This window comes from Leptopilina heterotoma, unplaced genomic scaffold (genome assembly GCF_015476425.1).
Source record: "Leptopilina heterotoma isolate Lh14 unplaced genomic scaffold, ASM1547642v1 Lhet_43, whole genome shotgun sequence".
NCBI lineage: Eukaryota > Metazoa > Arthropoda > Insecta > Hymenoptera > Figitidae > Leptopilina > Leptopilina heterotoma.
The window spans coordinates 128,464-1,269,010 of NW_025111081.1; the positions used below are offsets into that span (position 1 = coordinate 128,464).

General features: G+C 27.5%; 94 protein-coding genes, 5 non-coding genes and 1 pseudogene across 128 annotated transcripts; 48 read left to right on the forward strand and 52 right to left on the reverse strand.

Annotated features, from left to right (window-relative positions):
* Nucleotides 1-12,995: 12,995 nt before the first annotated feature.
* On the reverse strand, nt 12,996-13,353 carry LOC122506711 (histone H4). Its single transcript, XM_043619029.1, has one exon. It carries the CDS (start codon nt 13,305-13,307, stop codon nt 12,996-12,998), a length of 312 nt encoding a protein of 103 aa, XP_043474964.1. The 5' UTR covers nt 13,308-13,353.
* A 1,434-nt stretch (nt 13,354-14,787) lies between these two features.
* LOC122506670 (histone H3) lies at nt 14,788-18,683 on the forward strand. Its single transcript, XM_043618989.1, has 2 exons — nt 14,788-15,094; nt 18,225-18,683. The coding sequence occupies exon 2, from the start codon at nt 18,254-18,256 to the stop codon at nt 18,662-18,664; it is 411 nt and encodes a 136-aa protein (XP_043474924.1). The 5' UTR covers nt 14,788-15,094; nt 18,225-18,253; the 3' UTR covers nt 18,665-18,683.
* A 1,854-nt stretch (nt 18,684-20,537) lies between these two features.
* LOC122506757 lies at nt 20,538-20,657 on the forward strand. Its single transcript, XR_006302024.1, has one exon. It is a non-coding gene; the product is annotated as a 5S ribosomal RNA (ribosomal RNA).
* A 395-nt stretch (nt 20,658-21,052) lies between these two features.
* Nucleotides 21,053-21,525, reverse strand: LOC122506703 (histone H2B). The gene has a single exon (XM_043619021.1). It carries the CDS (start codon nt 21,467-21,469, stop codon nt 21,098-21,100), a length of 372 nt encoding a protein of 123 aa, XP_043474956.1. The 5' UTR covers nt 21,470-21,525; the 3' UTR covers nt 21,053-21,097.
* A 152-nt stretch (nt 21,526-21,677) lies between these two features.
* On the forward strand, nt 21,678-22,154 carry LOC122506691 (histone H2A-like). The gene has a single exon (XM_043619011.1). It carries the CDS (start codon nt 21,754-21,756, stop codon nt 22,126-22,128), a length of 375 nt encoding a protein of 124 aa, XP_043474946.1. The 5' UTR covers nt 21,678-21,753; the 3' UTR covers nt 22,129-22,154.
* A 2,028-nt stretch (nt 22,155-24,182) lies between these two features.
* LOC122506731 lies at nt 24,183-25,726 on the reverse strand. The gene is made up of 2 exons (XM_043619050.1): nt 25,654-25,726; nt 24,183-25,569 (listed from the first exon to the last, which is right to left on the reverse strand). The coding sequence occupies exon 2, from the start codon at nt 25,497-25,499 to the stop codon at nt 24,183-24,185; it is 1,317 nt and encodes a 438-aa protein (XP_043474985.1). The 5' UTR covers nt 25,500-25,569; nt 25,654-25,726.
* Nucleotides 25,727-29,098: 3,372 nt separating this feature from the next.
* LOC122506725 (histone H4) lies at nt 29,099-29,472 on the reverse strand. Its single transcript, XM_043619043.1, has one exon. The coding sequence runs from the start codon at nt 29,455-29,457 to the stop codon at nt 29,146-29,148; it is 312 nt and encodes a 103-aa protein (XP_043474978.1). The 5' UTR covers nt 29,458-29,472; the 3' UTR covers nt 29,099-29,145.
* A 2,902-nt stretch (nt 29,473-32,374) lies between these two features.
* Nucleotides 32,375-33,302, forward strand: LOC122506647 (histone H1C-like). The gene has a single exon (XM_043618955.1). The coding sequence runs from the start codon at nt 32,461-32,463 to the stop codon at nt 33,079-33,081; it is 621 nt and encodes a 206-aa protein (XP_043474890.1). The 5' UTR covers nt 32,375-32,460; the 3' UTR covers nt 33,082-33,302.
* Nucleotides 33,303-34,201: 899 nt separating this feature from the next.
* On the reverse strand, nt 34,202-34,691 carry LOC122506693 (histone H2A-like). Its single transcript, XM_043619013.1, has one exon. The coding sequence runs from the start codon at nt 34,622-34,624 to the stop codon at nt 34,250-34,252; it is 375 nt and encodes a 124-aa protein (XP_043474948.1). The 5' UTR covers nt 34,625-34,691; the 3' UTR covers nt 34,202-34,249.
* Nucleotides 34,692-34,850: 159 nt separating this feature from the next.
* On the forward strand, nt 34,851-35,315 carry LOC122506667 (histone H2B-like). The gene has a single exon (XM_043618986.1). The coding sequence runs from the start codon at nt 34,852-34,854 to the stop codon at nt 35,278-35,280; it is 429 nt and encodes a 142-aa protein (XP_043474921.1). The 5' UTR covers nt 34,851; the 3' UTR covers nt 35,281-35,315.
* A 20,801-nt stretch (nt 35,316-56,116) lies between these two features.
* Nucleotides 56,117-56,521, reverse strand: LOC122506714 (histone H4). Its single transcript, XM_043619033.1, has one exon. The coding sequence runs from the start codon at nt 56,455-56,457 to the stop codon at nt 56,146-56,148; it is 312 nt and encodes a 103-aa protein (XP_043474968.1). The 5' UTR covers nt 56,458-56,521; the 3' UTR covers nt 56,117-56,145.
* Nucleotides 56,522-59,465: 2,944 nt separating this feature from the next.
* Nucleotides 59,466-60,392, forward strand: LOC122506649 (histone H1C-like). Its single transcript, XM_043618957.1, has one exon. It carries the CDS (start codon nt 59,555-59,557, stop codon nt 60,173-60,175), a length of 621 nt encoding a protein of 206 aa, XP_043474892.1. The 5' UTR covers nt 59,466-59,554; the 3' UTR covers nt 60,176-60,392.
* Nucleotides 60,393-62,685: 2,293 nt separating this feature from the next.
* LOC122506689 (histone H2A-like) lies at nt 62,686-63,171 on the reverse strand. The gene has a single exon (XM_043619009.1). It carries the CDS (start codon nt 63,103-63,105, stop codon nt 62,731-62,733), a length of 375 nt encoding a protein of 124 aa, XP_043474944.1. The 5' UTR covers nt 63,106-63,171; the 3' UTR covers nt 62,686-62,730.
* A 149-nt stretch (nt 63,172-63,320) lies between these two features.
* Nucleotides 63,321-63,813, forward strand: LOC122506668 (histone H2B-like). The gene has a single exon (XM_043618987.1). The coding sequence runs from the start codon at nt 63,333-63,335 to the stop codon at nt 63,759-63,761; it is 429 nt and encodes a 142-aa protein (XP_043474922.1). The 5' UTR covers nt 63,321-63,332; the 3' UTR covers nt 63,762-63,813.
* Nucleotides 63,814-67,764: 3,951 nt separating this feature from the next.
* LOC122506669 (histone H2B-like) lies at nt 67,765-68,253 on the reverse strand. Its single transcript, XM_043618988.1, has one exon. It carries the CDS (start codon nt 68,243-68,245, stop codon nt 67,817-67,819), a length of 429 nt encoding a protein of 142 aa, XP_043474923.1. The 5' UTR covers nt 68,246-68,253; the 3' UTR covers nt 67,765-67,816.
* Nucleotides 68,254-68,400: 147 nt separating this feature from the next.
* On the forward strand, nt 68,401-68,892 carry LOC122506690 (histone H2A-like). Its single transcript, XM_043619010.1, has one exon. It carries the CDS (start codon nt 68,473-68,475, stop codon nt 68,845-68,847), a length of 375 nt encoding a protein of 124 aa, XP_043474945.1. The 5' UTR covers nt 68,401-68,472; the 3' UTR covers nt 68,848-68,892.
* A 2,291-nt stretch (nt 68,893-71,183) lies between these two features.
* LOC122506650 (histone H1C-like) lies at nt 71,184-72,105 on the reverse strand. The gene has a single exon (XM_043618959.1). It carries the CDS (start codon nt 72,019-72,021, stop codon nt 71,401-71,403), a length of 621 nt encoding a protein of 206 aa, XP_043474894.1. The 5' UTR covers nt 72,022-72,105; the 3' UTR covers nt 71,184-71,400.
* A 2,308-nt stretch (nt 72,106-74,413) lies between these two features.
* Nucleotides 74,414-74,916, reverse strand: LOC122506678 (histone H3). Its single transcript, XM_043618997.1, has one exon. It carries the CDS (start codon nt 74,861-74,863, stop codon nt 74,453-74,455), a length of 411 nt encoding a protein of 136 aa, XP_043474932.1. The 5' UTR covers nt 74,864-74,916; the 3' UTR covers nt 74,414-74,452.
* A 128-nt stretch (nt 74,917-75,044) lies between these two features.
* Nucleotides 75,045-75,458, forward strand: LOC122506713 (histone H4). The gene has a single exon (XM_043619032.1). The coding sequence runs from the start codon at nt 75,118-75,120 to the stop codon at nt 75,427-75,429; it is 312 nt and encodes a 103-aa protein (XP_043474967.1). The 5' UTR covers nt 75,045-75,117; the 3' UTR covers nt 75,430-75,458.
* A 1,227-nt stretch (nt 75,459-76,685) lies between these two features.
* Nucleotides 76,686-76,804, forward strand: LOC122506749. The gene has a single exon (XR_006302019.1). It is a non-coding gene; the product is annotated as a 5S ribosomal RNA (ribosomal RNA).
* An 11,192-nt stretch (nt 76,805-87,996) lies between these two features.
* Nucleotides 87,997-88,459, reverse strand: LOC122506666 (histone H2B). Its single transcript, XM_043618985.1, has one exon. The coding sequence runs from the start codon at nt 88,401-88,403 to the stop codon at nt 88,032-88,034; it is 372 nt and encodes a 123-aa protein (XP_043474920.1). The 5' UTR covers nt 88,404-88,459; the 3' UTR covers nt 87,997-88,031.
* A 155-nt stretch (nt 88,460-88,614) lies between these two features.
* Nucleotides 88,615-89,110, forward strand: LOC122506692 (histone H2A-like). The gene has a single exon (XM_043619012.1). It carries the CDS (start codon nt 88,688-88,690, stop codon nt 89,060-89,062), a length of 375 nt encoding a protein of 124 aa, XP_043474947.1. The 5' UTR covers nt 88,615-88,687; the 3' UTR covers nt 89,063-89,110.
* Nucleotides 89,111-90,010: 900 nt separating this feature from the next.
* On the reverse strand, nt 90,011-90,936 carry LOC122506646 (histone H1C-like). Its single transcript, XM_043618954.1, has one exon. It carries the CDS (start codon nt 90,850-90,852, stop codon nt 90,232-90,234), a length of 621 nt encoding a protein of 206 aa, XP_043474889.1. The 5' UTR covers nt 90,853-90,936; the 3' UTR covers nt 90,011-90,231.
* A 2,218-nt stretch (nt 90,937-93,154) lies between these two features.
* Nucleotides 93,155-93,643, reverse strand: LOC122506676 (histone H3). Its single transcript, XM_043618995.1, has one exon. The coding sequence runs from the start codon at nt 93,601-93,603 to the stop codon at nt 93,193-93,195; it is 411 nt and encodes a 136-aa protein (XP_043474930.1). The 5' UTR covers nt 93,604-93,643; the 3' UTR covers nt 93,155-93,192.
* Nucleotides 93,644-93,840: 197 nt separating this feature from the next.
* LOC122506724 (histone H4) lies at nt 93,841-94,212 on the forward strand. Its single transcript, XM_043619042.1, has one exon. It carries the CDS (start codon nt 93,856-93,858, stop codon nt 94,165-94,167), a length of 312 nt encoding a protein of 103 aa, XP_043474977.1. The 5' UTR covers nt 93,841-93,855; the 3' UTR covers nt 94,168-94,212.
* A 1,055-nt stretch (nt 94,213-95,267) lies between these two features.
* LOC122506642 (frizzled-4-like) lies at nt 95,268-126,343 on the reverse strand. The gene is made up of 6 exons (XM_043618949.1): nt 125,584-126,343; nt 99,660-99,882; nt 99,187-99,374; nt 98,789-99,073; nt 96,512-96,716; nt 95,268-96,166 (listed from the first exon to the last, which is right to left on the reverse strand). Exons 1-6 carry the CDS (start codon nt 125,782-125,784, stop codon nt 95,562-95,564), a joined length of 1,707 nt encoding a protein of 568 aa, XP_043474884.1. The 5' UTR covers nt 125,785-126,343; the 3' UTR covers nt 95,268-95,561.
* A 10,984-nt stretch (nt 126,344-137,327) lies between these two features.
* On the forward strand, nt 137,328-144,549 carry LOC122506641 (recQ-mediated genome instability protein 1-like). Of its 2 annotated transcripts, XM_043618947.1 has the most exons (8): nt 137,329-137,621; nt 137,804-137,947; nt 139,636-139,839; nt 139,989-140,146; nt 140,446-141,202; nt 143,765-144,088; nt 144,219-144,314; nt 144,400-144,549. In XM_043618947.1, the coding sequence occupies exons 1-8, from the start codon at nt 137,508-137,510 to the stop codon at nt 144,547-144,549; spliced, it is 1,947 nt and encodes a 648-aa protein (XP_043474882.1). In that variant the 5' UTR covers nt 137,329-137,507. The 2 variants fall into 2 exon arrangements, with proteins under 2 accessions (XP_043474883.1, XP_043474882.1); XM_043618948.1 differs by lacking the exon at nt 137,804-137,947 and having other exon boundaries at nt 137,328-137,621.
* Nucleotides 144,550-144,593: 44 nt separating this feature from the next.
* On the reverse strand, nt 144,594-147,270 carry LOC122506680 (proteasome assembly chaperone 4-like). Of its 2 annotated transcripts, none has more exons than XM_043619000.1 (2): nt 147,095-147,270; nt 144,594-145,234 (listed from the first exon to the last, which is right to left on the reverse strand). In XM_043619000.1, the coding sequence occupies exon 2, from the start codon at nt 145,214-145,216 to the stop codon at nt 144,830-144,832; it is 387 nt and encodes a 128-aa protein (XP_043474935.1). In that variant the 5' UTR covers nt 145,217-145,234; nt 147,095-147,270; the 3' UTR covers nt 144,594-144,829. The 2 variants fall into 2 exon arrangements, with proteins under 2 accessions (XP_043474935.1, XP_043474934.1); XM_043618999.1 differs by having other exon boundaries at nt 147,091-147,270.
* Nucleotides 147,271-147,871: 601 nt separating this feature from the next.
* Nucleotides 147,872-151,810, forward strand: LOC122506645 (coiled-coil domain-containing protein 43). Its single transcript, XM_043618953.1, has 3 exons — nt 147,872-148,152; nt 150,818-151,206; nt 151,289-151,810. The coding sequence occupies exons 1-3, from the start codon at nt 147,988-147,990 to the stop codon at nt 151,359-151,361; spliced, it is 627 nt and encodes a 208-aa protein (XP_043474888.1). The 5' UTR covers nt 147,872-147,987; the 3' UTR covers nt 151,362-151,810.
* Nucleotides 151,811-154,920: 3,110 nt separating this feature from the next.
* On the reverse strand, nt 154,921-458,396 carry LOC122506639 (probable protein kinase DDB_G0277539). The gene is made up of 10 exons (XM_043618945.1): nt 458,142-458,396; nt 330,995-332,637; nt 188,485-188,640; nt 161,611-161,767; nt 161,052-161,268; nt 160,682-160,939; nt 160,459-160,597; nt 160,060-160,375; nt 159,838-159,967; nt 154,921-158,706 (listed from the first exon to the last, which is right to left on the reverse strand). The coding sequence occupies exons 2-10, from the start codon at nt 332,432-332,434 to the stop codon at nt 158,241-158,243; spliced, it is 3,279 nt and encodes a 1,092-aa protein (XP_043474880.1). The 5' UTR covers nt 332,435-332,637; nt 458,142-458,396; the 3' UTR covers nt 154,921-158,240.
* LOC122506681 lies at nt 282,179-288,091 on the reverse strand. Its single transcript, XM_043619001.1, has 2 exons — nt 288,047-288,091; nt 282,179-282,631 (listed from the first exon to the last, which is right to left on the reverse strand). The coding sequence occupies exon 2, from the start codon at nt 282,586-282,588 to the stop codon at nt 282,202-282,204; it is 387 nt and encodes a 128-aa protein (XP_043474936.1). The 5' UTR covers nt 282,589-282,631; nt 288,047-288,091; the 3' UTR covers nt 282,179-282,201.
* Nucleotides 458,397-465,703: 7,307 nt separating the features above from the next.
* Nucleotides 465,704-468,385, forward strand: LOC122506643 (jerky protein homolog-like). The gene is made up of 3 exons (XM_043618951.1): nt 465,704-466,169; nt 466,490-466,920; nt 467,228-468,385. Exons 1-3 carry the CDS (start codon nt 465,822-465,824, stop codon nt 468,153-468,155), a joined length of 1,707 nt encoding a protein of 568 aa, XP_043474886.1. The 5' UTR covers nt 465,704-465,821; the 3' UTR covers nt 468,156-468,385.
* Nucleotides 468,386-469,107: 722 nt separating this feature from the next.
* Nucleotides 469,108-469,561, reverse strand: LOC122506696 (histone H2A-like). The gene has a single exon (XM_043619015.1). The coding sequence runs from the start codon at nt 469,507-469,509 to the stop codon at nt 469,135-469,137; it is 375 nt and encodes a 124-aa protein (XP_043474950.1). The 5' UTR covers nt 469,510-469,561; the 3' UTR covers nt 469,108-469,134.
* Nucleotides 469,562-469,669: 108 nt separating this feature from the next.
* LOC122506663 (histone H2B-like) lies at nt 469,670-470,167 on the forward strand. The gene has a single exon (XM_043618981.1). It carries the CDS (start codon nt 469,685-469,687, stop codon nt 470,153-470,155), a length of 471 nt encoding a protein of 156 aa, XP_043474916.1. The 5' UTR covers nt 469,670-469,684; the 3' UTR covers nt 470,156-470,167.
* Nucleotides 470,168-471,378: 1,211 nt separating this feature from the next.
* Nucleotides 471,379-486,201, reverse strand: LOC122506726 (histone H3-like). The gene is made up of 3 exons (XM_043619044.1): nt 485,856-486,201; nt 484,742-484,751; nt 471,379-471,835 (listed from the first exon to the last, which is right to left on the reverse strand). Exons 1-3 carry the CDS (start codon nt 486,151-486,153, stop codon nt 471,403-471,405), a joined length of 741 nt encoding a protein of 246 aa, XP_043474979.1. The 5' UTR covers nt 486,154-486,201; the 3' UTR covers nt 471,379-471,402.
* Nucleotides 472,870-473,272, forward strand: LOC122506721 (histone H4). The gene has a single exon (XM_043619039.1). It carries the CDS (start codon nt 472,916-472,918, stop codon nt 473,225-473,227), a length of 312 nt encoding a protein of 103 aa, XP_043474974.1. The 5' UTR covers nt 472,870-472,915; the 3' UTR covers nt 473,228-473,272.
* Nucleotides 479,229-479,753, reverse strand: LOC122506665 (histone H2B-like). Its single transcript, XM_043618984.1, has one exon. The coding sequence runs from the start codon at nt 479,736-479,738 to the stop codon at nt 479,268-479,270; it is 471 nt and encodes a 156-aa protein (XP_043474919.1). The 5' UTR covers nt 479,739-479,753; the 3' UTR covers nt 479,229-479,267.
* On the forward strand, nt 479,843-480,327 carry LOC122506682 (histone H2A-like). Its single transcript, XM_043619002.1, has one exon. The coding sequence runs from the start codon at nt 479,914-479,916 to the stop codon at nt 480,286-480,288; it is 375 nt and encodes a 124-aa protein (XP_043474937.1). The 5' UTR covers nt 479,843-479,913; the 3' UTR covers nt 480,289-480,327.
* LOC122506754 lies at nt 485,344-485,462 on the reverse strand. Its single transcript, XR_006302021.1, has one exon. It is a non-coding gene; the product is annotated as a 5S ribosomal RNA (ribosomal RNA).
* An 18,009-nt stretch (nt 486,202-504,210) lies between the features above and the next one.
* Nucleotides 504,211-505,030, reverse strand: LOC122506653 (histone H1C-like). The gene has a single exon (XM_043618962.1). The coding sequence runs from the start codon at nt 504,916-504,918 to the stop codon at nt 504,298-504,300; it is 621 nt and encodes a 206-aa protein (XP_043474897.1). The 5' UTR covers nt 504,919-505,030; the 3' UTR covers nt 504,211-504,297.
* Nucleotides 505,031-508,271: 3,241 nt separating this feature from the next.
* LOC122506719 (histone H4) lies at nt 508,272-508,676 on the reverse strand. The gene has a single exon (XM_043619038.1). It carries the CDS (start codon nt 508,626-508,628, stop codon nt 508,317-508,319), a length of 312 nt encoding a protein of 103 aa, XP_043474973.1. The 5' UTR covers nt 508,629-508,676; the 3' UTR covers nt 508,272-508,316.
* A 1,556-nt stretch (nt 508,677-510,232) lies between these two features.
* LOC122506697 (histone H2A-like) lies at nt 510,233-510,772 on the reverse strand. Its single transcript, XM_043619016.1, has one exon. The coding sequence runs from the start codon at nt 510,656-510,658 to the stop codon at nt 510,284-510,286; it is 375 nt and encodes a 124-aa protein (XP_043474951.1). The 5' UTR covers nt 510,659-510,772; the 3' UTR covers nt 510,233-510,283.
* Nucleotides 510,773-510,872: 100 nt separating this feature from the next.
* LOC122506710 (histone H2B) lies at nt 510,873-511,341 on the forward strand. Its single transcript, XM_043619028.1, has one exon. The coding sequence runs from the start codon at nt 510,934-510,936 to the stop codon at nt 511,303-511,305; it is 372 nt and encodes a 123-aa protein (XP_043474963.1). The 5' UTR covers nt 510,873-510,933; the 3' UTR covers nt 511,306-511,341.
* Nucleotides 511,342-513,279: 1,938 nt separating this feature from the next.
* LOC122506655 (secreted protein C-like) lies at nt 513,280-525,647 on the reverse strand. Of its 11 annotated transcripts, none has more exons than XM_043618966.1 (21): nt 525,504-525,647; nt 520,443-520,602; nt 520,342-520,359; nt 519,975-520,013; nt 519,835-519,861; nt 518,381-518,419; nt 517,019-517,045; nt 516,731-516,760; nt 516,583-516,609; nt 516,054-516,080; nt 515,818-515,844; nt 515,721-515,747; nt 515,626-515,652; nt 515,529-515,555; nt 515,162-515,188; nt 514,537-514,560; nt 514,245-514,271; nt 513,949-513,978; nt 513,757-513,783; nt 513,642-513,682; nt 513,280-513,341 (listed from the first exon to the last, which is right to left on the reverse strand). In XM_043618966.1, the coding sequence occupies exons 2-20, from the start codon at nt 520,537-520,539 to the stop codon at nt 513,642-513,644; spliced, it is 615 nt and encodes a 204-aa protein (XP_043474901.1). In that variant the 5' UTR covers nt 520,540-520,602; nt 525,504-525,647; the 3' UTR covers nt 513,280-513,341. The 11 variants fall into 11 exon arrangements, with proteins under 11 accessions (XP_043474901.1, XP_043474899.1, XP_043474900.1 ...); XM_043618964.1 differs by having other exon boundaries at nt 520,342-520,362; XM_043618965.1 differs by having other exon boundaries at nt 513,280-513,359; nt 520,342-520,362.
* A 1,018-nt stretch (nt 525,648-526,665) lies between these two features.
* LOC122506752 lies at nt 526,666-526,786 on the reverse strand (annotated as a pseudogene).
* A 292-nt stretch (nt 526,787-527,078) lies between these two features.
* Nucleotides 527,079-535,968, reverse strand: LOC122506727 (histone H3-like). Its single transcript, XM_043619046.1, has 2 exons — nt 535,604-535,968; nt 527,079-527,739 (listed from the first exon to the last, which is right to left on the reverse strand). Exons 1-2 carry the CDS (start codon nt 535,930-535,932, stop codon nt 527,412-527,414), a joined length of 657 nt encoding a protein of 218 aa, XP_043474981.1. The 5' UTR covers nt 535,933-535,968; the 3' UTR covers nt 527,079-527,411.
* On the forward strand, nt 528,874-529,351 carry LOC122506679 (histone H3). The gene has a single exon (XM_043618998.1). It carries the CDS (start codon nt 528,906-528,908, stop codon nt 529,314-529,316), a length of 411 nt encoding a protein of 136 aa, XP_043474933.1. The 5' UTR covers nt 528,874-528,905; the 3' UTR covers nt 529,317-529,351.
* LOC122506688 (histone H2A-like) lies at nt 532,273-532,751 on the reverse strand. The gene has a single exon (XM_043619008.1). It carries the CDS (start codon nt 532,686-532,688, stop codon nt 532,314-532,316), a length of 375 nt encoding a protein of 124 aa, XP_043474943.1. The 5' UTR covers nt 532,689-532,751; the 3' UTR covers nt 532,273-532,313.
* On the forward strand, nt 532,849-542,044 carry LOC122506729 (histone H2B-like). The gene is made up of 2 exons (XM_043619048.1): nt 532,849-533,330; nt 541,810-542,044. Exons 1-2 carry the CDS (start codon nt 532,864-532,866, stop codon nt 542,018-542,020), a joined length of 678 nt encoding a protein of 225 aa, XP_043474983.1. The 5' UTR covers nt 532,849-532,863; the 3' UTR covers nt 542,021-542,044.
* On the forward strand, nt 536,126-536,547 carry LOC122506718 (histone H4). Its single transcript, XM_043619037.1, has one exon. It carries the CDS (start codon nt 536,190-536,192, stop codon nt 536,499-536,501), a length of 312 nt encoding a protein of 103 aa, XP_043474972.1. The 5' UTR covers nt 536,126-536,189; the 3' UTR covers nt 536,502-536,547.
* On the forward strand, nt 539,075-539,807 carry LOC122506651 (histone H1C-like). Its single transcript, XM_043618960.1, has one exon. It carries the CDS (start codon nt 539,155-539,157, stop codon nt 539,773-539,775), a length of 621 nt encoding a protein of 206 aa, XP_043474895.1. The 5' UTR covers nt 539,075-539,154; the 3' UTR covers nt 539,776-539,807.
* LOC122506698 (histone H2A-like) lies at nt 540,958-541,610 on the reverse strand. Its single transcript, XM_043619017.1, has one exon. It carries the CDS (start codon nt 541,359-541,361, stop codon nt 540,987-540,989), a length of 375 nt encoding a protein of 124 aa, XP_043474952.1. The 5' UTR covers nt 541,362-541,610; the 3' UTR covers nt 540,958-540,986.
* An 8,374-nt stretch (nt 542,045-550,418) lies between the features above and the next one.
* On the forward strand, nt 550,419-551,070 carry LOC122506662 (histone H1A, sperm-like). The gene has a single exon (XM_043618980.1). The coding sequence runs from the start codon at nt 550,474-550,476 to the stop codon at nt 551,014-551,016; it is 543 nt and encodes a 180-aa protein (XP_043474915.1). The 5' UTR covers nt 550,419-550,473; the 3' UTR covers nt 551,017-551,070.
* Nucleotides 551,071-553,497: 2,427 nt separating this feature from the next.
* LOC122506723 (histone H4) lies at nt 553,498-553,977 on the forward strand. Its single transcript, XM_043619041.1, has one exon. It carries the CDS (start codon nt 553,540-553,542, stop codon nt 553,849-553,851), a length of 312 nt encoding a protein of 103 aa, XP_043474976.1. The 5' UTR covers nt 553,498-553,539; the 3' UTR covers nt 553,852-553,977.
* A 2,392-nt stretch (nt 553,978-556,369) lies between these two features.
* On the reverse strand, nt 556,370-556,489 carry LOC122506751. The gene has a single exon (XR_006302020.1). It is a non-coding gene; the product is annotated as a 5S ribosomal RNA (ribosomal RNA).
* Nucleotides 556,490-562,007: 5,518 nt separating this feature from the next.
* On the reverse strand, nt 562,008-562,445 carry LOC122506705 (histone H2B). The gene has a single exon (XM_043619024.1). The coding sequence runs from the start codon at nt 562,404-562,406 to the stop codon at nt 562,035-562,037; it is 372 nt and encodes a 123-aa protein (XP_043474959.1). The 5' UTR covers nt 562,407-562,445; the 3' UTR covers nt 562,008-562,034.
* Nucleotides 562,446-562,770: 325 nt separating this feature from the next.
* LOC122506700 (histone H2A-like) lies at nt 562,771-563,248 on the forward strand. The gene has a single exon (XM_043619019.1). The coding sequence runs from the start codon at nt 562,871-562,873 to the stop codon at nt 563,243-563,245; it is 375 nt and encodes a 124-aa protein (XP_043474954.1). The 5' UTR covers nt 562,771-562,870; the 3' UTR covers nt 563,246-563,248.
* A 1,493-nt stretch (nt 563,249-564,741) lies between these two features.
* LOC122506657 (histone H1B-like) lies at nt 564,742-565,735 on the reverse strand. The gene has a single exon (XM_043618976.1). It carries the CDS (start codon nt 565,669-565,671, stop codon nt 565,054-565,056), a length of 618 nt encoding a protein of 205 aa, XP_043474911.1. The 5' UTR covers nt 565,672-565,735; the 3' UTR covers nt 564,742-565,053.
* Nucleotides 565,736-568,075: 2,340 nt separating this feature from the next.
* Nucleotides 568,076-568,194, reverse strand: LOC122506755. Its single transcript, XR_006302022.1, has one exon. It is a non-coding gene; the product is annotated as a 5S ribosomal RNA (ribosomal RNA).
* Nucleotides 568,195-569,105: 911 nt separating this feature from the next.
* LOC122506675 (histone H3) lies at nt 569,106-569,589 on the forward strand. Its single transcript, XM_043618993.1, has one exon. It carries the CDS (start codon nt 569,145-569,147, stop codon nt 569,553-569,555), a length of 411 nt encoding a protein of 136 aa, XP_043474928.1. The 5' UTR covers nt 569,106-569,144; the 3' UTR covers nt 569,556-569,589.
* A 6,175-nt stretch (nt 569,590-575,764) lies between these two features.
* Nucleotides 575,765-576,211, reverse strand: LOC122506706 (histone H2B). The gene has a single exon (XM_043619025.1). The coding sequence runs from the start codon at nt 576,158-576,160 to the stop codon at nt 575,789-575,791; it is 372 nt and encodes a 123-aa protein (XP_043474960.1). The 5' UTR covers nt 576,161-576,211; the 3' UTR covers nt 575,765-575,788.
* Nucleotides 576,212-576,396: 185 nt separating this feature from the next.
* On the forward strand, nt 576,397-576,861 carry LOC122506695 (histone H2A-like). Its single transcript, XM_043619014.1, has one exon. The coding sequence runs from the start codon at nt 576,449-576,451 to the stop codon at nt 576,821-576,823; it is 375 nt and encodes a 124-aa protein (XP_043474949.1). The 5' UTR covers nt 576,397-576,448; the 3' UTR covers nt 576,824-576,861.
* A 744-nt stretch (nt 576,862-577,605) lies between these two features.
* On the forward strand, nt 577,606-581,181 carry LOC122506644 (DNA ligase 1-like). The gene is made up of 2 exons (XM_043618952.1): nt 577,606-578,755; nt 580,363-581,181. Exon 1 carries the CDS (start codon nt 577,957-577,959, stop codon nt 578,707-578,709), a length of 753 nt encoding a protein of 250 aa, XP_043474887.1. The 5' UTR covers nt 577,606-577,956; the 3' UTR covers nt 578,710-578,755; nt 580,363-581,181.
* Nucleotides 581,182-584,172: 2,991 nt separating this feature from the next.
* LOC122506652 (histone H1C-like) lies at nt 584,173-584,939 on the reverse strand. Its single transcript, XM_043618961.1, has one exon. The coding sequence runs from the start codon at nt 584,852-584,854 to the stop codon at nt 584,234-584,236; it is 621 nt and encodes a 206-aa protein (XP_043474896.1). The 5' UTR covers nt 584,855-584,939; the 3' UTR covers nt 584,173-584,233.
* Nucleotides 584,940-588,533: 3,594 nt separating this feature from the next.
* On the forward strand, nt 588,534-588,917 carry LOC122506712 (histone H4). Its single transcript, XM_043619030.1, has one exon. The coding sequence runs from the start codon at nt 588,581-588,583 to the stop codon at nt 588,890-588,892; it is 312 nt and encodes a 103-aa protein (XP_043474965.1). The 5' UTR covers nt 588,534-588,580; the 3' UTR covers nt 588,893-588,917.
* An 8,222-nt stretch (nt 588,918-597,139) lies between these two features.
* Nucleotides 597,140-597,731, reverse strand: LOC122506722 (histone H4). The gene has a single exon (XM_043619040.1). The coding sequence runs from the start codon at nt 597,682-597,684 to the stop codon at nt 597,373-597,375; it is 312 nt and encodes a 103-aa protein (XP_043474975.1). The 5' UTR covers nt 597,685-597,731; the 3' UTR covers nt 597,140-597,372.
* A 180-nt stretch (nt 597,732-597,911) lies between these two features.
* On the forward strand, nt 597,912-598,366 carry LOC122506673 (histone H3). Its single transcript, XM_043618991.1, has one exon. It carries the CDS (start codon nt 597,941-597,943, stop codon nt 598,349-598,351), a length of 411 nt encoding a protein of 136 aa, XP_043474926.1. The 5' UTR covers nt 597,912-597,940; the 3' UTR covers nt 598,352-598,366.
* A 1,832-nt stretch (nt 598,367-600,198) lies between these two features.
* On the reverse strand, nt 600,199-600,728 carry LOC122506664 (histone H2B-like). The gene has a single exon (XM_043618982.1). The coding sequence runs from the start codon at nt 600,711-600,713 to the stop codon at nt 600,243-600,245; it is 471 nt and encodes a 156-aa protein (XP_043474917.1). The 5' UTR covers nt 600,714-600,728; the 3' UTR covers nt 600,199-600,242.
* A 28-nt stretch (nt 600,729-600,756) lies between these two features.
* On the forward strand, nt 600,757-601,581 carry LOC122506699 (histone H2A-like). Its single transcript, XM_043619018.1, has one exon. The coding sequence runs from the start codon at nt 600,889-600,891 to the stop codon at nt 601,261-601,263; it is 375 nt and encodes a 124-aa protein (XP_043474953.1). The 5' UTR covers nt 600,757-600,888; the 3' UTR covers nt 601,264-601,581.
* A 1,959-nt stretch (nt 601,582-603,540) lies between these two features.
* LOC122506737 (acyl carrier protein, mitochondrial) lies at nt 603,541-608,354 on the reverse strand. 2 transcript variants are annotated; one of them, XM_043619057.1, is made up of 4 exons: nt 608,112-608,354; nt 605,829-605,957; nt 605,645-605,770; nt 603,541-603,987 (listed from the first exon to the last, which is right to left on the reverse strand). In XM_043619057.1, exons 1-4 carry the CDS (start codon nt 608,310-608,312, stop codon nt 603,808-603,810), a joined length of 636 nt encoding a protein of 211 aa, XP_043474992.1. In that variant the 5' UTR covers nt 608,313-608,354; the 3' UTR covers nt 603,541-603,807. The 2 variants fall into 2 exon arrangements, with proteins under 2 accessions (XP_043474992.1, XP_043474991.1); XM_043619056.1 differs by lacking the exon at nt 605,645-605,770 and having other exon boundaries at nt 608,112-608,352.
* Nucleotides 608,355-608,608: 254 nt separating this feature from the next.
* LOC122506736 (ribonuclease H1-like) lies at nt 608,609-610,489 on the forward strand. Its single transcript, XM_043619055.1, has 5 exons — nt 608,609-608,758; nt 608,825-608,960; nt 609,096-609,238; nt 609,543-609,807; nt 610,352-610,489. The coding sequence occupies exons 1-5, from the start codon at nt 608,748-608,750 to the stop codon at nt 610,436-610,438; spliced, it is 642 nt and encodes a 213-aa protein (XP_043474990.1). The 5' UTR covers nt 608,609-608,747; the 3' UTR covers nt 610,439-610,489.
* Nucleotides 610,427-611,369, reverse strand: LOC122506738. Its single transcript, XM_043619058.1, has 2 exons — nt 611,152-611,369; nt 610,427-610,645 (listed from the first exon to the last, which is right to left on the reverse strand). Exons 1-2 carry the CDS (start codon nt 611,232-611,234, stop codon nt 610,525-610,527), a joined length of 204 nt encoding a protein of 67 aa, XP_043474993.1. The 5' UTR covers nt 611,235-611,369; the 3' UTR covers nt 610,427-610,524.
* Nucleotides 611,370-612,329: 960 nt separating this feature from the next.
* LOC122506616 (probable E3 ubiquitin-protein ligase bre1) lies at nt 612,330-678,774 on the reverse strand. Of its 4 annotated transcripts, none has more exons than XM_043618912.1 (7): nt 677,605-678,774; nt 673,352-674,976; nt 618,433-619,610; nt 616,444-616,757; nt 615,620-615,694; nt 614,327-614,494; nt 612,330-614,005 (listed from the first exon to the last, which is right to left on the reverse strand). In XM_043618912.1, the coding sequence occupies exons 2-7, from the start codon at nt 674,857-674,859 to the stop codon at nt 613,964-613,966; spliced, it is 3,285 nt and encodes a 1,094-aa protein (XP_043474847.1). In that variant the 5' UTR covers nt 674,860-674,976; nt 677,605-678,774; the 3' UTR covers nt 612,330-613,963. The 4 variants fall into 4 exon arrangements, with proteins under 4 accessions (XP_043474847.1, XP_043474848.1, XP_043474849.1 ...); XM_043618913.1 differs by having other exon boundaries at nt 618,445-619,610; nt 677,605-678,773; XM_043618914.1 differs by lacking the exons at nt 673,352-674,976; nt 677,605-678,774 and adding exons at nt 631,131-632,174; nt 636,142-636,887.
* Nucleotides 678,775-689,734: 10,960 nt separating this feature from the next.
* LOC122506730 lies at nt 689,735-714,700 on the reverse strand. Its single transcript, XM_043619049.1, has 2 exons — nt 710,219-714,700; nt 689,735-690,009 (listed from the first exon to the last, which is right to left on the reverse strand). The coding sequence occupies exons 1-2, from the start codon at nt 713,758-713,760 to the stop codon at nt 689,937-689,939; spliced, it is 3,615 nt and encodes a 1,204-aa protein (XP_043474984.1). The 5' UTR covers nt 713,761-714,700; the 3' UTR covers nt 689,735-689,936.
* Nucleotides 714,701-750,520: 35,820 nt separating this feature from the next.
* LOC122506633 (G-protein coupled receptor Mth2-like) lies at nt 750,521-766,650 on the forward strand. Its single transcript, XM_043618937.1, has 6 exons — nt 750,521-750,680; nt 761,713-761,960; nt 762,256-762,422; nt 762,849-763,082; nt 763,341-763,601; nt 765,952-766,650. Exons 1-6 carry the CDS (start codon nt 750,570-750,572, stop codon nt 766,443-766,445), a joined length of 1,515 nt encoding a protein of 504 aa, XP_043474872.1. The 5' UTR covers nt 750,521-750,569; the 3' UTR covers nt 766,446-766,650.
* A 151-nt stretch (nt 766,651-766,801) lies between these two features.
* On the reverse strand, nt 766,802-783,274 carry LOC122506634 (inositol polyphosphate 5-phosphatase K-like). The gene is made up of 10 exons (XM_043618939.1): nt 783,239-783,274; nt 782,920-782,949; nt 781,388-781,501; nt 781,244-781,321; nt 780,892-781,039; nt 772,122-772,297; nt 771,791-772,015; nt 768,912-769,065; nt 768,617-768,812; nt 766,802-767,544 (listed from the first exon to the last, which is right to left on the reverse strand). Exons 2-10 carry the CDS (start codon nt 782,943-782,945, stop codon nt 767,369-767,371), a joined length of 1,293 nt encoding a protein of 430 aa, XP_043474874.1. The 5' UTR covers nt 782,946-782,949; nt 783,239-783,274; the 3' UTR covers nt 766,802-767,368.
* Nucleotides 783,275-783,865: 591 nt separating this feature from the next.
* On the forward strand, nt 783,866-792,805 carry LOC122506739 (alpha-1,3-mannosyl-glycoprotein 2-beta-N-acetylglucosaminyltransferase). 2 transcript variants are annotated; one of them, XM_043619059.1, is made up of 10 exons: nt 783,866-784,162; nt 786,127-786,254; nt 786,442-786,547; nt 786,629-786,711; nt 787,223-787,580; nt 789,320-789,548; nt 789,692-789,796; nt 789,902-789,992; nt 790,153-790,323; nt 792,542-792,805. In XM_043619059.1, the coding sequence occupies exons 2-10, from the start codon at nt 786,150-786,152 to the stop codon at nt 792,653-792,655; spliced, it is 1,362 nt and encodes a 453-aa protein (XP_043474994.1). In that variant the 5' UTR covers nt 783,866-784,162; nt 786,127-786,149; the 3' UTR covers nt 792,656-792,805. The 2 variants fall into 2 exon arrangements, with proteins under 2 accessions (XP_043474994.1, XP_043474995.1); XM_043619060.1 differs by lacking the exon at nt 783,866-784,162 and adding an exon at nt 785,226-785,278.
* A 3,422-nt stretch (nt 792,806-796,227) lies between these two features.
* On the forward strand, nt 796,228-799,112 carry LOC122506625 (NADH dehydrogenase [ubiquinone] 1 alpha subcomplex subunit 8). Its single transcript, XM_043618927.1, has 3 exons — nt 796,228-796,492; nt 796,714-796,892; nt 798,876-799,112. Exons 1-3 carry the CDS (start codon nt 796,364-796,366, stop codon nt 799,093-799,095), a joined length of 528 nt encoding a protein of 175 aa, XP_043474862.1. The 5' UTR covers nt 796,228-796,363; the 3' UTR covers nt 799,096-799,112.
* Nucleotides 799,113-802,554: 3,442 nt separating this feature from the next.
* Nucleotides 802,555-807,119, reverse strand: LOC122506618 (AP-1 complex subunit mu-1-like). Its single transcript, XM_043618916.1, has 2 exons — nt 806,939-807,119; nt 802,555-804,226 (listed from the first exon to the last, which is right to left on the reverse strand). The coding sequence occupies exon 2, from the start codon at nt 804,207-804,209 to the stop codon at nt 802,941-802,943; it is 1,269 nt and encodes a 422-aa protein (XP_043474851.1). The 5' UTR covers nt 804,210-804,226; nt 806,939-807,119; the 3' UTR covers nt 802,555-802,940.
* Nucleotides 807,120-809,953: 2,834 nt separating this feature from the next.
* LOC122506742 (zinc finger protein draculin-like) lies at nt 809,954-817,178 on the reverse strand. Its single transcript, XM_043619062.1, has 3 exons — nt 817,085-817,178; nt 814,132-815,468; nt 809,954-810,921 (listed from the first exon to the last, which is right to left on the reverse strand). The coding sequence occupies exons 2-3, from the start codon at nt 815,464-815,466 to the stop codon at nt 810,250-810,252; spliced, it is 2,007 nt and encodes a 668-aa protein (XP_043474997.1). The 5' UTR covers nt 815,467-815,468; nt 817,085-817,178; the 3' UTR covers nt 809,954-810,249.
* A 759-nt stretch (nt 817,179-817,937) lies between these two features.
* LOC122506745 (myb-like protein X) lies at nt 817,938-883,605 on the reverse strand. Its single transcript, XM_043619066.1, has 7 exons — nt 883,443-883,605; nt 882,738-882,826; nt 878,766-878,879; nt 878,404-878,520; nt 878,105-878,258; nt 873,940-877,877; nt 817,938-819,437 (listed from the first exon to the last, which is right to left on the reverse strand). The coding sequence occupies exons 1-7, from the start codon at nt 883,588-883,590 to the stop codon at nt 818,769-818,771; spliced, it is 5,229 nt and encodes a 1,742-aa protein (XP_043475001.1). The 5' UTR covers nt 883,591-883,605; the 3' UTR covers nt 817,938-818,768.
* Nucleotides 833,072-871,725, forward strand: LOC122506746. 4 transcript variants are annotated; one of them, XM_043619070.1, is made up of 6 exons: nt 833,072-833,749; nt 843,786-843,998; nt 856,141-856,385; nt 863,541-863,740; nt 866,762-869,364; nt 869,457-871,725. In XM_043619070.1, the coding sequence occupies exon 5, from the start codon at nt 866,792-866,794 to the stop codon at nt 868,967-868,969; it is 2,178 nt and encodes a 725-aa protein (XP_043475005.1). In that variant the 5' UTR covers nt 833,072-833,749; nt 843,786-843,998; nt 856,141-856,385; nt 863,541-863,740; nt 866,762-866,791; the 3' UTR covers nt 868,970-869,364; nt 869,457-871,725. The 4 variants fall into 4 exon arrangements, with proteins under 4 accessions (XP_043475005.1, XP_043475002.1, XP_043475004.1 ...); XM_043619067.1 differs by lacking the exon at nt 833,072-833,749 and having other exon boundaries at nt 843,463-843,998; XM_043619069.1 differs by lacking the exons at nt 833,072-833,749; nt 843,786-843,998 and adding an exon at nt 854,296-856,038.
* A 20-nt stretch (nt 883,606-883,625) lies between the features above and the next one.
* On the forward strand, nt 883,626-891,029 carry LOC122506748 (prohibitin-2). Its single transcript, XM_043619072.1, has 6 exons — nt 883,626-883,861; nt 886,361-886,623; nt 886,767-887,084; nt 890,037-890,114; nt 890,297-890,393; nt 890,857-891,029. The coding sequence occupies exons 1-6, from the start codon at nt 883,735-883,737 to the stop codon at nt 891,012-891,014; spliced, it is 1,041 nt and encodes a 346-aa protein (XP_043475007.1). The 5' UTR covers nt 883,626-883,734; the 3' UTR covers nt 891,015-891,029.
* A 397-nt stretch (nt 891,030-891,426) lies between these two features.
* Nucleotides 891,427-923,901, reverse strand: LOC122506747. Its single transcript, XM_043619071.1, has 7 exons — nt 923,618-923,901; nt 916,824-917,448; nt 908,231-908,464; nt 905,667-905,824; nt 904,715-905,127; nt 895,408-895,485; nt 891,427-891,658 (listed from the first exon to the last, which is right to left on the reverse strand). Exons 2-7 carry the CDS (start codon nt 917,280-917,282, stop codon nt 891,522-891,524), a joined length of 1,479 nt encoding a protein of 492 aa, XP_043475006.1. The 5' UTR covers nt 917,283-917,448; nt 923,618-923,901; the 3' UTR covers nt 891,427-891,521.
* A 12,842-nt stretch (nt 923,902-936,743) lies between these two features.
* On the reverse strand, nt 936,744-947,080 carry LOC122506734 (translocation protein SEC62). Its single transcript, XM_043619053.1, has 5 exons — nt 946,975-947,080; nt 943,361-943,888; nt 940,667-941,014; nt 940,406-940,509; nt 936,744-937,939 (listed from the first exon to the last, which is right to left on the reverse strand). The coding sequence occupies exons 1-5, from the start codon at nt 947,008-947,010 to the stop codon at nt 937,768-937,770; spliced, it is 1,188 nt and encodes a 395-aa protein (XP_043474988.1). The 5' UTR covers nt 947,011-947,080; the 3' UTR covers nt 936,744-937,767.
* A 1,833-nt stretch (nt 947,081-948,913) lies between these two features.
* On the forward strand, nt 948,914-972,559 carry LOC122506608 (vigilin). Of its 5 annotated transcripts, none has more exons than XM_043618899.1 (23): nt 948,914-948,936; nt 949,129-949,199; nt 951,968-952,173; nt 952,292-952,507; nt 952,629-952,835; nt 958,181-958,396; nt 958,590-958,773; nt 958,905-959,219; nt 959,347-959,456; nt 961,942-962,098; nt 962,176-962,351; nt 962,489-962,620; nt 962,725-962,871; nt 964,722-964,880; nt 964,989-965,123; nt 965,272-965,490; nt 965,813-965,948; nt 966,225-966,376; nt 967,476-967,604; nt 967,695-967,805; nt 967,929-968,126; nt 968,698-968,916; nt 970,985-972,559. In XM_043618899.1, the coding sequence occupies exons 3-23, from the start codon at nt 952,009-952,011 to the stop codon at nt 971,213-971,215; spliced, it is 3,714 nt and encodes a 1,237-aa protein (XP_043474834.1). In that variant the 5' UTR covers nt 948,914-948,936; nt 949,129-949,199; nt 951,968-952,008; the 3' UTR covers nt 971,216-972,559. The 5 variants fall into 5 exon arrangements, with proteins under 5 accessions (XP_043474834.1, XP_043474838.1, XP_043474837.1 ...); XM_043618903.1 differs by having other exon boundaries at nt 966,228-966,376; XM_043618902.1 differs by having other exon boundaries at nt 962,179-962,351.
* Nucleotides 972,560-974,430: 1,871 nt separating this feature from the next.
* LOC122506610 (gustatory receptor for sugar taste 43a-like) lies at nt 974,431-980,159 on the reverse strand. Its single transcript, XM_043618904.1, has 8 exons — nt 980,029-980,159; nt 979,692-979,896; nt 978,815-979,031; nt 978,106-978,421; nt 977,904-977,999; nt 975,982-976,259; nt 975,751-975,909; nt 974,431-975,505 (listed from the first exon to the last, which is right to left on the reverse strand). The coding sequence occupies exons 1-8, from the start codon at nt 980,114-980,116 to the stop codon at nt 975,362-975,364; spliced, it is 1,503 nt and encodes a 500-aa protein (XP_043474839.1). The 5' UTR covers nt 980,117-980,159; the 3' UTR covers nt 974,431-975,361.
* A 1,852-nt stretch (nt 980,160-982,011) lies between these two features.
* LOC122506612 lies at nt 982,012-992,220 on the forward strand. 3 transcript variants are annotated; one of them, XM_043618906.1, is made up of 4 exons: nt 982,012-982,151; nt 982,388-982,523; nt 983,277-986,708; nt 987,228-992,220. In XM_043618906.1, exons 2-4 carry the CDS (start codon nt 982,410-982,412, stop codon nt 990,360-990,362), a joined length of 6,681 nt encoding a protein of 2,226 aa, XP_043474841.1. In that variant the 5' UTR covers nt 982,012-982,151; nt 982,388-982,409; the 3' UTR covers nt 990,363-992,220. The 3 variants fall into 3 exon arrangements, with proteins under 3 accessions (XP_043474841.1, XP_043474843.1, XP_043474842.1); XM_043618908.1 differs by having other exon boundaries at nt 983,283-986,708; XM_043618907.1 differs by having other exon boundaries at nt 982,016-982,030.
* A 446-nt stretch (nt 992,221-992,666) lies between these two features.
* On the forward strand, nt 992,667-1,000,047 carry LOC122506613. Its single transcript, XM_043618909.1, has 3 exons — nt 992,667-992,990; nt 994,382-996,046; nt 996,337-1,000,047. The coding sequence occupies exons 1-3, from the start codon at nt 992,895-992,897 to the stop codon at nt 999,511-999,513; spliced, it is 4,938 nt and encodes a 1,645-aa protein (XP_043474844.1). The 5' UTR covers nt 992,667-992,894; the 3' UTR covers nt 999,514-1,000,047.
* A 903-nt stretch (nt 1,000,048-1,000,950) lies between these two features.
* LOC122506614 lies at nt 1,000,951-1,007,705 on the forward strand. Its single transcript, XM_043618910.1, has 3 exons — nt 1,000,951-1,001,171; nt 1,001,706-1,003,391; nt 1,004,527-1,007,705. Exons 1-3 carry the CDS (start codon nt 1,001,064-1,001,066, stop codon nt 1,007,569-1,007,571), a joined length of 4,839 nt encoding a protein of 1,612 aa, XP_043474845.1. The 5' UTR covers nt 1,000,951-1,001,063; the 3' UTR covers nt 1,007,572-1,007,705.
* An 18,828-nt stretch (nt 1,007,706-1,026,533) lies between these two features.
* Nucleotides 1,026,534-1,056,749, forward strand: LOC122506631 (proton-coupled amino acid transporter-like protein CG1139). 2 transcript variants are annotated; one of them, XM_043618934.1, is made up of 8 exons: nt 1,026,534-1,026,961; nt 1,041,424-1,041,467; nt 1,045,411-1,045,536; nt 1,045,913-1,046,185; nt 1,046,276-1,046,360; nt 1,049,876-1,050,151; nt 1,050,378-1,050,741; nt 1,053,630-1,056,749. In XM_043618934.1, exons 1-8 carry the CDS (start codon nt 1,026,926-1,026,928, stop codon nt 1,053,872-1,053,874), a joined length of 1,449 nt encoding a protein of 482 aa, XP_043474869.1. In that variant the 5' UTR covers nt 1,026,534-1,026,925; the 3' UTR covers nt 1,053,875-1,056,749. The 2 variants fall into 2 exon arrangements, with proteins under 2 accessions (XP_043474869.1, XP_043474870.1); XM_043618935.1 differs by lacking the exon at nt 1,026,534-1,026,961 and adding an exon at nt 1,040,942-1,041,090.
* Nucleotides 1,056,750-1,057,901: 1,152 nt separating this feature from the next.
* LOC122506632 (ornithine aminotransferase, mitochondrial) lies at nt 1,057,902-1,062,891 on the reverse strand. Its single transcript, XM_043618936.1, has 4 exons — nt 1,062,699-1,062,891; nt 1,059,906-1,060,345; nt 1,059,160-1,059,490; nt 1,057,902-1,058,822 (listed from the first exon to the last, which is right to left on the reverse strand). Exons 2-4 carry the CDS (start codon nt 1,060,286-1,060,288, stop codon nt 1,058,229-1,058,231), a joined length of 1,308 nt encoding a protein of 435 aa, XP_043474871.1. The 5' UTR covers nt 1,060,289-1,060,345; nt 1,062,699-1,062,891; the 3' UTR covers nt 1,057,902-1,058,228.
* Nucleotides 1,062,892-1,064,914: 2,023 nt separating this feature from the next.
* On the forward strand, nt 1,064,915-1,066,950 carry LOC122506619. Its single transcript, XM_043618918.1, has 2 exons — nt 1,064,915-1,065,029; nt 1,066,165-1,066,950. The coding sequence occupies exon 2, from the start codon at nt 1,066,181-1,066,183 to the stop codon at nt 1,066,916-1,066,918; it is 738 nt and encodes a 245-aa protein (XP_043474853.1). The 5' UTR covers nt 1,064,915-1,065,029; nt 1,066,165-1,066,180; the 3' UTR covers nt 1,066,919-1,066,950.
* A 4,138-nt stretch (nt 1,066,951-1,071,088) lies between these two features.
* On the forward strand, nt 1,071,089-1,077,915 carry LOC122506735 (glycerol kinase-like). Its single transcript, XM_043619054.1, has 9 exons — nt 1,071,089-1,071,438; nt 1,071,860-1,072,118; nt 1,072,914-1,073,137; nt 1,073,311-1,073,517; nt 1,074,683-1,074,793; nt 1,075,183-1,075,436; nt 1,075,578-1,075,783; nt 1,077,429-1,077,560; nt 1,077,717-1,077,915. Exons 1-9 carry the CDS (start codon nt 1,071,364-1,071,366, stop codon nt 1,077,803-1,077,805), a joined length of 1,557 nt encoding a protein of 518 aa, XP_043474989.1. The 5' UTR covers nt 1,071,089-1,071,363; the 3' UTR covers nt 1,077,806-1,077,915.
* Nucleotides 1,077,916-1,082,849: 4,934 nt separating this feature from the next.
* LOC122506620 lies at nt 1,082,850-1,128,944 on the reverse strand. Its single transcript, XM_043618919.1, has 2 exons — nt 1,124,231-1,128,944; nt 1,082,850-1,082,982 (listed from the first exon to the last, which is right to left on the reverse strand). The coding sequence occupies exon 1, from the start codon at nt 1,128,902-1,128,904 to the stop codon at nt 1,124,819-1,124,821; it is 4,086 nt and encodes a 1,361-aa protein (XP_043474854.1). The 5' UTR covers nt 1,128,905-1,128,944; the 3' UTR covers nt 1,082,850-1,082,982; nt 1,124,231-1,124,818.
* On the forward strand, nt 1,085,025-1,086,420 carry LOC122506623 (collagen alpha-1(XXVI) chain-like). The gene is made up of 4 exons (XM_043618924.1): nt 1,085,025-1,085,036; nt 1,085,502-1,085,527; nt 1,085,771-1,085,880; nt 1,086,054-1,086,420. The coding sequence occupies exons 2-4, from the start codon at nt 1,085,514-1,085,516 to the stop codon at nt 1,086,311-1,086,313; spliced, it is 384 nt and encodes a 127-aa protein (XP_043474859.1). The 5' UTR covers nt 1,085,025-1,085,036; nt 1,085,502-1,085,513; the 3' UTR covers nt 1,086,314-1,086,420.
* Nucleotides 1,091,861-1,093,262, reverse strand: LOC122506622 (collagen alpha-1(XXVI) chain-like). 3 transcript variants are annotated; one of them, XM_043618922.1, is made up of 4 exons: nt 1,092,886-1,093,262; nt 1,092,754-1,092,779; nt 1,092,401-1,092,510; nt 1,091,861-1,092,227 (listed from the first exon to the last, which is right to left on the reverse strand). In XM_043618922.1, the coding sequence occupies exons 2-4, from the start codon at nt 1,092,765-1,092,767 to the stop codon at nt 1,091,968-1,091,970; spliced, it is 384 nt and encodes a 127-aa protein (XP_043474857.1). In that variant the 5' UTR covers nt 1,092,768-1,092,779; nt 1,092,886-1,093,262; the 3' UTR covers nt 1,091,861-1,091,967. The 3 variants fall into 3 exon arrangements, with proteins under 3 accessions (XP_043474857.1, XP_043474856.1, XP_043474858.1); XM_043618921.1 differs by having other exon boundaries at nt 1,092,754-1,092,885; nt 1,093,150-1,093,198; XM_043618923.1 differs by having other exon boundaries at nt 1,093,150-1,093,183.
* LOC122506624 (macrophage receptor MARCO-like) lies at nt 1,093,263-1,106,172 on the forward strand. The gene is made up of 5 exons (XM_043618925.1): nt 1,093,263-1,093,377; nt 1,093,837-1,093,949; nt 1,094,103-1,094,478; nt 1,105,445-1,105,576; nt 1,105,743-1,106,172. Exons 1-3 carry the CDS (start codon nt 1,093,367-1,093,369, stop codon nt 1,094,351-1,094,353), a joined length of 375 nt encoding a protein of 124 aa, XP_043474860.1. The 5' UTR covers nt 1,093,263-1,093,366; the 3' UTR covers nt 1,094,354-1,094,478; nt 1,105,445-1,105,576; nt 1,105,743-1,106,172.
* Nucleotides 1,103,001-1,105,378, reverse strand: LOC122506621. The gene is made up of 2 exons (XM_043618920.1): nt 1,104,879-1,105,378; nt 1,103,001-1,104,628 (listed from the first exon to the last, which is right to left on the reverse strand). Exon 2 carries the CDS (start codon nt 1,104,562-1,104,564, stop codon nt 1,103,404-1,103,406), a length of 1,161 nt encoding a protein of 386 aa, XP_043474855.1. The 5' UTR covers nt 1,104,565-1,104,628; nt 1,104,879-1,105,378; the 3' UTR covers nt 1,103,001-1,103,403.
* LOC122506732 lies at nt 1,107,464-1,108,933 on the forward strand. Its single transcript, XM_043619051.1, has 5 exons — nt 1,107,464-1,107,769; nt 1,107,872-1,107,964; nt 1,108,156-1,108,443; nt 1,108,536-1,108,687; nt 1,108,768-1,108,933. The coding sequence occupies exons 1-5, from the start codon at nt 1,107,464-1,107,466 to the stop codon at nt 1,108,931-1,108,933; spliced, it is 1,005 nt and encodes a 334-aa protein (XP_043474986.1).
* Nucleotides 1,128,945-1,140,547: the final 11,603 nt, after the last annotated feature.

Below are 1,140,547 nucleotides of genomic sequence, written 5' to 3' on the forward strand. Positions count from 1 at the left end.
AAGTAAGATCATGGCTCAAAGTTGGATCATGGCTCAAGGCCTGGTCATGACTCAGGACTTGATCTTGACTCAGAGCTTGATCATGGCTCAAGGATTGATCATGGCTCAAGGCTTTATCATGACTCAGTATTTGATTATGACTCAGGGCGTGAACATGACTCAGGGCTTGAACATAGCTCAAGGCTTCATCATGACTCAAGGCTGGATTTTGACTTAAGGCTTGATCTAGACTTAGGGCTTGATTAAGACTTAGGGCGTGATCATGGCTTATGTCTTGTTAATGGATCAAAATTTGATTATATCTCAAGTCTTGTTGGTAGCTTCGGATTTGTTTGTTGTTTAAGTCTTGATCGTGGCTCTAGTCTTGTTGATGTCTCGAAACTTGATCGTGTACTCATATCAGAAAAAAAGTTGTCTTCTACATTTAATTTGTTATACTCTGGTGCGGGAACCGATATATTGGTCGACATATCTAACTATTGGATAATGTATCCAAGCGAAAATGTACCCTACCTATCGCAAAGAAAATGCAGCTAAAAAGTTGGACGTATTAACAGAGAAAATGTTACCTTACCCAATTAATTGGATTGCGTTCTAGAATCTAACGAGTTAGATACAGAAGCTGACTATTTTGTTTCGTGTGGCTCTAGTCTTGTTAATAGATGAAGACTTGATTATCGATTAAAAGTTGATTATATCTCTTGTTGATAGCTCAGAACTTGATCATGGCACAAAGTATTTTAATGGATTAAGTTTATATTATATAGCTCAAGTAGTTTGTATTATAGCTCAAGTATTAATGGTATCTCTAGACTTGATTATCGCTCAAGTCTTGATCATTGCTCAAGGCTCGATCATGGCTTGTCTTATTCACAGAAAAAAGTGGTATAAATTTTGTTGCGGGGAATTTTAACCAAAGCTAATTCACATAGACAGTGGGGCCCTCACTTAGGGGAAAATTTATTGCAGGGAATTTTTACCTCAAAATCAGGTTAAAATTTATACTTTATTTAGTGTTGATGGCTTGAGCCATAACCAAGCCATAACCATAACCCACAGTCATCAGCACCCACTTACTTTAGAAGCTAAATTTTTAAAATAAATATTTTTTATGAAGCTGTACATTGCACCCAGTTATCAGCAAGAACTTAATTTTATAAAAGTAAGTGGGTGCCAGTTTCAGCTTCATTATTATATTTTAAAATATATTTTCTTAATTCAATTTATCGTTCTTAACAATAAAAAATCGGGAAATGACTATCAAAAAATTGGCGTCTATCTAAAATTTGCTATATATTTATGTAAGTCATACATTGTTTTCAAAGTTGATACAAATGTCAATGATAACGATGTAACATAACAAAACAATTGATAGTGAATTTAATTTCTAATTAAAAGTAAAAAAGATAAACAGATAAACTAACTCTTGTTGCTTCTATATATAATCTGATAATTACAGCTGTATTTAAATTTAATAAAAATTTAGGTCATAATGCTTTGTTGTCACATATTGAGAATGTAATCAACAAAAAGTACAATGTAAATCAAAAAAATTGGAGAATTTAAACATAATAAGAAGTAAACTCAATAATATTATAACTGAAATAAAGGAATATAGACAAAATTTTATAAAGCATATGACTTTTCTAACTTAATTTGAAACGCAGATTTCATTACTTTCCTCATACTTTAATTTCTAACTTTTGATTAATATCAGCGATTGCTTTTTGTATACTTGCATCTGATGCAATTAAAACTTCCTTCATAGTGCTCTCCAATGGTTTGTTCATTGCCTTATTCAGCACATTATTAACAAATTCAATTAGTTTCGATACTTCAATCAGACGGAAATTTTCAACTTCATATTTAATACTGTCATCAATTGCTTTATAAATTTCTATTTTTTTGTATAAATCATTTTCACCATTCTTTGCATTGGACACTATAATTCCCATATCAACTAATTTTGTCTTCAGTGTTTTTAATTCATTATCCTTATTATATTTTTGTTTCAACGCAGTTTCAATTTCAAATATTTTCATTACGAATATTCCGGTAAGGAATAGCTTTGAATCAGCAATTGCTTCTGACAATTTGAATTTCTGCAGACAAAGTTTTGAGGCTTCGGAAATAGAGTGTCGCAATTTCCCGAGAGAACTACTTTCAATGCTTTTCGAATTTTCAATAGCTGGAATGATATTAAAGTCGGCATCACTTGTAATAAGACCGTGTACAATTTTTTTGAATAATCCAATTTGCTGGTTATTGTCTACTAAGTATTGGACAAATTTCTTTACAATTTGGGGCAATTGCTGATTTTTGTTGAGTAAGAATCTGTCTCTTAACATTGTATTTAGCTTTTTAATGTCGAATGAAGATTTACGCACTTCAGCAGGTACTTTAGTGAAAATTACAGATAGTCCGGATAAGAATTCTTCTACGTGATGTCCGAAATATTTTTCAACATTTATCGTGAGAAGCTTAACGAGCGGTTCGATATTAGCCTGAAGGAGGTCATTAAAGTCTATGACTAAAATAACTTTTAGAGACTTAACGTATTTCGCCAACTGATGGAAGTCGAAGACACTGGTGACCTCTTGAAGTACTGCGTTGTCATCGCCAAATCCGGGATAGTCCCAGAGAGTCAAATTGGGTAATTTCGAGGAAGTCCATCTGGTCGGAACTGCGGCTTTGGTTGATTCGCCAGCTACTCTTGGCCCTTTGGACTCACTGTAGACTCTTGCTAATGTCACTGGATCGAAAAGCGAACGTCGTTCAGTCTTCAGTTGATTGCCGATCAGGTAGTTAATTAGTGTGCTCTTGCCAGCTCCTTTGGCGCCAATGAAAATTGCCACGTTCTCATCTCCAACTTTATCCCGCATGTATTCCACCGATTGGGAGAGGGATGCTCCCAGCTCCTTGAATTCATTCTCAGTGCAGGTACTTTGTGCGCCAGTGACCAGTGAAATTAGTCCACAGATGATTGCTGTTCTGATCATGATTCATCAAGATTATAATTTCCAAACTGAAGAATCAAGCAGTGTGTTTGAAACTTATTCTTAATTTTTTCTGCAGAATCAAAAGAATTACCTTTTACCATTAATGTTCTTATGAATACAAATAAAAAAATGAAAAGTTTATAATTACCAGTACAGAACTATTTGGCTTTTTAATAAACTTTTAATAAAAGTTTTTCGATGTAAATCAAAATGAGAAGAAGCACCCTGGCAGTCACTGTGGATGAGAAACAAAGTTGCTCTACTTATAGTAAGTAATATTTACAGAATAGATCAAATGGAAGTATTTTCCAAGTATTCGGTTATTTATTTTTTACGTTGAAATTTGATACGTGGACAATAGTAAATATTTTTTGATTGATATTTCAACGTCAGCAATGACGTATTTTACTAAAATTCTGCGACGACTATTTTTTTTAATTCAGATAAAAACAAAAATTTAAATATTCACATTTAATGCAATAATATTTATGGGTTCTGTATTCCAAATTGAGAATAAAGGTTTTCAATGACGTTGTAGGAAATATAAATATTTTATTTGGAATTAATATCTACAATTTATTAAAATTTATTCATCTTACCAATTCTTATTATATAGAATGTTGAATAAAAAGTTCGAATATTTAATTAATGCTTAAATAAATATTCGAACAAACTATTATACGTTGCAATTGAGAGTTTCTATCTGGTAATCGCTTATAATTCAGTCAAAAGTTTGTAAATTTTCGCATATACCCTTTTTAGTCCAGGCGCCCTGTCAAAAAAGGTCGATTTTGTGACATAAATCTTATCCAATAGGCAAAAATGTTTTTTGATAGATTAGTAGCATAGAAACAAAGGCCAACAGTTTGCACCAACCTACACTAAGCGCGTTTATTGTTAAAAAACTTTTAAGATGACAAAATCAGTTTTTTTGAAGTTTTTTGAGGATTGTTCTTTTTAGTGAAATTTTAGAGAAAAAAGTTGTTATTAAAAGTTGTAAAGCTTAAAAATACCTAAAAAATGAGAGATCGCACGATATTTTTCACTAATTTGTTTACGAGTTACAGAATTAAAACCATAAAAGTCAAACGATTTTTAAATATTTTATAATTCATTTAATTCTTATTTAATCAATCTTTCCCTTGGCAAAATTATTGCTTTTGAGGCCCTTAATCAGCATAAAAAATTTTGACCCAATCGGATTAATAGTTTTTCTATAATCTGATTGTTAATTAACAAACTTTTTTTTTGCATTGAATGTCAAATTTATGAATCGTTAAAAAAATTTTTTTTCAAGTTGCATTTTACTCTTAAGGGTCTATATTTTTGATAACATGTATTGCGGAATAAAAAAAGAAATTTTTATTGCTAAAAAATAAATTTTTAAAAATGGTCAATTTTTTCACTATAAACAATGAAGCATATCTGAGTCAAACTTTATTTTAGAAAATCAGGATAAAAACTACTTTATTCCTGGTATCTTCCTGCAACTTTTAAGACCAAAGTGATTAATCTACCTCGAACGGTATTAGAAATAATTTTTTTTTTCAAAAAAATCCAGACAATTTGTTTATTAATATTTTTTAATTTTTTTCGTACAGATTTGAAGATTACAACCTGCAGTTTGATATAAAAAATCGTGAAATTTTTCCATTCATTATTAATAATTAAAAGAGGACATTAAAATCAAAGTAAGAATTTATCTTGATGTAGCGCGTGGAGTTTACTATTTAACTCGCTCGCGATGGTGGAGATGGTGTAGTTTCCTTAGTTCAAGTCGCGGCTACTTCAGAGAATTGGCGCCACCTCCTTGACCACTGACACATAGATCCACTTGTCTGTGGGCTCGCCAACATATTGTCCGAAACTTTGGCCAAAAATTCAACGATCTTTTTCAATACTTTTTTCGAAAATTACTTACAAATTTCGAGAATACTCTTCATCAGCACGAATTCCTTTAATTATCCTGATAAATCCGAACGAGATATAAAAACTTTGGTACACATTAACAAATTTCGATCATTCTTTTTTTAAACTGGGCTAACTTTTTCTCAGGATTTCAAATCTTTTAATACCTTCTTAAAAAAATTATAAATAATATGAGAAAAATAATTTTACTTTTTTTGAAATTTTTATTTTCCTAAAAAAATTATTTTCTATTACAATGTAAAATATTATAAGTAACTAACATAATTATTTTTTCAAAAAAAGTTTCAAAAATATACGATTTTCTTTTGTTAAATTAATTTCTAAATTGAATTTAATGAATTTAAAAGGTTTAGGAAAGAATTATTTTATTTTACAATAAATTATTAGAGAAAATAAAAATTTTGAAAAAATGAATATAATTTAGAGATAGAAATTTTATTTTTTTCTTGAAAAAAGAATATTAAATTTGAATAGCTGAGTAAAAAAAACACTAGTTTGAAAAAAGAAAGATCAAAATCGGTCAATTTGTTCCAAAGTTACAGCAACTTTTGCGAATTTAAATGCTGCCCGAAATTAATATTCTGATGCGAGCGACTGCAACGCGCCGCTGGACTCCATCCCCCACTCCACGCGCTACATCAAGATAAATTCTTACTTTGATTTTAATGTCCTCTTTTAATTATTAATAATGAATGGATAAATTTCACGATTTTTAGGGTTCCGTACACCGTAGGTGTACTGACGGAACCCTTATGAAATCACTCGTGTGTCCGTCCCAGCCACGCAAAATGGGCTGTCCCCCCCCCTTAACTTTTACAAATCTCAACCTAGTGAGCTGAAATTCGGTAGGGATCTTCAGTTTTAAGTGCAGATTACAGGAAAAATATAGCGAACACAATTGACGGACATATTTGCGAACTAGAAGGAAAAGAAATTCAATTTTTTTAAAAAAATTGCAAAAAATTACCCTGCCCCCCCCCCCTTAACTTCTACAAATCTCAACCTGGTAACCTGAAATTCGGTAAGGATCTTCAGTTTAAGTGCAGATTACGGGAAAAATATAGCGAACCCAATTGACGGATATATTTGCGAACTAGGAGGGAAAGAAATTCAATTTTTTCGAAAAAATTGAAAAAATTACCCTGTCCCCCCCTTTAACTTTTATAAATCTTAACTTGATGAGCTAAAATTCGGTAGGGATCATCAGTTTTAAGTGCAGATTACAGGAAAAATATAGCGAACCTGATTGGTGGAGATATTTGGGAACTGGAAGGAAAAGAAATTCAATTTTTTTTAAAAAATTGTAAAAAATGACCCTGTCCCCCCCTTAACTTCTACAAATCTCAACCTGGTGAGTTGAAATTCGGTATGGATCTTTAGTTTTAAGTGTAGATTACAGGAAAAATATAGCGAACACAATTGACGGACATATTTGCGAACTAGGAGGGAAAGAAATTCAACTTTTTCGAAAAAATTGCAAAAAATGACCCTGTCCCCCCCCCTTTAACTTTTACAAATCTTAACTTGATGAGCTGAAATTCGGTAGCGATCTTCAGTTTTAAGTGCAGATTACAGGAAAAATATATCGAACCTGATTGGTGGAGATATTTGGGAACTAGAAGGGAAAGAAATTGAATTTTTTTGAAAAAATTGCAAAAAATGACCCTGTCCCCCCCCTTAACTTTTACAAATCTCAACCTTATGAGCTAAAATTCTGTAGGGATCTTCAGTTTCAAGTGTAGATTACAGGAAAAATATAGCGAACCTGATTGGTGGAGATATTTGGGAACTAGAAGGGAAAGAAATTGAATTTTTTTGAAAAAATTGCAAAAAATGACCCTGTCCCCCCCCCCCTTAACTTTTACAAATCTCAACCTTATGAGCTAAAATTCTGTAGGGATCTTCAGTTTCAAGTGTAGATTACAGGAAAAATATAGCAAACCTGATTGGTGGAGATATTTGGGAACTAGAAGGGAAAGAAATTGAATTTTTTTGAAAAAATTGCAAAAAATGACCCTGTCCCCCCCCTTAACTTTTACAAATCTCAACCTTATGAGCTAAAATTCGGTAGGGATCTTCAGTTTCAAGTGTAGATTACAGGAAAAATATAGCGAACCTGATTGGTTCGGTAATCGTGTTCGGGATCTTCAGTTTCAAGTGTAGATTACAGGAAAAATATAGCGAACCTGATTGGTTTCGGTAAATCTAAAATTCGGTAGGGATCTTCAGTTTTAAGTGCAGATTACAGGAAAAATATAGCGAACCCCATTGACGGACATATTTGCGAACTAGGAGGGAAAGAAATTCAATTTTTTTGAAAAAATTGCAAAAATGACCCTGTGAATATGGATTTTTATAGTTTTTTCTTGTAATTTACATGTAATAAAAATACATATGTATACCGAATTTCAGGTCAATAAGTTTATATATGTTAATTTTAATCAATTATATTTCTTATATATATATTTTTTTTATATAAAATGAGTTTTATTTTGGTGTACGGAACCCTCGATCTTAATGCGAGTGCAACTCGCACTGGCCCGATTTTTTTTATATTAAACTGCAGATTGTAATCTTCAAATCTGTACGAAAAAAATTAAAAAATATTAATAAACAAATTGTCTGGATTTGTTTAAAAAAAAAAATTATTTCTAATACCGTTCGAGCTAGATTAATCACTTTGGTCTTAAAAGTTGTAGGAAGATACAAGGAATAAAGATGTTTTTATACCGATTTTCTAAAATAAAATTTGACTGAGATATGCTTCATTGTTTATAGTGAAAAAATTGACCATTTTTAAAAATTTATTTTTTAGCAATAAAAATTTCTTTTTTTATTCCGCAATACATGTTATCAAAAATATAGACCCTTAAGAGTAAAATGCAACTTGAAAAAAAAAATTTTTTAACGATTTACAAATTTGACATTCAATGCAAAAAAAAAGTTTGTTAATTAACAATCAGATTATGGAAAAACTATTAAACCGATTAGGTCAAAATTTTTTATGCTGATTAAGGGCCTCAAAAGCAATAATTTTGCCAAGGGAAAGATTGATTAAATAAGAATTAAATGAATTATAAAATATTTAAAAATCGTTTGACTTTTATGGTTTTAATTCTGTAACTCGTAAACAAATTAGTGAAAAATATCGTGCGACCTCTCATTTTTTAGGTATTTTTAAGCTCTACAACTTTTAATAACAACTTTTTTCTCTAAAATTTCACTGAGAAGAACAATCCTCAAAAAAGTTCAAAAAAACTGATTTTGTCATCTTAAAAGCTTTTTAACAATAAACGCGCTTAGTGTAGGTTGGTGAAAACTGTTGGCCTTTGTTTCTATGCTACTAATCTATCAAAAAACATTTTTGCCTATTTGATAGTATTTATGTCACAAAATCGACCTTTTTTGACAGGGCGCCTGGACTATATGACTTTATTATAAAAAGTATCGTTTGTAACTTGCGTGAACTGCTTTTTGAATCTCGCGCAAGTTTTTGAAACTCGTTTCCGGCTCGGCGCCTCGCCTACAACTCGTTTCAAAAACATTGCGCTCGTTTCAAAAACGCCATCAGTTCACACTAGTTACGAAATGTACCATAATTCAATTATTAAAAAGGACCCCACACAGAATACATTGAAAAAAAGTTTCGGTCAAATTTGTTTAAGCTCTGTAGTTTTGTAGCTGATAATCTCCTGAACAAAAAATGCTATTGGCAAAATTCCCAAAAATCAATAGTATTTTAGCTACATGCAGTTGATCCTTAAAAATAGGTCAAAAATAGCAAAGCTTGCTCAAGGCTTGGGAAGGCTTGGTAATGGCTCAAGACTCGATTATGGCTCGATTATGGCTCATGGCTTGATCATAACTAAAAGCTTGATTATATGGATTAAGGCATTGTGATGGATCTTGGCTTGATTACCCGCGTAAAAAAATGTAGGCTCGCTCAAGGCTCGAGACTTGACTAAAGCTGAAAATTCCCCTAAAGCTCAAGGCTGGAGCCTTGAGCCAGCCTTAAGTTTTAAATGAATTTTTAGCTTCAACCAAGTCTTGATCCTTGAGCAAGCCAACATTTTTTTACGCATGATCAAGCCTTGATCCATAACCAAGCCTTGATCCATAATCAAACTTTGAATCGTAATCAAGCTTTTGAACCATAACCAAACCTTGCTCCATAATCAAGCTTTTAGCTATGATCAAGCCTTATCGTTAGTAAGTTAATCAGTAACCAAGGTAGTAAGTTAGTTAGTTGGTTAGTATGTTAATAACTTATTGTAAGTAAGTTAGTTAGTTTTAATTCATTTATAAGTGACACTCTATAGGATGTTGTGCAACGTTTTTTTTCGTTGGACGAAAAGCATGTCAAATAATTAAATTTTGAAATATTTCAAAATTGAATCACTTAGAGGCATTATAATAAAATATTTCTGCTTTATTAGATTTTAAAAATTTTTAATTTTTCCTGCAAATTTCTCGCATTTTCAAAAATGTCTGTTTTTGCATTTTTTAAAAAAGTTGAGGCGATGTGCAACACTAGTAAAATTCAAATGCATAAATATCGATGAAAATCTCTTTAATTATTAATTTTAGGCTTTTTCACTGCAAACCGAGGGGGTAATTACTGGTTAAAATAGTGTACACTCTATTACACTAAATTTCCCTGCTATTACGCGTATTATCTAGTATTATAGGGTAATACAGAACTATTACAGATAGTATTACTGATTATTGCAGAATATTACCTCTATATTATGTGTTATTACACTGACGTAATAATGCTTTATTACACTCTATTACGTGACTATTACGGGAGGAGCGTACACGCTAATACACAAGTAAATACCCCCTCGCTGCAAACTTATCGAAATCTGCAAATAAAAAATTTAGGGGAGAGTGGGGCAAGACTTACACAGTAAAAAGAAAATCTTCTTCAGGGTGGCCGCAAGATTGACTTTATCAATACACTGAAAAAAAAAGTTCATTGAATCAAGTAAATGCATTTTCTTGACCTGATTTATTTGAAACAAACCCATATTTTCTTATTGGAAGAAATTTATTTTCTTGTGTCAAGTAATTTTGAGCATTGATCAAAGTTATTGAAATAAGAAAATATGGGTTTGACATAAGTAAATATCTTACTGTTTCAAACGAACTGTTTTACATGCGCCAAGTCTCGAAAAAGTATTGAATCAAGAATATCATGTTCTCACGTCAAGTAATTTACCTTGAGTCATTTGGTATCTTGAGTCAAATAATTTTTTTATTTCCTTTAAAGCAACTATTTATTTCATCCAACACCCATAGTCTTGAGCCAAGAAAATGGGAAGATTAATACAAGTTAATAATTGTTTCAACTCAATTAAAAATTATTTTGTTTCAAAGAAATATTAATTAATCTAAGCATTTCTTTTACTTGAAGCATTTCTATATTCTCATGTTTCAAAATCATTAATTTCTTGCGAGAATGTTATATTTTCTGGAATGAAATATTTTATTTATTCAATTCAATTAAGTGTAAGATCTTAATATAAGTAAATATTTGTTTCAAGTCGATTAAAAATTATATTCAATTAATCCCATATTTATTTGAAGAAAGAAATTCATTTTCTTGTGTCAAGTAATTATTAGCATTGAACAGAATTCTTGAATTAAGAATGTAGTATTTGGCGGAACTAAATATGTAATTATTTCAACCAAATATTTTACTTTTCCGAAGTACCAAAAAGTATTGAATCTAGAATATATGTTCTTAAGCGAAATAATAAAGTATTGTCTGGAGAATTCATGTTTCTTGAATCGAATCATTTTATTTATTTGCTTTGAAACTTTTTTTTACTTAACACAATGCCGGTGTTCTTGATCCAAGAAAATATTTTTCTTCAAATGTATATGCAACTTAAATATCAGTTTTTGAAAACTGTCCATTGAGGCTAGGATGGCATAGTGGTAGCGTGACGGCTTCTGGTGCGTGCAACCCGAGTTCAATTCCTCCGACCGTGGAAAATTTTCTTTCAAGGTATATTTGTTGTATTTGTGTTAAGTATTAATTAAATGTAAATATATATGTAAAATAATAATTATTTAATTATTTAAATAAAAAATATAAATGTTAATTAATTAAATAATAAAAATGTTTGACCTAAGTATTAGAAAAGATGGAATGGAGGTAAGGGGGGGGGGGTAATTTAAGTAAATAATTTACTTGTATTGAGAAAGTATTTTTTTGATTGAAAACTATAAATTTTCTCAAATCAAGAAAATATTTTCTCGGACAGAGAACATACTTTCTTGATTTGATACATAAATGATTTTGAATTAATATATTCTGCATTTCTTACATGCTACTTAATTTCTTGATAGAATTCCATATTTTCTTGGATCAAGAATATCTGTTCTTCTCACAAAATAAATGTTTTCTTCATTTAATCTTGAATTACTTGAACGAACGTTACAAAACATTGAATGAATCGAATAAAATAATTCAATCATCTATATATATTCTTAGAACAAGAAAATATTTTATTCATTTAATACATTTTATATTTCGTATAAGAAGATTAACTTCTTGGTCGAATTCCATATTTTCTTGGATCAAGAATATATGTTCTTCTCCCAAATATCCTATGTCAAGAAAATCGTTTTCTTGAATCAATACTTTAATAGTCTTGGCCGTATTCAATCCCACGATTTTCTTCAACCAAGAAAAATTTTCTTGGTTCAATACTTTTTTTTTTTCAGTGTATCCCTGACATTTTACTGACATAACAACGAATTTCCCTGACAAAAATTCTTTTGTTTAGAGCAAAAAATGTATTGCATGACCGTTTTAATTTCTTTAATTGCCCTGACAAAAATATTTTTCCTGACATTTCCCTGACCTTACTGACATGTGGCCACCCTGTTCTTTCAAGGCAGGAAAGCAGCCTTAAATTAAGATGCAACATTTTTAAGGGGTTACGCCACCCTGAAATTTTCAAAAAATTTTTTTTTTTTGCTTAATTTCAAAGTTTATATTCTAACGAATATTTTGAGATGTCGCCGAAGACAATGTCTCACTAATTACAAAAGTTATGGTCATTAGAAGTCAGCGCGGTGGGGACGCGCCGAGAGCTGCTGGAAGCAGCGACTTTCTATTTTCGAATGGTCTAGGGGTCCCTTTCATGATTTAGGAAGGGTCCTTTTCATTGTATCCCTTCCATTCTTAAATAAAAAAAATTATGGCCCAGGAATTGCTGATTAAATAGTAAATTGATAAATTTTCAAGTTATAATACACTAAAGTTCATTTTTTTCTTCTTTTGCGTTTTTCTCGAAACCACAATTTTCGAGACGGTGTACACGATAACTCAAAAACTATTCAATCGATTGACTTGAAAATTAATATACATCTTCCTAAATAGATTTTCCACAGAGTGACGTGGGATTTTTTTGATTGAATAATTTGAAAATTTTTTATCCAATTTTGTATACGGTAATTTTAGCCAAAAAAAAATGTCAATTTTTGAAGTGCTTCCATTTGCGTAAAAAAATTTGTTTTTTTAAATGGCTTCGTCACTCTGTTCAAAATTTATCACTTTTTAAGAAAAATATTGTTTTCCTTGTTTCTGACAAAAATTGAACTGCCAATCATGTACACTATCAAGGAGTGCTCCGGAAAAATTGATCCACGCCAATAGTTATATCTCCACCATTTTTAATTAAAAATTTTTTTTTAATATTTATAAAGCTCAATGTATGTACTAAAGCATCAATAAATGTAAAGAAGTCCTACCTGAAACAGTTTTATCAAAAAAATTCCTAAAAAACCATCCGATTTTCATGCGTTCAGGGTGGCGTAACCCCTTAAGGCAGTCAATGCTGAATATTTACGCATGGATTTTGTATCCCTTAACATTATAGAAGACAGTGCTGAATTTAAGACCGATCTTAAATTAAGATTCACTTTTTCCTGTGTAGCAAACCTCCATTGACATGAATTGTTATTATGTTACTAAAAAAGTTATTCAAACGTAAAAAAATTTGGTGGCCCTGAAAAGGGCCAATTGTTTTTTTGATGATGATAATGGGTAATTTAACCGCCGAAACCGTAAAGAGTACGGCCTTGACGCTTGAGAGCATAGACGACGTCCATTGCGGTGACGGTCTTCCTCTTGGCGTGTTCTGTGTAAGTGACGGCGTCACGGATCACGTTCTCAAGGAACACTTTCAAGACACCACGGGTCTCTTCGTAAATCAATCCTGAGATACGTTTCACTCCACCACGACGAGCCAAACGACGGATGGCGGGCTTGGTGATACCTTGGATGTTATCACGCAACACTTTACGATGGCGCTTTGCTCCTCCTTTTCCCAATCCCTTTCCTCCCTTTCCACGACCAGTCATTTTTGCAGAGAATAAAGTTTACGTTCAAACAGAACAAAGAACAAACTCGGAATGAAGCTACGCCGTGAAAGTACGCAGTTTTAGTCCCTCTGGAGTTCCACTGCTCCCCTCCACGATCTGACCAACCAATCAGGATGATAGTTTCCCCTTCCCGTTGACTAACCGGTGCAGGAGAATCTCAAACCTATAAATATGTGCGTTCATATCGCCAAAACCATTTATCAGAGAACTGTTTGAACGCTTGAGTTGAAAGCATCAGAGAACAGATCATCAACTTTCTTTAAAAATATCACCTTTCTGCTGTGCATGCGTATGGATGAAATAGCTTTAATCTTTCTATGCAGTAAATTTGACAAAGGCGTTTGGCGCGTGTCAAATTTGCTATAAATATGCCTAAATCTGATAGACTACTAGTCCGAGACTGGGAAAATCCAAATATTAAGAAATTTAAACCTTATGACAGGAGCAATATGGAGAATAATCCAATCAAAACGAGCAATCGTTATGAAGTACTCAGTTTAGAAAATGAAAAAATGGACCAGGATGAAGTAAACAAATCTGATAACAAACCTTCTGAAACTGAAAGTGAAACTAAAAATAAAATTATCAAGAAAACAAAAATTCCACCAATTATAATTCAAACCACAATTGATGACATAGGATTCTTTATCAACCTCATACACGAAGTAACCTCAGGCGACCCTGTGTTTACTAGAAATAAGGAATCTACAAAAATTACTATTTTACCTGATGCAGAAGAAGATCATATGAAAATTCAACAATTATTGAAAGCCAAAGAAATACCTTACTACACGGAGAAAAAAATCAGGGCTTTGTAGCATGGAGTGGTCTGTACCTTTAGCGCATGGGCGCTTCCTTGCGGCGAAAGAACGAACTCGTACGATTGCAGCAAGGCTCCTTACTAAAATAGGGCGAGCTCTTGCTGCAATCGTACAAATTCGTTCTTTCGCCGTAAGGAAGCGCCCATGCGCTAAAGGTACAGACCACTCCATGCTAAAAAGCCCTGATTTTTTTCTCCGTGTACACGTTTGAGAAAAAGGAAGAGAAACCTGTCAAAATGGTACTACGAGGACTAGCCTTTTTTGCAGATGAAAACGTTAAATCATCGCTGCTTGAACAAGGAATTAAAGCAGAAGTAATTAAAATGAAACAAAAAAGTGATCCCCAAAACTACAATCCCTTGTTCTTAGTGACATTAGACAAAAGTGTTAAAATCAGTGATGTGTACAAAGTGAAAACTGTGTGTTATATGAGAGTTTCTTGGGAGAAATTCAAAAACAATAAACAAATCACACAATGTAGAATCTGTCAAAATTTTGGACATGGCACAAAAAATTGTCATAGTAAACCAAGATGTGTTAAGTGCCTACTGCCTCATTTAACTAGTGAATGCAAGAAAACAATAGATCAACCTGCCCAATGTGTTAACTGCAAAGGAAATCATCCAGCAAACTTTACTGGCTGTGAAGCATACAAATCTCATCTGGAAAAAGTATATAAAACAAGAGCAAAACGACAAATCAACAAACTTCCTATATCACAATTCAATGGAAATCTGGAACAGGACTTCCCCCCCCTGAGGACCATAGGACATGAACGAGCAATAAATCAAAATCAAAACCTATACAAACGCTATGAATGGAACAACAACAAGGATCTCAACTCTAAGCAACAACCAACGAGAAAAATTGATGAAGATTCTTCTACAACTGCCATCCAAGACATATTTGACGTCTTCAAGGATATCAACAAATTATGCGACTTAGGTAAATTACTTAGACTAGCAATTAAACTTAAAGATAAACTAAAATCATGCAATAATAATCTTGAACGACTTCAAGCGCTATATGAAATGTCTGTCGAACTTGATGGGTAATTTCACAAAAAAGCTCGATGTAAATTTGCTTAATATAGTCCACTGGAACGCTGGTGGCATTCAAAATAAATCCCAAGAAATACCATCATTTCTCGACAGACATGACATAGATGTCTTTGTAGTAACTGAAACGTGGTTTAATGAAAAATCTAAACTCAAAATCCCTGGTTATTGTTGTTACAAGAAAAATAGATTAGCTAAAAAAGCCTCTGGAGGTGTGGCTATTTTTGTTAAAAATAGTATCCCTTGTCTTGAGACAAAAATTGAAAACTTAAAAACTATTGAAGCGCATGCTATTACTCTAGAAGGAGGTACCCATATTGTCGGTCTATATTCTCCAAAAAATAATATGCAAATTTCAGATCTTCAACAAATTTTCAAAATTGGTAACAAAATCATAGCTGCTGGAGATTTAAATGCAAAACATGTCAGCTGGAACTGTTATTACAATAATAAAAATGGAAATACCATTCTTGATTTCATAGAAATAAATCCATATATGCTATCTGTCCCCGATGAATTCACACTTTATCCACACAATAGCAAAGCTAGACCTTCTATAGTTGACTTAGCTATTATTAAAGGATTTTCTCAACCAATATATAGTTATGTCATTAATGAATTAAACTCTGATCACAAACCTGTTTTAATCTCTTTCAATGATACATCTGTAAATATACCAGCAACTACTACTCCCCAAGTTCTAGACTATCTAAAAGCTGATTGGAACAAATTCAAAACTATAATTAATAATGAATTACAATTAGAAACACTCCATAATATTGAAAATGAAACTCAGATAGATTCATCAATTACAAATTTAAACCAAATAATAAACAAAGCTATTAATTCCTGTATACCCTTTAAATCCCTTAAACCATTTAAAGAGAAACTCCCAGATGAAATTCTCAGACAAATAAAGCACAAAAATAACTTACGTAAAATATTCCAAAAGACTAGAAATAGCAAGTTAAAACCAATAATAAATGAGGCATGTAGGAACATAAAACAAAAAATTATTAACTACAGAAACACAAAATGGGAAGACAAACTTCTCTCCCTCAACACTGCAAATTGTTCACTCTGGAAGTTCATTAAAGTCTTAAAAGGTAGAAATTCTAGATTCATTCCCCCCCTAGAAACATCCGATAAAATAATATTTAATAATAAAGATAAAGCTGAAATTATTGCAAATAATTTTGAACAGGTACATAAAATGACGAATAATATGGGTGAACCTGGAAGTAATGAGCATATTTCCAAACAATATAATGATATTATTCAAACAAATCTTGATTTAAATGACATAACATTAACCTCACCAAGAGAGATCAAACAAATTATAAATAAAACTAAATCTAAAAAAGCACCTGGTATAGATGGGTTTCAAAATATAATTTTAAAATACTTACCTAAAAAAGCACTAGTACAACTTACTTACATTTGCAATGTTTGTCTCAAGACAAGTTACTTTCCACAGATCTGGAAGAAAGCAAAAATTCTTCCAATTCCAAAACCAGGAAAATCAAAAAATGACCCTAAAAGCTATAGACCTATCAGTTTACTACCAACAATGAGTAAAGTTTTCGAATCAATATTGTTAAATAGATTAAAAGAATTTGAAAAAATAAATCAACAGCTTATACCTGAACAATTTGGTTTTAGAAAAGATCACTCCACTGCTCAACAATTAGCTAGATTTACAGATAACATTACTACTAAATTTAATATTAAACATAGTACAGCAGCAGTATTCCTAGATATAGAGAAAGCCTTCGATACAGTATGGTGTCAAGGCTTAATATATAAGCTAAATAATTATAACATTCCAATGTACTTAATTAAAATTATAGATAACTATCTAAAAAATAGAAAATTTGTGGTAGAAATTAGTAATGAATGTTCCGAAGAAAAAGATATTGCGGCGGGAGTACCACAAGGATCTATTCTTGGGCCTGTACTATTTTTATATTATATCAACGACATACCTAAAAGTGATAATAATGTCCAAATCGCGCTATTTGCGGACGACACGGCTGTGTATGCTTCTTCGAGGCGTAAACAAGTAGCATTAGACAAAATCCAAAAATATCTCTTTAAATTAGAAAAATATTTCCATAAATGGAAAATTAAAATTAATACAAATAAAACTGAACTCGTTATATTCTCTCATAATGATGGAGACGACAAATACACGAATCCTACACTTTATGACGAAACTATAGTTCCTATTAAGCAAGCGAAATATCTAGGAGTAATTTTAGACTCAAAATTATCTTATACTAAGCATGTAAATTCAATCAGAGCCAAAGCAAATATGACAATAAATAATCTATATTCTATTATGAATTATAAAAGTAAAATGAGCCGACAAAATAAATTAAATACTTACAAAATGATTATACGACCAATAGCATTGTACGTTGCCCCCATCTGGAGTAACACTTACAAAACGAATATTGAGAAAGTACAAAAAATACAAAATAAATGTCTAAGAATGACATTAAATGCGAAGCCAGGTACAAAAATTGTAACACTGCATGATACACTAAAAATTCCATTAATTAAAGATTACATATATACACTAACAAAAAATTTCTTTGACCACCAAACTAAAAATTTAGATATTTTGAAAGATGTTGGTAGTCTCAAATACGCTGAAGCTCCATTTAAGATTAAGTACAAACTTATAAATCATTTACTTCAGTAATGTGTAATACCACTAATTATAAGCATAGTAAATTTTCTAGTTTGTAAGTTGTTTTTGTTTCCAAATTTTATTATTATTTGGAATTAATCAGGTTTTTATAAAATTTTTACTGTAACTATATATTATTATCCATGTGATACTCATATGCTACACGTGCCAAATAAATTAGCCCAAATTATTAATTCATAAGGTAGATATCATAAGATAGAATCCTATTTTTGTTACAAATTCGTACTCATGTATATTTACAATGTAAAAAGAAAAACAATAAAGAGTTTTAAAAGTCAAAAAGTCCAAAACCATTTTTCAGTTGTCCCTCGTACTCTGAACTTCTAAGCAATGGCTCGTACTAAACAAACCGCGCGTAAATCCACCGGTGGTAAAGCACCAAGGAAGCAACTCGCCACCAAGGCCGCTCGTAAGAGTGCGCCTGCAACCGGTGGAGTGAAGAAGCCCCATCGCTACAGGCCCGGAACCGTCGCTCTCCGTGAGATCCGTCGTTACCAGAAGAGCACCGAGCTCCTCATCCGCAAACTGCCCTTCCAACGTTTAGTCCGTGAAATCGCTCAGGACTTCAAGACCGACCTGCGCTTCCAGAGCTCCGCCGTGATGGCCCTCCAGGAGGCCAGCGAGGCCTACCTCGTCGGTCTCTTTGAAGACACCAACTTGTGCGCCATCCACGCCAAGAGAGTCACCATCATGCCAAAGGACATCCAGTTGGCCCGTCGCATCCGAGGAGAACGCGCTTAATTCTTTCCATCACCCAAAACAATCGGCCCTTTTCAGGGCCAACAAATTTTCTTACGTTGAAATATTTTTAATTCTTCTACAAACATGCCTTACTGTTCTGTAAAGAAGCTTTTTTCGTATCGATTAAAAACATGTTAGTAGCAATACTGCATCTGGTTATTTATCAATATTACATTCAATTAGTAACCAAAAGAATTTATTACTTTGACAAAAAGTACAAGTGAATGTAACTAATAATTATTCACTATTTGCTTATTAGAAATATTACTATATTTGAAGCACTGGCTTTCTACTATGAGATTAATTATTTTTATAGCCAATACAAATTTAGAAATTATAGACAATCTGCAATACATTTCGTCTGAAGCTGGTTTCTGTTCCAGAATATCTGATCATATCAGTTTATTCGATAATAATAATAATGAATGCAGACTGTCATTCTCAAGAATCCCTTTATCGAAATCCAGAAATGTATTCCAAAAATATTAATTTATACATTTTGGTATTCAATTTTATGAAGATTGTGTAAAGATATAAATTAAAATTTGAAGAAAAAATTGTCCAGAGAATATTTTATAAAAGCTCATTATTTATAAATTAAAAAAGGATTAGCTTTTCGATTAATTTCATTATTTTTTAACTCAAAACTTTCATTATACATATATCAACAGTAATTATATATATTTTCATCTTTCATTGAATAATTTATTTTTAGTAAATAAACATATTTTTCAAAATTTTGAACATTACACGGAGAGAGAATATATATTAAATTTTGTAAAAATATTTTCAAATTGGGGAAAAAGTGCGACAAAGCGAAATTTTGATATCAAAAAATACTAAACTTTAAAAAAACTTATATGAAATTTAGTAAAGTTATATTAGAATTTAATTAATATTCTGGATATTTGATATAATTATACTAAATTTCACATAAGTTTTTTTAAAGTTTAGTATTTTTTTATATGAAAATTTCGCTTTGTCGCACTTTTTCCCTAATTTGAAAATATTTTTACAAAATTTAATATATATTCTCTCTCCGTGTACTTTGTGACACTGTCATTAGTAAAGATTAATATATACGCAGGGTTGCTACGATTTTCGTTCAATAAAATTCCATGACTTTTTCAGGTTTTCCAGGGCTCGAGAAATATTTTGTATAGAAAAATTTTAATTTTTTACTTGTTTTATTTCTTTATTTAAATTATGTACTTATGTACTTTATTCTAATTAGTGATTTGATGATGTTGGCGAACCAGTCCATTGAAATGTAAAAAAAACAATGAAATATTGTATTTCATTTATATATTTTTTCCAGAATCGAATAGGAATTATTATTAAAATACTAAGAAAATAAAAATATCTATGAAAACAGTGAAATGATACTTTTTTATGTACAACGAAATTGTAAATTTAATAAAAACACGCACAGAAAATGTATACTTGTCTCACAGCTAAATAGAAATTTATTCGTTCCGCATAAATAAAATTTCATCAAGAAATTTAAACCTTTTTTAATTTTTAATAATTAGCTGGAATTCAAACGATATCCTCTATTCATGTATTATTACTCCTAAAAAAATCGTCTAATTACCCTATAAGTGATAAGGGAGCGTTTACAAATGATGTCACGTTTTTGGGGGGAGGGGCGGGGTCTCTACTAAACGTGAAACAATGTATTTTTACATGTGAAATTGCATGAATTTGCGTTACAGAGGAAAGGGGGGGTCTAAAGTCCCGAAAACTTGCGTGACATCATTTGTGAACGCTCCCTAAAAGCAGGGTATAAAACTGAACATTGAAATGTTTATTAGATCAAAAAGAATGAGTTCACTGCGAGAGCTATCATTCGTTTCTAAAAGTACGATTCACAGTTAACGCTCACATCATGTTGTAAAGCACTGGTTCTCGTCCGATCACCAAAGTTAAGCGACATTGAGCGCGGTTAGTACTTGGATGGGTGACCGCTTGGGAATACCGCGTAGTGTTGACTTTTTTTTAAATTGAACTTTATTCATAAAATTATATTTACCTATATAGTTTATTGCAATTCGTTTACACCCATTGTTTTATTAAATTTTTTTTAAACATTGTCTTCTATAGTACTACATCAAATTAGCATTCACTTTTTAGCCAAAACTAAGGTTTTAATCAACGTAAAAAAGCTCTTTATTGTCAGCAGATTTATATTCATAAATACACTGTTTCTATATTATTAATATAAAAAAAATGTCTTCAACTAGATACAATTTTAAATACTTAATTCCTACATGTGACTTCATGAAATTTACTTCTTACACTACACACAAATATCTAAATTCCAGCAGTAAAAAAAGTTAAATAATAATTGTTGTTTAGAACTAAATAACTCTTTCGTATAAATATTTGTTGGCCCTGAAAAGGGCCGATTGTTTTGTTGAGGGTGGACAGAATTTACTTGGAGCTGGTGTACTTGGTGACAGCCTTGGTGCCTTCAGAGACGGCGTGCTTGGCGAGTTCACCAGGAAGGAGAAGCCTGACGGCAGTTTGGATCTCCCGGGAGGTGATGGTGGACCTCTTGTTGTAGTGGGCCAAGCGGGAAGATTCGGCAGCGATGCGCTCGAAGATGTCGTTCACGAACGAATTCATGATGCTCATGGCCTTGCTGGAGACTCCAGTGTCGGGGTGCACTTGCTTCAACACTTTGTAGATGTAGATGGCATAGCTCTCCTTCCTCTTGCGCTTCTTCTTCTTGTCGGTCTTGGTAATGTTCTTTTGAGCCTTGCCGGCTTTCTTCACGGCTTTACCACTGGCTTTAGGAGGCATGGTTGTTTTCAGAAAAAGAACGTCTGAACTCGAAGAGAACACAAAGCGAATTGACGTTAAGCAGCGGAAACTGCCCTATTTACGTTCTCTTACAGTCGTGCTCCTACATTTTGATTGGTGCGGGGACTCACTGCAACCATCTGCCACTCACGACGAAGAGAGGGGAGCGCAGTTGTGGGCGTGACCTGTGGAGAGAGCGTAAATAGGCGGATTTCAGGCGCAGAACATCATTCGCTTTGTATTCTTCGTTGTGTTTACTTCGTTAATTCAAAACTAAATCAAAAATGTCAGGACGTGGCAAAGGTGGCAAAACCAAGGGAAAGTCAAAGACCCGCTCCAACCGGGCTGGACTCCAGTTCCCAGTCGGTCGTATCCATCGTCTCTTGCGTAAAGGAAACTACGCCGAGCGAGTTGGTGCTGGTGCACCAGTTTACCTAGCCGCAGTTATGGAATACTTGGCTGCTGAAGTTTTGGAGTTGGCCGGAAACGCAGCTCGTGACAACAAGAAGTCGAGAATCATCCCCCGTCATCTCCAACTCGCCATCAGGAATGACGAGGAATTGAACAAGCTCCTCTCTGGAGTCACCATCGCCCAGGGTGGTGTTCTCCCCAACATCCAAGCTGTTCTTTTGCCGAAGAAGACCGAAAAGAAAGCTTAAATTTTCCACTCACCCTCACAAAACAATCGGCCCTTTTCAGGGCCACAAATTTTTTAAACGTTTGAATTTTTCTGTTCAATATGCTTATTTGTTACTAATGGTAAGAAGTTGTATTATACACTGAGAGACCTTTGAGTCAGCAGCAGACTTTCGATAGGCTGCTACTGACCATTTTGGTGGAACGACAATCCTTTTGGGTGCGTGATAATCCAAAAGTTGTTCAGCTGCAAACCAAAGGCGGCTCTACAAGTTGGTAACGATAATTTTAAAGTTAATTCTATATTTTTTAACAAAATTTTCAAAAGTCTTATTTTCCAAAATTTTTAAAAGTTTAATATCTCCGATATGTCAAAATTTATTTCTATCATATTCATTTTTTTATTGGTAAATATAATCGAGTGGAAAAGAAAGGCAAAATCCAGCAAAGTTCATCAAAATACAGAATAGTATGGGTAAAGCAGGGTGTCTAGCGTCCGGGAAAACCGGGAATTTAGTTTACCCGGGAAATTGCCGGGAATTAAAAAAAATATCCGGGAATTTTTGGAAAGTTTCGTTAGTTCATTAAAATCTATAAAAAAAATTTAATTTAAGATATAGTTCTCCGGCTGCTACTCTTTTAAAAATTAATTTTCGATAGATTTTCTTCATATTTTGAGAAAATATTTCTTCGGGTGCCCTTTAAATGTGGTAAAAATTTCAAAACCTTTTGCCATGTCAAAAAACGAGATATTGTGGTTGACATTTTTTATTTTTAACATAATCGCATGGAAAAGTGAAAGTTTGAACTTGAATAAGTGAAAATTTAGCATCGCAAAGGGTTTTGAAATTTTTACCACATTTAAAGGGCACCCGAAGAAACATTTCCTCAGAATTTGAAGAAAATAAATTTTTACAAGTGTATAGAAGCCGGAGAACTACTTTCAGTCTTATATTTTTCAAAAATTTTAAACATAGATATATTATAGGTAATAGTCAATTTCACGTTAAATTTCAATTCACATTTTCAATTAGGATGAAAATATATTATTGTAAATCTATTTTTTCATTTTTTATAGGTAACGAAATGTTTGGATTTTTAAAAGTAGACTTATTTTTAATTATCTACAACTCTAAAACTATTGAATTTAGAAAACTTTAAATATAAATCCTAATGTTTTTAACTTATTGCAGTTGAATCTCAGTGACTTTTAATGTAAATATCTAAAAGAATACATAAATGCCATTGGATGTTGCAAAATAATTCCGAAACGATCATTTATATAAACGAAAATAATTGCAATTTCTATTATTCGAACTTTTGATTATCTGAACCAAATCCTGCCTGAATTAGTTCGGATAATTCAGTTTCCACTGTATTTAAAAAATTATGAAATTTTAATCGTATATAGTCATTAATGTCCGGGAATAATTTAGTTTTAGGTCCGGGAAATCCGGGATTTTGCCGGGAATTTGAAAATCATAATTCGCTAGACACCCTGGTAAAGTACAGAGGGTCGATTCTGTAACTTTCCACACTTTGCTAAAGTTTAATTGTTTCTGTTATAAATTTATCGTTTTGAACAACAAAAATGGGGAAATAACTATAACAAAAATTGTGTGTATTATTGTTCTCCCACACAAGAGTAAAAAATTAATTATCTAATTAAGAGGAAAAATTATAAATTTAAATTCTTTATTTACGACATACATTTTTTTTAATGTTTATACAAATAAACATAATAAAACAATTGGTAGTGAACTTAACTTATAATTAAAAGTAAAATAAACATAAACAGTTGTCTCTTTCTCTCTTTACAGGTGTCTAAACTGTGAATTACAGTTGTATGTAAACTTAATAAAAATTCAGATAATAATACTTTGTCAAATACAGATAATGTTAAATGTAATCGACAAAAAAAATCTAAAATATTAAAAAAATTCGAAAATTGAAACTTAATAAGAACTAAACTCAATAGTATTATAAGATTATGACAATAATAAAGAAATAAAGACAAAAATTCAAAAAGCATACAATTTTTCTAACCTAATTAGAAACGCAGATTTCATAACTTTCCTCATACTTTAATTTCCAACTTTTGATTAATATCAGCGATTGCTTTTTGTATACTTGCATCTGATGCAATTAAAACTTCCTTCATAGTGCTCTCCAATGGTTTGTTCATTGCCTTATTCAGCACATTATTAACAAATTCAATTAGTTTCGATACTTCAATCAGACGGAAATTTTCAACTTCATATTTAATACTGTCATCAATTACTTTATAAATTTCTATTTTTTTGTATAAATCATTTTCACCATTCTTTGCATTGGACACAATAATTCCCATATCAACTAATTTTGTTTTCAGTGTTTTTAATTCATTATCCTTATTATATTTTTGTTTCAACGCAGTTTCAATTTCAAATATTTTCGTTCCGAATATTCCGGTAAGGAATAGCTTTGAATCAGCAATTGCTTCTGACAATTTGAATTTCTGCAGACAAAGTTTTGAGGCTTCGGAAATAGAGTGTCGCAATTTCTTGAGAGCACTACTTTCAATGCTTTTCGAATTTTCAATAGCTGGAATGATATTAAAGTCGGCATCACTTGTAATAAGACCATGTACAATTTTTTTGAATAATCCAATTTGCTGGTTATTGTCTACTAAGTATTGGACAAATTTCTTTACAATTTGAGGCACTTCCTCATGTTTGTTGAGTAAGAATTTGTTTGTTAACATTGTATTTAGGTAGTTCATGTCGAATGAAGATTTTCGCACTTCAGCAGGCACTTTAGTGAAAATTACAGATAGTCCGGATAAGAATTCTTCTACGTGATTTCCGAAATATTTTTCAACATTTATCGTGAGAAGCTTAACGAGCGGTTCGATATTAGCCTGCAGGAGGTCATTAAAGTCTATGACTAAAATAACTTTTAGAGACTTAACGTATTTCGCCAACTGATGGAAGTCGAAGACACTGGTGACCTCTTGAAGTACTGCGTTGTCATCGCCAAATCCGGGATAGTCCCAGAGAGTCAAATTGGGTAATTTCGAGGAAGTCCATCTTGTCGGAACTGCGGCTTTGGTTGATTCGCCAGCTACTCTTGGCCCTTTGGACTCACTGTAGACTCTTGCTAATGTCACTGGATCGAAAAGCGAACGTCGTTCAGTCTTCAGTTGATTGCCGATCAGGTAGTTAATTAGTGTGCTCTTGCCAGCTCCTTTGGCGCCAATGAAAATTGCCACGTTCTCATCTCCAACTTTATCCCGCATGTATTCCACCGATTGGGAGAGGGATGCTCCCAGCTCCTTGAATTCATTCTCAGTGCAGGTACTTTGTGCGCCAGTGACTAGTGAAATTAGTCCACAGATGATTGCTGCTTTGATCATGATTGATCAATATTATAATTTCGAAACTGAAGAATCAAGCAGTGTGTTTGAAACTTATTCTTAATTTTTTCTGCAGAATCAAAAGAATTACCTTTTACCATTAATGTTCTTATGAATACAAATCAAACAAATAAAATGAAAAGTTTATAATTACCTGTACAGAATTATTTGGCTTTTTAGTTAAAAGTTCTTCGATATAAAGCAACCTTAGAAGAAGCTCCTTTTGCACTCACTGTCGATTCGAAAAAAAAGTTGCTCTACTTATAGTAGGTAATATTTACACAATAGATAAAATAGAATTATTTTCCACTTGTTCGAGTATTTATTTTTTATGTTGGAATTTTATACGTCGATAACTGTAAATATTTTTTGACTGATATTTCAAAGTCAGCAATGACGTATTTTTATTCAATTCAAATAAAATCAACAATTTAAAATTTAAATATTCACATTTAATACAATAATATCTATCAGTTCCGTATTCTAAATTGAGAATAAAAAAGTTTTTCATTGACGTTATAGGAAATATAAATATTTGTTTGGATTTGATATCTACAATTTATTTAAATTTATCCATCTTACAAATTTATTTTAAAAATATTAAAAAATAAAGTTTGAATAATTAATTAATGCGTAATAAAACATATCGAACTTATTTATACTGCAATTCAGGGTTCTTATCTATTAGTAATGGTTTATAAATTAGTTTTTAATTTTTCATTCCTTATTTTGGTTCAGCCTTTTTTAAATTTCCTAATTTTTTGTTTTATCATGAATAAAATTCGATTCTGTGATGGCGATTCGTAAAAGTGACGATTCGCAAAAATGACATTTCTCAAAAATGTCAATTCGCAAAAATGACTATTCGCGAAAACGACTAATCGTAAAAATGACATTTCAGAAAAATGTCTTTTCGCAAAAATGACATTTCGCAAAAATGTCTTTTGGTAAAAAGGACAATTCGCAAAAATGACTTTCCGGAAAATTGACAATTCGTAAAAACGGCCATTCGCAAAAATGACTTTTGGGAAAATTGGCAATTCGCAAAAATGACAATTCGCAAAAATAGCTTTTCGAAAAAATGACAATTCGCAAAATTGGCTTTTCGCAAAAATGACTATTCGCAAAAGTGCAGTTCGGTAAAATGAAATTTCGGAAAAATGACATTTGGGGAATAATAATGCGCGCAGTCGCTGATTATGAATCTAATATTAGTTTTCCAGAATTCAAAACGGCGGATACAATATGGTAGACGACAAAATAAAAAAAATTAATTATAATGGTTTGAAACTGAATACTCGGGGCTTTTGAATTTGTTTGAAACTGGTAATCTGACATCAGTATGATAATTTTTGGTAAAATCAAATTTCGTTAAATACCCTGACATTAGCTGGTGAATTTAATTTTTATAGTTTATTTTTAAATTAACGACCCCAGAAATTACTACGCGGAGGCTGCCATAGGATTTTACATTCCATTTTTTTATTTTTTAAACATTTATATATATATATTTTTTAATTTTATTTTTTATATACTAAATTATGTACTAGACGCGTCGTTGCATGCAGCTACGTAATACTAAAACCCTTAAGTAACTTTCAAGCCAATACAATTAATTTTTTATTTTTTAGCAACCCTGAAAATCCCCGAGTATTCAGTTTCAGGTCAATTCAATCAATTTTTTTATTCTGTTGTCCGCCATATTGGATCCGCCATTTTGAATTTTGAAAAAATAATGTCAGATTCTGTTCCACTGTGTGTGGGGTGGGGGGGGGGGTCAAAATCCCCAAAAAATTAGGGCTATGTGGTTTATGGACGACCCCTTAAAATCACAACGTTATAATAATAAAAACAACAATAATAAATCGATAGAATAATTAAATTTAATTGGTTTTTCATTAGTAAATTAATAGTACATGTTTATAATATTAATAAAATGTAATAATTACTAATTTAAATTTACATAATTAAATTAATAAAAAAATTCTATTCAGGTTGGTCCAAGATTCAGTTTATCAATTTCCTAGACAATTTACTTTCATTAAAATTATTTGCCCTGACAAATCATATTATAAAGGAGTAAAATTTATGAATTTTAATAATTTCTAAACATTATAAATATAACCATTCCTGAATTCAATTATTTTCTACAATTTTCAACTAAACTTCACTTCTGAACCAATTACTTTAAATAAGTTTCCCAAAGTTCTTTTAGAATTTAAATATTGAAATACAAAAACTCAATTTTTTATAATAAATAGTAACTCTCCATATATTATACAAAGTTTTATGTTAAGAACGCATTTAGTAAGTTTTGTAATTTTAGCAAAACGTATGGTAATTTTTAACATAAAGTATTGTAACTTTATTTTTAAAGTTTTGTATATTTAAAAACTAATTGTATTTTCTCGTGACATTTGTACATTTTTTTTGTAAATATTGTAAATTAATGACAACGAAGTAAGGCTTTAAAAAGAACTTATCGAATGTATTTGTAAATAATGATGTTTATTTTAATGAAGAAATAAAAAATTTTAAATATTATTTGCGAGTTACTTTAATTTATCTATTATGTTGTATCTTTATTTCTTTTTTTATGTTAGATTTAGGACACTAGTTCTAAGTTTTAACGCAATTGTTTGTCTCTGACAACATTTCTAGCTTGTTTACTATGAAATTTAAACGCATTTTTTTATCCTTGCAATTTGGAAGTAAATTTAAAATTTATGGCTAAAGTTCTGATTTGCGAACGTGATGCATGAGGTAGAATAGGATATAAGTATATCTATCTCCTTTTCTATCTTATGCACGACGTTCGCGAGCCTATTCTGAACGAATAAAGAATTACTATTTCAAAACAAAGAAAGATTATTCTAATGTTAATGATAATGAATACAATGAATACTCACATGATTTTAAGAATAGTGTTAGTGACAATATGCTTGAGTTCGGTAAGATGTAAAACGAAACATGTGCTGCCATCTCCAACTCTTGATCGGTACTTCTTGAAGAAAAATTTTGACTTTCATAAACTAATCAACTGCCGAAAAGACACCAGCGCTTCTAACGGAAATTTTCGCAACTAATCTTCACAACTAGAAACTCTTTATCGACAACGACCATCTTCTTTTTCCGTACGGCAGAAGTTAATATGATCACAAAAGTTTTGTAAATTCAAACCTTTAGAATGAAATAGAAAGAATTAATCATATTCTACAGTGTCTTAATAAAAACTATGTATGAAACACAGTTCAAAGAGTAATTAGCTTCACGAATTAAATACAAACTTTGTAAAAATAAGTTGCTGGACATAGTTCTGATACATTGTAAAAGGGCGTTAGAACCCCTAGAAAAAAATGACGCTCAAATATAGAACAAAATCAATACACAATACGGTACTCCACATTCCACTATTATAAATACGAAAAAAGTATTAATACTTTGCAACCACTTACAAGAAAGCTATTTATAAACTTTCCTATTGAATAGTTTTTAATAAAGACTAAATAAAAGTAAATTTTTTGCATACTTGACAAATATGACCAGTATTATGTTTCAACAGAAAAGAATTCAAACGTAAAAAAATTTAGTGGCCCTGAAAAGGGCCGATTGTTTGTTTTTTGATGATGATGATGGATGAATGAAGTTAACCGCCGAAACCGTACAGGGTGCGGCCTTGACGCTTGAGGGCATAGACGACGTCCATGGCGGTGACGGTCTTCCTCTTGGCGTGTTCGGTGTAAGTGACTGCGTCACGGATCACGTTCTCAAGGAACACTTTCAAGACACCACGAGTCTCCTCGTAGATCAATCCCGAAATACGTTTTACTCCACCACGACGAGCCAGACGACGAATGGCGGGCTTGGTGATACCTTGGATGTTATCACGCAACACTTTACGATGGCGCTTTGCTCCTCCTTTTCCCAATCCCTTTCCACCCTTTCCACGACCAGTCATTTTTGCAGAGAATTAAGTAAGTACGTTCAAACAGAACAGAGAACAAACTCGGAATGATATTTCGTTGTCTGAGCTCTCAGTTTTATTCCCTCCGGAACTCCACTTCTCCCCTCCATGATCTGACCAACCAATCAGGATAATAGTTCCCCCTTCCTCTTGACTAACCGATGCAGGAGAATCTCAAACCTATAAATATGTGAGTTTTTACCGCCATAACCATCAATCGTCACTTGTACTTTGAACTTCGAAGCAATGGCTCGTACTAAGCAAACCGCGCGTAAATCCACCGGTGGTAAGGCACCAAGAAAGCAACTCGCCACCAAGGCCGCTCGTAAGAGTGCGCCTGCAACCGGTGGAGTGAAGAAGCCCCATCGCTACAGGCCCGGAACCGTCGCTCTCCGTGAGATCCGTCGCTACCAGAAGAGCACAGAGCTCCTCATCCGCAAACTGCCCTTCCAACGCTTGGTCCGTGAAATCGCTCAGGACTTCAAGACCGACCTGCGCTTCCAGAGCTCCGCCGTGATGGCCCTCCAGGAGGCCAGCGAGGCCTACCTCGTCGGTCTCTTTGAAGACACCAACTTGTGCGCCATCCACGCCAAGAGAGTCACCATCATGCCAAAGGACATCCAGTTGGCCCGTCGCATCCGAGGAGAACGTGCTTAATTTTTTCCACCACACAAAACAATCGGCCCTTTTCAGGGCCACCATATTTTATTACGTGGGCGTATATTTGGAGCAGGCATTTTAGTTTACTTGTTTTGAGCTTACAGACAATGCTTATTTTTCTTATTATTTAGATAACTTCAGAACACTCTTAATATAATTCGAGAATAAACATAAGATTAAGAATAGAATAAATGTGTCTTATTATTCAGATAACTTGAATTTTTTCAATGACAATTATTAGTAAGATCCACTAATCGATTCTTAACATAATTACATAAAATAATACTTTTGAATTTTCTTATTATTTAGTTAACTTCAAAACGTCATGTTCAAAATTCAAAGAATGAATCACATTTGAAATTTACATGCATTATTGCTATAAAGTTTTACACTGAGAGAAATGATTGGTTATTCGACTATTTACTTATTGTTAGTTAAATTAAAAGTTTACTTTTTGTGATCATAAATACAGTACTAAAACTTTCTATTTATTCAAATGGTTTGTTTAATTTGTCGAAATTTTTATTTATGACGCTGACATTTTTATTAATTTTCAAATTCTTCATTTAGGTACTTAATTTTATTTTAATAAAAATTGATGTCAGCATAATACTATTGAAATTTATTTACTAACCTTATAGAAACGATAATGTAATACTCAATATACAGAGAATTTGGTTGCATACATTTGATGTGTATGCAGTTTAAAGGTATTGAAATTTGAATTTATTTCTAAATTAATTCGTTTACAGTTTCCTCGCATGCAATTTAATTCTAAGCAATATTTTTTTAATAAAATATTATTAACTTAATACGTAAACAGTTTTATCGTATGCAGTTTAATCGTATTAAATTTAATTGTATAATGTTTATACTCAAAACAATTTTAATAGACAATTACCTTGTATATAGTTATATTGCGTGTGCAGTTTTTCTGTAAGCTATAACAACGGCTCCAAAAATAAAATAACGAATATGTTATTTCGTATTCTGAAAAATGAAACGATGTCGCAACATCCTAATACATATTTATTTTATGTAACCTAAAATAAATGTTTTCAGTTTAGAAAAGACGAATAATTATTACTCTTCAAAACAATATTTAATTTTAAATAGTTTAAATTAAAATACTGACTTATATTATACTTTAAAAGTTGAATAATTAAATACATCAATACAAATTAAGTTGCAGATATTATCTGCAACGTTTCAGATAATTCATTTCATTAACATCAGAATATACAGTTATTCTTCTCTTATAAATTAGAAACTTTGTTTCAATCAATACAACAGATGTGACTTTTGTTAAATATACTGTCTATATAGCGAAACATAGAAAGTTTTCTGCACATCGAATTATAGAACTTGTGGTAAAGAATAACTTAAATTGCAAACAATCAAAGAACACGAATTCAAAAAATAATTTAATAATTTTAACGAAACGCATCTGCTACGAAAAATTATGCATTAGATAAAAGACAATTTGTCAAGATAATCAGACTAAACGTTACTATAGCATATAATATTATAATCATTTTGTTATTATACCATAAAATATGATTAAAAAAAATTTAAATACAATTCAACTAAAATTAAGGAAAAGGAAAAGGAAAAAATATCTTGAATGTTGCCAGAATATATATCTATATCTCATGCATCTACGTCTAAATGGCAGTACAAAATTTCTGCAAAAAAGAAATATTGTTTAAAAATATACGAAATCGCATATTAGTGATAATAATAAATTGTTCATAAATTTTTTATTATTGAACTACACATTAATCCACGCGCCACCAAACTACATTGAGAGCTAGAACTCAAAACAAAATTAAACTGCTCTCAATGTCTTCAGTTTATATTTACTAATAAAATAAGTTAAATACTCCACAAGAGTGATAACCAAAGCGTTGATATTAAAACTGAAATATTTAAAACTTTAATTTGTCAGTATATTTTTAACAATTTTCCAAACTTGTAACGTCCGTTCACTTATAGCAGAGGCCCGGAAAGTATTGATTTTTGCAAGAAACTACCACAAGATTAAAGAATATTTTTAAAGAACCGAGGAAGACAATATTCGTGCAAGTGAAATTCAATATATTATCAAAACGATAAGTATAATTTAATCATTAAAAAATATAAAATCTTTTGAATGTGGTTCGCAAGTTAGCGACAATTTAAACGGCAGACGCCCAACGAGCGTCGGGGTCTTTCTTCAACGTTCGTGCGTTTTACTAACACCCGACTCTCTTCGAAAAATGGTCACTTCAGTCTCACAAGTCACGTTGAGAGCATCACTGAGTTTACTTGAACTTTTTTGAAAACTATCTCCACGAAATGGCAGACAAAGTAGAATCCCCAGCCGCACCTGCAGTGGCGACTCCGAAGAAAGCAGCCAAGGCGCAGAAGCCCCGCGCCAAGGCCAGTCACCCGCCAGCGTCGGAGATGGTGAACGCGGCCATCGCCACTTTGAAGGAGAGAGGCGGCTCTTCGCTCCAAGCCATCAAGAAGTACATCGCCGCCACCTACAAAGTCGACGTCGAGAAGCAGGCTCCCTTCATCAGAAAGTACCTGAAGGCTGCAGTCGCCAGCAAGGCTCTGATCCAGACCAAGGGCAAGGGCGCTGCAGGGTCCTTCAAGTTGAACGTCGCCAAGGCCGAGGGCAAGGCCAAAGCCAAGCCCAAGACCAAGACTGCCGCCAAACCCAAAGCTGCTGCAGCACCAAAGGCCAAGAAAGCAGCTTCTCCGAAGAAGGCCGTGGCAGCCAAGACCAAGAAAGCCGTCGCCGAGAAGAAGAAGACCCCGAAGGTTGCGGCCAAGCCACCGAAGGCCAAGTCCACCACCGCCAAACCCAAGGTGACCAAGGCTGCTCCCAAGAAGGCGGCCAAAGCTTCGCCCAAGAAGGCTGCAGCGCCCAAGGCGAAGAAGCCCGCGGCAAAGAGGGTTGCCAAGAAGTAAAGTGGAAAGAAATTGATAGTGGATGATTGACAACAAACGGCCCTTTTCAGGGCCACCAATTGCTTTTTACGAAAGAATTTTCTTTGTCTCAAACAAATATTTAGAATAGTAGTCAAGTCCGAAATAATTAATAATAATTTAATTCTTATATTTATCAAAATTTTAAAAAAGTACTACAATAGGCGATTCCACGTTACCTTTTAGTATCCATTCTAATTTAGGATGGAAATATTTTTTTTCTGTTTACAAAAAAATGGTAAATCTGTATTTTTTTATTAGTAGACAAATTTTTGGGTTGTAAATTTAAAAGAATTTAATTTTCTAAAAGTAGACTTATTCATAATTATTTATAATTCTAAAACTACCTATTGAATTTAGAAAATTCTGACAAAAACTTCATCTCTAAATCAATTATTTTTAAATAATTTTCCGAAAGTTCTACTAGAATAAATTTAATTAAAATTATTAAATTATTATTTAAAAATTGAGTTTTTGTATTTTTAAATAATATAATATAAAAAATCAATTTTTTATAGTCCTTGTCACTGTAAAAATAATTAAATTTTTGGAAAATATAAATAAAAAAGTTGTGAATCCAGATGTTGATTACATGAATATTTTGCCTTCTCTTTACGGTGAGCAAAAAAAAAATTTCCTCCACGAGGAAGCAAAGCAATTGAACTTTTGAACAATTTTAATTATAAATTTTATTTTACTTTGTTCAAAGATAATTGAATCTTAAAAAATTGTAATAAAACAATGGTAAGAATTAGGTTTTCCAAAATAATTGAATTTGTTCAAATGTAATTTTTTGTATATGTATTTAATTTGTCGGAAATGTCATTGAAAATAAGGTTCCTAAAATTGGCATAGTTTCAAAGATATTGTAACAAAATAATTGAAAAAATTAATTAAATATTTTCATTACAGATATATGAAAAAAATTTGATTCAAGAATTGATACTTCAGTTTTGACTGTTATTGAGCAACTTCTAATAATATCTAACATAAAGTAAATGTCACATAATTCAGATAGAGAAAGAAATTTTTCAAAATAATTCAAATGAAAAATAAACAATGCATGTAACTCAATTGTTCAAACGTAAAAAATATTTGATGGCCCTGAAAAGGGCCGATTGTTTTGTGTGAGGGTGAGTATATGGATAATTTAAGCTTTCTTTTCGGTCTTTTTTGGCAAAAGAACAGCTTGGATGTTGGGGAGAACACCACCCTGGGCGATGGTGACTCCAGAGAGGAGCTTGTTCAATTCCTCGTCGTTCCTGATGGCGAGTTGGAGATGACGGGGAATGATTCTCGACTTCTTGTTGTCACGAGCTGCGTTTCCGGCCAACTCCAAGACTTCGGCAGCCAAATATTCCATAACTGCGGCTAGGTAAACTGGAGCACCAGCACCAACTCGCTCGGCGTAGTTTCCTTTGCGCAAGAGACGATGGATACGACCGACTGGGAACTGGAGTCCGGCCCGGTTGGAGCGGGTCTTTGACTTTCCCTTGGTTTTGCCACCTTTGCCACGTCCTGACATTTTCGATTTAGTTTTAGATTAACGATGTGAACACAACGAAAAATACGAAGCGAATGATGTTCTGCGCCTGAAATCCGCCTATTTACGCTCTCTCCACAGGTCACGCCCACAACTGCGCTCCCCTCTCTTCGTCGTGAGTGGCAGATGGTTGCAGTGAGTCCCCGCACCAATCAGAATGTAGGAGCACGACTGTAAGAGAATGTAAATAGGGCAGTTTTCGCTGCTTAATGTCAATTCGCTTTGTGTTCTCTCCGAGTTCAGACGTTCTTTCTCTGAAAACAACCATGCCTCCTAAAGCAAGTGGCAAAGCTGTCAAGAAAGCCGGCAAGGCTCAGAAGAACATCACCAAGACTGACAAGAAGAAGAAGCGCAAGAGGAAGGAGAGCTATGCCATCTACATCTACAAAGTGTTGAAGCAAGTGCACCCCGACACTGGAGTCTCCAGCAAGGCCATGAGCATCATGAATTCGTTCGTGAACGACATCTTCGAGCGCATCGCTGCCGAATCTTCCCGCTTGGCCCACTACAACAAGAGGTCCACCATCACCTCCCGGGAGATCCAAACTGCCGTCAGGCTTCTCCTTCCTGGTGAACTCGCCAAGCACGCCGTCTCCGAAGGCACCAAGGCTGTCACCAAGTACACCAGCTCCAAGTAAATCTTGACCACCATTTTCAAAATACAATCGGCCCTTTTCAGGGCCAACAAGTATTTTTACGAAAGAATTATTTGGTTCCAAATGTGTTGCAGTATTAGGGCTACCTTTCTAGTAAGTCACATGTTGACATTGCAAATTTGATAGTATCCAGTTGAAATCGAAAGGGATAATGGTTATAACATTAGTTCAACTTAATTTTAATTATTTATAATAAATATATTATTTATTTATTATTAAATTTAATTTATTGGTTTATATCTAGATATTTTTTCTATTGCGTGGACAACAAACTTTTTTTGTTTTTATACAAAAAATGAGAGAAGATTGGTTACGGTACTTCGGGACAGTAGGGGACATTTGAAAAAGAAACAGAATATAAAAAGGAACAAATATTATATTAAGAATATCTATATTATATTCATATAAATAACTTCTTATCATATAAAACCAAGTTCCTGTTTTTTTTTTTTCTCTTTTCTTGATTCACAACATAAGTATGTTATTTATAAAGCAATGGAAGCTGTCAGATTTCTTAAAGAATTGAAACATTTTGCTAATAATTGACTTATAAGAGATATAAAGTATTTAGTTACCATTTTACAGACGGGACAGTAGTGGACAACTATGTTACAATCGTTAATCAATTATTTTTCTGCTCCACTATATAATTTGTAGGATAGAGACCAGAACATTCTAATTGCTTGAGGTTATTCATTTATTATTGTAGCATCGGTAAAACAGTGAGTGTAAGCGCGTAACCTATTCGTAGTGCGTGTGCAAAAATGAATTCATTTTGGCAGAATATAAAATATGAAAATAAGTGACATGTTTTTAATCATTTCTTAAAATGATATTCTTGAATTTTATATGAAGTAATTAATGAATTTTAAAATATGAGAATTAGAGATTATAAAGAATTTTTGTTTAAATCTAATACAAAAGAATGTATATATTAACTATTAGAGGCAATGTAGTGCAAGTGCCTCGAGGACAGGGACAGTAGGGGACATTTAGTCTGCTTTTTAGTCTGTCATTTCGTTTTAAATAACCTCAAAGTTCTTCTATAAGTTAATAAAAAATTAGAGTATGTTATAGATATTAATAAAATAAACCAAACAATATTCATTTGCTAGCTAATAACTTTTTTTTGACCAAGGGACATAGATTTTACATTTTAAATGAAATGAGAGATATATTTCTACTAACAGCTGAACGCTTTTTCACGTTGAGTGGAATCTTAGTTTTAATATCAAGTGTTAAACTTTAAAAAAAATTATATAATATTTACTAAGTTATATCAATTAATAAACTTCACTGGTTTACAGTGAAATTGCCAATCGAACAAAACATTTTTTTTCGAATAGTAGGTGTTTGTTGAGTAAGAAAATCAAAGTTTTAATTTTTTTTCCCTCGTGCAGTTTTTCTGTAGCTTCAAATTTTGCAGTTTCGAGGTGCGACGCCACTTAAACTTACCTGCAGGAAAATTAGCTTGTCAAAATATAATAAATGAGGTATCATTGGAAAGTTTATTAAATTACCTTTCGATCCATAGGTCACAGAATAAAATTCAACAAGAATTGAGAGAGTTACAGTCGATTAAAGATGAAATTTCATGACAATTTTGATGATTTTTAGATATTTGAGTAACTTCTACTATTTTTTTCTACATCAAACAGGAAAGAATGTTTAGGTTTTAATTTTTTTATTGATAGACTATATCATTACAAAAATTTTGAGCCCTTGTGGACCTCGATTGGATTAAAAATGACAATTCTACACTAAATTTAGTGAACGAAACTACATTCTTCATTTTTAGTATCCCTTAAACATTTGCAGCAAAAATTCAAGTAATAAAATTTAGTTAAGCCCTAAAGTGACTAAAATCACTAATCAAGGGTTTCTGAAGTCGTAGATTTCGAATGCAATGTTAGTTTTGCAAATTTCAAAATGGCGGATCCAATATGGCGGACAAATTTTTAAAAATCGATTAAATTCGTCTCAAATTCGTTACTCGGGGGTTTTTGGGGTCGCTGATTACGAATCCGATGTCAGATTTCGATAATTGAAAATGATGGATTCATAATGGTGAACGAGTATTTTAAAATCCATCGAATTCGCACCTACTGGATCCGCCATTTTTAATTTTCGAAATCTGACATCGGATTCGTATTCAGCGACCCCAAAAACCCCCGAGTAACGAATTTGAGACGAATTTAATCGATTTTTAAAATTTTGTCCGCCATATTGGATTCGCCATTTTGAAATTTGCAAAACTAACATTGCATTCGAAATCTACGACTTCAGAAACCCTTGATTAGTGATTTTAGTCACTTTAGGGCTTAACTAAATTTTATTACTTGAATTTTTGCTGCAAATGTATATATATACTAAAAATGAAGAATGTAGTATCGTTCACTAAATTTAGTGTAGAATTGTCATTTTTAATCCAATCGAGGCCCACAAGGGCTCAAAATTTGTGTAATGATATAGTCTATCAATAAAAAAATTAAAACCTAAACATTCTTTCCTGTTTGATGTAGAAAAAAATAGTAGAAGTTACTCAAATATCTAAAAATCATCAAAATTGTCATGAAATTTCATCTTTAATCGACTGTAACTCTCTCAATTCTTGTTGAATTTTATTCTGTGACCTATGGATCGAAAGGTAATTTAATAACCTTTCCAATGATACCTAATTTATTATATTTTGATAAGCTAATTTTCATACAGGTAAGTTTAAGTGCCGCCGCACCTCGAAAATGCAAAATTTGAAGCTACAGAAAAACTGCGCGAGGGAAAAAAATTAAAACTATGATTTTCTTACTCAACAAACACCTACTATTCGAAAAAAAAATGTTTTGTTCGATTGTCAAAAAAAAGTTTTTAATTTGTAAACCTGTGCTTTTAACAAATTTTAATATCATTTTACTAAATATTGTAAGTTTTTTAATGTTTAGTAATTCGATATTATATCATAAAATACTTTTATCACATTGTGTCCTACACTTGTAATATACTTTTATAAAATATAGTAACTTTTTTCCGTATATAACTGAAGTTGTCATTGACGCTCAGCATCGAAATAGCTGTTTTTTTTATTTTTAGTGATAACACATTTAAAAATTTCACTTCGTTCATTTATCTAGGAAGTAAAAATTTTTTAAAGCAAAACGACGCCCGACAATGTAATAAAGAAATTTATGTTTATCACAGAAAATCGTGAGGTGTTAAAATAACACCAGAATATATTTAAAAAATTTGCAACAGTTTAATCCCTCTCATATAGTCACAGTCTCGTTCTAGTTCTAGTCAATCTGTGTTCGTTTTACAAGTCAAGTCATAATCAAGTCTTCGTCAAAGTTTTAGTCAAAGTCAATGTCTTAGTCTAAGTCTTAGTCAAACTCTAAGTTTTAGTCAAGGTCAAGGTCTAAGTCTTAGCTAAAGTTTAAGTTCTAGTCTCAGTCAAAGTCTGAGTATCATTCTAAGTCTTACTCAAAGTCTAAGTCAGTCAAAGTCTTAGTCACAGTCTAAGTCTTAGTCTAAGTCTTAGTCAAAGTCTAAGGCTTAGTCAAAGTCTTAGTCAAAGTCTAAGTCTTAGTCAAAGTCCATAGACTAGTCAAAGTCCAATTCTTAGTCTAAGTCTTACTCAAAGTCAAAGTCTAATTCTTAGTCTAAGTCTTAGTCAAAGTCAAGGACTTAGTCAAAGTCCAAGTCTAAGTCTATGTTTTAGTCAAAGGCAAGGACTTAGTCTTAGTCTAAGTCTAAGTCTAAGTCTAAGTCTTAGCCTTAGTCTAAGTCTTAGTCTAAAACTTAGTCTAAGTCTTAGTCAATTTCAAGGTCTTAATCAAAGGCTTAGTCTTAGTCAAGGGTAAGACTCCGTCAGAAAAAAAGCGATTTGCAAGTGGTCTTCCGATTTCTTTGAAAGCTTGGGAAATAGAAGTCTTATATGAGTTAAATTTAACCCTAAAAGGATTTTGAAAAATTTTTAAAATGGCGGCCGCTACGCCATATTGAAAATGAGTGTTGCGCTTTTTTCAAAAATTAATAACTCTGAAACTTTTTGATCGATTTTAATAAAATTTACAGGCGATATAGTTAAAAATACGTAGTTTAATTTTATATTATGACCAAAAAAAAATTTCCAAAATTTGTCAAAAAAAAAGTCAAAAAAATTTTTTGAATTAGTTTTTAGTTCAGTTGGCCTAATTTTTGAATTTTTTAATAAGTAGATATCGATTCCTTGTAATTTCACCTTTCATTTCATAAAAAAAAATTTATGGAGACTCTAATAGTTCTCGAGATATTGCGATTTTAGTGGGAGCGCGTACCGCGGAATTAAACTCCGTAGCGAGGCAGAATATGAAGCGAGCGTACAAACGTGCACAATAGGGTGTCCGTAACAATGCGACTTTCGAATTTTGTTTACGCCACCCCCCAGTTTCGTTCCAATAAAATAAAAAAAGTTTCCCAAAATTTGAAGTCGATTGATTAATATTAACACGTGCCAGTGATCGATCGAAATTTTCAATTAAAAATACACAGGAAAACTGCACTTTTTAAAAAAAATTCATAAGTTTTTTAATTCTCATGCAAAAAATTCTCCAGGTCACATTTGCCTTCATTTTTAGCTGCACTATAAGATAGCACTTTGCCAAAAATTCAATTTTCAAAAAATTTTTAAATGGCGGATGTTTAAAGTGGGTCATAAAAATGCACCACAATATATCCAAGGTTTTAACACATAATTGTTGTCAAAAATTCAAAAAATTTCTCACTCGGAGCTATTTACGATCGTTTATCATGAATCTGATATCAGAAATTAATTTTTGAAAATTTTCGATCCAATATGGCGGGTTTAAAATTTTTATTTTCTACATTTTTGAAGTAAATATTCTAAAACAACGTCAAGGGCGATTTTTGGAAGCGCTATCTACGAATCTAATGTTAAAATTTTATTTTCTAAATTACCCGATCTAATATGGCAAGGTGGATTCAAATTTTTTTTAAAATATTCCTTTAATAATCGATTTTAAAAGCAGAGGTATAAAAAGTTAAATTTCTAAAAAAGAGTTTCTAAAACATCCCAATAATTATTTTTTGTAACTATTAATCTATAAATTAATATTTAGACTATTTACTTCAAAAATGTAGAAAATCATAATTTTGAATCCGACATATTGGATCGGATAATTTAAAAAATAAAATTTTAACATTAGATTCGTAGATAGCACATCCAAAAATCGCCCTTGACGTTGTTGTAGAATATTTACTTCAAAAATGTAGAAAATCAAAATTTTAAACCCGCCATATTGGATCGAAAATTTTGAAAAATTAATTTCTGATATCAGATTCATGATAAACGATCGAAAATAGCCCCGAGTAAGAAATTTTTTTGAATTTTTGACAACACTTATGTGTTAAAACCTTGGATATATTGTGGTGCATTTTTATGACCCACTTTAAACATCCGCCATTTAAAATTTTTTTGAAAATTGAATTTTTGGCAAAGTGCTATCTTATAGTGCAGCTAAAAATGAAGGCAAATGTGACCTGGAGAATTTTTTGCATGAGAATTAAAAAACTTATGAATTTTTTTTAAAAAGTGCAGTTTTCCTGTGTATTTTTAATTGAAAATTTCGATCGATCACTGGCACGTGTTAATATTAATCAATCGGCTTCAAATTTTAGGAAATTTTTTTTTATTTTATTGGAACGAAACTGGGGGGTGGCGTAAACAAAATTCGAAAGTCGCATTGTTACGGATACCCTATTGTGCACGTTTGTACGCTCGCTTCATATTCCGCCTCGCTACGTAGTTTAATTCCGCGGTACGCGCTCCCACTAAAGTCGCAATATCTCGAGAACTATTAGAGTCTCCATAAATTTTTTTTTATGAAATGAAAGGTGAAATTACAAGGAATCGATATCTACTTATTAGAAAATTCAAAAATTAGGCCAACTGAACTAAAAACTAATTCAAAAAAATTTTTTGACTTTTTTTTTGACAAATTTTGGAAATTTTTTTTTGGTCATAATTTAAAATTAAACTACGTATTTTTAACTATACCGCCTGTAAATTTTATTAAAATCGATCAAAAAGTTTCAGAGTTATTAATTTTTGAAAAAAACGCAACACTCATTTTCAATATGGCGTAGCGGCCGCCATTTTGAAAATTTTTCAAAATCCTTTTAGGGTTTAATTTAACTCATATAAGACTTCTATTTCCCAAGCTTTCAAAGAAATTGGAAGACCACTTGCAAATCGCTTTTTTTCTGACGGAGTCTTACCCTCAAAGTATAAGTCTTAGTTAAATCTTAGTCCAAGTCATTGTCAAGTCACAGTACATATCTTAGTCAAATGCTAAATCTTTGTCTTAGTTAATGTTTAAGTTTTAGTCAAGTCTTAGTCATTCCTAAGTCAAGTCCTAGTCAAGTCTAAGTCAAGTCTTAGTCGAGTCATGTGCCCTTGGATATCATAGACGTCGCATCAATGTTCCGGCGATTCTATAACGTCTATGTAACTAACGGAGGTGGTTCAGGGCCCATCTTGGCCAGATGGTAGTACCCTGTTTAGGCTCGCTCGTTCCTCGACACGGAATAAAACAGCACGAAACATGAAGATGAGCGGTAAAAAATAGACTACCTGCAGGGTAATTTGGGTGAGATTCAGAACGCGGACCGAAAGATTACGCTGGAGATTCGCAACCTGGATTGCCTTACCCAGGAGGACGAGGTGCAGGAGGCACTATCAGGTCTCATAAGTGAACCGGCAGAAAAGTGACGGTCCTTGGACCTAACAAGCGGGGGATGAAACTTGCCACGGTGCGTCTAGTCAAAATTAAATGAAAAATGATATTACCTCAAATTTTTTCGTTGAATCTGTATCCTAGCCCTATATAGACATATCTTATGAAGAAACGAAAATTGTAAGTTTAGCGCTTTCTTTTTAACGACGTCAATTACATTTTTTGATAATTTTTACATTTTTCAACATATTTTATATCATTTGAAACATAATTATATAATTGCGTAAAACCTTAAAAGTAAATATAGATCCAAGAGAGTGATGTATTTCACATTCAGTGAATGCTTTGTTATTGTTTAGTATCGGTTAGCCCCGCTAAGATTGATTTGACAACAACGAAACAATAATTTAATATAACATGTACATAATTACACTCTTGAAAAAGCGTAGTTATAAGTAAAGAGTATTGTAAACTAGAGTAGCCCTTAAAAGTTTAAAACTGCTGCCAAGTTGTATATTTTTTTATAATTTTGGTGCTCATTTCATGAACACTTTGCTTCCTCATAGAGGTAATAATTTAGAAATATATGAATAACTTTTCATAAATATGGTAAAAGTGATTGAATTTTTAGTCAATAAATGTATTTTTACATACCCTACAAGATAGTTATAATAGTTTAATAGTTAAACAAAAATTTTTTAACAAAAATGTTAAGAAGATGTCTTTTTCCACAATTTTTTATTTTTAAAATACCAACAATTTCGAAATTTATTATCGAATTAGCTTCAAAAGTAGGTCAATCGAAGCGTTTTTTAATGCTCTATAAGTTAGTATCGATAATTTGAAAGTTACTTCTACATTTTTCAACAAAATTTTCAAAAAAGTCTTATTTTCCAAAATTTTTGATTTTTAAAAGTTTATTGTCTCCGGTCAATATGGACAAAAAATGTTCAATTAGGGCTCAAAAGATGCGTCTAAAAAAACTTTACAAAATTATGGAAAAACATTTATAGGTATTCTAACATTTTTTTAAAGTTATGGGCAAAAAACTTTTTTTTGCAAAATTAAAAATAAAAAAAAATTCAGTTAAACTTTATTAATATATCAGAAAGTACTCTCACTTTATGTCCGCAGGTGAGATCTACAATTTAAAAAAAAATTCAACCCAAAAGCTTTTCATGATTTCGAGATATTTATGAAAATGTGATGTTTACACACACACACACACGAAATTTTTAAAAAATGTCATTTTTGAACTCCTGAGGTTGAACAACATAAAGATATGTCAGAAAATCGAACTCGAAAAATTTTGGCATTACAATACTTCATCTATGAGGAAGTAAAATGATATAAAATATGTTGAAAAATGTAAAAATTATCAAAAAATGTAATTGACGTCGTTAAAAGAAAGCGCTAAACTTACAATTTTTGTTTCTTCATAAGATATGTCTATATAGGGTGTAACCAGACCTTTTTCAACAATAATAAATATCGTAAACAAATAGGTATAATTTGCTAAACACGGGAATATTTATAAACAAATGAAATTTTATAAACAGAATTATTAGTCACAAAATAAATAAACAAATAACAAAAATAAATACTTACGATAAGCCAAAGATTTGAGGTCCGAACAATAATTTAGAAATTAATAATAATATATTGACAAAATAATAAATAAAGGAATTTTTAAATAAACAAATTGTTGAGCGCCAGTCCTTTCTTGGGACAGTTTCAAAAGAAGCGGATACTAAATATCCAAAATAAACGCAATAATAGGTACTAAATACCAAAAATTCATAAATAAAAGCGAAAGCAAATAATAGAACTAAATTCTATAAAAGACAAAAAGAAAATTTATTATCAAATTCCTTGAATTCATAAATCTCAACATTAATATTAATTTCGATGCCGGTCGACTAGCAAAAGACGGAGGAGGGGGGATTCGAGAAAATCATATTCATAAATTTTATAATTAAATAACAATTTATTTTAACAATAAAAATTATCGAAATTTTATACAATAACATTATAATTATTTAACAAATTTCTCAGTATTTCTAGGTCAATAAATAAATAAATTGTGGTCAGCCAAAAATTATTATCAACGCAAAATTATAACTTATATCTAAAATGTTACACATACAATTGGGGAAAACAGGACAAAACAGTTTGTCAAAATCAATAAATTCCATACAACAAGGGACAAATTTTGTTGTAAATAGGATAAATTCCATTTCTTAAAATTAGGAATTTCTCGATAGAACCAAATATAAGGGACAAAATAATTAGTTAGCAATTATAAATAGAACAACTCTATTTATTAAATATATAGACTTTCTCAATAAAATCGGATATAAGGGACACGATAATTAATTAACAATTACAAATAGAACAACTCTATTTATTAAATATAGACTTTCTCAATAAAATCGGATATAAGGGACACGATAATTAATTAACAATTACAAATAGAACAACTCTATTTATTAATTATGGATTTTCTCAATAAAATCGAATATAAGGGACAAAATAATTAATTCATAATTATAAATAGAACAACTCTATTTATTAATTAGGGATTTTCTCAATAAAATCTGATATAAGGGAGGAATTTATTATAAATGAGGCAACTTCATTTACAATTTACACACAAAAAAAAATAATCATAGGGACGAAATTAACAACAATATAAATTTTGGTTTTTGGCTGAAATTATAATAAAAGAAAAACATAAGAAATACATGAGAAACTCTGGCAGCATGGTCGAGTGAGAGTAAAAGAAATTAACAGATTCTAAATCACACTTTTTAAATAAAATAATACTCTATTATAATTAAAACAACAGAAAATAATCACTTCAAATTTAAAACAAACAGGAAAATTAATAAATTAATACGCTTTAAAAATACACTCTCACTTGACCATGAGGCCGGCTGAACCACTTGTTACATTTCAAGAAAAAGGAAAATTTACATTTTACATACAAAAATAAAAGAAATTAGGGAGATATTGTGACCTGACTTACATTTTGCTATGCGACGCTCCACTCGAGAGATTTACAGCGTCAGCACACACACACAAATTATAATAAAAGAAAACTGGAAAATTTTGATGAGAGCTTCTTTGAAAATTGGCTTCCTTCGAAGGCGGTCAGATCCAGAGAGGACGATACGAATTTTCCTGATGAGCATGCTGCCTTGATTCCTCCCCTCCGTTCACCCCGCCGGTTACCATGGTCCCAAAACTTGTATTACTCCGCCGAAAACAGGAGCGTAATTACTGTCAAAAATAGTGACACCGGGGTATATTTAAGTTTGTAATTTCTCGCTTCCTGAGATTTTTACTTTTTAATTCTTATTTTCCTTATCGTCAACCTCCAAAATTCTCTTATTGCCATTGACAGAAAGGTAAATTGATTTCTAGAAAATCAAAGAGGGAAAATTGGGTTCAATGACATGAGAATTCGGGCCTGGGCAAAAGGTGTCTCTTTATGAAATAGAGAAATGACAGGGACCATCCTGTTCAATAGTCAATCTCTTAACATTTTTGAGATTCCAGTAAAATCTGGTAAATGTAGAAAATAATTCTAATTTACTCAAAGGGTTATTTGTGAGATGACTTTTGTGTAGGTTGAATTTAAAAGTGACAGGTATATCGAGTCAATTCGATTTTTATTTTGGTTGACGTTGTAGTTTTCTGCTGTGAGTGAACGGAAAGTCGAATCTGCGCAGGTGTGATGATCGTTCTTTTCTGCTCGTAAGGCGATTACCGGGAAACGTCTCGATTTTGAATTCGCTCGGAAGTTTTTCATGAAAAGGGAATACAATAATATAAATAAATAAATTCTATAAATAAATATTTTGACCAGAACTGAGAAATTGCTGCAGCTATTGTTGATCGGCGCGAGGGAGTTTGTTTGTTTACAATTTCATAAATTAATTTTGTTTATTAATTTCCTTAAAAATTTTGCCACGTCACAAGGGCTAGGATACAGAATCAACGAAAAAATTTGAGGTAATATCATTTTTCATTTAATTTTGACTAGACGCACGCAGTTGTGGTCACCGCCCAGAATCAGGCTGAAAAGCTGGAGGTGCTCGGACGCATAAAAATTGGTTTTATGTCATGCCCGATCAGAAGGAGGCTTATGATAGTGAGGTGTCATCGATGCCTCGGCTATGGTCACCTAGCAAGAGAATGTAACATGACGGATAGATCGATTGCAAGAGGAATGCTTCGTGCTTTTTGTGTAAGGAGAAGTTCCCAGAAACGGAAAACGTTCATCACGTTGCGGGAAGTGGAACTTGCAGGGTCTTCCGAACTGCCCTTGAGGAGGCGAAGAAGACTTTCGCAAGGGCCAAAAGTATAAAAAGGCGTAATTTCACACCATAACTTTTATGTCTTTAATCAGCTTTTTATTTTTGTTCTGTTTAATTTAAATTACTCTGTGATTTTCATTTGTCCTTTTACAATTTTAATTTATTTTGTGATTTTTATTTTTCCTTTTACAATTTTATCTTTTGAATTTTACTTTCAATATGGTTACTTTCTTGTTTCTGTTGCCTATATGTCTATTTACAATTTTATTTTTATATTTTTTTCTTACACTTTTTTAACATTGGTTTTTTTCATTGTTGTGTTGTGAATGCCGCTTTGACATTGAAATAGTTTTAAATTTGAACTAATGACGCAGGAGAACCGCAGAGAAAGAACAAAGTCGCATCAGCGACAGATTTGGAGCGCCACCCTCGAAGGCTAAAGTCTGACGACAGTTGCGAGGGAGGGTAAAGGTTTAGACTACATTTTCTTGACTGCTTTTTTCGACTGATCTGCTGCTGATGGTCTGGCTCTTTATATACCAAAATTTGCCTGTGTATTTTAGAAATTGTTCGGTTTGCCATGTATTTGAGGAACCGTTCGCTTTTCCATGCATTTTAGAAACCCTTTGTTATAGGAACACTTGTGGTGACTCATTATTAGATGGCACGTGTACATTCCCCATTACTCATGTTATTTAATAATTTATTACAAATTGTTATTTGTTAATTAATTGTTTAAATTTGTTATTATTTATTATTACAATTCTGTTGTTGTTGATATTTATTATTGTTTATTATTATTTGTTAAAGTTGTTGTTGAAATTTTTATAATTAACTATTTATATTACATTTTGTTATTATTTGCTAATATTTATTATTACAATTTATTATTGTTTATGTTTATTATTATTGTTTGTTATATTTATGTATTATTATTTATAATAATATGTAAATAACAATTAGTTATTAACTTTTATTATTATTAATTATTATTCTACATATTATTATCAATATTATTGAAAATAGGTTAAGGTGACGTAACACCTCCCCCTTCGAAAATTTGAAAATTAGAAAATGAAATTGAACAATTTCCAAATTCAAACTTGTATAAAACTTATTTAAATCGAAATGTTAAGTTAATTGTTACAATGTATTAGATTGATTCTTTATGAAATTACAATTAGTAAATTTAACTATTATACATGATTTTAAATTATTTAGATATTTGAGATTTTCTTTTTATCATATTTTTGATTTAATCGTATTAACATTATTTTCGCTCATTTTCTCTTAATTTCTTTTTTGTTTTGTAATTTTCAATGTAATTTTTGTCTTGTTCAATAGAACAAGTAGCAATTGTTTAAAGATTTTTAGTTCATGCTTTTTCTGTTATCTACTGGGTTAATAATTTTTTTTATTCGTACTTATACAATATTTGACTCTTTACACTACATAATATTTAAAATTTACACATGCAACTAAAAGAAAATTTTATTTGACTCGACTAAGTTACTTATATGAAAATATGTTTAATTGTTTGTATTGATAGCAAGATATTGAGTTTTACATTTTATGATAAGGTGCACTCGTTGGATCGAAGAGTTACACTCGAGATCCGTGATTTGGATTGCCTTACCCAAGAAGCCGAGGTGCAACAAGTGTTGTCGGAAGCGATAGGAAAGACAGGATGCAGGAAAGTGACGGTCTTAGCACCCAACCGCCGAGGGATGAAGCTCGCGGTTGTAGTCACCAACCCGGAAAAGGCAAACAGGCTGGGGAAATTGGGACACGTAAAAATTGGTTTTATGTGTTGCCCAATTAAAAAAAGAGTAATGGTCGTCCGGTGTCATCGATGCTTGGGATACGGTCATATTGGAGCGAAATGACAGAAGGTGGACAGATCGGATGCGTACTTTAAGTGCGGTGAAGCCGGTCACAGGTTCTCCAACTGTAAGAAGAGCCCATGTTGCTTTTTATGCAAGAAAAAGTTTGGCAATAAGGTGTCAACCACCCATATTGCAGGCAGCGGAGGATGCGGAGTGTTCAGGACGACCCTTGAGGATGCAATTACGATGCAATTTCGCAAATTGAAAAAAAAATGTTTGTTTAACCAAAAAAAAATTCCCAAAAATGACCAAAATAACCATTTTTTGGCTATTTAAGGCAATATTACAAGAAATCCTGACGTGATGGGTCATTTTGGAAATCGGATTCGTATTCTACGTCAAAAAAGCTATAAGAATCACCTACCACTTTTTCTGTAACAGAACTAAGCCAAAATTTGCAGGCCTGTGTTATTGATTTGACGTTGAAGTCGAAATAATGCAGTCCTCGGAAAAATAGAGATGTGTCCAGATGTGTCTCGCAGTAGAAATTATCTCGTTGAATGAACTTGACTTAGACGAGACTTGAAGAATACATTTGGTACTTGAAGAGATTTTTGGACTTTTTGACTAGCTTTAAAAAATTTCTAAGAGTTCGAAAAAAACAACAAAAATTTCGTTTTCTTACAGAAACCCTATTGAAGGCATGTTAAAAAAGTTTCGGAGATGAAATTATTTATTACAATTATTTTATTAAAAAAAAAGCCAACAGCACGCGGTATTCCCAAGCGGTCACCCATCCAAGTACTAACCGCGCCCAAAGATGCTTAACTTCAGTGATCGGACGAGAACTGGTTTTTTTTTTTGCATTTGTAATTGTTTATTTATTGCCAAAATTAATAATAATACAAGGTTTCACAATAAACGATGAAATCATTTTTACATTATTATAAAGGACTTACTGGCTAATACAAAGCTCTCGAAGTCGCGTACAATATTTTATGCCCACGAATGCATATATTAGTTAATATTTTTATTCTATATTAAAGATATTTTTTCTAATTCCCAGGAGAAATATTCAATTTGCTTTTTATCGATCAGAAAGGGCTTAAGAAAACTGATCATTTCGCTATTTTTGTTTTTATTTTATGGATAATAATGAAAGAAAATAACCTGAATAAACTATATTATAATAATTAAATTTAACAATAACAATGAATAAGAAAAAAATGAGATAAATAATTAAACTAATTTATGAACTAAGAATATTTACAATGTTAATCGATGATTTTCTTTTAATAAGATACAATTAATATAATTGGTTGGCTAATAGTTAATACATATTTTACATAATGGATAATATTTACAATAATTAGAAGTATAAGGGTAGATTTATATTGTTTCTAATTCTTATTTACAGTTTTACTTAGAATAATAACTATTTACAATATCTTAATAGTTATAAATTTAATTTTTTGTTTTTGATTTTAAGAATGGGATTTTAATTTAGCTATTCGTCTAACCAAAAATATTTTTTGATGTTTTGTCTGTGTTTGTCTTTAATTTCCTTGTTTGTGATGAAAGTGGTATATCGCCATTCATCATTTGGTATAGTAGTGTCTAAGTGTTTGTCGTACAGAAACGATTTCTTCCTAGCATTTCTTTTGTAATGGTATATTACTGGGGCACCGTGGGTGTCCTGTATATAACCATTTTTGTCCAGGTAAGGAAACGCTTCTGGAGGGACAAAATTGGTTTTTATTACGTTTTCAAAATAGTTGTCATTTGGATAGTACATAGAATAAATTAAGCTATTGTCAGTTACATTTCTTATACTCGCAAAATAATTCCTTGTTATTTTAATTATTTGTGTGTCAATTTTATTAATATTAGCTAGGTTGTAAATAACTTTACTCGATATGTATTTTTGGAAATTCGACTCAGCTGATCTATATTTTCCTAGACATACTCTTAGGCATTTTCTTTCGAATACTCTTATTCTTTCTACAATGGATGCACTTAAATTGTACCAAATAGGACATGCATATAGTAATATGGGTCTTATGAATAACATGTAACAGTTGATTTTTATTTTATAATTTAAATGTTTACTATACATTAATCTTCTTAATTTATTGAAAACTTGTTTTGCATGTTCTATTTGTGTGTCTATGTGTTTTATAAAGTAGAGTGTTTGGTCTATGTTTAGTCCTAAATATTTTACAATTTTCTTATTAGGCACTGGTTCGCCATCATCTTTTCTTTCTTTTATTTGAAAGTTTTTCCAGCATTTTTTTACGTTTCGATTGGCTTCGGAGAGGGGACCTCTAAACAAAATAGTTTCGCATTTGGAGACGTTAACTTTTAATTTCCACGTGTAAAGGTAATATTGTACATTTTCAAAAAGTTGTTGTAATGTTTCTTGTATTTCTGAGACTTTTTTTCCAACGACGTATATTATCATATCGTCTGCAAATGCGATACCTTTTTTGTTTTCATCTATATTTATGTCATACATTTTTAGTATTTCGTAAATAAAGATGTTAAATAATATCGGAGATAGAACTGTTCCTTGTTGTAAACCGTTTTTAACTAAGAACTCTTTATTTAATGTTGTGGTACCGTCCGTTACTATAAAACTTTTGTTTGTTATCATATTTTTTAATAATTTTATTAGATGTTTAGGGAAAGAATTTTTTAATAACTTAAATATTAATCCATCTGTCCAAACAGTGTCAAAGGCCTTTTCAAGATCAATTAAACAAGCTCCTACACATTTTTTATTGTTAAGAGCTTGAGAAATGTCTGACGTTAATTTGTTAATAGCATGGATTGTGGAGTGCTTGTGTCTAAAGCCATATTGTTGTTCAGGGATAATGTTTTTTTCTCTACATATTTGTATTAAAGGGTCTTTAACAATTTTTTCGAAAACTTTACTTATATTGGGAAGAAGGCTTATAGGTCTAAAGTCACTCGGTTGTATACTGTTTTTTCCTTTCTTGGGGATAGGAATAATTTTTGACTTTTTCCAGTCAGTTGGAAAATGACTGTTGTTAAGTATATTATTGAAAAGAATGCAATAATTCTCTATTATTTTTGGTGTTAAATGCTTTAATACAATATTAGGAATTCCATCAATGCCTGATGATTTTTTATTATTTAAGTTTCTAAAAATTTTTGATAATTTGTATCCTGATGTAAAATAATTTGGAAGTTTTTCGTCAAGTAACTGAATGTCATTTGCTTTCAAGTTATTATCAAAGTTAACTATTGAGTTATTATTTATTTTATCATTTTCAATTTCTTGTTCTAAAGTGGTAATTTTTTGTTTAATGATTTTATTTAGTCCTTCTCTTCCGTAGTTGGAAAATTTTGTGTGTGTATTTTTAAAGTGTGTACCGATTATTTTGAGTTTATCTTTATTATTGGAAATTATGTATTTGTTATTGTTGTCAATTGGTAAGTTTTGTGCAGGTATTCCCGACTCTAGTAGTAGGGTTGCATTTTGATTATCAATTTTAAGTTGGGGTATGGCAACTTTACCTTTGGTTCTGAATAATTTATTCACTTGAGGAAACATGTTTTTTGGATCGTTTGCAGGAATATTTTTTATTTTTCTGACCAATAATTATTTATGGATTTAATGAATTCTTGTTTGAGGAGAGCTTTTAATGCTATTAGTTTGTTTTTTAGAGAGTTTAATTCTCTTATTTTATTCTGATTTTGAAAATTTCTATAGATAATATTTATTTGTGTTATTATTTTACTTTTTGCTTTTTGAATTCTTTTTATAACGGGTGTTTGGTAAATTTCCATAGAGTTTTTACTTTTAATTTTTGGTAATGAGTTACTCATTGCTATTGTTATACATTCATTAATATCCTTTAAATAATTATCAATTTCATCATTTGATAGATTTTTATTGGATGGTATTCTAATGTCAGAAATTCGGTCTAAATTATTTTCAAATTTTTCCCAATTTGCTCGTCTATAATTAAAATTGTGGTTATGTGTAGCTTTTTCTAAAATAAAATCTATTTGTGTGTTGTAAGAAACATTCAATAGAATTGCGTTGTGATCGCTGTCATATTGTAAAGTTTCAAGTTTGTCTGTGTTATTGTATTTTTGTACCTTAAGTCTGGAGTCTAATATTCCTAAGTCAAGATATGAATTTCCTCGGGGGAAGGAGGGGAGACTTGGAGTGTATAATTTTAGTTTATAATTTATTTCATTGTCATCTATCCATTTTCGTAAAAAAGTTCCTCTTGTGTTGAAATTTTCATTTAACCAACTAGTGTGTTTAGCATTTAAGTCACCTGTCATTATAAAAAAGTTGTCAGGATCGTCTAAATTGAGAATTTGAAATAATTTATCAATTTCTTGATTAAAATTTAATCTGTTTCCGTATGCAGCGTAAGCAGATATGACAAAAAGCCTTTGATTGTTTGGTAAAGGGATTTTTATGATAACAGTTTCTAAGTTCTGAAACTGTTCTATTTCCGATAGAATTATTTGTTTAAATTTAAGGTCTTTTCTTATGAGTATTGCAACTCCTCCGCCTAATATTGTATTTGGTCTATCTCTTCTAATTAAAGTGAAATTTTGGAAATCTAGTTTATGTATAGGATTTAGTTTTGTTTCACTTAAAGTAATTATATCTGGATTATGTTTTTTTATGAAGTTTAAAAGATTATTTCGCCTTTCATTTGTTACAATTGAATTGACGTTTATTGATATTATTTTTAAATTTTTGACAGTAATAGTATTTTTTAGGTTAGGATTTAATTTACTATCCATTTTGAACAGAATTAGAATCAGTTAGTAGTTCAAATAAATCGTCTATTCTTTTGCTATTTTTTTCTACTAATTGTGTAATTTGAAGTATCTGTTTTGTTAAGTTGTTTAAGGTTTCTTGTAGGTTTTGTGCATTATTTAATGTATGTTGTTTATTGTTTATTTGTTGTTCTATATGTGGGTAGTTATTTTCTGTGTTGTGAAGTGTTTTTTTTTGTAAGATGTTTGAGAAGCTTGTTTCTTTTGTTGTAAAATTGTTGTACATTCTATCTTTTGCAATCCTATTTTTTCTAATTGTTTCCAATTTCTCATGCATTCTTTGTTTTAATTCTATTTGTTTTTCACATCCCCTATAAGAAGCTGGATGACCATATTTTTTACATGATACACAATATACTTTTTCTCTTTCTATTGCATTCGTGGGCTCCGGTAGTTTACAATTACCCGGTTCATGATTTTCGCTGCATTTTACGCATCTATAATCTAAGTTACAATTCGAAGCTACGTGCCCCAATCTTTGACACTTTTTACACTGTATGCTATCTCTCTTTTTCAATTTTTCCCACCTGATAGTTTGGTAGTTAACATATTTAATTTTATGAAGCAAGTTTGTCTGACTGTTTGGAGTCAATTGTACTAAAAACAAGGGTAAGATTTTATTTTCTTTTTGAGATCTAGGAGTTGTGAATCTAGTAACTTTAAAAAATTGAATATTTTCTGATTCAAATTGTTTAAGATTTTCAAGTATGTCCGCGGGATCTGTACTTGAATCTAAACCTTTCAAGAGAAAGGATTTTATTTTTTCGTCTTTTATTGTGTAGGTAAAGAATTTTGAACTCGTAGCTTCGAGTTGTACTTTGGCATTTTTGAAATCTACAATGTTTTCTGTGTATAAAGAGTGTTTATCTTTGTTTATTCTTTTGATGTGAAATTTGTCTGTTTTTAAATGTTCTTTTATGAGGCTTACCGTTGTTGTCTGATCTTGTCCGTAGATAATGATCGGTGGTGGTTTACCTGCTGATGAATCCTTGCTGCTGCTGGTCGAAATTGGTTTATTGGATGTATTGTCCTGAGGGTTGTTGATCTGCTTATTGTTGCTGGTCGCAGTGGCCTTGGTTGAGGATGATGGGGAATTTTTATTTCCATTTTTTTCACTTTCTTGATTTTTATGAGGTTGAGGAAAACCCGTCACTGGATCGTTGGCTGATTTTATTTGTCCCACATCTGTTTCCATTTCAGTGTTGAAGTTTTTGTTCTGCATTTTTTCCAATTTTTCTATTCTTTGAGATTGTTGATGAATTGTTTGTAATAATTCATCAATAATTTTTTGTTGGGTTATATTGTTGTTAAACATCTCCTGATATTCTTGACTTGATATTTGCGTGTTATTCGTCATTTTTGCTGCATTGATTGGTACTATCAGAGAATCTTTTGCAGAGGAATCAAGTGATGATTTTTTATCTGGGCTAATGTTTGGTTTAACATACGGTTTCTGAGTCTCCGTCTTCTTCGGGGTTATTTTTTGCGCCTTTAGTGTCGTTGCTTTTGATTCTTTTTTAGGTGGTTTTGGCATTGCTTCATTTTTCACCATGATAGTATTTTGTAAGAAAAATGTTGGTCCATTTTCACTCACTGATTTATGATAGATTTTACTCCACTTTTCACTGTCAGTATTTTTTATTTTATCACTATCACTTTTTGAATTTGAATTACGCGGTATATCGGCTGTTATCATTCGCGCGGGCGCGAAACTCGGCCTATGGGCCGCCGTGATGGCGGGTTATTTTAAATTTCGTATTTTAGAATTTTTGAAAACTTGGGATCGGTGAGCTGGCTCTACCTGCTCCAAGGTACAACTTATCCCTTCAATAGTTAGAAAGGTACTCACGAGAACTGGTTTTTTCATCGTGGTGTGGCCGTTGCCTGTGAACTCAAGTGTTGTAAAAGTTTCACATTAATACATGAGCAAACTGTCTAGATACTCTTTCTTGTAAATAACGTCTTTTTCGATTTTCACACGTTTCAAATAAGTACACTAGTAGCTTTCAATTTGAAATTCACTCAGTTTGAAGAAATTTTGCTTCCTCTCAAAGGAAGCCTTATAGTGATGTCGATTTCAGCGTTTCTTAGAATCAATTATTTTTACAAATTTTCAATTGCAGTATATCAAGAGGAAGAAATGTGTAAACTTATTTTTTTTCTGCAACTAGTAAGAAATGGTTGTTTTAACTATATAAATCATAAAAATAACAACTTTCAGAGGTTGTCTTTACTATATAAAAAAGTAAGCCTCGTTTCGTTTGCAACTAATACAAAATAGTTATTCTTACTAGCACTACTTAATCTTAGTTCCACTAACTGAGGAAGTGTAGTTAACCACTTGAGCGGCAGGGCGTCAGAATTGGCGTCAGCGTGCAAGTGACAGAAGCGGCAAAAATGCGAAAAAGGCGTCAAAATTTGACTACTATTTTCTCATTCTGTAAGGAGATTTATAATATCACAACAAAGTATTTTTCTTTCTTAAAGTGAAAGAACAGACCTGTAAGCAAAAAAAATGTTTTTTAAAATATTTAAATAAGTTTTCAAGGATCAAAGCTAACAATATTTAATAGTTTGATATTAGTGGCGTTTCAATTTCTACCACAAAAAGTCCAATTTTTCTTCACGAAATCGAAATATTTAAAAAAGCATTTTTTTGTTTAAAGATCTGCTCATTTACTTTAAAAAAGAAAAATACTTTGTTGTGATATTATAAATCTCCTTACAGAATGAGAAAATAGTAGTCAAATTTTGACGCCTTTTACGCATTTTTGCCGCTTCTGCCACTTGCACGCTGACGCCAATTCTGACGCACTGCCGCTCAAGTGGTTAAAATGCTGCTGTATATTGCAGTCTTAACTACTTTTTTGCAAACTACACATATGTGGTTCTTTTCACTATTCGCATTTCTTTCTGTGTACTAGGCACAAACAATATTCGTGAATTTTGAAAAGAAGAGCATTATGCATCAAATAATGTCTCGAATGTACGTATATGTGACTCACTATATTACTTACTGATTGATTGCACTTTAATGCTTTTATCATAAAACTATGTTATTGAAAAAATTATTCAAACGTAAAAAATATTTGGTGGCCCTGAAAAGGGCCGATTGTTTGGATGATGACGATGATGAGTAAATTAACCGCCGAAACCGTAAAGAGTACGGCCTTGACGCTTGAGAGCATAGACGACGTCCATGGCGGTGACGGTCTTCCTCTTGGCGTGTTCGGTGTAAGTGACGGCGTCACGGATCACGTTCTCAAGGAACACTTTCAAGACACCACGGGTCTCTTCGTAAATCAATCCTGAGATACGTTTCACTCCACCTCGACGAGCCAGACGACGGATGGCGGGCTTGGTGATACCTTGGATGTTATCACGCAACACTTTGCGATGGCGCTTTGCTCCTCCTTTTCCCAATCCCTTTCCTCCCTTTCCACGACCAGTCATTTTCACAGAGAATAAGGTTTACGTTCGAACAGAACAGAAAACAAACTCGGAATGATGCTAAGCAGTGGAAAGTGCACTGTTTTATTCCCTCTAGAGTTCCACTGCTCCCCTCCACAATCTGACCGACCAATCAGGATATCAATGTCCCCTTCCCCTTGACCAACGGTGCAAGAGCTTCAGAAAGCTATAAATATGTGCGTTCATATCGCCGAAATCATTTTCCAGTCGTCCCTCGTACTCTGAACTTCTAAGCAATGGCTCGTACCAAGCAAACCGCGCGCAAATCCACTGGTGGTAAAGCACCAAGGAAGCAACTCGCCACCAAGGCCGCTCGTAAGAGTGCGCCTGCAACCGGTGGAGTGAAGAAGCCCCATCGCTACAGGCCCGGAACCGTCGCTCTCCGTGAGATCCGACGCTACCAGAAGAGCACCGAGCTCCTCATCCGCAAACTGCCCTTCCAACGCTTGGTCCGTGAAATCGCTCAGGACTTCAAGACCGACCTGCGCTTCCAGAGCTCCGCCGTGATGGCCCTCCAGGAGGCCAGCGAGGCCTACCTCGTCGGTCTCTTCGAAGACACCAACTTGTGCGCCATCCACGCCAAGAGAGTCACCATCATGCCAAAAGACATCCAGTTGGCCCGTCGTATCCGAGGAGAACGCGCTTAAATTTCCTTGCCACTCTCAAAACACAATCGGCCCTTTTCAGGGCCAACAAATTTTCTTACGTTGAAATATTTTTAATTCTTATACAAACTATTCCTTTCCTTACTATTCTATAAACAAACTTTTTTCGTATTGATTAACTATGGATAATAAATGAGAAATAGTTTTAAGTAGTGTAATAATTCACTATTTGGTTATTAGAAATATTACTAATTGAATCACTGATTTTGTAATATGAGAAAAAATTTTATGAAGATTTGATAAAGATATAAATTAATAATTAAAGCAAAAATTGTCCAGTGAAAATTTTATAAACACTCATTCATATGAAAAAAGGACAGCTTTTAGATTACATAATTTTATTATTTTCCAACTCATGATGTTTTCATCTATATTTCATCCCTATGATCAAAATTTATGTTGCAGCCGGACGTCAATTTTCTTTAACATTTTTCTTATAACTAAAAAATTTTATTTTTTATAAAACTAAAAATTAATATTAAAATCTATACTATACTGATTGTTAAATTGCATAAGAATAGATAAAAATTGTAAAAGAGAGTTGAAATTTGAATTCTTTTAAGAATTTTGGGGTTTACTAACAAATTTTAGTTTTAATGACGCAATGTAATTTTACATAGTGAGTAATGTTAAAAAATGTACCCGGAACAACGTAAATTCATATGGGTAAAATATTACTTGTGCGTCGCCATAATTATTTATACTTTATTAATTTAATAGAATTATTCAACATTAAAACAATAAATGTAAGATATTTATTTGTTTTTAATTGTACTCCATGTAAAAATTTAAAAACTAAGAATTTTAATTTTTTTAAACCGTAATAACAGGTATTCTAGAGAAAGTGAAAAACCTAATATTTACAGCACTCAAACATACACTTGGCTGTTATCAAATCAATCATTCAAAGTACATTTTTTTACAAAAAAATATTCTAGAAACTTATTAAATTTGATATAAATGATGTTGAAAATTTGTTTACAACTTTTTATTATTGGTCTAGACAATGTACTCCATTGTGTGCCGAAAGTAAGAACTTATACCCGAATTGAGGCTACTTTACCTCATTCAATTTATAATTCAAAGTAAAATAAGTTTTATATTAATAGTGTAAATTTCCTTCCGAATGTTTTTAATAAATTTCAAAAATTTGATCCATGGAAGGTAAAATAACATAAATAAAATAAATTTATGTCATATTTTTTGTTTATTTAAAAACAGCAACTTTAAAAGTTGAATAATTAAATACATCAATACAAATTAAGTTGCAGATATTATCTGCAACATTTCAGATAATTCATTTCATTAACATCAGAATATACAGTTATTCTTCTCTTATAAATTAGAAACTTTGTTTCAATCAATACAACAGATGTGACTTGTTAAATATACTGTCTATATAGCGAAACATAGAAATTTTTCTGCACATCGAATTATAGAACTTGTGGTAAAGAATAACTTAAATTGCAAACAATCAAAGAACACGAATTCAAAAAATAATTTAATAATTTTAACGAAACGCATCTGCTACGAAAAATTATGCATTAGATAAAAGACAATTTGTCAAGATAATCAGACTAAACGTTACTAAAGCATATAATATTATAGTCATTTTGTTATTATACCATAAAATATGATTAAAAAAAATTTAAATACAATTCAACTAAAATTAAGGAAAAGGAAAAGGAAAAAATATCTTGAATGTTGCCAGAATATATATCTATATCTCATGCATTTACGTCTAAATGGCAGTACAAAATTTCTGCAAAAAAGAAATATTGTTTAAAAATATACGAAATCGCATATTAGTGATAATAATAAATTGTTCAGAAATTTTTTATTATTCAACTACACATTAATCCACGCGCCACCAAACTACATTGAGAGCTAGAACTCAAAACAAAATTAAACTGCTCTCAATGTCTTTAGTTTATATTTACTAATAAAATAAGTTAAATACTCCACAAGAGTGATAACCAAAGCGTTGATATTAAAACTGAAATATTTAAAACTTTAATTTGTCAGTATATTTTTAACAATTTTCCAAACTTGTAACGTCCGTTCACTTATAGCAGAGGCCCGGAAAGTATTGATTTTTGCAAGAAACTACCACAAGATTAAAGAATATTTTTAAAGAACCGAGGAAGACAATATTCGTGCAAGTGAAATTCAATATATTATCAAAACGATAAGTATAATTTAATCATTAAAAAATATAAAATCTTTTGAATGTGGTTCGCAAGTTAGCGACAATTTAAACGGCAGACGCCCAACGAGCGTCGGGGTCTTTCTTCAACGTTCGTGCGTTTTACTAACACCCGACTCTCTTCGAAAAATGGTCACTTCAGTCTCACAAGTCACGTTGAGAGCATCACTGAGTTTACTTGAACTTTTTTGAAAACTATCTCCACGAAATGGCAGACAAAGTAGAATCCCCAGCCGCACCTGCAGTGGCGACTCCGAAGAAAGCAGCCAAGGCGCAGAAGCCCCGCGCCAAGGCCAGTCACCCGCCAGCGTCGGAGATGGTGAACGCGGCCATCGCCACTTTGAAGGAGAGAGGCGGCTCTTCGCTCCAAGCCATCAAGAAGTACATCGCCGCCACCTACAAAGTCGACGTCGAGAAGCAGGCTCCCTTCATCAGAAAGTACCTGAAGGCTGCAGTCGCCAGCAAGGCTCTGATCCAGACCAAGGGCAAGGGCGCTGCAGGGTCCTTCAAGTTGAACGTCGCCAAGGCCGAGGGCAAGGCCAAAGCCAAGCCCAAGACCAAGACTGCCGCCAAACCCAAAGCTGCTGCAGCACCAAAGGCCAAGAAAGCAGCTTCTCCGAAGAAGGCCGTGGCAGCCAAGACCAAGAAAGCCGTCGCCGAGAAGAAGAAAACCCCGAAGGTTGCGGCCAAGCCACCGAAGGCCAAGTCCACCACCGCCAAACCCAAGGTGACCAAGGCTGCTCCCAAGAAGGCGGCCAAAGCTTCGCCCAAGAAGGCTGCAGCGCCCAAAGCGAAGAAGCCCGCGGCAAAGAGGGTTGCCAAGAAGTAAAGTGAAAAGAAGTTGATATTGGATGATTGAAAACAAACGGCCCTTTTCAGGGCCACCAATTGCTTTTTACGAAAGAATTTTCTTTGTCTCAAACAAATATTTAGAATAGTAGTCAAGTCCGAAATAATTAATAATAATTTAATTCTTATATTTATCAAAATTTTAAAAAAGTACTACAATAGGCGATTCCACGTTACCTTTTAGTATCCATTCTAATTTAGGATGGAAATATTTTTTTTCTGTTTACAAAAAAATGGTAAATCTGTATTTTTTTATTAGTAGACAAATTTTTAGGTTGTACATTTAAAAGAATTTAATTTTCTAAAAGTAGACTTATTCACAATTATTTATAACTCTAAAACTACCTATTGAATTTAGAAAATTCTGACAAAAACTTCATCTCTAAATCAATTATTTTTAAATAATTTTCCGAAAGTTCTACTAGAATAAATTTAATTAAAATTATTAAATTATTATTTAAAAATTGAGTTTTTGTATTTTTAAATAATATAATATAAAAAATCAATTTTTTATAGTCCTTGTCACTGTAAAAATATTTAAATTTTTGGAAAATATAAATAAAAAAGTTGTGAATCCAGATGTTGATTACATGAATATTTTGCCTTCTCTTTACGGTGAGCAAAAAAAAATTTCCTCCACGAGGAAGCAAAGCAATTGAACTTTTGAACAATTTTAATTATAAATTTTATTTTACTTTGTTCAAAGATAATTGAATCTTAAAAAATTGTAATAAAACAATGGTAAGAATTAGGTTTTCCAAAATAATTGAATTTGTTCAAATGTAATTTTTTGTATATGTATTTAAATATTAATATTTTTAAAATATTATTGTATCTCGTTTTCAGGTATTACACGTACTTTAAAAACCGCACCGACTTTAACTTAAAAATAAAGTCTTTCTTTTTCGAAAATGAGAAATAAAGCAAAATGTCAGTGGTGTCCCTTGTCAGTGGTGTCCCCTCAAAATTCTGTTTCTTGCAGCTTATTATTTTATTTTTAATAAATTTGTGTTAAATTTACTCCTTATAGGGTAAGTGTACCAATTGCCGAGGGTGTTCCATTTGTCGATGTTACCATGGTAATAACCAAAAAATATTGTCTAAAATGTCTCATTTGTTTGTTTATATAATATTAATATATTTTTTTCACATTTATAACGCATAAAAAAATTAATATTTATTACTTTTTTTCATTTACAATGTGCTACACTGTTTAAATAAAATTCAAAGTTTGTTTACTCGACAACAGGAACCATCCTCGACAATTGGTACGTTTACCCTATGCAGTTAATGAAGATATGATACTGAATTGTAATTTATAGGCTGATTTTATTCTCACTATTAAAAAAAAATTATCAGTGAAATCTTTCAAAAATGTCAGTGGTGTCCCTCAATGTTCATATGTCTTTTTAGTCTTCAAAAGTATATTAATTTATGGCAGAACTCATTACAAATATTTTTTAAGTCTTGTTGAAACATTCATTATTGTAATTTGAAATATTTTAACTTTTTAAAGTTGTAAGAATTTATTTGAGAAAAGAATAAACGAAAACAGAAAATTTCTTATCATTTCTGCCTATCGTTTTTCACATGGTGAAAATTAAAATTTGCTTCCACCTGCTCGACCACTATTATTTTTGTCCATCATATATTCTAGTCAACCAAAATAGAGTATCGTTAAGTTCAAAATCCAACATCGAAAAATCAAAGTTAGTAGGATCAAAAATGACATTTTAAATTTAATCACCCGTATACGCACATATAACTCACACACACATATATTTCTCTCTCTCTCTCTCTCTCTCTCTATATTTGATATTTCTCTGTCCTGTAAAACATTCTATATTATATGTAGTATTTAATACTTGTTGCTGTTATAAAAAGATAATATTTATTTAATAGTAAGTATATTAGTTAAAAATTATTGCTTTTTTATTCGTGTTTGAATGTATAAGCAACATGTGAAAATTGTTAGGTTATGTTATTGCAAACGTCACCGAGTTGTACGCGTTCCGTTCCTTGAAACCATCCAGAGAAATATATGTGTGTGTGTGAGTTATATGTGCGTACAGGCAAGTAAGATTGTGTTGTATAAAGTCCGCCTGAAAATCAGTCGGAGTTCGAGCGATTCTTATAAGAAGAATCTAATACTTTTATAGCACGTTCTCTTTGTATTTATAATAAAGATTTCGTGCAAAATTAGCTACTGTCTCTTATGCTTATTGCATTTAAAGTATTTTTACAATAAGTATATGAATCCATGCTAAAAATATAAGAGAAACGTTAAGCAATTTAAGTAATGTGCTCTTTCGAGTAATATTAGCAGCAGATTTCTCTCCGTGCTGTTACTGAGTAACTTCTAATAATATTTAACATAAAGTAAATGTCACATAATTCAGATAGAAAAAGAAATTTTTCAAAATAATTCAAATGAAAAATAAACAATGCATGTAACTCAATTGTTCAAACGTAAAAAATATTTGATGGCCCTGAAAAGGGCCGATTGTTTTGTGTGAGGATGAGTATATGGATAATTTAAGCTTTCTTTTCGGTCTTTTTTGGCAAAAGAACAGCTTGGATGTTGGGGAGAACACCACCCTGGGCGATGGTGACTCCAGAGAGGAGCTTGTTCAATTCCTCGTCGTTCCTGATAGCGAGTTGGAGATGACGGGGAATGATTCTCGACTTCTTGTTGTCACGAGCTGCGTTTCCGGCCAACTCCAAAACTTCAGCAGCCAAGTATTCCATCACAGCTGCGAGGTACACTGGAGCACCTGCACCAACACGCTCGGCGTAGTTTCCTTTGCGCAAAAGCCGATGGATACGACCGACTGGGAACTGGAGTCCGGCCCGGTTGGAGCGGGTCTTTGACTTTCCCTTGGTTTTGCCACCTTTGCCACGTCCTGACATTTTCGATTTAGTTTTAGATTAACGATGTGAACACAACGAAAAATACGAAGCGAATGATGTTTTGCGCCTGAAATCCGCCTATTTACGCTCTCTCCACAGGTCACGCCCACAACTGCGCTCCCCTCTCTTCGTCGTGAGTGGCAGATGGTTGCAGTGAGTCCCCGCACCAATCAGAATGTAGGAGCACGACTGTAAGAGAATGTAAATAGGGCAGTTTCCGCTGCTTAATGTCAATTCGCTTTGTGTTCTCTTCGAGTTCAGACGTTCTTTCTCTGAAAACAACCATGCCTCCTAAAGCAAGTGGCAAAGCCGTGAAGAAAGCCGGCAAGGCTCAAAAGAATATTACCAAGACCGACAAGAAGAAGAAGCGCAAGAGGAAGGAAAGCTATGCCATCTACATCTACAAAGTGTTGAAGCAAGTGCACCCCGACACTGGAGTCTCCAGCAAGGCCATGAGCATCATGAATTCGTTCGTGAACGACATCTTCGAGCGCATCGCTGCCGAATCCTCCCGCTTGGCACACTACAACAAGAGGTCCACCATCACCTCCCGGGAGATCCAAACTGCCGTCAGGCTTCTCCTTCCTGGTGAACTCGCCAAGCACGCCGTCTCCGAAGGCACCAAGGCTGTCACCAAGTACACCAGCTCCAAATAATTCATCTCATTCTTCTTCTTCTTCACAAACAATCGGCCCTTTTCAGGGCCAACAAATATTTTTACGAAAGAATTATTTGGTTTCCAAATGTGTTGCAGTACTATAGGGCTACCTTTCTGAAGAGTCGTATGTAGAAATTTAAAATTTCATTGTATCCAGTTGAAAATTAGTCCAGTCGTCCTTTGAAAAATGGCATTTTTTTATGACAAAATTGATACTTCACATTTGACTGTAGGTTCATATAGTGTGGGATGGTAGTATGAATATGTGTATATATTTCACACTCGAGATTTTTCCAGCTGCGCGTTATAAACAATGTCAAAGGTGATAGGTCATAGGTTAAAATTGGTTCATTTGTTTACTTGCAAGTAGATTTAAACCACTAAAAATGGCACTTTCATAATTGTTTAATAACTTGAATAAAAGTTAACTAATTCTTTCGGTATTCTTCAAAAATATGCCTCTCAGGACCCTTAAGATGTGTGCGAAATTTGGATCCGATCGGATAAATAGTTTATGAAAAATCCCATTTGTTAACAAAAAACATAATTTTTTTCAAAGGAATTTCTACATTTTTGGCCTGATGAAAATCAGTTTTTTTTGTCGGATTCTCTTCTGGAAATGCCAATCTATCAATCACAATTTGTGGCAAATTGAATTTTTGCAAAAAAACTGGTTTCCTGGAGGGAGTAAATTTTTGCTGATAAACAATTAAACCCAGTAGCGACAATTTTAACTTAATCAATTTCGGACAAACGCCTATCAATTAGAAATATTTTTCTGCAAATTTTCAAAAAAAAATTTTGACCTCGCACTAAAGGGGTGGGAGAAAATTTTATTTTTTAATTAAAATCCTGAGTATTTGTTTATTAATATTTTAACTTGGTTCTTCGATAATTTATTAATTTATTAGTTATATTATCCGTTAAAAAATTTACAAACATTTGAACAAATTATTTGACAATGAAAACTCGAGTCAAAGTGGAGTTTACTATTTAACTCGCTTGCGACGGTGGAGTGGGGACTCGGAGAGATGCGGCAGCAGCACGACAGAATTCCCCAGGAGGAAAAGTCGGACGAATGTCGGATTATACAACCGCCTGGGATCCGCGCCCGTACGGACCGCCAGCACCGATGGTCTGTACCGATTCGGATCCTAAAATGCAACCGGCGCGGAACAGATTAGGCTCCGACTTTTGGATCCGCCTTTCTACTTTCGTCAGTACTGGCGCGGTACTGGATTTGTTCCGCCTGAAGATTTCATTCTTCTACGCGCGTCGGAAGAATGACGGATGTTAGGTCTGTACTGGCTCGGTGCTGGGGCGGATCCGACTGCGGATCTCGTCATTTATTGTTATAGTTTACATTATTAGTATAATCATAAATTTATTTTATTATTATAATTAATTATTACAATAACTAATTGCATTTATTATAATATTATTATTAGTTAACCAATAAATAAATTAATAGTATTCATGCAAAGGAAGAATATAAGAAACTTAATTTTTTCATTATATATATATATATATATAAAAATCCAACTTTATTAATGTGCAATTAAATAAATAATTTTTAATAAATAATATATTAATTTGAAAGAAGTAAAATATATTTAACTTGAAAGAAAATGTGATCAATATATTATAATGCCTACAATAAATAACATATTAAATACAATATATAAAAAAGAGATTATTATTAATTAATTTATTATTAATTAATTAATAATCTCTTTTTAAGTTAAACAATATATTAAGTAATTATTTATTGACACTTTTCTGCAAATTAAATAATTAAAAAAATGTGTTGTGCATTAAAATTTTATTCAATTTAATACTATTACTTATATGTTATAAATTGTTTTGCAGTGAAGTTATGTTCATATTATTCGATATATTATGTAATAAAATATTAAAAAACATAATAATAAAAATATAACATTTTTTTTTAAACGAAATATTGAAATATTCATAAATACACATTCAGTAAAGTATTGAAAATATACCGGTATTACATCAGTTCGTATTTCCAAATTGCCTATTGCCGCGTAGTAATTTTACAATTTTCATTTTAACTAGTGAGACTTGAAAGCATTTAAGATTTGAGAGTTCCATGCGAGCGTAGCATAGTGGTTAGCGTGCGTGATTTCGGTGCGTAAATATTCGGTTAGGCGTAGGTTCGTACCCCCAAGCGTTAGGATTTTTCAAATGTGTATGTAATAAAAAATTGCGTTTAAGTGTTTCTAAATCAAAGTCATAAAAAAGTTTTGTTTGATATTGTTTTTTGTAAAAGGATATTATTTTGGAATTAAATGTTTATTAATTATTATCTATATTTTAGTGTAAATCAAAATAATATATTTCAATTATGAGGAAATGATACAAGATAAGATAAAATTAGGAATTAAACAGATAAAATTGATTTTATTTCATTTAATTATTCTTAGATTTTATTGTGTATAAATTTCGGTAAAAACAATATAAAACAAAATTTTTTTTATAAATTTCTTTGAGAAAAACAGTTTTTACATTCTCATCACTTGAGAAAGTATTAGTTTTGGTCGAAAATTGACTTTCCCTAATTTTATGAAATCTCGACGTTTTGGGGTCCCCTGAGTCCGAAAAACATGGTCTAGAAAAAGTGTCTGTCTGTAGACACAATGGTGTCCCTACGATAACTCTTGAAAAACTTATTGCATCAACTTGCAACTTTGCATGCACAAAGTTAGTACGCAAACTACAGTAGTTTCAAAATTTTGAAAATTCAATTTTTTCAAATTTCATTATTTTTAACTTTATATTACTTTAGATTAGAAAAATACAAACAACTTTTCTCTACAACATTTTTTCATAGAACATTAATTTTTTTTTTTTAAGTTTTTGGGTCAGGCTAGCTCGCGCAAATGGCTCGCTTCGCTCGCGGCTGTCTGCAATTGTTGTGCATTACACAGTGCTACACATCAAATGTGCACTAAGTTTTGACTTCAGTTTCCGAAAGTACTTATCGAAACTAGCAAAAACCTATTTCAGTTTTGCTAGATTAGCTCGGATTTAAATTTTATCGACATTTGAATTTTTTTTTCGAATTTTCACATTTTTCAGTTTTCTGATACGGGCGGGTGAGAACGCTGGCTATTAAAAATTTATTTAAAAAATTCACAACGGTCAAATTTTAAAATGCAATAATCCTTCTTTAATTTCCGATAAAGGAAAAAAAATTGGTATAAAATTATTCGTGTTATTTATTTATTTCTGTACATTTGTATACCCGCGGTCCTGACGAACCGCGGGTTTTGATTTTTTTTTTTTACTTTTTTCGAAACCAAATATTTCGAATAAAATATTTTTTCTTGGGCAAAAGTCTCCTTTTTCTCTTTAGAACATAATCCCAACCCCCAAAGAAAAAATAGACGCTTTAGACGAATAAAAATAAGAAACAAACTCCTCCTATTTTCAAAATCAATTTTTCTATTTGTTGGCTGAGTTAAACAAAATGGAGAAAAGAATAATATTTTAAAAATAAAACATATAATCCCAACCCTAAAGAAAAAATGGATGCCAAATTTCGCACACATCTTAAGGGTCCTGAGAGGCATATTTTTGAAGAATACCGAAAGAATTAGTTAACTTTTATTCAAGTTATTAAACAATTATGAAAGTGCCATTTTTAGTGGTTTAAATCTACTTGCAAGTAAACAAATGAACCAATTTTAACCTATGACCTATCACCTTTGACATTGTTTATAACGCGCAGCTGGAAAAATCTCGAGTGTGAAATATATACACATATTCATACTACCATCCCACACTATATGAACCTACAGTCAAATGTGAAGTATCAATTTTGTCATAAAAAAATGCCATTTTTCAAAGGACGACTGGACTAATTTTCAACTGGATACAATGAAATTTTAAATTTCTACATACGACTCTTCAGAAAGGTAGCCCTATAGTACTGCAACACATTTGGAAACCAAATAATTCTTTCGTAAAAATATTTGTTGGCCCTGAAAAGGGCCGATTGTTTGTGAAGAAGAAGAAGAATGAGATGAATTATTTGGAGCTGGTGTACTTGGTGACAGCCTTGGTGCCTTCGGAGACGGCGTGCTTGGCGAGTTCACCAGGAAGGAGAAGCCTGACGGCAGTTTGGATCTCCCGGGAGGTGATGGTGGACCTCTTGTTGTAGTGTGCCAAGCGGGAGGATTCGGCAGCGATGCGCTCGAAGATGTCGTTCACGAACGAATTCATGATGCTCATGGCCTTGCTGGAGACTCCAGTGTCGGGGTGCACTTGCTTCAACACTTTGTAGATGTAGATGGCATAGCTTTCCTTCCTCTTGCGCTTCTTCTTCTTGTCGGTCTTGGTAATATTCTTTTGAGCCTTGCCGGCTTTCTTCACGGCTTTGCCACTTGCTTTAGGAGGCATGGTTGTTTTCAGAGAAAGAACGTCTGAACTCGAAGAGAACACAAAGCGAATTGACATTAAGCAGCGGAAACTGCCCTATTTACATTCTCTTACAGTCGTGCTCCTACATTCTGATTGGTGCGGGGACTCACTGCAACCATCTGCCACTCACGACGAAGAGAGGGGAGCGCAGTTGTGGGCGTGACCTGTGGAGAGAGCGTAAATAGGCGGATTTCAGGCGCAAAACATCATTCGCTTCGTATTTTTCGTTGTGTTCACATCGTTAATCTAAAACTAAATCGAAAATGTCAGGACGTGGCAAAGGTGGCAAAACCAAGGGAAAGTCAAAGACCCGCTCCAACCGGGCCGGACTCCAGTTCCCAGTCGGTCGTATCCATCGGCTTTTGCGCAAAGGAAACTACGCCGAGCGTGTTGGTGCAGGTGCTCCAGTGTACCTCGCAGCTGTGATGGAATACTTGGCTGCTGAAGTTTTGGAGTTGGCCGGAAACGCAGCTCGTGACAACAAGAAGTCGAGAATCATTCCCCGTCATCTCCAACTCGCTATCAGGAACGACGAGGAATTGAACAAGCTCCTCTCTGGAGTCACCATCGCCCAGGGTGGTGTTCTCCCCAACATCCAAGCTGTTCTTTTGCCAAAAAAGACCGAAAAGAAAGCTTAAATTATCCATATACTCATCCTCACACAAAACAATCGGCCCTTTTCAGGGCCATCAAATATTTTTTACGTTTGAACAATTGAGTTACATGCATTGTTTATTTTTCATTTGAATTATTTTGAAAAATTTCTTTTTCTATCTGAATTATGTGACATTTACTTTATGTTAAATATTATTAGAAGTTACTCAGTAACAGCACGGAGAGAAATCTGCTGCTAATATTACTCGAAAGAGCACATTACTTAAATTGCTTAACGTTTCTCTTATATTTTTAGCATGGATTCATATACTTATTGTAAAAATACTTTAAATGCAATAAGCATAAGAGACAGTAGCTAATTTTGCACGAAATCTTTATTATAAATACAAAGAGAACGTGCTATAAAAGTATTAGATTCTTCTTATAAGAATCGCTCGAACTCCGACTGATTTTCAGGCGGACTTTATACAACACAATCTTACTTGCCTGTACGCACATATAACTCACACACACACATATATTTCTCTGGATGGTTTCAAGGAACGGAACGCGTACAACTCGGTGACGTTTGCAATAACATAACCTAACAATTTTCACATGTTGCTTATACATTCAAACACGAATAAAAAAGCAATAATTTTTAACTAATATACTTACTATTAAATAAATATTATCTTTTTATAACAGCAACAAGTATTAAATACTACATATAATATAGAATGTTTTACAGGACAGAGAAATATCAAATATAGAGAGAGAGAGAGAGAGAGAGAGAAATATATGTGTGTGTGAGTTATATGTGCGTATACGGGTGATTAAATTTAAAATGTCATTTTTGATCCTACTAACTTTGATTTTTCGATGTTGGATTTTGAACTTAACGATACTCTATTTTGGTTGACTAGAATATATGATGGACAAAAATAATAGTGGTCGAGCAGGTGGAAGCAAATTTTAATTTTCACCATGTGAAAAACGATAGGCAGAAATGATAAGAAATTTTCTGTTTTCGTTTATTCTTTTCTCAAATAAATTCTTACAACTTTAAAAAGTTAAAATATTTCAAATTACAATAATGAATGTTTCAACAAGACTTAAAAAATATTTGTAATGAGTTCTGCCATAAATTAATATACTTTTGAAGACTAAAAAGACATATGAACATTGAGAGACACCACTGACATTTTTGAAAGATTTCACTGATAATTTTTTTTTAATAGTGAGAATAAAATCAGCCTATAAATTACAATTCAGTATCATATCTTCATTAACTGCATAGGGTAAACGTACCAATTGTCGAGGATGGTTCCTGTTGTCGAGTAAACAAACTTTGAATTTTATTTAAACAGTGTAGCACATTGTAAATGAAAAAAAGTAATAAATATTAATTTTTTATGCGTTATAAATGTGAAAAAAATATATTAATATTATATAAACAAACAAATGAGACATTTTAGACAATATTTTTTGGTTATTACCATGGTAACATCGACAAATGGAACACCCTCGGCAATTGGTACACTTACCCTATAAGGAGTAAATTTAACACAAATTTATTAAAAATAAAATAATAAGCTGCAAGAAACAGAATTTTGAGGGGACACCACTGACAAGGGACACCACTGACATTTTGCTTTATTTCTCATTTTCGAAAAAGAAAGACTTTATTTTTAAGTTAAAGTCGGTGCGGTTTTTAAAGTACGTGTAATACCTGAAAACGAGATACAATAATATTTTAAAAATATTAATATTTAAATACATATACAAAAAATTACATTTGAACAAATTCAATTATTTTGGAAAACCTAATTCTTACCATTGTTTTATTACAATTTTTAAGATTCAATTATCTTTGAACAAAGTAAAATAAAATTTATAATTAAAATTGTTCAAAAGTTCAATTGCTTTGCTTCCTCGTGGAGGAAATTTTTTTTTGCTCACCGTAAAGAGAAGGCAAAATATTCATGTAATCAACATCTGGATTCACAACTTTTTTATTTATATTTTCCAAAAATTTAAATATTTTTACAGTGACAAGGACTATAAAAAATTGATTTTTTATATTATATTATTTAAAAATACAAAAACTCAATTTTTAAATAATAATTTAATAATTTTAATTAAATTTATTCTAGTAGAACTTTCGGAAAATTATTTAAAAATAATTGATTTAGAGATGAAGTTTTTGTCAGAATTTTCTAAATTCAATAGGTAGTTTTAGAGTTATAAATAATTGTGAATAAGTCTACTTTTAGAAAATTAAATTCTTTTAAATGTACAACCTAAAAATTTGTCTACTAATAAAAAAATACAGATTTACCATTTTTTTGTAAACAGAAAAAAAATATTTCCATCCTAAATTAGAATGGATACTAAAAGGTAACGTGGAATCGCCTATTGTAGTACTTTTTTAAAATTTTGATAAATATAAGAATTAAATTATTATTAATTATTTCGGACTTGACTACTATTCTAAATATTTGTTTGAGACAAAGAAAATTCTTTCGTAAAAAGCAATTGGTGGCCCTGAAAAGGGCCGTTTGTTTTCAATCATCCAATATCAACTTCTTTTCACTTTACTTCTTGGCAACCCTCTTTGCCGCGGGCTTCTTCGCTTTGGGCGCTGCAGCCTTCTTGGGCGAAGCTTTGGCCGCCTTCTTGGGAGCAGCCTTGGTCACCTTGGGTTTGGCGGTGGTGGACTTGGCCTTCGGTGGCTTGGCCGCAACCTTCGGGGTTTTCTTCTTCTCGGCGACGGCTTTCTTGGTCTTGGCTGCCACGGCCTTCTTCGGAGAAGCTGCTTTCTTGGCCTTTGGTGCTGCAGCAGCTTTGGGTTTGGCGGCAGTCTTGGTCTTGGGCTTGGCTTTGGCCTTGCCCTCGGCCTTGGCGACGTTCAACTTGAAGGACCCTGCAGCGCCCTTGCCCTTGGTCTGGATCAGAGCCTTGCTGGCGACTGCAGCCTTCAGGTACTTTCTGATGAAGGGAGCCTGCTTCTCGACGTCGACTTTGTAGGTGGCGGCGATGTACTTCTTGATGGCTTGGAGCGAAGAGCCGCCTCTCTCCTTCAAAGTGGCGATGGCCGCGTTCACCATCTCCGACGCTGGCGGGTGACTGGCCTTGGCGCGGGGCTTCTGCGCCTTGGCTGCTTTCTTCGGAGTCGCCACTGCAGGTGCGGCTGGGGATTCTACTTTGTCTGCCATTTCGTGGAGATAGTTTTCAAAAAAGTTCAAGTAAACTCAGTGATGCTCTCAACGTGACTTGTGAGACTGAAGTGACCATTTTTCGAAGAGAGTCGGGTGTTAGTAAAACGCACGAACGTTGAAGAAAGACCCCGACGCTCGTTGGGCGTCTGCCGTTTAAATTGTCGCTAACTTGCGAACCACATTCAAAGATTTTATATTTTTTAATGATTAAATTATACTTATCGTTTTGATAATATATTGAATTTCACTTGCACGAATATTGTCTTCCTCGGTTCTTTAAAAATATTCTTTAATCTTGTGGTAGTTTCTTGCAAAAATCAATACTTTCCGGGCCTCTGCTATAAGTGAACGGACGTTACAAGTTTGGAAAATTGTTAAAAATATACTGACAAATTAAAGTTTTAAATATTTCAGTTTTAATATCAACGCTTTGGTTATCACTCTTGTGGAGTATTTAACTTATTTTATTAGTAAATATAAACTAAAGACATTGAGAGCAGTTTAATTTTGTTTTGAGTTCTAGCTCTCAATGTAGTTTGGTGGCGCGTGGATTAATGTGTAGTTGAATAATAAAAAATTTCTGAACAATTTATTATTATCACTAATATGCGATTTCGTATATTTTTAAACAATATTTCTTTTTTGCAGAAATTTTGTACTGCCATTTAGACGTAAATGCATGAGATATAGATATATATTCTGGCAACATTCAAGATATTTTTTCCTTTTCCTTTTCCTTAATTTTAGTTGAATTGTATTTAAATTTTTTTTAATCATATTTTATGGTATAATAACAAAATGACTATAATATTATATGCTTTAGTAACGTTTAGTCTGATTATCTTGACAAATTGTCTTTTATCTAATGCATAATTTTTCGTAGCAGATGCGTTTCGTTAAAATTATTAAATTATTTTTTGAATTCGTGTTCTTTGATTGTTTGCAATTTAAGTTATTCTTTACCACAAGTTCTATAATTCGATGTGCAGAAAAATTTCTATGTTTCGCTATATAGACAGTATATTTAACAAGTCACATCTGTTGTATTGATTGAAACAAAGTTTCTAATTTATAAGAGAAGAATAACTGTATATTCTGATGTTAATGAAATGAATTATCTGAAATGTTGCAGATAATATCTGCAACTTAATTTGTATTGATGTATTTAATTATTCAACTTTTAAAGTTGCTGTTTTTAAATAAACAAAAAATATGACATAAATTTATTTTATTTATGTTATTTTTACCTTCCATGGATCAAATTTTTGAAATTTATTAAAAACATTCGGAAGGAAATTTACACTATTAATATAAAACTTATTTTACTTTGAATTATAAATTGAATGAGGTAAAGTAGCCTCAATTCGGGTATAAGTTCTTACTTTCGGCACACAATGGAGTACATTGTCTAGACCAATAATAAAAAGTTGTAAACAAATTTTCAACATCATTTATATCAAATTTAATAAGTTTCTAGAATATTTTTTTGTAAAAAAATGTACTTTGAATGATTGATTTGATAACAGCCAAGTGTATGTTTGAGTGCTGTAAATATTAGGTTTTTCACTTTCTCTAGAATACCTGTTATTACGGTTTAAAAAAATTAAAATTCTTAGTTTTTAAATTTTTACATGGAGTACAATTAAAAACAAATAAATATCTTACATTTATTGTTTTAATGTTGAATAATTCTATTAAATTAATAAAGTATAAATAATTATGGCGACGCACAAGTAATATTTTACCCATATGAATTTACGTTGTTCCGGGTACATTTTTTAACATTACTCACTATGTAAAATTACATTGCGTCATTAAAACTAAAATTTGTTAGTAAACCCCAAAATTCTTAAAAGAATTCAAATTTCAACTCTCTTTTACAATTTTTATCTATTCTTATGCAATTTAACAATCAGTATAGTATAGATTTTAATATTAATTTTTAGTTTTATAAAAAATAAAATTTTTTAGTTATAAGAAAAATGTTAAAGAAAATTGACGTCCGGCTGCAACATAAATTTTGATCATAGGGATGAAATATAGATGAAAACATCATGAGTTGGAAAATAATAAAATTATGTAATCTAAAAGCTGTCCTTTTTTCATATGAATGAGTGTTTATAAAATTTTCACTGGACAATTTTTGCTTTAATTATTAATTTATATCTTTATCAAATCTTCATAAAATTTTTTCTCATATTACAAAATCAGTGATTCAATTAGTAATATTTCTAATAACCAAATAGTGAATTATTACACTACTTAAAACTATTTCTCATTTATTATCCATAGTTAATCAATACGAAAAAAGTTTGTTTATAGAATAGTAAGGAAAGGAATAGTTTGTATAAGAATTAAAAATATTTCAACGTAAGAAATTTGTTGGCCCTGAAAAGGGCCGATTGTGTTTTGAGAGTGGCAAGGAAATTTAAGCGCGTTCTCCTCGGATACGACGGGCCAACTGGATGTCTTTTGGCATGATGGTGACTCTCTTGGCGTGGATGGCGCACAAGTTGGTGTCTTCGAAGAGACCGACGAGGTAGGCCTCGCTGGCCTCCTGGAGGGCCATCACGGCGGAGCTCTGGAAGCGCAGGTCGGTCTTGAAGTCCTGAGCGATTTCACGGACCAAGCGTTGGAAGGGCAGTTTGCGGATGAGGAGCTCGGTGCTCTTCTGGTAGCGTCGGATCTCACGGAGAGCGACGGTTCCGGGCCTGTAGCGATGGGGCTTCTTCACTCCACCGGTTGCAGGCGCACTCTTACGAGCGGCCTTGGTGGCGAGTTGCTTCCTTGGTGCTTTACCACCAGTGGATTTGCGCGCGGTTTGCTTGGTACGAGCCATTGCTTAGAAGTTCAGAGTACGAGGGACGACTGGAAAATGATTTCGGCGATATGAACGCACATATTTATAGCTTTCTGAAGCTCTTGCACCGTTGGTCAAGGGGAAGGGGACATTGATATCCTGATTGGTCGGTCAGATTGTGGAGGGGAGCAGTGGAACTCTAGAGGGAATAAAACAGTGCACTTTCCACTGCTTAGCATCATTCCGAGTTTGTTTTCTGTTCTGTTCGAACGTAAACCTTATTCTCTGTGAAAATGACTGGTCGTGGAAAGGGAGGAAAGGGATTGGGAAAAGGAGGAGCAAAGCGCCATCGCAAAGTGTTGCGTGATAACATCCAAGGTATCACCAAGCCCGCCATCCGTCGTCTGGCTCGTCGAGGTGGAGTGAAACGTATCTCAGGATTGATTTACGAAGAGACCCGTGGTGTCTTGAAAGTGTTCCTTGAGAACGTGATCCGTGACGCCGTCACTTACACCGAACACGCCAAGAGGAAGACCGTCACCGCCATGGACGTCGTCTATGCTCTCAAGCGTCAAGGCCGTACTCTTTACGGTTTCGGCGGTTAATTTACTCATCATCGTCATCATCCAAACAATCGGCCCTTTTCAGGGCCACCAAATATTTTTTACGTTTGAATAATTTTTTCAATAACATAGTTTTATGATAAAAGCATTAAAGTGCAATCAATCAGTAAGTAATATAGTGAGTCACATATACGTACATTCGAGACATTATTTGATGCATAATGCTCTTCTTTTCAAAATTCACGAATATTGTTTGTGCCTAGTACACAGAAAGAAATGCGAATAGTGAAAAGAACCACATATGTGTAGTTTGCAAAAAAGTAGTTAAGACTGCAATATACAGCAGCATTTTAACCACTTGAGCGGCAGTGCGTCAGAATTGGCGTCAGCGTGCAAGTGGCAGAAGCGGCAAAAATGCGTAAAAGGCGTCAAAATTTGACTACTATTTTCTCATTCTGTAAGGAGATTTATAATATCACAACAAAGTATTTTTCTTTTTTAAAGTAAATGAGCAGATCTTTAAACAAAAAAATGCTTTTTTAAATATTTCGATTTCGTGAAGAAAAATTGGACTTTTTGTGGTAGAAATTGAAACGCCACTAATATCAAACTATTAAATATTGTTAGCTTTGATCCTTGAAAACTTATTTAAATATTTTAAAAAACATTTTTTTTGCTTACAGGTCTGTTCTTTCACTTTAAGAAAGAAAAATACTTTGTTGTGATATTATAAATCTCCTTACAGAATGAGAAAATAGTAGTCAAATTTTGACGCCTTTTTCGCATTTTTGCCGCTTCTGTCACTTGCACGCTGACGCCAATTCTGACGCCCTGCCGCTCAAGTGGTTAACTACACTTCCTCAGTTAGTGGAACTAAGATTAAGTAGTGCTAGTAAGAATAACTATTTTGTATTAGTTGCAAACGAAACGAGGCTTACTTTTTTATATAGTAAAGACAACCTCTGAAAGTTGTTATTTTTATGATTTATATAGTTAAAACAACCATTTCTTACTAGTTGCAGAAAAAAAATAAGTTTACACATTTCTTCCTCTTGATATACTGCAATTGAAAATTTGTAAAAATAATTGATTCTAAGAAACGCTGAAATCGACATCACTATAAGGCTTCCTTTGAGAGGAAGCAAAATTTCTTCAAACTGAGTGAATTTCAAATTGAAAGCTACTAGTGTACTTATTTGAAACGTGTGAAAATCGAAAAAGACGTTATTTACAAGAAAGAGTATCTAGACAGTTTGCTCATGTATTAATGTGAAACTTTTACAACACTTGAGTTCACAGGCAACGGCCACACCACGATGAAAAAACCAGTTCTCGTCCGATCACTGAAGTTAAGCATCTTTGGGCGCGGTTAGTACTTGGATGGGTGACCGCTTGGGAATACCGCGTGCTGTTGGCTTTTTTTTTAATAAAATAATTGTAATAAATAATTTCATCTCCGAAACTTTTTTAACATGCCTTCAATAGGGTTTCTGTAAGAAAACGAAATTTTTGTTGTTTTTTTCGAACTCTTAGAAATTTTTTAAAGCTAGTCAAAAAGTCCAAAAATCTCTTCAAGTACCAAATGTATTCTTCAAGTCTCGTCTAAGTCAAGTTCATTCAACGAGATAATTTCTACTGCGAGACACATCTGGACACATCTCTATTTTTCCGAGGACTGCATTATTTCGACTTCAACGTCAAATCAATAACACAGGCCTGCAAATTTTGGCTTAGTTCTGTTACAGAAAAAGTGGTAGGTGATTCTTATAGCTTTTTTGACGTAGAATACGAATCCGATTTCCAAAATGACCCATCACGTCAGGATTTCTTGTAATATTGCCTTAAATAGCCAAAAAATGGTTATTTTGGTCATTTTTGGGAATTTTTTTTTGGTTAAACAAACATTTTTTTTTCAATTTGCGAAATTGCATCGTAATTGCATCCTCAAGGGTCGTCCTGAACACTCCGCATCCTCCGCTGCCTGCAATATGGGTGGTTGACACCTTATTGCCAAACTTTTTCTTGCATAAAAAGCAACATGGGCTCTTCTTACAGTTGGAGAACCTGTGACCGGCTTCACCGCACTTAAAGTACGCATCCGATCTGTCCACCTTCTGTCATTTCGCTCCAATATGACCGTATCCCAAGCATCGATGACACCGGACGACCATTACTCTTTTTTTAATTGGGCAACACATAAAACCAATTTTTACGTGTCCCAATTTCCCCAGCCTGTTTGCCTTTTCCGGGTTGGTGACTACAACCGCGAGCTTCATCCCTCGGCGGTTGGGTGCTAAGACCGTCACTTTCCTGCATCCTGTCTTTCCTATCGCTTCCGACAACACTTGTTGCACCTCGGCTTCTTGGGTAAGGCAATCCAAATCACGGATCTCGAGTGTAACTCTTCGATCCAACGAGTGCACCTTATCATAAAATGTAAAACTCAATATCTTGCTATCAATACAAACAATTAAACATATTTTCATATAAGTAACTTAGTCGAGTCAAATAAAATTTTCTTTTAGTTGCATGTGTAAATTTTAAATATTATGTAGTGTAAAGAGTCAAATATTGTATAAGTACGAATAAAAAAAATTATTAACCCAGTAGATAACAGAAAAAGCATGAACTAAAAATCTTTAAACAATTGCTACTTGTTCTATTGAACAAGACAAAAATTACATTGAAAATTACAAAACAAAAAAGAAATTAAGAGAAAATGAGCGAAAATAATGTTAATACGATTAAATCAAAAATATGATAAAAAGAAAATCTCAAATATCTAAATAATTTAAAATCATGTATAATAGTTAAATTTACTAATTGTAATTTCATAAAGAATCAATCTAATACATTGTAACAATTAACTTAACATTTCGATTTAAATAAGTTTTATACAAGTTTGAATTTGGAAATTGTTCAATTTCATTTTCTAATTTTCAAATTTTCGAAGGGGGAGGTGTTACGTCACCTTAACCTATTTTCAATAATATTGATAATAATATGTAGAATAATAATTAATAATAATAAAAGTTAATAACTAATTGTTATTTACATATTATTATAAATAATAATACATAAATATAACAAACAATAATAATAAACATAAACAATAATAAATTGTAATAATAAATATTAGCAAATAATAACAAAATGTAATATAAATAGTTAATTATAAAAATTTCAACAACAACTTTAACAAATAATAATAAACAATAATAAATATCAACAACAACAGAATTGTAATAATAAATAATAACAAATTTAAACAATTAATTAACAAATAACAATTTGTAATAAATTATTAAATAACATGAGTAATGGGGAATGTACACGTGCCATCTAATAATGAGTCACCACAAGTGTTCCTATAACAAAGGGTTTCTAAAATGCATGGAAAAGCGAACGGTTCCTCAAATACATGGCAAACCGAACAATTTCTAAAATACACAGGCAAATTTTGGTATATAAAGAGCCAGACCATCAGCAGCAGATCAGTCGAAAAAAGCAGTCAAGAAAATGTAGTCTAAACCTTTACCCTCCCTCGCAACTGTCGTCAGACTTTAGCCTTCGAGGGTGGCGCTCCAAATCTGTCGCTGATGCGACTTTGTTCTTTCTCTGCGGTTCTCCTGCGTCATTAGTTCAAATTTAAAACTATTTCAATGTCAAAGCGGCATTCACAACACAACAATGAAAAAAACCAATGTTAAAAAAGTGTAAGAAAAAAATATAAAAATAAAATTGTAAATAGACATATAGGCAACAGAAACAAGAAAGTAACCATATTGAAAGTAAAATTCAAAAGATAAAATTGTAAAAGGAAAAATAAAAATCACAAAATAAATTAAAATTGTAAAAGGACAAATGAAAATCACAGAGTAATTTAAATTAAACAGAACAAAAATAAAAAGCTGATTAAAGACATAAAAGTTATGGTGTGAAATTACGCCTTTTTATACTTTTGGCCCTTGCGAAAGTCTTCTTCGCCTCCTCAAGGGCAGTTCGGAAGACCCTGCAAGTTCCACTTCCCGCAACGTGATGAACGTTTTCCGTTTCTGGGAACTTCTCCTTACACAAAAAGCACGAAGCATTCCTCTTGCAATCGATCTATCCGTCATGTTACATTCTCTTGCTAGGTGACCATAGCCGAGGCATCGATGACACCTCACTATCATAAGCCTCCTTCTGATCGGGCATGACATAAAACCAATTTTTATGCGTCCGAGCACCTCCAGCTTTTCAGCCTGATTCTGGGCGGTGACCACAACTGCGTGCGTCTAGTCAAAATTAAATGAAAAATGATATTACCTCAAATTTTTTCGTTGATTCTGTATCCTAGCCCTTGTGACGTGGCAAAATTTTTAAGGAAATTAATAAACAAAATTAATTTATGAAATTGTAAACAAACAAACTCCCTCGCGCCGATCAACAATAGCTGCAGCAATTTCTCAGTTCTGGTCAAAATATTTATTTATAGAATTTATTTATTTATATTATTGTATTCCCTTTTCATGAAAAACTTCCGAGCGAATTCAAAATCGAGACGTTTCCCGGTAATCGCCTTACGAGCAGAAAAGAACGATCATCACACCTGCGCAGATTCGACTTTCCGTTCACTCACAGCAGAAAACTACAACGTCAACCAAAATAAAAATCGAATTGACTCGATATACCTGTCACTTTTAAATTCAACCTACACAAAAGTCATCTCACAAATAACCCTTTGAGTAAATTAGAATTATTTTCTACATTTACCAGATTTTACTGGAATCTCAAAAATGTTAAGAGATTGACTATTGAACAGGATGGTCCCTGTCATTTCTCTATTTCATAAAGAGACACCTTTTGCCCAGGCCCGAATTCTCATGTCATTGAACCCAATTTTCCCTCTTTGATTTTCTAGAAATCAATTTACCTTTCTGTCAATGGCAATAAGAGAATTTTGGAGGTTGACGATAAGGAAAATAAGAATTAAAAAGTAAAAATCTCAGGAAGCGAGAAATTACAAACTTAAATATACCCCGGTGTCACTATTTTTGACAGTAATTACGCTCCTGTTTTCGGCGGAGTAATACAAGTTTTGGGACCATGGTAACCGGCGGGGTGAACGGAGGGGAGGAATCAAGGCAGCATGCTCATCAGGAAAATTCGTATCGTCCTCTCTGGATCTGACCGCCTTCGAAGGAAGCCAATTTTCAAAGAAGCTCTCATCAAAATTTTCCAGTTTTCTTTTATTATAATTTGTGTGTGTGTGCTGACGCTGTAAATCTCTCGAGTGGAGCGTCGCATAGCAAAATGTAAGTCAGGTCACAATATCTCCCTAATTTCTTTTATTTTTGTATGTAAAATGTAAATTTTCCTTTTTCTTGAAATGTAACAAGTGGTTCAGCCGGCCTCATGGTCAAGTGAGAGTGTATTTTTAAAGCGTATTAATTTATTAATTTTCCTGTTTGTTTTAAATTTGAAGTGATTATTTTCTGTTGTTTTAATTATAATAGAGTATTATTTTATTTAAAAAGTGTGATTTAGAATCTGTTAATTTCTTTTACTCTCACTCGACCATGCTGCCAGAGTTTCTCATGTATTTCTTATGTTTTTCTTTTATTATAATTTCAGCCAAAAACCAAAATTTATATTGTTGTTAATTTCGTCCCTATGATTATTTTTTTTTGTGTGTAAATTGTAAATGAAGTTGCCTCATTTATAATAAATTCCTCCCTTATATCAGATTTTATTGAGAAAATCCCTAATTAATAAATAGAGTTGTTCTATTTATAATTATGAATTAATTATTTTGTCCCTTATATTCGATTTTATTGAGAAAATCCATAATTAATAAATAGAGTTGTTCTATTTGTAATTGTTAATTAATTATCGTGTCCCTTATATCCGATTTTATTGAGAAAGTCTATATTTAATAAATAGAGTTGTTCTATTTGTAATTGTTAATTAATTATCGTGTCCCTTATATCCGATTTTATTGAGAAAGTCTATATATTTAATAAATAGAGTTGTTCTATTTATAATTGCTAACTAATTATTTTGTCCCTTATATTTGGTTCTATCGAGAAATTCCTAATTTTAAGAAATGGAATTTATCCTATTTACAACAAAATTTGTCCCTTGTTGTATGGAATTTATTGATTTTGACAAACTGTTTTGTCCTGTTTTCCCCAATTGTATGTGTAACATTTTAGATATAAGTTATAATTTTGCGTTGATAATAATTTTTGGCTGACCACAATTTATTTATTTATTGACCTAGAAATACTGAGAAATTTGTTAAATAATTATAATGTTATTGTATAAAATTTCGATAATTTTTATTGTTAAAATAAATTGTTATTTAATTATAAAATTTATGAATATGATTTTCTCGAATCCCCCCTCCTCCGTCTTTTGCTAGTCGACCGGCATCGAAATTAATATTAATGTTGAGATTTATGAATTCAAGGAATTTGATAATAAATTTTCTTTTTGTCTTTTATAGAATTTAGTTCTATTATTTGCTTTCGCTTTTATTTATGAATTTTTGGTATTTAGTACCTATTATTGCGTTTATTTTGGATATTTAGTATCCGCTTCTTTTGAAACTGTCCCAAGAAAGGACTGGCGCTCAACAATTTGTTTATTTAAAAATTCCTTTATTTATTATTTTGTCAATATATTATTATTAATTTCTAAATTATTGTTCGGACCTCAAATCTTTGGCTTATCGTAAGTATTTATTTTTGTTATTTGTTTATTTATTTTGTGACTAATAATTCTGTTTATAAAATTTCATTTGTTTATAAATATTCCCGTGTTTAGCAAATTATACCTATTTGTTTACGATATTTATTATTGTTGAAAAAGGTCTGGTTACACCCTATATAGACATATCTTATGAAGAAACAAAAATTGTAAGTTTAGCGCTTTCTTTTAACGACGTCAATTACATTTTTTGATAATTTTTACATTTTTCAACATATTTTATATCATTTTACTTCCTCATAGATGAAGTATTGTAATGCCAAAATTTTTCGAGTTCGATTTTCTGACATATCTTTATGTTGTTCAACCTCAGGAGTTCAAAAATGACATTTTTTAAAAATTTCGTATGTGTGTGTGTGTGTAAACATCACATTTTCATAAATATCTCGAAATCATGAAAAGCTTTTGGGTTGAATTTTTTTTTAAATTGTAGATCTCACCTGCGGACATAAAGTGAGAGTACTTTCTGATATATTAATAAAGTTTAACTGAATTTTTTTTTATTTTTAATTTTGCAAAAAAAAGTTTTTTGCCCATAACTTTAAAAAAATGTTAGAATACCTATAAATGTTTTTCCATAATTTTGTAAAGTTTTTTTAGACGCATCTTTTGAGCCCTAATTGAACATTTTTTGTCCATATTGACCGGAGACAATAAACTTTTAAAAATCAAAAATTTTGGAAAATAAGACTTTTTTGAAAATTTTGTTGAAAAATGTAGAAGTAACTTTCAAATTATCGATACTAACTTATAGAGCATTAAAAAACGCTTCGATTGACCTACTTTTGAAGCTAATTCGATAATAAATTTCGAAATTGTTGGTATTTTAAAAATAAAAAATTGTGGAAAAAGACATCTTCTTAACATTTTTGTTAAAAAATTTTTGTTTAACTATTAAACTATTATAACTATCTTGTAGGGTATGTAAAAATACATTTATTGACTAAAAATTCAATCACTTTTACCATATTTATGAAAAGTTATTCATATATTTCTAAATTATTACCTCTATGAGGAAGCAAAGTGTTCATGAAATGAGCACCAAAATTATAAAAAAATATACAACTTGGCAGCAGTTTTAAACTTTTAAGGGCTACTCTAGTTTACAATACTCTTTACTTATAACTACGCTTTTTCAAGAGTGTAATTATGTACATGTTATATTAAATTATTGTTTCGTTGTTGTCAAATCAATCTTAGCGGGGCTAACCGATACTAAACAATAACAAAGCATTCACTGAATGTGAAATACATCACTCTCTTGGATCTATATTTACTTTTAAGGTTTTACGCAATTATATAATTATGTTTCAAATGATATAAAATATGTTGAAAAATGTAAAAATTATCAAAAAATGTAATTGACGTCGTTAAAAAGAAAGCGCTAAACTTACAATTTTCGTTTCTTCATAAGATATGTCTATATAGGGCTAGGATACAGATTCAACGAAAAAATTTGAGGTAATATCATTTTTCATTTAATTTTGACTAGACGCACCGTGGCAAGTTTCATCCCCCGCTTGTTAGGTCCAAGGACCGTCACTTTTCTGCCGGTTCACTTATGAGACCTGATAGTGCCTCCTGCACCTCGTCCTCCTGGGTAAGGCAATCCAGGTTGCGAATCTCCAGCGTAATCTTTCGGTCCGCGTTCTGAATCTCACCCAAATTACCCTGCAGGTAGTCTATTTTTTACCGCTCATCTTCATGTTTCGTGCTGTTTTATTCCGTGTCGAGGAACGAGCGAGCCTAAACAGGGTACTACCATCTGGCCAAGATGGGCCCTGAACCACCTCCGTTAGTTACATAGACGTTATAGAATCGCCGGAACATTGATGCGACGTCTATGATATCCAAGGGCACATGACTCGACTAAGACTTGACTTAGACTTGACTAGGACTTGACTTAGGAATGACTAAGACTTGACTAAAACTTAAACATTAACTAAGACAAAGATTTAGCATTTGACTAAGATATGTACTGTGACTTGACAATGACTTGGACTAAGATTTAACTAAGACTTATACTTTGACTAAGACTAAGCCTTTGATTAAGACCTTGAAATTGACTAAGACTTAGACTAAGTTTTAGACTAAGACTTAGACTAAGGCTAAGACTTAGACTTAGACTTAGACTTAGACTAAGACTAAGTCCTTGCCTTTGACTAAAACATAGACTTAGACTTGGACTTTGACTAAGTCCTTGACTTTGACTAAGACTTAGACTAAGAATTAGACTTTGACTTTGAGTAAGACTTAGACTAAGAATTGGACTTTGACTAGTCTATGGACTTTGACTAAGACTTAGACTTTGACTAAGACTTTGACTAAGCCTTAGACTTTGACTAAGACTTAGACTAAGACTTAGACTGTGACTAAGACTTTGACTGACTTAGACTTTGAGTAAGACTTAGAATGATACTCAGACTTTGACTGAGACTAGAACTTAAACTTTAGCTAAGACTTAGACCTTGACCTTGACTAAAACTTAGAGTTTGACTAAGACTTAGACTAAGACATTGACTTTGACTAAAACTTTGACGAAGACTTGATTATGACTTGACTTGTAAAACGAACACAGATTGACTAGAACTAGAACGAGACTGTGACTATATGAGAGGGATTAAACTGTTGCAAATTTTTTAAATATATTCTGGTGTTATTTTAACACCTCACGATTTTCTGTGATAAACATAAATTTCTTTATTACATTGTCGGGCGTCGTTTTGCTTTAAAAAATTTTTACTTCCTAGATAAATGAACGAAGTGAAATTTTTAAATGTGTTATCACTAAAAATAAAAAAAACAGCTATTTCGATGCTGAGCGTCAATGACAACTTCAGTTATATACGGAAAAAAGTTACTATATTTTATAAAAGTATATTACAAGTGTAGGACACAATGTGATAAAAGTATTTTATGATATAATATCGAATTACTAAACATTAAAAAACTTACAATATTTAGTAAAATGATATTAAAATTTGTTAAAAGCACAGGTTTACAAATTAAAAACTTTTTTTTGACAATCGAACAAAACATTTTTTTTTCGAATAGTAGGTGTTTGTTGAGTAAGAAAATCATAGTTTTAATTTTTTTCCCTCGCGCAGTTTTTCTGTAGCTTCAAATTTTGCATTTTCGAGGTGCGGCGGCACTTAAACTTACCTGTATGAAAATTAGCTTATCAAAATATAATAAATTAGGTATCATTGGAAAGGTTATTAAATTACCTTTCGATCCATAGGTCACAGAATAAAATTCAACAAGAATTGAGAGAGTTACAGTCGATTAAAGATGAAATTTCATGACAATTTTGATGATTTTTAGATATTTGAGTAACTTCTACTATTTTTTTCTACATCAAACAGGAAAGAATGTTTAGGTTTTAATTTTTTTATTGATAGACTATATCATTACACAAATTTTGAGCCCTTGTGGGCCTCGATTGGATTAAAAATGACAATTCTACACTAAATTTAGTGAACGATACTACATTCTTCATTTTTAGTATATATATACATTTGCAGCAAAAATTCAAGTAATAAAATTTAGTTAAGCCCTAAAGTGACTAAAATCACTAATCAAGGGTTTCTGAAGTCGTAGATTTCGAATGCAATGTTAGTTTTGCAAATTTCAAAATGGCGAATCCAATATGGCGGACAAAATTTTAAAAATCGATTAAATTCGTCTCAAATTCGTTACTCGGGGGTTTTTGGGGTCGCTGAATACGAATCCGATGTCAGATTTCGAAAATTAAAAATGGCGGATCCAGTAGGTGCGAATTCGATGGATTTTAAAATACTCGTTCACCATTATGAATCCATCATTTTCAATTATCGAAATCTGACATCGGATTCGTAATCAGCGACCCCAAAAACCCCCGAGTAACGAATTTGAGACGAATTTAATCGATTTTTAAAAATTTGTCCGCCATATTGGATCCGCCATTTTGAAATTTGCAAAACTAACATTGCATTCGAAATCTACGACTTCAGAAACCCTTGATTAGTGATTTTAGTCACTTTAGGGCTTAACTAAATTTTATTACTTGAATTTTTGCTGCAAATGTTTAAGGGATACTAAAAATGAAGAATGTAGTTTCGTTCACTAAATTTAGTGTAGAATTGTCATTTTTAATCCAATCGAGGTCCACAAGGGCTCAAAATTTTTGTAATGATATAGTCTATCAATAAAAAAATTAAAACCTAAACATTCTTTCCTGTTTGATGTAGAAAAAAATAGTAGAAGTTACTCAAATATCTAAAAATCATCAAAATTGTCATGAAATTTCATCTTTAATCGACTGTAACTCTCTCAATTCTTGTTGAATTTTATTCTGTGACCTATGGATCGAAAGGTAATTTAATAAACTTTCCAATGATACCTCATTTATTATATTTTGACAAGCTAATTTTCCTGCAGGTAAGTTTAAGTGGCGTCGCACCTCGAAACTGCAAAATTTGAAGCTACAGAAAAACTGCACGAGGGAAAAAAATTAAAACTTTGATTTTCTTACTCAACAAACACCTACTATTCGAAAAAAAATGTTTTGTTCGATTGGCAATTTCACTGTAAACCAGTGAAGTTTATTAATTGATATAACTTAGTAAATATTATATAATTTTTTTTAAAGTTTAACACTTGATATTAAAACTAAGATTCCACTCAACGTGAAAAAGCGTTCAGCTGTTAGTAGAAATATATCTCTCATTTCATTTAAAATGTAAAATCTATGTCCCTTGGTCAAAAAAAAGTTATTAGCTAGCAAATGAATATTGTTTGGTTTATTTTATTAATATCTATAACATACTCTAATTTTTTATTAACTTATAGAAGAACTTTGAGGTTATTTAAAACGAAATGACAGACTAAAAAGCAGACTAAATGTCCCCTACTGTCCCTGTCCTCGAGGCACTTGCACTACATTGCCTCTAATAGTTAATATATACATTCTTTTGTATTAGATTTAAACAAAAATTCTTTATAATCTCTAATTCTCATATTTTAAAATTCATTAATTACTTCATATAAAATTCAAGAATATCATTTTAAGAAATGATTAAAAACATGTCACTTATTTTCATATTTTATATTCTGCCAAAATGAATTCATTTTTGCACACGCACTACGAATAGGTTACGCGCTTACACTCACTGTTTTACCGATGCTACAATAATAAATGAATAACCTCAAGCAATTAGAATGTTCTGGTCTCTATCCTACAAATTATATAGTGGAGCAGAAAAATAATTGATTAACGATTGTAACATAGTTGTCCACTACTGTCCCGTCTGTAAAATGGTAACTAAATACTTTATATCTCTTATAAGTCAATTATTAGCAAAATGTTTCAATTCTTTAAGAAATCTGACAGCTTCCATTGCTTTATAAATAACATACTTATGTTGTGAATCAAGAAAAGAGAAAAATAAAAAACAGGAACTTGGTTTTATATGATAAGAAGTTATTTATATGAATATAATATAGATATTCTTAATATAATATTTGTTCCTTTTTATATTCTGTTTCTTTTTCAAATGTCCCCTACTGTCCCGAAGTACCGTAACCAATCTTCTCTCATTTTTTGTATAAAAACAAAAAAAGTTTGTTGTCCACGCAATAGAAAAAATATCTAGATATAAACCAATAAATTAAATTTAATAATAAATAAATAATATATTTATTATAAATAATTAAAATTAAGTTGAACTAATGTTATAACCATTATCCCTTTCGATTTCAACTGGATACTATCAAATTTGCAATGTCAACATGTGACTTACTAGAAAGGTAGCCCTAATACTGCAACACATTTGGAACCAAATAATTCTTTCGTAAAAATACTTGTTGGCCCTGAAAAGGGCCGATTGTATTTTGAAAATGGTGGTCAAGATTTACTTGGAGCTGGTGTACTTGGTGACAGCCTTGGTGCCTTCGGAGACGGCGTGCTTGGCGAGTTCACCAGGAAGGAGAAGCCTGACGGCAGTTTGGATCTCCCGGGAGGTGATGGTGGACCTCTTGTTGTAGTGGGCCAAGCGGGAAGATTCGGCAGCGATGCGCTCGAAGATGTCGTTCACGAACGAATTCATGATGCTCATGGCCTTGCTGGAGACTCCAGTGTCGGGGTGCACTTGCTTCAACACTTTGTAGATGTAGATGGCATAGCTCTCCTTCCTCTTGCGCTTCTTCTTCTTGTCAGTCTTGGTGATGTTCTTCTGAGCCTTGCCGGCTTTCTTGACAGCTTTGCCACTTGCTTTAGGAGGCATGGTTGTTTTCAGAGAAAGAACGTCTGAACTCGGAGAGAACACAAAGCGAATTGACATTAAGCAGCGAAAACTGCCCTATTTACATTCTCTTACAGTCGTGCTCCTACATTCTGATTGGTGCGGGGACTCACTGCAACCATCTGCCACTCACGACGAAGAGAGGGGAGCGCAGTTGTGGGCGTGACCTGTGGAGAGAGCGTAAATAGGCGGATTTCAGGCGCAGAACATCATTCGCTTCGTATTTTTCGTTGTGTTCACATCGTTAATCTAAAACTAAATCGAAAATGTCAGGACGTGGCAAAGGTGGCAAAACCAAGGGAAAGTCAAAGACCCGCTCCAACCGGGCCGGACTCCAGTTCCCAGTCGGTCGTATCCATCGTCTCTTGCGCAAAGGAAACTACGCCGAGCGAGTTGGTGCTGGTGCTCCAGTTTACCTAGCCGCAGTTATGGAATATTTGGCTGCCGAAGTCTTGGAGTTGGCCGGAAACGCAGCTCGTGACAACAAGAAGTCGAGAATCATTCCCCGTCATCTCCAACTCGCCATCAGGAACGACGAGGAATTGAACAAGCTCCTCTCTGGAGTCACCATCGCCCAGGGTGGTGTTCTCCCCAACATCCAAGCTGTTCTTTTGCCAAAAAAGACCGAAAAGAAAGCTTAAATTATCCATATACTCACCCTCACACAAAACAATCGGCCCTTTTCAGGGCCATCAAATATTTTTTACGTTTGAACAATTGAGTTACATGCATTGTTTATTTTTCATTTGAATTATTTTGAAAAATTTCTTTCTCTATCTGAATTATGTGACATTTACTTTATGTTAGATATTATTAGAAGTTGCTCAATAACAGTCAAAACTGAAGTATCAATTCTTGAATCAAATTTTTTTCATATATCTGTAATGAAAATATTTAATTAATTTTTTCAATTATTTTGTTACAATATCTTTGAAACTATGCCAATTTTAGGAACCTTATTTTCAATGACATTTCCGACAAATTAAATACATATACAAAAAATTACATTTGAACAAATTCAATTATTTTGGAAAACCTAATTCTTACCATTGTTTTATTACAATTTTTTAAGATTCAATTATCTTTGAACAAAGTAAAATAAAATTTATAATTAAAATTGTTCAAAAGTTCAATTGCTTTGCTTCCTCGTGGAGGAAATTTTTTTTTTTGCTCACCGTAAAGAGAAGGCAAAATATTCATGTAATCAACATCTGGATTCACAACTTTTTTATTTATATTTTCCAAAAATTTAATTATTTTTACAGTGACAAGGACTATAAAAAATTGATTTTTTATATTATATTATTTAAAAATACAAAAACTCAATTTTTAAATAATAATTTAATAATTTTAATTAAATTTATTCTAGTAGAACTTTCGGAAAATTATTTAAAAATAATTGATTTAGAGATGAAGTTTTTGTCAGAATTTTCTAAATTCAATAGGTAGTTTTAGAATTATAAATAATTATGAATAAGTCTACTTTTAGAAAATTAAATTCTTTTAAATTTACAACCCAAAAATTTGTCTACTAATAAAAAAATACAGATTTACCATTTTTTTGTAAACAGAAAAAAAATATTTCCATCCTAAATTAGAATGGATACTAAAAGGTAACGTGGAATCGCCTATTGTAGTACTTTTTTAAAATTTTGATAAATATAAGAATTAAATTATTATTAATTATTTCGGACTTGACTACTATTCTAAATATTTGTTTGAGACAAAGAAAATTCTTTCGTAAAAAGCAATTGGTGGCCCTGAAAAGGGCCGTTTGTTGTCAATCATCCACTATCAATTTCTTTCCACTTTACTTCTTGGCAACCCTCTTTGCCGCGGGCTTCTTCGCCTTGGGCGCTGCAGCCTTCTTGGGCGAAGCTTTGGCCGCCTTCTTGGGAGCAGCCTTGGTCACCTTGGGTTTGGCGGTGGTGGACTTGGCCTTCGGTGGCTTGGCCGCAACCTTCGGGGTCTTCTTCTTCTCGGCGACGGCTTTCTTGGTCTTGGCTGCCACGGCCTTCTTCGGAGAAGCTGCTTTCTTGGCCTTTGGTGCTGCAGCAGCTTTGGGTTTGGCGGCAGTCTTGGTCTTGGGCTTGGCTTTGGCCTTGCCCTCGGCCTTGGCGACGTTCAACTTGAAGGACCCTGCAGCGCCCTTGCCCTTGGTCTGGATCAGAGCCTTGCTGGCGACTGCAGCCTTCAGGTACTTTCTGATGAAGGGAGCCTGCTTCTCGACGTCGACTTTGTAGGTGGCGGCGATGTACTTCTTGATGGCTTGGAGCGAAGAGCCGCCTCTCTCCTTCAAAGTGGCGATGGCCGCGTTCACCATCTCCGACGCTGGCGGGTGACTGGCCTTGGCGCGGGGCTTCTGCGCCTTGGCTGCTTTCTTCGGAGTCGCCACTGCAGGTGCGGCTGGGGATTCTACTTTGTCTGCCATTTCGTGGAGATAGTTTTCAAAAAAGTTCAAGTAAACTCAGTGATGCTCTCAACGTGACTTGTGAGACTGAAGTGACCATTTTTCGAAGAGAGTCGGGTGTTAGTAAAACGCACGAACGTTGAAGAAAGACCCCGACGCTCGTTGGGCGTCTGCCGTTTAAATTGTCGCTAACTTGCGAACCACATTCAAAAGATTTTATATTTTTTAATGATTAAATTATACTTATCGTTTTGATAATATATTGAATTTCACTTGCACGAATATTGTCTTCCTCGGTTCTTTAAAAATATTCTTTAATCTTGTGGTAGTTTCTTGCAAAAATCAATACTTTCCGGGCCTCTGCTATAAGTGAACGGACGTTACAAGTTTGGAAAATTGTTAAAAATATACTGACAAATTAAAGTTTTAAATATTTCAGTTTTAATATCAACGCTTTGGTTATCACTCTTGTGGAGTATTTAACTTATTTTATTAGTAAATATAAACTAAAGACATTGAGAGCAGTTTAATTTTGTTTTGAGTTCTAGCTCTCAATGTAGTTTGGTGGCGCGTGGATTAATGTGTAGTTCAATAATAAAAAATTTATGAACAATTTATTATTATCACTAATATGCGATTTCGTATATTTTTAAACAATATTTCTTTTTTGCAGAAATTTTGTACTGCCATTTAGACGTAGATGCATGAGATATAGATATATATTCTGGCAACATTCAAGATATTTTTTCCTTTTCCTTTTCCTTAATTTTAGTTGAATTGTATTTAAATTTTTTTTAATCATATTTTATGGTATAATAACAAAATGATTATAATATTATATGCTATAGTAACGTTTAGTCTGATTATCTTGACAAATTGTCTTTTATCTAATGCATAATTTTTCGTAGCAGATGCGTTTCGTTAAAATTATTAAATTATTTTTTGAATTCGTGTTCTTTGATTGTTTGCAATTTAAGTTATTCTTTACCACAAGTTCTATAATTCGATGTGCAGAAAACTTTCTATGTTTCGCTATATAGACAGTATATTTAACAAAAGTCACATCTGTTGTATTGATTGAAACAAAGTTTCTAATTTATAAGAGAAGAATAACTGTATATTCTGATGTTAATGAAATGAATTATCTGAAACGTTGCAGATAATATCTGCAACTTAATTTGTATTGATGTATTTAATTATTCAACTTTTAAAGTATAATATAAGTCAGTATTTTAATTTAAACTATTTAAAATTAAATATTGTTTTGAAGAGTAATAATTATTCGTCTTTTCTAAACTGAAAACATTTATTTTAGGTTACATAAAATAAATATGTATTAGGATGTTGCGACATCGTTTCATTTTTCAGAATACGAAATAACATATTCGTTATTTTATTTTTGGAGCCGTTGTTATAGCTTACAGAAAAACTGCACACGCAATATAACTATATACAAGGTAATTGTCTATTAAAATTGTTTTGAGTATAAACATTATACAATTAAATTTAATACGATTAAACTGCATACGATAAAACTGTTTACGTATTAAGTTAATAATATTTTATTAAAAAAATATTGCTTAGAATTAAATTGCATGCGAGGAAACTGTAAACGAATTAATTTAGAAATAAATTCAAATTTCAATACCTTTAAACTGCATACACATCAAATGTATGCAACCAAATTCTCTGTATATTGAGTATTACATTATCGTTTCTATAAGGTTAGTAAATAAATTTCAATAGTATTATGCTGACATCAATTTTTATTAAAATAAAATTAAGTACCTAAATGAAGAATTTGAAAATTAATAAAAATGTCAGCGTCATAAATAAAAATTTCGACAAATTAAACAAACCATTTGAATAAATAGAAAGTTTTAGTACTGTATTTATGATCACAAAAAGTAAACTTTTAATTTAACTAACAATAAGTAAATAGTCGAATAACCAATCATTTCTCTCAGTGTAAAACTTTATAGCAATAATGCATGTAAATTTCAAATGTGATTCATTCTTTGAATTTTGAACATGACGTTTTGAAGTTAACTAAATAATAAGAAAATTCAAAAGTATTATTTTATGTAATTATGTTAAGAATCGATTAGTGGATCTTACTAATAATTGTCATTGAAAAAATTCAAGTTATCTGAATAATAAGACACATTTATTCTATTCTTAATCTTATGTTTATTCTCGAATTATATTAAGAGTGTTCTGAAGTTATCTAAATAATAAGAAAAATAAGCATTGTCTGTAAGCTCAAAACAAGTAAACTAAAATGCCTGCTCCAAATATACGCCCACGTAATAAAATATGGTGGCCCTGAAAAGGGCCGATTGTTTTGTGTGGTGGAAAAAATTAAGCACGTTCTCCTCGGATGCGACGGGCCAACTGGATGTCCTTTGGCATGATGGTGACTCTCTTGGCGTGGATGGCGCACAAGTTGGTGTCTTCGAAGAGACCGACGAGGTAGGCCTCGCTGGCCTCCTGGAGGGCCATCACGGCGGAGCTCTGGAAGCGCAGGTCGGTCTTGAAGTCCTGAGCGATTTCACGGACCAAGCGTTGGAAGGGCAGTTTGCGGATGAGGAGCTCTGTGCTCTTCTGGTAGCGACGGATCTCACGGAGAGCGACGGTTCCGGGCCTGTAGCGATGGGGCTTCTTCACTCCACCGGTTGCAGGCGCACTCTTACGAGCGGCCTTGGTGGCGAGTTGCTTTCTTGGTGCCTTACCACCGGTGGATTTACGCGCGGTTTGCTTAGTACGAGCCATTGCTTCGAAGTTCAAAGTACAAGTGACGATTGATGGTTATGGCGGTAAAAACTCACATATTTATAGGTTTGAGATTCTCCTGCATCGGTTAGTCAAGAGGAAGGGGGAACTATTATCCTGATTGGTTGGTCAGATCATGGAGGGGAGAAGTGGAGTTCCGGAGGGAATAAAACTGAGAGCTCAGACAACGAAATATCATTCCGAGTTTGTTCTCTGTTCTGTTTGAACGTACTTACTTAATTCTCTGCAAAAATGACTGGTCGTGGAAAGGGTGGAAAGGGATTGGGAAAAGGAGGAGCAAAGCGCCATCGTAAAGTGTTGCGTGATAACATCCAAGGTATCACCAAGCCCGCCATTCGTCGTCTGGCTCGTCGTGGTGGAGTAAAACGTATTTCGGGATTGATCTACGAGGAGACTCGTGGTGTCTTGAAAGTGTTCCTTGAGAACGTGATCCGTGACGCAGTCACTTACACCGAACACGCCAAGAGGAAGACCGTCACCGCCATGGACGTCGTCTATGCCCTCAAGCGTCAAGGCCGCACCCTGTACGGTTTCGGCGGTTAACTTCATTCATCCATCATCATCATCAAAAAACAAACAATCGGCCCTTTTCAGGGCCACTAAATTTTTTTACGTTTGAATTCTTTTCTGTTGAAACATAATACTGGTCATATTTGTCAAGTATGCAAAAAATTTACTTTTATTTAGTCTTTATTAAAAACTATTCAATAGGAAAGTTTATAAATAGCTTTCTTGTAAGTGGTTGCAAAGTATTAATACTTTTTTCGTATTTATAATAGTGGAATGTGGAGTACCGTATTGTGTATTGATTTTGTTCTATATTTGAGCGTCATTTTTTTCTAGGGGTTCTAACGCCCTTTTACAATGTATCAGAACTATGTCCAGCAACTTATTTTTACAAAGTTTGTATTTAATTCGTGAAGCTAATTACTCTTTGAACTGTGTTTCATACATAGTTTTTTATTAAGACACTGTAGAATATGATTAATTCTTTCTATTTCATTCTAAAGGTTTGAATTTACAAAACTTTTGTGATCATATTAACTTCTGCCGTACGGAAAAAGAAGATGGTCGTTGTCGATAAAGAGTTTCTAGTTGTGAAGATTAGTTGCGAAAATTTCCGTTAGAAGCGCTGGTGTCTTTTCGGCAGTTGATTAGTTTATGAAAGTCAAAATTTTTCTTCAAGAAGTACCGATCAAGAGTTGGAGATGGCAGCACATGTTTCGTTTTACATCTTACCGAACTCAAGCATATTGTCACTAACACTATTCTTAAAATCATGTGAGTATTCATTGTATTCATTATCATTAACATTAGAATAATCTTTCTTTGTTTTGAAATAGTAATTCTTTATTCGTTCAGAATAGGCTCGCGAACGTCGTGCATAAGATAGAAAAGGAGATTGTACTTATATCCTATTCTACCTCATGCATCACGTTCGCAAATCAGAACTTTAGCCATAAATTTTAAATTTACTTCCAAATTGCAAGGATAAAAAAATGCGTTTAAATTTCATAGTAAACAAGCTAGAAATGTTGTCAGAGACAAACAATTGCGTTAAAACTTAGAACTAGTGTCCTAAATCTAACATAAAAAAAGAAATAAAGATACAACATAATAGATAAATTAAAGTAACTCGCAAATAATATTTAAAATTTTTTATTTCTTCATTAAAATAAACATCATTATTTACAAATACATTCGATAAGTACTTTTTAAAGCCTTACTTCGTTGTCATTAATTTACAGTATTTACAAAAAAAATGTACAAATGTCACGAGAAAATACAATTAATTTTTAAATATACAAAACTTTAAAAATAAAGTTACAATACTGTATGTTAAAAATTGCCATACGTTTTGATAAAATTACAAAACTTACTAAATGCGTTCTTAACATAAAACTTTGTATAAAGAAAATACAAACAAACGAAAAAAATCACGCAACAGCTACAGAATCGACAGATTTCAATCCATGGAACATACTGTAATCGACGTATTGATGATTTGCCTCAAGATTGACAGTTGGCCTCGAGAGTTTACTAGGAGCAGCCAATAAACGACTCCAGGCTCTACATGTTTTTCCAGACCAAACCCACATTCCGGCAGTGACGCCAATCACCAACGAAAGAAATAGTCTGAGCAGTGCAACTTCAAGACCCGCCGCTGAATAAATTGGACCGTGATCGCAATTTTGAGCATTTATACAATTGTAGGCGGCGAGAAATGCAAATTCCCTCCACAGTGGTTTTATGCGCGATTCATAGATTGTACACGCGAGTGAACCGAGGGCAGGTAAGGCGTAGAGTAAGGCGAAAATTCCCAGCCTCGTCATCAGTCGTTCTAATTTTGTCGCACTTCGGCCAGCTGATCGGACAGCTCTTCTCACACGGACGAGAGCGCCACCTGCCAAGCACGCGAAACCACAACCCAGCAGGAGGAGAATTGCATGTGGAAGAACCTCCAGCCAGAGGGCGGATTCATCGGATATTTGACAGAGGCCCGTTAATTCGTCTGCTACGACGCTTTTTGCGATGAGTGAACCTGAAAAATGATTTTAACATCATTATACTGCGTTGTTAAGTAAAAAAAAAGTTTGTAAATTCGCTCTAAAATTTCGTAGTCTGTTTCGTACTCTCATCGGTTAAAATTAAATTGTTATTGTTAAAATTAAAAATAAAATAAAATTATTAAAACAAATTGAACTTATAGACTTTTTTACTCTGATAGTACAAACAAAATATTCTTATTATTCAGATAACTTCAATATCTCTAATTAGACGTTCAGATATCTAATTTTTTTTAAAAAGGACAAAAAAAAGACTTAAAAACACGTTATCGCCTCTACTATGTATAAGTATAGTTTTTATTTTATGTTCTGATAGTTACCAGCAGTGAGAAGAATCGGTAAGCCCCAGGCGATGGCGTGTAAATAAGTTGATATGTTGTGTAGAGCTTCACTACTCCATTCGTGTTTGGCACTCAAAAACCAGCAACCACAAAGAATCGACCACCATACGCTGCTTACTAGTCCAAAATAATATCTCGCGAACCACCAAATTGTGCATGGCATACTTCTTAGACCATCATGTACCTAGAATAATAAGCAATTATTAGTAAATAGTACACGGTAATCTTGTGATAATTTAATTATAATCTTTAGGTTTAGCCAAATTCTACAAGCGATTTTTGTTTCTAATTTGTATCAGGATGGGAATAATTTCAGAAATTGAAATGGGAGTCACATACAAATTTTATAATAGGAGAACAAAGTTGCGAAATTTCAGGAAATTTCATTAAAAATAGTGGGAAAAAATTTAATTTTTAGAATTCTTGAAGAACTGTTACTAACATAAAATTATAATAGTAATAAATTATTAATTGAATAATTTTACTTAAATATTTAAAAACAATTTGAATTTTAAAAAAATTTCAAATTCAAATCTTTGCGGAAAATCTTGATTTTTCAATACTTTGATAATTAATAATTTTTTGAAACTAATTGTTTTGAATAATTTCAATTTAAATTCTGTCGAAATTATAATAATTGAATTTCTAAAATATATTTAATATTATTTCAAAAATTTTTATTTATTTCTTCGATAGAATTCTATTATTTTGAAAAATATATTAGAATCTTTCCAGAAATTCAATTTTAATAAAATTCTTGGCAAAATTGAATTATTTTTATAAATAAAAATTTTCATCACAAGAATCCAATTATTTTCACAAAAGTAATAAAATTCTTCCTAGAAATTCAATTATTTTAAAAACATTTTTTTAAATTCTCGTAAAGATTTCAATTATTTTTATAAATATACAACAAAATTTTTCTCCGAAATTCAATTATTTTCAAAAATTTTAATAAAATTCTTCTCAAAATTTCAATTATTTTCAAAAATGTTTCTCAATTCAATGATTTTCAATATATCAACTATTTTAATAAAATTTCCCAAAAGAATTCAATTATTTAAAAAATTTTTTTTGATGAAATGCTACTACGCTAACATTTAATAATTTTCATAAATAATAAAAATTTCACAGGAAATTCAATATACATTTTAAAAAAATTGGAGTTTGAAAAAAATCAATTATTGAAATTTTTTTCAAATTCTTTGTAATAATTCAATTATTTGCACAAAAATAAAAATTTTTTACAGAGATTTAATTATTTTCATAAATAAGAAATTTTTTTTTAGGAATTCAATTATTTTTATAAATAATAAAACTGAATTTCAATTATTTTTAATACAACTTTAATTGAATTCCTCGAAAAATGCAATTATTCCTAAATATTTTAATAAAATTAATTGATTAAATTCAATTATTAAAAATTTTGTAATATAATTCTTAGCAATAATTCAATTATTTTCATAAGTAATAAAACTGAATTTGAATTTGTTTTTAATACAATCTTAATTGAAATCTTTAAAAAATGCAATTATTCATAAAATTTTTATTAAAATTCGTCGATAAAATTAAATTATATTTAAATTCTTTGCAATAATTAAATTATTTTCATAAAAATAAAAAATGTTTACACAGAATTTTCTAATAAAAATTGATTTAAAATTGAATTTCAGTTACAAGCTTCTAAAAACTTAGAAGCATCATAGCATGCATTTTTAAAGGAATAATTGAATTTTGTAAAGGTTTCAAATTCAAATCTTTTGTAAAATTCGAAAATTTCATGCTTTTAATTAACAATTCTGTAGAAGTAATTTTTTTAATTAATATGAAATTTTTTTGAATTTATTTGAAATTTTAATTTCTAATCTATATATTTAATTGAAGAATTTCCGAATAATCAAAATTTCGTAAAATTTAATTCTAAACAAAGTTGATTTGAAAATTCTCAGGAAATTCTAGAAAATAATAATTTAATCGAAAGGATAAAAATAATTTTGAAGTGGTTACAGTAACAATATATATTCTTATAATTTTGAAGAAGTTGTAGTAACAATATTTTCTTATTATATATGTTTGTTGGATTTCAAAAGGTTTTAATTTGCAATTGTTGAAAATCTTAATTTCTATGGAAATATACTTAATAATGATTAAACATTTTTTTATATAAAACTATTAATGTTTTCGACTAATTTTACAATTAAAAAAATTCGCAAAACTGCTTTTAAAAAATGAAGAAAGTTATAAATTTATACTCACTGGTACATATGATGGTCCATCAAGTTGACTGGCACAGCTTAAATTTTCAGAGCCAACTGCCCCTCGAATGATGAAAGCGACCGATAGCAAATTATAACACAAAGCCAGAAAGACAATTGGCCTTTCAGGATAACGAAATCGAGAGGGATCCACCCAGAATGTGAGAAGAGTAAAAAGCGTCGAAAGAAAACAAAGCCATGCCCATCCAATCATCCAACGTTCCGTGAATCTTTTGTCCTCTGTTCTGTAATAAGCGTCTGCACCACACTTTGGAATACACGTTATCTGCGCAATTGAAAGAAAAGGTAAGAAGAGAAATTACAAAATTTTCATATAGTTCAAAAAATGCATTTTCAAAAAAAAGCAATCAAGTTTGAAAAAATATTTAGCGTACTAACATTGTGGATATCCGGTGCTTGGATAAAATGTTTAGGACACTGATTATGGTGATTAGAAGCAGCAGGTAGCTGTGTTGGTTGCAGTGATTGAACAGGCCACTGCTGCTGAATTGCTGGTGAAACCGCTGGCGATAGGGTTTCCGATAGAGTTGCTTCTTCCTGTGGCGGTTGCACGCAAAGAGTGTTCCCTTTGAAACAAAAGAATTTATCCTTATAGCTTCCTTGTCCGCATATATATTTTATTTTCTTTATATTTTTTTATTTGTACTCTTTTTATTTTTAAATTTATATTCTTTACATTCGTATATTTATATTCTTTACATTTTTATATTTATATTCTTTACATTCTTATATTTATATTCTTTACATTCTTATATATATTTTTATTATACAATAAATATAGGAAAAGATTGAGTACTGACGATAGCAACGAAAATAATTTTTCCCCAAACGAAATACAGTGTCACACTTACCACTAAATTTTGCTTCTGGGAAACGATCACAATCGAGTATATTTAACCAAGGAAGATTGAATCTTGACAAGACTGGTTCACATGCACGTCTCACGGATAAGCACAATGGCTTACATGGCGGAATTGCCAAATTCTCCGAGCAAACTGGTGCAAAGACAGCGCAGAAGAATATCATCAAATGTTTCGAGCAATTATTATGCACCAAGGGCATGAATTGTTGAAGCTGAAACAAAAATGAAAAATAAGTTGTTAGAAAATTTAAAAAATATATATAATTTACATTTTATAAATATAATATATACCCTCACAACAAAATACATTAAGAATAGCCTCATAATAACTCAAAGACGTAAAAAATCATAACATCAAAGATACATCAAAAATATCGAAAACTCTTCAAAAAATAATATGGACCAGGTCTGCTTCTTGTGGATTAGACGAGAACTGATAATGCAGATTGTTTCATGTTTAGTAAAAATTAAAAATTTTTATTTTTTCTGTTTCAGATAACTGCGCAGGAGGATCAACGAAATTTGTTCAAGCTCGCTAACAAAGACTGAAGAAAAATAATTATTCATATTATTTCAGGTGCAGTAAAAGAATCTAATAATTTGTCCAATCATAATGATACAGGCTGTAAGAAAAAAATTTTTCTTATTATTCAGATAACTTCAAAAACATCGATTCCTTTAATTAGGAAAAGTCAACAATAGGACTCAATGTGAAAAAAATTTCTTATTATTCAGATAACTTGAAAACTTCGATTCCTTTAATTAGGAAAAGTCAACCATATGATTCAGTAAGAAAAAAAGTTATTCTTATTATTCTGATAACTTCAAAAACAGTTAGGAAAGCTCAAACATATACGATTCAGTGAAACAGAAAATTATTCTTATTATTTAGATAACTTCAAAAACGTCAATTCCTTTAATTAGGAAAAGTCAAAATTATGACTCAATGTGACAAAAAATATTCTTATTATTCAGATAACTTCAAAAAATCCAATTCCTTTAATTAGGAAAAGTAAAAAATTTAACGTATAGTGCAAAAAACACGATTATTTTTATTATTCAGATAATTTCATAAACTCTAGGTTATCCTCGAGGATATTCTCATGCTGTCCTAGAAATATATAATGGATATTATTAGGTTATCCATTAGATATCCCTATAGGATATCCAGTGCTATAAGGATTATTCTATCTATATGACCTGTACAGCTGAACACATCCTTAAAAAATATATAAAATAATAAATATTTAATGTAGTGTAACTATATATTCTCAAAAACGTGGATATTAAAAATTGCAAAGTTATATATTGTAGTTAAAAACTAAAGTATCAGGAGGGGTGAAAATAACTCGTGGAAGTGAATCAAATAAAAGAGTTGTGTTTCTCGTGAAATGATTATTACTTGAGTGATCCTATTGTGAAATTGTGGCCTAATGGGCCTTCATTATTTTCGCATTGAGGCGCAAAAGATTTTGATGTTTTGAAATTCAGATCTCCCGGCTGTGTGGCTCCATCGACTTTGGTGAGAGGAGAAGATGATATGAAAGAGGAATGATGAAAAGGCGTCGGAGGCGGAAAAGGAAAGAGAAAGACGCGACGGTGAGACGAGAGGTATACAGAGAGAGAAAGAGGGATATTAAGAGAGAGAGAAAGAGAGATATTAAGATAAAGAGAGAGAGAAAAGGAGGGAAAGAGAGATATTGAGAGAGAGTGAGAGAGAGAGAGAGAGATAGTAAGAGACAGGGAGAGAAAGAGAGAAAAAGAAGAGAGACTTGAGATATAACGAACGGCGTGCATCGCGGGTAATTATCCCGCCCATTCTTCCCGCCTCTCTCGACGTACCAGTACTTTCGGTGGGCCTTAGATTCGCCCATTACGTTCAGTTCGCGTTTCTTCGCCTCTACCCCTGGACCCATTCGCCCAAATTATAGTTCCCATGAAATTACGTGGTATCCCATCTTCAGACGCTCAGTAACACTCAGGGGCATCGTCTTCCTCTGCTCCTTATATACACGTGCACGCATATTCTACCTAGGCCACCACATATATATACACATATATACACTGTAAAAAATTTTTGGGGTAATTTTACCAAAAATGTTTTGGAAGTAATTTTCACCAAGAATTTGTGGGTAAAAATACACAAGATTTTTGGAAGTTTTACCCAAAATTTCTTGAAAAAATTCCTATTAAGTTTTAGGTAAAAATGCACAAGAGTTTTAGTGATTTTACCCAAAGATTTTGGAAGAAATACCTAAAAGGTTTTGGGTAAAAATAAAAACATTTTGGTATCTTTTATAAAAGTTTTGGAAAAAATACCCAAAAATTTTTAGGTAAAATTACACAAATTTTTGTACTTTTGTCCAAAGTTATGTGTAGAAATACCCATGAAATTTTTGGAGAAATTCAAGACTTGTGATAAATTTTAATCTAAACATTTTGAGAAAATACATAAGTGATGAAATGGAATAGTTAATTTTTCATCCGCAATTTAAAAAAATTCACTAATATAATTTTAAACAATAATTGCAGATTATAGTGATTCTTTTTATTTCATATAAAATATGTTTTAATACAAAACTATTTTACAAAATATGTTTTCATATACAATAATAAATAGTTATGAAAAACAATAATAAAATAGTATGAATATTATATTAGATTAATCATTATCAACACTTATTATTAATCTACTTATAACAAGAAATTAACAATCGTCGAAATAACAGATAATACAAACAAGCAGATTAATTAATTAAAAAATTCACTATTATTCACTATTTATAAAATATAACATCACACATACATTTACTTTCAATTAAAAACCACATTTTTTATTAAAAACACTGTAAAAACAAGAAAACCTTCACGCGCGGATGTAGCTTCTCTAGTAAATGCTGCAGAGCAACTGACGCCAAAAAGGACGCCAAAAAGGCCTTAGCTGGCCATCTTAAGATGAACCAGATGTGACAAAACCTTGAAAATTTTCACAAGAGTTTACCCAAGCTTTAGGAAAATTCTCCAATTTAATTAGGTAATATTTCACAATTTTTGTAGAATTCCCAACATCTTTGGGTAAAATGACTTTACCCACAAAATTTGGAAATTTTCCCAAGAGTTTACCCAAGTTTTAGGAAAATTTTCCAATTTATTTAGGTAATATTTCACAATTTTGGTAGAATTACCAAAAGTTTTGGGTAAAACGACTTTACCCAAAATTATAAGAGAAATTACCTAAGAAATGTTAGGAAAATTTACCAATATTTTTTACAGTGTACATACGTATGAGTGATAAACACATAAATACATTCTATATACATTCATTCATCCTTCAGGCAACATATTCAAGCCGGAGAAACCTGTCCGGAATTCTGCAACTCACAGTTCGCCAATTCCTGATTTTCGCAAACATTTATCCTCGCATTTATCCAAAAATCGCTTTTAAAACACTAAATATAGATGATATATTTAGTCCATTAGCTCATATCATTCCAGCAATTATATCAATTGGCAAAGGAAAAAAAATGTAAAAATTCCTTATTATTCGGATAACTTCACTATCTCCTTAATTGGAAAGATTCCTCGAAAAGGGATCATTGGAATTTTCGTCGGGATTCCGTTAGCAGTATCAATAACATTTTAACTCGGAAATCGGCACCGAAATACCTATTTCCGGAGTCGGAAGTAATTATCTGAATTGTATTGGAATTCTCATTTTCCAAAATGAGAAATAAAACGAAAATTTTAAGGAATACCCAAAAATAGTTCTAATTTGGTATATAGAACAAAAAAAGGGGCAGAGTCTGTAGAAAAATAATTATTCTTATTATTCAGATAACACCAAAAACACCAATTCCTTTAATTAGGAAAAGTCAAAAATGTCTGTGTGAAGATCGAAAAATAAAAACGTGAGACTACTTTCAATAAGGGAACTAATTTTCTAATAGTTTTAAATTTTAATTATTCTCTTTTAGTTTCAGATCTTATGAGATGAACAACCGAAGCCAAATTTGTTCAAGCACGCTAACAAAGGCCGATGAAGAAAAATTATTATTTTCATTGTTCAGATAACTTCAAATACTTCAATTTCATCAATAAGGTAAGAATCCTAAGTCAAATCAAAATTATTAATTTAATTTTTTTGTTTCAGGTGCAGTGAAAGGATCCTAGGAATTTGATCAATTATAATGACACAGACTGAAGAAAAAAAATATTCTTATTATTCAGATAACTTCAAAGACGTCGATTCCTATAATTAGGAAAAGTCAACCACATGATTCAGTAAGAAAAGTTATTCTTTATATTATTCAGATAACTTCAAAACCGTCGATTCCTTTAATTAGGAAAAGTCAACAATATGACTCAGTGTGAAAGAAAATTATTCTTATTATTCAGATAACTTCAAAAACATCTGTTCCTTTAATTAGGAAAATTCAAAAAGTGTGAAACGAACACATTATTCTTATTATTCGGATAACTTCAAAAACATCTGTTCCTTTAATTAGGAAAAATTCAAAAAGTATATGTGAAACGAACACATTATTCTTATTATTCAGATAACTTCAAAAACTTTATCTCCTTTAATTATAGGAAAAGTCAGGAATATGACGTAGTGTAAAGAAACATAATTATTCTTAATATTCAAATAACTTCAAAAACTTTATAATTATTTCAATTTGTCAGAACCAAAATTAAAATAAAATCTGTAGAAAACAATGTTGAGGTGAAAAATAAAGTTTTTTAAACTTAGTATACTTAATGCACGTTATAGTTTTAGCTTCTTGCATGCCTAAGTGAAAACTTGGAAAAAAAATAAAAATTGAAGTATTATATAAAAGTTCTGAAATTGTGTGCATCCTTTGTGAGCATTGAGAGGACACTTGTTGATCCGCGCACGAAAATCATCTTTCAAGGACCTCTCCATTCGATGCGAGAGTAATTTTCAATCATTGTAGTATATTCTCAACTACATCGAGTATAGATTCACATAAAAGAATTTGTCACATCCTTCCTATTACTTATATTCTCCCACTCGTCATCATCCCTAGTCGTCGAAATCGAAAACTTCTTTCATCAATAACATCACTACAATTACTAATCCGGAAATGTACTTTCGTCACAGTTCAAAATCATTGTCCGAAATAATTTCTTTTACAGTCATAAAAGATTTTTCTCTTGAATTTTTATGCACTCTTCACTAATTCTATATACCTACTGCCTGTTGTACAGAATTAGTGTGTAGGAGTCTACACTAATTCTACACTGAGCTATCTTTTTGGTAAAAAAATTTTGAACCTTTCTTCCTTTGTCAATTTGAAGTTATCCGAATAATAGGAAATTTTTTTATATTGTTTATTTTTTTATATCTATATTGTTGATTGTTTTTAAAACAATTCTGAAATTTCATTTCAATGACTACGGTATATGTCCTTATTGAAGTGACAATTGATGTGGAATGGTATAATCTTAAATTTTCTGCTATAATGTTTGAGTTCGGGGAAAAAAGTGCATGCACTTGCGCGAGGCAAAATAAAAAAAAAGAGTTGAGGAATAATGGAGCAAGTAGAAACTGAAAAGAATATAAGGGAATGAAGGAGAGGAGGAAGAAAAAAGGAAAAAGTAAGAAGCAAAAAAAAAAGAAGAGCAAGAGAAGCCGCCAAGGAAGAAGCAGTGGAGAATAAATGTGAAAAAGGATAAGTTCAACCAAGAAATCGTGGAGCAGAAGACGGACGTCTTGTTGTCTCCAAGCTTACTTGTCTGTCAGCTGCTTTAAAATGCCGTTCTACAGGCTTCTTCTTCGGCTACTCTCTCTCTCTCTCTTTCCCTCTTCCGGCCTTTACTTTCGCCCCCTCCTTTTTTCTTCGACGGTCGCGGTCCACCAAAGCCCGTGACGGAAAAAACGCGAAATAACGAACAGAAGTTTCTGATATCAAGCGAGGCCGGTCTCTCTTTCTCTCTCTCTCTGTTTCTTATACTCTCGATTGAAAATTGTCCTTCTCCATACAACATGAACCTCTTCCTTCAACCTAATCTCTCTCTTTCCTTACTTCCAAACGTTCGCACAATTCATACACACACGTTCACTCTTTGATCCTCCATCGATGTCCGAGACATCACTCAGTCCCCTGTCCATTTCTTTCTCATGCGTCTTTGCGAACGCCCTTGCAATTTTTTTTCTCTTCTTCTCCATTTCACGATGGAGATTCGACCTTCTCGAGGTATCGAGCATGTTTACCTCTTGACGAAAACAATTTACAGTAGAAAACCGGGTTAAAGTCGAAAACTCTTCAAGATAATATGGATCGAGTCCTTCTTGTGATGTGCATTAGACGAAAATTGATAATGCGAATTGTTTCTTTATGTTTAGTAAAAATTTATAATTTTTGTTTCAGATAACTACAGGAGGATCAACGAAATTTGTTCAAGCCCATTAACAAAGACTGAAGAAAAATAATTATTTACATTATTCTTATTATTCAATTTCTTCAATAAAGGTAAGAATCTTAACTGAAAAACAGTTCGACCAAAAATTATTAATTTAACTTTTTGTTTCAGGTGGAATAAAAGAATTTGTTTTGTCATAATGATACAGGCTATAGAAAAAAAATTATTACTATTCAGATAACTTTAAAAAGTTCGATGCCTTTAATTACGAAAAGTCAACAATAGGACTCAATGTGAAAAAAGTTTCTTATTATTCAGATAACTTCAGAAACTTCGATTTCGATAGGTATAAAAATTATTCTTATTATTCAGATAACTTCAAAAAATTTTAAATTCTTCAACAGTGGTAAGTTTAAATTTTATCATAATTGGATCAAAATTATTAACTTAGTTTTTTGTTTTAGATGCAGTATGACAGGATCAAAGGAATTTGTCCAATTGCATAGTGACATAGGCTGAAAAAAATAATTATTATTCAGATAATTTCAAATACTTCAATTTCTTCAATAAGGTAAAAATCTTATAGGTAAATTACAATTTGAGTAGATTCCTTTAATTAGAAAAAGTTAACAATATACGACATAGTCTAAAAAATTATTCTTATTGTTCAGATAACGTCAAAAACTTCTATTCCTTTAATTAGGAAGAAAAGGGAAAATCCAGTGTGAAGAAAAAAAAATTTTCTTATTATTCAAATAAATTCAAAATCTTCGATTCCTTTAATTAGGAAAAGTCAACAATACGACTTAGTGTGAAAAAATATTCTTATTATTCAGATAACTTCAAAAACTTCCATTCCTTTAATTAAGAAAAGTCAACAATAGGACTCAATGTGGAAAAAAGGTTTCTTATTATTCAGATAACTTCAAACATTTCGATTCCTTTAATTGGGAAAATTCAACAATACAAACTCAGTGTGAAAAAATTCTTATTATTCAGATAGCTTCAATTTCTTCCAACTCTTTTAAATTTAGACGCCCAAAAATACAACAAAGGCTGAAGAAAAATAATCATTCTTATTATTCAGATAACTTCGAAAACATCGTTTCCTTTAATTAAGGAAAAATTAACAATAGGAATCAATATGAAAAAAAATTTCTTATTATTCAGATAACTTCAAAAACTTCGATTCCTTTAATTAGGAAAAGTCAACCATATATGATTCAGTAAGAAAAAAAGTTATTCTTATTATTCTGATAACTTCAAAAACTTCGATTCCTGTAATTAGGAAAGCTAACATTATGACTTAGTGTAAAAGAAAATTATTCTTATTATTCAGATAACTTCAAAAACTTCCATTCCTTTAATTAGGAAAAGTCAAAAATATGACGTGGTGTCATAACCTTGATTCCATTAATTAGGAAAGGTCAATATTAGAACTCAGTGTAAAAGAAATTTTTTTTTTATTATTTACATAACTTTATAAAAAATCCAATTCCTTTAAATAGGGGTTGTCCATAAATTACGTAAGACATTTAGGGGGGAGGGGGGTCAGCAAGATCTTACGAACAATAGGAAAAATGGCGCTAATGTATGTAAAATATCTTACCAGGGGGAGGGGGGGTCAAATTTACCAAAAAATGTCTTACGTAATTTATAGACAGCCCCTTAGGAAAAGTTAAAAATATGAACTAGTGTAAGAAAACACAATTTTTTTCCTATTATTCAGATTACTTCAACTTTCTTAATTTAGAAAAGTCAAAAGTTTGGCATAGTGTAAAAGACAAAATTATAAAGTAGATAAACCGATCGCGGAATATATAGAGTTCTACCTTACCAATAGTGACAAACTTTCAGTTAAAGATAAAACTTTTTAAAACTGTAATCACCTTTTTTTTTAGTATATACTTAGTATAGAATACTGATTATAGAATATATAGATTATAGATTACAAAATGCAGATTATAGAAGAAGGATTGTGTGAAATAAGAGTGAGAGGAGCAGACTGGTGTGGCGCGGAGGGTCGAAGACGTAGATTATGGACACAGATACTCTGTAATTTCAAGCCTTCCGGGAAGAATGGATGGGACTTTATAATTGACAGCAACGTCTGTGTCCTGCCCCTGAGAAAGAGTGAAAGAGAGAGAGAGAGAGAGAAAGATGGAGGTGGATGATGGTCGCGACGGTACAAAGTTAGAAATTGTACTGTGTGTGGGGAACCCTATAGGATGGTCAGCAGTCTGTAATTGACGTTCATCGCGCAACCGACTCTTCTTTAGTTTTCGACCGGATGTAGATGAACGTTAAGGACAGCAATTTTACCTTTCTGAAAGATGTAATAAAACCGCTTTATTTCTTTTCTCCTCGTGCGCGCCTAAAATTTCGATCACTCAAATTATTTGTTTATTCATTTTCGGCCTTCATTAAAGAATTATTAAATTTTTTTTTAAATTTAAAGTTTTTATATTCTTTTTATTAAAAAATTTTTAAACTAAAAAAAATTTTGTATTAAAAAAAAAATTATTTTTAAATTAATAGAATTCTATTTTTTATAATGAAAATGTATTTACTACACATTTTTTAACATATTGTATATATTTTTTTCATTTTATACTATAATGACCCTTATAATGAAAGGTTACGCGTGGAAAAAAATGTAGGTTATGTTTGACACGCTCCGAAAAAAGATTTACCTAAGAAACAAGAAATTGTAATTATGTTGAAATAGTAAGAAATTGTATTATGTTTGTAATTTTTAGACAATTTTAAGGTTTCCTTTTTCAGTGTATATCTAATTAATAAAAACTAATTTTAGTTCTTCATAAATATTTTAATTTTTAATTAATTTAATACATTAATTTTTTAATTTTTAATTAAGTTAAAAGTGACAAACTAAAATATAACCTTAAAATTATTACCTTCTTAGTCTATATACCTTTTTTTCAGAGCGCGTAACAAATTCACATTTTCGTGACAGCCTTGAATAAAATAAATGACTTTTTCTTGTACTTTGAATTGCGCGCGACTAAAATGATTTTCTTTGAGTCTTAAAGTCAATCCGAGGGCTGGACAATGCCATTCTGTTCTTGTCGGAATAAAAAAAATTGTATTTTGAAACAGCATAAATATGTATTTAGTCAAAAATTGAATCAAGATTTGAAATTTTTATGTCGGTATATTGGATCCGACATTTTGAATTTTTCAAAATTGACCCTAGATTCGTATTCAGCGACCCAAAAAAAACCCGTGTAACTACTTTCACGCGAATTCAGACGATTTTTAATTTTTATGTCCGCCATATTGTATCCGCCATTTTGGATTTTTAAAAATAACCCTAGATAACAAAAAGTGAGGTTAGGTGTACAATTATACGAATATTAAATGTTATAAAGTAAAATATGAATCTCCGGAAGTTTATTTTATTAATTTCAATATTCGATCTAGATTATACAGTTCATAACATAAACTGTAAAAAATTTTAAAAATTTAAAAAAAATATATATATAGTATAGCAGATATACTTCCTATGAAGGAGCAGCATCAGCGTTAAGAGTGAATCCTGGGATTTAGAAGGAAAAGAAGAAGGTGCATGTATTAAAACGAGAAGAAGAAACGGGAGAAAGAGAAGAAGAAGAAGTAGAAGAAGAAGAAGTTTGAGAGAGCCGACAAAGAGACGGCTTTCTTACTCCATTCCTGAGAGAGCCTATAGGACGAAGACCTGAAGACCGGATCGTGAATGCCAGGCTATTCAGACTTCTGCTATTCCAAAGGGAGAGAAATCCACCGTGAAACGTTCAGATTATTTTGATTCGAGCAGGACGCGGACTTTCTTACTAAAATTCTTCTTTTTCTTCTTCTTCTTCTTCATCTACGACGACGACCGTCACTCATGTGTGCGCGGGGGGAAGTTAGGAGGAAGAAAAAAATTACAGTCAATTCTTCGAAATTTTATACACAAAAAAAAAGAATTAGTTTCTGCTGCCAATTTCACAAACGAAGAAAACATTCAAGAAAAAAAATTGTGATGCAATTAAATGATTAGTGAAAAATGTAAACTATGACGTAAGTATTTAGAAATAGCAAAAAAATAGAATTTAGAGTACGATAATTAACATTCTTCTATATTGGTTGTGAAATACTCGAACCCCCCTCAGAAGGCATATTATTTGATGAAAAAGGAGATCGAACCGAGAGAGGATTCTTTTCTGTAAATAACGTTATTCATTCCATTCCTTTATAAGAATGTCGGCGCCATCTCTTTTCCCTGCTGAACTGACCAAGATTGCCGTTTATAGTACTGTGCGTCGAATATACACATTTACACTGCAAGCAACTCTCATAGATATATAAATGTATACTGCATAAAATTCCAACTCTTGATCCACTTAATTATGCCCACTGGGCAATTAGTCCGAAGGTGATTTTTTTTTTTTAAAAGTTCTATTTAAAAAAAATTGATACTTCTATTTTGTGATATGGAAAATATTGAAGAAAGGAAGAAAAGAAGAAAGAAAAAAAGAAGAAAGGAAAAGAGAGAGAGAGAGAAATTTCATTATTTAAGAGAATCTTCCTGTTTGGAGTATTAAACGTATAAATACAGTTCACATATGAATGTAAAATGTACGTACAGCTCGACAAGAAAATCGCATTAAGACGATCAGAGACCCGCGATGGTTTACGTTTGATGATCGCCGGCGGAGATAAATCCCTCATGAATCTTCACTGAGTTCGTATAAGCAAAGGCCTTTTATATATATTAAAAGGCTTGAAGCAATCTACTCTCCTCTCTCTATTCCGAAGGATCATTCGGGTTAATTAATTAAGGTTTAGTTAATTCGTGGCCAAATTAGTTCTTTTCGAGTGCAACGCATCGATAATAATCCGACTGAAATAAAAGAATGAGCGGGCGAATGACCTTTTAATCTACAAAACCTCATGCTGCGTTTCTGCGTTCTGTATACATAATATGTGTGTTTGTGTGTGTGTATGCCGAAAACTTGAACGCATATGTTGTTTAAATACACATCAAATTGTATAGTGATGAAAAGTTTTTTTTCGTACAAAAATTTTTATCTTAAAATCATCATTAAAATATAAACTGTGAGATGTATAATGCATCAGCTGAGAAGAAGATAAAACAAAATTGTATTATTTAATTTAATTGAAGAAGATACAGTTGGAGATATTAAATATTTTTTTTAAATTTCAGGTGATTTTAACTGGAGATTTCAATGTTTCTAATATGTTTTAATTTTTTGTTTCAGATAACGAAAGGAGGATCGGCATCAGTATTTATTCAATCACCCTAACAAAGGCTGAGGAAAAAAAATTCTTATTATTCAGATAACTTCAAAAACTTCAATTCTTTTAATTAGAAAAAGTCAACAATACCGCTGAGTGTGAAAAAATTCTTATTATTCAGATAACTTCAAAGTCTTCAAATTCTTTTAAATTCTGAAGTCCAAAAATACGACAAGGGCTGAAGAAAAATGATTATTTTTATTATTCAGATAACTTGAAGTACTTCAATTTCTTCAATAAGGTAAGAATCTTAAGTCAAATCACAAATTGACAATAATTATAAATTTAACTTTTTTCCAGGTGCAGTAATAGGATCCTACTAATTTGTTCACTCAAGGCACAGGTTAGAGAAATAAAATTTCTTATTATTCAGATAACTTCAAAAACTTAGAAAATATTAACAATACGATTCAATGTGAAAAAAATTATTCTTATTATTCAGATAACTTCATAAACTCAAATTCCTTATAAGTCGGAAAAGTCAACAATATATATGAGTAAAATTCGAAAAATTAAAATTTTATATTTATTATCAACAATAATTCATATTGTCTAATAATTTTAATTATTCTCTTTTTGTTGCAGAAACCAAATTTGTTCAAATACGCTAATAAAGGCCAAAGAAAAAAAATTTTCTTATTATTCAGATAACTTCAAACTTCGGTTCCTTTAATTAGGAAAAGTCAACAATACAATTCAGTGTGAAAAAATTTTTTCTTATTATTCAGATAACTTAAAAAATTCAACTCCTCTGATTAGCAAAAGTCAAGAATATGTGAGTAAAAATCGAAAAATTTAATTTTTAGATTATTTTCAATAATAATTTAAATTTTCCGATAGTTTTAATTCTTCTCTTTTTGTTTTCAGAAACGAAGTTTGCTCAAGTACGCTAACAAAGGCCGAAGAAAAAAAGTTTTCCTATTATTCAGATAACTTCATAAATTTTAATTCCTTTAATTAGGAAAATGAGAAAAATGTGACGTAGTGTAAAGAAACATAACTATTCTTATTATTCAGATAACTTCAAAAGTTCGATTCCTTTAATTAGGAAAAGTCAACAATATACCATTCAGTGTGAAAAAAATTATTCTTATTATTCAGATAACTTCAAAAATTCAAATTCCTTATAAGTAGGAAAAGTCAACAATATATGTGAGTAAAAATCGAAAAATTAAAATTTTATATTATCAATAATAATTCATATTGTCTAATAACTTTAATTATTCTCTTTTTGTTTCAGAAACCAAATTTGTTCAAGTACGCTAACAAAGGCCGAAGAAAAAAAGTTTTCTTATTATTCAGATAACTTCATAAATTTTAATTCCTTTAATTAGGAAAATAAGAAAAATGTGACGTAGTGTAAAGAAACATAATTATTCTTATTATTCAGATAACTTCAAAAATTCAACTCCTTTAATTAGGAAAAGTCAAAAATATGACGGAGTTTAGGGAAAAACACAATTATTCTTATTATTCAGATAACTTCAAAAAATTTAAATCCTTTAATTAGGAAAAGTCAAAAATTTGACGTAGTGTTAAAAAAACACAATTATTCTTATTATTCAGATAACTTAAAAAAAAATCAAGTCCTTTAAGTAGGAAAAGCCAATCCTCTTATATGAAAATTTGCATGAAGCATGCACAGTAGCTGTCTTACTTAGATGTATATGTATAAGTTTTGCATGAGTAAAAGTTGAAAAGACTTCTTAAACAGAAAGGAGAGATTATATATGTGACACGTCTTCGAGAATAGAGATATTTGAAATTTATTTCAGTTTCTCTGAAATTCGAAGGGTATAAATATATACAATACAAGTTTGTCTAATCGACAAATCGCCTTCCTGTGGAGTACATTCACTTTTCTTTTTTTTTGTTGTTAACGTAGTCTTCAGCTGTTTCGATTCGGATTAAGAAATTTGACGCGCATCATTTTCAAAAATGTCCCCGATATATATATATTTTTCTCGACACGTCATCCTGCGCCTATTTTCTTTCATTCAAATCTACAATTTGCATGCTTTGAGAATATAGTAGAATTTTTTTTTTTCACTCAATTATTGACATTTTATTCCTTATTTTCACGGTATCATTTTTTTTCTCTTGTGGAGAGAGAAATCGTTCACTACCGGAAAGAATTGCAATTTCACTTTCTATGAAAAAGATAAAATTGACTTTTCTTGTCTGTACGGATATTTTGTAATATTCAGTCGATATAGGCCTAAAGTTTTCAATTTAAAAAATTTTTATGTACTTTTTTATTCGGTAGTATTTCATTCATTTTATAATTGTACTTTATACATAATATCGCATATTTTATATATAATGGAATAATTTATATTCATTTTAATTGTACTAATGGAATATTGGTACAATTAAAATAAATGTAAAATATAAAAATTTATAATTTTTTTTAATATATAAATATTTATAATTTATAAATTATGTAGATGGATGATTATAATGTAAGGTGGATGAAGCGATTATAAATATAAATGACGATGGGGAAAAAGCGAAAAGAGAAATTTTTAATGCTGAAACAACAGGTGAGAGAGCTGAGCACATTTTAAAACGCGACATGCTCGATAAGACGTTCTAGAGATATGATCAAATATACCGCTCGATATACGAGACATTGTAAATCATTTTCCAGCGGTATCTCCTCTAATACTGGCGAGCCATATACATGCGACTATATTTATCTACACACGCATATATATATGTATGCAATACATACCATAACGAAATCCCTGTTTACAATATAAGTTTTATCTTTACTTATACTTTTAGTGTCGATTCTTGAAATTCACACGTTTCCATGGCTTTTGTAAATCTTTAAAAGAGACTCTTGAGAGAGTTATTCCGTAAATGCCATAAGTATGTTGAGGGACAGCGCGTTTGTTTATTCAGAAGCTGGCTTTGATCTTCCCTTGAGAGACTCTCGTAAGGTATACACACTAAATATTGAATCAGCCTTTCAATTCCAATACATAAAAAAATGATCCATTTACTAGAGTTGAAACTTTCAACTTTAGCTATCATTTTACAAAAATTTATATTTTTGAAAAAATGAAAACGGAAGTCTTTAATAAAGAGCGATTACGTATACCTTTGGAATGAAGGACGCAAAGGGGGAATTAAAAATTCGGTATAAATTTATTCTGGTTCTTTTTTTTTTTTTGTTTTATAACGATCATCATCATCATCATCAAGAGCGAAGTGAAATGGAAGAAAAGAAGAGAGGAGAAAAAAGAAGAGCAAGTCCCTTGCAAATGCGCATAAGACTTGCCAGTAATTACGGTCCGACGTTAATTGAACGTCCAACGATGAAAGGCACCGCCGCCACATTATTTCCAAGGCATGCTTCTCATCGTGATCTTCTGTTCGCACATCAAGCTTCACATGCCCTCATCGAGCAAAACCCGTAGCTAATTGTCCAACGCACATTGTTATATTCCAATGTGAAGGGAGAAAAAAATTGTACACGCAAATTTTTATGTCCGCAAAATTTTTAATTTCCCAACAAACTTCGCGTTGAAGTTTTTTTGATGATACAAATTTTAGAATTTTTTTACATTGTGAATCACATATATATCCGATTAAGTCTACTATATCTATACACCCATCTCTTCAAAGAAAAAAAAACTTTTGTCTATGTAACCAAACTATGAAAATGACACAAATAAAACTTAAACTTATAAGTATAAAAATAATAGTAGCATCACTAATATAAGTATTCATTGATGTTACTAATTTCTAAATAGTATACTGAAAAAAATAATAAAAAAATATAAAATGTTATCAGTAGCATTAGATATTTATTAAATGATACAAATTTACGAGTTTTCTTAATTGTAAAATTAATAAAATTATTCAAAAATACCAATAACTTAATTTTTAAATAAAAAATAAATTTTATAAATAAATATAAATTCAATTCAATTATTATTTTCTACAATTTTTAAATAAAATTCTATTTTAAATCAATTATTTTTAATAATTTTTGATAAAGTTCTTCTTTGAGAACTTTTAAATCCATTTGTTTACAATTCAATTTTACGTGAAATTTCGATTATTCGGAAATTCTACAATTAAATATATAAATTAGAAAATAAAAACTTAAAATAATTTTTAAAAATTTCGATTGAATTTCGGCGAAGAATTTTGCTATTTATAAATATATAATTAAAATGTTGTCGAGAATTTTTAAAAAAAAATTTTTAAAATATAATTGAATTTCTGGAAAGAATTTTAATATTTTTTATGATAGTTGAATTCTTTAAACAGAATTAAAATTAAAATTTTTCAAAAAAATACTTCATTTAATGATTTATAAGTAATAACTATATATGGCAGTTCTTCAATAGAATTAAGTTATTGGAAATAAATTATTTCCAGAAATAAAAAAAATTTAATTTTTTTGTAAGAATTCGTAGTAATTTCATAGTTTATGAGGCAAACAAAAAGAAACAAAAGTTCAGAATTTTTTTATAAATTCTAAAAATTTAAGCAACAACAATGACAAAATAATAATTGATGATACTACCCGCTAAATAGTACTGAAATATCTTTCATAATTGAGCTAAAAAGCGAGATCAAATGTTTGTAGAATTATTAGGTATCTCTTCAAGATGCTATCTTTCAAATATAGCACGACATTAATTATTATATTAATTATCAAAAGTTCGTATAGCATTATATAGATATCTGTTGGTCAACTTCTAAGTGGTACTGCAGCATCATTTATTAATTTAAAAAATTTGATAGCAATGTAGACATTTGTTATTGATGAGTCAATTTCCAATTGCTACTGCAGCATCTGTTATTAATTTGCAAAAATTATCAGTAGCGTTAAGTTTATGTTAATTATGATAATTCCCAAGAAGCACTTAGTTAATTGTTATTAGTTAAAACTTAGTTCGTTAGTAGTTTTTAGGAATATCTTAATTATTATTTTCTAAGTAGAACTACAGCATCCATTACTAATATTAAAATTAGTGGTAAGAATTCAGCATAACTTGAAAATTCCTAAATAGTAGTGCAATATCAGTAAATACTAATTTTAAAAAGATCCAAGTAGCATAATATTGATGATGTTAATTCCCAAATGAAGTACTATTAATTTTAAAAAACTATCATTTTCGATAAAACCAAATTTGTTATAAATTTCCAAAAGTTGTTTTACAGCAGACCGAAAATAATATTAGTTCCTAAAAGTTATACTAGTGCTTCCGTTAAAAATTTCAGATTAGATCTACAGTTAAATTTTTTGATTATCAAAATTGAAATGAATTTTTTCCCTACTCTAAATCATTTCCGGCCTCTAAATCTACTCTGGACTTAAAAACACTTCTCTCTTAAAGAGCACACTGGAAAATACCCTTTCTACACCATTTCGACTCGGAAGTTTGTTCAGGGTAAAAGATTGCCTTTGATCTCCTAAGTTTCAACTGTCAAACATCAAAAGACACACTCATGCTGTAAACAGTATAGACATTTAATTAACAAACCAAAAGAAACGTACGAGTAAAGGGAAATCTATTAATGCTTCTAGAAGCTTAAAAAGTAAAAGAGAAAAATATGCCAAATATGCTAATAATGATGCTATCTATTGGTACACGATTTGTATGACGTTCCAAACGGTATTGCAGAATTGATTATTACAAATTAGTTGGTATCATTTTCTATTGATGATTTTAATTTCTTAATGCTAAAGTAGCTTCCGTGTTGAATTTTAAAATGTTTGTTGGTAGCATTATTTATTGATGATAAAACTTTCTAAATATTACAGCGACATTCATTAATTTTCAAAAGTTGTTTGTAGCATTAGATATCTGATGATGATGTTATCTCTGTATTGGCAGTACTACAGCATAAGTTGTCTATTTTTAAAATTTATCAGAAACATTAGGTATTTGTCGATGATGCTATTATTATAATGAAATGGCACTAAACAGTAATGCAGAGTTTATTGTTTTTAAAAATTCGTTTTACTACCATTTTCTCTCGATGTTTTTAATTCTACATGTTTATTACGTTAATATCTAACTTTGCAGCATCATTACCAAAAGTTGCTAGCAATGTTAATTAATTCTAAATCGTTCTGAATTTTAGGATTTATTAACACATACCTAAAGTAGTGTTTTCTTTTCTTAAAAGACTTCTAAACCTTCTTTACCAAATTTCTCATTCTTTTCACTTCCATTTAACAAAGAAGGTGATAATTTCAAAAATATCAATGCGACTAGACTGAAAACTGAAACTGCAAAAAGTTTAAAGTAAAAGTAAAACTAAAGTAAAAATGAATTTTTAGTAAAAAAAAAGGAATAATTTGAATTTTGTTTCAGAAAGAAATATTGATTCTCTAAAGAAATAATTATTTTAGAAGATAGGGATTTTTTGTTGAAATAATGGTTTCATCATTAGTGTTTCTTTATAATTACACACGACGCGATAGACTTGAGACATCAATTGGTAGGATTTTTTGACACATATACCAATAGAGAGTAATAATGCGCGCAACATACAGACAACGTTTATGGAAAGATAAAGTGCTCCGGCTGAAATGCTTTAAACGTATTAAGCGGCCTACATGCCTACACGCGGAGCAGTATACTCTGTATACAGCCTAGTGTTCCAAGGCCTGTCTTGGCCTCGAGGAGCATCAAAAGCAAGCCGCCTTAATGTTATTACGATAATAATACTGAGCGCGAGCGAGAGTGAACCCTTAGCTATAAATACCACTACTCTCGCACCTTCTCTCGCCATATAAATATATATACACACACACACACTAACACTATATTCCTCTTCTCCGACACAACCACGTCGTCATTTCATCCTACTGTCACGGTTTTACGCACATTCTTTCGCTCATTTCTACCTATATATATTATATTAAACTGAAATAAAAAAATTTTCAACTGAATTAACAAATTTTAAAACTAAGCTAACCAATTTTTAACTAAATGTTAATTTTTGTCATTTTAAAGAAATTTGTTGAAATTTTAACTCAAATTAACTAATTTTGAACCAAATTAAAATATTTTAAACTGCAACCTAAAAAGAGTTGGCTAAGTTTAAAACGGTTTAGAATCGAATTTAATTAGAAACAAATGGAATCGAAAAGAATCAAATTCAATAGAATATTATTGAATCGAATTTACAGGAATAGGAAAGAATAGTTAAATTATAAAACAAATAGAATCAAACTGAATTGAATTAGAACTGAATTAAACATGAACATGAACTTTATTGAAAAGAATCGAAATAAACCGAATAGAATTGAATGAAATAAAGTGGAAAAGAATAAAATTGAACTGAAAGTTTATGTAGAATTGAAATCAAATTGGATCCAATAATATAGAATTGAATAGAATTAATCGAATTTAATTTGATTTATATTCGCTTTTTTTCAACTTAGAATTAAATAGAATTGAATTTAAATCGAATTAAATTAAATAGAATTGAATTAAATTAAATAGAACTGAATTTAAATCGAATTAAATTGAATTTAAATCGAATCAAATTAAATAGAATTGAATTTAAATCGAATCAAATTAAATAGAATTGAATTTGAATCGAATTAAATTAAATAGAATTGAATTTAAATCGAATTGAATCGAATTGAATTGAGAGTAATTAAGTAGAAGAAATAGAGTTAAATACAATTTTTATTACATAGAATCGAATTGAACCGAATGAAATTAAAAAGAATCGAATAAAATTGAACTGCATCGAATTGAATTGAATACAATTGAATCGAATAAAATAGAATCAAATTTAACTGATTAGAAATGAGTTTCACCGTATTGAATTAAATTATATTAATTGCAATCACATAGTTAATCCAATTTAATTGCATTGAGCGGAATAAATTTAATTAAATTGAGTTGAAATGAATAGAATTGAATTTGACAGGATATAATTAAATTGCATTTGATAGAAAAGTATTGAATCTAATAGAATTGAATGGAATTATACAAAAGTGAATAGAAATTGACTCCAAATTAATAATAAGTTTAATAGAAATGAATGGAATTAAAGTAGAATCGAAATCAATTGAATAATATTGAACCGAATTGAAAGAAATAGAAAATAGTTAAATTAAAAAGTCAAATAGAATAAAATTGAATTAAATATATAACCAAATTAAATCTAAGAGAACTAAATTGAATCAAAATGGCATCAAATGAATTTCAGTAGAAACGAATATAATTCTAAATGTAGAATTTCATTTCAATAGAATCAAATCGAACCGAATATAATGAATTGGGATTAAGTTGAAACAAATAAAATTAAACTGGATCGCATGGAATAGAATAGAATTCAAATTAAATCGAATTGAATTCAATCGAATCGAAGCGAATTGAATTTAATTGAATCGAATTCAATCGAATCGAATTAAATTTAATTGAATCGAATTCAATCGAATCGAATTGAATTGAATCGAGTTAAATTCAATTAAATCGAATCGAATTTAATTTTAATCAAATTGAATTCAATTAAATCGAATCGAATTCAATTTTCATCGAATTGAATTCAATTAAATCGAATCGAATTCAATTTTCATCGAATTGAATTCAATTGAATCGAATTAAATTGAATAGACTTGATTAAAATTAAGTATCATCGAATTGAATCGAATTGAATATAATAGAATTAAATTGAAACTAATAGAATTGAATGGAAATAATTGCAAAAGAATAAATTCTATTAAATATGCCTAAAGTCAGACTAATATAGAATTGTACTGAATTGAATAGAATTAAGTAGAATGAAATTTAAATGAATCGAAATAAAAAGTAATAAAATTTCGTGGAATTAAAAAACAAATTTGAATCGAATTAAATTAGATAATATACTTGATTGAATTAAATAGAACTGAATGGAATCGAGTAGAAAAGAATGGCATTAAATAAAATCGAACAGAATAAAAGAAAATTAGATTGAATTAAGTCGAACAGAATTAAATAAATATTAAATAAAACTGAATAGAATCAAATATATACTTGAAATAAATTTAATATCCTAGAATTAAGTGGAATTCGATCCAATTTGCTTTTATTTTTAAAAGCGAATTGGATGGAATAGAACCGAATAGAATTAAGTTAAATTAAAATGAACTGAAAAGAATTGAATTTATCCAGATGAAATTGAATGGAATTAAGTAGAATAAAAAAAAATGACATGAGTTGAATTGAATAGAATAGAGATTGGATCGAATAGAACTGAATTGAATATAATTGAATGGAATTAAGTAGAATCGAACAAAATGACATGAGTTGAATTGAATAGAATTGAATTGAATATAATTGAATTGAATATAATTGAATTGAATTGAATAGAATTCAATTCGATTCAAATCAATTGATATAGAATGAAATAGAATTAAGTAGGAACGAAAAAAATGGCATCAGTTGAATTGAATAGAATAGAATTGGATCGAATAGAACTGAATTGAATAGAATTCAATTGAATTGATTAGAATTCAATTGAATTAAATAGAATTCAATTAAATTGAATAGAACTCAATTGAATTGAATAGAATTCAATTGAATTGAATAAAATCAAATCTACAGTAAAAGAAATCCAATATAATCTATAATAGAATTATATAGAATCGAATTCAACCGAATAGAACTCAAAAAACCGAATAAATTCAAATTTATGAAATAGAATCAAATAAAATCAAAAAAATAACCCTAATAGTTTTAACAGAATATAATTGATTTAAATTTTTGGCTTAACTTTGTAAACAAAAAAATGTTTGACAATATTTTACTCATTCTTCATTCTTTCTTTATCTTTATTTTTATAATCTAGGTAATTACTTTTATCTTCGAAATGACTATCGAAAAACACACAAATATGTAATATTCTTGTATCTATATATACAATTACATTATATACTATGAATAACTCGTCCTAAAATATTTGTGACGCACGTCCAAGAAAGAAGCAAAAATTTTTAGGTTATGCTTTTAATTTTTGCAGCAGAAATACAGAAATCGGATCAATTATACAATATATTATAAATTATTGATGTTTAAGTTTTTATTACGCATGGAAAATATTCAATAAAAACTCGTTTCAAATTTACATAATTAAAAAGGAACTTCTAATCAAGATAAATGTAACACAAACATAACCTATAATTCATTAGCTTCTTTGGTACTTTTCTTGGAAGAGCGTCAAGTTTTTTAAAGTCAAAATTCACGCAGGTAAATAAGTTAAATCTTAAAAATTAACGTCAAATTTTCAATATATTGAAGTGAAGAAAATATAAAATTTCATTTTCAGCCAAAATTTACAGAATTAAAGGCATAACCTTAAGAAGAACAAAACCTCACAATATCTTCATCTCTACGTTTCTTTAGCATTGGCTTTTTCTCTTTTTTAAAACCTTTTTTTTTAAATTTAAAAAAAAAATCATTTTTGTTATTATATAAAATAAGTATAATCTAAAGAAAATATACTCTAATGACACTCCTTGCAGATGTCAGATTGCAATGGAATGCTTTTTTTACAGTCAATTAAAATTTCAGGAAATGAGACCCGTTTTTTTTATCATTCCCCTTTTTTAAGGCGACGAGAGCGATTAAAGATATGCGGCAAAGGGAGCTAAAACCAATTTCGTGTTCTTCATCATTATATATACATATATACATACATATATATAAATATTCCCGCGTGCTCGCGCGCGCCTTTCATTATATATCCCGTTTGGTAATGTGTTCACATTTTTTTTTATTTCTTCATTCATATAAAGCGATGACCACTGATACAAGAGTTCGTATTAGAAACCCCGTTGTGAACATTCATCGGCGTAGAATCCGGTGGCTCTTTATATCGAAAGAGAAAGAGAGAGAGAGAGAGCGGGGGAGGAAGAGACAGATAATATCTTCCTGGGTCCAGATGTTTCTATTTTTCCTCTATATATACGTATAATATATAAATCATTGTTATGAAATAATATCATTAGCGGGATTACAGAAATTTTCGTTCCAAAAATTGCTATTTTTTGTTTTTGTCCATTTATCAAATTTTTTTTGGTGATATCAATTTCTGATATACTAATAGTGATGACAACCATGATAGTTGAAATTTTAGAATAGAAATTCTTGTTTCGTTTTGTATAAATTTTAGTATGTATATGAAAAGAAAGAACATTAGAACAATAAGGAATAATTAGCACTTTTAATATCAAAGAATATGTTTCGTTTTGGAATTAGTGAACGCAGAAAGGAAGTTGGAACAATAAGGAATTAAGATATTGTTGCAAATTAGGAAATTAGCACCTTCTACGTTAAATAGAAGTGAAAACGAAATTAGAATATTTCGGAAGTGTTTCAAGATTATTACGAAAGGTGAAGAGATGAGAAATTTAAACAAAAGAAGAAGGTGAAGAAGGCAAAGAAGGTTAGAAACTGTTAAAGAAAACACTACTTTAGGTATGTGTTAATAAATCCTAAAATTCAGAACGATTTAAAATTAATTAACATTGCTAGCAACTTTTGGTAATGATGCTGCAACACTAGTTAGATATTAACGCAATAAACATGTAGAATTAAAAACATCGAGAGAAAATGGTAGTAAAACGAATTTTTAAAAACAATAAACTCTGCATTACTGTTTAGTGTCATTTCATTATAATAATAGCATCATCGACAAATACCTAATGTTTCTGATAAATTTTAAAAATAGACAACTTTTGCTGTAGTACTGCCAATACAGAGATAACATCATCATCAGATATCTATTGCTACAAACAACTTTTGAAAATTAATGAATGTCGCTGTAATATTTAGAAAGTTTTATCATCAATAAATAATGCTACCAACAAACATTTTAAAATTCAACACGGAAGCTACTTTAGCATTAAGAAATTAAAATCATCAATAGAAAATGATACCAACTAATTTGTAATAATCAATTCTGCAATACCGTTTGGAACATCATACAAATCGTGTACCAATAGATAGCATCATTATTAGCATATTTGGCATATTTTTCTCTTCTATTTTTTAAGCTTCTAGAAGCATTAATAGATTTCCCTTTACTCGTACGTTTCTTTTGGTTTGTTAATTAAATGTCTATACTGTTTACAGCATGAGTGTGTCTTTTGATGTTTGACAGTTGAAACTTAGGAGATCAAAGGCAATCTTTTACCCTGAACAAACTTCCGAGTCGAAATGGTGTAGAAAGGGTATTTTCCAGTGTGCTCTTTAAGAGAGAAGTGTTTTTAAGTCCAGAGTAGATTTAGAGGCCGGAAATGATTTAGAGTAGGGAAAAAATTCATTTCAATTTTGATAATCAAAAAATTTAACTGTAGATCTAATCTGAAATTTTTAACGGAAGCACTAGTATAACTTTTAGGAACTAATATTATTTTCGGTCTGCTGTAAAACAACTTTTGGAAATTTATAACAAATTTGGTTTTATCGAAAGTGATAGCTTTTTAAAATTAATAGCACTTCATTTGGGAATTAACATCATCAATATTATGCTACTTGGAACTTTTTAAAATTAGTATTAACGGATATTGCACTACTATTTAGGAATTTTCAAGTTATGCTGATTTCTTACCACTAATTTTAATATTAGTGATGGATGCTGTAGTTCTACTTATTAAATAATAATTAAGATATTCCTAAAAACTACTAACGAACTAAGTTTTAACTAATAACAATTAACTAAGTGCTTCTTGGGAATTATCATAATTAACATAAACTTAACGCTACTGATAATTATTGCAAATTAATAACAGATGCTGCAGTAGCAATTGGAAATTGACGCATCAATAACAAATATCTACACTGCTATCAAATTTTTTAAATTATAATAAATGATGCTGCAGTTCCACTTAGAACTTAACCAACAGATATCTAATGCTATACGAACTTTTGATAATTAATATAATAATTAATGTCGTTAATGTCGTTAATATATTTAAAAGATGGCATATCTTGAAGAGATACCTAATAATTCTGCAAACAAGCTCGCTTTTTAGTTCAGTTATATCTATAGGATATTGCAGTACTATTTAGCAATTCAATTATATTATTATTTAGCAAATCAATATCATCAATTATTATTTCGTCATTGTTGTTATTAATGCTATTAATAATAGTTCAACATTGACAATGAAAATTGTTGTACCATTAATGAATCAAAATCATAGAAAGTTACAACGAATTTTTGTGCAGTATACTTAAAAATTAGCATCATCAATGGGTATTGATGTTCAATAGTTGTAATGCTGCAAACATTTTTTTGAATATCAGAAAATGTCTCTGCAGTACTCTTCAAGACTTTGTATCATTAATAAATACCTGTTACTACTGATAACATTTTAAAATTAATAACGGAATTTGCAATATAGGAATTATTATCATCAATGAATACTTAATGCTACTATAGTAGCATCTTATAATTAATAACGGAAGCTGAAATTCCTTTAGGAAATTAACGTCATGAACGGAAAGTACTACTAATTTTTTAAAGTTAACAAACAGAGTTGATTATTATTAATATTAATAACCAACAATACTACTGTACTTAACATCATCTATAGATGTACCTAATGTTACCATAATGATTTATGAATATTAATAAAGAATTAGCAATCATTGTTAGTCTTTATAAGTTATGAGCAGCATTAGGTTTCTCTTGTTGGTAAATGCCATTAAGAAATTAAAATTTTTAACTAACTGATATCAAAAACTTCAAAAAAGTTATGAATTGAGTAAACTACCAACTATATAGGAAGTACCATAAAAAATGTTTGATTTTGGAAATCAAATTTTGCAATCATCATCAGCAGCACAATCGGTATCATCCACACCATCATCATCAATATCGTCATCATCATCATTATTATCATCATCAACATCGTCATTATCACCACCATCATCATCATCGAGAACCACATTCCAAGCAACCAACAGCATCAGCAACAAAAAATCAACTCACGTGTGAAAATTGATATAATAATCTAATTAAATCTTGTCGAGTTGTTTTTCTCGAGAAATATATATATATATGTACCGGCATCGTATATAGTAGAAATCATGAAAGGAGCCGTACGTCCGTGAAATGAATGTCTAAATTCAGAGTACAACAAAAGAAGAGAACATGCGAGGGGGAACTTGAAAAAGCGCCTTTCTTTCAAGAGAGCAAGTCGAGTTCTGAGAATTAATAATATATAATATAAAAGAAGGCTAGCTTACCCCGCGTTCAGCCTGTAACTGATTTTCGTGGCCCATAAAGTTTGGCATGGACGTGAGGTTGTAGCCCAGACCTCGACAAAAGGAAACGCTTAGCCTTTCGCATTTTGTGTCAGTGCCAGGATGACCAGTGTGGTAAATGCTCCAGGCATTTACGAGGCTCGTAATTGCCATTAGGACCAACGTTGTCCAAATTAGATTCATCTTTGCGAGCTAGTCTCTTTCTCTCCCCACTTTCCACCTCAATATAATCTTCTAAAGACGAAATTGTGGAATCCAGTTATTCACCAAATTTACACTATCCATTGAAAACACTATTTTAGAATAATCCACTTTCTTCAACATCATCATCATCTTTTTTTCTCTCTTATCAAAGCTCTTATTTCTTCACTCGCTTTTTGTAAACTGACAACTACTTACTAGGGTATAAAATGTCCTTAAATTTTCTTACATTTAAGGGCTGTGAACTTAGATTTTCGGATAATTAACCACAAAATCAAATATCGTAATTCAGTTTATTATCAAAAAAGTGGTTCTATTCAGAAGTATCACTGAGAAACTATTAGAATACACTTGTCGGTATTTTATTTCTCTTGGAAGGAGAAATTTATTAAAAATTTTTTTTTATTTTCGATGATTGTTTACTTGTTTTATATTCAAAATATCACTTGTGTGAAAGACGAAATCTTTTTCTACGAGTAAAAATCGGAGCGACAATAATCCTCTCCACGCATATCGAAAGCGCGGGTTGGACTGAAGATCAAGTGAGAGGGACTTCTTCATAGATCGTGCGTTCGGATACAGTCGGGAGGATTCGTCAATTCTCGGTGGAGATCGTATACTCACTGCTGAGGTGTGAGGGCATAATAACGATAACTAACCCTATAACTTTCCCTCACCCTCGAAACTTGACTTTTTAATTAGGGTTCCTTTTTCAAATCATGTCCCAAAGAAGGGATTTTTTTCTATTTTCATTTTTTCCCCTTTATTACTTAGAAGAAATTAATATTAATTAATTTATAATTAATATTAATTATAATTTATTATTATATTAATTATAAATTATATTAATATTGTTAATTATATAAATTATATTAATTGTAAATTATATTAATATTATTAATTATATTAATTATAATTTATAATTAATATTAATTTCTTTCAATAACATAATTAATAAATTCGATAAATAATAAGAAAAGTTACAGTATATACTTGCGATTATCGTGACGTGAGTTTTTCAAAATTAAAAATGTCGGACAATGAAGTATTTGAATCTAGAAAATTTTAAAATTGTATATTTGAATTTATGTTACATTTGGGGTGGGGGGGGGTAAAATTTCAAAAAAAAGTACTTAATTTTTTTTTATAAAAAAAATAAGGAACGACCCTTTATTTTATAATAATGACCTTTTTTGCCACATAAGGAGTCACGTGACGAAAGAAGGAATGAAGAAAATGGTACAATTTTTTTCGGAACGTTAATTTAGAAAAGAGACAAAGAGGGGGAAGTATTTAGAACAAAAAAAAGTCACAGTAGTGCCGAAGAGAATCGCCGAGATGAGATGAGAATGACGGTGAAGACAAAAAAAAAGTACAAACGATCGCGCAGAATTTACTTCAAAATATCTTGAAGGGAAAGATTTAAAAACTCGTCTCCAGCGATTTCTTTAGCACATTGTGACGAGTTAAATTGGTTGCGGGGTTATACGTGGATTATAAAGGCAAGGAGACACGGAAAAAACTTGGAAATCTTCTTTTTGATTGTTAAAGCACAAATATCTTGTCTTGTGATATACAATGTATGCCGCACCATAAGAGAGGCGAAGAAGTTGATTATTTTTCAGACATTTTATATAATGTATGTTTCTTCATTTTTCGATTTTCTGCTAAAAAATAAACTATTTTTTTTTGTTTCAGATAATGTATATAGTGAACATCAATGGAATTTGTTCAATCACTTTATAACAAGCGCTGAAGAAAGGTAAGTATTCCTATTATATTTCAGATAACTAAAAACTTCAATTTCAGTATAAAATAGTAAACATAAATTCGAATTTCCAAATAGTTTTAATTATATATTTTCTTTTTGTTTCAGATATTTGCAGCATCAGGTTTAATTGAATTTGTCCAATCACGCTAATAAAGGCTGAAGAAGAAAAAATTTCTTATTATTCAGATAACTTTATAAATTTCAATTCCTTTAATTAGGAAAAGTCAACCATATTATTCAGTGTGAAAAAAAATTATTCTTATTATTCGGATAACTTCAAAAACTTCGATTCCTTTAATTATAGGAAAAGTCAACATTATGACTCAGTGTGAAAAAAATTTTTCTTATTATTCAGATAACTTCAAAAACTTCGATTCCTTTAATTAGGAAAAGTCAACATTTATGACTCAGTGTGAAAAAAATTTTCTTATTATTCAGATAACTTCATAAATTTCAATTCCTTTAATTAGGAAAAGTCAACATTATGACTCAGTGTGAAAAAAATTGTCTTATTATTCAGATAACTTCATATATACTTCCAATTCTTGTAAATTCGAAAGTCCAAAAATACGACATAGGCTAAAAAAATTATTCTTATTATTCAGTTAACTTCAAAATTTTTTTTGCATCTAGTAATAGTAGTAGTAGTAGATTAGTATACATTAGAGCTTAGGTTGATTTTTGTATGTCTATACCAAAGAAATTTCGACCTAAGCGACAATGACACTTATACATATCTTTTTCCTTTGTAGGAAAAAAGTAGTAGTAATAGTAATAGTAGTAGTAGTAGTAGTAGTAGTAGAAGTAGTAGTACTAGTAGTAGTAACTTTGCATTTATTTTCCTTGATCCAATTTTCGCATGTCATATTCCCAAAACTTTTCATAAATTAGTAAATTTTAACAATTCATATAAAAAAGTTAAAGTTAGGTTTTCAAGTACACAATTATTAAAAATTCTCACCCAAATTTTTCTGTCTAAACTACAAATTATAAGCAAATTCCTTTACTCTCAACCTCTTACATATATATTAAATTATAACACCAAAACTAAATAACACCAAGCACGCATATATTCTCTCTATATAATTTGTATATAGGTTATGTTACCTAATTTATCAATTATTATTTTTACCTATTCTTGTTCTAACAAAAAAGAAAGAAGATAACAACTAATTCACACTTCTGCTATATAATACACAAGTAGCTGTAACAAAATTATTCTTTGTTCCATTCTTTTACCCTTACTTATTTTTTCACAAAAAAGAAAGGATCTTTTGTGTAAATGTTCCCGGTGAATATATATAGTTACGGTGTAAATGTGTAATTAGCACTTTTAGAGCAATGACGACGACGAATAATAATAAAAGGGAATATCGTGTGCGGTGGGATCAAAGCAGCCAACCTGTCCCACCAGTTTCGTGGCTCAATGCCGATATTCCCGGGAAGAAGAATATCTTTCTATCCGTCAAGACTGTCGGTGGGCGTTACGGTACATAACTGCGTTCAAGCCTGAAAAGAGGAACACACCGAAGAAACCATTTGAGAAATACGAAAAAAATTGTGTTAGTCCTCGAAATCTGGTATATAATAGAAATTCTGCCTTCCATAATATACGTTTATACATATATATACGTATGTATACATATATATGTATATATATATATATAGAAAATATATATTGAAGAAATTGTGGAATCCACACGGTAGAATCTACACGGATGAAATATATGCAAGCCTCCATTATATAGGTCCAAGTGGGAATTGTATAGCGAACAATAGTTACAAATCTTCAACGACGGGTTCCTTCTTTCTCTTGTACTCAGCACCCTCGACAAATTGTTTGTTCGACTTTCCGCTGAACATGAATCTCAATAATATACTTTATATATATTTAATATTGGCTTCCGGTAAAAATTCTTTGTTAGTCTCAATATACAATATATAAATATGTGTAATTTGTAACAAAATTTTTTATATTTTACAAGCAGAAGGAAGGCACAATAACGACTTCCATAGGGGCCGTTACATTACGGAAAAATCTATGTCTAATTTGATGTTTTTTGACCTATAGGTAAAATATATCAAATTTGACCTATTTTTTACCTTTAGGTCAAATTTGACCAACTTTTTGACATTTAGGACAAATTTGACCTAATTTTGCCCTACTGGTCAAAAGAAGGCCCAATAAAGACCCCCATAGGGTCCCCATACAATACTTCAAAATTTATGTCAAATTTGACCTATTTTTTGACCTACAGATCAAAAGGGGTTCTCAAAAAGGGCCTTTACGAAACGTTAACATTTATGTAAAATTTAACCTAATTTTTGACCTACAGGTCAAAAAGGATCTCAATAAGGACCTTTACAAAACGTTAAAATCTATTTTAAATTTTACCTTATTTTTTACCTACGGGTCAAAAGAAGGCCCAATAAGGGTCTCCATAACTTCAAAAAATTTAGATTTAGAACACACTCTCAATAATATTTAGGTCCAAAGTAACATAAGGAAGCAAACATAACATTAAAAATTATGTCAAAGTACATAAAAAGAAGCAGAAGAAGTTAGGTCAACAATAAAAATTTTTTAGTAAGTAATTTAGTAATCTTTTATTATTATATTTAAAAAAATTTTTATTGTATTTAAAAAATTTTTTTTAAATAAAATTTGATAATAATTAAATATATATTATAAATAATAAAAAAAGTAGTCAAAAAATGTGATTTAATATAAAAGTATTGAGATGGTTGGCTTGCGTAAAGGGGGGTTTATAGAGTACCCCTGCTATATATATAATGACAGGTCAAGTAAAAAATGCCATAATGGTCTTTATTAGAACCCACTTGTTATTAGACTATTATTAACAAAACCGTCTCTCGTCGACCACAAGGATTTCGAAGACTCCATTGTCACTCACAATCGTAATTCGGTACAATGGGGGTTTTGAGAAAACTCCAGTAACCCGATCCCCATTTGTACTTCAGATGGGCAATCAAAATGTAATTTCAATATACGTCAAGTAGCTCACTCCTGGCGGTATATAGAAAAAAAAGAAAAAAAACTACATCAAATTTACATTTTTTATTTTGCCCCGCCTACTTTTAAGTCAGAAGTTTTAAATTTTTATTAATTATTATATTAATTCTGAGATTTGTACTTTATTTTTAATTTTTTACTTTTAGATGAACGAATTCGTTTTTTGACCTGCTAATTTTAATATGTTGGACATTTTTGCATTGCGATCACATTTTGACCTATACGAAACATAAAATCTACATATTTTTAGGTTATGTTTGTATATCTTCTGCTTTATCTATCTACATTTCTAGATTATATTCTCATTTTTATCATAATTATATACTTATTTAAACTTTTTTTTATAAATTTAAAATTGCCGCAATATTTTTTGAAATTTTTAAATGAAGTTCTTATTTAATAAAATTGACATTAATTCTACTTTGTCATTAAATAAAAATATTGCGTTTTAGTCAATTTCATTCAAATTAAATTTTATTAATTAATTTTTTGAATAAATTAATTCATATCATTAAATTCTGAACTTTAACTTAAATCTTGACAGAATGTAGCGGCCCCTAGGGGCCGTTATCTTGAAAATAAGGTCAAAAATAGGTCACAGTTGACCAGATTTTTTAAAACAATGAACTATAGGTCAAGAATAGGTCAATTTTGATCTACACATTGACGTAAAGAAAACGCAAATGTCTTGAAACTCAAACAATCTGTGAAATTTGACCTATATCCTTGAACTGAAGGTCAAAAATAGGTCAAATTTGTAAATAATTTTGACATAACATATTGAACATTTTACCTGCTTGAATGACACTTGAAATGTGCGTCAAAAATAGGTAAATTTTATCCTAAACTTTGATATAATGTAACGGCTTATAAGGAGGTCATTATTTTGAATGATCTTTGACATATAGGTCAAAAAATTATTATTTTATGACATATATCTTTATCTGTAGGATTTCGTTCAGATTTTGACCTGAAGACGCACAGGATCCAAATTTTAAGATTCCATTCATCTTTTTAACGCGGCTTATTAACTTTATGACAGATATTTTTGTATATCTAAACATTATATTTTAAATTGAATAAACATTTTTCTTTGGTCATCATTAAAATGAGTTATAAAAAAATGTTCAAAGATGGACTCTTTAGATTGTTAACGATAAATTCGCGTATGTTCGCATCGCAGATATAAAGCGCGCAGTGAGGACTGAGGACAGAGGAGTAGATTTCTTGTGATCGTAAAATTCTTTTTGTTTCTCTCATTGCTAACTCGCGAAGACTTTGACGTGTCCTGGCGATGGGTGAAATGTTTTGAGGTATCTCTCTCGCTCTCTTTCTCTCTCTCTCTCTCTCTCTCTCTCTCTCTCTCTCTCTCTCTCTTATATATATATATATAACAAACGGGAAGGAGTTTTGTCTCGCTATATACGAATATCGCAGCGTGGAGGGCAAAAAGCTCGAATTCCCGTCCGGTTTAAAAAGCGACTCTATATACCACATAATACTCGCGCGTCGGGCTTATAAGCAACGAACCAAGAGCGGCCAAGCATCCCAGGGAGCGGCACATGCACGGCTAATTACAATCTTCTTTGACGAGCCGCTCACACAGACTCTCTAAAACCCCTTTGCGCATTTCTTGAATTTTGCCGCTAACCCCCCCCCCCCTCTCCCTCCTCCTATACAACACGATTCACTCTTCACCACTACTTATATATTTATGATGTCAGGAAAACAGGGATTATAATCCAGAATACGCATCAAAGTCCTACCACTCTCCCACGCAAGGAAATTTATTATATAATATCTATATAGGACATCTTCCCTTTCTAATTTTAATTGTTTAAAGAAACACAAAAATATAAATAAAATAACAAAAGCCAGGACTACAACAAGTACTACTACTACTACTTTGCTTTAACTATAGAAAAACATACGTATAAGTGACATTGAGAGCAATACATCGGAAAAATACACTGCTACTACTAGATGTAAAAAAAAATTACGACATGCAAATAAAGTTTTGAAGTTATCTGAATAATAAGAATATTTTTTTCACATTGAGTCATAATTTTGACTTTTCCTAATTAAAGGAACAGAAGTTTTTGAAGTTATCTGAATAATAAGAAACCTTTTTTTCACACTGAGTGATAATGTTCACTTTCCTAATTAAAGGAATCGAAGTTTTTGAAGTTATCTGAATAATAAGAAACCTTTTTTTCACACTGAGTGATAATGTTCACTTTCCTAATTAAAGGAATCAAAGTTTATGAAGTTATCTGAATAATAAGAATATTATTTTTCATATTGAGTCATAATGTTGACTTTTCTTAATTAAAGGAATCGAAGTTCTCGAAGTTAACTGAGAAATAAGAAATTTTGTTTCACACTGAATCACACATGGTTTATACTTTTCCTAATTAAAGGACTTGGAGTTTTTGAAGTAATCTGAATAATAAGAATATTTTTTTGCACACTGAGTCATAATTTTGACTTTTCCTAATTAAAGGAATCAAAGTTTATGAAGTTATCTGAATAATAAGAAAACTTTTTTCTTCATCCTTTGTTAGCGTGATTGGACAAATTCCATTAAGGGAGCATTCACAAATGATGTCACGCAATTTTTGGAGATTTTCAACTCCCCCCCCCCCCTCTCCCTGTCACGCAATTTTTGCAATTTCACATGCGAGAAAAATACATTGCGTCACGTTTAGTAAGACCCCCCCCCTATCCCCAAAAGCGTGACATCATTTGTGAACGCTCCCTAATCCTGGATGGTGCAATATATCTGAAACAAAAAGAAAAAATATTTTTATAAATTCAAAATGGCGAAACTAATAGAGACTGTTCTTGAAAAATACTCTCAATTCTCATATAGTTTGTTTGTTTTTAAGGAAAATTGGGAGTATTTATATATTATAGTTCCTGATTATGGGAATATAAATCTGAGAGTTTATTGGGGTTGCTAAGTTTTAAAGACAACTTTTTTTATGCCTCTTTTAATTAAGGTTTCTGCAGTGTATTTATATTTATATAGATTTATATGCATTAACATAAATCTTTGCAGTATAAAAATATAATGCAATGCAACAACATTAGTAAAAATTAGCAACGCAAATTATAATAATACATTTAGTAATAAAAAATTGACTTATTAATATAAAAGTAACATTATTATAAAATGAAAAATAAGTAGCAAAAAATTAACATTTTATAAATTTATAATTATAAAACACGTTTGAAATTACAGTTCGTACAGGCCTACGTGTTTTTAATAAAAAAAAATGTCAGATGAGTAATTCGAATTGAATCTATGTACATCGCGTACAGCGTATTTCATGAGAATTTAAAAGTGCAGAGGCGAAAAATTGGAATTATAAACCCTTCAAAAGTGATGTTGAAGACAGAGAAGGGAGATAAGACATAAATGGCGCGAGGGGGCCTTTCATTACTAAGTAATAACCTATAATAACATGGATTTAAAGCGCGCAGCTTGAAGTGCAGGGCATAAGCATTAGTTTTCCGCCTTCGGCAATTTTAATGGATTGCGCGTTCGTTCATCGTCTTTTTTTCTTTCTCTCTTTCTCTCTCTCAACAAAAAAAAATATATATATAATGTAAATTAATATCAAAAAACACTTTCCAAGAAAATATTAAAGTTCCTTTTTTTCGGCTCATGGAATGTGTATATTGAAAAGTAGTGAAGAAGAACGTGCGACGTTTTAGTGTTTTTACTTTTTTTCTTGGCACGAATTTTTCTCAAAATTCAGATAAAATGAAAATAATAAATAAAAAGTAAATATGAAGTTACTTATAGAAAAACTATTAAGTAAACTATAAAGTAACGTAGTAATTTTTATATACGTAAATATTTAAGTTACGTAACAAAAGTATTACGCAACTGTAAATATATAAACATAATAAAACTATTACTTAAAAAATATAAATATAAAGTTACATAACTTGATTATTACATAATTTTTAACGTAATGTAATAAAACTATTAAGTAAATTTTATAAAGTTACGTTACGTAACATTATAATGTTACCTATCGTAATTTTATAATTTTTATATAGTTTTAAAAATAACATTTTAAAAAACTTTTTTTTTAAAAGTTTTTTAAATTTAGATTTTTTAAATAATAATTTTTCCGTTAATATACTATACTATATATATATATATATATATATATATATATATATATATATATATATATATATATATATATATATATATATATATAGTATATGCGTATATAGTAAACGTTTCTTCGGATAATTTACTAATTCGACTCACCCAACGCCACTAGAGTTTCAAGGTGTAATTTAAATCCATAATAATAAAAGACCGAAAAAAAGATCCATAACCAATCGGTAAGCATTTCTTCAGTTTTCAGCCGCTCTATTATAATACAAGCGCTCGTCCGCTAAATAAATTGATAACATTTATCTCCATTGTCCGGAAAATTTGCATTTTTTAAAATAATTTTTTCTTCGTTTATAACATTATATTTGTACAATTTATGATTTACAACAACAACAAAAATAATATTTTTAATTTTTTTAATATTATTACTATATTTCGTTGTTGTCTATTATTATTATGAATTTCGGACATTTTTATTATCTTTCTTTTGGTGTTTAAGAAAAGGTAATTATTTTTCTAAATGATTTTTAAATTGAGAAAATGTTTTAACGCGTGTGAGGTGTAAAAATATATATGTAAGAGAAGAAAACAAAGGAAAAAGGAAGAGCAATTTATTATTGCAGCAAGCGTGCAGTGGCTTTAGGACTGACCTTTTTAAACCGTGAAGGGGAAATTCGGTCCGCTTGACGGGTCCGAGTTGGGCCCTATATACACCCGTGCATAATGATCTTTAAAGTGGCTCTCAACTGTACAAATGATAAGATATATTGCCAGTTTTTTCTCATTTTAAGGCAAATAGTACGTACTTTAGTATATATATTATAATAAATATTTGAGATACAAAATTTATAATTTTATAAATTATTTCAATTTTATTTGAAAAAAAAACAAAATTTTATATTAAAAAAGTTTTTAACTTTTATTTAAAAGTTTTTAATTGTTTCACAAGTCGCTAATGATTCTATTATATATTGCTAGTGCAATGTTTTGTATTTTTCATAAACAAATATTTTAAACAATTATTCAATACCATGTTTGGGTTTATAAAAATCATTTTAATATATTAATTTTAAAATTACGCAAAGGAAAATATTGACAAAAAAAAATTCTAAATTCAAAATGTCGGATCCATGATGTGAGGGACAACTTTTTTAAAAATTGATGTTATCTGCCTGAAACTTGTTACTCGTGGGTTTCCAGGGTCGATGATTACTAATTTAATGTCAGATTTGTAATCAGCGACCTCGAAAAACCACCAGTAAAAAGTTTCAGGACAATTGGAACAATTTTTAAAAAAGTCCGCCATATTGGATCCGCTATTTTGAATTTTGAAAAACTAACACCGAATTCGTAATCAGCGATCCCAAAAACCCCCGAGTAACAAGTTTCAAGCTAATTGGATCGACTTTTAAAAAAGTCGTCCGCCATTTTGAATTTTGAAAAACTAACACCGGATTCGTAATCAGCGACCCCGAAAACCCCCAAAAGTGACGAGTTTCGAGCAAATTGAATTAAATAATAAATTTTTTTCTTATTTGTTTAGAATAATTATATAACTTTCTTTGAACATTACACATTTACTGTAAATGTTTAGACGTTTGCAGTCTACTAATTAAAAGCGATAAACAACATTTTTACACTATTTACAAAATTTTATACATCAAAAACTAAAAAAAAAGTGTCAATTTGTTATAGTTTAAAACAATATAATTTAACAATTAACAAAAATTTTATAATCGGCCTCGAGAGATCTCTTCAAAATTGATTGTTGAGTAATTAAAAACATTTGAAAAATCCATTAAGATTTGTGACCTGTAGACTATTTTGAACCCCGTTTTTTTATTTTGCCCCACTGTACGGAGTTACAGTTTAAGAGGATAGGAGACTAATTAGTCAATGACTTCCTAGAGTGTTGCTCTGATTGATTTTAAATTTTAGGACAATAATATTCTTGAGATGTTTTACTATAAGAAAATAAAAAAAATAAAAATTGATTTTTTGAAAGTGCAAACCTTTACCCCCCCCTCCCCACTTAAATCTCTAATTTCGAGATTAATATTTTTAGTGTATCGTGACACTTCTAAGTACATTTTTTTGTTTCTAAAACATTTGCATTTATTTTGAGCACATTCCGTTTTACAATTATGCACATCTACTCATGTCCCTTGAAATTTTATTGAAGCGTTTTTTTCGCTGGAGAGATTTTGTCGTAACTGTCGATAGTTGATTGTAAACTTATCAATGTAAATCTCGCTTATATTACTAGTCGCTTGAAATTACTTATATTGATAAATCACAAGACACTTTTTACAAAATTAGCTAGAGTACCAAGGGGCTTGTCTTCTAAATTACCAAAATCCAAAAGATTGTTTTAATCCACGCAGAAACTCCATTCACTCGATTGCAAAATGAGAAATTGAATAGTATAACGTAATGACAGGCTCTGAGGCTGTAGCAGAAAGCTAATTGTAATCAATTTTGTCAGCAGAGGGCAGAAACATGCAGAGAACCGATAACTGGTAAATAATTCTTAGGAAACTTCCATAAGTTTCATATTCTACATAACAGATGGCGCACATTCGCCCTCAAAGGTAAAGTTAGGATTAAACGTGTTTCTGTGAGTTTCCCGAGTTTCCTATACATTTGTGTATGTTGTGTATCGAGAAAAATGTAAAGTGTAAACAAAAGTTAAAAGTTAACTATATGAAAGTAATAATTATTAAATAGTTATAAATCATTAGAAATTCAATTAGAAAACAATGACAGAACAAATATTTCCCCGTATCAAGGCGTACATGATTTCACAGTCATTTTTAGTCAATGATTCTTGGCTAAGAGAATGCATTGAATATTTTTTCAGTCAAAATCAACAGGTTAGTATTGTTTTTTTCGTAAATAAATTAAATATATCTGTATTTTACAATAAAATGTTTGGAAACTTTTGGCTAATATTTAATTCTTAAAATTAGATTCATAAATTAATCTAAATCAATTTATTTTTAAGTGATAAAATTGCTTATACTGTATTTAAAAAAATTACGTAAAATATTCCCAGGTGAATTATAATGGTGTTCAACAATTTGTGAAAGAACAATTTTTTCTCAACGATTTACGAGAAATTAACAATATTAATGGTTGTTTACCAGCGAATCTGTCTCAAAAACAGAAAATAACTTTAGACAGTAAATATACGCTTCAGGTACTTTAATTACTCTCTGAATTTGAATTAGTAAAAATGTTTACTAATTTGAATGAGTGACTGAATTTTTGCTTCTGAATTAGTAAATTTTACTAATAAAGTAGTGGAAATTACTATTATTTTAGTAAAATTTACTAATGCAAAAGCAAAAAAAGTCAGTCACTAATTCAAATTAGTAAATATTTTTACTAATTCAAATTTAGAGAGTACTTTTTTATTAATAATATAATTAATTTAATGTTTAATTATTAAACAATAATTTTATAATTAAAATATAATTTTACAATAAAGCAAAATTATTCTTCAGACAAAAAATTTCTTTTATATTTTTCTCTAATTATTGCTTTTTTATTATTTATTATTCAAATTATTAATAATTAATAATTAAGAAGTATTTTTTAGTATAAAATGCAACTTATTTCAATGTTGATAGTGTGAAAAATAACTATAAACAAATATTTAAAAAATTATTTTTGAATCATTGTTTAAGATAATAAATACACTTTTAAATATATCTATAATAAAAATCTTTTTGAATAATTGAAATTTTGTAAAATTTAATTAAAAATAATTCATTTTTCCAAGTATTTTGTTACAATTTTTAAAAATCAATTTTTGAAGAATTTTAATTGCAAATTTTGAAAATAATTGAATGATCAAAAATGTTAATGAAAAATCGTTAAACGTAAATTTAAAAATGAAAATTAGCTTCCATTTTTTTAAAATTTAGTATTTTTAATACTTTTAATTATATATATTTCCAAAAATTCAAATACATAGAAAAAATAATATTTTAAAATTATTTTTAACATTTTGGACAAAAAAAAATTATTTTCAAAATTTTTATTTAAAATTCATCAAAAAATTAATTAGTTTTTTTAAATTAAATACAAAAATTCTTTTAAGAAATTCAATTTTCGAAAAATTACATTAAAATATTTTTAAAAACTAATTCTTAGAATTGTTTTATTACAATTTTTTATGATTCAATTATCTTTGAACAATGTGAATAAAAATTTATAAAAATTTACTTTTTTACACTTATTAAAATTTCCGAGAAATCATGGTCTCTTTTTATTAATTAAAATTCTTCAAAAATTTGATTATTTTTATTTATATTTTTCTAAAATTTAATTATTTTTAAAAGATTTTACCAAATTTCAAGTATTTTGAGAATTTCTCAATTGTATATAATTAAAAAACTATTATCTTTCAAAAATTATTTTTAAATATTTAAAAAAAATTAATTGTAAGAATATCTTTATTATAATTTTTTAAAAACATTATATCTTAATAACTTAAGAAAAAAAACATGGAATGTTACAAATTATTATAAAAAATTTAATTTTTGCATTTAAATAATTGAATTTTAGAAGAATTTTCGGAAAATTATTTTAAATAATTGATTTAAAGATGAAGTCTTCATCTTCTTAGTTGAAAATTGTAAAATTAATAATAATTGAATTCATGAAGGTTTGTAATTGTAATTTTTAGAAATTATTCAAATTCAAAAATTTTACTTATTTTCCTTAAACTTTCATATTTTACTTGTGAAAAGAATTTTGTCAGGGAATATAAATGGAAATGTCAGGAAAATTGATAAACTGAAATTTGTAACCACCCTGAATATAATGAAAATTAATAAACTGCTTATTATTATTAATAATAATTTAAAAATAATTTAACAGCTGCTAAAGTTATATGACATATCAGTATCAAAATATAAACAATTGGAGAAACTGAGGAACGTCTCCAATGTTAATATCGAAGCTACAAATGAAAATAATACACAACAATGGGAACCCGTTGGAAAAAGAATGTTGCAATTATTTTTAACTGATGGTATTCAGGAAATACTTGCTATTGAATATAAGCCAATTAGAATTTTAAATGTGAGTATTGTTTTCAAAATTAATTAATTAATTTAAAAAGAAAAAAAATGTAATATGAAAAAGTCAATATTCTTAAAAATACCACCATTTTGATTTTTTAAAATCAGAATATTTTTTGTATCTTTTAAATTAATATTTATTTCTTTCAGGATTCGCTATTGCCAGGTTTGAAGGTAATGATAATGGGTCCCGTAATATGCAGAAAGGGCGTCATTTTATTGGAAGAGACAAATATTGCAATTCGCGAAGGCGAAGTCTCTGATCTTCTTGTTCCAAATGCTTTGGAAAATGTCTTGGCAAATGCATTGTAATTTATTTTCAAATTTGTTCCAATTTTTTTAAAGAATTAGTTTTTACTCGCAGTCGATTTTTCTCTAATTTTGAACGAAATTTGACGAACTATTTTTAAATTACAGAACTATCGACTATAGGAGTAAAGATTAAGTAAATACTGTTGGGTTCTATGTTGTTTTATTTATTTTATATTTTTTTATATATTTTTTTTATATTTTTCTTTATTTTTTTTTTATTTATTTTATTTTTTTTATGTTTGTTTTTTTTTTAATTTCTTTTTCAGTTAATTAACAATAAACATTTAATTTACAGAAATTTACCGTTGAACGATGATCCCTACAATGACAGTAAAAAGAAAGAAGTAGCGACAACAATTCCAATGGATTTTGCCGATGATTTTAATATTGATTTCGATGAAATTGGACGCTCTGTGGAAATGGCGGTGTCAAGAGTTGAAAATAATTCAAATAAAAATTCATCTTCATCGTCGACATTATCGAGAATTGAAAATAATTCCAATAAAAATTCATCATCATCATCATCATCATCGACATTATCGAGAATTGAAAATAATTCCAATAGAAATTCATCATCATCATCATCATCATCGACATTATCAAGAATTGAGAATAATTCAAATAAGCCATCATCACTACCGCCGCCGCCACCAGCAATTAATCAAAATCAAAATATTTGCGAATTTCCCGATGATGATGATTTAATGTTTGAGGACTTTGAAATAGACGAGGGTATTTCGTCCAACAGTGAGGTAAATACAAATAAAACATCAACGGCTCCTTCTACTTCCGAGTTTAAATCTTCGACTTCGAATTCCATAAATTTTCCGGACGATGATTTTGATTTGAATGATGTGGACTTTGATGCAGGTTTCACGTGGACAGAACCAGCACAAGTTGATAAGAAAAAATCTACAAATACGAATACGAATTCGAAAAAAGAGACAGTAAATTTTGAACAAGGCCAAAGATCTGAAGATAATATTTCGAAACAAATTGTTACAAATTGCAGTGAAAAAAAACAAATTGTTACAGGAAGCAAGAGGTCGTCTGTAAGTGTTATTTTTGTTTCTTAACTTTTATCAGGGTTGCCACAGTTCAGGGAAATCAGGTAATTCAGGAAAAGTAGAATTTGTCGGGGAAAAATCGGAGATTTTTCTTAAAAATACTGGAAATAATTAAATGTTTAGAATTTATAAGAAAATTCTGAATTTTTGATTTTTTTTGTTTGCCTCATAAACTATGAAATTTCCACGAATTCTAAAAAAAAAACCTTAAATTTTTTCTATTTCTCACAATAATCTATTTTAAATAACTTAATTTTATTGAAGAACTGCCATAAAGTTATTACTTAAAAATCATTTAATGAAATATTTTTTTGAAAAATTTTAATTTCAATTTTGTTGAAATTATTTTCAATTTTTTAAATTTTTAACGCAATTCTTTGAAAGAATTCTACTATCCTAATAGATATTAAAATTCTTTACAGAAATTCAAATATTTTCAAAATTTTTTTAAAAAATTCTCGTCAACTTTTCAATTATTTTTATAAATAGCAAAATTCTTCGCCGAAACTCAATTATATTCAGGAATTTTTATAAAATCGACGGTTTAGAGTGCAAACCTGCTAACTCCACTTTTTATCAAATTTGAGATAATTTTTGTATTTGATAGATAAAGAGGTGATACATCAGCCAAGTAAAACAGTTTGACGAAATTATGTCTCTAAATTGCTAAAAAAGTGTTTTTTGAGAGTAAAAGATATCAATTAAAATATATTTCAAAAAATTATATTAAAATCATATTATTTTCAAAAATATTTTCAAAAAATTATATTATTTTCAAAAAAATCTAAAAAAAATTGTCGTCAACATTTCAATTATCTTTATAAATGAATAGCAAAAATTCTCCGACAAAATTCAATTATTTTCAATTATTTTCAATAATTTTAATAAAATTCATTGCAAAATTCAATTATTTTCATAAATAATAGTATTCATCACAAGAATTCAATTATTAAACAAAAATATTTTTAAAGTATTCTACACGAACATTCAATAATTTACCAAAACAATAAAAATTTCACAAGAATTCAATTATTTAAAATAGAATTTAAATAAATTTTTACAAAAAAATCAAATGTTTTTATATTTGTCATTAAATTTTTCGCAGTAATTCAATTATTTTCATTTTTCAAATTGTTTTTAGGGATTTAATTATTTTCATAAATAATAAAATCATTCGGAGGAAGTCAATTATTTTCGTAAATAACAATATTCATCACAAGAATTCAATTATTTTCAAAAGTAATAAATTTCTTCTTGGAAATTCAATTTTTTTAAAAAAATTTTAATAAAATCGTTGGCAAGAATTCAATTATTTTCATAAATAATAAAATGCTTTTTAGGAATTTAATTATTTTCAAAAAAAAAAAAAAATATCAAAATACCACACATACATTGAATTATTGTCAAAAAATTTAATATAATTCTTTGTAAAGTTGAATTATTTATAAAAACTTTTCCAAATTCAATGATTTTCAATATCTACTATTTTCATAAAATTTCCAAACAGAATTCAATTATTTAAACTAGAAGTTACATAAAATTAGTCGAAAGAAATCAAATATTTTAAAATTTTTATAAAATTCTTCGCTAGAATTAAATTATTTTTATAAATATTTAAATTTTGTCACATGAATAATAAAATTCATTGCAAGAATTCAATTTATTAGCAGGATAAGAAAGAACACGAATATGCAATTATTTTCCAAAATAGTGAAAATTTTACAGGAATTCAATTATTAAAAATAGAATTTGCAAAAAATTTTGTTGAAAAATATTTATTGCAGAATTTCAATTATTTTTAATACAATTTTAATCAAACTCTTCGAAAAATGTAATTATTCTTAAAAATTTGATTAAAATTCGTCGAAAGAATTCAATTTATTTAAAAATTTGTTGTCAAAATTCTTTATATGAGAATTCAATTTTAAGAAAAATTCAATTATTCAATAAATTATTCATTTTTGCATTTAAATATTTGAATTCTCGTAGAACTTTCTAATAAAAATTGATTTAAAAATTAATTTCAATTAAAGTTTTGGATAGTAATTGAATTTTTGAGAAATTACTAATAATTTCAATTTTTAGAAATAATTGAATTTTGTAAAGATTTCAAATTAAAATCTTTGAAAATCTGAATTTTTCACACTTTTAATTAAAAATTCTATGGAACTAATTTTGTTCAAAAAATTAGTTCCATAGAATTTTTTTTAGAATTATTTCAAGTTTTTATTTTCTAATATATGTTTAATTTAAGAATATTTCCGAATAATTGAAATTTCGTGAAAAATTGAATTGTAAACAAATGGATTTAAAAATTCTCAAAGAACAACTTTTTCAAAAAATAGTAAAAATAATTAAAAAGAAGAATTTTATTTTAAAATATTATATTATTATTAATATTATTAATTATTAAAAATACCTCACAATGACGTGACATTAATTTAAAAAACAGTAAATTAGGATTAATTTAAAAAAAAATATTTTTAATGTTAGTATTTCTTCTCGTTTTTTACAATATTCAATAATTTAAAAAAAATTTTGTTTCAGGCTGAATTATCGCCTGTGAATACAGCGGCAAAAATACATTGTTTACAAAGTGTTACTCCAATGCAAAAACCAACGTCCAATCGAAAAATCACCGATTTCATAGGCGGCAATAATAATAAAAAAAAACATGACGAATGTCCGTCAAAAGTTTGTGATTTTATCAGCGAAATATTGTCAGTGAATTTAACGAATAATCCAATTCGAAAATCAGTAAAGGCCAAAGTCACTGCAATTGGAAAAATCACTAAAAAAGATGAGATGTGGATTTTAAATGGAACTATACTTGATCAAACGGGAAAATTGAATGTCGATTTTTCATCGCAGGTTTCTATTGTTTTTTTACCCCTTTTTTTGATATTTTAAAAATCTATTAAAAAAAAATTTTTTAATTAATTAATTTAATTAATTAATTAAATTTTTAACTGAAAATTGTTATTTTTCTTTTTATTCGCAGTTCATGGAAAATCTCTTGGGACTGAGTGTCAGTGAATTTAATCAAATGAAAAAGAAGAGCAAAACGGATCCTAAATTACTTGAATCAATGAAAACGGTAAATTAATTTTTCGGCATTTTTAAAAATTTTAATTCTAAATAAGAAAAAAATTTACTAAAATGAAAAAATATTTTTTTCGCAGCTTTTACTCGAAGGTCAGAAGAAATTGGGAGAATTAAATAGTCTAATCGAATTGGAATTGAAGAAAGACGCTAAACCAATAGTTTTAAGTTCCAAAGAATTAAGCGAGAATCAAATAATTGCCCACAATAAGCGATTTAAATTTCTATAAAATCAACACTGAAGGTTTATTTTTAAATCTAAAAAAAAGAATGTTTATCGAAAAAAAAACGATTCTTATATTTTTATTTATACATCATAATGTCAACTCTTCTATAATTAAGTGTTAATTATTTTATAATTTTCGAAAAATTAAAAATTTATTTTCTTTATTCATAAAAAATTAGGTAAAACATGTTTTTTTAAATGTGTAAAAAGTACGAAATAAAGTTTTTTTTTATTTTTTTGTACTCCATCGATTATTTATTGCTGTTCCTGCTTCTGTTGTTTTTTCAATTTATTAGATCGGGAATATTTCCAAGCTCCGTTTGTAGACATTTCTCAATTCCCGGCAGTGATAAGTTGTCGACATTTAAATTAAAACTAACATAAATAGGTATGGAGAATTTTTTCGCCAATCTTTTTGCAATGCTCATTGATGTTGTGTCGGCAATTGGACCAAATAATTTCGTTGCAATTGGTTGCGTTTCATAATTCGTGGGCATTGCAAGGCAAAAGTCATTCATTGTATTTTCATTTTTATCGCCGACCCATAAGTAAATGCTCTTCTCCATTTTTATCACGTGGCCCGAAATTTTTATTTCTCCAAATCCTGTGTCAAATTTGTGACATTTAAAATTGCTTGGCTCAATTTCTAATTCATCCTCGATTTTTGACATTTTTATTGTCCTATTTATCTGTTTTGAAAAAAAATTATGTTTTATTAAAAAATGTATATTTATAAATTTAAAAAAAAATTATCGAATTAATAGAAGTTTTGTGAAATTCAATTGAAAGTAATTAAATTTTCTAAAGAATTTCATTAAAAACTTTTTAACAAATCGAATTTTCAAAGTATTTTAATTTAATAATTGAATTTTATAAAGTGTCACATTTTAATCTATTCATGTTTCTTAGTGCGAAGATTAATAATTAAAATTTTTATTAGTTAATTTAAAAAAAGATACACACTTAAATTTTTTTTTAAAAATACAATTTTCGCAAAGCTTTTTTTGAAAATTCTGGGAAAATAAGATTTTTGAAATTTTTCAATTCTATTGTTTCAAGATAATTTCAATTATTTGTTTTAAAAATAAACAAATAATTGAAAATTTTTGAAATAATTGAAATTTCTTTACATTCTATTAAAAATAATTAAATTCTTTTAAAAAACTTTATTTAAATTTTTCGAAAATAATTAAGGGAAGTTAGTCAACGTAATTATAATTTTATTTTTAAAAATTACTTTGCAATATATTCAATTATTTTCATTCCAGAATTTCAATTATTTTTAATACAATTTCAATCGAATTCCTCGAAAAATGTAAATATTCTTAAATTTTTTTAAACATTCGTCGAAAGAATTTAATTATTTCCATAAATAGCAAAATTCTTTATATTTACTAAATTGTTTTGAATATTATTTTTAAAAAAATCCTTCACAAGAATTCAATTATTTTCAGAAATTTTCATAAAATTCTAAAAAACAATTCAATTATTTTTAAAAGTAATAAAATTCTTCGCAAAAATTCAATTATGTTCAAATTTTTTTTTAAATTCTCTTCAAAATTTCAATTATTTTTATAAATAATTAAATTGTTCTCCACAGTTCAATTATTTTCAAAAATTCTACGCAAACATTTAATTATTTTTATAAATATAATAACATTCTTTTGAAGGATTCAATTACTTTTATAAATAGTAAAATTCTTTTGCAGAAATTCAATTAGTAACAATATATTTTAATAAAATTGAAATTAATCAAATTTTCAATTATAATTATGAACAGACAAGATTATTTTAAAAAATTGAAAAAATTCTTGGTTTAATTCAATTATTTTCCAAATTTTTAATTAAAATTATTTTAAAAAAACATTATTTTAAAAAAAATTTAAAGAAACTCGTAAAAAAATAATTTAATTATTTATAAAAAATTTTAAAAAAAGTTTGAAAGCCATTTGTAGATTTATTTATGTTCGAAATCAAATAAATTTAAATTTTATGAGAAAAAAACCGGAAAAAATTAAGACTTATTACAATTTTACAACCAAAAAAATAACCCAAAATATGAATTTTTCAATTTGAAAAAATTAATAATTCTTTTATTAGCAAAAATTAGAAAAAATTCAAATATTCAAATATTCAATTCTAATCCTAATTCTATTTTTTAGCATTTACAGCCCAAAAAATAAACTTTTTTTTAAATGTTTCAAAATATTTAAAAATAATTTTTTTTGTGATTAAAAAAATATATTTTCTACAAAATTACGCATGGATTTCAAAATCTACCAATTTTTTTTCGAAAAAAATAAAAATTCAAAAAGATCCAAATATTTTCTGACCGATTTTATTTTATAACCATTATATGAATTCCTCTCAAAAAATTTACTGTAAAAATAAAATTTTATAGAATATTTAAATTATTTTCTTGATAATATAATTAAGAATGTCCATGTAACCACCCCCCTTAAAATTATAAAAAAATAAAAATTTTCATTATATCTATAGGTACTTGAAAATTAAAAATATCAAACTTTATAGAATAAATATTTACTTGCACTTTTTTTCTTTTGTATTTTGAGGTTATATTCGGAAATTTGGAGTACTCTTCTATATTTTCTTCTTTTTCTTTTGTTTCTTATTACTATTATATTGTTTATATATCAATATTATTGGTACTATTATTACTATTATTTCTATTATGTTTAATTGATTGATTTATTTCATTTATTTAAAATTGTTTACAATGATTCAAGTCAAGTACATTTTAAAACATAAACGAAAACATTAAGATTTATCCACAATTTTCGACTATAACGTCATGTATTCAATTTAGTGCAAAGTGCAATTCAAATTTAATTCAATTTAATTAAAATGCAATCTAAATATATACCTAGTTTGCTTCTCAAAAAAAAGGAAAAGAAAAAAATGCTAAAAATATTGTCGATTTATTTAAAAATAACAAAATATTCAAACGGTTTTGTTAAAAAAAAATATAAGTTAGTATAGAAGAATAAACGACAACCTAACCTAATTAACTTCTAAGAACTTATAATTTTTAAGATTTTTAACAAGTTTGAAAATTTTGTTATTCATAATAAATAATAAAAATTATAAATCCAAGAGCTTTAGTAAACAGTCTGAACCTTGTCAATGGTATGGTAAAAAGAAATAAAGTAAAATGATATTCGGGCGATTTGATAGACTATGGCTTACATTTGTACAATTATATGGAAATGGAAAATGGAAATGTCAAAATCGTGTCGTCCCGCGCTTTTGTTTCGCAGAACTGGGATAGGAGCGGCGGGGTGGGGGTTTAAAGGCTGATCTCCACTAAAAAGTAAAACGAACTGAAATCTGCCGAAAGTAATAATTTTTCTCGAGTTTTTTTATATGTATTGCGTCGTCGCCGTGTCTTCTCCTTGTTAGGAGGAGGAAGAAAATTAGAACCATGGCAGTTGCAGTGAATTCATTTGATTCTTGGCTAAGTGAAAAACTGCAGGCATTGAATACTGACGAGGGTGTATTTGGTTCGTACATCAAGGGGATTTTGGAGGGCGATGAAACGGAGGACGAGAAAACGGAGGCCCTCGAAGGCATTCTTGCCGGCATAACGGTGAGGACCTTTGGAATGTGAGGTTAGAAATACCTATTAAAATTCAGATCGTATATTTCGATCATTTAATTGACATTTTTAACAAATATTCATGGTCTTTTATACGAAAACCCCAAAATTGATGTCACTTTTATTAATCGTTTATTGCGTTTAGAAAAAAAACACGTCTTTTTTTCAAAAATTTCTCTACATATTGATTTTTTCCCCTTTTTGTACAAAGTATGTTTAATTTTATAGATTTATTATTGAAAATGGAAATAAAATATCAACTCTTTAATTTAGAAACTTTATACTTTAGAAACATACAAAAAAAAGTAAGTCGAAAACATTTTTCTTTGCTGAAATCAACATAACCTATAAATGGCGGGAAATTTAAACGGAAAAAGCTCTTTGAAAAAGTGGAAAAAGTGAAGTAACATTGCGGTCTAAAAAACACGAATTCAATTATTTCCATAAATAGTAAAACTCATCGAAGAATTTCAATTATTTTTAATACTATTGTAAATTAATTAGTCGAAAAATTCAATTATTTTCACAAATAAAGTTTTCCACAAGAATTCAATTATTTAAAGTAAAATTTTCATAATATTTATTATATTTCAATAAAGGATTAATTATTTAAAACAATGTTTATAAAATTTTTATGAAGAATTCAATTATTTTCAAAAATAAAATTTTTCACAAAATTTCAATTCTTTTTAAACATTTGAATAAAATTTTCTTAGGAATTCAATTATTTTTGAAAATTTTAATAAAATTTTCCGCATGAAAATAATTCAGCTATTTTCATAAATAATAAAATTCATCGCAGGATTTCAATTATTTTTAATACAATTTTACAGGAATTGCTCAAAAAAATGTAATTATTCTTAAAAATTTAATTTCAATTCCTCGAAAAAATCAATTATTTAAAAAATTGTTTTTTTTAAATTGTTTAAAAGAATTCAATTATTTACAAAAATTTTAGAATTTTTCACAAAATTTAATTATTTTAAAATATTTTAATAAAATTGTTCGAAAGAATTCAATTATTTTCAATACACTTTTAATTGCATTTTTTTGAAATAATTATTATTATAATTATTCTTTTAGATTTAAATAAAATTTCTCATAAGAATTCAATTATTTTCATAAATAATAAAACTCATCGAAGAATTTCAATTATTTTTAATACTTAAATTAATTAATCGAAAAATTCAATTATTTTCACAAATAAAATTTTCTACAAGAATTCAATTATTTAAAATAACATTTTCATAATATTTATTATATTTCGATAAAAAATTAATTATTTAAAACAATGTATATAAAATTCTTATAAAGAATTCAATTATTTTCAAAAATAACCAAATTTTTCATAGAAATTCAATTCTTTTTAACCGCAGTTTGATAAAAGTTTTCGAAATAATTCAGTTATTTTCATAAGTAATAAAATTTTCCCAGAAATTCAATTATTTTTGAAAATTTTTAATAAAATTCTTAGCAACTATTCAATTATTTTCATAAATAATACAATTTTTTTGCAGGATTTCAATTATTTTCAAATATTTTAATAAAATTGTTCGAAAGAAATCAATTATTTAAAATACAATTTTAATTCAATTTTTTGGAAATAATTCAATTATTTATTTAGCATATAATAAAATTTTTTCCAAGAATTCAAATATTTTCATAAATAACAATATTCATCACAAGAATTCAATTATTTTTAAAAGTAATAAATTTCTTCTTATGGAAATTCAATTATCTTAAAAAATTCTAATAAAATTGTTGGCAAGAATTCAATTGAGCGGATGGGAAGAAGAACTCGACGAGCGCGAGACCGTAAGGGATAATATCAGTCAGGTAGCAGTGAGCGCCACTGGGCCACACACTGCTACCTGACTGGAACTATCCTTTACGGTCTCGCGCTCGTCGAGTTCTTCTTCCCATCCGCTCAATTATTTTCATAAAATATAAAATGCTTTCTAGGAATTCAATTATTTTCTAAAAAATTTAATAAAAACACAGACATTTAATTATTCTTAAAAATTTTAATAGAATTCTTTGTAAAATTTAATTATTTTTAAAAATTTTTTGCAATTCAATGATTTTTAATATCTACTATTTTCATAAAATTTCCGAACAGAATTCAATTATTTAAAAAATTGTTTGTTAAAATCTTCGTAAGAATTCAATTCTTTTCATGAATAATAAAAATTTCTCAAGAATTCAATTATTTAAAAATTTTTATAAAATTCTTGGCAAGAATTAAATTATTTTTATAGATATTAAAATTCTTTTATAAATAATAAAATACAATTTATTAGCAGGATAAGAAAGAAATAAATATTTTTGATGAAAATTAGAAAAAAGTCAGGAAAATAAAAAATATGTAATGGAATTTTTGTCAGTTTTGTGAAGTATTTAAAACGAGTTTTTTTGGTCGTCAAGTTTAATTTTTCGGTAGCTACTTTTTTTACTACTTTTTTTAGTTTGAAAGCTACTTTTTTAAAATTAATTATCGAGTGCGAAGTGTGAGATAATATAATACTAAATAGAAGGAAATTTTAAAAGAAAACCAATAATTAATATTTTTCATTTAATAAATTCTGTATACCAATAAGCAACATAATTTTATTTTAAAAATTCTTCTTTTGATAAATGAAAAATTATTTATTCAAAGGAGGAGAACATTGGCAATCATGTGGCTGAAATTTTGAAAGCTTGGTCCCAATGGCTACCAACTGAGGATGTGAACAGTGCGAGTGGACCAAGCGAAGATGTAGACGTTCGATTGGCGCGACTCCTTGAATCACAAAGTCTTCCCACCACGACACAAAGAAGTTACACCGATGAGGAGAGGCGAATTCGCGAAGCAATTCTCGCACAATACAGTGAGATGCCCGATCAGGAAGAAAGTGATTGCGAAGACGTCGAGGAGGCAGCCGCCTGTACCGAGAGTAAAATCGAAAAGAACACAAACGCCGCCAGTATCGTTCAACTTGAGCGTGAAAAACGCGAGAGAGCAAAACTGGAGAGTCAAAAAAAGAAGGAGAAAGATAAAGAGGATCGGTAAGTATTTTTTTTTTTAATAAATTAGTTTTTAAAAAATTGAAATTAATAATTCACTTTCTTTTTTTTTTTTTTTTTGCAGAGAAAAACAAAAACAGATGAAGGAGGAAAAAAAGGAGAAGCGCAAGACACAGAAGGGCGAACGAAGGAGGTAGCATTGAAAATTTTGACGTGAAATTCATCGATTAATTACCAAAATAGAACAATATTTGTTCTTATTGTGATTACAAAATGCATTTCGATATCTTTTTTTTTTTTCAAATTTTTACAACATTTATATTTAAGTTTTGCAAGATAATTGAATGATTGTTTGCAAAAACTTTGTTTACTCTGTTTACAAATCTTATAGATATATATATTTAAAGAAAAATAGTTAAAGAATTGCAAGTGTTGTCCCTTTTAAGAAACAAAGTTTTTAAGGTGCCATAAAATTTTAAAAAACACTTTTTTAAATCTAATTTTTTCATTTTTAATAGTCATCTCTGTGAATTTTATTTAAAAAAAGAATGTGTTGTTTTTTTTAATTGTGAGCGAAATTAACATATTTTTGTGATTACCATATTTTTGCCATCTCTAAATTTAAATAAAGATTATTATTACAGAATTAAAAGGAAAAAAACAATATTGTTTAATGAAAAATCAATTATTGAAGATTTTTTTCAGGTTTTCAAACTATGGAGTTGTGGAAATATTTTTCAATGAAAATGTTTATAGATTTTCATTTTTTCTTTTAAACTGAAGTGAACTGAAGGATCAAACAGCAAAGTCGCTATGAATTTTTTTTACCAAATTTTCACTGAAAAATGAAAGAAGAAAATAGTACTGCTTACGCAGTCTCTATGCATACTGAACACGATATCTCATTTTTTTTATTTATTACAATGAAGGATCAAACAGCAAAGTCGCTATGAATTTTTTTGACCAAATCTTCGCTGAAAAGTGAAAGAAGAAAACAATGCTGCTTACGCAGTCTCTGTGCATACTGAACAAAATATCTCAATTTTTTTATCTATTACAAGCAAAATCGCTATGAATTTATTAACCAAATTTTTACTGAAAAGTAATAATAAATTATGAGAAGTGACATTTCAGTAAAGTTATAGTTAGAAGAAATACAAGTTAGAAAATATAGAAATTATAAAGAAGAATGATTAGGAGTAAAGAAAATTATAAGGAATGTTAACTTGAAAACGTTAAAATTAGTTTGAAAAACATTTCTAAGAAAAAAGTTTTATAACAAATGATATTTCGATAAAATAAATGTTACAAATCTTAGAATTTAGAAAATTTACACATTATAAGAAAATATGATTCGGAACAATAAATTTTATAAAAATGGGTAATTCGGTAATATTAAAATTATATTGAATAATAATTCGGAAACATAATTATTATAACTATTAACAAATCTATAAAATATTGTTTATCAAAATTGACAATTCGAAAATGAAAATATTAATGTAAATAATAAATAGAAAAAAATAATAATTTTTAGAAATGATAATTCGGTGATTTCAAGATTATAAAAAATATTCTTTCGCAGTAATAAACAATCTGTCTATCGGTCATTCAAAATCAAAATGTTTCTGACAATTATTTTTTCGATTAAAAGAAATTATAATTGATTCTTATTAGTTAAAAAGAATTTCGATAAAATAAAGATTCGGAAAATAAAAATTGGAGACTTTTCATGCGCCTCTGAAGATTATAAAAAATACACTTTCGCAGTAATAAACATTCTGTCAATCGGTTATTTGAAAACATAATGTTTCTTTAAATTATTATTTTGATTAAAAGAAATTATAATCAATAAATTCTTATTAGATCAAAAGAATTTAGGTAAAATAAAGATTCGTAAAATTATAGATAAAATTAAATCTAAATATTTGAAAAATTTTATATAAAAATTATATTTTCTTTTTGTTTTTATTTTTGGGATACATGAATGTTTTTTTAAATTTCTATTTTGTTAGGGTTGCCACAAATCAGGAAAGTCAGGAAAAAGTCAGGAATTTTTATTAAAGTACTGGAAAAAATTGAATTTTCGAGAAGATACAAATGATTACAGAAATTCAATTTTTTAATCAAAAGTAATAAAATTCTTCGCAAAAATTCAATTATGTTCAAAAATTAAAAAAATTCTCGTCAAAATTCAATTACCTTTAAAAATAATAAAATTCTTCACCGAATTTCAATTATTTTCAAAAATTTTATTAAAATTTTTTGCACAATTTTAATTATTTGAAACAAATTTTCCTCAATTCAATGATTTTCAATATCTAATATTTTAATAAAAATTTTCAAAAGAATTCTATTATTTAAAAAAAAATTTTTGTTAAAATTCTAAGCAAACATTAAATTATTTTCATAAATAATAAAAATTTTACAGGATTTCAACTATTTACAAATTAATTTTTTTATAAATTTCTTCGCAATAATTCAATTATTTTCATGAATAATAACATTTTTTTACAAAAATTCAATTATTTCCATGAATAATAATACTCATCATAGAATTTTAATTATTTTTAATACAATTTTAATAAAATCGAATTCCTTGAAAAATTTAATCATTCTTGAAAATTTGATTAAAATTCCTCGAAAAATTTCAATTATGTTGATAAAATTCTTTATGATAATTCAATTTAGAGAAACATTGATTTATTCAGTAAATTATTTATTTTTGTATTTAAATAATTGAATTATCGTAGAATTTAGCAATAAAAATTGATTTAAAAACGAATATTAATAAATGTATTAAAAGCATTATAGCATGAATTTTCAAAAATAATTGAATTCCTGCAATAAATTTAATTACATTTTAATTAAATATTTGAATTCTTTTGAGAACTTAATTATTAAAATAGTAGCTTTTCAAAATATTTGAATTTCAACGAAGAATTTCATTATATTCAAATTTAAGAAAATAATTCCACTTTTTTTGGATTTTATTTTTAATTGTATTAAAAATAATTGAAATCCTCAGAAAAATGTTATAATTCATGAAAATAATGGAATTCCTATAACGAATTTTATTAAATTTTTTTAAGTAATTGAATTCATGTGAAAAATTCTATTACTTGTAAAAATAATTGAATTCCTGCAACGAATTTTATTATATTTTATTTAATTAACTAAATTCTTTCGAGAACTTTTATAATAGTAAATTTTGAAAATTTTTGAATTTCAGCGAGAAATTTCATTTTTTGTGAAATGTAATTTTTTATGAAAATTTTTTTAATTCTTACAACGAATTTTATTATAATTTTTCTAAATAATTTATTTTTTTTTGAAAAATTTAATGAAAATCTAAATTTTTATAAAACATGAAGATATGAATTACTCCGTGTCGAAGTCTCGGAGTGATTCATATCTTCATGTTTTATAATAATATTCTTATAAGTTGTTGAATTTAGCTTTTATGGAATATATTTAGAATTTATTAAGGTCATCAAATTAATTAAGAAAATAAATACAGAAAAATAAAAATTCATTTAGTATGAACATTTAGTTCAAAATTTATATTATTTTCAAATAATTTTTTAAATGAAAGATTTATTATATGAATAGTTTGAAAGAATTCTCTAAGAAGAGATAATTTTTATGAATGGTTTCGAAACAATGGAAATCCAAACTCACGTCAATTGACGCAAAGAATATTTATTTTTTTTTCATAAAGGATGTTGGTAATGAAAAAAAATTAACAATTTCACATTCGTATTATGTATAATCTTTATTAGTTTTTTTTATGTACATACAAGATAATCATCATGGGAGTGACAGTCATCTTGGTACTGTATAGTTATTACATTAAGAATGAAAGACAAACGCATTAAGATAAAAACAAACGAACAAATGATACAAAAGGTGATGATGCTTCGGTTGGGCTTATTTCTTTTCGCAATATAATGTCGATTACCTTTACACTAATGTTTATTTTTATTTATTTTTTTTCTTTTTTTCGTATTACCTTATTGTTTATTGTTATCAATTCTTCATTTGCATATAGTAATACACTAAAAAGTCAGGCAGAAATTAATGACGACCTCGTTTTGACGTCATTATAACATTTTAGGTTCGTAGGTGGGGGGGAGGGGAGAGAAAAGGTATTTAAACATTATTTTATATATACGAATCACAAAAAAAAATTCACTCATTCTCACGAGTCTCATTTTTAATATTATATTCTTTCTCACTATAGATCGTGCATCGAATACTCGGTTCGTTTTTTTTCCTCTATTTTGTCACATGCAAATTTCATACATTTTTTTTGCAAATAAAATTGCGTACAAATTAATCTCTCGATGAAGATTGTTTTTTTCAAATTAATCAATAAGTGTATATGAATATATAATATGTATAATAAATGTAAAACGAAAATCTCAATGTACGTATAGACGAAACAATTTTTCGATTATTATAAACGAGGATTTTTGATTAGAAAAACAAAAAAAAAAAAAATAGAAAACAAATGGATCTTAAAATTAAAATTAACAGACGATGATCTTCATTTAAGAACTGAAGATCTTGAAGACTTAAAAAAGACTTGATTGTCCTACTAGGCTAGTTGGCTAAATTGTAAAATCTGGAGCTGGACCGTTTATAATTATTTTTTTTTCTTAAAAAGAAAATTTTTATTGCAAATAAAGTTTTTATATGGTCAGCTCTTTGTCATGTTTGGAGCAAATCTTTTTCTTTTCTCTCTTTCTCTCTCGCTCTCTCTAGAAAGTGATTTAGACTACTCACACACACTGTCTAGATATTTTTATTTTTCATCTTCTATCCTGAGATTAGGAGCAGTAAATAATTCGACTAATAATTGTAAAATAAACGAGATGTATTAACAGCGAAATCACGAAAATCGTTCTGTTTCTTTTTATTCTCAGGATGAGGGAGGAAAATAATTTTTTTTAAAAATTCGAAAACGATTAAGCCGCCGTAAAATACATCCGCAAGTAACGACTAGTCCACTGTCTTTTCTTCCCTTTCGATGAAGAAATCACGGTTTCGAAAATTAAACCAAAAACAATCGAAATTTTTGATTCTTTTATTTTGAAATTGTTCCGAAATTATTATTATAATATTATTATTAGTGTTGTTATTATTATTATTTTAATTAATATTATAATTATTATAATTATTATTATTATTGAGATTTGAACAATTCGTGATGACGAATTTTTGCTCCAGTTTGTTTTTTTATTCTTTGTTCCCACTGTGTCGTTTACAATTTAAACACAAAAAAAGGGTTGAATCGATATTTTTTTCCTTTTTTTTAAATACGCCAAATCGCTAGCCTATAGTAATAATTAATCTTGTCCTTTTATAATTTTTTTTTTTTTTGCTAAAATTTACGAGCACAAAGTAAAATTATCGAAATTCATCAATGAAAAATTGCACAGTTGGTAAGTTCACTTGTAAATTCAATATACCATCAAGGGGTTCGATTCTTCCCGTGAATGCTTTTTTTCAAAAATTATCAGTTTCCTAATAATTAAAAATTTTAAAATACCCTCTACATTTAAAAAAAACGGTTTGTAATTATTCAATTAATTAAAAGTTAAAATTGTCAACGAAATTCAAATTTAATTTGAAAATATTAAAAATCTCATATAATGAGAATATGGAAAAAAAATCCCCAAGGAGAATCGAACCCCTATTGCGTTGAGTTGTACAATCCGGGACCTTGCCACCTGTGCTATTTCACTTCCCGAAATCGATAAAGTTATACGCTCATAAAAAAGTTCCTCTTTTTTTATCAACTGTATTTTTTCCATATTTAAAAAAAGATTTTCACCAGAGGAACACACATTAAAAATAGAAATTGCTATAAAAATTTACAGACGGGAAACAGAGCAGTTTTTTTTTAAAATAAAATTAACAAAGTTCAATAATATATTCATCTATGTAATATTTTTACAAGCTAAAAAAATGACACGAGACAGAAAAAAAGGGATAAAAATCTCGATGTCTAATTAAAAAAAAACAAAACTCTGTACAATCGATAGATGCCGTGTGGTTTATCGGCTATTTGATCAACGGTATCAATTAAAAAAAGGCAGTATAGCCTTATTTTAAGCATATACATATATTTATGTATACATATATATATATATATATATATATATATATATAAGAAATATATATATGTATATGCATATATAAGAAAATAATTAATAGTAATAATTAACGAAATTATCATTAGTAATCCTAATTTATCAGAGATCTAAGTAAGACAGTGGTAGTTTAATATCACAATAAGACTACTCAGCCCTCGATTAAGAGGGAGGGGAGGCAGAGGCTTGCCCGCGTATCAGAGAATTCTTCTTTCCGTTTCCGTTTGATATTCAAGTGAAAATTCACAAGAACATCGAACAAAAAAAAAATTAAACGCGCACTCAGTCAAAGGGCAGCTTGTAGCTTTTTTTTACTTTTTACCAAAAAAATTAACGATTAACATTTTTAAACACGTATACACGATGACAGGGAAAGCATTTTTCGTTTGAATTTTTTTGACGATATTCACAGTATTTTTAAACACCCTCTCTTCTCATTGATTGGAATTTTATGAATTCACTGAAGAAAGATGGCGTTTCTTTTTTCTTTTGATTTTTGAAGTGAAAATCGTCGAGTGGCGCTCTGATAATAAACATTTACATATATACGAATTACGGAACAAGATCAGATCATACCGTTTTTTTTTTGTCTATTATAAATATCATGCGATCGTCTAAAATTTTTCCAGTCGCGATATCAGTCTAGCGTCTCCTTTAGGTCGATTTTGGCCTAACAGCATGAGAATAATAAAATTCATCTAGCTAACCACTTTGGGGCTTTAAAATGATTGACGATGAAACTCGCTTTCAAAAAACGAAAATTTGAATTTATTGTCATTTTTTGTATATGACAATTTCTATCTAAGTAGGGATTAGATGAGGATGCACCTTTCAAAATTGAAAAAGAAAATTAAATTAAAAGCGAGTTTAGATCGGGATTTATATTTTTTTTTAAAAGTGGCTAGCGCAGACCCGACTTCATAAGATCGGTGGTAAAAAAGTGCCGGAGTCGTCTAGATTGGGATCGAGGCTGGCGACAATATCACCAGTTGATGCGTGTCTAGAGGTTGCTGGTTGTGTGCCAACGGCGAGAGCATGACTGCTGGCGCTACCATTAAGTTTACTTTTAACCACTAAACCACCGCCAGAATCCGCATTGTCGAGGGTTGTGATTTTCGAGACACATTTCCTGCCACGATAAAGCCTATAAAGTGAATAAAGTTGTTGTGGATCTTCCATTGTTGTTGCACGTTGTCGTGGTACATTTTGCACTGTCACCGATTGCGCATGACTTTGCTGCGATGCATCGACAACAGCGCTCACGGCTGTACTGCCAACTGACGACGTCATTGTCGAGCTCGATGAACTCAAATGTGATGATGATGAATTCAACCATTCGTGTCTCATCGCCTCGTCCGGTGTCATTCGTTTCTTCGCGTCCCATCTGAGAAAATTAATTTTTTTGATTACTTATTGATTACTTTTGATTTCTTCAGAAAAAATTAATTTTGAGATTACATTCCATAAAATGGTAAGTTTTATAATATTAATGATCTGGTTTCTGTTTCAGGTGCAATAGAAGGTTAACTGGGATTTTTTTAATCGCAGGAACAACAAACGGAGAAAAATAATTATCCTTATTCAGATAACTTCAAAAACTTCAAATCCTTTAATTAGAAAAGTCAAAAAGAAGACAAAACAGAAAATAAAAAATTAAGGTAATTTTCTATAAAAATGGTAAGTTTTGTAATAATATTAATAGTCTGTTTTCTTTTTCAGATTCAGTGGGAGAATAAGTGAACATTATTAAATTTCAATATGGAAGAGCTGCAAAAAAATTTCCTTATTATTCAGATAACTTCAAAATCTTCGATTCCTTTAATTAGGAAAAGTGTGACCCAGTGTGAAGAAAAAAATTTCCTTATTATTCAGATAACTTCAAAATCTTCGATTCCTTTAATTAGGAAAAGTGTGACCCAATGTGAGGGAAAAAATTCCTTATTATTCAGATAACTTCAAAATCTTCGATTCCTTTAATTAGGAAAAGTGTGACCCAGTGTGAAGAAAAAAATTTCCTTATCATTCAGATAACTTCAAAATCTTCGATTCCTTTAATTAGGAAAAGTGTGACCCAGTGTAAAGAAAAAAATTTCCTTATTATTCAGATAACTTCAAAATCTTCGATTCCTTTAATTAGGAAAAGTGTGACCCAGTGTGAAGAAAAAAATTCCTTATTATTCGGATAACTTCAAATACTTCAATTCCTTTAAATAGGAAAAGCAAGAAAGTTTAATACAGCTGTTTAAAAATTAATTATCCTTATTATTCAGATAACTTCAGAAACTCTAATCCCTTTAACTAGGGAAACATAAAAATATAACAAAGTTTCTTAAGAATTAATTATTCTTAATATTGCATAAAGCATGTGGTAGTTCTACAAGTAATTTTGGCATGTTTAGTGAGTCTATACACAGAATAGAAAGTTTAGTATTCGAAATACCGTAGTGGCAGTATCATGTACTGCATAAGAATTAATAAGATTCGTAGAAATTAGGGAAAATATTCATAAACTCACTCGAGGCATCTGCTGACAAAGTCAACGAACAATGTGTCGTGACAACGAAGAGCAATCGCCACACTCTTGCCGCCGGGTCTTCGTTTTCTTCCTCTACTGTTTGTCAAACAACGAGGACTTCCTTTCGAATCTATTAAATAAAAAAATTGAATTAGACTAAAATTTCCAAATTTGAAATGAAATATCATGAATTCGTAAATTCTGTAAACTGTAATAATTTACCGAAGAAGAGTCTACGACGTGATGCGTGATTAATTAGTTGCTCTGGCGGTCTTCCCAAAACTTCCATGATGCATGCGAGTTGTTCAACTTCATTTTCTCCGGGAAATAGTGGATATCCCGTGTAAAGTTCAGCTAAAATACAACCCAAACTCCACATATCAATTGGTGTTCCATAAGGAAGACCTAGAATCACTTCTGGACTTCTGTAGAACCTCGATTGAATGTAAGTGTAAACTCGTTGATGACTATAGCAGGACGATCCAAAATCAATAACTTTGATTGAACTACTGCCACGTTGTTTCAAAAGAACGTTTTCCTATTTGAAATTAATTATAATTTTGAAATTAGTTTAAAACTCCAAGTCAACAATTAAATTGATGTCGCACTAAAATTACTTACCGGTTTTAAATCGCAATGAATGATATTTTCCCGATGCAACAGCCTGAGACAATTGATCAATGAATTAGCGAATCTACGTATCAAACTCAAACTGAATCCTTGGTAATTGTTCTTCTTAATTAACTCGTACAAGTTTAAACTATAATTAAAGAGAAAATGTCAGTTTGGATAAAAATCATCATGATTTTTATTATCTTCTTCTAAATTCTAAATTTTTCCTTACCTCATTAATTCAAAACTAATGCAGAGATGATTACGGAAGTAAAAATATTCTAACATATGAATCACGTTGTGTTGCGAATTTGATTCTGCGTCCTTCTTCCTCAAATGATCCAAAATTCTCACTTCAATTAAAGCCTGATGATGGAATCTCTTTTTGTTTCTAATAATCTTAATGGCAATATGCTGTCCAGTTTTGTGATCTAAGGCGCGAATCACTTGGCCAAAACTGCCTTTTCCAATCACTTCTAGAATCTCGTACCTGTGGAAGTGTCAAATATGTATCAGAATTGTAAAATTTAAGTGAGTTTAAAAAATCAAACATTTCTTAATTTTTCCTAATAATTTCAAATGATTAGATTTTTTTCATGTACCTGTACGAGATGTGGTCATGGAGAACTTTATTGTAACTGCCATTGTCATCATCGTAGCCACCATTTTGCGATGCACCCTCCTCACCATGAATTTTACATGCTGATAGGCCTAAGTACCAGATCTCCGAGTACTTTTCGATTTCGGCTCGCTCAAATTCCGTGAGCTTTGAGCCGAAGTATTTCGTGGCCTCCGCGGGTGTCATTGGCAATCTTCCACCTTGAATGACGAAAATTCATTAGAGTTCGAGAATCTTTGCTAATAGAAAACATATTAACATATTATTATTGCTTATGATCGCTATAGTCAGAAATCGTCAGATTTTGTGCTCGATCTTTCCCATCTTAAATATACTTTAGTTACTTTTTTGTACTGATTTTTAAACTGAACACCCCTTACCACAATTTACTATGTTAATATTAGTAACGAGACTAGTAAATTTATAAAGTTTTTAAAATAATTTTGAAATTTCTTTCTTTTTTGATAAGAAAATAATAGTAATTTTTCGCTTCAAAAGAAATAGTACAGTAAAAAATATATAGATATACTGAAAACACTTACAATAACCGTCGACGTTAGAGCTAGAATTGAGTGAATCGTGAAGTGGAAGATTGTGAATGGTATTGGCATTAGAGTTGTTGGCATTATTGTTGTCCGTTCGATCCAATCGTGTCGTTTTAACGTTCCAAAACTCTCTCTCACTGGGAGACGGCAACTTCTGAAAAATAAGAAAAGAAAACAATAATTAACTTTGTGTTAAAAGGCAGAAGCAAAATAATTATTTTTACTATTTAGATAACTTCAAAAACTTCCAATTCCTTTAATTAGGAAAACATCAAAATTATGTCACATCGTAGGAAACATTAATTATTCTTATTATTCAGATAACTTCAAAAGCTTCCAATTGTTTTAAATTGGAAAGACCAAAAATATGACAAAGGCCGAAGAAAAATAATTATTCTTAATATTCAGATAACTTTATGTACTTCAGTTTCATCGATAAGGTAAGAATCTTAAGTGAATCACAATTTGACTGAAATTATAAATTTTACTTTTTTTCAGGTACAGTAAAAGAATTACAGGATGATCAGTCATGATGACACAGGATGAAGGAAAAAAATTCTTATTATTCAGATAGCTTTCAAAACTTCAATCTCTTCAGTAAGGTAAGAATCCTAAGTTAATCCCAATCGGACTAAAATTATCAATTTAACTTTTTTTCAGGTGCAGTAAACGAATCCTAGGAAATTATTCACTCATAATGACACAGGATGAAGAAAAAAAAATTTCTTATTATTCAGATAACTTCAAAAACTTCTATTCCTTTAATTAGGAAAAACGAACAATATGACTCAGGCTGAAGAAAAATAATTATCCTTATTATTCAGATAACTTCAAAAACTTCGTATCCTTTAATTAGGAAGAGTCAACCATATGATTCAGTGTGAAAAAAATTTTCTTATTATTCAGACAACTTCAAAAATTTCGATTCCTTTAATTAGGAAAAGTCAACAATACGACTTAGTGTGAAAAAAAATTATTATTCATATAACTTAAAAAGCTTCCAATTTTTTTAAATTGGGAAGACCAAAAATACGACAAAGGCTGAAGATAAATAATTATTCTCATTATTTAGATAACTTCAAAAAGTTCAATTCCTTTAATTATTTAGAGAAATTTGCATCAAGCATATTAGTAGTTGATAAAAATTGATAAAAATATTCTCAAAAATAGAAAATTTTAAATGACAAAAAATTTTTATTTTCCAAAATGGAAATAGAAAATAATTGTATGTCAACGACCGGGGAGAAAAATTTAACGTGCGCGACGAAACGTAATCAGAAGGGGATATCATTGAAGGTCTTAATTCAAACTGAAACCACCATGACAAAAACATATAATCAGGTGGTATTTCCCTCTGTTTCAGAAAGCAATAAATGATTCGTTGACACGCGATTACTTAAATAGACGCATTCGTATTAGGTTTTAAAATTTTTTTCCGTTGCTTATTCAAAACAATAAAATATTATGTGTGACAAAAAAATAATATTATGTGTCTAAATGTATATATGTATGTAAACGACCTTAAAATGTCATTTTAACGGTCATTCATATAAAATAATTTAGGAAACTTTTGTTTAAACAGTATTATTTCTTTACCCACTTGTCCTTGTAATTCGAAATGTTAGAGAAATAAATAGAAGACAGAATAAAAGTTACACATGAATCAAAAATATATCGTAACATTATCTCGTCGTATTGAAATTGAACGGTGCTTATTGAAAATTATTAGTACATTAGAAAGGGTTATATATTACGTTATATCGTTATTCAACGTGTCACTCATGTGCGATCCATGTAGGGACACTGAAAAACAATTGTGAAACGAAATTTTCCTGACTCTCACAATATTATTAAGATTAAGAATTCTTTTATAAAAGAATTTTTTCTTAAACATTAAAATTTCTAGAATAATTTTATTCTTTTTTTTACATAAAATAGAAATTAATAATATACATTATTCATTAATTCGGAAATAATTGTTTCTAAAACTTTGCAAAAATAATTTTTTTCATCTATTGTCACTAAAATATTATTCAAAAGAGAAAAAAAAATTCTACAAAGAATTTTGTTGAGTCAGAGAACGTAAAATGCGGAGATTAGAATTTAGATATTTTACTTTTGTTGAGATTAAAATCTCCCGCTAATAATTATAATTGGTATGAATAGGTATAAGAAATCGCGGGTATAATTTTCAAAGGCAGAAAGCGTTGAAGCTTATTTATAATAAATGTCTAGTATTGTATATTGTTTTTTTAAATAATAATAAACTGTCGAAAATAACAATTTTTTCGCACATTGTGCCAGAAATAGAAAAAAAAAACCGTTAGGAAGTTTAATATCTGTCACAATATGCAAAGGAAAAATGTTATGAAATCTACGAAATACAAAATTTTTAATATAGTGATTAAAAGTCATGTATTTTATACATAATGAATAAAATAAAACAAATAAAAACAATCCAATAATTTAATAGAGAGACGAAAATAAATTTCAAAAGTAGGTCGCAAGTAGGTCAGGTAATTAGGATTAGAGAGAATGTCGTTACGAAAATTAGGTCAAAATTCACCTGCATGTCAAGGGGAGAAATTTCAAAAATATGTATATACTCCAAACATTAAGTCAAAAAGTATTAACATAATCTGAAAATTTATTTTCGACTTAAAGTAAGTTTAAAATTTAGGTCGAACTTAATAGGTCCCAAGAAAGTAATAAGGCTTTAAACTTTATAGGTAAAGAGGCGAATAATACAAGAAAATATAAATTTAGATCCTAATGTTTAGGAAAATTAAAGTTTGTTAGGATTTATAATTTTTGATATTTGAAGGGGAAAACACAACGTTAAAGATTAGGTCAAATTATTTACAAATATAATTAATTATTATGTTTATTATATTAATGAGCATCCCTCATAGTAGTAACTATACAGTGAACCCTTATAATAATAAAATTCGAATAAATAATCATGAGGCATAACGAGAGGGACAGCGGACTGTTATAAATTGCAATTGTACGATTCTTGGGTCATGCTCTTTCAAGTGGTAAGAAATATAGCACGTGATTCAGGCACATTGCAAGCTTATATGACATAGCATATGGACATAAATTATATACAACTTTTTGTCATTCATGACCTCCATAATGAGGTCAGATTATGGTCTCTATTACAAGATGATGAAAAGAAAATTCGTTGATGCGAACCAAAAAATTTCAATATATACAAATAACTTTATTTAATTTTATTACTATTCCGAATGAAGTAATTCATTCGGATTTATGCGTTCATTTATGATACAAATGGTACTTTTACATATAAGTTTTCAAGTTAGTGTTAAAAAATAGATTTTATATTGTTATAATTGCTTTTTTCGAAGAATTCGGCACTTGGATTTTTAAAATTCAAAATGGCCGTTCCAATATGGCGGACAATTTTAAAATTCTGCAGAATTGGTTGTTAATAGTTACTTGGGACTTCAGCGTCGGATTTTTAGTCTTAAACTTGACTTAATCTAGTTTCAAGCTTAAAAATTATTATTAATAAAGTTATTTTAAATAACTTTGCTTTTAGGGTTTTAAAAGGTTTTAACAGCTTTTAAGACTTTGTTTTTTCTGCAAATATGGTTAGGGGGAAATTTTTTCGAAAATTAATCTAAAATAAATTTTCGTACCAAATGAAGTGCGGCTTGAAAGGAAACTTTAAATTAAAAGGAACTTGAAATTAAACGAAAACAAATGTAAAGTATACAAAGTCGGTGTGAAAATTTCCGTTTCATAACTAATCATTCGACTTGGATAATTTGAATGAGAATACACCCTTTTACGCATTCTTATGTTTCGCAAACAATGGCATTAGTGACGACAGTGTTTCGACGATCCTTTCTTATATATATGTTACAGAGCCAATGATTACGTGCGCAATGGTACTTATTAGGTTAGAATATATGTATATGCAAGGACGCGAAGGAGAACGTATGGACACTAAAGAATTATTTACATAGTAGGAAAATTTATGCGTTTTTCTCTCTCTGTCTCTCTTTCATTCCTTTCTTTCTCTCTATCTCTCTATTTATTTCTTCTTTTCTGTCTTTCTCTTTATTTCTTTTTCTCCTTTTCTCTCTCTACAGCTGAAGACAAGAATTAATTTTCTCCGTGTCACGAATTCACGATCATTACATTTAAATTTTTCCTCCAAGAATGATGATCATTGGTTTGCGGAAAAATTAGAATTACAAAAATTTAGAAATTAAAATTATTGATAGTTTTCAGAACGTTAGGAGAATTTTAATTTGTTTCATGTGTTTGGTATTTTCAAGTTCATAATATCTAACAGAATTTTGTACAAGACCTTTTTTTCAAGGAGATTAGAGAAAAAATATAGTAAAGTGCTGTCTCAGAGGAACTTTTTTAGGACAGTACTTTAATAATATTATTCATGTGCTATCCCAGGGAGGTACTTTAGGACAACAATGCAGTAGTATTACTAAAGTGCTGTCCCAGAGGAAATCCTTTCGGACAGCAATAGTTTTGCTATTAAAAACTAGTTAAAACACTAAATTTCGAATATGTTTAAAAAAAAAAAAATTTTTAATTTTTTTTATCGGCTATAGTGGTGATGAAGAAAATGGAATTTTCCTTCTCGTGCTTGAATTTTTTAACATGAAGAAAAATGACATTATAGTTCTTTAGGAAGAAATCGACCTCGAGAAGGAATTAGCTCTTAAAAGCTGTTAAGAAAGTTTTTTATTATAAATTATCTTATCCGACCTTATACACAAAAGCGTGATCCACTCCTTACTTGGAATAGTAGGATAATAGCAGAAGGCGAGGCCACCAGGGACACCTTAAACCCGATATCGTAATGGTGACTTGACGTTGAAACAAAGTGTGCACTCGTGTGAGACACATGAGTTTGGTAGACAAGAGTTTTTCATTTTTTTTTTTTTTTTTTTTTTTTTTTTTGAAGAAACTTTCACTTGCATCCGATACCCTTTTAAACTGAAATACCATTTTCAATATATATCGATGTTTCGTGTCTTAAAGAAATATTTTTACATAGGTACGAGAAAATGAAAATGTCATTTTTGATTCATGTTTTTACAGTGCGGGAATTTTTTTTTCACAATTTTTGAATATAATGGATTATTTTCAAAAAGGGGGACTTTTCTATGTTATTTGAAAAAAATTTCTTCTTATCGGAGTTGGTGTAAACATTTCCGAGATAGACTAACGCCCACTGATTTTTTTTTTCTTTCTTTTCTTTAATGGCAAGTTGAGATGATAAGGCAGGAGGTTTAGAAAGGCACACCGTGGCAAGAGAGGAATGAGAGATGTCACAAGGCAAACCACATTACTTAGAAATTAATAACGATATATATAAATATTACTCATAAACTATATAATGGAGTTTTTATTCTTATAATTGAAATTTTAGTGGAGGAATTATTGGAATTTTTACTAGAGAGATAATAATTTTTTGTAATGAAAGAAAATTTTCTTTATCCACAGAAATTTAAGAGTTTAAGATATTACATAAATTTTTATATCATATAGACTCAAAATTTATAGAAACATTTTTCTCATACTTTCACAAGGTCTCAAATCATAAAAAATGATAATTTTTTATTATTCCGATAAATTTGACATTAAAGAATACGATACATATAAATTGGAAAAATAAGAAAATCAGTTAAGAATAAAATAAAAACTAGGTATTTAAAAATTAAAAAAATTATTTTTAATTTTTGAAAATTTCTGTGTCTTTACAATTAAAGAGGACCGACAATACTGCTAGAGTTAAAGGATGGGTATAAAAATTATTTTTATAATTCAGACAACTACAATAAAATTTTAAGCTCTTTAACAGTGGTAAGTTTAAATTTTATCATAATTGGACCAAAATTATTAATTTAGTTTTTTGTTTCAGATGTAGTATGACAGGATCATCGGAATTTTTCAAACGCATAGTGACATAGGCTGAAGAAAAATAATTATCATTATTCAGATAACTTCAAATACTTCAATTTCTTCAATAAGGTAAGAATCTTATAAGTGAATCACAATTTGACCAAAATCATTAATTTAACTTTTTTTCAGGTGCAGTAAACGAATCCTAAGAATTTATTCACTCATAATGACAAAGGATGAAGAAAGAAAATTTTCTTATTATTCAGATAACTTCAAAAACTTAGATTCCTTTAATTAGGAAAAGTCAACAATACGACTTAGTGTGAAAAAAATATTCTTATTATTCAGAAAACTTCAAATACTTCCAATTTTTTTAAAATTCGGAATTCCAAAAATACGACAAAGGCTGAAGAAAAATAATTATTCTTATTACTTAGACAGCTTCAAAAACATCAAATTCTTCAGTAAGGTATGAATCTTAAGTTAATCCCAATCCGACCAAAATTATTAATTTAAATTTTTTCAGGTGCAGTAAAAGAATCCTATGAATTTATTCATTTATAATTACACAGGATGAAGAAAAAAATTTCTTATTATTCAGATAACTTCAAAAACTTCTATTCCTTTAATTAGGAAAAAATGGGAAAAACTCAGTGTGAAGAAAAAAAATTCCTTATTATTCAGATAACTTCAAAAACTTCTATTCCTTTAATTAGGAAGAGTCAACCATATGATTCAGTGTGAAAAAAATTTTCTTATTATTCAGATAACTTCAAAAACAGATTCCTTTAATTAGGAAAAGTCAACAATACGACTTAGTATGAAAAAAATTATTCTTATTATTCAGATAACTTCAAAAGCTTTCAATTCTTCTAAATTCGAAAGTAAAAAAATACGACAAACGCTATAAAGAAAAATAATTATCCTTATTATTCATATAGCTTTAAAAACTTCAATAAATAAAAAGACTTAAAATTTAATAATTAAAAAAAAATTGGGAAGATAACTCTAGAAATTTCAATATCGCTTTAAGGAAAAAAAATTAACGTAGTCTAAAAAATATTAATTGACAGTAAGCATATTGTGTTAACGATTTTCTATTAATCTATAAAAATTTCTACAAAAATAATGTTCTGTTTGGAATTTGTTTTTTATCCCCTTCGCGAAAACACTGTCAGACATTCTATAAAATTTAGTTCGATAAAACAAATTTTCACAGTTATTTATCATTGAAGAAATAAACAAAAAGCTATTTTGAAAATTTAAGGGGGCGAAAAATAGAGGAAACAATTTTTGTTTTCGCGAATAAAAAAAATCTATGTGCTTGCATTTATTTGTACGGATTTTTTTTTATCAAATTTTTTAAGGTCGTTGCACAATGTTTCTACTCGTAGGCACTTTGTATATTATATATGGTTGAGAGCGCGTATATGTAAGACAATTATTATATTAATATACTACTGCGCGACAATTTCTATATAATACCAGAGGTCTCTTTTTCATTGTTCATTTAGCTCCTGGGGCGTATATAGTGAAAATTTTCAATTTTATAATTGTTAGCAATGCAAATGCTTTTGTCATTTCCTTTGTTGTCATCGCATATCTTCGCGTCTCCATTGATTCGTGTAATATGCGCGCGAATATTTTCCGCAGTAAAAAAGAATTTTTCTTTTAATATCATCTCCGTTTCTTTCTCACACAAATGTTTTTTTAAACCCCATTTCTTTTCTTTTAGCATTTTTTGATCATTTTTATGGTATTTGAGTAAATTTTCATAAATTTTTAAAAATTTCATATATAATTGAAAGTATTTTATTATTTTTTTGAAGAAAATCTATGATAGTGCTACAAAAAAGTAATTTTATTATTGTTTTTTTTTTTACTTTTTTACTATTATTTTATTATTATTTCAAGATTGAGTAAAAATTACTAAAATTTTCGCTGAGAATTATAATATATTGGTGAAAATTAATGCAGAAGTGTGAAAGAAAAAGAAGGGAAAAAAGGACTATAGACAAGGCGCCAGCGCTGGGATTTTTTTTTTCTCAAGGCGCATGCGCGAGGATACATTTAACATAACCTGGTTAATAGACAGTAAAGAGGAAGTCATTTTTTTTCTTACACGATTCTTAGAAACAAATAAAGAAACACACACACATAGAGAGAGAGAATGAATGAGAGGAGTAAAGAACTGTTAAACAATAAGATAAAGAGGTTAAGGATAAAGAGTGCCGATGGAATTTCTCGAGTATTTTCGCCTCGAGCTTCGCATACGGAATTGCCTCTCTCTCTCTCTCTCTCTCTCTCTCTCTCTCTCTCTCTCCTTCTCTTCCTCTCTTTTTCTCCATTTCATCTCATTGCAGTTTACAGCTTTACAGTTAATCTCCTGCTTGTATAGCGTCATTCTCTCTCTCTCTCTCTCTCCTCCCTCAAACATAAAAAAATCTCATATAGCTCGATTCGACGAATGAAAATTCTATCGCTTGTAAAACCGTTATTTTCTCTTGTTTAAATAACTAATGACAATTTTTGCGAAAAAAATCTCGAATCCAGGAAGCGCGAAGAAAATTGATAAAATACACTCAGTGGGCGGGGAGATAAAAAAAATTCGATGATCGTTAACATTTGACTGTTATAAAGTGAATGGTCGATTAAATTTTACGAGTAGTTGTAAATTAACGATAAGAAATTTGCATTATAATAATATTATTAAAATAATAATGTTAATAACAATAATAATAATAAAACCTAAAAATAATAATAATAATAATAACATTAATAATAAAACTTAATAAAAATAATAATAAAAATAAAAGTAGTAACCATAAAAATAACTAATAATGATAATATAATAATAATGACAACGATAATTATAATTTTATTAACTTTAGTTCATAATTAAATTTTTTATAATTTTTTTATAACTTTTTCTAAAATTGTGACGCACTCTGATCACTGAAGAAAGGTAACCTTAGAAGCAAACAATTTTAGGTTATGTTTGTAATTTTTGGAATATAAAAAATGACACAAACATAACCTTAAAATAATTTAAATTGTAAGATTGATTGTATCCCTCGGTCATATAAATAATTAAGAAAATGTTAAAATAATTAGTTTTCAGTACTATTTTTCAGAGCGTGTTATACTTATAATTTAATTTTTTTATAATTTTTAAAAAAATTTATTATTAGTATCAAAGTAAACATTAATTTAATTGAATATTTAATTTTGGGTAACTTTCTTTTTTTTTATAAAAACTAGTGAATGATTTCGAAAATTAGAAAAGTGAGTGATTTAAATTGAATTTGTGTATATAACGCTAAGTTTGACATATTGTTTTTGCTCAATATTTTTTTTTTGCTTGAGAAAGAGCTTAATGAAAGAGAGACTCCACGTGGCGACCTAGACTCGCAAACTATACACCCACGAAGTGTTATATATTCACTAATATATATACATAGATATACATCCCGGAATAAACAATCGAGAATTTATATAGAAAAAAAAAATTCTTTCAAGTGTATAAAAGCATCCTTGTTTTTTACGTAATAGATCTCTCTTACTTTTTTTCATTATTATATTTCTATATACATTTAAGTGAATTTTTGCAGAAAATTTATATATCAAAAAAAAATTTTATAAAAGAAATTTCTTGGAAAAAAATTTTATGATAGTTGGGGGATAATTTTATTATAGAAATGTCTTATTGAGACGTGAGAGAAATTTCAAGAAAAATTTATAATTTATGAATGAGAGAGAAAAGGATAGAAATATCGTTTGTCTTTTTCTAAAAAAAGACGAATGGATATTTCTATTCTTTTCTCTCTCACGACGTTTCTTTCTGCTCAATAGAAATATCTTAGAAGAAAGTTAATATTAAATAGAAATTTTTTTGAAATTTCGTGAATTTAATGGTACAAATAAAGATTTATGTGTTATATTATTTAAAAAATGTTAAAAGAAAAAAAAATTGTCTCTTCCTAACCATACTTTCTAATTCTTTTCACAAAAGTCTTGAGAATCGAATTTGTTGGTAATTATCAGAAAAATTCTCCCCGTTGATTAACGATTGTTTACATTCTGCCGGTTTTGGTGAAGTCAAGGTTTTCTTTTTCAACAGATTCTCGACACCATTTCATTCAGGATTCTTGGCCTGGACGCTGTGAATTCAATGGAGTAACCTCGTCCTGACATCTTGTATATAAGGTAGATTGATTGCGCCAATAAGGGATCTTGTAAGTTGATCTTGAAAAACATTGCAAACCGGAACAAAGTCAACTTGATTTATATAGAATTTTTTTTTATTTTCAGTGTTTTATAAAACATTTAGTGGTTATTTAACCTAAAAGTGTAATGTTAATAATTTTTGGTTCTGTATATGTTAAGGTTTAATATTGAAATAATAGCGAACCTATAATTTTATTTTTAGGTTATACAATAACACGGAGGTCACGAAGGTTTGTTCTCGATGTTTTCATTTCTTATAATTTCGTAAGTATTACCAAAAAAACTAAAATACAAACGATAATTTTGCAATTAAACTTTATATTATTGAACTGAAACACGATTATCAAAATGAGAAAGAAGTAAAGTTTTTTTTTTGAAATTAATTAAGATAAGAGCAACTACTTCACATTTAGTTTTCGATGTGTTATACGCTCGGTTTAATGGCAAACTTCAGCTATTCGGTAATTGATAAGTTTACTTGAGTCAACAAGATGGTAGATTATAATATACATATAGGTATATTATAGTTGAGAGCACACATCTTTCGTTAAATGTTATTTGAATCTTGATTGAATTTGTGGATTAAAGTGGAAACGACATGCCATAAAATGATAGTGAACGGACTCTCTTCAGCAAATAGAAAACTATATTTATATGCATGATGTATAATAATATATGGATATTGTACAAGTTCTCCCTCAAATTGTAATCGATTCGTAATAATGGGTAACTTTCTTCGTGATATTAAATTTTATTAGCACGATTATCATTGTAAAGAGCTGAAGAAAGATTTTTTGAAATTTCAATGAAAATCAACTATATGTGACGCTCCATGAGAAAAGGGACCTTATGACAAGAGTAAATAAGGTCCCTTTTCTCGTGGAGCGTCACATATACAATTTTCAGAGAGTTAAAAAATAGGATAATTACGCTTATTATCTAGATAACTTAAAAAAGATATTTTTGTTTTTGTTGGTGAAAACAGAAAATATTTAGGGAAAGCAGAAAAATATTATTCTTATTATTTAGATAACTTCGAGAAGTTTAATTTTTTCGTCAATAAGGGAAAGTTTTAATATAGTTTCACGATTTTACTAAAATGATTAATTTTGCTTTTTGTTTCAGGTGCAGTAAACGGATCCTTGACTTTCTACAATGTTCAATCTTCAATCACAATGATACAGGGTGAGAAAAAAAAATTATTCTTATTATTCAGATAACTTCAAAGCTTCCAAATTCTTCAACAGTGGTAAGTTGAAATTTAATCCCAACTTGAGAAAAATTATTAATTTAGTTTTTTGTTTCAGACGCAGTGAAAGGATCATCAGAATTTGACCAACCGCAGTGACAAAGGCTGAAGAAAAATAATTATTCTTATTATTCAGATAACTTCAAAAGCTTCGATTCGTTTAATTAGGAAAAGTCAACAATATACGACTCAGTGTGAAAAAAATTTCTTATTATTCAGATAACTTCAAAAACTTCAATTCCTTTAATCAGGAAAATTCAACAAAATTACTGAGTGTAAAGAAAAATAATTATTTTTATTATTCAGACAACTTCAATCATACTTCAATTTCTTCAATAAGGTAAGAGTCTAAAGTGAATCACAATTTGTCCAAAATTATTAATTTAACTTTTTTTCAGGTGCAGTAAAAGAATCCTAGAAATTTATTCACTCATAATGACACAGGATGAAGAAAAAAATTTTTCTTATTATTCAGATAACTTCAAAAACTTCGATTCCTTTAATTAGGAAAAGTCAACCATATGAGTTAGTGTGAAAAAAAATTATTCTTATTATTCAGATAACTTCAGAAACTTCGATTCCTTTAATTAAGAAAAGTCAACAATAGGACTCAATGTGGAAAAAAGGTTTCTTATTATTCAGATAACTTTAAAAACTTCTATTCCTTTAATTAGGAAAGTTCATTGCGAACAAATTTCTTACTGTTCAGATAACTTCAAATACTTCCAATTCTTTTGAATTCGGAAGTTTAAAAATACGACAAAGACTAATGGAAAAAAATTATTTTTAGTATTCAGACAACTTGAGAAAAAAGAAAATGTTGCAATTTACAGTCAATTACGTTTTATCGGTTTTATCTTCAAGCAAATTAATCTTCAATCTACTATTTATTATCAGTGTTGTAACAAATCGAACAAAATTGCATCTTCCATTTTTCTTCTCATCAATTCAAACATCTTGAATATTGTATACACCAAAAGAATACAATATAAAATAGTTTTTCGTACAACTACTTTAGTTTTTTCTTTCTCAATAATTATTCTTGATTGTAATGATTAGAATTCTCGCGCGCATTTCTATACACACGCATATTTCTGTATATGAGATCGATTGTACAAAATCCAATCAATCAGAATGAAACATCAACATCACAGATGAATGATTTGAATCAAATATGAACGTACTTGAAGGGGTTTGCTTATATATATATGAATCGTTGGATTTGTATTTGAGCCGACAACGGCGCGTTTAATTGAAATTAATTGATGCGAATTCACTGCGTTCATTTCTCATCGAGAACGAAACGCAATCATATTGTACAAAATGAAACAAAACGAAAAATATTGACCATTATAGGAGTAAGAAAAAAAAAAGAATGAAAGAATAAAACCCTCTCAAGAACCGGATACAAACTTTGAAGAAATCAAACAAAAACAATAGGAACAAAAAAAATTGTACATATATAGGTATGCGTATATATATATTTGTTCCCGAACACGTGTAGCCTGTTTCCACATTGACCGTGTGCCGCACTGTGGACTTTAAACGCTTTAAACGTTTCAAAGAAGCCGAGTCCACAGAGAAAAGCGAGTGTTGTTTTTGATGCGGGTAAATTTTGGTAGGGTAATTTTAGTGAGGATAAATTTTCTATAATAGAAAATTTACCTTATTTTCGGTGTTAAAATAACACTTCCGAGCTAAAGTTTGATGCAGACACTTTTAACACCGAATTCAGTGTTAAAATAACACTCACTTTTTTCTGTGTCTCTTAATCCATATCAAGGGAAACGAACAATGAAAAAAAAAACCCGTTGCACGACTTGGGCTTAAACGTCTCTTACATGTTATAGTTATGTTAAACATTTAACTTATTTTTTTCAAAATCGACAAAATTTGATTTTATTTTGATAAAAACAGAAAAATGAAGTGTTATTTTAACACCAAAATAATGGGAACGACTTTAGTCCATGAAGGATATTAAAATAATCCATCAAGAGGATTAAAATGATCCATCAAAAGAATATTTTTTCTCCTAATACTCTTCTTAATTTTTTAAAAATTTAAAAACGTAAATTTATTTCTTACATAATTTTGCGCAAAAATACTTTAGTAAAACAAAATATCTACTTCGCTCTGAAAACAATATTATATATAGAAAATTTTTAGTTTTGTATGGTGTTCAAAAAATTAATTCCTCTCCATCGTTGTATTATAATTAAACTTTGACTTATGTATTGAAATTGTACTTCCGGCAGACTGTGCAACTATAACCACGTGACTTCCGCTTGTCCACATAAATGCAAGCACATTATTTCATATTCGTCCAACGACACAGGGTTTATTTTTCATTTTTACCTATTTTACTATTTCTCACTTCAAATATTATGTTTAACCTAAATTTATAACATTTACCAGGAAAAAAAATAATAAAATTTGCAATCTTAACAATTTTCGTATTTTTTCCATAAGATTTTTTTGAATTTTATCAATATGCTTTCTTTCTGATGATTTTGAGTAAGAGAAAAAATGAAATTAAGAAAAAAGTGAAAATCCTATAAAATGATCGTATTCTTTAATTCAAAATGAAGAAAAAATTAGGGTCAAATCGTAAAAAAAAAAATAATAGCCTGTCATCAGTATAAAATTGTTGATGAAATAATAAAATTCACGGCTATAAACCTCTATATAACTGGTTTTTTTTTGTAAACGTTTTATTGAAAATTAATTGTATATCATCACTATAAATATCTTTGCGAAACAATAAATTGACATATTATATCTTGCGTTTTGACCAATAAATTAAAATTTTATGTTACGAACGGAAATCATGACATTGTAATATAGAGGCATATCTTGCTTCAAAAGAAAATTAGCAGGCAAATGATCCCTCATTTGCTTGCTAATTTTTAAATATTTTTTAGTTTCTTTTTTAATTTTATTTTTTATACTGAATTAATTTTAATAATGGTCACTTTATTGACCTTCTCGCAGGTCAATAATGGGTACTTTATTAACCTTCTCTCAGGTCGATAATGGGCACTTTATTAACCTTCTCGCAGGTCGATAATGGGTACTTTATTGACCTTATTGAGAGGTAAAAAAAGTACTCATTCTTACCCTAGGGCAAAAATGGTCCCTTTCTGTACGTCGCTTAGCAAATATACTTTAATGTCGTAAAAATGACTAAATTCTATTCTACGAAGTTATCTTCAGTCGTTCAGTATTATCGATCATTTAGTAATTAATTTCATGATTTTTAAATTATTTAATACTATTTTTATATACATTTATGAATGATGATCACGCACAAAAGATCAATAATATAGATAAAAATGCATTTACAAGAAATACACGCGCGCTTCCTTACTGCGGAAATAATAAGAGAATCATTCAAAAGAGATGAATAGTAAATAAAAAAAAGAGAAACTCAACAATTTTCAAAGAAATAATATGATTAACAAGCATTTGAGTTTGACATTTATCTCATTTTAAGGTCAACTCTTTGTATATATGAGATACTGAAGGAAACATTATATAGTATAATATGCGTCATATATATAATATGGAGAACTTCAAAGTTGTAAAATATAATATAGTATCACACACGAGAACTAATTACTTAGGTGTAACGAACTTGATGATTATTAGTCAGTCAAGGACGATCGTGACCCACGCAGAAATTATTTCCCGCTATTTCTCTTTTAAAGGCGCGCTCAACTGAATTGAATAGTAAAATATATTCACTTGTATTTATAAGAAAAAAAAATTGTTATAGTTGATGAATAAAAGTGAACGTTGGAATATTTAGAATAATGCCATAGTAAACAGGTTATGATCTGAATAATTTTTCAATTCTACTACTCATGGAGGTCATTTTCAATTCAATAAACATTTTCTAGAATTTTGAACTACAATTCTTCTTTAAATCAATTATTTTTAATGATTTTTGGAAAAGTTCCTTGAAAATTTTCAAATTCATCTGTTCAACAATTTAATTTTATGAAATCTCGATTTTTTGAAAAATCTTGAGTTAAATATATATATAATTAGAAAATAAAAACTTGAAATTTAATTTTTACAAATTTTTTTTTTTTAATTTTTAACAACTTTTGAAAATATTTAATTTTTTTTAAAGAAGTTTAATTAAAATCTTACTGAAATTGATTATATAAAATTATATAAAAGAATTTTATAACAATTTTTGAAAATAATTGAAAACTTTTTGAAGAATTTTATTAACATTTTTTTTATAAATAATTGAATTCCTGAGAAGAATTTTTCTATTAAATTCTAAAGATAATTGAAATGTTGACGAGAATTTTTTTTTTATTTTTTGAAAATTATTTGGATTTATGTGAAGAATTTTATTAATTTTGAAAATAATTGAATTCTTGCGATGAATTTTGTTATTTATGAGAATAATTTAATTCCTCCGTATGATTTTATTATTTGTGAAAATAATGAAATGCCTGAAAATTTATGAAAATAATTTAATTAATGCGAAGAATTTAATGCCAAATTTTAAAACATTTGGTTTTTTAAAAAAATGTAGGTATGCAAATTCTATTTTAAATAATTGAATTCGAGTAAAATTTTTATTTTTTTTGGGAAAATAATTTGAATCTTTGTGTAGAATAGTGTAAAAATTTTTGTTTAATAATTGAATTCTTTTGGGAATTTTTATGAAAATATATAGTAGAATATTGAAAATCATTGAATTGAGAAATTTTTTTAAAAAATAATTGAAATTATGCCGAATTTTATTAAAATTTTTGAAAATAATTGAATTTAATAAATACTTTTGAAAATAATTGAATTCTTGTGATGAATTTTGAAAAAGATTCTTGACAATTTTCAAATCCATCTGTTTACAATTCAATTTTATGAAATTACGATTATTTGAAAAATCTTCAGTTTTAAATATATATTTGAAAATAAAAACATTGAAATTTAATTTTTACGAAAAATTTTATTAACAACTTTTGAAAATATTTAATTTTTTTTTTAAAGAAATTTAATTAAAATCTTACTGAAATTTATTATATAAAAGAATTTTATAACAATTTTTGAAAATAACTGAAAACTTTTTGAAGAATTTTATTAAAATTTTTAAAAATAATTGAAATTTTGCCAAGGATTTTATTAAAATTTTTGATAATAATTTAATTCTTAAGAAGAATATTTCGCTATTTATTTATAAAGATAATTTGATTCTTGACGAGAAATTTAAAAAAAATTTTGAAAATAGTTTAATTTCTGCAAAGTATATTTTATTGTTTTTCTAAAGAATTGAATTTATCTGATGAATATTAATATTTATCAAAATAATTGAATTTTGGAAAAGAATTTTATTAAAATTCCTTAAAATAATTCATTTTATGGAAAAAATTTTTTTTTTTATCAAAGATAATTGAACTCTTTTGCAGAATTACTTAAAAATTTTTTTAAATAATTGATTTTCTGCGATGAATTAAAAGTTATTTATGTAAATAATTGAATTATTTCAACTAATTATATTATCTTATTGAATAATTAAATGTTTTTTGAAATTAAATTTTTTCGTCAAGTTTTAATAATATTTTTAAGATTAATTGCATTTTTCGAGGAATTTATTTAAAATTGTATTAAAAGTATAATTTGAAATTGTGCGATGAAAAATAATTCGAATTCCTAAATGAAATTTTATTATTTATGAAATTAATGAAATTATTTGAATGTTTTCGTAAAATTGTAAAAAAAAAATTTTTTTTATTAATTAAATCTTTTGATAAATTTTATGAAAATAGTAAATATTGAAAATTATATTGAATCGCGAAAAACTTTTAAAAATAATTGGATTTTGCAAAGAATTTTATTTATCAATTCCTAAAAATAATTGAATTTCTGTGAAGAATTTTGTTTTTTATTGAGAGAATTGCGTTATAAAACTTTTGAAATAATTAAATAATATTAAAAAATTCATTCCTAGAAATAGAAATTTTTTTTGAAGGTTTTGTATTAGAATTCGTGGTAGTTTCATAGCTTATGAGGCGAACAAAAAAAAAACACAAAAAATTCAGAATTTTCTTATGAATTCTAAAAATTTATTTTTTCCAATATAGTTTTAATAAAAATCCCTGACTTTTTCCTGATTTCCCTGACTAATTCTACTTTCCCTGAATTATGACCTGTGGCAACCCTGCTACAGTAAGTTACGCATATTTACGGTAACATACGTTGTTATTTTCGTAAAATACGTTACGATACGATATATTTACGGTAAATTATGGCACATTTACGGAAAATACGTCCCTTCTTTTAAAATTACATTATATTAGTCTTGGATTAGCTAAAGATTACGGTAAAAAAATTTTTGAATGTTATTGATGAATTTATCTTTATATACGTTGAAATATTATAGAAAATTAAGGAATATATACAAATATGTATATATACGCATAGATAGGTTCATGATGGGTCATTACTAGGAGGCTCATTAGGTGTACAACACCTTACGCGCGTGTATTTAGATACAAATAATATACATATGTAATTCCTTCCTGGAAGAAACCGGTTATCATCAGAAAACGCAAAATAATCGTACATCGGTAGTTCATTGTCCGACTTAGTGCCATATATATATATATATATATATATATATTTGCGGCTTGGTTTTTCATGTCCACACAGTATTGCTCGTCCAATTATATACGTATTATTTAGTTTTAAAAAAAAATATCGATGAAGAGGAGAAAAATAATTATTCTATGAAAATTGTTCACTTGAGCGAGAAATATTTTTCATTTATTCATTTTTTTAGATTTTATAGTTTATAAATAGTAAGTTTAAATATTTTATTAATTTTTTAAGATTTTTTTAAATATGTACCCTTAAAAGGGTTTATAAAAGTTGGATAGAAAAATTTTTTTTTCGCTCTTGCTGATATATAATAGAAGTAACAATCTTTTTTTCATCCTCGCATTATTAAAAATTATATATTATTGTAAAATATTTAAAAACGCTAGATTTAAAAATAATAATTTCGTATTCAATACAATAGCAATAAATAAAAGTGAGATAAGTCGCAATAGGCGACTTACTTTCTAAATTGCATTTAACCTGAACCGTTATTTACGTTATTGTTAGCTATATATATATATATAAATGCTATACTTTCCTATATACTGTCACGAAGCCTGGATCCTCAAACGGATAAATGTGTTTAGTTAACTCTACATATATACGCTGAGATATATTATGCATTATAATAAACCAACGTCTGCAAGTTCACTCTTTGAAAATACCATTTTACTTTCATGCATTAGAAATTATTTCTTCTGATGCACTCAAGGTAATAAAAAATGAAAAATATTTCGCTCATAGTTGTGTGTATTACGTTATTCCATCGTAACTTACGTCAGAAAAGCGTAATTTTCGTTAGAAACCGTAACTGACGTTAGAAAACCGTAACGCAAGATACGAAAATAATTTTTTCTAAAATCGTAAATCTTTAATTAATTTACGTAACTAACGTAATTTGTGTTACTTTTTGCGAAATGTGCAAAAACAAAATCCGTGAATCTAATCATTTTGAAAGCACTGAAGACGTTGAACGCTATTTTTTTATTTTCACTGGTTTTTGTCGCAGCAATCCTGTGAGAAGAAATTTAGGTTCTTGCTGCTGTATTTGAAAATATCCGCTTGCTCTAGTTTCTATATGCTCAAGACGCATTTCCATTTGTCGATTGCAATCGGTCGTTTGACTTTTTCCATGCGAGTTTGAATTCACATGTGTGTGTGTGGTATGTGTAGGTGTTCGTGTACATATACACAAGACTCACTTGGCATAAGAAAACCACTTAGCCTTCTGTCTGATCTGTCATTAGTGTCTCGTAATTAAGACGCGCGCGTTGCTGCGAAGAATTACATAGAGAGAGTTTTCATGCAACAAAGAAGCCTTTATGATTTTTTTTCTTTTTTTTTTGCTGTAACATTAAACATCTCTCGTGTGATTTATTATTCTTAATATATATTTTCAGAAGGGAAAAAATTTTAATCCCTTTTTGTAATTAAATTTTTTTCTTATTTATAAATTTATTAATAATTAGTAACGCTTTCTTCACTACATAGTCTGTAAGCTGAAGAATCGAACATAACCTAAAAATCATAGTGCTTTCTTCACCCTTATCATGTACCCTGAAGAGTCGAACATAACTTACAAACCATAACGCTTATTTCTTCGACCCTTAAATTAAATTTAAATAAAATTAATAATTAAATCATTAAATTGAATTATTAAATTGATAATTAAATAATAAAATTGAATTGTCAAATTTATAATTAAAACTTTGATTTTAAAATAAGATGTAAGCTTCATAGCTGTCTTTTTTGTTGAATAAAAATAGAAAATTTTTGAAAATTTAATGTCAATGTTCGAAAAAGTTACGAATAAATTTTAATAATAGCATTTATAATAGCATCAAAGTTTGAAAGGAAAGAACAAAAGTTTGTGATATTTAAATGGCTACAACTTTAAAATACTTAAGTAGAAACTTTTCTGTTTTGATTTTTGAAAATAGAATAAGACGATGTCACGTTTTAGAGAATTAGATTTACAATAGAGTGACACGCCCTAAATTATTATAGGCGCGAGAAATTGAGATTCGTGACTCGCGTTATGCTCGCGGTCAGTGACTTTTGCGCCTGACCCTGCAAGCAAACACTTTTTATATACTTATATACACAGAGAGTACTTCTTGATTGGTCAATGTCAAGTGACTGTAATTTCGATTTTGCGAAAGTTTCCCGCCACACACACACACACACACAAACTTTCAATATATACATTATTCGTTTGCACATATTTTTTTTCTTTTCTCTATTTTACACTCATCAATCTTTCTAAAGTCAATTCATTAATAAGAGAAATAAAATTTTAATATTATATAAAGAAAATGATATTTTTTTAGAATGAAAATTCAAGAGAATGTAACATAACCTAAAATTAATAACGGTTTCTTCACTCTTTCCCCTGACCCTAAGAATCAAACACAACCTTAAAATTATAATGCTTTCTTCACCCCTTATCCCGCGTTTTGAAGAAGCGAACATAACTTAAAAATATTGTGCTGTTATTTTGTTTGGATTTATAATCCAAACAATTTTTTTTTATCACTTAAAAATTTTAACGATTTCTTCATCCCTTCACCATACCCTGAAGAATCAAACATAACCTAAAACTATAACTCTTTCTTCACCCCTTTACCATACCTTGAAGAATCAAACGTATCCTAAAACTATAACTCTTTCTTCACCCCTTCTCCGTACCCCACATCCTGAAGAATCGAACATAACCTTAAAATTATAACGTGCCTTTCACCCCTTCCCCTTATTGCCCCATCCCACCCTATAGAATCTGAAAATAACCTCAAATTTTTTTAAAAACCTCTCCCCTCACTATATTTTTGGTTCATATGTCAAGGGGCGAATATAACCTCAAAATCATGTGTCAAATACCATAAATGCAGTTTTAAAAAAATCAGGTTAAATAGACACATAAACTGACAAGAAAAAAAATAAAGGAGTTAATGTGTGAAGTCCCCTTTAATATAATATAATATAATATAATATAATATAATATAATATAATATAATATAATATAATATAATATAATATAATATAATATAATATAATATAATATAATATAATATAATATAATATAATATAATATAATATAATATAATATAATATAATATAATATAATATAATATAATATAATAATATAATATAATATAATATAGTGATACCAAAAAGCAAAAAAAAAAAATTTGCAGATGGCAATTATTAAAAGCAGGAAACTGTGAAATTTGAGTATATATAAATAAGTACAATTGTCAGTGTCAGCAGAATGGTTAATATTACCCCTCATCAAAAAATAATTGTACACGTATGTAAAAAAGAAAAAAAAAGAATCTCCCTGGTCACTGACCTACTCATGACCTTGCCATTCACATATGTCAACGAAGCGTCGCATTACAATTCACCAACGAGAGCTAATTTTTCCGAGAGTTTTCAATTGTATTCGTTCCACGTTGATCGATCTGTGACGGTATTTTAACGTGTGTTTCTCTCTCCATGTGTACAAGCATATACGTATATATATATATATATATATATCATTGCACATGTATTGTTTTTCTCCGAAGACGAAAGAATATTGACTCTTTTCTATTTTTTTTCTTTTCCTTCTTTTCCTAGTAGTATAACATAAATATCTTATTAACTGCATTGAAAGGTAAATAAATATCGGAGGAATTTGATTTGTGAAATATCGAAATGAGTCGATTCTCGTAACTCGAAATAAATCGATTCTTTTATATCGAATTGAACCGAATATTTTATCGATACAAATCGATTATTACACTTTATAATAAATCGAAGACTATCGAAATAAATAGATTTTGGAAATAAATCAACTTTTATGTGTGAAAGCAAATTGATTCTTCATCGAAACAAATTGAATATTTTACCGAAATAAATCGAATATTTTATCAAAATAAATCGATTGTCAAAATCTGTTAGGTTTAAATATTAATCGATTCACCTATATCGAACTAAATCGAATATTTTTTATTAAAATAATCGATTCTTTTTATATCGAATTATATCGAGTAAATTTTACCAAATATTCGATTATTTTTATATCGAACTAAGTGGATTATACTTAATCAAAATAATCGATTCTTATATATCGATTTAAATGATATATTTTATCGAAATAATCGATTCTTTTATATCAAATTGAATTATTTCGATAAAATATTCGATTCTTTTATATCAAATTGAATCGAATATTTTATCAAAATAATCGATTGTTATATTTCGATTTAAATAATATATTTTATCGAAATAATCGATTCTTTTATATCGAATTAAATCGAATATTTTATTGAAATAATCGATTCTAATGTATCGAATTAGATCGAATATTTTAACGAAATACTCGATTTGTTTATATCTAATTAAATCGAATATTTTATCTACAATATCATTATAAATAATGAAATAAATCGATTATTATATTGTAAAATAAATCGATTCTTGCATATGGAAATAAATAAATTAAAAATTGTAGTAACTTAAAAAATCGATTTAAATTGAAATATAACGAGAAAAAATGCAAATATTCGATATATAATCGTAATAAATCGACGAAATTTATCGCAATATTTGGAAAGTGAGCGAGAGAGTGAGCTCTTTTATTTCCAACTTCCTGGTTCAATACAGTGAGCATAGTGAATATGTTTCACGATTCTTTTTAAGAAAAAAAACGAGCTTATTACATGAATAAACAATTGGATGAAGGCATATAATGATATTCCTCGCGTTGGTTGACAATATTATACATATGCATATAAAGAAGAAAAGATTCTTCCCAAGGAGATTTTACGACATTGCAATGGTTCATGATTATATCTGTCGTCTCTCTCGCTCTGTTCTTACAACAGGTTGGAATATTTATGTTATCGCGAAATCTGAGATACAATACTGTCCGATCAGGTTACCTCTTATGTTTGTTTCATGCTCTCCATACCAAAGTCACCTTATCCCCAAGTCGTCTCTTCTCTCAGACAATCGCATGGTATGATGGCAATTAGCCAACTTCTGCGCTATACGTATATATGTATAAAGAATATAAAGAATAAAATTGTCAAACAATTGCGTGAAAAAAATATTTTTTTTACTATAATTAAATAAATCGAGTTTCAGTATCGAAATAAATCGAAAGTTTCACCGATTTATCTAATATCGAAATAATTCGATATAGTTTCAATCGACTTTTAGTATCGAAATAAATCGATATAGTTTCAATCAAGTTTCAGTATATCGAATTAAATCGATAGTTTTGCCGATTTTTATAATATCGATATAACTCGAAATTTTCACGTTACTTTCAGTATCATATCGACATTTTAGATAACGATATCAATTTTCTTTTCTTTCGCGATTAAAATAAATCGATATTTTAGAATTTTAATATCAAAATATATCGATATTTTCAAGACCTTCTTTTCTATTAATCAATTATCGAATTTTGAAATAAATCGATCTTTTTTTTAAAAAACGAGTTTAAAAATAATTGAAATATTTGAGATATAGAATTCCTTTTAGTAGAGAAAAGAAATTTATTTTTTTTCCTAATATTTTTTTAAAATGAAACGATAAATACACATTGAGAGAAATCGTCGAGATTTATGGGGAGGGGGAAGAGAGAGAGAGAGAGAGAGAGAGAGAGAAAACTATTGAAATAAGTGAAATTTTATTTGATTTTTTTTCTAATATTCAAATCGAGTAAACAAGTGAGAAGATTAAATCACTTTAATTATAAAGAATTTGCGAATATAATTTTCAATTCCTTTCACTCGCGGTTATGAATCATCAATTTCTGATTGAATCACATCCGGTATTCTTAAATGTGTTTGCTGTATGTGTGAGCGGGCATCGCGTATATATATATATATATATATATATATATATATATATATATATATATATATATATATATATATATATATATATATATATATATATATTTACGTTCCTTAGAGAGATAGAATAGTGCACGCGACCAATGCACTCAAGTAAGACTTGTTTTAAGGCACGACTAATTCATAGGTGAATTTAGAAAGTTTTCTATGGAGTACGTATTGCGTCTAATTGTTTCATTCCTTTTTTTACGTAATTCATCTCAGTTGATTTTTTAATCGAGAAAACCGGAAATGTCCTCCTGTATTTTTTTTATTAAATCTAATATATGTAGTTAAGTTGCACGTAATATTTGTAATATTAGCCTCACAAAAAAGGATATTCTAAAAATATCATCAGGATATCCTACACAAATTTAGGATAGGTATCCTACAAAAAGTTCACAGGATATCCGGAGGATATGCGAACCACAACTTTTAAGTCTTTTAAGTCTAGGACATCCTGAGGATATCCTAAGGATATTTTTAGGACCTCCTTAAGGGATATCTTAGGATATTCCAAAGATATTTCCATTACATTTTATAAATATTTTTAGGATATCCTAATGATATCTCTGGAATATTAAAAAAATATAAGCATGTTTTATTATTAATTTATCCAATTTATTCTTATAAATATTTTAATTTGTAGTTACTCTATGTATATCCTGGGGATAACCTAAAGATATCCCAGGAATCATTTTAAGAATATGCCAGGGTTAACATAATAGGATACCCTAGGAATAATTTAAGAAAATCTCAGAGAAAACCTATAAGGATATCTTAATGATATCCTAAGGACAACATAACGATATTTTAAGAATATCCTATGGATAATCCTATGATATTTTAAGTTAACGATATTTTAAGGATAGCCTATGGATAATCCTATGATATTTTAAGGATACTCTAATGAAAACCTAATGATATTTTAGAGATATCCTAATTACAACTTTAGGATATTTTAAGGATAGCCTAAGGATAACCTAGGAATATTCTAGGAACATTTTTATGAATATCCCGGGAATAATATAATTATACCCTAGGAGTAATTTAAGAATATCCCAAAGAGAACCTAAGGATACCCTAGGGATAACCTAGGGATAATTTAAGAATATCCAAGGGGTAGCTAAGTGATATCCTTCATATATTCTAGGGATGTCCACAAAATATTTTCTGGATATGCAGACGATATCTTAGGAATATCCTCAGATATCCCAAGGGGTTAAATTTTTTATAATGTAATAAAGATGAGGGTGGGGTTAAAAATGGTTGAAAATTAATCAAAAATAGTGTGACGTAGTTTGTGAACGATCATTTACGTACACATATTTAGAAAAATAACCTTATTTGAAAAAGAGTTCTTTGCCATTTCCTTTTGCGAAAAACGATAATAAAAAAGGGAAAAAGCAATAAAATAAGTAGTAAAAAGAAATTTAACGAAACAAAGAAAATAGTTTGAGAGCAATTTGGCTACCGAGAAAAGTCAAGTGTGTATGTCAACATATATATATATACATATATATATATCTATATATATGAAATTGTAATCGGAAATCCATCTCCTTGAAATGTCAGTTCGATCAGACGTGCATTCGCCTCTTTTGTTTCCCTGCAGCAACATCGATAGATCAAGGTGCCTATGGGTTACGTAAAATCTTAAGAAATACAAAAGTTCCCGAACAATGGCGCGTATATAGTGTATTACATATGCATAAATAAATATATATATGAAATCTTTTTAAATTACACAAAAAAAAAATTAGATTCTTCAATTATTATTTTGAACGAGTATTATATGTATTAAAATTTATTAATTATCATAAGAAAAAGAAAATAATTTGCGTTATTTATATATATCTGATTCCTTTTTAAAATATCATTTTATCCTTCAGTTTACTTTCGTCAAAAAAAAATATCCGGTTTTCTTTCAAATTCTCCGTATAGATTTCTAGATACATTTAAATTGAGTGAGTCATGTTAATTTTCATGAGTTGTGTTCGATATACTCGACTGAACTCCTATTTGTATTTTTTACCTGGATACAATTTTATTTTTAGATTTTTTTAAAATATATTTAACGGTTTGCGACTACTATATGGATTTAGAAAATTTGAATTCATGGAAACTTTGTGCGAGGAAAGAAGATTGAGATTAGCTATGTGGTATATTTTTGTATTTCGTATTCTGAGTTTGTAACTAAAAAGTTTTGATGTACCCTTCAAGCTACTTTACATTACTTTTAGTTGAAGGGAAAAAAAGTCATAACTTTTAAGTAACAAAATGTTACTTTAAAATAACGAAACGAAAAGTTACTTAAAAATACCATTCGTTACTTTAAAGTAGGTTTCGATTAAAAGTAACAAAATTCACTTTAAAGTAACGAAACCTACTTTAAAATTACTTAAAGTAACTTTTAGTAACTTTAGTAACTTTTAGCGACCCTTTATTATTTGAAAGTAATATTGTATTACCAAAAAGTTATCTATCTGCTAATTAGAAATTACTTTCTGTTACCTAGAAGTAACTTTCTGTTACCTGAAAGCAACTTTTTTTTACTTAAAAGTAACATTTCGTTACATAAAAGTTATCTGTCTGATACTTATAGTAACTGTACTGTTCCTAGAAAGCAAATTTTTGTTACTTGAAAGTAACATTTGGTTATATACAAGTTTCTTGTTTGTTACTTGAAAGTAACATTTGGTTACGTAAGAATTACTTGTTTGTTACTTAAAAGTAACATTTTGTCGCGTTTAAGTTATATATCTGTTACTTTAAAAAAACCGCTTTGTTACTAAACAAAAACCGTGTTGTTACTTAAAATTAACCATACAAGTGTTTGGAACTAACTGCGATTTCAATGCACAGCAAAATGAGTGAAAGAAATTTTTTTTTTTTGTCAGCAAATTTTGAACAAAGAACAGTATAATTCCGTATCTGCAACAATATCGTAATGGATCATGCGTTTCAACTGTATAATTCTATTCTTACCTCGTGGGACACTGGGTTATTCTTATTCCGGCTTGTGTTAGTGGAATTGTTAATGGACGACAGTGAGCTGAGTGTCGCTGATCCGACACCATCGACTGCTTTGCCACTAACTTTCGTCCCTCCACCGCCGACATTTTTGTGCAGCGTCGCGGGACTCTGAAAAGCAAACAAAGAATTTTATTGTTAAACTCTTTACAAAATACAAGAAAAATTGAGTATTGTTCAAATATTTTAATTTTTAGTTCAATTTGAGTTCAATTCCAGAGCATCATTTTGATAATATTTCAGGAAAAAATTTTGCTTGAGATTAAAAAACTGCAAATTGTAGAAGTTACGGATGGGATGGTAGAGCATAAACTGATGGTGACATTAAATTATTGATTTTAGAAATGAAGTAGTGGCTTAATTGTTATTTTCGAATTTAGTGGTGGAACAACAATCACTTTTTGGTGGTTAAAATAATTCACCCTTTGCTGATTAAAATTAACTAGTTATTAAAATTAAAAGGTAAAAGAATCTGTACAATACAAAATCAAAAAGGGTTCCAAAAAGTAAAAATGGGTTAACTAATTGTTTTTGCATATTCAGCTCTCGTTGAAGTATTTGTACACAATTGTTATAATAATTCCCTAAGATCATCAACAAACTGCAAGTAGAATTAGGCTAAAAATTAAACATTTACAGTTTGTGGAAACTACGGATGAGATGGTAGAGCCTAGCATTAATATGGTAGCATTAATTTTTTGATTTAGAAATGAGTGGCTCAATTGCTATTTTCGAATTTAGTGGAGGAACAACAACCACTTTTTGATAGTAAAAATAATTTACTTTTTCACTGATCAGAATCATATAATTATCTAGAAAATTAGCATTAACCAAACATCATCAAATCCTCTAATGGAGTACCAAACTTTTAATTTTGAATTCAAATACCTAATTTAATTTTCCAAATTTATTGCTGTACTAATATAATACAATCATTATCCAGGATGATTTATTACCACTCATCAACTATTTAGAAAAAAAAAATTATGCATAATAATGTGGTAGTAATTATGAAAAAAAAATAATTTCTTCACAAAACCAGTTGTGGGTTATATACCTGCCGATTATTAGTGGGCTCAGTAGAAACTGATAAAACCAAAAGGCCAAGTGCCTTTTTCTGCTTTTTAAATGTACATATAAAGGGGAGTGAACAATTTAGTGTATTACAACAGGATATATACGACGATTTTGTAACGAGGTCGAAACACCGACATAAGATCCCACGCAAAACATGTAACTCTCACTGTGCGTTGTGCATATTAGTCAGCCACGCGTTACCCATTTCTCAAAGTCTCTCGCGATACCCGATTTGGCGAATGATAATATTCCGTTAGGTTATCCCGTCTAAGACCACCTTTAAAACATGCCTCTCCTAAATCCATAAATAAATATACCTGTAATTCACATGTACATATAGAAATTACAAGTAGTCATTTTTAATCATCCCGCGTATAAGAAAATACATATACATTTTTACAGATTCTACAAAGATTTGCAAATTACAGCAAATTTAAATATTGCTGTTAAATATCTGTAAATAACAAACTAAATACTGTAATATGTTAATTACGAGAAGCTGTTTGTTAAACAATAGCAAAAAAATATGTAAATAACAACGCAAATGTTTGTTACATCACTACTTTGTTAAAAAAGTCAAAATTTGGTGCTATTCTGATAAGTGAGTTTTACCTTGACTAAAATTTTAATTTTTCATCAGTAGAGAGTAAATTGTTTCAATCATCGGTAAGTGGTTGTTCCTTCACTAAATTCGAAAATAGCAATTGAGCCACTACTTCATTTCTAAATTAAAAATTTAATGCTTCTATTACTTAATGCTCTACCATCTCATCCGTAGCTTCCGCAAACTGCAAATATTTAATTTTTAGCCAGAATTTCAACTTGGAGTATGCCGATCATACTCGGGAATTATTAACAAATGTGTACAAAAACTTCAACGAGAGCTGAATATGCAAAAACAATTAGTTAACCCATTATTACTTTTTGGAACCCTTTTTGATTTTTATTGAATAAAGTTGTCGATTTTGTTATCGAATTGTAAAATAAGACTATAATTAGCCTTAAAACGGGTAAAATACTATGAGGGGAATGAAGAATGATTGTTACTAAAACGTTAACTTTAAAAGATTTAAAAAAAGACGCAGTACTTGATTTCAAAATTAAGAAGATGCTGCATTATGATGCAGATGCTACAAATGTTGCTGCTGTAAATAAATAAGTGTTTGCTTACAATTAAGTTGATTCAAGTAAATAAACAATTTTTTGATGGAGTAGTACTTGAAGTATGCTCCAAATGATCTGGAAATAGCAACTAAAAAGTGTTAATAATTTTCTATTACGAGAAACTGTAAACAATGTGTTAAACCACTACTGCGTTAAAGGATCAAAATTTGTTGCTACCTTGGGAACTGATACTTCTAGCTTAATTTTAATCAGTAGTTAATTTTAATCAGTAAATGGTAAATTATTTTAACCATCAGAAAGTGATTCTGTTCCACCTTCGAAAATAGCAATTAAGCCACAACTTCCTTTCTGTATAAAAAATATCGTTTCCATTACATAATGCTCTACCATCTCATCCGTAATTTCTATAATCTTTGCATTTTCGAATTCATTATTTATAATTTATTTTCGAAAACCCTATAAAAATTTTTCCTTTATTATCGATTCTTATTATTCTTTTCAATTCAAAATTCAAATTTTCAAAAATGCTTACAAAAAATTCTAATATTCTTCAAAAATTGTCTCGTTGGAACTCATTTTTAAAAAATCGAAACATAATCTTTAATACTTGAAGAATATTTTGATCTAATTCAATTTCAAATGATCCAGAAGTATATCGATGAAAGGAAGTGAGTATTATCTAAGTTATCAACAGAAGAAGACAAAAAACTGTAGAAGAAAAAAAATTGTGTAATCAGTTATATAAATATATAATTAAGAATAATACTTTAGGATGATGCTATTTGTATGGGCAATTATAACGATCTTTTTCTCCAACACAAAGAAAACAATTTCACTTTTTTTTCTCGATTACCCTCGTAATCTGTTTTTTCTTTATTTCTTTCTTTTTTTAATGAAAACTCATCGTGACCTAGTGAAAAATTAGAAAATTAATTTTATTTTCAATAATTGAATTTCCGCGTGTCCTAAATCGGAAACAAAAGAGATGACGTGGCATTCGTGGGTGGATTTTGATGTTACAAACAAAATCCTTCTTATGTATAATATCAAACATGTTATTGCACGTGTTCACAAATAATAATAATGAATATCGCAAGAACCCATTGTATATAAATGTGATTTTTTTCTGATTAACGAAACAAAGTGAATCTTTGAAAAATTACCAATACTGATTGTGAGCGTCTTATTTTCTTAGGATGAAGAAATTGTTTCATTTTGTATTGGTACATATATTTAAATATATTTAGTATTTGTATATATATATATTTTTTTTATTTACTTTCTATATATATATTTTTTATGTTCTATATATTTTTTTTATTTATTTTCTATATAATATATTTTTTTTTTCTTTAAATGATGAAAAATTGAGTGAATCTATTGCGCGCAGGAGATGTGCCATTTTCTTCACTATTATATACATAAAGAATGGCATAGCTTGTTGCTATCTGGTGCGGAACACGACTTGCGCAATAAAATTTTTTTAAATGTTTTTTTTCTCCCTTTTGTACTAGAAAGCTAAACAGAAACTGCGAGTGTCTTAATTCTATAGGACGATATTGCATCGCAATGAATAAGTCAAGTAGGAAAATAAAAATGAATTTGAAAAGGAAAATAATATAAGCGTGAACGGAAAAAGAATTTTAAACTTTTAAAGCAACAACAAAGATAATTTTATGGTAACCCAAAGATATAACATTTAAGTAACAAAAAAAGAATTTTAAAGCAACATAAAAATAACTTTAAAGTAACAAAGACTTACTTAAAAGTACCTTTCGTTACTTGAGCAACTTTTGTTACTTTAATGTAACTTTCTGTTATTTAAAGTAACTTTTGTTACTTTGGTAATTATCCAGATTACCGTTACTTTAAAGTAACTTTTCGTTACTTTAAAGTAACATTTTCTTACGACCTTTTTCGTAAAAGTAACCGTTTTGTCACTTAAAAGTAACTTTTTGTTACTTGGAAATAATATTTTGTTACGTAAAAGTTATTTGTTCGTTACTTGAAAGTAACATTCTGTTACTTAAAAGCGTCTCTTTATTACTTGAAAGTACATTTTATTCCCATAAGTTATCAATATATCTGCTACTTAGAAATAACTTTCTGTTACCTAAAAGTAATTTTCTTTTACTTAAAAGTAACATTTGGCTTCTTAAAAAAGATTGTTTGTTACTTAAATGGACATTTTGTTACTTGTAAGCAACTTTTGGTTTCTTGAAAGTAACAATTTGTTACGTAAAAATTATCTATCTGCTACTTAGAAGTAACTTTTCGTTACTTCAAAGTAACATTTTGTTACATAAAAGTTATTTGTTTGATACTTATGTATTGTTTCTTGAAAGAAAATTTTTGTTACTTTTAAAGTATTATTTGGTTACGTAAAAGTTACTTGTTTGTCACTTAAAAGTAACATTTTGTAACGCAAAAGTTATCTATCTGTTACTTAAAAAAACCGCTTCGTTACTTATAAATAACTTTCTGTTCATTCAAAGTAACATTTTGTTACTTAGAAGTAACCTAGTTTTGTTACTTGAAAGTAACATTTTATCACTTAAAAGTAACAGTTTGTTACTCAAAAATTACCCACGTAGAAAGATTTCCTGAAGTTTTAACACAAAGTTAATTTTAAAATAACAAAAAAAAAATAATTTTAAAGCAACAAAAGATAACTTTTAAGAAACTGTTAGAATTTGCTGTTATTTGTTGATTATAACAATAATTTATTGTTTTTATAATTTGTTATTATTTATTACAATTCTATTATTTGTTAATTACAATTTGTTACTATTTATTATTACAATTCTGTTATTTGTTAATTACAATTTGTTGATTACAATTTGTTACTATTTATTATTATAATTTTGTTATTTGTTACTTATAATTTGTTATTCTTTGTTATTATTTTGTTAATTATTATTTGTAAATTAATTATTTGCCATTACAATTTTGTTAATTACAATTAAAAGTTACAATTTGTTATTATACAATATTGAATTATTAGTTCGAACAATTGTAATCAACAATATGTAAATAACAATAATTAAACAATTAAATTTTTACAATACAATGCACATTTAAAAAAAAAATAAGTAAATTAAAATAAATCTACAATTATTTCCAAAAGCAAAAAAAAAAAAAATCGAAGAATTGCAAACAGTACAAAAGTTAATTAGATTTAATAACGATTGATCTTATCAAAAACAACATACGTACACGTATAAATAGATCGACAGTCTGAAAAGTAAAGACAACAAAAAAAAGAATTTCCGATTAGATAAACTTTATAAGCTGCGTTAAATTTATAGTCGCGGGCAAAATTAGACAAGTAAAATAGCAAATTACAATAAATTACTCTGGAAGCATTATTGGTATTCAATCCAAAACAGTCGAGCAGTAATTGGCGGAAGGTAGACAAGTTCTTCATTATATATTCAACGACACTTAGACAACTAGTTTCTCTACTGACTTTGCGTTTAAAAGACACTATCGTCGATAAAGGTCAGATTAGTTCTGCGAATGTATGACCAATAGGGAATGGAACAATTAAAAAAAAAAAAAAAAAAAAAAAATCGGCTTGTATACACTTTTGCAGATAGAATTAAATTGTCGTTATTTTAGTAATACACACGAGGTAGTTAAGTATACATTGTTATAATAATCGAGAGTTAAGTAGAATTATCTCTCACATATACAATTAAAGATATGTATATGTACATACACACATTTTTCAATAATACAAAAAGATATCGAAGTCTGCATGGCCACTGTATTTCAAGAATCTATATAGTTTATTTAAGATAACTCCAAGTCAATAAGCGTAAACATAACCTCAAAATCATGTCGAAGGAAATCGATCCTAACGTGGACAATTTTTTAGCACTTTTTAACCTCCCCTCATTGTAGACAATTTCGACTAAATTCATAAAATTTTTCATTTTTACACTATAAATTATACCCAAAGAATCAGTATTTGAACGATTATGAAAATTTTTCAAAAATTAAAATTTGGCAATTTGTTTCGTTTTTTTTTCTATAGAAAATTTCAAAATCTTGAATATCGACTAAATTCATAAAATTTTTCCTTTTTCAAATAAATTATACTATACCCAAAAAATCAGTTTATGAACAATTTTGAAATTTTTTCAAAAATTAAAATTTGGCAATTTTTTTTTTGTTTTTTTTTCTATATAGAAAATTTCAAAATCTTGAATTTCGAATAAATTCATAAAATTCTTCATTTTTAAACTAAATTTTACCCAAAAAAAAAAAAAAATCAGTTTTTGAACGATTATGAAAATTTTTTCAAAAATTAAAATTTGGCAATTTTTTTCGTCTCTTTTTCTATAGAAAATTTCGACTAAATTCATGAAACTTTTTCATTTTCCAACTAAATATTATACGCAAAAATTCAATTTTTGAACTATTTTGAAAATTTTAATTCGTCGATTTTTTCATTTTTCTTTTCCTACAGAAAATTTCAAAATCTTGAATTTCGACTAAATTTTTAAAATTTTTTCATTTTCCATCTATAAATTATATACAAAAAAAAAATCAGTTTTTGAACGATTTTGAAAATTTTTCAAAAATTAAAAATCGTTATCAATGCATAACCTCAAAATTAGGGCATTAGTCCTTCAGTATACAGTGTATTTAAGATAACTTTTAGTCAAAAACGAAAGGTCAAGAGGCGATAACATAACCTCAAAATATTGTATATCGATAAAATGGTAGATGGTTTTATCGAATTTTTCAAAATTCAATATGAAAATATTAACTTTGTTTTTTAAAAGTAGCCATTTTAAAATTTTTAAAAACTAATATCAGCTTCGTATTAATGAACCCAAAGAACTCCTTGTAACAAAAGTTTAAAATGAATCGGGGTGGGGAGAGGGGGGGGGGGTAAATTAAAAAAAATCAATCGCCATATTGGATCTGCCATTTTGAATTTTTTAAAAATAAAACTGTAGTTATATACCCAAAAAATCTCTAAAATAAACTTTTAAAAAAAAGTATTCGACATTTTGAATATAAAAAAAAAAATTTAATAAAAAAAATAATTTTTATTTCCTTTATTTTTTTTTTAAATAAAGTGGCTATTTTTATTAAAATTTGAAGATTTTGATGTTTTTTTTTAACCTAAACGATGTTTGGAAAAAAGTGGGGAGGGGGATTGTATTTATATATTGTACTATCTATATATCTATAGATATTACAATATATTGAATATATTGATAAGCCGAAGACTGATTTCTCTAAAGTAGCCTTTGCTTATCGGTTTTGCGTCTATTTCCCGATAACGGTATATATAAAATTAATGGCACACAGCGACAGATTTATTGTGCCAACATTGAGATACTGCGAATCATTATATTAAATTCACTCTGGACCCCTCTTCACATTATAATTATTTCCTCGTCTACTATTTTTGATTTCTTGTCTAATTCTCCGAATATACAAGATGAGTTTTATCTATTTGCGAAAAAATGGAGGGAAAAAAATTACGTCTTTCTAATAAAGACAATATAGTATATATATGATTTTACAATTTCAAATAAGAATCCAAGTTTTGAATTTGTGACTGACTTTTGCTTCTAAATTAGTCAATTTTTACTAATAAATTAGTAGAAATTACTATTTTTACTAATAATTTAGTAGAAATGAATATTTTTACTAGCAAATTAATAGAAATTACTACTTTCACTAATTTCTTAGTAGGGATTAATATTTTTACTAATAAAATAATTATTATATATTATTACTAATAAATTTCTACTAATATATTAGTAAAAGTAGTAATTTCTACTAATTTATTAGTAAGAATAGTAATTCCTACTAATAAATTAGTAAAGGTAGTAATTTCTACTAATTGACTAGTAAAATAGTAATTCCTATTAACTTATTGGTAGAAATAGTAATTCCTACTAATATATTAGTAGAGGTAATTCCTACTAATTTATTAGTAGAAATAGTAATTCCTACTAATATATTAGTAGATGAAGTAATTTCTACTAATATATTAGTAGATGAAGTAATTTCTACTAATATATTAGTAGATGAAGTAATTTCTACTAATATATTAGTAGATGTAGTAATTACTACTAATTTACTAGTAAAATAGTAATTCCTACTAATTTAATTATAGAAATAGTAATTCCTACTAATTTATCAATAGAAATAGTAATTTCTACTAATATTAATATCTTGGAAAAATTACTATTTCTACTAATAAATTAGTAGGAATTACTATTTTGAATAATAGATTAGTAGTTTTTACTAATAAATTATTAAAAATTACTATTTATTAGTAATATTTACTCATTTAAAAGGGGGAAAAAAGACACTAATTCAAATTATTAAATATTTTCACAAATTCAAATTTAGAGCGTAATACTTTTAAAAAAAAAATCAGTAGGAAATCAGTTTCTGATAATATACTCTTTAAATCCGTTTGTGAGAGAAATTTTGATACTTTGATATGATAGCATTTTTCTTTTAATGCAGATGGTAATGGATAACAGCTGCTTCACAAAAAAAATTGACCTGAAGCGTATTCTGTTTAAAAAGAAGAAGAAGAAGTAGAAGAAGAAAAAACATCCCATCATTAAACTCTTGTGCTGAAATGGCGGTAATTTTGTTTATTTCGACATTATTTTTTTTTCTCCTTTTTCTCAAAAAGTCCGCTTGGACACTTTGTGCGCAAGGTGATCGGTTTTGCACTCGCCTCTCTCTCTCTCTCGACTCGATTATATGTGTTTGGCTTTCACGAGAGCCTCAAAGGCTCAAGTTCACTAATACTATTTTACCACTCAGCTTTATATATTTTATATATATATATATATGTATATAAAACTCTAACGCGTGCAGGTTGCCAGATGCATCTTCACAAACCTGGTCCCGGACACCTGCCACAACCCACTTCTCGCTCCACCTCGATACAAAAGATTTCCAAGCTCGGCAGCTGCGCTTTCGCGAAAAAATTCTGATACAAAGAAGTATAGATATATATACTGGAAACGCAGCTTCTTTTTTTTTTTTTTTTTTTTGATAATTACAGAGAAGATGTTCGGATTGTGTGTCTTCTTCTTCTTCATCATCATCGAATTTAGAGTTTAAATTTTTGTTAAGAAAGAAGGACAGACCAGACAGAACATATGTTTATATAGAAAAAAAAGAGGAGGGTGGGGGATGTTTTTTAATGCTATGAATAGTTTTTATAAAAGGCTGATTTATTTCATCGCGAATATTATAATAGTCATGGAAAAAAAAGAATCAGAGAGAAAGAAAACGATAATATATAGATAGACTATAAGGAACATTGGAAAAAATTAGAAACTTTAATATTTGACTCGCAAATGACGAAAAAGTCCTGAAAGGCAGTTTTACAAAAATTTAAGGTAAAAAAGGTAGTAGTAAAGTAGAAGTAGGTAAATTTTTATGAAAAAATTGGTCAACTAGTAGTAAATAACAAATAGGCAATTAGAAGATAACTTGCGTAAGTAGCAACTAGTAGGAAGTAACAAGTAGGCAACTAGCAGTTATCTTGTAAGTAACAAGTAGACAACTAATAGTTAACTTATAAGTAACAAGTAGACAACTAGTAGGTAATCTCTTTAGCAAAAATTAGGCAACTAGTAGGTAACTTGTAAATAACAAATAGGCAACTAGCAGTTATCTTGTAAATAACAAATAGGCAACTAGCAGTTATCTTGTAAGTAACAAGTAGGTAACTAATAGTTAACTTATAAATAACAAGTAGATAACTAGTAGGTAATCTTTGTAGTAAAAATTAGGAAACTAGTAGGTAACTTGTGAGTAAAAAGTAGGCAACTAGTAGGTAATCTCTTTAGTAAAAATTAGACAACTAGTAGTAAATAACAAATAGGCAATTAGAAGATAACTTGTAAGTAGCAACTAGTAGTAAGTAACAAGTAGGCAACTAGCAGTTATCTTGTAAGTAGACAACTAATAGGTAACTAATAGTTAACTAATAGTTAACAAGTAGGCAACTAGTAGGTAATCTCTTTAGTAAAAATTAGGCAACTAGTAGTAAATAACAAATAGGCAATTAGAAGATAACTTGTAAGTAGCAACTAGTAGTAAGTAACAAGTAGGTAACTACTTGTTACTTGTAAATAACAAATAGGCAATTAGAAGATAACTTGTAAGTAGCAACTAGTAGTAAGTAACAAGTAGCCAACTAGCAGTTATCTTGTAAGTAGACAACTAATAGGTAACTAATAGTTAACAAGTAGGCAACTAGTAGGTAATCTCTTTAGTAAAAATTAGGCAACTAGTAGTTATTTTGTAAGTAACAATTATGCAACTAGTAGTTATTTTGTAAGTAACAATTATGCAACTAGTAGTTATTTTGTAAGTAACAAGTAGGCAACTAGTAGTTATTTTGTATGTAACAAGTAGGCAACTAGTAGTTATTTTTGTAAGTAACAAGTAGGCATCTAGCAGTTATTTTGTAAGTAACAAGTAGGTAACTAATAGTTAATTTATAAATAACAAGTAGGCAACTAGTAGGTAAACGCTTTAGTAAAAAAAGTTACCTACTAGTTACAACTAGTACGTAATTTGTGAGTGAAAACTAGACAGATAGTAGGTAACTTTTAAGTAAAAAGTAGGCAACTAGTAGGTATCTTGTAAGTAACAAATAGGCAACTAGAAGGTAGGTTTTAAGTAGTAAGTATGTTACCAGTAGGTAACTTGTTTAGTAAAAATTAGGTAACTAGTAAGAAACTAGTAGGGAACTTGTGAGTAAACTTGTAAGTAAAAAGTAGTCAGATAGGAAACTTGTAAGTAAAAAATAGCCTCTAAATTAGGTCTAGGGCTTTACTTTTTATATAGATTATGCTCTCCTATCTATATAAAAATTAAGGTCTATTTTCATAATGATGAGTCAAATGTAATGTACAAGAAACAAAATTTTTAAAATTTGAATCAAAATAGATAAATATAAAATTAACTATAATTAAAAAATAGGGGATAGTTGTAATATATGTAATATGAATTAAACTTCTACACTTTTTTTTACATATAACATCATTTGAGCCAATAAAAAGATATTAGGAAGACAATGTCTTTGAAATTGTAATATATAACTCTCTGCGCGAGATCTAGGCCATCGGTTAATTGTCTTCTACATTTCAGTTGCTGAAAAATCATAAACCTACTTGAGACGCATTCCAGTTTAAAAAATCAACTTCAATTATCAGAGCGATCCATTTGCCGCAATATGACAATAATGTAACATTTTTGCCTCTCTGGGAAATTTTCTAAGATTCAAATCATAGTTATTATTTTGTGTTTATAAGATAAAAAGCAAATTAAAGTAATTTTTACCAGCAAAAAGAAAAAGAAAAAGAAAGAAATAATAATAATAATGGCATTTGTATGAAATATGGTTCAGAAAATTAGTAGGTAACCTAATACTAAAAATGAGGCAACTAATAACAAGTAGGTGACAAGTAGGGAACTATCAGTTAACTTGTAAGTAACAAGTAGGTAACTAATAGTTAACTTATAAATAACGAGTGGATAACTAGTAGGTAACCTGTACAACAAAAATCAGGAAACTAGTAGGTAACTTTTAAGTAACAAGGAAACTATCAGTTAACTAGTAAGTAACAAGTAGGTAACTAATAGTTAACTTATACATAACAAGTAAATAACTAGTAGGTAACCTGTGTAGTAAAAATTAGGAAACTAGTAGGATAACTTGTAGGTAAAAAGGTAGGCAGAAAGCAGGTAACTTTTATGTAAAAAGTAAGTAGAAAGTAGGTAATTTTTAAGTACAAAGTAGGCAACTAGTAGTTGTATTGTAAGTAACAACAAGTTAATAGTTAACTTATAAATAACAAGTAGGCACTGGTAGGCAACCTCTTTAATAAAAATTAGGCAACTAGCAGGTAACTTGTAACTAACAAGTAGGCGACTAATATGTAACTTATAAATAACAATTATGCAACTAGTAGGTAACTTATAAGTAAAAGTAGGCAGATAGTAGGTAACTTGTAAGTAAAAAGTAGGCAGAAAGTAGGTAATTGTTAAAGTAAAAAGTAGGCAACTAGCAGTTATCTCGTAAGTAACAAGTAGGCAAATAATAGTTAACTTATAAATAACAAGTAGGCAACTAGTAGGTAACCTCTTTAGTAAAAATTAAGCAATTAGTAGATAACTTGTAAGTAAAAGTGGGCAGATAGTAGGCAACTAGTAGGTAACTCGAAAGTAAAAAGTATATGTAACTGGAAGGTAACTTTTAATCAGCAAGTATGGTACTAGTAGGCATTATAAAATACAAGGCGAATTTTTTAGTAACAAGTAGGTAAAAGTTACCTACTAGAGGTAAATCTTAAAGACAATAAATAATTTACTGTTACATAATAGTTAAAAAATACTTTTTTTTCATTTTAAACAGATGTTTTCTACTTTTTTTTTAGTATTAGAGAGCCCCCTCAAAGTACTTGATATTCATTTCAGCTTCACAATTTTTTTCTCTCTCCAATCTCTGCACTATTGTTTTCGATTACAACTCACATAAGGGAAATCTTTTTTGTTTTTATTAATGAAACAGAAAAAATCAATGATTACTCCTGACAAACTCTCCTCAATATACATAGTTCATATGTAGACATTAAATCGATTTGCAGCCAGCACATAAAAAAAATATTTTTTCCCTCAAACTTTTTTTTTGGAAATCTTTCTTTTTTTGAAATTTGTTTATCACGCATTATAAGAATATAATATATATGTATATATATATGGGGAAAGTTTTTTTGCAGATGAGTAAAAGTAGTTTGGCATAGAAAGTGGTTGATATGAAGGCGATAAAAGAAGATGAAGGAAAAAAAAGTGAAAATTTCCACAAACTTGTAGAATGTGAGATTTAACTGGATATGATATATTGCGTTCGAATATTATGTATATATGTATGTAGAGTTGTTCGTTTAGATTCAGAAACAAAGTTGGCAATGACAAGAGAGAATGATTATTATGATTCATTTTACCGAGACAAAAGACAACTGCATGACAATTCGTCAATTTTCCGAGTTTATATATTTATGTAGTAACAATACTGTTTGTTTGAATTCTTTGGAAAATCTAGTTGAATCATTGAATATGATATAAACAAAAGAATGAGAATTATTAATGTTCTTAAATTGGAATTATTCTTAACCACTTAAAAAATGGTGACGAAGTTTTTCTCGACTTTTTATTGAAAGTATTTTTGAGTATTTTTTCTTCTCTTTAGATTATGACTTTAATTAGGAGTTTTTGAAAAATAAGTTTAAAATTTAGTATGTGATGGAAAATGTCATCACAGGTTGATAAAAGAAACAAAAAAGCAAAAAAAAAAAAAAAACAGAAAGAAAAAAAAAGAAAAGAGAGTGAAGAGAGTGAAGAGGAATTGAGTTATAGAAGAAGAGTGGGGGAAGGAAACTGGAAAGTCAGTGAAAAGGGGGAGCCCTTAGGGGGTCCTTTGGAAAAGTAAAGCAGCTGATTCTTCACACTCGTTGAACTTCCTCCACGCCCCTCATTTTAAAATCCAACCGAGCCTAATTCTCTACAAATGACAGGAATATACGTTTTTCGTCTTATTTTTACGTTTTACAGCCTTTAGTATTTTCGTGTTTTTAAAAAATTTACTTCTCTCCCATTTCGTTCCATGTTTTAAAAGAAGAAAACAAATATAGAACTGTACATATGGAGAATTTTGAACTATTTAATATTTTTAACATATTTTTGATTATTTAAGATCACTTTTAACAATAATTAAGATGTAGAAAGGAATTTTAATTTTGTGTAGCATCTGTAGTATTTTTTGCAGCATCTTTTTTTATTCCAATTTATACACCAAATCAGTAGGATGTTGTGTAACATGATCATTAGGATGCTGTGCAGCATCTAATGATGCTGCACTAATCCTAACTAATCCTAATGGATTAGTTGTAGTGCCACTGAAAGGTTCAGCATTATCAAAAATTTGAGTAGCATCTGTAAGATTATATGTTGTACCTCAAATAAGTTTAGAATCATCAAAAGACTGTTTAGTATCATTAAGATTCTTTAGAGAACTTCCAATAAGTTTAACATCATCAAAAATTTCTGTAGCATCTGTAAGAATATATGCTGTACCTCCAAGAAGTTTAGAATTAACAACAGATTGTGTAGCATCATTAAGATTATATGCAGTACCTCCAAGAACTTAAGAATTATCAAAAGATTGTTTGGTATCATTACAATTACTTGCAGTACCTCCAAGAAGTTCAGAATTATCAAAAAACTTGTGTAGCATCATTAAGATTACTTACAGAACCTCTAAGCTGTTCAAAAATTTTTAAAAATTTCTGTAGTGTCAGTAACTTTATATGCTGTACCTTCAAGATGTTCAGAGTTATCAAAAATTTATGTAGCATAAGTATAAGTTTGTATGCTATACCTTCAAGAAGTGTAGAATTATCAAAAGTTTGTTTAGTATCACTATGGTTACTTGTAGTACCTCAAAAAAGTTTAGAATCATTAAATGATTGTGTAGCATCATTAAGATTAAATGCTGTACCTCCAATAAGTTTAGCATTATCAAAAATTTGTTTAGTATCATTAAGGTTATTTGCAGTACCTATAAAAAATTTAGAATCATCAGAACTTTGTGTAACATCTTCTAAATTATATTTATAGTGCCAATAGTAAGTTTAGCATTATCAGAAATTCTTGTAGCATCTTCTACATTGTTTATACTTTTCTAAGTAACTTTAGCGTCATCAGAAATCTGTGTAGCATTTTCTGGATTGCTTGTAGTGGCACTATTAAGTTTGAGCATTATCAAAAATTTTTGTAGCATCAGTATGTTCATATGCTGTACCTCCTAGAAGTTTAAAATTATCAAAAATTTCTGTAGCATCATTACGATTAAATGCAGTACCTCCAATATGTTTAGCATTATCAAAAGTTTGTTTAGTATCACTAAGGTTACTTGTAGTACCTCCAAAAAGTTTAGAATCATCAAAAGATTGTGTAGCATCATTAAGATTAAGTGCAGTACCTCCAAGAAGTTTAAAATTATCAAAAACTTGTGTAGCATCATTAAGATTACTTACAGAATCTTCAAGATGTTTAGGATGTTGTCTAGCATCATCTAAATACAACATCTTTTTGTTATGCAGCATCACCAGGAAGTGATGCATTAAAGCATTATCAAAAATGCAATGCAAGAGTAAAATTCGAAGATTGAAGATGCTGCAGAAAAATTTAAATGTTTTCTAATACCAACCGCATGATTTACAGCATCATTAGGAACAAGATCCGTTGATCTTAGTTTTACTGAAATTTTTGATAATGCTACAGCATTATCAAAAATTTCAGTAAGACTAAGATCAACGGATCTAGTTTCTAGATCTCCTAATGAAAATTAAAATCCGGATACAAAATTGCAGTGAAATCGAAAAGGTCGAAATAATTCTGAAGGTTTCTAATTTCAAAAGTTTGAAATTGGTAATTTCAAGCATGAAAGAGACAGTTTTGGATTAAAAAAGGGGAAGGGGAAAAATAACAACATAAAATGATAGAAATTACACACCTCAAGTACTGCCAGTATATAAAGTGAGTAGAATAGGTTTATAATTCGATAACCAGTTTTCCTTTTTACAAGAGAGGTTTATGAATCCACTGCGCTCTCTCGCGGAGGCTGTGCAGAATCTCTTTTTCATCTTCTATTTTTCGTTTCATTTCTTCTATACGCGATTTCTTTTATATATACACGTATACCTGGGCAACCAAGTGACTAGGTCGGGGGCCCGTGGCCGTGAAAGTTGTGTTTCACTTGTGCGTTCAGGGGCAAACGATGCGAGGGTCGTCCCTCTTCGTGTGTGCGTGTAGATCATTGCTCCCGCTTCTATTCTTCGAGGACGTCGACCAATAGTTTCTCTCTCTCTTTCTCTCTAGTCGATTGAAAATTCATCTCAAGTATTAGACAACTTCAAGAGCAATTTTTATTTCTAGAAAAAAAAAATCTACACTATAAAGGAGAAAAAAAAGAAACATTGTTTACTCTTTTTTCTATTGGAAGAAAAACAAAAATTAAACGGAATTTCAATGAGGAGAATAAATTGATATCTTCTGAAACCTCAGACTGGAAAACAGAAATACTTTCGCTGATTATCCAATGGTAAACTGTAAATTACTGCATCCGGTTACTGGAGCATGAAACTACGGTAATCTTATGAAATTGAAACACTTTTGTCCAAGTTTCTTTATTTTAATTTGCGAACACGTTTTCAAAAATAACATATAATTTATTCCGAAACAGTTCACAAAAGAATTTTTGAAAAATAAAACAAATTTCGTATCTGTTTGAAGATCGAAATTGATCCAAACTTGTTCGAAACTATATAGGACTAGTTTACAACTTGTTCTGACGAATTCTACGTTTGAATGAATTTTAAATTTGATTGGCAGTGAAAAATAGGTTCAAACTTGTTCAAATAGGTACGGAACTGGTTCGAAACTTGTTCAAATTGGTACGGAACTAATTCGAAACTTGTTTAACCAGGTGCGGAACTAGTTCGAAATTTGATCGAACAGGTACAGAACTAGTTCGAAACTTGATCGAACAGGTACAGAATTAACTTGTTTTCGAAATTTAAAGCATTTCTATGATCCGCTTCCGAAAAATAAAAACAAGTTCTGAACCTGTTCGACGATTTAAGTAAATACAAACTTGTTTGAAACTGTCCAGAACAAGTTCAAAACTTGTTTTTGCTTATTATGCAGGTTTTTTTGAAAAACTTTTTATCTGAAACTGTTTGATAATACAAAAAAGATCCAAACTTGTTCGAACAGATTCCGAAATTATTTCGAAAATGTTTGATTAAAAAAATCTGTTCAAACTTGTTCGAAAATGTCCAAAACTAGTTTGAAACTTGTTACGAATTTTGAACCAGGTTGAAAATTAAAATAACTTCCAAATTGCAGTTACAGGATAAAAAATTAGTCCCAAACTTGTTCGAACATGTTCAAAAACCAGTTAGAAACATGTTTTTTTTAAATTAAAACGAATTGACAATTTAAACCGCGTTTTGACCATATATTTGATAAATGAAACTGGTTCAAATTTGTTCAAACAAGTACAAAATACAGGAGAATTTAAGGATGCTCCAAACATTGTTCGTAAAATAAAAGGAGTTCTGAATCTGTTTGACAATATAAATCTATCCAAACTTGTTCGAAACTGTTAAAAAAAAAACAAGTTCAAAACTTTTTTCGGAATTAAAACAAAATCTAACACTGTTTTGTAAATAAAAATCGGTCCAAACTGGTTTCAACATGTTCAGAATCGAAAATGTTCAAAACTAGTTTGAAACTTGTTACGAAATCTGAAACTTGTTTTTAGAATTAAAACGAGTTTTAAAAACCTGTTTGCAAATTAAAAACAAGTTACAAAAACCTGTTTGACTATCGAAACTGATTCAAACTTGTTCGAACAGGTCCGGAATCCGAAACTGTTTGAAACTTGATCAAATTAGGTTCGAAATCATTTTGAAACTCAGTTTTGAGAATTGAAACGAGTTCCTTGAAACTGTTCGATTATAAAAATCGATTCAAACTTGTTCGTAAATGTCCGAAAGTAGTTTGAAACATGTTACGAATTATGAATCTGTTTAAAAATTATAAATTAGTTCCAAATCGTAGTTACAGGATCAAAATCGGTCCAAACTTGATTGAACCACTTTTTTAGAACCAGTTAAAAAGTTTTTTTTTTTTTGGAAATTAAAACGAATTGACAATAAAAATAGTTTTAAACTTGTTCGAACAGGTACAGAACAGAAATTGTTTTAATTAAAAAAAAAACTTTAAACTAGTCCTGTACCTGTTCGAACAAGTTTAAAGTTTGTTTTTTGAAATTAAAACAATTTCTATGAACCTGTTTCAAAAATTAAAACAAGTTCTGAACCTGTTTGTAGATCAAAGTTAATCCAAATTTGTTCGAAACTGTTCAAAACAAGTGCAAAACTTGTTTTTTTGGGAATTAAAACAAAAATCTACAACTGTCTGATAATAAAAATCGGTCAAAACTGGTTCGAACATGTGCAGAATTAGTTCGAAACTTGTTTTCGCGAGAATTAAAACGTGTTCTGAACCTGTTCGATTATAAAAATCGGTTCAAACTTGTTCGAAAATGCCCAAAACTAGATTAAAACTTGTTACGAATTTCGAATCTGTTTAAAAATTAAAATAAGTTCCAAATTGCAGTTACAGGGTCGAAATGAGTCCCAAACTTGTTCGAACCTGTTTAGAACCAGTTCAAAACTTGTTTAGACAAATAAAATAGATTCAACAACTGTTTGGAAATTTAAATAAATTCTAAACTTCTTTTATTGTCAAAACTGTTTTAAACTTGTTCAAACGTGTTCAGAATTAGTTCGAAACCTGTTTTTTTTTTTTTTAGAGTTTTAAAACAAATTCAGAACTGTTTTGACAATTGAAACTGATTGAAACTTGTTCGAAACTATCCAGAATCAGCTCAAAAGTATTAATTTGAATTGAAACGTCTTTTGAATCATGAGTTTAATTATCAAAAACTTATTCAAACCTATTTGAGATCGAATCGAAACATAAAAAATAATTTTTTTTTATTTTTGTGAAAATGAACATTTTTTGGACATTTTTGTGACATTGTGTATCAAAATTGATAAAAATCGGGTTTAAATGTCCTTTATCTTTGAATAAATTTGAAATTTTTATTAAAAGACGTTTAAACATTCATGTGAAATCAGTTTGAAACTTGATGTATTCACTTGATTTTGTCGACGACGTTGAATTTTAAAAGAGAGCTGTTGTATTTAACAAAGGCAACCAACAACCCTCTTGGGGATTTGAATTTTTTTTTTTTGCATTTATTTCCATTCTTTACTCCCCCCTCCCCTCTCTCTTTCCTACATGCGAATAGGAGAAGAAACGTCTCACCATCTCTCGCGAAGTACTTATATTTAGCTGGAACGTGGCTCTTGGATGTGTATATAGTCAAATGCATATATATACCACTGCGTGAACCAAGTCCATTGTCTGTTTGTCAATTTCAAGTGGTATCCATGCACGTGTTTCATCTATTGTCACTTACATTATGAATTTTAAAGCCGAGAAAATTTCCACTTGTCTTTTTATTAATCAATAGATTCTCATCAATAGGGTAATTTCTCCCTCTCTCCCTCTTTCACTCTCGTACTGTCACTAAATTAATAAAAATTGTAAATAGAATTAATAAATGTTAATATTAAATAAAAAAATTTGAAATTAAAAATTTTTTATTAATATTTTAATAAAAAAATATTAATATTAAATTAATATTTAATATTTTTTATTGAAATAAATATTAAATTAATATTTAATATTTTTTATTAAAATAAATATTAAATATTTTATACATTATATTTTAGATATTTATTATTTTCTTTTATTATTTTCTATTATTGCTTCCACATAGAGAAAGGACTTTATTTATTTTTAATTATTTGACGATCCAGTGACAGATTCATGATTATTATATTTTATGTACAAAATTTTTTTTTTTATAAATATTTACTATTTTTGTCACTTTATTATATGGAGAGAGAGAAAATAAAAAATTTGCATAAATTATGAAATATTTCTTTGGTGATTTATTATACAATATACACCATAAAAGCGTGGGCAGTGATGGATTCGTCATTTAACTAATTTTGCGAGATTTCTCGTAGACAAATGATAAATCATTGAATTGAGGTCATTGACCATCTGACACGCTTATCGGTTTATACTCAACGGATGGTCAGCTATTTATCACACTCTTGAATTTTTTCTATTTACAATAATAATAATAATACCCAATAATAAAAATTTATAATTTTAATATCAATATAATTAACAGATTTTTCACTTTTTATTATTAGAAAATAGTTGTTGTTCTTATTGTTGTTGTTAAAATTAGTAAATTAACATCAATTATAATTTGAATGGATTATTTTTATTTACATGAAAAAAAAAATACTTAATTAAAGACGAGAGAGTGACTCGAGCCTGAAAGTAGTGTAATTTCCTCTCTTCGTGGAAATGAATATTCGATTCCAAATTTAAAAAACTTTCATATATATAGGACTCGAAAGTGACACGCCGCAAGGATGCTGCCCCAGACTCCCGGACTGCTCCCCCTCGGGGTATTTAAAAATTCTCCTTTTCCTTTGAGTTGTAAACCACTTTCTTGTTTATTTCTTCGTCAATCAATTTATTTTTTCTTTTAAAATAAAAATAAAAATTAAAAAAAAAACAAATTAATAGCCCCCCTTAATGTATAAAGAGGAGGAGGGAGTGTGTGTGAAAAAATCTTAAATTTTCAAAATTTAAAATTAGTTTCAAATCGTAGTTAAAGGACCAAAATTGATCCATAACTTAATCGAACCTCTCTTTTTCGAAACAATTAAAAACCTTTTTTTTTGGGAATAAAAACGAATTTTAAATTTGACTGACAGTAAAAACTTATTTTTACTGTTAGTCAAATTTAAAATTTGTTTTAATGTACAAACAGGTACAGAACTAGTTCGAAATTTGTTTTTTTTAAATTAAAACAATTTCTATGAGATTTCTCTATTAAAACAAGTTCAAACTTGTTCGAAAATGTTCGAAACTAGTTTGAAACTTGCTACGAATTTTAAATCTGTTTAAAAATTAAAATAAATTCTAAATTATAGTTACAGAATAGAAATTGGTCACAAAACATGATCGAACTTGTTTAGAACCAGTTAAAAACTTGTTTTTTGGGGAATTAAAACAAAAATCGAAAACTGTTATGTAGATAATAAAAGTTGATCAAAACTTGTTCGAACATGTCCAGAATTAGTTCCAAACATCTTTTTGCGAGAATTAAAACGTGTTCTGAACCTACTGTTCCGATTATTAAAAAACAGTTCCAACTTGTTCGAAAATGTCCAAAACTATCTTAAAGATTGTTAAGAATTTTGAACCTGTTTAAAAATTAAAATAAGTTCAAAATTACAGTTACAGGATTGAAATTAGTCCCAAACTTGTTCGAACTTGTTTAGAACCAGTTCAAAACTTGTTTTTTGGGAATTAAAACAAAAATTGAAAACTTTTTGATAAAACGTATTTTTAAAAAATTTTATTATTTATAGAATATTAATAAAGAAATTATTAAATATTTTATAAATAATAGAATTTATTTTAAATAATATTGATTAAGAATCATCTTTCACAGAATACGAAATAAAATGAAATAAAATGAAATAAAATCTGTTTGAAATTAATGATATACTATATATAGGGGGAAGGGTATAAAGATGTGTTTGATTTAGATTATAAGAATCATCCCACACGTTCCTTTTTTGATGGAATATAGTTGTTTTGGGACAATATATTGTAATCCCTCTTTCTCATCGAAACATATATAGAGTGCCACTGGGGGAGAAAAGTTTCTTATTATTATACTGTATGCAGATGTTTTTTGTTGAATGATGCACTATTCTATATAATAGTGGTAAGTGGATTACGTGTTCTTTCACTTCAACCATCGGAAAATGAAGACCATGAAAGTCCTCTCATTGGCTAAGCATTAAGTTATATATTATGTAAAACTTTGATGACGAAATAAAAAGAAAAGCCACTTTTAATGAGAAATAAAATATGTACACACATTTATTCTAATCTTAAACGAGAATCAACAATTCGTGAATTAATGATCATGCACTATTGTTATTTTAAGAGATGTGTATGTGCTTAGAAGAATTTGGTATTGCTTTATTAGAAACGTTGCGCATTCAACTATCGTTAAAATACATCTACTTAACGAAGGTGTAACTTTGGGATTGTACAAAATTATTTGCATTTTGGCCAAATTTGGTCCAAATTGGTTTTGTTTTAATGTTTAAATTTAATCTAAAATTCTAAATTTAGTCAGAATTTGGCCTGATAGAATTGGGAAAAGTATTAATGGAAATTTGTGAATCATCTTCTGGGATTATAAATAGTCCGAAACTTAGCGAAACAAGTTCAAAATTGATACGATTAAACATCAATAATCTTAAGATAATCTTAAGATGAGCAGAAGATTTGAGATGTTGTATCATCTAGAGGATTTGCAGCATCAGCAGAAAGTGTAGCCTTATCAAAAGTTTGTATAACTTTATTAATATGTTAAGTAATTAAATGTTTTGTAGCATCATTAGGATACTCTGCAGAATCATAAGGATTACTTGTGGTTTCTCCTCTAAGTTTAGGAAAATAAAAAATTTTAACATTGAGAAAAAAGATTTTAATGTTGTGTACCATCATCTGGATGATTTGTAGCAGCACCAAGAAGTGTAGCATTATTAAAAATTGGGTGAAGATTAAGGTGGACAGAAGAATAAATATGTGTACCATCATCTAGGTGCATAACAGCATCAGTAGGAACTGCAGCATTATAAAATATTTGTGTACCATCTTTGGGATTATTTACAAGATCTCTAGTAAGTTTAGAATTAACAGAAATTTATTTAGCATCTTCTGAATTATTTTTGGCGCTATTATTATATTCAGTATTATCTAAAATTTGTGTACCATCTTCTAGATTACTTGTAGTGTCAATAATAAGTTGAGCATTATCAGAAATTTATGCAGCATCATTAGGATTACTTGCAGCAACTTTAGTAAGTTCAGCATTATCAAAAATTTGTGTAGCATTTTATGGATTACTTATAGTGACACTTTATAAGTTAAGAATTATCAAAAATTTCTGTAGCATCAGTAAGATTATATGCTGTACCTCAAATAAGTTTAGAATTATCAAAAGATTGTGTAGCATCATTAAGATTATATGCAGTACTTCCAATAAGTTTAGCATTATCAAAAATTTGTTCAGTATAATTAAGGTTACTTGCAGTACCTCCAAAAAGTTTAGAATCATCAAAAATTTGTTAAGTATCATGAAGGTTACTTGTAGTATCTCCAAAAATTTTAGAATCATCAAAAGATTGTGTACCATCATTAACATTATACTTACAGAACCTCCAAGAAGTTTAGAAGTATCAAAAGATTGTGTAGCATCATTAAGTTTACTTTTAGTACCTCCAAAAAGTTTAGAATCATCAAAAATTTTTGTAGCATCTTCTGAATTACACTTGTAGTGCCAATTATTGTCATTAGCAAGTTTAGCATTGTCAAAAATTTGTCTAGAAGCATTGAAATGCACACAAGAATATTAGGATCTTCTGTAGCATCATCTGAATGATTTGCAACACCACCAGCAAATGTATAGCATTCTCAGAATTTTGCATAACCTTATGAATAAGTACAGAAGAAATTGAATACTTTGCAGCTTCTTTAGGAAGTTGTGCAACATCATCAGAATTAGCAGCAACTATATTACAATCAAACTATAAAGTAGTGGGTTCAGCATAATCAAAAATTGTCAAACATTTTTATGATTATGATTACATTTAAATTTTTATGAAAGTGTAGGATGGTGTTTAGCATTATCTGGATGATCTGCAGCAGCACTAAGAAGTGTTATACTTTAAAAAAATCGGAGCGTGACTAATAAGATGTATAGCATAACTATTTTAACCTTCATAATTTTTATGATTTGCAGAATCATTTGGAAGTACAACATTATCAAAAATGTACATTTTTAATAATGTTGTACTTCCAAATGATTCTGAAAATCATACAAATTAAATTCTTTTAAAAATTAAGATGTACATAAGCTATTAAATATCTTATGGAATAGTTAGTATTTTTTGCAGAATTTTTGAGACAGTTTTGTAGCATTTTTTTTTGCATCATCATTAGGATCACTTTTTGCATTATTACAGAATAATCTGTTAGGTTTTTTTGTTAGGTATCATTAGGTTTTTAATGATAGGTTCAGATTTTAATGATTAGGATTTTTAATAAGCAGGGACTCTCAAGAGCAGTTAATGTAAGACCATAATACACAATGATAAATATCACAAAACAAAGATTCTTCTAAAGATTCTAATGATCCTAAATGTCCCAAAGGTTCAGGATTAAGTTAAGCATCATCGAACATATTCCAAAAACAACAAACACCAGGTACCAGTCAAAAACCGGTAAATTTTATAACTGTAATAAAAATCATTGAAACAACAAAACCGAATGTCAACAACAACTAACCCTAATCCTAATGACCAATGACAGTATTTTGACCCTAATCCAAATGACCGGCGATAAAATTCTACCTCTAATCCGTTCAAAAAAAGAAACCCCCCATTTTAATAACAATGAGACAAGAATTTTAAACAGCTCCACAAGAAAGTGACGAATCCTTCATTTGGAATTTAAAAATCCTATTCAAGAGAATAAAAATTCGAAAGAGGAACACCAATGGATCATCTTTTAGGGAAGACACTCCGGACTTCTTGGAAAGAAAGACCAGTTTGGTGAAGGTCTTCATTTTCACACACAAGAGAAGCAGGTATCTTTAACCATTTATACAAGAAGGTTTTTCTTTGTTCGCCATTGGGGATCGCGCAGAGAAAACATTTGTATATTATCATCTCTCTCGCTCTGTAAATGTGTTTATATAGATATATACACAACAAGACTCGCCTGATATGGAATCTCCGGAAGTTAAAGAAGCTTTATCTCTCTCTCAAACCACCCAACACATGTTGCGTCGTTTGCTTGACCCACTTGGATGGAATCATCTGCTCGAATCCTCCTCTCTTTCGCGGAATCGATTCCCTCAAGCCAATCGAATTTTATTTTTTTTACTGATATCTGCTTTGATTCGCAATTTTTTTGTTTTTTGTCGGTTTGTGGTTATTACCCCAAAGAGATAGACCCAAAAGTCGATTGATGGACATATTACCCTGAAAATGGGGTAATAACTGTATCGATGTATATTACCCCGTAAAAAGGTTAATAAGCGTATCATTGCACATTTTACCCCACTTTTGGGGTAATAAGTGTACAAATAACCCCGAAAGTGGGGTAATATGGTAAACATGATGTTCAAAGTTACTTACAGCATAGAGTGATTTAAGTTTCACATGATTGAGAGCAGGAACATCGACCATGGAGCATTTTAGCAGAATTGTTGTCGTTTGACTTGGCATGATGGAAACTCACTAAAATTCAAGCATTTGAATTCGAAATACCTTTTTCGTCACATTCACTTTTTTTTCAAAAAGAAATCAGTCTCACGTTTGGCAGTGTTGTAATAGAAAAAAAAGTAAAAGTTTGTAAAGAAGAGCAAAAGTTTATAAAGAGGAGAAAACACAGAATAACACCAAAAAGTGGAAAACTAAAAAAAAAAATAAAAGAAAAGAGAAGTAGAAAGGAAAAAAAATGGTTGACACTAAAAAACAAAAAGTGTTTCACGGGGTGGAAATGTTCATAACGGAAAAACAAAATGTAAACACACACAAGGTGGACAGACGATTGGCAGAGCTTAATGCCCTCGTCGTACCCGACTTGAAACGAATGACTGACTGACTGGTTTTCACTCGCAGTCACTTTGAAACCGAGTGGAATTGTTGAAGGGGGAGAGCCGCTCTCCCTCTCTCTCTCTCCAATGTGACTCAAGCCCCTTTCCCTCCAGCAGCAACAGCAGCAGCAGCGGCGGTGGTGGCTCAACAATCCTGGATCACATGCACACAGACAGACATGTCTTGGAAGTGCATCTGAAAACTATACACAAACACAAACTAAAATGTATGCTCGAGAGTGTATTAGAGACAGCTGTACGCTTCAGCATAAAGGAAACGGGTACACGTGCACCCAAAGGGACGCGTCTGGCTCACCATGTGTCTGTGTGTGTGTGTCTCTAGATACAACTAGGTAGCAATTACATGTCTACCGCACTCACTCTCTCTCACTCAGTTCATAAACTTGGCCACGAAAAATCTATTGAAATCAAAACCACCCCCTTTTTGCTGCAATGCAAACTCAAATCGTTTCTTTTCAATTTGTTGCGTGATGCTGATAAGTACTTCTTCTTTATTATTATTTTAGAGTTTTGTTTTCCATTTGAAGCAAATCTTTTTTGTAATCAAAGATGTTAACATTACGTGAATTTAATTTAATGTCCTAATGATGCTGCTAAAATTTGGACCAAATGCTTCTGGCCCTAATGATGCTGCTAAAATTTGAAGCAAATGCTTCTGATTCTAATAATGCTGCTGAAATTTGAACCAATTGTTTCTGGTCCTAATGAAGCTGCTAAAATTCGGACCAAAAACACTTGGTCCTAATGATGTTGCTAAAGCACTTAATGATGGTCCTCAACATAATGTTTTGTTTCTAATGTTACTAAACATTAGGACTAATGTTCCTAATACACTAAATCCTAATGATGATACAGAATTTCATAAGTTTACTGAAAAACATTATAATGATGCACAACAATGTTAGTAGTACAAATTCGCTATGTTGTTGTACCAACAGCATTATAATTCTGCTGCAGAACATCATAATGCTACTGATAGTAAAACACCTAATGATGCAACAATAATTCTTAATGATGCTGCACAACATCTTTAAAAAAAGGATCCAAAAAGTTGTATTTTGCAGCATTCAAATGATGCTACAAAAATTCCTAATGATTCTGTACAACATCCTAATAATGCTGCAAAAATTCGTTACTATGCTGTTCGATATTCTGCAAAAAATTCTACTTTGCAACATTTTAATGATTGGTAATGATGTTGCATTACATTATAGTACTGCTAATACTAAAACACCTAATTATGCAACAATAATTCTTAATGATGCTGCACAACATCTTTAAAAAAAGGATCCAAAAAGTTGTATTTTGCAGCATTCAAATGATGCTACAAAAATTCCTAATGATTCTGTACAACATTTTAATGATACAAAAAATATCAGCTTAATGATGCTAATACACAAATTTCTGATGATGCTGCGAAAATTGCAATAGTTATAACAATAGTTCGCATAATTATTGTAATAGTTAGCAATAATTAGCATAACTTTTTGCAGCATCATCAGAAATTTGTGTAATGCACAACACTCATTTTTATTTACAAAATCTTTTCGATGGAACACAACGTACAACATATAAAAATTTAATATTTCTATACAAAATACTCTTATTATGGTATAAGATGCTATAAAAATCGACTATTATATTTTGTAACAACAGAACAATTTTACATATACAAATATTGGAACAGACTATAATGATATACACAGAGCATCCATTTCGATGTTTTCGTTTAAAATTCCAATAATACTACACAAAAAAAAATTAATGTACTACTCCACAAAAATCTAAAACTGCTATACTACAACAATCATACTAATGTTGTGTTCCTTTTTTTTTAGATTCTTAAATTCCGAATGAAAAGAATAATAAAATTTGAAAAGATTTTTCTGGATATATTCAACTTAAACATATACCTACGAACAATCCCCAACCACATTTTTCTCTTTATCCGCACTTATAATCTTCCGGACCCTCATTTTTTTGTTGGTCATTTTAATATGAGAAATATTTTCAACTGTCACCTATATATTATATGAATCAACCAGCATCTCATAAATTGTCCATTCACCACATTCAAATATTTATCATCTGCCATCATATAAAAATCTCTATATACCCACATTTTGGAAATTATTTTTCTCCCCTTTTTGTTTTAAATATTAGTCTCATTTAGGGGAAATTAAACTTATATTTTATTTTTCAAGTTACTGAAGAAAACGGAAAATTGTTTTTAATAAGAATTGGGGATAAATTTAAAACTATGAAAAAATGAGGGGCAACGTCGAATGATTTAAAATTAAGAATTTGACCATAATTTTGAATTTTCGAACTCATTTTCAAACTTCAATTTTTGAACTTTTAGTTTTTAAGTTTAGATTTTTAATTTTAGGTGCTGGAAAATATTAGAAAACTTTTCTTGTATGTGATAATATGGAGTTATTGTTAGAATTTTTCTTTTATTATTTTTTCCGTGGAATTATTTATGATGAATGATTTTGAATGAATTTGAATTTATTCAGTTGAATTTGCATGTTGTGTAATAAACAATTGGATGTGTATCATTATCAGAAATTTGTGTAACATTATCAATGTGTGTAGATAAATTTACATCTCATGAGGCATTGCAATGATTTGTATATAGCATTATTGAAATTTCTATTAACATTATTTGCTAGTTGTGTGAACTATTATATTGGAGCAAGTTGTATCATCGCTAATAAAATGGATTCACTTAATAAAGATATACAAATGTTTGATAATACTGCAGCATTTTTTGATTTTGTTGAAAATTTTGTAGCATTATCAAAAATTTCTGTAGCATCAGTAAGATTATGTGCTGTACCTCCAAGAAGTTTAGAATTATCAAAAGATTGTGTAGCATCATTAATATTAAATGATGTTCCTCTAATAAGTTAAGCATTACCAAAAATTTGTTTAGTATCATTAGTATTTATATAATTACTTTCAGCACCTCCAAGCAGCTCAGAATTATTAAAAATTTGTTTAGTATCATTAAGGTGACTTGTAGTACCTCTAAAAAGTTTAGAATCATCAAAAGATTGTGTAGCATCATTAAGATTATATGCAGTACCTCCAATAAGTTTAGCATTATCAAAAATTTGTTCAGTAACATTGAGGTTAGTTGCAGTACCTCCATGAATTTTAGAATCATCAAAAATTGGTTTAGTATCATTAAGGTATTAATTTAAACAGCATCATTAGGACTACTAGCAGCACCTTTCGTATATTTAGTATCATCAGAAATTTTTGCATCATGTTCTGCATTACTTGTAGTGCCAATAGTAAGTTCAGCATTATCAAACATTTGTGTAACATCTTCTAGATTAGTTGTAGCATCATTTGGATTATTTGCATTGGCACCAATAAGTTCAGCATTATCAGAAATTTATACAGCATCATTAGGATTGCTTGTAGCACCTCTAGTAAGTTTAGCATTATCAAAAATTTATTTAGTGTCATTAAAGTTACTTGTAGTACCTCCAAAAACTTTAGAATCATCAAAAGATTGTGTAGCATCATTAAGATTATATGCAGTACCTCCAGGAAGTCCAGAATTATCAAAACATTGTGTATACCATTATTAAGATTACTTGCAGTACCTCCAAGAAGTTAAGCATTACCAAAAATTTGTTTAGTATCATAAAGGTTACTTGTAGTACCTCCAAAAATTTTAGAATCATCAAAAGATTGTGTATCATCATTATGGTTTTGTGCAGTACCTCCAAGATGTTCAGAATTATCAGAAATTTCTGTAGCATCAGTAAGTTTGTATGCTGTACCTTCAAGATGTTCAGAATTATCAAAAATTTCTGTAGCATCTTCTGGACTATTTGCAGTATCACTTGTAAGTTCAACTATGTTAGAAAGTTGCATAGCATGATTAGAATTAATACTTGCAGTACCTCTATAAATTTCACCATTATCAGGAACATGTGAAGCATCTTCTTAATCATCTGCAGTACCACTTATAAGTTCAGTTATGTTAGGAATTTGTGAAGCATCATTAGTACTACTTACAGTACCCCTAGAAATTTTAGCATTCAATTAAAAAGTGTAGCATCTTTCTGATTATTTGTGGTAACCCTAGTTTCAGCATTAACAAAAATCTGTGTAAAACAATTCAGATGTACTGAAGGATTAGAAAGATGTCTAGCATACTCTGGATGATTTGCATTAGCAGCATCAGAAGCAGCAAGAAACGTATCACAAAAATTTACTGCAAGATTAACATGATGTGGAAAAAATTAAAATGTTCTGTATCATCAGCTATATTTTTTGCAGCATCATTATAAAGTGTAGCATTATCAAAAATTTCTATAACACCATTAGAATGTTCAGAAAAATTAGGATATGTTACGCAGAAAATATTTTTTGAAAATAGTATTTTTAGTGAGTGATTTTGAAGAAACATCGTTCTTCGCAAACATGTTGTCGAAGAAGAAAGGCGTTAATACAAAACTGTGTTATTGTGAGCTATAAATGTGGGTGTGTAACGGGCGCATCAAGTGGAAAAGGTTGGCGAGTGTGTCGCGAGACGTCCTTTGTTATAGGACTTTCATAAAAATCGAGAACAGGGAAGAGATCGTCTTTAACAGTCTGAAAACGTGCATCTTGCTGCGCATGTGACCCGAATATTCAGCAACTTATATATATACATACGAACATGAATATACATATACAGAAATATATATAACGAATAATATATATAACGAGTAAATATATATACCCATTATATTTGTTCGTGGCTCTCGATATTCAGTCGAGCAAATGTTGGCGAACGTGATAGGTAAAATCGCAATGATTGCCAACAAGTATTGATGATGACTTTAATGAAGCACTCTCTTGGTTTGTATTTATCGTCAATCAAACCACATATTCTCGATTACTTCGAGGAACTTTGAAATTGACTCCATTCTCTACTTCAATGCTCGAAAGATGAAACCTGAAGGTCATGGCATTACGAGAGTATTTCAAGGGTCCTTCTTATTATTATTGCTGAGCGAAGAAAAGGACCCTGGAAATTAGTTGCGTATGCAGTAATTTCAAGGGGTTCTTTACAGTGAACAGGGAGCAAGGAAATCTTCTTGCAAGCTTCCTGCAAGCTTTCTGCAAGCTTACTGCAAGCTTTCTGCAAGATTACTGCAAACTTACTGAAAGCTTTCTGAACAGTACCCAGACAGCTAGCTATCTTCAAACTGCAAATAAAGCTTGCAAGGAATATTTGGAATTTAATAAAAAAAAAAAAATGTTAATTAAAATCCCAAAGCTTTTTCTTAAATAAAAAAAAATTACATAATTCAGTATAGAGGAATAATAAACAAATAGAATTAGCAATTTGACGTTAAATAAATGTCTAATGTGTGAATTATATATACGTTTTGGCACATCGATGCCATTCGGCATTGGGGGTTTTAAATTTTCGTTAAGTATATACATATACATCGACCACTCTTTTTAACGCTCACGCAAGGCTCTTGTTATTTTATTAGAGCATAAAATAAGGCGTGGAGTAATTCATTGTTTTAGGGTCTTGAGTTTATGGCAACACGAAATTATATTGAACATTAAAATTACATCGTTTAAAAATTATATATAAATACTTTTCTATTTACAAATTATTATAATTATTAAACAATACAAGCTGAAATTAATTCGTCATTTTAATTTTGGAAAATTTTGGAAATTAAAAATTTATTTTTTAATTTGAACTAAATTTTCATTTTATTTTACTTTTTTAAAATTTATTTTCAAATCAAAAGTGATAATATAATTATTATATAAATAAACATAAAAAATATAAATAAAAACAAAATAGAAAATGAATTTTATTATTTGTTTATTTATGTTTAGGTACTAATTTTTAATTCTAACTTTATTAATTAATTTTTAATTAATTATTAATTAATTTTTAATTAATTATTATCTAATAATTGACTAATTGATAATTAATTGTTCAGAGAAAAAAAATTATTTAATCATTAACAAATTAATTATTTTCCGTTAATAGATTAATAATCATTAATTCATTAACAATAATACAAAAATATTAATGAATTATTACCAAATTAAATATTAATTAGTTGATAATTAATTAATAATAAATTGTTGTTGAACCAACAAGTGATACGATAAATATTATTTTTTAATTACTTAATAATTATTAATTTTTAATAACTTAATAATTATTAAGTTTATAATTACTTAATAACTATTAATTATTAATTAATTGTTAATACATTTATTAATTTATTTAATTATAATTATAAATTGTGAATGAATTAATAATTAATAACTAATTATAAATTGTAAAATTAATTAATGATTAACTATTGAGTAATTAAATTAATTATTAACAAATTATTTTATTAATTTGTAGTAAATTAGTTATTAATTAATTGCGAATTAATTAAATATTAACTAATTGTTAACGAAGTAAATATTAATTAAGTGTTAATTAATTTCTTAGAAAATAAAAAATACTATTTAAATATTAAAACAGTAATTGTTAATTACTAACTTATTAATTATTCATTTTCAGTGAATTAATTATTAATTAATTGCTAACAAATTAAATTATTAAATTAATTATTTATTCTTTAATAATAATTAATTAATTAATTAATTATTTAGGTATTATTTAATAATAATATTAATTATTAAATTAATTATTTAGGTATTATTTAATAATAATATATTATTAATATAATTATTATTAATATAATTAATAATAATAATTATTCATTAATTACTAACGAATTAAATATTAATTAATAATTAAATAATTAAATCTTACACCTCATTCTTAATAAATTAATGATTAATGAAACTTTTTGTAATAATTGCAAAATTAAATTATATTTTTTAATCTATTTTTCAATTTTACGGTTCTTTTTTTATCTTACCGTTATAATTATTATTAATTAATGACGAATGTGATTTAATATTATTTTTAAAAAAATCGTTTATTAAATTTTTTTTTAGAGGGCAAATTTCTTTTTTTTTTTTTTTGTCGGATGCATCATCTGCAATTATGTATTTTTTTTCATGATCACAAAATGAGAATCTAAAAAACACGTCAGAGAGTCATTGATATAAGTCACCGTTACGTTGTACTATCGGCAAATATCATTTTTTAATCAATTCGTAGTATCGTATGACTCGCGCAAAAATTACCATAACTGCTTTTCGTTTCCGGAAAGTTATTATTTTCTTCTTTATTACAATCGAAAACAAAAAAAAGTTATATCCGAAAATCTTTATTGAAATCTAATTATTAAAAAGAGAATTCCATAAATATTTTATTTTGTGCAAATGAGTAGATTGAGGGTTTTAATTAATTTGTATTCATTTTATAATTTTTCAATAAATATATATATTTAATTTTATATTTAATAAAAATTATAATAATTGATAATTTATAAATTTTTAATATTTAAAAAAAAAATGTCAACCCTAATGAGGAAAAATAAATATTTTTTAAAATTACTTATAAAATAAAAACTTTTTCTCCACTTCAAATAAATATTAATAAATATTCAGAAAAATTTCCTTTTTTTAAATAGAATTAAATTAAAATACATTAAAATGACAATGAAAGAATTAAATTTCTCGCATTAAACTGATAAAAATAGATAAAGTTTAATTAAATTAAAAAGAGAGAAGTCATTTAATTTATTTTAATGAAAAACCTTTTTACTCACAGATGAATTAACATAATTGAATGAGCAATAAATTTAATTACAGTATATTAAATTTAATTACCATATATATCAATAAAAAAAAATTAACTCTTTATTCATAATAATTTAAAAAATATTTCCAAGCAATTTTTCGATTCGTCTACATCTATATTTTCAATAAAAAAAAAATACTTATCACAACATTATTATATTTACATATTACTACGTTAGTTACGTTGGACTGCATACATTACGTATGACTACGTAATTTTCTTAATACGAACGTATAACGATACGTACTATTTTTATTAGTTTCGTATTATTACGTTAATTTATCTACGTTAGTTACGTTATTATGCGCAAGTTACGTACCACTACTTTATTTACGTTTCATTGCGTTAGTTACGTTTTGCGTAACTTTTGTCGTAGTGTAAGTTACGTATTTTTGAAGAAATTACTGTTTTGCGTAAGTTACGTTTCTACGTAAATTACGAATTTTTACATAAGTTACATATTTTTTACGTAAATTATTGTTTAGCATAAGTTACGTATTTTTGTGTTAGTTTTTTTGACGTATAACTTACGATTCTGCGTAAGTTATGTATTTTTACGTAAATTATTGTTTAACTAAAGTTACGTATTTCTGCGAAAGTTACGTATTTTTGTGTTAATTTTCTCGTCTTATAACTTACGATTTGGGTAAGTTACGTAAGTACTGTAAGTTACATTTTGTAACTGACAGTACTTACGTAATTTACGTACTTTTGCGAAAGTTGCGTTTTTGAGAATAAAGTTACTTTTTTACGGAAGTTAATTATTTTTGCGTAAGTAACGTATTTAGATTAAGAGTAAAATTTATTGTTACATATTTGTTTAACAAGTTGAAATATTAAAAGAAAATTATTGAATTAAAAATTTGGAATTTTTTTTTTTTATTGAAAAATTTTGAAATATTATTGAATTTTGAGGAAAAACGTTCGTTTCTTATAAAGTGACCTGTGAAAAATGAAAATTCGTTGGGAGTTTATTTAGTGTCCTATGTATTTATGAAGATAAGATGAAACCATTGGTATTTATTTTTCGAGTATTATACGCTTCTTAAACAGAATTAAGATAGTTCAAATCTTGAGGGAAAAGTTTTCTTATCAAAATCCAAATGAGCCGCGGCTAAAATCGTATAATAGTCTGTGAGTACTTCCGAGACTCTCTTTCTGTTTCTTCAAGTCACGAACATATGAACAAGGCTTTTATTTTTTTTATTTTTTTTTTTAATAGAAATTCAAATGAGAAGATTTGCAGATTAAATTTGTTGAATATATCTGCTATAACTGTTCACTTAAATACACGTTATTAAATTAAATAGGTAAGTATTAAATTGCCTTCTATTGTAAATTGAAATTGTTCATTTTTATAGTTAAATTGGTAATTTTTAGTTTTACGATAAAGTTTCAAATGTGTTCAGAATGTTTTTTTTTGTTACTGTAAATTTTTTTTTTGGTCCGAAATACGATATTTCTGAAAATTGGTAACAAACTAGTACAGAACTTGTTTCAGAACTCGTTTGTATTTGTTCTTTCTTGTCCCAAACTTGTCCAAAGTTTAAACTCGTTCTAAAAAATAATTTGGATTTGTTCGATTTTGCTAAAAATAGATTCAAACTTTAAAATTAACTTCAAATCCTGTTTGGATTTGTTTGTTTTTGTCTAAAACTGGTCTAATGTAAAAAAATCACTTCCAAAACATGTTTAAACTAGTTTATTGTTGTTCGAAACTTGTCCAAAGTAAGACAACAATTTTTAAACTCTTTTGAATTATTTCGATTTTGTCCCAAACTGGTCTAAAGTTAAAAATCAATTTCAAAACACGTTTAAACTTGTTCGTTGTTGTCCAAAACTTGTCCAAATTTTGAAAATGATTTTAGAACAAAAAGAAATGGTCTAAAGTTAAAAATCAATTCCAAAACATATTTCAACTTGTTTATTGTTGTCCGAAACATGTCCAAAGTAAGAAAATGATTTTTAATCCTTTTTGAATATATTCTAATATGTCCAAAACTGGTTTAAACTTTAAAATCAATTAAGAAGCTTGTTTAAATTATTTTATTGTTGTTCCAAACTTGTCCAAAGTAAGAAAACAATTTTTAAACCTTACTGAATTTTTTCTATTTTGTCCAAAACTGGTTTAAACCTCAAAATCAATTCCAAAACATGTTTAAACTTGTTCGTTGTTGTCCGAAACTTATTCAAATTTTGAAAATGATTTTAGAACAAAAAAAATGGTCTGAAGTTAAAATCAAATCCAAAACACATTTCAACTTGTTTATTGTTATCCGAAACTTGTCCAAAGTATGGAAATAATTTTGAAATTGAAACCTCTCTGAATTTGTTCAACTTTATCCAAAACTTGACTAAAGTTAAAAATTAATACCAAAACAAGTTTAAACTTGTTCTTTGTTGTCCGAAACTTATCCAAAATTTAAAAACGATTTAAAAACTTATTTGAATTTTTTTCGTTTCTTGCTCATAACTTGTAGAAATTTAAAAATAAAAAATAATTTTAATTCTGTCTGAAATTATTCGTAATTATTCCAAAATTGTATTGTATGTTTAAAATCGTTTCCCAAATCTGTATTTTTTTATATATTTATTAATATTTTTATCCTGAATTTATATTGTTCGAATATTTCAAAATCATTATCTAACCTTTAGTTTATAATTTCTCAAATAAAGCATACTTGTGTAATATAAATAATATATAAAAGTGATTAAATTTGATTTGCGATAAATTTGAAATACTTTTTTCCTTTTAATTTAAATAGAGAAAAAAATTGACGTAATTAAATTTTAGTTCAACGTTTATAAATCAGAATTTGAATGAAAAAATAATCATTAATATAAATATGCATATACGCGTCTACATATTAAAATTTTAATGAAATAAGAAAAATAATTAAAGTTTATAAATATCAACTTTTTCATTAATTAATAATTCATTATATCATAATACAAAGTTTCGCCGTAAAAGCGTCGCAATAAAAGTTGATTCATTAAGTTGAATATTTTTCGAGTAATTAAAGTAAAGAACAATATTGCTTATAGCTATAAAGAATTCCCATTTATGATGTGCATTAGAGCGAGAACATGAATAGCAGAGAAAGATGTTGGAATCTAAGTTTGCTCAACATTTATAATTCTCTCGCTATGCGTTTTGTTTTATATAGATATAGTATTACATACGTGATTTAACAACTAAAACATCTGGTATCTATTTCAAAGTAACATTATTATAATTTATATAGTATTTATTAATAGAAAAAAAAGAATAAAAAACTAATCAAGTTACCTTTTTTCTTTTGCATTTCATAATCGAAAAATATTTTTCAAATTTAGAAAATTAAGTAAAATATAAAATATCGCTTCACCCCCTCCTCGCCCTTTGTGAAATAATTTTTTCGTTTTCAACTTCTTTTTTTCACTCTGGTGAAAAAATTTTGTTTTTGGTCCAAAAACGCGGTTCAAAAAATATAAAATAAAACACCCCCCCCCCTCCCCCCAACCGCCCTTTGTGTCAGTAAATAATTTTTTCCTTTTCAACCCCTTTTCTCACTGTAGTGAAAAAATAGTTTTTGGTAAACTCTTGTTTTTGCAAATATAATAATTTATTTAAAAAATTTTTTAGTCCCCATATTAGATCGGCCATTTTGAATAACTTTGAAATCGAACATTAAACTCGAATTCAGCGGCGTCAAAAAAAAAACTCCCATATAATACGTATTTTGATCGAAACTGGTCAATTTTTAAAAATTTTCCGACATATTTGATCTGACATTTTGAATTTTTAAAACTTGACGTTATTTTCTGATCAAGCGACTTTAGTAACTAACGGGTAATGCATTTTTATCGAAACGCAGAAATTTTCAAATTTTCCCTACATATTTCATCGCCATATTGAATTAGCTATTTTTAATTTTTTTTAATTCTTTTTTAATTTTAATTTTTAATTCTTTAGTGCATTTATAAAAAACCATCGAATGACGCAAGTTTTAAGCAAATCTGGTAAATATTTAAAAAATGAAATGAAAAAATGGTTCTAAACGGATTTAGTCAAAAGTATACGGGATTAAAGTAAGATTTATTTTTTTACAATTAAAAAAGAGTGAAAAAAGTAAAATACTTTGAATTTTTTATTTTTAAATAATATTTTCGTTTTTAAAAAAAAGAAATAGTGAAAGGGGTCGGGGGAGAGGGAAATAAAATAAAAAAAACATCAACTCTGTAGCTGTAAATAAATTTTTTGTTTTTAAAAAGAGAAAAAGCAAGAGAGAGAGAGAGAGAAGTAAAATATTCTTTTCTCCATGAGTGCAAGCTTTTGTCGATTATTATATATTTTTTTTCCAGCGAACGGAAAAAGTCAATTTAGTTGTAAATACACATTGGCAAATGTAAAATAATTGTATATATTTCGCACGTTCTACTTGGAAAGCTCGTAAAAATAGAAAAGAAAAAATTTTCTTGTTACTCTATGTATTTTCTTTCTATATTTTTTTCGCGTCACTCCTACGTGCTCCTACGTGTTATTACGTTTCATTAAATGAAAAAAAGCACAAGAAATGGCTATTTGTATATACAAAAGGTAAAATGTTACCTATACATTTTTCAAAGTAAAATTTCAAAAATTATTCTAAATTCTTACTTTTGAACCTATATCTAGACAAAATTTTTTTCCAAGTTAGGATTTTCTAAGGGCCCCTATAGTATATTTAAGATATCTCCAGGTCAAAATATAGGTCAAATTTGACCTATTTTTTAACCTACAGGTCAAAAAAAGTATATTACAGTCATGATTTTCTAAGGGCATCTATAGTATATTTAAGATATCTCCAGGTCAAAATATAGGTCAAATTTGACCTATTTTTTAACCTACAAGTCAAAAAGAGATCCATTAGGGCCATTCAACAGTCCCTTCCCTTATGTCAAAATCTTTGTCAAATTTGATTTGACCAATTTTTTTTTCATAATGTGGGTTAAAAATGTTCAAATTTGACCTAAATTTTGACATAATTTAACGTCCCTTAAGTGTAACGTAATGTAAAGGCCCCTTCAGGACTCTTATGGTACTTTTTAACCTGTAGGTCAACAATTTTGTCACATTTGACCTAAATTATGCCGTAACGTAACGACCCTTTGAAGGGTCGTTGACCTTATGAGGCCCCTTTTTGACCTGTAAGTGAAAAATAGGTCAAATTCGACATATACTTTGACGTAATGTAACGGCCTCTTGGAGGGGTTACTTCTTGGCTTGCAGCTTAAAAAATAGGTTAAACATGACCTATATTTTTGACGTAACATAAATGCCCTCAAGAGAAAGCGTAACGTAAAGGCCCCTTGAGGGGCCCTTAGAAAATTCTTAGAAATATTTTTATATTTTTTAAGAATTTTTTAAGGGCCCCCCAAGGGGCCGTTTTATTCACATAAATTTACATTGAATTACGTTACGTAGATAAGTGCGTCTCAAATAATTAATTTCGTTGTGGGTGTGCGTGTTTGTTTAGAAAATATAAAGAAATACACTGAAAGGGAGATATAAATTTCGTAAACGTATATATATATATAGTCTTATCAAAGAAGAAAAGAAATAACGAGAAAAGAAGAAAGGCCCTGAGGCATCTTGCATTTTGCTTTATCAGACGCAGAGAGAGAAAAAAAAGAGAACATCCCGTTTTGTAAAATGATAATATGAAATGGTTTCGTGTTCCGCGTGAATCATTTTGTGATTTCTTCTTGCAATCGTTCTCGGAAAATATATAAAAAGCGCATTACATTTATACATATGGGAGATTCCACGTGAAATTTTTCTATATGACATTTTTAAAATCGGTTAAACATAGGTATTTTTTTCTCGTACTTTATATAGAAAAATATGAAATACATATTTTTTTTATTATTTTATTAATTGCCCAAATTTTCGAAATTTCGGATTTTCTAAAAGTATAGGCCGGCCTATTTTCTAAATTCAATATACTTTCAAACTTATGAGTTATACTGTAAATAGATCTATTCTTAAAAATACAAAATTTCGAAAATTCATAACTTGAAAGGTCAATTATAAAAAAAAAATACTTATTTCATATTTTACTATATAAAAAGAACGAAAAAAAAAAGTTTAACCGATTTTAAAATGTAATAGAAAAATTTTACGTGGAATCGCCCATATAAAAAAATATATAATATATATGTGTGTATTTATATATACATATACGTATATATATTATAAATTTTCATATGAGTCATAAATAGTTGGAGGTTTTTGTGTTTAGTTGATATAATAGGTACACATACATATATATATGCAATATTGTCGTTTGCAGTCTTTCTAAATAGGTCGGAAAAACATGAATGAATGAAAATACTATATTAATGGTATAGACATACAGCGGTATATTTATATACATTAGATACTCACGTGGTCGTTATGACAATTTAACAATGCCATCGAGCAAAAACCCACGCGTTACCTTCGTATAAATATATATACCTATCCCTAGAATAGAAAAAATCATTTCGATTCAGAAAGTTCTGAGAGCAAAGGTAACCTCAAAATTAGGTCCTTACTTATTTTAACTGCAGGTCAAAGATCATAGGTCATATACCTCAAAAACTATTTAAGGTTTGACCTATATATAGTTAATCTGTAGGTCAATGGTCATAGGTCAGGGGCAATCCTCAAAATTAGGTCTTTTTTGACCTACAATTTAACTAAATATAGACCTAATTTTGAGGTTTGCCCTAAAAAAAAGTAAATAGTCAAAATATCCTCAAAATTACCTAATTTTGAGGTTACGTTTGACCATTGACCTACAGATTGACTACACATAGGTCAATGATCGTAGGTCAAACGTAACCACAAAATTAGGTAATTTTGAGGTTATTTTGACCATTGACCTTTTTGAGGGCAAACCTCAAAATTAGGTCTATATTTAAATTAGGTCTAATTTTGATGTCTGCCTTTGACCTATGACCTGACCTACAGGTTAACTACATATAGGTCAATGTTCGTTAATCAAACATAACCTTAAAATTAGATAATTCTAAGGTTGTTTGCCTTCTGACCAATGAACTTTGACCTACAGTTTAATAAAATATATTTAGTTAAGCTCTAGGTCAATGGAAATTTGTTTTGACCTATGAACATTGACCTATATGTAGTTAAACTTTAGGTCAATTGTCGAAGGTCAAACATAACCTCAGAATTAGGTCTATTCTTAGTTAAATTGTAGGTCAAAGGTCGAGGGTCAAAATGCAAACATAACCTCAAACTTAGGTCTGTTTTTAGTTAAACCGTAGGTAAAAGGTCATAGGTCCAACATAACTTAAAAATTTGGTCTATTTTTAGTAAAACCGTAGGTCAAAGGTCAGAGGGCAAACATAACTTTAAAATTAGGTCTACTTTTAGTTAAACCGTAGGTCAAAGGTGATAGGTCAGAGGGCAATTATTAAATTATTATAAAATCACATATTTTAATAAATTTTGCTATTATTGTAATACATGTTAAAAAAAAAATATTACGATATTTTGTGATTTCTATTTTTCCTACTTTTTTTGCATTGTAATTCAAAGAAAAGCTTCTAAAACGATGCTAATCTATTATGTACTAAAATTAACGTCCACTTTCTACGTGCTCTTCTAAAAAGTTATTGCACTATTGGTACCAACTATACAGTGCTGGCATTTTTACGACAAACATTATCCATTCTTCTTTTTTAAAACGACAAAATGATCGGGAATTACTTGACTTTCTTTTATTGTATGTTTCTTTATATACGATTTTCCGTAAATAATAATAATAATAATATAAGAAGAAGAATAATAATGATGATAATTATAAAAATTAAAATAAGAAATAAAAAGATAAGAGCAATAAAAATAAGAAGAAATTGACAATAATTCTATAAAAAAAGACAATTTTCATGATCGTATATTTTATAAGGGGTAAAAAGACTCACCCTTTCCACCTCTTGGTAGAAAGATGCTTGCTTTTTGACTCGCCTACTCACCTGAAACAGAAGAAAAAGACAAGAAATTAAAAAGAGAAGTTTAGTTGCACTATTCTAGGTGAATTTTTAATCAAAAGAATATTCATATGCAATATTACCCCGATAGTTCGGGGTAAAATGTTGCTTTTAATTTTTATTGTTTGGTCACAAATTATACACTCTGAATTTAGAGAGGAAAAATTACCCCAATTTTTTGAGCTAATAAATTTCACCTCATATTCAATATTACCCCAAAAAAATTTAGAGTCGATATTTTTTTAAGTTTTATAAAAAAATATTTACCCTGGATTCAATATTACCCCTATACTAGCAAATATTAAAAAAAATATAAAACTGACGAGAAAAAAATTATTAAATTGTAAAAAAGCATTGATCCATTAATAAGGTGCAATATTACCCCATGTACCAGCAAATATTAAGAAAAATGAACCAACGAAAAAAAATAATAAAATTATAAGAAAACATTGCTCCAATAATAAAGTGCAACATTACCCCACATGTTAGTAACATTAGTAGTGTTCAATATTACCCCGTCTAATAGCAAATTTTAGGAAAAATAAATCAACGGAAAAAAATCATTAAATTGGAAAGAAGCATTGTCCCATTAGTAATGTTCAATATTACCCCGCCTACTAGCAAATATTTAAAAAAAATGAACCAACCTCGGGACCAACGTAAAAAATTATAAAATTATAAGGAAACGTTGCTCCAATAATAAAGTGCAACATTACCCCACATAGCAGTAACATTAGTAGTATTCAATATTACCCCGTCTACTATCAAATATTAAGAAAAATAAACCAACGAAACAAAAATCATAAAATTATAAAGAAACATTGCTTTACTAATAAATTGCAACATTACCCCGCATACAATTATACTAGCAATATAAAAAAATAATAAAATAAAAATAGAAACTTTTAAAAAATTCCATGTAGGAATGTGACTCGTAAAATAAGACAAACGGGAAGTAAAAAATTAAATTAAATGAAAACTCTCAAAGATGTTCTATTGTTATATCATTTAAATGAGATGCAAGTGAGAAATGAAAGAGAGAAAGAGATTGGTGTCAGTGACATTAAATTCATTTGTGCCATTCATACAATGCATATTGCATCGATCCTCGAAATTAAATCTGGTTCAGAGGCAAACGATTCATGCAACGTGATGCATTTATATCCTTATTGGCTTGCGGTTTTGTAAAGTTCATTGGACCTTTGTGTGCACTTCTTGGCTCCCCTTTTGTGTACAGACTATTACACAAATTAACAACCCGAAAAAAACATTCAGTCCACTGTCAAAAGAAATTTTGCCTACAAGAGAAAATTGTACCCCAACTCATACACGGGGTGAAAAAAGCAGATGAAAATTTAAGGATTTAATACTTTCCATTTTGTCAGGGAAAATATTTACGAATTTCAATTTAGATTTAAAAAAAAATTTTGTAATATAGAAAAAAAAAGAAAATGTATAGAAAAAATAGAAAAAAATTGAGGTCAATATTACCCCAGTGCTGTATTCAACATTACCCCAGCAATGGTTTTAAATGACAAGAAATGTCAATATTACCCCACTAATGTGTGCAAAATTACCCCACAGTAAGTTTAAACTAAAAATATAAAGAAAAACAATATTACCCCAGAGTAAATTTGAACTAAAAATGGAAATACTAATATTACTCCAGAGTAAGTTTAAACAAAAAATATAAATACCAATATTACCCCAATAATGTGGTCTAATTTGGACAATTTCTTTCAGTGCCATTTTACCCCATATTGTAATTACTGTTTTACCCCTTTGATAATATTACCCCACTATTTAAACGTCATGTTTTTTAATACAGATCACATTCAATATTACCCCAATAGTGTCATCTAAGTTGGACAATTTCTTTCATTTTCACTTTATCCCCATATTATAAATACTGTTTTACCCCATTCAGGGGTAAAACTTACCCCTTTCATAAAATTACCCCAGTATTTACACCTTTTTTAAATACAGAACGTAGTCAATATTACCCCAATAATGTCATATAAGTTGGACAATTTCTCTTATTGTCATTTTACCCCCATATTATAAATACTGTTTTACCCCTTTGATAATAATATTACCCCAGTAAATTTATAATTTTAACCCATTTAAGCGTAATTAGGGTATTTTACCGACAATTACCCCAATTTTTTTAGTGTAAAAAATTTTTCAGAAAATTAAATAATAGGGCAATATTACCCCAATATTGAAGTGAAGATATTCTCTGTATTAATTGAGTGTAATTTGATTTTATAATTTGTTAGTGAATGATTTTTGGGGTAATATTATCCGAAAATAATATTTAAGGCAATATTACCCCAGTAGGGGACTAAAACTAAATTTCAAACTTAACCCAATTAACTAGTCAATTTGAAAATTATTATTTTTAATTTAAGTTCAACTTTACACTGATATTTAGATGAAAATTTATCAAAAGTACAATTTTACACCCCAAGAGATAAAATTTAAATTTACGAAAATTATTTCTTTACGGTTTAATTCAATAATTGGAATATTAATGGATAATATTGTCCCAAAAATAATAGGAAACTATTACCCCGTCATAAAGGATCATATTGCCCCAATAGGACACTATTACCCCATCATAAAGGATCATATTACCCCAATAGGACAATATATTTACTTCTTTCTTATTAGGGCTAATAAATTAAATTCCTGCAACGAATTTTATTATTCATGAATTTTTTAAAATAATTGAATTTCCAAGAAAAAAATTATTACTTCTAAAACTAATTGAATTCTCGTGATGAATATTGTTATTTATAAAAATAATTGAATTTTGCAAAGAATTTTATTAAAATGCCTCAAAATAATTAAATTTTCGAAAAAAATAAAATAATTATAATTAAATAATTAAATTCTTTGGAAGAATTATTTATGAAAATAATTGAATTCTTGAGAAGAATTTTATTAAAATCTAAAAAAATAATTGAATATTTACAAAAAAATTTAATTTAAATAGTATTTAAAATAATTGATTTCTTTCGAATAATTTTGTTAAAATATTTAAAAATAATTAAATTCCTGTGAAAAATTCTAATATTTTGGTAAATAATTGAATTCTTCCAAAGAATTTAAAAAAAAACATTTTTTTTTAAATCATAGATCCTGGGAAGAATTTTATTATTTATGAAAATAATTGAATTATTACGAAAAATTTTATTAAAATATTAAAAAAGAATTGAATTCTTCATAAGAATTTTATAAACATTGTTTTAAATAATTCATTTTTTCGAAATATTATAAATATTATGAAAATTTTATTTTAAATAATTGAATTCTTATGGAAATCGTTATTTGTGAACAAAATTGAATTTTTCGATTAATTAATTAAAAATTGTATTAAAAATAATTGAAATCATGCGATGAATTTTATTATTTATACGAAAATATTTGAATGGTTGTTAAGAATTTTATTAAAATTTTTCAAAAATAATTGAATTTTTGCGAACGATTTTATTATTTATGAAAATAATTGAATTTACAAGAAGAAGTTTATCACTTTTAAAAATAATTGAATTCTTATGATGAATATTGTTATTTAAAAAAATAATTGAATTAACCAAAGAATTTTATTAAAATGTCTCAAAATAATTGAATTTTCGAGAAAAATTCTATTATTTATCGACATAATTGAATTCTTTGTAAATGTAAATAATTGAATTTCAGGGAAGAATTTTATTAATTAAAATCTAAATTCTAATATTGAATACTTTCAAAAAAATTTAATTAAAATTCTATTTAAAATAATTGATTTCTTTCAATTTTATTAAAATATTTGAAAATAAATTCTTGTAAAAATTCTAATATTTTGGTAAATAATTGGATTCTGTGAAAGAATTTTAAAAAAACATTTTTTTTAAATAATTAATTTTTTTTGGAGGAATTGAAATTAAAATTTTTAAGACTAATTACATTTTTTAAGCAATTCCTGTAAAATTGTATTAAAAATAATTGAAATCCCGCGATGAATTTTATTATTTAAAATTTTTTAAAATAATTGAATTTTGCGAACGATTTTATTATTTATGAAAATAATTGAATAGTTGCAAAGAATTTTATTAAAATTTTCAAAAATAATTGAATTATTGCGAAAAATAGTATTATAGATTGTTTAAAAAGAATTGAATTTCTGTGAAAAATGTTGTTATTTTTGAAAATAATTGCATTCTTCATTAGAATTTTATAAACATTGTTGTAAATAATTAATTTTTTCGAAATATAATAAATAATAGAAAAATTTTATTTTAAATAATTGAATTCTTGCGTGGAGAACTTTATTTGTAAAAATAATTCAATTTTTCAATTAATTAATTTAAAATAGTATTAAAGATAATTGAAATTCTTCGATGAGTTTCATTATTTATGATAATAATTGAATTCTTGCTTAGAATTTTATCAAAAATTTGTTTAAAAAATTGAATTTCCATGAAAAATGTTGTTTCTATTATTGAAAGTAATTGAATTATTGTGCGAAGAATTGTATGAAAATTTTGTTAAATATTTGATTTTTTCGAAATTTTTTTGAAATTGCTATTTTAAATTAATTGAATTCCTGCGTGAAAATTTTATTATTTATGAACTTAATTGAATTTTGGCTGTCAATTTATCAATTTTTTTTAAATAATTGAATTTTTTTGCGAAATTTTATGAAAATACTTGATATTGAAAATAATTGAATTTCGAATATTTTTCGAAAATAATTGAATCGTTTTAAAGAATTTGATTATAATTTTTGAGAATAGTTTTTTTATTTCTAGTGTATTAGCGAATTTAAAGTAGTGGGAATTCTAAAAAACAGAAAGCTGCACGGAAAAAATTAATTTAGTACATTTTACGAAACTAATTTTGGAATAGCGGATACGGAGAGGAGTTTAGTATAAGATAAAACAGAATCAATAGTAATATATGATGACTGCGTTTCTCGAAAACTCAAAAAAAATTCTATGGAATTCACAAATGATCGGTTGGATGTTCTAATTCAAGAGTTTTGTAAAATGTTTAGCCTGAAGCGCATGCGCCACGGAAAAAAATATTCACGGAGAAAAAAACGAATAAAGCAGAAAAAAGAATTTCTTAATGTACCAATGAGCTCTCAAGACCATTTTTTCTCGTCTTCTATAGGAGATAGATGATTGGTTCGACACATGTGACTGCACTCTACAACGCAATGGTTCGCTTGGATTGGCTTATTTTATTCTGACACTAACTTAACGGAAATACGCATACATATAAACGAATTCTGACGCAACGCACATACAATATAACTCGCACTTGTAGATGAAAGAATTGAGTTTCTTTATATACTAACTGAGGAGATTAAAACTGCGCTTGTGAGAAATGTCAATATACTGAATATTAATTTAAAAAAAAATCATTTTTTTAAAAGTTATACAAAATATTTTATGGTTTTTAAAATAACATTTTTTGATTATAATTAGTTATAAAATCTCTATAAAATTTTTCAATTTTTAGAAAATAATTTTATTCTTAATTTTAAATTATAAATAAATTGACAAAAAATTTTCAAAATTATATTCAAACTCAAAAAATGTTTATATTAAATTGTCTAAAATTTGAAGTAATAACAGTTAAAACTTGAGAAATTAATATATATATTGTCATCGGTAAATATTATGATAAACTATAAAATTTATTGGAATGTAAATTAAAAGAAATTAATAATAATTAAAAGTTTGGATTACAAAAGCACATAAAAAATGTTACGAATTTGGAACAATGAAATGTGAAATACGTAAAAGAAAACAATTATCCAAATGTTACCGACATGACAGGTAAAGCAGTTCTCTTTTTCCTTCCACATATTATCTCTATATACAGCAGACAAGTTAATACCGACGCGACGAGACAAGCTTCAACATATCTATTTATAACGTGACTTTTGGTACACCCCGTATAGAATTTTACGAAACTTTGTGTTCGAGAATTCACGATAGACAGCGAAGTGAAAACTCAAACCACGCGTTTTTAGATTGCACGAAACATTTTTACCATTTTCTGATAAAATGTTCACCAGAAAATACGAAACATTTCTACATTCAAGCTTGTTTTATAAATTACAACACTGGTTGCAGTTTCTCGACAATTGTTCTGCTTAAAGTAGTGAAAGTTTCTGGGTTTTTGAAAAACTTCGTCTAGGAATCTTAAATATCCGCTAGTGCGAAATTAGTTTCGTAAAATCTGCTGAACTTATTTTTTCCGTGTGAATGAGTAACATTACCCCATAGTCTTTTCAAGCAAAGAATAAATAAATAAACAAATTCTTTAATAGTTTGAAAGAAGAAAACTTTTTAATCTTTATAAAGAAATGAGAAATAAATAATCGTGACGGTATTAAGAAAGAATGTCGCTCGTATAAGACATGTGCGAAAGTTGAGGTTACAGTGAAAGCGTTTGAAAAACAATAGTTACATTGCTTCTTTATATATAGACATAGGAGATGCTGTTTGTGTCATGAACGATGTTTGAAAATTACTCAATTATTACTAATCGTATATATACGAGAAAATCGAATGTTTAGTAATAAATTTCGCATTTAAATAAAATAATACAAACATGAATTTTTCGTAATAATGGAGAATGTCAACGATGACAAGAAAGAATTTCTGTTAACATAATTATTATTAAAAAAAAATTTTGTTTTAAAAATTAACAATTTTTAATTTTTAACAATTTAAATTGTTAAAAAAACTTAACAATTTTAATTGTTGGTTAAATTTGAATTTGACCTAAATTTTAACGTAATGTAACGGCCCTTAAGGGGGGGAGGGCGTTACATAGGTGGCGTAAACTAAAGGCCCTAGGTCTGTCGGTTAAATTTGTGCTAAAATTTACCGTAATGTAACGGCCCCCAGAGAGGGGACGTTACGTAGGCGGCAAAAGCTTTTTACTGTATTTTTTATATTTATATATTTTTATTATATTATTATTATACTATTATTATTAATATTATTATTATATTATTATTAATATTATTATTATTTTTATTTTTATTTTTATTATTATATTTATTTTAGGAGTAAGGATTAATGAAACGATAATAATGATTGTCGACGAGTTTTGCAGTAAATGGACAATTGACCCCGAGAGGGTTCTTTACTTCCGCGTTGTGGCGAAAAAAAAAAAAAAAAAAAAAAAAGTTGAAAGAAAGAACTTTATATCCGCCATTCGAGCACAAGTCATCGACAATGACCCTGGGGCATTCTGCGACTATCGTTGCGTTCTTTGTTGAAAACGCGCGTGTACATTGCGTTTGTCTTTATTTACAAACTCGCACAACTATTTTTCCATTAAGAAAGGTCAGCATTGTAATTGTCTTGTCGAGAGAAAAATATTGGCATGTGTCCATTTTTTTCAATAACAGAAAGAAAAAAGTAGGGGAGGGGACTGTAGTATTTTTTCTATTTTTATTAAAAATACATGTATTAATTAAAAAGTTTATAAGAGACTTATTTTAGGGGAGAAAAATGTTTATTATACTAGTATAAAAATTTTTAACAATCTTTGTCGAAATTAAGTTTTTTCTTCTCTTATAATTTTTACTTTATATTCATAGCCAGTGTTTTATAATTTGTTATAATAAAGAATGTACTGTACTTTTTTCCTGTTTTATAAAACTTATTTATTGACTTTCTAGTTTATTTAATAATTAATTTCTTTTTTTAAATTTAAACATTTTTTTTTCATTTTTTTTTATAAAAATAAAAATATTTTTTTATTTTCATTTTTTTTTTTATAAAAATAAAAATATTTTTTTATTTTCATTTTTTCCTTTATAAAAATAAAAATATTTTTTTATTTTCATTTTTTTTTATAAAAATAAAAATATTTTTTTATTTTCATTTTTTTTATAAAAATAAAAATATTTTTTTATTTTCATTTTTTATAAAAATAAAAACATCTTTTTTTCGTTTTTTATAAAAATAAAAAAATTTTTTGTTTTTTTTTCCTTTCTTATAAAAATAAAAATATTTTTTTTTTATTTTGGATTTTATAAGCAGAAACAACAGAAAAAATAAAAAATAAAAATTAATTAATTAAAAATGAAAAAAATAATTCAACGAATAAATAAAATAAACTATATTTTGATTAATGACAGAAAATATGAATGATTGATGTGAGTTTCGAAAAAAATGCAATATGGCTGATTTGAAATGTCTGACGGTAATTAAAGAAAAATTTCTCCCGCAATATATATAATAAGTGAGAATGTATCTTTCGTGAGTGTCTACATTTTTTCACTATGTGTCAATTGAAATCACTCTAGTTTTCTGTTTCTTCATTTCTCATATATTCTCGGTCACGATAAGCACTTTTTTTTTCTTTCGACATTTCACGATGCTGAGGAAATCGACACCAAATGCAACGACAGTCATGCTGTCTACGACTTATTTTCAAACTGATTACAGAATTCCATTGTTTTCTCATGAATAGATATATATAATAATAATAATAATAATAATAATAATAATAATAATAATAATAATATGTAACTACAAATATAAGTTTATTATTATTATTATTATTATTTTATTTACTAAATTTCAATTATTATAAATTTATTTATATTATTTTTAAAAAATAATATATATATTTTTCAAAACTTTCAATTATTTTCAAAAAATTTTTACTAAAATTTAATTACAATCAAAATCTTTTACTTAAATTTTAATTATTCTCATTTTTTTTCTTACTAAATTTCAATTATAATAATTAATTTCCAAAAAAGTAAAAGATTTAAACAAAAAAATAATGAAAAATTAAATTACTTGAAATAAATTTTTAAAAATGAAATTTTTGTTTAAAAATTTTTAATAAAAATAAAAATAAAATTTGAAACAAAAAAGGAATAAAATAGAAAAAAAACCGCTATATATATACACTGAAGAATGTTATAATGAGTTTTGTAAATTTATTATATTATTGTTGTTCAAGTTTTTAATCGAAAATCCAATTAAGAAGCACATCTTCATCTTCATTTTATATACAATTAATTGTTATATTTATGCCAAGATGATATTTTACATTGAATAAAAAAAAAAAAAAAGAAAAAAAAATAAAGTGCATGATAAAAACAGAATTCTCAGTAACATTTGTGTGTGATATGGTGGAGAGGGGGGGGGGATAGGGTTGTAAATAAAATATAAGATTGGGTTCTTCACACTTTTTTTTTTTTTTTTTTTTTTTTTTTTTTTTTTTTTTTTTTTTGAGGGAAATACATAATAATGACGTTCTTTCAACTATAACGTCAGCTTTATCAGTGAAAGGGTCGATGCATTTTGTGTGATCTCCCCCTTTTTTCCCATTATATACGATAAGACAAGTTACACATATGTATAGGCATTCTTCGTCAACGGAAGTCCCTTTCTCTTAAAAAATTAGTTAAATTATAAAAAAAAATTTTAAAAAAAATTTTCGAAAAATATAGTTACTTTTTATTCCCGAATAGCGTTTTTTAAAATTCATAATATGTTGGATCAAATATGGCGGTCACCTTTTGTCAAATTCATTCGATTCACTTGTAATTCGTTACTCGAGGAATTTTGAATAAATATAATTATTAAAAAAAAAAATGTTTTTTAATTTGAAATTTTAAAAAAATATTGCTACTTTTTATGGACGAACAGCGTTTTTTTGAAATTCAAAATGGCGGATCAAATATGGCTGTCAACTTTTGCAAAATTCATTCGATTCACTTGAAAATTATTGTTACTCGGGAATTTTTGAATGTTGATTATGAATCGAATAAATTTTTATTAAAGTTGACCGACATTTTGAATTTTAAAAAATGCCTATACATATACGTATAATATAAATAATGTTCAAACGGAAACTCCGCATTTGAGCTGAATGAAATAAAAAATTATAATTTCTATTTCATAAACATTTTGTATTATTATCTCATAAACGTGGATTCATTTCACTTTTAATATGTCACGTCTGACAAAGAAGCCTTTTGTTCGAACCTTGAGATATGTGTTACATAATTGTCTCATAACATTGTAAAATAAACTCAACATAGGTATTATTATATTCAAAAAATGTAAACGGGTGAAGAGAAGGGAGAAGAAGTTTAGTTTTTGTATTTAAAGAGAATTATATAATATATAATGTATTTTATGATATATTATAATGTATTGTATTTCATTATTTTTTTATAATTTATTTATTGTATATTATATTCAATATTATGTTTATTTGTATATTTTATTTAAATAACATGGGTATAATAATAATAATAATAATAATAATAATAATAATAATAATAATAATAATAATAATAATAATAATAATAATACGTACCCCGAAAGGCCAATTACGTTACGTCAATTTTAGGACAAACTTGACCTATTTTTGACCTATAGTGCAAAAAGAGGCATCTTTTTGTCCTATAGGTCAAAAACAGGTAAATAAAGGCAAAATTTAGGTCAATTTTGAACTATTTTTAACCTACAGGTCAAAAGGAGGTTCCATAAGGGCCCCCAGAGGGAGCGTTACATTACGTTCCCCGCATTTAAATATTATTAATAATTATTAACTGATGTTTTCAGATCAGAACAACATAACCTAAAAAATTTTAAAGAATTTAATGAAAAAAATAAAGTTATAAAAAATGTGACTAAAAACCAAATTTTTAAATATTTTAAATAATTTTTACCCAGTTGGATACAATTTTTAATTTTAACTATAAATTGACGGTGGGGGGGGGGGTGTTCGTGCGCAGGGGGGCTAAGCCCCACTAGTATAGTATAATACGATTTAAAATAATATAATATAATATAATATAATATAATATAATATAATATAATATAATATAATATAATATAATATAATATAATATAATATAATATAATATAATATAATATAATATAATATAATATAATATAATATAATATAATATAATATAATATAATATAATATAATATAATATAATATAATAAACATAGTTCATTATTATATTCCCACAAAACTGAACTTGACATCGAGGAGATCGATGTATTAAACCAGAAATATTTATTACGTTTTGCGTCCTTGATTCAAATTTCTCCTTCGTCGAACTTCCGATACCAATCAATGTGTCTAGTTTATAACACATAACAAAAAATCATATGCAATGCAACTCGATTGATTAAGTACTGATTAATTGCATAATGTATATATAGACCTATCACAAAAAAAATTTTTTACCCAGCAAACTGTATCCAGACAGTCATTAATTTTCTCTGATTAATGTTCTATTTCGAATATAAGAAAAATTACGAAATTTCAAAATTAAAACGAAATGTTTCATATCATAATATGTATTACTCAATCTAGATGACACATCAATCAACGATTTTGCTATCGATACAAGTCTCATAAAATAATAAGAAATCGGTTAAATTTTCTTCTAGATACAAAATTATAAAAAACCATAACTATCGATCTATTGATCTATATTACCGTTATACTTAACAATCGATTTATATTTAACTATCGATATTTTCAACTATATCGACATATTAAACTATCTTTATATCGAATTTTTAACTATCGATATATTTAACTATCGATATATTTAACTATCGATATACTCAACCATTAAAATATTTAACATTCTATATACTAAACTATCGAAATATTTAACTATCGATGCATTGAACTTGACATATATTTAACTATCGATATATTAAACTATCGAAATATTGAACTGTCGATGTATTGAACTATCCATATATTTAACTATCGAAATATTTAACTATCAATCTATTGAAGTATCCATATATTCAACTATTGAAATATTTAACTATCAATCTATTGAACTACCGATATATTTAACTATTGATTTATTCAACTATAGATATATTTAACTACCGATTTATTGAACTATAGATATATTTAACTATCGATTTATTAAAGTATAGATATATTTAACTATCGATATATTAAACTATAGATATTTTTAACTATCGTTAAATTAAACTATCGTTATATAAAATTTTTAAATATCGATACAGAAAACTTTTGATATATTTAACTATCGATATATTAAACTATCGAAATATTTAACTATCGATATAATAAACTATCGAAATATTGAACTATTGATATATACTAAACTATCGAAATATTTAACTATTGATATATTTAACTATCGATATATTTAACTATCAAACTACCGATATATTTAACTATCGATATTTTTAACTATCGACGTTTTCAACTATCGTTATATCGAATTTTTAACTATCCATACAGCAAACTTTTTAGATGTCAAACTATCGATATATTTAACTATCGATTTATTGAACCATGTATCTATTGAACTGTCGATATATTACGTTATGTTATGTTCAAATTTTGATTTTATTTTAATTACATTGTAAAATCAGCATAATAATAATAATGAAGCAGGGAGCGAGAGTCATTATCAAATGATGTTGATATTTTATTATTATTAATAATAATTTTGTTAATAATTTTCTTGTCAATGTTAAATTGTATAGTGTTAAATTATTTTCAATTAAAACGAGTCTATGAATTATCAACTCGAGAGAATTCCCGCGGTTCTCTCGCGGTAATTAAGAAAACATGATGAATCACCATTTTGGGGTTAAAGGCAATGTCACGTATAATATATTTATGTATAAATAGCGCAGACGAACATTGTAATTTTGATTGAACGATTTGGGTAAAAATTCCATATTGTGTTTAAATGTATATACATAGCTAATTGTTCATTGCGCAACACTTTTATTAAGAGAAAGAAAAAATTAATATTATTTTAATTTTATCAATATTATTATTATAAATAATTATTATTACTGTTATTATTATTTTTTATTTCTATTGTACAGTTGCTTTTTGCCTCGCTTTTTACTTAAGGAATTAAATGCGTGAGTCAAACGCAAACTTTCCTATTTTTAGTCATTGTTACAATTCATCGTTTCATTTATATAACAAAAAAGAAAACAGAATTAAAAAAAAAAAAATTACTTAAAAAATTTATTTACTCCCTTATTTAAATTGTATACACATAAAAATAAAATTTACGAAAAAAGTAATTTATTTTCAATTTCCTTCTCCTTCACCACTTTTTCTTGCTTTTTTATTTATATCTTTTTAATTTCGTATTTTTTCTTCGAAGAATATATTTTACACTAAAGTACGAAAAAAAAAAAATTCGTATAAATTTTTCTCCGACAACTTAATTGTTTTCTCTCCTCGTATTATATAGTAAACGAGCGTCGCGCATACAATTCGTCACTATGTGAAAATATATTCTCTATACGTCACAATTTAAAGGTTAATACGAAAATAGTATCAGACAGAGAGCGAGAGAGACTATTGACATCTTTTTTTTTTTCTAGTTTGTCACTAGGTCACGACAACAAAAGCCTATTAAATGTCGTGCAAAAAAAAGAAGGAAAAAAAGAAAAAAAAATTGTTTACGATAGATTTAAGGGACATCAAATGCTTTTGACCTCAATCGAGTGAATCAAGATAAGAGAGCGCGCGCTTCTCTTTATCCACGATATTGGAAATTTTATAAATTATAATCTCTAGCAATCGTAAAATGAAATTACCCAAAATACCGTTAAAACATCAATTATTAACTTCTGATATGCTTCAAATAAAAAAAACAACAACCAACAATAATTTATTATTACATATACTTTAAACTGTTTATATAAATTAAACTATCGATTTATCGAAATATCGACATATTCGAACTAACGATATATCGAAATATCGACATATTCGAACTAACGATATATCGAAATATCGACATATTCGAACTAACGATATATCGAAATATCGACATATTTGAACTAACGATATATCGAAATATCGACATATTCGAACTAACGATATATCGAAATATCGACATATTCGAACTAACGATATATCGAAATAAAAATTTCGCAAAACAATTCAATTATTTTTAGAAAAAATACAAAAAAATTCATTCAAAATTCAATTATTTTTATAAATAATAAAATTTCCACAGGAATTGAGTTAACTTAGAATAGCATTTAAAAAAAATTTCATAGAAATTTAGTTTTTTAAAAAAATTTTTGATAAAAAAATTCTAATAAAAAATTCAATTATTTTCATAAATAACAAAACTCATCGAAGAATTTCAATTATTTTTAATACTACTTTTAATTAATTAATCGGAAAATTGAATTACTTTCATAAATAAAGTTTTCGGCAAGAATTCAATTATTTAAAATAAAATTTTTATAATATTTATTACCTATGTTTCGAAAAAATTAATTATTTAAACCACTGTTTATAAAATTCGTACAAAGAATTCAATTATTTTCAAAAATTACAAAATTTTTCACAGAAATCCAATTCTTTTTAAACATTTTAATCAATTTTTCCGCAATAATTCAATTATTTTCATAAATAATAACATTATTATTATTATTTTCAGAAATTCAATTATTTTTGAAAATCTTAATAAAATTCTTAGCAATTATTCAACTATTTTCATAAATAATAAAATTATTTACAAAAATTTTAAAATTTTTCACAAGAATTCAATTATTTTTAATAAAATTCAATTATTTTCATAAATAATAGAATTCTTTGGATGAATTAAATTATTTTTAATAAAATTCATCGCAGGAATTCAATTAATTTCATTAATAATAGAATTCTTTAGAAGAATTCAATTATTTTGAATAAAATTCATCACAGGAATTCAATTATTTTCAAATATTTAAATAACATTTTTCGAAAGAAATCAATTATTATTTTAAATACAATTTTAATTAAATTTTTTTTTAAAATATTCAATTATTTTTTTTAGATTTTAATAAAATTCTTCTCAAGAATTCAATTATTTACATTTACAAAGAATTCAATTATGTCGAGAAATAACAAAATTTTTCTCCAAAATTCAATTATTTTGAGTCATTTTAATAAAATTCTTTGCAAAATTCAATTATTTTTATAAATAACAATATTCATCACAGGAATTCAATTATTTTTAAAAGTAATAAATTTCTTCTTGGAAATTCAATATATTTTAGAAAATTCTAATAAAATCGTTGTCAATACAATTATTTTCATGAATAATAATAATTTCTCAAGAATTTAATTGTTTAAATTAAAATTTACATAAAATTAGTCGAAGGAAATCAATTATTTAAATTTTTTTTTTTCAAATTCTTCGCAAGAATTAAATTATTTTTATAAATATTTAAATTCTTTAATGGATAATAAAAAATTCGTTGCAGAAATTCAATTTTTTAGTCCTGATAAGAAAGAAGTAAAGATATTTTTGACGAAAATCAAAAAAAAAAAAAAAAAAAAGTTAGAAAAATAAAAAATATGAAATGGAATTTTTGTCAGTTTTTTGCAAATTTTATGAAACTTTTTGTGAATTAATTTCTTGATAAATTGAATGTTTAGTATGAAATGTGTTCGAATATAGGATAGCAATATTATTCTTTTTTTTTCTTAATGGCGTTTAATCAGAGTAAAAAAGAAAAAAGAGTTCACGGCCAAATGCAAGCCGCAAGGCGCGTCCCTTTAATCGTCTGGGAGTCTCAAGTGTCAATTGCCTTTCTAGGAAGCGTAATCGAGGACCGCCGATTATGATGACGATGATGACAAACTTTAATGATGTCTATATAACCTTCATTGAGACATTGGATATCAAAAGAAATACAATATGAGATTTTTTTTTTAAATATGAAAGAAATTTTTTTTTTAATTTCCTAAAAAGTTGGAAAAGTGTATAATAGAAGAAATAATTACAAAGGAAAAGAGAGAGAGAAAGGGGCGGGGGGGGGATTCTCTACATAAAAAAATTATTAGAAAACGAAAATGAATTCTGTGTTACATAGTCAAAATTCAAAATGGCGGATCCAATATGGCGGACGTCATAAAAATTCAGTCCAATTCATCTGAAACTTTGTTAATCCGGGGTTTTTGGGATTGCTGATTACGATTTTGAAGTCAGATTTCCAAAATTAAAAATTGATTCAACATGAAATGAATTTTCAAAAATTGCTTCCGCCATTTTGAATTTTGAAAAACTAACACCGATGGTTTCGTAATTATCAACCCCGAAATAAACCCCAAATAACAAGTTCCAAACAAATTGCATCGATTTTTACTGAAATCATATTTCCGCCATATTGGATCCGCCATTTTGAAATTTGAAAAGCAACGTGAATGTCAAATTATTAGGTTCAGAAACTGTAGAAAAATCAAAAAATGACAAAAAACACAAAAATGTGAATAAAACTGTTTAAAATATGATAAAAAAAATTCTGTTTTTTCTCCCCAAAAATTTAGTGACAAAATGTGAAAATAAATGCGGAAAAACGTGAAAACAAAACAAAGGAAAAGAAAAAAAAAACGTGATGAGTTCATTTTGGTATCTTGCAAAATCGTTTGATATTTACGTGAAAAATTGAGGTCAGGGCAAAAACGTTATACCTAGCCCTTATCGCTTTAGATACTTGGTGTCAATAGAAAGATGCGTTTACATTCACACACACACAAACACACATACACACGAAAGTTACATAATACACGAAGAAATGCAACCCAGCATAATTTAGGTCCGAGCTCCGTGCCAGAAACCAAAATATATCCAACTTAAATTGCCAGCGAATGTTTGTTGTCCCAATCCTCAATCTCATTTTGGGATTCATTTACTTCTTTCGTTAGTGCAGGGCCAAATGTCGAATTAATTGTCTAGAAGAGCTTTTACGTTTTTATTTTGAATTTTTGAGAAAGAAAATCTTTTTTGTTTTCTTTCAGAGATAGTCATAGAAGAAAACAAAATTTATTTCGTTTCAAAGAAAAAAAAATTTATTTTGTCTTCAAAAAAATATTGTCAATGAAAAAAATTTATTTTGTTTTCAAAAAAATTTTGTAAATGAAAAGAAATTTATTTTTACTTGAGAAAATACAAAATTTCAAAGGAAAAAACTTTAATTCGTTTAAAACAAAAAAAAAAAAAAATTCAATGAAGAAAAATTATTTTAAAAAAATCTTTCAAAATAAAAAAATTTATTTTAAATAAAATAGTTTTTTTAAAATAAAAAAAAAAATAAAAAATGTTTAAGAATAAGAAGCAATTTATTTAACAAAATTTTTTATTAATTAAAAAATAATTTGAATACAAAAATTTCGACGAAATTAAAAAACACGAATTTTTAAACACAAATTTTTAAAAAGAAAAGATTTTTTATATTATAATAGATAATAATAATAATAATAATAATATAATTAATAATACACTTAATAATACATTTAATAAGAATAATAATAATAATAATAATAATAATAATAATAATAATAATAATAATAATAATAATAATAATAATAATAATAATATTAGAAAATAATTTTCAAAAAAAATATTTAAAAAATAAAAAAAATAACTTTTGAAAGAAAAATTCGTTTTCAAAGTTGAGGGAAAAAATTGAAAAAAAGGAATTTCAGAGAATTTTAAAGTTTGAACAAAAAAAAGTTGTTTCGAAAATTAAATAAATATAAATAAATAATAAAAATAATATAATACGGGCTTGTCGTGTATACTTGTTAAATAAATAAATAATAAACAGAATTATTTCAATACAAATTTCAAATTTCAATACAAATTTGCTTTTTGAAATTAAAAAAACCAATTTTGAAATTTACAAAAATAACAGAAATTTATTTTAAAAAAATTTTTAAAGAAAATCTTTTTTAAAATAAAATTCTGTTTTCTAAGTTAAAAACACAAATTGTAAAAATTTCAGAATTTAAAAAAAAATTAATTTTAAAAATATATAAATTGTAAATTTTTTTTTAATTGAAAAAAATTTCGAGATCTCAAAATTTCTTCCAAAATAACAATACATACTTTTGAAAAATCAGTAATTTTCGAATAATTTTCAAGAATGAAAATAGTTTATATTAAAAAAATGTTTAAAATAAAAAAGATTACACTTCAAACTAGTTTTTTTTAAAATTGAATAATAATAGAAATTTTATAAATAAAAATAATTTCTATCTAAGAATTCTCAAAATAATTAAAAAAATGAAAAATTAAAATTATTAATTAATTATTAATTTAATTAAAATTAAAATTTTTTTTTGAAAATTGAATAATTTTTGAATATTTTTTAAAAAATAATTTACATTAGAAAAATGTTTAAAAATTAAAAAAGATTCCATTAAAATAATTTTCTTCTTGAAAATTGTATAATTTGCGAAATTTCCTTAAATGAAAATAATTTATATCCAAAAATGTCCAAATTTTTGAAAAAGTTTCCTTTGTAAATAATTTTTTTTTTTTTTTTTTTTAATTGAAAAATTTTTGAATATTTTTCAAAAATAAAAATAATTTCAATTAAAAAAACACGTTTATAATTAAAGAAAGTTTTCTTTGAAAATAAATATTTTTGAAAATTGACTAATTTTCGAAATTTCATAAATAAAAATAATTTCTATTCAAAAATATTCAAATTTTTTAAAAAATGACGTTTCAAAAAAAGTTTTTTGAAAATTGAATAATTTTCGAATATATTTTTGTCAAGGATGAAAATAATTTAAATAAAAAAAATGTTGTAAAATAAAAAAGTTTTCCTTTAAAATAAATTTTTTTTTGAAAATTGAATAATTTTCGAAAGTTTCTTAAATAATATCCAAAAATGTTAAAATTTTTGAAAAAGTTTCTTGTGTAAATAAATTTTTTTTTGAAAAAAAATGAATAATTTTCGAATATTTGTCAAAAATGAAAATAATTTAAATGAAAAAACTGTTGTATATTAAGAAAGTTGCCCTTTAAAATAATTTTCTTTTAAAAATTGAACAATTTTCGAAAATAATTTATATATTCAAAAATGTTCAAATTTTTGAAAAAGTTTCCTTTGAAAATAATTTTTTTTTGGAAAATCAAATAATTTTCGAATCATTTTCAAAAATGAAAATAATTTCAATCAACAGAACGTTTAAAATTAAAAAAGTTCCCTTTCTAAAATAAATTTTTTCGAAAATTGAATAATTTTCTCGAAATTGTCAAACCAAAAATGTATTTTTTAAATTATTTAATTAAAAAAAAATCGAAATCAAATTTTTTTAAAATTATTTTATTTCAAATTGTCAAAAATTTTTTTCTAAATTTTCACAAAAAATTAATATCAAAATTTTCTAAAAAAATAAATAAAGAAAAATTGTTTCTAAATGTTTTTTTAGAATTTAGTGTAAAAAATCGTAGGAATTGTCTAAATTAAATAAGTTTTTAAACCCGAAAAAAATTGAAAAAATAGAAAAAAAATTTTTTAATTTTCGTTAAAATTGGATTTTTGATTATTGAATTTTTCCGCCGAATTGGATTAAAACGTAAAATAAACATTCTTTTTTCACGTTTTATCTATAAATATATATGTATGCACATATTATCAGACAATCAAATTGGATTATCCAAGTTTTTTTTTTGTTTCGCCAATAAGGAACCCGTATGAATTTAAAAACAACATATACATATACATTAGGGTTTAATTGCATTAGAACGAAAAGCCACGTGTTTTTTTGTGCGCGCAATACAACCCCGAGCGTTGAGGTTGCCGATTCAACAATATCAGATTTAACGCATTGTTTTAAACTACGAAACCGTACGTGTCAAAGCACGTGCAAATAAGTGACGAAAACGTAAAAAAAAACCGATAATTTGCTTTTATTATTTTTCTTCTTTTTTTCCAGAGAGAGAAAAAAAATGAAAAGAACACGTTTTTTTAGATAGTAAATTTTCTTTATCAAGTATTTGCGTTAAATTCCGCCTTTTTAGAAAATTTGAATTCGACGAAATAAGGAGGAACTGACCTTGCCAGTTTTCAGCCAGTTTTGCACTATTTAGAAAATTCAACCGAATAAGTCTCAACAAAATATTGAAATTATTACTTTTTTATTATCTTATTTTTTAATTATTATTACTTTTTTTTAATTTTTAATTTCTCTAATTTTGTAAATGTTAATTTGTTCGAATTACCTTGCCAGTTTTTAGCCAGTTTTGCACTATTTAGAAAATTCTATCAAAATAGGTCTCGACAAAATATTGGAATTATTCCTTTTTTATTAATTTTTAATTGCTCTAATTATTTGAATTATATTGATCGAACTACCTTGCCAGTTTTCAACCAGTTTTGTACTATTTAGAAAATTCTACCGAATAAGTCTCAACAAAATATTAAAATTATTACTTTTTTTCTATATTTTTTTTCTATTACTATTACTTTTTTTTTACTTTTTAATTGCTCTAATTATTCGAATTATATTGAACGAATTACCTTGCCAGCTTTCAGCCAGTTTTGCACTATTTAGAAAATTTTACCGTATAAGTCTCGAAAAATATTGTAATTAACTGAATAGTTTGGTAATATTATCTTTATAAAAAGAAGGAATTTCCAGTGAATTTTGATGAAAAATTTTAAAATGGCGCTAAATTAACCCAAAAAAAGGGAGGGGGGTTATAATACTCGTAAATTCGTCGAGATCTGCTCCTATTTGATACTCTTTAATTACATTTTAATTATACTGTCATTTTTCGAATATTTATTTGACCGAAATAACCTTGCCAGTTTTCAGCCAGTTTTGCACTATTTAGAAAATTCTACCGAATAAATTTATGTATAATTTTTTATTTAAATAGTCCGGAGATCGTTTTATAGAAGAAAGGAGAAAAGAAGAGAATTTTAGGGTCAATTTTAAAAATTGTCCCTAAACTGGCTCAGATCAGGCGAATTATATTCATAATTTAAAGCTCTAGCCATATTTTGAAAAGGGAATATTTACAGTATTCGTGTGATAAATATTTGCAAGAATTGTAATTGTAACTTTATAATTTTTGCTAAATTTTCTGCAGAAGGGCTCTAACCGGGCTGTGACTAGTTTTCTTCCCAGTTCTAATTAGAATTCGTTTAGAGGCCAAACTGAAAGTGCATAAATTATTAAAACAGGGCTTAGAGTACTCGAAGAATTCCAATTTGAGGATTTTGAAAAATTCATTGTAAAATATTATTTTAATATTTCCAATTCTGGGCCAGTATTGGCTTTAAGAGAAAATAAAAAAATTTGGAAACCAAACTATATTTCAAGGATAGAAAACCAAGAATAATTGTTTTTATGATCTAGTGAAGTTTTTAAAAAAATATTTTGAACTATTTTTAATATTTTCAATTCTGAGGCAAGTCTTGGCTTTAACTAGGAGGAAAAGAAAAGTTTGGAAAAGAAATTAAAATGAAATTCTGTCAAACTGGACTTAGAATACAAAAAGAAAATTATATTTTTATAATCTGGGATCTTTTTTAAAAAACTGAACAATTTCTATCTAGGGCCAGTCTTGGCTTTAACTAGGAACAATATACAGAGTTTGGAACTAAACTAATAAGTGAAAATGACTGCTAAACAGTGGCCAAAGAAAAAAAAATTCGATGACTTAGCTAAATTTTTGAAACCAAGTTTCTATTAATTCTAATATTTCCAATCTGGAACCAATCTTGGCCTAAACTAGGGGATTTATAAAAAATTAAAAATCGAAACAAAAGGGAGGTTAGAATACCAAAAAAATATATTTTCATGATTTTGTAGTTTTTTTAAGTTCCAATTTTAATATTTTCAATCTTGGGGCAATATTGGCTACGACTAGGGGGCAATATAGACAACTCTAGAGAGTCCTTAATTCCAAAGATAATTCACTTTTTTCTATAAGAATTTTCTAAAAGAAAAAAATTTCTTGCCAAAAAAAAAATGGTTTCCTCTGTTAATTTGTTACCAATCCTGGCTCAAACTAGTAAATTGGGGAAAAACACCTAAAAGCTCATTTTTTCAGAATTTTTTTGTCTGTTTTTGAAAAAGTTTGTGCTAATTAACACCTTTTGTCAATTTAAGACTAAAATAGGTCCAAATAGGCTCAAACTAGGCTTCAACCTGGCCCTAACGTAGCCAATGCTTCAACAAGGACCAAAACAAAAATTTTCTTTCCAACTCGAATCTTACCTCGTAGTAATAAAAATCATCATTTTAACATTTTCATTTTTGATTCCCCCATCCAAACTAAAATAAAAAATAATTCAAAAATTGTCAAAAAATTTTTAACTCTAAACAATAAAAAATTAAGTTCTGAACAATAAAATCTCTAATTTCAGTTTCTTTGTATGATTAAAAACAGTATTTTTCGTAGCCTCTGCACTAAAGTTGGGCTTCATGTTTCTTCTTTGCTTTTTATTTTTGTTGCTGAAAAACCGGTTTTGTAACCGGGATCATTGAAAGTACTATAAACGGGGTACGTAGCAGGTTTACTCCTTCAAGAGACATTTTTACCAGTTGTTTCTTTTTGTACCTTTTTATTTTTATTTTTTTTATGCCTTTTTCGAGAAACGTCTCTTTTGTCTTGAATATCTAACCCTCAAGGATAATAAATATGATCTCACACACAAAATATCCAAGTGATAGAAAAAAAGCAGGAAACGAAATTTTCACTTTAAAAAAGAAAAAAAATTGAAAATTAATAAAAACTCTAAAAACCCGAAGGGTCATTTTTCCTGTACAAAGTTATGCGAAAATGACTCTTATGGTTCTTAGAGTTCAGCCTCTTTTTAAAATTGATGATTCAGTTATGAATATAGTTAATTAGAAGTAAAATATTATAATTAATAATAATTAATTAATAACTTATATTTAAACAATAAAAAGAATTAATTAATAATTAATATTTAATCAATAAAAAGAATTAATTAAAAAATAATAATTAATTACTTAATTAATACAAAATTTTTTTTTGATTAATCACAACAAAAGAAATTAGTTATATATTTAGAAAATTAATAATTAGCAAATTAATTATTTTAAAAGGAGAAAAAACAATTTATTTACCAAAATATCTTGCAAGGAAACCGGCATCAGGGAGAAACAAGTAGACATTCCGTGGATCGTTGAATTTGAGAAAACAATTTTTTTTTTTTTGCCCAAAGTCGACTTTTTAATATTTGGACAAAAATATTGCAAATCACAACGAGCAATCAAGGAAAAATCACAGAATTCCTATTTTTGAAAAATAAAACAAAATTACATCCAAAAAATATCAAGCACAATTCACTCGGATTTTTTCACTTTGGGATTTTTCTTTTCTTTTTGGAATTTATTTTTATCCATTTCTTGTTGTGGATTAAGAACAGTTTTTTCTGAATTAATTTTTATAAAGAGGGTTATTTTTTTCACAAAGAACTTTCAATAAAAAATTTTTAAGCAAAAAATAATTTTTTTTAGGAGAAATAAAATATTTGAGAGGAAAAAATAATTTTTTTTTTTAGGAGAGAAATAAAATATTTGAGAGGAAAAAATAATTTTTTTTTTAGGAGAGAAATAAAATATTTGAGAGAAAAAAATAATTTTTTTTTTAGGAGAGAAATAAAATATTTGAGAGGAGAAAAATAATATGTTAACAACCGACAGTGTATAAAACAAGACTGTTGTGTCCCTATTCTACGAAAGCCGTTGGTTCGGTAAATTAAATTAGTTTTCTAACGATTGTCCACCCTTCTTGAATCCAATTAATAGAAAGAAATGTTAACATTTACATTCTAAAGAGTGAAAAAGATTTTTTTACTGCAATCAAATAAAAAAAAATTGTGTAAAAAATATTTTTCTTTGAGACTTTTTTTGGTGATTTTATAAAGAATTCTAGATAGAGCCTAGTCAGAGCCAGTTTAGACATTCTTTTGGTAAAATAATAATAATTAAAAGAAAGATAGTGAAAAAAATAATTTTTTAATAATAATAATAATAATTTTTAGAGGTTTCTTTAGGACCCTTTTGTGGCTATTATTAAAAATTCTAGGCAGAGCCCAGTCAGAACCAGGTTAGGAATGTTTTTGCTAACATAAACTATAAGAAAGATAGTGAAAAAAAATAATTTTTTAATAATAATAATAATAATTTTTAGTGGATTTTTAGGACCTTTTTGTGGCTTTTATTAAAAATTCTAGGCAGGGCCCAGTCAGAACCAGGTTAGGAATGTTTTTGCTAAAATAAACTAAAAGAAAGATAGTGAAAAAAATAATTTTTTAATAATAATAATAATTTTTAGTGGATTTTTAGGACCTTTTTGTGGCTTTTATTAAAAATTCTAGGCAGAGCCCAGTCAGAACCAGGTTAGGAATGTTTTTGCTAAAATAAACTAAAAGAAAGATAGTGAAAAAAATAATTTTTTAATAATAATAATAATTTTTAGTGGATTTTTAGGACCTTTTTGTGGCTAGGCAGAGCCCAGTCAGAGCCAGGTTAGGAATTTTCTTGACGATATAAACTAAAAGAAAGAAAGATAGAGCAAAAATATTTTTTTTCTAAATTCTTTTTCGATCTTTTTGTGGTTCTTATTAAAAATTCTAGGCAGAGCCCAGTCAGAGACAGTTTTAACATTTTTTTGCTGAAATTCATAGACTAAAAAAAAGATAAAGCAAAAATAATTTTTTGTGCCTTTTTGAACCTTTTTGTGGTTTTTATTAAAAATACTAGACAAAGCCAAGTCGGAGCCAAGTTAGAAATGTATGTACTTGAAATAAATTGAATTAAAGATCCTCTAAAAATAATTTTAATGATTTTGTAGACTTTTTAAAGTTGTTTATTTCGAAAACTAGATAGAGCCTAGTCAGAGCCAGGTCAGGAACTCTTTCAGAACTAAAAAAAAGAAAAATAGTAGAAACAACTTTTTGTGGATTTTTTTGTCCTAAAAAAAAGTGTAGAGTTTCTAAAACATCTAAAAGGGCGCTAACAAGGCTATAACATGGCATTGAGAAAAAACCCTTAAAAAAATCGTATAATTAGACATTTAATTTTCCTTTCACTTAATGCCTCGAGTTTCCAACAAGGGAACTTTGAAATTGCTTCTAAACTTTACTTAATTAACAACTTGAATTAAGCAACAATAAAAATAAAACTTTTTTTTCTCTTTTTCTCAGTTCTGCAATATAAATGCCGTCTCTCAACGACATTGGGGTATCATTAATTTGCCACCGTCTTGGGAGATTAAAAACAGGTATTCAAAAAAAAAAAAAAAAAAAAAAAAAAAAAAGTTCAAGGCAAAACACTTTTGCACAAAACTGTTTCGTTCAACTCGTTCCTTCCGGAAGGGAATTATTTCTTGTAATTTTTATAATATTTCTTAATACATTTCGTCTCTAATTATTTCTATAAATAATTAATAATCTCTACTCTTTACAGTCTTTTTACTTTTTTTTCTATTTATCTATTTTTTCCTTTTTGGTTTTTTTATTTTTTCTCTTTAATTTTTTTCAATTCAAAGCTCAGGACTTTACAATTGAGTTAAAAAGTATCAAAAGTTTTAAAACAAATTTCCAAAATGGCTAAAAATTCCACTTCCGACTAAAAGAAAAAAAAAAAAAAAAATTAATAATAATAATAAGGAAGTAAATTTCATTTCCTTTTAAAAAAAAGATAAAATATTATTAAGTGTTTTCAGAATACATTGAAAAGTTGATGCTTCATTGAGTTTTTTCATCCAATTTTCTCACGGTTTCTCAAAAACAAATAGTGTAGAGCTTCACATATGTTAGGGGTTAAAAGCCCCTTTCGCCACTTTAGGCGTAATTTGATCCTAGCGTGAGTGGGGGAAGGGGGAGTAGAATGAGAGACAGTCCTGGAAAATAATTTCATCCTGTCGGAAATGCCGGAAGTGACCAAAAAAAAAAATGGTGATTCATTGAGACGGTTCATAAAACATTATTATAATTACTTTTTTTCACATTGCATATAAAAAAAATTCTCTCTATTTCGATTTTAAATAATTTTTCAATAATTTATCATTTTTTTTTTTTTTTTTTATTATTATTATTATTATTGTTGTTGTTTTTGTTTACTATTCAACAATCAGTAATTTTTTTTTTTAATAATTTATCATTTAAAAAAAAATTACTGATTGTTGAATAGTAAACAAAAACAACAACAATAAAAATAATAATAATAATGATAATAATATAAAAATAATAAAAATAATAGAAATAAAAAAATTTAAAAAAGTAAAAATACTAGTAATAAAAATAGTAAAAATAAAAATACTAATATCTATTTTTATTACTATTATTTTTATCATTAGTATTTTCATTTGGACTACTATTTTTGTTGCTAGTATTATTATTGTTACCACTATTTGTATTACTAGAATTTTTATTATTACTAGTATTTTTAGTTTTATAACTATTTTTATTACTAGTATTTTTATCATTACTAGTATTTGTATTATTACTAGTATTTTTAGTTTTACAACTATTTTTATTACTAGTATTTTTATCATTACTAGTATTTGTATTATTACTAGTATTTTACTACTAGTATTTTTATCATTACTAGTATTTGTATTATTACTAGTATTTTACTACTAGTATTTTTATCATTACTAGTATTTGTATTATTACTAGTATTTTTAGTTTTACAACTATTTTTATTACTAGTATTTGCATTATTACTAGTATTTTTAGTTCTACAACTATTTTTATTACTAGTATTTTTATCATTACTAGTATTTTTAGTTTTATAACTATTTTTATTATTACAAGTATTTTTACAACAAATACAGTAGTAGAGATAAAAACACTACTAATAAAAATAGTATATAACAATAATGATACTAGTAATCTATTTTTATTACTACTACTTTTATTAGTAGTATTTTTATTTTTACTACTGTTTTACTACTAGTATTTTTACAACAAAAATAGTAGTAAAGATAAAAATACAACTAATAAAAATAGTAGTAATAAAAATATTAATGAATGCAAAAATACTAATAAAAATACTAGTAGTAAAAATTGTATTATTAATAAAAATACTAATAATGTAAATAATAGTTAAAATAAAAAATAGTAATTAAAATAGTAGTAAAAATAAAAATACCAGTAATAAAAATAGTAGTAAAAGTAAAAATACTAGTAGTAAAGTAAAATTGAAACTAGTAATGAAAATAATAAGAAAAATAATATTAATAATAATTATTGCAGTAAAAAATAATAACAAGAAATATAGTAAGACAATAAGAAACTAAAAATTAAGAGAAAAAAAGCGTTGCCAGTTTTAAGCCAAGTTTGTATTTTCTTTGTCTCTCTTTAAAACACTCGTGAAAAATGTATTATAATATCGATAATTAATATTCTCTATGGAAATGAAAAAAAAATTGTAATGCCAGTTTTGAGCCAGTTTATGATAAACAAAAATATTTTTCGTTTCCTAATTTTTCAAAATAAAAAAAAAGAAATATTCTTAATTATTAATGAGGATTTAGTGGGGCAGGAAAAATTGCAAAAATTCGCAAAAAGAATTTCAAACAGAAAATAATTTTTCTGACCCACAACAAGAAATAGATTTTCTGAATATAGGAATAAAAAATGGAGCGTAAGAAATAATTACCCATTTCTCGGTGAATATAACTTGAGAGATGAATGTTATTTATAAAATTATGGTGAGTGTGTATGTGTGTATATATATATGCCTATCCAATGTTGATAAAACACTAGAAAATGCAAAAAATACACTTGCGAATAAAATAAATAAAAAAAAAAAAATTTTTTCTTTTTTTCAAACACTCCCGGCTTGAGTGAAAAAATACAACCACCTTTTGTTAAAAGGTCCGACAGCAAGGATGGTTGAACAGTCACTGATTGCGATGCGTGTGCGCTAATATAAGCTCGAACTTTCGCATGTGGTACACTCTTCGTTTCGCGGTGCGAGAATTCGTAAATATATATATGTATATTTAATATATTTTTATAAATAAATTTTGTCAAATAATAATAATAATATTGTATTATTTATAAATAATATAATTCTATAGTTATTATAATTATTTATATTTTCTTCTCTTTTGTTTCATTTCTCTCCTTTGTGTTCGTTTTATATGTAATTATTTATTTAAATTTGTAAACAAGGTTAGAAAAAATAAAAATATTGTTAATAAATAAATAAATAAGAAAAAAAAAGTATTACTTGATTATTCCTAGTAATAATAACAATAATAAGAACAATAAATTAATAATAACAAAAACAATATCAATAATGACAACAACAATATCAATAAAAACAAAAACAATATCAATAATAACAAAAATTATAACAGTAACAATATCAATAATACTTAACAACAACAACAATAATAACAATAACCAAATAATAACAACAACAATAACAATAATAACAACAATAATAACAGTAATAAAATAATAAGAACAACAATAATATCAATAATAACAACAATAAACTAATATTAACAACAAAAATAATAAGAATAACAAAATAACAATAATAACAATAATAACAACAATATCAATATTTAGAATAATAGTAGCAATAACAATAATAAAATAACAATAATAAAATAACAATAATAACAAAAACAATAGTTAAATAACGACAATAATAACAATAACAGTAACCAAATAATATTAACAGCAACAATAGTAAAATAGTAATAACAATAATAAAATAACAATAATAACAAAAACAATAGTAAAATAACAGCAATAAAAACAATAAGAATAACCAAATAATAATAACAGCAACAATAATAAAATAACAATAATAACAATAATAACAACAACAATAACAATAACCAAATAATAATAACAACAATAGCAAAAGAACAACAAAAGTAACAATAATAAAATAATAATTATCAACAAAAATAATGTACAAAAAATAATATCAATAATAATAACAATAATGATAAATAAACAAAGAAGTAATAAATATATTACAATAAAATGCAGCAAAATAAAATAGAAAACAATAAAATAAAAAACAGCATAATGAAATAGTATATGCAAGTGTATGTTGCTTCTTGGACAAAGTATCCGTGTGCTTAAATTTTCCGTGAGACACACGTGGAGACAAATATTCAGTCCACTCATTCGCTCGACACTTCTATCAAATAGCAAATAAATAGCACTTTACTTGAATTCACGGTCACGTGTTTATTATTCATCTCTTTGGAATTCTTGTCATTCTTTATTATTGTTGTTATTATTATTACTATTTTATTGTCCAAACGCCAATGAACTTTGAGAAAAAATTAGTTTTAGTTAATTTTTTTGTTCTATTTCCATTTTTTTATAATTCCAGAGAAAGGAAAGAAAGGAGAAAGAAAACAGAGAAAGGAGGAGGAAGGGAAGAAGAAAAAAAAGAGAAGGAGAGAAAAAAGTGGAAGAAAAAAGAGAAAAAAAGAAGGAAAGAATGAAAGAAAGTGGAAGAAAGAAGAGAAGAAAGAAATAAATAAGGAGAAAAGGAAAATATAAAACAGAAAGAGAGAGAGAGAAATAAAAGAAAAGGAAGAGAAAGAAAGCGGGAAAAGATAAAAACAGAAAGAAAGAAACAAACAAAAAAGAAAAAGAGAAAGAAGAAAAAAGAAGGAGAGAAAGTGACAAAAGGAAGAAAAAAAGAGAAAATAGAGAAAATAGAAAAGAAAAAAGAAAAGTTGAGAAAAAATGAATCAGTGAATGAAAAAGAAAGAGAAAAAAATAGAGAATAAGAAAAAATAGGGAAAGAGAAAAAAGAGAGAAAGAGAAAAAAGAGAGAAAGAGAAAAAAGCAAGAAAATAGAGAAGAAAAGAAAGAAAGTGTAAAGAAGAAGAAAAATAAGAAAAAAATTGAGAGATAGGGAAAGAAAAAGAAAAAAATAAAACAGTGAATGAAAAATTAAAAAAAAAGAAAGAAGAAGAGAAGGGAAAGAAAGAAAAGGAGAGAAAAAGTTAAAAGGAAGAGAATAAAATAAAGAAAGTGAATGGAATAAAAAGAGAAAAACAAAAAGAGAGAAGGGAAGTATGAAAATATAAAAAGATAAAAGAAGAGACAAATAATGAGAAAGAAGAAGAAAGGGAGAAAAAAGAGAAATGTAAGAGAAAGAGATTAGGAGAGGAAAAAACAGAGGGAAGGAAAAAAATAAATACAGATGAGAAAGAAGGAGAAAAATAAAAATGATAGTGAAGAGAAGACAAGAAAAAAGAGAAAATAAAAAAAGGAAGAAGAAAAATTAAGAAAAAAATGAATTAATCATGAGAAAAGAAAACGAAGTGAAAGAAACGAGAAAAATCGAAAAAAGAAAAGAAAAAATACAGAATGAGAAGAAATAAGGAAAGAGAAAGAAGAGAAAAAAATGGAGAAAGAAAAAATGAAAGAAGAAGAATAAAGAAAAAAGCGGAGAAGAAGAGAGAGAAACAAAATAAAGAAAGAAAAAGAATAAAGAAAAAAATGAAGAAGAAGAGAAAGAAAGTGAAAAAAGAAGAAAGAGAAGAAAAACATTAGGAGATGGAGAAAAAAAGAGAAAGTGAAAAAACACAGAAAGAAAAAGAAAAAAAAAGAAAAAAAGAAAGTGGAAAGAAGAAGAAGAAGGCAAAAAGAGAAAAAATAAAGAGAAAAAAAGAACCAGAGAAAGAATAGAGAAAGAGAAAAAATAGGTTAAGAGAAAAAACACAGAAAGAGAAAGAATACAGAAAAAGAAGAAATAGGAAAAGAGAAAAAAAAGAGAAGGAGAAAAAGAAAGAGAAAAAAGAGGAAAAAGAGAGAAAGACAAAAAATAGAGAAAGAAGAAGAAAACAGTGACAATAAATGTGAAATAGAAAAGAGAGAAAGAGAGAGAGAAAGAAGGATGAATTCAAAGAAGAGAGAAAGAGAGAAAAACGAAATAACGAGTGAGGAAAATAAGTGGTGAGGGAAATAAGGAGAGAATGTTTAAATAAATATTTTCAGTGGAGTATCTCTAATAAGTGCACCTGAAATTCAATTGACTGGTATAATCGATTATCAAGTTGACTTGCTGAGCTGGTTAGCAGATGATATTAAATATTGTAATGATAAACTTGCTCTCAAAGTAACTTCTAACCACAAAGTTAGTCATTTTACAAAATTATTCCAGAATCATGCTTCTTTTCCCCCATCATCATCATCTTTCACTTCTCAGTATTTTTTTTCCTTTTAGTTTCATGTACGTTTTTTTTAATATTGTCTAATTTTTTTTAATATCTCTTTTCCTTTTAGTTTCATATACGTTTTTTTAATATTGTCTAATTTTTCACTTTTTTCGTTTTATTATTTCCTCTTCTTTTTCTCTTCTTTTTTTTTTTTTTTTTGCTCATTTGCTCGATTAAAAAATCAGTTTTTTCTTTCTCGACCTAATTTATTTTTTTTATTTTATATCCATCTTTTTTATTCTTTTCCCTTTCTACCCTTTTTTCTTCTTGTATTTATGTTATCTTTTCTTCTTTTCTGCTCCTTAAAAATCTTTTTGTTTTCTTTTGTTTCTTTTTTGATTTCTTTTTCATATTTTCTACCCCTTTAGAATTACTTTCTACCTTTTCTTTCTTCTTTTCCCTTCTTATCTTCTTCTTCTTCATTTGTTTATTTATCTTCTTCTATTCTTTCTTCTTTCCTTCTTCTTTCCTATTTTCTTCTTCTTCTTCTTCTTCATTTATTTTTTATCTTCTTGTTTTTCTTTTCTCATTTTTTCTCTTACTTCTTCGTTTGTTGCTTTCTTTTGTCCACTTTATTCTTCTTTTTTTTCTCGTTTTTTCTCCTTCTTCTTTGCTTTCTTCTACTTCTTAATATTTTTTCCTCTTTTTTTTCCTTTTCACTTTTTTCTCTTTCATCATTGCTTTCTTCTTCTTCTTAACTTTTTTCATTCTTTTTTCTTTCTGATTATATCTTTTCCTTTTTTTTCTTCTTCATTGCTTTCTTCTTAATTTTTTCTTTTTGATATTCTTTTTTCTCCTTTTTTCTTCTTCTGCATTGCTGTTTTCTTTTTCTTTTTTTCTTAATTTTTCTTTCACTTCTTCTTCTTTTTTTCTTATTTTCTCCATTTTTCTCTTTATTCTTGATTTGTTTCATTCTTTTTAAAAAAAATTTTTCTTCTTTTCTTATTTTCTTTTTCTTCTTCTCCTTCATCAACTTCTTTTTGCGTTTTACTTTCTCATTTTTCTACTTTTTTCTTCTTCTGCATTTTTTCTTTCATTGTTCTTCTTTTATTTACCTTTTTTCACCTTATTCCTCTCTTTCTCGTTTGTTTTTTTCTTTTTTCTACCCCCATTTCTTCTTCTTCTTTTTTTCTTTCCCCCATTTCTTCTTCTTCTTAATTTTTTATCCTCTTTTCTTCTTTTTCCCTTTTTTCTTTCTTCATTTCTTTCTTCTTCTTAATTTTTATTTTTTCATTCTTTTTTCTTTCTACTGATTTTCTTTTTTCCCTTTTTTCTTCTTCTTCATTGCTTTCTTCTTAATTTTTCTCTTTCTTTATTCTTTTTTATTTCCTTTTTTTCCCTTTTTTTCTTCTTTATTGCTTTCTTCTTCTTTTATTAATTTTTCTTTCTCTTCTTCTTCCTTTCTTCTTTTTTCCTTTTTTTCTCTTTATTCTTGATTTGTTACATTCTTTTTTAAAAAAAATTTTGTTCTTCCTTTTTTATTTTCTTTTTCTTCTTCTCCATCTCCTTCATCGTCTTCTTCTTATGTTTTACTTTCTCATTTATCTACTTTCTTTCTTTTTTTGTCTCTATTTTTTTTCTTTCTCCTATTCCTTCTTAATTTTTTATTCTCTCTTCTTCTTTTCCCCTTTTATCTTTCTGCTTTGCTTTCTTTTTCTTCTTCTTCTTAATTTTTTTCTTTCTCATTTTCTTTTTTCTCCTTTTTTCCTTCTTTTCTGCTTTCTAAGTTCTTCTTAATTTTTTCCATTGCTTTTTCTTCCTCTTTTCTTCTTTTTCTCTTCTTTCTTCATTTACTTTGTTGTTTTCTCCCTTTAATTTGCTTTTCTTTTTTCTCCCTCTTTTCTTCTTCTTCGCTTTTTTCTTTTTTTTTTAATATTAATCTTTCTTTCTTCTTTCTCATTTTTTCCCTCTTTTTATTCTTCTTTTATTCTTCCTCTATCTTTATTCTTCCTCTCTTTATTTTCGTTTTTTCTTTTTCATTTTCTTATTTTTCCCTCTGTTTAACATTCTTCGTTATTTGTTTATTTTTTTCCTTATATTTCTTTTCCATTTTCTCTGTTTTTTTCGCATTTTTCTTATTTTAAATAATTATTCCTTCCTTTTTCTACCTCATTTTTTCCTTATTTCCCTTTCATCTTAATTTTTCTTTCTCTTCTTCTTTCCTTCTTCTTCCCTTCTTCTTTTCTCCTTTTTTCTCTTTATTTTTCATTTGTTTCGTTTTTTTCTTACTTTTCTATTTCTTCTTTTCTTCTTTTCTTCTTCTTCTTCATTTTTTCCTTATTTTTCTTTTTACTTTTTTTTTCTTTTTATGCTTCCCTTCCTTATTTTTTCTTTTCCTTCCCTTCTTTCTTCTTAATTTTTATCTTTCTTTTTTCCTATTTTTCTCCTTCTTCTTTGTTTTCTTCTTAGTTCTTCTTAATTTTTTTTCTTTTTTTTCCCTCTTCTTTATTTGTTTAATTCTTTTTTCTTCCTTCAATTTTCTTTTTCTTATTTTTCCCTCTTTTTTCATCTTCTTCGCTTTTTTCTTGTTCTTAATATTTTCCTTTCCTTTTACTTCCTAATTTTTCTCCTTTTTTATTTTCTTATTCTTCTGAATTTTTTTTTCTTTTTCCTTCCTCTCTTTTTCTCCCATTGTCTTCTTCATCTTTTCTCTTAATTATTTATGAATTATATTTATTTATAATTTCTCCTAATTTTTTGCCAAACAATTTCTTTTTCTTTCCACTATAAATATATTTTTCTCTCGTTTTCTAAATTATTTTTTAAAGATTTTTTTTTCATGCTTTTTTTTTAAAGAATAGAGTTCAAAGAATAGATTTTGAATTTCTCTTACGTTATTCCTTTGTATCTTTCTTCTTCCTCGTCTCCTTTTGTCATCCCTCCTATATATTTATATAAATAAACTCCGTATCATGTATATTTTTTCTTTTTTTTTGTTATGAATGGAAAATTTATTCACAATCTTATATATAGAGATGAGAAATTCTTTTGTGTACACTTTGGCTTTGAAAATTTTCTTCAGTTAAAAATTATAAGAATTATCAATTTAAACTCGATAATAACTTGCATTTTGCAATTTTTATTCTTTTTTTGAAAACAGCTTTTGAATCTCTCTTCAGGGTCAAAAATTTAAGGCCGTGTTATAGGTCGACACATCATCGAAAACGTCCCTGAAATGTCACTTACACCTTAAAGCGCGTGGGTCGTTCAAAGGCAGAAAAATTTCAATTCTTTATTACTTCTTTGGCTTGTTATATGAAATACAATGATACAAGGGTTTAATATGTATTTTTTTTTAGTATTTTTTAAATTTAATTTTTTTTTCTCTATAGTTATGAGAGGAAAAAAAATGGAAATTTTTTTTTGATAGAAAACGAATCGTCGCAACGTCTTTTCTATAATCTTTGTGACATAACTTTTTAATTCTGTAATCGTTGCTAAATTGAGCGACGCTATTACAAAAATAGAAATCAAGACGAGTGTCAAATTGACATTTGGCCAACTCACGGGCACATTGGCCTGTGACGCACAGGTGTCACAAATTCGCCAACAACAATCAAAGATACACTTCGGCTAATTTTATCGCAACAACGATTTTCATTTCTTAATGAAGGTGAGTAATTTTAACTCTAATTCATAATATCTAAGTGCATTCAAATTTTTACCAATTTTTTTTTTAATTTAATATAATGCAATAATAGTAATAATAATAAAATTATAATCAATATAATATTTAAACGCATTTAAATTTTGCCAATTTTTTTTTTTTTTTTGATAACATAACACAAGGTTGACACAAAATTTTAATTTTGTTTTTTCCTGACTTTCAATTATTCGAAAATTCTTCAATTAACTATTACATTAGAAAATAAAAACTTGAAATACCTAATTTTTAAAAAATTTGGATTAAGTTGTTTGAAAAAAATTAGTTCCATAGAATTTTTAATTAAAAAAGTGTGAAAAGTTTGGATTTTCAGAGATTTTAATTTGAAAGCTTTACAAAATTCAATTATTTTTAAAAATTACAATTATTTGTAACTTCTCCAAAATTCAATATTATTTTCTAAAATTTTAACTGAAATTAATTTTTAAATCAAGTTTTATTAGAGAATGCTACGAGAATTCAATTATTTAAATACAAACATAGATAATTTACATTTTTCATTTTAATATTTACGAAAATAATTGAATCATTGCGAAGAATTTTATAAAAAAGTTTCAAACAATTAATTTTTTTTTGAAAAAATTTATGCAAATTTTATTTTAATAATTGAATTTCTGTGAAATTTTCATTATTTTAGAAAATAATTGAATATTCATGTAGAACTTTGGCAAAATTGTTTTTAAATAATTGAATTCTTTTGGGAAATTTTATTAAAATAAAAGATATAAAAATTATTGAATTAAGAAAAAATTTTGAAAATAATTAAAATTTTGCCATGAATTTTGTTAAATTTTTTGAAAATAATTGAATTTTATTACTTTTGGAAAATTTCAGTAAAATAGTACAATATTAAAAATAATTGAATTACAAAAAATTTTTGAAAATAATTGAAATTTTGGAATGAATTTTATTAAAATTTTTGAAAATAATTGAATTTTATTACTTTTGAAAATAATTGAATTCTTGTGATGCCCCGAATATTGTTATGTATTTATGAAAATAATATTGACTGCCTCCGAATAATTTTATTATTTATAAAAGTAATAAAATTTTTAAAAAAAATTTTAATTTATGAAAATAATTGAATTACTGCCAAGAATTTAATGCCAAATTTTCAAAAATTTAATTTTTTCGAAAAAATTTATGCAAAATCTATTTTAAATATAATTGAATTCCTTTGAAATTTTTTATTTCCTTGGAAAATAATTGAATGATCGTGTAAAATATTATCAAAATTTTTATTTAATAAATTGGATTCTTTTGGAAAATTTTATTAAAATAGTAGAACATTGAAAATCATTGAATTAAGAATAATTATATTTTTGTAAATAATTGAATTTTTCCAAAGAATCTTAATTTTTAATAAAACATTTTTTTAAATAATTGATTTTTTCGAGAAACCAAAATGAAATTTTTAAGAATAATTACAAAAATAATTGAATTTCTGAGAAGAATTTTATTATTTATAAAAAATAATTAAATTATTGCGAAAAATTTGATTAAATTGTTTAAAAAGAATTGAATTTCTGTGAGAAATTTTTTTTTAAAATTCAATTCTTGAGAAAGAGTTTGTTAGAATTTTTTCAAATAATTGAATTTACAATAAGAAATTTTTTACTTTTAAAAATAATTGAATTCTTGTAATGAATACTATTATTTATAAAAATAATTGAATTTTGCAATGAATTTTAATAAAATGCCTAAAAATAATTGAATTTTGCAATGAACTTTATTAAAATTTCTAAAAATTAATTGAATTTTGAAATTAATTTCATGAAAATTCCTATAAAAATAATTGAATCTTGCAATGAATTTTATTAAAATTCCTAAAAATAATTGAATTTTGCTATTCATTTATACAGATAATTGAAATGTTTACAAGTTTTTTTTTAGATTTTTTGAAAATAATTGAATATCTGCGAAGAAATTTATTAATTTTGAAAATAATTGAATTCTTGTGATGAATATTGTTATTTATGAAAATAATTGAATTACCGAGAAATTTTTTTTAATTATTTAAAATTAATTGAATTCCCGTGAAAAATTTTTGTTATTTTTTTAAAAATAATTGAATTTTTGTGAAGAATTTTACTATTTAGAAAAATAATTGAATTCATGAAAATAATTGAATTCTTGTGATGAATATTGTTATTTATGAAAATAATTGAATTTTACAATGAATTTTGTAAAAAATCCTGAATAATAATTGAATTTCGGCGAAAAATTTTGCTATTTATAAAGATAATTGTAATGTTGACGAGAATTTTTTTTTAATTTTTTGAAAATAATTGAACTTCTGGAAATAATTTTAATATTTATCCCAAAAATTCAGAATTTTCTTATAAATTCTAAACATTTAATTTTTTTTCAGTACTTTTAATAAAAATCTCTGACTTTTCCCGGATTTTTTTATTTTTATTCGTTTTTTTTTTTTTTGGTTTTGGTTTTGAAAAGACTATTTTTCTCGAGTTCGAGGATGTCAGACAGACGCAATAAATACACCGTCCTCTTAAAAGTCTTTTTTTTTTTTTAAATTGCAGAAGCAGAAAAAGATGAAAAAAAGTTCCTATAGAATTAAAGAAGAGAAAAATCGCGAGAGAGAGAAAGAGAGAGAGAGGAAGGAAGGACAGATCACGAACATCCTGCAACGAAACGTGCATAAACTACACATGTTAAATTAAGAAGCAGAAAACTGACCAACCCACTGGAAACACCTGTTTATCATAAAGTTGACGCAAAAGCGAAAACAAAACATTAAAAAAAAGTAATCTCCTTCCATTACATTTCATTCACTTTCATATTTTCCTTTACCAAAAAAAAAGAAGTAGTTTTAAAAATAAAACTATTTTAATAATAAAATAAATTCCTCTTTAAACTATTTTAATAATAAACTAATATTTATATAATTTTATATTATTATAGCAAAATCTATCCCTGTAATAATAAAAAATCATTTCGCCACCAACGATGCAAATTTAGGAAGTTTTTCAAGGTTATTCAAGCTAACGGCCCCCTCAGAGGGGGCGTTACATTACGTCGAAGTTTAGTTCTAATTTGACCTATTTTGTGACGTTACATCAAAATTCAGGTCAAATTTGACCTATTTTTTTTATTAAAAATAATTATTCAAGCTAGCGGACCCTCTAGGGGGGCCGTTACGTTACGTCGAAGTTTATTTCTAATTTGACCTACTTTGTGATGTTACGTCAAATTTCGAGTCAAATTTGACCTATTTTTTACGTAACGTCAAAGTTTAGGTCAAATTTTTAACGTTACGTCAAAAAGTAGGTCAAATTTCACCTAAACTCTAACGGCCCCTAGGGGCCGTTACGCTACTTCCTAATTTAGGTCAAGTTTGCCCTATTGTTTGACCTTCATGTCAAGGATTATTCAAGTCCCCCCAAGAGCTTTGAAAATAAAAATAACGTCCCCCAGGGGCCGTTACGTTACGTCAAATTCTAGGTCTAATTACACGGATCAGAATTGATCTTAAAAAATTAATTGAAAAAAATAATAAAAAAAAAAATTAATTTCATATATAAATACCTATATATATAGAAAGCGATAATTTCGAGCAAAGAGGTACACATTTCAATTTTACTCTTCTTGTCAATGTTGCATTTTCCAGGTCACTGGGTCACTATATATGAAGAGAGCCTTTTAAAATTGTTGATAAAAGCTTCGATAGAAAAAAAGCAAAATATCCAAAGTCCAAAAAGTGGATGAATAAAAGGAGGAGATTGAAGAAAATAGAAATAAATTTTAAAGTCTCTTACCCACTTTTTTTTCATTATGACAAAAAACTGTGCTCGTATCAACTTACCTGAAACAGAGAAGAAGAAAATATTATTAATTTTTATCCTAAAAAAAAAAACAAAAGAGAAAATATGACAAAATTTACAAAAATCACGATTTTTTTCATAGTAGAAAAAAAAGTACGTTTCCAAAAAAACATTTTATACAAAAATTTTAATATTCATTTTGCTATTTTGTTATTGTAAACAAAAATTCATTTTTGTCAAAATTGAAATTTTTAAGGAAAAAAGCGAAATAGGAATTTTTTGAAAACAAAATTCTTTTCTTCACTTGGGTTTTCTTACTGAAACTGAAATTAAAAAAATTATTTTATAAATAAAAGAAAAACGGTGAATGATTTTATAAATAAACTAAAAATTTTTCTTAGTTTTTCTAAATTTTTCTTCAAAAAAATTGCCATTTTTTTTTAAAAATTTCTTACAGAAAAATGAATAAAAAAATTTTTTTCTTATAATCAAAGAAAGTACTGCAAAAAAATTTTTTTTTTAATAACTTCTTTTTCCTTTTGTTAATGAAAATTTGATGTTTCGAAAAAATTAAGTTTTAAAACAAAACTAATAAAATTTCTGAAATTTTGTTCAATATTTTTATTTTTTACTTTTGTTGTTCGGGTTTTTCAATTTTTTTTTTTAAATGTTTTTTTGACTTTTTTGTTAAGTTTTCAAATTTTTTGTTTTGCTATTTTTGTAAAAATTCGTCCGTTTTTTTCTTCTATTTTTATTCTTCGTTTTTCTGAAAAATTTTTGAACAAATTCGTTCGTATTTGTTTTTTTGTTGTTATTTTCATTTAGTATTTTTATTTTTCATTTTTTTGTTCATTTTTTGTTGTTTTAACAAAATTAATTCTTCTTTTTTATTAGTATTTTTATTTTCTTTCTTTATTTATTTTAATTATAATCGGGACATTTTTTTATTCTTTGTTCTTTTTAGTAATAAATTTTTTGTAGTATTTTTATCAATTTTTTTTTGTTTACTTTTTTCAGTTTTATCAATTTTTTTTGTTGAAATTTTATTTGAAATATGCTTTTGATACTTTTTTATTCAAAAAAATACCCAAAAAAACATTTTATACTTAGAAATTTTTATTTAATTTTGTTTTAAAACTTAATATTGTTAAAACATCAAATTTTTAATAACAAAAACGAGAAAAAAAAATTATTGACAAAAATGTTTGTTTTACTTTTTAACAAAAATATAAAAGACAAATTTTTCTAATATATTTTTCTAATTTATGAAAGAAATTTAAGAAAAAATTTCATTGTTTTAAAGAAAAATTGATAAACGAAACTTATGAAATAATTATTTTATTATTGTTAGATTTACTATTTACTTATTTACATATTTTTTATTAAGAAAATTCTTTAATTTTACTCTCTGTAAAATAAGTGGAGAAAATAATTTTTTTTAACAATTAAAAATGTCTTTTTTGCAGTACCTTCTTTTGATTAAAAAAAAATTTCTAATTTATTTTTCTGTAAGAAATTTAAGAAAAATTAAAAAAAATTAATTAATCAATTAATTAATTAGAAAAAAACAAAATTAATAAAATTTCTATAAAATATGCTTTCTGGTATTTCTTTTAATAACAAAAAAATGTTTATAGAAATTTTATTGAAAATATGCTTTTTAAAAAAAATATTTTGTATAAATTTTATTTAAAATACCTATGTTTTTTAAAAAGCATATTTTGTAAAAATTTTATTTAAAATATTGTTTTTAAAAAAAATATTATTTAGAAATTTAATTTAAAATGTTTTTTTTTTTAAATATTTTGTAGAAATTTAATTTAAAATGTTTTTAAAAAAAATATTTTGTAGAAATTTAATTTAAAATGTTAAAAAAAATATTTTTTAGAAATTTAATTGAAAGTGTTTTTTAAAAAAAATATTTTGTAAAAATTATATTAATTTTGTTTTGAAACTTAATTTTGCCAAAAAACAATTTTTTATTAAAAAAAAAGTAAAAGAAATTAATGAATAAAATTCTTTTTTTACTTTTTCACTTTTCCTTACATAGAAAGTAAAATTAAAAAATTTTCTTCATAAAGAAATTTGCTAGAATTAGAAAAATAATTGTCATTTTTTCTTTATTATAGAGAAAATAAAAAAAAATTTCCTTCTTTTTTTAATTTCAATAGAAACAAATAAGAAAAAATTGATTCTATGAGCACGAGGGCGGTAAAAATTTACTCTTTCCGCTCCTCAACCTTTGGCGCAATCATTATAATTAACCATAAACTCTTACAAAATCACGGTAACAATATCGTCGTCCAAAAAAAAAGGAGCGTTGAAAATTGCAGCATTGAGAAAGAAGTATATCTTGCCTCAGGTGATTTTTAATCTCATTTGAACGCCACTTCTTATTGCTTCTTGCAATTTCAAATTAGTTATCATATTTCTCTTCCAACGAGAGCGCATTTTTATAATCGACTAAATCATGTTAAATAAGACGTTTTTTTTATTAGAAAAAAAAAAGAATATTAAGAAATTTTTTTTAAGCACTAAAATTTTTTCTTATAATATTTTACTGAGGTACAATTTATTTTCTTTAACGAAAGTGCGTACGTGCTTATTAATAAAAGTATTATGAATTATTTTTTTTTTTTATATTTCGATAGATATTTATATATCTTTCCGCTTTTTCCTTTTCTTCGTTTAAATTTCTCTTTTATGTACTTTGTTTTTTGTTTTTGACTTTTTTGTTTTGTATTTTTATTTTTCGGTTTCTTTTCATTTTTATTCTTTTTTGCTTACTTCTGAACAAATTTGTTTTTTTTATTTTTGGTTTTCATTTTTTTTTGGTATTTATTACAGTTTTCATTTATTTGAGTTTCAAAGGTTTCCCTTCATTTCCCTTTTTTTAGAATTCTAAATATTTTTTAATTTTTACCTTGTTTTTATTTTTGTTTACCATTAAATTTGTATTGTTTTTTTTAAGTTTTTCATCTATTTTTTCTTTTTTACTTTTGTATACCTAAGGATCTTTTATTTTATTTTCACATTTTTCTTATTTTTGATTTTTTACTATTTTTGATTAGTATTTGTATCTATTTATTTATTTCTATTTATTTTAACATTTTTGTTTCTATTTTTCGATTTTTTGTTTGTATTTTTGAACATATCTGTTCTTTTTTGTTACTTTTTTAATATTTTTCTTGTTTTCTCGATTTGAACAAATTTACAGTTTTCTATTGTTTTATTTTTCTTTTTGGTTCAGTATTTTAATTTTTCGGTTATTTGATTTTTTGTTTATAGAATAAATTCGTTTTTTCTTGTTTTTTGCGCTATTTTTATAAAAATTCATTTGTTTTTTTTGCTTTTTTTCGCTTAATATTTTTATTTTTTGGTTTTATTCTTTGTTTGTTTGGTTTTTTTTATTAATAAGTCTGTTGTTTTTTTTGCTATATTGAATAGTTTTTTTTGTTTTTTGGTTTTCTTGTCTGGGTTTCTGAACAAATTTGCTGTTTTTTTAAAAAATTTTTGAACAAATTCGTCCGTATTTTTTTTTCGTTTTGCTTTTTTCATTTAGTACCTATTTTACTATTTTTATTTTTCTGTTTTATGTTTATTTTTTGTTGTTTTAAATAAATAAATTTTTTTTTGTTTAGTATTTTTATTTTTTGATTTTATCCTTTTTTAAAAATAATTTTGTTGTTTCTTTCGCTAAAAAACTAAAAAGTATTTTTATTTTTGGTTTTCTTGTTTTGAACAAATTTACAGTTTTCTATTGTTTTATTTATTTTTTGGTTCAGAATTTTAATTTTTCGGTTATTTGATTTTTTGTTTATAGAATAAATTCATTCATTTTTGTTTTTTTCGATTTTATGTTTTTATTTTTCGATTTTTGTTGTATATTTTTACGGTTTTTTTTTGTTTTTTGCAAGTAAATTAATTCTTTTCTTTGTTACTATTTAAATTTTTTGTTTTCTACTTCACTTTTTCTTTGGTTTCTTATTTATTTCTTCTTGTTTCCTTGTTCTTATTGTTTTTTATTTTTATTTATTTATTTTTTGGATTTTCTTTTTGCTTATTTAATTATTTATTTATAATATAAACATGATATAAAGAAAAAGGCTCAAAATACAAAAATTATTGTTTAATGATTTATTATATTCCTTTTTTTGTGTTTTTATTTATTTATTTTTCTTTTTTGGATAGTAATTTTTAAAAATATTTAAGCTGGCGTACGATTTTGTAATTTGACTATGACTTTTGATTCGATTTTGATTTTGACATTGGCTTTATAAAGACTTTGCCATTCACTTTAACTTATAAAGTCAAAGTCAAAGTCAAAGTCAAAGTCAAACATTTTTTTTATTTGTCTCTTTGCTATTTATTAATTTTGGTTTTACCATCGAAGGAGTAAAGCGAGAATTTTAAAATTTGTTTAATAAATTCTATAGGACGAAGACAATTTGCATAATATACAAATTACAATGATGGAAAAATGGGTGTTTTTAAAAAAAAATTCCCAAATACCAATGTGTGTGTGTGTATGAGTGCAAAATGAAAGAAACTCTAATTAAATCGAGGATGTCAATCAAAATGATGCCTTGGGCTAAAATTCGAAAATCGATGGGAAAACATAATTGCATCTAGATTCATGTTGAAAATACAAATACGTGGTGATATATTGGAGAGGCGGGATGCTGGAGAGGAAGGCAACGACCGAGTTATACAGTTCTGATCGATCCGGTCACCTCGTTTCTGTATTGTATACATATATATAGGTTTGTATATATATATAGATGTGTGTATATATATATAATACACAATAATATATATCGTTTATATATATATATATACTATATACGTATACATATAAGCGATACATACCTATGCAATTAACTCCACGTCGTTTGTCTCTCTGCCTGCAGTACACGTTTTAGTTCCACAATCATTTCTCTCAGTCAATACACGTGCACCACAGGCTTTTTCATCGAATTTTATGCGCACATTTCGTGTGTACGATTGCCTGGGAAATTTTATAACTTTATCGTCAAATTTTTCACATATTTTATTTTACTTCCCATATTTATAAATGGTGTAAAATTTTTCAGAGAGTGTACGACACTAAAAGATATGAAAGTTATCCCGGGACACAGTGGATTTTTTTTTTAAATTCGTCACTTCCTAACTGAGGTACTAAACTACCCCCAAAATAACAATTTTTGGAGTGTTATTCTGTAACTTTACTTCACTTCACTTTTACTCCGCTTTCACTTCACTTTATAGCATTAGTTCACTCCACCTTTCTTTCTTTTCACTTCACTTTTTTACCCCACTTTCACTTCACTTTATCGCATTAGTTCACATCACTTATACCCCTCATTCACTTCATTTTTCGCATTAGTTCACTTTACTTTTACCCCACTTTCACTTCACTTTATTGCATCAGTTTATTTCACTTTCACCCAACTTTCACTTCACTTTATCGCATTAGTTCACTTCACCTCTTTTTCTTTTCACTTTCACATCACTTCACTTTTACCCCACTTTCACTTTATTCACTTTATCCTACTTTCCCTTAACTTCACTTTATTTTACATTTTTACTTTACTTCACTTCATCCCACTGTCACTTTCCTTCACTGCACTGTATCCCATATTCACTTTACTTTAACTCATTTTCACTTAATTCACTTTATCCCATTTTCACTTTAATTCACTTCACTTTACTTTAACTCATTTTCACTTCTTTCACTTTATCCTACTTTCACTTTACTTTAATTCATTTTCACTTCTTTCACTTTATCCCACTTTCACTTTACTTTAACGCATTTTCACTTCTTTCACTTTATTCCATTTTCACTTTACTTTAACTCATTTTCACTTCAATCACTTTATCCCACTTTCACTTTACTTCACTTCACTTTACTTTAACTCATTTTCACTTCATTAACTTTATCCCACTTTCACTTTACTTCACTTTAACTCATTTTCACTTCTTTCACTTTATCCCACTTTCACTTTACTTTAACTCATTTTCACATCATTCACTTTGTCCCACTTTCACTTTATTTCATTCACTTTACCTCACACTCACACTCATTTTCACATCATTCACTTTGACCCACTTTCACTTTACTTCAGTTTACTTTACCTCATATTTATTTCACTTCACTTCATCCCACTTTTACCTCACTTTTACACAATTACACTTAATTTTGGAATGATAGTGAAGTTAAGTGCGAATAAAGTGAAGTGAAAGTGAGTGGAACTAAAGTAAACATGAAGCAAATTAAATTAAAGTAGAGTGTAAGTAAAGTGAAGTGATGTAAAAGTAAGTTGAAATGAAGAGTCAATGAAGTGACGTAAAGTGTAAGTCAAGTCACTTGAAAGTGGTGTGAAGGTTAAGTTCACTTTAATTAACATTCTCTTCACTTTCACTTCACTTCATTTTACATTACTTCACTTCACTCTACCTTCAATTCACTATTCTTAACTTTCACCCCACATTCATTGCACTTCACAATAATTTTACTTCCGTTTTGTTTGATAGTAAAGTGAAAGTGAGTTGAAGTGAAGTGAAAATGAAGTAAAGTAGACTATAACTGAAGTGAAAGTGGGGTGGAAGCTAAGTTCACTTTAATTAACTTTTCGGACCACTTTAATTGTACTTTATTTCACCTCACTCCACCTTCAATCACTTTAATTAACTTTCATCCCACTTTTACAGCACTTCATCTACATTTCACTTCACTTATGAAATGATATTTAAATGAAAGTGAATTTAAGTGAAGTGCAAATAGAGTCACTTTACTTAACATTAATGCCACTTTTACAGCACTTCACTAATAAAATAATATTGTAGTAAAAGTGAGTTCAAGTGAAGTGCAAATAGAGTGACTTTTCTTAATTACACTTTTACTACACTTTACCTAAATTTAACTTCATTAATGAAATAACATTGAAGTGAAAGTGAGTTCAAGTGAAGTGCATATAGAGTAAAGTGAAAGATAGTTAAAGTAAAGTACAAACAGAGTGACTTCATTTAACTCTTATGCCACTTTTACTGAACTTCACTAATAAAATAATATTGTAGTAAAAGTGAGTTCAAGTGAAGTGCGAATAAAGTTACTTTACTTAATTTTAATTCCACTTTCACTGCACTTCACCTAAATTTCATTTCTTTAATGAAATAACATTGAAGTGAAAGTGAGTTCAAGTGAAGTGCAAATAAAGTGAAAGTTAGTTAAAGTGTAGTACAAATGAAGTGAAGTAAATCAAAGAAGAGTGTAAGTCAAGTGGGTAAAGGTTAAGTGGAGTGTGGTAAAAGTGAAAATAAGATGAAAGTGAATTGAAGTGAAAGTGAGGTAAAGTAAAGTGAATGTGGGATAAAGTGAAGTGAAGTGAAGGAAAGGAAAAGTGGTCTGAAGGTTAAGCTCACTTTAATTAACTTTCGCACCACTTTCACCCCACATTCACTGCACTCTACCTCAATTTCAATTCACTTTGATTTGATAAAAATTAAAAGTGAGTTGAAATAAAGTGCAAATGAAGTGAAATAGAGTGCAAATCAGAGTGTATAAGTCAAGTGAAATGAGAGTAGGGTAAAGGTTACTGAAAGTAGGGTGAACTCATTGTGGAATAAAAGGGAATTCAAGTGAAAATGGGGTAAAGCAAAGTGAAGTGAAAAACAGTAAAGTGAAAGTGGGATAAAGTGAATGAACTGAATATTCGAGTAAAGTGAAGGGAAATAAAAAATGAGGTAAAGTGAAGTGAAGTAAAAATGTGGTAAAGTAAAGTGAATGTGGAATAAAGTAAAGTGAAGTGGGATAAAGTGCATGAAGTGAAAATAAGTTAAAGTTAGGTGAATGTGGGATTCAGTGAAGTGAAGGAAAGTGAAATAGTAGGATAAAGTGAATAAAGAGAAAATGAGTTAAAGTAATGTGAAGTGAAGTAGTGTGAAAGTGGGATAAAGTGAAGTAATAATGTGGTAGAGTGAAGTGAAGTGGGATAAAGTGAATGAAGTTAAAATAAGGTAAAGTAAAGTTAAGTGAATGTGGGATACAGTAAAGTGGGATAAAGTGAATGAAGTGAAAATGGGGTAAAAGTGAAGTGAATGTGGAATACAGTGAAGTGAAGGAAAGTGAAAGTGGGATAAAGTGAAGTGATGTAAAAATGTGGTAGAGTAAAGTGAATTTAAGTGAAATTAGGATAAAGTGAATGAAGTGAAAGTGGGGTAAAAGTGAAGTGAATGTGGAATACAGTGAAGTGAAGGAAAGTGAAAGTGGGATAAAGTGAATGAAGTGAAATAGAGTTAAAGTAAAGAGAAGTGAATGTGGGATACAGTGAAGTGAAGGAAAGTGAAGTGAATATGAGCTAAAGTGAATGAAGTGAAAATGAAGTAAAGTAAAGTGAAGTGAATGTGGGGTAAGTGGTCGTCCATAAATTACGTAAGACATTTAGGGGGGACGGGGGGGTCTACTAGTTTATTTGAACAATAGAAAAAATTTGTGCAAAAAATTGACAAATTACGAGAAAAAAAAGTTTCCTAAAATAGAAAAATTAAGAAATAAAAATAGATTTTCTAAATATTAGCAATAGTGTGAAATGTCAATATTAGAAATAAGTAAAGTGCCGCACTTATTGTCTGACATCTATGTGTACTCAAAGGTGTGTTGTGTGACTTTGTTTGTATAACGTGGAAAATTAGTTTATTATTATTTTTTTGCACATTTGTATATATAAAAGTGGAAAAAGAGGGATTTAATGATCAAAAGCAGTCGTCAACCGCAGTTCGTTTTTCTTTTTTTTCTTTCACTTATTTCTCTCTCTCTCTCTCTCTCTCTCTCTCTCTCTCTCTCTCTCTCTCTCTCTCTCTCTCTCTCTCTCTCTCTCTCTCTCTCTCTCTCTCTCTCTCTCTCTCTCTCTAGACTATATGTCCTCAGGCAATACTTTCATGAGAGATGTGACTCCCAAGTATAAAACTGTCATCGTGTCAACGAGGCTTTAATGCCAGCATTTCCCTCGCGTCACGTTCTTACCAAGTTTTACGTACTATATAAAATTCAACGTGAAAAAGACAGATTTAACGAGATAAATAGACTTGGGAATTATAAACCTTCACACATAGTTTCTATACATGTATATCTATTTTCAAATTCTAATTTTCCAAACACAAAATTTAAATACTTTTTTCTAAATTTCAAACTATTATTTTTCGGCAAAATTTAATAAATTCACTAATAAATACATTTAATTTAGTAAATCTAATTTAATAATTTAATTTAAATAAGGCTAATTTACTAAATTTAAATTTATTATTTTCAAGTTAATTATTTAATTTATTTAATTATACACAGATCAATTTAATTTGAATTATTAATAATATATGCAAAGTCTAATTTGAAAACTTCTCCAAATTCACTAGAATAATGAAAATTTAATTAGCAATTTCAACTTAAATTTGTTGATTAAAGTTTTTCATATTCTACCCACGTTCAATTAAATTCACTATATTTTCTAAACATTTCATTTCAATTACTAAACTTTTGCGATTTACTGAACATCCTATATATTTAGTATTTTGCAAATTTTCTTTCCAAACTTAATATTGAATTTCTTTATAAAATTTATTTCCTTAATCAAAAAATATGAAATGGATCAATTGCATGGTTGGTCATAATAAGGGGACGATACGCTCCGCACATGCTATGAAGCCAGTCAAACAGTAGAAATTGTGGAAAAATTAGAAATTGGAAATTTTAGTTTTTTAACAACAGTATCTTATGGGAAATTAAGAGAACATTCTATTATTTAAAATAAAATTTTCATAATATTTATTATGAAAAAAAAAAAAAAAAAATTTCAAAAAAATTTAAAAAAAATTGATTATTTGAAACAATGCTTATAAAATATTTATGAAGAATTCAATTATTTTCAAAAATAATAAAATTTTTCACAGAAATTCAATTCTTTTTACACATTCAAGTATTTTCAAAAATATTAGAATTTTTTACAGGAATTCAATTATTTTTAATACAATTTTACAGGCTAAAATTATTATTCTTGAAAATTTAATTTCTATTCCTCGAAAAAATCAATTATTTTAAATACAATTTTAATTAAATTTTTTTGAAATAATTTAATTATTCATTTAGCTTTTGATAAAATTTTTCCCAAGAATTCAATTATTTTTAAAAGTAATAAATTTCTTCTTGAAAATTCAATTATTTAAAAAAATTCTAATAAAATCGTTGGCAAGAATTCAATTATTTTCATAAATAATAAAATTCTTTTTAGGAATTCAATTATTTGCAGAAAAAAAATTTAATAAAATACCACACAGACATTCAATTATTGCCAAAAATTTTTATTTTTTAAATTTCTTTGTAAAACTTAATTATTTTTAAAAACTTTTCGCTATTTAATGAATTTCAATATATTTACTATATTTTCATAAAATTTCCAATCAGAATTCAATTATTTAAAATTTTTTTTTGTTAAAATCTTCGTAAGAATTCAATTCTATTTATGAATAATAAAAAATTTCTCTGGAATTCAATTATTGGAATTAGAATTTTCATGAAATTAGTTAAAAGCATTTTTCATTTTTGTTTTTAAAAACAAAATTTTTTCAAATTTGTTTTTTTAAAATTTCTTTTCTTGCTTTTCTTGTTATGTTTTTAAATTTTTTGTTTTGTTATTTTTGTAAAAATCCACTTGTTTTTCTATCGCTTTTTTTCGTTAATATTTTTTTTTTTTTTAACTTTTTGAACAAATTCGTCGTTTGTATTTATTTCTTTCCTTTTTTCCATTTAGTAATTTTTATTTCCCCCCTTTTTGTTTATATTTCGTTGTTTTAAATAATTTATAATTTTCTTTTTTTGTTTAGTTTTTTTTTATTTGTTTCATTGTTTCTTATTTTTTTCTATTAATAAATTTGTTGTTTTTAAGCTAAAAAAAACTGAAAAAAAAGTATTTTTATTTTTCGTTTTTCTTGTATAGTTTTTCAAACTGCATTTTTATATTTTTTTTGTTCTTTTTTTGGTTCAGTATTTTAATTTTTTGGTTATTTGCTTTTTTCTTGTTTATAGAACAAATTTGGTCGTTTTTCTTTTTTTCGCTTTTTATGTTTATAGTATTTTTATTTTTCAATTTTTTTTATGGTTTTTTTGTTTTTCTCAAATAAATAAATTATTTTTTATTATACTATTTAATTTTTTTGTTTTCTACTTTACTTGTTTCTTTCGTTTTTCATTTATTTCTTCTTGTATCTTTGTTTTCATAATTTTTTATTTTTTATCCTTTTACTTTTTTTTGTTTATTTTTATTTATTTCTTTTCGTTTATTTCGTTATTTAATTATATTTATTTATAATGTAAACAGAATATGAACAAAAAGCTTTTTTTGTCAAAAAACAAAAAAAAACAAAAACAAAAATCATAAAAATGAAAATTAACAAATCAACAAAAAGATTGAAAATGCAAAAGTTATTGTTTAAAGATTTTTTATGTCCCTTTCTGTCCTTTTTTATGTTTTTCTCTTTTAAATGTTTATAAAGTTTTGAACGTTTTGAACTATACGATATTTCCTTTAATTTTTATATTTTTTTGCAAAAAAAAATATTTTATTTATAAGATTAAAAAAAATTTTGAAAAATTAAAAAAATTTATTTATAAGATTAAAAAAAAATTATTTTTCTTTTTTGGATAGCAATTTTTAAAAATATTTAATCTAGTGTACGATTTTGTAATTTGACTACGATTTTTTATTCGATTTTGACTTTGACATTATGGCTTTATAAAGACTTTGACATTCACTTTAACTTTAAAAGCCTTATGGGGTGGACTAAGAAAAAAAGGGGCGTTAGGCGCATAAAAAGTGGGAGGAGCTACAACAGAGGAGATAGTGGGCGGGCTTTAGAGAGTGGAGTAGGAAAAAAAGGGGCGGTAGGCGGATAATTGAAGAGGCGGAGCTAGAATAGAAAGGGTAGTAGGCGTGCCTTATAGGGTAGAGTAATAAAAAAGGAATGGTAGGCGGAGAAAAAAAGGAGGAGCAAAAATAGAAGAAATAGTAGGCGGGTCTCTTCGGGCGGAGTTAAAAATGGGCGGTAGGCGGAGAAAAAGTGGGAGGAGCAAAAATAGAAAGAGTAGTAGGCCGGACTATTGGGGTCGAGTAAAAAAAAGGGGCGTAATCCAGAGAAAAAGTGGGTGGAGCTTGAATAGAAGGGGTAGTAGGCGGGGCTTAAAGGGTAAAGTAATAAAAAAAACGCGGTAGGCGGAGCAAAAAGGGGAGGAGCAAAAACAGAAAGAGTAGTAGGCCGTACTTTTGGGGTGGAGTCAAAAAAATGGGCGGTGTCCAAAGAAAAAGTGGGTGGAGCTTGAATAGAAGATGTAGTAGGCGGGGCTTAACCCCTTCGCAGTCTAGTTGAAAATCGCTTGTGGTCCAAAAACGGTCCGAAAAAAAAGTTTACAAAAAAATATGATTTAATCATATATAAGGTTTTTGGGGTCGCTGAATTCGAATTTGAGGTTAATTTTTGAAAATTCAAAATGGCGGATCCAATATGGCGACCAAATATGGTGGATAATTTTAAAATTAAAGCGTTTTAAGGGAAATTCATTTCTCGGGGGTTTTCGAGGTCGCTGAATCCAAATCTGAAGTCAGATTTAAAAAATTCAAAATGGCGGACCCAAAATGTCGACTTCAAAAAAAAATTTTTTTTCAGATTCCCTTAAAACTCGTTACTCGGGGGTTTTCGGGGTCTCTAATTACAAATATGATGTCAGATTTTCAAAATTCAAAATGGCGGATCCAATATGGCGGATGATTTCAAGATTGATGCGAAAAAAATATGAAGTTACCTCAAAAACCCCTGAGTAAACATTTTAGACAAATTTGTCAACATTCAAAAAATTTGATCGACATATTGAATCCAAAATTTAGCATTTAGAAAAACGAACATCAAATTCGAATTCAGCGACCCCAAAAAACCCCGGGAACGGAATTTCGATCAAAACGCATAAATTTTGAAATTATCCGCCATATTGGATCCAACATTTTGAATTTTGTAAAACGAACATCAAATTCAAATTCAGCGACCCCAAAAACCCCCGAGAAACGAATTTTAATCGAATCGCATCAATCTTGAAATTATCCGCCATATTGGATCCGCCATTTTGAATTTTAAAAATCTGACATCATATTTGTAATCAGAGACCCCGAAAACCCCCCAAGTAACGAGTTTAAAGCGAATTTGAAATTTTTTTATTTTTCGAAGTCAACATTTTGGGTCCGCCATTTTGAATTTTTTAAATCTGACTTCAGATTCGGATTCAGCGACCCCAAAAACAGTAGTATGTACTTCGCTACTAAAATCAAATCATGTTTAGTATTTTTTTTTTGAGATGGCCATATATGGCCACAGACGCAAAGGTGGCACGACTTTTCGTGGCCATATATGGGCCATGGACTGTTAAGGGGTTAAAGGGTAAAGTAATAAAAAAGCGCGGTAGGCGGAGAAAAAAAGGGGAGGAGCTACAACAGAAGGACTAAACCTCTTTTTTTCAAAAATACTAACCAAATTTTTGATTTTACTCACCACATGACTCTTATGATGTTGATGATGAATAGTATGGTGATGATGGTGATGATGATGTCGTTTTTCCTTATTATGATGCTTGCCATGATGTTTACCGCCTCTGTGCGGTGGATACGTGTGATAGAGCATATTTACTCCAATCGATGCTTGGCGTCACCTGACCTCAATTACATTGCACTTGGTGATTTGTGGATTCTGTGAATTTTGATGATTTTGATTTGTCGTCGTTGTCGTCGTCGGCAATTTTCGCACATTCATCGTATCTAAATTTGTCAACAATTTTCTATCTGCTGATGTTTTTTGTTGAACATTTGTTGTTGCTGTTGTTAATGCTGTTGATGTTGTTGTATTATTAATGGTGGCTGTGGTGGTTATTATTTGATTATTATGTGAAATTGTCGAGAGTTCACTTTCATCGACATCTCGTTTAAATGCAATTCTTGAATGGGGTACCATTAATTTAACACTCGAACCAATGGGGGTCACGGTCGTTGCTGGATCTAATTTCACGAGGGCTGCTTGTAATTCCAGTGCATCCATGTTTATTTTTTTTCTTGTTGTTTTTGTTGTTATTATTGTTGTCCTAGTGCAAGATAGTTGAAAATTAACTAGATGATTTTTTAATTTTTTTTTTTTTTTGGTACAAGTCTCGAGGATTTTTTTCGAATTTTGAAAAACTTTTCTAGAGGATTAAAAAACTAATTGGAATTTTTTTTTTATTTTAAGTGTAATTTTCAGGAAGATTTATTTTCTCACTCTTGATTTTTGTTTTTCCCTTTTATTTTGAAGTGGTTGTAAAAAGATTCATTCATTGGAAAGAATTTTTTTTTTTAATTTAAGTGTAATTTTCAGGAAGATTTATTTTTCCACTCTTGATTTTTTTTTCTTTTTTTTTTTTTTGGAATGTCTTTAAAAAGAGGGAGAGAGCAATTTACGAGTATATTATGAGAGTGATAAAGAAAATATGAACATCTTTTGCGTGACATGAAGTCCACTGATTTTTATCATTGCAACACACTCCAATTAACCGAGGCCATTCTGAGCAAGTTACACGCGTCCAGTTCCTATTGTAACGCAATTTTCATCTCGTTAAAGATACATTTCCGGTTCTCGATTGTGGCGACAGTTTTACAATTTATGAGTGTTAGATTTCTATTAAATATCAGACATTTATATATAATTACGGATTGGCCAATATCAATTCCAACAAATTTCAATTCTTAACGATTTTTATTTTCCCTTTTTTTTGAAAATCTTTTATTATTTTTATATCAAAATTTAATCTTTAAATATTTTATTATGATATGGAATATATATTAATAATAACAATAACAGTATAATAATAATAAAAATAATAAAAAATAATTATATCAATAGCAAAAAATAATAAAAATGTCAAGAACAAGAAAAATAGTAATAGTTACTATGAAAAGTGAGATGGCTGAGAGGCTTTAGTACTGGACTCCTACCAACAAGGACCAGGGTTCGATTCTCCACGATTGCGAATTTTTTCATTTTATAGTAATATAATAATAATTATAATAATATTTATAAAAGTAATAATAATACTGTTAATAATAATAACAATAATGACAATAACGTTAATAATAACGATAATAATAATAATAATAATAATAATAATAATAATAATAATAATAATAATAATAATAATAATAATAATAACGAAAATGAATAATAAATAATGAAAGTAGAGTCTAATAACATTAAAAATTGTAACAATAATAAAATAATAATTAATAATAATAGTAATAACAAAAATAATGTTTATTATAAAAAAAACAAAATTCGGATTCTTTCGATTGAATGAGAAAAATAAATTCATATAAAAAAACGTAATAAAGTTTTCCTAGGTATCTTTTTTTTCGAAAAATCTGATTTGAAGAGAGGAGGGAATATAACAAAAATGTGAATTGCGTATTATGTTGAGACTCTCGAGCGAGTGAAACTTTTCTCGAGATACCCACTAATTTAGAAAAGCATTACTCTTACTTGGCAGAAATCAGGATTTACGAATGACTTGCTCTCCTAACTTTCCATCTCGAGAAATTCAAAAAGAAGATATTTATCTCTTTGGCAACAATTTTTTTTCTCCCTCTTTTTTTTTTTTTTTTTTTTTAAGTAAATTATGAAAAAAAAACAAATGAGAAAAATAGTAATCAAGATGGTAAGTTATTATGTTCTTGTTTTACATGAAAAATAATGGAAAAAATTTTGTTTGCAAAAAATATTTAATAATTAATTATTTTCCCCTTTCTTTTTTATTAAAAGCTAATAATATTAATTATAATAAAAGTAATAAAATTAGTAAAAATAAATGTAATAATATTAGTAAAAATAATAGTATTTGATAAGACATTTTCAAAATTCAAAATAGCGGATCCAATATGGCGGACAAAAAGAAATTGAAATGTGAAGGATAAAAATAATTTTTACTTGATGATTTGGTAATAAAAAATGAAATAAATTTCCCCTGATGTCAAAGAGACACACGAAATATTTGGAAATCGAATGTTATAGAAGAAAACGTTTCGCATCGCCGAGAGGGAATTTTGCGAAAAGGACTTGAGAGGTCTTGTTTGAAATTAAAATCATTGCCTTGACAGCGCTACAGAATCTGGAGACGGAATTCTGAGAATTCACCATCTTCGCGGAGGGATTCCTTGTTGACGTTTACAAAGGTGTCGATGCACCTTGAGAGATAACGTCCTTTGTCTCTCTGTCTCTCTCTCACTCACTCTCTTTGCCTCTCGGCCATTGAACGTTGGCCAATTTTCAAATTAAGCTCTCGCCCAATTTATTTCCAACTTTTTGTTTCTTGATCAAATTTACAATAAATTTTTTTTTTTTTTTGCAAATTTTTTAAAATTTTTTTTTAAATTTTTATTTATATTCGGATTTTTTTTTACAATTTTTTTTAATTATTAATGAATTGATTTTTTAGTGGGTTGGGTCTTTTTTGTTCATTGAAATTCGTAACTTCAAATATAAAATTCACTTTAAAAATGTAAAAATAAATAGTAAAAATGAAAGTGAAAATGAAACGGCAAACTGAAAATGAAAATAAAAATCGAAAATAAAAGGCAAAATGAAAAACAAAGTAAAAAATGAAAATGGAAATAAAAATCAAAGTTAAAATAAAAGATAAAATGAAAATGAAAATGAAAATGAAAATGAAAATGAAAATGAAAATGAAAATGAAAATGAAAATAAAAATGAAAACAAAAATGAAAATGAAAATGACAATTTAAAAGTCAAAGTGGAAAAGTTCAAAAATAGAAACAAAATGAAAATCAAATTCAAACTAAATTAAAAAAAAACAAAACGGAAAAATATGAAAGTGAAAAGACAAAATGAAAATGAAAATGAAAATGAAAATGAAAATGAAAATGAAAATGAAAATGAAAATGAAAATGAAAATGAAAATGAAAATGAGAATGAGAATGAAAATGAAAATGAAAATGAAAATGAAAATGAAAATGAAAATGAAAATGAAAATGAAAATCAAATTGAAAGTAAAATAAAAAATCAAAGTGGAAAAATGTGAAAATAAAACTAAAAGACAAAATGAAAATCAAATTTAAAGTAAAATCAAAAATCAAAGTGGAAAAATGTGAAAATAAAACTAAAAGTTAAAATGAAAATTAAATTCAAACTAAATTCAAAAAACAAAATTGAAAAATACGAAAATAAAAATAGAAATGAAAGACAAAATGTAAATGAAATTCAAACTAAAATCAAAAATCAAAGTGAAAATAAAAATCAAAGTTAAAATAAAAGACAAAGTTAAAATGAAAATCAAATTTAAACTGAATTCAAAAAACAAAATGGAAAATTATAAAAATGAAAATAAAAAATCAATGTTGAAAAATATGAAAATAAAAGACAATATGAAAATGAAATTGAAACCTAATTCAAAAATTAAAGTGGAAAAATATGAAAATGAAAATAAAAATCAAAGTGGAAATAAAAGAAAAAATTAAAATTAAAATAAACGACAAAATGAAAATGAAAATCAAATTCAAAGTGAATTCAAAAATCAAAGTTAAAAAATATGAAAATAAAACTAAAAATCAAAGTGAAAATAAAAGACAAAATGAAAATGAAATTTAAACTAAATTCAAAAATCAATGTTGAAAAATATGAAAATAAAAATGAAAGTGAAAATAAAAGACAATATGAAAATGAAATTCAAACCTAATTCAAAAATCAAAGTGGAAAAATATGAAAATAAAAATAAAAATCTAAGTGATAATAAAAAACAAAATGAAAATGAAATTTAAACTAAATTTAAAAAGTGTAAAAATATGAAAATGAATATAACAGTGAAAGTAAAAATAGAAGACAAAATGAAAATAAAAAACCAAAAATTCAAACTGAATCCAAAAATTAAAGTGGAAAAATATGAATATGAAAATAAAGGACAAAATGATAATGAAAACTAAATTCAAAAATCAAATCACCCATGTAAAAAATCAATGTTTTTTTTAAATGACCGGAAATTGATTCATTGAGACACAAGAAATTTCAAGGTAATTCCCCTGAATCATTAACCAGTTACAATTTTGGCTTCAAGAGAGTTTATTTTAAAATTAAATTTGGGGGTCGAACTCTCTTTAAAAACTTGTTGAACAAATTGAACTTCATCTACATATATACATATATCAAAGACGTTCAATCTGTTTATTTCCTTCTCAATAAAAGGAGGGGTGGGGTTGAAAACCTCAAAAAGAGGGGAGGAGAAGAAAAATTCTCATAAAGAAAAAAAGCAGAAAAATTGAAAATCTGCTTTTTCAAATATAATAATAATAATAACCAGAAGGGTAAATAAACAAGAAATTTGTATATAATAATAATTACTATTTTATGGTCATTAAAAATTTGTTTATACGCATCATTTTATAAACACGCGCAGTGAAAATTTTCTCATATAAATTTTTCCCTTCATTTTCCTGTATATAGGATATTAAGGAAGTGTTTAAAATTGAGAAAATTATTATTAATTGACCTTTTGTATGATGATAACAAAATTTTCAAGGAAACTAGTTTCTCTCTCTCTGTCTCTCTCTTTCTCTCTGTATAGTAACGGCCATTGGGCGAGGCAGTTTTCATTCTTTGTGCTGCGAAGAGATGAAAAAGATTCTATTTTTGCAATAAATCCTCTTTTATTTCTTATTTTTAAATTAGCTGCTTAGTTTTTTTTAGTGATTTGTCACTAATTTACTAAATTGATGCCGAAAATTAGACATTTTTAGAAAAAATAATTATTTTTCGAGTGAGAGAAAATTTTCGAAAAAATACCGAAATACTCGAATTTTAGTTTTGATTATTTTTTTTTAGTAATTTTTGTGTTTCTTTAGTAATTTAGTACTTTTAGTTTTTAGTATTTTTAGTAGCAATTTAGTTTTTAGTATTTTTTGGTAGTAATTTAGTTTTTAGTATTTTTTGGTAGAACTTTAGTTTATATTATTTTTTATTAGTAATTTTAAGTATTTTTTAGTAGTAATTTACTTTTTAGTATTTTTTTAGTAGTAATTTACTTTTTAGTATTTTTTGGTAGTAAATTACTTTTTTGTATTTTTTTACTAGTAATTTAGTATTTTTTTAGTAGTAATTTCGTATTATTAGTAGTAATTTTGTATTATTAGTAGTAATTTCGTATTATTAGTGGTGATTTAGTATTTTTATTAGTAATTTTTTATTTTTTATTAGTAATTTAGTTTTTTTAGTAATTATTTTCAGAGTGAAGAAAAAAAAATTGATAGAAAGAATACTTGAATTGCAGGAGTCAATGTATGAAAATTCTAGAAATTAGAGGAATTTTTTTTTTGCTAATTTGTTTTGCTAATTAATCCAAAAAAGATTTTCTCTCTCCAAAAAAATAATTTTTACCGAGCAAAGAGAAAATTGATTCCAAAACCAATTTTTTTTCTATAAAGACCAAAAAATCCTCGAGACTTTTGAAAATATTTATACACACCTTAATTTTTTGTTTTTAAATAAAAAAAATTTTCTATTTCCTTTAATTTTCAATACTTTTTCTTTTATTTGCTTTGGAAAAATCACTATTTTTTCACATTTTCAAACACTTTTTGCGCTTTCGATTTTTCTTTTGGCAAAATTTAGAAATTTTTCCTTGATTTCACATCGTCGAGTGAAATTCTCGATTTTCACTACTCGAAAACGAAAGTGAAAGCGAGAGTGAAAGAAGCAAGACACTTGACTCCCTTGGAATCACGCACAAACACAAGTAAAATATAAATACACCCACGATTTACAGCTGACTTTCAATTCCAATCCAAAGTTGTTGCCAAACTTTTGGTCGATTTTTTGAAATCCAAATTTCATTTGGCACTTTTCTTGTTTTTTGGGGTGGAGGGGGAAATTTTTAATTTTACCCTCGAACTAACACCTTTTGGATCAAAAATACGTTGTTGAACGTTAAAAAAGACGTTTTTCAAAAACAGAAAAAAGGTTTTCGAAAAAACAATTACGGTTGAGGGGAAAAATTTGATGGAAAAAATTTTTTTTTATAACACTTGTAGTTGGTGAATTTTTTTTCTCTCTCTCTCTCGCACTTTTTTTCTTTTTTTTTGGTGAGAGTACGTTAGTCTCACGCTGGACCACCCGGACGCCGCGATTCTGTGAATCCCACGACAACGATGAACCCGTTACGGGGGTGTTTCGTTCCGTTTCTGCTCTGGGGTGGGATCAATATGAGGTTGGGTTGAAACGCGGGAAATTCGCGCGCAGGTCCTCTCCTCTTTCCTTGCTTTGACTTTCATCCTCTTCCCAACCCCAAAAACTTGGATCTGTCGTCTTCTTCTTCTTCTCGCCACTAGACTTTATTCACCCTCGACTACGAACCACCCCCGCCCCCTACTCATACTCTTTATAATTTTTCTTATACTCTTCGCTCCATATTCTCTCTTCGATTCCTCCTTTCTTTTTGTACCCATCGGGAAAGAAAGGGACCAAAAATTCATTTGTCTACGTTTAGAAGACACCAGAAATTGATCTCTACTGTTAAAGGGGGGTAAAAAGCGGAAAAAGGTGCTTTAAGGTCGATTTTCGTTTGCTATAATACGGGAAAAGCGACCTTAAAGCGAAAGACTTGATTTTAGCGAAAAGAGTAAAAAAAAAGTTGTCTTAAGGTTGATTTTACCCTGCCATAGTACTGGAAAAGCGACCTTAAAGCAAAAGGCAGCTACAGAGTGTTCTACCCAACAAAACAGTGTAAAAGACACAAAAAACATTTCTATACCTCAAGACACAAAAAGCAGATCGAATACACATTCTCTCACTCGAGATCACTTATCCCCTCTTCTTCGTTCTAAATTCCAACAGTGTAACGTCCCGGTATACTCTGAATCTCCCCCCTCCCCCTCTCAATCCTCTCCTTTCGAGCATCATCCCTTCCTTGACATTCTTTTCGCCCTTCTACATTCCGTACCCTGTGGAGGAGCACGTTTTCCACTTACGACCCTCCTGGGGGTAGGAGGGTGAGGGGGGGAGTAGAGGGAGAAGAAAAAGGTACGAAATGAGTATTCGTATACAAATAAAATTTTTCACCTCTTTCTCCTCTTTGATGTTATACTACCTTGTTGAGGAGTATTGAGTTTGCAACAAGTAAAATTCTCCTGTGCATGAAATATGTTTACTTTGGACAATATGGGCTTTTCCTTTGTTAAAGTTAGAAATTTGGTTGTGACTTTCTATTTAGAATGGGGAAAAAGTTTATTTTTTAAAATTATTTTTTGATGATGGAAAGGATATCGCCTCCTTTTTCAGTAAAACCGCCTTTTTCTTAGTCTCCATCTACTATAACACCTGCTCAGCCTTTTTCTTAGGCTCCACCTACTATGACGCTGCTCCACCTCTTTTTTGGCTCCACCTACTATGACGCTACTCCACCTCTTTCTTAGGCTCCACCTACTATGACGCTGCTCCGACTCTTTCTTAGTCTCCACCTACTATAACACCTGCTCCGCCTTTTTCTTAGGCTCCACCTACTATAACGCTGCTCCGCCTCTTTCTTAGGCTCCACCTACTATAACGCTGCTCCGCCTCTTTCTTAGGCTCCACCTACTATATCGCTGCTCCACCTCTTTTTTGGCTCCGCCTACTATAACGCTGCTCCGCCTCTTTCTTAAGCTCCACCTACTATGACGCTGCTCCACCTCTTTTTTGGCTCCGCCTACTATGACGCTGTTCCACCTCTTTTTTAGGCTCCGCCTATTATGACGATGCTCTGCCTCTTTCTTAGGCTCTACTAACTATAATGCTGCTCCGCCTCTTTTTTGGCTCCATCTACTATGACGCTTTTCCGCCTCTTTCTTAGGCTCTACCTATTATGACTATGCTCCGCCTCTTTTTTGGCTCCGCCCTTCATTGCCGTGTTCCACCTCTTTATTGTTTTTGCCTCCGCCTTCTAGTGTCATGTTTCGCCTCTTCTTTAGAATCCGCCTTTTAATACCATGTTCCAATCCTTCTTTGAGATCCATCTGCTGTTATTTTGTCACTCCTTTTATTTAGGCCCCGCCTTCTTTTCTAGTGTCCCGCCTCTACTATAGTCTCCGCCTACCACTGAACTATTTCTTCTCTTCTTTTATTTCTCTTCTTTTATTTCCACCAATATTCAACCTATTCTACTATTCCATAGTATAACATATTCTACTATTTTACTACTTCTACTATTCTTTCTACTATTCTGTTCCGAAGGTGGAACAACTCAATGGTAGGAGGAGCCTCTTCATTAGGCTCCAACTACCATTAATTTCCACCTTTTCTTTAGTACCTCCTTCTATTTACTATGTTCCGCCTTTTCTTAAAACTCCGCCTTCTGACAAAAATATTTTCTACCCAAGCCTTTCAAATATATGGTTACTACAAAAGGATTAAAAAAAATAGACACGCCCTTATTAATTACGACCTTTTTTTAAAAATGCAAATGATCATTGTCACTTGAGGGCGGGTCCTAAAATTAAGTTTAGAGGCGGAGCATTATAGTGAAAGAAGGAATCACTAAATCTCCAATATCATTCTCCGCCTTTAAACGTAATTTTAGGACCCACCTTCAATTGATCACGAACATTGGCATTTTTATAAATTATTCGGAATTAAAAAAGGCATAACTTTTATATGAAGGGGCGGGGCTAAAATAAAGTAGGCGTTAGTCAGTTAAAAGTAACTTTGATAACAATAGTCAAAGAGGCGTTGCTGAATTAATGAAGGCGTTTTTTTAGTCGAAGGAGCGTCGCTAAAATAAAGAAGGCGTTTTTAGCCAAAGAGGCGGAGCATTATAGGCGGATTTAGTCGAGTGGGCGTGGCTAAAGTAAAGAAGGTGTTGTCTTTAGTTAAAGGGGCGGGGCTAAAATGAAGAAAGTGTTAATCTTATTCAAAGAGCATGGCTTAAAAAAATAAGTTGTTGATCTTATTTCAAGGTGCGTGACTACAGTAAAGAAGACGTTGAATTTATTCTACAGGACGTAACTGTAATAAAAGATTTATTGTCTTTAGCCGAAGGGGCGTGTCTGAAATAAAGAAGGCGTTGGTTTTAGTCGAAGGGGCGTGGCTAAAATAAATATGGAGTTGATCTCATTCAAAGGGGTGAGTAACTGCAATGAAAAAGGTATTGCCTTTAGTCTAAAGAGTATAATTGCTATAAAGAAGGCGTTGCCGTTAGTCAAAGGGGCGTGGCTAAAATATAGAAGGTGTTGATAGTATCCAAAAGGGCGTTACTAAAATAAAAAAGGCGTTTTCTTCAGTCTAAGGGGCGTGGCTAAAGTAAAGAAGTAACTTCATTTACTTTATGAGTCATAACTACAGTAAGGATTATATTGTCTTAAGTTACAGGCAAGTGCTTGAAATAGAGAAGGTGTCGTTAGTCAAGGGGGCGTGGCTAAAATATATAATGTGTTAATCGCATCCAATAGTTCGTGGCTGAAATAAAGAAGGCGTTTCCTTTAGTCGAGGGGGTGTTGCTGAAAAAAAGAAGGCGTTTCCCTTATTCGAAGGGGTGTGAGTAAAATAGAGAAGGCGTTATCTTTAGTCGAGGAGGCGTGGTTAAAACATAGAACCAGTTGATCGTATTCAAAAGGGCGTGGTTAAAGAAAAGAAGGCGTTTCATTTAGTCTATGAGGCGAAACTTCCATAAAGAATACACTATATTTAGTCGAAGGGGCGTTGCTTAAATAGAGAAGGCGCCGTCGTTAGTCAAAGAGGCGTGGCTAATATAAAGTAGGCGTTGATCTTAATTATAGGGGCGTCACTGCAATAAAATTATCTAAAGCTACTTATTCTGAATATTTAGACACGTATCGTAATTGTAAAAATTTTTTCCCACCTAATTTAAAAATATTTTCTCCTTCTATAAAATCAAAATAGAATCAAATCGAAGTGATATTGTATTGTATTGAAATAATTTAAATATGAATAAGGTTTTTGAGCTATAATTCAAATAGTTGATGATTGAGGACAATCCACTTGTCAATTTTCTTTCTCGACAAATTTAGTTACATACTTGGGAACGCTCCCAATCGATTTGCTCCTCCATCAAGAGTGATAAGCTGTCTGGCACTTGATCGCCTGACCTAGTGTCTCTGGCCTAGTGTACTTCTACTGTACTCTAAAACTTTATCGAGTCTCTCTCTCTCTCTCTCTCTCTCTCTCTCTCTCTCTCTCTCTCTCTCTCTCTCTTTAGCTAACAGTGAAAACCTGACAGCCCGGTTTTCAGTGACTAATTTAAAACCACAAACTGGTCGATGATGCTAACCTGATGATGCTTGATCGTAAAATGATGTATTTCATCAATTTTAATGGATAGAGCAATCACTTTATTATAATTTAGAAAAAAAAAATCTGCGCTCTCTTGAGAAATCTCTTTTCAATCTATAATATTGAATTTTTAAAAAATTATTTCAAAAAGTAAGGGATAGGATTGATTTTAGATTTAAGAAATTGAAATAGAAAAAAAATTAATAAATTATATTTGCGAGGGAAAATTGATTTTTTTTCTTCTCTTTTTTTTCGGTGAAATCTAGTAAATTGAAGTAGATGCGTTATGTAAGGCGTCTCTCTCTCTCTCTCTCTCTCTCTCTCTCTCTCTCTCTCTCTATCCCTTCAGAGAGACGTAAATGGAACTTATGAGGTAATAAATTTAATTTTACCATTTTGGTAGAGTGAGTTTCGAGTTATTAGAGGAGGAAAGAAAAAAAGAAATTCAACTTACGGATTCTTCTTTCTTTCGCCCTGGGGCCTCAGTATCGATTCAGGCTTGAAATACACGAGATTGGAGACTTTATATCCAAGTTTATGGTACTGAACTCACAAATATATTAAAATCACTTTTCCAGATAAAAAACTTTATGTTCTCATTCTTTTTTCCTTTTTGGTTAGAGAGTAAAATTAAAAAGAAATTTTTATCTCAAAATTTAATTTTCAGTTCTTGTTGATTTCTTTTTTAAAATTAAGACTAAACTTTTGAATGCAAAAAGAAATTTTTAAACTACAATTTAAAAACTAATAAAGATTTTATGCTTGACCTGAAAATTGCGAAAATTGACCTTTTAACTTTTGAGGTCATTTTCACAGCTCCCTTTGTTAGTTTAGGTCAATTTTCTGCCCACTTTATCAATTTTCAAATTTTGAGATTATGTTCAATTTTTCCTTTTACACATTTTTACCTTAAATTCAAGTACTACGTTTCAAAGTTGACCTGAATTTTTTCTACTTATCAACTTCAATTAAAAAAAAAAATTATGCAAATTCTATTTTAAATAATTGAATTCCTGTGAAATTTTTATTTTTTTTTGGTAAATAATTCAATGTTTGTGTAGAATATTATAGAATTTTTTGTTTAATAATAGAAGTCTTTAGAGAAATTTTATTAAAATAATAGAATATTAATAATCGTTGAATTAAAAAAAATAATTGTAGAAAATAATTGAAATTATGATGAATATATTATAATTGAAAAAAATAATTGAATTTTGCAATGAATTTTATTAAAATTCCTGAAAATAATTGAATTTCAGCGAAGAATTTTATTAAAATTCCTGAAAATAATTGAATTTCAGCGAAGAATTTTATTAATTTTGAAAATAATTGAATTCTCATTATGTATATTGTTATTTATGAAAATAATTGAATTCTACAAAGAATTTTATAAAAATTCCTGAATATAATTGAAATTTTACCATTAATTTTATTAAAAAATTTTTTTAAATAAATTAATTTTGCAATGAATTTTATTAAAATTTCCTAAAAATAATTAATTTTTGTTTTGCCTTCGACCTGAAGAAAACCTAACTTTTGATTTATTAACTTATTTTAACACAAATTTTGACCTAAATTTGGACATTTTCGCATTTCCACTTGACAATTAGAAGTAAATTTTATTAATTTATTAAAATTGTGAAGTTAACGTTTAATTGTATTCACTTGTATTTTGACCTGAATTTAAAAAACTACTTTTTAAAATTGACCTAAATTAAAAAATTACAATTGACTTACATTTAAAAAACTACTTTTTAAAAATTGACCTGAATTTAAGAACTATTTTTTACAATTGACCTATATTCTAACTTTTTGACCTCTGACTAATATTCTTAATTTTTCTTTTTTTCTTGACCTGAAAAAACCTAAATTTTGACTTCTTAACATATTTTAACAAAAATTTTGACCTAAATATTGTCATTTTCACGTTTTCACTTATCAATTAGAGGTCAATTTTTTTAATTTTTAAATTATGAAGTTATGTTTAGTTTTATCCACTTGTATTTTGACCTAAATTAAAAAATTACGTTTTGCAATTTACCTAAATTTAAAAACTTACAATTGACCTACATTTAAAAATCTACTTTTTAAAAATTGACCTGAATTTAAAAACTATTTGACTTATTAACTTATTTCAACACAAATTTTGACCTAAACTTGGTCATTTTCGCATTTTCACTTGTCAGTTAGAAGTCAATTTTATTAATTTTTAAATTTTAAAGCTACCTTTAATTGTATTCACTTATTATATTTTGACCAGAATTTAAAAAAACTACTTTTTAGAATTGACCTAAATTTAAAAAACAACTTTTTACAATTGACCTACATACATTTAAAAAACTACTTTTTAAAAATTGTCCTGAACTTAAAAACTATTTTTTACAATTGACCTAAATTCTAACTTTTTGACATGCGACTTATATTTTAACATCTTTTTCCTTCCTCGACCTCGAACACACTATCTAAATTTTGACTTCTTAACTTATTTCAAGTTTTTATCAAAAAATTTGACCTAAATTTTGTCATTTTCGCATTTTCACTTGTCAATTAGGGATCAATTTGATTCATTTTTAAATCTTGAAGTTGTTTTTAGCTTTATTCACTTGTATTTTGACCTAAATTAAAAAATTACTATTTAAAGTTGACCCACTTTTTGAAATTGACCTAAATTTTGAACTTTTGTCAATAACTTGATTTTGTAAAAATTAACCTACTTTTAGAGTTTTTTCCCAATAATTTTTAAACGTTGACCTAAAATTGGTCGAAAAGATCAATTTTTGACCTGCAAATTTTGACCTAAATATTGAGGTTATTGTTGCAGTTTCACATTATTGTGATCAACATTTTGAAGTTTGTGGTTAATTTTCCAAAAGTATATATTGACCTAAAGTTTAGAGATTATAATCTTTAAATTTTATTTCTTTTTATTTTTCAATTTTTAAAATTAGGATATAAATTTTAGGATTTTCTTCATTTGATTTATCAAATTAAACCTAAATTTATGATTTATGTTTCGAATCGTAAACCAAAAATTTTAGACTTGAAGTTCTTGTTTGTTTCCTTGACCTAAATTTTTACTTAAAAACCTTCAAATTTTGAGTTAAGTTTAATGACTATTTTAAATTTTCCAAATTAAAATTTCGACCCAATGTCCTTCAACATTTTTTCTAACTTTTGTAAAAAAGAATTATTTTTTTTAATTAAAAAGTTAAATTAATTTTCCCAGATATCCTTTTATGATTTAATTTTCGTTTATTGGCATACTTTATCTGGTTTAGAGATGGTCCTTTTTTTATTAAAGGCTTTATTTTATTGATCAATTATTCTACAATCAAGATTCTCCTTTCCTTTTTCCTGCAGATAACGATCCTGATAATTACTTGTCAATTGACTCATTTATATATAGTCAACTTCCGCTTTCAACGAGTTACAAAATTATAAAGGATGGAAGACTATCGTCCAATAATATCTGTCAAATGAAATATATATATATGTATATTATAGAGATGTGGAGACGAAGAAAAAAAATCCATTATTGGGACGATTCACTCTTAGATTCAATGCCAAGGGCAAATTTATTTTCACCCATTGAATCAATATATATGTATAGAGGAAGAGCGCGCTCAAGTGAACCGCACACTAAAATTTCTCCATTGATTTCGATAAAATTGAAAAGAAAATTTATATATTATATGCATAAATCAGATGCGGAATTTTATCTTCCCTTCATTTGAGATAAGAACTTTTTTGAGATTAAGAGTAAATTTTTTGTAGTAAAATGACAAAAGTTTGATTATTTTGAAAAAATTCGTTAAATGAAAGAAAATTTTATAGATTATAATTATTATTTTGATACAAAATAGAAAATTAACACAAAATTAAATTTTATTTTTCTCAGATTTTCAGACAAAATAATTTTGACTTTTTGCTTTGACCCTAAAGAATTTTTTTTATCAATTTTTGATTTTCGATTCACTCTCAAAATGATTAGATACTCAAAAAAATATTCTATTATAGATTTATTAACGAATCTCCTTCATTAAAAATTAAGTAAAATTTTTCAAATTATTCCATACCAATAACTTCAATTTTTCAATAAATATTTAATCGTATTATTATTTTTACATAGGAAGTAAGATTTTCAAAATTTGAAAATTCAAAAACTTTTAAGAATATATTATTAAAAATGACCGAGTGATAAAATAATTATTTTATATTATAATATTATAAGAATATTGTAACTGTAACTTTTTAAAAATTATTTTCATAATTTCAATTCAATTATTATTTTCTAGAATTTTTAACTAAAATTCTTCTTTAAATCAAAAATTTTTAATAATTTTTGAAAAAGTTCTTCCTTTCAGAATTTTTAAATTCATTTGTTTACAATTCAATTTTACGTGAAATTTCAATTATTCGAAAATTCTTCAATTAAATATTACATTAGAAAATAAAAACTAGAAATAATTTTTAAAAATTTCGATTAAGCTTTTTGAAAAAAAATAGTTCCATAAAATTTTTAATTAAAAGTATGAAAAATTAAAATTTTCAAAGACTTTAATTTGAAACCTTTACAAAATTCAATTTTTATTTCTAAAAATTGCAATTATTAGTAACTTCTCCAAAATTCAATTGTTATCTAAAACTTTAACTGAAATTAATTTTTAAATCAATTTTTGTTACAAAATTCTACGAGAATTCAATTTTATTTAAATGCAAACATAGATAATTTATTGAATAATTTGAATGTTTCATATACAAATTATTTTATCAACTTTGTAAATAATCGAATCCTTTCGACGAATTTTATTATTTTTGGAAAATAATTGAATTTCTGTGAATAATTTTATTATTTTTGGAAAATAATTGAATTTCTTTGAATAATTTTATTAATTTTTGAAAATAATTGAATTTCTAAGAAGAACATTATTAAAACGTTTTGGAAATAATTGAATTCTAGCGAAGAAAAGTAGAATTCTTTCTAGGAAATCAGTTAAAAGTGTATTCAAAGTATTATTGATTTCTTATTAAAAAATATTATTAAAATTTTTTTAAATAATTAAATTCATTTGAAAAATTTTAATAAAAATTGTATCAAAACAAATTTTTAAATAGATGTATTCTTTAGACGAATTTTAATGAAATTTTTATGAATAATTATATATTTTTCGAGGAATTAAAATGAATTATTGAATTAAGATGACTTTTTGAAAATAATTTAATTATCGCCAAGAATTTAATGACAAATTTTAAAACATTTGATTTTTTTTTTAAATTTATGCAATTTCTATTTTAAATAATTGAATTCCTGCAAAATTTTTATTTCTTTTTTAAAATAATTGAATTCTTTAGAGAAATTTTATTAAAATAGTAGAATATTGAAATTTTTTTTTTTTAATTACAGGAATTAAAAAAAAAATTTTAGAAAATAATTGAAATTTTGCAATGAATTTTATTAAAATTCCTAAAAATAATTTAATTTCTGCGAAGAATTTTATTAATTTTGAAAATAATTGATTTCTTTTGATGAATATTGTTTATTTATGAAAATAATTGAATTTTACAATTGATTTTATAAAAATTCCTAAATATATAATTGAAATTTTGTCAAGAATTTTATTAAAAATTTTTAAAAATAATTGAATTTTGGAATAAATTTTATTAAAATTCCTGAAAATAATTGAATTTTGTCGAAGAATTTTCCTATTTATTGATAAAGATAATTGAAATGTTGACGACAATTATTTTTTAGATTTTTTTGGAAAATAATTCAATTTTTGCGAAGAGTTTTATTAATTTAAAAAAATAATTGAATTCTTATGATGAATATTGTTATTTATGAAAATAATTGAATTTCACAATGAATTGTTAAAAAAATGTTGAATATAATTGAATTTCGGCGAAGAATTTTGCCATTTATAAAAATAATTGAATAAGAACATAGTTTAAATGAAAAAGGTGATTTTTTTATTTAAAGGGGCGTGGTTGAATTAAAGAAGGCGTTTTCCTTAGGCGAAGGGGCGTGGCTAACATAAAGAAGGCGTTTTTTAGCCAAAGGGGCGTGTTTGAATTAAAGTAGGTATTTTCTTTTGCCGAAGGGGCATGGCTAAAATAAAGAAGGCATTGTATTTGGTCAAAGGGGCGTGGCTAAAAAGAAAGGCACTGCCTTTAGTCGAAGGGGCGTGGCTTAAGTAAAGAAGGTGTTGATCTTATTTAAAGGGGCGTGACTAAAATAATGAATACGTTCCATTTAGTTGAAGGGGCGTGGCCAAAATAATCCCAGGGTTATATTTAGTGAGAGGGATGTAACTTTAATAAAGAAGGCGTTTTCTTTAGTCGAAGGGGCGTGGCTAAAATAAAGAAGGCGTTTTCTTTAGTCGACGGGGCGTGGCTAAAATAAAAAGGCACTGTCTCTAGTCAGAGGGGCGTGGTTTAAATAAAGAAAGTTTGTTAATATTATTCAAAGGGGCGTGACAACAATGAAGAAGGCGTTGAATTTACTCTACAGGGCGTAACTTTAATAAAATGTACATTGTCAGCACAGTCGAAGGGTCGGGGCTGAAATAAAAAAGGTGTTGTCTTTAGTCAAAGGGGCGTGGCAAAAATGAAAATGTTGGATTTATTTAAAGGTGCAGACTTGCAATGAAGAAGTTCAAAAAGGTGTGTCCAAAATAAAGAATAAATTTTTTGAAGTTTTTTTGTATTTTCATTTTGGGGCGTGGTTAATGGACAGTCCCTGGAAAAAAAATTGTTCAGAAAACATTTCCAGAAATATCCGTTTTGTTCAAAATAAAAGGATCAAGATAACATAAAACATTGTGAATTTAAATTGGAAAAACGACAGTTGCTCATTCAAATGCAATGGATTTTTTTTCGAATAGAAATAAATTCCATTTATAAGAAAAGAAACTTGGAGATAAGCAAGTGGTGAAAAAGGGGAGTGGGAAGAAATCATGAAATACGGAAAGTCGGAGACAATAATAAAACCGTATAAAATTGATCGTATATGGACATTTTTTATATAATAAAAGCGTGAGATTAGAATTTCGACAAATCCGTTATATTGTGCTGATGTATTTGCAATGATTTTCATTCGAACCGTGTTTGCAATGACACCAGGTGTCTCGAGACGGTGACTTTCATCTCTCTCTCTCTCTCTCTCTCTCTTTTTCTTTCTAAAAAAGAACAAAACAAACAGCCACATTCTAACAACAAGTTTTCAATTATGTTTGTAGATATATATATATGTATATAAATGAAAAGTTGTTAGCATGTGGGGTGTTCTTTTTTTTTTGCGGTAGGTCTTTGACTATAACCGGTGCGGTACACATATATATGTATATGGTCTTACGTAATAACAAATAAACGCTCGCGGATTTTCCTTTGTAACCAAAAGAGAGACACGCTTTTACTGTCCGCATATGTGTATGCAGTTCCAATACCACCTTCAATGCTTTCCTATATAAACAACTAGTAAGACGCATGCCACATAAATCCACATGTCACATGTTGCATGGAATATATATTCTACGTTGTAATTTCATACTCGACTGGTAATCAGTTGACTTATCTCCTTCCTTTCTTTCTCTCTCTCGCTCTCTTTCTTTATTTCTTTTTTTCATATTTCTCTCTCTCGCTTTTCTCTTTTTCTTTATTTTACCTACCTTTCCTTTGTTCTTTGACATATAACATCCCCTTATACCGACAATTTTTTACCTGTAGGTTAAAAAATAGGTCAAATTTGACCTAAATTTTAATGCATGGTAACACCCCCTTCATGTTAAATTATGTTCAAATTTAGGTCAAATTTGACATATTTTTGAACCTACAGGTCAAATATAGGCCTCATAAGGACCCTTATAATCCTAGGTCAAAATTCAAGTCAAATTTGACCTATTTTTGAACCTACAGGTCAAAAATAGGCCTCATAAGGACCCTTATAATTCTAGGTCAAAATTTAGGTCAAATTTGATCTACTTTTTAAACCTACAGGTCAAATATAGGCCTCATAAGAACCCTTACAATCCTAGGTCAAAATTTAGGTCAAATTTGACCTATTTTCAACCTACAGGTCAAATATAGGCCTCATAAGGACCCTTATAATCCTAGGTCAAAATTCAAGTCAAATTTGACCTATTTTTGAACCTACAGGTCAAAAATAGGCCTCATAAGGACCCTTATAATTCTAGGTCAAAATTTAGGTCAAATTTGATCTACTTTTTAAACCTACAGGTCAAATATAGGCCTCATAAGAACCCTTATAATCCTAGGTCAAAATTTAGGTCAAATTTGACCTATTTTCAACCTACAGGTCAAATTTGACCTTTTTAACCTACAGGTCAAAAATAGGCCTCATAAGGACCCTTATAATTCTAGGTCAAAATTTAGGTCAAATTTGATCTACTTTTTAAACCTACAGGTCAAAAATAGGCCTCATAAGAACCCTTATAATCTTAGGTCAAAATTTAGGTCAAATTTGACCTATTTTTCAACCTACAGGTCAAAAATAGGCCTCTTAAGGACCCATATTACCCTGGGTCAAAATTCAAGTCAAATTTGATCTACTTTTTAAACCTACAGGTCAAAAATAGGCCTCATAAGGACCCATATTACCCTAGGTCAAAATTTAGGTCGAATTTGACCTATTTTTCAACCTACAGGTCGAAAAAAAGCCTAATAAGGACCCTCACATACTTCGTTTTCAATCATTATTAATTTTAAAAAAATATCTTTTAAACTAAAAATGTAGAAAAAAAGTAGCTATCGAAATATTGAACTTGACGACCAGAAAAAAATCATTTTAGACGCACTTCAAAAACTGACAAAAATTCCATTCCATATTTTTTATTTTCCTCACTTTTTCCTAACTTTCATAAAAAATATTTACTTCTTTCTTATCCTGCTAATAAATTTAATTCTTGCCAAGAATTTTATAAAAATGTTTAAATAATTATCATTTTTTCCAACTAATTTTATGCGAATTCTAATTTAAAATCATTGAATTTCTAAGAATTTTTTTTATTCATTCGAAAATAATTGAATTCTTACGAAGATTTTTACAAAAAATTGTTTAAATAATAAGCGATAATAATTGAATTCTGTTTGAAAATTTTATGAAAATAGTAAATATTAAAAATCATTGAATTGCAAAAAGTTTTTAAAAATAATTAAATTTTACAAAGAATTCTATTAAAATTTTAGACAAGAATTAAATGTCTTTTGTGATATTTTATTAAATTATTTTTAAAAATAATTGAATTCCTAAAAAGCATTTTATTATTTATGAAAATAATTGAATTCTTGCCAACGATTTTTTTCCAAATTTATTAAAATAATTGAATTGAATAAATAAATAAATAATTGAATTCTTTCCAAGAATTATTTATGTAAATAATTGAATTCTTCGGAAAAATTTAATTAAAATCTAAAAGAATAATTGAATAATTTCAAAAAAAATTTAATTAAAATTGCATTTAAAATAATTGATTTCTTTCGAAAAATTTTATTAATATATTTTTTAAAATAATTGAATTCCTGTGAAAAATTCTGATATTTCAGTAAATAATTGAATTCTTACAAATAATTTTAAAAAAACATTTTTTTAAATAATTGATTATTTCGAGAAATAGAAATTAAATTTTTAAGTATAATTACATTTTTCGAGCAATTCCTGTAAAAAATAGTATATTAAAAATAATAATTGAAATACTTTGATGAATTTTATTATTTATGAAAATAATTGAATAGTTTCTAAGAATTTTATTAAAATTTTCAAAACTAATTGAATTCGTGGGAAAATTTTCTTATTTATAAAGATAATTGAATTATTGCGAAAAATTTTACTAAAATGTTTAAAAAGAATTGAGTTCCTTTGAAGAATTTTATTGTTTGGGAAAATAATCGAATTTTTGTCAAAAAAAAAAGATCTTAATAAAAGGCCTTAAACAAATTTTTATTTGGCTTAAGAAATATATTTTCCTATTGATACATCATAATTTATTTTTCCTTCTTTTTTTTTAATATTACAAAATAATTTCTCACTGCAATATCTTGTTGTCCCAGGTCAGAAATAGAGAGAACGACCTATTACACATTGGATTAAAATTAAATATTCCTTGTGTTTTTCCCCCTCTGATCACCCCCCTAGCCCCCTTCATCTGTTGATATCGAACGCAAATCTGATGTCGAAATTTCTACATAAGGCAGAGAAAGACGTTTACACACATGTTGTGTACTTTCTTGGAGAAAACCTGCTTTCCGTAAGAGAGAGACAGAGAGAGAGACAGAATTTATAATTCAATTTTTTTTAGAATATTTATTCATTATTTATAATTATTTTCATTATTATTTAATATTAATATTATTAATAATAAAATTAATATTAATAACATTAATATTATTACTAGTATACTATCAATTTTGACCTATTTTTTAACCTACAGGTCAAAAATAAATCCCAAAAGGACTTCTAAGGGGTCACTACCGTAGGTCAAAATTTAGGTCTATTTTAGACCATTTTTATTTAGGCCTTTTTAGGTCTATTTTTAACCTACAGGTCGAAAAAAGGCCTTATAAGGACTCTCTAAAGGATCGTTACCCTAGGTCAGAATTTAGGTCAAATTTGACCTTTTTTTAACCTATAGGTCAAAAAAAGCGACCCCATTAGGTCGAAAAAAATTTTTCTTAAGTTAAACAAAACTTTATTTGAATTAAAAAAAAGAATTACTGTTGAACCAAATCGAGCCACATAGATTTCTTGAGCTAAATAAAAATTTGTTTAAATCGCAAAACATTTATTTCAGCCAAATAGAAAATTTGAACCAAACAAAAATTTATTGACATCAAAAATAAAAAGAATTTGTTTGTAATTAAAAATGAATTTTAAGTAGAATTAAAATATTAAATTTAAAAAAAAAAGAATCGAAGCATATAAAGAAAGTTAGTAGATTCAATTAAAAAATTTGTTTTGAATTAAAAAGAAATGATTTTTTAATTATTAAAAATTTTTTGCAGAATAAAAATTTTAAATCAAGTAAATTTAAATTTTTGATTTCGTTTTGAAATATTGAAATTTGAAGACAAAGTTAAAGAAATAGAGAGAAAGAGATAAGAAGATGGAGAGAAAGAAAAAGATAAAGAGAGACAGAAGAAAATGAAATCTGAAAATAAATACACAGTGCTGTCATCTTCACGGACGTAGGAGCGTGCTCGACGAATGATAACGAGACGGTAAGGTAGGTAGCAGAGAGGAGAAAGAGAGCGGAGTCAATTTTCGTGAGTGACTTTTTAGTTTCGTTTCATCACCGTGAGATGGCTCCTTTCTCCCGTTTGGCCAACAAAACGAACAGGAGCATTTATATATATAGTTACAGAACTGGATCTTCAAATAAAACTCCTTTGCGGTTTTACAGTTCAGGCTTCTGGCTCTTCTTATTACTTGCCAATTACATCTGAGACTACTGTTCAAACGCACTGTCTTGAATCATGAATCCCAGTAGTTCATTATTATTATTATTATTATCACCCCGAAAAATGAAAACGAAATTTTTTTAAAAATAACTCTCAGAAGAAGAAGAAACATTACCTGTAACGTTACTGCAATATTACCTGTAACATTACTGTACGATTTTAAGTAATTTTATTGTAATATTACCAGTAACTTTACAGTAATTTTATTATTTGTAATATTACTGTAATATTGCCTGTAATGTTACCAGTAATATTAGTGATATTACCTGTAACATTACTGTAATATTAACTGCAACATTACTGAAATATTATTTGTAATATTACTGTAATATTACCTGCAATGTTACCAGTAATATTAGTGATATTACCTGTAACATTACCTGTAACATTACTGTAATATTACCTGCAACTTTACTGAAATATTATTTGTAATATTACCTGCAATGTTACCTGTAACATTGCAGGTAATATTACCTATAATAATATTTGTAATATTACCTATAATAATATTTGTAATATTATTGTAATATTACCTGCGATGTTACTAGCAACATTACTGTAATGTTAACTGCAATATTAACTGTAATAATATTGTAATATTACTTGCCATGTTATATGAAACATTACTGTCATTTTACCAGTAATATTAAAGGTAACATTAATGTAATATTACCAGTAATATTAAGGTTAACATTAATGTAATATTCCCTGTAACTTTACTGTAATATTATTTGTAATATCGCAGTAATATTACCTGCAATGTTACCTGAAACATTACATGTAATATTTCTGTAACATTACCCAAAGAAATTACTTAAACATTACCTGAAATATTACCTGCAAAATTACTGTAACATTATTTGTAATATTACATACGGTAATATTACCTTAAAGCAGTTTTTTTAATATTACTGAAACATTACCTAAAATATTACTGTAATATAACTGTAATGTTAATTTAAAAATTGTATGTAACATTCTTATGTAACATTACCTATAACATTAACTTAATATTATTAATATTACCTGTAATGTTACATTAAAAGCAGAACAGCGATTTTTTTTCTTATAGGCTAATAATAATAATAAGAAATAATTAATAATAAAAATAATAAATTCTTATTTCAAATATAATATTTTTACTTACGAAATAAACTCGACAGGAAAAATATCTTATTGTTTAACTCACCTGAAACAAAAAGAAAAGAAGAAACTTTATATATTTGAATAATTATATATCAATAAAATAAAAAACGAAAACAAATAATATTAACTTGTATTAACTATATTAATCTTCGTATTCTTTTATTCATTCTGCCAGCAGTTTGAAGTTACTTTTTGTATGCTTTTGTTTTTTTTTTTTTTCTTTAAAAAATATTGTTTGAAAAATTTTTCTCCTTTTTATTTATGAAAAATAGAAAATTGTTAATTTTTATAAAAAATTATGATTAAGAAATAGAAAATAAATTTTCATGTTAAGCATAATTTTTAATTCTTAATAATAATATTGTTTACAAATTCATTATTTTCTTTTGGGAAAAAAAAAATTACAATATTTTTGTAGAAAATTTTTTAATTTTCATAAGGAAATAATTTACATCATTTTCTATTTCTTAATTACAATTGTTTTAATAAAATTAAACGTTTTTTAAAAATAAAGGAAAAAATTTTTTTTTAAATTCTATTTTTTAATTACAAATTTTAATTGAAAATGAAAATTTTTGAATTTTTAGAAAATAAAGGAACAAATTTAACTCAAAAAAAAAAATGTTCTGTTACATTTATTTACGAATTTCTTTAATTGCAAAATTATTCAAAAATATCAATAACTTATTTTTTAAATAAATATTTAATTTTTTTATATTATAAGAATATTGTTAAAGTAACTTGTTCAAAATTATTTTCATATTCAATTATTATCTAAAATTTTAACTGAAATTCATTTTTAAATCAATTTTTATTAGAAAATTCTACGAGAATTCAATTATTTAAAAACAAAAGTAAATTATTTATTGAATAATTGAATGTTTTCTAAAATTTAATTCTTATAAAGAATTTTATTACCTTAAATAATTGAATTCTTTTATTGAAATGATGAAAATTTTTGAAAATAATTGAATTTTGAAAAATTTTATTATTTATAAAGATAATTGGGATTTTGACCAGATTTTTTTTTCAATTTTGAACATAATAATTGATTTTTGTGATAAGAATTTTATTACTTTTGAAAGTAATTGCAATTGTAACTTCTTCAAAATTCAATTCTTTTTTTGTTTTTAACTAAAATTCTTCGATTAAAATTTTTCAAAAATTTAAGTTCTTTAAAATTTCTAACTATATTCATTCAAAATTGAAATTTAATAAAATTTCAAATCAAAACCTTTTGAAGTTCATTTATTTATGAAAATTGTAAACAAAACTCTTTTAAAAATTGAATTAATTTTAAAATATTTGAGTAAAATTATTCATTTAATAATTTATAAGTCTCATTATTTTATGATAGTTGTTTAAGATTAAAGTTTTTTAAAATAAATTATTGTCAGAAATTGAAAAAATTAAATTTCCCTTAAAAAGAAAAAAAATTAATTTACAATTAAAAATTTTTAAAGTCTTCAAAAAGTAAAAATTTCTTTTCTTTTTAAAGAGAATGAAAAAAATAAAAAAGTGAAAAAAGAAGATTAGGTAATAATAATAAAACTAAAAATAAAAAAAATAGTAATTATAATTATTGTTATTTTTAATTTATGCCTTATTTTAGGTATTTCAGGGAGAATGATATTAATTTTTATAATTATTCGCAATTTTTTATATATTATTCTTTTATTTATAATTTATTTATATTTTTTGGAATATAAATTTTTTTATTTATTAATAATTATTATGTTATTATTCTTATTATTATTATTATTTAGAGAGCAATAATAACGGCACTTGTTTTTTTAAGGGTGTTGAAAAGAAGAATGAAGGCGTAAGAGGGGGGAGGGGAGGTAAAGAATAATAATAAGAAAAAGAAATCAAAGAAAGGCCGAGGTGAGAAATTCAGGCAATAATAATAGTTTTCTGTTGAAGGCCAAGTCATAAAAATTCGTCAATATAGAGTCGTAAAAATTTTGTGTATATATATGCATGTCTATTGAAAATCTCTTTTACAAAAGTTTTAAAAAAATTTTTTTTTTCCTTCTTTACCCCATTTTTATTTAAAAATAAATAAGATATGAAAGGGAATAGAAAAATATATGTATATATGCGTTATTCTAGATTTTACACTCTGAAAATTTAACTACAATGATGACCTAAATTTAAAAATTTTTTTTTCAACTTTTTACTCGATGCAAATTGAAACGTTTCTTCTTTCTAAATATAAAAAATTTCTAAATCTAAATAGAAAAAGAATTTTTTTTTAATTTAGAACAACTATTCTTCTTTTTCTTTGACTTTTTCTTAAGATAAAATTTTTTACAGTGCTGTAAAAAATAGTATTCATTCAAAGAAATATTGTATTTGAGTCTATGAACTGCGCAGATCTATTGCGCATGTTTGAATTTGAACCATTTTTTCTAAATTAAACAAGAAATATTAAAACAAATTATTCTTTTTAGCAATTTTCTTAAATGAGTCAAAATACTATAAATTCTCTAAGAAATAGAAAAAGTTGAATAAAATGCATAAATTTCCGATCTGCGCAGATCTATTGCGCATGTTTCTATTTTTAAGCTACTTTTCAAGTAAAATGTAAATATAACTGTGTATGATTTTTAGAAATTTTACAAAAAGAAAAAAATTGTTTTAAATCCTCTAAGAAATTGTGAAAATTCGAAAAATAATGCCAAAATTTTCAGATCTGCGCAGATCTATTGCGCATGTTTCTATTTTTAAGCTATTTTTCAAGTCAAATGTAAATAAAACAATATAAGAGTTGTGAAAATTTTACAAGAAGGACAAAAATTGTCTAATTCTCTATAAGAAATGGTAAAAATTCGATAAATAGTGAAAAAAATTCGATTTGCGCAGATCTATTGCGCATATTAGAAATTGAACAGTTTTTTGTAAATTAAGTAGGAAGTATATTTACCAATTGTTCCTTTTTTTGACAATTTTCCTAAAGTTAAAGAGTCAAAATACTATATATATATATAAATGTTTTAAAAAATGAAAAAAATTCAAAAAAAAATAAAAAATTTCAGATCTGCGCAGATCTATTGCGCATATTTATATTTTCAAGCTATTTTCAAGTAGAATGTAAATATAACAATATGTGTGTTTTAGTAACTTTACGAGAAGAAATAAAATTGTTTAAATTCTCTAAGAAATGATAGAGATGAAATTTTAGATCCGCGCAGATCTATTGCGCATTTCAATTTTCAATTTTTAAACTAATTTGCAAGTAAAACGTAAATATGACAGTATGTGAGATTTAGAAATTTTGCAAGAAAATAAACCGTTCAAATTTTGTAGGAAATGGTAAAAATTTGAAAAATAGGAAAGAAACTGTAGATCTGCGCAGATCTATTGCGCATATTGGATTTTTGACCGCTTTTTCCCAAACCAACAATTAAAATACGAGTGTTTTGCTAATTCTTTAGATATATTTTAAATGTATGAGAGTAAAAATAAAAATTTTGTTAAAAAATATTGTGAATTCTAAGTAATCAAGAAGGAGTTTCAGTTCTGCGCAGATCTATTGCGCATGTCTGTATTTTCAGCTTTTTTCAAGTAATTCGATTATACGAGTTTTCGCTATTTGATAAATAATAAAAGAATAGTAAAAATTGTAGTAGGAGTTTGAAAGAAAATACTTTATAAATTTTTATATCTGCGCAGATCTACTGCGCATGTTTGAATTTAATTTTTTTTTTCTAAAACAAGATCAATTGTTCCTTTATTTTTGATCATTTTCCTAAAGTTAAAGAGTCAATATACTATAAGTTCTGTAAGAGATAGAAAAAATTGAAAAAATTTTGAAATCTGCGCCGATCTATTGCGCATGTTTGAATTGAATCTTTTTTTCTGAAACAAGCAACAAATATATCAAATTGTTCCATTTTTTGAACATTTTCCTAAAGTTAAAGTGTCAAAATAATTTATAAATCCTCTTAGAATAATAGAAAAAGGCTAAATTTTAGATCTGCGCAGATCTATTGCGCATGTTCAAATTTAAATTTTTTTTCTGAAACAAGCTCAATTTATTGTTCCTTTATTTTTGACCGTTTTCCTAAAGTTAAAGTATATCAAAATAATTTATAAATCCTCTAAAAATAATAGAAAAAATTCGAAAAAATGCTAAATTTCAGATCTGCGCAGATCTATTGCGCATTTTACAATTTAAACCTTTTTTCTGACACAAGCTCAATTGTTTCTTTATTTCTGACCATTTTTCTAAAGTTAAAGTGACAAAATAATTTATAAATCCTCTAAAAATAAAAGAAAAATTCGAAAAACTGCTAAATGTTAGATCTGCGCCGATCTATTGCGCATCTTTGAATTAAACCTTTTTTTCTAAAACAAGCAACAAGTATATCACAATTGTTCCATTTTTTGACCATTTTCCTAAAGTTTAAGTGTTAAAATAATTTATAAATTTTCTAAGAATGATTGAAAAAGTGCTAAATTTCAGATCTGCGCAGATCTATTGCGCATCTTAGAATTCAAACCTTTTTTTCTGAAACAAGTTTAATTGTTCCTTTATTTTTTACCGTCTTCCCAAAGTTAAAGTGTCAAAATAACTTATAAATCTTCTAAAAATAATAGAAAAAATTCGAAAAAATGCTAAATTTCAGATCTGCGCAGATCTATGGCGCACGTTTTTATATTTAAGCTTATTTCCAAGTAAAATATAGATATAAAAATATGTGAGTTTTAGAAATTTTACAAAAAGAAGAAAAATTGTTTTAAATTCTCTAGAAAATGGTAACAATTCGAAAAATAGTGAAAAAATTTTAGTTCTGCGCAGATCTATTGCGCACGTTTGCATTTATTCAGGGAATAAAACTATTTTACGTATTTTTTTTGCATTTCTTAACAATAAGAAAAGAAGGAAATAAATGTTATATTTTAATTACATTTGTTATTTATTTTATGAAATTATTTTTTCTACCTTTTTTTCATTTTTTTAAATAAATATTGAAAGTTATTTTCTTTTGTTTTTTGGTGAATTTTGCGACCCTCTATATGCTTGGAGTGACTGAACTACAAACTCAAGTTATTTTCATTCTGGCACACAAATCACTCGGACTAACCGCGAAAAATGTAAATTTACTGGGGTTCCTAAGTATTAAAGTACTCTCTCTCTCTCTCTTTCTGGTGCAAAGTGAGACAATCACTCGAGAAAACTATATTTATCTTCCCAAGCATGGAATCTGGATACAACATTGAAATGGTTTTGTTTGTCCACAGTTTATCTTTGTCCGTAAAAATTGGGGCCTAAAATTCTAAAATTCATTATTGAATCCCAAAACGTGTTTTTATTTAAAATTTTTGTTGCATTTGAAAACTATTAAAGGATGACTAATGGCTTTTACTTCTTATTCTTCTTCATCTTCTTCTTCACATTGGAGCGAGGAAAAAAGAAAAAAGAGGGAAGAGAAAAAAAACCCTCTAATGGACTACCTATAATTGTTTTATAATTAACAGTTTCGACATTTAGGTCACACAAAATATTAATACGCTTTTTCAAAACAGAAAAATCTCCTCCCCTTCAATGACGCAAGATTTAATACAATGCGGTTAAATTAGGGAAATTTTTTCAAAAAAAAAAAAATTATTTTTCTCTACTTATTAGTTTGAAGAAAGATAGATTATGAAAGTAATTGTTCAAAGAAATTGTTATAAAGAAAATATAAATATTAAAATTTATAATTTCGTTAGTTTTTAAAAATAATCATTTTCATTTAATAAATACAATTTTTTTTTAACCAAAGAAAATTTAATTGAATTAGCAAAAAAATTGATTCAGAAAAATTTAAACTTTATTAAAGAAATTATTTTCTAAATAAAAAAATTTTTATTGAAACAGTGCAAATTTTTTTGAAATAAAAATTATTTCTAAAATTGTAAAAATTTATTTGAACCAAATGAAAAAATTTTGAGTCAATAAAAATTTTTTTAAAGGAAAAAATAAATTAGTTGAGCTAATGAAAATTTATTTCAACTAATTAGGACTAATTCAATGTAAGACTAATTCAAAATTTATTAAAGTAAATTAAATTTCTATTAAAAACAAATAAAAAAATAGTTGTGCAAACAAATTATTAATACAAATAAAAATTTGTTGAACGAAATAATTACCTTTAAAATTCATAAAATTTTTTTTAAACAAAATAAAAATAGTTAATAGAAATAAAATTTATTTGAACCAAACAAATAAAGTTTACATTATTTGAAAACAAAATTTATTTAAACCTAACAAAATATTTTCTCGACGTAAATAAAATTTATTTGAAACAAGTAATATATATTTATTTTGAACCAAGCAAAATATTTTGTGAAAAGAAATAAAGCATAATGTGAAAACAAATAAAACATATTTTTAAACCAGAAAAAAGAATTTATTTGAAAAAAAAAATTTATTTTGAACCTAAAAAAATATTTTCATAAAGCAATAATAAAATTTACTTAAACCTAGAAAATAGAAATTATTTTCAATCGAAAACAATTTTGTTTAACAGAAATATACAAAAAAGCAATAAATAATAAATAACACATAAATATAAATATTTGTTGAAAACTAATTAAAAATTAAATTTATTTAAGGGCATTTGAACCTTGATGACGTTTCAGTTTGTGCAAAGCATGTGTGACGTCATCAAGTTTCAAATGCCCTTAAAAGAAATAAAAATTTAATTGAATTAAATAAAATATAGTTGAATCAAATAAACAGAAAGTTGAAGCAAATAAAAATTAGTTGGATTAAATAAAATTAATGTCAAGCAAAAAAAAAATTGTCATGGGAAAAAAAATTGTATAAAAACTAAATCAGAAGACGCTTCTGTTATGAATTTAGAAAGCAGTGAATGAATTTTTTTGATTGTCAGCGTCGTGATCTGCATAAAAGTGTAGTGATGCGCAGGGTGGTGCAGAATTGGCCCGTGCTTTCAATAATGATAAATCATTCTGTTTCGTTCTGTGAGACAGGAAAAGATTTCAGTATTTGATATCATTGAAAAAGGGTCTATCTCGTAACTTACATCTCTCTCCTTCACTCTCTTTTTATCCCCACTCTCTCTACTCCCTCTAATTTTTCTCTTTTTCTACTATCCCTGTTTCTCTCTCTTTCTCTCTCTCTATTCTACTTTCTACTCTCTTTTCCTTTCCTCTGTCCATTTCTTCCTTTTTTCTACATTGTCTCTCTTTTCAATACTGTTTATTTTTTCACACTGTAAAATAAAGTAGATAAAATTTTTAATTTTCTACTCTCCTTATCTACTTTACTTTACTACTATCTTATCTACTATACTCTTCCTCTCTCTACTTTTTTTGATTTTCTACTCACTTTTTGCTCTTTTCTACTCTCTATTCTTTCTCTTTCCTCTTTTATTTTCTACTCTGTCACCTCTGTCTTTTTTCTTCTCATTCTGTTTTCTACTTATTTTTCTACATTTTTCTCAGTTTTTCTTTTACTTTCTATTTTCTGCCTCTTCTTTTTTTCTCTTTTTCACCCCGTTTTCTTATATTTTCTACTTTAGGTATCTTCAATTCTCTATCAGTTTTTCGCTTTTCTACTATTTTCTACTTCTTTTTATTCCTACTCTACTCTACTCTACATTTCCACTTTATACTACTCTATACTCAATTTTCTACTTTTTTAATTTCTAATCTACTGTATTCTACTCTATTTTTAACTCATTCTATTCTACTCTTCTGTTATATTTTCTACTTTCTATTCCTTACTTTCTCTGTCAGTTTTCTATCTCTCTTTTTTCTACTTTACTCTATTCTCTACTTTCTTTCTATTTCTACTCTACTCTATTTTCTACTATTCTATTCTATTCTACTATATTTTTCTACTCTTCTCTACTCTTTACTCTATTCTATTCTACCTTTTTCTCCCTTTCTCTTTCTTTATTTTTTACTTTGTCTTTATTGTATTTAACATTTTTTCAACTTTCTTTTATTTTCTACTTTCTACCTCTTTTTTACTCTATTGCATTCCCTTTTTTATTTCTTTTTTATTCTCTTTTTCTTTTTTCATTATTCTATTTTCTACTTCCAACCACCCTTTCTATTTTCTACTCTATTTCACTTCTTTCTTCTATTTTTTACTTCCTCCCTATCTTCCCCTCTCTTTTTCTTTTATTTTCTATTTTCTGCCTCTACATTTTCACGTTTTCTTAAAATATTTTCCTTCATTTTTATATTATTTTTTTAATTTCTATTTTCTGTCTCTTATTTTCTTTATCTATTATTTTTATTTTATTCATTTCCATCTCTTTTTTATTTTCTACTTTCTTGTTTTTATTCTACTCTACACTGTACTCTACATTGTACTCTATTATACTCTACTTTTTACTCTATTTTCTACTATTTTCTACTCTACATTTTACTCTATTCTATTCTACTCTAGATTCTACTCTATTCTATTCTACTATATTCTAATCTTCATTTGACTCTATTTTCGACCCTATTCTACTCTACTTTTTACTCTATTCTATTCTACCATTTTCTACTCTATTCTACTCTACATTTTACTCTATTCTACTCTATTCTATTCTACTATATTCTACTCTTCATTTGACTCTATTTTCTACTCTATTTTACTCTACTTTTTACTCTATTCTATTCTACCATTTTGTACTCTATTCTACTCTACATTTTACTCTATTCTTCTCTATTTTCTACTTTATTCTACTCTACTTTTTTACTCTACTCTACTCTAGATTCTACTCTACATTTTACTCTATTTTATTCTATTCTACATTCTACTCTATTCTATTCTATTCAACATTCTACTTTTCTTTTTACTCTGTTCTATTCTACTATATTCTATATTCCACTATATTCTATATAGAATTTTCTACTATATTCTACTCTACTGTTTACTCTATTCCATTCTACTCTATTTTCTACCAAATTCTACACTACATTTTACTCTTTTTTATTCTACTCTTTTCTATTCTACTATATACTTCTCTACATTCTACTCTTTAGTTGACTCTATTTTCTACTCTATTTTACTCTACTTTTTACTCAATTCTATTCTACCATTTTCTACTCTACATTTTACTCTATTCTACTCTATTTTCTACTTTATTCTACTCTACTTTTTTACTCTATTCTACTATATTCTACTCTATTTCTACTATACTCCACTCTACATTTTACTGTACATTTAACTCTATTCTAATCTACTATACATTCTACTCTACTCTATTCTACTCTATTTTCTACTATATTCTACTCTACATTGCACTCTATTCTATTATATTCTACTTTATTTTCTACTATATTCTACTCTATATTTTACTTTATTCTATTCTACTCTAGATTCTTCTCTTTTCTACTATATTCTACTCTACATTTTACTCTATTTTATTCTATTCTACATTCTTCTCTATTCTATTCAACATTTTACTCTTCTTTTTCCTTTTTCTATTCTACTCTACTTTTTACTCTATTCCATTCTACTCTATTTTCTACTATATTCTACACTACATTTTACTCTTTTCTATTCTACTCTACAATCTACTCTATTCTATTCTACTATTTTCTACTTTACATTCTACTTTTCATTTTACTATTTTCTATTGTATTTTACTCTACTTTTTACTCTATTTTATTCTACTATTTGGGGCTATCCACTATTTGTGACACCCTGCAGTAAAAATGGCGCTAATGTATGTAATAGAGTGTGACATGGGGGACGGGTGGGGGGTCAAAAATGTCCAGAAATAGTGTGACGTAATATGTGGATGGCCCCTTTTCTACTCTAATCTACTCTACATTCTACTCTATTCTACTATATTCTACTCTACATTTTACTCTATTCTACTATATTCTACTCTATTCTACTCTACTTTTTACTCTATTCTACTCTATTTTCTACTATATTCTACTCTATTCTACTCTACTTTTTACTCTATTCTACTCTATTTTCTACTATATTCTACTATATTCTACTATATTTTATTTTCTACTTTCTATCTCGTATTTTTTCTCTTTTGCTTCCCCTTTCTATTCTATTTTCTACTTTTTTTCTTTCTTTACCAACTTTTTCCTATCCTTTCTATCTTTTTTTCTACCCTAACTATCTTTGTTTTGCTTTTTCGCCTTTTTCTACTCTTTTCTTTCTTAATCTCTATTTTCGTTCCCTGTAAAATTTAGAAACGAAAATTGATAGAAAATTAGAAGGTAAAAGAGGGATAGAAAGAAGTAGAAAAGAAGGGTTAAAAAAATATTGAATAAGGAAGAAGGATAGGAAAGGAGAAACTAAGAGAGTAGAAAGAGAGAAAAATAGAAAAATAGAAAGATAGAAAGAAAATAATAGAAAATAATAGAAAAAGAGAGGAACGAAGTAGAAAATAGAGAAAAGAAGGAGAGGCACTCCTTCTTTTTATCTCCCTCTTGTTTTCTACCTCCTCCCCTCTTTCTCTATTTTTTTCAATGAAATTTCATTCTCTCTCTCTCTCTCTCAATCCTCTTTTACCGTATATATATACCTACATCAAGATGTAAATTTTTCAACACGCAATTATACTTGAAACCAGGAATCGCGCGATCTTGAAAATGATGCTTCGAATACAAATTAGAGTTGATCGTTATGACTCGTTTTCAATCTTTCAAATATATACGTACATTCGCATACAGAAACGCAAGTCATTCAATAGTTCCGGTTTTCAATTCCACAAAACTGCATTTGCCAGCTCTGGAAATATAAACTGTGTACATTCACACACACACACACATACACATTAAAGCCGAACGTTAAATTATATTAGAATCGATATGCAGCAATGCGGTAAAAAGCGTATATTCATTTCATCTCTCATTTAAAGGAAGGGGGGAAAGGGGGTTAAAAAAATAAACACGAAAAAAAATTTTTTTCACATAAAATTCCATTTAAAAACAAAAAAAAAAATGAATGTAAAGTCTAATAAGGATAGAAGTAGGAATTTTTATACATAGTAATAAGGAAAATTAAACAGTTAATCAATTGAGAGGAAAGAGAATATAAAAAATAGAGAAAGAAACAAGAATTGAATTTATATAAAGTAATTTTTAGGACAAGAAGTGAATATTTTCTTTTTCACACTTTCGAGAAAAGAGCTTTTTTGTGGTTTTTATTCCGCTGTCTCATCACCTCACGATTCTATTCTATACTTTTTTTTCTAAAAGTCTACTGACGCGGCTTTCTCTATCTCTCTCGCTCATCCCGACATAGAACAAACCCAAAGGAGTCACGATCGATAACTCACATCTGCATGTAAAACCTCTCATGATTCTGGCCCCGAGGAATGATTCGAGCTTGAAAATTTTCCAAGGGGAAAAAATTCTGAAATAGATGAAATGATTCCAACTTTTTTAGAGAAAAATAAATTTAATCATGTTGATCGTTAAACTAGAATCAATCCCTTTGTCTGGGGTTTAAATATAAAAAATTTTGTTATTTCCCTTATTTTCAATTTTAATGCAATTTCGAATTTTTTTTATTATTGTTGTTTCTGAATTTTTATCATCTAGAACATTTAATAATCGCTAGGGACCATTCTGCGCATGATAATATGCTATACATTACTACTGCGCAGCTGTAGAACGTAAAACAACGTTTTGCGCAGATCTACTGCGCATATTTGAATTTTTATCATCTAAAACATTCAATAATCGTTAGGAACCATTCTGCGCACGATTATATGCTATACGATACTACTGCGCAGATATAGATCGTAAAAAGAACGTTTTGCGCAGATCTATTGCGCATATTTGTATTTTTAAGTCATATCTCAAATGAAAAGTACATCAAAACATTTTTTGTTGTTTTAACTATTTAAAAACAATGAAAGAATAGTATGAATCATATAAAAAATTGTAAGAGTTTGAAAAAAGTACTAAATAAGTCAATGATTTGCGCAGATCTATTGCGCATATTGGATTTTCAACCGCTTTTTCCCAAAAGAAACAATAATTAAAAAAAAGTATTTTTCTTTCTTTAGATACTTTGAATCTATAAAAGTAAAATAATAAAAATTTTGCTATAAACAATGTTGTGAATTCTAAGAAATACTGGAGGAGTTTTAGTTCTGCGCAAATCTATTGCGCATGTTTGCATTTTCAGTTATTCTTTTAAGTAATTCTATTATGCGATTTTTAGCTATAGTTGACAAATAATAGAAGAATAGTAAAAATTCTAGTAGGAGTTCGAAGGAAATTCCGTAAAAATTTTATATCTGCGCAGATCTATTGCGCATGTTTCTATTTTTAAGCTACTTTCCAAGTAAAATTTAAATATAACAATATATTTCTATTAAAAATTTTACGAAAAGAAAAAAAATTGTTCAACACCTCTAAGAAATCGTAAAAATTTGAAAAATAGTAAAGAAATTTTAGAACTGCGCAGATCTATTGCGCACGTTTGTATTTTTTTTTGACTATTTTTCAAGTAAAATGTAAATAAAAAAATATGTAAATTTTAGAAATTTTATACTAGGAAAGAGAATTGTTTAAATCCTCTAAGAAATGATAAAAAAAATGGAAAAATAGTGAATAATTTTAGATCTGCGCAGATCTATTGCGCATATTGGATTTTAAGCCGTTTTTCTAAAAAAAGCAACAATTAACACACAATTTTTCTTTTTTTAGACCATTTTCCTAAAGTTAAAGAGTTAAAATAATATAAATCTTCTAAATAGTAAAAAATTTTGAGACCTAAATCTACGCAGATCTATTGCGCATATTGGATTTTAAGTCGTTTTTATATAACAAACAATAATTGAAATACAATTATTTCTTTTTTGATAATTTTTCTACAAAGTTAAAAAGTCGAAATAAATAAAAAAATCCTCTAAGAAATAGTACAAATTCATAGAAATATCAAATGAGTCTTTAATCTGCGCAGATCTATTGCGCATGTTGAATTCTTCGTCACTTTTTTTGAATAACGAATAATACAAATATTTTTACTTAATTGGTAATTTTAAATACAAGTGATGAACATCTAAAAAAATATTGAAAAAAAATGAGAAAATTCAGATTAATTACAGATCTGCGCAGATCTACTGCGCATGTTTTTTATTCTTAATCGATTTTTGAAGTAAAAAGTAAATATATAATGATTATGCGAGAGTGTTGGCAATTTAAGAAACAAACTTTATGAATCCTTCAAGAAATACCGCAAGAAGAGAGAAGAATTTACATACATTTAAAATTTGCGCAGATCTATTGCGCACATTTGTAATTTTCATCATTTTATATAATATCATGTAAATAGAACTCTTAGACATTTTTTTTTTTATTATGAAAATTTAAAAAAATATAAATCCTCCAGGAAATTGTACTTATTCGAAGAAATACTAGATTTGATTATAGGATTCGCGCAGATCTATTGCGCATATTACATTTTAAATGCGCCATAGATCAGCATTTTTCGCACTTTCGTCTGCGCAGAAGTGTTTAAAATATTGCTCAAGTATTTTTATCGCTTTTCAACAGGCGCAAAAATATTTCGCGTCATTTAAAATTGTGCACAAGATTTTTGTTGCTCCTAGGCATGCGCAGTAGTATTTTACGACTTCTACTTATGCGCACATGAGTTATAAAGCTTAGAAAGCTGCGCAGAAGCATTTTTTCAGACCTTACGATTGCGCACTAGTGTTTTACCGCTCTTAAGCATGCGCAATAGTATTTTACAACTTCTACTAATGCGCAAACGTACTTTAAAGCCTAAAAAAGCTGCGCACTAGTGTTTGATTGTTCCTAGGGATGCGCAGTAGTATTTCACGACTTTTGCAAATGCGCAAACGTATTAAGAAGCTTCTAAAGTTGCGTAGGTAAATTTTTCTAACCCCCGCGACTGCGCACTAGTGTTTCACCACTCTTAAGCATGCGCAGTAGTATTTTACAACTTCTACTAATGCGCAAACGTACTTTAAAGTCTAAAAAAAGCTGCGCACTAGTTTTTAATCGATCTCAGGCATGCGCAGTAAAATTTTAAAGCTTATAAAGTTGCGCACTAGTGTTTGATCGCTCCCAGGGATGCGCAGTAGTATTTCTCGACTTTGGCTAATGCGCAAACGGACTTTACAGCCTCAAAAAGTTGCGCAGTAGTATTTCTCGACTTTGGCTAATGCGCAAACGGACTTTACAGCCTCAAAAAGTTGCGCAGTAGTATTTCTCGACTTCTGCTAATGCGCAAACGTTCTTAAAAGTTTATAAAATTGCGCAAAAATATTTTCTACAATCACTACAATTGCGCACAACGATTTCAATTACTCTACGCATGCGCAGTAGCATTTAGCGATTTCTAGAGATGCGCACAAGTATTTAACAGCTTCCACGAATGCTCAATCTTCTTCAACAATCGTATATATATTGAAGACAAGACAATAGACTCCCTACAAAACTATTAAATTGAAATTAGCCTTGACTTCCAAGTAATTTACTATATAGTTTTCGTAATTTTTATTATCGAAACTTTCTTTGTCCGCTCGAGTGGATTTCACGTTAATTGTTATTGTTTTGCAAAAATTGCCGATGACAGAAGGAACAAATCGTTTATGTCGTAAAAAGGATAGGCCTCTCTTTCAGTCATATTTTCCAGATCCACGAGTCAAGACAATTGTAAAGGGCGTGGTCCCTTGTTTTTTAAAAGAAGCATTTTGAAAAAACGATTATTCATAACAATATTTACTTTATGAAGAACTAAAAAAATACCGAGTCAATTAACTCACATTTCTATTGATTAAGGACCAGCTAATTGGAACTATCATTAATCATGAAAAATTTTATGAAGCAGGTAAATATTTTTCTTTTTTACATCATAAAAGAGAAACCTCTTTATAGTGAAAAATCTCTATATATATATTATTTTAAATCAAGAAATAAAAGAAGATTTTTAGATAAATTTTATCACTTCAGAATAAAGATTAATAGTGATATCAGAATTGATAAAGATTAATAGTAGTCGAAAAGAAAAAAAGAAGAAGTCGACGAAGAAGAAGAAGAAGAAGGAGAGAAAAAAAAGTGGAATCCAAGGGAAATAAATTATATCTTTTATCCAGATTTACCTCACTCAGTCTTGGGAGAATGACTCATTGAGAAAAAGCTGACGAAAGTATTGTGTGTATCAGTTGTCTAAGATAAGATCGAGAGGTCTCTTTTTCTTCCCCCCACGATGATGATAAAATGGATTACGAGAAAAAAAAGGTCTGTCCAAAAGATGAAAACGGTTATACAATAGTTTTCATGATGAACGAAATATATATATTTAAGTTAACGGTATAATAAATCTGTAAGAGTTCAGATCTTAACGATACGGATGCTGGATCATTCATTGTCAACGCACGAGGCATGACAATCGAAAAAAAAATTTCTTTTTTTTTTTTGACTATACAAATCATCTGTCGTTTACTAATCCTCATGTTCACTCGTATGTCGATCATTTTGATGATTGACCGCTAACTGTCTCACCTATACTTTAAAAATTGAAGGGTGTATAAGGGAAAAAAATATCAAAAATACCGAAACAATAATCTTAATATTTTAGGAAATTTATCAGAAAAAAATTATTTACTATAAAAAATTTCTATAAAGTTTCTATAAATATTTCTATACATAATGTATTCTTTAATTTTCATTAAATTTTCTATTTTTTACTCGTCAATTTTACGAATAAACGCAAAAGAAGGCATTTTAAAGCTTTTGCGCAGATCTACCGCGCATGTCTTGCGCAGAACTGTTTGTCAACTTCTAGATCTGCGCAAAAGTCTTTGGAATCTTACTGCGCAGGTAATTTGTCACAAAGATTGCTAATGCGCAGCTAAAAATGATTAAAACTATTACTGCGCCGATCTATCGCGCATGTCTTGCGCAGAACTGTTTGCCACCTTCTAAATCTGCGCAATGATTTTCTACAAATGCGAAAAAGTTTATAGAATCTTATCGTGCAGGTAAATTTTTCAAACTGATAATGCGCAGCGAAAAAACGCTTTATTCTACTTTTGCGCAGATCTACCGCGCATGTCATGAAAACTCTTATTACCAAAGATTTTAATTTAAAATATTTACAAAATTCAATTATTTATAAAAATAAAATAAAAATTGCAATTATTAGTGACTTCTCAAAAATTCAATTATTATCAGAAACTTAAACTGAAATTAATTTTTATATCGATTTTTATTAGAAAATTCTACGAGAATTAAATTATTTAAATACAATGATAGATAGTTTATTGAATAATTAAATGTTTCTTAAAATTGAATTTTTAAACATAATTTTATCAGCAAATTTTTAAATAATTGAATTCTTTCGACGAAATTTAATCAGAATTTTTAAGAATTTTTAAAGATTTTTCAAGGAAGTCGATTAAAATTGTATTTTAAAATAATTGAAATTCTGCAAGTTTTATTATTTTTGAAAATAATTGAATTATTGCGAAGATTTTTTTTTAAAAAGTTTTAAACAACTGATTTTTTCTTTCGAAAAATTTATTCAAATTCTATTTTTAATCATTGAATTATCTTGTGAAATTTTCATTATTTTAGAAAATAATTGAATATTCGAGTAGAACTTTGTCAAATTATTTTAAAAAAATTTATTTCTTTTAAGAAATTTTATTGAAGTATAATAGATATACAAATTATTAAATTAAGAAAAATTTTTGACAATAATTGAAATTTTACAATGCTTTTTATTAAAAATTTTAAAAATAATTGAAATTTATTACTTTTGAAAATAATTGAATTACTGCTAAGAATTTAATGCCAAATTTTAAAACATTTGTATAAAATATATTGAAAATCGTTGAATTAAGAAAAATTTTTGAAAATAATTGAAATTTTGCAATGATTATTATTAAAATTTTTGAAAATCATTGAATTTTATTACTTTTGAAAATAATTAAATTACTGCGCAAAATTTAATGGCAAATTTTTAAACATTTGATTTTTCCAAAAAAATGTATGGAAATTTTATTTTAAATAATTTAATTCGAGTGAAATTTTTATTTTTTTGGAAAATAATTGAATCTTTGTGTAGAATAGTGTCAAATTTTTTGATTATAATAATAATTGAATTTTTTTAGGAAACTTTATTAAAATAGTGGAATATTGAAAATCGTTGAATTAAGAAAAATTTTTGAAAATAATTGAAATTTCGTAATAAATATTATTATTAAAATTTTTGAAAATAATTTAATTTTATTACTTTTAAAAATAATTGAATTACTGCGCAGAATTTATAATGACAAATTTTAAAACATTTAATTTTTTCCAAAAAAAAATGCAAATTATGCAAATTCTATTTTAAATAATTGAATTCCTGTAAAATGTTTATTTTTTTGGAAAATAATTGAATGTTTGTGTAGAATATTATTGAAATTTTTGTTTAATAATTGAATTCCTTCGAGAAATTTTATTGAAACGCAGTAGAATATTGAAAATCGTTGAATTAAGAAAAATTTTTGAAAATAATTGAAATTTTTCCATGAATTTTTTTAAAATTTTTGAAAATAATTGTATTCTTATGATAAATTCTATTATTTATGAAAATAATTGAATTTTGCAATGAATTTTCTTAAAATTTCTGAAAATAATTGAATTTCGTCGAAGAATTTTGCTATTTATTTATAAAGATAATTGAAATGTTGACAATTTTTTTTGATTTTTTTTTGAAAATAATTGAATTTCTGCGAAGAATTTTATTAATTTTGAAAAAATTGAATTCTTGTGGTGAATACTATTATTTATTAAAATAATTGAATTTTGCAATGAATTTTATTAAAATTCCTGAATATAATTGAATTTTGTCAAAGAATTTTGCTATTTATTTATAAAGATAATTGAAATGTTGACGAGAATTTAAAAAAAAATTTTTGAAAATAATTGAATTTCTTAAATGAATTTTAATATTTATTAAGATATAGTTGGATTTATTTCAAAGAATTGCGTTAAGACTTTTAAAATTGAAACTAATTTCAACAGAATTGAAATTAAAATTTTTCAAAAAAATACTTTAATAAATGATTTGTAAGTAATAACTTTATGGCAATTCTTCAATAAAATTAAGTTATTTAAAATAAAATATTGTCAGAAATAGAAACAAATTTAAGATTTCCTTTAAAATTCACGGTAATTTTATAGTTTATGAGGCAAACAAAAAGACAAACAACAAAAATTCAGAATTTTCTTGTAAATTCTAAACATTTAATTTTTTTCAGTACATTTACTAAAAATCCCTGATTTTTCCCTGATTTCCCTGACCTGTGGCAACCCTGATAATAAAATAGTAAATAATGAAAATTCATAGAAAAAATAAAAGAAAGAACCGAACCTATTTTAATCATCATCGGTAACATATTGTAAAACACGAAAAAAAGCAACAAAAAAACTTGTTTTCAAACGCATACTTTTTACAATGTAATCTGCTAATGGCCAAACGTAGTAAAATAAAAGTACATCGTGGTATTTTTTTTTTTTTTTTTTTTTTTGCTTTTCCACTGTAGTAGATTAGCATTTTTCTCCATTCTTTTGTGTGAGCAATTTCCTCCTTCTTATTATTATTTTAAAAAGAAATTAAATGCAGAGAAGAAGGGCAATTATTTATAGCAAAAAAAAAAAAAAAAAAAACAGGAACGGATGTGTGTTAGAAATGAAAATCGCCCTCGCCTCGTGAAGAATAGAAAAGCAAAAAAAAAATAAATAAATAAATAAAATAAATAAATAGTGCACAAAAGAAAATAAATATAAATAAATAAAGGTGAAAACTCACAGCAACTTTGCGGTCAAATGCACTCCTTTAAATTGGTAATTTGAACTAGCTACATTATATATTAAAGTACACGTCACGCCTTCGAATCTGATGTGAAGGAGAGCGAAAGTGTATATACGATGCACGACTGATAAAGATCGTGCACCGACTTCTCTCTAAAGTAAAAGCCACAGCATGATCGTTGGATTATTATTTAAAAAGAAAAAAAGAAAGAAAAGAATACTCCATTTTTTTAAGTCTCAACTAACAATCAAAATAGAGGTTAATAATGTTCCTCTCTATTTAGCAATTAAAAGTTGATTCTAATTTGCGATTTTTCTAATTTTAATTTCTAATTTTATTTTTTATGAATTTTTTTTAATTTCGAATTTTATTTTTTAATTTCGAATTCTATTTTTTAATTTCGAATTTTATTTTTTAATTTCTAATCTTACTTTTTAATTTCTAATTTTATTTCTTATTTTAATTTTTAACTCCTAATTTTTAGCATAAAAATACAATTTTTTGCAGAATATTACTGCGCAGATCTATAGCGCAGGTGAAAAGTCTCCTATAAATATTGTTTTGCAAAATTTTTATTACTAGCCAGAGAAATTATTGAAAAACATTAAATTATATATACTTGTAGTTTCTTGTAAAAAAAAATTCGATTCAAAAAACAAAGATGCGCAGTAGATCTGCGCAGAACTGTTTTCTTTATACACTTCAATTTTATTTTAGTATTTCCATCTTTAAAAAACAACAAATCTGTTCAAAGAACGGAAAAAATATAAAAAAAAATGCTTTAAGCTGTTTCTGCGCAGATCTATGGCGCATAAATCAATATTTCTTTGTATTTATTCTGCTTTGTGTAATAATAATAATAATAAAAGCCAGAGAAATGATTAAAATACGTAAAATTATATTTACTTGTAGTTTCTTGTAAAACAAAAATTCGATTCAAATAACAAAGATGCGCAGTAGATCTGCGCAGCACTGTTTTGCTTATGACCCTCAATTTTATTTTAGTGTTTCCATCTTTAAAAAACAACAAATCTATGTAATTATTTCAAAGAATGCGAAAAAAAGTATTTAAAAAACGCTTTCAGCTGTTTATGCGCAGATCTATGACGCATGAATCAATATTTCTTTGTATTTATTTTACTTAATATAATAATTATGTAATAATAATAAAAGCTACTGAAATTAGTAAAATACGTAAAATTGTATTTATTTGTAGTTTCTTGTAAAAAAAATTAGATTGAAATAACAAAGATGCGCAGTAGATCTGCGCAGAACTGTTTTTCATGCTCTTCAATTTTAATTTAGTAATTGTATTCGTAAAAAACAACTTATCTTTAGAAAAGAACAGAAAAATATTTTTAAAAATTGCTTCCAGCTGTTTCTGCGCAGATCTATGACGCATGAATCAATATTTCTTTGTATTTATTCTACTTCATGTCATAATTATGTAATAATAATAATTTTATAAAAGAAATAATATTAAAAACTTGTAAAAAAAATTTCCAAATTACAGTAATAATTGTATTTATTATCAATAACGGCAAAAATGAATTAAACGATACAAACATGCGCGATAGATCTGCGCAGAAGTGCAGATATGCAATAAAAAACACTTTTACACGAGTTGTAAATTTATTTTAGCATTCGGGACTAGAAAAAAATGAAAATAAAAACATATCTACTTTAATTTATGCGAAAAAAATGCTTCGAAGTGTTTCTGCGCAGATCTATGACGCATGGATCAATATTTTTTGGTATTTATTCCACTTTATGTAACAATAATAATGTTCTAAAAGAACTAGCGGTGAAAAATGGTAAAATATTTGCAAATTCCGATAATAATTGTATTAAATTCTTGGTTATTATGTCAAAAGTGTTAAAATACTACAAACATGCGTGATAGATCTGCGCAAAACTATTTTAAATTTGTAATACATTCGCAATCACTGTTTAAAGTTGTATCTGCAAAAAAAAGGAAAAATAAACCAATTTCCGTTATTTTTTTTTTTAGATATTACGGCAAAATGAATTGAAATATACAAACATGCGCGATAGATCTGCGCAAAACTGTAAAATTGATTTATATATGCTAAAATGATGTTATATATGCGCACTAGCGATTATTATATTTTATAGATGCGCAATCATGTTTTTTGACTTTTTAAATAAAAAAATTAATTTTTAATGCACAGATCTACGGCGTATATGGACAAATTTTTTTAAAATATTACTTTATAATTCCAGTGGACTGAAAAAAACATTCTATAATGCGTAAATTTTGTAATTATCTATCTCTTGAGGTTAATTAACTACAAATAGACCACATGCGCAATCGATCTGCGCAGAACTACAAAAATCGATTTATACATGCGCACTAGCGATTATTATATTCTATAGATGCGCAATCATATTTTTAGACTTTTTAAATAAAAAAATGAAATTTTTAATGTTGTTTCTGCGCAGAATATCAGTTTATATGTCTAGTGGACTGATAAAAAATATGTATTCACTTCTGTGAATAATTAATTTTTGGAAAAAATTTATTTTTAGTAAAACTATTTTTTTTCGTGCGAAAAATAAAAAAAAAACTAATTCTGATCGAAATCTTAAAAAATACGATAATTATAAAAAAAAAGAAAAAATACTTTAAAAAAAAGTGGAATTTAAAAACGAGATCTAAGAATTATGAGAATTGTCTTTGAATTTAAAAAGAAATAGTATTCAATTTAGATAAATTAACATTCTCTAAAATTCAGAAAAGAATAGATTATAAAATATAATTTAAATGATATAAATGCGATAATATATATATATATATATATATAAATGCTATGTTGATGAATATGCAAATTACGGTTAAAACCGGAAATGTTAAAATCCTCGAAAGGGTTTAGGTAGGAGGGTCTCTCTCTCTCTCTTTCTCTACAAATAGAAAAAAAAAGAAGAAGAAAAAATAGCAGAAAAATAAAAAAAAAGTGTCTTGTCGCGTTTCATAAATATTCGGATATTTTTGAGCGTACTTCCGACAACTCGACTGTTTGTACTTTCTGTGAATCTACTAAAACCCGTTATGCCGGCAATGTCGCCGACAGTAACAACGATCGTAAAGAACGAATCGAATTATTTCCTAGCACGACATTGTCTGTGAGGGAAGGCGGCATTTGATAGTTCTGAATAAATCGTGTGGTATCCGGAGAATGAAAACTTTTTTTTTTTAACTCTATACAAGAGAGAGAAGTTGCATTATTAATTTCCGCAACTCAATTCACTTTATAACAAAGTTTGCGTGTAATTGTTCAATTTCGAAATAATTTATATGTGATTGACATGTAAAAGAAAAAAAATTGAGTCTCCTTTGCTTTTTTTCTGTATATGTGGGCGAATTAAAGGAAAAAAAAAAGATTTCTTAAAACAAATTTGCATTTTAATTTTTAAAATATAGAAGAAGGTAAATAATATAATAAGTACTTTTTTAAAAGGTGAATATAGGCGTAAAATTTAAAATAACGTGTTTTTTGGGATCTTCACCCCCACTTTTTATAAAATCCTGACGTGCTAGTCAATTTTGGGACCTGGAATCGTATTCCGCATTCAAAAATACTTCGAAAACCAACTACAATATAAAAAATTTAAAAAAAAAAATTTTTCGGGGGTTTTTACCCCCACTTTTTCAAATTCCTGACATGCTAGTCAATTTTGAGACTCGGCATCGCATTCAGCTGGCAAAAATATATTAAAAACCACTACGATATCGAAAATAAGAGAAAAAAAATTTTTTTTTGGTCATTACCCCCATTTTTCACAAAATCCTGACGTGCTGAACAATTTTTATATCTGGGATCGTATTCAGTGAACAGAAATACATTGAAAACCACTACAATATCAACAGTATGAAAAATAAATTCTTTTTTGGTTTTTACCCCCCACTTTTTTCAAAATCCTTAAATGCTAGTCGATTTTGAGACTCGAGATCGTATTCAGCTGGCAAAAATATATTGAAAAGCACTACGATATCAAAAATAGCAAAAAAAATTTCTTTGGTTCTTTACCCCCACTTTTTTTCAAAATCCTGACGTTTTTAAGCAACTTTGAGCCCCGGGATAATGTTTTGGGTCATTGCCTCCACTTTTTTTTTCTCTTATCTTCGTAATAAATTTAATTCTAAATTTATATGAAATTCAATTATTTTCCAAACTTTTAGTTACAATTCCTTAAAAATTCGATTAAATTTAAAAATTTTCAAAATTAAAAAAATAATTCAATTATTTTGAATAATTTAGTTAAAATTATACTAAAAAATTGAATTCTTGCGATGAATTTTATTATTCATGGAAATAATTATTTAATTCTTATAATCAAATGTTATTAAAATTTTAGAAAATAATTAATTTCTTTCAAAGAATTTTTTAAAATATTTTAAATTGTTTTTATACGAAAAATTTTTTTGAAAATTATATTTCAAATAATTGAATTCCTGTAAAAATTTTATTTAGTATTCATGAATATTAATTGAATTTTACCGTTAAATTTTATAAATTTGTTTTTAAATAATTGAAAATCTTTTGAGAAATTTTATTAAAATAGATATTATGAACAAAATTTTAAATAATTGAATACTTTAGACGAATTTTAATACAAATTTTAAGAATAATTACATTTTTTGAGTAATTCCTGTAAAATTGTATTAAAAATAATTGAAATCCTACGATGAATTTTATTATTTATTTAAAAATAATTGAATTCCTAAAAAAAATTTTATCATTTACGAAAATAATTGAATCCCTGAAAAGAATTTTAATACTTATGATTAAATAATTGAATAAATTAATTGAATTATTATAATTGAATTATTGCGAAGAATTTTATTAAATTTTATTAAACAATTAATTTAAAAAAAATGTCTGAAAATTCTTCTTTAAATAATTGAATTTTAGGTGAAATTTTTTTTATTAATGAAAATAATTGAATATTTACGTAGAATTTTATTAAAATCTTGTTTAAACAATTAAATTCTTTTGGGAAATTTTATTAAAATAATACATAGATTTCGAAAATCATTGAATTAAGAAAATTTTTTGAAAATAATTAAAATTTTGCGGAGATTTATATTACAATTTTTTGAAAATAATTAAATTTCAACGAAGAATTTTGCAATTTATAAAGAAAATTAAAATCTTGAACAGATTTTTAAACTGAAATTCATTTTTAAATAAATTTTTATTAGAAAATTCTACGAGAATTCAATTATTTAAATACAAATAAAATGCAAATAAATAATTTATTGACACTTTTCCCTGATTCCCCTGACCAATTCAAGTTTGCCTGACTTTTCCCTGAATTCCCTAATCTGCATGGAAATTCTGAAAATTATTTTCAACAAACTTTCTGGGGAATATTGCGGCAAGTTTACACGGCAAGCTTCCTATGGGAGGGGGGGGGACATTTTAAGCTTGCCACAAAATTTACCGCGTTAACATTTGCTGAAAAATTGCCGTGAAAATCTGCAGGAAAATTGCCACGAAAGCTTGCAGCAAGTTTAACGAAAAATTGTCGTGAAAACTTGTCGCAAATTTCCCTGAAAGTTTATAGCAAAATTGCAGTGAAATTTATCGGCAAAATTGCTAAAAAAAAAAGCTTGTAACAATATTGCCGTGGAAATTTGCAGCAAAATAGCAGTGAAATTTATCGGCAAAATTGACAGGAAAGCTTGCAATAAACTTGACGAAACATTTTCATAAGATTTTGTCGCAAATTGCCGTGAAAGCTTGAAGCAAAATTGCCGTAAAGCTTGCAACAATATTGCCTTGAAAATTTGCGGCAAAATTGTCGTAAGGCTTAGTCTAAAAATTGCCGTAAAGCTTTGCAATATTGCCGTGGAAATTTGCATCAAAATTGACGTTAAATTTATCGGCAAAATTGTCAGGAAAGCTTGCAGCAACCTTGACGAAAACTTGCCCTAAAATTTTGCAGTAAATTGGCGTGAAAATTTGAAGCAAAATTGCCAACAAAGCTTGCAACAATATTGCCGTGGAAATTTACAGCAAAATATTTGTAAAGCTTGCTACAAAATTGCCGTAAAGCTTCTATTAATATTGCCGTGGAAATTTGTAGCAAAATAGCAGTGAAATTTATCGGCAAAATTGACAGGAAAGCTTGCAGCAAGCTTGATGAAAAATTTCCGTAAGATTTTACCGCAAATTGCCGTGAAAAGCTTGAAGCAAAATTGCCGTAAAGCTTGCAACAATATTGCCTTGGAAATTTGCAGTAAAATTGTCGTAAGGCTTAGTTCAAAAATTGCCGTAAAACTTGCAATATTGCCGTGGAAATTTGCAGCAAAATCGACATGAAATTTATAGGCAAAATTGTCAAAAAAGCTTGCAGCAACCTTGACGAAAACTTGCCCTAAAATCTTGCAGTAAATTGCCGTGAAAATTTGAAGCAAAATTGCCAAGAAAGCTTGCAACAATATTGCCGTGGAAATTTACAGCAAATTATTTCTAAAGCTTGTTGCAAAATTGCCGTAAAGCTTGCAACAATATTGCCATGGAAACTTGCTGCAAAATTGCAGGAAAGCTTTTGCAACAAAATTACGTGCTATCTAAAGTATCTAAAGGTACAGTTACTTTGAACCTACAGTTCACCGTCTCATAAAATATAAATCATATATTCAATTGCTAGTAAATTTGTCATTAAATTCTATTGTCCTGCAAGCATTATGAAAGCTTTCAACGTTACAAATTTAAAAAAAAAACAACTGTCATCACTTACCTCCTCATGATACCATTTCTGCTGAAGAATAGCCCAACATCTTCTGCAATGACAAACATCCTTTTCCCTCAAACTCTCATGTTTCTCCTTATCACGTTCCCTATCGCGACTGCTGGTGAGTTGCGGCGGCGGTGGTGGCGGCACTGGCGGCGGTAGAGGACTAGTGGCGACCTCAAGACTATCCGAACTCGAATTATGCCTCCTCGGCGGTGTTATATTCGTCACATTCCTCTGACTCGAATTATGACCCGTCGTCGTTGTCGTCGTTGTCGTCGTCACTATTTGCCTACTATTATCACTTGATCTCTGATCATTATTTCCCGAACGCGAATACGACGTTCCCGAAGATGACGATTGACATTTCATAAATGCCGCTTGCGCTGGTTGTGGTCTTAAAAAATCATCTAAAAGATAAAAACTTTGCGCTCTATTTGATCTTGTCGTTCGATTCTCCTCGGAATTTTTTGTCATCACATTCTCCGAAGATTCTTGATTACGCGTCGTTGGCATCATCCAGTCTTCATCAGTGGCGGCAGTGTTTTCACGTTTCTCCTCCTGAAATAATCGTCGACCAACTTTCAGTCTTCGATTCGATAGGGAAAATTCCTTTTCACGATATTGCGTCGTTTTTGAAACAACTCTCGCCGAATAACAAGTTTGGTTGTTATTATTATTATTATTTCGTGAATTTTCCGAATTTTCGCCATTCTCAATCATTGACGCACTGGCATTGTGATAGAAGAAGGATCGCGATTGGGAATCATTATTGGCAACTGGTGTTCGTAAAAGTGCGCCAAGTGATCGCCATTTACGATCTTGACCCGAGCAAGAGCCATTGTTCCATTTTGCGTCTGGTGAATTCATTGACCATTTACGTTCCTTATTATTTGACCATTTTCTCTCTGATGACGAGGAGGTGATACTGGGTTGTTGTTGTTGTTGTTGTTCATCACGTTGTTTTGTCTTCCACCAGGACGACGTGGAGGCTGTGAACAGAACCAAAGCACCTTTTAGCGGATTTTGATGATTTTTCTCCCGATTTTTTTCATCCTTTGGATAATAGTCGAGATTTTTGTCCAAATCGGTTGGTGAGACTTGTCGATGATCGTCTTCGTGTAGGAGAATTGCATTTGTACTATGCAATCTAGGTCTAATTCTCACGAAGCCATAATCATTGGAATCAATGTAAGGATGATCGAGAGTCACATCTCTATTACGTGAGTCGTTGGAATAATTATTAATTTGCGTCTGATGATGTGGAAGTGAACTGAGACCACCGTACTGATGTGTACTTAACTGTAAAGGCTGCTGTGGCAATGTTGATGTTCGATTACGATGATGATGATGATGACTTTCGCTCGAACCTCTCTGTAAACAGGAAAAACTCGCCGAATGCCTGAGGCTCGATGGCGGATTACCAGGCTGACTAACACCCAACATTTTTTTTATCTTCCCTCGTTCCACTCTTCAAAAAAAAAATCTTCTTAATTTCTTAATTTTTCTTCTTCTTTTCCTGATAAATTTCCTAATAAATAATTTCCGTTTCTTCTGTCGAAGAAGATACAACAACCATCAGCGGAACATCTTTCGAACTTGTTCTGCTCGACATTTTTTGTTTTCCCCTTCTAAATTCCCAGCTGGATCTGTAACAGAAAGAAAGGACGAGGATAGGGACCAGCAACGTAAAATAAAACAACAACAATAACAACAACAATGAAAATGACAATAAACTATAAATAAAATTCGAAAAAACATGAAATATGTGAATTCATGATGAATTTTGCTTACTTTACTGTGGTGATAAAGCATCTACTTTTAAAAAGAAGCTTAAGGAGTAAATGTCGAATTTTGCCCCCCGAAAAAAGGAAGAAGGATTTTTTTAAAAATTTATAAATTACGAAAAATGAGCGATTTTACATAAATGTTACTAAAATTTGTGTTGTAATAGCTAATGGTGACGTGTAGAAGTTTATTGCGCAGGTTTAAATTGAACGCAGTGCTACTGCGCAGCTGTGAACGCTTTGGCTACTTCTGCGCAGATCTATCGCGCAGGTGGTGCGCAGAACTAAATAGCAACTTCTAAATGTGCGCAAATGACATTTATCAACTCTACAAGCCTCTTGGAGTGTTTCTTTGTTCCAGAGGCGAAAAATTCTATAAATTTCCCCTAAGTTGATCTATTGCGCATATTAAGCGCTACAATAATTGATAATCTCTATTTAAGCAAAATTTTTCTACCATTGTTTGTATTTCATTAGTACTTAAGCAGGTAAAAGTGGTACAAAATTCTAAAGCGTATATATGCGCTTATTCATAAGATTTACGCTTATGCTACTTCTGCGCAGATATATCGCGCATGTCGTGCGCAGTACTAAATAACAACTTCTACATGTGCGCAAATGACATTTATCTACTGTACAAGTGTTTATCAATTTTACAAGTTTACAATTTATCTTACTCTACAAGTGTGGTAGTTTCCTTTAATGTTTCTGAGAGGCCTAACAAGTCTAGAAATAGCTACTGCGTAGATCTATGGCGCATATTATGCGCCGTACTAATTGACAATTTCTATTTAAGCAAAATTTTTTTACTGTTGTTTGTATTACGTTCATATACTTAAGTATGAAGTTTTTTACGCAAGTAAAAATCGTATAAAATGCTACTGCATAGATAGGCGTATTCAACGCTTATGCTACTTCTGCGCAGATCTATTGCGCATATAGCTTCATAGTAGTACTATTTTGTAAATTTTGCGCGCAATTAACTTTCATGAATTCGAAAATAGTGTCTAGAGCATTAAGGTGTTAATTTCAAGTTTTAAAGAGCTAAATTTACTATAAATAGAATTAATGCTACTTCTGCGCAGATCTATCGCGCACATCATGCGCAGTACTAAATAGCAACTTTTACATGTGCGCTAATGAAATTTATACAATTTACAAACCAAGTAGAATATTATTTAGAACTGTTTTTAAGTAGGGAAAAAATTTTACAATGTTCTACTGCGCTGATCTATTGCGCACATTATGCGTAATATCGATTGATAGTGTCTAGTGATAAAAAAATATAATATCTTAGAAACAAAAAAAGATAATTTTGATTATTCTTGAAGTGGATAAAAATTCTATTATACATATCTGGAAATACTTATGTTACTTCTGCGCAGATCTATCGCGCACATGATGCGCAGTACTAAGTAACAGCTTCTACATGTGCGCAAATCACATTTATACATTGTATAAACCCGGTAGAGTATTTTGACGGTTTTTAAGTAGGAAAAAATTCTACAACGTTCTACTGCGCAGATATATCGCGCATGTCCTGCGCAGTACTAACAGAAAGCTTCTATCTATGCGCAATGAATTTCTCCAGGTGTATAAAGGTATGTCACAGCATTTTCTTTGCGCTAAGGAGAAAAAAAACCTTCCTCGTAGATAATAGAATAAAATTACTAATCCCGGGTAAAATTTTAATCAACAATACAAATAAGAACCAAAAACGGATAAGTTAAAACACCATCACGAAACAGTTATACCTCGGCACAAAATCCAACTTTTTCTAATTGACCGAGTCTAGACGCTAATTAACTTTAATTATGAATTAAAATTAGCAACATGCCCATATTCCGTCTGGAGGTCAACAGTGCAGAACTTGGAGGTTAATATTTCTTTTTTCTTCCCTCCATCCATGTGCGGATTAAAAATAATATTAATTACATCAGTCCCTTCTTTCTTTTTTAATCTAGACAATTTACAAAATTGTTCTTTTTTTTAAAATGAACAAAATCATTTTTAAAAAAAGAACAAAAAAAATTTCTAAATTGAAAATGGATAATTAAAAAATGATGCATATGGTGAATTGCGGAGAATAATCTAGTTCTAAAATATACCCCTTTTTTCCATTGTGAGACGAATTTATTGCTATCCTCATTATTATATACCAAGTCGTTTATTGTTGCACAAGACGATTGGTTTCGCAATAATGAGGTGAACTTTTAAAGCCTGTGCGAACGGCCTTGCCTTTTTGCATATATACGTCGCGGGGCAATGCTGTGTATTAAATATATACGTACCAACATATAATGTATGTGGGTGTCACTCTCACGTATGGCTTTGAGAAAACCTTTTACCATTTTCACCTACATATATAGACAAGAAGTAGACACGGGTTACCAGGTGCTGCCATAAAAATAAGAAAGCAATCGACTCTACTGTTAATCTAAATCTCGATTTTGAACTCAAATTGACAATTTGACAGTTGACAGCTGTCAAAGCAACTGTCAACTTTTATAAAAGTGATTTTGTTTATATAAGTGTTCGAAAAAGAGTTTTTTTTACAGTTTTTGGTTTCGAATTTGGTGTACAATTGACAATTTGACAGTTGACAGCTGTCAAAGCAACTGTCAACTTTTAAAAAAGTGATTTTGTTGATATAAGTTGTCGAAAAAGAGTTTTTTACAGTTTCTGATTTCGAATTTGATGTACAATTGACAATTTGACAGTTGACAGCTGTCAAACCAACTGTCAACTTTTATAAAGATTTACTTTAAAATCTTTTAAACCATAAAATGGTTTTCGGGGTCGCAGATTACGAATTTAGTGTTATAAACCCAATTTGACAGTTGACAGCTGTCAAAATAACTGTCAACTTTTATAAGAAGTGATTTATTTTTTATTAAAATGACCATGAAAGGAATTATGGGGTCGCTGATTACGAATTTAGTTAATTATAAACACAATTTGACAGTTGATAGCTGTCCATTGTCAAATTGTGTTTATGACACTAAATTCAAAATCAACACCCCGAAAACCCTTTTATGGACACTTTTATCAAAAATAAATACTCATAAAAGTTGACAGTTGTTTTATCAAAATCAAAATCACTTCTTATAAAAGTTGACAAATATTTTGACAGCTGTCAACTGTTAAATTGTGTTTATAACACTAAATTCGTAATCAACGACCCCGAAAACCCTTTTATTTAAAAATTTAAATTTATTTTTTTAACTTTTATCAAAAATAAATCCTCATAAAAGTTGACAGTTGGTTTGACAGCTGTCAACTGTCAAATTATCAATTTTGCATCAAATTTGTTATCAGCGACCCCCAAAAAACCCTTTTGCTGTCATTTTTATAAAAAATAAATTACTTCCAATGAAAATTGACACTTTGTTTGACAGCTGTCAACTGTCAAATCGCAGGCATTGCATTAGAAACGAAAAGTAGCAAATAATCTGGGGTTAATCTGAATCTCGATTTGTCTCTCTCTCTCTCTCTCTCTTTTTTTTCTCTCCTTGACGAAAAGTAGCGAATAATCCGGGGGCGTATATGCATTAATCGTAAAATTATATTCGCGAAGGGATAATTACATTCGGTATATAAATGGGGGGGAAATATAAGTATAACCCCTATTGGGAGAAATCTTAAATAATTATAAATCCCGAATGAATGATTGAGGGCTGAAAATATATATAGCGTTCAATATAGAGGTTAAAAATGCCGGGGGCAAAAATCCTGTATTTTAAGTGATGCTCAAAGACCAGTTAAGTGTCCAGTAATCACGATAATGCACCAGTGAAATTCATCGGCGTGCCGTACACGCCTTCTTTATATCCGAGATATCATTCATAAATGCAATTTTTTCGGGGGGAGAAAAAAAATATATTTTTAACCTCCCCCTCAAAAAAAAAATATTTTTAACCCCTCGACAATATTATAGTTTAAAAAATATTTTGTAAACAGATATTTTTAAACAAAATAAAAAAACCGACTTTTAAGTACAGATTAGATCGCAGAATTTTTTTGTTTTTTAGGATTATTTCCTTTAGGTAAGTTTTAAAAGTGTCAAGTTTTGTGAAAAATGGGATAAAGTGAGTGTTAGAATGGTTTGAGATTTTGTGCGCAGCTTTATATGTGATAGAAAATTACTGCGCAGCTGTAAATGCTTAATTTCGCTTGTGCGCAGATCTATCGCGCATGTGGGCTTTTTATATGCGCAGTAAAGTTTCTCGAACTTTTTTTCATGCGCAATAGGTTTCTATAGTTCGTTTATGTACGCAGAAGAATTCTACAGATGCGCAATAGTGTTTTTTGTGCCATAATGATGCGCAAAAGGTTTATAAACTTTTTATTTATGCGCAAAGTGGATTGTTAGGGTTGTACACTTGAGAAAATGAAAGTTTCTAACTTTAATCAATGCGCAGTTGGTTTGTGAGGTTTTCGACTGATGCACAGTAAAGTTTTTCTGATTCTTCGAGTGCGCAGTAGATTTTTGTACTTTTTATTCGTGCGCAGTAAAGTTGTACAAATTTAATTGATGCGCAGTAGAGTTTTATAACTTGTATTAAAGCTGCAGTAGATTTTCACGACTTATATTGATACACAGTATTGTCCCACGACTTATATTGATGCGCAGTACTGTCCCACGACTTATATTGATGCGCAGTTCTGTCCCACGACTTGTATTGACGCGAAACACTGTCTCACAGATTATAATGATGCGCTGTAATGTCCCACAAATTATATTTATGCGCTGTAGTATCTTACAGCTTATATCGATGCGCAATACTGTCCCACAGCATGTATTGATGCGCAGTACTGTCCCACGACTTATATTGAGGCTCAATACTGTCCCTACTGCTTGTATCGTTGCGAAGTAGTGTTCTACAACTTATAATGATGCGCAGTACTGTCCCACAGCTTATATCGATGCGCAGTAGTGTCTCGCAGCTTGTATCGATGCGCAGTAGTGTCCTAAGACCTCTACACATGCGCAGTAAAGTTATAATCCTTCCCTGCTTGCGCAGTAACTTTTTTCACCTCAAACCAATGCGCAATAGTTCATTAAACCTTGTAAATATGCGCAGTAACCAAATTTTCCAAACTAAAGAGACAAAATATTATTTGAAACCACTTTAAATCTTCTCCTAACGAAACACTTGCTTGCGCACACACAAATCAACATTGTTATAATTTACTTTTTAAAAAAAAACAAGACTATATCGTGTGCGCGCTGCACATGAATACTTTTTCACGGTTGCCTCCTCGCACATATCTGGAAATTTTCTAACGGCTTAATACGCTCTGCTTACGAATGGATTTCTAAATCGCGCCTCGCGAGTTCATAGTCTTAATGGACTTTGATGTATTATAACAATCTTTTTTTTCGCCTCTTCTTTTTCTTTGTTTTTTCATTGTAATTTATTAGAGAAAGCGTTACTATTAAACTTGGATTTTAAAAACGTTCGTCATAAAGGGAATCGTGCGTATAGAAAATAATTTACGAAATCGCGAGCGCATACATATAAACAGATTGATATCAACTCGCGGTTTTTTTCACTTTGATTCAATTATATTAAAGTGCAAAATGAAAATCGAATGAAGATTGCTTTTTTTTTAATCAGGTGGAGATGAAGAACTTTCATATTATTTTATTTTAATGTATTAATTAATTAATAATAAATAATAATTATTATTTAATATTAATTTAACTAATTATAATTAATAATAGTTAATTAATTAATGTATTAATTACTAATATTACTATAATTATAAAAACATGAATATTTCAAAAGTAAATTAAATGTTGAATTTTAGATATTGGCACAGTAATGGTTAAAAATTAATTCAATTCTGTTTTAGTACTGGTTCTTTACTGTCTCAAATCTGTTTCAAAACTGGAACACTATTGGTTTTATATTGAAAAAGAATTACTTAAATGCTGGTTTTAAATAAGTTGAATATTGGTTTGATACTGGCTCAATACAGTTTACCTATTGGCTCAAAACTGGCTTTAAATAAGTTGAATATTGGTTTGATACTGGCTCAATACAGTTTATCTATTGGCTCAAAACTGGCTCCATATTGGCTAAATAATGGCTTTATGAAGGTTAAATACGGTTTCAATGCTGACTAAATATTGGTTCAATGCTATTTTAATAGTGGCTTACAACGGGTTTCCAGTAACGTGAATACTGGCTTAATACTGGCTAAATATGGTTCAATATTTGATAAACGCTGATTTAATGATGGTATAAAATTCATTCTATACTAGCTCAATATTGGTAGAATACTGGCCTAATGCTGTTTTTAGCCTGGCTGAATACTGGCTCAATATTGGTTAAATACCGGTTTAATAATGGATCAAAATAGGTTTGATACTAGCCTAATACTGAACGAATACTAACCTCAAAACTGTTTCAATACTGGCTCACTACTGGCACAATACTGGGTCAATACTGGCTGACTACTGGCTAAATAAGGTACAATATTGGTCCAATATTGGTTGAATGCTGATTCAAAAATAATAAAAAATTAATTCTATTCTAGTTCAATATTGGCAGAATACTGGCATAATGTTATTTTCAGCCTGGCTGAATACTGGTTCAATATTGGTAAAATACTGATTTAATAATGGTTCGCAATTAGTTCGATATTAGCCTATTACTAGACGAATACTGTCTCAAAAGTGTTTCAATACTGGTTCAATACTCGAACAATACTAGGTTAATACTGGCACATACTGGGTCGATACTGGCGAAATATGGATTGGTTGAATGCTGATTCAAAAATGATAAAAAATTAATTATATACTAGCTCAATATTGGTAGAATACTGGCTTTTAATACTGTTTTCAACCTGGTACAAAGTTGATTCTACGCTAAAAATAGTCTATTATTAATATTAGACGAATACTGGCTTAAAATTTTTTTAATAATGGTTCATTACTGGCTCAATATTGGTTAAATTTTGCAGTTTAATAACGATTCAAAATTCAATACTGTCTCAATACTGGTAAAATAACTGTTAAATATTAGTTAATATCGCATAAATACTGGTTCATTGCCAGTTAAATATTGGTTCTCTATTGGCTCAATGCTGGCTCCATGTTAGCTACATGTGGTCTTAATGCTTATTAAATATTAGCTCAATACTATTTCAATACTAGTTTACAACTATATTGAATACTGGCAGAATACTGGCTAAATATGGTTTAATATTGATCTAATGTTGGTTCAATTCTATAAATTATTCAATTTAATAATGCTAAAAAATTTATTCTGTACACTTTCAATATTGGACGAATACTGGCTGAATCCTGTTTTTAATCCTGGCTGAATACTGGCTGAAATCTGTTTCACTATATCCTCTATACTGGCACAGTATTTGCTCCACTCCTAAGTAGTTATTAAAAACTGGCTTATTCCATACTGGTTTAATTCCGGATCTGTACTATTTTTTCAACACTGGCACAGTACTGGCTGAAAACTGGCTTAATAGTCACTGGCCTGTAATTTAAACTGTAATTTAAACTTTTCTGACTTAAGTACTTGTTTCGTAGTGAATTCCTGGCTTTATACCCATTCTGTACTTGCTAGCCAGTAAAAATTTGCAAAACTGATTAAAAACTGGCTCTGTACAGTTTTGACAATACTGGCAGTCTATAATTATTCAACAACAGTTGAGAATTGTCAATCAGTTTTGAAATTGTATTTCTAGTTTTTGTAGTGATTTTGTTTTCACTTGCCAGTATAAAATATGAAATACTGGTTCAAAACTGGCTCTGTACAGTTTTGCCAACACGAAAAGTCGAAAATTGTCCAAAACCGGTTGCGAACTGTCAATCAATATTGGAATTCTATCCCTGGATTCATATCCATTCCTTTTTCACTTGCCAGTACAGAAAACACAATACTGTTTAAAAACTGGCTCTAAATTGGCTAAAAACTGGGTTTTCCGTTTTTTTCGTTACCTTATAGTAAAGTTACAGTAATTTTAACGTAAAAAGTCTGTAATACCAGTACTAGCTCATTACTGGCTCAATACTGGCAATATTACCGAGGACCAATATTGCGCCAATAATAAATGGCAATATGCAAAATTTCCACTCGAAAATGTATAAATTGTGTACATATATACATAGTATATACACACAGACGATATCGATTCAAACATTGCGAATTATTTTCTTCTTTTGTCGAGGACGTTTACCTGTATATCGAAAGGGGTGTTGCACGTGATATCAAAAGGTTATTGCACTCAATAAATATCAATTCTATTATTAAATAAACAATTTATCATTTTTTTTCATTTTCAAGTTTCGTAACAGCTTCAAGATTATTTTTCATATTTACTTCTCTATTTTTATAATTTCACGTTAATTTCCTTTCCAATTATTATTAAATACAATTAAAAAATATCGCTTTTCGTATTGCTCCACAAAAAGGGCTTTGCCTATAGAACAACTATACAAGTTTCTCTAGAATAACGAAAGTTTTGACTGAAACAAATAAAAATTTCGATTATCAGTGAAATTTTTAGTTTCTTTGTTAATTTCGCTAATAAAATTGGAATTTTTAGTTTTTTTTAGTATTTTGCTAATAAAAGTGGAATTTTTAGTTTCTATAGTATTATGCTAATAATAGTAGAATTTTTTTTATAATTTTGCTAATAAAGGTGAAATTATTAGTTTTTTTAGAATTTTGCTAAAAAAAAGAGAAATTTTTATTTTTTTCAGTATTTTACTAATATGAGTTGAATTTTTAGTTTTTTTAGTATTTCGCTAAAGAAATGTATATTTTTTTTTTAAATTTCGCTAATAAAAGTGAAATTTTTAGTTTTTTTTTAGAATTTTGCTAAAAAAAGCAAAATTTTTTTTTAGAATTTCGTTAATAAAATTGGAATTTTTAGTTTTTTTTTAGTATTTCGCTAATAAAAGTGAAATTTTTAGTTTTTTTTAGTATTTCGCTAATAAAAGTGAAATTTTTAGTTATTTTTAGAATTTCGCTAATAAAATTGGATCTTTCTTTTAATATTTCGCTAATAAAAGTGAAATTTTTAGTTTTTTTTTAGTATTTTGCTAATAAAAGTGAAATTTTTAGTTTTTTTTTAGTATTTTGCTAATAAAAGTGGAATTTTTAGTTTTTTTAGAATTTAACTAATATAAGTGAAATTTTTAGTTATTTTTAGAATTTCGCTATTAAAATTGGAATTTTTAGTTTTTTTAGTATTTCGTTAAACAAGTGAAATTTTTTTTTTAGAATTTCTTTAATAAAAGTGAATTTTTTTAGAATTTCGTTAATAAAATTGGAATTTTTAGTTATTTTTAGTATTTCACTAATAAAATTGAAATTTTTTTTAGTATTTTGATAAAAAAAGTGAAATTTTCAGTTATTTTTAGAATTTCGCTAATAAAATTGGAATTTTTAGTTTTTTTAGTATTTCGTTAAACAAGTGAAATTTTTTTTTTAGAATTTCTTTAATAAAAGTGAATTTTTTTTAGAATTTCGTTAATAAAATTGGAATTTTTAGTTATTTTTAGTATTTCACTAATAAAATTGAAATTTTTTTTAGTATTTTGATAAAAAAAGTGAAATTTTCAGTTATTTTTAGAATTTCGCTAATTAAATTGGAATTTTTAGTTTTTTTAATATGTCGCTAATAAAAGTGAAATTTTTAGTTTTTTTAGAATTGCGCTAAAAGAAGTGGAATATTAAATTTTGTTTTTTAGAATTTCGCTAATAATGGTGAAATGTATTTTAGAATTTCGTTAATAAAATTGGAATTTTTTTTTTTTTTTTTAGTATGTCGCTAATAAAAGTGAAATTTTTATTTTTTTTTAGTATTTCGCTAATAAAAGTGAAATTTTTAGTTATTTTTAGAATTTCGCTAATAAAATTGGATCTTTCTTTTAATATTTCGCTAATAAAAGTGAAATTTTTAGTTTTTTTTTAGTATTTTGCTAATAAAAGTGGAATTTTTAGTTTTTTTAGTATTTCGCTAATCAAAGTAAAATTTTTAGTTATTTTTAGAATTTCGCTATTAAAATTGGAATTTTTAGTTTTTTTAGTATTTCGTTAAACAAGTGAAATTTTTTTTTTAGAATTTCTTTAATAAAAGTGAATTTTTTTTAGAATTTCGTTAATAAAATTGGAATTTTTAGTTATTTTTAGTATTTCACTAATAAAATTGAAATTTTTTTTAGTATTTTGATAAAAAAAGTGAAATTTTCAGTTATTTTTAGAATTTCGCTAATTAAATTGGAATTTTTAGTTTTTTTAATATGTCGCTAATAAAAGTGAAATTTTTAGTTTTTTTAGAATTGCGCTAAAAGAAGTGGAATATTAAATTTTGTTTTTTAGAATTTCGCTAATAATGGTGAAATGTATTTTAGAATTTCGTTAATAAAATTGGAATTTTTTTTTTTTTTTTTAGTATGTCGCTAATAAAAGTGAAATTTTTATTTTTTTTTAGTATTTCGCTAATAAAAGTGAAATTTTTAGTTATTTTTAGAATTTCGCTAATAAAATTGGATCTTTCTTTTAATATTTCGCTAATAAAAGTGAAATTTTTAGTTTTTTTTTAGTATTTTGCTAATAAAAGTGGAATTTTTAGTTTTTTTAGTATTTCGCTAATCAAAGTAAAATTTTTAGTTATTTTTAGAATTTCGCTATTAAAATTGGAATTTTTAGTTTTTTTAGTATTTCGTTAAACAAGTGAAATTTTTTTTTTAGAATTTCTTTAATAAAAGTGAATTTTTTTTAGAATTTCGTTAATAAAATTGGAATTTTTAGTTATTTTTAGTATTTCACTAATAAAATTGAAATTTTTTTTAGTATTTTGATAAAAAAAGTGAAATTTTCAGTTATTTTTAGAATTTCGCTAATAAAATTGGAATTTTTAGTTTTTTTAGTATTTCGTTAAACAAGTGAAATTTTTTTTTTAGAATTTCTTTAATAAAAGTGAATTTTTTTTAGAATTTCGTTAATAAAATTGGAATTTTTAGTTATTTTTAGTATTTCACTAATAAAATTGAAATTTTTTTTAGTATTTTGATAAAAAAAGTGAAATTTTCAGTTATTTTTAGAATTTCGCTAATAAAATTGGAATTTTTAGTTTTTTTAGTATTTCGTTAAACAAGTGAAATTTTTTTTTTAGAATTTCTTTAATAAAAGTGAATTTTTTTTAGAATTTCGTTAATAAAATTGGAATTTTTAGTTATTTTTAGTATTTCACTAATAAAATTGAAATTTTTTTTAGTATTTTGATAAAAAAAGTGAAATTTTCAGTTATTTTTAGAATTTCGCTAATAAAATTGGAATTTTTAGTTTTTTTAGTATTTCGTTAAACAAGTGAAATTTTTTTTTTAGAATTTCTTTAATAAAAGTGAATTTTTTTTAGAATTTCGTTAATAAAATTGGAATTTTTAGTTATTTTTAGTATTTCACTAATAAAATTGAAATTTTTTTTAGTATTTTGATAAAAAAAGTGAAATTTTCAGTTATTTTTAGAATTTCGCTAATTAAATTGGAATTTTTAGTTTTTTTAATATGTCGCTAATAAAAGTGAAATTTTTAGTTTTTTTAGAATTGCGCTAAAAGAAGTGGAATATTAAATTTTGTTTTTTAGAATTTCGCTAATAATGGTGAAATGTATTTTAGAATTTCGTTAATAAAATTGGAATTTTTTTTTTTTTTTTTAGTATGTCGCTAATAAAAGTGAAATTTTTATTTTTTTTTAGTATTTCGCTAATAAAAGTGAAATTTTTAGTTATTTTTAGAATTTCGCTAATAAAATTGGATCTTTCTTTTAATATTTCGCTAATAAAAGTGAAATTTTTAGTTTTTTTTTAGTATTTTGCTAATAAAAGTGGAATTTTTAGTTTTTTTAGTATTTCGCTAATCAAAGTAAAATTTTTAGTTATTTTTAGAATTTCGCTATTAAAATTGGAATTTTTAGTTTTTTTAGTATTTCGTTAAACAAGTGAAATTTTTTTTTTAGAATTTCTTTAATAAAAGTGAATTTTTTTTAGAATTTCGTTAATAAAATTGGAATTTTTAGTTATTTTTAGTATTTCACTAATAAAATTGAAATTTTTTTTAGTATTTTGATAAAAAAAGTGAAATTTTCAGTTATTTTTAGAATTTCGCTAATAAAATTGGAATTTTTAGTTTTTTTAGTATTTCGTTAAACAAGTGAAATTTTTTTTTTAGAATTTCTTTAATAAAAGTGAATTTTTTTTAGAATTTCGTTAATAAAATTGGAATTTTTAGTTATTTTTAGTATTTCACTAATAAAATTGAAATTTTTTTTAGTATTTTGATAAAAAAAGTGAAATTTTCAGTTATTTTTAGAATTTCGCTAATTAAATTGGAATTTTTAGTTTTTTTAATATGTCGCTAATAAAAGTGAAATTTTTAGTTTTTTTAGAATTGCGCTAAAAGAAGTGGAATATTAAATTTTGTTTTTTAGAATTTCGCTAATAATGGTGAAATGTATTTTAGAATTTCGTTAATAAAATTGGAATTTTTTTTTTTTTTTTTTAGTATGTCGCTAATAAAAGTGAAATTTTTATTTTTTTTTAGTATTTCGCTAATAAAAGTGAAATTTTTAGTTATTTTTAGAATTTCGCTAATAAAATTGGATCTTTCTTTTAATATTTCGCTAATAAAAGTGAAATTTTTAGTTTTTTTTTAGTATTTTGCTAATAAAAGTGGAATTTTTAGTTTTTTTAGTATTTCGCTAATCAAAGTGAAATTTTTAGTTATTTTTAGAATTTCGCTATTAAAATTGGAATTTTTAGTTTTTTTAGTATTTCGTTAAACAAGTGAAATTTTTTTTTTAGAATTTCTTTAATAAAAGTGAATTTTTTTTAGAATTTCGTTAATAAAATTGGAATTTTTAGTTATTTTTAGTATTTCACTAATAAAATTGAAATTTTTTTTAGTATTTTGATAAAAAAAGTGAAATTTTCAGTTATTTTTAGAATTTCGCTAATAAAATTGGAATTTTTAGTTTTTTTAGTATTTCGTTAAACAAGTGAAATTTTTTTTTTAGAATTTCTTTAATAAAAGTGAATTTTTTTTAGAATTTCGTTAATAAAATTGGAATTTTTAGTTATTTTTAGTATTTCACTAATAAAATTGAAATTTTTTTTAGTATTTTGATAAAAAAAGTGAAATTTTCAGTTATTTTTAGAATTTCGCTAATAAAATTGGAATTTTTAGTTTTTTTAGTATTTCGTTAAACAAGTGAAATTTTTTTTTTAGAATTTCTTTAATAAAAGTGAATTTTTTTTAGAATTTCGTTAATAAAATTGGAATTTTTAGTTATTTTTAGTATTTCACTAATAAAATTGAAATTTTTTTTAGTATTTTGATAAAAAAAGTGAAATTTTCAGTTATTTTTAGAATTTCGCTAATAAAATTGGAATTTTTAGTTTTTTTAGTATTTCGTTAAACAAGTGAAATTTTTTTTTTAGAATTTCTTTAATAAAAGTGAATTTTTTTTAGAATTTCGTTAATAAAATTGGAATTTTTAGTTATTTTTAGTATTTCACTAATAAAATTGAAATTTTTTTTAGTATTTTGATAAAAAAAGTGAAATTTTCAGTTATTTTTAGAATTTCGCTAATAAAATTGGAACTTTTAGTTTTTTTAATATGTCGCTAATAAAAGTGAAATTTTTAGTTTTTTTAGAATTGCGCTAAAAGAAGTGGAATATTAAATTTTGTTTTTTAGAATTTCGCTAATAATGGTGAAATGTATTTTAGAATTTCGTTAATAAAATTGGAATTTTTATTTTTTTTTTTAGTATGTCGCTAATAAAACTGAAATTTTTAGTTTTTTTAGTATTTCGCTAATAAAAGTGAAATTTTTAGTTTTTTTTAGTATTTCGCTAATAAAAGTGAAATTTTTAGTTTTTTTTTAGTAGTTCGCTAACAAAAGTGAAATTTCAAATTTTTTTAATATTTCGCTAACAGTTAAAAATTTCGTTAACAATCGAAATTTGTAGTTTTAGTTGAAATTTTTAGTTGTTTCACTTTTTTATTCAAATTTATACCTGTTCCAGGTAAATTTTGCGATTTTCTGGTCATTTAAAGAAAAACAAAAAATTATCTTCATTTTTTACTATTTATAATTTTTATTATTATTTTTTTATTACATATAAATTTTCTATTATATTATAAGAGTCCAAATACTTTAAGAAAGAAGAAAATTGTGTGGCAAAAAAAAAGTAATAGTTCCGTGTGGCAATAAATATTAGGAATGACGCGAACCAAAAATGTATCGGATTTCAATGAGAGACGAATGGCATTTTGTACGAGTTTCGAAATACTTTTAGCAAAGCACAAACGATATCACACTCTGGCACGAAATTTTAATATTTCACGTTTGCGTGACTTGCGAAGGGAAAAGTATATAAGAATAAAGACAATATATCGGGTCCCATCGCTCGATGGTCGTTCTTATTCACAATTTTTTTTTTTTATACTCACCATATTATCCCTCAACTTTCAACTGAACTTAAAAAGTTTAAATAAAATTATAACTATTCAGACATTTTCTTTTTTGTCATTTGTATATTAAAAAAAAAGTCCAATTTTTTTGTTATGAAGAAGAAGTCATGCTTTAGTCTTTAGTCATGCTCTGCTAATTGACCTTTTTTTTCCAACTGAATTATCTTTCGCTAAATCTTTATCGCTCGTAATTACCCCCCTCCCCCCACCCCCTCACCCCTTATTCTTATTTGACGAAAAATTTAAAAAGTTTACGTGACTTTGTCAAAACATCTTAAAAATATTCAAATATTTAAGATGTTTTGACAAAGTCACGTAAACTTTTATGAAGAATATTTTTATTCTTTTAAATTAAATAATTAATTTTTTATCACTTTTCTTTCTTGTCCCTTTTTTTTACTTATATTTATTAATAGAATTCTTCGATTAAAGAATTAAAAAAAAATTCATTCTCGCGCAATAATGTCTCGCTCTAGTTACACTTTTCGACACGTAATTTTAACTATGTATATATATTGAAATATAGCTATAGGTAGATTTATAATAAAATTTCTAATTGACTTTGATTCAGAAACTTTTGATAACAAAAGTTGTCTGGTGCATGTCTCTCTCTCTCTCTCTCTTACTCTGTTGACAGACAGGCGGTAAAAAAGCACAAACCAATCTAATAGTGACTATACATATAAAGAACATAAGAGAGAAAATGTCTAATATTTTTTTTTTTTTTTTTCTTTTTGCAAATCAAATTTCTTGTCAGTATATACAAGATTTGTTGTAAAACACGCAAAAAACGATTGGTTGTAATGAAGCTTTCAAACTTGGTAATATTTGGAAATTGGAATGAAATTCGCAAAGTTATATACGCGCCGTCATAGTTTACTAACTTGTGTATCGGTTTTTGAGTAATTAGTTCCGGCCAAGAAATTTTTGAGATAATTAAATCAACCAACTGACTCTTTTAAGTATTATCCAGAGCGCATACAATTAGAACAGTGTTCTATAATTCATTCTCATTCTTAATTTGGTCATCGTATTTTATTTTTAGATATATAGAGAATAAAATTTGCCTTGCGTTTGTGTGTTATTACTAATTTTTATATTTCACGAAAAGTATAAACTTGGAAAATTTTATTTTTTCTTTCAATTAATATTTAATTTTAATTCGGATACCCTTTGATTGATACATATTTAATTTTCTTTCATTCATAATTTTAATATTATTAATATTTATATAATTTTTGAATAATTTTTTAATTAATCGAATTTATAGATATCGAATTTTATTATTCATGAAAGAATTTCAATATTTATAAAAATAATTTTATTCTTACGAAGTATTTTTAAATAAATTCTAAATAATTGATTTCTTTCGACTAATTTTATGCAAATTCTAATTTAAATAATTAAATTGCTGAGAAATTTTTATTTATTCATGAAAAGAATGGAATACTAACGAAGATTTTATAAAAAAAATTTTTAAATAATAATTGAATTCTGTTTGGAAATTTTATGAAAATAGTATAGATATTAAAAATCATTGAATTGCGAAAAGTTTTTAAAAATAATTATATTTTACAATGAATTATATTAAAATTTTTGACAATAGTCGAATGCCTGTGTGGCATTTTATTAAATTTTTTTGAAAATAATTGAATTCTTAAAAAGCATTTTATTTTTTATGAAAATAATTGAATTCTTGACAACGATTTTATTAGAATTATTTTAAATAATTGAATTCCTAAAAAGAAATTTATTACATTTAAAAATAATTTAATTCTTGTGATGAATATTATTATTTATGAAAATAATTGAATTTTGCAAAGAATTTTATTAAAATGCCTCAAAATAGTCAAAATAATTTAATTTTCGGGAATAATTTTGTTATTTATCTTTAATAATTGAATTCTTTCAAAGAATTATTTATGCAAATAATTTAATTCTGGGGAAAAATTTAATTAAAACATAAAAGAATAATTAAATAATTCAAAAAAATTTAATTAAAATTGTATTTAAAATAATTAATTTCTTTCGAACGATTTTATTAAAATATTTCAAAATAATTGAATTCTTATGAAAAATTCTGACATTTTTGTAAATAATTGAATTCTTACAAAAAATAAAAAAAATTTTTTTTTTTTAATATTTCATTTTTTTGAGGAATTTAAATTAAATTCTTAAAAATAATTACATTTTTCGAGCAATTCCTGTAAAATTGTATTAAAAATAATTGAAATCCTGCGATAAATTTTATTATTTTTGTAAATAATTGAATAATTGCAAAGAATTTTATTAAAATTTTCAAAAATAATTGAATTTCTGGAAACAATTTTATTATTTATGAAAATAATTGAATTATTGCGGAGAAATTGATTAAAATGTTTAAAAGAATTGAATTTCTGTGAAAAATGTTATTTTTAAAAATAATTGAATTCTTCATATGAATTTTATAAACATTGTTTTGAATCTTTAATTTTTTCGAAATATAATAAATATTATGAAAATTTCATTTTAAATAATTGAATTCTTGTGGAAAACTTTATTTGTGAAAATAATTGAATTTTTCCATTAATTAATTTAAAATAGTATTACAAATATTTAAAATTCTTCGCTGAGTTTTATTATTTATGCGGAAATAATTGAATTCTTGTTGAGAATTTTATCAAAAATTTTTTTAACAAATTGAATTTTAATGAAAAATGTTATTATTAGTGAAAGTATTTGAATTATTGTGAAAAATTGTATAAAAATTTTGTCAAATAATTAATTTTTTCGGGATTTTTTTTTAAATGCTATTAAAAAATAATTGAATTCCTATGGAAATTATATTAATTTATGAAAATAATTGAATTTTGGATGAATTTTACCAATTTCTTTTTTAAATAATCGAATTCTTTTGCGAAATTTTATGAAAATACTAGATATTGAAAATAAATTAATTTCGAATATTTTTTGAAAATAATTGAATCGTTTTAAAAAATTTGATTATAATTTTTTAGAATAGTTTATTTATTTATAGTATTAGTAAATTTAAAGTAGTGGAAATTTTAAAAAAGAAACAGAAATAGTAGCTTTTAGAGGCTGAAATCTAAAAAAGTACCCAAATAGTAGCATAACGTAAAAATAGTAGTAAATAGTAAGTTTTTGTACAACTGCGCATGTGTAGAAACTGTTCAATAATATTGCGCAGCAAAAAATGATAAAGAACGTTACTGCACATTTGTAAGTACCACTTATTTCTACTGCGCATCTGTTTATTACTACTGCGCACGTGTAGGTACCACTCAGATCTACTGCGCAGACTGCGTACCTATAGACTTAATTTTACACAACTGCGCATGTGTAGACACCATTCAGACCTACTGCGCAACTTTTGAACCACAATTGCGCAGAAAAGTCAAGTTTCGAAGATCTACTGCGCATCGGCTGCGCAGAACTTAATTCCACACTTAAAAACTGCGCGCATCTTATTTTTTCCTTCCATAACTCTCGTGGGATTGATTTTTCATTTTTTTGATAGAAGTAAAAAAAAGAATAATTATAAAATCCTATTGGCTTTTGTTAGCGGGAGTTATTAATATGTCAGCGCTTTGAAATCCACGATATGCGCAATATATATGCACTTGTGTGGCAAGTTTATTATAATATAATGCGGTTTGTTAGACACGGTGTTTGGTTACAAAAGACAAACGCAAGTTATGAAACACGCCCATGTAACAGTAAAAAAAAACTCCTGGACCGCGTTACGCCACCGTTTCTCTTCATCTTCACACCTTCTTCTTCTTTTATTCACATCCGCGTAGAATATTATAGTGTGTCAATTTTTTTTTATTTTCATTTCATTTCAATCCTTTCCTGATTCAAAAGACAAACACACTAAGCATATCGTATTTCTGGTATTTTTTTCAAATTTTTATTAAAAATTTAAAAAAAAACAAGGTCGTCCCTTTGTCTAAAACCGTCATCATCTTCTTCTTAGTCTTCTTCTAATCATTGCTTTGAGGAAAAAATATTTCTAGGGACTTCCTCATTTAATTTCGCTCTGAATGACACTACAACAGTGCTTGACACACTTAACACTAATGAGTTTGTGCAAACTAGAGATTTCCGCGTCTACTTTTTTTTTAAATCGTCATTGCTTGAGGTACATTTTCCTTTATAGTTTCTGTTTGACAATTTTTTTTCCTTTTTTCGGTTAAGAATTTTTTTTTTAATATTTAGCATATTTTAATTTTAAATATGTAGTATAAATTTAGTTTTGTGAAAAATGATAATAATTTTAATTGTAGACTTTAGAAGAGATATTAGAGATGCTTTTTAATTGGTGAAAAAATATTTTAGAAATTAAGTAATGGTTTTGGTCACTTCTGCGCATTTCCAGACGCGCTTGGATACTTTTGCGCATCTATAAAAGGTGTAAAATATTTCTGCCCATTGCTAGACGCTTTCGGACACTTTTGCGCATCTATAAACGCTGTAGAACACTACTGCGCATCGCCAGATTATTTTTGACACTTTTGCACATTAAAAAACGCTACAAAAAACTACTGCGCATCTTTAAACACTATAAAGCACTTCAGCGCATCGCTAGACGCTTTTAGATACTTTTGCGCATCAATAAACGCTATAAAACACTACTTCACATCGCTAGCCACTTTTGCGCAACTATAAAAACTGTAAAAAAGCTATTGCGCATCGTTAAAAGCTTTTGAACACTTTTGCGCATCAATAAACGCTATAAAACGCTACTGCGCATCGCTAAACGTTTCTGAACACTTTTGCGCATCAATGAACGCTGTACTACACTACTGCGCATCACTAAACGCTTTTGGACACTTCTGCGCATCTATTAATTTTGTAAAACACTACTGCGCATCGCTAGACACTTTTGAATACTTTTACGCATCAATAAATACTATAAAACACTACTGTGCATCTTTAGACGGTGGAAAAAACTTCTGCGCATCGCTAGACGCTCTTGCGCATCTATAAACGCTGTAAAAAACTATTGCGCATCTTAAGACAGTGTAAAGCACTTCTACGCATCACTAGACGCTTTTGGACACTTGCGCATTAATAAACGCTGTGAAAAACTACTGCGCATCTTTGAACACTATAAAGCAATTCTGCGCATCGCTAGACATTTTTGCGCATCTATAAATACTATCAAAAAAACTAGTGCGCATCGTTAAAAGCTTTTGCGCATCAATAAACGCTATAAAACGCTACTGCGCATCGCTAAACGTTTCTGAACACTTTTGCGCATCAATGATCGCTGTACTACACTACTGCGCATCACTAAACGCTTTTGGACACTTCTGCGCATCTATTAATTTTGTAAAACACTACTGCGCATCGCTAGACACTTTTGCGCAGCTACTAAAGTATTTCTGCGCATCGCACAATGCGCAGTAGAATAAAACACAAATTTAAAATGCGCAAATGACATTATTAACTACCAAACGTGGGTAAAATTGTATTTTCGTTTCGTTTCGATGCGCAAAAAAACCAGAGATTCTATGAATGCGCAAAAACTATTTATCGTCTCGTTATCATGCGCAGTAGGTTTTTAGACAGTTTAAGAATGCGCAGAAGTGACTTAGAGCCTCGATTAGTGCGCAAAAGTGTTTTCTTTTCTTTTTAGAATGCGCAGCAGATTTATAAACACTTTAAGAATGCGCAGAAGTCACTTACAGTTTCTATGAGTATGTCTAAGTGTTTTCTTCTGTTTTTTCGAATGCGCAGTAGATTTAAAGACACTTTAGGAATGCGCAAAAGTCGCTCTTAGCTACTATAAGTGCGTAAAAGTGTTTTTTAGTCTACTTACCATGCGCAGTAGGTTTTTAGACACTTTAAGAATGCGCAGAAGTTACTTACAGCTTCTATGAGAAGGTTAAAGTGTTTTTTCATCTTTTTGCAATATGCAAATTTATTTATAAACACTTACTCGATGTGCAAAAGTTATTTCTTTGCGGAAAAATGTTTATTCTTCTCTTGACAATGCGCAGTAAGTTTAAAAATCCTTGAAGAATGCGCAAAAGTCACCTACACTTTCTATGACTGTGCAAAAGTATTTTTTTTGCCTTTTTGCAATGCGCAGTAGGTTATTATACAGTTTAAGAATGCGCATAAGTCACTTATGACCTACAATAATGCGCAAAAGTATTTTTTGTCTTTTTGCAATGCGCAGTAGGTTTCTAGAAACTTTAAGAATGCGCAGAAGCCGCCTACACTTTCTATGACTGCGCATAAGTATTTTTTCGCCTTTTTGCAATGCGCAGTATGTTTTAAACCAATTTAAATATACGCAGTAGTCACTTACAACTTCTATGACTGCGCAAAAGTATTTCTTCGTTGTTTTGGAATGCGCAGTAGCTTTTTCAACAGTTTAAGGCTGTGCAGAAGTAATTTACACATTCTATGACTGCGCAAAAGTATTTTTCTTCTGTTTGCAATGCGCAGTATGTTTTAAACCAATTTAAATATACGCAGTAGTCACTTACAACTTCTATGACTGCGCAAAAGTATTTCTTCGTTATTTTAGAATGCGCAGTAGCTTTTTAACCAGTTTAAGACTGCGCAGAAGTAATTTACACTTTCTACAAATGCGCAAAAGTATTTTTTCGTCTGTTTACAATGCGCAGTAGTTTTATAGACACTTTAAATATGCGCAGTAGTCACTTACAGCTTCTATGATCGTAGAAAAGTATTTTTCAACTTGTTGCATTCACTTATCACTATTCCATATGAAAATAATTTTTATCCTCATAAATTTTCATATAAATTAGTTCCAAACACAAATGTACATATTCAAAAGAATCACAACTAATGTATAATAAATAACTTTGTTCAATTTCAATCAACTGAAATTGTATTTAATTAAACTTTTTTTTTAACGCTCAAGAGGAGCCGAGTGTTGTGGCTAATTAGAGGAACCTCAACATACATATATATGTATATATAGTAAATACGAATACGGTAAATAAGTGGGCGATAGAATACGCGTGCCAGACGTAAAGAAAGCGTGAACTTTAACGATTTTACTTAGTTGTTAGTGACTTTATAAATTAGAGTCATTATTCATGGTTCTTTACAGCGCATCGCGAAACTTCGCGTCGGTCATTAGTGTTTCCATGTATGTGTTTGTGTGTTCTCTTCAATCAGTTTTCCAATCGTTATCAAGACTCCATTTATCCTATGTAATTAACTAATTGATTCAAAACCTGTTCCAATTGAAGGATTAACTCTCGCAATTTTCGAATTCTCTTCTCTCTCTCTCTCTTTCTGTGTTTCTCCCTAACTCCAAAAAGCCACGCGAGTGGCAATTAAATAATTATATACCGTCGATAATTCAATTTATATCAAATAATCTTCGTTTGTTGCATATGTATTTGTATACGAAATGCACACACACGGCAATGTCATAATCGAGTTGATTTCATATTGTCAATTAAAATTCTATACGTACAGAGTGAAATTGGCAGTTTCTCTTTTTAATTTACTTGATTTTTCATTTAAAATCACCACTACCACCTGCTTCCCTAACGACTGAGTCACACGAAACAGGAAATTATGATCATTTCAAATAAACGAAAAAATAAAAAAACAAACGTTAATTATATACCATTAAATTGATAATAGTATGAATTTTATTAGAATTATTTTTATAGGGAACTATTTTAGTTTTGATTCCAGTTTAATTATAATTAATCAATCAACTTTTCGAGTTATTAATTGCACTTTATAATTAGTAGATACATTTGCCACATTATTTCTATTCACAAATAAAAATTATTAATTAGGTACTAATTATAATAAATAATTGTTAATAATTAATCATTAAATTACTCATTACAAATAAATTGTTATTGACAATTATTTATTAAATATCAATTGCTATTAACAATTATTATTTATTTTAAAAAAATATTACTATTAACTTTTTATTAAAAAACAACTATTATTTTATTATTATATTATTATTATTACAATTATTATATTAAAATCAATTTTTATTCACAATTATTTATTAAAAATCAATTGTTATTAACAATTATATATTAAAAAATAATTGTTATCAACTTTTGATTAAAAAACAATTATTATTAACAATTATTTATTAAAAATCAATTGTTATTGATAATTATTTATTTAAAAAACAATAATAAAAATAATAATAATCATTATTATAAATTAAATATTTAATACCAATTACATTGTATAATTAAATTTTTACCGAATTATAAAATAAATTGAAAGCAGATGTTGCTCAGCAAAAAAATCACTTCGGCGCAGATCTATTGCGCACATCATGCGCAGTAGTTTTGCGCGTCTTTTTAGAATGCTCCAAAAATATTTTAGTCTCTTACTAAATAAAGAAAAGTAGATTTTACCAAAATTAGAGTAAAATTATTAATTAATGAGAGTGAAAGAATTAGAAATATGAAATGAATTAAAATTTAATAAATTAATATTCGAAATTTAAAAAAAAATTTATGGTATCAATGACTTAAACAATAATTTTTAACAATTTTATAATTAAAAGAAGCAATAGCGCAGCTAAAGACGCTTTAAAAAACTTCTGCGCAGATATATCGCGCATATCATGCGCAGTAGCGTTGCGCATGTTTTTAGAATGCGCCAAAGAATTTTTCCACTTTGAAAAACATCAGCTATAATTATATTTCATTTACAAAATAAAATTTTGTATATTTTAATAATAATATTTACTTACGAAATAAAGTCGAAAGAGAGTATGTTGCTTAACTCACCTGAAACAAAAGAAAAATATTTATATTAGAATTGTTATCAAGAAAATAAAGTAAAGGAAGTAATTTATAATTAACTGTAAAATTTAATATTTGTAAATTATATGTATAAGTGAATAGAGCTACATTTAAGCGCAGATCTATTGCGCATGTCATGCGCAATAAAGTTTCACTACCGGAAAGAATGCGCGAAATAGATTTTCAGTTTTTGTGAAACTGTCTCCTCAATTTTTGCTAATTTAAATTGTACTATTATAATTTATAAATAAATTGTCAAAATTTATTTAACAATTATTATTAAATATTTATACGAATATTATTTTATTATTTTATTATTATTTAATATTTTTTTATTTAAAATTAAATATTTATAAAATATGTAAATTAATAGTGCTAAAGCGCAGCTAAAAAGGGCTTAAAATACTTAAGCGCAGATCTATCGCGCATATGATGTGCAGTAGTTTTGTGCGACTTCTACGGCTGCGCAAAAGATATTTTCAGCTTCTCTACTATAGGGCAAGAGATATTTAACACTAACTGTTTATTATATAAATAATAGTCATTATAAAAATGACAATTATTACAAAAATGACAATTATTATAAAGATTACTGTCATTATAAAAATTACTGTTACCTATTATAAAAATGATAATTATTATTAAAGTAATTATTATTGAAATTATTATTATTGAAATTATTATTTATAAAGTAATTAGCTTTATATAACAACTTTTTTATAATTTTAATAGAAATTAGCTTCATGTAGCAATGTTTCTTATTACTCAAATAGTAATTTACAAATTATTTATACGTATACTAATAATATAACGATGTATTGCACGCGCTTCCTACCGGATACCGGCAAAATTAAAGCCACCCACACGACATCTTGTGGACAAGAGGAGGATTCACAATGTTTATACATCGCACCTTTCGAGGCAGATAATACGCTGAACATTTTCACATATACAACTACATCACTTTGTATTTAGAGGGTGCGTATATTGCGGTGAGTTTGAACAGCGCCTTTAACACCCACGCTTTCGTTCAGTCACCATACCTTATGCAGCAAACAAAAAACCTCTCGATCATCATTCACATCGATTTATTTTTTTTTAAACTTTTTTTTACACAGAATGATTGTGAGAACAAATTCAACCTGATACCTGAGAATATCCATTTAATTATTTATCCAAGTTTCTTTTTTAAAAAATTTGGAAAAATATTCTTTACAACTTTTGCAAGTTGTAAATTTGAATTTAACTTTGAATAATAGTAAATAATGCTTAGAAATTTTGTAAAAAAATGATTGAAACTTGATTGGTGAACTTTCGGAAGTTTGAAAGTGGTGTATGATGTTATTGCGCAGGGAAAGAACATTCAGAGATCTACTGCGCAGCTATTGGTGCTTAAATTGACTTCTGCGCAGATCTATCGCGCATGATGTGCGCAGTGACACACAACGTCGTTCAGGAATGCGTAAAGGATATTTTCGACTTCCACGAGTATAAAAATGTATTAAAATAATGTTTGAAGATTGAAAAATTTATTTTCTTTAGCGCAATAGCGTTTTTAGAACATTTTTGAAATGCGCTGAACAATTTCGCGTCTTGCAATAATGTGCAAGAGTATTCTTCGAAGCTCTACCGATGCGAATTCTTTTTTACCTTGAAAGAATACGCAGAAGTATTTTTTATCGCCTTATTCATGCGCAGTAGATTTTTGCCATTTCGATTAATGCGCAGAAGTATTTTTACTCTTCTTATTCATGCGCAGTATAATTTTTCGCTTCGGTAGAATGCGCAAAACAATTTTTACCGTTCTTATTCATGCGCAGTAAAATGATGCGCTCAGTTGGAATGCGCAAATGTGTTTTTAGTCACTTTTCACATGCGCAGAAGGACTTTTCAAGTTTCTATACATGCGCAGAAGATTTTTAAAGCTCCAAAGAATGCGCACAAAATTTCTCTTTCTTCTATAGTTGCGCAAAAGTGTCTCTAGTTACTTTTCACATGCGCAAAAGGTTTTTACCGCCCTTATTTATGCGCAGTACATTTTCGAGCAATTTTAGAATGCGCAAAATTATTTCTAGGAATTTTTCACATGCGCAAAAGATTTTGAAAACTCCAACGAATACGCACAAAATTCCTCCACCTTCTAAAGTTGAGAAAACGTGATTCTAAACACTTTATACATGAGCAGAAGGCTTTTTCCACTCTCTATTCATGCGCAGTAAAATTCTGGGCTTTGGTAGAATGGGCAAAAGTGATTCTACGTAATTTTCACATGCGCAGAAGGACTTTTCAAGTTTTTATACATGCGCAGAAGATTTTTACAGCTCCAATGAATGCGCACGAAATTTCTCCTTCTTCTAAAGTTGCACAAAAGTGTTTCTGGATACTTTTCACATGCGCAGAAGGTTTTTACCGCTCTTATTCATGCGCAGTACAATTCTGAGCTACTATTGCATGCGCAAAAATGTTTTTAGGTACTTTTCGCATGCGCAGAAGAGTTTGAAAGCTCCAACGAATGTGCATAAAATTATTCCTTCTTCTAAAGTTGCGCAAAAGTGATTCTAGGTACTTTTCACATGCGCAGAAGATTTTTAACGCCCTTATTCATGCGCAGTACAATTCTGAGCTACTGTATAATGCGCAAAAGTGTTTTTTCGTTACTTTTCACATGCGCAGAAAATCTTTTCAAGTTTCTAAACATGCGCCGAAGATTTTTAAAGCTCGAACGAATGCGCACAACATTTTTCCTTCTTGTACAGTTGCGCAAAAGTGTTTCTAAGCACTTTTCACATGCGCAGAAGGCCTTTTCAAGTTTCTATCCATGCGCAAAAGATTTTTAAAGCTCGAATGAATGCGCACAAAATTTTCCCTCGTTCTAAACTTGCGCAAAAGTTATTTTCGCCTCTCGCCAATGCATTAAAGTGTTTTACAGTTAACTTTTGCATCTTCTAAGAATGCGCTCAAGTATTTTCCATCTAATTTACAAGAATTACGTAATTTTTCACAGAATCAGTAAAATTTTTACGTGGCAAATATATACTCGAAAGTTTTTTTTCTCTCTCTCACTCTCTACATATATATATATAAAGCATGGGTGATTTAAAGAAGTCTTTTCGAAAATGGAAATGCAGATGCATATTCGACAATAAAGTTTCTTCAAAGTCATGTTTCTATATATACAATGAATGTGTGTGTGTGTGTTTGTATCTTGGCGCAGTGTGGTGAATAACCACCTTTTTTTTCTTTTCGTTTTTTTTTCTTTCTGAATGTGAGTGTGGAAGTGCGAAGCTCTGCATACACAGTGCTCACAGTGTCGTAGCAAAGGGCAAGGCCCTCGGTTCTTATCTTTTTATTTTTAAGAAATCTGGTTTGCAACTCGTTTCAGAAGGAATTGAAACATGATTCTCTATCAGAATCACACATTTCTTCCGGAACGCGCCACTCTCTCCTCTCTTTCTCTCTTTTCAAACGATTCTCTGTTTTAATTTAACATCGCTGAAATTGAAATAAAAGTCAATTAACTTTAAATCGAGTGGTATTAATTCAATGGCAAAATGAACTAGAACATAAATTAGAAACCGTTAGAAATTTTTTTTTTAAAGACACGTTTGGAGAGAAGAGAGGTTATACGTTAACATATACACATAAATGAGGGTAATTCTTCAAGAATACCAGAAAAGTGTTTAATGGCCCGAGATACTTTGTTTCTTGTAGGATGTGATGCTTTGAAAAATGGACATGATGCGCACTATAGTCTTAAGATTTAATGACGGATGCGCGACTTCACGGCGCATTTATTTTTTAGTTTTTTTTTGCAAGACTGTCGCGACACTCACACTGGTTTTAGGGTTGGAATAGTGGGAGAGAGAGAGAGAACGCGTTTTTCTATTTACACAAGGTGTCTAGTTCTCGATTGCTGGCCAAATTTATTCGTCCATAATTCTTGAAGCTGCCGCTTCGCTCTCTCGCGGTGGCACCATGCCGTGCAGTTTCTGAAGGCGAAAAAAATATATAGTTTGTATCCATGTCCATATGTGCGCCATTATCCGCACGAGCTGGAAACTATAAAACACTTCGTAAAACTCCTTAAGAGAGTTTCAGGTTCGAAAAAAAATTTTTTTTCTGTCAGTGACCATACAAGCACTTTAAAAAAAATTGTTGCAAAAAAAAAATTATTTATCATTTTATATTCAGAATTCTTTTTATAAATTAATATACAAAAAAAAAATTACTACGCATCGATTGAAGTTGAAAAACAGTTCTGCGCATCGAAAGAATCTATAATAAGTAGTTTTGCGCCTTGATAAAAGTTAAAAAATATTTGTGCGCATCGATGAAAGTAGAAAAAAATAATGCGCACAGAAACTGGTTAAAATTGTAGAATTTTTATTATTTTTAATTTAATACAATTTTAATCAAATTCTTCGAGAAATGGAATTATTCTTAAAAATTTTATTAAATTTCGTCAAGAAAATTCAATTTATTTAAAAATTTGTTGTTAAAATTCTACAAATGAGAATTTAATTTCAAGAAAAATTCAATTATTCAATTAATTATTCATTTTTGCATTTAAATATTTGAATTCTCGTAGGTATAGAATTTTCTAATAAAAATTGATTTAAAAATGAATGTCATTAAAATTTTTAGACTATAATTTGAATATTAAAAGCATTATAGTTTGAATTTTTAGAAATAATTGAATTTTGAAAAGATATCAAATTAAAATTGTTGAAAATTTGAATTTTTCATAAACTTTTAACTAACAATTCTATAAAATTAGTTTGTTTAAAAAAGTTCAATTGAATTTTTTTAAAAAAGTTTAATTGTGTGTTCTTGAAATTATTTCAATTCTTTTTTTTATAATATATTTTATTGAAGAATATCCGAATATTTGAAATTTCACATAAAATTGAATTTGAAACAAATGGATTTGAAAATTCTCAAAAAGAACTTTTTCAAAAATTATTAAAAATAATTTATTTTGATTTTTCGCAGAAATTCAATTATGTCTAAATTTTTTTTTTAAATTTTCGTCAAAATTTCAATTACTTTTATAAATAATAAAATTTATTCTCCAAAATTTAATTATTTTCAAAAATTTTATTAAAATTCTTGTCGAAATTTCAATTATTTTCAATTTCCTCTCATATTCAATGATTTTCAATATCTTCTATTTTAATAAAATTCTACTCAAACATTTAATTATTTTTATAATTAATAAAAATTTCACTGGAATTAAATTATTTACAATTTTTTTTTATAAATTTCTTCGCAATAATTCAATTATTTTCATAAATAAAAAATTTTTCATACCGGAATTCAATTATTTTCATAAATAATAAAATTTTCTTTAAGAGTTCAATTTATTATTGTCATAAATAATAAAACTAATCGTAGAATTTTAATTATTTTTAATACAATTTGAATCAAATTTTTCGAAAAATGCAATTATTCTTAAAAATTTTATTAAAATTCGTCGAGAGAATTCAATTTATTTAAAAATTTGTTGTTAAAATTCTTTATATATGAGAATTCAATTTTAAGAAAAATCTAATTATTCAATAAATTATTTATTTTTATATTTAAATAATTAAGTTCTCGTATAGAATTTTCAAACAAAAATTGATTTAAAAATTAATATAATTTAAAATTTTAGAGATTATAGCGTGAATTTTTAGAAATAATTGGAATTCTGAAAAGGTTTCAAATTAAAATCTTTGGAAATTTGAATTTTTCATATACTTTTAACTAACAATTCTGTAAAATTAATTTTTTTAAGAAAGTTAAATTGAATTTTTTTGAAATTATTTCAAGTTTTTATTTGATAATAAATAGATATTTAATTAAGTCAAATTTAAAAAAGTCAAATTTTTTTTTTAAATCAAGGAAAAACAAAATTAAATTTTCACTTCAACTTCTAAAAAAAAATAATTAATTTTTGATAGTTTCAATTATTTTAAGTATACTGATTAGTGTACCTATATAGGTTTTGTGAAAAATTGATGAAATGTATTATGTATAATAATCTGGTCAACTTTGACGATTTTCTTAAATTTAATTAATTTAATTTTCTTAATTTATTTATGTAAGTTTTTTTTGCGCATGTTCACTTGTGTAGGAGTTTTTGGTATGTGCATATGTGCAAATGTATATGTGTATTTGTTTTGTTTATATATTTAAATTTTATTTTGGATACCTATATGTATATATATATGAGTCTTTAAGTATATGTGTAAAAGAATATATGCACATGTGTAAGTTTTTTGTGAATTTACATGAGCTTGTGTGTATTTCTGTAATTTTTTTGCGTATGTGTATTGTACATGTGCATGTATATAAATAATTGTATTTTAATTATATGTGTATATGTGCACGTATTTAAATAAGTGTATTTTCATTATATGTGCACATGTGCACGTATTTAAGTAAGTGTATTTTCATTATATGTATATGTGCACATGTGCACGTATTTAAATAAGTGTATTTTCATTATATGTGCACATGTGCACGTATTTAAATAAGTGTATTTCCATTATATGTGCACATGTGCACGTATTTAAATAAGTGTATTTTCATTATATGTGCACATGTGCACGTATTTAAATAAGTGTATTTTAATTATATGTCCACATGTGTATATGTGCACGTATTTAAATAAGTGTTTTTAATTATATGTGCACATGTGTATATGTGCACGTATTTAAATAAGTGTATTTTAATTATATGTGTAGGGGAATGTAGTCAAGGTTGGCCTACTGTCTAGGTAGGCCACTCGCGTTTTTTTGTCAAGTTCACTAGCGCCACCTACGCGCATTTTTGTCGAAGCTTGTCTTAGTGAAACCTAACTTTTTGTTCAATTACATTTTCGGAAAATCGAAAATTGTGTTTTCTGTGACGTCGGTACAAAAAAAGCTCAAAAAAAGTTTTGTGCATAATGTGAAAAACCATTAATAAAAGATAAAAAACAAATTGAATCGTGAAAGCAAGTATGCAGAAAATTTGTAGGACTCATGGTTGAAAGGAAAACAAAGTAAAAAATCGAATCCCGAAACGTATTTCTTTTTGGTTACAACAATTCGGTAATGTTACTTACTGTCAAGGTCGGCCACTATGTGTTTAAAATGCGCAAAGTTGAGGACGAGCTACTTCATTTGCAAAAACTGCAATTCTGTATAACTCATAATATAATTGATCATCTTATTAATATTTTTATTTAATTTTATTAATATTTTAGTGCAAAACTTTTTTTTATTTATATTTATTTTTTTATATTGTTTATTGTTATTATTTTGTTATTTCATTAAGTTACAAACTGTAAACAATAAAGAATCAATTTTCCGTAACTCCAAACATGTTATTTTATTTTTTAAAGATTAATGCCCTTTGAATTTTAAACATGGCCGACCTTGACTGTAATGGCCAACCTGGACTACAAATTTTTTTTTTTTTAAATCTTTATAACTTTTTCATTTTTAAACCTGTCAATTTACTTTGTACAGAAAAAATGTTCCTATTAAACAGGACTTTCCAACCATATACTTCAATTGTCCAAATTCATTTTTAAAAAAAAGTTATAAACAAAAGTCAAAAAGGTGGCCGACCTAGACTATGTTCCCCTACATGTGTAAATTTGAATTTTGGGTATAAGTGTTTCTTATAGTTCCCTTGAGTTTAAAAAAATTAATTTATACATTTCATTGCATTGGAAGCAAAAAAGGATATTCCCCGCATTTAACTCATTCTATCAATTTCCATTTTTGCATAAATTATAGAAAAGAAAAAAAAAGTGATCAGATTCCATAAAACTCTAAATGGAGTTTTATAACTTGTACGATAAAATTTGTGGGAGTTGGTCTCTCTCTCTCTAGTTAGTTTCATTCTGTCTCTCTATTTTCCATTTCTTTCTCGAGTACACGTATATACTTCGTCGAGCGCAGCCAGTAGTCATGGGTCAGTGAATCTTAGTTCCTTTTAGTCACGAATATCTGAATAGAGCTGCAGGTAGAAGCCTCAACAACTACTTCAACTTGACTTCGCGTTTACATTTAAGACTTGTATATATGTGAGTTTCCAAAGAGAGCGCATATCTTGCCAGGCAACATTAATGGGGGTAAAGGTTTCATGTCGTTTCTGACTTCTATATTCCCTTTTATCTTCTCTTTCTCTCGTTCAATAAGAGATTTATCGATAATAGCTCCACTAGGCTCTCTGACCTCCGGTAAAGGCGTGGTGGTGGAGTCTCACTCGATCTCGTTAAGCCTCAACCCACAACCTAGAGAAGTCAATTGTCTCTGACATTATAAGCAACCTGCTCCTGAAAATTATATCAACTCTCACCTTTTCTCTTTTGGTAACTTTGTTGTGTCACTTTTTTTCACATTTTAACCCCTTTTTTACAGTTAAAGTGTTAAAAAAGTGTTCAAGTGTTAAAAAAAGCACTTTATTATAATGGAAGGCGGTGAGAAAGACTGTTGAGAAGTAGAAAATAACATTTGCGCAGGTTTAGAAGCCGTACAACGCTACTGCGCATCAGGTGCGCGATAGATCTGCGCAGAAGCTGATTTACACGTTTCTGCTGCGCAGTAGCACCGCGTTGACTTTTTCCCTGCGCAATTAACTTTTTTCCATAATATCTCTCTCTAGTAAACTGGTACTTCCTCTGAATTTTGTAAATTTAACTCAACATTCTTTGAAAAAAGGGAAAAATACCTTAACGATGGGTATTAAAATACATGATGGGATTTTCATTGGTGGATGTGACATAATTGCCCCCCTTAAACGACGAGGATGTATATTACACTCGGGCTTTTTTTTGTGCGTATATCCTCTTTACATGTGGTTGTCTCTCTCTCTCTCTCTCCCTCCCCCCTTGTTCTTCAATTAAGGGCAATCTTTCTAGGCTCTTCAACTACCGTCGTTTTATGACGTGATGCCACTCTCTTTGCAAAGTCTGACACGAAAAAGATGTGGAAGAGAGAAAGAATATTTTTTCGCTCTCTATAATGCAGAGAGCGTACGTCATACAATCAACAAATAGTGATTAACTTTTTTCTAAAAAGAAAAATCTTCGTTTCAGGATAGAAGGGTAGAAAACACCTGTTTTAATTCCATGCGAGTATCCAACTTATATTCCTAGAGAGAACATTATATAATACAAACTTGAATCCTGTCCGAGTGTACAGTGTGGTTTTCTCGACTATTCCATAGCGGTTTTATGTTAAGGTCTTGTCCTATAGCTATATACATATATAATTCCAGTAGAGTCCAGCCAGATGGCCTCGCTAGTCGAGCGTGAGGATACGTATGGATGAGGTTTTCTTTTCTTTTTTTCTTTTTTGAGTCCGGCTAGTAACGTAACGTTCAACATTGTGATTACAGTGGTTGCACCATGGTATTTTATTTTTGCGAATTGACAAATATTATTTTTTCGTTGATTTTAAAGAGAGATTCTTTTTTAAAAATTTTTGAATTCCAGAGGTCAAATAACATGAAGATATAGCAAAAAATCGAATTTGAAAACACATGTGCACATGTATACGAAGTACATGTGTATTCACAAAAAAATTTACACATGTGCACATATTCATTTATACATTTTTTCAAAAAATAAAATTCAAATATGTACACAAAACAAATACACATGTGCACATAGCCAAAACTCATACACACATACATATAACCATTAAAAAATTACACATGTGCATATAGACAAAAGAAAAATACACATGCACATATACTTACACAAAATTCAATTATACAGAAAACAAATACACATATACATATATCTTACACACATACACATATGTATATCCAAAACAAATACACATGTACAAAAAATCAAAATACACATGTGCATATATACAAGAAACTTGGACATGTACTCGTTATACATATTACCATTACAAAAATTCACATGTGCACATGTACACAAAAGACTTGCACATGTACACATAAACATAAAATTAAGAGAAAATAACACATACACAAACCATGAACACATTATACATATTACCATTACAAATATTCACATGTGCATATGCACAAAACAGTAATACACATGCACATGTACACAAAAGACTTGCACATGTACACATAAACATAAAATTAAGAGAAAATAACACATTTACATACACACGAAACAAAAATACACACATCACATATACAGAAAACAATAATACACATACACATGTACACAAAAGACTTGCACATGTACACATAAACATAAAATTAAGAGAAAATAACACATGTACATATACACAAACCAAAAATACACACATCACATATACAGAAAACAATAATACACATGCACATATACAGAAAAAAGTACACATATACCCAAAACTCATGCACATATACACATCTATTAAAAATATATCATCATAAGTATGTCATCATCTATAATTCTAAACACAATTTTGTTCTATAGATGAACAGATCTTCATAGGCGCATCAGGAGAAGAGACATATCTTGATTGTAATAAAAATAAATCGTATAATCTTATTGTAAAGCAAAATTTAAACCCTTTCAACGTATCAGAGATTCAGAATCCTGATGTCATCGATTAGAGTATATGACTTAACATATTCCGGAAATGCGGGTCTGTCCTGCGGGTACGACAAAAAAAGCAACATGTGCTGCGCGACCCTGCTTGTAAATATCGTTTGGCAACCCGCACATGTAAATATATCGATGACACCAACAACGATTACATTATTATTCTCTCCTATAAGTTGAATTCACGTGTAAGAATCGTTTAATTTCAGTAATTATGTTTCATTCTCGAAATACTTTGAAAAAAAGGGCTTTGTCCTTCTGCGCTCCAACCCCCTGTTTTTTACTTGGTTTCATCTGGATTTAATACTTACATCTTTTTTTTGTGCATAACTTTTATAATTCTTTATACTTGGAAGAGAAAAAATTTTTACATATTTTTTTACACTTCAAAAAAATGACAAACATTACATTTCAACATTTTTTATTTTCCTGACTTTTTCCTAATTTTCATCAAAAAAATTTACTTCTTTCTTATCCTGCTAATAAATTGAATTCCTGCAAAGAATTTTATTATTCATGAAAAAATTTTAATATTTGTAAAAATAATTTCATTATTGCGAAGAATTTTATAAAAAAATTTAAATCATTGATTTCTTTCGACTAATTTTATGCAAATTCTATTACGATTTTTACAAAAAAATTTTAAATAATTGAATTCTGTTTGGAAATTTTATGAAAATATAGTAAATATTGAAAATCATTGAATTGCGAAAAATTTTTCTAAATAATTAAATTATTGTGACAAATTTTATTAAAATATTTAAAAAGCATTGAATTTCTATGAAGTTTTGTCATATTTGAAAATAATTGAATTCTTAATAAGAATTTTCAATAAGAATTTTATAAACATTGTTTTAAATAATAAATTTTCTCGAAATATAACCTATAATAAATGTTATGAAAATTTTTCTTCAAATAATTGAATTCCTAAAAAGGATTTTATTATTTATGAAAATAATAAAATTCTTACGAACGATTTTATTAGAATTTTTTAAAATAATTAAATTTCCAAAAAATTAATTTATTTACTTTTAAAAATAATTGAATTCTTGTGATAAATATTGTTATTTATGAAAATAATTGAATTTTGCAAAGAATTTTATTAAAATGCCTCAAAATAATTGAATTTTCGAGAAAAATTTTGTTATTTATCTTTAATAATTGAATTCTTTCAAAGAATTATTTATGTAAATAATTCAATTCCTGGAAGGAATTTTATTAAAATCTAAAAAAATAATTGAATTATTCCAAAAAAGTTTAATTATAACTGTATTTTATAATTGATTTCTTTCGAACAATTTTATTAAAATATTTGAAAATAATTGAATTTCTGTGAAAAATTCTAATATTTTTGTAAATAATTGAATTCCTCCAAAGAATTATAAAAAAAATATTATTTTAAACCATTGAATATTTCCAGAAATTCAATTATATTTTTAAGAATAATTACATTTTTCAAACATTTCCTGTAAAATAGTATTAAAAATAATAATTGAAATCCTGCGATAAATTTTATTACTTATGAAAATAGATGAATTATTGCGAAAAGTTTTATTAAAATTTTTAAAAAGAATTGGATTTCTGTGAAAAATTTTTTTATTATTGAAAATAATTGAATTCTCCATAAGAATTTTCAATAAGAATAATTTTCAAAAAAATTCTATAAACATTGTTTTAAATAATTAATTTTTTGGAAATGTAATAAATATTATGAAAATTTTATTTTAAACAATTGAATTCCATAAAAAGCATTTCATTAGTTATGAAAATAATTGAATTCTTGACAACGATTTTATTAGAATTTTTTAAAATAATTGAATTTCCAAGAAGAAATTTATTAGTTTTTAAAAATAATTTAATTCTTGTGATGAATATTGTTATTTATGAAAATAATTGAATTTTGCAAAGAATTTTGTTAAAATGCCTCAAAATAATTGAATTTTCGGGAATAATTTTGTTATTTATCTACATAATTGAATTTTTTCGAAGCATTACTTATGCAAGTAATTGAATTCTTGGGAAGAATGTTATTAAAATATAAAAAAATAATTGAATTATTTCAAAAAAATTTTATTAAAATTTTATTTAAAATAATTGATTTCTTTCGTACAATTTTATTAAAATATTTGAAAGATAATTAAATTCTTCCAAAGAATTTTAAAAAAACATTTTTTTAACTAATTGATTTTATCGAGGAATTAAAATTAAATTTTTAAGAATAATTACATTTTTCGAGCAATTCCTGCAAAATTGTATTAAAAATAATTGAAAACCTGCTGTTAATTTTATTATTTATGAACATAATTGAATAGTTTGTAAGAATTCTTCACAAGAATTTTATAAACATTGTTTTAAATAATTAATTTTTTCGAAATATAATAAATATTATGAGAATTTTATTTTAAATAGTTGAATTCTTCTAGAAAACTTTATTTGTGAAAATAATTGAATTTTTCAATTAATTAATTTAAAATAGTATTAAAAATAATTATTGAAATTCTTCGATGAGTTTTATTATTTACGAAAATAATTGAATAGTTGCTAAGAATTTTTAAAAAATTTTCTTAAAGAATTGAATTTTTATGAAAATTGTTATTATTAGTGAAAGTATTTGAATTATTGTGAAGAAGTGTATAAAAATTTTGTTAAATAATTGATTTTTTCGAAACTTTTTTGAAAATGTTTTTCTAAATTAATTGAATTCCAGTGAAAATTTTATTAATTCATGAAAATAATTGAATTTTGAATGAATTCTATCAATTTCTTTTTAAACAATTGAATTATTTTGCGAAATTTTATGAATATACTCGTTATTGAAAATAATTGAATTTGGAATATTTTTTGAAAATAATTGAATCGTTTTAAAGTTTAAACAATTTAATCATAATTTTTAAGAATAGTTTTTTTATTTCTACAGTATTTGCAAATCTAAAGCAGTGTAAAAAAGTACAAAAAATACAAAAAATAGAGAAATAGTAGCTTTTAGTGGCTGAAATCTAAGAAAAAAGTACCCAAATAGTAGCATAACGTAAAAAAAAGTAGTAGATAGTAGGTTTTAGTAGGTGAGTGCTGATCTTATGGTTACGTCAAAATTTGTGTCAAGTTTCACTTTTTTTTCAACCTACAGGTCAAAAAGTGGCCTCATAAGGATTCTCCAAAGGCCCAATGTCCTAGAGCAAAATTTAGGTCACATTTGACCTTTTTTTAACCTACAGGACAGAAAGAGACCTCATAAGGTCCGATCAAATGTCCATTACCTTAGGTCAAAATTTAGGTCAACTTTTACCTATTTTTAACCTACATGTTGAAAAATTGATCGAATTTGACCTAAATTTGGTAAAATTTTGATATAGGGGAACAATCCTTTGAAGAACCCTAAAGGGGTCGCTTTTTTGATGGGTTGGTTAAAAAATAGGTCAAAAGGGACCGAAATTTTGACCTGTAGGTTAAAAAATAGGTCAAAATTGATCTATATTTTGACCTATTATCAAAATATGTATATTTAGTCTTAAATATACTATAGGAGCCCCTTAGAAAATCCTGACTCTGCAGCGACGGTGAAATGTTTTTATATGACAGGGAGAGATATATTTATATATATATAGAGAGAGAGATAAAGAAAGAGAGGGGTGAAAGTGAACATGAGTCAGAATTGACTCCCTTTCTGTTTAATGCATTTATGAATCATAAACGCGCTCACTACCTTCCAATAAATTAAAGCAAAAAAAAAAAGAAGTAACCAAGTCTTTCCCTTTTTTCTTTTAAAAAATTATTTCCTTTCTTTGAAAAGATTACCCCTTTATTTGAAAATTATTCCCTTTTTTTGCCTTTTAAGGAAAAATTATTCCACTTTTTTTTCTATTCATCCTTTTTTTCAAAGAAAAAGTAAGACGACGCGCGTTCAGTTCCTCTATACATTTATAATGTCTCTTTTTTTAGATGCGATATTAACAGACACGCGGAGACACGCACAATGCGTTTGCCGGATCTAACGAGCACCTTGTGAGTGTTTCCAACACACGAAATCTTGGATCTAAATCTTGTCTCTCTCTCTCTCTTTCTCTCTCTTTTTCTTTATACGTACAACAACATATACACACATTTAAAACGCGTGTGCCTACTTGTCTCGTGTCTCTCGAAACTTATAGCACAAACAGCAGGCAAAATCATTCAACCAATCACCGTTCCGCATCGTGAATCGAAAATCTCCAATCTGGTCTATACATATATATAAAGAGAGAGAGAGAGAGAGAGAGAGAGAGAGGAATTAAATTAAACTGAAGAAACAGAAAGCACAAAAGAGCAGAAGAAAAAAAATACGAGGCATCACGTTTCTTAGATTGTTCTTGTTCATCAAAATTGCTCCGCTTTGCTTTTATCTAAGATGCATGATTAGAAGGAGTTAATTTTCTTTTATAATAAAAAAAAGATGGAACGCTGTATAATACTTTCACTTTTCGCTTGGGAGCAAAAAAAACGGATTTAATTAATATCTTGATTTTTAAAATGGGATTCTACAAATGGAAGAATTGAATAAATGTACTGCGAAACATTTAAATGTTGAGGTGCGGTATATATTAGATCAATTATTAGAGGAAAAAATATTTCTGTAAATTTTTTTTCTGAGAAGTATGCAAAATAATTATGGAAATGTTAGAAAAATTCGGTATGATAATATAGTGTCAAGATTTGGGCCATTTAAGTGCCATTATATCATGGCAAAATAGTGTTTACTTATTTCCCAAATAATGCCATTGTATTGCCAAAATATTCCTATCATATTGTCCTAATATTGCTATTTTATTGACGAAATATTCCTACCATATTGTCCTAATATTGTCCAAATATTGCCATTTTATTGCCATTTTATTGCCGAAATATTCCTACCATATTGTCCTAATATTACCCAAATATTGCCATTTTATTGACAAATATTGTCCACTTATTGTCCAAATATGAACTTTTTATTGCCATTATATTACCAAAATATTTTAACCACAATGTCTGTGGTTAAAGATATTTTCTTAATATTATCCAAATACTGCCATTTTTTACTATATTATATTGCCAAAGTATTGTTCACTTATTGCCCAAATATTGCCATTTTATTGCCATTATTTGCCAAAATGTTGTACAATTATTTTTTAAATATTGCCATTTTATTGACAACAATTTCCACCACATTGACTTAATATTATTCAAATATTGCCATTTTAGTGCCATTTTCAATATATTGTCCACTTATTTTCCAAATATTGTAATTATTTTTCCAAAATATTCCCAAAGCATTATCTTAATATTGCCCACATATTGCCATTTTATTGACATTATATTAAAAAAATATTTTAACCGCATATTGTCTTAATATTACCCATATATTGCCATTTTTACTGATATTATTGACAAAATATTGTTCACTTATTGTCTAAATATTGACATTCTATTGACATTATTTGCCAAAATATTGTCCATTCATTGCCTAAATATCACCATCAAATTGCCAAAATATTGTCCAATTTTTCCCTAAATATTGCCATTTTAGTGCGCCATTATATATTTCGAAAATATTGTCCTCTTATTTCCCAAATATATTGACATTGTATTTTCAAACTATTCCCTCTACATTTGTGTCATAATATTGCTTAAATATTGACATTTTTTGCCAAAATATTGTCCACTTATTGCTGGAATAGTGCCATTTTAGTGCCATTTCCAAAATATTGTCCACTTATTTCCTAAATATTTTTTCAAAACATTCCCACTAAATTGTCCTAACATTGACCAAATATTGCCATTTTAGTGCCATTTTCAAAATATCGTCTACTTATTTACCAAATATTGCCATTTTAATGCCATTTTCAAAATATCGTCTACTTATTTACTAAATATTGCCATTTTAGTGCCATTTCCAAAATATCGTCTACTTATTTACTAAATATTGCCATTTTAGTGCCATTTCCAAAATATCGTCTACTTATTTACCAAATATTGCCATTTTAATGCCATTTTCAAAATATCGTCTACTTATTTACTAAATATTGCCATTATATTGTCCTAATATTGACATTTTATTGTCAAAATAATATCCACTTCTTGCCCAAATATTGCCATTTTAGTGCCATTTTTCAAAATATTGACATTTATTTTCCAAATTTTGCCATTATATTGTCCTAATATTGCCATTATATTTATATAACCATATTTAAAGTTATACAATGTATTGTTTTAATATTGCTTAATGACCAATATTGCCCAAAAATAATATTTGGGCAATATTAGAAGACGCATAATAATTATTATGTGAATATTAGTGAATATTATTATTACTATTATTATTATTATTAATTATTATAGAATATTAAAAAATTGTTAATAGTATTTGGCAATATAATAGCAATAGAGTGTCAATATTTGGACATAATTAGGACAATCTGGTGAAAATATTTTGGTAATATATTGGTAATAAAATGGCACTAAGTGGGCAATTTTTTGGGAAATATTAAAGCAAGGTGGAGGGGATATTTTGTCAATAAAATGGTAATATTTCGGAAATAAGTGGACAATAGTTTGGCAATATAGTGGCACTAAAATGGCAATATTTGGGCAATATTAAGACATGATGGTAGAAATATTTTGACAATACATTGGCAATATTCGGTCAATAACTGAACAATATTTTGGCAATAAAATGGCAATATTTGGGCAATATTTGGGCAATATTAAGACATGATGATGGGAATATTTTGGAAATACATTGGCAATATTCGGGCAATAAGTGAACAATATTTTGGCAATAAAATGGCAAAAAATGGCACTAAAATGGCAATATTTGGGCAATATTAGGGCAATATTAAGACATGATGATGGGAATATTTTGGAAATACATTGGCAATATTCGGGCAATAAGTGAACAATATTTTGGCAATAAAATGGCAAAAAATGGCACAAAAATGGCAATATTTGGGCAATATTAAGACATGATGATGGGAATATTTTGGAAATACATTGGCAATATTCGGGCAATAAGTGAACAATATTTTGGCAATAAAGTGTCAAAAAATGGCACTAAAATGGCAATATTTGGGCAATATTTGGGCAATATTAAGACATGATGATGGGAATATTTTGGAAATACATTGGCAATATTCGGGCAATAAGTGAACAATATTTTGGCAATAAAATGGCAAAAAATGGCAATATTTGGGCAATATTAAGACATGATGATGGGAATATTTTGGAAATACATTGGCAATATTCGGGCAATAAGTGAACAATATTTTGGCAATATAGTGTCACTAAAATGGCAATATTTGGGCAATATTAAGACATGATAATGGGAATATTTTGGAAATACATTGGCAATATTCGGGCAATAAGTGAACAATATTTTGGCAATAAAATGGCAACTTGTGGACACTATTAAGTTAGGAATATTTTAAAATAAAATGTCAATTTGGAAAATAAGTGTATAAAACTTAAGAAATTTAATGGCATTAAAATGGCAATATTATGGCAATAATATTTTATTATTTATATTTATATTATTTTATTTTATATTTTGTAAATATAATAATAATAATATAATAATAATATAATAATAATATAATAATAATATAATAATAATATAATAATAATATAATAATATATATTATTTTAATATAATGGCACTAAAACGGCAATATTTGGGCAAAACTTCTATAAATTTTTTACTCAGAAAAAAAAATTAATTTTTAAGAAATGAATATAAAAATAAACAAATAGAAGCAAATACCCTGCTTCGTGAGAAATTATATAGAAAAAATTTAAAAACCAAAATAAAAAGGCAAAGATCATTAATGTTGCAGTTTCAAAGTTTCGTTAATCGTTAAATATCCAAAGGCAAATTGCAATTGGTATTTCCTCGACCCAACGACCCTCGCCTAACGGTTCATTCAGTTATAAAATGTACTATGAATCGCAAGAGCAGTTTACTATTCTCTATATATATGTAATTGCAAGCTCTCTTCAACGAGCTCGTTTATTTGCCTTTTACTATCAAGACTGACGTTTCACGCCTCCGGCTTTTGCTCGAAAAATAAAAAAAAAAAGAAGAAGTAAAACGAAACATCAGAAAATAAAATTTAAATGTAAATTTTTTTTTCAAATTTACTATATACTCGCATCAAGAAAAAAAAATTTCTCTTAATTATAGGTATTAGGATATCTACTTTTAATTATAATTTATTTATTTATCGCATATTAAATTTTGTGAAAAAAATTACTGAGCAATGCAGAGAAATTTTTAGTAAAGTTTCGATAGATTTTTGGTGAAATTTAGAATTGAAAGAATCAGCAGCTATAGTGGTGAGCGGGCAAGAAATGAAGGAAAGAAAGGCAAGGCCAGGCGTGGGTCATTGCCGTCATGTGCGAGACTCGCGACTCCTCTTATATATATACCGATATATGTATATATTTATATTTATATGTACATTCATATATTTATAAATACATATACAAGGAGGTTTCATTTATTTCTACATTTGCAAGAAATTACACGTTCCCGTAATATCGTGGCACTTAACTGCGAGCGTTTTCATTAATTTATTCATTTAAGAGATTAGTTTAATAAATTAATATGATAATAATCGGAAAAAAATTTGAAAGCATCAATTATATTAACAATAATAATAATAATAAAAATAATAATAATAATAATAATAATAATAATAATAACAATAATAATAATAATAATAATAATAATAATAATAATAATAATAATAATAATAATAATAATAATAATAATAATAATAATGTATTATTATTATTATTATTATTATTATTATTATTATTATTATTGTTATTTTTTTTATTATTATTATTATTAAAAAATATTATTATTAAATATTATTATTAAAATAATATTTCCCTGACTTTTCCCTGATTTCCAGACAAAAAATTGACTTTTTCCTTGACGCTAAAGAATATTCTGATTCACTCTCAAAATGATTAACATAAAAAAATGTCCGATTAATAATTACATTTATTTACGAATTTCCTTAATTGTAAAATTATTCAAAAACACCAATAACTTCATTTTTAAATAAATATTTAATCATTATTATTTTTTCATGAGAACTAACATTTTCAAAATTTTAAATTCAAACTTTTTGAAATTTAATAACTTATAAGAATATTATTATACAAACATGAAGAAATCGATAACTTCGAGTCTTCGACTCAAAGTCATCGATTTTTTCATGTTTTATAATAATTAATGATAATTCAAATCAATTCTTATTTTTAAGAATTTTTATCTAAAATTCTTCTTTATATTGATTATTTTTAATAATTTTCGAAAAAGTTCTTTGACAATTTTCAAATTCATTTCTTTACAATATTCAATTTTACGAAATTTCAATTATTCGTAAATTATCTTCAATTAAATAAATATTAGAAAATAGAAACTAAAAATAATATTAAAAAAACTCAATTAAACTTTTTCAAAAAAATTAATTACAAAATTCAATTATTTTTTAAAATTCACGCTGCATTGCATTTAATATTCAATTATTATCTAAAATTTTAACTGAAATTCATTTTTATGAAATGAAAATCAATTTTTATTAGAAAATTCTACTAGAATTCAATTATTTAAATACAAATTTAAATGTAAGAATGCAAATAAATAATTTATTGAATAATTGAACGTTTCTTAAAATTCAATTCCCATAAAAAATCGTTATCAACTGATTTTCAAATAATATTGAATTCTATCAACGAATTTTAATCAAATTTTTAAGAATAATTACATTTCTCTAGAAATTCGATTAAAATTGTATTAAAAATAAATAAAATAATTGAAATTCTGCATTGAATTTTATTGTTCATGAAAATAATTGAATTCTTGCGAAGAATTTTATTAAAATTTTCAAAATAAATTAAATTCTTGTAAAAAATTAACAGGAATTAAATTATTTTTTAAAATTTTAATAAAATTCTTGGCATAAATTAAAAATAACAAAATTCTTAGCAGATCTTCAATTTATTACTTTCAGAAATTTTAATAAAATTTTTCGCAAGACTTTAAATATTTTCGTAAAATAAATAAAAATCTTTGCAAAGATTCAATTATTTTCAAAAGTCTTAATAAAATTCTTCGCAAGAATTTAATTATTTTCAAAAATATCAGAATTTTAGCAGAAATTCAAATATTTTAAAAAGTTTTGATAAAACTTTTTTTTGGTAGAAATTCAATTATTTTTAAGACAATTTTAAAAAAATGTCTCGATAAAATTCAATTATTTTTAAAATTTTAATGAAATTCTTCGAAAGAATTAAATTATTATAATCTAAGATTTTAACTGAAATCTATTTTTAAATCAATTTTTATGGGAAAATTCTATCAGAATTCAATTATTTAAATACAAAAATAAATAATTTATTGAATAATTGAATGTTTCTTGGAATTCAATTCCTATTAAAAATTTTATCAACAAATTTTTAAGTAATTAAATTCTTTGGACGAATTTTAATAAAATTTTTAAGAATTTTTTCGAGGAATTCGATTAAAATTCTATTGAAAATAATTTATTTCCTAAAAAGAATTTTATTATACTTTTGAAAATAATTGAAATTTTGCAATCGATTTTATTAAAATTTTTGAAAATAATTGAATTTTATTACTTTAGAAAATAATTGCATTCGTGTGATAAATATTTGTTAATTATGAAAATAATTTAAATTTTTTAATGATTTTTATTAAAATTTTTGAAAATAATTGAATTTTGAAAAAGAATTTTAATATTTTTAAAGCTAATTGAAAATTTGACGAGAATTGTTAAAAAGTTTTGAACATAATTGAATTTCGAAGAAGAATTTTAATATTTTTAAAGATAATTGAATTTTTGCGAAGAATTTTATTACTTTTGATAATAATTGAAATTTTGCAATCGATTTTATTAAAATTTTTGAAAATAATTGAATTTTATTACTTTAAGAGAATAATTGAATTCGAGTGATAAATATTGTTAATTATGAAAATTATGAATTTAATTATGAAATTTTGTAATGAATTTTAATAAAATTTTTCAAAGTAACTGAATTTTGTCGAAGAATTTTGCTATATATTTATAAAGATAATTGAGATGTTGACCATTTTTTTAGATTTTTTGAAAATAATTGAATTTCGGAGAAGAATTTAAATATTTTTAATCGATAAAGAAATTATAGAAATTAATTAGAATTTTGCAATTAATTTTATGAAAATTTTTTTAAATAATTGAAATTTATTACTATTGAAAATAATTGAATTCTTGTGATGAATATGGTTACTTATGAAAATAATTGAATTTTGCAATGAATTTCATTAAAATTCCTGAAAATAGTTGAATTTTGTCAAAAAAAACTTTGCTATTCAACATTTCAATAATTGAAATGTTGACGTCAATTTTTTTTTTTTTTTTTTTTTTGATTTTTTGAAAATAATTCAATTTCTGCGAAGAATTTTATTACTTTTGAAAATAATTGAAATTATGCAATCGATTTTGTTAAAATTTTTGAAAATAATTGAATTTTATTACTTTAGAAAATAATTTGAATTCGTGTGAAAAATATTGTTAATTATAAAAATAATTGAAATTTTGTAATGAAGTTTAATAAAATTTTTGAAAATAATTGAATTTAGTCGAAGAATTTTGCTATTTATTTATAAAGATAATTGAAATGTTGACAATGTTTTTTAGATTTTTTGAAAATAATCGAATTTCGAAGAAGAATTTTAATATTTTTAAAGATAATTGAAATTTTGACGAGAATTTAAAAAAATGTTTGAACATAATTGAATTTTTGCGAAGGAATTTTATTACTTTTAAAAATAATTGAATTTCTGCAATGATTTGTAATTTCTCTAAAATTCTCCAAATTATATCGTACAATTAACGAACTTTTCGTGCTTTTTGAATGAAATTACGGACTTTACGGACCTTTTTTCAAAAAAACGGACTTTTACGGACTTGAAGCAAAGTTACGGACTTTTTCAGGATTTACGGACCTACTTCGAGCCCCGAATATTTGAAACAAAATTATTCTGATTTGAAGAAAAATTGATTACAAGCTAATATTTCGAATCTTTTCTTAAATATAATGAAATATAATTTAGAGGGACAATTTTATGAGTCTGTCAAAGAAAGATGAGACGATTATCCTTTCTCTCTTTCTTGGTCGTGTGTCCTTGAGCATTGGGATCATATTCGCCGATTGGACTCTCGGTGTTAAGGCGGGATTTTCAATTTTATTAATTGTACAAGTCCGAGTAGTCAATTAAGTCAATCCCGCATTCGCTATTAAGGTAAATTTTAAACGCGACAAAATGAAATGCCGCCGCCTGCCTCGACGCGCACAGTTAAAGTTAAGAGTGTGCCACTGCTGTGCTGTGTGCGAAAACGAAAGATAATAAAGACTCACGCGCTTGTAATAAAATGTGACTTCTTATTGCCCCGCGATTCTTCCATTCTTCATCAAATGGCGAGACGCGTTCCATTACGATTTGCCATTTTTTTTTCTCCTCTTTTTTTTTTAAATGTTTGCGGAAGGTCACGGACACAAAGAAAAACATTGAAAGTTGAGAGAAAAATGAAAATGATATTCACAACTCTCTTGCCAATTTTTCGAGAAAAATAAATTTTATTATTCGTCATGAAAAATTATATATACAAACTCATTTTTTATCGTCCACGTGGAATAAGTCCTTGGAAAGTGAATCAGAAAATTTCCGATGGAATTACTGTAAATGGGAAATTCCGTTAAAATTACTTAGAATTATTATAATTAATGGTTATTATAATTTTCGTTAGAATTATTGTGGGAAATTCCGTTGGAATTCAATTAAAATTATTATTGTAGAGAATTCAGTTAGAATTCACTTACAATTACGTCAGAATTCCAACAATATTTTAAAAAAAAAAAATTCCGATTAGAAATTCGATTGAATTTTGTCGCAACAGAAAGAAAAATTTCAACAGAAAATTCTACACTAAAATAACCATTGAAATTCCGTTGGAATTCAACTGGAATTCACCCGGAAAATAAAAAAAAAAATTTCTATCGGGATTCATTTAGTGGATTTACGAAGATTTTTACAAAAAATTTCTTAAATAATTGAATTTTGTTTCGAAATTTAATGAAAATAAGTATAATAAATATTGCAAATCATTAAATTGCGAAAAGTTTTTAAAAATAATTAAATTTTACAAAAAGAATTCCATTAAAATTTTTAACAATAATTGAATGTCTGAGTGGTATATTATTGAATTTTTATATGAAAATAATTGAATTCCTAAAAAGCAATTTATTATTTATGAAAATAATTGAATTCTTGCCAAGAATTATTTACGTAAATAATTGAATTGTTAGGAAAATTTTTATTAAAATCTAAAAGAATGATTGGATTATTTCAAAAAAATTTCATTAAAAATTTTTTTCGAACAATTTTATTAAAATATTTGAAAATAATTGAATTCCTGTAAAAAATACTAATATTTTTGTAAATAATTGAATTCGTCCAAAGAATTTTAAAAAAACATTTCTTTAAATAATTAATTTTTTAAACATTTTTAAAATAATTACATTTTTTGAGCAATTCCTGTAAAATAGTATTAAAAATAATTGAATTCTTCCAAAGAATTTGATTAAAGTAATAGATAAAAAAATTATTGAATAAAGAGAAATCATAGAAAATTTAATTTAAACTTTGCAATGAATTTTATTAAAAATTTTTTAAATAATTGAATTTTATTACTATTGAAAATAATTGAAATCCTGCGATGAATATTGTTATTTATGAAAATAATTGAATTTAGCTTTGAATTTCAGTAAAATTCCTAAAAATAATTGAATTTTTTCGAAAAATTTTGCTATTCATTTATAAAGATAATTGAAATGTTGACGGCAATTATTTTTTTGATTTTTTGAAAATAATTGAATTTCTGCGAAGAATTTTAATAATTTTGAAAATAATTGAATTTCTGCGAAAAATTTTAATAATTTTAAAAATAATTGAATTTTACAAAAAAATTTTTAAAAAATTCCTAAATATAATTGAAATGCTGAAAAGAATTTTTTTTAAATTTGGGAAAATAATTGAATAGTTGCAAAGAATTTTTTAAAAATTTTCAAAAATAATTGAATTCCTGAGAAGAATTTTATTATTCATAAAAATAATTATATCCTTTCGAAGAACTTTATTAAAGTTTTTTTTTGATAAACTTTAAAAATTTTTATTGTAAAATTTGATGAAAATTGTGTTTTTAGATAATTGAATTTTTGAAATTGAAAAATTTATTATTTAATAAAAATAATTAAATGTTTTCAAAGAATTTGATAAATGAATGAATTTTTTTTTAAATAATTAAATATTTTTGGGAAAATTTTCATTTAAAATAATAGATATTAAAAATAATTGAATTTCGAAAATTTTTTGAAAATCCCTGAATCGTTTGAAAGAATGTAATTAAATTTTTTTGAATTTTTTCTAAGAATTCTAAAAATTTTTGAGGACAACTATTTTTTATAAAAAATAATTTGCAAATTTGCAGTTTACAAACAAAAAAAAATCATTTTCGTAGTTTCGAATTTTTTGTCCTTCCTAAAAAAATATTTTCATGGCCATGGCGTTAGAAGTTTTTACAAGTTTTTAAATATTCAGAAAAAATAGTTAAAAATGCAAAAAAAAATTAGAATTTTTTTCTCCAAGGTTACACAGTAAATTTTTTTTTTTTTTTTCTAAAATCGATTCTCAGTTTTGTATGTTGAAAAAATATATATATCCGTATATCGAGAAACGATTATTTAAATGAAATATTAATGAGCTAAAAAAAGGAATTTTGTATCGGCTCCTTTTATAAATGAGAGGAGGACTTTATATACAAAACTGAGGAGAAATATTGTCTCGAGGAAGAGAAAAAAAAAGAAGAAAGATTTTTTTTGCGTTAATTGATTTCTTCCGTTGGGCTCACTTTCCCTAGAATGAGTCTCTCTCCTCGCCATGCGAAACAGGATTCTCGAGAGCGAGACCCTTTATAAAACTTGTGTCTATTAAGCTACGTGCGCGCCTTAACTAGAAATGACCTTCGTCAAGAGAATACACCAGTGAGGAGACGGGAACGTTTCAAGTTTCAACTTTAAGTTATAAAAAAAAAATTTTTTTTAAAGAAAAAAAAAATTAAAATAAAATAGTAAAATTTAGGCAAATTTTTTGAATCAATTTTTCGAAAAAAATAAAATTTAATTTACAAAGCATTAAAGAAAATATAAATTTAATTAAAAAAAAAGATTTTCTTAATAATTAAAAAACAACAAATTTAAATTTTGAAAAAAATTCCCAAAATTGACAATTTTTTATTATTATTACCCTAGGGCAATAATGAATACTCTATTGACCTGCGAGCGGTCAATAAAGCGTCCATTATTGCCCTAGGGTAAAAATGATCACTTTATTCACCATTTTTTTTATTATTATTACCCAAGGGCAATAATGGTCACTTTATTGACCACTCAAAGGTCAATAAAGTGCCAATTAGTGCCCTAGGGTAAAATTCGGAATTTCATTCGAAATTCTGACAGAAGGTTAATTTTAATTTCCATTCAATAGTGTTCCTCAAAAATTTTTAGAATTCTTAAAAACAATTCAAAAATTTGTAATAAAATTCTTTCAAACGATTCAGTAAATTTCAAAAAAAAAATTTCGAAATTAAATTATTTTCAATATCAACTATTTTAAATAAAAATTTTTCCAAAAGAATTTAATTATTTCGAAAAAATTCCTATCAAATTCTAAAAAATATTCAATTATTTTTATTAAATAAATAAATTTTTCACAAAAATTCAATTATTTAATTAAAATATAATAATTTTCATAAAATTTCACGATAAAAATCAATTCTTTAAAAAAAAACACTTTAATAAAGTTCTTTGAAAGATTTATAATTATTTTTATAAATAATAAAATTCTTTTCATAGGAATTCAATTATTTTCAAAAAGTTTTAATAAAATTAGTTGCAAAAATTAAATTATTTTCTTAACTAATAAAACTCATTGCTTGATTTCAATATTATTTTTATAATACAATTTTAAAAAAAATTTCTTTGAAAAATCAAAAATATTTTTAAAAATTTTAATAAAATTCTTCACAAGAATTCAATTATTTTTAAAAATTTTGATACAATTTCTTTATTGGAATTTAATAATTATTTTTATTTTATTTTTAATTAAAATTTCTTAAGTGTATTTAATAATTTTAGAAAATTTTGAATGAAATTCTTCGTTGAAATTTAATTTAATTACAAAAATTTGTTGAAAGTCAATTATTTTCAATATATTTACAATTTCTATAAAATTTAAAAAAAAAAAAAAATTCAATTATACCTGCAAAAGTTAAAAAAAACTCTTTACAAAAATTCAATTATTTTTAAAACAATAATAAAAATTTTTCTCTGGAATTCAATTATTTTCTTCAATATATAGTGAAATTCTTTGCAAAAATTCAATTATTTAAAAAAAACAAAAATTTTTATCGGGAAATTCAATTATTTTCAATATTTACGATTTCTTTAAAATTTTCCAAAAGAATTGAATTATTTTTAAGAAATAACAAAAAACTTTTATGGAAATTCAATTATTTTCTAAAATATAGTAAAATTCTTAGCAAAAATTCAAATATTTTTAAGAAATAAAAATTTTTTTCTTGAATTCAATTATTTTCTTCAATATATAGTGAAATTCTTTACAAAAATTCAATTATTTAAAAAAAAAAACAAAGATTTTTTTGGAAATTCAAATATTTTCAGTATCTACTATATTTCTTTAAAATTTTCCGAAAGAATTCAATTATTTTCAAAAGTCTTCAAATAATTCTTTGCAAAAATTCAATAATTATTTTTAAGAAATAAAAAAGAACTTTTCACGGAAATTTAATTATTTTCTTAAATTGTGAAATTCTTCACAAAAATTCAATTTTTTTCAATTTTTTTATTATTGTTACCTTAGGGCAATATTGGTTAGTGTATTGATCATTTTCTTTACTATTATTACCCTAGGATAAAAATGGTCACGCTATTGACCACTTTTTCTATTATTATTAAATAATTAATTATTATATACTAAATTTAATGAATAAAAAATTTAATAAATAAAAAAAATCCTTACTCTATTATAAAATAAGAAAGTAAAGATTTTTTTTTTAAAAAGATATTCGTAAATAAGTATAAGTAAGTAAATTTTACAAAAATTTAGAATTGAAGTTATTATCAGGATGAGAAATAAAAATATATATTTTTTTTTTTGCAAAATTAGGAAAAAATCAAGGAAATGAAATACATGAATTTTTTATGATTTTTGTGAATCGTCTAAAACGAGTATTTTTTGTCATAAAAATTAAATTTTTCATTAGCAACTTTTCCAAAATTTTTTTTTTCAATTTTAAACCTACTTTTTGTTTCTTTTTTCAAATTATTAAAATTTTAAATTATTAAAATTCTAAATTATTAAAAAAGTTATTCAACAATGAATTCTAAAAAGTGTTATAATTTAACAGTGGATTCTATAAACTATGTATTAGTCAGGGTTGGACCACTTTTTAACTTTTATAAGTTTTCATAAATTTTATAACTTTTCTTAAAAATAAATTTAGGCTAAATGTTTTTTAACGCTAAGTTCTGAAATTTTTTTATTTAACATTAAATTCTATTATCTAGGGGATCATAGCCATGGTTGGACCACTTTTCTAACTTTGTTTATAATTTATCTTAAAAGAAGAACTTATTTTCCAAAATAAATTTGGGTTAAACAATTTTATTTAACAAGAAAATTCTAAAAAATTGTTATTTTTATTTTTATTTACCAAAATAAATTTGGGCTAAAAAATTGTTATTTAACAAGAAAATTCTAAAAAATTGTTATTTAACCCTAAATTTTATAAATTAGGGGAACATAGTCATGGTTGGACCACCTTTCGAACCTTATTTGTAACATTTAAAAAAAAAATTTAAACAATTAGCAAATATTGTTAGAAGGCTCAAAAAAAAAAAAAAAAAAAAGATTTTTTTTTAAGAAAAGAAGATAATCTTCTTAATTGGAAAGACTTTGGAATATTGATTCCCTTTCGCCAGGCTCATTTAAATTAACAAACACAATATGAATAAAAATCTGATGCTCCATGTCTGCAACCTGCTCGATTTTCTCACGAGACAGATTTCGCAAAATCCATGCGCAAGAGATTTGTGTCTCTCTCTCTTGTCGCAGTAGTGCATGCCTCATTTGAAATCGTGTGCACACGCCAGCGTCAGGTGCACACGATCCAAACGAGCCACCAAAAAAAAAAAAAAAAAAAAAAAAAAGGGTTCATAGAAAGCGTGTGTGTTTGCTGGTCAAATTTCGGGAGCAGGTGGTCAAGAATTACGAGTCGCCCGAGAGAGAATCTGGTTGGCTTCAATATGGCCTCAGGTGAGATTGCTCTCTTCGTTTTCATGTATGTTTGTATATATATATGTGTGCAAACACTTGTCGTAAACAAAAGGCTCCGTTTACTTCGTTTATGTATATATACTTCTTGTCAACGGTCTGGGGATAAATTGAGACAATGTTTATTATGTAAATTGAAAGCAGAAAATCAGAAATTTCACTTTTTTGAAAAAATGACAATAAATAAAATGTTCATTATTGCCCTAGGGTAATAATAATAATAAAGAAAAGGTCAATAAAGTGGTCATTTTTATCCTAGGGCAATAATAATAAACACTGGACAATAAATTTACTATTTTTACCCTAGAGCAATAATTGGCACTTTATTGACCTGCGAGCGGTCAATAAAGTGCCTATTATTGCCCTAAAGTGATAGTCATAAAAAATGGTCAATAAAGTGACCATTTTTACCCTAGGGCAATAATGGCACTATGTATATTAAAATTTTCATCTAGAATACAAATTCAAATTTTGATAAAATTCGTATTTAAAAATAGAAATTCTCAACGTGTGGTGGGGAGGAAGCGAAGAGAGTTTTTCTGATAAAAATGCAAAAAATAATATTTATAAAGAAGCGTATAAAATAAAATTAAAAACGCAATTCCAATACGGTAGCTTAAGACTAATTTCATGAAGAATTTTCTAATACGGAAACCGTCCAACTTCAACTCCATTTCTTCTTCCTGGAAACTAAAGGGAAATAAATCAAGCTGCGGCGGATGATGAAAAAGAAAAAAAATACAACAATAAAATTTTAACACTATACCTCGAAGAAATGAATGATGCCTAGTCAACTGGAAACAAAATGTAGGGAAAATTTTTCCCACACAGAAAATTGAATCGGCTTCTTTAAATTTAAAATTTTCCGCTCACAGTAAAACATTAAACGCGTCTATACAATTGATTATTATTATTATTCGTAGTTTAGAGATGAAAAAGAAAAGAAAAATTAGTAATTACCTGTGAAAATATATTTAGTACAGTGAGGAAGGAAAAATAAGAAGAGAATTTTAATTTCTCTAATTAGTGTGTCTATGATGGTGAATAAAGTGCCAAATTAGTGCCCTAGGGTCAATTTGGTCAAAATGGTCAATTTATTGACCATTATTATTATTGCCCTATGGGAAAAATGGTCACGAACGATCAATTAGGTCCCATTATTTCCCTAGGGTAAAAATGGTAACTTTATTAGCGATTTTTATATTATTATTACCCTAGGGTAATAATAGACACTTTATTGACCTGTGAGCTGTCAGTAAAGTCCCATTACGAACTTATAACACTTTTTTTAAAATTCAATGTTAAATAGCTTTTTCTCTAAATCAGGGCTCGAAGCAGTGAAAGTATTTAAAAATACGGACTTTACGGACCAACTGACAAAAATAGAATCAGAGAATATTTTACCTAAAACTAGAAATTCAATTTTTCATAAATAAAACATGAAGAAATCGATAACTCCGAGTCTTCGATTCGAAGTCATCGATTTCTTCATGTTTTATAATAATTAATAATAATTATTAATAAAAATAATTTATAACAATTAAAATCATTATCAATTCAATTATTATTTTTAAGAATTTAAAACTAAAATTCTTCGATTATTTTTTTAAATTTTCCAAAAAGTTCTTTGACAATTTTCAAATTCATTTCTTTACAATATTCAATTTTTACGAAATTTCAATTATTCGTAAATTCTTCAATTAAATAAATATTAGAAAATAGAAACTAAAAATAATATTAAAAAAACTCAATTAAACTTTAAAAAAAATTAATTACAAAATTCAATTATTTTTTAAAATTCACGCTGCATTGCATTTAATATTCAATTATTATCTAAAATTTTAACTGAAATTCATTTTTATGAAATGAAAATCAATTTTTATTAGAAAATTCTACTAGAATTAAATTATTTAAATACAAATTTAAATGTAAAAATGCAAATAAATAATTTATTGAATAATTGAACGTTTCTTAAAATTCAATTCCCATAAAAAATCGTTATCAACTGATTTTCAAATAATTGAATTCTATCAACGAATTTTAATCAAATTTTTAAGAATAATTACATTTTTCGAGAAATTCGATTAAAATTCTATTAAAAAGAAATAAAATAATTGAAATTCGGCATTGAATTTTATTATTTATGAAAATAATTGAAATCTTGCGAAGAATTTTATTAAAATTTTCAAAAATAATTAAATTCTTGTAAAAAATTAACAGGAATTCAATTATTTTTAAAAATTTTAATAAAATTCTTGGCATAAATTAAAAATAACAAAATTCTTAGCAGATCTTAAATTACTTTCAGAAATTTTAATAAAAGTTTTCGCAAGAATTTACGTATTTTCGTGAAATAATAAAAATCTTTGCAGAGATTTAATTATTTTTCAATAGTCTTAATAAAATTCTGCTCAAGAATTCAATTATTTTCAAAAATATCAGAATTTTAGCAGAAATTCAAATATTTTAAAAAGTTTTGATAAAACTTTTTTTTGGTAGAAATTCAATTATTTTTAAGGGCATTTGAACCATTATGACGTCACAATATTAAAACTCATGCTTTGCACACATTGTGACGTCATAATGGTTCAAATGCCCTTAAGACAATTTTAAAAAAATGTCTCGATAAAATTCAATTATTTTTAAAAATTTTAATGAAATTCTTCGAAAGAATTAAATTATTATAATCTAAGATTTTAACTGAAATCTATTTTTAAATCAATTTTTATGGGAAAATTCTATCAGAATTCAATTATTTAAATACAAAAATAAATAATTTATTGAATAATTGAATGTTTCTTGGAATTCAATTCCTATTAAAAATTTTATCAACAAATTTTTAAGTAATTAAATTCTTTGGACGAATTTTAATAAAATTTTTAAGAATTTTTTCGAGGAATTCGATTAAAATTCTATTGAAAATAATTGAATTTATGCCAAGAATTTTATTACTTTTGAAAATAATTGAAATTTTGCAATGGATTTCATTAAAATTTTTGAAAATAATTGAATTTCATTACTTTAGAAGGTCATTGAATTTGTATGATAAATATTGTTAATTATGAAAAGAATTGAAATTTTTTAAAGATTTTTATTAAAATTTTTGAAAATAATTGAATTTTGTCGAAGAATTTTGCTATTTATGCATTTATAAAGATAATTTGAAATTTTGATAATGTTTTTTAGATCTTTTGAAAATAATTGAATTTCGGAGTAGAATTTTAATATTTCTAAAAATAATTGAAATTTTGACGAGATTTTAAAAAAAATTTTTGAACAGAACTGAATTTTTGCGAAGAATTTTATTACTTTTGAAAATAATTGAAAATTTGCAATCGATTTTAATAAAATTTTTGAAAATAATTGAATTTTGGCGAAGAATTTTATTACTTTTAAAAATAATTGAATTTCTGCAATGATTTGTAATTTAATATTTATTAACCAACATTAGAATTCATTAAAATTTAAAATTCACATACGAAATCAAAAAATTCTGTTGACGAAAAATTGAACCTATTTTTTAGGTTTAAAAATTAAATTTAAATCGACAATTTAAATTGAAATTTAATTCAATTATAAATAAATGAATAGGATAATAATAACGAATTAATAAAAGAAAGTTCTAGAAATTATTTTAATAGTCGCAAAAATAAATTTCTCCAATTCAGACTCTGTTTCATTTATGACGCAAGACAATTTGAATGATATATATCTCGTGTCACGATTTTTAGAGTGAAACATAATTTTAAATTGATCAGATATTTCCCGCAGTGTATATGTATATATATATATATATATAATTTCATTAAATACATTAACGAAAGTGTCATCTTTTGATCGTTCTGATCCTTGAAACGAGGCTCGTCGCTTAATGAGTGCTTGTACATGCTCGCGTCATTTTCAACTTATTATCAGTGAAATCAGTTGCACGCGTCTCTTTATGCACTCACTATCATCGCTCATTCCCTTCATGCGCGCATTATAAACCGATATTCACCATCATCGACACACTAATTAGAGATTCAAATTAAAATTCTCTCTCTTTTTTTTCCTACCTTAATACTAAATATATTTTCACAGGTAATTACTAATTTTTTCCTCTTTTTCACCCTAAGGCAGGTAAAAATAAAAAATGGTTAATAAAATAACCATTTTTACCCTAGGGCACTAATTGGCACTTTACTGACCTGCGAGCAATCAATAAAGTACCTATTTTTACCCTAGGGCACTAAAAATAAAAAAATGATTAATAAAATAATCCTTTTTACCCTAGGGCAATAATGGGACTTTACTGACAGCTCGCAGGTCAATAAAGTGTCCATTATTGCCCTAGGGTAATAATAATGAAAAATGGCCAATAAAGTAACCATTTTTACCCTAGGGAAATAATGGGCTTCGCACTCATCTACTAAAACCTACTATTAAAAAAGAAATTTCGAAAAAATCAATTATTTAACAAAATTTGTGGACAATTCTTCATAATAATTCAATTACTTTCATCAATACTTAAAGTTTTCATAAAAATCAATTATTTTTATAAATAAAATTTTCCAAAAGAATTCAATTATTTTCAAATATTTTAATAAAATTATTCGAAAGAAATCAATTATTTGAAAATACAATTTTAATTAAATTTTTTTTGAAATCATTCAATTATTCTTTTAGACTTTAATAAAATTCTTAAGAAGAATTCAATTATTTACATAAATAATTCTTCGAAAAAATTCAATTATTAAAGATAAATAACAAAATTATTCCTGAAAATTCAATTATTTTCACGGATTTTAATAAAATTCTTTGCCAAATTCAATTATTTTCGAAAATTGTTATTTATGAAAATAATTGAATTATTGAATTAAACATTATTCATCAGAAGAATTCAATTATTTTTAAAAACTAATAAATTTTTTCTTGGAAATTCAATTATTTTAAAAAATTCAAATAAAATCGTTGTCAAGAATTCAATTATTTTCAAAAATAACAAAATTTTTTACAAAAATTCAATTCTTTATAAACATTTTAATAAAATTTTCGCAACAATTCAATTATTTTCAAAAATAATAAAATTCTTCACAGGAATTCATTTATTTTCATAAATATATTAAAATTCAACGCAGGATTTCAATTATTATTTTTAATACTATTTTTTTACTGAAATTGCTCGAAAAATGTAATTATTCTTAAAATTTTTATTTCCATTCCTCGAAGAAATCAATTATTTAAAAAATGTTCTTTTTAATTCTTTGCAAGAATTCAATTATTTACTACAATATTACAATTTTTCACAGGAATTCAATTATTTTCAAATATTTTAATAGAATTGTTCGAAAGAAATCAATTATTTTAAAATACAATTTAAATTAAATTTTTTTGAAAGAATTCAATTATTCTTTTGGATTTTAATAAAATTCTTCCCAAGAATTCAATTATTTCGCGATAAATAACAAAATTATTCACGAAAATTCAATTATTTTGAGGCATTTTAATAAAATTCTTTGCAAAATTCAATTATTTTCATAAATAACAATATTCATCGCAAGAATTCAATTATTTTTAAAAGTAATAAATTTCCTTTTGCAAATTCAATTATTTTTAAAAATTCTAATAAAATCGTTGGCAAGAATTCAATTATTTTTATAAATATTAAAAATTTCTCAGGAATTCAATTATTTAAATTAGAATTTGCATAAAATTAATCGAAAGAAATGAATTATTTAAGAATTTTTATAAAATTTCTTCTCAAGAATTAAATTATTTTTATAAATATTTAAATTCTTTCATGAATAAATAAAATTCGTTGCAGGAATTCAATTTTTTGCAGAATGAGAGAGAAGTAAATAATTTTGATGAAAATTAGAAAAAACTCAGGAAAGTAAAAAATGTGGAGTGGAATTTTTGTCAGTTTTGTGAAGTGTCGAAAACGAGATTTTTTGATCGTCATATTTAATTTTTTGGTAGCTAATTTTTTACTACTTTTTTTTAGTTTGAAAGCTACACTTTTTGCTACTTCTTTAATATAAACTTTTCTTAAAAAGTAAATTTAGGCTAAAAGTTTTTTAACGCTAAATTCTGAATATTTTTATTTAACATTAAATTCTATAATTTAGGGGATCATAGCCATGGTTGGACCACCTTACTAGCCTCGTTTATAACTTATCTTAAAAGAAGAACAAATTTTATTTGCCAAAATAAATTTGGTCTGGAAAAATTTATTTAACAAGAACATTCTAAAAAATTTTTATTTATTATTTATTTATTTTTATTTAACTTTAAATTTTATTAATTAGGGGAACATAGTCAAGGTTGGACCACCTTTCGAACCTTGTTTATAACATTTAAAAGAAAGAATTTAGACAATTAGCAAATATTGTTGGAAGGCTCAAAAAAAGAGGAATGACACTTTTTTTCTGAACATCCCTAAATTTATTGTTGTAAAATTTAAAAAGGTAACAAACATTCCAAAAAATGTAGTCAAGGTTGGACCATATGGTCACTTCTTTTGTTTACTTTTTTTATTATTTATTTTTATTTTTTTACTTTATTATAGAGATTTTGGTGGGAAAAAAAGACGAGTCCTTGTAAAAAGGACATCGCAGCTTTTCTGTTATATATGCCTAAAGAAATGCGTCTGGCAACAGTGTTGACCAGCTGAGTTCATGTTTCCAGGTTACAGGACCGGATTAAAGATTCGATTCGGAATAGAGATTAGGTACCTGCCTTTTAGTTTTGTATATATATATGTTACCGGTAAAACCCGAAGTCCAGGCATTTTGCGAAATGCCTAGACAAATCGGGAAATACCTAAAATCTTAGGTATTACTCAAATTTCCTAGACATTTTTAGGTATTTTCCGAATTGCCTAGGCATTTTCGTAAATTTCCTAGGCATTTCGCGAAATGCCGAAGTCGATTTAGGCAAATTGAAAAATTTATTGAAACCTTAATTGTGAACATATATTTTTTGCTGGTTATTTGTTGCAGCATGTCAAACTTACGGGATTTTCGCCGTAGATTACGAATCTGTAAGTTAAATTGTCCCATCACGTCTCAATTTTGAGAAAAACGGGGTCCAAGTGTCAAAATATCCCATTTTTAGCACTTTTTGAAGCACTATAAAAAAAAGAACGCGACGTGATAGAAAGCTCAAATATGTCTTAAATGAGAGCTCGAACCCTCAACTTTAAAATCTAAAAACAAAAAACTATGTAGAAATAACTCAAAATTGTGGTGAACAACTTTTTACCGCGTGCGCGCCCATCAGCTATTATTTTAGTTAGCGATCATATAGGGTAAATTAATAAAAAGTTGTTCCCCACAATTTTAAGTTATTTCTACTTGGCTTTTTGCTTTTGGATGTTAAAGTTGAGGGTTCGAGCTCTTATTTAAGACATATTTGAGCTTTCTATCACATCGCGTTCTTTTTTATAGTGCTTCAAAAAGTGCTAAAAATGGCATATTTTGATACTTTGACCCCGTTTTTCTCAAAATTGAGACGTATTCTTGTAGCAATATTTTGTCGAACAGTGTAATAGACTAATAATTTTGTAAACAATCTGTTTACATTAGTATGCGCAGCTTACAAATGATCAACTTTTCATTTTGCCTAAATCGACTTGGGCATTTCGCGAAATGACTAGGTATTTCGCGAAATACCTAGGCAATTTGAGAAATGCCTAAAATTTCTAGGTAAAACTCGAATTTCCTGGCCACTTTTAGGTATTTCCCGATTTGCCTAGGCATTTCGCAAAATGCCTGGACTTCGGGTTTTACCGGTAACATATACACAAAAAGACGAATTTCACCCCCGGTTATAATTATAATCTCCTGAATTTCATTTTCGTATCGTCACAATCGTTTCAACAATAATATTGACGCATTTTTACAATTATTTATTTTTAATAAAAAATTATTTTTTAAAAAATAAAAAAAAATAAATAATAAATAAATAATAATAATAATAATAATAAATAATAATAGATTTTTTTATTCAAAAATTTGAAATTCAATAACATAAGAATATTATTATAAAACATGAAGATACCGATCAATCCGAGTCTTCGACTCGGAGTGATCGCTTTCTTCATGTTTTATAATAATTAAAACTTGCTACTTTGTTACTATAACTTCTTCAAAAATTATTTTCATCTAGAATTTTCAACTAAAATTCTTCAATTTTTTTTAAAATTATTTTTGAAAAAGTTCTTTGTGAATTTTCAAATTTTTTTGTTTACAATTCAATTTTACGAAATTTCGATTATTCTGAAATTTATCAATTAAATATATTAGAAATTAAAAACTTTAAATAATTAAAAAACATTCCATTAAATTTATTAAGAAAAATTAATTGAATATAATTCTTAATTAAAAGTATGAAAAGTACAAATTTTCAAAGATTTTAATTTGAAATTCATTTTTAAATCAATGTTTATTAGAAAATAAAATTCTACGAGAATTCATTTATTTAACTATAAAAATAAATATTTTATTCAACAATTGAATGTTTCTCAAAATTATAAATCAGAATTTTATTAAAAAATTTTTAAATAATTAAATTCTCTTGATAAATTTTAATCAAATTTTTAAAAATAATTGCATTTTTTGAGAAATTTGATGAAAATTGTATAATTATTTCAAAATAATTGAAATTCTGACAAGAATTTTATTAAAAATTTTGAAAATAATTGAATTTCGGAGAAAATTTTATTATTTATAAAGATAATTGAAATTTTCAAGAGAATTTTTGTAAATTTTTAAACATAATTGAATTTCTACGGAGAATTTTATTGAAGTTATTTTGAAAAAAAATTAAATCGTTATACGCAAAGAATAAATTAAAATTTTTGAAAATAATTTTATTCTTTATAGAAATTTAATTAAAAATTTATTGAAAATAATACTTAAATTCTAATAAATAAATTGTAGCAAAGGTTATTAAAATAATTAAATTTCTCTGATTAATTGTAATAAAATTTTTAAGAAAAATAACTTTCTTCGAGAAATTCCATTAAAATTTTATTAAAAATAATTGAAATTCAGCATTGAGTTTTATTGTTTATAAAAATAATTGAATCCCTGTAAAAAATGTTATTATTTATGAAAATAATTGAATAATATATGAAAATAATTTCTAAATAATTAAATTCCTGGGAAATTTTTATTATTTATGAAAATAATTTAATTGCGTAGAATTTTATAAAAAAAATTTTTTAACCAATTGAATTCTTTTTGGAATTTTTATTAAGTAGTAGATATTAAAAATCATTGAATAAGGAAAGTTTTTGAAAATAATTTCAATTTTGCCATGAATTTTAATAAAATTTTTAAAGATAATTAAATTTCGGCGAAGAATTTTTTCCTATTTATAAAGATAATTAAAAAATTGACGAGAATTTTTTTTTGTAAATTGTTGAAAATAATTGAATTCTGATAAGAATATTATTAATTTTTTAAAATATTTGAATTTCTGCGAAAAAATTTATTAATTTTTCGAAAATAATTGAATTTTTTGTGAAAAAATCTATTAATATTTGAAAATAATTGAATTTTACTAATTTTAAAAATAATTGAATATCTGTTAAGAATTTTACTAATTTTTTTGGAAATAATTGAATTTCTGCTAATAATTTTAACATAATTTTTGAAAATAATTGAATTTCTGTGGAAATTTTTACTAATTTTGAAAAGTACCTAATTAAATTCTTGAGTATAGAATTTTATTTAAAATTTGTGAAAATAATTGAATTCTGCAAAGAATTTTATTAATTTTTAAAAAGAATTGAATTCCTCTGATGAAATCTATTAATTATTGAAAATAATTGAATTTCTCTGAAGAAATCTATTTAGTTTAGAAAATAATTGAATTTCTGTGAAGAATTTTACTAATTTTTTTTTTAAATAATTAAATTTCTGAGAAGAATTTTACTACTTTTGAAAAAGAATTGAATTTAATAATCAATTCAATATATATTAAAAAATTTAACTAATTTCAGAAAAGTTTTATTAAAATTTTTTTTTTTAAATCTAAGTTTTTTTATATTTCTAATTAAATTCATTTAAAATTGAAATTTTACAAAATTTTAAATCAAAATCTCTTGAAGTTGATCTACTTATGATAATTGTAAGCGCAATTCTTTTAAAATTGAATTAATTTCGAAATATTTAATTGATTTTTACTTTACTGCGCAGGTATTAATTATGATCTGTATAATTGAGCGCAAAAAGGAAATTAATTAATTAATTACGAATTAATAGGAGTTAATTAAGAATTAAGTCTTAAGGGAATTAATTAAGAATTAAGGCTTAAGAGAATTAATTAAGAATTAAGGCTTAAGAGAATTAATAAAAATTTAATAATTAAATTAAATTCTTTATTTACTGCACAGAAAAAACAATATATTTTTCCCTGTGGCTGAAAATTTCTGTCGATTATACTGCGCAAATTAAAATTGTGATTGAAATCAATTATTCAAGTCGAATTTATATTTCAATTTGAAACTAATTAAAAATATTTTTTTTTTTGCATTATTTATATTTGATTGACTCAATTTTAAATAAATAAATATATATGTGTATGTGCATATATACATTATCATTTTACAATCAGTCATAAAGAAGACTTTTGAGACCTAATGGTACTCTGAGGAAAGTAATTCTCCAAGATGAAAGACTTATGTTGATCAGATTATATAAGTGCATTTTACAAACACACGCGAGCATTCATATTTATATATATATAGTATTTTACAACCGCACTTAACGCTTCTTCGGTTCTTTTTGAAAGAGTGCCCGGGGAGCGAGCCACCACAAGAAACTCGTTTCAAATATAAGCAACACCGAAAAATCTACCAGTCGACGGGGAGCAAGTTTTTACCTTAATGGCGACATGGATATTTCACGGCGATATATATATATATATATATATATTTATATACGTACACACAGTCTCCAAGGCGTCCTCTAAAAATTATGAAGCGCCAGTATCTTAACATTGATTAATAATCGTCCATATCTAAAGAGTGCTTCTTACAAAGACAAGAGAGTATAAACGTCAGACAAGTCGATTTTCTTAATGATAGTTGGGATTTCATTTTTCTTTTCTGTAAAACTTGGATTAAATTAACTATTTTTACCCTCTAGTGCAATAAGGAAGTTTAACGAACGCTAGAAGGTGAATAAAATGACCATTTTTACCCTAGGGCAATAATGGGACCCAATTGACCGCTTGCAGGTGAATAAAGTGACCATTTTTACCCTAGGGCAATAATGGGATCCCATTGACCGCTCGCAGGGGAATAAAGTGATCATTTTTACCCTAGGGCAAAAATGGGACCCAATTGACAGCTTGCAGGTGAATAAAGTGACCATTTTTACCCTAGAGTAATAATAAGACCTAAATTACCGCTCCCAGGTCAATAAAGTGACAATTTTTACCCTCGTAAGTTAATAAATTGTCCTTTATTGCCCTAGGGAAATAATAATAAAAAATAGTCAATAAAGTGACCATTTTTACCCTAGAGAAATAATGGACACTTTATTGACCGCTCGAAGGTCAATAAAATGTTCATTATTGCCCTAGGGTAATAATAAGAATTTTGATTATCGACAACTTATGTTATTAAAAATCTAGACAATTTATGTGAAAAATGATCTTTTTTTAAAAAAATTCTGAACAATAGATTTTAGTTTTGATTTGGACGAATTTTATTCTTGCAATTATAAATATCTTAAATTCCATTTCGATTTCGTCTATTTCTAGATTATTCACAATTTTTTCCGGAAGTAGAAGGGGAACATAACAGCGATAAATATGTGAAAAATTAGTATGTGGGAAAAAATTGCGTAAGGTTTAAATACCTTTTAAACAAAGACATTTTGTGCTCACGATTATTGTGTAAAACTATCAAGAATTCCTAATCAGAAGACAAAGGAGAAAAAAATTCTTTTGCCATCTTGTCAATTCCTAGTAATAATTATATTGAGACCCAAGGGTTGAGTATATTATATACGCTATATATAACATATATAAAATTCTTGGGTATTATTTTTAACACTAATTGAGAAGAAAAGATGAGTAAGGTCATATGATTTACTTTCGCCAGGCTAAGATTTATACTTTCGCCATACGTTAAAATTTACTTTCGCTATGCTAAAATTACTTTCGCCACTATAATAAATTTACTTTCGTCACTCTTTTCAGAGGAGTTGAGAAAAGTACTGCTTTCGGCACGCTAAATATATTTTCGCCACAAGAAAAAATTTACTTTTGCCACTCTGTTTAAAGAACAGACTTTTTCCTAATTTTCATGAAAACACTGTTGCCAGACGCATTTCTTTAGGCATATATAACAGAAAAGCTGCGATGTCCTTTTTACAAGGACTCGTCTTTTTTTCCCACCAAAATCTCTATAATAAAGTAAAAAAATAAAAATAATTAATAAAACAAGTAAATAAAAGAAGTGACCATATGGTCCAACCTTGACTACATTTTTCGGAATGTTTGTTACCTTTTTAAATTTTACAACAATAAATTTAGGGATGTTCAGAAAAAAAGTGTCATTCCTCTTTTTTTGAGCCTTCCAACAATATTTGCTAATTGTCTAAATTCTTTCTTTTAAATGTTATAAACAAGGTTCGAAAGGTGGTCCAACCTTGACTATGTTCCCCTAATTAATAAAATTTAAAGTTAAATAAAAATAAATAAATAATAAATAAAAATTTTTTAGAATGTTCTCGTTAAATAAATTTTTCCAGACCCAATTTATTTTGGCAAATAAAATTTGTTCTTCTTTTAAGATAAGTTATAAACGAGGTTAGTAAGGTGGTCCAACCATGGCTATGATCCGCTAAATTATAGAATTTAATGTTAAATAAAAAATTTCAGAATTTATCGTTAAAAAACTTTTAGCCTAAATTTACTTTTTAAGAAAAGTTTATATTAAAGAAGTAGCAAAAAGTGTAGCTTTCAAACTAAAAAAAAGTAGTAAAAAATTAGCCACCAAAAAATTAAATATGACGATCAAAAAATCTCGTTTTCGACACTTCACAAAACTGACAAAAATTCCACTCCACATTTTTTACTTTCCTGAGTTTTTTCTAATTTTCATCAAAATTATTTACTTCTCTCTCATTCTGCAAAAAATTAAATTCCTGCAACGAATTTTATTTATTCATGAAAGAATTTGAATATTTATAAAAATAATTTAATTCTTGAGAAGAAATTTTATAAAAATTCTTAAATAATTCATTTCTTTCGATTAATTTTATGCAAATTCTAATTTAAATAATTGAAGTCCTGAGAGATTTTTAATATTTATGAAAATAATTGAATTCTTGCCAACGATTTAATATTAGAATTTTTAAAAATAAAAATTAATAATGTATTTATATTTTTTATGAATTTCCAAAAGGAAATTTATTACTTTTAAAAATAATTGAATTCTTGTGATGAATATTGTTATTTATGAAAATAATTGAATTTTGCAAAGAATTTTATTAAAATGCCTCAAAATAATTGGATTTTCGTGAATAATTTTGTTATTTATCGCGAAATAATTGAATTCTTGGGAAGAATTTTATTAAAATCTAAAAGATCAGTTAAATTATTTTAAAAATAATTTAATTAAAATAATATTTAAAATATTTGAATAGTTGCAACGAATTTTATTAAAATTATTATCAAAAATAATTGATTTCCCGAGAAGAATAATTGAATAATTGAAATTGTGTGAAAAATTTTATTATTTTCAAAAATAATTGAATTCTTCATAAGAATTTTATAAATATGTTTTAAATAATTAATTTTTTTGAAATACAATAAATATTATGAAAATTTTATTTTAAATAATTGAATTCTTGTGGAAAACTTTATTTCTGGAAATAATTGAATTTTTCGATTAATTGATTTAAAATAGTATTAAAAATAATTGAAATTCTTTGATGAGTTTTATTATTTATGAAAATAATTGAATTCTTGCTTAGAATTTTATCAAAAATTTGTTTAAAAAATTGAATTTCCATGAAAAATGTTATTATCACCCCGGTGACACTATACAACTGAAAAGTTGGCAAAATGTTGACTGTTGAGGTTAGGGTTCTAAAAGCAGCCACGAGATGGCGCTGATTGTATTTTGACCCCGACTAACGGCTGGCTTATTATTGTTCTGCTTAAAGCATAATAACATGGTACAATATAAAGTTTATAAAAGCTAAAAATGGTGAAGTGTTTAGCTGTAGGGTGTAAGGCGGGTTATGAATCGTCAAAAAAGTCGAATAATTTAAGTGTACCAGAAAAAAAAGTTACTTTCTATTATGTTCCAAAGGATACAAAGTCAATTAAATTATGGCAAAAAGCAATTTGGCGGGACGACATAAAAGTAAAGGCAGGTCACGCTGTTTGTCAAAAACACTTTAAAGAAAGTGATTTTATTCACGAAAAATTAATTTTTGGAAAAGATGGAACTGTTATTGGAAAGGTAAGTTTATATTTTAATTTGTATGATCGACTTAATTTATAAATAAATTTGTTAATTTTAATTGTATATATCCACAAGTAGTTTCCGAATAATGATGAAATAAACGAATTTTTTTTTGCCTGTGTAAATATTTTCAATAAATTATTAACTGATATAAAAGGAAAGGACAAAATTATACATTTGGAAATATTAAAATTTATTTTTTAGAAACGTGGCGCAATATTATTCTAATCAGTTGTAATAAAATTTGAATTTAAAGAAGACAATGCATATACATATAGATTTTGTTCATTTGAACGTTTAAAGCTGTAGGGACATGAAATTGTTTTTTGATGATATTAGGTATTGTTAGAATTAGTTTTCTTTAATATATTTTAATCTTATTAAAAATTTTGTCATTTTTCCAATAACTATCTTATTAATATGCCACCTATTTTGTTAACTGGTCAACATTAATTTTAATCAAATTTAATAGATTCGAATTTAAATTGATAAAAATTTTTATTTATTTAAAATATCTATTAATTAGATTTCAATTAATCAAAATTTTAATAAATTTTAATTTATATTACAGAAAGCTATATTGGATTGTAAATTCAATTTGTTCATATTTTATTAGTCTCTAACTTTAATTCAACAAAAAATGTGAACACTTGAAATTTATTTCATTTAAATATACAATATAAATTTTGGTTTTCTATTTTATTTATTCTTCAAACAATTAATTTAAATATAATTAATTCAGTATTCGATTAATTATATTTTTTTAATTTCAGACAATACTGAAAAAACCACAATTAAAAGAAGGTGCCTTGCCTACTCTTCATTTAGGGAGAGCTACAGTTGAAAAAGAAAGAAGACTGCCTTTGAAAAGAAATTTATCTGCTGAAGTAAATAGTGAAATACAAAACTATAAAAAGAGGAAAATCGATGCTGAACTTAATGAATTGGACATTGAGAAAACAAAAGAACTGTCTGTTATGCCTGACGATGAAAAAGATTTACAAGATGGTCCTTCTAACAGTGATTTAATTTCATCGCCAATTCAAAATAATGAAACAAATAATTTACCTTTGGAAAACACTATAGAATCATCTGCCAATGAGACGACCCTATTTCAAGAAATATCCGAAAATGAAATTCGAATGCCACCTTCATGGATTCGTTCAAATATTTCGTGGGGAAATGAACACGGTGTTACTTTTGTCAAACTAATTGGGCTAAAAGGCAAAAATGGATTTCTAGACAGTACTGTTCATAAAAAATTAACAATTGACGAAAATTTGCTTATTAACATTAGTATTAATGGCAGGCTTGTTAACAAAACAGATCTGGGGATAAGTTTTGAAAAAATCGAAACTTTAGAAAACTTACAAGAAATTTTAGAAACCCTTGAAAAAAGTGAGATTTGTTTTGGTAATACTAGTATTAATATGAATGAGCAAAATAGTTCTTTATTGCGTACTTTTTGCTATGTAGATGGAAGTGAAACTTTAAGGAATAACCATTGTCCAATCCTTCTATCTACACAAACCAAATCTAATAATCGACAGTGTAATTTCTGTAAAAATATAAATCAAGTCCTCAATAAAAAGATTGTTCGTTCAAAACATAATAAAAGAAATTACATTCAATTAAGCAAAATTAGTCCCATAAAACGCGAAAAAATTAAAAAATTATGTCAAAACAAAAGAAACTCTGGAAGATCGAAAGAAAAAGCTAAAGAGAAAATTCGATCGTTAAAATTGACTCTTCTTCATTGCCAAAAAAGAATAAGTGAATTATCTGAAACATCAGTAACCGAAATTTTGGCTAAAAATCCGAACATAAGCGAAAATGAACATACAGTAATAAAAGAGATTTTTAAATCTGCCAAGTGTAAATCTCTTAATGGGCGAAGATACTCCGATGAATGGCTGCTGCTTTGTATTTTGCTCCATATGAAGTCTCCAGCAACTTACCGGTTGTTACTAGAGAACAAAATTCTTCCTGTACCATCGGTTCGGACTATTAGAAGGTAAGGATCGTAATATAACTCGTATAATTTAATGTTTTCATTCTCTTAACATATGTATTTAAGAAAATCAACTGTTTTTATATTTTAAAACATTTTTTAACCTTTCAATATTAATTAACAAAGATATTTTTATTTGTCTTGTATATAATATCTACACATTGCAGATATCTTGAAGAAATGGATTGCCCTTGCGGTTTTGATTCGAAATTCTTAGAAGTATTAAAAGTCCACTTCGAAAAAAAATCCCCTATTGAGCTTCATGGTTTGATTTTACTTGACGAAATAAGTACTCGGAAAAATTTACTTTTGGATAATAAAACAATGATGTTTAAAGGAGTAGAAGACTTTGGAGGCGACATTCCGAAAAATGACAATTTGATTATGGCTGACCATGGGCTTGTGATAATGTTTCAACCACTGTACGATACATATTCACAGCCCATAGCAGTATTCGCATCAAATGGACCAACGAGCGGAGACGTTCTGGCAAAATTAATTGTGCAAGCTTTAATATTTTTGGAAAAAGCAGGAGCCAAAGTGCACGGAATCGTTTCAGACGGTGGGAGGCCTAATAGAAAACTTTGGACAGAAATGGGTTGCAGTGGAAAATTGGATGGCACGTTCAAAAATTTTTTTCAACATCCTGTTGAAGAAGGAAGAAAAGTTTTCTTTTTTTCTGATACACCTCATTTAATGAAGACTATTAGAAATCGCTTTGCTTCTTCTGAGATGTTAGAGGTATAAATATATCATGATATCTATAATTGTTATACAAATTTTTTTTAATATTTTCAGGCTTTCAAGTGATATAACAGGGTTGCCATAGGTTAGGGAATTCAGGGAAAATTCAGGGATTTTTATTAAAAGTACTGAAAAAAATTAAATTTTTAAAATTCATAAGAAAATTCCGAATTTTTGTGTCTTTTTGTTTGCCTCATAAACTAATCCAAACCTTTAACTAATAAATAACAAAATTTTTCACAAAGATACAGTTATTTTTAGTAATTTAAAAAAAAATTCTTTGCAAAATTCGAATATTTTTATAAATAGAAACAATACAATTTGAAATATTTTTAAAACAATTTTTAATAATTTCCTCGAAAAATACAATTATTTTAACAAATTTTATTAAAACTTGACTGAAGAATTCAAATTTAAGAAACATTCAAATATTCAATAAAATTTGTGGCAATGATTCAATTATTTTCATAAATAACTTTTAATTCGTCTCAGAAAATCAATTATTTTCAAAAAATTTTAAGTAATTTTGTAAAAAAATACAATTAGCTTGATGAACAACAAAATCGCATAAACAATTGAATATTAAAAGCATTAGGGGAGAATATTTAAAAATAATTAATTGAATTTTAAAAAGGTTTCAAATTCAAATCTTTGGTAATCTAAATTTTTCGTTCTTTTAAATAATAATTGATTCAAAGAAAAATTGTAGAAAATAATAATGAAATTAGAGCTGTGCAAAATTCGAACCAAACCGAGTTTAGTTCGGTTTTGGGGCGCCGAAATGTCGAATATTCGACATTCGAACTAGGCGAAAAAATTCGAACAATTCGGTTCGAATTATTTTACGCAGCTCTAAATTAAATTTAAATGATGAAAATAATTTCGAAGATGTTAGGAGTAACAATATTCTTATAAAAAAATAATACTAATTTTATTTCTGGTTTATCATTAAATATTATAATAACATGAAGAAATCCATTACTCAGAGTCGAATACTCGAACTGATTGACTTTTTCATGTTCATTATTTTAAGTTATTAAATTTCAAAAGATTTGAATTTGAATATTTTTAAAAATCTTAATTTAAATGGAAAAATAATTATGATAAATAAAATCATTGTTTTTGAATAATTTTACAATTAAAAAAGTTCGCAAATATTCGAACATTGCTTTGAGTTTCTTATCATTTTTAGAGTGAATCAGAATATTTTTTAGTGTCAGGAAAAAAGTGAAAGTTGTGTTTGGAAATTAGGAAAAAGTCAGGGAAAACTAAAGTTAAATTTTTGTGGCAACCCTCTATAAAAATAATTTCTAAATAATTTTAAATATTAACTATATCATCCATTTCATCAATTTTTCTTATTTGACTTCAATTAATTCAACCCTAGTTTTAATTATTTATTTAATTTCAAATAATTCATTTAAATTTCAATAAATCCTAATTATTAATACCGAAAAATTTGATAGATTCTAAACTTAATTCTTTTAAATTTATCTGAGTTTCAATAAATTTCTATTATAATTATCGTTCCAAATATTTATTAATTAATATACTTATAATAAATTAAGAATTTTTTTATCCACATTGCAATTTTTTAATTGATACAAATTTTACATGATAATTTATTTATGTAATGTTTTTGTTATTTTTTTAAGAGAAATAATTTATCTCTTGAATAATTTTAGGTATATCCGGATTGTCCGATATTATGGAAACATATAAAAATAATGCACGATCTGGACAAAATTTTACCTGCTGCACAAAGACTCTGCCCCAAAATAACAGACAGTCATATTGACGTGATGTCCAATAATAAAAATAAGATGCGGGTATCACTAGCTGTACAAGTAAGTCTTTATTCAAACAATTATTTTACTATGCTGAAAATTCCTTGTATCTTAAATATTGTAAATAATAAATTTTAGGTTTTCAGTAAATCAGTCGCAAGAGGTTTGCGCTTCTACAAACAAGTAGAAAAAGAACTGGAACATTCCGAGCCTACGTCAGAGTTTTGTGAGTTTATGAATGACATGTTTGATGCGCTTAATCGGACAAAAGAGGAAACTGGACTCCGGCTAGGTTGTAACGATATTCAAGTATTGAAAGATAGTCTCGATTGGCTGAATTCCTGGAATAAGAGGGTGAAGGATAACTTAATAAAGCCTAAAAGTTTTCTGACTGAGGAAACCGCTGTTGGGTTGCGAATGACTCTTCATTCGACAATAGATTTAGTCAATCATTTATTAAGTGAACTAAAAATGGATGTAGTGCTCACGGGAAGAATAAACCAAGATCCTCTTGAGGTATTTTTTAAAATTAAATAGTTAGTAAAAAAGTAAAAATAAAGTAAAGTAAAAATTCTCATAAATTTTAACATTTTTTCATTATCAATCATGCAACTTCTGTTATTATTAATTAACAATTACAAAATTAACTTAAAACTTTTAATTAAATTGAATTTTTCAATTTTTTAATGAAAAAAGTTTTTAAAAAATTAAATCATGTATAATAATACTATAATCATAGAATTGTTAAAAAGAAAAAGAAAAAATTTCATATTTTGCAATATTTTCTTTATAAGACAACAATTAGCTATTGTGCTATTGTAGTTATTCGGCAAAAAAAACATTTGTACGATATATTATTATGTGTGCTAACAACAGCATAAAAACTCTTTTATTCTCAAAATTTGTAAAATTCATCGAAAATCCTAGTGATTAAGAGACTTTCTGCTACGCTGCATTATATATTTTAAAAGTATTTATTGTAAAAATAATTAAATAATATTATCTATTTACTTTATTTATATTTAAAATATTTGTGTATTCTTATTTACAGAATTGATTGTTTTATAATTATGAATTTTTTGATGATTAATAAAAATGTTTTGTTTTGTATAGAGATTTTTCGGATCTATTAGACTGGCAGGCGGATGTAATGATCACCCAGCAACTCCAACTTTCCTCCAAATTTACAAAATTCTCTCGTATTATTGCATTTTAACACCTCCAAAAACGGGAAACTGTTCCTTACCTGACGTTTCGAATATTAAGCCCTTGATGACCATGACCAAATTAAGAGAAATCTTCAAATCCAATAACAAAAAATCCTTAATTGAAGATATAAAAAAAAAATTAAATCTTGTTGTTGAAGAAAAAGACAACGATTTCTCAGATTTTATAAAGGTTAGAGACCATGACTACGATAATCCGTATGTCATTCAATGTTTAATGTATTTTGTGACGGGCAATATTTGCAAAAATTTTCGAAAATTTACTAAATGTGAGGTGTGTCACACTGGACTTATCCAGTCAAAAGAAAATTCCTTTTTTTCAAATAATCCGATTGCCCAGCTAGTAACGAGAGAAGAAGATAAAATAGACATTCAGCATCCAAACACGCAATTATACTTGTTTCTTCAAAGAATAGAAGAATCATTTGCGCGACACGTGAAAAAAAATAATAGTTATGATGCAGTTATTGATGAAATTTCCCAAGAAGAAATAAAGTTTCCATGCTCCACGCATGCCGAAGAAGTTGTATCATACATAGTATTTTATTATATCCAGTTTCGTATGCGACAGTACGCTAAAATCCAAATAGCTGACCAAAAAAAGAAAAGCTCTGAACTTAGAAAAATATCAAAATTTTATTCCACATAATTAACATTTAAATTTTTTGCTAAAAATTTTATATTTTTATGTTAAAAATTGTTAAAAATTGTAAATTTTACATTTGTCTTTTTAAAATTAAAAGACTAAAATGCCTTGTTAAATGAATATTAACAACAATGAATTAAAAATTCTATTCCACATAATTGATTTATATATATTTTGTTACAAATTAAAAATTTTTATTTTTGAAAAATTGTTAAAAATGGAATATTTAACATTTGTCTTTTCAGAATTAAAAGATAAAAAAAACCTTGTTAAATTAATATTAACAACAGTTAATTGAAAATTCGATTCGAGTAATTGGTGTAAATATGTTTTGTTATCTATTTAAAATTTTTATGTTAAAAATTGTAAATTTTACATTTGTCTTTTTAAAATTAAAAGACTAAAATGCCTTGTTAAATTAATATTAACTACAATTAATTGAAAATTCGATTCCACGTAATTGGTGTAAATATGTTTTTTTATCTATGTATTTAAAATTTTTATGTTAAAAATGATTTAAAACTGAACATTTAACATTTTTCTTTTTAAAATTAAAAGACTAAAATGCCTTCTTAAATTAGTATTAACTATAATTAATTGAAAATTCGATTTACGTAATTGGTATAAATATGTTTTGTTATCTATTTAAAATTTTATGTTAAAAATGATTAAAAACTGTTTATTTAACATTTGTCTTTTTAAAATTAAAAGACTAAAATGCCTTGTTAAATTAATATTAACAACAATTAATTGAACAATCTATATTTAAAATTTTTATGTTAAAAATGATTAAAAACTGTTTATTTAACATTTGTCTTTTTAGAATTGAAAGACTGAAAAACCTTGTTAAACGAATTTATGGAGATGTATTTATGTTAAAACTTGATTGTATAAATAGAATACATATTCTTTTTTAAAACAAATATTCTTTTATATTATTTTTTCTTTGCCTAAATAAATATTTAATAAACAAAATCGATCGCAAATAATTGAATTTATATTATACATATAAAAAGGAATAATTAATTGTGCAATTACGATTATTGGCAAAAATATTTTTTAATCTTTATAAAATTAAAAAAAATTTTATTAAATGTTTTTTAATTCAAAATTTAGTTTTTAAATTATTAAATTTATTAATGTCTTGTTATTAATTTAATTATATATTTATTTTTAATTTTTAAATATTTTATTATTATTTATTATTATTATTATTATTATTTATTTATTATTTAATAATAAAATATTTAAAAATTAATTAGTTTATTAATTTAATTAAAAAATTAATAATTACATCATTTTTACTTTATATATTCTTTTAATTATAATATACACTAGTTGTAATAATTATAATTAAAAACTATTCTTGTAATAATAATTCATTAATAGATTCAATAAATAATAAATTGAAATAATGAGTTATATGATGGCAATTCAATATTCTTATTTTAAAGATTTAAACAATTTTTATTTAAAAGCTTTTTAAATTTATTTAAATTTTCAAATTATTTTATAAATATAATATAATAATTTTTTTCCCTTTAAACAAATAAAAAAATACATTAAAGTCTCTCAAATGTTTAAAATTATAAATTTTTATTTATTTATCAATGCATATAATTTGAATTAAGTCCAAAATACAATCAGCGCCATCTGGTGGCGCCTTTGAGAACCCTAACGTGACCGGTCAACATTAAGCCAACTTTTTAGCTTTCGTTTCTATACAAGTGTCACCGGGGTGGTTATTATTATTGAAAGTAATTGAATTATTGTGCGAAGAATTGTATAACAATTTTGTTAAATTATTGATTTTTTCTAAATTAGTAACTTTGTTAATAATTAACTTACAAACTTATTAACTTACTAGCGAACTTAGTTTGCTAACACACTTACTAACTTAGTTACTAATTAACATACTAACTTATTATCTTACTAATTAACTTAGTTAGTAAATTTGTTACTAACTAACTTACTCAATTATTAACTTACTAATTAACTTAGTTACTAAATTAATTAGTAATTTTTTTTACTAATTAGCTTACTAATTAACTTAGTTAATAAATTAATTAGTAATTTTGTTACTAATTAACTTAGTTACTAATTAACTTACCAACTTATTATCTTATTAACTTAGTAACTAAGCTAGTTACTAAGTAAGTTAGCTAGTTAATAAGTTAGTATGGGAATTAGTAACTAAGTTAGTAAGTTTGTTAGCAACTAAATTAGTAAGTTAGTTATTAACTATGTTTGTAACTTAGTAAGTAAATAAGTTAGCTAGTTAATTAGTAAGTTAGTTACTCAGTCAGTAATCGTTGGTATGGTTTTTTATTTGAACTTAAATTTCAGTCATAGTAAAAAATAACACCAAAATGGATTAATTTATTCTTTTCTGCTGTGAATACAATACGAATACAGAATATATATATATATATAAAAAAACAGCAAATAAAATTGTTCACGTCTCTTATGCCTATTGGCATTGTTCCAAACATCTCAAGTTTGCAATCAATTTTGGATCATGAGAGAGAGATATCGTGAGCGCGTCTTGAATCACGGAATGATTAATGCTTTGCTAATAATCAGATGGCTATCGAGAGAGGCTATATAGCGAAGAGAAGAGGAACTTCACCTGCTCTATTGGATAATCTATCAAGAATAATTATTGCCATGGTTTTTTCAATATAAAATAAAACTATAAAGTGACGAATAAGATATACTTTCACCTGCCTTGAAGGCCTAGGCGCAGGTGTTTTTCGCAAATTGCCTCTCGCGCATGTGGATTCAACTAATCTCATCCGTCTGTCTATAACAAAACTCTAGGACTTTTGTTCATCTGGTTTATATTCATCTCGTGCATGACATCATATATTTATATATATCTATATATATACCAACAGTCAAGGCAAAGAGACAGAGAGTAATAACTCCGCTGTATCAGATAACGAAACGGACATATGAGATCTTTCTTTGTAAATCGATTGACGTAAGGGATGAGTGTACTATTGCTGTTTCTTTCTCAAGAGTCTTCGGGAAAAAAAATTTTTTTTGCCAGCAGCGTCTCAATATATGTATATATGTTACCGGTAAAACCCGAAGTCCAGGCATTTTGCGAAATGCCTAGGCAAATCGGGAAATACCTAAAAGTGGCCAGGAAATTCGAGTTTTACCTAGAAATTCTAGGCATTTCTCAAATTGCCTAGGCATTTCGCAAAATGCCTGGACTTCGGGTTTTACCGGTAACATATATATATATATATATATATATATATATATATATATATATATATATAAAATAATATAGAAAGTTCTCTCGGTGATGTTTAACGGATTCGAGAATATAAGACAAGAAAGCGGAAGATATGAAATTTCAGTGTCGATCTTTCTCGGATTAGAAAATTTTCATAATTTATGACTCGAGATGAGATCTTTTTTTCCTATTTCTGATTGTTTTTTGTTGATTATCTGATGTTGATAATTTCGAGGATAAGTTTTTGAATAAATCCTTTTTTGATGAGTTTTGGAGAAATTATATGGTATTTTTAATTTCTAAACTGTAGACTCCTGCGGGGCAAATGATTTCTATTTAATTTTCACATTGTTATCTATATACTTTAGCTTAAATATTTTAAATCCTAGTTTTCGCAGATTAAATTTTTTATACCTGATCCTTTGACTTTATTATCTTAATTTTCGTTTCCACTTTAATAATCTGCTTTGACTAAAATATTTTAATTTTCGTTGTTCTTGACTTTAAATTTTGACTTCAACTTTCACTTTGACATAATTATTCTTATGGTAAAATATTTAGATTTAGGTAATATTTATTTAGATAATACTAATTGTCTTACCACTGAATTGGAATAATGTAAATTTTAATTCAGAAATGGAACTCACCTGAAACAGACAGAGAAGAAAAATTAGTAAAATTATAACAGCATTTGATAAATGAATAATAATTGGGTACTTTAAATTGAATTAACAATTTACTAACGGCACCGAAATGGGCCAAATGCCCTTTTTTGTCAAAATAAGTCCATAAGTCACAAATATAAAGAAAATAATTAAATTTTGATTTTTAAATCTTCATTATTAACAAAACTGTGTAAAGTAAAAGTGAGCATATATTTGATGCAAATCTTTTTACTAATTTCAGTGACAGTATTGTTGACAATTAATTAGATTAATGCGATTAATGATTTTATACAACCTATATATTTTTGAAAATTTTTTTACTACAGGATTAATAAATCATGAGACTTAAAATTTAATTCTTAATATTTTTCAACAAAGTTATAAACATTTTTTTGAACAAATTTTTTATTAACAATACAATAAAGAATAAAAATTGTTGCATGCTATTTTTGCATCAAATTCGGTGTTAAAATAAAAGTTTGCATTTTAACAGGATAGTGGTAGAAAAAACTATTCTTATCGCATTCAATTATTGTTAATATATAATTTGTTTACAACAATTTATTTTAACTTTATTGAAAAATATTAGTAGGTTAATTTAAGTTTCAAGACTCGTTAATCCTGTATAGAAAAAAAGTGAAAGAAAAAACGTCAAATTCTCAGCTTCACCATTTGCTAACTGGTAATTTGATTACAGAAATTGTTTATAAAATTATTAAATAATTGTGATCAATAAGTTTTATCTCATAGATATTTATTTAGACAATAGTATCATTATAACATTTAACATTGTTAAATAATAATGATAAATAATTTTTATCTTCAACATTCATTGCAAATGTAAAAATAAGAGTTTTATGAAAAAAACTAATGTACTAACTAACTTACTAACTTAGTTGCTAACTTGGTTACTAACTAAATAAACAACTAAATAAACTATTGCTAAATAACCTACTGACTTACTATATAACTTAGTTACTAAATCAGTTACAAAGTTAGTATTCATATTGGTTAACAAATTTAGTAATTAAGTTAGTAATTAAGTTAGTTACTAAGTAACAAGTAAGTAACTAAGTTAGTTAGTAAGTAAGTTAGATACTAAGTAACAAAGTTAGTTACTAAGAAAGTACTTAAGTAATTAAGTAAGTTAGTAAATTAGTTACTAAGTAGGTACTTAAGTAATTAAGTTAGTTAGTAAGTTAGTTATTAAGTAAGTAACTGAGAAACTAAGTTAGTTAGTAAGTTAGTTTGTAACTTAGTGTGTAACTAAGTTGATGAATTAGTTAGTAACTATAGTTAGTGAGTTACTTACTTAGTAACTTAGTTACCAACTTCGTTAGTTACTTACTTAGGTAATAACTTACTTAGGTACTAACTAACATACAAACTTAGTTACAAACTAACTTAATAACTAATTTAGTTACTAACTTAGTTACTTAGTTACTTAGTTACTTAGTAACTACCTTACTAACTTAGCTGCTTAGTTACTTACTTAGTTAATAACTTAGTTACATAGTAGCTAACTTACTTACTAACTAACTTAGACACTAACTTTGTTACTTACTTATATATAAACTTACTAACTAACTTAATTACTTACTTAGTAACTAACTTAGTTAAAAAGTTACTTACTTAGTAACTACTAACTTACTATCTAACTTAGTTACTAAATTAGTTACAAAGTTAGTATTTAAGTTAGTTAACAAAGTTAGTAATTAAGTTAGTAAGTTATTTTGTCACTAAGTTAGTGAGTTAGTAAGTCAGTTTGTAACTAAGTTAGTGAGTTAGTTAGTAACAAAGTTAGTAACTAAGTTTGTTAGTAACTAACAAAGTTAGAAACTAGGCTAGTTAGTAAGTAAGTAAGATACTATGTAACTAAGTAACTAAGTTAATTAGTAAGTTAGTTACTTAGTTACTAACTAACATTTACTAAGTAACTTACTTACCTACTTAGTAACTAACTTACTATCAAACATAGTTACTAAATTAGTTACAAAGTTAGTATTTAAGTTAGTTAACAAAGTTAGTAATTAAGTTAGTAAGTTAGTAACTAAGTTAGTTAGTAAGTAATGTTAGGTACTATGTAACTAAGTAACTAAGTTAGTTACTAAGTAACTAACTAAGTAAGTAACTAAGTAACTAAGTAAGTAACTAAGTAACTAAATAAGTAACTAAGTAAGTAACTAAGTAACTAAGTTAGTTAGTAAGTAATGTTAGGTACTATGTAACTAAGTAACTAAGTTAGTTAGTAAGTTAGTTACTAAGTAACTAACTAAGTAAGTAACTAAGTAACTAAGTTAGTTACTAAGTAAGTAACTAAGTAACTAAGTTAGTTAGTAAGTTAGTTACTAAGTGAGTAAGTTAGTAAATAAGTTAGTTACTAAGTGAGTAAGTTAGTAAATAAGTTAGTTTGTAAGTAAGTTAGCTACTGTGTAATTTTTTAGTTACTAAGTAAGAAACTAAGTAACTAAGTTAGTAAGTAAGTTACTAAGTATCAAAGTAACCAAGTTAGTAAGTTAGTTACTAAGTAAGTATGTAAGTAACTAAGTTAGTAATTAAGGTAGTTAGTTAGTTTGTTACTAAGTATGTAACTAAGTAACTAAGTTAGTAACTAAGTAACTAAGTAGTAGTAGTAGTAACTAAGTTAGTAAGTTAGTTAATAACTAAGTTAATGAGTCACTTACTCAGTAACTAACTTACTGTCTTAGTTAGTTACTTACTGAGTAACTAACTAACTTACTAACTTAGTTACTAAATTAGTTACTTAGTTACTTACTTAGTAACTAACTTAATAACTAACCTAGCTACTTAGTTACTTACATAGTAACTAACTTAGTTTCATACACAGAAAAATCTTAGTCTCAAAATGAGTAGCGTACGCTGCTCAAAATGAGTTGCAACAAAAATGAGACTCCTTGTCTCATTTTGAGCTTAGATAAAAATGACTCATAATGAGACCAATCATATTCATTATGAGTATAAAAGATACATGGAAATTTTCATCAAATAATGAATAACCCAATAAAAATATTAAATATATTAATTAACTGTGCGTAAATGACGTAAAAAATATTATGTAATATTCATTTCACATTTATTTTGCCTACAATTTTTCAATAAAGGCAAGCAAATTTTTAGGTTATAAATGTTTGTTGACATACCAGCAGGCCTGCATACCAGTAGTGCCAATCTGATTTCACACAACTTACTTGAATTAAATGGCGCTAAGTTTGAAAATTTATTCATCCTGTTATGTGTAATTTACTTTAATTAAGTTAATTTTTAATTAATAAATTGATTTTTAAATAAAAAGACATTAAAATATTTTCAAATTAATGAAAATTAATATTTTTCACAGTAAATATATATGAAATATCACAAAATGACAAAACTGCAAATGTTACCAACCCAACATTTTGAAAATGTTTATCGACAGGTAATACTCATTTTGAGCAACTTGAAGTTAGTAATTTGTTCAAATTGAGTAGTACTCAAAATGAGATGCAACAAAAATGAGACCAAGTTTTTTCTGTGTAGTAGCTAACTTAATTACTAACAACCTTAGTTACTAACTGAGTCACTTACTTAGTATCTAACTTACTAACTAACATACTGACTAACTTACTTAGTTGCTTACTTAGTAACTAACTTACTATCAAACTTATTTACTAAATTAGTTATACAAAGTTAGTTAACAAAGTTAGTAATTACGTGAGTAAGTTAGCAACTAAATAACTAAGTTAGCAACTAAATTAGTTAGTAAGTAAGCTACTATGTAACTAAGTAACTATGTTAGTTAGTAAGTTAGTTACTAAGCAAGTAACTAAATTACTAAGAAAGTAACTAAGTAACTAAGTTAGTTAGTAAGTTAGTTTGTAACTAAGTTAGTGAGTTAGTTAGTAACTAAGTTAGTTAGTAACTAAGTTCGTTAGTAAGTAAGTAAGATACTATGTAACTAAGTAACTAAGTTAATTAGTAAGTTAGTTACTTAGTAACTAAGTAACTAAGTTAGTTACTAAGCAAGTAACTAAGTTACTAAGAAAGTAACTAAGTTAGTAACTAAGTTAGTTAGTAAGTTAGTTAGTAACTAAGTTAGTGAGTTACTTACTTAGTAACTAACTTTCTAACTTAGTCAGTTACTTACTTACTTAGTTACTAACTAACATACTAACTAACTTATTAACTTTGTTACTTACTTTTTAACTAACTTACTATTTAACTTAGTTACTAAATTAGTTATAAAGTTAGAATTTAAGTTAGTTAACAAAGTTAGTATTTAAGTTAGTTAACAAATTTAGTAATTTAGTTAGTTAGTAAATTAGTTACTAAGTAAGTAAGTAACTATGTTAGTAACTAAGTAACTATGTTAGTAACTAATTTAGTTAGTTAGTAAGTTAGTTAGTAACTAAGTTAGTGAGTTACTTACTTAGTAGCTAACTTAGTTACTAACTTAGTTAGTTACTTAGTTACTAACTGACTTACTTACCTAATTACAAACTAACTTAGTAACTTACTAACTTAGAGATATAATTTTTCTAATATTAAAAATATTAGTACTGCTTGGGCCATCGCATTTTGAGATATATAAGGGCGTTTCTCTCTGTCAGTTACCCACACATTCGTAATTGAGAGAGGGAGAGAGAAAAGCAGAAGGAGAGTATTACAGTGAGAGAGAGAAAAGCAGAAGGAGAGTAATACAGTGAGAGAGAGAAAAATAGTAGGAGAGTAATACAGTATGAGAGAGAGAGAGAGCTCCCACAATTACGAATGTGTGGGTTGACTTATGCGTGCAACAGCTGCAACGCCGTAGTGTCATTGACATCCCGACACAAGTTCAGGACGTGCGCTCACTCAGCACACGAATGCAACTAACCAACCAACCAAGCACCGGCTCTCCTGTGTTAGTTCTCTCCTACCGATCGCATATTACACGCGAGAACGATTATAGCACGCTCACTCGCATCACTAGGCGACAGTGGCTCTTGATTATGCACGAGGGACTCCACCCATCAGGATCATTGGACAAACCTTCTCTTAATCCATTTTAACCCATTAACTCTCACACACACTCACTCACACTTTTCACCCCAATAGTGTCTCCAAACAATTCTCAAAACTAATCTAATTCAAATTTTAATTACATTATTGCTATTCGAATTGATGTAGAATAATTATAATTCGTCCCCTTCATCCCTGATTTTTCTAATCTTCCACCATTTTGAATTTATTACTTTGGTTTCTTTATTTTTGACATCGGATTCGTAATCAGCGACTCCAGAAACCCCCGGGTCACAATTTTCATTTGATTTCATCAACGGTCGTCGCCATATTGGATCCGTCATTTTGAATTCTAAAAAACTAACTTTAGATTTATAATCAGTGACTTGTAAAACCCCCGAATAACAATTTTCATTTAATTTTATCAACTTTTTGGCAAATTGGTCATTCGTGATGAGAAAATATAATTTGTTTTTCTGACTATTAAAAATTTGATTTTTTTTTGCCGACATTTTTCAGTCACCATTTTGAATTTCGAAAAAATATGGTGCAATATGGAACTAGATATTTGTTCTGTTTTTGTATTTTTTAAATAAAATAGGTCAAATTTCACCGTGTCGACGCAAGACGTAAATACAACACAATATCGAGGGAGAAAGAAAAAAAAAGTGGAAAAGTCTGGAGCAATCTTCTGAAGCTCAAGAAAAATAGAAAAAGAGAGACTGCACTTGTTTTTGGAAAATTGGACTTCCGAATCAATATAGCGGTTAGAGAAAAAAACATCACAGAAAAAACAGTGTCTAAAACCGTTTACATCTTAAAACTACAAAAAAAAATAATTTTAAACTGATCTATTTTTAAGCTTCAAAACTAGACTAAGTGAATTATTATGGAGCAAACTTTTAACAAAAATATAACTTTATAATGTTGCCGTTCTTTTTCTCCGAAGCTTTACAAGCTAAAATCAGAACTAAAAAAAATATGATTACCCCATTATTACTGGTATTATTACCCCTGTACCTATTACTAGTTATATTACCCGAATATTACTGGTAATACTACCAAAAATATTAGTGGTACTTTTACCCCTATATTATTGGGGTAATATTACCCTAATATTATTAGTACTATCATTCCTTTATATTACTGGTACTATTACCCCAATATTACTGGTAATATTATTCTTGTATTACTGCTAATATTACGCCAAAATAATACTGGTACTGTTACCCCAATATTACTGGTACTATTACCCCAATGCTATTACTATTGTATTACTAGTAATATCACCCCAATATTAATACTAATATTGCTTCACTATTCTTGGTAATATTGCTCCACTATTCCTGGTAATATTACCCCAATATTACTGTTAGTATCGACCAAATATTACTGACAATATTACCCCAATATTACTTATAATATTGCCCCACTGTTGCTGGCAATAGTAGGGTATAATAGTACAAGTGGGGCAATATTAGCAGTAATTGGGGGATTATTGGGGTGATACTGTCAGTAATATTGGGGTGATAGTAGCAGTAATATTAGGGTGATATTAGCAGTAATATTGGGGTAATATTAGGGTGATATTAGCAGTAATATTGGGGTAATATTACCAGTAGTATTGTGGTAATATTACTAACAATAGTTTGCCAATATTAGTATTAATATTGGGGTAATATTACCCCATTTTACTATAAATCAACAAAATGATAATACTACTTGTAATATTACCCCAAAAATTACACTAATATTCCTAGTGAATAACACTTTGAGTTTTCAGTTCTAATATTACTGCAATATTACCTTAATTCCTCACGGTGCGGTGGGAATAATCAACTCACAGTTTGGAATTATTATTATGGTGTAAGTGAGAGAGTTGTCCCGAGAGATACTCTCCACTCAACTCTTGCAGTCTTGCTCTGACGTAATAGGGGAGACTCAGTGTTGTGCGTGTGCGTGAGTGAGTGCGTATACCTGTGGGGGCAGAAGTCAAATATTCTCATTCCCCGGCCGATGCACTGACACACCATTGCCCATAAACTCCCTCGTCGCGTACAATACGTGTTTCCACCACGTGCCAGAGAATAAATTCACCACAAGATAAAACCGGGACACACTGGAATTCGGAGCAGTGTTTTTAGTCTTCCTTTATATGACGGGTTCCACGTTAAGTGACCCAGGTCAAAATTTTAAATATTTGGGATCGGGTAAAAATTTTGCAGAAACAGTAGTCCTATTAGATACAATTAAAAATACCAAATATTATTAATTTATTTAAACAAATATAAAAACTGGAGGGGGTCAAAGTTTAAATTTTTGGTCTAACATGGAATATTTGAAAAATTTGTAGTTTCTTTAAAACAAAACGAAAATACGTTTTCTATCTTGGGTTTTGCTGCTGTTTTTCAACACTTTCTAATGGTGTAAACAAATGTAGAGAAAAAAAATGTTTGACCTTGAAAAATTAAATTAAAAAATAAAATTTCATTTTTTCATCAAATGGACAGTTTTTATTTTTAAAAAAAAATTTTTATCATAAAGGTGAGGTTTTTTCCTAAAAAAAATGTATAGGTCAAAACGTGGGACAAGAACTTTTAACTGGTCAAAATAAACATTTACTTCTGCAATCCACCGCCCCTGCTCGTTGTTGGGCTATATATTGTTTATAACAATTGAAATAAATTATTTTATGCTTTATTAATTATCTGGTGGTCATATTGGATGAATTTAAATTTATTTAGATCATGTGCATCAACGGAATAAGAAAATAAACCTCCTTTTTTGAAAAAGTGTATTAATTTGTTAACTTTGATTTAAAAAAAATTATAAATAATTATAATCTCTAAAATCGGCCTCGAAGGATGTCCTAAGAATTTATTCCCCTTTAACTTAAGACAAAGAACACTCAAATCGGTTAAAAATTGTAAGCTATAGACATTTTTTAATAGTAAATTGTAAAAAAAATTCCACTGTGGGACGGTGCACGGCAGAAGTAAATGCTTAATTTGACCAGTTAAAAGTTCTTGTCCCACGTTTTGACCTATACATTTTTTTTAGGAAAAAACCTCACCTTTATGATAAAATTTTTTTTAAAAAAATAAAAACTGCCCATTTGATAAAAAAATGAAATTTTATTTTTTAATTTAATTTTTCAAGGTCAAACAATTTTTTTTCTCTACATTTGTTCACACTATTAGAAAGTGTTGAAAAACAGCAGCAAAACCCAAAATAGAAAACGTATTTTCGTTTTGTTTCACAGAAACTACAAATTTTTCAAATATTCCATGTAAATTTTTGACCTGGGTCACTTGACGTGGAACCCGTCATATATGTATTCGTTTTCTTACAATTTTTCCTTCTCTTTTTCTCTTTTGTCAAATTTATGGTTTTCTGTATAGTGTTTTGTTCTTGTAATTATTTTTTTTCAAATTTTAGGTAATAGGCATTTTTCAATTTATCACACGGAAAGAAAAAGTCCGTCAACCATTAATGGATTAGTATATTACTTTGAGACGGGACTCTTTTTCCGTTGATGGTTACTTAACTTTACTTAACGATTGAAAACGAGTCATGGATTGATTAGAATGCCAGTATGTGACCAATTGTTTTAGATTTAATGCTGAATTGTTATCAATGGCTGTTTGAATGTTTACGAATCATTAGTGAAAGTTTGTGAAACGTTAGTTGACTCGTATTCTAAATCGGCGCTCTTCACTAGCGCATTGTTGCGCAGTGTACCGATGCGCATTTCTTCCGGTTTCTCTATAGTCCATGTGTTTTTGCTGTCTGCTATACATATCCCTATATACTATTATGTGTAATGTGAATATTTAACTTAACTAACAATTTGCAGTTGAATTGCGTCTAGAAATTGACCTCGATGAAAATATATTTTCTTTTATATTTCTCGCTAATTAAAAAGTAGTTATTAGTGCAAAATCATTTCTCACAAGTTGTGAAAAATTTTGTTATTTGGTATATAAGAATAGTTCGCTTCTAAACTTAAAGTGTTATAAGTGTGCGTTTCTACGTGTAGTTATTATAAGTGCGAAAATGTGTTGGTCTAAAGCGTCTAAGAGTGTAAATAAAATATTGGAACTGTGCAACGAAAAAAATGTGTTCATTCTGTACCAAATAGTGTCTAAAATTAGGGATAATTCTGAAAGAAGTTGAATTTTTTGAATGCTTTTGATAGTCATAGAAAATTTAATAGACAGTTTTCTAAATTTTAGTGAACGAGTTTTATATATTGATGACAGTTTTCTAAATTTTAGCAAGCAACTCGTCACTGATTGTGACTCAAAGTATGTTATCCATTGAATGATTTTGTGTCCCGTCTCAAAGTAATATACTAGTCTATTAATGATTGACGGACTTTTTCTTTCCGTGCACTCAATTCAAAACTTGATGAAATTATTGTTATTATTATTATTATTATTATTATTATTATTATTTTTATATTATTGTTATTAGAATTATTATAATTATATTATTGTTATTATACTTATTATAATTATTACTATATTATTGTTATTGTTATTAATAATAATAATTATTATTAATTTGTAAATAATTTTATATTTAACCTAAAAAATTTAAATTCTGCCAAAGAATTCAAACTTTTGTTACCGAATTCTAAAATTAGGCAAAGAAAGCTTATTTTATTGACAGAAATAAGAGAACATTTTACTTAAAACTAGAAATTCAATTTTTCATAACTATAAAACATGAAGAAATCGATGACTCCGAGTCTTCGACTCGAAGTCATCGATTTCTTCATGTTTTATAATAATTAATAATAATTATTAATAAAAATAATTTATAATAATTAAAATCATTATCAATTCAATTATTATTTTTAAGAATTTAAAACTAAAATTCTTCGATTATTTTTTTAAATTTTCGAAAAAGTTCTTTGACAATTTTCAAATTCATTTCTTTACAATATTCAATTTTTACGAAATTTCAATTATTCGTAAATTCTTCAATTAAACAAATATTAGAAAATAGAAACTAAAAATAATATTAAAAAAACTCAATTAAACTTTTTCAAAAAAAATTAATTACAAAATTCAATTATTTTTTAAAATTCACGCTCTATTGCATTTAATATTCAATTATTATCTAAAATTTTAACTGAAATTCATTTTTATGAAATGAAAATCAATTTTTTTTTTTTCATTTTTACCAAATACAAATCAATTTTTATTAGAAAATTCTACTAGAATTCAATTATTTAAATTTTAAATACAAATTTAAATGTGAAAATGCAAATAAATAATTTATTGAATAATTGAACGTTTCTTAAAATTCAATTCCCATAAAAAATCGTTATCAACAAATTTTCAAATAATTGAATTCTATCAATGAATTTTAATAAAATTTTTAAGAATAATTACATTTTTCGAGAAATTCGATTAAAATTCTATTAAAAATAAATAAAATAATTGAAATTCTGCATCGAATTTTATTGTTCATGAAAATAATTGAATTCTTGCGAAGAATTTTATTAAAATTTTCAAAAATAATTAAATTCTTGTAAAAAATTAACAGGAATTCAATTATTTTTTAAAATTTTAATAAAATTCTTGGCATAAATTAAAAATAACAAAATTCTCAGCAGAAATCCAATTACTTTTAGAAATTTTAATAAAATTCTTCGCAAGAATTCAATTATTTTCAAAAATATCAGAATTTTAGCAGAAATTCAAATATTTTTAAAAGTTTTGATAAAACTTTTTTTGATAGAAATTCAATTATTTTTAAGACAATTTTAACAAAATGTCTCGATAAAATTCAATTATTTTTAATAATTTTAATGAATTTCTTCGAAAGAATTCAATTATTATAATCTAAGATTTCAACTGAAATCTATTTTTAAATCAATGTTTATGAGAAAATTCTACCAGAATTCAATTATTTAAATACAAATAAAATGCAAATAAATAATTTATTGAATAATTGAATGTTTCTTGGAATTCAATTCCTATTAAAAATTTTATCAACAAATTTTCAAATAATAAAATTCTTTGGACGAATTTTAATAAAATTTTTAAGAATTTTTTCGAAAAATTCGATTAAAATTCTATTGAAAATAATTGAATTCCTAAAAAGAATTTTATTACTTTTGAAAATAATTGAAATTTTGCAATGAATTTTATTAAAAATTTTGAAAATAATTGAATTTTATTACTTTAGAAAATAATTGAATTCGTGTGATAAATATTTGTTAATTATGAAAATAATTGAAAATTTTTAATGATTTTTATTAAAATTTTTGAAAATAATTGAATTTCGGAGAAGAATTTTAATATTTTTAAAGATAATTGAAATTTTGACTAGAATTTAAAAAAAAATTTCAAACATAATTGAATTTCTGCGAAGAATTTTATTACTTTTAAAAATAATTGAAATTTTGCAATCGATTTTATTAAAATTTTTGAAAATAATTGAATTTTATTACTTTAGAAAATAATTGAATTCGTGTGATGAATATTGTTTTTCATGAAAAGAATTGAATTTTGCAATGAATTTTAATAAAATTTTTAAAAATAATTGAATTTTGTCGAAGAATTTTTCTATTTATTTATAAAGATAATTAAGATGTTGACAATTTTTTTTAGATTTTTTGAAAGTAATTGAATTTTGGAGAAGAATTTTAATATTTCTAAAGATAATTGAAATTTTGACGAGTATTTGAAAAAAGTTTTGAACATAATTGAATTTCTGCGAAGAATTTTATTATACTTTTGAAAATAATTGAAATTTTGCAATTGATTTTATTAAAATTTTTGAAAATAATTGAATTCCATTAATTTAGAAACTAATTGAATTCGTGTGATAGATGTTTGTTAATTATGAAAATAATTGAAATTTTTTAATGAATTTTAATAAAATTTTTGAAAATAATTAAATTTTGTCGAAGAATTTTGCTATTTATGTATATACTTATAAAGATAATTTGAAATCTTGACAATGTTTTTTAGATATTTTAAAAATAATTGAATTTCGGAGAAGAATTTTAATATTTCTAAAGATAATTGAAATTTTGACGAAAATTTAAAAAAAAATTTTGAACATAATTGAATTTTTGCGAAGGAATTTTATTACTTTTAAAAATAATTGAATTTCTGCAATGATTTGTAATTTCTCTAAAATTCTCCAAATTATAATCGTACAATTAACGAACTTTTCGTGCTGTTTGAATAAAATTACGGACTTTTTCAGGATTTACCTACTTCGAGCCCTGCTAAATTTATTTTTATAGGAAAAGTTAAAAAATTAAAGAAGTGGTCCAACCTTGACTATATATGTTCCCCTATATTTAATTATTTATTAACCAACATTTGAATTCATTAAAATTTAAAATTCACATACGAAGTCAAAAAATTCTGTTGACCAAAAATTGAACCTATTTTTTAGGTTTAAAAATTAAATTTAAATCGGTCAGAAATACAAAATTTTTTACTCTAAACCAAAATGGCATCTTAATAAATACTACTTTTAGTCATAAAAAATTATGAAATATTTAATTATTTAATTAAATTATGAAATATTAATTATATTTCATTAATTATGATTATTAATTATGAAAAATTATGAAAACTACAATTTCTAACAAATAAATAAATTTCTAACTGGTAAATAAATTTACAATTATTGTAAATTTATTTACTAGTTATAAATTTATTTATTTGTTATAAAAATTGTAGTTTTCATTAATAGTTTGGAAATTTTTTGTTACCAAATTCAAAATTAGTTGAATGAATAGAAAAAAATAAAAAAGTACCAGGATATTTAAATTTAAATAAAAATTTCCAAATATAAAATTCCTCCTCGAACACCAAATAACAAGTATGTGAGAGGCAATATAAATTCAGCGAAATGTAATTCGAATTCTAATTGTATGCGAGTGTCAAATGCAAATGTACCATCAAACGTGGCACACGAGTTACGTAACAGTGTTTTTGATCGCCTCTGTCCGGACATTGCTCGGCAAACTGCTATAATTAGATGCGCGCCTAATTTCCCACGAGATGACATCAGAGATAGTGTGGCATAGCGCGGACCCTATGCATTAAATAAGTCCCCTCGATAATTCCTCAAGCATCGATCCCACTTTTCTCGTCTTGAGCTTCAAACCCTCGCCTCGCAATGTGTATAAATTAACGCTCTCTTATTAACACTCATACGCCTCCAATCAAGTCAACGATCCCCCGACCTTTCAAAGACCATATATGTAATAAAACAATATTCGAGAAAAGGGGTTCTTGTCATAAATTTCAAACAAGAGCATCGCGAGAGTGCGCGCGAAGAAGGAAAAAAAAAATTCTCCACAGAAGATAAAATCATTGATAGATATTCACCTTTCGAAAAATGAAAACGCGAAAAAAAAATGTATATCATGACGAACAACAGTCCGTAACGAATTGTTTGACGTTAATATATAAGCTCGTGGTTCTTTTTTTTTAATTTTCTTTTTTTTTTTAAAGCCGGATAAGCGAATTATGTACCGAGTTGAAAGCAGAGAAAGAGAGCCCGGAAGCCAATTAGTGTAAGTCACCGAAAAAGCGATTTACCAACTAAAAGGGTATTTGACACTCTTAGGTTTTGTCGCTTGGTTGAACTTTTTTCTTTTTACAAAAAGGGAGCATATTAAAAAAGTTAAGGATTATTGCACACTTTTTTAGCGGGAAAAAAAAAAATGAGAAACAGATTCTGTGCTTCGTATTTTAATTTTTAAAAATCTAATATTAGATTTTTAATCAGTGACCGCATAAATAAAGACGAGAAATAAATTTCAAAGCGAATTCAATGTTTTTTGAAAAGTTGAACGCAATATTGGATCTGTTATTTAAAATTTTTTGAAAACTAACATCAGATTCGTAATCAGCGACCTCAAAAACCCATAACAACAAAAATTCATTCGAATTTGGCAAAATTTTTGAAAGGACGCCATTTTGGATCCGCCATTTTGAATTTTGAAAATCTAATGTCAGATTCGTAATCAGCGACCTTAAAAACCCCCCGAGTAACAATAGTTTCAATCACATTTATCAACTTTAGGAAAAATCGATCGCCATATTGAATCCGCCATTTTGAATTTTGAAAAACTGATGTAAGATTCGTAATCAGCGACTCAAAAAATCTCCAAGTACCAAGTTTCAATCAAATTCATCCACTTTAAAAAAAAAAACGTTCTCCATATTGGATCCAACATTTTGAATTACGAAAAACTGATGTCAGATTCATAAATAGCGTCACATGAAAAAGCCTTGAATTCATAAGTTGTAACTCATAAAAACTCCAAAGTTGCAAGTTACAGACAAAAATATTTCATTCCATATTTTTTATTTTCCTGACTTTTTTCTAATTTTCATCAAAAACATTTACTACTTTCTTATCCTATATATATATACTAATAAATTGAATCCCCATAACGAATTTTATTATTCATGAAAAAATTTAAATGTTTATAAAAATAATTTAATTCTTGCGAAGAATTAGAAAAAAATTATGAAATAATTAAATTCTGTTTAGAAATTTTATAAAAATAGTAGATATTAAAAATCATTGAATTGCGAAAAGTTTTTAAAAATAATTAAATTTTACAAAGAATTCTATTATAATTTTTGACAATAAATTGAATGTCTGTGTGGCATTTTATTAAATTTTTTTGAAAATAATTGAATTCCTAAAAAAAATTTTATTATTTATGAAAATCATTAAATTCTTGACAACGATTTTACAAGAATTTTTTTAAATAATTGAATTTCCAAGAAGAAATTTATTAGTTTTTAAAAATAATTGAATTCTTCAGATGAAAATTTTTATTTATGAAAATAATTGAATTTTGGAAAGAATTTTGTTTAAAATGCCTTAAAATAATTGAATTTTTCAATTGAATAATTGAATTCTTTCAAACAAATTTAATTAAAATTGTATTTTAAAGTAATCGATTTCTTTCGAACAATTTTATTAAAATATTTCAAAATAATTGAATTCTTGTAAAAAATTCTAATATTTTAGTAAATAATTGAATTCTTTCGAACAATTCAAAAAGATATTTTTTTAAATAATTGATTATTTCTAGAAATAGAAATTAAATTTTTATAATTACATTTTTCGAGCAATTCCTGTAAAAAAATAGTATTAAAAATAATAATTGAAATCCTGCGTTGAATTTTAATATATTTATGAAAATAATTGAATAGTTGCTAAGAATTTTATTAAAATTTTCAAAAATAATTGAATTCCTGAGAAGAATTTTATTATTTATGAAAATAATTGAATTATTACGAAAAATTTTATTAAAATGTTTAAAAAGAATTGAATTTCTGTGAAATATTTTATTATTTTTGAAAATAATTGAATTCTTGCCAAAGATTTTATTAGAATTTTTAAAATTAATTTAAAATTTATTAAATATTTTTTTTTTTTTTTTTAAATTTTTTATTTATTAGTTTTTAAAAATATTTGAATTCTTCTGATGAATATTGTTATTTATAAAAATAATTGAATTTTGCAAAGAATTTTATTAAAATGCTTCAAATAATTGAATTTTCAGGAACAATTTTGTTATTTATCTTTAATAATTGAATTCTTTCGAAGAATTATTTCTGTGAATAATTAAATTTTTGAGAAAAATTTTATATTAAAATCTAAAAGAATAATTGCATTATTTTAAAACAATTTAATTAAAATTGTATTTAAAAATACTTGATTTCTTTCGAAGAATATTTTAAAAATATTTGTAAATAATTGAATTCTTCCAAAGAATTAAAAAAAAACATTTTTTTAAATAAATCATTTTTTCGAAGAATAGAAATTAAATTTTTAAAAATAATTAAATTTTTCGTGCAATTCCTGTAAAATTGTATAAAAAATAATTGAAATCCTGCGTTGAATTTTATTATTTATTAAAATAATTGAATAGTTGCAAAGAATTTTATGAAAATTTTCAAAAAATATTTGAATTCCTTAGAAGAATTTTATTATTTATGAAAATAATTAAATTATTGGGAATTTTTTTAAAAAATGTTTAAAAAGAATTGAATTTCAGTGGAAAATTTTGTTATGTTTGAAAATATGTAATTGAATTTTTGTAGAAATTAGATTATTTATGAAAATAATTGAATTCTTGCTCAAAAGTTTATCCAAATTTTTTTTTTAAAAATTGAATTTTCATGTAAATTGTTATTATTAGTAAAAGTATTTAAATTAATGTGAAGAATTGTAAAAAAATTTTGTTAAATTACTGATTTTTTCGACATTTTTTTGAAAATGCTATTCTAAATTAATTGAATTCTTGTGGAAATTTTATTATTTATGAAAATAAATTAATTATATATGAATTTTTTTTAAAATAGTAGTTTTTAGTGGCTGACTCTGAAATTAGTTTTTCAAAATTCAAAATGGCGGCTCCAATATGGCGACCGTTTTTTTCCTTAAAGTTGATAAATTTGATTGCAAATCTTTACTCAGTAAGTTTTAAGGTCGTAGATTACGAATCTGATATTAGTTTTTCAAAATTCAAAATGGCGTATCCAATATGGCGGCCACTTTTAAAAGAAATCATTCTCTATCCTCTAAATCATCAGAAAATTATCTCTTGACCGTTTTTTCAATCGCTGAATTTAAATATAACCCTAGATTTTTCTCCCAATTAAATTTAACCTCACTTTCAACTAAAAACGAAAAGATAAATTACCATCCACAACATATTTTATAATATAGCCTCTTTTTAAAAAAAAGTGATTTACAAAACAAAAGTTTAAAATTTTCGTGAAATTTTAATTTTGTATAGAATCGTATGTAAATTAGGGGCGGAATTAAGTAGTATATTCAAAATAAAAAAAAAAAAAAAATTAGGCGGCTTTTATACCGTGTTATTGTGCGACTATATCTTTCTTTTATAGATAAACAGAAGGACCTTGACCGTGCCAACAAAAGAAGTATCTTCTTGAACGAACTCATAAATCCCACAGGTTCTGGGAATAAATTTTCTGACAATAGGCCAAGAGTAGGTTTTTTCGAATTTATTTAAAATGATATGAAGAAAAAAAAATAAATTTGTCTCTTGCCGTATAAAAAAGCACCTGACAGGAAAAGACCAAATTAAACACACATTTCACCCGCTGTGTCACCCTTTTTTTAACAGGCGTCACAATTTTTTTTTTTTTTTTTTTTTTTTTTTTTGCCCCCATTCTTTATAATGTTTACAATCATTTCTCGCAGGTATATAATCGATCGAAACGCATATTAAATTTGATTTACGATGCATTGAAATATCGAGTTTTTTGTATTGTATTTTTTTTTTTAATTTTTTTTTTTTTTTTTTTTTTTTTTTTTTTTTTAGTAGTAAAGTGAATTTTTTTTATTAATTTAATTAATTTTTCAATAAATATAGTTATAATTATAATAATATTTAATAGATAGAAAATTAAAGAAGCCGAATGCGCAGTAGTCGAAGTGTTAAGTTTCATCTGCGCAGAAGTTCGACGAACGATATTTTGCATGCGCAGTTTGTCCCCTAGCTGCGCAGTATTTTTATAAACAATTTTTTAATGCGCAGTAGATGCGCAGTGGTTTTTCATATTATTTTTAGTTGCGCAGCGCATGCGCAGTAGCTTCCTCTTTTGTGTTAAGCTGCGCAGTCGAGTCTTAAACAAAGAATATATGTTAAATTAAGGTTTTTCTAAAATTCCAACTGCGCAACATATGCGCAGTACTTTATTTCACACTTTTCACCTGCGCAGTAGTGCAGAATTGCAATTAACTCCTGCGCAGTAAGTTTCTGTCTAATTTCTATCTGCGCACTAATTAAAAATTGATTCTCCACTTGCAAAAAACTTTTTCTATTCCAATTATATTAAATTCAAAGTTTAAACTCTTCACATAGTTATGTATTTCTCCTTTAATACAAACACGAAGGAAATTCAAAAATGATTAAATATAATTTTCACTCTCCATGTAATTTTCTATAACATAAAAAAACCTTCTTAAACTTTTTCTTTGTTCTTCTTTATACTTCAACAATTTTTTTTCTTTTATTTTCTTTTTAAGTATCCCTACTGGAAATAAATGTCGTGCGTTTATTTTTAATTTTTCGCATCACATCGCGTGACACGCAATGTACTATACGTTGGGATGAGTGAAATTTTTCATTTTCATTTCCTGCGCGGCAATTATTTATCGTCAATATCATTTTCGCCTTCATTCCAAGAAAGAACATCTGCTTCTTTTTTTCTGTGCAGAGCAAAACTGCATTCTGAGATCCAAAAAAAAAAAAAGAAATAAAATAAAATACAAAATGTGTGAGTATTTGTATCATTTCTGTCATGTTTTTAAACCTATCGTTAAATATTTTGTTGAGTTAAAAAAAATTGACAATTTTTTTTTTAAATTTTTTTTCAACAAACTTGTTATTTAAGTGTGTGACTTGAACGAAGAAATGGTATATGGACTTCTTTCTATTGAGAATAAAGTTGGTCGTGTGGGTGAATATATACCAATGGAAACGAAAAGGCGAGTATATCACGTGATACGCCTCACTGTTCCGCAAATATAAATCACGAAAGTCGAATAAATTTGCTTCCCGGAAAGATATGTATTATAAATATAAAATTGTGTCTGCAAATGTAAATATATATAAATAAAATACAATTTTTGGTATAATAATTTTTTTTGAAACTAAAATTTTTAAATCCACCCCCCTCTCTCATCTCACCTTAGGGGACGTTCAAAAAATACGTAACGCTATTTTTCGGAAATTTGGACCCCCCCTCCCCCCCATGTAACGCAATGTTGTATGCATTAGCGCCATTTTTTCTGCTGACCGTAACAAATAGCTTGACCCCCCCCCTCCCCCCTAAAGCGTTACATATTTTTTGAACGGCCCCTTATACTGATTATCCTCTAAATTAAATAAAAAAAATCCTTGATAATAATTTTAAAAAACAAATTTTATATACCTCCCATCCCCCCTACCCCCTTAAAAATAAAGATTTTAATTTAACAAAAGTGCTGTTGTAACTTTAAAAAAAAATCCCCCCACTAACAAAAAAAAAAAAATTCTTCAGAATTAATCTTAAAAAAATTATGTTATATCCCCCCTTAAAAAATAAACATTTTACATGAATTAAAGAATTGTTTTAACTTTAAAAAAAATAAATCCCCCCCCCCCTTTTAAAAAGAATTTTTTTTTTAAATTCTTGATAATAAATTTAAAAAAGAATGTTCTATACCTCCCACCCCCCTCTTAAAAATGAAGATCTTAATTGAATAAAAGTGCTGTTATATAACTTTATAAACATAATAAATCTCCCCCCCCCACCTAAAAAAAAAAATTCTTGATGATAAATTTAAAAAAAAATTTTATATCCCCCCTTAAAAAATAAATATTTTACTTGAATAATAGTATTGTCTTAACTTTAAAAAAATTAATCCCCCCCCCCCTTATAAGAAATAAAAAATTTAATAAATTTTAAAAAAAGAGATGTTATATACCTGCCACCCCTTCCTCTTAAAAACAAAGATTTTAATGTAATAAAAGCGCTGTTATAAGTTTAAAAAAATAAATCCCCCCAATAAAAAATAAAACAAATTCTTGATGATAATAATAGATTTACAAAAAAAATATTTTATATACCTCCCTTAAAAAATAAAGATTTTAATGGAATAAAAGTATTGTTTAAGCATTAAAAAAATAAATCCCCCCTTCTAAAAATAAAAAAAAAATTTTGATAATATATTTTTTAAAAAAGATGTTATTGTATACCTTCCCCCCCCTAAAAATGAAGATTTTAATTGAATAAAAGTGCTGTTATAACTTTAGAAAAATAAATCCCCCCCCCATTAAAAAAAATTCTTAATAATAAATTTAAAAAAAAATTATTTTATATCCCTTCCTTAAAATACAAAGATTTTACTTGAATGAAAGTATTGTTTCAACTGTAAAAAAATAATTCCCCCCTTTCTAAAAAGAAAAAAAAATTCTTGATAATAAATTTGAAAAAAAAGAGATGTTATATACCTCCCCCCCCCCTTCTTATAAATGAAGATTTTAATTAAATAAAAGTGCTGTTATAACTTAAAAAAAAAAATAAATCCCCCCAACTAAGAAAAAAAAAATTCTTGATAATAAATTAAAAATAAAATTTTTATAACCCCCACCCTTTTAAAAAATAAAGATTTTACTTGAATAAAAGTGTATTGTTTTAACTTTAAAACTATAAACCCCCTCCCTTCTAAACAGAAAAAAATAAAATAAAATTCTTGAAAATAAATTTAAAAAAAAAATTTTAATAACTTTTCAAAAAATAAAATTTTTAAAACCTTCTTATCTCTCTTTTTTGAAAAATAGAAATTTTGTATTTCTCTAATTCGATTTTATATCGTAAAATTTTAAAATCAGTCAATTTAATTTTTTTTAATAAAAAAAAAAATTTTTTTTGAAAAATTAATTTTGAAAATAAAATTAAGATTTTTCAAATTTTGGAAATTTAAAACTTTTTCTTTTCTGATAGAAAGGAGGAGGGGGGATAGAGAAAAATATTGTATTTTCTCTGACTTTTTGAGAAGTTCTTTTCTTTTTTTGGATTTTGGACCAAAAAAAAAAATACAATAATTTGGTTAATTATTAAAAGAATGAAAAAGAGAAAAAAAAGAAAATAAAGTTGTATATTAAGGTGTAGCCTTGGGCTTTTGAATTACGCAAACACCTTACACTTTCCCGCTGGGTTTCTTTCTTCCCACATATTGCGGAACACCCACTGGCTGTCCACTTTCCACTTCCATTCATCAGCTTTTCACTAATCTCTCTATTTGAGAGAGAAAGAGAGATATCTATGTATAGATATAAACAATTTGCCAAATGTGAATTACAATAAAATTATTATTATCTTCTATATAAGTGGAATTATTTTCAAGGCAAACTTTTAAATTCAAATTTTACTAATTAAAAAAATAATTAATACATTTTTGTAATTTTACATTTCTTTTTGTAATTTATTAATTAATTGTAAATTTACATTAAATATTTTTTTTCATAATTTTAAAAAATATTATTTAACGCAATAATAAATTAATAATACTCTCTACATTTTTTGAATTTGTAAAAATGTTTACTAATTTAAATTAATAACTTACTTTTTGCATTAAAAAGAGTAAATTTTACTGATAAATAATTTACTAATAAAATTTACTATAATTTAAAAGCAACAAGTCATTCACTAATTCAAATTAGTAATAACATTTTTACTATAATTCAAATTTAGAGAGTATGATGTAAATAAATAAATAATTTAATAAATAATAATAATTTTATTATTATTACTTTTATTACTATTACTAATATTACTATTATTATTAAAAAATTATAATAAATATTAAAATCTAATTATATGCAAATCCTAATATTGAAAAACTTCATTTATAAATTATTATAATTCACTCACAAGTTGGAATTTTCATTTTATTTTATTTTTTTGTTTTTTTAAAACGGAGAAGCAGAATTTTGATTAAAAATAGAAAAAAAGTTAAAAGAGAAATATAATATTAGAAAAATAGAAATTCATTAATAGATAAATTTTTTGAAGGCACTAAAAAATATGAGCGAATTTGTGTCGAATTGCTTAAGCATTCAAAAAGTGGCGAGTGTAACTCTCTCTCGGATAAATTTAACTTCCACGAAGCTGTTTTTGAAGTTCTTATAGCCAGCCACACATTCAACTCTTCATGATTTAAATAGATGCACGCCAACAAAAGTACCAAGTGACTTGTTTCGCGTAGGGCGCGACAGAAAAAAAAAGGATTTTTTTTTATATATGTACACAAACTTCGCGTGACTGAAAATTAAAATGAAATAAATTTCAGAAAAAAAAAATATTAAAAAAGGTGTTTTAATTAGAAATTTTAAATTGATAATAAAAATACAAACAGCTTACTATTAACTTCAACTATATTGGAACAACTATTGCGACTTTAACAACAATTAACTGTAATAACTGTTGAAGGGTTATGTTTTAAAAATGAAAACAATTATTATGTTTAGATATATAAGTATAAATGTTTATTCAATATTCTGGAACAAGTGAGCACACGTTCTTACAATCTCGAACGAGTGGCCAAAACCAACTAACTTATTACCAAGCCCTTTGCCTACAACAGACCTCGGTGAACCGATCATCATTTACCTGAGTAATAAAATTCGTACTCCCTGTCTAGACTTTGGGTTTTTCCTAAATTATATTACTTTATTACCTTTTTACCTAGAATGTTGAGTTTTCAACAACTCTGAGAATATTATTACTTTAACAATAACTATTGACTGAAACAACTATCGCCTAAAAGAACTATTGACTGAAATACCAATTGACTCAAACAACTATTGTTTGAAATAACTATTGACTGAAACAACTATCGCCTGAAATAACTATTGACTGAAAGAACTATGGCCTGAAATATCTATTAACTGACAAAATAATCGCCTGAAATAACTATTGACTGAAACCAATTGACTAAAACAACTATTGACTGAAATACCAATTGACTCAAACAACTATTGTTTGAAATAACTATTGACTGAAACAACTATCGCCTGAAATAACTATTGACTGAAAGAACTATGGCCTGAAATATCTATTAACTGACAAAATAATCGCCTGAAATAACTATTGACTGAAACCAATTGACTAAAACAACTATTGACTGAAATACCAATTGACTGAAATAACTATTAAGTGAAAAAAAATCGCCTAAAATAACAATTGACTGAAATAACAATTGACTGAAACAACTATCGCCTGAAATAACTATTAACTGAAAAAATAATCGCCTAAAATAACAATTGACTAAAACCAATTGTCTGAAACAACTATCGCCTGAAATAACTATTGAGTAGAACAACTATGGCCCTGAAATAACTATTAACTGACAAAATAATCGCCTGAAATAACTATTAACTGAAACAACTATCGCCTGAAAGAACTATTGACTGAAATACCAATTGACTCAAACAACTATTGTTTGAAATAACTATTGACTGAAACAACTATCGCCTGAAATAACTATTGACTGAAATACCAATTGACTGAAATAACTATTAAGTGAAAAAATAATCGCCTAAAATAACAATTGACTGAAATAACAATTGACTGAAACAACTATCGCCTGAAATAACTATTGACTGAAATACCAATTGACTCAAACAACTATTGTTTGAAATAACTATTGACTGAAACAACTATCGCCTGAAATAACTATTGACTGAAAGAACTATGGCCTGAAATATCTATTAACTGACAAAATAATCGCCTGAAATAACTATTGACTGAAACCAATTGACTAAAACAACTATTGACTGAAATACCAATTGACTCAAACAACTATTTTTTGAAATAACTATTGACTGAAACAACTATCGCCTGAAAGAACTATTGACTGAAATACCAATTGACTCAAACAACTATTGTTTGAAATAACTGTTGACTGAAACAACTATCGCCTGAAAGAACTATTGACTGAAAGAACTATGGCCTGAAATATCTATTAACTGACAAAATAATCGCCTGAAATAACTATTGACTGAAACCAATTGACTAAAACAACTATTGACTGAAATACCAATTGACTGAAATAACTATTAAGTGAAAAAATAATCGCCTAAAATAACAATTGACTGAAATAACAATTGACTGAAACAACTATCGCCTGAAAGAACTATTGACTGAAATACCAATTGAATCAAACAACTATTTTTTGAAATAACTATTGACTGAAACAACTATCGCCTGAAATAACTATTGACTGAAAGAACTATGGCCTGAAATAACTATTAACTGAAAAAATAATCGTCTGAGATAATTGTTGACTGCAACAACTATTGTCTGAAGTACCAATTGACTGAAACAACTATTGAATAAATAAAATAAGTTTTGACTGAAGCAACTATTGGCTGAAATACCTATTGACTGAAACAACTATTAATTGGAATAATTATTGACTGGTACAACTATTGACTAGAGCAACTATATGGACAGCTATTTACTGGAGCGATTATAAACTAAAGCAACTATAATAATTAAGGACTAAAGACAAAAAGAATATTATCGTAAAATTTAATAATTTTATTGTTCCCAACAGCTATTGTAGTACAATAAAGACATTTATAAATATATAAAACAGTAGTCTCGTTCTTTTGAGTGTATAGACTACTACTATATGTAAGTAGGTACTATTATAAAAATGTAAAAGTTGCCGTTTTCACTCATTTGAAAACTTTGAAATATTTGCCATGCTCTCCCTAGAACTATTGACAACTTATGCAAATAACTGAAAGAATACCGGTCATTGTTCCTCTTGGTACTGCTCGCTATATTCGCATGACTTAGAAACGAAGGGCATTGTTTTCAATAATTCCAAGAGAGACCAGAGTTAGCTGCTTTTTTCCTCCTCACATATTACACACACGCATACACAGAGTGTCCTATACAGCACTTTATTAACAACAAGAAAAATGTCGATACAATGATAACTAAAAGAACTATTAACTACTGGCGGCAGTACTACTGGCAGTGTACCTATTAAAAATTCTGTTAATTGGGACTATAGTATAATTTTGAGTTACTATAACTTGGAAATACTATTAATGAAAGTATATTATTATTTAGGACTGCTATTCTTTGACACTATTGTATTTTTATGGAACTACTAATATTTTAAACTACTACTACTACTACTACTACTACTACTAAAAGCTACTATTATTTTGAACTACTATTACTAAAAGCTACTACTATTTGTTACTACTATTATTTGACACTACTATTTTTATTGAACTACTAATATTTTGAACTACTATTACTAAAAAAAACTACTACTATTTGGTACTACTATTATTTGACACTACTATTTTTATTGAACTACTAATATTTTGAACTACTATTACTAAAAAAACTACTACTATTTGGTACTACTATTATTTGACACTACTATTTTTATTAAACTACTAATATTTTGAACTACTACTACTAAAGGATACTATTCCTTTGAACTATTATTATTAATGCTACTATTATTTGGCACTACTATTATTTTGAACTACTATTACTAAAAGTTACTACTATTACTCGAAACTACTATTACTAACAGCTTATACTCTTTGGAACTACTATTATTAAAAATGGTTACTATTTGTAATAACTATTATTTGAAACTACTATAATTTGGAACTAATATTATTTGAAACTACTAACTATTAATTAACTATTAATTAAAACTACCATTATTCGAATGTTATATTACACTAAACGGATAGTATTATTTGAAATTACTATAATATTTGGAACTACTATAACTTGGAACTCATTTTACTAAATACTACTATTATTCGGAATTACTATTATTTTAAACTACTTATATTTGGAACTTATATTATTTCGAACTACTATTATGTGCGGAAGTGTAACTATTACTAATTAGTAGTATTTTTTTCAATAATTCGAATTACTATTAATTTCGGACCTATTTCGATCTAACAAATAAGTTGACCTACACACCCACGCTAATATATACGCTCATTATATTTGAAACTATACTTTTATTTGAATAAGTGGAACCCTTGTAAGTGAATTCAATTATAAAATTAATTTTTAATTGTTCCTTATTAATGATATTACACAATAGTACCAAGCCATAATGAATGTATGTAATAATTACAGACAACAATTTGTAATTATTATAATACATATATCCTACATTAATATTATAAATATTTCCTATATATTTATTCTAATCTCTCCCTACATGGAAATAATCTTCAACTACCATAAGGAATTCGAATTTATTTATTTTCTTCTTTTTTTATTCAACCGCATTAATTATATTGAAACTTTTCAAAAAAGAAGAAACAGAAGCAATATAAAAATAAAGTAAAAGAGGTGTGTGAGTGTGTGTGTATAGATTTTCGAATACTGTAATTTTCGCAAACGCGTTTTCTTCCGCGGTTATTAGCCGCATGAGAGAAAGAGAAATAGAGACGAAAAAAAGAAGATGAAAAAAGGAACATTGAGAGGGAGAGAAAGAGAGAGAATCAAGGCGAAGGAAAAAACAAAGAGTAAAAGAAAAGAAATTGAAAGAATTGAGAAAGAGAGAAAAAAATGAAAGAGAAAAAAGAAAATAAGAGAGAGAGAGAGAGAGGGGTCAAGTAAAATTTTAATTTATTCGCCGCAGTAACCATTCGCTCCATAAAGTTTACTTTAAACAGAGCCTGAGAACAGTTTATGCAGTTTGCTCTATAAGTGAAGTTTCATTTTAAAACGGTAAATTGTATGTATATACAACAGCTGTTGGTACTTTGGATTAATAACTATATAATGGCACTCAATAATTTCAACTTTTTCAATATTTGATTCAAATTTTTTTCACTTATGTACATCCATTATTCTCGCATTTCTTTTGTTGCTTATTCCTATATTGTTAAAAAACATAGTACCATATATTTCATATCTATACATACAGTAGAACCCCAATTATTCAAACCTCTGTTGATGACTTTTTCGTCAACTTAAACACAAATTTTCAATTTTTACATCTATTGGTGCAAAAATATCATAACATTAAACAATTTTATTATCTAAGCACTGATTTTTAACGTAAATACCTAAAAGTATAAGACATAAATTTCAAAACAAACATTTCTTGATAAATAGATATATGTATAGTAGTATTGGTATAGTAGTAGTGTAGTATAAGCATAGTAGTATAGTAGTAATATAGTAGTATAGTAGTACAGTGGTATGATAGTACTATAGTAGTATGGTAGTAGTATAATAATAGTAAAACTTATAAGTATAAGTAGCATAATAATAGTAGAAAAAATAATAAAGTAGTACAGTAGTAGTATAGAAATATAGTAGTATAATAGGAAAGTAGTAGTAAAGTAGAAGTTAGTAGTGAAATAGTAGTAAATTAATAGTATAGTAATAAAATAGTAGTAGTATTAGTAGTAGTAGTAGTAGTAGTAGTAATTTAATAGTAATAAAGCAGAACTATACAAGAATAGTAGTAATACAGTAATAGGAAAGTAGTAGTATAGTAGTAATATAGTAGGAAAGTAGTAGTTAGTAGTGAATTAGTAGTATAGTAATAAAATAGTACTAGTATAATAGTAAAGTATAGTATAGTAGTATCATAGTACTATAAAATAGTAGTAGTTTAATAGTAATAAAGCAGTATTACAGAAGAATACTAGTAATGCAGTAGTAGTAAAGTAGTAGTGCAGTAGTAGTATAAAAATATATTAGTATAGTAGGAAAGTAATAATTAGTAGTAAAATAATAGCAAAGTAGTAGTCAGTAGTGAAATAGTAGTAAATATTAATATAGCAGCAGTAAAGTAGTAGTATAGTAGTAGGAAAGTAGTAGTATAGTAGTAAAGTATAGTATAGTAGTATAGTATCGTAGTAGTAGGTATAGTATTAATTTAATAGTAATAAAGAAGTAGTACAGAAAAATACTAGTAATACAGTAGTAGTAAAGTAGTAGTGTAGTAGTATAGAAGTTTATTAGTAGTAAAGTAGTATCATAGAAATATATTAGTATAGTAGGTAAGTAGTAATTAGTAGTAAAGTTAAGTAGTTTTATTAGTAGTAAAGTAGTATCATAGAAATATATTAGTATAGTAGGTAAGTAGTAATTAGTAGTAAAATAATAGTAAATTAGTAGTTAGTAGTGAAATAGTAGTAGTATAGTAGTAAATTAGTAGTATCATAGTAGTAGTAATATAATATTAGTAAAGTATTATAGTAGTAAACTAGTAGTATAGTAGTAAAATAGAAGTATAGTAGTAAAATAGTAGTAGTATAGTAGTAAAATCATAGTAGTAGTAGTAGTAGTAGGTATAGAAGGAATATAATAGTAATAATGTAGTAGTAACATAATAGGAAAGTAGTAGTATAGTAATAGTATAGGAGTATAGTAGTAACATAATATTAATACAGTAGTAGTATAGAAGTATAGTAGTAACATAGTAGTAATACAGAAGTAGTATAGTAGGAAAGTAGTAATTAGTAGTAAAAATAATAGTAAAGTAGTAGAACAGTAGTGTTATAGAAATATAGTAGTGTAATAGGAAAGTAGTAATTAATAGTGAAATAATAGTAAAGTAGAAGTTAGTAGTGAAGTAGTAGTAAATAGTAATATAGCAGCAGTAAAATAGTAGTATAGTAGTATCATGGTAGTAGGTATAGTAGTAATATAGTAGTATATAGTAGCGACATAGCAGTAATAATGTAGTAGTGATATATTAGTATAGTAGTAGTATAGAAATATAGTAGTAACACAATGGTATAGTAGGAAATAGTATAGTATAGAAATAGTAGTAAATTAGTAGTATTGTAGTAAAATAGTAGTAAAGTAGTAGTATCATAGTAGGAAAGTAGTAGTTATAGTATAGAAATAGTAGTAAATTAGTAGTATTGTAGTAAAATAGTAGTATAGTAGTAAAATCATATTAGTAGTAGGTATATTAGGAAAGTAGTAGTATAATAATAGTAAAGTAGTAGTATAGTAGTAAAATCATAGTAGTAGGTATAGTAGGAAAGTAGTAGTATAATAGTAGTGTAGGAGTATAGTAGTAACAATGTATTAAAACAGGAGTAGTAAAGTAGTCGTGTAGTAGTATAGATGTATAGTAGTGTTATAGAAATATAGTAGTATAGTAGGGAAGTAGTAATTAGTAGTGAAATAATAGTAAAGTAGTAGTTAGTAGTGAAATAGTAATATAGCAGTAGTAAAGTAGTAGTGTAGTAGGAAAGTAGTGGTTAGTAGTGAAGTAGTAATAAATTAGTAGTGAAATAGTAGTAAATTAGTAGTATAGTGGTAAAACAGTAGTATAATAGTAAACTAGTAGTAAAATAGTAATATAGAATAGTATAGTAGTAAAGTACTATTATAGTAGTAGTGTAGTAGTATATTAGCATAATATAGTATACTATATATATCAGGAGAATGAAGCGCCTATATATATAATAGTTGAATATAAACATGGTTTTGAAGGGAACACCCGTTGCAGTTGTTGTAAGTTCTATTGAAAGAGTTGATATTCTTTCTGTTTCTCGACTGTTTCTTCAGGCGTCCGACCGAACGAACGAATGGTGTGTATAAGGTGGAGTATTATAAGGTAGAGAGAAATCCTCTATAGAGAAGAGAGCCGTGCAGCACTTACAACCAGCTGGTCAAGCACTCAACGCAAAGACCACTTACGTACTTGGCTCGGCCATCGGCGAAAGGGTGCTTCTTCGTGTTTCGAAGTCTATTTTTACTCGTCCGCAAATCCTGATGCCTGTGATATCTCTTCACTTAACCTCGTACATAATACCTACTACTACTCTTCATCTATATAAAGAGTAACTTCTATTGTCATCCTCTTATATATTTACAAACATTCATTTCAAATTTAGAATTTCAAAATTATTTCTCCAATAAGAAACAATTAATTTCGAACAACTATAATCCAATCACAGTTGACTGAAACAATATTTGAATAAAATAAATAAAACTAAAAAATAACAGGAACAAATATTAAGTAAGATAATTATTTACTAAAAAAACTATCAAGTGAAACAACTATTGCCTGAAATAACTATTAAATGAAACAACTATACGGCCTGAAACAACTATCGTCTGAACTAACTATTGAGTAGAACAACTATGGGCTGAAATAACTATTGACTGAAACAACTATCGCCTGAAATAATTACAACCTGAAATAACTATTGACTGAAACAACTATTGAATAGAACAACTATGGCCTGAAATAACTATTAACTGAAAAAATAATCGCCTGAAATAACTATTAACTGAAAAAATAATCGCCTAAAATAACAATTGAGTGAAACAACTATTGAATGAAGTAGCAATTGACTGAAACAACTATTGACTGAAATAATTACAACCTGAAATAACTATTGACTGAAACAACTATTAACTGAAATAACTATTGATTGAAATACCAATTGACTGAAACTACTATTGCCTGAAATATCAATAGACTGAAATGACTATTGACTGAAACAACTATCGTCTGAAATAATTATTGACTGAAACAACTGTTGTCTGAAATACCAATTGACTGAAACAACTATTGAATGAAATAACTATTGCCTGAAATAACTATTGACTGAAACAACTATCGCCTGAAATATCTATTGACAGAAACAATTATCCCTTGAAACAACTATCGCCCAAAATAACTATTGACTGAAACAACTATTGAACTAAAAAAAAAATTTGACGACAAACAAAAGTAAAAAAAGAGCGAAATGATTGATCTGATTGCGGCAAAGAGGGGAGGGAAAAAAGTGAATCGAACAGAATCAAAACAATGACAAGAAGCCCAGGAGGAGAATAAAAATCGAGTTCTGATGCTGTGGATGCTGTATATACTTTGACTTCAGTTATGTCTCTACTTTCACTCAGATATCTGCTCCAACTCGACAATATTTCTTCTCCTCCTCCTCCTTCTTTCCTTTCCTTTCCTTTCCTTTCCTTCATACGGGATCTCTTGAGAAGTGCTCGAGAGGATCACTACATACAATATTATTCTTTCTCTCTTGGTCCTACACTCGTGTAACATGGACCGGTCCAGTGTGTATCGAATTGATTCAAAGTAATTACATCATGGACCACTGTCAATTATGCAATTTTTTTTTCACGCAACAATATTAGTCACGTTAAGATAATAAATGTAAGTTTTCAACCGTATAATTTAGTTTTTCGGAAATTTTCTTTTTTTTTGTATCAATGATCTTTTTTTTTTATTTAACAAAATTATTGAAAAAATTGTGTTCTTAATTTATTTTATTTTAAATATAAGTCTATTATATTATTCTTAACAATAATAATTAATAATAATAATAATAATAATAATAATATGGTTTTTATTATTATTGTCGATAGAGGACAAATTACCCCAAACAAGGGGTAAGTTGACAACTTGTTTTACAAGTAGACTAATTACATAAATTTTCAACTTCTTTCTCGTCAATTAATGGACAACTTACCCCAAAATCGTATATATTTAATTTAACCCCTAGCAAAGCATGTGACAAATTACCCCGAAAAAGAAATATTACTTAAAAAATGATATCGAATTTTTTGTCGCATAATAATAATAATTGCGGACAACTTACACCTTTGCAAGTGTAAAAATATATTTTTTCCTTTCTATTAAAAAGTTGTGTCACAACTTACCCCTATTTTGTCTGCAGTCGCACAATTACGGACAACTTACCCCTAACAACTGTTATCTAAATTCATTTTTTCAATTAAAAATATTTTTAATAATATTTTTTCTATTAAAGAAAAATTGTGTCAGAACTTACCCCACAAATCGGAGTAAGTTTTACCTAACACTAAAAAATTCATTTTCTACTTGAAAAGAAACTATCAGATGAGAATAATCTTTTAAAACTTATGCAAATTTATGCTAATCGATTCGAAACAAAATATTGGTTTCAAAAATTTCTTCTTTTATTTTAAAAATAAATTTTTGATTTTATCTATTTTTTTCCAACCATTATTACAATAATTGGAAACGAATTCAAAGAGTCAAGAAAGATAGCTGAATCAAATACTTTAATTAGGCTTTTCAATACTCAATATTGCATAAATCACTATATTTTTTTAAAAAACAAAATTTCCTTTCTTTATTTTCTTATAATTTATTTCCCATCTTTATAAATAAAAAAAATAATAATAATAATAATGATAATCAAAGTCTATTCGATTTCTCGAAAATTAAAAGTGCAACAGGTTCAGACTCGCAAGCAGAGCAGGTATTATATGTGTATATATAGATACAAACAGGTAAAGATCTATAGATGCTTAAGTAGTATATATACATGTTTTAATATGGTCGTGCCTTTCCTGCGTCATGCGGTCGAAAAATTTATCGACCTACGTTGAAGTCCTCAATGAAAAAAACCAATTAAAATTTGGACCAAAAATTAATTTTCTATACCATTTTTTTACTATTAATTAATTACTGAATTATTTAATTTAATTTAATTTAATTTAATAATTTAATTAATTTAATTACTTAATTAACTCCTTATTTTCTTTTGACTCTATTGACAATAAATCCAAAAAATGAATAAGACCAAGAGGTCTTTTGGTCTTATTTCTTTTTTGGAAAAAAACTTTCAGGAGAGTCGATAAAAATTACTTTGAAAAATTTAGGTCAAGTTTCACAGGTCAAAATTCAAACATTAATACAAAACAATAATTTTTAAAAAGTACAAATTTAGGTCAAGTTTTACAGGTCAAAAATCACAAATTACTACAAAACAATTATTTTAAAAAAGTCCAAAATTAAGGTCAAGTTTCACAGGTCAAAAGTAAAAAATTACTAAAAAAACAATTATTTTTAAAATATCCGAATTTAGGTCAAGTCAGATAATTAGAAAAAAATTATTTAACAATTTAAAATAAAAACCGTAGGTCAAGAATAAAAGATAACTTCTAATTTTTAGGTCAAAGCGAATACATTTTTATTTCAATATCCATAGGTCAAAATCGAATGCAACTTTGTATGTTAGTTCAAAACAAAGGTCATTTTAAAAGAAACTAATTTCAAAAATTATAATAAAAGTTGTAATTCAAGAATAAAAATAACCTAAAATTTAGGTCAAAATCCGTAGGTAAAAAGGGCAGACAACTTTGTAATTTAGGTCAAAGCAGAGATTATTAGACGAAAATTGCTTCAAAATTGAGAATAAATATCGTAAGTCAAAACTAAAATATAACTTCTAAATTTTAGGTCAAAATCTATAGGTCAAATGGGAACCAATTTTTTTGTCAATATCCATAGGTCAATATCGAATACAACTTTGTTAATATAGGTCAAAACAGAGGTTATTATGGGAAAGTAGTTTTAGTATTTAGTAAAAAAAAATCGTAGGTCAAAAAGCGAAAAAAAAATTATCAAAAAAAATTATATTTTAAATTTTAGGTCAAAATTCACAGGTCAAAATCGAATATAACTTTGTAAGTTAGGTCAAAAGCAGAGGTCATAACAGGAAAAGAATTATAAAACATTTTTAATAAAAACTGTAAGTGAAGAAAATAACAACTTCTAAATTTTAGGTCAGAATCCATAGGTCAAAATCTAACTATGATCATTAAAATTTAGTTCTAGTCAAAAATTGATTAAGAGGAAATGAATTCAAAATTTAAGACAAAATTTTTAAGTCAGATGACAAACATAACCTTAATATTTAGGCCTAATCCATAGGTCAAAATCTAACTGGTCATTAAAATTTAGTTTTAGTCAAAAAGTGATTAAGAGAAAATATATTCAAAATTTAAGACAAAATTTATAGGTCAAATGACAAACCTAACCTTAATATTTAGGTCAAAATAAAATTTTCTTTATTTCAGGTCAAAAATTTGCCCAGAACGAAAATAAGTATAACTTTGAAAGTTAGGTTGAGTTAAAGGTCATTAGGAAGAAGTATTTTTAAAATTTAGCATAAAAAACTGGTCAAAAAGCAAAAAAGTATTAGCAAAATAAATTATGTTTTTTAAATTTTAGGTCAAAATTGAATTTGACTTTGTAAATTAGATCAAGGCAGTGGTCATTTATAGGGAAAAAATGACAAAATTTAGAATAAAACCCGAATAGGTCAAGAATAATACTTTTTAATTTTAGGTCCATATCCATAGGTCAAAATCAAGCAGATCATTAAAATTTAGTTTTAGTAAAAAGTTCAGAAGATGGTTATAACCTCAAAATTTAGAATAAAGACCGTAAATGAAATAAACGTATTTTCTACATTTTAGGTCAAAATTCACAGGTCAAAATCTAATATAATTTTGAAAGTTAGGTCAATGTAGATGTCATTTACAAAGAAAAAATTGCAAAATTGAGAATGAAACCTTTAGGTCAATAAAAAAAACTTACAAATTTTAGGTCAAAATCGAACTAAACATTGAAATTTAGTTTTAATCAAAAAGTGATTAGGGCGAAATAATTTCAAAATTTATAAAAAAATTTTTAGGTCAAAATTTAAATTTTTTTGTTATAAAAGACAAACTTAACTTCAATATTTCGATCAAAATAAACCGAATGCATCTTATTTATTTTTCATTTTGTAAATATTTGTTTGCTTATTTATTTAAATTTACTGTTTTCATTTGTTCAAATTTTATTCACTTATTTGTTTATTCTTTAATTTTTTTTTTAATTATGTTTTTAAATTTTTCGCATGGAAGGAGCAAAATAATGTCTTAATATTGTATATGAGGTAGAATAAATTTGTCGTGAAATGTAATAATGTAGAAAAAATGATCATTTATCACAAAACTTGTTGCAATTATTATAACGTTACTGTTGTAACATCGTTACCGGTTCGATACACTTGCCAAGATTGATTAATTAGCTTTTTATGAGCACTCGACAGTTAGATGGTAATAATATATTAATAATAATAAAAATAATGAAAAATGTACTAATATTATGAAAAACAATAATAATAATAATAATAATAATAATAATAATAATAATAATAATAATAAAAATAATAAAATACAATATACTCATCACATTACAAAGCATATTAAGTGGAGCAATTGAACTAAAAACATTACTGTAACAGAATATAAAAAAAATAATTCGAATTAATTCTAAAAGATAAAAATAGTTTTAAAAACAAAATTTTAATAAATGTTAATGAAACTTGAATAAATATTAAATTAAATACTGGATACATTTTTTTAAGTCATTTATGACAATTCTTAAGTAAAAAAATAAAATTTGCTCAAATTTGTCAAAAAAAAAATCAATGACGCTACAATGGCCACCCATCGTTTTTACTAATCTCTTCGTTTTTGCTTAACCTCGACAAAATATTAATTCTTACGTGTATCCGTTTACTAGCAACTTAAAAATTTAATTAAAAAAATGAAACAAAAATCCAATAACGCTACCCTGGACACCCATCCTTTTTTCTGACTTTTTCATTTTTGCTTAACCTCGACAACTTTTTTTTTATTTTTTACACCTTATTTTACAATAGTTTTTTGAAAATTCAATTTCTCTTTACAGACAGCATTTTCTTTGAATAATTTTCAACTTTGGGAGATAATTTCAAAACAAATACTTTAGAAATGAAAAGATTTTTGGTGATAAAAAATTTGTTTTTCAATCAAAATATGAAAGAAAAGAAAAACAATGTAAATTAAATATTATGTATTTATAGAAAATACTTTAGGTTAGTTATTGATTGACCTTTAAACCTACATTAGAGAAAAGGTTTATTATTGGCCGATGCACAAGTGTGTGCTTATGCATCCCACAAAGAGAGAGAGAGAGAGAGAGAAACTTTGATTGCATCTTTTACGACCCAATTGCTGAAAATCAACCTTATCGACATATCATAACGACACTGTCACATTTGTTCATGTAACTGAAAATAATATAAACTTCTCTCAACAAGATTCTTATTAAGACATTTTTCTATTCAATATGGGGTAAAATGTCACATTTTCAAAATTTTTTTTTCAAACATTTTTTCTTGTAACTGAAAATAATATTTAAACTTCTCTCAACAAAATTTTTAATATGACATTTTTCCATACATTATGGGGTGAATTGGCACATTTTTAAATATTATTTTATTCAGAATTTGTGATTTATTTCGACTTCAGTGAATTTGACACATTTTGGTTTAAAATCTAACGTTTTTCTTCTTGAGCATTTACAATTTATTGACTTCAGTATGCAAGTTGAAACATTTTGGGGTGAACTGTCACATTTTTAAAAGATTTTCTTCTTGAGAATTTATGATTTATTTTGGGGTAAAATGTCACGTTGTTGAACGAGTTTCTCTCTTGGAAATTTGCAATTTATTGACTCCAGTTTGCAAGTTGAGACATTTTGGGGTAAAATGTCACATTTTTTAATGTTTTTTTTTCTTAAAAACTTGTTATTTTTTTTTATTTCAGTATAAATAATAATAGCAGAATTAGTTTTGGGGTAAAATGACACATTTTTCAACATTTTTCTTCTCGAGAAATTGTAAAAACTAATGTTTACTTCATTACGTAACGTAAAGGACATTTTGGGGTAAAATGTCCCATTTTCAAACGTTCTTTTGTTTTCAAACATTTGTTCATGTAACTGAAAATAATATTTAAACGTCTCGGAACAAATTTCTTATTATTACATTTTTCTATCCAATATGGGGTAAAACGTCACATTTTTAGATGTTTTTCTTCTCAAGAATTTGTAATTTATTTGGATTTATGTGAGTTTGACAAATTTTGGTTTAAAATGTAATATTTTTTTCTTCTGAAGAATTTGCAATTTATTGACTTCAGTATGCAACTTGAGATATTTTGGGGTCAAAGTGTCACATTTTTCAAACGTCTTTCGACTAGAGAATTTATCATTTATGTTTACTTCACTGTAACTTGACACATTTTGGGGTAAATTGTCACATTATTTTGAAAAGGTGTTTCTATTTCAATTTTGAACAGTCAACGTTAATTGTACATCTGAATTGATCTCAGAAGGGTGTGGGCAGGGGGTAAGTTGTCACAATTTTCTAAAATTTCACCAAATTACAAATTTATGTCAAAGTTCAATTTTTTATCAACATCAATTTTATTCTCATACTTGACAGTATGGTCAATTTTGTCCAAATGGGGTAAGTTGGCACACTTTTCAAGAGTACCCCCTTTCTATTTATTTTACAAAAAAAAAATTTTTTTAATGTTGTTTATTTCTAATATTTAAAAATACATTTTCCATTTATTTTTTTTATACTCGTTTCTAAAATATTGGAGCAATTTGACACTTTTAGGGGTTTGGGGTAATATGACATTATTATTGTACTTCTTATTCTGGCGCAAGTTAATCCTCTATTGCATATAATATACACAGGGGGCACTTATATCGCATATTATTTAAAATTAAGTCAATTTTGCTACAGTGGGGTAAGTTGTCACACATAAAAAATTGGTATTTTTCATTTATTTACTACTTGTTTTAATTTTTAACGTAATTTGTTACTCTACAAGGCTTCAAAACTAGGTTTTCAAAAAAAAATTCAATTCTGGGGTAAGTTGTCCAACAATCAAATTTAGCATCAAATTATTAATTTATTTACTACTTTTAATTTTTAATTCTATTTTTTACTTTCCAGACATCGAAACTTCAAGTTTTCTGAAAAAAATCCACTTCTGGGGTAAGTTGTCCCACTATTCATTATTTTCATTATTTTATAATTGAATTTTTTGTAAATTCTATTTTCTCTAAAGAAAATAAAATAAAAAAATAAATTTACAATAATAAAATTGAAGAAAAGGATAAATTCAGAGTGTAGAGTAAAAATATTCTTTATTCCAGAAAATTGAATTTAGAAAGAGGCTTTTATGTATTATTATGGAAATAAGAGAGAGAAAAAGTTGAGTTTAATTCAAGGCTAAATTAATGACATGAAACAAAGATTAGTTTTCTCAAGGCGCATATATTTATATATATATTGGCAATAATATAAAACTCAAGCAAAAGCAAGCAGCAGCACACATAAAACGGATGCCAACCAAACCACGTGTTCTCTTCGCTTGCTCTTTACCTCGGAAAGTGAGAGTTCTCTCGATTATGCGTCGAGAGTTAATTTTGAGCGTGTCCGATCTGGGTTAAAGTTAAGTGCAACTGAATGGCAAACGAACGCTTATCTTTCACAGTCGAGGGTGAGAAGGGGGGAGTGGGGCAAAATTGTGCATACGGATCTTAAGGAGGTCAATTAAGTCGCACGTTCCATGTGTTTCATTTAAATCACATGAGTTGAAATCATATTTCAGTAGCTATTTATATATATATGTATGAAATTTTCAATCATTCAATCATTTTCTTCTCGTAATTTCATCATAAATTCAATTTTAGCTCAGAAATAATAAACTATGTTCCAGATTTTAAAGAAAAATGAGAAAAAAAAGAAAAAACGATAGGTAACGCTATTAGGGACACCCATCCGTTTAGTAGTTTTCGCCCTTTTGCTTAACCTTGTAGAAAATTTTATTTTTCAATTATTTCGATCTAACATGGAATTTTTTAAAAATTAACACAATTTTTATGACAAGAAAAACAAGTATACAAGACAAGTGAACGTTTCTATTGAAAAATTTATATTTATTCGCTTTTTCTTTATTTTTCGCATTATTTATTTTTACTTAATTACATATTTTTGTAAATAATTCAATTCTTCCAAAGAATTTTAAAAAAACATTTTTTTTGAATAATTGAATTCTGTTTGGGAATTTTATGAAAATAGTAAATATTGGAAATCATTCAATTGAAAACAGTGTTTAAAAATAATTGAATTTTACAAAGAATTCTATTAAAATATTTGACAATAATTGAATGTCTGTGTGATATTTTATTCAATTTTTTTTTAAATAATTGAATTCCTAAAAAAAATTTTATTATTTATGAAAATCATTGAATTCTTGACAACGATTTTACTAGAATTTTTTACAATATAATTGAATTTTTAAGAAGAAATTTATTACTTTTAAAAATAATTGAATTCTTGTGATGAAAATTGTTATTTATGAGAATAATTGAATTTTTTAAAGAATTTTATTAAAATAACTCAAAATAATTGAATACTTTTAAAAATAATTGAATTCTTGTGATGAATATTGTTATTTATAAAAATAATTGAATTTTGTAAAGAATTTTATAAAAATACCTCAAAATAATTGAATTTTAGGGAAAAATTTTGTTATTTATCTTTAATAATTGAATTCTTTCGAAGAATTATTTATATAAATAATTGAATTCTTGGGAAGAATTTTATTAAAATCTGAAAAAATAATTGAATTATTTTAAAAACATTTAATTAAAATTGTATTTAAAATAATTTATTTATTTCGAACAATTTTATTAAAATATTTGAAAATAATTGAATTCTTCCAAAGAATTTAAAAAAAAACATATTTTTTGAATAATTGATTTTTTTCAAGTAATTAAAATTAAATTTTTAAGAATTTTTTTTTTTTTGAGTAATTTCTGTAAAACTGTATTAAAAAATTATTGCAATCCTGCGATGAATAATAATTATGAAGATAATTGAATAGTTGCTAAGATTTTTATTAAAATTTTTTAAAAATAATTGAATTCCTGACAAAAATTTTAATATTTATGAAAATAATTGAATTATTGCGAAAAATTTTATTAAAATCTTTAAAAAGAATTGAATTTCTGTGAAAAACTTTGTTATTTTTGACACTAATTGAATTCTTGGGAACGATTTTACAAGAATTTTATTAAAATTCCTGAAAATAATTAAAATTTTGGGATTAATTTTGTTATTTATCTCGACATAATTAAATTAATTCGAATTATTTATATAAATAATTATTGAATTCTTGGGAAGAATTTTATTAGAATCTAAAAGAATAATTGAATTATTTCAAAAAAATTTAATTAAAATTATATTTAAAATAATTGATTTCTTTCGAACAATTTTATTAAAAAATTTGAAAATAATTGAATTCCTGTGAAAAATGATAATATTTTTGTAAATATTTGAATTCTTGCAAAGAATTTAAAAAAAACATTTTTTTAAATAAATCATTTTTTCAAAGAATAGAAATTAAATTTTTTTAAATAATTACATTTTTCGAGCAATTCCTGTAAAATTGTATAAAAAATAATTGAAATCCTGCAATGATTTTTATTATTTATGAAAATAATTGAATAGTTGCTAAGAATTTTATTAAAATTTTCAAAAATAATTGAATTCCTGAGAAGAATTTTATTATTTATGAAAATAATTGAATTGTTGCGAAAATTTTATTAAAATGTTTAAAAAGAATTGAATTTCTGTGAAAAATTTTTTTATTTTTGAAAATAATTAAATTTTTTATTAGAATTTTATAAACATTGTTTTAAATAATTAATTTTTTTGGAGATATAATAATTATTATGAAAATTTTTTTTTAAATAGTTGAATTCTTGTAAAAAATTTCATGTGCGAAAATAATTGAAGTTTGGATGGATTTTATCAATTTTTTTAAAATAATTGAATTGTTTTACAAAATTTGAAGAAAATACTAGATATTGAAAATAATTGAATTTCGAATAATTTTTTAAAATAATTGAATCGTTTTTAAGAATTTGATTATAATTTTTTTATTTCATTTTTTTACTAAGCAGAAAAAACGATGATTTTTATGCATATTTGATTTTTTTCTCAACAATAATAAAGAAATTGGTTCTAAAATCAATGTTTCAACTGACATAAAGAAGTAAAAAAGAAAAAAAAATGGGTAACGCTAGTTTGGACACCCATCCGATTGCCAACTACAAAAATTTTGCTTAACCTAGAAAAAAATCTTGCTATCATTTTTATTATACCGTGAAAGTGAATATAATAAAAGAAAATAAATAAATAGATACAAAATATATCTAAAATTGAAAATAAATAAAAATAAACATGAAACTAAATATGAAAATAAATAAAAACTGAATATAAAAATAAATAAAAACTAACTATTACTAAACTTAAAAATAAATAAAAACCAAATATATAATTAAAAATAAAAATAAATAAAATCTAAATATAACTAAAAATGAAAATAACTAAAAACTGAATACAACTTTAAAAAAAATAAAAAAATCTACCTATACAATAAAATAACGTTCGAATGAAGAAAAAACAATATTTTACCATTTTTAGAAGCCCCCACCCCCACTTCAAAAAAAAATATGGAAATATTTCATTCATTCTCGTGGAAAAAATGAATTTCGAGACAGAAAATAAAAACGATGGGAAAACGAATATAAAAATAAATGGTTAAATAGAAAAAAAAGTAATATAAAAGGTGTAAAAGCAAAGAGGAAAGAGAAAAAAATGAAAAACAATTTTCTCTATGAGTCGAACGTTTATCGATTGTCGTATTGCGACAGGGCAGCAGGAGTCAACTTCCTGAAAGGGATGTCGACGGGGTGAACGAAGAAAAGGGGGTGGTGTGTCCCACCTATTCAGCCACTGGCTTTCAACTTCCGACAAATAATTGAAGATGGTCCCCTTTTGGCACAGAGAGTGAGTGAGAGAGAGAGAGAGAGAGAGATTCTTTAATTTAATTGGACAGACTTCATGAAATGCAATTTTCCCAGATGTAAGAGGAATATCAAAATTCAAATATTTATATATATACTGAAAGACAAGAAAATTTAATTTTCAAAGTTGATGTTTTATATTTGAAAATAAGAAATTTCGTTCTTTTTGGAAAATTTATACTTTTAGCTAAGTATATTTTATGACTTTTTTTGTTGTTTTATTTTGTTAAGAAAAAAAAATATTTTTAATATTTTTTAATTTAAAAAAAGTGATTCCTATTAAAATATTTTTTTAAATTAACATTTTGGGGTAAAATGTCACATTACTTTGTTTTTCTTCTTGAGAATTTACAATTTATTTTGACTTCAGTATAAATTTTGGGGTAAAATGGCACATTTTTAACATTTTTCTTTTTCAGAATTTGTGTAAAACTAATTTTCACTTCGGCATGAAAGTTGAGTCATTTTGGGGTAAAATGTCACATATTTTTTAACTTTTTTCTTCCTGAAAATTTACAATTTATTTTGACTTCATTGAGAGATTATGGGGTAAAGTGTCACAAAAATAAAAATTTATTGTAAGAATACTTTTGCTTCCTGGAGAAGAATTTTGGAATTTTTTTCTAATCGCATGAGCAATTAAGGGAGCACGTTATCAAAAAGGGAAGCGAGGGGGTGGGGGGAGAGAGATAAATGTGGCTCTAATTCGGATGAGTCAGAAGGTATATAGAAGACTCTCTGGGATTGCGGAGAATTGAGTGAGGAGCTCAGGTATTTATTTAGTCACGCAGAGAGGAGTCTAATATCTCGTAAGCCAAGAGAGAGAGAGAGAGAGAGAGAGAGAGAGAGAGAGAGAGAGAGAGAGAGAGAGAGAGAGAGACGAGAGTTATGACTGTCCATTGACCTGGTCAAAGTCTCAAAATTATTTGAGAGAGAGAGAGAGAGAGAGAGAGAGAGAGAGAGAGAGACGAGAGTTATGACTGTCCATTGACCTGGTCAAAGTCTCAAAATTATTTTCCAATCTATATTTTACAAAATATGGTCGTTACAGTTTCCATTTTTATTTCTCTCTCTGTCTCTCTCTTTCTCTCTCGTTTTACTCAGCTTCTGTTTTAGTGTTTAAAAATAATTAGAGTCAATATTAAAAAAAATGTTAACAAAAATTTAGCATTTATTTGAACAAATTAAATAATTGTTAAATAATTATTTACATAAAATAATTATTCAATAATTATTTAACAATTATTTAAATAAAATAATTATTCAATAATTATTTAACAATTATTTAAATAAAATAAATATTTAATTAACAATTATTTATAAAGTTATTAATAATTTTGCTGTTAAAATAGGACCATTTTAAGTGAATAATTATTCACTTAAAAAATGAAAAATCTATTGTTTAATAAATATTTATATTTAAAGCTAAACAATTAAATAGCTAATGCTTAATAATTATTTAATTAAACAATTAATGAACTATATAGTTGAGGAATTATTTAGACAATTATTTAAATATTTAATTAAACAATTATTTAGCCAATTGTATAAACAATTAGTCAACAAATTAATTAAAAAAATATTTTAAAAATTATATAAACAATTGCTTAGACAATTAATTAAACAATTAGTTGAGGAATTATTTAGACAATTATTTAAACAATTAGTTTAACATTTAATTAAACAATTATTTAGACAACTATTTAAACAATTATGTAAACAATTATTTAAAAAACCATTCAAACAATTATTTATACAATTATTTAAACAATTATTTAAACAAATATATAAACAATTGTTTACACAATTATTTAGAATATTAATTAAACAATTAGTTGAGGAATTATTTAGACAATTATTTAAACATTTAATTAAACAATTATTTAGGCAATTATTTAAACAATTATGTAAACAATTATTTTTATCAACTATTCAAACAATTATTTATACAACTATTTAAACAATTCTTTCAACAAATAGTTAAATATAAACAATTGTTTACACAATTATTTAGAATATTAATTAAACAATTAGTTGAGGAATTATTTAGACAATTATTTAAAGAATTAGTTAAACATTTATTTAAAACAATTATATAGGCAATTATTTAAACAATTAGTCAACAAATTATTTAGACAATTATTTAAAAAATTATTTATACAACTATTTAAACAATAATTGTTATTCTTATATATAAAATTTGTGACATCCTGTTATATAAGGAAATTATAACGAAACAAGAATTTTGCGAGTTAAGAAGAAGCCCTTTTTTTAAAATATCGAAATCGCAGTATATGGGAAAATCGAAGCAAAAAAAAACGTCTACAAATTATTTGAAACTTTCTTTTTCTTTTTGAAATAAAGAAATCGGAAGTGCTCACGTATATCTCCAGGAGATGAGTACTTCGAAAGCATGAAAATTATATACATATATTGTCTACAATGAAAGGAAACCGCAAAGGATGGAAAAAAATTTTTTTTAAAGTCATTCGATTCTTTTCTGAAGCCATACCACACACATACTCACACATTTTTTCGATGAGTTATACACATCCGCTCTATTGGTTATTGCAATATTATAAAATATTATAATATATTTATTATAACATTATAATTATATTGCTAATATTGCCTCGCAATATTGAGGCAACATTACCTCACAATATTAAAAAAATATTACATTATTATAATAATTATAATATTCTCTCAAAATTCTCAATAGTACAACTTTTTAGCACAATATTATAACATAATATTTTAATAATATAATAGTATAATAATATATATTATATTATAATAAAACGTTTTTAATATTATAAAACTATAATAATCATAATATTTTAATATGTGCCCACAAGTTGTGCTACGGAAAGTTTTAGGACAGAGAGAAAGAGAGAGAAATGGACAAAAATAAAGAGAGTAGAAAGAAAATTTTTAAAAGAAAGAAAGAGAGAGAGAGAGAGAAAGAAAGAAAGAACTTTTCGTCACGAGAATGTATCCGCAATGTTTCTACAGTTGGCCAGCAATTATCATCTTCTGCATCGGATTCACTGCTTGAAATAAGAATAAAAGGCGAGAAAGAAAGGTCATAAGAAGCACCACCCCGACTAGCGGTTGCCTTTACTGCAAAACCTCGCTCTCTGCAAGTCCAGGCAACGCAAACTCATGGGATACGATATTATACAATCTCTCCATCTCTCTTCATATAATAACACTAAATAAAATATCGATATATTCGAAAAATTAATTTCTCCATTTTCTTATAAAAATTATATAAGTTCAATAATATACGAAAATTCATATTATTTTTAATTATTTCAATATCCAATTCTAAAAAAATATATTTTAATCGATATCTCGAAATTAATCGATCGGTATATCGATATTAATCGAAATCTCGTCAATAATCGATTGATACGTCGATATTAATCGAAATCTCTACAATAATTGTTTAATAAGTCGATATTAATCAACCTCTCACAATTAATCGATCAATACTTCGATATTTATTATCTTTACGAAATAAATCGATCGATACTTCGATATAGTTCGACCTTTTGATAATATTAGTTTGATACTTCGATATATTAAAGATCTTCACAAAGTTAATCGATCAAAATTTCAATACTAATCGACCTCTCGAAATCAGTTGATCGATACTTTTGATATTAATCGAATTTCGAAATTAATTGATATGTAATCGATATATGGATAAATAATTAATAAGCAATCGATATCTCGAAATTAATTCATTGATATATCAATAAATAATTAATAAGCAATCGATATCTCAAAATTAATTTATCGATATATCGATAAATAATTAATAAGCAATCGATATCTCAAAATTAATTTATCGATATATCGATAAATAATTAATAAGCAATCGATATCTCAAAATTAATTTATCGATATATCGATAAATAATTAATAAGCAATCGATATCTCAAAATTAATTTATCGATATATCAATAAATAGCTAATAAACATTCGATATCTCAAAATTAATTTATCGATATATCAATAAATAGCTAATAAACATTCGATATCTCGAAATTAATTTATCGATATATTGACATTAATCGATTAATATCGATTTATTTATCAAAATTAATAAATAGTTTATGACATTAATAAATGAATGATCGATATTTTAATATATCGATCGATCTCAAAATTAATCGTTTAATAGTAAAATTATCTTGAAATTTAGATTATTTTTTTAAATTAATTGATCGATATCTCGAAATGTCTCGATTGATAATTGTTCTCTTGAAATTTATCGTTATTGCATGTCTCAAATAAAAGGATCGGATAATTTGATATATCGATATTAATTGCTCGATATATCGAACACTCATTAAACATTAAAAGGGATCTACATTTATTGTGTCAGATTTATATAATGATTAATGATATCGATATATCGAACTTCTTTCTATTGATCGAAATCGATTAAAATAATGCTTCTGCTATTTTTATCGACACAAATAAAATTATTGACATTAGAAAAACGAGTCCTACGGAAATCGATTTCTAGGATCGAAATAAATCGATCGTTATATCTTGAAACTTATCGATCAATAAATTTAACTAATCGATTACGATATCAAAATTTATCGAAACATGTATCGCAACATTTTTCAATCAAAAAATTATTATCAAAATTTTTTTTTCTCTTTTTTTTATTTATTTTTTAAATTAATTTGATTTTTTTAATATTATTTATTTATTATATTTATATATTATATATTGTTACATTATATACTATTATATATTTATTTATTATTTGTTTATTTTATTGTTAATTATATTATTTATTAATTTTATTATTTTTTTTACTGTTTTATTATATTATTAATTATTTACTATATACTATATTATTTACTATTTATTTTATTTATTATTTCCTATATTATTGATATTTATATAATTTATATTTTTTGCAATAAATTTTCGTATTATTTATATGTTTCATTGTTTATTGTATTATTTGTTTATTTATTTATTTCTTTGTCTATTTATTTATTACAAAAATTAATTATTACAAATTATATATTGTTTACTTGAACGATAATTGTTCGCATAATGTTGATATAGAATTAAATAAACAATGATAATTGTCGAAATAAAAGTGATATAATGTTAACTTTTTTAATAATTCAAGGAACAGTCTGTCGGTTTAGAGTATTTACATTGCATCACTAATTTGCGGATGTCAGTCTCGAGTTTCGTGAGGACAGTTTACTTTCGCACGATTTATTTCCTCGAAGCCTTGAATTCATTGACTCATGAAAATTTCTCCGGCAAAATGATTCTTTATAATATTCTATATCGAATTTGCATTTATAAAAAGAACGAGCACATGAATGGAAATTAATTTCGAAAATTTATTAATGAAACATTTCACCCCTCAGTTGTGTATTATTAATATATTATTATACACTAATTTCTAGTGTAGATATGTTACTAAAACGGGGTAAGTTGGCACATAGTATTTTAATTCTCATTAATGTGTGAAAAATGATGACACAAGTTTAACAAAAATATTTCTCACTAATTGAGGTTGGAAACTAAATTATTTAGTTGTCAGACGAACTATGGGGTAATATTGTACATTATTATTATACACTGAAAATGATCTATTTTATTGAAGCTTGAGACAATATTACCCCCCATGGAGATTTAATTTGTCATGTTTTATATATAACTGGAGGTAAATTATTCAGTTGTCAGGCAACTTTGGGGTAATATTGAATATGTTCCGTTTCATTGAGAATTGAGGCAATATTACCCCGTGTCGATTAAATTTTGCATCTTTCATATTTATATTTTTATAAAACTTGGGGTCAATTATTCAGTTGTCAGACGAGCTGTGGGGTAATATTGTACATTATTATACACTGACAATGATCCGTTTGATTGAAAATTGAGTCAATATTACCCCGTGGCGATTACATTTTTCATATAACTAGGGGTAAATTATTATTTATTTGTTAGGCAACTTTGGGGTAATGTTGCACATAATACACTTACAGTGTTCCCTTTCATTGAAAATTGAGTCAATATTACCCCAAAGCTCTTAGATTTTTCATCTTTTATATAATATGTAACTTGGGGTCAATTATTCAGTTCTCAGGCGAACTATGGGTTAATACTTAATATTGTCTATTCTTATACACTCTCAATGATCCATTTTATTGAAAATTGAGGCAATATTACCCCATGGTGATTAAATTTTCCTATGTTTTATTTATAACTAGGAGTAAATTATTCACTTGTCAGTCAACTTTGGGGTAATATTGCACATAATTCACTTATAATGTTCCATTTCATTCAGAATTGAGGCGATTAGATTTTTTATGTTCAATATATAACATGGGGTATTTCATTTTTCTGCAGGTGATGGGAGCAAGTGACCAGGGTAATAAGCGAAAATATTATGCACCGGGGTAATTTGTACCATTCTCTCCTTTCTCAATTCTTATATTTTTTCAGATGAAATAAAATATAATAAAAATTTGAGAAACTTTGTCTCTGAATGACAGGATAAAAATCCAGATAAATTGAGGAAAATGGTACAAATTACCTCATTGCGATAGAGGTAACTCTATCGCAATGGGGTAATTTGTACCATTTTCTCCTTTTCCAATTCTACATCTTTAAGATGTAATAAATTGTCATGAAAATTTTTTATACTTTGTCTAGGAATGTCAGCGGTGAAATATAAGTAAAAAATGGTACAAATTACCCCATTGTGACACAGGTTACAACCTGTGTCACAATGGGGTAATTTGTACCATTTTCTCCTTTTGCAATTTTTTTCCCTTTATGGACAAGAAGTGACGAAATAAATGTCTGATAATTTTTTGATATTTTATCTTTTAGGGAGTTTAAATTCCAGTCAAATTTACCCCATTAGTGGGGTAATTTGTACCAAATTTTATTCAATGGGGAAAAATTCATCGAGTTTATTGTATTATAAATTTAGTTTTCAGTTCAAAAGAGCTTGGTCAACAATAAAATATTTTATCCTTTTTTCCATAAGCAGTAAAAAAAAAATAAATGGAAAAGCCTAAAAATAGACTCACCATGCAGGAAGGGTTTCGTGTGCGACGCCCGCACGCGGATTCACTGTGCACGAGAACAACAAATATATACTCCAAAAGAAATCGAGTTGTTGGAATGATGGTTGTCTTCCCATTAACCGGTAGTTCCGGCTAAACAACAAAATTAACCAAAAAAACTATTTTTTTTTCACTAATTTTTTTTTACAATAAAAAAAAAATTTATTCACACACTTCGTCAATAAACAATAATAAACATTGTTGCTCCTGTAATCCTCTTTTTTTTTGTAGGGGTTCGGGAGGGAAGGGAAGAAAATAAAATTTTTTTCCACCAAATATTTTTCAGAGAAAAAAAAAATTCACAGGAAAGAGGGAAAAAATATTTATTTATTTATTTTTTTTGCTTTTTCTTTCTTAAAAATTAGAAAAAAACGCACGTGTAGGAAAAAGCCGACTGAACGGCACGCGGGTTCAGCGGCCGACTGAAAGGATGCAGTTGCCGTTTGTCCGCCATGGTTCGCTCTCCTGGACCCCTGGCGGCCCCCTCGTGGTTCAACGTTGTCCCTCCACTACGCGTGCACAGACAAAGCGGCTGCGCGCGCAGATACACGTTTTTTGAGCGTCCCTTGCCCCGCAGCGCCAACGAAATGCTACCAGAAACTAGAGAGCGAGCGAGCGAGAGAGAGAGAGAGAGAACGTCTAGAGAGTTGGAGTTGTAGTCGAGCCGCCGCTGCACAACTCACACCACTCTCACCCGCGCGCCACCGAACGGCAACTGGTTGCACTTACCCTTTTCAATCAAGTCGAGACCTGTCGTGAAAAAAATCGTTGCCTGCGATGCCTTCTATGACGTCATTTTTTTTATCCAACTTGTGCAAAAATTTCACGCGGTAAAAAATAATCTAAAATTCTACACTATATACACTTTTACCCCTTTTCATAGAGTCAGTATTCCCAGTCAGGGGTAATATTGCGACCTTCCCTTAAAGAACCATTTTCTCTTATATTTTGCCATTTGGGATCGTCCATAAATTACGTAAGACATTTATGGGGTAGGGGGGGGGGTCTGCTAAATCTTACGAACAATAGAATGACGCTAATGTATGTAAAATATCTTACAAGGGGGAGGGGGGGTGTCAAATTTTTCAAAAAAATGTCTTACGTAATTTATGGATGGTCCTCTTTTTTGCAAATAAATAAATTTAATAAATAAATTTTGCAAATAAATTTCACATTTTCCTTTAAGGCTTCGTCCATATATTACGTAATGCTAATTTTTGAAAATTTTGACCCCCCCCCCCCCCCTTCCCCCTGTAACACATTGTTACATACATTAGCGCCATTTTTTTTTGGCTTATCGTAACAAATAGCTTGACCCTCCTTCCCAAAAAGCGTTACGTATTATATGGACGAAGCCTAAATTATTACTTCTTTTTTTACCATTTTACCCCTACTAATATGTAATTACCCCGGAACCCAAAAACATAAAACCCAAAAACATAAAGTAGCTACTGTCTGACCTAAAGCTCAGAGCATCAAGTTTTTTTGTGTCCCAGTGTAATTTGATAAGTTAATGAGTAAAATGAGTTAGTTAGTTAGTGAATAAGATAGAAAGTTAATTAAGTTATTAGTTATTAAGTTTGTAAGTTACTTAGAAAGTTAGTTAGTTAGTAAGTTAGTAAAGTTACTGAGTAACTAAGTTAAGTAAGTTAGTTAGTAAGTTACTAAGTAATTAAGTTTATAAAAGTTAGTTAGCTAGTTAGTTAGTCAGTAATTTACTTAGTAAGAAATTTACTAAGTTAATTAGTAATTAAGTTAGTTAGCTTATTAGTTAGTTAGTAAATTACAAAAGTTAGTTAGAAAGTTAGTAAGTTAATTACTAATTAGGTTAGTAAGTTAGTTAAAAAGTTAGTAAGATACATTGTTAGTATTTTACTTAGTTTGTTAGATTGTTAGTAAGTTAAGTTAAGTTAAGTTAAGTTAAGTTAAGTTAAGTTAAGTTAAGTTAAGTTAAGTTAAGTTAAGTTAAGTTGTTATGTTATGTTATGTTATGTTATGTTATGTTATGTTATGTTATGTTATGTTATGTTATGTTATGTTATGTTATGTTATGTTATGTTATGTTATGTTATGTTATGTTATGTTATGTTATGTTATGTTATGTTATGTTATGTTATGTTATGTTATGTTATGTTATGTTATGTTATGTTATGTTATGTTATGTTATGTTATGTTATGTTATGTTATGTTATGTTATGTTATGTTATGTTATGTTATGTTATGTTATGTTATGTTATGTTATGTTATGTTATGTTATGTTATGTTATGTTATGTTATGTTATGTTATGTTATGTTATGTTATGTTATGTTATGTTATGTTATGTTATGTTATGTTATGTTATGTTATGTTATGTTATGTTATGTTATGTTATGTTATGTTATGTTATGTTATGTTATGTTATGTTATGTTATGTTATGTTAAAACACCAAAATGGATTATTTTAATCCTTTCCGGTGTTATTTTAATTCTGGAGGAATTAAACTGTTGCGCAGATTATTTTAATCCATTCTGGTGTTATTTGAACACCTCATGATCTAGCGTGTCTCTATTTTTGACCATTTTACCCCTATCAGTAAATAATTACTCCCGGAAATGCAGGATTCGAACTTAGGTCCGTAAATCCCCTAAAAGTCCGTAAATTTGCTTGAAAGTACATAAAAGTCAGTTCTTTTTAATAAATGGTCCATAAAGTCCGCAATTTGATTGAGAAAAGACAAAAAGTTCGTAGGTAAATTGTACAATATAATTTGAAGAATTTTAGAGAAATTATACAAATAATTGCAGAAATTCAATTATTTTTAAAAGTAATAAAATTCTTCGCATAAATTCAATTTGGTTCAACATTTTTTAAGAATTCTCGTCAAATTTTCAATTATCTTATTAGAAATAATTAAATTCTTCTCTGAAATTCCATTATTTTTAAAAATTTTAATAAAATTCTTGGCAAAATTTCAATTATTTTCAAAAATCTTCCTCAATTTAATGGTTTTTAATCATTTACTATTTTAATAAAATTCTCCAATTCAATTATTTTAAAAAATTGTGATAGAATTCTAAGCAAAACATTTATTTATGTATTAGATAATAATTGAATATTTTTAGAAATAATTGAATTTTGAAATTAATTTGTGGAAAGTTCAAGATTTTTCACAATATATATGGGGGTTCATAAGATCTTTGAAGTCATAAATATTGAAGTTTAAAACATTCAATTTAAAATCCGTATATGCAAATGCAAACAAGACAAAAAATAGAGTTTTTTGAAAAAAGTGGGGGTAAACTCGCCAAAAATAAGATTTCTGATTATTTTCGTTATGGGAATGGATTCCAATGTATTTTTGTCCACTGAAAACGATCCCGGCTTCCAAAATTAGCTAGAATATGAGAATTTTGAAAAAAGCGGGGGTAGAATTCCGAAAAACACTATTTAACAAATTCGTAGAAAAAAAATTAAAATTACCTTTTTGTTTTGTTAAACTTTATGTCACCATATTGTTTGGTATAAATATATGACTCAGGGCTGAGTATATGATTGACTATACTTTCTTCTCTCCGTAAGATTTTTTCTCTTTATCCTCGAGTGCTTTTGAGACTTCCATGAAGTCTTAAATTAAAGCTTGAAACATGTACTTTGAAACCCATATATGCAAAAATGTAAAAAAATACAGAATTTTGAGAAAAGTGTGGGTAAATATATCTTTTTTGTTCACTTTTCTCAAAATTAGAAAGTTTCCGACAATTTTACAACCCGGAATCGTATTTAGCGGACAAAAATACATTAGAAACGACTCCAATGTCAAAAATTAAGAGAAAAAAATTTTTTTTGTCTTTACCCCCACTTTTTTCAAAAATTTTCTATTTTTTAGCGTTGCGTCTAGATTTTAAAATGCATGTTTCGCATTTTAAATTGAGGCATCAAGAAAGTATTTATCGTTCGGTTAAATAGAAAAAAATATCTTAAAAACCCGCAGAAATACTTTTTTTTGGCCTTTTCCCCCACTTTTCTCAAAATTTTGACGTGCTAGACAATTTTGTTATCCAAAATCGTGTCCAGTTCACAAAAATGTATTAGATACAAATGTGATATTAAAAGAAAAAAATCTTTCGGACTTTGGAATAATTGTCAAAATTTGGACAACTTACCCCAAGGGAATAATTACCCTTTTTGTCCGTCGGACAACTGACCCCGCATATGGTAAATTTTTAATTCTTCCAAAAGAACCTTGATTTCTCAGCAAACAATCTTAAATATCAATTACTAATGTGAAAATTTTTACAAAATGAAATTTCACACGTGGGACAACTTACCCCATTAGCGTCAATTACTCACAGAAAGAAATAAAAAAAATTTTTTTTAACTTATTTTTTGCCTCCGTAATTACTGTTTTATTTCAGTCATGTAGAGAATGTGATATATATAGTGTTTGCAAATTATAAAATTCTTTTTACTAAATGTTTATTAATTGAAAAAGGTTAATTAGTTATAACGGTATGAGTGAGGTGTGTCTCCCTAATTATTTTTTCTCATCAATTGTCTCCTTCCCTTTCGATGGAAGCTCTAATTATACCGTATCCCGCTTAAAACTAGAGTTGACGTTACGGATATCATTATACTGATCGTAGACAACCGGAAGTATTAAATAGAGAGTGTTATAGCGGGAACTGAGAATATGTGCCAAGTGGGGTATTTCATATTGGTAACAAAATTTCTTATTAGCATTTTCATAAAAAATCGGACGATTTTAAAATTTTACTTCTTATTTCACAATTAGTGACAAATTACCCCGAAATGGGTTTTATTTTAGGGGTAATAAGAACCATTTTAGAAAAATTATGAAAAATTTTGCTAGAATTGAAAATAATAGTTCCTTTGGACTAAAATTACTCAAAAGTCTTGCGAACAATTTTTTTGTCACAACTTACCCCAAGGTGACCACCTTGGGGTAAGTTGTGACAAAAAAATTTTTTCGGAAATTAACTCTAATTATGTGGTGGAAAAAAGAATATATTTTTTAAATTATTGATTACTGAAGAGCAAATTTTTCAGCAGTCAACTTACCCCATAGTGAAAAGAAATTACCCCGTTATTTTATTTTGGGACAACTTGCCCCAAATTGCATAAAAAAAGCCTAAGTATTGAAGACAATTTACTGATCTATAACTTAAACCAAATCATATAATTCACATGCGGATATAATTATCCAATTTTACTCCCAATTTTTTCATTTGAGGACAACTTACCCCAATATGGCGAATTTTTATCAATACCAACTGGAAAAAATTCCTTCCCAAGAGAATTTCAACCCCAAAAATGACAATTTGTTCTCTAATAGGAAATTTCGTGAAAAAAATCAGACAATTCGGTGAATATGGGGTAAAATGACACTATGTTGCTTTTGTCAAAAAAAAAATACTTTTGTTAATATAGAAAATAGAAATCAATGTGGGGTAAAATGGCAGCATGCTATACTAGGAAAAAAACAACTTTTGTAAATAATAAACAAAAAAGAAAAAAACATACAGAAAACTTTATTTATTGGAATGAATATAAAGAAATGTGGAAAATGGAAAAATAACAAATAAGGGAGGAAGAATGTCAAGAACGCGTCAACAACTTTCGAGATTGGCGAGCCTTCGTCGTCGTCGTCGTGACAAATAAACATTCCTATATAGAGTTTCGCCTGTGAAATGTTTAGTTTAAAACCAGTTTTCCTACGTCTATCAGAGTAAATGAAAAAAATTTAATTTTTTATACTGAACCTAGTTGATGGAATGATGAAAATAGAAAAATTAAAAAAAAAAGTAACTGAAAAATAAATCTACTACTTTATGAACAAAAATTACAATTTTGACATTTAAGCATAAATATATTTTCTCATTTTTTTAATTATTAACATAATAATAATATTTTCGCGAAATTTGAATTTAAATGTGATGACAACATTTGAGATTTGAATTAAATTCACATCTGTTGGTAAATTTATTTATCATAAGGTAATTTTTGAAAGTGCAGCAGTCGATAAGTATGTTTGCTGCTGGCGATAAAAAAAATACTTATCGACAGTTGCATTTATATAAAAAAGTTCCCTTACTTATCGATCATCTCACTTTTTCCTTAGTTCGTAGACTAATATAAAGAGGTCAGTGTTTTTGCTTCTAATTTGTTGATCATTAGTCTGAAATAATTTTAAAAAATATATTTTTTAATAAATAATGTTATAATATTATAATATAATAATAATAAAAATATATTTTTTTAAAATTAGTAATTATCAATAAAATCTCTAAACCAAGGGAAAAATTCCAAAATTAATAATTTCTAGTTTTTTGGAGTCGATCTCCTACATATATACAAATTAGTAATTATGGTGATTAAAAAATAAAATTTTACCGACAACTTCATTTTTGCCCTTGAATGATATTTCCTTTCGAAAGTGGTATTCAAATAATCTTACTTCAAACGATTTTTTAAGCAAAAATATTAAATTATAAGAAAATTCCTTCATATTAGAGCCGCCATTTTGATTTTTACAAATACAATATCAAATTCGTAATCAGCAAACCCGGAAATTCCCGAGTAACGAATTTTAAGCGAAATAAATAGTTCTTTGCAAAAAACATCCGCCATATGGAAGCCGCCATTTTGGATTTTGAAATTCCGATAACGGATTCGTAATCAGCGACCCCGAAAACCCCCGAATAACAAATTTTAAACTAATTTGGCTAATTACAAGAAAAATCCGCCATATTTGGACCCGCCATTTTGAATTTTACAAATCTAACTTAATATTCATAATCAGCGACCCCGAAAACCCCCGAGTGACGAATTTTAAGAGAATTAAATAGATTTTTGCAAAGGCATCCGCCATATTGAAACCGCCATTTTGAAATTCGAAAATATAACACCAAATTCGTAATCAGCGACCCCAAAAACTTATGAGTAATGAATTTCAAGCGAATCCGCTTAATTTTAAATTTTGTCATCCGCCATATTGGATCCGCCATTTTGAATTTTGAAATTCCGTTAACGGATTCGTAATCAGCGACCCTGAAAACCCCTGAGTAAGAAGTTTCAGGGGAATTCAAGTAAAAACTTACTTTTTTATCTAAATTTGTTTCATTATATTGTTTAGCTCATTGGTCAGGATATTTGGTTCATAATCATAAAACTCGGGTTCGATCCCATTGACAAAAAATGGATTTTTTTTCATTTCTTGGTATTTAAAAAATTGTGGAAAATAATTAAATTAACTACTTTTTCTGCTGTAATTATTATTATTATTATTATTATTATTATTATTATTATTATTATCATTATTAATATTGATATTTTTACTATTATTAATATTATTTATTATTTATATTTTTATTTATAGAGGACAAATTTAATGTTAATGTCTGTCGGTAATTCAGAATTCGCGGTTAATTCTGGACAAAATTAGCACTGCGCCAACTTTTCTTATTTCTATTGTTGGTAACACCTAAATTCCCTATCAATTTTATACACTCTAGCAGAAGAGAAAAATTCTACTTTTTATTTATTTTTGTCATGATTTTTATATTCCTTGTTCTAGAAGAAAGAAAACAATAAAAAAAAAATACATGATTACAAATAAATAATTTCCTGTAAATTAATTGCGAAAATGAAGCAAAGAAGAAATAAAACATGTTTAGATTTAAAATCGAAAATAGAAGTTTTAAGGAAAATAAGAGCCGGTGTTGAGAAGAGTAAAATATTGAAAGAATATAAAATTGGCGAGACAACGTATTATAAATTTATGAGAGATGAAAATGAATTAATGAATAAAGTGAAGAAACAACAAAATAAACATCGAAAAACATTTAGAAAAATAAAGAGTAATTATTTAGATGACGCAGTGTTAGAATGGTTTCAGCAGGCAAGAGATCGTGGTGATCCAGTGTCAGGCCCACTTATTCGTGAAAGAGCATTAATTTTAAATGAAAAATTAGATGGACCTTCTGATTTTAAGGTAAGTGCGTGTACATTTAAATAGAGAATTTAGATTATAAACCGAAAATAAATATTTTAAATAAAAACGGAATAATTAATATATCAAGTAAAATTGTTTATTTTTTTTGAGGTTATGTTTTCTCTTTTTTTTCAAACTTCCAGCCCTCAAATAGTCTTTTAATCCTTTTTCTACTATTAAATTTATTATTTTAAATACAGGCCTCATCGGATTGTGTCTTAAAGTCGATCCAAGGCCTGTAAATATAATAATTAAATAATATATTTATTAAAGTATTAACTGTGAATATTTATTAACGAAATTGTTTTTTTTAAATACAGGCAAGCAACGGATGGCTAATAACATTTAAAAAACGCTACAACATTCGTCATGTCGATTTGAAGGGCGATAAACATGTAAACGACTCCGAATGTATAAAGGAATTTTCGAGTTATTTAAAGGAGAAAATAATAACTGAACGATTATTATTGGAGAATATTTATAATGCCGATGAGGCGGGAATTTATTGGCGTACAATATTATCATGTTCAGCGCCGGAGAAAATGAAAATTAACAATAATGAATGTCTAAAAAAGCGGGAGAATCGTATCACAATGGTATTTTGCTCAAATGCCGGTGGCACTAATCGTATCCCACTGTTTGTCATTGGCAAATCGGATGTGACTGCAATTCAACGCGAATTACAGTGCCATGGTGATATTTATACGAGTCAGGAAAGCTCATGGATGAATCAAGAGATTTTCGAAAAATGGTAAATTTTTTTTCTTACCATATTCTGTATTTATATAGCGCAATTAAAATGGAGAAAATTGCTTTGAGGGATCGTACCACTTATTGACAATGCAAAATCAATGTTGAATCAATATTAAGTCCGTATTGAATCAATGTTAAATTAATTTTACCTCAATTTTAAGTCAGTATTTAATAAATTGGAATATTTTCACCCCTTTTTTAATTTTTGACATTAAATTTGAACCCACAAAGTCCTATGATCCTTTTCTAAAATATTTAAGTAATCTTTTAAAAACTCTTTCATCAAAACAATTGCAATTTTTCAGGTTCACCGAAATCTTCATACCACGTGCCTTAGCCTTTCAAAGAGAAACTCAAATAACCGGTAAAATTCTCCTAATCCTCGACAACGCCCCCTGTCATCCTCCACTCGAAAAACTGAACTCCCTCAACGAAAATGTTGAGGTCATCAACCTACCTCCGAATATACCAGCTACATTTCAACCCATGGCCCAAGGACCCATTTCACTGACAAAAAAGTACTACAAAAAAAATTTTCTCCGTCAACTAATTATTTCGGAAAAATCGGGCACTATCGATGATTATCTGAAAAATTTCAATCATCAAGATTGCCTCACTCTTTTAACAGACGCTTGGAAAACAATAAAAAATTCAACGCTGGAAAGAGTTTGGAAACTCTTTTTGGATTACCTCTGTCTACCAGTCGATAGACTTGATTCAATAGTCTCGAGTCAAAAATCATCAAATTCCAAGGAATTGTTAACAAATGACTTGGAATTTGTCGATGTTGATTGTCTCTTGGACAACAATGAGGACGCAACATTTCCCGGTGATGAAAATGCCAATGATCTCGAGCGTATTTTATTGGGACCACATTTTATGTTGAAAAATCCATTGAAAATATTACGTCACTGGTATGAGACGGATACAAATGATTGTGGATGGAAACCATTGACTGACGTTGAGATTGTGAATTTAGTGAAAAATGTTGACATGAATGGAAAAATTAATGGCGATATTGAAAGTAACACGGATGACAGTGAAAATAGTTCTGAGGAGGAAGATGAGGCATTACAAATGGAGGAAATAACATCGAAGCAGGCTTACGAGAGTTTACAGACTATTAAAAAGTGGATTAGAGAGAATGTTTCTCCTCAAGGAACTAATAATTCATTGACTTTAGGCGAAGTTGAAAGTTTGATAGATCAAGAGGTCAAGACTGAATCTAGTTGAAAAAAAATGTTATCCTAGATTTTTTTTAATGTACAGGTGGAATAATTTTGAAAAAAAGGACGTTACTAGTTCCAAGCTTTAATGTAGGGGAGTGTAGTCAAGGTTGGATCAGGTACTGACTGTTTTCTATAACTTCTCCTGTCTACCGAATTTGACGATTTCCTCTTATATTATTGGAAAGTTCTACCAAAATGCAATGTTTTTGCTAAACATTGTAAAAAAGTTGGTGTCACTATGTGATAAAACGAAATAAGCGCCATTATCCAACCTTGACCACCTATTCAACCTTGACTACTCTCCCCTACACTCTTTAGTTGTAATTGACGATTATTTTTTTATGCACATGTACATAAATTTTGTAATTAAAAATTGAAAACTGAAAGATATTTGTTATTTATTTATTTCTAACCTCGAAACTTGTTAAAATTCAGGCAAATCTCATTTTCCAGAAACTTTTATACTTTCCTGTAAAACGAATTTTGTCAGGCAAATTAATAAACTGAAACTTGTGAACACCCTGAATTTAAAAAAAGTTTCAAAAACTTTTTGTCCAACGGACAAAGATGTGGTCAACCCAACTGGAATTTCCCAAAGTATTGCCAAACTGAAATTTAATTGGATTTTCAGTTATAAATCGATAAATAAAATGCATGTGAAGATGTTAGTTTATAATTTATACAAGTAAGGTTTTGTGCTTCCCACTCCGACTCCATTGTCATCAGAAATTTTATAATACATATATCCAAAACTTTTTAGAAAGTTCTCGACTTTTGGTGAACTTTCTTTCCCGTAAATTCATGAAAGATCATGTGTAACATCCTCCTTCTTGTAAATCAAAAAGGAAGATTATCTCTATATAAAAAAATTAATTTTGGTTCTGATTTTTAATATAAATGTAAAGAACATAGTATTCAAACGTAAAAAATATTTGTTGGCCCTGAAAAGGGCCGATTGTTTTGTGAGGGTGAGTATGGAAAATTTAAGCTTTCTTTTCGGTTTTCTTGGGCAAGAGAACAGCTTGGATGTTGGGGAGAACACCACCCTGGGCGATGGTGACTCCAGACAGGAGCTTGTTCAATTCCTCGTCATTTCTGATGGCGAGTTGGAGATGACGGGGGATGATTCTCGACTTCTTGTTGTCACGAGCTGCGTTTCCTGCCAACTCCAAAACTTCGGCAGCCAAGTATTCCATAACTGCGGCTAGGTAAACTGGAGCACCAGCACCGACTCGCTCGGCGTAGTTTCCTTTGCGCAAAAGACGATGAATACGACCGACTGGGAACTGGAGTCCAGCCCGGTTGGAGCGGGTCTTTGACTTTCCCTTGGTTTTGCCACCTTTGCCACGTCCTGACATTTTTGATTTAGTTTTAGGTAAACGAAGTAAACACAACGAAGAATACAAAGCGAATGATGTTCTGCGCCAGAAATCCGCCTATTTATGCTCTCCCCACAGGTCACGCCCACAAGTACGCTCCCCTCTCTTTGTCGTGAGTGGCAGATGGTCGCAGTGAGTGCCCGCACCAATCAAAATGCCGCAGGCGGACATAAATACGGTGCCGCCAGTGTGCAAAATATCAATTCATCCTGAATTGCCTTTGTGTTCAGACGTATTTTCTCTGAAAACAACCATGCCTCCTAAAGCCAGTGGTAAAGCTGTCAAGAAAGCCGGCAAGGCTCAAAAGAACATTACCAAGACCGACAAGAAGAAGAAGCGCAAGAGGAAGGAGAGCTATGCCATCTACATCTACAAAGTGTTGAAGCAAGTGCACCCCGACACTGGAGTCTCCAGCAAGGCCATGAGCATCATGAATTCGTTCGTGAACGACATCTTCGAGCGCATCGCTGCCGAATCTTCCCGCTTGGCCCACTACAACAAGAGGTCCACCATCACCTCCCGGGAGATCCAAACTGCCGTCAGGCTTCTCCTTCCTGGTGAACTCGCCAAGCACGCCGTCTCTGAAGGCACCAAGGCTGTCACCAAGTACACCAGCTCCAAGTAAATTCTGTCCACCTTTCTCGAAAAACAATCGGCCCTTTTCAGGGCCAACAAATATTTTTACGAAAGAATTATTTGGTTCCAAATGTGTTGCAGTATTAGGACTACCTTTCTGATAAGTCACATGTTGACATTGAATTGATACTTTACGTTTGACTGTGGATTCATATAGTGTGGGATGGTAGTATGAATATGTGTTTATGTTTCACACTCGAGATTTTTCCAGCTGAACAAGACTTAACAAATTCTTTCGGTATTCTTCAAAAATATGCCTCTCCGGGCCCTTAAGATGTGCGCCAAATCTGGATACGATCAGATAAATAGTTTAGGAAAAATTCCATTTGTTAACCAAATAGATTGCTTTTTAAAATAGCATTTCTACATTTTTGGCTGTATCAATCTATTAATTTAAAATACAACTTTTAATTAACCTTATGTTAAAAGCTTTATTTTGGTAACGTTTTTCTTTCAAAAACATCAATTTTGCACTTTTTGATTTTTCAACGCATAATTTCGCATAATAATCAGTTTTTCAGGGCATAATCCAGTAATTTTCAGCGTCATAAAATACTGTCCTTATTTGCAAGACAAATAATTTCATAAAATTTCTAATAATTTGAAAATATATATTTAAAAATATGTATAAGTAATTTTCAAAAAAGGAATAAAAATGTTTTAAAATGCTAATTTATTCAGAATGTTTCATTAAAATTTTGTACAATTCAACTTTCCTATAAAACTTTCTGAAGTTCAATCCATATTAGTAATATTAATTTAACATTGTAAAATATAACAAATAGTTACTTATAAATTATTGTAGAAAAACAGAATATTATTTATTTATATATTTTTCCAGTTCTTTTCATAAAATTCCCTGACTATCGCCTGCATAGTCTATAATTTCTATATTTGTATTAGCTATAAAAATAATTAATCTCATAGTAGAAAGCCAGTGAATCAAATATAGTAATACTTTTAATAATAAAATAGTGAATAACTATTTATCAGTTACATTCACTTGTAGGTTTCGTCAAAATAACAAACTCTTTCGATGAGCAATTGGAGAATGTAATATTAAAAAATTACCAGATGCAGTATGATTTTTTGCTACTAAAAGGTATTTTTAATCGATACGAAAAAAGGTTGTTTATAGAATATTAAGGCATGTTTTTATAAGAATTAAAAATATTTCAACGTAAGAAAATTTGTTGGCCCTGAAAAGGGCCGATTGTTTTGTGTGGTCGAAAAAAATTAAGCACGTTCTCCTCGGATGCGACGGGCCAACTGGATGTCCTTTGGCATGATGGTGACTCTCTTGGCGTGGATGGCGCACAAGTTGGTGTCTTCGAAGAGACCGACGAGGTAGGCCTCGCTGGCCTCCTGGAGGGCCATCACGGCGGAGCTCTGGAAGCGCAGGTCGGTCTTGAAGTCCTGAGCGATTTCACGGACCAAGCGTTGGAAGGGCAGTTTGCGGATGAGGAGCTCGGTGCTCTTCTGGTAGCGACGGATCTCACGGAGAGCGACGGTTCCGGGCCTGTAGCGATGGGGCTTTTTCACTCCACCGGTTGCAGGCGCACTCTTACGAGCGGCCTTGGTGGCGAGTTGTTTCCTCGGTGCTTTACCACCGGTGGATTTGCGCGCGGTTTGCTTAGTACGAGCCATTGCTTCGAAGTTGAGAGTTCGACTGAATAGCTGCGGCGGCAAAATCTCACATATTTATAGCTTTTAGAAGCTTTTCCACCGGTTAGTCAAGAGGAAGGGGAAAATGACATCCTGATTGGTAGATCAAATTATGGAGGGGAGCAGTGGAACTCCAGAGGGAATAAAACTGCGTACTTTCACGGCGTAGCATCACAACCGTTTTGAACTGGTATTGGAGATGGCGATTCGACATCAACAAAACCAAATCCGAAGCAGTCTTCTTTTCACGCCGAATGCGCACCCCTCCTAGACCCATAGTAAACTCCCTCCCTATTAAGTGGAGCACCTCTGCCAAATACCTCGGTGTCATTTTTGACAAAAATCTCACCTGGTCCAAACACATAACCTCAGTTCGCGGTAAAGCCAACGGCGCCTTCATTTCCCTCAAACCTTTCTTTAGCAACCCTCAGGTCTCTCAATCGACCAAAATCCGTGCCTTTAACGCTATCATCCGTAGCATATGCACTTACGCCATCCCCATCTGGGGCTCTGCTACCCCACCACAGTTAACACGACTTAACAAGACTTACATGCGACTACTCCGTTCTGCCTTGAACTTTCCCTGGTACATCCGAAATCTCCAAATCCTCAAGGAAACAAACCTCCCTTCCATTTTTACTGCCGCTCAAACCTACTCAAAGAACCTTCGTCTCTCTATCGAAAACCACCCAAACCCAACTATCAACTCGCTCATCCAGTACAAGAGCAAAAACACAGATCGTGTTAGAAGGCCTTGCCTTCTCATCTCTCCATCTTCTTCTTAAACCTCTCTAATTTCGTGCTTCGCTCTATGCGTCAACACCCATGTAACTTTATTTACATCGGGCATTCGTCTTCTTTATTGGTTCATAACCTTTGGTTGATAACCACTGTGATGAGTTTTTAGTCGGTAGGCACTTTTTAAGTGAATCCGACACTACCCAAATTCCCCTGGGTGTCTTTAGAAGATTTTCTCATCGCAGACCACACAAAAAAAAAAAAAAAAAAAAAAAAAAAAAAGGCGTAGCATCATTCCGAGTTTGTTTTCTGTTCTGATCGAACGTAAACCTTATTCTCTGTGAAAATGACTGGTCGCGGAAAGGGAGGAAAGGGATTGGGAAAAGGAGGAGCAAAGCGCCATCGTAAAGTGTTGCGAGATAACATCCAAGGCATCACCAAGCCTGCCATCCGTCGTTTGGCTCGTCGTGGTGGAGTGAAACGTATCTCGGGATTGATTTACGAAGAGACCCGTGGTGTCTTGAAAGTGTTCCTTGAGAACGTGATCCGTGACGCCGTCACTTACACCGAACACGCCAAGAGGAAGACCGTCACCGCCATGGACGTCGTCTATGCTCTCAAGCGTCAAGGCCGTACTCTCTACGGTTTCGGCGGTTAATTTTTTCATCATCATCGTCATCCAAAACAATCGGCCCTTTTCAGGGCCACCAAATTTTTTTACGTTTGAATAATTTTTTTCCATAGCATACTTTAATGATAAAAGCATTACAGTGCAATCGATCAGTGAGTTATATTGAGTTAGTAATGGTCTGAAAATGCGTGGCGTTTATGCAATGGGCCTTTTGGGCCACGCCTACCGACTGCAGAAAGATTAGTTTTAACATGATTTAACATCTAATCATTTTTTTGTTTAAAACATAGTTTTAAGATAAGGTAAATGTTTCGTCTCAGAAGGAGACCAGTACAGGTATTTTAAACCCTTGCTAAATTCTGGTCGATGCCCGGAATCGGACTTCAATTATTTTTTAGTGTTTTTGATTATGTTATCTTTTTAAGTATGAATTTAATGTCCAAAAAAAAACGCAAATATTGTTAAAATCAGGGTGGCCACTTTTTTTGTAAAAAAAAATTCACGGTCATTTCCCGGTCATAAATAATAACTCTGAAAATAAATTATTCAATGAAAGATTGAAAGAATTTCCTGATTTTTAGACAAAACTTTGACTTTTTCCCAAACCCTAAAAATATTTTAGTTTACTCTAAAAATAATTTTGAACTTAAATAGATTTTTTGAAATGAATATTTAATTATTATCCATTATTTTTTCATATAGTAGGTACTCAAATTTCAAAAAAAAAAATTCAAATTTCAAATCCTTTAAATTTGAATAATTTTTAAGAATTGCTACTGCAACTTATTAAAAATTATTTTCAAAATTTCAATTCAATTATATTGTAGAAATAACTAAAATATTTCTAAAATCCACTTGTTTACAAGACAATTTCATGAAATTTTGAATAATTTGAATATTTTTCAATTAAATATTACATATTCAAAAACATAACTAATTTGAAAAAATGCGAATAAAAATATTTTTAAAGACTAAATTATTCAGAATTTTTAATTAAAATCTTTTAAAATTCAACTTTTCTAAAACTTCAATTTGAAATTTTTTAAAATTCAATCTATAATAATACTAGTAATATTAATTTAACATTCTAAAATATTGAAAAATTTGCTTATGAATAATTGTAAAAAAAACTAATTAATATTAATGAAAAATACGGTTTTTTAAAATTTATTTTCTAAGAAAAGAAATTTTATTTATTTTCTAAGAAAAGAAATTTTATTTATTTTTATTTACTTTATTTATTATTCAAAAATTAATTTTTATAAATTTCGTATCACTTTTGTTCTAATTAGTTCAAATTTTTAATAATTCTTATTTGTTTTGTTATAATATTAATTGCAAAAAAATTTTTAAATTGATTTATTTTTCATTATTTTATAGGATATGAAATTTTTTCTCTTTGAAATTTTTTTGACAAATTTAATTAAAATTATATTTTGTTTAATTATTGTTAGAAATAGAAAGAATTTAAAATTAAATTTAATATTTTCTTTTTCTAAGTCTGTTATGTTGGACAACAAAATTCACAATTTTCTTATAAATTCTAGAAATTGAATATTTTTATAGTACTTTTTATAAAATTCTCTGACAAAATATAAATAGATTTTATAGAAGATCATTCAATCTTTTTTAATGAAATATAGTTAATACCTAAGTCTTAAAATAAATATTTCTATTTTTCTCACAAAGTAATGTGTGTTTTAAAAAAAAAATTCCAAAATCCCGGTCAAGATCAAAATTCACTGTCATTTCCCGGTTTTTCCCTGTCCAAAAAAATTCACTGTCATTTCCCGGTTTTCCCGGTCCAGCGGCCACCCTGAAAATGTTTGTATGACCAAAGTTATATATTATTGTAATTTTATTAATTAATTAACTAAAATTTAAGCCTTAGTCAAAGTCTTAATCCGAGACTAAGGCAAACTCTTAGTCAAAGTCTTAGACTTGCCTAATACTTGACTAAGACTCAACTTAGACTTGGACTATGATTTGACTAAGATTTGAATTAGACTTGAACTACTACTTGAGTAAGAGTTAGACTTTGACTAAGACTTACACTTGACTAAGACTAAGGCTAGACTAAGACTTTGACTATGACTTAGACTTAGAATTTGACTGAGACTTTGACTAAGACATAGATTAAGACTAAGACTTGGACTAAGACATAGACTAAGGCTTAAAATAAGATTAAGACTTCGACTATAACTTTGACTAAGACCTTCACTAAGACATAGACTAAGACTCAGACTTTGACTAAAAGTTAGACTAAGGCTTAGACAATGACTTTCACTAAAGACTTGGATTAAGACTTGGACTAAGACATAGACATAGATTAAAACTAAGACTTAGACTAAGACATAGACTATGGCTTAGACTAAGACATAGACTTAGACTAAGACTAAGGCTTAGACAATGACTTTCACTAAGACTTGGACTAAAACTTGGACAAAGACATAGACTTAGACTAAGACTTAGATTAAGACTTTGACTAAGACTAAGTCTTGGACTAAGACATAGACTAAGACTTTGACTAAGACTTAAACTAAGACTAAGTCTTAGACTAAGATTTTGATTGTGACTTAGACTAAGACTTAGTCTAAGACTTAGACTAAGGCTTAGACTAAGACTAAGGCTTAGACAATGACTTTCACTAAGACTTGGACTAAGACTTAGACTAAGACATAGACTTAGACTTAGACTAAGACTAAGACTTGGGCAAAGACTAAGGCTTAGACAAAGACTTTCACTAAGACGTGGACTAAGACTTAGACTTAGACTAAGGCTTGGACAAAGACTTTCATTAAGACTTGGACTAAGACTTAGACTTTAACTAAGACTTAGACGAAGACTTTTACTAAGACTTGGACTAAGACTTAGACTAAGACTTTGACTAAGACTTTAACTAAGAGTTAGACTTTGACTAAGTCTTAGACTTTGACTTATAATTTGACTAAGACTTTTTCTAAGCTCCGCCGGTGGTTGCCCACTGACAAACATCATTAATTTCTTTGATGTGCTAGGAAAAGTGGGCCCGCTGCCAGGCACGACTGGCATCCTGGATATGTTCGGTGGACCTTGCCGTGGTGGCGGGGCTTGTCACTAAAGGGCAACCAAACAGCAAGAAAAAATGGATTCACAAAATTCAAAGAAAGTACCCCATGTGAGCAGGCCGGAAACGGGAAATCTCACCATCGGTCCCAGGACTGATGCTCAAGTGCGCGCGGATTGTGAGGGCGCACAATTTCTTGCAGTGCCACGAGTGATCGTGGAAAGATTAGATCCACAGAACATCGTGGAAGGAGAAAGAATGAGAAAAGGTAGCGCGTCGAGCCATCGAAGTCCTGCTGAAAGAGGCAAAAGTAAAGCATGCCGCGGATGATGAGTCGGACTTCGATTTGGCTTGCGTTCAGCGGTGCGGAGTGTAACCGCAAGGACCTGAAGGAAGAGATAGAGCGTTCCTTCAGGCGTAGTCTCAAAAGCGTCATAAGAGATGCTCAGAAACGGAGGCGAGAGGGTGACAGTCCAGAGGAGACTCGAATTTAAACCGATAAAAGGAAAAAGAAGGAAGCTCCTCCAATGGAAACGGAAGTACCAGATCCAAAGATTCTTCAATTGTAAGCATGGGTAAGGTGCAGTCGTTAGATCGAAGAGTTACACTCGAGATCCGTGATTTGGATTGCCTTTCCCAAGAAGCCGAGGTGCAACAAGTGTTGTCCGAAGCAATGGGAAAGCTATAGGAAACAGGAGAGTGACGGTCTTAGGATCCAACCGACGACAGATAAAGCTCGCGCTTGTAGTTACTAACCCGGAAGAGGCAAACAGGCTGGGGAAATTGGGACACGTAAAAATTGGTTTTATGTGTTGCCCAATTAAAAAAAGAGTAATGGTCGTCCGGTGTCATCGATGCTTGGGATATGGTCATATTGGAGCGAAATGCCAGAAGGTGGACAGATCGGCTGCGTGCTTTAAGTGCGGTGAAGCCGGTCACAGGTTCTCCAACTGTAAAAAGAGCCCAAGTTGCTTTTTATACAAGGAAAAGTTTGGTAATAAAGTGTCAACCACCCATATTGCAGGCAGCGGAGGATGCGGAGTCTTCAGAACGGCCCTTGTGGAGGCGAAGAAGACTCTCGCAAGAACTAAAAGTAAATAAGAAGTATTAAAAGGAGCGAATAACACAGCCACACAAAAAAAATTAAGTGTCTTGATCTGGGGTCGAGACATATGTATTCCGATGTATTTCGATGCGCTGAAATCGAATCTGCCATCAGAATTTGGCCAATGGGTCCTGGTTTCGCCCTAACCTCTAAAAATACCCTACAATCGTTAAAATGGTCACATTTGAATTATCAAAATTGTATCGAACCGCATATTGATAATTTTCTAAAATCCCTTAATTGAAATAAACTATTCTATAAGCTTTTCAATTGAAAATTCATATAAAACATTAAATCTATCGAACCTAACCTCAAAAACACATCTAAGATTCCAAACAAACAAATTATACCATACACAGCGCAATAAAAAATAAGTAAGCTCATGAAAGTAACAACTTAGGTGTTTCTATGATTGCTGATTACGAATCCGGTGTTAATTTATCAAAATTCAAAATGGCGGATCCAATATGGCGAACAACATAATTAAAATTTGTTTGGATTGGCTTGAAAATCGTTACTCGGGAGTTTTCGGGATCGCTCATGACGAATCCCATGTCGGTTTCTAAAAATTCAAAATAGCGAATCCTATATGGCGGTCTTTATTATTCTAACAATTTTTTTAAATGTATTACTCGCGGTTTTTCGAGACCTTTGATAACGAATCGTATATCAATTTTTATAATCTTAAAGTCTTACGAATTGTTAGAAAAATTGTTAGAAAACAATTCGTAAGACTTTCAGATTATAAAAATTAATATAGGATTCGTTATCAAAGGTCCCGAGAAACCGCGAGTAATAAATTTTAAAAAATCATTAAAATAATAAAGACCGCCATATTGGATCCGTCATTATGAATTTTTAGAAACCGACATGGGATTAGTCATCAGCGACCCCGAAAACCCCCGAGTAACGATTTTCAAGCCAGTCCAAACAAATTTTAATTATAAATAAAAAAAAAATTAAATTAAAAATTAAATTAAATTACCTAAATAAATTAAAATTAAATTTTAAAAAATTAATAAAAATTTAATTAATTAAATTAATTAATTTAAAAAAAAATCGAAAATTAATTAATTAATTAATAAAAAAAAATAAAATATAAAAAAAAGGTTTTTTTTAACCTTTTTTAACCCTGGCTGGTTTTTATTTATTTTTTTTTATTTGGCCCACTGGCCAAATTCTGATGGCGGATTCGGATTCAGCGCATCGAAATACATCGGAATACATATGTCTCGACCCCAGATCAAGACACTTTATTTTTTTTGTTTGGCTGTGTAATTTTGATTAATTTATTTTAATTAACTTTTAACTTTTAACACTTTTTAACATTTGTTCCTTTATTCTTTGACATAGAAATAGTTTTAAATTTTAACTATTGACGCAGGAGAACTGCAGAAAAAAAAAGTCGTAATAGCGAGAGAGTTGGAGCGCCGCCCTCGAAGGCTAAAGTCTTACGACAGTTCCGAGGATGGGTAAAGGGCTTCAAAAGAAGGGTTACGGGATTCAGTGGGTCGGGGCTGGCAGTAGGTCCCCAGTTTATTAGATTTATTATTTTATATTTTCATATTTAATCTACTAACCCCACATAACCTTGGAGTGCAGAGTCCAAGTTATGCAGATATCTGTATGCAGATTTCCCAAAAGTCCCTAAGCAAAAAAAAACACTTTGTCTTTAACTAAATCTTGACTAAAACTTAGACTTTGACTAAGAGTTATATTTAGACTTTGACTAAGACTTGACTTGTAAAACGAACTGAGATTGTCTAGAACTAGACAATTAAATTTTCAGTATAAACATGTGACTTATCAGAAAGGTAGTCCTAATACTGCAACACATTTGGAACCAAATAATTCTTTCGTAAAAATATTTGTTGGCCCTGAAAAGGGCCGATTGTTTTGTTTAGGGTGGACAGAATTTACTTGGAGCTGGTGTACTTGGTGACAGCCTTGGTGCCTTCAGAGACGGCGTGCTTGGCGAGTTCACCAGGAAGGAGAAGCCTCACGGCAGTTTGGATCTCCCGGGAGGTGATGGTGGACCTCTTGTTGTAGTGGGCCAAGCGGGAAGATTCGGCGGCGATGCGCTCGAAGATGTCGTTCACGAACGAATTCATGATGCTCATGGCCTTGCTGGAGACTCCAGTGTCGGGGTGCACTTGCTTCAACACTTTGTAGATGTAGATGGCATAGCTCTCCTTCCTCTTGCGCTTCTTCTTCTTGTCGGTCTTGGTAATATTCTTTTGAGCCTTGCCGGCTTTCTTCACGGCTTTACCACTTGCTTTAGGAGGCATCTTTGTTTTCAAAGAAAGAACGTCTGAACACAAAGGCAATTCAGGGTGAATTGATATTTTGCACACTGGCGGCACCGTATTTATGTCCGCCTGCGGCATTTTGATTGGTGCGGGGACTCACTGCAACCATCTGCCACTCACGAAAAAGAGAGGGGAGCGCAGTGGAGGGGGTGACCTGTGGGGAGAGCGTAAATAGGCGGATTTTTGGCGCAGAACATCATTCGCTTTGTATTCTTCGTTGTGTTTACTTCGTTAACCTAAAACTAAATCAAAAATGTCAGGACGTGGCAAAGGTGGCAAAACCAAGGGAAAGTCAAAGACTCGCTCCAACCGGGCCGGACTCCAGTTCCCAGTCGGTCGTATCCATCGTCTTTTGCGCAAAGGAAACTACGCCGAGCGAGTTGGTGCTGGTGCACCAGTTTACCTAGCCGCAGTAATGGAATACTTGGCTGCCGAAGTTTTGGAGTTGGCCGGAAACGCAGCTCGTGACAACAAGAAGTCGAGAATCATCCCCCGTCACCTTCAACTCGCCATCAGAAATGACGAAGAATTGAACAAGCTTCTTTCTGGAGTCACCATCGCTCAGGGTGGTGTTCTCCCAAACATCCAAGCTGTTCTTTTGCCCAAGAAAACCGAAAAAAAAGCTTAAATTTTCCATACTCACCCTCACAAAACAATCGGCCCTTTTCAGGGCCAACAAATATTTTTTACGTTTGAATACTATGTTCTTTACATTTATATTAAAAATCAGAACCAAAATTTTTTTTATATAGCATTAAAGGTATGTAATTGTTAAAATAAGGATTATACAAATGACAAAATTTACAGTTCAATAGAGTAGTAATAAATAAAGATAATAAAACTATTAATAATTTTATGCAGTAGTCAGTATATTATGGATAGAATCTTTATAAAGTGTCTAACGCTTTCTTTGAGAACTTCGCAATTTGATGCATAAAAATAAACATCATTTTATTTATTCATCTCTAAATCAAATATAATTTTCGGGAAGTTCTTCGAGAATTCAATTTATTATTTGAATAGAAAAATTCAATTTTTTATAACAATTGAGGAGCTAGATCGAAGAACCGGGTTTCCCAAATTCGGAAACCAATATTATGCCGAATACGAATAAATCTCAAATTTGGAAAATTCCAATCTAAACCACACAGTGATGGGTAACATCAAACTCAAAACACATTACAAGTTATTATGAATTACCTTAGTTCCATAAATTAAAAACTAACATCTTCACGTACATTTTATTTATTCCTGGAACATATTATTTAAATCAGGGACCGACACGGACACGAAAATTCGTGTCGTGTCGGTGTCGTGCCTTGACACGACACATGAAATTTGTAATTCGTGTCGTGTCAAAACACGTTTTAAGAACACGTTTGAAACACTGTAGAATCTTGCAAGCGTTTTATTTACAACTTTGCCCAAGGACACTAAAGAATAAAAATATTTGACCCTATCTCAGTTGAGTTGATTTGGCTATTATTATATTATATATTATTTTTTAATAACAATTAAATTAATTAAATTATTTTATATCTTCAATAAACATATTTTTTTCAACATTCCTGCAAATAAAAGAAATTTCATGACCTTTTCCTAACCATTAGATAAAAAAGATTTTGAAACTTTTTTATAACCAGGGTGGTCACAAGTTTCAGTTTATCAATTTTCCTGACAATTTACTGAAATTAAAATTCTTTTCCCCGACAAAATTAGTTTTACAAGAAAATATGAAAGTATATGGAAAATGATTATATTTTATGAATTTTAATTATTTACAACAATTTCAATTATAACCTACCTGAATTCAATTATTTTCTACAATTTTCAACTAAAATTATAATAAAAGAATTCCGAGAATTAGTTTTTAAAAATATATTGTCATATTGGCTAATTCTAATATATTATGTTTGAGACAAAGAAAATTCTTTCGTAAAAAGTAATTGGTGGCCCTGAAAAGGGCCGTTTGTTTTCAATCATCCACTATCAATTTCTTTTCACTTTACTTCTTGGAAACCCTCTTTGCCGCGGGCTTCTTCGCTTTGGGCGCTGCAGCCTTCTTGGGCGAAGCTTTGGCCGCCTTCTTGGGAGCAGCCTTGGTCACCTTGGGTTTGGCGGTGGTGGACTTGGCCTTCGGTGGCTTGGCCGCAACCTTCGGGGTCTTCTTCTTCTCGGCGACGGCTTTCTTGGTCTTGGCTGCCACGGCCTTCTTCGGAGAAGCTGCTTTCTTGGCCTTTGGTGCTGCAGCAGCTTTGGGTTTGGCGGCAGTCTTGGTCTTGGGCTTGGCTTTGGCCTTGCCCTCGGCCTTGGCGACGTTCAACTTGAAGGACCCTGCAGCGCCCTTGCCCTTGGTCTGGATCAGAGCCTTGCTGGCGACTGCAGCCTTCAGGTACTTTCTGATGAAGGGAGCCTGCTTCTCGACGTCGACTTTGTAGGTGGCGGCGATGTACTTCTTGATGGCTTGGAGCGAAGAGCCGCCTCTCTCCTTCAAAGTGGCGATGGCCGCGTTCACCATCTCCGACGCTGGCGGGTGACTGGCCTTGGCGCGGGGCTTCTGCGCCTTGGCTGCTTTCTTCGGAGTTGCCACTGCAGGTACAGCTGGGGATTCTACTTTGTCTGCCATTTTACTAAAGTGGTTTTCGAAAAACTACAAAAAATGTTCAATAACTTGGAGATGCTTTCAACTCAAGCGTTCAAACAGTTATAAACACATTTCCCTGCGCTCGTCGACATAGTAAAACGCACGGACGGTGAAGAAAGACCCCAGCGCTCGTTGGCTTTCTCTCGTTTGAATTCTCGGTAACTTGGGTACACTATTCAAAATTTTGTTCAATTTTTTGATATTTATTTGTTCTTCCCCAGTCGCAAATATATTAAATTTCAATTATACAATTATTCTACTTTTTTAATATTAAGAAAAACATAACACTTGCATTGTGTTTTTCGGTAAAAATGAGCAATTTTCAAGACTCTGCTTTTAGTGATCATTCTCAACAAGTTCAGAAAATTATAAAAAAACAAGTAAACAAATTGGATTGTTTAAAAATTAACCTTCAAATTTAATGCTCTATTTATCTCCCTTTCTGAAAAGAAAACTTATTTTACTTTGAGTGATAAATTGATGGAGGTACGATTGCTTCAGTTTGGGTATGAGTTCTTACTTTCAGCACAGAATACAAACGCGCATAGAGTGCATTGACTAGATCAATTATAAAAAATTTTTAACAATTTTTCAACATAATTTATATATAATTTAAAAAATGCTTAGAATTTTTTACTGAGTCATAGAAATTTACTTTGAATGAATTATTTAAAAACAGCCAAATGTATGATTGAGCATTATCTTTTTCTCATTCTCTCTGGTATACCTGTATTTTTCTTTATAAAAAAAAATTATTTTAAACAAATTTTAATACGATTTACAATTAAAAACAAATATGTCTCTTACATTTACTATTTGAATGATTAATAATTCTATAAAATTGGAAAAGAATAAAATTTATATTAAAAATAATGATGACGACGGACAAGTAATGTTTCAACCAATATGAATATACGTTTAGGATTGTTATTACATTTTCTAACATCATCTATGATGTACAATTTACTTACATCATAAGAATTTAAGATGTAAATATTTACTTAAAAATTTGTTAAAAATCCTAAATTGAAGATTTTGATAATTTCAATAATTTTTTATTTGGTCTTTTGCTCGAAATATTAGGTAGTGCTTGATTTAAAGAATAAGTTCCAAAAGATTTTTTTACATTACATAAATAATAATTATTCCAATTTGAAGTCTCGATTTTTTACAATATCTACTTGTCTCATTTTCTTTTTTTTGCTCTCTTCAATTAACAGGTTAGGAAGTGTAGAGAAACCAATCAAAAAAATTCTTAACAAGTTCAGAAAATTATAAAAAACAAGTAAACAAATTGGATTGTTAAAAAACTACCTATTAAATTTAATGCTCTATTTATCTCCCTTTCTGGATAGAAAACTTATTTTACTTTGAAATCTAAATTGAAGGAGGTTCGGTTGCTTCAGTTTGGGTATGAGTTCTTACTTTCGGCACATAATGCAGTGGGATAGAGTGCATTGTCTAGATCAATAATAAAAAAAATTTAATAATTTTTCAACATCATTTATATGTAATTTAATATAAGTTTAGAATATTTTATTGTATCATAGAAATTTACTTTGAATGATGGATTTGAAAACAGTCAAATGTATGTTTCAGTGACGTATAACAGTATTATTCTCTTACTTTCTTGTATACCTGTATGATTCTTGAAAAAAGTTGAAAGTATTTTTTAATTTTTAAACAGTGTACAATTAAAAATAAATGAAAATCTCACATTCATTATTTGAATATTCTATAATAGATTGTAAAAGAATAAAATTTATATTTAAAATAATTATGGCGACGGACCAGTAATATTTCAATCCATTCATGAATTTACGCTGTTTATATAATTTCTAACATTATTGACGATGTAAAATTACATTATAAATAAAATTTCCGAAAGTAAATATTTAATAAATTCCTTACTTGAATCCTAAATTGTGAAAAGAATTCAAATTTCAATTTTTTATACAATTTTCATTTTTTTCTTATATTATAGAACATCCCGCTATTTAAATTGGTATATTATAAATAATATTAATAATAATTAAAAAAAATATTTCCTCAAATTTACAAATGTACTTTAAAAACGTTTGGTCACATATGTAAATTGGTTTTATATGCTATAAGAATGATCTTCAAATAACTGTTATACTGAAGAAAAATATTGTTATCCATTACGAAAAAAATATAATTACCTATTATAGACTACACAGTGCAAACGTACACTGACAATAAGATAAAATAATAATAAACTAATAAGATAAAAGAATATATGGTTGTGTTCACCATTTTCGAGAAGTTAAATTTAAGTTAGTAAAATATGCTGGTGCTAGTAAATTGGTTCGTATTACTATATCTTTATTAGTAAACTTATAGCTACATATTTTCTTATTTGATTTAACCACACTTTTGATGGTCTACCTGTTTAATTAGTTTCTAAATAAATGACTGTAGACTAACTAGTAAATAGTAATAGCAATTAATAAAAATTAACAGTAATATCTTAACTAAGTAAATAATCGTCATGCAACTAATAATTTCTCTTCGTGTAAATGCTCGAAAAACAGTGCTATCCTCTAAAAACCTAACTTTAGGTTAAATTAGTCATTTATTTATGCAAAGTCATCAACCTTTTAAGTTTGATTTCTAACTACTAACATTTATTACACCCTAATGATGAAGTCAGAATTCAAATAACATTAATCAAAGAAATTGAAATTATCTAAGTAATTTAAGAATCTTCTAATTTATCTATACCTTTACATTTCATGGTTGTTCTCAAATAACAAATATAACAGTGCTTTGAAGTTATCTAAATAATAAGAAAACTATAAAGACTTCATAAGAAGAACTTGTTAATAAAAGCTATAAATCTTACAAAAACTAAGAGCCGACTGTTTTTTGATGATGACGATGACACTATTTTTAAAAAATTTCCAAGAGTTTGAAAAAAACACAAAAATTTTGTTTTCTTACAAAAGCCCTATTGGAGACATGTTAAAAAAGCTTCAGAGATGAAATTATTTATTACAATTATTTTATTAAAAAAAAAGCCAACAGCACGCGGTATTCCCAAGCGGTCACCCATCCAAGTACTAACCGCGCCCAAAGATGCTTAACTTCAGTGATCGGACGAGAACTGGTTTTTTCATCGTGGTGTGGCCGTTGCCTGTGAACTCAAGTGTTGTAAAAGTTTCACATTAATACATGAGCAAACTGTCTAGATACTGCTTCTTATAAATAACGTCTTTCTCGTTTTTCACACGTTATAGTGATGTCGATTTTCATACTTCATAGAATCAATTATTTATACAAATTCTCAACTGCACTTAGCACAAACAATATTCGTGAATTTCGAAAACAAGAGCATTACGCATTAAATAATGCCTAGAATGTAGCTATACGTGACTCATTATATTACTTACTGATGGATTGCACTGTAATTCTTTTATCATAAAACTATGTTATTGATGAAAAATTATTCAAACGTAAAAAATATTTGGTGGCCCTGAAAAGGGCCGATTGTTTTTTGGATGATGGTGAGTGAATTTAACCGCCGAAACCGTAAAGGGTGCGGCCTTGACGCTTGAGAGCATAGACGACGTCCATGGCGGTGACGGTCTTCCTCTTGGCGTGTTCGGTGTAAGTGACGGCGTCACGGATCACGTTCTCAAGGAACACTTTCAAGACACCACGGGTCTCTTCGTAAATCAATCCTGAGATACGTTTCACTCCACCTCGACGAGCCAGACGACGAATGGCGGGCTTGGTGATACCTTGGATGTTATCACGCAACACTTTGCGATGGCGCTTTGCTCCTCCTTTTCCCAATCCCTTTCCTCCCTTACCGCGACCAGTCATTTTCACAGAGAATAAGGTTCGTACGTTCAAGCAGAACAGAGAACAAACTCAGAATGATGCTAAATCGGTGAAAGTGCGCTGTTTTATTCCCTCTGGAGTTACACTGCTCCCCTCCACAATCTGACTGACCAATCAGGATGTGAGTGTCCCCTTCCTCTTGACTAACTGGTGCAAGAGCTTTTGAAGGGTATAAATATGTGTGTTTTTGCCGCCTAAAGCATTATTTTCAGTCGTCCTTCGTACTTTGAAGTCGTAAGCAATGGCTCGTACTAAGCAAACCGCGCGCAAATCCACCGGTGGTAAAGCCCCAAGGAAACAACTAGCCACCAAGGCCGCGAGAAAGAGCGCACCTGCAACCGGTGGAGTGAAGAAGCCCCATCGCTACAGGCCCGGAACCGTCGCTCTCCGTGAGATCCGTCGCTACCAGAAGAGCACCGAGCTCCTCATCCGCAAACTGCCCTTCCAACGCTTGGTCCGTGAAATCGCTCAGGACTTCAAGACCGACCTGCGCTTCCAGAGCTCCGCCGTGATGGCCCTCCAGGAGGCCAGCGAGGCCTACCTCGTCGGTCTCTTCGAAGACACCAACTTGTGCGCCATCCACGCCAAGAGAGTCACCATCATGCCAAAGGACATCCAGTTGGCCCGTCGCATCCGAGGAGAACGTGCTTAATTTTTTCCACCACCCAAAACAATCGGCCCTTTTCAGGGCCAACAATTATTTATTCGTTGGAATATGTTTGTTGCTAACATTAAATATAATAATAACATAAAATAAAATAATAACAAACAATTATAATTAACAAATAACAAATTGTAATAAATTATTAAATAACATGAGTAATGGTGAATGTACACGTGCCATCTAATAATGAGTCACCACAAGTGTTCCTATAACAAAGGGTTTCTAAAATGCATAAGTCTCAAATTGAGAAGTGGTGTTCTGCACAAGTCAGTCAATCATTATCTAGTAAAGCGTAACTCGTTAGTAAAATTAAGTAACGTAATGTAATGTAAAACTCGGTTAATATGTAATAAGTGAAACGTTCAATAGTGAAACGGTAAACTAAGTAAATTCACTAGAGTTAAAGTTATTGTATTGTTAAAATTATTACTCGTTAATCTCGAAGGTTAACTAGCGAACTATATTTTACTATTTAAAGTTCTACGATCATTCTATTTTTCTAAATTTGTACTATTTTGTTATTTTGTATTTTTGTTATTTTATTTGTTACTAAAATATACTTTCTTACGAAGGTTTAATTAATGCCTTAATAATGACTACACCTTATTCTAAATCATGGTATAAAACGGTCCTAAAGATAAATATTGTTTTGATAAATTGATAGAATTTAACTAAATCCGGCGAGCAAATCCTATTGGCAAATTTCTAAGTCCAAAAAAAAACTTTTTTTTACATAAAAAAATTAATGTTTATAATGATTTTAAACTATGAAAAACGCGTTTTTAACACAAATGTTTTGACATTTATTTTTGTTTTTGAAATTATAAAAATATTAATTTATGAATATTTATGGTCTATTATTATATTATTAATATTGTTATTATTATTATTAAACTATTTAATTATTTGTTATGGTGTATTAGTGGCAATAAATAATTTATTGAATCATCAAAAGCAAGTCAGCAAGTCACCTACATTAAAGCAATAATTTTCAAGTAGGTCCCGTAGCAATTCCCACGTGCGTCAGATTTTTTTTTTGTCACGATTTAATTAAAAAAAGTAAAAATTGTTAAATAAGAATGCTATTTATCAATAATTGGACTAATTTGTTATTAATAAATAATTAATTTATTAATTTAATTGAAAATAAGGTTGAGGGCATTTTATGAAATCCACGAGGGCACCGCGTGGAAAATCTATATGGAATCCATGAGGATTTTCCTCGAGGGCACCCATGAGGGAAAGCATGTGACGCCTTCGAGGGCTCCGCGTGGATTGCCATTACGGATTCCACATGGCAAGAGGGTAATCCACGAGGGCCCTCACCATTTTTCTGCACGGGTAATAATAAATTAATTAACAATAATAATAATAATAATAATAATAACAATTTTTTTAACATTTTTTCAAAATTTTCATGTCTGATTTAAAAAATTAAAACCGAATTAAATAATTCATATACTAATCTAAAAATTAAAATAAATAAAGAATAATACATTAATTAACAATAATAATAATAATAATAATAACAATTTATAACATTTTTCAAATTTTTTCATTTCTGAACTCTAAAAAAAAATTAAAACCGAATTAAATAATTCATATACTAATTTAAAATTAAAATAATAATAAATTAATAAAAATAATAAGTAATAATAAATATAAATAAATAATAATAATTTGTAATATTTTATAAATTTTTCCATTTCCAATACAAAATTAGGTATATAATTCTGATAATAAAAAATAAAATATAAATAAATAAATAAAATTAATACCTAAATAATAACTACATACTCCTAATAAAGTCAGCTGTAGACGCAAAATTAGGTTAATATACAGAATTTTCATATGTAGAATGGTTATGCTTAATCCAAAAAAAGTATTTTTCGGGGACTCTTGTCAAAGTGCGTAAGGCCAATAGGGCAGGAGTATAAACAATAAAAAAAATAAATAAATAAAATCGGGAAAACCCTAGGGATATAATAATTAGGATCGTAACATTATTTACTGTGACGAAGTGGTTTCGTCATGATATGTTCATTATTTACTTTCTTTTTTATTATTACAATTTCAATTAATAATTATTTGATTTTGGGTTTAGCGCCTTAGTCCTTTTGACTTTAAGGCGTAGAGAGAAATGTAAATTCCCCTTTTTGACAAGTGTATATCGGCGTATCGCGAAAAATGTAGCAGACGACAAAAGCACATTTTTGAGTTAGTTGGATTTGGATGTTGATGAGATAAGACGTACTTATGAGATTTATAAAAAGTATAAGAGTATATTGTACGAAGGAATATTGACGTTGTATGTAGTTGACTTGTGTTATGTGGAGAATTTAATAGTTTGTTAATAAAGGTTTGTTAGAAAAGAAATTGTGTTTTGGTTGTCAAAAGAATAACAAGGAATTATAATCTAGTAATTATTTAGACTTGAGATTTAGTAAGTATAATTTTCTGTTTGACAAGAGTCATGTCTCAAATGACCAAGTTTCCCTTTTTGGTTATTTTCCTGACGGAATCTCCTTTGAGATATTATGGTGAGATTTGTTATTTTTGTTGGTAATTGTTGATTGAGAATAAATTATTGTTTTTGTTAATTTTTAATAATAAAATTAACTGGCGTCTGACTATCACGTTGGCAATAGAAAATGATTTGTGACGAATAAGGGAAAAATGATTTATTAAATTTTGCATAACTTTTAATTTATTATTAAAAGAAACGTCATAAAATTGGCGCCCAACGTGGGGCACATTTGTTGGGAAATTTTTGAGACACGACTAGAAATTATTCTATAATTTTTGACTTGAAATTATTTTTGTGACATGTATTTTTGATTGGACTTGGGAGAGGAGAAGAATTTATATGTATTTCTATATGTGACTTGGGAGAGGAGGAGATTTACATGTAAATTGTTCTTTTTGTTGTATTTGACTTGGGAGAGGAGGAGATAATTGTGTAAAATAAAACATTTTTACACTTGAGAATATTAGTTGACGGCATGGCGAGAGACGCCATAACCTCAATTTGGACATTTTTTTTTGGAAGTTGAATAGTTTGTGTAATTCTTGGACGATTTCAGTAATTTTAATTTTACTAAATTCAGTGAATTTTTCTTGATTTTTCGCAAGTGATAAATAATTTTTGACATTATTATTTAAATAATTAGCCAACACGTGCTTGGTGTTGAATAAAATTATAATAGTCACGTGACATATAGCGCATGCGCATAGTGATAATTTTTCGCATCATTTTTCAAATTCAGTTTCGTTCATAGAAATTGGCGGTCAGTGGAAAATTTCGACTAGGGAAATTATCGCGCATGACAGAAATTAATCACGTAGGCTCGAAAATATCACTTATACAGAAATTGACAAGAGAAATTTGACTTGGGAAAGGAGATGAAAATTTCTGTCGCGAGACTGTGAAAATTTTAAAAGGGACCAGGGCCGTATTAAATGGGAGACGTGCCCCCTTTTTGTTAATAATTAACAAATTTTCAAAATTTTTATCTTTTTTTTTAAGTTTGATGGAAATAAAATTAATTAAACAAATTATTAAATAATTTCAGGACCGTATATAATTTGTGTAGTACCCTAAAAATTAACTTTTGTTACGACGATTGGAAAAATTTAACGAATTTTTCCAAAATAAAATAACCCTAATTTATTTCGACAAAGCGTGACATAATTATTTTTTTTACTTGTTTAAAATTTGTCTAAGAAAATGGCTTTTGCAATTGAGATAATGACTGACTACAAGGAAAGAATGACAAGACTGATAGATAGTCCCGATATTAGAGATATTTGGAATTCTATTGCCAAAATGCCTGTAGGACAAATAGTAACATTGTTACTTTCTCAACAATTGTCAATTTCGGGGACTTTACAAGTTCTTCGAGAAAGATTATTTCGTATTGAATTAAGGAAAATTTTTACAGACGAGATAGATATTCCTTTTTGTGAATTGTATGATTTAGGAAAAACAGACAAAATTTTTCTTCTTGAAGCCTTAATTGCGCCAAAAGAGGAGGAAATTTCCAATGTTTGCCAGACAAGGGGTGGAGGAGAGACAAGTGAGAGTGGTGAGGAGACTACCAATCCCAGGTTAAGAGACATGGGTATTTTGGGAGAAATTGATCAAAATCAAGAATTAATATCAGGGAGGGGAGAGAGGAACTCTTCGTATAGTAGACAAAGTCCGACAAGCGAGTCCTTACCGAGCTCCCCAATGTTGATTCAAACCCCAGTTATGACGACAGCTAGTATCCCTACTACTTCTATTTTGACTACAACCTCCCACACACTATCATTGCCCGTAACTACTACAGTTATGACTGCACCTCAACCTATTGTTTCGGCTACAATGGCACCAAATGTCATTAGTTTACGACAATCAGTCTCTAGACTCAGTATCAGTCCCGAAATCAGACATTTAAACAAATTAAACAAACAAATGACTAATACTCTTTTCCCTACTGACGAGCAACATTGCCCTACTAGACAGGAAATTAATTTTGAGTGTCCTTCAAATGACGTGGTTCCTCATTTAAAAAGAGAAGAACTTCTGTCTCATTATCAAAATGAAAATTTTGAACAAATTGAGAAAGTACATTTTTTCCCAGAACACTCATAATAAGAGTAAATTAGTTAGGAAGAGAAGTGACCAAAATATCCACCGACTAGTACAGGCTAATCAAAAGCATCTGTCCAAAGGGGGGATATCTAAAGACGAGAGAGTTAGTGTTAGTACAGATAACTCAGACGAACCCGAAAATATTTCGACTAGGGAGAAAAAAGTTTCTCGTAGTAAGGACCAACGCAAACGACGAACCAATAAAATATACAAAGAAAAGAGCATAAGACGAACATTATTCACTGATTCATCTAGTGAATCTGACTTAGACGACTCAAGTGAATCTTCTATTAGATCAGACAGTAGTAAGACAATCAGGAGGTCAAAAACAATTAAAATATTAATTAATTGGGACATTAAATTTTCTAATGAAGATAATGCTGATCCTGAAGATTTTCTCAACAGACTGGAAGATTGTAGAAATTGTATGTTGATAGATGACGATGATCTAATAAACTCAATTCCAAGTGTATTAAAAGGTAATGCAAGTCGATGGTACAGGACCATAAGACGAGAAACTAAGACATGGAAGGCGTTCAAGCGAGCTTTTCGACGAGAATTTTTGACTACAGTTGACGATGACGAGATTATTGATGAATTAAGGGCTAGGACACAAGCAAAAGGAGAAAAGATTTCTTCTTATTTGACAAGTTTAAGACTTATAATGGGACACTTAAAGAGACCCATACCAGTCAAACAACAAGTTAAAATAGCTTACAAAGGCCTTACGCCAATTTATCGTAGACAAGTTGACTCATCTGGTTTGGAATCTTTGACCAAATTAGAAAAGAATTTACGACAATACGAAAAAGTAAAGGACTTGGACGACAGATATGTTCCCCCACCATCGAAAGACAAGATGCGTTTTCCGGCTGCTGCATTTCATGGTACCAAGAAGGATGACAAGACGCATGGGACGAATAAACATGAAAACGATATTGCGGCTATGGAAGACAAGGGTGCAACAGAATTGAGTGAATGTCAGGAAGCAAATAAAATGAAAGGAGAGAAGATGAAAAAGAAGACTAAGGGGGAAAAGAAGGCTGAGAAAACTACTAAAAAAATCGACGCTCTCAACCAAACAACCCCCACCATTGTGACACCAACACCAGTGCCGAATCCAGCGATGATGTATGCGGCCATGGTAGCGGATAATTGTAAGAAGAAGCAACAACAGAATAACCCTGTTAATACTGTCGTTGCCCCAGTAGGTCAAGTTTGTTCAACTGGTAGTACTAGTGCATCAACTCCCTTCTATGGTGCATGTTTTTCTTGCCAAGCAGTGGGACATAGAGTGTCAGAATGTCCTTTGAGAATCTGTTTTGCATGTCAGCAACAAGGGCATATTGCGACGCACTGCCCCAGTAGAGTAAAGCAGACTGAATTTTGCTTAGCATGCAAAACACCAGGGGTGAATTTCTTAAGTTGCCCGATTTGTGTGAATATAAGGAATGTTTTGGGAAACGGACCATGGGGGGCGCAGAAGATGTCTGTACCCCCCGCCAACCCCCTTCACACTCGATAATTAAAGTTTCTCAGAACAAAGAGAAAACTAATATTATTGAGAAAAATAGGGATGAAACTGACAAAATTAAAGGTTTAAATTCTTTCCCTATTAATGAAGGTGCATCTTGCAGTTGGGACATGGGTGACATGGTAGTAGTTGACAAGAGTAGGGAGAAACCACTCATAAGATGCGAAGTTAGGGTAGGAACTGAGGAGTTAAATGAGAAAAACTCATTCAAATTTTTGACATGTGATAAAGGAGGATGTAAGAATGAGAGAGACTCATTTAATTTTTCAATTAATGATGTTGAGGTCAAGAGTGGGGATAATGATCCACTCTTTAAGTGGAGTTTAATTGAGGGGATGAATGATACTGACAAGGGATTAGTATCAATGATCCAAGGGAGGGGAGAGGTTGTGAAGGGCACAACTGACCCATACCTTAAAATTGACAAGGATGTAGACAGTAGCCGAATAAAAAAAAAAGACGATTTTTTTTAATGCACATTGGCAACAAATCTTATGAGGCACTTTTTGACCCTGGAGCAATGATATAGGTGATCAGCAACAGAGTAACAGAGCCGTATAGGAGCCGACTACAACCATGCAAAACCTCAATAAGGATCGATAGTGGTGGTACGAGAGAGACTACAGGGTTGTTTAAATTGAACGTTACTGTAGACGGACATACTCAACAACAAAATTCTTCATTCAGTTACACTAGACATCATTCTGGGTAGTGACTTTCCAAAACCTGGAATATGAATGTTCAACTTAGACCTGGTATATCGCCAATATGGATTGATTGATCACAGAAGGATTTCACCTTAGGAATGGATTGACAGGATTAAACGACTTGACGCACTGCGATACTTGGTGACAAAATTCATTGACAAGGAGAAAAATAGACAGACTTAATACTATGACAAAAATTAGTTTTTGTCATTTTTGTTGAAATTAATCTTAAAGTCGGTGACTTAGTTCTGAGGAAATCTCATAAATTATCAAATAATTATTTCCTTTAGTTTTTGTACTACGAACCAAAGACAGCCGTAGAAATCCCAAAATCCATGTCACAGACTTAGAGAAATATTAACCTGGTTAAATCAAGTATAATTTTTACTAACTATTTATTTATTTTTAAGTTATGTCTCAACTTGGGTAAATTTCGGCAGACAACTTAGAGGGAAGTAGTAACTAATCTAGTCAATAAATTGAGCCTGGGAAGTAAACAAGGATTCGAATGCAGTTAATGAGCCTGGAAAATTTCCAAATTACTTTTTGGTGTGAGGACCATTCTATTCTTGACGAAGCAGAATCTAACCGACGACCTTCTTACGGTAAATTAGGACCATACAGAGAGGAGACCAAGGATTTGATAATTGCCGTACGAGTTTGACAATGGCAATGAACTGCTTACCGCTGGAAACAATCAACATGGCCATCCAGAAATTGATGCAGTGAACAGAACCAAGAATTAAAGACTATAAGTGAAGTGAACTTTGTAAAAATTTTTTTTATGTGTTGAAGTAGGATAATGTTTAGTTAATTATTATATTTTTTTTTGTTTAGTATTGTTAAATGAAAAAAGTATTTTTTTTTTTATTGATTTGATTTGTTATGAGTTGTATGTTTTTGATGTGAGTTCGAATGCATAAGAGTTAGATTCAATCTCAAGGGAGGAGTTTTGTGACGAAGTGGTTTCGTCATGATATGTTCATTATTTACTTTCTTTTTATTATTACAATTTCAATTAATAATTATTTGATTTTGGGTTTAGCGCCTTAGTCCTTTTGACTTTAAGGCGTAGAGAGAAATGTAAATTCCCCTTTTTGACAAGTGTATATCGGCGTATCGCGAAAAATGTAGCAGACGACAAAAGCACATTTTTGAGTTAGTTGGATTTGGATGTTGATGAGATAAGACGTACTTATGAGATTTATAAAAAGTATAAGAGTATATTGTACGAAGGAATATTGACGTTGTATGTAGTTGACTTGTGTTATGTGGAGAATTTAATAGTTTGTTAATAAAGGTTTGTTAGAAAAGAAATTGTGTTTTGGTTGTCAAAAGAATAACAAGGAATTATAATCTAGTAATTATTTAGACTTGAGATTTAGTAAGTATAATTTTCTGTTTGACAAGAGTCATGTCTCAAATGACCAAGTTTCCCTTTTTGGTTATTTTCCTGACGGAATCTCCTTTGAGATATTATGGTGAGATTTGTTATTTTTGTTGGTAATTGTTGATTGAGAATAAATTATTGTTTTTGTTAATTTTTAATAATAAAATTAACTGGCGTCTGACTATCACGTTGGCAATAGAAAATGATTTGTGACGAATAAGGGAAAAATGATTTATTAAATTTTGCATAACTTTTAATTTATTATTAAAAGAAACGTCATATTACATATTACTATAAATTATAACTATAAATAATAATAGACAAGTATAACAAACAACAATAATAAACAAAATTAAATTATAATAATAAATATTAACAAACAATAATAAATAAATATAAACAATAATAAATTGTAATTATTAACAATAACAACAGAATTGTAATAATAATAAATTAGGAAATTATAACAACTTTATTGAGACAAAATTAAACAATTATATTTAACAAATAACATAACAAATTATGAATAACAAATCATAAACAATTAATTGTAATAAAAAAATTATAAAAAATAACGTATGGGCTTAGCGAACAATTTCTAAATGCATAGGCAAATGACCCACTAAAACCCGTAACCCTTCTTTTGGAGCCCTTTACCCTCCCATGCAACTGTCGTAAGACTTTAGCTTTCGAGGGTGGCGCTCCAAATCTGTCGCTGATGCGACTTTGTTCTTTCCCTGCGGTTCTCCTGCGTCATTAGTTAAAATTTAAAACTATTTCAATGTCAAAGCGGCATTCACTGCACTTTTGCGAATACTCATTTTTGCGAAAAGCCAATTTTGCGAAATGTCACTTTTGCGAATTGTCATTTTTGCGAATGGACATTTTTGCGAATTGTCAATTTTCTGAAAAGTCATTTTTGCGAATCGACATTTTTACGAATTGTCAAATTTCCGAAAAGTCATTTTTGCGAAAATTCCTATAGTGAATCTATATATGCATACAAGTTTACTATAGGAATTTTCGCAAAAATGACAATTCGCAAAAATGACTTTTCAAAAAATTGACAATTCGTAAAAAAGGCGATTCGCAAAAATGACTTTCCAGAAAATTGACAATTCGTAAAAATGGCGTTTTGCAAAAATGACAATTCGCAAAAATGACAATTCGTAAAAATGACTTTTCGCAAAAATGATTATTCGCAAAAATGACAATTCGTAAAAATGGCAATTCGTAAAAATGGCAATTCGCAAAAGTGACAATTCGCAAAAATGAAATTTCTCAAAAATAACAATTCGCAAAAATGTCAATTCGCAAAAATGACTTTTCAAAAAACTGACAATTCGTAAAAAAGGCGATTCGCAAAAATGACTTTCCGGAAAATTGACAATTCGTAAAAATGGCGATTTGCAAAAATGACAATTCGTAAAAATGACTTTTCGCAAAAATGATTATTCGCAAAAATGACAATTCGTAAACATGGCGATTCGTATAAATGGCAATTCGCAAAAGTGACAATTCGCAAAAATGAAATTTCTCAAAAATAACAATTCGCAAAAATGTCAATTCGTAAAAATGACTTTTCGCAAAAATGGCTTTTCGCAAAAATGACATTTCACAAAAATGTCTTTTCGTAAAAATGACAAATTGTAAAAATGTCAATTCGCAAAAAAGACTTTTCAGAAAATTGACAATTCGCAAAAATGACAATTCGCAAAAGTGACATTTCGCAAAATTGGCTTTTCGCAAAAATGACTATTCGCAAAAGTGCAGTTTGGTAAAATGACATTTGGGGAATAATTATGCGTCCTATTCACAACACAACAATAAAAAAAACAAAGGTTAAAAAAGTGTAAAAAAAAAGTTTAAAAATAAAATTGTAAGTAGACATAGGCAACAGAAACAAGAAAGTAAACATATTTAAAGTAAAATTCAAAAGATAAAATTGTAAAAGGACAAATAAAAATCACAAAATTAATTAAAATTTTAAAAGGACAAATGAAAATCACAGAGTAAGTTAAATTAAACAGAACAAAAATAAAAAGCTAATTAAAGACATAAAAGTTATAGTGTGAAATTACGCCTTTTTATACTTTTGGCCCTTGCGAAAGTCTTCTTCGCCTCCTCAAGGGCAGTTCGGAAGACCCTGCAAGTTCCACTTCCCGCAACGTGATGAACGTTTTCCGTTTCTGAGAACTTCTCCTTACACAAAAAGCACGAAGCATTCCTCTTGCAATCGATCTATCCGTCATGTTACATTCTCTTGCTAGGTGACCATAGCCGAGGCATCGGTGACACCTCACTATCATAAGCCTCCTTCTGATCGGGCATGACATAAAACCAATTTTTATACGTCCGAGCACCTCCAGCTTTTCAGCCTGATTCTGGGCGGTGACCACAACTGCGAGTTTCATCCCCCGCTTGTTAGGTCCAAGGACCGTCACTTTTCTGCCGGTTCACTTATGAGACCTGATAGTACCTCCTGCACCTCGTCCTCCTGGGGAAGGCAATCCAGGTTGCGAATCTCCAGCGTAATCTTTCGGTCCGCGTTCTGCACCTTACCCAAATCACCCACAACTCTGGTCACTACACGGAGAAACTTTTTCTTATAATATTAAATATATTTGGTTATGTTTATTCTAAAAGTACGTTAGAATGTGAGGATTTTTCGTGCGTTGTGCTAATAATTTCAACATTAATACGAAAATATGATAAGTTCGTTATATATTAAGCAACCTTCGGTGTACAAAAATTACTATCTGCATTAGAAATAGTCTTATTTTTCTTTAGAAAAGAATAAGATGCCATTTTTTGTTTGTGAAATAATACGGTAATTCTAACCTTTTTTACACATATAGATAGAATATATAAGAGACATTCTAACGTAACATACCAATTTTGGAAGGACTGCGGGCGGACTTAACCGATTTCACCCGAGCATCACCGAGTCCATCACCTGACGTCGCGAACTAACCCTAATGTTTTCGAAGTTGAAATTCTAAAGAAGAAGAAGTTGAAATTCACACGTGTATGAAAGAAAAAACCTTTTATTAATAAACGTGAATGTCTCCTCATGCCAAATTAAATTCAAGAACTGTTCCTCAATATAACATAATTTTTTTCACGACTTTTACTTATTTACATAATTTGATTAGAAAGTTATTTAAAAAAATGCTCTCTCTCGAAGGTACATATTTTTCCACTCGTTTAATATATAAGGACGATTCAGCTGTGTACTTCTAACGAATCGTGCGATCTTTCGGTTTCCGTGACCAATCGTCGTGTCTTTACTTGCGTGTGCGTGTGTGCGTTATTAATATAGGTTAGCTTCTTACGTCGTGTTAAATATATTTACCTACAGTTACAGTGACATTCACTAATGCCATCTACCATCAGATCCAAGTATCACTATCGTCTCTATGAGTATCTATAGACAATTAATTTGTTGTGTTTCTTTTTAATTCAAGGCTTTCCCAACTTTGCAAAAATTATTATTTTCTTTCTAAAACAACATACTAATTTTCGTTAGTTTCCTTATGAAGAACTGTAAAATATATACTGAATGAGTGTTTTTGATAGTCTCAATAGCAATTTCTATAACCTATGTCGTTTTTCCCTTGAATCTAACCTAACATACTAAAATGTCTCACCAGTTTTAAGAATTAGTGGTATTAAAAGTTTCTCCGTGTACCTCAGTAAACTCGTTCTTGTCTGAGGAACCTCCTATCCTAATGAGGAGGTCTCCCTTCTTGGTTGGTCTTGCTCTAACTACCCTAGTCTGACTTTTCTCCGAGTTTACCTCCTTGCGGACCTTTCCCAGCACCTCGGCAAAAGACCTTCCTTCCGCGACCCTTACGATCATTGTAGATCATCCAGCCGCCGACTTCGCCGTACTACCATGACTTGTTGTTGGCTTCGGTATCTTAGAAGGCGCTTTCTTCTGTTTCTTTACCTCCTTTGTCCCCTCTGGACTACTTTCACTTTTCTTCCTTTTCTTAGAGCACTCCAGCACGACATTTATAATGACCTTTGCTTGGAATCGCTCACGTCTTCTCTTCCGATCCTCACGCATCTCTTCCGAAATGGACATACTGTGGTAGAAGTGCGCATCCTGCTCCTTCGCGGCTTCATGCTTCTGTCTAACCTCCTGTACAATTTCTGTCAGGTTCTTCAGACCGTTTTTGATCGTCATATTGCTGTTCGTCTGTACCTCGCAGGACTCCAGCATCATGCGTACCTCCTGCTCAATCCTTTCAATGCAAGCCGCCTCCTCCTCTCGCAGCTAAATACAAGTGTCCCTCCTGCATCCACGGGCCACCGGCCATCTCCCCACGCAATGCGCTTGACGATCGGAACCGGACAGGGATTTAGCCGAAGTATTACCCTGCTGGTAGTCATTTTTTACCGCTCATTTTCATGTTTCATGCTGTTTTATTCCGTGTCGAGGAACGAGCGAGCCTAAACAGGGTACTACCATCTGGCCAAGATGGGCCCTGAACCGCCTCCGTTAGTTACATAGACGTTATAGAATTGCCGGAGCATTAATGCGACGTCTATGATATCCAAGGGCACATGACTCGACTAAGACTCGATTAAGACTTGACTTAGACTTTATTTAAACTTGACTAAAACTTAGACAATAACTAAGACAAAGATTTAGCATTTGACTAAGATATGTACTGTGACTTGACAATGACTTGAACTAAGATTTGACTAAGACTTAGACTTTGACTAAGAATTATATTAAGACCTTGACATTGATTAAGACTTAGTCTCAGACTAACACTTACAATAAGACTACGACTAAGACTAAAACTTAGACTTTAAATAAGTCTAAGACTTAGACTTAGACTAAAACTTAGACTAAGACTAAGACTTAGACTTTAACTAATACTTAGACTAAGACCTTAACTTTGACTGAAACTTAGACTAAGACTTAGACTAAAACCTTGACATTGACTTAAACATTGACTAAGACTTAGACTTTAACTAAGACTAAGGCCTTAACTTAGACTTAGACTGAGACTAAAACTAAGACTTAGACTATGAAACTATGACTACACAGGAAAAAAAAAGTCTGACTCCGTTTACACCTTAAATTCAGCCCATGTATTTCACATAAGTCTGTCCTTGTCTAACGGGGCTGACTCCGTTTACACCTTAAATTCAGCCTCAAAAAGAGGCTGAAAGTAAGACTTTTTTTTTAGTGTGTAAGACTAAGACTTTAACTAAGACTAATACTTAGACTTAGACTAAGACTTTGAGATTGACTAAGACTTAGACTGTAACTAAGACTAAGATCTTGACTTTGACTAATACTTATCTTTGACAAAGTATTAGACTTGACATAGACTTGACTTGACTTATACTCGACTTAGACTAGACAGAGTTTTGACGTAGACTTGAGTTAGACTCGACTAAGACTTGACTAAGACTAAGACTAAGACTTAGCCTTTAACTAAGACTGATACTTAGACTTTCACTAAGACTAATACTTAGACTTTGACTTTAACTAAGACTGATACTTAAACTTAGACTTTGACTAAGACTAATACTTATACTTAAACTAAAACTTAGACTTTGACTAAAACTTAGATTAAGACTTAGACTAAGACCTTGACTTAAACTTTGACTAAGACTTAGACTAAGACTTAGACTAAGAATTGGACTTTGACTATGAATTAGACTTTGACTAAGAATTGACTAAAACTAAGACTTTGACTATGACTTAGACTTTGAGTAAGACTTAGACTGATACTCAGATTTTGACTGAGACTAGGACTTAGACTTTAACTAAGACTTAGACCTTAACTTTGACTAAAACTTAGAGTTTGACTAAGACTTAGACTAAGATCTTGACTTTGACTAAAACTTTTACGAAGACTCGAGTATGACTTGACTTGTAAAACGAACACAGATTGACTAGAACTAGAACGAGACTGATTATATGAGAGCTATTCGAAGCAAGCAAAAACTAAAACATTCAGGTCCGTGTCAAGAAAATTAAGGGTCCCCCACTACTAAATACCGGGCACCACTAAATTATACTAAATAATCAAATGAGCGACGCGACGGCACTGTATTTGACGTCACAGATTCCCTTTCCCCCCCGAAACCCCTTGTCTACTCAACTCACTAATGACTGCACTGTTTAGAACTGCAATATTGAAAGATACTACTATACATCAATAAACTGTTTCATTAATATAAAGAAGATTTTCAACTGGATACTATCAAATTTTTAATTTCAACATGTGACTTATCAAAAAGGTAGTCCTTATACTGCAACACATTTGGAACCAAATAACTCTTTCGTAAAAATATTTGTTGGCCCTGAAAAGGGCCGATTGTTTTTCGAGAAAGGTGGACAGAATTTACTTGGAGCTGGTGTACTTGGTGACAGCCTTGGTGCCTTCAGAGACGGCGTGCTTGGCGAGTTCACCAGGAAGAAGAAGCCTGACGGCAGTGGCAAAGGAGGCAAGACCAAGGGAAAGTCAAAGACCCGCTCCAACCGAGCAGGACTCCAGTTCCCAGTCGGTCGTATCCATCGTCTCTTGCGCAAAGGAAACTACGCCGAGCGAGTTGGTGCAGGTGCTCCAGTGTACCTAGCCGCAGTAATGGAATACTTGGCTGCTGAAGTTTTGGAGTTGGCCGGAAACGCAGCTCGTGACAACAAGAAGTCGAGAATCATCCCCCGTCATCTCCAACTCGCCATCAGAAATGACGAGGAATTGAACAAGCTCCTGTCTGGAGTCACCATCGCTCAGGGTGGTGTTCTCCCCAACATCCAAGCTGTTCTTTTGCCGAAGAAGACCGAAAAGAAAGCTTAAATTTTTTATACTCACCCTCACAAAACAATCGGCCCTTTTCAGGGCCAACAAGAGTTTTTTACGTTGGAATTCTATGTTCTTTACATTTATATATAAAATCAGAACCAAAAATTTTTTATACACTAGAGAATGTAGTAACTTTTATTGAGTGTATAGTTACATATGATCTTTCATGAATTTATATTATGGTATATTATTTAATATTTATAAATTCTTTCCACATTTATGTAGCATCAGTAGGGTGGCCGCTGGACCGGGAAATGACAGTGAATTTTGATCTTGACCGGGATTTTGGAATTTTTTCTTAAAAACACACATTACTTTGTGAGAAAAAATAGAAATATTTATTTTAAGACTTATAGGTATTAACTATATTTCATTAAAAAAGATTGAATGATCTTCTATAAAATCTATTTATATTTTGTCATAGAGTTTTATAAAAAGTACTATAAAAATATTCAATTTCTAGAATTTATAAGAAAATTATGAATTTTGTTGTCCAACGTAATAGACTTAGAAAAAGAAAATATTAAATTTAATTTTAAATTCTTTCTATTTCAAACAATAATTAAACAAAATATAATTTTAATTAAATTTGTCAAAAAAATTTCAAAGAGAAAAAATTTTACATCCTATAAAATAGTGAAAAATAAATCAATTAAAAAATTTTTTTGCAATATAATATTATAACAAAACAAATTAGAATTATTAAAAATTTGAACTAATTAGAACAAAAGTGATACGAAATTTATAAAAATTAATTTTTGAATAATAAATAAAGTAAATAAAAATAAATTTTAAAAATCCGTATTTTTCATTAATATTAATTAGTTTTTTTTACAATTATTCATAAGCAAATTTTTCAATATTTTAGAATGTTAAATTAATATTACTAGTATTATTATAGATTGAATTTTGAAAAATTTCAAATTGAAGTTTTAGAAAAGTTGAATTTTAAAAGGTTTTAATAAAAAATTCTGAATAAGTTAGTTTTTAAAAATATTTTTATTCACATTTTTACAAATTAGTTATGTTTTTAAATATGTAATATTTAATTGAAAAATTTTCAAATTATTCAAAATTTCATGATATTGTCTTGTAAACAAGTGTATTTTATAAATATTTTAGTTATTTCTAGAATATAATTGAATTGAAATTTTGAAAATAACTTTTAATAAGTTACAGTAGCAATTCTTAAAAATTAATCAAATTTAAAGAATTTGAAATTTGAAGTTTCTTTTGAAATTTGAATACCTACTATATATGGAAAAATAATGGATAATAATTAAATATTTATTTCAAAAAATTTATTTAAGTTCAAAATTATTTTTAGAGTAAACTAAAATATTTTTAGGGTTTGGGAAAAAGTCAAAGTTTTGTCTAAAAATCAGGAAATTCTTTCAATCTTTCATGGAATAATTAATTTTCAGAGTTATTATTTATGACAGGGAAAAATAATTTATGACCGGGAAATGACCGTGAATTTTTTTTTACAAAAAAGTGGCCACCCTGAGCATTGAAGGTATGTAATTGTTAAAATAAGGATTGTACAAATGACAAAATTTACAGTGCAATAGAGTGTAGTAAAAAATATAGACGGAATTTTAGATTGGAAAAATTAAAAACTTTAAACACAAATTATTTCCATATTGGCTAATTCTAATATATCATTCTAAAATACTTATGTTTGAGACAAAGAAAATTGGTTTAAAAAATTTAATCTAACTTCTGCAAAATGCAAATTAGTGTTTTTAACTAAAATTCTACTATAAATCCATTATTTTTAATAATTAATTAGATGTATATAAAAAATTTAACTAATTTCAGAAAAATTTGAAATATTACAACCTTTTAAAATCTAAGTTCTTTAAAATTTCTAATTAAATGCATTGCAAATTGAAGTTTTGTAAAATTAGAAATTAATACCCTTTGAAGTTCATCTCTTTATGAATAAAATTATTTAATTAGAAATTATTGTTAGAAATAGAAACAATTGAACATATCGCTGTAATTTCATAGTTTAAGTCAAACAAAGAAACACACAAATTGAAAATATTCTTATGAATTCTACAAATTTATTTTTCGCCAGTACTTTTAATAAAAATACCTAATTTTTCTTTGACCAACTCTATTTTGGCTGAATTCCCTGACCTGTGGTAACCCTACATCTGTACAGAATTTATGAACAACGAAATTTAAGATTAGAAAAAATTTAAAATAAAAATTATTTCCATATTAGATAATTCTAATAAATCATTCTAAAATACTTATGTTTGAGACAAAGAAAATTCTTTCGTAAAAAGCAATTGGTGGCCCTGAAAAGGGCCGTTTGTTTTCAATCATCCGTTATCAATTTCTTTCCACTTTACTTCTTGGCAACCCTCTTTGCCGCGGGCTTCTTCGCTTTGGGTGCCGCAGCCTTCTTGGGCGAAGCTTTGGCCGCCTTCTTGGGAGCAGCCTTGGTCACCTTGGGTTTGGCGGTGGTGGACTTGGCCTTCGGTGGCTTGGCCGCAACCTTCGGGGTCTTCTTCTTCTCGGCGACGGCTTTCTTGGTCTTGGCTGCCACGGCCTTCTTCGGAGAAGCTGCTTTCTTGGCCTTTGGTGCTGCAGCAGCTTTGGGTTTGGCGGCAGTCTTGGTCTTGGGCTTGGCTTTGGCCTTGCCCTCGGCCTTGGCGACGTTCAACTTGAAGGACCCTGCAGCGCCCTTGCCCTTGGTCTGGATCAGAGCCTTGCTGGTGACTGCAGCCTTCAGGTACTTTCTAATGAAGGGAGCCTGCTTCTCGACATCGACTTTGTAGGTGGCGGCGATGTACTTCTTGATGGCTTGGAGCGAAGAGCCGCCTCTCTCCTTCAAAGTGGCGATGGCCGCGTTCACCATCTCCGACGCTGGCGGGTGACTGGCCTTGGCGCGGGGCTTCTGCGCCTTGGCTGCTTTCTTCGGAGTTGCCACTGCAGGTGCGGCTGGGGATTCTACCTTGTCTGCCATTTCGTGGAGATAGTTTTCAAAAAAGTTCAAGTAAACTCAGTGATGCTCTCAACGTGACTTGTGAGACTGAAGTGACCATTTTTCGAAGAGAGTCGGGTGTTAGTAAAACGCACGAACGTTGAAGAAAGACCCTGACGCTCGTTGGGCGTCTGCCGTTTAAATTGTCGCTAGCTTGCGAACCACATTCAAAAGATTTTATATTTTTTAATGATTAAATTATATTTATCGTTTTGACAATATATTGAATTTCACTTGCACGAATATTGTCTTTCTTGGTTCTTTGAAAATATTCTTTATTTTTGTGGTAGTTTCCTGCAAAAATCAACACTTTCCGGACCTCTGATGTAAATGTACGGAGGATACAAGTTCTGAAAATTGTTAAAAACATATTAACAAATTGACTTTTTAAAGATTTGAGTTTTAATATCAACGCTTTAATTATCACTCTTGTGAAGTATTTAAATTATTTCATTAGTAAATATAAACTGAAGGCGTGAAAAGCAGTTTAATTTAGGTTTGAGTTCTAACTCTCAATGTAGTTTGGTGGCGCGTGGCTAAATGTGTAGTTGAATAATAGAAAATTTATAACAATTTATGATTATCATTATTATGTGGTTTAATATACTTTTAAAACAATATTTTTCTTTTTCCCAGGCATTTTTTTGCACTATGGGCGTAAATATATTAAATATGTATATATTTGAGCTGCATTTAAGATATATTATATCTCCTTCTCTTATAGTTTTAGTTAAATTGTATTATGTTAAAATTATTTTAATTGTAATATAAGAAGTAAAGATTTCAGCCCCAGTAGATAATTTTTTCTACTATAGATGCGTTTCACTATGCGGTTTATAATTTTTAAATTATTTTTTGAATTCATGTCTTTCTTTGTAATTTACAGTGAAGTTATTTTTTACTACTCTCTTTGTAAATTGATGTGTAAAGAAATTTCTTTGTTTATAGTTATAAACAGTATATTTTAAAAAAAAGTCACCTGTTGCATTGATTGAACAAAGTTTCTAATTTATAACAGGAGAATAGCTTTATACTTTTATCATAATGAAATGAAATATTAGAAATAATAAATTAATATATTAACTTTAATATAATAAATTAAGAATTGAAAAATTAATAAAAATATATCATAGTCATAAATAACTTATTTATTGCCCTCAAAATTTAGGTCAATTTTAAGGGCAGTTTCGACCTACACGTCAAAAACTGACAAGAGCCAAAAACTGACCCCTCTGACCTGCTCTTCCCTCAAAATTTAGGTCAATTTTAAAGGCAGTTTTGACCTACGGGTAAAAATAATAATAATAATAATAATAATAATGCCTTTGACGATACGGCAAAATCTTCATTAAATTTGACCTAATCTTTTACCTTTAGGTATAAAGAAGGACTACTAGGACCTACAAAGCACCATAAGACCATAATCAGGTCCGCAACGTAGCACTCTTTTAGTGCTATCCATAGAAGCAAATTCAATAAATTTTGCTAATAACCCAATTTCAAATTCTTCTTTTAATATCTCCTGTTATAACTTATTCTAATTTAATACTATCCAGAGAACATGATTTGAAAATCAAAATTAAAATATGTATAAAAAATAGTTAGGTACTGAATCTTATTTTATCTACATCTATATATTTTATGGTTTTTAAATATTTATTCTACAAGTTCTTTATATAAATAAGAAAAAAACAAGTTTCATTTGAAACTTGTTTAGAATAAGTCAACTTTTAAATTATCTGCTCAAAGTATACGCCCACGTAATAAAATATGGTGGCCCTGAAAAGGGCCGATTGTTTTGTGATGGGAAAAATTAAGCGCGTTCTCCTCGAATGCGACGGGCCATCTGGATGTCCTTTGGCATAATATGCCCGATATGCCCAGCTCCCAGTCCGGGGCCTGGTCGAGTTCCCCTGTTTCATGCGGGGTCAGGGCCCTGTTAGGGCAATTTCTGCACGGCTGACTAAGGTGTTAATATACTAATAAGTGGACGTCCACATGAAAAGGGCCCATATTGTCGGTCATTTGCAAAAGTAATCCGTATTTTAAAAATGGAGGTGTGGAAAAATTTAAAACCTCTTGATTTTTCATCTTTAAGGTGTCCTGGACTGTAAACAATTCTTATCTGAATAACTTCCCAGAAGAACCAGAGATATTGATGTTAGAGTCTTTTTTTCATCGTAATTGTCGAAATGAAAATTTGGATATTGCGTCAATTTTTTCACAATAGAGACTGTCAAAAAATTTAAAATCAGATTAATATCTATTCTTTTTCTTCAAATGACACAATAAAATTGTACCTAATCATTAATCTTGTAAAAAGAATGGTTTTTTAATAGAAAAACTGTCCTTTTTAGAAAAGGGCCCATGTTATCGGTTTTTCGTTTTTCCAAAATTAAGAGGGGGGGGGATGGTTTTAAAAATTTAAAACCTGTTGGTTTTTATCTTATCTGAATAACTTCCAAGAAGAACCAGAGATACAACAATTAGTTTGTATCGCAATCTTTAATTCCGTTTTTCTCGAAATGAGGTCTTTGGCGTTCTAAACTTTGAAATTCCGTAACTCAGCGAATTTTTATCCAAAAAAGTTCTAAGACCACTCAAAATTTTCCAAATTTTGCCAGGAATACGCCCATACAGATAACTCCAATAGTACCAAAATGGGCCTTTTTCAAGTGGACGTCCACATATAATAATTATAATGAAATAAAGAGTTTAATTAAATTACAGTGTTTATTTATTATTTTAATCATTAATCATTTTTGTAATTTCTTGCTTTAAAATATATGTTCAAAAATAAGCTTTATTAGTTTTTAACATGCAGAAGTAACATCTTAAAAAAAATTATTTTTTAAATGTGCAATGTCCACGTGGACAAGTATAAAGGGTGGAGGGGTTTGCCAAATGTCCACAACGGGAGGCTTGGAGGGGGAGTAAAAATTGGTGAAAAAATGTCCACGAGGTTTATGGACGGCCTTCTTAGCTCTCTTATGCTCCTTCTATATAAAGAAGAACGATAAAATTTAAACCCCTCACTCATAACTCGTTCTCGATCTCCGTCGCTTTCACAATCTATTTGTGAGTGAGAAAAGAAAAATAATTAGCCAATAAGCAAATAAGACGCAATTTTCGTATTTTAGCTTGAAAGTAAAATTCCCCACTTTTCCTTCCCCAACCAATTCCTGTTCTACTCTTTCTACCTAAATAAGAGCATTATGCATCAAATAAGACTAGTACGTGATTCACTATAACTCACTGATCGATTGCACTTAATGCTTTTATCATTAAAGTATGTTATTGAAAAAAATTATTCAAACGTAAAAAAATTTGGTGGCCCTGAAAAGGGCCGATTGTTTTGGATGACGATGATGATGAAAAAATTAACCGCCGAAACCGTAGAGAGTACGGCCTTGACGCTTGAGAGCATAGACGACGTCCATGGCGGTGACGGTCTTCCTCTTGGCGTGTTCGGTGTAAGTGACGGCGTCACGGATCACGTTCTCAAGGAACACTTTTAAGACACCACGGGTCTCTTCGTAAATCAATCCTGAGATACGTTTCACTCCACCTCGACGAGCCAGACGACGGATGGCGGGCTTGGTGATGCCTTGGATGTTATCACGCAACACTTTACGATGGCGCTTTGCTCCTCCTTTTCCCAATCCCTTTCCTCCCTTTCCACGACCAGTCATTTTTGCAGAGAATTAAGTAAGTACGTTCAAACAGAACAGAGAACAAACTCGGAATGATGCTTTGCTGTCTAAGGTCGCCGTTTTATTCCCTCTGGAGTTCCACTGCTCCCCTCCACGATTCGATCTACCAATCAGGATGTCAGTGTCCCCTTCCTCTTGACTAACCGGTGCAAGAGCTTTTGAAGGGTATAAATATGTGTGTTTTTGCCGCCGGAAGCATTATTTTTCAGTTGTTCCTCGTACTCTGAACGTCGAAGCAATGGCTCGTACCAAGCAAACCGCGCGTAAATCCACCGGTGGTAAAGCACCAAGGAAGCAACTCGCCACCAAGGCCGCTCGTAAGAGTGCGCCTGCAACCGGTGGAGTGAAGAAGCCCCATCGCTACAGGCCCGGAACCGTCGCTCTCCGTGAGATCCGTCGCTACCAGAAGAGCACCGAGCTCCTCATCCGCAAACTGCCCTTCCAACGTTTGGTCCGTGAAATCGCTCAGGACTTCAAGACCGACCTGCGCTTCCAGAGCTCCGCCGTGATGGCCCTCCAGGAGGCCAGCGAGGCCTACCTCGTCGGTCTCTTCGAAGACACCAACTTGTGCGCCATCCACGCCAAGAGAGTCACCATCATGCCAAAGGACATCCAGTTGGCCCGTCGCATCCGAGGAGAACGCGCTTAATTCTTTCCTCCAACCAAAACAATCGGCCCTTTTCAGGGCCAACAATTATTTATTCGTTGGAATATGTTTGTTGCTAACATTAAACTTTTAAATTTATATTACATTCACAAAAAATGGTATAAATTATATAAATAGGTATTCAATTATTTTCGTAAATAATAGAATTCTTAGTAATTATTATTTTTAATTCAATTTTAATCGAAAAATGTAGGTAATTATGCTTACAAATTTTATTAAAATCAGTCGAAAGAATTTAATGATTTGAAAATGTATTGATAAAATTTTTTATGAGAATTCAGTTTTGAGAAACATTCAATTGTTCAATAAATCATTTATTTTTGTAGGGCAAGGGGCCCAAGTTGGCCACCCATCATTTGAACACTAATTTCTAAACGGTATTGCATAACATAATTAATACTATATGCCCTGAAACTGTTTGCAACAACACAACTGAAAAAGGAGCCAAATATTTTTATTCTTTAGTGTTCTTGGGTAAAGTTGTGGTCAACACAAATTGGCCTCAACTGGGATTTACCAAAGTATTTTATTTTTATACACTGAGAGACCTTTGGGACTGTAGCGGAACTTTTGGACTGTCACGCGCCCAAAATTTTATCGCAGCAACCCAAAAGTATAGTCCTGCAGCATTCCGCGAAAATGGTCAGTAGCAGCCAATCGAAAGTCTGCTGCTGACCCAAAGGTCTCTCAGTGTAAAATAAAGTTTAATTAGATTTTCAGTTATAAACCAATAAAAAATTTAAGTAAAATCAAACTAATATTTAAAATAATATCCTGCGTGGAAATTTTCCCAAAGGCCAATCTGTACCAGATTTGGGTTGGCATGTAAGAAAAAATAAAAATATCAGTTAATCATATAAATATTTAAGTAGTATGTATAAATGTAAAGAACATAGAATTCAAACGTAAAAAACTGTTGTTGGCCCTGAAAAGGGCCGATTGTTTTGTGAGGGTGAGTATGGAAAATTTAAGCTTTCTTTTCGGTTTTCTTGGGCAAAAGAACAGCTTGGATGTTGGGGAGAACACCACCCTGGGCGATGGTGACTCCAGACAGGAGCTTGTTCAATTCCTCGTCATTTCTGATGGCGAGTTGAAGATGACGGGGGATGATTCTCGACTTCTTGTTGTCACGAGCTGCGTTTCCGGCCAACTCCAAAACTTCAGCAGCCAAGTATTCCATTACTGCGGCTAGGTACACTGGAGCACCTGCACCAACTCGCTCGGCGTAGTTTCCTTTGCGCAAGAGACGATGGATACGACCGACTGGGAACTGGAGTCCTGCTCGGTTGGAGCGGGTCTTTGACTTTCCCTTGGTCTTGCCTCCTTTGCCACGTCCTGACATTTTTGATTTAGTTTTAGGTTAACGAAGTAAACACAACGAAGAATACAAAGCGAATGATGTTCTGCGCCAGAAATCCGCCTATTTACGCTCTCCCCACAGGTCACCCCCTCCACTGCGCTCCCCTCTCTTTTTCGTGAGTGGCAGATGGTTGCAGTGAGTGCCCGCACCAATCAAAATGCCGCAGGCGGACATAAATACGGTGCCGCCAGTGTGCAAAATATCAATTCACCCTGAATTGCCTTTGTGGTCAGACGTTCTTTCTCTGAAAAACAACTATGCCTCCTAAAGCAAGTGGTAAAGCCGTGAAGAAAGCCGGCAAGGCTCAAAAGAATATTACCAAGACCGACAAGAAGAAGAAGCGCAAGAGGAAGGAGAGCTATGCCATCTACATCTACAAAGTGTTGAAGCAAGTGCACCCCGACACTGGAGTCTCCAGCAAGGCCATGAGCATCATGAATTCGTTCGTGAACGACATCTTCGAGCGCATCGCAGCCGAATCTTCCCGCTTGGCCCACTACAACAAGAGGTCCACCATCACCTCCCGGGAGATCCAAACTGCCGTCAGGCTTCTTCTTCCTGGTGAACTCGCCAAGCACGCCGTCTCTGAAGGCACCAAGGCTGTCACCAAGTACACCAGCTCCAAGTAAATTCTGTCCACCTTTCTCGAAAAACAATCGGCCCTTTTCAGGGCCAACAAATATTTTTACGAAAGAATTATTTGGTTCCAAATGTGTTGCAGTATTAGGACTAGCTTTCTGATAAGTCACATGTTTACATTGAAAATTTAATAGTATCCAGTTAAATCTTTTTTATATTATTGAAACAGTTTACTGATGTATATATTTCTGCTAACAGCTGAACTCATTTTTAGGTTGAGTGAAATTTTAGTTTTAATATCAAGTGTTAAACTAAAGAAAAAATTATAAAATATTTACTAAGTTATATAAATTATCAAACTTTTAGCAAATTTTAATATAATTTTACTAAATATTGTAAGTTTTTTAATGTTTAGTATTTCTGATACTATATCATAAAATACCTTTGTCACATTGTGTCCTACAGTCCTACACTTGTAATATACTTTTATAAAATATCATAGTACCTTTTTTCCGCATATATCTGAAGATGTCATTGACGCTCAGCATCGAAATAGTTGTTTTCTTATTGTTAGTGATCACACCTTTAAAAATTGTACTTCTTTCATTCATCTAGGAAGTAAAAAAGTTTTAAAGCAAAACGACGCCCGACAATGTAATTAAGAAATTTATGATTATCACAGTAAATCATGAGGTGTTAAAATAACAACAGAATATATTAAAAAAATTTGCAACAGTTTAATTTCTCTCATATAGTCACAGTCTCGTTCTAGTTCTAGTCAATCTCAGTTCGATTTACAAGTCAGGTCTCAGTCAAGTCTTCGTCTAAATTTTAGTCAAAGTCAAGGTCAAAGACTAAGTCTTAGTCAAACTCTAAGTTTTAGTCAAGGTCTAAGCCTTAGTCAAAGTCTAGGTATTAGTCTAAGTCTAAGTCTTAGTTAAATTCTAAGTCATAGTCTAAGTCTTAGTCAAAGTCTAATTCTTAGTCAAAGTCTTAGTCAAGTTTTAATCAAGTCTTAATCAAATCTTAGTCAAAGTCTAAGTCTTAGTCAAAGTATAAATCAAAGTCTTAGTCAAAGTCTGAGTAGTAGTTATAGTCAAAGTCTTAGTCTAAGTCAAGGTCAAGGTGAGTAAACTAGTTGTGACTAGCTTGGAACTAGATTGGAAATAGGTAATCACTATTTCAATAACTATTTTGGTCTAGGTTGGCACGACGTTGGTAATATATTCACAATAGAAATTTCCATGTAGAAATTTTCCTACGTGTCCCTACCAAATAATGGAATCTGACTAAGAATCACACTAGATAATCTAGTCTGGAAAAATCTGTCTAGAACACGTTCAGATTCTTGTGAGTAAATTTGGACTAAAAATACTTAGCTAGATTACTCATAAAATCTAGATAGATAATTCAGATAAGAAATCACTGGTTAGACCCTTGCTAAATTCTGGTCAAAGAAGCCCCGAGTCGGACTTCGATTATTTTTTAGTGTTTTCAATTATGTTATCTTTTTAAGTATGAGTTCAATGTCCAAACAAGACGCAAATATTGTTAGAATGTTTGTATAACCAAAAGACACGCTTTGACTTTCTTTGACAAATCGTTGGCATGCTTTGATTCAAAGTCAAATTTCATTCGTGTTTAAAAATAACACGAAAATGGATTATTGTAATTCTTTTTGTGAATTTTTAATTAAATTATGACTACCTTTGTTAATTTAAAAAATTATTGACCTTAAGTACACGGAAATAGTAGGTAATCTATAAGATGAAATTTTGTGAAAAAATGAAAAGAAAAAAATTTATTATTAAAAATAATTAAAAAATGATATGGAGAATATAATTGATTATTTTGACGAAATTAATTTACCGATAAGTTTTATCAATCTTTTCAACAATTAGAAAATTATTTTATAAAAATTTTATAGCGTAGAATGTAAAAAGGCATCTTTTTCATCCCACTCTATCCTATCAATATAGGTATATATAAAGGGAAAATTTTTAATCAAAGAAGTAAAACAAATATTTGAAGTGAAGCTTTTATTTTTCTTCAGAAATACAATACGATTTCTCGATGTACAAGCATACTGAAAAATCGAAAAAAGCTTTAAAGAAATTTTACTAACTCATATAAATTATATTGATAATAAAAAATATTTTCGTATTTTCAGTATATACATAAAAACAATAATATATATATAAAAGAGTGAAATGCAAATTGACTTTAAAAAAAATAACAATTTTTATAATTCACAAAAATTCTATATAGATGGAATGTAAGAGTTATTATAATATTTTTCGAAAAAACAATTTTAGACAAAATTTATTTAAAATTTTTAAAGAACAATGAGTGGAAACTGAAAAAACTTTTATTTTAGAAAACGTACTTATTCCCATGGGCGATATTTTTTGGAAGACTCATCAGAACCTAAAATTAATTTTAACCAGTTAATTCATTTTAATTACGCGTAATAAAATAAAAAAAGAAGTGCTTTGACATACCTTTTGAGTTGTATTTAGAACTTCCACCTACAACATTAAAAAAAATTATTAATTTCAATTTTTAGATTAGAGTACATTTTAGTTTCAATTAAAGTTGGAAAAACAGAAGACTATTTTCTATTAATAGTAGTCTATTTCTATTAATTAGTCGATAGACAAAAAATTCTAAATAAATACTTAAGTATAACGTACCAGAGTTATCGGTTCGAGATGATGAACCACCTACAAGATTTGTTAAAAGAAAAAAAATCACATTTGAAATTGAATTGAAATCACTCTTTAGAATTTATTATAGTTGTAAAATATTAGTAAATATTATAATTATCTTATAATTTGTTAATTCGAAAAAAATTTACAATCTTGTGAGAATTGTAATAAAAAATTGTAAAATATTTAAATGCTTGACTTAACGATTTAATTTGGAGAAAACATGGAATATAATTTTACAAAGAGGAATAGTTATATTTAATATTTATAACATTACGTACTACTTCTGCTGGGATCTATACGCTCAACTGAAAACAAATTTTAGTTATATTTTTAAAATTGGTATACAAATTTTTTTATACCTATGACATATAAGAAGGTATTATAATTACTGGAAAAATTATATGTGGTTATAATATATACATATGTATAATAGATTACAAAAAATATTAAATAAATGCCATGCTAGTATCTGTATAGATATACATAACCTAAATATTTAAAATATATAACACCTTCCCGTTAATTTACATGAAGATTTATTATTTGAATAAATACTTTAATTAAACTTACAAGAACCGCCATTAAATCCGGTATCTATAAAATGGAATACGATAAAAATATTGTTAAATTTAATTTTCATAGATAGAATCATAGGTATTGATATTATATATGGCTTCATATATCCCAATCTTGGTAAAAACGACAGGGCTATGGCTGGCATCAAGGCTATAGTCACACATTTAACCTTTACACTGCTAATGAGTCTAAAGGTCGCAAATCATGAAGCTGACATCAGATTTTAAAAACTCAAAATGTCGGATCCAACATGGCCGACTATTTTTCAAAAATCAATCAAAATCACTTGAATTATTGACACTTGAGGGTTTTCGGGGTCTCTCATAACAAAAATAACATCAGATTTACAAAATTAAAAATGTCTGACTTGATATGTTAAATAAATATACAAAAATCTAAAGTAGTAATTTCATATATTTTGTTCGTGAGTATAGAGGTTTTATATAATGATTTTGACACCATATTCGTAATCAGACACCTCAAAAACCCCCAAATAATACATTTTAAATAATATTTCGATCGATTTTTTAGTTAATTATCGGCCATGTTGGATCCGACATTTTGAATTTTTCAAATCTGATGCCATATTTGTAATTTACAAAAGCTTTTTTAAACTTACAAGAACTAGGATATCTTGAACTTCCAGCTAGAACATTTGTTAAAAGAAAAATAATTACAATTTTAATATTAGTATCCTTTATAGTTGTATAATTAATCGATCAATTCAAATTAAATATTATTATTATTATTATTTTTTATTATTATTCTTATTATTATTATTATTATTATTATTATTATTATTATTATTATTATTATTATTATTATTATTATTATTATTATTATTATTATTATTATTATTATAGTAAATCTTTTTTTAAAATTATTTTTCTCGAATATTTAAAATATGTGGTCTGAAATAAAAATTCAAATGGAGGATCCAAGAAGGCTTTTAAGATTAAAGTACAACAAGCGTGTTTGGAACATACCTCCTGAGCTATATTTGGAACTTCCAGCTACAACATTAAAAAAAATAATTAATCTCAATTTTAAGATTAAAGTACAACAAGCGTGTTTGGAACATACCTCCTGAGCTATATTTGGAACTTCCAGCTACAACAATAAAAAATAATTAATCTCAATTTTAAGATTAAAGTACAACAAGCGTGTTTGGAACATACCTCCTGAGCTATATTTGGAACTTCCAGCTACAACATTAAAAAAAATAATTAATCTCAATTTTAAGGTTAAACTACAACAAGCGTGTTTGGAACATACCGCCTGAGCTGTATTTGGAACTTCCAGCTATAACATTTAAAAAAAATTATTAGTTTCAATGTTAAGATTAAAATAAAATTAAATAATATTAATGCATCTATTATTTAGTAGATCGCAAAAATGTGCAATCTCAAGAAAACCACACTAAAAAATTATAGTTTTTAATAACTTGAAATATATTTAACAAAGAGGAATAAATTAATTAATGATTAAATAAATACTTTAGTACAACGTACGCATGTTATATTGATGACGTGAATCCTCTGTAATAAAATTATTAGTAATAATTTTTATGTTGGTAATATAAAATCAATTTCTTTGTTTTGATGTTTAGATAAAATTCTTTATGAGAATTCTATTTTAAGAAACATTTAATTATTCAATAAATTATTTATTTTTTTTAGAAAAAAATAAAAAATAGCTGCATCGATGAAAAAAAATATTAATTCATGATATTTTAAAAATTCCTTTTGGATTATAAAAATTGATTAAAAAAGCAGCTCAGAGAAAAATTGTAACTAAAATTATCTATAAAATTATTTCATTTGTTGGCACATGAAAAAGTTATAATATTAATTTATCAAATTTTCCCACTTGTAAATTTCAGAATTTGTTTAACAATAAGAACATTTTTATTGTTTCTTTTTACTCCAAAAGAGTATAAAAAGTAATAACTAATTATTTGACAACAATATTATTATAATGAAAATTTTAATATTGATATTAATATATAGCCCGAGTCATCAATTTATAAAAATGACTTACGAGAACTCTGATATTTTAAATTTCCAGCTGGAAAAATAATTACAATTTTAATATTAGTTTTATTTCTTTTGAAAAAATATATATATAAAAATTTCGCATCGAAAATTATGCGAAATCATCGATTTATAAAAAAATTTATTAAACTTACATGAACCAGGAGGATAATTGGAACTTCCAACTGGAACATTTTTTAATAAAATTAATTACAATTTTTATATTAGTTTCCTCTTTATCATTAATTTTAGTTGTATAATATTATAGATTTCTCTTATAATTTGTCAATTACCAAAAATGTAGAATTTGGTAAAAATTGTGAATGTTTGTTAATACTAGGTACATAATTAATTTTATGCCTTTCAAATCTATTTTTATACTTTTTAATGTTATCGTGATACTAACAATGTTATCTATTTATAAAAACTTTTATTAAACTTACAATAACCAGGATATTTGGAACCTCCAGCTAGAAAAATTGTTAAAAGAAAAATAATTGAAATTCGTAATAGGGTAAGTGTACTAATTCCTGCGGTATTTTGGTCAAGACGTCTTTTAACTATAAAATATAATTTTTATATTGATCAAATTGAACTTATGTCTTATTAAATTTGTAGTTTGTGTTATTAAGATATGTTTACAATAAATAACATCTCTAAAATATAATTTATTTTAATAAATTTAATGAATTAAAAATAATATTCAATGCGTTTAATTCTGCGCGTTTGAGTCAGTTGCTGCGCATCAGTTGCTGCGCGAATTCAATTCCTGTGGGTCAGTTTCTGCGCATAATTTCGTGTTTATGTGTATAATACCGCAAACTACTATGAAATCAAAATGGGACAATGATTTTAATCAATGTTTAATTGAATAGAATATAAATTTATTAAAAATAAATATATATCATATATTAACAAAAGTAACAAATAATTTCTGAATTATCACATTTTTGAAACATTTAGTTAAAACTTAATAACAGAATTCTTCCTTAATTAATTTATGTATTTATTAAATTTTCTTTAGTTTTTCCTCCATAATCTTCATTTTTTCTTTCATTTTCATAATTTTTTCTTGCTCTTTTTCAAAATAGATAGTCTATTGTAACCAGTCTTAGTTGATTTTCTGAGGGCGCAGAAATTAAATCAAGCCCAAATTCTGTGTTAATTACTGCTCTTAAAAATAAAATATAATAACAGACAAAAATAAAGTAAAGTTTAATTTTTCTTTTAAAACAAGGTTTTCTTTATCTAAAATCATCATAATAATAACCACTTTAAGTCTAAAAACAATAATAAAGCCTTTTTTATGTAGGTATTTTTGCACCGCCAGCAAAGTTAGCAATGAAAATAAATAAAACCTTGAACACGTCAACTTTTAATTAAAATAAAATACATAAATATTATGTTTTGGTATATACTTCCTATATCTATTTTAAAACTTACATCGTTAAGTAATTTTTAAAAAAAATTTCAAAATTATTTGTGCCCTGAACAAATGTATTCACTTAAATTATTAAAATGCCGCAGAAACTGAAGCACCCGCAGCAATTGACGCACTTACCCTAAGTAAGTAAAATGTTTTCCTTTTTTTCGAAAAATTCAAAAATTTCCAATTTTATTTTAAATTTAAATTTGTAATTATTTTTTATAAATATTTATTTATTGTTATTATTTCCTTCTGAAAATTGAGATTTTTCTTACAAAAATATTAAGAAACGGTAATATGACGTAATGTTTTTTTCCCAAAAGAAAAAAATGAGTTTAATATTATAGTTAATTTATATAAATACTTAAGTATAACGTACCACTGCTACCGGTGTTATAATTTTTACGTGAAAGGTCCACTGAAAAAAATTGTTAGTTATAACTTTTGTATTGGTATACATTTTTTTTCATTGTTACCACATGAGAATGTATTATATTTGATCCATAATATTATTATATGATTGATTATTTAAAAAAACAATTAGCAACAATTCGCACGCTAAAGCGCGCGGCTAACTTCTTACTACCTTTTTTAAAATAAAATTAGCAATTTTAAAAAATAATAGAATTTAAAAATTTTCTAGTTTAAATTTTTGTTGAAAACACTAAAAAAAATCAATTTTGGAGAAATTACAAATAATTACAGAAATTCAATTATTTTCAAAAGTTAAAATTCTTCTTATAAAATTCAACTATGTTCAAAATTTGAAAAAAATTCTCGTGAAAATACCAATTATCTTTATAAATAACATAATTCTTCTCCAAAGTTCAATTATTTTCATAAATGTCAAAAAAATTCTTGTCCTAATTTCAATTATTTTCAAAAATTTTTCTAATTTCAATAATTTTCAATATCTAAGATTTTAATAAAATTTCTCAAAACGAATTCAATTATTTAAAGAAAATTTTAATAAAATTGTATGTAAACAATTAATTATTTTCATAATTAAATAAAATTTTTTTATGGAATTCAATTATTATTTTCATAAGAAATAATTGAAAATTTTAGAAAATAATAATTGAATTAAAATGATGAAAATAATGTTGATGAAGTTACAGTAACAATATTTTTATAATATAAAATAATGATTTTATCTCTCGGTCATCTTTAATTATTTGAAAACATGAAGAAAACGAATCATGAAGAAAACGATCACTTCGATATCTTCATGTTTTATATCAAATACTTTTATAAGTTGTTTAATTTAAAAAAGGTTTGAATTTGAAATTTTTGAATGTGGAAAATCCTGATCCAAAAATAAGATTAAAAATAGAAATTTTGCAAATATTTTTCTTCTTTTTTGTTTCTTAACTTTTTTATAATTTTCCTTTTCAAACATTTTTAATTTTAAAACTAATATATTGAAAATCATCGAATTTTTGCAAAGAATTTTTTTCAAAAAATTTGATAATAATATTATTTAGGAAAATAATTGAATTTTCACAAAAAATTTTATTAAAATTAAAAAAAAATCCTAATTAAATTCTTTTGAAGAATTTCTTTGAATTTTTTTTAAACTAATGGAGTTTTTTTTTGATAATTTTAATTGAAAATTTTAAAAGCAATTGAATTTTATGAAGAAGAATTTTATTAAAATTGTATTGAAAATAATTGAATTCTTGCGAAGAATTTTACTATTTATAAAAATAATTGAATTGTTTCGAAGAATTTTTTAAAATTTTAGGACACACAATATTTGAAATTTTATGGAAATATTTAAATATATTTGAATTCATCCGAGGAATTCAATTAAAATTGTTTGGACAAACTTACGTGGTTGATCATTTCCATAACGTGATCCTGCAACATTCAATATTACAAAATATAATTACGATTGAACTTCACTTAAGGTAAGTTCGTTTAATCAGTTAATTTTAGTTTTCATTAGGGTTGAACATGGGTTAAATACGTACCACTTTCTCTTGAAGATGAAGCACGAGAATCAGAAGAATCTGCAAAATAGTTATAGTGTCATAGAACTCTCTAAATTTGAATTAGTAAAAATATTTACTAATTGGAATTAGTGACTGACTTTTTGCTTTTGAATTAGTAAATTTTACTAATAAATTAGCAAAAATTACTATTTACTTGTAAAATTTACTAATTCAAAAGCAAAAAGTCAGTCACTAATTCAAATTAGTAAAGATTTTTACTAATTCAAATTTAGAGAGAAAATAAAAGAATTAACAGATTAACTTTTTTTCTTCATGAATGAAAGTAGTGTATAAAAAAAACTTTTAATACTTATTGTTAAATATGACTTATTACAAATAAATATACCTTTACTTCCGTAAGCATCTTCTGAAAAATATTCTACAAGTAGTACAATACTTATTGTATTTTATATCGCATAATATATTTCTATATTCATTCAAACATACTTGAATATCTGCCAGAGGCATTAACTTCATTATTAATGCATATTGACAGAATAGTTAAAATTGCAATCCAAGTACACAGCGATCCGTAACTTATCATTTTGTTAACGATTGTTAGTATTATCGTTAAAAATAATTCTTGACAGAACGAACGTGGTTATACCTTAAAATAATTCGTAAAATTTCATCAGTTTGACAAAAGGATTTATTAGTTTTAATCATGTCATAAAATTTTATAATGCTTAATGTTGTTGAAGTTCACAATGTTCATGATTAACAAAATTTTAAGTGGTGTAAGTTGAAATGTAAAATATAAAATCTATTATGAATTCACTGTTAGGAATAAAATAAAAAATTTTTTAAATTCTTAACTTCTACTTTAAAATTAAATAATTAATGTAATATGACGAAGCAAAAGGAAAATCATCTGAATAAAGTAAATTGTAATTGTACAATATTGTCAATAATACTGTATATAATTATAATTTTGCAATATTTTTAAATTAGTCATCAAATAATATTTCAAAGTGAAAATAAATTTTGATGACACATCAGTGTCATCTGAGCGATTTTTTTTAAAAGATTTTTGTAAATTTCTTTTTGTAAAGTTGTCCTCCAAAAAGACCTACAATTAAAAAAATTTGAAAAAAATTCCATATTTTCGGATATATGCCTAATATTATACGTTGATATATTTTACAACATTGCATGATTCTTTCGTGAAAAAATGAGGCGCATGAAAAGTCTCCAATTTTTATTTTTCGAATCTTTATTTATTTATCGAAATTCTTTTTATCTAATAAGAATTAATTATAATTTCTTTTAATCGAAAGAATAATTATCAAAAACATTATTTTTTTGAATGACTAATTAACAGAATTTAAAAATTTAAATTTAAAATTAAAAAATTAAAAAATTATTAATTATTACAAATATTGTTTAAACCAATTAACTACGCTAAATATCATTAGGGAAAATGTTTTAAACAATATTTGTAATAATTAATATATGTTATATAATAAAATAATAAACTTTTTTCAAATTTAGCGCCATATTCTTCAGAGATGGGAAACGTCGAAACCGTATATTCTGTAGGTGAAATAACTATTCGGTGCAATTCTTATTATGACATTTATAGGTTAGGAAAATGATAAATTAGAGAATTTAAATCTTAGAAAAAATGTATGTTATGTAAAATACGAATTAGGAAATATAAAAATTATGAAAAAGAATTATTTGGAAAAATGAATATTAGGAAAAATAAAAAATCGATTGAAAATAATAATTTAAAATATAATTTTGGTAAGAAAAAAATTATACGAAATAATTATTCGAATAAAATAAAATTATTAAAACTGGTTATTATACAATAAAAAAATTTGTATAAAAAATTATTAGATATTACAAAAATTTTGAAAAATAATATTTCGATATAATAATAATAATTATGAGAAGTGACAATTCGGTAAAGTTATAGTTAGAAGAAATACGAGTTAAAAAATGTAGTAATTATAAAGAAGAATGATTAGGAGTAAAGAAAATTATGAGTAATGTTAATTCGAAAAAGTTAAAATTATTTTGAAAAACATTTATAAGAAAAAAGTTTTTATAACAAATGATATTTCGATAAAATAAAATTTAGAGACTTTAGAATTTAGAACATTTACACATTATGAAAAAATATTGTTAGGAACAATAGATTTTTTAAAAATTGGTAATTCGGTAATATTAAAATTATATTGAATAATAATTTGGGAACATAATTATTATAATTATTAACAAATCTATAAAATAATATTTATCAAAATTGAAATTTCGAAAATGAAAATATTAGTGTAAATAAGAAATATAAAAAATAATCATTTTTAGAAATGATAATTCGGTTATTTGAATATTATAAAAAAATTTCTTTTGTAGTATTAAACATTCTGTTAATTATTCATTTAAAAAATAATGATTTTGCCAATTATTCTTTCGATTAAAAGAAATTATAATTAATTCTTATTAGATAAAAAGAATTTCGATAAAATAAAGATTCGGAAAATAAAAATTGGATACTTTTCATGCGCCTCGAAAAAATTATCTTAACCTTCAGATTATTTGAAAGTCGTTGACTAATAAAATTTTTAACTTTTCGTTACTAGAAAACGATTGTCATAATAGATTATATTACAAAAAACACGTGTGCAAAAAAATATGTTTATCAATTTTTAGCATGTATTTTTTTATAAGCTATTAAATACGAACAAAAGATATAAAAACGAACAATAAATTATTCACATAATCTTTCGAACAGAAGAAATTTATAATAAATTTTGTAAACTTGTATATATTCATTTATATTTTATAATATTCAAATTAATTGTTTACTTTTAAAACTTTTAGGGTCATTTGGGGTAAATGTAAACAGTAGATGTTTCAGCTAAATTTACAAATTTAAAAATAAGTACGACGTCAATATTTTTACCTCAGCTCACCTACAAGATGTTCTGAGTATTGTCAATATTTTATTTTGACAATTGGCAATGCCATAGTGTAAGTTATTTTTTAATGCAAAAAAGATTGAAAATCAAAATTTTACTGTTTCAGTATTTTGTCTCGCATTTGCATAAAAATAAATTTAAAAATCAAACAAAAATATGTAATTCTTCCTTATTAATGCCCTAACAAAAATTGACTTTGATTTTTGATTTTCGTCAATTCAGTTAATAAATAATTAAGTGTTTACATTTACCCCGAGAATTCGAAAACTCGGGGTAAATGTAAACAGAACTTGAACTACATTTTAAAAGAAAATAATTGAATAAATTTGCTTCTATTTCACAATTTCATTAATTTGTCAATGTAAAATTACATAGAAAAGAAAATCAGGTCCTCTTTAAAAAAAAAAATTTGATAAAAAAGAATTTTTTTTTGAAAAGATCAATTTTTAAAAATATTTTTAGGTTCATCCGCCATTTTGAAAATTTAAAATTTGACTTCAAATTCGTATTCAGCGACCTCAAAAACCCCCGAGTAGCCAGATAACAAGTTCATGCAAAAGAAATCCGCCCGTTTTACCTTTTAACAAAAAAAACTAATGTTTTTCGTGAAAAATAGATATTCCGTTTACATTTACCCCAATTGACCCTAATTATATTTATATTTTATATAATATTCGAATTTCTTGTTTACTTTTTAAATTTTATTGGGCGAATTGGTTGTATTAATCTGAAAAATTTAGCTACAGCGATAATATGACATTAAATTGTAAAAAAGTAAAAAAATGTGTATTTTTTAAATTTCGAATTTTTTTAAATATAGTTACGTTTCAAATTTATAGGTCATAGAATAAAATTCAATGAAAATTAAGTGTGTTACTGTCGATTAAAAATCAAATTTCATGAAAATTTTAATGATTTTTAGACACTTAAGTAACTTAAACTATTTTTTCTGCATTAAACAGTAAAAAATGTTTAGGTTTTAATTTTTTTATTTATAGTCTATTTCATCACAAAAATTTTGAGCCCTTGTGGACCTCGATTGAATTAAAAATGACAATTCTACACTAGATTTAGTGAACAATGTCAGTTTTTCGAATTTCAAAATGGCGGATCCAATATGGCGGACAGATTTTTTATAAATTTATCAAATTCATCTCAAATTTGTTACTCGAGTGTTTTCGAGGTCGCTGATTACGAATCCGATGTCAGATTTCGAAAATTCAAAGAGGTGGATTCAATAGGTGCGAATTCGATGGATTTTTAAAAAACTCGTCCACCATAATGAACCCCGAGTAACGAATTTGAGACGAATTTGATTGACTTTTAAAAACTTGTCCGACATTTTGGATGCGCAATTTTGAAATTTTAAAAACTGACATTGGACTCGAAATCAACGACTCAAAAAAAACCTTTGATTAGTGGTTTTAGTAATTTCAAAGTATCGACTGTTTATCGATAAAATCGAATAACTCGAGTAAATATTAACCAATTTTGCTCACATTTTTTTTTCTATAAAGAATAATAAAAGAAATAATTCTGATAAGTTTATTCAATATTTTGGATACTAAAACTAAAAAAATATCGACTTTTCGAAAATTATACAAACGTAGAGCCTAAACTTCTAAACGGATTTGTAAAATATTCTCGAATATTATTAATTAGGTTAAAATCTCTAAATACATTTCAGGAAATTTCAATATATTTCGTATTTTTTTGAAATATTTGGATTTTTCCCAAAAAAAATTAGATTTTTTTAAAATTTAGACAAACGTAGAGACTAAATTTCTAAACGGATAATAAATGTAAAATATTCTAGAATATTATTAATTGGGTTAAAATCTAGATATTTATTTTTGGAAACTTCAAACATTTCGTATTTTTTGAAATAATTAAAATTTTTCCACAAAAAATTGGATTTTTTTAAATAAAATAATTGAATTCTTTATAAAAATTTTGTTGAAAATAATTTAATTGTTTCGAAAGATTTAATATAGTTTTAGAAAATAATTTAAATCTTTTGGAAATTTTTAAAGCGAATTAAGAAAAAAGATTGAATTCTTTCCTGAAATGTTATTGAAAATAATTAATCTTTGCAAAAGATTTTAATATTTAAAGAAATAATATTGAATTCTTTTGTGACATTTTATTAACATTTTTTTAAAAATAATTTACTTTTTGCAAAAAATTTTAATAAAATTATTGGAAACAATTTAAAATATATTTTAATAAAATTCGTTTCAAATTTTATCATCTTTTATATTTAAGGGTTTTTATTGGGGTCGCTGAATTACGAATTATGTCAAAATTGAAATTAAAAATCCAAATCCTTGCTTTTTATTATAATTTATTCGTCCTCCATATTGGATCCGAAATATTAAATATTTTAAAAAATGATTTTAAATTCGTAATCAGCGACCCCAAAAACCCCCGAGTAACAATAAGTTTCATTAGCTTAGCTTTATTTACTTTTCGGTTTTGTAAATTTTGAAGAAATTTATAAAATATTATTGCTTAATATTTTGATAAGATTATTAAAAAATTATTGATGTTTTGAAATAGTAAAATTATAAATTTCTCTTACCAATTTCGGTTGTGTAGCTTTCAATGCACCTGGTTGTAATAGAAAAAAAATTCCCCGTATTGCTCTATTTAAACCATTATCATATCACGTTATATGTAACGTATAAACATAAAAAATACATAAATTTTATTAAAAATTTTTGCATAGATAAAAAATAAGAAATTATATTACGAAAAAGCAAAAAATGAAAATTATGAAATAAAAATGTTTTTCTTATTACTTCTTCTTATTATTAGTAAAATAAATAGCTATGTATATTGAGAGATATTTTACAAAATACATAAAAAGAATTGTCAACGATTACCATTTATATCGTATTTGAAAACACATGTGCACTTATATCTTTTTTAAATTCTAAAAGTATAGAATTTTATATATACTTTGACAATGAAGTTTACTTTTTCAATATTTTACTTAATTTAATTAACTTTTTTATTTAATCAGTTTTACTTGAATACTAAATATAATTAATTTTTATTTCAAAATATACGCAATAATAATAAAAAATATTTCAGTGCAAAGTTCTTGAAATATTTCTGCAAATAGGAAAATGTCCGCTTCTGTGGAAATATTGACGCGAAAGTTGAGAAAATATTTCATTGAAATATTCCTGCAATATTACACATAAAGATTCTGCAATATTGTGAAAATATTTCACAAAATTGAAAAATTTGTTAAACACCTCAAACCAATAGGAATTTTCTGAAATATTTTAAAACCCATAGGATATAGTAAGCCAAAAATTACTGCGCAGCTCTACAGGCCATAGAAACTGAGTTCGACCAGTGCGCATCATTTCAGTTGAATATTTCCAAAATATTTCAATGAAATATTTTCTCAACTTTCGCGTCAATATTTCCACAGAAGCGGACATTTTCCTGTTTGAACCTTGCACTGAAATATTTCAATCTTTCAGTGAAATATTCAGGAAATATTTAGGAAATATCATGTGCTGTGTGGGAGGGTTTCGATTAAAAATAAATCAATTTTTGATCACATTGATGATTTTTGGGATATTTTTACTATTAAGTGACATATATTTAAAAATAAAAATTACATAATTTAAAAAAAATTTTTGAAGATAAAAAATAATTAAATTGGAGACATGTTAAAAAAGCTTCGGAGATGAAATTATTTATTACCATTATTTTATTACAAAAAAAGCCAACAGCACGCGGTATTCCCAAGCGGTTACCCATCCAAGTACTAACCGCGCCCAAAAATGCTTAACTTCAGTGATCGGACGAGAACTGGTTTTTTCATCGCTTTGTTTGTTTGTAAACCAATATTTATTTAACAGGAAATATATGTACATTATTTACAGAGTTTAGTCTTATAAAAAACAGGTTTTTTCATCGTGGTGTGGCAGTTGCCTGTGAACTCAAGTGTTGTAAAAGTATAGTATATGAGCAAACTGAATACTGTTTCTTTTAAATAACGTCTTTTTCAATTTTCACACGTTATAGTGATGTCGATTTTCACACTTCATATAGAATCAATTATTTTTACAAATTCTCAACAGCAGGATATATATATTTTATACGAAATATATATATATATATTTCGTCAAGAACAAATGTGTAAATTTATTTCTCTCTCTGCAACTAGTAAGAAATACTAATTTTAATTACATAAAACATACACATGTGGTAGTTTTCACCATTCGCATTTATTTCTGTGTACTTAGTACAAACAATATTCGTGAATTTCGAAAACAAGAGCATTATGGATTAAATAATGCCTAGAATGTGGGTATACGTGACTCACTATATTACTTACTGATAGATTGCACTTTAATGCTTTTGTCATAAAACTATGTTATTGATGAAAAATTATTCAAACGTAAAAAATATTTGGTGGCCCTGAAAAGGGCCGATTGTTTTTTGATGACGATGATGAATATGAAAATTAACCGCCGAAACCGTAAAGGGTGCGGCCTTGACGCTTGAGAGCATAGACGACGTCCATGGCGGTGACGGTCTTCCTCTTGGCGTGTTCGGTGTAAGTGACGGCGTCACGGATCACGTTCTCAAGGAACACTTTCAAGACACCACGGGTCTCTTCGTAAATCAATCCTGAGATACGTTTCACTCCACCACGACGAGCCAAACGACGGATGGCAGGCTTGGTGATGCCTTGGATGTTATCACGCAACACTTTACGATGGCGCTTTGCTCCTCCTTTTCCCAATCCCTTTCCTCCCTTACCGCGACCAGTCATTTTCACAGAGAATAAGGTTTACGTTCGATCAGAACAGAAAACAAACTCGGAATGATGCTAAGGCCGTGAAGGGGCACTGTTTTATTCCCTCTGGAGTTACCCTACTCCCCTCCACAATCTGACCGACCAATCAGGATGTCAGTGTCCCCTTCTCCCTGACTAACTGGTGCAAGAGCTTCTGAAAGCTATAAATATGTGCGTTTTTACAAAATCCAAAAATATCTCTTTAAATTAGAAAAATATTTCCATAAATGGAAAATTAAAATTAATACAAATAAAACTGAACTCGTTATATTCTCTCATAATGATGGAGACGACAAATACACGAATCCTACACTTTATGACGAAACTATAGTTCCTATTAAGCAAGCGAAATATCTAGGAGTAATTTTAGACTCAAAATTATCTTATACTAAGCATGTAAATTCAATCAGAGCCAAAGCAAATATGACAATAAATAATCTATATTCTATTATGAATTATAAAAGTAAAATGAGCCGACAAAATAAATTAAATACTTACAAAATGATTATACGACCAATAGCATTGTACGTTGCCCCCATCTGGAGTAACACTTACAAAACGAATATTGAGAAAGTACAAAAAATACAAAATAAATGTCTAAGAATGACATTAAATGCGAAGCCAGGTACAAAAATTGTAACACTGCATGATACACTAAAAATTCCATTAATTAAAGATTACATATATACACTAACAAAAAATTTCTTTGACCACCAAACTAAAAATTTAGATATTTTGAAAGATGTTGGTAGTCTCAAATACGCTGAAGCTCCATTTAAGATTAAGTACAAACTTATAAATCATTTACTTCAGTAATGTGTAATACCACTAATTATAAGCATAGTAAATTTTCTAGTTTGTAAGTTGTTTTTGTTTCCAAATTTTATTATTATTTGGAATTAATCAGGTTTTTATAAAATTTTTACTGTAACTATATATTATTATCCATGTGATACTCATATGCTACACGTGCCAAATAAATTAGCCCAAATTATTAATTCATAAGGTAGATATCATAAGATAGAATCCTATTTTTGTTACAAATTCGTACTCATGTATATTTACAATGTAAAAAGAAAAACAATAAAGAGTTTTAAAAGTCAAAAGCCGCGCTAACCGTTATTTTCAGTCGTCACTCGTACTCTGAAGTCGTAAGCAATGGCTCGTACTAAGCAAACCGCGCGAAAATCCACCGGTGGTAAAGCACCAAGGAAACAACTCGCCACCAAGGCCGCTCGTAAGAGTGCGCCTGCAACCGGTGGAGTGAAGAAGCCCCATCGCTACAGGCCCGGAACCGTCGCTCTCCGTGAGATCCGTCGTTACCAGAAGAGCACCGAGCTCCTCATCCGCAAACTGCCCTTCCAACGTTTAGTCCGTGAAATCGCTCAGGACTTCAAGACCGACCTGCGCTTCCAGAGCTCCGCCGTGATGGCCCTCCAGGAGGCCAGCGAGGCCTACCTCGTCGGTCTCTTCGAAGACACCAACTTGTGCGCCATCCACGCCAAGAGAGTCACCATCATGCCAAAGGACATCCAGTTGGCCCGTCGCATCCGAGGAGAACGCGCTTAATTCTTTCCACCAAACAAAACAATCGGCCCTTTTCAGGGCCAACAAATATTTATTCGTTGGAATATGTTTGCTGCTAACATTAAACTTTTAATTTTATATTACATTCCCAAAAAATGGATTCTAAATGTAACAAATAAATTAGTGTTGCCGAAGGTCACGGAAATCAAGAGAAAATAGGGGGAATATTATGAAAAGTAGAGATGGAACATCGACAACAAAACATCGATGTTGCTCAACTTCGACATCGAAAAAATTTAACATCGATGTTTCCTATGTTTTAACATCGAAAATTTGAAACCTCAAAAATTATTTAATACGTTATAGCGCAGCTGAAACAGTTCTATAGAATTTCACTACAATCTTTCTCTATAAATTCTGGTGAATATTCTACAGAATTTGCTAAAATTTACTAGAATTCGTGTAGAAATTTAATAGGATCATTCTAGTAAATTCTATAGAATATCCACTAGAATTCATATAGAATAATTCTACTCAAACTCTATACAACTTTTTCAGCTGAGGAACAAACATTTTTAATAAAAGGAAACAGATTTATAGAGATATAAATAGATTGTTAATAAAAAAATCGCTATTCTAAACTATACTATTACCATTTTATACATTTGTTACATCACCGTAACCTATTTTCAATAATAATAATAATATGTAGAATAATAATTAATAATAATAATCATAATATTAATAATAATAATTATAATAAAAGTCAATAAAAAAGATTGTTATTTACATATTACTATAAATAATAACTATAAATAATAATAGACAAGTATAACAAACAACAATAATAAATACCATTAAATTATAATAATAAATATTAACAATAACAACAGAATTGTAATAATAATAAATTAGGAAATTATAACAACTTTTATTGTAACAAAATTAAAGAATTATAATTAACAAATAACATAACAAATTATAAATAACAAATCATAAACAATTAATTGTAATAACAAAATTATAAAAAATAACGTATGGGCTTAGCGAACAATTTCTAAATGCATAGGCAAATTTTGGTATAAGCAGGACTAGACCATCAACAGCAATTCAATCCTGTATTCTTTCTGGGAACTTCTCCTTACACAAAAAGCACGAAGCATTCCTCTTGCAATCGATCTATCCGTCATGTTACATTCTCTTGCTAGGTGACCATAGCCGAGGCATCGGTGACACCTCACTATCATAAGCCTCCTTCTGATCGGGCATGACATAAAACCAATTTTTATGCGTCCGAGCACCTCCAGCTTTTCAGCCTGATTCTGGTCGGTGACCACAACTGCGAGTTTCATCCCCCGCTTGTTAGGTTCAAGGACCGTCACTTTTCTGCTTTCTGTCAGTTCATTTATGAGACCCGATAGTGCCTCCTGCACCTCGTCCTCCTGGGTAAGGCAATCCAGGTTGCGAATCTCCAGCGTAATCTTTCGGTCCGCGTTCTGCATCTCACCCAAATTACCCTGCAGGTAGTCTATTTTTTACCGCTCATTTTCATGTTTCGTGCTGTTTTATTCCGTGTCGAGGAACGAGCGAGCCTAAACAGGGTACTACCATCTGGCCAAGATGGGCCCTGAACCGCCTCCGTTAGTTACATAGACGTTAGAAAATTTCCGGGGCATTGATGCGACGTCTATGATATCCAAGGGCACATGACTCGACTAAGACTCGATTAAGACTTGACTTAGACTTTATTTAAACTTGACTTAGACTTGACTAGGACTTGACTTAGGAATGACTAAGACTTGACTAAAATTTAGACATTAACTAAGACAAAGATTTAGCATTTGACTAAGATATGTACTGTGACTTGACAATGACTTGGACTAAGATTTGACTAAGACAACGACTTAGACTAAGACTAAGACTGAGAATAAGACTTTGATTAGGACTACGAATTAGACTGAGACTTAGACTTAGACTAAGACTTAGACCAAGACTAAGACTTAGACTAAGAGTTAGACAAACACTTTGTCTAAGACTAAGACTTAGACTACGATTAAGACTAAGATTAGATTTAAACTTTGACGAAGACTTTAACTATAACTTAGACTAAGATTAAAACTAATATTAAGACTTAGACTATGACTTAGACTACGACTTAGACTAAGACTTAGACTGAGACTAAAACTAAAACTTAGACTACGACTAAGACCAAGACTAGAACTAAGACTTAGACTAAGACTAACACTAAGACTGAGAATAAAACTTTGGCGTCGTTTTGCTTTAGAAGTTTTTTACTTCCTACACGGAGAGAAAAATCAAGCGTTTGTAGTATGGAGACTTCCTATGCTAATTTTGTATGAACGTCCTGGTAAAGAGGCATGTTTTTATACCTCAGTTGCATGAAACATATACTAAAAAAGCATGGATCTCTTGCAATCGTAGTATACTGACGTCCCATGCGTTACAGGTAGAACTTTTATGCTGATAACGTAGAAATTTATACAAATACAGCAGAAGTTTTACGCATATTGCGCATGTGCATTCTTTTACGAAATAAGCGAAACTTGTGACCACCCTGAATTTAAAAAAAGTTTCAAAAACTTTCTTTGTCCAACGGACAAAGATGTGGTCAACCCAACTGGAATTTCCCAAAGTATTGCCAAACTGAAATTTAATTGGATTTTCAGTTATAAATCAATAAATAAAATGCATGTGAAGATGTTAGTTTATAATTTATACAACTAAGGTTTTGTGCTTCCCACTCCGACTCCATTCTCATCAGAAATTTTATAATACATATATCCAAAACTTTTTAGAAAGTTCTCGACTTTTGGTGAACTTTCTTTCCCGTAAATTCATGAAAGATCATGTGTAACATCCTCCTTCTTGTAAATCAGAAAGGAAGATTATCTCTATATAAAAAAATTAATTTTGGTTCTGATTTTTAATATAAATGTAAAGAACATAGTATTCAAACGTAAAAAATATTTGTTGGCCCTGAAAAGGGACGATTGTTATGTGAGGGTGAGTATGGAAAATTTAAGCTTTCTTTTCGGTTTTCTTGGGCAAGAGAACAGCTTGGATGTTGGGGAGAACACCACCCTGAGCGATGGTGACTCCAGAAAGAAGCTTGTTTAATTCTTCGTCATTTCTGATGGCGAGTTGGAGATGACGGGGGATGATTCTCGACTTCTTGTTGTCACGAGCTGCGTTTCCGGCCAACTCCAAGACTTCGGCAGCCAAGTATTCCATCACAGCTGCGAGGTACACTGGAGCACCAGCACCGACTCGCTCGGCGTAGTTTCCTTTGCGCAAGAGACGATGGATACGACCGACTGGGAACTGGAGTCCGGCCCGGTTGGAGCGGGTCTTTGACTTTCCCTTGGTTTTGCCACCTTTGCCACGTCCTGACATTTTTGATTTAGTTTTAGGTTAACGAAGTAAACACAACGAAGAATACAAAGCGAATGATGTTCTGCGCCAGAAATCCGCCTATTTACGCTCTCCCCACAGGTCACCCCCTCCACTGCGCTCCCCTCTCTTTTTCGTGAGTGGCAGATGGTTGCAGTGAGTGCCCGCACCAATCAAAATGCCGCAGTCGGACATAAATACGGTGCCGCCAGTGTGCAAAATATCAATTCACCCTGAATTGCCTTTGTGTTCAGACGTATTTTCTCTGAAAACAACCATGCCTCCTAAAGCAAGTGGCAAAGCTGTCAAGAAAGCCGGCAAGGCTCAAAAGAACATTACCAAGACCGACAAGAAGAAGAAGCGCAAGAGGAAGGAGAGCTATGCCATCTACATCTACAAAGTGTTGAAGCAAGTGCACCCCGACACTGGAGTCTCCAGCAAGGCCATGAGCATCATGAATTCGTTCGTGAACGACATCTTCGAGCGCATCGCTGCCGAATCTTCCCGCTTGGCCCACTACAACAAGAGGTCCACCATCACCTCCCGGGAGATCCAAACTGCCGTCAGGCTTCTCCTTCCTGGTGAACTCGCCAAGCACGCCGTCTCTGAAGGCACCAAGGCAGTCACCAAGTACACCAGCTCCAAGTAAATTCTGTCCACTCTGAACAAAACAATCGGCCCTTTTCAGGGCCACAAAATCTTTTTACGAGAGAATTATTTAGTTCTAACATTATTTATTAAATTAAGTTTTTTTAAAAGTGTTATTCTTCTTTTTATGGTTTTATAATAAGTTTTTGCTTACACTGAAAAAAATTTCTAGTAGGTTTGGTTTCTTTTTAACTATTCTGCGTGATTCAATAGGTCCTCAACTGAATTTAAAAAGTTATATTGACTACCGAAAAATAGTAAAAGGAACTAAGAATGTAGTTAGTGTAATCAGATTTTGTAGTTGTTCTTATTACTTTTTTTGTAAGTAACTACTTTTTTTTGTCATCATCCTTAGTCTTAGTTGAATTGTATTTAAATTTTTTTTAATCTTATTTTATGGTATAGTAACAAAATCGTTATAATATTATATGATATAGGTAGTAACGCTTAGCCTGATTATCTTGTCAAATTGTCTTTTATCTAATACATAAAACAAAGAAGTTATTCTTTACCATAAGTTCTATAATTCGATGTGCAGAGAAATTTCATTGTTTTGCTATATAGACGGTAGGGGAGAGTGGGGCAAAGGCATTATGCGGGGCAAAGACGTATTTTAAAATATCTCCTTTATTTTCTGTCTATTCCAATTGGTATTAAAAATTAAGTTGCAATGCAATCAGACCAATTGATTAAAAAAAGAAAAACCTAAAAATATCAAATATTTTAACAAATATAACAAAAAACTTGTTTTGCAAAAATAAAATGATAATTTTACTGAACAAACTTTTATTTTTTAAAACATAAGCGTGTGGGGCAAAGGCATTTTTTGCATTGTTTTTAAATTTCATTAAATAATGTATTATTTATTTTACGATATATTTAACAAAATTCACATCTGTTGTATTGATTGAAACAAAGTTTCTAATTCATAAGAAAAGAATAACTGTATATTTTAAAGTTAATGAAATGAATTATCTGAAATCTTATGGATAATATCTGCAGTTTAATTTGTATTAGTGTATTTAATTATTCAACTTTTAAAGTATAATATTAGTCAGTATTTTGCTTTAAATTATTTAAAATTAAATATTGTTCTGACGAGAAATAATTATTCGTCTCTTCTAAACAGAAAATATTTATTTTAGGCTATATAAAATAAAAACGTAATATTAGGATGTTGCGACATCATTTCATTTTTTAGAACATGAAATAACGTGTTCGTTATTTTATTTTTAGAGCCGTTGTTATTGCCTACAGAATAACTGCAAACGCAATATAAATGTATACAAGGTAATTATCTATTAAAATTTTTTTGATTAAAAGTATAAACATTATACAATTTAAACTGCATACGATAAAACTGTTTAGGTATTAAGTTAATAATATTTTATTAAAAAAATATTGCTTTGAATTAAATTGCATGCGAGGAAACTGTAAACGTATTAATTTAGAAATAAATTCAAATTTCAATACCTTTAAACTGCATACACATCAAATGTATGCAACCAAATTCTCAGTATATTGAGTATTACATTATTGTTTCTATAAGGTTAGCAAATATATTTCATTAGTATTACGCTGACATCAATTTTTAAGAAAATAAAATTACAAGTACCTAAATCAAGAATTTGAAAATTAATAAAAATGTCAGCGTCATAAATAAAAATTTCGACAAATTAAACCAACAATTTCAATAAATAGAAAGTTTTAATTCTGTATTTATGCTAAGAAAAATTAAACTTTTAAATTAACTAAGTAAATAGCCGCATAATTAATAACTTCTATCGGTGTAAAATTTTACAGCAATAATGCCTGTAAATTTCAAGTGTAGTGCTTCATGGTTTGAATTTTTAACATGACGTTTTGAAATTAACTAAATAGTAAGAAAAATGAAAAGTATCATTTTATGTATGTTTAGAATCCATTAGAGGATCCTAACCCTTTCCATTAATGAAATTTGAGTTATCTGAATAACAAGACACATTTACTTTATTCGTAATCTTATGCCTATTCTCAAATTATAGTAAGAGTGCTCTGAAGTTATCTAAATAATAAGAAAAATAAAGCTGTATTATAGTCTTTAGGCTCAATAACAAGTAAATTCTAAAATGTCTGCTCATAATAAATGCCCACGTAAAGAAATGTGTTGGCCCTGAAAAGGGCCGATTGTTTTGTTTGGTGGAAAGAATTAAGCGCGTTCTCCTCGGATACGACGGGCCAACTGGATGTCCTTTGGCATGATGGTGACTCTCTTGGCGTGGATGGCGCACAAGTTGGTGTCTTCGAAGAGACCGACGAGGTAGGCCTCGCTGGCCTCCTGGAGGGCCATCACGGCGGAGCTCTGGAAGCGCAGGTCGGTCTTAAAGTCCTGAGCGATTTCACGGACTAAACGTTGGAAGGGCAGTTTGCGGATGAGGAGCTCGGTGCTCTTCTGGTAACGACGGATTTCACGGAGAGCGACGGTTCCGGGCCTGTAGCGATGGGGCTTCTTCACTCCACCGGTTGCAGGCGCGCTCTTTCTCGCGGCCTTGGTGGCGAGTTGTTTCCTCGGTGCCTTTCCACCGGTGGATTTACGCGCGGTTTGCTTGGTACGAGCCATTGCTACGAAGTTGAGAGTTCGAGTGACAACTGAAAAATAATGCTTTCGGCGGCAAAAACACACATATTTATACCCTTCAAAAGCTCTTGCACCAGTTAGTCAAGAGGAAGGGGACACTGACATCCTGATTGGTCGGTCAGATTGTGGAGGGGAGCAGTGGAACTCCAGAGGGAATAAAACAGCGCCCCTTCACCGCGAAGCATCATTCCAAGTTTGTTTTCTGTTCTGTTCAAACGTAAACCTTATTCTCTGTGAAAATGACTGGTCGTGGAAAGGGAGGAAAGGGATTGGGAAAAGGAGGAGCAAAGCGCCATCGTAAAGTGTTGCGAGATAACATCCAAGGCATCACCAAGCCCGCCATCCGTCGTTTGGCTCGTCGTGGTGGAGTGAAACGTATCTCAGGATTGATTTACGAAGAGACCCGTGGTGTCTTGAAAGTGTTCCTTGAGAACGTGATCCGTGACGCCGTCACTTATACCGAGCACGCCAAGAGGAAGACCGTCACCGCCATGGACGTCGTCTATGCTCTCAAGCGTCAAGGCCGCACCCTTTACGGTTTCGGCGGTTAAATTCACTCACTATCATCCAAAAAACAATCGGCCCTTTTCAGGGCCACCAAATTTTTTTACGTTTGAATACTTTTTTCAATAACATAATTCAATGATAAAAGCATTACAGTGCAATCGATCAGTGAGTTATAGTGAATCACGTACTAGTCTTATTTGATGCATAATGCTCTTGTTTACGAAATTCACGAATATTGCCTATTTATTTGGTTTGCAGAAGGGAAATTGGTAGGGGAAGGAAAAGTGGTGAATTTCACTTTCAAGCTTAATTACGAAAAGAGCGTCTTATTTCCTTATTGGCTAATTATTTTTCTTTTCTCACTCACTAATAGATTGTGAAAGAGATGGAGATCGAAAACGAGGTATGAGTGAAGGGTTTAAATTTTATCGTTGTTCTTCTTTATATAGAAGGTGCATAAGAGAGGTGAATAGCTAAGAAGGTAACCCTTACGGGTCGTCCATAAATCTCGTGGATAATTTTTCATCAATTTTTACACACCTCCCCCCGCCTCGCGTTGTGAACAATCGTGGACATTTGGCAAACCCCTTCCCCGCTTTACACTTGTCCACGTGAATATTGCACATTTAAAAAATAAGTATTTTTTTAATGTTACTCCTGCATATTAAAAACTAATAAAGCTTATTTTTAAACATATTTCAAAGCAACAAATTACAAAAATGATTAAAATAATAAATAAACACTATAATTTAATTAAACTCTTAATTTTTTTATAATTATTATGTTAGAATATTAACACCATAGTCAGCCGTGCAGAAATTTTCCTAACAGGGCCTTTTTAGGCTTATTGAAATTTTTTAGAAATCATGGTCCTGTTTATAATTAAAATTCTACAAAAATTTGATCACTATTATGTTACATCCGAAGATATAACATAGTTTTAAAAAAAAGTTAATAAATAATTTATTAACTAGTTATTTGAACCTAGACTAAAAGTCCAATAGTTTGGGAAACTATTAGTAGAAACTTTGATTAATTAAATTGTCTTTGGTTGTGTAAAAAATAAGAGAAAAGTTTTAAAGAAGGAAGAAAAGAAGCTATCGAAAGAGAATTGAAATATATAGTCTACGCGCTTAATAAAATAATGTTAGCAATTATCTTTAAATAATCGTAGTTTACTTATCACAGAAAAAAGCTGAACTCATTTTTGTTGCAACTCATTATGAGTTCGGTATCAAAATGAGTAAACGACTAACTTCAAGTTACTCAAAATCAGTCTTACCCGGATCAAATATCAGGTTATGTTAGTTTTTATAGAAATTGAAAATTTTAAGAATGTAATGTTAACAATAATTTGTTAATTATATCATTATTATTAAAATTAGAAAGATTATGTTATTTTTATATTATTTACAATAATGATGTTCAATTCAAAATTTTTTAGTATATATGAAATTATAATTTTAAGAATCTTTTAAATATATTTTAAAATATATTTATCTATAGAGTTTCATTAGCTGCCATTCTTTATAATAAATACTTATTATAATGTTCATATTACAGAATTTTAAATAGTTTTAATTTTAAATTTGGCGTCATTATCTTTGGTTTCTAGGCAGTATTAAAATTTTTGTATTTTATCTTGCATGGTTGGTATTGATACTTATAAATTTACAAGTTCTAACCTAAAAAAAATTGTTTTCAATTCTCCAAAAATACAATGAATCGGATTTTAGAAACAAAGTTTTTCCCGGTCCAATCTGTTTGTTTACTCATTTTGAGTTCAGTTTTTTCTGTGTTCTTGTATTACAATTAAAATAATTTTAACATATATTAAATAAGTAGAAGACTATTGAACAAGAAAATCAGGCTTCTCGTTACTATTTCAAATACTATTATAATGGTTTTATTATTATACCACAAAGTAATTCTTAAAAAAAATTTAAAAAAACTATAAAAGAGAAGGAGATATATAATATATCTTGAATGCTGCTCAAATATATACATATTTAATATATTTAGGTCTATAGTACAAAAAAATGTCTGCGAAAAAGAAAAATATTGTTTTAAAAGTATATTAAACCACATAATAATGATAATCATAAATTGTTATAAATTTTCTATTATTCAACTACACATTTAGCCACGCGCCATTAAACTACATTGAGAGTTAGAACTCAAACCTAAATTAAACTGCTTTTCACGCCTTCAGTTTATATTTACTAATGAAATAATTTAAATACTTCACAAGAGTGATAATTAAAGCGTTGATATTAAAACTCAAATCTTTAAAAAGTCAATTTGTTAATATGTTTTTAACAATTTTCAGAACTTGTATCCTCCGTACATTTACATCAGAGGTCCGGAAAGTGTTGTTTTTTGCAGGAAACTACCACAAAAATAAAGAATATTTTCAAAGAACCAAGAAAGACAATATTCGTGCAAGTGAAATTCAATATATTATCAAAACGATAAGTATAATTTAATCATTAAAAAATATAAAATCTTTTGAATGTGGTTCGCAAGCTAGCGAAAATTCAAAAGGTAGACGCCCAACGAGCGTCGGGGTCTTTCTTCAACGTTCGTGCGCTTTACTAACACCCGACTCTCTTCGAAAAATGGTCACTTCAGTCTCACAAGTCACGTTGAGAGCATCACTGAGTTTACTTGAACTTTTTCGAAAACCACTTTAGTAAAATGGCAGACAAAGTAGAATCCCCAGCCGCACCTGCAGTGGCGACTCCGAAGAAAGCAGCCAAGGCGCAGAAGCCCCGCGCCAAGGCCAGTCACCCGCCAGCGTCGGAGATGGTGAACGCGGCCATCGCGACTTTGAAGGAGAGAGGCGGCTCTTCGCTCCAAGCCATCAAGAAGTACATCGCCGCCACCTACAAAGTCGACGTCGAGAAGCAGGCTCCCTTCATCAGAAAGTACCTGAAGGCTGCAGTCGCCAGCAAGGCTCTGATCCAGACCAAGGGCAAGGGCGCTGCAGGGTCCTTCAAGTTGAACGTCGCCAAGGCCGAGGGCAAGGCCAAAGCCAAGCCCAAGACCAAGACTGCCGCCAAACCCAAAGCTGCTGCAGCACCAAAGGCCAAGAAAGCAGCTTCTCCGAAGAAGGCCGTGGCAGCCAAGACCAAGAAAGCCGTCGCCGAGAAGAAGAAGACCCCGAAGGTTGCGGCCAAGCCACCGAAGGCCAAGTCCACCACCGCCAAACCCAAGGTGACCAAGGCTGCTCCCAAGAAGGCGGCCAAAGCTTCGCCCAAGAAAGCTGCGGCACCCAAAGCGAAAAAGCCTGCGGCAAAGAGGGTTGCCAAGAAGTAAAGTGAAAAGAAATTGATAGTGGATGATTGAAAACAAACGGCCCTTTTCAGGGCCACCAATTGCTTTTTACGAAAGAATTTTCTTTGTCTCAAACATAAGTATTTTAGAATGATATATTAGAATTAGCCAATATGGAAATAATTTTTATTTTAAGTTGTTTTCTAATCTTAAATTTTCTTGTTCATAAATACTGTACAGAATTAGGGTTGACACAGGCCAGGGAATTCAGGGAAAGTAGAATTAGGTAATTTATTTCAAATTTTTCTGAAATTAGTTAAATGTTTTATATACAACTAATTAATTATTAAAAATAATGAATTTATAGTAGAATTTTAGTTATAAACGCTAATTTGCATTTTGCAGAAGTTACAAATGACTAAAAATTCAAATATGTTAAAAAATTTATTACAATTCTAGTTAATATTTCAATTATTTTTATAGGATAAGTGCACTAGTTCATGTGGCATTTCATCCAAGATATCTTTTGCATATAAAAAAAAATATTACCTAGGTATTCAATTATTTTCGTAAATAATAAAATTCTTAGAAATTATTAGAGTTAATTCAATTTTAATCGAATTACTCGAAAAATGTAGGTAATTATGCTTACAAATTTTATTAAAATTAGTCCAAAGAATTTAATGATTTGAAAATGTATTGATAAAATTTTTTATAAGAATTCAAATTTGAGAAACATTAAATTATTCAATAAATTGTTTATTTTTGTAGGGTAAGGGGCCCTAAGGTGTCCACCCATCTTTTGAACACTTTAATTCCTAAACGGTATTATATAACATAATTAATAATATATGCCCTAAAACTGTTTGCAACAACGCAACTGAAAAAGGAACCGAATATTTCTATTCTTTAGTGTTCTTGGGTAAAGTTGTGGTCAACACAAATTGGCCTCAACTGGGATTTACCAAAGTATTTTATTTTTATAAAATGAAATTTAATTGGATTGTCAGATTTAAACCAATAAAAAATTTAAGAAAAATCAAACTAATATTTAAAATATCCTGCGTGGAAATTTTCCCAAAGGCCAATCTGTACCAGATGTGGGTTGGCATATAAGAAAAAATAAAAATATCAGTTAATCAATAAATATTTAAGTAGTATGTATAAATGTAAAGAACATAGAATTCAAACGTAAAAAACTCTTGTTGGCCCTGAAAAGGGCCGATTGTTTTGTGAGGGTGAGTATGACAAATTTAAGCTTTCTTTTCGGTTTTCTTGGGCAAGAGAACAGCTTGGATGTTGGGGAGAACACCACCCTGGGCGATGGTGACTCCAGAGAGGAGCTTGTTCAATTCCTCGTCATTCCTGATGGCGAGTTGGAGATGACGGGGAATGATTCTCGACTTCTTGTTGTCACGAGCTGCGTTTCCGGCCAACTCCAAGACTTCGGCAGCCAAGTATTCCATAACTGCGGCTAGGTACACTGGAGCACCTGCACCAACACGCTCGGCGTAATTTCCTTTGCGCAAAAGACGATGAATACGACCCACTGGGAACTGGAGTCCGGCCCGGTTGGAGCGGGTCTTTGACTTTCCCTTCGCCTTGCCTCCTTTGCCACGTCCTGACATTTTCTATTTTGTGTTGAATTAACGAAGTAAACACAACGAAGTATTCAAAGAGAATGATGTTAATGCCTCTAAAATCCGCCTATTTATGCTCTCTACATAGGGTCCCCCTCCAGTGCGCTCCCCTCTCTGTGCCGTGAGTGGCAGATGGTCGCAGTGAGTGCCCGCACGAATCAAAAGGCTACACTGACACTGCAGGCGAACATAAATACGATGCCGTTACCTGCCAAAAGCATCAATTCACCCTGAATTGCCTTTGTGGTCAGACGTACTTTCTCTGAAAACTAACTATGCCTCCTAAAGCAAGTGGTAAAGCCGTGAAGAAAGCCGGCAAGGCTCAAAAAAATATTACCAAGACCGACAAGAAGAAGAAGCGCAAGAGGAAGGAGAGCTATGCCATCTACATCTACAAAGTGTTGAAGCAAGTGCACCCCGACACTGGAGTCTCCAGCAAGGCCATGAGCATCATGAATTCGTTCGTGAACGACATCTTCGAGCGCATCGCTGCCGAATCTTCCCGCTTGGCCCACTACAACAAGAGGTCCACCATCACCTCCCGGGAGATCCAAACTGCCGTCAGGCTTCTCCTTCCTGGTGAACTCGCCAAGCACGCCGTCTCTGAAGGCACCAAGGCTGTCACCAAGTACACCAGCTCCAAGTAAATCTTGACCACCATTCTCAAAAAACAATCGGCCCTTTTCAGGGCCAACAAATATTTTTACGAAAGAATTATTTGGTTCGAAATGTGTTGCAGTATTAGGACTACCTTTCTGATAAGTCACATGTTGACATTGCAAATTTGATAGTCAGGGTGGCCACATGTCAGTAAAGTCAGGGAAAAAATATTTTGTCAGTAAAGTCAGATAAATGTCAGGAAAAATTTTTTTATCAGGGCAATTAAAGAAATTAAGACTGTCATGCAATACATTTTTTGCTCTAAACAGAAAAATTTTTGTCAGGGAAATTCGTTGTTTTGTCAGTAAAATGTCAGGGAAATTGATAAAGTCAATCTTGCGGCCACCCTGATAGTATGCAGTTGAAAATCTTGATATTAAGGAGGATGGTGACTGTCTTTTCGGGGCAGGCGGCGAGAGGGGAATTCACATGCTTTTATATGGGATTAAAACTGCAATACCAACTGTTTTAATATATATTTTATAAGTGAAATATGCAATACTTAATATATTAGACATAAGAAATAGTATTATTAATAATTCCAATTCATTATTCTTAAAAAATATTTTAAAAAATAATTATTTAATTACGTAAAAAAAATTTTGTAAAAAAATTTTATGAGCATGGAGATCGTGACAACAGCGCATTCCATATGCATGCTAGAAACAGTATTGGTAACACTGAATATGATTTCATTCGTATATGATTACATTGCGACGTTGCCACGTTTCTGTGTATTATGTTAGAGAGTTTAGAGAATCTGTAATTTTACGTCAGTTTTAATGTTATTTCTAAAAATCAGGACAGTCGGTTTACTCAATTATTTTTTTAAATTATTCCAAAAGTATTAAACTTTAAAAGAGTATGATTTTTAAAAAAAGTTTAACTTTTTTACACAAGTTATTATCAAAATAGTGCACTTCACATAACACTCCCCATAAGAGCCCATATAAAAACATGCAATTTCAACAATTAAATTCTCAAAAACGGGACAGTAAAAAATTTAAAAAAAAATTGTTCTATAATTTAGACATTCTTAACAACGAGTTTTTCCAAATTTCAAAAAATTCTTAACATTTTTATTTGAGTCACCATCCTCCTTAACGACACAGTTTATTGATGTAAATATTTCTACTAACAACTAAACACATTTTTAGGTTAAGTGAAATCTTAGTTTTAATATGTAGTGTTGAACTTTAAAAAAATTATATATTTAAAAAGTTACATTTATTATTAAACTTTTATCAAATTTTAATATAATTTTACTAAACTTTATATAACTTTTTTAAATTTTAGTATTTCTGATATTTTATCAAAATTTATCTTTGTCACATTGTGTTCTACACTAGTAAAATACTTTAATAAAGTACCATAGTAATTTTTTCCCGTATATTACTGAAGTTGTCATCGACGTTCAGCATCGAAATAGTTATTTTATTCTTAGTGATGATACTTTATAAAATTTCATTTCTTTCATTCATCTAGGAAGTAAAAAATTTCTAAAGCAAAACGACGCCCAACAATGTAATCTTAGCCTTAGTCTAAGTCAAAGTCTTCGTCAAAGTTTTAGTCCAAGTCTTAGACCAAATCGTAGTCTAAGTCTCAGTCAAACTCTTTGTCGAAGTTTTAGTCTAAATCGTAGTCTAAGTCTTAGTCTAAGTCTTAGTCTAAGTAGTAGTCTAAGTCTTAGTCTTGGTCTAAGTTTTAATCAAAATCTAAGTCTCAGTAAAAGTCTAATTCCTAGTCAAAGACTAAGTCTTAATAAAAGTCTAAGTCAAAGATCAAAGTCCTTAGTCAAAATCTAAGTCATATTCAAGTCTCAGTCAAGTCATAGTCAAGTGTAAGTCAAATTCATGGTCAAGTCTTAGTCTAAGTTTTAGTCAGTCTTAGTCTAAATCTTAATCTAAGTCTTAGTCAAAGTCTAAGTCATTGTCAAAGTCTTCGTCAAAGTTTTAGTCTAAGTCTCAGTCTTAGTCAAAGTCTTCGACAAAGTTTTAGTCTAAGTATAAGTCTTATTCTAAGTCTTAGTCTAAGTCTTAGTCTAAGTCAAAGGCATTGTTTAAGTCTTGATAATAGTCTAACTGTTAGTCAAAATCTAAGCGTTAGTATAAGTCTTAGTTTTTGTCTAAATCTTAGTTTTAGTCTAAGTCTAAGTCTTAGTCTTAGTCTTAGTCAAAGTCTTCGTCAAAGTTTTAGTCTAAGTCTTAATCTTAGTCAAAGTCTTCGTCAAAGTTTTAGTCCAAGTCTTAGTCAAAGTATAAGTTATATTGTAAGTCTAAATCTAAGTCTTAGTATAGGTCTTAGTATAAGTCTTAGTAAAAGTCGTATTCTAAGTCTAAGTTATAATCTAAGTCTTTAATCAAAGTTTAAGTCTTAGTCTTAGTCTTAGTCTTAGTCTTAGTCTTAGTCTTAGTCTTAGTCTTAGTCAAAGTCTTCGTCAAAGTTTTAGTCTAAGTCTTCATCTTAGTCAAAGTCTTCGTCAAAGTTTTAGTCTAAGTCTTAGTCTTAGTCTTAGTCTTAGTCTTAGTCTTAGTCTTAGTCTTAGTCTTAGTCTTAGTCTTAGTCTTAGTCTTAGTCAAAGTCTTCGTCAAAGTTTTAGTCTAAGTCTTAATCTTAGTCAAAGTCTTCTTTAAAGTTTTAGTCTAAGTCTTAGTCAAAGTATAAGTTATATTCTAAGTCTAAATCTAAGTCTTAGTATAGGTCTTAGTATAAGTCTTAGTAAAAGTCGTATTCTAAGTCTAAGTTATAATCTAAGTCTTTAATCAAAGTTTAAGTCTTAGTCTTAGTCTTAGTCTTAGTCTTAGTCTTAGTCTTAGTCTTAGTCTCAGTCTTAGTCTCAGTCTTAGTCTTAGTCTTAGTCTTAGTCTTAGTCTTAGTCTTAGTCTTAGTCTTAGTCTTAGTCTTAGTCTTAGTCTTAGTCTTAGTCTTAGTCTTAGTCTTAGTCATAGTCTTAGTCTTAGTCAAAGTCTTCGTCAAAGTTTTAGTCTAAGTCTTAATCTTAGTCAAAGTCTTCGTCAAAGTTTTAGTCTAAGTCTTAGTCTTAGTCTTAGTCTTAGTCTTAGTCTTAGTCTTAGTCTTAGTCTTAGTCTTAGTCTTAGTCAAAGTCTTCGTCAAAGTTTTAGTCTAAGTCTTAATCTTAGTCAAAGTCTTCGTCAAAGTTTTAGTCTAAGTCTTAGTCAAAGTATAAGTTATATTCTAAGTCTAAATCTAAGTCTTAGTATAGGTCTTAGTATAAGTCTTAGTAAAAGTCGTATTCTAAGTCTAAGTTATAATCTAAGTCTTTAATCAAAGTTTAAGTCTTAGTCTTAGTCTTAGTCTTAGTCTTAGTCTTAGTCTTAGTCTTAGTCTTAGTCTTAGTCTTAGTCTCAGTCTTAGTCTTAGTCTTAGTCTTAGTCTTAGTCTTAGTCTTAGTCTTAGTCTTAGTCTTAGTTTTAGTCTTAGTCTTAGTCTTAGTCATAGTCTTAGTCTTAGTCAAAGTCTTCGTCAAAGTTTTAGTCTAAGTCTTAGTCTTAGTCTTAGTCTTAGTCTTAGTCTTAGTCTTAGTCTTAGTCTTAGTCTTAGTCTTAGTCTTAGTCTTAGTCTTAGTCTTAGTCTTAGTCTTAGTCTTAGTCTTCGTCAAAGTTTTAGTCTAAGTCTTAATCTTAGTCAAAGTCTTCGTCAAAGTTTTAGTCTAAGTCTTAGTCAAAGTATAAGTTATATTCTAAGTCTAAATCTAAGTCTTAGTATAGGTCTTAGTATAAGTCTTAGTAAAAGTCGTATTCTAAGTCTAAGTTATAATCTAAGTCTTTAATCAAAGTTTAAGTCTTAGTCTTAGTCTTAGTCTTAGTCTTAGTCTTAGTCTTAGTCTCAGTCTTAGTCTTAGTCTTAGTCTTAGTCTTAGTCTTAGTCTTAGTCTTAGTCTTAGTCTTAGTCTAAGTCTTAGTCTTAGTCTTAGTCTTAGTCAAAGTCTTCGTCAAAGTTTTAGTCTAAGTCTTAGTCTTAGTCAAAGTCTTCGTCAAAGTAAAATAATTAAAAAATCAAATAATTAAACATAATTTATAAAATATAGACATATTTATATAAAATAAATCGACGCCTCCCGTTCATATAATGCTTATTGAAAAACAAATGCAAGATCATTCTTATTCAGTTTTTAGTGCATGACAATTCTTATTCGATTTTCCGTGCAATAAAATGCTTATTCAAAATTGTGTGCAAAACAATTGCCACTGACAGAACAATAAATGTAACCCTAAATCATCTTTTTAATATTAAATTTCAATTAAATATCTGAGAATTTCAGTGCGTATCTATTGTTATTAGAAAATTTAATACTTGATTATCTCTTACGTATTAAGAAATATTGTTTAAGCAATTGTAATTAAAAATTATATTCAATTGAAAATTTTATAAAACTCATAGTGTAAGCTAATTTCAGATTGTACTTTTTAGCATAGAATTTCAGTGAATTCAAAAATTCACTGAAAAATTAAAAAAAAATAGTTGCAAAATTTGAAATTTATTGTTTCTGGCTTATAATCACAGAATCAATAGTTGCAAACTGCTTTTTTTGCTTATAAGAAGCCATTTTAAAATATTGTTAATTATTTATCCTATTTCATATACAAAATAATCTGAAGCATCAGTGCTGCCAAGCAATGCATAAGAATTTCCTAGGGTGGCCACCTTGGGGCCCTCTACCCTATTAATTAAATTAAAATGTGATTTTAGAAATTTACAACAATTGAAAATATTGAACAAATGTCAACTTATAAAGAAAGTATAGATATAATTGTTTCCCTTTTTAGTTAATTTTAGTACTAATCTTCAATATATCAATTTTTGTTTTTTTAATTTTCAACCCCTTATGTGCTTGAGACGTTAAATTGAAAATTAAAAACTTTTTTAAACTTTTTATTATAAATAAAATGTCGAATACTTTTAAAAATTAATTTTCATATCCGACTATAAGTATTAATTGATAAGTGTTCGTGACGTCTTTTTTTCGTTTCTGAAGAGGACGGCTGTGACTGTCGAATAGAGGTGTGCAAAATTCGAATCGAAAGAAAATTCGAATCGAACTACCAATTCAAAATTCGAAGTTTCGAATTTCGAATTGGCCGATTCGAATCGAAAGTAAATTCGAATCGAACTAGCCAATTCGAAAATTGGAGTTTCGAATTGTACAACTCAACTCGGTTACTTTATTCGCACAATTAATTATTCTATAATTTTAATATATAATTATATAAATAAGGCTTCGTCCATAAATTACGTCACACGTTTTTAGCCCATTTTTGACCCCCTCCCCCCTTTGTCACACTACGTAACATCTGAAGGAACCCCCTCCCTCTAAATTACGTAACAATTCGTAAACCCCCCTTAAAAAAATTTGACTTTTTTTGAAAATTTGGGGGGGGTAGAGGGGGCCAATTTTACCAATTTTGCTAACACCGCCTACTTTGTGAATTTTTTCTGAACATACTTGCAATAATTTATTTTTAAATAAAACGGACCGATTTTTGGGAAATTGAAAATTAAATATTAATTATCAAAAATTAGGGTAAATTTTTAAAATATGCAAAAATAAAATTCACCATTGGAAAAGGGACGAAAAAACCTTTCAGAAACATATTCCAAAAAAATTGTTCCATTACAAGTATGTTCAGAAAAAATTCACAAAGTAGCCGGTGTTATCAAAATTCGTAAAATTGGCTCCAAATTTTCGAAAAAGTCAAAAATATTTTTTGGGTCATTTCTACTTGATAGAACAACAAATTCCCCGAGTTTCAATTTTTTTAAAAAGTTCAAATTTCAACTTAGGACATTTCACGTAAAATGCCTCATAATAATTAGTACACTTTTTAATATTTTAAAAACAAGAAATATATTTGATATTTTTATTTATTACAATTTTCTCATTATAATAAATAGAGTATAAAGTGTGACATAACAAAATAAAAAATCCCCACCCCCCTTTTGTCACAATTAGTCACATTTTCATAGACCCGCTCCCCCCCTAAAAAGTATGACGTAATTTATGGACCAAGCCTAACATACAAATACAAATAATGTGTTGAAAGTGAAGAAAATATTTCGCTTATTGTTTGTAGTACATAAGGAAAAAGAATTATTTTGCAAATTTTTTGCTCAATTTTTAAAATAAATTTTCATTTATTTTAACAATTTAATAGCTAATATATAATTAAAAACCGCTGCTAAGTTGTATATTTTTTTATAATTTTGGTACTCATTTCATGAACACTGTACTTCCTCATAGAGATAAAAATTATAGAAATATATTAATTACTTTTTATAAATATGGTAAAAGTGATTGGATTTTGGATCAATCAATGTATTTTTAAATACCCTTCAAGATATTTACAATAATTTAATAGTTAAACAAAAATTTTTAAACACAAAAGTTGAGAAAATGTCATTTTCCAAAATTTTTGGTTTTTAAAATACCAATGATTTCGAAATTTATTATCGAATTAGGTTCAAAAATAGGTCAATCGAATCGTTTTCTAATGCTCTACAATTTGGTAACGATAATTTTAAAGTTACTTCTACGTTTTTCAACAAAATTTTCAAAAAAGTCTCCGGTTAATATGGACGAAAAATGTTCAATTAGGGACCAAAAGATGCATCTAAAAAAACTCTACAAAACTAAAGAAAAACATTTATAGGTGTCCTAACATTTTTTTAAAGTTATGGGCAAAAAACGTTTTTTGCAAAATTAAAAATCCAAATTTTTTAATAAGTTTAATATATATTCTTTTTCTTTAAATGACACAATAAAATTGTACCTAATCATTAATCTTGTAAAAAAATGGTTTTTTAATAGAAAAACTGTCCTTTTTAGAAAAGAGCCCATATTGTCGGTTTTTAAATTAATTAGTTAATTAAGGGGGGGGTTCTAAAAATTTAAAATCTGTTGGTTTTCTATCTTCAAGGTGCCCTGAACTGGAAACAATGCTTATCTGAATAACTTCCAAGAAGAACCAGAGATACAACAATTAGTTGGTATCGCAATCTTTAATTCCGTTTTTCTCGAAATGACGTTTTTGGCGTTCTAAACTTTGAAACTCAGCGAATTTTTAACCAAAAATGTTCTTAGACCACTCAAAATTTAATTTCATTTAATTTCATTTAGTAACCAATAGTTACGGTTAATAAATACAATTTCCAATTCTAAGAATTATTTTTTTATATAAAAATTGTAATTTAATATTTCAAGAAAAATTGAAGAATTTTTGTATAATTTGAAAAAATTATTTTTTGTGGAATTTAAATTTATAAATAGGTATGATTATAATTCTTAAAAATTTTAATTGTTTTAATTTAAAATTTTTAATTAGTTTGTGTATGTATTTGAATTTTCGGAAATATTGAAAATATTGAAAATAATTCAATTCTTTGCAAGAATTCAATTATTTTCATAAATAATAACGATCCGTAAAAATTAAATTATTTTTAAACAAAATTTTAATAAAATTTTACGAATAAATACAATTATTTTCTAAAATTTTAATAAATACTTCAAAACAATTTAATTATTTTCTTAAATAGAAATAGATTTTAATCTTTGCAAAAATTCAATTATTTTCAAAAAAATTTCAAGAATGATTTCAATTTTTTTCTCATTTCTTTATAAAATCTTTGCAAAAATTCAATTATTTTTAATACAATTTTAATAAAATTTCAAAAATTTTCAATTAAAATTCTTTAAGAATTAGGATTTCTGTCAAAATAATTGTGCGAATAAAATAACCGAGTTGAGTTGTACAATTCGAAACTCCGATTTTCGAATCGGCCAATTCGAAATTCGAAACTTCGAATTGGTAGTTCGATTCGAATTTATTTTCGATTCGAATTTTCTGTTGTCGAGTCGAATAATTTTCGATTCGACTCGATTAAATGCACACCTCTACTGTCGAAACGTTAAAATTAATATTTGACCAAGTGATAAATTCTACATATATCATAAAAAATAATGTAACCAAAAGAATAACCAAATTATTTACTATTGTCAATAAAATGCACTTTTTCAAAAACAGAAATTACTTACATTGTTCTTGCTTATCCTTTGTACTCATGTCAGTGTTACAAAGTAATGTTCACAATTTTCAAAAATGTTTATTTACTCAGCCACTTTCTGTAAATTATAAAAAATTAATCATTTACATCTGAAACTTACTACAGTTGTCAACCATTATTTCAGTAATTTAAAAGTTTATAAACAAATTTGTCTGTTAAAAATTTGAAATATAGTTCCAAGTTTGCCCAAGTTCAGAGAAATCGACGTTCATTTGCAATGTGGGCCTTTCTTCACCGTTCGTGCCTTTTACTATGTCGCCGCGAACCTGGAAATTTTTTCACTACAGCCTGACTAGTTGCATCGAGTGCATCCTAAAGTTAGTCTTCAATTCTGAATATAAACTAGAAATTCAATTTTAAAATGGCAGAGAAAGCAGAATCCACTGTTGCGCCTGCAGTTGCACCTTCCGAGGGAGCTGCAAAGTCGAAACAGCCTCGTGTGAAGGCCGCTCATCCGCCAGCATCAGAGATGGTCGTTGCAGCCATCACTCATTTGAACGAGAAGGGAGGTTCGTCTCTGCAAGCCATCAAGAAGTTCATTGCCGGCAAGTACGTAGTCGACGTTGAGAGGCAAGCTACTTTCATCAGGAAGTACCTGAAAGCGGCCGTCGCCAACAAGACCCTGATTCAGACCAAGGGAACAGGTGCTGCGGGCTCCTTCAAATTGAACGTCGCCAAGTCTGAGGGAAAAGCTAAGCCGAAAGCACCAAAGGCTAAGAAACCAGCAGTAGCCGAGAAGAAGAAGCCAGCAAAGGTCGCGGCCAAACCGCCAAAGGCCAAATCTACCGCTGCCAAACCCAAAGTTACGAAGGCTTCTCCCAAGAAATCCAAGGCACCTGCAGCTACCAAGAAAGCTTCTCCGAAGCCCAGGAAGACTGCAGTTAAGAAAGTCGCAAAGCAGTAGATAATGTTACTTCAAAGACATTTTCGCTGCTCGTCTATATCAATCGGCCCTTTTCAGGGCCACCAAACGTTTTTACGAAGGAATTTATTTTGTTTTTCTCTTTTTCAACATTTCAGCTATAATAAAAAATATAACGGGTATATCACATGTCTGGCAAAATTAAAAAATTCACTGAATTTTGTCAGGGTCACTCATGACTCGACATGATATTAGTAGTTTACATCTATTATTTATTTTATTATTATTTTCACTTTACTATTTTCTTATTTTTGTTATTGACTCCAACGTTTTCCAACGTTTATGGGTTTAACGTAAAAATTGACAATTTTTATTTTTATTTTTATGACGATTTGAAAAAGATGATGTAAACTATATCACTGATTTATTTCGGTAAGAAATTTTAAACTCTCTTTATTTTGTATTTATTTTGTGTTTATTATAATTTCATAATTTTGTATTTATATTTTGTAAACTCGTTTATTATTTTTATATTTTTTATATATTGTTTTTATAGACTCCCTGAAGAGGAAATCACTTGTTTGCAAGTAGAGACCTACACTTTGTGCGAAGCGCATAATCGCATAAATTTCAAAAATTGAAAGAAAGTTTTACGTTTTATCATGTTTATGAATAAAATAAAATAAATTTAACGTGTCATCAAAACGCATAATTTTTTTTCATCGCACAATTTTTTAATTCTTGCATAATTTTATTTTTTGTGCAAGAAATATAAAAATATTCCACCGTCTAAATCTGAATTAACGAAATATCTATTTATAAATACATTTTATCATAAATTTATGAATAAAATTAATCATCCATAATTAAAAGGGCAACCCTAGTTGTAATTTTCAAAAAATGGGTTTTTTTTTCTTGTATTTTTTTTAAGTTTACCCACACAGCACCGAAAATTTCCTAAATATTTACTAAAAACTTACTTGCAAACTTGGAATTATTCACTTGCAAAGTTTAGTGAAAATTCTGCAAAAATATCTTTTTACAGCTAAGAACCCACAGTTTTTTTTTAGAAAAAATCGATATGTTAAATTTCAGTGGTTGTCATTTTGTCAAAAAAGAATTTTTTTTATTACTTCTTATGAATATAGAGAATAAGTTGCTTTATTTAAAAATGTTGGTGGTTTTTCTTAAAAAAAATTCATGCAAATGATCAATTTTTGTAGCCTACAACTTATTTTATTATTATTATTTATATTTAATTTAATAGGTATATATTATATTATTCTAGCCATATATATTAGTTTAAAATGCATCTTTTAATTAACCTTATGTTAAAAGCTTTATTTTGGTCCCGTTTTTCTTTCAAAAGCATCAATTTTGCACTTTTTGATTTTTCAACGCATAATAATCAGTTTTTCAGGGCATAATCCAGTAATTTTCAGCGTCATAAAATACTGTCCTTATTTGCAAGACAAACAATTTCATAAAATTTCTAATAATTTGTTCTTTTCATAAAATTCTCTGACTATTTCTTGCATAGTCTATAATTTCTATATTTGTACTAGCTATAAAAATAATTAATCTCATAGTAGAAAGTCAGTTATTCAAATATAGTAATACTTTTAATATTAAAATAGTGAATAACTATTTATCAGTTACATTCACTTGTAGGTTTCGTCAAAATAACAAACTCTTTCGATGAGCAATTGGAGAATGTAATATTAAAAAATTACCAGATCCAGTATGATTTTTTGCTACTAAAAGGTATTTTTAATCGATACGAAAAAAGGTTGTTTATAGAATATTAAGGCATGTTTGTATAAGAATTAAAAATATTTCAACGTAAGAAAATTTGTTGGCCCTGAAAAGGGCCGATTGTTTTGTTTGGTGGAAAGAATTAAGCGCGTTCTCCTCGGATACGACGGGCCAACTGGATGTCCTTTGGCATGATGGTGACTCTCTTGGCGTGGATGGCGCACAAGTTGGTGTCTTCGAAGAGACCGACGAGGTAGGCCTCGCTGGCCTCCTGGAGGGCCATCACGGCGGAGCTCTGGAAGCGCAGGTCGGTCTTGAAGTCCTGAGCGATTTCACGGACCAAGCGTTGGAAGGGCAGTTTGCGGATGAGGAGCTCGGTGCTCTTCTGGTAGCGACGGATCTCACGGAGAGCGACGGTTCCGGGCCTGTAGCGATGGGGCTTCTTCACTCCACCGGTTGCAGGCGCACTCTTACGAGCGGCCTTGGTGGCGAGTTGTTTCCTCGGTGCCTTTCCACCGGTGGATTTACGCGCGGTTTGCTTGGTACGAGCCATTGCTTAGAAGTTCACAGTACGAGGGACAACTGAAAAATGGTTTCGGCGATATGAACGCACATATTTATAGCTTTCAGAAGCTCTTGCACCAGTTAGTCAACGGGAAGGGGACACTGACATCCTGATTGGTAGATCGAATCGTGGAGGGGAGCAGTGGAACTCCAGAGGGAATAAAACAGCGCCCTTTCACGGCCTTAGCATCATTCCGAGTTTGTTCTCTGTTCTGCTTGAACGTACGAACCTTATTCTCTGTGAAAATGACTGGTCGTGGAAAGGGAGGAAAGGGATTGGGAAAAGGAGGAGCCAAGCGCCATCGTAAAGTGTTGCGTGATAACATCCAAGGTATCACCAAGCCCGCCATCCGTCGTTTGGCTCGTCGAGGTGGAGTGAAACGTATCTCAGGATTGATTTACGAAGAGACCCGTGGTGTCTTAAAAGTGTTCCTTGAGAACGTGATCCGTGACGCCGTCACTTACACAGAACACGCCAAGAGGAAGACCGTCACCGCCATGGACGTCGTCTATGCTCTCAAACGTCAAGGCCGTACTCTCTACGGTTTCGGCGGTTAATTTTTCCATCATCATCGTCATCATTCAAAACAATCGGCCCTTTTCAGGGCCACCAAATCTTTTTTACGTTTGAATAATTTTTTTCATTAACATAGTTTTATGATAAAAGCATTATAGTGCAATCCATCAGTGTGTATATAATATAGTAAATCATGTTTACACCTACATTCTAGCCTTATTTGATGCATAATGCACTTGTTTTCGAAATTCACGAATATTGTTTGTGATATGTACACAGGAAAAATGCGAATGATGAAAACAACCACATATGTGTAGTTAGAAAAAAGTAGTTAACTACAATATTCAGTAGCATTTTAACTACTGGGCTAGTAATTATAAGTATTTTGTATTAGTTGCAAACAATATGAAATTTACTTTTTTTTTATATGGTAAATTCAACCTCTGAAAGTTGTTACATTTATGTAGTAATGTAGTTAAAACAACTTTTTTTTACTAAGTAGTTGCAGAGAAATAAATAAATTTACACATTTGTTCTTTTTGACGAAATATATGAGCCGCCGGATAGTAAAACCACGCATAAAATTTCCTCAGGCGTCTGATGGTTGAAAAATCGATGGTCATAAAAAAAATTTTTGAAATCACTTCCTTATTGGAAATTCGATTCCCCATATTTTTTCTTCTATAAAAAAAATTGATAACTTCGAGAAAAATGCAAAAAACTGGATTCTCTGAAAACACATTTTTAATTAAATTTTTGACTTTAACTCGCTCTAAAACATAAAGTTATGAATATTTTCTTTTTATATTTACAGGGAGTATAGTTTAAACTATCCTTAAGACAACAAACTTTGGACCGTTTAATAAATATTATTAAAAAACTATTTTCTGACAAATGCGCGCGGCTAAAACAAACAATCTTGAGACTTAGCATTGTCAACTCAACACATACGCTAGACTCCTGACTCGCGCGCATTTGTCAGAAAATAGTTTTTTAATAATATTTACTAAACGGTTAATCCTAGAGTAAAACTGCTTGGCAAAAATATTTATTATACCTTAATGAACAGGATGTCAGTTTCCCCTTCCCCTTGACTAACCGGTGCAAGAGCTTCAGAAAGCTATAAATATGTGCGGTTTTACCGCGCTAACCGTTATTTTCAGTCGTCACTCGTACTCTTAACTTCGAAGCAATGCCTCGTACTAAGGGAACCACGCGCTGCAGGATCATTCCTTCCTTCAGTGACATCGCCGCCGCCAAAAATATCGACGTCTCGGATTGTTCTTCCTTAATCAGAAGGAGCGTGAAGGCTGCAGTCGCCAGAATGTGGCGGAACAAGACCAAGGGCAAGACCAGTCACCCGCCATCGTCGGAGATGGTGAACGCGGCCATCGCCACTTTGAAGGAGAGAGGCGGCTCTTCGCTCCAAGCCATCAAGAAGTACATCGCCGCCACCTACAAAGTCGATGTCGAGAAGCAGGCTCCCTTCATCAGAAAGTACCTGAAGGCTGCAGTCGCCAGCAAGGCTCTGATCCAGACCAAGGGCAAGGGCGCTGCAGGGTCCTTCAAGTTGAACGTCGCCAAGGCCGAGGGCAAGGCCAAAGCCAAGCCCAAGACCAAGACTGCCGCCAAACCCAAAGCTGCTGCAGCACCAAAGGCCAAGAAAGCAGCTTCTCCGAAGAAGGCCGTGGCAGCCAAGACCAAGAAAGCCGTCGCCGAGAAGAAGAAGACCCCGAAGGTTGCGGCCAAGCCACCGAAGGCCAAGTCCACCACCGCCAAACCCAAGGTGACCAAGGCTGCTCCCAAGAAGGCGGCCAAAGCTTCGCCCAAGAAGGCTGCAGCGCCCAAAGCGAAGAAGCCCGCGGCAAAGAGGGTTGCCAAGAAGTAAAGTGGAAAGAAATTGATAACGGATGATTGAAAACAAACGGCCCTTTTCAGGGCCACCAATTGCTTTTTACGAAAGAATTATTTGGTTCTAAATAATTATTACTTTACTTTTTTTTACTGCTGAAATTTAGATATTTGTGTGTAGTATAAGAACTAACTTTCATGAAGTCACATGTAGAAATTGAGTATTTAATAGTATTTAGTTGAAGATACTTTTTTATATTAATATAGGAACAGTGTATTTATTCAGGGTTCTTACAGAATCTGGAAATCATGGAAATGGTATGAAATTTTTGAAAAGCTTCTGGAAATCTCTAGAAATTCAATTAGAAATTTTAAGATATAATATATATTATAAGACGTGGAAATTAAGTTTAAAATTCCACTGGAATTTCCTAAAAACTTGACCTGGAAATCATGGAAAAGGTATGGAATTTTAAATTCGCATTTCTATAGGAACCCTGATTTATGGATATATATCTGCTGATAATAAAGAGCTTTTTTACGTTGATTAAAACCTTAGTTTTGGCTAAAAAGTGAATGCTAATTTGATGTAGTACTATAGAAGACAATGTTTAAAAAAAACACTATAATAAAACAATGTGAGTAAACGAATTGCAATAAACTATATAGGTAAATATAATTTTATGGATAAAGTTCAATTTAAAAAAAAGTCAACACTACGCGGTATTCCCAAGCGGTCACCCATCCAAGTACTAACCGCGCTCAATGTCGCTTAACTTTGGTGATCGGACGAGAACCAGTGCTTTACAACATGATGTGAGCGTTAACTGTGAATCGTACTTTTAGAAACGAATTATAGCTCTCGCAGTGTACTCATTCTTTTTGATCTATTAAACATTTCAATGTTTAGTTTTATACCCTGCTTTTATATTACATCTGGGGTAATTAAACAAAAGCGCGATTTTTTAGGAGTTAATACATGAATAGAGGACATGGTTTAAATTCCAGCTAATTATTATAAAAAGTAAAAAAGGTTTGAATTTCTCTATAAAATTGTCATTGTAATGTGTGTCAAATTAAGGTTAAATTTACGATCTCGTAAACATTTTATACCTTTTGATTTTTCGTAATATAATTTTACTAAATTTTATATAAGTTTTTTAAAGTTTAGTCAAATTCTAGGTCTTAGTCTAAGTCATAGTCTAGGTTTAAGTCAAAGTTTTAGTCTAAATCTTAGGGCCAGTTTCATAAAGGCCGATTAAAAGTTGAATTAATGATTAAAACCAGTTTGACGGCTTCTGATTAGATAATTAAGGATTTAATCATTGATTAACTTTTAATCGGTGTTGGTGAAACTAACCCTTAGCCTAGGTCATAGCCTAAGTTATAGTCAAAGTCTAAGTCTTAGTCTAAGTTTTATCAAAGTCAAGGTCTTAGTCTTAGTCTAAGTCAAAGTCTTAGTCAAAGTCTAAGTCATAGTCAAAGTCTAAGTCTTAGTCAAAGTCAACGTCTTAGTCTTAGTCTAAGTCATAGTCAAAGTTTTATTTTAAGTTTTAGTCAAAATCTAATTCTTTGTCAAAGTCATAACCTAAGTCTAAGTCTTAGTCAAAGTCTAAGTTTTAATCAAGTCTTAGTCATAGCCTAAGTTATAGTCAAAGTCTAAGTCTTAGTCGAAGTCTAAGTTTTATCAAAGTCTAAGTTTTGTCAAAGTCAAGGTCTTAGTCATAGTCAAAGTCTTAGTCAATTCTAAGTAGAGTCTTAGTCGAGTCTTAGTCGTGTCTAACTCAAGTCTAACTCAAAACTGTGTCAAGTCTAAGTCGAGTCTAAGTCAAGTCTTTGTCAAATCTTAGTCAAGTCTAAGTCAAGTCTATGCAGGGCTCGAAGTAGGTCCGTAAATCCTGAAAAAGTCCGTAACTTTGCTTCAAGTCCGTAAAAGTCCGTTTTTTTGAAAAAAGGTCCGTAAAGTCCGTAATTTCATTCAAAAAGGATGAAAAGTTCGTAAATTGTACGATATAATTTTGAGAATTTTAGAGAAATTACAAATGATTGCAGAAATTCAAATATTTTTAAAAGTAATATAATTCTTTGCAAAAATTCAATTATGTTCAAAAAATAAAAAAAATTCTCGTCAAAATTTGAATTATCCTTAGAAATATTAAAATTATTCTCAGAAATTCAATTATTTTCAAAAATTTTATTAAAATTCATTACAAAATTTCAATGATTTTCATAATTAACAATATTTATCACACGAATTGAATTATTTTCTAAAGTAATAAAATTCAATTATTTTCAAAAATTTTAATAAAATTCATTGCAAAATTTCAATTATTTTCAAAAGTAATAAAATTCTTCGCATAAATTCAATTATGTTCAAAAATTTTTAACAATTCTCGTCAAAATTTCAATTATCTTTAGAAGTATTAAAATTCTTCTCCGAAATCCTATTATTTTCAAAAAATCTAAAAAAAAATTGTCAACATCTCAATTATCTTTCTAAATAAATTGCAAAATTCTTCGACAAAATTCAATCATTTTCAAAAATTTTAATAAAATCCATTACAAAATTTCAATTATTTTCAAAAGTAATAATATTCTTCGCAAAAATTAAATATTGTTCAATAACTACTATTTTCATAAAATTTACCAAAAGAACTTAATTATTTACAAAAAAAAATTAATAAAATTCTACAAAAACTTTTAATTATTTTCAAAAAATAATAAAAATTTCACAAGATTTTAATTAATAACAAATTTTTTTTATAAATTTTTTCGCAATCATTCAACTATTTTCATAAATAATACAAATTTTACGGGGATTCAATTATTTTCGTAAATAATAAAATTCTTTTTAGGAATTCAATTATTTTCAATACAATAATTTTAATCGAATTCCTCGAAAAAATTCTTAAGTATTTTATTAAAATTCGTCCCAAGAATTTAATTATTTAAAAATTTGTTGATAAAATTTTTAATAGGAATTGAATTCCAAGAAACATTCAATTATTCAATAAATTATTTATTTGCATTCTATTTGTATTTAAATAATTGAATTCTGGTAGAATTTTCTCATAAACATTGATTTAAAAATATATTTCAGTTAAAATCTTAGATTATGTAATAATTGAATTCTTTCGAAGAATTTCATTAAAATTTTTAAAATAATTGAATTTTATCGAGACTTTTTTTTAAAATTGTCCTAAAAATAACTGAATTTCTACCAAAAAAAGTTTTATCAAAACTTTTTAAAATGTTTGAATTTCTGCTAAAATTCTGATATTTTTGAAAATAATTGAATTCTTGCGAAGAATTTTATTAAGACTATTGAAAAATAATTAAATCTCTGCAAAGATTTTTATTATTTTACGAAAATATTTAAATTCTTGAGAAAAATTTTATTAAAACTTCTGAAAGCAATTGAAGACCTGCTAAGAATTTTGTTATTTTTAATTTATGCCAAGAATTTTATTATAATTTTTAAAAATAATTGAATTCCTGTTAATTTTTTACAAGAATTTAATTATTTTGGAAAATTTTAATAAAATTTTTCACAAGAATTTCAATTATTTTCATAAATAATAAAATTCAATGCAGAATTTCAAATATTTTATTTATTTTTAATACAATTTTAATCGAATTTCTCGAAAAATGTACTTAATTATTCTTAAAAATTTGAATAAAATTCGTTCATAGAATTCAATTATTTGAAAATTTGTTGATAACGATTTTTTATGGGAATTGAATTTTAAGAAACGTTCAATTATTCAATAAATTATTTATTTGCATTTTTACATTTAAATTTGTATTTAAATAATTGATTTCTAGTAGAATTTTCTAATAAAAATTGATTTTCATTTCATAAAAATGAATTTCAGTTAAAGTTTCAGATAATAATTGAATATTAAATGCAATAGAGCGTGAATTTTAAAAAATAATTTAATTTTGTAATTAATTTTTTTGAAAAAGTTTAATTGAGTTTTTTTAATATTATTTTTAGTTTCTATTTTCTAATATTTGAAATTTCGTAAAATTGAATATTGTAAAGAAATGAATTTGAAAATTGTCAAAGAACTTTTTCGAAAATTATTAAAAATAATCGATATTTATAAAGAAGAATTTTAGATAAAAATTCTTAAAATAATAATTGAATTGATAATTTTTATTATTATAAATTATTTTCATTAATAATTAATATTAATTATTATAATAATCATAAAACATCATCATTGAACATTGTAGTAAAGAAGAACATAAAAAAATGTTTTATTTTAATTATTAAAGATTATTATTTTTAACCTTTCTTAAAAGTGTGTTTATTATTTGTAAAATATTAATTTTGCGTCGAATAAGAATAATAATTTTTTACATTAATGAGTTAGTACTGATTTGTCAAAATTTTATTTATTTAAAATAACCTAAAGATAAACAATTATATTGATACCAGTTATAAAAACAGATGCTTATAAGAAGCCATTTTAAAATATTGATAATTAGCGGATGCAATTACCATAATGAGCGTATACGCTCGTAAAATTTTTGCTATCCCTTGTGTGACGTCAATTCCCTTTGCAAAGGAATAGTATAAAAGGAGTATAATGGTGTAAAACGAGTTTATACTTCGTCTCCAGTTCTAAAAATCTCTTCAAGTACCAAGTGTATTCCTTCAACTCTCGTCTAAGTTAAGTTCATTCAACAAGATAATTTCTACTGCAAGACACATTTCTAATTTTCCGATGACTGCATTATTTCGACTTCAACGTCAAATCAATAATTCGACACCTGGACTCCGGACCTTTCACTTTGGCTGGCCCGAAAACATTTCAAAGAAAATCTATTGCCTTCTCTGTATACGTTAGACAACGTTACTTCTTCGATCTCACACTGAAGGAGGTATCGCCCGTTGGGTCTACGTCTCTAGTAATCATTTTTATAGACAAGTAACTAATACTTTTAAAATTAGTCCCCATCTAAATTCTCGATTGATTCTACAAAGTCCGTATTTGTTTAAGTATCCCTGAAGACATGACATTTGGATCTACTCTTTCTCTATCATTCCAATTGTAAAGGATTCAAATAAAAACTTTAGTAATATAACTTCAATTAAACAGTTACTCGTTCTTAAAACCTGTCCCATAAAATCAGAGTGTTCGACTCTGTGAATAAATCAGGTATGAATCACCGATGCCGGGCAAATTAAATGTATAAATTATGCACGGAAAATGTTTTGGGCGACGAGCCGTTCCAAGTAGACCGAAAATTTACGAATGCGATACGACTTTAGTTTGGAGGAGCTGCATTTCTAACTTGGGTGTGCTGATGAGCGCCCAGATGCGGCTATTGCAGTCTCAAGGTTTTGAGTCTCAAATCTTGAGTGTTCAGCGACACCGACATAGGAACATAGATTTTCCGAATTGAGATCGTAGCACAACCAAACTAGAGTTCCTCCACTTTCTGACGATGGGGATTGCATGGTACTCAACATTTTTTCAGTGTGGGTAAGTTTAGTTTCATTTCTGAGACATAACATAGGCATGACTAAGACTTGACTAAGATTTGATTAAGAATTGATTAAAACTTCACTTAGACTTTGACTAAAACTACGACTTAGACTAGGACTAAGACTTTGACTTCGACATAGACTAAGACTCAGACTTCGACTTAGACTTAGAATAAGACTTTGACTAAGATTCGAGTTAGACTAAGACTTTGAATAAGACTTGACTTAGGAATGATTCAGATTTTGACCTACACTAAGACTTTGGTTAAGACTAAGACTTAGATTATGACTTTGACTAAGATTATGACTTTGACTTATTAAATGAATAAAAGAAGTGAAACTTTTAAATATGTTATCACTAAAAATAAGAAAACAACTATTTTAATGCTGAGCGTCAATGACAACTTGAGTTATATACAGAAAAAAGTTACTATGATATTTTATAAAAGTATATCACAAGAGTAGGACACAATGTGACACAGGTATTTTTTGATATAATATCAGAAATACTAAACTTAAAAAAACTTATAAAATTTAGTAAAATTATATTAAAATTTGCAAAAGTTTAATAATTGATATAACTTAGTAAATATTACATAATTTTTTTTAAAGTTTAACACTTGATATTAAAACTAAAATTTTACCTAATGTAAAAACGCGTTCAGCTGTTAGTAGAAATATATATATCCATAAACTGTTTCAATAATATAAAGAAGATTTTCAAATAGGATACTATCAAATTTTCAATTTCAACATGTGGCTTATCAGAAAGGTAGCCCTAATACTGCAACACATTTGGAACCAAATAATTCTTTCGTAAAAATATTTGTTGGCCCTGAAAAGGGCCGATTGTTTTTTGAGAATGGTGGTCAAGATTTACTTGGAGCTAGTGTACTTGGTGACAGCCTTGGTGCCTTCGGAGACGGCGTGCTTGGCGAGTTCACCAGGAAGGAGAAGCCTGACAGCAGTTTGGATTTCCCGGGAGGTGATGGTGGACCTCTTGTTGTAGTGGGCCAAGCGGGAAGATTCGGCAGCGATGCGCTCGAAGATGTCGTTCACGAACGAATTCATGATGCTCATGGCCTTGCTGGAGACTCCAGTGTCGGGGTGCACTTGCTTCAACACTTTGTAGATGTAGATGGCATAGCTCTCCTTCCTCTTGCGCTTCTTCTTCTTGTCGGTCTTGGTAATGTTCTTTTGAGCCTTGCCGGCTTTCTTGACAGCTTTGCCACTTGCTTTAGGAGGCATGGTTGTTTTCAGAGAAAATACGTCTGAACACAAAGGCAATTCAAGGTGAATTGATATTTTGCACACTGGCGGCACCGTATTTATGTCCGCCTGCGACATTTTGATTGGTGCGGGCACTCACTGCAACCATCTGCCACTCACGAAAAAGAGAGGGGAGCGCAGTGGAGGGGGTGACCTGTGGGGAGAGCGTAAATAGGCGGATTTCTGGCGCAGAACATCATACAAAAATATTATTTTATACAAAAATATTATTTTATTACAAAAATATTATTTTATAGGATTATATTTCTTCTTCTAGAAATGGTTACCTCATTACTTTAAAAACTTATTGTAACATTACTATGTACAAAACTATCTTGAAGAACAATAAATACTGCTTTAAACCGTAAACCGTAAACCGCAGAACATCATTCGCTTTGTATTCTTCGTTGTGTTTACTTCGTTAATTCAAAACTAAATTGAAAATGTCAGGACGTGGCAAAGGTGGCAAAACCAAGGGAAAGTCAAAGACCCGCTCCAACCGGGCCGGACTCCAGTTCCCAGTCGGTCGTATCCATCGTCTGTTGCGCAAAGGAAACTACGCCGAGCGAGTTGGTGCTGGTGCACCAGTTTACCTAGCCGCAGTAATGGAATACTTGGCTGCTGAAGTTTTGGAGTTGGCCGGAAACGCAGCTCGTGACAACAAGAAGAGCAGAATCATCCCCCGTCATCTCCAACTTGCCATCAGGAATGACGAGGAATTGAACAAGCTTCTTTCTGGAGTAACCATCGCTCAGGGTGGTGTTCTCCCCAACATCCAAGCTGTTCTCTTGCCCAAGAAAACCGAAAAGAAAGCTTAAATTTTCTACCTATCTTCCATCAAACAATCGGCCCTTTTCAGGGCCAACAAGAGTTTTTTACGTTGGAATTCTATGTTCTTTACATTTATATATAAAATCAGAACCAAAAATTGTTTATACATACACAGAGAATGTAGTAACATTTATTGAGTGTATAGTTACATATTATGATCTTTCATGAATTTATATTATGGTATATTATTTAATATTTATAAATCCTTTCCACATTTATGTAGCATCAGGGTAGCCACTGGATCGGGAAATGACAGTGAATTTTGATCTTGACCGGGATTTTGGAATTTTTTTTTAAAAACACACATTACTTTGTGAGAAAAAATAGAAATATTTATTTTAAGACTTATAGGTATTAACTATATTTCATTAAAAAAGATTGAATGATTTTCTATAAAATCTATTTATATCTTGTCATAGAATTTTATAAAAAGTACTATAAAAATATTCAATTTCTACAATTTATAAGAAAATGATGAATTTTGTTGTCCAACGTAACAGACTTAGAAAAAGAAAATATTAAATTTAATTTTAAATTCTTTCTATTTCCAACAATAATTAAACAAAATATAATTTTAATTAAATTTGTCAAAAAAATTTCAAAGAGAAAAAATTTCACATCCTATAAAATAGTGAGAAATAAATCAATTAAAAAATTTTTTTGCAATATAATATTATAACAAAACAAATAAGAATTATTAAAAATTTGAACTAATTAGAACAAAAGTGATACGAAATTTATAAAAATTAATTTTTGAATGATAAATAAAGTAAATAAAAATAAATAAAATTTCTTTTTTTAGAAAATAAATTTTAAAAAATCTTATTTTTCATTAATATCAATTAGTTTTTTTACAATTATTCATAAGCAAATTTTTCAATATTTTAGAATGTTAAATTAATATTACTAGTATTATTATAGATTGAATTTTAAAAAATTTCAAATTGAAGTTTTAGAAAAGTTGAATTGATTTTAATTAAAAATTCTGAATAAGTTAGTTTTTAAAAATATTTTTATTCACATTTTTACAAATTAGTTATGTTTTTAAATATGTAATATTTAATTGAAAAATTTTCAAATTATTCAAAATTTCATGATATTTTCTTGTAAACAAGTGGATTTTGGAAATATTTTAGTTATTTCTAGAATATAATTGAATTGAAATTTTGAAAATAATTTTTAATAAGTTACAGTAGCAATTCTTATAAATTAATCAAATTTAAAGAATTTGAAATTTGAAGTTTTTTTTTGAAATTTGAATACCTACTATATGGAAAAATAATGGATAATAATTAAATATTTATTTCAAAAAATTTATTTAAGTTCAAAATTATTTTTAGAGTAAACTAAAATATTTTTAGGGTTTGGGAAAAAGTCAAAGTTTTGTCTAAAAATCAGGAAATTCGGGAAATTCTTTCAATCTTTCATGGAATAATTAATTTTCAGAGTTATTATTTATGACAGGGAAAAATAATTTATGACCGGGAAATGACCGTGAATTTTTTTTTACAAAAAAGTGGCCACCCTGAGTATTGAAGGTATGTAATTGTTAAAATAAGAATTGTACAAATGACAAAATTTACAGTGCAATAGAGTATAGTAAAAAATATAGACGGAATTTTAGATTGGAAAAATTAAAAACTTCAAACACAAATTATTTCCATATTGGCTAATTCTAATATATCATTCTAAAATACTTATGTTTGAGACAAAGAAAATTCTTTTGTAAAAAGCAATTGGTGGCCCTGAAAAGGGCCGTTTGTTCACAATCATCCGTTATCAATTTCTTTCCACTTTACTTCTTGGCAACCCTCTTTGCCGCGGGCTTCTTCGCCTTGGGCGCTGCAGCCTTCTTGGGCGAAGCTTTGGCCTTCGTGGGAGCAGCTTTGGTCACCTTGGGTTTGGCGGTGGTGGACTTGGCCTTCGGTGGCTTGGCCGCAACCTTCGGGGTTTTCTTCTTCTCGGCGACGGCTTTCTTGGTCTTGGCTGCCACGGCCTTCTTCGGAGAAGCTGCTTTCTTGGCCTTTGGTGCTGCAGCAGCTTTGGGTTTGGCGGCAGTCTTGGTCTTGGGCTTGGCTTTGGCCTTGCCCTCGGCCTTGGCGACGTTCAACTTGAAGGACCCTGCAGCGCCCTTGCCCTTGGTCTGGATCAGAGCCTTGCTGGCGACTGCAGCCTTCAGGTACTTTCTGATGAAGGGAGCCTGCTTCTCGACGTCGACTTTGTAGGTGGCGGCGATGTACTTCTTGATGGCTTGGAGCGAAGAGCCGCCTCTCTCCTTCAAAGTGGCGATGGCCGCGTTCACCATCTCCGACGCTGGCGGGTGACTGGCCTTGGCGCGGGGCTTCTGTACCTTGGCAGCTTTCTTCGGAGTTGCCACTGCAGGTACAGCTGGGGATTCTACTTTGTCTGCCATTTTAGTAAAGTTTTTTTTGGGAAAACGACAAAAAGTGTTCAATAACTTGAAGATGCTTTCAACTCAAGCGTTCAAACAGTAATAAACACATTTCCCTGCGCTCGTCGACATAGTAAAACGCACGGACGGTGAAGAAAGACCTCAGCGCTCGTTGGCTTTCTACCGTTTTAATTCTCGGTAACTTGGGTACACCATTCAAAACTTTATTCACCTTTTTGATCTTTAATTGTTTTTCTGCACTTGCAAATAGATTTGATTTCTATTATACGATTATTCTAGTTGTCTAATATTAGGAAAAAGCATTATACTGTCATTGTGTTTTTCGGTAAAAATGAGCAATTTTCAAGACTCTGCTTTTAGTACTCAAACTTAACAAGTTCTGAAAATTATAAAAAACAAGTAAACAAATTGGATTGTTAAAAAATTACCTTTTAAATTTAATGCTCTATTTATCTCCCTTTCTGGATAGAAAACTTATTTTAGTTTGAAATCTAAATTGAAGGAAATTCGGTTGCTTCAGTTTGGGTATGAGTTCTTACTTTCGACACAGAATGGAGACGCATAGTGTGCATTGTGTAGATCAATAATAAAAAAATTTTAATAATTTTTCAACATCATTTATATGTAATTTAATATAAGTTTAGAATATTTTATTGTATCATAGAAATTTACTTTGAATATATTCAAATAATATTCATTATTTGAATATTCGATAATAGATTGTAAAAGAATAAAATTTATATTTAATATAATTATGGCGACGGACCAGTAATATTTCACTCCATTCATGAATTTACGCTGTTTATATAGTTTCTAACATTATTGACGATGTAAAATTACATTATGATAAAATTTCCGAAATTAAATATTTAATAAATTCCTTACTTGAATCCTAAATTGTGAAAAGAATTCAAATTTCAATTTTTTATACAATTTTCATTTCTTTCTTATACACTGAGAGAAATTCCTGGTTCATACAACCAAATTTTCGTGGTGAAAAAAGTCTTTGACTACGATTCAAGTTGTTCGAACATGACTGAACATAGTTGTCTTGACGATAAAACATGGTTAATATAAATTTAATTCCTGGTTATAGTAACCAGGATCATGGTTGACACTGAAATTGTGGATGGGAATGTAAAGCTATAACAGGAAACAATATGTTATCTATGATTAAGAGGTTAAAATTATATATTTTTTCATCTTCTTATTTTAGAATTTATTTTCACAATTCTTATAAATAATGTAGTCCATCCTTTGTTTTCATAAAAATAATTTTAAAAATCGTTAAAAACATATAGGTTATATGAAATCATTAATTGCATTTATCTAATTAATTGTCAACAATACTGTCACTGAAATAAGTAAAAAGATTTACATCAGCAGCATCATATTCACTTTTACTTTACACACTTTTGTTAATAAGAAGAAAGATGGAAAACCATAAAATACTTTAAAATAAAAACTTGATGAGTGCATTCTACGTTGTGTTAAAAGTCAAACTATAGCAGAAAGTATAAAGACGTACTGCGCTTGCTCCCGACTACTGAAATCTAACAAATTGACTGGTTACTACAACCAGGTTTCATTTTCCTACAACTTTTCACTAAAGTTGTGCTATAACATGTATTCGTAGTTGAAGACAAATTTCACCACAGATCATGGTTGTCACAACTAGGATTGTTTTTTTTGGCAATTTTAGTTAACATAACTAAATTTCTGGTTACTGTAACCAGAAAACATGTTACAAAGACAATTTTAAGTTGGTCCAGTAACTGCATTTCATTAACCACTTTTTTCTGGTTGTATTAACTTGGGTCCATTTCTCTCAGTGTATCCTCTAAAAACCTAACTTTAGGTTGAATTAGTCCTTCAATTATGGAAAGTCATCAACCTTTTAAGTTTGATTTCTAACTACTAACATTTATTACACCCTAATGATGAAGTCAGAATTCAAATAACATTAATCAAAGAAATTGAAATTATCTAAGTAATTTAAGAATCTTCTAATTTATCTATACCTTTACATTTCATGTTTATTCTCAAATAACAAATATAACAGTGCTTTGAAGTTATCTAAATAATATATAAGAAAACTATAAAGACTTCATAAGAAGAACTTGATAATAAAAGCGATAAAACTTACAAAAACTAAGGTAAAATATTACTGAGATAAAAAACAATAATAGTACAATATCGTATAGCAATATAAATATATTATAATTAAAAAAAAACAATTTTAACGTAAAAACATTTGGTGGCCCTGAAAAGGGCCGATTGAAAAATTTCCAAGAGTTTGAAAAAAACACAAAAATTTTGTTTTCTTACAGAAGCCCTATTGGAGACATGTTAAAAAAGCTTCAGAGATGAAATTATTTATTACAATTATTTTATTTAAAAAAAAAGCCAACAGCACGCGGTATTCCCAAGCGGTCACCCATCCAAGTACTAACCGCGCCCAAAGATGCTTAACTTCAGTGATCGGACGAGAACTGGTTTTTTCATCGTGGTGTGGCCGTTGCCTGTGAACTCAAGTGTTGTAAAAGTTTCACATTAATACATGAGCAAACTGTCTAGATACTGCTTCTTATAAATAACGTCTTTCTCGTTTTTCACACGTTATAGTGATGTCGATTTTCATACTTCATAGAATCAATTATTTATACAAATTCTCAACTGCACTTAGCACAAACAATATTCGTGAATTTCGAAAACAAGAGCATTACGCATTAAATAATGCCTAGAATGTAGGTATACGTGACTCATTATATTACTTACTGATGGATTGCACTGTAATTCTTTTATCATAAAACTATGTTATTGATGAAAAATTATTCAAACGTAAAAAATATTTGGTGGCCCTGAAAAGGGCCGATTGGTTTTTGGAAGATGGTGAGTGAATTTAACCGCCGAAACCATAGAGAGTACGGCCTTGACGTTTGAGAGCATAGACGACGTCCATGGCGGTGACGGTCTTCCTCTTGGCGTGCTCGGTGTAAGTGACGGCGTCACGGATCACGTTCTCAAGGAACACTTTCAAGACACCACGGGTCTCTTCGTAAATCAATCCTGAGATACGTTTCACTCCACCTCGACGAGCCAGACGACGGATGGCGGGCTTGGTGATACCTTGGATGTTATCACGCAACACTTTACGATGGCGCTTGGCTCCTCCTTTTCCCAATCCCTTTCCTCCCTTACCGCGACCAGTCATTTTTGCAGAGAATAAGGTTTACGTTCAAAACAGAACAGAGAACAAACTTGGAATGATGCTAAGCGGGTGAAAGTACGCTGTTTTATTCCCTCTGGAGTTCCACTGCTCCCCTCCACGATTCGATCTACCAATCAGGATGTCAGTGTCCCCTTCCTCTTGACTAACCGGTGCAAGAGCTTTTGAAGGGTATAAATATGTGTGTTTTTGCCGCCGGAAGCATTATTTTCCAGTCGTCCCTCGTACTCTGAACTTCTAAGCAATGGCTCGTACCAAGCAAACCGCGCGAAAATCCACCGGTGGTAAAGCACCAAGGAAACAACTCGCCACCAAGGCCGCGAGGAAGAGCGCGCCTGCAACCGGTGGAGTGAAGAAGCCCCATCGCTACAGGCCCGGAACCGTCGCTCTCCGTGAGATCCGTCGCTACCAGAAGAGCACCGAGCTCCTCATCCGCAAACTGCCCTTCCAACGCTTGGTCCGTGAAATCGCTCAGGACTTCAAGACCGACCTGCGCTTCCAGAGCTCCGCCGTGATGGCCCTCCAGGAGGCCAGCGAGGCCTACCTCGTCGGTCTCTTCGAAGACACCAACTTGTGCGCCATCCACGCCAAGAGAGTCACCATCATGCCAAAGGACATCCAGTTGGCCCGTCGCATCCGAGGAGAACGTGCTTAATTTTTTACACCTTCAAGAACAAACAATCGGCCCTTTTCAGGGCCAACAAATATTTATTCGTTGGAATATGTTTGTTGCTAACATTAAACTTTTAATTTTATATTACATTCCCAAAAAATGGATTCTAAATGTAACAAATAAATTAGTGTTGCCGAAGGTCACGGAAATCAAAACAAAGTAAGGGGAATTTTATGAAAAGTAGAGATGGAACATCGACAACAAATCATCGATGTTGCTCGACATCGAAAAAATTTAACATCGATGTTTCCTATATTTTTAACATCGAAAATTTGAAACCTCAAAAATTATTTAATTACGCTTTAGCGCAGCTGAAACAGTTCTATAGAATTTCACTACAGTCATTCTCTATAAATTCTAGTAAATATTCTATAGAATTTGCTAAAATTTACTAGAATTCGTGTAGAAATTTAATAGGATCATTCTAGAAAAATTCTATAGAATATTCACTAGAATTCGTATAGAATAATTCTACTAAAACTCTATAGAACTTTTTCAGCTGAGGAACAAACATTTTTAATAAAAGGAATCAGATTTATAGAGATATAAATAGATTGTTAATAAAAAAATCGCTATTCTAACGTCACCGTAACCCATTTTCAATAATAATAATATGTTGTGACGTGGCAAAAAGTTTAGAGAAACTTTATAAACAAAATTTATTTATAAAATTATAAAAAAACAAATTTCCTCGCGCCGATCAACATTGGCTGTAGTAATTTCTCAGTTTTAGTCAAATGTTTGTTTATCCAATTTATTTATTTATATTATTGTATTTTCTTTCATGAAAATATTATTGTGCAAATTTAAAATGAAGACGTTTCCCGGTTATCGCCTTACGAGCTGAAAATAATGATTATCACACTAGCGCAGATTCGACTTTCCGTTCACTCACAGCAGAAAACTACGTCAACCAAAGGAAAATCTAATTGACTAGATATATCTGTCACTTTTTAAATTCAACTTACCCAAAAGTCATCTCACAAATAACCCTTTGAGTAAATTAGAATTATTTTCTATATTTACCAAATTCTAATAAAACCTCAAAATGTTAAGTGACTATTGAACAGGATGGTCCCTGTCATTTCTCTATACTGTAAAGAGACACCTTTTGCCCAGGCCCGAATTCTCATGTCACTAATCTCAACTTTTCCCCTTTTGATTTTTGATAAATTTTGACTAATTACATTTCCCTTTACGAGTGACAATCAGAGAATTTTGGAGGTTGACGACAAGGAAAATACGAATTGAAAAGTAAAAATCTCAGGAAGCGAGAAATTACAAATTTAAATATACCCCGGTGTCACTATTTTTGACAGTAATTACGCTCCTGTTTTCGGCGGAGTAACACTAGTTTTGGACCATGGTAACCGGCGGGGTGAACGGAGGGGAGGAATCAAGACAGCATGCTCATCAGGAAAATTCGTATCGCTCTCTTTGGATTTAGCAGCCTACCTGGACAGCAGTTCGCTATTCTATTCTTCGCTATCGTTCCAAAAATTTAATTTTCTAAGTTACTTTTTTTAAGTACTATAAGTGTTCTTCTTGGACTTCTCGATTTCACCAATTCCAGCTTCGATCTTCGATATTTCTTGTCTTCGAAATGTAAGTCTAGCTGCAACATTCTCTATTTTTCTTTTCTTTTGTGAAATATAATTTTCTTCTCAACTTTTCTCTTATAATGTGAAAAGTGGTTCAGCCGGCCTCATGGCCAAGTAAGAATATTATATTATTTAATTAAATTTCAATTAATTGTTTAAATAGTATTAATTTTGTGAAAATTGTAAACGAAGTTGCCTCATTTAGAATTACTTCGCCCCATTTTATAGAATTTACCCTTGTGATTAAATGGAATTGTCCCATTTGAAATTATTTCTTTCAATAATAATTATATGATCCCATTTATTTGTTGAGAAATTCCTAATTTTATGGTTAAATATGTCCCATTAATAATTATTTTGTTTTATGGAGTTGTCCCATTTATAATTATTTTATTGTGACAATATAAATGTTGTCCCTTTTAATTAATTCGTAAAATCTCGTTATTTATGTGTTTGTCCCCTAAATAATGATTTGTCCCTTATTTTGAGAAACTTAATAATTTTGACAAACTGTTTTGACCCGTTTTCCCCAATTTTATGTATAATAATTTTAGATATAAGTTGTAATTTTGCGATAATAATTTTGGCTGACCGCGATTTATTCATTGACCTAGCGATACTGAGAAGGTTGTTTTGTAATTGCATATTAATTGTAAGATTTTTCGATAATTTGAATGTTAAAATAAATTGTTATTTAATTGTAAAATTTCTGAATATGATTTTCTCGAATCCTCCCTCCTTCGTCTTTTGCTAGTCGACCGGAATCGAAATTTTAATTGAAGGAATTTTAATAATTTTTTTGTGTCTTTTCATTGAATTTAGTTCTATTACTTTTGCTTTTGTTTTGCGTATTTAGTACCAATTATTTTGTTTATCTTGGATATTTAGTATCGGCATTTTTGAATCTGTCCCAAGAAAGGACTGGCGCTCAACACTTTGGTTTAACTAAAATTTTTTTTTAAAGATATTATTATTGATTTCTAAATTATTGTTCGGACCTAAAATGTTTGGTTTCTCGTAAGTATTTATTTTTGTTATTTGTTTATTTATTATATAGCTAATAACTTTGTTTACTAAATTTAATTTGTTTATAAATATTCATATTTGTCACAAAGCGGGATTCACGAAAGCTCTTTGTGAATTCTTTTAATTCATTTCAATTAGTTTTCGTTTACTGGGATACGAAAGTTTCAGCAGTATTCGATAATTTCTATTGGAGCTAATGTAAATAATGGAATCATTCTTCAAATATTTGAGAATAATAGCAGATAATATATATAATTAATATTTTATTTTTTAAAATAAATGTTATGCATAACACGTTCAGCATATAAAAAACGTGATAAAAAAATCAGTGACTTGAAAAATTTCTGAGTAACATGTTGAACGCAAAATCGGACCTCAGATTCGTAATCAGTGACCTCAAAAATCCCTAAATATCATATTTCATAAAAATTAAATAATTCTTAAAAACATTTATTCGCCATATTGGATCCTCCATTTTGAATGTTTCAAAACTGACTTCAGGTTCGTAATCAGCGACCCTAAATACAACTAATTAACGAGTTTCAGTAAAAATGGATCGATTTTTAGAAAAAGTTGTCCTCCATGTTGGATCCGACATTTTGAATTTTTGAAAACTGACTTCAGATTCGTAATTAACGATCAAAATTACTTATGGGTACCAAGTAGCAGAACATTTGGGTGAGTAGATTCACCAAAATTATATTTACCTTTTAAGCCATATCAGTTATCCAGGATTTCAAAATTAAATTTTAAAGATGGACGACAATAGACGGTTACAAATAAAGCATGATCTAATACAAAAGTGAGTACTTTATAAGTAAAAAATAGTTTTACAACAGTCAAATCCAGCCATTAAAAGTTATAGCCTTCCAAAATGAATAAAATGAAACGTAATTATATAAGTTAGTCCTATATAGCCATCATAGAGACAGATAATATTAAGTAAAAATGTTAAAAATATTTTTAACATAGAGGATTTTGCCTCCAATTTACTCTACAAAAGTTCTTAATTCCATTAGTTGCAAAGGAATTGAATAATTGAATAATTTATAAGATACATTTTAAGTACAACTTTTTACGAAAAATAAGTTTCATTGGATGCCAATTTTTAAATTGTTATTAAATAAAAAATACTATTTTTTCAAAAAAACTAACATTCATACGTTAAAACACAACAACTAAACATGCTATTCATAAAGAATCTATATTTTTCAAAGACACTTTTATTTTGACTTTTGTCCAGCTAGATTTGCGATTCGTACCACTGTGAGCCGCCGACTTCGCCGTACTACCATGATATTCCAGGGCACGTGACTCTACTAAGACTTTATTTAGACTTGACTTAGACTTGACTATAACTTAGACATTAACTAAGACAAAGATTAGCATTTGACTAAGATATGTACAGTGACTTGACAATGACTTGGACTATGACTAAGACTTTGACTTAAACTCTGACTAAGACTTTTATTAAGACCTTGGCATTGACTAAGACTTAGACTTAGAATAAGACTTAGACTAAGACTAAGACTATGACTAAGACTAAGACTTTGACTTAAACTCTGACTAAGACTTTTATTAAGACCTTGACATTGACATTGACTAAGACTTAGACTATGACTAAGACTAAGACTTTGACTTATACTTTGACTAAGATTTAGACTACGAGTTAGACAAAGACTTAGACAAAGACTTAGACTAAGACTAAGACTTAGACTAAGACTAAGACTTGGACTAAGACTAAGACTAAGACTTAGACTAAGACATGGAATAAGACTTATGCTAAAATTTAGACTAAGACTAAGACTTGGACTAAAACTTAGAATTTAACTAAGACTAAGACTTAGACAAAGACTAAGAATTAGACTAAGCCTTTGACTTATACTTTGACTAAGACTAAGACTTAGACTATGACTAAGACTAAGACTTTGACTTAAACTCTGACTAAGACTATTATTAAGACCTTGACATTGACTAAGACTTAGACTAAGACTAAAACTTTGACTTATACTTTGACTAAGACTTATACTAAGACTGAGACTAAGACTAAGACTAAGACTAAGACTATGACTATGACTATGACTATGACTATGACTATGACTATGACTATGACTATGACTATGACTATGACTATGACTATGACTATGACTATGGCTAAGATTTATACTAAGACTGAGACGTAGACTTAGACTAAGACTTTGACTAAGACTTAGACTTAGACTAAGAATTAGACTTAGACTAAGAATTGGACTTTCACTATGACTTAGACTTAGACTAAGAATTGGACATTCACTAAGACTTAGACTAAGACTAAGACTAAGACTTAGACAAATACTAAGATTAGGACTAAGACTTAGACTAAGTCTTAGACTAAGACTAAGACTTTGACTTATACCTTGACTAAGCCTTTTACTTAGACTAAGAATTAGACTTAGACTAAGAATTGGACTTTCTCTATGACTTAGACTTTGACTAAGACTTAGATTAAGACTATGACTTAGACTTTGACTAATACTTATACTGAGACTTAGACTTTAACTAAGGCTTAGACTTTGATTAAGACTTAGAGAAAGACTTAGACTAAGAGTTGGACTTTCACTTTGACTAAGACTTAGACTTTGACTAAGACTAAGACTTTGACAAAGACTTAGACTTAGACTAAGAATTTGACTTTTACTAGGACGTAGACTAAGACTTAGACTTTAACTAAGACTTAGGACTTTGACTAAGACTTAGACTAAGACTAAGACCTTAGACTTTAACTAAAACTAAGGCCTTGACTTTGACTTAAACTTATCATTTACAAAGTCTTAGACTTGACATAGACTTGACTAAGACTTAGACTGTGATAAACATAAATTTCTTTATTACATTGTCGGGCGTCGTTTTGCTTTAAAAAATTTTTACTTCCTAGATAAATGAACAAAGTGAAATTTTTAAATGTTTTATAACATTTTTCCGAACTGACAATAATATGAAAATTGTAAAAAAATAATAAATTTTTACTATTTTACAAATTTCTCATTTTTTAAATGAACTAAAATTTTTCATAATGAACTTTATGATTGATTCTTTAAAACTGAAATAAACGTATGAAAAATAATAGAAATTATGAGCAAAATCCTGTGGAATAAATATTAAAAGAAAAATCCGCTTAAAATAAAAGGATTTCTTTAAATTTAAATAAGTATATTATTTTCTTAGTAACCCCTCTTCATCCCTAACAAAAGTCTGTTAATTTATGTATTCTCTACTATACCTACTTATGTACAATATACTTCTCGAGTAAAAATTAAAAAAAAAATTTTCTTTGGGTCAGTTCAAAAATAAAATAAAAAATAAATTCCCGGTTTAGTATCAAATTTCCCGGTCAATTTTTCAATTCCCGGTTTCCCGGTTAAGTGGCCACCCTGAATAATATAAAGAAGATTTTCAAATAGGATACTATCAAATTTTTAATTTCAACATGTGACTTATCAGAAAGGTAGCCCTAATACTACAACACATTTGGAACCAAATAATTCTTTCGTAAAAATATTTGTTGGCCCTGAAAAGGGCCGATTGTTTTTTGAGAATGGTGGTCAAGATTTACTTGGAGCTGGTGTACTTGGTGACAGCCTTGGTGCCTTCAGAGACGGCGTGCTTGGCGAGTTCACCAGGAAGGAGAAGCCTGACGGCAGTTTGGATCTCCCGGGAAGTGATGGTGGACCTCTTGTTGTAGTGGGCCAAGCGGGAAGATTCGGCAGCGATGCGCTCGAAGATGTCGTTCACGAACGAATTCATGATGCTCATGGCCTTGCTGGAGACTCCAGTGTCGGGGTGCACTTGCTTCAACACTTTGTAGATGTAGATGGCATAGCTCTCCTTCCTCTTGCGCTTCTTCTTCTTGTCGGTCTTGGTAATATTCTTTTGAGCCTTGCCGGCTTTCTTCACGGCTTTACCACTTGCTTTAGGAGGCATAGTTAGTTTTCAGAGAAAAGTACGTCTGAACACAAAAGCAATTCAGGGTGAATTGATGCTTTTGGCAGGTAACGGCAACGTATTTATGTCCGCCTGCAGTGGCAGTGTAGCCTTTTGATTGGTGCGGGCACTCACTGCGACCATCTGCCACTCACGGCACAGAGAGGGGAGCGCAGTGGAGGGGGACCCTATGTAGAGAGCATAAATAGACGGATTTTTGAGGCATTAACATCATTCTCTTTGAATACTTCGTTGTTTGTACTTCGTTAACCTAAAACTAAATCAAAAATGTCAGGACGTGGCAAAGGAGGGAAGGCGAAGGGCAAGTCAAAGACCCGCTCCAACCGGGCCGGACTCCAGTTCCCAGTGGGTCGTATTCATCGTCTTTTGCGCAAAGGAAATTACGCCGAGCGTGTTGGTGCAGGTGCTCCAGTGTACCTAGCCGCAGTAATGGAATACTTGGCTGCTGAAGTTTTGGAGTTGGCCGGAAACGCAGCTCGTGACAACAAGAAGAGCAGAATCATCCCCCGTCACCTTCAACTCGCCATCAGGAATGACGAAGAATTGAACAAACTTCTTTCTGGAGTAACCATCGCCCAAGGTGGTGTTCTCCCCAACATCCAAGCTGTTCTCTTGCCCAAGAAAACCGAAAAGAAAGCTTAAATTTTCTACCTATCTTCCAACAAACAATCGGCCCTTTTCAGGGCCAACAAGAGTTTTTTACGTTTGAATTCTATGTTCTTTACATTTATATATAAAATCAGAACCAAAAATTTGTTATACACAGAGAATGTAGTAACTTTTATTGAGTGTATAGTTACATATGGTCTTTCATAAATTTATATTATGGTATATTATTTAATATTTATAAATCCTTTCCACATTTATGTAGCATTGAAGGTATGTAATTGTTAAAATAAGGATTGTACAAATGACAAAATTTACAGTGCAATAGAGTATAGTAAAAAATAAAGACGGAATTTGAGATTGGAAAAATTTAAACCTTCAAACACAAATTATTTTTCTATTATTTTTCTATTATAATTCTATTGAATTTTCTTATGTTTGAGACAAAGAAAATTCTTTCGTAAAATGTAATTTTAATTCTTGTAAAAATTTCTTCAGAGTACAAGGAATTGGTTTAAAAAATTTAATTTAACTTCTGCAAAATGCAAATTAGTGTTTTTAACTAAAATTCTACTATAAATCCATTATTTTTAATAATCAATTAGATGTATATAAAAATGTAACTAATTTCAGAAAAATTTGAAATATTACAACCTTTAAAAAATCTAAGTTCTTTAAAATTTCTAATTAAATTCATTGCAAATTGAAGTTTTGTAAAATTACAAATTAATACCCTTTGAAGTTCATCTCTTTATGAATAAGATTATTTAATTAGAAATTATTGTTAGAAATAGAAAAAATTGAAGGGACTTCCGGTTGATGTGTGAGCAAAGTTAGACGCGTGTCCGTGAGCTCTCGAATTATTAGAAAATATTGAAGAAAAAAAAAGTGTGATGGTTGTAGAAGTGATAGAAAAGAATTAAAAGAGGACGATAAAAAGTTAGAAGTAACTAAAATTTGGATATTGGAACTGAGAAAGTAAAAAAGTGAGACCAAAGTGTGGAAAAGGATTTGAAGGTTAGGTACGAAGTGAAAAGGTGGTAGAGAGCGTAGGAAGAAATAGGCGTGATCTTGACTAAAGTGGTTTTTGACTAAATGAATTGTGTGTCACGAGAGGTCACTAGTGATCGTAGTGTTTGTATTTACAAATTATAATTCGATATAGATAGATGGGAAGACCACTAGGAAGCAAAAATACCACGAACAAGTCAAAAGATTCAACATTAGAGATGTTTGCGAACAATAAAGAGAAAGTTGAGTTTCAAAAAAGCATGGAGAAAATGCTGAAGAGTATAGGATCAGAAATAAAGGAGGATTTGAAAGTGCAACTGAAGGATCAGAAAGAGGACTTGATAAAAGAATGGTCAGAAAGATTAGAAGCAAGGGAAAAAGAATGGAGAAAGGAAAAAGAGAATTGGAAAAAGGAAAAGGAAGAACTGTTTCAAAGAATAAGAAGATTAGAAAGTGACAAAGAAAAAAAGGAAAGGGAAAACAGAAAATTAAATATAGTATTAAAGGGTGTGGAATTTTCAGAAGAAAAAATAGAGGAGAAAGTGGAAGAATTTATTGAAAAGAGTTTAAATGTGAAAATAAATGTAGTGAATGCATACGTAGTAAGAAAAAATAAGGATGACAAAAAAGGAAAAATGGTCGTGGCAAAGCTACACAGTTGGGACATGAAAAAGCAAATAATGAAAAAGAAAAAAGAATTGCAAAGAGGAATCTACATCGATGATGATTTAACAGAAAAAGAAAGATCAATACAACAAGAAGTGAGAAGAAGGGCAAGAGAAGAAAGAGATAAAGGAAAAAATACAAAAATTGGTTACATGAGTGTTCAAATCGAGGGTAAATGGTTAAGATGGAACGATTGGGAAGAATGTTTCATAGAAGAAGGATCTAACAGAAAAACAAGAGAATAGGGAAGAAGGGAAGTAAATGGAGAAAATATTTGCGGAGTGAAAGCTTGTACCCAGGTGCGAAAAGTTGGTCGGGCCATGGTCGCGCCGACCAAGTGGATAGTCGTGCCGACCTTGGCAACCAAAGGTCGGCCGAACTAGCGAATTGTAACACCCGCCGTCCAGTGGCTGACATGGTCGGGCCGACTATGGCTGCCAAAGTCGGACCGACCAGGGGTGCCAAAGTTTTGCCAACCATGTGAAAGAATGTCGGCTTGACTTTGGCAACCATGGTCGTGCCGACCTTGGCAGCCAAAGGTCGGCCGAACTAGCGAATTGTAACACCCGCCGTCCAGTGGCTGACATGGTCGTGCCGACTATGGTTGCCAAAGTCGGGCCGACCAGGGGTGCCAAAGCTTTGCCGACCATGAGAAAGAAGGTCGGATTCACTTTGGCAACCTTGGTCGTGCCGACCTTGGCAGCCAAAAGTCGGCCGACCGATTGCAAAAAATTATTAATTATTTATTATTATTATTAATTATTATTATTCATTATTTATTTGTTTATTGTATACATCTTAACACTAAACGCAATCTTACACATAAATACAAATTAAAATTTCTAACGCTCGCAGGAATCGAACTCGCAACCTAACGCACCGAAGTCTAACACGCTAACCATTACGCTACGCTTACATGAAAGCCTAAGAACAAAAATGATTTTATAAGCTGCAACTTCAAACTGACCATCGGCCCGACTCTGGCCAAAGTCGGCCCGACCAAGTGAAATTAGGTTTTTTGCACTCTGGCTGCCATAGTTTTACCGACCGTCGGCCCGACTCTGGCCAAAGTCGGCCCGACCAACAGAAATTAACCTTTTTAAACTCTGGCTGCCATAGTTTTACCGACCATCGGCCCGACTCAGGCCAGAGTCGGCCCGACCAAGTGAAATTAGGTTTTTTCAACTCTGGCTGCCATAGTTTAACCCACCATCGGCCCGACTCAGGCCAAAGTCGGCCCGACCAACAGAAATTAACCTTTTTAAACTCTGGCTGCCATAGTTTTACCGACCGTCGGCCCGACTCAGGCCAGAGTCGGCCCGACCAAGTGAAATTAGGTTTTTTGCACTCTGGCTGCCATAGTTTTACCGACCGTCGGCCCGACTCAGGCCAGAGTCGGCCCGACCAATTGAAATTAGGTTTTTTAAACTCTGGCTGCCATAGTTTTACCGACCATCGGCCCGACTCAGGCCAGAGTCGGCCCGACCAATTGAAATTAGGTTTTTTAAACTCTGGCTGCCATAGTTTTACCGACCGTCGGCCCGACTCAGGCCAGAGTCGGCCCGACCAATTGAAATTAGGTTTTTTAAACTCTGGCTGCCATAGTTTTACCGACCATCGGCCCGACTCAGGCCAGAGTCGGCCCGACCAACTAAAATTAGGTTCTCTAAACTCTGGCTGCCATAGTTTTACCGACCATCGGCCCGACTGAGGCCAGAGTCGGCCCGACCAACTAAAATTAGGTTCTCTAAACTTTGGCACCCATAGTCGGCCCAAACTTGGGTGGAAACAGTAACCAAAGTCGGCCCGACTTTGGCTGCCGACCTATTGGCAGCCATAGATGGGCCGACCTGCGCCCGACCTTGCAACTCTGGCGGCCGACCAAAATTCGCACCTGGGTATATGGAACATTGCGGGGGTACTAAATAAAGATAATGAGACGTGGAAATATTTGAATACTTTTGATATAGTGGGATTAACGGAAACATGGATTGATAGAGATAATTGGAAGAAAATAGAAGGAAAATTACCGAAAAAGTTTAATTGGAAATGTAGATATGCGGAAAAAACAAATAAGAAGGGAAGAGCAAAGGGAGGAATAATAACAGGAATAAGTAAAAATATTACAGAAATCGAATATAAAGAGTGGAGTAACAACGTCGTGGAAAGAAAAATTGAAATTAACCAAAGGAAATTTAGAATAATAATAGTGTATAGTCAAAGTATAAAAGAAACGATAAAAATATTAAGAGAGGGAATAGACGAGAAGGAAGAGGAAACATTGATACTGGGAGGAGATTGGAACGCTCGGACAGGAAATGAAGGAAGAATTATAATAGAAGAAGAAGAGAATGAAGAATATACAGAATCAAAATATAAGGTAGTAAATAGAGAAGGAAGGATTCTGATAAAGGAACTAGAAGAGAGAGGTTGGTCAATAATCAATGGAAATAAAGGAGAGAAAGGAGAATATACCTATTTAGGTTCAAAAGGAGCATCAGTCATTGATTATATAGTCGCCAATCAAGAAGCAATAGATGAAATAAAAGGATTGACAATAGGACAGAGAGTGGAATCAGATCATTGGCCTTTAGAGTTGGAAATATATGGGAAGATTAAGAGTAATAAGAAAAATGAAATAAGGAAAGAATATGAAACTATAGAAAAGAGAGAATGGACAGAGGAAAATATTAGGAGTTATCAGGAATATTGCTGGGATTGGGAAAGCAAGGAAGAAAGTACAGAAAAAATATGGCTAGAAATTAAAGAAAAAATACAGGAAGCAGTACCAAAGGTACAAAGAAAAAGATATAAATGGAGAATGGGAAAGAAGCCATGGCATGATCAGGATTGGAAAGAAAAAAAGAGAAATGTAAGAAGAATTTTGAGGAAATGGAGGAAAGGTAACTGTAACAAAGAAGAGTATATAGATGAGAGGAAGGAATATAAGAAATGGTGTAAAAAGAAGAAAACAGATTTTGAAAAAGAAGAAGAAGACAAAATAAAAAATATTAAAACAGAACAGGACGTATGGAAATATATAAATAAATTAAGGAATAAAAGAGAAGCAATAGATACGGAGATAGTGATAGAAGAATGGAGAGAACATTTTATGCAAAGGTTCCAAGGTAAAGAAAACAGGGAAATTTTGGAGGAGGAAGAAGAAGTCGAAGAAGGAGAAAAAGTCGAGGAACAAAATGAGACGAATGATCAAGATGAATTAAACGTTGAAGAAGTTATAAAGCAGATAAAAAGACTTAAAAATAAAAAAGCACCGGGAGAAGACTCATTAGAGAATGAATTTTGGAAAAATATGCCATCACCAATTGGGAATGCCTTTTGGAAAATGATTAGTAAGTTATGGAAAGAGGGTGGCATACCGGAACAGTGGAAGGTCGGAGTAATAAGCACAATATATAAGAAAGGAGATAAAAACAAAGTGAAAAATTATAGAGGAGTAACGCTCATGGATACGGCATATAAAGTGTACGCAAGTATATTAAATGAAAGATTAATCAATGAGATAGATGAAAAACTGGAAGAAAATCAATTTGGATTTAGAAGAAAAAGAGGAGTGATGGATGCGGTATATGTGTTAAATCATATAGTAGATAAAGAAGTAGGAAACAAAGGAAAGGTTTTTGCATGTTTTGCGGACTTGAAAGAGGCTTTTGATAGAGTAAATCGAGGAAAGTTAAGAGAATGTTTAAAGAAATTCGAAGTTAGCGAAAGACTCAGGACAAGAATAATGGAAACGTACAAGGAAACGATTAACGTGGTAAAAGTGGGAAAGGAAGTGTCAAAGGAATTTTGGACAACAAGAGGAGTTAGACAAGGGTGCCCAATGAGTCCAACATTGTATAATGTTTATATGAACGACTTAGAAGAAGATATGAGAAATGGAAAGGAAGGAGGAGTAATGATTGGAAACAAGAAAATATGGACCATAACATATGCGGATGATATAGTTCTATTAGCATATGGAGAAGAAGAATTAAAGTTTATGCTAAAAAGATTTAGAAAATATTTGCAGAAAAAGGAAATGCCACTTAGTCCAGAAAAAACGAAAATTTTAGTATTCGAAAATGGAAAGAGGAAGAAGAAGAGAGAATGGAAATGGGAAGTGGAGACTTTAGAAGAAGTAAAAGAAATGCGATACTTAGGCTACATAATGCAAAAAAATGGAGGGGCATTGAAGCAAATCGAGGAAAGAAGAAGAAAGGCGATTGTAGCAATGAAAAGCACATGGAGTATAGGAGAGAGAATATTCAAGGAAGATTTTAAAAGAAGGATGAAAATGTTTGTAGCATTAGTAGAAAGCGTGGGTCTCTTCGGAGCAGAGGTGTGGGGGTGGAAAAAAGAGGAAAGTTTGGACGCGATCACGAGAAAATACTTAAAATGGATTTTAGGGCTGGATACAACGACACCGAATTATATACTGATGGAGGAGTGCAAGGTAGAAGAGATGAAGGTAAAAGCAATAAGAAGAGCAATTAGGTATGAAGAAAAAGCGCGAAATTCCAAAAAAGAACTGGTAAAGGAGTGTTTGAAGGAAAGAGAAAGTGAGGGCAGAAGAAGCAGTGCAGGAAAATGGGCAAAGGACAGGAGGAATACATTGAAAGAAATAATGGGAAAAACAGAAAGAGACATAGAAGAGCAGGAGAATTTCGAGAAGGTGGTAATGAAAAAATTGAGAGAAAAAGAGACGGAAAAAAGAAGACAAAAAATAGAAGAATCCAGATATAATACCGTATACGGATTAATAAAGACAGAGGAAATGCCTAAATATTTAAAAACGAAAATGAAGAGGAGGGATAGAAACTTAATAGCGAGATACAGATGCGGTAATGAGGCTAAAGCGAAATATTATTGGAGGGAAGAAAAAGAAAGAATTTGCAGAATTTGTAAAGAAACGGAAGAAAGTATAACGCATATAATTAGAGAATGTGAATGGACAAGGACTGAAGAGGAACTGCAGAAAATTTTGGGAGCGGAAGGACAAGGTCTGGAGATTTTAAAAAACATTGAGAGGCAGAGAGAATTAAAAGAAAAAGAGAGCCAGCGGATTCGTCAAGAGTCTTAGATGATTTCACCTTTAAACTTTGTGTTTTACAATTTGTATACATTTATAATTTATAATTTCGAAATTTTATTTTAGATTTTATATCTTTATTTTATATTATGTTATTTGATAATTTTGTCTGTTCCTGAAGTTTGGAATGAATTACTTATTTAACATTTAAATTAACAAATGTAAAAATGTCGAGTGTTATGTTATATTACTTATAATAACAATAATAATAGAAATATGTAATGGAGTGAACCGGAAAGTCGTTCAAAGCCGAAAGGCATGAACTATGTTAAATAAATAATAAATAATAATAATAGAAAAAATTGAAGGTATCGTTTTGATTTCATAGTTTATAAGTCAAACAAAAAAAACGCAAAAATTGAAAATATTCCTATGAATTCTAAAAATTTAATTTTTTCCAGTACTTTTAATAAAAATACCTAATTTTTCTTTGACCAACTCTATTTTCCCTGAATTCCCTGACCTGTGGTAACCCTACATCTGTACAGAATTTATGAACAACGAAATTTAAAATTAGAAAAAATTTAAAATAAAAATTATTTCCATATTAGATAATTCTAATATATCATTCTAAAATACTTATGTTTGGGACAAAGGAAATTCTTTCGTAAAAAGCAATTGGTGGCCCTGAAAAGGGCCGTTTGTTTTCAATCATCCGTTATCAATTTCTTTCCACTTTACTTCTTGGCAACCCTCTTTGCCGCGGGCTTCTTCGCCTTGGGCGCTGCAGCCTTCTTGGGCGAAGCTTTGGCCGCCTTCTTGGGAGCAGCCTTGGTCACCTTGGGTTTGGCGGTGGTGGACTTGGCCTTCGGTGGCTTGGCCGCAACCTTCGGGGTCTTCTTCTTCTCGGCGACGGCTTTCTTGGTCTTAACTGCCACGGCCTTCTTCGGAGAAGCTGCTTTCTTGGCCTTTGGTGCTGCAGCAGCTTTGGGTTTGGCGGCAGTCTTGGTCTTGGGCTTGGCTTTGGCCTTGCCCTCGGCCTTGGCGACGTTCAACTTGAAGGACCCTGCAGCGCCCTTGCCCTTGGTCTGGATCAGAGCCTTGCTGGCGACTGCAGCCTTCAGGTACTTTCTGATGAAGGGAGCCTGCTTCTCGACGTCGACTTTGTAGGTGGCGGCGATGTACTTCTTGATGGCTTGGAGCGAAGAGCCGCCTCTCTCCTTCAAAGTGGCGATGGCCGCGTTCACCATCTCCGACGCTGGCGGGTGACTGGCCTTGGCGCGGGGCTTCTGCGCCTTGGCTGCTTTCTTCGGAGTCGCCACTGCAGGTGCGGCTGGGGATTCTACTTTGTCTGCCATTTCGTGGAGATAGTTTTCAAAAAAGTTCAAGTAAACTCAGTGATGCTCTCAACGTGACTTGTGAGACTGAAGTGACCATTTTTCGAAGAGAGTCGGGTGTTAGTAAAGCGCACGAACGTTGAAGAAAGACCCCGACGCTCGTTGGGCGTCTACCTTTTGAATTTTCGCTAACTTGCGAACCACATTCAAAATATTTTATATTTTTTAATTATTAAATTATACTTATCGTTTTGATAATATATTGAATTTCACTTGCACGAATATTGTCTTCCTTGGTTCTTTGAAAATATTATTTATTTTTGTGGTAGTTTCCTGCAAGAATCAACACTTTCCGGACCTCTGATGTAAGTGAACGAAGGGTACAAGTTCTGAAAGTTGTTAAAAACATATTAACAAATTGACTTTTTAAAGATTTGAGTTTCAATATCAACGCTTCAATTATCACTCTTGTGAAGTATTTAAATTATTTCATTAGTAAATATAAACTGAAGGCGTGAAAAGCAGTTTAATTTAGGTTTGAGTTCTAACTCTCAATGTAGTTTGGTGGCGCGTGGCTAAATGTGTAGTTGAATAATAGAAAATTTATAACAATTTATGATTATCATTATTATGTGGTTTAATATACTTTTAAAACAATATTTTTCTTTTTCGCAGACATTTTTTTGTACTATAGACCTAAATATATTAAATATTTATATTTTCGAGCAGCATTCAAGATATATTATATATCTCCTTCTCTTATAGTTTTAGTTAAATTGTATTTATTTTTTTTAAGAATTACTTTGTGGTATAATAACAAAACCATTATAATAGTATTTGAAATAGTAACGAGAAGCCTGATTTTCTTGTTAAATAGTCTTCTACTTATTAATATATGTTAAAATTATTTTAATTGCAATACAAGAACACAGAAAAAACTGTGTAAACAAACAGATTGGACCGGGAAAAACTTTGTTTCTAAAATCCGATTCATTGTATTTTTGGAAAATTGAAAAGATTTTTTTTTTAGGTTAGAACTTGTAAATTTATAAGTATCAATACCAACCATGCAAAATAAAATACAAAGATTTTAATACTGCCTAGAAACCAAAGATAATGACGCCATATTTAAAATTAAAACTATTTAAAATTCTGTAATATGAACACTATAATAAGTATTTGTTATAAAGTATGTCAGCTAATGAAACTCTATATGTGACCTGGTCTATGAAAAGGGACCTTACGTGTCAAAAAATCATTTTTTACTTTTTTGTTGATTCGGATAGGGTTTGAAACGCTCTTTAAGATGGTGAAAACCAAAAAGTCATAAGTTGATTGCAAGTTTTTAGAAAAAATGTTTAAAGTCAAAAGACACATGAGTAAAAATACGAAAAACTGATTTTTTGTTATTATACAAATTAAAATAACGAAGACGATAATTTTTTATTATTTAGAAAAGTTGACAGTTTCTTTGACAACTGTCAACAGTTAAAATTCAAATTTGATATCATATTCGTAATCAGCGACCTCAAAAACCTTATTACTGTCTTTTTTACAAAAAATGATCACTTTTTAAAAAAGTTGACAGCTGTCAAATTGTCAATTTAACATTATATTCGTAATCAGCGGCCTCGAAAACCCTTACAAACATGTGTCACTTATTTATACTTATTGTAGCTATTTAGAAAACTTAGATTATTTTTTCTATGTTTGGGGAGTTTGTTATTAATTTATATAAACAATTATTAAAAATTTTTTCATTACTTGTATGTTTTTTATTTTGATACTGTGATCCACGGTGAAGAAATTAAGCCTAACCTGATTAAAAAATATTAATAGGTATTCAAAAAAGTTACAAGGGTTTTTCTAAGTTAATCTTTAACTGCTATTTTCTCGAAAACTTGTTTTCGCACGTAAGGTCCCTTTTCACTGTCCAGGTCACATATAGATAAATATATTTTAAAATACAACAAATTTTACCCTACGAGGGTAAAATTTGTTGCGTGTTATTTTAACACAAATTCAGGTTAAAACAACACTTTTCATTTCCTGTGATATTTGATTTTGATACCGAACTCATAATGAGTTGCAACAAAAATAAGTTCAGCTTTTTTCTGTGATAAGTAAAGATTTCAGCCCCAGTAGATAATTTTGTCTTCCAGATGCGTTTCACTATGTGGTCATAATTTTTAAATTATTTTTTGAATTCATGTTTTTCTTTGTAATTTACAGGGAAGTTATTTTTCACTACTTTCTTTATAAATTGATGTGTAAAGAAATTTCATTGTTTATAGTTATAGAAAGTATATTTAAAAAAAAGTCACCTGTTGCATTGATTGAACAAAGTTTCTAATTTATAACAGGATAAGCTTTATACTCTAAAATATTAGAAATAATAAATTAATATTAACTTTAATAATAAATTAAGAATTGAAAGAGTAATAAAAATATGTCATAGTCATAAATAAAAAACCCTTGCCAAGTTAAAAGATGAATTTATTGTGTTCTTTTCATGAACACTTTGTGTTTCCTTTCGTGTACGAAAGTAGAAGTACTTGTAACATAAAATTAACAATAACAAAATGTATAAATATATACATAAACAAAAATTAAAGCTAAAACTATTCATAATCTCGAGATAGTTTTAAAATGTAATGTTTACACACACGCACACATACGAAATTACATTTTTCAAAAATATGATTCTTGAATTCCTGAGGTCCAATGACATAAATTTATGTCAAAAAATCGAGTTTGAAATTTCTAGTATTCCTTCTTATGAGGACCAATAATACAAAATAAACCAACGTTTTTTAAAATCTTGTTAGGACAAGGAAATAAAAAATTGCGCAATTTATTAATAATATGAATCTTATTATACTACATCTATATATTTTATGGCTCTTCTCAAATGACAATTCTAAAAGTTCTTTATCTAAATAAGAAAATAAGGTTCATTTGAAACTTGAACTTGTTCAGAATAAGTAAACTTTTAAATCGTCTGCTCAAAATATACGCCCACGTAATAAAATATGGTGGCCCTGAAAAGGGCCGATTGTTTTGTTTGGTGGAAAAAATTAAGCACGTTCTCCTCGGATGCGACGGGCCAACTGGATGTCCTTTGGCATGATGGTGACTCTCTTGGCGTGGATGGCGCACAAGTTGGTGTCTTCGAAGAGACCGACGAGGTAGGCCTCGCTGGCCTCCTGGAGGGCCATCACGGCGGAGCTCTGGAAGCGCAGGTCGGTCTTGAAGTCCTGAGCGATTTCACGGACCAAACGTTGGAAGGGCAGTTTGCGGATGAGGAGCTCGGTGCTCTTCTGGTAGCGACGGATCTCACGGAGAGCGACGGTTCCGGGCCTATAGCGATGGGGCTTCTTCACTCCACCGGTTGCAGGCGCGCTCTTTCTCGCGGCCTTGGTGGCGAGTTGTTTCCTCGGTGCCTTTCCACCGGTGGATTTACGCGCGGTTTGCTTGGTACGAGCCATTGCTACGAAGTTGAGAGTTCGAGTGACAACTGAAAAATAATGCTTTCGGCGGCAAAAACACACATATTTATACCCTTCAAAAGCTCTTGCACTGGTTAGTCAAGAGGAAGGGGACACTGACATCCTGATTGGTCGGTCAGATCGTGGAGGGGAGCAGTGGAACTCCAGAGGGAATAAAACAGCGCACTTTCACCGGCCTAGCATCATTCCGAGTTTGTTCTCTGTTCTGTTTTGAACGTAAACCTTATTCTCTGCAAAAATGACTGGTCGCGGTAAGGGAGGAAAGGGATTGGGAAAAGGAGGAGCAAAGCGCCATCGCAAAGTGTTGCGTGATAACATCCAAGGTATCACCAAGCCCGCCATCCGTCGTTTGGCTCGTCGTGGTGGAGTGAAACGTATCTCAGGATTGATTTACGAAGAGACCCGTGGTGTCTTGAAAGTGTTCCTTGAGAACGTGATCCGTGACGCCGTCACTTACACCGAACACGCCAAGAGGAAGACCGTCACTGCCATGGACGTCGTCTACGCTCTCAAGCGTCAAGGCCGTACTCTCTACGGTTTCGGCGGTTAATTTTTCCATCATCATCAAACAACAATCGGCCCTTTTCAGGGCCACCAAATCTTTTTACGTTAGAATTATTTTTTTCAAATTCTAATATTTTATAGTGTTATACGATATTGTACTATTGCTGTTCTATGTCAGTTATATTTTACTTTAGTTTTTTATAAAATATATCTCTTTTTTAACAAGTTCATCTTATGAACATAAATGCAGTATAACATTATTTTCCTTATTATTTAGATAACTTCAAATTTGGTATAAGAAGGGCCAGACTATCAATAGCAAGTCAGCGCAGAAAATGTAGTCGTCAGTATTATAAGTCTCAAATTGCTCCGTACAAGTCAATCTAAATTTTTCATCATCAAGAACTAGTCTCGTGCACGTGAAGTCTTATTCGAATTTGTGACTTCATAATAATTAACACAAGGAAAATTTACGAGGATCATACATCATAATTATCAACCTTCACTAATTTGACTGTGAAAAGCCTATTGTATTTGGACGACGCAACCTAAGAAGGACCTCCGTTGTTCCAAGGTAAAATTACCACTAGACTCACAAATTAGAAAACGCGTGCATCATTTTCATCTTTTCTATATTTCGTTCATTTTAAATACACAGTTATTTCAAATAAAATTATTTCTTGATCATTTACCAAGTTTGTTTGAATAATTATTTTTGGGTAAATCAGCCGTCATGAATTAATAAATATATAAGAATAGTTTTGTTTGGATAATTAATAATTCTTGGCAAATCAGTCGTCGTAAATTGTTAAATGCAAAGAGTAGGGGAGACTGGGGTAAACCCGCTCACTTTTTTTCAGATCGGCTAAAATCTAGGAAATTATTCTCTAAATCCAAGTTAATTTATATCATTTAAAAGCTTATGATTTCTACTAAAAAAATTAAAAAGAGTTTTTGATTTATATTTTTTAGTTTTACTTAGAGAAACTTTTTAATAAACGTATACCAAATTTCAAAATCACAATTTTCCAGGGTAAACCCGCTCACCTTATCTTTTCAAGACGGAAGAGTTTTATTTTTTAAATATTAAAGTTCGTCTTATTCCCGTCTTAAGTATGAATTATTATTGATAATTTATGAGTTTTATAAACAATTCTATAAACAACAAATTGGTTTAATAAATAATAAACATAGATTTCATGAATTACAACTATGGATTTAAATAGTGTTATATTTTATTAAGAGAAAGTGAAATGTAGTTACAATTTTGGTTTTAATAAGTCATAAATTGTGTTATTGTTGAAATATAATACGTGAAATTATTTTATTCTAAATTTTAAATTTAAAACTAAGTGAGCGACTTTACCCCGAGTGTATTCCTCACATTTCAGAATAAATTTAATTAAATCTTTTTAAAATAAGACAAAACTATATATGTACTTCGAAGAAGGACATCCAATAGCAACAAAAAAAATTTGCCAGATAAATTAAGACTCAAAAATAATGATCGAAAAACTTAAAAATCCAAAATACTTTTTTTTTCTGACACCTCTAAAAACATTTGATCGTCTCTGATTCTATGTTGAATTCATGAAACTAAACGAAAGTTCGTTAATATAAGTTGAATGTCAAGTACTATTCAGTTATTGTTCAATTGTGTGGAAAAATGAAACAGCATATTTATCAGATGCAATTGAAAAATGTCAAAAACGATTTTTAAAGTTTTTATACTATAAAAAATACGGTGTTTTTTTACCCCAGGGTTCTGAGTACTCCCAATTGTGTCAAAGATTTAATGAACTTTCCTTGGAAAATCAAAGAACCATTGATGGTATAAGATTTCTTTTTAAAATTTCTAGTCAATATTTGCTATCTTCACGGAAAAAATAAGTCGCGGAAATTTTCCTTGACTTTGTTGAAGACTCTCGGATTTAGTGGAAAGTGTTTTAAAAATCATATTCACAGTTTTTGAAGAAATAGACTACATTTGAGGCCTTGGATCCAATAACTCGCCCGACGCTCGGAGGAACGCGCAACTGCCAGTCAGTGAGCAGTGAGCGCCTCTGGGCCACTCACTGCTACCCGACTGGTATTAGCGCGTGCCTTCGAGCGTCGGGCGAGTTATTAGATCCAAGGCCTCATTTGAAGAAACTTTCCGCGACTGTCGAAGAAAATGAAGACTCCACGCGCATGTAACCGATTCCGCCACAGTCGCGGAAAATTACAAACCTGAATTTACTCTACAGCGTTCTAATTTTTAATTGACAGTCGCGGAAATTATTTAGAATTTTTTAATGTATATATTAATATCGACACATTGAACAATAAAAATAATAATAATCTTGACAATCAATTGTCATAAATTGTTAAAAAAAAATGTTAAAAAAACAGTGTTTATTGGTTTTAACGCGCGCAACTTTTATGCGCACCATTTTCCGCGACTTGTCGACGAAACCTTCTATGAAGTGTTAGAATAATTCCGAGACTGTTTTCCGCTACTAGGTTTCTAGAAAGTCCTCGACTTTTTTTGGAGAATTTCTGCTAAAATCGTAGAACATTTCTAAAAGTCTATAAAAGATTCGTTCATATCCGAGAGTCTTCGATTAGTCGCTGAAAATTTCTGCGACTATTTTTTTCCGTGTTTGATTCCTATTTCTGTTCCTCAATATTACTCTTAAGAATTGAAACAATTTTATACTGGAAGCCTTTTCAAGTCTTTATACCAATGATAAAAATATGTGATACTTATAATAAGTTATATTGTGAAAACATCGGCCATTTTGATATTTATGATCAATCATTAAATGCTTTTTTGGACAACGTTATTCGATATTTTAAAGAGGAGTTAATTCATTGACACAGTTATGCATATAGTGTTTGAAATCGAACAATTATTTTTGTATTATCATAGTAATTATAATTACACTAGCGATAATCCTGTAATTGGTCTTATGACTGTAGGATTTATTCAATAAATAAATAATATAAAAATTTTACATGAATAAACAAGAATAATAACAATAACATTTTATAACATTTTCATAAATTTTTACTTTTTGAAATAAATAATTCATATATATTAATTTATAGAGACACCATTTTGTTGCAATGAAAATTTTGAAAACCTAAATATTATGCAATAATTATGTGATGAAAATAAAATTATGCAATGACGCATGATTAGGTTTAATTTGTATATAATAATTTTTAAATGGTTTTAATATAGTTAATAAATAATTTTTTAACCTTAAAACAATTAAATGAACAATAATAGAAGTTTAACTTTGGCATCAATCGTGTATTTTGGAAAATTGTTACATTCTTAGTTAAGAAAATTTCATTTGGAACAGCGATAAGTTTCTCTAGAATAGCGAAAGTTTTAACTGAAATGAATAAAAAATTCACTAATATAATGAAAATTGTAGTTGCTCCAAGTAAAATTTTTTTTCCCGTGCATAAAGTTATTTTTATAATTAAGTAAAACGTTCAATTTAATTTAGTTTCGTGTCAACTCGAAACTAAAGTCCGATAATCTTAAATATTTAGTGTCAGTAAAAAATTACTAAAAAAACAAAATATTTCAATATTTAATATTGATGAAAGTTACCCGTGCAGAAATTTTGACCGGGGCCAGGTCGGGGCCAGATCGGGACAAACCGGGCCCCGATCTGACAACCCGACCTGGCCCCGGCCTGGTTGAAACACTAAAACCGACCGGGGCCATGGCACTTTGCCCGATCTGGCCGCCCTGTCGGGGCCATGGAATTTCCCCCGATCTTTTCGCTACCTAGGTAGAAATCTAATACTGACTGCATTTTATTATATTAAAGCTCGTTATTTGATTATTAAAGCATGGGGAGTATTTACTTCAATATTAATAATTATTATTAATATTTTTGTAGTAAATAAAATTTTATGAGTGTCATTAAAAATGTAAATAATTATTACAATTGCTTTTATTGAACTAAGTTTTAAAAAAAATATTTTTCTTATTTTCTTTCATTAATTTAGACAGACTATCCTTATTTAAATTAATGCCTAATTTATTATTATTATTATTGTTAATAATTATTTAAACCTATACTTTATGTAACATTATTAAGAATTATACACAAAACACTTAAAACTAAGACGGAAAAATATCGCACGCACGGGGGATCGAACCCTAGACCTCGAGGACGCAAGTCGAATAGACATACCGCATAGCCACGCAAGCTTGGAAGCGACCTCGCTTAAACTTCCTTTTGAATCATGGGACCGTTATATACAGTGTTATCATAATAAATTGACTGTATCATATTTATTTATAGAAAAATTATTAAAAATGTATGTTATATATATATATATATATATATATATATATATATATATATATATATATATATATATATATATATATATATATATATATATATATATATATATATATATATATATAATTAATATGTTTATCATAAAAATATGGTAAAAATTATTAATTTAATTATTTATTCTCTATTATTTATAATTTAACTATTTTTTAAAATAATAAAAAATTTTTTATTATTAATAATTCACAATAATACTAAAAATTATTAATTAATAGTAATTTATTTTTTTGCCTTAAACATGGAATTTCAATTTAAGGGTGAAAAATAAATAAGAGTTTTTAAGAGTTATAAATGTCAAAAATAATATGTTAATATTATAACCACAAATAAATTAAACATTTTAGGCAATATTTTTGGTTATCTTCATGATAACATCGACAAATGGTTCACCCTCGACAATTGGTGCGTTTGTCCTATTGTTTTAAATTAAAGGAGAATAAATTCTTAAGACATCCCTCGATGCCAATTTTTGAGTTTTTAATTGTTTAAAATTTTTATTTTCAAATTTCAATCAAAGTTAACAAATTAACACAATTTTTTAAAAACGGACGTTTATTTTCTTATTCCGTTACTGCACATGCTCTAAATCAGTTCAAATTAATCCAATATTACCAGCAGACAATTAAAAATCCATAAAGTAATATATTTCAATTATTATAAACAACATTAATTAACAAATAGTTAACTTTGATTCCTCTCCAATAAAAAAATTTTTTTTCACATTTTCTTTTTAATTTTAGTTTATTTGTATAATATTTTTCCTTTATGATTAAAAAATAACTTATTTAAATTGTTATAAACAATATTAATTAACAAATAGTTAACTTATGATCCTGTCCAACAAAAAATTTTTGTTACAAATTTTCTTTTTTACTTAGGTTCATTTAAATTTTTGCTTATAATATAACTTATATTTAAATATTTAATATTATATATCCGTGGTCTTTTAACATTATCTAAATAAAAAAGTAAACGTGAAAAAAAAATTTTTTGTGGAAAGGAACAAAAATGAACTATTTGTTAATTAATATTATTTGTAACAATTTAAATAAGTTATTTTTTAAACAAAAAGGACACATATTTTTAAAATTAACTTAAATTAAAAAGTAGACGTGAAAAAAAATTTTTTTTGTGGACAGGAACATAAGTTACATAATTATTTGTTATTTAATATTGTTTATAACAATTTAAATAACTTATTTAATAATCAAAAAGGACAAATATTCTTTAAATGAACTTAAATTAAAAAGAAAAGGTGAAAAAAAAACATTTTTTAGTGGAGAGAAATCAAAGTTAACTATTTGTTAATTAATATTGTTTATAACAATTGATATAAATTGATTTCTATTTTATTGATTGTGATGTGGTGGTCAGAGATCTCGGTGGTCATATTGTATTAATTTGAACTGATTCAGATCATATGCAGCAACGGAATAAGAAAATAAGCCTCCTTTTTTGAAAAATTGTATTAATTTGTTAACTTTGATTGAAAATAAAAATTATAAACAATTAAGAACTAAAAAATTGGCCTTGAGGGATGTCTTAAGAATTTATTCGCCTTTAATTTAAAATAAAGAATACTGAAACTGGTTAAAAATTGTAGGCTGTAGACAGTTTTGAAAAGTAAATTTTAAAAAAAATCCCATTGTGCGCTGTTTGTAGATCCTTGGGCAAGCCCGGCCTGGTCCTGGTCGGGGCCACGAAGTCGGGGCCAGATCATGAAAACCCGACCGGGGCCAGGGCGGTAATCGGGAACAAAAGTGGCGATTTCTGCACGGGTAGATTTACTTTTTCCACTTTATTTTCTATTGAAGTCTCTTTATACTGCTTTATATCTAGTATTAAAGAATAATATTATTTCTTTAAATATTTTGTTTTTTGCTGTGATTTTTTAATTAAAACTAAATAATTGAGTTTCTCAGACACTTGTCTTCGATCTGCACTGAAATAAATTCAGTACGGTTTCGAGTCGACACAAAACTAAACTCAGTTTATTAATTTAGTTTTGTATCAACCCCGAATCTAAAACGAAACTAAACAAAACTAAACTTTCGTAACGGTCCCTGATTTTTTTATTAAAAACTTTTAATCTTTTTAAAATGTAAAATTTTCTTTATAGAAATAAGTAAAGTAACGAGATCAGTCTAGACATTGGTTTAAATCGTCTGAAAAATATAAACTTAGCATAGTCTCTGCATTGACCGGGAAGTAACAACGTTTAAAAATTTATTAAAATCATCAAAAAGATACTTTATAGTATTTTTAAACAAAAAATTAACAATTATGCGATGATTATGCAAATAGTGTTAAATTATGCAATGAAAAAAAATTATGCACTGAAAGTATAATTATGCAATTGGATGCGATCACAAATCACATTTATTTTGTATGAATTCGTAATAATTCACAAAATACAGAAGATATGCTCAGTTTGAGAACATTATGCGATTATGCGACTTGCATGAAATATGTGTCTCTATTAATTTAAAATTAAATAAAATAAATAAATAATAAGAAATAAATGAATAATAATAATAATTTATAACAATTTTTACTAATTTGTACATTTTTTATTCAAAAATTAATACAAAATTAAATAATTCCCACCATAACTTAAAATGAAATAAAAATAAATAAATAATAAAAAATTTTTAGAGCTGTAGATAATTGGCCCAGAATTTTTTAAATTTTTGACTGGAATTTGAAAAGTATTGGCCTGGAAAATCCTGGAAAAAGCCTGGAATCTTATATTTAGCATTTTGTGTCAACCATGATAATTTTTGCACAAAATTTTCAGTTTTTTAAAAATATTTTTTTTATCATTACACATGTGCACTCATTTTTATTGTTACTAGGCATTGTTAATTATATATAGACACAAGAACGAGAAACTATACAGCGCCAGTTTTTTAGATAGTATTATATGTAAAAACCATTGTCAGGGAAGTGTCAGGGAAACAAATTTTTTTTTCTAATTCAATATTTTCAGTATTCAATATTTTCAGTATACATATATAATATGTATTTCAATTACATATTTCCAAAAATCCAAATACATACAAAAATAATATTTTACTATTATTTTTAACATTTTGGTTAAAACATTTATATTGAACATGTTGTTTTAACAAAGTTTAAAGTTTCTAACAAGTTTTTAAAGTTGTTTTAAAGTTTAAACAAATTTTCAAAGTTAAAAGGTTCAAAGTCTACAACTACAACAATCTTGATTAGAGATTTATCAAGGATTTGACGAAGATTTACTTCTGCTGCCTTATATTTATTTCGCTGGTTTAAATCAAATTACTACTAAAAAGTAAGTTAAATAAATAAAAATTGTACATTTTACTCATTGTTTCACATTTAATTCACAAATTCTTTTACTTCCTTCTAATCTTTATTTTTTTCGTCAGAAATAGAAACTTGTTAAATTGAGTTTTATGACGACATTACTACGATTATTTAAGGAAAAAGTGTGGTTTTGAATATATATATACAATTGCTAACATTATTTTATTAAGCGCGTAGACTATATATATTTCAATTCTCTTTCGATAGCTTCTTTTCTTCCTTCTTTAAAACTTTTCTCTTTTTTTTTACACAACCAAAGACAATTTAATTAATTAAAGTTTCTAGTAATAGTTTCCAAAACTATTGGACTTTTAGTCTAGGTTCAAATAACTAGCTAATAAATTATTTATTAACATTTTTTTTAAACTATGTTATATCTTCGGATGTAACATAATAATGATCAAATTTTTGTAGAATTTTAATTATAAACAGGACCATGATTTCTCAAAAATTTCAATAAGTCTAAAAAGTAAATTTTCATAAATTTATATTTACATTGTTCGAAAATAATTGAATATTAAATAATTATTACAAAACAATTGTTATGTTTTCTCTAAAATGTTAAAAATAATTTTAAAATAATTAAAAAATACTGAAACCTTCCTCTCTTTCTCTCTCACTGCGGACAGAATGTAAAAGGAAGGAATACGACGATTATTATATTTAATAATGTACCTATAACTCACTGATCGATTGCACTGTAATGCTTTTATCATTCAATTATGTTATTGAAAAAAAGTATTCAAACGTAAAAAAATTTGGTGGCCCTGAAAAGGGCCGATTGTTTTTTGGATGATAGTGAGTGAATTTATCCGCCGAAACCGTAAAGGGTGCGGCCTTGACGCTTGAGAGCATAGACGACGTCCATGGCGGTGACGGTCTTCCTCTTGGCGTGTTCGGTGTAAGTGACTGCGTCACGGATCACGTTCTCAAGGAACACTTTCAAGACACCACGGGTCTCTTCGTAAATCAATCCTGAGATACGTTTCACTCCACCTCGACGAGCCAGACGACGAATGGCGGGCTTGGTGATACCTTGGATGTTATCACGCAACACTTTGCGATGGCGCTTTGCTCCTCCTTTTCCCAATCCCTTTCCTCCCTTACCGCGACCAGTCATTTTCACAGAGAATAAAGTTTACGTTCGAACAGAACAGAAAACAAACTCGGAATGATGCTAAGCAGTGGAAAGTGCACTGTTTTATTCCCTCTAGAGTTCCACTGCTCCCCTCCACAATCTGACCGACCAATCAGGATGTCATTTTCCCCTTCCTCTTGACCAACGGTGCAAGTGCTTCTGAGAGCTATAAATATGTGCGTTTTTACCGCGCTAACGGTTATTTTCAGTCGTCACTCGTACTCTGAACTTGTAAGCAATGGCTCGTACTAAACAAACCGCGCGCAAATCTACCGGTGGTAAAGCACCAAGGAAGCAACTCGCCACCAAGGCCGCTCGTAAGAGTGCGCCTGCAACCGGTGGAGTGAAGAAGCCCCATCGCTACAGGCCCGGAACCGTCGCTCTCCGTGAGATCCGTCGCTACCAGAAGAGCACCGAGCTCCTCATCCGCAAACTGCCCTTCCAACGCTTGGTCCGTGAAATCGCTCAGGACTTCAAGACCGACCTGCGCTTCCAGAGCTCCGCCGTGATGGCCCTCCAGGAGGCCAGCGAGGCCTACCTCGTCGGTCTCTTCGAAGACACCAACTTGTGCGCCATCCACGCCAAGAGAGTCACCATCATGCCAAAGGACATCCAGTTGGCTCGTCGCATCCGAGGAGAACGTGCTTAAATTTCCCTACCACTCTCAAAACTCAATCGGCCCTTTTCAGGGCCAACACATTTTATTACGTGGGCGTATATTTGGAGCAGACATTTTAGAATTTACTTGTTATTGAGCCTAAAGACTATAATACAGCTTTATTTTTCTTATTATTTAGATAACTTCAGAGCACTCTTACTATAATTTGAGAATAGGCATAAGATTACGAATAAATTAAATGTGTCTTGTTATTCAGATAACTCAAATTTCATTAGTGAAAAGATTTAGGATCCACTAGTGGATCCTATAAACATACATGAAATGATACTTTTTATTTTTCTTATTATTTAGTTAATTTCAGAACTTCATGTTAAAAATTCAAACCATGAAGCACTGCACTTGAAAATTACAGGCATTATTGCTGTAAAATTTTACACTGAGATAAATTATTAATTATGCGGCTATTTACTTAGTCAAGTTAAAAGTTTACTTTTTTTAGCATAAATACAGAATTAAAACTTTCTATTTATTGAAATGGTTGGTTTAATTTGTCGAAATTTTTATTTATGACGCTGACATTTTTATTAATTTTAAAATTCTTGATTTAGGTACTTGTAATTTTATTTTTATAAAGATTGATGTCAGCGTAATTCTAATGAAATTTATTTGCTAACCTTATAGAAACAATAATGTAATACTCAATATACTGAGAATTTGGTTGCATACATTTGATGTGTATGCAGTTTAAAGGTATTGAAATTTGAATTTATTTCTAAATTAATTCGTTTACAGTTTTCTCGCATGCAATTTAATTCTAAGCAATATTTTTTTAATAAAATATTATTAACACAGTTTTATCGTATGCAGTTTAACCGTATTAAATTTAATATTGTATAATGTTTATACTTTTAATCAAAAAATTTTTAATAGATAATTACCTTGTATACATTTATATTGCGTGTTCAGTTATTCTGTATGTAATAACAACGGCTCCAAAAATAAAATAACGAACACATTATTTCGTATTCTAAAAAATGAAATGATGTCGCAACATCCTAATATTACGTTTTTAATTTATATAGCCTAAAATAAATATTTTCTGTTTAGAAGAGACGAATAATTATTTCTCTTTAGAACAATTTTTAATTTTAAATAATTTAAAGCAAAATACTGACTAATATTATACTTTAAAAGTTGAATCATTAAATACACCAATACAAATTAAATTGCAGATATTATCCATAAGATTTCAGATAATTCATTTCATTAACTTTAAAATATACAGTTATTCTTTTCTTATGAATTAGAAACTTTGTTTCAATCAATACAACAGATGTGACTTTTGTTAAATATACTGTCTATATAGCGAAACATAGAAATTTTTCTGCACATCGAATTATAGAACTTATGGTAAAGAATAACTTCTTTGTAAATTGCAAACAATCAAAGAACACGAATTCAAAAAAAAAATTTAATAATTTTAACGATACGCATCTGCTACAAAAAATTATGTATTAGATAAAAGATAATTTGACAAGATAATCAGGCTAAGCGTTACTATATCATATAATATTATAACGATTTTGTTACTATACCATAAAATAAGAATAAAGAAGAACAACTGCAAAATCTGATTACACTAACTACATTCTTAGTTCCTTTTACTATTTTTCGGTAGTCAATATAGCTTTTTCAATTCAGTTGAGGACCTATTGAATTACGCAGAGTAGTTAAAAAGTAGTCAAACCTACTAGAAATTTTTTTTAGTGTAAGTACAAACTTATTATAAAACGATAAAAAGAAGAATAACACTTTTCAAAAAAATTAATTTAATAAATAATGTTAGAACTAAATAATTCTCTCGTAAAAAGATTTTGTGGCCCTGAAAAGGGCCGATTGTTTTCGTGAGGATGGACAGAATTTACTTGGAGCTGGTGTACTTGGTGACAGCCTTGGTGCCTTCAGAGACGGCGTGCTTGGCGAGTTCACCAGGAAGGAGAAGCCTGACGGCAGTTTGGATCTCCCGGGAGGTGATGGTGGACCTCTTGTTGTAGTGGGCCAAGCGGGAAGATTCGGCAGCGATGCGCTCGAAGATGTCGTTCACGAACGAATTCATGATGCTCATGGCCTTGCTGGAGACTCCAGTGTCGGGGTGCACTTGCTTCAACACTTTGTAGATGTAGATGGCATAGCTCTCCTTCCTCTTGCGCTTCTTTTTCTTGTCGGTCTTGGTAATGTTCTTTTGAGCCTTGCCGGCTTTCTTCACGGCTTTGCCACTTGCTTTAGGAGGCATGGTTGTTTTCAGAGAAAATACGTCTGAACACAAAGGCAATTCAGGGTGAATTGATATTTTGCACACTGGCGGCACCGTATTTATGTCCGCCTGCGGCATTTTGATTGGTGCGGGGACTCACTGCAACCATCTGCCACTCACGAAAAAGAGAGGGGAGCGCAGTGGAGGGGGTGACCTGTGGGGAGAGCGTAAATAGGCGGATTTCTGGCGCATAACATCATTCGCTTTGAATACTTCGTTGTGTTTACTTCGTTAACCTAAAACTAAATCGAAAATGTCAGGACGTGGCAAAGGAGGCAAGGCGAAGGGCAAGTCAAAGACCCGCTCCAACCGGGCTGGACTCCAGTTCCCAGTCGGTCGTATCCATCGGCTTTTGCGCAAAGGAAACTACGCCGAGCGAGTTGGTGCAGGTGCTCCAGTGTACCTCGCAGCTGTGATGGAATACTTGGCTGCCGAAGTCTTGGAGTTGGCCGGAAACGCAGCTCGTGACAACAAGAAGTCGAGAATCATCCCCCGTCATCTCCAACTCGCCATCAGGAATGACGAGGAATTGAACAAGCTTCTTTCTGGAGTCACCATCGCTCAGGGTGGTGTTCTCCCCAACATTCAAGCTGTTCTCTTGCCCAAGAAGACCGAAAAGAAAGCTTAAACTTTCTACCCACTTTCCATCAAACAATCGGCCCTTTTCAGGGCCACAAATTTCTTTATACGTTTGAATTTTTATGTTCAATATGCTTACATATTACAAATTTAAAACTTTTTTTTATAGTTATTAGGACTGTATGTATGTTCGACAACATTAGTCGCGTAAAATGGTTTTCGTCAGATTTTTTTCAAATTTTGCATACTTATTCCTGAAGTATTTATCTACATAATGAGACCAATTTCATTAATTTTGACCGTTTCAAAGCTTCAAAGAATTAATTCAAAGTTCATACGTTTTGCATGGAGGGAGCACACAATGCATGTATTGAATTTGTTTAATAATTATTTATATGATAACTAATCGTCAGATTTTAAAATAAAACTACCAAAGTATTCAATTAGATGAAACAAATGAATAAAAAAAATATGACATTTTTTGATTGCACCAAACTAAATATATTGACAGAAAGGTAAAAAAATAGTTAAATTATATGAACTTCTATACGAACGAATAGAGTGGGGAGTTAAACTGTCTCTCTAACTGTCACTGCCCCACTCTTGTAAGCGGCCCGGTAAACTTTTGGCCAGAGCCAGCTGCGCGACTAATACCTTAATAATAAAAAATAAATATTAGGGGAGAGTGGGGCAAACCGGACCAGTCTCAATATTTCCGAAATGGCGAAATTGGAAAAAGTGTTGTTTACAAATTTAAAACAACCATGTTTAGTATACCTTATTTTTTCAATCTGACAGTTTTAGCTTGCGTTTGTGCGACGAAGGGAGCAAAAGTTTTTTTTTAGTTTTTTTCTACACTTTTACGAATTTTTTCTTAAGGAAATTCTGAGGAAATCGTGTAATGTTTCCAAATATTAGGTCATAGGTTTTGAAGGTACACACCTCAGGAATATTTACCACTAAAAACTTTCATGAATTTGCAAAGCGTTTCTTTTTGACAAACATTTATTCTCAAAATGGGCCTGTGGGGCAAACCGGCTATAGGATATTTCCAATTGAATTAAAGTTTCATAAAAATTATTTTTAAATAAAATGTTTCTTTCATTAAAATATTTACTTACAATGAAAAATAATTGTTTTCCAATGAGAATTGGACCCTTTAATCGGGGACCAAACGGAACGGTTTGACCATGGGGGGGTCCGGTTTACCCCAGGGGGTGGGGCAAACCGGATCGTTTGCAAAATTTTTTAAAGTTAACACAGCAACTAAACAATAGAAGATAAAGTGTAGGTGTCTCTGGGAAAAAGTTGCGCAATTAAATGATCTTTCAAACAAGCCATCGAAAAATGAAATCGGTTGATTCGTTTAGTCTCAAAAGTCAAAAAACCGTCAGGGGGTCCGGTTTGCCCCACTCTTCCCTATTATTAATATTAATAATCATTCAAATTACTTTTATTGAACAAATTTAAAAAAAATGTTTTTAATATTTTCTAGTGTAATTAGTAACAGAGCAAGTTATATATTAATATTATTAACTAATTTTTTTTTATGATGTTTATTGATATTAACTATTTAAAGTTACATTTTTATTTAACAAACTATTAGTATACCAGTACTGGTTCATTAGTGGATACTCAAGCCTTGGCAATCCTACAGGCGCTGTATTGTGCCAGTAGTTTACTCTGACATAATACTATGTAATTTCTGATTGGGATGTTACATATTATACGTTTCATATGATAACTTAATGGTAATTAAAACAACTAATAATCTTTTTTATTTTTCGATTAACTTGGAAACTAATGATAGAATTGAACTTTATAAACTAGTTTTTCTGTAAATAATGTAATCTTTTGGCATTTTTAACTTCGAATCTTTGTGAGTTCGGAAATTTTTTCCCTTGAGGGGTCTAAGTCTAATTGTGCCAAAGTGGTATTAAATCAATGTTGAATCAATGATAAATTTAGAATCAATGTTAAACCAAAGTTAAAATAAATAAAGTTAAATCAATATTAACAGAATGTTAAATCAAAATTAAGTCAATACTGAATTAATGGTCATATAACAAAGATATAATATTAACTAACAGTTAAATCAATGTTAAATCAACGTTGAAACAATTTTAAATTTGAGTTAAGTCAATATTGTTCTAATTTTAAGTCAATATTAAATCAATGTTGAATCAATGTTGAATCAATGTTAAATTAAGGTTAAATAAATGTTGAATCAATATCAAATCAATGTCTTTTTCATTTTTCATAATTCTTTTCTTCACTTGAATGATAATTTAGGTATACCCAATAAAATAAAAATTTCCTTTAACAATTTTTTTTTCTTTTAGATTTCTTTTTATTTTTCTAACATTTTGTGGCATTTTCGATAGTACAAGAATGATTTGCCTATATACATGAAAAAGAAATGTAGGAAAGAAAAAAAATATATATTCGCAGTGACGTTTTTCTTCTTTTTTTTTTTGTTTAACGACAGACGTCTCCTTTCCGTTGGCAATTAAAAATTGTTTAGAGAACTTTTTTGACTAATGTTTATCATTAAGAATATTATAGAATAAAAATAGTGAGTGATGAATAATTTTTATTCATAAACGTCTTGTTTATCTCCTATATAGCGAATTATATCGGCTGGTCTCATTAATCTTTCCGCATCCATATCTGGTATTTCAAAACCAAATTCGTCCTCTATCGCCATTATAATTTCAACGTGATCCAATGAATCGAGACCCAAGTCAGTGATGAAATGCGACTCGGTGCGCAACTGGAAAAGGGAAAGAGAAATAATTTAGATTAAATTTAGAAAAGCGGAGAAAAGAAAGAAATTAGTTATTATTGTTAATAATAAACAAGAGGACTATTTTCTATGTATTCAATGTGTCTTCTGAATTATATACTTTTTTTTGTAAAATTTGAAGTTAAATTAACGTTAAATCTACGTTAACTGAGTGTTAAAAGTAACGTTAAATGGACTTAAAGTCAATGTTAAATAAAAAATAAATCTACGTTAAGTCAATGTTAAATCAATGTTAAATGCAAGATAAGTTAACGTTAAATAAGTCAAATCAACATTAGGTCAACGCTAAGTAAACGTTAAATCTAAGTTAGGAGAAGTTTAAAACAAAGTTAAATAAATATTAAATCAAAGTTAAATCTTAAATGTAAGTTAAACTCATGTTAAGGTAATGTTAAATAAGATAAATCAACGTTAGGTCAGCGTAAAATCAATGTTAAATCAGTTTTAAATCAACGTTAAACAATATTAAGTCAATATTCGTAGAAAATTAAATTAACGTTAAATCTAACTCAAATCTACGTTAAATTTATACCAAAGTTAAATCAACGTTAAGACAATATTAGATAAAAGTTAAATCAATGTTAAGTCAACACTAAAGCAAAGTTAAACCAATGTTAAATTGTTAGTTAAAATTTAAAAAAGTTAAATCAACTTTAGGTTTACGTTAAGTTAATGTTAAATAAATATTAAATCAATGTTAAACCAATGTTAAATCAATATTAAATTATTGTTAAAAATACATTTAATAAATGTTAATTTAATATTAAATTGAATGTTAAATTAATGTTAAATAACATTATTGTAAATTAATGTTGATAGGTGTTAAATCAAGGTTGAATCAATGTTAATTCAATATTAAATCAATGTTGAATCAGTGTTAAATCAATGTTAAATCAATATTAAATCAATGTTACACCAATGTTAAATCAATATTAAAACATTGTTAAATCTACATTTAATAAACGTTAATTGAACATTAAATCGAATGTTAAATAAGTATTAAATCAAGGTTGAATCAATGTTAATTCAATTTTAAATCAATGTTGAATCAGTGTTAAATCAGTGTTAAATCAATGTTAAATCAATGTTAAATCAATATTAAATCAATGTTAAATCAATATTAAATCAATATTAAACCAATGTTAAATAAATGTTGAATTCTTTCATAATAAGTCATTCAGACTGCAACAAAAAAAAATTTTAATTCAAAATTCAAAACAGACACATTGAATACCAGATAATCGAATCAAGCAAGTTTTCTCCATTTTTTTATAAGCAAAAAAATATTTCTAAAAATGATTTTTTCAGTTTGACAAAATTGTTGTTTTTCTCTCTCTTTTTCTTCTTTCCTTTATTTAATTTACATTTTTTCTTTTGCATTTTAATTTTTTTCTCTCAGTAAAAAATAATAATTAAATGGTTCGTTCAAGTCGATGCGATTTTTACATTGAAGTTTCAGTGGTAAAATCGCATCGACTTTCACATTCCCTTAAAGAAAAAGAAAAAAGAGTGAAAATTGTCGAAAAGATCATTTTTAGACTTAAGTTCCTCATTTTTTTTTTTTTTTTTTTTTTTTTTATTTTTTTTCTCATTAAAAATGGGTATAAGTCTGAAAAAGAAATACCTTTTCTGGATCAATTTTGTCAAACAATTTGAGACACAAGAGGACACGATCGGTGATTATTTTTAAACTTCTCGGTTCCGGCGCACTGTAGTGACGCACCTGCTTGACTCGTAAATCCGTTAAGTCCTAGAAAATAAATGAAAAAAACTTTTTAAAGTAATGTATTTTTTCAACCATTTTTTACCTTATCAGCTGTAACTTTATCGTACGTCGCTACAACTTTCATAACTCGCTCCTCAATTTCCTTTGGTGATGATTTCTCGACTGTCGAACAATTTCGCATTTGATTACTAATTACCTGGGTAGGTAGATTCTATAAAAGAAGGTTTATTTTTGTATTTTACAGTTTTAAAATAAATAAATTTTCTCAAATTTGCCGCTTTCCTTTCTTTTGACAAAGAAGAGGTTATGTTTAGGAAAGTTTTTTGCTTCATTTAAGATTTATTTTTAATTATCTAGAGTCAAAAACTATTTTTATTAACTATTTAGTATATAAAATGGTTAATAAAAAGTTTTTGACTTTTGGTAATTGAAAATGAACCGAAGCAAAAAACTTTTCTAAACATAACCTACAATTTATCTTTACATCAAGTTTAATAATAATTGAAAAAGTTCTTTGAGAATTTTTAAATCCATTTGTTTACAATTCAATTTTACGTGAAATTTCAATTATTCGGAAATTCTTCAATTAAATATACATTAGAAAATAAAAACTTGAAATAATTTTAAAAAATTTCAATTAAGTTTTGAAAAAAATTAGTTACATAGAATTTTTAATTAAAAGTATGAAAAATACGATTTTCATAGATTTTAATTTGAAACCTTTACACAATTCAATTATTTCTAAAAATTGCAATTATTAGTAACATCTCCAAAATTCAATTATTATATAAAATTTTAACTGAAATTAATTTTTAAACCAATTTTTTTTAGAAAATTCCACGAGAATTAAATTATTTAAATAAAAACATAGATAATTTATTGAATAATTGAATGTTTCTTAAAATTGAATTCTTATACATAATTTGATCAACAAATTTTTAAATAATTGAATTCTTTCGACGAATTTTAATAACATTTTTTAAAATAATTACATTTTTCGTGGAATTTATGCAAGAATTTACTTTTTAAAAATAATTCAATTCCTGTAAAGAATTTAATTACTTCTGCTAAATAATTTAATTCCAGTGATGAATTTTATGAAACGTTTTTAAATAATTGAATTCCTGCTAAGAATTTTGATAATTTTTCAAAATAATTAAATTCATGTGAAGATATTATTAATTTTCAAAAATAATTGAATTTCTGTGAAGAATTTTATTATTTTTGGAAAATAATTGAATTGCTATGAATAATTTTATTAATTTTTCCAAATAATTGAATTTCTGCGAAAAATTATTTTATTAAAAGTTTTGAAAATAATTTAATTCTTGCGGACAAAAATAAAATTTTATAAAAAAAAGTTTCAAACAATTGATTTTTTTCGAAAAAATTTATGCAAATTCTATTTTTAACAATTGAATTCCAGTGAAATTTTCATTATTTTTAGAAAATACTTGAATTATATTCGTGTTGAACTTTGTCAAAATTGTTTTTAAATAATTGAATTTTTTTTGAAATTTTATTAAAATAATAGATTATACAAATTAATGAATTAAGAAAAAAATTTTGAAAATAATATAATTGAAATTTTGCAATGAATTATATTAAAATTTTTGAAAATAATTATAATTTTGCAATGAATTAGAATTAAAATTTTTGAAAATAATTGAATTTTATTAAAATTTTTTTAAATAATTGAATTCTTGGGATAAATACTATTATTTATGGAAATAATTGATATCTGCAATTAATTTTATTAAAATTCCTGAAAATAATTGAATTTTGTAGAAGAATTTTACTATTTATCTATAAAGATAATTGAAATGTTGACAATTTTTTTTTAGATTTTTTGAAAGTAATTGAATTTTTGCTAAAAATTACATTAATTTTGAAAATAATTGAATTCTTGTAATGAATATTGTTATTAATGAAAATAATTCACCTTCCGTGACGTTAGTCAAATCGTAAAAAATAACTTTTTTCCCTTATAACCAAAGAAATCCAAAGAAAAAATTCTAAGAAATATGACCGAACAATGTCCTTTTAGGAATAATTATTAGAAAACACTATTTTAACGAGACAAAGCAAAATTTCCCTCTTTTCGGACAAATAAACGAAAATTCTTTCGAGTTATGTAATATGTGTAGATTAAAAGAAATTGATAAAACATTGTTTGCAAATTTTATTCTTTTGACCTAAATAGAAAATGAACGGACATATAAAATACAGGGTTTATAAAAATTTTCGATAAATTTAGTCCTCTAAGTGTAGAAATTTGTTTTCTTTTGGGCAAAATGATAGAAATCAATAAATAACGTGAAGGAGTGAAAGAAAATAGACGATATAGTCTTAGAGGAGAGGTTACCTTTTGAATTGACAGTGAACACCTTGTAGCATTGTGAATGAATCTCTCTTGAATTTTGTGTGTCATTTCATTTTGAAGAATGTTTAAGCAACGACGGGAATTTCTTAAAATGCCGGTATTTCGCACGATAAATCGTACACTCGTTAGCGACGCCATTTTTACACGTGCAGTTAGAACCAAGTGGGAAAAAATATATACCATTCAATTCGATGCAGACTAAATTTTAAGTGCCGTGAAAGTTTCTTTTTAATCTCTCGTAACGTCTCTTTGAATAACAGCTGATCCGGTGTTTTGGTTATTCTGCTATTTTCACTTCTTTACTCCGGTAATTTTTAAATTATATTTTTAGTTTTTTTTCAAATTCAAATATCTATTTTTTAAATTGTCTATTTACTATTCTTTTTTCTATTCTTTTATAACGAATTGGTAATTTGATATTTATTTTCCTAAAAATATATTTTTTCCGTTAATTCTAGAGTTTCTGGTATTTTTGCTAAATTCCCGCTAAACGGAAAGTTACCAAGAAAAATTGTCCTGAAGTAACTATATACAGGAATTATTATTTTATTTTTCCTCGAAATATTTGTTTTTAAAAACGTTTTTTAAATAGTTATTAATTAGAAAATAATTTTCATCATGATTTCCAGGTAAAAAATTTCAAATCTATTTTACTCTTATTTTTTTCCTCTAATTGTTAATTTCTTTATTTTTAGAATACAAAATCGGATTTTTCAACAATTGAATAATTCTTGTCAGAAATATTTTTCGAGTGTTGTTAATTTTGAGAATTGTTCGTCAAATTTAAAAAATGAGAGACTTAAAGAAAATGATATACCTCAATTCAACAAGGTGAGATTTTCTTTCAATTTTGCCAAAATTGCGGTGTTTTATTTTGAGGTTATGACACCTCAAAATAAAAAATCGCAAATAGTTTCAATTTCTTTCGCGTATAAATGAATAACAAAAATTTTTTCTCTATTTTAGACTGAAGTAGAAAAGAAACAAAATTTCATAATTGACGAGGATGGATTTGTCACTGTTTATACTGACGGTTCATGTACATTTAATGGTCACGAAGAAAAGGCGAGAGCTGGAATTGGTGTCTGGTTTGGCGACAATCATCCACTGTATGTTTTTTTTTATTTAAACAAACAAAATAAAAAAAAAACAACAATTTTAACAAAAGATAAATTATCTTTTGTTAAAATTGTGGTTTTTTTTTTAAATTATTATTGTAACAAAAGGCTTTCTTTTGTTAAAATCGTTGTTTTTAAAATTATTTTGTAACAAAAAGCGTAATAAGCCTTTTTTTAAAATTAATTTGTAACAAAAGGCTTACGCCTTTCGTTACAAAATAATTTTTAAAAAAGGAACAGTTGGTGAATGTATAAAAAATATGAAATCGGAAAATAATCGAATTTTAATTTACAGTAATATTTCGGCGCCAATTGTGGGTCGATCGACATGCAATGTTGCGGAAATTGTCGCGGCGACAAAAGCAGTGAAAGCGGCAAAAGAAGCCGGTATAAAAAAATTAAAACTCCACTCAGACTCAAATTATGTTGTACAATCGGTGACCGCCTGGATGCCAAAATGGAAGACAAACGGATGGAAGAGTGCGACAAAAAAACCAGTTATTAATAAAGATGAATTAATGAAATTAGACGAAATGTTATCATCGATAGAAGTCTCTTGGGTAATTAATTAACAATTTAAACTAATTATTTTATATTGGTATAAATTTGAAATTTTCATAAAAATTTTGAAAAGTTCATCAAAAAACACACAATTTTCATATAAGAAAATTCAAAAATTGATCCACATTTGTAGAAGTTTTATAAGCATTCAAAAAAATGTTTCTTTCAAAACGTAAAATTTTGAAAAATTCGTATCTTGTAAACGGTTGGATAAAAAAATTTGAAAAAAATCATGAAGCTCTTTTTCAATTAGTACTAAAACATAAAAAATGTTTGAGCCAAATCAAAAATGTGAATTTTGACGATATGTTGGTTTAACGTGGATTGTATCATACGTATATTAATTAAAGATTTTAACGTAAACATTAACGCTAAAAAATAAGTTAATGTTGAATTAGTGTTAAATCAATACTAAATCAATGTCAAATCAAAGTTGAATCAAAATTAAGTCAATGTTAAATAACAAAATTATTATTAATAATATTAATAATAATAGCAGTAATTTATAATTATATTAACAAAAGTTAATTATTTGACATTCAGGTTCACGTGCCGAGTCACTCCGGAATTCATGGCAATGAAATGGCAAATATATTGGCAAAACGGGGAATCGACATGTCCGTGGAATGAATTTTTTTTATTATTATTATTGTTATAAAAATATAATTTTTTTTATTAAAACAAAATTTTTTTCATTTTATTCTAAACTTAATAATTTACATTGCACTTGATCGTGGTGCAGATTTTCTCTTTTGTAGCGAAACTCTACTGATTTGTCGAAGAAGTGTATAAATATCTTCCGGACATACTTGAAGGGACAATAGTTCCATTAGGACCCTGAAAAATATAAAAAAATTATTTATTCACATTTTTTATACACATAATTTATACTATTGTTAATTGATTTTATATTTTTTGTTTCTACATATTATTATTAAATACCGAAAAACGATTAATATTTTTTTATATAATATTTTATATATATTATTTTATATATAATATATATAATATAATATTTTATATATAATATAATATTTTATATATAACGTTTGAATTAAATAATAATTTGTAACTTCGTTATTAAAGGTCGCAATGAATTAACTACCTATATTATATTTTTCCGTTTTTGAAAACATGCCATCAAAATCAAAACATAGAAAGGATTACATACGAGAATATAATTTTTTGAGGTTATGTTTTTATAAACTTGCGGCGAAATTCGGTTATTAAAGAAGAGTATAAAACTATTTGTTTTAAACTTAATATAAGGTGTCTAAAATAATGTTATTAACTTTCGTTCATTACTTTCAAATTATTAGATGAAAAATAAAAATTTCATTTACCGAAATATTTCCGGCGATGTTTGAATTCCAGCAGATTCTGCGAGGGCGATCAAGTCAGTCAAATTATCATTCGACTGTGTCATTATTTGAATGCAACAATTTTACACTAATTTTAAAATCAGTTTTTAAACATTTGTTTATTTTTGACTTTTGAGATTTATTTTTTTTCCCGAAAGAATAATAACATTCTCAGGGTTGGGTTGTTTACTTCTCAATCGATCTTCTTGATGGTCAATATTTCCTGAACCAATCAGAAGTCGAGTTTAGTTTCATTTGAAGAGGATCCATCGGAATTGGTATAGAAGTGTGTTGAGGTTCGAACAGCAACAATACGAAATAAATACTTTGTGCTTTTTTCTGTTGGTAAAAAATAAAATTTTTTTTATGTATATTAATATATTTTTTCTTTTTATGTTTCAGATTAATTTCGAGGAGAGGAGGAGGATGGAGAAAATGTTCCCTGTGCATTATCCTTAAACTGGACCGGCAGAAAGGCAGAATAGTTGAGGTAATTATATAAAAATTTTCTTATTATTCAGATAACTTCAAAACCTTCGATTCCTTTAATTAGGAAAAGTCAACCATATGACTCAGTTTGAAAAAAAAGTTTCTTATTATTCAGATAACTTCAAAAACTTCGATTCCTTTAATTAGGAAAGTGAACATTATCACTCAGTGTGAAAAAAATTATTCTTATTATTCAGATAACTTCAAAACCTTCGATTCCTTTAATTAGGAAAAATCAACAAAATAACTCATAGGGTAGTTATTTTCAAAAAAGAAAAAAAACATTACAACGAACAAGAAGGTTATTTTCGATTCGTTCAAAACACGCTTTCGCCGATTTATCTTTTCTTAAAGTAAATTTATTTTCGTTTCAATAAAGAATGAGAAAAATAATAAATATAAATATATAAGTAAAAACTACTCAATGTTAAATCAATGTTAAGTCAGTATTAAATCAATATTATATCAAAGTTAAGTCAGTGTTCAATCATTATTAAATTAAAGTTAAGTTAATATTATTTCAATGTTAAATCAATTACTCATGAAACTCTTTCTATTCGTTCCTTTAATTTCCGCGGCTTTGATAATTTTTGCAAAAAAAAACTTCTATTAAATAAAAATTAAATACAATAACTTATTTCGAGGATTTCAATAAATTTTCAAAACTTAAATTGCAATTAAAAACTTTTATTTTGGTTCACTTGGTTTTTTTTGTAAATGGGAAAAATATATATATCGCGTGTGCCTGTAGGAACTTTGGACTACAGATTCCGAAGAAATTGTCTGAGGTAATCTACCGGCATTTTTATATGTATATATATTTATATTTATAATAATATGTATGTGAATTAGCAAAGAACACGTGTCTCGTGGCTGATGATCGCAACGTCGCGTACAAAAAATTCCTTAACAAAACTAATTATTACAATCTACCAAGTAAATATTACGCTTAAATTCTTATTTAATAATTTATCATTTTTAATTTATACACATTGGTAACAAATATGGTATCAAATTAATAAATGGTAATTAAGATTTCTTTTTTTAATTCATTCTTTTTTAACTTCTTTCTTGCACGTCCTATTTCAATTTTCCTTAAATTGAAAAATTTTCTTCTTTAAATTTTTACCGACTAAATTCTCATCTCTCTTTCTTAATTATCTATTTTTTTCATTAATAATATATTTATTTATATTATATTCGGCTCTATATGTATATATCAAATCGGTAACAGAAAAATTGGCAAATTGAAGAAAATTAAGATTTTTTTATAATCGAAAATTTCAATTCTAGGGCGGGAAAATAAGTATCGCTGTTTATGTGATGAAAATAAAAAAAAAATTGATATTATGCAAATAGCATTTTATGAAAAAGAGTCACTAAGTCTTTTTGCGTTGTTAAAACACATCTCTCACTGATTTTCTTTTTTTATATATAAAAATTATTTACAAATGTTGCAACTTACAGTAGTTACATACGCTCGCGAACATATTTTTTTCTCCTTGCGAATAAACAAAACATTTTTTTTAATAAACACGGAATTAATAAATACAACGATTATCACTTTTTAATGCATTGAATTGAAAACAAATTCAAATTTCATTTATAGTTTTAAATATTTTTAAAAACTAAAGTTAACACATTTTGAACATTTTGAAAAATGAACAATTTAAAAAAACGAATATGTAGAAAGTCTTCTGAACTTGCGATTAAAAAAAAGAATAATGAATTTTGAGCCTCGATTGCAATACTCTTTGGTTTTAATCGGAGCACAAATTTTATGTTTTTAAAAAAATTTACCAAACACTTTTTTGGTAAATAAGCGCTATTTTCTTCTAATTTTTATTTTTAGAAGCGAAAAAAATTCTTTGAAAAGTCCTCTCGACTCTTTTTATTAAGAATATTTTTTTTTCTTGTATTATTGAACTAGATTTTTTTATTTTTAAAAAAACTTTTTTCTAGTCAATACTGTCAGTTGCAACGTTACTCAGAAAAATAAAATTTTCGTCGATTCAGAACAAAAATTCAATAATACGAAGAATTCTTTTTCGGTTTTTAAAAAAATGGGGTTCGAAGTTATTTTTTTTTTTTTTTGAAAAAGAAAACAATTATTGTATCCGTAATTTTTCTTTTTCAAGTGAAAAATTTTCACTGACGGACATTTTTTCTTCTTTTTTGAAAATTGTTTATAAACTTATCGCCGGACTCGTTCTCATGCTTTGCTCAGCAATTCGCGCTTGCCTTTCGTACCCTGACTAGATTTATTTTTCGGTTTTGCGCGATTCGAACGAGGCCGAGCTTTTTCCTAGCCTGAACACACCTCCGAATGTTCGTCCCAAGCGGCAGCCTAAAAAAATCGAAACGAACAAAATTATTAAAAAATTTAAATGAAAATAATATTTTTAAGAATTGAAAAAATTCTCAATTTTTTTACTTTATTTATATATAAAAATTTGCAAAAATTATAAATAATAATTTAAAATTTATAATTAGAAAAAACATTTATAATGAACAGTTTAATTATTTAAATTTTCATTTAAACAATTTTTTTCACAAAAATTTATTAATTTTCATTTTTTAAAAGTTGTTTTCTCATTTTTCAAATTCAACAAATAATTTAAAACCAAAATAAAAAAGTTTAGAGAAACAAAAAAAATTCTTCTTTTACCTGACACTCGGGACTGCAGTACCATTGATTTCCGCATCCGGCGCACACATATTGTGCGGCACGTTCGTGACAACCCTGACAGCGTGGCGAAATATCTCTGTCGTCACGACTCCCGCCAGAAATCCTCGACTCTCTTTCCTCCATTATTGACGATTCCTCCTCGTCGTCCTAAAAAAATAGGCGAGAAATTCATTAGTAATTTTCTCTACTCTTTCCCCGAAATTAACAACAAAAAAGAAACTATTTTTTCATTTACTCCGAAATTTTGAATTTGCAATTAAAAAAAAGAAAACAAAAAAACTAACCTCAAATTTGTCATCGGCGACCTGGAAAACCGCTGGATAAGAAATTGTAATTTTTTTTTCTTTTTTTTAGTAGTTAAAATTTTTTAATTTGTCCGTTAATTTGAATTATTTTTTTAAATTCTGCGGATCTAAATAAAAAATTTTAGACAAATGAAAATTTTGTCCACTATTTTGATTTTTTTTAGTTTCAATACAAATTCGTAATTTAAGTCTTATAATAATCTTAAATTTCAAGTTTTTTTTCTAATTAATATTTTATTTTTAAAAATTAATACTATGAAAAAGGGGGACTAACAACAACCGGAATAATTCCGGGAAAATTGGAAAATAATATTTTATAATTTTATTATATTTTTATTATTGCTATTATTATTATTATTATTTTTAATATTACTATTGTTACTTTTATTATCAATACTATTTTTATTATAGCTACTATTACTATTATTATTACTATTATATTTATTTTTTATTACTAACATCATTTTTATCATATTTAAAATTACTAACTATAATTCTATTTAGGGGGGATGTCCAAGTAGATTCCATTTTTTTTATATTAAAGGAAAACTCTGTGTAAAAATCGTATCGACTGTGAACACCCTCTTAATATTGTAGAAAGTAGTCAAGTTTGTAAATCGTCGAAATTAGTAAATTATTTTGAACTTAGGTACTATTTGAACAAAAGATCATTTTTTCCTTCTCCGTTTCCAGCTCGTTTAAAAATACATAAAATAAAAAATTACACGATTTTTAAAGCAGAATAGAAGCGTTGAGTTAGAAAAGAAAAGTTAGTGAAAGCAGTGTCCGTCCTTCTTTGCAAGATTCAGGTGTTATGAACGCCCCTTTAAACTCCTGCCGTTGCCAAGCGCGAGTAAGAGAGAGACAAACGTTATGTCTGTCTCACTTACTCCAACACGTTACCATGGAAACTTGCCAGTGGAAGTATGAACGTAGAGTAAAAATTTGTATTTCTTTACAAACTTACCACTTGCATCATGTTGTTAGCGTGCGGTGGTACTAGAGCATTAACTACCGGTGTGATCGTTATTTCCGTTCGGCCCTAAAAGAAAGAGAAAAGTCAAAAACCAAATTTTTAAATTAGCCAATGTTAAATAAGTTAAATCAAAGCTAAGTCAATGTTAAATCAATATTAAGCCAGTGTTTAATAAATATTTAATCAATGTTAAATCAAAGTTAAGTCAATGTTAAATCAACATTTAGTCAATATTAAATAAGTTAAATCAAAGTTAAGTCAGTGTTAAATAAATATTTCACTCAAGTTATATCAATGTTAAATTAAAGTTAAGCCACTGCTAAATTAACGTTTAGTCAATGTTAAATAAGTTAAATGAAAGTTAAGTTAGTGTTAAATAAATATTTAATCACAGTTAAATCAAAGTTAAGTTAATGTTAAATCAACATTTAGTCAATATTAAATAAGTTAAGTCAGCGTTAAATATATATTACATCAATGTTAAATTGAAGTTAAATCAACGTTAGGTTTATGCTGAATGAGTTAAATCAACGTTCAGTCAATAAATATTTAATCAAAGTTAAGTCAGTGTTAAATTAATATTAAATGAATGTTAAATTGAAGTTAAATAAACGTTAAGTCTATGCTGAATGAGTTAAATCAAAGTTATGTCAGTGTTAAATCAATATTAAGTTAACGTTAAGTCAGTGTTAAATCAACGTTAAGTGGGTATTAAATCAGCGTTAGGCAACGTTAAGCCAGTGTTAAATCAATTTTAAATCAATGTTAAATGAATAGTTCTAGGCAGAACAAAACTTAAGTATATGTTAACGAACCTTTGACGAGGATAATAGTTCACTAATAGAAACGGGATTCGCCTCCTGATAAGCCTGAATCATTCGTTGACTCGCCGAATTTGAATGTGGCGTGACGGTCGTTACCGGGGCACTGCGATCTCGTTCGGGTGCAGTGAGCAATCGTGCTAATGTCGGCGAGAATGTTGTTGGTCTTGGCGATTGTGCTTTGGTTAGAATTCCATGTAATAGAGATCCACTTGGTTGTGGCGTTGAATTTTGCGTTGTTGGCGGCGATGGCGCCACTGGATGTAGCGTAACGTCCGGATAATTTTGTGGCGTCTTCACCGGTTCCCCTGTTAAATATTATGTCAAATGTTAGTTTTCTGCATTTTTTATGTTGAAATATTAGTTTAAACTTTGAAATATTAGTTTTTTTTAAAAATATTAGTATATAAAGGTTCCAATGTGCCAGTGGTCAAATTTACATTTTTTTTGTCAATTGCCCAACCTTGGTATATGATATTATTTATCAACTACCCAACCTTAGTAGAAGAAATTCTTAACTATTGAATCAACTACCCAATCTTGGAAGATGAAACTTTTAGTTTTTTTTATCAACTACCCAACCTTGGTAGAAGAAATATTGAGCCAACTACCCAACCTTGGTTAAGAAATTTTTTAATTTTTTTTTTTGTCAAATACCTAACCTTGGTAAGGAAATTGGTAGTTGCCAAATGTGCCATTTTCTTATTTTTTTCATCAACCACCCAACCCTATTGAAAGATTTTTTAAATTTTTTGCTAACTGCCTAACCGTTGTGGATGAAATTTTCGGATTTTAATAAGCAAGGTTGGACAGTTAACAAAAAAGTGGCGCATTTGGCAACTTACCATTTTTAACTATTGAGTCAACTACCCAACCTTGCTAGATGAAATTTTCAACTAGTTTGTCAATAAAGGACCTTCTACAATACGTCCAAAAGGTAAGTCTAAATTTTTTTCTTACAGGTTAAACTATAGGAAAAAAATTTAGATTTGCCTTTTGGTCGTATTGCAGAAGCACCTTTACCTAACCTTGCGTGAAAAAATTTGCGAAAACTTCATCCAGCAAGATGGGGCACTTGCAAAAAATTTACCATTGTCATTTCGTCTTGCAAGTTGAGGTAGCCACAAAGTCTCAATAATTTTGTTCAGCAAGGTTGGGCAGCTGAAAAAATCTTGAAAATTTCATCTTGCGAGGTTGGATAGTTGAAGAAATGTTGAAAATTTCGTTTTGCAAGGTTAGGTAGTTAAAAAATGACAACAATCTTGTTTTGCAAGGTTGGGTAGTTGAAAAATGACAAAAATTGCAACCTTCAAAGTTGGGTAGCTGAAATAGTGATTTAATTATGACTTGCAAGGTTGGGTAGTTAAAAAAGAAAAAAAAATTGAATCTTTTAAGGTTGGTTAGCTGAAAAACTGATGTAAATTATGACTTGCAAGGATTGGCAGCTGAAAAAATCTTGAAAATCTCGTCTTGCGAGGTTGGATAGTTGAAGAAATGTTGAACATTACATTTTGCAATGTTCGATACTTAAAATGATGAAAATATCATCTTGCAAGGTTGGGTAGTTGGAAAAATGTAAATTTCGTTTTGCAAGGTTAGTTAGTTAAAAAAAATAATGAAAATTGCGTCTTTGCAAGGTTTGGTAGTTTGAAATATATCGAAAATTTCGATTTGCAAGGTTTGTTAGTTACAAAATTGTTATAAATTAGCTTCTGTAAGTTTTAGTGCAAAACAAATTTTGAAATTTTTGACTAGAAGGGTTGGTTAGTTAAAGCAATAATGAAAATTTTGTCTTGCAAGATTGAGAAGGTGTGAAAATGTTAAAAATTTCGTTTCACAAGGTTGGGTAGTTAAAAATTTTTAGTTGGGCAGTAGAAAAAATGTTAAGAATTGCGTATTTCAAGGTAGATCTCGATGAAGAAAGATTAAAATTTGTCGCCTTGCAAGGTTAGGCAGTTAAAATTTGAAAAATTTTCGACTCACTTAAATAATTACCTTGCTGTTGACTGAGTTTTGCAAAATGCACCAAAACATCCTTGAAATTAAGAGAATTATTCCCCTCAATATTGGAATTACTCTTGCATGAATCAGTGCTTGATGGCCGTGAATCAGTATTTTGATTATTCTCCATAACAGCGCCACCAGCTCCCAAATTAACATTCACCGAATTTCTCATTCGACGTCCACGTCTTGGTACACTCTCAGGATGTCGTAATCTATAGTCAGCAATAATTGATCTCACATCAACAGTTGGTCCCTGACGTCCCTCGCCAATCTGACGATTGTCACCCAATAAATCAGCCGCCTGCTTTCTTGCATCAGCCGATAGTCTATTCGACAAATTCTGTGCAGTCTGTTGCAATGATTTTGATATTTTATCAGAATTATTTTTATATAAAATATTTTGCTCATCATCACCGACACCACCACCTCCACGTACTGTTGGAAATGCACATTTCTCCTTAATATTACCCAATTTCTTCGCCTCCCAATCGTGTGAATCGTGCGCTGAATTCATCGATGGCAATAAATCATTAAGTCTATCGTGACCCTCCATAAAATTAACAACCTGTCGTCTCCTCTCAACTCGCAAATAAGCCTCCTCCTTTAATTTTCTCATTGTCAAAACACGATTCCATTCCATTTCGGCGGCTCGTGCCAATTCGTCGAGTGCTTGTAATTCGGCGCGTAAACAATCGGCTCTTGTTGCTAATTCATCGGCTGATGCATTTTCATAGCCAGTTATTAATGATGAGACTAATTGTTCACGTTGCTCGAGACAAATTCTTTTTGTATTTGCATTACCATTGGCTGATGGTATTTCGTCCGTTGAACGACGCTTTCTACTTGCACGTTCATCGGAGCGAATTATTTTTGTATCCTCGACGTGTTTTGTTAATGACGATAAATCTGATGATGATTTTTTGCTGAGATCAGTTATTGTATCTTGAAGTGGTTCTTCCTTGACGGTTGAGGAATGTAGACGCTCAGTGGCAGCAGTGACAGTTTCCTCCGGCAGTGCAGCGCCATTTTGTTGATTTTGAGGCACTTGTGGTGATTGCCTCGAAAAATCATCATCCTCCTTTTTCTCTGTAGCTTTCATATTTTTTGTATTTGCAACAACACTCGAATTCTCGTCCATTGCATGCATCTTGTTCAAGCTGAAAGCAGAAAAAAAATTAAGGTTAGACAATTCACATTTCGCTGCATATTTTTTTTTACTTATAATAATTTTAATATTAGTAAGAATATAATAATAATAATAATAATAATAATAATAATAATAATAATAATAATAATAATAATCTTCAAGTAAAAAATTTTTCAAAATTATTTATTTATGTGCGAAATGTATTTTTTAAAATAATTGTTTAATAAAATTTTAGTTTCTCATGAGGACGACTGTACCGTTGAAACGTTTAGAAATACAAAATTGATATATTTTATCTCAACCTGACTCGGGGTGATCGATAATTTCAACTTTATTATTAATAATATTAATAACAATAATAAAAATAACACTAATGATGATAATAATAAAATAATAGTATTAATGATATTAATAAAAATAATAATATCTAGACATGCAAAAAGTGTAAATAAATAATAATAAAAACAATAAATTATAAATATAAAAGTAAACATTAAAAATAAAAAAATAATAATTATGAATAATTACCAAAATAGTAAAGCTAATTGTTCTTATTACTTGTAAATTGACTTCAATTTCTTCAGCAAATAGAATTGTTCACAAATTGTCAATGTTTATTTTTGGTTTTGTTGTTTTGAAGAGAAAACAAATGAAGTGCGAAAATTTCGTGGTTTTCAAACATTATTTTTATGAATGACAATAAAAAACAATTATTTTTTGCAAATTAATTGTAATTAATTAATTAACAAATTAATTGTAATTAATTAATTAACAAATTAATTGTAATTAATTAATTAACAAATTAATTGTAATTAATTAACAAATTAATTCTTATTAATTAATTAAAAAAAATTAATTCTCATTTATTAATTAACCAATTAATTTTTATTAATTAATTAACAATTATTTAATTCTCATTAATTCATTAACAAATTAATTCTAAATAATTAATTAACAAACTATTTGTCATTAATTAATTAACAAATTAATTTTCATTAATTAATTTAAAATTATAATTTGTTAATTAATTAATGAGAATTAATTTATTAATTTAATTAACAAATTCATTGTAATTTTTCCATTAAAAAATTAATTCTTATTAATTAATTAACAAATTAATTCTCATTAATTAATTAACAAATTATAATTTTAAATTAAAATGAATTTAATTAATTTAATTAACAAATTCATTGTAATTTTTTCTATTACAAATTAATTCTCATTAATTAATTAACAAATTCATTGGAATTTTTCATTAACAAATTAATTCTCATTAATTAAGATTAATTGACTAATTATTTGTAAAAAATCAATTAACAAATTAATGGTACTTATCAACAAAATATTTGTAAATAAATAATTAACAAATATTTAGTTAATTGACAAATTATTTGTAAATAAACAATTAACGAATATTTAGTTAAGAAACGAATAATTAGTTAATTAACTAAATAATTACAAATAATTAATGAACAAGTTAATTCTAAATAATAAATAAACTAATTATAAATAATTATTTAACAAATGAATTGTATTTATTTCATTAACAAATTAATTATTATTAATGAATTAACAAATTAACTGTAATATTATTTCATTCACAAATTACTTAATTGACTAATCAAAAAATGATTTAATTGACTAATTATTTTCGGTAAGTAATCATTTAACAAATTATTAATGGTACGTATCAACAAAATATTTGTAAATAAATAATATTAACAAATATTTAGTTGAATAACAAAATATTTGTAAATAAATAATTAACAAATATTTAGTTAAGTAATAAAATATTTGTAAAAATTATTAATTAACAAGTTAATTCTAATTAATAAATAAACTATAATTGCAAATAAATAATTAGCAAATTTTATGTATTTAATTATTTAACTAATTATAGGTAATAAATTAAAAAATTAATTGTTAACAATGAGTTAACTAATTATATTTGTAGTTAATTAAATCCAATAAATTTTTTTTTATAATTATTTATTTACTTAATTTATTAATAATTAATTAGTATATTTATCAATTTGTTTATTTATTAATTATGAATTTGTGAAAGTAGAATTTATTGTGCGTTGGCCTTTATGGAGTAGAACCAGGCCCTCCAAGCTCTAATGCATTTCGTTTTACTATACGCCAAAGTTTCAGAATCTATTTAGGGTAACTAACCGCCGGTGGCAGCACTTGTGGTCACCACTACATACAAATGTCCTGTCGGTGACATCCCTTTTGCAATTGTGTACGTGCGCTAAATAGTAACCAACAATTATTTTAATAAATATTATAGAAAAATACTTGTTTTATTTATTCAAAAATAAAAAATTGTATATTTAATAAGTTTTAAATGTTTTTGTTTAACTTCTTTTAGGTATATATAATAAATTGCATCATTACTAAAATTTGTAATAAATATACAGCTGTTTTGTGTATATAATACACATTATTTTATATTTTTTTGTTATTAAAATTTGATGATTTATAGTAATAATAAAATACAGTGAACACTAATAGTGTTCTCTATATTTTGTAATATTTTAAGTAATAATAACCCTCATATAAATAAACATTCTGAAACCTAACCTCAAATTTAAATTATTATTAAAAAGAATCTAAGTTATTGTTTTTGCAGTACAAATACAGTTTGAAATTGGTAGGAAATGTGCTGTTAGTTGTGGTGTTAAAAAGGGCACTTTTTATTCAATAAATAAAAGAATTCTTTTTAATATTTATTAAAACTGCTGTCTAGTAGCACATTAGCGCACGTACGCAATTGCAATAGGGATGTCACCGACAGGACAATTGTATGTAGTGGTGACCACAAGTGCTGCCCCCGGCGGTTAGTTACCCTAAATAGCTTCTGAAACTTTGGCGTAACGAAATGCATTAGAGCTTGGAGGGCCTGAGTAGAACATCTGAAATCCGACACTTGCAGAAGGAGTCAAAGTGATTTTCGCCGAAGATCCTTTCTCCGAAAGACTTCACTCAACTCAAGTGTCACATTTCGGAGGTCGCATAGGGTATAAACTCTTAGTTGACTAAAAAAAATTACCGAGTTTCCAATCTATCTTGTGGTGAAAAATATTGTCTGTCTCTAGTGGAGGTAAAAACCGTGCGAGTAAAAATGGTAAAAACAAAGATGGTAATTAAAAATAATAATATAATAAATAGTATAATATTATATAGTATCACGTGAGACGGTTCAGTGGCAACCATATCAGACTTGTAATTTGAAATTCTGCGTTCAAAATAATATAATAAGTGGTCTCCATAAACTACGTTACCAATTCTTAATACTTTTTGGACCCCCCCCCCCTCGTTACCATTGTGTTAAATGCATTTTTATAGATTTTTGAACCCCCCCTCCTCGTTACCATTGTGTTAAATACATTTTTATAGATTTTTGAACCCCCCTCCTCCCCCTACATTGGTAACGTAGTTTATGGATGACCCTAAGTATATATAATATATTAAAATATAATAGTATAATATAGTATAAATAAATACAAAAAAGAAAGTTCACATAAAGCTTAAAGGTCACGGTAGAAAATATTCGAGAAAATTTCGTTCGCCAAACGCAAAGAATGAGTTAGAAAACAAAACAACTATATCTCTCTTCTTTTCTATCTCATTTCGAATCGATTCCTCCGTTTATTTTTAGGTTATGAATCCAAAAGAATATACAATCACTACCACTACAATAAAAATTATTAACCAATTACAAATTTATTAAAAATCAATTGAAAATTAATAAACAATGATTTATTATCACATTTATTTTAACTTAACGAGAAATAAAAAATTATAGTAATAATAGATTTTTTTTCTCTAATAAAAAATAGGAAAAAATTCATTGTCAGTGTTCTCCACAGTTTAATTAAAAGCCCATGGCTCAAAATGCTCACGGTAGGTGGCTGGCGCTCTAGAATAGAAGGTGACCGCAGTGGGGTTAACATACATGATCTGCTATATATATATATGTATATACGTTTGCGCGCGCTTCTAACAGTGAAAAAAAAAATAATACAAATACAAGCTTACATCTCCGATTAGAGTTTGCCTCGTGTTCGTGAAGGGAGAGTTTCAGATCAGAAGTGAGTGAGACAGAAAAAGAGAATGACAAAGTGAGATGAACTAGATGACGAGGGGGCAAGGAGATAGGTTCGTTGCACCCACTCGCGTTCACTGCACTTTATATATCGTTGATGATGTGTATATATTTATATATATGTGTATATAGTTTATACCCAGACTAGTCGTTCAAATTTATTAGTTTCTAACACTTGGCGTCCTCTAATTCAATTCTCAACGACTTTTACCCCCCTCTCTAACCTAACCAAATTTCTTTGTTTCGTGAATTATCATATTTTCATATTTTTAGGTTAGAATGACATTTATTTCTGCTTTTAGGGGTAAAAATTTCCAGGAAAAATAGTTTTCAGGTTATGTGGAAATATTTTCGATTTTATAACCTTAAAACTATAAGTTAGAAAGAAAACAAATTTTGAGGTTATATTTATTGTAAATTTAAAGCTAATTAAATAAATATAGAAAAGTTAAATAAAAAACTTAGAGGTTATATTTGTATAAACACTTTCAATTTCAATAAAAAAAAACTTAAAATCAGAAAATAAAATCAATTTTGAGGTTATGTTTGAGACAATTTGAAATTTTGACACAAGTTTACGGAAACTTTTGTCTACAAAGTGAAAGTAATGATAAAAAATTTGTTTTACTTTAAAGGAGAATAAGAGCAGTGAAAAATTGATAGGGATAATGAACTTTTAAGTTCAAAGACATTTTCTATTAATTAGGCAAAAATGACAAAATAGTCGCACTTTTTTCTAAGAAAAAAATTTTGTTTCCCATTTAAGATTTTTGTCATAACTTTGGAAAATTGAAGAATAAAATAGAAAATTAATAAATAAACAAAAATAAGTAAATACTAAGTAGGCAAAAATAAATAATGAATATAAAAATAATTAAAAATTAAAATAACAAAAGAATAAATTAATAATGAATAAAAATAAATAGAAAAAGAAGAAATACGAATTTAAATTAAAAAACTAAACAAAGTAATTAAAAAATTAAAAATGTAATTTAAATATTTAATTTTTCATTTACATTTTTAATTTTTTAATTACTTTGTTTAGTGTGGTTAAAAAATTGAAAAAAGGAGTTAATAATTTTAAAAAATAATGCAACTAAACGGTAATCGTTCAGTTATTGCTTCTTCCTTTCACTTTCTTTCTTCAAGTAAAAGCAGCATTTCAACTGTAAACTATAGAGAAACTTTTTTTTTTACTCCTCCACAAAGAATAATCGTCGCGACTATGTTTTGTCCGTTTACACATAGAGCAAATATAGGTTTCTGCAATAAGAAGACAAAAAAAAAGAGAGGAAAATCGAACACAGGATACAAGATTGAAAAACAGTAAACAAATGATTAGTTTCCTTTATCTCTCTTTCTCTCCAACAAGAAGATTTTTTTTCCCGCATCTCATATCACTTATCAGATAAATCATATCACAAATAGAAATCTTTGTTTGATAAAAAGAAAGAAAATCATCAAAGTTAAATAAATTTCAACTCTCTATCTCAACTTGTAAACAAAATAGAGACGTACCAAAAAAAAATTATTAGATTCCAAAAAAATTGCAAAAAATGGCACAAAAAAATATCAACTATGAAAAAAAGTGTTTGCACTTAAATTTCATAGTTGATATTTTTTGGGACATTTTTCAGGAATGTTAGATTCAGAAAACTTGAAACAAAAAATGCGAAAAAAATTGCAAAAGTAATGTTAGGTGCAACAACAATATTAGATAAATGATCAATGAAGGAATATATTTTTAATTTTCTAATTTTCTTTTTTTTGCAGATTTACAACTCGATTGGATGGATGAAAAGACGCTTAACTTACAATTTGGACAGCAATGCATCGGCAAAAATGGATACAACAGTCTCATCATCATTTAACTCGGTGGACATTGGTAAGTATAACGGGGTTTCGTTAGAAAACCAAATCGTAATAAATCCATGTGGTCGAAAAATAATACCACACAGTCAAAAAAAAGATTTTTTTGACTCTTCAAATGAAGAGCATTTGGAGAACCACGACCTCCACTTGATGCACCATCGCACGTAATACGTAAATACACATTCACATAAAAACAAAAACACACACTCACATAAACCTTCTTTCTACCCTTCGCCCCAAAAAAAAATTTACATTTCACAAACAAAATATCCAGAAAGTTCGAAAAAGAAAAGTTTATAAATTAAATGAAAAAGAAGATAGACAACTCGTTTGGTGTAGAAATCGCGTCTCCGTGATCCGAGAGTACCCGTCGATTGTAACAGCTTAAACGCGAGTGCATTGGGTTTGCATAAGGAGGTGGGGTTGCCTCGTCTACACGAGATTGTTATATATATGTATATATATATATATAATGGTGGGGGGGAGAAGCTAGGGCTCCACTAGTATTGGACTAGGTGAGTGGTGTGCGAGGGAGGTTAGGTAAAGTTACGTTAGGTTGCCCGAGGACCTTGTCGTCGCGTCCTACTTCTTCGCGAGGGCATACACGACGACGACGACGGCGAGAAATGCGAAAAAAAACAATATTCCAATTCGTTTTCTTTTTTCGTAATAGGCAATTTAAAAAAGTAGTGAGAGGGGAGATTTTACTTTCTATCCACATTTTTTTTTGTTCTAGGTAATTTTCCTAAAATTCAGATAGAATTTCTTCTAAATAGTAAAAGTCACTTGTAATTTCTTGGAGTACAATAAACTTCCCTTAGAATTTTTTCTAAAATTCTCCTGGAAACAACTTGTAAATATACTAATTTCTTTAAAATCCCCTTGGAAATTTCTTCTATATTCTAATTCCCCTGGAAATTTTCTCTAAAATTCTTTTGGAATTTTGTTCTAAATTTTATAAAGCTTAAATCTAAATCTAAAAATATTCTTCTAAATAGTAATTTTTAGAAAATTCACCCTTTCATTAATTTCTCAAGAATTCTAAATTTCTGATTTAAGTTCTTGTGGGTATCAGTTCTTCTAAATTTTAATCTAAATTCTTTTATAACTTCTAAAAATTCCTCTTCCTTGTTACCAACGTAGCTACTAAAAATACCTTTTGAGAAAAAAAATGTAATAGTGGATAATTTTCTTTCTTGTTACACTACAAAAAAAAAGAGAAAATACCAGCTTTAATTGTCTTAAATTGCAGAACGTGGCTCTTTAGAGTTCAATGACCCGCGTTACGCGCTTCTGTCGTAATGATGAGTCTGATTTTACTGAACTTTGATCTAAAACGTAAAAGAACGTTCAGGAACGGATTTTGGATTTTTCCCCCCTTGAAAAAAACCTAGGTTTGGATTTTTTTTTGTGTTTGTCAGGTATTATCAAAGTAGGGTGTTAACTCACGGTTATCGGTATAGGTCCTTGAAAATAAAACAGGCAACGATAGTAGTAGACGTACGGTTCTCTTTCTCTTAGGTTTATTATCAAGTGTGTGTTATTAAAATTGTCGATGGCGCGACCTAATTCGGTGGCAGTAGCGCTCTCTGTCTCTCTCTCTCTCTCTTTCTCTCACTCACTCTCTCGCTCTCTTGATGTAGTATATAGAGGAACGGTTGAATCGCCTAAGCTGTCCCTGATATCCAAGGCCGAACTTACTAACTCCGCGATTATAAACACCTTGGGGGCTTTTGTTTAGGTCATATACTCTCTACGCGACGCGTTGAGTAGTTTTTCTCAACGGGGTATTTTTTTTTTCATGGCAGACAACAAGTAGGACGACTTTTATCGACGGAGTCAAAACTGTGTATTCACCGAGTTTATAAAGTCTTAGAGGAGAGAAAGGAGCAAGTTTTGCTTTCGATTTCGTTCACCACGTGCGTGACGGCGCGTGCCTCATCTCCCCCCTCCCCCTCGTCTTTATTCGTTATCCCCCCCTCTCTATCTTTCTCTTTTTCCCCTACAAAGCATTTTATTTCTCCTATTTTTTTTTACCCTAAGAAAGAAAAAATTTAAATTTCGATTCATATCTAAAAATTTATATTCTTTAAAATCTATAACCTTTAGATGCTCTAGATTTAGATATTAGTAATCTAGAAGTTTACTTCCCCTAGAATATAAAATCATCAAATTTTCTAGATTTAGATTCTAGTAATCTTGAAATTTAGTTTCACTAGAACCTAGAATTTCTAGGTTATTTCAAATTCTCTAATTCCTAACCTATAATTTTTTAGGTTTAGATTATAATAATCTAGATTTATAATCCAGTAATCAAGAAGTTTAGTTTCCTTAAAATCAGGAATCTCTAAATTTTCTAAAATCAGATTTTAGAATCTCTAGATTTGATCTGTTTGGATTCTAGAATTCTAGAATATTTAGAAAATCTGGTAATCTAGAAGTTTAATTTCTGTAAAATCTCTAGAAATATGAAAATGTTCATATTCATCGATTAAAGCGGATCAAAAATGGAAATTCAATTTATAATATAAGAAAATTCAAATATACATTTGACCTCTTTAATGACCTCAATAGTTCGACACACAAGATTTCCACGTTCGGTTATTGTTCTCTTTTCTGTTATTTCAGTCACGACCTGACATTTCAATTTTATTTGAATATTGCTCTCTTTTATTATTATTATTCCCAGCAGGAAAAATTTTTTGATTTTTTCAAATAGAGGGAAGAAGAATTTTTTTCAAACGATTGGGCCTCTATATGACCTTGCTCATTGACATTCAATGACCCTCGAGCAAGAAGGGAGAAGAGAGAAACGATTTCAAACCGGATGTGATTATTTAAATTCCTGTTTGAGGCATTTTTTTTTGCCAAATGAATCAGAAACGTCGTAAGGGTTCTTCTATAAATTGCATAGTATTTTTAATAAGACTAATATTAATTAGTTTTAACCTCCCCCCCCTGTCCTCCCTATTATCCCCTCTCGTTAGATAACACTTGTTTACTTTCAGTGTAATTTTCTTTCCTTATTAGCAAGTAACTTGATCCCCATTCCCTTAGAGTGCAACGTAGTTTATGAACTCACCCTAATTTATAAAAAGTAAGGGGGTTAATATATTTTTAGAATATTATTCAAGGGAAAAAACCAAAAATAATTTCGGAAATTAAAAAAAAAAGGCTGTATTAAAACGTGTGAGGTGCTTTTTTTTGTTCTCCATTAGTTGTAGAGACGAGAAAATATACAAGTCGACACTGACTCACTGGTTAAAAATTCTGAAATTCAAAGCTTGCATAGGGGTTAAAGGTATTTTATTCAGGCGGCAATGCGGGTACTGTTTGATAAACTGAATCTTAAAGAAGAATAAGGATCTTCAACCTCGAAAGATTGAATTCTTTTTTTGCGGTTAGGATGTACTCTGTTTGGAATTATTTATTTTGATTATGATTCTTTTTGGTGTTAAGTATACTATTTTGACGTGCATTTAACCCTTTTCCATTGTTAACTCATCCTCAGTCTAGTACCAACTCCAAATTTTCTATATTTTGATTTTAGAATATCTAGATTATATTCGTTTAGATTTTAGTAATTTAGTAATTTCAGTAATCTAGAAGATTTAATCTAGAAGTTTACTCCCAAGAATCTAGAATCTCTAAATTATATAGATTCTCGTAATCTAGAAAATTTATAATCTAATTTCTATTCTCCAAATGCTCTAGATTTCGATTCTAAGAATTTATAAGTAGGTGGTTTATCAATTTCCCTGACATTTCCCTGGCAATTTATACTGATAAAATTACTTTCCCTGACAAAATTCTTTTTACAAGAAAATATGAATGTTTACGGAAAATTAGTAAAATTTATGAATTTTAATATAATATCCAAAAATTACAATTATCACCCTTCCTGAATTCAATTCTTTTCTACAATTTTCAATCTAAACTTCATCTCTAAATCAATTAATTTAAATAATTTTCCAAAAGTTCTTCTAGAATTTAATTATATTTTTAAATAATTTTTGAATGATAATAGTTTTTCAATTTTGAAAAATTTTCAAGTAATTAAAATTTGGTAAAATCTTTTAAAAATAATTGAATTTTTGAAAAATATAAATAAAAATGATTAAACTTTTGATGAATTTTAATTATAAACAGGACCACGATTTCTCAAAAATTGTATAATGAGTCCAAAAAGTAAATTTTCATAAATTTTTATTTTTCATTGTTCGAAAATAATTGAATCTTAAAAAATTATTATAAAACAATTCTAATTAGTTTTTCAAAATATTTTAATAAAATTTTTCGAAATAAGTGAATTTTGTAAAAAAAATTTTGTATAATTTAAAAAAACTAATTAATTTTTAGATGCAATTTAATTAAACATTTGAATATGATTGTTTTCTCCAAAATGTTATTGATTTTGTATGTATGTATTTGAATTTTTGAAAATACTATGAAAATATTGAATTTTAAAAAAGTAGAAGCTAATTAATTAATTCAATAATTCATTCATTAATTTTCATTTTTAAATTTACATTTAAAGATTTTTATTCTTCAAAAAAATTGTGGTATTTTGTTTCAATGCGTTTGGAAGAGAAATCGAAAAAATCGCAATTTTTGAAAATAAGTCGAAAAAAGTCTTAATTTTTTTAATTTCCCTAAACAAAAAATTTTTTCTTGACATTTACCTGACTTTACTGACATGTGGCCACCCTGCAGACAATCATTTATTTGAATAAAATAAATTTTCGTTTCATTGGTGAATCTCTAAATTTTTTTAGACTTTAAGTATTCTAGAAGTCTTGTTTCATTAAATTCTATAATTTTTAGGTGCTCTTGATTTAAATTTTAAGGATTTACAATTTTAATTTCCCGAGAATCTAAAATCTCTAGATTCTCAAGATTTAAATTATAGAATCTCTTGATTTTTACCGTTTAGATTCTAGTAATCTAGAACATTTAGATTCTAGTAATCTAGAACATTTAAAATCTACTAATATAGAACATTCAAAATCTAGTAATCTAGAAAATTTAGAATCTAGTAATCTGGATGTTTAGTCTCTTTAAAATCTATAATTTAAGCAAGTTATTGATTTAGATTCTAGGAAGGTAGAAGTTTAGTTAGTTTCCTTAGATTCTCTTGATTTTCTCGATTCAGATTCTAGCATTCTAGAATATTTAAAATCTAATAATCTAGGAGATTTAGAATCTAGTAATCAAGGAATTTAATTTTTCTAGAATCTCTTAATTCTAGTAATCTTTAAAAAAAAATTTAGTTTTCCATTTAGCAATAGCAGAGGGTTAAAAAAGGTCTCTCCACATATTGTATCACATTTCCAAGGCCAGGGTCGGGGGAAGGGGGGGTCTACCAAATCGTAACACCCTACCGAAAAAATAGCCTTATATCCAACAGTTTATAAACTGAATAAGTCTAGACGACTCGGCTGGGGGGTTGAAAATACCAAAAAAAGAAGACCATATGGAATCCCTAATTTGAAAAAGTTACAAGTATTGACAAAACTTATCAGATGATGACGATTAATGATGACTCACCGGGGTTGTAGGCCAAGGGCCAATAGAACATTGACCTCGTGATTAAGATTATTCTCCTCCTCAAGAATAAAAGAATTTTGCTTTTGCCCCTTCAGGTGATTATTAGCTTGCTGTTGTTGTTGCTGCTGCTGTTGTATCCGTTGTTGTATCTGAATTTGTCGTTGGGTTTGAATTCTCTTTTGTTGTTGTTGAACCTGTCGATTTGTTAGTTTTTGTTGTGAATTTCCAGCACGTGATTGTGAACCACTTGCTTTTGGTTGTTGAGAACCACTTGGTTTTGGTTGTTGTTGTGAATTATTAGCACGTGATTGTGAACCACCAGCGCGTGCTTGTTGTTTCAAACGAACTTTAGGCATTTTGGTTCCATCGCTTCCATTGCTTGTGGTTGTGGAAGTTGTTGTCTCTGTATTGGTGACGACTTTCTGTCCGTTGAGTATTTTCGCATGCGCAACCTTAAGCAATGAACGTTTAGCGTCCTCGACAAGCATTCTTGTTACGGGCTCAACACTAACCGGTACACCAACTGTTGGTACTGCGCCACGACGCAACCTACTGCGCACCGGAAGTCCAAGTACAAGATGCTCCATGTCCTTCTCGTATGATTCATTTGTAAAATGGAGGGAGCAGATGCGCGCCGTTTGGATGTTGAATGGAATCTCACCGTTTGGCAATGGTACACGACCACAGGCGCATACCCAACGTGAACGTACTTCCGGTATTTGAGGGAATCGATGGTACCGTATACGTCGACCCCTTGTACGTCGATGACTATTTCTGCATGTTGCTACCGCACACTGTGGCATTTCTTTTTCTTTTATATTATCTCTTCAATTGAAATTCTTTTTTTTTCTTTTTTTTTAATTCACAATTTTAAAAGTTTATCTCTCTTTAGAACTTGAAATAAAAAAGTTGACAGATATTCCTTATCTTTCTCTTCTACGTAAAACGTTGTTTAAGGTTGATTCACTCTCTCGGTTTTATGATTAGAGGCAGGCTTTTGAGTCACTATATCGACTTCGTCTTGGTCCCGATTTCAGTCTCTCTCTATAATAATTAGATTTTATATGATGAGAAAAAGTAAGAATTTTTGTCTCTTTGACACCATTTTGTGTTCTTTACTCCTTTATATTTTCATTTACAAAAATACACCGCGGGAAGGTCATTTGATTTCAAAACAAGATTTTATTTCAAAATATTAATTCCAAAAGTTTTCATTGTATTAAGTTTATAATTAATTAAAGTGAATTTTTTTCTTTAAATATTATAATTATATAATACATAAATTTTATAAAAATCTATTTTTTAATTTAATTAATTTATTTATTATTTATTATATTTATTATTCAAATAAATAATGTTTGTATAATAATTAAATATTATTATTTACATGCATATAATAATATTAAAAACAATATATTATATAAATATTATGTATATTATAAATATTATGTTTATATTAATTATATTATATTCATAAAATACTGTACACTGAAAAAAATTTATTTGATTCAAGTAAATATTTATTTACTAATAAGCCAGTAGACGGTTATTTGAAACAAATAATTTTTTTTTCAATTTTTTTAAAATATACTTATAAATATTAATAAAATAAATACATAGGGTCGTTCACAAAGTACGTCCCCCCTTCAAAGGTTAAGGAGTGTGTGATAAACTTAAGAGAAAAATTTTACGAAAGAAGGAGGGGGGAGTTAAAAATTAGTCCAAAATAGCATGACATGTGAACGACCCCTAAATATTATTAATATAATTTATTTTAAATAATAATTTTTATTGAATTATATAATTTTCTAAAAGGAATTGAAAAAATCACTATTTTTTTAAAATTATTTTGGTACCAATTTTTTTTTCTTCTCTAAATTTCAAATAGGGTGCAGAAAAATTGTGCCAAAGATGTTTTTTTTTTGTATTTAAGAAAAAAAATATAAATATTGCGTTTATACATACATACATATAGGTAGTTGTAGCTAATTAACGAAATAAATTGAATATCATTATTCATCAGGAAAAAAACTGATATCTAAGATTGATATGAAAAAAAAAATATTGCGTAAGAGTAAAAATAATTTTTTGGTTCAAAAATATGACATTTGTTTGGTAACAACAAAGACAAATCAGAAATATATAAAACAATAGTTAAATTACACATTATAATAATTATATAATCTGTAATTTAATATAAAAAAGTTAAAATAATAAAAAAAACTTAAAATAATAATAACAATTAAAAATAGTTTTTATTTTAAAAAAAAGCATCAAAAAGAAAAATTACAGTAAACTCTTTAATAGTTTCTATTGAAGCTTAAAATATACGGGGTCATTCATAAAAAGTGTAAATATAACATTTCTTCGAAACTATATATATATTCGTCATGTTGGTACCCATTCAAAAAACACGATATTTGTATTTTATCTGAGAAATCTTTTCTTATCCCCCCAAAAATTCCTAAATCTTTATCAAACAAAATGTATTTTTAAAAAAAACGAAGTTTAAACAAAGCGTATCATATGAAACAAAAAAGCACATTAAATACACTGCATCATATTAAATATATAAAAAATGAACTTAAAAAAATTAAGTAACGTTAGTATTAATTATTATTAACCATCGCGTATGATACCATGTGTTTAGTATTAAAATAAGCATTAAGTACCATAAAAAACCAAGTATCATACTCAGAAAAAGTATCATAATACTTTAATATATTATACAGCAATAAAGAATCTCACTTTGTACATCATACTTAGTAGTATTATACTGTATCATATAGTAAGTATTATACTACAATAACGTATCATATAGTAACATAAATTGTGATACCATGTCAAGGTATCATATTATGATAATCATAATGTATCACACTCCGATAAAGTATCACAATTAAATAATATAGTAACATTTATATCATACTGTATGATACTTGGTACCATAAATATATGATACCATACCATATATGGTACTATATGCTTAATATCATACTTTATACATAGTAACATTTATATCATACTATATGATACTTGGTATCATATATATAAGCATTATATTATATGCTTTGTATGATACTTTGTGCTAAATTTAATTTTTTATGTCAAGTATAATAATAAATGCCTAGGATGATATTTTATATTTAGCAATATTTATATCATATACTAAATGATATTTGGTACTATATAAAGTCAACTAAGTATCATACTGTATGCTTAGTATGATACTTTATATTTATGTTTACATTTATATTTATTTATATTTAGAAACATTTATAATTTATATCATACTATATGATACTTAGTACCATGTAAAGTAAATTAAGTATCATACTGTATTATAGAATTTATCAAGAATTATATAGCATTGTATGTTACTAAACATAATTTATCATACTAAACATAAAGTATAATATTTAGTGTATTTTATATGCATATAAAATACACCATGGTATGATGCAAATATTTCTATGAATATGAAGTATCATACTAATAAAGAATTATGATACTTTGTATACTTTATATGGTACCATAAGTATCACACAGTATAATATAAATGTTACTAAATATATAAAGTATCATACAAAGCATGTATTTGAATACTCAGTTTACTTTATATGATACTAAGCATCATATAGTGTGATACAAATATTCGATATGATACCTTATGATAAGTATGATACCATATGCTTAATATGATACTATACGGCTTGTATTGTACTAAGCATGGAGTATCATAAATCATATAATATTATACTAATCATAAAGTATCATACGAATCGTATAGTATCATACTAAGCATATGGTATCAATTCATATACATCACATAGTATCATATTAATTATAAAGTATCATACGAATCGTATGCTTAGAATGATACTTTATGATAGGTATGATACCATTTGTTTAGTATGATACTTTATGCTAAGTATGATGCTTTATGATTTATATTATATACTTATCATAAAGTATCATACTAAGCATATAGTATTATACGTAGCAAAAAGTATCATATGAATTGTATAGTATCATACATAGCATAAAGAATCATACTAAGCATAAATTTTCATACTATGTAAACATAAAGTATTGTATTTAGCATAAAGTATCATACTAAGAATACTGGAATATCTGAATAGAGTTTTATACTAAGCGTAAAGTATCATATACTACGAGCATAAACTGCAATATTCTAAGCAGAAGAAAATTTTATTTAGCAGAAAGAATTAAAACTAGCGTAATTTAGCATACTAAACATAAAGTATAATATGCAGTGTGTATCATATAATATGCAAACTATACCACGTTGAAAATAAACTAAACTTTTTTATTTTTATAAATTTTTTTTAATTTACACTAACAGTGGCGGATCCAGGGGGGGGGTCATAGGGGTCATGACCCCCCCCTGGGGCGAAAAATTTACATAAAAAAAAAAAAAAGGTCAGCTAATTATGGTCGTTGCTCGCCGAATCTATAAATGACCCCCCCCTGGAGTAAATTCTGGATCCGCCACTGTACACTAATTTATTTAAAAAGAAATAAAAGTTTGATTCTTTGTAAAATTTTAATGAATTTATAAAATGAAAAATTTTTGTTTATATTATTTTTCTAATAATATTTTTTTGCACCAAAACCGTATTTAAAAGGGAAATAATGAAACTCGCACCTTATTGCAAATGCCACCTAGCGATTGACTTCATCCCCAAACCCGGCACACGTAAACACGCTTTGGCTGCACCCTATTTTCTCCACGTATATAACTTGGTGTATTGAGTTGAGAACACAAAATGGCGTTTTAACATTTCGCAAAAGGCATGTGGCATGTGCCTCATGTAAATAGAAAAACATTTTTTCCTCTCTTTATATACTTTTCCCCAAAATATATTATACTAAATGCCTTATTTTATTTTTCTTTTTTCTAAATTTTGCAAAAATATTTTTTAATCAAAAGAGAGAAAAAAAAATGACAAATTCTTTTTTTCTAGATTCGCAAATGTTTATTACTTACTTCTTCTTGGTAACCTGACATTTGGTTCACGGAAGACGATTCCTCATTTGTTTTTGTTTTCATTTGATTGAACGATGACGATGCTGATGATAATAATCCAATGAAATTTCTATTCTCCTTTTTTTTGTATATTTCAAGGTCACTGTTGTCACTGTTTCTCCTTCTTGATATACACGTTGCTATTTTCCGTTGACACTGAAGCTTTTCTTCCTTTGGTGCAAAAATTGAAAAAAAAAAAATCACACACTGGTAACAAAGATGAGATGGTTTTTATTTCTTCTTTGGTAATTACACTAGGGATAAAGGGACTAGATATTTCCAGAGTGAAAAACAAGGGGGAACACTTTTTTAATTCTTTGGGGGTTAAGAGAAGCACTTAATTATTCCGCAAAAAAGTTTGCATTTTGTTTTTTGTCTTTGCGGAGGGTGAAGAAAAATAATTGTAACGCACGGCACGGCATTCACGCGGCAACAGGAACGGTTCTTGACCGTCAGAGGTCGAAAGGGCAGAGGCGCGCCACCGGTACCTCCCTACGAGTCATCGATGTGAGAGATAGAAAGAGAGAGACTGTGGGGTGGCTTTAATACCTAAGTCTCTCTATATTCTGGTGGGGAGACAGACAGACAGACAAGCCGAATGTGTGTGTGTGTGTGAGAGAGAGAGAAAACTCGAGTCCTTGGTAGTGGGGATGGATTGGTACCCCAGTCCTCGAATCCGATCGTGATTCCCCCCGCTTCAACTGCTTTTCATTCTGGATTATTGGCCCCTCCTACCCTATCCCCCCTCTCACTGTCTCCCTTTTTCGTACGCCCTCCTCTCCCCCCCTTTTTTTCTGCTTTTCCTCCAATATACAAGAAAATATCACGTTCTCCAATTTGTATATTTCTTTTAGGCGAAAATTTCTTCCGATTAAGGGTACTGTCTACAATGGTGTACTTTTTGAATAATTCTTCCGATTAAGGGCACTGTTTACAATGGTCTGTTTTTTAGTAACTTTTTCTTAACGGGTACCATCTACAGTGGTATTTTTTTGCTAAAATTCTTTCTTAATGGTACCGTCTACAATGGTGTACATTTGAAAAACTCTTTCATAAGGGTAGCGTCTACAATGGCGTAGAAAACAATTGTGAAAAACTCTTCGTTAAGGGGACCATTTACAATGGTGTATATTTGAAAAATTTTCCCTTAAGGGTACTGTTTACAATGGCGTATATTTAAAAATATTTAATAGTACCGTCTACAATAGTTTATATTGAAAAATTCTTTAAGGGTACCGTTTACAATGGTGTATAGTTGATAATTCTTTAAGGGTACCGTCTACAATAGTAGACGGAATTAAAGAATTGAAAAATCTTTAAGGGTACCGTCTACAATGGTATATATTTAAAAAATCGTCTTTAATGGTACCGTCTACAATGGTGTATATTTGGAAAATATTTCCTTAAGGGTACCGTTTACAATGGTGGAAAATTCTTGTTGTGGCAAAAAAATTATGAAATTTAACACGAGTTAATGGTTTTTCGAATTAATTTTCGATTTAATAATTATACTTGAGTGGGTGGCGGGGGAGGGAAAAAAGGAATGTGTTGTGTTGACGCGCGGCGAACAAACAGCGAACTGACGATTAAAGCGCGCAGGAAGACGGAGGGCGACGGTGACGGCGGTAGCACACCATCGGCAGAAGCAAAAGCAGCAGCTGCGTGGACCGGTGGAACCAATGGTGGTGGCGATGGATGCAGCAGCGTGCCACGCTACTCAGACTGCTGCTGCTGCTGCTGGGTGTACCACGCACTGAAGAGTGGAAGAAGAGGGGCGGTTGTGAGGCGGTGGGAGAGGGGGGTGGTGGTTGGCGGACGGTCTGACTCTAGAGAGAGAGACAGAGAGAGGTTGAAAGAGAGTGAGCGAGAGAGAGAGAGAAAGACAGTGAGTAAGAGTGAGAGAGAAAAACAGTGAGTGAGAGTGAGAGAGAGAAAGACAGTGAGTAAGAGAGAGAAGCGGATGAGACCAAGAGAACAGAAGGGAGGAGAAGGGGTCATTAGTGCCAGCGGCTGAGGGTCCTTTTGGGGTTCGCCACCCCAATGCGATTCCTCGTTGTCGTCGTCGTCGTCACCACGTTTACCCGCGCGCACTCGCTCGATCGCTTATATTTCAGCGCGCAATTGCTACCGAATAACCCTCTCTCTATCTATTCTCTTTCATTTCTTTACTATTTACAATATATCATATTTTATTCTTCCGTTCACCAAGGCAAGACAAGAAATATATTTTTATTTCCTTCATTTATCATTATTAATATAAAAATATAGAAAATAACTCGTAGCGCAGAAGTTTTTCAAAATACTAGTATTACTGACTATACTAGTAGTTACAATCTACATTTTTAAAATTACTAATAATACTAGTATGTAATACATTGCTAGTAATACTAATATTTATTTAATCACTAGTAATACTAGTATTTAATAAATTACTAGTAAGATTAGTATTTAATACATTACTAGTAGTACTAGTATTTAATAAATACTATATCTAAACTAGTAGTAATGCTAGTAGTTATGAAATACTATATCTAAACTAGTAGTAATACTAGTAGTTACTAAATAATAAAGCTAAACTTGTAGTAATGCTACTATTAACTGTTAAAAATCATTATATCATTACTGCTATTAATTGAAATTCACAGTATATTAATAGAAATAGTAATAATATTATTGATAGTAGTCTATTACTATTTAAATTAATGCTATAGTACAGTGATAGTAATAAGAGTAACAGTAATACAAGTAGTAATATTACTGTAAATTTTAATAGTATAGTAACAGTACAATTAGTAATTCAGTACTAACAGTGGTATCAATAGTAATAGAACTATCGGTAGTAATAGTAGTAATAAAAATATTAATAATAGTTGTAATATCAATATAGTATAGTTGTTGTATCAACAGAAATAGTATTATTAGCAACAGAAAATACTATAGTAACAGTATTATTTAGTAATAGTACATTCTAGTTATAGTAATAGTGAATACTAGTAATAATAATAGTATTATTAGTATTAGCAAACATTAGTAATAGTATTATTCAGTAATATTAAATTCTAGGAATAGTAATAGTAAGTACTAGTATAATAGCATTATTAGTAGAGGTAAATTCTAGTAATATTAGTAGTATTATTAATAATAGTAAATCCTAGTAATACTAATACTATTATTAGTATTGGTAAATACTAGTAATAGTAATAGTAAACCCTGGTAATTGTATTATTAGTAGTGGTAAATTCTAGTAATAGTATAATTAATAATAGTAAATTCTAGTAATACTAAATACTAGTAATAGCAATGCAAATAGTAAATACAAAATAAATAGTAAATAGTTCATAAAATAGTAATATTACTATCAATTTTAATAATAGCTACAATTAGTAATTCAGTACTAACAGTAGTATAGTATTAATAGTACTATCAGTAGTAATAGTAGTATTAGTAGTAAATAGAAGTATTAGTAGTAATAGTATTATTAGTAACAATAAATACTAGTAATAGTATTATTCAGTAATAGTAAATTTTAGTGATAGTCATACTAATATTAGTAATAGTAAATACTAGTAATAATAATGGTAGTAGTATTAATAGTGAATACTAGTAGTAATATTAGTAACAGTATTAATAGTAATAGTAAATACTAGTAATAATAATGGTAATAGTATTAATAGTAATAGTAAATACTAGTAATAGTATTGGTAACAGCATTAATAGTAATAGTAAATTCTAGTAATAGCATATACTAGTAATAGTAAATACTAGTAATAATAATGGTAATAGTATTAATAGTAATAGTAAATACTAGTAATAGTATTGGTAACAGTATTAATAGTAATAGTAGATACTAGAAATAGTAATAATATACACTAGTTATGCCTAGTAACAGTAAATTCTTGTAATAGTAATAGTATTATTAGTAATAGTATTATTAGTAATAGTATTATTAGTAATAGTATTATTAGTAATAGTATTATTAGTAATAGTATTATTAGTAATAGTAAATAGTAGTAATAGTTACTACTACTTTACTATAATGTACACTAATAGTTATTTACTACTAACATACTATATAAGCTGTAGTAATTGTTCACTACTAGTTTACTATATATAACATTATTAATATAAGTTTTTATAGTACCTATTGAAATTTAATATTTCCCCTACTAGTACTATTTCTAAATAGTAGCCACTCTAGTAGCCATTATGTACCATTACTAGTTGTTGATTGCTACTAGAAAGTAATATTTTTAATAGCTACTAGTTGTGCATATATTAACTACTAGTAGGGCTAATTTAGTAAATATATTGTGTATTACATTTTCACTGCAGTATAATCCTAGTATTTATTATTTATCACTAGAAAATTATATTATACCATCATAAATCTAATAATTCTAATAAGTTAATTATAATACCTATAATTTTAATTCTACTAGTACTTTTTATACTAGTATAGATAATTGAATGCTTTAATTTTTTATTATATTATATCTGTGGTGTTGTAGAGAAGAAATATTTCCTCTTATCGTCGTCATTCAAAATGGCGACGTTTGGTGAACCGAACGCATGTTGCTGCCGCGACGCGGGAGTGTTACGTCTATATAGTCTCGACAGCAGAAGCGGGCGAGGTCACACGATGAAAATAGTGTATAAGTAAAGAGAAAGAGAGATGCGCCTTTTCTTTATAGGCTTTTTTAGATTTTTAATTTTTAAAACAAATTTTATTAATTTAATATAAGTTAAAATTTGTTATTTTTCGCTTTTGCATTAAATTTGCACCCCCCCCCCTTTCCATTTCTTTTCGCTACTATAATTAATAGTATATTAGTAATAGATAGAACCTACCCCCACCTTTTTTTTAGCTATTATAATCTCTTTAAATTTGAATTAACAAAAATCTTTACTAATTTTAATAAGTGACTGATTTTTTACTTTTGAAGTGGTAAATTTTACTAATAGTAATTTTTATAAATTTATTAGTAAGTTTTACTAACAAATAATAATTTGTACTTCATTAGTAAATTTTACTAACAAATAATTCCACTTTATTAATGATTAGTTAGTTAATTAATAATTAGTTATTACTAATAAAGTAATTTCCACTTTATTAGTAAATTTTACAAAAAAATAGTAATTTACACTTTATTAGTAAACTTTACTAACAAATAGAAATTTCTACATTAGTAAAATTTACTAAATCCAGAGCAGAACTTCAGTCACTAATTATTCAAATTTAGGGAGATGATTAATGTTAGTATTAATTTAGTAATGAAAATAATAATTAAATATTTGGTATATATAATATTATATTATGCAGTGTAATAATATACTAAACTATAATAATTATAATATTTTTTTTATTATTGAAATTTTTATTATATTATATTGTTCTAACGTATAAAAAATTACTTTATTTAAATTAATATTTTATTGAAGACAGTTGGTAACGATGAAGAAATGAGCTTTATTCTCTTCAATATATATCGCGTCTCTTCAGATCTTTTTTTTTAAAAAAAAAGAAGTGTCACACAAAGATGCGGGTGTGCTGAACAAATAATATACACTATAGAATAATATAACATAGGTACACATTGGAAACCATCTTTATATTATATTATATAGATAAATAGATTTTCAAGAGCTGAGGTATAATGAACCTTATGGGCAATGTATTTTATCTTCTTTTCCTTCCTCTTCTTCTTTTTCTTCTTCTTCAGAATTTAAGAAGAAAAATAATCGAAAAGTAAAATTGAAAATAAAAATATTGTCCAAATTCATTCGCGAAAAAATATTTACCCAAATAACACATTTTATAAGAAAAATATTATTAAAAAACAATAATATTCATTATTTACAATTTTTTATTTTACTACTTTTTTCACTACCATTACGTTTATAATGATGATGATAATAATAATAATTACTATTATTAAAAGAAGAATAATAATAATTATTACCTACTATGAAAATAATTTAATTAATAATAATTTAATTATTATTTTTATAATACTAATGGAATCGTAAATTTCGAAAAGGGCTCAACTCTCAAAAACCGTAAGAGTTATTTTCACTGTCATTTGTTATGTGAAAGTGACTCGTACGGATTTTAGAGGTGAGACATTTTCGAAAAAGATTCAATTATTATTACAAATATAATTAATATTATTATTATTATTATTTTTAGAAAAAAATTATTATAGTACTACTTTTTGTAGTGAAATAATAATTAATAATAATGAAATATGCGTTTGGCGATGATCAATTTTTGAGGATCTTGTTTATCCACAGTATGTACGTGGCCTTCGAAATAAGAACCGACCGATTTCCGGTGATTTCTGCTTCCTTCCTTCTCTGTCTTTTATCCCTCGTCTCCTTTCTTTTCTCTTGTCTGTCACGCACTCGCTTCTTCTTTTCTTCTACCATTTCTACACTCTTTACGAACCCCCCCTCTCTCTTTAGTACACATGCACTCACTCTCTCTCTCTCCTTCTCTCTGTCATTATTTAACAGATTCATCTTTCCCTTTCCTATGTGGTCTCTTGATTTTTGCTCAGTCTCTCCTTCTCTCTTTTTCTCTCTGATGTCACTGAAATCCCCCTCTTTCTCTGCCCCCTCCCCTCCTATATTCTGAGACCATCATCTTTTCCCTTTCTGTCCTCCTCAATTTGCCAGGTCCCTTTACTAATATACTTCTTCCTTTCTCCACTCTCTAAAGCTACCCTGGTTAACTGGGAGACAGCACTGAGGAGAGCAGCAGCTTGCACAGCTGCCAAGGCATTAGGATGAGAGCATATGACCACGTGCTACTTCGATCTTCTTTAAAGCACATACGCATATAGTGGAGAACGTCCAAAAAAAAGTATCTTCTCTCTCTTTCTGTTTCTATAGAGCGTCGTCCACTCCTACTCGTATTTTCATCATTAATCAACAGGAAAAATACGCGTTTTTATTTTTCACTCCATCATACACTGTTGGTACCACACAAAAAATGGTTAGAATTTCTTTTTCTTTGGTATTAAATTATTAATACAGTAACTATATAGCGTCGTTGTCCTCGCTAGCTCGTATTTTTGATTGTGGAGAATATTTATCTCTTGGTTCGTATATTAACGGAGATAATTTTCCGAGTTATTTTTGAAGTATGTTTTAAGAATTACTGTTTTAAGAACAGTAAAATCCGTAAGAAACATATGTTCGTAAGATGATTTTTTTTAGGAAGGATACACGGAGAAAAAGCTTTACCTAGACCAGCGATAAGTTTCTCTAAAGTTTCTTGTTCTTAGTAGTAGTAATATAGCACTAATACTTTTAACAGCAGTACAAGTATAACATACTAATAGTGTTGAATTTTAGAAATTTTAGTGCAGCATTTGCTACCAGAAAGTTGTTTCTTTAAATTCTTCTTCATCAGCATTTGGAATATTTAGCATTAATCATAATTATGAATGTGTTTCAGCATAGTACTACTTCTGATTTTGCTCTACCATTTTTCATTATAATTTTCTAACATTAATCTTAATGTACGGTTGCACATCTTCTAATTCTAATTGTACCCATCACATAAATTTCGATTCTCTTGTAACAATAATTCTGATTGTGGTTCTGTTGCACCCATTTTAATTTTAAGTCTGTTGCACAAACAGTAATAATGATTACACGGAGAGAAATTTATAGTAGTGGGTAACATAATTGTGGTTAGGGTGACCATCTTTAATGCTACGTATACAGACAGCTATCTAGATAGTCACCGTTACCATCAATATCATCAGGAGTAACATCTTGGTAGTACGGGGTAGCATAACTATATTTTTTTTAGCATCTGTGATGGTTGGCAGTAGCATAATGATAGTATCGTGTAACATCATCTTTTTAACATCAAAATCTGACTATCCATTTCTCTCAGTGTAGGTTGCACTAACTTCTAAAGCTGATTTTGTTATACACTTTGAATTTTTACTAGTTTGCACGACTATTAATTCTCACATTACTATACAATTATTTTAATGCTGATTCCTTTGTACTACTTCGACTGCACGAAATATATTAATTTTAACTTTGTCACACTAATTTTAATGTACGAATTGTGTTACATTAATTCAAATTTTAAAAATATTGCACCAATATTAATGTTGATTCTATTGACCCAATCCTAATTTTCGATTTTGTTGCACTAATCCTAATTTCGATTTTGTCACTCTAATCCAAAAGTTGATATTGTTACATCACCAATCCTAATTTTGACTCTGTTGCTAATATTATCAAATACAAACAGTTTTTTTCATTAATACAAAAGTATTAATTTTATTAGTACAAAAGTATTAATGAACAAAATTTTTGTCGAAGGCACAACAACTTTTGTGGAATTTACCAAATTTTTGTTGAAACTATATATACTAATTTTGTGCTGGGAAAAGTAAATTTTGTTTGGAACAACTCAATGTTTGTTGTAATAACAAAACTTTTAATCGAAGAAACATTTTTTATTAAAAATTATTAGATTTTGGTTGAGACAATAGATATTTTTTGATAGAAGAAGTAAATTTTAGTTCGAATAACCTATTTTTGGGTTGAACCAAAAAAAATTTTAGTTTAAACAATTTTCGTGTGGAAACCACAAAAATTTTTTGTTCAAAAAACAAAATTTTAGTCGAAAGAATAACAATTTTTGTGCGGATACTACGAAATTTTGGTTGAAACAACTAATTCTGTACTAAAAGAAATAAATTTTTTTTTCGAACCACCAAATTTTGGTTAAAACAACTAATTTTGTGTTGAGAAAAATAAATTTTGTTTGGAACAACTAATTTTGTGCTGAGAGAAATAAATTTTGTTTGGAACAACTCAATTTTTGTTGTAACTTAATTCTCTTTCTGATCAGTTGTACGAATTCTAATTTTGATCTTGATCCACTAATTGATAATGCTAATTTTGTTTGACTAATTCGAATTCTGATTTGGTTCCACTAGGCAAAATTCTGATCTTATTCCTCTAATTCCAATTCTGTTCTTGTTATTCTAATTCCAATTTTGATCTTGTTCCACTAATTTCAATTTTGACCTTGTTCCGCTAATTCCAAATCTGATCTGCTACGAATAATTCTAATTCAGATCATGTTGTACTAATTCTAATGATTCTAAATATGTTCCTATAAAAATATCAGTCTTCAAATCGTAGTTTTGCGGTGCAAATTTTTCCATTTTTAATGCATTATAGTATAGTTGCTTTTGTGGTCCAATGTAGATACCAAATATTAGCTGCATTGTCTGGTTCATTGAAAAGGTTTCTAAAAGTAACATCATGTTTATAGTTTTCTTAACAGAAATGGTACCGAATGTAGAAGGAATTTCGTGGTATTACTATGCTACTAGCAAATAACGGACGTTGTACTGCTATATTCCAGTTAGGGTACTACTGCTTTCAGAAAATTATTGTATAGTAAGAAAATGTTGCTACTACTGCTGTACTAGTGAAATATGGTATACTATTTCTACTAATGCTGCTAGCAAATTAGGGTATTATTTTTGCTACTGTTTCTAGCAGATTTGGTTGTATTTCTACTATACTGTTTCTAGCAGATTTTGGTTGTATTTCTACTATACTGTTTCTAACAGATTTTGGTTAGTATTTCTACTATTACTATACTGATACCAAACTAATTTTAAGCTATTGCTATATTGCAGTTATGGTACCAGCAAATTTTGTTTGTTACTAATGCTACCAAAATAATTTTTACTTCTCATATACTATCAAAAATTTCGGTACCAATGAAACTATACCCAATTGGGGGTCCTACTGCACCAGAAGAATTATCCCCTAAATTTTACCACTAACGTTAAATTTTCAACCAGTATTCTAATATACTGGTAATAACCATAGTACATTATGTATACCACTAGTAATAAAACCTGATAATATCATCAATTTACTGGTTCTATTAGGTGCTAATTGAACATGACATCATTCTCCAATTGGGTTTGTACCGAACTACTTGGAATATTCAGCATTGCTGGTTGAATTATTGACTCGAAGACATGGGTTTTGGGAGCTTTTTGAGATGCCACTGTCTGGAATGGTATATAGATGGTGGTAAGCAGTCAGGCGGATAGGCTGGTGGTAGGCAGACTCACAGGCAGGCAGGCAGCATGCAGGCAGGGTAGCACAGCCTGGACTTGGGTACGGATGGCGGGTATTGATCCTAGCGAACGTAGCGGGGTAGCTGGAACCGAACCCCACCTCAAGGATGAAGGGAGCCTCCCTTCTCCGGCCGATTCTCTTTCTGTCCCTCCGGGTCTCTCTCTCTCTTTCTCTGTTGCTCTAACTCTTTTACTCTCTCTGTCTCTCTAATTCTCATTTTCTGTCTCACTTACTCTCTCTCTCTCAATTTCTACGTCCCTCTCTCTCTCTTACACTCATTCTCTTTCTTTCCCTCTCATAGTCAATCTCTCTCTTTCTCTATCGGATTGAGAGAGAAAGAGAGAGACAGAAGGAGAGTAAGAGAGAGAGGAGAGTGATAGAGAGCAAGAGAGAGAGAGAGAGAGAGAGAGAGAGCCTTCCCTTCAGCCTGTCCTTCATATCGCCAGGGGGATAGTATGAGAAGAGAGAAGATCGCAACAGGAGATGGAATTGGAAGGTGTACATGTGGAGGGTACATGTCTCAAAATAAAAAAAAAGAGGGGAAAAAAGCAAGTGGATAGTTGCCCTTTAGGAGCAAAAGGGGTGAATCACCTATATAGACTCCATGGAACCAAAGATACCAACCCGAAGAAATTTTCTCCTCCCGTGTTAAAAAAAAAGAAGAGGAAAGAAATACACACACCCGATATTGCCAAACAAAGGATCCTCAAAATAGAAACCAACCTTTGTACACACTCAACTTTTATATACATATATATATGTATAAATACACAATGGAACAAAGAATCAACGTATAAAACGTGTCGTATTGGTTCTCCAGACAGTTTTTATAAACTTGTTATCATTTCTAGCATATTGTATACTAGCACGTACAAGCATCATACCGAGCATCATACTAGCACAATAGTATAGCATCGTTTTAATATTAGAAACCATGAAAAATTTTGGTTCAAAGAGGAAAATTTTAATTGAAAACAACAATTTTTGTACATTCAACCTTTGTTTGGTTGCAACAACAAAATTTTAGTTTAAATAATAAAGCTTCGTGTGGAGACAACAGAAATTTTTTGGTTTAGAAACAAAAGTTTTGTCGTAGGAACAACAACTTTTGGGGAAACTACCAAATTTTGGTTGAAACAATACTAATTTTGTGATGAAAAAAGTAAATTTTATTTGGAACAACTGAATTTTTGTTGTAACAAATAAAATTTTAGTCGAAGGAACAACAACTTGTGTATAGAACCCACCAACTTTTGGATAAAGCAACTAATTTTATGCTGAAAGAAGTAAATTTTGTTATAGGAACCAGCAAATTTTTGTTAAAGCAATAGTTATTTTTAGTAAAAGAAGAAATTTTCATTGGAATAATCGCTATTTTTATGGTTGAAACAACAAAATTTTAGTTAAAAGAATAAAATTTCGTGTGGATACCACACAAAATTTTTGGTTCAAAAAACTAAATTTTAGTCGAAAGAACAACAACTTTTGTTGAAACAACTAATTTTGTCCTGAGAAAAGTAAATTTTATTTGGAACAACTCAATTTTTGTTGCAAAAAAAAAAATTTAATCAAAGAAACAACATTATTTGTGGAAATTACCAGACTTTGGTTGAAACCATAATAGTTTGTAAAAGAAGTAAATTTTTGATCAAATAACCAACTTTTGGTTAAAACAACAAAATTTCTTGCTAAAATCACAACAATTTTTGGTTCACAAACAAAATTTTAATCGAAGGAATAACAAAACAACCAAACTTCTTTTGAAACAACTATAATTTTGTGCCGTAAGAAGTAAATTTTGTTTGTAACCATCAAATTTTGGTTGAAACAACTGATTTTGTGTTGAGAAGAATAAATTTTGTTTGTAACAACTCAATTTTTATTTGCATAACAAAGAAAATTTTAATCAAAGAAACAATATAATTTTCGGAAACTACCAAATTTTGTTTGAAACTTTTTTTTACTTATTTTGTGATAAAAGAAGTAAAATAACTACAAATTTTTGGTTGAAAAAATTAATTTTGCACTGGAAGAAGTAAATTTTGTTTTGGACCAACAAATTTTGGTTGTCATAACTAATTTTGTTTTGAAAAAAGAAAATTTTGTTTAGAGCAACTTAATTTTTGTTGTAACAAATAAAATTTTAATCAAAGAAGCAACAATTTTTGTAGAAACCACCAAATTTTGGATGAATCAACTATAATTTTGTGCTGAAAGAAATAAATGTTGTTTGGAACCACCAAATTTTTGTTAAAATAATAGTTATTTTGTGGTAAAATACACAAATTTTAGTTCAAATAACCTATTTTTGGTTGAAGCAAAAAATTTTAGTTAATAAAAAAAAATTCCTTGTGTAAACCACAAAAATTTTTGGTTCAAAAAACAAATTTTTAGTCGAAGGAACAACAACTTTTGTGAAAACTACCAAATTTTGGACGAAACAACAAATTCTGCGCTGAAGGAAGTAAATTTTGTTTGTAACCACCAAATTTTTGTTTGGTCAACAAAATTCTTTCTTGAAAACTACAAAAATTTAGATTGAATCAAGTAAAATTTTATTCGATTTGAAAAAAGTATGTTTTGTTTGAAACAAGAAAATTTTCAGCTAAAAGAACAAAATTTTCTTGTAATAAAAAAGATATTTTTATTAAAAATTTTTCTTGAACAGAAAATAAAATATTATTTTTACATCGGAAAACAATTTTTAAAAGCTTCCTGAAAATATTTGCGTTAGTACATCATCATTCTGGTTAAGAATATTGGAGAACATTTTCTATCCAGTTTGTGTGCCGCAGGTATATAGAGTGAGAGAATTGGAGAACCTTTCGTATTTATATTATTTCAGGTACAACGCACAACGAATAATGTGAAAAAGATGAGGGGCCAAAGGGGATGGGGGAGGGGGATTTAGAAAGGATAGAAGTGAAGCAGCTTTTGGCAAAAGTGTAGGTATTATAAAAACCATCATAATGATGCAAATCTTCCATTTAGTAGCATTTTCCAAATAATTTTTATTTTCGTATCAAATATATATTAGGGACAAGGTATAATTAGTATTTAGGATCTCGTGTATTATATTGAATAATAGAAATTCTTGAAAGGATTTACGTCGGTTAATGACTGCAACTTTTTAATGAGTCTCAATAATATTCTTTTGTATGTACAGTGAAGAATAGTGCAGTGTAGTATAGTACAGTTTACTACAATATAGTACACTATTGTAGTGTATGGTTAAGTATATAGTATCTACGCAAAAATATGGTGTTTATGATGGTTTCATCATCAATTTTGTATAAATAAACATTAAGACTAATGGAACAAAGTCAAAATTAATATTTGAACAACAGAGTCAAAAATAGAATTAGTGCAGCCAAATGAAAATTTGGATTAGTGTAAAAAAATAAGAATTAATTTTGGTTCAACATAATTAGCATTAGGATTAGTACAAAAGGATCAGCATTGGGTTAACTGCAACAAAGTGACAATTAAAATTGATGCAGTATAGTTTAAATTAAAATTAGTGGAGAAAAATAAACTTTAGGATGCGTACAGCTGAATCAGTATTAATGTTGGTGCAACAGAAGAAGAATCAAAATTCCTGCAATTGAAGCAGAAATAGAATGGTAACAACGAAAGAAGCCTTAAAATATTAAAACACCAAAGTTTGAATTTGTATTTTTACAATAGAGTAAAAATTACAATTAGTGCAACAGACTAGCCTTAAGATTAATTAAACAAAAACGGAATTAATATTTGTGCAAGTGGTTCAAAATTAAAATTATGGTGTAACAGAATCAAAGCTAGCATTATTGCAAATGAAGATTAGGGATTAGTGGAATAAAATCAGAGTTAACGTTGATGCAAAAGAATACGAATTAATGTTGGTGCGCAATAGAATCAGCACATGGTACAAAATAATAAAAATCAAATAGTACAAAAGAATCAACTTTGAGATAACTGCTACCAAGTTAGAATTAATATTGGTGCAACATAGTTAAAGTTAGGATCAGTGGAACAAAATTAAATTGTGGATTAGTACAATCGAATCAGTATTAATATTTGTCCAACAAACACAAAATTAAAATTTGGGCAACAGAATTAAAAATTAGGATCATTGCTACAAATGTTAAAATTAGGATCATTGCTACAAAGTTAAAATTAGGATTATTATAGCAGAATAAGTACTGCTGTATTTCTATTGGAATTATTGTAACTGAATTAGAATTAGAATTAGTGCAACAGTGTCAGGGGCTGTACGGTGTTAAATCGCTAATTTAGACAAATTCCTGTCTATCGAATTTTGGCCATGCGAGTGTTGGTTAAAAATTGGGAAAATTCTCCTTAAACGAATCAATGATGAGAACAATGAGAACAATGATGTTGAGAATAACGAGACAGAGGCTAATCTCCTTGGACATGTATATAGTTGACTGTCTTGCTATTTATTTTGAATGTGCCTCGACTCACAAGTGATGGATACCCCAGAGCGAAACATATTGGATTGTTATCCCCCGAGTCAGGGGCGGAGTTCCCATCAGACACCGAAGGGTCTTCCATATAAAGACCAATATAGAGAGAGGTACAAGATAGTAATAATTACTCTCTCTTTCTCTCTCTCTCTCTCTCTTTCTCTCTATTATTCTCTATCACTCTCTCTATATTTTTCTTTATTACTCTCTATCTCTCTATATTTCTCTCTTTCTCTCTTTTTCACTCTTTTCCTCTCTTTCACTCTTTTCCTCTCTTTCACTCTTTCTCTCTCTCTTTCTCTATTTCTCTCTCTTTTTTTCTATTTCTTTCTCTGTCTCTATTTATTTCACTCTATCTCTCTACTTCTCTCATTTTTTCCCTCTCTTTCTCTCTTTTTTCAAAAAAATGCAAAGTTGTTATTTGTTGTTACTTTGATGCAACCCTACAACCCATTTTGACAATAAAATTTAAAAATAAACCACAAATTCAAATGGATAAGCAGGGTAGCCAGTTTGCCACAGGTCAGGGAATTCAGGGAAAAGTCAGGGAAAGTAAAATTGGTCAGGAAAATCAGGGAAAAGTCAGGGATTTTTAGTAAAAGTACTGGAAAAAATTGAATTTTAAAAATTCATGAGAAAACTTTGAATTTTGATGTTTTTTTTTGTTTGCCTCGTAAACTATGAAATTACCACGAATTTCAATACAAAACCTTGAATTTTTTTCTATTTCAAACAATTATTTCTTTTTAAATAACTTAATTTTACAAGAACTATCATAAAATTATGACTTACAAATTATTTAATGAATAATTTTTACAATTTTCATAAATACTAGATTGACAAAAGAATTTTAGTTAAAAAATACTAAAAAAAATTGAATTTTGAAAAAGTTACAAATAATTCCAGAAATTCAATTATTTTCAAAATTAATAAAATTTTTCGCAGAAATTCAATTATATTCAAAAAAATTTTAAAAAATTCTGGTCATTTCAATTTATCTTTAAAAATAATAAAATTCTTCTCTAAAATTCAATTATGTTCAAAAATTTTTTAAAAATTCTTGTCAAAATTTCAATTATCTTTATAAATAATACAATATTCTTCTTCGAAATTCAATTATTTTTAAAACCAAAATTCTTTTTCAAAATTTCATCGAGATAAATCAATTATTTTCATAAATAATATTTCACAGGAATTAAATTATTTAATAAAAAAAAAATTTCAGAAAATTTTTCGAAAAATATCAATTATTTAAAAAAAGAACTTTATAATATTCGTCGCATGAATTCAATTATTTAAAAAAAATTTAACAAAGTTCTTTCCAAGAATTCAATTATTTTCAGAAATAGTAAAATTCTTCAATTATTTTTATAAACTTGAATAAAATTCGTTGGAAGAATTAAATTATTTTCGAAAGTAATAAAATTTTTTGCAGAAATTCAATTATGTTCAAAAATTAAAAAAAAAAAATTCTTGTCAAAATTTCAATTATCTTTATAAATAATAAAATTCTTCAATATTTAATTATTAAAATTTTTTTTTTTAAATTCTCGTCAAAATTTCGATTATTGTTATAAATAATAATATTCTTCTTCGAAATTTCAATTATTGTTATAAATAATAAAATTGTTCTTCAAAATTCAATTATTTTTAAAAACTTGAATAAAATTCTTGTTAAAATTTCCCAGGAATTCAATAATTTATAAAATTTTTTAATAAATTTCTTTGAAATAATTCAATTATTTTCATAAATAATAAAATTTTCACATGAGTTCAATTATTTAATATACAAAATTTTATAAAATTTTTCGATAAATATCAATTATTTAAAAAGATTTTTATAAAATTCGTCGCATGAATTCAATTATTTAAAAAAACATTTAACAAAGTTCTTTTCAAGAATTCAATTATTTTTATAAAATAATAAAATTCTTCAACGAAATTCAATTATTTTAGAAAAAATTTAATAACATTTTTGGGAAAAATTTTAATTATTTTCATAAATAATAAAACTCATCGGAGGATTTTAATTAATTTTTGATACAATATTTTAATCAAATTCCTCGAAAAAATTAATTATTCTTAAAAATTTTATGAAAATTTTTCAAATGAATTGAATTTTATTTAAAAATTTGTTGATAAAATTCTAAATGAGAATTCAATTTTAACAAACATTCAGTTATTTAATAAATTATTTATTATTTAAATAATTGAATTTTTCTAGAAATTTCTAATAAAAATTGATGAAAAAAAAATGATTTAACGAATAATCGATTTATTATTTATGAAAATAATTGAATTATTGCAAACGAATTTTATTTACAATTTTTTTCAAATAATTGAATTTTTTGAGAAAATTTACTAATTTTAAAAATAATTGAATTCTTGCGAAGGATTTTATTAGGATTTTTGTAAATAATTAAATTTTTTTTTTAATTTCATAATATTCTTATAAATTGTTGAATTTCAAAAAGGTTTGAATTTGAATGTTTTTGAAGAATTTTAATTCCTACGAAAAAATAATAATAGGGTAAGACTCCGTCAGAAAAAAAGCGATTTGCAAGTGGTCTTCCGATTTCTTCGAAACCTTGGGAAATAGAAGTCTTATATGAATTAAATTTAACCCTAAAAGGATTTTAAAAAATTTTCAAAATGGCGGCCGCTACGCCATATTGAAAATGAGTGTTGCGTTTTTTTCAAAAATTAATAACTCTGAAACTTTTTGATCGATTTTAATAAAATTTACAGGCGATATAGTTAAAAATACGTAGTTTAATTTGATATTATGAACAAAAAAAAATTTCCAAAATTTGTCAAAAAAAAAGTCAAAAAAATTTTTTGAATTAATTTTTAGTTCAGTTGGCCTAATTTTTGTATTTTCTAATAAGTAAATATCGATTCCTTGTAATTTCACCTTTCATTTCATAAAAAAAAATTTATGGAGACTCCAATAGTTCTCGAGATATTGCGACTTTAGTGGGAGCGCGTACCGCGGAATTAAACTTCGTAGCGAGGCGGAATATGAAGCGAGCGTACAAACGTGCACAATAGGGTGTCCGTAACAATGCGACTTTCGAATTTTGTTTACGCCACCCCCCAGTTTAGTTCCAATAAAATAAAAAAAAATTTTCTAAAATTTGAAGCCGATTGATTAATATTAACACGTGCCAGAGATCCATCGAAATTTCCCATTAAAAATACATAGGAAAAATGCACTTTTTAAAAAAAAATTCATAACTTTTTTAATATTCATGCAAAAAATTCTCCAGGTCACATTTGCCTTCATTTTTAGCTGCACTATAAGATAGCACTTTGCCAAAAATTTAATTTTGAAAAATTTTTAAAATGGCGGATGATTAAAGTGGGTCATAAAAATGCACCACAATATATCCAAGGTTTTAACACATAAGTGTTGTCAAAAATTCAAAAAAATTTCTTACTCGGGGCTATTTTCGATCGTTCATCATGAATCTGATATCTGAAATTAATTTTTCCAAATTTTCGATCCAATATGGCGGGTTCAAAATTTTGATTTTCTACATTTTTAAAGTAAAAATTCTAAAATTTGTTTGATTCAACCAAATCATTTTATTTGAGTCAAACAAACATATTTGCTTGTCTTAAAAAGTACATGTGTGAATTTAAAAATGGCGATCTCACTTGTCTACAGTCCGCGTTCGCGTCAAATTTATTTGTTAAATCGGTAAATCAAAGAAAAAAAATTATAAGTGTCGGTTAAATAAATATTAAATACATTGTGTTCATTGACTTACTGCATATTTAATTTGTACCAGTGAGAAGAATATTTACAAAAAGGTTTTGTGAAGTTTTCAGTTTGTTGTTTCGAAAAAACTTTTTCCTGAGTGCACGTATAAAAATCATAATTATAATATGTTTAATGTAATATTTCAAATGTTTTTTATAATTAAGTAATTTTGTTTATATGAAGAAATACATATATAATATTTTACTTAATTGTTATTTATTTTCCTCTAATAATGTTTGAGTTTCCTAATTTAATATTTTCTAGTATACATATTATTGGTTAATTTATAATTTATTATATGTATAATTTTAAAATATCAATAATTATATAATAAATTATAAATTAACCAATAATACGTACTAGAAAATATTAAATTAGGAAATTCAAATATTATTAGAGGAAAATAAATAACAAAATTAAGTAAACAAAAATATTTATTTAAATGAACCAAATACGTTTACTAAAACTATTTATTTGAATCAAACAAATCTTTTCTCTTGAAATAAACAAATTTTTTAGTTATATTAAATAAAATTTTTTGGTTAAGTGTAATAAGCATTTGGTTAATACAAATAAACGTATTGGAAGAAATTTTTTGGTTGAATCAAACAAACGTTTGGTTGACTGTATAGCAATGCATTTATTTGGTTGATTTAACCAAAATTTGGTTGATTCGAACAAATTTTTTTCTGAGTGTACGAATCTAATGTTAAAATTTTATTTTTCAAATTATTCGATCCACTATGACGGATTTAAAATTATGATTTTCTACATTTTTAAGTAAATAGTCTAAATATTAATTTATAGATTAATATTTACAAAAAATAATTATTGGGATGTTTTAGAAACTCTTTTATAGAAATTTAACTTTTTATACCTCTGCTCTTAAAAATCGATTATTAAAGGAATATTTTAAAAAAAATTTTGAATCCGCCATGCCATATTAGATTCGGTAATTTAAAAAATAAATTTTTAAGATTAGATTCGTAAATAGCGCTTCCAAATATCGCCCTTGACGTTGTTTTAGAATGTTTACTTCGAAAATGTAGATAATCAAAATTTTGAACCTGCCATATTGGATCCAAAATTTTGAAAATTAATTTCTAATATCAGATTCATGATAAACGATCGAAAATAGCCCCGAGTAAGAAATTTTTTTGAATTTTTGACAACACTTATGTGTTAAAACCTTGGATATATTGTGGTTCATTTTTATGACCCACTTTAATCATCCGCCATTTTAAAAATTTTTCAAAATTAAATTTTTGGCAAAGTGCTATCTTATAGTGCAGCTAAAAATAAAGGCAAATGTGACCTGGAGATTTTTTGCATGAAAATTAAAAAAGTTATGAATTTTTTTTTAAAAAGTGCATTTTTCCTATGTATTTTTAATGGGAAATTTCGATGGATCTCTGGCACGTGTTAATATTAATCAATCGGCTTCAAATTTTGGGAAATTTTTTTTTATTTTATTGGAACTAAACTGGGGGGTGGCGTAAACAAAATTCGAAAGTCGCATTGTTACGGACACCCTATTGTGCACGTTTGTACGCTCGCTTCATATTCCGCCTCGCTACGGAGTTTAATTCCGCGGTACGCGCTTCCACTAAAGTCGCAATATCTCGAGAACTATTAGAGTCTCCATAAATTTTTTTTTATGAAATGAAAGGTGAAATTACAAGGAATCGATATTTACTTATTAGAAAATTCAAAAATTAGGCCAACTGAACTAAAAATTAATTCAAAAAATTTTTTTGACTTTTTTTTTGACAAATTTTGGAAATTTTTTTTTGTTCATAATATCAAATTAAACTACGTATTTTTAACTATATCGCCTGTAAATTTTATTAAAATCGATCAAAAAGTTTCAGAGTTATTAATTTTTGAAAAAAACGCAACACTCATTTTCAATATGGCGTAGCGGCCGCCATTTTGAAAATGTTTCAAAATACTTTTAGGGTTAAATTTAATTCATATAAGACTTCTATTTCCCAAGGTTTCGAAGAAATCGGAAGACCACTTGCAAATCGCTTTTTTTCTGACGGAGTCTTACCCAATAATTAAATATTTATTTAAAAAAAAGTTATTGATGCGTTTTTGAAGAATTTTTCAATTAAGGAAATTTGTAAATAAAATGTAATAGAACATTTTTTTGAGTATCTAATAATTTTTAGAGTGAATCAGAATATTTTTTAGGGTCAGGGAAAAACTGAGAATTTTTTATGGAAATCAGGAAAAAGTCAGGGAAAAATAAAATTAAATATTTGTGGCAACCCTGATAAGCCAAAACCAAATTTTCGATTTTTAAAAATTGAGATATAAGAATATATAAGAATAATACGTAATAATACGTTATAATACATAATAATACGTAATAACGATTTTTAAAAATTGAGATATAAGAATATATAAGAATAATACGTAATAAGTAATAATACGTAATAATACGTTATAATACATAATAATACGTAATAACGATTTTTAAAAATTGAGATATAAGAATATATAAGAATAATACGTAATAATACGTTATAATACATAATAATACGTAATAACGATTTTTAAAAATTGAGATATAAGAATATATAAGAATAATACGTAATAAGTAATAATACGTAATAATACGTTATAATACATAATAATACGTAATAACGATTTTTAAAAATTGAGATATAAGAATATATAAGAATAATACGTAATAATACGTTATAATACATAATAATACGTAATAACGATTTTTAAAAATTGAGATATAAGAATATATAAGAATAATACGTAATAAGTAATAATACGTAATAATACGTTATAATACATAATAATACGTAATAACGATTTTTAAAAATTGAGATATAAGAATATATAAGAATAATACGTAATAATACGTTATAATACATAATAATACGTAATAACGATTTTTAAAAATTGGGGCCGTTCAAAAAATACGTAACGCTTTAGGGGGAGGGGGGGTCAAGCTATTTGTTACGGTCAGCAGAAAAAATGGCGCTAATGTATACAACATTGCGTTACATGGGGGGAGGGGGGGGGGTCCAAATTTCCGAAAAATAGCGTTACGTATTTTTTGAACGGCCCCATTGAGATATAAGAATATATAAGAATAATACGTAATAAGTAATAATACTTAATAATACGATATAATACATAATAATACGTAATAATACATTATAATACGTAATAACACATAGTATTGCGTAATACCGTCGACATAGAGAATGAATTTTTCCAAAAAGCAAAAAAGTCTTCTTAGTGCAAAAAATTTTGTCAAAAAGGGAAAGAAAATTTTTTTGGGGTACCCTAGGTTCACGTCTCCGTTACTGAGCCTCTCTATCTCTCTCTTGGATGACACAGGGAGGTCACATAGGTCAGAAAAGTGACTGGAATTCTGCCGGATACCAAGGGTGACTGAAGAGCAGTGCGGCAAATGTACGAGGGGGGTGTTTGAAAATGTTGATGCAGAAAGAGAATATAGACGAACGACAACGACGACGAAAAAGGGGAAAAGGAGAACTCGACGTCGGGTTTTGGTAGCGCCAACTGGTAACCATCGCATCCGCCATTTTGTCTTCAAAATCCTCCTCTCCATCGACCTTATTCTCCGGCAATAAATATGACGTCATTCTAAATTTTTCTTCTCCTATTTTCTCATTAAATTAATTTCGTTTTTCAATTTCAAAAAGTACGAATTAGAAATTTATAACTTCTATTTGATGATGAAGAATATTTTTTCACTTTTTCTCTATATGCTTTTAATAATAGTTTTTTTTTTGGCGACTTTTTTTTAAAAAAAATTGTTAATTAGGGTAAATTGAAAATTGTTCCTATTTTCGAAAAAATGAAGAAAAAGGGAACAAAACGCAATGAAAGATGAAGTATCGATCGACTCGCGAATGCCTATTTTTATCACGGTCAGACACCGATAAATGAATTTCCGATTTGCTTTATCACTCTCTTCCTCATTATAAAACGTTTATTTCTGGTCGCTGAAAAAAAAGCCGGAATGCGAAATTCTAAAAATGACTTTACTAATTCTTTCTGATTGCAATTTTTATTTAGAAAAAAAAAGAGTTTTTTTAGTTATATAGTTTGTTAAGTTAATATTAGGTTTATTAAGTTAATATTCCCGAGTCGAAATTTAGACCCTACTTAGCCTCTAAAAATGTAGGGCTTATTCAGGTTTAGCAGTCGTAAAGTAGGGTCTGATTTCAATACAATTTTTAAAAACTAGACCCTCCTTTGACTCCCAAAACAGGCTGAAATTTGCCAATCTTCCATTTGGAGAAGCAAAGGAGGGTCTACTTCTAAGAAACCTATACCGTACTTTTATACCTCGTAGACCCTACTTTCATACTCCTAGACCCTACAATTAGAAAAAGAAAAATTTGAAGATTTGCTCAGATTCAATTGAAGCACTTGGGATGAGTAAAAGTGGAATTTTATGTGTTTTATAGCGTCTATATACACGAAGTGTATATAGACGCTATAAAACACATCAGTATTTATGAATTTGGAGTACTTTTTGCATTTGCAGTGTTTCAAGTAATGCATTAAAAAATAATTCAAAATTTTCTTTTAGAATGTAGGGTCTAGGAGTATGAAAGTAGGGTCTACGAGGTTTAAAAGTACGGTATAGGTTTCTTAGAAGTAGACCCTCCTTTGCTTCTCCAAATGGAAGATTGGCAAATTTCCGCCTATTTTGGGAGTCAAAGTAGGGTCTAATCGTATTAGAATTAGACCCTACTTTACTACTCCTAACACTCAATAGCCCCTGAAAATTCAGGGTGAAAGTAGGGCTTAAATTTCGACTCGGGTTGTTATTAAGTTAATATTGTTATTAAGTTAATAGTTAGTTTTAATTTCGCTAAAATAGTAATGGGAGAATTTTTAAAATATGAAAAATATGAGAAAAAAGGGTGAAAAGAGAGGAAGGAGAGAAAGAAAATATTATCTGGAGAGGATTTTTGATGATGCCACTGCGAGTACCTTTTCGATTTGTAAAGACGTGTAAATTACTTGTTGGACATTTGTTCCCCGTTGTGCTTGGCTCATTTCCCTGATGAGAGAGGAGAGAGAGAGAGAGATGAAGAAAGAGTGATGAGGGAGAGAGAAACTGGACGCCAGGTAGAAGGCTAAGACCCTCTCTCACAGTATATATACAGTAATGACGGAAATTGTTCTTTAAATGGGTCAGAGAAGGCGAAAATGCAAAATCTTTCCTGTTACAGGTCATTGCGTTAGTGTCAAACCATTTCCGAGTGGATTTTTCCAAATCCTTTAAGTAATTTTGATTATTTATTAATTGCTACACTTCAAGTATTCTATAATACTAGCAATAATGCTGATTCTGATTTATTTTTATTCAGATTCGAATTTATACCCTGTTCCACTATTTTTGTTCCAAAAAATAATGAATCCTTAATTTTAAATCTGTTGGGCGAATTTTAATTTTGAATCTGTTAGGCATCTGCCTAACAGATTCAAAATTAAAATTCGCCCAATAGATTTAAAATTAATAATGATTCGATTGCACTAAACTTCAATTTGATTTTGTTACACTCATCTTAATTTTGATTTTTGTTCAATTTTTGATTCTTATTCTGTTGCATCAACATTATTGCTGATTAGGTTGCATCATTTCTAAAGCAGATTCTCTTTTACTAATTCCAATTCTAATTTTGTTGCACCAAAAGATTAATTTTGATCTGTTGCACTAATCTTAATCATCATTTCTAATTTTCATTCTTTGCACCAACATTTATTTTGATTCTGTTGCATAAATTCTAATATCAATTCTGTTACCCTAATCCAAATTTTATTTTGTTGTTTTTACTTTAATTCAGTAATTTTAATTTCAAGTTCATGTCCGTTGCACTAATATTAATTAAAACTTTGTTGCACTAATTCTAACTTATTTTAATGATGTCCTTTTGAAATCAATTCGGCTGCACAACTATTATTTTTAACTTTGTAGCACTAATTTTAATATAAAAGGATTGTGTTAGTGTTGCTCTAATTCCAATTTGAGAACAGTTGCAGCAATATTAATTTTGATTCTATCGAACTAATCGTATTTTTGATTCTGTTGTATTAATTTCAATTTTCAATTCTGTTGCACAACTATTAACTCTGATTTTTTTAGACTAATCCTAAAGTTGATTTCATTACACTGATCCTAAAATTAATTTTGTCACACAAATCCTAAAGTTCATTTTGTCACATTAATCTCAAGTTTGATTCTGTTGCACCAATCCTAGTAGTAGTAGTTTAAAACTTTTACTACTAGTACTAGTCTATTACTAGTCTACTAGTCTAGTCTAAAACTACTAGTAGTAGTATTAGTCTAAAACTTTTACTACTAGTCTACTACTATTATTACTGCTAGTAGTTCAATAATACTAGTAAAAATAGGATAGTAGTATTACTACTAGTCTAATACTATCACTACTAGTAGTAGTCTAATACTAGTCTAGTCTAATAATAGTCTTGTCTAATACTAGTAGTAGCAGTCTAAAATTTTTACTACTGGCAGTAGTCTATTCCTACTACTAGTCTAATACTATTATTACTACTAGTAGTTTGATACTACTAGTAAAAGAATGTAGTAATACTACTAGTCTAATACTATCACTACTAGTAGTAGTCTAATACTAGTCTAGTCTAATAATAGTCTTGTATAATACTAGTAGTAGCAGTCTAATATTTTTACTACTGGCAGTAGTCTATTCCTACTACTAGTCTGATACTATTACTACTACTAGTAGTTTAATATTACTAGTAAAAGAAGGGTGGTAATACTACTAGTATAATACTATTATTACTAATAGTAGTCTAATACTACCACTACTAGTAGTAGTCTAATTCTATCACTACTAGTAGCAGTCTAATACACTAGTAGTAGTAGTTTACTAGTAGTAACTTTTACTACTAGCTGTAGTCTATTACTACTAGTCTAATTACTAGTAAAAGGAGGGTAGTATTACTACTAGTCTAATACTATTACTACTAGTAGTAGTATTACTACTAGTCTAATACTATTACTACTAGTAGTAATCTAATACTAGTAGTGGTCTAAAACTTTTACTACTAGCAGTAGTCTATTCCTAGTACAAGTCTAATACTTTTATTACTACTAGTAGTTTAATACTATTAGTAAAAGAAGGATAATACTACTACTACTAGTCTATACTATTATTACTAATAGCAGTCTAATACTATCACTACTAGTAGTTGTCTAACTCTATTACTACAAGTAGTAGTCTAATACTAGTCTAGTTTAATACTTATTCCTAATACTAGTCTAGTTTAATACTTATTCCTAGTACTAGTCTAATACTATTATTACTACTAGTAGTTTAATACTACTAGTAAAAGAAGGGTAGTACTACTGCTAGTCTAATACTATTATTACTAATAGTAGTCTAATACTACCACTACTAGTAGTAGTCTAATTCTATCACTACTAGTAGCAGTCTAATACACTAGTAGTAGTTTACTAGTAGTAACTTTTACTACTAGCTGTAGTCTATTACTACTAGTCTAATTACTAGTAAAAGGAGGGTAGTATTACTACTAGTCTAATACTATTACTACTAGTAGTAGTATTACTACTAGTCTAATACTATTACTACTAGTCTAATACTATTACTACTAGTAGTAATCTAATACTAGTAGTGGTCTAAAACTTTTACTACTAGCAGTAGTCTATTCCTAGTACTAGTCTAATACTTTTATTACTACTAGTAGTTTAATACTACTAGTAAAAGAAGGATAATACTACTACTACTAGTCTATACTATTATTACTAATAGCAGTCTAATACTACCACTACTAGTAGTTGTCTAACTCTATTACTACAAGTAGTAGTCTAATACTAGTCTAGTTTAATACTTATTCCTAGTACTAGTCTAATAATATTATTACTACTAGTTGTTTAATACTACTAGTAAAAGAAGGGTAGTACTACTGCTAGTCTAATACTATTATTACCAATAGTAGTCTATTGCTACCACTACTAGTAGTAGTCTAATTCTATCATTACTAGTAGTAGTCTAATACTAGTCTAGTTTAATACTACTAGTAGTTGTCTAAAACTTTTACTACTAGCTATAGTATATTACTACTAGTCTAATACTATTATTACTACTAGTAGTTTTATAAAGTAGTTAGTAGTTTAATAAAGGAGGGTAGTACTACTACTAGTCTAATACTATTACTACTAGTAGTAGTCTAATTCTACAAATACTAGTTGTAGCCTCATGCTACTAATACTAGTAAAAGGAGGGTACTACTACTACTAGTCTAATACCTCTTTTTACTAGTAAAAAGAGGGTAAAAATTTATGAATTTTTCGAAAACATAAATTGAAGATTGAAAATTTAATCAAAGTGTACATCGATTATATTTCTGTTTTCTCGTATCTATATGTTTGTGCATGTGTGAGTACAGAGCAGATGAAACGGTTCACAAGAGCGTCCTCTGGCCCCTTTCCAGTTGGTACCCATTTCCAAGGTCGTTTTATTTTTGGAATAGTTCGGCAACCAAGTCCTATGTATAATACACGTACCAATTTCAGTGGTCTCGGATTTCGCTTGGAAAAGTTATTTCTCAGAATTTTATTTTCTTAAGTGTAGAAATGACCTCTCTCTCTCTCTCTCTTTCTCTCTTTTTCTCACACAATCCAAGGCATTTTTGAAACTTTGCAACCGCGCGCTTAACACATCTGGCGACCAAATTTTCTTTTTCCTCTTCAATTTTTCTCTCTCTTTTTCCCTCCATTTTCTCTCACACTCACACTCTCTCTTTCTCTCTCCCTCTCTTATGTCGACTGTGAAAAGGGCGGATTAGCAATGATATTATTCTCGGGTAGAGAAGCAGGTATGTTCGCGCGTCAAGGTTGAGATTAGGTTCTCATTCTATATATATAAAGTATTAGAGGCGAAAAATATTTTTTGCACTATTCCTGTCTTTTTTCCTTTTTCACCTCTGTTTCTCTTTATTTCTCTCTTTCTTCTTCTCTATTTCTCGAAAAATTTTAATTCTACGCAATTTGGCAAATGGTTTTTTTTTAATAATATTTCTATGGAAAAAGATTTGTTGTCACATTATTTTGAGCGTAATAGAAAAATGGAAAACTAAAAAGAAAAATTAAGGAAGAGGTTGACTGTTGCATTGAATATTAATTGATAAGATTTGGTAGTAACTGATGATATATACAATTTGATACCAATGGACACGATATGGTACCAATTGATATGATTTGGTATCAACTTTCTGATACAATTCGAGACTCATTACGTACACTATTTCGATTCAATTCGTTAACAATATAATTTAATTCAGTCAAAATTTTATCAAATTTTGGACAATTTAGCATTAGTTTGATTCAATTCGATAAAAATTTGATTCAATTTGTTACAAATTTAATTCAATTCAGTAAGAATTTTATAGAATTTTTAACAATTTGTCATCAATTTATTTGATTCAATTCGTTAAAAATTAAATTCAGTTCGGTAATAATCGGTAATAATTTGATTTAAATCGGTAAAAATTTGATTGAATTTTGGCCAATTTGGCATCAATTAGATTCAATTCGTCAAATATTTAATAGAATGTTTGACAATGTGTCATCAACTTGATTCAATTCGGTAAAAATTTGATAGAATTTTTAACAATTTGCATCAATTTGCTTCAATTCGTTAAAAATTTAATTTAATTCAAACAAAATTTGATAAAATTTTGAACAATTTGTCATCAATTTGATTTAATTCGTTAAAAATTTAATTCAATTCGGTAAAAATATTTTATTCAATTCGTTAAAAATTTAATTTAATTCAGTGAAAATTTAATTCAATTCGTTAAAAATTTGATAGAATTTTGGACAATTTGGCATCAATTTGATTTAATTCGGAAAAAATTTGATAGAATTTTTGACAATTCGCCATCAAATGGATTCAATTTTTTAAAAATTTGATAGAATTTTTGACAATTATCATCAATTTAATTTAATTCAGTCAAAATTCGATAACATTTTGGACAATTTGGCATCAATTTGATTTAATTAGTTAAAAGTTTGATTCAATTGGTTACAACAATTTAAAACAATTTGGTAATTAATAAAATAATAATTTAATATAATTTGATATCAATTGAATACCATTTCATATCAATCAATACAAATTGATAATAACAATTGATACAATTAAATTCAATTTCGTTGAATTTTGATGTAGTTGGACAATTTGATATCAATTTGATTCAATTTGCTAATAGTTTCATTCAATTGGCTACCAATTGTATACAATTGGGTAAAATTTTTACACAAATCGGATAACAATTTTATAATATATTATATTTGAATGCAATTAGCAAAATACAAAATGATTGATACAATTGAATTCAATTTCGTTAAACTTTGATAGAATTGAACAATATTGGATATTAATTTGATTCAATTCGTTCACAGTTTGATTCAATTGGGTGACAATTTTATACAATTTGGACAAAATTGGTATCAATTTAAAATAATCCAGTCAATATGACCCAATTGAAGGCAATTTGTCACATAAATTTCATTTAATTCCTTAAATTTTAATACAATTTGAAATAAATTCAATTAAAATCCTTAAAAATTTGATACAACCTGAGTCAATTTATTATCATCAGTTTTATTCAATTGGTTAAAATTTCTCTGATAACAATTTGCATATATTTTGAAAAGAAGAAATAAACCAGTAGAAGAATTGAAGCAGTTGAAAATTTCGTAAAATAATATATTGATTTTTTTTTTTTTTTTTTTGATAGGTGATTAAAATTCTTGGTTTTTGAAAAAGGGGAAAAATTGAGGCGTTGATCGGTTAGCTGAGTATATATATATATATATTATATATAGCTACCACTATTATAAGAAAGAAGTAAAAGTTTATTTTTGATTCTAAGAATTTCTAACGAAATGTGGACACCACAGGTCATCGTGAAACCATGAAAAAATGTGGCAAGCGGATTTATCGAGAGTTTTTGATGTTTGGCAATTTTTATAACATTTAGAAAAATTGCTAAAGTAAAAGAAATTTTGCTGTAAAATTAAAAAATTTTAAAATTTTAAATAAAAATTTTTTTTTTTAATTGCTTTGAAACAATTTTGGTATCAAATTGAGACGAAAAAAGTATCAAAACTGTTGCTTTGCAATTCTAATTTTGATACGTTTTTCGTCTCAATTTGTTACCCTTAGAAAAACTGTGAGGTGATTCAAAATTTTTGCCTTTTTGGTTTTTGAAAGAAGCATAGGGTAAAAAATTAAAAGAAGAAAAACAAAGAAAAAACATTAGAAAATTTAGAAGAAAAATCGAAGTACAATCGAAAAAGAAAAACCAAGAAAATATGTCAAATGCAGAGTGAGTAAAAAAAAATATTAAAATACAGAATTCATTGAACTACTATACTAATCATACTACTTCATCGCATATGCAACCAGACAGAATTTGCTGATACCACTAACGAAATGGCATTTTGGTCCCCCTTCAAGCGCACAACACGCATATATATATATATATGAAAAATGTGCCTTCATGCCGAATAACACAGTCCACATGGACATGCCTCATATACAAATAAACTTTACAACCCGAAAGATCCCCCTCTTCTCTCCCCCACCCCCTCCGCTCTCCTATATCTTAGAGGACCGACATCTGGTCGAGAAAGCTACCTCTATCGACTTTTTTTTCAAGGGAAAGAACCACAAAGGCCGTTTCCCCATCCACTTCTTCTTCTTCTTCTTCTTCTTCGCTTCTTCGAGGGAGACCAAAACCCAAAGTAGCTGCTTCCTATCCAATAACTGAGAAATATTGGTACCAAGTACGAAGTAAATTAAATATTCCTTTTCAGTACGAATTTTTGTTGGGAGAAAAACGGAAAAGTGACTTTAAGTAGGTACTTTATGACATTTGTTGTAAAAATGGATTTTTTTTTTGGTTAGTTTTAGAAAATAAAGACTCGAAGCTAAGTGGAATATAAAGTTAGTTGAAGTTACAAACTTTTTAAGTTTGTAGAGATTTGCAATTTTTTTTTTCGTTTATAACGTTTAGGGTTTGTGACTAGAAATTTTATTTTATGAATATTTAAAAAAATAAGTTAAGAACAGGAAATTATTCTTGGAAGTATTGTTTTCTTTGAGACATTAAAAATGATACCAACTTGTTAGCGAATTGTATCAAATTTATACCAAATTGCTACCAAATTGTACTTAATTGGTACTAAATTGTACTACATTGGTACCAATTTTTCAACGAGTTAAACTTAATTGGTTCCAAATTTAATAATTTGTACTAAATAGAGACAAAGTTGTACGAAATTATGGTACCCAATTGACACAGAGTTTTACTAACTTAGTACCAAATTCTACTAAATTGGTACCAATTTTTCATCGAATTGTACTTAATTGGTTACAAATTTCACTAAATTCGTAACGAATATTTAGTACAATTTGTTACCAATTTAGTACAACTTGGTACATATACAACTTGGTAAAAATTTGGTACCAATTTAATAGAATTTGGTACCAATTTTATCCCAATTTTATACCAAATTTGATCAATCGATAATTAATTATAAATTTTGTAACAATCTATCTATTTTATGACTTTGTTTTATTTATGACCCACTTTCGTTTTATTTATTTAATGGTATTACGACCAACCATCCTTTACCTCAAATTTATAAAATAATAGAGTCACAAAATAAATTTAAAGTAAATAAACCCTAAAATGAATTTTACGACCGAAATTTATTTTGTGACCCTCTATTTATTTTACGACCCATTTTCCATTTGACGCTTCTTAATAATAATGACTATTTTTGTATATTTTTAGATGAATATTTATTTTACGACTTCTATTCATTTTATGACCCTATTTTCAAATTGTGTCCTTTAATTACTTTATAATAAACTTTTATTTTAATTTTTTCTTTTCTTTAACAAATTATTCACTTTGGTAAATTTTGTGGCCCTTTGTTTTATTTACGACCCACTTTCGTTTTATGTCCTTACATTTACTTTACGGTTTCCTTTTATAGTTTCATTATTTTCTCAACAATGTTCGTTTATCTAGAATTTAGAATTAAATAAAGAGTCACAAAATAAATTTGGTCGTAAAATGAATCTTACGACCATTGTTCCTTTACTTAGAATTCATTAATAGTCACAAAATAAATTTAGGTCGTTACGTAAATCTTACAACCATTGGTCCTTTTCTTAGAATTTGTAAATAGAGAGTCACAAACTTAACTTAGGTCGTAAAATAAATCTTACGACCAATGTTCCTTTATTTAGAATTTATAATGTAATAGAGAATAACAAAATAAATTTGGGTCGTAAAATTTATTTTACGACTGAAATTTATTTTATAGTCCTCTATTTATTTTACGACCAATATTCTTATGACGCCTCGGAATATTATTTACTATTTTTGTTCATTTTTGACCGATTTTTCTATTTATTTTACGAAATTTTACTTAAATTTATTTTATGTCCCTCTATTTATTTTACGACCAATTTCAGTTTGACGCCTCTTAATATTATTATTTACCTATTTTTATGATGATTTTTCGATTAATGTTTACTTTATGACCTCTGTAGTCATTTTACGACCCACACTTGTGCTTCGTGTTTTTTAATTAATTTTACGATTGATTCTTATTTTATTTATTTTATGGTCTTTGTTTACTGCTTTTTTCTTTAAAGTTGCTTTGTTTATTTTATGACCTTTTTCTTCTTTAACAATTTATTCACTTTTGTAAATTTTTTAGCCCTTTGTTTTATTTACAACCACCTCTTCGTTTTATGTCCTTACATTTATTTTACGGTTTACTTATAGTTTCACTTTTTCTCACCAATGTTCATTTACCTGGAATTTATAATTATATAAAGAGTCACAAAATAAATTTTAGTCGTAAAATGAATCTTACGAACATTGTTCCTTTACTTAGAATTCATGAATAATCACAAAATAAATTTAGGTCGTGAAATGAATCTTACGACCATTGATCCTTTACTTAGAATTTGTAAATAGAGAGTCACAAACTTAATTTAGGTCGTAAAATGAATCTTACGACCAATATTTCTTTACTTAGAATTTATAATGTGAGAGAATCATAAAATAAATTTGGGTCGAAACATTTACTTTACGACTAAAATTTATTTTATGACTATAAAATTTGGGTCGTAAAATTAATTTTATGTCCCTCTATTTATTTTACGACCAATTTTCGTTTGACGCCTCTGAATATTATTATTGACCATTTTTGTTTATTTTTCAACCAATTTTTAAATTTATTTTATGACTTAAATTTATTTTATGGCCCTCTATTTATTTTACGACCAATTTTCGTTTGACGCCTCTGAATATTATTATTATTATTTACCATTTTTGTTTATTTTTCGACCGATTTTTAAATTTATTTTATGACTTAAATTTATTTTATGGCCCTCTATTTATTTTACGACCTATTTTCGTTTGACGCCTCTTAAATATTATTGTTTGCCTATTTTGATGATTATTTTTCGATGAATATTTACTTTATGACCTCTGTAGTTATTTTACGACCCGCACTTTCCCTTCGGGTTCTTCAATTAATTTTACGATTGATTCTTATTTTAATTATTTTATGACCTTTGTTTACAAATTTTTTTCTTTAAATTTGCTATTTTCTTTTATTTTATGACCACATAAGGCCCTGAAATGTGTATTTTTGAATAAAATTTACAAGTTTCAGATTAGCAGAGAAATTATCACCTTGGTAACTGCAGTATATTAACATTTTGCGTATATATAATTATAAATTATAATACCTTGAAATTATTTTAGTTTATTGAATATATATATATAAAGAAGTTGTGCGTGCTTTTGGCGTATTTGGAATCATCATGATCATCATCATCATCATCACGCAGTTGTAACCAGCTGCGCTATTGTATACTTGACTTAAAGCATGTTACCTCGACCTCGATACGAGCATCTTCTAGAAAGAGTGAGAAAGAGAGAGGGAGGGATTCACTCCCACAAAAAAATTTTTTTTTTTTAAACATTGTGAAAATATGTTGAAATTCTTTTTTTTTTTCTTTTTTTTTATTAACTCATTCGATTAGTTATAGGGAAAATTAAAAAAATCTTTGCGTCAATGTCATGTCGCGTAGTTCTTTTCTTGGAAAAACTTAGGATTGAAATTTGACCTTTTTTTGTCCTTGAAACCTCGACGATTTTTTTTCTCTCTCTCTCTCTCTCTCTTTTGTTCATTCAGTCTCTCTTTCTCTCTTGTTCCTAAGTCTCAAGTGCGTTATCTCCAACGCAACGCGCCACAAAGTGAACCAACGCAGTGGCATTCAATGTTTTAACATGAGACACCAACTGTATAAAGTGAGACCTTGTACTTTGATCGTTGATTGTGAAAGCACAAGAAAAAAAAGTCGTATGATTACTTTAAAAGCCATCGTGACATTTTTATCATTTCCCGTTGGGAGGGAAATCGAAAGAAAAACTTCTTTTTCAATTTTGTGAAAAAAAAATTTTTTTTTGCAGTCAAAAAATTGTTTTTAGCTAAAAACAAAATTATTTTCACTTTAAAAAAATTCTGTTTGCAGTCAAACAGAATTTTTTTAGGTTTAAAAAAACTGTTTGCAGTCAAAAAAATTGTTTTCAATTAAAAAAATTGTTTTCAATTAAAAAAATTGTTCTCAATTAAAAAAAAATAGTTTTCAGTTAAAAATAATAGTTAATAGTTTTCTGTTAGTTTATAGTTAATAGTTTTCTGTTTGTAGTAAAAAAAAATTGTTTTTGGTTCAAAAAAAAATTATTTTCAGTTAAAGAAAAACTGTTTACAGTAAAAAAAACTTGTTTTTGGTTTAAAAACGTTGTTTTCAGTTTAAAAAACTGTTTGCAGTAAAAAAAGGTTTTAATTTAAAAAATTTGTTTTCAAATAAAAATTTTTTAATTTAAAAAATTTGTTTTCAAATAAAAATTTTTTAATTTAAAAAATTTGTTTTCAATTAAAAATATTGTTTTCAATTAAAAAAACTGTTTGTAGTAAAAAAAAATGGCTTTCGGTTTAAAAGAATTGTTAGTAGTAAAAAAAAAATTGTTTTCAATTAAAAAAAAAATTGGTTTCAATGAAAAAAATTCTATTCAATTAAAAATAATTGTTGTAAGTTAACAAAAACTGTTTGTAGTCAAAAAGAATTGTTTTTCGGTTTAAAAAAAAATTGTATCCAGTTGAAAAAAATTTAATTTTATTTAAAAAGGTTTCTTAAGTTAACAAAAATTTTTTTAAAGTTTAAATAATTTTCTTCGGTTAAAAGAAAAAAGTGATTTTCAGTGTAGAATTCATTTTAAGTTACAAGAATTGTTTGCAGTTTAAAAAAACTGTTTTCTATATTAAAAAAATGATCTCTTATTATTTAAAAATAATTTTTGTTTATTTTTGCTTCTTTAATTTTCAGAAAATAAATTTTCCCTTCACGAATTAATAAGGGGTCGTCCATATACCACGTGGACACTTTTTTTTGGAGGGGGGGGTTAAAAAAAGTTTGAAAATGTCCACGATCCCATGTATTTTTGTGTTCACAAGGGGGGAGGGGGGGGGGTAAAAATCTTTGAAAAACTGTCCACGTGGTATATGGACGACCCCTAAGGCCAAATGAAATTTTTTATCACCTTTCAAAAAATTATTTTATGCAGCGATTCCAGTTCTCCAACAATTTTTGCACTTTTTGAATTTCGCGCCTTTTCTTTAAAAATTTACCACCATATATTTTAAGAATCGAATTTGAACACGAAATTTAAAAATTAAGCAATTTTTTAGTATTTAATAAATTTTTTTTTAGCTAATCAATCAGATTGTTTAAAAATTTTCATTTTTTTATATTTTAAATTTCCCGCCTTTTTTGTTAAAAAAAATTTTTTTTAGTAGGTATTTTTTCTGCTTTTATTACAAAAGGAGTCTTGATTATTTAAATTTTCCACCATTTTGAAAAAATTAATTTTCTATGTTATCTTTATCGCTTATAATTAAAAAATAATGCAAAAAAAATTATGATTAGCGCGGGAACTTCAAAACAGATTGTTTATAATTAAGCGCATCTTTGATATTTCGCTTTTTTTGTTTTAAACTTTTCCCAAATTTTCAAACATAAATTTATATTTTTTGCATTACTTTATAAAGTTTTGTCAATTGAAACATCCCTAATAATTAAAGTAATAAATTTTTTTTTTCTTATTCATTTCAAATTTCCCTCTTTTTTTAAATCAATTTTTTTATAGTATTTTTCCAACTCTCAAAAGAAAAAGGCAGGGGATGAACAAAAATTCTGGTTCTTTTTTCTTAAAGTTTCAGCATTTTTGGAAAAATAAGTTTTTCATAGTGTTTTCTTTGCTCTTGTGAGAAGCATTGGGAATTTTAACAAAAAGTGAGAGAAATTCAACAAAATTTGTTTTAAACTAATTTTATCAAAAAAGGCGGGAAATTTAAAGAAATAAACATTTTTTAAGTAATTTCCGCCTTTTTTAGAAAAAAATTTGATTATAATTTTGTACATTATAAATTTGGCGTTTATTTTCTAATTTCCCGACTTTTTGAAAAAAATTAATTTTTCTTTTGTAGTTTTCACATTTTTAAAACAAAAAGTGAGAATTCGTAAAAATGCATTCCTTTCTTTTTAAATTTCCCGCCTTTTCTAAAACTTTTTTTTTATACTTTACCCTCTCGTAGGATAAAGGAACAATTATTTATAATATTATTTTTATAAATTGTTTTATTATTCTTTACAGTAAAACAAATTATTTTTATAGTATTTTTACCGTTCTTTTAAAAAAACGGAAATTACAATTTCGTTAAATTTAACGCCTTTTATTGATGATGGAATTAATTTTTTATAACATTTTTCTCGCTGTTATAAAAAAAAACAAAAAGTTTGTTAATTTTTTTTAAATATCCCGACATTTTTTTTTGTAATTAATTTTTTATCGTTTTTTTCCCGCTTTTATTAAAAATTATTTTAAAAAAGTCGAAAATTACTAGAAATGCGTTAATTTATTTAAATTTCCCGCCATTTTTTTAATAAAATTAATTTTTTAAGGTATTTTTGTCGATTTTATTAAAAATTATTTTAAAAAGTCGGGAATTACTAGAAATGTGTTAATTTGTTTAAATTTCCCGCCATTTTTTTTCATAAAATCAATTTTTTAACGTATTTTTCCCGCTTTTATAAAAAAGGCATGAATTATACTAGAAATGCGTTAATTTATTGTTTAAATTTCCCGCCATTTTTTTCATAAAATTAATTTTTTAACGTATTTTTCCCGCTTTTATAAAAAAGACGGGAATTACTAGAAATGCGTTAATGTTTTTAAATTTCCCTCATTATTTTGATACAATTAATTTTTCGTAGTATTTTTCTATAAGAAACACAACTACTAAAATTCGTTCATATTTTTAATTTTCCCGCCCTCTGTTAAAACATTTTTTATTAACATTTTTCAATTTTTTTTTAAACAAAAACCGAAAGTTAGTAAAATGGAACGTTCTTTTTAAATTTCCCGCCTTTTTTTGAATAAAATTATTTTTTCCACATTATTTTTCTTACTATTGTGAAAAGCGCGGGAAATTCAAAAAAATTATAATATTCAAAAATTTATAACGTATTTCATTGCTTAATAGTACAAAAATTATGTGTTTATGAAACAAAAAAAATGTTAAGTCAGTAAATAAATAAGAAATTAATTTTTTTCAAAAACTCACCATTTGATGCTGCGTTTAATAATATGATTAACAATTTTCCGCCTCTTTCGTGACGATGACAATTCAATGGTATCGTTCCGCTTTATTTTTCTCTCATTAATAATTTCCAACACCTCCTCCTCCTGTTCGTCCTCATGATTCTCCCTCTCGCCATCGGAGAAATTTGCATTATCAACATTCGCTGTATTCTCGACCCAACGGGCAACATGATCGTCTGTTGGTAATGTAGATTCTGTACCAAGTTCGTCGTCATTTATCAATTCAGTGACTGCCGTTGGTTCTCCTACAATACCAACAATAAATTTCGGTTCATCCTCAATAGCCTTGAATTCTTCCTCCTCCTCCTCAATTTCTTTTCGTTTCGCCGTTGTCGTCATCATCATTATAGGTGATTCACATTTTACCCCATGACCTTTTAAATTCTCCTCACAATTCAAATTATTAACTTGTAAATTTTGCTTCATTTCTTTTTTATTTATTTCTGTTATTATTTCAGCAATTATTTCTGGTTCATCGTTAATTGGAGTGTTTTCCGTTAATTCTTCCTCCAATACTAATGAAGATTCATTTTCTTCCTCCTGTAAATTATTTACCATTTTTGACTCTATATTTATTTTTTTCGAAGTTTCCAATATTTCAGGAGGTGAAATTTCCGGTTTTGGAGAATTTTGGGGGGAAATTTGACACTCTGGATTTTGTGGAAGAGTTTTTTCCGGTGATTCTATGGGTAAATTGATTAAAAAGCTTGGTATTGGTTCATTTTTGGCGGGATCGCTTGTGATTGGTGCGCTTTCTTCAGAAACGTCTGTGATTGGTGCGCTGTTCTCATCTCCATTATTTTTAGTCTTCTCTTTCCAATTTTCATCAGATTTCTCCTCCTGGTGAATATTTTCCTTCTGAATAGTCAACTTTTCGTTATTTTCCTCCTCCTGAGGCACAAAATCCGTTTTCTTAACCTCCTGATCAATAGTTTCCTTCTCCTTCACTTCCTGTTCAGTTTCTCGATTATTTTCCATTTCCCCTGCCTGATTTTTTTCCACTTCAACCTCAAGTACCATTTTTTCGTCTTTCCTCTTTTCTACTTTTCTTTCCCCCTCCAGTTTATCTCCTTTTTCATTCTCAGAAACCGTCTCCGTATTTTTTTGACTCTCCTGAACCGTTTCTGTATTTTTTCGACTCTCCTGAACCGTTTCCATATTTTTTCGACTCTCCTGAACCGATTCCGTATTTTTTCGAATCTCCTGAACAGTTTCCGTAATTTTTCGACTCTCCTGTTCCGTTTCCGTATTTTTCGGACTCTCCTGTTCCGTTTCCGCAGTTTTCTGATTCTCCTGAACCAGTTCAACAATTGTGGAAGACTTTTGTGATTCCTTATTACTATCAGGACTCAGTGCTTGTGAATCATTACCATTTGCAGTTTTATGATGCGAACAATCGACCAGCGATTTTTTCACCCCCTTCTCCATTTCCGTTTCGAGTGCTGTACTCTCACTTTGATCCTTTGTCATTGTTGTGGATTTAGATAAAAATTTTTGTTGACTTAATAATTCTTCATTTCTCTTTTTGTTGAATCTGCTTCTTGGCACTAATTTTATTTTTTTTCACCTTACACCTTCGATCGGATTCTGAAACAAAAATAAAATATTCTTTTCAGTGTTATTGTCTTAATATAGTGAAAATTAAGTAGATAATTTATAAATATTAGCACAAAATTAGGACAATTTTGAGATATTTGTTTTTCAACATTTGTGAATGGACCTTTAAGCTAGGGAGTTTGCTTTCAGGTTACCATGGTAACGCTCAGGAGTAAGAGAGACAGTCGACCTTAGGGTGCTTTCACAACGGCTTTTTTACACTTTGATCTTTTTTTTTGACAAATTAGTATATTTGTTCCTAAATTCTCAACCTCACATCGTCTGTTACTCAACCGTTACTCTACAAAGGACTCTTTTCTATCGTTATCACAATAATTTTAAATTCCTTAAGAAACTCACATAACCTTAAGCTTTTTTTTACTTTCTGATTACTAAATTATATTTTTAGTTTGCAAAACTCTAAAAGGGGGTTCTTTAAACTACTTAATAAATTTTATATTTTAGCAAATCCCCGCCCCCCTTCTACCTACTCTACAACCAACAAACCAATGTTAATAATAGTAATGACAAAATTAAAAAAAAAAATTGGAAAATAAATAATGATAAATATTGCAATTTAGAAAGCACAGGATTCCAAGGTTAAATAGTACATGAACAAAGAAGAATACACACATGAATTTATATTGTGTATATATACATATATCTACGTATACATATATATATATAGTTATTCGTATAATCAAGTTGATTATTGATCACTGTAATAATTGAATACAGTCCTGGCCCACATAAATGTGTTTGACGTTAATCAACTTTAACAAGGTCTTATTGGTACTATCATATTTAATTAGCAATTACTTTAATTTTTTAAAAAAAATTTCGAAAACAGATTTTGGAAACATGATGATTTTAGATTCATAACCTCAAAAATAGAATTCTGTATGGCAATCATCATTATCATTATTGTCATTATTATCATTATCAGTATCATCATCATTATCATTATTACTATTATTATTAGAATCATCATTTTTACCGATATGTTGATCATTATTATCTCTATTATCATTATTATAATCATCTTAATCAACATCATCATTACCATTAACATTATTATCATTATCAGCATCATAATTATTATCAACAGCATCATCATTGTGACTGTCATGATCATTGTCATCATAATAATTATAATCATTCAGCATCATCACTGTCATCAATATCATTGTCACCACTATTATCATCGTCATTAGTGTCATAATGATCATTATTATAATAATTAATGTAATTATTATTTCAATCATTATCACTGTCATTATTATTTTCAGCATTGCACTGTCAAGATAATCATTATCATTATCGTCATTACTCATCATTATTATCATTATCATTATCTATCAAGACCATCATTATCATTGTCATCATTACTATTATTAACATTATTGTCATCATTATCATTGTAATCATTATTATTATCATCGTCACTGCCAAGATCACCATTATCGTAATCGTCATTACTATCAGCATTATTATCATTATCTATCAAGACAATCATTATCATTGTCATCATTACTATTATTAACATTATTGTCATTATTATCATTGTAATCATTATTATTATCATCGTCACTGCCCAGATAACCATTATTATTATCGTCATTACTATCATTATTATCATTATCTATCAAGACCAACATTATCATTGTCATCATATTACTATTATTAACATTATTGTCATCATTATCATTGTAATCATTATTATTATCATCGTCACTGTCAAGATCACCATTATCGTAATCGTCATTACTATCATCGCATTATTATCATTATCTATCAAGACCATCATTATCATTGTCATCATTACTATTATTAACATTATTGTCATTATTATCATTGTAATCATTATTATTATCATCGTCACTGCCGAGATAACCATTATTATTATCTCCATTACTATAATTATTATCATTATCTATCAAGACCATCATTATCATTGTCATCATTACTATTATTAATAGTATTGTCATCAATATCATTGTAATCATTGTCATTATTATTATTATCATTTACACTGCCAAAATAATCATTATCATTATCGTTATTACTATCATCATTATTTTCTATCATGACCATCATTATCATTATCATTGTCACTGCCAAGATAACCATGATCATTATCGTCATTACTATATATCATCATTATTATCATTTTCATTATCTATCAAGACCATCATTATCATTGTCATCATTATTATTATCATTATCACTGCAAAGATAACCATTATCATTATCGTCATTACTATCATCATTATTATCATCATCACTTTCATGATCATCATTGTCATCATTACTATCATCAACATCATCAGCATCACTCTGCCGTGTAAAGTAAAAAAAGTTTATAAGTAGCATTTGCTTTAAGGTAGTTTTTCCCGTAGCTGTGCAAGCTAAAATCACCCTTAAAGAAAATGAGACTTACAAACTTTTTTAATTTGTACAGCAGCATTGTCAGCATTATATTATCAGAATCATCATCACCATCATCATCATATTATCACTATTATCATTATCACTATCATCATCATTATCATCACCACCATCATCATTTTTATTATAATTAAAATTACTATCATAAAAAAATCATTATGAACTGCTTACCTCCTCGATCAATCTTAGAGCGCAAATACACATATGATAACCGCTGCCTGAGAGACTGGCTCTTACACCGTCCTTGACTATACACAAAAAGAAAATAGTCTCTATTTAGATAGAAAAAAAAATAATTTTTGTCGTTTTCACAATTTTTTCCCAACAATAGATCATCACTGCATTTGCACAAAATTGACATCTGTCACTGTCGCCATTTTTTTCCACCACGCGACGAGAGACTATAGGTTAAACGGGAGAAAATTAACAATTTTTTTTTGTTCCCCCGTGTAACTATATATTAAAAGACAAATTCTCATTATAGACGTCGCGCGCAAGATTTTCTGAGAAATTCACAGTTGCATGCACACATTTGTAAATTCTACAATGTATATATGCTGCGTATATGCAACCAACAGAGATGAGAAGGTCATTAGAAAATTCACTTTCGGAATTTAACGCACAATACACGCCGGTATTTTATTGTTATTCTTTTTAACACATGGGTTTTTGTGGATTTTTTCATATCCACCAATCAGAGGTGTGACCCAATGATTTTTCTTCACACTATTCAAAAAAAAAAGAAAGAGAGCAAAACAGCACACGCGTACCGGCTGACTTCCCTCCCCCCACCCTTCTCGCACTATATTGACACTAGTAAAGACACAAATTCTCGAGAATTTTCCTTTTTTTCACTAGATATTCAAGTATAAATAGTTGTAAAAGTTTAACTTGCGTTTTGTTTGTAAATTTTGTTTTCGTCGTTTTAGTAAAATTCTGCCCTCCTCCACCCCCTAAAAAGTCACACACACACAATCATTCACAACACGATGTTCCAGTTATGGCCGGCAACAAAATGGCCGACTTTTTGCACGACACACGTATAATTATTGTATTAATTCGCAATAATCGCGACATTTGTTGGGGAATTTGACATTCTTGGGGGATAAATCGATGAATTTACACGTTAATACTTTTATTGAAATGCGATGACGTTTCACGGGGGAAAAAATGACGAATTGAGAGAAAAAGAAAGAAAAAGAGTGAGATGAGAGTATTTATTGTTATTATTATTATTCTTTTTTTTTGACGGTGTTGTTGATGACATTCACTTGTGACATCCGATCGCTCTCAATTCTTTTGTACGACCTCGGGTCGTCGGACCGAGTTACCACGAGACATGACGAAGTGAATGGAATTATTTCTCGACACCCTTCGGGTACAGTGGATGAGAGTGACATCTTGGCGGATTTTTTGGAACTTCGATAATATTCTCATTGTGATAAGGCAGATTTCTCTCTTAACAACAAGTTTTTTTTAAGAACAAAAATTGAAAATAGACTGCTTGGTGGCCAAAAGGCTAAATTGTTATTTTGCTAAACCACGCACAGCAAAACTGTTTTACCGACTGAGTGTTTCGAACCTAACCTCTTACTGTGTAAAATTTTAATTTAGCGAAATGGCAATTTAGTCTTTTGGCCACCAAGCGTAAAAAAGTTTAATAAACGGTGAAAAGTAAAAGAAATAAATAAAAAATAACAATATAATAATAAATAATGAGAATAATAATAATTTTTTTTCCAAATTTCCATCGGTCGGTAAATACTCGTAGATTCGTGGTTGATCAGTAGTGACACTATGAGTCACTAGGTGGCAGTGGGAACACTTTCCAGTTCGTATCTAGTTATATGGGGTAAAATCGATAAATAGTCTTCTTATATTTGCAGAAAAATTAAATTTAAACTACAATCAAGTACTTTCTAGTCTGAAACAATAAATAAAGTTTTTGTAATCGTTTGCGTCCTATTGTGAAAAAACAAATAAAATTTTAGGGTATTTTCTTTGTGGTTTTTATTCCGGAGCAGAGTGTGAACACCCCTTTAATTAAAGAAAAGTATCTTTTCAAATGCTTCACTTGTAACAAATTCAGTTTTATTTTGTAAATTTCAACCCACAGTAACTAGTGAGTTATTAAAAAGCGTTGCCAGATTAAATTAACACCAAAAAGGATTAAAATAACCCATTTTGGTGTTATTTTTTACTACGACTGAAATTCTACTTCAAATCAAAAACAAGTCCAACCATTACTAAAAACTAACTAATTAACTTAGTTAATAACAATCTTACTAACTTCCTAACTACCTTGCTAACTAATTTACTGACTAACTTACTAACTAATTTACTAACTTACTAATTAACTAGCTAACTAACTTACAAACTTAATTACTAACTAACTTATTAATTACCTAACTTACTTACATAACTTAGTTACTAACTAACTAACTAACTAGTTAACATAGTTACGAGCTAACTTAGTTACTAACTAATTAGTTAACATAGTTACGAACTAACTTAGTTACTTACTACCATACTAAGGGCTAATTCCACCAACCTCAATTAAAAGTTAATCAATGATTAAAGCCAGTTTAGCGGCTCCTGATTGGTTGATTGAAGATTTAATCATTGATTAGCTTTTAATCGGTATTCGTGAAACTGACCCTAAGTTAGTTATTTAATAATTAAGTTATTTAGCAACTTTGGTAAGTTAGTTACATAGTTAATAAGTTAGTAAGTTAATTAAGTTATTAGTAATTAAGTTTGTAAACTAGTTAGTAAATTAGTAAGTTAGTTAAAAAGTTAGTTACCAAAGTTAGTAAGTTAATTAGTAATTAAATTTGTAAGTTATTTAGCTAGTTAGTAAGTAAGTTAGTAAATTAATTAGTAATTTAGTTAATAAGTTAGTCAGTAAGTAACTTAGTAAGTTAGTTAGTTAATTAGTAAGTTAATTAATTAGTAAGTTAGTTAATAAGTTAATTTGTAATTAAGATTGTAAGTTAGTTAGACTGTTAATTGGTAAGTTAGTTAGAAAAATAGTAAGCTACTTAGTTAATTAGTAAATAAGTTTGTAAGTTAGTTAAAAAGTTAGTTAATAAGTTAATGAGTAAGTTAGTTAGCAACTAAGTTAGTTAGTAATAAATTATCTAGTAATTAAGATTGTAAGCTAGTTAGACAGTTAATTAGTAAGTTTGTAAGCTACATAGTAAGTTAGAATGTTAGTAAGTTAGTGAGTTAGTTAGAAAGATAGTTTGTAAGTTAGTAACAAATTAATGTCAGTAAGTTTCTTAGTGAGGTAGTTCGTAAGTTAGTTAGTTATTTATTTGCTAAGTTAGTTAATAAGTTAATTGGTTAGTTAGTTAGTAAGTAAGTAAGTTAGTAAGCTACTTAGTAAGTTAATAAGTAATTAAATTTGTAAGTTAGTTAGTTAATTAGTTAGTAAGTTATTTAATAAGTTAATTAGTAAATTATTTAATAAGTTAATTAGTAATTAAGTTAGTTAATTAGTTCATTAGTAATAAAGTTAGTTAATCAGTTAATTAGTAAGTTAGTTAGTAACTAAGTAAGTTAGTAAGTTAGTTAATGAGCTAGTTAGTAAGTTAATTAGTAATTAAGTTAGTATGTTAGTTAATAAACTAATTAAGTTAGTTAGTAACTAAGTAAGTTAGTAAGTAAGTTTGTAAGTTAGTTAACTAGTTAGTAAGTTAGTAAGTTAGTTAGTCAATTTGTAAGTTAGTTAATAAGTTAATTAGTCATTAGGTTTGTATGTTAGTTAGCTAGTTAGTAAGTTAGTTAGTAACAAAGTTAGGTTGTAAGTTAGTTAATGAGTTAATTAGTAAGTTAGTTAGGAACAAAGTTAGTAAGTTTGTTAGTTAGTTAGTTAGTAAGTTAGAAAGTTAGTAAGTTAATTAGTAATTTAGTTTAAAAATTAGTTAGCTAGTTAGTAAGGTAGTTAGTAAATTAGTTAGTAAGGTAGTTAATAAGTTAGTCAGTATGTTACGTAGTAAGGTAGTTACTAAGTTAGCTAGTAAATTAGTAAGTTAGTTAGTTAGCTCGTTAGTTAGTATGTTTTTTAGTTACTAACTATCTATTGTCCTTGGTGAAGTTAAATTCGTCGAATTTTGACAAATCGTTGACTTGGTGTTTGATTTAAAGTAAAATTTCATTCATAGTAAAAAAATTACACCAAAATTGACTATTTTAATCTTTTTTGGTGTGAATTTAGTCCTGGATTTCTCTATATAACGAACCGATGAAAAAAAACTCAAACCTATTGGGGCACTTTTCAAAAAGTTGTCCAAACCGGAAGGAAAGCATATATATGTTATTGAGTGTATATTTACATTAAAAAACACTAATAATATGAGGAATTATTTAAATAAAAAAAAATTTTACATGGATATTTGGATGGAAGTTATGTGTAAATAAAAACAACTTATTCACATTGCAGTAATTATTTTCTATTTTATATTCGTAGAATACTTGTGTTTTCAATAGTCATTATTAATTTATTCAATAATAATAATAATGTTAATAATATAATAATAATAATAATAATGAAAATAATAATATTAATAATAATAATAATAATAATAGTACCTAATAATAATACCAAAGTATATACAATGTTATTAACAAACTAGTTCCAAAAACGACATCGCATAACTTTCTAAAATGTATAAATATTATCTACAGATTGAAACAGTCATAACTTCGATCAAAAAGTCAGTTTTTCTCTCGATTTAGTTTATAAATTTTTCTCATTCCTCTTCCTTTCGACATAACCTACAAAATTCTTTTGCGTCTTAATTGCACATATTTACGACGACGGATAATAATAATAATAATAATAATAGTATAAACAAATAATGACAATAATAATAATGGAGCAAAAATAACTTAAAACTTGACATATTAGTTTTATATTTATTGCACAGTTTTCGCAATATTGCATATTATTTATATAATATAATATTATAAAACAACAGGCGAAAATTTCTTATATATTATTAATTAAACAGGAAATGTAAATTTTATTATAAATAAAATATTGATGGATATTATAATTTATTTTCAGGTGGTAATAAAAACATCACATCTACAAAGTTTGGTGAAAAAAAAACAATTGTAGCAAATAATAGACGCGCATGCGTACTCATCGATAGTGCACTGATTGGTCAAAGAAGCCCGCCATTTTTCTTTATTCATCTTTAAGGTATTTCTACAACAAATTTTCTTTTTTACCGCAATTCTAAAAGTTTAAAAGTTATATTTCTTTAACATTTATGAATTCATTTAAATTGATTTCAATTCATTAAAATTCATTTAAATTACTAAATTTGGAATTAAAAATTTTTAATTTAAAATTAATTAAAATTAATTGATTTTGAATTTATATGAGAGTTCTATTTTTTTACTTTAAAAAAAAAAATGTTTTTTTGTACTGTGTTTACTAATAAGAATTAAAATCAGGTCGCAGTAGTAATAACAAAGGTCAAGAGGTCAAATTTTTTATTGAAACCATAAAAAATTTTGATTTAAAATTATTGCTACTATTGTCTTTTTTTCTTTCAGTGAATGAAAAATTTCCATTATTTTATACATTTACATAGAAATAGAAACGAATTGTTTTACAAAATTTTGTTTTAGTTGAAATTTATGGAAAAGTTTAATTTTTTTCTATTATATAATAAAAAAAATAATAATAATATAATTACAATTACAAATAATAGTAACAATATAATAATAATGATTTATAATAATAATAATAATAATAATAATAATAATAATAATAATAATAATAATAAAAAAGAAAACAATTAATAAACCTTGAAAATAGTATACAAAATACATATTTTGCTTTTTGCAGTCAAAAGAAGAAAAATATTATTCTTTCTTCGTTTTTTTTGCACATTCAACAAATAAAACATTATTTATTTCACATGTAGTATTATATCTCATGTGTGAGATTTACAACATTTTCATCACTATTATTGTATATTTTTTTATTACTATATAGTTGTGGAGATATCGAATTTAATTTTATATTTTGCGTTATATAACATTTTTTTTTTGTTTACGAAATTTTTTTTTCTTCTAACTATTATTTTTTTTTTTAAATATTCATTTTCCCATATATCTTCTTTTTTTCGCTCATTTTTTGTTTTGCCTCAAACCTAGTTTTTTTCTCTATTTTTTTTTCTTTTGAAAAGTTTTTTTTTATTTCCTTTTTAATACTTCTTTTTGTTCTTAACTTTATTTAATAGTAGTCATTTAAAAACGATAAAATTTTAATTACAAAAAAAAATATTTGAAATTTTTTTAAATCATTTTTTTTTCCTTTTGGAATTAAAATTTATAATATTTTCGAGAAAAATTTTAATTCCAAAAATAGATTTCGATATATTTAAAAAATTTTTTAATTCCTTTTTTTTTACTTTGGAAATAAAATTTAGGATTAAATAATATTTCAGAAAAATTTTTGAATTAAAAAGGATTTGAAAATTTTTCTTTCTAATAAAATTTGAAATAATTCTTTTTTTTGCGCAAAAATAATTGAAGCAGTGGAATTTTGTAAAAAGCAAATTTGAACAAAATTTGAAAATTGAAGTCGCGTTGAAAAAAAAATATTTATTAAAAAAAAATCTCACACTTGAATTATTATTATTATAATTGTTTTTTCAGTTATTTTCTTTTTTGATTTCGTAGCAATAGGAATAATTTGATTTTGAAAAATGAAATTTTCATTTTCTATATTTTTAAAATACATTTATACATTATTACATATATAAGTGTAAAATATTTTTCAACTACTAAAAAAAGAGTCTTTTTCTTTTCTTTATTAATTTTGTGTTCTCACTCAATTTTTTTTCCTTCCTCGCACATACAAACACACAAACATTTTTTTTCATTATTATTTTTTTTATTATCTACACATTGTGCTTTTTGCCTTATATCGCCTATATTTCCACAATATTATCTCCTATATAATTAGAAAAAAATTTCACTCTTAAACTATATATTAAAGTAGCACCTGTCAATGATTCCTTCATTTTTTAAATTTTTTAATTTTTAAATCTAGACTAATTTTTTTTTGTCTCTTAAAAATAATTAGCCTATCACGAGCTTTTTCCTTATTATGAAAATTTCAATCCCTTTTCTCCTTATTTACAATAAATTCACAATTATTAACAATCGAAAATAAAAACATTGAGTTACAAATTTGAAATTGCTAATAAAAAAAATTAATAATAACGGTAATAATTAATTATGATAAAAAAAATAATAATTTTTGGATTTCCCAAAAATCTCCATGTAAAAAAAAAATTTTTAAAAAGAAAAAAAAGAAAAAAGAAAACAAAATTAAAAATAATAAAAATGGTTGTCAAAACAATTATTAAATAATAATTTATTTATCATATTCTCTAATAATTAATAATTACAGATTAACAATTAAAAATAATTAATTAATAATTGAAATGAAAAGTTATTAATTCCTTTGTCTTTGAAATATATTTTTAAAAAAATGATTTTATATAAAGTTTTTGGAGAAAAAGGTTCTTTTTTACCTTTAAACGAAAAAAAAACACTTATTCGCAGGAACGATACATATTAAAAGTAGGTAAAGTCATTTTTTCCTTTTTGGTCAGACGCACATTCTCGAAATTATTAACGCAGTCTTACATTTATAATTTATAATTATACACAGTGTATATTTATAATATATGACTCGAAGTTATAAGACTAGGTGGAATATTATAAACTAGAAATTTATATTATAAACTAAAATTTATCTACAAAACTTACAAAGCATTTTAATTTTTTTCTTTTATTGTTTATATTTATAATTTTTTATTTCATTCCTAAGCGAGATTTTCATTTTATTTTCGAAAATAATAATACACAAAGCATTTTAATTTTTTCATTTATTGTTTATATTTATAATTTTTTACTTCATTCCTAGCGAGATTTTCATTTTATTTTCGAAAATAATAATACAAAGCATTTTAATTTTTTCTTTTATAATTTTTTATTTCATTCCTAAGCGAGATTTTCATTTTTATTTTCGAAAATAATAATAATAAAATTATTGAAAAAAGAAAAAAAATATTAATAATAATAATAATATCTAATAAAACTAATAAAAATAATAATAATAACAATAATAAATAATAATAATTTATTTATAGTTAATTAACAAAATTGACACTTTTTTATTTAATTATAACATCGTTAATTAATAGACGCAAATAATTAATATTATTAACAATATTATTACCTAATATTATTAATATTAAATTATTTAATTAATTTTCAATCGTGTTTTTAATATAATTTTTACAATAATAGTTTTACAATTATTAGGATTTTAAATAATTTAAAAATAATATTTTTAAACTATTTTAAATAATTTAAAAGTAATATTTTTAAACTATTTTAAATAATTTAAAAGTAATATTTTTAAACTATTTTAAAAATATTTTTAATAATATTTTTAATGCAATATTTTCAATAAAAAAAAGTGGTTAATAACAGTTTGAAAGAAAAATTTTCAGAATAAAATTTTAAAAATAATAATTTTCAATAATAAAATGTAAAAAAAATTATAATTTACATAAAATTATATTTATTATTCATTTTTAATGATAATAATAATAGATAATAATAATAAATAACAATAAATTCAAAACATATGTAAAATGTGTTTCTTATTTTTTTTTCTTTTTTTTTGCGTCGTCAAAATAATGAAATATCGTTTTTTAGTAATAAAATAAATTATCGACTGATACCTGAGTGGAAACGGAAAAATGGCAAACCATGATTACCCGTGTGGAAAATGAAAATTGGTCCTAGCCAGGTCCTACCTATTTTGCCCTGTTAATAGCTTGGTCCTAGGTTGGCAGTGTAGGTTGGACCAACAATGGCTGGTGATGCGATTCTAGCCTGGTCCTAACTTGGGAGCCTAGTTATGACCAGTTTATTTATATACTTTATTATAATTTCGATTAGTTTATAATATTTGCTAAAGAAATAACCTAAATTATTAATAATAAGTATTAGTTTTAATTAATTATTATTTTTTTCAATTATTAAATGATGACCAAAGGCGAATTCATAAATAATGTTAGTATATGTAGAGATTAATATATATTCCTCTAATATATACATTAAAAATTAGAAAAAAATTAGAAATTTGTTAATTAAATTATTTTACAGTATATATAATCATTAAATTGCATACTTATACGAATACAACGCAGAAAAATCGGAATAAACGCAAACCTAAGAAGTAAATAAAATCTAACGCACGCGGGAATCGAACCTACGACCTACGGACTACGAGACTAACGCCCTAACCACTATGCTAATGAAACTAGTTGAGATCAAAATTTTTATTATCAGTGACTTGTGGACTTGCTTTTGATGATTCAATATAGTAATTATTGACACTAATACACGATAATAAATAAAAAAATAGTTTAGCAGCAACAATAATAATAAAATAATATCGAAATATAAAAATTCAAAAATTAATATTTTTATATTATATCAAGAAAAAAAATATCTATACATTTTCGTTAAAAACAGGTTTTTCATTGTTCTCAATCATTTTTAACATTAATTTCTTGGTCTAAAAAAAATATTCGTCTTTTGGACTTGGAAATTTTTCCTAATTAATTAAGCGGGTGATCCACTTTTTAAAAAAATGTCAAAAAAATTTATGTTAAAAACACGTTTTTCATTATTCTAAATTATTTTAAGCATTAATTTTTTGTTGCAAAAAATTTTTTAGACTTGGACTTAGAAATTTTTGCTAATGAAACTAGGAAGCCCAGGTAGGTCCTGGGTTGGACCTGGGTGGGTCAGCCCACATTCGAATTGCAATATCTCTTAGTGTTTAACACCAACTTAAACGAAACTTAAAATCAGCGATGGAAATTAGAAATATATTTTCCTAATGATAATTATATTGCAGTCTGTATCTGTTTAAATAAATAAATAAATTTTGCTGTTTTATTAACTTTTGTAACAAATTACTTAAAAACTTGCAGTTTTTTATCTAACTTCGCGATTATTACACTTGAGTAGTGAAATATGAAGATAATTTATAATTTTAACAATTCAGCATTTGTTTAAACAAAAAATTGTTGTTATTTATTAATTCTTAAGACAATAAAGCGTCTAGACACTTGTAGTCTTTTAAAATTTTGCAATTAACTAATCTGAGTATTTACTTATTGCAAAATTAGAAAAAACTGCTAGTTTCTAGGTTGATTGTGTAAAAAGTTAGTAAATAACAATTATTTGTTTGAACAATTGCTGAATTAATAAATTAATAAATTAACTTTATTTTATAGTATTTGTATAATTTTCTGATTTATGTCAAACAATAAATTGTTTAAATAAATATGATTATCAATTAATTTTATAAATATTAATTGAGAATATTTATCAATTTTTACATGTTTTTCATGTATCAATTTTGACACTTTATTTTCCTAAAAATTTTTCTAAGTCATAACTGGATCTCCTAGCTAGGACCAAGTTAGGACCAGCCCAGGATATATAAAAAGGGGTTGCCAAGTTAGGTCCAAGCTAGGGCCAATAATCATTTTAGGCATAGCATGGTGATTTCTACACGGGTAACGAGAAAACTAGATACAATCTGAAAATTTATATATTTTGACTATGGTCACATCTTAGAAAACCATGGCTAACGACAAAAATATTTGAAAACCTGAAAAAATTAATTTAATTTTAAAAAAGATTTTAAACATAAGGTTAGAATTTAGCGAACCATGGCTAATATAATAAAAATATTTAAAAATCTGAAAATTTTATTTTTTTTTATTTTGACTGTGGTAAAAATCTGTGGCCAATGATAAAAATATTTAAAACCCTCCAAATTTATATATAGTTTAGATTTTACATTTATGGTCAAAAACTAGCAAACCATGCCCAACGATAAAAAATGTTTAAAATCTTAAAATATTTATATTGTGACATAATGTTCAAAATCTAGTGAACCATGAGTAACAACAAAAATATTTTAAACCTTAAAAATATATCTATATTTTGACCATGGACAAAATCTAGCAAATTATGACAAATGACAAAAATATTTTAAAATCTTAAAATTTTCATAATTTGATTATGGTCAAAATCTAGTGAACCATGCCCAACAAGAAAAATATTTTAAACTCTCAAAATATTCATATTTTGACCATGGACAAAATCTAGCAAATTATGACGAATGACAAAAATATTTTAAAATCTTAAAATTTTTATAATTTGACAATGGTCAAAATCTAGTGAACCATCCCCAACAAGAAAAATATTTTAAACTCTCAAAATATCCATATTTTGACCATGGCGAAAATCTAGAAAACCATGGTCAACGGGAATTCTAGTTGAAATCTGGAAATTTATATATTTTTGACCATGGCGAAAATCTAGCAAACCATGATCAACGACAAAAATATAGTTTAAAAACCTTAAAATTTTTATATATTTTGACTGTAGCCGCATTCTTTGCTCCTAAATTATTTTTGCCTTTGACCATGGTTTTGCTAGAATTTGACATTTTTCTGTTTCCACGCAGGACGTATACTTTATTTTTGTTTCTTTCTGTACAAAAGGCGAAAAAAATGTATTATTATATTATATTATAAAAAATATATATATGCATACACATATATATAGTCTTTAGAGAAAACTTACAATCAGTCGATATAATAACAGCGCTTCTATAGAACACGCTATATGAATAAATTATAAATACAGAATATATATACATATATATAGATTTATATATATATATATATGTATACATGTATATATACATTTATATAGATTTATATACATATATGTATATATAAACCACACGACACTTCATTTTCGCACGTGACGATTAATGCCACTCACTTTTAATATTGCACGTAATTTTAAACATTTAAAAGCCTCTTGAGACTTTATTTTTAAAACGCAGAATTAACGAATAAATTTAATATTTTTTATTTTAAACGAGTGATGGAATTTTTTTTTTATTTTTGTCTATACATTAATATCTTTCCGATCTTAATATTTTAAAGAAAAAAAAATTTATTTTTGATACTATTCGATTCGGCTTTTTTTTCTCTCTTTTTTTTTGATTTTATATAATATTTTTAATTCATTTTATTAAATTTTAAAATATGGAATTTTTTTTCTTTTGAATATTTTATTTTAATTTTTGTTGAAAAGATATTTCAGAAGAAATGAAAAAAAGGAGAAAAATATCAAAAAAAAGGAAAAAAACGCTATATAAAGAACATAAAGCCAAAAAAAAAGGAAAAATTGCTTAAAAACAGAAAAATTTGTTAAAAATTTCAATGAAAATCGTAAGGTTATCTTCTTAATGATGTTGATTTAAAGGTGATTTGTTGTTGGTCGTTTGGAATACTACTTAGATTATTATTGAAGTTACATGAAAGGTTGGAGTCAAAAGATCCGGGTCAAAATCGCAACGGTCAAGAGGCAAATGTTGTCGTATGCCATGTTGCTTGATAATTTTGTTGCTTTTGTTGTTGCGGTCTTCTTTGTCTGAAAAAAAACAAAAAAGGAAATTGTTACTTTTTTATTCATAATAACATAATTTATAATAATAACAATTAATTACGAGTGTATATTATTATTTTATTTTCCACCTAATCTACACAATGTATTCCTATATATCTATATATAAATAAATAAATAAATAAATAAATCCCCCCCCCTACCCTAGAAAAACAAAAAGTAACAAAATGTAAAAGTATAGTAACAAGAAATTATAAAAAAAAACAAAAAGTTAAAAAAAAATTAGAGAAATAATATAAATAAATAAATCCCCCCCTTCTTCCAGAAAGAATAAAAAAAATTAACAAAATGTAAGTGGATAGTAACAAAAAATTATAAAAAAAATAACAAAAAAGTGATAAAAAAATTAGAGGAAGCTATTATTTTAGTAAATTGTAGAGAGAAAAAATATAAGTTAAAAAGTTTAATAAATGTAAAATTACAAAGTTAGAAAAAAATAACAAAATCTTTTAAGCAAATAGTGAGAAAAAGTAACGAAAATAACATAAAAAGAAAAGTTAAAAAATGTTAAAAAAAAGTAAACAAAAAAAAAATTAAAAAACAAACGAAAAATAAGAAAATATAGTTAACAACACATCTACAATAACAATAAAAAAACAGTAACAAAATAGTAAGTAAAAGTAACAATAAACTTTTGAAAATAACAAAACGAAAAATGAAAAAATATCATAAGGAAAAATTTGAAAAAATAAATAATAAAAAAGGAATGAAAATTTAATCATAGAAAAAATTAAAAATTACCAAAATCTAAACAATTAGCAAGAAAGAGAAAAGAAATATTTTCACCAAAGAAAAAGTAATAAAAATAACAACTAAAATAATTAAAAATAAATAAAAAAAAAATTATAGAATTAACAAAAAGTTACAAAAAAGTAAGAAAAATACAATTTTTGTTATAATTATGATAACAAAAAAATGTGTAAGTATAATAAGAAATATTCACCTAAATTAATAAGAAAAGTAACAAAAGTAAGCAAATGCTATAAACAGAAAAGTAACACAAATGTATTAAAAACTAATAAAAAAAATAATACAAATAAAAAGTTAAGCGAATTGTAAGAAAAAGTAACGAACATTTTGCAGAGAAGTAACAAAATTAACCAAATAGTAACAAACAGTAACACAGATGTAACAAAAAATAACAAGTAACAATAACAGAGTTAACAAAAAAGTAACAAAATTACCAAAAAAGTAAATAATAATATTTATAATAATAATTTTCTTATTTTTTTATTTTTTTTTGTTAGTTTGGTTAAGTTTGTTAATTTTGTTATTTTTTGTAAAATTTTGTGTTAATTTTTGTTAATTTTGATACATTACTATTCAATTAATATTGCTACTTTTGTGTAACTTTTTGTTAATTTTGCTTTTTTTGATACTTCTGTGTTACCCTTGTTAACTTACGATTTAATTAATTTTGTTACTTTTGCATTTTTTGTGAATTTTAATGTTTTCGTTCACATTCGTTATTTTATTTTTTTATTAAGTCCTGTGTTACTCTTATTGTTGCATTACTATTTTAAATATTAAATTTATTGTTCTTTTGTTTAATTTCTTAATTTTTGTTTCTTTTGTGTTATTCTTGTTATATTACTATTTAGTTAATTTTGTTATTTCTGCATTCTTTTTGTAAATTTTATTATTTTTTAGTTTCTGTTCTGTCATATTTCGTTAGATTACTATTTAGTTTATTTTGTTACTTCTGTGTTGCTTATCGTTACATTACTACTTCGTTAATTTTGTTACTTCTATTTTTCAGCCTCGAACCCTACATAGTATAGTAGGGAGTGTAAATAAACACTATTTGTTACTTCTATTTTTCCATTTGGGAATTTTGTTACTTTACTGTTTTTTAATTACTTCTGTGTTACTCTTGATACATTAATTTTAGTTAATTAATTTTATTACTTTTGAATTTTTTTGTAAATTTTATTTTTTTGTTTACTTTTGTTTCTTTTGTTACTTTTGTATTTTTTAATAAATTTTATTGTTCACTTTTGTTTCTTGTGTTACTTCTGTGTTACTCTTGTTGCATTACTATTTACATTAAATTCATTCTTTTTTTTATTTACTTTCTGTTAATTTTGTGACTTTTGTGTTACTCTGATTATATTACTGTTTAGTTAATTTTGTTACTTCTGAATTTTTTTAATTTAAAAAAAATCAATAAAAAACATTACTTTATGTTCAGTTTTCTTAGTTTTGTTACTTTTGCATTTTTTTGTTAATTTTATTGATTTTTGTTTACGTTTGTTTCTATTTTTTTACTTTAATGTTACTTTTGTTACATTACTTTATTGTTTTTTTTTACTTTTGTTAATTTTTTTTGTTTCTTTTGTGTTACTTTTGTTATATTTGCTATTTAATTAATTTTGTTACTTCTGAATTTTTTCGCATATTTTTTTGTTTTCGTTTACTTTTGTTAATTTTGTTTCTTTTGTTACTTCTGTGTTACTCTTGTTACATTACTATTTAGTTAATTTTGTTACTTTTGTATTTTTTGTCAATTTAATTTTTGTGGTTTACTTTTGTTTCTTTTGTTACTTCTGTATTTTTTAATAAATTATATTGTTTTTTTGTTCACTTTTGTTTCTTGTGTTACTTTTGTGTTACTCTTGTTGCATTATTATTTAAATTAAATTTATTGTTTCCTTTTGTTTACGTTTGTTAATTTTGTTTCTTTTGTGTTACTCTTGTTCTATTACTATTTAGTTAATTTAGATACTTCTGAATTTATTTAAATTGAAAAAAAATCAACAAAAATAATACTTTTTTGTTCAGTTCTGTTACTTTAGCATTTTTATTTTTATTTTATTTTTTTTTGTTTACGTTTTTTTTTTACTTCTGTGTTACTCTTGTCACATTACTATTTATATTAAATTTATTGTTTTTTTTTAATTTTTGGTAATTTTTTTTGTCTCTTTTGTGTTACTTTTGTTATAATTTGCTATTTAATTAATTTTGTTAATTCTTAATTTTTTTTTTGTTTACTTTCGTTAATTTTATTTCTTTTGTTACTTCTGTATTTTTTAATAAATTTTATTGTTTTTTTGTTCACTTTTGTTTCTTGTGTTACTTCTGTGTTACTCTTGTTGCAAATATTAAAGGCCGTTCAAAAAATACGTAACGCTTTTTGGGGGGAGGGGGGCTCAAGCTATTTGTTACGGTCAGCAGAAAAAATGGCGCTAATGTATACAACACTGCGTTACATGGGGAGGGGGGGGGGTCCAAATTTCCGAAAAATAGCGTTACGTATTTTTTGAACGGCCCCTTATTTAAATTAAATTTATTGAATTCTTTTGTTTACGTTTGTTAATTTTGTTTCTTTTTTGTTACTCTTGCTCTATTACTATTCAGTTAATTTTGATACTTCTGCATTTATTTAAATTTAAAAAAAATCAACAAAAAGCATTACTTTTTTTGTTCAGTTTCCTTATAGTTTTGTTACTTTTGCATTTTTTTGTTAATTTTATTGTTTTTTGTTTACGTTTGTTTCTTTTTTTACTTCTATGTTACTCTTGTTACATTGCTACTTACATTAAATTTATTGTTTTTTTACTTTTGTCAATTTTTTTTGTTTCTTCTATGTTACTTTTGTTATATTTGCTATTTAATTAATTTTGTTACTTCTGAATTTTTTCGCATATTTTTTTTGTTTTTGTTTACTTTGTTAATTTTGTTTCTTTTGTTACTTCTGTGTTACTCTTGTTACATTACTGTTTAATTAATTTTGTTACTTTTGCATTTTCTGGTAAATTTTATTATTTTTTATTACTACTATGTTAATTTTTGTTACTTCTGTATTGCATATTTGATAATTTTCTTATTTTTCTGTTACTTTTGCGCTACTTTTTATCATAATACTATCTGGTCAATTTTAGTACTATTTTCTTAATTATATTATTTCTTATTTTTTGTTACTTTTTATGTTACTTATTAATTATTTTCTGTTACAATTTTTTGTTGTTATATTTTTTAATAATAATAATTATTGTTAAATTTTTTTTTGTTTTTAGTAAATAATTATGTATCAAAAAGTAACAAAAAAACTAACAGTATATTTATTTAGTAATAAGAATAAAAGAAACAATAAATTAACGTTACAAACAAAACAAGAGTTTTATTAAAAAAAGTACCATATTTTCAAATGTATTTAAAATGAAAGCAAAAACAAAAAGACAGAAAACAAAAAACAAAAATACAAAAAAAATTGTTTTTGTTTTTCGTGAAATTACTTCAAGGTTAATAATACAATATATACAATACACACGATAGACCATGAGACGTCTAAATTTAAAACGTTAAAGCTAAAGAATTATTTTTTGCATTCATCAGAATTGACATTGAAGGTAAATGCATTGAAGAGTCGATTATTTCGCAGTAGACTTTTATATACATATATATTATAAATATGAGTGAGTGCGAGTGCATATGGTAGTCAATGCTGCGATAATCTATGTGAAAATACAAGTCCATCTCATTTTCAAATACAGAATTGAGTAGACAATGCATTTGTCGCTTCTTTTCTCAATATATAATATGTATCTATTCTATATATATATACAGTGGGACAGAAGAAGGTGTATGACTTTATATTATATAGACAACTAGTATACACCACTATACGAAGCAATATGAAATATGAATTAGCGATCGAAGTGAATATGGCTTCACTCTTTCTCTTTAAAATCCATTCGAGAAACTCACCTCATATCACATTTACAATTCACTATAAATTGTGTCTTATACCAGTAATTCTTTATTTTTTCCCCCATCAAAATCGTTTAAAATTTTCCAATGAAAAAAAAAAAATATACAAATGTCTTTTTTTCCCATCAATTTCAATAAATAGACGCAATTATTTTATATTCGAAATAATTCTAGTAAGAACCCGTGTGGAAAAGTGGTGTTGACCCACGCCGGGGGCCCGCATGGATCGCCCACATGGGTGATCCAGGCGAGGCCCCTCATGGAAACGACATGCTGATCGATGAGGGCGCCCTCGTCGGCCCCCTGCGTTGCCCTCGCGTTTGCCCTCATCTTTGCCCTCGACTTACCCTCGACTTTATTTTTCAAAATTAAGTTAATAAATTCATTATTTATTAATAATAAACAAGTTCACCTATTAATAAATAACATTGTTATTTAACGATTTTTACTTTTTTTAATTAAATCGTGACCAAAAAAAAAAAATCTGACGCACGCGGGTATAAAACCTACGACCTACGGACCACCAGACAAACGCTTTACCACTGTGCTACGGGACCTACTTGAAAATTATTTATTTCTTGTAGGTGACTTGCTGACTTGCTTTTGATGATTCAATAAAACATTGTTGACACTAATACACCAAAATAAAAAAAAAATAAAAATAATAGTAATAATAAAACTATAATAATTATTATAAAATACAATATATTAATTATTATTAGCAGGGGAACATATAACTCAATATTGCCTAAATTCAAGCCTAAATTCATTTTTTTTGAAAGTTATAAAACAAACTTCAAAAGGTGGCCCAACCTTGACTATGTTCTTTTCTACTGTTATTACTATAATTATTATATTTATTTTACTACCGCTATTACTATTATTAGTTTATTTTTATTATTATTACCATCATTTGACGTAAAATATTACCACTTGCGAGAAAGTCAGTGGCGCCCTCTAGCAACTAATTCAAACGCGGGCTTTTTTAAATATTAAAATTTATTTTTCGTTTCTAGTAAATTAATTCAACTTTGTTTATTATTAAAAATTATTATTAGGGAACATAGGGGTCATCCATAAAGCATGTGATACTTAATTTTAACTTACTAACTAACTTCCTAACTAACTTTCAAAACTTATTAATTACTAATTAACTTACTATCTTACTAACTAACTAACTTTCTATCTTACTAACTAAGTAGCTTACAAGCTTACTAACTAACTGACTTACTGGGACGCATGATTATTCCCCAAATGTCATTTTTCCGAAATGTCATTTTACCGAACTGCACTTTTGCGAATAGTCATTTTTGCGAAATGTCATTTTTGCGAATAGTAATTTTTGCGAAAAGTCATTTTTACGAATTTTCATTTTTGCGAATTGTCATTTTTGCGAATTGTCACTTTTGCGAATTGTCACTTTTGCGAATCGCCATTTTTACGAATTGTCACTTTTCCGAAAAGTCATTTTTGCGAATTGTCATTTTTGGGAAAAATATAATAGTAAACTTGTAGGTATATATAGATTCACTATTGTATTTTTCGCAAAAATGACAATTCGCAAAAATGACTTTTCGGAAAAGTGACAATTCGTAAAAATGGCGATTCGCAAAAGTGACAATTCGCATAAATGACAATTCGCAAAAATGACTTTTCGGAAAAGTGACAATTCGTAAAAATGGCGATTCGCAAAAGTGACAATTCGCATAAATGACATTTCTCAAAAATGAAATTTCGCAAAAGTGACAATTCGTAAAAATGGCGATTCGCAAAAATGACAATTCGCAAAAATAAAAATTCGTAAAAATGATTTTTCGCAAAAATTACTATTCGCAAAAATGGCTTTTCGCAAAAATGACTATTCGTAAAAATGACATTTCGCAAAAATGGCTTTTCGCAAAAATGACTATTCGCAAAAGTGCAGTTCGGTAAAATGACATTTCGGAAAAATGAGATTTGGGGAATAATCATGCGTCCCTGACTTACTAACTAATTTACAAACTTAATTACTGACTAACTAACTAACTGACTAACTAACTTACTTATTTACTAACTAACTTACTTACTGACTAACTTATTAACTAACTTACTAACATAAATAAAAATTTAAATTAATTAATTAATTTTTAATTATTTATAATTTACAAACTAACTTTCTATCTTACTAACTAAGTAGCTTACTAGATTACAAACTTAATTACTAATTAACTTTTTAACTTACTAACTAAGTAGCTTACTAACTTACAAACTTAATTACTAATTAACTTACTAACTAACTTACTAACTAGTTTACTAACTACCTTACTAATAAACTTAATTAACTTACTGACTTATTAACTTACTAACTTTCCAACTTACTAACTTACTAACTTACTAACTTACTAACTTACTAACTTACTAACTTACTAACTTACTAACTTACTAACTTACTAACATACTAACTTACTAACTTACTAACATACTAACTTACTAACTTACTAACTTACTAACTTACTAAGTTATTATATTACAAACTTAGTTACTAACTAACTTAATAAGTATTTAAGTTAGTTAGTTCGCAACTAAGTTAACTAGTTAGTCAGTTAGTTAGTGCGTAACTAAGTTAATTAGTTTTTTGTTAGTTAGTAATAGTTGACTTGTTTTTAATTTGAAGTAAAATTTCAGTCATTGTAAAAAATAACACAAAAATGGATTATTTTAATCCTTTTTGGTGTTAATTTACTCTGCAACGCTCACAATTTACTGTGTATGCTTTATGGACGACCCCATAGTCAGGGTTGGACCTTAGTCAAGGTAGGATCCCCGCTATTATTATTATTATTATTTTTAATATCTTTGAAATTAGCGTTGACTTTCAGCGTCGAAAACTTGAGCCCTCTAGCAATTAATTATAACCCGGGCTTTTTCAAATCTTAAAATTTATACTGGTCAAAAATTGAAAAATGGTCAAATAAAAAATGTAGCTCAATGAAGATCAAGAGCTTACTAAGTCATTTCTTTAGGTTAAAATTTAGGTCAAATTTGACCCATTTTACCTGCAGATGAAAAGTTGAAAAACGAGGAAATTATAAATTTAGGTCAATAAATTTCGAGAGGACATTAAGTAATTATTTTAAGGTACATTTTAGGTCTACTTTGACCTATTTTGCCTACAAGTTAAAATATTAATGTCAAATTCAATATATTTTACCTGTAGGTCAAAAGATGAAAAACGTTCAAATTAAAAATTGAAGCCAATAAAGGTCTAGAGGACATAAGGTCATTTTTTTACGTCAAATTTTAGGTCAACTGTGACCGATTTTGTCTACATGTCAAAAGTTTAAAACTTTTGAAATTAAAAATTCAGGTCAATAAAGGTGAAGAGGACACTAACTCATTAAGTTAGGTTAAAAATTAGGTCAATTTGACCTGCTTTACCTACAAGTAAAATTTACAATTTAGGTCAATTTGACCTATTTTACCAATGTGTAAAAAGTTGAAAAACGATTAATAAATTGAAAATTTAGGTCAATGAAGGTAAAAAGGAAACTAAGTCAATATGATAGTTTAAAATTTAGGTCAAATTTGGCCTATTTTACCTACAGATAAAAAGTTTTAAAAAAACGATAAAATTGAAAATTTAGGTCAATGAAGGTCAGGAGGGCATTAAGAAATTTTTTTTCGTTAAATTCTAGGTCAACTTTAACCTATTTTGCCTACAAGTCAAAAGTTTAAAACCGGGCAAATTGAAAATTTAGGTCAAATAAGGTCAAGTAGCCACTAAGTCATTAGGTTAAAGAGTTAAACTGACATTAAAGCTATTATTAAATTTTAGGTCAATATTTTACAGTTCAAATGAACGAACAAAATATTACAAAATAAATAAAGTTACACAGAATTTAAATTTATAATAATTCTTATAATAATAACAATAATAGTAATAATAATACTATAATAGTGTAATAGTAATATTATAATAATAATATTTATTTATTTATTTAATATTAACGGGTTAACAAAAAAATATTACATTATTATATATTTTTTATTATTATATTATTATTAAGTTTTATTTCTTTATTTAATATTTTTATTATTATTTTTAAAAATGATTGTTTTTTAGATAAAATTTCGTGTATCTGAAACAGAAGTTAAGTTCCAAAAAAAGCATATCAATTATTTTTAATCCCTGACATCTTTTTTTGCTTTTCTACTTACATATAGATATAGGTATTAATAATTTCAATTGAGAAAACAAAAGTAAGATCGTAATTATAATCTTATGTTAATACAAGAACTATTAATATACGGAAATTGTAGAGAGTAAGAGAGAGAGAAAGAGAGAGAGAGAGAGGACAGCGCAACTGGGATTAGGACCAGGATCGATCGAGGTATTTCTACTTTCTGCACCTGCGCAAAACTTAAACTTATGTTATATATACATATTAAATTCGCCACGTCAAATTTAACCAAAATTACAGTACCTATACAATCCCTTTTACAATTTAATTTAAAATAAAAAAATTTTGTCGCAAAAAATGTTTTTAAAAACTAACTCTAAAAAAGAAATTTTATTTCTATTTTGACCTACGATAATCATCCTCCTTGTAATTTTCAATTTTTGACCTAAATTTCGAAGTTTGACCTATGTTAACGAATATTGACCTATGTCCTTGACCTGATTGTTAAATGTTAACTAAACTTTGTCACCTTATTTTCTATTAATTTTACCGAAATTTTTAGGTCACTCTGATATTTTGACCTGTGGCATTGACCTGAACGCCATGAAATTAAATAAACGAAGTGTTCCTTTTTTACAGATAAATTTAAATAAATAATATTTAGGTCAAACTCACAAGTCAGGAAAGATTAAGTTTTGTAAGAATTTCGGTAAAACTCACAGGTAAAAATATAGTTTGAAAAAAATTCTGGTCAAAAAAGAAAAAGTTTTTTGAATATTTAGGTCAAACTCAATCTTCAATTTTCAGAAACACAAATTTAAAAAAAAGTATGCCTAAATTTAATAATATAAAGTCTTTTTTTGCTTCTCTTTATTGAAGTGTATCATCCTTGATCTATAATTATCATAAAATTCAGTTAACTCGGTGACCTACATAAATTTTTAATTTTTTATTTCTTTTTAATAACCTATTCCATTGGTCTAAATAAAAATGTTAATTGAACATCACTGTTATTTTTTTTACTTAAATTTTAAGATTTTTAATCCTCTTGTGACCTGTGAGTTTGACCTAAAAGTAAAGGTTATAAATGAAACCAGTAATATTCTATTTTTGACCTACATTTTCTAAAAAGTTTATTTCTTTTTTGACCAATAAGTTTGACCTAGAATTTTTAAATACTTTTTTTGACCTGTGAGTTTGACCTAAATATTAAAAAAAATTACCTGGATTTTTAAAAATCTATTTTTTGACCTATGCGCTTGACCTAAATTCTTAAAAAACTAAATTTTTTCTGACCTGTGATTTTGACCTAAAATTTTGTTAAAATTTTTTTTTTTATTTTGTCCTGAATTTTAATTAAAATTTAGTAATATTTTGTTTCATTACAAGTTATGTTTTGTTACTTTTGCTATAAAATTTAAAAAGAAACTGTTGTAATGAATTTTTACGCAATACTCTTAATTGCAAAATTATTATTTATTTATTATATTAATATTTATCAATTTTTTTGTTCATACATATATGTATTGCATATATATTGCATCGTCCATCAGCAAACTGGATTTAAATTTAATAGAGCGCGCACAAGAGACTCGAAAACCAAGGCGGAGAAAACGAGAAAACTCTTTGATGAAATAATATTATTATAATATTATTCTTCTTTAAGTCAAAAAATGACAAATTGATTAGATTTCTTTTTAATTTTTGAAAGCTTTGACTATTTTAAAATTTAATTTCTTTATTATAATAATTTAACGTGGGAAGAAAGCATAAATAAATGTAACAAAAAGTAACAAAAGTAACGAACCAAAATAATAACAAAAGTAACAAACTAGAAAAATAACAAAAAAAAACCATAGAAAACCTAACAAAAAAGGGAAAATAAGCAAAATGTTAACAGGATTTAAAAAGTAACAATAGTAAAAAATTATAATAATTTACAAAAATAAGAAATAAAAATAAGTAAAAAAGTACCAGCAATAGCAAAAGTAACAAAAGTAACTAAGCAGAAAAAAAATTAGGAAAACAACGAAAGAAATTTTTACAAAGTAACAAGAAAGAAAAATAGAAAAAAAAATTCACAGCAATAAGAAAAGGAGCAAAAGTAACTAATAAGAGTAACAAACTAAAATAATAACAGAAGTAACAAAATAAAACAATAACAAAAGTAACGAACTGAAATAGTAACAGAAGTCATAAAATAAAATAATAAAAAAGTAACAGACTAAAATAATAACAAAAGTAACAAACTAAAATAGTAACAGAACTAATAAAATAAAATAATGACAAAAGTAACTAAATAGAATAATAACAAAAGTAACAAACTAAAATAGCAACAGAAGTAATAAAATAAAATAATAAAAGAGTAACAGACTAAAATAATAACAAAAGTAACAAACTAGAAAAATAACGAAAGTAACATTGAAAAATAACGATAGAAATTTTGAAAAAATAAAAAAAGGAAAATAAGCAAAAAAGTAACATCAATATAGCAAGAGTAACAAAAGTAACAAAAAAAACACAGAGAAAGAAAATCTTCCACTTTTTTACTATGCCAAGTGAAAAATGAAATCAGTAGATTTTTTCGTCTCCTTATCTTTACGTTTCTTCAGACATACAGGAAGCATAAAAAATAACAACAGTCGCAACATCTATACGATAATTTCGTTGGGCATAGCTTATCAGTGAAAATAAATGCTTATCATTTTTTGTTCAACTAAACCAACACGATTACATATATTACATGTACCAGAAAGTACAATATTTCTGTTCAGTAAGAATAACGGATAATAGTAATAATAATGAAACTAAAATTAAAATAAAAAATTAATTAAACTAAAAATAACGAAAATAATAATGTCAAAAATATAAATAACAATGAAAATAAAAATAATAATTAAAAAAAAATAATATTAACAAATATAAAAATAACTAAAAAAATAATAATATTAACAAATATAAAAATAACTAAAAAAATAATAACTAAATTAAAAATAATAAAAATTACAACAGAAATAATAATAAAGAAATAGTATTTACAAAATAAAAATCTTTTAACGAAAACAAAAAATAACATTAACAAGAAATAACAAATACAAATAACAAGGATTAAAAATACCAAAAAATGATAAAAATAATAATTGTATAAGAAAAAAATAAAAATAAATAAAAATAAATATGACATAAAAATATGAACAAATAACAATAGTAACATGAAAATTATAAAATAAATATAACAAAAACAACAATAATTAAAAGAAAACAATATTTTCGAAGCAAAAGACTATAATTATAACGAAAACAATTATTCTAAAAAATGCAAAATAAATTAGAAAATTGTAAATAATTTTAAATAAATGATTATAACAAGAGACAAAGAAAACAAGAAAACAATAATAATTATAACAAAAACAATAATTCTAATAGATAATAAAAAAACAAGATAATGAATTATAATTATAAGAAAAGACAGTAATAATTATAATAGAAAGCAATGAGAACAAGTACAAGAAAAAAAACAATAGTTATAACAAAAAAACAATAATTATAACAAAAAACAACAGCAAAAAAAAATTAACAATAATAATAAATAATACAAATAGCAAAAAAATAATAACTAAAACATAATAGTAGTAATATAATAATAGTAGTAAAACAATAATAGTAACAAAAACAATAATTTTATGACAAAAAACAACAATAGCAAAAAAAATTAATAATTATAACAAAAAAAAACAAAAAAAAAAAAAATAAAAAAAAACAAAATCGATAATAATAATAAAAAACAACAAGAACAAAAAAATTAATAATTATAACAAATAATAACAAGCAACAATAGTAACAAAAAAATTAATAATTATAACAAAAAATAACAGCAAGAAAAAATTGATAATAGTAACAAAAAAACACTACTTTTAGCAAAAAAATAAGAATTAAAACAAAAAACAATAAATACAAAAATGAAGATAATATTTAAGTCAAAAAAATAAAATTAATAATCATTAAAAAAAACAATAATTTGAACAAAATGCAAGATATTGAAATAAAAAACAATATTTACAGCGAGATAATCAATAATTCTAACAAAGCAAACAATAATTATAATAAAAAAATAAAAATTGGAAGAGAAATAATAATTACAGTGAGAGAATCAATATCAAGAACAATGTCAGAAAAGTACAACAAAAATAATCTTAACAAAAGTAAGAAAATCAAATGAATAAAAAGTAAATAGAAATAAATAAATAATTAAATAAACAATAAAAATGAACAAATATAAAAAAAAATTTTAATTGAAAAAAGAGTGAAATTTTGAAAATAATAAAAAAAAAAAAAATAAAAAATAAAATCGTAACTAAATAACTAAAATTAACAAAGAATAACAAATGCAAAAAATAACAATATAGAATAAAAGCAAAAGAATTACTCTAACAGAAGTAACAAAAAGAACAATAAGAAAGCAAAAAAGAAAAAAACTCTGCAAAAGAAGTAACTCAAAAAAAAAAACTAAAACTAAAATTGTAATAAGAAAATAAAAACAATTTCGTGTCTTACAAAAGAAATGAATTCGAACCAAATGTTCACGAATATCGTAAATTATACATTAACAAGGAACTTTTTTCTACATTAATGTGGCTATATAGATGAATAATTGACGAATATCGTCTGTGATTGTCTATTAAATATAAATAAAAAAAAATATGTATTTCTGAAAAATAATTTCACGTTTCCCACGTGTTTTGAGTAAAGAAAAAGAAAAAAAAATAAGAGGGAGAAAGAGAGAAGAACTGTAATCGCCGTAAATGCGAAGACCATTGACCGCAAGTTTTGTTTCGTGGTAATTTCTCTTGACCACCCGTGCACATCGATTCACCATTATTCTATATATATTTATATACATATATATATATATATAGTAAAATCTAAAACTAAAATATATGAGAGGCATTTTCTTTTCAAAAGGATTTTTCGTTCGCTAAATAATCGCAGGAAAAAAGCAACTTTTTTCGACCACGAAATTTTTCTCTCTCCCCCTCTCTCGGTTTTTTATTCAATTTCCGGCTATTTTGACCCAGGGGACTAAAATTTGGTATAAAAATATTTCTCTCTCTCGTTTTTTTATTCAATCTCCATGGAAATTTTGACCCAAGGTGAAAATTTGGTATTAAAAATATTTCTCTCTAGTTTTTTTTCAATCGCCGGATATTTTGACCCAAGGGACTGAAATTTGGTCTAAATTCTAAATTTATTCTAAATTCAAAATATTTCAGCAAAAAATAAAAAAATATATCGAAACGAATTGAAATTGATTTGAATATTTTAATTTTAATATTTAATAGTTTTTAAAAATATAAAGAGGACAATTTTTGAATTTTTTTCGTTTGGAAATTAATTACAATTTTTTGACCTAAAGACCTAAAGGCTTTTTTTGATATTCCTGCGTGTAAATTTTTAAAAATAAACATTTTTTTTAATTAAAATTAACGTTTTTTAGAGTGAATAGATCAAAAGTGTTGTAAAAAAAAAAAAGATTCTCCATTTTTAATTTTTAGAATTTTTGACCTGAAGACTTAAAATTTGGTGAAAGTCCTCGTTTCTACGTTTATAAATTGTAGAAAAATTAAATAAAACTTTTAATTTATTTAAGAGGAGTTTTTAGTGAATAAATATCCAAATTTTCGAAAAAAAAGTTCCTTTCTCATAAGTTTTACCATTTTTGACCTAAAGACCTAAAGATTGGTAATAGAATTCATTTTTCGGTGTAAATTGTAGAAAAATTAGGCGGAAGAAAATTTAAATTTATTCAAGAGAAGATTTTAGAGAAATGAATCAAAAATTTAAAAAAAAAATCTCTTTTTAGTGAATTTTACCGTTATTGACCTATTGACCTAAAATTTGGTAATAATCATCATTTTTAAGTGTGAGTTATAGAAAAATTACACAAATCAAACTTTGAATTAATTGAAAAGGACTTTTTTGTAAATAAACTAAAAATTTTCCAAAAAAAATTATTCATTTTATAACTTTTACCACTTTTTGACCTAAAGACCTAAAATTTGGTAATAGTATTAACTTTTACGTATGTAAGAAAAATAGATAGAAAAATTAAACAAAATTTAAAATATGTTTTTAACTAAAAGAATCTCAAAAACTCTTTGACAAACAACTTTTTCTCTCCTTAACATTTACGCTATTTGTCCTATTGACCTAAAATTTTTTAAATATTTAAATTTTTACATGTAAATTGCAGAAAAAATGTAGAAAATATTTTCGTTTTGATATAATTAGTATTTTTTATTCCAAAAGCTCAAAATTCTGCAAAAAAAAAATTTTCCTCCTCCTTAACTTTTACACTTTTTGACCAATTGACCTAAAATTTGAAACCAACTTACATTTTTGCATGAAATTTGCAGAAAAATAAAAAACTTTTTTTAGAATGAATTTAAAATATGTCTTTAATTCAAAATAACTGAAAATGCTTTGAAAACAAAGTTTTCTCCTCCCTATATTTTATCATTTTTGACCTATTGACCTAAAATTTTCTGTTAACTTTTATTATTACGTATACATTACAGAAAGAATGTAGAAAAAAACTACAAAAAATGTAGTAAACAGTATTTTTTTATCAAAAAGTCAATTTTCTCGAAGGGAACAGTTTCTTCATCCATGACTTTAACACTTTTTGACCTATTGACCTACAATTTAAAACGTAATAACATTTTTACATGAAATTTGTAGAAAAATACAAAAACTACTTTTGGACTAAATTTAAAATATGTTTTTAACTATAAAAAAAACCCAAAATTCTTTGAGAAACAAGTTTATCCCTACGTATTATTTACACTATGTGACCTATTGACCTAAAATTTTTTGTTTACTTCTATTTTTACGTGTAAACTGTAGGAGGAATGTAAAATATATTTTTGGATTTAAAATTATAAGTATTTTTGATTATAAAAGCTCAAAATTCTTCGAAAAAGTGTTTCCCCCTTCTTAACTTGTACACTTTTTGACCTATTGACCTAAAACTTTTTGGATATTTAATTTTTTACATATAAATTGTAGAAGAAATGTAGAAAATTTTTTTGGAATTGATATAAATAGTATTTTTTTATCAAAAAAGCTCAAAATTCTCAAAGGAGAAAGTTTCCCCCTCTATAAGTTTAACACTTTTTGTCCTATTGACCTAAAACTTCTTGAATATTTAATTTTTTACGTATAAATTGTAGAAAAAATGTAAGAAAAAATTTTGGAATTGATATAAATAGTATTTTTTTATCAAAAAAAGCTCAAAATGCTGGAAGGACGAAATTTTTATCTCTATAACTTTGACACTTTTTAACCTATTGACCTAAAATTTTGTAGATTTTTAATTTTTTACGTGAAAATTGCAGAAGAAATGTAGACATTTTTTTGGAGTTGATATAAATAGAATTTTTTATTAAAAAAGCTTAAAATTCTAGAAAAAGAAAGTTTCCCCCTTCTTAATTTTCACACTTTTAATCCTATTGACCTAAAATTTTCTGAATATTTAAATTTTTACTTGTAAATACTAAATAGCAAAAGAAAATGTAGAAATTTTTATTGGAATTGATATAATTAGAATTTTTTTTATCAAAGAAGCTTAAAATTTTTAGAAAAATAGTCTTTTTTCCTTAAATTTTTTACTTTTTGACCTAAAATTTATAACTTGCGATTATTTTCACGTGTAGTTTATGCAAAAAAACGTACAACAATTGTTCGAATTTTCAAAAAAGAAAAAAATGTAAAAAATAGAATGAGAATAAAAAATATTCTTTGAAAATTTTACGAAAAATTAATTCAACGACTCGTTCAGTAGATTATATTCTATTTCGCATACAAAAGAAAGAATAGAATAAAAATAAAAAAAAAAGTTGTAAAAAAAGGATTGAAGAATGGAACGTAAGAATGTGACATTAAAATAAATATTGTATGAACGTGAGAGAGACGAGTTATTCTTGAAGTAATATTTTGTCACTTAACCCATCACCCTCAGGGTCGCACGAAAGCGCCAATCCCAATAATACAATCATAGGCAGATAATACGCGAGGGCAGTTAGTAAGTTTCTAATGCAGAATGTCGACCCAGTTAGAAATAGAGCCAATAATAAATAAAACCTTGTACTTAAAAAAAGTTATTCCCTAATGTGAGCTTATTTTTATTTTCTCGAACTAAGTTACAAAAAAAATAAAACTAGAGTCTCTCGTGTAATTTGAATATATAATTGTACATAAAGTTAGCAATACATAAACTTGCGGGAAAAAAGGAAAAAAAAGAAAAGTTAACACTGCGACATAAATAAAATTAAAAAGAGTATTAATTACTTCGCACAACTGTTGATATTATATACGCATAGAGAAGAATTTTATATGAACTAAATTGTAATTTATTTAAGTAAAATTAAAGTTTATTTCTCGCAGAGTCTACAATCATCAATATTAGAGTCAGAGGCTAATAAACTTTTTTATTTCGATCAAATTAAATTTTATTTGGTTCAAATAAAATTTTTTATTTGTGTTGAATAAACTTTTTATTTGTTTCGGATAAATTTTTATTTTGATTCAAATAAAAATGTTATTTGGGTTGAATAAAATTTTTATTTGTTTCATGTAAATTTTATTTGTTTTCTGATTCTTATTCTGATTCAGATTTAGATATTGATTCTGTTCCTGCTTCTGACTCGGATTCAACCTCTGACTCTAATTCTGATTTAACCTCTAACTTTAATTCTGATTTTGATTTTGACTCCAATTCTGATTTTGATTCTGATTCTGACTCTAATTTTTATATTAATTCTGATTCTAGTTCTGACTCAGTGTCTGACCTTAATTTTCATTCTGATTCAGCCTCTGACTCTAATTCTGAATTTGATTCTGATTCTGAAACTAATTTTGATTTTGATTCAGATTCTCACATCAATTTTTGTAATAATTTTGATTCTGGTTCTGATACAAGCTCCGACTCTAATCCTGATCTTGATACTGATTCTGATGTAAACCCTGACTTTAATTCTGATTCAGCCATAGACTGTAATTGTAATTTTGATTCTGATTCAGCTTCTGAATCAAAATCTGATTTTGACTTTGACTCTCATTTTGATTTTGAATCTGACTCTAATTTTGATTTTCATTCTGACTCTAATTTTTATATTAATTCTGATTCTGATTCTGAATCTAATTCCGATTTTGATTCTGATTCAGACTTTAATTTTGATTTTGTTTTTGATTCTGATTCATTAACTGACTTAAATTCAAATTCAGGATCCTATTTTAATTTTGATCCTGATTCTGATTCAGACTCTGACTCAAATTCTGATTTTGACTCTAATTTTTATAATAATTCTGATTCTGAATATGATTCCGATTCTGATTTTGACTCTAAATACGATTTTGTTTCTGATTCTGACTATAATTTTAAATAAATTCTGATTTAGCCTTTGACTCTAATTCTAATTTTTATCCAGACTCTGACTCTAATTCTGATTTTGATTCTGACTCTAATTCTGCTTCTGACTCTAATTCTGTTTTTGATTCTTATATTATTCTAACTCATATTTTTATATTAATTTTGATTCTGGTTCTGAATCAACCTCTGACTAATTCTGATTTTGATTCTGATTCTGATTCTAATTGTGATTTTGACTGTAATTCAGATTTTGATTCTGACTCTAATTCCGATTTTGATCCTGATTCTGACTCTAATTTTGATTTTGTTTTTGATTCAGATTCAGCTTCTGACTCTAATTCCGATTTTGATACTCTGAACCTAATTCAAACTCAGACTCTGATTTTGATTCTGATTCAGACTCTAACTCTAATTTTGATTCTAACTTTGACTCTAATACTGATTTTGATTCTGATTTGGACTCTAATTCCGATTTTGATTCTGTTTATGACTCTAATTTTTATATTAATTCTGATTTAGCCTTTGACTCTAATTTAGATTTTGATTCACCTTTTGACTCTAATTCTGATTTTGACTCTAATTCCGATTTTGATTCGGTTTTTGACTCTAATTCCGATTTTTATTCAGACTCCGACTCTAATTCTAATTTTAATTCTGTTTATGACTCTAATTTTTATATTGATTCTGATTTAGCCTTTGACTCTAATTTAGATTTTGATTCAGATACTGCCTCTAATTCTGATATTGACTCTAATTCCAATTTTAATTCGGTTTTTGACTCTAATTCCGATTTTGATTCAGATTTTGACTCTAATTCCGATTTTGATTCTGATTTTGACTCTAATTCCGATTTTGATTCTGATTTAGCTTTTGACTCTTATTTAGATTTTGACTCTAATTCCAATTTTGATTCGGTTTTTGACTCTAATTCCGATTTTGATTCTGTTTGTGACTCTAATTTTTATATTGATTCTGATTTAGCCTTTGACTCTAAGTTAGATTTTGATTCAGATTCTGAATCTAATTCTGATTTTGACTCTAATTCCGATTATGATTCGGTTTTTGACTCTAATTCCGATTTTGATTCTGATTTTGACTCTAATTCCGATTTTGATTCTGTTTATGACTCTAATTTTTATATTGATTCTGATTTAGCCTTTGACTCTTATTTAGATTTTGATTCAGATTCTGCCTCTAATTCTGATTTTGACTCTAATTCCGATAATGATTCGGTTTTTGACTCTAATTCCGATTTTGATTCTGTTTATGACTCTAATTCCGATTTTTATTCAGACTCCGTCTCTAATTCTGATTTTAATTCTGATTTTAATTTTTATATTAATTCTGATTCTGATTTAGCCTCTGACTATGATTCCGATTTTGATTCTGACTCCAATTTTGATTTTGTTTTTAATTCAGATTTAGCCTCTGACTCTAATTCTAATTTTGATTTTGATTCTGATTTAGCCTCTGGCCCTAATTTTGATTCTAATTGTGATTCAGCCTCTGACCCTATTTTCGATTCTTGTTCTGATTCAGTCATCGACTGTGATTGTAATTTTGATTCTGAATCAGTCCCTGACTCTATACCTGATTCAGCATCTGACTCTAATTTTGATTCCAGTTCTAATTCAGCCTCTAACCCTAATTTTGATTCTGATTTTGTTTCAGCCTCTGATTCTAATTCTGATTTTATTTCTGATTCAGCCACTGACTCTAATTTTGATTCCAATTTTGCTTTATTGTAATAAATGTTTTCATTATAATTACCTAGGATTTCCTTAGGTTATCCTGTGGATTTTTTCTGATGAAGGGGATTTCAGTAGTAAAAATAAATGTCAATAGTAAAAATAAAAAAAACTATTCATTCAAAACTCACCGACTAAATAACGGATGCCACAATTGATGCTCCTCAAGATTACTCCCAGTGGAACTGACTTCAGGCTCCTGTTTCAATAAACCCGTACGCACTCGAAGTAAAGACGAATATGATGAACCATTCTTTCGACTCCTCGATAAATCAATTGGCGCCGGCATCAATGTACCAATTGGTTTACAACTTAATTTTGGTCTCACTCTAATATTACCACTATTCGTTGTCTTCTTTGCCATTGTATTCACACAATCCATTGTAGCACCACCATAATCCTGTTGTCCCATTCTACCAATACCACCACCACCACTACCACCAAACGAATCATGTCCCTGATCCAGAACATACTGAAGATGCGCTATCGATATCACCAATAAATCCGGATCTCTTAACAATTCCGGCCTGTTGAGTGCCTCGGGTAGTCGTAATTCAGGACGGGAGGTTAATAACTTGGGTATTTCTATTGATGGCGCCGCTGCTAGACCGGGGAGACAGTGTCTAGGAACAAGGAGTGGATCGGGAATTAAATGACCCACTGTTTTTAGCAATTGACGAAGTTGCGTGGCGGGACTTTGGGGAATGTCGGAAATTGTCGATGTCGCGTCGACAAATGTCTCCCATTGTTGATTTGTGTTGCGAAAGTGTTGATAGCGAAGGTAGTGTCTTTGTTGGGCGAGGAGAAAGTCGTTTTGGGAATTGGTCAGACGATTCTGATATGTTGGGTGAACTTCGGGGGTTTTCCACATGTTTGGACGTTCCTCATCTTGATGATTTGGTTTTTGGGTTGTTTCTGGCTCCAGACATGGGGTTGAGAGTATCCCCTTTAGGGTGAGATCGTTTTTCGCGTCTTCGGAGCAGGACACCGAGCACGGAGGACTTGGAAGTAGACGTTCCAAATAGGCGGAGGAGGATCTTGGCAGTATTGGCGAGCAGGGAATTCCGCTTGGTTGCGGCGACACAACACTTCGGGTCTTTGGATCTTCGATTTCAAATCTTGAAACCTGTTTCGCTTGTGCCTCGTTTGATGACACGACTTGCAGGAGGGATTTCTTTGGGACTTCCGCTTTCTTTGGATCAGTTCGTTCCCTCTCATCAGAGTCGATTCTAACCGTACTCTCTGGACTTTCGCTAAAACCTCTTTCGGATTTTGTTCCCAATCTCCAATTTGGAATTGCTATTGCTATTTCCTGCATTTGGGAGTCGGGAGATCGGTTTTTCTTGGTGACCGATACGGACAGTCCAGGAGTATTTCGCAGAGCTTTTAGAATTCGGGAACTGTCCGTTTCGGTTGGTTTTGGATTGCTGTTGCTTTCGATTACTTCGACAATTTCGACATCCTTTAGGCACTTGTTGGGGTACTCGGCTAATGGGGTTTTTTGCAGCGGACTAGGAGAATAGTTTTGGGGTTCTTCGACTTGTTCGTCGCTTTTTTCGACGTCGTCTTCAATACCAGTGAGGGATAATTCAAGTTCCTCGAGTAGTTTCGCGGATTTTAGACTCAGCACCAGTTTTGAGTTACCAAACGATGTGGAGTCGAGCATTTTCAATATGTCCTGAAAATCGTCATCACTGGAATGATCCATGTCCGTTTGGGATTCTTCGTTATGATCCGCTTTTTCCCTTTCATGAAGGGTCTCCTGGTCTTCTAGGTTCGTAATCTCCTGCTGCACTTGGTCCTCTTCGTAGTCTACCTTTTCTAGAGCCATCTCCATAATGTCTGGATTTGGCGACTTTTGCAGACTTTGTCGATCTTCGATTTGACGATTTAAGATTTCACCATCTTCGAATTCATTATCAACGATTTCGCGCTCTACGCTATCACGATCGACACTTTCACTATCTTGTAGATCGTCATCAGAGGGGATGTAACTATCCTCCTGGAGGTTTTTCGACGTATTTTTGTAGTGCTGCCCGTCTTCCATTTCGGTCAATTGGAGCTGTTCCAGCACAACTCGGGGCTGCATCAGGTGGTCGAAATCAATCCGCTTTGGGGCATTGTCACCCTTTTGGGTCTTTGGCTTCTTGGTGCCAACCTCCTCGCTGATGGTGTTAATACCCCGATTGCTACTGATGGTACTTCTGTTATTGGTGCTACTGATCGTATTTCTATTACTGGTGGTACTCCTATTGAGGATGCTAATTCTGTTACTAATCGTACTTCCATTATTACTGGAATTTCTATCAGTGGTGGCACTTCTACTGGTGGTTTTGACCTTATTGATGCTATAGAAGTTATTAGTGGTATTGACGGTATCGTCATTATTGGTGGTATTGACATCATTGACGGTATTGATGATCTGGACCTTATCGGCCACATTGATGCTGTGGACTTTACTGTCAGAATTGATGGTATGGACGTCACTGTCGGTATTGACGGTATGGACCTTATTAGCGGTATTAACAGCATTATCGGTATTGACATCATTGACCATATTAATGCCATTGAGGGTACTGATGCTATTGATGGTATTAGTGGTACAAACACCGCTAACACTCCGTCTTTTCCGCTTCTGCTTCGGATTCCGTCGTTTCCGCATCTTCCAGGCATTAATACCATCTGTTGTGGAGTAACCAAGAACTACGTGTTCCTTCTTTCGCTTACGATGTCTAACTTTTTTCTGCAATTCCAATTTCTTTTCTAGCTCCTCGAGTTTCCTCCTCTGCATCTTCTTCTGGATCTCCTGCCTCTTTCTCCTCTGCTCCTCCTCGGCGATTTGTTTTTCCTTTTTCCTCAGTTCATCATTTCTCCTAATCTCACTCCTCTTACGGATCGCATTCCTATTCTTCAATTCCACTTGACCCTCCGCTTTTCCATTAAACATAATCTCCTCTAACTTTCGCAAATTCTCCAACTTCTCCATCTCCTCTTGCTGTATTCGAACTTTTTCCTGGAGCATTCGCACCTGCTCTTGCCGCTTTCGAACCTCCTCCTCATGCTGTATTCTCTCTTCCTTCTGCTGGAGCTGAATCTTCTCCTGCAGCATTCGGATCTTCTCCTCCGCAAGTATCTCCTCCGAATGTATTCGCATCTCCTTCGGACGTATTCGTATCACCTCCGGATGTATTCGAATCTTCTCGGAATGCAATCGAACCAATTTCTCCCTCTTCTCATTGTCGATAATCCAGTTATCACTTAGTCTGTCCTTAATTCCAAATTCCTCTAAATCACCATTAGCTAATCTCAATTGATCATCCTTATCGCCATTCTCCTTCTCCGATGACGAATCCTTAGTATCAAAACAACTCCTACCAGCGTATGTATTGCTCGCAGTTCTGGGAATTGATCGCCATCCCTGGGGTGTTTTCGTCAATTTAATACGATTACGTTTATCGTAATCCTCACAACGTACCTCCACTATTTTCTGATCATGCTGCGACGCCCACAGAAAAATTGGATTAACCTTTGGTCTTTTTTGTTCCGGTTCATCGTCACATGTTGTCGTTGATGAAGATGACGACGTCGTTGTTGTTGTTGTCAATTGATAATTTTTTAAACCACGATGCCTATGCCGATGGGGCACAAAACCCCTACTAGACACTGCACTCATTGCTCCATTAAAAATCACCAAAAATCACCATCACTTTTTTTTTTGCTTCTTTCCGAATTTTTCTTCTGGTTCCCCCGAATCATTTCTGGAACAAACCAGAAGTACTTTTGCAAAAATCACTAGTTTAATTCACTATTTCACATTTTTTTTTTGTTAAAGGGGGGACACAACTACATATTGCGAGCGGGAAATAATCACAATGGGTCTAGGTCTTAGAATCCGAAATTTGACTACTCGGGGGGGAAGGGGGGAATTATATTGAAACTTTGGGGTCGATGCACTCGAATGTTTGATTATGAGCCGGCGCGTAATGTGCGACGGCGTCTTGCCGGTATAATAACAAGGATGACATTGTCATATTACGTAAAGTTAACAAGTCGAGAAAAATTCTTTGACTCTTGTTTTTTGATTATATTTATAAACAGAGTAAGAGAGAATGAGTGTGTGAGAGAGAGAGAGAAGGTAAAGAAAATGAGAAAGAGAATTAGTTTTGTCGATATAGAGTCACCGTCACACGAGCTTGATAGGTACTGCCTGAAAATTCTCCGCTTTTGCCGCCCCCGCTCGTTCACTCGAGTCTCTCACTCATCCCTCCTCCCCACCTAGCGATTTCCACTCTCTTGCTCTTTCTCTCTCTCTCTCTCTCTCTCTCTATTCTCCACTTGTGATCATCCCGCTGAATCGGCGAGCGTCCAACCTGCGGCCAACGTGCCGCGTTATGAGAGGAGCAATGCGCAAAAGGGGGAAGAGATTCAGGTGGGGGGGGCGGTGGAGAGTACCCCCCTGGGGGTGGAAAGGGATCGTGGGACGAGAGGGGCGGACGTTAGTTGCAAGTGCGCGGACGCGTACAGGAATATACTTGGGAGCGAGAGTGTGGACATGACTGTGCGAAAGTGTTTTGTCTCTTTCTGGACTTCTGGCGGTCTCTCTTTCTCTCTCTCTCTCTCCTTCTCTTTCGTTCTCCTTCATTTTTTCTCTCTCGCTCTTTTATTCTTTCTCTCTTTCCTTCTAAGCTTACTATTTTATGCTCTCTCTCTCTGATTTTTTCTCTCTTTTCTTCTAAGTTCGCTATGTCTCTCTCTCTCTCTCTCTCTCTCTCTCTTTCATTCTATAGCATGAGAGAGGAGAGTGAATATGAGAAAGAGAGAGGAGGGAAAGAGAACAAGAGAGAAAGAAGCAGAAGTAGAGAGAGAGGGAGAGAAAGAGGCAGAGTAGAGAGAGAAAAAGAGAGAGAGAGAGAGTGATAAAAAGAGAGAGAGGGAGGAAAAGAGACCAAGAGAGAAAGAAATAAAAGTAAAGAGAGAAAGAGATAAAGAGGCACAAGTAGAGAGAGAGAGAGAGAAAGGCAGAAGTAGAGAGAGAGAAAGAGAGAAAAAGGCAGAAGCAGAGAGAGAGAGAGAGAGAGAGAATCTAGTGAGACCAGTACAAGAGTGGGCAAGAGAGAGAGGGAGGGAATTCACTGAAACAGTGGGAAGAGTGAGAGAGAAACAATGATGGTGGGGAGTGAGGGAGGGGAAAGAGAGAAGGATCTAGAAGGAAAAGAGAAGTAAAAGAGAGAAAGATGACGCACTGAGTGTGTGCATGTATAGGAATGATGGAAGTGTGCACAAGTGCAGTTTTCTTTTTTTCTATATATATATATATATATATATATATATATATATATATATATATATATATTTCTTCGCAGGAGACGCTATATATATTGAAAACACATGTTAAAAATGCCATCGAAGAGAAATGCATCTGGAAATAGGTGGAGATGCCCATTCATGTTTAAATATTTGCTCATATAATAATGCAAGAATGTATTGGTTACCACGAGTGTCACTTCTTTTTTGCACTTTTTTTTTTTACTCACACTTGTGCGATATTTTTTTTCCCCTCTATATATTCGTATCTGTATTTATAAGTATAAATAAATTTTTATATTAATAATAGGAAAGTGAGAAAAAAAAATGGTGATAACAACAATAATATTAGAGTAATAATAAAAACTAGCTAACTTCTTACTACCATTTTTCAATAAAATTAGCAATATTAAAATTAATCGAATATAAAAATTTTCTAATTTAAATTTTTGTTGAAAACATTAGAAAAAATTCAATTTTTGGAGAAATTACAAATAATTATTTGCAGAAATTTAATTATTTTCAAGAAAAAAAATCAAATTCTTCTAATAAAATTCAACTATGTTCAAGATTTAAAGAAAAATTCTCTTAAAAAAACCCAATTATATTTATAAATAACAAAATTCTCCCTCCAAAGTTCAATTATTTTCATAAATGTCACAAAAAAATTCTTGTCCTATAATTTCAATTATTATCAAAAATAAAATGCATTTTTCTACTAATTTCAATGATTTTAGATATCTACTATTTTAATAAAATTTCACAAAAAGAATTCAATTATTTTCAAAAAAAAAATTTTAATAAAATTAAATGCAAACATTTAATTATTTTCATAAATATTATAAAAATTTCACAAGAAATTTTGTTATTATTAATTTATGCCAAGAAATTTTATTAAAATTTTTTTAAAATAATTTAATTCCTGCTAATTTTTTACAAGAATTTAATTATTTTTGAAAATTTTAATAAAATTCTTCGCAAAAATTCAATTATTTTCATAAATAATAAAATTCAATGCAGAATTTCAATTATTTTTAATATTTTAATTGAATTTCTCGAAAAATGTAATTATTCTTAAAAATTTTAATTAAAATTCGTTGATAGAATTCAATTATTATTTATTGAAAATTTGTTGATAATGATTTTTCATAGGAATTAAAATTTTAAGAAACGTTCAATTATTCAATAAATTATTTATTTGCATTCTTACATTTAAATTTGTATTTAAATAATTGAATTCTAGTAGAATTTTCTAATAAAAATTGATTTTCATTTCATAAAAATGAATTAATGTTAAAATTTTAGATAATAATTTATTGAATATTAAATGCAATAGAGCGTGAATTTTAAAAAATAATTGAATTTTGTAATTAATTTTTTTAAAAGTTTAATTGAGTTTTTTTAATATTATTTTTAGTTTCTATTTGTTAATTAAATTAATTTAATTAGTTACATTAATGAAAAGAAGTGAAAAAAATTCTAGGCTTCTTTGTTTCTTAACTTTTTTATAATTTTTCTTTTCAAATATTTTCAATTTTAAAATTATTAATGTATTGAAAATCATCGAATTGTTGCAAAGAATTTTATCAAAAAATTTGATGATAATAGAATTCCTTCAAAGAATTTTGGATTATTTAGGAAAATAACTGAATTCTCGCAAAGAATTTTATTAAAATTTTTAAAAATCCTAATTGAATTCTTTTGTAAAATTTCTTTAAATTTGTTTTTAAACTAATGGAGTTTCATTAATAATTTTAATTGAAAATTTTGAAAGCAATTGAATTTTATGAAGAAGAATTTTATTGAAAATTGTATTTGAAAATAATTCAATTCTTGCGAATAATTTTACTAATTATTAAAAATAATTTAATTTTTCTGAAGAATTTATTCCAATTTTAGAAAATAAATGAATTTTACGTTAATATATTTGAAAATTTAAATTCTTTGGAGGAATTCTATTAAAATTGTTTTGAAAATAATTGAATTTCTGCAAAGGATTTTACTATTTATAAAAATAATTGAATTATTGCGAAAAATTTTACTATTTATAAAAATAATTTGAAATGTTTCGAAGAATTTATTAAAATTTTTAAAAATGATTAAATTGTTATGAAGAATTTTAAAGAAATATTTGAAAATAATGAAATTTTTTCGAGAAATTCAATTAAAGTTGTTTCGAAAATAATTGAATTTCTTTAAAGAATTTTATTAAAATTAAGTATATACATATACCTATTCAAAATAATTGAATTCTCTCAATATTTTAACGAATATATTTAAAAATTGCATTGAAAGTAATTTAATTTTTATATAGAATTTTTAAAAATATTTTGAGAATAATTGAATTATATTTTAGAGAATTTTAAATTCTTGTTGAAATTGTATTTTAGGAAAATTTTTGAAAATACATATTTAAATTCTTTCATGTAATTTTATTTAAATTTCATTAAAAATAATTTAATTTCTGCAAAGAATTTTTGTATTTATAAAAATAGTTATAGTTTCGAAGAAATTATTAAAAATTTTAGAAAATAATTGAAAATTTATGGAAATATTGAAAAATATTTGAATTCATCGGAGAAATTCAATTAAAATTGTTTTGAAAATCATTGAATTTTTGTAAAGATTTTACTATTTAAAAAAATAATTTAATTGTTTAGAAGGATTTATTAAAATTTTTAGAAAATAATTGAATTCTTTCGTGAAATTAAAAAAAAAAATTTTTAAATATGAATATTTGAACTGGCCATCTCCCCCGGAGATTTTGGGAAACTGACTGTGATATATGTTAGTTTATACCTCCTACTGACACGAAAAATTTAAATTTCACGTAAAATACATGTTTTACGAAAAAAATTCCCTTTTGGAAAAATTTTGTTTTAGCCCCATGCTGGGGCTAAATGTTAAATTCTATTTCCAGCCTACTAAAAATATTTTCTAATAGGTGTTAAGTATTAGATAAATTAAATTATACGTAAACAAGTAATTTAGTTAATAAAACATCTACGTTTATTTAACAAAAGTTTTAGAACAGTTATAAAGTTAATAAATTAAAATTCCAAAAAAAAAATTTTTTTTGGTTTATTTTACGTGAACGCTCTTGTTTTTTGACAGAGTACTTGCCTAATGTCAAATAAATAATTTTTAAACAAATAAACCCAAAAAACGAAAAATATAAAAAAACTTTTTTAACAACATGTAAAAATACATTCAACATTTCGCCCCAGGGTTTTTTTTTAGCTTTAACAACAAATATACAAAATCTGACTACAAATATTTAGCAAAAATCTTTAGGTACATCTTCAGGAGATTTAAAAATTGAAATTTTTTTTTTCGTAAAAATTTTACAAAAGTCGGCGAACCTGATAAAAAGAAAAAAATTATACAAACTGAGTGTGAGTAACAGTAATAATAGTACAATAAAGAGAAACTTTGCGTATACATTGTATGGGCGCATATATAGTGTCAATGGAAAACTCTATAATATTTATAAGATATAAAAGTGTTTAATTTTGTCAGAGGGAGAAAAAAGAAGAAAAAAAATGTTTTAATCGTTTTAGTTATGTATATAATAATAATATGTGAACTTTACCTAGCTTGCAAACAAAAGTCATTTACAGTCGCCAATAAAACTTAAAAAGTACTTAATATCATAAACTGTTTTAATAAACTGTTTCGCACTTAAGAAGTTTACTCTTTTTTTCATTATAACTACCATACATATAATTATATGCATTATATGTGCGTATATATAAATGGGTATAAATGTCACTATAGTTTGGACTTTGGCTTATTTAGATGAACTTTTTTTTGACTTTAAATCATTCACATTTCTATTAATATTTGCAACTAGCACAATAATGTGCGTATATTTAATATTTTTTAGCAACTATTAAAATTTCTCAACGCCAAGATTTTTGACTATCAATATTTCTGACTAGCAATATTTTTTAACTATCAACGTTTTTGACTATCAATATTTCCGACTACTAATATTTGAAACTATTGACGTTTTTGACTATCAAACTATACTAATGTTTCAGCCTATCAAAGTTTTTGACTATCAATATTTCTGAATACCAATATCTGGAACTATCAGCGTTTTGACTTTTAAACTATAATAAAGTTTTTTACTATCAATATTTCCGACTACTAATATTTGAAACTATTAACGTTTTTGACTGTCAAACTATACTAAAGTTTTAGACTATCAAGGTTTTTGACTAACAATATTTCTGAATACCAATATCTGGAACTATCAGCGTTTTTTACTTTCAAATTACTAAAGTTCGACAGACAAAATACTAAAGTTTCTGACTACCAATATTTTCAACTATTAAAGTTTTGACTATCAACATTTCTGACTAACAATATTTGGAACTATCAGCGTTTTTGACTTTCAAACTACTAAAATTTTTTACTATAAATATTTCTGACTACAAATATTTTCAACTATTAAAGTTTTGACTATCAATATTTCTGACTACCAATATTTGGAACTATCAGCGTTTTTGACTATCAAACTACTAAAATTTTTGATTGTCAATATTTCCGACTACCAATATTTGAAACTATTAACGTTTTTGACTATCAAACTATACGAAAGTTTCAGACTATCAAGGTTTTTGACTAACAATATTTCTGACTACCTATATTTGAAGCTATAAACGATTTTGACTATCAAATTACTAAAGTTTGACGGACAAACTACTAAAGTTTCTGACTACCAATATTTTTAACTACTAAAGTTTCAGACTATCAAGGTTTTGACTATCAATATTTCTGACTGCCAATATTTGGAGCTATCAAATGTTTTTTACTAATACAAATGCTTGTAATTTTAACTTTTTTTTTAATGCAAACATTGTCGGTCAGAAAAATTTGTATTGACAAACACTGGTAGTCAGAAACATTTACAGTCCGAAACAATGATAGTCAGAAATTTTGATAGGTGCAAAAATTGGTAGTTTTGTTGTAAAATTATAAATTGAAAATTGTTGTAAATTGAAAATTGTTGTAAAATTGTTAATGGTTGTAAATTGAAAATTGTTGTAAAATTGTTAATGGTTGTAAATTGAAAATTGTTGTAAAATTGTTAATGGTTGTAAAATGAAAATTGTTGTGAAATTGTTAATTGTTGTAAATTGAAAATTGTTGTAAATTGTTGTAAAATTGTTGTAAATTGTTGTAAAATTGTTAATGGTTGTAAATTGAAAATTGTTGTAAAATTGTTAATGGTTGTAAAATGAAAATTGTTGTGAAATTGTTAATTGTTGTAAATTGAAAATTGTTGTAAATTGTTGTAAAATTGTTGTAAATTGTTGTAAAATTGTTAATGGTTGTAAATTGAAAATTGTTGTAAAATTGTTAATGGTTGTAAAATGAAAATTGTTGTGAAATTGTTAATTGTTGTAAATTGAAAATTGTTGTAAATTGTTGTAAAATTGTTAATTTTTGTAAATTGAAAATTGTTGTAAAATGGTTAATGGTTGTAAATTGAAAATTGTTGTAAATTTTAAATTGTTGTAAAATAGTAAATTGTTGGAAAATTGTAAATTGTTCTAAATTAAAATTTTGTATTTCATTAAATCCGTGAAAACCATATCTATATTCGCTTTTTTTTGTTCCCTATCAATTTATTATTTACGCGTAATTTGCTGAATGAATGAATAGAGGGGAGAATGGAAAGTTTTTAAAAACCATAGAATGCGCTAATAAATTAGGATTAATGAGGGGGTGTTGTTTTTTTTTGCCATAAAATTGAGAGACGTGTGTATGTGTTGAGAATTAACGAATTGTATTGCGTCATTGCAACGCGCAGGGCACATTACACACTATATCATATATATGACATTGACGCAAGCGCAGGAGATTTAACAATGAAATAAAGGGAAGGGAAGTGTTGAAGGTTTGTTGTGGGGAGGGTGGAGAAATACCTATACGTCTCAACCAGCTAAATGTATATGTTTATATATTTTTGCTGAATTTCAACCCCCCCCCCTCCTCTCTGATACACACCCACCCCCTTAAAATACAATTTTATATTATAAAACATTTTATTAATATAATATAATATAATATAATATAATATAATATAATATAATATAATATAATATAATATAATATAATATAATATAATATAATATAATATAATATAATATAATATAATATAATATAATATAATATAATATAATATAATATAATATAATATAATATAATATAATATAATATATAATATAATATATAATATAATATAATATAATAAAATAAAATATAATATATTATATTATATTATATTATATTGTATTGTATGTGTGGATATAAATGTGACAATACATATAACAGTTGCTCATTAGTTGGGATGCGAAATGATGATGGGGTCGCGAAAGGGACGCGAAACAATCAAGTGTGACCCTGACTTTTTTTCAAGTGCGTGAAAATTTTCCTCCTCTTTTTTTTGTTCTGCTATTTATTCTCGAGTAGTCAATTATATTTATATATAGCTCATTTAAAAACAGACACCGCAAATTGAATCAGACAATTAACAGTCATCAACTTGGTTTGACAACATTTTTTTTCCTTTTTCTATATTACCGTTCTATTCGTATATTTATAAAATGTAAATTAACCATTCGAGGGAGGGATTAAAAGAATATAAATACCACAGATTTGAATACATATATTAACAGCTTGTGACTAAACATATTTATATTGTGTAATCACTATATAGTGGAATATGTATAAATAACGTAAAAAAAGATTATTGTATTTTATTATACATTCAAGGTTTGAAAAAGAAACAGCATAAAGTAAAATTTTGTAGCAGAAAATACCATTGTTAACAGTAAGTAACCCTCGAAGTAACCGAAAGTAACATATTATATATAAAGTGACATATTATTACAGAAAGTAGCATAAAGTTGCAGAAAGTAACTTATTGTTAGTGTTACAGAAAATAACATTTTGTAGCAGAAAGTAACGTACTATTACATTATGCAACATATGTTACTTTATATTTATATTGCTGCTAAAAGTCACATTTTGCTGCAAAAAGTAACATGCTGCATGAAAAGTAACATATTGTAAGAGTGAGCAACATTTTATAGCTGAAAGTAACGTATTATTATATATTAAGTAAAATTTTTTATTATAAAGTAACGTATACAAAGTAACCTATTGTTGCATGAAGTAACATATATTACTGAATAAGTAAATTATTCTTAAAAAAGTGACAATTCGTAAGCAGAAAGTAACATTTTACAGCAGAATGTAACGTGTTATTAAATGCAATTTAATCAATTGCTGCAGAAAGTAAAATACTGTTACAGAAATTAACATATAGCAGCAAAAAGTAACGTATTATAAAGTAACATATTTTGACATAATGTAACATATTGCTGAAAAAGAAAAATATTATTACAGTAATATTTTATAGCATAAAATAAAATATTATTATAGGATCAGTTTATTGCGAAAAGTAACTTATTGTTACAGTAAGCAAAAAATATGTAACAGAAAGTAAATTTTTTTACAGAAAATTATTTTCTAGCAGAAATTAACATAAACGTTACAGAAAGTAATGTTTTGTAGCAGAAAGTAACATACTGCATCAAAATTAACACATTGTTTCATTAATGAAAATTTTACAGCAGAAATAACGTTTTATATATATATATATATATATATATATATATATATATATATATATATATATATATATATATATATATATATATATATATATATGTATAAAGTAACATTTTGTTGCAGAAAGTAACGTGTTATTAAATATATAAGTAATCTATTGCTGCAAAAAATAAAATATTCTTACAAAAAGTAACATTTTGTAACAGAAAGTATCATTTGCTTCATCAAAAGTAACATATTGTTACAGAAAGTAACATTTTGTATAGCAAAAAGTAACATATGCTTCATCAAAAGCAAACATATTGATACAGAAACTAACATTTTGTATAGCAGAAAGTAACATATGCTTCATCAAAAGTAACATATGCTTCATCAAAAGTAACATATTGTTACAGAAAGTAACATTTTGTTTCAGAAAGTTACATTTCGTTACAGAAAGTAACATTTTGTTACAGAACGTGACATTTTGTTACAGAAAGTAACATGTAAGAAAAGAAAGTAACATATTGTTACAGAAAGTGACAATTTGTATAGCAGAAAGTAACATATGCTTCATCAAAAGTAACATATTGATACAGAAAGTAACATATTGTTTGATAAAGTGACATTTGTTGCAGAAAGTAACACATTGTTTCAGAAAGTAACATACTGTTTCAGAAAGTAACATATTGTTTCAGAAAGTTACATATTGTGTCAGAAAGTAACATTTTGTTACAGAAAGTAACATATAGTTCATGAAAAGTAACAAATTGTTACAGAAAGTAACATTTGAGCATAAAATGACAAATTGCAATGGAATCTGACACATAGTATAATAATAAAATATCTATCAGCCGCTAATATCATAAATTACATTGACTATCTTTGAATTCAATGAATAAATAAAATGACCATTTAATATTGGCGCATATTATATTAAAAGAGCATAATTGACACAAAACGAATGACTGATGAAAGATGCCATTCATACTGCAGACGTAATTTTGCGTAATACAATTATATATATTATAATTGGATTGTGTTACGTCATTTTCTCTCTCTCTCTCTTTCTCTTTGTGAACCGTCTCATTACGAGGGTAGCAGGGCATGGGTGGGAGGGGGGTTGAATGATAATAATAATATTTATGAAGAATCGATGGCGCCGGCGCAGAATTCCAACACATGCCAAAATAATAATATGATAAAAAGACACTTTATGAAATCAGAAATCAGGAAAGAAATATTGAGGAGAATTAACGAGAACAAATGAAAATAAAATGAGACGTAATCAAATATAAAAGAATTCAAAGAGGGAATAAGAAACAAATGGCCATGTCTTTATAAAAGAGAGCTTTTAAGAGGTTAAAAAAGGAAGAAGAAGAAGAAGGAATATAAAGAAAAATACAAATGACTCTCGCGGCGTTACGGCGGCATTAAAACAAAAAGAGAGCAGTACAAAAGAAGCTCTTTCTCTCTCTCCATTTAAATAAACAAATAAATAAGTAAATAATTAAGTAAATAAATAAGTAAATTAATAATTAAATAAGTAAGTAAATAAATAAGTAAGTAAACATATAAATAAATAATAAAACAAATAAGTAAATAAATAATTAATAAACAAATAAGTAAACTAATAAGTAAGTAAATAAGTAAACGAATATATAAATACGTGAGTAAAAAAGTAAATAAATAAATATGTAAATAAGTAAGCAAGTATATAAATAAATAAGTAAACATATAAATAAATAAGAAAACAAATAAGTAAATAAATAAATAAAAATATAAGTAAAAATAAAAAGGCAAACACGTAAGTAAATAAATAAGTAAATAAGTAAAGAAATAAGTAAACAAATAAGTAAAAAATAATTAATAAATGAATAAGTAAATAAATAAATTAAAAAGTGAATCAACAAATAAAGAAATGAATAAATCATTTAAAAACATAAAAAAAAGCACTCTATGTTAAATAATCATTACGGTAAATATAACCTTAAAAATTTTTTAGGTCAAGAAACTAACATTAACCTTAAAATTTACAGGTCAAAGAACTAATATAACTTTAAAATTTACAAGTTAAGAAGCTAATATAGCATTACAATTTACAGATCACGGACCTAAAATAACCTTAAAATTTTCAAGTCAAGAAACAAACATAACCTGAAAATTTACAGGTCAAGAATCGAAAATAATCTTAAAATTTAGGTCTAAAGTTCTAATTTATTTCTGAGCGATCATTAGTTCAGTAAATTTAGGTTCAATGACTATAATATAACCTCTAGTAGTCTGCTATTAATTTTGACCTAAAATTTTTAATTGCATTTTAATTGCCCTAAAATTTCAAGTTTACATTAATCTTTTTTTTTTTTTGACCTAAAATTAAAATTTCCAATTTCCTTCGATTATAAAAATTAAAATTCTATTCATGCGCATACACGGAAAAACTTTGAATACCAATTGCTGTTAAACTCACAATGTATTGTTAGTAGATTGACTACTAAAGTGGGGAAAAAGTGACCAAAAGACGAAATTTCTTATTTAATAGAAGTTTCGATAATAATACATGTTCTCTTTTTTTTCAATATTTAGTAGTCAAGTTAAGAGAAACTCGTTTATGATGTACGAGAAAAAAAAGTTATTGAAAAAGTGAATGTCGAAATTTTATTTTCTATATTCGTAAGAATGATATTTTCTTCGCGCTGCGTTTACAATTTAGTAGTCAAACTATCAGAACTGCACGCATACAAACGAGTACCGCTGTTCGTGTAGTCACACATAACCACCTTAACTCATATACATGTGTTCGAGTTAAATGGCCGCCGTCATTCCACCTGGTTCTCTTTTATCAGTAAATGTGAGGTTATGTTTGAACAAGTCTTTTAAATTTGAACAAAATGTTTATATATTTCATTGTCACAGATATTATTGACCTGCTTTAATATTTTTCTCAGTGTAATTATTTTTTTAATTAAATTAAATAATTAAATAAACAATTTTACGAAATAATAATGACATTATATTTTATTTTTCTATATGTCAAACATTTTTATAATTTATTACAAGAATCCTGTTTGATGAAAATTAATTCTGTTCATTTCAAAAATAGACCTTATTAATTTTAAGTAATTAATTGATTTTATCAATTTTGTATAACAAACAAATATTATTTAAAACGGCATTCAACATATGCATACAAATTTTCTCCCAAGTGGAAATACAATTGTTGGATTAGTATATAAGAACACTGACTTATTTTCTCTATATGAATTGTATATGCGTTCCGTCGATTACAGTGTGCGTTACTTTATCTGTATGTTAGGGAATTAGATTAGGTTGCATTAAAATTAAGTTATCAATCGACATTAGGTAAAATAGATTTCTTCCTTACTCAATAATTATAAGTGGCGACATTCTGTATAACTGTCACTGACATTCGACATTGTTTTTTTAGCGAAATCGTGAATTTTTAATGTTGATCAACTGACTACTAAATTTTCAAACTCTTTTTCTGTGTTTAATAGTCAGACTACGAAATATTGATACCGTCGCAGTTTTTCCCCATTTTAGTAGTCAATTTACTAAGAACACATGGTGAGTTTAACAGAAACTAGTATACAAAGTTTCTCCGTGTATAGACCTACAGTTTTCTAACTAATTATTTAAGACTATTTTTACTTCTTGACCTAAAAATTCAAAATACGTTCACTTCTTCAATTCATTAAAAACTGTTACGAAAAATTTTTAATCCATATTTGTTTCTTGACAAATATTTATTATTTTCGATTTGAAATTCTAGGTTTTTTTTTGTTTATTGACCTAAAAATATTTATCGCAATGTTTCCCTTTTGATCGAAACAAATTTCAAGCTAGACTGTTATATTTTGCGATTCGTTTGATGACCTGAAATTTAAGTTTCAGTTTATATATTTTGTTTCAGTCTTTTATTAATTTTGACCTAAAAATTTAAAATTATTCTACTCACGTCACGTTTACTTTTTGACCTAAATTTTTTTTATTATATTCATTATTTATTCACTTGTTTGCCTTTTAAAATTATTTGCATTAATTCATCTTTGTTAATTTTAGACCAAAATTTTCAACTGTTTTTATTAATGTTGACCAGCCTAATGTCCACATTCACATTTTTAAGTTTTGACCGAAATAAAGATATAATTTAAATTTTAGGTCAACTGAAACGACATGATTATAAATTACAGTTCGGAAGGAAATATTGGGAAGAAAAATTAGCAAAATTTGATTTTAATATAACATTAAAATTTAGGTCAAAATTAAAAAGAGGTAATTTTCTTTTTTAAATTATTTTATGTGACGGGAAAATTAAGAATTAAATAAATAATTGAAAAAATGATATTTTTATTTATTTAACAGAGAGTAAAAATACATTTTAGTTTGATATAGGTACGTCTTTACGCAAAATTTAAAAGGGTTACACTTAACTAAAAAAGAATTCTTCGTATTGTTGAAGAATTATTAAATTTATTATTTATATTAATTTATATTTTAATTTATATTATTTTATTTATTATTTCATTATTAAATAAATTAAATAAACTTTTTGGAAAATTAGGAAAATTAATGCTATTGGGAAAAAAAGATTAGGAATATAGGATATTAGGAATTTAGACTATAGGAAAAACGTTTTTAGGAATTTATGAAATTAGGAATTTAAAATTAGGAAAATCGTCCGGGAACGGTCTTTTTTAGTCTTGAAAAAGAGAAAATGCAGCCCCGTGTTACAGGTAGATAAAAAAAAAATTTTACTTTCGTAAAATAAATTCAGTGTTGATGTGTGATTGGAAAAAAATAGATTTTATAATATGCGGAAAGAAAAAGACAGACACGTGACTCAGATGTCGATCTCTGAAACGTAACTCTCTCAAATTACATAGTAGGGACCTATCCCCCCTCCCCTACCCGCCCTTCTACTTCCATAAAACACTGCTATTGTCACGTAAATGTCGCATAAGTACGATCATTTACAGTCTTCGATTACTATATATCTTACTAGAATTACATATAATTCGGGACAAAGTCCAATATATTATATTTATTTATATATTATTTAGAAAAGAAGCATAATGCACTTTCTTATATATATAATTTTTTAAAAATTATATTCCACACAATAAGGAAAAAATTATGATTACTCTCTACTGATTAGTAATTTCAGTCATACATTTTTTTTAAATTATACTCGTCTAGTATTAAAATTGACCTATAAATTTTTAATATTTTGTTTTTCCTGTTGTCCTGGGGTGTATTGCTTTATAATTTTGACTTATAAAATTTGTGAAATTTCCATTTTTGTTACAAATTATGTATACAATAATTTTATTTCTGACTTAAATTTAAAAATTAGAATTGCTTCCCACTAATTAGTAATTTCTAACAAAAATTTTACTGACGGTTATTTCAATTTTTTGATAAAAGCAATGTGCTCGAAGAATTGATCATAATTTTTTTTAGTCCATCTGAACACTATACTTTCTTTGAATAAAATTTGTTACTTTTCGAACGGTATATTTTATTTAAAATTTCGTTTACTCATTAATAATATATTAAAAACAAAACAATACAATACAATACAACATTACAATAATATGCTGCTTTCAGACATGTGCAACAAACATGGAAATTTTCTGCTCGTTTGTTATATCTAGTATTACAATAAAAGATGTGAGACTAAATAGAATACAAATCATTCGGTAATGTACCTATATTTTTAAGAAATAGAGAGTTGAAGTCTTAGTTTCTTCAGTGTTTTTTACTTTTGTACAGTTTTAATCAAATTGTTGATAACATTTTACTGCCAAAACTGTCCATAATTCCCCTGCTCTTCTTTGGCGAGTATCTAAGATTAAACATACTATTAATTATACTTTTTTCTTTAAAGATTGATAAGAATATTAAAAATTCAAATTGTCTTACCTATTTGAAGATCTTTTCGCGTCAAAAAAGTTCTGTTGTATCTTTTTAATTTACAAATCGATAAAGAGGCTTTTTTCTTGAATATCTGCTTTTAATTTTCGCTGTTATTACTTCAAGAAGAAAAACAATGATGGCAAGAGAGAATCCAATGACTAGCACAGAAAGCAATATGGGTAACAGTTTATCCTTCTTCATTTCTTCTGGTTCTGGTATATCACTCAGTGTATGTGGAATAGTCTTATAGAAATCTTTAAGCAATCCAAATTCTGATGCTTTTAGAATTACTTCTCTCAGACGATCGAGATAAGGTGAATCTAATTTTGTCGTGAATGCACTGTATGCACTTTCAATTGTCTCCAGCAATATTTTTCCATTTAGTTCACCGTATTTAACTTCATATTTCTTAACATGATATATAGCGTTGCTAAGAACACAGCAAATATTCCGGTAATGGCATGGTGCATTGGTAGGCGTTAGTCCCGCGAAAGGCAGCTATTAACTGGGGTTCGAGTCCTCACAGATGCACAGTGCAGTCGTTCACGCAGCTTATTTTTTCAGATCAAAAATTAAATTCAAAAATATAATTATTTACCGACAACCATATCGGAATAATTATCTTAAGAATAACACCTGACTCTAAACCAAAGAGTTCAATTGACGTCTAATAGATGTCACTAATTGCTGATATAGTCGAAATCTTCCTTAATTAAAATTCTTCATCAGCAAATAATTTCCTACATTAACTATACAGCTCTTCGACTAGTGTATGGGCTTGATCTGAGATTATAAGAAACGTGAACGTCCAGGCTGTGTTGGCATGGTGCATTGGTAGGCGTTAGTCCCGCGAAAGGCAGCTATTAACTGGGGTTCGAGTCCTCACAGATGCACAGTGCAGTCGTTCACGCAGCTTATTTTTTCAGATCAAAAATTAAATTCAAAAATATAATTATTTACCGACAACCATATCGGAATAATTATCTTAAGAATAACACCTGACTCTAAACCAAAGAGTTCAATTGACGTCTAATAGATGTCACTAATTGCTGATATAGTCGAAATCTTCCTTAATTAAAATTCTTCATCAGCAAATAATTTCCTACATTAACTATACAGCTCTTCGACTAGTGTATGGGCTTGATCTGAGATTATAAGAAACGTGAACGTCCAGGCTGTGTTGGCATGGTGCATTGGTAGGCGTTAGTCCCGCGAAAGGCAGCTATTAACTGGGGTTCGAGTCCTCACAGATGCACAGTGCAGTCGTTCACGCAGCTTATTTTTTCAGATCAAAAATTAAATTCAAAAATATAATTATTTACCGACAACCATATCGGAATAATTATCTTAAGAATAACACCTGACTCTAAACCAAAGAGTTCAATTGACGTCTAATAGATGTCACTAATTGCTGATATAGTCGAAATCTTCCTTAATTAAAATTCTTCATCAGCAAATAATTTCCTACATTAACTATACAGCTCTTCGACTAGTGTATGGGCTTGATCTGAGATTATAAGAAACGTGAACGTCCAGGCTGTGTTGGCATGGTGCATTGGTAGGCGTTAGTCCCGCGAAAGGCAGCTATTAACTGGGGTTCGAGTCCTCACAGATGCACAGTGCAGTCGTTCACGCAGCTTATTTTTTCAGATCAAAAATTAAATTCAAAAATATAATTATTTACCGACAACCATATCGGAATAATTATCTTAAGAATAACACCTGACTCTAAACCAAAGAGTTCAATTGACGTCTAATAGATGTCACTAATTGCTGATATAGTCGAAATCTTCCTTAATTTAAATATTCCGGTAATTTGACAATTGCCTTAAACATGTTTCCTCTTCTCCAGATGGATAACTTATACCTTTTTCTATCCACATTTTAATATCCATGTCAATTAAACTATCACGATTTTGGTCTACATCATCAACTACATTAATTACAGATATATTCGATTTCACAAGTTCTGCGAGAGTTGAAATCTCAGGAGTTGAATGTAAACTGACGTCAAGAATGACGGAGTAAAAATAACTTGTGTAGACAATGCATGTAATTAACAGTGAGCCGAAAATTATTCTTTCAGGTAAACTATGTGGTTCCTCGAATGTTGCCATTCCGATTATCATTTGACTGATGCTTAACGTTTGCCAAGTGCTCTTCTTGAATTTTAATACCCAATGGGAAAAAAACCATTGGTGCATTAATGGCCCAATAATGGGAGCCATCATTCCATTATTGTCCCATTATTGGCACCCAATAATGGACTACTCATGGTAAAATCGTGGGATGTCCACGCCGATGCCAATAATTAGCAACCATTATTGGCCCATTATTGGGCCAATAATTAAAAAACCATTAAGCCATTAAAAAACCATTAATCAAAAAAAAAATTTTATTAACTTTTATTAAATAATAAATTTATTTATTTAATAATTATTTCATTTTTTATTATTATTATTATTATTATTTATTATTATTAAAAATATTAATTTTTTTAATTAATTATTTTATGGAAATGGTTATTATTTTCTATCACATCGAAATGTGAATAACCTTTTCGTTCAGAGTCTAAAAATTATTTACCTCACATCCATCAGTGCAAAAATAGGAGAGGACGGGCAGAATAAAATTCTACAAATATCCGTGAGAATGCTGCCTCCTTATATACTTTTCAAGTTTCATGTTAGTTGCGAGAGAGTTTGAAACAACACCTCCTACGGAGCGTTGAGCGAACTACATACAATTACTTACCGACGCTGCAGAAATTATCATGTAGTAAGTATGTAGTTCGCTCAACGCTCCGTAGGAGGTGTTGTTTCAAACTCTCTCGCAACTAACATGAAACTTGAAAAGTATATAAGGAGGCAGCATTCTCACGGATATTTGTAGAATTTTATTCTGCCCGTCCTCTCCTATTTTTGCACTGATGGATGTGAGGTAAATAATTTTTAGACTCTGAACGAAAGGGTTATTCACATTTCGATGTGATAGAAAATAATAACCATTTCTATAAAATAATTAATTTAAAAAATTAATATTTTTAATAATAAATAATAAATAATAATAAATAATAATAAATAAAATAATTATTAAATAAATAAATTTATTATTTAATAAAATTTAATAAAAAATTTTTTTTTATTATTGGTTTTTTAATGGCAGCCAATAATGTGCCAATAATGGTTGCCAATTATTGGCATCGGCGTGGACATCCCACGATTTTCCCATTAGTGGTCCATTATTGGGAGCCAATAATAAACCTAGAGAAAACCAATGGCTCCCAATATTGGGCCATTAATACACCAATGGTAGACTAATGGCCATTTCCCATTGGGTAAAAATACTGTGAGTCGTATTATGCTAAGCATACAAATCGTTGCTAAGATCATGTACCAAAATTCTTTCGACACTTCAATGCTTTCGTTTGATTTTAGGCCTTTTGGAATAACAACATTTGTTCTAACAATATTCAGAACTACTGTATCATGACGAATTCCATAGTACGGATCAAATTTCTCTTGCAAACTTAATGTCAAATCAGAATTTTTAAGGAAATCATCCATCAATAAATCTTTTTGTTTTTCTGGGTCTGTTTTAAAAAATGTCTTGCCTGTAGGATTTATAAATTGTGTCACATTTGATTTAAAATTCATTGTCTTTTGAAAAATATCTAGAAGTTTCATTGAACTCTTGTATTCGTTTATAGATGAATCATTAACGGACTTACAGTCTACTTCTAGTCTATATCCATTGAGATTCTGCAATTTTTTTGGAAACCATACACTTTTAGATGTTACCAATTCGTGGGTAAAATGTTGAGTAAAAGGATTTAGGTGACTTAAAAATGGTGATATTAAAGAACTTGATTTGATTATTGTATGCGGTTGTTCATAGCTGTATGTCAATAAAGTAAAGTCTAAATAGTTTCCTTCCCAGGCTGTAGATAATACACTTTCAATAATCGTATAATTTGAAGATGCAGAATTGAGAATTAGTATTGTCTGTGAAATTTTTACTAAATTAACAAAATCATGAAGGTCACTAAAACTTGTTATAACAGAGAAATCAAAGTCCATTTTTGATATTTCACAAACGAACAGTGTAGGGCCATAATTTTTGAGAAGTGTCTTTTGCATCCATAAAGGCATTTGATTTAAGTCGAAAATGTTTTCCAGTTCCTTATAACTAAAAATTACAGATGGAAAGTACGAATTGACAGTCGTTATGGTTGAATGTAGTATTGGGTCCGTAATATTTTGTGCATCGTCAACAATGAATATAACTTGATATATTTTTGATTCTTCTTTTAAATATTTTAGCAGTCCATCGAAGTAAATGTTTGTTGATGAGGTATCTTGAATTTCTCTCAAAAAAATGAACGTAACCAAAAATATGTTATAAACTTTCATCCTTAACAACCGATTTCCACAAATGATAGAAATAGACTGGAATGATTTTGGTGTCGTAACAAGAAATTCTAATTGAATCTTTGGTGTGATGAGAATGTTAGAAAAAACCTTTGAATTTCATTTTCACACATGTAAATTAATTAAATTGAATGAGTTCGAAATTTTTCATTTCTGATTACCTTCCACATAATCACTGACTTATAATGCACTATAACGAACTTATAAAATACAATAAATAGTAAATTGCTATCGATTTCTATTGTATTCATATAATAAATAAAGCGGTTACCCTCTTTTGTATTTTAGATGTGTCGACAGGACAATTTGAATAGCTTGACAGAATTGAATGAAAGACCGAATAGTGAAGCATTTTTTCGCGGTTCCTATTTGCGTAAATAAATATAAATTCACATTTTCTTAATGGAAATGGTGAACTAAAGTATCGAATTTGGTAACTAAGTACGATTCTTGTGTTTGGTTTATTTACCTTTTGGTAATAATATAATAAACATAATAAAATATTTATAACCATTATTATAAATACCTTTTCTCTTTCTTTTTTTTTATTTTTGACGAGAATTTAAAATTCTAATTATTTATAGTATAATATAAGAAATTTCTAAATAATTTTTCCAATATTTTAAAAATCTTTTTATTTGATTACGATTTTGGTTTATAATTTTCTGTTCATTTTAAAACAGTCTCCTTAGTGTTTTATTCGATTATAAATGATACACTCGAGTATATTGCAATAGTACAATAACACTGAGCGCATTGTAATTGGCATGAAAGGCATATTATTATTAATGATAAAAACGGTTTCCATTTATATTGGTATCACATTAATTAGTATCCTTACTGAATAAACGCTCTACAATATGGTTTATTTCTCTTTCTCTCTCGCCTCAAGAGAGAAGATGGACGTCTGTCCCTGTGAACGAGGCATGTAATAATAAAAGCTATATACATATACATACTTTGAAAATACGTCCCACACTCTTGGCTTAATTGATCGTTGGCTAAAACATTAATGCGAGAGCGTTTGCTTGGCAATCTGCGATAGGCCCTTTCTCTCTTTCACTCTCGATGGCAATTTAACGTTTTTCAACTCTTTCTCTCTATCAGTGAAAGAGCCCTTCCTCCACCTCCTGATTCTCGACAACCTTCTCTCGCACTCTCTATCTATATCACCCCTTTTCATCCTGTCCGGTCGTCGTTTTCAACAGGAAACTGCCGTCTATTGATTTATGCAACTCTGGGAATAAACCCGTCTACTGTTATATACGCGTTATACTACTATATATCCATTGGATCAATTTCAATTATTCATTCTTTGACAATATCGACAATTATTCACCGTCGTGTCAATTCGTCCTCTATGTTTTCTGCACTTTATTCACTTTTTTATCTTCACATATACACATATACATACCTACATATATTTAACTATCGATTTTTGATAGTACCAAATTTTCTGACTCTGCCGAAATTATTCGAACCGGGGTTTTTTCCTACTAAGGTTTTTCACCGCCAACCTTTTTGACCCCAGTGTTTTTTGACCACTAGCATTCTTAACCATCAAAATCTATTACCACCACTGTGTATTGACTAAGAAATTTTCTGACCACTATTATTTATGCCTACCAACGTTTTTGACCACTAATGTTTTTGGACAATCAAATTTTTTGACCCACAATGCTTCTGACTAACATCGTTTTTTACCCCCCGAATTTTTTTACTACCTATACTAATTTTGTTGACCACCAGTGTTTCTGACCACAAACATTTTTTACCATCAGTGTTTTTTGACCACCAGCAATCTTGACCACAAGAGTTTTTTACTCACAGTGTTTATGATTACTATAATTTTTCACCACCAGGGTTTTTGACCAAATTTAAAAAAACGTTGGTGGTCAAAAAAATATAGTAGTTAAATGTTACTACTAAAGTTTGTTGACAACCCGTATTCATGACCAACAACGTTTTTTATCACCAGTGCTTATTTACTACCAAATTTTTTTGACCACCAGTATTCATGTGACCACCAAAGTTTTTTACCACCAGTGATTATTAACAACCTACTTTTTTCACCGACAATGTTTTTGACTACTATCATTTTTTACCACCCGATTTTTCTTACTACTAAATTTGTTGACCACCAATGTTTTTGACGAAATATAAAAAACGTTGGTGCGGTCAAGTAAATATGTTATTCAAATTTTACTACTAAATTTTGTTTACTAACAGGTTGTTGACCACCAAAGATTTTTACCACCAATGTTTTTTGACTTTCAAATTTTTTGAACGTTAATGCTTTTACCAAATTTCTTGACCACCAGGGTTTCTGACCAGCATTCTTGACCATCAGAGTTTTTTTACCACCACTGTTCTTTACTACCAAATTTTTTGACAACCAACTTTTTTTACCATCAGTGTTTTCTGATTAGTCAAAAATTCTTATGGTTCAAAACACTTGTACTGAAAAACTTGATAGTCAAAAAACACTGGTCGTAAAACACGTTGGTGGTAAAAAAACGTTGGCAATTAATGAACAATGGCTCATAAAATAAACTGGTAGTAAAAAACGCTGGTCATAAAATACGTTGGTAGTACAAAACACTGTTGGTAATTGATAAATACTGGTCATAAAATACGTTGGTAGTCAAAAACACTGGTGGTCAACAAAATTAGTAGTCAAAAGACTGGTCATAAAATAAGTTAGTAGTAAAAAACACTCGTCATAAAATACGTTGGTAATCAAAAAACACTCGTGATCGAAAAATTTGATAGACAAAAAACACTAGTGGTAAAAGAAGTTGGTAGTCAAAAATTACTGGTGGTCACAAATATTGGTAGTTAAGATCTTTGGTAGTACAAAAATTGATTATTTAGAAACTCTGATGGTCACAAATACTAGTTTTCAATAAGTTTGATGGTTAAAAACACTGGTGGTAAAAAAATTTAATATTCAATAACACTGGTCATAAAATACGTTGGTAGTCAAAAACACTAGTCATAAAATACGTTGGTAGGCAAAAAACACTGGTGGTAAAAAACTGATGGTCAAGAATGCTGGTGGTCAAAAAACACTGATGGTAAAAAACGTTAGTGGTCAAAAAATTTAGTAGTAAAAAAACACTGGTGACTTAAAAATATTGATGGTCAAAGTATTTAATATACAAAAAATACTGTTGGTAAAAAGTATTCTAAACAAAAAACACTGATGGTAAAAACCGTTGGTACCAAAGTTTTTTGACCTCATAGTGTTTTTGATCACTAACATTTTTTAGGTTTGGTCAAGAACAGTGGCGGTAAAAATCGTTCTTTGGGAAAATACACTCATAGTAAAAAAACGTTGATGGTCAAAAACATTTGAGGTTAAAAAATTTGATAGACAAAAAACACAAAGTTTTTGGACAAAAAATATAAGTGGTAATAAAGGTTTATAGCCATAAAGTATATTAGTCAAAAAAATCTTGATGGTCAAGAATAAAAGTCGTCAAAAATCACTGTTAGTAAAAACTGTCGGTGGTCAAAAAATTTATTGGTTAAAAAAAAGTTGGTGGTCAAAAAATTTAAAGATATAAAAACACTGATGATAAAAAAGTTGGTGGTCAAAAATACTGGTGGTCAAAAAATTGTATATAGATAAAAAATACTGGTGTTGAAAAATATTGTAGCAAAGAAATTGGTATTAAAAAACGTTGCTTTTTTTACCACCAGAGTTTTTGATTAATAAATTTTTTTAATTTATGACTACAACGTATTTTATAACTACAAATAATAATTTACAATTGTCTGAAATTTATTCAAAAGCAAATAAATCGAATGGAGTAACAATACCTTTTTTATTTTCTTTGTTTTAGAGTCCTGACCTTCTTTTCCATTCATTATAGATGATAAAATGCTGATAATTGCAAAATGTCTGTAGTCATTTTTAGTTCACTACCTATTAAATGTAGGAGAATTTTTTCTTGCCGTGTAATTTTAGATTCTATCTAATTTTAATTTCGTGTAAAAAAAAATTGTCATCCTATTGACACGTAACATATTTTTGTTACTTTGTTTTCTTCATTTATTTCTAAAGTTATCACATTTACTACTAATAATAATTAATAATATAATTAAAAAAAATAAATAAATAATTTGCAAATATTTTTAGTCAGAACTATTGGAAATCATAATAGTTTGTAATCAGAAAAATTAGTAGTCGAAAACACAGTTAGTCATAAATTTTTATAGTATTAAATTTTTACAGTTGAAAACATTTTTAGTCAAAAATACTGGTTATTATAAACTTTAGTATTCACAAGATTTGGTTCCCATAAAGTTTATTAGTCAAAAAATATGATGGTCAAAAACAATGGTGGTGAAAAAATTTTGTAGTCAAAAACTCTTATGGTTTAAAACAGTGGTACTAAAAAACACTGGTCGTAAAATACGATGCTAGTCAAAAAAAGGGGTGGTAAAAAAATTTAGTAGTCAAACTCTTATGGTTCAAAACACTTGTACTGAAAGCTTGATAATCAAAAAACACTGGTCATAAAATACGTTGCTAGTAAAAAACACTCTTGGTAAAAACGTTGATAATTAATTAACACTGGTCATAAAATAAGTTGGTAGCCAAAAACTCGGGTCATAAAATACGTTAATAGTAAAAACACTGGTGGTAAAAACGTTGATAATTAAAAGACACTGGTCACAAAATAAGATGATAGTAAAAACGCGGGTCATAAAATAAGTTAGTAGTAACCAACACTGGTGGTAAAACGTTGATAATTAAAAGACACTGGTCATAAAAATAAGTTGATAGTCAAAAACAACGGTCACAAAATAAGTTGATAGTCAAAACCGCGGGTCATAAAATAAGTTAGTAGTGACAAACACTGGTGGTAAAACGTTGGTAATTAAAAGACACCGGTCATACAAATAAGTTGATAGTCAAAAGCAATGGTCATAAAATACGTTAATATTCGAAAAACGCTGGTGTTAAAAAGGTTGGTATTTAATAAACAATGGTCATGAAATAAGTTGTTAGTCAAAAACAATGGTCACAAAATACGTTAATAGTCGAAAAACATTGGTGTTAAAAAAGGTTAGTAATTAATAAACACTGGTGATAAAATAAGTTTTTATTTAAAAACAATGGTAAAACCGTTGGTAATTATTAAATACTCATCATAAAATACGTTAGTAGTGAAAAACACTGTAGGTCAAAAATAATAATAGTCAAAAAACTAATCATAAAATAAGTTGATAGTAAAAAAACACTGTTGGTAATTAATAATATTCGGTCATAAAATAAGTTGACAGTCAAAACACGGGTCATAAAATACATTAGTAGTAAAAAACACTGGTGGTAAAAATGATAATTAAGACATTGGTCATAAAATGAGTTGGTGGTCAAAAACACTGGTGGTAAAAACGTTGGTAATTAATAAACATTGGTCATAAAATACGTTGGTAGTCAAAAAATTCTGGTGATAAAAGGTTAGTAATTAATAAACACTGGTCATAAAATAAGTTGTTGGTCAAAAACGCAGGTCATAAAATACGTTGGTAGTAAAAAACACTGGTTTTAAAAAAGATTGGTAATTAATAAACACTGGTCATAAAATAAGTTGTTAGTCAAAAACAATGGTAAAGCCGTTGGTAATTATTAAATACTCATCATAAAATACGTTGGTAGTGAAAAACACTGTAGGTAAAAAAAATTGGTAGTCAAAGGACTGGCCATAAAATAAGTTGGTAGTAATAAAACACGGTTGGTAATTAATAATATTTGGTCATAAAATAAGTTGGCAGTCAAAAAACACAGGTCATAAAATATATTAGTAGTCAAAAACACTGGTGGTAAAAATGATAATTAAGACATTGATCATAAAATAAGTTGGTGGTCAAAAACACTCGTGGTAAAAACGTTGGCAATTAATAAACATTGGTCATAAAATACGTTTGTAGTCAAAAAATTCTGGTGATAAAAGGTTGGTAATTAATAAACACTGGTCATAAAATAAGTTGTTAGTCAAAAACAATGGTCATAAAATACGTTGGTAATAAAAAAACACTGGTTTTAAAAAAGGTTGGTAATTAATAAACACTGGTCATAAAATACGATAGTAGTCAAATACATTGCTGGTCAAAAAATTTAATAGCCAAAAAAACACTAGTGGTAAACGACGTTGGTAGTCAAGAATTGTTGCTTATCATAACTATTGGTAGTTAAGATCTTTGGTAGTAAAAATATTGATTATTTAGAAACTCTGATGGTCAACAATACTAGTTTTCAATAAATTTGGTGGTCAACAATACTAGTTTTCAATAAATTTAGTATTCAAAAATATTGGTCATAAAATAAGTTAATAGTCAGAAACACTTAGTGGCCATAAAATTTAGTAGTAAAAAAACAGTGATTATCAAAAGCGTTGGTAGTCAAAATCACTAGTGGTAAAAAAATTTGTCAGTCAAAAGTAGGTGGAAAAAATTGTTAAAAAAGGTTTAAAAACGGTTAAAAAAAAGGTCAAAAATCTTAGTAACAAAATCATTAGTTTGTAAGAAAATTTGTTATTTGCAAAAATTGGTAGACAACAAACTTTGATGGTAAAAAATAATGTGAGTCAGAAATTTTCATATAAAATATTTATAGTTACACGGAAAAGATTATTTTATTTAATCTTCAGAGAATTTGTAAAATTTTGTCGTTTTAACTTTCAACACAGAAATGCGTCAATGATACAATAGTATATTCAGTAGTGCGTATGCATAAATAAATATATACGTAAAATAATTAAACACTTTTCCCTTTGATACATATTTAGTCCAAAATTATTCATAATACATGAAAAATTAGCATATACATATGTAATATTTTCATCTACATGAATCCTTCTCTTTCATTTCGAGAGAGAGAGAGAGAGAGAGAGAGAGAGAGAGAATTGTAATTTAAAATTATTTTTCTAATCCCCCTATGCATAATAATTTAATATAAGAACCTTGACATTTACTTAACATAATAAATTAATAATAAATATTTTTTTTCTTTTTCTACTTTTTGGAAAAAATAAATAATCCCGTTTTATTTTTTTTTTTTATATTTCTAGATAATTATTTATTCATTAACGCTTAAAAATCATATTTACAGTAGTCTGGATGGTCTCAATAAAAGTTGAAAAAAAAAGTTTCATTAAAAATTTTTTTTTTAAGTTTTTTCAAAAAAACAGAAAAGAGAAGAAAAAAAATTGAAAATTGCGATAAGCGCGGGTGAATCAGATGATGATGATGTTTATTTTTAAATTAAACGTGCGTAATGTAGAGTAAGATAAAAATTTCCTCTAACGCAACTATCGATAATATATGTTGTTGCGTGTAAAGTAGAAATTCCTTATGATGAATCTCACCGTAAGTCAATAATTCGTTCAGTTGTCTCACGTATTAATACGTGGAAAGAAAAATTTACGAACGAATTTATTTTCTTTTTCAATTTTGTCAGTCAAATTCCAATCTTAATACGTATTATTAATATAAATTGTCGTCAAAAATAAAAAAAGAAAAGAGAAAAGGTATTTATAATAATGTTTATAAATATTTCCACGTTCACTTGTACGTATGAAACGTTATAATGTATATATACATATTAAAATTATAAACATTATAATGTATAAATAAATAAAAATATAATACAAATCGGAAATAAATAATAAATAATCGTGACTATTGCGGACTTTGCACTCTTGATAATAAATTTTTAAAAAAATAGCAAAAAGTAGTTTTCAAATTAAAAAAATTAGTAAAAAAGTAGCTATCGAAAAATTAAACTTAACGACCAAAAAAACTTGTTTTAGACACTTCACAAAACTGACAAAAATTCCATTACATATTTTTTATTTCCCTTACTTTCTTCTAATTTTCATCAAAAATATTTACTTCTTACTTATCCTACTGCTAATAAATTTATTGAATTCCTGCAACGAATTTTATTATTCATCAAAGAATTTAAATATTTATAAAAATAATTTAATTCTTGCAAAGAATTTTATAAAATATTTTTAATAATTCATTTTCTTCGACTAATTTTATGCAAATTCTAATTTAAATAATTGAATTCATGAGAAATTTTTATTATTCATGAAAATAATTGAATTCTCACGAAGATTTTTACAAAAAATGTTTAAATAATTGAATTCTGTTTGGTAATTTTATAAAAATAGTAAATATTGAAAATCATTAAATTTCGTAAAGTTTTTAAATATAATTAAATTTTACAAAAAATTCTATTACAATTTTTGACAATAATTGAATGTCTGTGTGGCATTTTACTAAATTTTTTTCGAAAATAATTGAATTCCTAAAAAACATTTTATTATTTATGAAAACAATTGAATTCTTGCAAACGATTTTATTAGAATTTTCTACAATAATTGAATTTCCAAGAAGAAATTTATTAGTTTTCAAAATAATTGAATTCTTGTAATGAATATTGTTATTTATGAAAAGCAATTGAATTTTGCAAAGAATTTTCATAAAATGCCTCAAAATAATTGAATTTTCGGGAATAATTTTGTTATTAATTTTTAATAATTGAATTCTTTAGGAGAATTATTTATGTAAATAATTGAATTCTTGAGAACAATTTTATTAAAATCTAAAAGAGTAATTGAATTATTTTAAAAAAATTTAATCAAAATTGTATTTAAAATAATTGATTTCTTTCGAACAATTTTTTATTTTTATTTATTAATTTAAACTTTGGACGGACAAAAAAGTTCTTAACAAGAGAAATTTTATTAATTCTAGTACTTTTGTAAATAATTGAATTTTTAAGAATAATTACATTTTCTAAGCAATAAATTCCTGTAAAATTATATATGAAAAATAATTGAAATCCTGAGAAGAATTTTATTACTTTTAAAAATAATTGAATACCTGAGAAGAATTTGGATATTTATAAAAATAATTGAATAATTGCGAAAATTTTTATTTAAATGTTTATAAAGAATTGAATTTCTGTGAAAAATTTTGTTATTTTTTAAAATAATTGAATTTCTAAAAAGCATTTTATTATTTATGAAAATAATTGAATTCTTGCGAAAGATTTTATTAGAATTTTCAAAAGTAATTGAATTTCCAAGAAGAAATTTATTAGTTTTAACAATAATTGAATTCTTGTGATGAATATTGTTATTTATGAGAATAATTGAATTTTGCAAAGAATTTTATTAAAATAATTGAATTTTCGGGAATAATTTTGTTATTTATTTTTAATAATTGAATTCTTGGGAAGAATTTAATTGAAATCTAAAAGAGTAATTGAATTATTTCATAAAAATTTAATTGAAATTGTATTTAAAATAAATTATTTCCTTTGATCAATTTTATTAAAATATTTAAAAATAATTGAATTCCTGTAAAGAATGTTAATATTTTTGTAAATAATTAAATTCTTTGAAAGAATTTTGAAAAAACATTTTTTTAAATAATCGATTTTTTCCGAGGACTCAAATTAAAATTTTTAAGAATATTTACATTTTTTGAGCAATTCCTGTAAAATTGTATTAAATAAATTGAAATATATTAAAATAATTGAATAGTTGCTAAGAATTTTATTAAAATTATCAAAAAAAAATAAATAAATTCCTGAGAACAATTTTATTATTTATGAAAATAATTTAATTATTATTGTCAAAAATATTAAAATGTTAAAAAATAACTGAATTTCTGTGAAAAATTTGATTATTTTTGAAAATAATTGAATTCTTCATAAGAATTTTATAAACATTGTTTTAAATAATTAATTTTTTTGAAATATAATAAATATGAAAGTTTTATTTTCAATATTAATTGAATTCTAATTAATTAAATTTTATTTATGAAAATAATTGAATTTTTCGATTAATTAATTTAAAATAGTAGGTTAAAAATAATTGAAATTATTCGATGAGTTATATTATTTATGAAAATAATTGAATTCTTGCTTAAAATTTTATCAAAAATTTTGTTAAATAATTGAATTTCCATGAAAAATGTTATTATTGGTGAAAGTTATTGAATTATTGTGCGAAGAATTGTATAAAAATTTTGTTAAATAATTAATTTTTTCGAATTATTTTTTTTTTTTTTTTGAAAATGCTATTCTAAATTACTTGAATTTATGTGAAAATTTAATTATTTATAAAAAAAATTGAATTTTGGATAAATTTTTCCAATTTATTTTTAATTAATTGAATTCTTTTACGAAATTTTATGAAAATACTAGATATTGAAAATAATTGAATTACAAATATTTTTTGAAAAGAGTTGAATCGTTTTAAAGAATTTGATAATAATTTTTGAGAATAGTTTTTTGATTTCTATTAGCAAATTTAAAGTACATAGTGGAAATTCTCAAAAGAAAAAAAAACAGAAGTAGTAGCCTTTAATGGCTGAAATCTAAAAAAAGATGGGTGTGAAGCCTGTTATTAATACTTTTTTACACAATTTTCACCTCAGACAACTATTTAAAGCTACTATTTTTTTTATTTTTATTTATTTACTTTTTGTATATTATTTTTTATTTTTTCTATTTATTTTTTTATACCGTTTTATTTCTTTTATCTTCATTTATTTTTTTTTATCATTTTTATAAGTATTAGGAATGACACTTATTTCGTTAAAAAACACTATAATGGAATTATTTCTTAAAACGAGAATTTAATTATCAATTTACTTAGTGAAGACATTAATTCTAAGAATCTAAAAAAATTGAAGGCGATAAAAATATCTAAAATGAAAGTAAATTAAAAATCGAAATCCTTGTGTATTAATTGCCAAACATTCTAAATTTGATTATAAATAATTAGAAAATTATGAATGTTAACGAAAATCTTGGGATTCAATATGGAGACGCTACTCTCCACCTGCGAACGCCAAGGTCACCGCTAGAAGGCAGTTCGGTGATTAAAATTAGATTCCTCGCCACCTAGTGGCGACCCTGGCATTCTCAAGTGGAGAAATTAAACCATTTTATTATCGCTCGAAAACTGTTTTATAATTAGAAAAATGTTATTATAAAAATAATTTAATTTATCCTTTAAGTGCACATTAGCACATTTATAACGCTTTTGATAGTATTTTTAATTTCTAAATTCAGTCCGAGGACTTTTTTCTGCATAATTACCATTGTTTGCCATTACTATTTACATATAAAAAAAAACTATAAATCTTATACATTTATACACTTTTAGACCTAAAGAGAATTAAAAGCTTTCAAGCCTTTCATGTTATAATTGATAGTAAAGGAATAAGTTAATGTACAATATTGACATTTTTTTCTCTCTTTTTTTTTTAAATGGCAAAGAAAATATTACGGAAATAAGCAAATGAGACCCAGAAATTTAATCTGTGAAAGGTTTTAGAGCTCCTAAACGCTCGATAATTTCGAGCTATATGTATATATGTATACATATGTATCTACATGTTGAATTTCCTTGGCACAAAGTTATTTCTGTATACGAAGTTTGACCTTTTCTTCAATTTTTTAAATCATAAAACGTCAAAAAAGAAAAATTACTATATTTTACAGTACATTTAAATTTTGATTCTATTGATTTGTTATCTAATAATAAATAAATCAATTTAATTCAATTTTATTTTAAAAAAGAAATTTTCACACATTACTATTATTACTTCTTTTCATTTAATTATCATTATAAATTTATTTTAATTTTTTTTTAAATTAAATTAAATTTTTATTTAATTATTACTATTATTACTATTATTACTATTATTACTTCTTTTCATTTAATTATCATTATAAATTTATTTCAATTTTTTTTTAAAATTAAATTAAATTTTTATTTAATTATCATTAAAAATAAATAAAATTAAAAAAACAATTTATCAATTATTTTGTAACTAATTAGTAAATAAAAAATAATTTATTGACTGTATTTTGTTACTGTACTTATTACAGTGATTAGTATTGGTATTGTAATAATAAAATTAGTAGTATAAAAAAAATGATAATTAAAAAAAATAATTCGATTAATTAAGGAAAATTAAGGTTTCTGATTAATAATCAAATGAACTAATTAAGAAACTCACTTTAGATTATAAAATACATTAAGTAATTGCTGAATTAATCGATCAATAATTTTATTAGATAATAAGTATAATGTAAGGAATTTAAAATAATTTGTAGGCATTTATTACAATAATTAATAATTAAGAAAAGTTTCTTAATATACAAGATTACAAAACTTATTAAAATGTTTATAATTAACTTATTAACTAATAGCCAATGTCACCAAGTTTGTTAAACATATAAACAAATTAATTAATTTTTTTAATTTTTTCCACTTTAATTCAATTATAAATTAAATTATTAATTTAGTTTATAATTCAAAGTTACCAAATAATTAATAATTATAATAAATTATAATTATACTTGATAAATATTAAAATTAATTAGAAAAATTAGTTAATTAAACTATTTTTATATTTTAAAATTTAAAATAATTATTACATTCTTGTAATAATATGAAATAATTAACTTTCTGTCAATTTAGTAGCATTATTAATTAATTACCTGCTATTCATTTCTTTCATCTTGTGAAAAAAATTACATACTCAATTTAATTAAAGTCTTGTTAATAAATAATCTCAATTTATCTTTAAAGAATTATTTAATATAATTGTTATTGTTACTAATAATTATTAAATAAAATTAGTAAATAAAATCAGTAAATACTAATCAGTAATTACTAATTAGTAATTAGTAATTACTAGTCTTGGTGATTATTTTTAATTAACCCAATTAGTTATTACATTAATTAATCAGTTATTAATAAGTTATTTCCTACTATTAATAATTAATATAATTATTCTGATTAGTAATTTATTAGTAATTAATCACTAATTACTTGTAATTACTAGTATTGGTAATTAATAATATTGTTTCCATTTGTAATTACCAGTATTAGTAATTAATAATTGTTTCTATTTGTAATTACTAGTATTGGAAATTAATAATTGTTTCTATTTGTAATTACTAGTATTGGTAATTAATAATTGTTTCTATATGTAATTACTAGTATTAGTAATTAATAATTGATCTATTTTTAATTTCCAGTGTTATTAAATACTGGTATGATAAATTAATAGTATTGTTCAATAATAATATTACTAATTAATAACATTATTAAATACTAGTATAACTAATTACTAGTATTTTTCAATACTAGTATTTCTAATTACTAACGTTATTAAATACTAGTACTAGTAATAAGTAGCACTAGTAATTAGTAATACTATTAATTAATACTGGTAATTAGTAATGCTAATAATTAATAGAATTATTAAACAGTTTTATTAAATACTAGTATTACTAAATACTAGTATTACTAAATACTAGTATTACTAAATACTAATACTAATACTAATACTAATACTAATACTAATACTAATACTAATACTAATAATAATACTAATACGAATACTAATACTAAATACTAATAACTAATACTAATACTAATACTAATACTAATACTATACTATACTAATACTAATACTAATACTAATACTAACTATACTGATACTAATACTAATACTAATACTAATACTAATACTAGTACTAATACTAATACTAATACTAATACTAATACTAATACTAATACTAATACTAATACTAATACTAATACTAATACTAATACTATACTACTAATACTAATACTAAGTACTAATACTAATACTAATACCTAATACTAAGACTAATACTAATAATAATACTAATCTAATACTAATACTAATACTAATACTAATACTAATACTAATACTAATACTAATACTAATACTAATACTAATACTAAATACTAATACTAATACTAATACTAATACTAATACTAATACTAATACTAAATAATACTAATACTAATACTAATACTAATACTAATACTAATACTAATACTAATACTAATACTAATACTAATACTAATACTAATACTAATACTAATACTAATACTAATACTAATACTAATACTAATACTAATACTAATACTAGTACTAGTACTACTAATACTAATACTAATACTAATACTAATACTAATACTAATACTAATACTAATACTAATACTAATACTAATACTAATACTAATACTAATACTAATACTAATACTAATACTAATACTAATACTAATACTAATACTAATACTAATACTAATACTAATACTAATACTAATACTAATACTAATACTAATACTAATACTAATACTAATACTAATACTAATACTAATACTAATACTAATACTAATACTAATACTAATACTAATACTAATACTAACTACTAATACTAATACTAATACTAATACTAATACTAATACTAATACTAATACTAATACTAATACTAATACTAATACTAATACTAATACTAATACTAATACTAATTACAATACTAATATCATACTAATACTAATAATAATACTAATTACTTAATACTAGTACTACTTAATTAATAATACTAATACATACTAATAATATACTAATACTATTAAATACTAATACTTAATAATAATACTAAACTAATTACTAATAAACTAATACTAATACTAATTACTAAATACTAATTACTTAATCCTAATACTAATACTAATACTAAAGACTAACTACTAATACTAATACTAATAATAATACTAATTACTAATATAACTACTAATACTATACTAATACTTAATAACTAATATACTAATACTACTTATACTGTACTAATCACTAGTCATAATAGTGTTTAATAATACTAGTACTTAGTAATACTAGTATTTAATAATACTATTAATTAGTCATACTAGTAATTATCAATACTAGTATTTAATAATACTAGAAACTATGAGTAGAAACAGTTATTAATTACTATTGTCACTAATTACTAGTAATAATGATTACTATTATTATTAAATACTAGTACTACTAATTACTAGTATTACTCATTTCTAGCATCATAATTATTTTTATTTAATTGTATTTACTAATATTGCTGATTACGAGTAATTGTAGTTAGTAATTACTAGTATTTACTGCTGTTAATCTTTACTAGTATTACTAAATATTAATATTAGTAATTATTATTATTATTATTATTTATTATTATTATTGTTAGTAATTACTATTATTATTAACTACTAGTATTAGTTTTAAAATTTTTCAGAATTATAGTACATATATTAATACTAGAAATTACCAATATTATTTATTATTATTAATTATTATAACATAAGTAATATAATAATAATACTTTAAAAAATAATTCACTTTTTTAAAATACTAAAATTCATTTTTTTTCAAAAAATTATATAAATTCACATTCAATAAGTGCTTTTTTAGTTCTTTTTCTAAATTTAGAATTTACAGTTAAAAATGTTAGTTAATTAAAAAATAATTTAGATTAATTTGAATTTCGAGACTGAGGGAGTGAGAGAGAGGGAGAAAAAAAAGAGAAAGAAATTGAGAAGTTACAAGTACTAATGAGTATTCATTCATCGGTTCCACATTTATTTTTCTCTCAATTTTTTTTTTTTTTATTTTTTTTATTTCTTTTCTCATGAGGCGCTTTGCCGATAAATTCTTAGCAGTCACGACGGAATTTACCTGGAGTGGAGGAGGCAACACTCGCAGTTGTGTTTAGAACCTCAGAGTTGGTCAGTGCAAAACTTTCTTTTCCACGCGGATGTCATATTTTTCGTGCAGTTAATTTTCAAAATCCCACGTGCTTCTTCCCCCCCCCCCCCCCCACTCTCCACTCTTAATTATTTTTCCTCGCAAAAAAAAGAAGGAAATAAATATTTATTATTTTAATTGTTAATTGTTTCTATTAAAAAAAAATAATAATAGTGAATGTAAAAATTTTGTTATAAAAAATTTTTTTTTATCCTCTCTGTATAACAATGAATGTGAAAAAAATTGTAATTTTCGAAATTACGTGAATTGTGTTTATTCCGAGTGTTTATAAACGAGCACAATGAAAAAAAAGAGGACAAATTTGTCAAAAAGGACGATTTAAGGGCAAACGGAAGAAAAAAGGAATCGAAAATATTTTTTGCGGGAAATTGTATTTCAAAATATGCGAGTATTTCTAAAAAGTAAAAAAAATTTTTTAAGAGAGTATTTTTTAATACGAATTTTATTTTAATAAAAAATTACTTTTTTATAAGAAAAAGAATATTTAGTTAATGAAATTTAACATTTTTTGATTAAAAAAATACTTTTAAAAACAAAACTTTTTTTTTAAACAAAAAAAAATATTTTTTTAATAACATTTTTTTAATAAAAAAAAAATAGTTTTTAATAGAAAAAAAATTTCAAATAAAAACATTTAAAAAAAACATTTTTGAATTTTAAAAAAGCATGATTTTTAAATGAAAGGAACATTTTTTAATAGAAAAAACTTTTTTTTAATAAAGAAAACATTACTTTGAATAAAAAAAAAACATTTTTTTTAATAGAAAAATTAAAAATAAATTCTAAATTAAAACTAAATTCTAAATTAATAATATTGTTAAGGAACAAAATAATATATTAATAAAAAAAAAAAAATTTAATTAATAAATAAAAAAGATATTGTTTCCTCACAAGTGAAATTTACTTTTTCATATAAATTTTATACTACAAATAAATATAAATTATTTTTATAAATAAAAGTTTTCACGTGTATATATTTTGTTGATAAAAAAAGAGAAAAAAAATTCGAAAAATTTCAACTTGATAAATGAAAGAGAAAAATAAAATATTTAACAAGAGAAAATTACAAATATTTTTTTTCCTCCAGATAAAGTTTATATTATTTTCTACGTATATATGTTGATAAATAATAACAATAACAACAATAATAAATATATTAAAAGAATTCTCGAAAACAATTTGTCACAAAACAATCTTTAAAAAAAAAAGTTTTTTCAATCGAAAATTGTCAACACTCTGAAACATTCAATTTTCAAGAATACAAATTTAAAAAAACAAATTCAAATAAATAGAAATAATTTTTGTTTCGTTAGTTTTTATATAAATATTCTTTAATATTTGCTGTGATTTAAATATAATTATAAATATTAATTATTCGTGACTGAAATAACAAAAAAAAATTTTTTTTAATTATATTTTCGATAAAAAATAGTAAAGTGAAATAAATAAAAAAGAAAGAAAGAAAGAAAGAAAGAAAAAGTGAATAAAAAATTTTGCCATGTCTCGTAAATTTTTATTTGAAATCTTTCTTATTGTCTTCGTTATCAATCAGTCTGAATCATTAATTCATGGGGATGTAGTCGCCCCAACGATACATCCAATTTCACTGGTAAGTCTCTTATTCTTTTCTTAAACACATTCAATAAAAAATAAAATTTAAAAAAATTCAATTATTATTTTTTATTTTCAAATTTTTTAATTTTTATAGCAAAAAAAAATATTTTTGAATTTAGTTTAATTCTTTAATTTTAAATTATATTATTTTTAGATTCACTGAATTTTAGAGAAATTAAACATTAATTTATTATTTTATTTATATTATTTCTTTTCCTTCTTTTTTATATGATCGTTGTCATGTAAATAAATAAATAATAGTAACAATAATAAATAATAGTAACAATAAATAAAATAACAATAATAAAAAAGAACAAAAATAGTAATAATAAATAAATAAGGTAATATATAATCAATCATTAATAATAATAATAATTTATTTTTATTTAAACAATTTAGGGGCTTACAGTACGAAATAATAATAATAATAATAATAATAATAATAATAATAATAATAATAATAATAATAATAATAATAATAATAACAATAATAATAATAATAATAATAATAATAATAATAATAATAATAATAATAATAATAATAATAATAATAATAATAATAATAATAATAGGGAAATAAATAGTAGACAAAAAGTATGAAAACAATAATAAATAAACTATTGTTTATTAAAATAATAAAATGAAATACTAATAATAATAATAATTAATAATAAATAAGAAAAAATATTAATTAAATAATGGAATAAAAGTATAAAAATAGTAATAATAAATAAATAATTGGAAACAATAAACGAACAAAATAATACTAATATTTATTTTATTTATTTATTTCAATTTATTTATTAATTAATTTATTCAATTAATTTATTTAATTAATTTATTTATTTCACAGTAATATTTATTTATTAACTTAATCATAAACGGTTGTAAAACTTGTGATTATTAATAATAAAGTAATATAACAATAAAAAAATAAATAAACAATGAACGAAAAATGAGAAAATAATAATAGTAAATAAATAAACAAATAAACGATAAAAAAACGAAAAGATAAAAGAAAGTAATAATAATATTAAAATATTAATAACAAAAAGAAAATACTAATAACAATATATAGTAATAATAAATAAATAATAAAAAAAATAATAAATAAATAATAAACAACGCATACTTTAGAAATAAAATAATAAAAACAATATTAAATTAAAAAATCTCAAACTAAATTTAAACTGAATAATTGAAAAAAAAGTAAAATGAAATATCAATATTAAAAGTATAAAAAAAATTATTGTAGAATATAATAATATTGTACTAATAAAATCTCTTATCTTTGAACCTAGTTTTACAAAAATTATCTGGATCTCACGAAATTACAAAATTGGTATTTAAAATTATAATGTACATTTCTCATGAAACTAAAACTATTTTATTTCCACATCAAATAATAAATATATTTTGAAAAGTCGAAAAGAAGAAAAAAAAATATGTAAGGAAATTTAGAAATTTTAATATACATATTTATTAAAATTATATAATTATTATTATATTTCCCTTGAATATTTTTTTGTAATATATTATAATTATTGAGAAATATTTTTGAATTCATTTTACTCAATTATTATTGGACATTTTTTTATTTTTGTTTGTTAATTTTTTCTCTTTCAACTAATTACAATCTAGTTCTTTTTTTTAAATTTATATAATAATTTATTTTAAAAAAATTATTTTCTCTCTCTCTCTCTCTCTCTCTCTCATAATCCCAAGAATTCTACGAACTCTGCCTAATCCTGGCAGAGTGAAGGTCTAATAGGTTTTTTTTATTTCAATTTTGTTTCTTATTCCTTTTTTTCTTCCTCATCAACTTTCGCGCGCGATACATAAAGGAAGCAATAAAAAAAGTTTTAGGTTCGGAAATTCCCACAAGCATAAAAATGCCCAAAATAAATCCCTTCAAAAAAAAAAAATTATTTATTTTCATTTATCGATTCGCATCACTAATCAGGAGGGTTTTGAGAGAAAAAAAATATTGTTTTTTTAAAATATTTTCTGTTTTAAAATCGATTTCTTTTCTTTTTTTTCTTTAAAATTATATTTACTATCATTTTTAATATCTATTAATGTTTTTATATTATTAACAGGACTAGAAACACTACTAGTAATATTTTTTTATATAAATTAATAAAAAATACAGACAATTAAAATAAAAAACAAACCAGTGTCAATACTATAGTAGTCATAATTATAATAGGTAGTAATAGTAGTAGCACAAGTAAAAAGTAATATAAGATACTAATATAAGTAGTAGTAAATTAGTAGTACTATTAGTTTTATTGTTAATAGTATTATTAGTAGTACTTTTAGTAGAAATATTAGTAGTACTAGAAGCAGTACTATAAATAGTACTAATAGTATTAAAAGTACTCATAGCACTACCATTTGTACTAATATGATTATCAGTACTATTTATAGTACTGATAGTAATACTACTAGCATCAGCTATACTAACAGTACTAGTAGTATAAATACTATTAGTATTAATAGTACTAGTAGTACTACTAGTATTAATAGTACTAGTATCAATAGTACTATTAATACTAGTACTACTAGTAATAATATTACTAGTATCAATAGTACTATTAATACTACTAGTACTAGTAGTATCAATAGTACTATTAATACTATTAGTACTAGTAGTATCAATAGTACTATTAATACTATTAGTACTAGTAGTATCAATAGTACTATTAATACTATTAGTACTAGTAGTATCAATAGTACTATTAATACTATTAGTACTAGTAGTATTAATAGTACTATTGATACTATTAGTACTAGTAGTACTAACATTATTACTAATACTATTAATTAATACTAGTAGTAATACTATTAGTATTAATAGTACTAGTAGTCATACTACCATTAATACTAGTACTATTAATACTACTAGTATCATTCCTAGTACTATTAATACTACTAGTACTATTAGTACTTCTGGTAATATTATTAATATTATTAGTACTAATAGTAGTACTAGTAGTACTTATAATACTAGTAATAGTACTGCTACTATTAGTAATAGTAGTACTACTATTAGCAGTACTATTAATACTATTTTAGCAGTACTATTAATAATAGTACTACTACTATTAGGATTACTAGTAGTAATAGTAGTAGTGCTATTAGTATTACTAGCAGTAATAGTAGTAGTGCTATTAGTAGAACTATTTGTAATAGTAGTAGTAATACCAGTAGTAGAAACTACTAGTAATAATACTAGTGGTAATACTAGTGGTAGTACTATTAGTAATAGTAGTAGTGCTAGTAGTAATACTAGTGGTAGTACTATTAGTAATAGTAGTAGTGCTAGTAGCAATACTAATAGTAGTACTATTAGTGGTATTAAAATAATAACAAGAATATTAGTAATAAATTAAATATTAACAAAAATTTTTTATGATTTGACTTTCTATACTAAGAGGAAGAATGAAAAATTTAGTGATAATATTGAAAATAAAAAAAAAGATTATCATCTTCCTATAAATTTTTATGTTATTAAATTTCCTTTATATGTGTATTTAGTAATTAGGAATCAAGTAGGTTAAAAGAGTTGATGTGTAATAATTGGCGTGCCCATTCTTATCAGGAAAAATGATATCAACTTTGTACATTGTTGTCATATATAAATTCCAATCGCATAACATTTCACGCCCACTATTAATATACTAAAAATAATTGTCAAAAAAGGAAAAATTATTTTCTTTTCGTTCACAAAAAAAAAAAATGAAAAAATAATTATTTTACTGAATAATAAATAAAATTTGTTTTTTAATAAATAGTTTTGATTTTCATATAAATTTCCTATTTTTCCTTATTCTACTAGTATGGAAGAAAAATATACCTTGTAGTAGAAACTAGTGCGAAGAGTTTTTTCCTTATTTTATTCTAAATTTTCTTTGTAAACAAAAAATAATAGAATTTTATTATAAATTATTATTGTTCGTTTATTGAAAAAATATTTTTTATTGAAGGAAAATTTTTTTTAATTATAAAATAATTGGAAAGTAAAAAATTCTCTTTTATTAAAAAAGTCTGTTTTGTTAATAAAATATTTCAATGTAAAAAATTCTCTTTTATTAAAAAAAAACAATCGAGGCCTTAACAAATTTTTTTATTAATAAAATATTTTAAAATTGAAAAATTCTCTTTTATTGAAAAATACATTTTCTTGGTAATAAAATATTTTTAAATTAAAAAATTCTCTTTTATTAAAAATAAAATATTTTTTTGGTAATAAAATATTTTTAAAGTAAAATAATCTCTTTTATAAAAAGTCTTTTTTATTAACAAAATATTTCCAAATTAAAAAATTCTTTTTTATCATTAAAAAAAGCCTTTTTTGTTAATAAAATATTTCTAAAGTAAAATATTCTCTTTTATAAAAAAGTCTTATTTTATTATTAAAATATTTTTTTGAATTAAAAAATTCTCTTTTATAATTACAAAAAAGTTTTTTTTGTTAATAAAATATTTCAAAAGTAAAATATTCTCTCCTTCATTAAAATGAAAAAATTCTTTTTTATTAAAAATTATTTTTATGAAAAAACCACTTTTATTATAATTATTATTAAAAAAATTTCTTTTATTAAAATTTTTTTTCTTTTCACAAAGATATGATTTATTGAAAAAAAGTTTTTTTATTTGCAATATTTACAACCCTAAATTTTTTTTTATTAACAACTATTTCCTTTTGTTTTAAAAAGAGTGTGTATAGTAAATAAATAATTTTTATCGATTTTGAAAGACATCATTATCAAAGTTCATTATTTATTGTTAATCTCAGATTATAAATGACATTAGATTCTCAATAGATCTTTTACGTAAGAGGAAATAGTCTTTTAACTCAACAAGTAAATACAACTTTTCAAATTGTTTATAATATCCCGCTATAGCAATAGTACTAGAAAAAAAATTTTCTATTATTATTCTTCATATAACAAAATAAATATTTCATTTTTTTAAATTTAGTAAAAAAATTAATAGAAAAAAAATTTTTCATAAAAATTATATCACAGAGTTTATTGGGGAAAAATTCTTTCTCAATTTTCAAGTTGAAAAATTAAACCAAAAAATATTTGGAGAAAGTTAAAAATTAGTATCTATTTTGTTGAAAACTAAATTAATGGTAATAATAAAAATAATAGTTAATTAATAATAATAATAATAATAATAATAAAAATATCTAATAATAAATCATAAATTAACAATAATTGCAAATAATAAAGTAATACTGAATTAATAAAAAAATTTTAGGACAGAAAAGAAAAACTTAAAAAATTATTTCGAGGATAAAAATGTATAAATTAGAACTTTCTAAAAAATTATTAGAGGACATAAAAAGAAAAGTAGAAAAAATAAATTTTTGCGATAAAAATGTAAAAGAAGAGGAAAATTTAAAAATATGTTTTACGACACAAAATTCTAAGAGGACATAAAAAGGAAAAAAGATATATTTTTGCGATAAAAAAACTCTAAAGAGGACAGGAGAAAAAATTTTAAAAAATGTTTTAGGATTAAAATTCTCAGGACATAAAAAAATATCTAAAAATTCCCAGGATAGAAATTTTTTTTTCTTTACCATCCTATTTTTTAATTATAGCTAGATGAAGGAAAACAACAAACAAAAATAACTGGGACATTAATTAAAAAATTTTCCATGGAAAATATTTGCTTTTTTCAATTGTAATTTATATATCTATATATATGTGTGTTGGAAAACAATCGCGTCAGTCAGCCAGTCCTTATTGCAGTGAAATTATTTTTAGAGCTACCCCCATTATTGATTTGTCTAAGCCCAAGAGAGGCATTATTGGAATATGTTTAGAAAATTTACATTCAGTGTGACTTTACGCACAAACACACAGACTAAAGCATCTAGGTATGAATATTTGCAAGAAATAAAAGAAAATTTCAATTTTCAGAAAAAAAATGACATAACCTCGCTTATTGTTTCTTGACCTTAATCATCAAATTATTATTTGCTATTATTTTTTATCATTATTACTATTGCCATTAGTATTATTATTATTATTATTTGATGAGCATATGGAATAGAATAAAGGAAAAATAGTGTTCAACAAATATTTAATTTGAAGGTTAAATTATTCTTTTACGAGTTGAGACGTGCTCGGTGGGAACAACTTATCTTTTTAGAATAAAGTACAAAACTAAAAATTAATCATTAAGCTAATATTCTATGAAATATAATTTTATTTTTAACATTACTAGAATACTTTTTTCCTAATTTGTTTTAATCACCTCGTGTTTGTCATTTTTTTACTTTTCATATTTTTCTGAGCTTTTTTGACACTCTTGACCAATAGCGACCGTCATCATGGTATTTCAGCCAATTGCGACCGTCATCATTGTATTTCAACCAATCGCAACCGTCATCATTATATTTTTAACCAATGACAAACGCTATCAAGGTATTTCAACCAATTGTGACCGGCATCACAAAATTTCAACCAATTTCGACCGTCATCATTGAATATTCAACCAATTACGACTGTCATCTTCATGAAACTAACAAAAAAAGTAGCTGTTTTTCTATTAGGATTTTATTAGGAATTAATTTTTTTATTCAGGGGGGGGGGAGAAGTGAAAAATCCTTTTAACGCATGCCCAGGAAACTCCCATTTCGCTGGGTTATGTCAGACTGAGCACAAATTGCAAGAAAAAAAATAAACCTTGCATACCTGCTTTAAGGAAGTCATCAATACCAACTAAAAACCTCTTCTTGATCCCCTGGGTTTCGAACCTTATATCCACCTACGGAACTACCTTTCGGCTTCAGACTTTGCAGATGAATGGTCCCACTTAGTCGCTGACGTGACTTTTCCGTGTAATTTTGACCTATATGGCTGTAGTCAAGACTCTTATCTTATGACACCTTGTGACCATAACTCTTCTTCTAACCTTGCAGTACACGAAACCAATCTTAACCAATCCTGGACGTCTTTCTTTTCCGTAAGAACATAGAAATCGTGGATTTCAAGAGCAATTTGCAGATCCGCCATCTGCACCTTACCTAAAGTTCCAATTACCTTTGTCACTTCTCGGTGAACGACGCTTTATTTGAAGTCTCTTCAATTTTAATAAGAAGGTCTCCCTTTTTAGTCGGTCTTGCTCTCATAACACTTTTCTGACTGACCTGCAGGTCTGTCTTTTCACGAACTTTCTTCAACACTTTGGCGAATGTAGTTCCCTCAAGCACTTTAATTATCATTGTTGTGGCTGTCTTCCATTCTTTCTTTTAGGAGGTCCTTCCTCCTCTTCGTGTCCATCGCGAACTTAGAATCGCTACTCTTCCACTTCTGACCCTCCAAGGCAACGATTTTTAGCATTGCCGCGTTAAAACGATCACGTCTCATAGCCTTCGGTCTTGGAATGCTTCTTCCGACCAATTTAATCCCTGGTAGAACTTCTCATCTTTTTTGGTTGCTGCTGCGTGATTCTCCTTGATATCCTGTATGAGAGATGTTAAGCTTTTGAGTACATCCTTGATTGCCATACTGACATTCTTCTGGACTTCATAGGACTTCAGCATCTTGCTGACCTCTTCTTCCATTTTCAGAATGTTCGCTGCCTCTTCCTCCCGCAGCTAAATGCATTCATCTCGATCTTCATTACAACTACAAATGTCAATCGCAGAAGCATTACTAAAGACAGAAATGCAGCTGGCTTGACTTGTTACACTGCTCGTACTCCCTCGTCTCTCCACCTTGTCTCACTATGATCTGTGGTACTCCTAACGCGCTGTTGCCCTCCTGCATTTTTGGGCCACTGGCCAGGCGCTTGACGATCGGGACCAGTGAGGGATTTAGCCGAAGCAGGTTTTCCCTTTATATTCAAAACGATGGACGAAAATTGTATTTTTTGAAAACCACTGTTGTATGAACATATGTTTGAGGCATATATCCTTCTGAAAATAAGGCAAAAGTGCTAAAGAGGGACAAATACTATTTTTGAAAAATCTTTTTTATTTTGTGTGTATGTATATTTTTATCACGAAGGGATATTTAAATACAAAGTCGATCGTAACAATCTTTTTTATTTTTAGGCACTGTAATAATATATAAATTTTTTAAGTTCTTTCACTGGAAAATACATCTGTTCTTTTACTGGTCACATCATTTTTATAGACATTTTTCAATATTTGACTAAAATCTTGAATACTACGTTACATTTATAAAATTTTTATACATTCGCTTAAATGTTCTTTCAGTAGTGCCATACTACCCTAAATCAATTATATATAATAATTTATATATTCGTTAAATAATATGATGCTTTCAAACATGTGCAACAAACATGGAATTTTTCCAATCGTTCGTTTTATCTATAGTACTACAAAAAAAAGATGTGAGGCTAATAGAATACAAATCATTCGGTAATGTACCTATATTTTTAAGAAATAGAGAGTTGAAGTCTTAGTTTCTTCAGTGTTTTTTACTTTTGTACAGTTTTAATCAAATTGTTGATAACATTCTACTGCCAAAACTGTCCATAATTCCCCTGCTCTTCTTTGGCGAGTATCTAAGATTAAACATATTATTAATTATACTTTTTTCTTTAAAGATTGATAAGAATATTAAAAATTCAAATTGTCTTACCTATTTGAAGATCTTTTCGCGTCAAAAAAGTTCTGTTGTATCTTTTTAATTTACAAATCGATAAAGAGGCTTTTTTCTTGAATATCTGCTTCTAATTTTCGCTGTTGTTACTTCAAGAAGAAAAACAATGATGGCAAGAGAGAATCCAATGACTAGTACAGAAAGCAATATGGGTAACAGTTTATCCTTCTTCATTTCTTCTGGTTCTGGTATATCACTCAGTGTATGTGGAATAGTCTTATAGAAATCTTTAAGCAATCCAAATTCTGATGCTTTTAGAATTACTTCTCTCAGACGATCGAGATAAGGTGAATCTAATTTTGTCGTGAATGCACTGTATCCACTTTCAATTGTCTCCAGCAATATTTTTCCATTTAGTTCACCGTATTTAACTTCATATTTCTTAACATGATATGTAGCGTCGGTAAGAACACAGCAAATATTCCGGTAATTTGACAATTGCCTTAAACATGTTTCCTCTTCTCCAGATGGATAACTTATACCTTTTTCTATCCACATTTTAATATCCATGTCAATTAAACTATCACGATTTTGGTCTACATCATCAACTACATTAATTACAGATATATTCGATTTCACAAGTTCTGCGAGAGTTGAAATTTCAGGAGTTGAATGTAAACTGACGTCAAGAATGACGGAGTAAAAATAACTTGCGTAGACAATGCATGTAATTAACAGTGAGCCGAAAATTATTCTTTCAGGTAAACTATGTGGTTCCTCGAATGTTGCCATTCCGATTATCATTTGACTGATGCTTAACGTTTGCCAAGTGCTCTTCTTGAATTTTAATAAAAATACTGTGAGTCGTATTATGCTAAGCATACAAATCGTTGCTAAGATCATGTACCAAAATTCTTTCGACACTTCAATGCTTTCGTCTGATTTTAGGCCTTTTGGAATAACAACATTTGTTCTAACAATATTCAGAACTACTGTATTGCGATGCATTCCAAAGAACGGATTAAATTTTTCTTGCAAACTTAACGTCAAATCAGTTTTTTTCCACATAAAATCATTAAACCATAAATATCTTTGTTCTACTGAGTCTGAGGATGTATAAACTGTGTCACATTTGATTTAAAATTCATTGTCTTTTCAAGAATGTCTAGAAGTTTCATTGAACTTTTGTATTCGTTTATAGATGAATCATTAACGGACTTACAGTCTACTTCTAGTCTATATCCATTGAGATTCTGCAATTTTTTTGGAAACCATACACTTTTAGATGTTACCAATTCGTGGGTAAAAATTTGAGTAAAAGGATTTAGGTGACTTAAAAATGGTGATATTAAGGAACTTGATTTGATTATTGTATGCGGTTGTTCATAGCTGTATGTCAATAAAGTAAAGTCTAAATAGTTCCCTTCCCAGGCTGTAGATAAAACACTTTCAATAATCGTATAATTTGAAGATGCAGAATTGAGAATAAGTAATGTCTGTGAAATTTTTAATAGATTTGAAAAATTACAAAGGTTACTAAATTCTATCAAAACAGAGAAATCAAAGTCCAATTTTGACTTTTCGCAAACAAACAGTGTAGGTCCATAATGTTTGTTAAGTGTCTTTCGCTTCCAGTAAGACATTAGATTAAAGTCGGAAATCTTTTTCACTTCATTATAACTATAGATTACAGATGGAAAGTGCGAATTGACGACAGTCGTTATGGTTGAATGTAGTATTGGGTCCGTAATATTTTGGACATCGTCAACAATGAATAAAACTTGATGTATTTTTGATTCTTTTAAATACTTTAGCAGTCCATCGAAGTAAATATTTGTTGAAGAGGTATCTTGAATTTCTCTCAAAAAAATAAACGTAACCAAAAATATGTTAATAACTTTCATCCTTAACAACCGATTTGTACAAATGATAGAAATAGACTGGAATGATTTTGGTGTCGTAACAAGGAATTCTAATTGAATCTTTTGTGTAATAAGAATATGTAAGAAAAAAACCTTTGAAATTCATTTTCACAAATGTAAATGAATTAAATTGAATGATTTCGAACTTGTTTATTTCTGACTACCTTCCACATAATCACTGTCTTATTATGCACAATAACGAACTTATAAAATACAATAAATAGTAAATTCCCATCGATTTTTATTGTATTCATATAATAAAAAAAGCGGAAACCCTCTTTTGTATTTTAGATGTGTCGACAGGTCTGAATTTTCTGTTTAAAGGGGATTCAATAGTTGTAAAGAAAATTTCGGCGTAGCACTCGCGCTTAAATCTAGGGTATTCTATAATTAGGTCCGAAATTACACGTGTTATTATTTGTTGACTTGTTTAAAATTTGATAAATTAACAATTATAATATATCACTACTACCATCATTACTAATTGTAGACCATCTATCTTTCGTTTCAGAATTCGTCAGTGCCGGAGGTATACAAAAAATTACCACTTGTGGGAAAGTGTTGTCCATTGGGTGAAATTTTGACTTTAAACGATAATCACAAAGCTTCCTGTTCAGCAATCAATTCAACAGGATTTCTATCAAAGAACAATGTATTTTCACCACTTTTTAGTGAATTTAATGCAACTGGCTTCGAAGCACCAGGCGATCGACAAACAATATTTGCAGCCTACATAGGTGATCCTTGCTACTATAACAGGTGAGAATCGCAAATAGGAAATCTTTTACAAAAGTATTGATTTCTACGAAAAATATTAATATTCATTTCTATAAAAAATATTAATCTATAATCTATATAATTATATTAATCTATTAAATATAACCCCACAGCATCTAAACTTGCAGCAACGTTGCCTCAGTATTGTGAATCTTGCAGCAATATTATCAATGTTGCTGTAAGTTTAGATGCTGTGGGGGTATTATTTCTTCGAATGAATGAAACTTTACAAATGTATATTTCCGAATGTGATGAGACAAAAATTTGTTGTTTCCAGATATATGTTAGAGCCAAAAGAATCATTGGAAGACGAACATTATTTATTGCGAAATGGTTCAATTTTTGCCCCCTATGAAAAGCCAGCACTATTATCACCTGGTGTTAATTATTGTATGGATATACTGGAGAATGTGGGACTCAAGACAATTGTTTGTTCGAAAAAAGGTTTGTTATGCAATTTAAAAAAATATTTAAGCTCCACTTGATCCACTTTCCGATAAGTGTCTGATAAATTAATAACTAGTTATTTCTAATACTGCTGACAGTAAAAGTTAACTGAAAGTTGGATTACCTGGATCTAAGGATATGAAATTAATTAAAACGAAGAATATGTTATTAATTAAATCTTAGGATTAGAATATAAGCAATTTTTGCTTAACGAAATTAATTAAATCTATGGATGTGAAATTAATTAAATCTAAGAATACAAATTAATTATTTGAAATTTGTAATCTAAGGATGAAAAATGAATGTAATCTAATACGAAATTATTTCATTCTGAAAATAGATCTTAAATTGAATTTATTTCGTGGCATTTGTGGTATTTTTGATATACTGTCTGGATATTCTAACATTGCAACTATGTTTCAGATGAACTTGAGGACACACCTGATTATCGACTAATAATTTACGCTTGTGGATTATTAATATCAGTGCCATTTTTGTTTCTGACAATTGTCGCTTATTGTATTACGCCAATATTGAAAGACGCACATGGAAAGGCACTTTGTAATTACTGCGGTTGTCTAATTGTTGCCTTTTCAACTCTGGCGCTTGCTCAACTTGCCAGTGAGCACATCAGCAATGAAGTCTGCGTTTCAATAGGTAATTTCATTTTTGGAATTAAGATAAATTTTACAGTTTATTATCTTGAGACTTTCTAAAGAAAAGCTCTACCATCATAGTCTTGAACTGATGATGGAGCTTTTCTATTTTTTAGTAGGATATTTCTTAACACTGCGTCTCAATGAAACCGATTTTTTTATTATTAATAAAGGAAATAATAAATTTAAAAACGTTAGGGATTTTTACCATACTTGTTAATTTTCTCTGCGATTAATATTATTTTTTTCTAATTAACAGCATTCATCATACAATTTTCGTTTGTGGCCTGCTTCTTTTGGCTGAATGTCATGTGTATCGAGACGTGGCTATTGATTCATCGACGAGTACATCGTGATCAATGCTACTGGGAACCTAAGAAGCTCTTTTTTTACTATTCTATTTGGGGCTGGGTTCCACCGGCAACACTCATTCTAATTTCAATGATAATGGATCTTAATCCAACAGTTCCCAGTACATACGTTAAACCCAATTTTGGATCTCAAAGCTGTTGGTTCAAATGTAGGTACGACTTTGAATTATTACTGTTTAGAAATACTTTTTTTAAAAATATTTTTAATTCAATTAAAATTTTTTATAAACAAATAGAACTAATGAAAATTATGTAAAAATTACAATTTAAAAAAAACGAAAAAATTACTTGTTAGTCACTATTTTTGCTATTCAAAGATCACAATTCACAACAGTTCGAAATTACAATGTAAATAAAAATTTGTATTCCAAATACAAATTAATAAAGTGGGGGAAATAATATTAAATCACTTATTCCTTATTTTAAAACGAAAAAGACATTTTAAAAAAATGGTAATTAATTATTAATTCTATTAAAAAATCAATCCTCAATAATGTAATTGAATAAAAAACACAATAGGGCATTTATCGTGTAAACATGAACGGGTCTCTTGGACACAAGGTCATAATTATAATTTCCGGTCGCCCCACTTTTAAAGCCAAACTAAAATTAGACTCTCATTTTTTTTAAAGAAGAAATATCGTAAATCCACAAGTTGCATGCAGAAATTTTCAGTAATAAATTTTCAGTCGGCAAAAAAAAAAAGAAAATATAGATTTTTCTCTCCTTTTTTCGTGTTGAGGAATTTCCGCATGAATGCGATGATTATTTTACGATAAAATATCTTAAATAAAGATGATTTTTCAAAGAAATGAAATTGCGATAACGAGTCTTTGGAATTATATAAGACAATTATTGTTCGTGGCCAGATTTACTTACGGATAATTGTGATAATATTCTAGAGTTAGTGCATGGAAAACCGCAGAGTTATTAAAGTCTATTTTTATAAGATCAAAAATAATCGATGGCACGATTTTTTAACTCTGAATAATTTTTTACAGATTGTCATTTAGGGGAATTTTGTTTCAAATATCTGTTTTATCAACTGTCGATAACGAATTTTTTGCAGAGAATAATTTTAATCAAATCAAAACCAAACAGTGACTACTCTTGACTATGAGTTATACTGATCATTACAAGTGTTTTTCGTTCAAATGTCTGTTTTACCGTCTGTCGATAATAACTTTTAGCAAAACGCGAGAAAAAATTTATTATTTCAAAATCGAATAGTTTTTTAACTGTGAAAAACTTTTTACTGATCGCTAGAAGTAGTTTTTCTTTCAAATGTCTGTTTTACAAACTGTCGATAATAATTTTTTTTGCAAATTGTCAAAAAATAGTTTCTATTAGGTCAAAATTAACCGCTGACGATTTTTTTACTCTAAATAACTTTTACCGTATCAAGCACCGTTTTTTTCAAATGTCTGTTTTACCAACTGTCGATAACTACTTAACAATCACAATAATATTTTTTATTAGATCAAAATCTTCAAATGTCTGTCTTACCGACTGTCGATAATTTTTTAGCAGATTGACGGAAAATATTTTCTATTAGGGCAAAATAAATCGCTGACCTATTTTTTTGACTCTGAATAACTTTGTACGGATAGTAAAAATTATTTTTCATTCAATTGCCTGTTTAACCAACTGTCGATAATACTTTTTTGCAGAACACGAGAGAATTATTTATATTATATCAAAATCGACTACATTTTTAACTCTGAATAACTTTTGACTGATCGCATGCAATAAGTAGTTTTTCTTTTAAATGTCTGTTTTACCAACTGCCGATAATAACTTGTTACCGATAAAAAATATTTTTTATGATTTTATAACCAACCGATGACTAGTTTTTTTGTGACTGTAAATATACTTTACTGATCGTAATAACCACTGTTTTTTCAAATGTCTGTTTTACCAACTGTTGATAATAATTTTTTTGTAGATTGTCAGAAAATATTTTCTATTAGGTCAAAATTAATCGCTGATGATTTTTTTACTCTTTTTACTAATCTTAATTACCATATTTCTTTCAAATGTCTGTTTTACCAACTGTCGATAACTACTTAACGATGAACATAATTTTTTTATTAGATTAAGGTGTTATGACATTCTAGAGGTCGAAAAAATAGGTGTTTTTGAGAATTTCTTTATAGCAAACTACGAAGGCAATCACAATTATGATCTGAGGACTTTATTGTACATTTATTAAAGTGTAAAAAATATAAATTTTATTGAAATTTGTGGCGCTGACGCTGATTTTTCTAATCTGGTTTTTGGCGTTTTTTTTGTTACTTTCAAATGTCTGTTCTACCAACTGTCGAGAACTACTTACCGATCAGAAAAATTAGTTATTAGATCGAAAGAACGATGGCAAATTTTTTCCGATTTATGACTTACGGATTTTTAATCAACTTCTTTTTTCAAATGCCTGTTTTATCGACTGTCGATAATAAATAAAAAATGAATGAAAATTTAATCACTTTTTTCTTCTTTTAGCGGATAAAGAAGCAATGCCCTACTTCTACATTCCAGTTGGTGTTCTCATTGTAATGAACCTAATATTTTTTGCCTTAACTGCCAGGGACGTTAATAGTTATCAACGTGAATTGGATTTACGTCTTCTTGCCCGTAATCAAGAATCAGATCGCCGCGAACAAAAAATGATAAGACGAACAAAGAAAACACTATTCGTATCAATTGGACTATTCTTCATAATGGGAATGAATTGGGCGATGGAAATGATATCGTGGTGGTCGGGTGGTGATCCACTGGCGTGGTCCGCATTCGATATGGTTAATGCACTTCAGGGTATCATTATATTTGGTCTATTTGTTCTTCGAAGGCCAATTCAGGATATTGTCTGGTATCGAATTCAATATCTTCGTGGTGTGCCTGTCGATGAGCCGGAAATTCTCAATATTGACCTGCGAATGCTGCCATTGAGTGACATTGATGAGACTGATAATAATCAAACTGCTGAGCAATGTTGAATTATTTTTTTTAGTTTTTATTTTAGTTCTAAAAAACTTTGAATAAATAATAAACTGAAACGACGCAACGCTGGACGGGAGAAAGAAAAGGAGAGATAGTTTTATATAACTACTAGAGGGGCAAACTTAAGTTGACTATTTAATTCCGCTCTTTCGCCACTAGGAGCGCTGCCGGCCTCTTTCGTAGACAACGCGCCAAAAATAGTCAAATAGTCGGTAAAGTAGATCCCTTTTTCCTTTTCTCCCGAAGAGCCATTTTTTTCATAAATGTTCTAAAATAAAAACTGTTTTTTTTTTTGTTAAAAACAACTAGTCTACAGAACAAAAAGAGGAAAGTGATAAATAAAAACAAATTCTTACCCTCTTACCGTGATATATTTTTATTCTTTTTTTTTGTTTTTCTTTCCTAAAGGCGATATTCTATACTTAGAAAAAATAAAGTAACAAATGCGTTTTTTTTCTCTTTGGAAAAGGAAAACTCGCACTCAACAGTATTGCACAACACACGTTGCAAAAACGTGAAAAAACCAGGTACTAAATGTCTCCATATTAGAATATTTTTCGGAATTCATTTTTTTTTTTGCAAAATCTTTATCAAAAAAATAATTTTTTAAGTTAAAAACAAAAAATATATTCTAAAATTTTCTTGTTTTTTATTTTCTGTAATTATATACTTTTGTACCCTGGAGAATTTTTTTTCAGATGAAAATTCCAAAAAAATTCCAAAAATTCAAAATGGAGATTAAAGCGTGATTTGTAAATCTCATTTTGAAAAAAAATAGGTGCATATCATTGGAGGGGGGAAGGGAAAATTTGTTCTCCCCCCTTCTTTGAAAGCTTTACATTTTTCGCAACAATTTTTTTTCTGTTTTTTTTTTTTGAGTCATGTTGATCTGCTCATAAATTGTTATTTTAATGTTGCTCTATCTATGATGTCCCGGAAATGCTTGACTCATGCCAAGAATACCAACAATTGAGGCATTTTGCGTAAAATAAATTAGACGATACATTCCGGGTGCTTTAATGGCCGTCACTACAAATGACAGACGTTCAACGCCAGATGTCGCCTCTGACATTTGTCTGGGTGCGTCAGATTTTTCTGAAAATTATATTCAATTAAATCTCTTCCCTATAATTGAACAAAAGAAATGTATTTAAAGACCCTCATTTTATCAGTATTTATTTTTTCACGTGTATCTCATAATTTTAGATTATTTTAAGTATAATGTACATAGTGTAAAAATTAATCGAATAAATTGTATTGTACATTTTTTCATTTGTATCGTAAAAATTACTAAACGCATTGTAAACTTTTATGTTTGTTTTGTAAAAATTACTATAAGCCTTGCAAAACTTTAACGTTTGCATTGTAAAAATTACTATAAGAATTGCAAACTTTAACGTTTGTATGGAAAAAATTACTATATACCTTCGCAAACTTTAACGTTTGGAATGTAAAAATTACTAAACGCCTCAAAAGCTTTGGTGTTTGTATGGTAAAAATTACTATACGCCTTACAAACTTTAACGTTTGTATTGTAAAAATTACAAAACGCATTGAAAACCTTAAAGTTTGTATAGTGTGAAATTACTGAACGTATTGCAAACTTTAACATTTTTGTTGTAAAAGTTACTGAACGCATTACAATTCTTAAAGTTTGTATTGTAAAAATTACTAAACGTATTACAAACTTTAACATTTTTGCAGTGTAAAACTTACTGAACTGCAAACTTTAAGTTATGGATTGTAAAAGTTATTAAAAGTATTGTAATCTTCAACGCTTGTGTAGTAAAAGTTGCTGAATGTATTGTAAAAAGTTACCGACCTACCTGTAAAGTTCTACATTTGTATTGTTAACTCTATTGAATAATCTGTAAGATTTAATAATTGTATGGTAAAAATTACCAAAAACCGAAAGATTGCAAGAATGTATTGTAAAATATACCGTAATTTGATAATTTACCGAACAGATTTGTAACTTTCATTAAGAATCGCATATTGTAAAAATTTGTCAATGAAATAAAAATATTTAAAAGTGCTTTCTGTGTAGTGTTAAAAATTTAAAGTGCTTCTACAATAAATCTTTTTTTATCGAGCCAAACAAATGAAAAAAATATATTTGTAGAAGTACCATAAATCGCTAATAATCATAAAAAAAGATAAATTTTACCTGCGTCTGTGTTGACATATTCATAAATAATATAATCATCGACACTTGAGAAACCATCCTTATAAAGGCCAATCCAATCTCTAAATCCAGATTTTCGATTACCGGTAAATTTGTAACTAACAACATTTGTCTCATCAATGAACCATTCATTAATTGGAAGAAATTCTACTTCTGGATTTCCCATATCTGAACGAATCTTTTAACATAATAGAAATTGTTAATTAAATTTTTTTTTGTGCTAAATTTTACATATTTTTTCTTCTAAAAAAATAAGGCGTAAAACATTTTACTTTACCACAATGTCAAATTCACTCGTCACCGGTCTATGATCCGATAGAACATAACTAGAATGACTCTTGTAACTATTTTGCACAGCCTTGAGTGTTATGTTTTCATAAACATTTTCATTAACTTTATATAAAATTCGATCCGTCCAGGATGGTCGACGTCTATAGTGGAGAATAAAAAATAGATTTTTACAAAAAAAAGAAAGGGCATACGGGGTTAAGTATGCAAAAATTTCCCCCGCACTTAGTAATCTCATATTGATGCCATATACTGCTACCGTTATGAGTATAAAATCCTAAAAAATTTAACCCCCCATCTGTCTTTCTTTACAAGTTATGGAGGGGGAAAGAAAAATAAAAAAACTCATTTTTTCTGAAACTACTTAACAGATTTGAATGTAATTTAAATATGTTATAAATATAGATAACATAATTTTTAAAAAAATGTTTAAAATTTGGTTTAAAAAAATTACCAAAAAATTAATTTTGAAATTTAACCCCTTGGCTGTCAACGAGATTTCCACTGTTTGGGCCAAAAGTGTGTTGAAAAAATTTTTAATGGATTTTTATGAAACTTGGTACCCTAAGGTTTCTGGGGTCGCTGATTACGAATCTGACATCAGTTTTTCGAAATTCAAAATGGCGGATCCAAGATGGCGGAAATTTTTTCAAAATTCGTCCAATTTGCTTGAAACTTGTTACTCAGGGGTTTTAAGGGTCACTGATTACGAATCTAACATTAGTTTTCCAAAATTCAAAATGGGGGATCCAATATGGCGGACAACGAAATAAAAAATTGATCAGATTGGCTTGAAACTGAATACTTGGGGATTTTCAGGGTCGCTGATTACGAATCTGAAATCAGTTTTCCAAAATTCAAAATATCTGGTTCAATATGGCGGAAATTTTTTAAAAATTTATTGAATTTGTTTGAAACTGGTTAATCTGACATCAGTATGATAATTCTTGGTGAAATCAAATTTCGATAAATGCCCTGAAAAAATAATGACAGATTTGTAATCAGCGACCCTAAAAACCTCCGAATATTCAGTTTCAAGCCATTATAATTAATTTTTTATTTTGTCGTATTTTTTTATCCATATTGGATCCGCCATTTTGAATTTTGGAAAACTAATGTTAGATTCGTAATCCCTTAAAACCCCCGAATAACAAGTTTCAAGCAAATTCGACAAATTTTGAAAAAAATTTCGCTATCTTGGATCCGCCATTTTGAATTTCGAAAAACTGATGTCAGATTCGTAATCAGCGACCCCGAAAACCCCCGAGTACTACGTTTCAAGTCAATCTGATCAATTTTTTATTTCGTTGTCCGCCATATTGGATCCGCCATTTTGAATATTGGAAAACGAATGTCATATTCGTAATCAGCGACCTCGAAAACCCCCGGGTAACCGGTTTTAGGAACATTTAAGAAGTTTTTAATCACCTTTTTTAAATTGCGCATATATGCGTCAACGACAGTCAATGGGTTAAAAAAAATTTTTTTTTGATTTTTTTAAAGATACAAATCTAATTTCTCTTTTAAAACATACCTTATAATGTTTGCTTTAATATATATTTTTTACAAATTTTTAAAAAATGTAGTTTTTTCAAAAAACGATACTTTTTAGAAAAAAAACCAGAAACTCATTTTTTTCGGAAACTATACTTAACCGATTAAAATGAAATTTAAATATATGTTATAAACATAAGTAAGACAATTTCAAAAAAATATTTTAAAAAATTATCAAAAAAAATTTCTAAAAAATTATTTTTAAAATTTAAAAAAAAACTTTTTTAGTTTTTTTAAATACATACATCAAATTTTTCTTTCAAAAAATACCTTAGAATGTACGCTTTAATATATATATTTTTTTCCAGTCTTTTTAGAACTAGTTTTTTCAAAAAACGACTTTTTTGAAAAAAACTTTTAAAAAATCATTTCTTTTCGGAAACTATTTGACCGATTTTAATGAAATTGAAATATGTTATAAACATAAATAAAACAGTAAAAAAAAATTTCAAAATTTTATTTTAAAAAATTAAAAAAAAATTAATTTTAAAATTTTCAAAAAATTTCTTTTTCACTTTTCTTTAAAGTTACATTTCCAATTCTTGTTTTTAAAAATTCCTTAAAGTTTCCTGTTTAATATAAATTTTTTCCATATTTTTGAAAAATGTAGTTTTTTCAAAAAATGACTTTTTTGAAAAAAAACCCCAAAAGAAACATTTTTTTACGGGAACTAGGTACTTAAAAATTTTTTTTTTGAAGATTTTAAAATTAATTACTTTAGAATTTTAAAAATAATATTTTGAAAGATTTTTTTTAAACTGTCTTATATATATTTATAACAAATTTAAATCGGTTAATTAGTTTCCGAAAAACATAAATTTTTAAAGTCTTTTTTTCAAAAAAGCCGTTTTTAGAAAAAACTACATTTTTTAAAAATTCGAAACAAATATATATTACAGCGGACATTCTAAGGTATTTTTTAAAAGAAAAATTGGAGGTGTATCTTTAAAAAACATTAAAAAACATTTTTTTTTAATTTCAAAATTAATTTTTCGGCAATTTTTTTTTTAATTTTGAAATTTTTGTTTTAAAATTGTGTTATCTATTTATCTATATTTATAACATATTTAAATTCTATTCAAATCGGTTAAGTACTTTCCGAAAAAAATGAGTTTTTAAGAATTTTTTTTTCCATAACTCCTAAAGAAAGACAGATAAGAGGTTGAAATTTTCAGGATTTTATACTCTATTGGTAGCAGTATATGGCATCAATATGAGATTAATAAGTGCGGGGTTAATTTTTATATACTTAACCCCCTATGCCCTTTTAGAAAAGTTTTCTATAATTGACTAAAGTATATAATATCAACGTACTTGAGATCATAATTCTGAGAGCCAAATTCATATTTATAAGTTGGCGGGAATGAAATTTTATTCTCAATGAGTTCAGCGAATGCTTCACCATTGGCCATGACTGTTTTAAGTTGATCTTTCTCGAGAAGAACGTTCAATTGATTTTGCTTAACGAGTAGATCGATATCGTTCGCTGTGAGGCCCTCCATCAGTCGAAAATTCAAATCGCCAATCCAGAATACATAACTGCAGAGACAACAGGTAACGAAAAATTTTTATGCTGCTGTGAAACTGATTTTTATAATTTTTTTTTTTTGGGATTTTTAATGCCATATGTATGTTTCATACAGACTCATGGTAAAAGATGCTTGATGTCTCCGGAGTATCGTAGATATGCTCGCGAAGAATCGTATTGTACTCTGAGATCCGTGTGGCTAGAAGATTATCGTGTGCGGTCAGATGCGCGTTTATTAGGCATAAACTGACACCGTAGATGTTCAGCCTCACGCTCACCGCACCCTTGTTACCCTAAAATAATAATGGCAAATGTTTTTTTCACCTGTATATACTTTTTGAGTCTTGTGGTTAATTTCTTATATCAATGATTAAATCCTTAAACGACCAATCATGAGTCGTTAAATTGTCTTTAATCATTGATTAACTTTTAATCAGAGTTTGTGAAACTGGCCCTAAGTGTGCATCTTACGGTTTATGTCTAACGCTTGAAAACTTCGTCTCATGTTTAAGTTATGTCTATGACCGCACATTTAATGTAATATGTAAACGTTTTACAACTCAATTTTGTTATATCAGATCGTGTATTAATATTTACTTTGATAATTCTAAAGCTAATTCAAACAAACCAGAGTTTTAGAACACAATTTTGTTATATTAGATCCAGGGTTGACACAAAAATTAAATTTTGTTTATTCCTATAACTTTTCCCTGATTTACAGACAAAATTTTTACTTTTTTTTCCAAAAAGTAATTAAATAATGTAACAATTTTTCAAAATTTTATATTATGTCCGATGGCTCGAAGATACTCCTCAATTTCGCCATTATCCCTTTTTTTCTTCACTTTTTGTAAAAAGAAATCCATCTATGTGTAGAAAAGGATTTTTTGTTCCGCTTTACACAAGTTCCACAACCATTTTACTCAAAATTTAGAATTTTTAAAAAGATCTAAAGATAGTAGATACTGCACGATTTTGACATTAAACCAATTGAAGTTGACTGAAAAACAAAAACTCAAACGCGGCACGATTTTGACATTAAACAAATTGAATAACAAATGAATGAAGTTGACTTTAGTTTACCATTCAACAATTTGAAAAATGTAAAGAATAATTAGTAAAAAAAATAGTGATTGGAAAAAAGAATTAGTGGAAAAAAGGTTATTGGAAAAAAAATTAGTGGAAAAAAAGGTTATTGGAAAAAAGAATTAGTGAAAAAAAGGTTATTAGAAAAAAGGGAATGGATAAACTGGTGTACAATCAACATTCTTCTTTAAATCAATTATTTTTAATAATTACTAGTCACTATTTTTGCGCGCTACGCACGCCCTTTTTCTTTCTGCTATTAAAAATGGAAATGTTTTTACACCGAAAAGTTTCTAATATTACTCTAAAGATACACACATAGTTATTAAAAACATTTTATCTTCAAAGGATTAAATTTTATTTTAAATTTTGTGTACCTATTCCCTTTTTGAATAATATGTTCTGGTAATATAAAATTATCATCTGCATCATTTAATACACCATTGAGAATTTTAAGTAACAAATCTACAAATTCCGTTTCTTGTGGTAAAGCTCTCATATTATCTGTTAATGTGTATTTTTTGAAATATTTCTATAGTTTACTATTTTTTATTGATAAATTTACTATTTCTGATTTAGTACCCCGTTCTATAATTGGTAAAGTTTGTCGAAAATCTCCGCCTAGAATTACAATTTTACCACCAAAAGGTTCGTTGGAATAGATAATCCATAATTTCTAAATCATATTTTGGAGCCATTGGTGCTTCATCCCAAATAAAAACATCTATATTTTTTAAAAAGAGGCCTTCTAAAGATTGAACTTTAATGTTTGAAGATGAATCACTGTACAATGGAACGGGTAAGCCTAAAACTTTATGAACAGTTTTTCCATTAGGAAGCAGAGTCGCAGCTATATCAGTAAAAATTTTATTTTGTATATCTAATAACCCCTAAAAGTCAGTTAAATTATATCCTTCGTTAAATAACATTGTTTTAATATTTCTACAAGCCCTTTGTTCAGCTTCAATGTCGTTTATTTTTTGATAATCTTCTAAAATTTGACCCTTAAATTGTTCCCATATATAGTTTATCCGGATGTACCGGATGACATTGAATTAAAATTCTTGTGAATAATTGGCCAAGTGAATGAGGCATTATCCATAATGCAGCTTCTTCGATTGTCCTAATCTACTCACTATCATCTTCTACAAGTCCTAATGCTAAACAAGCAGTTGTAAAAGATTCTTGAACAACTCCATTAATAGTTCTCAAACTTTCAAAAGAAATTGCTCCTTTTACTGTAAGCAACAATAATCTAAGATGAAATAACTCCAACTAAAGTGGATTAACTGAATACATTCTTCACTATACTTTTACTTTACGAATTCTTTGTTTCCATTCAAGAGATTTTGTTACCCATGTATAATGCTCTGGTATATCTGAATAATAATACTTTTGAGCATTACTATCTCGTTGGTTGAGTTTAAAATAATCCAAAAGTTTTGTATTTAAATCGAAAGAAATGAAGTTACTATCTTTTTCTTCTCAAATAATAACATTCTGTTCATTTGGCAAATGTATGGGTAAGCGATTAACGCTATGACTCTTTTTCTCTAAAGGTTTACTTAAAAATCATCATCATGCCCTTTGAGAATATATTTATATAAATATTTAACAGACTTGATACTCTAAACTATTTCTACATTAATATGGCAATTAAATATTTCTGAAAGTTTAGGGCAATACGGAACAACATTAGAATTATCAACAATAAATCCATTTGGTCGTTTATACGTTTTATTATTATTTCTTCGACGACAATAAACATAGCAATTTTCTTCAATTGTAGTTTCTTCTTGGTAACTTTTTGGAAATTTTTTTGAATATTTCCCATCAATTAAACACCAATCTCCGCAAGGTCCGTGAATATTATTTTGCATTATTATTTTATGTAAAATAGCATTGATATTTTCATCAGGAATTTCTGCAGAAATATAACGATCAACGCTTTCAACTGTTAATATTTTAGAATTTTCTTTCAATATAGCTAACAAATGAATGTGTGTCAATCCTCGCTTTTGAAATTCAATAACATAAACATAAGATTTGACTTCTCCAAATAATTTATTATCAACAATAGGTTTAAGTAGATGTTTAACTTTTAATGCGAAAACCCTAGTTACTATATCAGGTCTATCAGCAGCAGTTTGATAGGGGAATAATTTTTCCTGTATCTCTTTCCAATTTGGATTACACGTCATTGTGATAAATAAATCTGGTCTACCATGAAAAGCAACAATAGCAATCGAATCCTGATATTGTTGCATCATATTGCGAGGTGATCCTATAAAAGTAGAAGGCAATATAAGCGTCTTTCACACGTGTACATCATTTTCCAACACATGGTTGTGTAAATAATCTATCAGTTCTTTATATCTTTCACTTCTCACTTGAGCTTGATTATTTGTACAAAATCTCAATCTATCTTTTTCTATTTTTACATCATTTTCAACCACCCATTGTTGAAACAATCTACCTCCATATAAAAATTGATTAAATTCTTTATCTCTTACAGCAATTTTGTATTTAATATAGGCAGACCTAGAAATAGTATGATTTCGAATTCTGTAATCACTATCACTACGAATCATATTAATATTATAACCTTTATTTCCAAGTGGATAAAATATAAGATAAATCCATGGTTCAACATTCGGATCTAAATTACTAACCAATTTTAATTTCTTTGTAGATTTATTATAAACCGTTTTATAAGATTCTGGCATTTCTCCTTCAGAGTTTGTATTAAAAATTGCAGCAACTTCATTAAAACTTTGAGAATTGTATCTATTCTTATCAAAGCTTTTTTTCAACGTGAACAATAATTGTAACTCAGGAATTTCTTTATTATTTGTCTTGCTAATTCATCTTCTATTTGAATTACCTCTGACATCATCATGTGAGATTTTGTGTATGCATTAGAATTTCTCATAATACATATTTTCTATAGATTTTAAACCGTCTTCATCCAAATTTTCGTTACTTTTTAATCTGTATCTGATTGATTCCTCAGGGTCATAAATAAATAATTGACCAAAACATGGATCCTCACCTTTATCCGGATATAAAGCACTATTAATTTGATAGTAAATTTGACCTTGAATTTTGTAACAGAATGGTCCTCTTCTTCTGCCATTAAAATTAATTACATTAGCATTTAAAGATGCAAAAAAAAGAATTATTATACAGCCTTATATTCTTTTTAAAATGACCTGATTTTTTATTAAACCCTTCTAACAAAAGCCTTAATTCATCTGGATATTGTATTGAAGTTAACACAACACCTCCATGTTTACAACAGTCATTAAAACTAACTTTTTTACCAGTAACTTTTTCATCTTTAAAATGGTTAGCTTGACAATGTGTGCAGTAATTATTTATCAAACCTAGATAATTTTCTACATTCAACTCATTTTGAATTTGATGCTTTAATACTCCTTCACAATAATTTCTTTGACATCGAGTGTTTTTTGTTTTTGACAAAGAACTTGTATCACTATTTTTATTTTTTAATTTAAGATTCTCAGCATATTCTATTTTGGATTCGACTTGAAGTTTTTTCTTAGTTGAAGTGTGTTTTTCACTTAATAATTTACGTTATCAATTGTACGTTTTAATTTTTGCCTCTCACGATAATTTTTTTGAATTTCAGCCCTACTTTCTTTAAGTGTTTTTGATGCAATATTTCTTTCTTTATTTCATTTATAATTTTTGGGAAAGAAATGGATGTGTATGGTTCCTCTGAATAATTTTCATGATCAATTTTACGTTTTAATTTTTGCCTCTCACGATAACTTTTTTAAATTTCAGCCCTACTTTGTTTAAGTGTTGTTAATGCAATATTTCCTTCATTTATTTCATTTATTATTCTCGAGAAAGAAATTTCTTTCTTAATAGAGTTTTTAGAAAAGTTTGATTCTCCATACTGAAGTTGAATATCTTTTTCATTTAAAAGGCAATTTCAGTCATACACAACTATGCAAGATCTACTATTAGAAAGTTGTACAGAGGGAAATTTACATAAACTATTGTTTTCGAACATTAACATTAAATGATTTCTAAAATTACAATAATAGTAATTGACAGAGTGAGGCAGAATATTAAAAAACAACGATGTTGCAAATGCTATTGCATATACTCCATAAGAAAGACTGTATTCTGATTGTTGATCAACAGTTGTGAACACTACTGGTGGTTCAAAAGGATATAATCTAATTAAATAATCTTTTTCATCATGATTTAAACATTTTTTATTAAGACTATCAAAAATGTAAAGGCTTATTCCATCATAATAAGTACAAATCCAATGACCAGATTAATAAGATCCACTGAAAAGTATTTGAATGTACTGCTTACTTTGCTCGATTGGAACTATCAAATCAATTGTTTGCAAACAAAAAGTATTTTGCATATTATAAAAAAATTTGATTGTCTTCCCAATAGCTTTTGAAATTCATACTTATGATCATTATTTAGCATTGCTCCTACAGTGACAACAATACTTAAATCATAAGTAGTCGAATTAACAGTTTCTCCTTTGTTAGACATTGTTCTTTTATTTTATAAAATTTACTTATATCAAGGAATTATAATTTTAAAAATAGTAATATTACATTAGAATTTTAATATCAAGTTTTATACATTTGATTATAAATTTTATAATTTCCTGTTATCCAATGTTACCAAATTTTGCCTCTTATAGAAAATAACAACAAATATACAATTCCCTCTTTATTCAAAACTTTCAAATTTTTCCTTCTATCAAATATAATCAATGTCCAATTTTGTCTTTCATCCAATTGAACTAATTTCCAATTTTGTATCTTATCTAATATTTAACCAATTTACAATTTTTCCTTTTTTACAATTTAACCAACTTCCAGCTTTGTTTTTATCCAATTTAAATAATTCACAATTTTTCCTTACATCCAATTTAACCAATTTCCAGCTTTGTTTTTATCCAATATAACCAATTTCCAATTTTGCCTTTTATCCAATTTAACCAATTTCCAGCTTTGTTTTTATCCAATATAACCAATTTCCAATATTTCCTTTTATCCAATTTAACCAATTTCCAGCTTTGTTCTTATCCAATAGAACCAATTACCAATTTTGCCTTTTATCCAATATAACCAACTTCTAATTTTGCATTTGATCCAATATAATCAATTTCTAATTTTGCCTTTTATCCAATTTAACCGATTTCCAGCTTTTTTATCCAATTAAAACAATTTCCAGCTTTGTTTTTATCCAATATAACCAATTTCTAATTTTGTCTTTTATCCAATTTAACCAATTTCCAGCTTTTTATCCAATTTAAACAATTTCTAGCTATGTTTTTATCCAATATAACCAATTTCCAATATTTCCTTTTATCAAATTTAACCAATTTCCAGCTTTGTTTTTATCCAATATAATCATTTTTCAATTTTTTCTTTCATCCAATTTAACCAATTTCTAGCTTTGTTTTTATCTAATAGAACCAATTTCCAATTTTGCCTTTTATCCAATTAGAGTTAGAGAATTATAAGAGAAACTTCTATTTCTTTTCCAATTCCCTGATAGATGGCGAGAAATACCTCTCTCGCGCACGACTTGTCTCGCGGAGAGTATAAGTATCAGTCCCCTAAACAGGTGCTTTACAATAGTATCTTAGATCATAATATCAATAATAATTAATGTCTACCACGACGTTTACAATTTTTTACTATTATCCACTGATCACGGATAATAGTACACAACTACAATTCTGTGGTTTGGAGAAATTAATAACATTTTTATTATAACGTTGTTACCATTATATTATTTTAAATAAATATTAAATATATTAAAATTAAATAAAAATTAAATATTAAATAATTTGCTTAATATTATATAATTAAATATTTGGGAATTTTTAATAAACTTGCAGTGTTGGCTTGTCCTAAGCTTGCTGTGCAATCCTGCAGCAAGTAGGACATTTTAGTACTTGCAGCAAACTTGCAGCAAGCTTACTTGTAAGATTGCAAATCTTGTGGTGTAAGTTTGCTGCAAACTTACAGGTTACTTGGGTCTCTTTCTCTAAAGGCAATATAAATAAGAACGTCTCTCTTTACCTAATTTGCATATCTGCTCGTTTCATATTAAGGATTGAAAAGTTCTTCTTTGAGAATTTTTAAATCCATTTGCTTACAATTCAATTTAACGTGAAATTTCAATTATTCGAAAATTATTTAACTAAATATACATTAGAAAATAAAAACATTAAATAATTTTAAAAAATTTCGATTAAGCTTTTTGAAAAATAGTACATTGTACAACTAGTGGCGAAAGTGTGATTTTTCGAGAGTGAAGTTTGCGGCTCGAGCGTAGCTACGAAATCAGTTAAAATTGTATTCAAAGTAATTGATTTCTTATTAAAATATATTATTAAATATTATTAATATTATTAAAATTATTTTAAATTATTAAATTCATTTAAATATTTTTATAAAAATTAAACTTTTTTTAAATAATTAAAATTCATTTCAAAAATTTTATAAAAATTGAATTCCTGCGAAAAATTTTATAAAAAAGTTTTGAACTAGGTATTGATTTTTTTCGAAAAAATGTATGCAAATTTTATTTTTAGTAATTGAATTCCTGTGAAATTTTCATTATTTAAGAAAATAATTGAATATTCGTGTACAACTTTGTCAAAATTGTTTTTAAATAATTGAATTCTTTTGGGAAATTGTATTTAAGTAATAGATATACAAATTATTGAATTAAGAAAATTTTTTGAAAATAATTAGAATTTTGCAATGAATTTTATTAAAACATTTTAAAATAATTGAATTTTGTTTATTACTTTTAAAAATAATTGAATTCTTTGTAAATTTTTGAAAATAATTGAATTTCTGGAATGAATTTTAATATTTATTAAGATAGTTGAATTCTTTCCAAATATTGCGTTAAATTCTTTAAATTGAAACTAATTTCAACAGAATTGAAATTGAAAGTTTTCAAAAAAATACTTCATTAAATGATTTATATGTAATAACTTTGTGGCAGTTTTACAATAGAATTCATTTATTTAAAATAAATTATTGTCAGAAATTTAGAAAAAATTTAAGGTTTTTTTAGAATTCGTGGTAATTTTATTGTTTGAGGCAAAGAAAAAGAAACAAAAATCTAGAACTTTCTTATAAATTCTAAACATTGAATTATTTCCAGTACTTTTAATAAAAATCCCTGAATTTTCCCTGAGTTTCCTGACTAATTCTACTTTCCCTGACTTTTCCCTGAATTCCCTGACCTGTGGCAACCCTGTAGATCGTACCAACGTTTACTTGGATAACTGTCATAATTCTTGAGCTAATTCAAGCAAACCAGAGTTTCAGAACTCAATGTTGTTTCATCAAATCGTGTGTTAATATTTACTTGGATAACTGTGATAATTCTAGAACTAATTCAAGCAAACCAGAACTTCAATTATTACCAAAACTGGTAAATTTAATTTCTATGACTCTGAATAACTTTTTACTGGTAGCAATAAATAATTGCACACAACAATTTTTTTTTCAAATGTCTGTTTCATCAACTGTCGATAATAGTAACTGTGCCTTCTATAAATCTTCATTTCTAGTTGAAAATTAAGAAGGAAAAAATATATATTTTAAATGTCTGTCTTATCAACTGTCGGTGATAATTTCTTCTCTTTGCAAGTCAAATTTTCAAAGATTCAGCTAAATCATTTGTTTTCATTTGTCTTTACAACGAAACTGTAGTAAAGAAAAGTGTTAAATTATTTTTCGTGTCAAAGAATTATTCTTTTTCTTACCCATAAACCTCCAAAACCAGTCTTTGTATATCGAGCCTCAATTGATCTTAATTGATTAATATGCTTTCGTAGGCAAAATATATTTAACACTAGACCCTGCAATCGTTGCGTTTTTATTTTTACATAATCCTGTGTCTTTAAAATATCCCTAAAAAAATTTTTAAAAGTTGCTTATTAATCGTCTCAAGGCAACATAATAAGATTGTCAAGAAGATAATACAAAAAATTATATAATAATAACAATAAAAATAATGTAGTAAAAAAGATAATAATAATAAAAAAAAATAAAAAAGGTAATAATAAAAATAGTAATTAAATATTACTTACTAATAATAATAATAGTAATAAATACCTAAAAACTTTGGTCCATGGGTCATCAAAAAATACATCGTAAAATAAATCTTGAGGTTGTGATTTCACTTCCTGTAATCTGAAACAATATAATTTGTCTATTAATTCTTTTTTATAAAAGTATATTAAATTTTACGATACGTACCCAATTACATAAAAATCCGGCGGCTTATGTTCAACTGAATCCTTCATTTTGAGCAAATCGTGAAGATCCTCATCGGGATTTTTTGTCGCTACATTGTATGTTAAAAAATATAATCTGCAAAAAAATTGAATTATTTTAAACAAATAAAACCTCAAATTAATATTAATTATTGATCCTAGAAATCCAAAAAATCCAAAATATACAAAAGTAATTGATTTTTTTTTAAATTTTCATCATTTTAAATCCTCTATTTAAAATTTTTAAATTGAGCCTCCCAAAAAATTCCCGAGGGACAAATTTTAGACGAATATATTCAACATTCTAAACAGAAGTCGTTATTATCGTTCCGAAATTTTGAATTTTGTCATTTTACCGTCAAAATCGTGTTCAATGAGGTCAAAAAACACGAAACAACGAATTCTAAGGGCAAAAATAATAAATTTTAAAAAGTCTCTATTTTGGAACCGTCATTTTGTATTTTATAATTTTACCGCCAAATTCGTGTTTATCGACCCAAAAAACCCCCAAGTAACAAATTTGGAGGGAAAATATTCTTTTTTTTAAATAATTCACCATTTTGGATCCGCCATTTTGTATTTTATAATTTTACCGTCAAATTCGTGTTTATCGACCTCAAAAACCCCCAAGTAACAAATTTGGAGGGAAAATATTCTTTTTTTTAAATAATTCACCATTTTGGATCCGCCATTTTGTATTTTATAATTTTACCGTCAAATTCGTGTTTATCAACCCCAAAAACCCCCAAGTAACGAATTTGGAGGGAAAATAATTCTTTTTTAAAAAAATAAGTCGCCATATTGGATCCGCCATTTTGTAGTTTATAAATTTACCGTCAAATTCGTGTTCAGCGACCCCAAAAACCCCCGAGTAACGAATTACAAGTGAAAATATAAAATTTTTCAAAACGAACGCCATATTGGATCCGCTATTTTGAATTTTGCAAATGAACCGTTAAATTCCAAGTAATAATATTAAACAATAAAATTTTATTATTTGCAACGTAATTTCTCTACATTTTTTTTTTTATAATAAAAATTAACAAAACAATTTTTTCTTTTTAGACATTGAAATTCAAAATCTGATCTTATTTTCATAAATTAATATTTAAATTGAATGTAAATTAAATGTAAAATATGAATTTCATAAATATTATAATAATATTAATAAAGTAGAACGTAGAAAGTTAATAAAGAATTCACAGAAATTGGAAAGTATGTACTATAAAAACACTTCCACACAAGAAATTTATAATTCTTACTAGGAAAAAGTATATTTCAAGGTCATGGACATAATTAACCTTCATTTCAGAAAATTAACACATTATTTACATTTTAGAAAAAAATTTTTTTACATATTTTAAATTATTTTCTTCTTTTTGGTAAAAAAAATCGAACTTTGTTTGCACGTTACGTAATATTTTTACTATATAAACAGTACAAAAATATAAACTTTAAATAAATGATAAAACAAAAAAATTGAAATTCGTAAACAAATAATATTAATTTTCTAACCTTATTAACTCCGCTCCTGGCATCATTGTTCTTGTGTGGGAAATAAAGGAATAACGTTACAATTTTAATCACTTGTTTGACAATTAAACTGTTTATACTACAGTGTCAATTGTTTTATTATAAATGACGACGCAAAATCAATAAACGTTCTTACAAAATTGCAATATCGTAAAATTTAACCTCTTTTACAACACTTGCTTATAGATAAAAATTTTCCAAACTCTTTGTCTCTACATTTCGACAGTAAAATTTACAAATAAAATAAATAGGGAAAATAATTTTGTGTCGTTATTTATTTCTTTTTAATTATAAAATTCACATAGTGAGAAAATACGCGTGCGACTATTTTCATTAACTGTCAGTTTATGACAGTTTGACAGCCAATGATAAAATGATCGTAAAATTCAAAATGGAGGGTTGTCTCTGGTAATATTCTTCCAGACTTCCAGAGCCAACTTCACATTGCTGACTTTCTAGTTTCTACTGTAAAAATTACTATATTTTATAATTTTATTTTATAGTTTTATAAATTAGGGATTTATAAAAATGAGGTAATTATTAAAAATACTACCTAATAAAATTTACCCGAGATGGAAAAAATAACATTGTCCTTTTTTTCTTTACGTTAATTTTCCAATATTCGATGATCAAATTCGAGCGGGAAAATAGACTGTATTTGAAATTCTTACAAAATATTAATTAACAAAATTAATAATTGACGAAATAAAAACTATTTTTTAAATAAAATGTTTTTCAATTAACATTCAATAGCAAAAATAATTATTTCTAAAATACCCGTAAAATTAATTTTGCATTTGTCCCAAGATTGAAATTTGAAAACCAAGGAACATTTCTCGCTCTTAGGTTGAAACCTGGTTGGTAGCACTGAATTTCATTTTCCTAAAGTTTATCATTCTTCATACACGCAAGATAAGTGACTGACTTCACACGTTTTTCCACCGTTTGTCTTTCTATATAACTATTTCGTGCTTCATTTTATACGTTTTATACACAACAAAAATTTTATTTAAATGAAAAGTAACATAAAACATTGTTAGTTGTAAGACTTGAATTTTTTTCTCCCATTTAATGTTCAGTGTTTAAAAAACAAATAGTGGTGAATTGATGATAAAAAAACAAACAACATTTTGATTGTCGATCGACATTTTTTTCTCCTTTTTTTGGTGCTTTCACACACAATAAACATACATAGATGTTGAGAGATTTCGAATATGACAGAATGGTAAGTATACAATTATAACCTATTAATTTTTTTAACGAACAAACAATTTTTTTCTCCACTTTATACAAAAAAAAATCATTTTATAGAAAATAATAAAACCATTTTAGAAATAATTGTAAAAAAGTGTAAAAATGAACGTAAATTTTCTTATTTTTCATTTTTTTTTTCTTTGTGAAATAATTATCTCTTTATAAATCGAAATAATTGTCAATTTTTTATCTTTTTTTGTGGAGGAAAAAAATATTTTATGAATAATAAATTTTGTCCATCTGTTAAATCCTTTCATTTTTTTATAATAATTGTTTCAAAGTAAAAATTTGACAAATCTACGATTTTTAAAGGGAAAAGGTTTTAAAAGTGTGAAACTTTATTAAAATTGTTTTTTGATTGTTTTATTAATAAAATTCGTTATTGAAACAAATAATAATAATGATGATAATGTTGATAATGATAATGATGGTGATAATGAGATGATGATGATAATGATGATGATGGTGATGATGATGATGGTTATAATAATATTAATGACAATATAAAAATAATAATAATGAAAATGATAATAATAGTAAAAATACTAAATAAATAATAATTATAATGACAATAATAAAAATAATTTAAATTTTTTATAAAATGATTTACCTAATAAATAAATAAGTAAATAAATAATAATGTTAAAATTATTATTATTGAAAATTCTGCGGGAAATAATATATAGTAAAATTTGTAAAAAAAGTCTACAGTAAATAAATAAAAATAAATAATGATAATGATAATAATAATTAAAAAACATTTATTTTAAAAATACAAATTTTAGTATAATATCTTAAAATTATTTTACTCTTCTCTTTAAATTAAATATAATTAATTTTCGTATAAAATTAAATAAATTATAAAAAAAAAAATTTTTTTCTGAATAAAAACTGCATTGTTTTCCTGTTAATGTTTAACTTCAACCAATGGTAAACATTTTTATATTTGTTTTAACGAATACGTGGTAAAATATACTTTTTTTGCCACGTTTTCACTTTTATTTTTCGATTTTCTTTTCAATGCTTTATTTTTTCCACAAATATTCCTTTATTGTATATAGAACCTGAATTTCTTTGGAAATATTAAGTAAGTTTTTTGTTCTATAAAAAAATTTTATTTTAATTTCCATTGTTTTTTTAATCGATTTTTTCAATTATTAATTAAAATTTTTTATTTCTTTGTAAATAATATTTTTTTTAATTAGTTTTTTTTATTAGTAAAAATATAAAATACAATCACGTTAAATTTAAAGATAAGAAATAAACCATTTTTATTTTATTAAACGATGAAACAGTCAATTTTATTTTAATTTTATTTTAATTTTCATTGTTTTTTTAATCGATTTTTTCAATTATTAATTAAAAATTTTTTATTTCTCTTCTTTGTAAATAATTTTTATTTTAATTAGTAATTTTATTTATTAGTTTTTTTTATTATTTATTTATTAGTAAAAATTATAAAATACAATTACGTTAAATTTAAAGATAACGAGAAATAAACAATTTTATTTTTATTAAACGATGAAATAGTCGATTTTATTTGAATTTAAATTTAATTTTCATTGTTTTTTAATCGATTTTTTCAATTATTAATTAAAAAATTTTGTATTTCTCTTCTTTGTAAATAATTTTTATTTTTATTAGTAATTTCTTTATTAGTTTATTTTATTAGTAAAAATTATAAAATACTATTACGTTAAATTTTGAGTTTTTTATAAAAATTTTAATTTTAAAATTATTTTCTAAATATTGAAAATAAAATTTAAATAAAAGAAAATATTGAAATACGTTAAATATTGAAACAATTATTTTTTTAGGTTGAAAAAAATTTTTTAAAAATTACAATTTTCGTTGCTATTAAAATTGATATTTTTTCTTAAATAAATTAATTTAGGTACATTAATTATTAATATTAATTATTTCTTTCCTTTTTAGACGAGGTGACGTTTGGTTCTGCCATGCGAAACAAATCAATACCTTTTGTACTCATTTTACTAATTGTATGGAGTATTGTCATTTATTTTCTATTTCTTGATCGACCAATCGGCAATGAGGTTCGCAAGGTAAACAATTTTTTTCTTAATTAAATTATTATTTAAATTATATTAAACAAATTTTTACATTCATAATTTAAAACAAGAATTCATAATTCTTTTAAATACATAAAATTGTCACCAAATTAATAAATTAAGTTTTAGTAAAATTTTTAATACATCATTTTTATTTGATTGTTTTTTTTTCTTTTTTAAGGAAAATTTTGTTAATCAGATGATTAAATTAGAGAGAGCAGTGGAAACTGAAATTGCTCTTAATAATGAATTACTGACACGACTTAAGGAGCAACGTTTACATAAAAGTAAGTAAAGAAAAAAAATTTTTCTGTTTTTTTTTTAAATTCACCGAAAAATTAATTTTTAAATTCGCATTAAATTTTTAGAACAAGAGGAAGTTATTGAGGAACAAAAGCATGTAGAACAGCCAATACAGGAAGAAAAACAAAATGACAATAAATTTCGACACGTAAATATTTTAATTTATTATTAATGAATTTTCAAAAAAAAATTTTTAAAATATTTTCAGTAATTAATATTTTAAATATTTTTGCTAATCACTATTTTCAATGTTTCTACGAATAAATATTTCTAATATTTTTAGTAATAAATACTTTTACTATTAAATACTATTAATTACATATTTTTAGTATTAGATATGAAAAATATCTTTTACTATTAAATACTAAATTTAATTTTACTAATTAATATTTTTAATATTTTTAGTATTAAATATTAAAAATATTTTTACTAACAAGTATTTTTACAATTAAATATTAAAAGTATTTTTACTAACCAATATTTTTACAAATAAATATTAAAAGCATTTTTACTAATGAATATTTATAATATTTTTACTACTAAATATTAAAAGAAATATAATAGAGGAAATGTTTTTAATTATTTTGTAATAAAAAAAAATATTTATTTATTTAATGTTCTTTCTTGAAAAGTAAGAAGAAAAATTGAATTTTTTTCAGGGTATTTCACTTGGTAAAAAGACATTGAACGATGGCTCGCCAATAATAGCGATTTTAGTATTTTCATGTAATCGTGTAAGCGTGAAACGTTGTCTCGATCAATTAATTAGTTTGAGACCGAGTGCCGAGCAATTTCCAATAATTGTCTCACAAGATTGTGACGATCAGCCAACGGCAAATGTCATTAAAAGTTATAAGGATCAATTGCTTCATATTAAACAACCGGATCAATCGGACATTGAAATACCATTGAGGGAGAAGAAATTTAAGGGCTATTTTAAAATAGCACGACATTATGGCTGGGCATTGAATCAAGTATTTATTGAATTTGGATATCAAACAGCCATTGTTGTTGAAGGTAAAAAAAGAAAATAATTTTTCAAACAAAAACAGGCGAAGAAAAGAAAACGAAATAATATTCATTTTTATTTAATTTATTAGATTGATTGAAAATTGAAATATTATTTTAATTGCATTTTTTCATTATATTGTACTTTTAACTATTCATAAGTATTCTCAAGTATTTATAAATGTTTTTTTAGTAGTTTATTGTATTTTGAACTATTTTCTTATATTTTTATGTAGTTGAAAATATTAGGTACCTGTAATATTATGTTTAGGTTTCTCGAAATACTTTTTTGTATTTTTAAGTATTTTACTGTGTTTTTAAATATTTTTTATAATTTTGCAATACTTAGAATTACTTCTTATTACTTTGGAATGTTTAGAATTACTTTTAATTATTTTAAACTACTTTTTAATATTTTTGAAATATTTTAAAGTATTTTTAGATTTTTCGAAATTAGTTTTTACTATTTTTAAAATATTGTAAAGTAGGTATTTTTTGGGTTTTCAACTATTTTCAAATTTTTTCAAATATTTTGAATTAGGTTAATTATTTTAAACTATTTTTTAGTATTTTTCAAATATTTTTAACTACTTTGAAGTGTTTTAAAGTTTTTCAACTATTTTAAATTATTTAAAACTATTTAAAAATATTTTTAGTTATTTTCAACTATTTTTTACTATTTTAAAATATTAAGTATTTTTTCTGTGTTTTTAGCTCTTTTCCAGTATTTTCTAGTATGTATTTTGAACTACTTTGAAGTATTTTTAGGGTCTTTCGAAATATTTGTTTTTTGTATTTTAAAGTACTTTTTATGTGTTTTTAAATATTTTTTTAGTATTTTTAAATATTTAGAATTACTTTTAATAATTTTAAACTACTTTTTAGTATTTTTGAAGTATTTTCAACTACTTTGAAATATTTTAAAGTATTTTTAGGGTATTATGGACTATTTTTAATTTTTTTAAAATTATTTTAAACTATTTAAAAATATTTTTAGTTTTTTCGAAACTATTTTTTACTATTTTAAAATATTTTAAAGTAGGTATTTTTTGGGGTTTTAACTATTTTTTAGTATTTTGAATTATTTTGAACTATCTTGGTTTAAAGTCATTTAAACAATTTCTTACTATTTTTGAAATATTTTTAACTATTTTGAAATATTTAAAAGTATTTTAAAGTATTTTGAACTATTTTAAAAATTTTTCTATTATTTTGAAATATTTTTAATTATTTTACACTTTTATTTAATATTTTTGAAATATTTTAAAGTATTTTTTAATTATTTTAAACTACTTTGAAGTATTTTAAGGTTTCTCGAAACTATTTTTTTCTATTTTTAAAATATTTAAAGTATTTTTAAGTTTTTCGAAACTATTTTTTACTATTCTTAAGTATTTTGAATTATTTTGTATTATTTTAAACTTTTTATTAGTATTTTTGAAATTCTATTTTAAAAAATTTTAAACTATTTTCAAGTATTTTTAGGTATTTTTAACGGTTTTTTAAAATTTTGAATCATTTTTTTAAAACTTTTTCATTTCCTAATTAGTTTATTTGTTTTATATTTTATTTATATTAATTAATAACTTATTAATTAACATTTATTCTTTTTTTTATTCTCTAATTATTCTTTTCTTTTTCTTTTATTTCCTTTTCTTATTCGTTTTTTTTGTAATTAATTATTAAATATTTATCAAAAGAAAATATGTTAAGTTTTTCGAAAAAAAAATTTAATTTAATTTTTGCAGATGATCTCGATATTTCTTCGGACTTTTTTGAATATTTCTTGGGCACTTATCAACTTTTAGTGAATGATAAATCGCTGTGGTGCGTTTCCGCTTGGAATGATAATGGAAAAGAAACATTAGTCGATGAGCAAGCGCCTCATTTACTTTATAGAACTGACTTTTTCCCTGGTCTCGGTTGGATGTTGACGCGTGATCTTTGGCTCGAACTTGGTCCCAAATGGCCACGAGCGTAAGTAACAAAAAAAAGGAAAATTAAATAAACTAATCTTTCCTTTATTCATTTTAATTTATTACTTTCTTTTAAAAAAATATAAAAAGAATGAAAAAATTAATTATTTCACTTGAATAATGAAATTATTATTTTTTTTAAAGTTATTGGGACGATTGGATTCGACATCCAGAGCAGAGAAAAAATCGAGCTTGCATTCGACCTGAATTGTCGAGGACAAGAACTTTCGGCAAAATTGGCGTTAGCAAGTATGGAAAATTTAATTTTAATTTTAAAAAAAAAATATAATTATAATTTAACTTCTTTTTCATTAAAATTAATTTTTTAAAACTTTTCTAATTATTTTTTTTCAGTGGACTTTTCTATGAGAAACATCTAAAGTTTATCATGCTTAACAAGAAATTTGTGCCTTTCACGAAAATGAATTTAACTTATTTGCTAAAAGTGAGTAATATCCGAATTTTTTACTTTCAAATTAAAAAATACAAATTAAATTTTTTAATGCCCTTTTTTCTGTTACTAAAAAGTAAATTTCGAATAAAAGAAAATTAGAACATTGATTTTCATTTTTTCCTCTTTTAAAAAATTTTTTTTTTTCGAAAAGGACAATTATGACATCAACTTCGTGAAGGAAGTATTTCAATCGAGAGTGGTGAATAGTTCAGTATTGAAGAGTGGAAAAATCATTCCACCGAGTCCCATAAGGATTCGTTATAATAATCCCATCGAATATAAAATGACGGCGAAAAAACTCGGTCTAATGGACGACTTTAAGGTAAAACTTAATACATTTTTCTTTTTAAATATTATTATTCACTGTGAATGATAATTTTTCTATTTTTTTAATTTATAGCAAAAAGAAACAAATTTTTTCTTTAAGAACAAATTTAATTTTCAAATTTTTACTCAAAAAAGGTCAGAATTTTAAATAAAAACATGAATTTTGATTTCAAGAGTTTATAATTTTATAAAGAAACAAATGAATTTTTATTCTAAACGTTCAGAAATTTATTTAAAAAAAATTAATTTTTATACGAAAAACTCTGAATTCTTTCTTTAAGGATTAAATTTTATGATATAAAAGAATTGAATTTATAAAGTTCACAAATTCATACAAAAAAAAAGAATTTTGAATAAAAAATTTAGAATTTATACAAAATTCTAGAAAAATGAATTTTTTATCATAAAATTTAGAATTTTGTATTAAAAAATTATATAAAAGAATGAATTTAATTTCTAAAAATTCAAAATTTTATGAAATACATTTAAATAATAAAATTTTGAATTTGAAATAAAAAGCGAAATGAATTTTTTGTTAAAAAATTAATTTTAATTAGTAACATTCAAAATTTTATAAAAAAAAAAAATTTTTGTTGTAAAATCAAGAATTTAAATTTAAAAAAAATGAGTTTTGATTAAAAAAAAAAAATTAAATTTTTCGAGTAAAAATTGCAAATCTTTACTCGAAAGAGGTCACAATTTTAAATAAAAAACATGAATTTTGATTTCAAAGTTTATAATTTTATAAAAAAAAAATGAATTTTAATTCTAAACATTCGGAAATTTATTTTAAAAAATTAATTTTTATTCGAAAAATTCAGAATTCATTCTTTAAAAGGAACAAATTTTAAATCACAAAATTAAAAATTTTATTGATCAAAAAGAATTGAATTTATAAAGTTCACAATTTTATATGAAAAATATTGTGAATTTTGATTAAAAGATTTAGAATTTATACAAAATTCTAGAAAAATGAATTTTGAATCGTAAAATTCAGAAATTTCAATTAAAAAATTGTATAAAGAAATGAATTTTAATTCTAAAATTATTCAAAATTTTATGAAATAAATTTAAAATCATAAAATTTTGAATTCTAAATAGAAAACGAAATGAATTTTTATTTAAAAAATCCTGAATTCTAATTAAAAAATTACTTTTAATTCGTAACATTCAAAATTTCGTTAAAAAGAAATTAAAATCGCAATATTTAAAATTTTCAATTAAAAAATTGTATAAAAAAATGAATTTTAATTTTAAAATTATTCAAAATTTTATGAAATAAATTTAAATCATAAAATTTTGAATTCTAAATAGAAAACAAAATGAATTTTAATTTAAAAAATTCTGAATTTTAAGTAAAAAAATTAATTTTAATTCGTAATATTCAAAATTTAGTGAAAAAAAATTAAAATCGTAAAATTCAGAATTGAAATAAAAACAAAATGAATTTTGATTAAAAAAATTCAGATTTTTGTATTAAAAAATTATATAAAAAAATTAATTTTTATTCTAAAAATTGAAAATTTTAGGAATTAAATTTAAGTCAAAAAATTCTGAATTCTAAATAAAAAACAAAATGAGTTTTTATTTAAAAAATTCAAAATTCAGAATAAAATGAACTTTAATTAAAAAAATTTAGAATTTATTTTGAATTCTAGAAAAATGAATTTTGAACCGTAAAATTCAGAATTTTGTATTAAAAAATTATATAAAAAAATGGAATTTTAATTCTAAAAATTCAATATTATATGAAAAAAAAATTTTTGATTCATGAAATTAAGAATTGAAATAAAAAACTAAATAAATTTTGATTAAGAAAACTTAAGCATTTCATTTAAAAAATGAATTTTAATTCTTTAAATTTAGAATGTTAAATAAAAAAGCGAATTTTAATTTGTGTAAACAAATATTTCATAAAATTCAAAATTTAATGAAAAAAAAATTTAATTCGTAATGCAGAATTTAAATAAAAAACCAAATGAATGTTAATTCGTAAAATTCATAATTTCGTTTAAATGTACCTAAAAATTATGTAAAAATTTTACATAAATGAAATTAATTAATGAAGTTTTTATTAAACAATTTTGAATTTTATGTAAAAACATGAATTTTAAATTGTAAAATTAAGAATTTTACATTTAAATAATCTGAACCTTAAATTTATTTTCTCCACAAAAATTGAATTAAAAAACAAAAATAAATTTAATTTTTAGAGCGGAGTACCGAGAACCGGTTATAGGGGAATTGTGACATTTTTCTATAATAAATTACGAGTATATTTGGCACCTGGTTACAAATGGAATGGCTACGACATCGCTTGGAGCTAACACATAATTCGTCGTTATGCTCGCGAACTATAATTTTATTTATTTTCTTCCATTTGATTTTTAAAATCACATTTTTCTTTCTTTATTTCTCAACAAAAAAAAAAAAAAAAACAAAAAAAACAAAAAAAAACAATGCAAAGAGAGATGTAAGACAAACAAACTTGCCGCAATTTTTTCGAAAAATATTTTTATCAACTACTTTCCATTTTTTTCTCTCTTTTATTATTAATTTTTTTTGTAATTTTTTTTCTTTATAAAAAGAGTAAAAAATAGAAGAAGAAGAAGATAATTTTTTATTGAAGTACAGTTTTAGAGACAGAAAAACCAAAGATTTTTTTTAATTCAAGTAAATATTAAATACCGTGAAAATCGTGGCAAAATGACTCGTGAAAAAATTTTTTTTAAAGGATTTTTCTTTACAATTTTTAATCTCGTATTTTGACTGAAATGATAATTCCATTATTTTTTAATTTTCTTTTTTTAAAAAAAGAAGTAATTGTTATTGAATAATACAATGAGTGCCTGCAACGATCTTTCGATTTCTGCTGTAAATAGAAATTTTAGCTTTTTATTAATTTTTTATATCTAATCCCTGTGATTTATTTTTAAAATTTTTCTCTCTTTTCTCTTTTAATGTTTTTTTCACTTATTTTTGAATTTTTTTGTCAGTTTTTTTTATTTTTCTAACTTTTTGCTTTTTTTTATTTTTTCTCTCTTCCATTGCATCTATTTTAAATCCTTCTTTAATTTTTCACATATTTTGTTTTTACAATATTTAAAATATAAATTATTTTTTCTTCTTTTTTTTTTGTTTTTCTGTTTTTTAAAAATTTTTTTCAAACACGAGTTCCTGTGAATGTAAATAATTCTTGTAAATAATGTAAAACGTAAAATTTATCGTTAGTAAGAAAAAAGAAAATTAAAATAGTAATTACATCTTTGAAAAAGAAAGAATTTATCGAATAATGTTAGAAGTGACTTTCCATTAATGAATATTTGCTATAAAGCACTTTTTCTCTCTCTATGAACATAAAATATAATAAAAAAAAATATTTAGACTAGTGTTTCGTTCGATAAAAAAAAATTCGCGTCTTCCGTACAAATTTTATTTTTCCGCTAATATTCAAATATTTGAAATTTTCTCCATTTTTAAAAATATTCCCTCCGCTAGCTAAGTAAATAAATAAACACTGTATATAAAAATTTAGTGCAAAAAAAAATTATTTAAACGCTTTATGTTCAATTTATAGAGCATAGCTTTACATATATATATATATTTGTGTCGAAATGTTATGAGAAAATTACGATAAATTAAAAATATAGAATGCAAATTGTTTTATTACAAAAGAAAATTGTAATTATTCAATTTTTTCATTTAAAAATTTAAATTATTTTTATATTTTTTAATTGTTTTTCCTTAAATGGTTCACGTCTCGGATATTATGACCTTTTCGACTTTTTTCCTCCTTATTTTAAAAAATTACGACTTTTTCGACTTTTCCTCCAAATTTTGCGACAAAATGCCTTATTTTTGGTATAAAATGCAACTTATTTCGATTTTTTTTTATTTTTATAGCATAACTATAGACAAATATTAAAAAATTTATTTTTGAATAATTTTTCTAATTAAATTTTTTAAAATACAATTAAAAAGATTTTGAATAATTGAAATTTTGTAAAATTTACTATTTTGGAATTTTTGAGAAATTATTCATAATTAAAATTCTTCGAATATTTGATTATTTTTTAAATATTTTTTAAAAACTTAATTATTTTTAAAAGATTTTATCATATTTCAATTATTCTTCAAAAATTTTACTAAATTTAAATTATTTTTGAAAAGATTTTACCCAATTTCAATTTTTTGGACATTTTTTAATTGTATACGTAATATTTGTAAAACTATTGTTTTTCAAAAATTATTTAGAAATATTTTTAAAAAGTGAATTTTACGAATTTCTTTATTAAAAACTTTGAAAATTTATTTTTGAATAATTTTTCTAATTAAATTTTTGAAATAAACAATTAAAAAGATTTTGAAATAATTGTAGTAATTTTGTAAAATTTAAATTGAAGATAAATCATTATTTCAAATATTTTAATACAATTTTTAAAAATTAAATTTTAAAGAATTTTAATTGAAAATATTTTTGAAATAATTGAATTCTCAAAAATTTTAATGAATAATCTTCAAGTGTAAATTGAATAAAAATGAAAATTAACGAAAATTAGGTTCTAAAAATAATATTAAAATAGTTTTGAATAAAGTAATTCTCTGAATTATTTCATTCATAATTTTTTTAAATTTCACTTATTTTCAATATTTTCGATATTCAATATTTTCAAATATTTCCAAAAATTCATAACATTCAAAATTTTTAAAATTATTTTTAACATTTTGGAGAAAATAATCATATTAAAAATTTTTAATTAAAATTCTTCAAAAAAATTTTTTAATTTAAATTGTACAAAAATTATTCAATTATTTTCATAATTTTTTAAGATTCAATTATACCTTCGAACAAAGTAAATTAAAATTCTTTAAAATTTACTATTTTGGAATTTTTGAGAAATCATTTATAATTAAAATTCGTCCAAAATTTGATTATTTTTTTATATTTTTAAAAAAACTCAATTATTTTTAAAAAGGTTTTATCAAATTTCAATTATTTTTTAGATTTTACTAAATTTAAATTATTTTTTAAAAGATTCTACCAATTTTTTGGACATTTTTTAATTATGAATGTAATTGTAAAACTATTGTCTTTCAAAAATTATTTAGAAATATTTTTAAAAAGTTAATTTTACGAATTTCTCTATCGAAATTTTTGAAAATATTCTATACCATTAATATCTTTAAAAAGAAAAGTGGACGTTTTCAATTATTAAAAGAAATTTAATTTTTGTATTTAAATAATTGATTATTTCTTTAACTAAGAAATTTCGAAAAATTATTAAAAATTGATATAAATAATTGATTTAGAGATGAAGTTTAGTTAAAAATTGTAGAAAATAATTGAATTTTTCGAAAGGTTACAGTTTTAATTTTTAGAAATTTTATTAAATTTTTTAAATTTCTATTTTTTAATCGACTAAAGCGACTTTTTTTGTTCGTTAAAGTCGATCCAAGGCCTGATGGTTTTTTATTTTTATAATTATTCTTAAAAAGTTACTTATTTTCATTGTAAAAAAAACGATTTTTCTTTACGAAAAAGTCGAATTAGTGAAATTTGAAATTTAAATTTCCCGCCAGAAAACTACCGTTAAGGTCTAGGGTGCGTTTTGTAACTAGGCCATGAGTGTGAAAGAGATGGAGATATAATATTTGCTCTCATGGCCTAGTAACAAAAAACAACGCAGAACGGTGACATGTGAATGCACCTTTAGTATTGAAACAACAGGGGTTTTAGTGTGCGAACTGTTAAGAACGCACCCGTATTTTTGAAAACTTGCATAACTACCCAACCCTGATAAGAATCTAGTGACAATAATAAAATCACTAACCGCGTTAAATCTGGTGAAATCTAGGAATTTGTGGGATTTTTTTTTCATCAAAAATAGGTTATGACAGATTAAATCCCAGACATCGATCAGATCTGACATCGATGTGTATGTCTGGAGATTAAAAAGAATAACAAAATTTTCTAAACACAATTATTATTTATAAAGAGATAAAAATTAGTTTTTGAATTTAGAAAATAAAAAATAATGGTTATAACTGATAAACATCATCTTCCAACGGAAGAGGAATTAACCGTTGAAGAAGTTAAATTAAGTTTTCCGACTCTTCAAGCAGGAGCTTTTCATCTCGGAAAATATTGTCAGCCACAAAATAATGTAAGTGTTAAAAATTTCGATTTTTAAAATAATATTTTCTCGTTCTTATTTTTTTTGTTTTTTTGGCATTAATTTTGTTTTTAAGAAAAAAAGAATAGAATTAAAATTCTCGATTACATAATAATTCCTCTATCTTCACATAACCTAAAAATTTGACAAATTTTTTGTTTTTAACGTTTTTAAAAATAAGAATAATGGACAATTTTTTTAATTTTCTTTAGGAATTTATGTTATGTCGTGCAGAGTATCCAAACGATTGCCGACAATGTATAGATTATGGCAAGGAGGTTACTTCTTGTACATTAGAATTTTTTAGGAAATTAAAGAAGACATGCTTAAATGAATTTACAACGTATGTGAGATGTATTGAAAGATCCAGTGGGGATTATCAATTTCATCCGTAAGTAGAAGAGAAAATGAATTATTTAAAAAAAAATGGAAGTAATTGTTGTTAAAAAACACATCAAATTTTGGCAAAATATTTTTTTGAAGGCAATAAAGGTCTGGCAGACAGCGACAAAGGTACATAAATTTTTGTTGAAGGACAAAAACTGACTTTCAGTCTTCATTGTTTGATTGATAAAACTGAGGAAATAAATAAAAAAAATAAAATAAATAAATTAATAACTTACTGGCTGATTAACAAAATAACTAAGTAAATAAATAAAGTAACTAATTACAGGGTTGCCACAAAAATTTAATTTTGTTTTTCCCTGATCTGATTTTCAGACAAAATTTTGGCTTTTTCCCGGAACCCTAAAGAATATTCTGATTCACTCTGAAAATAATTAGATTAATGATAAAATCACTATTTTATATTATAATACAAGAATATTGTTACTCTAACTTCTTCAAAAATTATTTTCATTATTTTAATTCAATTATTATTTTCTACAATTTTTAAATAAAATTCTTCTTTAAATCAATTATTTTTAATAATTTTTGAAAAAGTTCTTCTTTGAGAATTTTTAAATCCATTTGTTTACAATTCAATTATACGTGAAATTTCAATTATTCGGAAATTCTTCAATTAAATAAATTAGAAATTAAAAACTTCAAATAATTAAAAAAATTCCATTAAACTTTTTGAGAAAAATTAATTCTAAATTCTCCGCAAGAATTCAATTATTTTCAAAAATGATAAAATTCTTCGTAAATATTCTTCGGAAATTTGATTAAAATTTTATTAAAAATAAATGAATTTCTCCAAAGAGAAAAGAGTTTTTGAAACTTTTTTTTTTATAAGAGTTTTTGAAAATAATTGAAATTTTGCCAAGAATTTTATTAAAAATTTTGAAAATATTTGAATTTCGGAGAAAAATTTATAAAGATTATTGAAATTTGATTGAAATTGAATTCTTGAGACGAATTTTGTTAAAATGTCTTTTTAAATAATTGAATTTCTTTAATAAATTTTGGAAAAAAAAAATTTTTTAATAATTTTTGGAAAATTCTATAAAAGTAGTAGATTTATTAAAAATCATTGTATTGATAAAAGTTTTTGAAAATAATTGAAATTTTGCCATGAATTTTATTAAAATTGTTGGAAATAATTGAATTTCTAAGAAGAATTTTACTACTTTTGAAAATAATTGAATTTCTGCAATCATTTGTAATTGCTTCAAAATTCAATTTCTTTTAGTGTTTTTAATTAAAATTCTTCTATAAAACCATTATTTTTAATAATCAATTAAAAATATATATTAAAAAATTTAACTCATTTCAGAAGAATTGGAATAATTAAAATTTCTCAAAAATCTACGTTCTTTAAGACGATTTCTAACTAAATTCATTCAAAATTGAAATTTTATATAATTAGTTATATAGGATTTTTAATTAAAAGTATGAAAAATTCAGGTTTTCAAAGATTTTAATTTTTGAAACCTTTACAAAATTCAATTATTTCTAAAAATTTCAATTATTAATAACTTCTCTAAAATTCAATTATTATCTAAAACATTAACTGAAATTAATGTTTAAGTACATTTTTATTAGAAATTTCTACGAGAATTCAATTATTTAAATACAAATAAAATGCAAATAAATAATTTATTGAATAATTGAATGTTTCTTAAAATTTAATTCTTATACATAATTTTATCAACAAATTTTTAAATTGGTAGTTAAATTTTTTCGACGAATTCTGCAATGAGTTTTATTATTTATGAAAATAATTGAATTATTGGGAAGAATTTATTTTTTGAAAATAATTCAATTCCTGGAAAATTCTAATAACTTTTAATAGCGAGATTTATCATTTTTTTTAAACAAAAATTTATGTACATTTTTTCTCTTACTTTCGAAAAAGTAGCCTTTGAACAATAATCATATTTTTCTCGATTTCTCTACATCTCAATGTAAATACCTATAAAAATAATTTTAGATGTCGTAGAACACAAAAGGTGTTGGACAAATGTGTGTTGGCTAATTTTAATATCGAGCGTCCAAACATTGAATACTATTCGGCGCCAAAAATTGTGGACACAAAGAGACCACCGCCACCAAAGGACCCAAAACTCAAATTTCCAGACGCAACTCCCGGTTTATCGGAAGACGCACCACTACCAGAATCATCATACCCGTATCGTGAAGTCTTCGCTTAAGAAAAAAGAAACGATAAGAAAACAATTAATATTCTGGTTTAACATAGTCATAGTAATGAAAATAAAAAAACATTTATTGTTCCATTATGTAAAATAAAAAAAAAAGAAAGCATGGAAAAAAATATTTAATAAAATATGAAAATAAATTAAAAACTTTGCCTCTGTTTACCGCATTTTCAAAACTTTTATTATCAGGCGCGCTTTTTTTCGAAATGACCTATGTTTAAAGAAAACATTTTTTTCGGAAAAAGACGAAAATTTGACCATTTTTCTTCAAAGTACAAAAAAATTCACAACTTGTACATTTTATGACAAAAAAAAATGGTTAAATGTTACTTAATTATAGACTTAAAATAATACTCAAGTTTAAATAAATTTAAATCATTTTTTCTATTTCAAACAAAATTCCTGAAAAACGCTTGAAAATCAGCCTCCAATTGTGGTTTTCCCCCTTAAAGAAAAAAAAACACAAGTTGCTTAAGTTTAAAAATTTAATAAAACTTTATTTTTCCTATTATTTACTATAAATAGTGATTTTTTTTACAATAAAACTCGTAATTACATAAAAGTCGAAGAATTTCTCGACGAGAGTCAGCAGTCTTTTTATTAATTGATAATAATAATAATAAAAATAATTTTTTTACAAAATATATGTACATTGAAAATAAAAATTAATATTTTTCTGTAAAAGAAATTTCTTCAAACGATAAATATTAATTATACAGTTAAAACAATTAAATTTTTTCGAACAAATTACAATTTTTTAAAATTAAGAATCAACTATTAGAAGATAAAATATTCAAATTTTGAAAGTTGTGAAATTTTTTAAAGTATTTTTTTTTCTATAAAATAAAAATTTTAGTCTAAAGATAAAATTTTTTTGGAAAGTAAAAATTTTAAAGTGTAAAATTAACAATAAATTAAAACAAATAATTCGATATTTATTTATTATTAAACTTTTTTAAATTTTACGGTACTTTTAAAGTAAAATTATAATTTTTAAACAATTTTTGCTGTAATTTTCAAAAAAATTTATTAAATTTTAAATATTACAGTACAATTTATTAAATAAATTTAAATTTCTATTGAAATTTTACAGTAAAATGTAAAGTAAATTAAAAAATATTAAAATTTAATTTATTTATTATTCGGATTTTATAAATTTTACTGTGATTTTACACACTAGATCTTTGATATTCAATAAAATTTAGTGTAATTTTACTGTAAATTACTATTTTAAATAAAGTTTAATGGAATTTTACAGTAAAATTTTAATTGTACAGTCAAATTTAAATTTTACTGTAAAATTACAGTAGAAATTATTAAGACTTAATTTTTCATTCTAAAATCACAGTATACATTAAAAAATAAATATTTTACTTCAATTTTAGTGCAAATTTAAAACAGAATGAATAAAATTTTTAAATTATTCAAATTTTTTAAATTTTACTGTAATTCTTGAAAATAAAATTTCCTCTTTACAATATAATTTTAATTTCGCAGTGAAATAACAGTAAATTTTATTCAAAATATAAAATTACATCGTAAAATTACTTTTAAAAATGAAAATTTTCAAGTAAAATTTGTAATCTTTAATAAACTTTACTATAAATTTTGTAGCAAAATTTTAATTTTTAATAAATTTTATACCAAAAACTTGTAAAATTTTTAATTGTTAATAAATTTTACTGTAATTTTATATAGAAAAATTTGAATTTTCAATAAATATCATTTTACATTTGAAGTCAAATTTTGTAATTTAATTCTAAAATTTCATTCCATAAGTTTCCTTAGAATTTGACTGTAAAATCACAAATTTTAAAATCAAATTTTATAAAAATGCTATTCTTTTATTGTAAAATTATCAACTTTTAATCAATTTTATTTTTTAATTTACCTTTTAAATTTTAAGTTTGAATAAATTTTACTGTAATTTAGTAGTGAAATTTTTTTTTACGTTAGAATTACAAATTTTACAGTAAAATTTATTAAAATAGAATGTTTTTGTAAAATACTAGTTCTTTTAATAAATTTTACTCGTAATTTTTCAAAAAAAATTTAATTCACAATGAATTTTACTTTTATTTGTTGTAAAAGTTTTAATTGTCAATAAATAAATGTAAAGTATAAAGTAACATTTTAAAAAATGAAATTTTTTATTGTACAAATCAGCTTTTAATCAAATTTTTATATTCAATTTTAATATTGAATAAATTTTACTTTAATTTAGTAGTAAAATTTTAATTTTGAATAAATTTTACTCTAATTTAGTAGTAAAATTTTAATTTTGAATAAATTTTACTCTAATTCAGTAGTAAAATTTTAATTTTGAATAAATTTTACTCTATTTTAGTAGTAAAATTTTACTTTTGAATAAATTTTACTCTAATTTAGTAGTAGAATTTTAATTTTGAATAAATTTTACTCTATTTTAGTAGTAAAATTTTACTTTTGAATAAATTTTACTCTAATTTAGTAGTAGAATTTTAATTTTGAATAAATTTTACTCTAATTTAGTAGTAACATTTTAATTTTGAATAAATTTTACTCTATTTTAGTAGTAAAATTTTACTTTTGAATAAATTTTACTCTAATTTAGTAGTAGAATTTTAATTTTGAATAAATTTTACTCTAATTCAGTAGTAAAATTTTAATTTTACTGTAGAATTTCAAATTTTACAGTAAAATATCAGTTCTTTTAATAATTTTTACTCGTAATTTTTCAATAGAATTTTACTTTAATTTGTTGTAAAATGTTTCATTGTCAATAAATTTTACTGTAAAATTTTATACAGTAAAATTATAATTTTCAATAACTTTCATTTTACTTTTGTATAGTCAAATTTTGTAATTTAATTCTAAAATTTTATTTCGTAAGTTTCCTTAGAATTTTAAAGTAAAATTTATAAGAAATAAAATTTTTTATTGTAAAATTATCAGCTTTTATTCAATTTTATTTTTTAATCTTCCTTTTAAATTGCAATTTTTAATAAAATTTACTCTAATTCAGACATTTAGTAGTAAAATTTCTATTTTACTGTAAAATTACAAATCTTATAGTAAAATTTATTAAAATACAATTTTTTTCTATAAAATTTACCAGTTCTTTTAATTTAATTTTTCAGTAAAATTTTAATTCACAATTACTTAATTTTACTTCAATTTTGTCAGTGAAATTATAAAATTAGTCCGTAATTTTTTATAAATAAATAAAATTAATTAATTATAAATTTACTTTAAAATTCATTTTTTATTTTACTGGATAATACAAATATTATTTTAAAAATTGAAAATTACTGTAAAACTTCCATTTGTTTCAGTAAATTTACACTTAAACTTTGAAAAAAAAATAAAAACTTTTACTTTCAAACTAAAATGGAAAATAAAAGAAGAATTTTCATATTTTTCTCAATCTCAATAAATAGTAGTTATAAAAAAATTTTGTTCTTTACTGTTTTATTTTGAAATAGAAAAAAATTGTAATACTGAATAAATTATTTTTGACATATTCCTAAAACAATGTTTGTTACAAATAATTTTTTTTGTTACTAAATTGCCAAGAAAAATATCCACTTTTTTAATACTTATTAAGTTAAAATCGTCGTCGTCGTCGTCAGTTTTAATATATATATATATATTCTTTCTAATTAGGAATATTTTATTTTTTGATAATTAAGGATTAATTCCATCGACTTAAATTAAAAGTTAATCATTGATTAAAGCCATTTTAACGGTTCATGATTAGTTGATTGAGGATTTAATAATTAATTTTTAATCGATATTGGTGAAACTGGTCCTAAAATTATCAAAAGATAATTAAATATTATCAAAAAGATAATTAAATTCTAATTAGTCCTTAATTGATAGTCACCATTTTGTGTAATATAACGAACCCATGGTAACGCTTGATAGCCGCTCTTCTCAATAATTTTCAAATATCTCACCTGAATACCAGAGGTCGTAAAATATGGTATTTCAAATTTCACTTGTATCGGCGGTTTACCCTCAACATCCTCACTAACAACCGATGGTAAACCAAAATGTGCCCTCATTAAAAATTCCTTACCACCAGGAAATGATTTTATAGACCACGTTATTGCACTCTGCTCCGGTGAATATTTAACATTACCAATTGTTGTCTTAAATTTCGGCGAATCAGCATCATTTGGCACTGGTATGACAATTTCCACATTATTAGCCGTCGATCGCCGCTTGAATTGTGAACGTGCCTTTATCATATATTCCACGCGGCTATGCGCATGACGCTCAATTAACGATTCAATCCAAATCAATGGCTTCACATGTGTATTCAAACGATAGGACATTAATTCAAAATCACCATCAGGCGGTATAAACGATATTGTCCTATCGTTCTCAAATCTCGATAGACGCACGCATTGATGAAATTTCACGTCCTCAAGTTCAACGGACTTTGATTTTCCCCTACCGGTCGATTCAAAAAGTACCTTATCATTCAATCCAAGCCTCAATTCAGGCATTCCCGATAAGTACACACGCATTTTAATAGCGCCAACAATTTCCGAACTCAACACATTACCATTTGCGTTCGCCAATAAATTCACCGATTCAATAACATCGAGGAATACTTCATTTTTACGATATTTTATGCCCTCTGAACGCCATGAGACGGCGTTTGTCACTGCCATTGGAATACGTGGTTGTATCTCCAATTTATGACCCTCTTGCGTTATGTATTCTTGGAGAATTTTACTGTCTGTCGTTTGTGGATAACCAAAATCGAGTAATTCGTCTAATAATTCGTAGATAACGATGAAATTATCGCGTATACTTTCCTCCTCGAGTTCCTTGAAATATTCACTCATTACTTGAACGATTTTGTGTAGGAATACAAATACCAATGATATGTTGGCATTTTTTTTTGTGGTTGAGACAATATAGAGATTATTGTATTTTATATAGGAATATGTGCAATCGTCGGTTTGTATTATTGGCGTTAAATTACCCTCCTCCTCACGTTCCAATACCAATGGCATGAATTTGTCGATTAAACCTGATTCAATGTCGCCACGATAATTTCTTGAAATTAATACTTTTCCCTTTACGTCGAGAATATTAATTGCCGAGGTCGACATCTCGGCATTCTTCGTAGCTGAAATTAAAAAATTTTTAAATATTCAAAAATATTCTTTTGAAGTGGAAATTTAATTTCTAATAAATTCAGACCTCGGATCGACTTTAAGGTGCAAAAAAAGTCGCTTTAGTCGATTTAAAATAGAAAAAAAGTCGAAAAAGTCGTTCATTTAATTCAGTGTCGTCACAAAAAATTTTATTTTTTATTTTTCTGATCTTTCACTGATTTCTAAATTTAATTATTCCAAACTAGAATGATTTCGTTAAATAAATATTAAAATACTTCTTGTTTGTTTTTATACGGGAAAAAATTTTTAAAACTTTCTGAAATTTAATAACTTCTAAAAATTACAACTTTAATTCTCTTAAAATTCAATTATTTTCTACAATTTTTAATCAAACTTCTTCTCGAAATCAATTATTTTTAATAATTTTCCAAAAGTTCTTAGAGAATTCAATTATTTTAATACAAAAATTAATTTTTTTATAATCATTGTAACTGTCTATGTTTAATAAGTTATTAATTAATTTTCAAAAATTTATAATAAAGAAATTCTTAAAGTTAATTTTTCAAAAATATTTTTAAAATAGTTTATGAAATGTAATAGTTTTTAAATATTATATACAATTGAAAAATTTCCAAAACAATTAAAATTTGGTAAATTCTATTCAAAAAAATAATTGAATTTTTAAAGAATTTTAATTATTAATGTAAAAAAAAAATCTCAAAAATTTTGATTAATCTAAAAAAGTAAATTTAAAAAAAATTTTAATTTACTGTGTTCGAAGTTAATTCAATCTTAAAAAATTAAGATAAAAAAATTACAAGAAAAAGTTTTTTTCTAAATATTGGAATTAAATTTTTTCGAAATGAATTAAATTTCTTCAATGAACTTTTGTACCTATAATTAAAAAAATTTTTTTTCCAAGAATTTTGATTAAAAATTTTGAACATGATTGTTATATATTATTAAAATGTTAAAAATAATTGTAAACAATTTTAATGTTATATTTTTTGTATGTATTTGAATTTTTAGAAATTTGTACTTAAAAATATTGAAAATAATTCAATTTTAAAAAATTAGAATGCAAAAATTCTAAGAATTTAAAAAAAATTATTCTTTAAAAATATTTTTTAATATTATTTTTAGTTCAGTTAATTTTCATTAATTGACATTTTTAAATTTACACTTGAAGATTTTGCATTGAATTTTTGAGAAATCAATTATTTTTAAAAATTTGCAATAAAAATTCTTTAAAAGTTGATTTTTAAAAATTGTTATAAAAAACTTTGGAAAAATCAATTATTTTCAATTAAATTTTACAAAATTTAAATTATTGAAACTCTTTTTTATTGTAAATTTTGAAAATTTTATTTAGTATTTCTAAAAATAGTTGAATTGTTTTGAAGAAATTATTAAAAATTTTAGCAAATAATAATTGAATTTTATGGAAATATTTGAATTCTTACGAGAAATTCAATTAAATATGTTTTGAAAATAATTGAATTCCTGCAAAGAATTTTACTATTTATAAAAATAATTGAATGCTTGCGAATAATTTTGCCATTTATAAAAATAATTGAATTGTTTCCAAGGATTTATTAAGATTTTAGAAAATAATTGAATTTATTCGAAATATATAAAATATATAAAAAATTCAATTAAATTTTACAAAAATTTCAATTTTTTTTGAAACTCTTTTCAATTGTAAATTTCGAAAATAAGTTGCATTTTATACTAAAAATAATAATAATAATAGTAATTTTTTTAAATTCCTTAAACTCAATTGGCTCATCTCGGGACTTTTAGGAAAATTTTCTGTATATTATCAGTTATAAATAAATAAAGAAAAATTTAAATTATTCATGTCCAAATTAAAAAATAATTAATTTTTTTACATTAAAAATTTTTTTAAATAATTTTTTTTATACATTACTTTTTAACTAATGAAGAAAAACCAAAATTTTCTTTCTTTGACAACTTTTTTCTAAACTCAATACTTTCAAAATTATAAGCTACTGAAAATAGGTCAACTTTTAAAAATCCCAAATTTCGAAAATTCATAACTCGAAAATTTGGACCTATTTATTCAAAAATAAAAAAATACGTATTTAATATTTTTCTTTATAAACGAGAAAACAATATGTTTAACCGATTTTAAAATATCATAGGAAAATTTCACGTGGAATTGCCCATTTATATTAACATTTATAATTATTACTAATAAATAATAATTATTTGGGGGTTAACAATAATAATAAATTATTTACTTTCAATTTCTTAATTTAATGAAATAAAAATAATAAAATTGTTTTTTTAGAAATTCAATTTAATTTAAAAAATTAAAAAGAAACAACTGACAATACACAATAAAGCAAAGTAAAATTAGTAAATAAAGAATTAAACAATTCCACAAAGAAAGTTTTGACTTTTAATCACTGACAGTACAATGGACGCTTCACACGTGCAGCTTTATATTATAAAATTCGTAAATTAAATAATAAATATTATTAAAAATTTTTAACACTATTTCTGATAAACCTTAGTAAACTATTACATAAAATATATTTCCCTGCACAATGTAAATCAAGAGAAAAATTCTTTAAAAAATACAACATAGAAATTCACTAGGTCAGCCATTTTTACTTTTGATGACACATTTTAAATGTTTTTTTTTTTAAAAGGAAACAAAAATATAAAGTGTTTGTTGACTTTCATTAATTACTTACTGCGTCTTTTTAGATGAATAAAAAACAATTTCCAAAGAAATTAGTATTCCATTAATTCATTTATGTCTTTCTTTTGTATTTTATTGTCTATATATATACATATATTTCATAAAGATTTTCATAATAGAATTTTATCCTTGGATTTTATCCATTTTATCCGAAAGTGTGACACGAAAAAATTGCCACAGTGGCATAAGGGTTGGGAAACATTTCCATGATATTATGGTCGTAAAGGTTCATTCATAATGTGACAATTGTGGAAGTGACCGGCAGAAGGAACAAAAATGAAAGGGGCTTTAAGGCGCTTGCACACTTCCAAATTTTTAGGCGAGCAGCGAATTTTCACAACCTTGAAACTCACATTACTAAATATGATTGGCTCTGACAAAGTACATTTTCACGCAGCTTTTTGTAGAGCCAATCATATTTAGTAATGTGAGTTTCAAGGCCATGAAAATTCGCTGCTCGCCCAAAATTTTGGAAGTGTGCAAGCGCCTTTAGGGTGCTGAGCAGAAAACAGAATGCGAAGCAGAATTTCGTGAGTGCAAGAGAGAAAGTCAGATATCACTATCCTTTCCACTCTCACGAAATTCTGCTTTGCATTGTGTTTTCTGCTTAACATGGGACCGTACCGTAACAGTCAAACTAAAGGTGCGTTCATAATCGAAGAGAGTCGGTAAGTTGCCAAATGCGCGCCACTTTTTTGTTAACTGCCCAACCTTGCTTATTGAAATTTTCGGAAATTTCAATAAGCAAGGTTGGGCAGTTAGCAAAAAATTTAAAAAAAAAATCTTTCAGCAAGGTTGGGCAGTTGATGAAAAAATAAGAAAATGGCGCACTGGACAACTTATGGTACACCCTGAGGAGGCTGCGGTTACACCTCGGCAGCCTGCCTGCCTGCAGGTTGTCATGGTAACGTACAAGAGTATGAGAGTCAGTGACTTCAAACTTCTCCCTTACTCTCGTTGCTCCTGCCTGCGCAGGCAGGCAGCCTGCAGAGGTGTAACCGCAGCCTGATGCTTTAATGCCTTCTTTCCGGTTTTGACGGCGTTTTAAAAAGTCGTGACACATCTATAAAAATGTTGTTAGTCCGTGACATATAAGTTCGTTCATACGTCACGAAGTAACTAAATTTTAACCCCTTGACTGTGGATGACGTGTATACACGTCATGAAAAAAACTGGCCCAAACAGTGGATGACGTGTATACACGTCATGGCCCAAACAAGAAAACATCTTAACGTATATTCGCAAAAATTCTTACTCGGGGGTTTTTGGGGTCGCTGATCACGATTCTGAAGTCAGATTTTCAAAATAAATAATTTTTCAGCCAAAATGGCCGCCAACAATTTTGAAAAATTTTAAAAGTTGATAAATTCTTTTAAAAATTCTTACTCGGGGGTTTTTGGGGTCGCTGATCACGATTCTGAAGTCATATTTTTAAAATACAAAATTTTTCATCCAAAATGGCCGCCAAAATTTTAAAAATTTTAAAAGTAGATAAATTCTTTTAAAAATTGTTACTTGAGGGATTTGGGGTTGCTGATCACGATTCTGCAGTCATATTTTTAAAATACATAATTTTTCATCCAAAATGGCCGCTAAAAATTTTGAAAAATTTTAAAAGTGGATACATTCTTTTAAAAATTCTTACTCGGGAGTTTTTGGGGTCGCTAATCACAATTCTGAAATAAGATTTTCAAAATAAATAATTTTTTATACAAAATGGCCGCCAAAGATTTTGAAAAATTTCAAAAGTGGATAAATTCTTTTAAAAATTCTTACCATTTAAACTTTGAAAAACTAATAACAGATTTGTAATCAGCGACCCCAAAAACCCCCGAATAACGAATTTTAAGCGTATCCAATAAATTTTTCAAAATCTTGACCGCTATTTTGGATCCGCCTTTTTGAATTTTAAAAAACTAATGTCAGATTCGTAATCAGCGACCACGAAAACCCACGAGTAACGAATTTTAAGCGAATCCAAAGAATTTTTCAAAATCGTGTCCGCCATATTGAATTCGCCATTTTGAATTTTTGAAAATTAACACCGGAATCGTAATCAGCGACCCCAAAAACCTCTTAGTACCTAGTGTCATGAAAATTTATTCACAAGAAGGTCTTACACATTTTGGGACCATTTTGTTATATTTTAGCTACACACTGAAGGGGTTAATAGATATGATGTTTATGCAAAGAAAAATAAATAACACGAGCTTTAGTCTAAAGGTGCTTTCATAATCATACAACTAACAACTTGAATAATTGATTACTTGATAACTTGAATTGACATTACACCCAATATCATATGTATATGCTCTCCTTCCGGCTTGGACAACTTTTTGAAAAGTGGTGTGCCTTCTATAAGAATTTTTTAAGTCTATGGAGTATGATAAAGGCCAACGCAGAATAGATCTGTAACCGGAACCGCAATCGTAAAGGCCAACGCAGAATAGATCTGTAAACGGACCGCAATCGTAACCGTAAGCGTAAGAATGAGTTAGAGAAGGATAAACAATATACCTATCCTTCTTTAACTCATTCTTACGGTTACGCTTACGATTGCGGTTCTGGTTACAGATCTATTCTGCGTCCAAACCGGAAGGAAAGCATATATGATATTGGGTGTATTTACTGGAAACTAAATAAAAGAATGTAGATAGGATAAAAAAGGATAGGGACTTTAACCTAAAGGTGTTTTCATATTCATACAACTCGATTAGAAGCCAAGAAAAAAAAAAAAATTTTCTCAAAAATAGAACAATTTTATTTTTTTACAAATTAATTTCACTTTGTATGAAAAAATAAGTAAATATATATCATTTTTCATCTCTCCCCACGCAGATAAACATATCAAATTTATGCTTCTTTTTCCTCACTCGAATAAAAAAAATAATTATATTTATAAATATTCCATTATAAGAATATATTAAATTTTCTAACTAAAATAAAAACTAAATTGCTAACTAAAAATTTCTAAAAAAAATAATTTTCAAATAAAATGAGTATTTTTTTCTAATATAAAATAAATAATCGATGTTTCAGTAACTAAAAAATAAATCATAATCTATTAAAAAATAAATCTTTTTGTTTCATAATGTTCTTGTCAACTAAATAAAAATTTACCATCAGTCGGTACATAAAATGACACTATTTTCTTGTGTAATAAAGGAAAAGAACCGGTTTTTTCACTTTGGAGGAATTTTAAAGTTTTTTTTAAACTGAAAAATAAGTTGCAAATAGTTTGAGAGGAGAAAAAGTAAATGAAGAAAAAATCTTGATGCTGTATAGGAGACAAAAAAATAGAATTCATTTTTTCGGACATTTCCCCATTGTTTCGAGCAGTTGCTGAGAATGTGCAATAAGTTTTTTTTGTAATCTAAAGCTCTTTTCACAAGTGGTGCAATTAAATTTTCCCCGTAATCTCTTGTGCATTTTTAAATGCCTCTTAAATGTGGCATTCGATCGAAAATATAATTCACAAATTTCACATTTTCTGACATTAATTTTATGCCTCAGATAATGATTTTTGCATGACGACAAATATCGAAATGTAAAATTACAAATGACACAGGCAAATGGTTTCTTAGCGGTGTGCGTGTTAATATGATCTTTTAAAGATCTTCTTTTAGAGTACCCTTTTGGGCACAGGTGGCATTTGAAAGGAAAGTTATCGGTGTGAATAAACATATGAGTTTTGAGATCAGTTTTGCCTTTGTATGTTTTGTCGCAAAGATAACATTGATATGGCCTTTCGTTAGTGTGCACTCGCATGTGATGAGCAAGAGCTGATGGTTTCTTAAAACTCTTTTTACAATACGAACACACATTTTTCACAGGTGGAAAGTGTATTTTCAAGTGACCCCTTAATGCAAATTTGTTTATAAACTTTCCATTGCACTCGTTACAGGTGAATTTTTCCTCATGCAATTTCATGTGATAATTTAAGTATGTAATGCTGATGAAACCTTTATTGCAAATCTGAAAAAATAATTTTATTCTAATAAAATTTTTAAAATAATTTAGAATAGGGTCATTTTTTTAAAACCGTTTTAGGGTTACGTTATCCATGACTGTAAAATTAAACTTACGGAATACGTAATAATACCCTTCTCATATTCCGTAAGATTCATTTTACGTTCGAACAGGTTTTTTTAATAAAAAAAAAATTTTTTTTTTAAATTTTTTAAAATTCCAAATGGCGGGAGGATTTTGAAAAAGTTTTTAAATTTAATTAAAAATTGTTATTTGGGAGTTTTTGGATCGCTGATTATTTTTCGAAGCCTTATTCAAAATTCAAAATAGGGGAACATATTGTGGGAATAGATTTTTAAAAAATTATGACCATACTTGTTTAAAACTTTATATTAACTACGAATCCGCACTTAGTTTTCAAAATTCAAAATGGAGGATACAATATGGCGTATAATTAAAAACAAGTTGTTCATTTCATGATCATTTAGCCTCCTTAATATAATATATATACCAAATGCCTATTTTTTATTATAGAATAATTATTTTAAAGTATTAAGATAAAATTTCAAAAAATACAAAATTTGAATTATTTGCTAAAAATAAAAATATCGATTAATTTTATAAATATTGATAAAATTTATACTTTATATACATCAATCAATTTGTTTTCATGTCAGGAATGTAATTTTGACCAGAATTAATGAAAATATTTAAAAAAGAAAAAAGTTATTTCAAAAACTACAAAAATAAATTTTTTTCAAAAATTAAAAAATTGCTAAAAAATTTTTTTTTTAGATATTTTTGAAAATATTTTTGTCTGATTTTAGGTATTCATGACCGTAATACACCTACCAAATTTAATCAAAATCAAAACGTGTAAGAGAAAATTTGTCCACAAGAAAAAAATGCAGTAATTCAAATTCTTCTGAAATTCGTAGTTAAATTTTTTAATAAATATTTAATGAATTATATTAAAAATAATGAATTTATAGAAGAATTTTAGTTAAAAACACTTAAAAAAATTGAATTTTGGAGAAGTTACAAATAATTTTAGAAATTCAATTATTTTCAAAAGTAATAAAATTCTTCGCAAAAATTCAATTATTACCCAAAATTTATAAAAGTTCTTGTTAAAATTTCAAATAACTTTATAAATAATAAAATTCTCCGAAATTTAATTATTTTCAAAAATTTTATTAAAATCTTTGTCAAAATTTCAATGATTTTCAAGAATTTTCCTCAATTTAATGATTTACATCTGAAACAACTACAAATTTCACTAGATTAGCCAAATTTTTAATTGTTTCAGTTAAGACTTTCATTATTTTAGTGAAACTTATCGCTGTTCCAGATAAAAATTTTTTTACGTACTATTTTAATAAAATTTCCCAAAAGAATTCGATTATTTAAAAAAAATTGTAATAAAATTCTCGTAAACATTTAATTATTTTGATAAATAATAAAATTTTTTTACAGGGATTCAATTATTTTCAAATATAATAAAATTCTTTTTAGAAATTCAATTATTTTCATAAATCAAAACTCATTGTAGAATTTCAATTCTTTTTAATAAAATTTTAATCGAATTCCTGAAGAATGTAATTATTATTCAAAATTTCATTAAAAGTCATCAAACTAATTCATTTATTTAAAAATTTGTTGACAAAATTCTTTATGAGAATTTGATTTTGAGAAACATTTAATTATTCAATAAATTATTTATTTTTGTGTTTAAATAATTGAAATTTCTAATAAAAATTGATTTAAGAATGAATTTTTGTTAAAATTTTAGATAATAATTGCATATTAAAAACATAGCATGAATTTTTAGGAATAATTGAATTTTTGAAAAGGTTTCAAATTTAAATCTTTGAAAATTTGAACTTATCATACTTTTAACTAACAATCTTGTAGAATTAATGTTTTTGAATATATAAAATTTTTTTTGAAATTATTTAAAGTTTTTATTTTCTGATATAATATTTAATTGAAGAACTTCCAAATAATAAAAATTTCATCAAATTGAATTGTGAACAAATGAATTTGATAATTCTCAAAGAACTTTTTCAGAAATTATTAAAAATAATTGATAATTGATTAAATTTAAGAGATTTTAGAGAAAATTATATTCTATATTTAAAAATAAAAGTTACTCGGGGGTTTTGGGATCGCTGAATACAAATCTGAGGTCATTTTTCGAAAATTCAAAATGGCGGATCCAATATGGCGGACATGAAAATTAAAAATCGAATGAATTCGCTTGAAATTCATTACTTAGGGGTTTTTTAGGGTCGCTGAATACAAACCTGAGGTCAGCTTTCAAAAATTCACAATAGCGGATACAATATGGCGGCCATGGAAATATTTTCATATCCGCCATTTTGATTTTTAAAATAATTACTTCAGATTGGTATTCATTAGCTTTAAAAACACCCGAGTGGTTATATTTTCAAGTGAATTCAGTCATTTTTAATTTTCACGTCCATCAAATTTGATCCGCCGTTTTGAATTTTTTAAAAATAAGCACAGATTTGTATTCAGCAACCCAAAAAACTCCCAAGTAACGAATTTTAACCGAATTTAGTCAATTTTTTTACGTCCGACATATTGGATCCACCATTTTGAATTTTCGAAAACTGACCTCAGATTTGTATTCAGCGACCCTAAAAACCTTCGAGTAATTATTTTTAAGCGCATTCAGACGATTTTTAATTTTCATGTCCGCCACATTGGATCCGCCATTTTGAATTTTTAAAAACTGGACCCCAGATTCGTATTCAGTAAAAAGAAAAATGCGTGACTCCAAAGGCAAGCAAATCCAAGTGATTTTTAAAAATGTTATTTGTCATATTGGATTTATCATTTTGAATTTTAAAAAATTGACATCAGATTTGAAATCAGCGACCCCGAAAACCACCGAGTGACAAATTTCAAGTAAATCCAATCAATTTCTAAAAATTCCGCCGCCATATTGGATTCGCCATTTTGAAATTTAAAAAACTGATATCAGATTCGTAATCAGTGATCCCGAAAATCCCAGAGTAACAATTTTCAATCAAATTTGAGCAATTTTGAAAAATCAGTCCACCATTTTGAATCCACCATATTGGATTTTTGTAATGTGACTTCAGATTCATAATCATAATAAAAAGTCAGTGTAAAAAAGAAATTTCATTCTAAAAATGTAATTAGATAAAAAAAAATGGCAAAACTCACCTGACAAATAAATGGACGGTCACCAGTGTGTCTCCTCAAGTGCGTTGCCAATAATGATTTTAATGGAAATTCCTTATCACAATATTGACAAATATGCAGTCCCTCCTTCGTGTGTATAAGTGCAACATGTTGATCTCTACTTTTCGTGAAATTAAAACGTTTCTCGCAATATGGACACTTGTGCTCCTTGAGATTCTGATGTGTTATAAGATGATGTTCTAGTGCTTGTTTTAGCATAAAAGTTCGACCACAACCCAGAATGGTACATTTGTATGCACTTATTTCATGTGTTTTCATATGATAATAAAGTGAATGTTTACTATTCATTACTTTACTACATATCTTGCATGCCACCTTAATTGGATGATGTACTGTCATATGTGAACTAATATCACTTTTTGTTCTAAATGTATGCTTGCAAGTGTAACAAACAAATTTACGTTCAACAGTGTGTGATCCTAAGTGCTTTTTTAATTCAGCGTTTGTAATGTAACACTTTTCGCATTTATTACACTTGAATGGTCGATCTTTAATTCTGTGCTTCTCTTCATGAAGTCGTAAATAATATTTAGATGATAAACGTTTATTGCAAATTGAACAAATGTACCTCTTCTTGCCATGTGTGTACAAATGTCGTTGTAATCCTGTTCGTCCTTTTATTTGTTTTGAACATTTTGGACATATCAACTTTTTTGCTTCAGATATTTTTGCTTTATTTACTAGTTTTTTGATGTCATCATCAGTATAAGCAACTTTAGCGTCATAATTTTTTGCATCAACACCACCATTGTAATTATCAGACAATGATGAAGAAGCTTTACCCGATTTTGGAGAATTTTTCGGCAAAATTGAAGAATCTTCTTTCATCAACGAAAAATTTTTTGTTAACAAATTATTCCTAGTGACTGAGATTTCTTGACGATTTTTCAATTTTGTTCTTAGCGATGATTTTTTTAATCGAACCGATCTTAAAGATGAATGTGCCTTTCTTAAATTATCAGAGAGAAATTTTTCAAGTGATGGGCAATCGGTGCCACTTTTCTCCTTCGAATTATTTTTCATTTTCATAATATCCGTTAAGGTGACATAAAGACGTTTATTATTGCATAATTCGGATTCCAATTTTTTATCCACTCGATTTTCCGTCTTATTTTGCGATTTTTGATCATTTTCAACTTTTGGTTTCGCTTTCAATTTTATATTATTATTATTATCATCTTGATTTTGTATTATTGGCGTTAAATTACCCTCCTTCGCACGTTTTCTTGAAATTAAAACTTTTCCCTTTACGTCGAGTATATTAATTGCCCAGGTCGACATCTTGGCATTCTTCATATCTGAAATTAAAAGAAAACAAATTTTCTTGTCTTAAAACTATAATTCAAAATTTTTTAAAATATTTTTATAAAAATACTTTAAAAATTTTTTAATGATTATTAATAATATTTTTATTATTATTAATAATATTGTTATTATTATTATTAGTATTAATAATAATATTATTACATAATAAGAATATTTCTGTTATTTAACAAATCAACGATTCGAGTTATTGAAAATTAACATTGGATTCGTTATCAGAGACCCCAAAAACCCCCGAGTGACGAGTTCTAAGCAAATTCGATCTATTTTTAAAAATTACCCACCATATTGGAGCCGCCATTTTGAATTTTTAAAAACAGACTTGCGATTCGTTATCAGCGAGTTAAAAAACCCCTGAATGACGAAATTCGAGCAAGAAAACTACTTTTTAATAATTCTGCCGCCATATTGGACCCGCCATTTTGAATTTTAAAAATCTGGCCTCAAATTCATGTTTAACCACCCCGAAAATTGCCGAGAGTAACAAATTTCAAGCGAATTTCGTCAATTTTTTTTCATTTTCCACCATTTTGAATTTTAAAAATCTGACTTTAAATTCGTAATCAACGACCCGAAAAACTCTTTAGTGATAATTTGCAAAATAAGAAATATTTCGAAATTTTCCCGACATTTATGATTCGCGATTTTGAATTTTCAAAATCTGACTTAAGATTCGTAATCAACAACCACAAAACACGTGAGTGACAATTTTTTAAGGGAATTTAATAAACTTTTGTAAATTTTCCCGACATTTTTGATCCGGCATTTTGAATTTTAAGGAACTGATTAAATATACATTAATTTTCAAAAAGTTAAAAAATGTTTTGAAATGAAAATTTAATTTCTAATAATAACAATCTACAACAAAATTTTCCTGTTTTAAAATTTTTTGATAAATTAATGAAATTTATTATTTATTTGTTATCAATTATTTATTATTATTTAATTATTATTAAAAACAAAATATAAAAAATTTTAGAAGTAGAAACTCATATAACTCAGCAAATAAAAATAATATTAAATATTAGTATTTAAAATTATAATAATTATTAAATAATAATAGGTAATAATAATAATATCAACAATTTTAATTATAATAATTAATATTAAATAATAAATAATAAAAGTATTAATTAATTGATTATAAAAGTTTTGATTAATAATTATAGTAACATTTATAATTATAAAAATTAACAAAAAATAATTATTATAAAGTAACAATAACAACAATAATAATAAATAATTTACTTTCATTTCCTAAATTTAATTAAACTTATCTAATTAATGGAATAAAAATAATAAAATTGTTTTCTTGAAAATTTAATTTAACTTAAAAAATGAAAAATAAACAACTAACAATACAATAAATAAAAGTCAAATTAGTAAATAGAGTTAAAAAATTTCACAAAGAATATGGTTTGACTTTTAATCACTGCCTGTAAAATGGACGCTTCAAATGTGCCGCTTTATATTATAAAATTTGTAAATTAAATAATAAATATTATTAAAATTTTTAAATTTTTTTAACTCTATTAAATTATTTAATTCTGTTAATTTACTTTACAATATAAACAACACTCATTTTTCTAACCTTAAGTATCAATCAGCTGTCACAGATTAGGTTGGTTGTCGCTGTTATCAGTGAACATGAGTCTATTACTTTTTGCGTGCCTGTCGTAATAAACCGTAATCGTTAACAAAAGAATGAGTTAGAGAAGGATAAACAATATACCTATCCTTCTCCAACTCATTCTTCCTTTAAGACCTTTAAGATTGCGGTCACATTTCTATTCTACTTTGGCCTTAAAGAAAAATTTAATTCAATGTGGATAGGAGCTTTAGTATGGACCTAAAGGTGCTTTCATAATGACAAAACACAAAAGAGTTTATGAACAGGACAGGAAAAGAAATGAGGGGGTTTAGTCTAAAGGTGCTTTCATAATCATACAGTTTATGGACAGGACAGGAAAATAAATGATAGGGGCTTTAGTCTAAAGGTGCTTTCATGATCATACAGTTTATGGACATGACAGGAAAAGAAATGATAGGGGCTTTAGTCTAAGGGTGCTTTCATAATCATACAACTTGAATAGCAATAGACATATTTACTAAAAGGGGAATAAAAAAATGTAAATAGGGTAAAAAGGATAGGGGCTTTAAATAACTCAAAGGTGTTTTCATACTCATACAACTAGACTAGTCATCGAGAAAAAAATAGTGAAATCTTTAAAGCTGCGGTCACACCTCTGCAGGCAGGAGCAACGAAAGTGAGGGAGAAAGTGCATTAAATTTTAATTCACGGACACTCCTACTCTTGTATGTTACCATGACAACCTGCAAACTGTCTGCCTGCCTGCAGAGGTGTAACCGCACTTTCACATATACTTAAAGGTGCTTTCATAAAAAAAGCAGAAAATCAACTCTGAATTAATTAAAAATTATACTTTCTTTCTCAAAAATAAAACAATTTTATTTTTTTTTACAATTTATACATTAAACTAAAAAACATATTTTACATTGTATAAAAAATAAGTAAATCTCTCATTTTTCATCTCTCCCTACGCAGATCAACAAGTCAAATTTATGTTTCTTTTTCTATACACTAAATATAGTTTTCAAAATAAAAAAAATATATTTGTAAATATTCTATTATAAGAATATATTAAAAAATTTCTAACTTAGAAAAAACTAAATTTCTAACTAAAACTTTCTAAAAAAATAAGTAATTTTTTCTAATGTAAAATAAATAATCGTTTTTCCAGTTGTACAAAATAAATCGTAATCTATTAAAAAATAAATTTTTTCTTTCCTAATGTTCTTGTCGACAAAATAAAATTTTACCATGCAGCACGTAATATAACCTTAAGATAAAGGCTATTTTATTCCAGTGAAATATTCCAGAGATCTTAAAGTAGTATTAAAATGTCCGCTTCAAAGAATAATATTCCAAGATAACATTGAAGGAATGTTCCACGGTAATATCAAAGGAATATTCCAGGATGATGTTGAGGGAATGTTCCACCTTAATATTAATGGAATATTCCAGGGTGATGTTGAGGGGATATTCCCAGGTTATTGCCTGGGAATATTCCAAAATATCATCTTGGAATATTTCTTTAATAGAACCAGGGAACATTCCGCCAATGTTATCTTGGAAAATTCCTTTGAGGCGGACATTTTAATATTACTTTAAGATCCCTGGAATATTCCAAATATCTAATGTAATATTAAAACAATAAATCTTGATATTGAAACACACAAGAGAATAGAATTCATTATTTCGGACATTTCCCCTTTGTTTCCAGAAGTTTCTGACAATGTATAATAAGATTTTTTTGTAATATAAAGCTCTTTTCACAAGAGGTACAATTAAATTTTCCCCGTAATCTCTTGTGCATTTTTAAATGCCTCTTAAATGTGATTTTCGCTCGAAAATATAATTCACAAGTTTCACATTTATTGATATTCATTTTATGCTTCTGATAATGAGCATTGCATGATGACAAATATTTAAATGGATAATCACAAATTACACAAGCAAATTCTTTCTTACCGGTGTGCATGTCAATGTGATTTTTTAAATCTTTCTTTTTACTGTACCCTTTTGGGCACAGGTGGCATTTATGAGGAAAATCATCAGTGTGATTATACATATGAGTTCTTAAATCACCTTTACTTTTATATGTCTTGTCACAAATATAACATTGAAATGGCCTTTCGTTAGTGTGCACTCGCATGTGATGAGCAAGAGCTGATGGTTTCCTGAAATTTTTTTTGCAATATGAACACACATTGTTCATAGGTGGAAAGTGTATTTTCAAGTGACGCATTAATTCAAATTTATTTGTAAACTTTTCATTGCACTCGTTGCAGGTGAATTTTTCCGCATGGAATCTCTTGTGATAATTTAAGTGTGTACTGCTGATGAAACCTCTATTGCAGATCTGAAAAAAATAATTTTATTCTAATGACATTTTTAAAATAATTTAGAATAGGGTCATTTTTTTGTAAACCGTTTTAGGGTTATGGCACGGTCACAGCTCGACTGTCTGTCTGTGCCGCAACTAGAGTAACGGAGAGAAAACATAATTTAAATTGTCTGACTCTCTTACTCTTATGTGTTACCATGACAACCTGTAGGCAGGTAGGCAGCCGAGCTAAGACCGTACCTTAAAGGCCTAAGCACAATTGCTTCCTGCCGACGTCAATATAGAAGAAATTACAGATTTTGAAATCGTTCCTTTTGAACAATCAGAAATGAAAACAGGAAATTCTAGTTCAGAAGCTAAGAATTAATTATGAACTAAAGTAAGAACGTTACAAGTTCAAATTAAGTATTTCTTATGGTTATTTATTTCTTTTGAATGTTTTTATATCTATTGTGTTTTATGTTTCGTATAACTATACCGAAAATGAATCATCACGATATAGTTATAAATTTTGTGTAATACCACAAAAGATCTCAAATGATGATCTTGTAATATTATTTTGCGCCTTTTATATACTTACAATTGCAAAATAATGCACATTTTTCATTGTAGATAAACAATATAAGAATTCTGCATTTACAGATCTGTTATATTATTTATAAAATATTTTGTACTTTGTACCTGACAATAAAAAATAAATAAATTTAAAATATATCAGACTTTGGAAACTATTTTATTTTATATGTTGATTAATTAATTATTCTCTTTAATTCTTACGCCATAGAGTTATAAATAAATGGCATTAGTTGGCATTAAACAAAATCATGCGAATACTATTGAATGCCGTTTAATTCTGTTTTTTATTCCTTACAATTAATGCTTTTTCATCTTTGCATAATTGATAAGGGGTCAAATTCTTTTAACATTTACGCGAAATGTCCCGAAATAACGAGCTTACCTCAGAAACCGATCAAACTTATCGACGACGTATATCACCACATCAAAACCCGTGGTCCACCCGTAGCTTTCCGCTCACGACGATTATTTCCCGATAAAGTTGCTAAAGATATGTTTCGAGCCATGTGTGAGGACGGCACGTACCTCCCCCCGTCTAAGGCTGAATATGCAGCTCCGTTAAACATGAATCCCAAAAAAGATGGGGGGTGGAGGATGTGCAGACTAGTCCGAACTAAATAAGGTTACAGTACCCGATAGATTTCCTGTACCCTATCTTTAAGATTTCGCGTCATATTTACGCGGAAAAAAATCTTTTCGAAAATCAATCTACTCGCTGCGTTTCATCAAATACTAGTCTTTCCGATGGACATTCCCAAGACGGCGGTAATTACTCCGTTTGGCCTATTCGAATTCGTGGTAAAAGCCATTCGGTGTGCGTAACGCTGGATAGACGTTTCAGCGTTACGTATATCGTGCACTTGGAGATCTCGCGTTCACTTTCGCCTATTTCAATGACATACTCATCGCGTCCGACAATTTTCAGGAGCATGAATGTCATCTCGACATGTTTGCCAACGATTAAAGAATTTACATTGCGTGTGAATATCGAAAAATGCGTTTTAGGAGAAGAACAAATTGAGTTTCTCGGGTATTTTATCGACGGAGTTCCTCGTGAATTTGCCTTGCCAGAAAATTATTTGAACGAAAAACAATTCATTCTTGATGAATTCCGCGAACAAATGCGAAAAATTAAAGCAGTCCCAGTTGAACATCGACACAAGAAGAGAATATTTTTCCACAAGGATCTTAAAAATTGTTTACACGTTTTTTTGCTACAAAGTCTAACAATAAAAAAGGGTTTAGTATGTCTTTACTCCAAAATGAGATAACGCGCATCGAGTTGCTCATAGCGGTTGGTAATGAAGCGACGATATAATATATTAGCTTGTCTTGGCTAGTCTGGTCAGCGACCTATTCGATAAATCATTCAATCGCAAGATTTCATTTTGCTGGTTTGAATACGTCAGTTGTAATATTTGATTGAAGTGAGGTGCAGCTTTGAGATCGTTTTTGTTCTTCACTATAGTTTTCAGTCTTTAGTTTCGATCTATGGAATACATTCTTATTTAACTTGTCGGAGAGGAAGTAACAGCATTAATGCCATCTTTGTCCGACAAAACATCTTTTCCATGAGCAACAGCCTGATCACAGATTTCCAAATTTGCTGCAACAATTAGTTATTTTACAGTGCAGAAATGTTTTTCTTACTCTTCACTCTTACGGACCCATTTAAAATAAGATGTTTGATCATCATTATCAATAACCTCTATTGCTTTGTTAGCGCATTCCGAACAATCCCCATACGTACAATCTTTATCGTTGATATTACAGACATGAGAAGTCATAAAAGGTTATGTACTTGAATTGACAGTCAGCCTCAAGTACATTAATTGATTGAGAAGAAGCTTCATATTTGCTTGAATTTTGCACATGCAAGTATCTCGATCTGAAGATTTGCGCATGAGAATCCAAAAAGGTTTACATTTGTAAAATGTGGCTCGACATATTTTCGTTGATTTCGTTCGAGTGAATTTTTCAAACAAATTATCCATAGTATCAAGCAGAAATCTCTTTCTTTTTGTGATTTTATTTTTGGTGATTATATCTTTTTCTCCATGCGCAATCGCTGTATTTTCGTTTTAATGCAAGTTTCGTACTATGCAGTAAAAGGACGATTTGTGAGATATATATATAAGTGCGGTGCTGAAAATTGTATAGTGGGAATGAGTTCGTCAGCGTACAGCTTGAAATCAGATGGAGGGATTGTGGCGACTGAGGGTTTTCCCCCTTGCTCTACGTCCCTGACATGCGGTTCATATGACAGGTAAGGTTGAGTAGACGGTACACTTAGTCAGCGTTTACTACATCTAGTATTAGGACGTACTCATGTCATCAGCCGACCAATCTGGGCTTACTTTAATTATAACCTTAATTGTAATTGTTACTAATTAGTTCGTAGAAAGCAACAAATAAAGACACTTATTATATTATAAATTGGTGTACGATTTTTTTAAGTGAACACGTGTGGCGTGTGGCCTCCAACATTTCTAACTTCAACTCAGCACATGTCGATTTAAGAGATTATCGTTAGCATCAATACAAAAAAAAACTAGTGCAAACGCTGAAAATCTCAAGCAGAAGATAAATTCTGACACAATTCTCCAATAGTCAACCAGGCGACTTTTCAACTCCGTAAAAAATTCCAAAGGAAAGATCCACGAAGTACATGGTCCAAGAAGCGGAAGTAGCAGCCATTTTTCATTTGTCCCGTGAGAGGGAAAACAGAAAAAAACAGCTAAAAATCCAGAAGGCGCTATTCGTTCTCCCGGCAGAGGAGAGCCTACGTCACGAGTCGTCGTCAAAATTGACGATTAGCAGTCGTCAACTCTTGGATCCAGTCGTTTATTGTTGACTGCTGTACCATTGACGTCATCCAGTAGCCATTATCAAAAAGGCATACATCTAGTGTACGGTGAATTGCTCATTATTAAGGCCTTTATTCGGTAACATAGATAAACAAATTTTCCTTATCGTGCATTTCAAAGGGTTCAGTCGGGAAATATTCCACCTTTAGCCATTCAGGCGGGAAATATTCAACCACCAATTGCTCATCCAGGGAACACTCCACCGCCAACTGATCAGTCAGCGAACATTCAGCCTACTGTTCAGCAACATTACGCGACTCATCTGATAGGGCAACAGCTGGAACATCAAGCGATACACTTTACCTATTGCAATCGATACAATTATCGGAACAATCTAAAGATCAACACATGCGTTTGGTTCAACCGCGAAAAAATAGTAGGGAATCGGCAAATATTTAAGAATACGCGACACCGGGCGCAGCTATGGCTTTGTAATTAAATCGCTTACAACTGCTAACTACCACGTTTACATGGACAAGTTTCGCATAAAATTCCAAAACTTCCCCCGTTTAATAAAATTGACCCTACGCTTTGTTTCGCTCAAGTAGAAAGAGCATTCTATTAGAGTAATATTACCTCGGAATCAGCAAAATTTAATGCTATTAACATGGTACTAGATTCAGAGGCGTCCGCGTGCGTTAGAGATTTAATATTAATGAATATGCAAATTTCTCGGCCACAGCCAAAAATTGCTTTACACAAATTTGCTCAAATTTATAATGTTTATAAATTTTCTCAATGGCAAATTAACACTTCCAAATAAGCCATCGCAACTCTTAGCTGAACTACGCAGACTTAACGATAATAATCTTTGTCCTGAGGAATTCTCAAAAGCCGTGTTTTTCGAATATTTGTCTTCTCGGTGCCGTTCCATTCTTGCACCAATGCGAAATGTCACTCTTGATGACCTAGCACGGCAAATTAAATTTCGGCAAGCGACACGGACTCGACCGAAAAGGCGAATTTAATTGTGAAAATTAGAGAATTATCTAAACGTCTTACGAATATAGAAAGCGAGTTACAATCGTTAAAGAGAAATCAGCGCAGTAGGAGTAATTCAGGTCAAAGATACAATAATAGAGGTAAACAAGTAATCAACCCCAGCAAAACAAGTTACTGGAAACACAGGAAATTCGGGGAAAAAATTCGCTGCCAACGACTCACAAATCTTTATCTACGGAGAAAAAAGGTTCGATTTAAATCTTGGCTTAAATAAACAATTTTTGTGGAATTTCTGTGTAACAAATGTTTCTTATCCGATAATAGGCGCAGATATGCTCTCGTTTTATGATCTATCAGTGAACTTAAAACAACGAAAATTGATCGATAACAAATCAAATAGTAGCAAGGAAGTTTTCGTCGCGGGAATTAGCACAGTTAGTAATTCATATCCTTTCGCAAAGATTTTAAGCGTCTTTCCGAAAGTAACTGATCTCGCTCAATTCGAGCAATCGATTTCTGATGAAGTTGTTACCACATTGAAACAACCAGTCCCCCGGTTCTTTTAATTTAAGCCTAAGAATAAATATTAAAAAATTCGAATTCTGTCTCGAGGAGACTACATTTCTAGGTTACTTGATTAACAAAGACGAAATACGGCCGGACCCAGTCAAAACGGAAGTCGTTGCGAATTTTCCAAGATCTAAGACGGTTATTGAATTAAGACGGTTTGTTGGCGTACTTCGGAACCATTTAAGGGTCTGTGACCTTAGTTTTCCCTCGTACCTCACATGAGTCGGTCGATCATGCGCGCTTAGCGCGGATCATATATTTACTTCTTCGTTTTGTTAGTGGTTTATTTAAGTTCGAGTTTTTTTTGTGTTGTAATAATGTAGTTTTATGTTCATGCTTAACTCTTTCTACACGGGGATTACCCCCTCTAAGCGACCCCCTGGGTTGCTCGCGACAGCATTGTCTAATGTAAGTTTTCTATTGTATTAGTTTATCTATTAATAAAAATGTCGATCAAAATTGATTTAATTCATAAAAAGTAACCACAGCCGATAATCAACAGAAGATGAAATTTTTTTTGCGCGAACCTTATCTTCTGATTACTAACAATTGTTAGTAAAAAAAAATTATTTACTGTTCCCAAACTATTACTAGAACAATTCCAATTAATATCTGAGTCATCAAAATTGATTGTGATTGGTTGTGAAAATGACATGATGACGGTCGCGAGTGGTTGAAATACGATGATGACGGTCGCGATTGGTTGAAATACAATGATGACGGTCGCTATTGACTAAAATAATTTCAAATTTTTGTGCGCAAGCAGTTTTGAGGTTCTAATTTATTCCACGTGGTCGAGTGCGAGTATTATACATGATAAAAATTACAGAATATTGCAGATTACAAAGTGAAGAACACGTGTTTTTTTTATATTCTTCGTCATTTTTAATAATATCCTTAATATATGTGATGATAAAAAGTGACAAAACAATAGAAATATATATAAAAAGTATCATTCCAAGTGATCAGAAGCGAAAAAAGTTTTGTGATTAAAATAAGGATAAGAAGAATATAGGTAAGTTTTTAAAAATTATGTAAAATACTACTTTTTAGTGATAAAAATAAATTTTTCTTTTTGTAAGTAATTGCAATTAATAAATAAACATCTTTCCCGTCTAAGTCACTAAAACATAATTTATTTTTTCATCAATTAAACTTATAATAAAGAAATTTAAGTTACTTTCTAGAATTAGTTAAAAAATTCTTGAGTTTGCCTTGTTTAATTAAAATATAAAATTTATATAATATCTGAAATACTTTACATGTTTTAATATTTATGTAATGAATCTTAAACAAGCACCAAGATTTTATTTTAAAAATATTTGTTTTGTTTCTTTAAAAAAATAATATTTAGGTATAAAATTAAACTCTGAAAGTTAATAAACAGGAGCTATAATAATTGTACTACAGTTTTAGCATCTGTAACTTTTAGAATTAAATTTTAAAGGTAAATATTCTTTTTTTTCAACTATAACATTATTATTTTTAAAATAAACTCAATTCTTATTTCAGCTTTATCCGAATAACATTTAAACATGTAAAGTACTTTTTAAATTATATTAATAAACTGATGAAAAAAATCTGTAGAGTTTTCACTTTGTAATTTTATTCATATTATGAATATTTTTATTTTTCTGCGAACTTTATCTTCTGTTTACTAACAAATGTTAGCACAAAATTTTTTTACAAGTCTCAAACAATTGCTAGTAAAAAAAATTATTTACTGGTCCCAAACTATTACTAGAACAATTCCAATAATTATCTGGGTCATCAAAATTGATTTAATTCAGAATTCAAAAAAGTAATCACAGCAGATAAAGCAGCAGATGAAATTTTTTTTTCGCTTTCTTATCTTCGGTTACTAACAATTGTTAGTAAAAAAATTATTTACTGGTCCCAAACTATTACTAGATCAATTTCAATTAATATCAGGATCATCAAAATTGATTTAATTTAGAATTCAAAAAAGTAACCACAGACGATAATCAGCAGAAGATGATAATTTTTTTTCTGCGAACTTTATTTTCTGTTTACTAACAATTGTACAAAAATTGTTAACAGGTCTGAAACTATTACTAAAACAATTCCAATTAATATCAGGGTCATCAAAATTGATTTCATTCAGAATTCATAAAAAGTAACCACAGCCAATAATCAGCAAAGATGAAAAATTTATTTTTTTTCGCAAACTTTATCTCCTGATTACTAACAATCGTTAGTACAAAAATTGTTTATTGGTCCCAAACTTATACTACAACAATTCCAATACATATCTGGGTCGTCAAAATTGATTTAATTCAGAATTTAAAAAAGTAATCACAGCAGATAAAGCAGGAAAGGAAATTTTTTTTCGCGAACCTTATCGTTTGTTTACTAACAATTGTTAAAACGAAATTTGTTTACTGGTCCCAAACTATTACTTAAACAATTCCAATTAATATATGGGTCATTAAAATTGATTTAATTCATAAAAAGTAACTACAGCCGATAATCAGCAGAAGATGGAAAATTTTTCTTTTGCGCGAACCTTATCTTCTGTTTACTAACAATTATTAGTACAAAAATTGGTAACAGGTCTCAAACTATTACTAGAACAATTCAAATTAATATCAGGGTCATCAAAATTGATTTAATTCACAATTCAAAAAAGTAACCACATCAGATAAAGCAGAAGATGAAATTTTTTTGCGCTAACCATATCTTGTGTTTACTAACAATTGTTAGTAGGAAAATTGTTTACTGGTTCCAAACTATTACTAGAACAATTCCAATTAATATCTGGGTCATCAAACTTGATTTAATTCAGAATTCATAAAAAGTTTAATTTTGTTTTTATTAAGATATTGACGTCAACGTGAAGAAAGTGCTTGGGGGCATTTTAGTGCACGGGGTTGGGGGCAATGTAGTGCAATTATACAGAGTACCGTGAATATGTATTATTTAAACATGTTTGCTTTTTGCAAATTTTTTCAGTTTTCTTTCAGTTTTATCCAACACAGGACCAAAGAAATCTCTAGTTTATAGTGCTGTCCACGATAGGAGATGATACCATGCAAAGTCTCGATCTCGTCTCGATTTTTACATGCAATGTCTCGTCTCGTGGGCATCACTACTAGCTTATATTTTTTTAAGTTTCTTATGTTCCTAATATTATATCTAATAAAATAAAAGCGTTTATAATATATTCTCTGCTTTTTATTCCACTAATAAAGTGGTGCACTACATTGCCCCACAATTTTTAGAATGTCAAAAAAGTGCCTTTAGTTTTTTGGATATAGAAAAGCTCCATCTACGTATACAAAAAAATAATGTACACCATAAATGTAGCTAGAAGCATTGTCTTTCCAACGAGTCCTTATTGATCAAAATTGGTTGAAAATTGAGACCACAGGAGTCTTCGAAAGAAAAGTGCACTACATTACCCCCATCTACTCTACTTTTATGATAAATATACCTGGAAAATTTTAGCCACATTCGTTAAAACCTCTTCGAGTTATCGTGTTCACAAAAAACGGGATCCACATACATACATTCGGAAAATTGTTCAGGGTCTTTTATAACATAGTCCTATATAGAAGAAAATTTGTTGAAAGGATTTTTAAAAATTTTGTAAATTAAACAACTACAAAGCTTCCTCACGAGGAAGCAAAATTAAAAAAAAATTCTCTACTCTTTAGGATTGTGTAAAGCTCAATCCCTACTGGAACTCAGGTGATTTGTAGATGATTAGAATTATTAAATTTGGAAGAAATAAATTTTTAATATCTTTTTTACCAAATTTTGATTGTCTGATAGCGTTCGACCAGCGCCTAAAATCTCTAGAGGAAAGAGCAGAACACGTTCAATTATTATAAATAATGATTAAAATTTCAAATAACTTTGAAAATTATATTAACCTAAAAATCCGAATTTCTGGTACACTCATTTTGAGTAACTTGCAGCTTGTCATTTACTCAATTTGATACTGATCTCTAAATGAGTTGCAATAAATGTGAGTCTAGGTTTATTCTGTGTAGAGTAGTGGCACCAGTGAAAGAACATTTCAGAAAATGTGTACTTTTATTATTAATTATTTTTTAAGATATGCATTAAAAATTATATAAAAGCATTTTTCTTATAGTTTATGAACTGTAGAATGCGAATATCATATTTAAATATAAATATGAAATATTACTTTCAATTTTATTAATTAAATAAGACATAGCTATATTGACAGTAAAAGAACAAATTAACCAATAAAAGTATTTTTGTCCCCAGTAAAAGAATAATGTCAAATACGTATGAACATTGTCATATTTATATTTTTTCTTCATTTCAACAAGCATCCGTTTATCTTCTAATTCTTTTAACTTCTGTTATTTAGCTTCCTTTCTCTTTCTTTTTCTGTTTTCGACTTCAATTTTTTTCTGATTCTTCGTTTCATCCTTTTGTGCCTGAATTGCAATCCATTCTTGTAATGTTTCAGCAAAAATATTTTCTGGTTTAGATACATTTCCTTTTCTTTATCTTTAATTTTTGGCCAATGAAGATGACTATCCCACAAATCATTGTTAATGCGATTAACATTAAAGTTATTAATTTTAACTTGCTTCTCTTGATTTACATAATTATTATCAACATTATCAGAAGAAAATTCGTTCTCGAGATAAATCAAATAAAATTTCTGAACCTTTCAAATTACTTTGAATAGTGCCTAAATTGTTTTCTTCGTTTTCCTGATATTGATTCCCAGAAACGCAAGGATTTTCTTCGCATGGAATTAATTTGTCAACTTTTAGTAAAACTTCTTCATGTTCTGAATTTCCACTTTCAATTTTACGTAGGTTATTTTCTTCAGATAGATTCCCAGAAACGCCAGGATTTGCAACTCATGGATTTAATTCGGCAACATTAAGTTGAACTTCTTGTTCTTCTGAATTTCCACTTTCAATTGAATGTAGGTCGGCAACATCAGTTCCTTGTGAACGATTATTTTCCCATGCGGGACTTATAGCTAATCAACTGCGGAACAAATTATCTGGCAAACATCTTGATCAACTCGTATTTCTTCGAAGCATTGATTCCGATATGTGGTTCGATGAAAATGAAGTTTTTTCGTTTTAAAAATTATCAAATTTACATTGCGTTATGTAAACGTTAATATTATTTTTTCTATAACATGTGATTAAATGAAGACTAAATACAAAGGCTGATTTAAACTATAATTTTTTTTAAGAAAATAAGCAACGTTATAAAAAGCATAATGTGTAATTAATAATTACACTTATAAGTTTATAAAACAATGAAATATTTATCATTTTAATCTCCATACAAATAAATTTAAATGTCATTATTTTATTATATCAAAAATTTCACTGTTTATATACATTTTACTATTATTTTACTATTATTAATGACAATTAATTTTATAAAAATAAAGTCGACAAAATCGACTTTTTGATTCGATGAATTTTTGTATTTGTGAATTGTTTTAATTGTCTTGTGTAATTTTATTTATATTTTTGATTTCGTATGAAACGTATACTCGCGATCTCGTCCAGGAATATTGTTAAAAGGTTTGGAGTCCAAAACGTCGTGATCGTGTTTACAAAATGTCTATTCTGCCGCAAAATCAAATTAATCAAAATGCGGGAAGTGAAATAATCGAAAGTGCGTCGATTGAAGAATTGGGTGCCAAAATTATTAGACTTCGACAGATAAATTATGCGCAAAATGCACAAATGTTACAATTTCAAAATCGTGCTGCGGAAAATGCTGGTGATGCAAATAATCCACTCGTTCGTACGTTAATCGATGGTTTAAGAGGTTTGAATGTGGACGCCAAAATTTCAAAATTTTGCGAACCGGAAAACTCACAACAATTTATTGAAAAACTGGAAAAATATTTTATAATTAGAAATATTCAAGGAATTTGTTTAAATGCTATTGATGGGTGCTTTGAAGGTCGTGCACGTGCTTGGTTCGAGTCTCAAAGAAATAATTTATTTAACTCTAATGATTTTAAAACTAAATTTCTCAAGGAATTCTTTTCTATTCCCATTCGTGTGCTGTTGAAATCTGATTGGTTGGCTAGGCGTTTTGACAATTCGCGAGATACTCTGCAGACTTATTTCTTAAATCATACAAGCTTCATTTTACGATAATACAGCAATTGCCGATGACAGTGCGAGAAATTTTAGCCACGGTGGATTTTAACGATTATAATAGAATATCGCAATCTCTTTCTCAACTTGACTTTGCTTTTCAAGAAAAAGTAAATAATTATAGTCAAAATATAAAACCTGGAAATCAAGCCTCTAACAATAATAATGATAAACGGTAGATCATTTCGATAATACAAAGAACATGAATGAGTCATCGCATGTCAGGGTTGCTACGCTTTTTCTCATTTTAAATTCCCTGACTTTTCCAGGTTTACCAGGTTAAAAAACGGAATTTTTCCAGGTATTTAAAACTACATTTATATTTAAGAAAATTTTTAATTCAAACCTTTTTGAAATTAAACATCTTATAAAAAATTGTTATAAAACATGAAAATATCGATAACTCCAAGTCTTCGAATCGGAAGGATCGATATCTTCATGTTTTATAATAATTAAAAATGACCGACTGATAAAATCATTATTTTATATTATAAGAATATTGTTACTGTAACTTATTCAAAATTACTTTCATCATTTTAATTCAATTATTGTTTTCCAAAATTTTGAACTAAAATTCTTCTTCAAATTAATTATTATTATTATTAATTATTATTAATAATTTTTAAAACATTTCCTTGAACATTTTTAAATACTTTTGTTTACAATTCAATTTTACGAAATTTCATCAATTATTCGGAAATTTTTAAATCAAATAATAAAAAATATAAACTTCAAATAACTTAAAAAAAAATTAATTGAACTTTTTCAAAAAAATTAAATCTACACACCTTTCAGTTAAAAGTAAGAAAAATTCAAACATTCAATGATCCAAATTAAATTGTCTACAATTCTAACTGAAATTTATATTTGAATCAATTATAATTAGAAAATTCTACAATTCAATTATTTAAATACAAAAATAAGTAATTTATTGAATACATGAATGTTTCTTAAAATTCAGTTCCCATAAAGAATCGTTATCAACAAATTTTCAAATAATTGAATTCTATCAACGAATTTTAATAATATTTTTAAGAATCATTACATTTTTCGAGAAATTCGATTAAAATTGTATTAAAAATAATTGAAATTCTGCAATGAGTTTTATTATTTGTGAAAATAATTTAATCCCTAAGAAGAATTTTATTCCTTTTCAACGATATTTTATTTTTGCAAAGGATATTATTACTCTTGAAAATAATTGAATTTTTGCAATAATTTCTAACTTTTACAAAATTGAATTTTTTTTCGTGTTTGTAACTAAACATCTTCCATAAATTTATTATTTTCAATAATTTTTGAAAAAGTTCTTTAATATTTCTGAAAATAATTGAATCTCTGTGAAAATAAATTGAAAATTTTTGAAAATAATAGAATTATTGCAAAGAGATTTATTAAAAAAATTGGAAATAATTGAATTGCTGTGAAATATTTGTTATTTATAAAAATAATAAAAGATTTGCTTAGAATCTTATCAAAAAAAATTTAAATAATCCATTTCTTTTGGAAAATTTGATTATAGTAGTAGATGTTGAAAATCATTGAAATGAGGAGAATTTTTGAAAAAAATTGAATTTGTTAAAAAGAATTTCATTAAAATTTTTGAAAATAATTGAAGTTTGGGGAAAAATTTTAATATTTATAAAGATAATTGAAATTTTGACGATAACTTTTTCAAACTTTTGACCGCATGATTAAATTTTTGCGAAGAATTTTATTACTTTGAAAATAATTGAATTCTTCAGACGAATTTTTTAATAATAAAAAATTTTACCTAATTCAATTCTTTTGTAAAATTTTATTGAAATAGTAGATATTAAAAATAATTGATTTTTTATAAATTATAGAAATTAATAAAGTTTCTACAAAGAATTTTATTAAAATTATTTTGAAAATATAAATTGTTAAAAAGAATTTCATTAAAATCTTTGAAAATAATTTAATTCTTTCAAGAAATTTAATTAAAAATGTATTGACAATAATACTTAAATTCTAATAAATAAATTATAGGAAGACTTTTTAAAATAATTGAATTTCTTTGATGAATTTTAATAAAATTTTTACGAATAATTACATTTTTCGAGAAATTCTATTAAAATGGTATTAAAAATAATTGAAATTCTGCGATGAATTATATTATTTATCAAAATAATTGAATCTCTGTAAAAAACATTTGATTATTTATGAAAATAATTTAATTATTGCGAAGAAAAATTGAGGGGCTGGAAACAATAACAACCGCTGCGCTTGGTTGTAGAGGATAGTATACGATTCAGGTAGCAGTGAACGACCTAGAGGCGCTCACTGCTGCCTGGCTGGTATTATCCCCTACAACCAAGCGCAGCGGTTATTATTTGTTCCAGCCCCTCAATTGTGAAGGCAACTCTTTTAAAATTGAATTAAGAAAATTGAATTAAAGAAAAATTAGATTTCAAGAATAAGCAGAATAACTTTAGAAAACAATAATTTTCCACGACTCCAATTAAAACTCCCTGACTTTTCCAGGTTGCGTGGCAACACTGCGTGTGACAAATGCCAGAATACAGGCAGAGAGTTTTCGCTTTGAAAAACCAAAATATAATTGTCAGTCCTGTTCAGTTGAACCTTGTATTCCCCTTCCAGACGTTAGTCGTCCCCCACCGCCTGTTCATAATTTAGGGAATCGTGAAAATCGTCGTAACTTTATGAATCAAGTTATGATTATGGGGGGCACGAGTTCTCAGTCAAATGAATCGTCATTTATACAAGGATTTTGACAATATTATCGATGACGTTTTAAAAAATATTGAAAAGCGCGAATGTCGTGTCAAATAGTCCTTGTCCGCGAATAATTATTTCCATTCATTCGTTACCCGTGGCGTCGCTGGTGGATACCGGAAGCCAGATTACCGCGATATCGGACAAATTCTATGCATATTTAAAAAAATATTACGATGTTCTCGAGATGCCGGTTTCGAGTACTGTTTTGTTTACTGCGATTGGTAAAAAGGTCACTCACATAAAGAAACAAATCATGTGTAAGGTGTCGATCGGGGAGTTTACGTGTGAATCATCATTTTCAATAGTGCCCAATCCTTTAAATTCCGTGATATTAGGAAACGATTGGTTGCTAAAGAATAAAGTTGTCGTGGATTACGAAAAAAAGTTATTGTTGTTGATGGAAAGTGTGTGTGTTCTTCATTAATATCATTTGGAAAATTAGTTGATGATTCAGGATTAATGCAGAAAGGTAATGAAAATATTAAATATGTACAAGGATTGCAATTGCAGCGAGACCGTGAAATTCGCGAAAAAGGGGGTCAGAATCCCGTGAATGACTATAATTTAAGTAAATTTCGAGAATTTAGCGCTCAAGAAATGTTTGCTGATTCGATACACTACCGGTCAAAATTGAGAGACCACCCATTTTCAGGCGAATGAAAAACGTTTTAAAACATAAGATTTATTGAAACTAAAATTGTTTTCTGTTCATTTTTTGATAGATAATAAAATTTTAAAAAGGACAAGATATTTCAGAATTCGTTTGGCCAATAATTCATTTAGATATTTTTAAAAAATCGTCATTTTCAAAGTTTTACAAAAATTTGAATAACTTCTAAAATAATTAACGCTTTTTAATGACCTTAGGCTTATTTTAAAGGTCAATTGTTACACTATAAGAATAACTCATAGGCATTAACGTGTAATTTTTTTTCTTATAAAATGCAAGTTGTCAAACTAGGACCAAAAAAATTCAAAAAATTTGGAACAATTTTTCTGTACTAAAAACGATTCTAGAAAATACATAAAACACCATATGGTGTAGATTTTTTAAGAAAATTTTATGAAAAAAATACGTTTGAATTTAAAAAATTATTTTTCTGTTAATAAGAATGTTCCAAATTTTTTGAATTTTTTTGGTCCAAGTTTGACGGCCTGCATTTTCTAAGAAAAAAAAATACACGTTAATACCTATAAGTAATTCTTATAGTGTAAAAAATGACCTTTTAAATAAGCCTAAGATCATTTAAAAGCGTTCATTATTTTAGAAGTTATTCAAATTTTTGTAAAACATTGAAAATGTCGATTTTTTAAAAATATGTAAATTAAATATTGGCCAAATGACTTCTAAAAGATCTTGTTTTTTTCAAAATTTTAACATCTTTTAAAAATTAACAGAAAAAATTTTAGTTTCCATACATCTTATGTTTTAAAATGTTTTTTAATCATCTGAAAATGGGTGGTCTCTTAATTTTGACCGGTAGTGTAAGTTTTTGAGAAATTCATAGTAACGAGGATAATAATAGTAAGAATAAAATAACAGCTGATATTCACTGTGACGGTGACTCAGAAATATTTACGTGTACGGTTCGCGATGATAAGAATGTGCAAAATAAATTGAAAATTAAACCTCATAAAAAATTTATTCGTAAATCTTATCCGGTTCCCATGACTTACCGCGATCGAACGAGAATCACGCTCCAAGATATGAAAGAGGCAATGATTATTGAGAAGTCGGGCAGTGATTACTGCAGTCCTCTCAGAATCGTGAGAGTGACGAAAGAGTGACGGTACCGTCAGAGTGTGTTCAGACGCGCGATATACTAACGAGATAATAGAATCTGATCACGAAGTCCCACCTATCATTTCGGAAATCATGCAGCAATATCATGGCATAACGTTAATGACAATGACAGATTTAGCGTCAGGGTATTGGCAGATCCCACTAGACAAAGAGTCTAGGAAATACACTGCATATCTTTTTGACTCGAAGCTTTACCATTTCTGTAGAGTTCCATTTGGGATTAAAATGACAGGATCGGCGTTTATCCGGGTTCTTAATCTCGTGATGGGACATCAGTTTGAGGTCTGTTTAACGACATATATTGACGACTTACTAATTTCGACAAAAGGTTCTTTTATTGAATATGTGGAAAAAACGTGTTCTGTTTTCGAATTATTGCAAAGTAAAAATTTCACTCTTAATTTAAAAAATCTATTTTTGGTAAAAAGAAAATTGAATTTCTGGGGTTTGAATTGATGACAACGGGAATTCGTCCTCCGCATAGTAAGCTCGATGTAATTTTACAATTTAAATCGCCTAAAAATAGAAAGGAATTACAAAAATTTATTGGAATCTGTACATACTACAGACAATTTACAGTTCGCCATGCTAATTTTATTTTCCCTTTCCGTGAAATTTTTAAAGAAAAAAGTCCTTGAGAGTGGGGAGAGGAATATAAACAAGCCTTCGAATCGATGAAAGAAGCGTTCGTAGATTCGGTTAAATTATGCCATCATATTCCCGGTGTACCTTATCGTTTACAGACGGATTCTTCGGACGCGCGGTTGAGTGGGGTGCTTTATCAGGTGGATGAAGTCGGTTCTACAATGGGCACGTCAGACGACCACGTCCGACGTGCCCATTGTAAAACCGACTTGAAGAGGGGGATCACAGAATTATCGCGTTGGTCAGTAGGTCTTTAAAGTCGGCTGAAATGAATTATTCAACAACCGAGAAAGACGTCCTCGCTGTTTTTTTGCAGGAATGGAATATATTTTTGTTGTATATGATGCCTTTTCTACACGGAGAGAAAAAACAAGTTTCCCTTACTTGAGACTCTCAAGTAAATATACGTAACTAATGCTAAAGTTGCCGTTACACTAGACCCAAGTAGTTTTAACTTGACAGAGCAGTAGAATATACTTACTGCTGCAATGTTACTCTAACCCATCAGGTGGCGTTTCTATAATCTCTATCGGCGTCACAGTCACACGTGATTCACGCATCGGTTTTGTTATTGTGCATTTATAGTGTACACAGAAGTATGAATTTTCTATAAATTTCAGAAAAGAAAATTGCATAATATAATTTAATTTTTTTTAAATGCACAAATTTGTTGAAAATATATTAATTTACTGGAAATTCGAAAGCTTTGTAGAACGTTTCAGTCGTAAGTATATTACAATGCATTATAACCTAAAAGTGTTTAAAAGTACAATTGAAACATATACACAAATCAGAATAAATTACAGTTATGATAAGGGATCATCCATAAATAACGTTACACTGATTTTCGGGTTTTTTGACCCCCACCCCCCCCCCCTTCCTTGCATTTGGTTGCAAATTACCAACACCCCCCCTAAATATAACGTTGCAAAAATGACTTATACCCCCAAAAATAAGAATTATATTATTTTTCTGGATTAATGAAGTAATTTTTCTTATTTCTCATATTATTATTATTTATTAAAATTAACTCTGATAATGATTTACACAACAAGAATAATTTATAATAATATATAACATTTTGCAACGTTACATTTCAAAATCACCCACCTCCCCCCTTGTTGCAATCAGTTGCATTTTTCAACCACCCCCCCTCCCCTAATCGTGTAACGTTATTTATGGATGCTCCCTAAAGGTAAAAATATTAGTAAACAATTTTTTACAGGGGCTGGAATATACAAGGAGATTTTTTGTAATTTATTAGACGACGAATCATCTATTAAGATGATCTGTTTGAAAAATCTGAGTGCGGGTTTAAAAAAAAATTCAAAAAGAAATTTTGCAGAATGGCAAAGTAAAATGGATGTAAATGAAGAAAATCCAAATAAAATTCAAATAGATGTAGATGAATCGAATTAGTTGTCAATGAGTGAATCGATTGGTTCTAATAATTTATCAACAGAAAATAATATGCCTTCACCAAAATCATTTTCTGCTTTGATTGCTAAAAAATCAATTAATTTTCAAAGTAGCGAAATATGTTATATTCGTATGTTCTTTTAACTGATTTTAATTCCTATTATTAGTTTATTGATTTATATTTATTTATTTATACTTATATTTATTTATATGTATATTATTGGTTTTTTTAATGATTTGTTTTTTTATGAATATCAATTTAAAGCTTTAATACGGAAAACAGTGAATGAATTGGTACAGAAATTTTATTATTGGTATTTGAAAAATAAAAAATTGTGGAAAATATCATTTTCTCAACATTCTTGTTTATTAACTTACGAGTAATTATTAAACTATTATAACCATCTTATAGAATATATAAAAACATACTTTTTGGACCAAGATTTAATGATTTTTAACTCTTTTATAAAAATTAATTCTTATATTTCAATTATTATTATTTCTATGATGAAGCAAAGTGTTCATGAAATGAATACCAAAATTATAAAAATGTACAACTTGGCAGCGGTTTTTTAAAGTTTTTTGTGAGTTACTGTTTACATGCAATAAATAATGATTATTTTTATTAGTAAATACGAGATTCATTTAAGTGAAACAATTTTTTCACATTCACGAAACTAAAAATAACTTCTAATAAATAGACAATATTTTCACTAAAGAAAAATTATTTCTATGAAAAAAAATTTTTATCTCAAGGAAAATACTGACATTTAAGAAAAATTATTCTCCGCAAAAGAGAAATTCTTAAAAAGAAAATTGTTTTTTCTAAAGAAAAATTATGTCATTAAAAAAACAATATTTTTTAATAAAAGCAAAATTCTTTCCTTAAAAAATTAAAATTTGTATATTAATATTTTTTTATATTTAAGTTTTTAAGTTCCATGCTTAATTTTTTTAGGTAATTTAATTAATTTTGCCTCCTCGTGAAAAAGCTTTGTAGTCGTTTAATTAAAATTTTAAATTTAATTTCGTAATGAATAAATATTTGTGTTACAATACTAATATATGACTAATAGTATAGTATAAGTCATATTTTATTTTGAATTTCTCCTTTGTAATATTATATATTATTATATGTATGTATTTATATTTTGAGAAAATATATAGAGAAAAATTATACAATTTTCAGTTAAAATTTGGAAGTTATAAAAGAGAGTTCTTCTAATTATGTCTCCACCTAAAAGATTAGCAGAAACAGTAGGAGAAGATTTAAAAAAAGGAGGATATTATCCTCCTTTTTTAAAATTTTTTTTACTTATCATAAGTGTAAATGATAGTGACAAAAAATTAATAAATTTCAGAGAAATGGAAAATTGTATTTCAAAGTAAGTACTAGTAAAATATTTTCATTATAACAAAAATATGTAAAAAAATCTTTTTTATCAATATCTTTATTTTCGAAAAATTTGTTTTTTATAAATTTTTTTCAAATAACTTATTGCTTCCTCATAGAGAAAGGATTGTATTAGCAAAATTTTCGATTGTGATTTTTTGACATATTTATAAATTTTTTTTCATTATACCTAATTTTTTAGTACTTTATGTACAAATGGGCACTGCTCGTATAAATGTTCTAAATAAATCAAAAAAAATTTCGACGTATTTTGACCTCCGAAGTCCAAAAAACGGATTTTAAAAAAATGTCTAAATTAATGCCGATTTCTAATTGTTAATTTTTTTAGTCTTTATTTGGTAAAGACCTCCCCTCTCTACTGTTAAATTCTGAATAGTCGTGCAGTTTAAAAAGTCGTTGCATTAATTTTTTTATTATTTTGGTTAATTTAATTTTTTATATTTTGACTCAGTCTAGCGCCCAACATTAATAATTTCATTTATTTGTAATGATTTAATCTCCTCTATTCTGCAACGCCAGTGTAACCTCAAATATATTAATTTCTTTTTATTTAATTTACTAAATAATTTTTTAGGGTTACAGTTTTAAAGCATATAAAATTACACAATTTAGGTAACACTTTTCCAACTTATATTATCAGAGAAAATGGAAAAAACTTTGTTCTTCTTCATCATTATTTGTGATTGAATTTAAATAAATGAAAACTCAAAGTAATGACTGCGATAAAAACATTACTACAATATATGCAAAAATTATATTATAAATGAGGGGCTGAATTTTATAAATTTTATTGGGTAAATGTACCAATTGTTGCGTATATGCTCTAGTTGCTGTGTTTTTTAACAATTTAATTATTTACTACGTCATATGTTAGAACATTTTTGAAAAAATTATTTTAAATCTTCCTACAATAATTGTTTATAAAAATGCTCAATTAAAATCGAATATTGTTTCGTAGACCAATTGACAGATTTTTCATTGAATACATGTGTCCAGTTACTGTCAGCAAAATAGAATTAGAATTTATTTATTCATTTATTATTATTATGATTACTATTTATTTTATTTTATTATTATTTGTTTTTCATTGCCATTTTTGTGATAATAATTGATAAAATTGTAATAAAAGAATTATTTTAAACCTTCCTTAATACAATAATTGTTCATAAAAATGTTCGATTAGATTATTATTAAATTAGTTATTAAATTTAAAATCTAATATTACTTCTTAGACCAAGTGACAGATTTTTCATCGAATACATGTGTCCAGTTACTGTCAAGCAAAATAACCTCAAAACACGTTATTTTTGTAATAATAATTAGAGCTTAGGTTGATAAGTGCGTAGCAAGAGAATATGTAATATAATTTTTAATTTATTGAAATAATATATCTTTAAGGTCTTTTAAAATTTGTAAACATTTTTAACACTTATTACTAATTTCATAAATTGTACATTTATTTCTTTCAACATAAATGTCATATTTTCTCCTCACAAGGTGTCTTGACTGGAAATAGCGCAAATATTGGTATGCTTACCCTATAAAGCAAAAGTATCTCTGTTTCACCCTAATAATAAATAACAAATACAATTCTATTAATGTAATTATTTTTTGTAATAAAAATTGATATATTTTTTTAGGAGAATTACAAATTTCCCAGATTAAAAAAAGGCGTATTGCCATCCATATTTCCAAATTGCCCAAAGTACTTATCGTGTACAAAAAGGAAACGTCCGCCACCTTCGAAAAGAGAATTCTCTTTTGAGAAAACAAAAAAAAAGAAAAATTCTCAATACATCTAACACTGAAGATTTTAGTACGATAGATGTTCTAGAAGAGTCTATTTTAACCAGTTCTCAATCGACTATTAATTCTTCTGGAATCACAAATGAGACAGATCAAATTAATTCTTCTCTACCGACATCATCTGGTGAACTAACATTACCTTCACAATCTGCTAATATTCCTAAAAGTGTTCCCGACGTATCAGAAGAACTGAGAAGAATTAATTTATTCAATTCACTTTTTGAGTCGGAGAAATCTTTCAAAATTCATTCTGCTTGGCATCGGTGCAATATTGAAGAAGGGCAACTAAAAGCAATACAATTTTCACATTGCACAGGACGAATGGAAAATGGTATTGTGAAGACAGTTATGCAAAAGAAAATTGTTTTATGTTCCGACATGAGCGTTCAAATATCAGTGTTGGACATGTTAGTCAAAAATGAAAAAATTGGATTCACTGGCGATTTTATATTATCAGCAGAAGAAATTGAAATATTGATTGACACGTTAAATAAGGCCGGAATTTGTCAAGGATGTGCCACTCCTGATTCTGTCAGAAACTTCGAGACATCTTTTGCATTTAGAGACTCCTTAGGAAATTTGAGACATAATGATTGATCTTTGATTTTGAGTGGCAGTAATAAGAAAACAAAATACTGTGAGAAATGCAGAAAAGCAAAAATCACATTAGAAAAACAAAACCATAAGGCTGCAGAAAAGAAAAAGTTTGCAACGAATTGTTCTAAAATGGAGCCCAAAAAAGAAAGGAAGGTGCAATTATTATCAAAAAAGTTAAATCAAACGGTCAGGCAGAAAGTTAGAACTAGTGGTCAACTGGAGCTAGTAAAGTCTCAGTTAAAAACCACACGGGAGAAAATTAGTTTAATTACCGAGAAATCCTTACAAACGAAAATAAAAGAACACAATATTGGAAAAAATGAGGAGACTGTGATTTCTGAAATTTTAAAAGCAGCCAAGTATAAGTCAGCAACTGGTCGTCGATATTCAGAAGACTGGATTATGCTTAGTCTTCTTTTCCATATGAAGTCACCTGCAGCCTATAGGATGATAAGAGAGGGAAAAATATTGCCCTTGCCTTCCGAGAGTAACAATTCACCGGTAAATAATTTTTTTAATCAAATTTATATTTTTTAATAATTTGTATCATAAACTGCTATAACAGTTTAGTTTTGTTTTAGTTTCGTGTCATCTCCAAACTAAAGTAAAAATTTAATTAAATTCTGTGTCAACTCGAAACTAGAATAAGAAACTAAATTTAGTTTCAAGTTGATACAAAATCAGGGTTGACACAAAATTTTAATTTTGTTTTTCCCTGACTTTTCCTTGATTTCCAGACAAAATTTTGACTTTTTTCCTGACCCAAAAAAATATTATGATTTACTCTAAAAATTATTGGATACTCAAAAAAGGTTCTATTAAATTTAATTATTTATGAATTTCTTTAACTGTAAAATTATTCAAAAACAACAGTAACTTCTTTTTTAAATAAATATTTATTTATGCAAATGGGATGGTCGAAAACATGCTTTACTATTCGGTCTATAATGAAGCATTTTTTCGACCATCTCATTTGCATAAATAAACATAAATTCACATTTTCTTTATGGAAATGGTAAACTAAAGTATTGAATTTGGTAACTATACCTAGCATAGCTAAAAAAATGAGAAAATAACTAAGTTTCATTCAAAACAAAATGTGCACTTCTGCATGGTGCTGTCAATGCATTCTCAGTATGGTCTGCGCACGCGCAGAGAGCAACAGAGTTCACGTCGCGAAAAATTAAAGTGTTTGACTATATCAACCGCACGGACGATGAAGAAGTTTTTACCCCTTCTCTTGTAATTTCAAGGAGGAAAGGGAAAAATTTACTCTTCCACATGTTGAAGGTCCAATCGCTGACATGGAACTTCTTCATCAGCCGTGCGGTTGATATACTCAAGCAGTTTATTTTTCGCGACGCGTCAAAAATGCTATTTTACAGGTCATTTTAATTAGTTATTTCACTAATTGCTTTTTATTGCTCATAGCCAAAAATAATTTTTTTGGACACTTTGACACTCTAATTTTCCATTTTTTAAAAGAAAGTGTAAAAATATTAATTTTTGTGGGAGAAATAAATGTTACAAAAGTTCGATTTTTGTGCTTAGTTTGTTTACCTTTTGGTTTGTTTACATTTCACACCTTGGACATGCCCTTAATAAAGTCAATTATTATTAAAGTAAACTTTGAAGCTAAAGTAAATTAAAGAGCAGTTAAAAAATTAATTTTTAATAAATCTATCTAAATTGTTTTTAAATTTTTGTTCTTCTTTAGTAAATTAATTGAGTTATTATTAAAATTAGTTTTTATTAAATAAAACAATTCGTTTGTTTGTTTATATTTTATTTCAAAAATTAAATTATTAATATCAACTTGTTCAATTCTTAATTTGATTGTTAATTATTTAATATTTTTAAAGTAAAACAATTTGATTTATTTAAAATATATTTAATTACCTACGTAAATATTATATATTTATAACAAATAAAAATTTGTTTCCAGAATAAATAGACATCATTTATCATACACGAGTAATTTTATTTTTTTCCTTAATCTCATTGTTTATGCGTATTTAAGTTGCTTAATATAATTATATTATGTGTATAATAGATGGTAAGTAATTCTTTACGAGTTAAAATAATTTTTTTATATAAAATATTTTTCAAAAAACAATTGTTTCTTGTTTTAAAAACATATTTCATCTTAAAAATGTTTGAATTTGAATTTTATTCCAATACATATGTATGAAATCTGCATGTGTTCATAGAGCAGGACGCCAGCAGCGCCACCTGTAGTCAAAGCTTTAAACTACTTAAACTATAATCACTAAGCAAACTTCATTTTCATACAAGTAACACCGGGGTGGTTCAAATATCGTAACTGTTGGGCTGTTTCTATTCCAGCAATACTATATGGGTAATATAACCTAAATAATCCCTGAACCTTCTATATTTTTCTTTCAGTGTACGGATCTACCAATCTGAAACTTCTCTTTAAATGTTTCTGAAAATTGTTCCTTATATAATTGCATATATTTAAAATAAGAAAAAAAATAATTTGAGTAACATAAAGAAATTGGCTTTTGAACACTTTTAGTAGATTCTGTCCCACTATGGGACGATGAAGAGCGTGGGAGTCACTTTTAGGGCGCCAAAGGATTCTCCCGCGCGCTCCCAGCCGGAGGAAGCGTGAATGGAATGAGCGGGACAGGGGTTAGATCTTTTCCCGGTTTAGTTGTGTATACACGTGCTAAGTTGACGACTCTATAATTTAATGTAATAAGTGTTAACTAATTGAAATTATAGATTTATAGTTATTCGCAACATTCTGTCTTTACTAATTTTACACCTTACGATCAAGTACAATTTATTTTCTAGTTCTCGAGGGTTGCAGTGATTTTTCAACACCTCATCCCCACCATTGACCGAACAGCGTAGTTCAACACGAGACGAGGCAGTTTTGGCCATGTTTGCCACATCACCCCCACGCCATTGACGACCATCAGGTACAAGCAGGCTCGGTAAAATCTTCGAATCATACACCCACAATCTCAGAATCAATTGATACCGGGACAGCTCAACGATTTCAAGGTACAAACAACAAGAAAGATCTCAACTTTAATGTAAGTCAGTCAACAAGTAAAATAATTTTTTTTAATAAAACCGTTCACCTTTGTGAAACGATATATTGAAACTAATAACATTTTAATAACATTTCAGTCAAATTGAAATAATAAATGAATAACTTTGAACTAGTCTCAAAATATTAAAATTTGAAAATATGTATATGAGTCCTTACTTCTCAAACGTCCTTTCAATAAAAACGACTCCGACCTTTAGTTTAACCATGTCGAGAGACTTTTTACGCGCAATAATTTTACAACAGAAGCGGACAAAGCCGATGAACTCATCGGAACTATCAACTTGGATGTTCTAACATGCGTGCGATGCGTGATTCACTCAAATCCGATAAGGCATTTTACATAATTTTGGAACTAGCTGAGATCGCTGATAGAATCACCGAGGAGATGCAACCCTTCAACAACACCCAAACTGTAACGAGTGTAGCGACGATTGAAGCACATAGTAATACTGCTCTTGAATTAAAAACCGAGGCAATCGCAACGAAACTTGCAAAATAAGAGAAAATCTTAATCAAGACAGCAGGGACCGTAGCCGAGAATATAACAACCACAGAGGGAAATTTCGCGGACGCTCGCGATCGTATTCGCGCCAAAATAATTCCCGCGATCGTTCAAAATCGAAAACGCCCAACGATATATGCTGGAATCATAGGAAATTTAACGATAAGGCAACAAAGTGTACAACACCCTGTAATTGGAACAAATCACAAAAAACGGGACACTAAATAATCCTCAACGCGTCGACGCTGATGATGAAAAAAAAGCGTCTTCATATTCAAGATAAAAATTCCAAATTATAATTTTTAATAGATACAGGATCGGATATCTCTATCATAGGCCAGTCGGTAAATACAAAAAGTGCACAAAATTACAAACAGCAAAGTCTCAGTCGTTTCTGGTAGTTTGGGGGCTCCATATAAGAGCCCTATAGTTTGCTCTCGATTCCCGGTTATGAGAAATGGTATAAATAATCGGCAAAGTTTAGAAAACGTGGTTTTCTGATGACTGCTGTTTCTGGTTACATGTTAGGGGAAAAATTTTTTAATGAAAGTTGTAAAGCTCAAAAGTACCTTTCAAATGACGGGTCAGACGTTAAAAAAGGTTAATTAGTATAGTTGCAAATGAATTTTAACTATTAAAAATAGAACTTTTTTAATTGTTTAATAATTTTGTTAATAATAATCGTCGTATTCTGTCCATTCAGTCCAGTCTGTCCACACTTGATGTTAGACTATTGTGCATGCTTTTGTATTTTTGATATGTTCTGATAGATAATATTAAGAGAGGTGTTCCGGTTGTGGGTACCCTTTCGTTTTTGCCTCATAACATTTTTCCATGTGCATATTATACAAATATATGTGTACGAATTTAAAGCTAGAGGTCTAAGGTGACTGTCAGTGAGGGAATGAAATTAATTCCTTTAAATAAAAAAGTTTTATTAGAAATTTAGTGAAATAGAAATTTTTTGACAAAAAAATTTTTGTGCCCGGTTGTGGGCACCCTTGAAAAATCCGCTAAAAATGGAAAAATATTAAAGGAAACCAACACAAATAAAGAAGAAATGAAAGTTTCTTTATTTTAAGAGACTTTGCCGGGATAAAGAACAAAAATGATGACACGTTTTCACACTATGCTCATCGCTAACAAAAGCATAATGCTTGCATGTGAAGTAGCTAGTACGCAAACCATAACGCACTTCTAATGCACTGAACGACTATATGCATCGCATTTAATGGAGTTTGCGGCTTTCACTTTTCTTGGCAGAAAGTTTAGATAGATGAGACAGTAGTCCACATCATTGTCAGATGGTAGAGCCTCCTTAACCCTCCTTAACATAAAGGTGCCCACAACCGGGAATGACAGTCATTTTTTAAAAATACCAAAAAATTTTGTAATGCTGGATTTTGGTTAAACACGAAGGTAAATCACATAATATAATGACAACACTGCAAAAAAAAATTAAACCCTTTTTTCTAAATGAATCTGCACCCATATGTTGCTCTTCGAAAACAATACAAAATTACTTTTTTATTTATTTAATGCAAATTTTCTTTATTATGCTCACAGTTATTACACAAATGCTTATATTTGTTTCGTTATCAATACGAAAAGTACGTATTGTCAACGAACACGGCTTGCAATACTTAGATCAGTAAAGTCTGCTTGCCGTTGAATTTACGTAGGGGTGCCCACAACCGGCGCACTTCCCCTATACTTCATTCTTTTTTTACTATTTTTTCACTTAATAATATTATTTTTATTTCTCAAATAGTTCAAAAATATTTTTATTAATCTAAAAAAATTATTAAAGTTATTATAATTATTATTCATTATTTCCTTTGATTCTAAAAAATTAGCATTTTGTAACAAACATTTTAGATAATTAACAAATGTAAATCCTGCTAAATATTTTCTTTTTTTAATATGAAAAACTTAATTACTTGACAAAATTTTGACTTTTTCCCTGACCCTAAGGAATATTCTAATTCACTCTAAAAATGATTAGACACTAAAAAAATGTTATATTACATTTAATTATGAATTTCTTTAATTCTAAAATTCTTTGAAAACATCAATAACTTCTTTTCTTAAAAAATTTTAATTATTATTTTTTCCCCACAGGAATAAATTATTTTTAATAATTTTTTTAAAAAAGTTCTTTAAGAATTTTAAAATCCATTTGTTTACAAACCAATTTTACGAAATTTAAATTATTCAGAAATTCTTCAATTAAATACAAATTAAAAAATAACACTTCAAATAATTTCAGAAAAAAATTCAATTAAACATTTTTAAAATAATTAATTCTACAGAATTGTTAGTTAATATGGCGGACATTTTCTAAAATTCATCGGATTCACTTGAAACTTTTTACTCGAGGGTTTTCAGGGTCGCTGATTACGAAACCGATTTCAGATTCTAAAAATTCAAAATGGCTGATCCAATATAGCGGACGAAATTTTCTAAAAGTCATCGGATTCACTTAAAACTTTTTACCTGGGGGTTTTCGGGGTCGCTGATTTACGAATCCGATTTCAGATTTTGAAAATTAAAAATAGCGGATCGAATATGGCGAATGAAATTTTCTAAAATTTATCGGATTCATTTGATAAATTTTTTAAAATGGCGCCATCCATATTCGAGACGCCACATTGTATTTTGAAAATCTTAAGCTAGATTTGTAATCAGCGACCCCGAAAACCGCCAAGTAACAAGTTTTAAATGAATAGGACGAGTTTGTAAAAATATCGTCTGCTATATTGGATCCGCCATTTTGAATTTTTAAAATCTGAAATCGGATTCGAAATCAGCGACCCTGAAAACCCCCGAGTAACGAGTTTTAAATGAATCAGACGAGTTTTCGAAAATGTCGTCCGCTATATTGGATCCGCCTTTTTGAATTTTTTAAATCTGAAATCAGATTCGTAATCAGCGACCCTGAAAACCCCCCAGTGAAAAGTATCAAGTGAATCCGATGAATTTCAGAAAATGTCCGCCATTTTGAATTTTCAAAATCTGATATCAAATTTTTAATAAGCGACCCCGAAAACCCCTCAGTAACAAGTTTCAAGTAAATCCGATGAATTTTTGAAAATGTCGTCCGCCATATTGGATCCGCCATTTTGAATATTTAAAATCTGAAATCGGATTTTGGGAAACCGGGCAAAAGTCAACCAGAAGAACATCGTCTTCTCGACGTGACTGATCAAAATTTACTAGCAGATATAATTATTGAAAATGATTTAAAAATTCCAAATTCAGAGTAAATTAATCCCTTTTATATTTGCAGTTTTATTTTCTTTTTACTTTTTTTATAACGATATGTGCTTTGATTTGATTGAGTTCAGGATTACCACTTCTCGATTATTAAAGCTATCCGAAGACATACACAAGATTTTTCCGAATAAAAAACAGGTAAGAAATTGGTCAATTGACAATAATATTTCTACTAAGACACATCTCATTACACTAGCACACAATTTTTTTTGCCGAAACACTACTCTTGTATATTTTTATGTATTTTTTCCTGTTGAATTGGGCTCCGAATTTAAAACTGTCAAATTGGCTTTTATTTTTAAGATAAACTAAAAAAATTGCTCAAAAACACAAAGAAATAAAAAAAATTCTGTCCCTATGACAGTATACTAGTGTATTCTCTTGTAATTTTTTATCCCGAATCTGAATTTAAAGTCAGAATCGCTAGATTAGCTCAAAATTTTAAAATAAACTCAAGAAACTATGTAAAAAACATTTTGTTAGTTTTTTAAAGTTTAAGCCAATAAAGCAATTTTTACTCCGAATTTAGATTCGCCGAAAAAATACATGAGAATACACTAGTGTAGTGTCAAAGAAATAAAAATTTATTTTTTGTTTTTAATTTGTGTCCTTTAGCCGCTTTTTAGTATATCTGAAAAATATAAGCCAATCTGACAATTCTGATTCTGGATCCAGAATCAGCGAAAAATAATGTAGTGTTTTAGTGAAAAAAAAATTTTTGTGCCTTTGTTATTATAAAAACAAAACTAACAATTTCTTTTCTAAATTTTTCAGAGTATATACTACATTCTATATTCATCAGTTCGAATAAACAGTAAAGTAGTGAAGAAATACAGCGCATCGGGAAAATTGTGGTGGAAGTATATTAATTATTGCAAAACTTTAAGGACCGATGGACTTCGAACTAAGAGAAAAAAAGATTAAAAAATCATCAAAGATCCTTGAAAAAAATTGACAAAAACAAAAAATCCTCAATGATCCATTTTTTAATTTTTGTTAGTTATAAAAAATATCTTTGCTTTGCTTAGATGTACCTGAGTCTACGACACCGCTTCTTCTTTGGTTAGAGGGACAATTAGAAATTACTGAAACTTTGAAACAAAAGTGGAAGGAAACTGCGAAACGTAGACGTAAAGCTTTACTAAACGACCAAAATCAATGCAATACATTGATCAGAAGATCTGGGAAATGTTTACTAAATAGTTATTTTCTGAAGTATCCTTTTCTAAGACAGCCAGGAGGATATTATTTGGTATATATTTATACTTTGTGCTACTTAAAAAAAATTCTCTAAAATTCTTAGTATGTATTAAAAAATTTTTATTCTTTACTTTTAGTTAGAGGATGACTTTGTAGATGTGTATCCAGACTGCGAAAACAAGCTTTTCGAAAAATGTCCGTCTTTCAGAACGAAAGTGATTGAATTATCGGGAAAATCCAATGGTAGTTTTGCTTTTTTATTTTTACATCGATTACACGGTAAATTTTTAACTTTAAAACACTTAAAATTTAGTTAAAAACATTTTTCACTTCTTAAAAAAGAGAATTTACATTTTTTTAAAACTAAATAAATTTAAAGTTATTAATTTTTAAAATTTTGATTTTTTATTTTTCGTTAGTATTATTACTTAAAACAGTCGTCCACTAGAAAAAATACGTAATTTTTCTCTAAGAAATAAGAAAAATAAGTTTGACTTAATTTAAACAAAACAACTAAAATTTAAAATTTTTGCAGATCTAAGTGACGCTGCTGTTCTTTTGGAATTCTGTACTTTAGTCACAGCGATTCAAAAATCCAAAAGAGTTTGTAAAACTTGGATGTCAAACACAGAAGAAATAAAAGAAGGGTTTCTTCTGCATGTTAAGGTAAATAGTACTAGCTTAAAAAATGTATATTTTCGGGTTATTCTTGACACTAATCATTGGATTTTTTATACAGAATACAGAATCCTGCTAAATCGAAATAGAAAGATTACTTAATCGAGCCGTGAAGCATAAACTGCATCTTTCACCATTGGCATTTATCGTAGGATCTGACATTCAAAATATAACTGACAGCTACATATATGTAGATGGAATTCAGTTTCGAGTAGCTTCCCCCCTACACGCTGTTGATAAAGTTTTTAAATGCATTCATGCTCTGTACGCTACGTATCCGCAACAGAGTGTTTCTATTTGGTTGTTACTCCAAAAAGTAATCTACGATTTGAACACAATTTGGGATGCCCAATGCAGCATTGTTGAGCGATTACAAGAAAATTTCGCTTAATACTCTAAATTTTAGTAAAAGTTTATTTGAACATTTGATTTAAATTTTTATTTTCACTTATACGTAAAAAATGTTGCGTTTTATTTGTTGAGTTCAACTAAAGTTTGTGTAAAGTGTTTAATAAAATATTAAAGTTAATATTTAAATATCAGAAATGCCTCGTTGTACTCTTTGTGAAGCAGCCAAACATTCCGTAGATTCTTTAAAGTTACATTTAAAAGTGTGTCATAAAGACTACGACGGTTTATTTTATTGTAAAAAGGATTCTTGTCATCGGGTTTTTAAAGGCTGGAAAGAATTTCGCAAACATCTCATAACAGCACATAAGCCTTCTAATCGTTTATCAGAGGATACTCTCGAAACGAATTTAATTAAAGTCGTCGCAGGACCTTCAAACGCAGGAGTTTCAGGTTCTTCTAATGCAACACCAGTAACGGATGAAAATGATGTCGAAATAAAATCAAATAATACACTTACAGACAAAAATGTTTTTGAAATTAAAAAGCTTGTAGAATCTTTAGCTTTAGATTATACATCTAAACTATACACGAACCCTAAGCTCAGTCGCAGTCATGTCCAACAAACAGTTGAAGATGTAAGTGGATTATTAGAAAATATTTTAACAACTATTAAGCCACATTTAAACTTGTATGAAAATTCTAAATTATACGAAATTCGATTTAATGAGATTAAAGATGCTGTGATGAAACCCTTTCGAATTACTTTATCGCCAGAACATCGCACGCTGCGAGTTATGAAGAACACGCAAAAGTATATCAAGCCTCGCGATTATGTTGTTGGTGATCGTTTTGATAATATTCTACATGAGGGAAGAATTATTCAAGACCGAACTGCTGTCACAGCAAAATTTATTCCCATTAGAGAAGTTTTAAAAGAATTTATGTCAATGTCGGGAGTCTTCGATGAAATTGTGGGTACTTAAATTATCTTGAACAAGAAAAGGCAGCCGGAATATATTCAAACTTCATTCAGTGTGAACTTTGGCAACTCTCTAAATTTGAATCAGCGAAAAGTCGCTGATTCACCAGCCCAGAGTATGCAGCTGATGAAACAGCGTATATACGCTGGAAAATCAGTGCATATACGCTGTTTCATCAGTGTATATACGCTATTTCATCAGCTGCATACTCTGGGCTGGTGAATCAGCGACTTTTCGCTGATTCAAATTTAGAGAGAAGGCAAATTAAAAAAATTTGGTGATAAATTTGTTTTACCAATAACGATTTACTACGATGACTTTGAGATAAACAATCCCCTTGGTTCTCATGCTGGAGTTAACAAAATAGGTGGAGTCTATTTTTCGATGACATTTCTACCTCCAGTATTTCGAGCAAGAGTTGAGAATATTTTTACCACCGCGCTTTTCAACTCTAATGATAGAAAATCGAATTCAGAAGCAAACGATGCAATTTTCAGCATAGTTGTGGATGAAATAAATTTCATGACACGAAATAGAGTTCCAGTAATTGTAAACGGAAAAGAAATAATAATATATTTTGCATTAGGCCTATTATTTGGAGACAATGAGGCTCTTAATAGTGCTGGTGGTTTTATGGAAGGTCCTAATGCAACTTATTACTGTAGACTTTGTAAAATGAGTAAGGGCGAAAGTAAAAAAAATCTCCCTATTAAAAAAGAGCATTTAAGAACTTCTGATCAATATGAAGCTGAGGGCTTTGAAAATAAAAAGGAAACGGGAGTAAAGAAAAACACGATTTGGAATTTGGTATCTCATTTTCACATTGTTTACAATTTTTTTGCTGATATTGCCCATAACCTACTTGAAGGGGTTTGCAAGTATGACATGCAACACATTTTGTACGTGTTAATTATCGTAGAAACATCTTTAGAACTGGAAGAATTAAACGAAAAATTAAAATCATTTAATTATGATAAAAATGATTTCACTAACAGGCCTCCACTTTTGAAACACAACGAAGTAAAGAAAAAAAATTTTCGTATTTTGCAAGTGAAATGAGAACATTTATTTTAATCTTTCCAATTATTGTTAATGACATAATTAAAGGTGGCATTGATAAGGATAAAGAGATTTGGCAATTTTTTTCGTTACTCAGGCAAATAATGAACATTTGTTTTGCCAAATCTTTTAAAGAAGAAATACTGCCTGCTCTAGATTCACTTGTGTATCAACATCATGCTCTATACATCAAAATTTTCAACGATTCTTTGAAACCTAAATTTCATAACATGAAACCACCACCACGAGTTAAAGTCGATCATATCAAGGACAACTTCAAGAAAAAATGTCACACTATTGCGATTAAAGAACAATTAAGATTATGCCATCGTCTTCTTGCAAATGAAGGGCTTGTTCCTAAATTTGAGTTTGGAGATGACTCCATCGTAGATTCTATTCTGATAGTAGATCTTTTTGCAGAAATTTCTGATTCTATCCCAAACAACTTTTTAGGGCCATCAAACCAAATTGTATATGCAAGAATTAGAGCAAGAAACAGAAATCTTAGAAAATTTTATTCAAGGAAAATTATGGCGTTCAAAAGTAAAGGCTCATTTTCAAGGGAAATTTGTTATTCCTTTGTTCGTGTACTTTGATGATTTTGAAGTGAATAACCCCCTTGTATCTCATGCCGGAATCCAAAAGTTAGAAGCGGTTTATTATTCGATTCCATGCTTTCCTCCTAATGTTTCTTCTCTTGTTGAAAATGTTTTTACTGCTCTTCTATTCCATGCATCAGATCGAATTGAATTCGGGAATTTTAATGTTTTTAAAATATTAATTGACGAGCTCAATTTTTTACAACGGGAAGGGCTGCTTATCGAAACAGAAAACGGTACAGAGAGAATATATTTTGCTTTAGGTCTTATTTGTGGAGACAATCTCGGATTAAACTATATTCTGGGCTTTAATGCAGGCTTTAATTCTAACTTTTATTGCCGTCTCTGCAAGGCAAGCAAGCTTCAAGCACGTATAGACTTCGATGAGAAAAATTTTCGAGAGTTTACTTATGGCAGTGATGTTAGTAATTTAAATTCCAAGGAATCGGGTATAAAAGAAGAGTTGGTATGGAATAATGTAGACTATTTTAAAACTTCCAAAAAATTTTTTACTGATTGGTTGCACGAAGGACCCAAGGGAACGGCAGGTTTCGATATGGTCTTAATTTTAAACCATTATGTAACGAACAAAAATGTTGAAAATAAACTTTCCTTAAACGTTTTGAACGACCGATTGCGTAGCTTTAACTATAAAGATAACGAAATAAAAAATGTTCCTCCTCTAATTTTACAATCTGAGATTCAGGAAAAGAAATTGAAAATGACGGCAAGCGAAATGCAGAATTTCATACCAATCTTTGGGATGCTTGTTGGCGATCTCGTTTTTCATGATGAGGTATGGCAATTTTATCTCATTTTAAGACAAATTGTCGATCTTGTACTCTCACGACGTCTTCAAAAGAGTTGTGGTATCATATTGTCACATCTGATAAAAGAACATCATTCTTTATTTAACAAGCTTTTCTTAAATGACAATTTGAAGCCTAAAGCACATCTGTGGGTCCACTATAGGACATGTTTAGAAGAATCGGGACCAATTATTAATATGAGTACAGCGAGATTTGAATCCAGCCATCGTGAAAAGAAAATAGAGGCTAATGCAACGTGTAGCCGTAAAAATATCACTCACAAGCTCTGTTTGAAGGAAGGCAGTGATTTTGATTTTTTTAATGAAATTCCGCAATTTTTGGAACATCTACAAAAGAAAAATTTTAAATTACTGCTTTCCCGGACTTGAAATGATTTGGAGTTCTTTTTAAATGGCCTGTAATATTTAAATAAATAATTATCAAAAGGAAAAAAATGCTACCGAGTCAAGGAATCATTAATAAGTTAAAATTTCAAAATTTTGGAAATTTCGTGACACAAAAAAATTCAAAATCACTGCTTTCCCTGACTTGGAATCATTAAATTTTTTTAAAATAGCGTCTAATATTAAAATAACCAATTATCAAAAGAAAAAAATTACTATCGAGGCGAGGAATTATTAATTTACTTGAAATTCTCGAGTTTTCGGAAAATCTGTGACAAAAAAATCAAAATCACTGTTTCTCCCAACTTGGAATGTTTAGAATTTTTTTAAAGGTCTCGTGACATTTCTGTTTTCCTTTCTTTTTTACTTTAGGGTTTGGAGGGTTTATTTGGGTTAAAAATATACTAGAAAAATTTGTATCCTCAACTTTTTACAAATTTTTTTCGTTGAATCAACGTTGGTAACTTCAGTTTAATATGACGTTTGGGCTTCATAAAGCCGGATCTAATTTTTAAAGATACATTTTTAAGGCGGTGGGTGATCTTCCGTACGTTTTTGCATATATCGACGATAATATATCAATCGCGTCAAGGACAAATGAGGAACACGAAAAGCATCTACAAGTGGTATTTCAGCGTTTAAAGGAATGCGGACTACGGATAAATATTTCAAAATGGCAATTTGGGCGTGACGAACTGAAATTTCTTGGTTTTATTGTAAACGAACATAGTTGCAAACCAACTCACGCTAAAATCGAAACAATTACAAACTGGCCGAAACCAAATACGAAAAATGACCTGAGACGTTGGTTAGGTCTGGTAAATTTTTACCGTAGAAGCATTCCAACCGCGGCTTAATCACAAGCTCCTCTGCATGTCCATTTACAAGACGCACGAAAGAATGACAAAAGGAAAGTAGAATGGAACGCTGATCGCCAGTTGAAAGCAGTCATGGAATCAATCAAATATTTCAAATACACGTTAGAGTTTGGTGGTTTCACGATTGTAACCGATCATAAACCGATTACATATGCATTAACGCAGGTATCCGACTGAATATCAAAAAGTCAACAAAGTCAAATAGAATTTATCTCACAGTTTACAAATAAAATCGTCCACATCTCCGGGAAAGACAATGTCATCACTGACGCCCTATCTCGAATCGAAACAATCAGCGTACCCACATCCATAGCGTTTTAACAATTGGCCAACGGACAACAGGAAGACGAGGAGTGAAAAAAATTCGCGAATCGAAGTCATCCCTCAAATTAAACAAGATATCATTAGGCAACGAAAGAACCGAGATATGGTGCGATATTTCCGGTGAGAAAATGCGACCTTTCGCACCAAGAAGTATGGAGCCCCTAAACTACCAGAAACAACTGAGACTTTGCTGTTTCTATTTTTGTGCACTTTTTGCACTCACCGACTGGCCTATACTGATTTAAAAAACTCAAGCTAATAAAATACTTACTTTGCTTTATTTTCTTAAAAATAAATTGACTAATATTTGCAAAAAAAAGAAAAAATAAGTTTTTTCAAAAACGACTGGAGCGATTTTTTTCTTTTTGGGTTCAAAATTATCAGGAGGAACTAGGACTAGGAACAATATACGCAGGCGCGGAAATATTTATATGATCGTTTGCTATAAAACGCCCTATCCCACACATTTTCCTTGCACCAGAAGTGGGACTTTTTATGCATGTATTATATAAAGGTTTAACGTTACACAATTATTGTAAAATATTCAACAAACTATTTTTATTTGTAAATATCTCCCTTTACGCTATTTTACACATCTACGGATCCACCATTTTGAAACTTCTCTTTAAATGTTTCTGAAAATTGTTCCTTATATAATTGCATATATTTAAAATAAGAAAAAAAATAATTTGAGTAAAATAAAGAAATTGGCTTTTGGCCATTTTTAGTAGATTCTGTCCCACTGTGGGACGATGAAGAGTGTGGGAGTCCACCTTTAGGTCGCCGAAAAGTATAATAGAAAGGCGCCATAAGGATTCTCCCGCGCGCTCCCAGCCGGAGGAAGCGTGGTTGGAATGAGCGGGAGAGGGGTTAGATCTCCGGTTTAGTTGTGTATACACGTGCTAAGTTGACGACTCTATAATTTAATGTAATAAGTGTTAACTAATTGAAATTATAGATTTATCGTTATTCCCAACATTCTGTCTTTACTAATTTTACACCTTACGATCAAGTACAATTTATTTTCTAGTTCTCGAGGGTTGCAGTGATTTTTCAACACCTCATCCCCACCATTGACAGAACAGCGTAGTTCAACACGAGACGAGGCAGTTTTGGCCATATTTGCCACATCACCCCCACGCCATTGACGACCATCATATACAAGTAGGCTCGGTAAGATCTTCGAATCATACACCCACAATTTCAGAATCAATTGACACCGGGACAGCTCAACGATTTCAAGGTACAAACAACAAGAAAGATCTCAACTTTTATGTAAGTCAGTAAACAAGAAGAATAAATTTTTTTTAATAAGACCGTTCACCTTTGTGAAACGATATATTAAAACTAATAACATTTCAATAAAATTTCAGTCAAATTGAAATAATAAATGAATAACTTTGAACTAGTCTCAAAATATTAAAATTTGGAAATATGTGTATGATGCCTTATTTCTCAAACGTCCTAGCAAAAAATTCAAAGTCTTAGAAATGGCTTTATACTTTGAATAAAATTGTTGTCCTATATGAAAGTAATAAAGTAAAATATTATCTCTTTTTTTTAAAAATTTTAGAAAGTAGTGGGGTTTAAAATTTTGCCATTCTAAGATACACTACCATATTCAAAACCCTATAACTTTTATAGAACTTTATCGATTTTTGTTGGAAATCTGTCGTTTTTCGAAAAAACATGTAAGTTTCATAGTGGGATATCCAGAAATTTAGATGAAAATTAAAAACAAACTAAGCGGTGCGCCAGCGTTACTGTACGTAACGCCGGCGCTTCGTCATTAAACGAAACAATTATCACTGTTTTATCTTTGTCTGCTTTAGCAAAAGCTCTCTGCATTTTATAGAGTTTAGACTGTCATAAAAATAATGCATGTATTACTGTTACTGAAAAAAATTTTAAACGATTAATTTTGAAAATGAATAGTTAAAGCTTAAAAATAAAATATTTTTTTAAGACAATCGAAATGAAAATTTATCTGTGTAATTTTAAAAAGCCTGCGTTACTATTACTAACCTAAGTTTAGATTTAGAAGAGTTGTTTTAAATTTAATTTCCAAGATTTTAAATCATTTTTTACCCCTTTTTTCTGTTGAGAAACTTATAGAGTATTTTTTTTACTATTAGGAAAATTATAACATTCTCAAGCAGAATAATGTTTTTTTAATTAAAGCGTGTTATTTCTGGTAAAAAATCATATTATTAAAGTGTCCTTTATATAGTTTGAGCATTATCAAGTCTGAACTTAAAAAGTCGGAAAAATTCCTGAAGTGGCCCCCTTATTTTCGCAAAGTTGCAAAATTTGAAATAAGTATTTGTATTTAAAAGTACTAGTATCTAGTAATATCTTCACGGAGTATTTCAAAAACATTAAAATTATTTATATTTTTTATTGTTAATTAAAGATTTTTGAACCCTATTAATAAAATAATTTTAACTAATTAAGTTTATGCATAAATTGAACAAAAATGTATGGTTATATCAGTGAGTAGGGAGAGTAAATAAACTAATAAAATTAAAAAGAAAATGTAAAAAAACACTTTTTAGTTAAAAAGAATGAAAGTTATCTGTTTATTAATTAATATTGTTTATAACAATTTAAATAAGTTACTTTTAAACAAAAAGGACGTATATTCTTTTTCAAAATTACACTGAGAAAAAAGAGGGCGCGTTACAGCACATTTTCGATTCATGTTGCGCGACTCAACCCTGAATTCTTCTACACACTTTCTGGGGCGTGCAGCACGCCCCAAAGAGCGTGTAATACGCTTCAAATACAGCTCGCCTCGACTCAGGGGTCCGCTGCACGCCCCAGAAAAGTGTCTAGCAGAACACAGGGTTGAGTCGCGCAACATGAATCGAAAATGTGCTGGAACCCCCCCCCCCTTTTTTTTTCTCAGTGTAATCATTAAATTTTTTTTAAATAACAGAAATGCAGGCATTATGTTTATGACAGTCTTAACTCTATAAAATGCAGAGAGCTTTTACTGAAGCAGACGCAGATAAAACAGTGATATTTGTGTCGTCCAACGACACAGCGCCGTCGTAACGTACAGTAACGCGGGGTATCGCTTTGTTTTAAATTTTCTTCTAAACTTCTGGCCATCCTACTATGAAACTCACATGTTTTTTTCAAAAAAATGTCAGCTTTTCAAAAAAAAATTTTTTAAATACTTATTAGGATCAAAATTAAAAAATATACCTTATTTTTTTAAAGAAGGGGGGTTAAATTTAAAAAAAAAATTTGTACAATTTTTACAAAGTACATGAAAAATGCTTTAAATTCATTATAGGCACATTAAAATCGATGAAGTTTTATAAAAGTTATAAGGTTTTGAAAATGGTAGTGGTGCTGAAAATGTCAAAACTTTAACCCTTACTACTTTCTACAATTTTTTTTAAAGAGATAATATTTTACTAATTTATTACTTTTATATAGGACAATCATTTCCCAAAGTATTAAGCCAATATCAAGACTTTCAATTTTTGACTGGGACGTTTGAGAAATAACGCCCCATATTTTTGTTCTAAGATGTGAGTGTTAGTTTTATGAGAATTTTGTTTTGTTAATTACTATATTTCAGAGTTAATTAGTTAATTCATAGTTAACTAGTTAGTTAATTTCATAGTTAATTACTATATTTTAGTTGAATAACGAATCATTTAAAATAAAAAAATTTGTTAATTATTTTACTTACTAAACATTCATTGTTTTTTGTTAGCGTAAATAATAATTTTACCAATCCTGAGACATAGATGTCGAAATATATACGAGTGATGAACTAATATATAAGGAAAATCATTTCGAGATTTTATCAAATAAATATCAATAACAATTGTTTAAAAAAATATATTAAAATTTTAAATAGTGAAGCATCATTTACCGACATCCTGTACTCGAGATAAACACTGTCAACATCAAATACCAACGAAATTAAAATTTGTGTATTCCATTTGAATTTATAAATTTTTTTTCTAAATATTAATAATAACAGCATGATCAAAATGATTGCGTGTGTCTATACAACATGTCAGCGAAAATATCGAAATAAATTCATTGCGCGCATGCGGTGTTCGGCAATATTTTTCTTTATCTTAAAAGAAATTATATTTATATAGACACTGGGCATTGCAAGGATCCCTTTTTGGAAAGGAATAAAGTAAAATTTGTATTTCTCTTTTTTAAAATTGTTTCGCGCATTTTATTAAATTAATTTTATTTTCGGTATATATGTAGTGGCGTTTCATCGGTTTTGAATTCCGTGTAATAAGCAATGGTTAACACAAGAAAACAATTAAAAAAAGATCTTCAAGGATCTAAAACCAATCCGAATCAATCGATTAGCTCCTCAAATACAAGAAACCGGAGCATTAATCCCACTCAATCGATTAGTTCATCGAATACTGGAAATACGAATCTCGATCTCACTGATGAAGATTTCGAATCAGAATTTGAAGGTTCTCGTGTAAATCGATATTAACCCCGCGTACGCCTACACACGACTTCCTCCTTTCAATAAAAACGACTCCGACCTTTGGTTTAACCAAGTCGAGAGACTTTTTACGCGCAATAATTTTACAATAGAAGCGGACAAAGCCGATGAACTCATCGGAACTATCAACTTGGATGTTCTAACATGCGTGCGATGCGTGATTCACTCAAATCCGATAAGGCATTTTACATAATTTTGGAACTAGCTGAGATCGCTGATAGAATCACCGAGGAGATGCAACCCTCCAACAACACCCAAACTGCAACGAGTGTAGCGGCGATTGAAGCACATAGTAATACTGCTCTTGAATTAAAAACCGAGGCAATCGCAACGAAACTTGCGAAATAAGAGAAAATCTTAATCAAGACAGCAGGGACCGTAGCCGACAACATGACAACCACAGAGGGAAATTTCGCGGACGCTCGCGATCGTATTCGCGCCAAAATAATTCCCGCGATCATTCAAAATCGAAAAAGCGCAACGATATATGCTGGAATCATAGGAAATTTAACGATAAAGCAACAAAGTGCACAACACCCTGTAATTGGGACAAATCACAAAAAACGCAATACTAAATAAGCGTCATCGCGCCGACGCTACTAATGTAAAAAAAGCTCCAAGCGTCTTCATACTCAAGATTAAAATTCTAAATTATCATTTTTAATAGATACAGGATCGGATATCTCTATCATAGGCCAGTTGGTAAATACAAAAAGTGCACAAAATTACAAACAGCAAAGTCTCAGTGGTTTCTGGTAGTTTGGGGGCTCCATATAAGAGCCTCATAGTTTTTTCTCGATTTCCGGTTGCGAAAAATGGTATAATCAATCGTCAAAGTTTAGAAAACGTGGTTTTCCGATAACTGTTGCTTCTGGTTACATGTTAGGGGAAAAAGTTGTTATTGAAAGTTGTAAAGCTTGAAAGTACCTTTCAAATTACAAGTCATACGTTAAAAAAGGTTCATTAATTTAGTTGCAAGTGAATTTAAACCATTAATAATAGCACTTTTTTAATTGTTTAATAATTTTGTTAATAATTATCGAATTTGTTTATAACTTCCCAGAAATATTCCCCTTGCGAGGCTAAATAAACCCCAAAAAAATCAACTTGATCGGTTAAATAGTTTATGCATCATTCTATTTGTTAACTAAAAACGTAATATTTAAACGGAATTTCCCTTCTTTTGGACCTGCGAATTTTGTTTTTTTTTCATTTAAAGTACACTTAAGGAGTCAAACTTTCATTGCACTTCATTGAAATTTTCACTTTTTTATTTAAGTGCATAATAATGGACTTTAAAAAAGGGTATATTTTTTGACATAAACAAATGCAATATTTCAGTCAATTTTCACGTTGTCAATTTGGTGTAAACGGCATTTAATTTAATTTGTTTTCACAAAATTTTTTCAAAAAATACTGATCTAGCTACAAGGGGGGGGCAATTTATTAGTTTTTATTTTTAAAAATATTTCGGACTAATTAAGAATTAATATTTTAAATTGAAAATTGTACCACTTATAGTTCAATAAATATATGTATTCTATGAAAAAAAATTGAACATAAGATTTTGTGCTTTTATTTTGCAATTATATCAAGTGAAAGTACATGAATAATTTTTTCAACTCTTGGACGGCGGAGTAAAGGAACTCAGTTTACGTGATTTTCGCCCGCCACAAACTTAATTCAGCCGTTCAAAGCCGCAAAAATGGTCATAACTTTGTTAATTAATGACCGATTTTAATCTTTTTTTCTTAATTTCCTGTACTTTTTAACGATTTAAAAATATTTTTGAATCCAAATATTTTTTCAATATGCAATTTTTTTGTAGTAATAAAAAAAATTTTTTCTGTATCCCTTTGCCGAAAGTACTGTCTTCCCGGTCTGATTTGGCTCCGGGAATAGCGACTTTTGTGGCCGGCTCGACAGACCCAACGAGCGCTCTGATTGGTTACAAGAATTTCAACACACGTACATGTTAGCATAGCAACCACACAAACACGTTACTTACAGAGCTCACGTTTTGAAAACAACTGACAGTCATCAAAATAATGCATGAAATTTCTTATTTTCTTTTATTTATTATTATTATATTTTGTATATTATTGAATATTTATTTGTAAAAGAAAATTTCTTGTTTACTATTTTTTAAATTTTACTTCCAATTATTTTTTACTTATAATTTTTTTTCATGCCCGCCCCGACCAGCTAAGTCTCGGCTTCGCCTCGACTTTGCAAAAGTCGGGCGGGCAACTTATTCAGCTATTTTATTATTCAAACAATAATTATTTAACGTACTTTCGGCTGGGGATACAGAAAAATTGTATACGACACACGGCCAGCAATTTGGATAACCTAGCGAGCGTGATATATAAAGCCTCGGCTTCGCCTCGGCCTTATATATCACGCCGGCCAGGAAATCCAACTTTCTGGCCTAGTATCGTAATATACTATTAACAACAAAATTTTACTATTGTTTATTAAGTTTTACAAAAAAAATTCCATACATATTACTTCATTGACTTTAAAATAATATTATTCCAAAAAAAGGAAATTATATAATGCTTATGTATAAATTATTTCATTCTTTTCTTTGCTATAATATAATTTTAAAATTTATGAAACATTATTTTTTGTAAAAATTAATAATCAAAAGTAAAATTTTTTTGTTACAAAAATTTTTTTAATACTAACATAAAAATTGCATTTTAAAAAAATATAAACTTATTTTCGGATTTAGCACAAAAAAGTACAGCAAATTAAGAAAAAAAGATTAAAATCAGTCAATAATTAACGAAGTTATGACCATTTTTACGGCTTTAAACAGTTGAATTCTGTTTGTGACGGGCGAAAATTACCCGTACCGAGTTCTCCCTCTCCGCCGTCCAAGAGTTAAAAAAAATTATTTATGTACTTTCACTTGATATAATCGCCACCGTTTCTCGCTACCGTTTCTCTCATGGACTGTTTTAAAACGTAAGTTTCAACTTATTTTCTTTGTTTAGACATTATTGACAAAAATTTGCTTTTTTCAAATTAAACAAACTCAATAATTTTATATCAGAAATTTTATAAAAATATAAGAGAAAAATTGGTAATTGAGGTTGTATTTATTAAATAATAAATCTTTTTTTTATATACAGTACGAAAACCTACCCCGTCAGTCATATCCCATGAGTGGGAGTGAGACAGACTTATGCGATTCCCATACTTTCCTATGACTGACGGATAGCTTTTCTTACTGTAGAATTTTTACGTCCGAGAATAATTAAATTATTAATAAATCATTGTCTTTTTTTCATTATAAATATAGAACAATTTATAAAATGATTAGAAAGTGTAGATTTTACGAGCGAACGAGAACAGGAAAAAAATAAGCCATTTTCAAATTTCATATTGCTTGTACTGCGCGTGTGCACAACAATCAGTTTCTTATTTCTTTCCGATTTTACCATTTTTTTAGTTCAATTAAAAATTTTATTTGCAAATTTGTTTTTTAATTTCTGATTGAATTTCCGAAATATTTAAAATGTTTTATTTATTATTAATTCGAATAAATATTTACAAATTGTTTTTTATTAATATATTTAAAATTAAATCGGATTTTTTAATTAATTTACTTTTAATAACTATATGTATTTTAATTAGTATATTTTTGTTAATATATTTGAATTAATATATTTTTGGCAAAATATTTGAACTAATATATTTGAATTAATATATTTCTGTTCAAAAATTTATTTGTAAAAAAATTATTTTTTTTTCTTTTCGCAAGTGAGAAGAATCTATATAAATAAAAGTTATTTCACTGTTGTTACATTGCTGCAAAAAAAAGATGTTCGGAAATTAAACTCTATTAATTAATTAATTCACAGTGAAATATTATGTTTGTCAATTCGTTTTCAGAGTAAAACAAACATATTTTTTTTCAGATTCTGGGGTCAAATTAATTTGTTTGTAATTCCTTATGGTCATCGTCAACCGTATACGATCGCCACCGTTTCTCGCTACCCTTTGTCGCCACCGTTTCTCGCCACCATTTCTCGCCATCGTTTCTCGCTACCGTTTCTTCGCCATCGTTTCTCGCTACCGTTTCCCGCCACCGTTTTTCTCTCAAGGATTGTTTTAAAACGTAAGTTTCAACTTATTTTATTTGTTTAGACATTATTGACAAAAATTTGCTTTTTTCAAATTAAACAAACTCAAAAATTTTATACACTGTAAAAAATGCCAGAGTAATTTTACACCGTCCGACGGTTGAAAAAAGTGACCATACCGTCCCACGTATTAATATAACCTAAATTATGTGTTATTTTACAACCTCAAAGTAAAAAAACCCGAGTGTTGTAAAATTACCAATGCGGAGTGTGAATTAGCCTGAATTTAACAAATTTCTATTTCTATATGTTATATCAATGCTGTATATTGTTTTGATAGTTTTTATCAATTATACTATTTTTTTTTCTTTTTAATGAATAAAATGAAATTCATTTTTTACACAAAAAATTAACTTTTATTTAATTTTATATTATGTTAATAAAATAATACACACTTTTTTTTACATATAAAATTAACTTTATAATTTTACATTATTCAAATAAAATTCTAATTTGAAAATAGAAATAAATAAACACAATTAGTTCATTTGAACATACTAAACTTTGGAGAATCGACACTTTTTTTTACATAAAATTGACTTTAAAATTTTATATTATTTCAATAAAAATATAAATTTAAAAGTAGAAATAAATAAATAAAAACAAAAAGCGTAGGAAACTTTGGAGACAATCCTTCTTATTTGTGTTCCAATCTAAAAATAAGAATTCTTTGCGCTATAAAACCAACAACATGGAGTAAAAAAAACCCACCACTGTTAAATTTATCGAGGTTATGTTAATTTACAATACGTTATTAATAAACCCTTCCAACAGATGGTCACTTTTGTCCACCTTCGGACAGTGTAATTTTACACATTTTTTCAAATGTCGTGAAATTTATGCAAATTACACTGTGCCACCGTGTAAAATAATCCAATGAAGGTTATATTACCTTTTCAGGTAACATTTATATTCTGGCATTTTTTACAGTGTAGCAGAAATTTTATAAAAAAAATTAGAGAAAAATTGGTAATTAACAGGGTGTCAACAACACCAGGAAAATCTGGAAAACCGGGAAATGTCAGGGAAATTAAAAATGTCCTGGAAAACCTGGAAATGTCAGGGAATTTTTTCGAAAGTCAGGGAATTTTTTTCACTATGACTTGAAATACTCTTGAACAATTTTTTTAAAGCCCACTATTAGTTTTACAAATTTTTAATAAAAAATTAATAGTAAAGTTTTCAAAAATAAAGTTTTCCAGAAGAATCCAATTAATTAAAATAAAATTTTCACAATATTTATTATATTTCGAAAAAGTTAATAATTTAAAACAATTTTTAATAAAATTCGTATGAAGAATTCAATTATTTTCTAAAATAACAGAATTTTTCACACAAATTTAATTCTTTTTAAACATTTTAATAAAATTTTCGCAATAATTCAATTATTTTAAATAAATAATGTAAACTCAGGAATTCAAATATTTTTGAAAATTTTAATAATTTAATTATTTTTAATACAATTTTACAGAAATTGGTAAAAAAATATAATTATTGTTAAAAACTTAATTTTAATTCCTCGCGAAAATCAATTACTTAAAAAAAATTTTTTTTAAAATTATTTGGAAGAATTCAATTATTTACAAAAATATTAGAATTTTTCACAGGAATTCAATTATTTTCAAATATTTTAATAAAATTGTTCGAAAGAAATCAATTATTTTAAATACAATTTTAATTACATATTTCTGAAATAATTTATTTATTCTTTTACATTTTAATAAAATTCTTTGCAAAATTCAATTATTTTCATAAATAACAATAATATTCATTACAATAATTCAATTATTTTTAAAAGTAATGCATTTTTTCTTGGAAATTCAATTATTTAAAAAAATTCTTATTAAATCGTTCGAAAGAATTCAATTATTTTCATAAATAATAAGAATTACAATAGAATTCTTTGTAAAATTGAATTATTTTTAAAAACTTTTCGCAATTCAATGATTTTCAATATCTACTATTTTTACAAAATTTCCAAACAGAATTCAATTATTTAAAAAATTTCTGTAAAAATCTTCGTAAGAATTCCATTTTTTCGGGAATAATATAAATTTCTCAGGACTTTAATTATTTTTAAATTTTTTTTATAAAATTGTTAACAGCTATTCAATTATTTTCAGAAATAATAAAAATCATCAATGAATTTCAATTATTTCTAATACAATTTTAATCGAATTCTTCGAAAAATGTAATTATTCTTAAAAAATTTATTAAAATTCGTCATCAATTAAAAAATTTGTTGGTAAAATTCTTTATGAGAATTAAATGTTAAGAAACATTCAATAATTCAATAAATTATTTTTGTATTTAAATAATTGAATTCTAATAAAAATTTATTTAAAAATTAATTTCAGTTAAAATTTTGGATAATAATTGAATATTAAAAGCCGTATAGCGTGAATTTTTATAAATAATTGAATTTTGAAATTAATTACAGGGTGGCCGCAAGTCAGGGAAAAACTGGAAATCAGGGAAAAGTCAGGGAATTTTTAAAAATTCTTTAAAAGTCAGGGAATTTTGATCGAAAGAAACCACAAATTAAAAAACTTTGATACTTTAATGTCAATTAATTTTTTTATTTAGCCGTTTTTGTAATATAGCTCATTATAATGGTGCTGTCACATTTTTTATAAGTTTGGACCTTCTTACGGATATTTTAATGTAGAATATTAAATAATTCAAAAATTTTTTAGTCAGGGAAAATCAAAAATTAGTCAGGGAAAAATCAGGGAAAAGTCAGGGAATTTTGAAAATAAAATTTTGCAGCCACCCTGTAATTTTTTTGAAATATGTTAATTGAATTTTTTTTAAATTAAAGTTTTTATTTTCGAATATATATTTAATTGAAGAATTTACGAATAATTGAAATTTCGTAAAATTGATTTAAAGAAGAATTTTAGTTAAAAATTGTTGAAAATAGTAATTTAAAAAAATTAATTAATTAAAATTTCTTAATTTCAAAATAAGATTAAAATTTTTAAATTTTCTTTTAGGTCTGAAATATTTGCCAGGAGACAAAAAAAATGAAGCGAAAGAGGCAGTCAATAACATTAAAAGATTTTCTACCTTCTTCATCTACTTCTTTAAATAATACTTCAAATTCTTCAAAATGTCCTGCTACTGCCGCATGTGGGAATACCACGAATAAAAATAAGGAAAATGCGAAACGACGTCGTGCCGATAAAGATAAGAATGATACCAATTTAAAGAAGACTAAGAAAGATGATTCTTTGGAAAAGAATAAAAAGAAAATTACTAAAAAGAGAACGGCAAACAAAGAGGAAGATGAAGAACCTCCTATGGATGAAAGAAAAAGGAAGCGACTCAAACGATTGGGAACTCGAAAGTCGACTGTCAAAATATTCTTGGGCACCATATGTAAATCAAATGACGTAAAGGAGAGAATAATTGAAGATGCGAAAATAGTATCCAGAATGAGAATAGAAGTTTCTTTGATGGCGTTGCAGTCTCTTTGTCATGACACAAATCATTATTTGCTTGAAAAGTGGACGAACGATGGTCCCAATTATTTAGAACTCTTTATTGCGTTGAAAAGAAAAATAAATACTCAAATTGTTCGAGATCCTCAGTTTGTAGCGCTAATCGAAGAATATAAAGTGACACGAGGCAATATGCCACTTTACGATTGTGAATATCGTTCATCCATTATTCAAGAAGAAGCTCGTAAAATGAATCGGGAATTTAAAACAAGTTTCTTGAAACATTTCGAAACTAGATTGTCGAAATTGGTTCAACATCTTTTATCATCTAAAGATAATGCTTCAAACACTGATGCTGCCGATGACGAGGAAGAAGAGAAAATTGTGAAGGATGCTCTTGATGATGATGCGGAAGCTGAGAGAATTTTAAAAATGGAAAGACGAGAGAGACACAATAAAAAGAAGCGAAGGAATCGCAAAAAATTCAAAGCAAGACGTCGCAAGCTAAAAAAGATTGAAGCAACAGCAGCAGCATCGAGAGAGGAAAATCATCGTAGGACTTCCAAAGAAATTCCAAATTTGAAAATTCAAGAAAGAAGAGAAAATCGTGCCAAAGACAATTCACATCGTGAGAAAGTTTTTTCAAAGAGAAAAACTCGAAAAAGAAAAAAACATTCAAAAACTCATGGGAAAAGAAAGGATATAGCCTTAAAGAATAGGTGGTCGAGCTCTGCAAGTAGAATTCGCAACACTCTTAGCACGAGAAAAGAAGCTATTCAAGTTGTTGAAAAGCTTCTCAACAAGAATGTTTGCGACATTGCCGAATTTAATAATAATTTTCTGAATCCCCAAGAATGGTTGAATTTTCAAAACATGAAACAAGACGTGAACGATGATGGTGAGGACGATGATCGCAATTCTGAATGGACAAAATTCATTCTATTCATGATACGTGTTCAACAATACTTTCACGATAACAATATTCACAATTTTGTTCTTGTACCGCAAGCTCAACTCGGCATTGCACATGTATTGTACTCCAATACAGGTCTGGAAGATTTAAAGAAGGGTGCCGAGCAGGATGTATTTTTGAGAAAAGAATTGCAGATAAGGCAGCAGTCAATTCCCTTTAAACAGAAGGAACGCCAAATCAAAGAGGCCAAAACTTGCAAGAATGTAGAAATCAATCGATTTTTACAAATCAAGAATAAAATTCAAAGATGGAAGTACATTTTTGACATTTCCAGCGCGGAAAGGGGCAAAGTTGGTGCATTTGCTGAAGTGATGACAACAAATGGCGTCGATGCTTCAATAATATTTAATGTTCCAAAAATGGAATCTGTTGAAAAAAAGGAAGACCCTGCTCCGGAAACTCGTTTTAAAGTCTTTTATGGTTTCGATCCCGGCAAGAAGGCGACATTGGGTGGTGTAAGAAGAGTTCGTGGTGCACAACCGTCAATGGAAGACAAATTGAAGGATAATCACATTTATTTAAAGAGCAGCAGTTTTCGTTGGCAGATGAATGATTTCAGAAGAAGGGAAAGGAAAAAGGAATTTGGTCTAGATCTTCAAAAATATTACAAACAGTACGTGCTTGAAAATCCAGAAAAAATTGCCAATTTTTCAAAAACCAACTCGCGAGATTACAAGAGAATCATCGAGTATAAGCTGCATCTATTCCAAAGATTTCAAGAGTTGCACGAGCAAAAATGTGTGGTGCGATTAAAAATGGACAAATGTTTCGTGTCAGAGGGAATGTGAAAAATTGGTGAATTTCTTAATTGGAGAAACTTTTCAAAAACCTTGTTTTGTGGCTTTTGGTAATGCATCATTACCAAACTTTACACGTGGCTACGTTGGTACAGCGTTGAACCAATTGAAGAGAACGTTTGTTAATCGAGCAAAACAACTTGGTGACAAACGCTTGAAATTCGTTAAAGTAAATGAGTATCACACGACTGCGCTGTGCAGCAATTGCTGCTTTGATGTGATAAAATCCAAGAGTCCGCACAGATTTCTGCAGTGTAATAAATGCCGCACTACCTGGGAACGTGACATTAACGGTGGACGAAATATTCTGAACGTGGGACTCATCGATGAGGGAATAATCCCCAAGGAAGCACCATTTGACGAAGCCACTTTCCAGTATAGGAAAAGTAAGTATTAAAATTATTATATTTAAATCAAGTAGTAATTAGTTGAATCAAGAATATACTAAGTAATATATATAATTTTTTTTTATTTTCAGATTAAATTTTCTAGACGTTTTCATCATTCGACGCCTTCTTTATTGTTGTTATCGTCGCAATTTCGTTTGTTTACCGTCTTCATAAACAAATCAACGATTAAAAAAAAATTATATTCGCGCCTGGCAGCCCTCGAGGAAGTGGGAACACTGTGTTCTGCGCCCTAGAGGCGGCATACCGGGTTCAAGTTCACTTGAATGCAAGCTTTCATGCGTACTGGCCCCTTATGACTAAATAAGGGGAGAAGGGACCTTCTCATTAATTCTTATTATCACTATTGATAAGAATCAATAATAAGGAGAGGAATTTTTTAATTTTTTCTTAACGTTTCATTTTTTCAATTTTTAAAAATTTTAAATTAATTTATTTCATTTTTCTTTAACAATAGTTTTTTCCATAGTTTTTCTTTTTTTATTTAAAAATTTAAATAATAATTCTATTTTAAATTCGATCCAAACATAACCCTAATAAGTACGGATTATCGAGCATTTGACAATAATTGGTCAACGAACAGCAGGAAGACGAGGAGTGAAAAACATTTACGAATCGAAGTCTTCCCTTAAATTAAACAGGATATCATTAGGCAACGAAAGAACCGAGATATGATGCGACATTCCCGGAGAGAAAATGCGACCTTTCGCATCAAGAAGTTTACGATGTTCCATTTTTCAATTATTCCATGGGACATTTCACCCTAGCGCGAGAGCCACGAAACGACTTATCAGTGTCAAATACGTTTGGACGTCGATGAAGTGCGACATAAAAACCTGGGCCAGAGGATGCATTTAATCAGCGAGCTAAAGCGGGACGGCATGTTCATGTGAAGCCGGCACAATTTGCTTCCCCATCAGCACGTTTTAAACACGTTCACATAGATATTTTCGGACCTCCCCCAGAATGTGACGGATTTCGATATTATTTATCAATGATCAATGGGTTACAAGTTTTGGAAGTCCCGAAACAATAACTTCTGGCCAAGGTGCTCAATTCGAGTCCACAATGTTCACGGAATTGTAAAGCGTGAGTGGATGTATCAGGGTGCGAACCACCCCATATCACCCGGCATCTAACGGCACTCTCAATCGAATAACGGGTCATCCCCTTCCGAATTTCTGTACGGTTTAACCCTCAGAATCCCCGGAGAACTAATCGTTCCTGGGGACGAACCGACTGACCTGCGAAATTTTTAGTCCTAATTCCGCCGCAATATGCATAAGCTACGTGCAAAACCAGTGGAACGTCACATCAGAAATAATATTTTCATACACAAAGAATTGAACGACTGTTTACACGTATTCCTTCGCGCACTATCCAACAACAGATCTTTGCAGTGCCCATATACTGGCCCACATAGAGTTATTGAAGGAAACGCAGACAGAACGCTTAAAATTGATGTCAACAGAAAAATGAAAAATGTTTTCATCGAAAATGTTAAGCCAGCGCATTTTGCTCCTTGCAAAAAGTGTATAAAAATTCGAAATGTAGGTAACGAACACACCGATACTCGTGAAATCAATGTTAAATTAGATAGAAAAATAAGCCCAACATATGAAAATCTACCCATAGACAACATTTTTAATTATGATTCAAACCCCGAAAACAACCAAACTATAAACTTAGACAATGCGAATAACTCGGTTCAACGAAACGAAACATGTAATCGACAACTCAAATCATTAGAAGGATTAAATTTTAAAATTAAAGAAAAAGCTAACTTAGATAATCGCGAAATCAATACAGAATAGAAAGATAATAGAAACTTGACAAATATAAACGAACGATGCGATAAGCAAGTTAGATTCTAACTAGGAGACTCAGTCGAGACAAACAAATGTAAAATAAACTCGAGACCGAACACTGCAAGTAATAGGGAGAAAGACACGCTTCATATTCATAAAACAAATCAACCTATAAAAAAAATTTATTCCCGCAATTTTGAGAAGGGGCATTACTTTTAGACAATACTTAACATAAAAAAATAATAATAAAAAGAAAAACACATTTCGGCATATAGGATGTGAGTCGTGTCTCCCTCGAGAGGAATCTTGGAACACTCGGGTGTCGAAGCCATAAAAAAAGAAGAAGAAGAAGAAGCCGGAGTAAGCGTGGATGGAATGAGCGGGAGAGGTTAAATCTTCTCCCAGTTTGGTTGTGTATACACGGAAAAAATAAGTTCAGCAGATTTTACGAAACTAATTTCGCACTAGCGGATATTTAAGATTCCTAGACGAAGTTTTTCAAAAACCCAGAAACTTTCACTACTTTAAGCAGAACAATTGTCGAGAAACTGCAACCAGTGTTGTAATTTATAAAACAAGCTTGAATGTAGAAATGTTTCGTATTTTCTGGTGAACATTTTATCAGAAAATGGTAAAAATGTTTCGTGCAATCTAAAAACGCGTGGTTTGAGTTTCCACTTCGCTGTCTATCGTGAATTCTCGAACACAAAGTTTCGTAAAATTCTATACGGGGTGTACCAAAAGTCGCGTTATAAATAGATATGTTGAAGCTTGTCTCGTCGCGTCGGTATTAACTTGTCTGCTGTATATAGATATAATATGTGGAAGGAAAAAGAGAACTGCTTTACCTGCCGGTAACATTTGGATAATTGTTTTCTTTTACGTATTTCACATTTCATTGTTCCAAATTCGTAACATTTTTTATGTGCTTTTGTAATCCAAACTTTTAATTATTATTAATTTCTTTTAATTTACAGTCCAATAAATTTTATAGTTTATCATAATATTTACCGATGACAATATATATATTAATTTCTCAAGTTTTAACTGTTATTACTTCAAATTTTAGACAATTTAATATAAACATTTTTTGAGTTTGAATTTAATTTTGAAAATTTTTTGTCAATTTATTTATAATTTAAAATTAAGAATAAAATTATTTTCTAAAAATTGAAAAATTTTATAGAGATTTTATAACTAATTATAATCAAAAAATGTTATTTTAAAAACCATAAAATATTTTGTATAACTTTTAAAAAAATGATTTTTTTAAAAATTAATATTCAGTATATTGACATTTCTCACAAGCGCAGTTTTAATCTCTTCAGTTAGTATGTAAAGAAACTCAATTCTTTCATCTACAAGTGCGAGTTATATTGTATGTGCGTTGCGTCAGAATTCGTTTATATGTATGCGTATTTCCGTTAAGTTAGTGTCAGAATAAAGTAAGCCAATCCAAGCGAACCATTGCGTTGTAGAGTGCAGTCACATGTGTCGAACCAATCATCTATCTCCTATAGAAGACGAGAAAAAATGGTCTTGAGAGCTCATTGGTACATTAAGAAATTCTTTTTTCTGCTTTATTCGTTTTTTTCTCCGTGAATATTTTTTTCCGTGGCGCATGCGCTTCAGGCTAAACATTTTACAAAACTCTTGAATTAGAACGTCCAACCGATCATTTGTGAATTCCATAGAATTTTTTTTGAGTTTTCGAGAAACGCAGTCATCATATATTACTATTGATTCTGTTTTATCTTATACTAAACTCCTCTCCGTATCCGCTATTCCAAAATTAGTTTCGTACAATGTACTAAATTAATTTTTTCCGTGTAGAATTGCTAAGTTGACGACTCTGTGATTTAATGTAATAAGTGTTAACTAATTGGAATTATATATTTATCGTTGTTACAACATTCTGTCTTCCTTTTCATAAATATTTTCTTATTAAAGATTTATTAGTTTTACTAATTATGGTTATTAGACTATTACTTATTAATTGTTTAAATCCTTATGTTTTAGGGGACCCTGAAAATTTTAATTTAGCTAATCCTATGGTTACCCCAATTCATATTCAGCCTGAATGATATTTTCTTTTTGCTTATGCAATTTTATGGTCTATTCCTAGTACTCTAATTTACGATTTTCATAAAGAAAGTGTAAAAATTTTAATTTTTATGGGAGAACAGGCTGTCACAAAATTGCGATTTTAGTGCTTGGTTGGTTTACCTTTTTGTTTGTTTACATTTCACAACTTGGCCATATGCCCTTAACAAAGTTAGGCGCATTTCAATTTTTAAAACTGCGAAGTCTGATTTCAAGAAAATGACGGTAAAAAATATTAAAATTATTGTATCCTTCTTGCAACTACCAATAATGTAATGATTCTTTTTGTACCTAAGTTCAGATTAAATATTCTTTGAAATCCCACAGGTTTCATTAAAAAAAATTTTAATTTAACAAAATGAAGGCTATTTTTCAAAAAAAATTAAAATCAAATTATTTTCCAAAAGAATTTTTCAGGTCCCGCGTCTTAAAGAAGAATACAATTTTTTTTTTGCTTTTTCAAAAATGAAAATTCGACAAGAATTTCTTTTTAATTTTTGAAAATTAAATTTCTGAAAAGAATTTTAATATTTAAGATAGTTGAATTCTTTCAAAAAATTTCTACGCTGGTAGTTAATAAAATGGTGTAAAAATTCTTTTCATTCTAAAAATGTAATTAGATAAAGAAAGTGGCAAAACTCACCTTACAAATAAATGGACGTTCACCAGTGTGTGTCCTCAAGTGCGCTACCAGAAATGATTTTAATTCAAATTTCTTAGCACAATATTGACAAACATGCTGTCCCTTCCTCTTGTGTACAAATTGAATATGTCGATCTCTACTTTTCGTAAAATTAAAACATCTCTCGCAATGTGGACACTTGTGCTCCTTAAGATTCTGATGTGTTATAAGATGCTGTTCCAGTGCTTGTTTTAGCTTAAAAATTCGAATACAACCCTGAACGGTACATTTATATTCACTGTTTTCATGTGTTTTCATATGATAATAAAGTGAATGTTTACGATTCATTACTTTGTTACATATTTTACATGAAACTTTATTTGATTGATGAACTCTCATATGTGCTTTAATATCACTTTTTGTTCTAAACGTATGCTGGCAAGTATCACAAATAAATTTACGTTCAACAGTGTGTGAACCTAAATGCTTATTTAATTCATAGTTTGTAATGTAACTCTTGTCGCATTTATTACATTTGAATGGTCGATCTTTAATTACGTGTTTCTCTTCATGAATTCGTAGATAATATTTAGATGATAAACGTTTATCGCAAATTGAACAAATGTACCTCTTCCTGCCATGTGTGTACAAATGTCGATGTAATCCTGCTCGTCCTTTAAATTCTCTTGAACATTTTGGACATATCAGCTTTCTTTCTGGAGATATTTTTGCTTTATTTATTAGTTCTTCGATGTCATCATCATTATTCTCAATATCATCTTTTGCATTGTAATCCTTATCATCCTTGTCCTCATTATCCTCTTCTTCCTCAGTATCATCTTCATCATTATCATCAGAATTAGCATCGACATCTTTAGCATTATTTTTAGCATCATCACCACCTTTGTAATCATCAGACAATGATGAAGAAGCTTTACCTGATCTTAGAAAATTTTTCGGCAAATTTGAAGAATCTTTTTTCATCAACGAAAAATATTTTGTTAACACATAATTTCTAGTGACGGGAATTTCTCGACGTTTTTTCAATTTTGTTCCTGGCGATAGTTTTTTTGATGAAGATTTTAAAGATGAATGTTTGCTTCTTAAATAATCAGAGAGAAATTTTTCAGGTGATGAACAATCGATGCCACTTTTCTTCTTCGAAAAATTCATTTTCATAATATCCGTTAAGGTGACAGAAAGACGTTTATTGCAAATATTGAATTCCAAATTTTTATCCATCCGATTTTCAGATTCATTTCGCAATTTTTGAACCATCTCGACTTTAGCTTTCGTTTCCAATTCGATTTTCTCTTGTTTTTTCAATTCGTTTTGTGATTTTTGACGATTTTCACCCCTTAATTTCGTTCTCAATTCGATTTTCTCTCGATTTTCCGATTTTTGACGATTTTCAACGGTAGGTTTCGTTCTCGATTCAATTTTCTCTCGATTTTCAGAGTCTATCGATTTTTTTCGATTATCGACTTTTACTCTTTTTCTCGAATTTTCTAATTTATTATTTTCCGATTCGATTTTCTCAGGATTTTCCGATTTTTCACGATTATCGACTTTTAGTTTTCTTTTTGATTCTATTTTCTCTCGATTTTCCAAAATGTTTTGCGATTTTTGACGGTTATCGATTTTTTCACAATTTTCTCCTTGAAAATTATTTTCGGAATCGATTTTTTCTCGATTTTCCGACTCGAGTGACGATTGTTGATGATTGTCGATTTTCAATCTCTTTCTTGTTACAATTTTTTCTCGATTTTCTCCCTCGTTTTGCGATTTTCGCCGTTTACCGATTTTTAATTCCAATTTAGATTTTTCCGATTTTTCTAACTCAAAATCGAGTTTCTCTGGATTTTCCGATTCTTTTCGATCTTCAGTTCTTAATTTCTTTGCCGATTCGATTTTCTCTCGATTTTCCGATTCGAGTGGCAACTTTTTTCGCTTTTCCGTTATTTCCGTTTCAATTTTTTCTCGATTTTCCGACTCGATTGGCAAGTTTTGGAGTTTTTCCAATTCGAGTGACAATTTTTTTCGTTTTCTGCCGTCAAATTTCTTTTTTAACTTGATTTTCTTGCGATTTTCTAAGTTTTTCGATTTTCCGTCTTTTTCTAAATAAAATTTTTCATTTGATGACGCGATTTTTTCTTGATTTTCCAAGTTAATTTTCTCGATGTTTCTCAATGTTTCACGATTTTCGTTTGAATTTTCAGTTGTTTTTATTAAATCAAAACGTGATTTTTGCCAATTTTCAAAATCTAAACGTTCGAGAACAATTTTCACTTCGGGCAAATGATTTTTATTGACAATATTTTGATCTAAAGGATTTCTCATCCATTTACGAATACTTTGTTGTGAATCTTCTCTTCTTTGACTATAACGTCTTTTGAATGGGGAAATTCTTTTTGCTACAATTTTCGAATGATTTTCCGTTAGTTTTGTTAATTTTGGTGATTTTTCATTTACAATTGTTTCGCTGGATTTATTAGTGTATTTTTTAGAATTAATTACCGCTTGAGGGGGAGTTTTATTAAATTGTAAGACAAAATTTTCGACTTCTTTTTCAGAATAAAAATTGTTCTCTTTGTTTGATTCGATTTTTTTATTACTTGTGGAAATTGGACTTGTTGACGTATTTTTTTCGATGTTTTCTAATTCTTTGGTTGATACCCCCAGAGTTACACGATTTTCGTCGGAGATTTCATTTTCATCGTTAATTATATTTTCTTTGGAAAATTTTTTTGCTGAAATTTGATTTTCTTTGGAAAATTTGTCGTTTTCCGTAGAATTTCGATTTTCTCTGGAAGATTCCTCTTTTTCCACTAAATGTCGATTTTCTCTAAAAATTTCACTGTTTTCCGTAGAATTTCGATGTTTATCAGAATTTTTAGTCGTTAAATCTCGATTTTCTCTGAAAAATTCCTCCTTTTCCGCTGAATTTCGATTTTCTCTAGAAATTTCGCTGTTTTCCGTAGAATTTCGATATTTATTAGAATTTTTAGTCATTAAATTTTGATTTTCTCTGGAAAATTCCTTTTTTTCCGTCGAACTTCGATTTTCTCTGGAAATTTCCTCTTTTTCCGATGAATTTCGATTTTCTCTGGAAAATTCGCTGGTTTCCGTAGAATTTCGATTTTCACTAGAATTTTTAGTCATTGTATTTTGATTTTCTTTGGAAAATTCCCTTTCCTCCGTCGAACATCGATTTTCTCTGGAAAATTCGTCTTTTTCCCCTAAATTTCGATTTTCATTCGTTGAAATTTGATTTTCGTTAGTAACATCGTCTTTTTCTGGCGAAATTCGATTTTGTCCAGAAAATTCATCATTTTCCCTAGAAATTTGGCTTTCCCCAGATTTTTCATTCTCAAAAATACGATTTTCCCCAGAAAATTCGCATTCGTCGACAGAAATTCGTTTTTCAACGGATAATTCATCAGTTATCACGTTAATTCGATTTTCTTCGTAAAAATCACTTTCGAAATTTAGATTTTCCTCCGAATATTTATCAGCAAAAATTTCCATTTCTTTGGAAAATTCAACAACTATTTTTTTTGCTTTTCTTTGATTTTTATTGGAATCTGTTTTTGCAGAATTTTGACCTTTTTTGCAGAACTCATCGCTTTTGGTAGTTTTTTGCACAATAATTTCATCTATTTCACTATTTTTAGTTAATTTTGTTTCATTATTAGTAGAAATTTCATTTTCTTTGGAATTTATTAAATTATCATCGACTAATGTTTGTTCAATAGATTTTGTTGATTCATTGGACAATATTGAAGATGCATTTTCTTCCAATAATTCATTTGAGAAGAGTGGTTTTTTTTCATCTTCTTCGAATGATATTTCCATTGCTGAATGAATTTCCTGTGATGTAATTTCTTCCCTTTCATTCTCTGTATTTATTTCTGTTTTTATTTCGCTGGTTGTTGTTTCCAAATCGACTTTTTCTTCACCTGCGACAATTTTTTTTTTATAATTATTTCAAATTAAATTAAAGTACCTAAGTAAATATTATTAATTAATTTATCTAAATTATTTTTCTTTTTTTACATTATTTTACTTAAATTATATAAAAAAAAATGTAATAAATAAAAGAAAAAATAGTAACTAAAATAAATTTCCTAATTTCCTTTAAAATGTTTACTTTTTAATGAAGAAAGGATAAAATTGAGAAATTTACTTTCTATTTCTTCGCAGTCGTTGTCCTCGAGACAGCTCGTTACATGTTCAAATTCCGTGTCTTCATATTCCGTGTCCTCTTCTTTGATGCTTTCAAAATCGGTTTCAAAATCAGACACAAAATTTGTTTCTTCCTCATTGCTTACAGTTTTTTGCTGGAAAAATTGTGATTCTTAAAAAATAAATTTTTAATAAATTTAAAAATAATTGAAGGATCAATCTATTACATATTTTGGAAAATTTGATATAAAATTAAAACATTATAAATAATTTTTCTTGAAAAATATATAAATTATGTACCTTTATTTCGACCTTGTATTTATTTAAAGGTCCAATAGAAACGATATCGTAATTTTCTAATTCAATCTTCGAGCCGGTTGTATATTTTTGTCCGTTAATAACAACGCCAGCCAAACTCTGAAAAAAAATTATTTTTAATTTAATTAATTACCAAAGATTAACATTAATATTTTTCATCAAAAAAGAAAAAACAATTTTTTTAAAATTAATATCTTTTTCCATACCAAACATTTTTTTTTGTCTAGTTCCTAAATAACAATATTGTTTTCTTTTTTTTCTATATCCTTCAAATTTTTTTTCTCTGCAATTAATTTCAAATTTTATTCATTTGAGCAAAATAAATTCACTTTTTGAAAATTTACCTCTAAAACTTCAACGAACAATCCATCTGAATTATGATGAATAATACAATGATTTTTCGATACTGTCGGTGCAAATAGAACAACATCGTTTTCCGCTTTACGACCAAATGTATACTGAAAAAAAAACAATTATAAAATTAAATATTAACATTTATTTCTAGAGATATTGTCAATTCAACTACAATATTAAAATATTGTAAATATTAAAAACAATTTCTGTTATTTATTTCTTTTGAACTTATTTTTTATAAATATTTAAATATAAAAAAATTTTAATAAAGTATTAAAATATTGTAAATATTCTAATTTTATTCTTATATTTATCTTTTTTAAATAAATATTTAATTATTAATTTTTCCATAAAAATTAAAATTCTTCAAAAGACTGAAATTAAACAACTTATAAAAAATTGTTATAAAACATGAAGATATCGATCACTCCGAATCTTCAACTCGGAGCAATCAATATCTTCATGTTTTATAATAAATTTAAGATGACAAAGTAATAAAATCATTATTTTATTTCATAAGAATATTTTAACTAAAAATTTAAATTTTTAAAGATTTTAATTTTAACCCTTTTCAGTATTCAATTATTTCTAAAAATTCACGCTATAATGTTTTTAATATTCAATTATAATTTAAAATTTTAAGTGAAATTCATTTTTTAATCAATTTTTATTAGAAACTTCAAACTTTCCCGAGAATTCAATTATTATTTAAATACAAAAATAAATACTTTATTCAGTAATTGCATGTTTTTTAAAATTGAATTTTTATGACGAATTTTTTGTCAAAATTTTTAATAATAATTTAATTCTTTCGGCGAATTTAAAAAGAAATTGTAAGAATAAATGCAATTTTCTCTCATTTTATTAAAAATTTTATAAAAATAATTGAAATTCTGCGATAAGTTTTGTTATTTATGAAAATAATTGAATTCTTGTAACGAATTTTATTAAAAAAATTTTTAAAGAATTGAATTCCTGTGAATAATTTTATTTGTAAAAATAATTGAATTCCATAGAAAAATATTATTATTTATGAAAATAATTAATTTCTTGTGAAGAATTTTATTCAAATTTTTTTAAATAATTGAATTTTTCAGAATTTTTAAAAACTTTTTAAAAATAATTAAATTTTATCTAGGAATTTCAATAAAAAAATTGAAAATAATTGAAATCTGACAAAGAATTAAAATAAGTTTTTTTAAATCCTAATTGAATTCCTGTGAAAATGTTTATTTTTGAAAAAATTGAATTCTTGGGAAGAATTTTATTAAAATTTCTTAAATAATTGAATTGATTAGAAGAATTTTATTTTTTACGAAAATAATTGAATTGTTTCGAAGAGTTTTATAAACATTTTTGACAATAATTGTATTTCTAGAAAAAATGTTGTATTTTACGAAAATAATTATTTTACAATTATAATTGTATTCTATGACTGATTTTATTATAATTTGTCAAATTTATAAAGCATTTTATCAAAATTTTTTAAAATAATTGAATTCTCAAGAAAGAAAATAATTGATTTCTAGCGAAGAATTTTATTCAAATTCTTTTAAATAATTGAATTACTATAAAAAAATGTATTATTTGTGAAAATAATTGAATTCTTAAGAAGAAATTATTTTATATTATAAGAATATTGTTACTGTAACTTATTACAAATTACTTTCATCACTACAATTCATTTATTGTTTTCCAGAATTTTGAACTAAGATTCTTCTTTAAATTTATTATTTTTAATAATTTTTGAAAAATTTCTTTGAAAATTTTTATTTTTTTTTTTTGTTTTTAATTCAATTTTAGGAAATTCTATCGATTATTCGGAAATTTTTCAATCAAATATAGGGGAGACTGGGGCGAAAAGTTAAATTGTGAAAACAGTTAAAATTCATTATCTTTTGAACGGAAATAGTTAGAGCATTGCAACCCTGAATAAATGTCCAGAGTTATGTGACATTCTGCTAATTTTTGTGGTGTCCATATTTAATTTTTTTTTTCACCCTACTTTTGAAAATTTTTTCGTAAAAGAAAATATCAACTTTTAAGTATATTTTTTGCATTTATTCTCACCGCGATTTTTTTACTTCATTATTTGGGTCCCCTGAAGAGATACCTAAAGGTATTTGCTAAATATATTTAGTCAGATTTTTTATATTTGTTGTTAAAGCCAAAAACGCACCCTGGGGCGAAAAGTTAAATGTATTTTTACATGTTATTAAATTTTTTTTTATTTTTCGTTTTTTTGGGCTTATTTGTTTGTTTAAAAATGATTTATTTGACATTAGGCAAGTACTCTATCAAAAAACAAGACCGCTCACGTGAAATAAACCAAAAAAAATTTTTTTTTTGAAATTTCAATTTATTAACTTTATAACTATTCTAAAGCTTTTGTTAAGTAAACAAAGATCTTTTATTAACTAAATTACTTGTTTACGTATACTTTAACTTATCTACTATTTATAGGGGACAAGTTGCCCAACAATATTGATGTATAAATATTTGCATCTAAGCGGATTATATTGTCTAAAAAAAATCATTTATGCAAAATTTAACTTTTCGCCCCAGTCTCCCCTATATTAGAAAATAAAAACTTCAAATAAATTTAAAAAAATTCAATTAAACTTTTTCAAAAAAATTAAATCTACCCAATTTTTAGTTAAAAGTATGAAAAATTCAAACATTCAAAAATTATAATTTGAAATCTTTTCAAAATTCAATTATTTCTCAAAATTAAAATTTCTAAAATTATTATCAAAAATTTTAACTGAAATTCATATTTAAATCAATTTTTATTAGAAAATTTTACAATAATTCAATTATTTGATTACAAAAATAAATAATTTATTGAAAAATTGAATATTTTTTTGAAATTGAACTCTCATAAAGAAAGTAAAAATTTCTAAAATATTATCAAAAATTTTAACTGATATTCATATTTAAATCAATTTTTATTAGGAAATTTTATAAGAATTCAATTATTTAATTACAAAGATAACTAATTTATTGAAGAATTGAATGTTTTTTTTTAATTGAACTCTCATAAAGAATTTTATCAACAAATTTTTAAATAGGTAATTAAAAATCTTTTGACGAATAATTTTAATTTTCGAGAAATTAGATTAAAATTGTATTAAAAATAATTGAATCTTTGTAAAAAAAATTTGATTGAATTAAAAAAAGTTTTTTAAAATAATTGAAATTTTGCCAAGAATTTTATTAAAATTTTTGAAAATAATTGAATTTTGGAGAAAAATTTTATTTTTTATAAAGATAATTGAAATTTTGAAGAGAATTTTTTTTTAAACTTTTAACCATAATTTAATTTCTGCGAAGAATTTTATTACTTTTGAAAATAATTGAATTCTTGAGGCGAATTTTTAAATTTTATCTTTTTAAAACAATTATTGAAATCTTTTATGAAATTTTATTGAAATAGTAGATATTGAAAATAATAAATTGAATTTTGATAAATTAATTCAAATTAATTAAACTACGTAGAATTTTATTGAAATTAATTTGAAAAAAATTGAATTATTAAAAAGAATTTGATCAAATTTTTTGAAAATAATTTAATTCTTTCAAGAAATTGAATTTCTTTGATGAATTTTAATAAAATTTTTAAGAAAACCTACATTTTTTGAGAAATTCCTTTAAAATTGTATAAAAAATAATTGAAACTCTACGATGAGTTTTATTATTTATTATAAGTAGTTGAATCTGTTTAAACAAAATTGATTATTTATGGAAAATTGAATTATTGCGAAGAGATTTTTAAAGATTTTGTAAATAATAGAATTTTTGTGAAATTTTTATTATTTAATTTAAAAAATTTATAAAAAAAAATTAAAATTGAAATTTTACAAAATTTCAAATTACAACCTTTTGAAGTTTATCTATTAATGGAAATTTTAAACGCAACTCTTTTAAAAATTTAATAGGACAAAAAAAATGTTTTAACTTACCGATTTTTGTTGATTTAGAAATAAAACTTCATTGGCAAAATCGCCATCATCAGTTATACGTTTTAATGTCACCTCCATGATAAAATAGCCTAGAATTTTTAAAAAGAAGTAAATTCTTTGATGGAAGATAAAATTAACTGACGAATATTATTTTTATTACGTTTACTTTGCTTTCTATTTAATATTTATTTACGTAAATAAATTATACGAATTTGCTAAGATTTAATTTATTAAATTTTTATTTATTCTTTCTTTAATTATTAGCAATTATTAGTTTCAAAAGAATATTATTATTCTTATTAGTTTCAAAATAAAGAAAAATTAAATTTGAGGTTATGTTTCACCTTGAAAGAATGTATAAGTGGAAAAATTTGATATAAATACTTAAAACAAAAAAAAATAGAAATTCTAAGTAAAATTTTTAAGGTTCAATATTAATCAGTTAGATTTTATTACACTTTTTTAAATACATATTTTTCCAGAAAAGAATACTTTCGTTTTTAGCATAAAAAGTGCGTAAAATAAACAAAACTGTTTACAATTTTTTATTCTTGTTGTAATAAGTCATTTGAATGAAAAATATTTACAAAATTTGTTAGTTTCTATAGATTAAGTAGTTGGAAGGGTAAAAATATACATTTTTCCCTCTTATTTACATTAATATTTATTTATTTTAATTTATTATCTATTCATAATTATACTCACCATTTAGTTTTCCGGCCGCAAAAAACAGATCCAAGGTTGGGTAGCGAGATAATGTGAGGTTTTTTAAATTCATAAAGGTGCGTTCACATCCTGTTGTGTAAATTCCCCCATTTTCCCCGAAAAATTCACTAGTGATTTTTCCTTTCATTGGTAATGTTTGAAATATTACGTTGGCCAAACTGCGAATCTAACCTAGAAATTTATTACCATACCGGTTCTACTTGCGCGCTCGTGGTTGTAAAAATTTCATCATTCATTTATAAAAAAGAAAGAAATTTAGTTTTCCTAAAAAATGGCACAAAGTAAAATGGATTTTGCAATGAAACTTGGTAAATTACCGCCTGGATTAAATTTGGGTGCATCGGCATTAATTGGTCTCGGTGCCCTTGTCTACGGAGTTTCACAATCATTTTTCACAGGTATTTTTCTTTTTTTCTCTCTTATTAATTAATTATTCACTTTTTATTTTTCGCTGACTATTAACTTTATTTCGTTTTTTTAAATATAATGATCACTTTTTTTTTACACGAGGTTTTTTTCTTTCTTTTTTTCTAACCGAACATTTTTGAGGTTAGGATTTAGAGTCTTATGAAACAGGAAAGAATTCGCTTGAGTTCATAGGTCATAAGTAGTTATAATTATTACGAGAAGATCTATTTTTACGAAAATTATAAATTTTTTTTGCAGCAAATGACAAAATATTTATAAACCTATTTTACAAGTTTAAGTTAAAAAAAAATTTCATTCGGTTTATTACACAATTTATGCAATTCTTTTATTGAAATATTGTTTTCAAGTATTATTACCTAATAGACTTTTAAATTAATAAAGAATTTTAATTATTTGCGAATTATAAACATTTATACAATTATTTTTTTAAAAAAGTAATTCAATAATTTTATAAAATAATTTTTATATAATAATACTTACTTAAAAAATACTAATTATTATTTAAAAATATTGAGTTTTATCAAAAATTTGTATTTTTTATTAAAAAATACAACATTTAAATAAAAAGTTGGTATTTTTTTAATAAAAACTAATTTTTATTTAAAAATATTAAAAAATACTAATATTTCGAATACAAAATAATATTTTTAAATAGAAAAGTATTTAAAACTATTATTTTGTATTCAAAATTAATATTTTTTATTAAAAAATACAAAATTTGAATAAAAGGTTAGTATTTTTAAATTTTTTAAATAAAAATATGTTTTTATTAAAAAACTACTTTAAAAAAGTTGGTATTTTTTCTTGAAAAATATTAATTTTTTTTCAAAATTAATATTTTTTTATTAAATAATACCTACGAAATTTGAATAAAAAATAGTATTTTGCAAGAGAATTAGTTTTTATTAAAAAAAATACTAATTTTGAACAAAAATTAATATATTAAAATAAAAATACCAACTTTTTATTCGAGCATTGTATTTAAAAAAAAAATACTAATTTTGAATAAAAATGAATACTCTTAAATAAAAATTACTTTTTTTAATAAATACTTTTTAAATAAACTAATTATTATATAAAAATAATAATATAATTCAAAATTAGTATATTTTTATTAAAAAATACAAAATTTGAATTAATAAATTGGTATTTTTATTTAAAAATATTAATTCTTATTCAAAATTAGTATTTTTTTAATTGAGAAATGCAAAATTTGAATGAAAATTAGTATTTTTTAATAAAAAATTAGTTTTTAATAAAAACATACCGAAAAACATGTTGGTATTTTGATTTAAAAATATGAATTTTTATTCAAAATTAGTAAATTTTATTAAAAAATACAAAATTTGGATAAAAATTGGTATTTTTTTTATTAAAAGCAAATTTTTATTTAAAATTAGTATTTTTTATTAAAAAATACAAAATTTAAATAAAAAATTTGTATTTTTTTTATTAAAACTAATTTTTATTTAAATTTAGTATTTTTTATTAAAAAATACAAAATTTGAAAAAAAAATTTGTAATTTATCAATAAAAACTAGTTTTTATTCAAAATTGATATTTTTTTTTATTAAAAAATGAAAAATTTGAATAAAAATTTGTTTTTTTTATTAAAAGATGCAAGAATTGAATAAAAATTAGTAATCTTTTATTAAAAAATGCAAAATTTGAATAAAAATTAGTATTTTTTTAATAAAAATTACTTTTTAATAAAAAATTTCAAAAAACAAGTTAGTATTTTCATTTAAAAATATTAATTTTTATTTAAAATTAGTAAAATTTATTGACTAATACAAAATTTGGATAAAAAATTGGTTTCTTTTAATAAAAACTAATTTTCATTTAAAAGTAATAATCTTTTTATTAAAAAATGTAAAATTTGAATAAAAATTAGTATTTTTTTAATTAAAAAATGCAAAATATGAATAAAAATTTGTATTTTTTTATTTAAAAAATTCAAAATTTGAATAAAAATTAGTCTTTAATAAAAAAATACCAAAAAACAGGTTGGTATTTTTATCTAAAAATATTATTTTTTATTAAAAAATACAAAATTTGAATAAAAAATTAGTATTTTTAAAATAAAAACTAATTTTTATTTCAAGTTAGGGATGTATTTTTTATTAAAAAATACAAAGTTTGAATAAAAAATGTTTTTTTTTTAAATAAAAATTAATATTTTTTAATGAAAATTGCCTGATGACAAGTCGACGAACTAAAAATTTCATTAATAAGAGAAGGACAGAGATATGTCTATCCTTTTCTTACTAATGGTAATTTTTAGTTAGTCCACTTGCCACCAGGATCTTTGCCTTGTTATTAAAAAATATATAATTTTAAGTAATAATAATAAAAATAATTATGGTGATTATTATTATTTGTATTTATATACTTTTTAATAACAAAACAAAATATTAATAAAGAAATAATAAAGAACATTTCGTTTCATCATTTCTGGATAAATTTAGTTGACGGTGGACATCGTGGAATAATGTTTTCACGAGTAAGTGGAGTTCAAAAAGATATATTCACCGAGGGTTTGCATTTCCGTGTTCCCTGGTTCCAATATCCAATTATTTACGACATCAGAAGCAGACCGAGGAAAATCTCCTCACCAACTGGTTCAAAAGATTTGCAAATGGTTAATATTTCACTTCGAGTTCTATCACGACCTGACGCCCTCACATTGCCCGTAATGTATCGTCAACTTGGTCTCGATTACGACGAGAGGGTAATAAACTTTTTTTCATCTCTTTACTTCAAATATATTAATACTGCCTTACTTTCCGTTTGTTTTTTTAATAAATATATAACATTAATATTTATATATATATAAGACGTTAGATAGAAAGTTTTAACCTTTTTTTCCCATAGGTATTGCCCAGTATTTGCAATGAAGTTTTAAAATCAGTCGTTGCCAAATTTAATGCCTCACAATTGATAACGCAACGACAGCAGGTGTCGAATTTAATTCGTAAGGAATTAACAGAACGCGCACGTGACTTTAATATTATTCTTGACGATGTTTCAATTACTGAACTTAGTTTTGGCAAGGAATATACGGCGGCAGTTGAGGCGAAACAAGTCGCACAACAAGAGGCGCAACGTGCTGCTTTTGTCGTTGAACGGGCAAAACAAGAACGACAACAGAAAATCGTACAAGCCGAGGGTGAAGCCGAAGCAGCAAAAATGATATCCTTTTTTATATAAACATTTTTAGTCAATTTTCCTTTTATTTAGCAGTGCAGAGACCAGAATTATATCCATACACGGAAAAAAGATATTCACCTGGAACAGCTACAAATTTCACTAGATTAGTCAAATTTTTAGTTGTTAAGACTTTCGCTATTTTAGAGAAACTTATCGCTGTTCCAGGTAAAATTTTTGTTCCGTGTATCATTCAAATTCTGTAATACAAGAAAGAAGATTTTTAGATTTTCAAAGCAATTGAAACTGAAGCATTAGAATGACAGTTCTAGAGTTAGCTCTGAAGATTGATAACTCTGGAACGTTTATTAAGGGCCGTTTTCATCAACGTTGATTAAAAGTTAACCAAATGAAATAAATCTTAAGCCGGCGAATCGTGAGCGGTTAAATTGAATTTAATCGCTGATTAACTTTGATTCAGAGTTTGTAAAATTGGCCCTTAGCAGTGCAGAAACCGGAATTATATCCATATCAAATTCTATAATTCAAGAAAGAAGATTTTAAAATTTCAGAAGCAATTGAAACTGAATTATTAGGAACAGTTCTAGAGTTAGCACTCTGCAGTGCTTAACAGCACTGAAGAGTGATACCTCTAGGTACTGTCCTACGGTAAAAAATAATAAAAACAAAAAGGAAAAAATTATTTACCTCAAAGGTAATAATCCTTTAGTCCTTTAGAAAAAAAGGCATGAGTGGGAAATCTCGAATTGAAATCGAAATAATCGAATGTACTCTCGCAGTTATAGCAATGAAAATGAAACATAGAACGCACACTCATATTTCCAAATCCAAATGAAATATAGTACCTTAAAAACTCACACATAGTTAGAAAATGGAGCTACAGTCGCACTTTTCAATATCATTATGAAGTGGCAATTTTTATTTTAATTAACTTAACTTTAGAGAAATTAAATGAAAATTTAGGTAATTTTAAGTGAGTCACAATAAACAATTTAAAATTAAATAAAAGGAACATTTGACATAGAAAAAAGAAGGAAGCAAAGAAGTCGACCGCGAAGAATTGCTACGTGCGAGACGCATACGCTATTTTTTCGCCATTGATATGAAAAAGTGAAACATTTTGCAAAATTAAGTAACTGAATGATTTACAATTATCACTGACCGAATAACTAAGTAAGCAACTAAATAAATAAATGAGGAGCAAGTTTTCAAAAGTTGATAAATCCATTTTTCAACAAAATTGAGGTAAACACATATATAGGTCAAATTTTCTCAAAAAAATCAAAGTCGGTCATGGGTCTTTCAATTCTTGTGAAACTTGGTATAAATGTAGTGTTTTATGACAGAAGATTTTAGAAAAAAAGATTTTTAGAAATTTTGAAAATTGTGGATTTTACCGGGCATCAAACATTAAAGTACATTTTTTTAAAAAAACGAGTAACTTTTATCCATAAGATAATTTATTTGTTACTCAGTGTTTATTCTCCACAATGATGATTACAAGGGGGTTAAATTTATTTACAAAATGTTTACAACAATAATAATGGTTAATTTCATTTTTTATTTTATTAACAATTATATAAACAACTTAATAATCAAAATAATAGGAAGTATTAACTAAACAGAAGTAAAACAAGATCGTGCAACAGATGCGACGCATTCGCGTAAGTGCAAAGTATGTGCGCTGCAGGACAAAAAATTCGATATTTCGGTTAGTTTTAAAGTTTCTAAGAATTTTTTTTTTGCAAAAAAATTCTGGAGAAGATAAGGAATCCAAATATAATAGTTACAAAAAAATCTAAGGGGTGCTTATGTTCGAAAAAATGAAATAAAAATTTTTTTTTACTTTTTTTCGGGCAAATTTTGGATTTTTCTTTTTTTAATATTGCACTTTAAATTGTTAGAAAATCAATTATTATTACCCGAAATTTAACTAAATGGATAAAAGTTATTTGTTTCTCAAAAAAAATGTACTTTAATGTTTGATGCCCGGTAAATGTAAAAAATAATTAGTAAAAAAGATCGTGATTGGAAAAAAAATTAGTGGAATAAAATATTAGTGGAAAAAAAGGTTATTGGAAAAAAAATTAGTGGAAAAAAGGTTATTGGAAAAAAGAATTAGTGGAAAAAAAGGTTATTGGGAAAAATGGAATGGATAAACTGGTGTACAATCAACTAAATGATTTACAATTATCACTGACTTAATAACTTTTAGACTTCATTAAGTGACTGACTTTTAGAAACCGATTTTCTTAATATTTCTTTAATTAAAGTATTAATATTTTAATAGTATAGTTTTTAATGTTTTAAAAAGTAAATCTGGGAATTTGAAAATCATCATTCGCTAGGCACCCTTTATTTAAAAAAAATAAAATTCGATACTACGGTTTTATTTCATTTTTGTATTTAAATCTTTGCCGTTGCTAACTTATCCACAATCTATCGCCATGTATCATAAATTCTGTAGTCTCCACCGAATGTCTAATCTGACGATTTTTGATAATAGCGTTCGGTAGTATCAGCAGAGGGTTAATTTTTATCCTTCTATGAAAAGAGTAGATATTTAAATTAGATAAAGGAAGACATTCTAATGTTGTTTATTTTCGAAAGAGGAAGAAAGCAATACCGTTACCTGAAGAGGGACAATTTTATGCCATTTTCATTTAATAAAAAGAAAGATGGGAATGCGTCAGATTTTCTGCGTTATAAACAGAGACAAATTTATGTTATTTATCTAGAAATAGGAAGAGGAGGGAAACATATTTTCACTAAATGTTATTGAATAAGAGATAGAAAGAAAATCGAGTTACAAAACTATTAGTGATAAAATTTGTCAACAGTTTTTTATTGTTGTAATTTTTTGTTTCACTGTCAATTGTGATGATAAATTTATATTAAGTTTACGGCAAATTTCTTTTCCCTTTTTTTTTTGCTTGCAAATTAAATCCAACAAATTTTTTCTTAACCACTCAGCACTTGGGTCTAGCAGTCAGCCAAAATCCTGGATACCTAAAATTGCGAAAACTTCGCGCTGCGCAGACAATTTCACGCACGGTAATAAAACAAAAATTACTATATATAATCCTAATTTTATTCTGAGAAAATTTTATTTTTAAAAATTCGGAGAGAAAGTAAAATTAAATTTTATTTTTCGGAAACAAAATTTAATTTTTTTTTTATTTTTGTTAGGGTAAACTAGACAAATTATTAATAATAAAAACAAATTCTTCTCTTAGGTTTCGAATTCAGCGAATCGCGTTTATCTCAATGGCAGTTCATTGATGTTGAACATTCAGGATCCAGCGTTTGACGATCTTTCGGAGAAACTCAAAAGTAAGAAGTAAATAAAAAAAACTCATCGTGTAACGTAAAATGCATTTATTTCTATAAAAAACAAAAAATCAATTTCATGGTTAAAAAACAAAAGAAAAAGAAAGTCAAACAATTGACTTTTATTTTCCTTTAACTTTATTTCATTGTTAAATGTAGATTTTTCTCGTAATAAGAGTGTGGAGATCTTTATATAGTTAATTTTCTGAATAATTTTCTTTTCCCTCCCCCTTTATTTTTTTCCTATTCAAAAGGGGAATTCCGCCTGAAATATTTTTTTTCAAAATTATTTTTCTCTACGAATAAAAAAGGGCAAATAATTATCTTTTAATTTTCCTCTATGGAAAAAAAGCAGTAATTTTTTTGAGGAAAATTGTTAAAATTTACGGAAAATGAAAGAATTTCGAGAGATGAATAATTTTTCACGCGTTCAATTTTGTGAATCTCGAGATCGTTTTTCTTTCAGGTTCAGGGAGAAATATTAAGAAATTGAGGGAGAGAATGGAGATGGTTAATTCTAATATTGAAAAGCAGTTAAAGGATTACGATAAAGTTCTTTCTGAGGAATACGCTTCCCTTCTCATGGAATCGGCGGAACTCGGAGCCAAACAATTTGTATCCTGATTGAATAAATCCTCTCCTATTTTACATTTCAAAAGAAAAGGTTCCTCCGTTTCTTTCAGCCCAAAAAAAAGCTGAAGAAGTTTCCAATCTGTGTTCGATCGGTAAAGAAGGTAAAATGGTAAATTTGGCATCTACTTTACCGACTGTTCATAGATTCGAAACAAACGTGTGAAAAATTTAACTTCATGACCATAACGATCGTTAGCTATGAAAGTAGAAAAGATAAGAAAATTAACTACTTAGAAAAGTGGTTAATTTTAAAAAAATATAGTTCTACTTTACCGACAGTGGATAAAGTAGAAAGCAATATTTTTCTAAAAAAGACAATTTTGAAAAAAATCTAGTTCTACTTTACCGATAGTGGATAAAGTAGAAATCAATATTTTTTCGGGATCTAAAAGAAAAAACAAAATACTCTTTAAAATTTTATTTTGAAATACTTTTTTTTTGAGAATATAAAAAATGCGTTATGTACAGTCTATAAAATAATGAATGAGTTTTTCTTCTTCAATACATCATTCCTGGATGTGCCCTTTGGAAAAAGACGTTTGGATTGGTGGAAAGTGTGGTGTAGAGATTACCAACGTCCTCGGGCCTTAAATAAACACCGTGCGACATAACAAAAGGATCTCCGTTATGAACATCTGAAACAAAAAATTTTATTTAAATTTGGAATAAAATTACAAATAATAATTGCAGAAATTCAATTATTTTCAAAAGTTATAAAATTCTTCGCAGAAATTCAATAATTAAAATTTCACAGGAATTTAATTATATTTACAATTTTTTATAAATTTCTTCTCAATAATTCTATTATTTTCATAAATAAAATATTTTACTTGGATTCGATTATTTTTATAAATAATAAAACTCATTGTGAAATTTCAATTATTTTTAATAAAATTTTAATTTCAATTCTGTTGAAATCAGTTTAATTTTTTCAAAATTTTAACGCAATTCTTATAGAAAGAAATCAATTATCTTTATAAATATCAAAATTCTTCGCTGAAATTCAATTATTTTAAAGAATTTTAATAAAATTCTTGGCAAAATTTCAATTATTTTCAAAAATCTTCCTGAATTCAATGATTCTTTATATTTACTATTTTATAATTTTTTCCAAAAAAATTCAATTATTTAAAAACAATTCTAATAAACTTCTACGCAAACATTTAATTATTTTCATAAAAAATTAAAATTTCATAGAAATTCAATTATTTAGGTAACAATTTTTTTTTTATAAATTTCTTCACAATAATTCAATTATTTTCGTAAATAATACAATTTTTACAAGGATTCAATTATTTTCGTAAATAATAATAATTTTTTAGAAATTCAATTATTTTAATAATTAATAAAACTCATTGCAGAATTTCAATTATTTTTAATTCAATTTTAATCGAATTCCTCGAAAAATATAATTATACCTACTTGAAATTTTTTTTTAAATTTGTCAAAAGAATTCAATTATTTAAAAATTTCTTGATAAAATTCTTTGATGATCATTCAATTTTAATTTATTTTTGTATTTGAATAATTGAATTCTATAGTAGAATTTTTTTAATTTTTAGAAATAATTGAATTTTGAAAAGGTTTAAAATTCAATTATTTTCTACAATTTAATATTCTAATACAATTTTAATAAAATTTCTTGAAAAAATATACAATTATTTTTAAAAATATTAATTAAATTCGATTATTTTCAAGAATTTTGATATAAATTTAATTATTTTTAATAATTTTATGAAATTTCTTTTGAAAAATCATTATTTTCAAAATTTTTAATAAAATTCCTTCAAAAAATTAAATTATTTTTAAAATTTCAGATAAAATTCTTCGAAACAATTCAATTATTTTTATGAATTATAAAATCATCCGCAAGAATTTAATTATCAAGAATTTAATTAATTTCAATAATTGTAATAAAATTCTTTGCAAAAAGTCAGTTGATAAATTTAATACAATTTTAAATGATTTCTTTGAAAATTGAAAATAATTGAATTTTAAGAAGAATTTCTTTTAAGTTTTTAAAATTGTCATTTAAATACTGTTATTTTTTAAAGTAATTTTAATTGAAAATTTTGAAAATAATTGAAATTTACAAAGAATTTTATTAAAAACTTTTAAGAATAATTGAATGGTTTAGAAAAATTTTATTACAATTTTTGAAAATAATTGAACCTGTAAGAGAAATTTTATTAAAATTATCTTGAATATAATTGCATTTTTTTCTATAGAAATTTTACTAAAATTGAATCTGAAAATAATAGAATTTCTCAGAAGAATTTTAATATTCACAAAAATAATTGAATTCTTGACGAGAATTTTACAATTTATAAAATATTATATAGAAATATTTTTTTAAAAGAAATTTCATGAAAATTGTTAAAAATAATTGAATTTATATTAAAATTCTTGAAAATAATCGAATTTAATTAATATAATTCTATTGCAAATAATTGATTTCTTCTGAAAGATTTTATTATTTATAAAAATAATTGAATTAATTTGTAGAATTTTATTATTTATGAAAATATTTTAATTCTTAAAAAGAATTTTCTTATTAATAAAAATAATTAAATTCTTGCAAATGATTTTACAATTCATAAAAATAATTGAATTGTTTTGAAGAATTTTATCTGAAATTTTAAAAATAATTGAATTTTTTGAAGGAATTTTATTAAAAATTTTGAAAATAATGATTTTTTAAAAGAAATTTCATAAAATTGTTAAAAATAATTGAATTTATATTAAAATTCTTGAAAATATTCGAATTTAATTAATATTTTTTCAAGAAATTTTATTAAAATTGTATTAGAAAATTAAATTGTAGAAAATAATTGAATTTTAAACCTTTTCAAAATTCAATTATTTTCAAAAATTAAAAAAATTCTACTATAGAATTCAATTATTCAAATACAAAAATAAATTAAAATTGAATGATCACAAAGAATTTTATCAACAAATTTTTAAATAATTGAATTCTCTTGACAAATTTTTAAAAAATTTTCAAGTTTTTTTAAATTCTTAAAATGATTTATATTTTTTTAAATAATTGAATAAATTGTCGTAGAGTTTTCTAATAAAAATCTACTTAAAAATGAATTTCAGTTAAAATTTTAGATAATAATTGAATATTAAAATCAATATAGCTTGAATTTTTAGAAATAATTGAATTTTGAAAATTTTCAAAAAAAAAATTTTTTTTCATCTGTTGGGAAAATTATTAAAAATAATTGATTTAAAGAAGAATTTTAGTGAAAAATTCTATAAAATAATAATTGCATTAAAATGAAGAAAATAATTTTAAAGAAATACAATATTCTTATAATAAAATAATGATTTTATCACTTGGTTATTAATTATTATAAAATATGAAGAAACGATCACTCCGAGTCGATTTCTTCATGTTTTATGGTTATGAAAAAATTTAATTTATAGTTTTAAGTAAAATTTTCTCTTATTTGACTCGGACATGGTTTTATTTTTGTCAGTAATTGATAAAAATCCGTAATTTTTCATTTTTGGTCCGTAAAGTCTGTATTTTTTATTTTTTAAATATTTTCACTGTTTCGAGCCCTGCATCTACCTCTGCATTACCGACCGAACATAGACAGGAAACTCATAAAAAATTCTACTATTTCCATATTTACTTTCTATTCTATTTTTTAGAGACATTGATAAATTATTTTAAAAAATTATTTTTTTCCACTAATTTCGTCTTTGTAATTAAAGTAGAAATTAACAATTAGCATGTGAGAAAAAAATTATTTTCAATTTCTTCTTTTTTTCTTAATGTTTGTAGTGAAAGTTTTTTTTTCCTTCTCGTCCTTGAGAAGGAAAAAAAACAATAGAATTTGACCTATAAAATTTTGTACTTAATAAGGCGAATACAAATGAAAAATCGTGTAAACTAAATTATATTATTCGAAAACAAAGTATGGAAAAAAAGAGAACCATAAATTCAGAACTAAATCTTGATTATAATGTATAAAGGAGTTTATGGTTTGATGAACACGCGCGATGAATAAAATTTACAATTTAAATTCGTTTCTCTCTCAGCACCGAAAAAATAAAATGCAAGTTTACATTTTATTTTTTATTTTAAAACAATTTTTTTCATTTATTCAAGTTTTTGAAAAATTTATTTATTCCAAAAACAAAAAAACAAATTTTTTTTTCAAACATCAAATAGAAAAAAATAGTATGAATTTTCAAAACTGCTTAAAATTTTTATCTTTTTAAAAAAATTTGCCAAAGCTGTGAAATTTTTAAAGAAAAAGTTGATGAATTTTTTAGTAGAAAGTTGCAAAAGTTTTTTTCAATTCTTTTAAAGTGTGACAATTTTCGAATTAAAATGTTTGTGAGAAAAAAATTTTTTTTTAATATTCACCGTCAGAATAAATTGGACTGCTTCCATGTCTGCACGCGTTGCATCGAGGAAGACCGGAAGAAACCAATGCCACACGATCTGCAATAAAAGAGGAGTTCATTTGGTATTTATATTTTTTTTCCTCTTACACAATTCTATTCATTTATTATTTATTTATTACATTTTATTCTATTAAATTTTTCCATTTCATTTAAACAAACGTAAAATAATTTAATTTAATGTTTCATAAAGTATTTAAATAATTAAAATCATAATTTCAAAGTTTTAATAAAATTATTTACAGTTCATTTAGTTTAAAGTTGACACGAAAATTTAACTTTGTTTTTCCCTTCATCAAAATTATTTTCATCATTTCAATTCCATTATTATTTTCTAGAATTTTTAACTACAATTCTTCTATAAATCAATTATTATTTAAAGGAACGAAAAATTTAGATTTCCAAAGATTTGAATTTGAAACATTTTCAAAATTCAATTATTTTTAAAAATTCACTTATCATGCTTTTAATATTCAATTATCTAAAATTTTAACTGAAATTAATTTTTAAATCAATTTTTATTAGAAAATTCTACTAGAATTCAATTATTTGAATACAAAAATCAATAATTGAATGTTTCTTAAAACTGAATTTTTTTTACAAAGAATTTTATTAACAAATTTTTAAATAATCGAATTCTTGCTAAGAATTAAAATAATTTTTGAAAATAATTGAATTCCTGTGAAAATTTCATTAATTTTTAAAAATAACTGAATTCTTGCAAAGAATTTTATTTGTTTTTTTTTTTTAAATAATTGAATCTCTGCGAAAGATTTTATTCATTTTTGCAAATAATTGAATTTCTGCGAAGACTTTAATTAAAAGAATCGAAAATAATTTAATTCTTGGGAAGAATTTTATTAATATTTGAAACTAATTAAATTCCTGTAAAAAATTTTATTATTTTTAAAAAATAATTGAATTCCTTCGAATAGAATTTTATTATTTTTGGAAAATAATTAAATTATATTTAAATAATTGGAGAAATAATTAAAGTTTTGAATATAATTTTAGTTAAAGATTCTAAAAAGTTAAATTAGAATTTTTCTAAAAATCCGGAAAGAAATTCGAATTTTAATAAAATTTTTAAGAATAATTACATTTTCCGAGGAATTTGATTAAAATTTTATTAAAAATAATTGAAATTCTGCAATGAGTTTTACTATTTATGAAAGTAATTGAATTATTACGAAGAATTTTATAAAAAGTTTAAAACAATTGACTTTTTTTCGAAAAACTTTATGCAAATTCTATTTCTATTGTAATTGAAATTCTTTTTCTTTTAAATAAATGAATAATTTTTGAAAATAATTGAAATTTTGTCATGAATTTTATTCAAATTTTTAAAAATAATTGAATTTTTTTAATTTTGAAAATAATTGAATTTTCCTAATTTTGAAAATAATTGAATTTTCTTAATTTTGAAAATAATTGAATTTTGCAATTAATTTTGTTAAAATTCCTGAAAATAATTGAATTTTTTTGAAGAATTTTGCTATTCATTTATAAAGATATATCATTGAAATGTTGACGACAATTTTTTTTAGATTTTTTTTTTAAATAATTGAATTTCTGCGATGATTTTTATTTTATGAATTTTATTAATTTTGAAAATAATTGAATTTTATAAAAATTCCTGAATATAATTGAATTTCGTCGAAGAATTTTGCTGTTTATAAAGATAATTGAAATGTTGACGAGAATTTTTTAATAAATTTTTGAAATAACTTAAATGAATTTCTGAAAAGAATTTTAAAGTTTATTTTATTATTATTCAAAAAAATTGAATTCTTGTGATAAATTTTGATATTTTATGAAAATAATTGAATTTTGCAAAAGAATTTTATTAAAATTCCTTAAAATAATTGATTTTATGGGGAGAATTTTGTTGTTTAACAAGATAATTAAATTCTTTTGCAGAACGAACTTATTATTAAAAATATTTAAAATTCTGCCATGAAAATAATTGAACTCCTAAATGAAATTTTATTATTTATGAAAATAATTGAATGTTTTCGTGGAATTTTATTAAAAAAATGTTTTCAATAATTAAATTTTTTGATAAATTTTATGAAAATAGTAAATATTTAAAATCATTGAACTATGAAAAACTTTTGAAAATAATTGAAATTTTGCAAAGAATTTTATTTAAATTTTTGAAAATTTTTAACGAAAAATTGAGTGCTTGGATACAACAAGGGGACGTACGCTCGGCGAGCCGCTTTAAAGTCAGTCAAAGGTACCGTAAAGTGTAAAAAATGAAAATTCAAAATTTTGAATTTTGAAAACTGCCATCTTATAGGAAATAAAAATGCGCATCTTTTTTTTCTTTGAAATTTCTTTGAATAATTAATATTTTTATATGATAATGGAAAAAATGTGATTAATTTTCAATGTTAAATTTCATTGAATTTTAAAATATAAATCGTCGTATCTCCGACAAAAATGAATGAATTCTTTTGATTTTTGGTATACAAATGCATTTGGACCTATAGAAGACGACAATATCACGAAAATGTTAAAAGCAATTAATTGTTTATTGATTTTTAATTGTTAATACTGACCGGTCAAAAATAATTTTTTCTTATCTTTGGCTGCAAAAAGTATGCGGGGAACTTTAAAATTCAAACAACTTCCAGTGAGACATTTGTTTATTACGATGTGAAGAAGTTTTCTGTAAAATTGCAGAAAGATTAGTTTTATATTTACAGAAATACAATAGTTTTAAGAAAAATGCTCGCGCCGCCAACGATCCCTACCGCACAGATTTTAAGGTTAGTTGCACGGTAAAGTTTTATTTATGTATAAATATATGTGTGTAATATTTGCATTGAATTATTTATTAACTATTACATACTATACAACATAGGTATACACTTTTTTAATAATTTTGTAAAATATTATGTGTATGAATAAAAATATTACAAATAATTCTAGCAATATTTAATTAAATTAAGATTATTTCTGATATTTATTTTTGTTAGTATATCGTTTATTTACAACTCAATTTTTATCGACTCTATAATGTATTAAAACTATTACTCAATATGCTGCAACAAAACTTAATGTCCTTTTTAATTACATACTATGTTGAATCTAGTATAATCTAATAATATCTATTAAAATATAATAGTTCAAAATATCACAATTGTCAAAAATTGTTTAAAATAAAAATTTTTCCTAGTTTTTAAACAATAATATTAACATCTAAAAACGTTTTATAAATTTAATAATGTTTAAAATAAAAACATTTCTTTTAACACATATATTAATCTTAATTTAATTAAATACTGCTAGAATTATTTGTAATATTTATATTCATACACATAATATTTTACAAAATTATTAAAAAAGTGTATACCTATGTTGTATAGTATGTAATAGTTAATAAATAATTCAATGCAAATATTACACACATATATTTATACATAAATAAAACTTTACCGTGCAACTAACCTTAAAATCTGTGCGGTAGGGATCGTTGGCGGCGCGAGCATTTTTCTTAAAACTATTGTATTTCTGTAAATATAAAACTAATCTTTCTGCAATTTTACAGAAAACTTCTTCACATCGTAATAAACAAATGTCTCACTGGAAGTTGTTTGAATTTTAAAGTTCCCCGCATACTTTTTGCAGCCAAAGATAAGAAAAAATTATTTTTGACCGGTCAGTATTAACAATTAAAAATCAATAAACAATTAATTGCTTTTAACATTTTCGTGATATTGTCGTCTTCTATAGGTCCAAATGCATTTGTATACCAAAAATCAAAAGAATTCATTCATTTTTGTCGGAGATACGACGATTTATATTTTAAAATTCAATGAAATTTAACATTGAAAATTAATCACATTTTTTCCATTATCATATAAAAATATTAATTATTCAAAGAAATTTCAAAGAAAAAAAAGATGCGCATTTTTATTTCCTATAAGATGGCAGTTTTCAAAATTCAAAATTTTGAATTTTCATTTTTTACACTTTACGGTACCTTTGACTGACTTTAAAGCGGCTCGCCGAGCGTACGTCCCCTTGTTGTATCCAAGCACTCAATTTTGAATTCTTGACGAGATATTCGTTAAAATTTGTAGAAATAATTGAATTTCTTTAAAAAATTTTATTACTTTTGAAAATAATTGAATTCTTGTGATGAATATTGTTATCTATATAAAAAATAATTGAATTTTGCAAAGATTTTTTTTTAAATTCCTAAAAATAATTGAATCTTTGTGGAGAATTTTGTTATTTATCAAGATAATTGCATTCTAACTTTTAAAATAATTAAATATGATATTAAAAAATTCATTTTGGTTAAAAAAAAATTTTCGATGGTTTTGTATTAGAATTCGTGTTAGTTTAGCTAAATAATTAATTATTATTATTAAGTTAATTATTTAATTATTATTATAATTTTTATTATTATTATTATAATTTTTGATGAATTAGCGCTTAAGAATAAAGGCGGAATTTCCGGTGTTTTCCCGCTAGAAGAGAAAATCAAAGAGAGTCGACCTTGCGTGAATTGCGAGAGAAAATCTCTAAGATTAAAGAGTGCCACTTTTCACTAATAACTCACAAGTAATATACGACTGCAATTATAATTTCATATATAATTACCATCTTTAAATATTTCGTACTATATTTTAACAAAATTTATATTTTTCAAACTAATAAAATAAATGATTAAATAATAAATAATAATAATTATAATATTCATAATAATTATTGCAGCATCAAAAAATATTAATTAGCAAAATAATAGTTATAATAAAGATTAAAAATAAATAAATAATAAAATTATTATATAAAATTATAATTATAGGTATAATATAAAATTATAATTATAATAATAAATAATAAATAATAAATAATAAATAAAAAATAAAAATATTTTAAATAAAATATAATATAACTTTTAAGTTGTGCGTGAATTTTAACAAGCGATTAATCGCCGCCGATTGATTAGGAAGATAACGAAAAAAAACGAAACAGAACTATTTTGAATCATTAAAATGTTCGCAGAAGCGGAAATTAATAATTAGAGTCAAATACCAAATATTTTTTTTTGTTTCCCATATTATTTAAAATAAAGCAACCTTGAAATGTTAAATCTTCAATTTACATATTATACAGTTTAAATAAATATATTATATTTAAATTAGAAGGAGAGCTTTCGTTAGAATTTCAAATTTTATAGAATTTCGTACACGGAAAAAAAAAGTTCGAAGATTATTCGGGAACTTCGTTCTTTACTCTTGGATACGGCGGGTAGTTCACAGAGAACTAAAGGTTGCCTCGTTTAAATATGTCATTTACTATTTCTCTACAAATTATAACTATTTCACCACTTCTCGGCAAACTGTTCTTGAAAAAGTCGGGAACTGTTCAAGAAAATCGAAAAGTTAGGCAAATGCAAGAAAAAATGGATTCTGCTTCCCCCCTCCCACTTCCCCTCCTTGACACTTCCGCACACACACACACACACATTTATCCTTGAAGATCACATACAATTTTTATTTTTTATTAAGTTTCTGAAATAGAAAAAACCATATGAGAGAAAAATCGACGGCGGCTGGAACAGAACTCGCGTACCCGAGGAATAGAAGTCCGGCGTCTTATCCACGTGAGCTAAACAGGAGCGTTAAATACCTCAGCATAAAATAAATATATAAGGCACGCAAGTCTTACTGACGTTGAGACTGGTGCGCACAGTTTCTGCGCACCAAGATTCCTTGACGAGTTCCCGAAAATTTCAGAAACAGTTGCGGCCAGTGCCATGGACTTTACATGAGAAAGAAATGAAAAAAAGATTATTGGACTATTTACAGCGTTTTCTAATACAGTTCCCGAATTTCTTTCAAACATTCATTGATTACCATTGAATGTTCGACGCTAGTTCAGAGCTGTTACCACGTATCCAAGAGTTAGGAAATAATTCCTGAAATATCTGGGAACTTTTTTTTTCCGTGTAAGTGAATTGAGTAACTCATTAGTAACGCTTCTCTAATTGTCTGTAATTGTTACGATTAGCTTTCTAGGTGCAATTCATAAATTAATGACGTAAATAGAAAAACAAATTATTTATAAACATTAAATAATTATTTGTAAATAAATTTCACCGCAAAAAAAAATTTTTTAATACGAAAATTAAAAGTACTATGAAAAAAGTTAAATGTTTAGAATTTATAAGAAAATTCTGAATTATTGTGTCTTTTTATTTGCCTCATAAACTATGAAATTAACACGAATTTTAAAAATAACATACATTTTTTTTCTATTTCTGACAATAATTTATTTTAAATAACTTAATTCTATTGAAGAACTGCAATAAACTTATTATTTATAAATCATTTAATGAAGACAAGAATTCAATTATTTTCGAAATTAATAAAATTCATAAAATAAAAATTATCGCAGAAATTCAATTATTTACCAAAAAAAAAAATCTAAAAAAAATTGTCGTCAACATTTCATTATATATCTTTATAAATGAATAGCAAAATTCTTCGACAAAATTCAATTATTTTCGTTAATTTAATTATTTAATGAAGTATTCATCACAAGAATTCAATTATTTTCAAAATTAGGAAAATTTTAAGAAAATTCAATTATTTTCAAAATTAGGAAAATTCAATTATTTTCAAAATTAGAAAAATTCAATTATTTTCAAAATCAAGAAAATTCAATTATTTTCAAAATTAGAAAAATTCAATTATTTTCAAAATCAAGAAAATTCAATTATTTTCAAAATTAGAAAAATTCAACTATTTTCAAAATTAAAAAAAATTCAATTATTTTCAAAAATTTGAATAAAATTCATGACAAAATTTAAATTATTTTCAAAAATATTTCTTAATTCAATGATTTTTAATATTCTACTAAATTTTTAATAAAATATTCCCAAAAAATTCAATTGTTCAGTTATTTAAAAAAAAAATTTTACAGGATTTCAATATTATATTAGAAATAGAATTTGCATAAATTTTTTCGAAAAAAGTCAATTGTTTTTTTTTAAAAACTTTAAACTTTTTATAAAATTCTTCGCTATAATTCAATTACTTTCATAAATAGTAAAAACTCATTGCAGAATTTCAACTATTTTTAATAAAATTTTAATCAAATTCCTCGAGAAATGTAATTGTTCTTAAAAATTTTATTAAAATTCGAATTTCTTTCCGGATTTTTAGAAAAATTCTTATTTAACTTTTCAGAATCTTTAACTAAAATTATATTCAAAACTTTAATTATTTCTCCAATTATTTCAATATAATTAAATTATTTTCCAAAAATTTCTTCCAAGGAATTCAATTATTTTTTAAAAATAATAAAATTTTTTACAGGAATTCAATTAGTTTCAAATATTAATAAAATTCTTCCTAAGAATTAAATTATTTTCATAACTTTTAATTAAAGTCTTCGCAGAAATTTAATTATTTGCAAAAATGAATAAAATCCTTTGCAGAAATTCAATTAAAAAAAACAATAAAATTCTTTAAAGGAATTCAGTTATTTTTAAAAATTAATAAAATTTTCACAGGAATTAAATTATTTTTAAAAATTATTTTAATTCTTAGTAAGAATTCAATTATTTAATTAATTATCTATGTTTGTATTTAAAATAATTGAATTCTCGTATAATTTTCTAATAAAAAGTGATTTAAAGTTAATTTCAGTTAAAATTTTAGATAATAATTGAATTTTGGAGATGTTACTAATAATTTCAATTTTTAGAAATTTTGAAAATCTTAGTTCCCATGAAAAAATAATGTTTAAATATTTATTTAAAAGTAAAGTTATTGGTGTTTTTGAATAATTTTACAATTAAGGAAATTCATAAATAAAAGTAGTAGCCAATTTTTTTGAGTATTTAATAATTTTTAGAGTGAGTTGAAATATTCTTTAGGGTTCGGGAAAAAGTCAAAATTTTGTTTGGAAATCAGGGAAAAATCAGGAAAAAACAAAATTTATTTTTTGTGACAACCCTGACAGTGAAAATTGAAAAATTTTATCCGATTTTATCAAAATTAAAAAATATAAACGGTAAGAATTCCTGAAGTGGGCCCCTATTTTTCATTGGGTCGGTGGATTTTTTTCATTCTTATATGTTTCGATAGCCTATGATGGCATAATAAAAACTTGTAAATAGTTTTCCGAAATTCGAATATTTGCCAAAGTTATTCAAGGTCAAAGTTATTTGTAGCGTTTTAGTAAATAGCTAATTACTCGCGATCGGATGAACCGATTTTAATAAAAATTGGAGGAGAGTTTACCTAAAGAATTGTACTTTAGATAAATGATCAAAATTTTAATTAAAAAATATAATTTGTTTAAATAAATTAACTTTTTAATTTTTGGGGTTAAAAAAAAATTGTTCTCCATCTTTTTTTTGGATTTTTTTTTAATAATCAAATAGAGAATACTTTTAAGATTTTATTTTAACAATAAAAAAGTGGGATTCTCTATCACTTTAGAAAATATAATATTTTTAGTTACAAATTTTTTTGAAAAGTTAAAGAAATTTGAAGCAAAACAAATGAATGAACTAAACTCGACAATTTTAACCAACCAAGTTTAGTTCATTCATTTGTTTTGCTTCAAATTTCTTTAACTTTTCAAAAAATTTTGTAACTAAAAATATTATATTTTCTAAAGTGATAGAGAATCCCACTTTTTTATTGTTGAAATAAAATCTTAAAAGTATTCTCTATTTGATTATTAAAAAAAAATCCAAAAAAATGATGGAGAACAATTTTTTTTAACCCCAAAAATTAAAAAGTTAATTTATTTAAACAAATTATATTTTTTAATTAAAATTTTGATCATTTATCTAAAGTACAATTCTTTAGGTAAACTCTCCTCCAATTTTTATTAAAATCGGTTCATCCGATCGCGAGTAATTAGCTATTTACTGAAACGCTACAAATAACTTTGACCTTGAATAACTTTGGCAAATATTCGAATTTCGGAAAACTAATTACAAGTTTTTATTATGCCATCATAGGCTATCGAAACATATAAGAATGAGAAAAATCCACCGATGACCCAATGAAAAATAGGGGCCCACTTCAGGAATTCTTACCCTAAAGTGAAGAGCTCTACTTTATCGACCCTATGGTCGATAACATACTATTACCAACCGAGTAACAGGGGAGTTTTTTCACGGTTGGGGGATGCCAAAGTAGATACGATTTTAACTATAGTTAAAAAATCCTAAAAAGAAAATTACTAAAAATCGAGATAAAAATAAAAAAAAAGAAGTAAAAACTTACCAGTACTGTGATAATCAACTTTTCGCTTTAAACTCGTATCAGCGGGTTTAAAATGAAAAAAAGATGGCGAATATCCACTGCCTGGCAGTGAACTGCAACTCAATTGTTCCTCACGATCACGCATTGCGGCAGTGATAGCTGCGGAATTTTCTTTACCAAGTGCCGCTAATTGACGTCCCTTTGGCAGAAACATTGTCAAAAAGACAAGGAAGGATGTCGATAATAATCCAAATGCGACCCATGCTTCTCTCACGTCCTCAGGGGCAGTGAGTGCACCAATTGCTGTTGCTATCCATGTCGGTAATGAGAGTCCAACCGCAAGGCCAATAAACGCCGCCTCCCTATGATTATCGCGTACACCTCGAGCTCTTACCGCTAAACACGTTACGGCAACGAGTAACGTGCTTGGATATCTAGAATTATTTCAATTTTTTGCATAAAATAGAAGAAGAAAATATAGATAAAAAAGTCACATTACCGACTGTAGATAATACAGTTTTCTTTATTACCAACAGTAGGTAACAAAGATTTTGACTTTGCCAGCAGTCGGTAATGCAGTTGACTTCGAATGATGCGTAGATTGAATTATAGAACTGAAAAGTTTAACTTTGTAGAGTCTATTATTGACTAGTTTCCCGTATTACCGACCAATAGTAATACAATCGGCTGTATTATCCACGACTAGATTACTACATTTTATTAGATTTTTTTTAGATTATTACATTTTCGACTGTTGATAATACACTTTTCTGTATTACCGACTACTAATAGTACAGTTTTCTCTATTTCCGACTATTAATAATACACTTTTCTTTAATGTCCACAATAGGGAAACAAAAAACTTCGATAATGTAATTTTCTGTATTACCAACAGTAAATAATGCAATTATCTGTATTATCGACTGCAAATAATAAATTTTTTTTACTAACGACTGCGAATTGAATTACTTACCCAAGAGAGGCGAGTGTATGGCTGACGGGAGTCTTGCACGCGCTTCCAAATGAGGCACGATTTGCGCTTTGATTTGAAATAACAGCTGGTGGTTCACCATAGAACCATTGTGCATTTATTGCTACTTGCACCAGAACCGCAAATATCAGCACTAATGCCTGTAGAAATAATAAATTTTGTTTCTCTCACAAGTTGTTTTAACATAAATAATTGAAAATGGTATAAAAATTGTATTTTTTCTTTAAAGTATTTTTTTACCGACTGTAGGTAGATTAGTAAACAATTTTATCTACAGTCGGTAAGATGCACTTAGGACTTGGAAACATAGGGGGAGTAATAGTAAAATGTGCAGCATTTCGTGATCGGTTCGTTGCTTAAAAGAAATATTACAGACTGTAGGTAAACTAGTAAACTATTTAATCTGCAGTCGGGAAAATGTATTGTAAAGACTTTATTATTCAGTCGGCTAAAAATCGGTAATGTAAAAGTTAGACAGCTCTAAAGTGGCTGAAAATAAATGCCAAATGTTAAATATACCTTATACCGACTGTAGGCAAAGTTGTATACTACTTTACCTTCAGTCGGTAAATACATTTAGTGGTTTTATTATCTAATCAAGTGCAAATGTAAGGCATATGGACGGCTTCTAATCAACTTCAAAATTAATGTGAAAAACAGAAGCTACAAGCTACTTCATGCCGTTTGTGGGTAAACTTGGAAACTATTTTATCTACAGTCGGCAAAATCATTTTAAAAGGATTTATTATAAAATTAGATGAAAAGAAACGGCCCTTAAGCATCTGTAAAGTAAATGCCAAATGTTAAATCTACTTTATACTGACTGTAGGTAAGGTTGTATACCACTTTACCTTCAGTCGTTAAATTGATTTGAAAGGATCTAATCAAGTTAAAAAAAACTTAACGTAACGAACGCCGCCCATTAGGTTTAAAATTAATGCCAAAAATAAAAGCTACTTCAAACTGACTGTGGGTAAACTTGTAAACTATTTTACCTACAGTCGGCAAAATTATCTTAAAATGATTTATTAAAAAATTAGGTAAAAACGAAAAGGCACCTAAGTATCTATAAGATTAGTGCTAAAAGTAAATTTAGTTTTTACCGACTGCAGGCAAACTTGAAAACTATTTTACCGACATTCGGCAAAATGCAATTAGAAAACTTTATTATGAAACAATGTAAAAATAGCGCAGTGCGATATAATAACTTCAAAGAAATGATAAATGTAGCTGCAATAAAATATTTTTTTCCAATAAAATTTACCGACTGTAGACAATATAATTCATTGAATTACCTTCAATCGGTAATAAAAAAATATAGAAAAAAATAAAATTTCTACTAAATACGATTATAAAAGTACATTATATCTTTATACATGTTTACATATATATATTTCTATGTTTCTGTGTCTGATGATAATCTTTACAGGAATTCCTGTATTTTTATGCTAAAATTGAGATGCTTGAAATAATTGTTTTCACAGAATTATTATTATAATAGAATTTTGACCTCAACGTTGCGTTTCTTTCTTATTTTTTTTTTCTCCATGATAGTGAAAGCATCTCTCATAGAAACTTTTGAGAAAAATTCATAAATAGAATTGAAAAAAAACAAAACAATAATAATATATACAAGTTGAAATGAATTATTTAAGATCTCATATCAAATATTACCCACGGAAATTTATATTTGTAAAAAGAATGAATGAAAGGAACTCTCGATTTTCATTATAATTTTTTTTTCATTGTTTTCTCTTTTGACAAGAAAAAAAAATGTTTACATAGAAATAATGCAGGTATAATTAAAAAAATAATTTTTATTAATTGTTCTTAATGAATAAAATAATTATTTTTTATTTCTAATAAATGAGGAACAGTAATTTTTTTATTTTCAATGAATAAAAAAATTTATTATTTTTGATTAATTAAAAAGTTGATATATTATTTTTAATGGATAAAAAAAAATATTTATTTATTATTTTCAATTAATAAACAAATTTATTTATTATTATTCTTAATTAATAAAAATGTGTATTTATTATTGTTAATTAATAAAAATGTTTGTTTATAATTGTTAATTAATAAAAATGTTTGTTTATTATTTTTAATAAATAAATATAATCATTTATTATTTTTCATAAAATAAATAGCAGAATTTAATAAATAATTAAAAAATTATTTATTTATTAGATTTAATTAATAAAAAAATTTTATTTATTATTTTGAATCAATCAAAAATTATTTATTACTTTCAATAATAATTTACATTATTTTAATTATTTTGGGTGGTTCCACAACTGGATTAATATTGCAATAAGTAATTTAATATCAATTAGGGTGGTTTCACAACAGGATTAACATTTTTAATAATAAATATAATAATTTGTAAAATTATTAATAATAAATATAATAATTATTTTTTATTTTGAATAAATAAAAAAAAATTTTTTAATATTATTTTTAACAATACCTGGGACATTAATTTTTTTTCTACTTTTTTCTGTTTAAAAATAAAAATTTAAAAAGAATGAAAAATAAAAAATTACCTGATAAGGTGCTGGTAGATAAACGCCGCTATTGAGTGAAAGTAAAAAAACACATTTGACGAGAAGAGCAGCAAAAACAAGTGCTGCTGGTAGTCCAACGAGTCTGAATGCGGTGCAGGATAAAAGATTCGGTGTGATGGATGCTGCAGCAGATAAGCCCGCCAAGAAAAAAAGACCCAATAAAAGGGCTTGGCCTAAGAATAAATGTCGTCTGCTTGGTGCTGTGGTCCTTGCCTTCAAATAAAAAATAATTTCGTAATATTTTTTCCAAAATTTTTTATTTTTTTGTTAATAGAAAAAACATGAAAAAAAAAGTTTCTGTGGTTATTTTAAGGTGTTTTCACAAGTGTAGAATATTTATGTTAAAAAAAAGTAATTATATAACCTAAAAATACATAACAAAAAATAACCTTAAAGTTTTGATTATTTAGGGTGGTTCCACAATGGGATTTTTATTGAAGAAAGGCAAACTTAAACTCAAAATACAAGTTATGGTGGTTCCACAATGGGATTTTTATTGATAAAAGACAAACTTAACCTTAAAATTCAACTCATGGTGGTTCCACAATGGAATTTATGTTATCAAAAGCGAACGTAACCTCAAACTTAAAAATTTAGGGTGTTTCCACAATGGAATTAATTTTTGTCAAAAGACGAAACTAATCTCAAATTGCAGATGAAAAAGAGGGACATAGCCTAGAAATTTTTTATTTATGGTGATTTCACAATGGAATTAATTTTTGTCAAAAGGCGAAACTAATCTCAAAGTGTAAGTGAAAAAAAGAAACATATCCTGGAAATATTATTTAATTTATGGTGGTTCCACAATGGAATTACTATTAACAAAAGCGAACCTAACCTTAAACGTAATCATTTATGGTGCTTCCACAATAAACTTAATTTTATGAAAAGGTAAAATTTTAAATTGCAGGTAAAAAAATAAATGTAACCGTCAAAATTTGTATAATTTACAGTGGTTCCACAATGGAATTAATGTTATCAACAGCGAACGTAACCTCAAAATATGAATTAATAAGGAAAACATCAGTACAATTTTTATTTAGATATTTGCCTAATAAAATAATTATTCAGGGTGGTTCCACAATGTGATTAATTAATTAATTAATATTGTCAAACGGCGAAGGGGAAAGTAACCCTAAAATTATTATTTAGGGTGATTCCACAATGGGGTTAATAGTTCCAAAAGTAATTTAGTATCATTTTGGGTTATTCCACAACCGTATTCATATTTTCAAAAGTAATTTAGTATCATTTAGGGTGGTTCCACAATGGTATTAAAATTGACAAAAGTTAATTTAATTATATTTAGGGTGGTTTCACAATGGGATTAACATTTTCAATAATAAATTTAATATCATTTATGGTGTTTCCACAACGGAATTAATAGTTCCAAAAGTAATTTAGTATCACTTAGGGTGGTTCCACAACGGTATTAAAATTGACAAAACCTAATTTAATGTTATTTAGGGTAGTTTCACAACGGGATTAATATTTTCAAAAGTAATTTAGTATCATTTAGGGAGGTTCCACAACGGGATTAACATTGACAAAAGTTAATTTAATATCATTTAGGGTGGTTCCACAACGAGAAAATATTTCCAAAAGTCATTTAATTTAGGATAGTTTCACAATTGAATTAGTGTTACCAAAATAATAGTGATAATAACCAATGACATTTAAAATGTTCGGGTCTCTCAAATTCTAACTAATTTAGGGTAATTTTACAATGGTATTATTATTTTAAAAAGCATCTACATTAATTTTTTTACTTTTTACTACCTTAATACATTTATTCAATAATAATACATATTATCAAATTTCATTGCTCTAAAACTATATGTAATTAAATAAAAAAGTCTTTAAAAAAATTTTTTTTTATTCCTTTTAAATATAATTCTTAAATTACATTTATTTTTCTTTACTTTTTTTCTTTTAATAATATATCTATAGAGAAATTGATGAAGCGAAAAATGATTATTATCATTATTATTGTATTTGAGACACTGCGCAATTAGGGATGAGTTAACGAGTGATTGAAGCGGAAACTAGGCCTGCCTTCTCTCTCTCTCTCTCTCTCTCTCTCTCTCTCTCTCTCTCTCTCTCTCTCGCTCTCTTCCCTAAAGTACATGAGATAATCGGGAAGTCGTGAAATGATCCGAGCCACGATACAAAATATAAAAATTATTGGAGCTTAACCGAGAAACGAAATGAAAATAAATTTTGCATTGAGACTGGGGCAGATAATCATTTGCGCGCGTCGTTTCTTTTAGCTCTATTAATTCCCGTGTGGACTCTGTATAGTGTGCGAGGCTGGTATTTTAAATTGCTATTACTGTCTAATTACTCTCACGGTGACTTGCGTTAATCGCTTTTTTTTTTCTTATTTAGGCGAATATTTTGTCACTTCCTTCTTTCTTTTTATAAAAATCAACTACCCCCCATCCTCCTCATCTTTAATATTAAAAAAATTACTTTATTTATGAAAAAAATTAATTAATTTAAAAAAATTATTTGTATTAAAATGTTTAAAAGATTTATATTTATTTCTTATATTAATATTCTAATATTAACTAATATTAATATAAATATTATTATTATTAACTAATGTTAATATAAATAACATTAACATTATTGGAGTATTTTTAAAATATTGGCGGAATATAACTAAAAAAAATTTTTTTGTGACAATGCATTTAATGCTTTTTTTAATATTTCATAGATATTCCTGTATCTCTAAATTACTATATTTTTAAAAATATTACTAAATATTTCTTAATATTCCTAAAATTTTACAAAAAGTTTGAAAAATATTTCAAAATATTTCTGAAATATTACAAAATGTTTCTAAAATATTACACTTTTTAAACAGTTTAAAATATTAAAAAATATTTCAAAGTATTTCTAAAACATTATAAAGTATTCCTAAAATATTACTAAAATATTTCAAAGTATTCCCAAAATATTACACAATATATCAAGATATTCCTAAAATATTACAAAATATTTTGAAGTATTCCCAAAATATTACACAATATATCAAGATATTCCTAAAATATTTCAAAATATTACCCAATATTTTGAGATATTCCTAAAATATTACAAAAATATTTTAAAGTATTCCAATATATTACACAATGTTTCAAGATACTCCTATAATATTACAAAATATTTCAAAGTATTCCTAAAATATTACAAAGTATTCCAAAAATATTACCCAATATTTTGAGATATTCCTAAAATATTACAAAAATATTTCTAAGTATTCCAATATAGGTATTACACAACATTTCAAGATATTCCTGAAATATTACAAACTATTTCAAAGTATTCCCAAAATATTACTTAATATTTCATGATATTCCTAAAATATTACAAAAATATTTCAAGGTATTCCTAAAATATAACAAAATATTTCTTGAATATTTATAAAATGTTACAAAAATATTTCAAAGTCTTCCTAAAGTATTTTCGTAGTATTTGAAAATTATTACAAAAATATTTCAGAAATAATAATATTATTCAATAATATTATGAAAAATATTTCTCAGAATATTAAAATTTTTTTATGCATCCCACAAATATTAGTTACACAATCGGATAAACTATTAATATTTACAAAGAGAAAAAAAGTTCATTTTGTCATTTGTCATTACAAAAAAAAAGAAAAAAAAATAAGGAACCTGTATTCGGTCTATTAAAGATGACGTTTAATTAAAATATAAATTTAAAATGAAAGCTGCTTGCTTTTAATTTTTCTCTAAAATGAAAATTCGTTTCTATTTCCGTGATATTTTAATTTCGTTTAGATTCGAAAGTTACTTTATTAGTTTTATACAAAACAGGTTACAGAATTAGTTAATTGACGTAATTAGAGAGACAGAGAGAGAAAGAGAAAAAGAGAAGGAGCAAAAAGAAAGAGAGGGGGTGGGAATTATTTTAATTTAAATTTTTTATTTATCTTTCAATATTTGGACCATTGTAATTATACAAAAAATATTTGGAATATTCCTATAGACTATTTATAGAGTATTAAAATACTCCTGGAGAAAATTTGGAATATCTGTAGTATTGAATTATAAGATTGTTTTTATGGAATTTTTAGCATTTTGAATATTCCTATAGAATATTTGGAATGCTCAAAATATTACTATAAAATATTAAAAATATTCCTACGAAATAATCAAAAGATTAGGAACATTCCTATTGAATATTTTAAATATTTTAATAGTTCTATGAATTATTTAGAATATTGAAAATATATATATTTGAAATATTATGAATATTCCAATGAATTAATTGTAATATCCGGAATATTCTTATGCAAAATATTCCTATAGGAATATTTTTAATATGAAATATTAGAAATATTTCTAAATACTATGAATATTCCTTTTTGTAAGTTAAATATGAAAAATTATCAATATTCCAAAGGAATATTTTAAATAATAGAATATTCTTAAGAAATAGATATTATTGATATTTCTATGATTTTATAAGAATATTGGAAATATTCATGTAGAATATTCAAGAATATTTACAAAAATTAATATTTAAATATTCATTAAATATTCCTATTTAAATATTAATGTTGGAATATTGGAAATATTTATGATATTATCTGAAATATTTGACATATTTAGAATATTTTTGATATTCTTTCGAAATATTTGTAATATTTGGAATTTCCTCTGGAATATATTGGAGAATTTAAGATATTTAGGATATTATTTTGGAATATTTGTAATATTCTGTGAAATATTTGTAATATTTTGTATATTCCTCTGAAATATTTTTGAAATTTTAGATTATTTATGATATTTAGAATATTTTTCTGGAATATTTTTTATAATAGGTCATTTCTTTGCAATATTTAAAATATTTCTCATATTCTTGTGGAATATTTTACCTATACAATCATTTGATATATTTTTATGGCTATTCCTCTTGAATGTTGGAAATATTTTTTTTATAATTCTCTGGAATATTTCATGTATTTAGTACATTCCTTTGGAATATTTGGAACATATTTGATATTCTTTTGAAATATTTGTAATATTTTGGATATTCCTCTATAATATTCTATAGTTTAATATTTGGAATATATATCATACTCCTCCAGAATATTTAGAATATTTTTGATATTCTTTGAAATATTTGTAATATTTTAAACATTACTCTGAAATATATGGGACATTTGAATATTTTTATGGAATTGTTTTATTATTAACGATATTCGTCATGAATATATTTGGAGTATTTATTATATCTTGATTATTTGGGATATTGAGGTAATTTTCTTTTGGTAATATTAGAAAGCTTAAGATATTCCTCTGGAATATTTGAAATATATTGTTCATTTCCCTCTGGAATATTTTTGATACACGGGATATTTTTCGGAATATTTAAAGCATAATGTAGGATATTCCTCAAGTATAATATTTCGAATATTAATTAGGATATTTTGGAATATTTAGCATATAATCTTTTGAAATATGTGTGAATTTTGGAATATTTGCGATATTCAGAATATTTTTATGAATTATTTGAAACATTAGGACATTCTTTTAGAATATTTAAATTATTTCTCATACTCCTGTGGAATATTTAGAAAATTCTGAATATTTCTTAGTAATATTTAAAGAAAATAAGATATTCCTTTGGAATATTGGAATATGTGGGATAATTGTCTGGAATATTTATAGTATTTATGATATTCTTTTGGAATATTTTTAGCATCTTAATATTTGAAATATTTATCATATTCGTCTTGATTATTTGGAATATTTAGATAATTTTGTTAATCTTAGAAAAGTTCAGATATTCCTTTGAAATATTTAAAATATTGCTTTTGTATTCCTCTGGAATATTTTGAATATCAATGTTATTTCTTTAGAGTATTTGAATTATTTGAGATATTTTGTACAGTTCTCTGTAATATTTGAAGTATTTATTATATTCTCCTGGAATATTTGGAATATTTATGATATTCTTTTGATATATTTCTAATATTTTGGATATTCCTCCGAAATAGTTGGAAAATTTTTGATTATTTGGGATATATTCTGAAATATTTAGGATATTGGGACATTCCTCTGGAATATTTAATAATAGTATTTCTCATACTCCTTTTGAAGATTTTGGGTATTTCTTCGGAATATTTGAAGTATTATGTTTAACCCTATGGAATGTTGAGGACATTTTCGATGATTCTGTGGAATATTTGATTGTTTTTGTATATTTCTTTGGAATATTTATGCAGTTCTTCTGAAATATTTGTAATATTTAGGATATTTCGCTGTAATATTTAAGATATTTCCATGTAATATTTAGGATATTTCGGACATTCCACAGTAATATTTAAGATATTTCCATGTAATATTTAGAATATTCTCATGTAATATTAAGGATATTTCCATGTAATATTTAGGATATTTAGAATATTCCACAGTAATATTTAGGAAATTTGGGATATTTCACAGTAATGTTTAGGATATTCTCAAGTCATATTTAGGATTTTTTGATATTACAAAGTAGTGTTTAGGATATTTCGCTGTAATATTTAAGATATTTCCATGTAATATTTAGGATATTTGTGACATTCCACAGTAATATTTAGGATATTCCCATATAACATTTAGGATATTCCTATGTAATATTTAAGATTTTAGGATATTCTAAAGTAATATTAAGATATTCCCATGTAATTTTTAGGATATTTAGAATATTCCATAGTAATATTTAGGAGATTTGGGATATTTCACAGTAATGTTTAGGATATTCTTAGGGGCCGTACACATAATACGTCACGCGGCTAGGGGGAGGGAGGGGGTCTGAGAATTGTGACTAAGTGTGACATGGGGGAGGGGGGGGTGAACTCATGTGTTACGTCACAATCTTTTAAATTCAAAGATTATAAGAAATTATATGTGACAATGTCACTTTTTCTAAATAAAACAAGTTAAAAATGCTTTAAACTATTTAATATCTATTATGTACCTATTTAACATCTATTGATTTATTATTTATAATATAATATGATAAATAATATATTCTCTTAATTTGAATCAGTTAAAAATCTTGGTTTTAACTGACAATCAGCAGTGACTGACTTTTTGCTTCTGAATCAGTTAAAAAAATAACTGAAAAATTATCCACAAAACACCGAAACTTTTCTAAATATGTATATTAAAGATTTGCTTGCATACTTCAAAAAATTTACTTGCAAAGTTTAGTTAAAATTGTGTAAAGATTTAAATTTTTTACTACAATAAATGTTTATCGTCAAATTTTCTTAAAAATATAGCTTGAAACATTCCTGAACATTTTAATTACATTTTCGACTATAATTTCGTGAATATTTTCAGGAAAGTTTCGCGTTAAACATTTATTGAAGTGGGATATTTAAATCTTTACACAATTTTCACTAAACTTTGCATTTAAATATTTCGAAGCTTGCGAGTAAATCTTTAATAAATTTTTAGGAAAGTTTCGGTGATATGTAGGTAGTTAAACGTGACTAAATGAATCAATCAAAAAAAATTGTATTGAAACATCAGTTATTTTTAACTAATTGTCAGAAAAAAATATTTTTAACTGATTCAATAATTTTGAGTGTAGGATATATAATATATAATGTCAAATGTATAAAATTCACATTAAAATTTACGTGTGTGACGTGACGTTATAGGGGGAGGGGGGGTTCAAGGTTTGTGACGAAGTGTGACATAGGGGGAGGGAGGGGTTAAAAATGGTCAAAAATCGCGTGACGTATTATGTGTACGGCCCCTTATGTAATATTTAGGATTTTTTTGATATTACAAATTAGTGTTTAGGATATTTTGCTGTAATAATATTTAAGATATTTCCATGTAATATTTATAATATTTGGGACATTCCACAATAATATTTAGGATATTCTCATGTAATATTTAGGATGTTTAGGATATTACAAAGTAGTGTTTAGGATATTTCGCTGTAATATTTAAGATATTTCCATGTAATATTTATAATATTTGGGACATTCCACAGTAATATTTAGGATATTCCCATATAACATTTAGGATATTTAGGATATTACAAAGTAGTGTTTAGGATATTTTGCTGTAATATTTAAGATATTTCCATGTAATATTTAGTATATTTGTGACATTCCACAGTAATATTTAGGATATTCCCATATAACATTTAGGATATTCCTATGTAATATTTAGGATATTCCCATGTAATATTTAAGATTTTTAGGATATTCTAAAGTAATATTAAGATATTCCCATGTAATGTTTAAGATATTTTGTTGTAATATTTAGGATATTCTACAGTAATATTTAGGATATTTCGCTGTAATATTTAAGGTATTTCCATGTAATATTTAGGATATTCCTCTATAATATTAAGGATATTCCTCCGTAATATTTATGATATTCCTTTATGTATTATTTAAGATATTTCTAGCAAAATATTTGAATTATTATTATACGATTTTACAAAAATCTAATAAAAAATAAAATTTTCCATTTAAAAATAAGTGAAGAGAAAAAAAATTTTTTTTCTCTTCTAAAATAAATAACCTTACCTTACAGAGAACAAATATTTCGAAACACGCCATTAGTAGCATTGTGACGGCACCGAATGCAACGAGGGGTAGGGCCCATGGATGGGGCCTTATCATGGGCCACAGTCTCGTGACGGTGCCGATTTTCGGTGCCTCTAGTGAAGGTGAACGACCACCTGGACCACCGCGATGATATATGGATATTGTATGATTTGGTGCTGGCACACTGACAACACTTGCAACACTCGCATCGCCACGTTCACGTTCACCACCACCACCACCAATATTAACTGGTACTAAAAAAAATTCTGTCGATAATTCCGGACGATAGCCAGAGAAATATGCCATTTTTTGTCGTTGTTCTTGTTGCACTTGATGATAATGATGACGCTCCTCGAAATGTTCTTGAAAACCTGATGAGGACGTGTGTCCTGATGACCATATAGTCGCTGCCGATATTATAATTGGGCTCAGTCTCATTTTTGTTTCTTTTTTTTTCTAAATTTATTTCGATATAAATTTTTTTTTTCTTCTTTTGGGTTTTTATTTTTTTTCTCTAGAAAATTAACATCTTTTTTTTCTTTTGTTCCACTTTCGTTTTCGGTGTCGCATTCTCCTTAATTGTTGAATCATTTATTTTCAATGTCTGAAAAATAAATTCAAATGTAAAGGTGAGAAATTGAAGGGGAAAAATATTTTTTTACATTACAAATTTTTTAACATCATTAAAAATTATTATTTAGTAATATTTATCAATATTTATTTAAACCAAAAATAATAATAATTATAATTAATGTTAATAGTAATTATTATAATAATATTAATATTAAAAACAACAATAATAATAATTATTAATAAATAGTGATCATCTCTACTCTTAATAATAATTATTGTTATTAAAGGAAAGAAATTTAATAATTATTACCTATTATTATAAGAATTAATAATTATTATTTTATTTAATAATAAATGAAATAATTAATAATTAGCAAAAAATTAATAATTATTGATATATTAATAAAAAAAATAAAACAATGAAAATGTATTTTTTTTTATTAAAAAAAAATACTTGCTACAATGTGCGCGTGCCTGGAACGCGTCAAGTTTACGTGACGATAATAAGCAGTCTATTTACCTGTTTACCCCATTGAAGTTGAGAATAAAAAGTGATTTGACGTTCATAAAAGAAACCACAATAAATTGCCTTTTGATATTATTCCCCCTCCCCCCAATGTTTCATTTGACATTGTTACAATTTTGAGCAAAAAAGATCAAAATAAATTTTTTTTTCATGTTTTTTTAAAAAAAATCCACTAAGAAGATATTCTCTTAGAGAAATAAAATATAATATTCACATCTTGACCAGAAAAGTAGTCAAATAATTAGAAAATATTCCATTGGAATATTTGTAATATCTACAGAAAAAAAAATTAGCAGAAATTTTCCTTTGGAATATTTGTAATATCTGTTAAAAATTGCAATGAGATATTCCTTTAGAAAATTAGTATAATATTTCTTTGTAATTTTTGTAATATTTATTAAAAAAAATTGCAGTAATTTTTCCTTGGAATATTTGTAATATCTGTTAATAATTTCAATGAGATATTCCTTTAGAATATTAGTAGTATTCGCTTGGAATATTTGTAATATCTGTTAAAAATGCAGTGATATTCTTTTAGAAAAATTGTAATATTCTCTTGGAATATTTGTAATATCTGTTAAAAATACAATGATATTCCTTTAGATAAATTGTAATATTCCCTTGGAATCTTTGTAATATCTGCTAAAAATACTATGATATTCCTTTATATAAATTGTAATATTCCCTTGGAATATTTGTAATATCAGTTAAAATTCCTTTAGAAAACTAGTATATAAAAATTCAGTAATATTTCTCTAGAGAAATTGTGATATTGCCTTGGAATATTAGTATTATCTGTTTAAAGTTGCAAGTAATACTATACTTTAGAGAATCTTTTCATAATATTCCCTTGGAATATTCGTAATATCCATTAGAAAATGCGGAGACATTTCATTAGAGAATTTGTAATATTCTCTTGGAATATTTGTAATATCTATAAAAAATTGTAGAAATATTCCATTGGACTATTTTTCTATAGTATATATTTGTAAAGTTTATGAAAATTATTATTGATTTGAATTATTTGTAATATCCACATAAATAATATTTTTACCAAAATATTCCAAGCCTTTATAATATCGGCAAGAAAATTATATACATGAATATTCTATACTGGAATTTTTGAAATGTTAGCGAAAAATAATTGTACAGAATATTCTAACAATATACCACTGGTACTTTTTTAGGGATATTCTATTTGAAATATTTAAAAAATATTCCACTGTCACTTTTCAGTGATACTCCAATCGGAATATTTCAATAATATTCCACTAATACTTTATTAGATATATTCTAAAAGAAATATTCCAAAATATTCCACTGCTACTTTTTTGGAATGTTTTAATCAAAATATTCAATTGGTAATTTTATAAATATTCCACTTGAAATATTCCTTTGGTACTTTTTATGGATATTCTAATTGAAATATTCCAAAAAAAATTCCACTGATACTTTTTTAAGGAATGTTCTAATCGAAATATTCCAGTGGTAATTTTTATAAATATTCCACTTGAAATATTCCTTTGGTACTTTTTAGGGATATTCTAACTGAAATATTCCACTGGTTCTTTTTTAGGAAAGTTCTAATCGAAATATTCCAGTGGTAATTTGTATAAATATTCCAATTGAAATATTTCTTTGGTACTTTTTAAGGGATATTCTAATAGAAATATTCCATTGGAACTTTTTTAGTGATATTATAATAGAAATATTGTAAAAATATTCCAATGATACTTTTTTGAGGGATATTCCAATTGAAATATTTCTCTGACACTTTGCAGGGATACTTCAGTTGGAATATTCCAAGAATATTCCACTAATATTTTATAAGGGATATTATAATTTTAATATTCCAAAGATATTCCACTGGTACTTTATTATTCTAAAAATATTCCAATGTTACATTTTTGAGAGATATTCCCATTGAAATATTTCCCTGCTACTTTTCAGGGATACTCCAATCGGAATATTCCAACAATATTTTACTAATATTTTATTAGGGATATTATAATTTAAATATTCCAAAGATATTCCACTGGTACTTTTTAGGAATAATTCAATAGAAATATTCCAAAGATATTCCAATGGAACTTTTTTTGGGAATACTCCAATCGAAATATTTTAAAAATATTCCAATGGTACTTTCTAGAAATACTTCAACCAAAATATTACAAAGATATTCCACTGGTAATTTTTAAGGATATTCCAATCGAAATGTTACTGATATTTCACTGATAATTTTTATGGATTTCCTTTTCTCGAACAATAAAAAAAAGCTAAAAAAATTTTTTTTCTCCTTTTGTATAAAAAAAGGACAGAAAACATTTCCTGTTAGTTTTGTTAGTTGTTTTTTTTAAATATTATAGAGTTAAATAATAGATTTTTGTATGTTCACCCAGCGAGAAAGGCACATTTTGCAAAAGTAAATAGTCTTGAAGATAAGAATAAGAAAAAGGTTTCCTTTTGGTACTTGTGTATATATATATATACGTAAATAGGTAGTGTCACTGAAAAATCCTTCATCAAGATCTTATATTCTTTTAGAGCAAACGGATTTCCTGGCGAGTGTGATTATGTCTCGAGAATTATCCTGATGGTCAACGAACAGTGAATCTCCCTGGGGAGCGAGACTTTCTCATGTGAATCGTCGCGAGTATCCACCCAAAGATCACTGCGTGTTTATCTATTAAAATTTTTTATATTCTCTCTCTCTCTCTATATATACAATGCAAAATATTTTGTATGTACACTAATTTGTATACAATTTTATCATTCTCTGATCGTCATTCTCTGTGATGAAAATTTCTATCGAATATTTGAAATATTCGGAATATTTAAGAAATTCCTAGGAAATATTTGGAATATTTGGAATATTCTTAGGGAATATTTATAATATTTATACGAAATATATAGAATATTCCAATGGAATGTTTGGAATATTCCATCGTAATATGTATTAAAAATATTCCAATGGAATGTTAAGAATATTCCATATTAAAAATGTTGCATTGGAATATTAGGAAATATTCCAATGGAATATTAAGAAATATTCATACGGAATATTTAACATACTATTATGCAATATATAGAATATTCCGATGAAATAGTTGGAATGTTTAAAATATTCCTATGAAATATTGTAAATATTGTTTGAAATCGTTGAAATATTTCCAATATTAAAATATTCCTACGGAGTGTTTAAAATATTCTTATAAAGTATTTACAGTATTTGTTTATAATATTTTGAATATTTCTTTAGAAAATTAATAATATTTCTATTGGAATTTATAAAGAATGCGACCAATATTCAAATTTGGAGTTTTTAAAATATTTTTTTGGATATCTAGAAAATAATTTGGAATGCCTATATTTAAATTTTTTTTTCGTAAGATTAATCGAACCTAATATTTAAGAAATTTTTAGGGGTATTTTGGAATATTTTGAATATTTTGATGAATTATTTAGAATATATAAAATATTCCTACTAAATATTTAGAATATTTAAAATATTCAAAATTTTTGCACGGAATGTTTAGAATGTTTAAAATATTCCGAAAGAATATTTAGAACATTTTATATATTCTAGGGAATATTTAGAAAATCAAAAATATTCCTACGGAATATTTAGAATAACTGAAATATTCCTACAGAATGTTTAGAATATTCTAATAAAATATTTACAATATTCGTTTTGGAATGTTTCGAATATTCCTTTGGAATATTTATTCTCCGATAGTCAATTTTCATAAGAGAGTTCTACATTTATTATTCGAAATATTCAAGAAATTTGTAGGGAATATTTGGAATATTTAGAATATTCGGATGAAATATTTGGAATGTTTAAAATATTCCAACGGAATATTTAGAATATTTAAAATATTCGTTGAAATCGTGGAATATTTCCAATATTAAAATATTCCTACGAAGTGTTTAAAATACTTTTATAAAGTATTTACAATATTTGTTTATAATATTTTGAATACTTCTTTGGAAAATTTATAATATTTTTATTGGAATATTTTGTACGAATTTAGATAGAAGGTGTGCAATATTTCACGTGGAGTATTTAAAATATTTAGAATATTCCGATGAAATATTTAGAATGTATAAAATATCCCTACTGAATATTTAGAATATTTAAAATATTCCTGCAGAATGTTTATAGAATATTCTCACAAAATATTTACAATATTCGTTTTTGGAATATTTCGAATATTCCTTTAGAATATTTATTCTCCGATCGTTATTTTTCATAAGATTATTCGAATTATTTTAGAAATTGGTGGGGAATATTTGGAATATTTAGAATATTCCGATAAAATAATTGAAATCTTTAGAATATTCCTACGGAATATTTAGAATACTTCTTTGAAATATTCTCAATATTAAAAATATTTGCTACGGAGTGTTTCAAATTTTCTTATAAAGTATTTACTGTACTTTTTCACAATGTTGTGAATATTGCTTTAGAATATTTATAATTTTTCTATTGGAATATTTGTAATATTCCTTTGAAATATCAGTTAAATTTCTTTGTATTATTTACAATATTTTATATGGATTATTCATTCCATTGAAATATGTAGAATATTTCTACTGGAATATTTAACGTTTATCTTATTAAAATATTTTGAATATTTCTTTGGAATGTTCAGTATATTCCATTGGAATGTTTAGAATATTCTCATAGAAATATTTAGAATATTTCCATAGGAATGTACAGAATTACATGGAATATTTTTAAATAGTCCATGTAAAGTAGTACGCAGCATACTCCTTTGGAATATTTATAATATCGCTTTGGAATATCGAGAAAATGCCTTTGGAATATTTAGAATATTTATATGGAATATCGAGTAAATTTCCATGCAATATTTAGAATAATCTTTTGGAATATTTAGAATACGCAGTTGTTGTATTTATAATATTCCCTTTGGAATATCAATTTAATTCCTTTTTTATATTTTTTATAATATTCATTTTGAAAAATAAAAATATTATTTGATGGAATATTTCGAATTTTTGTGTGGAATATTTTTTTTTAGAAAATCAGTAGAATATTATTGGAATATTTATTGAATATTCATGGAATATTATTTTTTAGAATATCAATGGAATATTTGTGGAATATTTTAAAAAGAAAATCAATAGAATATTCTTGGAATATTTATTGAATATTCATAGAATATTACTTTTTTAGAATACCCGTAGAATATTCTTGGAATATCAATAGAATATTCTTGAAGTATTTGTGAAATATTCATGGAATATTAATTTTTTTAGAATATCAATAGAATATTCTTGGAATATTTATTCAATATTTTTGAAGTATTTGTGGAATATTCATGGAATATTCTTCAATTCTTTGTAAAATATTCATGAAATATTCTTGAAATATTTACGAAAAATTCTCGGAATATTCGTGTAATATTTATGAAATATTCTTGGAATATTTATGGAATATTCAATTAATATCTTTCTTCATAAATTTACCTTGACAGAATTTTATGTTAATTTATAAAAAAATATATTTTAAGAATATTCCATGGAATGTCAAAATTTTTTTATTAATATTATAAATTGTAATATCCTCGTAATATCAAAATAAAAAGATAAAAAAAATTACAAAATTATACAAATAGAATTTAAACAAAAAAGAAAAATTTTAACATACCATTTATTTAGAATAAAGAAATAAATTTCCACACACAAACACGTTCACATTTTTTAATTTCAATTCAATTTTATTTATTTCGTTCATAAAATCACTTTAAAAGGAGAATTATATATTTTGAAAAGAGAAAAAAGAGAAAAATAGTTGTAATCGAACTACTAGCCCCGTGAAAGTAATAATTAAAGGGGCTCCCACACGGTTTATAAAGAAAACGTTTTGAAAGCAACGGTTTGCAGTAAACTGAAGACCAGTCTTCTTGTGCAGAACCCAAGAAGCAAAGGCCCCCTGAAGAACAAGACACATACATAGAGAGAGAAAAAGAGAGAAGGTGGGAGTGACGTCAAAAGGGGAAAAGCTGTTACGGAGGAGGGACTTACAAGAGTGGACCATCGAGAGGACCATCAGTTAACACAGGGACGGTTCAGCTTCTCCAAAAAAAATAGAAAGAAAGAAAGAAAAGAAAAACGAAAAAAACCACAAGGCCCTTCATTTGAAAAAAAAGATAAGAAACAAAATTAATTTTTCAACAGAATGTAATTTTTGATATTTAAAATTTTTTTAAAAAATATTTTCCAAAAAATATTTAAAAATAAATTAATAATATTTCCCATTATTTTTTAATATTAAAAGAAATATCTTTTAATATTAAAAAATGAGGGGAAATATTACAAACGTTTCATGCGGATATTTTGATAATATCCAAAGATATTCCAATCGTATACATGTATTATTTGGTAATATCCGAAGATATTACTATCATATTAATACATACTTTTGTAATATCCAAAGATATTTCAATAGCATCTATAAATAATTAAGTAATATCAGAAAATATTACAATCATATTTATGGATATTTTAGAAATATCCTCAGATATTTCAGTAGGTAAATGATTAAATATAAAAAATAAATGAATAATTTGGTAGTATCAAAAGATATTACCATCGTATTAATAGATATTTTGATAATATCAAGAGATATTCCAATAGTATTCATATATCATTTTGATAATATCCGAAGATATCTCAATAGTATTGAAGCAAATTTTTTCTATATCAATATCGATAAATATTCTAATAGTTTCCATAAATAAATTAGTAATATCAAAATATAAAACAATATTATTTGTGGATATTTCGGTAATATCGACAGAAATTCCTGTAGTATCCAATAAATAATTTGTCAAAAATAAAATATCACAAACATGCATATTTTGAAAATATATTCAAAGATATTCCAATCGTATTTATAGATATTTGAAAAATATTGAATATTTTATAATAATGTCGAAGGTTACGTCGTTAATATCTAAATATATACCTACACTATTAAAAATAAGTTAATATCTATATATAAATATTACTAACGAAGTTATGGATATTTTTGTAATATCCAAAGATATTTCACTTATATCTATAGATATTACACAAATATTCAGAAATATAATATCTATAGATATTACAATAGTATTGATAGATAATCTTGTAATATCCATAAATATTTTGTTAATATGCAAAGATATTCCAACAATATTCTCAAGTAATTCAATATCTATAGATATTACAAACGAATTTATAGATATTTTGGTAATATTTACAAATATTCCAATCACACTTATAGTTATTCTGGTAATATTTTTGTAATATCCAAAGATATTTCACTTATATCTAAAGATATTACACAAATATTCAGAAATATTATAATATCTATAAATATTACAAAAGTATTTATAGATAATTTTTTAGTATTTATAAATATTTTATTAATATTCAGAGATATTCCAACAATATTCACAAACAATTTAATATCTATAGATATTACAAACGTATTTCTAGATATTTTGGTAATATCTAGGAATATTACATAAATATATTAGTGAATACGTACTTTAATAATGTCTATGGATATTCCTAAATATATTCCTAGAATACTTTTAAATATCTAAATATAATCTCAGAATACTTTTTAATATGTTAACATATCCCTAGAATACTTTTTAACATCTAAAAATATTCCTGGAATACTTTTCAAATATCTACATATAACCTGGGAATACTTGTTAATATCTGAAGATATTCCGAGAATACTTTTAATGCGTAAAAAAGCTACTTGTAATGTCTAAAGACATTCTTACAATACTTTTTTATACCTAAAGATATTCTTAGAATACTTTTTTATATATAAAGATATTTTTAGAATACTTTTTTATATATAAAGATATTTTTAGAATACTTTTTTTATCGAAAGATATTCCTTGAATACTTTTTAATATCTAAACATATCTCTAGAATACTTTTAATATCTAAATCTATTCCTTGAATATTTTTCAAATATCTACATACATCTGGGGAATACTTTTAATATCTGAAGATATTCCGAGAATACTTTTCATGCGTAAATAAACTACTTCTAATACCTAAAGATATCCACAGAAAGCTTTGTAATGTCGAAAGACATTCATGGAATACTTTTTTATATCTAATTATATTCTTGGAAATTTTTTTTATCTAAAGATATTCTTAGAATACCTTTTTATATCTAAAGATATTCTTAGAATACTTTTTTATATCTAAAGATACTCATGGAATACTTTTTATATCTTAAGATATTCCTAGAATATTTTTTTATTTATTAAGATATTCCTGGAATACGATTCTGATGACTAAAGGTATTTCGAGAATACTTTTAATATCGAAGGATATTTCGAATATATTTTCCAATTATCTTAAGATATTCCTAGAATATTTTTCTATTAACTGACAAAATATTTCCAGAATGTTTTTTTAATTTCTAAAAGTATTCCGAAAATATTTTTCTAATATCTTAACTTATTGCGACAACTGTTGATAATATCTGAAGATATTACTTCAAATTTTTTCTAATTTCTAAGAATTTCTCTAATAGTAGATATTCCATTATTAATATTTAGAAATATATTAAGGAATATCTAATCTCTATTATCCGTTATTACAGGAATATTACTGTAAATATACAAAATAGTACATTAATATCTGTAATATCTTCCATTTAAGAGAATTTATAAAGTATTCTTTTAATATCTAATATCAATAATAGACATTCTATGGAAATTTTTGCCGAACTGATGACATTTTCAATACGTAAAGTTAAAGATACTAAATTGTATTTATAAAATTTCGAAAGAGTATTTGTATGTATTCCGAGTAATATCTGAGTAATATCCGATACTAAAAAAATAGCGAAGATATTAGTAATTTCAAAAAAATATTTTAATAGTCATATTTTAATATCTAGAAATATTCCATTTAAAGTCCTAACTCTTACAGTTCCTTTACGATATTACTGTGATATTACATTTCCCTTTGTTTTATTTGGTAATATCTGAGAGTAGTAAAAATATTCCTGACTTGAAATTTCCAATTTTTTTTTTAAGTATTTCCTGATTTTTTTTTTTTGTTAAATAGAGTATTATTTAAGTATATGTTTATATATTGGAAAGGATATTTATTGTATAAACATTATAGGTTCGATACTTGGTAGGTTGACTTTTCGTATACGACCATTGTTCACATTTTTTTTTCGGGTTTATTGTACCACATACATACGTCTCGTTATGTAAATGCGTTGCCGGGTCCGGTCTTCGGCGCACCTTCCCGCAGCCTCCTGCCCCCTTATAACAGAGCCGGCTGCAGAATTTTCAGTGCCTAAGACAAGAATCTCTCAAAGAGTTTTCAAACTAAAATTCAAAATCATCATCAACATAATAACAAAAAACACGTTTTTATTATAACCTCTTTATTATTATGTAAAGAAATCATTCCTTGTCACATTCCATTGGAAAATACTATTATTTCTTTTTTTTTAAGTATTTTTAATTCGTTTTGGAATATTTTTATTAAATTTTTTCGAAATATTCCAAATAATATTTTTTCAAAACATTCCAAATAATATTTTTTCGAAACATTCCAAATAATATTTGTTTGAAATATATCAATTTTTATTGCCTCAAAATATTCCAGTAAATGTTCCATTGGAATATTCCATATAGGAAAAATTCCGTTGGAATATTCTAGTAACATGACGTTTGGAATATTCAAGTTAAAATTCTTTTGAAATATTCCAGCTAAAGTACATTTGAAACAAGCAACATTAGAATATTCCTGTAAAAATTCCGTTGGAATATTTTAGTGACAAGACAATTGGAATATTCTTGTAAAAGATCGGTTGGAATATTCTAATAACAAGTTCTCTGGAATATTTCAGTAAAATATTTTAGTCTTGGAATATTCTAGAGTCAAGTACTTTGGAATATTTCAAAGGACTCGTTATTAAAATATTCCAAGAGAATTTTCACAAGAATATTCCAATGTTGCTTGTTTCAAAATGAATTTTAATTGGAATATTTCAAAAGAATGTTAACTGGAATATTCCAAACTTGTTATTAAAATATATTGACAGTTAAAATTCATTTTGAAACAAGCAACATTGGAATATTCCTGTGACAGTTTCGTTGGAATATTCAAATAACAAGTTCTTTGGAATATTCCAGTCTTAGAATATTCTAAGAACAAGTACTTTAGAACATTCCAGTTTTAGAATATTCTAGGAACCAGAACTTTCAAATATTTCAGTCTGGGAATATTCTATGAACAAGTACTTTGGAATATGCTAGGGGTCATTCACAAACTACGTCACGCTTTTTCGGACTAATTTTGACCCCCTCCCCCCTCCTTTCGTCACATTTTTTACATACAAAAAAAATTTTTTGTCCACACTTCGTCACACACAGCTTGACACCCCCCCCCCACCCCTAGGAGTGTGACGTAATTTGTGAACGGCCCTCTACTAAAAATTCCTCTGGAATATTCTGTAGAAAAATTAAAATATTGAAATATTTCGATTAATAATAATTTTAACAAATTCCACTGAAATATATAGATATTTTTTAAAATAATTATTCCTGAAGAATGTTGATATTTACTAAAAATGAAAATTCGTGGAATATTTCGATTTTAATTTAAAAAAATATTCCTGAAATATTTCGCTATTACTTTTTAAGTAACATTATTTGAATATTGCAATATTAATTTTACTAAAAATATTCCTGGAATATTTTCAATACTCTTTTAAGTAAATATTTATGGAATATTTCTAATATTCTTTTGACTAATTATTCGTGGAATATTTTCACATTTTTTTTATAAATATTTTTGGAAAATTTAATATTTTTTGAATAAATATTCCTGGAATATTTACTTTTTTGTGAATAAAGATTCCTGGAATATTATCAGCATTCTTCTCAACAGTATAAATATTCTTGGGATATTTTACTTTTTACATTTTAAACAATATTCTTCGAATATTTTGATATTATTTTTATTATAAATATTCCTAGAGTAATTTCATTCTTTTTTAAGTGAATATTCCTGGAATATTTTGATATTAGTTTTTTCCCAAATATTCCAAGAAATATTCCCATATTCCTTTGGTGGTTATTCCTGGAATATTTTTTGTGTCCACTTTAAGAAATATTCGTGGATATTATATTTGAATATTTATTTTTCTAAATATTCCAAGAAATATTCCAGTATTGCTTTTTGTGGTTATTCCTCAAATATTTTTTGTATTCACTTTAATAAATATTCCATGGAATATTTTACTATTTCTTTCTTATTCATTTTCTTTGGAATTTTTTAGTATTCTTTGTAAATAGGATTTTTGGAATATCTTAAGTATTCTTTTGAGTAATTATTTTTGGAATATTTGAATATTTATTTTTCTAAATATTCCAAGAAATATTTCAATATTCCTTTTTGTAGTTATTCTTGAAATATTTGTTGTATTCACTTTAAAAAATATTCCATGGAATATTTCGCTATTTTTTTCTTATCAATTTTCTCTGGGAATTTGAATATTCTTTGTAAACAAAATTCTTGGAATTTTTTTTTCAATATTCTTTTTAGTAATTATTTTTGAAATATTTTGATATTTATTTTAGTAAATATAGCAAAAGATATTCCAATATTCCTTTAATGGTTATTTCTGTAATATTTTTTGTATTAACTTTGATAAATATTCCATGGAATATTTCGCTATTCATTTCTTATCAATTTTCTTTGAAATTTTTAAATATTCTTTGTAAACAGGATTCTTGGAATATTTTAAATATTTTTTTAGTAATTAGTTTTGGATTATTTGGATATTTATGTTTTTTTTTTAAATATTCCTAGGAATATTTTCAATTTTAGTAATTATTCTTGGAATATTTCGATATTTCTATTTTTTCAATATTCCAGGAAATATTACAATATTCCTGTAGATGTTTATTACTAAAAATATTTTTTTCAATTGAGTTTAATAAATATTCTTGAAATATCTTGTAATATTCTTTACAGTTATTATTTTTTGGAATATTTCGATATTTATTTTTCTAAATATTCCATGGAATATTTAATAGTTGTTTTCATGCTCATTTCTGGAATATTTTTCTGTAATCACTTCAATAAAAATTCCTGGAATATTTTCAATATTTTTCTCAGTAACTATTTTTGTAATATTTGAATATTTTGTCTAAATATTCCATGGAATATTTAATATTTGTTTTCATGCTTATTTCTGGAATATTTTTTTGTAATCACTTTAATAGATATTTCTGGAATATTTAAAATATTTTTTGTAGAAATTATTCTGGGAATATTTCTTTATTAATTCATTCAAATATTTCGTAAAATATTCCAATATTACTATTTTCTAAAATATTTAGTAATAATTTTAATAGATATTCCTGGAATATTTTGAATATTCTTCGTAGTAATTAATTTTAAAATATTTCTTTATTTATTCATCAAAATATTCCATGGAATATTCCAATATTTTTTTTATTAATCATTCCAGGGATTTTTTTAAAATATTGTGATATTCCATTACAATAACTTTTCCTGGAATATTTTAATATTTTTTAAAAATATTCCATGGAATATTTCAATAATATTGTTAGTAATTATTCCAAAAATGAACCCCTTGATGCAAGAACCAGACGTAGACCATTGAAATTAAATGGGCTGCGTCTGGTTCTTGCATCAAGGGGTTCAAATATTTAGTATCTACTAATTTTAATAGATATTCTTGAAAGATTTCGAATATTTTAAAAAAGTAATTATTCTTGGAATATTTGTTTGTTTTCTTATCTAAATATTCCATGGAATATTCCAACATTAATAATAACATAATTATTATAAAATTTTAATTAATAAAGACTTAATTATTCTTGGAATATTTCTTTATTTATTTATCTAAATATTCCATGGAATATTCCAACATTTTTTTCATATTATTCATTCGAGGAATTTTTTTATTTTCTTGGGATATTGCGATGTTTCTTTATAATATCTTTTTCTGGAATATTTTGATTTTTTGATATTACATGGAATATTCCAATATTACTATTGGTGATTATTTTTAAAATATTTAGAATTAATTTTAATAGATATTCCTGGAATATTTCGAATATTCTTCATATTAATTATTCTTGGAATATTTCTTTATTCATTCATTCAAATAATTTATGGAATATTTCAATATTTTATTCTTATTAATCATTTCTGAAATTTTTTTATTTTCTTGGAATATTATGATATTCCTTTATAATATTCCAATATTATTATTGATATTTATTCCAAAAATATTAATAGTATTAATTTTAATAGATTTTCCTGGAATATTCTCAATAGTAATTATTCTTGGAATATTTCTTTATTTATCCGTCTAAATATTCCATGAAATATTCCAGTATTTTACACTTATTAATTATTCAAAGAATTTTTTTATTTTTCTGGAATATTGCGATATTATTTCTTTACAATTATTTTTTCTGGAATATTTCGATATTTTTTTGAAAAATAAAATTTTTAAAATATTTTCGATATTCCAGTGAAATAATTGGGCACCATATTGACAGTATAATATAATAAAATTGAAAATTACAAAGTTATGCCCTATGGGGATTTATATTCATGAATATTTTATATATATATATATATATATTCATCTAAGAATAGATTTTGAAATGGAGCCGAAAAAAAAATCATTTAGAAAATGTTAATAACAGTCTTAATGTCCTGTGGCAAAAAAGCTATTTTAGTTTTGAAATGAGCGGTTGAAGGATAATTCTGCGAGGATGAAAAGGGAACGAGACTCGCAGGTCTCAAAAAAGGAAGAAAATAAAAAAAAATGTGAAGAAGTAGTGAGAGACAGTGAGAGAGGGGAGGAGGACACGTTTTTTTTTAAATCCCTTCGTTGAAACCACAAACCGCACTCTATATACTCGAAGTTTCTTGAGCTTTTTTTTCTCCTTATTTTTGGGTTTCTTCTTCTTTTATATTTAGTTTACCTTTTTTTACCCCTTCTCCAAATAATATTCAACGAATACTTTTCCCACCCCACTAAAAAAAATTAACCGAAAAAGAAAAAAATTATCAAACTTTTAATGTTCTCTCAAATTTTTTTTTTTTTTGTAAATTAATATTAAATTTTTTTTTTATAAAGTTTTTTTTTTTTAAAAAGGATTTCTCGTATGTGGTGTGAATAATATTTGTTTTTTTCCGCCTTTTTATTACTTTAACGGTTTTTCTTCGCTTCATCTCGATATGAATGTGCGCGTGGGAGGAGTAAATATTAATTCAATTCACGAAACGGGTTTTATATTTTATTTTGCCGGCATTTATAAGAATAAGTTTAATAAAGAAATAATTTTACAAAAATTGCGCGATTTTTCGAGATTTTTTTTTAATTTTGAAATTTATTATTACATCCAACTATAATGTGTACTTGTGTATTAAAATATTCTCTGATTTTCAAAATTATTATTTTCAGCCAATTTTTTCATAATTTTCATAATTTTCATAATTTTTATAAATAAGTTCCTGACACTTATTTCTTTAAAACAAAAACACTAATGAAGCTATTTCTTAAGACGAGAACTTAAATATCAATTTATTTAGTGAAGAAATTAATTCTAAGCCTTGAGAAAAATTGAAGACGATAAAAATAATGAAAAGAAATGTAAATTAAAAATTGAAATCCGTTTATAGTAATTGTCAAACACTCTAAATTTGATTATAAATAATTAGAAAATTATGAATGTTAACGAAAATCTATTTTATCCCTTACAACATTTTTTTATAATTAAAAAAATGCAATAATTTAAATTATGTTTTTAATATTTAACGAATATGTCTTATTGACAAAACATTGTAATTTTCATTTAAATGCAAACTTTTAATTGTTTATTGGAAATTTCTAAATTAAGTGAGTGCCACAGGGTTGCCACAGGTCAGGGAATTGATGGAAAAGTTAGGGTTTTTTTATTAAAAGTACTGGAAAAAATTAAAATTTTAGAAATTATTTAATGAATATTAATTTTTTTTTAAATATTTCAAAATTAATTGAATTTTAAAAGAGTTGCGTTTACAATTTTCATAAATAGATGAACTTCAAGTGATTTTAATCTAAAATTTTATAAAATTTCAATTTTGAATGAATTTATAACTAAAAATTTTAAAGATAACTTAGATGTCTGAAAAATTTTGATAATTCAAATTCTTTTGAAATTAATTAATTTTTTTAGTATTTATTTAATAAGTTATGAAAAATAATGGATGTTTAGAAGAATTTTAGTTAAAAATACTCAAAAAATTAAATTTTTGAGAAGTTACAAATGATTGTAGAAATTCAATTATTTTCAAAAGTAATAAAATTCCTCTCAAAAATTCAATTATGTTCAAAAATTTTCAAAAATACTCGTCCAAATTTCAATTTTTTAATAAAATTCTCCAAAATTCAATTATTCTTAAAAATTTTAATAAAATTCTTGGTTAATAAAAATTTTACAGGAATTAAACTATTTACCAATAATTTTTTATAAACTTCTTCGCAATAATTCAATTATTTTTATAAATCCTACTAAAATTTTTTAAACGCAGATTTCAATTATTTCCATAAATAATAAAATTTCTTTCAAGAATTTAATTATTTTCATAATGAATAACACTCATCACATAATTTTAATTATTTTTAATACAATATGTTAATCAAACTCTTCGAAAAATGTAATCATTCTTAAAAATTTTATTAAAATTCGTCGAAAGAATTCAATTTTTTTAAATTCGTTCTCTCTAAATTTGAATTAGTAAAACAATACTTATTTAAATTAGTGACTGACTTTTTGCTTTTAAATTAGTAAGTTTTACTAATAAACTAGAAGAAATTTCTATTACTATTTAGTAAATTAATTTACTAATTTGTAAATTAATTACTAATTTGTAGAAATTACTATTAAATTTTACTAATAAATAGTTATTTCTACTAATTTATTAGTAAAATTTACTAATTCAAAAGCAAAAAGTCAGTCACTAATTAAAATAATAAAATTCCTCTTCAAAATTCAATAATTATTTTCAAAAATTTTAATAAAATTCTCTGCAAAATTTCAATTATTTTTAATACAATTTTAATCGAATTCCTCGAAAAATGTAATTATTTTATTAAAATTCGTCGAATGAATTCAATTATTCAATTATTTTTCAATAATTTTAAACTTTGTTGATAAAGTTCTTTATGAGAATTCAATTTTAAGAAAGATTCAATTATTTAATAAATTATTTATTTGCATTTTATTTACGTATATTTAAATAATTGAATTCTCGTAGAATTTTCTAATAAAAATTCATTTAAAAATGAATTTTAATTAAAATTTTAGATAATAATTGAATATTAAAAGTATATTATATAGCGTGAATTTTTATAGAAATAATTGAATTTTGAAAAGGTTTCAAATTAAAATCTTTAGAAAATCAGAATTTTTCATACTAATTAACAATTCTGTAGTTAAAAATTGTAGAAAATTATAATTTAATAAATTGAAATTATAAAAATAATTTTGAAGAAATTACAGTAACAATATTCGTACATTATAATTATTATGAAATAATGATTTTATATCACACGGCCATTTTTTAAATTATTATCAGAAGTTGTTGAATTTCAAAAAGGTTTGAATTTGAAATATTTGAAAATATTAATTCTAATGGAAAAATAATAATGATTAGATATTTATTTAAAAAGAAAGTTATTGATATTTTCGAATAATTTTGCATTTGAAGAAATTCATTAATAAATTTACAATTTATTACTTTCATCATACATATTGTTTTTTTTTTTTTTTTTTTTTTTTTTTTTTTTTTTAATTTAACTTAAAATATTTCATTTACATTAAAAAAATAAATTTTTTAATTAAAATTAATTGTATTTATACATTCGTTAATGATTTTTTTTCTTCTATAGAGTGAATCAGAATATTTTTTAGGGTCAGGGAAAAAATCAAAATTTTGTCTTGAAGTTCAGGGAAAAAGAAAATTAATTTTTTGTGGCAACCCTGGTGCGAGTTTCAGCTTTATGTCCTTTAACTTATTTTAAAGGTAATAATTTAACTTCACTTCATTTTTCCCCACTTTCACTTAACTCTTCACTTTACTTCATTTTCACCCCTTATTCACTTAACTCTCACTTCACTTTATTTTCAAGCCCTTTTCACCTTATTTTTGAATTTTTCACTGCTTTCACTTCATTTTCACCTCAGTTTCACTTAACTCTCACTTCACTTCACTTTCACCCCGTTTACACCTCAATTCACTACTTTCACTTCATTTTCACTCAATCTTCATTGCACTCAACTGTAACTTCACTTTACTTCCATATCACTTTCACTTCACTTCACTATCAAACTAAAGGGGCTTCCCTTAAAGTATGAGGTGAAAGTGAAGTGTGATGGAAGTTAAGTCAAATGAAATTGAGGTTTAAGTGAAGTGAAAGTGAGGTGAACTGAAGGATAGTGGGGTAAAAGTGAAGTGAAGTGAATAAGTGAGATGAAAGTGAAGTGAAGTAAAATTGAGATGAATTGAAGTGAATGTTAAGAAAAAGTGAAGTGAAAGTGAAGTTAAGTCAAGTGAAGTGAAGTTGAGATGAATTTAGGTGAATGTTAAGAAAAAGTGAAGTGAAAGTGCGAAGTCAAGTCAAGTGAAGTGATGTAAAGTATGACATTGAGCTGAATTGAAGTGAATGATAAGAAAAAAATGAAGTGAAAGTGAATGCAAAATTTAATTTTTTTTTATATTCTTCGAAAATTGTTTCAAAAACTTAGTAAATTATTATATTTAACATTTTTCCCTTGTCTAAAACAAAATAATTTATTTACAAGTCAATTATACACACAGACACCCAACCAAGAAATATATAACACAAAAGGATATAAAATGCGAGGAAAATTTGTAATTTATCATAAGGAGGATCTCTCCTTTACCTGCGTGCGCGATGCCCCGCGAGGTAATGCGCTTGTTTCAAATTCTTGGTCGATATTGTTATTACCCACTAGGAAATAATGCCTTTGTATTTGTGGTGTATATAATAATAAAGAATATATATATGTATATGTATATACACTATGGCACGTAAAACGCATATCCGTGCCCTTGGCGGAGAACAATATTTATTGTACGTCTCAGATGAAATATGGGCAGTTAATTTTGCTTCGTACGATTCTTTACTTACCCATGGCCTCATCCAGGATCTCAACGTCATCGGGGGCCACTCGTCAGTCGTAACAATGAAAAAAAAACTTTCTTTTCTTTTAAATTATCATTAGACACGGAAAATATAAAATCCAAAGTTGAAAGTTCTTTTCCCGTAATTTAAAGAGTAAAAGTTGGCAGAGTTACATAACCTATAAAAATATAATTGCGGTGTAAAAATATTTTAAATAAGTTAAGAAAAAATTTGTAGCTTCCTAACATTTAGAAAACGATTTTTATATTATATTTATTATTATTATTATCATTAATTTACATTAATCCATTGAAAATAAATAAAATAGTCGAAAATTGCAGAGAATAAATTTCCACCTCGAGTTTCCAATCTAGGTCCTGTCGGTAAAGTAGATTAAAAGGCGCGAAAACTCAAATTTAGATTTTAATTAAAAATACTTTTTAAACTTTTTTTCATGCTTTCTACTTTGTATTCGTGATTTTCAAACTAAAAATTAAATTCAAATTCAAATTCAAATTCTCCCTTTTACCCCCCAAAAAATAAAATACAGTTTTTATTTTGTACATATTTTTTATTACACTGTATATGAATCAATGTAAGTGTTTTTTTTTTATTTTTATTTTGGAGTTTATGCGACAATCTTTGCATTTAAGATAAAAATTGTCCTTTTTCTTTTCGCAGTAAAAATATAAATAAACAAAAAACTATTTCACTAAATGTGTTATTTACTATAATAAAAAAAAATCTCTGGCCGTCGTTGTCCAATTATTCATCAAAGAAGACATAATATATATATTTTTTTTTCTTTTTGTATTCGAAATAAAGATTTATCTTCTTCGATGAATTTATGGATAAAAACCGTCATCATAAATTAATTATTGTTTATCGTTAAAAAATATTTGCAATTATATGCAAAAGTAAAAAAAAGGAAAGAAAAACTTTCTATTGGTTTTTTCATAATTTGTTAATCATCACTGGTACAATTACAGTACAATTATAGTAAAAAAATCAAAATGTATTTTTTTCCCAAAAAAAGAAAAATTAAAATAAAATCAATTTCGAAATCAAAAAAAAATATATTCAAAAATCAAGATCCGTTTGTTTTCAAATATAAAGGAAACGGACGGAAAAATAGATTTTATTCCCTAATTACGACGGCCGTAGATAATTTTTTTTTTTTTAAATTGTACATCGTACTTTCGAACTATCCTGTCACGCTTTTCATCCCCCCCTCCACAATTTATGTAAGATCTAACAAGATAAAAAAAAATTACAAGTTGTACAAAAAACAACACGTCTTCAAAAAAAAAAAAAAAAAAAAACATACAATGTCTGTCAAAAAGAACGAGAGAATAAAAAAAAACGACTCGATAAAAAATATATACTTATGCGTTTCTTAAGATTTGTTGTTCGCTTCTCGGACTTATTGGCGTTAATTGGCATTTGGGCTATTTTTTGTAATAAGAAGAGATAAATAATAATAATAATTTGAGAAGAAACAAGAATCTCAAAGAAAAATTGAGAGAAAAAAATCATTATAAAGAAACTAAAATTTAATCAATTAGGCACTAATCTCAAAGCATTTCGAAGTCACCGCCTGTATTGGATTTATCACTCTCGGAACCTTCTTCACTATTTTCTTGGCTCGCTTGCAATTCAATTCCCTGAGTGCCCTCGTCCATATTTGCCTCTTGTTGCGTTAATTCCACTTCCTTTGGAGAATCGGAAGATTCTGATTTTTCATCTCTGTGGAAAAAAAAATTAAAAGGAAAATAATTATCCAACTGAAATTTCTAGTTTTTAATATTCTTAGTTGGCAAAATTTACTAGTAACAAAGTTTTGATTTTGTATTTTTGACATCGAAATCGTTTCCGATGTATTTTTTATCTAAATACGATTCCGCCTCTTAAGATTCACTAGCATGGCAGGATTTTCAGAAAAGTGAGGATAAATAACGAAAAAACACGTTTTTAGGTCTAAATCCCCAATTTTCTGAAAATCCTGATGAGCTAAGCAATTTTGGAACCTGGGATCATGTTCAGAGGACAAAAATACGTTGAAAACCAATCCCATGTCGAAAATAAGAAAAAAAAGATTCTTATAGGGTTTTTACCCCCACCTTTTTCAAAATTCCCTACTATTTTGGTCCTGCGCCTATGAGTCATAAAGCGGACGTTTTAAGCTTTAATTTAAAATCTTGTGGGAGTCTTTAACTCTTCAGGATTTTGAGAAAAATGGGAGTAAATTTTTAAAAACCTTTTTTGGGAGTCTTTACCCTCACTTTTTTCAAAATTATCTACTTTTTCAGTCTTTTACTTATGGTTAATAAAGCGGACGTTTTAAGGTTTAATTTTAAACCTTCTTGAGGTATATAATACGTCAGGATTTTAAGAAAAGTGAGGATAAATAACGAAAAAACACTTTTTTAGGTCTAAATCCCAAATTTTCTCAAAATTCTGACGTGCTAGGAAACTTTTGAACCCGGAATCGTGTTTAGAGAACAAAAATACGTTGAAAACCAATCCCATATCGAAAATAAGAAAACAAAAATTTTTATACCGTTTTTACCCCCACTTTTTTCAAAATTCCCTATTTTTTGGTCTTGCGCCTATGGATCATAAAGCGGACATTTTAAGCTTTAATTTGTAACCTTGTTTGAGTCTTTAACTCTTCAGGATCTTGAGAAAAGCGGGGATAAATTTAAAAAAATGAATTTTTGGAATCTATACCCTCACTTTTTTCAAAATTACCTATTTTTTGGTCTTGCGCCTATGGATCATAAAGCGGACATTTTATGCTTTAATTTGTAACCTTGCTTGAGTCTTTAACTCTTCAGGATTTTGAGAAAAGTTGGTTAAATTTTTAAATACCTATTTTCGGAGACTTTATCCCCACTTTTTTCAAAATTCCTTACATTTTTTGGTCCTGCACGTATGGTTCATAAAACGGTCGTTGAAAGCATTAATTTTAAACGTCGTGGAAGTTTATAATACGTCAGGATTTTAAGAAAGTTGAGAATAAATACCAAAAAAACACGTTTTTAGGACTAAATTCCCAATTTTATCAAAATCCTGAAGTGCTAGGCAACTTTCGAACCCAGGATCGTGTTCAGAGGACAAAAATACATTGAAAACCAATCCCATATCGAAAATAAGAAAAAAAAATTTTATAGGGTTTTTACCCCCACTTTTTTCAAAATTTTGTAATTTTTTTGTCCTGCGCTTATCGGTTATAAAGCAGACATTGTAAGTTTTAATTTGAAACCAAGAGGGAGTTTTTAACACATCAAGATTTTGAGAAAAGTGGGGATAAATTTTTAAAAAACCTATTTTGGGAGACTTTACCCCCACTTTTTTCAAAATTCCTTACGTTTTTTGTTCTGCATTTATGGTTCATAAAGCGAACGTTTAAAGCTTTAATTTTAAACGTCGTGGAAGTTTATAACACTTCATGATTTTAAGAAAAGTGAGGATAAATACCAAAAAAACACGTTTCTAATTCTAAATTCACAATTTTATCAGAAACGTGACGTGCTAGGCAACTTTCAAACCCAGGATCGTGTTCAGAGGACAAAAATACGTTGATAACAAATCCCATGTCGAAAATATGAAAATAAAATTTTATATGGTTTTTACCCCCTCTTTTTTTCAAAATTCTGTATTTTTTGTCTTGCGCTTATGAGTCATGAAGCGGACGTTTTAAGCTTTAATTCTAAATCTCGTGGAAGTTTATAACACATCAATATTTAGAGAAAAGTGGGGGTAAATTTTTAAAAACCTATTTTGGGGAGTCTACTCCCATTTTTCTCAAAATCCTGACGTGTTATGTAATTTTGGAACCTGGGATCGTCATTAGAGGATAAAAATACATAGAAAACCACTACCATATCGAAAATAACGAAACAAATTTTTTTAGAGTTTTTACCCCCTCTTTTCTCAAAATTCACTATTTTTTTTGGTCTTGCGCATAATATGGATCTTAAACTGTATGTTTTAAGCTTAAATTTACGATCTCATTGTACTCTTTAGTTCGTTAGTTTTTATTTCGAAAACCAAACAATTTTGAATTTTTTGTTTGAAAATCCTAAAGTCAAAATCAAATAATTTAAAAAAATTTTTGTATTTTTTCCGACAAATCTCTATTTTTTGCACATACTTAAGTTGAAATTTGTCGACAATTTTCTGTTTAATAAGAATAATAATAAAACTTACGCTTGCGTTAAAGGAGCATCCTCACTATCAGAATCCTTGTCTTTCTTCTTTTTTTTCTTTTTATAAGATTTCTTGTCTGACCCCGCGGGACCGCAGTATTCATACTAAAAAATATTTATTTTATTTTCTTACAAATTCGCATTCGAATTATAATAATAAATAGAAAAAAAATTAATAATACTAATTATTATTATTATTATTATTATTATTATTAAGAAATGAAAATAGAACATTTTAATGAAAAAGAAAGTAAAAAAGTACCTGATACAATGGCCAGAACGAGGCAAAGAAGCCAACGTCCTCAACGAGATTTGGCAACAGCCAAAGATGATGCCTGCCAAATGTAATTACCCAAAGAAGACAAAAGACCAGAATACGTAGCACCATTAGTGCCAAAATAAATACCAAAAATCCAGCAGCCGCTATACTCAAGTACCAAACACCATGGCGCACTGTCAATGGCCACAGTGGAAATAGACAAACGCCAATTGCACCAAGTACCAATAGTGTACCAAAGAACCAATAATAAACTGGTATTGGCTCATAAATCCAAACATAGGCGTCACAACAGTCAGCAAAATACTGATTCATGTGCATTTCCAAACGAACCTTTAAAAAATTGTCTTGTTAATAATAACGAAAACATTAATATTATGTTAACATAATTATAATTTTCCACGTCTACCAAATCACCAAGTCCTGAAATTTCAACGCTATTCTATATCCTGGATTTTAAAAATCTGACTTCAAATTCGAATTCTACGTCCTTAAAAACCTCAAAGTAACAAGTTTCATTAAAATCTGAGGTTTTCTTTTAAATGAACGCCATATTGGATCCACCATTTTTAAAATTGTAAATCTGACCTAAGATTCGAGTGTCGAAGATTTTTTTTTAATCAAGGATAACAAATAGACAAAAACTTTTATATTTGGAAGTAATTTAGTTTTTGGAAAAAGTAGGTATTGAGTTACATTTATAGACTTCGAACTCAAATTAATTTTAAAAAAGTGGCTTTCAAACTAAAAAAAATAGTATAAAAGTAGCTATCGAAAAATTAAACTTGACAAAGACAATAACTTAATTCCTAAAAAGTATTTTATTATTTATGAAAATAATTGAATTCTTGTGAACGATTGTATTAGAATTTTTTAAAATAATTGAATTTACAAGAAGAAATTTATTACTTTCAAAAATAATTGAATTTTGCAAAGAATTTTATTAAAATGCCTCAAAACAATTGAAATCTCGAGAATAATTTTGTTATTCATCTTTAATAATTGAATTCTTTCGAAGAATTATTTATGTAAATAATTGAATTCTTAGGAAGAATTTTATCAAAATCTGAGAGAATAATTGAATTATTTAAAAAAAATTAAATTAAAATTTTATTTAAAATAATTGATTTTTTTGAACAATTTTATTAAAAATATTTGAAAATAATTGAATTCCTGTGAAAAATTCTAATATTTTTGTAAATAATAATTCTTCCAAAGAATTTAAAAAAACACTTTTTTAAATAATTGATTTTTTCAAGGAATTGAAATGAAATTTTTAAGAATAATTACATTTTTTAAGCAATTCCCGTAAAATTTTATTAAAAATAATTGAAATCCTGCGATGAATTTTATTATTTATGAAAATAATTGAATAGTTGCAAAGGATTCTATTACAATTTTCAAAAATAATTGAATTTATGTGAAGAATATTTTATTATTTATGAAAATAATTCAATTATTGCGAACATTCTTATTAAAATGTTTAAAAAGAATTGAATTTCAGTGAAATTTTTTTTAACTTTTGAAAATAATTGAGTTCTTTATTAGAATGTTATAAACAGTGTTTTAAATAATTATGTTTTTCAAAGTATAATAAATATTATAAAAATTTTATTTTAAATAATTGAATTCTTGTGCACAATTTTATTTGTGAAAATAATTGAATTTTTCGATTAATTAATTTAAAATAATATTAAAAATAATTGAAATTCTTCGATGAGTTTTATTATTTATAAAAATAATTGAATTCTTGCTTAAAATTTTATCAAAAATTTTTTAAAGAATTGAATTTTGATGAAAAATGTTATTATTAGTGAAAGTAATTGAATTATTGTGAAGAATTGAATAAAAATTTTGTTAAATAATTGATTTTTTCGAGTTTTTTTTTAAAATTCTATTCTAAATTAATGAAATACCTGTGGAAATTTTATTATTTATGTAAATAATTGAATTTTAGATGAATTTCATCAATTTTTTTTAAATAATTGAATTCTTTTGCGAAATTTTGCGAAAATACTAGATATTGAAAATAATTGAATTTGGAATATTTTTTGAAAATAATTTAATCGTTTTAAAGAATTTGATTATAATTTTTGAAAATAGTTTTTTGGTTCTTAGTATTAGCGAATTTAAAGTAGTGTAAATTAAAAAAAAAACAGAAATAGTAGCTTTTAGTGGCTAAAATCTAAAAAGTACCAAAATAGTAGCATAACGTAAAAAAAGTAGTAAATAGTAGGTTTTAGTAGATTAGTGCGAAGTCTGCTCATAATATTCGGTCAGACAATAAAATTGTAAAAATAAAATTCTCATCGTTTAGAACAAAATGTTTCTTTGGTGGTTTTTAAGGGCGAAAGGGTTTTAGCTGATAAATAAAATATTTTTCATCTAAAATTGTAATAATAACATTCTCATCGTTTAGAACAGAATGTTTCTTTGGTGTTTAGGAGATTCTCGTCATAATATTCGGTTAGACAATAAAATTATAATAATAAAATTCTCATCGTTTAGAACAAAATGTTTCTTTGGTGGTTTTTAAACTCGAAAAAGTTTTGCCTGTTTTGTCAAGTATGTAAATCATGATTTCAGCTGAAAAGAAAATATTTTTTAGGCCACAAAACCTAAGATGTAACCGCTTTGCACCTGCTTCTCTGTATATGTTTTTTTTTAAATTTCATATACCTTCGGTTTCTTTTTCTTCTCCTCGGGCTTTTCATCAACATCCTTAGTTTCGTCCTTATCAGTTTCCTTCGTTTTCTCCTTCTCTGAATCTTTTTCCTTCTCCTTTTCTTTATCCTTCTCCTTCTCTTTTTCCTTCTCCTTCTCCTTCTCTTTCTCCTTCTCCTTTTCCTTCTCTTTATCGGACACTTTTTTCTCCTCCTTTATTTCTTTCGATTTTTTCTTAATGCCACGAATTTTACATAATTCATCCTCAGTGATGACAACTTTTTTCGCACGATGGAAAAATTTATGTCGCAACATTAAATCGAGAAAATCAACGACTTGCTGACGATTTTCAAATAATGTTTTACTCCATGGTGAATTGTCGAGTAATGCATCAACGGCGCGTGCACCAGTGAAATATTCGACGATATGATCTCTGTCGAATTTTGTTTTTTTCGATGGTACATTGTTGCGTATCCATTTTGCCACTGCGTATTCTTCCTTCGATGCTTTTTCCGGTACGGTTGACTCTGGATTAGTTCCATCCTGTGTGGAGAAACAAAAATTTTCTTTACCGTTATAATAACACATATTGTCGAGTTTAACTTTTTGTTTTTCACTCTTTTCACAGTTTCTAAAGATTTTAAAAGAACAACTAAAATATGTATAATATTTTAAATATTTTCAAAATTTTAATTTAAATAAACAGAATTATTTATTTTTCTAGTAATAATATCTTAATAATTCATTTTTAATTTAATATTTTTAAAAAATTTAAAATTATTTATTTTTTAAATAAATATTTTTTATAATTTAGATTCTTTAAATGTATTTATTAAAAATTTATATTTCTATTATTTTTTTATTATAAATATTAACAATACTTGTAAATAATAACAACATTTAAATTAATCAAATTTTGAATATTTAATTTTAAGAACAAAATTTACAAAATTTTGATTTTATAATAATTTTTAAACATTTATACTGATTTAAATAATTGTTACTTATAAACAAAAATAACAATTTTTATTAATTACACAATATCTTAATTCTTTGTAAAATAATAATATATAACAATATCAAATATTCAAATAAAGTAACAATAAACGGTTTAAAAATTAAAAATTACATTTTAAGGTCAAATAGAATTTTTTTTATTCTCAATTCAAAATAAAATATTAATTTTTAACTTAAAATTAAAAATCAATTTTGAAATTAAAACAAAATATTAAACTTCTAAATTAAAAATCAATTTTAAAATATAAATAAACAATTAAAGTAAGAAAGTTAAATAATAAATTAAATAATTAAATTAAGAAACTAATTTTTAAATTAGAATAAAAAAATTAAGTTTTAAAAGTAAAATAAAAAAATTTTATTTTTAAATTACAGTAAAGAATTTTTATACGTAAGTTAAAAATCAATAAAATTAAAAAATTTAAACAAAACATTGATCGTGAAATGAAAATAAAAAATAGATTTTGCAAGTCAAACAAATAATAATTTTCAAATTAAATTAAAATGAAAAATTTTATTTTAAAATTAAAATACAAAATTTTTTCATGTAAGTTGAAAATTAATTTTTAAAAGTTAAACAAAAACTTTATATCTTTAAATAAAAAATTTTATTTTAGAATTAAAAGATACAAAACTTTTATTTTATTTTATTTTTTTTACAAAAATTTTATCTTTAAATTTAATTAGAAATTGATTTTTAAATTAAATAAATTTTTATTTCTAAATTAAAATAGAAAAAAATTTCTAATTAAAAATTTCTTCTAATTTTATTAAAATTATATTTTAAAAAATATATCAAATAATTTAAAAATTTGAAGAAATAAAATAAAATTTTTAAGGGCATTTGAAACTTGATGACGTCACACATGCTTTGCACAAACTGAAACGTCATCAAGGTTCAAAATTAAAAATTGAAAAGATACCACAAAATTTAAACAAAAATTTATCTTTAAATAAAAATGAAAACTTGATTTTTAAATTAAAACAAAAAATTAATTTTCAAATTAAAATAAAAACTTAATTCTTAAATGAAAAATTTTATTTTCAAATTAAAATACAAAATTTTTAACTGTAAGTTGAAAATCAATTTTTAAAGTTAAGCAAAAACTTTATCTTTATATTAAAATAGGTAGAAATTGATTTTTAAATTAAAGCAAATTTATTTCTAAATTAAAATTGAATAAAATTTCTAATTAAAAATTTCTTATTTTATTAAAATTATATTTTTAAAAATTGTATCAAATAATTTAAAAATTTGAAGCAATAAAATAAATATTTCGAAAAATAAAAATAAATTAAGAAATATTGAATAATAAAATAAAATTTACTGTAATAATTAAATTCTCATCGTTTAGAACAAAATGTTTCTTTGGCGTTATTAAGAGATTCTCCTCATAATATTTGGTTAGATAATAAAATTCTCATCGTTTAGAACAAAATGTTTCTTTGGTGTTTAAGAGATTTGCCTCATAATATTTGGTTAGATAATAAAATTGTAATAATAAAATTCTCATCGTTTAGAACAAAATGTTTCTTCGTTGTTTAAGAGATCCTCTTCATTATATTTGGTTAGACAAAAATATTTCTACAATGTTTATAAGATCTTCCCTTAATATTTTACATTCTCTCACTCATGGCTAAAAATTTTAAATAATAATTAAAAAATAAAAATAATAAATTATTAAAAAATAAAATAATTAAAAAGAATGTAATTGTTGGTAAATTATTCGCAATTAATTTCTAAATCCAGAAAACTTAATTTCAAATCACATAATTATCACTGAACTTGTAGGTAATAATGAATTAGACATAAAAAATTAATTTCATTTTAATAACGTAAAGGAAAAAAAAGGAAAAATTATTAGTTCAACCTTGATAATCGTCACGTTCCTCAACCAATAAAAAAAGCCAGATAAATAAAAAATTGCACTTTGTAATTAAATTTTAAAAACAAAGTAACTAACCTTCTTTTAACGAAACGTTTTCACGTCATTTTTATACAAAAAAAAAGATAAAATTCATATCACTATTGTAAAAGTACTTTTATTGCCCCGAAAAGAAATAACAATTCTCCGAATTTTCAAATAATTTCCTAGAATTAATATTCAGTTTACAATAAAATATCTTAAAATTCATAATTTTTTATTTATTTTTCACACTGTCGATAGAATATGTATGAACAGGTGTCATTTTTTTCTCTCTCAATTTTCATATGTAAAGGAGCACAAAAAAATACGACAATCGTTCCGAATAAAGAAAAATTACAAAATCACTCCAAAAAAGAATTGACACAAAAAACTTGGAAAATTTTTTTATAATTTAATATTTTTTAAATAACAATAAAAGGAATAAAAAATTTAAGTAATTGTTTTGTCTACGTCATCATAAAATTCCCAAAACCAGGACGGCAGAGTGAGAGAGAGAAAGAAAAGAGAAAGATCTGTCATTTTTTGATCAAGATGACAACAGTGTTTTTGTTAATGTTTGATAATAATAGAATTGAAATAAATTGTGAAATAAAAATATTAATTGAAATTTATAAATTTCCATTAATAATTAATTGTTGAGGGGAATACATTTTTTTTTAAATTCCATATGTCTCTGATACTCACGTCTTTGCGCTTTCTGTTTTTCCTGCGTTCCACCATGTTGAAAATTTAACTAAAAATTTCACGCATGCGCTTTTCAGTTTTTTATTTGGAAAAATGTAGTTGAAGCAAGTTCCGTTAGGTGGATAAATAAATAACTGTTTTGGTCAGGGTGGGGAAATTAAAGTGTCGAATGCGGTGGTGGAGTAGAAGAACTTGCGAAATGCGATACATTATCGTTTGTCCTTCTTGCTCTAAAGGCGAAAATAAAGGTTTCATCCACAATCGGATAAGTTGCAAAAATTATAAGATTTTTAAAAAAATTTTTTATTTTATACATTTAATTATTTATAAATAAAAAATATAAGGTTTTTTTCAATTTTTTTTTAATTACTTTTTTTATTTTATTTATTTAATTATTTATTTATTAGTAAAAAATATAAGGTTTTTTTCAATTTTTTTAAAATTATTTTTTTGCGTTGCGTCTCGCGTTATCTTTACCATGTAGATGCAGCATAAAGGTACCGTCCCATGATGGCGTGAAAGCGTCGGCGTAAAGCGTAAACCATGTGAGAGAGTGAGAACGTGATATCTGTTCATCTCTTTCTATCGCACGATTTCTGCTTTACGCCGACGCTTTACGCCGTCATGGGACGGTACCTTAAGGCTGGAGTCCCATGGCAGCGTTTTGCGTTGCGTTGTAATGAGAGAGAATGCAGCAAACGTATATTTGCGTCTTTTTCTCTCCCATTACGACGCAACGCAAAATGCTGTCATGAGACTCCACCCTAAGGCCGTAGTCCCATGGCAGCGTTTTGCGTTGCGTTGTAATGAGAGAGAATGCAGCAAACGTATATTTGCGTCTTTTCCTCTCCCATTACTACGCAACGCAAAACGCTGTCATAGGACTCCACCCTAATGCTGCCTCTACAATACGGAAAAAAGTTGAGAAACGCGCGACGCAAACGCGAAACGCGAGAAAAATACATGGCAATTTCTCGCGTTTCGCGTCTTACTTTCTAATTGTAGATACAGCTTAAGGGTGGAGTCCCATGACAGCGTTTTGCGTTGCGTCGTAATGGGAGAGAAAAAGACGCAAATATACGTTTGCTGCATTCTCTCTTATTACAACGCAACGCAAAACGCCGCCATGGGACTGCGGCCTAAGCGCGTAAAAAGAGAGCCTATTATGAACGTAACCTGCAGCTTGGTTCATAAATTCAGCATTCCAAAATGTTGAAATAAGAGGGATTGTGTTTGCTGACCGATGTGTAGAAATACCCTAATACCGTTTGTTTAAGGCCAACGCAGAATAGATCTGTAACCGGAACCGCAATCGTAAGCGTAACCGTAAGAATGAGTTAAAGAAGGATAGGTATATTGTTTATCCTTCTCTAACTCATTCTTACGCTCACGGTTACGATTGCGGTTCCGGTTACAGATCTATTCTGCGTTGGCCTTTATTAAAATCTTCATGGAGCATTTACACTTTCGGTATAAATTGTCCAGAACGGAAAATTGACATTAGAGTGAGAGAGACAGCCACAGTCTGTCTCTCTCACTCCAATGTCAATTTTCCGTTCTGGGCAATTTTTACTAGAGTTTCTTTCAACTTTATCGACATTGTTATCCCACCATGACGGAGAATTTTCCAACAATGGGAAATATTAACGGCAATAATCGTCTTGCAATAAAGAGAGGCCTTATGGAGCGTTTACACCATCTGTAAAAATTGTCCAGAAAGGGAAATTTGCATTGGAGTAAGAGAGTCAGATACACAGTCTGTCTCTCTTACTCCAATGAAAAATTTTCCGTTCGGGAAATTTTTACCGAAGGTGTAAATGCTCCCTTAAAGATAAAACTTTGACGAGACACACAACCCATCTCTTTTCCCCTAAACAAGATAAGAGATGGTGACTATTTTTTCCCCGAATTGAGACCAATCTGACCAATCCTAAATTTGCCTCATTTCACTTTGCGTTACCGGTAAGTGAAGTCGCAGTTGCATTTTCGTCGAATAGTGTTCTATTCTCTCGGTGATTTTTTTTTCAAAATTCTTTCTCTTTTTTTTCTATAATATATTCAAAGTGGTGTGTGTCTATATAAACGAGTGATTTTTTCATTTTAAATAAGATAAAAATATATTTTATTTTTTTTTCTTCTTGAAAAATGTTTCAGGTGGATTATTAAAGGAAACTGGCGACGTGATAGAAGTTTATTTCTTGGCCGGATTCTAGTATTACGGTACAGTAAGTGTCTTTTTTTTCATTCAATTTTTATTACTCGCATTTTTCTTTTCTCTCTTCTCTCTCTCTCTGGGCAGTTTCATTTCGGTTTTTTTCCCCCTTCGGGTAAGGTCACACACATCTATATATATATATATACATACAGCAGAGGCACATACACATTTGATTTTTGTCGCCTTGGAAATTGACAGAATGATTTTATCGTTATCGGGGAAAACGTGTGGAACTAGTTGAATGAATTGGTAAAATTTAGAATGGAGAGATTTTTGTGGTGTCATTAAAAAAATGAGACGTGAAAGAGGTTAGCGATCTTGTGACGTGTCAAAGTGAAACATTCCATTCCATATGGTGGTTACTGTCTCCACCATTGGTCATTGACATGCTGGCATTTTATTCGATTATTGAATATATTAATTAAACATTTGTTCGTGTTTCTTTTATAAAACAGAGAATTGATTTTGTCATGTTTTTAAATGAAAATACGCAAATTTTATGTATTATAAAATAAGTTGGAAAAGAAAATTTTCTCTTTTATAATTCTTCTTCTAACAAGAGGGGGGAGAGAAAAAAAAATTCTGTTCATCAATTTTATTTTTTGGGAGGGTCTCTTTTTACTGTTAAAAAAATTTTCAGAAAAGAAAATTCAGAAAATTGTAAATTTTTTTCCTAAATTCATCTCTTGCTAGAAACTGTATTTTATTTTACTTCTTTATTTTTAATTTTGTTAGAATTGTGAATTTTTTCAATTTTAAATTTCAAAAATAGAAGTTAAAATATTAAATAAAAATTTTTTAAGAATTGAATTTAAAAACAAAAAATTTTTTTCAATTAGAATAAAGTAATGAAATTTATTTGAATTTTCCATATTTTACCCGATTTTCAAAATTATTTTTAGAAATTTTTAAATCAGAACCAATTTAAAAAAATTTGTAAGTGTTTTTTTAAAACTTAAGGTAAAATATAATTTTTTTAAAAGATTTTTGATATTTTATTACAACTTGAAAAAAGGGTAAAAACTTTAAATTTAGTTAAACATTTTAAAATATTTTAAATTATGTTTAAAAATATTTTCAAATATTTTAACAAAATTTAAAAATTTTTCAAGTATAATTTTTAAAACTTAAGATGAAATATAATTTTTTTTTAGGATTTTGGATATTTTATTAAACTTTAAAAAAAATATATGCTAAAATTTTTTAATTTAGTTAAAACATTTGAAAATATTTTTAATTATTTTAAAAAATAAGGGATTACAATTTTTTAAATATTTCTTTATAATCACAATTTAAAAAGTGTTTAGTTAAAAGATTCTTAAATTTTGTTACAGAATTGAAGAATTTTATAATTTAAAAACGTTTAGAAACTAAGTTAAAGTTTATTTTTAAAATCAGGGTTAAAGAATAAATTTTTTTAAAATACAAAAGTATTTAATTTTAAAAGTATTTAGCAAAAAAAAAAAAAAAAATTTAAAAAATTAAAAAATAATTATTAATAATTTAATTTTAATTATATTTTTTAATTTTAATTTAATAATAATTAATTTAAATTTAAAAATCTTTAAAATTTTTAAAGATTTTAGGTATAAAAAATATCTAATTTTAATTTTTTTATGTTTGACTGAAATTTAAAAAATTTTAAGGCAAACATTTAAAAATTTAGATTAATCCAAAAGTTTTAAGATATTTTAAAAAAATTAAACCAAAGTGTTTAAATTTTTACATACCATTTTAAAAATTGAGCTTAAAAGATTAACATTTTTTAAATTTTTCGAAATTTGAATGTAATTTTAAAAATAATTTTAAGATTTTTAATTTTACCCTAAAATTTTGCAAATAATTAAAATTCATTTTGTCATATTCTCCAAAAACAATAAAATCCCTGTGTTTAAAAAAAAATTTAAATGTAATTTTCACTTTTTAAAGACCTGAAAAATTTATATATCGAGATGCTTAATAATACATTTAAAATACACTTTTTTTTAAAAAGTGAATTTCTTTTTTTTTCTTTTATCAGTTGTGTGACGATTAGATTGCGTTTTGTGTAATATTTTTTTTCAAACACCTTTGACCTTAACTGAAACTAATTTCAATGAGAATTTATCCTTAATTTTACGAGATAAGAACATTTTCGGGTAACGATTATTCTAATTTAAGTCATTGAGTCGATTATTATAATCTTGTTTAACACGAAAAATATATGATTTAATAATTGTTTTCATTTTCATTCATTTCAAGATGGACTTATAAAAAAAATTACGTAACAAACATTCTGTAGATTAATATATGTTTTTTCTTTGATTAAGTTTAAAAAGTATTTTTCTTCAATTTAAAAAAAAAATTATTTGAAAAAATATTTTAAAAAATAATTTTTTAAAAATATTTTATAAAATAAAAACTGGAAAAATGACTATTATTAAAATTAAATTTTGAATTGAAATTTTACTAAATTTAAATAAAAAATGTATATCATTTGATGTTAAATTACGTAGTTTAATTTATTTGAAATAAAAGAAACCACAGTTGAGGTTTTGTTTGGCTATTTAAATGAATTAAATGGAAAAAGGTTACAAATTAGAAAAAAAATTCTTCAACCCGCATCAATTATAGAAGTTTAATGTGTGTTTTGAAACAGTGAAGAAAATTATAGGGGAGATGGTTGTTAGAAAGAGTTGATCGTTATTGCCCCGTAATTTGTGTTGATTTACCCCGAATTTCGTTTTGTATAATTTTTTACGATATTAATTGGAATAAATTTGTTTTTTTTAAATTTAGTGCTACTGTAAGGACTTGGCACGACACAGGACAATCCGAAAATGCAGCAGCCATCAGTAATGGAAGAGGGACCGGCCTATGAGCCTCCAACTTACGACGAGACTTTTCCACTCCTTCCGGAATCAACAGGATCGACCACCAGCAGTCCAAATCCCCCGCTTCAAGGCAATAATCGAATGCGCGTCGGGTGTTCCGTTGTTACTCACGTAAGAATCAAATTTTATTATTCTAATAATTATAACAACTATTCTTATACTCTAAAATTTATAAAAATTGTCTTATATCTTAAGGAACATATTTTAATTTTTCCGGTTTCAAATGTAGGTTTTTCGTGTACCAGTTGAGGAGAGGAAATTCGATCACAGCGATAAATTTGGTGAAGGCGAATCAATTCGCACTTGCCAATTAATCACCAAGGAATCGGGTGCACACATTGAAATTGCATCGTCAAAGGATCAGTCATTAACTTTCCTTGTCACTGGAAAAGAATCGCAGGTCCTTGAAGCGAAACGTCGAATTTTAACCAATTTCCAAACTCAAGTGAGAATAAATTATTTCTACTTTCTTTTCTTTACTACTTTAATTTTTTTATGGAAATTTATGAAAATAATTTAATTTCAATTTATGGAAAATAACAATAAAAAAAAATTTCTTTTTACAGTCAACGAAACAAATTAATATTCCTAAGGAACATCACAGATGGATTCTTGGAAAGCAAAGACAGAGACTAAAGGAATTGGAGAAAGTTACGTCGACGAAAATTATGGTGCCTGCATTTCAGGAACAATCCGATATTGTAACCATCACGGGGACAAAAGAGGGAATTGAAAAAGCCGAACATGATATTCGTGTTATTTCTGACGAACAGGTGAGAAAAGAAGAAAGAAGTTTGCAAAGAAGAAGAGAATTATTTTTTATTAACGTAAAGGAGCAGATAGAAGTAGATTTGCAAAGAAATTGGATAAGAATTATTTAGATTCGTTATCCGTTGCTAACAGGACATAAATTAGAAATTTGACAAAAGGTTCAATAATAAACGAATGAATTAGATTCGTTATTCGTTGCTTACAGGACATAAATTAAAAATTTGACCAAACGGTTAAATAATAAACGAATCAATTAGATTCGTTATTCGTTGCTTACAGGACATAAATTAAAAATTTGACCAAACGGTTAAATAATAAAGGAATCAATTAGATTCGTCATTCGTTGCTTACAGGACATAAATTAAAAATCTGACCAAACGGACAATAAAAGCGAATCATATTTGGATTCGTTATCCGTTGCTTACAGGACATAAATTCGAAATTTGACAAAAGGTTAAATAATAAACGAATGAATTAGATTCGTTATTCGTTGCTTACAATACATAAATTAAAAATTTGACCAAACGGTTAAATAATAAACGAATCAATTAGATTCGTCATTCGTTGCTTACAGGACATAAATTAAAAATGTAACCAAACGATCAATTAAAGCGAATCATATTTGGATTCGTTATCCGTTGTTTACAGGACATAAATTAAATATTTGACCAAACGGTTAAATAATAAACGAATCAATTAGATTCGTTATCCGTTGCTTACAGGACATACATTAAAAATTTGATCAAACGGTTAAATAATAAACGAATCAATTAGATTCGTTATTCGTTGCTTAGAGGACAAAAATTAAAAATCTGACCAAACGGACAATGAAAGCCAATCATATGTGGATTCGTTATCCGTTGCTTACAGGACATAAATTAAAAAATTTGACCAAAAGCAGGCTTCGCACTCATCTACCAAAACCTACTTTTTACTACTTTTTACGTAGTAAAAAGTTATGCAATTATTAGGGTATTTTTTAGATTACAGCCATTAAAAGCTACTATTTCTGGTTTTTTTGAGAATTTCCACTACTTTAAATTCGCTAATACTAGAAATAAAAAATCTATTCTCAAAAATTATAATCAAATTCTTTAAAACGATTCAATTATTTTCAAAAAAGATTCGAAATTTAATTATTTTCAATATCTAATATTTTCATAAAATTTGGCAAAAGAATTCAATTATTTAAAAACAAATTGATAAAATTCAATTATTTTCATAAATAATAAAATTTCCACAGGAATTCAATTAATTAAGAATAGAATTTTCAAAGAATTTAGAAAAAACCAATTATTTAACAAAAATTTTATACAATTCTTCACAATAATTCAAATACTTTAACTAATAATAAAATTTTTCCTAGAAATTCAATTTTTAAAAAAAAATGTTTAATAAAATTCTAAACAAGAATTCAATTATTTTCATAAATAATAAAGTTCATCGAAGAATTTCAATTATTTTAAATGCCATTTTAAATTAATTAATCGAAAAATTCAATTATTTTCACAAATAAAATTTTGCACAAGAATTCAATTATTTAAAATAAAATTTTTATAATATTTATTATATTTTGAAAAACTTAATTATTTCAAACAATGTTTATAACATTCTAATAAAAAACTCAATTATTTTCAAGAATTAAAAAAAATTTCACAGAAATTCAATTCTTTTTAAACATTTTAATAACAATTTTCGAAATAATTGAATTATTTTCATAAATAATAAAATTCTTCTCAGGAATTCAATTATTTTTGAAAATTGTAATAAAATTCTTTGCAACTATTCAATTATTTTCATAAATAATATAATTCATCGCAGGATTTCAATTAATTTTAATATGTACTCAAGAAATGCAATTATTTTAAAAATTTTATTTTCAATTCGTAGAAAAAAACAATTATTCACAAAAAACATTAGAATTTTCTACATAACAGGAATTCAATTCTTTTCAAGTTAATATTTTAATAAAATTGTTCGAAAAAAAACAATTATTTTAAAATTTAAATTAAATTTTTATTAAATAATTCAATTATTTTTTTAGATTTTAATAAAATTCTTCCCAAGAATTTAATTATTTACATAAATAATTCTTCGGAAGAATTCAATTATGTCGATAAATAACAAAATTATTCCCGAAAAGTCAATTATTTTGAGGCATTTTAATAAAATTCTTTGCAATTAATTATTTTCATAAATAATAAAATTCATCAGAAGAATTCAATTATTTTTGAAAATTTTAATAAAATTTATTCAAAATACTTCAATTATTAAACATAAATTTTGATAATATTCTACATAAACATTCAATTATATTCCAAAAAAATAAAAATTTCACAGGAATTCAATTATTTTCAAGTATTTTAATAAAATTTTTCGAAAGAAAGCAATTATTTTAAATACAATTTTAATTACATTTTTTTGCAATAATTAAATTATTCTTTTAGATTTAAATAAAATTCTTCACAAGAATTCAATTATTTACATAAATAATTTTTCGAAAGAATTCAATTTTGACGATAAATAACAAAATTATTCCTGAAAATTCAATTATTTTGCGACATTTTAATAAAAATCTTTGCAAAATTCAGTTATTTATAAAAATATTACAATTTTTCACAGGATTTCAATTATTTTTAATACAATTTTACAGGAATTGCTCAAAAAGATGTAATTATTCTTTAAAATTTAATTTCAATTCCTCGAAAAAATCAATTATTTGAAAAAATGTTTTTTTAAAATTCAATTATTTACAAAAATATTAGAATTTTTCACAGGAATTCAATTATTTTCAAATATTTCAATAAAATTGTTCGAAAGAAATCAATTATTTGAAATACAATTTTAATTAAATTTTTTTGTAAATAAGTCAATTATTCTTTTAGATTTTAATAAAATTCATCCCAAGAATTGAATTATTTACATAAATAATTCTACGAAAGTATTTAATTATGTCGATAAATAATAAAATTAGAGGTGTGCAAAATTCGAATCGAGAGAAAATTCGATTCGAACTGCCAATTCGAAATTCGAAGGTTCGAATTTCGAATTGCTCAACTCGACTCGGTTAAGGGGTCTTGTAACTTTTTTAGGCATTAAAATCAGAAGTTTTTAAAAAATTTTTTGCTCATAAGTTTTAAAATATAATTGATCAAAAGTTTTTACATGTCATTGTGTATGTTAAGAAGTCTTAAAAACAGAATTTCAAATTTGAAAAAACATAAGTATCTTCCTTCTACAGAGGGCACTTTGGCCACTGGTAAAAATTACTGGTTGTCATTGTAGCTCATAGCAGAATCGTCTAAAATTAAAAAATCAAATTTTATTTTAAAATGGACGACTTAATACAGGATCTAAACCTCTGATTTACTTTTAATGTTCAAAATTACACTTTTTGTGTATCATTTATGTTTAAAAAAATTGTGTTTTTTCAGATTTTTAGATTCAAAAGCTTGCTATTTTCTTATTTTTTGATGTTTTTAAGTATTTCGAGGTTTAGGTCCTGTATTAAGTCATCTATTTTGAAATTATGTTTGATTTTTTTATTTTAGATGATTCTGCTATGAGCTACAGTGACAACCGTAATTGAAAGTAATTTTTACTAGTAGACAAAGCGCCCCCTGTAGAAGGAAGGTATATATATTTTTTCCAATCTGAAATCCTTTTTTTAAAACTTCTTTACATACACAATGACATGTAAAAACTTTTGATCAATTATATTTTTAAACTTATGAGCAAAAATTTTTTTAAAATCATCCAATTTTAGGGCTAAAAAAGTTACAAGACCCCTTAACTTTCGATTCGAATCGGCCAATTCGAAATTCGAAGGTTCGAATTTCGAATTGCTCGACTCGAATTTTCTCTCGATTCGAATCGGCCAATTCGAAATTTCGAATTTCGAATTGCTCGACTCGACTCGAGTTTCGAATAAATTCGACCAATTCGAAAATCGAAGTTAGACTTTCGAATTGCTATGTAGTGTATGCAGTATGTTGTGTTTCGAATTGGCCGAATTATTCGAAACTCGAGTCGAGTCGAGCAATTCGAAATTCGAAACTTCGAATTGGCCGATTCGAATCGAGAGAAAATTCGATTCGAATTTTCTGTTGTTGAATCGATTAATGTTCGGTTCAACTCGATTAAATGCACACCTCTAAATAAAATTATTCCCGAAATTTCAATTATTTTGAGGCATTTTAATAAAATCCTTTGCAAAATTCAATTATTTTCATAAATAACAATATTCATCACAAGCATTCAATTATTTTAAAAGTAATAAATTCTTTCTTGGAAATTCAATTATATAAAAAAATTCTAAGATAATCGTTCGCAAGAATTCAATTATTTTCATGAATAATAAAATACTTTTTAGGAATTCAATTATTTTCTATAAAATTTAATCAAATACCACACAGAAATTCATTTATTGTCAAAAATTTTAATAGAATTCTTTGTAAAATTTATATATTTTTAAAAACTTTTCGCAATTTAATGATTTTGAATAACTACTATTTTCATAAAATTTCCAAACAGAATTAAATAATTTAAAAAATTTTTTGTAAAAATCTATGTAAGAGAATTCAATTCTTTTCATGAATAATAAAAATTTCTCATGCATTTAAATATTTAAATTAAAATTTGCATAAAATTAGTCGAAAGAAATGAATTATTTAAAAAATTTTATAAAATTCTTCGCAAGAATTAAATTATTTTTCTAAATATTTAAATTCTTTCATGAATAATAAAATTCGCTGCAGGAATTGAATTTATTAGCAAGATAAGAAAGAAGTAAATATTTTTCGTGAGTAAAAAAATTTTTTTTTCGAAAACAGTCAGGAAAATAAAATATAAAATGTAATTTTTGTCAGTTTTGCGAAGTGTTTAGAACGAGTTTTTTTTGTCGTCAAGTTTAATTTTCCGATAGCTACTTTTTTACTATTTTTTTATTCTTTTGAAAGCTGCTTTTTTAAAATTAATTATCGATTGCGAAGTCTGCAAATTTTAAAAATCTTTTATTATTCTTAAAATTCAAAAAATTTATTAATTAAGGTTAAGATTTAAGTTGAAAAAAATGTATGTGTTCCTTTTTAAGATACGATCCGCAAATCATTAAAATCTTACCATAAGGGAACGAATTTTATTAGGATTCGTTATTTGTTCGTCGGCTGAGAATTATATTGAGTCATGATCGTTTTTTGAAAATTTTTTAAGTGCTTTTATATTTATAAAATATTCGCTTCTAAATTTCTTTATTTTTTTTTACAAAAATTCATTGAATTGAATGAATTTATAATTTTTCTTCGCGATTTTCTTTATAATTTTATTTATTATCTTTTTCTTATCATAGTCGAGGAAAGCTTTCGTGAGGGTATCAGTGCCAAAAATGTATCATCCCTTTGTTGTGGGTGCTCACAATGAGAACCTGACGAAGCTCATCGCCGAGACTGGAGCCCTTATTAACGTTCCACCTCTATCGGTTCAAAAGGATGAAATTACAATTGCAGGCGAGACTGAAGGTGTTGCTCTTGCTAAGGAGCGAATTGAGGCCATTCATGCTGACATGGTATGATTTCAAAGCGTGCTTTACATTCTTTTTTATTTATAAATTATATATTTAATTATTATGTCATAATATTTATTTATTGAAGATTATTATTATTATTTTATGAAGATATACATTTTTTATCTATCAATAATTCTTTTTTTAATATATTAATTTATATTTCCTTGTAAAATGAAAATTTCTCCCATCCTAGGAGAAGCGATGCGCAACAGTTTCCGTGGAAGTTCCCAAGTCTCAGCACAAATATGTTCTTGGTCCCAAGGGCAGTACTATTAATGAAATTCTCCAATTAACTGGAGTTAGTGTAGAAATACCAGCTGCCGATTCCTCAGTGGGAACAATTACTCTTCGAGGTCCTCATGATAAACTTGGAATTGGTGAGAAAATAGAACAAAAAATTTAGTTTTTAATTAAGAAAAATTTGCAACTACTTTTTTGAAAACTAATAAAAAATATAAAAATTAATAAATAAGTCGAAAAAGAAGATTAAATTGTTTTTTGTTTTCAGCCTTGAGTAAGGTTTACGAAAAGGCGAATAGCATGTGTAATGATGGAGTTGATGCGCCGGCATGGATTCACAAATATATTATTGGTCCAAAAGGAGCGAATATCAAAAAAATAACTCAGGACATGGGCAAGGTGAATGTTGAATTTAACGATAAGGAAAATCGCATTAAAATTGAAGGCCCACCAGAGGAGGTTGAGAGGGTGAAAAAAACTATTCAATCAATGGTTGAAGATTTTGTTGCCAAATTAACATTCACCGAACTCAATATACATCCAAAATATTACAAGCATATCATTGGAAAAAATGGTGCAAATGGTAAAAATAAATTTCGTTGCATTAAATTTAATAGAAATATTTAAATTGATTAATAATTATTAATTATCATATATAGAAATATTTATTAAACAGAAAGAATAAATAAAAAATAATTTTCTCATGCTAGTAAACCGCTTGAAGACTGAAATGGGAGTTGTTATCACAATTTCCGAGAATTGCGGTGTCAATTTGATACGAATTGAGGGCAATCATACTGGAGTTAAAGAAGCCGAAAAGGTAAATTTTCTTCAATAACGAAATCAATGTTGCCACAGATTAGGGAAATCAGGAAAAAGTCAGGGATTCTGAATTTTTGTGTCTTTTTGTTTGTCTCATAAACTAAGAAATTACCACGAATTCTAAAAAAAACATTAAATTTTTTCTATTTCTGCCAATAATTCATTTTAAACATCTTAATTCTATTGAAGAACTGACATAAAGTTATTATTTATAAATCATTTAATGAATTATTTTTTTGAAAAATTTTAATTTCATTTCTGTTGAAATTACTTTTAATTTTTAAAGTTTTATCGCAATTCTTTGAAAGAATTCAACTAATTTCATAAATATTAAAATTCCTTCCAGAAATTCAATTATTTTCAAAATTTTTTTTTAAATATTTGCCAACATTTCAATTATCTTTTTAAATAGCAAAATTCTTCGCCGAAATTCAATTATTTTCAGGAGTTTTAATAAAATTCATTGCAAAATTCAATCATTTTCATAAATAATAGTATTCATCACAAGAATTCAATTATTTTCAAAAGTAATAAATTTCAATTGTTTTCAAAAATTCTAATAAAACTCGTGGCAAAATTTCAATTATTTTGAAAAATTATTCTTAATTCAATGATTTTCAATATTCTACTATTTTAATAAAATTTGCCAAAAGAATTCTATTATTAAACAAAAATTAAATTCAATTAAATTCAATTATTTCAATTTAATTTCAATTTAATTCAATTAAATTCAATTATTTTTCAAAAAATATAAATTTCATAAGAATTATTTTGATAAATAATAAAATCATTTGGAGGAAGTCAATTATTTTCGTAAATAACAATATTTATCAAAAGAATTCAATTATTTTCAAAAGTAATAAAATTCAATTATTTTCAAAAATTTAAATAAAATTCATTGCAAAATTTCAATTATTTTAAAACATTTTTCTAATTTCAATAATTTCTATATCTATTATTTTAATAAAATTTCCCAAAAGAATTCTATCATTTAAAAACAATTTTGACAAAGTTCAACACGAATATTCAATTATTTTCTAAAATACATAATGAAAATTTCACAGAAATTCAATTATTAAAAATAGAATTTGCATAAATTTTCTCGAAAAAAATCAATAGTTTGTAATTTTTTTACATAATTCTTCGCAATAATTCAATTATTTTCATAATTAATAAAACTCATTACAGAATTTCAATTATTTTTAATTCAATTTTAATCGAATTCCTCGAAAAATCTAATTATTCTTAAAAATTTTATTAAAATTCGTCAAAAGAATTCAATTAGTTTTAAATATTAATAAAATTCTTCGTAAGAATTCAATTATGTAAAAACTTTTCATAAAATTCTTTCCAGGAATTCAATTATTTAAAACAAAAACCATAAAATTCTTCGCAGAAATTCAATTTTTTTAAAAAAAATTAATGAAATCTCCACAGAAATTCAATTATTTGCAAAAAAAGAATAAAATTATTCGCAGCAATTCAATTATTTTCCAAAAATAATAAAATTCTTCGAAGGAATTCAATTATTTTTGATAAATAATAAAATTCTTCACAGGAGTTAAACTATTTACCAAAAGTAATTGAATTCTTTACAGGAATTGAATTATTTTCATAAATAATATAACTCATTTCATAATTTCAATTATTTTTAATATAATTTTAATCAAATTCATCGAAAAATGTAATTATTCTTAAAAATTTTATTAAAATTCGTCGAATGAATTCAAATATTTAAAAATTTGTTGATAAAATTCTTTGAGAATTAAATTTTAAGAAACATTCAATTATTCAATGAATTATCTATGTTTGTATTTAAATAATCGAATAGTAGAATTTTCTATTGAAAATTGATTTGGAAATTAATTTCAGTTATAGTTTTAGATAATAATTGAATTTTGGAAAAGTTACTAATAATTGCAATTTTTAGAAATAATTGAATTTTGTAAAGGTTTCAAATTAAAATATTTGAAAATCTGAATTTTTCATATTTTTAATTAAAAAATTCTATAGAACTATTTTTTTCAAAAAACTTAATTGAAATTTTTAAAATTATTTCAAGTTTTTATTTTTTAATGTTATATTTAATTGAAGAATTTCCGAATAATTTGAATTTCAAGTAAAATTCAATTGTGAAACAAATGGATTTGAAAATTTTCAAAGAAAAATTTTTTCAAAAATTACTAAAAATAATTGATTGATGAAAATAATTTTGAAGAAGTTACAATAAATAAATGTAATAGAACGTTTTTTTTGAGTATCTTATATTTTAGAGTGAATCAGAATATTCTTTATGGTTAGGAAAAAAGTCAAAATTTTGCCTGGAAATCAGGCAAAGCAAAATTAAATTTTTGTAACAACTCTGGAGATTCAAAAATGATTTTTTATTTCATTTTTTCTTCTTTTCTTATTCTTGAAATTGAGTTTCGATTTTTTTCAACTTGCTTTCTTTTTACCAAAAATTATAAATTTTCATCTTTCAGGAATTGTTGGAAATGGTGGAAAAATTGGAGAACGAAGTCGAGAAGGACGTTGCAATTGAGCCGCGTTTCTATCGTAAAATTATTGGTTCTAAAGGCGATAATATTAAAGAAATTCGTGATAAATTCAATCAAGTGCAAATCATTATTCCAGCTCAAGGTAAGCTTTTATATTTTTTTTTTATTTTCAACTTTCTTTTGGAATAAAAAGTTAATTTCTTTAAAAATTTGTTTAAGGAGACAAAGCAGGTGCAGTGAAAATTCGCGGTCCTAAACAAGACGTTGAAAAGTGTCATAAATATTTAATGAAACTGGTGAAGGAAATGCGTGAAAGTAGCTACGTTCTAGAGGTGCCGATTTTCAAGCAATTCCATAAATTCATCATTGGCAAAGGTGGCGTCAATATTCGCAAGGTTCGTTTTTTTTTCTTAAGTACGTTTTATATAAAAATGTTTCTACATTTTTTTTTATTTCTCTCCTTTTTGTTAGTTTATTAATTTTTCTTTAAAAAAAAATACAAAAAGGGAAATTTTCTTTCTTTTCAAAATAGATTCGCGAGGAGACGCAAACGAAAATCGATTTGCCAGCCGAAGGTGAGAAAAGTGATGTAATAACAATTACTGGCAAAAAGGAAAATGTCGAAGAGGCTAGGGATAAAATTCAAAAAATCCAAAATGAAATGGTAAGAAAATATTATTTTTAAAAAATATTTTAAAATAATTGCTTTATTATTAATTAATTGAATTAATTGCTTATTTTTATTTTTAAAAAAATGCTTCTTTTTAGACTGCCACTGTTACTGATGAAATAGCAATACCTCCGAAATTTTATAATACGCTTATTGGTACCGGTGGTAAATTGATTCAATCCATAATGGAAGACTGCGGAGGTGTCACTATTAAATTCCCATCTTCGGATAGTAAGAGCGATAAGGTAAATTTTCAATTATTTCCCAATAGCCGGCCTCGGATTTTATAACATTTTCGACTTTTTTCGACTTATTTTCAAAAATTACGACTTTTTCGACTTTTTTTCCGAATATTGCAATAATTTTTAGTATAAAATGCAACTTATTTTCGAAATTTACAATTGAAAAGTGTTTTAATAAATATTGAAAATTTTGTAAAATTTAATTAAAAATAATTGATTTTTTTAAAAGTGTTTTTAATAAATTTTTGAAAATCAGCATTCGAAGAATTTTAATTGCAAATTTTTAAAATAATTGAAATTAAATTCCTCGGAAGAATTTAATTTTTAAAACAATTTTTAATATATTTCGAATAAATTCAATTATTTTCCAAAATCTTAATAAATCCTTCGAAACAATTCAATTATTTTTATAAATGGTAAAATTCTTCACAAGAATTCAATTATTTTTATAAATATAGTAAAATTCTTTGCACGAATTCAATTATTTTCAAAACATATTTAATTGAATTTCTCGTAAGAATTCAAATATTTTCAAATATTTCCATAAAATTCAATTATTTCCAACAAATTTTTAATAATTTCTTCGAAACAATTCAACTTTTTTTTTATAAATAGATACTAAATAAAAATTTTAAAATTTACAATAAAAAAGAGTTTCAATAATTGAAATTTTGTAAAATTTAATTGAAAATAATTGATTTTTTTCAAAGTGTTTGATAAGAATTTTTGAAAATAAACTTTAAAAGAATTTTTAATTGTAAATTTTTGAAAATAATTGATTTCTCGCAAAATTTTTAATGAAAAATCTTCGAGTGTAAATTTAAAAATGCTAATTAATGAAAATTAGCTACAAAAAAATTATATTAAAATATTTTTGATAAAAATAATTCTTAGAATTTTTGCATTCTAATTTTTTAAAATTCAATTATTCTCAATAGTTTTAAATACAAATTTCCAAAAATTCAAATACATACAAAAAATAATAACATTAAAATTTTTTACAATTATTTTTAACATTTTAACAAACACATGACTTTTTTAGATTTATTAAAATTTTGGAGAAATCGCGTTTATTTTAATAATTAAAATTCTTTCAATCTTGAATTATTTTTTTTGATAGAATTTACCAAATTTCAATTGTTTGGAAATTTTTCAATTCTATATAATTGAAAAACTATTATCTTTTATAAATTATTTTTAAAATAGGTTTTGAAAAATTAATTTTAAGAATTTCTTTAAATTATAATTGTTTGAAAATTAATTAATAACTTAAAAAACATGGGACAGTTGGAATCATTATAAAGAACTGAATTTTTGTATTTTAATAATAAATCTGTTTATATTGTGGCCTTAAGGTCACATTTATTTGACAAAAATTAAGGTCCTGAAAATATTCTTAGTTGTATTTAAATAATTGAATTCTTTAAGAACTTTCGGAAAATTATTAAAAATAATTGATTTCGAGAAGAAGTTTGATTAAAAATTGTAGAAAATAATTGAATTTTAAGAGAATTGAAGTTGTAATTTTTAGAATTTATTAAATTTCAAAAGGTTTTAAATAGAAATTTTTTAAATTTTATTCCTGTATAGAAATAAACAAGAAGTATTTGAATATTTATTTAACGAAATTATTCAAATTTTGAATAATTAAATTTAGAAATCAGTGAAAGATCAGAAAATACAAAATAAAATTTTTTTGACAACACTGAATTAAATAAACGACTTTTTCGACTTTTTTCTATTTTATTTCGACTAAAGCGACTTTTTTTTGCACCTTAAAGTCGATCCGAGGTCTGCAATAGAAATAAATAGAAAGGAAGAATATTAAATTTAATTTAATTATAAAATTTCAGGTTAGCATTAGAGGACCAAAAGAAGACGTCGAGAAAGCAAAGCAACAACTATTAGAGTTGACTAATGAAAAATTACTCTCGAGTTACACTGTAGAAATACGCGCCAAGGCTCAACACCATAAATTTATTATAGGAAAAAACGGTGCTAATATCAAAAGGGTAAAATTTTACTGTCTTTTCATATTTACAAAAAAATTTCTTCATTCAACAAAACAATTTGTTTTTTAATAAAAATTTATATTTTACTTAAATTAATTTTCTTTATAGATTCGTGAATCCACAGGAGTTCGAATTATCTTCCCGACTGATAAAGATGAAGATAAGGAATTAATTACTATTATGGGTAAAAAAGAAGCGGTGGAAAAGGCCAAAGCCGAATTGGAGGCATGCATCAGTGAAATAGTGAGAATTTTTCCTTTTAGAATAAGTTTTAAATCCTTGAATTTTAATTTAACTGTCATAATTATTTTAATTAAGTTCTCTAAAAAAAGCAAATTGAAATTTGTCATTTGTTTCTCTAATTATTTTTACTTTATGATTTCTCCAATAGGACAACATAATCGAGGGTGAAATTTTGATTGACTTGAAGCATCATCGACATTTCGTTGCCAGGAGAGGTGGAGTTTTGCATAAAATTGCTGATGAATGTGGAGGTGTGCAAATCTCTTTTCCAAGGCCCGGTGTCGAGAGTAATCGTGTCACTCTCAAGGGTTCTCACGAATGCATAGAAGCTGCCAAACAACGTATGCGTGAAATTGTGCAAAACTTGGTAAAAAAAATTAATACAATATTTATATACATTTTAATAACGAACATAATACAAAAATTATTATATTTTTAGTTATTAATTAAATAATTAATATTATTAATTAATAATAGTACTTATTAATTTTTATATTATGTAATTATACTAAAGATAAATTTATAAACCTCTATAAATTTAAAAGAACTTCTATTATATAATAAATTAATTTCTATCTTATAATAATTAAACCAAAATACATATTAATTCTAATGTGAAAATATAAAAAAAAAACTAAAAAAGATAAAGGTGAGAATAGAGAGATTAATAAACTTCATTTTTTTTTTAGGAATCAATGATCACAATTGAATGCATTATCCCGAGAAAATATCATCGAACTGTTATGGGTGCTAAAGGTTGTAAAATACAAAGCGTTACTGCTGAATTTGATGTCCAAATTAAAATTCCCGATCGTGATACTTATGGTAAACAAAAATTTTTTTTGTAAAAAGTAATTTTTAATTTTGCAAAAGTATTTTATTTTCATAAAAATTTTGACTAAAGTTAAATTTTGATTGACTTTAAAGTTAAAAGAAAACATTTTATATTAAGGAGAGTAATTTATCTTTAAAAATGTTGTTTTAAATTATATAAAAAATTATGATTAAAATATTATAATCTCATAATTTTTTATAAGAATATAATATATTTAAATGTATATTTTCGAATATTAAATACAAATTATTTGGGAATTTCTATAGTAGACGAGAAACCAGTGGACCAAGTAAACGGCGAGAATGGAGATGAAGCTCCAGCCGTTTCACCGGGCGACATTATTCGCATCACCGGCTTGCCAGAAAATGCGGCTAATGCCAAACAGGCTCTTCTCGATCTCGTACCAACAACAATTGAAGTACGTTTTTAGAAATTAATTTTTTTTTATTTTTCAGATTTAATAATTATTGAATTGAAATGATGAAAATAATTTTGAAAAAGTTACAGTAACAATATTCTTATATTATAATGTAAAAAAAAAAATTATTCGCAGAAATTCAATTATTTTTAAAAGATCTAAAAAAAATTGGCAACATTTCAATTATCTTTATAAAATGTGAAAAGCAAAATTCTTCGATAGAATTCAACTATTTTCAGGAATTTTAATCAAATTCATTGCAAAATTAAATTATTTTCATAAATAACAGTATTCATCATAAGAATTCAATTACTTTTAAAATTAATAAAATTCAATTATTTTCAAAAATTTTAATAATATTCATGGGAAAATTTTTATTATTTTCAAATAATTTTTCTTAATTCTTTCAACATTCTATTTTAATAAAATTTCTCAAAAGAATTTAATTTATAAGCAAAAATTTTGATAATATTCTACAGAAACATTCGATTATTTTCCAAAAAAATAAAGTTATTACTTATAAATCATTTAATAAAGAATTTTTTTTTGAAAAATTGTAATTTCAATTCTGATGAAATTACTTTCAATTTTAAAAATTTTATTGCAATTCTTCTTTGAAAGAATTCAACTATTTTAATAATTATTAAAATTCTTTACAAAAATTAGATGAAATTAGTTTCAATTTTAAAAATTTTAACGTAATTCTTTGAAAGAATTCAATTAATTCAATTATTAATCAAATTATTTCAATTATTTTCAAATTATCTATTTAAAAAAAAAAAATTTAGAGAAGAGTTCAATTATTTAAAAACAATTTTGACAAAATTCTATACGAATATTCAATTATTTTCTAAAATAATGAAAATTTCACGGGAATTAAATTATTAAAAATAGAATATAAATTTTTTCGAAAAAAATTAATTGTTTGAAACTTTTTTATAAAATTCTTCGTAATAATTCAATTATTTTCATAAACAGTAAAACTCATTGCAGAATTTCAATTATTTTTAATGCAAGTTTAATCGAATTTCTTGAAAAATGTTATTAAAATTTGTCGAAAGAATTTAATAATTAAAAATTTAAATTTTTTTCTAAAAAGGTGGAGGTTCCATTTGATTTCCATCGTTCGATTATTGGACAGAAAGGAAAGGATGTTCGGGAATTAATGGAAACTTATGATGTTCACATTAAACTTTCCCCAGCTGAAGAAAGACTCGACTATATTGAGGTATGTAGTAATTTACTTCTTGTTTTCTAACGAACAAATATATACTTTATGTTTCTTCAAGTAACAAAAAAAATATATTTTTAATTTCAGATCTGCGGTACTCCAGCCAATGTTGAGAGTGCAAAACAAGCAATTTTGGAGAAATGCGAAATTCTCAAAGCCGAGAAAGAGGATAAAATATTAAAGTCTTTCGAATTGAAGGTATTACTTGAACTTATATTAATTAAACGTTTAATTATAATTAAATTATTAAATAATTATTAAAAAATATAAATTATCTTTTTGCAAAGAACGAAAAAAATGTATTTCTGTTTTATTTTACAGATTGAAGTTGATCCCGAATATCATCCGAAAATTATTGGCCGAAAGGGAGCGGTAATTACGAAAATTCGTACAGATCACGATGTGCAAATTAATTTCCGTCGCAAGGGTGAGCCTGATGAGAGATTTATCACTATCACAGGTTATGAGGCAAACACTCATGACGCTAGAGATGATATTCTCAAGATTGTTAACGAGCTGGTATGTATAACTGAAGGAAATAATTATTTATTTTATCATTAGTTTTATAAACAGTATTTTATGATATAAACATTTTAAATTTAAAAAATGCCGAAAATATTTTCAAATGCAAAAGAAACTTGATAATTGTTCATTATAATTGTTAATAACAATGATAATTATTAACTCTAAAATCATTTTTTTGCCAAAACAGACATAAATTACTTAAATAAACATAAATTTAAATTTGTCTGAAAAAAAAACAATTTTTTTCATGAAGAGGACCAAATTTATCTTTTTCTTTATTAACATTGTTTATAACAATTTAAATAAATTTCATTATGCATTATTATTTGTCTGGTGGTCATACTAGACTGATTTGAATTGATTTTGATCATGTGCAATGGAAAAATAAAAAAGTAAATATGATTTTTTCCAAAAATATTCCAATTTGTTAACTTGGAGTAACAAAAAAAATATAAATAATGATTTGTAAAATAGTTTTTAAACGATATAATCGTCAGTTATAATCGAAGTAATTAATTCGAATTGGAATTAAATTGATAATTAATATTAATCGAATTAATTTTAGGACGGATTGATGAAGGAAGAAATTCGCATTAGTTCGGCAGTGCATTCAAGGCTAATTGGATCAAAGGGACGTAATATACGGAAAATAATGGACGACTATAAGGTCGATATTAAAATTCCCCGTAAAACTGATCCCGATCCAGAAATGGTCACGATCATTGGCAATGAGGAAAATGTTCTTGACGCTAAGGACTATCTTCTCAAATTGGAGGAGGAATATGTAAGTAAAACTTTATTTATTTTTCATAGTTTTTTAATTTTTTACTATTTTGGATTTTTATTCTTTTTGTTCTTTACTTTTTTTTTCTTTTTCTTTAAAAAATGACGGATCCGATATGGCAGACATTTTTTTAAAAAAAATTAACGAAATTCGTTTGAAACTCAGTTACTCGAGAGGTTTCGACAATCATTTCTTTTTTAAATAACTTCATTCTTGAAGAACTATCATAACATTTATTAATTATAAATTATTTAATGACTAATTTTACCTAAATATTTCAAAATTAATTGAATTTTTAAAAAAGTTGCGTTTACAATTTTCATAAATAGATTAACTTCAAAAGGTTTTAATTTCAATTTTCAATGAATTTAATTAGAAATTTTAAAGAACTTAGATTTTTGGAAAATTTTAATAATTCAGATTCTTCTTAAATTAGTTAAATTTTTTATTGTATATTTAATTAATTATTAAAAATAATGGATTTATAGAAGAATTTTAGCTAAAAAACACTAATAAAATTTGAATTTTGGAAAAGTTACAAATGATTTCAGAAATTCAATTTTACATTTTCAAAAGTAATGAAATTATTGTCAAAAATTCAATTATATTTAAAAGTTTTTAAAAAATTCTCGACAAAACTTCAATTATCATTATAAATAATAAAATTCTTCTTTGAAATTCAATTACTTTCAAATATTTTAATAAAATGTTTCGAATGAAATCAATTATTTTAAATACAATTTTAATTAAATTTCTTTGAAACAATTAAATCATTATTTTAGATTTTAATAAAATTTTTGACAAGAATTTAATTATTTACGTAAATAATTCTTCGAAAGAATTCAGTTTTATCGATAAATAACAAAATTATTCCCAAAATTACAATTATTTTGAGGCATTTTAATAAAATTCTTTGCAACTATTCAATTATTTTCAAAAAATTTTCTTAATTCAAGGATTTTCAATGTTCTACTATTTTAATAAAATTTCACAAAATAATTCAAATATTTAACACAAATTTTAATAATATTCTACACGAACATTCAATTATATTCCAAAAGAATAAAAATTTCACAGGAATTAAATTATTTTCAAATATTTAAATTAAATTTTTTTGAAATAATTCAATTATTCTCTTAGATTTTAAAAAAATACTTACCAAGAAATGAATTATTTACATAAATAATTCTTCGAACGAATTCAATTATGACGATAAATAACAAAATTATTCCAGAAAATTCAATTATTTTGAGGCATTTTAATAAAATTCTTTGCAACTATTCAATTGTTTGCATAAATAATAAAATTCATCGCAAGATTTTCAATTATTTTTAATATTAATACATTTTTTCTTGGAAATTCAATTATTTAAAAAAATTCTAATAAAATCGTTTGCAAGAATTTAATTATTTTCATAAATAATAAAATACTTTTTAGGAATTCAATTATTTTTAACAAAATTTAATAAAATGACACACAGACATTAAATTATTCTCAAAAATTTTAATAGAATTCTGCGAAAAATTTAATTATTTTAAAAAATTTTTTGCATTTCATGAAAATGGAAATTTCTCAAGAATTTAATTATTTTAATTAGAATTTTCACTAAATTAGTCGAAAGAAATTAATTATTAAAAAATTTTTATAAAATTCTTCACAAGAATTAAATTATTTTTCTAAATATTTAAATTTTTTCATGAATAATAAAATTCGTTGCAGGAATTCAATTTATTAGCATTATATAGAATGGAATTTTTGTCAGTTTTGTGAAGTTGCTAAAACAAGTTTTTTTTGGTCGTCAAGTTTAATTTTTCGATAGCTACTTTTTTTAAGTTTGAAAGCTACTTTTTGCTACTTTTTTAAAATTAATTATCGACTTGCGAAGTCTGTTAATTTCCCTTCAAAATCGTCACTTTTGGGGTTTTCGGAATCGCTGATTAAGAATTTGACTCTTGGATTTTAAAATTAAATCATTTTTAAACTTATTTTTCAAATATTTGATCATAAATTTTCTAAACTTAACAAATTTAAAAATAATTAATTATTTTTTTTTCTTTTTTTCCTTAAGATGCAAGAAGTGTCGCACACCTATGAATACACAAATAGTCTACGAGCACCTCAACGCGACGAGGGCAGTGGAAGTGAGAATGATTCTGGATTTATCGTGAAAGGCGGTCCATGGGAGCAACAACAACAACAAAGTGCTCCAAATACAGCGAGTGTCGAGGAATTTCCACAATTTGGTGGTTTCACTCATGTTCCAGCGTCAGTTCCCGACGGTGCATGGGGAAAACGTTAAAAAAAACAAAAATAATCTCCTAAAAGAAAACAAAAATCAACATTTAAAAAATTTTTTTTGCAATATTTTCTTCAAGGCAAAAAAAATTTTTCACTAAAAACAAAACTTTCCTCTAACAAAGAAACTAAGAAAAAGAGAGAAAATTAAGGATCATCAAATTTTTTTTGCAATATGATGATAATGATAATGATGAAAAGAAAATGTACTCCAGCAAAAAAAAATATTTTGCTGAGTTATATTTAAAAAAAAAAAAAAACCCCTCCTCCATTACTGAAAGCTGCTGCAATACGACTTGGCCAATTCTCTCGGACTTTGACAATGGTTTTGCTAATAAATAAATAAATAAATAAAAAAAAGGGAAAAACAACATAACAGAAGAAGTTGAATGAAGACGACGATTGTTTATATTTACAGTTTAATATCAATGTACCCCAATATCTGGATCTAAAACAACAATAACAACAACAACAAAAAAAGGGTCTTAGGTTCAGATATGTGCTGTACTTAAAAAAGACTGTGGCTTCATATATAGGAATATTTTTAATTAATTTTACACGCTCTTTAAATTCAAATTATGAAAAAAAAAGAATTGAGTCGTGAACAAAGCTGAATATTTTATCAATTATTTTATGGATGATAATTATTATTATTATAATATAATAATTAGCCCGGCATAATATTTCACCTCCTTTTTACATATTATAAATATATATTTTTCTGTCAGTGTCATTTTTTTTCAATTTTTTTTTTGCTCGTTTCAATGTTTTTTAATTTTTTTTTCTTTTTTTGTTAATTTATTTATATTTTTGTACATAAATTGCATTTTTTTTGTTGTTGTTGAAATATGAGAGCGACCCGGTGTCGTTCAATAAAAAAAAATGATGAATCAAAGGAGGAAAACATTTTTTTTTCGAGAAAGAGAGGGTGGAGGGGGAAAAATGCACTTTCCTTTTTTTCCCCAATTTAAAATCAATTTGACTTAAAAAGTCCTAATTTCGATGATTTTTAACCGCAATTTTAAGATTTTTCAAAAATTTCAAACTATGGACCCTATTTTTTAATTCTTTTTTTTTGTTGAATAAAATTAAATTAAATTCGATAAAAAAAAATATTTTTTAATTTTTTTCGATCAAAATTCCACTCTCCCTGTTCTTCTTCCCCCTTCATCACTTTCCACTTTTTTTTTCCTAATCTGTTAATAAATTTCATATTTATAAGTGTAGCAATTTTTTTTTTCGTCGATTTTTCTTTTACTTTCTAATCGTTGAAATAAAATCGGCGAAATAGTTAAAAAAAAACGAAATGAATAAAATAACTTGTCCCCCCCTCCCAAAAACCCTACAATTTTATAAAAATATAAAAAAAAAAAGATTTCCGAGGCCAACTAGATAAGAATTTGAAATAATGAGAAAAAAAATAAGAAATAAATGAAAATGTGAAAAAAAACTTATTCGGTTCAAAGTGCCTTGTCTATTTTCTTCAAAGACAGCTCATTTTCAAATTGTTGGAGGAATGCGAATATTAGAATTATTTGTATGATACTGATGATAATGATGATGATGATAATAATTAATTAATTAATTATTGTATTTGGGAAAAAAACAAAACTTATGTTAGAGACTGCTAATTTGTTGTGCTAAATAAAAACCAAAATAAAAATAAAAAAAAACTCCATATTGTCGCCATAAAAAATTAACTGAACAAATGAGAAATCAATTTGATTTTTAATATAAATAAAAAATAGTAAAAAAAAAAAAAAAATTCGATATGAATGTGAGAAAAAGAGAAAGAATAATTGTGGTGGGAAAAAGGGGGGTGGGGAGAAAAAGAGGTAAGAAAGTGAAAAAGTGATAGAGAAAGAGAGTAAAAGAAATGATTAAAAGAATTAAAAGAATTTAATGAATTTTAACTAAAAAATTGTCTTTGTATGAATGAGAGTGCGAGAAAGAGAGAGAGAGAAAGAATCGTGTTTTTTGTCATCGGATATAATAGAGAGAAAAAAAATCCACTTCTATTTTTTAGATTACCCGCATTTTTTACAAATCTAGTTGGTAGGGGACGATATATATATACATATATATAAATATTATTTATAAAATATTGCGTCCCACTCCAATCGCTTGTTATTTTTTTCTAGATTTTTGGAAAAAAATTATTTTTTTTAAATTGAAAAAAAACAATATATATATATATATATATATATAAAAAAGGGCAAAATGAAACAACAACAAAAAACAGGAAAAAAAAGATTACATTATATTTATATACATAAATATAAATATATATGTATATATATATAGATAAATATAAAAGGTTTATTTTAAATTTCCTGAAAAATTTTAATACGCTTTTAAGTCTCGGCCAAGAGTTTGATAGAAAGCTATGCATGAAGAAGAAAAATATTAACTTTTTTTTCTAATGAGTTATAGATATATTATTATATATAACTATATATTATTATTATTATTATTATTATATTATTATTGAAATATTATACATACTATTACAATTGTAATTACCAAGTAATATTCTCTGTACACAATAAGTGAAACACTGTCATAATACAGAAATTTTATCAAAAAAAAAAAAAAATAATAAAGTGTTAATTTTATTTATCTTATAATTAACTCGTTTAAAGTGTGGTAAAAATAAGGTTTTTGTTAGTAAAAATGTGTAAAAAGAATTTTTTCTATGATAAAAGCGGTATTAACATATATTTTTGTTTTTGAGGCCACTGAATTCGAATTAGAAGTCAAAATTTTAAAATTTAAAATAACGGCTTCAAAATAGAGATCGAAAAGTTTTTAATTTAATCAGATTAGTGAAATTTAAAAATTTATTGGACGCCATTTTTAATTTTTAAATTTTGACTTCAAAAACGGATTCAGCGACCCCGAAAAACCCTGAGTAAGCATTTTTAATAAGATTAGATGAAATTGAAATTTTTCGGGTGCCATTTTGAAGTCGCCATTTTTAATTTTCAAATTTCGACATCAAATTCGGATTCAGCGACCCCAAAAACCTCCTGAATAAACATTTTCATTAAGATTAGTTAGATTTATTAAGTTTTTGGTCGTCATTTTAAAACCACCATTTTTAATTTTTTAATTTTGACATCAAATTTCGATTCACCTACCCCAAAAACCCCCTAGTAAGAATTTTTAGTAATATTAGTTAAATTTTAATTTTTTCGGAAGCCATTTTTAATTTTTTAATTTTGACATCAAATTCGGATTCAGCGACCTCGGAAACCCACGAAAAAGCATTTTTAGTAAGATTAGTTAGATTTTTTAAGTTTTTGATCGGATTTTTAAAACCACCATTTTGAATTTCTAAATTTTGACTTTGTTCTTGTTGAGGTTTGACTTCAGATTTCGATTTAGTGACCCTGAAAAACTCCCAAAAAAAGCATTGATTATTATTTTTTGGGATCTACCTTACCGACCGTTGGTAAATTAAATCAATAATGTAGAGATTTATTAAATTATTGTTCTACATTACCGACTATTGCTAGAAAAGTAGGTAATGAAGAGCTTCGTTATTAGAGACCTGATTTACCGACCGTTGGCAAGTTAAGTCCCAGGTATGTTCCAAAGTTCTTAATGAAGAAATTCTAGACCAAAGTTTAAGAATCTACAGTACCGTCCGTTGGTAGATTATGTCGATAATGCGGTGGTTTTTAAATTACCGACATAATTTATTACCGACGGTTGGTAGAATAGTCGGTAAATGTCTAGATTATGCATTAAAGATCAGGTAGGTAGCCAAAAGCCTCACTTGTCATTGTCCCGAACTACAATTTTACACAGTAAGAAGGTTAGATTTGTAGAGACTCAGTCGGTAAAACAGTTTTGTACAATTTGTGTGACTGGGGAAAATGGTAAGTGAGGCTTTTGGCTACCCCACCATTAATAGTCAGAGTTATTAAGTATTAACGATTGGTAATGGAAATTTCTACTTTATCTACAATCGGTAATATAGATTTCTAATTTATCAACTATCGGTAATAATACCATCATAGTTGATAGGCAAGACGGTAATGTAGAAATTTACAATGTCGACCGTTATAGGATTAAGTCGGTAATGTAGATATTTATTATTTCTCAGAACTATTGTAATAAACAATTTACATAATATATATTATAATTAAGCTTTTGGACTTTTAGCTAATGATAAATTTTTGAAAATAATATCTGTTGCATTTTTAAGATCCTTCGTCCCTTGTGAACAATCGTTCTCATTTTGAAACTGCACGAGTATCACGAGATAAGTCGCCACAGCACCTGCAATCTGTAATAAATAAAAAAAATTACTAATTTTATTTTATAATTCACATTCTTTTATGTGCATTTGTATTCTATCTTATATACATTGAATATTATTTCTTAGTGGATAAAAAAAACTTAACTGACACCTTTGAAATCTTCAGTGGGAAACTAAAGATTCCGTAGGTGGCAGTCAAGGGTTTTTGTTGGAAAAATTTGAATTTATAAGAAAGAATTGTGAATTTTTGTAATTAATATTAATAAGTTTACCGATGTGACTAAACCACGATCAATGGAAAATAATCCACAGGCTGAGAAATTTAATGGACGATGTAGTAATTGCAGTGAAAATATTTCCAATTGTTTTTGCACATCTGGATCCCATTTTAGTGTCAATAATTGACTGACCAATAATGTTGTTTCTCTGCACTGTTAAAAGAAACAAAATGTATTCATTTTTACATAAAAAGAAATGAAATTCTAAAATTTTAATTTAAAAACCTTGACTATTGTCATGTAACACGGTTGCACCAGTATGAGAAGCATTATTATGTGAAAAATAACCCAAAGTGGTTGGGTTACAAGGAAAAATCCACTTGTATCCTCCTCTTTTAATTCGGTGTACAAAAAATAACAGGTATTTATCAAATGAAGCATACATCCTAAAACGCAGGTAAGCAATGGTATTCCAAATGCAATATTAATCAGTGACGTCGAATCACATAAATTCCCATGCAGTGTCGTTAATGTTGATATCGAATCGATTAGTTTTTGATTTCCTGCAATTATATTAATTATTTAATTGGATTTGGAAAAACGCCTCCGAAAGGGTGGAATTCTTTGTATTTAAACAAGATGGTCAATGTTCAGAGTAAAGAGAACAGTTGACTAATGAAATGGAGAAGCAGTTAGTTGCAGTCGTACTGGCCTCAATAACTTCTTTTAGAATGGGAATTAGCTAGAATAGGCCTCGTGTAATTCCAGGAGGGACCATGTGGATGTTCTGCTTCCCGATCGAAGACAGATGAGCCCTTTTTTTCTGTACAAACTGGAAGACAGTTTGTACCGAAAAAACGGAATTCTTTTAAAGGAAAGGATAAAGAAAGAGCACAGGGAAAGGGAAGAGATCTGAATAGCAAGATACATGGATTCTACAGATTCCGGTAAAGCACCCCATGTAAGCAGTCCGGAGACGGGAAAACTCCGAAAACAATCCCCACCGTTGGATGTCCGCTAACAAGAATCTTGAACCCAAACAGCAAAGGATCTAATATGCAACGAACCCTCTGGTCAAAAAATCATCTTCGTTCCAAAAACGTCCTTATCCCTATAGAATTTCCAGAAGTTTTCCGTCGACGTCACTATGTCATCCTACGGATATCTTGAATATTCGGTTATTGTTAAGGTACATTCTTGATGAACTTTGTCATGGTGACAGGACTTTTCACTAAACGACATCCGAACAGCAAGAAGAAATGGATTCTACAAATTCAGATTCAGTACCCTATGTGAGCAGACTGAAGATAGGAAAAAATCGCCTCCAGTCCCTCGATTGATGCTCAAGTGCGCAAGGATTGTGAGGGCTCACAATTTCTTGAAGCGGAGGAAGCTGAAAATCTTGGTGCTCCAAAAAAACGCGATGGACCAGTTCAAGTTGACTAGTTGTGTACTACCCCCAAGTGTCATCTTTGTCCAGGAAACGTCATCAAGTTAGTTAGTCCAGAAGTCACCACCGAATCAACTTAGTATCTTCTTCGTGTCAGTCCAGCAACCGCCACCAAGTTAACTAGTTGTGTACTGTCATCCAGTTTGTTTTTCGACTCCCAGAAAATCTTTACAACTACTAAGTACCTTCTTTGAGTCTCCTCTCAGTCAAATTCATTCAAGGAGATAATTTCTACTGCGAGGCACATTTCTATTTTTCTAAGGACTGCATTACTTCGACATCAACGTCAAATAAATAATTCGGTCCCTCCTAGGCTGAGGGGTGTTTTATCTAATTTACATCGACACCTGGACTCTGGACCTTTCACTTTGGCTGGCCCGAAAACAATTCGAGGGAAATCTACTGCATTCTCTGTTTTCACTAGACAAAGTCATTTCCTCGATGTCATACTGAAGGAGGTATTGCTTGTTGGGACTACGACCCAAAAATTCCACAAGGTTCTAATTTTGTTTCAATGTCCCTGAAGACATCTGGATCTACTCTTTCTCTCTGATTCTAATTAAAAAGAATTCAAATAAAAACTCAAATAATTTAATTTCAATTTAACCTTTGCAAGATAAACACCAATCATGTTGCCAAAAGAGGAACAAGCATAGCCTTCAGAAAAATTTCAAGCCCATCCCTTCAAATCCAAGTAAAAAATTTTTTGTATCATAAAAACAATGTGGAAATTAAATAATAATTACAGCACTCTTACCAGCAGTAAATCCCTCATGTGGTTTTGCCTTCTTAGAACGACTTAATTCCGACGAGATTGTGGGAAGCCTAATCATGTGCTGTTTAAATTCTGAAGCTGGAAAATAAAATTTCTTTTTTAATTTTTTAACAAAATTTAATATACTGAAGCCCCACATTAAAATTTTTTGGAAACTTCATTGAAACACTAGTTTTTTACATACCCACTTCGAGAATTTTGTTGCATTTCAATATTTTCCTACTAAAACGATTAAGACGTGAGAAACGTTCACCGACATTAAATGTTATTAATGCATATTGTGTTTCAAACATTGTTATTATAATATACATAAAATAGAGTGGTAGATAATTAATTTGTCCTTTATCAGGTAGTAATTGTGGTTTCCTACTGTCCGACAATTTCCATGCTTTAAAATCCAAAACCGAAATTAACATCAAATAACACAGTGGACATGAAATCAAAATTATTGAAATTCTCTGTAGTCTTTTCATTTCTAAATTTCCAATTTTTTCGTCTATCTGAAAATAAATTTTTTTGTTTATATAAATTAGAGCTCTACAATACCGACCGTTGGTAGATTAAGATTTATTATTGGGTATCTACATTACCGACCGCTGGTAGGTTAAATCAACAATACAAAGTTTAAAAACCTCTATATTACCGACTTAACTTGACATCGGTTGGTAATATAGATACCACTGATATATTAAGTCGGTAATCCAGCTGTTAAAAACATCTACATTACCGACGTAACCTATCAGCGGTCGTTAATCCAGATACCACTGATACGTTAAGTCGGCAATGTAGAGATTTCTTAAAATTTAAAGCGACCTACATTAGCAGCTGATGGTAGATTAAGTCAGCAATAAAGAAAATTATTAGTAGAAACGAAATTAATTTTTCTTTCTTACCTCCGCTAATATTTTTATTGCTCTTTGTAAATAGTTCCATCTAAATGGTGCATTTGTTATTGCAGTAATCATTACCGTAACAATTGCCGTTACATCAGTGCAAGTTACTGTTAACGCAGTTTGTGACGATAGTCTTGTGCTATTTTTCCAACCATTTCTTAAATCTCGCCACAAACCCCATGCTTGAGATGATATAAATGCTATTGCTAATGAAATGCTATTAAAAAAAGAACATTTTTGCATTACTAATTTAATGTATATATTATATGTAATCTTACCATTTAGTGACAAGGATGAATTCTAATTTACCGACTGCTGGTAGTACAGGTTTCTTCTTTACCATCAGTCGGTAATGGGGATTCCTAAACTGCAATATTTATTGTAGTTTATGACTAGTATTATCATTGTCGGTAATACTACTAATGACAATACTAATGACCATGACACTGATAATACATGTCGGTAAAAAAGAGCACGAAAAACCATGTGCTAAACAGTTAGTAAATTATAAATTACAATAAAGATCAAGAATTGACATTATACTTGTAGCGGACAGATTAGAAATCTACATTACCGAATGTAAACAAAGTAGAACTTTACATTACCAACTGTGGATATTTAATAATCTGCAGTGACTATTAATAGGTAAAATGTAAATTTTAACTAATTTTAGGCTAGAAATTAAAAACTAATAATTATTGGGTAATTAAGGAAACTGTATTACCGATTGATGGTTAATAAGAAATCTATATGATCGGAGATAGGTAAATTGGTAATCTGCATTATCGGCGAGTGGTAAATTGGAAACTTGTACTATTATCATTAAGTTATAAAATTGCATATTTCTTAGTGAATAATTTGCATGAATTATTTTTACCCATAAAATACTGCAGGTTTATATAATTTTGCAGAATAAATTCCACCGCCTCGTGCTTTTAATTCAACTGGATAGAGGCCACATAATTTTGTCACATAATAAAGTGGCATAAGCGCTAAATGAATATCAGTTTTCAATCCACTTGACTTTTGATTGTAATTTTGAATTTTTTCCTTTACATTAATTGTTTGTGGAATGGGATCTTCTGTTAAAAAATCAAATTAAAAAAAAATTTTTTTTTGAGAATTTTTTCTTTAACATTTTTTTGAGAAATTTTTCTTTAACAATTTTTGTTTAACAAATTAAATTTATTAAAATTAAAAATTTTTTAACTCACTTTTTTCCAATGAATTTGAGTTTGTATCGGAAATTCTTCGCAATTCATATGGAACGTCGCCAATAAATTCTGATAATGGATAAATCATTTTATAATTGTTTCTTCTTTTTAATTTAACACTGGAAATTTTTTTTTTCGTTTCTCAATTCTTTTTTAACACTAAAAATAATAATAATATGAAGAGAGAGAAAAAATTAAACTTAAAAAAATAGTTTAAAGTTTTGTTTTATAAAAAATTGTTTAGTTAAAAATAAAAAAATTTGTAATAAAGGAAATAATTTTTTTTTACAATTAAAAGATAATTTAAAAAAAATATTTATTAACTTTAAACAATGTGCACTCTTGTGGTATTGTTGATTATAAAAAGGCTATGAAATGACTGCAAAAGCATTCAAACAAAACCGTCGTCGTGTTTTATTTACAATGGGAAGGGTTGAAAATCCATTTCTCCCCGTCAGATAACAGAAAAAGAAAATTATAGATGTTGACAATATTCCAATAATTCCACTGATTATTATTGTCCTTAATTAAAAAATCATTTAACGCAAACAAGTACTACTTGAAAATTTTTTTTCTTTTTATATATTTATTGGAGACAATTTGTCATTTTATTTAAATTGGACAAATTATTTTTTAAAAAGTTTCTTTTCCGAAAGTAATAAAAATTAATAAATAAAGTTTTTTTTGCTTTTTACTTTTCTTCAAATAAATAAAATATACTGTATTTATTTATTTATTAAATAAAATAAGGATTTCGGTTTACAAAATTATTATTTAAAATATTAAAAGAAAAGAAAAAAAATTCCACATCTGCAATATTTAACAGAAAAATAGTTATCTAAAAGTTTTCTTAAAAGTACATTTGTGATGAGTTTAAAATAACAAGTTTATTGATCATTCGCAGGTGGTTCTCAATAAAATGACACATGATTGATCTGCTTAAACTTAATTTTCTTTTGATTTTAACGTCTTTAAAATCATTAAAAAATATAAAATAAGAATAATCATATAATAATAATGATCATAAATAAAAATTAGAATAAGAATAAAAAAATAGAAATATTAATATAGTAATAACAATAAATAGTAATAATGATAATAAAGTAATAATAATATTTATAATAATTATAATAAATTATAATTATTTTAACAACAATACCTAGTAAAAACATTAAATAATAATAAAATAAAATAATAATAATAATAACTTAAGCCAGGAAATGATTTAAAAAAATTACTTTTTTGTGAGAAAAATAATTTTCCTTATAAAAAATTAATTCTAGTTCATAAAGCAAAAAAATTGAACCAAAATTTTTATTAAAATACCTATTAATAAAAGATGATATTAGTTCAAATAATCTGTAATAAGAAATTATATATTTTAAAAAATATCTAGGCCGAAATGATATAATTTTGTCACTCTTTTCAGAATCAAGAAACATATTTTTTTGAAGAAATACAACATAGAAATTAACATAAGTACATACATATATAAATATATTGTATAAAAATCGTTAAAATTTGAATAGAAAATAATTTTCATTTAATATTGTGTCTATATACACAAATCTAGATACAGATATATACATATTATATATATATATATATACAGAATAGATAAATCTAGATTTATCATTTTAAATAATAAATTAATTTCAATAATACAAAAAATCACGTGCTTCATAAGATTTTTATCATTATGACGAGAGTCAAGATGATGAATTATTATATTGAGTACCTACGTACACATTTAAAATTTTTATCATGAAAAAATTTTTTTTTTTTATTTATTTTAAATTAAAAGTCAATATAATATTCAAAATCACAATTGTATGATAATACATAAAAATTTATTCCTCTATTATTAATTATTTATCCAATAAAAAACATATTGTATTAATAACGAATCACTGATTTTTTAAATTTTCAGGTAGATATATAAAATTGCTTCCAGCATTTTTCTCTTTTCTAAATATTATTTTTGCTCCATTTAGAGTCAGTGGTAAATTTTTTTTTGTATCTCGCGGCAATTAATTGTCGATTAATTAATTAATGTATTTAATTACTAATGAGGCCTCCAATTAACTAAAAGTTATAATAATTTTTTTTCGACCCCCATCAGAGTTAGTCCCTCATTTTTTCATAGTTTTAAATTTATTTTTCAGTTACAATAATAATTAAAGAATTGATAACCATAATTAATAATATAATAATAATGAAAATAAGAATTAATAATAATTAATCATAATAATAATTTAATAAGTTTTCTTAATAATAATAATAATTAGTTAGTAATAATAATAAATCAGAAATAATAATTTATTTTTATAAATAATTAATGAATTTTGTTTTTTTTTAGTTTTTCAGTGAAATATTAAAAAATGAAGCTTTTTCTTTGTATTTCATTGATGTTTATTCACATGCTGTTCGCCGGAATAACACGTGCATTGCACAATCAACCAGAACTTAAAATTGACGCCTGTCCGGAACTTGAGGTAAAAACTTGTTTTTCTTTAAATAAATAAATAAATAAATAAATAAAGATTAATTGTTATTTACAGTATAAGAAAACTATATAAATAGAAATTTAAAATAAAAATAATAAACAATAAGTATTAATTACTTATTAGCAATTAATAATTAATAAATAAAAATTATTATGTAATGAATTTTTTCGAATTACTAATTAAATAATATTTTTGAATGAATAAGTAATTAATAAATACAAATTACTAATTAATTAACAAATACAACTTACTAATTAATTAATGACTGCAAATAACAAATTAATATTTTGAATAACTAATTAGTTACTATTCAATTACTAATTAATTACTAATTACTTACTAATAAATCACAAATTAATAACTAATTACTCATTAATAAATCACTAATTAATTACTAATTACTAACTAATCAATTGCTAATTAATTACTAATCAATTACTAATTAATCACTAATTAATTACTAATTACATACTAATTAATTACTAATTACATACTAATTAATTACTTATTACTTACTAATAAATTAGTAATTACATACTAATTAATTAATAACTCCGAATTACTAAATACACTTAATAATTACGAATTACTAAATAATTAATATTTACGAATTGCTAATTAATTATTTATTACGAATTACTAATCAATTAATAATAATTAGGAATTTCTAATTGATTGAGTGTTACAAAAATTACTAGTTGCTTATTACAAATTACTAATAAATAATAAATCGTTAACAAGTTTCAGAATAATTCTCAAATTCCAAGTGATGTGAGTTATCCAACATGTCTGGATGAATGGGAGCCATTATTTCATGAACATTTACTCGCAGAGATATTTGAAATAGATAATCCAAATTTAATAATAATATTGTCGGAAAATTTGAATGATGACATCAATTTGGCTCGTTTCTTGACAAACAATAATAGATTACTACCAAAAAAGACGAGGAACATGTTTAGCTATGAAATTAAATTACATTATGATTTTATAGTGGAAAATTTTATTGCCTATCAAGATCAAAATCAATCAACGACATTCCTCACCTATCCTAGAAATACAAAAGATGAATTTTTAGCACAGGAAATAGTAATACAGAGTGTTAGTTACGCTGAAACTGTACAATTAATTTTAACTATTTCTAATAGTCGAGACAACGATCCGGAAACTAAAGTGAGGGATATTTTTGAAATTGCTGGTAAAATGATAAAAAATGTCAAAAAGTATAGGGGAAGTTATTTATTCATTGTGACAAATGGAAATTTGGAAATTGATGAGAGGAGAAATAATACTTCAAGGGAAAAAAAGGAGGAGGATCTTCAGGAAGGGAAGAGGAATTTTAGAGAAGCACAGGAAATAAGTCGTCAGAGAAGTCGAGTTAGTAGGAAAAGTGGAAAAAGAATTGGAAAAAACGGTGGGAGGGGGAGGAAAAATTTTTCGATTGAAGCGACTAGAAGAGTACTTAGGAAAATTATCAAAAAACTTCCGCATGGTAATGAAAATTCTAGGAGGAATAATAAGAATGTGGAAACTATTAATAGAGACCTAGATTCAGAAAGGACAGGGATTTCATCGAATGTGATTGTTCCCAGTTATACACAAAGTGATGAAGAGATTTTTAAAATTATGAGGGAGGTTAATTGTAACGGGAGGAAGAGCGATGAAACTAATGGTGATCTACAATCAATCATTAGAGAACTTCAGTGTAGTGAAAAATTCAGGGAGAAAAGAGAAAAGAGTCTAAAAGTCGATGGAGATGGTGGATTAGGTGAAGAGTTGAGGGAAAATACGGGAAAGGACTTGGAAGAGCTGGAAGAATTGTCTCCTGATGCAAAAGTTCGGAAGACGAGTGGAAATAATCCAAAAATCGACGGGGATGATGAATTTGATGAGGAGGTGAGGGACAATGATGGAAAGAACATAAAAGAGCTGGAAGATTTGATTCTTGGTGCAAAAATTCAAAAAACGAAAGGAAATACTCCAAAATTTGACGGGGGTGATGAATTTCATGAGGGGATGAGGGAAATTAACGAAAAGAACCTAAAACCCTTGGGAAAATTGAATTCCAATGGAAATATTGGGAGAACTAGTGGAAATACTCCAAAAACCGAGGGAGATGATGAATTACATGAGGAGGTGAGGGGAATTAACGGAACGAACCTAAAACATCCGGGAGAAATGAATTCCAATGGAAATATTGGGAGAACTAGTGAAAATACTCCAAAAACTGACGAAGATGACAAACTCCATGAGGAGGTGAGGGAAATTAACGGAATGAACCAGAATCCCTTGAAAGAATTGAATTACAATGGAAATATTGGGAAAACTAGTGAAAATACTCCAAAAACCGCCGGAGATGACGAATTGCTTGGGGAGATGAGGGAAGGTAACGGAACGAACCAGAATCCCTTGAAAGAATTGGATTCCAATGGAAATATTGGAAAAACTAGTGGAAATACTCCGAAAACCGACGGAAATGACGAATTTTACCAGAAGACGATGGAATCTAATGTAACAAACCTGGAGCAACAGGAAAAATCAAAATTCAACCAGAAGTTTGGGAGAACAAGTGAAAACGATTCTAAAATCGTCAGAGAACTCGAAAATCCTGAAGTGATTAAAGAAATTGTTCGTCTTGAACAACCGGAAGAATTGATACCCAAAGAAAACTTTGGAAGAACTGACGGAAACAGTCCGGAAACCGCCGGAAGTGATGAGTTACATCAGGACATGAACGTACTTGACGCAAACCACCTAAAACACCAAAAAGACTTGAGTTCCAATGAAGATTTTGACGAAACTAACGAAAACACTCCAACATCCACCGAAAATGACGAATTCCACCAAGAAATGAAGGATACTGACCGAAACCACCTAGAACACCTAGAAGTCTTGAAATCCAATCAGACATTCAAAGAAACAAGTGGAGACACTTCTGAAATAGCTAGAGATGACGAAATTCACAAGAATACGCTGGAAACTAAGGGAAAAACCCCAGAAAACAAGAGACAATTGCAACCCAACGAAAACTTTCCGAAAACTAGCAAAAAGTCTAAGGAAACGAGTGAGTACGAAGTGAGTACGGAGAATATCGAAAGAAGCTTTATCAAACTAATTAGAGAATACTCCACTGCTCCAAATGGAAGTCCGAACGGAAAACTCCTGGCAGAAATGATAGACGAGGAAAACGTGATCCAAGGCGATCTAACACCATCATTCCAGAAAAAACTGATCGATCGTCTAAGCAACATTAAACGAGTTCCAGCCAAAACATACGACTACGAAAGTCAACTACACCGATTTTTGAAATGTTTGTTCAAATCCTCTAACATCGATTTGCAATTCGCCGCTGAATCTCTAGTCTCACGAATCCGCACCAATCTCCACTCGTCGAATCACCTCACCGGTATGACAACCCTAACTTCCATATTCACTTTGTCTGAAAAATTAAACACAACTCATGAAGCACTATCATCATTTCTAAATTGTATCATAAAAAACGAAAAGAAAATGTTCAACAAATGCTCTGACAAATTACTAAACAATCTAAAGACCCTAGGACTTGATCTCATAGAAATTGCCTCAATTAATGAGAATTTCTCCGTATTCTGTTGGACGGGACATATTTTTAATTCAACCGACATCGAGTACGATGATGAAGCACAAAAATGGATTACAATTATAGAAAATTATCTTCAAGATCTAAAGTATCCGAGAAATTGGTTTCTCAATTTAAGAATGGTTTTCGATGATCTAAAACCAATGAAGAATTCATTGACAGTTGATGAAATTGATGTCAAGTTAAATGATCTCATGAAACAAGTGGTGAATCATGTAGATTATGATAGTGCATTCCTGATGCACGCTGTTTGGATTGTTAAGGAAGATTTACGAAATGTGACGGTGAATGTTAATTGTCAACGTGAATCGGTGATTAAATTGAAAGTGACTGGAGAATTTTTGCGATTGAGTCAAATTTTGAATAACACAAATTGTCCAAATTATCAAATTCTAGAGATTTTTGCACTTGAGAAAATTGTCATTGATTGTGATATAATTGCAATTGGAGAGAATATTGTTATTGCAATATTTGCGCCAGTTTGGGAGATTGTCATGAATAGGCGGATCATTTTGGATGGGGCTTCACGGAATTTGACTGATGATGATTATATGGTAGGTTTTCAATTCGAATTTCCCTTCTTATTAACTTTTACAATTATAGTTTTCTAACGGAAATTGTCTAGATTTTTAATTAGGGGGAATTTGTTTTTAATTACTTTCGCACTAAAGATACTTAATTCGGATGTTTTTTTAATGACGTTCGCGGTGACAATTGCCTATTTGCAAACATTTCCGGGTTTAATTAGGATTCGTCTTCCAATGAAAGATTATTTCCAGTATCGGTAATTGTCGGTAAGAAGATTCCTGTAATGGTTTTCGCTACTGTTTAGCAAGTGGGTTCTTTAGAGAAGGTTTTTGATAATGTCGGTAATTGTCGGTAAGGAGATTCCTGTAATAGTTATTTCCAACCGTTTTCGAATGTCCCTTTGGGAAAGGCACTTTAGAGATAAATAATTCCTTATTGGGGACTGTAGCTAAAGTCCCCAATTGCAATTATGTCTAATATGCAAAAATTTAATTAAACCCGTTTCTGATTCAATTGATGATTTATACTTTAATTTCTCCTCCCAGGTACCGAAAGGAAGGAACGGCAATACTCTTACAAATCGAAACGGAGTCCATGGTCTAGCGGGTCTTCCAGGTGGTCCCGCTGGTGCTTTCTACGGTTTAGCCGAGAAGATCATCAGTGTCGAGAATCTGACAATTTCCCTCAACGGAGGAAATGGAAGTAATGGACAAAATGGTGGCGATGGAGCAAATGGAGAGAATGGCGAGACACCGAGTAAAAATTACATTCACTCAATGTTCAACAATTACCACTGCAAGTGGTTGAATGACTATCGAGTTGATTACTTTGTTAATCATTCATCAGTCATCAGATATTACAAACCCTTATTTGGGTCCTATGTTCTTAAATATATAGACGAGTGTTACATCTACGGTTTAAATGGATTTCCCGGTGGAAATGGAGGCGATGGTGGTACAATCGGTGCAGGAGGTTCCGCTGGAGATTTTCATTTCTATTCCCTCGGATCGTCGACAATTCCCCTAAAAATATTTCTCCAGAATGGCACCGATGGAACTTATGGAATTGGTGGTAAAAACGGAATAGGTGGTTACACCCATAAAGTTACAATTCACAATAAAAATTATTTCGAACACGAAATTATCAACAACGAAACGTGTTATCGAGCCAGAGATGGCAGAATCGGAAAGAATAACCATAGTACTCTAGGTACTAAAATACAGAAATTTACCAACGTGGAGCAAACATTCCCCCAAACGGTGAATCTTTACAAACGATATCTCTTAGCAAATTTCCAAATTGATAACAAGTATGTTAAATTTTACCAGAAGATGATAAGCAACAGGGAGATTATCAACACCTACAATACGATGTCTTTAGTAAACGAACTTATTGATTTGGAGAAATATTATTTCCGAACAGACGACAAGAAGAAGACGATATTCATTTACAAATCCTGGAGGGAAAGATTGATTCACTATTCTTTGAATCGAAAAGAAGACGAGAAGAGCGAGGATTATACTGCATTACTCCGTAATCTGAATAGAATAATTTCCGATAAAATTCAACGACTTGAGAAAAATAGTAAAGAACATTTGGTATTCATGATAGCGGATTATTTATCCCAATGTAATGAATTATCCAAATATTTACAGAACGCACGAACCGTGTTGAGAATCAAAAAAATTAATAGCAATTTCATTAAAGAATACGATGACAAAGTGAAGGAAGCACAGCAAATAATTCAAGAAAAACTACACAAGGATATCGAACAAATGAATCAGAATTTAAAAGGCGAGACTGAAATGCTCCTCGGAAGAATAATGAGTCTAACCGAAAGGGAACGAAAAAGTACCGAAGAACTCTCCGAAAAATCCAAAAGAATGGAAGGTCGTCTAATGGCCCAAGGTATTAACGAAATATTCGAAATGATAAACACCGTGCTTGGTGTAATTAATCCAGCACTTGGTAAAATTGGCACCAAGTTCAGTACTGCTGGTTCAATTGTTCAAAATTTCATAGACGAAACTGCAGACTCAAGTATTGTGGAGGTCGCAATTCCCAGCATTGTCGACAGATCCCGAGAATTCTTCAACAATTGGGTGGACTTAAAATCAAAAATTGAACAAATATCCCTAGCAAAGTGTCTCGACTTGATTGATTCAAAGAAACGGGAACTTGTAAAACATGGGAGTGATGTAAAACCCCTTGAGAGTTTATCATCTTCTCTGCAAAATCTCGATGGGAATTATATAGAGACAAAGATTGATGACAAATTAACGAAGGAGAAAACAATTTGGGAGAAGTTGAATTTGAGTAAAAAGCATATTTACGATGGTGCACTGAAAGCGATTGGACAAATACGAACTTTTACGAGAATGAAGCAAATGTTAGGTGATCTAAGTGAGAAGTTTGATGACATCAGAAATCCACGTCATCTGAATGAGTTGACTGGAGAAATTCACCGGGCATTCGAAAAGACGGTGAGTTTACGAAATTTCAAAGAGGATATCTATAAGAGGATGATGCCACTAATTCGGAAAATACGCGATGAAACGGATTTGGGTAGCAATTTAACGGAATCGGTTGCTTATCTAGACTTTAAGAAATTTCAGATGAAGGAATATTTTCAACAGGTGTTGGAAAAACTAGAGATTTTCATCGGGCAGTTCAAACTTAAATCTATGTTCGAAGACACGATGGGGAATATGAAAAATGTTATCGATATGGTACTGGGTACCTATGAAAGGATTCAGGAATATGTGGAGACTATGAAGAAAGCTAATTACGAGTCCGATCTCTATTTGGCACCATTCGATCTGACCTACATCAAAAATCCAAAACTGAGTATGGCATTAGCAAAAATGGTCCAGACAATTTATGCCAACAACGTTTTGGATAACTACACTAAATGGATGACAAGTTTCAAACAATACATCTTCCCATTTGCTGATGATTTTCTAGACTACGATTCTTCAGTGTTACCACAACTAAATGGAATTCTAGCAAGAGCCGAAGAGGCCGGTAAGCATCTGAATCATCTAGAGGAGAAATTGTTACGAAAACGTGCAGAATTTGTTGAATTCGAAAGAACCTATCCTGGTAAATTTGGTCTTGATCTACCTCCATTTCATATCTGGAACAACAGTCTCTATAAGATGGAAATTAAACGTATTCTTAAGGGCGAATCGGTAACTTTGTTTGCCGATGTTTTTCAACACAAGATTATGAATGCTGTAAAATTCCGAGAAATATGGCTACGTGTTCGTTTGGCGAATTTAAGTCATATCGGTGATGAGAATTTAAGAAATGACTTGAAGGGATTTGCTTTTAAATTGGTGCATGAAGGTGATTCGTACTATAGATGTGACGATGGAGTTTATCTAATAACAACGAATAGTTATCTATTCGAGAGGGTCTATAGTGCTTTGGATGATGATGAATTTCGTGAAAATGATAATAATGGTGGGTTCTCTGGAAAGCAGAAGGGCGACTATTTATTAAGTCCGTATGCAACGTGGAGAATTGAGCTGATAAGTAGAGATGCTAACAAGAATTTTAAGATGTTACGCAAGTATATTTCTAAGGTTAATTTGGAATTGGTGGGTTTTGGTCGATATACAGATCGTCCGTTGGAAATTTGTAGATCTAATTTGACAAAGTACTATGTAAAAATGTAATTGAAGTGAAAAAAAGAATAAATGAACTCTTAAAAGACTTTTTCAGAGTGTTTTCAACAGTGTCGGTAAGAAGATTTCTGTAAAAGTGCTTTCAACGGTATTGTCGGTAATTGTTGATAAGAAGATTCTTGCAACATTTTTTCCAACGGTTCAGTAAACAGAACAGCTAAAAAAGTAATTAAACCCGATATTCAGATGAGTCGCTAACAGGATTGGTTCCTGTAAAGGATTTTTGACAATGTCGGTAAATATCGGTAAGAAGATTCCTGTAAAATATTTTTATTTCCTTGAGGAAGAAAATTGGATAATGTCGGTAATTGTCGGTAAAATGATTCCTGTGATGGTTTTTTCAGTCGTTAAAGAACTAAAATATCTAGGGAATATTTTAAAAACGATTTCTGAATATTTCGTTATTAAGGAAGGTGAATTTTTGCAAATGTCGATAGTGTCGGTAATTGTCGGTAAGAAGATTCCTATAATCGTTTTTTCAGTCTTTAATGAACTAAAATGTCTAGGGAACATAATGTTCTGCTGATAAAATTAGAAGTTATGGGCATGCCTGTTGATTTTATTTGTTTTTTGAAAAGTTATCTTTCTGACAGGTGTCAAGTTGTTTGATTGGTGTTCCCTTAATTATATGACGTGTTAATATCAATAAAAGTTGTGTTATTTCTTTTTCAAAAAGAAATACATTGGTATATTGTTATACAATTGGTGGTGAAGAAATAATTAGAAAAACTAAAATATCAGATTTGGGTTTATTATTTAACAATGATTTTTCTTTTAATGATCATATATCTGGAGTGGTTTCGAGAGCCCTTAAATCTTTAGGATTTGTAATGAGAATAGCATCAGTTTTTCATAATATTAATGTGTTAAGAGTATTGTATTTTACGCTTGTCAGAACGATTCTTGAGTATGTTTCTGTTGTTTGGTCACCGATGTATGTGTTTAACATTGTTAGAATTAAACGAGTTCAAAATCGATTTTTGAGGTTTGCTGCAAGGCAACTTAATTTACCATTTGACAGTCATACCCATGATTATAATGATCTTCGTGGTTCGCTAAATGTTCCTTTGGTTTTGTCAAGATTTCTTTATAATGATTTATTGTTTTTGTATAAAATTTTGAATGGGTTTATATTATGTCCTGCTCTTTTATCAATGATCAATTTAGCTGTTCCCTCTAGAATTACTAGACATTTTGTATCTTTCCGAGCAAACTTTCATAGAACGAATTATGGAAATAATGAACTTATTTGTAATCGATTAGTAGAGAGGCTAATACAATCTCAGATCGAATTAATTTTTTTGATAATAATTTACAGAGGTTTACCTTAGCATTGCGTAGAATAGTCTTAAGTTTTGATAATGTTGAGCCAGCCTAGATCTTAGTTATAAAATTTTGTAATTACTATTGTAATTTTATTCTTTTAAGTACTTTTGTACGAAAGGGCATGTCCCGTTTATTATGGTAAATAAATAAATAAACATTTTAAAAACGATTTCTAGATATTTCGACGTTAAGGGTTTCATAAGAAGGTGAATTACTGCAAATTTGTATATTGTCGGTAATTATCGGTAAGAAGATTCCTGTAATTGTTCTTTCTTACCGTTTACGCATGAGGCCTTCTGGGGAAGCAATTTTCCGATTTATATAGCATGGTAGCATAGAGAACGACGTAAATGTCGTATGTCATATAACTAAATTAATAATTTATAGAAATTTACCTAATTTTCATTTATTGTAAAATCTAAATAAGTCAAATTTTCATAAAAGTGTTATATCACCAGAAATTTTCATCTAAAAAAATAAAAGAACTCAAAAACAGATTATATAATTTTCCTCAATAAAATAAATCCGCGATGTGCTTTGTAATTATTTATTGAAATAAAGCATATATTATTCTTTTCAAACACATTTCTTTCAATTCCTGAGAAAAAAATTGATCCCTTTTATTATAAAATTGTATATTTCTTTTTGAAAAAAAAATAATCTTTTATATGAAAATCTTTTTGTTTTATTTTACAATTAAATAATAAATTCAATAATTGTGTATGTATTGTATTTTTATTTGTCCTTTATGACAACAATAATTGATTTTAATTCTTTTTTTTGTGAAAAGATGGGAATATAAGTATTAAATGATATCGAATTGATAATATTTCGAAAATCTTACAAATACGATACGAACGTGTATTGAAATTGAAAACAGTTGAATAAATGATGATTATTGTTTGAAAATTTCTTTTGATCGAATCAATTAAATATAAATTAGAAATCACTGGCCATGTACGGCAGTTATTATTATTTGTTGTTTTAAACGAATAATGTTTTAGATGATTTTACTGAAATAATTTAGTTATTAAATATAAATTAATTAAATGTTCATAAAAATAAATATTAAATAAATAATAATTATAATTATTTAAATTTAAAAGGAATACAATTAAATGAAAATAAATATTTAATTCATTTTTAGTAGTATTATTAAAAATTACTAAAGAATATAAAATAAGTAAACACAACAAAATGGAAATTTTGAAACAGTTTATTTTCTTTTCTCTATTTTTACAAATATCTAGTGGAACCTTATTTTCGTTACCAAATTCTTGTGTCAAGGAAACGGTAAGTTTGTATCTTTTTATTATTTACTTTATTTATATATTTATTAATTTTATTGGAATGGCCAAAAGTTTTTTTACGGATACACCTCCTATTTTTTATATTTTATTTCCCTCCATAATGACTCCAAGAGTTAAATTCTTATTGGATGCATCTTTAATTTTAATTGCACCTTTAATTTTTTTATTTAATTTCCCTCCTTATTTCCCTTCAACAGTTAAATTCCTGGAAGTGTTATGTCTTAGAACGAAACTAACATATCTCAAATTATATATTTAAATTGTCCGGCATCGGTGGTTCAAACCTGATTTATTTACAAAGCGGAAGGCTTTGATATTGAGGGACAGATTTTAAGAAAGAGTAACTGTTAAATAGAAATTAAATTATTAAAGTTCTTATTTGAATCCTTTACAATTAGAATCAGAGAGAAAGAGTAGATCCAGATGTCTTCAGGGACACTGAAACAAAATTAGAACCTTGTGGAATCAATCGAGAATTTAAAGGGGGGAAAAATTTAATAGTATTAGTTACTTACCTTTTAAAATTATTCTTAGAGTTGTAGACCCAACAACAATACCTCCTTCATTGTGAGGTCGGGGAAATAACTTTATCTAGCGAAAACAGAGAATGCAGTAGATTTCCCTCAAATCGTTTTCGAGACACCCAAAGTGAAAGGTCCGGAGTCCAGGTGTCGATGTAAATTAGATAAAACACCCCTCAGCCTAGGAGTGACCGAATTATTTATTTGACGTTGATGTTGAAGTAATGCAGTCCTTAGAAAAATAGAAATGTACCTCGCACTAGAAATTATCTCCTTGAATGAATTTGACTAAGAGGAGACTCAAAGAAGGTACTTAGTAGTTGAAAAGATTTTCTGGGAGTCGAAAAACAAACTGGATGACAGTACACAACTAGTTAACTTGGTGGCGGTTGCTGGACTGACGCGAAGAAGATACTAAGTTGATTCGGTGGCGACTTCTTGACTAATTAACTTGATGGCGTTTCCTGGACTGATACGAAGAAGACACTTGGGGGTAGTACACAACTAGTTAACTTGGTAGCGATTCCTGGACTGACGAATTCGACAAGCGTGGAACCTCTTATAGGTTCCTTTTGCAAAGGGATACTACGTAATGCCTCCCACTTTTATTATTTTTGGGGTCAGATTGTTATTATTCATTTAATTTTTAACACCTGTATCAGACAGGTAGGGACTCAATAGAAGGGTGACAAAATACAGATGACCATTTGGTATCTGCTATCTAGGTAAAGACTTGGATATAGTTTAGATATAGTTTAGATTCCAAGAAAATAAGGATTCAGATGCACCTCTAATGTTAATTATTTAAATTGTCCCCACAATAAATAATAACTAAAAATGTTTTTCTTTTCAGAATGACCAGACGCTGGAAAATCAAACCCTGTCAAAATGCACCAATCTCCTAGAGGATTCCAATCACCATATTCACAATCATCTAACAATGCTCTACAGCATTTACGATTTAAAATATTCCCAAATCATCCTAATCGTATCGTCCAACATTAGAGACGCAATTTCCCTAGGAAGATTCCTCTCAAGCAACAATCTAAAACAACGAAAAAAAAATCGTCAAAACATTTCCAATGATCAACTTGCCACTTACGATTTCATCCTAAACAATATTCATCTCTACGAAAATCCATCGAAGAATCAAACAATTTTCGTTTATCCTCAAGAAACTGGTGACAACGATTTAGCTGAGATTCTAGCATTGCATATCGTAAAGGCAGCAAAAAGTATGAAGATTATCCTAACGACGAATATTTTATCAGGGGGGAATAAAAATAACATTCTGGGAACGTTTAAAATTGCAGCAAAGTTTTTAAGATATCCGCGAAGTTATGAATACAGTATTACGTATTTTTTAACCGTAAATGATAAATCCAAGGGGCAATTTGATAGTTCAAGTAACGACGTTCTAAAAACCCCGAGAATCACCAAACAGGAATTCATTGAAATTATTCAGAACTATTTGAAAATTTTCCAAGAGAACGAAAAAATCCTGGTAAAATTCATACTGAATAGAGAGAGAAATATTATTTTCACCGACTTTACGAAAATTGAGTACGAAAAGATTTTTCAACATCTGAACACCTTGGGCCAAGCGACAGTGAATCATTACGATTTTCAAAATGTACAAATACTTCATCTTGATTGTCTTAATAATTTAGCTAACGATCAATTGACCATTGCGTTAAATTCACTAAAATCGACATTAATTTTAAACCTCCAGGACAAAACGAACCAATCAAGAACACTTACGGGAATATTCGCAAAATCGACGAAATTGAACCAAACCTTTGGGAGTCTAACGGAATTTTTCGAGTGCACCAAGAGCACAAATGTCGAACCACTAAAGCAGTGTTTTGAAAAATTAAGTAAAGATTTCCAGCAAATAGAAATTGGAACAAAGGACATTGCGTCAGCAAATTATTACTTGTCCCTATTTTGTGAAGTTCAGCAAGCATCTTTTATAACGTTACCAGAAGTTGAATATTTACTTGATTCCAGTAAGTGGACTGAGGATTTAAGAAATTTTCATACTACGATTCTCCGGAGGACGAATGATTGGTATCGGAAATTAATCTCGATATACAATGGTGTTCAGGAAGTGTCAGAAGAAGATACTAATAGAGATTTAAAAAATCAGTTGAATAATCTAAAAGAGGATCCGATCACATTTCATGATGTAAATACTGCTAAAATTGCTCACGAAACAATAAAAACGAATTCAGTGAGAATGATGGCGAATTATACGTATCAACGAATTGATAGTGAAATGAAATTACAAGTCAAGGGGAAATTTTTATTACTCAGTAAAATTATGAGCAGTAATTGGTTTAGGAAGAGTTTTAAAATATTGGAAATTTTTGCTTTGGAGAAAATAATTATTGATGAGGACTTAATTGGCAGAGTGGATGGTCTGGATGTTTTTATATTCGCGCCTATTTGGGAAATTGTGGATAGTAGACAAATTACATTGGATGGCATTCCTGGAGAGCAAATTAGGGGCAATTTGGTGAGTAGTAACTGACTTTTTTGGACCTTTTCTTTTGATTGGAGGTATTTCAATACTCCAAATCGATGTTTCTATTGATTGGGAGTACTTTAGTACTTCAATTAGATTTCCGGTTGCCTTCGTTTCGTTAAGATTCGAGATTTGTGCCAATGTCGGTAAGAAGATTCCTGTAATGGTTTTTCGAACCGTTAAACCTTCTGGACCTTCTGGCAAAAAGAATTTAAGAACCCTTTTTGGATGATTCGCTTCTCCTTGCATTGTTACTTAATCCCATCACAATTTGCTTACAGAATCCGAAAGCCAGAAACGGAAACCAGGTTACAAATCCGAATGGACTAAACGGAAAGGCAGGTGTATCGGGTGGCGCTGCAGGGACATTCTTTGGATTCGCCGAGACAATCATCAACGCACAGAATCTGAAGATATCTCTAAATGGTGGTAATGGTTCAGATGGACAAGATGGTGGTGACGCTGCAAATGGCGATGATGGAGAAACCCCAAGTACCTATTTTATTCAGGAAAATTTAAATCGTCACCGTTGCTCTTGGCCAGTGAGCAATCCATTCATTTATCAAATCGGAAAACCTGAAGGGGAGAAATATTACGTTCCACTAATTGGTACCTTGATACCGCTTAAATACAAACAGGAGTGCTACATTTTTGGTTTAGACGGCTATCCGGGTGGACATGGGGGTCAAGGTGGTGTTAGCGGAAAGGGAGGAAAGGCTGGAATTTACAAACTTTATCCATTTGACGATTCCACAACATTTGGAGTAAATTTATCGCTGGCGAATGGTACAGACGGTAAAGGCGGTTTGGGTGGCTCTGCCGGTAAGGGAGGTCACACCTGGAAGGTAACATTTCACAATTACAACTATTTTGATTATTCGGTGACTAAAAATGAAACCTACAATCGTGCCATGGATGGTAATGAGGGAAGCGGGAATAGCAGCATCATCGGGTTGAAATTAATTCCCCATCGTCCGATTCTACAGACGTATGGCCAGACCGCAAATCTCTACAAGCGGTACATCTTGTCTGAAATTGGCCAAAATGGAAATAAGTTTATGAAACTTTACAAAAAAGTTATCAATAACGAACACATTCTGAAGGAGTACGATACACTGACACTTGTTGATGAACTAATCGATTTAGAGCAGCACTACTACAAGATGGACAATAAGACCACCACCCTCTATCTCTATCAGTCCTGGAAGAAAAGATTGATTCACTATTCGAAAAATCGTAAAACAAATGAGATGAGTGATGAATACAGTGAAGTGTTACGTACCCTCCAGAGTACAGTGACAAAAAAGGTGAAACGTCTATTCCAAAATTCACAAAACTTTCTGATATTCAAGTTGGCTGATTATCTCCAGGAGACACAGCAACAGGTACAACATCTACACAACGCGAAAACTGTTGTCGTCATCAAGAATATGAATAAAAAATACACGGACGAGTATGATGACAAAATTGAAGAAGCCCAGCGAATAATTCAAGACGATCTGCAAATGAATCTAACCCAACATAATGAGGAGCTATCCGGAGAAATGGAAATTCTTCTTCGACGAATAGCTCAATTGGCAAACATCGAAGCCCAACGTGCCGCAGAACTGGTCAGAAGATCATCATCGATGCAAGAGAAGGCAATAATCAAGACATTCAATGAAATCTTCACTATTCTGAATACAGCCCTAGGAATAATAAATCCCGCCCTAGCGACAATTGGCACAAAAATTAGTGCCGCTGGTTCAATTGTCCAAAACTTTCTCGACGACACAATGGACACAAACATCGACATAATGATTCCAAACATGGTAGACAAATCAAAAAAATTCTTCAACAACTGGATCGACATGAAACGCGAATTCCAAAGGTTGACCATCGACGAGAACCTTGAGATCGTGGAGAAGAATCGTCGTCAACTAGTCTCAAAGGGTAAAAATGTCGAACCACTCGAAAAAATCGAGAAAACCTTCAAGGACCTAAAGACCCAAATGAATGACAAGTCATTCGACGTCATCGCGAACCTAAATCAACAACTCGAAACCGAATCCAGTGCTTGGCAACAAAAGAATAAGAATCCAAAGAAAACCTTCACGGAATCATTGAAAGTTATCAATCACCTAAAAACCTACACCAGACTAAAGCAAATGTTAGGCGACGTTTTGAGTAAGTGTCAAGATCTCAAGAATCCAAAAAAGATCGACGGCATCAGCGACCAAATCGAGAAGGCTTTCATCAAAACCCGAGAACTACGGAATTTCAAGGAAGAAGTCCTTGAGGGTATGCTCCCCCTCCTGATGAAAATCCACGAACACACGACAGCCGAAAACTTCCATTCATCATCAGTGGCATTTTTAGACTTTAAGAAATTCCAAATGGAACAATATTTCCAGAATGTCTTCCAGCAAATCGATTACTTTGCTAGAGAATTCAAACTGTCGTCCTACTTTGATAAGACATTGAAAAAAATGCAAACCGTCGTCAATATGATAATCGGTACCTACACAAGAATCGAGGAATACGTCCAAACAATGAAGAACGCAAATTACGAAACCGATCTCTACTTATCCCCCTTCGACATCACCTACGTTAAAGATCCAAAATTAAGCATCTCATTGGCAAAAATGATTCAACAATCATTCGCCAACATTGTTCTTGACGACTACACCAAATGGATGGCAAGTTTCAATCAATACATTTTCCCCTTTGCCGATGAATTCCTCGGTGTTTACGATTCATCAATACCCGCTGTCGATGATCTAATTGTCCGCGCCCAAGACGCTGGCGAACGTCTTGAAATCTACGGTTCGAAAATAAATAAAAAACGTGCCGAATTACGTGAATTTGAAAATACCGTCTCAACAATATTCGGCTATAGTTTACCACCATTTCACACATGGTGCACAAGTGAATATCAAAATGAAATTAATAAATTTTTATCGGGTAGAAAAATAACACTTCACGCAAATATAACGGAACATAAAAATTTAAATTCCGTTAAATTTAGCGATATTTGGATACGATTGAGTAGTAATAATAATGTCGACGATAAGGAAATGAATCGTCAATTGAAAAATGACTTAAAAGGTTTTGCATTCACATTAGAACATCATGGTGATTCACATTATCGTTGTGATGAGAGAATATTTCTTATTAATTCGAAAAGACATCGTGCTGAAAAAATATTTAATGACGAAAAATTAGAATACTACGATGATAACAATAATTTAATCTTAAAAATGATACCGGCGGAGAAAATTAAGAATGATTATATATTGAGTCCATATGCAACGTGGTCATTGCAAATTATAAGTCGTGATGTCGATAAAAATTATACAAATTTAGAAAAATATAAGACAAAAATTAATATTGAATTAGTTGGATTTGGACAGTATAGCGATTTAAATTTAAGTGTCTGCCAAACGGATTTAAGGAAATATTACAAAAACGAATTGTAATTAATTGTATGCATCGATTTATCGTTCATTTATTGATTTATCGACTACTAATCGATTACTCGACTATTAATCGATCTATCGACCCTTAATCGATTCATCCACTATTAAACGATCTATCGACTATTCATCGGTTTATCGATTATTTATTGTCATATCGACTAAGTATCGATTTATAAACTATTAATCGATATATCGACTTTTAATCGATTTATCGAGTATATATAGATTTTTTGTCTACTAATCGATCAAACGACTATTATTAATCGATTCATCGACGACTAATTGATTCATCAACTATTAATCAATTTATCGACTTTTATCGATTAATCGAAAATATATTGATTTATCGACTACTAATCGATCGAACATTTATTATTGATCTATTGATTGTGAATCGATTTTTTTGTCAACTAATCGATTTATCGTTTACTAATCGATGAATAAAACGACTAATTATCGATTTATCGAATAATTATTTATTTATCGATTATTTATCGATTTATCGACTATTAATTGATTGATCTACTGTCTCGGCTCAATGACCATTTATACTATAACCTTCGATTATTAATTAATTTATAGAGTATTTATCGATAAGAGAAACAAATTTTTTTTCAACTTATCATCAGATATGTAGGTATCTTACTTTCCAAGAAAATAAAATGTACATAAACTAATAAATTTGTTGAATGAATTTTTTTGTAAAATAACAATAAAAATTGTTTATTTAAAGAAAATTAGTTTTGTTTTTTGTAGAAAAATTATTCAAAAATGATAATAAAATTTTGTGGCTTCTCTCTAATTATCAATTTAGGAATAGTTTTTTCATTAATTTTTCCTAAGGAAAAAATTAATTCTATGGAAAAAAATAAATAGAAAAGAATTTTTTATGTAATTATTATTACGACATAATAAAATTAAAATTTGCTTTTAAAAGTAGAAAAAAAATTGAAAAAGTACTGGAAAAATATCCAGAATCAATAAATAATATAACATTCATATAATAATAGATAAAAAACGAAAAGAAAAGAAAATCAAGACAATGTTAACAATTATATTACAAAAAAACTTTTTTTTTCTCTTTCATTATTTGCTTTGATAGAAAAATGTAAATTTCCAATTTGTACATTTGTCAATTGTATGTGAGCTGAAAATAATAATTGAAATCTAAAAAATGATAATTTTCAAATTTTTTTTTGTTCATGAAAGAAAAAGACAAAGTTAATAGAAATTTTTTTTCTTTTTCGGTCAACACTTGTGTAAATATAGTGTTTAATAAATTTTAATTTAATTAATATGATAATATATACTTAAATCTGTATAAATTGAAAAATAAATGATAAAATAAGATCAGAATTTTTTTCTTCATAAAATTTATTTTTTACTTTTTCATTTTTTTAAATATATTTGTTTTTTTTATAGAATAATAACAATATTACTATGTAAATATTATTTTTCAAAAACATTTTATATATTTATACTTTTTAGCAAAATATTATTTAATTTAAAAATTTATTATTAGAAAAAAAAAATTTTTCAGAAAGCGAAAAATGAAAATTTCTGCCATTTTACTAATTTGTTTATTCTTACCAAATATTAGTTTTTCGAAATATTCACAAAGTTTCTTATCATTTTCTAATTTGTGTCCCGATTCAGAGGTAAGCTATATATATTATTATTATTCATATTTTGTAGGATTTTTATACGATATTTTTTTCTATATAATATGTTACTTTGCTAGACATATCGATAATTGGTTCGATATCACAATTTTTTGATTAATATGTCGATTGTGTTCGATATTTCGATATTCTTGTTCGATATATTGATATTTTGCTCGATATATCAATATATTGTACGATTTATCGAATTTTGTACGAAATATCGATTGTTATTTGTTTGATATATCGCTGTTTTGTTCAATATGTCAATATTTAGTTCAATATATCGATGTTTTGTCTGGTACATCGATTTTTGTACGATATGTCAATTTTTGCTCGATATACCGATATTTAGTTCGATATATCGATATTTTGTTCGATATACCGACATTTTGTCCGATATATCGATATTTTGTTCGATATGACAATTTTTTGGTCGATAGATCGATATTTTCTTTGATATTTCAATATTTTTAAATATTTGTCCATTTTATTTATTAATTATGTTTTCTTTTCGCTCTATTCAAACAGGTGGACAGTCCAGAAAATAATGAAATTGTAGATAATTGCCTCGCTTTAAATGAACAGAAGACAAAAATTATTTCCCAAAAATTGAAATTAGTTCACGATATTTTTAATCTAAAATATAAGAATTTAATTTTAATAATTGCCTACAATACAGATGATGCTAAAGAATTAGGTGAATTTTTGTCAAATAATGAAAAATTATTACCAAGAAAATTGAGAAATGAATTTTCTGATGATGATGATCAATTCATTTATGATTTAATTATCGATAATGTTCATCTCTATAAATATGGAAATGAATCGACAATTCTTTTTGCCTATCCAAGGGATACTTTACACGATTCAAGTTATACGAGTCAATTACTTTTGGAAATAGTGCACAATATTTCTAATGTGAAATTAATTTTTACTGTTGCTGATAAAAATTTTCATGTTGACTCTGAGAAGAGGGAATTGGAAATTTTTCAGATTTTCGAAGTAACGGCGAGAATATTGAGAAATGTGGAGAATTTTAGATTGAGTAGTGGACTAGTAGTGAGTGGTGGAAAATTAGTGGTGAAATCATCGGCTGAGGGCGAGAGTGCAATGGATAAGAGAAATGATTATTTGGATATTATTGAACGATACACGAGTATGATGAATGCAACAAGTGATCGTGGAAAATTATTGGCGAAAGATTTAATAAAGCAGGAGAATGTTTTCATTGTGACGGGATTTTCTTTGGGTGATCATAAACAATTAGTGGCGGATTTGGAAATAATTAGGTACACTAATCTGAATGGTCACGATTTTCAAAGCGATTATTCAGTAATGACTGATTGTTTGTATAACTCAGTGAATGTCAAATTAATCCATAGTATGAATTCCCTGAGTTTAGCTCTAGACTCTGCTTTGTCCAGAAGGAAAAACTTAATTAGGAGTCTTACCGGAGTACTTAACCTACAGGAGACGATTATGAACCTAAATGATGTCCTGGAAATATTCTTGAATTGTACAAAAACACCAGACAAGATAGCAATTACATTTTGTTTTCAGAACCTTAAAGAGAATCTTCAATTCTTGCATGATCCAAATGTGAATAATTACACCAAAAGAATCAGTAACTACAGTACCATGATTTGCTTCATCCATTCATGGTTTGATGTCTTCGCCACTGTCGAGTACATTAACGAGTCGGAAAAATGGACCCACAATCTGAAAATTTACAAAAGAATGTTGAATATAATGAATAATTGGTATTTGGAGGCTAAAAACATCTACCAAGAAGTTGAAGATTTACCGGAGGAAATCACGAGGAAAAAGATTGCTATACTTTCGAAGGAGTTGTACAATTGGAGGGTAACTTGGAATGAGGAAAATCGGATGATGATGAAAGTTGCCTACGATACGATTAGATCGAATGCAATTAAGATGAGTGCCAAAATTCAGTGTGGGGAGGAAAATTTACAGGTGAAGGGAAAATTGGTAAAACTGAGTAAAGTACTGAATGGAAAGTGTTACAATGAGACGAGAAATGGAATAAGATTTCTGGAGATTTTTGCCGCTGATAAAGTAATTATCGATGCGGATATTTTTGCAGTGGGTCAGGAATTGACGGTGGCGATATTCTCACCGATTTGGGAGATCGTTCATTCAAGGGAATTCGTTTTGGATGGTTTTTCCCGAAATTTGACGATTGGGGATTATTTGGTAAGTTCTGCCACTGTTATTACTTTTCTAATTATTTAGAGAACTTTTCATCTCGGAAAGTTCCGAATCGTCGATTTGTTCTCCGATTCATAAAGACCGAAGAATTTGGATAAGGGATTCCTTATCCTTAGTAGCCTTCGGTTCTCTAAGATTGTGACCTGGATGACCCAGTAAACTGCGCAGATTTTAGATAGACGATTCTTCAACCATAGAAAATTGTAGTACTTTAATATTATGACCTGGATAATCAACTATAAACCGCTAATTTTAACGAGACGATTCTTTATGTCTAGGACCCTGTAGTACTCGAGTATTTTAATCTAGATAATACACTAAAAACCCAAAACTTCGTCTAGTTGCTTCTTTATCATTAGAAGACTGCAAAAGACCAAGATTATGACCTGGATGATCCGCTGAAAACCATTAATTTTGGCTAGACGATTCATTATTTTTAAGAGTCTTTAGTTAATTGTACCCTGAATGACCAACTAACTGCAGTAAAATTCAGCTAGACGATTCTTTATCTATAGTAACTTGTGGTACTCCAAGTTTATGGCCCGGATGACCCGTTAAAAACCACGAATTTTGACTAGACGATTTCTCATCCTTAGTGAACTGTATCATTCAAATATTACAGCTTGGATCATCCACTGAAAACCGCGAAATTCGTCTAGACGATTCTATTTCTTTTGGAATTTGTAGGATACCAAGAGTATATTCTGGACACCTCACTTACAACCGCAAATTTTGGCTAGTCTGCTCCTTAGGAACAGACTGTAGTTCAAAAGATTATGACCTAGGTTAACCACTAAAAACCACAAACATTCGCTAAACGATTTTTCGTTTATTGAAAAATGTAGTACTCCAAGATTATGTCCTGGACGATCAACTAAAAACCGCAAACTTTAGCTAAACGATTCTTTATGTTTAGGAGCCTGCAGTAATCTAAGAATGTAAAGTCAATGACCCACTAAAACCGTAAAATTTGGTTAGATCATTCTTCATCCTTAGGAACAGGTCATTGATAGAGCTTCGCAGCAATAGAAAATAGACTTGCTTTGCTATTACGACTACTACTATTTCCATTAACTATACTATTTCTACTACCTGCCCTAAGGATCATTTTACTGTTTAGAAATCAAAGGCCAGCAACGGTGACAAACTAAACAAAAACGGTGCCGACGGCATAGCGGGATTACATGGTGGTGCTGCGGGAAGATTCTTCGGTTTGGCGGAGACCATCATCAATCCAGAACTATTAAAGATTTCACTGAATGGCGGCAGGGGATCGAATGGACAATCCGGTGGTGATGGGGTCGATGGCGAGGAGGGCGAAATCCCTAGTGAGGAATACATCACGGAAAACCTACGTAAACACTCCTGTAATTGGTATCCTTACGCTCCGGTATCTTTTCGAACTGAAGCCTCAAAAACTGTGAAACACTACGATTCCCTAATAGGCGAACAACTTGGTTGGACATACAAGACCGAGTGTTTTATCTACGGCTTTAGGGGTTTTCCAGGCGGAAACGGTGGTAATGGAGGACTCAATGGAAAAGGCGGCAGTGCGGGAGAATACAAACTCGTCTCCCTAAACGGCTCCAGTATTCACTTCCCGGTGAAAGTGTGGACTCTAAACGGCATCGATGGAATTCCCGGCGTCGGCGGATCTGGTGGTAAAGGCGGATCGACCAGGAAAGTCACCATGAAGAACGTGAACGAAAACAATTTTAAATTCCCCCTGAATGAAACAATAGCGATAGCTAAAGATGGAATTCCCGGTGCTGCAAATCTAAGTACGCTAGGTTCCGATGTACGCAAAGGGGACCTAAAGACCCGGTATTTTGGTGATTTGGCAAATCTCTACAAACTTTTCGTCTTCTCCCAAATTGACAGTCATGAATCTCACTATATCGAAATTTACAAACAGATGATTATCAATAAGGAGATTCTGAAAACATACGATACTGTAACTTTGGTCAAGGAATTAGGAGATCTAGAGGAGGCGTACCATCTGATGGTCAATAAATCACACGGTCTCTTTTTCTACCAGTTCTGGAAGGAGGGAATACTAGATCACTTTCTCCAAAAACAGGAATACCCAACCGTCCTCCGCTTTCTGGATCACCTAGTAGCCGAGAAGATAGAACGAATCGAGAACATCAACGAACGGGAGATATACACCCTCTATGATTACTTGCCCCATATTCGAAAACAACTCCGAAATCTAAAGATTGCAGGAAAATTGGTTCAGACGAAAATTTTCAAAACTGGACCATCACTAGAGAAACTTATCGAAGAGACACAGTACATAATTCAAGGGAAGATCCAAACCCAAATTGACCAAACAAATCAGAAATTAACCGGTGAGATTGAAACACTTTTGCTACATATACTATCAAAGAGGAAAAGTTCTAAAAGTTTGATTGATAATTTACGACTTAAATTCCTTGGCAAGGTGTTTGGTGAAGTAATTCAAATTCTAAACACCGGTCTAGGGATGATAAATCCAAGTCTAGGAGTACTTGCCCTAAAATTTAGTGAAACTGGGTCTGGAATTTCGGATCCGGTCGATGACTCATCTGATCGGAGTATCGAACTACAAATACCGAAAGTACTGAATGAATATCTGGGGTGGTTCGAAAGGCGACTTCAGATACGAAAGAGAGTTCAGGTATCGATTCTCGACTATAGTCTCCATCACCTAGGGAAGATCACTAGAGAAGTAAACTCAACAACAACGGATGGTAAAAACTTGGTAAATTTGGAAAACTTCGTCTCCCATTTAAGAGGAGAAGCATCTACAGATCTTTTGATGAAGTGGGACGTAGTGAACGTTTTGAACAATCAGCTCGATTTTGAGAAAAGCGCTAATACATCCTCAAAGAAAAATTTGATCTCCGATTTGAAAGTACACATCTGGGTGAAACAGATGGTTGGCGAATTGCTTCCGAGCCTGGAACTGGATAAATCCAATTTCTCGTTGGTATTCGCTTTGGAAATAGGGAAGGTCTTCGAGGATACTTTGAAGATTCGCAAATTCCATGAGGAGGTGCATGAACGACTTGCGCCACTGATTCAAAAAATGCGCGAGAGTCCGGAAACTTTTTCCGCCGTCACTTATTTGGACTTTAAACACTTCGATCTACGCCATTCCCTAAGGGAAATATTGACAAAACTAGAGACTCTTATTCTGGAATTTAAAATCTTGCCACTATTCAGAAACGTTTTGGAAGAATTGCAAAATGCGGTCGATAAAGTTTTGGAGACATTCGACAGGCTTCATGATCACGTGGAGGAATTGAAGAGAATTCCCTATTTACACGATTTACATCTTCCACCGTTCGACATCGCTTATGTTAAGGACGCGAAACTTGGTCTCGAACTAGCCAAAGTGTTACAATTATCCTACTCGAATAACATTATCGACGATTATCAGAAGTGGATGTATAATTTCAAACAATACGTTTTCCCGTTCGACAAAGAATTCCATCACCTCTTCAAAAAACAAGAAACCAAAAAGCACAATATTCCCACACTTGCCGAAATTGCAGCCGAGAACCTAGAAAACTACGGTCAGCAATTGAGTGAAAATCGTCGGAAACTTATCGACAGTGGTAAAATCAAATTCGCCAGATTTGGTAACGATATACAAGCTTTTCACAATTGGAGTGGTGGTGAAATTGATGGTCTCCTGACCGGCAAGAGGGTGAAACTTTTCGCTAACATTAGCCATCATACAGAATGGAATGCGGTCAAATTTAGTGATCTTTGGCTACGGATTAATTCAATAGATCCGGAAATTAAACTTGAAGAGATTGCTCACGATCTGCAGAGTTTTTCGGTAAAGCTTCTTCATAATGGGGATTCGTACTATAGATGTGGGGAAAGAATTTTTCGTATTATGTCAAAGAGTTACAATTTGGAGAAGATGTACAATGATGGGATGAGGAAAATGAGAGGGATTGATGGAATTTTAGTGGAAAAATTCGTTTTGAGTCCTTATGCAACGTGGATGGTTGAAATTGTGAGTCGGGATGATAGGCGAAGTAATGATGCACTCAAGAAATATGAATCGAAGATTAATATCGAATTGGTTGGATTGGGACAGTATAGTCCGGGTGATATTAATGAATGTGGAGATTTGAGTGAATATCAGAATTTTGAAGTTGTTGGCTGATGTATCACTATTACAATTGTTACTGTTTTTATTGTTACGAATGTTACTGTTGATGCTACTAATTTAATTACTGATAAACTTCTGTTGAATTGTATCCAGCATGAGTCATTATTAAAGATATACTTTTAATCAAATTTTGTGTACTCTTTCCTTAATATTCCAGAACCTTGTTTGGAAAAGCTGCTGATTGATCAGGCTCAAACATTGTTTAGACAATTTTTCATCCGTTGAAAATTGTAACATCCCAAGATTATGTCCTGGTCGACCCAGTAAAACCCCCAAACTCTGGCTAGAAGAATCCTGATACTTGGGATCTTGTTCTACTTTTAGATTGTGTTCTAGTTGACCCAATCAAAACCAGAAATTTTGGATAGGTAACCTCGGAAGGACTTTCTTATTGGAATTATCTCCGATTTTAATCGGAAAATTTTTCTCCTTGAAAGATATTAACACTAGTTATCTGTTTTTAGTCGTTTATACTCTACAGAGCGATAAAATACCGCCAGTTAATATTATATTCTTAGAAATGAAGAATTACTGTCAATGTCGGTAATTGTCGGTACGTAGATTCCTGTAATGGTATTACTTACTTCAAAATGAAGAATTATTACTAATAATGTCGGTAATTTCTGGTAAGATGTTTCCTGAAATTATATTATGTTCTTCAAATGAAGAAATACTAAATATGTCGGTTATTGTCGGTACGAAATTCCTGTAATTACGTGCTTAAAAATAAAGAATTACTGATAATGTCGGTAATTGTTGGTAAGAAGATTTCTGTAATTATATTACATTCTTCGAAATGAAGAGCTGCTGTCAATGTCGGTAATTAGCGATAAGTAGATTCCTGTAATGGTATTACGAGCTTCAAAATGAAGAATTACTGCCAATGTCGGTAATTTCTGGTAAGAAGATTACTGTAATTTTATTATATTCTTCGAAATGAAGAGCTGCTGTCAATGTCGGTAATTGTCGGTACGTAGATTCCTGTAATGGTATTACGAGCTTCAAAATGAAGAATTACTGTCAATGTTAGTAATTTCTGGTAAGAAGATTCCTACAATTCTTCAAAATTAAGAATTACTGAAAATGTCGGTAATTGTCGGTAAGAAGATTCCTGTAATCGTTTTTTTCAACTGTTTACAAAAGTTTTTGCATTTTCGGAAGCAATTTAAGACCGATTTTTGGATATTTAATTAGCAGGATTGAAATTTTAGAAGTGCACATTCGTGCCGTCACACGAAAAATTGCAAATACGAACAAAATATCTTAATTTAGAGAGGAAATTACCTTATTATCGTATTAAAGAATAACAAAATAGCTCAGAACAGTTTTTTATACACTGAAATGATAGAAAACTGCATTTGTCGGTAATTGTCGGTAAAAGATTTCTGTAATTGTTTTTTTCAAACATTTTGGAAATTAATTTTGCGAGGGAGATAATTTAAAATCAATTTTCGAAAGATACGTTATCAGTTGCCAATAAATAATAATGACAATAATAATTATATTAATAGAAATGAAAATATAATAATATAAAAAAAGTTTTTTTATATAATAATAAAAAAACTTATAATGATTATTATTTTTGTAATAAAAATAGTATCTAATAAAATCAATTATTTATAAAAATAAATAATAAATAAAAAATTTGTAAAAATTCAGAAAAATAATTTTTATAAAATATAAAAAATATTTTTATAACTTATTAATATTAATAAAAAATTATGAAAAATTCAGCACAACATAATTTATTTATAGAAATCAAAATCGAATATTCGAAAAATAATTTAAAAATATAAATTCAAAATTTTCAATACTAAAATAGCAAAAAGAAAACGGTTTCAATTTAAAAAACAATAAAGTTAAAATCTGAACATGTTTAACAGACGAAGATAAATTTTTCATCTGCCGTACACACTTTGCATCACAATTTTTTCAGTTATGCAATTTGAACAATTATTTATAAAAAAAATTTTTCTGCTTTTAAGCATAAAAATTTTTTTAAAAAAATATTTCGATATTCAGAACCAAAAGAAATTTTTTTTCGAAAAAAATCATTGAATTATTTTTTAATTAAATAAATAATGATTATATCCGATATATAAAAATTATAATATAAATACGAGAGTTAATACTATTTGCTTTCAATAATCTTCAAATGATTAGATTTATGAAATTGATAATTCGAATTACTATCTTATGTCTGGGAATGAAAAAAAAATTTTTAGTTTATTTATATAATTGTCTGCATTAAACATTTTTCTAATCTACGTAAAAATATTTTTTTAAAAAATAGAAAAAAAAATTTTCCTACTTTTTTTTTTGTAAATTTTTTATTTGTAAATAAAATAATTTTGTAAATTTTTTACTACCTAGTCATTATATTTATCGAGAAAACTAAATAGTGAGAATTTAGAGAAATTTTTTTCTTATTCATCATAATCAGTATATTGTATTTTAAAAAAAACCAGTTACACATTATATTTATATTTACTTATCTCAAATATGTAGCGTTTTATTAGTTCAATATTAACATTCAATTTGTCGTAATAAATTTTTTTCACGCTTTTTTTTTATTTGACTTGCGAGAAAATATAAAAGAAGAGGAAAAAAAAGTAGAATGTCTTTTTATAAAAATTTTTTAAATGACTAGTCACATATTGTAAAACATTCAATCTAGTAGTAATTGCAAATAAGAGGAATTTTTTACGTTTCATTCTTTTTTTTTCTTAAATTTTTCCTTCCCTTTTTTCAAAAATAATAAAATAATAAAAATTAATGACGATAAAAGTAAATATTGAAATAAACAATGTTAATGAAAATAATAAAATTAATATTTTGTTTATAAAAAATAAACTACTTAACAAAAATTTTTTTTTTAATTTATTTAGAAAAAAAATTAATCACAAAAACTTTTAATAAATTTATTTACAAAGATCTTTAATAAATTTATTTGGAAACAATTTCAATAAAATTATTAAAAAAAATATTTTCATAAAAATAGTTGAATAATTTGTTACATAAAGTTATTATAAAAGAAGGTTTAACAAAATTTTTGTAACGAAATGTTAAATGAAAAAATTGTTTAACAAACTTATTTAACAAAAATGTTTAACAAAATTTTAAATCACATAAAAATTAATTTATATTAATTTATTATTAATTTATAATTAAAAGTAAAAATAATCAGTTCATTAATAATTATAATTAACAACAATTATTTAATAAATAATTATAATGAATAATAATTATTTAATAAATAATTATAATTAATAATAATTAGTTAATAAATAATTATAATTAATAATAATTAGTTAATAAATAATTATAATTAATAATAATTAGTTAATTATAAATTATTAGTAAAAATAATTACATTAAAAGTTAAACTAATTAGTTAATTAATAGTTATAGTTAAAAATGAATTGGAAATTAATTATTATAGTTAAAATAAATAATTAGTTAATAAATAATTATAATTAAAAATAATTAGATAATTAATAATTATAAGTAAAAATAAATATTAAATTAATAATTATAGTTGAAAGTAATTAGTTAATAAATAATTGCAATTAAAAATAATTAGTTAATAAATAATTATAAATAAAAATAATTAGTTAACTAAGAATTATTAGTTAAAAACAATTAATTAATAAATAATTATAATTATCAGTAGATAATAATTATCAATAGTCGTTTAATTTAATTTTTAATAGTCGCTAAAAGTGGAACTAATAAATTTTAAATAACACCCGTTTATTGCATAATTAACTAATTATAAAAGTAATTGACGATTAAAAAGAAGAAAAGATAAAAATAACACATTAAATATTTCTAAAAAAAATTTATTTTTACTACTTCTATTAATTAATTATTTAATAAACAAAAGGAATTCAAATTATCAGATCATAAAAAATGATTCATCTTTTTTTTTTAATTTTTTTTTGTTACTACAATGCGTGTGAAAAAAATAGAAGGGATAAATAAACAAGAAAAGATAAGAGAGATAAACTTCCGTTGAAATAATTAAAACATTGTTTATATATACTTTGTTTAAATTGTTTGATGTTTCCATATAAATTTTGCTGAAAAAGAAAAAAAAATTCCTTTCGCACTGAATGAATGTCATAAAAATAATAAAGAATTGTCTTTTTATGAAAAAATTTTTTTGATAATCTCGTTCCACGAAAATTGAGAGAGAAATATACAATATAAAAAGATTTGACTCGATGGTGAGGAGTAGGAGGGAGAAAGAGGGGAGTGGAGGGGGGAGGTTTAACAGTTAACATCCAGGAACACATTTGTTACAGCTAATTTATTTGTACGTGCTTTGAAAATATTGACAATTATTTTCATAACCAGAAATATAAATTTACAAATTATTTCAATAACAATAACAATAACAATAATAATAATAAAATAAAATTCTTGTTAAAAATTAGGTTAAGGTCGTATTCTAATATATTCGTTGAAAAAATGACCAGATTACTTGAAATGTGATATAATTTTCATAGAATTTATAATAGTAAAATTTTTTTTATTTTTCAGCTTAAAAAATTTGTAATTGAAATACGAAATTAGTGAAACTGAAGAAATTAAAGAAATTTAACAAGATTGAAAAATTAAGAAACAATTAAATAAAAATTTAATAAATAAGTAAAAAGTATTTGATTAAAAATTTTTTTAATTCAGGTAATTCAATTTAATGAAATAAAAAATGGACGTTAAGAACTTAATTTTCATTTAATAGTTGTGAATGAAATGAAAAAAGATGTTTAGCTACGAATTGTAGAGAATTTTTTGAAAAAAATGTCGTGTCGCATGAAAAACCCGGAAATGCCCGGAAAAACCCGGAAAAAATTGAATTTGCAAAAAATAAATATTTTAGCTGGAAACAAAAATTTTTTTTCTATTTATTTAAATAACTTTGATTAAATATACAAAAAGAAAGGAAATTTTAGTGCTAATGTAAACCAAAGAAAAGTAAAAAATTGACAGAAAAAATAAATTTGAAAAAAATGTTTAAAATAGAAACAAAAGATTTTTTATTTTCTTTGAAAAGAAAGTATTTCTCTATTTTTCGAAAGGTGTTAAATAAATAACTAAATATTAGAAATGAGATAAGCAGCTATATTTAAAAATCGTAAATAACACAAAAAAATTAGGATTGCCCGGAAAATTTATTTAATGCCGAGAAAATATTGTAGTTTTGAATTTTTTAAAAATTACATAGAATTTAATAATTTTTTTTGTAATCTTCGTTTACTTTTTTTTAAAAGTATACAAAATTGCAAATAAAACAGAAAAGTGCTTCAAGTTAATAAAAAAAAAAATTGAATTTACCCGGAAAACCCGGATTTTTTTCTCAAATACTGAATTTTAAGTCAAGGTAAAATTTATTTCTCGGAAATTTTTCATCCAACAGTATAATTATTATTATTAAAACAAATATTTCTATCTGGATAGAAAAGAAAGAATCTTGCCCGGAAAACCCGGAATTTTGCCGACGAGGAAAATTTTAAACAATGTCTGTCAATTTATTAACATAAAAGAGAGGCAAAAAATTATTATTATCAAATAAATCGATTTGGATAGAGAAGAAAGAAAAGAAAATTGCCCGGGAAAACCCTGAAAAAATTGATTGACCCAAAAAATATATTTTATCTGAAAACAAAAAAATTTTTTTTTTAAATTAATTTAAGTAAAATGTGAACTAATTCCAGCATGAAAAGAAAGGAAATACACTGCAAAAAAAAAAAAAATTAAAACGAAAAGCCTAAAAAGATTCAATTTTTCAATTCTTAAAAAAAATTTGAAAATGAAAGAACAGAAAAGAAGAAAAAAAGATAAAAAGAAGGAGTTACTCGTCAAAAAATTAAACAAATTAACAACTTTTAAAATTAGGAAAACACTTGTTTTCCTAATTTTAAAAGTTGTTAATTTGCGAATACTTATTCGCAAATCGTAAATAACTCAAAAACTTGCGGATTGCCCGGAAAATTCAATTACTACGGGGAAAATATCGTATTTTTAATATTAAAAAAATTAAATATTGTTCAATAGGTAACGTTTTTGCAATTTTTGTTCATCATTATTTGATTACTTTTTTTAAAATTAAAAACCAAAAAAAGTCTAGAGAAAATTCGCATAAAAATAAAAAAATAAAATTGACCAGATAACCCGGAATTCTCCATCAACGAAAAATTTTAAACACAATAATTACAATATTTTTTTCTAAAAAAAGAAAAAGAAATTATAATTTAAAAAATTATTCTATTCGGATAGAAAATTAAAAAGGACAATTGCCCGGAAAACCCAGAATTACCCGACAAGGAAAATTTTAAACAAATTTTGTAAACTATCTAACCAAAAAGAAAGACAGAAATTATTACTGAAAAATAATTTGATGCAGATAGAAGTAAAAAAAAATGCCCGGAAAACCCGGATTAACCCAAAAAGGAAAATTTTCGACAATGTCAGTAAAATTAACAAAAAAGAAGGGCAAAAAGTAATTGTAAAAAAATAATTCGATGCAGATAGAAGAGAAAAAAAGAAATTGCCCGGAAAAACCCGAAAAAATTGAATTTGACACAAAAAGCATTTAATTTTGAAACAAATCTTTCTTTTCTAAATTTATTCAAGTAAAATGTAAATTAATCCAAAAAGAAAGTAAATATACTGTGAATGTAAGAAATTAAAAAGAAAATTGCCCGGAAAAACTAGAATTACCCGCTAAATTTTTAAAAATTATTTAAATTATTTTTCGTAAAGAAAAAAAAATAATTGCACTATAACTCTTTTCTATTCTTATACAAAAAAATTATTTTTTAATATAATTGAGAAAAATTGCCTCGTTGTTTCTAAATTTTCAAAAAATTGTCTGGAATAAAATTTTAGAAAATGTAAAAAAATGTTTGTTTACAGAAAAAGTAGAAATAAAGACTTCGAGAATAATTCCAATACAGATAAAAATAAATAAATCCAAAAAAGTACCTGGAAATTTTTTTTCAAAAAAATATTTTAACAAAAGAGAAATCTAATTTTTATTTCATTAATTAATTTATTTATTTGTTTTATTTTAAAACAGCAAATCTTTCTTTTCAAAATGTCAGATGAAATGGAAAACTTTGAAAAATTAATAAAAAATTACACTAAATTTCAAAAAGAAAAACAAAAAAATTTAAATACATAAATCACAGTGAGAAAATCTTTTTTTTCACAGGTATTTGTGTAATCTTAATAATTCGAAACATTCCTAGATGTCAGATAACCACAAAATTGATCATTTCCTGTTACGCGCATATATTTTGATTACGAATATTCTCATTTTGTATTACTGCGTGTCGTCATCAAAGAACAATATACACTTGAGAGAAGAAAAAAATATCTCAAAAGAAAAAGAAAGAAAAATGTAAACAACACTCTCCAAATTTAATCAAAATTATTATTAAAAAAATTTGTTTTTCTATATTTTCACTAAATTTCTAAACATTTTTTTGAATTTTGAATTTTTAGTTTTAAAAAAATCAATTTATATTTTTCCTTTTGCTATTTATAACTTTTTTTTATATAAAAATGTTTTAAGGAGAAAATTCTGTAATTAATTTTTTTTTAATACTTTTCCTCATTTGTTTTCATTTTTAATTAATGATTTTTATTTCTTCGAATTTACATTAATTTTTTTTGCATACATTTTATAAACGATTTATTATATTTGTCTTTTCCCTTTTCTTTCATTTAGTGTCAATTTATTTTTGAAATTTGTAATTAATCATGACACAAGGTTGAAATGCAAAAAAATATATTTATTTATCTATATATTTTTTCCGTTAAGTAACTTGAGATTTATCAAAAGAAGTAAAAAAAAGTTTTTTTCTTGAATTAAAAAATAATTTTCAATTTTTTCCGGGCAAAAATTAATTTTGATTTTTTCCGGGTAATTTGCTCGGTTAATTGGTTCATTCCTTTGCTAAAGTAAATTTATTTTATTTATACTTTTTACTTTCTAAAAACAAAAAAAAAAAAAACAAATAAAATCCAAAAAAATTTTACTATTCGGAATAAAAACAAAACTTTCGGGTTTTTCCGGGCAATTCTCTTTTTTTTGTAGCAAATATTTCCAATATTTCTCACGTTTTACAAACATTTTTCGACAATACAACTTTTTACACCCTAAATCAAGTATTTTTTGTTTTTCTTCGTTTGTTCTATAAATATTTTTCAAAAATTTCTCTGAAAACTCAAAATTGCCGAATCTAAATCAAATTTTCCCGAATAATTTTCTTTCGTTTGTTATATTAATCTTCATACATTTACTTTTCATTTGGTAAAAAACCGAAAAGAATTAAAACTTGAAACAAACCTTTAAATTACGAAATACATAAAAATTTATGCGGGTTTTCCGGGCAATAATAATTTACAATTTTTTAAAACAATTGATATGATTTTTCTCACGTTTTTCCAAATTTTTTTATATCCCAACTCAAGAATTTTCCGAGGATTTTTCTGATTTTTTTTTTGTTTTTTCTATAGTTAATTTAAAAAATTCACCTAAAAAATCAAAATTTCCCTATTTAAATTAAGTTTTCCCGGGCAATTTTCCTTTTTTTTAGCATAGAAACATTATTTTATTTAATTTTCAGTTTGTAAAAATTATAAAACTGTCAAATGAAAACCAAGACACCCTTAAATTATAAAATTTATAACAATTCCGGTATTTTCCGGGCAATTCACACTTCTTAGAGTAAAAACAAATTTTTCACCGTTTACTCCAACTATTTTGACAACTATTTTTCCTTTCCGTTTGTTATATTAATTTTGTTATATTCACTTTGGATTTTGTAAAAAAAAAACGAAAAAGAATTAAAACTTGAAAACAACCATTAAATTATTAAATAAATAAAAATTCCTGGAGTTTTCCGGACAATTAACACTTTTTAAAGCAATTGATATCATTCTTCTCACGATTTTCCAACTTTTTTCGACAGTCCAACTTTTTTTATATCTCAACTCAAGTATTTTTTGGTTTTCTTACTTTTTCTACAGTTAATTTTAAAAATTCCTCTAAAAAATCAAAATTGCCTGTTTTGAATTGATTTTTTCCGGGCAATTTGCCTATAGTCACATTATTTTATTTAATTTTCCTTTTGAAAAACTATAGAACTAACACGTGAAAATCAAGACAATCATTAAATTATAAAGTTTTTAAAAAATTTCTAGATTTTCCGGGCAATTTAGACATTTTAGAGCAAAAAATTTATTTTTCACCGTTCTTCCAACTTTTTTTTACAGCTCAAATCAGGTATTTTATTGTGTTCCACTAACTTTCTTCTATTTACTTTTTATTGTGTTAAAACTAAAAGGACTAAAACATGAAATTAAATCTTAAATTAAGAAATAAATAAAAAAATTTCCGGGTTTTTCCGGGCAATTCCCACTTTTTTAGAAGCAAATGCCGATTTTCCTAACATTTTTTCGGACAATTTCCTATTTTTACAACAAGCACCGAATTTTCTAAACATTTTTGCGGGCAATTTCCTAATTTTTACAACAAATACAGATTTTCCTTGTATTTTCCGGGCATGTCCCTATTTTTAACTGCAAAAACCGATTTTCCTGACATTTTCCGGGCAATTCTTTAGTTTTTACTGCAAATACAGATTTTCCCAATGTTTTTCCGGACAATTGCATAGTTTTTACAGAAAATACCAATTTTCCTAACATTTTTCCGGGCAATTCACTATTTTTATAGCAAATGCCGATTTTCATAACTTTTTTCCTACTTTTTCCCAACTAAATCAATGTATTTTCCTCATTTTCCTTCTTTTTCTAGTTAATCTCTAACGTTTTTTTAATAGTAATTTTTTCCTACTAAATTTTATTTTTTCTATCGATCTATTTAGTTGTGAATTGAAAAAAAATTTAGCAAACATTGTAAAATAGTACAAATTTTCCATTAACCAATCATTTGGTGCTTCTCTCTCCTTACCCCTCTCTTTTTCTCTATCTCTTGGAATTAGAACTAAATGCAGTACGATCACCTTTTCCGTAAATATATCGATAGAATCGGCGTGAATCAACCCACATAGCACAATAGTATGAGGTAAGGTTATGTTGAGTACTAATCGTAAGGCTCATAAGGTTACACGATATTGCTGTGGTAGACCTGAGGTGAACTAAAAACTTCCGCCATGGAGGTGAGGTTACATGTTAGGGTGTGGTGACTATATATGATAAGGCCATGGTAACCTTACACGTTAAGGTTGAGGTAACGTTACATGTTAAGGTTGAGGTAAGGTTACATGTTAAGGTTGAGGTAACGTTACATGTTAAGGTTGAGGTAAGGTTACATGTCAAGGCTGAGGTAAGGTAATTATTAAGTTGTAAGGTTGAGGTAAGGTTGTGATAAGTTTACCAGTTATAGAAAATATTGAAAAAATAATTAATAAATAAATATTCAATTAAAATGTTAAGTTTGTTGCTCTTCTCTATTTTTGGAAACCTAACATGAAGCAGAAAATTTTGAAAACAAATTTGGGGGGACTGGGATTCGAACCCGAGATCGACGCGCATAAACCTATCATTCTAACTAACTGAGCTAAGTAGAGAACTGGCAGAAGAAAAATTAATGTTGCCTTTAAGGTGAACCAAGAAGATGATTAACTCCTTAAAGGCAACATTAATTTTCCTTCTGCCAGTTCTCTACTTAGCTCAGTTAGTTAGAATGATAGGTTTATGCGCGCCGATCCCGGGTTCGAATCCCAGTCCCCCCAAATTTGTTTTCAAAATTTTCTGCTTCATGTCAGGTTTCCAAAATAGAGAAGAGCAACAAACTTAACATTTTAATTGAATATTTATTTATTAATTATTTTTTCAATATTTTCTATAACTGGTAAACTTATCACAACCTTACCTCAACCTTACAACTTAATAATTACCTTACCTCAGCCTTGACATGTAACCTTACCTCAACCTTAACATGTAACCTTACCTCAACCTTAACATGTAACGTTACCTCAACCTTAACGTGTAAGGTTACCATGGCCTTATCATATATAGTCACCACACCCTAACATGTAACCTTACCTCCATGGCGGAAGTTTTTAGTTCACCTCAGGTCTACCACAGCAATATCGTGTAACCTTATGAGCCTTACGATTAGTACTCAACATAACCTTACCTCATACTATTGTGCTATGTGGGAAAGTGAGAGGTGTCACATACGTTATAAATATTTCCAAGAGGTTGAATTTTTATTCAGTTTAAAAATATATATATGTATATATACAACGAGGTGAAAATAATTTATGCGCAAAAACGATAGAGAAAATTCCTCGATCTTTTTTTTAAACAGAAAAAAAAATATTTTTTCAACATGAAAAATTTTGCAATACAATTTTTTTCTTTAATTCAATTAAAAAAAATTGTCCTTCTATTTTTTTAACAATTTTTATTTATTTATTTACAATTTTTTACAAATAAAGACAAACAAATTTTTTTCGGCATTAAGATTTCAGAATAATTTTTTTTTCAATTTTCCAAATTTTCCACCATAAAAACTTCCAAAAGAAAAATTTTCTTTGTGAAATATTTTTATTGTTATTAAATAAAATTTGTGCAATGTTTTTTTTTATCACAAATACAGAAATAAATAATTAAATAATAATTACCAACAATTTTTTTCCACATAATTTCAAAATAAAATTTTCTTTTTCAATTTTCCAAATTTTTTGCTATAAAAATCTACAAAAAAAAGAATTTTCTTCGGTAAATATTATTATTGTTATTTGAAATGATATTTGTTTATGTAGAACAAGTGTAGAACAAAAAAAAAATTTTATGGTAATTTTTTTATTATTTATAAATAACAATAATAATTATTATTAATTAACAATCGTTTAACGTTTCTCTTGCAAATATACAAAAAGAAATATTAAATATTAATTACCAAAAATTTTTTCCCCATTAAAATTTTACAGTGAAACTTTTTTTTCATTTTTCAAAATTTCCAAAATAAAAATCTATAAAAAAAGAATTTTTTTTCGTACATATTTTTATTGTTATTAAATGACATTCGTTTATCGTTTTCTATTTAGAAATATAAAAAAAATATTATTTCTATATAATAAAATTTCACAATAAAATTTCTTTTTCTGTTTTCTTCTATAAAAACTTTTTTTAAAAAATTTTTTTCTCTCGGAAATACTAAAATAACATTTCTTTATCGTTTTCATTTACGAATCTACTTAAAAGAAAGTTTTTTTCACCTTAAAATTTAACAATAATTTTTTTTTTACAAAATTTCCACTACAAAAAATAAATTAAAATAAAATTAAAATAAATAAATTATTTTCAATCTTCAATAATTTTATTGTTATTAAATAACAATTGTTTATCTTTTTTTTTACAAAAATATCCAAAAAAATATTTTTTGATAATAAAATTCCAGATTAAAATTTTCCTTTTCAATTTGAAATGAAATAATGAAACTTTTTTTTCAATAATTTTCCAAATTTCCATGAAATATTTTTATTGATATTAAATAACTTTCGTTTATCATTTTTATTAGAAATATACAAAAAAAATTTTTTCTAAATTCGTAATTTTTTTTCACTTTTTGTCCAATGTTTAAATATATAATTAAATAAATAATTTAACACTACAAAAAATGTATAAATATTTTTTTATAAATAATTAAATAAATAAATAATTTAACACTACAAAAAATGCAAAAAATATTTTTTTTTCGTGAATATATTTATTGTTATTAAATAACATTCGTTTATCATTTTTAGGGAGTAAAGAGGGGAGTGAACAATAATAAGAAGAGGGGGGAGGGGGGTAAAATTGTAAAAAAAAAAATTTTGTCATTAAATATTTTTATTGTTATTTAACAACATTTATTTATCGTTTATGGGAAGTAAAAGAGGGGGAGTGAAGAATAAAGAAATAAAGAGAAAGTGGGGGGTAAAATGGGAAAAAAAATTTTTTTTATCAGTAAATATTTTTATTGTTATTTAATAACATTCGTTCATCGACTATAGAGAAGTGAACGAAGGGGGGGGGGGTGTAGAGAAAAAAAGGGAGGGGAGTATAAAATTAATATAAAATTTTTTATTGTTATTACATATAACATTCGTTTGTTATTTAAAATTTTTTTTTATTAATTAATAAATAATAATATTTTAATAATTATATTTTATTAAGGGGCCGTTCAAAAAATACGTAACGCTTTAGGGGGGAGGGGGGGTCAAGCTATTTGTTACGGTCAGTAGAAAAAATGGCGCTAATGTATACAACATTGCGTTACATGGGGGAGGGGGGGGTCCCTAATTAAAAATTTTTTTTTTATTGTCTTTCGATGGTGGAGAGGAGGGGGGGGGGTAAAAAAGAAAAAGGAATATAAAGTTATAAAAAAAATTTTTTCGTTAAATATTTTTAATTTTATACAAAAACTTTTGTTTATTTTCTCTCTAAGGATCAAAGACGTAAAGGTGGGGGGAGAAAAACGAAAGAAGAGGGGGAGGGGGGGTATTTCTCTATACTCACTTTAAAAAGACTTGGTTGTCTCGCGAGTAAATTCTGACCGAAATAAAATGATTCTTTCACTTTCAATAAAGTCCAGTAGGAGAGTGAGAGAGAGAAAGAGAAGGGGGAGACGCGGGTAATTGAGCTACAATTGGACATGGCCTTAAAGGTGTGCTTGTATACATACTCTCCTATCTTTTATTCAAGCAAATCGACCTTGTCCGACATTTTTCTTCAATTTTTTTTCACTCTCTCTCTCTCTCTCTCTCTCACACTCACTCACTTACTGTATATTATTATATATATATTTTTTTGTTTTCATTTTGTTTGTTATTGACGGTGTCAGTCACGAATCACATTTCTTAAAGTGTAATAGCTGCTGTTATTGCCATTATCACAACATAAATCTGAATTAATGTTTGTACAACGACTCACCAGGAAGTTGGATTGTGAATATTCACTTGAGAAGCATTTTATTTATTATTTGCTACTTTATTTTCAGTTTGTGTGAGTGAAAGAGAGAGAGAGAGAGAGGGGGGGAGGATAGAAAAAGGGGTGGGGGGTACTTATCAATTTTTTAGATTCTCAACCAGTTTTAACCTGTTTTTTTCGTTTTTTTATTAATTTAGTTTTTTATGATGCTTATAAAACAAAAAGAGTATGGATTAGAGTAACGGGTGAAAAGTGGAATTTTTCGCCCTCCTTTATTCTTATAAGAAATGTCTTGTTTACCACCCCCCACCCCCCCGCTACTCGAAGCTATTTTAAGTAGGAAAAATAAATTTTCTCTTTGCCATAAAATATTATATTTTAAAAGAAGAATTTAGTTATTTTAAACTTATATTACATTATATTAATTTAAAAAAAAACCTGAACCCCCAAAAAAATGGGAATTGCCCGGAACAACCCGAATATTTTTTCAAATAGTATAGTAAAAGTAGTTTCAAGAAGCAATAAGATGGGAATTGTATAAACAACTACTTACGTAAAAATAAATAATTCTACTTTAAAAGAAAAAAGAAAATTGCCCGGAAAAACCCGGATATTTTTTTCAAACAGTGAACTTAATTCCAGGGAAAATTGTAGTTTCAAAAAACAAAAAGAAGAGAATGACATAAATAACTGTTTACTTGGAAATAAATAATTCTCCGGGAAAAAAAAGAAAATTGCCCGGAAAAACCCGGATATTTTTTCAAACAGTGAACTTAATTCCAGGGAAAATTGTAGTTTCAAAAAACAAAAAGAAGAGAATGACATAAATAACTGTTTACTTGGAAATAAATAATTCTCTGAAAAAAAGAAAATTGCCCGGAAAAACCCGGATATTTTTTCAAACAGTGAACTTAATTCCAGGGAAAATTGTAGCTTAAAAAAAGAAAAAGAAGAGAATGTCATAAATAACTGTTTACTTGGAAATAAATAATTCTCTGGGAAAGAAAAAGAAAATTGCCCGGAAAACCCCGGATATTTTTTTTAAACAATGCATTTAAATCCAGAGTAAATTGTAGTTTAAATATGAAAAATTTACACGAACGAAAATGTTAATATTTTATTTTCAGAATTTTTTGTGTAAAAGACAACTTATACCCCCTATTTCCCCCCTATTCCCTATCCTTTTGCTCTGTAGATAAAAAAATAATAAAAACGGCAATAAATTTTCTCATTGCCATAAAATATTATAGTTTAAAAGAAAAATTAAGCATAAAAATAAATTATTGCTTACTAAATTTACTTTAAGCTCATATTACATTTTTAACTAAAAATAAAAAACTTAAAAAAACCTCTAAAAAAAATTTGCCCGGAAAAACCCGGATTTTTTTTTCAAAAAGTGAATTTAAATCCAGGGTAAATTGTAGTTTGAAGAAATAAAAAGAAGGGAATTGAATAAACAACTATTTAGATGAAAATAAATAATTCTACTTTGATAGAAGAAGAAAATTGCCCGGAAAAACAGGAATTATACGTAAAAGTAATTTTTATTACACTCACATTATTTGATAAAAAAGGCAAAACAATTGTTATTAAAATTTATTGGATTCGAATAAAAAAAAGGAAAAATTGCCCGAAAAAACTAAAATTACCCGAAAAGGAAAATTTTTAAATAACATAAATAGGAAAGAATTACTTGAAAGGAAATGTTAATACTTTAAAAAAATAATTCTACTTCAAAAAAGGATGTTTGCCCGGAAAACCCGAAATTCCAGAACTAGGAAATTTTTTAATAAAATACTTGTATTTTTTATCAAGAAAAAAAGGGCAAAAAAATAGTTCTCAACTATTTTTTTGTTCAAAATTGATCAAGTATTCGATCCGGATAGAAAGAAATGGGAAATTGCCCTGAAAAACACGAAATCAACGAAATTGAAATTTTGTTTAATAAAATACTTTCTTTTATATTCTTTAATTAATTAATTAATCAATTAAAAAATATAAAATCAAAAAAATTATTATTAATAATGATTCGATAAAGACAGAAGAGAAAAAATTAAAAATAGCCCAGAAAAACCCAGAACATACTGCGAAAGTAAGAAATTAAGAAAAGACAAAGGCAAAAACTAGTTATTGAAAAATTATTCGAGATTCGGATAAAAAGAAGAAGGAAAATTGCCCGGAAAACCCGAAATTACCCAAAAATGTCAATTTTTTAATGCAATACTAAATTTTTTTAACAAAATGAAAGAATAATATTTGTTTGATATGAATATAAAGAGAAAGAAAAATTGCCCGGAAAACCCGGAATTACCTGAAAAGGTAAATATTTTAATTCATTACTCACATTTTTTTACCAAAAAAAGGGGGAAAAATTGTTATTGAAAAACTATTCAAACCAGATAAAAAAAAATTGCCCGGTAGTTTCTGTTAAAATTTGATTCTCACCTGTTAAAAACAAGTTTCGCTGGGTATTTCTGGATTTTTTCCGGGCAATTTCTATTTTTCATACAAATTTCAATTAAATTTTCAAAATTAATTTTTTTTTTTTTGAAGTAGGGTTTCACTCTAATTTTATTTACTTAGATTAAATAATACATTGAATTTTTTTGTTGAATTATTATTTATATATGAATTATTTCGCGTTTAACTGTTCTAAATAGTTCATATTTTTGAAAATTTGTTTTTCCTGTGTCAAAAATAATATTTCCGGGCAAAACCATTTTTTTCGTTTCTTTTACCAATTTGTAAAATCTCACAAATTGGTGAAAGAAACGGAAAAAAAGTTTTTATCCGGAAAAATCCGGAATTGCCCAGAAATTTGATCTTTTGACTTTGGATTCTTCTGGGGTTTTCCGGACAAAAACTTTTTTCCGTTTCTTTCGAAAAAGCATGTAAAAGCTTGTAAGCTTTTACATATTAGTAAAAAAACGGAAAAACAGTTTTTGCCCGAAAAAATCCGGAAATGCCCGGAAATTTTATCTTTTGACTTTTCTGGATTTTTCCAGGCAAAAACCTTTTTCCGTTTCTTTCAAAAAAGCTTGTGAGCTTTTACAAATTTGTAAAAAAACGGAAAAAAGTTTTTGCCCGGAAAGACCCGGAAATTTTATTTTTATTCTCTTCGATGAAAAATAAATATTTCCTTTACTTTTCTATGGTTTCAAAACCCTATTTTCTCGCTTTTAACTGTTCTAAATTGTTTTTAATTCAGAGAATTCGTTTTTTCCGTGTCAAAAATAAAATTTCCGGGTAATTCCCGGTTTTTCTGGGCAAAAAACAATTTTTTCTTTTTTCTTATACCAATTTGTAAAAACTTGTGAGCTTTTAAAAATTGGTGAAAGAAACAGAAAAAAAGTTTGTGCCGAGTTAATAAACTGTTATTTCATTTTCAACTCTTCTAAATTGACCTTCTATTTCAAAATTAATTTTCTCCGTGTCAAGAATAAAATTTCCGGGTAATTTACGACTTTTCCAGGCGATTGCCTTTTTTAAAGCGTCGATTAAGTAATATATATTATTGATTCTTTCTTTTTATATACGATACTAAAAGGTCATTTTTCTAAAACTTGTTTTTCCCGTTTCAAAAGTAAAATTTCTGGGTAATTCCGAGTTTTTTGGGCAAAACCTTTTTTTTCGTTTCTTTCGCCAATTTATAAAAGCTCACAAGCTTTTACAAGTTGGTGAGAGAAACGGAAAAAAGTTTTTGTCTGAAAAAATTTGGAATTAGTCGGAAATTTTATCTTTTGACATTTCCGGGTTTTTCCGAGCAAAAACTTTTTTCCGTTTCTTTCAAAAAAGTTTGTAAATACTTGTGAGCTTTTACAAATTAGTAAAATAAAAGGAAAAAAAAATGTTTTTGCCCGGAAAAACCCGGGAATTTTATTTTTAATCTCTTCGATGAAAAATAAATAATAAATAAATATATACTTTTCTAGAGTTTCAAAACCCTATTTTCCCTTTCGCTTTTAACTGTTTTAAATTGTTTTTATTTTTGCGAAAATTCGTTTTTTCCATGTAAAGAATAAAACTTCCGGGTAATGCCGGAAAAAAATTTTTTTTTTGTTTCTTTTACCAATTTGTAAAAGTTTGTGAGCTTTTACAAATTGGTAAAAGAAACGTCAATGCTATGAAAATAGAAACAAAAAAGTTTTTGCCCGGAAAAACCCGAAAATTTTATTTTTATCCTCTTCGATGAAAAATAAATATTTCCTTTACTTTTCTATCGTTTCAAAACCCTATTTACTCCTTCGCTTTTAACTGTTCTAAATTGTTCTTATTTTTGAAAATTCGTTTTTCCCGTGTCAAAAATAAAATTTCCGGGCAATTCCGGGGAATAACTTTTTTTTCGTTTCTTTTGCCAGTTTGTAGAAGCTTGTGAGCTTTTACAAATTAGTGAAAGAAACGGTAATGCTATAGAAAGAAAGAAACGGAAGAAAATGTTTTTGCCCGGAAATTTTATTTTTATTCTTTTCGATGAAAAATAAATATTTTCTTTACTTTTCTATAGTTTGAAATCCCTATTTTCTCCTTCTTTTTTTAACTGTTCTAAACTGTTCTTATTTTTGAAAATTCGTTTTTCCCGTGTAAAAAATAGAATTTCTGGGCAATTCCGGGCAAAAACTTCGTTTCTTTTACCAATTTGTAAAAACTTGCGAACTTTGACAAATTGGTAAAAGAAACGGTATCGCTGTAAAAAGAGAAACGGAAAAAAATTTTTTGCCCGGAAAAACCCGGAATTGCCCGGAAATTTTATTTTTATTTTCTTCGATGGAAAATAAATATTTTCTTCACTTTTCTATCGTCTCAAAACCCTATTTTCTTCTTTAAACTAATTCAATTCAAAATGCTTCCAATTGAAGATCGCTAATTAATGAAAATTGATCCTATTATTTAGAACAAAACGATAATATATCATCTTATCGGAAATCTTCGTCTGTAGCACACGCTTATTATTGATATACCTTTAGGGCGCTGAGGAAAAAACGAATCTCAGTGTCTCTGTAATAAAGCGGAGTGTTGTCGATTGCCGTGTTGGTATACTATATAAACAATACTTCGTACAAAGTGAGAACAGTTTGCTTACGGCCACCGTATCTCTTTACTCGATTTTATACTGTTACAATACGTCAACACCTGTGTTTACGCGATTGAAGTTTTTTATCTTCTTCTTCTTCTTCTTCTTCTTCTTCTTTCTTCTTCCTCTCCTTCTTCTTCTTTTTCCTCTTCTTAGTCAGTTTGTTCCCAAAGGAAATCATCAAATCATTTGAAATTTAAAAAAAAATATTCAAGTGACTTTTAAAAAAATTTTTTTTTTTACCATTTTGGGATTATTTGAAAATCATCAATTGGGAGCAGTAAAAGAAAAAAAATTCTTTTCCTTTCGGAGGAAAAAAAAATGTCGCACGATAATCATGGATTTACTGCAAGTTTGGTAAGTTGACTGTTTCATTACAAAAAAAAAAAATTCTCATTTATCAACGGATCATTATGACATAAACCTTCACTAAGTTTGTAACTAGTCATTGACTGGAGGCAGCACCTACAAAATTGCATCCAATCACTTTCTACTTCTAATATTCTCCCTTGAATTAAATATATATATATATATATATATATAATTTACAGTACACACTGTACAATATAATATATTATACTATACATTTAATATATAATGTATAATATATAATATTTAATATTCGCCATACTTTGCCCTTAGTTTAAAAATATAAAAAAATAGGTAAATTTAAAAAAAAAATTTTTATTCCCATGGTTTACTAAACTTTGCCCATAGTTCAAAAAATATGAAAATTAATTTTTTTTCTTTCCATGGTTCGCCATACTTTGCCCATAGTTTGAAAATATAAAAAATACTTTTTTTCCATGGTTTACCATACTAACCTTAGTTTAAAAATAAAAAAAAATAGGATTTTTTTATTCCCATGGTTTGAAAAAAAAATTTTTTATTTATTTATTTATAAATATATTTATTATTTATTATTTATTAATTTATTAATTTATAAATTTATTAATTTATTAATTTATTAATTTATTAAATTATTAATTATTAATTTATTAAATTATTATAAATAATTTTATTATAAATGAAATGAAAAAAAATAGTTTTGCTTTTTCCCATGGTTCGACATATTTTTATCCATAATTTGAAAATATAAAAAAAATACATTTTCTTCTTTCCATGGTTTATTATATTTTGTCCACATTTCAAAATTTTGACATCAAACTTTAAAAATATAAAAAAAAAACGTTTTTCCCTCTCCCCATGCTTTGACATATTTTGCCCATAATAAAAAATGTCCAATAAAAAATATAATATAATAATTATCACCATATAATTATAATAATAATAAAATTCCTTTGAGAAAACGTAAACATAAAATAATGTAACATTTTAAACACACATATATGTTCTATCTTATCAGGATTGATAAAAAAAATATATGTAGAATAATTGATTGCAGTGATAGATCTTTCTTAATTGATCAGCATAATCAATGTATAGGAATTTTACAGATTCCTCGTCACTTTTCTTATAAGATTACAAAGAATGTGATGAGAGGATAGAGTGTCATCGAGGGAGGGTGAGAGGGGGTAGAAAGAATTTTATTTTTTAACTATTTTTTAGTTTTTCAAATTTTTTTTTTAATTTTTAGTCAAAAACATTTCTTACTTTTGAGGTTTTAAAAAAAATTTTTTTTTTTCAAAAATACTTTTTTTTATACTTTTTTGACATTTTTAATTATAATATAAAATTTTGTTATTCATTTATAATTTATTTTTACTAATTTATTATCTTTTAGTAACATTAAATTTTTCATTGTTATTTATTATTGCATTTATAAAATTTAATTTACAAAAGTTATTTATAAGTTATAAATATTCTAAATATTATTCATTATGATAATTATTTTTATTTATAACAATAATACAATTTTAATTATAATTATTATTAATTACATTTATTATTTTTAGTTGTTATAAGTAATATATCTAATATTAATAATAATATTGTAGGCAATTATTTTTATTATTGTAAGCCCGTATATTGTTTAAATAAATAAAAATAAATAAATTATAGTTTTGTTATTATAATTGTAAATCTAATTATAATCATAATTTATAATTTATAATGATTGATTAATTTATTATAATTACTGATTAAACTAATAAATAATTTACTTCAATGCTTATTAATATTAATTACAACAATTTATTCAATAATTATAAATGTAATATAATAATATAATAATATAATTTGTTAATGTTTAATTATATTATTATTGTAATAATTATAATTAGTAATTAATTATTATTTATATCTATTCTGTAATTATTATAGTTTATAATAATTTTTTAATAGTTTTTTATTTGTTAAATTAATAAATAAATAAATAGATACCGTTTACTGATGTTGTCCGTAACAAGTACTGAATAATTATTTATTAATATATTATTAATATAACTTATCATTTACTAATAATAATATTTATAATAATTATTAGTTGCCATTGCAGATAATAATTGATAAATATTTGTCTTGTTATTGAAAAACCTATTATAAATTATAAAAATTAATTATTATTTACGTTAATAGTTATAAATTTAAAGTCACAAAAACTAATTTTTTTTTATAAAAGAATATTCAATCGCAAAAAAAATATTGTTGACAACAGTCAATTTTTTGAAATGTGTTAAAATAATGCAGTTAAAAACAAGGAAATGTATATAAGAAAAACAAAAAAGAAATATATAAAAGAGATAATTTAAATTCAACTCGTAGAATAATATAATATCGTACCAGGAAAGTGAGACTAAAACAAAATTTGTCTCTACTGAACAAAGAAAAAAATAATATTATAACATCTGTAGAATCGAGACAATTATTTAGAGAAAAAATTGATGATTATTGATGAAATTAAAGTGAAATTTATTAAAAAATTAATGAAAATTTTTTAATATTTTTATATGATCAACAAATTAAAAAAAATAATTTTTGAACAATCTATTAATTTATATTAGTGTAGGAAAAATTATAAATAGATAGTAGAAAATAATAGAATTTATTGAGACTGTGATGAAAATTGAGAAAATTTGATGAAATTTGATGAAAATTGATGAAAATTAATAATAATTGATGAAAATTGATGAAAATTGATGATAATTGATGATAATTGATAAAAATTGATGATACTTGATGAAAATTGATGAAAATGATAATGACACCAATTTTTAAAGAATAAGAACAAAATGAAAAAAGAAATTAAGAAAAGCAAATTAAAATAATGATTTTGATGAAAATTGATAAAATTAAAAAACAAAATTAACGAAAAATAACAAAAAACAAAATTTTTTTTGTTGAAAAAAATGAAAGAAACGAAGAAAATTGACAGCAATGAAAAGAAAATAAGACAAATTTTATTTGTAACAAAAAGAAATCTACAAAAACAAAGAAAATAATTGTAATAATGAAGAAATTGAAAGACTATTTCATTTTAATCTCTAGTGGTTAAAAAATTATTTTACTCCTAAAGTGGATTTATTTTTTACATATATATATATATATATATAAAAATATTAAAATATTGTCGCCCTTGGGCTAAAAGTGGACATTTTATTCCCTAAAATTTAAATTCGACTATTTTCGTTTCTAAAATTAAAAAGCTTGTATTAAATACCCTTGTAGCCCATAGTGTGAAAAGTGGACATTTTATTCCCTAGTGTTTAACATGACAATTTAATTCCCTAAGATTAGAAGAGGCTATTTTATTTCCTAGAGCTAAAAGTGAAAATTTAATTGCCTAAGATTTAAATTTGACTATTTTTACTTCAAAAGTTAAAAAACAGTTTATTCCCCAGGATTATAAGGGGTTATTTTATTCCCTAGGGCTAAAAGTGATCATTTAATTCCCTAGAGTTATAAGTAACTAGTTTATTCCCTAGGGTTAGAAGAGACCATTTTATTCCCTAGAATTCAAAACAGTGGCTAATAATTATTTTTGTATTTAAATTAATTCAAATTAAAATAAAAAAAAATAAATTAAATTAAATTAAAAATAAAATAAAGAATAATAATAATAATTAATAATAATAGTAATAAATAAACAAATAAAAATTTTCAATGCAAAAAAATGTTATGCAGAAGTTTTCCTTTCAGTATAAAATTATTTCCCGAATAAAACAAAAATGTAAACACTTGAACAATTTATTTATGTTATGTGCGCCAACAACTTTTTAATAAAACGTGAATGAGAAATTTAATGAAACTTTTATAAAAAAAAAGAAATAATAATGTCATTATATTAATTTACAACTCACTTTAAATTCATTTGTAGACAATAAAATTCTTCTTTTTCTTCCCCTCAAAGTTTTATTAAACACGCGGTTTTTTTCCTAACAGATTATAAAAAAAGAGAAAAATAAAAAATCACGTCAAATATTGAATAACTTTCGTCAACCTATATTTATTTTTCGCGATTATCATCGCTTCATTGTTTTATCAATACAAAATATATATATATACGTATATAATATGGTGTATCGTCATTATTAGATAAATTATTTTAACATTATTCGAGAAGAAAAAAAAAGATGAAAGCCTCTCAAATTAATATGGGAAACAATACAAAAAATAATATTTTGTTTTGTTTAGTTAGAAAAAAAATTTTTTTTGTCTAATAAAAAGGAATGAATTAAAAGAAAATTTATTAAACAAACTAATAATAAAAAAAAATAAAAATAAAATAAAAATAATAAATAAAAAAAAATAGAAACAAAAAAATAAATAAATAAAATAATAAAATAAAAATAAAAAATAATAAAATAAAAAAAGTAAAAATGATAAAAAATACAAAACGAAATTAAATAAATTAAGGTAACAAAAAATAAATAAAAGAAGCAACAAATAAATAAAATTACAAAACAAATGAATAAAAATCACTAAAAATAACGAAAAATAAATATATAAATAATTAGAAACGACAAAAATAAATTAAAAAATAATTAAAACTAATTTTTGTAAATGAAAATAATTAGAAATAACAAAAATAAATAAAAAATAACTAATAATTATTAAGAATAAATAAAAACTACAAAAACAAATAAAAGCAACAAAAATATAATTAAAAATAACAGAAAATATATAAAAACAACAGAAAGCAGTAAAAATTATCAAAACTATATAAAAAAATAAATAATGTTTGAAAATAATAAAAAAACACAAAAAAGTAAATTAATTAAAAAAAAATAAAAATATTTAATTAAAATCAGAAACATTATTTTGACTTAAGTTGGTATAAAGTGTAATTAACAAAAAAAAAATAATTGAAATAAAAATAAAATTGTTCGCTTCCGACTTACTTTACAAACATAGACGTTATCGATGTTAATTTTACACTTTATTATTGCTCGAAAGCAAGGCTTTATTTTTTCACTCTCAATTAAACGAAGGTTTTTTTTCACTACATATATCTATCTTGCACTATTTTCTTTTTAAATAAACATTAACGATATTTCACGTCTTTCGTATCAAATTTTTTATTTTTATTTGCCTGTTTCTTTTGCTTTGTTTATTCGGTGAAAAAAATGTAATTCCACTATTTAAACATGTGATAATTATGCAATTTGCATTTTTGCTAAAACGAGTTACATAAAATCTGGAATTTAAAATTTATTCGACGCACTTTTTTTATTGTTATATTTAAAAAAAATTTATTTTTAAAAAGAAAATAATTATTATTCTCTAATTAGATTATTTTCAAATTTATCTTTTGTCAGTAAAGTGATTTTCTTTCGGTAAAAATGGCACCTTTGAAATATATTTATTAAATTAATTTCGCCATTTTTTTATACATCCTTTTTTTAAATAAAATTTATTTTCAAAAAGAAAATAATGATGAATTTTCTAATTTTACTATTTATTATACAAATTATTATATTTTTATAATAAAAATGTATTTTTATAATAAGGGTCGTTCATAAATTACTCACACTCCTAGGGGTGGGGGGGGGTGTCAAGCTGTGTGTGACGAAGTGTGGAAAAAAAATTTTTTTTATGTAAAAAATGTAATGAAGGGGGGGAGGGGGTAAAAATCAGTCCGAAAAAGCGTGACGTAGTTTGTGAATGACCCCATAAGAAAAATTAAATTTTAGAAAATTTTTTCTTATCATTGACTAATTTCACCTCTGTCGGTAAAGTAGTTTTCTTCTCCCAAAAAATGGAACCAAATAAAATTTTTTTTTTATTAATAAATTATAATTAATTATTTTTTATAATTAAAATTTATTTTCGTAAAGAGAAGAATGAAATTATATAAAAACTTTTTTCGTCGTAGTTATCAATATATCTTTTTTGATATTTTTCTCGTCAATAAACGTAATACCTAAATGGACAAAAAATTTATAAAGTAATTGCACTGATTAATATTCACTTGCACTATAACAATAGCAAAAAAAAAAAAATTGTGCTGTTATTTTTTCGGAATTGAAAAGAATAAATAAATATGCTTTTAATTTTACGAATACATCTTATTTGTCTATGTATGTATATACACAATGTTATAAAGTTGTATTATCCTTGAAGAAAAAACCAGTTTTATAAATTGCACCAATGTAAATCTGACGTCAGGTCAGTGATAATGATGTATATTGCTTCTGTTGAAGATATTATTTTTTTATGTCAACGATTGTGTATTTCTTACAAATCATCAAATAATTAAATTACCAAACATTAAAAATCATCAATTATTCATAAAAGTCATCAAACAGTTACTAACAATCATCAAAAATCATCAATTATTCATAAAAGTCATCAAACAGTTACTATTAATCTATAAAAATCATCAAAGAATTATTATTGATACTCATCAAAAATCATCAAAATTCATCAAACTGTAAATAATAATCATAAAAAATTGTCAAATATTCTGAAAAATTATCAAAATTCATAAAAGCTTTCATAAAAATCATTAAAAAATCATCAAATGTTGCTAGAAATTATGAAAAATCATCAATAACTCCGAAAAATCATCAAAACTCATCAAACTGTTAATAATAATCATAAAAAATCATGAAATCTTCTGAAAAATCATCAAAACTCATGAAAGTTTTAATGAAAATCATTAAAAATCATCAAATGTTTCTAGAAATTATGAAAAATCATCAATTATTCATAAAAATCATCAAAATTCATCAAAATGTTAATAATAATCATAAAATATCATCAAATCTTCTGAAAAATCATCAAAACTCATGAAAGTTTTAATGAAAATCATTAAAAAATCATCAAATATTCCTAGAAATTATGAAAAATCATCAATTATTCCTAAAAATCATCAAAATTTCCCATCTGTTAATAATAATCATAAAAAATTGTCAAATATTCTGAAAAATCATCAAAACTCATAAAATCTTTAATAAAAATCATTAAAAAATCATCAAATGTTTCTAGAAATTATGAAAATTCATCAAACTGATAATAATAATCATAAAAAATTGTCAAATATTCTGAAAAATCATCAAAACTCATTTTTAATAAAAATCATTAAAAAATCATCAAATGCTTCTAGAAATTCTGAAAAATCATTAATTATTCCGAAAAATCATCAAAATTTATCAAACTGTAAACAATAATAATAATAAATCTTCAAATGTTCTTGAAAATTATGAAAAATCATCAATTATTCCGAAAAATCATCAAAATTCATGAAAGCTTTAATGAAAATCATTAAAAAATCATCGAATATTCCTAGAAATTATGAAAAATCATCAATTATTCCTTAAAAATCATTAAAATTCATCAGACTGTTAATAATAAACATAAAAAATTGTCAAATATTCTGAAAAATTATCAAAACTCATGAAAGCTTTAATAAAAATTATTAAAAAATCATCAATTATTCTGAAAAATCATCTAAATTCATCAAAATGTTAATAATAATCATAAAATATCATCAAATCTTCTGAAAAATCATCAAAATTCATGAAAGCTTTAATGAAAATCATTAAAAAATCATCGAATATTCCTAGAAATTATGAAAAATCATCAATTATTTCTTAAAAATTATCAAAATTCATCGGACTGTTAATAATAAACATAAAAAATTGTCAAATATTCTAAAAACTCATCAAAACTCATGAAAGCTTTAATAAAAATTATTAAAAAATCATCAATTATTCTGAAAAATCATCTAAATTCATGAAACTGGTAATAATAATCATAATAAATCATCAAATATTATGAAAAATCATAAAAATATATCAAACCTTCAATAATAATCATAAAAAAATTATAAAAATGTTCCTACAAATCATCAATTTTTTGGAAAAATTATCAAAATTTATCAAACCTTTAATAATAATCATAAAGAATCATTAATTAATTAAAAAAATTGTCAAAAATTATCAAACTGTTTATAATAATCATAAAGAATAATAATTAATCCAAAAAATCATTAAAAATCAAACTGTTAATAATAATAATATTAATAATCATAAAAAATCATCAAATATTTCGAAAAATCATCAAAACTCATTAAACATTTAATAATAATCATTAAAAAAAATCAATCAGATAACAATAATTATAAAATAAAAAATCGTTAAATAATTATTAATAATCATCAAAAATTGTAAAATAATTAATGATGACTTTAAAAAGTAATTTATTATTCCAGAAAATCATCAAAATTTAACAAATCATTAATAATAATCACCAAAAATAATGTAATAGTTAATAATATAATGATAACAAATCATCAACTAATTATTAATTGACATTCAAAGTCATGAAATAATCAATCAAATTATAATAATCAAAATCACTATCTAGTAATCGTTTGAAATTGTAAAATAATTATTAATTATCATCATAAATCGTCAAATTCATTAAACAATTACTAATAATAGTTTAAATTTAAAAAGACTAATTACTATTTTATTGGAATCACAGTAAATTAATGACTAATAGTCATGAAATAGTGATCGTCTCAAATCAGAAAAAAATAATGATTAATGATCATCAAAATTCATCATAAATCATCAAAATTGTTCTGCAATTACTATTAATCATTTAAAATTTAAAGTCTAATTAATATTTTATTAAAATCACATTCAATGTTGATGACAAATAGTTCATTAGTAATCGTCTGAAATCGACAAATAGTTATCAATTATCATCAAAAAATAATCAAAAATCATCATAAATCATCAAATTCATTAAACAATTACTAATAATCGTTAAAATATAAAAAGACTAATTATTATTTTATTGTAATCAAATGAAAATGATGACTATATTTAAAAAAATGGTTAATTATCAATAACTAAGTTAATTTTGGATTATTAATGTGTCAAGAAAATAATATTGACATAATTGATTGACGCACTAAAGTCGTTAAAAATCCAAATTTAATATCAATATAATAATGTGACATCAAGGTCAATGAAAAATGCTTCAAGATTTTATTGTCCCATTTGAATTTTGTTTTCTTTTATTCATAATGATACATATCAATCAACTGATTAAAAAGAAAGAAATCATTTAACAGAAAGTGCATTTTATACAAAAAAGAAAAAAAAAAGTAAAATCGAAAAAAAATTTTCTCAAGAAATTATTGACACCGGGTATTAACGATAAATTGACAGTTAAGAATTTTATCACAATTAGTATAATAGTGATAATTACATAATTAATTATTACTATTATTAATAATTGTTAATTATTAGTATTTAATGATTATTAATTATTAGTATTTAATGATTGTTAATAATTAATACTTATTATTTATTGTTAATTATTAGTATTAATTACTCATTAGAATTTTTTACTAATTAGTAATAATCACTTGTTCATTACTAATTATTGCTAATTACTAATAAGTAAAAATTACTAATTAGCATTAACTAATTAATTCTTAGAGTTAACTATTAATAATAATTATCATTATTAATTAGTATTAATTACTAACTATTAATAATAAATCATTAATTAATTTAGTATAGCATTTAAATAAATAATTAGTGACAGTAATTAATATGATTAATTAACAAAGAATTAATAAAAGTATTCATTAATTAGTGATTATTATAATTATTACGAAAATGAATCATTGAATTTGGTGAAAAGCGTCTAGTAATAAAGGGGTGGGAGGGAAATAAAAATAGAACTAAAAAAAAATTAATAATTAAATAAATAAGAATAAAACAGTTGTAATAAAATCTTTTGAGTAAACTTTACTACTATTGACTTTTCATTTAAATGAAAGTGATTCACGTTGTTCTAGTCATTAAAATCACTGACATCATTCTAACGCGATGCGAATAATTATTACTTCCATCGTTATTAATATATATCATCTACATATAATTTTGTCATAACTGTTCGAATATTTAATTTAAAAAATTTTTTTTTGCAATATTTTAATTTTATAATATTAAAATTAAATAGTAAAATAAATAGTTAATTAAATTATTAATAAATAAATCATTAATTAAATAATTAGATATATAATTAAGTACAAAATGTACGTGATAATAAATAACTCAGTAAACAAATTATTATGAAATGGACAAATAAATTTATAAATAAATAAGTAAATAAATAAGTAAAGAAGTAAATAAGTAAATAAGTAAATAAGTAAATAAGTAAATAAGTAAGTAAAAGAGTAAATAAGTAAATCAATAAATTAATAAGCAAGTAAAATGATAATTTTATGTAATAAATAACACAAAAAATATAAATTAACATAAGAGTGTAGTTTGTCCACGCGGTTAAGGGGCTCGACTGTCATGCAAACGACAAGGGTTCGAATCCCGGCATTTGTTAAATTTTTTAATTTAAAATAAAATATGTAATTAATAAATAATAATTATTAATAATTAATATTATTAAAAAATATTATTATATTATATTAAATAATTTATTTAATATATTGTTTAGAAAGATAATGTATACATATATAAATGAAATGATAATGGCATTGTACCCTTCACCTTCTCATGTAATAGTGAAGTAAAATTTCATTAGAAACTCCTTTTATATAAAAATCCTTCATGGTTGAAGGCTTGACCTTATCCAGTTACTTATGGCATTATATTTGTAAATTAACATTGCATACGATCAAATGCAGCATTCGCTCTATTAAAAAGCATCGTTTACTGCACTATGTTTCTTGATAAAATAATGAAATTAAATACATGTAAATAAAAAAATTCCACAGTTAATATTGTATTCGACAAATAATACATTTTTTCCCTAAAAATAATAAAAAAATAATCGATTATTTAACAATAATCATACAAAATTATCAATTATTTCTGAGAATCTTCGAAAATCATCAAACAGTTAACAATAAAAAATTATCTTGTAATTATTAATACACGTGAAAAATTATTAATTTATTATCAACAATAATCAGACAGTTAATACTAGTAATTAAAAATCATCAAACTGATCATAATAATCAACAAACAAAAAATGTTGAATTCTTTCTAATAATCGTTAACACAAAAAAAAATTGTTATTAGAGAAAAATGATAAATCAATCAAAAATATAGTCATAAAAAATTATAATATAATAATTGTTCATCAGAAATCACCAAATAATTAAATAATTATTAATAATTATGAATAATTATCAAAAATTATCAATTATTACTAAAAACCATTGAAAATCAACAAACAGATCATAGTCATAAAAAATTATCGAATAATTATTAATAAACATTAAAAGCAGTAAAAAAATTGATATTTATCAAAAATAATAAATTAATTATAATAATAGTCATAAAAAATTATCAGAGATTGAATGACAATCATTAAAAATCATTAATAAAAATCATTAAATCATTAATAAATTAATAAAATTATTAATTATCATCTAATAAATAATAAATCATGAATTATTTCTAAAAATCATCAAAAATCATCAAAAATCATCAAACAGTTGAAAATAATCATAAAAGATAATCATACAATTATTAATAATCATAAAATTTGATCACATAATTATTAATATTGATCTAAAATCATCAATTATTATTAGAAATCATAAGAAATTATTAATATTTGTTCCGAAAAATTATAAAATTTCATGAATTCGTAAATAATAATCATCAAAAATCATCAATTTTTTCTAAAAATCATAAATTGTTCTGAAAAACCATCAAAAAATCATCAAACCTTTAATAACGACTATAAAAATCATCAATTATTCATAAAAACCATCAAAAATCATTAAACACTATGTAATAATCATCAAAAATCATCAATTATTTTGAAAAATCAACAAAATTCATCTAAATATCAATTATTTTTAGAAATTATGAGAAATCTTCACTTATTCTGAAACATTATCAAGATTCATCAAACTGTTACTAATAAAAAAAAATCATCAACTATTCCAAAAAATCATCAAAAATCATCAAACCGTGAATAATAATCGTAAAAATTATCAATTGTTTATAGAAATCAACAAAATTTGACAAACAGTTAGTAATAATAGTAAGACATCTTCAAACAGTGAACAACAATTATCGAAAATCATCAAATATTTATTTTTCATAATCAAAAATCAACCATTATTCCAAAAAACAACGAAAACTTATTAAAAAGTTAATAAAAATCATAACCATAAAAACTCATTTAAAGTCAATAATAATCTTAAAAAATGATATGAATTATTCTTAAAAATCAGCAAAAGTCATCAAAGAGTTAATAATAATCGTCAGAGATCATCTAACATTTAACAATAATTGTCAAAATCATCAAATAATTATAAATGATCATTAAAATTCATCTGTTATTCCGAGAAAGCAATAAAAACTTATTAGAATTAAAATTATCAAGAAAATCATCAATTTTCTCCATAAAAAATATAAAATCATTAAACACTTAATATCAATCATAAATAATAAGCAAATAATTATTAATTAACACCAAAAATCAACAATAAAATCCAAGAATCATCAAAATCATCAATTATTCCCAAAAATCATCAAACAGTAAACAATAATCATATCAAAAAACATCAATTATTTCAAAAATCATCTAAATTTTTTAAATCATTAATAATAATCATCAAAAATCATCAAACAGTTTATAATAATCATCAATAGTCGTCAAATAATTGTAAATAATTATAAAAAATATTTAATTATTATACAAAATGAACAAAAATTATGAAATAATTAATAATTATCAATCAAAGATTTGATTTGATGATTGCTATCAACAATCATCAAATAATTATAAATAATCATCAAAAACAGTAAATAATAATCATCAAAAAACATCAATTATCAATAATTTATATAAAAACTTATCAAATAAACATTGAATAATAAAAAATTATTAAATAATTATTAATAATCATTGGATACTGCAAAAAATTATTAATAATTGTGAAAATTCATTAAATGATCATTAATGATAATGAAAAATCATCAAAAATAATAATAATAATCGTCAAAAGAATTTTCTTTAATATATTCTATACAAAAATTGCTACAATTTCCAAACAATTTTTTTCGATTTCTTACAATTTTATGCAAATATCTACAAATGTCTACAATTTTCTACAATTCTCTACAATTTTCTACAATTTTCTACAATTTTCTACAATTCTCTACAATTTTCTACAATTTTCTACAATTTTCTACAATTTTCTACAATTTTCTCCAATTTTCTAAAAAATTTTCCAAAAATTATTCTGTGACTTTAACTTCGATTTATTTGTTCACTTTAAATCAAATATTAAAAAAATTTCTACTTCCACGAATAATTTTCTTTTCGCGAGTAGAAATTTTTTGTAACTCTTAATTTAAAAATTTCTCAAAAATTGTTAATTTCTGACTTTTTAAAAAAAATATATGTAGAAAATCATAAATAAAAATTCAAGTTAAATTTAATATAACTTTTTTTTTTGCCTAACTTCTTTTTCCGCAATTATGTGTATGAAAGATAACAAAAGAAATTTTGTGGAACCGAAGTATAATGAATATTAATTAACAAAGATAAAGAATTTGAATCATACATTTTTCGTGTAAAAAATAGAAGAGATAATTTATTAGAACAAATAACAACATTCCATAAATTTTTTCTTTTTCGAGCAATTGTAAATAAGTAGCTCTGCTAGTTGTAAATAATTGAAAATATTTAAACGGTGACTAATAATAATTATTAGAAGTTCATGTAATTATTGTTTTTTTTTAAAAAAAGAATTGTACAAATATATTGACATTAAATTTTATTCTTTCTAAAGCTAATAATTAGAGCAACGTGAATGAAAAATAATAAATTACAAAGAGTTGCATGTTAAATTAAAAATAATAGTCATTCATATCGTTATCATTTTTAGGAATAGGTAAAGGCGAGTTCTTGCAGTGTTAAAATTTATTACACAAGGTGCATTCGAGTATAGACAGAAATATTTCATAATTTTTTTTTAAACTACTAAAAAGTGTGTTTGAAAAGATAATCGCAATTCTTAAAATAACTCTTTTTTTTCCTTTCTAAAACGTTTACAACAAATAAATTCAATTTAAATGGTAAAAACAATATGTTTTACATTTGTTTTTTTTCGTTTCCGATAAAAAAGTAATTTTTACACAACTGTCAATACACTACTTTTCATTATTAATGATTGATTTGTTTAGCGAAGAAAATTGTAATTAACAAAAAAAAAACAGTTAGAAATAATTACATATTTAAAAGTAAAGGTTGTTATTATTTTTCCTTTTATTATTATAATTAAAATTAAAAAATCTTTTTTTTTAAATTAGAACAAAATTGAAATAAAAGAAAATTTAAAGGAAATTTATTTGAATAAATTGTTATTGCTTGTGAAAGATATTTTAATAATTTTTTTTATTTATTTACAGGATCATCTGGATCAAAAGAAGCCCATAAAAAATGAAACGAAAAAGTAAGTTTTATAATATTATTATCATTATAATATTTTTTTTAATTTTTATACTATTCCATACTATTTCCTATTACTGTTTACTATTTTTTATTTTTGTTAATATTTTCTATTATTTTTTACTATTTCTGATTAGTATTTCATAATTATATCTTTTAATACAATTTGTTATCATTTGGTATCATTTTCTACTAATTCCTACTCGCTGTTATCCCTGTTTTTATTATTTCCTACTAGTTTCTACTAGTTTCTACTATTTTCTACTATTTTCTACTATTTTCTACTATTTTTCTACTATTCTTTAATGTTTATTAATATCATTTACTTTCAATATTTTCTACTATTTTTCTACTTTCTATAAAATTTATTACTAAAATTTTCTACTTCTACCTACTTTTACTATTTTTTTTACTACTTTTTCTACTATTTACAACAATTTTATTCTACTTTTACAATTTTTCTTCTATATTCTACTATATTTATTACTATTTATTTCTATTTTTACCTACTTATGCTTAACTTAAATTATTTTGTACTATATCCTATATTATTTTCACCTACTTTTAACAGTTTTCTACTTTTTTTATTCTCTACCTTTTTTTACTAGTTTATACTATTCTTTGCAATGTTAAAACTATTCTTTACCATTTTCTACTATTTTTTAAAATGTCTGATTAGTATTTCATACAACTATTATTTTCTACTATTTTTTTACTTTCTTTAATATTTATTATCAAGATCTTCTACTTTTATGCTTTTTTACTTCTTTTCTACTGTTCTTTATACTATTTACAATAATTTTATTCTATTTTTAGTTTTTACCTACTTTCACAATTTTCTACTATTTTTCTACTACTCTATAATACTTACTAATATTTTATTCTACTTCTATCAATTTTTCATATTTTCTATTTGTCTTCTATTTTCTATTTTCTATTTTATTATTTTTCAATTCTATTATTCTACTACATTTACTACTATTTGTTTCTATTTTTACCTACTTTGGCATAACTCAAATTATTTTCTACTTACCCTACTAATTTCACCTATCTTCAACTCTTTTCTACTATTTTCTTTTATTCTCTAACTTTTCTTACTTTTTTTAACTATTCCCTACTATTTTATTTTTTACTATTCCTTGGAATGTTTAAACAATTCTTTATTATTTTCTACTATTTCCTGTAATTTTTAAACAACTTTTTACTATTTCCTACTACCTTACTTTATTTTCTACTATATTTCTACTATCTGTTACAATTTCGAACTATTTTATTCATTTTCTAATACTTACAAAAAATACTTTTATTTAAATATTTTATTATTTTCTACTATTTTTACGCTATTTCCTATTATTTTTCTACTATTTTAAAGAAATATATTTATAACTATTATTTTCTACTTTCATCAATTATTACTATTTCTTACTAAATTTCTACTGTTTTTGTAAGATTTACTAGAATTCTGTTCTACTTTTAACTAATTTTAGTATTTTCTACTATTTTTTTACTAATTTTTTATTTTTCTACTATTTTCACTGTTCCTTACTTTTTTATTCTTTCCCTACTAATTATATTTTATTCTGTATTTTTCTACTATTTTTACGCTACTTCCAATTATTTTTCTACTGTTTTAAAGAAAAATTTATCACTATTATTTTCTACTTTTACCTATTATTACTATTTATTACTAAATTTCTACTATTCTGTACATTTTATTAAAATTATGTTCTACTTTTCCTACTTTTGGCTTCTTCTACTATATTGTTTCGCTATTTTTCTATTTTTAAACTATTTTCTACTATTTTCACCTTCTTCCAACTGTTTTCGATTCTTAATCTTTTTTTACTATTCCCTACTATTTTATCCTACTTTCTACTACTATTATACTATGACCTACTATTTTCAAACTGAATTTTATACTACATCCTACAGTTATAAAATATTTGCTACTATTTTCTAGTACTTTCGCACTATTTTTTATTCTTGACAACTATTTAATTCTATTCTCTACTATATTCATACTATTTTTTACTATTTCCCACTATTATATTTTTCCCAAACAGTTTTATTCTATTCTTTAGTATTTTCCTTACTTTTTTTTTTACAAATTTTCTAATAATCTTCTCCTATTTTTTAATATTTATTACTCTTATGTTCTACGCTTGCCTACTTTTACTATTCTCTACTATTTTTCTACCATTCTCTAATATTTTCTACTTTGTCTGTTGTATTTTTTTACTCTTCTTTATTATTCTCTACTATAAATACTAATATTGCTTACTTTCTGATGTTTCCCACTATTTTCCATTTATTTTCTACTTTTCCTTATTATTTTTTATGTACCTATTTTTGCTACCTATTACCTATTACCTATTAGTTTATTCTACATTTTTATACTTTTACATTTACACTATTTCTCATTATTTCAAACAATTTTTTTTACTATTGGATTATGTTTCCCTACTATTTTCTACTCGTTTGTACCATTTTCTACTATTTCCTACTATTGTCAACTTTTACCTACTGTTTACTATTTTCTACTACTTTTCAACTATTTTTCTACGACTTTTTATTCTTTTAAACTATTACTAACCGTTTCATAGAATTTTTTTTTAAATTTTACAATAATTTTAATTATTTTCTACTATTCTCTTCTTTACTTCTTTACTTTTATAATATTTTTTACTATTTTTAACTATTTTTCAACATTTTTTACTATTTACTACTACTTTATTTTTACGATTTCTTACAATTTTCTACTATTTCGTACTATTCTCTTCAATTTACTACTATTTTCTACTATCCCCTACAATTACTTACTTTCAACAATATATATTACTATTTATGTAGAATTCTTTACTATTCTTTACTATTTTTTTTTTACTATTTTTCACTATTTTTTACTATTCTTTACTATTTCGTACTATTTTCTACTATTCAACTTTCTTTTAAATTTTACAATAATTTTAATTACTTTCTACTATTCTCTTCTTTACTTCTTTACTTTTACAATATTTTTTACTATTGTTAACTGTTTTATTCCACTTTCTACTATTTTTGAAACATTTTCTACTATTTACTACTGCTTTATTCTACTTCCTAATACTATTAAACAATTTCTATTAATTTATTGTTTTCCTACTACTTTTACAATATTTTTAATATTCTGAATTAATTTTTACTATTTTGTTCTACTTCCTACTAACTTTACACTATTTTCTACTAATCTTTACATTTTTTTACTATTCTCTTCGACTTTATTCCTTATCTTATTACTTTTAGATGGTTCTTAACCATTCCCTACTATTATCTACTATTCCCTACTATTTTTAAAATGTTTTCTACTGTTTTTTATAGTTTTCTACAATTTTTCAGCTTTTTTACTATTTCTTTCAACTTAAATCTTTTTCTAATATTCACATATTTGCCTTTACTATTTTCTATTATTATCTACTATTTTCTACTACCTTCTACTATATTTATTATTATTTTCTACAATTTTTTTTACTAATTCTTTCTATTTTATTTTTTTCTGATACTTTTATACTGCTCTTTACTATTTTCTACTATTATCTACTGTATTCTACTATTTTTAATAAACTCCCTATTTACTAACTATGTTTTACTTTTCCCAATTCTTTTCTCTTCTTTTTTCTTACTTTTCCCAAAAAAGTTTTATTTAAATTTCATTTATCTTCTATTTTCTACTATTTTCTATATTTACAATTTTTTTCTTTTCAACATTTACAAAAATTTACTATTCTTATTTATTAAAATTTTTATAATTGTTTTTATATAAGTAATTTAAAGAATTATAAAAATTTATAATTGTTTGAAATTTATAATTTTACATTTTTCAAAACGATTTTGAAAAATAAATTTAATCGATTTACAAAATTGTGCAACTTTTAAGAAATTTATGAATAAAAAAATTTTTTCATTTGCAGAAAATTATCAAAAGATGAGAGAAGTAATATTTATACTGTTGAACTGCAGGATAAAAAGAGTTACGTTCAAGAATTGGAGGATGATTATGAACCATATAATCATCGACAAGTTGATCATCCTACCACGTAAGTGTTAGTTTTATAATTAACGTAGTCTCGCTATAAATTATTTTTTTAGCGTTTATTAGTTTCAGTTTGATTCTCAAGGTAAAAAAAATCATCACGATTTATTGTTTTGAGATCTTCCATCAATTAACATTTTAATTACATTACATAAATGCTTATTGTATATATATATATTTTTATCATCAACACCTCAATTTTTTTTTCAATTACAATTTTTTTCTTCTAAATAAGGCAAAAGAGTAAAAAAATTATTTAATTATTAAATTAAATTTTAATATTTAAATTATATATGAAAGGGCACTGCCCATTTATATGTATAAATAAATAAATAAATAAATAAAATTTCTCTATTTTAAAAATAATTTTTTTTCTCCAGATTTTGGGAGACACTTCTTCATCTCCTGAAGGGGAGTTTGGGAACTGGCATTTTAGCAATGCCAAAAGCATTTTCACATGCAGGTTACGGAGTGGGAATAGTGGGAACAATTGTTATTGGTTTCCTATGTACATACTGTATACATTTATTAATTAAATCGGAATACGTACTTTGTAAGAGAAGAAAAATTCCCTCACTCACTTATCCATTAACGGCAATTGAGGCATTAAATGATGGACCAAAATTTTTCCGACCTTGTGCCAAATATGCTGGGTAATTATTGGAAAAAAGTTTTTTTTTTAAATTTATTATTTATTAATTATTAGTAATTTATTGAGAGAAAAAAATACCTTTTCTTTGCAGACATGTGATAAACGCATTTTTGTTGATTTATCAACTTGGTACCTGCTGTGTTTACACGGTTTTCATTGCAAACAATTTAAAAATTGTAAGTATTATTTACTACAAATAGTTTGTAAAAATTTAAATTTTAGTTCCTACTTTTGAACCTGTTTTATAGCTTCCTACATTACTATTAAATTGATTCCATACTGTTTCTACAGTGATTCTTACAATAATCCTACATTGTGTCTGGATTCGTTTTTACTGTGTTCCTACAATGTAATGTTCCTACATTATTCCTACTATTTTCTACTATTTTCTACTATTTTCTACTATTTTCTACTATTTTCTACTATTTATGTAGTATTTTTCTACTTTTATTTACTATTTCTACAGTGTTCCTACAATCACTTTGTAATGTTCCTACATTATTCCTACAGCATTTCTACTATTTTTCTACTAATGTTTAATATTTTCTACTATTTATGTAGCATTTTCCTACTTTCCATTACTATTTCTACAGCGTTCCTACAATGACTCTGTAATGTTCCTACAATATTCCTACTATCTTTCTACAATTGTTTAATATTTTCTACTATTTATGTAGTATTTTTCTACTTTTCTTTACTATTTTTTACTATAAAATACAATTATTTATTACTTTTTGATAATTACTACTTTTTTCTATTTCTTTTCTACTTTTCCTTATTATTTTTTATGCATCTATTTTCGCTACTTATAACCTATTATTTTATTCAAACTTTTTACTATATTTATCACTATTTATCATTATTTTAACCTTTTTTATACTATTTGTTTATTATTCCCAACTATTTTCTATTATTTCTTTCTATTTTCTACTAGTTTCCACTATTTTCTACTAGTTTCTACTATTTTTTTATTAGTTTTTTACTATTTTTTACTAGTCTTTACCATTCTCTGCTGTTTTCTATTTTCTACTACTTTTCTACTACTTTTTATTATTTTCTACTTGTTCTTACTGTTTTATAGATTTTTTTAAAAATTTTTAAATAATTTTAACTATTTTCTACTATTCTCTACTATTTCTTTTAACTTCCTACTAATTCTGCAATAATTTTTTCACTATTTTTAACACTTTTATTCAACTCTCTACTATTTTTACAACATTTTTTTTACTATTTACTATTACTTAATTCTACTTCCTACTTTTTCTTTCTTCTTACTTCCTATTCTACTATTTTCTATTATTTTATTTTTTCTTACTACTTTTACAATATTTTTTAATATTCTTTATTAATTTTTACTATTTTATTCTACCTCCTACTAATTTTACACTATTTTCTTTTAGCCTTTATATTTTTTTTATTATTCCCTTCGACTTTATGCTTTTAATACTTTTAAATGGTTTATTACCATTTCCTACTAAGAGCTACTATTTCCTATTTTTTAAAAAAGTTTTCTACTGTTCTCTATTTTACTACTTTTATAGAATTTTTCTACTACTTTTTATTCTTTACTTGTATTACCTACTGTTGCCTAGAATTTTTTGAAATTTAACAATAATTTTAATTATTTTCTACTCTTCTTTATTATTTCGTTCACCTTCCTACTACTTTTGCAATATTTTTTTTCTCCTTTTTACTATTTATAACTATTTTATTCTATTCTCTACTATTTTTAAAGAATTTTGTACTATTTTCTACTGCATTATTCTATTTTCTATTATTTTATATTTTCCCTACTACTTATACAATATTTTTTAATATTCTGTATTAATTTTTACTATTTTGTTCTATATCCTATTAATTTTTCTATTACTATTTATTTTTTTTATACTATTACCTACTGTTACTACATTGATCCTACATTGACTCTACAATTAGAGTTAATTATTATTCCTTCATTGTTCCTACAATGTCGCTATAATGTATAATGTTTTTTACATTATTCCTACAGTCTTCCTACAATAACTATATAATATTCTTACATTTTTCCCACCTTTATCCTACAGCGACTTTATAATATTACTACAATATTCCTAAATTGACTATATACTGTTCCTACATTATTCCTACAGTGTTCCTACATTGACTCTAATGTTTCAAAATTAATCCCACATTTATCCTACGATTTTATAATGTTCCTAAATTATAACTACATTGTTCCTATAAAAACTCTAATGTTCCTACAGTGCTCCTACATTGTTCCTACAATGTCTCTATAATCTTACAATGCCTATTTAATGTTTCTACAATGTTCCTACATTGTAGATAGCTTCCTAATTTTTTCTATATTGTTCCCATCTAGTTCCTACATTCTTTCTAAAAATACTTCCTACATAGCTTTTTAATTCTTCCTATACTTTTCCTACAATGGTTCTTCAATGGTCCAAAAATGTTCCTACAATATTCTTATAATTAGAGTTAATTATTTTAATTTCATTGTTCCTACAATGTCTCTATAATGTTCCTACATTGTTCATATAATTAGAGATAATTATTTTACTTTTATTGTTTCTACAATGTCTCTATAATGTTCCTACATTATGCCTACAGTATTCCTACAAAGACTCTATAATGTTCTTACATTATTCCCACATTTAGCCTATAACGTCTCTATAATGTTTCTACATTGACTCTATAAAGTTCCTACCTGACTCCTACATTGTTCCTATATTAGTTCCCACATACATTCTATGTTTATTTTTAATTGATCCTATATTGTTTCTTTAATGATTCCTACTTTGTTAATATTTGTTTCCCACTTTTCTCTTATATTATTTCTATATTGGATCCTATATTTTTCCTTCATTAGTTCTTATATTTATACCTGGGAACCTACTAAGGTTCCTTCATTTCTCCTAAATTATATCTATAATGGTTCTTACATTGCTCCTACAATATTGTTCCTATAATATTCCTACATTGTTCCTATGTCGATTCCCATACTGTTCCTCTATTGTTTCGTAAATAATCCCTATAATACTTCCTACATCGCACTTATATTAAAGATGGCTTTTTAATTTTTCCTACGTTGTTCCAACCTAGTTCCTACATTGTTTCTACAATAGTTCCTACATAGCTTTTTAATTATTCATACATTGTTCCTACATTGACTCTATAATTAGAGTTAATTATTATTCCTTAATGGTTCCTACAATACCTCTATAATGTTTTTACAATTTTCCTTCATTGACTCTATAAAATTCCTACATCACTCCTACATTGTTCCTATATTAGTTCCTGCATACATTCTATATTTATTTTCAATTGATTCTAAATTGTTTCTTCAATGATTCCTATTTTGTTAACATTTGTATCCATTTTTATAATATTTGTTTCCTACTTTACTCCTACGTTTCTCCTACATTATTTCTATATTGGTTTCTACATTACTCCTCCCTAGTTCTTACATTGTTTCTGCATCGTTTCCAGTACTTCCAAACAAGGCTTCTTAATTTTTCCTACATTATTCCCACTTAGCTCCTATACATTGTTTCTACAATAAATTCTACATTACTCTTAAATTGTTTCTGCCTTTTTCTAAATTGTTCCTATTCATTGCTTCAAAATTTCTCCCACATTGCTTAGAAAGTGTTCCTACATTGTTTCAATACTGACTCCCACATTATTGTTACAGGCATTGGACCCATATGTACCTGCATCGTTCACATTGAGTCACTACATGTTGACACTTCTTTTACCATTGATATTCATCAACTGGATAAGAAGCTTAAAAGCATTGGCACCACTATCGACGATTGCCAATGTAATGACACTCGCTAGTTTTGGAATTATTCTCTACTATCTATTTAGAGTGCCTCCAACACTTGAGGGAAAGGATCCCATTGGAAAAGTTGAAGACTTTCCTCTATTTTTTGGCACAGTACTTTTTGCACTCGAGGCAATTGGAGTGGTAAGAAATCAAAATTTTTTCTTCTTTCCAACTTTTTTTCGATAGTCCGCAACTCCTCGAATGTGTATTGGCGAATCACAAATCAGAATATATGACGCTTTACAAGAAAAGGGACCTTATTTACTCTTGTCATAAGGTCCCTTTTCTCGTGGAATGTCACATTATATATATTTTATTTTAATATTTCTCAACAGAAAAGTAGGAAAGTAAAATTTTTCTTTTTCAGATTATGCCACTCGAGAATGAAATGAAAGAGCCAAAATCTTTTGTCAATTCTTGTGGTGTATTGAACATTGGTATGTTCAGTATTATAACATTGTACATTGGAATGGGATTATTTGGTTATCTTAGATATGGTAATACAGTGGAGGGGAGTATAACATTCAGTATTTCAAATGGAACAACTGACATTATTCCAGCAAAAATTGCTCAAATATTATTGGCAATATCAATATTCTTCACACATGCACTACAATGTTATGTTGCCATTGATATTTCTTGGAATGAATACATTTTTCCAAGAATGTCAAAGGTAAGAAGGACTGTTATTTGGGAGTACGTGCTGAGGACCAGTATTGTTCTTGTTACTTGTAAGTGCAGTACAATTTTCTTCTATTTTTTACGATTTCTTAAAATTTTCTACTATTTCCTACTATTTCCTTCAATTTACTACTATTTTCTACTATCCCCTACTATCCCCTACTATTACCTACTTTCAACAATATATATTGCTATTTATCTAGAATTCTTTACTATTCTCTACTATTTTCTACTATTCGCTTTAATTTAGAACTATTTTCTACTATCCCCTACTAGAACCTACTTTCAACAATATATATTACTTTAATATTATTAAATTTATCACTTGGTGAAATTATATTAATATATATAAGAAGTTATCAATCCTCCAAGTCAACCTATTCTTTACTATTCTATACTGTTATTTACTATTCTATACTATTTACTACTACTTTATACTATTCGATTCAATTAGCAGTATTTTCTACTATCCCCTACTATTACCTACTTTCAACAATATATATTGCTATTTATCTAGAATTCTTTACTATTCGCTTCAATTTAGTACTATTTTCTACTATCCCCTACTGTTACCTACTTTCAACAATATATATTACTATTTATCTAGAATACTTTACTATTCTCTAGTATTCTTTACTATTCTCTACTATTATTTACTATTCTATACTATTTTCTACTATTTTCTACTATTCGATTCAATTTGTAGTATTTTCTACTATCCTCTACTATTAGCCACTTTCAACAACATATATTACTATTTATCTAGAATTCTTTACTATTCTCTACTATTTTCTACTATTCGCTTTAATTTAGAACTATTTTCTACTATCCCCTACTATTACCTATTTTCAACAATATATATCATTTGTCTAGAATTCTTTACTATTTTCTACTATTCACTTCAATTTAGTACTATTTTCTACTATCTTCTACTATTACTTACTTTTAACCATGTATATTACTATTTATCTAGAATTATTTACTAACATTTACTATTCTTTACTATTTTACACTATTCGTTTCAATTTCGTACTATTTTCTACTATCCTCTACTATTACCTACTTTCAACAATATATATTACTATTTATCTCGAATTCTTTACCATTCTCTACTATTCTATACTATATTCTACTATTCGCTTCAATTTAGAACTATTTTCTGCTATCCCCTACTATTACCTACCTATTTATCTAGAATTATCTACTATTCTTCACTATTTTCTACTATCCCCTACTGTTACCTACTTTCAAAAATATATATTACTATTTATCTAGAATTCTTTACCATTCTGTACTATTCTATACTATATTCTAGTATTCGCTTCAATTTAGAACTATTTTCTACTATCCCCTACTATTACCTACTTTCAACAATATATATCAATATTTATCTAGAATTCTCTACTATTCCCTACTATTCTTTACTATTCTTTACTATTTTTTACTATCCCCTACTATTACCTACTTTAAATCATATATATTACTATTTATCTAGAATTCTTTACCATTCTGTACTATTCTATACTATATTCTACTATTCGCTTCAATTTAGAACTATTTTCTACTATCCCCTACTATTGCCTACTTTCAACAATATATATATATCAATATTTATCTAGAATTCTCTACTATTCCCTACTATTCTTTACTATTCTTTACTATTTTCTACTATCCTCTATTATTACCTACTTTCAACAATATATATTACTATTTATCTAGAATTATTTACTATTCTGTACTATTCTATACTATATTCTACTATTTGCTTCAATTTAGAACTATTTTCTACTATCCCCTACTATTACCTACTTTTAACAATATATATTACTATTTATCTAGAATTCTCTACTATTCCCTACCATTCTTTACTATTTACTACTATCCTCTACTATTACCTACTTTCAACAATATATATTACTATTTATCTAGAATTCTTTACTAATATTTACTATTCTCTATTATTTTCTACTATCCCCTACTATTACCTACTTTCAACAATATATATTACAATTTATCTAGAATTCTTTACTATTCTCTACTATTCTTTACTATTCTTTTCTATTTTCTACTATGTTCTACTATTCACTTTAAATTAGTACTATTTTCGACTATCCCCTATTATTACCTACTTTTAACAGTATACATTACTACTATTTATCTAGAATTTTATTTACTATTTTCTACTATTATTTACTATTCTTTACTATTTTCTACTATTCTTTACTATTCTATTACATTTTCTATTATATTTTCTATTACATTATTATTCCACACTGTTTTCTATTATCAATTTTTTATTCTTTTTTCTACTATTTTTTTTTTGCTTTACTATTTTCATCTATTAATTTTTTTACTCTTTTTTCTACTTTTCCTACTATTTTCTACTCGTATCTACTCTTTCATACTCTTTTCTTTTTTTCTTTACTATTTTCTACTCTTCTCTACTTTTTCTTGTGTCTCTATTTTGCCTCTATCTTTAATTATTCCTTACTATTTTCTTCTATTAATTTCTTTTACTTTTTTCTACTTTTCATTACTATTTTCTACTCTTCCCTACTTTCTCTAATATTTTCTACTATTTTATACTATTTATTACTCGTTTTTCAGTTTTCTAGTAGTTTCTGCTTATTGCCTTTATTTTCCACTATTCTTCACTACTTTCTACTATCAATATTTTTTACTCTTTTTTTACTTTTCTATTTTTCTACTTTATTTATTTATTTATTATTTTTTTTACTATTTTCTACAAATCTCTATAATTTGCTTCAATTTTCTACTATTTTCTACGATTTTTTTACGCTTTCCTTCAATTTTCTAGTATTTTCTACCATTTGCATCTATCTCCCATCATTCCTCACTATTTTCTACTATTTCCCTATATACTATTTATTTTATTTACTATTTTGTTTTATTAACAATATTTATTTTTTATTTCCAGTTCTTCTTGCCGTACTAATTCCCGAATTGGATCTCTTTATCTCATTATTTGGAGCACTATGCTTGTCGGCCGTTGGCATTGCAATTCCGGCAATTATTCATATTTGTACATTCTGGTCAATTTCAACAACAACTGAGAAAGCAATAATGGTGGCAAAAAATATGTCACTTGTTTTATTTGGACTTCTTGGACTTGTCGTTGGCACCTATACAAGTCTCAGGGATATTATACATAAATTCTCGTGATTTATCATTGTTAACAATTCGTTTAACCGGAAATGACACTTAAAAGTGTATATATTTATATATAAATGTATGTATAGAATATAGGGTGGGCAAAGAATGCCCAAGTGATTTTTACTGTTTTTAAATGTGAATGTGTATAACGAGTGTGAATAACGTAACTAAATGATTGTTTTCTTTTTAAAAAAAAACATTCTCGGGAATGAAACGAAAATTTCTGAAACGTCTTTTTTTAATTATTATTAAAATAATAATAATTCTAATAATAATAATAAAAATTATTAGTAATATTATAATTTTATTATTATTATTATTGTTAATATTATTCGTCGAGTATTAAATATAGTTAGAAAAAAATTTAAATTAGAAGAAGAGAAAAAAAAGACGAAATGACATGACACTGTATGAAAAAGTGCGCGACATTAGCAAAAAAACAAGTTATTCTATAGATACAGTAAAAATTAATTTTGTAAATATTTTCTAATTGGATCCTACTTAATGATAGATCCTACTTGACAATCGATATTTAACGTATGCAATTTTTTTTAAATAAAATTGCACAATTTCTCGAAACAATTCCAATTAAGATTGAATACTGGTTTCCGTAGTACTTTTAGTACTGATTAGTACAGGACTACTTAGTTTTAGTTCTTATAGTACTTTCAGTACTAGTTTCGAGATGAATTTTTAGTCAAAAATTACATAGTGCTTTCAGTACTGATCACTCTAGTACTGAAAGTACTATTTCACTGATAAAATATTGTACTAAAGGTACTATTAAACCAAATGTAGTAATGTACTAAATGAATTATAATACTACATGTAGTACTATATTTATTTACTATGTACTACTATATTTATTTTTAGTACAATAATACAAAAAATAAATATAAATAATACTGAAAGTACTATTTCATATACATAATAGTACTGATAGTTCTATTTTACTAAAAAAATACTGTACTAAAGGTACTATTAAACTAAATGTAGTAATGTACTATAGTACTATATAGAATGACAGAAAATAGTAGTACTATTGTTACTATAGTATTAGTGCTACAGATAAAATAGGAGTATGAAAATAAATTCTATAGTATTAATTTTATATCACATATAGTACTGAAAGTACTAATGAGCTAAACGCACTATTATACTGAATGTAACATGATACTGATGGTACTATTATACTAATTGTACTAAAAGTACTAAATACTACAAGTAGTATTGTGCAAAAAACCAACAGTACTACTAGTACTACTTTTCTCCAATTTATTATTTTACTAAAACCATAATTCTATTAAAGGTACTACTATTCTGACTGTACTTGTCTACTAAAACACTTATGTACTATCGGTACTATTATAATAATGATAATAATAAATTATTATAGTAGTAGTACTATAGTAGTAAGTCTACAGATGCAGTACTACAGTTTTAGTACTACAGTTGCAGTACTAAAGTTGTAGTACTATAGATACAGTACTATAGTTGTAGTACTATATTTGTAGTACTGAAGTGGTAGTACTATAGTTAAAGTTCTATTCCTGCAGTACAACAGTTGTAGTACTATATTTGTAGTAAAAAAGTAGTAGTACTATATTTGTATTACAAAAGTGGTAGTACTATATTTGTAGTATTATCGTAGTAGTACTATGTTTGTAATACTATAGTAGTATTACTATATTTGTAATACTACTATAGTAGTATTACTATATTTGTAGTACTGTTGTGGTATAGTACTATAGTTGAAGTTCTATTCCTTTAGTACAACAGTTTTAGTACTGTATTTATAGTACTATAGTAGTAGTACTTTTTTTGTAGTATACTACTATAGTACTACATTTGCAGTACTATTGTAGTATAGTAGTAGTACTACAGTAGTAGTACTATAGTAGTATTACTATATTTGTAGGATTATCGTAAATGTAGTACTATAGTTAAAGTTCTATTCCTTCAGTACAACAGTTGTACTACTATAGTAGTAGTACTATGTATGTAGTAGTATATTAGTAGTACTACATTTGTAGTACTATAGTAGTAGTATTATAGGTACTATTATACTATTTGTATTATTGTACTATATTTAGTGTTATTCTAAAAAAAGTGAAACAGCTATTGTACTAAATTTAGTATTATATTATAAATACTGAAGGCACTATTGTACTAAATTTAGTATTTCTGTAGTACGATTTAATATTTTAGTAGTACTATTGTACTATAATTACCGTTTACTACAATTAATATTGTACTATAAAAAATACCATATTCTTACAATTAGTACTAAAGTGACAAAAGTACTATTTTACTAAAATACTATTATACTTTTGGTACTGCGGAAACCAGTACTAAAAATACTCTAGGAACTATTAGTACAATCTTAAATAGAAATATTATTTTCCCATACTATAAATAAGATTGAGATTATGTCTACCCAAACTTTCAAAAAAAAAAAAAAAAAAATTCCCTTTTTTTGTGCAATTTCATTTTTTTCCAGTTACTATTAAATAGTCGTGTACTATTTTAAATTTTAATTGTATAGAGATAGTATAATATATCAAATACTGTCTTTGTTTTTGTAGTGTTAGAAAAACAAGAAAAATATCCACTAAGTGGATTAATTTGTGTGCTGGTACACACAATAAAATAAAAAAAGAGAGACAAAAGAAAAAATGATATTTCATTTTTTGTACTGACGATATTTGACAATAATTGTTATTACTATTGTCCTCGAAGATACTTATTAATTTATTTTAAATTAATGATACACATATTAAACAGCTAGAAAGTAATTTACTTTTCAATATAAGCAACACATCCAGTAATTTATTTTCACAATTGTATATAGATCTGTGCTAATTTAAAATGAAACAAATTGTTTTTTAGTATAAGAAAAAATAATTACTTTTATTCGAAATTGTTTAAATGAAAATATTATATTGTACTATAATTTTTATTGAATGAACTGACCAAATGAACAATCAGAAGCGAAAGACTATTTTTAAGACATTATATTCGTTTTTATTATTATTATTATTATTATTACTATTATTATTAGTACTTTCATTATTAGTACCTACTATGACTATTTTCGTGTACATGATATAAATAAAATGATTTTAAACATATTTAATAAATTTTATTTTCTTATTTCTTAATTTTTATTTATTTTTTATTATTATTTATTTTTGTTTTATTTATTGTATTTTAAAATTTTTATTCTTCTTTATTTACAATTTTTTGTGTTTTTTAATTTGTTATTACTTTTGCAATTTTTTGTCCTTGTTTATTTTCATTTATTTGTTTTTGTTATTTATTTACTAATTACTTTTGTTCCTCTTTATTTGTCCTGTTTTTCTTGTTATTTTTTGGTTCCTATATTATTAATCTTCTTTATTTTTATTTTTTGTTTTTTATTTTTTTATTTCTACTATTTATTTCTTATTTGTTTTTTGTCTTTATTTATTTTGTTATTATTAATTTTTCTATTTCTTTTTATTTTTTATTATTATTAATTGTTTTATTTATTTTTTATTTTTATTGTTATTTTTTTCTTTTACTATTTATTTGTTCTTATTTGTTTTTTGTCTTTATTTATTTTTGTTTATTAATTTTTGTTACTATTTATTTGATCTTGTTGTTTATTTCTTTTTTTATTTACTGTTTTATTTGATTTTCTTTATTTATTTTTGTTATTTATTTTTATTATTATTTGTTTAATTATTTATTTTTTTGTTTTTATTTATTTTTTATTGTTATTGTTTTCTTTTGTTAATGTTATTTTTTTGTTATCGTTATTTCTTTTGTTATTTTTATTTGTTTTATTATTTATTTTTTAGTTTCCATTTATTTTTTATCGTAGTTATTACTTTTTTGTAATTATTTTTTTGTTATTGTTGCTATTTTCTTATGTTACCATTTGTTTGTGTTATTCATTTTTTTACAATTTATTTTGGCTATTATCCTGTTTCTTCTTATTTATTTTTGTTATTTATTTATTGTTTATATTTATTTTTATTATTAACTTTCGTTATTATTTATCAATAATAATTTTTTTATTTATTATTTTATATAGAGATTAATATCTAAGAGAGAAAAAAATCCCCAAACGCCGAGAAGTGAACCCACGACCCTAACGCTCCCAATCCGGCAACATAACCACGTAACCACGCACGCATCCACTGACAATCAGCTCTAAACATAAACTCCCTCTTCCTCAACGTAAATAAAACAAGAACAAATATATTTTTTTTCAATCAAATATATTAATATAAATTGCAAATAGACATAAAATAAATTTTCAACCTTAATAGAAAATTAGAAGATAAAAAAATTTAACAAAAAAAAAAGAATAGAAAAACTATTCCGCATTATTCAAAATAACTTTTTTAATAATCTCCGCACACTCATTAATTTGCGATTCATTAATAACCAATGGCGGCGCTAAACGAATAATATGATTATGCGTTGGCTTCGCCAATAATCCATTTTCCTTTAATTTCAAACAAATTTTCCACGCATCATACTTTTCATTAATAACAATTGCATTAAGAAGTCCCTTACCGCGAACAATTGGAACAATATCCTTCGGTAATTTATTTAATTCGTCACGCAATAATTTACCACATTTCTCAGCATTAGCCGCAAGTTTCTCCTCCTCAAGAACTTTAAGTGCCTCGAGTGCAATTTTACAACCCAATGGATTACCACCATAAGTTGAACCATGTTCACCGGGACGTATACACAGCATTACACTGTCATTGGCCAGTACACCGGAAACTGGATAAAAACCACCGGACAATGCTTTACCAAGAATTAGAATATCCGGTTTCACTGACTCATGATCAACTGCTAGACGTTTTCCGGTTCTGCATAGACCAGTCTGAACCTCATCGGCAATCCACAGGACATTATATTTCGTGCATAGTTCACGTACTTTCCTCAAGTAACCGTCCTGGAATGAGAAAAGTTCGAAATTTAATTGAATTTAGAAAGAAAATTTAATTAGAAAAAAATTAAGTTAAAATAAAGTTGATAAGGAAAAAATTGAATTAGAATAAATTTAATTAGAAAAAAATTAAAATTAGTAAAAAAACGTGTTGAGGGCGACGGTGCTCCTTGAGCCGCGCCTGATGCGTGGGGCCAATCAGCGCAGCGTCCGGGCGCTCCCCACTACCGAGCGACTCGCCGCGTATAAAAGTCGGCGCGGAGCTCCTCAACTGGCAGTTGGCGACACGCTCTCACCGCGTGCACGTCTCGAACATTTAAAGAGAGGGAAAAATTTTACTCACTTGCGGTACAACGACTCCAGCCTCGCCTTGAATTGGCTCAACCATAAAGGCGCAAACATTTGGATCCTGCAGGACTTTTTCCAAAGCAATTAAATCGTCGTATGGTATTATGTCAAATCCTGGCATAAATGGTCCAAATCCGCTGTAACTCGATGGATCTGTACTCGACGAGACGGCACTCAATGTTCTCCCCCAAAAATTGCCCTCGGCAAAAATTATCTTCGCCTGATTTTCCGGTATTCCTTTCTTTGTGTATCCCCATTTACGTGACAATTTACAGGCAGTCTCGCCACCCTCGACTCCAGTATTCATTGGCAGCCATTTTTCGTATCTAGTAAAAAAAATATTTTTTCAAAAAAGGAAATGAATCTATTTCAACAAAAAGGGTATTAAATTACGTAAAAATTTTAATTAATTATTATTTTTAATATTAATAAACGAATCTATTTTAACAAAAAGGGTATTAAATTAGTAATTACATAAAAAAATTATTATTTTATTTTTAATAAAAAAAAATACTTTAGGGGAAAGAAAAATTAAACAAATCTCTTTAAAAAATGAAAAGACGGTTAAAATTAAAAGACGTTGATAGAAAAAATTGACGAAACTAAAAGAATTTATAAAAAGAGTGACGTGGTCCAGGTGATGAACGCCTAGACCAACGATCGTCCAGGTTAAGCAATGTTAAAAACGGTTACTATTCGGATGGGTGAACAATTTTTTTTTTTTATTAAATCTCAACTAACCCAAAGAGTTTAGTGACATATTCCTCGAATTCGCCGAGAACATTGGAATAAAATGCCCTTGAGGTTAATGTCAATGTTTTTGCCTGCTCAACGAGTACTTTATAAATTCTCGGATGACAATGTCCCTGATTAACGGCTGAGTATGCACTGAGAAAATCGAAATATCTCTTCCCCTCCATATCCCACATGAAAACACCCTCGGCTCGGCACAATGCCACTGGTAGTGGATGATAATTGTGTGCTCCATATTTATCCTCACGTTGAAATACTTCCTGCGATGAAATTTGTCGAGCGAAAAAAATTTGTTGCTGCTGTAAATTTTGTCTCATTACACCTAATGCACGTGACGATTTTACAGCAACTGTGCGAATAATATTCTCCATTTTTTTTTTTTTTTTTTTTTGAAGAGAAAAAAAGAGGTGAATAGTGAAAAATATAATCTGAAAGAAATTTTAGTATGAGGAAAAATTAAATTATTTAAATTCATAATAAAAATTATGAAATAAGTTATTATAATAATTAATAATAAAAATAATTTATTTAATGATTTTATATTTCGTAGGGGAACATAGTCAGAATTGAACCCCTGCTATTATTTAAAATAGAACTCTAGCGCCACTTATACGCGGACGTGACGAAATACTTGCAATTATTACAATAATTTGACCTAAAATATTACCACTTGCGAGAGAGTCAATGGCGCCCTCTGGCAAGTAAATCTAACGCGGGCTTTTTCAAATCTTAAAATTTATTTTTTCTTTTTTAGTAAATTATTTAACATTGTTAATTGTTATTATTATTAGAATTATTATTATTATTAAAGGAACATAGTCAGGGTTGGACCTTGACTACATTTCTTTTTTTTTAATAAAAGAAATGTTTTTTTTCAAAATTTTTTTTTAAAAGATTTTAAAGACTTTAAAGAAAAATAAGTATTTTTCTTCAAATTCTAATTCAAATAATTGAATTCCTGAGAAATTTTTGAATTTTTGGGAAGAATTTAATAAAAAATCTAAAAGAATAATTGAATCATTTGAAAAAAAATTTAATTAAAATGGTTTTTAAAATAATTAATTTCATTCGAACAATTTTATTAAATTATTTGAAAATAATTGAATTCCTGTGAAAAATTCTAATATTTTTTGTAAATAATTGAATTCTTCCTAAGAATTTTAAACAAACATTTTTTTAAATAATTGATTTTTTCCAGGAATTGAAATTAAATTTTTAATAATAATTACATTTTTTGAGCAATTCCTGTAAAATTGTATTAAAAATAATTAAAATCCTGCGATGAATTTTATTATTTGAGAAAATAATTAAATAAGAATTTTATTAAAATTATCAAAAATAATTGAATTCCATTATTGCGAAAAATTTTATTAAAATGTTTTAAAAGTATTGAATTTCTGTCAAAAATTTGGTTATTTTTGAAAATAATTGAATTCTTGTGGAAAACTTCAGTTGTCAAAATAATTTAACTTTTCAATTAATTAATTTAAAATAGTATTAAAAATAATAATTGAATTTTTGATGAATTTTATCAATTTTTTAAAAAATAATTGTATTTAGTTATATTTAGTTGATTGTGGAAAGATTACCAGCTATTTGAGACTTTACAATTTTAAATTCATTTATTTAATTGAAATTTAATTTATTTTAATTTATATAAATAAAATTAATGAAAACTCTAAATTATAAAATTAATAAATTTAAATTTACAATAAATTTCGATGATAATAATAATAATTTAATATTAAAATTATTAAATCTATAATAAAACTTTTTTTTTATTTCAATTTTGTTTTTTAATTAACTTTTTTCGCAAAATTTTTAGTTATAAAAAAATCATTACCCTACGGAATTCTAACACAAGTTTTAATAACAAGTGATTCTGATAATTTATTTTTGATTCTATCTTTACACAAGTTTCGTAAGATTATAAAACTTTTATCTGATTTGTAATGTCGTTAACTTTTTCTTTAATAATTGAAAAGAAAAAATATATGTAAATATTTATTTATAGATAACTAAAAATTAATAAAAAAATTTAAAAGTAGAAAAATAATTATTACTATTTTTTTATTATTAATTATTTTTATTATTATATTATTTACTATACTCTTGTAATTATAATTATAATAAAAAATATAATAGTAATTTATTTGATTTTTCAATAAATAAGTAATACTATTGAAAATAAACAATAATATTGAAAACTAAAATTTTTGTAAGAGGGGAGAAATCATAATGTTATTGTTTAAACATCTTATCGCATATTCACGAGATATTCATAAAAGAAATTTCTGAAACAAGTGAAAATTAAACTATAGATTGTTACCATTGTCATTTTACAATCGAATTTCAAATTAAATTATTATTTTAATTTACATGTTAGAGAAAATAATAATTCATAAATTTCTATAGGTTATTTATTATTATTATTTAAGGGCATTTGAACCTTGATGACGTTTCAGTTTGTGCAAAGCATGTGTGACGTCATCAAGTTTCAAATGCCCTTAATGTAATTATAATTATAATTACCATAATCATAATTATTATTATTATTATTATTATTATTATTATTATTATTATCATTATTGTTACAAAAAATTAATAATTTTAATGATAAAATTAGAAATTTTAAATTTATAATAAAATTTATAATATTTAGGATATATATTTTTTTATCTAATTTTAATAATTAAATGTATAATTAGCATAACTTTTGATAAATAAAATTTAAAATAAAAATACCCAGTAAAAGTTAAATTTAAAATAAAATAAACTTACCTTAAAATCCTTAAAATGAAGTAAAAATTAAAAAATTGCTAAAAAGAAGTAAAATATTCTCGCTTTGGAATTATAAGATTTCGTTTTTTTTTTGCTATTTTCGATTAAGATTTAGTGAAAGTATAGTCGAAGAATGTTACTAATATATTTTATAAAACTCCTTCTATCACGTCTCGATGCAAACTGTCGAAAGAGTATATTTACTTTTTGTATAAAAGGCCTTGTCAGATTGATAAGAATTATACACCAGAAATTTTCAAAACAAAATTTGCTTTTTGTCATTTTAATAATGAGCAGAAATGAAAATTTTCAAAATCATTAACATGAAAAAAATAAATAAAAAAAAAGAATTAATGAAGAAAAAAAATAAAATTTATAAACTTGATAAATAAAATATTAAAAGAAAATAATAATAACCGATTAGAGTAAAATAAGAGGAAGATTTTATTTTTTACTATTTTATTTTATTAAAAAAAAATTTTTTTAATTTTTTAATTTTTATAATTATAAATTATACTTTCCGCAGATAAACTATTTTTTATTATAACAAAAATTATTTTTAATTTATTTCTAATTTTATTTATTACTTCCTAATGGAGGAAAGTAATAAATAACTTTTTTCTCTTTATAAATAATTTGTTTTATTTAAATTATTTGTTTTACTTTTTTATAAATTATTTAATTATAAATAAATACGATAAATAATAAATATTATAATTATTATATTTATAAATTAATTATACTTTTAATTTCATATTATAATTTTAAACTAATTTTTTCCATTTTATTCATTATGATTTCAATGCCATTTCAAATTATAAAATTTATTTATTTTTTTTAATTAATTTTTTTATAAATATTTCTAAATTTTCAATTTTACTGCAAATAATTAAAAAACACTTTTTTATAAATATTTTGTTCATAATAAATTTATTTCTTTATAATTGAAATTTCTTCAAAAAAATTTTTTTTTAATTTTCATAAAGAAAAGTAAAATGAAATTTATTTTTATTTATTTAAATTTTTTCTTTTCTTCCAAATTTTAAATAAATTTTTGATCGAGATTAACGTTTAAAAATTTTGGTTTTCTTCTTGAAAATAAAAATTTTTATACAAGAGGAGAAAAATTATTGGAGCAAAACAAATATGAATTGAAAAATATAAAGAATTCGACTCAAGTTCATTCGTAGCGAATAAATTTTTTTTTTATATCACAAATTGAAATTAATAGAGCAAAACATTTGAAAAAAATTCGGCACTAAATTTTTTTTAAACAAAAAATAATTCATAAAGCGAAAAAGAAATTTTTTTTTCAAATTTATTTATTAAAAAAAAATTTTTAATTTTTTTTATATAAATATAAAACTAATTTCAAGAATTTGTTTTATATAAATAAATTTTAATTTGTTTTTTGTATTACTCAATAAATTTATTTATTTAGGTATTTATTTTTTATAAAATAAATAAAAAAATAAAATTTTCTTTTTTCGAAACAATAGAAATTTTTTCTTTTAATTATTTCGAAATTATATTTTTTATTATCAGTTGATTTATTAAATTTATTTATTGGAAAATGAATATAATTTTTTATAAAAATAATTTTTTCAAATAATGATAATAATTTTTATTTCAAATTAAGGAGGAAATAATTTCTTTTCAATAAAAAATGATGATGTATTTTATTATATAATAATATTTTTTAAAAACGACAATAATTATTTTATAGTTAAATAAAAAAAATTGAAATTTTTTATTTAAATTAAGAGGGGGGGGGTTAAATAAATTTAAAAATATTTAACAAGAAAAATAATATAATTACCCCTACCCCAAAATTTGTTTTTATTTAATGAAATATTCTCAAATTGTAAAAAAGAATTTTACTTTTTTAAATAAAAAGAAAATTTATATTATTAATTAATTAATTATTATTTAATAATCAATTATTAATTGATAAATTATTTATAATAATAATTACAATCTAACAATAGTAAAATTTTGATTATTTATTTTATTATAAATTCCTGTCCATTATTTTCATTTTTTCAATTTTATGTAACAAATATTATTTATTAATTACCAATATTTATTTATTTTGTTTAAATTAATTAATTTAAAAAAAAAATTTTAAGCAATTCAAATTTTTTTTTTGGATTCGAATTTTTAAATTTATAAATATCTCTAAATTTGTTTCCTCTCCCCCCCCTCTTATTTATTGGTGGGGATAAGAAAAATATCGTAAATCGTCAATTACTTTGAATTTCGATTTTAAATTTGATCCAGCCATCAACGAATAAACAGTATTCTTGCTTGTTCATTAAAATTAGAAGAAAAGTAAGTTAATTTCTTTTTAATCATTTTTTTTTTACTATTTTTCTCTTTCTTTTTGAAAATTATTTATTTTTACAATAAAATTAAATAATTTAATCTAACAAATATATTTTATAATTTTCATTATTTTGATTTTTATTTATTTTTATTATTTTATTTTTTATTGATAGTGATATTTTTGTTTTCTCTAATTTCGCGGTGAAATTTTTTCTTCTTGAATAAAAATTTTATTAACAATTAAAAATTTTCCTTTTTGTTCTTTTATTTTATATTAGATAATTTGTTTAAAAAATAAATATAAAATATTTTGTTTTCTTTTATATTTATTATAATTAAGTGATTGAATAATTTTGAAATAGAAATTTTCTTTCTCAAGGTCAATTCAATAATGAGTTTGATAATAGAATATAATTAAACAAAATTAACTTTCAATGCTTTGCCCAAAATTTTAGACTATTTCAATTTGTTTTGATAAAATTTTTTTGAATATTTTTCAATATCAAGAAAATTAATAAAATTAATGTTATTTTTTTTTAATAATCTTTGAATTATTCTTTATAGAAATATTATTAATTTTTTTATTCTTCAATTCTCTGATTTATAATTTTATTACATTTTTAATTTACTATTAAGATTTCTTTCGCAATTTTATGATTTTAATTTTAATATTTTTCCACTATAATTTTTATTTATTTTTTTTTATTAAAAATTATTAAAAATTATTTTTTGATTTTTATTTCTTGTTTCTTAAATTTAATCAATATTTATTAATAGATATTACTAATATTAATATATTTATTACAAACAAAAATTAAAAAACCATAAAAATTCAATTCAAAAAAATTAATTTTTTTCAAGTCTATTTTGCTCACAAAAAAATTGATTACAAACGGAAATTAAAAAATCGTTTAAAAAAATTAAATGTTTAGCAAATTTTTTTGTGAAGAAAAAAAGTATTTTTTCCTCTCCTGATAAATTATTACAAACGGAAATTGTAAAACCATTTAACAATGTAAAGAAAAAAAATTACAAAAAGTACAAGAAAAAATTGTTTAGAAATTATAAAAAAAAATTTTTGTATCTTCATCAATAACAGATTTTTTCTTTTTTAACAAAAAAAAAATATTTTTATTTCCAGATTTTTATTATCAAAAATGTTGAAAAAAATGTTGATATTGACGATCTGCTTACTAGCAGTAAAAACCGTGTTGACTCTACCGATGGCAATTGAATCAAATACTACAACAATGCTTCCACCAACAACCATCATCACCATCAATACCAATGATAGTGACACTATTACAACAACAGAAGAAATGCCCATTGAAAAAGCAACCGAAAATATTATTAAAAATGAAATGACAAAACCAACAGTAATTATGGATCATCATGAAATTGATGCTAAATTTGCATTAAATTCAACTAAAAATAAGACAGAAAAAATTATCGTTAAACGATCAATTATCACCATATTTGATGTGAATGATGTTGATGATGAAAATCTTACTCAACCCGAATTAAAAAAAATTGCTGAAGAAAGTAAAACTAATTATGATGATGAGGATGATGAAGAAGAAGAAGAGACAATTGCTGCAGATGTTGAAGAAGTTTACGTTGGCGATGCCGTTATAATTAAAGCTGAAGATATTGCGAAAGCTATGATTGCAAGTGAAGTGAAAGTTAAAACTGAAGATATCGAGGAAATTATAACTGAAGCTATTAAGGAAGTTACAACTGAAGCTATTGAGGAAGCTATAACTGAAGCTATTGAGGAAGCTACAACTGAAGCTATTGAGGAAGCTATAACTGAAGATATTGAGGAAGCTACAACTGAAGATATCGAGGAAGTCACAACTGAAGATATCGAGGAAGTTACAACTAAAAGTTACTGAGAAGAATTAACGATTTTTTGAAAATAGAAATTTGAGGTAAATTGATATTTAATATTTTTAACTTTAAACAAAATTCTACAAGATTCATTATTCAATCATCTAATTTTTTTACTGTATTTTTAACTATGCAAATGAAATTTTGTAGCACAATTTTAAAATTAGTTTAATTTTAACTGTTAAATAATATTAATATTAATAATATTTGTAAAAATAATAATAAAATTATTACATACTTAATAATATTAATAATAAAATTATTATAATTAATGTTATTTACAATTTTTTTAAAAATTTTTTTTTAAATTTAATTTTTTTTTCTTATTATTTAAATTATTAGGCCATGAGGCCTAACAAAAAAGTTTAAGATCTTTATTATTTTTATTATAATTAATATTATTAATAATATTAATAATAATAAAATTAATTTTTTTATATTTACAGGCCTCGGATTGACTTTAACGAACAAAAAAAATTCCCCTTAGTCAATTAAAAATTGAAAAAAAGTCGAAAAAGTCGTTTATTTAATTTATTGCTGTCACAAAAATTTAATTTTGTATTTCCCTTATTCTTCACTGATTTTTAAACTCAATTAATCAAAAATTGAATAATTTTGCTAAATAAATATTTAAATAAACTTCTTATTTCTTTTTTCACCGGAAATAAAATTTAAAAAAATTAAACTTCTGAAATTTAATAATTTCTAAAATTTAAAACTATAACCCTTTCGAAAATTCAATTATTTTCTACAATTTTTAACAAAACTTCATCTCTAAATCAAATTATTTATGTCAATTTTTAATAATTTTTCGAAATTTCTTCGAGAATTCGCAATTATTTAAATACAAAAATTCAATTTTTTTTATAATAATTGAAACCGTTCACTTTTCTTTTTAAATATATTAAAGGTAGAATATTTTCAAAAACTTGAATAAAAAAATTCGTAAAATTAACTTTTTTCAAATATTTATAAATCATTTTTGAAAGACAATAGTTTTACAATTACATTCAATTAAAAAATGTAAAAAAAAAAATTGGTAAAATCTTTTAAAAAATAATTTAAATTTAGTAAAATCTTTGAAAAATAATTAAAATTTGATAAAAAATCTTTTAAAAATAATTGAGTTTTCTAAAAAATATATTAAAAAATAATTAAATTTTTAAAGAATTTTAATTATTTGATTTCTCAGAAATTCCATAATGGTAAATTTTTTAAAATGTTAATTTTCTTTGTTCGAAGGTAATTGAATCTTAAAAAATTATGATAAAACGAGTATTAGTTTTTTTTATAAATATTGTAATGTAATTTTTCGAAAATTATTGAAGAATTTTTGTATTATTTAAAAAAAAATAATTTTTTGAAGAATTTTAATTAAAAATTTTAAACATATGATAATTTTTTTCAAAATGTTATAAATAATTTTTAAAAATTTTAATGTTATTATATTGTGTATGTGCTTGAATTTTCGGAAATATTGAAAATATTGAAAATAAGTGAATTTAAAAAAAAATTAGAATGAAATAATTCAGAGAATTACTTTTTTTTAAAACTATTTTAATATTATTTTTAGAATCTAATTTGCATTCATTTTCATTTTTATTGAATTTACACTTGAAGATTATTCATTAAAATTTTTGAGAATTCAATTATTTACAAAATTTTCAATTAAAATATTCTTTAAATTAAGTTAATATTTAAACATTGTAATAAAATACTTAAAAAATGATTTATTTTCCATTAAATTTTACAAAATATTTGAAAAATTTAATTAGAAAAATAATTCAAAAATAAATTTTCAAAAATTTTAATAAAGAAATTCGAAAAATTAACTTCTTAAAAATATTTCTAATTTCTAAATAATTTTTGTCCAAAAAATTGAAATTTGGTAACATCTTTTCAAAAATAGTTTTTAATTATAGGCAAATCTTTGAAAAAGTTATTGAAATTTGATAAAATCTTTTAAAAATAATGGAGTTTTTAATAAATATATAAAAAAAATAATCAAATTTTTGAAGAATTTTAATTATTTGATTTCTCAAAAATTCCATAATGGTAAATTTTTAAAAATTTTAATGTACTTTGTTCGAAGGTATTTAAATTTTAAAAAATTATGATAAAACAATTCTTAGAATTACTTTTTTATAAATATTGTAATGTAATTTTTCGAAAATTATTAAAGAATTTTTGTATTATTTAAAAAAAAATAATTTTTTGAAGAATTTTAATTAAAAATTTTGAATATGATTATTTTCTCCAAAATATTAAAAATAATTCTAAAAAATTTTAATATTATTATTTTGTGTATGTATTTGAATTTTCGGAAGTATTAAAAATATTGGAAATATAAGTGGATTTTAAAAAATTAGAAAGAAAAAATTCGGAGAATTACTTTTTTCAAAACTATTTTAATATTATTTTTAGAACCTAATTTTCATTCATTTTCACTTTTATTGAATTTACACTTGAAGATTATTCATTAAAATTTTTGAGAATTCAATTATTTCTAAAATATTTTCAAATTAAAATTCTTTAAAAATTAATTTTTTAAAATTGTAATAAAATACTTGAAAAAATAATTTCTACTAAATTTTACAAAATTTCATTTATTCAAAATATTTTTAATTGTATATTTCAAAAATTTAATTAGAAAAATTATTCAAAAATAAATTTTTCTATAAATATAAATATATAAGTTGATAAAAGTTACATTTGTTTGAAAATAGTCGAAAAAAGTCGAAAAAGTCATATCCGAGGTTGGAATTTATTCTGAATAATTTTCTTTCAATTATTTTTTTTAGGAAATGAAGAGGATTTTACTGACTTATTGTAATTTTTGAATAATCTACATGAACGTGAATTTTTAATCAACATTGAGCAACGAAAAAAATTGTTTTAGTTTTAATTGTCAGAATTGTACTTTATAATGATTTTATAGAAAAAAAAATACCAAAAAATTTTTTTTTTTAAATGAAAAGAGAATTAAATGTAGAAGTTAAAGAGAAATTTTTAATGAATCTGTAAAAATATTTTTCATTTTTTAACTGTGTGAAATAAACAAAACAAATGTGACGATGAAAAATTGTTTTTGATTTTAATATACAAAATGACCTCAAAAAAAATTTTAAAAAGTAATTAAAAAGAATAATAGTAATTTAGTATTATTATTATTACAATTATTATTGTTAAAATATATTATGTGTATAATAATACAAAAAATGTTATTAGAATAATAATAATAATAAAAGAGAAATTCGTGACTATTTCTTTGAGGCATAAAATTTATAATTTTGTGGAAAAATTTTATTACAAACGAAAATTAAAGAAACATTTAATAATGTAACTAAATAAAATTAATTGCCTTGCAAGAAATTTGTTCATAAAGAAAAATATTTTTTAACATTTACTAAAACTCTAATAACAAAAATTAAAAAACAATAATTTTTAACCTCAAAGAAAAATCGAACTTTGTTCAACTTATTTTAAGGCGTGGATTCTTATTTCTTACAAAATAATTACAAACGGAAATTAAAAAACCTTAGTTTTACACTTTAATACTAATAAACGGAATCGAAAACAAAAATATCTTGAAAAGTAAAAAAATGACAACAATGACGATTCCCGCAATTTCCTCTCAAAGACAGTGAACTTGTCTCCGGAGGAATAGACTCCAATGCTGCCAACCCTGTCACTAGTGCGGCAACGTAGAAATCGTTCATACCAATCAGTTTGAAAAACATTTTTTCAATTTCACCAAAATAATACAAAAAAACGAATAAAAGAAAAAAGCAAATAAAATATTCAAAATATATCTCATTCAATAATAATTTATAATTATATTATTTTTTTAACAATAAAATATTAGCTTTTTTCTTAAAATATTTAAAATTTTCCCCCTCGTACAATTCCAACCAATCAAAACGAAAATCATAGAAATATACATCGTCTGCTAATGTCACGTTTTAATCACTATGAAACATATGTATAAATATATATATATATATACATATGTTACTTTACAATCACGTCCATAAACATTTTTAGTAAATAAAAAAATACAAATTTAAAAATTAAATAAACTTTTAATCGTGAAAAAATTCAGTGACAAGAAAAGAAAGACAATGAGAAATTTCTCGATAAATTTTAATAAATTTTATCCAATTTTTTAAGGTTAAATAATTATTTTTTTAAAAATTTTATTATTTTTACGAAATTTCAAATGAAAATCTATTTTTTATTTTGAGAGTTAACTGTAAAAATTTCTCAATAGAAATCATATAGGGTTTTATTTATTTATTTTTGCAATTACATAACTTATTTCGACAAGTAGTCGAAAGGTTAAAAGTCGGTCATTGTGTATTGGAACTGAGTGAAACGATTCTTTTGTATTATAAAAAGAAAAAGAAAAGTATTCTTTGAAATAATTGTTTTGAGAAAAAAAAAGGAAATTATGACAGAAAATATTTGGAAAAATGGACCCTTTATTGGTGCTATTGATGAAGGAACTAGCAGTGCTCGATTTTTGGTAAAATTTTGACTGATTAATTTTAATTTTATTTTTTTGGCATCATTTTTGTGACACACGCGCAATTATAAGTATATAGGTATATACAATTATCGTCATAGTCATTATTCACTTATTACAAAGGCAATTTTTTTTTCATATATATATATTTTTAAATTTTCCACTTCCTTGACCTATTTTTAAAGCTAAAAAAAAATTTTTTTTTTCAAAATTATTAAAAATTATACATTATATTTTTTAATATAAAAATAAAATTCAAAAATTATTTAAAAAATTTTTTTACCTATTTTTTAGTAATAGAATTTTTTTAAAAATTTTTTGAATAATTTTTTTGTTAACAAAAATTATTTTTTTCTCGATTTTTTAATAACTTTTTTGTAATTTTTTAAAAAAAATTTTCTATTTTCATCTTTTCTTATAGATTTTCGATGTTTTACGAAGAAAAGTTGTGGTATCGCATCAAATAGAAATAAAGCAAAAATATCCCCAGGAAGGATGGGTCGAACAGGATCCAAAGGAAATACTACAAGCTGTTATGGATTGTATAAAAGTGACAATGAATAAATTAAAAGACGTGGGTTTGTCAAAATCAGATATTAAAGCAATTGGAATTACAAATCAACGTGAAACAACTCTTGTTTGGGATAAAAATACCGGCGAACCTTTACACAATGCAATTGGTAAACAAAATTATTTGATTCATGTTTAGATACAAAAAAAAAATACCCCGAAGTAACGAGTTTTAAGCGAATTTGATCAATTTTTAACAATTCTCCGCCATATTGTAGCCGCTATTTTGTATTTTTAAAATTCAATGTCAGATTCGTAATCAGTGACCCCGAAAACCCCCGAGTAACAAATTTCAACAAAATCCAATGACTTTAAATTTTTGTCCGCCATATTGGATCCGCTATTTTGAATTTTAAAAAACTAACACCGGATTCGTAATCAGCGACCCCGAAAACCCCCGAACAACGAGTTTCAAACGAATTTGATGAATTTTTAAAAATACTTCCGCCATATTGGATCCACTATTTTGAATTTTTAAAATCGAATATCGGATTCGTAATCAGCGATCCCAAAAACCCCCGAGTAACGAGTTTCATGCGAATTTGATCAATTTTTAATAATTCTCCGCCATATTGGATCCGCCATTTTGTATTTTTAAAATTCAATGTCAAATTCGTAATCAGCGACCCCAAAAACCCCCGAGTAACGAGTTTCAAACGAATTTAATGAATTTTTAAAAGTACTTCCGCCATATTGGATTCACCATTTTGAATTTTTTAAATCCGACATTAGAATCGTAATCAGTGACCCCAAAAACCCCCGAGTAACTAGTTTCAAGCAATTTTCATGAATTTTTAGTCATTATCCGCCACATTGGATCCGCCATTTTGTAACATTCTTCACCTTAATTTAGAAAAAAAAATATTTGCTGTCAAATTAAAAAAAATTTCGTAATTATCATTTAGTTTGGCTCGACATGAGAACAACAACAACATTGGAGGATGTTCAAGATAAAATTCCAAATAAATCGAGAAATAAAAATTATCTAAAGCCAATTTGTGGATTACCAATGTCACCATATTTTAGTGCACTGAAAATTCGTTGGCTAATTGATAATGTACCGAAAATAAAGCAGGCCGTACAAAATGAGACATGTGCCTTTGGAACTGTCGATACATGGCTAATATGGGTAAAAAAAAATATTTGCTTTTCTTCTTTGAGTTTCTAATCTATGTTGCGTCGATAATGTAGAATTTTTTCTCGTGTTGCAATAGAAAGGCGCGCGAAATTTAAAATAAATTTTTGTTACTTTTTATTTAAAATTTGAATAATTTACAAATTTTTCTTTAAAAAAAAATACAGAATCTCACTCAGGGAAAATTGCACGCAACAGACGTTTCAAATGCTTCAAGAACAATGTTAATGAATATTGAAACATTAAAATGGGATCCGTTACTTTGTAACTTTTTTGAAGTTCCCCAACACATTCTACCGCAAATACGTTCAAGTGCGGAATTTTATGCTCTAATTGAAAGTCCAAATGTACTTTCGGGAATCCCAATTTCAGGGGTGAGTTTTTTGTTCGTGTAATTACTATTATTTATTATAAGTATGAAAAAATAAGCAAATAATCGTACGTTCATAGCTCTGCATGCAGGTTGCCATGGTAACGTACAAGAGTGAGAGAGATAGGAAATTGTTTTATCTCTCTCACTCTTTCACGTTACCATGGCAACCTATATGCAGAGCTGTAAACGTACCCTTAATCTGTAAATAATTAAATAAAAAAAAAAAATAGTACGCAAATAAATAAATAAACAAGAATGTAAATATAAATTAAATAAACAAAAAGTACATAAACAATTAAGTAAACAAAAAATACATAAACAAATAAGTAAACAAAAAATACATAAACAAATAAGTAAACAAAAAAAATAAATTATATAGATAAATAAATAAATAAACAAATAAATAATGAAACTAAAATCAATAAACAAAAAACAAACTAATAAGCAAATAAACAAATAAATAAACAAATGAGTAAAATATAAATTAGTAAACAAGTAAGAAAATAAATAAGTAAACTAAACACAAACAAAAAAGTAATCAAACAACCAAATAAATAATTATATCAATAAATAAACAAACATAAACAAAAGTGTAAACTAATAAATAAACAAATTGTTAATTCAATAAACAAATAAAAGAAAGTTAACAAACAACTAATTAAATAATTAATAAGCAAATAAACAGTAAGCAAATAAAGAAATAAATAAATGAATAAAAGCAAATTAATAAATAAATAAGTAAATAATTAAACCAAACATGAACAAAAGTGTAAACTAAATTAATTTTTGTTAATTAAAATTGTTAATTAAAATTGAAATTAAAAATTGTTATTTCACCAAATAAACAAATTGTTAATAAATTTCTTAATAAATAAATTATTAATTCAATATATAAACAAAAAAAGAACAAATAAATTAACAAAACAAATAATTAAATGACGAATTAAACGAATAATTAAATAATTAAATGAACAAAAAGCAAAAATCTAAATTAACAAATTGTTAATGGAATAAATCATCAAACAAATCAAAGATGTTATCAAACAAGCAAATAAAAAACAAATAATTATATAAATAAATAAACAAACAAATAAAAAATTAACAAATAAATGAATAAATTAAATTAACAAAAATAAAAAATAGAAAAAAAATATTTTTAATTATAGTGTGTAGGAGATCAACAAGGAGCTTTACTTGGTCAATTGTGCTTAAAACCCGGACAAGCGAAAGCGACATATGGAACTGGATGTTTTTTACTCTACAATACCGGAAATGTGGTAATTATTTCAAAATTTATTAATTATATTTATTAAATGAATAAATTATTTTATATTTAATCATTTTAACTTTTTGTAATACCTTAAAGATTACAAAAATAATTGAATAAAATAAATATAACTATAAATATAAATAAAATAATAAAAATAAATAAATAAATAGAAAAATAATTACAGAAATAAATAAAAAAATAAAATAAAAAAATATTTTTTTAAACAAATTAAATTTTTTTGTTTTTAATTTTTAATAGAAAATGAAATTTATAATTTATTATTTATATCATTCATTTTTTTTATTATTTATAATTTTTTTTAATTATACAAGAAATTTTCAATTACTTACACAATGATAATTATTATTTTTTGTTTTAAATAATTTTTGTTTTCAGAAGGTGGATTCAAATCACGGATTAATAACAACAGTGGCATATAAATTGGGAAAGAATCCGGCAATTTATGCACTTGAGGGTTCAGTCGCTGTGGCTGGAGCTGCTTTATCTTGGTTGCGAGATAATATGCAAATGCTCAGCAATATCACACAATCGCAAGATTTAGCGGAACGAGTTCGTTGCTCTGGCGATGTTTATTTTGTTCCAGCTTTTTCCGGATTGTACGCTCCCTATTGGCAACAAGACGCGCGAGGGTTTGTTTTATATTTTTTAAATTCAATATCTTTTTTTTTAATTATCATATTATATAAAAAAATATTTTGTAAAAAAAAATATTTTTTTAAAAATAAATTTTTTTAATAAAAAATATTTTTTAAAAATAAATTTATTTACAGTGTAATTTGTGGTATCACAGAAGATACACAGCAATATCACATTATTCGCGCTGCTCTAGAAGCCGTTTGTTTTCAAACGCGCGATATACTTGAGGCAATGGTAAAAGATTCGGGAACGAAATTGACAACACTACAAGTAGACGGCGGAATGACTGTCAATGATTTATTGATGCAATTGCAAGCCGATATTACTGGAATTCATGTTGGTGAGTATAAACAAGAGGAGAAAACATTTTACATACAAAAGATAAAATTTTTATTTTTTCAAAAAACAAGAATCAAAATTTTCCCACTTAATTCTTTTTTTTATGTTCTACTTTATCGACCGTTGTTACACAATTTGGATTGGAAGTGAAGAAACCGAACACTCCACAGCGGAGGCAAAAGCAGGCAAAAGTGAAACACTTGACATGAAATACTTTAATAACGTTAATGAAATTTATCAGTACATCATTAGTAATTTTTTTCTTACTACAAAAACAAATGTTTTAAAATCATTCACGAACATCTGCCAGTTAAGTTTCCTTATAGTAGAGACAAACAAATTAACGGAGGTGATGAAAATGAAACACTTGACATGAAATACGTAAATAAATAATTAACCAACACCAACGAAGAATTTGAGGTTAGGTAAGGTTTTCTTAAGGAAAACCAGCTCCACGGAGGTGGTGAAAATGAAACACTTGACATGAAATACGTAAAATGAATAATTAACGAAAAATTTGAGGTTAGATAAGGTTCTCTTAAGAAAAAAAGAAAACTAACTCCACGGAGGTGGTGAAAATGAAACACTTGACATGAAAAAAATTTGTGAAAAAAAATTTTTCAAAATTTTTTTTCACAATTAAGTTTATTTAAAAGAGTGGATATTCAATCACTACCAAAAAACTTGCCATTAATTTCTAGCAAAACAGTAATGAGTTATTAATTTTTTTCTTAAATAATGCAAAAAATTTTTATTATAAAAAAAGGTATAAATATTTAAAATTTTGAAAATGTTTTTTTGGTTTGCTGTGAACTACAGATTTTCATAAATGTTTTGACTTTTCTAAAACTATAAAAAAAATTTATTTACGGTTGACGCGTTTTGACTCACATAGCAATTAATAATTTTGAAACTTTACCAAAATTCACCCAAAAATCACTGAATCCGATAAATTAAAAAAAAGTCCGCGACAGATTGGATTTTAAATTTTAATTAAATTTAAAATTTTTAAAATTAGAAACTTTGTAATTTCAAGTGAATCCGATAAATTTGGTTCAATTACTACATATATATTGCTGTTAAACTTTCATTGCTGTTCAAGGAAAATTAAATTTCGAAGAAATTGTTACTTCAGACTTTCATTTTAAATTTAAAAATAATTTTTTTAATAAAAATTTTAATTGAATATAAAAAGTCAAAAAATGCTTACATATTAAACTTTTTAAACAAAGAATTCCATATTTTGTAAAACTAAAATAATTTCTAGGATATAAATTAATTGAAAAAGGATAAAGTTAAATAACTTCTAAATTTTGTTTAAAATTTTAATAATTTTACTAAATGGTCTCATTTTAAATAATAATTTTTTAGACAACAAAATACAAAATACTTGTATAGTAAAAAAACTAATTTTAACTTATCCATTAATTATTTACTTATAATATAATGTAAAATAATATGAGGATAATTTTGCAAGTTAAAACATTATTAAAAAGTTTTAAAAAATAATTATTCTGTGTTTAGGAAATCTATAAAAATAAAATTTAATTAAAAATAAATTATAAATCAAATATTTTTCTTCAATATATTAAAATAATGTTGTTAACATTAAATTATTATAAAGTATATTTTTTTTCGTTTTTCAGTGCGTCCAAAAATGTTTGAAACAACAGCTTTGGGTGCAGCAATATTGGCGGGTATTGGAGCAAATCTCATAGAAATCACTGATGTCGATGCATCACAAATTACGAAATTCTCCCCTCAAATTGGAGAAGACGGTAAAATATAAAAAAATAATTTTTTCTATACATATTTAATTTAATATTACTTTAAACTTAATTGAATTTGAAATTTTATTATTATTTATTTTATATTATAATTATATTTTATATTATTGTTAAAAACTATGAACTAAAAATTTTTCACTTTTTAAGAACGAGATCTGCGTTATTCAAAATGGAAAGCCGCAGTCGAACGCTCAATGAGTTGGGACACAGCAACAGCTCCAATTCACGATAGTTAAAAACAGAAAATTCTTTCTATTCCTAATCACGAATAAATTAGATATTGTTAGGAGAGCAAAAGAAATTTTTCTCTTAAAATTTCTTTTTTTATTTTTTAAAAATTTTTGCACCGAAGATAATTAAAAGAAAGGCTTTTTTAGCCATGCAATGCAAACGCTTACTTAGTTTATATTAATAGATTATATAGAGATAGTAATATAAATAGAATTCTAAAACTTTTATACATAATGAAACAATGCAATAATATTGTCAATGTTATTCGATAACAGAAACAATTTTTTAAGCTTAAAAAAATAGTTAAAAATATGGATAATAATATTATCGACAAATTGCCTTTGTATCATCAATAATAATCAACGAATTTTTCTCTTAACCCCTTAGCAGTGTAGTCAAAATAAGCTTTTCGTGCCAAAAATGTGCAAAAAAAAATTTTTTTTTAATTACTTGATATTATTATATTTTATGTTTTCGGGGTCGCTGAATCCGAATATTTGATCAAAATTAAAAAATTCAAAATGGCGGCTTAAAAAATTTAAAAGTTTCCGTATTTGACTAAAAATACTCTCTTGGGGGTTTTTGGGGTCGCTGATTTCGAATATTTGGTTAAAATTTTAAAATTCAAAATAGCGGCTTCAAAATGGCGACCGAAAAAATTTTAAAGTTTCCGGATTTGGCTAAAAATGTGCATTTGGGGGTTTTTGGAGTCACTGAATTAGGATATTTTGTTAAAAATTTATAATTCGAAATGGCGACTTCAAGATATCAACTAAAAATTTAAAAGTTTACGAATGTGGTTATAAATAGTTATTTGAGTATTTTGGAGTTTATATTTTTATATATGTATATATATTATATTTTACATATATTATATTTTTATATTTATATATATTTACACAAACTATTTAAAACACCGCTCTTAGTCGAATCCGGAGTCACGAACTATTTAATTTAATTTCTATTCTTAAATTTTTTAATATTGATTGATTTTGAGTATTTCACCATGTTTTAAAACATCGGACATATTAGTTCCTCTGCTTTAAGTTTTAAGAACTAATTTAAGAACTTTAAATTTTTTTGGAGCCGCCATTTTGAATTTTTAATTTTTGATTAAATATTTGGATTTAGAGACCTCAAAAACCCCCGAATGAACATTTTCAGACAAATTCGTAAACTTGAAAAAATTTTTGGTCACCATTTTGAAGCCGCCATTTTGAATTTAAAAATTTTAACCAAATATTCGAATTCAGCGACCCCAAAAATACCCAAGTAAACATTTTTAGTCAAATCCGTAAACTTTTAAATTTTTTTTGGTCGCCATTTTGGAGCCGCCATTTTGAATTTGTAATTTTTGACTAAATATTTGGATTTAGAGACCTCAAAAACCCCCGAATGAGAATTTTCAGCCAAATTCGTAAACTTAAAAAAAATTTTGGGTCGCCATTTTGAATTTAAAATTTTCAATAACGGATTTGGATTCAGCGACCTCGAAAACCCCCGAGTAGGCATTTATGGCAAGATTCGTTAACTTTTATATACCTTTTTTTCGATGCCGCTATAGCGGTCATACACACTGGGGGCACGAATTATTTTTGCCTCTACACGGAGAGAGAATATATATTAAATTTTGTAAAAGTATTTTACAAATTGGGGAAAAAGTGCAACAAAGCGAAATTTTGATATAGAAAATACTAAACTTTAAAAAAAGGTTTGTAAAATTTATTAAAGTTATATTAGAATTTAATTAATATTCTTGATATTTGATATAATTATACTAAATTTCACATAAGTTTTTTTAAAGTTTAGTATTTTTTATATCAAAATTTCGCTTTGTCGCACTTTTTCCCCAATTTGAAAATATTTTTACAAAATTTAATATATATTCTCTCTCCGTGTATAGACGTCAAACACTGTGAAGGGGTTAAAATATTTTGAGCTCGTGATTTTTACAATATGTAAATTGTGATTCTTTTGTATAGTGTATAATAATTATTTACATCCGATAGGCACTAAAAATGATATTATTTAATATTTTAGAGAAATGCAAGGTTGTGAATTTTCGTAAAATTAAATATATTATTAAAGTCAACGAATTTTTAATATTTCAGAATTTTTTTTTATTTTTATTTACTATTTTATTTATTTCTCTTTTGAAATACCATATGAAAAATAATATTTATATTTCATTTAATTTATTAAACAGTTTTTCTTCAGTGCAGGAATAAATTTTAATTTACTCCTCTACTTATCTCGAAATTTTTAATTTATTTTAATTTTTTATATTGTAATTAATATAAGTATATTTATAATTAGGAAAATTGGAAAAAATGTACTTATGAAATAATTTAAAATGTTTCTCCATGGTACTTAATTGTAATAATTTACTATTATAAGATATGCAATAATTGTAATAAATAATAAAATTTTTGTTTATTTTCAATTTTAATCTTTTATTTATACAATTCGTTCACACAACATTTTTATCGCTCACACATTGCGCCGTGAAAAAGGCAGTTTAAATTTTATTCTTCTTATCAGTCAACTTTAATCTTTCAAAAAAAATACTTTTTCCGAACAAAAGTCAAAGTGTTTCCAATTGTTAAAAGAAACCATAAATTGAAATATAACCTACACGGAGAGAAATTTATAGTAGTGGGTATTGGTACGGTACCAGTATAACGACGGTATGTCGTACGACTAAAATTGTAAAATAAAAGTACTCCATAAAAGTATGAGGCTAGTATAATACCATTACGTTGTACTGTCATTTATGAAAATACAGCATATTAGTACGATACAAGTACCATACCGGTACACCGTACTCTGCGTGGTAATGCGAACATAACCTAATTTACTTTACAGTTGTCAATGACATATGCCTCCAGTGCACATGGTGCAATGATTTTTTGTTGAAAAGCTGACTTTTAGGATGCAATACAAAAGTTTTAATATTTGTAACATATGTCATTATATTTAAATTAGAAATCAGTGGTTTAGTTTCTATTCATCTATATGTAATATGTGTATACTATTAATCTCAAGTGGTTTTGCTTTGTCATGATGCTTATTTTTATCATTAGCGTATTCTAATTACTACAAGAATAGACAACTTCTGATTTTTAAACTGTGTTGTGCTTTACACTTGAGAAAAAAATTTTAATTCAAGAGTTACAATAAAATATATAGAAATCGCAATATTTTTTAACAATTTTTCTTATAGATCACATATACATGTGTTATCATTTATAGGTTAGAACGTCCAAATTATTTTCCTTACAATAAAGTACTTTAGATTATAAATGGTCATTATTTACAGTTATTTTAAAGAATGTTTAAAAATTAGGAAAGCAAAACCACTATACAGAATTATTTAATTAAATTACTTCAAAACACTGATTATTCTAATAAAAGTAAATGTGGTTACAAGTTACATGATTTACATAATATCTTTAGGTACAAAAAAATAACTCTTTTTATAAAAATATAAATTACTTCAAAATTAAATTGATCTTAGTAATGATTCTTTCAGAAAATTTATCATCAAATATTAAATTAAAATAGTTAATACTTAATACAGACTAAAGCACAAGAGGGGGAGGGATATAAAAGGCTTTACACGCGCTACTAGTATAGTACGAATACAGTAACCGTACGATAAACTAAATTACAAAAACCTTTAGTACACCATACTATTATCGTACTCGTATTATACGAGCATAAGCATACTGGTACGACATACTAGTACAGTAGCTGTTACCGTGCGAAGGTAGATGGCGAGTACAGTACCAGTACGACTAATACGCCATAGTCGTATTGTTTATGCATCGTACTAGTATGCTGGTTATCTGGGTATATATTTGAGTGATTTTCTATTTTAATTAAAATTGCTTTGTGTTTGTTAAGTTATAAACTTATTATTTTTATTATTTATCATCATCCTACACAATAGTAAGAAAAACATTTATTTTAAAGTTAACAAAACTTTGTTTTTAAAACAAAACTTGTCTTGTGTACAGAAATTTTTAATTCAAAAATGATTTTTTTTCATGTAACCAGTAACGAGAAAAATTCTTCACTATAAAATATCATGTCCAAAATATTCAAGCTTCAAAGTAATGGACCAGACATTTAAAAATTTCAAGATGGCCGATCCAAAACGGCGACAAAAGAATTTTTTCACAAAATTGACACCTTGTGGACGCTTTGTTTAACTCTTCCTTTATCTATATGAAAAGGAGTACCTGAATGTATTTTCGGTCGCTGATTACGAATATGAACTCAGATTTCAAAAATTCAAAATGTCGGATCCAATATGGCGGTCGGTATTTTTTTAAATTGATCGGATTTATTTGAAACTATAGCTAATCGGGGATATTTTATAGTGAAAAATTTTTCTGGTTACTGGTTACATGAAAAAAATTAATTTTTGAATCAAAAATGTCTAAAAATGCTTGAAAAAAGCGCCCGGTCCGTAGTTAAAGGGTTAATAGTTTTAAAAATAAAAATTCAAATATTTTTTGGTTTTGTTTCTAATTCTAAAATTGAGGATTTAGGGAAAATTCAAGTAAACATAAAACACAATTAAATTTATTTTCTTATTCTTTTTTTTATTTATTTTTGTTTTGATTTAAAAAAGAATACTTTACAATTTTATCATTTTTATCATTTTACACTTTGAGGGCACTTTGGTAAAAAGCGATTGTCACTCCGGCGTTATGTTTTTATTTAGTAGTTGTTATTTTGTTTATTGTAGTGTCTATATATATTTAGAAATTTAAAAACTAACAAAAGCAAAGAGTGCAGTATGGAAATATTTTAAAAGCATTGAAGACAAAAATACAAAAACAATTATATATATATATATATATATATATATATATATATATATATAAATTCTCTTTTGTCCTTAAATTTAAATATAATTATTCATATACAATTTTAAAACATTTATTTCCCTTCTCTCCTTTTTCACACAGAGGTCCAAAATGACCATCTTTTCCTGGTTCTCCTTTTTGTCCTCTAGGACCAGGAGTTCCGGCTTCTCCCTTTTGTCCGTCAACACCATTAATTCCAGATGTTCCAGGAAATCCTCGAATACCAACCATTCCAGGAAGTCCAATTACTCCTTTTATTAGTGGTTCTTGAGGTAGGCAGCGGCATTGGAATTCATGCTTCTTTTCTGAAAATTAATATTTAATTAATTTAATTTAAAATTCACACTAAAAATTATTTGATATTTAAAAAAATGTTCCATATTACATTTATTTACAAATTTCTCGAATTGTAAAATTATTCGAAAACATCAGTAACTTCTTTTTTAAATAAATATTTAATTATTATTATTGTGCTGTTGGAATTAAAATTCTTCAAAACATTCAAAGTCAATAAATTTTAAGAATTTTATTACAAAACATGAAGATATCGATCACTCCAAGTCTTCGACTCGGAGTGATCGACTACTTCATGTTTTTTTGTAATTTTGAATTTTAAATATTTAAATTCCTGTGGAAATTTTATAACTTATAAAAATAATTGAATTATTTCGAAAAAATTTATAAGTCATAATATTTTATAATAGTTCTTGAAAAATTAAATAATTTAAAAATATATTATTGTCAGAAATAGAAATAATTGAAGGTTTATATTAGAATTCGTATAGTAATTTCATAGTTTATGAGGCAAACAAGAAACATCAAAATTCAGTTTTTTCATGAATTTTAAAGATTTAATTTTTTCCAGTTCTTTTACTAAAAATTTCTGACTTTTCCCTGAATTCCCTGATTCCCCTGATCTGTGGCAACCGTGAAGTAAATATTTAATAAATTTTGCTTCCTCGTGAGGAAGCTTTGTAGTCGTTTAATTTACAAAATTTTTAAAAATCCTTTTAACAAATTTTCTTCTATATGGGACTATGTTATATAAGACCCTGAACAATTGTCCGGATGTATGTATAATATGTGTGTATGTGTGTGTGTGTGTGTGTGGATCCCGATTTTTGTGAACACGATAACTCGAAGAGGTTTTAACGAATTTGGCTAAAATTTACCAGGTATATTTATCATAAAAATATCTCGAAATGGATTGATAGACTTTAAAAAATTCTCAAAAAAAAATTTTTTTTTGACTTTTTTCTAAAAAATTTTTTTTTTCAAAAAAATTTTTTTAAGTTGTTTATTGAAGTTAATAGAATTAAAACCAATTATAGACAAAAAATTTGCACTTTTAATAAAAATTCATTTTTTCTTAAAAATCATGTTGCTGTACAATAGAATGTTATTATTTATAAAAAAAATAAATCAAAAATCTTATTCTTTGCATCAAGACGAATCGATTGATGTATATAAAGTATATATTCTATTGAAAATTATAGAATTAATTACAATTAAAGTTGAAAAATTCACTTTTTAACTAAAAATTTCTTTGTTTATTTAGATTTATATTACTGTATAACAAAATTTTATTCTTTCTATTAAGACAAATGAACTTTATTTTATAAATGTTAAATTGTATTAAAAATGATTTAAAAATGAAATATATTTATCGTTAATGCTTCCTTCACGAGGAAGCAAATTTTTTTTGCTGATCGTAAAGAGGAAGCAAAATGTTCATGTAATGAACATCTGGATTTACAACTTGTTTAGGAAAGTTTCGGTGCTACGTGGGTCCTGAATTTGACTTTCAATATTCCTTATTTGATAACTTACCCTTCAAAACATTGGTACAAATTTCTCGAATTCGGTCATCATCAATTGCTGTTGTTAATTGTATTGCGACAAAGGCGAAAATCGCGAATAAGAAATATTTTCCGTGTCTGAAAATAGAAATATATTTATTAATTTTCCTTTGCTTTTATTAAATTAACAAAGCATGTGATAGAAAAAGGACAAAAGTATCTTCTGTTCTTTTCTGTATTCTGGGGGCTTCTTTAATGAAGAAAGTGAAAAGAATGTTCTTTCAAGTCAATTATCAATATAAACTTCTTAATTATTAAATGAAAAAGTATTTGATAATTATTATGCAGAATAAAGAATTCTTTTTTCGTAAATTAAATTATAAATTTTTAGTTCAATTATAGACATTTTTTATTTGATGCAACTTACTTGAAGTCCATGTTGTCAGTCTCCTGAATTTAACACTTTAGAAATTGTTAATAAAAATACTCTAATTTCTAATTTTTATTTTACTGATTTAAACACAGTGTCTCGTCGAAAGAGAGGGGGTGGAAGTCATTGGGTATCGCTCCAGGGTCTGAAGCTGCTTTTATACAGTATTTTTGTCAAGCGAATCGACTGAATTAATTTTCATTGCCAGATCGCGAAATTTGATTGGTTTCGGATAGTTTTTTTATTTCCACATAAATTTAAAGTGTCAATAGAATTTTTATCGAAGCCAATCAAATTTAACCACTAGATCGAGAAAATTTACTCAGTCAATTGTTGCATCAGAAAAACACAAGTGCGTCGCCAAATTCTAGTGTTTTGCTGATGCAATAATTGACTGAATGAATTTTCACATTTGAGTGCGGCTAAATTTAATTGGCTTAGATCAACATTCTATTGACAGTTTAAATTTTTGAAACGAAAATACCGCAGGTATAAAAGCTCCTTCGACACCGAACATTGTGTTTGAGTCAGTAGAATAAAAATTATAAAACAAACCAAGTATTTTTATTAATTACTTCTTTGTTACCAAAACCAGGCGACTGACAACATGATGCACTTGAAGTAAGTTTAACGACAACAAAATTTTTTTAACAACAAAAATCTTCATAATAATTATTAAATTCACTTTCATTTGATAATTAAGGAGAGTATTTATATATTGATAATTGACTAGAAAAAGCATTCTCTTGACTTGCGGCGTTAAAGAAGGAGAAAGCAGATAGAAGAGAACAGAAGACTCCTTTGTCCTTTTCTATCACATGCTTTGTTAATTTTAAAAATTAAATAAATGCAATTTCTCTTCAGGAGCGGAAAATATTTCTTATTCGCGATTCTCACCTTTGTCGCAATACAATTAACAACAGCAGTTGTTGATGAAGACCGAATTCAACGAATTTGTACCGATGTTTGGAGAGGTAAGTAACAAAAGAAGAGAAGAAGAAAATTGCAATAATTACAAATAATAAATTTTTGTTGAAAAACATAATAAAATTGAGAAATAAAATTAAATTTTGTTTATTAAATTTCACATATAATTTGCCAAATTCAGTATTTAGGAAAGAATCACTATAGAAATATTAATTTACAGAAAATAAGCTAGAATTGGAAGTTTGCTACTGCCCACCTGTACAGCGGCCAACGCGCGGAGAAACTGGACCTAATGGTCCTAGAGGAATAACAGGAAAACCTGGAAGTGAAGGTGGTCCAGGAGAGAAAGGAGAATCCGGATCTCCTGGCCTTGTGGGACAAAAAGGAGAAGTAGGAGATGATGGTCTTCTGGGACTTCGTCTTCTGAAAGGAGATAGAGGAGATCCTGATCTTCAAGGACCTCAGGGTCAAAAAGGGTAAAGGGGACATCGAGGTTAATCAGGATTACCTGGTCCAAAAGGCGAACAAGGAAATTCTTTATACAATTAAAAAAAATAAAATCAGAATAATAAAAGAGATTTACATAATTTTTATCTTTTCTTGAATTTTCCTTACATCCTCAATTTCGGATTCAGAAGCAAGAAAATTTTTTATTGTACAATAATCCGCCATGTATGTAAACGAAAAAATATTTTTAGTTCTTTGCGAAAATTTTGAAATCCATTTGTTTACAAGGTTTACAATATTCAATTAATTGTACGTTAAATTCGATCATTTGGAAAAATTCTTCTATATATATTAGAAAATATCATGAAGTATTTTGAAAAAAAATTTAAATTAAAGTTATTGAAAAAAAACCACTTCCGACAGAATTTTGATGCAGGGTGTCTACTAACTGGGAAATAGTCGGAAATTTAATTTGACCGGAAATATAGCAGGAATTTTATGCCAAACCGGGAATTTTGTCACCAAATTAAAAAAAGTTTTATTATTTTAATTCGTGTTTTAAAAAAACCGCTTTCTATTTCAATTTTTATTCATAAATACTCTTCTCTAAATTTCAATTAGTTAAAAATAATTAATTTGATAGTAAAAAAGCGGTCAATGATTCAAATATAGTATGTAAATAAATTTTTAAAAAATTATCCAATTAATAGAAATTTTGTGAAATTCACTTTTAAAAACATTAAATTTGTTAATGAATTCCATTAAAAAATTTTTAAAATATCGAATTTTTAAAATATTTTAATTTAATAATTGATAAATAATTAAATTTTATAAAGAGGTCATTCTAATTTATTCATGTTTCTTAGTGTTAAGATTAATGATTGAAATTTTTATTAGTTAATTTCAAAAAAGATACACACTAAAATTTTTTTAATAAAATTGAATTTTCGAAAATTTTTCTTTCAAATTCTGAAAAATAAGATTGTTGAAATTATTCAATTCTATTGTTCCAAGATAATTGAATTTTTATTAACAAATAGTTGAAAATATTTGAAACAATTGAAGTTTCTTTACATTCTATTAAAAAAAATAAATTCTTTTAAAGAATATTATTTAAATTTTTCGAAAATAATCAAGGGAAGTTAGTCACCTTAATTATAATTTTTTTAAAAATATAAAGTCCCTCTTAAAGTTTTAAATTAATTTTTTGCTTCTAAAAGTTATAATACAATATTATTATTCAATAATTATAATTATTGGACTTCTCTTAAATTTTTATAATATTAAATTTCTGAATATTCAAATAATTGGTATTTATTTATTTCTTGAGCAAGTTAAATTTTCATTACTTATTAAGTACATAATTAATTATTATTGCTTATTAACTTAAACATTTTTATTAAAATTCTTCTCAAGAATTCAATTATTTTCATAAATAATAACATTCTTTGGAAGGATTCAATTACTTTTAGAAATAGTAAAATTCTTTGCAGAAATTCAATTGGTATCAATACATTTTAATAAAATTGAATTAATCAAATTTTTAATTATAATTATTTTCGAAAATATTAGTTCGCGACAAAATTATTAATTAAAAGTATAAAATGGGATTTTCAAAGATTAGAATTTGAAACTTTTTCAAAATTTAATTCTAACAAAATTCCTTTTTATTTGCAATCACAAATTTTAAACCTTTTGAAATATAATTAGGTATTAAAAAAATTATAAACACAACTCTTATAAAATTAAAATATATTTTTGAAGTTTTTGTATTTAAATATTCTAAATTATATGTTATTATTTTTTTTAAAGTTCTTCAAGAATTAAATTACTTAAGAGTAAAATTGATTATTATAAAAAAAATTCAGTTAAAATTTTAGAAAATAGTTATATTTGAAGCGTAATAATTATTTTAAGAAATAATTAAACAAAAATTCAATTTTATTAAATTCCTATTTATTTGTAATTTCTCAAAAATTGTTCTCTAAAATTTTTAACTAAAATTTTTTTCTAATTCAATCATTTTAAATTATTAACTAAATGTGTATGAAAAAATTAACTTGTAAGTAATTCAGCAGGAATCTGAATTATAATTCAAAAATTCAAGTTTTTAAAAATTTCTAATAAATTCATAAAAAATTTCAAATCAAAACATTTTGAAATTCAATTATTTAAAAAAGTTATAAACATAACTCTCATAAAATTTCACTATTTTTGAAATTTTTATAATATTATATGTAGGGGAGACTGGGGCGAAAAGTTAATTTTTGCATAAATAATTTTTTAGACAATATAATCCGCTTAGATACAAATATTTATATATCAATATTGTAGGGCAACTTCTCCCCTACAACTTTCAATAATAAAGTTTGTGAAATTTTAGCTTAAAATACAGGATTTGTCCTTTTTTGAATTTTTTTTTTTGGCTGGGGCAAAATGTTAAATTCTATTTTTAGCCTACTAAAACTGTTTTCTGATAGGTGTTAAAGGAGTATATGAGTTAAAGTATATAAAAACAAGTAATTTAGTTAATAAAAGATCTGTGTTTATTTAACAAAAGCTGTAGAACAGTTATAAAGTTAAAAAAAGAAAATTTCAAAAAAAAGAAAAAAAAATTTTGGTTTATTTCACGTGAACGGTCTTGTTTTTTGACAGAGTACTTGCCTAATGTCAAATAAATAATTTTTAAACAAATAAACCCAAAAGAACGAAAAATAAAAAACAATTTTAACATCATGTAAAAATACATTTAACTTTTCGCCCCAGGGTGCGTTTTTGGCTTTAACAACAAATATAAAAAATCTGCGACTAAAGATATTTAGCAAATACCTTGAGGTATCTTTTCAGGGGACCCAAGTAATGAAATAAATAAATCGCGGTGAGAATAAATGCAAAAAAAATACTTAAAAGTTGATATTATCTTTTACGAAAAAATTTTCAAAAGTAGGGTGAAAAAAATTTTAAATATCGACACCACAAATATTAGCAGAATGTAACATAACTCCGGACATTTAATTAGGGTGATAACACCCTTCTATAATTAAAATTGCAATGCTCTAACTATTTCCGTTCGAAAGATAATGAATTTTAACTGTTTTGGCAGTTTAACTTTTCGCCCCAGTCTCCACTAATAATTTTTTTATATTATATTATATTATTATAAAAAAGTTTAGTTAAAATTTTAGAAAAATAATTGATTATTTAAAGCGTTAATAGGAATTTTAGGAAATATTTAAACAACATTTATTTTTAAAGTGATTTCTTGGAAAATTTTAATCGATGCGTAAAAGAAGACAAATATTTGAATGTTTACTTTCAAAAATTATTAATATATTTTTTTCTGTAAATATTAGTAAAAGTTTTGAATAATTTATTTAAAAACTAAAAACAAAATTGAAAGAATTGTTATTTTTAGAAATAGTTATACACTCCAATTTGAAGTTTTAATTAATGTAGAAAATTAAATAATAAAGGCATTTCACGTCAGAAATATCACGATTTGCAAAGGGTCTGCCGATTTTCGCAAAACTTTGTGGGATTATAGTCCTATATAAGAGACTTCTTTCCCCCAAATTTTTTCAAAAAAAATTCAAAATTGTTGAAGATACGCCATTTTGAATTTTAATATTAATTTTATAAAATTTTAAATATCTCGAAATATTGTTTATGGATTTTTATGAAATTTACACATTTTTCAGGTAAAAGTATGTACTTTAGAATGCAAATAAAGTTAATAAAAAAAAATTAATTTTTAAATAAAAAAATTAAAAAAAATTTTTTAAAACAATTTTTTGTTTATTTACTTCTCTCTGAGAAAAATGTTATTAACATATTTGGATTCCTTATGAATTCACCTTCAATTTCATAAAAAAAATTGATGGAGACTCAACTGGTTCCGGAGATATTGAATTTTTTGTAAAAAAAAGCGTCGCCGCGCCATAGCACCGAATTGCACAAGTCGCTTAGTACGTTACCGCAGTCGTGCATTGCTGCTGTAACTATGACTATTGTTTACAAAAAATTAAATATCTCCGGAACCAGTTGAGTCTCCATCAATTTTTTTTTATGAAATTAAAGGTGAATTCACAAGGAATCCAAATATGTTAATAACATTTTTCTCAGAGAGGAGTAAATAAACAAAAAATTGTTTAAAAAATTTTTCTAAATTTTTTTAATTAAAAATTAATTTTTTTTTATTAACTTTATTTGCATTATAAAGTATATACTTTTACCTCAAAAATGTGTAAATTTCATAAAAATCCATAAACAATATTTCGAGAAATTCAAAATTTTATAAAATTAATATTAAAATTCAAAATAGCGTATCTTCAACAATTTTGAATTTTTTTTTGAAAAAATTTAGGGGAAAGAAGTCTTTTATATAGAACTATAATCCCACGAAGTTTTGCGAAAATGGGCATACCCTTTACAAATCGTGATATTTCTGACGTGAAATGCCTCAATAATTATATTTTTAATATTTATTGTTTAAGGCCATTTGAACTATTTTAAAGTCGCATTTTTAAAACACATGCTTTGCACAAACTGAGACGTCATAATTGTTCAAATTCCTCTAACAGAAATTAGTGAATTTTGACAAATTTTCTTTAGAAATTTTGAAATAAATTAGATTTTTAAAAAAATGTAATTAAAAAATTGAATAACAATGTTATTTTTTACCATTTTCAGTCTACAAACGCTAAAAACAAAGATTTCCTTCAAAAAAAATGCTTTAAAAATTATGAAAATTAATTTTTTCATTTGGTAATTTTTTTATAGAATCAAAAATATATTTTCTTCAAAATTATGCATGGATTTCAAAATCCATCAACTTTTAAGAAAAATAATAATTAAAAAAGGATTTTATTTTATGACCATTGAATTCTTTACAAAATGAAAAAATTGCATTAAAAATAAATTAAAATATTTTAAAAATTCGATTTTTTAAAAATTTTTTAATGGAATTCATTAACAAATTTAATGTTTTTAAAAGTGAATTTCACAAAATTTCTATTAATTGGATAATTTTTTAAAAATTTATTTACATACTATATTTGAATCATTGACCGCTTTTTTACTATCAAATTAATTATTTTTAACTAATTGAAATTTAGAGAAGAGTATTTATGAATAAAAATTGAAATAGAAAGCGGTTTTTTTAAAACACGAATTAAAATAATAAAACTTTTTTTAATTTGGTGACAAAATTCCCGGTTTGGCATAAAATTCCTGCTATATTTCCGGTCAAATTAAATTTCCGACTATTTCCCAGTTAGTAGACACCCTGCATCAAAATTCTGTCGGAAGTGGTTTTTTTTCAATAACTTTAATTTAAATTTTTTTTCAAAATACTTCATGATATTTTCTAATATATATAGAAGAATTTTTCCAAATGATCGAATTTAACGTACAATTAATTGAATATTGTAAACCTTGTAAACAAATGGATTTCAAAATTTTCGCAAAGAACTAAAAATATTTTTTCGTTTACATACATGGCGGATTATTGTACAATAAAAAATTTTCTTGCTTCTGAATCCGAAATTGAGGATGTAAGGAAAATTCAAGAAAAGATAAAAATTATGTAAATCTCTTTTATTATTCTGATTTTATTTTTTTTAATTGTATAAAGAATTTCCTTGTTCGCCTTTTGGACCAGGTAATCCTGATTAACCTCGATGTCCCCTTTACCCTTTTTGACCCTGAGGTCCTTGAAGATCAGGATCTCCTCTATCTCCTTTCAGAAGACGAAGTCCCAGAAGACCATCATCTCCTACTTCTCCTTTTTGTCCCACAAGGCCAGGAGATCCGGATTCTCCTTTCTCTCCTGGACCACCTTCACTTCCAGGTTTTCCTGTTATTCCTCTAGGACCATTAGGTCCAGTTTCTCCGCGCGTTGGCCGCTGTACAGGTGGGCAGTAGCAAACTTCCAATTCTAGCTTATTTTCTGTAAATTAATATTTCTATAGTGATTCTTTCCTAAATACTGAATTTGGCAAATTATATGTGAAATTTAATAAACAAAATTTAATTTTATTTCTCAATTTTATTATGTTTTTCAACAAAAATTTATTATTTGTAATTATTGCAATTTTCTTCTTCTCTTCTTTTGTTACTTACCTCTCCAAACATCGGTACAAATTCGTTGAATTCGGTCTTCATCAACAACTGCTGTTGTTAATTGTATTGCGACAAAGGTGAGAATCGCGAATAAGAAATATTTTCCGCTCCTGAAGAGAAATTGCATTTATTTAATTTTTAAAATTAACAAAGCATGTGATAGAAAAGGACAAAGGAGTCTTCTGTTCTCTTCTATCTGCTTTCTCCTTCTTTAACGCCGCAAGTCAAGAGAATGCTTTTTCTAGTCAATTATCAATATATAAATACTCTCCTTAATTATCAAATGAAAGTGAATTTAATAATTATTATGAAGATTTTTGTTGTTAAAAAAATTTTGTTGTCGTTAAACTTACTTCAAGTGCATCATGTTGTCAGTCGCCTGGTTTTGGTAACAAAGAAGTAATTAATAAAAATACTTGGTTTGTTTTATAATTTTTATTCTACTGACTCAAACACAATGTTCGGTGTCGAAGGAGCTTTTATACCTGCGGTATTTTCGTTTCAAAAATTTAAACTGTCAATAGAATGTTGATCTAAGCCAATTAAATTTAGCCGCACTCAAATGTGAAAATTCATTCAGTCAATTATTGCATCAGCAAAACACTAGAATTTGGCGACGCACTTGTGTTTTTCTGATGCAACAATTGACTGAGTAAATTTTCTCGATCTAGTGGTTAAATTTGATTGGCTTCGATAAAAATTCTATTGACACTTTAAATTTATGTGGAAATAAAAAAACTATCCGAAACCAATCAAATTTCGCGATCTGGCAATGAAAATTAATTCAGTCGATTCGCTTGACAAAAATACTGTATAAAAGCAGCTTCAGACCCTGGAGCGATACCCAATGACTTCCATCCCCTCTCTTTCGACGAGACACTGTGTTTGAATCAGTAAAATAAAAATTAGAAATTAGAGTATTTTTATTAACAATTTCTAAAGTGTTAAATTCAGGAGACTGACAACATGGACTTCAAGTAAGTTTCATCAAATAAAAAATGTCTATAATTGAACTAAAAATTTATAATTTAATTTACAAAAAAAGAATTCTTTATTCTGCATAATAATTATCAAATACTTTTTCATTTAATAATTAAGAAGTTTATATTGATAATTGACTTGAAAGAACATTCTTTTCACTTTCTGTCTTCGAGAAATCATGAGGGTTAAAATTTATTGAATTTTTTTTAACTAATTGAATAGTTATTGAAAATAATTAAAATTTTGTTAAGAATTTTATTAAAATTTTTGAAAATAATTGAATTTTAGTTATTAAATTTTTTTTAAGTTTAGGTTTTTTTTAAAATTTCTAATTAAATTGATTTAGAATTGAATTTTTTCAAAATTTCAAATTCAAACACTTTTGTCCTTTTGAATCGCATGCTTTGTTCATTTTAAAAACAACGGAAATTTAAATAAATACAATTTCTTTTTAGGAACGGAAAATATTTCTTATTCGCGATTCTCACTTTTGTCGCAATACAATTAACAATAGCAGTTGATGATGAAGAAGAACGAATTCAACAAATTTGTACCAATATTTTGAGGGGTATGTAACAAAAAAAGAAAAAAATTGAAAAATACAAATAACGTATACGTATACAGAATCAAATTTAGGAATAGAATTTAATTTTTTTCTTCTCATTTGATTTTTTTTAAATTCAGTATTTAGGAAAGAGTCATAAAAAATATTAATTTACAGAAAAGAAAAATGAATTAGATTGCTGCTGCCCATATTCATTTGAAGGATTAAAAGGAGAACCTGGAGTTCCTGGAATTTCTGGTCCTCGAGGATATCCTGGATTTTCTGGATATAAAGGTGTTAAAGGACAAAGAGGAGAAGACGGATATCCTGGTCATAAGGGACAAAAAGGAGAACCAGGAAATGATGATCTTTTTGGACCTGTATTTCTAAAAGAAGAAAAGCGAAATCCTGGCCCTCAAGGACCTTAGGGTCAAAGAGAAGATGTGGGACATCCTGGACTTCCAGTATTTCAGGGTGCAAATTGACGAACCAGGAGTAGTGTTCTTAAATTCTCTATAATTTAAGTTGTGATAACATGTCCATGGAAATTACGGTAATTTTATATATATATATATAAATATAATTTTACATTATATTTTATTTAAATAAATGTTTTAAAATTGAATGTGAATAAATATATTTTAAATTGTTGCCGCTTCGGATACTCAAAAAAGTGAATCTGCATTACAAAAATAGCCTACCGTTTTTTTTCTTTCGCCATATAAAATTGTAAATTATTCTCTTTTTAAATAAAAAAGAATAAATAAAAAAACCGCTGTCAAGTTAAAAGATGAATTGTGTTCTTCATTGTCTTCGATGTGCTATGTTTAGTGGATGCTTATCCACTTCCAGACATGACTGACATCATGGATATGTTTGGTAGACCTTGCCGTGATGGCGGGGCTTTTTAGTAAAGGACAACCAACTTACAGACAAAAAATTACGCACCAAAAAGCTACAATACTTTGACCTATCCTGGGATGACCTAAACATTCCCTTCAAAATTATAATAGATACTGATTCGGGATCTGAAATTAAAGATAGTCAACAGCCCTCTCATGCACTTAATAATGTAATACAAACTCGTTTCCCGGATAGTTTACAGATCTTCACTGGCGGATCTAAAGACCCTGTGAAATATGTGTCAGGTGCAAGCTTTGTTGTACCTGCCACTAATGTTAATTTTGGTGTTAGTTTGGGTCGAATTACAACAATAGAAACATGTGAGCTCTATGCAATTAATTCCGCTTTGAAGTACGCTTCTGATATGGATTTTGACAACATCTTAATTTTGTCAGATTCCAGATCCTACTTAATGAATCTTAGGAATCTTTTCTGCATGAAGAACCTGCATCCAATCTCAATTAAAATAATCAAACAGTTATCAACCCTTATATCTAGAAATTTTACAATTAATTTCTTATGGATTCCATTACACTGTGGGATCCTGGGTAATGAAATGGCCGACAATTGGGCAAAAAAATCTGCTGAGCTCCCATTCGGCAGATCCTTGGCCTACCCTATTGCAGATTTAATCCCTTTAACGAATTACGACTTTCAAAATTGGAAAAGGGTTCTCTGGCCCTTTTATGGAGAACAACCCTCTCGGAATAGATATTTTTCAAACATTACCATTAAAACAAAGAAACCTTGGTTCCAGGGTCTGGAAGTGCCTAGAAGGTACATAGTGACATTAAATAGATTGAGATCCAATCACCTGGATTATAAAAATCCTTTCAGTTTGAGTAAAATTTTTTTTACCTTCACGTAGTTTTGAACAAAATTTTACCACATTATGCTTACCGAGCAGATTGCATTAAAACACTCATAAAAATTTTTTATCTGTTTAGTAGTAAAATATATTGTATTACTACTTTTTAATTTTAATAGGTACGGAAGTTTACAAGTAAATTAAAAATATTTTTAAATTATATAATACAAAAAAATTAGTTAAAACTTGTTTTTCTGGAAGCAAGAAATATTCAACTGAAAACAATTAAACAATATAAACTTAAAATAGATTACATAAATAAATATAAATAAAATAATATATTACTAATTTTATTATAAACAAGTATTCCAATTGAATTTTAGTTCAAAACATACAAACCAAATTTGAAAAAAATTATGAAAGAAAACCTTTTAAAATAAACAAGTTAAAGCGTGCAAAGCGGGGCACACGACATTCGTCAGACGCGAAAACTCACATCACGGAGCTTGCGCGCGCTTACAAAAAATTCATAATTAATAAAATATTTGCTTGAAACAATTTTTTCTTTTTGATATGTAATCCTTAATAAATTCTCTTAAAGTTCTTATTTATAAAATTGAAAATGGTTATCCAGAACACGTTCTATTTTTAATTTGTTTATAATAAATAATTATTTTTTAGGTTGGAGGACAAAAGTTCAAAAAAAAGTTCCAATGATTCTTTGTTCCAAAGTCCAAAAGTTCCAATAATTCTTTCTTCCAAAAGCCAAAAGTTCCAATTATTTTTATTTCCAAATATAAAAATGTCCAACATTTTTTGTAAAATTCAAACTACGAGTTTAAAAACTTTTTTATACTGTATTCACTGCATTTAAATATTTTGTTTACATGTTGCTATAATATAACCTTTTAATTTTCTTAATTTAATTTAACCTTTTAATTTTTAATTTTCTTCTGTTTCTTATGTGATTTTCGATTTTGTAATATCTTTTTATTATTTGCATTATTTATTTATATGTATTAAATTTTTATATTTATTTCAAAATATGTGCCAGGGAAAGTTAAAAGGACCTACGGTCCGAAAAAAAGATTTCGAGAAAAACGACTCCAAAGTAACGAGTGTCAAACGAATTTGATTAATTTTTAGAAAAGTTCTTCAGATTTGATTTTTTTGTACTTTTTTTTGCCAAAGCTTCTAACTTTGGAGTGAAATTGTGAAAAATTTAATGCAGCTAGAAAGCTTACTTTGGTACTTGCTTACTTTGATATTTTCAAATTTGGAAATTATTTATATTGGAAATTATTATTTTGGAACTTTTTCACTTTGGAACTTTTTTAAATTGGACATTTTGTATATTGGGACTTTTTCATATTGGAACTTGTAACGAAGTAAATCGTTACTTGTATAGGCAAATTTTCGTTCTGAGTCCAGTGCTATAGTTAGTGACTTTGTCTCCGTCTTTTCTATCGTTCCGTCGCATTTTTCCCAATTTTGGTATAGTCCGTTGGTCAGCGTCTTGTGTCTATCTCACCTAGTGTCCCTTCCCTGAATGATTTCTCGTCTGTTTGATAAGAGGGAGATGTCACATGCCTTTTAGCGACCCTTTCCCTTCTTTCTAATAGGTATCGTTGATATTCGACAAGGAAGGATTCATAGGAAAAATCATGAGGTGTGATAAGGAAGGAGTTTTCCCAAATTCGCTGCTGGTTTCCTGAAAAGCCGCGGATCGGAGGAACACTCGTCGCCCAGATATCAATCGAGCTGGTTGAGTTTGAAATTGTAATTGGTCTGAATTTGTAATTTCGTGTGTGCGAAAATCAAAGATATTTTAAAGTTGAATTATTGCCATTTTTAATATTTTATTTTAATTTCTTAATAAATTATCAGTTTCTTTTTGAATAATTTTTGCTATTTTATTTGGTGTTTTCACCTTTAAATTATTTTCTTTGCTAATTGTGTTCGAATTGACCGTTGGAGTTTGGAGACGCCGTTGGTTGTTGGCGAGTTCATTCAACGAAGGTTTTTAAATTTATTTATCACTGGAGATCGATGCATCGCGATTTTCATTCTCAGCAGTTCCCCCCTTTAATGAGATTTTGTTAAATTTTGTGTCCTTTGTAAATTAGAGTTCTGAGATCATAGGGTTTGAATTTCGGGTTAACGATGCAATAGTTTTAATTCAATAAATTATACATAACTATAAATTTCCCCGTTATAAACTTTTGGATTGGAATTTCTGGTTTGGAACTTTTAAATTGGAACTTTTGTCCTACAATCATTTTTTATAACAAATTAAGAGCTTCGATGGAGTAAACATTATTTTTATAAAGTTTGGAATTTCATAGTTAATTTGCAAAAAGAATCATCAAGTTTCGTCAATTTTTGTCAAAGTTATGCATTTTTTAAAAATGTTATGAATAAAATTTCAATTGTTTATAAAAAATAAACAATTAAATATTTTTTAATAAAATTTACAGGTTATTCGTAACTCTAATAGAACTATCTTTTTGCACATTTACACTGATAAATTTCAACTTTTGAAAATTTAAAGTCCACTTGAGAAAATCTAACCCTTAAGAAAAAAGGAGCTATATATAGCTCCACGGAGGAGGTGAAAATGAAACACTTGACATGAAATACGTAAATGAAATTGCATTACTCTTTTTTCTCATTATTAACAAACGTTTAAAAAAATAATTCTTTCTCATGTGATGGAGAATGTAGAAAAGAAAGCATATTTTTTTATAAAACGAGCTGATTATTCTAAACAATTTAAAGCCATTTCAATTTAAGTAATTTTTATACAAATAATTATTATGACACATCTAAAAAACTAATTAGAATTAAATTTTCAATTTATATTATTTTAAAACTTTAAATTATATAAAGAAATTTTAACCATTTTTGATACTAATTACAAATTTGACATCAGATTTCCTAAATGCAAATTTCAAAATAGCGAAAAATAAACATTTCAATCCACTTAATCTCGCAATCATCAGCAAACAAAAACATGTGATGAGAATGTAATCCTTAAAGTCGTAGTAACTTTAAGAAAAAAAAATGTTTTATGAAACATATAATAGGAAACAAGAACAAGAATACAATATAATAATGCACAATAATTGCAGACCACCGCGAGCGAAGTGAGACATTTGCGCGCGAAGCGCGCAACAACACACGGAGCGCGAATCCCACATAGCAATTAATAATTTTGAAACTTTGCCAAATTCGCCCAAAAATCACTGAATCCGATAAATTAAAAAAAAGTCCGCGACAAATTGGATTTTAAATTTTAATTAAATTTTAAATTTTTATAAAATGAGAAATTATGTAATTTCAAGTGAATCCGATAAATTTTGTTCAATTACTACATATATATTGCTGTTAAACTTTCTTGTTGTTCAAGGAAAATTAAATTTCGAAAAAATTGTTACTTCAGACTTTCATTTTAAATTTAAAAATAATTTTTTTAATGAAAATTTTAATTGAATATAAAAAGTCAAAAAATGCTTAGGGGAAGTGCGCCGGTTGTGGGCACCCTCCGGTTGTGGGCACCCCTACGTAAACTTCGACGGCAAGCAGACTTTACTGATCTAAGTATTGCAAGTCGTGTTCGTTGACAATACGGACTTTTCGTATTGATAACGAAACAAATATATGCATTTGTGTAATAGCTGTGAGCATAATAAAGAAAATTTGCATTAAATAAATAAAAAAGTAATTTTGTATTGTTTTCGAAGAGCAACATATGGGTGTAGATTCGTTCAGAAAAAAAGGGTTTAATTTTTTTTTTGCAGTGTTGTTATTATATTTTGTGATTTACCTTCGTGTTTAACCAAAATCCTGCATCACAAAATGTGTTGGTCTTTTTAAAAAATGACTGTCATTCCCGGTTGTGGGCACCTTTATGTTAAGGAGGCTCTACCATCTGACAATGATGAGGACTACTGTCTCATCTGTCTAAACTTTCTGCCAAGGAAAGTGACAGCCGCAAACTCCATTAAATGCGATGAATATAGTCGTTCAGTGCATTAGAAGTGCGTTATGTTATGAGTACTAGCTACTTCACATGCAAGCATTATGCTTTTGTTAGCTATGAGCATAGTGTGAAAACGTGTCATCATTTTTGTTCTTTATCCCAGCAAATTCTCTTAAAATAAAGAAACTTTCATTTCTTCTTTATTTGTGTTGGTTTCCTTTAATATTTTTCCATTTTTAGCGGATTTTTCAAGGGTGCCCACAACCGGGTACAAAATTTTTTTTGTCAAAAAATTCCCATTTCACTAAATTTCTAATAAAACTTTTTTATTTAAAGGAATCAATTTAATTCCTTCACTGACAGTCACCTTAGACCTCTAGCTTTAAATTCGTACACATATATTTGTATAATATGCACATGGACAAATGTTATGAGGCAAAAACAAAAGGGTGCCCACAACCGGAACACTTCCCTTACATATTTAACTTTTTAAACAAAGAATTCCATATTTTGTAAAACTAAAATAATTGCTAGGATATAAATTAATTGAAAAAGGATCAAGTTAAATAACTTCTAAATTTTGTTTAAAATTTTAATAATTTTACTAAATGGTCTCATTTTAAATAATAATTTTTTAGAAAACAAAATACAAAATACTTGTATAGTAAAAAAACTAATTTTAACTTATGTATTAATTATTTACTTATAATATAATGTAAAATAATATGAGGATAATTTTGCAAGTTAAAAAATTATTAAAAAGTTTAAAAAAATAATTATTCTGTGTTTAGGAAATCTATAAAAATAAAATTCAATTAAAAATAAATTATAAATCAAATATTTTTCTTCAATATATTAGAATAATGTTGTTAACATTAAATTTGTTACAGTCTAATTTATAAAATAGACACACTTTACTTTTCAACACTCCTGAGAGTGACAATTTATTATAATATTTAATATTACACTTTAAAGGCAGGAATAAGACTGAGTTGCAAAAACGTTTGCAGCTCATATCGAATGTGAAACAATACAGGTGGGGATATATATTTTTGCTGACTATAACATCCCTCTCGCTAGATAGGATTTAGTCCCTAAAACCTAAGTTTTACATTTTTATTTAAATAATGTTTAATATGTACTTCTGAGTTTCTATGTGGTTGTCGTTCGTAGGATATAACGACGTCAACATTATTCATTTTATTGTTACACATATTAGTCCTAATTTTTTTACTCAAAGATTTACAAACTGTTTTAAACAATTAATTCAAATTTGTGATTGTCAATTTAGTTTATGTCGAGTGGTAAATCGTAGGTTACATTTTGTGTTTATTCTATTTAATTTAGGTGTATACTTAAGAGATACAATTTTGGTTTTTTCTAACAGTGTATTACATTTAAAATCTTGTGTTAATCTAGTGTGTATGATGTAATAGTATTATTTGTTGTCGTAAATGCTGTCTTGTCGTATTATTTCTCTGTAGCTTTAATTAACCATTTTTCGTGCTTCTTTTTCCATTGATAGATTAATTTTGGGTACTTCAGAATTGGTGAAATCATTTTTCTATCTATAAATTCTTTAACTCGATTTTCAAAATATTTTAACCTGTTTTCTTTTTTGAATGGGGGTAAATCTTTTGTTAGTCTTGTTTTGCATAATGTTCCTTGAACGTTAGGTTTTATTGTAACATTTCCAGTTTCTTTGTTCTTTTTCCATACTTCAAAATTTTGTGTTAAAACATCTGGTTCGTCATAATGTTCGGTTATAATATCATTTTTATTATCGCTTGTTTGTGGAATGTCATCAAACCTCCGTATATCGGGTGTCATGTCTTCTTCTTCTTGTGTTGAACTAAGTTCATTGTCTTCTGATCTTTCTGCTGATGTGACTTTTTCTCTGTCCTCGTCTTGTATTGGAAATAATCTTGATAGGCAGTCAGCTGCTTCATTCTCTTTTCCTTTAACATATTCTATATCGTATTCGAGCTCTTCTAAGCGTAATCTCCATCTTAATAATTTTGAACTAGGATCTTTTAAATTATGTAACCAAATTAGTGCTTTATGATCTGTCTGAATAGTAAATGTCCGTCCCAATAAATATTGTCTTAGTCTTTTTGTAGCCTACACGATTGCTAATAATTCCTTTTCTGCTGTATTGTAATTTTGTTCTGCTTGATTTAATAGTCTTGAAATATAGCAACAAGGATGTCCATCTTGATAAAGTACAGCTCCTATTCCTACATTACTGGCGTCTGTTGTCAAAACAAATCTTTTACTAAAATCTGGATATTTTAATACTGGTGATTTACACAGCAAATCTTTTAATAACTTAAAGCTTTTACTACAGTCTTTTGTCCAATCGAAATCAGTTTCTTTCGCTGTTAATCTTGATAGTGGTTTAGCTATATGTGCAAAGTTTTTAATAAACTTTCTGTAGTATCCAACTAGTCCTAAAAATGATTGCATTTCTGTCACGTTTTTTGGTTGTTTAAATTTTTGAATTGCTTGTATTTTTAAAGGATTTGGTTTTACTCCTTTATCTGTCATAATATGTCCTAAATATTCCAATTCTGGCCGAAGGTATTCACACATATCCGATTGTAATTTTAATCCCAATGTTTTTACTCTTTCCATGAATTTGGTTAAATTTTTATTATGTTCCTCTAATGTAGATCCGAAAATAACAATATCATTTAAGTGTACAAAACATGCATCACCAATTAATCCTTGAAAAGCGTGGTCCATCATTCTTTGAAATGTGGCTGGTGCATTATTTAAACCAATTGGCATTCTGATAAATTGATAATGTCCTCTAGTTGTGCTGAATCCTGTATATTGTTTACTTTCTTTTTCCATCGGAATTTGGTGAAATTCTGAAGACAGGTCGAATGCTGAAAAGAATTTTGCTTTTCCTAACTGTGAAAGAACGTCTTCAGTCACTGGCAAAGGGTAAACATCTTGATCCGTATCCTCATTTAATTTTCTAAAGTCATTGATTATTTTTCCAGTTTTTAATACAATTTTGTTACTAGTCAAATTTGAACAGGGAGTTTCGTCGTTGTCTAGGGTAAAATTGCTGTGATAATTTTCGATTATTCTCCAAAGATCTTCTTTTGTATTTTTATCTAAATCAGCTAATCTTGCTTTATTTTTTAAATCAATTAATCGTTCAGGCAGTGCTTCAGGTTTTAATATCGTTTTATTCTTTAGCGTTTTGTGGTTTGTGATGTCGTAATCAATTTTTTCTATATGTATTCCTTTAATTTTGTTTGGCACTTCCAATGGTTGGTTCGAATAATTATAAACAGGTGCCTTCATAATTCCGTTTTGTATTGTATAAAGTCCGGTAGGAATATTTGAATGACCTTCTACTAAAATATCACCATCTTCTTTATTCATTACGATGTTGCAAATCCGCATTTTATTTTGCTCTACAAAATATCCATCTTCATGTAAAGGTGTCTTCCACTTTTCTATGATAAGGAATTTTGGAGTAATAGCGTACTTTTCATATTTCTGTAAAAATGGTAATCCAATTATTCCATCCTCAGGTAAAGGGAAATTTTCATCGACAATATGAAATAATTGTTGTTTGCCGAAATAATTTAAATGAATAGCATATTCTGATTGGTATTTATCTTTTCCCATACAGAAATTCTTTTTTATTTTAAATGTCGTGTAATTATTTCTGGGTATTTTATGTTCTTTTATTACGTTAATTGATGCTCCTGAGTCTATTAATAATCTGTATTCTTCTCCGTTATCAGCTCTTCCGTATACAGATTTTAATCGTCCACACAAGGTTGATATTCGACATTCTTTTCGTATTGCTCGTGGTGTTGCATTTCTTCCTCTGTCATTACCTGAAAGTCTGAAAATTCTTGGTCTTCGCGTGTCACTCTGATAACTTCCGGTGGTCTCTTCGGCAACCTGCCGTCGCGAAAATTTGCTGATGTAGTACATTCTTTTGTCATATGTCCCGTCTTTCCACATTTGTAACATGATACCTGCTTTATCTGTGTTGGAACGTGCACTGCAGGTGCATTTATTTTATTTGACAAATTCTGATAATCACTTTCTTGAAACCATAATTCTAATTCCAATGCTTGCATTTGAGCTTCATTTAAATTTAGCGGTCGTTGAGCTTTTATCTGTAATCCTATGTCTCGACGAATGTTCATCATGTATCTTTTTAAAATTTCACTTTCTTCATTTTCTATTGCAACTTGTCGTTTAATTGTGTTTGTGTATTCTGATTGAATTGCGTATTTTAATTCATGACAAATCTTTCTATATTTATTGTTGAAACTTTGAATATCTTCGGTAAGGTTTTGTTTGCAATTTAATAATTTTGATCGAAGCATTGACACTGAACCGATTTGCGTTAAATTTGCACGTAAAGCATTGAAAAGTTTTGCATAGCTGTCTAAATCTAAGTATCGTATTGCTCTTTCTGCGTTTCCGGTAATTTTTTCAGAAATTATAAAATCTAATAATAGGTCTGGTTGGTAACATTGTCCTTTTGCTCTTTTAACGTTTTTTATAAAATCTTCAACTCCACAATCATCTTGTCCCGTTAATGTTTTAATAGTTCTAATTATATCTTTAGCGGCAATTTTTCTTAAATTTTGATTTTGCATTATTTTTTGATTATTTATTCTATTTGCTTGTTGTTGAACATCGGATTGCGATTCGTTATCACCGAAATGACTTTCGTTATGGGATGCATTTTCTGATTCGTTATCTGTTTCTTCCGTAGGATTTAACCCTAATTTTCTGCCTAATGTTATTATCTCATCTTTCCTGTTATTATTCTCATGAACTAAACTCGTAACTCCTACATTTAATCTTGAAAGTTGATCCACAATTGATGAAAGAATCTGCTCCGTATTTGGCGTTGTTGATGTTCCAGGTGGATTAAGGGTGGTTTTTGATTCGTTCTCCATATTTAAACTTTCGTCAGTCGAGTCAGAGTCTGTGTCAGATGTATAGTTTGTGTGTTTAAAATCCCTATAAATGTGATATGCTAGTATAAAAATTACTTTGTTTCGGGTGTAAGTGAATATTTCGCGTAACAATAATTATTTGTGTGTTTAATTCTCTTCACTTGTTCAAGTGGCTACACACTTACAACAAGGTTAATCAGAGAAATAGTATTATTTTATTGAGGAAACTAAGACTTACTAACACGCGTAGTCTAGTTACCATTTAATAAATCAAACATAAATCAAATATGATTCATTCGTTGAATAAATCTTACGTATTTCTGCTTCTTCTGGACCCTGGTGATGTGTAAAGAGTGGCCGTAGACACTGCTGCAGAACACCCCAAGTAAGCGGCTGACGTATCTGCCTGGATCTCCAATTGGATGATATTCCTCCAGAAGTCGTCTTCTTCTGAGTCTTATTGTCTGGATCGACAAGCTCAAACACCTCAATATCACGTAACAAATTTCTCGAAGATATCCGTAGAGTATCCACGGAGCCTTTCCTCCTTTGATTGAACAATAATATTTTCCGTAGAAAAACAGGTTCACACTCGAAGATAGCACAGTTTGACGAATTATTTTTACGTCGTTTGTTGCTATCCTGGCAGGATCGCCAAAATGTTACGGTCTAATTTATAAAATAGACACACTTTACTTTTCAACACTCCTGAGAGTGACAATTTATTATAATATTTAATATTACACTTTAAAGGCAGGAATAAGACTGAGTTGCAAAAACGTTTGCAGCTCATATCGAATGTGAAACAATACAGGTGGGGATATATATTTTTGCTGACTATAACAAATTATTATAAAGTATATTTTTTTTCGTTTTTCAGTGCGTCCAAAAATGTTTGAAACAACAGCTTTGGGTGCAGCAATATTGGCGGGTATTGGAGCAAATCTCATAGAAATCACTGATGTCGATGCATCACAAATTACGAAATTCTCCCCTCAAATTGGAGAAGACGGTAAAATATAAAAAAATAATTTTTTTTATACATATTTAATTTAATATTACTTTAAACTTAATTGAATTTGAAATTTTATTATTATTTATTTTATATTATAATTATATTTTTTTATATTTTATATTATTGTTAAAAACTATGAACTAAAAATTTTTCACTTTTTAAGAACGAGATCTGCGTTATTCAAAATGGAAAGCCGCAGTCGAACGCTCAATGAGTTGGGACACAGCACCGGCTCCAATTCACGATAGTTAAAAACAGCAAATTCTTTCTATTCCTAATCACGAATAAATTAAATATTGTTAGGAGAGCAAAAGAAATTTTTCTCTTAAAATTTCTTTTTTTATTTTTTAGAAATTTTTGCACCGAAGATAATTAAAAGAAAGGCTTTTTTAGCCATGCAATGCAAACGCTTACTTAGTTTATATTAATAGATTATATAGAGATAGTAATATAAATAGAATTCTAAAACTTTTATACATAATGAAACAATGCAATAATATTGTCAATGTTATTCGATAACAGAAACAATTTTTTAAGCTTAAAAAAATAGTTAAAAATATGGATAATAATATTATCGACAAATTGCCTTTGTATCATCAATAATCAACGAATTTTTCTCTTAAAATATTTCAAGCTCGTGATTTTTACAATATGTAAATTGTGATTCTTTTGTCTAGTGTATAATAATTATTTACATCCGATACACTGCAAAAAGAAGTATCTTACAATGTATCTTATTCTAAGATGTAAGATAGTAAATATCCGTTTTCCATCTTAATATAAGGCGCTAAACGAAGTATCTTAAAAAATTTAAGACACTTTACATATCTACGTAAGAATTAATATGTTTATACTGTCTTAATATTTAAGATACTTTCTGTAGTTACTTTATGTATCTTGATATAAGTTATTAAAGACACCGTAAGATATTTACCTTCTAAGATACTTGTGAGTCGTAAGATACTTGAGAACGATAAGTTAGGAAAGCCTAATATACTTTAAATATCTTACATATAAAGCCATTTTAAAGTCGAAGACACTTTAAGCATCTTATATACTATCTTACTACCTTGATGCTGTTGTTGATGCTGATTCCATATTTGGTTATGTTCAAATATAGCACAGCAGTTCATAAATCACTGAAAGTTTTTCGGGTTAAGTAAAGCAGCCTAAAGCCCTGAACAAAATAGAACGCGAACAAGACGCAATGACACAAACGAAATATAATTTTCATAATTTTTCTTTTAATGCGACTCGTTCCCGAACGTCTTTCGCGAACCTATTGTGCGTTGGACTATAAAAAAGACAAGATATTTTTTCCTTTTCTATCATATGCTTACGTTCGAATTATTCAGGCCACCTGGAATTACTGTTTTATTCTGCTTTGGAGTTAAGACCAACGCAGAATAGAATTACGGTTGTGATTGCGGTTCCGGTTAAAGATTTATTCTGCGTTGGCCTTTAGGCTGAGTCCACAATAAAAAAAATCGAGACGATTTATTCGATTGTGGACTCAACTTAATAGTAAATGCATGAGAAGACTCTGCCGGTAAAAAAATTAAATGTCTAAATTGCGTTCACACTCATCTGTAAAGGTGTTTCTACAATAGATAAAAAATTGATTTGATTATTTATTTAATTCAATCAGACATAACAAATGCATTTTCGAGCTATTGTAGAAACACCCTTAATCTACTTCATCGCATATATAGGACCTGTCACAATTCGAACGTTTTACTGATGCAGTTACTCATCCCTGTAACAGACGTTAAACTGGCCAGCATTTAACCTACCAGTCGAAAGAAAAAAATATTATTATTTAATAGTGTCAGATCATCAGGTAGTATAATTTGAAAAATGTCTTTAAAAAGGGTGTTCTGTACGATGGGAAGTGGAGATGAGCGTCGTTGCAAAATAATAAAATATTCACCTGAAGTCGGTCATTCTGACGTTGAATTAATAAGACGCGCTTTAATAAAAGCAATCGAAACTGACTTGGCTTTAAAAGCAATTTTTAAAAGTAAAATTCCTGTTGTACAAAAACACAACAAAATTATTAATGAAATGTGCCACGTGGAAACGGACGAAGAGGTGGAACACGATAGTGTCTTAAATATAGTTTTAATAAACATGGCATCTATCGATGGTACACCCGAAAAATTAGTTATGAATACCAGAGCAGAGCAGCAGGTAAGTTTTTCATTTATTACTTTTCTTAATCATCAAAAAAAAAATTATTAATCTATTAGTATAATATATAATAAATTAATCTTAATCTTATATCATTTTAAGGCAACTGATGAAAATAATGAACAACCCTCCAGTTCGAATGCACAGCAGAAATCATCCATGGATCCATCAACTTTGAAAGATTGCAGACAACATGTAAGTAAACATAGCTTTTAAATTGGAAATTTAACCTTAAAACTTGAATATAACTAGTCAAAAGTAGAATAAAACAGCTGTATTTTTTAATTTCGAATTATCTACTATTTACAAATTAATTGTTGGATAATTGTTTTGCAAAAAAGCTATTTCCAATTTGATAAATTATACTATTATTTTTAGCTGAATAGCTGTATTACTTAACTTATTATTATTATTATGTCAAATATTATTTGTATCATTTTAAGGTAACTGATGAAAATAATGGACAAGCCTCAAGTTCCAGTGCAGAGCAGAAACCTATTGTAAAACATCCATTAACTACAAAAGATTATTGTAGGAAACATGTTGGGTATCCTGCAAAACTACCAGTTTTAACGCCTGCTCTGCAAAAAATAAAAAATGAAGACCAAGTTTATCAGAATCAATTACTTTTTATTAATTTCTGGTCAACCCATTTGGAGACGAAGAATAATTTCGTGAGTATTAATGTTTATAAAATGAGTATTTAATTTATCTCTCTCTTATTAATTCTGATATTTTAACTTTTGTGAAATTGTTCCACTCATAGGATATTCTAAAGACTCAAATCGCTACTTCTATTCGCAATAGGCGATATCAAAAGAAGCAAGCCTTAATGAAATCTGCTGTACCCTCCAAAAAACATCCTTTAGTAATTTGCAGTACTACACATACACCTGGTTCAAGTGAAGTATCGAAACAGTAAGTTTTATGCAATTTGTTTATTACTTTCTGAGTTAAAATTATCTTTAGATTAGAAATTAAAATAATTTTGTTAATAGATCTGAAGGATTAAATTCCAAAAAAGATGTAGTGGAAGCTGAGGCAGCTTTGAAGAAATGCTCCTCATCAGATGAATCATTACATGTAAAACAATTACTTCGAGAAACTTATTCTGTTCGACGTCTTTGGATAGAAAAACACTGCAAAAATAAGTGTCTTATTTGATATCTTAAAATAAGATGTAAGATGGAAAAATGGTATCTTACATCTTAAAATAAGATGTTTTCTAAAGTATCTTACTGATTTTTAAGATGTTTTATACGTCTTAGATATTTCTTCTATCTTAAAAAAGTAAGATACTTCTGTAAGTTTTTTAAAGTATCTTAAATTAAGATGTTTCTGTCTCAATAAGATGTTTAGCAATAAGATACTTGTGAATTGAAAGATGCGAAAAAAATTTAAGTTACTAAAAACTAAGATGCATAAAATGTCTTACATATAAGCCCATAGTTAACCTCAAAACTTTTTGCCCCAAAAATACACAGAAAATGTGTACGAAGATACTTTTAACATCTTAAATTAAGATATTTTAAATGACTAAAAAGTGACTACCATAACATCTTAGAAATGACTACCAAAACATCTTAAATAAGATACTTCTTTTTGCAGTGTAGGCACTAAAAATGATACACAGACCCACAAAAAAAGAAAACTACCCTGCCCGAAAGTCCACAGTACCATACCCCTATGTATTTTGATGCGCTGAACACGAATCCGAAATCAGATTTGCTCCATCACGTCAGGATTTTTTTCTAACCTCAAAAAACATGTCAGATTTTATGTAATTTATGTAAAATACAAAATTTTTTAAAAATTGATTAGATTTGTCTCAAACTTGTTTCTCGGGGGTTTTTAAGATCGCTGATTACGAATCTGCAGTCAGTTTTTAAAAATTCAAAATGGCGGATCCAATATGGCGGACAAATTTAAAAAATTTGTTGGATTTTCACTTTACTTCGTATATAGGGGTTTTCGGGGTCGTTGATTACAAATTTGCAGTCAGATTTTAAAAATTCAATATGGCGGAAATGGTGGTGGAATTATCTTTGTAGGTTCAACTAGAGGTTTTTTTATAATATTTTTGGAACCTGGTGTAAAGAATGTTCTTTTAGGCCATTCTTTTTGTACGTAATGTTTTTTTCGATCTCTACTGTCCCACAAACATAAAGAGCAAGGTGTTGCAAGGTGTTTTCGTAAAACCTGCTTGTTGGCCCAACATGATACTTATAATTTTAAAATCTCCACAAATTTGCCAATTGTGTTCTTTATATTTAATTTTCTCCAAAACTAATTTGACAGTTTCATAATCTTCTTTAAGTTCAGTGGAATGGGCTACGGGAATTGAAGCAAAAACATTAGTGTTATGAATTAGCACTGCCTTTAGACTTCTTTTAGAAGAGTCAATGAATAACGTCTAGTCTTATGTTGATCTTCATATATGTTTGGTTTCAATTCATTTATTAGTCCTTCAATGTCAGAACAATATACTAATGAAAGCTCATCGTCTTTTGTAAAAAGACAAAATTGCTTTTCTCTGTCACGATAAAAGTACGCTGTGGTGCCTTTAGATAACAAATTTTCCTTTTTTTAAACTGAAGCTAGATATTCTGCTCCATCTTTGGGTAATTTCAAATCTCTGATGAGGTTACTAAGTTCTTCTTGCGTAAAGCCTTCTTTATACATGCGTAAATTATATTCTTTTTATTATTTTTATTATAGCCCTTTACATTGGTCATGCAAAAGTAGCAATCTCCTCGATTCAATGGTTTTTTCCACAATGTTGGTTTTTACAAATTCAGGTGTTTATTCTCTTTCATATCATTCCAACGAGTTAACATTGTGTAGCAGGAACTGCAGATTGTATGTGGAACCCATTTTTCATTCTGTTTGACTATCTCAAAATCAAAACAATCTTTGTAAATTTGTTTAATGTTTTCATTAATTAATTTGCGATTTTTCGGGATATCAAATTGTCCGCATACGTAACAAAATACATCTGCATTGCTGTCACATGTATGTTGTGAGGTTGAAACTCCAAAAAGAACTTTTGAAGCGTTTGATAACTCTCATACCTCCCCAGGCCTAAGTATGAGAGGCTTTCCGACTTTGACGAGGACATTGTCAACTCGTCGTCGGACACACTACGGTATCATCCTCACACCCTAACGTCCCCCTGCAAGGCAGCGCGCCTTTGCTAGCTTCGTTACTTCGATAGCCAGGAAGCAAATTATTCTACACATCCCCTTTCGGGGCAGTTGTCATCGCCTACTACATCTATCGAAGCAGCAGGATTATTATTGTGCCAAAGCACAACGGAAATACAATACTGTATTATGTCCTAGCAGACCTGCGTCCAAGAGAAAAGTATTCTGCAATTGTTGAATTGAACTTCATCCAGAAATTATGCCTAATTCTCTAGAAATGTCCTAGATGTCGTCTCGATAAACACATTTTAATTTAGGCATTTAGGTTACCAAAAATCTGCATTTCCTGCTGCATAAATGTTTACCAACAAACTTTTCGAAACTTTTAAATTCACTGACTCCCAAAATGCTTGCATATCAAGTCATATTGGACCAGTTGTTAGAAATTTTTAAAGTCTGATTTGAAATTTGTGATCAGTGATCCGAAAAACCATTGAGTACCCATTTTAAAGCAAAATAAATCAATTTTCAAGAAAATGACCGCTATATTGGATCCGCCATATTAAATTTTTAAAATCTGACTGCAAATTTGTAATCAACGACCCCGAAAAAACCCCTATATACCAAGTAAAGTGAAAATCCAACAAATTTTTTAAATTTGTCCGCCATATTGGATCCGCCATTTTGAATTTTTAAAAACTGACTGCAGATTCGTAATCAGCGATCTTAAAAACCCCCGAGAAACAAGTTTGAAACAAATCTAATCAATTTTTAAAAAAATTTGTATTTTACATAAATTACATAAAATCTGACATGTTTTTTGAGGTTAGAAAAAAATCCTGACGTGATGGAGCAAATCTGACTTCGGATTCGTGTTCAGCGCATCAAAATACATAGGGGTATGGTACTGTGGACTTTCGCGCAGGGTACTTTTCTTTTTTTGTGGGGCTGTGATATTATTTAATATTTAGAGAACTGCAAGGTTGTGAATTTTCGTAAAATTAAATATATTATTAAAGTCAACGAATTTTTAATATTTTAGAATTTTTTTTATTTTTATTTACTATTTTATTTACTTCTCTTTTGAAATGTCATTTGAAAAATAATATTTATCTTTCATTTAATTTATTAAACAGTTTCTTTTCAGTGCAGGAATAAATTTTAATTTACTGCTCTACTTATCTTAAAATTTTTAATTTATTTTAATTTTTTATATTATTATTAATATAAGTATATTTATAATTAGGAAAATTGTAAAAAAATGTACTTACGAAATAATTTAAAATGTTTCTCCATGGTACTTAATTGTAATAATTTACTATTATAAGATATGCAATAACTATGTAATAAATAATAAAATTTTTGTTTATTTTCAATATTAATCTTTTATTTATACAATTCGTTCACACAACATTTTTATCGCTCACAGATTGCGCCGTGAAAAAGGCAGTTCAAATTTTATCCATCTTAACAGTTAACTTTAACCTTTCAACAAAAAAATACTTTTTCCGAACAAAAGTCAAAGTGTTTCCAAATGTTAAAAGAAACCATAAATTGAAATATAACCTATGACCAGATGTCTAAAGAACTGCCTTTTAAGGGTACGGTCAAGACCTACAATAAATTAAAAATTATAAACAATTAAACTAAGCTATAAAAATTAATGTAAAATTATTATTAATTAAAATTAAAATAATAATATTAAGTAGTTATAAATTTAAAAATATTTATCATTGAAATTATTTAAAATTTTAATTTATGTGGAAAAATAAATAATAAGTTGCTTAATATTTGTTTAAGGCCATTTAAACTATTATTATTACACTTTTTGAACACATCTTTTTGCACGAACTGCGATATCATAATTGTTAAAATTAACCTATAAATTATTTTTTAAAAATAATTAAATACACAACACCAGTAGCAAGTAATGTTCCAGTAACATTGACAACATTGAGGCAATATTGGTAATGTTAAGTTAGTGTTCTCAATATTGCTGTAATATTACGTGCTACTGAGAAATATTGTATTTTCGAACAATTGTAACTAAAAATTAAGAAAATAATTTAATTTAACTAAATAAAACTATTTTACTTCAATAATTAATTAATTCCTGTAGAATTTAAGTTTTTAAATAGTTGTTTAACAAAAATTATTTAATTTAGAAATTTTGAAAAAATTTTTTTGAAAAAATGAACTTAATTAAATTTTTTTAGTTGAATTGACAAAACGACGCCTCCCGTTCATATAATGCTTATTGAAAAACAAATGCAAGATCATTCTTATTCAGTTTTTAGTGCAAGACAATTCTTATTCGATTTTCCGTGCAATAAAATGCTTATTCAAAATTGTGTGCAAAACAATTGCCACTGACAGAACAATAAATGTAACCCTAAATCATCTTTTTAATATTAAATTGCAATTAAATATCTGAGAATTTCAGTGCGTATCTATTGTTATTAGAAAATTTAATACTTGATTATCTCTTACGTATTAAGAAATATTGTTTAAGCAATTGTAATTAAAAATTATATTCAATTGAAAATTTTATAAAACTCATAGTGTAAGCTAATTTCAGATTGTACTTTTTAGCATAGAATTTTGAATAAGCATTTTATTGCACGGAAAATAGAATAAGAATTGTCTTGCACTAAAAACTGAATAAGAATGATCTTGCATTTGTTTTTCAATAAGCATTATATGAACAGGAGGCGTCGAAAAGTAATTTTTTTGAAAAACTGAAAATTTTATCAAATTTTATTAAATATTTTATTTTATAATTTACCTATTATGGAAATTTATTTTTTTTGTTTTCAAAAATTATTCCGGTAAAAGGATTTATTTTATTGAATATTTAGTAAAGATTTATTTAATTTAGTAAATTTTGTTGATGTGATTTTTGTGTCTATCTTTGATTTAGATTTTCAATATTGATTTTCTTTACTGAATTTTCATTATTATTATTATTCTTTTGGTAATGTAAATATTGTGCCATGTTTCAATTATGAATATTTTGTAATTTCCCAATTGTGTGATATTTTCCCCAATATTATGTTTTGACCATTCCCTAAATTTATTGATGAATATTTAGTGACATTTTCTTTATTCCCTCTTGGTATTTATTTTGACTATTCTAGATTTTGTGAATAATCTTGAAATTCCGTGACAAATATGAATATTTAAATTATTATTTTAATTAATTAATGTTAATTTTTGACTAATTTTATATGAATTTTATTATTTAAAGATATTTAATTAAATTATTATTTTGTATAAATTTTTGTGATTTAATTTTGATTTTGGATAATTAGTTTTTTAGTCTTTATGTTGCTAACGACCTCCCCTGTCTACCGTTCAGTTCATTTAGTAGCCGAACAACTTTAAAGTCGTATATTTTTCTTTATTTTTGTAATTAATTTTCTTTTGTAATTTGACTCAGTCTGGTGCCCAACAATAATTTTTTTTAATAATTTATTTTTAAATTAAAATATTTATTTATATATTTAAAATTAAAGTGAAAAAAAAATATTCTTTATATTTCTTTCCGGTCAATATACATTGATTTCAAAAATTCAAAATGGTGGATCAAAAAAAAGGTCGATATTTTTGAAATTAATCGGATTTATTTGAAAATTGCTTCTCGGGGAAGAATTTTATTGGTTAGATAATTGAATTTTAAAAAGAGACTCATTCTAATTTATTCATGTTTCTTAGTGCGAAGATTAATAATTGAAATTTTTATTAGTTAAGGGAATTTGAACCATTATGACGTCACATATTTAGAACAAATGCTTTGAACAAACTGTGAATTATAATTATGAATAGACACGATTATTTTAAAAAGTTGAAAAAATTCTTTATTTAATTCAATTATTGTCAAAATTTTTAATTAGAAGTATTGAAAAAACATTTTGAACAAAATTTAAAGAAACTCGTCAAAAGAATTTAATTATTCATAAAAACTGTAATTAAAATTTTTTAAGCCATTTGTAGATTTATTTATGTTTGAAATTAAATAAATTTAAATTTGATAAAAAAGAAAAACCGGGAAAAATTAGGACAAAGCTGGGATTTGAAGCGTCAATAGGAAGTTTAGGAAATAGTTAAACAAAACTTATTTTTAAATTGAATTCTTCAAAAATTTTAATAGCTGCGTAAAAGTTGATAAGTATTTAAATATTTATTTTCAAAAATTATTAATATATTTTTTTCTGTAAATATTAGTAAAAGTTTTTAATAATTTTACTCAAAAATTAAGTAATAAAATTGGAAGAATTGTTATTTTTGGAAATAGTTATAAATTCCACAAGGTTTTTCATTGAAATTATTAGAAATTTTATTTCATGTGGAAAAATAAATAATAATTATATTTTTAATATTTGTTTAAAGCCATTTAAACTATCTTAAAGTCGAATTTTTAAAACACATGCTTTGCACAAACTGTAAAGTCATAATTATTCAAATTCTTAACAGAAAATAATTTCCCTAACAAAAATAGTTGAATTTTGGAAAATTTTATTCAAAAGTTCTGAGAAAATTAGGTTTTTGAAAAAATGTAATTAAAAAATTTTTTAAATATGGTTGCATACCGGAAAATAAATTTAAAAATAATGAAACTATTGAAAACTTTGTCAAATTTAATTAAAATAAATTTTATATTATAAAAAATTTTATTTTTTTAGTTTAAAATTTTTTTTTTTTTAAATTTAAATACAATTGTATTTTTTAACAATTATTTTGTAACTAAAAATTAAGAAACTTATTTAATTTTACTAGATAAAACTATTTATTAAATAATAAATTAATTAAATAATTAAATTAAGGGGACAGTACCACCGACATTTTTAACTATAGGAAAAAAATAATCTAAATATTTCACAAAATTATTTTTAATGCAATTTTTTGTAAAGAATTCAATGCGGTCATAAAATAAAATCCTTTTTAATTTTTATTCTGTTCTTTATAGAAATGCTTTAACAGCTTTAAAATATTTGCTTTTATTGAATTTTAATTTATTTTCTTAACATATCTTTGAAACACTGTATAGTTAACTAGGTTCAACCTTTTCCAAAACATATAATGTAAATTCAAATAATAAATAAAATTTTCATTTATTCTCAATTTTATTATTTTATTTATACAAACATGTACCTCTCAAGAAGTATTAAAGTAACTAATATAAATTTTACAATACATATAAGATAAGATTGTTTTAAGATATTTCAAATTTAAAAATTCTTTAATTAGAAACAGAAAGTAAACAAGCAACTATTACTACGTAGTGAAATGAAATAAAGAAAGTAAAACTGAACGAAAACAATAAACACAACTTAGAGCTTTCATTATTCTTTTTGTTTTAAATATTAAAATAAACAAAAACGTTTCCATGCTCAGAGGGTAGAGTGTTTAATAATCTAGCGAATCGATTATCTTAAGGTAGATTTTCATTATGAATTTTCACCAAGGATAAAATGTTTCGTTTGAAATAATTCTTTGTTTTTTGTTGTCGTCATTCTCTGTCATATTAGAAGCATTATGAAATAATGATAAATAGTTTTCATTAGCAGTTTAATTTGCATAAAAAGTAGATAAATCGATTATTTTTAGAAAATCTTCGTCACTATATTGCCCTAATAATCGAAGAATATTATTGTCTTGCATTTTAAAGTTGATTTCGTATGTTTCTTCTGTTTTGGGATTATACAAATTGTAGTAGTTGTTGTTGTTGCTACTTTGATTTAAATTAGCGGTTTGACTATTCAAGTGATTTTTATCGATAAGAAGCGACAATTCAGTCGGTTGGTCGGGACAATTGGAATTACATTCAAAAGCACAAGACTGGAGATCAGTTAGCGTAAGCAGAGGACTAAGAATAACGGGAACTTTGTATTGAATATTTATGACAGTTCTAAATTCAGCAATTCTTCCAGATGAAGATATACATAAAGGTCCGAAATAATTCGAACCTCCTGGATAAAAATATCTAAAGATCTGTCCTGTTTGATTATGATTTAATGCTGCATGCTTGTCTAATAAAAGAATTGCAGATTTTATTGTTAAAAGAAGATTGTTTACTTTAGGGAAGCTCGAAAGTCTTGAATCCAGTGTTTGCTTAATTCCTGGAAGCATTTTACTGAATGAATCAGAGATTTGAAATGATAGTTCAAAACCAGGTTTTAATATTTGTCTGGAATTAATAGGGTGTCTTAAATTAAAATTAATATAAATAATAGAATTCCACATTAATTTTCTGTAAATCTTGTTAACATCAAATAATATCCTTTGATAATTAATTTCAGATTTGGAGATGTTTCTTAAACTTTGTTGTCCTGTTTCCGTATATTTACTTTTCCACACAGTAGATAGGATGTTATCCGCAACTTCAGGAATTGGAAAAAGATTTTTAAAAACTGGTTTACAAATAAGTGTAGTTTCTGTATAATTATCGGACTTTATACCTTCAAGACATGTATAAAGTGGTGGAAACGATTGTGCCTTTTCTAGTGTTTCTGCCTTAGAAATAGCATTTTCAGAAAATAATAAATTCTTTGCTTGAATAGTACCTAAAACTTTAGCAATATCTTTTATGAATATTGTATAATTATGAGATTGTTGAAGGTCTTTATAATAATTTGGGTATTTCTCTCCTGAATAAATATCAATCAATTCTTCAGACATGAAAATCTGTTCTTTGCTTATATCTGAAAGTAAAGTCAAAGTATTACCATCCTGTCGTAAACCATACACATCTAGTTTCTTATTTTTAATTACTGAAAATGTAATAAAGATTGCGCCGTATTTTCCACCTGTTACAGGAATACATTTTCTACAATCTACTGATTGATAGAAAATATGTAATAATTTCATTGTGGCATTTACTTTAATCGATTCTGATATGTTTCCATCTACTAATAGCTGTTCTAAGGAATTTAATTCTAATTCAATAAGAACGTCTAAAGTTTCGTTTGAAAACTTATTACGAAACTCATCTACATGAGTTTTACTAAAGTTTAAAAAAAGTCCATTCAATTTGTAAAACAGACTTTTATGAAGTTTTTTGAGAAAAATTCCTTTACTGCCAGCGCTTAGGAATTTTGTAAATGCAGACATTATTGTTCGCAATAATTTGTCATTCACGTCGAATGTTACCTCTGCGTTAAATTTTCCTTTTTGCTTATAAGCGTAAAAAAATAAAGCTGGTGTTGAAAATAATTCAAGAGTTAATTGAAATGTATTATCATTCTTAATCTGTAATTGAATTAATTGAGCTAATAGAATATAATTCTCAAAAAGCAAATTTTTTGTATCACCTTGAATGGATCGAATAATTTTTAAACCAATCATTGCGTAAATGTAATTAATATCCATTATTTCCATATTATGTTCCGGTTCTGGAAACATTGACCAAACATGTTCATTGAACACTTTTTTAATTGTCAAATTTGTGAGTTGATAATTAACGTGTGATGAGGAACAATAATCATAAGTGGTGTAATTTTGCGATAATTGATAAAATACGTTTTCTTTAAATGCCGAATAGGTAATGTTATCTGCTTGATTAATTATGGAAGCCAAAAAACCGTGAATGTTTCCGTAGTGTGAGAACAAAGCACTACTAATGATGTACTGGTATGTTTCATCAACATATATCATGTCAAGTGTTTCATTTTCGCCGCCGCCATAAAGATCACTTCCGTTTAACACTTTTTGAATGAGTTGGAGTTTCGTTTCAGATTTACTTTTCGATTTGTGAATGTAGTCGAAAAGAGCATTCAATACAGGAACAGAATAGTTTTGATATTCCGGGGTAATTAAGTCCAGATTGTAAAAGATTTTACCAAAACTCGTAATGTAGTGGCATACAGAAAGAAACTGAAAATTTGTCATCTGATTAGTCGAATAAGGTAAGCAATCCATTGTGACACAATTTTATTAAGATTTTACTTTCCTCAGAATTTTATCTCCTAGTATGTTGTTTTTAAACTTGTTATTCTTAGAAATTGTCCAACTGAAAATATTTAATTACTTGTTAAATTATACTCTTGTTTTTATCTACGGACAATGTGGACTATATAAAAAAATTTGTAAGAATTGTAGAACTAATGTGAAAGGAGCGAATGATCGGATACACTTAGTTGTAAGGGAACTTTATAATGTTTTATTTTATCAAATTTTTTATATAATATGTTGTCATGTCTTGTGGTCATAGGTATATATATATATATATATTGGTCATAGGTTTTTTATTTGTTTTTATTCACTTTCTAATGGCGTAAACAAGATTTAAAAAATTTTCGTTGACCTTGAAAAATTAAATTAGAAAATAAAATTTCATTTTTTTATCAAATTGACATTTGACTTTTAACTAGTCAAAAAGTGGGACAAGATCTTTTAACTAGTCAAATTAAGCATTTAATTCTGCAGTGCACCGGACCACAGTGGAATTTTTTTACAATTTACTATTAAAAAATGTCTACAGCTTACAATTTTTAACTGATTTGAGTGTTCTTTGTTTTAAATTAAAGGGGAATAAATTCTTAAGACATCCCTCGAGGCCGATTTTTGGTATTTTAATTGTTTATAATTTTTTTAAATCAAAGTTAACAAATTAATACACTGTTTTAAAAAAGGACGTTTATTTTCTTATTCCGTTGCTGCACATGATCTAAATCAATTCAAATTTATCGAATATGACCACCAGATAATTAATAAAGCATAAAATAATGTATTTCAATTGTTAGAAACAATATACAGCCCAACAACGCGCATGGGCGCTGGACTGCAGAACTAAATGTTTATTTTGACCAGTTAAAAGTTCTTGTCTCACGTTTTGACCTGAACATTTTTTTAGGAAAAAATCTCACCTTTATGAAAAAAATTTAAAAAAAATAGGAAATGTCCATTTGATTAAAAAATGAAATTTTATTTGTTATTTTAAATTGTTATTCAAAACAACAATTTTGAATAAAACTAAATCTGGAACATGAAAAAATTTGATACTCCAGTATGTGAATTGAAATGGTAACTAATTTTTATTCCAATAGTTTTTAGACGGGACAACATAACCTGGCACTAGATAGGCATATTGAAAACCTGCTACTTTATATAAAACTAACTCCGGAACATAATTTGAAATAACCCAATTCTCGAAGAACTATCACAAAATTATTTAATTATTAATTTTACTTTAATGTTTCAAAATTAATTTTAATTTAATATTAATTTTCATAATTATATGAATAATTATATGAACAAAAGGTTTCAATTTGAAATTCTTATAAAATTTTAATTTTGAATAAATTTAATTAGAAATTGTACAGAACTTAAATTTTTGAAAAAATTGCAATAATCTAAAATCTTTTGAAGTAACCTAAATTTTAATATGTATTTAATTATTTATTAACAATAATGCATTTATAAAAGAATGTTAATTAAAAACTCTAACTATTAGTGCCCTGTTATGTTGTCCCGTCTAAAAGCTATTGGAATAAGAATTAGTTACCATTTCAATTCCATACTGGAGTATTAAAATTTTTCATGTTCCGGAGTTAGTTTTATTCAAAATAACAGTCTTTGAATTTGCCAATTTAGCGCCCTGTTATGTTGTCCCTCTCATAGTTTCCATAGTGTGAGAACAAAGCACTACTAATGATGTACTGGTATGTTTCATCAACACATTTCATGTTAAGTGTTTCATTTTCGCCGCCACCGTAGAGATCACTTACGTTTAATACTTTTCAAATAAGTTGGAGTTTTGTCTCAGATGCATTCTCCAAATTTCGAATGTATTCAAAAAGTGTATTCAATACAGGAACAGAATAGTTTTGATTTTTCGGTGTAATTAAATCCAGATTGTAAATTTTTTTATCAAAACTGGAAATGTAGTGACAAACAGAGAGAAACTGGAAATTCATCATGTGATGAGTATTCCACTTGAATATAGAATATTTTTATACTTTGGTACCCTTTGGGCACTGGGACATAATGAGAGAGGGAAATCATCTAAAGTGAAAATTATTAATTTTGATTCTATATATAAGATTAAAATATGTATCCAGTTTAGAGGAATTTGCATCAAACAAGATTACATTTTTAAGGTGTACGAAATAAGATTTTTTAAATATTGATGGCTGAGAATGAATGACTTGTAAAGTTTTTGATATGCCGGGCTAAGTTTTGTAATATACTTCGAAGTCTCGTCTATTATATTAATACCTTATTGTGTTTTAATAAATACATTTTTTACACGGTAAACTACGTTTGCTACAATAAGTGAAAATATATTAATAATAAATTGTTAAATTTTACTTTGTTGGTGTTTACTGATACAATAAACTTTAGTTATTAGTCTTCAATATATTTATTATAGAAATATGTATCAATTTACATAACTCGAGTTATCACACGTGTACACTCACAGACGCTTACAATAGAACTAACTCTCTGTTACTCCCCACCATGGGAGAGTTTAGTCTAAACTAAATTTTCCAAAATAAATAAAAAAATAGGCTTAAAATAAATATGTAGAGTAGAACGGGGTAAAATAGCCACATTTTTACATTTTAATTTATAAAATCTGAATTTAAAATTTTTTTCTCAAATTTCCAATTGGCATTGAAAGTTTAGTTATTAAGCTTGAATATTCTTGACGGAAATATTTTTTATCCCATGAAAGGACTAAGGTATAAGAGTTTTACGAAACCTCTGCAAATGGCTTTTTGTACCACCTGGTGGGGGGGAGAAAGCCACCTCGCGATTTTATCACAAAATATGTTATTAATTTTGGTATTTTTATAGTTTTCCTTTATTTACATGACAAGATATTTAATTAGCAGAAATTAATAATGCAAATGTTACAAATTAAGTATCATTAATTACACATTGTAATAAAATGAAAAAAGTAAAACTGAACGGTAACATTAGAAATAAAGATGAGTACTCAAAAGAGTAACATAAAAATAAAATTAATTAGAAATTACGGTAGTATTCTTCTATTGACATTTATCTTTTGCCATTGGCTTTGGTATAATAGCTTAATCATTACAGTTTTCCTGCCAGAATGATAGATATACGGTACACTAAATTTGACTTCTGGTAATACAATGTAGTGATTCTTAAAACTACTGTGAAATGCAGAAGGAATTAATAATTCCATAATCGAATTTCATTTTTATGTTAAAAGTTACTCTTACGTCTTTCTGAGTAGAAACTTTCATTATGGTAATATCATTAAAATGAAAATTCGTTGTATTCATCCATTTATATTTTAATAAATCTGTTCGATCTTTTAATGGTAGAGTTAACCACAATGCTTTTGATGATGAAGGGGATTTTTTTTTTATCTTGATAACAGTACATGGAATATACAAATTTTCGTAAAAATGACAACTCTCTATTATCGTCTTTGAAGCCTGATATTCCAGTTCTTATGAATTTGTGAATTATAGCCAATGTCCTGTTGATGTCTTTTTGAAAAATAAAAATTTGCTTCCTGTCGTCTTCTTCAAGAAAGTTAATATTTCCAGCAGTTTGATGTTTATAATACATCGATAATTCCCTTTATTTTTGTTAAATTTCGTTCATTGTCCAAAGAAATTACTTGACAAATATTATTTTTCATTTCGAATTCTATTTGCAACATGTCTCCTACCGTGGAAGGTAGGAGACACTATCCGTGGTTGCTGTTCCTCTATCGGACGCGTCCCAGGTAGCGGATAGGGTTGCTTGCTAGAAATAGGTGGTAACGAGGAAATCAAATACTCGTCGCGGTCCAAAACCAGCAAAAAGAAAATATCAAGTGTGAGCGATTGTAAAAACAAGGAAGAGTACCTACGGGGTAATGCTTCGGTTAAATCCTGCACTGGTTGTGAATACCACAGATCATCGCGGACAAGGTGGAGAGACGAGGGAGTACGAGCATTGTAACAAGTCAAGCCAGTTGCATTCCTGTCTTTATAATTGTTTCTGCGATTAACATTGCTAGCTGTAATGAAGATCGAGATGATTGCATTAAGCTATAGCTTAATAATTAATAATTTTCCTCCCGTATACGGGAGGAAGAGACAGCGAGCATTCTAAAAATGAAAGAGGAGGTCAGCAAAATGCTGAAGTCGTGTGAAGACCAGAAGAATGTCAATATGACAATCAAGCATAGACTCAGAAGCTTAACATCGCTCATACGTTGTCTTGGACAGTCAGAAGAGAAATAGAGGATGAAGGAGGAGGGACCTCCTAAAAGGATTGAAGGCAAGGGGACCAAAAGAAAGTTCGTGAAGAGGCTGACCTGGAGGCCAGTCAGACAAGGGTTCTGGGAGCTTTACTCACTAAAAAGGGAGACCTCCTCATTAAAAATGGAGGGACTTCAAATAAGGCGTCTTTCAACGAGGAGGTGATAAAGGTAATTGCGAGTGTAATTGGAGCTTAAGGTAAGGTGCAGATTTCGGACCGGAAAAACCCGCTGGATATCCTCGACATGGGGTCCTTACAAAAAAGGAAGACGTTTAGGATGCGCTGGAAAAAATTTCTATGGTACTAGCAGGAAGGTGACGGCCCTTGAACCACATAAGGACAGAAAAATTGAGAAAATTAGTGAGAGCTGGGAAACTGTGCGTGGGTAGGGGTCAGTGTAAGTGTTAAAATGGTGCAAGCGATAGGAATGAGCGAGAATGGTGTACCAAAGTTATAATTGGTGGAGTTGGGTAGTGAAGAGAAGAAATTTTTTAATATTACAATTTTTGCATTTATTAAAAAAATATATTTCAGTTACAGTTTTTTATTATCAGTCGCTATAAAAATTTATATCTCTCTCTCTGTTTTTTACCAACAATTTTTTAAGAATTGCACATTATGCAGAAATTATTTTACTTTAAAATATTTGCTTTTTACGCCATATTTTTATACGTTAAGCCTGTAGTGACAAATAGTTTTCAAAATTTTGGACAATATTTACCAGTTAAATATTAAAATTTAAATAGAATTTCTTAATTCAATGAATAGTGATAAGGACATAACGTGGTTTTTTTTAGTATAAAATTTTTTTCCCCAATAATTCATTTCCAACGATAATAAATAAAAAAATCGTAATCTCACATTTATTTCTAATCCGAATTACTAAAAATTATTTAAGTATAAAGTTAAATAAAACCAAAATATCGTTACCATATGTTATGCAACTGGGAGAATAACATATTTTCCAATATTTATAAAAATTTAGTTTATTCATAGAATATTTGGTTTTAATAAATAAATTACAAAGCGCTTACTATAAATTTATCGAAATAAGTAGAAAAAAGAATTAAAATAAATAGTTATATTTTACCTTGTTGGTTGTCTCTGACAGAGCTAATTTTACAGAGCGTCGAACAACTATTGAATTAAGTTAAGGAACAAAGCAAATATTCGCTATTGAATTTTTGAATATTACAATTGTTGCATTTATCAAAAGGAATATTTCAGCGATAGTTTTTTTATTGTCAGTCGCTGTAAAAATTTATGTCTCTCTCTCTGTTTTTTATCAACAATTTTTCAAGAATTTCATATTTTGCAGAAATTATTTTACTGCTTTAAAATATTCGCTATTATTAAAATTTCGGCGTCAATTTTTTTTATATTATTTGCCTACTATTTTTTTAAACCGTAACGTTACAGCATACATAATTTAATATAGTTTAAATAACTTTTGTTTATAATATATTTTCTATTAAAATTCTTGTCCGCAGGATGTACATTATATGGTCAAGTTAGAGAATGACTCATGGGATTCGCGATGTAACCATCAGTTTTAAATAATTTTCAATATTACATTTTTTTTATATAGTTAAATGTAATTCATGAAAATAATTATCTATAAAAGTTTTATTTTTAATATTCCGATCTAAACGATAAAAAAATTAATAATTACTTTCAATTAGTTACGTTTTTTTAAATCATTGTAATAAAATTTAGTGTCTTTAGAAAGTAGACTATGTAACATATTTACTGTGTTGACGATTCTTTCCTCTGTCAATAACATATCATCTTGAAGTGTAACGACAAAAACATTACGTCCACTAATTATCTCCTTTCTTCTATTCATTATCCTAAGTGCAGTATCTGCTAGTACAAAGAATTGTCCATTTGGATCATCAAAAATTGAACTAAGATCAACAAAACAAGCTCGATTTGTTACTTCTAATTCATACAAAACTAAAGTGTCAGATGCTTTTGTTTCTCCTGCATTTTTCAATACATATTCACGATTGTTTTGAAATGCTTGCACATGTGTGAACATTAAGTCACTACCAGTTTTTAATGTTATCAATTCATCGAATTCATCAACAGCAAGATTAATCGAATAGTAAATTTTAACTGGATTTAATTTCTCTGCATACGCTGATTGTCTTAGCGCGAGTCTTAACATTGTTGCAGTTATACGTCTATATGCATTAACATCAAGTAAAAAATTTTGAAATGACAACGAAAAGATAATGTAGAAATCCTCAAATCGAACAAGATTTTTAATTGTAGGTGAATTATGATAAATTTCAAATACGGGGTCCACTTTCTGACTGTAAATACCTCCATATATTTTGTTAATAGTACGTTTCGCAGATTTTAAATTATCAACCTGTTGCAATTTTTTCTGATATAGAACATCATCGATGAATTTGTGATTCTTTATTTTCCATTTATTATATTTTTCCGGTAATGTTGTACCGGCGTAAATATCTCTCGCTAATGAATCATAACTAGGAACTGTATTGTCTTCGACTAATTTTAGAATGTATTGTTTCAAAAAAGTTTCCGATTCGGAGAATTTTTTTAAGGGTGTATTTGTCGATATGAAGAGGGCAGCTTTTTCAACACTCTCTCCCCTGGGGGTTTCTACTATTTGTCTATTGTCAAGTAACATATTATCCCTCTCTCTAATTTTAATCCATTGTTCCTTTTTCAATGACCAGTGTTTTAATTCTACAATTAAAATTTCTTTTCCATTTACAAATTTTGTGTCAGTTACAAAGAAGTCGACTTCTGGAAATACGAGATATTGATTCATGAAATCTTTATTAACTGCAGCTAGGTTGATAAATCCGTATTGAGAATTGACTTTTATGTGATAACGAACTTCTGTTTTTAAAGAAAATTTTATTTTCTTCTTGAGAATTATTTCACTTGGAGGAATATCGGTTACGAGGGTAATATCATTAAAATAGAATTGCTTTTCTTTGAGGTTTTTCAATAGGTTTACAATTGATGGTCGCGTTTGTTCCTGGATTATCCAAAGGTCTCTTGTTTGTTCGACTTTCTGCATTGTTTGATAAGAATCGATGGAATTTACCATTCGTCGAAACTGTAGTAATTCTTTGTCTTCCTTTAAAGCTGATAATCCGTTTTTTTTGAATTTTTTCAATAAGGCAAACGTTTGTTGTGTATCTAGTCCATGAAGGGGGATATGGGAATTTTCGGGTGTTTTAGATGTCTTGGGAGTGTTATCAGTTGGTAAATCTTCTGAAGAAGGCTCCAAATTCGAAGACGGATTATCTCCTTCTGTAGGTGGGTTGAAATTATCGTTCAGGTTTTCCTTTGCTTGTGGATGCCACTCCATTGTATTATGATATACGTGATAATTACGTACGACAGTGATATCTTTTCCTTCCGCTGCTGCTTGATGAATGTAAATTCCAACTCTTCGGAGAATATCATCTCTACCAATTTCGAGTTTTTCTTTAGAAACTTTACCAGTTTTGGGATTGTATTCTTGATAGTGGACTGAACTACCGGATGATTTTAATGGAACAACGGGAACTTGAAAAGTGTTTCCTTCGATTGTTCTCATTTCGGCAACTTTTCCAAACGATGTTAAGCACTTAGGTCCAAAATAATTCGAACCCCCGGGGTAAAGATATCTGACCATGTTATAATTATTCTGATCAATAACCTTTGGCACAAGTGCTGTTTCATCAGGCAATAAATTTGGATTTCTAAGGACATTCATTGTCGACTCAACTGGCAGCAGAAGATTCTTCGAAATTGTCGTTAATCTTGACGACAAACTCTGGAACATTCTTCGTAGAACTTGACTCGAGAATCTACCGATTTGAAATGATAGTTCAAAACCAGGATCCAGTGTTCTTAGGGAGGCGACAGTGAAGTCCCTCAGAAGTTGTCTGGTTAGAATTTCCTCCGTTAGACTTCGAGAAACTGCTCTATAAATTTGACCCATTCCCCTGATCGACAATTTTGGCAGACTCCAAAAGGCTTGATTTCCTATTTCAACTAAAAATGTACTCCATAATTTAGTAGAGTACTTTGCAGCAACTCCAGCCACTGGAAGAAGTGTCAAGATATCAAGACTACAGCTCAATACAGCACCTGCCTCATTTCCGGATTTTATACTTTCAATACAGGTATAAAATGGCACTAATGATTTCATGAAATCTATTACTTTCTCCCCAGTGGTTGGATCTAGGTAATAATTCTTCAGACCCTGTACAAATTGTTCGGTCTTAATATCCGCAATCCTTTGAATAAAAACTCTGTAATCTTCACCACGTTTTTTAAGAAATCGGGAGAAAATTGTAACTTCCATTCTTAAGAATGACACATTAGCGACTGCTCTGGAAAATTCCGGTTCGTCTACACTACTTGAAAGTAAAGTCAAAGTATTGTTCTCCTGTCTAATGGCATAAAAATCCGTTTCTTCGTTTTCGGTTATTGCGAACAATAAATATATATCACTGTTCATCTTTCTTGGCAATGGTGCACAGTACATACAATGCATTTCATAATTTGGAACACTTGCAAATTTCACACTTGCATTCGAATTCATTTTTTCGATCAATTTTCCGTTAACGAGGACCCTCTCCAACGAATTTTGTTCAATCTCATTAAATAACTTAGTTAAATACTCAAACTGAGAATTATATAACTTTTCCAAATTGGGAAATGACTTAAATTGACATCTATCGGGGAGAACATATGTCAACATAAATTGCGAAGTTTTATACACATTTACAAAAAATGACGGAATTTCTTCATAACTTGAATAATTACAAACTGTCTTTAGTATCTTACTGGCAATATGTGTTCGATTTTCCAGACTTTTTAGTTCCATTTCTAATTTATAATGGAGACTTTTCTCATAATCACTTCTAATAGTTGTTTGTAGAGAAAAATTGAGAAAGTGGAAAAATGTTTCGAATGCCTCTTGCCAAAATTTGTTACTATTTATCAGGACTGATATATCCTTTTTGGAAAAATTCTCCCTTTCTTTAGAAGCATAATAAAATAAAGCCGGCGTTGCGAATAATTCCATAGCCAGTTGATATGATTCGTCATCGATTGTCTGAATTTCAATACCTTGGGATAAAAGAATATAACTGTCGAAAGATAAATTCCCACTGTCCGCCTGAACAGAACGGGCGATTTTTAAACCAATCATTGCGTAAATATAATTAATGTCCATTATTTCCATATTATTTTTTTCTGGTTCGGGAAACATTGACCAAATATATTCATTGAAAACTTTATTAATTGTCAAATTGGTGAGAGCAAAACTTTCATATCTTGAGGAACAATAATCACGACTGATGTAAGTTTTCGAAAGTTCTTGAAATACCTTTTCCTTGAGTGCCAAGTAGGTTATGTTGTCAGATCGATTTATTATTTGAGCTAAATAGCCGTAAATGTTGCCATAGTGAGAAAAAAGAGCACTACTAATGATGTACTGATATGTTTCGTTCAAGTATTTCATGTCAAGTGTTTCATTTTCTCCCCCACCGTACAGATCACTTCCTTTTAATACTTTTCGTAAAAGTTGAAGTTTCGTTTCGGTTTCATTTTCCGAATTGTGAATGTAGTCAAAAAATGTGTTCAAAACACACGAAGAATGATTTCGACGATCCAGGGGAATTAGATTATGATTGTAAAAAAATAGACCAAAACTTGTGATGTAGTGACAAACAGAAAGAAACTGAAAGTTTGTCGTATATTGATTATAGGTTATGTTGTTCATCTTTTATATTTTTAATATCCAATCTTTAATTTACTAGCTTAAGTATATATAACAATTTTTCGGAATATTTACATTTGCTTATAATCAGTTTTTCAAAATTAGTCTCAAATTCTCTAATTTTTTAATTCTATAATTACTAAGATATATTTATTTCTTGACAGCAATTTTTCAAAATTTGTCTTGTTACACTACCAAAAAATGAAACTTACTACTAACTGTTTGACTATTGTTGAGATTTTTCTTATATCAAGCTAATAATAGTGATTAAAATAAATTATTTTTCAAATAAACCAATTCAAGTGAATTATTCATCAAAAATTATAATTAAAATTAATTATTTTTCGAATAAAGTGATAAAAATACTTTTCGAATATAGTGTGTAAAATAAATTATATTTCAAATTAATATAATACAGATAAATTACTTTTTAAATAAAGTTAGGAAAATAAATTAAAGAAAATAAATTAAATTATTGAATTATATTTTTTCGTGTATACAATTGTAGACGATTTTGTTTGTATTCGCTGTTGACAAATGGAAATATTATTATAATTATCTATTCGTTTTCTTTAGTTGTCGTTAAACTTTAGATAAGAAAAAATGAAATATATCGCATTTATAAATTTCGAAGAAGAATTTATCGTACATCTGTGGTAATATTTGTAAAACAATTTTAATAATCCCTCCTAACCAATAACTACTTTTTTATATACCAGAGTAATTTATGGTTCTAATAGCGAAATATTGATTTTGATATTATAATTATTAATTATAAATGTATTAAAATATTACTTGTATCAAGAAATAAAAGCGTTATTATAATTACAATTTTATCTCTATGAAGGACTATTATTATTATTATTATTATTATTATTTAAAGTTTAATTTAATTAAAAATGAATTTAATATATAATTTAATTTTCAATTACTAATTCAATTTAAAAAAAATATAATTTACAATTTGTTTATAAATTACTGATTTTATTAAATTATAATAATAATTATTATTGTCAAAATTTCCTAACCTAAAGATGTCATTTTTCGAAATTAATAGTGAATTATATTTTTTGAAATATTGGTAAATGAATTAAAATTCTTGGTATATATGATAGTTCAAAATCAGAATCCAATGCAGTGTAATAATTAAAAATCAGAAACAAAAGGAGAATTAAATTAAAAATCAAACTGAAAATAATATTTTTAATTGTTTTAGACAAAATTGTATATTTTGATAATTTTAGTTACATAGAATTATAAACATTTCTTTTTTGGTTAGAAACCTTTGTTTATCATAAACATATTTTTTATTAGAACTATAAACTTTTTTTTTATTAGAATTACAAACATTGCTATTTTTTAACAAAAACAATTAACATTTTTTTTAAGCATAAATAACACAGCCACACAAAAAAAAAGTGTCTTGATTCAATTTTGATAAATCAAAAGTGACTGTTTAAACGATTTTAGGGTATTTTTTGAGGTTAGGGCGAAACCAGGACCCATTGGCCAAATTCTGAGGGCGGATTCGGATTCAGCGCATCGAAATACATCGGAATACATATGTCTCGACCCCAGATCAAGACACTCTATTTTTTGTGTGGCTGTGTAATTTATTAATCTACTCATAGAAATAATTTCCAATTAACATACATAAAATTGTGTTCCAGAATTTCGTAATTCTTTCAATTTTTCCATAACATGCTTTTGTTGGCTAAATATATTTGTTTTTTCATCGTTATACTTAAGTTTTACTATTAGTTCAGGTTCTGTTGTTTTATATAAACCGTAGACACGTCTATTCCAAATTAAATCATTTATCGTAAATTTCATTCCCGGAATTAAAACAATCTTATCGTCTTGTTCATAGAAACTAAAATTTCGAAGATCAATTTTTAAAATTGATTTTTGAACATTTATTTCATAAATAGCTGTCCAATCGTCTCTGTGATACATTTTTTTTCCTTCCACAAAATATTCTGCCATTGAACGATTTAATGACGTCGATGTAAAATTATTTAGAGAAAATTCCTTTTCCAAATCAACATCATTGAAAGTTTGATAATAATTCGGTGGTTGACTCTCGCCGTAAAATAAGGTGAAATTCCATTTTTTATCACTCTCGTTTGATTGCATTATTGCCAATTTGTAAAGAGCATTTTTAATTCGTCTTGATGCGTGAGTTTCTTTCTTCAATTCGTAATGTCCAACTTGAGTGTAATAGTAGAGAGCGAAGTAATCCTCGTACCTTAGTTTAGAAGTAACATTACCATTTTTGTAGCGTTCGTACGTAATTGAAAGTGCACTTTCAAAATATTCCCTGTATATTTTAAAACCATGAGATGATCTGTACAGATTTCGCATTTTTTCCTTCAAATCCGGACAAATTGTGTAGGAATTTTCTTGGTTCTTAAGATTGTAGAAGAGGTCCGGTTCTGGCATTCCGGAATTTTTCAGTACTTCAATTTCCCTTTGCTTTAACTCCTCAATTGATTGGATTTGAATTTCAGTGTTTTTGGAAATAACAGCATTAGAATTGTGGAGACCAACAATATGGATAAGTAGAAAGATTAGAAAGTTTTCGACTTCCATTTTTGAAGAACAGAAAGTTTAGAAAATGCTGTTCAAAAATTAATTTTTAGTTCACTGGAAGATTCTGTCTAAACTCTTTTCTTATAAAAGGGAAATATTATTTACCTAATTTGGTAAAATAAAAAGTTTCTTATTAAACAGAAAACGACGTGACTATGTAAATATCAACTTCTAAGAAAGAATTTGACGTAGGGGACAAAAGCCAACTGAACAAACTCAAAGGTCTGTTTAAAAGAGTAAAGAAATAATCGAGGTCTAAGGAAGACCTTGAACGTGGTAAAATTTGCTGCCAGTGGAGTATAATTCATTTAATTTGTTTACAATGTCAACAAGTCTATTTTCAACTGGCAATTTATCAAAATGAAGTGTTAATACAAATACATCCCGTCCCTGAATTGTCTCCTTATTTCTCCTTCTTATGGTCATTGTCATTTCATGAGGAACATAATACTCAATATTTGGGTTATTCAAAATATACGTAAGATCAGCAATTCCGGCTCTATTCGCCATTTCCAATTCATAAAGTACCAATACCTCGGATGGTCTTGTACCACGACAATTTTTCACCACAATATCGCGATCCGAATAGAATGCCTGAATTTTAGAGAAATTAATATCACCTCCCGTTTTATGTCTAATAATTCTGCTAAAAACCGATTTAGGAAGATTAAGAGCGTAATAGATCGTAATTGGCGTATTAACCCAAGCGGCTCTTGATTGTCTCAAAGCGAGTCTGCAAATTGCTGCAACAACTCGTCTTTGTGCATGAACGTCAGTTGTTAAAGTTTTGTAGAAATAGGAATACATTACATAGAAATCCTCAAATCGCATACTGTATCTAATAGGCTTTGTATTATGATAAATCTCAAAGACAAATTCAATTACCTGATTGTAAATTCCACTGTAGACGAAATTAATCGTTTCCTTCGCGTCCTTAAGAGTAGCTACCTGATGCAATGAACTTTGAAAGAGAACATCATCGATAAACATGTGATTTTTTATTCTCCACTCATTGTATTTTTCCGGAATTGTAGCACCAGAGTAAATTTCCTTCGCTAGAGTGTCATATGTAGGAACTGGAGATTCTCCATCAATTCTTAGTAGAAAACCTCTTAGAAATTGTTCCGAAGCTGTAAATCTATGTAGAGGGGTGTTTGATGCTACGGTTAATGCAGCTTCTTCGATTAAATTACTTCTTCTCGATTGAGTAATTCTGTCCTCTAGGTGTGCATCAACTCGTTCTCTAATTTTCACCCATTCTTCCTTTCCAATTCCCTTTTGCTCCAACTTTATCAGTAGGATTTCCTTTCCATTAATGTACTCCGTATCTGCTACCTTGAATTCCACTTGTGGGTAGACAATATACTGACTTTTGAAATTATCCCCAATTGTCGAAATATCAACAAGTCCGTATTGAGATTTAAAGTGTAGTTGATAACGAACTTCGGTCTTTAGGGAATATTTAGAAATTTTTTGAGGTACTATGTCACTGGGATTGGTGTCTGACAAGAGGGTTAGATCATTAAAATAGAAGTCCTTTCCTTTTCTATTTTTCAATGAGTCTACAATTGATGGTCTTGTTAATGTTTCAGTAAACCATAAATCTAGGGATTTTGGGTTAACTTGTCGAGACTGGTATGAATCCATAGAGTTTATGATTTTTCGAAAGGATATTAATTCGTTGTCCTTCTTTAGACCTATTAATCCTGTTTGGGTGAATTTTTCTAATAAACTTACCGTCCTGGCTGGATCTTGTCTAAAAATGTAGGTTTCAGTATTCATTTGGTCCGAATTTGGTTGGTTGTTCACCTCCGTTTGTGGATTTTTTTTATTGTTCCACTCGATTGTATTATGATAAACGTGATAATTCCGTAGGACACTGATATCTTTTCCTTCCGCTACAGCTAAATTAAGGTAATTACCAATTTTTCGGAGAATATGGTCACCTCCCATTTTGTATTTAATTTCTGAAATTTGACCACTATCGGTAAGAAATTCCCGATAGGAAATAGAGTCTCCGGAGGGTGATTTCACAGCAATAACAGGAATCTGAAATAGATCGCCTTCCACTGTTCGCAATTCAGCAGTTTTTCCAAATGATGATACACACATCGGACCGAAGAAATTCGATCCACCTGGATACAGATATCTGACGATTTTGTAATTATTCCGTTGATCGATAACCTTTGGTATTAGACCCGTATGGTCGGGTGATAGGTCCGCATTCCCTTTGATCATTTTTCCCCTTTCAACCGATAATAAAAGATTTTTAATTTCCCGAATATTTCGAAAACTGAAGGCTAGGTTTCGGATTAATTTTCTAAGCACCTGATTAAAGAATCCACAGAGTTGGAATGATAGTTCAAAACCAGGATCCAATGTTCGCAATGAGGCAATTGAAAAATCTTTCAGAATTTGCTGAGTTAGAATTTCTTCCGTCACGGTACGAACAGCTATTTTGTATATTTGACCTATTCCAGTAAATGGTAATCCATTGACTAGTAATGATTTTGAAAAAAACGTTAATTTTTGTTTTCCAATTTGAGTAACCAAATTACTCCACAAAACGGAGGAGTATTTTCCCGTGACTCCTACTAAAGGAAAAAGACTAAAGACATCCAGACTACAACTTATTGCTGCACCTCCTCGATTACCGGATTCTATATTTTCAATACAGGTATAAAACGGCACTAATGATTTCATGAAATCTATTACTTTCTCCGCACTGGTTGGATCTCGATAGTAAGTTTTTAGACCCGTTACAAACTGATCGGTTTTCATTTTTGCAACATTTTGAATAAATACCTTGTAATCTTCATGATTGTGTTTGAGAACTGTGGCAAATATTGGAATATCCATTTTTAAGGAGGATTCGTTTGCGACTGCTTTTGAAAATTCCCTTTCATTTCCGTTACAAGTGAGTAGTGTTAAAGAATTATTCTCCTGTCGCAGAGCGTAAAAATCTTCCCTGCTGTCTTGAATGATCGCAAATAGGAGATAAATATCAGCGTTCTTCTTTCTTGGTGTGGGAGAACAGTAAGTACAACGCATGGGGTAATTTTCAATCTGTGCTAATTTTACAGTAACATTGGAATTCAACGTTTCTATCATGTCACCTTCTGCTAGTACCTGCTCCAGTGAATTATGTTCAATTTGACTAAATAAAGGTCCTATTAAATCAAACTGTGAATCATATGCTTTTTTCAAATTTGGTAAAACTCTTATTCTACAATTATCAGGAAGAACGTACATCAATGTCCATTCAACAGTTTTATACACATCCACAAAAAATGACGGAACATCTTCAAGTTTTGAATACTGACAAATTGCTTGAAGGTTCGTAGTAGCAATCAATGTACGACTTTTTAATTGCTCCAGTTCCCTATCTAATTTATAATGTAGAGTATTTTTAATTTCCCGCTTTACTGTTTCTTGTAGAGCAATATTAATAAAATGAAAAAAATCTTTATACGCCTCTTGCCAAAATTGGTCACTATTTATTAGCTCTGTCCAATTAGCATAGGATAATTTTTCCCCGTGCTTACGAGCGTAATAAAATAAAGCCGGCGTTGCAAATAATTCCAGAGCCAATTCATACGATTCATTATCAAAAGTCTGTAATTCAATACCTCGGGAAAGGAGAATGCAATTGTCGAAAGATAAATTAACACTGTCAGGCTGAACAGAACGGGCGACTTTTAAACCAATCATTGCGTATATATAATTAACGTCCATTATTTCCATATCATTTTTTTCTGGTTCTGGAAACATTGACCAAATGTTCTGATTAAAAACATATTCAATTGTAATCGACGTAAGTTGAATACTATCGAATCTTGACGAACAATAATCACGACTAATGTAACTTTCCCGAAACTGTTGCAAGACGTTTTCCTTGAGTGCCGTATATGTTATGTTTTCTGCTCGACTTATTATTCCAGCCAAGTAACCGTGAATGTTTCCATAATGGGAAAAAAGAGCACTACTAACGATGTACTGATAAGATTCGTTTACATATTTCATGTCAAGTGGCTCATTTTCGCCACCTCCGTAAAGATCACTTCCTGCTAATACTTTCTGAAGGAGTTCAAGTTTCGTTTCGGTTTCATTTTTCGAATTGTGGATGTAGTCAAAAAATGTATTCAATACAGACACTGAATGATTACGATTCTCCAGGGAAATGAGATTCTGATGATAGAAAAATAAACCAAAACTTGTAATGTAGTGACAAACAGAAAGAAACTGAAAGTTTGTTGGATGCTGAATGAGTGTTGCGTTGTCCATCTTTAATTCGATACTTCAGATATTGGCTAAATATCATCTAATTAATTTTGACATGGAGCTACTTGTGTCGTTGCGGATTTTTAACAAAGGTACCTTGAAATATTAAAATTATACCGAATTTACATACGATTATGATATACTAAAATAAAAATAATAAATGCAATATATTTTCAAAATGTTTTGCACTACTTTTGTTCAAATACTTACCATATGTTCGGTTTTTATTTCCAGGATTGTAAGATACATGAACTACTAACAACAAAAACAGATCGTTAAAATTTTAAAGTACTCTTACTTGCAGCCACATTTATTTTATTACTTTTTCGGGATAAGTTTTAGTAAAATAATTAGACAAAACCCGTATATCAATGCTTTCTGTTTATTCAGTTGTGCAGTTAAAGTAACACCCAAATTGTTGACTTTAGGAATAAATTCTTCGATTCTATTACACGTGTATAACTATTTATTATTGGAATTATTTTAAGACACATTACGGCATAAATTAAATTAAACACTGTTGAATAAATACGTTTGTTCTGGCACCGGAAGAGGATAATTAATCACTCAACATAATTGTATCGATAACAAATGTAGTCACTTGCAACTGACAAATAAATCACTAGTCATAGAAAAAGTGTGTCCAGCTAATTAGTAATATAATAGGAACCAGAGGTCAATTAAACAGTTATGCTGCACTCAATTTTTTTATTTAAATTCTCCCTAAAAATAAAGTTACAATTTTCTAATTAACAATTATAAAAAAGTTGTAATGTATGTACAACTAAACCTAGTTGTAATTATATTTAATAGTAATGGTAATTCTTTATAAACGCGGTAAAGTATTATATTAAAAAAATTACCAAACATATTTAACTATTAACATAAAATTTAGTATCGCTAGACAATATTTCATTTAGTTCGTTCACTAAATTAACAATTCGTTTCTCAACTGGTAATTTATAGTCTTCAAGTGTCATGACAAAAACATCTTTTTCTTGAATCATTTCCTTATTTCTATTAATTATCATAAATTTCATTTCCTCAGGAACAAAGTATTCTATATTCGGATCAGGAACAACAGAAGTAATATCAGCAATTCCAACCTTATTTTTAACACGCAATTCATACATAACTAATATTTCAGATGTTTTCCCATTTTTACAATTTTTCAAAGCAATTTCCCGATTCGAATGAAAATTCTGTAGTTGTAAAAAATTTATATAATCACCTGTTTTCATTTTTAAGATAACTTCAAAATCTTCTAAAGAAAGATTCACGGCGGAATAAATAGTAATTGATGAATGCAACAGCTCTGTTTCACATTGTCTTAAGGCAAGTCGACGTAATGCAGCAGAAACTCGTAAAGGTGCATGAACATCCAATAACAAATACCCCGAAAGAAATGAATGGATGACATAGTAATCCTCAAATCGAACAAGAGACCTAATTGTAGGTGACTTCTGATAAATTTCAAATACAGGTTCCACAAATTGTCCATAAATCCCATCAAATATTTTGACGATTGTACTCTTCGCGGATTCTAAATTAAGAACCTGATGTAATGACGTTTGATATAGAACATCATTGATAAATATGTTATTATCTATTTTCCACTCATTGTATATTTCTGGAATTGTACCACTAGCGTAAATATCCTTAGCCAATGATTTATAACTAGGAACCGTATTAACAACATTATCGTCTACTTTTAGTACATAGTTTTTTAATGTTACCTCCCATTCGGTGAATCTATGTAGAGGTGTATTTGATGATATAAACAGGGCTTCATTCTCAATGCATTCTCCTTTTTTGGATAGTGTTATTTCCCTACTATCAAGTAATGTACTTTCTTTACTTTTAAGTCTAAACCATTTTCCTTTTGTTAGCGGTTTCCCTTTTAGGTTCAGAACAAGATAGTTTTTTCCATTAAAGTACTGAGTGTTTGTTACTGTAAACTCGACTTCTGGAAATACGATGTAGTGATTTTTAGAGTAGATCTGAAATGGAGCAAGATCAAGAAGTCCAAATTGGGAAACGAATTGAATATGATAACGAACTTCGGTTTTTAGAGAGAATTTTGGAACTTTCTTTGGAACTATATCAGTGGGTTTAATGTCCGTCAAGAGAGTAATGTCATTAAAATAAAAGTTCTTTCCTTTTAGGTTTTCTAAGAAATTTCTTATAGATGGTCTTGTTAATTCTTGGGTTAACCATAAATCTGCCGGTGGTGTAAATAAAGTTCTCTTGGATTGATAATAATCCATGGAATCAACTATCTTTCGAAACGATAGCAATTCTTGGTCTTGTTTTAAGCCGGGTAGTCCCTTCAGTTTGAATTTCTCGAATAAATTTATTGTTGTGTCTAGGTCCTTTTGGTGAATATAGCCGTTGCTGCTAATCCTGCTACTGCCAATGCTGCTGCTACTACTACTGCTTCTAATTCTGCTACTGCTGCTACTGATGATATCTGAATTTCTTTCTCCTTCGAATGTATGAGGAGTATCGCCGTTTCTCAAATCTTCTGAAGAAACTCGTGGAGTATCAGACTCTGGAGCTAAATGATTCAGTTCCGGGTCGACAATAGAATTTTGATTTAATTCAACTTTCTGTGGTGTCTTATTCCAGTGGATTGTATTATGATAGACGTGATAATTACGTAATACTCTAATATCCATTCCTTCTGCTATAGCGGTATTAACATATTTTCCCATTCTCCGGAGAATATCGTCTCCTCCCATTTTGAGCTTCTCCATAGAAACTTGGCCACTTTTCAGATCGAATTCCCCATAGTAGATTGAATCACCGGATTTTGAAGGAACAACAGGAATTTTAAATCTATTTCCTTCGATCGTTCTTAATTCGGCAGTTTTTCCAAACGCTTTTAAGCACTTCGGTCCAAAATAATTTGAACCACCGGGATAAAGATATCTAACGATATTATACTCCTTATGCTGATAAATAACCTTTGGTATCAGTCCCGTTTTATCTGCTAACAATTCTGCATCCATATTTAATCTCCTCATTGCAGATTCAATCGGGAAAAGAAGATTTTTAAATTTCGAAATAGCTCCCAACTTTGAAGACAAAAATCGAAACGTTTTTTGAAGACCTTGAATGGAGAATCTTACAAAGCGGAATGATAGTTCAAACCCAGGATCCAATGTTCGTAGGGAAGCGATAGCGATGTCTTTTAGAAGTCGTTTGGTTAGAATTTCCTCTGTTAGTGTTACAAAGACAGACTTGTAAATTAGCTCGAAACCAGTAGAAATCGTTAATTTATTGATTGCCGATTTCGAAAGACTCCATAAAGCTTGGGGTCCTAGTTTGGTAATTAAACTACTCCACATAATGGAGGAATATTTTACAGCGATTCCAGCTATTGGCAAAATGCTAAGCACATCTAGAGTACAACTAAATACGGCTGAACCTGTATTTCCGGATTTTACATTTTCAATACAGGTATAAAATGGCACCAATGATTTTACAAAATCAATTACCTTTTCCGCACTGGTCGGATCTCGGTAACGTCTCTTTAAATCCTGTACAAACAGTTCAGTCCTAATATCCGCTACCCTTTTAATAAACACTTTGTAATCTTCATCACGATACTTGAGGTACCGAGAAAATTGACGAACTTCCATTCTTAAGGATGAGTCATTAGCGACTGCTCTGGCAAATTCCGGTTCGTTTACACTACTTGAAAGTAAAATCAAAGTATTGTTCTCCTGTCTAATGGCATAGAAATCCGTTTCTTCGTTTTCGGTTATTGCAAACAATAAATATATATCACTGTTTATCTTTCTTGGCCATGGTGCACAGTACATACAATGCATATCATGATGTGGTACTGATGCAAATTGAACAGTTGAATTGGAATTCATTTTTTCGATCAATTTCCCCTCCAATAGAATTTGCTCCATCAAATTCTGTTCCACTTGATTAAATGTCTCTCTCACCTTATTGAACTGAGAATTATAAATTTCTTCTAAATCCGGTAATCTAAATCGTTTAGAACTTTCACATTCCCTAGCAAATTTCAAATTGTACATCCATCTTGCCGTTTTATACATTGATATGGAACTTGAAGAAACTTGACTTATGTTCGAATAATTACACAGTTTCTTAATTATCGTAGCTGCAATAAAAGTTCGATTATTAATTTCCTTTACTTGTTGCTTAAACTTGAAAAAAAGACTTTTTTGAAAACTTTCCCTTATTATATGTTCAACAGAGAGATTAAGGAAATGGAAAAATTTTCTGTATACCACTGACCAGAATGTGTCTGTATTTATTACAATTGTTATATCCTCGGGAAATTTTTCCTTCTCACTATAAGCGAAATAGAATAAAGCCGGTGTTGCAAATAATTCCAGAGCCAATTGATATGATTCGTTTCCGATTATTTGCGATTCCATCAGTTGGGATAGGAGAATATAACTATCGAAAGTTAGATTTTTATCAATTTGGAAAGAACTCCCGATTTTTAAACCAATCATTGCGTATATATAATTAATGTCCATTATTTCGATTGATTCTTCTGGTTGTGGAAACATTGACCAAATGTTCTGATTAAAAACATATTCAATTGTAATCGACGTAAGTTGAATACTTTCGAATCTTGACGAACAATAATCACGACTAATGTAACTTTCCCGAAACTGTTGCAAGACGTTTTTCTTGAGTTCCGTATATGTTATGTTTTCTGCTCGACTAATTATTCCAGCCAAGTAACCGTGAATGTTACCATAGTGCGAAAAAAGAGCACTACTA

Coding starts and splice junctions, on each gene's coding strand:
- LOC122506711 (XM_043619029.1), bottom strand. CDS start 13,307: ATGACTGGTCGTGGAAAGGGAGGAAAGGGATTGGGAAAAGGAGGAGCA.
- LOC122506670 (XM_043618989.1), top strand. CDS start 18,254: ATGGCTCGTACTAAACAAACCGCGCGTAAATCCACCGGTGGTAAAGCA.
- LOC122506703 (XM_043619021.1), bottom strand. CDS start 21,469: ATGCCTCCTAAAGCCAGTGGTAAAGCCGTGAAGAAAGCCGGCAAGGCT.
- LOC122506691 (XM_043619011.1), top strand. CDS start 21,754: ATGTCAGGACGTGGCAAAGGTGGCAAAACCAAGGGAAAGTCAAAGACC.
- LOC122506731 (XM_043619050.1), bottom strand. CDS start 25,499: ATGATCAAAGCAGCAATCATCTGTGGACTAATTTCACTAGTCACTGGC.
- LOC122506725 (XM_043619043.1), bottom strand. CDS start 29,457: ATGACTGGTCGTGGAAAGGGTGGAAAGGGATTGGGAAAAGGAGGAGCA.
- LOC122506647 (XM_043618955.1), top strand. CDS start 32,461: ATGGCAGACAAAGTAGAATCCCCAGCCGCACCTGCAGTGGCGACTCCG.
- LOC122506693 (XM_043619013.1), bottom strand. CDS start 34,624: ATGTCAGGACGTGGCAAAGGTGGCAAAACCAAGGGAAAGTCAAAGACC.
- LOC122506667 (XM_043618986.1), top strand. CDS start 34,852: ATGTCAATTCGCTTTGTGTTCTCTCCGAGTTCAGACGTTCTTTCTCTG.
- LOC122506714 (XM_043619033.1), bottom strand. CDS start 56,457: ATGACTGGTCGTGGAAAGGGAGGAAAGGGATTGGGAAAAGGAGGAGCA.
- LOC122506649 (XM_043618957.1), top strand. CDS start 59,555: ATGGCAGACAAAGTAGAATCCCCAGCCGCACCTGCAGTGGCGACTCCG.
- LOC122506689 (XM_043619009.1), bottom strand. CDS start 63,105: ATGTCAGGACGTGGCAAAGGTGGCAAAACCAAGGGAAAGTCAAAGACC.
- LOC122506668 (XM_043618987.1), top strand. CDS start 63,333: ATGTCAATTCGCTTTGTGTTCTCTTCGAGTTCAGACGTTCTTTCTCTG.
- LOC122506669 (XM_043618988.1), bottom strand. CDS start 68,245: ATGTCAATTCGCTTTGTGTTCTCTTCGAGTTCAGACGTTCTTTCTCTG.
- LOC122506690 (XM_043619010.1), top strand. CDS start 68,473: ATGTCAGGACGTGGCAAAGGTGGCAAAACCAAGGGAAAGTCAAAGACC.
- LOC122506650 (XM_043618959.1), bottom strand. CDS start 72,021: ATGGCAGACAAAGTAGAATCCCCAGCCGCACCTGCAGTGGCGACTCCG.
- LOC122506678 (XM_043618997.1), bottom strand. CDS start 74,863: ATGGCTCGTACCAAGCAAACCGCGCGCAAATCCACTGGTGGTAAAGCA.
- LOC122506713 (XM_043619032.1), top strand. CDS start 75,118: ATGACTGGTCGTGGAAAGGGAGGAAAGGGATTGGGAAAAGGAGGAGCA.
- LOC122506666 (XM_043618985.1), bottom strand. CDS start 88,403: ATGCCTCCTAAAGCAAGTGGCAAAGCTGTCAAGAAAGCCGGCAAGGCT.
- LOC122506692 (XM_043619012.1), top strand. CDS start 88,688: ATGTCAGGACGTGGCAAAGGTGGCAAAACCAAGGGAAAGTCAAAGACC.
- LOC122506646 (XM_043618954.1), bottom strand. CDS start 90,852: ATGGCAGACAAAGTAGAATCCCCAGCCGCACCTGCAGTGGCGACTCCG.
- LOC122506676 (XM_043618995.1), bottom strand. CDS start 93,603: ATGGCTCGTACTAAGCAAACCGCGCGTAAATCCACCGGTGGTAAGGCA.
- LOC122506724 (XM_043619042.1), top strand. CDS start 93,856: ATGACTGGTCGTGGAAAGGGTGGAAAGGGATTGGGAAAAGGAGGAGCA.
- LOC122506642 (XM_043618949.1), bottom strand. CDS start 125,784: ATGAATCTAATTTGGACAACGTTGGTCCTAATGGCAATTACGAGCCTC. Junction 99,074..99,186: donor AAGCACCGGATATCCACAAT/GTTAGTACGCTA, acceptor TCAATTGCGCAG/ATAACGTGTATTCCAAAGTG. Junction 96,717..98,788: donor ATGGACCATCATATGTACCA/GTGAGTATAAAT, acceptor TTATTATTCTAG/GTACATGATGGTCTAAGAAG.
- LOC122506641 (XM_043618947.1), top strand. CDS start 137,508: ATGACAGAACAAATATTTCCCCGTATCAAGGCGTACATGATTTCACAG. Junction 137,948..139,635: donor ACAGTAAATATACGCTTCAG/GTACTTTAATTA, acceptor ATAATTTAACAG/CTGCTAAAGTTATATGACAT. Junction 139,840..139,988: donor AGCCAATTAGAATTTTAAAT/GTGAGTATTGTT, acceptor TATTTCTTTCAG/GATTCGCTATTGCCAGGTTT.
- LOC122506680 (XM_043619000.1), bottom strand. CDS start 145,216: ATGTCAAAAATCGAGGATGAATTAGAAATTGAGCCAAGCAATTTTAAA.
- LOC122506645 (XM_043618953.1), top strand. CDS start 147,988: ATGGCAGTTGCAGTGAATTCATTTGATTCTTGGCTAAGTGAAAAACTG. Junction 148,153..150,817: donor GCATTCTTGCCGGCATAACG/GTGAGGACCTTT, acceptor ATTTATTCAAAG/GAGGAGAACATTGGCAATCA. Junction 151,207..151,288: donor GAGAAAGATAAAGAGGATCG/GTAAGTATTTTT, acceptor TTTTTTTTGCAG/AGAAAAACAAAAACAGATGA.
- LOC122506681 (XM_043619001.1), bottom strand. CDS start 282,588: ATGGATGCACTGGAATTACAAGCAGCCCTCGTGAAATTAGATCCAGCA.
- LOC122506639 (XM_043618945.1), bottom strand. CDS start 332,434: ATGTTGGGTGTTAGTCAGCCTGGTAATCCGCCATCGAGCCTCAGGCAT. Junction 188,641..330,994: donor AGAAATGGTATCATGAGGAG/GTAAGTGATGAC, acceptor TTTGCTTTTCAG/AGTCCCGCGACGCTGCACAA. Junction 158,707..159,837: donor TTTGTCAGCAGATGCCTCGA/GTGAGTTTATGA, acceptor TAATTTTCTCAG/ATGGGACGCGAAGAAACGAA.
- LOC122506643 (XM_043618951.1), top strand. CDS start 465,822: ATGAAGCAAAGAAGAAATAAAACATGTTTAGATTTAAAATCGAAAATA. Junction 466,170..466,489: donor ATGGACCTTCTGATTTTAAG/GTAAGTGCGTGT, acceptor TTTTAAATACAG/GCAAGCAACGGATGGCTAAT. Junction 466,921..467,227: donor CAAGAGATTTTCGAAAAATG/GTAAATTTTTTT, acceptor GCAATTTTTCAG/GTTCACCGAAATCTTCATAC.
- LOC122506696 (XM_043619015.1), bottom strand. CDS start 469,509: ATGTCAGGACGTGGCAAAGGTGGCAAAACCAAGGGAAAGTCAAAGACC.
- LOC122506663 (XM_043618981.1), top strand. CDS start 469,685: ATGCCGCAGGCGGACATAAATACGGTGCCGCCAGTGTGCAAAATATCA.
- LOC122506721 (XM_043619039.1), top strand. CDS start 472,916: ATGACTGGTCGCGGAAAGGGAGGAAAGGGATTGGGAAAAGGAGGAGCA.
- LOC122506665 (XM_043618984.1), bottom strand. CDS start 479,738: ATGCCGCAGGCGGACATAAATACGGTGCCGCCAGTGTGCAAAATATCA.
- LOC122506682 (XM_043619002.1), top strand. CDS start 479,914: ATGTCAGGACGTGGCAAAGGTGGCAAAACCAAGGGAAAGTCAAAGACT.
- LOC122506726 (XM_043619044.1), bottom strand. CDS start 486,153: ATGACTGGTCGCGGTAAGGGAGGAAAGGGATTGGGAAAAGGAGGAGCA.
- LOC122506653 (XM_043618962.1), bottom strand. CDS start 504,918: ATGGCAGACAAGGTAGAATCCCCAGCCGCACCTGCAGTGGCAACTCCG.
- LOC122506719 (XM_043619038.1), bottom strand. CDS start 508,628: ATGACTGGTCGTGGAAAGGGAGGAAAGGGATTGGGAAAAGGAGGAGCA.
- LOC122506697 (XM_043619016.1), bottom strand. CDS start 510,658: ATGTCAGGACGTGGCAAAGGAGGCAAGACCAAGGGAAAGTCAAAGACC.
- LOC122506710 (XM_043619028.1), top strand. CDS start 510,934: ATGCCTCCTAAAGCAAGTGGTAAAGCCGTGAAGAAAGCCGGCAAGGCT.
- LOC122506655 (XM_043618964.1), bottom strand. CDS start 520,539: ATGATAAGTTACGGATCGCTGTGTACTTGGATTGCAATTTTAACTATT. Junction 519,862..519,974: donor TTCATCTTCAAGAGAAAGTG/GTACGTATTTAA, acceptor TGAATGTTGCAG/GATCACGTTATGGAAATGAT. Junction 515,845..516,053: donor ACGTCATCAATATAACATGC/GTACGTTGTACT, acceptor TAAATGTTATAG/CTGGAAGTTCCAAATACAGC.
- LOC122506679 (XM_043618998.1), top strand. CDS start 528,906: ATGGCTCGTACTAAGCAAACCGCGCGAAAATCCACCGGTGGTAAAGCA.
- LOC122506688 (XM_043619008.1), bottom strand. CDS start 532,688: ATGTCAGGACGTGGCAAAGGTGGCAAAACCAAGGGAAAGTCAAAGACC.
- LOC122506729 (XM_043619048.1), top strand. CDS start 532,864: ATGCCGCAGTCGGACATAAATACGGTGCCGCCAGTGTGCAAAATATCA. Junction 533,331..541,809: donor ACCAAGTACACCAGCTCCAA/GTAAATTCTGTC, acceptor TGGAGTCTCCAG/CAAGGCCATGAGCATCATGA.
- LOC122506727 (XM_043619046.1), bottom strand. CDS start 535,932: ATGGCTCGTACCAAGCAAACCGCGCGTAAATCCACCGGTGGAAAGGCA. Junction 527,740..535,603: donor CTCTTCGAAGACACCAACTT/GTGCGCCATCCA, acceptor TCGAACGTAAAC/CTTATTCTCTGTGAAAATGA.
- LOC122506718 (XM_043619037.1), top strand. CDS start 536,190: ATGACTGGTCGTGGAAAGGGAGGAAAGGGATTGGGAAAAGGAGGAGCA.
- LOC122506651 (XM_043618960.1), top strand. CDS start 539,155: ATGGCAGACAAAGTAGAATCCCCAGCCGCACCTGCAGTGGCGACTCCG.
- LOC122506698 (XM_043619017.1), bottom strand. CDS start 541,361: ATGTCAGGACGTGGCAAAGGAGGCAAGGCGAAGGGAAAGTCAAAGACC.
- LOC122506662 (XM_043618980.1), top strand. CDS start 550,474: ATGGCAGAGAAAGCAGAATCCACTGTTGCGCCTGCAGTTGCACCTTCC.
- LOC122506723 (XM_043619041.1), top strand. CDS start 553,540: ATGACTGGTCGTGGAAAGGGAGGAAAGGGATTGGGAAAAGGAGGAGCC.
- LOC122506705 (XM_043619024.1), bottom strand. CDS start 562,406: ATGCCTCCTAAAGCAAGTGGCAAAGCTGTCAAGAAAGCCGGCAAGGCT.
- LOC122506700 (XM_043619019.1), top strand. CDS start 562,871: ATGTCAGGACGTGGCAAAGGTGGCAAAACCAAGGGAAAGTCAAAGACC.
- LOC122506657 (XM_043618976.1), bottom strand. CDS start 565,671: ATGGCAGACAAAGTAGAATCCCCAGCTGTACCTGCAGTGGCAACTCCG.
- LOC122506675 (XM_043618993.1), top strand. CDS start 569,145: ATGGCTCGTACCAAGCAAACCGCGCGAAAATCCACCGGTGGTAAAGCA.
- LOC122506706 (XM_043619025.1), bottom strand. CDS start 576,160: ATGCCTCCTAAAGCAAGTGGTAAAGCCGTGAAGAAAGCCGGCAAGGCT.
- LOC122506695 (XM_043619014.1), top strand. CDS start 576,449: ATGTCAGGACGTGGCAAAGGAGGGAAGGCGAAGGGCAAGTCAAAGACC.
- LOC122506644 (XM_043618952.1), top strand. CDS start 577,957: ATGGGAAGACCACTAGGAAGCAAAAATACCACGAACAAGTCAAAAGAT.
- LOC122506652 (XM_043618961.1), bottom strand. CDS start 584,854: ATGGCAGACAAAGTAGAATCCCCAGCCGCACCTGCAGTGGCGACTCCG.
- LOC122506712 (XM_043619030.1), top strand. CDS start 588,581: ATGACTGGTCGCGGTAAGGGAGGAAAGGGATTGGGAAAAGGAGGAGCA.
- LOC122506722 (XM_043619040.1), bottom strand. CDS start 597,684: ATGACTGGTCGCGGTAAGGGAGGAAAGGGATTGGGAAAAGGAGGAGCA.
- LOC122506673 (XM_043618991.1), top strand. CDS start 597,941: ATGGCTCGTACTAAACAAACCGCGCGCAAATCTACCGGTGGTAAAGCA.
- LOC122506664 (XM_043618982.1), bottom strand. CDS start 600,713: ATGCCGCAGGCGGACATAAATACGGTGCCGCCAGTGTGCAAAATATCA.
- LOC122506699 (XM_043619018.1), top strand. CDS start 600,889: ATGTCAGGACGTGGCAAAGGAGGCAAGGCGAAGGGCAAGTCAAAGACC.
- LOC122506737 (XM_043619057.1), bottom strand. CDS start 608,312: ATGGTATATATTTTTTCCCACTTGGTTCTAACTGCACGTGTAAAAATG. Junction 605,958..608,111: donor GTTCACTGTCAATTCAAAAG/GTAACCTCTCCT, acceptor CTTCTTTTATAG/AATCTACCTACCCAGGTAAT. Junction 603,988..605,644: donor ACAAAATTGATCCAGAAAAG/GTATTTCTTTTT, acceptor TCCCTTTTCCAG/TTGCGCACCGAGTCGCATTT.
- LOC122506736 (XM_043619055.1), top strand. Junction 608,961..609,095: donor ATATACCTCAATTCAACAAG/GTGAGATTTTCT, acceptor TCTCTATTTTAG/ACTGAAGTAGAAAAGAAACA. Junction 609,808..610,351: donor CATCGATAGAAGTCTCTTGG/GTAATTAATTAA, acceptor TTTGACATTCAG/GTTCACGTGCCGAGTCACTC.
- LOC122506738 (XM_043619058.1), bottom strand. CDS start 611,234: ATGACACAGTCGAATGATAATTTGACTGACTTGATCGCCCTCGCAGAA. Junction 610,646..611,151: donor ACATCGCCGGAAATATTTCG/GTAAATGAAATT, acceptor TATATTTTTCAG/GGTCCTAATGGAACTATTGT.
- LOC122506616 (XM_043618912.1), bottom strand. CDS start 674,859: ATGACAAAGGATCAAAGTGAGAGTACAGCACTCGAAACGGAAATGGAG. Junction 619,611..673,351: donor ATTAAACGCAGCATCAAATG/GTGAGTTTTTGA, acceptor TTCTGCTTTCAG/CTTGAACAAGATGCATGCAA. Junction 616,758..618,432: donor ACAGCAAGGTAATTATTTAA/GTGAGTCGAAAA, acceptor AATATTTAACAG/GGGAACCGGTGAAGACGCCA.
- LOC122506730 (XM_043619049.1), bottom strand. CDS start 713,760: ATGAGTGCAGTGTCTAGTAGGGGTTTTGTGCCCCATCGGCATAGGCAT. Junction 690,010..710,218: donor TGGCATCCGTTATTTAGTCG/GTGAGTTTTGAA, acceptor GTTTTTTTTCAG/ACAAAGAAGACCGCAACAAC.
- LOC122506633 (XM_043618937.1), top strand. CDS start 750,570: ATGTCTCGTAAATTTTTATTTGAAATCTTTCTTATTGTCTTCGTTATC. Junction 763,083..763,340: donor TGAAGTCTGCGTTTCAATAG/GTAATTTCATTT, acceptor TCTAATTAACAG/CATTCATCATACAATTTTCG. Junction 763,602..765,951: donor TCAAAGCTGTTGGTTCAAAT/GTAGGTACGACT, acceptor TTCTTCTTTTAG/CGGATAAAGAAGCAATGCCC.
- LOC122506634 (XM_043618939.1), bottom strand. CDS start 782,945: ATGATGCCAGGAGCGGAGTTAATAAG. Junction 781,040..781,243: donor CCATGGACCAAAGTTTTTAG/GTATTTATTACT, acceptor AAATTTTTTTAG/GGATATTTTAAAGACACAGG. Junction 769,066..771,790: donor TCTCAGAATTATGATCTCAA/GTACGTTGATAT, acceptor TCTCCACTATAG/ACGTCGACCATCCTGGACGG.
- LOC122506739 (XM_043619059.1), top strand. CDS start 786,150: ATGCGAAACAAATCAATACCTTTTGTACTCATTTTACTAATTGTATGG. Junction 787,581..789,319: donor AACAGCCATTGTTGTTGAAG/GTAAAAAAAGAA, acceptor TAATTTTTGCAG/ATGATCTCGATATTTCTTCG. Junction 789,549..789,691: donor GGTCCCAAATGGCCACGAGC/GTAAGTAACAAA, acceptor TTTTTTTTAAAG/TTATTGGGACGATTGGATTC.
- LOC122506625 (XM_043618927.1), top strand. CDS start 796,364: ATGGTTATAACTGATAAACATCATCTTCCAACGGAAGAGGAATTAACC. Junction 796,493..796,713: donor ATTGTCAGCCACAAAATAAT/GTAAGTGTTAAA, acceptor AATTTTCTTTAG/GAATTTATGTTATGTCGTGC. Junction 796,893..798,875: donor GGGGATTATCAATTTCATCC/GTAAGTAGAAGA, acceptor AAATAATTTTAG/ATGTCGTAGAACACAAAAGG.
- LOC122506618 (XM_043618916.1), bottom strand. CDS start 804,209: ATGTCGACCTCGGCAATTAATATTCTCGACGTAAAGGGAAAAGTATTA.
- LOC122506742 (XM_043619062.1), bottom strand. CDS start 815,466: ATGAAGAATGCCAAGATGTCGACCTGGGCAATTAATATACTCGACGTA. Junction 810,922..814,131: donor ACCGTCCATTTATTTGTCAG/GTGAGTTTTGCC, acceptor TTATTTTTTCAG/ATTTGCAATAAAGGTTTCAT.
- LOC122506746 (XM_043619070.1), top strand. CDS start 866,792: ATGAAGCGAAAGAGGCAGTCAATAACATTAAAAGATTTTCTACCTTCT.
- LOC122506745 (XM_043619066.1), bottom strand. CDS start 883,590: ATGAAAGGAAAAATCACTAGTGAATTTTTCGGGGAAAATGGGGGAATT. Junction 878,880..882,737: donor TTCTAAATCAACAAAAATCG/GTAAGTTAAAAC, acceptor TTTTTTTTTCAG/TATACATTTGGTCGTAAAGC. Junction 878,259..878,403: donor AATACAAGGTCGAAATAAAG/GTACATAATTTA, acceptor CAATTTTTCCAG/CAAAAAACTGTAAGCAATGA.
- LOC122506748 (XM_043619072.1), top strand. CDS start 883,735: ATGGCACAAAGTAAAATGGATTTTGCAATGAAACTTGGTAAATTACCG. Junction 886,624..886,766: donor GTCTCGATTACGACGAGAGG/GTAATAAACTTT, acceptor TTTTTCCCATAG/GTATTGCCCAGTATTTGCAA. Junction 890,394..890,856: donor TCTTTCGGAGAAACTCAAAA/GTAAGAAGTAAA, acceptor TTTTTCTTTCAG/GTTCAGGGAGAAATATTAAG.
- LOC122506747 (XM_043619071.1), bottom strand. CDS start 917,282: ATGAGACTGAGCCCAATTATAATATCGGCAGCGACTATATGGTCATCA. Junction 908,465..916,823: donor AAATATTTGTTCTCTGTAAG/GTAAGGTTATTT, acceptor TTTTATTTGAAG/GCAAGGACCACAGCACCAAG. Junction 891,659..895,407: donor CAGTCCAATTTATTCTGACG/GTGAATATTAAA, acceptor TTTTTGTTTCAG/ATGTTCATAACGGAGATCCT.
- LOC122506734 (XM_043619053.1), bottom strand. CDS start 947,010: ATGGTGGAACGCAGGAAAAACAGAAAGCGCAAAGAC. Junction 943,889..946,974: donor AAAACAGAAAGCGCAAAGAC/GTGAGTATCAGA, acceptor TTCTCCACACAG/GATGGAACTAATCCAGAGTC. Junction 941,015..943,360: donor AGAAGAAAAAGAAACCGAAG/GTATATGAAATT, acceptor AATTTTTTAAAG/GTTCGTTTGGAAATGCACAT.
- LOC122506608 (XM_043618899.1), top strand. CDS start 952,009: ATGCAGCAGCCATCAGTAATGGAAGAGGGACCGGCCTATGAGCCTCCA. Junction 962,872..964,721: donor CGGATAGTAAGAGCGATAAG/GTAAATTTTCAA, acceptor ATAAAATTTCAG/GTTAGCATTAGAGGACCAAA. Junction 965,949..966,224: donor TCCCGATCGTGATACTTATG/GTAAACAAAAAT, acceptor GAATTTCTATAG/TAGACGAGAAACCAGTGGAC.
- LOC122506610 (XM_043618904.1), bottom strand. CDS start 980,116: ATGATTTATCCATTATCAGAATTTATTGGCGACGTTCCATATGAATTG. Junction 978,422..978,814: donor CAATAAAAATATTAGCGGAG/GTAAGAAAGAAA, acceptor ATTTATTTTCAG/ATAGACGAAAAAATTGGAAA. Junction 975,910..975,981: donor GTTACATGACAATAGTCAAG/GTTTTTAAATTA, acceptor TTCTTTTAACAG/TGCAGAGAAACAACATTATT.
- LOC122506612 (XM_043618906.1), top strand. CDS start 982,410: ATGAAGCTTTTTCTTTGTATTTCATTGATGTTTATTCACATGCTGTTC. Junction 982,524..983,276: donor ACGCCTGTCCGGAACTTGAG/GTAAAAACTTGT, acceptor ATCGTTAACAAG/TTTCAGAATAATTCTCAAAT. Junction 986,709..987,227: donor TGACTGATGATGATTATATG/GTAGGTTTTCAA, acceptor TTCTCCTCCCAG/GTACCGAAAGGAAGGAACGG.
- LOC122506613 (XM_043618909.1), top strand. CDS start 992,895: ATGGAAATTTTGAAACAGTTTATTTTCTTTTCTCTATTTTTACAAATA. Junction 992,991..994,381: donor ATTCTTGTGTCAAGGAAACG/GTAAGTTTGTAT, acceptor TTTTCTTTTCAG/AATGACCAGACGCTGGAAAA. Junction 996,047..996,336: donor AGCAAATTAGGGGCAATTTG/GTGAGTAGTAAC, acceptor ATTTGCTTACAG/AATCCGAAAGCCAGAAACGG.
- LOC122506614 (XM_043618910.1), top strand. CDS start 1,001,064: ATGAAAATTTCTGCCATTTTACTAATTTGTTTATTCTTACCAAATATT. Junction 1,001,172..1,001,705: donor ATTTGTGTCCCGATTCAGAG/GTAAGCTATATA, acceptor CTATTCAAACAG/GTGGACAGTCCAGAAAATAA. Junction 1,003,392..1,004,526: donor TGACGATTGGGGATTATTTG/GTAAGTTCTGCC, acceptor TTTACTGTTTAG/AAATCAAAGGCCAGCAACGG.
- LOC122506631 (XM_043618934.1), top strand. CDS start 1,026,926: ATGTCGCACGATAATCATGGATTTACTGCAAGTTTG. Junction 1,046,186..1,046,275: donor CCTTGTGCCAAATATGCTGG/GTAATTATTGGA, acceptor TTTTCTTTGCAG/ACATGTGATAAACGCATTTT. Junction 1,050,742..1,053,629: donor CAGTATTGTTCTTGTTACTT/GTAAGTGCAGTA, acceptor TTTTATTTCCAG/TTCTTCTTGCCGTACTAATT.
- LOC122506632 (XM_043618936.1), bottom strand. CDS start 1,060,288: ATGGAGAATATTATTCGCACAGTTGCTGTAAAATCGTCACGTGCATTA. Junction 1,059,491..1,059,905: donor TATGTCACTAAACTCTTTGG/GTTAGTTGAGAT, acceptor TTTTTTTACTAG/ATACGAAAAATGGCTGCCAA. Junction 1,058,823..1,059,159: donor CTGGAGTCGTTGTACCGCAA/GTGAGTAAAATT, acceptor TTCTCATTCCAG/GACGGTTACTTGAGGAAAGT.
- LOC122506619 (XM_043618918.1), top strand. CDS start 1,066,181: ATGTTGAAAAAAATGTTGATATTGACGATCTGCTTACTAGCAGTAAAA.
- LOC122506735 (XM_043619054.1), top strand. CDS start 1,071,364: ATGACAGAAAATATTTGGAAAAATGGACCCTTTATTGGTGCTATTGAT. Junction 1,071,439..1,071,859: donor CTAGCAGTGCTCGATTTTTG/GTAAAATTTTGA, acceptor CTTTTCTTATAG/ATTTTCGATGTTTTACGAAG. Junction 1,077,561..1,077,716: donor CCCTCAAATTGGAGAAGACG/GTAAAATATAAA, acceptor TCACTTTTTAAG/AACGAGATCTGCGTTATTCA.
- LOC122506623 (XM_043618924.1), top strand. Junction 1,085,881..1,086,053: donor TTGTACCGATGTTTGGAGAG/GTAAGTAACAAA, acceptor ATTAATTTACAG/AAAATAAGCTAGAATTGGAA.
- LOC122506622 (XM_043618922.1), bottom strand. Junction 1,092,228..1,092,400: donor TTGTACCGATGTTTGGAGAG/GTAAGTAACAAA, acceptor ATTAATTTACAG/AAAATAAGCTAGAATTGGAA.
- LOC122506624 (XM_043618925.1), top strand. Junction 1,093,950..1,094,102: donor TTGTACCAATATTTTGAGGG/GTATGTAACAAA, acceptor ATTAATTTACAG/AAAAGAAAAATGAATTAGAT.
- LOC122506621 (XM_043618920.1), bottom strand. CDS start 1,104,564: ATGGAGAACGAATCAAAAACCACCCTTAATCCACCTGGAACATCAACA.
- LOC122506732 (XM_043619051.1), top strand. CDS start 1,107,464: ATGGGAAGTGGAGATGAGCGTCGTTGCAAAATAATAAAATATTCACCT. Junction 1,107,965..1,108,155: donor TGAAAGATTGCAGACAACAT/GTAAGTAAACAT, acceptor TTAGCTGAATAG/CTGTATTACTTAACTTATTA. Junction 1,108,444..1,108,535: donor TGGAGACGAAGAATAATTTC/GTGAGTATTAAT, acceptor TTCCACTCATAG/GATATTCTAAAGACTCAAAT.
- LOC122506620 (XM_043618919.1), bottom strand. CDS start 1,128,904: ATGAACAACATAACCTATAATCAATATACGACAAACTTTCAGTTTCTT.